This window comes from Thermobia domestica, chromosome 12 (assembly GCF_964235325.1).
Source record: "Thermobia domestica chromosome 12, izTheDome1.hap1.1, whole genome shotgun sequence".
Classification (NCBI taxonomy): Eukaryota; Metazoa; Arthropoda; class Insecta; order Zygentoma; family Lepismatidae; genus Thermobia; species Thermobia domestica.
This window is the reverse complement of record NC_137465.1, coordinates 145039384-146056437: the sequence shown is the minus strand read 5'-3', so window position 1 is coordinate 146056437 and position 1017054 is coordinate 145039384. Positions and strand designations below refer to the sequence as shown.

General features: G+C 35.1%; 6 protein-coding genes, 1 long non-coding RNA gene and 1 other non-coding gene across 14 annotated transcripts; 4 read left to right on the top strand and 4 right to left on the bottom strand.

Annotated features, from left to right (window-relative positions):
* The first annotated feature begins 116486 nt into the window (after positions 1–116486).
* Positions 116487–718294, top strand: LOC145666712 (putative G-protein coupled receptor No9). The gene is made up of 7 exons (XM_081734226.1): positions 116487–116525; positions 242476–242510; positions 412421–412490; positions 529431–529498; positions 577161–577218; positions 658111–658165; positions 713130–718294. Exon 7 carries the CDS (start codon positions 714637–714639, stop codon positions 716335–716337), a length of 1701 nt encoding a protein of 566 aa, XP_081590352.1. The 5' UTR covers positions 116487–116525; positions 242476–242510; positions 412421–412490; positions 529431–529498; positions 577161–577218; positions 658111–658165; positions 713130–714636; the 3' UTR covers positions 716338–718294.
* Positions 197133–218481, bottom strand: LOC145666141 (uncharacterized). Its single transcript, XM_081733226.1, has 3 exons — positions 216219–218481; positions 198640–198774; positions 197133–197260 (listed from the first exon to the last, which is right to left on the bottom strand). Exons 1-3 carry the CDS (start codon positions 218479–218481, stop codon positions 197133–197135), a joined length of 2526 nt encoding a protein of 841 aa, XP_081589352.1.
* Positions 219103–219813, bottom strand: LOC145666140 (uncharacterized). The gene has a single exon (XM_081733225.1). It carries the CDS (start codon positions 219811–219813, stop codon positions 219103–219105), a length of 711 nt encoding a protein of 236 aa, XP_081589351.1.
* On the top strand, positions 472907–505044 carry LOC145666711 (uncharacterized). Of its 6 annotated transcripts, none has more exons than XM_081734220.1 (11): positions 472907–473276; positions 480104–480300; positions 482324–482441; positions 487534–487625; positions 488610–488746; positions 491650–491716; positions 492797–492962; positions 494129–494319; positions 494767–494932; positions 497874–498013; positions 500675–505044. In XM_081734220.1, the coding sequence occupies exons 1-11, from the start codon at positions 473222–473224 to the stop codon at positions 501044–501046; spliced, it is 1701 nt and encodes a 566-aa protein (XP_081590346.1). In that variant the 5' UTR covers positions 472907–473221; the 3' UTR covers positions 501047–505044. The 6 variants fall into 6 exon arrangements, with proteins under 6 accessions (XP_081590346.1, XP_081590345.1, XP_081590349.1 ...); XM_081734219.1 differs by having other exon boundaries at positions 482318–482441; XM_081734222.1 differs by lacking the exon at positions 472907–473276 and adding an exon at positions 475207–476403 and having other exon boundaries at positions 482318–482441.
* A 125570-nt stretch (positions 718295–843864) lies between the features above and the next one.
* Positions 843865–844515, top strand: LOC145666139 (uncharacterized). Its single transcript, XM_081733224.1, has one exon. It carries the CDS (start codon positions 843865–843867, stop codon positions 844513–844515), a length of 651 nt encoding a protein of 216 aa, XP_081589350.1.
* Positions 844516–915561: 71046 nt separating this feature from the next.
* On the top strand, positions 915562–929742 carry LOC145665796 (uncharacterized). Its single transcript, XR_014127654.1, has 3 exons — positions 915562–915816; positions 928036–928281; positions 929280–929742. It is a non-coding gene; the product is annotated as an uncharacterized LOC145665796 (long non-coding RNA).
* A 6048-nt stretch (positions 929743–935790) lies between these two features.
* On the bottom strand, positions 935791–1000347 carry Csl4 (exosome component 1 Csl4). 2 transcript variants are annotated; one of them, XM_081734218.1, is made up of 7 exons: positions 1000229–1000347; positions 974828–974870; positions 960001–960113; positions 948308–948382; positions 941912–942085; positions 939536–939617; positions 935791–938962 (listed from the first exon to the last, which is right to left on the bottom strand). In XM_081734218.1, exons 2-7 carry the CDS (start codon positions 974862–974864, stop codon positions 938838–938840), a joined length of 606 nt encoding a protein of 201 aa, XP_081590344.1. In that variant the 5' UTR covers positions 974865–974870; positions 1000229–1000347; the 3' UTR covers positions 935791–938837. The 2 variants fall into 2 exon arrangements, with proteins under 2 accessions (XP_081590344.1, XP_081590343.1); XM_081734217.1 differs by lacking the exon at positions 1000229–1000347 and adding an exon at positions 998835–998858.
* On the bottom strand, positions 970301–970443 carry LOC145667163 (small nucleolar RNA SNORD10). The gene has a single exon (XR_014127873.1). It is a non-coding gene; the product is annotated as a small nucleolar RNA SNORD10 (small nucleolar RNA).
* Positions 1000348–1017054: the final 16707 nt, after the last annotated feature.

The following is a 1017054-nucleotide window of genomic DNA, read 5'->3' as shown; positions in this document are numbered from 1 at the left end:
TCCATCTGCAAAATGTTCTTGTGAAAACGCTCACTTTTTTCATTGGGTATAGCAGTTAATTTTTCTGAGAAATAACTCAAATGGAAATGCAAACAATAAACGAACGAATACATATTTCACCGTTGTGCCTCGCAATTTTTCAACATGGTTCTCTACCAGTATTTCATAGTTTTCTTATCTTATAAGTAACCATATCGATATCGAAATCTAGTTTCTTGACCAAACTTGGCAGAGAAATGTGGAATATCAAGAAACGAGCGTAAGCAAAATTTTAAAGTGCTTCTGTCCATAAAGACGGCCGCAGTGGCCAAAAACTTCATTGATCAGAATAAGCAATAACAATGTTTCAAATTTGAAAATCTCATTTTATTTGTAAAACGGGTAAAGGGATGAAAAACAAAAACACATTCACCGACACTGGGTGGAAATAGACATCTATTTGAGGGTATGATTTTCATGGCCCCCATCTCGAAGTCGACCCTCTTGTATCTCGCTTGACTTTTTTAAATAGGAAGGGGTCATGTAATCTATCAAATTAGGCTAGAATTTTACGAGAAATATAATGGTGAAGTCTATGTTTCCATAAGTTTATGTTTGCAAGACATAATGAAATGCACATTAATATGAATTCGTTGGTTCAAAGATTTCTTAGCATTTGTATGTTTTGAAAATAATTCAAGTCAAGAAAACCTTATGTATGCTAGTAAGAACATCATAAGTAGCTACTTATGAAAGGTATAATCAGCTAGAAATCGTTATCGCAGGCAAAATGAAATGGTGATGATACTCTCACAAACCTTAAGGAACTGATGGAAGATGGATGACATATTTTTCCATTGGATTATTCAAATTAGAAGACAAATCTCCAAAAGCAGACACCTATTCAGTACACTAGTTTTCCTGATTTTTTAAAAACTTTTTTTTAATACATCCACGGGATTTTTTGCAGAAGAGGGCAATGTTTGTCCTCTCGTTTTGTATTTTTAAATAAGAAAAAGGATATGCAAAGAAATCGCACTGTGGCTAATTTATTTGATGCCATCTCGGTATTCACGGTACCGTAGTATCACATAACATAATCAGCAAGAACACCAGGAAATTTTACTTAGTGGTGTGTTCAAAATAAAAGAGGATGTGCACCCAGAATAATGATATACATTTTTACTCAAACTCAAAGAAAACAATGTTTTTACTCCTAGGGGTGTGTGTAAGGAAATTTGAGCCATTGTTAGGGGTGTACAGAATACTCCCTGAACATATCTATTTTTACAACAGAAGTTGTAAACGTCAAAAAATATATTTGCTTATGCCTTAAACAAACTTAATGCAAACTATTTATTTACTTGTTAGGGAGAGGCCATACCCTCCCTTGTGGAGTCCATGGATGTAACTGCATTGCAATATGTTATTGTGTGTACTTGAAACCAAGAGTAACAGAGCCATCGAACGGCACCATAGGCATTTGGCCGGGGACCCGCAAGCATTGGGGAGGCCGCAAGTATAACGGCATATATTAATTACGTGTATTGGGAGCAAAATTTAGTCATAGGAATTAAGCACACTTGTTTGCTCTGGGGCCTAATATGCTGTTAAAATGACACTGGAGAGTATAGTAGATGACACTAGCGCGGGGCCCCTTTAGGCGCAGGGCCCGATTGGGAGCAATCGGTCTAATCGGCTTAAGAGCCTGCCTTACTAAAAATAATACGAAATTTACCATTTTTCTTTTGCTCGATTATTCATCAGTGAAAGGAGATAATGAAATGCAAGTCACCACAATCATAGATAATGCTATTCTACAACAGATAATATGAACCTGAAGAATGTTCAGTGTTGCAATCCATAGAAATTACAGTATTGCCAGAAAAACAATTTCCCTAAAATCTAAGTTAAGACAAAGAGAAGAGGAATGAACTCAACTGCATTTGATTACGTATCATGTTGTTTTGGTTTCTTGTGAACTACTTTTTAATTAACATTATTATTTAGTTTTAGTAATTGTATGTTAAAACTATTTTGTTTATTACAAACTAAAGACAGCTATTATTTAAAAAGTAGTTCACAAGAAACCAAAACAATATGATATATAACCAAATGCAGTTGAGTTTGTTCCTCTACTCGCTGCCTTAACTTAGATTTTAGGGAAATTGTTTTTCTGGCAACATTGTAATTTCTATGGATGGCAACACTGAATATTCTTCAGGTTCATATTATCTGTTGTAGAATAGCATTATCTATGATTGAGGTGACTTGCATTTCATTATCTCCTTTCACTGATTAATAAACAAGCAAAAGAAAAATGGTAAATTTTGTATCATTTTTAGTAAGGCAGGCTCTTAAGGCCGGCCCTGAATTAGAGAATAACCCAACACTAATATTTATATATATATTTTCTATCTCACATTAGCTATAGATTTCAACTTTATTCACTGTTCATTTTGTAAGAATTTTTGTAGGGTTATAGAGAGGCTGGGAATGGAATTTCCGTTCTTTTGTTCTGACTTCCCTATTTGCGTTTTTATCCTTCTCAACTTGCTGTATTTTTTGAAAGTTGCTATGCAGAGGATTTTTTAACGTTTTTTTAGCAGGTCAGCGAGTACAAAAAGAGAGCCCCTGGAAGCTCGCGCTGTCTGTTGTTGGGGGACCGATACTGTGAGTTGGTCTCCTCGATAGGGAATAAAACAGGGCAGTTGCTTATAACAATGACAGAGAGGTCCGTTGCAAGAGAGCTCTCTTAGAATTTTTAATGGAATGTTCTTGGATATTTAGGTCTGGAACATATCCATTCTCCGCTAGAGATGAGAGTACTCTAGTCGTAAGTTAAGCAATATCCATAGATATGTGGTGGGAAATAGAGGAATATTTTAGAAACAGATCCTACATCTATTCTGAAGGCAAATGGATCTACTTATTTTTTTAAAGTAGTTATTTGTCTGCTTATAAGGCCTGCTAGGAATTGAGAGAACTTGGGCTGGACCCAGGCAGTTTAAATTTGTCCTTAAAGAGGGAATATTTTTGAAGCCAGTTGCTATTGGGTTCGGTTTCTGTATAGGCCGTCTGCACAGGTAGATGCGGGTCTATTGATTATTTAGTGTTTATCACATTGCAACTTCTATAAAAGGAAGTTTGTGGGTGTTATTTCACGTACGATAAAACCTTAAATGCAAGGTTTTCAATAAATTAGGCCAGAAGAGAAGGCTGTTTCTACATACCCTAATAACCTAACCTATCCTGTGTTTTTAGTTAGTTTTCCGAGGATGCAACATTTTGAGTTCAGAGACTTTAAACAGTGCTAGGCTAGATTGTTCTTTAAAAGGAAGGAATGCGGAGGCAGAGTAAAAAGAGTACTGATTTCCGTATCTCCGCAGGTCCACAAGAAGTTAAAGCGAAGTTTGTTAAAAAGAAATATAGGGCAACTAAGCGGAACTTCTCTCCTTGCTCTGTCCATCAATAATTGGTGGATGTGAGAAATATGTTATCTTGACGAGAGCAATATTAATTCTCGATTGCTACTAGTCTAAATACCATAACCTAATATAGAGAAATTAAGGTTGTAAATAAAGTGTTAGTTCTCAGTCTAAAATTCATCACATTTTCTTTACTACTCTAAAGATATTTGAACCTTAAATCCCTAGACATTAAAGAATGAAACCGGATTATTAATTATCAGATATGTAGATAGGTTAGCAGATCTGCATTTCGAAAAAAAACTTATATTATAGACTAAGAAGCTTGTATTATAAAAACAAATTCTTTTTATTTATTCTTACAAATGTTACTCTCATGTAACCCCTTAACCACCAAGTAACTATGGTTACCTCGATTTAAATGTATTTTTTTCCCTTACATTTCTGTTTCAAAGTCTATCTCAATGTTCTCGTTTACTAGTAAATACAACCTTCTTGTGGTTTTTATGATTTTTAGTTGAAATATATTTGTGTCAACATGGGGTGGGTGTATGGAATAGCGTCTTGCAAGGGAAAAAAATCCATGCTCTAAAGAAGTTTATTTTCTGAGTGGTAGTTGCAAGGTTTCCAGAGGAAACATTTTGCTCGTAACTTACAAACTATTTTCTACATGTACATATTCATCCACCGTATGTAATGGTTTACTTGTGTAAACATTTCTTGCTATAAGTTATTTCCTTTTTCAGGAACATCTATGTATTTGGAGCCTCAAGAAAGTCTTTAATTAGACTATTGACTTTTACCAGTATAATAGTTGGAACGTGTTCTACAGAATTCCAACTAATTTAATGAATTCAAGTTCCAAATGCATAGCCCGTAAAGTGGTATATGTAGTTAGCTTGTTGATCTATCAAATAGAACATAAACTTCACAATATTTAATAATATTTGAAAGAAGTTGGGAAATGTTTAAGATAAATAAAATTGGTTTTTGCAGATTAAATACCGTAAGTTTTTTCGTTTTAGCGTGTTAGAGGGGAAAATGTTAATGCTATTTACTTATTAAGAAAGTATTAGCTGTTAAGAATATTACACCACTTTACAGTATAAACTTTGGCAATATCACATTAAGATGATTTCTTCAGAGATCAGTGGACCAGAATTATATTTAAAAAGGATTGAAGAAACCGACCAAGTAGGCTGATCTGTAAGTCAGACTCTCCAGTTTCCGATAACGAATGTAAATCTTTTGGATACAGCTAGAATAAATTACAAGCCTCGCTTTAACATGGTCCATTCAGAATTTTCATCCTTTCTCTCTGCTCTAAGTAATACAACAGCTTAACGTAAGCTACAGATACGTTAATGCAGCTGTACTAATGGAAGTTTCATGGGCATATTACAGTTGTAGGAATTAAAATTAGATTTCTGGACGTTCACCATCTAGAATCATGTTGGATCGTCAAATATGAGAATGTTGTCTCTCGGCCAGCACACTGTCAGGGGAATTGGAGAGGAAAAAAGAAATAGGGAAGGAAGAAAGCGGCCTGGAATCAATATGTTAGGTACCATCCCGTCATTTGATTGGTGTGCATGAGGAAAACCTAGAAAAAATATCTCTTGGGATGGCTGGTTTGAAACAGCTGAAGCATACGTTACTGAATATGGTATTTTTGTAGGAGGTAGAATGATTAGGTGTATACTGTTTGCAGATGATATACCGCTTGTTACAGTATCTGCAAAAAATCAGTAAGATATCAGAAAACTTGAGGAATGGCTGTGAAGAATATGGGTAGAAAGAGAAAAGCGATGGTGATTGCAACAAAGTCGCCGGTGTCTAATGTAGAAATAGGAGTGGCGAAAATAGAACAGATGATTAGTTTTCGATACCTGGGTAGTATTAGTAATGATATGAAGTGCGAATGTGACATGAAAGCAAGGACAAGGATGGCGAAAGAAGTCTTTATGAGGAAGAGAAGTCAATTTTGTGTAACCTTGAATAATAACCTTGTACATTCTGAACAAAGGGGCGAAAACTATTGGTAGCTTTTGAAATGTGAGTGTGAGGAAGAGTAGAGAGAATTAATTGGATCTAGCGGGAAACGAATCAGAGGGTGTTAGAAATGGTGGGGGAGAAAAGAACAATTTTAGATATTATTAAGAAGAGGAAGAAAAACTGGTTGAGACATTGGCTAAGAAGGAACTGTATCATGAAGGCCGTGCTAAAGGGTATAGTGGCAGATAAGAGAAGAAGGGGGCGAAGAAGACTACAGTTCATTGACGGCATCAAAATAGAAAAATCATATGAAGACAAAAGAATTAGCTGAAAATCATGGAAGCTTCTGAGTTGTGGCAAGTGACTTGCTAATAATGGCAGAATACCTATGATGATGATGGATATTATCCATAAATAGCAGAGAAGCTTTATGTGATAAAGAAAACTTGAAACACATTTTCAGATTCAGCACTCGAAGAAACATAAAATCCAACTGAAATTACAAAAAATGTTTTCTGAAAGTACAATTTGAGAGGCCTATGTAATTTGCCTTGATCGGTAGAATTGCAAATTTTAATGTTACAGTACATGTATAACCAATTTAGATAGAAAGAACTCGTCAATACAACAAATTAAAAGAACAGCTTTTTGATCAATACATATCAGAATTTTAATAAGTTACAAAGTTGTAAATTATAATTTCGAAATTCTTTCTCACACCTAGTTTAGAACATTAATTATAACGGAAAGACAAAAATTAGTACAATTTACAGAAAAGTTAGAAAATCGCTGCTAGAATACATGGTATAAGACACAATTGAAAGATGTCAACAAATACTTGTTTATGATAGATCAAGCGTAGAAAATGTTAATGTTGTGTGATAAATTTCGCGTTTTTCAGTAGATAGTCGGTTTACGGTTTAGTTCTTACGTGGGCTAATATTTGTGAATCCTTGTGCTATTTCCCATTTTAATATATTGTTAGGAATAGCTATTCTAAATCAAATAATTTTTAAAGTATACGATAAAGTTTACATTTAATATTCGATTGTACTAATTAAGAAAAGACTTCTGTAAATATTTTCCATAATTTTGTGCAAATTATATGAGATTACTGTCATAATCCCCTTCATGTAATTTTCTGATACAATAATATATTTCATGCGATTCAATTTTTAGCCACGAGAACCACTATGTGCACTCATCTCGAAAATTATTGCTGCATGTCTATAAATATGTTTATTGAAGGAATATACAGTAATTTGATAACGAATTCGTCCGGTATTTCTTATAATGTTAGTATGTGTATAATCGGCAAAGACATGTATGTGGCAAATTTCATGTCAAGAGAGCAGTAAATAAGAACAATAAAACGAAAATAAAACTTTCTAATCCATTTAGCAACATTTTGTTTTACTCATTCTAATTTTCGTATTTATAATTCTTTTGCTATGAAATTTACCACAAATATACATTTCCTGATTATACACATGGTATCAGTATTAAAAGTACTCTGCAAAATCATTATCAAATTATATTCTTACAGAAAGACAGTTATAGATATGCGACACTAATTTTGGACATGAGTGTACATGTTTTTCACATGAATTTCAAAATTAGTCTAGGTTGGAGACTGAAATATAACTTCGAGAAGTTTTCGTAAGAATAGTATAATCATTTTGGTAAGTTGAAAATATTCTGCTTTTGACAGTTAAATTAATTATTTTGCTTATTCAACGTATAAAATATTGAACAGAAACTCTAGGGAAAACACAGCGAAAAGCTACATATATATCGCCACTACTACTTACTACTACTACTTATACTTATGTCAAGAACAGAAGCCAAAAAATCCCATGCGGGGCTTCCAACCCGTTCCCACTACTATTACTACTATTACTGCTACTACTACTACAACGACAACAACAACTACTACTACTACTGCTACTATTACTACTACTACTACTACTACTACTACTACTACTGTTACTACTACTACTACTACTACTATTTATACTTACATGAAAACAGAACCCAACCAACCCCTGTGAGGCTTCTAATTCGTTCCTACTACTACCACTATTTATGCCGATAACCGAACCCAACCAACCTCTGCGGGGCTTATAATCCGTTCCCACTACTATTACTACTACTACTACTGCTATTATTACTACTACTAATAATATTGCTACTACTACTACTACTACTACTACTGCTGCTGCTGCTACTACTACTATTACTTATACTTATGTCGACAACAGAACCCAACCAACCCCTGCGGGGCTTCTAACCCGTTCCTACTAATATTACTACTACTACTGCTACTATTTCTACTACTACTGCTGCTACTACTACTACTTATGTCAAGAACAGAACCCAACCAATCCCTGCGGGGCTTCTAACCCGTTCCTACTACTATTACTACTACTGCTGCTACTACTGGTACAACTTCTGCTACTACTCCTACTACTACTGCTACTACTACTACTTATGTCAAGAACAGAACCCAACCAACCCCTGCGGGGCTTCTAACCCGTTCCTACTACTACTACTTTCTACTACTACTGCTATTACTAGTACTACTTATGTTGAGAACAGAACCCAACCAACCCTGCAGGGCTTCCAACCCGTTCCTACTACTACTACTACTACGTATACTAAAGCAACCTTATCCTACACTAAGCATTACAATCCTTAACTTACTTCACATTGAATGTGGGTATAGTCTACCGATCTCTACAAGGCTATACTCACTGATTTCGCACTCGATTTGGAATAGGCATAAGAATCCTGCGTGCAATTTTCGATCTCATTTTACTAAGCTTATTCGTCACACTAAATAGTTCTCGAATGTCCTTTTCTACTTAACACACTTCGGATTAATATACTAACAAGCTCGATCAGTGGCCGCGTATACATACGACAAGGCCACTCCAAGCACTGAATGCAATTACATTTGAAAAAAAAAATCATTATTCAACATTTTAATAAAATAAGGATCGCGTACTTCACAACACGCACTACCATTTAATATTTAAAAATTCAACGAAAAATAATCAATGCATTGTAATATTCTGCATGGAGCAACGAACTACTTACTAGTTTAAGTGTTCCGCCACACTCCAGAAATACAACTTGCGCTATATGCGCGCGCACACACTCACTACCCTCACTACAATGTAAACAATCAACATGGCTTCCAGCCGTCAAGTTTTATTATGCAAGACCTTTTGTAATTTTTAAATTAAATTTAAAGCTACTTATAGATAATCTACAATCTTCGTTACCACCTATATTAAATCGACAACATATCTACATAAAAATAAAGCAGAAAGTGCACTTCTATCTACTTGGGAAGTACTACACCAGCGTGGTAATATATAACCGAAATGATATTTTACAATTCCAATTACTGGTTCGGTTGCTCTCATGGTTACCGCGAGAGCAAGACAATAATTTCGGTCACTTTAGTTTTGCCTTTCTTCTATGATTTAGATATCGTAATAAATTAAGAATATAAGATGGCTTGCAGATCCGTAGGTTAAATTATTTGGTAATTCTTTACAACGCTGGTATGGCTATTCTAGCATATGTGGAGATCCCATATCGTTGCGGTATACGTATTATCGGTGCCTAATTAATGATAATTGTGGATAATGAATTTGCATGTACTAAATATAATTAAGTCGAAAGCACAGATTTATAAATGAGTGAATAAATAGGTTGTTGTATGTTTGATGCATGGGTTAAGAAATTTTGTGGAATGTGTGATATTAACATTTCTTTTCTGATTAATCACTATCTAGAAGTTTATGCAGAACGCTCTACTTATGTGATCGTATGTATTTTTACATATGTGTGCTCCGGAGCAAAGATAATTTATAAATTCGTTTTTTTTTTTAAAAAAACAAAAAACAAAATGAACATTTGATATAGTGACAATGCGCATGTCTAAGAAGCATATTAAAGTATTCTATTCATTTTTTAGAACATATACAGTTACAGAACTTTACCTAATAAAATTCGAATGTTAATTGAAGTTATTTTCCATAATTTCAGTAGGTACTCGAGTATATACAATAAAATTAATAATGTGTTTCCTTAAATATAATTCTGTTTTTATTTCTAAAATACCTGAAATTTGATGGGAATGAGTTTCACGAAAGAACGTGAATGGTTGTTGTTGTTGTTGATTTTAGTTTAGCGTCCCGTTCAGCAGCTAGGCTATATGAGACGTGGACCTACTGATTAACGTGGAATCCGAACCACATGAGCTCCCGCCGGGAATCGAACCCGGGTCTCCCACGCCAAAGGCGCGTACGCTAGAACGTGAATGGAACTGAAGCCGTAGTTAGTATAAGAAGAAACGTGAACTTATTTTATAATTTCAAAATTACATTTTGCGCGATTCTATACTTTTTTATTTTATGTATTTATTTATTTTAGAAAACTCGAATACGTATTGTGTTAGCATTTGAAAAATATTTTAAGATAGTTGGTTTCCGATAAGAATTTTTATAATAATAATTATTAATATTTCAATGTTAATTTAGATATGTAGTACTTTTAAACTATAAAGATAATATAATATATTTTTAGACAATGGATTGTCGCTTTGTTTCAGTTAACGGTTAAGGGAAGTCTTTTCAGAAACGATTTCTTGTTTGTTTACCTTTTCTTGAGTTTGTCACCAATTCAGGTGAACAAATAAATCCTTCATCTTTAAACTCTGCTTCATAACTTGAAGGGAAAAAAAAAAAAACAAGTAGAAAAGCGTTTAGAAGAATCGTCACGAGGGAAAATATACAGTTATTTAAAAACTACGTGAACTTTTCTATCGTTATGTGTTGTGTCAAATGTGCAACTGTTAGTATTTTCATTTGTTTATTGTAATAACGGGTTCATACATTTTGAAGCACGTTGATAAATTCGTAACTCGCTATCCACATTCGATAACTACAATAAATTGCAACGCTTGGAAACGTTGTTAGAAATCCGAGATGATTACTTTCTCCTTTGTAATTACCTGAAGTAAACATTATTCCTATCAGCAATATTAACTCTCTTTTGCACTCAATACTAACTTTGAGTAAAGGTTTATTTAAATTATGAAGGGGAAGTAGGCAATGGTTCTGTATTTTAATGGATTGCGAAACCAATTTATGGTATCTGTACTGTTTCAATTTAATAACAGCAGAAGTGTTTTGTTAAGCGTGGCGGATTTCAATCACATTAGAATTGAAACTTGATCTCATACATTTTACGCTGCAATGAACTAGGGGTTTGTTACTTAGCAACAAATGCATTGCAAATGACAATCGTACTGTTGAAATACAATACAAGATATTTCACTACGGAAAATGAAATGCAAGGAACAAGTTGTAATAATAGCATTTACTTGCACTAGTTGAGGGCTGAATTTTAATATTGGTAGACCCCTTTATAATTTCAAGAGTCAAATTAAACAATTTGTATAAACTTTATAGTTGCCAAATACAACGAGAGATATTTTATACTCGATATAGGTAGAAGATTTATACATAAACCAGAAGAAAAATAACAAATGATACAAATTATGAAGCTATTTTCATTAGAGCTGATGTGTGATGGCAAGAATAAAAGTGCATCTGAAAAGGTAGGGGGACGCATGACGTCAAGCCGTCCCCCGTGCCTATCTCTGCCCATTGTAATTATTTAGAAAATAGGGGAACGCCACAGATATTTTCTGGAAGTGGGGGACGACGTCGCCCCGCGTTCCCCTTCAGTTTTACCCCTTGTAACGGTTAATTCTGTAACATTTCTGCTAATCATATATGCGAAGCTCAGACCAAGGAAAAAAAATTCGCATTACGAATATTGAGGAGTTTGATGCAATAAGGACGTAAGTCTGAAACATGCAGTTGGAGAAAAACGATGTTGAAAATTTAAATAGTGTTTTGTTTTCTTACATCAATGTAATATGCAGTATTTTATTCCGATATTGAATTGAAATGTTACCAGGAGGCTAAACAAGCATGGCAAAAGTTACAAATGCGTTTGATGCAAAAAGAGCGTAAACTTACGCTCTTATTACACCAAACTTCTCAATTGTAAGGGAAAGAGATAAAGTTTGTACGAAACGGTTAAGTATGATACATGAAAGAGTTTACACTGTTGTTTTGCATTATACGACTTATTTGCAGTATTTGGATTTGAATCTCGTCGGCCCTTAAACATGTTTCATAAAGAAATCTTAATAATGAAAAGTGTTCAAATTGAGCAAAAGTTGACTTGATTCTCTTGAGCACTGAAGACATCATATGCCTCACAAACTGTCGCTCATCCTGTAAATGACGTTTCATTTTTTTTAAAAAAAACACCTCTTTGTGTTCTGTGTATGGACAAGATAGTTCTCAAAAGCAAAACCCAAACGATGGTTCAGTCACTTTCATTCTGAAAATGTTGATGCCCAAGCTGCACCTATAGTACGGCCAACAAGAGATGGTCTCTGACGTTTCTTACCACATGCGGTGGGACATTGCAGCCCCTACTTTGATATCAGTGTTACCAACCACGATCACTCTGTCTTATACCATTAATTAAATTGCCACTACAGTTGCACCGAAAAAAAACCTTGACACGCGAGTAGTGGCAATGTCACTGCGAGCTGTCAGAGACGTTCTCTTACTGGATGCACTATAACACTGGTTAACTAATCACAGCAAAACTGGATGATATTCTGACAGAAGTCGAGCAAGACCGACATGTAAGTAGTTGTGACATTGCCAATGACCTAAACATCAAGTCACCAAACAATGGTAAACCATTTGGAGAAAGCTGGCTACGAAAAGAAGCTCAGTGTAAGTCGCCGTTGACACCTGGTGGAGATTGACTCCTTATCTCGGGAGTCAGTGGGTCCCCAACTATGTTGGCTGCCTAAGACATCGATCGCTTTCTTCCTCGAGGAGGCGTAAGCTGATATTTTCCTTTACATTAGAGGCTTTCCTCAAACTTCTGCACTAGTTTTGAAAACCTCAAGTTTCTCCAGTACTGTTTACATATATTGTAAAAACCATGGTCCTTGTAGAACTAACAGATGTATTTTCATTATCTTTTCCAATTTTGTGATCTTTCAGATTTCCAGACTATGCTATGCATAAATATCGGAAGTCTTATAGAACGGCTTTGTGCGTGCGTCCTTCTGTCTAGTGTCAAAGCAAAAACGAGAGATGTCGAGATTACGAATTTTGCAATCGATTCAGCGTTCCAAGAATATGTTCAGCCTCGTCCATAAATCCTCTAATCAAACCGGAAGTGGTCAAATTAGCCATATCTTGTTTCAACTTTTATCACCCTAGAACAAAATCTCTAACAGCGAGAAGCGAGATTTTGTAAACGATACACTGTCTTAAGAAAACATATGACTATCTTCAACATTCTACCAAAACCGAAAATGGTTCAAATGCACTTCCGGCTTCAGTACAGAACTAAAACGGTTAAGAGATATCGAGATGCGGTTGTTTGCAATATATGTTTTGTCTTCTCCATTAACCCTCTATTCAAACCGGAAGTGGTTCAAATTAATCGTTTCTGGTTTCAAAATTCTTCACCGTAAAACAAGAGTAGTAACAGATAGCGACAAACTGTTTTCTGCAATTGATTCAGGGTCTCAAGAGAACATGTCATCACAACCTACAACACTCTACCAAAATCTGAACTGGTTGAAACTTATTAATGCGTGTGGTTTCAATACTGATTTTCAAAAAACAAAAACTGTGAGATCGAGATGCGTTTTTTTTTCAATCGATTCAGCGTCCAAAGAATAGGTTTCATGTTTTCCGTTTATGTCCCCAAATGTAAGATAAAGGAATATTCCCACTTGAGACAATTCTCTGTTAGCTATTAGCGCGGGAAACACTGCGCTTCAGATACCTTTAGTTACAATGTTTTCCTCAAGTAGCTTTCATACAGGCTGGGAGAATCTTTGAACCGCATTTCGATAGGATAGAATGGTAAATGAGCGGCATTCTCCACTGGGGATCAGTTCCTGAATATGAGTAAAGGAAACGTAATTCAGTGCGTGTTCAATTACACGTGACACTTTCATTCATAATCCTAAATATAAAAGGGTAAATGCAGTCCATATGTGTCACGCTATTCTGGAATATTATGCAACCTTACTTTGGAGATTTAATTTTAACTGTACAGAGATAAGGGGACGCAAGCAGGATGCTTTAATGACAAACCTCTCACTGCGTCACGCCAATTTCTAATATTAAACTGTCACGCTATTAGATGTTGGTACGTACGCTATCACTTGTCTACTTGACGTTAATATATGTCGCTATCTGCGGGATTGTTGTCTATAACCAAGTTCTTGAAACTACATACAATATATTTGTATAAAGTTTAGGGTTTTGATGAGCAAGCTGAAAAATAAATAAATATATAAATTTGTGAAATCTAAATAATTAGAGTTTTTAATTAAGCACAATTTTAACCTATAGTGTACAAAGTTCTTGAACAACTGCATACAATATATTGCATAAAGCTTTGGGTTTTGATGAGCAAACTCAAAAATAATAAATATATAAATTTGTGAAATCTAAAGAATTAAAAGCTTTCAATTAAGCACGATTTTAACCTATAGTATACAAAGTTCTTGAACAACTGCATACAATATATTGCATAAAGTTTGGAACTTTGATGGACAGACTTAAAAGTAAATAAATGTAGAAATTTGTGAAATCTAAATAATTAGAGTTTTTAATTAAGCACAATTTTAACCTATAGTATACAAAGTTCTTGAACAACTGCATACAATATATTGCATAAAGTTTGGAACTTTGATGGACAGACTCAAAAGTAAATAAATATATAAATTTGTGTAAGTCTAAGCAAATAGAGATTTAATTAAGTACTATTTTAACCTATACTGTATAGTGGGACAAAGACTTGAGTGCAACAACTAGTTATCGATAAAAATTAAAACTATTTTTCTATTCCTAGCAAAATACGTATAAAAAAGGAAAACGAAACAAAGGACTTTAACAAAACCAATTTAATGTTTAAAGTAAACATCTCAGGTGTAGTTCTGTGTACTGCTCTATGCAAAATAGAATATAACGGAACCATCTCTGCAGCAAAAGCTCCGATCTGTAACGGAGTTATGAGAAAAGAAAAAAGCCTGCTATATATTTTTTTCTTATTCGAAAGCGTTTGTCTAATGGACGCCACAAAAATTAATTAAAAATCCAGGCAACATACAACGAACGCCATGTTTATGCCTCACCGCTTGTGTGGAAGCTGCATTTCATTATTTGGCTTTTTTTCCTAATGGAGGAGTAGAAGTTTAGAAGCGACAACCCCATTATTATTGTTTTCTTTAGTATTCAATCCTCATACCTATCTTCCACTTTTTGTTTTGTAAAAAAAAAATGGAGAAGACAAAAGGAAGAAGAAGAAATAATGCAAACGACAAATTTTAATTTTACTACCCTGCTTTTTGTCTTGAAGTTCATGACATTCTTTGTGTACGAGTTTTCTGTTAACGTTTTGTTGTTCTCAACAACTTCTGAGAAGATTGGGATATGTATATGCTTATGTTGGTCGGAAATATATTATTTCACAATAGAAGCTGTTGGAATACTGACAGCACCATAAAAACCATAAGCTGTAGCATCCCACGTCTTGAAGCAGTTATAAACTCCATTCGTCTCAAGTAGAACAAAAGGAAATTTATTAGAGGATGTCCGGATATGCTGACAGATTTGTCTTGAAAGAAAATCATTGCAGTTTCGTTCACACTTGCCGTTTTAAATAAACATCTGTTGGTATACTGGAAGCATTTCTGCATTTGCTTGGAACGCATATAAACAGAATTTAGTACTAATTTCTATGTGCCTTATGCAGAGTCGTTTTCACGTATGATTAGCGTCATATTAAACGCCTGACTACAGCAGGAAACATATGTTAGTAGAACCTGTTAGTATGACACTAATCACGAGTTAGAAAGACTCTGCATAAGGCCGTATATTTCTATATGAATGAATGAGTGACTGAGTAATCAACACCCAGGCCAAACCGCGTAAGCTACAAACTTGAAATGTCAACAGCGTTAAGAATTTGTGACGTAAGGCCCATTAAGAGAAGATTTTTTGAAATTTGTTTTGGAAGGGCAGGAATAGGGGTAAACATTATTATAATTTATTAAAGTCCATATTTTTGAATCCTTTAAGGCTAGAAACATGAAATTTTGTATTTCGAATTTTTAATCTAAAATAAATAAACACGTGTTTAGTGGTTTTAGATGTTTTTAGTTAGAATGGAAGAAAAATAGGGAGTGTGCTTCCTTAAGATGCCCGTACGAGATGTATGAATTTTTTTGCGAGCCTTGAAATTAGTCGAATTTCTTGTAAAAGAAATATACAGAAGGAAGAACCCTAAATATTGTTCTCAGTAACGCGTGGAAGCATTTTCTCGTTTATTTATATTTAGTATTATGATGAAGTCATATCGAATTATTCTTCCAAAAATAAAATTCTATTTTGGACTATTCTTCACCTATTTATAGTACGTTCTGTGAATTTTAAGGCGGAACAACTATTAAGTTACTCTCTTATAGTTCAAATTTATTATAACTTATGATTCATATTTATTATATTGCAATATTCCCTCATATTACTAAACAACATCACGTGCTTCCACAAAAGTACCAGCAAATAACCGACGGATGCCATCTCCGAGAGAACACGAAGAGATACGAAGAGGACCCTTCAATCCCTCTGTACGCTCCGCCTCTACAATTGGCTATAAAAGCGGACACGTCGAAGCAGAAAACATCAGTTATCAATTGGTCACATTCTACCTATCCCTTCAAGTTGCACTGGGCGGAGAGACTCCTTTACCCTTAACTCTGCGCTGCATCAAACAAGAAGTTCCTTTAGGCTCAACCGCAACGGGAAGGGTCATCCTTAACCAGCAAACCTTAAAACTTCCCTGCTGCTGTGAGCAGGAGGTTCCATTTATAGAGGAAAGAACCATTAGAGATAATTATTTGTAATCTAGTGTACAAACTGTATAAAACTCTTATAATGAAAAAGTGAGGGGAGAAAAGCCCGTGTATCGTTACTCTATTGAATATATAGTTTCTGTTCTATATTTTATTATGGTTTTGCACTAGCAAGTTATCAATACGAAGTGTGAAGGATACTTTGAAAAGAAAGTCGGTTGGGTGTCTTTATTTAAAAAAGTAAGATGCCACCATTAGACTGAAAACTTAAAGGGAACAATTGAAAGGTTTTAGACAGGATTCCCAGCCACATAATTAGAACCAAGAACTAGCAATTTCGAAGGAAGAACAATAACTTTGTACTTACTCTTGAAGTGAATGTTTTCAAATAGCGTATTATTTTATAACTATGAACTTTTTTTATAGCATAACTTTAATATTTGTGATCTTATTGCAGAAGAATAGACAGAGATAGTTATTGCTGTTATTGCGAGATTAATAAAATTAAATATTTTGAACAAATCAACCGCGTTGAATAATTGTGACTTACGGCTTTTATTATTTAGAATATTGGAATAATTAATACATTTTAAGTACTATGTTTGTATTATGACTATATTAGATTGAAATAAAATAACACAGTCAAATATTTCCTGAGATATGACGAATTAAACTACAATATGACGATATTGCACGTTTTCGCCTTTACAATAAATATAAGCATTTAATAAGAAAACAATTCTTTTATTGCAGAAACTAACGTCAAAGACGTCTGAACAACCTGAGAACAATTCCTTTTTCTTACCGTATTGTGATTAGCAGTCTTTCCTTAACTCTGATGGACGGGATTTCGGGTTTGATAGCGAGTGAGAGACCTTTTAAATTTGACCCCACTACGTCATACAAAAGAAACTGTCTTTGTCTATCAGTTTTATTGGGATGAAAAATGTCTTGTTTGTCTTCCAGACGAAAAGATACCATTATCATAACATTGTTTATAAGATAGGTGTTATTTTTGCTGTGTTTCCACTAGAATGTAAATGAGACACTATTCGTTGAAAAGTCAGTGTTTAACGCTACACATTTAGCAATGTAGGTGGAAGTCTTCTCCATGTTTCGTTACACAAGAACGTATATAATGGAAGCCATGTGAAAAGGCAAAACGATCCCGGGATCATTTTGCCGTAGGATCCGGGATAATTTTGCCCGGGTCCATGACAGACACCAAGTACATCTATTGTCATAACCTATATTCAAAGTCTGCTGGAGGTGAGGGTTGGATAATGTGTCAGCAGGGCCAGGAATGGGCCCATGATCACTGTGCTGGTATTGATGAAGATGAAGGTTTCTTTTTGTATCACGTACGTTCTGCCACTTAGGCTACAAGAAAGTTGATTCCAAAAAGAGCATAACAGAACCAAAGTGTTCAAAAAAACCTTTTCTATATTGAACCATGTATTAGCCTACTTTTAACAAACTATAAATACTATTATTACTAACATACTTTAACACAGTATTACTACAACCTGTACTCTTTTTTTAAATATATAATCATTTTGTAAGTTCACAAGATTTTTCTATTATTTTCAATGGAGGGATCATTTTACGACCCCCTAAGGCAAAATGATCTAACATAATAAATACAGGACATGGTGTGCCAAAAAAATCGTCTTCCAAGGACAATTATGTACACACTTTCTTAACGCTCGGTTGTTACTTCATTTGGTGGGGTTGGAAAAAAGATCCGCATTAACGTGTACACTGAGTAGGCTGGAGCCAGGGGCGGCATATTTGCCTCCCTTTCTCTCACCGTATAGGAGATTTGAAAAGCCTCGGATATAAATATTATCTAATTTACTTCAATCTCTTAATACTTTTAATAATTTTCTTTATGTTTATTCATATTATTATTGTAGTATATATTTTTTCAATTTCATTTTTAAATTCCTGAATCCTGAAGCTAAGACTTAAGCACTATAAGGGATCGATCAAAATATAAAATTTTATGTAAATGGACAACAACTAAAACAGCTCTTTCAAATTTGGTAAATACAGATATATTTGAAATTACAATACATTACTTTTTAGGGAAGGTTCCAAAATTATAGCTTAGGGAGCCAGAGTGTGTTAATCCAGCACTGCTTTCCATCCTTTCAACTATTTTTCCATTGCCCTGACTAACCTTTCAGTTGATCCCCTGAAAACATTTTTCCATACCACCAGCAAAGTGTTTTGGATATCGTGTTTATTTAATATCACGTATTTCCTGAAAGTTCCAATAGATTTTCAGTTAGGTTTTATATATGGCGATTGTATGATCCAACTCATCTCTCTCAAAAGAGAGAGAAAAGGAAAGGGTGATCAGTATTTGGTTCGTTCATCATTTCAGAACACCTAAGATTGCTTGTTTTATGGTCGTGTAAGAATATTTATGGCACTATCCACTTGCAGGGATGGGAATCTCAGCATGGATCAATTAATATTTCTGTACTTTTAGAACAATAATGTATAAAATTTCCACTCAAAAGCTCTACCATAAAAATGATCATGAGACACAGCCTAGATGCTGTGGCGACATTCTAGATGGTCTGTTTTTCCTCGACGATTACGTGAAATTTCAGTAAGTGGAGTTTATGGACACAGATCAACAACGTATATTTTCAATATTTTATTTAATACTAGCATTTAAAAATAATTAAATTAAATGTAAATCACTTCAATATAGGTTAACTTTTTTTCCACTGTCAGCTCTGACCAGACTCATATTATTTACATGTATAAAGAATTAAGTTTCAAGTATATAGCATCCATTAGAATCTTTGTTAATTGGGTATTCCATAAGATAGCAGTATTCTATACGTTAACAATTGTAATGCAACTCCATTAGTTGAAAAAATCATATAATAATTCCACACAGACTGAACCACTATAATAAATATATTATATACACTAATGTATATACAGTACTATATACACTATAATAAATACACTATAATAAATACACTTATTAAATATACTTTTATATTTTTCACCTTCTTGTGGACCTCCCATATTCAAATCAGTAGTACTGTACAAGACCTACATTAAATATATTTTATTAATGCCCCCATTGCACAACTATACATATTTTATAGCCCAGCGTGACTACCACAAAAACTAACATAAAATAGAAATTTCTAGAGAAGAAATCGAGGTTATAGTAGGGATGGCCACAAAGTACCAGGTCCGGCGAAACCGGTTCCACGAAGAACCGGTTCTTGGAGATCCGGTTTTCAGATCCGAAAACCCGATTCCAGGGCCGGATCTTAGGAACTGGTTCCAGACCTGGATCCGAAAACCCGGTTCCAGAACCGTATCTTAGGAACCAGTTCTAGACCTGGATCCGAAAATCCCCAAAGACCCGTTAACCAGGCACAAAGTTCTCTTTCAAAACACTGCAAAGAGGACCACACGCTTGTGCCCTCCCCGCCCAGACCCGCTTGCGCCCCAGAAAAAAAAATGGTCTAACAGTGGGTGTTTCGCCAAATGAGTTTGCCAGTTTGCCTGTTTAGCCAGTGAGTTTGCCAGTTACCCAGTTTGTTTAGCCAAATGAGACAAGCGGCCGCCGGCTGGGCGTCTGCCTGTCGCTTCCACCATTTCATCTAGCACACTGTTCACAGCCTGCCAGCAGCTCGGGTTTAGCGTAGGGATAGCCACAAAGTTCTGGTTCCGCGAGAAACCTGTTCTTGGAGATCCGGTTTTCAGAACCGGACCCGAAACCTGTTCCAGACCTGGATCCCAAAACCCGGTTCCGGAACCTTATCTTCTAGAACCGGATCCGTTCAGAGCCGGAAACCGGTTCCACCGGGAACCGGTTCTGGCCATCCCTAGGTTATAGTAGGTCTTCCTCTAAATTTCTCTTCTTACCCCTGATAAATCAAAATCCCAAGCAATAGGAATAATTCTCAAGTCTGAAAGAATGTACATGATGTGTTACACGAAAATTTGATAGCCTTTATTAAATTAAATCATAGAACATATCTTTTAAGATGGTGTAAATTGATCATCTTCTTCTCGACCATTTTCAACTCGAAACAATATGTATTGGAAAGCCTGATAGATGTTGTAACGCTCAATTAAATCAAGCTCGAGCAGCTCAAATGCAAATGCATACAAAGGCTATACTATAATTTTTTTTATAGGCTGTTCTGCTTTTTAGGATGCATTTTCATAAGGTGTCCCGAAGTTTGAAAATCTGGGATTCTACCCTTGTGGGAAATCAAATCGGTAAATAAATATATTGCTACAAGCTATAAAAGAATGAGGACATTAGTAATCTTTCTTCCCTTATCTTTATATGGATAACATTGATTTAAAAAGTAATTTGACTACCCCTAAGAGCCGTCACTTGTTGCTTTACAACCAAATATATATATATATATATATATATATATATATACAGGGTTGATTAATTCGTTTGTCAATTTAATTTGTTCACTGTGCAGAAGTGGTAGGAGGTAAAGCCGTGCAATTTGGTGTAACTTTAGACAAAGGACATAAGTTTTGTTTCGCCATAGAAGCATGTCAAAATAGGTCGTGTACTAAATATTGAAGATATATAGGGTCAAAGGTCAAATTTCGATCTTTTCCTTTTGGGACTGCAATGGTAAATTCTGAAAGAGCCTGAAAAAACGTAAATCGAAGTGATAACAAATAAAAAGCTGTATGGTATGATTCTACGTCACAAGCTGACGAAACATGCTTTAATCAAGTGTCAAGGTCAGAGGTCACTGTCAGATCAAGGTCACAGGTCACCTTGAAAACCTATTTGAATACACTGAAAACAACGCAATGTCCGTATCAAATCTTGTTAAACATCAAAATGAAGCAGCAAAACAACCAAGGAACACTCAGTAGTAGTATCAGGTCAAAGGTCACAGCCAGATACAAGGTCAAAGGTCAACCATAAAAATCAAATAGTCGCTGGAAAAACAGCAGTTGTTATAATAAAAGGACATGTTGAAGGACGAAAGAAAACAGTTGAACAATCAAGGAACAATCCTGTGACCTGTGACCTTGGTCTGACCGTGACCTCTGACCTTGACACTTGATTGACGCATATTTTGTCGGCTTGCGACGTAGAATCATATCATATATAGTTTTTTCTTTATTATCACTTCGATTTACGTTTTTTCCAGGCTCTTTGAGAATTTACCATTGCAGTCCCATAAGGAAAAAATCGAAGTTTGACCTTTGACCCTATATCTCTTCAACCTTGAGTACAAGTGACATGCTTCTATGGCGAAACAAAACTTATGTCCTTCGTCTAAAGTTACACCAAATTGCACGGCTTTACCTTCTACCATTTTTATACAGTGAACAAATGAAATTGACACACGAATTAATCAACCCTCCCTCTCTCTCTCTCTCTCTCTCTCTCTCTCTATATATATATATATATATATATATATATATATATATATATATATATATATATATATATACGAAATTATCGTGAAAATTACACATATGTGTAGACTTTCAATTAGTGGTTGATTTTATTCCATTTTACTCCTTCATTCTTGGCATATCACAATCCTAATCAATAAAATCAGCTTTCTTCCTAAACCTGAAAGAAGACACAAACTAAACTTCGTTAAAATTGCTTCATACATTTTACAAAATAATCATGGAAGAGACAAGCAGACTGCCACATAAACACAAATGTATGTTGAACTGAGTGATAGAAAAGTTCACGCATGCTCGCTTCAGTTAAGACACAAGAGACTAATCAATTATAACAACTAGCTTTAAGCTAATTTTGTGCTAACTCTGTTGAAAATTCTCATTGGATTATTACTTGGTTGCAAGCTGGATTAGATCAAAGATTTTTTTAAAGAATTTTCCTCAGTATCATCTCATCTTCAGTAGTTAATAAGGCTCTTGGGGAATTATTCTTAGTATTGTGTATATAATCAGTTTCCTAAGAGAAGTACTTGGTAGCAATTCAAATATTCTCTCAAGTTATTCATGTATTCTCTATTCTGACATATATCTATAATTTATCTTTACTAATAAGTTTGTGGTAGAAATTTTGAGTTAAAATTATAGTAGTAGTAGTAGGAGTAAGAAGTAGAAGAATACTTGAAATACTGCATAGATGAATCAATTTGAGATCAATTTGAGTAGAGTATATAAGTATATTCTCTGTAATTCGCTTTAGAAACTAATCATTGAAAATCATTTTCTTATACTTATTTTTCATGTTAAAAAGCAAACAAAAAACTTTTTAACTCTTCTACAATACCTCATTAAAGATCAAGTTTTGGATTTAAGATGTTGAATTGAAATAACTATGTAAGCTATTTCTCGGTATTCATAAATACTTCACTTCATTATAAGTATTTCGCTCATTTAATTTCGCTTCGTTAGATGTTCTATAACTTATAATTGGTGACCCGTAAGACCCAGGGGCAGTCGGATCCATGACCCACCAGACCTATGACCCAGACACACCCATGACTCGAATTGATCATGACAGAACCATGACCTGAACTGACCCGAGGACTCGGTAGATTATTATTATTATTATTATTATTATTATTATTATTATTATTATTATTATTATTATTTATTTATTTATTTATTTTTTTTTTTGCGTTTTGTACTAAAATGCCTAGAATCAAGTTTCGTAGAGGTAGACCACTTTAAATATGTTTCACTTTCGTCATGTGATACGCACCACAGCAGTCAGTCTGTGCTAATTTACACTCACAGGTCGTAACGTGTATAGAATATTAATTTTAGACATCAGTACTGACGCATGATTTTACTGAAAGGAAATTTAATAATAATCATCTGGTCTGTAGAGTTGTTACGAATCAATTCCTTGTAACTCGACAGAAACATTACGTTATAGATTATCATTCATTCATTTTCTATCACAATTGATGTTCAACATTTTCGGCTGCAGACTCAAATCCTAGTCACCTGCTTTTATTGTTATTAAGAATTCTTTTGTCATAATAAAGTTTGATAGTTTAACTACGGATTGTATTGCCAATTCTTTAGAAAGAATCCTGTTGTTATAAGATTGAAAAATTAAGATTACTCCGTGCTTTGTGTTGTATATAATTGTACCTTATTTGCACTTTGTGTGGAAAGCAATGTTTAAATGGATAAAGAGGCAACAGAAACTGTGGTAGAGAGTTTTGCACGCCAAAAACTTTGATTCACCTTGACTGCCTATAATTACCGTTAGTTCAATGTATTACTTAACGCAAAAAATGAATATAGAGATAATTAATTACATTAATCTAGCGTAATGCAAAGAATTCTCAGAAGATTTTTCCTTCGGGATCGACTCATTAGTTTTATCTCACTTATACCATTGACTACAACCACACTTGAGAGAAATCCGTTATCGAGACAGCGGTAAATTGAACAAATATACGGAATCTACATGTTTACTACGGAAATCTGTACGGAGCATACGTTATCATCTGCTACATACGTACTGCGCTCTTCCCGCTTAGATATTACATCATACCGCTGCAGGATGTGTGACATCTAGTAGTCTTCCGTATATGTATGTTACTTGCGTCAGCTATACGCGTATGTTGTATACATCCATCTGTATGTGAAATCCTGACCGCCTATATACAGTTCCTTCTTTCATACGAAAAGAACGTTCATTCGGAACACTTATGCGGAAAGTGTTATAAAACATGTTTTCAGTTATATACGTTTACTGCAGGATATTACTGCAGAATATAGACAAATGCCTCTTGAATTGCATGTAACATATTCACGTTTTTGTGTACATATTTAATGTTATTTTGTTTGTTACAGTTTCCAGTGATGTAACAACAGCGGAATCGGACATCATTTGCAGAAACATGTACTTAAACCAGGAGAAAGCTCAATGTGTCCTCTGGTATCACGAGTCACATTCACTAAAAGCAGTCCAGACACAATTTCAGACGGCATATCATAGATAGCTAGCAACATCAAAATATGGTATGCCAATTTTAAGGAAACAGGTAGCGCCAGTAATCTCTCTAGAACAGGCAGGTCTGGACCGAGTGCGCAGACAATTCAGACAGTGTGAGACACCTTTGTGAAAAGTCCCAAGAAGTCAGTCCACAGAGCCTTAAGCGAATTGTAGAGTTGAGTTGATTTTGGGTTTATCTTCCCGTTCAGCAGCGAGGCTATATGAGACGTGGACCGACTGATTAACGTAGAATCCGAACCAAATGCGTTCCCGCCGGGAATCGAACCCAGGTCTCTCACGCAAAAGGCACGTACGCTAACCGCTTACCTTAAGCGAATTGTAGATTCCTAAGACATTAGTGCACCACATCCTACATACAACATGTAACCACCTTCTTTTCCATGCGTACAAAGTCCAAATCGTGCAGTTCCTACAACTATGGACTACAATGCTTGTTATGACTTTGCTGTTGCTATTCTGTCTGAGATTGAGAAACGTGTTGATTATCTGAAACATGCCGTTTACACAGATGAGGCCATGTTTCATTTAAACGGTGTTATTAACTGACATAATGATATCATCCGGGAGTCCGAAGACCCCCCCACGCTGTGTTTTAGATCGTCAGAGACATCCCTAAGCTGAACGTCTACTGCGGTCTTATGCACAATAAAATCATAGGACCTTTCTTCTTCAGTTAAAATACGATCTTAGCCAATACTATCTTGATATGTGGCAGTTATTTGTTGTGCCAGAGATTCAGGACATTCCGGATTTAATTTTCCAACAAGATAGTGCACCACCTCATTGGGGTTAGATGTCCGTGCCTATTTGGATAGCCTACAACATTTCTGGGAAGACGGATCTGACGTGATAATCCCATAAACTCTCTTCCGCGATCATCGGGCATAACACCACTGGATTTCTTCCTTTGGAGTTATGTCAAAGACTAGGTTTACCAAACACAAGTAAACAACATCGCAGCATCATGGCGCAAAATTTCTCGTCATAACATCCATTCCTCACGTAATGTCGATCAACACATGGATGAAATTGGAATATCGCCTGGATATCCTACGGTCAATGAAAGGATCATAGTAGAAATTTATTAATTGTTTACGTAAAAACTTGAATATGTTGCGTACAATTCACGATAAAAGTATTTGTCTATGTGTCATTTTTTATGCCTTACGATTGTTTGTAATCAGGGAAAGAATTCTTTGACACCACACACACACTCTCTCTCTCTCACACCACACACACACACACACACATATATATATATATATATATATATATATAGAGAGAGAGAGAGAGCGAGAGAGAGAGAGAGAGAGAGAGAGAGATAATACCTGGAGTGAAACCATAAGATCCAGTACACTTGCGCCACGAAGTAAAAATTAAAATTATAACAAATGAAAATATAATACTTATCCAGTATTGAAAAACTATTTCCTGCTTGTCGATCATTTTGACCCACTCTGAACTGAGTATTCTACTGATCTTTGTGTATTGTATAAAGGAAGATTCCTGAAGAAAGAAAGAGGGTGTTATTGATCCTTTTTCGTCTAAGAGCGTGTTACTTTTATGCTAAAACATTTATTTAAATTTCCTCCACTTACAACATATATATTGCTTATTGGTTACTTGACGTAAATACTTTAGCAGTAAACGGGACAAGGCATTATAAGAAAAGAAATCAATAACTTGTGTTCTACTTTTACAACTAAAACAACCTAATGCATCACTGGATTTAAAAAACTTAATAATGCCTTACATTAGGGTTTTAATATCTATTCTTATTTTAGTTAAGATATGAAAAGAGAAATCTTCAGAAGAAGAATTGGAGGACAAGGCAAGATTTTACAACGCTTTACATCGTATAGTCACTAAGAGATACTGTTTCATTTTGTATATCGTATTCATAGTTTGGTGGCTGTATATACGTATATACGAGCTTGAACATGCTTTTGTTTCGTCTGAAAGCCCTGTCTAGAATAAAAAAGCTAAGATGGAGGCGAATCTAACGCGAGTAAACACTTAAAAAGGAAGCCCACATGTACTTTAATTCAAACCAGATTTTCATTCAGTGTCTTTGTCAATCGATACCATTACTTCTTTCTTTTTAAGACAAGACTGTTTTGCAAAAGAAGTGAGGGCCATATATCTTCCCTCATCCTCACATTTTCAGCCGTATTTTCTTTCTTTCTTTCTTTGTTTCGTTCTTCTTTGCAGGCGTTCGTAATTAGTTTGTGTAGCTAGGCAAAAGAAAGAAAGAAAGAAAGAAGATGGAGAAGGAAAGGACGACGACACCTTTTAAAAAGTTGGCCAAGAAAAAGTTGAATGGTTCACAAGAAAGTTGTAGTTCATTCCTTTCCCTCTCTGGTTGCTGTGTTTTTACTTACTTTCTCCCTTGTTGTTGGAGACCCAAACTTTACTTTCTTCCCCAAAAGTTTTCTTTAAGTAGTAAATAAAATAGAAGATTTTCCCCCTAAAGTGTGCATTATAGCATATCAGACTAAATGAAGATTAGAAATAATTTAACACGATACACAACGAAATCTGAAAGCAACTCGTATAAGCATCAGGCTTAGTAGTGCTTGATAATGGTCTGTATAAATGAGAAAGTAGAATACTGAAAACATTTTTTTCCTAATGTGTGTGTGTGTGTTTAGAATATTAGTTGATATCACTGGAAAAGAAAAGTCATGGGTCTAGCTAGCAAAGGAGTACGCAATTTCAACATGAAACATAACTTTTTTCCTAAATATCAAGAAAGATTTTATGCTAATAAAATTTTGGGTACATTGTGTTGATTTTGAGGGATCGATCATTGACTGTGATGTCACCTTTATATTTAACTCACTGCTTTATGTGCGGATTTATTTTTCTGTTTTCTTTGAAATAAATTGGATTTTTAAATAAAGTGATTTCAGGATTAGCATTAGCAATTAGATTTATGGGTTTTCGGTATCTATATATGGGGATTGATAACACTACCCGGGAAATTGGAGAGAGAAGGAAGGAATTGAGAAATAAGGAAGCGGACTGGGATCATTATGTTAAATACCATCCCGGCATTTGCCTGATGTGAATGAGGAAAACCAAGGAAATACCTCACCCAGGATGGCTGGCCTGGAAAAGCTGGTACCTGTGTCCCCACTGCAAATCGAACCCCGGACCACTTGCACCAAAGGTGCGAAGTGATTTCATTGACTTTCTTTTCAAGTCTAGTTTAACATGCCCATTGCTTGCTGCAAATGAATTTTCATTTTATAAATAATGAATTTTCATTTTCAACTTAATATTACTTACTAGTTGGTTGATTCGGATTTCAGCAATTCCGTTCAGCTCCAAGGCTATATGAGACGTGGACCTATAGTTTAACGTGGGATTCGAGCCACGTGAGCTGTCACCGGGAATTGAACCTGGGTCTTCCGTGCCGAAGTTACGAGTGTTAATCATATATAGCTATGTTCACGAGAAGAGTTCATTACTTAAAATTACGATTTGATTATTAAATATTAAGATTATTATATACCTAAGAGAATAATAATAATAATAATAATAATAATAATAATAATAATAATAATAATAATAATAATAATAATAATAATAATAATACTGCAGGTACTCAACACTTTGATACGGTTCTCTGTAATTGAATCCTCGGTAAGCTATTTCCAATATGATAAAATCATCAAGATTTTCAAGGATATTTTGTCAGCTTCGTTGAATATCACAAACTACAGTAAATATCAATAAAAGTTTTAGTTGATTATGTATACATTTAATTTTGAAAATACTTTTACTTGTATGTCGTAATAAATTACATTTTATATGCAGAGCATATACAAGTGTCCAATGTTAAATTCCAAGGTTCTTTATGAGAAAATTACATCTTTATTTTTCTGTAGTGTTTTAAATACAATTTTAACGGAGTGGAATTCCTGGTTCTTCCATTATCCTTTAGCCTTAATCACTCGTCTCTCTTAGCCTAACGGACATACTCGTAGGACGTTAAACTGAAAGATTTTATCTCATTTAATTTTTTATTGAAAATTTGTACCAGCGTAACTCCTTAAATAGTTTCGTCAGTCTTTTGTTACTTTGATGATCTAAATGTCACAGCTGAATTTAGGTTTGATGAGGTCCTAAGCTTTTCAAGGTTATGGTATCCATTATATCTCTAGCTTTTTTTTTTTTTTTTTTTTTTTGTCAATGACAAATTTTCTGTAGTATAGTATGCAGCTGCAATGTTATATCGTGCCATGCAACCAGTCCAAGCAGAATGTAGGTCTTATATACAGAAATGAGCATACTAGTGATATTTTAGAGAAAAGGGAAGTAGGACGGGCCCTATCATTTACATCATAGGAGCCTATACAACAAAACAATGTTGCTCTATGTAGAATTTATATTGTATTGTATTTGTATTTTTTTAAAACTTTTAAAAAATGCTATCCAGTTAATTTCCTTAAATGTTTTGGGACCCCTAAGAGAGTGGATCCTAAGTTCTAGCTTGTTAAGCTTATGACTGAATCCGGCACTGCTAAAGATATACCCATTTTGGATTTAAAGGTTTATTACCACTTTAAAGGGATTGACTTTTTTAAATATGGTGAGTAACTACTTAGTTTGTTGCAGGCTGTTTCGATTTTGACATTGCCATTTTCAGTGACAGTAGTTTATCTTAAGTTTCAGATTTCTCCAAAATATATTAGAAATAAAGTAATATTTGCTTAATTAGTTCAAGCAAATATTCTCGCACAATGAGTTTGTAAATATTGTTTTTTTTTTTTTTTACACCATTAGATAGAAATATCAACGTGGTAGTTTTCAATTACACTCTGCACAGTTCGCATATACAATTATGCTTTCTCAAATAAATAAAATGTATTATACTCATATATGTTACATATGATCCAAATTTAATTGTTTCAATTTATATAAAAGGTTTCTCCCCGAAACTGAATGTTGTGTGTTGTTAATAATGTTCCTTGGTTTTTCAATTATTCAACTGAATACAAAGTAGCTCAATCTATGCTAATGGTGTAGATTGTATTTGTTTTTTGAATGTTTGTTTGGATGCTTGCGATATTGTATTACTGCAATCTATGTTTAATTAATTTATATCAATTAGGGATCTAATTGTTCACTTAAAATATGTGAACATGTGTTGCTGTATTTGGTTAGAATAGATTGACTTTCAATTAATTTTACAGCGTCGAACCTAATTCAGATGCATATTGCTTGCGTAGGCAGATGAATATAGACTATATCTTGATTCGTATGTTCACTCACCCTCTTTAATATCCGAGAAATTGATAGAGATTATGTAAATTACATATGTTATTACTAGTTGAAAAGAAATTGTCAGGAGTTCTGTGGTTATGAAAGATGCAAATTGAAAAACTAACATTTCATCATTTTTTCCTTTAAAAAAATACCAAAATATTACTATGATAATGTTAAAACTGAACTTTATTGAAATTATTATGAAACGTCTGGAGATATCAACCGAAAACACAATTGTTAAGTTGATGCAGTAGAAATGTCAGCCTCATGAATGTCACTTTGAAAACCAAAATGTAAATAAATAAACAAAACAAAGTAATAAAATGAAAAACTACAATACCCAAAGTCTCGAGCGTATCTACAGGGTGTTCACTGGGTCTGGGCCGCCCAGAAAACTTCCTAACTCAACGTACGTTTGTACACTTTCTCAATAAAATTATATTTGTTTAACAAGGAAATGATTGATGTAGCATGAAAATTTGATTTTGCTCTTCACCTATACTCTGTCTCTTATAAAACAATTTATTTCTATCATTTTTTTTCTGATAATATAGATGTAAGTATTTTACAATTACTTATCGTCTTTTCGGGTGCAGAATAATACCCGTTCAATATTACATAGACCTAGTGGCTTGTATATTGGAGCCCTCCCAAAATTTGGACCCTTCCTAACAAAACTTTCTGGGTGCGCACCCGGTCAAAATGGCGTGCGACTGCAAGAAAATTCTGAAACATTCTCTTGAGAATCATACAGAAATCGTAGGTTTAAAATTTGGTCTTGGTATGTTTAATGGTATGGTCTTTAAGCACATGTACCTCAGTACGAAGAGACGGACGGTTTTCAATATGTAGGGGCTATGAAATATGTACCGTGTTTACTCGCGTAATAGTCGCAGTTTTGTGCCAATTTTCTAATGTCAAAATCAAAACTGCGACTATTACGAGAGGAAAGCTGCCATTCTCTTTCTTCTTCCGTCTCTAGAAAATAAAAATATGATTTTCTCGTAAATAAACCTGTTTCATATTGTATAAATTGGTATCTCATTAGGGACTTTATTCATATTAAATAGCTTTGTTCATTTTTCAAGTAAATATAGCCTTAAAGAAATTATCACAAATTGAAGTAAGTCCACATACATAGACCTAATTTAATGTAGCACATGTAAATCGAGAATAAAGGATGAAACTTCTAGGCTTGGGACACATGTAAGTAACTCAACAATGTGCAAATGTAATGAACTTTTGCAACAGTTCCTGCGTTGTGTTAGAATAGCTGAATACGCTTTACATATTCATGTATTCAATTCAGAATAAATGAAAATTTCTTTTGCTTAAGACTTCCAGAGAATCTGTCAGTCAGAGAGTTTGCCTTTTGTCCTTAGAATGAATGTTAGGAAGAACCTTGTAAATTATGTCTTGTGTTTGCATTTAAAAAGAGAAAGAACAGTAAAGTTCAGAAATTATTATTTCTACGAGTAGCATCATGTAACTCCTAACACACCATTATAAAATTTGTGTTTCAATTTGCTATAATAATCGATGTTACATGTTGATTTTGTGAAGTAGCGGAAGTCACCTGGGAGCCCATTATAAAATGTGTGTTCAACTTCCTCGTGACTAAGCGGTTAGTGTACGCGCCTTTGGTATGGAAGAGTCGGGTTCGATTCCCGATGGGAGCTTGTGTGGTTCGAATTTCACGTTAGGCTGTAGGCCCATGTCTCATATAGCCTCGCTACTGAAAGGAACACTAAACTGAAAATCAAATCAAATTAAAATATGTGTTTTAGTTTACGAGAATCAGTGTTACATACTGATTTTGTGAAGCTTCAATACGACGTAACTGACGTAAAGTGTTCGTTTTGTGATCATGTATCCTATGCAATCTTCTATAGTTTCATTTTTCACAGATTCATCACTACAATGATTTTCCAACAAAAAATAGGTTGCTATCTCAAACTTTTGCGTAGAGAGATTATTTAATTGTACCTTTGGTACTGGTAATGCTTAAATATGAAATAAAGAAACTGTTTAATACTTTAGAAGTACTATGTGCGACACAATTAAATGTGTTTGAGTCAGTGTTAGGAATGTATGTCACTATTAAAAGCAAGTGTCACTGTTGCTAGAAATCAAGCTAGAAGAGACACAATCTGCTACGTAACGGTGTGTATTTTTCATTAGGAGTACATCAATAAATAAACAGTCTATTTCAATAGAATAAAACAAAAAAGAGGACGCGTTAGATTGGCAACGAACGATATACAATTTATAATGATACAAACAATCGTTTTATTTTCGTTTTTCTCAGAAACTAAGCATGAGGATTTGTCCCTGAGCAAATCATTTTGTTCAGTTTGATGTGATCTATCGATGATGTATATTTTCTTTGCACAATATTCTAGTTAACTTAAAAAAAAAACTCTATGGCCTATGGAATCCGAAGGTTCAATGCCACGTTCACAAGAGCTCTCCATTGACTTCTGTCCTTAGCCAACTAGATCCAATCTCTACTTTGTATTTCTGTTTCTATCCTAGATCCATCTTAATATTGTTCTCCCATCTGCGCCTAGATCTTTCTAATGGTCGTTTTCCGGTTCGACTTCCAGCCAAGACTTTAAAAGCGTTCCTATTTCCTTCCATACTGGCTACATGACTTGCCCACCTAAGCCTCCTAGATTTGATGACCCTAATAATGTTTGGTAAACCGTATAAATTATGCAGTTCCTCGTTATGGAATTCCCATTCTCCATCCCGGTTCCTCTTGTATCCGAATATTTGTCTCAGGATTCTGTTCTCAAATACTTCTCAGTCTACGTTCTCCCCTCAGAGTAAGCGACCATGTTTCGCAATCATACAGAAAACAGGCATAATTACCGTTTTATATATTATAAGCTTCAAACTCTTCGACAGAATTCACGACGACAAAAGATTTTGAACTGAATAACAACACGAATTGCCTGCTTTTAGTCGACATTTAATTTCTTCGTGGATATGGTTTCGGTCTGTTCAATAAAACTTAAAATTTAAGAGTTAGTTTTAATTTTGGGGTTAATCTGATTAATCATACAGTATTTTGTCGTCGTGCTATTGTCATATTAAAATGCTTGATTAGTATCTGTTTCAACTTAATAGGTGGCGTAGTTGTCGTACAGCTTCCATTTTTTGGGATTGCGTACAAAAGAAAATCGTTTATTCTAGAAAACTGCGTAGAAGAATTCACATTAGCCTATATCATTTTGTTAGGCTTCATGAGACCCATCGATTGGTATATATTCCATGTTCCGACAATATCGTGAAACAATAAGAATATTGTAATATTGTCAAATGTTAGCTTTAGATTCCTAGTAGAATGAAGTGTTGCGAACAATAACTACAGTGTGACATTGTTCCATTAAGACAATTTATATTAGGTTATTATCTTTTAAAAATAAATGAGTTTTCATTTCCATAGTAACAGTATTATAGAAGTGTGTGTTTTCTTCAATGCTTACTTAATCATAAAATTTATCTTTCAAAAATAGGTAGCATGTATGTTTTGCTACTTTCTTACATGCAAATAAAGATATTTGTGGCCTAGATGTTGGAATATACAGCTCTAGACGTTTTAAAGAAAACTGTATCTAATCTAGAGCGGAATTAGCTGAACAAAGAAAGTGGGAAAGAAACAAAAATAAAAACTTGTTTCTTTTTGTCCAGATAAACTTGAAATTATATGTTTCATTTGCATTTCTTCATCTCCTTGTGTGCGCCAAAACTGTTATCTTAATTTTTTATCAGATCTGTTAAACGTACTATATGTATTACACAGAAAAAAATAATGGTATTTATGCAACTCAATTTCAACACATTGCAGTGATTCCAGCATGAATACCATATAGCATATTGCTTTAAACCCAGTGGCCCAGTGTTACAGTTAGCAGAGGCCTGGTGCTAACAGTTTGGCATAGAGGCGATGATGAGCGATGTTTAATTAGACTACGGCTGAAATTTTGCAGTGTGGAAACAACATTGCCACACTGTTAAAAAAAGAAATGGATAGATGAACGAAGAAAACTCGGAAATAAGAATACCATCACGATGTTATTTCAATGCATACCCTGTGTTAGTAACACTCCACATCTGTAATAATGAACAAAGCATCAATAATTGTTTTGTTTATCAATGATCCGTCAATTTTTTGTTTGGTAAGAACAGCGACCTGGCAGAAGAATCATAGCTCATTCAAAATCCTGGGTATGAAACAGGTACATCCATACTTTATTTTGGCGGGCATCCCACTTTTAGGTATAATAAATATATGTGTAATTCGGATTAAAAAGTTTTAGTATTAGTTTTTTTTTTACTTTTAACTATGAGCAAAGCTTTATTAAGTACACTTCACATTTATACCAATAACGTATTACATTTTCTCCAATCGTTTCTGAGATTGTTTTATAAGTGTATAAATTTACTAGCAGAATTTGCATTCATAATAGACATATATATAAGAAGAGAAGTGTTTACGATCATAGTTAAGATGAAGATAACATTCAACATTCGAATATTCTTGATTTAAACGTATTGAAACTTTGGACATACGTTTTTCTTCTTACACTTGTTCTCGGTGTATTTCAACCTATAGACAGTTTGTATCAAGCTATATTCAAATAAAGAGCATTTGGCTAGGTGGATATTCACTTTCTTATGCTCTTCTTACATTCAAGAAGCATTGTCGCCAAATCAAAGCATTAAGATCCACAATGTTCCTATTACTCGCCAAATATATTTCATTCCTCTTAACCACTTATATATAATTTATGCTACATATTTTATTTTCCCTCAAAATATTCATTTCTGTTTAAGTAGAAGGAAGATATTTTTGTAAACGTAGTATTACAAAGATCTGTAACAAAAATCACTCTTTATCCTAGTAAACCATGTCCGGTAGTTGGTTTAACCACTAAATAAATACTCCGAAGTGCAATGGAGTTGAAGTAATACCAGGCTTGCGTCAAAATTTAACACAACTGGGGCAAACACAGTCATTGTGTCCAATTAACACTGCCACCTTTTCACCGTGTACGAAAGTTATATATTAAATATAAAAATGTATTTTTATATTGATACTTTTGACATAGTGAAATGTGAAAGATAGCTGTAATATTTACAAGGCAAACATATAGCTTTAAAAGCATAAAAGCATTAATTGAAGGATATTTAAAATTACAGTTTTAAAAGTTAACGAAAATTTAAGGTTATATCTATATGTATCTATATCTTAATATCCAATTCGCCTTTACTGTTGTCGTGCTATTGAACCTGATTGTTGACCAAAGACAAAATATTTTTTGGCTACTAAAGTTATCATTTTTTTCCAGCAAAATTATATCTATCATTGATATATGTTTCAGCTTTGGACATTATTTTCCGATATACGCTTATGTTATGGGCGCCGACGCTTGGGGCCAATGGGACCTGCTTCCTAAAGATTGCGTGGGGCCTCCAAGTTATATTTTCTAGAATTTTTGCTTGGTTATCTGACAGTGAAACATACATGCCTCGACAAACCCCCTACAGTTATGCACAAACCGGTCCCGCTGGCTAATATTATTGTAGAATTTAATAAGTTTATTAATATACTAATGTTGACAATAATGTGGAAAGTAACTCATTTCTGATTTTAGTGCTCATTTCTCCAGCCTTAATTAATTAGTAAGCTTCCTCAAATCTTCACTCGCAGAACAAGACAAAGTATGCAGCAAGCAATTACGTGCCACATACTTGTTTATCGCAAATATCATATAACTGAAAAATTGCGTTGTTTTAATGAGTATCCGAGGTTATTGTTTATTCTTATTACTACTATGTCAAAATGCAGGCATAGAGTTCCGAAAGGAAAATATTTAATAGTTATAGTTGTTTCACTAATGAATTAAGGCAAAACAATAGACTCATGTTGAAGAACAGTGTAATACCCATTCAAGAAATAATGGAAAAAGTCATATAAAACTTCTAAGTACGACCGTGAATATTGTGTGATATGTTTGTTCTTTGGTGATGGTACTTTAGAGCTAATTAAACGGGGACTGCATATATGTATCTCGCACAGGACTCTCGGAAACAGTTATACAAGGTGATAGCACGCTGTGTGTGACGTGTTGTTAAATTTCAAGATGGCGTAAGAATTTATTGTTGCATGAAAGTTTAATACACTGATTACACAGTCACACACAAACAATAAAAGTTCTCTAAAGTGGACCCCAGGGTATGGATTCGATGTATTTTGGTACACAGAATCCAAATTTCGAAACCCCAAGACGATATCGACCGTGACAATTTCTTTTTATGGGCGAAAACTTCAGGAAATTTTGGTGCGAATTTTGGTACGTAAGGCAACACATAAGTTTTTCGCCCATAAAACAAAATATACACGGTTAATTGCCCTGTGGTTTCGAAATTTGGATTCTATGTACCAAAATACATCGAATTCGTACCTTAGGTACGCTGCACAGAACTTTTTTTGGATGGCTGTGTTACGTGTATGCTCCTATCTAAATTCGCTAAACTTTTTCGCCTATATAAAAATTGACACGATCGATCGTCCTGGGGTCTCGAAATTTGGATTCTGTGTAACAAAATACATCGAATCCATACACTGGAGTCAGGTGCGCAGAACTATTATTTATTTATTTATTTATTTATTTATTTATTTATTTGCGTGGCTATGTTGTTTATGACTCCAATACGAATTTATGTGTAAGTGGAGAAGTACAAATAGGCCAGAACGTGTTGAAAATTCTCTTCACCCAGCTCGCTCTTTCTCTGCAGTCATGGAATGTAATATAGCTGAAGTGAAATACTTAGAACGGGAAATCCGGCATTCAGTGATGTTTTCAGATTTCTCCCGAAATGGAAGCGATTTCAGTATACTGTGGTTGAAAAGTACTACTGCGAAAATCCTGAAAATCCACATTAAGGACAATAGGAGATATGGTTCCGGGGAGAAATGTCGTAGTTCTAGGGGGTAAATCTATCCCGAACCACTCCTGAAACAATCACTACCGGGATCCATATTTTGCTGATCCTCAGAAAGGATATTGTAGATTTATCTTTCACTTATATACATATGTAAAGCAATTTTACATACAATAATCAGATCTTCTTATATACAACTTTCTAGTTATTTATTGAATGTATATACCTTATATTTGTCAACCTGTCGAATAAAAATCCTTGCCGAAATAAGAAACACATTTTCGTAGACTTGCTACCTATTAACTGCAAAAAAAGGTTTCTAGATTTTGTAAGAACTATACCAATGTTGTGGTCTTGAATTGTCATTTCTCATTACAACTATTTTGCCTATATTTTCTACATATCCTATTTATAATACAGAAATATGCCAGTCTCTGAGTAATATTAATCCATAAAACGCACAGTCAAGCTAAAATGTTCCCCTGCCTGCCTACCTGATGCCAACAGATCCCGCAACTTAAAAACTACATTGTTTCAGTTTACTATTTCAAAATAGGATAAGTGCCGAAACCATATTTAAATTTGGCAATTAACATTTGAGCGGATCTAGGAAAAACAATGACAATCAAAACGTCACTTCTGATGAAATTGAGTTATGAGGTGAAATGGGTTGAGATCGGATCACAGAATAGTATGTAGGTATTCTAATTTCGGAAATGTACCTACAGTTGGTAAGGTAAGGTTATTTAGTTAATATTATTACATTGCATTAGATGGGAATGTTGAACTTTCTTTCCCAGTGTTCTCGTAAGTTAGAAAATGTGACATATCATTGTCTTTCCTCGAGCCGCTTATTTGAGTGTTTCTATAGTAATATATTAGGACAACTTAATTGGAACTTGAACTATATCGTTTCAATTCAATTATTTGAAAATAGGTAGTGATGATAGTGATAATACTCAGCATGAATCTGTTTTGCTGTTTATTACTATAGAATAAGTAAAAATTAAATCTTTAATTAAGGTAAATTTTAATGTTTAGTGTACAGATAGCCGAAAGCTTTGATCAATAATATTATTTAATTATATTGCACTTTAGATGAGTGGACAATTTAATAGAAACTGACACATCTGTACACTGGTGCTCCTAGATTGTTTAATATTGCTGTTATTATAAACATAAGAGAAAATATTGTGTGTGTGTATGTTTTATTTGCAATAGACAGACATATACTAGAGACGATGTAGCATAGAACAACTCTAGGTGCATGTCCATCAAAGTAACGGTTTGTTTAATTTCAGAGGATGTGGTAATATTTGGGGAAAGTAAGGAAATCTCCAATGCTACTGAGAGTATCCTTATTGCAATAATTTATTGTTTGTATCGACAATGTTTTTCAATCTGAGAGGAACAAACCAAAATAGAACACCTTCTGTGCTGTTTATTTTGATTTTGTGTCAATTATTTTTGGGTAAACACGTACAAACTGTTAACATTATCCATGTAATTCTTAAATAATTTTCAGACATTCAGGTACAATGAATGTTTCTTTAATAAATAATGTGGTCTTAGAAGTATCAATATTTTCTTTTAGTATTTTTTCATTATAAATATTTACTTGAGCTTTATTTCTCAATTGTAAGAAAAAATACAGGGTGGCCCAAAAATAGGTATACACCCCTGCATTGATCAAGTATAACATTTTAGCTTATGGATTTATTTGCTACGGCTCTTCCGAGCTTAAGATGTAAGTAAAAATACATTAAGAACAAATAATAAAGAAAGAAAGTCTACCTGATAGATAACAATAAGAAAGGACATAAAATGCAATGAGTTGATCAGTACGGTACTGTATACCTACTTTTGAGCCACCCTGTACATATATACTGGGACAGAGTGCCAATATAAAGCTCTGGTTAAGTGCTTACCATAGTTTATTCGAATTAAAAAAAACAAATAAGTACGCTAAACGCGTATGTATTGCGTGATTCCATTATAGCATATTTTAAAACAAGTCAATTATGATTTCCTGTAGCACACATACGTTAATGAAATGTTGATGAAACGTGTTGAGAAAATGAAATGAAAACTTATGGAACGTTTAAATTTAGTTCAAATATAAGTCTGTAACAGCACGTCCAGTTCAATATTTGGAATTTATCATAAGCTATCGTTAATACATTATTAGTACTATTAGGGGAGACCGGGGCTATTTGAGTCAAGGGGCTATTTGGGTCAAACTTAAGAAAAAAGGTCACTGCGCATTTAATATGCGCACCAGTACGCTGAACCTACGTTCAGTTGTGAGTTCGTTGGCCAAGGGAAGGTTGTGTATATCTTTGATCTTCTAGTTTCTTATCGCTTGCTGTGAATGTGCGACTATTCTGAGCAAGGTGAGTTGCAATACTTCATATTTTGCTCTGATATAAAATTGTGTTTCTATGACATAAGGTGCTGAATCTGTGTAAATGCAAATATTTGTAAAGTTATTACCGTACGCGTAAAACAGAACGTCCACATGTTATAACCGCAAGTTTTGGTACTCTCCTCTGTTTTGTGTGAAAGTAATACGTTCCTACGTAAGCTTTAGCAAAATAGGGTTATTTGAGTCGAAAAAATTGAGGCTATTTGAGTCAATGGGGGCTATTTGAGTCAGGTGTAAACTTATGTGAATATATTTAATTTATGAATTTTAATTTTGTATTATGATTCAGCCTCCTATATGGTCATGTATGTAAAACAAAACACTTTATTTTCTTTTTAGATGGTACGAACATACAAATCAAAACATAAATACAACAAGTGGAATAATGAAGACATGGAAAAGGCAGTGCAAAGTGTAACAAAAGGTGATTTGAGTTTGCGTGGAGCTTCACAGCTCTGCAATGTTCCTTTTGAAACTTTGCGAAGAAAAGTGCAGATCGAAAGGTTAAGACTAACTTTGGGTGATAATAACGAAATACTTCAAAATGCAAAACCGAAAGCCATAGGACACCCCACAATACTGACAAACGAACAGGAGGAAGAGTTGGTGTTGCGAATTATGACTCTTGCGGAAAAGGGACTAGGTTGCACCCCTGAAACGATTCGAAAAGCTGTGCATCGGTATGTAACGATAAATCAAATTCCGCATCCTTGGAAAAACAAAGGATTAGCTGGTGAGGATTGGTTTTTAAGTTTCATGAAAAGACATCCGAACTTATCATTACAAAAGCCTGAGGGACTTTCAAGAACCCGTGCTGAGGGCGTTAATAAGGAAGCAGTGAGTGCCTTTTTTCAACTGTTGAAATCTGTTTCTTCGACGATTGGTATATACAACGTGGATGAAACAGCTTTTCCTATTAACAACCACCCAAGCAAGGTCATTCCAAGAAGGGGGAAAAAGAGGTGGTTGCTCTCACTGACGTCGAAAGAGGCGAGAATGACACTGTAATAGGCCTAGTTGCTTGCAATGCAGTTGGACAATACATCCCACCATTTGTTATTTTTAAAGGTCAGCGCATGAGAGAATTCATAAACAATCTACCACCTGGTTCTCATGTTTCTTTATCAGATAGTGGTTACGTTAATGAAGAACTGTTTGTTAGGTGGCTCGAGTTTTTTCAAACAAACAGGGTTGAGGGAAAATGTTTATTAATTTTGGATGGGCATATTTCTCATTGTTCGCTACAAGCTCTGGAATTTTGTGAGCAACATGACATTGAACTTTTGTGCTTGCCACCTCACAGCACTCATGTATTACAGCCTCTAGATAGAGCACTATTTAAACCTATGAAGACTTTTTACCATCAAGAAGCTACGAAGTACTTTTATAACATCAGTCCATCAGAGCCCGGAAGTTCAGGTGATAATCGAATTACGAAAGCCAGTTTTGGAAAGATATTTAAGAATACATGGGATAGAGTAGCAATTCCATCATATGCTATACAGGGATTCAGTTGTACAGGCATATATCCATACAACCCAGATGCCATTCCTGAAGATATGTTTCTTCCCGCCAGTTTATTCAACATTACTAAATTTGCAAACAAAAGAACCGATATCACTTGTACAACTCTCACCTCACCGGAAGATACAAGGTTAAGTTCAACTGCAGGAGTTAAAACAACAGCAGAGATTCTCTCTTCAACCTCAGCATCAGAATCTGAAGAACGTCCATCAGCAACACCATCATGCTCAACATCGACGTTCTTTCAAATTCTTCGCACTCCTACAAAAAATGTCAAAAGCATCTCCACGAAAAAGAAGCGAAGTACTCGCCTACTCACTTCTTCCGAAAATGTCCAAGAACTTCGTATGAAACGGAAGTTATCAGTGAAGGGATTTGGCAAAACTGGCTCGAAAACGAAAAGCATTAAGAAGACAATACTAAACAGACCTATGACCTCAAGTGTTACGTATGCTGCACGTGATAATGATAGTGATCAGAATAAATCCGAGGACAATGTACCATGCGGATTCTGCAATGTGAAATATTACTCTAAAGAATCAGTCGGTAAAGGGGAGTGGATTCGCTGTCAATATTGTAAACAATGGTACCATGAGATATGTGTGGAGGTTATGGGAGAAAACAGTTTGTATTTGGCAAGTGTCTCTGAGTTTCACATTTCTCGATGACTTTCATTGTCTCGTATTTCAGAAGTTTGAGAAACAGTGATTTCTCTGATGTTCGTATAAAAAATAATCATAATTCTCTTAGGTTTCTCTAGCACAAGGTTTGTTTTTTCTCTTACTATACATTTGATTTTAATGTATAGGACTACTAGTTAAACGTGATTTTGAACACAGGTGTTATTGTAAGTTCAGTTTTTATTTTAAAAGTTAAATTTGATCTAAAGTTTTCATTATTAATGTGTGTTATTTTTATTTACTGAAAATTAATGCAGAAAATGTAGAAGTATACGACGTTTCTTTTTATGTTGTTTTGTTAGAGTTGCCTTTTTTCTTTGCTTTTACAAATATTTATTTCAAAAAGGATAAGTCAAACTACTCGCAGACAAACCTGTACGTGTAGGGTATTATGTAACAGATAAGAAAATAAATAGCCTTGTATTATTAGGACGCTGAAGGAGTTTATTCTTAACTTAATCTTAACATTATTTCTTAAAGATTTGCTCTACTTATTTTCTTTTCCTTTTGACTTATGTTTTTACAAGTTATATATAAAAGGGTATAATTTAATAATATATATGAATGCTAATGTGATTAATGTAAACAATGTTGATACAGTGAAATACCCAAATAGCCCCCTGAGAAACTCAAATAGCCCCGTGATTTTTACTAATCTCAAATTCTGCTATTTTTATTTTAAATTCGTTTCCTGAATTTCCATGATTTAACAGGTTCTTTATTCTTTAATATGTTGTACTATAATAATGTATGTTGATTATGGTCTAATTATCTAAACTCTAAAGTGCGTCGTTTTTTGGAAATTTTGAGTTTTCCCTTACTATACTCAAATAGCCCCGGTCTCCCCTATTGTATTTGTTGTCACATTAACAAAGAAGTATCAATTTATTTTTCAAGTATGTCAGTATGTTCTTTAATTCGTGAATAACGTAAATTTCTACATATTTTAAACTAAGATAGCTCAGTGTAAGTTCTAAGAAACACCCAGTTCATTCATAGTGCGATAACTGGTCATGCGAATTTATTTTGGGCGAAATTCTGTTCATATATTTTCGCATCAGTTTTCTGCTTCGCCCTGCTATTTTGATTTCATTAATTGCTTTATCGTCATGCATTTGTTTATGCCATCCATCTTCTGGAACCCAAAGATCGTAATTGTGGAATATTGAACTAAAGATTTTGTTCATTTCCAGACACTATAACATAGATGTTTTAAGAAAAACGAATCTGATATTAATAAATACAATTATAATATGTTTATTAACATAAAACTTCAACTACTCAGAATTTCAATTGATATGTATACCTTTAGTCTAAATGAGGAAATATAAACAGTAAATATTTTCTTCATCAACGACATTGTGTGATTCAAACAAATGACTGTGGTATTTCTCAGAAATTGCACAGAGATATCTATCTTAAAAATAAATAGACATTTGTTACTAGAATCACAAACAGTAGGCCATATAAAATTGTAACGGTAATGCGTAGGTACTTTGTTCTTCCGTTACTCCATATGGCAACTCATAAACAAAAACAAATTTTTAAATTGTTTTTGAAATAGATACCTAAAGGGATTTTCTCTGCCGAATTCGATGAAGTATGCAAAGATACCAATGGACTGAATCCGTTTGTATTTTTCCAGCTAACGGCAAATTTAACGGTGATATTCATATCTATTCATTGATAAATGTACATTTCACGTAACGCAATATGTAATCCCCAAAACATATTGCGTTGGATAAACATTAGGGGAAATATTTAGATATTCTCAATCCTCAAAAAATACAAGTCTATTTATTAATAAATCTACATTTCGTGTGATTCTATTTGCAGTTTCTTTTAGCAGAGTTTATTCATTAATAAAGATCACGTCCGCACATATGAATAATATATTGATGATTACATTTTTCTATGACAATTAACGCAATAATAATAATAATAATAATAATAATAATAATAATAATAATAATAATAATAATAATAATAATAATAATAATAATAATAATAATGTCATTATATTGATTATGGATAGCACTAAGCTCCAAATATTCAACCAGTATCTACTTGGCAAGAATTAAAACACAGTTTTCCGAAAAAATATATTAACTGTAATGATAATAATTTAGAGAATTTTTAAAAGGAAATTTACAGTAGTTTTGCTTTGATTCATATATTATATACATGTTTACAAATATGAAATAGCTGTAATATAGTAGGGTAAAGTCGTCAAAATATGTACATTGATGTTTTTATGTATATAATCATTAGACTTCGGATTCTTGCATATTTGCATGTTTTTTTCCTGATGTGATATTGATATGCTCTTTAAACAGAAATTCGTTTCAGGTGTTTTGGAGTAAAATAGCAGAGTTTTATAGTGCATATATGTGCATATTTTGGAGGTTAGTGCATGTTTATGTCGTTAATGCATATAAATGCATATTTAAAGAAACAACCAAATTGGAAATTTTTAACGTCCAACAACTTTCCTCATAAATGAAATTTCATGTTTCTAATATAGATAGACTCAAGATCTTGAAATGGTTCATTGACGTTGGTTTAGAATATCTTCCAAGGTCATGTGAAAGGAGAATAAGAAAGGAGTGAGTGATTTATCCTTCCGGCAATGATGAATGACTGTCACCTTTTTGGAAGAAGATATAAATAACGGTGTCAAATCACCTACAATAAAATTTCCCCGTCACCCATCTCGTAAACTGTGTGCTCCTGTGACAATATAAGAATACCGAAAGAAAAATATTTCCATTTAGCTGTAGTGCGACATCTTCAATTTTGAATTTTAACTACCTCAGAATTTTGTCCCATTTTTGTCCACCCAAGAAAAAAATGTACCATTCAATTAAACGAGAAAGGACCATTTCAAAATTTCGGCGACATCGGTCTCCTGTAGTGCGACATCCTCGAATTTTAACTAGCTCAGAATATTGTCCAATTTTTGTCAATTTTTGTCCACCCCAAGAAAAAAAATTGTACCATTCTAATAAAGGAGGGAGGGCCATTTAAAACTTTCGGCCACTTCGACCACTTGTAGTGCGAGATATTTAAATTCAAATTTTAATTAGCTCAGAGTTGTCTAATTTTTGAACATTTTTGTACCACGAAGAATAAATTCTATACCACTGAAATAAACCAGGGACCGTCATTTAAAAATGTGGCTACTTGGATCATTTATAGTGACACATTTTCAAATTTGAATTTCAACCATGTTGGTGATACAAAAATCTACAAAAAATAGGGAAAATTCAAAGATAGTTAGAATTCAAATTTAAAGAAGTCACACTGCCGGTGATCGAAGTGGCCAAAATTTTGAAATGACCCTCCTTTCTTAACTTGAATGGAACAAAATTTTTGATGGTACAAAAATATACGAAAATTGGACAAACTTCTGAGCTAATTAAAATTCAAATTTGAAGATGTCGCTCAACAGGTAATCGAAGTGGCCAATTTTTGAAATGACCCTCCCTCGTTTATTTTAATGGTACAAAAGGTTTTGTTTATGGTACATGAATGTACAAAAATCGAACAAAATTTTAAGCTTGTAAAATTTGAATTTGAAGATATACCATTACAGGTGATCGAAGTGGACAAATTTTGAATGCCCCCCCTCGTTCATTATAATGGAACACATTTTTTTCTTGGGTGGACAAAAATGGACATAAATTGTTCACAATTTTGAGCTAGTTAAAATTCGAATTTGAAGGTGTCACACTAGGTGATCGAAGTGGCCGAAACTTTGAAATGGCCCTCTTTTGTTAATTTGAATATTACAATTTTTTTCTCTTATGTGGACAAAAATGGACAAAAATTGGACAAAGATATCGCACTACAACTAAATGGGCCAGAAAAATCTTCTAGAAGTTATCTTTTGAAACAATGGATTGAAGTTGAGAGACGTTAACAATTCAAGAAGAAAATATATTATACAAAGTGTATGCTAAGCAAATAATATTTTCAAAGTAAGTAAGATCGTTTTCACAAGAGGACATTTCTGTTTTGTACGACACCAAAAGCGCAAACTTCAGCAGCATTCTATTTCTTTGGCCTTCTTATATTTTCACAGCAGTTTCAAGTCTGGTAAGGAGTTTCTACAACTATGAAACAACCCCGACGTATGTGGGTGTTTTTTTTTCATATTCAACAGAGTTCATTCCAAAGAAACCGTTGAAAAATGTATTTCGGGAAGAAATGAACAACCTTTTTTTTTACAATTAGCTCTAAATTGATTAAAATATTTGCTTTATAAAATCTAAAACTTGTCACAACAGTTACTTTCTGAGATAAGGAGATAAATTCTTAAGTTTTTCTTTAAGGAGTTTATGAGAGTATTTAAGTATAAGCTTGTGTTGCTTTGATACGTACCTCGGTTTCTCGAAAGGTAACTTTCCTACTAACAAGTAACACTTCCGAAGTGTAACACTCCGATTTTGATAAAATTTGGTAGGTAGATACTACACATAAAATAATCGAATACGTGTTCTTTATTTTCTGCGGAAAAACGGTTTTAGGGGGCAAAAGCCCCCACCCAAAGTTTTGAAAGTTGACACCCGAAAGGCAAGAAGAAGTAAACCGAAGGTCCGTGCCTCACTTTTTCCCAGGAAAATACGAAACCCAATTATATCATTTTAAGTCTACAATATCTAAGCACAATGTCATTCAATTCGGTGCACTTCTCCTTGCCTTTTGTGCCTCAAGTTTCAAAATTTTGAGTGGGGGCTTTTGCCCCCTAAAACAGTTTTTCCGCTGAAAATAAAAAAAATACGTATTCGTTTATTTCAGTATCTACCTGCCTAATTTTATCAAAATCGGAGTGTTACACTTCAGAAGTGTTACTTGTAAGTCTTCTGTTATGTCTTCGATAACTTTACCTTCTTCCCATTCATGCTCCGTGTCTCGCTCAGATCACTTTTTTCCATTTAAAGTATCAATATTATACAGTGTAAATTATTGCTGTTTGAAACGGACAATGTTACGCTAGAATACAATATTGTAGGATTTACATATAATTGGATACAAAAAGTAAATTCAAGTGAATTTATTTTCTTTTAAACAAGAACATAAGGTTTTTGAATGCAGGCTTTTAATACAGTAACAACTGCCTTCAACTGACCCCTTATTAAACGGAAATATTTTACAGTCAAATGAATTTGTAGCTAAACAAATGTTAAATTCTCTTGATTAGACGGAACCTGTGTTGCGAACAATGAATGTTAAAATGTACTTTTTAACGGAAATTTTCAAGTTCCGGAATGCAGCTTGTAGAAAAATTTTAGACATTCTGTGAGAGGTTAGGTATAAGAACTACGTTGTCTGTAATCGTCTTCGTTTACTTGTTACCCTACACATTTAACCTTTAGTCCACTGCCATGTAAGGCCTAGCTTTTGAACGAAGTGCAATTTACATAGTTATATTTAAATACCACTAACTCGTTCTCTAGCTGTTCTAGAGACATGGAACAATTAGCGTACTATACACAATAGGTCAAAAGGGAGCCAATAGTAGAGAGAGGAGCGCTGAAAAGGCCATAGCATCTACTTTTTGTCTTCTCCTTTGAAACCGCATGTAGGTTTTTTTTTTCGCTGTTAAGTTTTATGTGTATTAATTCGTACCATAAATAAATGCTGTAATTGAATACGGTAGGCCTATGTACAACATTTTATCTCACTATGTCCATTGTATGTATGTGCCTTGATTATTTTTTAAGCATAGATCTATCTCCGTTAACTCTAGAACATTTAACGGAATTTTTTGCGAGTCCTGTTCAATTTTGCTAGGCAGGTTTATTATCTGCTTTTAAGCCGAAAATGTTTATTTATTTCTCTGAGTATATTTATTTTTATTCACAGATACTTGGCGCATTGATTTATATATATATATATATATATATATATATATATATATATATATATATATATATATATATATATATATATATATATATATATATATATAAGGGGATGTATTTTAATTTCACATACTGACTGTGAGCTGTTTTTAACTCGAAGAAACGAAATGTATTCAAGAAGCCTTGGACGCTTGCGGAGGTGAAAACACTAAAAGCGACCTTGCGTTTATCAATACTCATTTCAGTTCAATTTCAAAGATCATAACGAAATTAGATGAGCGATAACTAGGACTTTGCAATCCATTTGAGATGTTTGATTCAATAACGAAGCAGACGCCACCAAGACCAATCGGACAAGCATTTCTTCGAAACTCACATTCAATAGATGGAAAAAATCTAGGCGTAAAATTCTTGTTTAATGTAAATAAAGTGTTCCTGGGAACAACGTCGCACGAATTCCAGATTTATCGGCAAGTAACCTTGTTTTTATTTGAAATACTGTCCCTTAACGACCCGTGACACAGGAGGAACTTTTCGATGTACAGTTATATTTTAACCGACAAATGCAGGTTTTGCAAGAAAACACCGGAAAAACTACACAGTTGCGGATTGTAGCATGAATGCATCATAGTTATACACCAAATATATGTAGTTCAAGTAATACAACTTTTTTCTCTAAAGATAATAAAATTCCTCGTTTAACTTTAGCTTTTGATTGGTGCATATTTACAATTTTTAGTGCATATTTGCATATCTTCAGTGCATATTTTCGTGATTTTTAGCGCATATTTGCATGCATATTTTGCCGTTTTTTAGTGCATATCGATCCGAAGTCTAATAATCATGTATTAAAGAGTAGTGATGTATGTTCCTGTACGACACAACAACTCATGCGGAAGTGACGTAGAAGTATTGATTGAAAATGTTATGAATTGTCCTACACGAAGAGTCTTTTTTATATTTTTTGGCAGTTTAGCTCGTGATATCGTCCTTCAACTCACTGGAAAGTTTCAGAGAGAGCTATAGCACAGATTCGGATGCCAGAAATTCTCCCCTTCTCTCCTCTCTCTCTTTCTCTCTCTCTCTCTCTCTCTCTCTCTCTCTCTCTCTCTATATATATATATATATATATATATATATATATATATATATAATGCCGTCGTTTCCGTGATGATCCGGAAATCGATTTGTTGGAGGACCTCAGAGGGTCCCGGGTGTTTGACTGTTTGATCTAAAAATAGCGCAGTTCATCTATCGTGGCAAGCCCTTCCACGCGTAATCATCCTTTGGTCCTTTGGCAATCTTCTTGCTTTCTTCCTTAGAAAGAAAAATGGAAGATGTATTACTATTACTACTATTACCACTTATAATAATAATAATACTTATTATTATTATTATTATTATTATTATTATTATTATTATTATTATTATTATTATTATTATTTATTTATTTATTTATTTATTTATTTATTTACTTATTTACTTGATGAGAATACAGTAATAATGAAATAGTTATGTTTATTTTTGGGATTCTCTCATTTTTTAAAATTTAATTTTTAACCACTATACCCTTGAGTTACTAAAATTATACAGTAACTAATTTCATACTCATAACAATTAAAACTAATTCTGAACTACCGTATAAGAGCTCAGAACTGACTGCAATGAAACAAAACTATAAACTCTATCCTTCTGTGTTGGCTAATGATACGGTGCTACTTTCTTAACAATGGAGTCATACTTATATAACACACAAGTAAACTGCTGATTTCTTGAAGAAATGTGTTCTTGAAATAGCATACCTAGGAAAAAGTGGGAGAGGGAGACATAAAAAGGAAAGAAAATAGTTTTTGGTACCTATAAGTTGATTGGTGACAGTTTCGATACTTTTTATGTCCAAGTTGATCGCCAAATGAGAGTAAGACCCCCTAGCACACCGAGGTCGAAGTACGAGGGTGCAATATAAAAATTATCGAAACGCCCGATATTAGTATCGTATCCGTAGTTTTCCGGATTGTTGAGATGAACAGTGACACTGTCCCTCTGCCATTTAAATCCAAATTCAGCTCCCATTGGCACTCCTGTGGAAAACACAGGTAACATGTGGAAATAATTGAAAACGACCGATACTAGTGTAGAATCCATAGTTTTTCGGGACCGTAAATTGATTGGTGATAGTTCCAATGTCCTTAAATCTCAGTTCAGCCCTTAGTGGAGGTAAAATCTCCTAACACATATTAAAGAGTGGGAGAGGTAATGTATAAAACATCGAATACGGCAGATATTACAGTCGAATTCGTAGTTTTCGGGATCCTTAAGTTGATTGGCAACAGTTCCGATGTCCTTGAAGTCCAAATCAGTCCGCAGTGGTGATGAGACCTCCTAACAGTCTTAAAGGGCGTAGACAGTAGGTAGAGTGTAAAATAATAATGACAATGATAATGCTAGTATGCAATCCGTAGTATCGCGGGTTCCTGAGATGAATACTTCCTATTTACTGTTTATTTCCACTTTAGCTCACATTCTCACCGCTAAGGTGGTGGGAAGGGGTTGACGTTTAAAAAAATAAAAGTCGAAAAAGACCGATATTAGTATCGAAACTAGGGTGTTACTGAGATTATTAATAGTCACACTTCCGATAGTGTTAAAGTACGAGTTCAGCTCCTGTCAACATGTGGGGGTGAGAAAGGGTGAAAAATAAACTGTCTCATATGATCGACATTAGTGTCGAATCCATAGTTTTCGGGGCCGCTAAGCTATTAAGTGACAATCGTCATGATATTTAATCTCAAGTTTAGGTATGAATAGACATGTTAGCGGGATTGGGAATTTAGAGGGCCAACGCCAAAGGCATTGTTTGTACATCTATATACTTGGATGTATGTGCATGAATGTATATTCCAGTATAACTCAGGAACATTTGGAACAATTTCAACCAAACTTATTAGACATAAGACTTAGAAGCTGGGGAAAATATGGGAGTAAAATACCATAAGGGTGGGAGTTAGAAGAGGTGGCATGTAAAATTAATGCGAAAGGACTTATATTATTGTGTAATTCATAGTTTTTCAGAGTTGTTGAAACGAATAGTTATGTTTCCGGTGTAGTTTAAATCCAAGTTCAGCCCCATCGGCAAACAGGGAAGGTAAAAAGTAACATGTCAAAAATGACTGAGATTTGTGTAGACGTCATAGTTATTGGAGTCGCGAAAACGGCCGACCTATTTGGAAGATAGTTATTAGTATCCACCTCATGCTGAGTTCTATAATCATTTTAATTTGATTAGAGTCATATTTTGCGGGGTAGGATGTTTCCAATATTTATGCCAAAAGCAGAAATCTCCTATATTTTTATTATTACACTTTCATTGAAATAAGTGTGCTAGGGGAAAATGGGATTCAAATATTTCCCATGTACCTATTCTCAGTGCGAAGAACGGGCGTTTTAACATGTGCTAAATAAATCATCATAATTCATGTTTGTTATGTTCGATACTGGTAAAGTATCAAATCTTACCGTAATCGGACTTCCAATCATTATACATTTTAGGAAAATAAATAAGATTTATTTTCCTAAAATGGTCAAATTTAAGAACATATCCTCAATATTGTACTATAACTTAAAAACAACTTTGAGAAGGAACGGAGAAATGAGGTCATAAGTGTATTTTGATTTCATATTTACAATCATGCAGAGATAATACTCATGGTAAAACAATGTTTAAGTAAACTGTCAAAATATTTTCAAACAGTAAATACGAAATACTCATAGATAGCAAATATGATATAAAAGATAATATTAAATGAAAACAATAATACATGCAATATAGAGAATATATCTATTAAATACACGAAGAGAATCCTACGCCAAGGGTGATTTTGTTTTGGATTTGAAGCGATTCATAATAATAATAATAATAATAATAATAATAATAATAATAATAATAATAATAATAATAATAATAATAATAATAATAATAATAATAATAGAGTAGTTGGAGAGTTGTGCGTAGATATTTTCATTGTCTCAAAATATGTAACTAGTATCTGATAAGTTTTTTTTTTTTTTTTTTTTTTACTTTTACTATATGCATCATTGGGTATATTATTCATGTAATATCCGTAATAATAGGGGAATATTACAATTGTAAAGTGAAAAGTGTAACATTTTTCGTCCACGTACAAACTGTATTACCCTAACATGTGCCATTTAGGTGTTCCAGCTACTTTTTAGGTACCCGACACTTGGCACAAATGATATTAATGTACTAAGTATGCACTTCAGCTACCTACAGTTTTAGGTACTTGTTACACCTAATTGATATTTGCAACTATGTACCACAAATATAGCATTTATATATTTGGCTCAGTTTCGCACTCTAACAGTCATTAGTTTTATGTCACTTGGGACACATATCTGTCATGTTCTAGGTACGTCCTTTAGGTACACACTGTTTCAGATATCCTAACAGCACAACATGTGCTAGGCATACGCCATTTAGGTGTTCTAAATTCATCTTCCAGATTTGATGCATTTGTTGCTTCTTTTTCTAAATGATTGTGTACTAGAAAAAACAAACGCATCAACTTTATTAGATGACAACTGTTGCCGATCATATGAAAGTGAATATGGAAGAACCATGAAATAAAGTAAATAGACACTCGTCATTTTGTTATAAAATTACATGGCGAGCAGATTTTTTATCTGATCCCAAACGGTTATTGTTGAATATACACGGTTAAAGGAGCACTCTGATTAGCCAAATTCAAAAGACCTCAATAATTTATCCCTATACAAGCGACGTTCTCTTCATCGCCTCCATGGCCAAGTCGGTAGAACATGCGGCTAGTAATCCAAAGGTTAATGGTTGGCGCCCACCCTGAGGTACATTTTTTTTTTATCAGAGTTCACATAAAAATATATATATTTTTATTTCAAAAACTACAGCCACTTTATCTCAGTATTAAAGGAAATTCAGGAAAATAAGAAAATATGAATGACAACATCTCGCAATACCTTTTCTGTAGAGAAGTACCTTTCCTGATACTGTGATATACTTGTATTTATTGATTGTGTATGATAAAGTCTGGAATGGATTTTTAAACGTTTACTAGTCAAGGATCTAGGTAAAAATTAATGCCTTTCTCAATAGTAAAATACAATACCTAAGTTACTACGTAAATATATTACGTAATTATATTCATGTATTCGATTGGAACAGATTCTCCAAACTATTATACTGAATAATGACGCAATTCTAATACATGAGAGCATACGTAGATAAATATTGATGTTTCTGTTGCATGTAATGGTATGATTAATTACATCAAGAATACCCAATGATTGCATAATAATACGAGATATAATATCAGGATGGAAGATTAATATAAAGGGAGTAAAAGTTGTATGTATCAGAAGAGAAGAAATGTAATTAAAATAAAGCATTTTTCAAATTATGATGTACAAGCAAAAATGTTAATATGAGAATGTTCACTAATGACAGAATGATATGATAATGATATGACATGAATTACTGAAATGATGTGAAGATTATTAAATTAACTTAAATGAAGCGAGCAGGTGATATGATATAAATATATAGTAACGACAAGATATATATATGGCTCTTCAGTATAGGTTAATAATCTTTGTATATGTGTGACCATTTCTATAATTAGTCTCTGTGCTATATGTCCTATCTTAGATCCTTGATAGTCTAAAATTTTTAATATAGCTTAACAACCTTCTAACTTCTGGATTTATATATATTGTGATCTCCATGTTTCTGTTAGTCTCCTTTTTTTTATCACTTACTAGAATCAATCACCCGCTTCGCTGGGTTAAATTAAGAAAAAAATAGTAATATGTTCCGTTAGTCAGTTATTTTTACTATTGCTAAAGCACTCTTTGATATCGGTCATTTTTGATGTTTTTTTATATATCTCCCTCCCCTCCCCATATTGCGGGGCATGGCATCAGACATGTCATTGTTCATCTCAGCGACCTTGAAAACTATGAATTCGAAACTGATATTTTTCATATATTTCCCCCTCTCTAAGTTGCGGGGCTGAATATGGATTTAAACGGCATCAGAAGTGTCGCTGTTCGTCTTAGCGACCTCAAAAACTGGATTCGACACTAATATCAGCCACTTTCGATCATTTTAAAATGTCTCTCCTCTCCCCCACCTTTAAGTTACACCGTCAAAGTGATATGACAAAAACCATCTCTCGTTTAAACTTCATGTAGGTTGTAAATTTGATCGAGATCGGTCTGGTGGTTCGTTATTAAGTTTTATATATATATATATATATATATATATATATATATATATATATATATATATATATATATATATATATATATATATATCCCCCTCCTATTCCCTCCTCTTAGTTCTACCGTCAAAGTAAAATGATAAGAAAACATCTCATTCCCGAACCTCATCTATGTTAAATATTTGATCCAGATTGATCATTTGGTTTAAGCGTTATTCTTTTATTTATTTTTAAATGCTTCCTCCCCCTGCCCTAAGTTATATCGTCAAAGTAGATAGATATACAGATGGTGGTCAGAAAAATGGAAACACCTGTAGTTGGCAACACGTCAGATGTATGGGTTGGCAGCGGTGTCGTAGCGCTCGTAGCGCCGGACCGCTGGTGGTGGTGTGTTAGGTCGGTCTCCATACTACGTCAGGCGCAGTGGAACAGCAGTGTCCAGTGGTTGCAGCAGACGGAGGTAGTGTAAAATGGGAGACCTCTCAGATTTTCAAAGAGGACAAATTGTTGGTGGGCGGTTATGTGGAGTGAGTGTGACGGTACTGGCTACAGTGTTAGGTGTGTCGCGTGGGACAGTGTCGAAGGTGATGACGGCCTACACAACACACGGGAAAATCACATCGGGGAAGCGGAACAGTGGGCGGAAGAAAATCATGAGTGACAGGTCACACCGGGTATTAAAGCTCATTGTCACGCAGAACCGTCGTGCCACTGCGGAGCAAGTGACGGAGTAACTCAATCAGTACCTCCCCCACCCTGTTTCGACAATCACAGTCCACCGCGAATTATAGGACATGAACTTACGGGGTCGTGTTGCACGGGCCAAACCGCTCATCAGGGACCACAACGCTTTCGCACGCCGCAAATGGTGCCGCGACCATGCAACTTGGACCATTGAGGACTGGAAACGTGTGATATGGTCGGATGAGTCATCCTTCACCCTATTCCCAACCACGGGCCGAGTTTATGTGTGGAGAACGCCCAAAGAAGCTTATGATCTGCAGTGTCTCCGCCCAACTGTGAAACATGACGGCGGCTCGGTGATGCTGTGGGCCGCAATATCATGGTTTTCATTGGGTCCTGTGGTCACACGTAGCGGACGAATCACTGCCAACGATTATGTCCCAATTTTAGGAGACCACTTGCATCTTATGGTCCGGATGTTGTTCCCGGACAATGACGCCATCTTCCAGGATGATAATGTACCCATTCGCACAACTGGCGTTGTTGTAGCATGGTTTGAGGAACATCGGGATGAAGTTCAACACCTCCCCTGGCCCGCCCAATCCCAGATCTCAACATAATTGAACATCTGTGGTCCGTCTTGGAAACACGACTCCGGCGACGATTTCCACCTCCATCCTCTCTCACAGAACTGGCCGATGCCCTGCACGAGGAATGGTGTAAAATTCCACTTGCTACGATTCACGACCTCTATGCCTCCATCCCACGTCGCATCAAGGCTGTTCTGAAGGCGAAAGGTGGCCCGACACCATATTAATTTGGTAAGTTGCAATTTCGTTTAGGTGTTTTCATTTTTCTGATCACCAGCTGTATACCATCTCAGGCCCAAACCTCATCTATGTTGAAACTTTGATCGAGATCTGTCGAGTGGTTCAAGAGTCACTTACGAAGAAAGTCACTTTCATTTTTATTTTTTACATATATCTTCCCCTTTCTCTCCCCTACGTTGCACAGTCAAAGTTAAATGACAAAAATTATTCCAGGCCCAAACGTCATCTATATTGAAAATTTGATCAAGATGGTTGGGGTGGTTCAACAGTTAACTTTTATTTATTTTTATATATAAATATCCCCCTGCCCTAGGTTCTGCCGTCAAAGTGAAAATATATATTAAAAACTTTTCAGCCTGGAACCTCATCGATATTGAAAATTTGGACGTGATCGGTCGGATGGTTCAAGAGTTATTAGGTTTTATTTATTTTTATGCATGTCTCCCCTCCCCTCCTCCAACCCTAAGTTCTACCGTAAAAGTGACATGATAAAAGCCACCCCAGGTCCGAAACTCATCTATGTTCAAAATTTGGTTAAGATCGGTCGGGTGGTTTAAGCATGATGAAGTCACAAAGACAGTCACTTTTATTTTTATTTTTATAACATATATCTCCTACTCCCTTTCCCATAAGTTGCACCGTAAAAGTGAAAGGACGAAAACATCCCAGGTTCAAACCTTATCTATGTTGAAAGTTTGATCGAGATCGGTCGGGTAGTTTAAGAGTTTTAAGTTTTATTCATTTTCATACATGTTTAAATTTTTTCTATTAAAATTACATTGAAATACTAGCAGTTATTTTGTCACAATTTCGTAAATTTGCAGTTATTAAAAAAATAATACATTTAATGTTACAATAAGCAATTATTGATAGTTGTTATTATTGTTGATAGTTATTACCTATGTGATGTTCGTTCATTTGTTTTGTGGAGTCGCTACTGTGTGTTTATATGCTGTTATTGGTTGAAAGAGATGTCGGGGTGGGAAGTATGAGTGCCTTTTCTGCATTACTTTACAGGGTGATTAGAACATACGAGCACTAAAAATCAATACACACAGTCCACTTCATGGCTTGCTATGTTATAATATAGTTAAAATGTTTGTTGTGATTTGAAGTGGAAAGCGGAAACGAAAAAAAAAAAGTAATCGTTGCAAATGCATTCCGATATTAGAAGGACTCCATATAAAGTACTGAACCTTTGTTGAAAGGAAAAAAAAGTGGACTTAATAAAACAATAAATACAGCTGTTTGTGTGGTAGACAGTTATGCGACAACTGTTATTAAAAATTGCATATTTTATTCAACTATAGTATTCAAAGTACATTCATAAATCCACAATATACAACATTTGCATAGCGAAGGGGATGACGTGGTTTAAATTACTCCCTCTTACAAGTAACACATCCCAAGTGTAACACTCCAATTTTGATAAAATTTGGCAGGTAGATACTACACATAAAATAAACGAATAGGGCTACGTGTTTTTAATTTTCTGCGGAAAAACGGTTTTAGAGGGCAAAAACTCCAATCCAAAATTTTGGAATTTGACACCCGAAAGGCAAAAAGAAGTGGACCGAAGTGAATAAAATTGTGCCAGATATTGTGACGTAAAATGAGGGAATACGTGTTTCGTATTTTCCTGAAAAGAAAACAAATACTTTTCGGTGAACCGAGGCGTTGGGTTGCGGAAGGAGTGGACCGAAGCGAATGAAATTGTGTAGATATTGTATATGTAAAATAAGGTCTTTCGTGTTTCTTAAGTGTCCCTATCCGATTTGCTTCAAATTTGGCAGATCAACAGTAAGCACAAATAGTATAGCGTATTTTACATTAGTTCAGGAGGCGCCCTTAAACCCTTACAATATTTTTTCGCATAAACAAAAACGCGTGTCGATTTATTTCCTGTTTGCTGTTGATGTGCTAAATTTGAAGCAAATCGGATAGGAACACTTGAGAAACACGAAAGGCCTTATTTTATATATAAGAATATCTACACACAATTTCATTTGCTTCGGTCCGCTCCTTCCTGAGGTATTACCGTAATATTTACTGTTTTTCGGAGGGGGTCTTGGCCCCAACACTGTCTTTCCGCACAAATTAAAATACGTTAGGTTTATTGTTTCGCAAATTGTCCCTACGCGAAGTTTCTTTACAATTCATATCCATTATTAACTCCTGACGTATTACTTATTTGCACTTTTGATATTTCCTAATCAATGGTTTAGAAGGTCCATGGTACACCCACCGTTTTTTTTTCTTTTTCAGAAAAGTACGAAACACATATTACCTCATTTTATGTCTACAATATCTGTGCACAATTTCCTCCACTTCGGTCCACTTATTTTTGCCTTTTGGGCGTAAAATTCCAAAATATTGGGTGTGGGCTTTTGCCCGTAAAACCGTTTCTCCGCAGAAAATAAAAACACTGTATTCGTTTATTTTTGCTTATTGTCCCTACAGAAAGTTTCGTTGCAATTCTTCATGTCCTTTAGGCACTTCTGATATACTGTTATTAGCCCTTTTGATATTTCATGATCTAGGGTTTGGAGGTGTCCATGCCCTACCAAACCATTTCTTTCTTTTTTTTTTAAGAAAAAATACAAGACAGGTGTTCTCTCATTTTATCTCTACAATATCTGGGAACAATTTTGTTCACTTCTATGCATTTCTTCTTGCCTTTCCGGCGTAAAATTCCAAAATTTTGTATGGGGGCTTTTGCTCCCTAAAACCGTTTTTCCGCAGAAAATAAAAAAAAAATCCTCTATTTGCTTATCTTTTGCGTATTGTCCCTTCACAACGTTTCGTTGCAATTTCTCACGTTCTTTACACACATCTGACATACTGCTATTAGCACTTTTGATATTTCGTGATCAAAGGTTTGGAGGGATCCGTATCCCACTTAACCATTTTTTCCAAGAAAATACGAAATACATCTTCCCCCATTTTACGTCTACAATATATGTGCACAATTTCGTTCACTTCGGTCCACATGTTTTGCCTTTCGGGCTACAAATTTCAAAATTTTGGGTGGGGCTTTTGCAGCCTAAAACCGTTTTTTCCGCAGAAAATAAAAAAAAAACACGTTCCCTACACAAAGTTTCGTTGCAATTCTTCATGTCCTTTACACACATCTGACATACTGATATTAGCACTTTTGATATCTCGTTATTAAAGGTTTCGAGGGGACCGTGCCCCACCTAACCTTTTTTTAAAGAAAAATACGAAATACATATTCTCTCATTTTACATCTACAATATATGTGCACAATTTCGTCCACTTCGGTCCACTTGTTTTGCCTTTCGGGCTTCAAATTTCAAAATTTTGGATGGGGCTTTTGCTCCCTAAAACCATTTTCCGCAGAAAATAAAAAACACGTATTCGTTTATTTTATGTGTAGTATCTACCTGCCAAATTTTATCAAAATTGGGTGTTACACTTGGAATGTGTTACTTGTTAGAATAGTGATATCAAAAATTGAATCTACTGTAATATAGTATATTCTCTGTGTGATCCCTGATAATATCACTTTTCTTATAATTTCTCACAAGTGTTGTACATGAAAATTAACATCGAAAAATCGAAAACTATAAGAATATTCTGTGGAAACTCACCCTTACAGGCCAGAATAGAACAAAGAGAACTTGAAGAGGTAGATCATTTCAAATATCTGGAAAGTATTTTTGACAAGAGACGCTTACTTCACCAAAGAGATCAGGCCAAGAATAGCTGTATCCAAACAAACATTCAACGAGAAAAATAACTCTTAGCTAGCAGGTCTATTATTAGATTAAGGAAGAAGCTGGTAAAGTGATATGTATGAAGTATTGGATTGTATGGTTCTGAGATTGGACATATCAGAAATTAGAGAGGAAATATTTAGAGAGCTGCGACATGTGGTGTTTGATGAAGAAGGAGAAGATACAATAGACGAAGAGAGTAAGAAGCGAAGATGTTTTAAAATGGATAGGGGGAGAAAGTACACTTTTCGTCAATTGGATTTGTCACATCTTGTGAAGAAATTGTCTTCTTCATAATCAGAGGGAGAAATAGAAAGAAAGGAAGGAGTAGGAAGAAGAACACAAATGATCGATGATTTCCAAAATACGTAGAAGAAAATATCAGGAGTTAAAAGAGGAAGCTGAAGATCGAGAAACATGGAAGAAACATTTTCAGGTCCAACCTAAGAAAGAAGTAAATTAAAACTTCATTAGTCCTAGGACTTGCCAACAGGCAGAATACATAATAATAATAATAATAATAATAATAATAATAATAATAATAATAATAATAATAATAATAATAATAATAATAATAATAATGTTTATTTCTGTGCCATGAACAGCCTAATGGCAAAAATACAGCACTTTATCAGAGAAGATAAACACATATTATATACAATGTAAGCTACATACAAGACAATAAAACATAATGATAAAATAAAGTAAAATAACATCGGATTAATAATTCCTTGTCAAATTTAAAAAAGTAGTAAAAATCCCTTACTACTGGTAGTAGTAGCCTTTTTTAGTATCAAAATAGTCGTCATAAATAGTAAAAATAATATTTGTCAAGCTCTAAAATTCATGCTTTTATAGTGATAAAAATAAATTAAACTAAATTAAAAGAATTGGTCAATCTTCTTAAAATTACAGATTTCGGATTCAAAGGAACTAATGTTGATATATTTCTTGTATTATACATTGGTACCCTTATACCTATATTATGCAAGCAATATTCACTATTATAGCTATTGTCTAGTATTTTCTTAATAAAATCTCTTTCAATAACTTTTCTCCTGTCGCTCAGTGCCTGCAATCCCCAAAATTGACACCAGTATTCATAACTACGTGAGTAGTAATCTCTATTCATTTTATAGCAGAGTAACCTAATAAAACATTTTTGTACTGATTCAATTTTGTTTGTCAATGTTATACCTATACTATTCCAAATAACTACACCAAACTCTAATTTCGATCTTGCTAGCATCTTGTATAAATATATATATGAACTGGCATTTCTAAACTCAGGCCATTGTTTGAAAATAAACCCTATTATTCTTCTAGTCACTTGGATTGTATCATTTATATGATAGGTAAATTTCATGTTTCTGTCAAACACTATACCCAAATCTTTAATCTGTTCGGCTTTATGTAATGTTACTCCATTAATTACATATCTGCTCACGTAGTATTGGGTTTTGTTAGTATATGATATATATTTAGTTTTCTCACGATTTATTTTCAATAAGTTACTTTTACACCATGTACTAACAGTATCTAGATCTCCCTGTAGTAAGTAGTTATCATACTCACTATTTACTATTCTAAATAATTTTAAATCATCGGCATACAACAAAATATTTGAGTATTTAATTTTCTCAGGCAAATCATTAATAAATATTGAGAAAAGAAGGGGTCCCAGAGGAGAACCCTGAGGTATGCCATTCTTTATATAACCGTAACTAGAGGTTATTTGACCAATTTTTACTTTAAACGTTCTGTTTGCTAGATAGCTTACAAACCATCGAATGTACAATGGAGATAGACCTATGTTTCTTAATTTATCAATAAAAAGTTCATGCTCTATGGAATCAAAAGCTTTTGACATATCTATATATATAGTGTCTACTTGTAATCTTAATAATAATAATAATAATAATAATAATAATAATAATAATAATAATAATAATAATAATAATAATAATAATAATAAAAGTTTGTCCGACCATGCGGCGAACGTTTCAGTCCGTGAGACATGGTCAGTGCATCGTTTCTATATATACCCTTCTTATACTTGTCTGGGCTTCTTTGACATGGCAATTTATTAGCTCCATGGTATTTTTCTGGCTTCACCACTGATGTTAACTTATTAAATGAATGCTTTTCGATATTTGATATTCTTATTATATATTATTTTTATTCTTTAAGTTCTATTTTCATAAGGGAAATTTAAGGTTGTAGCTGATGTCACTTGTAAACAAGGAAATTGCTTCGCACATTTCCCACACCCACAGATAAATCAACTTAGATATACTACTGAGTTTTTATCAAACACTATTATCTTAATATTGGGTCGATGCATAAGTTCGTACGATTCATATACATTATTTTATATTTTATTGTTTCTGCTGTTCTGTTAATTTAAATACAAATACAGCATAGACACAATATTAACATATTCTACGAGTGTAACAGTACATTGCATACATTTTACTGTACCCCACATTAACTCAAATCACTTAAGGATGTATTCGTCTCCACTATCTATGACCTGCCAACGTTCAGGTAGCAGTTTAATGCCTCGCGTGTAGAACTGTTTTCATTTTGACTAGAAGAAATCTATTAGCCATTGGTCAAGAGAAGCTTTCCTGTGCTGTTCTTTCAGCAATTGCTTCATTTCCTTACACTGCACAAATTGCTTTTGCTGCACTGGATCCTAGGTTAAACTTGAAGAGTAAAATGTGACGGAAACAATCACTTTTCTCAACTTGACATTCCATATTAGTTTGTATGAAACATATACAATAATACGTTCCCAATCAAAAAAAAAAAAAAAAAAAAAAAAAAAGACCTGTGTTTCACAACATACAAACTCCGAACTACGATGAAACAACGGAATAACGATAAACAATCGCTTCACACCGCATTGTTGCTAATCCAAAAGAAAACTGCACGAACTTATGCATCGACCCAATATCAACCGATTTTACAGTATCTATTGAGCTGTAATTATGGAAACGATATAACAGCACATGCTTCACTATTTTTTCCTAAAATTTGACTGAAAATCTTCTTAATTTATAACGTACATAGTATTGTCAAGTAATTAATGCTTTTGTTTTTCATTGTAATTAAGTAATCTTTAAAGTAAATATTTTGAATTACTTAACGTCATGTTCACAGTTGACTCAGGTGCTGGAGATAATTTTGTGTGTACATAAGTAACGTTGATGTGCGTAGCGTATGTTGGAAATGGTTTTACTGTGTTAATGTTGGCTTTCCAATGTGATTAATTTTCTTTATCCCTGGCAATATGTCTTTGTCTTACTCAGAACTTAGCCTAAATCCACCCTTCATCCTTAATTCATTACCGCATGAAATGTATTAGTCTGATTTAGGCATGCTATACTACTCTTTTTGTTTTATTAAATTATTTTGCTTATCGCAGTAATCGTAATGAACTTATAAATAAAATTAATTCATGAATATTGACAGTACACAAAGAGTGGATTCGGCACAGAAAAAGGACTTAAAATCTTGGTGAAATGTTTATTAATATTCAAATTTATATTCTGCCTCATATTAAAAGTACAAATGAAAATACAAAATATGCAATTTCATGCAGGAGGAAGGAGGTATGAAATATGCATTAAAATGATACGTTATTTCACACTCTATTCATATTCAAGTGCCATATAAATAATTAAATTGGATATTGTAATTACATACTCCATTTATATGTGTGACATACGAAATTGCACATTATAGTACGGTTTACTGTAGTTGTTGCATCGTAAGTAATCAAGGTTTTTCCCTCCACGTCTATCACTCAATACGTAATTCTTGCATATTTTTTTCTTTACAATATTTTTATTATACCACTTTTCTGTTTGTTAGTGTGAAATCTTGCCATTTAATTTCCATGTATTTCTGTATTACCTAGAACTCGGTTATTTTATATAGATACTTAGATTCGGCAATAAAATACAATAGTTTCACATTATATTTGCTGTAGCTTGTAGTTTTTTTTTCTGTGAAAACTAATTATTTAGATGTAATTGTCGAGCGCCTGCAGTTTATACAACCAAATCTGTCATAGATGTTATGTTGGTTGGAGGCAGTTAGGCTTTATGTTGATTTTGTATAATCTAGTCTGAGCATTTTTCTTTTAAAAGTTACAAGAAAGAAATATTGTTTTTCTTTCACAGTGCAATTATTAAACTATTGAATAGAAACTAAAAAGTAACAACATTAATATTTTAAAATAATGCTTTTATAAAAGCATTAAAGAATACTTTTTGTTGATGTATTTCCGTAATATTGGCTTATTAACAAAAGTTTAGGGAAAGTACACTCAGAAGGAGAAACAACATTTTTTGTGGGGAGAAATGAGAACATGAAGAAAAACAAACAAACAAAAAAAGAATATTGGGCGTTGCGAACCAGTTCCCTAATATCTATAAAATGTTTACTGTTAACTTTAGGAATAATACCTAATGTTTTTAATTTCAGCAATGCGATAGAGGAAAATACAATATATAACATTTAATAAATCGTCAAATATCTAACTAGGAATCTGTTTAAAAAATTCAGAAGATAAAATGTATTATTCAACATTTCCTTCATATATATGACTACAGTCGAATGTAAAAACCTAAAATATCAAATTTTTCTTATAGCAGGGAAATGCTACGAAACGTATGGTCCAATTTAAATGGTTGCTTAGAAATGTTTCGTGTGACCAACTAGGCCTACATAGACCATTTACAAGTGTGCAATGAAACATGCAGAGTTACTGATGTAATCTTATTGAAAATAAATTATCATCCTCCTAAATAGATCTCCTAAAAAAGATCTTACTTTTGAAATTACCCTTGTATAAAGTGATTAGTGAAATAGATCCTGAGCCAGCGCGTTCCCCAACAAGGCAAATGAACACGAGCGAATGCTAGCCTCATTGAGGATTGCGAACGTGAGTCCTTAGTGAGCACGAAATTGAGCCAATGTGAGTATCGTTGAGGGAAGCGAGCCCCAAGCTCAAGTGGTTGCAAATCTAAGATAGCGTGAACCTCTGTGAGATTAGTAAGCGCTATTTCCATTGAGAGTAGTGAGCCTGTGTATTTAGTGGGTACGAGATCGAGCCAGTACGAGTTTCGTTGAGGATATCGAGTCCCGAGCTCTAGTAATTGCGAGTCTCAGGTAGCGTGAACCACATTGAGATTAACGAGCTCGAGCTCGATTGAGGATAGTGAGCCTGAGCTCGCGTGAGCCCAAGTAAGTCCCGATGATCATCTATAGCATACACATACACAAATTCCCACGTAGAAAAAATAAAACTGGTTCCTTTATCTAATAGATGAAAACGAAAGTGATACTGTATTGAATCGATTTGCTGAACCGTTTGTAATGAATATTGGAATATAGTTATCACCTACCTGGGACTGGGTTTTTGTCATGTCACACTTTGATTAAAATGTATATCCTAAGGGAATATTGAATGTCTCAGTACTTTGTTATGTTAGGAAGATCAAATGCAGTTTATAAAGTCCTCATCACAATAGGGCGCCCGTGTCATTGTAATAGGCGTTGTATAGCGTTTCATTACAATAGCCATTTTTGAAAATTTTTGTTTTAAAGAGGAAGAGGGTTATTTTCTAAATATTTCGTCACATTCAAAGCCACACTATCTGTTATTTGTATTTGTATCACTCAAAAACAGCTGAATAGTTTGAAATCAATTTTGGATACTACCTACAACGAGTTGTATTTTCTTCATGTCACTTTGAGTACAGGGTTTATTATCCTAAGAGAGTAGGGAGTTGAAACTTTTTTTCCAAAAATTAGTGTATTTTATGGGTTTTTATCATTGAAATGAGTGTCGGAAAGGGAAGAAAAGGGAGTTCAAGAAATGTTTTCCATAAACTTATTCTGCCCGTGAGGAGAACGAACAAGTCAGCTAGTTTCCAATATTATGACAAATTTTCTTGAGAAATTCTAAATTCGGTGTAAAGCAACCTACGTTATGTTACGGCAGTCCATATTGTTGGTCTGGGGAAACCAAGTAAAAACTTTATATGAGGAGATCGGTAAGAAAGAAGATAGCAGTAGCCTTTGTTTTTTCTTTGTGGTATCAAGAAAGGATCTTCTAGAAGTCCCAAAATGAAAGAAAGAAAACGAAGAGAAAAAGGGATATGAGGTAAATAAAAGAGTAAAGCAGTATCTTTCATACTTTTCTTGTTCAGTTACGTATATATATATATATATAATGTTCTTGTGCGGATCATCCGAAAGAAGAAGAGATCTTGGGTGCACAATGATGAAGAGAAATATTTGAGCCTTAGAAGGAACATTTCCTCTATTTTCCTCCCTTTTCCACACAAAAGAAGAAGGGAAGGAGAAGGAGGAAAGAAATAACCGAAACAGACAGACCCCTTCGAACAGTTCTAAAGCATGGATGAACACAACCTCCGTATATAGAGTAACAGGAAAGACGCCAATACTTTGTTTGGCCAAATCTTCTTTTCTTTTCCAATTTTATATATGTTTCTTGTATTTCCTTGTGTTTCCAATATTTTCTTTTTTTTCATTTCGTTTATTCTCTATCCTATTTCTTTCTTTCTGAGTGTATGTGTATTTGTGTGTGTCCTTCTGTCCTTCTACATCTTAAATTTCTTCTTTTACTTACGAGACAGGGGAAGATTTATAATATATAGAGGAAATAAGGATTGCAATACACTTCTTTCACTTTATATATAGTGCGAAAGAAGGAGATAGAGAATGTTCTCTGAGCTGGTAATTTTTAAGGAGAACTGTTGTGTAGTAAAGTTTAACATTTTCGTATAGAAGTAAGCTATTCTATCTCTGCTTCTGATTTTTTAAAGAAAATATGTATTTGAACGTATATGACTTGAATATTTACAGCTTGATTTTCCAATATCTCAAAGTAATTTTAAATTTTCGGCTAAAAGATAAGCTTTAATACTTACATATTTATTTTAATCCGAAGTTATTCGGATTTTTCGTTATGTCGAAGGAGATTTCATATCTCAAAGGTCAAGCGTTCACCTATACATTAAATTTTACGGAAATATTGGCCGGACAATTGGTAAGTGCTACTATTAGAAGCATTTTCAAGACATTCTGAGGTATATACCTCTATTAACGACTACCCATCACTAAAAGCAATAAGACTTGCGTGGCGCAAAATAAACTGACAATTCTCCTGAAGGCTTCCAAGTGTAGATTGTTGTGATACGCTGCATAACTAATAAGATATCTCTATGTGTTGGAGTGTTGCAAGTACAGGGTGGTCTGAAAGTGAGCGTACCTCCCCTTTAGTTTCAACAGTATAGTGTTAGTTACGGTAGAATGTCTGTACAGAGTTATCTTGAAGTCTTAAGAGTCTTAAGAGTCATAAACATCGGTATGATCGCCATCCATATCGTAACACAGCTGAATTCTGCTCCAAGTTCTCGCAGATGTTTTGCCAAGATACTCCGGACTCACGAGGGTGAAGGCGTGTTCCACAGCTGCTCTTAATTCCAGCGTTGTGTGATATCGAGTGTTTTTTACTTGTTGCTTTATGAAACCACATAGAGCATTGTCTGGTGTCGTCAGATCGGGACTTCTTGGAGGCCAGGCAAAGAGAGCTGGTGAAGATGCAAACCTCTTCCAATCCAGCGGCCAGGAAAAGTCTGATTCAGGTAATTGCCCATGTGAATCACAAAGAGCGCTGGTGCTCCATCTTGCTGTATCACAACAGTGTCTTTTATTTACCATTTTCTACTAGACAATTCCAAGCAATGTTACCAAACATATGTGGGTGAAACCTAAAACCGTTAGAAAACACCAATTAGGGGTACACCCCCTTCCGGACCACGCTGTGTTCGGGTACCTTCACATTGATTACTATGTAATTCAATTTTCGAACTATGAACTGAAATAATTTCAAAACTAAATTTGTTATTAAGGACTATGATCTGTATATATTTATAATATGGCATGACATTTGCTCAATATCACAGTCATTAACGTAAAATATGATACTTTCTACAAATAATCCTTTCTTGCTTTTAGCTCCAACACATATTACATGGTAGAAAGTCACACATCTGTGGCAATCCTTACATCCAAACTGCGAATTTAGATGATTCAGCTGCGAAACTTCACAAGTACGATGCAAAATACAACAGCATAGGAGTCAGCATGATTGTTGGAACTCGAGCTTTTCTTGTTTGCTCTTTTGTCTTTCAAAATTTCCAAATGGAAAATCTGCAACCGTCAGAACAGCAGACTAACTTCTTGGTGGGAGCGGGTTTGATTCCGGGAGTTTTAATTGCAATTTACTCTTACTTTTAACCTTATTAAATTTATAAACAAGCCCCAAGTTTCCCATTTTCATTATTTCATATAATTCCTACAGTTCAAATTCTCTGTCAACAAATACTATACGGTTATTCTTGGATACTGCTAAAATATAATACTTCTTGCTGTATGTTGAAGGAAGTTGGTGGGTTTCGTAACATCTCTCTAGGATTTACACCTTAAATATAAACTGAAAATATTACATTAGGCCATTTTTTAAAGCCCTTCGTTCACGCATTATGTTTTGGTTATTTTTACTGTATCAGTTAAGTATATTTAATAACCAAAAGAAGCTATGTACTAAATAAAAATATTATCTACCTTTCCGCACAAATGCTATACTTCAGTTCAAACATACTTCTAAGAGAGTAAAATTGGCAAACGTTAGGTTAGTTCCAAATCACATGACGTTCCAAGTCATCAATCTCTACTCTACATTTTAGTATTCGTAAATTTAAAACGGAGCTCGTTCGTGGCTAAGCGGTTAGCGTACGCAACTTTGGTGTGGGAGACCTGGATTTGATTCCCGGTAGGAGTTCAGGTTCACGTCTATCCTCGCTGCTAAAGGGGACGCTAAACTCAAATTCAACTCAACTCAACTAAATTTAAAACTTGTCCATTGTTTGAAATTGCTAGCATTACATTGTTATAGGAAGTAAAAAAATATATATATTTTTAATTCTTGGTAACAATAATTAGACTAACGATAAGAATGAAACAGGTAGTTAATTTTCAAAGGATTATATTTTGTTTTACACATTGTGAATTATGTTTTTAATGTGAGTTCTGTCTGGACCAGCCCCGTATCCAAAGGGAGTCTAGGGGGCCGCTCCCCTAAATTTTTACGGGATCCCCTAAAATTTTCACAGTAGGCTTGCAAATGAACTATAATATGGTTCTATTGGGCTCCCCCAACTTCTACCGCCCCCTACATTTTTGGGCCGGCTACCGGCCTGATCTGGACCCTTAATAATCAAAATCATATTCAGTATACAACCAGGCGCGCACCCAGAAATTTTTGTTTTTGGGACTGTCCAAAGTCGAAAGATAGGAAGGAGTTGGGAGTGAGTGGACTCCCTTGAATGAGCTCCTAATGCAGATATACACAATTTAATAGAGTTACAATGGCCGCGGTGGCTCAGTGGTAGAGCGTTCACATCTGGTGTTTGGGGTTCCGGATTCAAAGCCTGCTCCTACCAAGTGAGCTTTGTGGTGGACAAACGCCGTGTGCGTGGATTTTCTCGGGGTTCTCCCGTTTCCTCCCCCTGTTCATTCCACCATTTTATTCATCTCTCATTATCACCGTCTTCTTTAGTCTAACCGGCAAAACCGTGGGACGTAAAACTAAAAATTTCATTTCATTTTTAAAAGAGTTACAAAGCTTTGTTTTTTTTTCAATCAGGTGGGATCCCCCGTGGGTGCGCACCTGGTAGCAACCATATCTGTTAAGTGCTCCTATGCTTTTTATACTTTAGGGTAGCTGAAGTAATCTATCTATCTATATAAATAAAAATGAAAGTGATATTTTGTGACTTAATAGCATTTGAACCACCCGACCGATGTCGATCAAATTTTTCAACATAAATGAAGTTCAGGCCTGAAATGACTTTTATAATTTCACTTTGATGGTACTACTTAGGAGAGGGGAGGATATATATATATATGATTTAAAATGACTAATATTAGTGTCGAATCCATAATTTTTGTGGTTGCTCAGATGAACAGTGACACTTCTGATGCCGTTTAAATCCAAATTCAGCCCCGCAACTTCGGGTAAAGGGAGCGGAAGAGATATGTAAAAATGATCAAAAATGACCGATATCAGAGAGCACTTCAGTAATACTAAAAAGGGACTGACTAACGGAACGTATTACTAATTTTTCTTAATTTAACCTAGCGAAGCGGGTAATTAGCGTTAGTGTATAATATATTGTAGTTAGATAGGTATATCCTATGAATGGGAGAGTTTAAGAACCTTTTTATTTTTCGAAAAACGTGGGGAAAAATTCGGTGTAATTCCTAGACGAAACCCTAGAGATTTATTTTATTTTATTTTATTTTATTATTATTATTTTTAATTTGATTTGAGTTAAGCGTCCCTTTTCAGTAATGAGATTACAAAAGACGCGGATATACAGCTTAATACTAATACGAGATTCGAACCACATGAATCCCGTCAGGAATTGAACCCGATCTCCTGCGCACACCATCCACATAACCACGAGAGAGCTCAAAAAAAAAATGCTGGAAGTTAATTGATCTTTTTATCATATTTTTCTATGCAATATGCGTATTCATGTATATATTCCACATGTTTACTGAATTTCTCACATTTGGACTGCAGTTACTTTACTTAAAGCTTTTACCAGTTTATTTTCTTCCTTTCCTTTTTCTTTCTTTGAAAGAGTTGTTCTATTTCTCGAGAATAAGTTTTTTTTTTTTTTTTTTTACCTCAAGTGGTACAGTATTAGATCTTTTAGTCGCGTCTCGGGATCTGCAATTCACACGTACGCTTTGTAAATATTGCATCTATTAATCTTTCCTAATGTCCTCCCGGACAACCGAATGGCCTTCTGTGGTTTTCCATGTGCTTGCAGGATCAATAAAACTTGCACACTGCACCAGTAGTTTGGAATGTGAAAACTGAGACAATGAACTGTTGTAGATGTGATTACTAAACAAACAATTCTGAAAACAGTATTACTTGTGTTCAATTACTTGTTTGAAACGTGTTTTGTTTGTACATGTGTCTAGGAGAATTGAAAGAACCCCCCCCCCTTAATCTCTCTCTCTATTTCAGAAATTCCAAAGCCTCCTTTGTTCATAGAGAGAATTGTAATAAAATAGTTACAGTATGCATCACGGAAAGGACTTTGATTTATAACAGTGTACACAACGTGAAAATTCAAATTTGAATATTTTTAACGACTCAACAACCTAGCACGGTCTGCCCGACAACAATTCTCCGCATTTTTCGCTGCCCATCACTACAACATGAAAAATCTATAATATGAATGTGTTTTAAATTTGGCGCCTCTGAGACAGCCCCATCAACTTTCTTTTTAAACTCATCTTACATAAACTAGAGGCCTTAAATATTGACCTGTATGTGATATTTTCTCAATTAATATTGAAATCGGAAGTGATAGTAGATTTTAACCACTTCCGGTTTTAATAGAGAGATCAGAGACTTATGGAATATACTGTATTCTTAGATGCTTAATTGATTGCAGAAAATTGTTACTTAGTATCTATCAATTTTACTGTATAGAGCAGTGGCCGCTAAACTTATGAAGCTTCTGACAACTAAACCTTACGTTTGGGTGAATCGAGTTGCTGACTGAGACGCATATGAGAAAGTAGTACTAAATGTGGTCAGTATTTCAGTGAAGTTGTAGGTGCGAAGCTCCAGCGGTTTAGGAGATACAGCTACCAGAACAACACATGGAAGTACAGGATAGTCTTCATACAGTTGGAGGTAAAAGCCCTGTAAGATCTCTTGTAACGACAAAAGGTGAATAACAAATATATGGGTACATATTAGGACTAGGGGAAAGTCATATAGTACGGGTATACCTGACGGCGGCCATCTTGAAATCCGCCATTTTGAATTAAGGTTAAGTTTTAAAAATAGGAATAGGGTCATGTGATACATGATTTAAGGCGCAAATTTAATCAGAAGAACAACGGTGACGTTAATTTTGATTTACGCGCAATTGGTAAAAAGTTACAGGGAAATTAAATATTGTTGCAGGCTATGTATTAGTCCTTTGCCCCACCTTGTAAGTTTTATGTTAATGATAATAATTAAATAAAAATCAGGTGGATAAATATTAGGTCTATGGTAAGAGTTGCCTTGATGGCGGCCATGTTCAAATCCGCCATTTTGAATCAGATAAAAGTTTTAAACAAAACGCATAACATTGACACCTTATTAATGGCAAATTTTACCATAAATCCAACGGTATAACCATTTTTGCTTTATCATTAACCAGCATTTGTTATCATATAAACAAGTTGCTAATTTAAGGAAAAATGACCAAAGTGGAATTGAGTCATAATTGAACTTGGGTCTTTCTTCCAGAAAAGTCCTCAATTAGTACAATCAATATGTAGTTCAGAAAAGAGTATATGACTTGCACAAATGACTTGCACAACAACTAACATTGTAACGCCACCATTGTATTTCTGATTAACTTCTAGCCCGAAGTCATCTATTGCATTACTCTATTCCCATTTAATTTTGTGCTGGTTAATGATAAAGCAAAAATGGTTATATCGTTGGATTTATGGTAAAATTTGCTATTAATAAGGTGTCACTGTTATGCGTTTTGTTTAAAACTTTTATCTGATTCAAAATGGCGGATTTCAACATGGCCGCCATCAAGGCAACTTTTATCATAGACCTAAAATTTATCCACTTGCTTTTTATTTAATTATTATCATTAACACAAAATTTACAAGGTGGGGTAAAGGACTAATACATATGCTGCAACAATATTTAATTTCCCTGTAACTTTTTACCAATTGCGCGTAAATCAAAATTAACGTCACCATTGTTCTTCTGATTAAATTTGCGCCTTAAATCATGTATCACATGACCCTGTTCTTATTTTAAAAACTTAACCTTAATTCAAAATGGCGGATTTCAAGATGGCCGCCGTCAGGTGTACCCTTACTATAAGACTTCCCCTAGTCCTAATATGTACACATATATTTGTTATTCACCTTTTGTCGTTACAAGAGGTCTTACAGGGCTTTTACCTCCAACTGTATGAAGACTATTCTGTACTTCCATGTGATGTTCTGGTAGCTGTATCTCCTAAACCGCTGGAGCTTCGCACGTACAACTTCACTGAAATACTGACCACATTTAGTACTACTTTCCCATATGTGTCTCAGTTAGCAACTCGATTCACCCAAACGTAAGGTTTAGTTGTGAGTACCGTGCCATTTTAAATATTGTTATCTTACCAACGTGAAGAACTACCAACTTAAAAAAAAAAAAAAAAAACATGTGTTTATTGTCTATAAACGTATATTTCTAGTAAATATGAAATCAAATTATCCAAGTTGCCTTAGGTGGTGCGGAGCCCGATTGGAAACATTTTGCGGGACCCAGCTTTACAACTAACTTGTACGAAGATCTGAAGAACCTATATATATATATATATATATATATATATATATATATATATATATATATATATATATATATAAGGTGTTAATTTATTATGTAGCCAAAATTCACTGATGAAATCCTCACACCTAAACAATAGAAAAGTCCATATGAACATAGGGCGAAAAGCGAGTTATTTCAAAGTTAGGAGATGCCAAAATCGAGAAAATTGTAACTTTGAGGTTGCCTAGCTCGAAAATTATGAGAGATATCAACGGCGGTTAAAGACATATTAGAGGAACTAGTACACTCTCTATCTAAATAACCATGTTTCGGAGTTGGGTTGTTCCAGCGCATATGATTTTAGAGAGAGGGGAGGAAGAGCAGAACCTAAACCGCAGCTCCCTCTATAAAAACCGTTGCGCCGATGTGCTGATACAGAAACCTTTTTCCCCTGTATGCTTTTTGTCAGGGGCCGCGGTGGCTCAGTGGTAGAGCGGTCACCTCTTGTGCTTGGGGTCCCGGATTCGATTCCAGCCCCCGCCAAGTGAACGTTGTGGTGGACAAACACCGTGTGCGTGGGTTTCCTCGGGATTCTCCCGTTTTCTCCCACTTTCTTCATTCCACCATTTCATTCATTACTCATCATCACCGTATCCTTTAGCCTAACTGGCATAAGCGTGGGGCTTTTAGTCAGTCATAAAGCTTTTGGAATGATGAAAGTCCAGTGATAACATCCATGGCATCACTCTGAAGTTCCTTATTTCATGGTTTACTTGAAATAGTAAGGAGGACAGGCGTCTCTGACAGGGGGAAAGAGCTCCCCAATACTTCGTTGAGGAGATGAAATTAATCAATGCTGATCTATGTGGAAAAAGTACGGAGAGAGAGAACAACTGAATTTATATGCATTGTTAAATATTAGATTTGTGTGTTTGAAATATTCATTTGACGTTTGCCACTTTCAAGAAAATACATATATACATGTATGTATTAAAAAAAGCTATATTTCTTGGTTAGTTAAAGTAGTCTTGGCTTGAGTCACACATTTTTGACACTGCTTAGCCAGCAACGATTTTATTTCATGATGAACGAAAACCAGAAAAAGAGAAGAAATGGAAAAGTTGATTTACGAATTTAAAAAAAAAATGGGAATCTACAAAGACAGAGGAATATACAAATGAAGTAAAGGTGACAAGAGAAATTAAAAAGGATAGAGAAATTGTAATAAATATCAAAGTAAATGAAGATAAATTCCATAGAAATAGAAGGTAGCAAGGGAAAACTACGATGACAATATAGAAACTAAAGATAGAAATTTACTTTTAATAAGACAAGTGCAGCTTGAGAAAGATGGAAAAAAATACATTGAGAAATCGGATGATAGCAAGAATAAATTTTGTATCTTAGGTATTAAAACTGAAAACAAATACTGGCGGAAATACTACATGTTTTACCGATTGTATTGGTAAAAGTAGTATAAGGATTCAGTTAGCTCATAATTCAAGTAAATAACTATTTACTCATAATTTTGACGTAAATTCAGTTGGGGTCTAGTACTACTTGACCAGCGAACGAGTGCGGGCGGCAGGTTTTGGAACTAAAATACAAACAACAGTGTTTCTAACCGGATTACTTGTAATTAATCTATAACAGTTATTTTTGTCCTATTCGTAATAAACCACTTCAAGCATATGTTCGAGTTAAGAGAAACACAGTTTCAAAATTTATAGAAGTTATTTCCAGAACACTTTAAGGGACTGCAAAAAAAGTACATACACCCTCCATATTAATTTGGCAATAACTTGCGAATAAACTAACCTCAGTGTTGTACAGAGAAACACTAAGAACTTCGTAGCATAGTAGAAACTCACTTGCGTACTACGTTGTTCTTAAATTGTAAATTTCCATGCATATGCCATTATCCACAATACATCTGCATTACTGCAGGAATAGCCATTCCAGCATTCAATAACAACTATATAATTTATGGTTTTCTTTGTTAAGCGAAACAGATTAGGTTACTTATAACATGTAAACTGTAACTTTTAGATATCGTTGGATACACTGCAGAGTGACGCTCTCCGCTCCCCTGTCCCACCGTGCTTACCTAGAAACTGATGTAAACACAGCGCCCTCCTCGAAACCCGCACTAATATCCTGGTCAGGTAATAACATTCTATTCGTTCCCGTCTCCTCCAATTTTAATTTGCCAAAGGCACCCATGACAAGGAGTACCAGAAAATTAGTGACACCAAAAACTTGCAACCTCCCATTTGACTGACTAACGATACAGCATTGCTTCTTGCTTGAGCGTCATTAGTTATTTTCCGTTAACTCCCCGGAACACTCTGCATGTTTAGTTATAAGCATGATTAAGAAAAATGATAACGGCAAAGACAATTTGGAAACAATTTCCCGTTTCTATGTTGTGGAGTCCTCTTTCAGCAACTTAACAGAAATCTCTCATCATGGACGGGTCCCGTTTCCATTTATAACGTTTCTCCATCTGCAAAATGTTTTGGCGAAAACGCTCATCCTGCTCAATGCTTATAGCAGCTATTCTTTCTGAGAAATCAATCAAATGGAAATGCAGACAATGAATGAATTTTAAAATACATATTTCACCCTTGTGTCTCGCAATTTTTCAAGAAGGTTCTGTACCAGTATTTCATAGTTCTCTTCTCTTACAAGTAAAACCTATCGATGTTGAAATCTAGTTTCTTGACCAAACTTGGCAGAGAAGTGTGGAATATCAAGAAACGAGCGTAAGCAAAATTTAAAGTGCTTCCGTGCATAAAGACTGCCGCTGTGGCCCAAAACCTGATTGATCAGAATAAGCCATAACAGTGGGTTTCAAGTTTCAAAATTTTATGTTATTTGTAAAACGGGAAAAGGGATGAAAAACAAAAACACATTATCTGACACCGGAACGAAGTAGACATCTATTTGAGGGTATGCTTATCATGACCGCCATTTCGAAGTCGGCCATCTTCTATCTCGCTCAACTTTTTTAAATAGGAAGGGGGTCATGTAATATATCAAATAGGGCTACAATTTTAGGAGAAATCCAATGGTGAAGTCTATGTTTCCATAAGTGTATATTTGTAAGATATAACGAAAGACACATAGATGTCAATTCCTTGGTTCAAAGATTTCTTAACAGCTGTATCTTTTTGAAAAGAATTCGTGAGAGAAACCTAATGTACGCTAGTAAGAACATCGTAGATAGCTACTTATGAAAGTTATAATCAGCTTGAAATCGTTATCGAGTGCAAACAAAATGAAATGGTGATGAGACGATCACCTTAAGAAACTGATGAAAGATGGATGACATATTTTCTGTTGGATTATTCGAGTTAGAAGACAAACCTTCATAGGCATAAGCGGCCACCTAATCAGTACGCACTAGTTTACATTCGGTTTTCCTAACTTGATTATTAAAAAAAATCACGGGATTTTTTGCAGGAGAGGGCGAAGTTTGTCCTCTGGTTTTGTATTTTTAATATGGCTATAACAAGAGAAAGGAGTGGCACTGAGGTTGATTTATTTGATACCATCTCGGTATTCACAGTAGTATCATATGACATAATTAGTAAGAACGCCAGGAACTTTTACTTAGTGGGATGTTCAAAATAAAAGAGGGTGGGCACCCACAATAGTGATATACATTTGTATACAGAATTTTACTCCCATAGGTGTGTGTAAGGAAATTTGGTTGGAGTGGGGGAATTTGTTAGGGCTGTTGAGGGGTATGCAGAATTCTCCTTGGACATAATATCTATTTTTACAACAGAAATTGTAAACGTAAAAAAATAAAGTAAATACTGCAGTATTAAATTCAGAAAATATTTGCTTATGCCCGGAGACTTAATACAAACTATTCATTTACTTGTTCGGGAGAGGCCCTCCCTTATGGAATTTATTGATGTACCTGTATTGCAATATGTTGTTATGTGTACTTGACATCCGAGAATAGCAGAGATATCTTAACGGTACCGTAGCCACTTGGCCATGGGCCCCGCCCGAGCAGAATATGTATTAATTAATGTATTAGGAGCAAAATTTAGTCATAGGGTTCACAACCCACCTGTTTGCTCTGGAGCTGGCAAAGGTCATGTTCTTAAGGAGTCACTAGAAAGTAGATTAGACTAACTAGAGAGTAGAATAGATGGCATTAGCGTGGGACCCAATTGGGAGCAATCGGTCCAATCGGCTTAAGGACAGCTCTGTTAAGAAATGTGTTATATACACACGAGAAACATAACGTGCAGAACTCCACGCGTATACAATCAATTGTGAGATAGGCTGACAATGGCAGGTGCGCGGGAGTGACAAGCAGTTGTTTCGTCAGCGCCGCCGTCGTTAACGTCAGCTCAGTGGAGGAGTCAAAGTTAGCCAACTGGAGCGTTACCGTGATCTCCCCAAAATATTCCTGCGAGTAGCTCGCAATGGACCGTTTGGCGATCACTAGTATAGAGCAATCAACGTTAAATCTAAAAGTGTTTGATCTCTATCACTTCAGGTTTGAGAAGAGGGTTAAGAGAGAAGCTAGAACCTATTCTTAGAACATTAAATAGATTCCAAACGAAACTTATTTTCTCTATCTTTTATCGTTTTCATCCTTTGTACTAGATCAACATTGAAACCGGAAAATATAATGGATATCTATCACTTCCGGTTTTACTAGAAAGTTAGAGATGGAGCTGAAGTGTATATTCTTGGGACTCTTAATTGATTCCAGTAAAACTTAAAGAAAACCAAACTTCCGAAAATATGATAACTTAAATAGTAAAATAGCTGTAAAAAATAAAACATTACTTTTGTAAAATGCACTAAAAAGGACAAAATAACTCTTCTGGTGAGGTAAAATGAAGAAGTGAGATCAACACTAAAATCATTGGGCACTCTTCCTAAAATTGTGGGATAAATTTTGTTTGGATATTAGGAAGTAGTTTGCTCTGATCTATATGATAATCGACAGGGACGTACGAAGGAATTCATTTTCGGGGGCCCAAACATTTCGGGAACCCAAACACAATAAGAGAAGTTGTAAAATTACCCCCTAAAATTACACTAAATTTGCAGAAAAGTTGATATTTCGGGCTTCCGAATCCTCAGGAAGTAAAATCTTCTTTTCCACATTTCATCACTCGCGATCAACTGCTTCAAACATGGCTCGAATTCGATGTGTTTCAAATCGTTTAACATTATTTGATGATGGATATTTAAGTCATTGCCAGAATATCGTCCACTTTTGCTATGATTTGTCACTCACTGTGTCGAGTATCTTCTTAGACATTGAAATTACCTGAACGAAAGCGATTGAACCAGATTGTGGCTGTTACTTTTGATAACATATCTTGCCCATTAAACAGCAGATTATTTTCATGGGCCTGCGCTATATTCGTGTCTTATATCGAACTGTTTTGCAAAAAGTTCACCTCAAGGCGTAATACCTTACGTCTAATTGTGAGAATTCCATCACTTTTTGCACATCTGTTAGCTTCCACAGTCAGTTGCCAAATGATGTTAGGTCTGACCTTCTGCAACTCACGTAACTGAGATTTGAGACACTAGCGCCATCTTTGCGCAAAAGACTTAATATCCTTTAGACTAGCGGATATGGTACATCGTTACATATTACATATAAAATCAAATAATAATAATAACTAACTCTATAGCCTATGGAACCCGGAGGTTCAATGCCGCGTTCACAAAAGCTCACCATTGACTTCTATCCTTAGCCAACTGGATCCAGTTTCTAATTTGTATTCCTATTTCTGCGAGATCCATCTTAATACTGTCCTCCTATCTGCGCCTAGGTCTTGCTAATGGTCGTTTTCCGATTGGTCTTCCAGTTAAGACTTTGAAAGCGTTCCAACTTTCTTCCGTCCTGACTACATGACCTGCCCACCTGAGTCTCCTAGACTTGATGAGCCTAACAATATTTGGTAAACCGTATAAATTATTTAGTTCCTTGTTATGAAGTTTCCGCCATTTCCTATTCCCGTTCCTCTTGGGTCTAAATATTCATCTCAGGATCTTGATCTCAAATACCTTCAGTTCACGTTCTTCCCTCAGAGTAAGCAACCATGTTACAGAACCATACAGAACAACGGGCATGATTATCGTTCCAAATATTTTAAGCTTCAAATTCCCCGATAGAATTCGCGACAAGAGATTTTGAACTGAATAAAAACACGAATTTTCTGCTTTTATTCGAAATTTAATTTTTTCGTGAATATGGTTTTCGTCTGTTAATATTGATCCTAGATATTTGAAAGTATAATTTGATATTTTAACGCAATATCCTTTGGTTTGGGATTAATAATCATAATAATAATAATAATAATAATAATAATAATAATAATAATAATAATAATAATAATAATAATAATAATATCATAATAATAATAATAATAATAATAATAATAATAATAATAATAATAATAATAATAATAATAATAATAATAATAAATGCTACCAAGTACTCATTTATTATACAGGGAGGCACCACATTAATAATATTGACAGATTACTTTAATCGTTTTGAAGTTTTGTATTTACATAACATTTTATGATGTGCCCAGCAGCAATAACGTTTTGAAAGAATCCTCTTTTTAGCTTAAACTAAAATTTGCAATTTCTTGGGCAGATCTAGCGTTACATAGTTCTTTTTGGATGCCATGACTGAACTCACAAATTCGCGTCAATTATTTTTTTCTTTGCTTCAAAAACTCAAGTACAAATTAAAAAAATTGCACATTTTTGTTGGCATAAAGTCACAAAACCAGTATAATTATGACGACAATGTAAAAGAAAAAAATAAGAGTTTTAGTGGCTAGATTACTAAGAGGTCCGAATTAGTTAAAGCGTACTGTATTTTCTCTGTTGTTTTTCCTTGAGCATTCAGTTGCTGTAATATTTATATTACTAAACAAACCTAGTTTTGATTCACTTAATGCTCTGAATATAAAAATGCTTTTGAAACGAAAATGATTACTATTTTGTGTTTATATTTGGAATTTCAACAAAGAAAGAGAAACGTTTAAGTTAATTAAACAACTTTTCAAAACAGAAATGTATTTCTTGTAATAACCGAGAATGAAACTCAGATTGTAAAAATCTGACGAATATATATATATATATATATATATATATATATATATCGCTATTGACAGTCGTTTATTTAAGGGAAAACTAATGAAAATATTTAATCTTTTAATTAGTACTTTTTGTTAAGTTGGAGCAATGATTTTTTTAAGAAAAGATAAAACCGCTTGTCTATTCATTTCTTAATTCCTTGTCACGCTTGATTTACTTGTGGTATTAAATAAAGATTTTAGAAGAAAAGTGACTATAATGTAATACTTTTGAAGATTTTGTATAGTTATTTTTAAAGAAGCATCAATTGCAGAGAATCAATCTATTTTCACCACAGAACATTCGTTAAAATTTGCTAATAATTACTTAATTTTTTCAATAAAGAAACCATTATTTTAGACACAATAGTGTTTTCCAAATTAAGGGGAGCGGATGTGAAAGGTAGGAAAGACAGAGAGTTGGAGGCTGTTAAGAGATTCCATCTTATATGTTCGATATTCCATGCTTTTTTATTTGACTTTTTACAACAAGGCCCAGATACATAATTACAGGGTGGCTGGACTGGCAAGTGTCCAGGGCTCACAAGACCCACTTGTGACCGGTACAACTTTTATTCCTTTTTTAAAAATTTCTTAATAAAGCCAAGTCAACATTAAAGTTATTAAACACATGGTCTCATTTCTATAATTGTACCAATGCAGACCATTCTTAAATTTTAAGCTATTATCATGATATCGAATTTTAGTGTGTTTAAACCTAAGTCACTTCAAAATCTGAGTTCGCACACACACTTACTCAAAAAGTGAAATGACATGAAGTCTTTCAGACGAATCATTAGGGCAAATTAATGATGGTAAAAGATTTGGTGGAATGAGAATGTTGGTAGAAACGGATATACTCCAACAAAACCCACGGATTATTGTGTGTGTGATTATTGGACGATTTTCCGTTCAACTGAAATTTCTGCCCACATTAAATTCCTCCTTTTAATTTTCCACAAGACATACACAGGATGGTAAGAAACTACTTGAAAAACTTTGGGAGCTGATTCCCGACACACCGAAACCAGCAAAAAAAGTCCTTTGGAACTTTGGTCAGTGAGGCAGGCACGTAGCCAAGGGGGGGTCCGGGGGGTCCGGACCCCCCCCCCTTCGAGACCAGAAATGAAAAAATTAAGGAAGGATAAAACAAAATGAAATGACGAAAAGAAGGATCAGCGTTAAAAATTAAAAATAAAACTACAGGAAGCTTTTGCTTACTCTTTCTTATGAGGAGATTTGTATTACTTGCAATATGGTGGCGAGGTAAGCGAGATATTCTGGAAGAGTCAGGGAATTTGAAATTTCATGAAAAGTTATGGAATTCTCAGAATTTCTGCTACTAGTCAGGGAGATTTCAAGCTTTCGAAAGCATAGTGCCGTTGTGTTACACCGTGGAAATTTTAAATCATAATTTTTCGTCATCGCATCCTTGCAGTATGAAACATGTTATTTCAAGGACAATTTTCTATTGCTCCTTTAACCTGTCATTTGGAATCGACAATAGTTGACGGAATAATAAAAACAAAAATTTATGTTGAAAGAAAGTTCTGTTAGCATTTGATTCAACAGAGAAAGGAACGTATATATTGTAAAACTAGTTGAACATACACATGCTTCGCCACAGGGGCTGTATTTGGAAGTCAACGCCTGTGGGAGTATCACCATGGATCTCAGCGACGGCGAAAACTATGGATTTGATACTAATATAGGTCATTTTGGGCTATTTTTTTTACATGGTTCGGTATCCACACCCCGCTGACTCCCAGCCCGCATACAATTGTAACTAAATTTGCAAGTCATCGCTAATGGAAATGTCACCATTGATTTCAACGACCGCGAAAATATGAATTTGACACTAATAGCTCGTGGTAGAGCGTTGGCTTCGCATTGGAGAGGTCGTGGCTTCGAATCCCGCTGCCGACCATCCTGACTGAGATTTTCCAGGGTTTCCCTCAGTCCTACCAGGCAAATGCCGGGATGATCCCTACTAAACAGGCCCTGGCCGATACCTTCCCAAATCCTTTCCATTGTTAATGTTGTTGGATATCCAGTGTAAAATGGCCTCTGAGCTGTATCTGGTGATTGTTAAATGAATAAATAAATATTGGTCATTTTCTACTACTTTTACATGTCCCGGGAAACGCCCCCTGAGACCCCCTGGTTCCAATTTCGACAAATCGTTTAACTCTGGTCTGGAGCCTGGACCAATGTATTCGTGACTAAAATTTGGTAACTCTCGGTCAATTTGTCTGGTGGCTTCGCAACCCCCCTAAACCCTCCTGTTTAGAAATAAAAAAACGCTTCGTCCTGATCTGGGGCCTGGGCCAAGGTACCCCTGACCAAAATTTGGTAACTCTCGGTCCACTCGTCTGGTCCCCAGGCCGCACAGAGACTGACAAACACACAAACAAACTCTTTATTTTATTTATACAGTGAAACCTGTCTTTAGCGGAATCGAACGGGACTTGCAAAAATTTCCGTTAACGCCAGGTTTCCGCTTAGTGGAGATAGACTTTTCCTTTCTTAAAAAAATACATGCTTATAAAGGGGCATACTGAGAAAATATATTGCTGTACGTACATTGTTCGATTACAATACTTCTTTTTTCTACGAATAAATACACAAAAAAATTAAAATGAATATAAAATATGCTATGCACATGTTTTCTTTATTTTTCTAATAGCTAAGCAGGGTTTTCTATACATTGCTGCTTGGGTGCTTGACTTTCCGCATAAACTTTAGACTGAGAAATTATACTAAGTGAATCAGAATAATTTTTTCGTAAGGCAAAGTTTTGCAGTTCCTTTAAACTTCTGAGAGAACCTTGATATGTATTTATTCTACACTCTTCTTGGAACTCGGTATCGTATTCCTCTTCTTCCTCTATCTCGTTTTCTTCTTTCCGACATGCCGTATGATTCTTGATTAAGTTGCGGGGATTAAGGACAATTTGTGGGGGTGAATATGAGTAGTGGTTGGGAAAGGTCAACACTGTCCAGAAATATTTAACAAAAGAACGACAGTGTAATGTATATGTCTCTCAGAATGTCTAAACATCTAAACGTTGTAGTCCGGAACTCAGAATTTTCCGTTAAATATTTATTTTTCTTTCCGTTGTCCGCGTAACACAGTTTCCGCTTAATGAAGGGAGTTTTACACGATTTGTTCTCCAAAATTCATGGGACCGTAAAATATTTCCGTTTAAGACAGTTTTCCGTTTAATAAAGGGTCCGTTGAAGACAGGTTTTACTGTATTAGAAGATATTTTACAAGACAGTATTGAGTATGTACTTTTTATAATAATTGAGGTCATAACGAAAGGAAAATTGTTATATTTGAATAAACAGGGGAAGGACGTAAATATTCTAAAATCTTTTTCAATACTTTTTCTATTATTTTGCTCGAAATTTCTTCATAGTTTGTTATTAAAATACTTGCCAACATATCCTCATTTTATTGTCCTAACAAACCAATATATGTTGATAGTAAAGTAGTTTAGATTGATCGAGCTCCTGCGCCTTCAGAATTTCATGTCACTCTTCCCCCCCCCCCCCCCCCCCGTTGCGAAATCCTGGCTAAACGAACCAATATATGTTCCAGTAAAATGATTTAGAATGATCGAGCCCCTTTTGGGATAACCACAGTATTTCATGTCACGGACACCCCCCCTTCACGAAATCCTGGCTACGTGCCTGAGTGAGGGATAGTTTCGGCGATATAAAGTGCCGAAAGCGTGGGAAAATAAACTTCAAAAACAACGCAACGTAGAGAGTGCGGTTTACAACATGACACTCTTTGTCATGCCTATTCGATTGAAAAATGTAGGTTTCAATCAGCTCCCGAAGTTTGTTCAAATAGTTTCTTACCATTCTGTATATGAAAACTCCTTAGGAAAGAGACTTTTGGGTAAGCTACTAGAAAGTGGGAGGATGGTATAAAGCAGAATCTTAGAAATGTAGATAATAATAATTGTAATAGGGTTGAATCTATTTCCAGTTTGTTGTTTCTGCGACAATGAATCTTCAGATTGTAGTTAGTTTTTATGAGAAATATTTTGTTTTGGCTGCTGCTGAATATATTTTTAAAAAGTACAGTTTACTGCATTATACTTGTCGCTTGCATTTCTTAAATTGAACCTTCAATCATAATGTATAGTTTTTACTTCAATTTTTATTTTAATATATACTAACTTATATGTAATCATTGAGCATATTTTCAGTACAATTATTGAAATTTAAGTCCACATTAAACTCATCCACTAAATTTTTCACAATACATATGTTGTTTGATGTGGACACATATTGTGGAGTTGTGCTCGTCTCTTCTTCACTATTCAATAAGAAGGCAATTAAAGAAAATAAACCTCCATTTGCGCATATGCAAGAAATGGCCTGAAAGAACGACGTCAGTCCTCTGGCGCTGTGTGCAGTAGTTCAGCAGACAGTGAGCAGTGGAAGAAGGTTGTGGTGCAGTTCACTCGTCCGTTATAACAATTGACACACTGTTCAACAAATTTTGATCGAAAATATGTAAATTCTTTGAAATTGCGATTTTTACATTCATTTAAGCATAATATGAAAGGAAATGATAATAGAAGAATTTTCTTAGCTCAGGTTGTGAAAAAAACGCCCTTGTACAACAGTAGCTGTATATATACAAATGTATTAATATTTATAGAACATTTAAGCAAAATCCTTGTAAAAACCTACATTTAACTTGTTTTATATCTATTTCACTGTGATGTGATAAGCTGGGGAGTTAAGAAGTACTCTAACCTATAGCTTCCTTTCGGCTTTGCTTTTCGAGAGGTCCAAGTCTCTGATTAGATCACTTAGTTCCTCTTGAGTAAGTCTATGTGGTTCACATGGAGGTTCTTCTACAACAAACGTAGGGTCCTTCGAAGTACTTGATTCAGGAGCTTCAACTTCTTGATCATCATCAGAAAAAAAGATCGTATTCTTTAGGTGGGTCAGGAACAGGTAGTCCTTCTCCATGTGGAACAGGGCGCATTGCAGAAGGAATGTTAGGATAGATCAAGGCCCGCTTCTTCCTCGTGGAAATTCCCTTCTTGACGGAAGGAACCATACAAAAATAACAGTCTCTGATGTGGTCGCTTGGCTCCCTCCAAATCATGGGCACTGCAAAAGGCATTGAGCGCCCCTTCCCATTAACCCAATTTCTTAGTTTGCTGGCACAAGTGTTACACACAATGTGGGGTGCCCAAGATTTATCTTGGTCTCCAATTTTACAACCAAAGTAATATTGATAGGCTTTTCTTATTAGTGATGTTATAGTCTGCTTTTGTGAGGAAAATGTCACTTCCCCACACACGTAGCAGAAGCTATCCGCACTGTTTACACAATTTCGCGGCATTTTTGTTTATTGAAATCCTCAAAATGTCACTTGAAATAGTTCCGACAACTATTTAAAAATATACATTCGAAATACCAGTATTTTTGCGTACTTGTAGTCGTATTTTTATGTCCTGCACTACACAAACGTCACACCCAAAACGCTGATAACTGCACTAAACCTGTCTTTTCTAACAATAGCAGAACACTACTGAGATAAGGAACACAATGAAACCAAGCGTTCATATAGTTTCTCCAGTGTTGCCGGATCAGTGTAACATTTTACCCCAAACGAAGCGAATATATTTATTTTTAAAGCGTTATTATTAGACATGCCTGTAAAACGAAAAGTAGAGCTAATATTCGAAAATAACTTTCAAATTCGTGATCAGCACCACAAAATCAATAAGAATTAGCTGATTTTGTTCAATTTACATTTTCGTTGTTGAACAGTGTAATCACTGTTCCAATAGAAAAGTCTGCCAAATATGAAGTGCGTGCGGTTATACGATTTCTGATTACGGAAAAACTTTCGGCAGCTGCGATTCATCGCGAACTGTGTGGTGTTTGCGGACCAAATGTGATGACTGAAAGTGTTGTACGTGAATGGTGTCACATGTTTAAAGATGGACAAAGTGAAGAGCACAATGCGACAAGAAGTGGGTGCCCATCTGTAGTCATCAATGAACTCGTGCAGGAATTTGACAAAGCTGTCTGTGAAGTCCGTTCTTTCACGATACCTGAACTATCTGTTTGCTTTCCCCAAATTTCTCGGACTCTTTTGTTCACAATACTGTTAGCGGCTGGCTTCATTCCCAGGAGGGAGACATTTTGCATAAGAGATTTCAAACCTTGTAAAGTGTTATGACAAGTGACTCAATTTGAATGGTGAATATGTTGAAAAATAATGTAATGTACTTTTCTAATGTGTATAATAAAAGTTCTGCATCTGCGAGTGTATGTCATTGATAACCAAACATTGTTTTTCTTCCTACGTAATTCAATAAGCTAAATCTTAAAGATAGAGCATTCTAGTACTATAACCTTACGAACTTGGTTGGTTTATATTTACGACTATTACCAGCAATGAGGATATAAAACTACAGTACGAGATCTAAATTTTAAAACGAGATTTTGAACCTCTGTAGCATTTTCGATATTGACCCGTGGGGACTCGAACCTAGCACCTCATGGGGGACGATGATTCAGTAGTACAGCACTCACCTCTTCTGCGAGGGATACTTCGTTCGACCGCAAGCCATGTCGGTTGGTTGGTTTACATTCTGATGGTGGTCAACATTCTGTCAGTGAGTTCCCTTGGGGTTCTCAAGTTTCTCTCAACTTTATCATTCCATCAATTCTGTCAAAATAATTTACTTTCATCAACTACTTCCCTTCAGAAAACAGAGCATAACCTGGTAACCTAAAACTAAAAGAATACATTATCTTATTTTCTTGTACATCGTGCATCAAAGAGACGCACTATCTACTACACTAAAAACAAAGGCTTTAAGTATCTGGTTTAAAATCGGAAAAGAGTAAAATTTGATGTTAATCTAGTTTAGAAAACAGAGTTTACCCTATTTTGTTATTAACAACAATAAATAACATTTTCTATTGCTCACAATAGAGACGTAAATTATATTATTAATCTATACATGAATATGGTTTTATTTAAGATTTGTTAAGTTTTCACTAAATTCTTGTATTATTTAAAAGATTGACCTCCGAATTTGGAGACAGCAATGTAAAATAATTATTTAACCATGCATATCATACGTTAAACACGTGAGACTTACAGGTAACTTATTGGATTATTGTCATCGATAGAAAATAGTTCAACATCATGTTATTGTAAAACTTCGCCTTTATTTTTATTATTCTTTACAAGGGTTTGTTGAATCATAATTTCTTCCATGACAATAAATAAATTGGTTGAAATAAACAAGTATTTCGGTTAAAAGGAAACATTGATAACTAAATTGGTTAAAATAAACATACATTGGATTCAAACGAAATACTAACTATCCAAATTGATTGAAACGAAACACCGATAGCTATTCAATTTGATTAGGTTGAAATAAACGGAACTTCTGTTTCGTATGACTTAAGGCCTTTACACACTATACAATCATTATACGTATTCTATCCCAACACCCTATCCCGTTCTGAATCAATTGCTTTCGCAAGCTGTTTGTATTGAATAGTGTCCATCATGAATGTCTATATTGAATGCTATTTAAGGTGAAAAGTTGTATAGTGTATAAATGCACTAAAAATTTGAAACTGTTGTGTTAAATTTAACTGATCGACTGAAACAATACTCATACATGAAGGAAGCATTACAGCCAACTTTTATAAGTAAACCATTGCTCAAATAATAGTTGTCAGCTGGTACGTTTCTACTCTTCAGTTTGTATGAATGTTAAATGATGAAAACTTGTTCAGTAGAAGAGACTCTCAGCATGTTTTTGAACATCTCTCAGCATGTTTTTGAACATTCACTAATATCCATAAATCACTATTTATAACTTCCTGGAGCCATGCTTTTGTGAACTGATACGCAATTCAACAAACATGTAGATGTGTGTATGTAATGTTTCGTGTTAGATAATGCGTTTGGTGAACATACGACGTAACACTACAAGTGAGAAACAGAATCAACACAACACAAAGCGAATAAACAGGAAAAAAAAAAAAAACGAGATATTGTCGCAGAGAACGAATGACCATTCGTGCGTGTTTTTATGGATTTATATCCCACTCTGTTGAACAATGAAATAAAAGTAAATTTCTGTAATCTTTATTCAATTCAAAACAAAGTATAACACCAAATCTTCATGAAAATTATGATGTAAATATCATTCTTTATCAAAATGCTATTTTTAGTCTGTATACTCAAACTTGCTTTTGCGAAAAAAGGTTAAATAATATTGTGGTGTTTCAGCAGGTTTCATCAATATAAATTATTTTATTCACTGTAATGGAGAAATTATGTTAGTAAATGTTATAATTTTCGCTTCAGAAATGCAGGACACAACTTGAAATCCAACAATGAGCCATATATATTATGAAAAAGACACGTATCATTTTTTTAAAAGGAAGAGAACAGTAATCACACATAAACCTTCATTCTCGATATATAAGCACGTTCTATTATAACAAATATTGGATTATAAATTTTATAAATTAAATATTTCATATTGTGTTGCATTGATAGAGTCCCTATAGTAGCGTGATTTTTCTGTCTTGTTTAAATTTCAAAAAATATTTACTATTTTTTTACCCAATTTTTGAAATAGTAAGTATACGAGTTCCTGTCCAGTTTGCTGATTTCTAAAGGGGTAAAAGTCCAACTGGTCTTAACTTATACAACATTTACTTATAGCTATAAGATCAAACCAATTGATTTCTCAAGATAGAGGTTACAAGGCACTCCATCTAATATTGATCTTATGTCATTCTGAATTTGAAGCCAACTTGAGATTGAAGGGATGTTACTTTTTTTAAAAAGAAAAATCTACAGATCAGTAATCTTTCCGTAGTATCATTTCTACTTCTCCAAAATAAAAGCCACTAACAGTATTCTTTAAACAGAACAAGAAAGTAATTGTGGTATAAGAAAAAATGTAAGTTGAATATTTCAGACCATATTAAATATCTATAAAAGTGTCTATATAGTGTCTATGCTATAGTGTCTGATGAAGGATATGTTAGATATCCGAAACTGTAACACATTATAGTTTAAAATACAATGTGTGTTGAAGCTTTGGTCAGTGTTTCTCTTGTTAGAACTTAACATTGTATACATCTTATATGGAATTAAAACTATAAATTGCATGAGATTGCCACTACGACATAATGTTTAACACCATAAAAGTTCGTTTTTTCTTTTCCAAAACTACGCTTGAAAATTTACTCTCTAGAACATCACTTCGTTCACTTTGATTTGATGTGTTGGTTGGTATATATGTCTTATTTTAAACAGTGATCATCAACTGATTTAAAACATGCCACAATAGTTGCTTGTAGCACGAAATTTCGATTTTTTTAGCCAGCCTCAATCCTGGAAAACTGTGAGAAAAATCGGTAGTTTATCATTTATGTTAGTGTGATTATATAATGACAATAATAATAATTTCTCATACATTATGGGATCTTAATAACAAATATGTTGATCGCAATTGTCGCTTACACAATGTAAGTGACATATCTGTTATCAACCATCAGGGTTCTGGTTCCTGGGGATTTCCACCCATGAGCTGCATGAGTTGCAGCCGAAGCGATAAAAGATAGACTTGAATCTGTACTGTGGACATTTAAGGGGAATGCACCTTGCAAGTCAAAAGGAACGGCCGAAACTGGTCAATAGAATGTTTGAAACCGCGCTGGCAACGCTAGACCGTATAAATCCTTAACGTCCCATCAAACATTCAGAGAACTTGCCTGATGATTTCAACGCATCCACCGTATAACTCGTGCCTGATACCGTCAGACTATCATTTGGTTCGGTTTCTGCAGAACTCTCTGAATAGTGTTACGTTAGTTAGTGTGAAAACCACGTGCTGATTTTTCGATCAAAAATCAGAAGTTCTATAAATACTGGATAGTGGTTTTGGAAACATTGTATGTCATCAAAGTAAATGATTCACTATGTGGTGTCATAATGTTAGTTTTAACAAACAACACATGTAATCTCAATGTTGACTTCCAAATTTACAATACCTTTTAGACAACCTAATATTAAATAAAATATGTTAATGAGAATAACGCAAAACTTGTATCTATTAGTGGTTGGGCTTGGGCTTATAAGATTCGGGATATGAAAATATATTCGCCTAGATGTTTATGCAACCTGAAACTTTTATGTGTTTGAAGGTTGTATTTGGGCGTTAAACAAAACGCATACATTTATGGATGAATAGGACATGGGTACCCACCGTTAAATTTACCGTTATCCCTGAGAAATTGATGAATTGAATTCATTAACGTACCCGGCTGAGATAATTGCTCTTGCTATCTATTGCAAAAATCAGGATTCAAAAATTCGCTTTCATTCAAGACTTATTATGTGCTATAAAGGGCTTAATTACTAACATTATAGTATCCTACGGCCTAGTAGTATGATGCTAAAAATTGGTGAACCCTTGTTATTTCTTTCCTTTTAAGTATTAAATTTGCATCCTTTACAAATATATATTTGTTATTGAGCCTCCTATATGTAGAGTTTGTTTGTTTTAAAGCTTTCTGTAGAATCCCAATTTAAAGTATTGTAAGAGTCGTTAAAAGAGATACTGATCTTACAATGGTTATAAAGACAGACGTGACCATATAACATGTGAAACTGAAGAATTGATATTAGGTGTTGAATTAGCTGCTACCGAGAGAGAGAGATACTATTTTCAGTCTTTCAAATATTTTATGGGAGTCTGCAACTAGCTGAATGAGTCACGTTTTCTGTGTTCTCATCACAACTGCTGTAAAATATTACCCGCAGTTCCTTGTTAGATTTATATGACGTGCTAGGCTCGAATGTGACTTGTTCACGTCGAAAAACTTTGTGTTCGTTCTATATTACAAAATACATTGTGAAACAAACAGATAGATGGATAGAGAAGGAGAACTGTTATGCTGTGTTCGAGAAAACCAGTTCTTTTTTCATTTCCTCCTTTGTTTTCTGGAATGAACTACGCCTGCCCCAACATCAACATTTCACCTTTCTCTTAAATTGCTTTAGCTGTGTCGTTGTCCGTACTGTTCATGGCTTTGCATAAAAGTTAAGCTGTCTCAGGAGGTATCTAAACTTCTGATAATGTAGGTAGCGTTTATGTTGAGAGTAGTCGGTAATTGGAGCACAGTGACAGCTGGGAATAGCTCCTGAAAATTGTCTCAAAAGAATATAAAGAACAAGCTTAGATAAACAATTAATGTTTCTTTCTGTGTTAATTTTCGGCTTTTCTTCTGATTTTCCTCCCTGAAAAATCAATAACGAAGGTAACATACATATATCACTACGAGATCAACCGTGCTCATCCGATCTGGATCATATTTGGCATCGTGATAGACCTTCAACTACTACACAAGCTTGTGCAATATTATGGCATGCAGGTGTTTGGTTCCCAAGTTATACGTAAAATAAAACTCAAATGAAAGATTATTTTTCATGATTACGCGTGAGATTTACTAATTCATTATGCAGTCCTTAAAGTTATATTTTGTCTATCAATAATTATTTCAGCAAGTGGCACGGAAGAAAAACAGACCTCACCTGGAACGTCGAGATTTCTTCCCGATGCTATATCTTCGATCGTACTCAGTGTGGGTTACCAGAATACTATTTTTCACTCCCTGTAATATTGCACATTGCTCCGAGGAGTACCATCGTGAACAGTTCCTGAAACTACGAAAAGAAATTAAATCAGAAATTTCGAGAGCGTACAAGGCATTTATTTCACATTCTGAATTTACTGTAGAAAAAGACCCACGGCAGTTCTGGTATTTTATTAAAAGTAAAACCAAGCATCTTTCGCCAGATTCTCTAACATATAATGGTAACGAGTTAAAACATAACAAAGAAATTTCTCAGGCATTTGCGCATTATTTTCAGTCAGTATATAGTAGTGTACCCGATAAATACGAGACGGATTATCTAATAACAAATAATTCGGAATGTAGTATATTAGACACTTTGCATATAAAGGAAATAGAAATTAGAGGAGATTAGGCTATTAAAGCGCTGAAACCTAAAATATCTTGTATTATAGATGGCATTCCACCGTACGTAGTGAAGGGCTGTTTAGATATATTCAAGCATCCACTCCATATTATCTTTAATATGTCCATTAAAACCAATATATTTCAGAATAAATGGAAAGAAGGTCTCATTTGCCCTATTCCTAAATCCGAAAACAAGAATGAGATAGAGAACTTCAGACCCGTAGCCATTCTATCTTCCTTTGGCAAAGTTCTTGAAACCATATTATACAACAGAATTTTAAACCACGTAAAGCCTGTCATATCTGAACATCAACACGGATTTTTAAGGAATAAATCCACAACAACCAATCTAGCAATAGCAACGAATTACATAGCAAGAGAATTAGACAAAGGCGGTCAAGTGGACGTCATTTATACGGATTTCAGTAAGGCTTTCGACAGAGTTGACCATGACGTGCTACTACAGAAATTGGTATCTCAATTTTTCTAAACGAGCAATAGATTGCTTCGCTTCCTACTTGTGCAATCGAGAGCAAGCTGTCTCTCACAAGGAATATATTACCATGAAATTTACCACATTATCAGGTGTTCCTCAAGGACCCCATTTAGGTCCGCTATTATTTCTTCTTGTAATTAGTGGTATTTCAACATATGTTAAAAACTCTCACTTTCTGTTGTTTGCCGATGATCTCAAATTATATTCTAAAATAAGCACAATAAATGACTGCACACAACTCGAGCAGGATTTACAGGGTGTTGGGCAATGGTGTGATAAAAACAAACTTTCATTGAATATCTCTAAATGCAAGTCATTATCGTTCTCAAGGAAAGAAAATCCCATCAATTATTCGTATATAATTAATGGCATATCTCTGTGTAAACCAAATTCAGTTAAAGATTTAGGAGTAATTTTTGATTCAAAATTGACCTTCTCTCATCACATCGTTGCAAACTCTAACGCTGCATTCAGAAACCTCGGCTTTATCTATAGAATGGGTAAAGACTTTAGAAAAGAGTCAACATTCATTAAACTTTATAATTTGTACGTAAGATCCCGATTAGAATATGCGTGCGTTATTTGGACACCGAATGTAAATAAATACTTACAAGCAATAGAAAATATACAATTTAAATTTCTAAAAATGCTTACGTACAAGAAACCAGCTTTCTATCCCAAACAGATTCCCTACGTAGACTTAGTAAGGAGTTTGAATTTCCTAACGTTGACGAATCGATGAAAGATGTTTGATTTACTATTTATATATAAAGTATTAAATAATAAAATTGAATGTCCAGAGCTACTCACGAAAGTATATATGAGCGTTCCAACAGGCAGAACAAGACCAAGGGAGTACTGGTATATTTTTCTGTGAAAGGGCACGAACAAATATTCTCAGTAAATCTCCGCTGTGGAGAATGTGTGACTCCTACAATGAAAAGTCATAAAACTAATGTTTTAGATATATTCAGAATGTCAAAATATGTATTTAGAAACAGGATTATTACCGAGAACCTGACACTCGAAGTGAATTGATTAATTGTATAAATGTATATATATATCTATGTGTGTATTATACAACACTATAACTAGGCATTAAGCCTGTTGTGTTGTTTTTTTCTAAATAAATAGATAACTAAATAAATAAATCTACTGAAATTACTTCTGAATTCTGTAAACTTGCTTGCTTCTTCAAAACATTATATTCGTAACTGTATACCATTATTCAGTTACCATTTCTATATTTTTAAATAAAAGCATACCCCATCATCATTTAATTCTCTTACCGACTCTAAACCTATTGCGTAAATATTGCTGAGAAGATATCTCTTTATCCAGCCTCTGTCGTCATTTTAATTGAGAAGTATGTTCTCTGCTATTCTATATAACTGTTTCAGTCAAATACACCTCAAGGCCTCTGAGACATCTTCACTTTTATAAATTCCAAAGACTTTTTGCCTCACTTAATCGCGCCATTCCTTATGCTTTTTTGCTTCACGGTTAATACAAAGCTACCAATCAATTTCCTTCGCCATATAGCAAGGCAAGAGCATCTATAGTAAAGAATTCCTACATAGCTAACTCCTACATTACTTTCAGTTTCATCTCCTTAACATCTATTCATTGCAAAACATAAATCACTGTTGAATTTATAGAAATGACCTTTGGTCATTGTTCAACATCTCCAAAAATGTCGTGAAGTGTGCGGTCAATGAATAAAAATGTCTAGAATGCATTCTAACAGTAGCAAATAGGAAATGCTCTAAGGTTGTAAAAAATGTTCCTAAACTTGTTATGTGTCCAATTAGAAGAATAATACTTCATAAATAACCTGGCTCATACACGTTTTGTCACCTTTTTAACTGATTTTAATATCCACTCATGAGAAGCGTACATAACAAAATGTCTATCTCTACACACACTTATTTATTATGTATCCATAGCAACAACTCTTTTCTTTCTAATTTACGATTACAAAAGAATAATCTCTTGACATCTCTATGCATCTTTCTTTTCTTTTTACATAATACTGTTCCACTAATTCGCCTCTGATCACCTTTTTATAAGCTGGCACAGATTGCCAATACTATATACAACAACATAACAACGCTATCGTTGTACAATGAATACACGTGCAGAAACGATTTGTAAATGTGTAAATGGCAATGTGTTATGTGTCCTAGTAAGTTTAGGTCCTTCCTTGTTTCTAGTCCCCTCACACACACACATACTTTAGAATTTCAAAGTTTTCCTATGACAAAGTTTTGTGCTCCAAACCCCAACTTTTGTGTCGTTGCAGTGAAAACAAATTTTGGATACTAGAAGCATGAGTCTTTACTTTAGAAATTGAGAGTGTTTTCAACACCAAATTTTGTGAAAGTTTTGACAAATTTTCACTTTACAAATTGAAAGATTTCCATACCAAAGATATGTCTCTTTATGCTGTTTCCGTTTTCGAGATACGCCCCTATTTAATATGGAGTGACCCATGTCCCCAGCTAACCTACTTTAGAAATTGAAGATTTTTTTTCTATGTCAGTGTTTTGCACACCAGAAGAATACACACGCATCTATAATAAGTCAAGATCTACCATCATTCTAAGTTTAATATTGATCTGATGATTTTCGTTGATGCTTTTGTTGTTATTGAAAATAATCATGACACAAAATTTGGTCCCCATTACTCGTGAACCAAAAAAACTGCACAATGTATGTCAAATACTTGTGTAGCGGAAAAAAGAGTACCACCATGCCAAATTTGATTTCGGTCGGATGACTTCGGTTATGGTCTTTTATTTTCGAAAATATGACGCAAAATTCCTTCGTCTAGGAACAGAAATCATGCACAACACAATATTTTGAATGTTTATATAGCAGATCAAGATATAGCATTATGCCCAGTTTGATTTCGGTCAGATGTTTAGTGTATAGAAATTTCTTTTTCAAAATATGATGTAAAGTGATGGTCCTGAGTACAAGCACCAGTTGTGTCTGATCCTTCGGACCACTGTACACTGTAAAATAAAATTGTACTTATTTAAAAGCTCTATTTGTTTATATGAGGGAGGATTAGAAGTTAATGTTACAAGGCCGATATTTCTGGAGGTTCATCTGTTATAGAGAAGTGTTTGGTAATTTTAATAAATGGAGTTGGCAACTTTGCAGAGTTTCAGCCACCCGCCACCTACAGCTCTAGTTGTAGAAAACCAGAAATGGCGATTCGTTTGGAAAACTGATCTTGCGAAGAAGTCCTTTCAGTTATTCGATTTCTGTGGACGAAACATATAACCGCGGCTGAAATTCACCGGCAGCTGGTAGAGGTTTACGGAGAGACTGTAATGTCTCGTCATGATGTCGCAGTCGAATATTTGCGGCTGGTAAAGAAAACGTCATGGACGAGGAGTGCAGTGGCCAACCCAGCACGGCATCAACATCTTTGAACACAGGTCGAGTGGAAGAGCGGAATCAAGACAATAGGAGGATCACGTTACGGCATCGACGGCAGAATTGGAAATGTCATACGGAAGCGTTCATCACATTGTGCAGTACTGAAAAGGTTGATTTCGATGGGTTCCACGCAATATGTCCAAACAACAAGAAGAAACCTCCATGAGGACAAGTCTGCAGCTTTCGGAACGTTTCTGCACGGAAGGAAACAATTTTCTTCACTGCATTGTTACAGGTGACGAAACGTGGATCCACCATTATACCCACAACAGTAAGCGATCATCAAAGGAGTGGAAACAGTCCTCCTCTCGAAAGACGATGAAATTTAAGGTGATGCCATCTCCCGTAAAGGTGATGGCCACAGCGTTTTGGAGCAGGGCCGGTGTCATACTAGTAGAGTTTTCAGAAAGAAGGCGCACAGTGACGGCTGACCGATACTGTGAGATCTTGACAAGATATCGCGAAGCAATCAGAAGGAAACGGCCAGAATTTCTCATCGATGGCATCATTTTCCTTCACGACATCTTGCGCTCCTATACAGCCCAAAAACAAACCACGATGTTGACATCATGCTATCGCTACAGCATCCATGACCTTGCTCCAAGCGACTTTCACCTTTTCCCGCACTTCAAGGAGCGTCGCTTCATTCCTGAGGAGATGAAACACTTCGTTAAAACGTGGATGAACACTCAAGGACGGGATTTTTACCATAAGTTAATCTTCAATTTCATCCCTCGATGCGACAAGCACCTCAACCGCTATGGAGACTATGTAGAAAAATAACGTAATGTGTGGACAATTTGCAGTGGCCGATCCAGGGGGACGATCGGAGCGATGGCCCCCCAGAAGAGGAAACTTTCTTATTATATACATATAAATAAAACCAATCCCAGAGTTTGGATCTCTTAAAAGTAGCAGTATTCCAACCCACCGCCCCCCCAGAAGTCCATCCTGGATCCGCCCCTGACTATCTGTTGGTTGTATTGGTTGTATGAAATAATATATACACGTTTCACTGCAGGCTTTGTAACTTTACTTTTTCATCACCACTATTTAACAAAATTAGTATTATTTACTTATTTCTTGAGTTTATCCATCAATCAACGTGTGGTTATATAAATATTAATACTCAAATCTAAATATAGTTAACGCCTTTATCCTAATAATAGCGTCTAAACAGCAAAGCACATTCTTATTTAGTATCATGACAGTCCATTTTGAAATAACTAAATTGAAACAGCTCCCTCTTCGGCATGGGAGACGAAAGTTTGATTTCCAACGGGAGTGTATGTGGTTCGAATCCCTCGTTAAGTTTAGGCCCACGTCTAACATAGCCACAATGCTGAAAGGGACTCTGAAAATAATCCAACTAATTAAATTGAAACAACACAGTTTAAGAATCCAATTTAATCGTCACATTTGTTTTAAATCGGTTAATTGCAATGACGCCAACATCTATTACTGTGACGGCTTATCATTACGAATCAGCTTAACGCACTGAGACATGTGTCATTTATAAATAGAGTAGTTTGCGAAACTCTGAATGCTGTACAATTTCGTATTTACTAATATCAATGTACGCCATATAGATTTTTTCAGTGAATTTACAGATAATCGTTTGTAGAAACGATGATGGGACAAGTTTATAAGCAATGACATGCAAATAAACAAGCATGGAAGATTGCAAATAATTACTGACAAATTTAATGTCAAGAAGAGTACAAGATATCAAAAGTAAATTTCATACTGCAAGAGTACAATGAATCACTGAAAATTATGATGATTAACTATCATTGACAATATTCTGACATTTATAAAAAAATACTGATAAATGATACTGTGTTGACATTACACGAATTACTAGCAAAAATGTTGTAATTATAATATCACTACGAAACTCTGGCAAAAATTTCTATTATAGGAGAAATCTAAAGTAAAGGGATCCTCAATATCTCGCACTACGGTTTGGTAGCACTGCTAGTATCCAGCGCTGAATAGTGTCGTCTTTTATGAACGTGTCACTCTTATTACTGCGTTTGTCTTTGGAGTGTAGGGACCGTTAAACATGGCAGCTCTATTGTCGATCTGCACCAAGGAATAAATGAGGGCAGTGATTCGCTTTTTTTGCGGGGGAGATGTTAAACCTGCGGAAAATATTCGTCGAATACAAGCGCAGTATGGTGACAGCTGTTTATCGCGAAGCATAAGGCACAAAGATTGGACATCTCTCGTGAACATTTGACACGTTATCGTCCCGAGGGAGATGGAGTTTTACAACAAATCTTTACTATAGATGAAATTTCAGTGCATCATCACGAACCGGAAGATAAGCTGCGAGCATGTTTTGGAAACACACATCATCACCAGAAGTTAAGAAATTTAAACGCCAACATCAGCTAGTCACTGGTGTGGTGCAAAATTGGTTACAGGTGCAACCGAAAAACTTTTTTTTCCAACGGAATAAAAAAAAAACTTGTTAAACATTGAGAAAAGTGTGTTGAAGTGCAGGGAGAGTATGTAGAAAAATAATGTATGTTTCAGTTTTCTATCATTAGAATAAATGTTCCTTTTCTCAAGTTCCTTTACATTTTGACTTCACCTCGTAATATAACCAATACTTTCATAAGTCATATGTGGAAAACAGGGGATCGAACAGACATCTCTAGTACCATCGAGATGGTGATAATATATGGCATTCAATAAATAAACTAGCACTTCAGTGTATTCAAATAATAAAAGAGAACTACGGCTTGAACACACGCTTTTGCTTTTACCATTTGTTTACCATAACATTTATCTATAACACTTCTTTTCCATTTAATGCTTTTAATCGTTTTAGAATTGTGAATTCTTGCTAGTGCTTTTGAACCACTTCTAGGCAATACAAGATTCGATCGGTATTCTGATATTACATAAAAAATGTAATAATTTATTAGAATTAATAATTTTTATTTTCGTAATACTTTTTGGTTTGTTCTTTTATATTGGTATAACGATTTGGAATTCTAACACTATCACATTAAACCTGGAGAAATTTACAAAAGGGAATGCTATACACATAGTATATATATAAAGACTTTAAAATAAACTTAATTTAAAATGTGACAAAAGATGTGACATGAAAACGCTCCAAATTCCGACATCTTCATATACATATTGTAAACTTTTACTTATTCAAATTCTAATACATTAATCACGCTAATACAAACGATTAGCATTATTTAAAGTTGTATTAAGTTGTGTATGCAAATATATTGTAGTTTTAATCATTTATCACATAGTTTTAAAAATATTCTAAACAAAAGTTTCTACTGCTTTTTGTACCTATTTAATGGAGTCTTTTTCAGACATGGCAAGTTAATGTAACTAGAGTCATTAATAGAAAATTTAGTTACGTAGTCGAACCGCTCATTAAAGAAAATTTCCAGAAAAATGGGAACTTTCGGTTTTTGTTTATTAATGCCTGCGATAGAATCTCTTTCGTGATATTCTGTAGAGTTCATTTGGCTTTCTGAACAGCTACGAAACATTTGAGTTTTTGAACAAATTGAAAAGAAACCAAATCTCTCTCTTTACTTGTGTTTTCTTTAATTAAAAGAGTTCATGGAGAACGGAAACAACCCTACGATCTACGCAATACAAACAAAAATACAGAAAAGGAAAGAAAAATAAAGAAGAATCTTCTATTATTAAATTTCTGTTTTAAGTTTCGTGTATATGTATATGCAGAGATATTGAAATTAAATCCTTGTAACGCTACATATGATTATGAATGAAATTCGAGAAATTAGATTGCCTTGTTTCATTACTGCCAGCGGAGTGTTGGCTCAATTACATCAAATTTTGAATTCCAATCACTAAACAAACGAACTGAAATTTGATCTATTTTTTTTTCATTTCCTGGTGAAAGCAGTTGCAAATAAAGGGTTTCGCATCAACTGAATAATATAAAGATGAATATTTTGTATTGAGTTATATTGGTTCTTTGCTAGCTTGAGCATTATGAGGTCATTTTATTTATTTATTATAAACAAATCTAGAACATATGAAATATAGAGAATATTTCAACTATTAAACACTGTATTTGTTTAGAAAAATAATATTTTATTACATGGTTAAAGCATTCTTTGTACTTAGAAAAGGCTAGATGGAGAAATAAGTGATTATATGTTATTAATATTACGAATCAATGGAAGATAAGTGAACCATTTGAAATGAATTTTTGAACACAGTGAGTGCTTCATGAGTTTTTATCATTTCACTTTGATCGAAATGTGTAGTCTAAAGGGAAAAAAGGACTTAAATTTTTCGCGAGGAATAATTCCATAAATGTATTCTTGCCGCGCGGAAACAGATTCAAATATAAGGTGCCAGGCTGCAGGCCGAGCAAACCAGTGTGTGTGTGAGGGCGGGGAGGAACTTTTGAGTGTGTGAGTGATTGATAAACGCATAGGCCAAACAGCTTAAGCTAGAAACACGAAATTTTGACAGTATGCATAGTATTTGTGTCGCAAGATACTACTCACACAGGATTTTTGAAAATTTAAGGAAGGACGTGGGAGGGAGGGCAGAATTTGCAATTATTATAGTAAAGTGTCCACATATCCGCTCTGAAAGATAGAGACATCAAATTTGATATGTTGTCTTCCCATTTAAAGTAATTAAAAGCGTGTTTCACAGATTGTTTTATATTTTCCTTAGAAGGAAATAAAAAGGGTGTGGCTACAATTAGTATGACACAATGATCATATCTCGAAATTCTTTAAAATTAGAGAGATGAAATTTAATATTTATACTATTTATTTAAAATAATTAAAGGCGTCTTTCGGCATTTTTTCATGTTTTCTCTAGGAGGAGCGCGAAAAGGTGGGAAGAAAAAGGGTTGGGGTTATAATTGTTGTAATAAGATTGTCATATCTGGAAATTCCTTAAGATTAAACATATGGTAGGGATATAAAGCTTGGTGCATAAACTCCGTGTTTAAACAAGTGGGAATGTGCCACAGCGTTTTCAGAAATTCCGCTTTTAACAAGATAAAGTGACCAATTTACATTTCTTTTAATATATAAAAATGACCTCCAGATTGTCGGTTTCATTATCAGGGGCAAACGGATGAACCATCTGAAATGCATTTCTGAATACAGTTAACATTTGGCCCGAGATAGAGTACTATCATTTCACTTGGATTGAATTGAGAATTCTAGTGGAGGAAAGTGTCTTAAATTCTTCGCTAAGATTAATACCATAAACTTATTCTTACATTGTGAAGAATTGAAGCAAAAGCTGAAGTATAAGATAGGAGAGTGCGATGGCGAAGTTCTCAGCTAGCCCAGAGGAATATGCACCGTTTGAACTTTAATAATTTGAACTAAAATAAGGAAATGTGATTTTTTTTCAAAGTCTCAAAGATGTTTAGAACATTACTGATGGTGTTCTAATGTGGAATATGTTCAAAATGATCTCCATTGACAGCAGTTCATCGTCGGCAACGCTGTCGAATAGATCGACAAACATGTGATATAGTTTCCATTGGAATGGATTCACAGGTAGTCCCAATAGTTTCTCTTATGGCATCCAGTGTACGTGGTCTTGTGGCGTAGACAATGTTCTTCAGAGTTTACCCAAAGAAAGAAAATCGGGAGATCTGGATGGATACTCGACACTTTCTCATCGGCCTATTCACCTCTCAACAAATGTTTCATCCAGGAATTGCCTCACGTCTCGATGTTAATGTGGCGGTGCGCCATCTTTTTCTTTTCTGGGTACAGTTGATGAACAGCTGGTACAACTTTTTCCTGTAACTCTACAGCTGTCACTGTTCTTTTAAAAAAGAATAGCTCTACAAGTCCTCTGACAGACTTACCACACCACGCGGATAACTCAGGAAGATTACAGCTATCTCTTCCATAACATGGGGATTATCTCTTGCCTAGTACACACAGTGGTGGAGATTGATAGTTCCCATTCAATTTCTAAGTCATCTCATCGGACCAAACAATGAAATCATTCAACTGTTTATAATCGCAAACTTATTCACAAAAATGGAGGCGCCTATCCAGATCGTCCTGGGTTTCCTCTTTGCTTGCTTTAAAATACGGTGAAAACTTGATTTGATTACACATGATTCATGCCAAGTTTGCCGTATGGACTTCGGAGAGGATCTTGTGAAAGTTTGTAACACTTCTTCCACCTTTATTTCGACCGCTATTGATTTCTTCCTGCCACACCGTCCCTTCTTCAGAACACATACAGTTCCATCAATCTCAGACTTGCTGGGTAATTTCCTAACTATTACGTGTGTTGGTGGCGCAGTGTCAAATTCTGACCGCCATCGTCTCTGCACTTCTTTCGTGTTCTCACATTTCCAGAAATACTTTAAAGTTCAATTTTCAAAGGAAAGATTCCCAGCCATCTTGCCAATTACTTGTCGCTACTGGCAACTGAAATGAAATCAAAAAGAAAACAAAAACAAATGAATGGCTACATACACTAGTCATGAGAGCGCCAAATAATAACAATTTAATCAGGTTATCTTTAATGCCTTTTCTGTTGTTAACATTGAAACAGTGTGACTCTTTGTGGGACAATCTGTATAGGGTCTATTTATATGTTTATCCGTTACGTAAATCTACACCGTTGGTTTGTCATGAATGAATTTTTGAACACTTGGGCTGAGCTTGGTTTTTAAACTTCCAATTTATGCTATGTATAAATGTTGGAAATCTTAAAGAACAGCTAAGTCTGTCTGTCGAGAGTATCAGAGCAAAAACTATAAGAGATGTCAAGAAGTAGTTCTTTGCAACAGATTCAGTGTTGCAAGAACATGTAGCGTAACAATTTGCTATTAGAAATTATCGTTACGTACTAAGCTATTTGCGTTTATTATATGGAATTCTCATCGTGTCAATTGTATTTCTCGTGCCTTTGGTGCGAGCGGTACCGGGTTCGATTCGTGGTGGGTAAACTCGGTCGAAAAGTTTAAAATCTTTCTCAGGCCAACCACCCTGAGTGAGATTTTCCTGAGTTTTCCTCATTCGCACCAGGCAAATGCCGGGATGGTATATAACATACAGGTCTCAGACCTCTTCCTTCCTTCTCCAATCCTTTCTTTCTTTCCTTTCCCCGAATAGTGTGATCACCGAGGGACGTCATCCCTCATATGTGTGACGGACTAACATGTCCATAGATGCCGAAAGCCCAGAAATCTAGTTCCTAATCCTAATCACCCGATTGTCGTATTACAACCAACATATTACACAGCAGGGTTTTCAACACACTAGGAAATGAGCGTTACTCACAGATTGAGATGTCTTGCACTATAATTAGGTTTGACGACTATAAATATTTATGTGCTATAAACTACAGAATATTTATTTAATTTAGCAACAATTTTCACATGAAGCATTCATCTACAAAGTTAATTTATTTCATTACCAAAAATTAAAAAAAAATAAGTTTAACGTTAAACGATGATTAAAGCAAATCAATGATGATGGAATATTGATGGAATAAGAAAGTGGGAGGAAACGGTAGAACACCGAGAAAACCCACTGACACGATGTTGCCCCTCATAATCTTACTTGATTGGGAATCGAACCATGGACCGTAAGCACCAGAGGTAAGCACTTTACCATTGAGACGCGGTGCGCCCTTTAAAGAAACATGTACCGAATATCATAAATTACGTATTGAATTCAGATTTAAGTTGTATCCGTTGGATCGATCTCAGTTTATATAACATTACAATATTTCTAGAAACATACGTTCAATCTGACTATTTTAACATTCACATCTTTTGTGTTTTATGTGCTATGTGTACCGTGCAATGAAAGAAAATAATTTAAAAAGAAGGTCCATCGAGAATTAAAGTGAACCTAACTGAAAATGTTAAAGCATAAAGAATGGCCTGTGGACATGGTCAGTGTGGGATTTGTAATCAGACTTGCAAACGAGACATTTTCGAGCAATTTGTGTATAGCCGTGAGAGAGTCCATTAATGTCTCTTTATTCATCAGAGCCTTTCTATATATGGAGAACACTCGCCAATCTAGTGTATATGGAACGATTGGTTTTGATAAAGCGTCTATTTCGAGTGATGTTTCCTTTATCCAATAGAGGTAATTTCCAAATCTATTACATGACCACTAAATTGATTATTTTAATTTATCGTAAATTAAGTTTATTTCCCTTAATATGAAATATTTTAGATACGTCATTAATTTTGGTTTTTGCTTAATTTTCGTCACACACAGAACATTTCATTAATATCAGACAAAACGAGGCGTTCAGAGCACAAAGAGGTATAAAGCTTGTACGTTTTGTTTAAATTCATGAAACAGTGAATCCTTTTCATTTTTTTCACACCATAAGAACTATTTATAATGTCTGGATATGAATCTTTTAAACATTGTGAGCAGCTTTAAGTAGAAATATTAAGTACGAAATATGCCCAATATGACCACAAATAGACTTGAAATTTTGTTCAATGAGCGTCCCGAATAATTATATAATTATTAATATATTTTGGGAGTTATGTAGGAAAAATCAAAATTGACATATGCAAGTTAGATGAATAAAATTATTATTCATGTTACAAGTATACATTAAAAAATACATTAGATAAAGCTGATATTTAATAGTGTAAGTTTTCATATTACAGTTCATTATAAATAAAAGTAAACAATATTTTCCAGTAGAATAAGAAACTACGAGCTATTCTGGGGCCAGACACCTTGGCTAACTAGTAAGATGTTGTAAATCTATAGATAAATCCAGTACGTAAACAAAACTAAACCACAATAGCTTACCCAACAGATATAGAAAAAGGTATTTTTCTGAAAAAAAAAATAAATGTATTAACTTCAACAAGTTAACATGGTAATAAGTGTATGACATACCGAGGTACACAACTTCAGTCAATGTGATGGTTGGTGTTGTCTTTCAGCCACTAACTTAGAAATGTCAGGATCAAAGGGAGAAACTTTTAACCAAAGACCCGCCTCAGCATCAAGTCTATTCCTGTACTTGCTCTTCATATAAGAAAGGACAGAAATCGTTGATTAACGAAGGTATGTCGCGGGAAACGGAAGCATCGTAGCGCCCTTTTCGAGATTTCGGGATACACTGATCGTGCATGCAACCAAAAAAGAGTCAGTATGGAGGATAAATACTTCATTTTCATAACGGAGTCACACGAAAGTTCCAACACTTCATCTTTGTTGTTTGGCAACACATTTTCCGTCTCCAGGAAAGGACTTTTTACTCACTTCAGTTTTCGGTTGTTTAATGGGAAACATTCCCTGAATCTGAAGGCCATAGTTTCTAAATGTTGTTTCATGTTCATAACATCAGAAGGAAGATCTTCTTCAGTTGTTAAGAAGAAATCGCTAAGAGAAGAGAAAGGATCATATTCTTTTTTGTCTAGGCAGTGGGACCAAACGTTTGGTCTCTTGATTGTTGCTTCAATCCTGTCTTGAACCATAAATATAGTAACACTTTTGCCTTGAAGGCCTGTATTGAGGGAGTTTAAAAAGCTGAAAATATCTGACAGGTATGATACAATTGAGAGTCAAGTGAAATCGTTCAGACGGCAACTCAACTCAAATTTGGAGTCTAAAAGAAATAACCTCACTTCATTGCGGAAGTCGAAAAGACGGGTCAAGACTCTTCCACGAGATAACCATCGAATTTCGGCATGTAGCAAGAGGTGTTGTTGGTCACTCTCTATTTCATTGCACAGTGCATTAAATAATCGAGAGTTAAGAGGACGAGACTTGATATAATTCACAATTTTCGTTGCATCGTCCAGAACATTTTTCATTTTGTATGGCATATCACGTGAAGCTACATAGTAAGAAATGGTTGTGTTAATTCGACTCAATTTTAACACAGGGCAGTGGTTCCAGCGTGAATACCACATGCGGTGTTAGTTCAAGTGTTAAATGCCGTGGTGTTGGCATTTAACACAGGGGGTATGTTACGTCTTTAACACACAACCGGTGTTGAGCGGTGTTAAATTCGGATCTATGTTAGTAGTTTCAGTGTTGATTCCAGTGTTGATTTGATGTTGAGTGTTTCTTGTGGCGGTGTTGCACCAACACGAAGAAAGTAACAGTGTATATAGTGTGTTAATTATTTTATGTTAATATTACACTATGTCAAGTATCAATATAACACAGTCCCTGTGTTACTTCAACATCATTTTCTTATTATTTCAGCACACATTCTTTGTCATAATTCAAGGTGAAAGCCATATAAGTGACACAGTTTTGGTGTTAATTCAACACTCCCTGTGTTAAAATTCAAGGTCAGACCACCAGATTAACACCGTTTTTGGTGTTAGTTCGACTCCACTTCTGTGTTACTACGACACCTATTTCGGTGTTGAAATAACTCTGTGTGTGGTATTTATACTGTATAACCATTTTTCTGTGTTGGAAAACCATGTGGTGTGTATGCTTAAGCTTACCGAAGATTCTACTTTTAAAATAAGAAAGTAAACTACAGAACACTTCATATAGAAAATCTTCATATTTTTTTCGTCCTCCCCAACATTTATTGTGAAGAATTTTTTGATGGTGCGAAAAACAACCTTCACCAATATCTTGTTCAAAAGTGATAGGAAACTCTTAGCTATATCCTTATAATATGTTTGCTTCTCAATCGTGATTCTACTTGTTTTCCACCATTTTTGAAGTACAGTCCGCTGTGTTGACTGGTGAGCTCTAGTGCAGTGTAGAAGTGACAAAGTAATACGATGTTGTTTCTCGCTGTTGACATATTTCTTCAGAAACATTATGTAAAACAATTGAAAACACATCGCGCGGTTTGCATGTTGAAATTTTGCGTATGCCTCGATTTGTTTAAGTATTTCTTTCTACATTGTTTGTCTAAATTTAGCTTCATCTTATAAGCCTTTAGAATTAGATGCCCAACATATTTGGCAATCATGCTGAAAACAACACCAAAGATTCTACACTTTTAACACACAGGTTGTGTATTATTTCAACTACCGGCATTTGACACGCAAGCCCAAATGGAAAGTGAGTTGTTTTAACCACCTGTTTGTGTTATATTTTATTCAGTGTCTCTGAAGTAATCAGTGTCCATCACTCGTGCTATTAATATGTCCTGTACATTTCCAGCTATTTCTTCATTCTTCTTTTGATGGTATTGTTAGATAGTGAAATTGAAAATAACTCGTTTGATAATTTTCCCCCAAACATTAGGCATATCATCATTTTGGCAGCTAGAAGAACCAACCCTTCACCAATTGTGTGAAATAGTCCTTTTTTTCGCAATTAATAAAGCTACTTCATAAGAAGCCAAAACTGACTTTTCGTTAGTTTGTCCAGAGGAAATGTCCTTAAGTGTCTTTTTCGAAGCAATAAGTTTTGTTAGCTTGTTTCTAAAATACTCAATTTTTTTTACCAGCTCAGAATGTTTACTTGCGATATGTCTTTGCAGTTTCGATGATTTCATACACTCATTCGATAACACTTCGCACAAACAACACACTGCGGTTTTTAAACTCTGCTTCAACTACAGGAAATCCCATCTCTAAATATTTATCACAGTATTTGCGTAATTTCTTTTAACTCGCACAGTTTCTTTGTTTTTTCCTTCTATAGGGTCACTAGTTTCGCTTCTTTCGCGTTTTAGCGAACGTAATTTTTGCCACAGATCCATTATGTGGAATTCACACACACACATAAACTCCCGAGAAACATGATGCCCTAATTTTAAAAGTACAGTACTGTGCACTAACACTAACTATCAAGTGCAGCTGTGTTCTGGAATATGATTCAGACTATTTCTTTCCAACCCCTTCAAGACTTGCATTCGGAACTAGATAAAGAAATAGTCAGGTGCAAGCTTCTCCGCTCCGATGCTCAAGAACCACGGCATAAGTTTTATGCACCCAGTTTATTAAAAAAAAATATGGGCGGAGTTGTACCAGCCGCATCTCACTCGCAAAATTTTCTCTTGCCACCTAGCTCATGCGGGAATTCAGGAAAATCATTTGTAAATAAATAATCTGAAGGGAACAGCACGTTTCGCACTTGTAACAACAAAAGCTATGGAAAGGTGCAGTGGGGGAAGGAGGAAGAATATATGTATCACAGAAAATAGCTTGGATCAAGCGTTTTTGACAAAGGAGAGAATGCTGAAGAAGAATGTCTCATTCCCTCTTCTCTATTTGAGTCACCTATTCTGTCAAAGATTTTCGTTTGAAGATATTTTACAGCACGTACTGTACATCAGTCTCTACACACTTTTTGGCTCTGTCAGAAAAAAAATGTTCTAGTACATATTCAACTTCTTGTAGGTCGAATATCACTTCGCACGCAAATTGACTTATTAATTCAATCATTTAACTTAAAATGGCGTATTTCTCACTACTGTGTGTGCCTTTCTCAGATTGGCTTACGGAACCTCTGATAAAGTATTGCGGACCCCAGGTTGGGAAAGGCTGCACTATACCATAACATGGTATAAAGTTTTTTCTTTGCTTTCCATGAAATGGAATGTCCACTTTCAGATTTTTCACGTTTCACGTTTTCCATTGGGGTATGTAAGTATAACCAATTATTCACACTTTGAACTTGTAACGGCACTTAACAACACAAAAATGTTTCAAATTGCCGACTTAAATTGTGAAACATCCCAAGTTTACAGAAATATGTATTAATACATATTTTTCACATTGATATATCTGTTTCACGCAGTTGATATTTTAAGGAGGAACAACGAGAGACATAATAAGGCCAAACAAAAACATTATATATTATGTTTCTTTCTCTTGCTCTTGAAAAAAAAAATACTCCAGTGAAATTGAGATTTTTTAAAATTTAAGTCTTCAATCGTAGGCAATGTGTTATGAGCTTGTTTGGAGAGTGTTAGACATGGATACCTAATTGGTTATCTTTCTCTAAGGACAAGTATATATAAAAGACGTGACAAGTAATACGAAAGAAGGAAACTTTGGACGTCTGCTCTACTTAATATTGTAGAAAATATTTTATCATAATTTCTTAGCAGAGAAACATGATGTGATACCTTTGGTGATTAGTCAATGTCTGTGCAAGTGACTACCCTTGTTTGTCATATTTATTCATCGAAATCATCAGGAGTTACACTTTTATGTAACGTATTTTTTCGGGGGCCTCAGTGGCCAGTGCTAGACTGCCTACCATTAATCGTAAGGTTCCTGGTTCGATCCCAGCTCGCGTCAAGTAAGCCTTGTGGTAGACAAACATCATGTGCGTGGGATTTCTCGAATTTTTCCCCTTCGCTCCTACATTGAGGAAAATCTGTTGTCCGGACAGCAGTATATTATACAAATATACGGAATTATCTTGCTTACTACAGAAATCAGTACAGCATACGTTATCCATATGATACATACGCACTGTCCTTAGATGTTACACCATGCCATTGGAGGGTATCTTACATCTAACAGTCTCCCGTATACTACATACATATACTTATGTTAAATTCGTTAGTATGTTATATACGTCCACTTGTAGGCTATGTGAGATCCTGACCGCTATATTGTTTCGTACAGAAAGTGCATATAGATGGAACACTTATACGGAAAGTATTATAAAACATGCGTTTTCAGTTATTCGTTTACTGTACGTTAAGTCCGAAGACTACGGAATTTACACATGCACCATATATTTTTACGGACATCACATACGATTTTCTTTCAGTGTACTTTCTTCATTCCACCACTTCATTCATTACCATCACCACCGTCTCCTTTAGCCTCGGAACATAATAATGAGGCGTTACACTTAAAAAAAAAAAAACTCTAAAAATGGATACTTCCGTGGAGTTACTTAGCAGCTTAGCAGCACAATTCTTCTCCAGCTTTGGCTTTAGTTGCAAAAGAATTGACAATATTAAAAGAAATTAAGGTCGTCGTGGTGAAAAGTGTCAGGTGATCAAATTGTAGATAATTCTCCGAAACTGCTTTTCTCGTTTGTAGCAATTCGTGGCAAAGTGCCTTCATCTTTGTAGCTTAAGACGGCTTGTATTCGTTGATGTGTTCATTATCAGGGTGGGTGATAATTTGAGGGCGTAACGAAGGTGAGTTTAGGTAAACTTTTCCTTAACGAGAATCCTCGGATACAGTCCCGAGCGAGAGAGTAAGAGATACAAACGTCGAATGATGTGGGGAGAGGGGGGATAAAAGAGCTCTTTTTTCCCTCTTAAAGTATTTCTGCGGATGTTCTTCTCTCTTCCTAACCTCTTACTCTTCTCCTACTTACTACTCAGAAGAGCTAGCCCCACTCCATTTTTACCCCATCCCTAAACATTAGTCTTCTCTCTCTCTCCTTTCTCTCTCTCTCTCTCTCTTTAGAACTATTTTTTCAGACCCATTTTTTTATTATTTTTCCACAAGTTTCATGGTGAAGTTAGCAAGATAATAATTTCCCTGCCAGCGGCTAAGAATATACATTCCCAAAATAAAATTTTCCAAACGCTTCCAACTAATATAACTGAGATAACAATTATATTTCACGGAATGAACATTGTTTGTGGATTGCTTAATATATGCATACATATATATAGTTAGCAGAAGTATTTTTTCCTTCTAATGTTGTTTTTTAATTTTGCAGCATGAATGAACAATATACACAGATTTTTTTAAATTATTGATGTTGTACGTAATTAATAATAGTTAAATAACGAATTTTAGCCTGGAGAGAATTCCTGTTTCTAACTGCTCTTTTTTAAAAAAAAGAATATATAATTTAGGAGCTATTTCAATATTTATCAGAAATTTCTGCGTTCTGAACTCAGATAAATTAGAGTTTGATTTCTCAGTGTGTGTAAAAGTTTTCTTTTAGTATAACGTCCCACTATTATGTTTCAAAGGAAAGGAAGATACTGATGATGACAATGGATCAAATAATGGAATGAAAAAAGTGGAAAGAAAAGAAAACCTCGAGAAAACCCACGTACAACAAGGTCTTTGTCTACCAGAAAACCCACGTAGCGGGAGCTTGCATTGAACCAGGGACCCCATCCGCTAAAGATGAGCACTCTACCATTAAGGCACCACAGTCCTATATGTATACACTTGTTTTCAACTAGATAAGAATTCATTTTTGTTGGATGTATGTGAGCGGCATTTCATCTACTAAGAGGGTCTAGCACAAAACTGGTTATAGATTGGTATTGCTTTTGTTTCATAGTGTGAAACTGATACCATTCTGAAATTACATTTACTTTATTGGCATAGTATATTTTCATTGCCTCCTTTACTTCTGTGTAAGATTTTTCTGAAGGTGCTGCCGGCCAACAGATATTGCAAAGCTGTTCATATGCCTCCGTACCTATAACAGTAAACAAATACATTTGAAAGCACTTTGTGCCGCTCACATACATACAACAATTTTGAATAGTGTGATTTGGTTTAGTTTCTTGTTTGAAACATAAAGTTGGATAACTTTGGAATTCAAGTATGATTTTCCAGTAAATGTGCCGAACATTTTGCGTTTGGTTCAGTGATAAGTTTAAATCATGCATGTGCAAGTTAGAGAAAGAGTGGGCCAATCATAGTGGTCTTACTGGCATCGAGGACCGTACGTATCAATGGAAAAACTCGCTCCTCGTACACTAATAGGCTATCATAGGGACATACAGTAAAATCTGTAATAACGGTAACCAACATATTTACTTAGTACAGAAAAGAAGAAAATATCTATTTATTTACCATTTTAATGAGAAACTGGTCACTTTATGTTCTGGACTAATCTCTTAATGTTCGATGATACACTGGATGTTACAATGCGGAAAATATTTTCAAGGTAGGCATTAGTTATCCAGGGGGAAAAAAATCAGTTCACTTTAAGAGATCACTTAAGAAATACATTTTCAATAACGGGCCAGGGGCCCGAGTGAAAGGGCTCAATGGGCCGGAACTGGACCTTGGGTCGGTTGTCGCACATGGCTGGTTTAAGTCAATGATTTATTATAACTTACCTTTAGGAAAATGTGTCTAATATTTCTTTCCAGTTTGAATTGTTAATTTAAATTTTCTTGAATATTATTGTTAGTGTATAAGAAAAAAATGTCCACAAGGAGGCATATAGAGATAAATCGATTGTATTAAGCTGAACAAAATTATATAAGTATAAATTCTCATGTGTAGTTTTTGAGAAAATTGAGAAAAAACACGTATCTGCAAATCTAAATTTTGATACTCCACAACTACTCTTCCACAGAGTAGCGTATTTAAGGGAAGGCTTCCGGGCTTAAACTCTCCCCCCGAAATTTTATTTACTATTTTAAAGTAAATGAAATATCTTGCAGAATTTTCACATTTCCAGGAATTAGGTTAACAAAGCCCCTCCCGAAACAAAATCGCAAATTCTATAAATATGAAATTGACACTGAAGTATACCTTAGTTAAATGTTTCATTATGACACCAGCAAGACGACAAACAGTACTACACAATAGGACTGATGATAGGCTATATGGTCCAAAATGATCATCGAATTTAAACTTTCATTTTTTTAAACTACAATACTGTATAAATATTAGATCTATTGGGATCTATAGGTGACACCAAACTGAACAAAACAATATGTTTGAGGATAAATTTTCATGCAAACTTCGAGAAAATCGAAGTAAACGAATTTTTACGGCGCCAAGAAGCACGTCGTTCGTTGCCAATAGTGACTGATATTTGTTCTTGTGAAGAAGACATTTATTAATTTATGCACTGTATACGTAAACATACACTGTTAACTAGTGGATTGTATTTTTTGCTGTTTGTACTCTGACGGCAACATACATATTATGAACAGAGACGCATATACTATTAACAGAGACACATATACTATTAACAGGGAAACACATACTATAAGCAGAGACGTACATACTATAAATAGACACACGTACTATTAATAGAGACATGTACTATTAGCAGAGACACACATACTATTAACATAGACATACATACTTTTAACAGAGACACACACACTATTAACAGAGACACACATACTACTAAAAAAGACACACATACTATTAATAGAGACACGTACTATTAGCAGAGACACATACTATTAACAGAGACATGAATACTATAAACAGAGATACATATACCATCAACAGAGAGACACACACACTATTAACAGAGACGCACATACTCCTAACAGTAACACAGATACTCCAAACAATGACGATACTAGTTGTAAATTAAAAATTAATGTACCAGTTAATAAATATTTATCTGTTTAAAAAATAATTTAAGTTCCAAATTCGGAATTAATTTGAGAAGGAAAAGAGCATGGCAGTAAAAAACTAAGTATGGCTTTACTTAGGATAATCGATAAAGAGTTTAGAAAATAATAAAATGATAGCATATATGTAGGTTATTGATTTTTTAAAAGTCTTACGACAAAGTAAAATGAGATATTTTTGTCTGACACGTGTGAGTACTAAAGAAGATGGAATGAAATAGTAAGATTAAAAGTCGCATTATAAAAAAATGTATATGAATCAATAGATACAAGTTTGAAATAGGAGAAAAATGACCAGAAAGAATATGTTAATTCAAAGAAAAAGGTTCGACGTAGATGTTTCCTTAAGTCTTTAGAAGAAATAGTTAGAAACAGCGTAGATGCTGAAGTAAATGTTAAGGCTAGAGGTAAATAGTTTAAAATACCAAATGAACCTGCGTGTTACCGTGGATAATATTTCATGTTTCTTCATGTTCCTACCTCCCACTCCTCTTCGTCTTCGATATTGACTACGTGAAAGTGAATACAAGCACAAAATCATTATTCTGCGCACATGTTTCGGAGGCATGGTAAACGGTAATAATAATAATAATAATAATAATAATAATAATAATAATAATAATAATAATAATAATAATAATAATAATAATAATAATAATAATAATAATAATAATAATGACGCAAAACTCCAATACCCTTCTTGGGGGTCGCGTTTCGCAAAACTCTGTTTAGTCTAGAGACTATGATGTAAAAATAAAAATCTATACAAATTTCGAAAATGTGGCGGATCGAAAATTGAAAAAAAAAAAAAAAACACGTTTATATAAGTTTATGGTTTATGAGTGAATGAGCGAGTGAGTCGGCGGATCTATTCTTTTATATAGATACAGATTGTTATATTTATAACGATTACGTGATCGGAACGCAGAGAAGCGTTAACACGTACTGTTTGCAATTAGGCTGCCGAATTATCACTTGAAATACCTGCCTTTTAAACATAATCCGAATAAACAATAAAAGACATTCTGAGTTGTGGAATATACGAAAGTGGCTTCTGTTGTCACCTTGCAACGTAAGATTCGTCGACGTTTGTGATAGCTTCATCTGATAAGAACCTATTTCCTAGCAAAATCTCAAGAGAACCAGTCGTCCGTCAAATTTGAAAAGACAGTGGGTGAAGGTCCGCAATAATTTCTTATAGATCTATTATTCCAACAAGCCGATGAGTTGGAAATATCTAACTATGCGGTTTGACATACGCTACGCAAACCTAAAAACATTCCAATGCTTCATCTTAGGATCAAAAATTACATTTTAGAAAAGATGATTTCCTTTCAGCATTGAAAGGGATAAAATAAAGCAGGTAACCAGTTCTTTGCCTATCATTTCATGAAAAAGTCACCAAAACCAATCATCGTGTAATATTTGGTCAAAATCCAGACAGTGTTGGTAGCGTGGCGTTCATCTAGCATCATGGAAGCAATTAAAACGTGGGACATAATCGGTGGTGTGTGGGCTAGGCTGGACGCGACGCTACGCTACCATGTGGTAAAGAGTGTGACTAAGTAGACACACTACAGCGCGAGCAAACGAGTAGGCGATCTCGTAGTTGTATTCTGCTTTAAAAAAAAAAAAAAAAAGAAAGAAAGAAAGAAAGAAAGAAAGAAAGATGAGGTAACACTAAAGCTTCTCATTTGCTAACAGAGTTTGATGGTAACCCGGAGCGGCGCCTTCAAAGCCCATAAACGCTGTCTTTATCATAGAGAGTTTTCTGAATTCTAGAAGTAGCGAAGCCCCATCAAGGGAACAAGCAACAGAGACGATGGGATTTGTAATGCACTAAACACAGATCCCGCAACTTGAAATCATTTGATGGTCTGTTGAAGCCCCTCTAGGCTTCGTGGTAGACGATTTAGTTTTTGTTTCAGCATTGCTTAAAGTGAACATCTGAGATACGAACGGAAAATAAAAACAAAGAAAGGAATAGCAAAAGACACCCTCTAGGAAGAAGAACAAATTGCGTTTTGTGTTCTTAAGTAGAAAGTTACGAAGAAAAGATTCAAAAAATGTTTAGTGTGAGGTACTGAGTAAAATAGAATCATGAACACTGCATAAAATCGATTAGAAACAATTAAATGTATTCCATATTTGAACTTCCCAGAACAAATTAGTCATGAGGATGCTGTTACAATCCCAAGAAGCTTAGTATCGGTTTTCAAGATTACGATTGCACTTCGGCCTTTGATGACGGTGAATTTATGTGTTTTACCATAGTGTTCTCGATGCATTCATTTCCAAATCCATCATACATTCATTATGTTGTCAATCTTTTTGAAGTTGAACTTGGGTTTTACTGCACAGTTTATTAGTATTTCAAATATGTGAAGTTAACTCTGTTCACTTTATCGCAAGTTTCAGGTTCATATTTCTGTAGTATTTCAACATTTTCTCTCTTTTCCGTTGTTCTTTTTTTTTATTAATAACTCTCAGTCATATCTTTTAATTATAATCAAATAGAAACAAATTTATAAATATCTTTAATTAGCTACTACGACAGTCTACTAAACCTATACTAGATACCTCCAATATCAACCAATTACATTATATTGTACTTCAAAATAAGTATTCAGCTTCTCTGCATTTCTTGATCACTTATTTATATATACAAAAATTTTTCCCACCAAAGTTTAACAAATCACGGATAGTAATTTTCAATCATTAATCTAAATAGAATATGTCTGAGCAACAACATTACATGTGAAGCATGTGTATATTTTTCGTAACACCGATTGTCTATATATAAAAAAACTCCCAACAGTTTCATGACAAGTTGCGTTGGAATCATATTGCGCAGAATTTATGATGTCCTAACTACGACACCAATCTTTAAAGAGATCCGTAAGAACATCAATGGTATTCGTGATATCCTGAATGGTAATTCATTTGTTTTCATACATAAATTGATCAACATGTTATTTCCTTTATGTTGTCTCTGTCCAAAAGCTCCTATTCCCTCGTATTTTCTCAGTTTCTTCTTTCTTAAGTCTTCTCCATTTACTTACATTTTAATTGAACATATAATTATTCCCGTAGAAACATTGTTCTTATGCTGATTGTGTGTATTTGTAGCTGAGCATCTCTCTTTTCTTCATCGACAAAATCATATTAGAAAACTCTTCACGAGAACAAAAACATTACCTAATAGTAGAGAAAGAACCACTTTATCTGTTGATTAAAATATCATTGCTCGCAATTTTTGTGGGTTCCGCACTAAATATTTCCTTTTTATATATTTGTTCTCATGACATTCACACATCTCTTTAAGCAAAATTCTGCCATTGTTTGACAAGTGCACTTTTAAAGGCAAGTTTATTTTTTAAATGCAGTGAAAGATTTGTATTCATATGATGTTTGAATACTGATTAGAATTTCGAGAAAATGTTACCTTTGTTGTATGAAAATAGTACTGTAGAAACTTTTCGTAGCGTGCATATTCTCAATTATATTGTAACAAAAAAATATTTATTTGACTGAAACTTGTCCGATTTGTCGCATTCAAATATATACAATAACAATACATCTCCACCAGAAACCAATCAGGACTTACGAAACAAATGGAGAGTTTTATATAAATCTTCGTGTTTTCAAAGTCCCGATATTTTTCTAGCTTACATGTAATATTTCTTGAGACAAAGTCAAATCGATTGACTGGAGAAACTTTTGTAAATTATAAACTAGTCTGTCTTTCTAGTTATATTTTGTCTTTCTGGTAAGTTAATCAACCGTTTGGAAAAGGGAATGGTAAAGAAAAGGAAAAGAATAACTTTGAATAATAACTTTTAGATTGACTTATACACTAGAATATAGAAACTGCACGCCAACAAGAAAATCAGTCTCTGTGTTATTATACTTGGAAGGAATACTTATGAAGTATCTTATTGTTTTCTTTCGTCTTTCGTTTCAGGATCAACCGACGAGTTATTGAGTTTCCAGAGTTTAAGGTAGAGTAACTTAAACTTTTTAAATTAACATCAATTTTATGTGTTCATTAAACAGAAAATAAAGAAATTCGGGGAAATATCGTCGTCCATTTGTTTTGTTTAAAGTGAAATATCTCTAGGTGTAATGTAAAAAAATGGTTGAAGAGCCTTAATTTGTTAAGCATAAATTAACGCTATACAGGGTGTTTCAAAACATCGCCCACGTTTGGGAGGTAATTCCTGACATCAAGTTATGACAAAAAAAAAAAATATATAGACCAACTTGGGTCACAAGTGCTTCTTTTTGGAGGTATAGGCTGCCGAAAACACGAAAAAAACAAGAACTTTAAAGGTTCATAACTCCAAAACTGTGTGACCTACCGTAGTCGGATCAAGACTTCACTCATGAACTAATATGTCCGCTATCCAAAAATACATGTTTCAGAATTCTAAGTACTCTCGCAACAATTTTTATAGAGGCAGTTTGGCTACGGGCATATAATTTAAAGTACTCACCAACTACCTCAATAAAAATTGATACGGAAGTATCACAGGAATCGGAAACATGAATATTTGGATAGGGTACGTACTAGTGCCTAAATAAAGTCTTGACTCGACCACGGATAGGTCCCACAGTATTGGAGCTATGGATCTTTAAAATTCTTTTTTTCATGTTTCCGGCAGCCTATAACTCCGAAAGCAAGAATTTGTGTACCCAGTTGGTCTGTACTTTATTCTTTTATGGTGTCAGGAATCACCTCCCAAACGTTGTCGGTGTTGTTTTGAAACAACTGTATATTTATTTTCTCATTTACTTCTATCAAGAATTTAACTTTTTGAGTTACAAGGCAAAACACCTTACTTGAAAAGAATATATATACTCAATAATATTGTGGTCTTGATTTTTCTCAAACCACAAACATGGACGTTAGTCACGAAAAATGAATGGAAAACACTATACGAGATGTGTGTAAACAGATTTGTTTAAGAATTTATACATCTTTAGAGATCCAGTCACCTGTATTAAATTGGTGCAAGTGAAATGGTCGTTTGACGTCTGCTGGCAAACTTAGCTCAGCAACACTACAAAGATGTAGAGTGGTTTCACGTGTATAACATCACAAGCTCTGTTCACGAAAGAAAGAAAGAGAGAAAGTTGAACATTCGCATGCAATGCAATTGAATGGCACATAATAATTAACAAAAAGCTTTTAATGCCATCTGCAGGTATATATCTCAAATGAGAACCCGAGGAACGTAACTCCATTTTCGTAGGTTTACAGGCGAAAGGACAAAAATATTATTTTCTTAGAAAGACGTGTTTTTAATAAGATGGTAATTGAGCTACATTACAACAGATGATCGACAAGGAGAACAGATGGTGTTACGTTCCGTTTACACCAAGTGGGACTTTCAAAATTATGTCCCAACATGAAGAAAACGAAAACCGCATTTTTGGAGTTACATTTCTCTGGTTCTCATGCGACGATATTTAAGAGTATGTGAACTACCTGCATACTGTTCTGTGGTCCGATTCCTAGCCATTGCAGTTAATAACTTAATTTCTCCGAAAATGGCACTTACCTTTGTCGTCCTCTGGGCCGCTCATTTTAGTGCATGTTTTCGCAATTTTTCATGCCTGTTGTTCTGTATGGTTGCGAAAAGTGGTCGCTTACTCTGAGAGAACAACATACATTGAAAGTATTTGAAAACAAGATCCTGTGACTAATGTTTGGACCGAAGAGAAACAGGAATGGGGAATGGCGGAAACTTCATAACGATTAACTATGTTATTTATACTGTTTACCCAACATTATTAGACTCATCAAATCTAGAAGGGTCAGATGAGTAAATCACATAGCCAGAATAGAAGAAAGTAGGAACGCTTTCAAAGTATTAACTGGAAATCTAACCAGAAAATGACCGTGAGGAAGACCTAGACGCGGATGGGAGGACAATATTAAGATGATCTCGCAGAAATAGGAATATAAAGTAGAAACTGAATCCAGTTAGCTAAGGATAGAAGTCAGTGGAGATCTTTTGTGAACTCAGTATTTAAACTCCGGGTTCCATAGATTGTAGAGTTTGTTAGTTAGTTTCGCAATTTTTAGTGCTTAATTGCATTTATATTTTGACGTTTTTACTGTATGTCGATTCGGCAGCAATGACGACGCTGCCTTTCTTGAAGGGTGCAGGGGCAGAAATTTGTTTTGGAAAGTATCTTTTTATTGTATATCGAAAATAATGGTTTTATATTACATTTGACCCTCATTACAATTCATCATGTCAGGCGCGAGAAGGCGGGCGATGTCACTGGAGAGCCGATCGCTTCCCTTGCCCCCCATCTAGCATTGTAACCAGTGTTTCTTCCAGACATGTTTTGGGGCACTGCTCCTCCGGAGCTCTGAGAGTGCCCCCCCCCCCGAACGAGACCAAAATAATACGTCTATAATATAATAATAAATAAAACAGTACAAGCAGTGCCCCCCGGAATACTACGTGTGCCCCGTCGGAACACTGTTTCTCAAAGAACGACTGATCGTAAATATTTTGTAGTTTAGTAATACGAGTGAGTGAGACTGACATGAAAATGCTTATCGAAAGTATCCTAGTATTGAATACTATCGCCATAATATGATGTATTTAAAATAAGCAACAAAGTTGTAGATACAGTTTTATAAGGGATTAAAATTTTGACGTTTTTTCCCAAAGGTTTGGTTTCGAAAAACTGCTTATATGGGTGTCATATTCAATCATATAAATGGTTTTCAATAGACGTAAAGATCATAAAAATATACCCTAGTGATACAATTATTACATTAACTTAGTAGAGTTTATAGAGTGAAAGGGAGGGTAATAAAATAATCCAGTTAATCATTAGAGTGCTTCTCAAAATACTTATTCACGTGCCCTCAATTCATAAGCATTTTGAGTGAATGAGTCAGTGAGTGAGCGTTATTTTTTTAAACTTTGGAATAGAATCCAGTGTATGACTGACTCACTGTAGGAATGTGTTTGAATTTTGTTTGTCCTCTGTGACTGTGTAATTGTATTTATAAATCATATCAGCAGTCCATGACCGTTAGTGTTTGAATAATAGTAATCATGAATATCATTGGTTCTTACATTTCGAGAAAGTTAGAAAGGAGAAGTGAACAACAAAGAAAAATGTACTTCTATAATACTGAAGAGAAACACGATCGTCGAAAAGTAAAGTTTTCCGGCGTTAAAGAAAGAGGAAGGTTTATTTTTAACTCCAACTCGGCACAAAATGTTTTCTCAAGGGAAAAAGAAAGAAAGCACATCTATGTTGAAACAAGGTTGGCATGTATGGCTTATGTCAAACAGATATTTAAACAATAATATCAAAATATTTCTCTGAAACTGACCGTAATTTAGAGAAAAGCCAAAAATATTGTTCTGAAGGTCAGGGCTTTTTGTGAATAAGCGGAAAAGAATTAAGTCTGGTCCTATCTATGAATATCTTGCATCTACGTTTACCTTTAAATCCTTATTGGAGTAGCACTACCGAAACTTCTACCATTGGACTCATTGGACTCAACCGGTATTTTTTTTCTGTCGATCTGTTTGTCTGTCAATTTCACGATAAGTCTCGTAAATATTATCAGGTTTTGATGATACTTGGTATGCATCTTCCTTCCACTTGCAGAAATAATCTGTCAAGTATGAGAAAAGTAAAAGGGTATTAAATCCACCCCATGTTGCAAGTTTACACATGCATATGTAATAGGGTCTAATTTTGTAAAAAAAAAAAAAAAAAAAAAAAAAAAAAAAAAAAAAAAAAATCGTTTATGAGAAAACTTAGTGGCATTAGGAATATCCCCTCAACTTGGAATTAAAATCTAACAAGAACGAAAGTGTAAATTTCCCCCTCCCTAAATTTCTAAAATATCTTCCACGAGAATTTTCCTTGGAAAATGTTAAATTTTTGAGCAACATGTGGTTCATTTTCTTTGATGCTCCAGGGAAACAGAAGCACTAAGTAATAAAAATGTGAATTTACTTTCCTAATCTGCTATCCCCTAATTTCTTTTAGTCTCTCACGATAAATTTTCTAAACTTCATTACGTTCTTATACATTATGACGTACAGTTTCTTTGACTCGTTTTACTGTAATCTCCAGTGCTTGGGATTAAAATCATTCAAGAATAAGCCATAAGTGTTGTCCCCTAATATAGTATGGATTATTCCCCTGCCCCCTCAGATTATAAAATATGCCCAAGGTATCTTTTGTTAAAATATTAGATTTTCGTTGAATATGGCGTATACTTTTTGAGGCTTCATAACAATTCTCACTATACTTGGATTTAAAATATATCGAAAACGAGAAAATAAATCTTCCTCATCCCGATTTAAAAAAAAAAAATATATATATATATATATATTCTATGATAACTTCCGCAAATATTATTCGATTGCAACACAATTTGGTATGCGGTCATTAATGTTTGTCACATAATTCGCTCTCTTGCAGTTGAAGCCAATCAAATATAAGGACTTATTTAACCCCTTCACTAGAAGATGTAAATAAAAATGCTATGATATTCTTTTGTAAAATACAGGGTGGTACCAAAGTGTGGAAACACCCAAATAAAGGACAGGGATTCTGAAAAGTTGTAAAAGTAAAACTATAGATTAGTAGTACAGGTGGGGTGGGGAACTTTTAAGGCATGTGATCCATCTTGAAATCCATCATATTGAATTCCCTTTCATTTTGTTAAATGAAAACCATATGTTGCGATACATTGTTCTCATCCTTTTTCTTTTTTTGAATTGGTATCTTTCTTACTTACTTTTCCACTTTTTTTTTTTTGTAGTTCTTTTTGTTAAATGCTAGTAAAATTGTAAAATTTAACTCCATTGTCAAGAAATTATTTCTTTCTATAAATATAACACTTTTGTTATTTTTATTTTCGAGCGACGGTAGAAGAGAAGGAAGTAGCCTACAGTAATCGTGCAAAAAATCGAATTTAGGATTTTTATAGATTTGCACATTTCATGGATCCTATTTGGAGACAAAATGGATTCTGAGTCCGATGTGATAAGTTTCATCTCAATACAGTCTTCTACAGGCATGCCATTCAACGTATCCTTGCTAAATTTTAAATATGTTAACTTCTCTAGAGAGATTCCTCGAATTTGCTTTCCATCCCCTAAAGTAAGGGTGCTTTACTGAAGGAGGAAAAAAATAAAAGGAAATAAAGGTAGTCAATAACTCGGTCGATGGGAAAAATCTACAAGGGATAGTCTATTCCTAGTAGTGGGTTTTTTTAGATCGATTTTTTTCCAAAACAACTCGTGATATGTTCATATTTTATTAATGACCTGACAAATGGCAAACTCATTTGTTCTTTAAAAAATCTACAAGAAGTAGTTTATTCTTTGGAGTAAGTTTCTTTCGGACGATTTTCTCAAAATCGACCCAGGCGATTTTGTCCATATTTCAGAAATGAATATATATATATATATATATATATATATATATATATATATATATATATATATATATATATATATATATATATATATATATATATATAATAACGTGGAAATATGACCATTTATCCTGTGAAAATCCACAAAGTTGGCTCCTGAGCTTATTTTTGGACGATATTTTTAGAAACAATTCAAGCGATTATGTTAATATTTCATTTAAAAAATATTTAATTAACAATGTGGCAAAAATCACTTCCATGAAAATATCCATAAGGAGTAGTGTATTCTTGAAGTTTTTTTTTTTTTTTTTTTTTTACAATATTGTAAAGTAACACACACGTGATTTTGTTGATATTTTATAAGCAAATACTTTATTAATAACTTTAATATATGGCATAAGTCATTTATTATAAAAAATATCTAGAAGGTGTATTTTACTTTTAAGTATGATTTTGCTTCGGTCCAAAGATTTCAAAACTAATTTATAATTTCTTTAGAATATTTCACGAGAAAATGTTTGATTAATAACTGGAGCATAACATCATTTTTTTTTAAAAAAAATAATGAAGCTAGAAAGTTTACTGCAGTGCCTTTCATTTAATTCATTTTCAATATGATATAAGAAATTGAGTCCACCAAGTTAAAACTAGATCATTCCTCGTTCTAATAGCTAAAAACAATCATAGTCCAATGTTGCTGTTTGTCAGACAGTAAGTGCTGACGCTAAATCTGCTATGTGGCTAATATCGACAATTATACGAAAGGAAAATGAATAATACGGTACGCACTCATAGTCAAGTACACTATCCAATGTCACAGGCTAGAAACCTAGTTACTAAAACACAATAAAAAAATAACATTTTTGGTTTAAAATCAGGACAACTAAACTGAACCAGCTGATCCAGATTGTGTCTGTTGCTTCCAATATTCGTGAAAGGGAAATTCATAACACGGAGGACTGAGTGTGTGTGTAACTTGATATATATATATATATATATATATATATATATAATATCAAATAGAGGAACGGAACTCGATGGTATCCCAAAGACCACGAGTGCTTAAAACGCTGGTGTCGTAGACTTTAGCCAATTTGTGAGGTATGTAACTGGGGAGTTTGGTGTGTAATTTTTAAGTGCCTGCATGATACTGTTTTTCGTAAATGAAGTTATTCTTATTCAAAGCATCTATTCTTATTCAAAGCATCTATTGTTGACAGTCACCTTTTTTAATATTTTGTCAGTGCTGTTGCGCTTCTCTCGAGATTATTGCTTTAAAATGTCCAATTTCCAAAAGATAAATAGAACCTACAGTAGGTATATTGACATTTAATCTAATAAGCCATTTATTATCGTACAACATTTCAAATCATCTTTCTGAGAATAATGTTTTGTAAGTTGATTTTGTCTACCTATTTTAGGATTTTACGTTTTTGTTTCATCGAATGTTTCTTCTTCTTTAATTTTCTGAATACAGTACGTCTGTGTCTTTTCTTTTCTTTATTTATTTTTTGCAGTTGTCGCATATAGTTGTTGCTCCTTTATCAATTTACTTTGCTCCTTTCTTTATCTATCTATCTACTCTTATAAAAGAGTCAACTACAGTACATCATCTACTGTACTATTTGTTCAACTAAAACATGTGGAATTTGATCGTCATGGGGAAGGAAGTAGGCTTTGTATATCGATCGACAGTCAGACTCTCGTGTGACAATTTACGGAAACAAACAACGAAAGTTACCATGTTGTTTTCCTTTACCGAAAAAAAAGAAAAAAAGAAAATTGTAAACTTACGCCGAGAGAAAGGAATAGCTTTTATTCTAGCGACTGCGAAATTGAACACTACTGCAATATATTTTTCCTTTCCAATAGGTTGTATTTTTTTAAAATTTTTGATTTGTAGGGATAATAAAATTTCTAATATCTTCTCTTCTTCACAGAAATATCTATTTTTCTTTCAGTATCACTTTACTCACAGTCTGTTAGATAGAGTTAGGAGCACGAACCATCTTTTATGAAAAAGCAACAAATATAACAAAAATATGAAAAACAATTTTTTTTTCTGTATGTTCCAGAAGAAATTATAGATATTATCACAATAAGGCAGCAATTCCAAACTGGTATATCGCGCAGCCCTAAAGCGTATCGCGAAATTTAAGAATTTAAAAATCATGAAACATTTAATAATTTGTTAAGATCAATTTTGAGCAATTTTGATCAATAAGATCAAATTGTATGTACCACTCAATGACTCTAGTGGCAGTAACAACACTGTTTACTACATAGAGCCAATACGTTATAGATACTTATTGGGCTTACGACGGTTATCCATTTGAGACAGACGATTGATGAAAGTGAATGATTATGAACGAATTGGGGAAATCACGGGGTGGGAGAACCCCGAGAAAACTCAAGGATATGCTCTCCATCACAAACTCACATAGCCTGAAATCGAACCAGGGCTCCTCGCACCAGAAGTGTGAATGGTTTACCGCTGAACCACTGTGTCTTCAAGAGATAAATTGAGAATTGGAAGTACAGATACTACAGATGCAGAGGAAACTCTGGAAAACCCTCAATAAAGACCACTTATCAGAGGATTAAAACTTGATACTTCACGGTTGATCTAATATTGATTGATGTCTACGTGTAATTTTGTGTGCAGTGTAGACCATATTACTCAGTTCTCTGTAGGTATTAAGCTGTATTGTATCGCCCTTCTTGCGTGGTGAAGGTGTCTAGAGAATGCTTACCAGACAATCGTAAAACTGGTTGATCAAGATTTCTAATACCACTCAGGACGATGATATTTTCCACTGCCCTTTCACCAAACGTTTCATTATCATCATGTATTTATCATCACTTCTTTAAGCCTAAAACACAGACCATGGAACGCAAAGTTAAACATTCGAACGCGAGAAAGAACAAAAATAGTTAGATTTTGTTTGTATAAAACATTATTTATCGACATCAAACAATACGTAGACGAATAGTTAGAAGCTGTGCTGTAGGGACCGGTAGGTACCACATTCGAATCCTTATTGAGGTTAATTTTCAGTTTTAACGTTGAACAGTTCAAAACAAGGAACAGTAATGGAGAGTTAGAAGCGGTTTCCTGCAATCTATTAAGCATTTCAAGGATAAATACATTTTATCTCCATGCTCAACTCTAAAAAAAAAAAAAAAAAAAAAAAAAAAAAAAAAAAAAAAAAAAAAAGGAAGTGGTAAAAATACATTCCAACTTCCGGTTTCAATACTGATTTACATTCAACAACAACAATACGAGATAACGAGAAGAAGCGGTTTTCTTGGAATCGATTTAACGTTCCAGGAATAACTGCTGTCTCCTTTGTTAACTCTCTGGCTGAGGGGCTGAGGTCAACCATTTCCGGTATAATGTTGATCACTATAACGGTAATAGATAGCGAAAAGGAGTATAAATCTACTACCATTTCCGGTTTCAATATTACTTGAGAAAATATCCGGTTATTAGTAAATCTAATGTGTGGAAAACTGTTGATGTGCAGACGGCGGCAGGAGAACTTCCACTTTGAGTCGTTAAAAATCTGAACTTTGATTCTTACAATGTGTACACAGTAACAAAAAAAAATCTCTTGACTGTGACACTAGTAGTTAGTTTATTTTAATGACCCAAAGGGTAACAGTCTGATTTTACTGGTTTCGTCTTCAAATTGATTAAATGTGTCTTACTTTGTAAAAACTAAATTACAATACTCTTATAATCCTATTTATTTAATGTTTGTAAATCACAGTTAATTATTGGCAGTGTACATGGATGCCTTGAAGTCCGAACTAAATCCGTTTTAGAACTCATTAGAGTTCCAACCAGAACTTTGGATTTTCCATTTAAAATAATAGAAACGGGATTCTATTCCAGAACCATGTTCGAGTTTCAACCAAAACTCTAACAAAACTCTAACTCAACCAAAGTTACAAAATGGTGTTAACAGTAAATACACTGGATTTTAAGATAACATTTATCAAATGATGATAATATTTCAATAAAAATGCAAATTAATAAAATTTAAGTATATAAAAATTGTGTGAGACTTGAAAGGAAAGATGATGACGTATGTCGAAGCTGGAGGCGGCAGAGGATAAGAGAGATTATTGCTTGGAAGACGAGCTACCTTCTATGATAACAACAGTTAATTAGCATTTGGAAAAACGTACGTACAAACATACACACACATATAACTAGCCGGTCCTTCGGATTCCGGAGCAAAATCTGCTTGAAATTTCGTTCGGACTCCAAGCTGTTTGATTTTTGGGCAGCAGCATCATTTCAAATTTAGCCTTGAGTGGGAAGTAAAATCCAAGATGTCAGTAGATTTTCAGGCATTTCATTGGTATATTATTAACTTGTGGAATAAAATGGATACAAATGCCAAACTCAGGGAGGGAAATTGCCCTCTCCTGGAGCCCCAAATGACGCCCCTGGTTATGAGCGTTCTGATTCCGTAGTCAATACCATGTTAAATTTTATAATAACGGAAATTCAGTCTCCGTGTGCAACGATCATTTAAATAAGCTTTGGGGTAGATGTAAACCAAATTATTACAATCTCCGATGATTTCAAAAAGAACGAAAATAATATTTTTCGGGATCAATGTTGAAAACGTGGGCGCTCATCCTGGGCGGAGAAGTAGCCAGAACCCCTCCTGCGAAGGTTGCTTGCGCCGATATATTTATATTAAAATTCTCATTGATGTCTTGTTAGTTTAAATTTCACAAACCCGAATGCCCCTCTAAGCAACAGAAATCAGCACCACTTTTTAAAGCATCAAAATGGTGCAGGTATTTAACAAATCTTAAATGAAACGTTTAACTGTCCATGTTTTAAATTAATGTTTTAATGTGAAACATTAGCTTCATTTTTTTACTTGTACTTTGTTTCTACCCTGTATATATTCCCTGTCATTGACGTAATATCTAAAGTGCACTTCGTGCTGCCAGATATCCGGATTTAAATATCGAAAGTGGGTATCAATAAACTATCGAACTTTCATTGATATTCAATATTTATAGCATTTCCATATATCAAAAGTATAGAAATAATTTTAAAATATTGGAAATATTAAAATATTCAAAATAAAAATCAATAAGTATAAAACAAATGTTGTTGATTTTGTGTTTAACGTCCCGTTCAGCAGCGAGGCTATATGAGACGTGGATCTACTGATTAATGTGGAATCCGAACCACATGAACTCCCACCGAGGATCGAACCCGGGTCTCAAAGTGAAAATACGAAAAATCAATGTACCGATCAGTAATATTTTTATTTTGATATTTGAAAATATCGAAATAACGCAGAACCCTAACTATAGCCTTTAGATGAATTTGAGTTGTAAAGTACTGTAAGATGGAAGTGGAGTAACATGTGAGGATATTTTGTTTTTAAAACTGAAGGTGATAATTTAATACAGAGACCATTTTTCGTTTGAAGTTATCTTCGAGAGGAACTAACACGTTAAAAAAACACACACACACATCAAGTGATCGCATTTCTTCGAAGTACGCTCTCGTGAGAGGACAGCGGAATCAAATTCACCATTTTCAGTTCAGGCATCGTCTGGCAAAAGGGCTTGTAAATCAATGGGGCTATTTTACGTTGCAATGATTCTTTCTATCAATTATCCTGTTGATGCGACAACACTGAAAGTTTACTGAAATATGTGAATGATCCTGTGCCTCTGTAAATTCTTTGCCTTTCCTTGAAAAGTTCGGAGTAGTAAAAAAATCCAAGAGTAAGCTTCAAAACTTTAGTTTTACAGCAGTCTGGCACTTGAAAATTACTGTCGGAAAATGATACATTTTGAAATAACATTTCAAACCATTGTATCTTCAGATGTTGTTTACCATAATGAATTGAGTGATTGTTAAATTTGACGTTATATAGATATCACAAACTCTCATTTTTCTTAAAGTAACCGTTATTTATAGGTGTTCCGTCTTCAATTCTCAGTACTAGCATAAATAGTTCTGATTCTATAAGCAAGCAAATAAGCAACAAAATTTTACTCGCCCAAGGAAAAAGCTACTAGACCACATCCCACAATAGAAATCATTTACATACCTTCGCTATGATATTAAATGCTCGCCCGCACCGAGCCCAATATATCTTGAATCAGTGTTTTTTTTTTCTTTTACAGTTTTAATGGAATTGTAATTTACCTACATATATTTGTCAAAATGTCTTCTAACCATTGATAAATTACAATCCAGAAAAAACTGAGTTTATAGTGAAACAAGAATGACTCTTGTTAATCATTATCCTTATCATATCAAGGAATCAGAGGCTTAGTAATATTACTCTCTGATGTAAGGAGATTCAATCCCACCTCATATAATTTTGTGGTAGAGAGCGTCGTATCTGTAGGATTTCTCGAGTTTCTTCCATTTCCTCCCACATTCTTATTCACAGTTTGTCTCCTTTAGTCTACAGGGCTTATTCGTAGGGCGTAAAACCACAACATCTAATTTCAATTTTACAACAATGTAGTAACAGTTTTTTCTTGTCAGTATTTCCGTGTAATTTTACAGAGAAATTTTACACTATATAGATTTGGTGGTGAAGAAGAATGCTAAACTTCAAACAACAAATAAAAATCAAAGCAACCTGGGCCGTTCTTTGAGAGAGAACACCTCAAATTGCATTTACCCTCAATCTTCGTAGTATAACAACGCTTTGCCATCAATAGCTATCTCGATGTCATGAGCAGATGAACGGTTTGATTGAAAACGCACAAGAAAGGAAGCAGAAAAAAATTAAATACGGGACGGATTTTTTTATTTTTCCTGCATGGAAGAGAAGAGAAGGTGGCTTAGTAAGCACTTTGCAACACCTGGACACCAATACAATTTCTCGAAGGAATATCGTAGTTCCATTTCGTTGTGAAATTGAGAAAATGCTTTTCCGTATTCCTTGCCACCCTTTCCCACCATTTCTTTCTCCGTCGTCTTGTGTTACTAGTATTTGCTACTTTCTCCCACCTGACAAGTCCTTCTTCCTCAACGGCTGCTGGCCCCCGGGAGTCGCTGCACACACATATACTCAAGAAGGCTCTCTTCGCTCATCTCTTTTCGTGGGATATATAGAAGGAAGCAAGGAACTCTTTTACTTGTCCGGATCAACTTCTTAGTTCCCGAAATAGCCGAGAGCGGCGCAACTGGTACTTTGCACACCAAAATTAAATTTTGTTCGTGTAATATAGAAAGGAGAGAAGTGGAAGCCGATTCTGTGCTGCCTGCAGGATGACTCCGGAATAATTTCTCTTCCAGCCACACTTTTGGGTCTCCAGGGAACTCTTTACTTAAACACACGTCCTCCTCTCTCATGTTCTTCATTCATCTGTTTTCTTCAGTCTCTTTCTGCCTCTTGTTTCTTTTGTTTAAACCTTCTAAGAAGGAAAAACAGAACAAAGCAAAAAAGAATTAAGACAGTCCCTTTTATGTTGTCTAAAAGTTTTACTTCCTTCTGTCATATCAGTTTCTTTGAACCACAAATATACTTTTCCAAAAGATAAATCAAAACTGCCTGTAACAACAAAAGTTTGTTTCGAAATATGGTAGAAATTAATTATTTTGTTATCGGAAGTAAGAACTGTTATATTCAATGAAGGAATTTGAACGGATCAGTTCTATAGTCGTACCGTGGTTAAGAGAAACAAGCAAAGAATTTTAATTAAAATTGAGAACTTTACCATTTACCCTTCAATGATTTCTGCCTTAACTAATACATATATTCCTCGTTGTAACGAAGAAAAAGGGGATTCGTTAATCCGAGGAAATCCAATCGTAAGAGTATCATTATGAAGACCTAGGCACAGATGGGAGAACAATATTAAGATTGATGTTGCAGAAATAGGAATACAAAATAAAAACTGGATCCAGTTGGCTAAGGACAGACGTCAATGGAGTTCTTTTGTGAACGCGGGATTTCATCTCCGGGTTCCGTAGGCCATACAGATAATTATGTATCCGACGTTGCCGATTGTCTGTAACTTTCGACACTAAATCTGTAGTGGCTAATATCTAATATCACACTACCAAGAAAAGATAAATAATGCAGTGATAATAGTAGTACCAAACTTTATATGCTTGTAGGCCGCCACAGAACTAGACTTGCTTTGAACAGAATATATAAAAGAATATTCAGTAAGCTTATACTTCGCCTTATGGGCATCAGATTTTTTCGACAACATACGACGGGAAACCCAAAAGAAACCGGACTGAAAGAGCGATGCCGTTCCTAGGTGTAGTAGAGAGCTCTCCTGCTAGGTGGGTCTAGTAGAGACCTTAGATCAGTTGGCCAAGCGGTGTCTGCGTAGGAGGTTAATGTTTGTTCGTATTATTGTTTTTCTCAATTGTTCTCGTTTGCCGCTTGCGAAATCGTTATGACAGATTCAAAGGAACAAGGAGTATGTTTGCTTCCTACTTGGAAACTCGAAAACGAAAACTTACCAAATGCTTCAACTGGCTTTCAAGAAGAATACTATGAACCGCACACAATTTTATGAGTGGTTTGGGCGCTTTAGGTGTGGTGAGATGAGTGTTGAAGATTATGCTCGTTCTGGGTGCTCTTCATCATTTCGAAACGGCAAAAACATCGAACAAATCTGCTAAAAAATCAGCGAGGATCGTCGTTACATGATCGATGATATTTCAAAACAGGCAGGAGTGAGTTGGAGCTCGTGCCAACGTCAGGGTTTGCAAATGAGATATGTTGCCGCTAAGTTTGTTTCTCGCCTGCTCACACAGGATCAAATCATTCGTCTGAATTTGAGCCAGGACTTGAAAAATCAGATTGAACGTGATCCAAACGTTTTGACCAATGTGATGACATTTTCCGAGAATTAAACAAAATCTAAAAGGAAAATGTGTTGATGGTGTAGAGGCTGTAAAAAGAACTTCGCATTGGACGATATAAAATTTCTAGAGTTCCAGAGGTGCTTCAAACAGTGGGAAAGAAGGTGGGAGAAATGAATCGCATTTAATGGAGAGTACTTTGAAGGAGACTGAAAGAATTTTGTAAAACATGTAATAAATTATTTTTTTAGAACGAAAGTCCGGTTTCTTTTGGGTCCTTCCTCGTATTCCTCACACAGTCCCTTTACAGACAGCTACGCAACTTTTCAACATTCTAATCAACAGAAGATTTTGTGCCACTCTCAAATTGACCTTTTTCCTCTTCCTTCTAACAACATTGTGAATAAATTATAAAAAAGGAAAACAAACTATGCTTGACAGCAAAAAAGAATCACGCACTAAAAGGTTCGATTCATCCAGTAGATGTCAGCCATTAAACAATATTTACTGTCATGTAATGGCGCAATACATACTGTAGCTTCTACTACCTTTGTTTTAATAGTAGAAAATAAAACACGGATAGTCACCGTTAAATTCACCGCTACCCGTGAAGATTTAACGGATTTGACTCTACTAACGACCTCGATCGAAGTAATCGCTCTAGCTATCCATTACAAGAAGCATAATTCAAAATTTCGCTTTTATTTAATAGTTATCGTGTGGAATATTAGTATACGTAACTAACATTACAATCTAATCCCACTTGCGTTATCCTTATAAACGGAAGACTTGCTACATTAAACGAGGGCAGCAAGCAACGAGGACTGGCAGTTCAACTCATATACACGAGGTTTCAAAACAACACCGACAAAGTTTGGGAGGTGATTCCTGCCAGCAAGATAAAACAGAAAGTATAGACCAACTTGGGTGTACAAATGCTTCCTTTTGGAGTAATAGGCTGCCGAAAACATGAAAAAAATGAACTTTAAAGGTTCATAGCTCCAAAACTATGGGACCTATCTGTATCCGAGTCAAGATTTCACTGAGGAACTAGTATGTTCCCTATTCAAATATCCTAGTTTTACAATCATGCGGTACTCCCGCAACAATTTCTATAGAAGTAGTTGGTGAGTACTTCAGATTATATGCCCATAGCCAAACTCCCTCTATAAAAATTTTGCTTGAGTACCTTAGGATTCTGAAACATGTATTTTTGGATAGGACATATACTAGCTCCTAAGCGAAGTCTTGATCTGACTACAGTAGATCCCATAGTTTTGGACCTAGGGGCCTTTAAAGTTCATTTTGCTTGTGTTTGGCAGCCTACAACTCCGAAAGAAAGCATTTGTGCTTCCAAGTTGATCTATACTTTTTATCTTATCTTAGTGTCAGGAATCACTTCCTAGTCGTTGTCAGTGTTGTTTTGAAACACCCTGTATAAACAAAATGATGGTCCTCCAACTAACTACAGCTCGGCTTCGGAAACAGTGGATCGTGTTCAAGTATTGCCACTGCTTCATTTGTAAGAAGCATCATCAATCCGAATCCGCTACTCCATATTTTGTTCGTTGCCTCCGATGTCCGTTCAAAGGAGTTACAATAGACCAAGTGATGAATGTGAACCTTAAACCTCGAAAGGAAACGCACCATCAGATTTGGATTTAATTCAGCTTTTTTGCTCATGACTGTCCAAATTAATGCGACTCAGTGTCAGTGCAAACATTAAGACGGGATGTCCATGCCTTTGCCAAGTATGAGAATTTGGCCGCCTTCGCTTTGCTTTTTCGTGCAGAAGCTCAGTTTTTGATCGAAAGGTGTCCGTAGAAGTGCAACATGACTGTTTATATTTTCTATTCTCTACTTTGACTATAACGCAGATGGCAAGGGTTTAGAATTTTAATACAGTTCTAAATGTGTGTATACTTTCCTCTTAGAAACTCTTAAACACTGACTGTTGTTTCTAACCACGCGTTCTACACTTGCTCGTGATTCTACTGAACTAGAATCATATTTTGTAGGTTATATACTAAGCCATTATATATTTTTTTTAATTTTTAGTAATTTTAATACATGAGTTTTTATACCTACACTAAAGACTAATACAGATAAATAGAACAACTATACTATGATTCTAGTCCAGAAATAGAAGTATCTGTAAGGAAGTTTTTTGTAAAATTTGGTTTCTGAGAAAATGGTATGTGTACATCCAAAAATGTATTTTCGAGAAAGGAAAGGGTTAATGTTTACAATCAGTTTTCATGAATAGGCACAAATCAGAACTTTCAGAAGGTACTATAACCATATTCTTGATATTTAGCTGGTTCTTCTCCATCCTTCTTACATCTTCTTTTGTTTGTTCTTGATTTCTTGGTGATTCACCGCTTCAAATTCTCATGATTTCGAGAACACCGATTCTTGCTACGCCGTTACTATTGAAATAGAGAACAGCATCATACTCTACAATTTGTAGAATCTTTGAACCCAAAAATGTAGTTTTTGAACGTTGTCATATCAACGCATTGAAACTTTCATTCGTTTCCATGCAAACATTTATTCTTAAAGGCGAGGATTTGCAAGAGTTCTAAAGATAGGTTTTATACAAACCCTTACTGCAGCTTATTTTGATAAAGTTCTCAGTTTTTTAAGGTTTATTATATCCACATAGGAAATATTTTCCTCTGGATAAATGCATATACGTTGATTTTACAATCAGTTGACTATTTATGAAAAGAAGTTACCCACCCTCGTTTTTTTTTTATTTTCTTATTTTATTTTATTTATTTATTTATTTATTTATTTATTTTATTTTTTTTTTTTTTTTTTTGCATATTAGCAACATTCCCCTTATTGCCTTCCCCAATACACCTGTAAGCTATCAATTTATTTAACACAAAATTGTTCTACTTAGGTATATAGATTACTAACACAGAGTAATACCTGAAAATAGTGAATTGTGAACGCTGGGCAAACAACAACGCTGATCAAAATAATGAGTGTGCTCTTTTCGGGACAACAGAGCAAATATATATCACAGCATTACAGAAAGAATGAAATGATCGAACGAAGTATCAAAAACGAGAAAGGGTAGCTTGCTATATTAGATCTGCAAATTAGATATAATAGTATTATCTACATTTTTAAACGATTTCTGATGTCATAGGAACATGAAGTTTACAGTACTTAAAGTTCAAAGACTGTGGAGTTTGTCTCCAAACACGTACATTCCGCTTAAGGAAAGTCACGCCGCATTTCATGAAAATTGGGTATCTCTGAAGGAGGTAATACATTAGTGTCAAAAAGATAAGTTTAACTTAAGATACCATAGAATATGATATTAATTAAGTGAAATGTAGTAAAGTTTAACCAAAATGATATTTAGTATATTGCAAAACCATGTAATTGATTTCGCCCTCATCATTGGTTTAATGGTTAGTGCACGGTCCTTTGTTGCACGGGCTCGCTGGTTCGATTCCTGATGGGGGAGCATTGAAATTTCGCAGGTGTGCTGCAATCAAGATGTTTGAGGCTGACAATCGTGATGCGAAATTCATTAGGGACTTGAGGTCATCTTAATAACATTCGCGTACTTTTAGCCATCATCGAAATTTATGTGCCTATATCTATGTCATGTTGCATTAAGCAGAAAATTGAAGTAGAAAAGTAAGGAAATAAATGTCCTGCTTGGAGAGATTTTTTTTAAAATGTAACACTTACAGGTATTTTTCAAACTGGACTGTAGGTTGGAAAATAAATTTTCTTTGACAGTTCTAAGTGTGTATACATTTTTGACGCACCCATGTCGTATATATATATATATATATATATATATATATATATATATATATATATATATATATCGGCTTTTGACGACTCTAAGAAATAAGAAGTAACAGAGTGAACACACAAGCTCCTAAAGACATCAATACATTAACATTTTGGTCTACAGATAACAGTGAGGGAAGCGAAAAATTATGACGTATGTAAATATTAAAATCAATAACCAATAGGAATCGTTTTAATGTATCACGAAGTTTACCTCACACAGCGTTTTCTATTGCCAACATATAATTTATTAGGCCAAGATGTCTTTTCTTGTCTACTGTTTATTTAAGAAATTGATGTATAGAAAAAAGACAATCGATAATTTATGCTTTTCAAAGACTGAAATATTATATATAATAATATTCACTAATATGTTATTGATTTACTTTGTTAAATAAACAGACTAGAAAGATAAAAAAAAGGGAAAAAGATATTTTGTTCCCACTCACCTTTTCTTCTCTATTCTTGTTCTTTATTTGTTTCGACTTTAATATGAAGAACGAACGTGATCAGGTGAATGCACTTGTTTGACATGTGAATTTCAACTGTCATCTTCACTCAACTGACAAGTGCGTCAAAGATATATTTTTTCAAAAGATCCATATATATAATCATCTAAAAATGGAAACAATTTTCTCGTTTATTTCTTCATGTTCCATAAAAAGAAAGCAAAAGAAAAAAAAACATTTTTCCATTCTCATATCTTTTAGAAAAGAAATGATTACATCTTTCTAACAATGAGATACTTACTTTGTTTTACCAAAAAATGCAACGAAAGACAGTGTTCTGTTCTGTATTGGTTCCTTGTACGCTAAAGGAAGCACACAAATGTTACTAATTGGTGATCAAAGGACTGGGAGAATGAAGTTAAATCATTCAGTTATATGTCCCAGGGTTATGTCCTATGCTGTATTGGATTTGATTTTGAGTTTAGGGTCAAGTCCAGCACCAAAGCTTCATAAAACTGGAACCTACAACTTAGCGTAGGATCCGAACCAGCACCGAAGATCGAACCCCTCTCTCCTGTGTAGTATTGTCCACTAAACAAATTTTGGGCTTTCTCGTTTTGAAAAAGTGTTTTAGAAGTATAGTCACGTCTCGAAAAGTATACCCTATGTGTGTCTATTATAAAGGTAACCAAGAAAGTTTTGTCGCTTTTTGTGGAGGTTGGTGTCTCCATTGACCCTCACACCGTGAGTTGAGTGTGAATGAAGATAAGGCGAAGGTCAGTTGCTGGTGTGGGTATGGTCAAGTTTGGTCGATGGGTCCCTCATGATTTGGCTCTGGGCCAAAAGGCAACGCGAGGAGAAACCTGTGTTTCTTTGCTGTCTGGTCTGAAGAAGGAGCCATTTCTGGACAGGGTGTTGACATGTGATGAGAAATGGGTCCTGTACGAAGCTCCTCGGTGCTGTTATCATTGGTTAGCATCCCGTGAACCGGTTCCAAAACAGCCGAAACCAGTGCTGCACCAGAAGAAGGTCCTCCTGTGTGTTTGGTGGACTGCTCGCAACATCGTGCATCGGAAATTGCGGCCAGCTGGTCAGAGCATCAAATGCAACTGTGCTGTCAGCGGTTGAGCCGTGTTCAACAGAAACTCAAAACTCTGGAGTCAGCACTTCTGAATCGCAAAGGGGTCTTCCTGTCACAGGACAACGCTAAGTTCCACGTGGGTAGGATGATCCGAGACACCATTTTACGTCTTGAATGAGAAACACTATTGCATCCACCACACTTCCCGAACATTGCACTGTCCGATTTTCATCAGTTCCATTCCTTGGACAATCAACTTAGAGAGCACATGTTCAAAATCCTAGTAGAGGTACAAATTCCACTTGATACCTTCTTAGCTTCACGGCCACCAAGCTCTACCACGATGGAATCCATGACCTTCCAAAACGTTGGCAGAAGGTTATCGATGCTGATGGGGACTATTTTTGATCTTCCAGGTACGCCTTAGGTGCCATCTCGATGTTCGAAGGTGGTGGGTGAAAAAGCGACAGAACTTTCTTGTTTACCCTTATAGAAGAGCTCCGAGATGAAAATTCAGATCTCATAACCAACACTACTCCTACGCCAGTCTAACGAAGACAACACTTATTAAGAGTGAAATCGTGAAAGATTTGTTGGATTGATAATGTGGAAGGAAATGGGAGAACCTTGAAGTAACCCATGAACACGACATTGTCTGCCGCAAACTGATGTAGCCTGAAATAAAATTAGGGTCTCCTCACACTAAAAGGGAGCGAGCACTCTACCGCTTAGGCATCATGCTATATCTAGAAATAGAAAACGGGAAGAGCTCTTTGGTAGGTATGTGGTTTGGGAACAACCAGGTTTGATTCTAGATATAAGCTACAATGGTTCGAATCCTACGTTAAGCTTTAGGTTTACATCTCGTATAACCTTAATACTAAAATGATGTGATAAACTTCAAACCAACCAGTGATCAACGAGGAAGTGCAGAGAAATGGAAGAATCGAAAGAAAAACAAAAGACAAGGCAGTATGCTCCACAAGCTCACATTATCCGAATGAACAATAATAATATTTTCGAGCTTGAAGCAATTGTAGAGTATGAGCTTAAGGGGTCAGTACTTAAGCCAACGAAATTCATCTCTTTCAAGAATTGATCACAACCAGTGATTTATTTTTTAATTCCATTGATATATGAAGCGCTTCCAATCTTAAGGAATTTATTGGGATCATTTCTCCAACTACTTGTACCGTCAGAATTTTTTAATGAAAGAGTGTGTGTGTACATTCGTATTTAGTTGTGTGATATTTTTATCTATCTACATACATACAAAGCATATACACACATTATGTAAATGTATGTGTGTACGTGTGTTATTGTATTTTAATATGTTAATTAATAATAAGTAACTTTAAATTCAGAACTTCCATTCATTAAGAAATATATTAATTGTTGTAATTTCAAATATATATATAGTAGCCAAACTATATTTTGGATTTTAAATGCAAACATTAAACATATTCTTCAGCTCCATCTGTCAATGTTCAGAAATTCGCAATTTTCAAAATTCAGAATTTCCGATACATTTCTAAAATATTGTTACCGTAAAAAAATCGAAATTAAAACGCTATTTGTGCAGTTACATATAGAATAAAACTTCAAAAGTTTTACGATTATTCCTGAAAATTAATGCTGTCCCTCATTTCAAACATTTTAAAAGCAAATAGTTTCTAATATATTGAAGTATCATTTCTTATCTCTGGTGTGAAACGTTGGTAAATAGTTGTACTGTAAATTTCCATAACTGTTCTCCAAGTGAATCTGTATACCAACGAAAGATAGTTTTGTCAAGTTTAACAAAAAAATCCAAAATAACAAAACAAGTCTCTTGGAAACAGCTCTTATTTGTAAACGAATACATAATCATCGCTTTTGGCTCTTGCAATAGTTTGTCCAAGCAGTTTGACAAAAATTCAACGTAGTATAACAACAAAACCTCCTTATCTTATATATATATATATATATATATACAGATGGTGATCAGAAAAATGGAAACACCTGAACGAAATTGCAACTTACCAGATTAATATGGTGTCGGGCCATCTTTTGCCTTCAGAACAGCCTTGATGCGACGTGGGATAGAGGCATAGAGGTCGTGAATGGTAGCAAGTGGAATTTTACACCATTCCTCGTGCAGGGCATCGGCCAGTTCTGTGAGAGAGGATGGAGGTGGAAATCGTCGCCGGAGTCGTGTTTCCAAGACAGACCAGAGATGTTCAATAATGTTGAGATCTGGGGATTGGGCGGGCCAGGGGAGGTGTTGAACTTCATCCCGATGTTCCTCAAACCACGCTGCAACAACGCCAGCTGTGCGAATGGGTGCATTATCATCCCCAGATGGCGTCATTGTCCGGGAACAACATCCGGACCATAGGATGCAAGTGGTCTCCCAAAATTGCGACATAATCGTTGGCAGTGATTCGTCCGCTACGTGTGACCACAGGACCTAATGAAAACCATGATATGGCGGCCCACACTATCACCGAGCCGCCGCCATGTTTCACAGTTGGGCGGAGACACTGCAGATCATAATCTTCTTTGGGCGTTCTCCACACATAAATACGGCCCGTGGTTGGGAATAGGGTGAAGGATGACTCATCCGACCATATCACAAGTTTCCAGTCCACAATGGTCCAAGTTGCATGGTCGCGGCACCATTTGCGGCATGCGAAAGCGTTATGGTCCCTGATGAGCGGTTTGGCCCGTGCAACACGACCCCGTAAGTTCATGTGATGTGATTCGCGGCGAACTGTGATTGTCGAAACAGGGTGGGGGAGGTGCTGATTGAGTTCCTCCGTCACTTGCTCCGCAGTGGCACGACGGATCTGCGTCACAATGCGCTTTAATACCCGGCGTGACCTGTCACTCATGATTTTCTTCCGCCCACTGTTCCGCTTCCCCGATGTGGTTTTCCCGTGTGTTGTGTAGGCCGTCATCACCTTCGACATAGTCCCATGCGACACACCTAACACAGTAGCCACAGCCGTCACACTCACTCCACATAACCGTGCACCAACAATTTGCGCTCTTTGAAAATCTGAGAGGTCTCCCATTTTACACTACCTCCGTCTGCTGCAGCCACTGAACACTGCTGTTCCACTGCGCCTGACGTAGTAGGGAGACCGACCTAACACACCACCACCAGCGATCCGGCGCTTCAGGCGCCACGACACCACTGCCAACCCATACATCTGACGTGTTGCCAACTACAGGTGTTTCCATTTTTCTGATCACCATCTGTATATAAAGTGGTTGGTGAGATGAGTATAGGTGGCACCGAATTCTACAATACTTCGCCCCGGGCGTCAAAATCTTTAGCTACGTTTCTCTCTCTCTCTCTCTTTCTCTCTCTCTCTCTCTCTCTCTCTCTCTCTCTCTCTCTCTCTCTCTATATATATATATATATATATATATATATATATATATATATATGTATGTATGTATATATATATATATGTATATATATATATAATTCACTCGCTTCAGTAGGTAATAAGTAGCTATATCGTTTTTGAGTATAGTAGGCCAGAGTTACTACTTTTATTTAAATTTTCAATAGAAAATATTAACATCTATAACTGACTACAGGTTTCTGTTACAATTATCTTTTTTTTTTATTAGATCCTATTTCTTATTCATTGATATATACGTAAAGAGTGCGGCGAAGTTTAGCCAAAATTTCATCTCTGCATAAATTTACCCGAACGAGATTCCAATCGATAGCTTCCAATGCGTATAACACGCCTGTGAAGGAATCAGATTGGACAGATGCACCGTTCCTGAGAAATCGCGTTCCACAGGTGTTTGATGCCATGAGATGGCGCCAGCATCGAGGTTAATACCAACGTAGCACTTTAATTTATGAAACTCAATCAGAAACACCCTCATCATTGGAAGCATTTTCAATACAAAGAGAAACGTTGGACGATTGATGACCGGGCACAACAAACTCATGGTTGTGGCCGTAAGAGAAGTACCAAATAATGGTGTCTACGTGTGAACAACATCCTACTGTATGTGCTCTAGACTCGGACGTACAGTAGTAAACTTTCACCATTAAATATATTTATATCTCTCTATCTCAACAGCACACACCTGACACCGGACGAACGAGAAATCTACGACATTTATTTCATTGCCGATCATATTCCTTATCTTTTTCCATTATTGCACAGATATCCTCACCATTAACAAGGGCTTCCCCCTATGTTCATTAGTCCCGAGACGCCCCGGGACAGAAGATATAACCCTGCATCTGTCTTATTAACACATTTATGTTACTGACGTGCTGGCACTTCATCTCATTTATCATCTTTACCTTTTCACAATATCACTGGCCACATTCTGCACCTATTCTACACCTTTGATTATCTTGCACCGATGATTAGTTATATGTGTGATTTTTTCGCACTTCTTTAATCTTTTCTCTCTTTGTAAAAGGTAATTATGCAATGTTAGAGTTATTGTAGCACTATATATTATATATTTATCAACAAAAATAAAAATAAATGTAGTATGATGACAAAATTAAATGATGATGATTCCACAACCCTCTTCATAGTCTTTTCCATTCCAGCTGCTAATAAAGGATATCTCTTAACCCATCCCTTACCATTTCTGACAAGTATTTTGTATAAACGAATCACATGCCAAAGAGAGAGCGTAACCCTCTGAGAGGCAGGAGGACAAAATCTATAAAATTTATTTACTGAAGACCACAATCATATTAAAGAAACCTTACCATCTCTTCCTCCTAAAAAAAAAAAAAAAAAAAAAAAAAAAAAAAAAAAAAAACAGTACCTGCCTTCGCCTTGTCCGTCAGCACAAATATCTCGGTTCGATTGCGATATCTCAACTTCATTTTTGCCTTAACCAGAATGGGCTTTGCAACGCCGAAGTCGCTGTAATCAATCTGAACGCCAAGATAGAAACAACGAGCTTGATCAACTAGTTTAATGCGATACGAAGTTATGTATGTGACCACTATAACACGTTAGCTTCACACTTTATACAAATACCTTCGGGGATTGAAGAGGCGATCTCGCGGCTGCGCCTTGATACAGGCGCCATCTCGTGGCACCCCACACATTTGGAACGCGATATCGCATTAACGGTGCATCTGACCACTCTGCTTTCTTCACAGGCGTGTTCTACGCATCGGAAGCTATCGCTTGCAGTAAAGTTCGGGCAAATTCATGGAGAGATGAAATTGGGGCTCCAGGTTAATGTTTTGTCAGTCGCACTCTTTCTAAAAGGTATTTTGTAAGTGGTGCATGTGCATTTATACTACCTTCTTGAATGTTTTAATCTGATTTTTTCAGTTTAAAACTCTTTTCTGAGGTAGTAAATTTAAGTCTTTAGCCCTATGATTGCTTTAACTCACACTAATTTACCTTTCTTCATCCAACTCCGTGAATGAGGATGTAATTTGTACTTGTAATGTAATATATATATTTGTGTTTATTCGCTGGCAGCTTCTCTCTTTTCTTATAACGCTACATGTGCGAGGGTATTTCTAAAAGTTTCCAATCTAAGACTGAAATATCGAGCCACTTATAAGTATCTGTTCATAGCATATAGGGTCATCTGTAAATTAAATGATGTACCAGTTTCAACTGTCTATCTGCGTCAGATCGTTGGAGACATTGATTTCAATCAGTCGGTGTTCTTTGAGCTCCCATACTGAATATTAATATCTCAGTGCACATGGCTATTGTTGCGAAAGCTGTAGTGAGACTGTGATTCAACACCCATCCTACAACTCAAATTAAGCACTGCAATCTTGACTAGAAGTGACCGCGTGGACTAGATTATAGTCAAAGAGTATGCAAACTTAGCGCATAGTGACTGATTGAAATGATTGCATACAGCGAAGTGATGCAACTAAACAGTTGAAACTGATACATTATTTCTCTCATAGATGGCATTATTGGCATGAGCGGCTTATTAACACTCAATATTTCAGTGTCAAGCCAAAAACGTTCAGAAATACCCTCGTACCTATTGCAACGGGACATTGTACCGAGTGAGGATAGGTTCCTCCCACTGCTAAACGTGTAAATGGCATGTGTCATCGGTTCCTGTTGGATTTACTTGGCCCCACAGACGTAATCTGACTCTGGGACACGATCCGCTTTCTGGTATCCAGAGAACTTTCGAAATCGGTTGAGCTCTGCGGTGCTGTGGTCATATGATACGATATAATTATATTGGTGTTAGGACGTCCCCTGATGTCATTGAATGAAGTGAACTCCGAATTACTTACGGCAAATTCTTCAGCCATTAAATATAACTGGGAGATAGGTTTCGACCTATTGCGGTATAGGTCTATCCCATTACTCTTCGCAAGGATGCTTTTCCCTACTGCCCTAGAATGGCCTAGAAGATCTGCTTTGAGTGATAGTAGTAAGCTCACTGCAAATCGTTCTAACTAGTGACTAACCACCCAAGTACTAGGAAAACTACTACTAGGATGGTATGTAACAAAAATGATCCCAGGCCGCTTTCTTCCTTCCTTGTTCCTTTCTTTTTCTCCAATTTCCCGAGTAGTGTGATTACTACGGGCCATCATCCCTCATATGTGACTGGCTAAAATGGACGTATATACCGAAACCCCAGAAATGTAATCCCTAATCCTAATCCTTGATTACCCACTTTATGTTCGGATGGGTGGGGTGGGGACATAATAATAAAGTATCCATCGTAGTAATACCTGAAATCAATCAAGATGACGTGCTACGAATTAAATTACCATCCCAAATCAAACATTCACGATAAACTTAAATTATTGAGATATCAAAATTGTCGTATCTAAAGGTACTTGGATAGAATCACACATAACACTCTGTGTAAACCAATCACTGCTACAACATGTATTTTTTACTCACATCAGTAGTCACAGGATGAAGTAATATGAACTGGCCAAATTTTGAGTATTATTACAAACGTTTTTGTGGTTGCATTCGTATTGGGGTCTCAGCAAGAACTCTCAAAGTAAAGTTTATACAAATTGAAACGAATAAATAAAAGTAAGGAAAACTGCCTGTTGTTTTAGTGTCTTGGTGGTTTGTTTAAATATGTTTATAATCAGTTTATCTATTTTCCATTCATAAAAATTGTTTCTTAAAAATTTGAAAGTAAATATGCGTAAGCTACATTTACCACAAATTCAAATTGTGATGTCTGTATTCTTTCAACTCATAATTTTACCTGTACAATTTTTCTTGACTTCACGAATGCACGCTGGATATACCAGGCAGCGTTTCGTCTTGTTTATTTATTCATTTCTATGTAGGTATGTCTAAAACTTCTGATGGAATTCCAACAAGAAAGCAATCACAAAAACCTTTGTAAGGATATCCAGATACAAGATCAATTCTGTCACTTCTCCCTTTGGACATTTCTGTGATGTAAAAAAAACATCTATGTTGTAACACAGTAGATGGATTCCACGAAAGCATACATGTGGCTTTATCCAGGTTCCTTTAGTTCTCCTATTTCAAATGCAACAACTATTTTTTTTCTTATAGAAACAATGGTCACATAGGAATGGGTGGAGGTCTCAGTGTAACTTTGGTCTCCTCGCCCCCATATATTTCGAGTTAACATTTCAGGCCACGTTGCCGGAGACAGAGATCGAAACGGACGACGGAGATGAAAGTTCTTTTTTCAACTCTCTTGTGGGTCTGAATCACGTATCCTGAACACGAAGTAAAGTTTCAAGTGGCTTCATCAAACATGTTACAAACGACCTTGCGAAAGCATAGGGGAAAAAAACGAGGAAGGGAACGCTCTCTCTGAAGGTACTGCAAAGAACTTGTTATTGATGTACTTGATCCAGCCTATCGGACACGGATGAGGAAGTTGAAAGAAGAAGTGTATAAAAATGAGAATCGCAAACAGTCTCATCTCGTACTTTGCCTTGTTTCTATTCTTGGTTCTTCTCAAACAATCTACAGGCAAAATGGATGTGTAAATTTGGTACTAGGGAGTGTGCTCTGTGTGTGAATATCCAAGTAAGTTCGTGCAAAGGAACGTGCGTTGTGTTACTGTTGTGTTTAATGTATTACTCTACATTCATGTCCTTTCTAAAGGCTTCCAGACTTTAATAAATTTAACTTTAATCGTTATTTTAAAAGCTTCAGAATTGACTATTTTATTTTCCTTAGCTTTTGTGGATTGAATTAACAAATGTTACCGCGTTTTATGAACAATACATCACGTAGACTTCATATGCAATAGATCTGTATACTTTGTGTTTTCAATAGATACTACCTTTAAGTAGAAATTAGTATGTATCAGGAGTGAAATGCTACATAGTGGAGTGAAATCCTACATCTTTACTCGTTTTGGGTTTGGCAACGATCAGTCCAGTCCCTTACTTTTTCTATTCGCGTTCAAACGTTACAGGTAAGAACAACAAAACCCTTTCAAAGAAGCCCTTTATTGCGACACACCGAAGCCCATCTACCAGCTATACCTACTGATGCATCGAAACAACTGCCGTAACAAGTAGAAGTCTGCTAACATATCCAATGATGTCATCCTACTGATTTTTCGTAGATCTCCTAAATTTGCAACTTCCCTACGATCTACTGACATATTTTTTTTACTAAATTAAATTTCTTTATCCTTACTTGGTCATAGCGCCCAAGACTTTTGGAACGTTGTTAGGAATAAACAAGTACGGGGACTCTAAACCTGTTAATTCCTCTTTTGTCTAAATTAGATTAGTGCATGCAGTTGTGTAACATGTATTTTCGACAGTCAGCTTGTTGAAAACTAAAACAAGTAACAAACTGACAACAAAAATATTGTGCCAATTCTACATACTAAGAGGCTATTTTCAAATTCCAACTGTTGTTCGTTACCAGCTAAGTTCAATTAGAATAAGGATAAGAGTGGCAATGAGGAAAAGGTGGGTGTGAAGAAGAAGGATTAAAGAAGTAACAGCAACGATAATGAAAAAGTGAAAGAGAGATTTGATGAGAATTACAGAAGTATGTAATATAATCTATATTCATTAAAACTTTATTCTAAAATCTTAATTATTCAATGACAGAAAGGATATGTGGTATTTAGTTTAGAATAAAGTATAAGTGGGTGCAGCGAATTTAAACATTATCATGAAAACCTCTTTAAGCAATACGTGAGAAATTGCATTAATATGGCTATGAATTATTTGTTCGATGCTTTATTAGTTTTAAACAATACTGAAACATACTGAAATTTTTGAGCGCTGGCTACTGATGCCTTGATTGTTAATGCTGGAACATACCCAGTATAGGCGCCGGAGCACTGAACCAAGCTCACATTACACTTTAATACCAGTAGGAGTTCCTTCAATGTAAGGTTCCGAATATTACGGTAAGACCACGATTCGGCAAAGTCCAAGTCATAATCTGAGAACCTTCTGGAAGCTAGGGGGTTACAACTCCAGCCTCCCCTATCTCAAATTATGGTACCATACACTATCGGAATCAATGAATTGTGTAATTCATTATTCAGGAGTGGGGCGAGCCGCCCCTCCCTTGAAGTGATGTACTTTCTTGGTTGATCTTACTCTACAAAGAGTAAGGAATTTCATAGAGGAAATATTTACTAATCCACTTTCGACAATACTAATGACTACAATGTGATAGTCAGCTTATATTTTGTTTCCAAGGATAAGGTAGTGCTACAGTGAAATTTAGATCTATGTCTCAAAATGGGGTCACCCATGTCCCATTGATGTACTAGGGAAGTTTGTTTTGGAATAAGGCAAAAGTTCTTTCAATAGTGAATTTACCAGTAGTCATAGTGATTGGAGCATGAAAAGTTTAAGGTAGAAAGCAATAGGAAAGTACTACATTAATTTCCCTAGTTTGTGGCAAAAGAAAGTTAATGTTCAATGTTTTTTTGGCAATGAAATATATCATGGAGTAGATCTATTCTTGTGTTCGAATTTTCTGTAAGGAAGAAACTTCGCGACAAGAGCACACAGCAATCAACAAGTGTTAAGACAAACAAAAATACAAGGTTGAGTATAGGAACATAGAAGAAGATATAGAATAACATAACAATGCAGTAGTTGTTCAGGAGAAGAACCTGAAACAGAAAGCAATGAAAGCATGGTTTGTAGATAATACAGCTATAATAATCAAGATAAGAAGAGGAGTAAAGATGATATGGTAAGAATATATGCCTGACCACTGCGCATACACGACCGAAAAGAATACAAAAATAACCGAAATGAGACGCCTAATATCAAAAGAGGCCAAATCCAGTTTTTTAAACCGAAATTGAGTTATATATCGCTTGTTATATGTTTGATCTAAAGGAATTCCATGGAAACAGAATTTGTGTTTAAAAGCTTAATATTTCATACTTAAAAAAATAGTTCAAGCATGAGACTTTTTACGCGTGTATATGGAACTTCAGTGTACGTTTTGCGAGATTACTCAAAACTAAAACTAAACGAAATGGATGTGGCGGATTTTGATACTAGGCCCCTCAAATAATAGATGAAGAACGGGTGCATATTTCTGATTGGTATTATAATGTTGTGGGAAAAAGAAAGGAAAGTAGTATAGTCTAGGGTCTAGAACAGTGGCTAAATGTGGTTTGGGAGAAAGAAGAAGAAGGAGGAATTGATAAATTTTCATCGATAGAACTAACTGGTAATGGGGAAAGTTCACTCTGCAGAAGAGAAAATTAGCCTGGGAATCCGTATAAATAAATAAATCATTTCTAACTGGATACTCTTTGACATCAAAGTTTATTGCTCCTATTCTCGGCAAACCACACTAAGAGAACAAGGAACCGAAGTAAACTTTACGTTAATAATACTGATTGAAGACAAGCAAACAAGTACATCGATTATGCGTAATGGACGAATTTGCTTATGGTTAATTGTGGATTCATGACTATTTGAGCAGTATACTTTTTTATTCAGTGCATTTCCATCCTTTGCTATACATGTTATTTCTGTTCCTTTACTGATTGCAAAACGTATTATCACGTTATACATTAACCAGTTGGGAATGATTGAAATAAATTATGCCATGATACAGGAATCTTTCGGAATATTTTAAAGAATGTGAAGGTTCTTCCTAAGACAGAGATATTCTCAGATTAGTAATCCAGGTCTGCCAATATATATTAAGTTAGCAAAAATGGTGCGGTAAAGTAGGATAAAATAAGTTAGATACTGAAAATGTTAAAATTGTGAAATCAAAATATCAATAACATGAAATAAGCACAGGAATCTATAACTGGTGTTGGCAACTCGTTTTGGATACATCGAGCTCCTGAAACCTTAGAATATCGTGCGTAGTGCAATGTTATAAAGATAAAGATTACGCAAACGATTTTATAGAAAATGATGTAATGCATAATATGAAGGGAGGATCAGAAAAAAAGTTAAAACATACAAAGAAATCTAGGTAGTGAATTACGAAGAAAATACTACGAAACAAGGAACGATGTTATAAGAGTAAATGTAAGAAAATAGGCAGAACTTAGAAATCAAATCAATGAAAATGTATTAGAAGAAAGGAAGGTCTGAAGGTTAACGTTCAGCACTGTTGCTAAGTTAGTAGCTTTAACCCTTTCCGGCCCAGTGGTTTCAGTGTGAAACCACAGTTTTAACTTTTTTTCTCCATGTAACCTACTGGATTTAGAAGGAAACCATCTTTTAGTATGAACTTTGCAAGCGATCTGGGGACAGGAATTTAAATTATTTCCAGGATTTTCATTCGCACTGAAACAGCATAACCAATTGACTTTCACAGTTTGTGTTTTCTTTCTCTTCATAAACTCGTTCTTTGGGAAGCAAAGGGTCATGAATCCACCGGAAATGAAACTTGAATCTATTGCTTCGAATGGCATGTTTGAAGGCAAGTATAGACACAAGGGGAACTAAAAAGAAATAGTATGGTTGTTGTTTATTAAGATTTAATATCGCATTTGAGACGTGGAACCACAATTTAACATGGAATCTGAACCACAATAATGCATATGGTCTCCCACTCGTAATCGAACCCAAGACCAAGCACGCAAAACACATGAACACTAGACACAAAGATGTAGGAAATAAGGGTAAAGCTAATGGTAGAAATTTAGAAATGGACTTAATTAGTTAGGGAAAATAAGTTTTCCGTGAATGGGAGCAATATATCGAGAAATTATCTTATGATAAGAATGAATCTAATGGTCTAAATGTTGAGAATGAAAAATATTTAGTAAAGAAACAAAGGATTTATGATGCTAAAGAATAAGTTCAAACAAGAAAGATTGTATGAAGTAGATAATATACCTGTTAAATTGACTAAGAAATTAGGGTTGAAAGAGAAAATCAAATACTCTAAACCAGTGGTGCCCACCCCCCCTTATGTCTATGACGCACCCCCCCAATTGTCTATCCGTAGGTGTTCTCCCATGAAAAAATCTTCTTTTCGATTAATTTTACCCCCCTCATCAACCATATTTATATAGATTTTAACCCCCCCCAAATATTTCAATGACGCAGTTTGCGTCATAGCCCCCCCTTGTGGGCACCCCTGCTCTAAACGTATAGGAATGGCCGGAGAATTTTCTATAGACCGTTATGATCAATAAAATAACAAACACAAAAAGATGCAGAACTACAGAAGAACTAGTTCCGTATCACATGAAGAAAAAATTGCACTACGGATATTGAACAAAAGATTACTTACCAGGGCAATTGGGACAATTATGGGAGAGAGATTTGAGCTTCGGAAGAGAAATGGTATGAGAGTCGCCGTTGTTTTATTTACTGTAGAACGTTAAAGGTCCATTGAGAAAGAAAGGGGAATGTATGTTTATTGATTTAGAACTAGTGAGTTTTATTTTATTTTTATTATATTGTTCAGAGCATAATAGACTCTTAATCTTTAAAAATCCAATTTTGTGGAGTGTCGTGGGTTATTTGGTTGTTTAATGGACTATGAACGCAAACATGTTAAAATGCCTTTCCCCCTGGTATAGTGGACATCGTGCGCTCATTTTCAGCATGTGGTCTTGGGTTCGATTTTGGAATACGGAAACTGTTTGGGGGATTCATATAAAAATTCGTTTCTTGCTACTGTTTTGACTCTTTTGGTATTGCCGCCGATTCTGGGGCCCAAAGGTTACCCCAAAGTATGTTAGGCCCCCAGTATCGGGATAACTATGTTTGGTTATTTCTTGGGTGTCTGATACATGCCTGAACGCCTTCTCCCCAACACAATGCGTTATACAGGAATCGATGCCGCTACCTATGAGTAGCACATCCAATTTCAGTAGAGAAATTATATAAAGACAGAACCCATTTTTGAGACGTTCAATGCATATCAACATTTCTCAAAACGTGTGACATTATGCTGTATAATATATACAGGGTGATCCAGTTTCGGTTTCCTAGTTTCGATTTGGCAACATTAGCAAGAAACGGGAGGGATATGAGTGAGATGTTTATCAGCTGTAGTAGGCAGCCTTGGGTTGAGTGAACAAAGGAGAATTGGACGTTACAGCAGCGCGTGTTTTGTATAGAAGAATTTATAATTGTGTCCGTGCAGGGAGCATTCATACGTGAATTTGGTGACCAACAAGGAAGAGTGTGCCAGAAGGAAAAACAATACGTAGGTGTGTTACACAGTGGCGTGCAAGTGGTAATATAGGTGACAAAACACACCCACATAAGTAAACAGCCCGTACACCCGAAAACATTGTACTCGTGCAGAAGCCAGATTTTGCAAGCCCCAGCCGTTCAGCGCGGCGGCATTCCCGCTCATTGAATCTTTCTCGGAGCAGTGTTGGACGAATGTTGCGATATGATCTCAAGTTTTACTCATCAAAGTGAAAGTGGACTAGGAATATCTGAGTCAGATAAAAGAATGCGATTGTAACCAGGACATTCTTGATTCAATTCTCGCGACAGGTGATCGAACTTCTTTTTGAAAGGTTATGTGAACAAACAAAACTGGGCACCTGAAAATCCACGTCAGTTATATGAAAATCCTCTCTAAAGTGAAAAACTTGTCGTGTTACGTGGTATTGGGGTTATGGATGTTGTCGGGTCATACTTTTTCGAGGATGAACGTGAGCAACCTGTTACTGTGACACCCATACACAGACAAATTTTGACACATACGTTTACACAAAAGATGTTGTGTACACATACAAATGCAAATACACATACGTTTAGACAAATTTTTTGCTCCAAGAGCCACGAAAAAAAATTGTTAATCCGGAATCTGTTTGGTATTCAACAAGACGTTGCAACGGTCCACACTTCAAGACAATCGATGGTAACGCTCGGACACATTCCCTGGAAAAGTGATTTCCAGGTATTTGGTGGTTCCATAATCCCATAGATGCCTGGACTTAACCGCCTCTGACTTTTTCTTGTGGTGTCATTAAGAATACAGAGAGTATAGAGTTCGGCTGCAGACACTGAAGGAACTGAAGCACAGGATTCGGGAGAAAACTTCTGCCATCATTGCAGATCTCTTACACCGAGTCATGCGCAATTTCCGTGAACGACTGGCCAGCTGCATTCAGACGGGTGGAGAACACTTAAATGAAATTATATTAAAAAATAACCGACCGACCTTACCAATCGCATTGTATTCATTCTTAACAAAAAATAAATAAATAAATAAATAAAATAAAATAAAATAAATAAAAAATAAAAACACAGTAATTTGATAGTATAGTGCTAACTTCTTGTACGCAAGTTCGTCGTGGATTCGATAGTTATGCGTTTAGGAGGTATGTCCGAGGAAATTAGCACATTAAGAAACATTTTTCCAAATAATAATGACCTAAGTACTTTACTAACTTCAACACAAGGACACACAAACATAAGATGATAATCATGTCCACGACCTTATTCACCAGTACTAGTGCTATTATGAAACTACTTTACACATTAACAATATTATTTTACCATAATATCTTCGCGGTTACTGTCGTTTTCTTTAGCCCATGAAACATGTTCATAAATTGTTCATATTAGTCCATGTGAACGTTTACAGATCGTCTGAAGTGTTTTGAATGCTGAGTTAACATTTAAACTAACATACAAATAGATATGATAACACAATAATGATAATAAACTAGTTACATTTGGCTTATTACTGAATTAAATAAAATGAAATTTCTACTTTTAAGTTTCACGAATATGTTCTTATAGTCAAAGGGAGACGAATGATTAATGAGAATGATTATAAAAGGATCGATGGAATGGTCATGTGGGAGGAAACGTCAGAGTCGCGCGAAAACCCACAGACACGATGTTGTCCACCACAAACTCATAAGACCTGGATTCGAACTACGGATTCCTCACACTAGAGGTGAGCGATCCACTATTGATCCACGGTGTCCTTTGATAATGAATGTGATATATCATGACGAGTAATAAACACAATACTCTATTCCAATGAGTGAAACAATATAAGAGGAATCAATCTACATGGACGAAACTTAACAAGGGCTGAATTCTTCAAACGCTTGTTTCTATGATTGTTTTTCCCTTGTGGACCTCGGAAAACACAAAACACAATACTTTCATGATATAATCGTTTGCAAATGTACCACTATGTACCAAACATTAATCATCTCAGAGCTAATGAGAGAAAGAATATAAATAAACGTATGTTCGCACCCTTACAATATTATTTCCTGTTATGTTATTGAAAAGAAAAAATGAAGTTTCAAAGTAACAACACACATAATACATAATGAATTTCTGTCACTTGTTCAGGCTCGAAAAATCCGAGCGGTAGGTAGTTCAGGCGATTTGAAATAAGAGTCTTGCTCCTAAATAATTTAAATCTAAAATAAAACAATGTAGGCCCATGTATGAAATTATATTACTTCTTTTGCCACTTTTCCTTTCACTATTCCACTAAATTTATTTGTAGTTTACAGTAAGAAACTGCAATATGAAAAGATTCCCTAAAGCTTCCAATGCGACTCACAGAGGGATACCGATCTGTGACGTCACTTCAAAACCTGTTTTTGTTGCCGTGACGTAAGCAAGCCTTTTTTTTGCATTGTTTGAAGAGGTGTATTATTTCGTAACGAAGAAATACAGGGTGCGGCACGTAAAACCGGCCCGTAAAGTGAACACATAAAATGAAATGTAATGTATTGAATATGATTAACTACAACACATAAATGAAATGTAAGGTATTGAATATGACTACTCACCTTCACAGCAGCCTTCACAACAGGTGCTGAAAGTGTCCTCCACCCACTTCAACACACATGTGAGCACGATTGAGGAGATTCATATATACCCTTGTCAGTTCTTGTGTTGTAATGCTATTGGTGACATCCTGGATCCTGGTCTTGAGTTCTTGAATTGTGTGTGGATTTGTTTCGTATACTCTTCCCTTTAACAGTCCCCATAAGTAAAAGTCACACGTGGACAAGTCTGGTGACCGAGGAGGCCACAAGCCTTTGCTGATTGTTCTCTCTGGTGTAAACATCTCATGCACAAGGGACAATGATGCAGCTGAGGTGTGGCATGTTGCACCGTCCTGGTGAAAGTAACATAACTGACGCTCCTTCTCGGTCAAGTGTGTATAAAACACCTCCAGGATTCCCATATACACGTCACTGTTCACTGTCGTCTCAAAGAATATGGGCCCAATAACGCGTGTGGCGGATGTGGCACATCAAACACCAATCTTCTCATCATGCAAGGGTACCTGGTGGATTGCGTGTGGATTTTCTGTCGACCAATACCGGTTGTTTTGGGAATTTACGTACCCAGACAGGTGGAACCACGCCTCGTCACCCATGATGAGCATTAGTTTATCCAAGAAACCGCTGGCAGCCATGCTTAACAGCCTCTTCTGCAGGCGCTCCTTCAGTTCTTGCACAACACTTATCCGGTACGGTTTTAACTTCAGTCCCCTTAAAACACGTCTGCAACTTCTCTCACTCGCATGAACCTGTTGACTCAATCTCCTGGTTGACTTTCGAGGACTTCTTGTCATTATCTCCTCCACCTGCATCTTTAATTCAGTTGGGCAGACAGATGGTCGTCTGTTCCTGGGAGCATTTTGAACCGATCCTGTACGCCGCTATTTTTCAATCAATTCCTGAATGGTGCTTTTTGCTGGCACAGAACGTCCTAGAAATTTCTCCCGAAACAAATTATTTGTTTTCATAAAAGATCCAGTGAGAATGAACCCTTCAACAATGGCAACACGCTCGGGTATCGAATACTGCATTATCACACACTGACACTCACCCGGCTTAACACAACGAGGCATTTTTCTCAACTGGTTTCGACAAGTTTCACTGGCTGCGGCTGCACGTGACTGCTGCAGGTCACGTAAGTCAACCCGACCTCGACACGCCATCTCTTGGTAGGAAGGTAGATTATTTAAGTGTTGCCAAAAACACAATATACCAGAATATAACGGGCCGGTTTTACGTGCCGCACCCTGTATTTTTCTGAGATTTTTGATATGTGTATTTTGAAGACTAGTTCTACATGATGGTATCTTAAAATTACCACCTTTGGTCAAAAAGAAAATATTCATTTCGATCTTCGTAGTCATTTCTCTTCTTTTCTCTGAGAAATAATTATTCCGTTATTTCCATAATGATGATATACCCAGGTATTTTGTCACACTAAAAAAGTATTAATGCTATCCCCTGAATTTCATTTTTCTTTCCCTAAATAATGTTTAGGGGGTAGATAATATCCTCGGGAACACCTAGTGATCTCCAGGGTAGTCAGTCTAGCAGTCCAGACCTGCGTCCGTCCGTCCGTTATTCTACATAATAACTCTTGAACGAAAGCAAATGGTTTGATTTTTTTGCAATAGATAGCTAAAGCGATTATCGTGGTCGGGTTTCGTAAGTGACGTTAATCTGTTAACACTTCACGGGTAACGGCGACTTTACCGGTGGCTATCCGTCTCCCATTCATCCATTCGTAAAAGTAATACTAATATGCAACCCTAAAACATTAAAGAGTTGAGGGTTACATAATAATCTAGGCGAAAATAATCTTATTTGAAGATTCTTAATTCTTATTATAAATGTAATCTTATTAATTCAAAGATGTACATTTCGCGTGATCTCTTTACTACCTTTAACAGAGGGTCCGCGGTGGCTCAGTGGTAGAGCTTCACCTCTGGTGCATGGGGTCCTGGGTTCAAACCCTGCTCCCGCCAAGTGAACTTTGTGGTGGACAAACACCGTGTGCGTGGGTTTTCTCGGGGTTCTCCCGTTTCCTCTCACTTCCTTCATTCTACCATTTCGTTTATTTCTCATCTTCACCGTCTCCTTTAGGCTAGCCGGCATAGCCGTGGAACGTAAAACTCAACAATTTCATTTCATTTCATTTTATCTTTAACAGATATTATTTGTATAGTTTCTTAACTAACGACAAGCATTACTGTAGTTTCATGCAACACCACATCTAATTTACTAATACACCTCGCAAGGTATCATTCTTTCTATGCAGAATTGTATTTTCTTTTAATTTGATATTTTCAAAGAATCTTCGCTAAGATTGACAGCACTTATTCTTGTATTTCAGAATAACCTAACATTTTAATTATTAGAATCCTATAAAATAATAAACAATTATGTTGTAAAATTTTAATTACTGTAACACGTAATTTTCATGTTTACAATGTATTCTTTGGTACTCGAGAATAAGCAGTCGCTGCATTTATCAGGCCAAGATTGACTAACACCAGTCCACATATTTATATGATACTTACAATAAAACGCGATGAAATTGTTGTTTCAAGATGTTGCTTACATTTCAACAATATATTTGAAAACTAATTGTGACGCCATGTTATTTAGTAACTTACAACAATTTGAAAGTTGCAGGGATGAAATGGAAGATATATGGAAATATACGGCGCATTGCTACCTAATACAATCAAGGATCTAATGAAGGAAAAATGAAATGAAATCTTTAAGTTTTACGTACCACATTTATGGCGGCTAGGCTAAAGGAGACGGTAAAAATGAGAAATTAATGAAATGGTGGAATTAAGAAATTGAGAGGAAACGGGAGAATCCCGAGAAAACCCACAGGCATTGTGTTTTCCACAACAAAGCTCATTTGGCTCGAGCTTAGATTGAACCAAAGACCCCATACAGCAGAGGTGAATGACCACCTACCACTGAACCATCGTTGTTCCCAGGATCTAATGAAGGGTACATAGGTGGATGTACCTAGGTACGTTATATTTTTGAAAACAATGGACGCATACCTACCAAACGTTCTACCAATACATCATTCAAAACTTGTTTATTACATTGGTCTTTTTATATTAGTTACTTTGCATACAAATTTACTTTACAAAGTGCATAATAAACTTCTAACGGTCCAGAATTTGAATAATAAAAAATGGAAACTTTACGTGTAAAATATATCACTTCACAAAGAAACACGAATTTAAGGGACTCTTTTGTGCAATCAACATAATTATCGCTACAGTATGAAAGTATAATTAACACAAACATTATAAGCGTGACTACTACATAGTATTTGATAAAGAGAGCCACTGTTAATGTTGCAATTCTCAAAGATATTTGAAAGCTCAGGGAGATCAAATAGGTCCTGCACCTGGATTATATGTGCCCTGACCCTCTATGTTTCGATCTTTGGCACCCACGCACTTCTCATCGCGTTACGAAACAAGTAACCGTGTGTAAATATATATATATATATATAAAATGCAAATACATTAATAGGATAACTTTTTTTAAGACAATACTCATTACAAAGCTCACCCTCCCCTTTTTGAATTTCAGCCAATAAATTAAAAAATGCATTGCACAAAATGTATATTACCGATTGTTTTGCAATGTAAAGTTACCACAAATATAAATTTTGTTTGGAAACTGACTAAAAATATTTTGATAGTAAAAGTTTGCATTATGTTTCAATGATGTCATATTCAATCGAACAATATAATGTTAACTGTCAGCAGAAGGCTCTTTCCTTGTGAACATATTATGTTCCTTTTAGCTAGAGTCTTCAAAACATATCTTTTCTGACGACGAATCCTCTGGGTGTGTTTGAAGGTCATCTTGATGCTTAGAATACTGCTACAATCCGTTAGCCTATTAAAATAACAAACGAGAAACATGGGTTGGAATGCCTTAATAACAAGTTTCTTTGATTCCATCAGAGAAGCATTCCATCATATAGAAGCATTCAATTCAAATTGCTTTTCTCTGTTGCTCCGACCCTTTTTTATGGAGAACCTTTCAAATATTACCCCTATCTTCCTCCTTTTCTAGGGGGAGGGGAAGAATAGAAACTCAACTAACCCTCTACGTAGTTTCCCTCCCCCTCGTTTTCTCTCTCTCATTGTCAATATCGATCAGACACTAAAAGCCTTCCATTTGTGAAATTCTGTTCTTCTCATCCATTTTTCATTTGAACAAAATAAGGAAGGAGTCGAAAATAGAGACAGATTTGCAAGCAAGGCCTTTGCTTCGGAACCCCAGGTCTCACAAACAAAACATTCAGTGTGTCTGGATTCAACGTTAGCACCGTTCAAAGTGTGTCTGCTTCTTTCCTAAATAAATGAAAAATTTATATCTTCGCTCAATAAAGACATCTTGTATTTGTGTTACGACTACTTTGGTTAGTGAAAGACATCCTTCTGCCTGTAACGTGGTGCAAAGGAAAGTTTTTTTTTAATGCCTTCTTCCATTTTTCCAACAAATATTGCATTTTCAGTGGTACTAATTTGGACATTTGTGTGTATGTGGGTGAGTGGGTATGTGGCAAGAAAAAATCGGTATAGTGTGGATGTGGAAACAATACTTTCTTTACAAAATAGTATAAGAGGATTGAGCGCAAACCAGGACAATTAACAGAAGATTTTAACAGTGGACAAAGCACAAATGTGACTTACCGTACTCACAGATCACCACACACTGTTAGATAATGACATCTGCAGCCGACATCTCACACATCTACCAACGTTAACCGCAAAACATCGTCGATTATGATACTAATGGACACATATCCATCGTCATTTGACGCAAAGCAATGGCACAACAATGCATGGCAACGAATTACTTTATTGGCTTCATTACGTCGATGGCCAGGTCAGAGTACGTCGTCTTTCAGATGAAGAGCAGCTTGAGACGTGATAGGTAGGACAGCAACAGGCCTGTGGTAGCCCCATTATGATTTGAGCAATACTTACGCGAGTACAAGGTCATACACGGGCCCAGTAATACGTGCGGAGTTCTCATGGTGGCCCCTAGCTATTGGTAAATCATTACTGATTATGTACATTCATTCACGTCGGCCATATTTCCAGTTGGGAATGACATATTTCAACAGATTATCGCTCCTTGTTGCAAGGCCAGCGTTCTGCTTCAGTGGTTCCAGACACATACTAGTAACTTTTAATTGCTGCATTGTCCCCAAACTCATCTGTTTTTACCCAATTAAACCCTTTTGGGATGCTATTGAACGCCAGATCAGAGATGAGGAATTTATAGAAATTAGTTGAGTTGTGTGTCCAGATGTGATGGGCCATGTTTCAAGTACCTACAAAGATTTCATTACTTTCATGCTGAACTGCATTGCTACTCCTGCGAGACAAAGGTGAGATACCAGGTATTAAGTAGGTGATCAGAATGTTTTGGTTGGTCAGTTTAGTTGAGTTTGGCAAAAACTAAACCATATACCATATTTTTGTCACTACTTGTTTAGACAAGTTTCTTCTATAGGAGAAGTATTGACGTGTTTAACTAAATATCTGGGTAATATGGATTCTATTACTAAGTTCTCATACACATTGTCTCACTAATTCTAATCCTCAGTCGCATCACACATTTGGAATTTTAAGTGGTCTTGTCTCGTAGCTCTGAGTTTGCTTCTTCATGTACCTTCTAGCCATTTGGGATGCTGGCCGTATTGTTCTGTTTAAATTGTAAATCAATTTGGTCCTAATTGGACACGGTTGTATTGTTTCTTCATCTGCTCATTCCTTTCTGCTGATACGACCTGACACTGTTCATCACCTGTGCATTTGTCAACCTGGTGGTTCTTTCCATACTAGTTCTTTTCTTGAGCTTTATGCGGAGGCTGAAGAGCCTTCGTTGACCTTTCATTGTGATAGATTTCTCAGCAGTTGTGCTGAACATGTTCGTTCTATTACCGATCCCATGTAGCTTTCTTTTGCGTGGTGACCGGACTTACAACGGATGTGCGGAACGTCCTCGAGCTGTATTCCAATGGTAAGTTTGTGCCTGAGATAGTGACCGTTTCTTTGTTTGCTAATTATTTCTGCGCTTCCACCGTAGCTGTTGATTCCATCAATGCTCGCTTTTCAGTTACCATAATAGAACAAGTTACATGCAGGTGACTAGGAGTTCGTGTAGGAATTTGGAATAGTGACTCAGTTTAATATGTAGTATACGGACGGATCAAGGAGCGAGAGTTCTCTTGGCTGTGCCTCCGTCACAAACGCCGCTAGTCCGGAGTTTAGTCTGCATCGCCTATATTTCGTGTTCACTGCTGAACTGGCAGCAGTTGGGATTACTCTCGGTCATGCACTTCAGCTTTCGGTGCGTCGTGTGCTTGTCTGCACTGATTCGCAAAGCGTTGCTATAAGCATGCAGTATGTTTTTAGTGCTCACGCTCTATTGCGAGACATTTTGGAGGGTTGTTGTCAGTTACAGCTAGAGATTCATAAAAGCTAGAAACTCTCTTTTGGGATAAAGGTTTGTTCTGTTATAAATAGCTGGCTTTTTTTTAAAAAAAGAAACGTAAATTGTCGGTTTTTCTACTTTTTATGACTTTCTTGTTCAAGTACACTTTTGTTTTCCTGAAGTGGATTCAAGAATTAACAAAGTGTGTTTCCACATTCAATACTTACGAGTCCTGTGTTCAGTTCGGTGCTGCCAAAATTTATCTGTTCGGAAAACATTTTATCCTGAGGTTCAGCGAGTTTAGTTTTAAAAATTAGTTCTAAACGGCTATCTTTGAATATGATGTTATTTAAAGAGCATTATTCTCAGAATTATTTCCTTCTTTACTGTTATACCGTTTCAAAACTTTTGAAATGAGAAATTTGTAGATAATTTTTTAAACCTTTTTTCTTTCTAATATGCTGCATATGATATGCAGCTACAGAATTCTATAAGGTGAAGTCACATCGACATTGTTAGTGGAACCGGCTTTCCCTCTCCTCCTCACAGGCCTACCTTCCAGCTTTGAGGCTTCTAGTGATTTTTCAATTTAAAGACATTCATTAATTGCTGATTTGAGGCATAAGCATAATACGATGAGAGGCAGGAAACATAATAACGAATTGCATAATCATATATCAGTATATATCTTACATACAAAATTATTGAACTTAAAGTTTAAATTCCTTATTCAGCACAAAGAATCCAAACTATTCAAGAAGTGGAAAACAATTTATGTTCTCAATACTAATCAAGCTATTACTTCAAATTAAATTTCTTAATCGACTCTGTAAAAGTCACTCGGGTATACATCCATTAACATTCAAAGAATCTAACTTAAAATTTATACAAAATCTGCGTATTTGTAAATAACGGTGAAAAGTTAACTTTGCTTCATTTCTCGAATATTTATAACATTCATTAACTTGTAATAAAAGGACATGATAATACTTGCATGATGTATTCAAATTCGGCATGTATTCGATTTCGATCTCTCTAAAACAAATGAGTAACTCATTTTACTTTTCATCATCGAAAATGAAATGAAATCTTTAAGTTTTACGTCACACGATCATGACGTCTGGGCTAAAGGAGAGGTGAAGATGATAAATGAATTAAATTATTTTATGAACCAAGTGGGAGAAGATAGAGAACCCCAAGAAAACCCACGTACACGGTGTTTGTCCACCGAAAAGTTCACTTGGCGCGAACTGGGATTGAATCAAGGACTCCTGTGCTAGGGTGGACGCTCCACCACTGAGACACCGCGGCACCCCCCCTTAATCACCAAGATGTAGATATACTGTTTGACGTAGAATCTGAATCACACGTGCTATTATAGTATCGGAAATTGAACCGCGGGATTCCATTTCGAAGACTGATTTGCTAACCACATATTTATGGTCAACGCCGAAATAAGGGCGTTCAAGGAAATCGAGTTCCGAAGTCTATCGGACGAAATTTACTGAAGTCAATTTATGTTCCCCTCCTTAAAACATACCTTAGATGACAATTGACCCAAAGCCACGATAATTCCGACCTTCATTCTAGTAAAAATAAATAGAAATTAATGTTAGTCTAGCTTATTTCTTGGTAATGTTTGATCTTTTTACAATGTGAAAAGTTAATTCATATTCTCTGGTTGTTGTTTTTTTATAATTATTTATTTGACTTACAATGCAACATATATACAGTATTTGTCTGTGGTTTCGTAATCACGCTTTCGCAGTAACATTTCAGATTAAATTAGTTAAAAGTGTACTTCAAGAATGTGCATTCCTTCCTTAAATGCTTTAAAAATAGAGAGTAGACTGAGACTTCGCCCTCTTTCCTTCTCTCCCGTCTGCACCAATGAGATAGAAAAAGAAAAGTTTGTGTCACGAAATTTCTTTGTGATTACTGTGATTACTTTTTACGTAAGATCAAGCTTTTAAAGAACTATTCTATGAAAATAGAGTACGCTAGATAGAGCCAAGTCAAAACACGTGAACAAAGATATCATCAAATATTTTGAGTTATGCTATGTTGCCATATCTGCCATGGACATAAATCAGAGTTGCAAACTTAATATTAAAATAGCTAGAATTTTATTCCGTCTTTCTTCATTCGTATACAGCAATAATGTCCATAATTGATTAAAAAAAATATTTTTGTATTAATTGGGAATTCACGTGTCTTTGAGACAACATTGTAGAGTCGCCTCTGGTAGTTATAATCAATTTTTAATTTATTCATAAATTTTAAATGAGAATTTTGTTCGATGAAATCTACTACATTTTCAGAATAGCAATTCTAACACTATTAAACTTTGTAGTAAAACTTTTTGTCGTTGAAGGCTGACTTCCAGCTTTATAAACAACTCGTTGAAACTACAATGCGTGCATTGATTTTCACTTTTTCTGTCCTATCAGCCCAAAATATTCCTGCAAACACAACACAAAAATACTTCGATTTCCTTTTCCAAAAGCTATTTTATGAACTCTTGGATCTCTACTCATAGCAGAGAATCTGTCCTCATAGTCTGCTGGCTGTCAGCGTTTGGAGGGAGAGAGTACGCCAACACAGTGGCAGGGAACGCCACATTGGCGGGAGTTCGAGTGGAGTGATCTCTCCCGGAATCCAATCTCTATGGCAGTTTCCTCCAAAGGATCCACTCTCACGACAGGCAAATTTAAGCCAGGTCAATAAAGATAGGCTTTACTCAGTGGAACTATTTTGGGACAGTTGGGGACGTTTTCACGTGCTGGTCATCGAGAAGGTGGTCTTGATTCGCTTACGTATCGGAAAGCCAGCTCTCACGCCATGCGTGCCAACTACGTGGGTGCTCTGGGGCTCCGGCTCCCACACAAATAATCTTGTGGGTACTACGCACCCACAAGATTATTAGTTTGGACCCTGATTTGAACCCGTTCCTCTTGCGTTTAAGTCAGCCGTGTTACCGATTGAGCTATTACAGCCCCAACTTATCCTTATAGTACCGGCATATTTGACTTTATACACAGCACAGCCCTTTATGACAGTGTTCATATAAGATTTTAACTAAAAATAAATCAGTCATATATCGAGACTTCCCTGAAAACATATAGGCTAACATGCCCCGCCATTGATATACACCCACATAAATTTTGGAAAGTCGGCGCCATTGTCTCACGCATTATTATTTAATGGTGCAGCTAGCCGTCCACATTTTGAGAACTGTATCATCCTATAGAGTATTCGGCTCCTTTTTGTGAAATATATCCAAAATATTAAGACCTCAGAGAACGTTTTGAACGTTCTAAAACTCCTGATCAGATTTCGGAGGATAATGCAGTTTTTGTTGCCCATATTATTGCTTTCCTTCATGAGATTAGAACTGTTAATGTTTTCTGAGGTTTCTCTTTTAGTTTTCTTCCCGTTATTATTCCTACTTTTCGCATCTTTTGTGCATATTTTTTATATTTTGTTTTTCCAAGCACCGTGAATTAGATTTTTTTTTCTGGGAGACGAGCATTAATACGTGTATTTGGGTCCCCTAGAAAATTTGTTTCTCTAATTTTTGGGTCCCCTTTCTCCATCTTTCTCTTACTTTTTATGGTCCCTATGGAGCCTGTGGCCCTCTCGCACGGTAAGGTCTGCGGGGCTGTTAGTTACGTCTCTGGGCCGTTCCGTAGATGACAAATTAATTAAGAGGAGAATATTCAAAAATCTCAAAGCCATAGGAATAAATATTATTTCTAAGGCTCCTAATAGTAGACATTGTTTTGCTTAAATAGGCCCACGAGTCATTTTTGTTTTATTTACCTTTTGTGTGCTTTTTTGTTTATGTAATGTAGTGAATCTGTTTCAAGCTTCATTTATAATTTCATGTTCGTATCGTATATGGAGTAAGAAAATTTTGTCTTAAAATGGGCCCCCTGGAACGGTTGGGAGCTTCCTTGGGGGAGGGACAGTTGCCCCCTGCCCCGACATAAGTTACGACTCTGTTCATTCCTGTGATATTTTCGCAACCTCTCTTTTAGATTTATATATAGTGCGTTATGGCTAGTCACTTATTTTGTTGAAGTTAAGTTTGCATTACACTTGTTTGAGAAGTTGTAATTTGATATTTTCATGTACAACTGTTGGACATTAATCTTATCGTAACGGAGTTTCACAATAAATCATCTCACTCTAATACTTTACTCTGCGAATGTAAGCTTTAAGTACAACATACACACTTTTAATCAATTAATTATAAAAAACTTCTTCTTGTTACAACATCTGTTGATTTGCTGGCTTCATGTAGCTAATAATGATTAATAATAGATGAAATTTGTTTTGCTGCAAAACACAATAACATGACGAGATACAAACTTTGTGAAATACACTTTGGAAGCTCCAAAAGGTGGTCATAAGTGTCCAAGAAAGGGCTTTCTACAATGTTATTAGAATTCAACGTAAAAAAAAGTGTCCAAAGATGTTATCAGTCAATACATTTGATTGAGGTTATGAAAATTGTATGGGTGAGTGTAAATCCTCATGAGTAGTTTCTGAGAGAAACTAAACAAACTATTTTTCTAAGCCTAGATATCGATGCTGTACGTTAACAACGCCATCTATGAAGAAGAAAGTCATACTAAAGTATACTCTCATTAATCTTCTCATTATGACACTAGGAAGATGACAATGTAATGTACGGTTAATGAGATATAACTCAAAAGAAGGAATAAAAGTGAGGGTAACGCGGGAGTACGTCATTCCTAAACTTACAAAATATGTCTATGGCATCCCTTCACTTCCTAAAAATTTACAATGGGCAAGGATAGGCACAGGGGATGGCGTGACGTTCAAGTGTCCCCCTACCTTTTCAGATCCACTTTTATCCCAGCCCCAAAATATTATTATTTAAACTTTAATTTATGTTTAACTATAAGAACTGGATATAAAGTAATGACGATATTGTTATAATTCGTACCTGACTTTATCCACAAAGTAACATCTGTTAAATTTATTCAATGTAATCGCCATTAATCTGTATCGCCTTCTGTCACACATGTGTGCAAGGCGTCGTACTCCATCAGCACGTCCATCTTTGCCGATGTACTGCAGTGACCGCCATACAGCACGGAAGGTGGTTTGTGTCTTGTCGTTGTGCTTCCTGCGAAGTTCTTTCTTCACCTTGGCGAAAAAGACGCCACAAAGTCTCTGAAAACATTGTTGTTCATTACGTCCACTTGTCATTTCAATCTTAATCAATCCACCCATGTTATTCGTCTTTCCGCAACATATTGTTATGGCACTTCCACTTTTCTCCTCTATTTTATAACACTACTGCTTTTGACCGAATAACACATAGGACCGTTATTACTCCCTACATTTCATCGCCGCACATTTCCTTATCATCTACGGATATCTTGTAGTGCTGAGTCATAGCCCTCTGACGTGAGAACAATGTTGCTACTACTTATTATCCAACATATGTATACATTGTCCAATGGCAAGACATATAGTATGTCAATCAATAAATCACATCGACTTGAACGAAATGACATGCCTGAGAGTGAATTAACATGCGCGGTTTTCGAGACACCTGAGAAAAACGAACTTTATTGAGTTAATAAATATTACGTTCTTCGCCAAACAGATGCAGTTAATAGTTTTTATTCTGGTGTAATACATTATTTGTTTATTTATTTATGTACAATATATGAAAAATATAAGTTAAGTACCATACTGTATCTACTTTTTTATTTTTCGCTCCAGATACACACGTACTCTTATTAATAGTTAACACGTACTCTTATTAACAGTACTGTTATTAACAGTTACCCACATATTACTACCATTGACACAGATACTCCTAACAATGACACACATACACTTAACAGTTGCACATAGTCCCAGTGGAGTACGCACTGAGAAAAATCCGTTCTACGGACAGCGGTACATTGTACAAATATATGGACTCCTTTGTTTACTGCAGAAATCAGTACCGGGTGTACGTTAACCATGTGCTATTTACGCACTGCTTATAGCTGTCACATCATGCCGTTGTAGGATGTCTGACATCTAACAGTCTTCTTGTATTACATACGTATACGTATGTTACATACGTCAGCTATATGTGGTGAGATCCTGACCACCTATATACAGTTCTTTCGTTTGTACGGAAGGTACTTTGTTCCGAACACTTATACGGAAAGTAAGTATAAAATATTATACGTTTGCTATACATTAAGTCCAAAAACTAAAGAATTTACACATGTAACCTACGTTTCTACGCACGCTACATACCTTTTTCCTCAGTAAGGACAATTAGTCATTAATTTGACATTTTTACTGGACAAAGAATCAACAGTTTGATGTACTGAGAACTGGCGCTGTCATCGTGAAGGATGATGCGACGATTTATGTTTGTTTTTATGACACCTGGCAAACAAATTATTGTACGATATCATTCAGCATTTACAGTCCTTTTGTCTTCTAAAGTAGTCATGTGCAACTACCAGCCCTTGGTCCACCTCCGGCCCACCTAGCACTTTAATCCGGCCCGCTGACGTTGAAATGAAAATGATTTTATTTTAACGTAATCTCTTAAACTGAGCTAAAAATTTTCTTGGATAACTGATGTTCGTCTTGAAAATATCCTCCGCGTTGATACATCTCAATGTAGGGCACCGAACATTTGCAGACTGGTCAAGTATTTCACTAAAATGGTAAATAAATAGATTTTCTACTTTTACTTAGTAAATCTATATTTTGGTTACCGTTATAACAGTTTTTATGTTCCTGTGATATCAATGTACGATGAACGATGTTATAAAGTTAATATAGGTATTCAATTCTTGTGAAAATGTTGTACATTGTCTCGTATGGCACTCGACGCCAGTAAATTCTTTGTGGTTGACCCACTCTCTGTTCCAATTTGCACATGCCTATTCTAAAGCTATGGTATAATCGAAGAAACAAGCAATCATTTGCTTTTTAGCATATCTCGAACAAACTATTTTTGTTGGTTTCTGGTCAATTTGAAACATCCAAACCATGGATACCGGTTTAATTTCTGGTTCGCATGAGTTTCGTCCTCTATAACGACGTGGTACACCAGTTTAACTTATCACGGTTGAACGTTTTGAGCATTTCGTTACATCAATTGATACGAGCCTGGTTTTGAGCTTCGATCAAGTTGTGTGGGATCTCCCATACTTTGACAGTTTCCGCACATTTAGGTGATCATGCAAAATCGTATGTTTAGCTTTCATGTCAATGTGTAAGTATGACTGAATCTCACGGCTTGTCACATGCCGATGTCTTCTCAATAAACATTACTGGCAACAAGAGTTGTGGATTGACAACCTTCATAAACTTCATCGCTAAGAATTGTGCCACCATGATGAAATTGGGAAAACTAATTGTACAGTACTGTTGGATGGTGTTTTATCCCCAAAAGGCAAACTAAATCGCTCAATGCGTTGGTTTGGTGTTAAACTACATTTGAGAACATAAAACGTTTTGCCCGAAAGTGTTCACGAGAATTTTCCATTTCTTACTCAAAACTATTTCTTCAAACTGCTGTGTAAAATAAACGATTAAGCTTAAACAAACAATCAAAATTAATTTAAACATAAAAACATCTTCCAAATTTTATAATAGCGAACACTAGCGACACTGTTAATAATACTTTCCAAAAACTTTTCCTGTAACCCTCGCATTTACTACAAAACGGCAGTGTTTTTTCTATTTCAGATATGAAAAAATAATAGTATCTTTACGATTATCAGTATCTTCGTTATAAACTTTCTATGTAAATATCTCCATATCAGATGAAGCTTCCAAGCAGTACAAAAACTATCATATCATAAAATGGACTCTTTTTTTTTTTTTCAAAACAGCAATAGTTATTATTACATTACGAGGAAGGTTAAGCTTGTGAGACAAACCCTTGAAAGTGAAATGGTTGGAAACGCTGGTGTCATTTTAGCGATCCATGAAAACGGTCTTTCATATGTAAAATGGAAGGACTGATCGAAGCTCAATATCAACATGCTACGCGCAGTGGTTGTGTTTGCTGAAACCTGAAGAGGATGAGATGGAGTCTTCCCGCACTATTTCATGCACACTGCCACCGAAAAGAAGAGAAGAGAGAGAATCTGCATTCTGCACAAAAACAAATCTCTTACTCTCTAGTAAGTATGTCTTTGAGATCTCCAGATGTGGCAACTTCTATTGTTTACTATATAAACAAAGGACAGGCTGTTATCGCTTTTGTCCAGAAGCTGTGTATCGGCTTCACGCTGCACACTAAACAGAAGATGCAGTTTTTTTCATTGTTTATAAGATAAAGGCATTGTTGGTGTACTGAATGCTCTTCTTGCTAAGGATAACATCTAGACGATAATGGAGCGAGTAAAATCTGCTCTAATACTAAATACACTAAATAGTTGACAGAACAAACGGGGAAGTTTGTATTTCTCATCATGCTCTTGCGTTCCTCATTCATTTTTCTTCTCTGCTGTATTTTGTACTTGTAATTCCAAAATACTTATCTCAAACAAGTATGTCATTATTTTTCCATACTTAAGTTCTGCAGTACTATCATATTAACATTTATCGAAAAATGTCTAAATATGATACGTATATCATAGACATATAGAGCTCATCTAGATGAACAAAATGATAGGAATGAGTGTAGATAATCGTGCGTATTTTTGAGTAATACGATAACCATGTCACATATTGAGAAGGAACTACTACTAAAATATACATTAATCATGCTTTTCATTATTAGACTGCTAAGACATAACATATACCATATGGTTACTGATATACAGTCAGGATTATAATTAACTCATAAACATTAATTTTTGTTTAACTACACGAATAATACCGTGTAAAACTAACACATCGATCGATCGATAAGTGACACTGAACATTAGGGTGGGCCGAAAAATTTTTTTTTTTTTCAGATATTCAGGATTGAGTAGTTATCAAAAGTTGTGTATTGGTACGAAATGAAGCCATGTCAAATATGTTGATTTTAAAACAATATTTAACCGGGCCCCCGTGGCCCTAAAGTTCCTAATTTTTTGTTGAAATAAAATGATTTTAGGTAATAAGAAAATTTTTCCAGACAATACTATTAATACATAAAACATGAAATACATGGTTTTAATATACGCAAGTAGCTATTGAGACCTTAACTAGCTTTCATAACTACCATATTAACCACGAAAAACCTTCGTGTTGAGCCCAGCTCAGAACTCTTAAACTTTAAGAGAATATCACTTTTTCGCATCTGGATGCAAAATGCACAACACTGGCTTTCCGAAGGCGGCGCTTACGTTGCTGAATTAAAATAAACTAGAAACGATATGGCTACGAGCCTCTCTTCCTGTATTGTCTTGCCTTCGAATTAAGCATATGATTTTGAATTACAAGTCAAAATGCAAAACGATCATTAATCGCATTAAGAAATAAGATACCTTCATTAAGAGCAAAATTAAAGAAATTTAAGAACAGTGCTCAGAAGTTATTTGATATTTTCTCTTGCAAATGCTGCGATAGAGTAACCTGTAAGTGTGATAAATCAAATTAAATACCGCCATGGGAGCTCATATTAGATTAGAGAAATCAGAGACAAATGACGAGTTGCAATGTAGATAAAGCAGAAACCCATAGGCTCAAAAGACAGCATGACACACAGATCAATTATGATGCTGCGGTACCAAATACAAGAGGGTTACAATCGTTAGGCTCAATCACGCACTTGGAACATATATCAAGTGCTTCCACCCCGAATTCAGACGATGAAGAGTTCGCATGGAGCTATCGTTTAGAGAATAAAATCTAAAGTAAACCTAAATAAACAATAGTCAGCACTAAACAAATGAGTACCGCCAAAGATTTAACAGGTGTCTCGAATAAGTCGGCTGCTAAAATTGTATCCGCTGTTTTAGAAGATATTAATTTACTGAACAAAACTAGCCAAGACAAGGTAGTAGATAAAACCAGAATCCATAGGAAACTAGCAAAAAAAGAAAAAAGAAAGAGAAAAAAAGAAACCGTCTATAGTGTAAAGCTACTCATTTTAAGGGTCTATTTTGATGGCCGAAAATACCAAACTATAGTTCTAATTGACAATTGCAGTAGGCAAAGCACTGAAGAATATGCGGATTATATCGATTTGACCGATTGGTCAGAAGTAATAGGAACGAAACCTCCAATTTTGGCTAACGTATCAACAGAAGAATTAACCGAAATGATTGTGGAAAAGAGGAGGTTTCACAGTTTGTCACGTTCCCCTTCCACACAGAGGCTTTGGAGAGATGTGTAAAGGTAGTAACAGAACCTTCTTCAGAAGTATGCGGTAGTGTTGCACGAGACGGTTATATTCGCGCAAAACTGGAAGAACGAAAGTATCTACCAAACTTCGAACATAAATCTCAATATTTTGTTCCAAGATTCAACTAAGGAGCTTTAAGTAAGAGGAAGGTGGGTGGGAGGAACTCGCTGTGTAGCCATCTCCACGTGGTGAGTTCTGGGCTGGTTTGGTGTTTGTTGGTCAATTTTTCAATCTTACCTTATGTATTTGTGTCCGTACAATTATATCCACTAAACACCAATCAGACAAAGAGCTGCACATCAGATCAGAACATTTAAAATCCTGGGGTCAAGTTAAAGTATTAGGAATCTTAACTAATTTTCTATACACACTTAAAATAATGGTATATATTTTTTTTAAAAAATAACACTTTTCGGACCCGCAGATCCTGGTGAAATATTTTTATCTGCCTCTGTTTTGGGGAAGAAACATAGCATTATACAACTTTTGCACGGTACTCAAACTTAATTTTCTGAAAACAAATATTTCAATAATATTTTCACTACTCACAACCATATTTTTTCAGCATTAACGTTCTTTCGGGCTCCCGGGGCCCGGTTAAATATATTTTTATCCGGCTCTGTTTTGGCGAGGAAACATGACATTATAAATTTTGCACGGTACTCAAACTTAACTTTCTAAAAAATATATCTCAATAATATTTTCACTATTTACAACTATCTTTTTATTTTAAATAAACGTTCTTTAGGGCCCCCGGGGCCCGGTTAAATAACTTTTTTCCCGGCTCTGCTTCTGTGAAGAAACATAACATTATACAACTTTTGCACGGTACTGAAACTTAACTTTCTAAAAATATATTTTAATAATATTTTCATTGGTCGCTACTTTTTCTTTTTTAAAAAAAATTAGCGTTCCTTCGGGCCCCTGGGGCCCGGTTAAATATCTTTTTATCCGGCTCTGTTTTGGTGAAGAAACATAACATAATATTATACAACTTTTGCATGGTACTCAAACTTAACTTTCTAAACAAAAAAAAAAAAAATATTTCAATATTTCACTGCTCGAAACTATTTTTTAAAAAAAATTAGCATTCTTTCGGGCCCCTGGGGCCCGGTTAAATATCTTTTTATCTGGCTCTAGTTTGGTGAAGAAACATAACATAATATTATACAACTTTTGCACGGTACTCAAACTTAACTTTCTAAAAATATATTTTAATAATATTTTCATTGGTCGCTACTTCTTTTTTTCAAAATTAGTGTTCGTTCGAGCCCCCGGGGCCCGGTTAAATATCTTTTAATCCGGCTATATTTTGGTGAGGAAACATAATATAACATTTTCCATCTTTTGCACGGTACTCAATCTTAATTTTTTAAAAAAAAAATTTTCGGCCGTTTTCGGCCCACCCTACTGAACATACGAAAATTACATGCTTGATGGTAAATTTTAATGCATAATTTTTGAGCAAATAAAAGAAATGTCGCTTTAAAATATATATTTTTCTCGCCATGTATATCGATCGTGGTGTAAAAATATTTTTTTCTCACCATGTATATCAATCGTGGTGTAACAACTATATTTTTCTCTCCTGTATATCGATCGTGGTGTAAAAAGCATATTTTTCTCGCCAGGTTTATCGATCGTGGTGTAATAAATATATTTTTTCTCGCCATGTATACTGATCGTTGTGTAAAAAGTATATTTTCTCGCCATGTATGTCGATCGTGGTATTAAAAGTATATTTTTCTCTCCATGTTTATCGATCATGCGGTTCAGCTTTTGCTGCGTCGTGTACTTATCTGCACTTACTCACAAAGCGTTATTAACAACTTTCAGAAAATTAGTGAACACACCCTAGCAAGGTATTTTCTTTTTATTTTTGTGAGATGTGCCATACAGCAATAGGGCTGTGTCGGTCTTATCTGCTGGGTGTCGAGATGTGTCGGTATTCGCAGAAACGAGAGTGCCTTCTCAGTGTGAAGGAAACCTTAGGACTGGGGTTGCACTGAAGCATTCTTCTCAGTGCTCGGAACTTAGTAACTATTTTCTTTAACACATGTACTCTCACTGCCAAATGTATTGGGACCAAATTAATGAGAATAAGCTACATTCAATACAATCTTTTTTTCGGACAATTTTATCCACAATATGTCGTTGCGTACTAATCGCCAAGAAATCATGATACTCTTGCGAACGGGATACTATCATTTTACTCATTTCTATTTAATAAATGTCACTAACCTCCGTATTGTGAAGATCTATCGTAGTATTCGGCACATTCTTGAAGACCAGAATACTCGAACTTCAGTGAACTTGAGAAATGTCTGATAATCTCAATCACGTTTCGAAAGATAGTCTAGTCTTTCCACGGAATTCTCGCTTTGATTTCTAAAATTGGAATAGTAAGGGGATGAGAGTTCTTTCTTAATAGATTTCTCGTGTTGCGGTTTACTATTATCGCTCTTTTTAGTTACTTTATTGTTATATATTTTGTATTTCTAGTCTTTTTATGCATGTGGTTTAAATCTTATTTTACATTACTTTGATTTGAATTTGAGCTACACATTTTTCTTAGGAAACTTATTTTGAATTTTTGTGTGTATTTTCAGTGTGCTTATTTTGTGTTAGCATTAGCCCTATCGTGACAGGGAGAAATATATTCGCTGTTGATGCTGCCATTAAAGCGTGATCATTCATTTGTTAATTCTATTGTTGTTTGATATCTGCTAACAGTAACACACGAACTCTTAACAATAACAAACATACTCCTAAGATTAACGCATGGACTTATCTGTCATCGTGCCACAACAGATATGTTCTAACTCGTGATCCCGGGTCTCAGATTCACTCAGGCTTGAGCTGAATAATTAAGACCAAGTGTGAGCAAGTAAGAGAAAGGTATTGAGAATAGCGAACAAGAGATCAATGAGACTTTTGAGCGTGAGATCAAGATAGTGCGAGCCTCATTGAGAACAACAATCTCAAGGTCAAGAACCATGAGGATACTGCTATCCTCATTAAGATTAATGTGTGTGAGTCTCATTGAGAATACCTAGCCCAACTTCAAGTGAATGTAAGTCTGAGATACGTTAACATCATTGTTTTTAGTGAATGTGAACCTCACTGAGGACAATGAGCCTAAGTTCAAGTGACTGACTGTAAGCGCGATATAGCTTTAGTTTTATTAAGATTAATGAGCGTGAGCCGCATCGAGATTAACTAGCAAAAGCTCAAGGAATTGTAAGCTTGAGATAACATTAGCCTAACTTTTGTGAGCGTAGTCGCATTGAGAATAGAGAGCTCAAGCTGGAGTGATTGTAAGCCTGAGATAGGATGTGCTTCAATAAGATTGATGATCGTGAGCTTCACTGAGAATAAGGAACTCAATATTTTTAAAATTCACAAATTTCTAAATTTGGTATGATAGTATAAGGCTATACACAGTAGTATGTACCTCTATAAATTTGGGTGGTTAATCTCGTTTCCTTTCATGGATAAGTAAACGTTAAGATCATTTGGCAAGATCATTCTTCTTGTATTGGCCAACGTACCTACCGCCAAATTTTAGATAGGGATGATCCTATGCACCCCTGGGATTGGACTCAAGAACAAGAGTTCGATCAAGTCTCCCTTAGACTACTAACTCTTTATGATAAACATTTACTTTCTTTAATCAACCTCTCCTTTACCCTACAGGGCATAACGGTAGAACGTAAAACTACAAATTTTATATTTTTCATATTTTAATAGTTTACTTTTCATTTAGTTATTTCAAAAAGAGAAAATAGATTGAATTTTTTGCTCTTTACGACTAAAAAACTCTATATCCAGCAATAAACAGCAGTTTTTTTCTCCAATGATTTGAAAATAGAGTAACAAAATCGTTTCTTTTTGAAATCCACTCATTGAAAAAAACAGTAAATTTTGTGATTAGATTTCTTCTATCCTTGTGCAAATAAAAGAGATGTAATCTCTCTTTCTTTATCTCATCTTCCTTGATTTCACATTCGAATTGACATCACATAGTTATGTGTGAAGACAGCTTCCATAAAAGTAAAACGTACATCAACCCGGTCCATTTTTTTTTTCATTTCTTATGAAACTCTAACATCTGTCTTCTGCACCAGAGGACTCTGTAAATGAACGAAGAAAGAAGATATTTTTGGTATAAAAAGAAGAGACCGTCTCATTTTTTTTCTTTTTCTATCACTTAGATTTTTTCTATCTGTTTCATTTCTTCCATTTCCCTTTTCTTCAGTTCCTCTGTCTCTTTGATAAATCAGATGTTAGCAAAAGAAATTTAGCTGTATGATAAGATTATAATGAAAAGTGGAAGAAATGTCGTAGAGAATACAGTCCCGTTTCATTTAATTCAGCATCTTTTTTTTTTTAGAAAAAGGCAAAGAGTAAAATAAAAATTGCAGATAGTGCATTCAAATGTTGGCCTTCTTATTTCTCTGTTCATAGTCGTTTTAACCCATCATTTTCCTCTCTTTGTGTCGCATCTCTATTCTTATTTTCTTTTCTTCTCCAATAATAATAATAAGAAGAAGAAGAAAAAAAGATGATAGGTTAATTCTGAATCCTGGTGAGCAGTTTGTTGGCAGTGATTGAGAGTATTCAGTGTCTGGCGGTTTATCTATTCTTTCATTTCCAGAACGAAGATCGATGTTAGTATATTACGTACGAAAGAAAGACAAAAATGTAACGAAGTTTTAAGCTAAAACGCCCATTCTTCGCACGGGAAGGATGGATTCATCGAAAATATTTGGAAGCTGCTGTATATTTAGATTAGTTTTATGAATATGAGAAAAAATATAGAAATTCTCATTCTTTCTCCCCCACCCCTTAGGAGCAGAATTTTGAAAAGGCTCAAATGCGTATTCACTTGCTTTTAATAAGGAATTTATACAGGGTGAACCAAAAGTAGGTATATAGTCCCGTACTGATCAGCTCATTGCATTTTATACCATTTCTTATTGTTATCCATCAGACAGACTTAGTTTCTTTATTATTTGTTCTTAATGTCTTTTTACTTATACCTTAAGCTTGGAACAGTCGAAGCAAATAAATCCATAAACTAGGATGTTATATTTGATCAATGCAGGGGTGTATACATACTTTTGGGCCACCCTGTATATCAAGTTTCATGTACCTCAGATGAGAAGATCATGAGATACTCTATTTTTGGTATACATTCAACCACCTTATTTTCCCTTAAGATATGCATTTTAACGGAAGCAGCATGACAGAAATCCGGCTTGACCCAAATAGTATAAGTATATTGAAACATTCGTTTCAAGCAGTTTATACGTTTTTCGGAAATAATAAGACAGACAACGTTGTTTTGAGTGAGGAAAAATTATAAATTGTTCCACCTCCTTAGACGCAAAATCTTCGAAAACGCCGAGGCACTTGTCCAATTACGCTGGTCAAGAAAATTCAACTTTGGTTATATACATATACAGTATATATATATATATATATATATAATATGATGAATCTAAATTCAGTTTTTGTTCAGCACCCTCCAATTTAGAAATAATATCAGTTATATATAGTATACTAATTCTTTGAAAGTCACATTCTTTTAAAAGGAAACTTCATACTTCCACTCTAATTAATGTAGATTCATAGATTCCTTATTTTTGTAATGATTCGTGCTTTCGAATGATACCACACAATTATACCTCACGATACAAAACGTTTTGGTGATCTTTGAAAATTCGAGAAATTTTCAACAAAAAATAAATATAAAAAAAAACGTTCTTTAGGAATATGGGAGCCTTTGTTGAATCCCAGTGTAAGGTTCCTATACCAAATGTCTCCAAACAATATTAAAGTTTGTAGGCTTAATTTTTACCAAGTTTCATTGAAGTACAGTTCATAATTGTGAAGATGGGAATTTTTAAAAATATATTGCGACATTTTGAAACACTCTTATAGGAGACGCTCATGATTGTACTTTATCATACACGAAGAAAAAATGCATAATCCAGTCGGCATGTAAATGCTGTTTTTACCAGGTTACGCGCGTCAGCACATTAAGTAATGTTGTTTCATCAGTAGTACGATCTACACCACCGTCCAGCGAAAATTTTGTATTGTGGGACCACCATTTCAAATCTAGAATTAACGCCATACACATTCCGACGGTGGTAACTTAGGTATATAATGTCGTTACTACCTTCCTACAAGTGTCACCTCTTGGTTCTTTCTAAATCTGTGACTCCCTACCTTACGAGAGTAATAGTTTTTAACACGAAATCAATTATGTGAATAAAATTATCCAATCACAGCGAGTCTAGTTTAAAGCCGAACTCCACACTTGGCATGGTGTTCCCACCTGCTGTACTTTTATACATGAAATTACATTACTTATGGAGCGCACTCGCGTAAATACGATGAATCCACACGGAAATCCTAGTCCTTTTTTTCTCAGTGTAGATTAGGGTTTGTGCGCCATTATATTTAGAATAATACAGCATTTTGAATAATATCATAGGTTTGTGTAACTAACCATAAATTCGAGAGGACTCTGGAAATTTCCCGAAATTGTCTTTTAAAACTTCCGTCAAAATTGAAATGGATTCAGATTATTTACGTGTTTGTATTATAGGATTCAATCAGCGTGCGCGGGCGCACGCAGTCAGGTTCCTGCCGCATTGCAAGCTAGCCTTACACAATCGACTACATATATCGAAGTGGTCATTTGCAAGATATCACTGCTTAGTAACTAATAACGTCAACAATGTAAAATTATACACACAGTTACTACAAGTGACATGCTGTATAAATGTACCAAATCTTACATGTGAGGGACCATCGGAGTTTAAGATAGAGATCCTTTTAAACTGTGTTGTTCGTGGTTTTTAAGCTGGGTCACTCACTAACATAAATGGTTTGTATGTTCTCAACTAGCTAGAAATACGAAATTTTTCACATTGATTGGGGGAACCTGCTCATCTTTTAAAAAATTCCAGCATTTCGGGTAGCACTACTAGGATGGACAAATAGCGTCATGAACCCCCAACATAGACCGAAATGGTCATTTTAAAAACATAACTGCTCAATAACTAATAATGTTAGCAACGCCAAACCACACACTATTACTAGTAATGACATGTACAAAATTTTATATGTTGGGGACCTTGGGGAGTTGAAATACGAACGTCCACAATCTGCGATTTTCTTGGAGTACTAACTTCACTCAATGACTGAGTGACATAAATATTTGTTACGTTTCCGGCTAGCTAGAAATAAGATAAAGGGTAACATAATAAGATAATATGTGCATATCCAGAAAATTCCACATTTCGAATACCATTGCTGGGGGAGTCAACAGCGTTATGAACCCCCAAACTACTACTTGTATAGGACGAAATTATAACTTTCAACACAACATGACTGCTGAATAACCGATAATGTCAGCAATACCGAATTACAGATACTTACTAGCAGGCCCGTACTAAGGGCGGAGCGATCACCTCCAGCGCCTCACACCTAAAGGGGCTAGAAGAAAATTACTGAAAACATGTTTTCACTCACGGAGGAAAGCTACACACACGGTGTTATCCACCAGAAAGCCCAAGCATTACGAATTAGGATTGAACGACAGGACACCATGAACGAGGGAGAAGCGCTCTACCAGGGAGTCCCCGTGGCCCCCTGCTTATTAGTAATGTCATGTTTTACAAAACTACTAATTCTTACGTGCAGGAGTTATGGAAGGTTGAGAGGTGAACCCCACGAAACTGCATCTTTCATATAAACTATTGACATGATCGAAATGCTCAATTTTAAGATATTTGCCGACTAATTGAAAAGTTGATCAATATTGTATCATATGTTTTACGTTATTTTTTCTCAGATTCTTTACTTTATCTTCACAACTAAATATAGTGTCGGTAGCTCAGTGGTAGAGCGCTGACTTCTGTTGCGTGAGGTTCCTGGTTCGATTCCCGTCCGCCAACTAAGTTTGTGGTGGACATCATCGTGTCCATGGGTTTTCTTGGGATATTCTCGTTTCCTTCCACTTTCTCACTCCATCAATTCTATCATTATCATTCACTTGCCTTAATCATATCTTCTCTCTTAGCCTAAAGAGCATAATTATGGGACGTTAAACTGAAAGATTTTATCTATTTTTTTTACGACTAACTAGAGACACGAAACTTTGTACGTTGATAAAGGGTATAACACTTACATATCCAGAAAATTTTAACATTCCGAATTTCACTGCACGGGGGAAATAGCGTTATCAACTTCCTGATGTATCCCTTTAATACAGTCGAAACAGAAACTAAGTTAAACTAATTCCCACAAAAATGATTTCTGCTTTAAAGTGAAGTTAATACTCTTCCAATCAACATATTAAAAATAAACATACATATATTCAAGTGAAATATTTTTTTCGGTTGCCATCTTGAAGAAACGATGCCAAAATTTTTAAAAAAGTACAAAAAATCATGTTTAGTAACAAATTACAGAGAATGTAGGGCTGAACGCGAATGCGGTGTTGACTTTTTGTACTTCTTTTTCTCCTTTACTCCAAAGTATACCGAAATATACTATATGAAATTCGGCATCCAGTCAAATTACATCAATAAAAAGTTATGATATTCCAATCCAAAATATTTCGTGTAAATAAGACAAGTTTCGAACGAGCACAAAAAACGTAAAGTTATCTATACATCTAATTTCTTCAACCAAAACAAGTTATGAAATCGATTCTGCCAACTTTTTAAAGTAAATTTCCTCATCCTGAAAGTATTTGACGAACTTGGTAAACTGGTTATTCAAGAGATCATAACTTATCTTAAGTGCAGAATTTAGCTATATTGATAACGTCAAGGTTACCAAATACATCTAGAATGAGAAAATTTATTTCAAAAACTTGACTGAATCGATATCATAGGTTATATTGGCTGAAGATATCTGCTGTATAGATAACTATACTTTTTCGTATTTGTTCTGTACTTGACTGTTGTGGCATGAGGTGTTCGGATTTTAATTGCATTATTACCTTTGGCATTTGTCAAAGAAATAGAAATAAGATAAATTAGTTTGACACTTTGTGTACCAAAAATCTTCCAGCACTGAGATTGAAGAGTATCACAAAAAGTTCTTTGAAACATCGATGACATGGCTTTGAAGACCACAATTTATATTGTATAACGGTAAGCAAAAAAGTTCTGTTGCTTTTGTGGAGGTCCGTGCTCAATTGGTCTCGCACCATGAGTTGGAGATAAGGAGAAAGACAGTTGTTGGTATATCCAACATAATACCTGGTTGTGGCAGTTCAGTTACATCGTGAACTTGCGTAAGAACAGAGTGAATATAGAAACTCCACAGAGCGTCACAAGGGCGTGTATGCTGTAAGAGTTCAAACTATGGGAAAACGCCGCTACAGCGGGCAGAATATATGCCAGGCCTTTGGTGAGAGTGCCGTGACTACGCAGACAGTGCAGTGGTGGCTTAACAAGTTTAAGGACGGTGACGAAACACTGGAGGACGCACCACGTGCCGGAAGACCAACACATGTACAAAATGAAGATCTTCAGGCAGAAATGGAGGCAAACAGGGCAAGACATATGAGGAACTGGGACTACAATTCATGTGAGTGAAGAAACCAGTCGGCGGCACCTCCATGAACTGAAGAAGCACTACAAGTTGGGTCGATAAGTCCCACATGATTTGACTCGGTACCAGAAGGCAACGCGAGTAGACACCTGTGTTTCTTTTCTATCTCGTCTGAGGAATTTACCATTTCTGTACAGGGTGTTGACATGGGATGAGAAGTGGGCCCTGTACGAAGCTTCACGGGGCCATCATCATTGGTTAGCACACAATTAACCGGTTCAAAATAGCCGAAATCAGCACTGCACTAGAGGAAAGTCCTCCTGTGTGTTTGGTGAATTTTTCGCGGCATCGTGCATCTACCAGCTGGTCATAGCATCAATACAACTGTGTACTATCAGCAGTTGAGCGATGTTCAAGAAAAAGTCAAACCTTTGGAGTCAGCACTTCTGAATCACCAAGGCGTCCTCCTGTTACAAAACAACGCTAAGCCCCACGTGGCTAGGGTGACTTAGGAAACCATTCTATGCCTTGGATGGGAAACACTATTGCATCTGCCATACTCCCCTGACATTGCACCATCCTATTATCACTTGTTCCATTGCTTGGACAATCATCTTAGAGGACGCCAGTTCAAATCCCTAGTAGAGGAGAAAAATGCATTTTAATACCTTCTTCGCTTCACGATCCACCAAGTTGTACCGCGATGGAATATATGACCTTCTAGAACGTTGGTAGAAGGTCATCGATGCTGATGGGGACTATTTTTGATCTTCCCTGTACATCTTAGGTGACATATTGATGTTTGAAGGTGGTGGGTGATAAAGCAACAGAACTTTCTTAGTTACCTTTATAATATAAAAAAGTAGTCAGGGAGTTCGTGTTGTGTGAATTATTTTTCGGTGCGACGAGTAAGATGAAGGCTCCCTTTTTTACCATTGATTTTTCCTTACCAGTTTGCTTTGGGATCTTAGGGCTAATATATTGTTCAATAGCTTTACAGCACAATTTGAAGACCTTTCTTTTAGTAGATAGAAAAGTGAACAATAGACAACAGATAAATTCTGGTTAACACAGTAAACAGGATCACGCAAAATCCATTTATGAATAAATCCATGCAACTCAAAAATCATATTTGAGGTTAAGCTGATACCAAACAACACAATACTTCTGGTTTTGTATACCCTTCATACCCTAAGTATGAGATATTTTAACCTCAACTATTTTTTTAGGTCTGGATAGAAAAAGATCTTTTAACCTCTAGGAAGCATATCTGTTTTGCATAGTTTAAACAAATAAAATACTCTCGGACTTATCTACTCTAAAGTAAGTAAGGTTTTAACTTGATCAATGTTGAAGTTATAAAAAAATGTTAACTGATCTCATGACATTCGATATTCCAGTGTAGCTTGGTCATTTGCAATATAACTTCTTCATGAGCTATAGGTATAATTCAGTTTCACCCATGATGTCCACCATTTTCATTTGCATTTTACCTAGAAATATCATGTCTAAAGAGATGCAAATTTGGTCTGTTTCACTTCGAAAAGGTGCTGTGAATCTTCTATCTCGTCTCAAAATGTATACGAGGGCTGTCTAAAAAGTATCCGACCTTTGGCCAGAAAAATAGTTGCGAATACCTGACAGATTTGGGACCCTAATCCCCTTCAAAGTAGGCCCCTTGTGCTTCCACACACTTAGCCCACCGATCCTTCCACTGCTGGAAACACCGCTGGAAGTCTTCTTTTGGAATGTTTTTCAGCTCCGTCGTCGTGTTCCGCATTATGTCTTCTCTACTCTCAAAACGGGATCCCTTCAGAAGCGTCTTCAATTTTGGAAACAACCAGAAGTCACAAGGAGCCAGGTCTGGAGAGTAGGGAGGTTGACGAACGGTTGTAATTCCATGTTTGGTTAAGAACGTGTGGATCAATTGGGATGAATGTGCTGGGGCGTTGTCATGATGGACGTGCCAGTTCTTCGCTGTCCACATGTCTGGTCTTTTGCGCCGGACTGCGTCACGGAGTCGCCTGAGAACATCTTGATAGTACTCCTTTGTCACTGTTTGTCCTTCCGGTGCGTACTCGTGATGCACAATTCCATGGGCATCGAAGAAAACAGCCAGCAAGACCTTGATTTTGCTTCGCACCTGCCGCGCTTTCTTCGGCCTTGGAGAATCGGGGTGCTTCCATTGAGACGATTGTTGTTTTGTTTCTGGGTCGTACCCGTACACCCATGACTCATCTCCAGTTATCACGGAATTCAGATACCCAGGATCAGTGTTGGTGGTGTCCAGAAGGTCCTGTGCAACGTCAAAACGGGTGTCTTTTTGTTCCTGAGACAACAACTTGGGTACAAATTTAGCAGCCACTCGTTTCATGTTCAAATCGTCACGCAAAATTGCATGTGCAGAATCTTTACTCACTCCAACATCTTCTGCAATCTCCCGCACTGTCATACGGCGAACTGCCATCACCAAATTTCGCACCCGCTCAACAACAGCTGCATTCCGAGCAGTTTGGGGCCTGCCGCTACGCTGCTCACTCTCGACTGATGTGCGGCCATCTTTGAATCGGTTGAATCATTGTTTAATTTGTGTTACAACCAACGCATCTTCTCCAAACACCTGCTGAGTCTTACGAATTGTTTGGCTTTGAGAATCACCCAGCCTTTGACAGAATTTGATGCAGTATCTTTGCTCAATTCGTTCAGTCATCAGGGGGCGCGGTGGCTCAGTGGTAGAGCGTTCACCTCCGGCGTTTGGGGTCCCTGTTCGATCCCAGCTCGCGCCGTGTTTACTTTGTGGTGGGCAAACACCGTGCTCGTGGGTTTTCTCGGGGTTCTCCCGTTTCCTCCCACTTTCTTCATCCCACCATTTCACTCATAATCACCGTCTCCTTTAGCCTAACCGGCATAAGCGTGGGACGTAAAACTCAAAGATTTCATTTCATTTTTTTTCGTTCAGTCATCTTGCGAGAAACACTAAATCCGACGAACACTACCAACAGCACCTAACTTCGCGATCACCAGCTCACGACTGGCACACGCGAACGCGGTGAAAAAATTCAAGCATGCGCATTAAGGTTCCTCCTTCCACCGTGCACGGTGGCGCCGCCTGAGAATCACTACTTTGCGTGGAAAAAATTAAGGTCGGATACTTTTTAGACAGGCCTCGTATATGTTGCTAGTGGAAGAACTCTATCTTGTCAGCACTATCTAGATCATACATTCTCGTGTCTTTATATTTTAGGACTTAAGGATTGAGGCTAAAGATAAATGATAGAAGTATAAGAATAAGGGGCATAAATTTAATTTACATTAGTAGCTTCTAACCTGGGCAAACTATTGACAAAAATACACTACAAATATTACGAATGCTATGACAAAGAGATGTTAAATTAAATACAGAACACATAAAAATTAAAAATTGAGTTAGAGCTGTAGTTACATTAAGAACAAACGAGTAAAAGATAATTGGTAAGATTGCACAAAGGTGTATTGTACAAATATACGGAATCCGTAAGTTTACTACATAAATCTGTACAGAGCCTACGTTATCCATAAGTCACATACGTACTGCCTTATCCCAACTTAGATTTTACATGATACTGCTGCATGATGTCTGACATCTTACAGTCTTCCGTATATTTCACATATACGTATATGTATGTTACTTATGTCAGCTATATGTTATATACATCCATCTGTATGTGAGATCCTGATCGTACATATATATATATATATATATATATATATATATATATATATATATATATATATATATATATATATATTTGTTTCATATGGAAAGTACGTACAGATGGATCACTTACACATAAAGTATTATAAAACATACGCTTTCAGTTATACATACGTTTCTTCTCTGTGTACAATTGAATGCAGAAGTCTTGCTCAAATAATTGTTACTTATGAGATTATTATTATTATTATTATTATTATTATTATTATTATTATTATTATTATTATTATTATTATTATTATTATTATTATTATTAATAATAATAATAATAATAATAACAATAATCGTAGTAGTACTATTAAGAATCATAATAATAATAAGAAGAATGAAGGTTCGAGAATCAATTCTGCATCTGAAATTGCGGAGGGGGTCAGAGAAACCACGTATAACCAACGAGTGAAAAGGAGGGAGACGTGGCGAATGTAGGTTTTAAGAAACCCAAGTAAACAAAGTTGGCAATTACTGACTTAGTTATATTACATAAAAAGATAAACTGTTTTATATATCTTCTTGATGTCGTATAGAAGTCAAGAAATTTTTTTAATAATGCTGAAAGAAGAAATTTTAGTGAAGTGATTTAGTTCAAATATGCATTTAAAACATTACAAAGTATTTATTTTTCATTTGTTCTTCTTAATATCACTGGAGCTTTCTATTATTAAATAATTACTCGTATTGTACTCATATTTTGTTTGCAATGCCCAAGTACCTTTTTCACATTTTTAGCTCACTCACTAACTGTATAATTTAAAATTCTAGCATACCTATGAAGTGACTTCATATCACTAGTAAAATGTGACTATACTTGGGTAAGTTTCTAACTGTCCTTTTTATACTAGTTTGAGTGGTTTTGAATCCAATGAGACTATTTTAAAATATATCAGTCTATGGGGTCATGCGAAAAATTACCTCATAATTAGGATAATTATATTTATTTATTTCCCACATTTAATATCACGTCTCTAGGCACCTCATGGGCGCGTATGTTTAAAAATGATTCCATTGGATTCGTCATTCTCAAATTAGCAATAAAAATGGAATTAGAAATTTATCCAAGCGTTGGTACCTTTAGGAAGAGGCATTATCGTTACTTCTTTCATTTTTTTCTTTTGGATAGCTAATTCCAAGTTGCTTTGTGTTTTAAATCGTAAAGCAACATTACAATGTACAAAATAGAAAACTAATTATTTCGTAAACAAATTTGCTTTGTTTATTAGTTTCAATTTTCTAACTCTAATATACTCTATATTCAGACTATATAATTACTTTCTTAGTGTGAGGAGTCACAGCGATTGAAAATAGCTGCATTCATGATCCTGGTATTGAAAATAGATGCAGTCCTGGTATTGAAAAGAAAAAAAACTAATCTAAAAATAAAATGAAAAAAAAAACAAACAAACGCATAACAGCATTTACCATTATTATTAGATTATATGAACTGATTTCCTTCCAGGAAAGCTAATTCAATAATGTAAGTGCTTATAAGATAGGCGCCCTGGGGTAATATTTTAAATATTGTAAAAAAGACCAACAATATCAAATATATAAAATTGAAAGTGACTATGTTTGTGATTTAATAACTCTTGAATCAGCCGACCGATCTCTATCAAATTTTCGACATATATACGTTTCGGGCCTGGAATGGTTTTTATCATTTCACTTTGACAGTGCAACTTAGCGGACGGAAAGGGAGAAGATACAGAAAAATACATCAAAATGAAAGTGACTACCTTTGTGACGTAACTCTTGAACCACACGACCGATCTCGATCAAACTTTCAACATTGATGAGATCCAGGCCTGGAATGTATTTTTTATCATTTCAATTTTACGGTGCAATTTAGGAGAGGGGTAGATATTGAAAAATGATCGAAAATGACAGATATTAGTTCGAATCCATAGTTTTTGAGATCGCTGAGATGAACAGTAACACTTCCGATACCGCTTAAATCCACATTCAGTCCCCATTGCCCTTTATGTTCAAAATGAAACATATTATTTACGTGCAAAGGACGGGCAATCTGCTAGTAATGGTGTATGTTAGGGTTGAAAAAATTAAAAGACTGACGATCAAATCCCAATAGCTAGCAAAAGTTGTAACTTGGCTTACGTAATGAGTCGGCAAGATTTGTATAAAATCGGTTAATATCTTTTACCACCGCAAGGAGGTTGGAATTTGCAATAAATTGAAGCAATAGGCAGTATGTAATAACTTTTAAAATAAATTGAAAATGCTTCATTCATTCCACAAATGAGTGCGAAAGTATCTTTATAGTGCAGAAATTACCTATAGAAATGTTCATTTTAGTCGGCTGATAACTTTTACTTGTAATGTGTACACAGATTTGTCAATAATCGTAGAGCTGAAAAACCTAGTGTCAGGAGTTATAGGTAAACTGCAGTTTAATTGACTAGACTTCAGGATGAAACAAAATCTTTAAAAACTTTAAAACAACAGGCAAGGATGAAAGGAAAAAAGAGGGAGATCAAAGAAAATAGCTTTGCGGAAATCCTTTCTATATGAGTTACTCCCTGAGACTCTCTTGGCGGCTTTTGGTTCTAATTGTGGACCTGGAGACTATGGTAGGTCTGGCCGGACAAAAGTGCTTTTGAATGAAGCCAATACTCTTCGAATCAAGATATTAAAATATACATAAGTATAGTAATGTCAAATATATTTTTTGGCTTGAAGAAATGGCGCCAAAATTTGCAATTAATACAGAAAACTAATATATCAAAATACAGAAAATTTAATGCTGAACGCGAATGCGATGTTCGTTTCTTTAGAATCTTTTCTTAAACTATTTACCTCAAAGCATTCTCAAGGAGGATATATGGAATGCAGCATCCAGTCAAATTAGATCTACAGAAAGCTCTGATATCCCAATCGAAATCATTCTGTTTAAAAAAGAAATCAAGTTCAGAACGAGAAAAAAAAGTAAAGTTACCAGTTTAGTCAAATTTCAAATACCTGGTTACAACAAATCATATCTTACCTTGGAAAATTTTCAAATAATTTCTGAACGTGGAAATTTATTTTAAGAACTTGGCAGAATCGATATCGTAACTTAACTTGGCTAAATAATATGACTATATTTATAAGTTTACTTTTATGCACTCGTTAGGAACTTGGCTTCTTTCTAGCACCGAGTGAGCCATCCTAAATGAGGTTTTCCTAGGTTTTCCTCATTCACACCAGGCAAATGCCAAGGTGGTACCTACCTTATAGGTCCCAGGCCGCTTCCTTCCTTCCCCAATCCTTTCTTCCTTCCCTTTCCCCGGATTGTGTGCTCGCCGAGGGACGTCATCCCTCAAAACGTGAAGGGCTAAATGGCCTTAGAGGCAGAAAGCCCAGAAATCTAAATCCTAAACCTAGCACCGAGTGTTTTGGATTGGGATATTAGATTTACTGTTAGTGTAGGCAGCACTATTTTTTGAAATACGAATCAATACCGAAACGTCTGTGAAGTTGTCCCGCCCACCTAACGAATTTTTCTTTTTCTTATCTACATCGTTAGTTTATCGTTAGTTTACGTTAGTTTTGCTAAAATTATCGTTAGTTTCGAAAAAATAATTTTTTTATTCAACAAATAAATGGGCAGGCCAACTTCACGGTTCCCCGCCCACAAACGAATTTCAAAAGTTTCTCATATCACATCGTTAGTTTATCGTTAGTTTCCGTTAGTTTTGCTAAAACTATCGTTAGTTTCGCAAAAATAACGATTTTATTCTAGAAATAAAGTTTCCCGCCAACTGTGAATTAGCCCATCCATAATTAATTCTCATAAAGTTCCAACTCATATCGTTAGTTTATCGTTAGTTTACGTTAGTTTTGTTAAAACTATCGTTAGTTTCGCAAAAATAACGATTTTATTCGAGAAACAAGATTTCCGGCGGGAAATTTTATTTCTAGAATAAAATCGTTATTTTTGCGAAACTAACGATAGTTTTAGCAAAACTAACGTAAACTAACGATAAACTAACGATGTGATATGAGAAACGTTTGAAATTCTTTTGTGGGCGGGGAACCGTGAAGTTGGCCTGCCCATTTATTTGTTGAATAAAAATTTTATTTTTTCGAAACTAACGATAATTTTAGCAAAACTAACGTAAACTAACGATAAACTAACGATGTAGATAAGAAAAAGAAAAATTCGTTAGGTGGGCGGGACAAATTCACAGACGTAATACCGAATGGAATTGGAAAATGTAGCCTTTTTTGTTATGCAACCCTAAATATGGCATTGTCAAGTTGGTTGCATAACAACCAGTCAGTCATTCCCTTGAAATGTTTTACCTTGTCAAATCAATTACGCAGTTTTAGCATGTGCATATTCGCTTGGAGTTGAGTTGAGTGGATTTTGAGTTTAACGTCCCTTTCAGCGGCGAGCCCATATGAGACGGGGCCTACTGATTAACGTGCAATATGAACCATATGAGCTCCCGCCGGGAATCCAACCCGGGTCTCCTATGCCAAAGGCGCGTACGTTAACCGCTTAGCCACGAAGGAGCTCAGTCATATTCGTTTGGAGTTTTATATTTCTTTAGCTTCCAATATTTCTACCGGATGACGAAATGGAGTCTCCTACACAACTTCTGGTGCACATTTTTTTATTTTGATTAAACATATTTTAATAAAATTCAATTTGCCACATTAAAGGACCAAGAGAAGTTTAGTTCCTGCGGTGAATAATCTCTTAGCTATTTTTAAGGTGCAAATGTCTGGAATCATTGCAATGTAAATTAAAAAACGGAAGGCTGGGAATCCAATGGAAATCTGGGTGTGCGATTATACGTGACATAGCACTGAGTGAAGACACCTGGTTGTGGCACTGACGAAAGACCAACCAAACTGTGAACGAAAGGGATGGACGCAAAAGGATATTTACGTTTTCTGTCGAGGGAAAGAACAGACGTTCTTTGCAATTGTTTTCTTGGATGTTGATATTTTAAATATAATTCAGATTTAACTATGGTGAAACTTCTGAAAAATGTACTGAGAATGAAGCAAAACATGTGCAGCCTGCCTTTCATTAAAATACCTTTCACTATTATCAGTTACCATATCGGTACTTATTTAACACTATTATTAGCTTTTCTATTGGTTATATACAAAGTCTATCTAATTAGTATTAGTTTTTCTGTTGGTTACACAGTTTACAACATTATCAGTCCGTATTGGTTCCGTACTAAGTTTACAATATTATCAATTTTTCTGTTGGTTATTTACTTAACTAATAACATTATCAATTCCCATATTGGTTATTTACGTACTTTACAATATTATTATTATTTGACCTATTGACTATATAGGTAGTTTACCATAATATCAGTTCTAGTACTATTTATATTAGTACTTACTACTTCGTATACAGTATTATTACTTTTCATGTTGGTTATACATTTAGTTTACAATATTATCAGTCCTTCCGTTGGTTATATACTTTTAGCCACCCTGTAATGATGTTAAAAAGAAATTATAAGCCTCTGTAAATTTTACAGGTATAGAACTCTTTTAGTAGGAAAGCATTAATAAACTGCACACAGAATATAACATAAAATTTGGACTCTTTTATTTTTTTCCTTATAAAGAAAAACTCAGTGGATGTCTTTAAATTAGTTGTAAAATGTACGTATCCTATTACCCTTTACATTAGTGTTTGCACATTATGAAGAGGCATGAAAGTACTGGTAATTACCCAATTTAGCGTTATCTTAACCCATTTTACCCATTGTGCACAACGGATAAGATACTGTTTTCCAGCCATTTCGCACATTCTATGATCTAAACGAAGTCCTTATCTGTAGCCGCCTTCTGCAAAAGTGGTGACCTGGGTTCGCAACTGAGATGCGCAGCCTCGCACGATGAGAGAGGAAATTTATTTCTGGGATCGTACGGAGTGACGTCACCTCTATCAAGTTGAAGTGACGAGGAGGTGCTAGTAGCTCTTCAGGTTTTCCACTACCACTGAGACCACAATGCACTCTCACCTACCTGCTTCTCCTTCTTGGCAACCACCACGCCGTTTGCAAGTCAGATGGGCCTCAATACCCTCTCTCTCCTCACATACACGAAGACATTCTTTTCCCCTCATTTTTCTTTGTGTGTGTGAATATTCTACCCAAGCGCTTAGCTCTTGCCTGACGTGAACATTTTTTTCTTTATTTAAATCAGAATTCTCCATGCATTTACACCCCCGGAAGAAACTCGTGCTTTTGCATAGACTTACTAATCTGCAAAAGACGCGGAGGTACAATTCCCAGGAACCGGAAAAGTCAATTTTCATTGTTGATCTCTTGTTTTCCAGTGGTCCTGGTAAACTTGAACTGTCTGTCAAGTACGCGTCTTAAATTTGAAACGTAACGCCTATATTACTTTTTGAACTTAGTCTTTTGAGTTCATTTGGAAAGTTATGAATGATCATAGAATATATATATATATATATATATATATATATATATATATATAATATGTGACCAAAAGTATCCGGACACCCAGTGATGCGGAGTCGATGAGTCCTGAGGCAGATACTAATAGGGTGTTGGTCCCCCTTTTGCATGTATGGCAGCCTGCACACATCTAGGGAGACTTTCCACCAGTTTCTGATATGTGGGAATAGGAATGGACATCCAGGCGTCCATCAGAGCTGAAGTGAGATTTTGCAGGAGAGATGGTCGTCTTGGCTGGTTACGTAGTTTGCGTTCCAACTCGTCCCAAAGAGCCTCAATGGGATTGAGATCGGAGCTCCGACAGAGCCAGTCCAGTTTTTGAATGCCCATTTCGTCAAACCATGGCTGTGTAAGTCTTGATGTGTGACTGGGGCACTTATCCTGCTGGAAGAAAAATGGGCCCTCCCCGAAATGTTGCCATAGATTTTAAGAGCAGCATTGTCCAGAATGTCCAGATACTTCTTAGAGTCCATGTTTTCTACAACATGAACTAAGGGACCCAGTCCAAACCATGAAAAACACCCCCACACCATGATGCTGCCACCACCACCAAACTTCACAGTCGGCACAATGCAATCATTGCAGAAGCGCTCGCCGAGCATACGCCACACCCAGACCCATCCATCGGATTGCCAGATTATGTACTGGGATTCGTCACTCCACAGAACACGTTTCAACATGTCCAACGTCCAATGTCGGTGAGCTTTGCATAATTGCAATCGACGTTTCGAATTTGGGGGACTGATGTTCGGCTTGTGCACGGCTGTACGGCCATGGAATCCCAGTTTTTCTTAACTCGCAACGAACAGTTCTGCTGCTAGCACTAATGCTCGATGCACATTGAAACTCCTGTATGATTTCTACTAACGAAGACTTGCGATTTTATTTCACTACATGTTTAAGCGTTCTTTGGCTGCGTTCAGTAAGTATTTTCGGCCTGTCACTTTGTTAGTCGGTCGTCTCATTGCCTAGACGTTCCCACTTCATAATTACATCCCCTACAGTGGATTTCTTCCTCTGTAGCATGTCCACATTTTGATGAACAGATTTCCCACTATGGTGGCATCTCACTATCACGATCAAAGTCACTGACCTCCGTAGACTTACTCATTGTAGCACGATCGCATCACTGTGGCTTCCCACACTACTCCCGATACTGTTCTCGCTTTCAGTCCTGCGCCACTTGACGTCACCGGCCTGATCCACTTCTTCGGAGGGATGTCTAGGATAATGTTGGCCAGATAGGGTGTATATATATATATATATCGGGTGTTGCAAAATAAGTGTTACAACTCTTGGGAGGTGACTCCTGCCACTGAGACAAGAAAAAAAGTTCTCTTCAACTTTCTGCTATCGGTCATAGTTTCAGATCTACAAGGTGCCGAAAGCGTGGGAAAATGACTTTCGGACGCCAATAGTTCGGAAACTATCCAACATAAAGAGGGCGGGTAAAAAATTCACTGAAGAAGTCATACCTGCTCTTTTGAATTTTGCATGTTTCACAATCCTACCGTGCACGCGCAAGGGATTCCCCAAAGGAACGTAGGGAGTCCCGAATAATCTGCCAAATGAAACTTGGTCTAAATGGATATGAATTGATAGGCTTTCTACCAGGTAACAATAATTCGTTTGTCTTAAGTCGATATCTGGAACAAATACAAAATGGCGGACACCTTTATGTCCGTTGTGTGTGGTTGCATAATCGCCAGGTACGGATGCTGGCCAACAGTGACGCTCTGAGTATTAATTGTAGCGAATTTGTACTCAAATGCTCTAGAAAAACAACTGGAGTTTCGGTAGAGCATAACAGATGAAACAGGGTGATTCACATGTGTGGAAACACTTAACGAAAAATGCCCAGAAATGCACTCATACTCAGTAAACGTGAGTTCAAAGCGTCGGAAATGTAAGGATTAGCGTCAAGAACATGAAAGTCATTGCCAATTCACCAATAATATTCCCTCAAACCGATGCAATATGATGTGCACGGTTCCATACCAATAGGGATGCAACAACTGAGTCCAAGTTGAAATTGTGCAATGGACTCAGTAAGAAACTGGGTAAACTAAATGAATGTCACTAGTGGGATCGCATGATCGATATTGAAATGTGGCCAATGTGTGTGTTGATATCAACATGTAGCTAATGAACAAATGTCAATATGTCCCACTACTGCCGGGACATCGTCCCATGTGCGAAAAATAGGAAAATAACTACTCGGGTCTTGAATCTGAGGCCGTGGGCTCCCAGTAGTATTGGAAACTGCGACCACGCGAGCAAAAGCGAGCGCTCTAGCCCTGAGGTTCGAAGAAGCCTCATTTCTCTGCATTCATTTCTTTGAGGAGTACCCATTTTGTTTAGCACGCCCTCTTGTACAGCCTCCCGCCATACTTGTATGTTTTATTTTGTTACTCCTACTGCACAGTTGTGAACAATCAGAGCTTTAAGACGTTTCTTCCTCTTTCTCATGTCGTTTTATTTTCCATATGTATGGTGTTCCAGCTGTAGGTTAAATGTGCCAAATCGGTTCATTTTCGTCTTTGTTTTGGCATGTGCACTGTGTGTAAGATACGAATTTCTGGAGGTATTTTCCTATATTTCGAGTACGTCATATGTCTCAGAAGACGTGGAACATGATACAAGTTTGTTATTTTCACGCTTTATCAGAATTTGAACCATGCATTAAGAGATTTCTTTTCATATGTGTTGACTGGGGGACAATGTCCCAAACAAAGAGGGACATTGATACAATCGTGTTCTAGTTACGTTCTACCAAAAGGTGCACCAGATGTAATAGCAGAATGTACAACGTTATTTCCCTAGTTTTCGCACGTGAGATGGTGTCCCAGCAGTAGTGCCACATGTTGACATTTGTCCATTAGCTACATGTTGATATCAACACACACATTGGCCACATTTCAATATCGATCATGCGATCCCACTAGTGACATTCATTTAGTTTACCCAGTTTCTTACTGAGTCCATTGCACAATTTCAACTTGGACTCAGTTGTTGCATCCCTATTGGTATGGAACCGTGCACATCATATTGCATCGGTTTGAGGGAATATTATTGGTGAATTGGCAATGACTTTCATGTTCTTGACGCTAATCCTTACATTTCCGACGCTTTGAACTCACGTTTACTGAGTATGAGTGCATTTCTGGGCATTTTTCGTTAAGTGTTTCCACACATGTGAATCACCCTGTTTCATCTGTTATGCTCTACCGAAACTCCAGATGTTTTTCTAGAGCATTTGAGTACAAATTCGCCACAATTAATACTCAGAGCGTCACTGTTGGCCAGCATCCGTACCTGGCGATTATGCAACCACACACAACGGACATAAAGGTGTCCGCCATTTTGTATTTGTTCCAGATATCGACTTAAGACAAACGAATTATTGTTACCTGGTAGAAAGCCTATCAATTCATATCCATTTAGACCAAGTTTCATTTGGCAGATTATTCGGGACTCCCTACGTTCCTTTGGGGAATCCCTTGCGCGTGCACGGTAGGATTGTGAAACATGCAAAATTCAAAAGAGCAGGTATGACTTCTTCAGTGAATTTTTTACCCGCCCTCTTTATGTTGGATAGTTTCCGAACTATTGGCGTCCGAAAGTCATTTTCCCACGCTTTCGGCACCTTGTAGATCTGAAACTATGACCGATAGCAGAAAGTTGAAGAGAACTTTTTTTCTTGTCTCAGTGGCAGGAGTCACCTCCCAAGAGTTGTAACACTTATTTTGCAACACCCGATATATATATATATATATATATATATATATATGCACCGGCCACTTTTAAATTTCATTCGGTGCAATGCAAAAGTTACTTCTGAAAAGCGGACATTCTCAATGACGGACGAGAACACTGACAACTATTCCCAGCACATATGTAGAACTTCCAAATAACGGACAGCCAAAAATAAAACTCTTCAATTTTCTGGAATTTCAAATAATAACGGTCAGGACTTCTAACATTATCGCACATTGTTGGGTAAGGTATTGTATTTCGTTCAGTTTCTTTTCTTTTTTCAAGTGCATATTGCTCAGTAGCAATTTTCAGCATTGGTTGAACGATGGAATGACGTTTCGTGCATTTTATCTTCGTCTGGATACAAGTGATCCATAAGATAATGTTGCCCAAATTTGTGTGTATGTTATTTTAAAACAGCTCGCTCGTTTATATATGTACACTGTACACTGTACCGCCAAACTGTAACAGGTAATTCCTTACATTAAAAAAGTTTAAGACTTCATATAGATCTATGGGAGAAAAGTGCATAGTTTCAGTTCTAGGGCTGTCCAAAATCATCAAAAATATAAATTTAAGGATATGCTATTTTGAATTGAAGAATCCGTAAAATGATGGTCTATATCAGCGTAAAGAAAGTCATATATACGCAATCCAAAACTCCCGCTTTCATCAATTACAATGGTTGTGCAAGGGAATCCCTACACGGTATAATTCCCAGACATGCTCTCAACAGAATTTTCATATATGTTCTAAGTTGGATCCGAAGTAGGTAAAAGTTAAGTCTTGGCAGTAGTGAACACGGAATGCTTTGAGGGGTAGTCGAAAGTGTTAGAGACTGCCAAACCACGGTCTCTTGTGTTGGAAAGAACACATACTGCGATGTTTTGTTTCACGTCTATAGATAATAAAAATGAGAAATATACAGGGATAAAATGCATCGCAGCACGCGTTATTCCGATAGAAAGGAACCGCGGAAATCGGGGTTCCTAACACTTTCAACATCCTGACGAAGCGTTCCGCGTCTACTGGTGTCACGCTTACCATTTTGTTTACTTGGGGCCAGAGTTGTTTTGTTTAAAACAAATGATTAAAACTTGTTTTAAACGATTGATTTTGTTTAAAACAAATTTTGTATACGTTTTAAACATTTTGTTTTAAACACGTGTATTTTTAAGACTTGTTTTAAACATATGTTTATTTTTATTTTTATTTATTTCTGTAAAAAAAAACTGTCAGAGAAAGAAAATTGTCAAAAGTGCTCTCCATTCAGAAGGCTTTTTTCTTCTCATGTAAATGTTTTGATTTCTCGTGGCTACAACAGATCAATATGGTGTTCTACAATTTATTTTGTCTCTTTTCTCCCCGTTATTTTTTAACATGTATTGTTTAAATGTTTATCAGTTAACTTGCGAGAAAGTGTCGTCGTCAAAGGTTGAACTACTTGTAGAACTGATATTAAAAAATAAATAAAATAATTATCATGGAAACAAATTTTTGTGTTGTATTCAGAAAACAAACCAAATGTTATTTGCTAAAGTGCTGTTCTGAAATTAAAATATCGCAGGCATTCATTAATACAGTACATGTTGGTTATGTCTCCGTACACCTTGGAATCGTTTAACATGAATTTTACGGGAAGAGAAAGAGAACATCATTTGGAGCATATTTATTAAACTCCATCAGATAAGAAAACGACCATACGAGCTCGTTGAAAAACATGTAAAAAAAAAAAAGTGGTTAGTTTAGTTCAAAGAATAAAGAATCGTTATGAAAAATGCAAAGTTGTGAAAAAACTGGAAACCCAAACAAATGGTAAAGTGTTGATCCGAAAATTGCATCTGATGATTCAATCAAAAGTCATGAGAATATCACGTGGAAGTTCGCCCTTACGGGTCAGAGTAGAACAGAGTACCTGAAGAGGTTGACCATTTCAAGTATCTGGGAAGTATTTTGAAGTAAAGACGCGTACTGCACCAGGGAGATCAGGTCGAGAATTGCCATAGCCAAAGAAGCATTCAACAAAAAAAGAGAAGGTCACTCTTAATTAGCATCCTTAATATTGGACTAAGGAAGAAATTGGTCAAGTGCTATATATTGAGCATTAGACTTTATGGTTCAGAGACTTGGACATTACGGAAGTCAGGGAAGAAATATTTGAAGAGCTTCGATGTGGTGTTGAGGAAGATGGAGAAGATAAAATGGACAGAAACAGTAACAAACGAAGACGTTTTAAAACGAATAGGAGAGAGGGTTTCTAGCCACCATCCTTCATAAAAAGGCCAATTGGATTGGACACATCTTGCGAAAAAATTGTCTACTTCACACCACCATAGAAGGAAAGATAGAGGGAAAGCGAGGAGAAGGGAGAATAACACAACTGATCGATGACTTGAAAATTAGAAGAAAAAAATTGCGAGTTAAAAGAGGAAGTTGAAAAGCAGAAATGTTTCTAGATCCAAACTTGAAATTAAGAAGAAGAAAAGAAAAAAGAAATCTCATTAGTCCCAGGGCCTGTCAATAGGCACAATACATAATAATAATAATAATAATAATAATAATAATAATAATAATAATAATAATAATAATAATAATAATAATAATAATAATAATAATTCAATATGTTTATTGGAAGCAAACAGCATCACAGCCACAAGAGCCCCAAAGAAAAAAATATTTTTACAAGCATAGGGCGCATGCAAATAGAATTAACAACATACAACTGATTATACAAAAATAGATGAAATAGATAAAATATTAGTTCAAAAAAATAACATAAAAACATGCAGTATCTGTTACAAACTGGAAAATAATAATAGTAGAAAAAGCATAATTAAAATGCATATAGAAAAGGTATACCATATAAGGTAAATATACAATGTCAAATTCAAAAATAGATTATTATTGACCGTGTAGTTGTAACAGTTTACAAAATATTGAAAGAAAAAAAGTTAAAAAAAGACACTATGTTGCTGCTATTACAAATTGAAAATAAATATTTCTAAGTTAAACACATCAAGTAAAATACACTGATTCATAAAGCTAGTAATAATCACGAAAATAAAATAAGCATAAGAAATTACATATGACACAAATAAAAAACCATGACCAAGTTAAAAAAGTGCAGTATACGTAGTAAGGAAGAAATTAAGCATAGAATAAAAGAAAAGATGATAGGAAAGAAAAAGACGAGAAAATAATAAGAAAAACCTAACAAAAGATAAAAAGATCCCTCAAATGGCACCTTACAAACTTTACAAAATGACCTCCAGGAATATAATAAAAGTAAGAAACAAACGTGTGCATCTGTTCAGAATTAAACAGATTCTTACAATTTGATTTTTTTTAAAAAATACAGTATATATATATATATATATATATATATATATATATATATATATATATAACAAATCCATACAGTATTTAGTGGAAATACAAAACAAAATTAAGACAATCAGTTGCAAGCCTAAAAATACTGAGACATTTCGTAGTTTATTGAAAACATTAAAAAACAATTCACATACCTTCTTGAAACTCTTATAGAACAAGTCAAGAACCGGATAAAAGTTATTAGCTGTCTCAATACTTTTATATATTGAAGACCTAATTAGATATTTACTAATAAACGGAACAAATTTCCTAATGTTTCTGTGAGGAATTTTTAAAGAGAAAAAGTTCTCCAGAACAAAATCACCATGCAGAATTACATGAAAAAATTTCAAGTCAAAGAGCCTACGCCTGTCAGACAGAAGGGTAAGATTAAGATCCACCTTTATGTCTGACAAGCTCGCCTCTCCTATTTCTTTAAACTTCCATTTTAACCAGGCTAGGTTTGAATTTTGAACTGACTCAATCGAAGATCTAAAATATTTTGCTTCACTATTCCAAATTACCGTACAATATTCAAGATGAGACCTAACATTGCACATATAGAGAATTTTACAGGTGTCAATATTAGTAAAGTTTCGACATAACCATTTAAGCATTGTTAAATTCCTCCTAGGTTTGGAGATAACAACCTGAAATTTTTTCTGAAAAAAGGCAATTTTTCATCTAATATTACTTCTAAATTTCTAACATGCTTAACGAATTGGATATGTTGATTTCCTATCCTATATTTGTAGATGGAAGAGTTAACGTTCCTCGAAAATGTTATTCCTTGCGTTTTGTTAAAGTTCAGGGGTTTCTCTTCGGACCTATTCACTATGATATCTATATATATATATATATTTTTTTGCAAAGTATCTTGATTTTGTTTGGACTTAATTTGACTGAAAAGTTTAATATCATCAGCATATAACAGATATTTACAAGTTAAATCAACACAAATGTTATTAACATATAGCAAAAACAATAGAGGATCAAGATTAGAACCCTGGGGTATTACTATGAATAGCAGACAGTTTCCCTTTATATTTTACCACAAATTTTCTTTCATTTAAATATGAAGTCAATCAATCAATAACACAGTTAGGCAAGTTATATCTTTTCGATTTGTTTATCAACAAGTGATGTGGTAATTTATCAAATGCCTTAGCAAAGTCCAAGTAAATAGCGTCAACTTGACCACCAGCCCAAATAACTGGAAGCGTATAATGCATAAGACTTGCTAAATTAGTTATTATAGGTTTACCAGCCATAAATCTATGTTGGTTTATACTAATTTTTTCTTTACTTTATTATAAACATATTTATATATTATTTTCTCAAAGATTTTCGGAATTACCTTCATTACAGAGATTGGTCGAAAATCATTAATAGACTTTCCATTCGTTTTAGGTATGAGTGTTATAGAAACCAATTTCCATACCTCAGGATAATTACAAGTGGACAAACTCCAATTAAACAAAGAAGGCAATATTGGTGCAATTGTTTCACCTATTCCTTTAATAATGAAAGCTGGAATTCCGTCTATCCTACTTGGCGATTTAATCTTTAAAGTTCTGATAGCTTCCAATACATGTTGAGTAGTAATTTCTGGGGGTTTAACTTGACCAAATTCTTCAAATGAACATTGATTTTTAGTAACACTAACCGAGAAAGTTTGAAAGACCGATGAAAAATAGTTGGCAAACTTTCCAGCCAACATACTATCATCAGTCAACAAAACATCATTGCCAATAATACCAGATATTACTTTATTTTTTGAACCATTTACATATTTCCAAAATTTCAAAGGGCAATTGTAAGATCATTTTCTATTTTACTAAAATGTAATTGCCTGTCCACATTTATTTGAGTTTTGAAAGCTCTTCTACAATTAGAAAAGACTACATAATCATTTTCACATTGAGAAGTTTTGTATTTTTTATGAGACTGAATTTTTACTTTCCATAAAGAAATCAATTTTTTGAATACCATAAGTGAAATTTAGACTTTTTAGACCTAGATTTAGGAATATTACACTCCATCGCAGATTTAATAACTTCCTCTAGTTTCCAAGCTGCTAAATTGAGATCATTACCTAACAATATATTACACCAATCAGCATTAGCAATTTGAAGATACAAAGATAAATAGTCACCTTTAGCATACAAAAATCTTTCAGTGGACTCATATACTTTACCAACACTGGATGAAAATACTTTAGTTACAATTGAATAATGGTGTACATCAGGAGCCACCATATACTCATCATGTCTTTCCGACACTATAAATGCGTTAGTTAAAACTAAGTCTAAATCCGATACTGCTGGTTCAACACTTAGATTCGTATTATCCAAAAAAGTTTACAATAACTGAAATCTGACATTATAGTAATAGTGTATTCCTGGTAAAGGCTCTTTATTTAACCAATCTATTTTAGATATACCTAGGAATTAAAATCTCCAAAAATTAATACATTGTTGTTTAACAGGTTAAGTTTACTGGAGATACAATTTAGATAGTTCTCAAATACTTCAAGAGGAAATGTTGGATAAAAATACACACAAGAGATTAGAAGATTTTTAGTTGACTTACACCTAAGTTCAATCCAGACACATTCATTCACACTTTCCAAATCATATCTTCGAAACACCTGAAAATTATTTCTGACAGCAATTAAAGAACCACCTCCTCTATCACCACCTTTCTTCACCATAACACCTGTCCATTCTGAAACAAGTATAAGTATCTGGGAAATAATCCCGATCATCATGAGTTTCAGATAACCAAGTTTCGGTTGCGGTCACAATATCATAGTCACAACTAGAAATTGAAGAGAAGAACTCGTTACTTTTAGTACGAAATCCACGAACATACCTACCATATACAGCTAAATCACATAATGGACAATTATCCGAACAAGGTTCCATCAAACAAAAACATAAATACTAAGAAAACAACAAAAGCAAAGAAAAAATACACACTCCCTGGCCAAAGTGGAGACAAGTTAATGAATTCAAAATGACGCTTCTCGACCTGCCAGAGGATCTAAAAGAAATTGAAGACCTCAACCTTCAATTGTTAGCTGGAGTTGGAAAAGAAAGGAAAGATGTAGAGTTTCCTTTGTAGCCACCGAGAGCCCTACTGCAGCACACAAATAATAATAATAATAATAATAATAATAATAATAATAATAATAATAATAATAATAATAATAATAATAATAATAATAATAATATGTGCGATGTGGTTGAGATGCAACTTGTAACTTCAGGTAAGAATTAATTTTGTATCAATATCTTTTTCATTATATTATGAAAATTTTATTTCGTCCCTCTTCCCCACCTCAGTTCTAAATTTTCTTAAAAACTTGACACCTTGGTATAGCTTGTATGAAGGGACCAGGCGAGAAAGTACAAGGTATGGCAGTCGCCTTCGTAACTAACCATTAAAGCGTGATACTTATTGTAACATCAGTGCCGAACGTCAGTGTCTGGGACAATTTGATCTCAATTTGTTCATCTGCCTGTATGTATGAATCACGCTACAGGGAGCAATATTTGATCTTTTAACATTAAATTTTGAGGGTAGAGGCACGAGACATCGGAATTTGCTGTATAGATTTTGACTGCGGTCTGACGTAAAATTTCAAAATTAGTGTTTCGAATTCCACTTGAAACAAAAAGCCCTGTCTCATATAGCCTTGCTACTGATGCAAGACTGTAATCAAACAGAACAAATTAATTTTATGCGTTTCGAACAAACTTGGGTTGCAGGATAAATTTGGCTCCAATTCAGTTTTTATAAAATATTTTTTAGATGTATAGCTTTCAGAGCACAAGGAATCCAAGTCCATTTTGAGAAAGGTTCGCTTTGGCTCAGCAAACGTAGTATCTTCGTAGCCAAGGGTACAAAACAAATGAAACAAAAACCACGTGAAAGGGTGTGGACTAGAGTTTCATGCAACAGCCGCTGGACAAGGGTGTTGATGGAATGGGGGAAGAGGGTTAATTTCCCCCTCCTTGCTCATAAATTTAAGATATTAACATATTGTGTACGCTGCAGCGTGAGAATGTTAACAAGTCAAGCTCCGAATGCCATAATCAGTGATGCATAATTACGTTAAATAAAAATGCAGGGTGTGTCAAAAGAATACACCTACGGAAAACGTCATATTTTCACAACCTCGAATCCGAGAAGAAAGAAAAAATACTACATGAAAAGATGGAGTCTAGAATTTTATACGATTGCCGCTAGAGAGGGGCGTTCGTTTAGAGGTCATCTGCTCCCTAACTCGAATTTCAGATTTTGGGGCAGTAATGCAGATTTAGAAACCTTTTGCTGAGCAAGGTCCAACATAAAAAAGCTGAAGTCCTTACACCGAATAAATACGGATTTTGATCAGTTATAATCCATTTCCATTGGTCGTAAGAAGCTATAGGCCTATATTGCTCTCTTGTATATTTTTTGGCCCAAAGTTTCCAAAGAGGGCTCTACTTTTGAGATTCAGGCCTGCTTAAAATTCTGGAAATTGGGCCTAAGCAAATTCCCAGTTTTAATCATCTTTATGTTCTCCGTATTTATTCGGTGTAAGGACCTCAAGCTTGTTCTCTTGGACTTTGCTTATCAAAAGATTTCTCAAACTGCCTTACTGCCCCCAAAATTTGAAATACAGGGTGGGGATGGGGCGGTTGCCCTCCTGTCCCACTGACGCTCCTGTCTAGCGGCTGCCATATGAAACTATCCCACGCCCTTTCGCATCGTTTTAGTTACATTCGTTTTGAACTCTTTACTGTGAAGATATTACGTTTTGGCAATAGAATTCATTTGCTGCGCAAAACTAAACTTTATTGAAAATGAATTTGGATAGATTGTGATCTGAACGCCTCAAATATTACCTTTCTTTAATAAGTTATTGACTCAAAAAACAACCAATTACATAGGCTTTCTGAAACTATTCTAAAGTTAGAACAACATGAAGTGTGCTTCAAACATTACTTTTCGAAAATATTATTTAAAAATAATTTTATTAGCATGAGTGTTCTAAATTAGTAATCAAATTTTGAAACAAAAATCTCACCCTCCTCCATGAAACACGAACTTAGCCCCTAAAGGCATAACTAGAAAACTTCCAACTCCGAAATGACTTGTTTTAGGGCTAAAACAACCGCACAACCGTATTTCTGATAACATTCTAGTATTAAAACATGTAACATGACTCCCTTTGCATTTGGAATTTCGAATACCAAGCAAAGATGTGCGCCATGATGTTAGATAGCACCATCTGATGTGTCAGACCATTTCCAAGTTTCACCTTCTCCCTCAACCCGTTCTCAACACACAAGGTTGGTGAGGACTTTTGTTTTGGCATGTATATTGATAGATTGTGTGAATCTCCATAGTAGGTAGATTTAAAATCTATGTAAAAAGCTTATTGTAACCAAGAAAGTATTTACGAGAGTCACTGGCAAGAGGGTATAATTTTGAATGGGGGTCGTGATATGAAATAAGTTGAGAATTACTAATCTATACTGAAATATTCTGTACCCAACACAGTGTAGTCTTAATGAGAATAAAATAAATGAAATGATCGGTTGCAAGAGAAAAAGTCTTAATAAATACGTTATTACATGATTTTGAAATATATTTAAAATCATATTTTAAACTGTTCAAAATGTTTAAAACATGTTTTTCTCGTGTGTGTTTTAAAACATGTTTAAAACAGTTTGAACACCTTTTTCGTGTTTTAAACACATGTTTGTTCTTTTTTTTTTTAAAAAAAACTGTTTTCTTTCCAACTCTGCTTGGGACCCACTTTGAAATAAGAACACATTTGAAAAGTCTGTGGAAACCTTGTCTGGGAATTAAATCCTGTATGGAATCCCCTGCACAATCATTGCACATTGGAGAAACATTCATTTTTGGATTGTATTTGTATGACTTCCTTTACGCTGACATGGGTCACCACTTCACGGCTTATTGAATTCGAAATAGAACGTGCTGAAATTAGCTTTTCTACAATTTTAGACAGCTCTAACTCTGAGACTATTCACTTTTCATTACAGGTTCATATGAACTTTTTTTTTTTTTTTTTTTTTTTTTTACTTATTTTGATGTGAGGAATCACCTGTCGCTATAGTTCATTAACACCTTATATAACTGTGTTAGAACGTACTTCTGGTTGAGTAGGACTTCTATGTAATGCTCTGAGGTAATAAATAATGTCCAATATGCTGAAAAAACCTACCCGTTACCGCCGGCTGATGACATAACGTGTCAGGTTTGATTCATGTGTTCAAATATTACGTTACACGTTTCTTTATCTGTTCTGTGCACTTCCATGCCTTAATGTATTCTTCACTCCTTATCTGCGTACTAAACTTCTGTGCTGGAAAAAGGGGGAGGGGAGAAAAGAACAACTGCGGCGGTGTTGTCAAGAGTTGCTGTTTTTGAGCAGATATACATAACTTCGAGAGAGAATTATAATTTCCGCCAGTGTACATACATAAGCCCTCTTCCCCTTTACAATGTGTAAATCAATCCGTAATTGAAATGTGTGGACCTAAATGCTAAACATGTTTACTCGGTTTCCTTGTTGTCTAACTGGTTCCATGTACTTTCCTTTTCCTCTGCTGTTCTGAGCCTCCTGTCGATGCCTCGATTTCCTTCTTGTTTATTTGTTCGTGTCCCGCTGGTGTTGTGTGGGTTGTGCTAAATACGTTAAAAACAACGGAAAATATTTTATAATGTGTAACGATGACAATCTGTCTGCTACGCCTTCCCCTTATTGAACTTATTGTAATTAAAGTAAGACGATAGAAAGTCAGTTCGAGGTAGGTGATAACTACGTTTAAAAATTAATGTTAATCGGTTCATCCGTTCTCCCGTGATGTGATCACAAACAAGATTATATCCGTTTCTATTAATAATAGATTTTCCTTCTTGTCATTAGTGACTGTAGACCTCACACTGTGTTAATATCAAATGAAGCAAATTATTTACTAGGGTTCTTATTTATAGGTGGACATTTAAGATATCAAAAATATTATTATGTTATTTACATCTAAATTACAAGTTGAGAAATCTACTGTGTATCTTACTTCTATTGTAAAATAGATCTTTAATTGCGGGTTAATTTCAGTTTCTTATTTTGTTAGGTTTACAGATCATACACTCATTTATTAATTTAAAAGAAAGTCGATCATTATATACAGATAATGTTGTTTGACATTTAACATTCAATGTGTATAGTAGTTCAGTCTTGAAGAACAGAACTCGGATAACTCTTGCTTATATAATTACTTGTTTATTTCGAAGTTTCATATGCAGTTTTAGCATCAAAGCTATATAAGATGTGAACTTATTGCTTATCGAGTGATCCGCAGCGCTGAGATCCCTTTCGGAAATCGAAACTAATTTCCACTATGAAAATGGAGAACACTTTCTAATAAGTCTTAATGGGTTCTTTGTCAAACTCTATTACTGTGTGCTACAAAATTCAGATAATTTGGGATATAAGCAAGATTTTATCTTCCAATATAAATTGTTTATTAAAATGCGGTAAGTAATTAAACTCTGAAGTTTGAGCGTAGGGAATCTAAAAGTTGTTAACATAACCGAGTAAGATAACTAGTAAGTTAACATGGAAATGTCAGTAACAATTTACAAATAAGACGATTACCTTTGGTAGTTTTTAGACACACAACTATATTGAACTCTGAGTAATTGCAACTCCTTTGGTCTGTATGAATATAATCGTGCACAAATCTCAACTATTGCTGTTGATCTCAAGAAATCAAGGGTAACTGCTGCTGCTACGCCTTCCAACTTGCATCTCACTCTCCTGTCTGGTCTAAGAGCTAGCGCGAGTGTCATTGGTGTGCGGGCTTCTGAGATCAACTCCAGGTGGAAGAACATTGAGAGAAGTTGCTTGGATTCCACTTTAAACTATAAATATCTCATCTCATCTAGCCTCGGTCTAAAAACAATGCAACACTACAATTCAGCTTGTATCTCTCAACTCCTAACCGCTCTAACCTCCAAAGCTACGCTACCTTTAATTGAAGCGTAATTTTGGTTTTACTTCCTTGGAGAAAGATTACTATACAAAGCTTGTATTATATTTTAAGAACGGGAAACACTATTTTTGTTTATTGTAACCCTACAAATTGATGCTGTAAGGTAACAACACTCCCTGTTTAGCCTGAAACTGATACTTAAGTATAACCTCATCAGATGTTTTTCATTATGACACTAGCAACACCAAAGTATACAGTGTGATTAATAAAATATGGCTCAAAATTATTATTAACATTCAAACTTAAATTTTTGTTGCTGAAAAATAAGACAAATATAAGGGCGCTCAGAGCACAAGAGAACCAAGTCCAATGATCAAAATTGAGAGAAAAAGTGACACAAAGGTTGTAAGATACGCTTAACTACATGGGAAAGTCCACAATTCATTTAATTATGAGTATTATTTATTATACAATATCTGGACGTGAATGTTTTATGCTCTGAAAGGAGTATCAGATAGAGATTTTTAAATATGAAATATATTCAAAACTAGCAGAATATCCGTTCTTCGCATGAGGAGAATACGTTTAATATTGGATTTCAGGCCCTGAGTTTCTATATAAACGGCAACGGCATCGGAAGTGTCACCTATGATGAGCTATGGATTCGACACTAATGTTGGTCATTTTCGATCATTTTTGTATATCTCCTCCTTCCCCAAGTTGCGAGCCTGAATTTGGATTTAAACAACATCCGAAATGTCACTGTTCATCTCAGCGACTCTGGAAACAATGGATTCTACACTAATATCGGTCATTTTCTATTATATATATATATATATCCCCTCCCTCTCTCCTAAGTTGCACCGTCTAAGAGAAATGATAAAAACTATTCTAGGTCCGAACCGACATCGGTTGGGTGGTTCTAGAGGTATGGAGTCACAAACATAATCACTATCATTTTTAAGCAAGAAGTAGACCTGATTCCCTTGTGCATTGAACGCATTATACACTGTGTTTCAAAACAACACCGACAACGTTTGGGAGGTAATTCCTGACACCAAGATAAGACAAAAAGTATAGACCATCCTGGGTGCACAAATAGTTCCTTTCGGAGTTATAGGCTGCCGAAAACAAAAAAGATGAACTTCAAAGGTCAGTAGTTCGAAAACTATGGGACCTACCATAGTAGGGTCAAGACTTCACGTAGGAACTCGTATGCGCCCTATCCAAATGTCCAAGTTTCAGAATAATGTGGTACTTCCCCAACAGTTTTTATAGAGATAGTTGGAGAGTACTTCAAACTACACTATAGCCACTATGTCTGTAGCCAAACTCCCACTATAAAAATTACTTTGTGAGTAGCTTAGGATTCTGAAACATGTATGTTTGGATAGTACACATATTAGTTCCTAAATGAAGTCTTGACCCGACTACGGTAGGTCCCATCGTTTTGGAACTATGAACCTTTAAATTTCATTTTTTCACATTTTCCGCAGGCTGTAACTCCGAAAGGAAGCGTTTGTGCACCCAGGTTGATCTATACTTTTGCCTTATCTTGGTGTCAGGAATCACCTCCCATACGTTGTTGGTGTTGTTTTGAAACATCCTATTATCAGTCGATAAGTCATATCGAGGTGAACAAAATGACATCTTTAAGTTTAAATTATGATGTGTAGTTTTCGGTAGAATCGAGAAAAGCGTATTGTTGTGGCGCTGACAAATATGCCGGTCGTTTCCAATAATAATTTGGTACTTTTTATTCTTTTGAAAGATATTACTGTCAAGTATAAGAGATTGTAACAATTTCGTTGTCTTCTCCTAGTAATGACATACATACTCCTATTAGTGACGTGCATGTCTACTTGTAATATATATATATATATACGGTATATATATATATATATATATATATATATATATATATATATATATATATATATATATATATATATTTCTCTCCCTAATATCATACATAAAACGCATAGTCAATACTTTTATGTAGGTAAAGCATGTTTCCAGCATGATATAGGTTTATGTTTTGATTTCACAGCTATCTGACTGAGTCCATTTTTACTTTCGTAAAGCTGTTCTTATCGTTTACACAGAAGGAAAGAAAAGGACACTTTAGATTGAAGATAGCGCAGAACGTGTATGAATACGGAACTCAATATATGTATACAACGCCTTGAATATAGTATATGAAGGAAGAAACGTTTTACAAAAGCGCTCGAGATGGAGCAGAAGCACTTAACCACTTTAAAGCTTCTATATTCGAAAGTTTCAACCTCCTTCAAGGAAACCAAACGGACGGATACACTGTTACAGAAGGACAAAGGCTGCGATATTTGAAAGCAGAAGCATGCCTTTTTAAGGACGTGTCACATAAATATGTCAGCTTGAGTGTTCTGGTTGTCATCTTCCGTATCCTTAGATAAACTCTTTTTTTTTCTTTGCTTTCTTTCATACACCCAGTAACTTTCAGGCGAGTATGCTTTGCAACAAGAAAAAAATTGAGGGTCAGCTTCTGATGTTTCCTTTTACATTTTACTGGAAACATGTCTTTGTTCGGTGTCAAGTGGAACATACATATATTGAACAAAACTCCAGTTCTGAATTTCAAAATATACAATAGTAACCTCAAAATTGATTCAATAGCAATCTATGAATTGTTAGATTGAGTGTTAACTTTTAGTATTACGTCCTACGATTATCTCCTTTAGGATAAAGCAGACATGTCAAATGACATTCAATTATTACGAAATAATTGGTCGAAAAAAGTATGAGAGGAAACAGGAGAAAGCTGAGAAAGTCCACGGAATCGGTGTTTATCACCACAAAGTTACATGAACGTGATTAAACCAGAGGTCCTCCCACCAGAGGTGATCACTTTACCACTGAAACATCGTGTTTCTGCTGCAGTAGATTATTGCATTTTACACTCCCATGTTAAATTAGATATAATGAAAACCTATATATCTATATAAAAATAGAAGTGATTATGTTTGTGACTTCATACCTATTGAACCACTCGACCCAACTCGATCAAATTTGCCACGTAGTTGAAGGAATGGAATGGAGTTTGCTAGCTGTTACCATGCCTGGAATGGATTTTATTATTACACTTTCATGGAGGTAGGAGGAGGGGGAAATATATAAAAATACATAAAAATGAAACTGACTATGTTTGTGACTTAATAACTCTTGAACTACCCGTCCGGTCTCGATAAAATTTCCAACAAGGATAAGGTTCGGGCCTGGGATGGGTTTTGTCATTTCAGTTTGATAGTGCAACTTAGGGGAGGGAAAGAGGGGAGCTATTTAAAAATGGTCGAAAATGACCGATGTCGAATCCATAGTTTTCGGGATCACTGAGATGAACAGTAACACTTCCAATGCCGTTTAAATCCAAATTCAGCTCCGGAACTTGAGGGAGAAGGATTATATATATAGATATAGATATAGATATAGATATAGATATAGATATAGATATAGATATAGATATAGATATAGATATAGATATAGATATAGATATAATCGAAGATGACCGATATTAGTGTCGAGTCCATATTTTTCGGTTTTGCTGAGACGAACAGCGACACTCCTGATGTCGTTTAATTCCAAATTCAGCCCTTTATGTCCAAAATAAAACGTATTCTCGTCGTGCCAAGAATGGGTGTTCTATTAGTAAATAAACAAATTTGATCTACGAAGTATAGTTTAATGGAAACTGACAAGAGCTGAAAATGTTACCTTTAGGAAAATTGTTCATTTGAACTGTATATGCAGGTTGACACAATAAGAGGTACTCTGGTTGGTATTCTTGTTTGTAGTGGTTATAAACACTTCTTCCATCCAGCAGAAAATTATAATCAAGCTATGGTAGTTGAACACATTTAACATTAGAACACAAAATATGAATAATTGAGTGAAAACAACAATTCAAATCGAAGTACAAAGTTAAAAAATATTATGTGTCTAAATATTAGCATTACTATTTTCGTTGGACGCACTACACACTTTGTTTTCGTGACATAGTTTATTTAATTTCCATGTTATCGCTTAAAACAATACAACGTGAAATTAGACAATTTTGATGCTATTATTTAAATATTCGTACAAGAACAATATATTCGAAAACAATTTTATTTTTGTATTGAAATGGCAGCGCCGAGTAAGTGATTTTCTTGAAGTCTGAAATGATGAGGTTTCAAGTGAAGTATAATTGATTTGGTAACAGCTAGCGAAGATTCGTGAAGAACAATTTTAATAACTGATACAATTTATAGGGGCTTTCGTAAAAGCAATTAGTGCTATGATTTCTGGAAGATTTTGCTAAGATTATTCAGAATATTAAAATTCTTCCAAAATTTAGAAATTGCCTTGTAGATTTTGCTTCAAGACAGAATTTTGTAAGGTCCATTCATAACCATAAGTGACTTTTTAGATTCGTGATAAATTACAATGAACACTATCTGTTCGCACGAAATTCATTTTTTTTTTTTTGAATTGCGATGCGCAGTTTCCCATTTAAGAAAATCTATTCGATTCTAACATAAGGAGTACCATGATGATTACATATCTTAACAGGTTGTAATTTGAAGCCTTGTTTTTCTTTTATCTTGATGTATGTTCATCTTGTTGTTGTATGTATGTTAATGTGGTTTGTAAGTTTATCTTTAGTAAAACTGTCATGAAAACTGTAGTTTAGCGTCCCTCGTTTATATTCTAGAAGCTAAAGAAGATAGATGATAGATGCAAGTAAATGATTATGGTAAATAATGAGAGAGAAGGGAAGAACTGCGAAACAGTACGGTATCTCGTAACATGGGAGCAAACCAGGGATACTTCGCTCAATGTGCCTTATTCTCTCTCTCTCTTTCTTTTACCTTGGTACTCACACTTGTGGATCGATCTATATTTTCTATACACTTTGCATCAATGGTTTCCCTCCCGCGTGGGAGGACCCAGGTTGGACCTTAAGTTGGAACACTTGTAGAACGAATCCCAGCTTAAACAGGAGATTAAGGCTTCCAACGCTTCAAAAGGACATTGCCATTTTCGTTGGATGCACGACTCCATTTGTTTTCATGACACAGTTTATTTAATTTCCATGGTATCGCTTAAAACAATAACGGAACAATATCAACTGGATGTTAATAACACACAGTTTGATTCTTCTTATCCCGATGCGTATCAAAAATCAATGTTCATATCCAAAAGATCCATTAATGTCAAGATGTCCTATTAGTTCTTCTTAGAGTTTGACTGTGAAAATATACGAGGCATGAAATGATTTTTATTACTATAGAGGTTAGAATATATAATTTTCTTGAACGTAAATGCACATCGTTTAGTGATACTTCCGGCATTAAGTCATTTGACGTCATTTCTGCTTGCTAAGATTATCCAACCTCTTATCGAATGTTGCCAACCATCGTAAAAATACTATTTTATGCATCAATGGTGTTTCAACCTAATTTTGCATGTGAAATTTTTACTACCGATTTGTTCATAAACAACTCGTGCATTAAACTGGGAAAGTAAAAATATATTAAATCAAATTTAATCTTAACATGAAGTAAAATTTTATGCGTTACTAGTTAAGCGCAAGATATTATTTTTAAAACATATTATCATCATGTGTTCGTAACAGCTTGGGGAGATTTAGCTAAAATATAATAAGTGTGATTGGAGTCACTCGCAATTATTACTCATATAACACATTTCTTTGTTACTTCCAGAGATATACTAGCAGGTGTAAAGAATATAACATTGTCTCTCGAAACTCACAATTAAGATGACAGGGAATGTTTATTGGTAGCATTAAATTTGACTGAGATTGTGAGTTATACATGTTTACAATCGTTGTACGACACTACACCTTATAGCTAGTGCTAAAATTAATATAACCAGAATTCTTGTGGAACTGTTTCGCATAATTTTAAAAGACATTCGAATTGTGCATCAAGCTCCCTACTCTCTTGATATAGTCGCGTCTAACTTTTGGTTGTTCTTGAAAATCAAAAGGTACCTGAAAGGAACGCGCTCTCATACATGAAAAGCTAGCTAGTTCAACGCGATGTCTGCCTAACAGCAATTTCCGAGGGTTCTAGACCTGCTTCCCGCAGCGGGAAGACCACTGATCTCGATGTGTGAAACCAAGAAAGAACTACTCGTAATCTGAGTGCGATTAGGACGATGAATACACCAGGTGAATGTATTGTTTTTCCAGGACCATGATTATATACTTCTCGGATTGGCCTGTGTCTAAGTAGGTACCTAACGTTAAATCACTTCCTACCTGAATATTACTCCAATAGCCATTCTAGATGCTGATTCGAAATATTCGATAAAAGTATATAACAATGTTCTAAACGTCTTTTACTAAAGTGCATTTATTTTGGTTGTTGGATTAGCTTTGTTTCTTTCTTGGAGTAGCGTCGAAAGTGTGACAAGAACAGTTCTACGTAAACGGCTAGTCCTTAACGTTATTTTATGATCACATGAAATGATAAGAAAATTATCTGAAAGAAAAGTTTATTCTTATTCTTATTCTTCTTATTATTATTAATTAGTAGTAGTATAGTTATTGTGGATATGCATTCTGCTCTCTACACTATAAGTTAAAATCGTGCTTAAGTAAAAACTATAATCGTTTACATATTTTTTACTTTGCTCATCAATCAACCAATATTAAAGCTCAAATTTAAATTTACTCACGGCCTTTGTGACAATAACAAACAGTCAAACATTTCGTGTTTAGTACTATCACCATTCATTTTGAAATAATTAAATTGAGGCAATGCAGTTTTTAAATTGTAAATAATTCACTAAATTGTCTGCATGGAAGTGGCATCGATTGGGATCTGGTTGGCAAGCAACACAGGTATTGTCATATATAAAGATTACTATTTACTATTAGGAAGTAGCATAATTCACAGAAGAAAGAACTAGGGAGTTTGTTCCCTTTTCATCCAGGAGAATTTATAATTAGATTATTATTATCATTGCTATTTCGTTTCCCACACTCGAAATCATAACAAAATACTACATTTTGATTCTAAAATTCCACTTCCGATGTGAATAGACAAACCTCGATTGATTTTTAATGCTTACAATTCTATCCTAATTTTTTTTTAAAAAAAATGAAATGAAATCTTTCGGTTTATGCCCTTTAGGCTAAGGGAGACGATGAGTAAAGCAAGTAAATGCTGATGGAAGAATTGGTGAAATTAGAAAGTAGGAGAAAACGGAAGTTCTCCGAGAAAACACACGGACACGACGTTGTCCACCAAACACTTACGTGGCCGAGGATCGAACCAGGGCCCGACACACCAGAAGTAAGAGCTCTACCACTGCGCCACCGTGCCCACCATCCTAAAATTTGGAACATGCGATTTGATGTAGACATTGTGATTGACAATCACTGTGTGTGTGTGAATGTTTTCTCGGGGTCCTCCCGTTTCCTCCCACTTTCTGCATTCTACTATTTTGTCTATTATCATCATAACCGGTTTTCTTAGCCTCGCTGCATAATTATGAGATGTTAAACTAGAACAAATGCAATTTAATGTATTATATTTTCATTTTCGAACTCAATATATACAATATAAGCCGAGTAAAAACCTTGGAGAAATTAATTGTCATATCCTATGTAGACAAGAGTTTTGCAACTAGTATATTATTGCTGCTACTTCGTATCTAACATTGTGCCTGATTTCTACGACCTCATAAGCTAACCGTTGGATTTTTTTTATAAACTTGTTGTAGTTCAAAATGAACAACTGTGCATGTAGAAGCTTTATTCTGAGAAATGAGTTACGATATTATACGGTAGGACCGCACTTCTGTATGTACTGTATCTTTCACTCTCTTCTTCACTCTTCCTCTCCCCGTCTCATATTGCTTCTCTTCGTTTTTGCTTCTTCGTTATTGATCTCGTGTGCAAACAACATTTGGTCTGCCTCAGAGTAAATTCCTGAGAAAGTTATCGTGTTAGGAATCTGACGAAGAGTATGGTAGAAATTCACGCGGAATTGAAAGAAAGAAAAAGACCAGCGAATCTGGACATGGAACATTCTTAAGAACGGAAGGAATTGTTGAAATTAAAGAAGAACTTGCAGAGGGGTCAGAAAGGAGGAAAGGGAAATGGCAGCACGAAGCGAACGAGGAAGATATCATGTTTGGAACTCTTCATCATTTTTCGAATTTCTTCTTTTTTATTTATTTATTTTTTCCTCCACTCGTTCGTTCCTCATTAGTGGCTACGGAACCCAGGCGAGCTCAATAGCGTCGATTTATTTTCTTTTTTGGAATTCAAGTGCATTTACCTCAGGATTTCTTGAGTTGCCTGCAATCACGATCTTTGATTCTACTTTTCACTTCTGTGACCTCATATAGTTTATGGATTTTCGGTAAAGCTAGTGTAAATACGAAACTATTTCTGTTTTTGTCTGCATGAACATGCTAGCATACACAAGGATATCAACGATTTATTTCCATGACGTGAAGTAAATACATGTATCCCAATTGTTAACACTTTAAAACTGTTAGCCACCTATCGATCTGCACAACCTGGTGTTAATCTACAATGATTGGATAAAAAATAATGACAACATTGTGACTTCGCTCCTGACTTTATGCACAAAAGAGAACTTTGTTATATTCCTTTAACATAATTGCCTCCCATCTCTGTCACCTTCTGCCACACATGTGGAAGACGTCTTACATCGTCAGGGCGTTCATCTTTGTCGATATCCCACAGCAACCATCATATGGCACAGGTGATATCTCTTCTTGTGTCATAGTGCTTCCCGCGAACTGGTTTCTTCATTCTGGCAAAAACGTTGTAATTACGTGGGCTCTACACAGGCAAATATGGCAGGTGTTACAATATCTTCCACTACCACCAACGCAAGAACTCCATCATAGTGTTAGCCAGGTGATACCGACATTGTCATGAATAATGATAGGAGTCTTTATCCAAACGTGCCATCACTTTCCCAAGAGTGATGGACAAAGGTATTGCCGCTAGAAATTGCAACAGAAGAGTGCAACCAGTGACCCGACTTCCTTTTAGACTCAACATGGTGCAGGATGATTCGGATGACTCCATAGATATTGTAAGCCATAAAGAATCCACTTTCACGCCAAAACTATGTGCAGGGCGCACGTTCTTTTGGGGAGGGGAACCATAACATTTCCATTCATAAGATTGCGGCTTCAGTTATGATTAATACTACCGAACACAGGTTTTCTTTTTCATAGTGACAATCCTTCCAATGAAGTCTTCACGCTTCCTCTGACAGCTATTCAGCAATTTTTGTGCAATTACATGGCAATGCCATTGTTACACCTCGGTGATCTGATGCGACATCCAAGGCGCTGATATTTTGCGGAACCCAAGATTATCGTTCAAAATGTGTGGGACTGTTTTGTGATTCACGCCTATTCCCGTGACTGGTTCACCACAGTCCATCGGCAATCTACATGCAGCAGGTAGACAAGGAGTTGAAATGTATTGTTGTCTGTTGGAGGTCGTTTCCTACAGGGGTGACCTTGAACGGCATCGCTTCCTTCACGAAACACTTTCGTCCATTGCGCCACAATACGATACAGCAATGCTACATTACCAAACCCATCACAAAGTTCCTGAAAATATTGTTGTGCACTGCACTCACGTACCACTTCAGTCTTCATCCACGCACGTTGATTGTTTTTCCGAACTGTATTGTTTTGACGCTCCCATTTTCCTCCTCTACTTCACGGCACTGCTGTTTTTGAGTGATTAACGCACAGCCGTTACCATTTGCCACACTTCCTTGTCTCACATTTTCTTACCAGCTAGGAACTCTTGCAGTACTGAGAGACATCCCTCTAAACTGAGAACACTTTTGCCAGTACTATTTATTCAACCTATGTAATATATACTTTAACTAATTCTTTAAAAGAACTACGAACAACATGTTAAGACTTTTTACTTGATTCCTTTAATTCCATATTTATAACTGAGATCAAATCATCTAACAATGATCACATTAATATCTTATTAATATCGATATTTTATTGTCATTACAGAATTTCCTACTATTTTAGGTAACTTACAAAACACTAAGAGCACTTACACGTTACATCTGATATATCACTTTCTATCTCCTCTTCCACTTTTGCCATCTATCCTATCCAACAACATCCTTACAATCTACCTTAATGACCTACCTACAAGAATGAGACATTAAATTAGAATAGAAGTATTTTGAATTACTTCAGATAATACTTTGATAATTCATTCACTTAATTAAAATCATTTTAAATATTTTGTAATTCTTCTTACGTATACAATAGCACATATGAACACTCAGAAGCATCGTATTTGCGTGATTATTATAGGGATATACGTTTATGTACTATAACAATGCCGCACTGCGGACGTGGTACGAAACGAATGTTAGCCGTGAAAATACATCTGCTAGCAGCAGTAAGTGACATGGCAAATGCTTGATTATGTGTTTTTTGTATTACACTAATTTTTTTCGTATACTGTTGCAAAATAGAAGACAAACGCCAAGCATTATTCCGTGGAGTACAGTAGTGTACAATGGTCGATCTCCTTTGGTGTTCTTCCAGGGAAGATAGACTACTATAGCTTACATTCCGAACATCATCCCAGTCGTTCTGTTGCCACTACTTCACCATCATGAAAATGTGCTCTTCCTGAAAAATAATGTCGGCGGATAGTCCCAACGTGCTTTTCATGTTGTCCTCATCTCTCTTGACCTGAACTATCATTGCACTACTCTCCAATTGATCACGTGCGATTTTACTTCGACGTTGTCTGCTCCACTCTACAGCCTTGACTAAGTGATGTATCAGATGAAAAAAGCAAGAACGTAATTTTCCACAGGACAAGCGACATTCCCTACGACGATCTCCATGTAATAGTACAAGTTTGCATTGAAGGTGCAGGAAGATACAGTACATTATATTCTTAGGTGCAGGGCTATACGCCCATAACCATGTATATACAATACATAACCTACGTAATTCTTGTATAATACATGGGACCATGTTTCTGAGCATACGTTTTAAAAATATTTTTTTCAATTCCGCATATGAAGACTATTCATATAATTTTGATTAGATCAATGAAATCTCATTTTGGTTAGATCTCTTTCTCTTCCTCTGTATGCTTGTGGATATATATATATATATATATATATATATATATATATATATATATATATATATATATATTGAATTGAATTGAATTGAATTTCTCTTTATTTCAGCGGGCGAGGTTCAGCCGGAGGCTGCTCTGCCACCTAACCCTTGTCATAATTACAAAGAAAAGAAAGGAAAAAAATAAAGACACAAATAAGATACAAGATACAAATAACAACATAAAATGATACATTCAATAATACTAATGATAAATAAAACACTCAGTAAATGTAAATGAAAAAAAAACTATACTCATACTGCTAGTCCAATTTCAAACTGTAGTAAACTTGTCATGTGTGCCAATGCTTTGTCTCTGATCTCTAAATAATAATGTTTGGAGTGATGATTTAAATAAATTATACGGTTTGTCAGTGATTGACTTTGGTAGGGAGTTCCAGATTCTTACTGCCGAGATTGAAAATGCCTTCTCTGTTATTTTTAAAGAATGCCGGGGCATATTCAGCTTATTACTTCCTCGGGTATTGTAACGGTGAATTTCTGATCTACATGTTAATTTATGATGCAAGTAAGATGGTGCTTTATGTGAATTTATTTTGTATAGTAAACAACAGTATCGGAGATATCGTCTTCGGGACATGGTTAGGATATTGTTTTCATTAAGTACCGGCAGAATATGCTGAGACTTCCTGTAATTGAGAGAGAAGCGTATAGAGTAATTCTGTATTTTCTGAATTGCTCTAGTATTTTGAGTGGAGAGAGAGCTACCATATATTGAATCGCAGTAATCGAACAGAGGCAAAATCAGAGTGTTAACAAGGTATAGTCTTGTTTCTTGCGATAAATAGCCTTTCAATTTATAAAGCTGTCGTAAGATGCGCTTAGCTTTAATACACTGTTCAGAAATGTGTTTATTCCAGCTAAGCCCTTGGTCTATTATTAAGCCTAGATCTTTTACAAAGGGAGAAAATGGAATACTGGAATTCACTACAGTTACTTTTAGGTCATCAGGGTTGATTTTGCTCAACTGATGTGATGTTCCCAATACAGTGAAAACACATTTTAATGGATTAAGTAAAAGACCATTCTTAAGGCACCAGTTGCTAACAGCTGAAAGATCCGTATTAAGTAACTCTATTGTGTCCATAATATTTTCAGGCGTACTACTGATGAAGATCTGGGTATCATCCGCATAGAAGTGAACTGATGAATGTTTTATGACTGTAGAAAGATCTGCTGAAAAGAGTGAAAATAATAGGGGACCTAATATTGAACCTTGCGGAACTCCTGCCTTTATCAGGGATGGGGTAGATACCTGAGTCTTTTCTCCTCTTAATATTACTTGTTGCTGTCTACAAGAGAGATAGCTGTGGAACCATTTAATACCTGATTCCGAGAAGTTGTAATATTTCATTTTGGCCAGTAGGAGTTCATGATTTACTAGATCAAAAGCCTTCGAAAGATCCAACAAGACCAAAACTGTTACCATTGAATTTTCTATTGAATTCAAAATTGAATCTGTAATTTCTAAAAGGGCTGTGGTTATGCTATGTTCTTTACGGAAGCCGGATTGAGTAACAGGCAATATTTCATTTTTATTGATAAAAGTTGTTAATTGCTGAAATGCTACCTTTTCTAGTACTTTGGAGATAATTGGAAGTATACTGATGGGACGAAGCTCATCAAGCGACTGTACAACTGTCTTCTTGGGCAGTGGAACCACCTTCGCTCGCTTCCACAGTTCTGGAAAACAACCTTGAGTTAGTGAGTAATTTACTATGTGAGTTAGTGGAGTTAAAATAAACGGAACAGACAGACGAAGCATTTTTCCTGTTATTCCATCAAATGCACATGTGTTGGATTTAATACTGTGTATTGCAGTTTTAACTTCTGTTTCGTTTACAGTGTGAAACTTAAACGTTTCAATATTGCTATTTAGTTTACGCGATGAAAGCCAATGCGTTTGTTGATCAAGTACTTCAGTGCTTGTCTCAGACATTTTATAGACACTTGTGAAATGTGAATTTATAGCTTCAATGTCATTTACATCATCTGGAAGAATCAAGCATGAATCGCTTTTACCTACACCAAGATCACGCAAAGTTTTCCAAATGTTACGTACATCAGTAGTGGATCTCATACGATCAGAAAAATACGCAGTCTTTTCTTGTCGCACAACAGTAGTTGTGAAGTTACGCAAACGTCTGTAATCCTCCCAATGCAACTGATTCTTCGTTCTTTTATATTTTCTGTAAGCACGGTCACGCAACTTCATTAAAAGTTTTGTGTTACTTGAAATAAAGGGAAGAGTGTTCTTAGATAGCCTTTTCGTTTTGAGCGGTGCATGGTTATCAAAAATGTCAAGTATAGAGTTTTGTAAAAATTCAACTTTACTATCTATTGTTTCCATTTGAATAATATCATCCCAGTTGTAATTTTGTGCATCATGATAAAACGATTCGGTATTAAATGAAGCGTAAGTACGACACTGAATTACTCTACTGGGAATTTTGGATATTGTATGAAGCTTGAGAGTGACGTGAATTACGCTGTGGTCTGATGTTCCAATGGGTGGACTAACTCCAAACGAGTGTACCTGTTCCGGGTTGTCAGTAATAATTAAATCTAGCAAAGATTCGGTAGTTTCAGTGACTCTCGTGGGTTCATTTATTAACTGTGTGAAACCTAATATGTTAATAATAGATTTCAAGTAAATAGTTTCTTGTTTATCTGGACAGAGTTGATCGCAATTGAAATCACCAACAACGAATATTTGGTCGACTTGTGGATATAGTTCCAATACGGCATCTTCGATCGCTGACAATTCCCTATATGGTATGCTGGGAGATCTATATACAGCAGTAATACCAATTGACAAGTGGTTTACATTAACAACAAGATTTAACATTTCTATATCTTGATAAACATCGTTAGATTGAAATTCAACAACTTTCACTTTAATATGTTTTAAGTAGTAAATCAGCATGCCTCCACCCCTCCCTTTGTCACTGCGAATGACTGAATATCCTGGAATCTCAATTTGCCTTGTACTTATAGAATCGTCCAACCATGTTTCCGATATAATCAAAATGGAACATTTTGTGGAGACAGCGAGTAGCCGTACTTCGTCAATTTTAGGAAAAAGAGAACGGACATTTGCATGCATAATCTTAAAATTTGACGAAGCAGCAGATTGAGTAAGGATCTGAAACCCCACATTGTTTATGTTTGTACTACCCATATTCAAATACAAAGATTATAATTAAAATGTATGTAAAAAACACCATTAAAGCAGTAATTAAGCCCTGACGAAACCGAAAGGCTACACTGACACACATGACATGATGACTGCCTTTTCTACCGATAAACATAAAATAAAATACCATAGAACATAGATGACTAAACTTACAGTAAAGAAGAAATAACAGTATGGGAAAAAATTGCCTTATAAATGCAGTTCTAACATAGGCGTTTTTGTATTTATAACTTAACGCACACTTAATAAAACAGTGCTTAAAATTTAGCATTTTCATCGTGTTGTTAAGTTGTTAACTTCATCGTGTCCAGTTGAGATTTGTAACGTGATGAGTAACTAACTTACAACATTGGTACAAGTACCCTTGTACAAGTTCAACTTCTATATCCACTAATATATTATAAATTTGTCAACTCACGGTACACAGATAACAAAAGAGCAAAATTGATTTGGACTTACCATAGTTGTCCTTTAAAGTATAAAATATATTTCTAACATAGAACAGAACAGATAACTGTAACATAAATACACTTTTGCACTACCTGCAAGTTACACACTTTTGCACACACTGTAAGGTTATCATTCACACACTGTAGAGTGCAAACTTTACAGCTCCTGTAATTGAGAAGCGTTCGTAACGTAGTTCTTTTTGCCATTGATGATTACAACAATTTTTCCGTCCCTTGTATACACATTCTTGGGGTCAAATTTCTTAAGTGCCTTTTGCAGTAGCTGCAATCGTGAACTACATAAATCTTCTCTTATTACAATTCCAGAGTTCTTTAGCTTCCGTTCCTGATTAAACACTTCAGCCCGTGAGCGATAACTAACAAATTTAACAATAATTGGCCGTGTACTACCAGGCTTCTTCTGTCCTACTCTATGAGAACGGCAAATGTCCCTTGTACTTAAATTTACGCCCAGTCTCTTTTCAAAGATTTCCAGTGCAAGGTTGTCTGTGTTTTCATTTATCTTCTCAGGTACACCGAAGATCCTTAAGCTGTTTCTACGCTGATATTGTTCTAACTCATCTATATTTTCCTGCAGATCACTTATTTTCTTGTCTCTTTGTACCAACTCTTTCCGTAAGTCCTCAATCACTTCACTATTGAAATTTAGCGTTTCTTCCAAACGTTCTATCACAACACGCGTTACAGATTCAATTATTGAATCAACGATTAGCTTCATGACTTCAGGTGTCTGCACAGTACGTTTCACTTCATCACATATATCCTTCATAATTTCTGACCTACTTGAAAGTGCAGCCGGTGACTTCAGTCCATTGTTTCTGCTGTTATAACGAGTGTTGTTAGCCATTTTGCACAGTAATTCTATTAAACTGATTATAATTACAAAGATTATATGTTCTGTGTGTTTCTTCTTGATTAAAACACTGACTAATTGTATTCACGCTACATTATATGCGAATATATGAATATAAATTATATGATTTTACTGGAGACGATGATGTCAAACTTTCACTACGCCGCCATCTTGGAAATAATAATCTTGGAAATAATAATGATAGATATATATATAAACACGAGGGTCATTTCGAAAGTAATGCCTCCTATATTTGATGGAAACTGATGGAGATACATAAATAACAACAGCGCAGTTAAACAGAGCAATATTTCAACTACAGACTGTCATTTTTCCACATAGACCATTCGTTACGCACTTTTGCCAACGATGCATGCCGCGCTTGTAAAAATCGGAAGCTGAGGCTAGCCACTTCCTTACAGCTTTGACAACAGATTCCGAGTCTTGGAACTTGTAAATGTTCTCCACATTTAGCTTTGTACACAAATCTCTGGCCGTTATCCGGCGACGTTCTTCATTGCAAGAGATGACAGCTGTGCAGGGTCGACCGGGCCGTGGATTGTCATGAACACCCTTTTCACCACCTTGAAAATGCCGTACCTATCGCCTCACATTGCTTATGTCTATCGTATCGTCTCCATAAACCTTTACCAAGCGTCGATATATTTCAATCGGCTCAATTCCTTCAGCAGCGAGGAATTCAATCATACATCGTTGTTTTATACGCACGTCCATATAACCTCCATTTTGGAACACTCCCATACTGACGCCAACTACCGCAGAACAACGTGACCAGCTACAAATAAAAGAGGAAGTGTGTGTGTGTGCGTGCGTGCGTGCGTGCGTGTGTGTGTGTGTGTGTGTGTGTGTGTGTGTCTACATTTTTACGTTACATATTAATGTACTAGTGTTTAGTTTTGTTTTCTGAACTATGACAGACAGAAGTAAATGGTTATAGTTGAGAAAACAAAAGGGAGATGCTACGGAAGAATAATAACTCAGTTCCTAACGAAAACACACTCTCTATTTCCCTCTCTTTCTACTTTCAACGACATAGCCACATTATTTATGCACAGTTCCTTCATTATAGGAGTTTGTACTTGAAAATACGAGTATACACATTTACGAAATACTAACGATGTCGGAGATTTCTTGTTTTCATCATTACATGCTACGTACACAATGCTACTGTCAATTTTCCAGCTACTTGCCTTCCCGTGCTTTGTTATCTTGCTCGTGGGAGCAAAAGCTATTTTCTTTTAAAATTAATTATATTTATAGAGTCTAGATAGAGAACCGTGAGGACGTTATATTTCTCCCACGTTGATATTTGATAGTTTTTGTTGTTGTATTTTTCTTCTGGGTATCAGGAAAGACCCGTACCACGGGTAAAATGGTAGCGTTCTTTTGTTTAGAGCGAGTGAACCTGCCGTAGGCCAAACGTGTGGAAATCATGTTGCTGAGTGTGCGTGAAGATTACACCAACGATGTTGCCAACGAGTTCAATCGATGCTATCCTGAAGGAAAACCAGTATCTCATCACAAACATTTCTACTTTTCGATTTCCTCGAAAATTAAAAGTGAAAATTTGTAATCATCGAATAATTTTATTTAGCTGAATAAGATCAAAATATTTTTTCGTTAACCGCTAATAATAATGCCAGCCTCATAATCTAATGATGCCAGCTCCATACCTTAATAATTTCAATGAAATTTGAAGGGAAAAAACAACTGCTACATCACCTAGTTATTTTCTCCATTGTTCATCATACATACACTTGGTTTACGTAATGAAATGAACTCTTTAAGTTTTACGTCCCACGATTATCCCAGCTAAAATAAAGAAGACGGTGATGATGAGAAATGAATGAAATGGTGGAATTAGGAAAGTTGGAGGAAACGGAAGAACCCCAAGAAAACACACACACACACGGTGTTTGGATGTTTGTCCACCACAACGCTCAATCTGCGCGAGCTGGGATCGAACCAAGAACCCCATGCATCAAGAGTGAACGCTCTACCACTGAGCCACCAAGGCCCCAGCTTTTCGTAATATTCGCGTTTCTGCTTTGTATAGGATAATTCTACATACGAAAAATTAAATTAGTGATTTTCGTAGCTATTATTCAATTATCGATAAAAGGCGCATTCTTTCTTTCTAAATGCTTTCTATGTGTTCTATTCTATTTCACATTTTCCACTTATATTTCATATCTTCACTAACAATACACTTTGAGTAATAAATCAGTTACTTACTGTATTTTTTTCTCCATTGCTTTTAATATTAGCCAGAGTTCCCTTCGTTCGTATAACCAACAAGGCACCAAATTGTATTTTTAAAATTTGTTTTAAAATATTTGTAAAGAGGAAAATAGTAGTAATGTAACTGTTTAACACAATGGCTCTGTGTTACTCCCGTTATGTTAAATTTTTACACAAGGCTGGTACTATTTCAACTCCATTGTATTTTGAATAGTGTTAAAACGGGAGTCGTTAAATCGATTTATTGACATGATGAGGAGTCATTTTAACAAGACACCGTTGATGTTGTTTCATATGCAGTTGCCAATAACTGTTTTTACAAACATGTATTTCTTCTTATTAAACGTACATATATGACACTTATCATGCTGAAAAAACATCATTGAAACACTTTTAATACTAGTGTTGAGGGGGGAAATTGTTGAAATAGTATTTATAAAGTGTGCTTCGTGTGTTCAAAAGCGTTAGTTCTCTAAAAGTAGTATCTAGTATGATATATTTAAAACATTTCTTCTCGGCAAAGAGTTCCAAAACAAAGTTATGACATACATTTTGCACATTTTGTACATACATCTGGGAAGTGCTTGGACAACAAGGGACAGTATCTACAAGGGGTGAATATGTGTCATCTGGAGGTGTTCAAAGAATGTCGATAATGTGTGCAGTGTCGTACTGTGTCTGAAAGTAGTTTCAGTATTTTTTGCAGTGCAGGGGTAATAAACTGTAATATAAATTATTGATAAGAGTTTACGAGGAACGAAATATGGTTGGCGATTAAGAGAACGTAGTGAACACAAGAACGTAGGGTAACTGGCTACAATAACGCCACCATTCTTAGTTTTTCGAGGATTTCACATTTAATAGTTAACGAAAAAAATAAATGTTGTATTGTTTAGTAGCTTGGTGTTTACTGATTACAACATTATGCAAGGAACCTGAAAAAATATATGTAGTGCAAGTAATACTCAAAAATGTCGCGCAAAGTGGAATGGCGTTATTGCATACACTATGGATACAATAGCGCCAGGTTATCATTATTCATATTATCATGAAACCAATTAACTTTGATACGTTGAAACATGTACAATTAGATGGAACAAGAATAGCAGTGTCCAGTAAGAGGCAATAGTCATTACAAGTTTCGTGATACCAACCCTTACAGGCTCCACATTGCAACCAATCAATAGTTTTACCAGTATCATCGTAACAGTATCCTTTGCAAGTAACGTAATAGTAGGAGCTATCTTTGCGATGACATGTTTTCGAACTTTTATCTTCTTCATTCTGTTTATAAGTACCTTCTTTCTTTCGTCCACCTGGTTGCAAAGTTGACCCATTATGCTTCACTTTAGGACGTTCGTTAAACAGACTTCTAGTTACTAACACTACTTGGACGTTTTCTTGATCTATTCCTTTCAGGAAGAGATCTGTTAATTCGTGGAGTTGGAATACGTTCAGTGATATAGCTGTTACTGGAGAATGTTGAGTGAGAAGACTGAGACGGAGCATTAGCTACAGGATCACGGATACACGCAGATGATGTTGACGGTTGAGGGCTGTTGATATCTGAAGTGGATGGCTGGTTATTGTTGTCCAGTAGAAGCTTATGTCGGAAACACTGAAGAGATGGTACTTGGTGCAAAGGTTTCTTTTTCTGGGAGTACTAAAGGATTGCATGGGTATATGACAGTAGCTTGAAAATCAGATATTGCATTCTGAGGTGTGGGAACTTTAACCAAGACAGTAACGCCATTGTATCCATCGCGTTCAGCGTTATTGCAGCCACACAACACAATGAACGTACCATTGTTCCACTGCTCTCTACTAGCACATTGACTCGTGTAAATACTGTCGATACACTAGTTATTGATCATTGTGTTTGATAAAAAAAATATCACCTTTGAATTCCTACACATTACGCGCCTGTAGTGATATTAATATAAAGCACTCAAAAAACTTTACTTACGTTTTCTGTTCTCAATTTTATGGTCTGAATTGATAACACAAAAATTGCACAACACACACGTCACTCCACAAGGAAATCAACTCACGCGCGAAAACAACAGATGTGCCTCCTATACATTAGCACATTGAAGACTGATGCCACGTGCTTAGTTTCTGTGCTGTAAACAGCTGAAAAACAAACGGCGTTATTGTATCCCTGGCGTTATTGTAGCCACTTACCCTACCTTGATTCTCCAAACTGGCTTCTTCTCATCAGACTGGAAAACTTCGAAAACTTCATATTTCCTATGACAAATAGGCCATCATACTTATTTTCTACACGATCTATAAAATACTCTATTTTGGCAGAAATTTTGAACCATCTATACTCCCCTTTAGATGCGCACTTTAACTAAGTGAGATGATAAAGTCCAGTTTCAGGTAGATACTGTGTTTCAAAATTCATTTCAAACACTTCCGTATTTTACACGTGAGAGGATCTCAAAGAATAGATAACGTCGATTTTAATGTGAAGAAAGAATTTATAGGAAATGACCCCTTTCCCGTATAAAAACTGAAATGTTCAAAATTGCTGAGAAATGTGTCGTCTTAATTTTAATGAGAATTTATATTCGAATGATTTCTCGAATGACTATACTGCAACACGAGGCACGCAGTATAGTCTAAAAATCTTTTCATACTGTTTCACAGTTTCCCCGTGGTGCGAACACAAACAAGACTCATCATCACATTTTTTTTTTAAAAAAAGGAAATAATTTGAAGAATACCTTCTGAAAACGAGAATTTTCAAACACGCTGGGACGCAGATCCGTTTACTTTTAATGGAGAGTTTATCTATGCAGTTTCATGATCCTAAAATGAGGGACTCATGAGATAGTTAATTTTGCACGCTAATTACTACCCCTACACTGAGAAAAATCCGTTATCCGGACAGCAGTTTATTGTACAAATATACGCTATCCTTATGTTTACTACAGAAATCAGTATGGAGCACACGTTATCCATATCCTACATATGTACTGCCCTTAGATGTTACGTCATGCCATTGTAGGATGTCTGATATCTAACGGTCTTCAAGATACGTATAGCTGACGTCGTTATATACGTCAGCTATATGATACATACGTCCATCTGTATGTGAGATCCTGATCGCCTGTATACAGTTTTTACATTTGTGCAGAAAGTATGCTTATTCGGAACACTTATGCGGGAAGTATTTATAAAATATACTTTTTCAGTTATATGTTTGCTATATGTTAAGTCCAAAAATTACAGGATTTAAACATGTAACCTATGTTTATACGTACGCCACATACGATTTTTTTCTCAGTGTATTTCTTCCTTAGGATATGCATTTTAATCAAAATAAAATGATAGAAATTTAATTCGAGATAGTTGATAACTATATTGTAATATTCGGTGTAGTAACGGCACACGAGTTTTCCCTCATCTTTTTTATTATGGAAATATTTATATTGTTTGCGCACAATATTACAAATAAGTAAATCTTTGCAAGTTCTTTCCTCTGTAATCAAATCTCCTGTCCATTGTAGCTCGGATATTTGAGGTTTGCTGATTAAGAATGCGTTGCAGCTGGGTCTAAAGAAACCTCTTGCCCGTTGCAGCTCGGAGATAGGTGCGGACACCTCTTGCCCGCTGCAGCTAAGAGATAGGGTTGGTATCTCCTGTCTGTTGCAGCGCTGAGATGGGTGAGAATAGAAGGGTTGAAATACGGCACTGAGATGAGTTCTTATCTCTTGCACGTTGCAGCTCAAAAGTAAGGTTAGGAGAATCTCTCCTACCCGTTGTAGCTTGCAGAGGTAGAGCATGCTCAGTTATCAACTGATATCTTCTTCCTCGAATTCCGTTTTCGTAGCCAGTCTTCGGAGGCGGAGCCTATAGAGGGAACGAATGAGTTTTCGTCGTGTCTCTTGGTATCGTCTTTGTGTTGCATCGGTGTGACGACATTTGTTGGCTACTTGAAGCACTTAGTTTCCTTTACTAATTAGGGAATATTGCAACATTCAAAAATTCATTTCAAGCGGCTCATCCGTTTTCCAGTGATCCGTTTACAACCAAGGTCACTTTCTCTTTTATAGATTAGATTTCACAATTTATTTCTTCGAATAGCTTGCGTCTCCTCGTGGTCGTTCTTCACACCCTTTAAGTTGGAAACCAATGATTTACAGCCAAGAAGCATACCTTAGTAACGTTATAAGAATTCATTCACAAACTGCATATAGTTGAGTTTATTTAAGTTTAACGTCCCACGATTATGCACTCAGGCTAAGCAAGGTGTTGGCAATGAGATGAATGATAATGTTGAAATAAAGAAAGTAGAAGGAAACGGCAGAACGCCAAGAAAACTCTCGTACGTGGTATTTGTCCTCCATGAATTCCACTTGGTGAAAGCTGGGGTCAAAATAGGGACCTCAGAAGTGTCAACGAAAATATTCTGCCTGTTTTGACATAAGGATAGAAGACTTACAAAATCAGTGATTCACCGTCCGCAGAGTGCAGCTTACAGAACAAAGTAAAGAGGGAAATATCCTAATTAACTACAAATGCTATATAGATCGCATGGAAACGAATCACATGCATCGAAAAGACGACAGGAGTCTCAATCGCTGTCATGAAAATAAATGCATTGAAGTACAGTAGGCTGGACATATTTCAAGACGAAATAATGATTGATGGGCAAAAGCTATTCTTGTCTGAAAACATCATCGTCATAGGTATTCTGTCATTATTGTTAGGTCACTTGCTGCAGATGAAAAGCTTTCATGCTTCACGATCTTCCGCTAACCTCTTCGCCTCTACGTACGACATTTTTGCCTTGATATCGTCCATTAATTGTAGACTTCTCTGCCTTCTCCCACTCTTTCCTGTCACCATACCCTCTAACACATCCCTCATAATACACTTCCTTCTTAGCCAATGTCCCAACCAGTTTTTCTTCCTCTTTTTACTAATATCTAAAATTGTTCTTTTCCCCCACCATTTATAATGCCCTCTCATTCATTTTCTGTTCGACCCGACTAATCCTCTCCACAACCACATTTCTAAAGCTTCCCGTTGTTTTTCATCATTATTGCGTAATATACGTTTCTGACCCGTACAGTAATTGAAAGCTAAAATTAAGGAACTTGAAGATAATAGTAAAAATAAAAATATTCGGGACATGTATAAGGGGATCAGCGAATTTAAGAAAGGCTATCAACCTCGTGCTTATATATTAAAGAAATCTGACGGAACAGTTCTCACCGATACGGATAGCCTCTTAAATAGATGGAAAGATTTCTTTGACGATTTTCTGAACACGCAGCCAAAAACTAATGTGCGTGGAGAAAAGGAGATACATACCGCAGAACCGTATATTCCAGAACCCAATCGAATAGAAGTAGAAGCCGCTATAAAGAAATTGAAGAAACACAAATCTCCGGGTGTAGATGAAATTCCGGCTGAGTTAATTTTAGCTGGAGGCGAAAAATTGTGGAACAAGATACACAAACTCATTCTCCTTATCTGGAACAAGGAAGAATTGCCACAACAGTGGAAAGAATCAATCATTGTTCCAATTTACAAGAAAGGCGACAAAACTGACTGGAATAATTATCGAGGCATTTCTCTTCTGTCAACATCCTATAAAATCCTTTCAAATATTCTGTTAGCAAGACTGACCCCATACGCAGATGAAATTATTGGAGATTATCAGTGCGGATTTAGACGAAATCGATCAACTATCGACCAAATATTTACCATTCGCCAAATACTCGAAAACAAGTGGGAATACAATACCCCGGTACATCAACTATTTATTGATTTTAGAAAGGCTTACGACTCTGTTAGGAGAGAAACATTATACAACGTTCTTACAGAACTTGGAATACCGAGAAAGCTAATTAGATTAATTAAGATATGTTTAAGTGAATCCCAAAGTAAAGTCCGGGTAGGAAAATTTTTGTCCACGAGCTTCCACGTCGAAAATGGCCTGAAACAAGGAGATGCGTTGTCGCCATTATTATTTAACTTTGTTCTGGAATACGCTCTAAGGAAAATCATAGATAGCAACCAGGGCCTAGAGTTGAACGGCATTCACCAGGTTATTGCATATGCTGATGATGTAAATTTAATAGGGGATGATAGGAGAACAGTAGAAATAAATGCAGAGATCTTATTAAACGCTTGCAGGGACATGGGTTTAGAAGTAAATGCAGAGAAAACTAAATACATGGAAGTGCGTCGGGACCGTAATACGGCAAATTGTGGAGGCGTTAAAATATTAAATAATACTTTTGATAAAGTGGATAGTTTCAAATATTTAGGATCAATATTAACAGACGAAAATCATATTCACGAAGAAATTAAATGTCGACTAAAAGCAGGGAATTCGTGTTACTATTCGGTTCAAAATCTCTTGTCGTCGCGAATTCTATCGAGGAATTTGAAGCTTAAAATATATAAAACGATAATCATGCCTGTTGTTCTGTATGGTTGTGAAACATGGTCGCTTATTCTGAGGGAAGAACATAGACTGAAAGTATTTGAGAACAGGATCCTGAGAAGAATATTCGGACCCAAGAGGAACGAGAATGGGGAATGGCGGAAGCTTCATAACGAGGAACTACATAGTTTATACGGTTTACCCAACATTGTTAGGGTCGTCAAGTCTAGGAGGGTTAGGTGGGCAGGTCATGTAGCTAGAATGGAAGAAAGTAGAAACACTTTCAAAGTCTTGACTGGTAGACCCATAGGAAAACGACCATTAGGAAGACCTAGGCGCAGATGGGAGAACAATATTAAGATGGATCTCGCAGAGATAGGAATACAAAGTAGAAACTGGATGCAATTAGCTAAGGATAGAAGTCAGTGGAGAGCTTTTGTGAACGCGGCACTGAACCTCCGGGTTCCATAGGCCATAGAGTTAGTTAGTTAGTTAGTTAGACCCGTACAGTAGAATACTTCACATGAAGCAGTTTATGAGTCTACGTTCTTATATAATGTGATGTAATCATATTTAAAACACTGCGAAGTAAGTTGGAAAAGACTTATTTAATATAGAGGATCGTGGAGAAGCGTTGGAGAGATCATTCAGCAATGGATTGAAAATTGCTGACTGTGGAATTCAACATTTAAATAACTGCTTTTTATTGTTACATTATTTTGCATTAATCCTCTATTGGAAATTGTAAAATAAACAATAATAACTGTATTTGAAAGAACGAGAAGAAATTTGGAATTAATTAAGAATAAACGCTTACTTCCAATTTTAATTCTAACTCTATAGCTCAAATAACACTACATTTTCCTTGTTGTGTGATATTTTTATGTGTCTCTAAAGGGACATAAGCGCTAAAAAGGCAAATGCAGAAATGTGGTTATATGCATGGTGGCTTTTTCTTCGTTGTTATTATTACAACAGAATTCACATTAAAGAATTAAATACGTGTACGTTACATAGCGTGAAGTAGACCAGAAAAACAAGGAAGGTAGTTTCCATAGCCACCTGAGTGTTTTTTCCTCTAACGTGTTCTCAAAAAACAAGGCCCCATTGCATCGTTATCTCACCACTTTTCAGTAATTAAGGGAATATCCAACACATGTCTCTTGAAATATAGTCAACTTATATTAGCGGCATTTTAGTTAAACAACATTCACGTAAAATTTAAGCTTCTCGTATTTGCTAAAATAGATGAAAATAGCTGCACTTATTTCCTCCAACTATTTGTTGCTACACATTATCTTTTTTTTTTTTTTTTTTTTTTTTACTTTTGCTTGGTTCATTTTACTCATGTTGTTGTGGACAAATACTATAGATTATTAAAATATGTAATTAACCATTGGCTAAGATAACTAAGAAATGTACATTATCCGTTGAAAACTGCAAATATTTTCTTATTCTATACTCTTTCCAATTCGATTTCAAAAATTCAGTGGTGCTGTGATACTGTCCGTAAAACATCCAGCTACAAATAAGGCAGCGGCCCAGGGTCAATCTCTGGTGGTTCCATGAATTATTTTCTCGTTCTATTTTCGTTACAATGCGGCTCAAAAGTTCACCTAGTCTGTGACTGGGGGTACCAGAGTAAATTTGCGAAGGAGGGTAGAGAGCTTCAGCAGCGTGCTGATGATTATATCACCTCTTGTGTGTACCAAAGTCTAGTAAGTGTATGGCTTACCTCCGCCCTGGGTCCTCCTATGGTCTGTCTTCAATAGCGACTGTCTTTCAAAATTACTAATTTACCTTAGGAGGATCATGCAGTGGGTCTTATTAGATTGTATTGTTAATACGCACGCCCAATATTCCACAGGACGATTCTTGAACGAAAGGGAATTCTTGACTTCTGTTTGCTGCAATATGGACAGGTAGGTAACGATTGCTGTTCGTATCCTGTTTCAAAGCAATAACATTGCCTAGTGTGTATGCAACCTGCACCGTAACAATGAGATGTTGGTTGCCTATAAGAAAGGCTATGTAGCTTTACTAACAAAATGCCCCTCCAAATATTCCATACATGGAATTGAGTAATCATCTTCGTTGTCTACAGCACAGTTTATTTCTTATTTATTCACTAGCACGTATCCATACACAGAATGCTCAGTAATTACAAGGAAGAATTAACAATTAACAAGCCATATAACAACAATGGGAAAGGAATTGGAAGGAAGTCGGCTAGGACGTATTTAAAAGTACCATTCCCTGATTCGTCTGGTGAAATTAAGAGGTTGGACAAAAGCTCAATCAAGATAACTGGCAACCTGATTCGGACCCGAGACCTCACGTTAGCGAATAATGAACGCCAACCACTAGCATGCATTTTTAAAAATGCTTTATTTAAAAGTAAGGAACAAAAGTACATTAGTACATGAAGAGTAAATAAATAAAATGTTTAAAGAGGAATTTAAAATAAAGAAATAAACAAAATCAGTACATAAGCACAAAGCGCCTGCAAGGGGTAGTCAAGTTACGTTGTTATTATTTTTCTTATAATTACATTTGAGTTTAGAATTGTATATTAATGCTAGATTAGGTTTTTTTCTCTCTTATAATTTACTTGTGGTTTACAATTACTCTGTGAGAACAGTTGAATAGTTTGCAAAATGTTTTGTTTTTCGTCCAGTAGAGATAGAGCTGCCTTTTATTTGATATTCTTTTGTGTAAAATAAAGTTATAAACCTGTTTGTACATAAACGAAACATGATGGGCTGCACAATGAACCAGACAACAGAATTGCTTTTAGATGTCAGAAACAAATTAAAATGAGAGCACAAGATGGTTTATGTTATTGTAAAACTTGAAATTAAAGAGCACATTTTACTAATTAAATCACAAAAGATCTTCAGATCTAGCATATTTGGATAGACGTAAATCTTATTAGCTACAGTATACATAGTGTTACAGTAGGTGCATACACTACTGCTTAAAATACCTATATCGTAAAATTTTTTCAATGATTTGCAAACATTATTGATCATAAAATACTAGGTTGAGCGTTGTTTGGAGTTGAGGTAGGAAACATTGATGTTTTTCCATATAACATTCCGATTTCTATTATGGTTGTTTAAAGCGATACTAAGTTGAATTGTAGCCTACAAGCAGACACATCGCTGTATAGGTTGTTGATGGAGTAAGTTTCAATCATATCTTTTGCGACCAAGCCCTATAGGATATCAAAAATAACATCACAGCAATGAATACCTGCAGCCGCAAGAAACACGTGTATTGACACCTCGAGCTCTAAACAGTGAAAGAAAGCATTAATGACATTAGCTGTGATCGAAGTATCATGTCTGCAGACAAGCTTGCAATTTAGGTACAAAGGAACGGCTTGTCTATTTGTAATAAAGCTATCCTACTCTCTCGTGCTGGCAGGTACAGTTGAGTATTGACCATGCTTAATGTTTTGGAATGCCATAAGAAAACATTTCTCGACTGGGTAACTGTTTACTTAGTTTTTAAATGCCATTGGAACGACTTGCAGTATGTGCCATAATATTCTGCAAGCTGACTTCTTAAGAAAACTGTACTAGGAAAGTCAATGTTTCTTTGAATATGAGTGATAAGAAGAGTGTAGATTTTATTAGCTGTAAGATGATAAGATTGGTGTACGGTTTCGTTGATGTTATTGAACTACCATTGGCGGTTTTGCAATAGATCGGAACATTCTTCATAAACCTCTGTAGTAGTGTGGGTGGAATTTTAACTGTTCTCACTGTTTCTATATTCACGTCCGCACTGAGTCGAATAGTCCTGAACAGAGATAGGAAGAGAAAATTGGAAAACATAGTAGAGTGAATATCTCTGGTGCACGGGGTCCGTGGTTTGATCCTCAACTATGTAAGTTTGTGGTGGATAACATCGCGTCCGCCGGTTTTTTTATTAATAAATGTTTCAGATTCAGATCCAAGTTCATTTTACACTGAAATAATGTAACAAAGTGCATACGGAAAACAACAACAATATATGTATATTTAAAAAATAAAGGCCACATTTGCAGAGACTTTAGTTTGCTTCTAAATTGATATTCAGAATCAAAAATATCAATATCTGAAGATAAATTATTAAACAATGATGCCAGTCTGAAGTATAAAGAACGTTGTATAATTGATAGTCTGGGTGTTACATATGTTAGTAGTTTATGGCTGCAAGTAAGGCGAGAAGGTACACGAAAGTTGATAATAGAAACCAATAATTGAGAATCAATTTTTCGATTAATATTTTTAAGGAGAAGTAGCAAGTCTGCCACCGTGCGTCGAGTATGGGGATCTGTATGTTAAGCTTAATTAGAAACTGTGCTTTATTAAGACTACGCACTGAAGGAATTCTTTGTTTGGCAATGGCAAGGAAAGAGTTAAGAACAGAATCGAAGCGGGATCAGTTTGAAGCACAGGCCATATTCCATATCGGTGAGCAATATTCAATTTTAGGAGATACAAAAGCTTTGAAGAAAATAATAAATGATTTGAGATCACGAATTTCAGTAAATCTATAAAGGATACCAGTATTATCATAGCATCTTCACAGTAGCATTGGTGTGATCAGCGAATTTAAGTTTCTCGTCGAATAATACTAAGAGGTCTTTATGTGTTGTAACTCTTTCAATAATTTTAGTTATACAATATCTATGATAAATGTTATTTTTCTGCGAAGAAATACTAAGGGTAAAGCATTTTTGAGAGTTCAGTTTTACATTCAAAGTTGCACACCACTAAGCAAATTTAGCGAGGATCTGTTCAAGTCGTAGGGCATTGTCTATGGAAGAGATTTTATGGAAAATTTTACAGTCGTCAACAAAGAGACGAATGTTCGTAGGTGGTAAAGAAAGGAAGGAAGGAAGATCATCCATGTCAAGCAGAATTCGCAGAGGTCCTAGAACACTTCCCTGGAACACCCCAAAAAGATCTCTCGAGCTACTCCCGTTTTCTCTCACATTGTCGCTCCACCAATTCTTCGCAGCAAAATTGGGAAGAAAATATTTGGAAAAAGTTTGACAGGAAACCTTTTGACTGTGAAGCATTCTTTTGCTATCTTGAATTTTGTTTATAATTCTATACTATGTTGTTCACATTGTCATCTTTATACAATCTTGAGGAGAGTTGATAATACTTAGATACTAAAATATGAACTTGCTGTATTAAATAAAGTTACTTGTAGGCAAAGGGAGAGAAATATTACATTTATTAGAAGTTATTAAAGTACTATTGATTTCGTTGCTTTCTTTAAAAAATGCGCAGTTTTATGCCAAAGCTTGTTTCCTTTCTGTGGAAAGCAAATGGATGATTTGAGAGCCAAGAAGGAAAATAGAAACAGAAAAAAAGGAAGAAAAACCATGAGAACTGAATAAAAAATATTATTATGTATTGTTGCTGCAAAAGTGAAAAAAGTCGTCAAAAACTCAATTTTATGACTTCGTTATTTTGTGCTTATTTCCCACTTCTATTCTCCGCCTTCCTTCCCCCAGTGGGTAGTGATGGTTTTGTGAGGATGGGAAAGAGCTAATCTGACGCCTGTAGCCTACTTTAATTTTCAACCTCATGATGAAGTTTGTCAACTTTCTTCTCTATTCCAAGATGGCTGACTGTTACTAGGAGAGGGAAAAATAATTACAAGGGACACAATGCTCTCCTTCTTCCTCTCTCTCTCTTTCTTTCCTCTTTCTCTCTCTTTCTTTCTCCCCTAAAACATGAAAAATGACATTTCCCCTGAGAGTGAGTCCTCCATTTTTTTTTTTTTTGTCTTTCCGCCATCGTCAAGAATGTAACATCAATTACCATAAATTTCTAATATTCGTTTTTTTCTAATATACTATAATAATTCTTTCTCACATCAAAAAGAGAAAAGGCGGAACTTGATCCCCTGTAAAGAAGGTTGATCACGGTTATTAAGAAAAACAGATAATGGGTACGTCCCAGGGCATCTCCAAATATAGTTTTGTTTTATTAGTTTCGTAGGATATGGAAAACTAGAAAAATAACACTTTTGTTACTTGTTATTCCTTAAGAGCGATTCAAGCTTAAAGAAGTCTTCCTCCTGTGTTTCTACACATACAAAGTGTTCCTGAAAAACACCAGAAAAACTGCATACGATATGAGGACATAGAAGATACGAGGACATTAGAAAGAGTTGGAAAATTTAAGGAAATGAACAAAGATGTGAAATCTTTAGAACCTCGGATCAAACAAAGGGACATTGCGATGGCAAAAGAAAATAAAAATGGGAAGGTAATCAGCGAGAGAAGTGAAGTATTAGAAGAATGGAAAGAATATATTGAGGACTTTTGTGAAAGTAGTGATAGATCGTGTGGTCTAAATATCGAAGTAGAAAATTCAATGCGAAAGGGTGACAAAGGTTTAGTATTCTTCAGGATGAGTTTGAAAATGCTATATTTGACATTATTAATGGAAAGGCAAGCATGATATATAATATACCAATCGAATTCACTAAGAATATGGGAAACAAATCAAGGAAGAATTGTTCCAATTATGCAATGAAATATGTGAAACAGATGAGTGACAGAGAAACTTCTGAGTATCATGACACCAATGGCTAAGAAATCGAACCCAGAGAGATGTGAGGGTTATAGAAATATTATATTAGTTTGATATCGCATGCAGCAAAATTTTTGCTTGTAATACTGAACAAAGGGTTATATGAAAGAACAAATGAAAAAGTTTAGGGGAAACTGTTCTGTTCAGGATCGATAAAGGTAAGGGGCCGCGGTGGCTCAGTGGTGAGCGTTCACCTCTGGTGTTTGGATCCCGGGTTCGATCTCAGCCCCCGCCAAGTGAGCTTTGAGTTGGACAAACACCGCGTGCGTGGGTTTCATCGTGGTTCTCCCGTTTCCTCCCACTTTCTTCATTCCACCATTTCATTCATTACTCATCATCACCGTCTCCTTTAGCCTAACAGACATAATCGTGGGACGTAAAAATCAAAGATTTCATTTCATTTCATTTTTCGATAAAGGTACAAGGGATGCAATTGGATTATTAAGTATGATCGATGAAAGGTTTATAGAAAAAGAGAAAGAGATGTATATTGTATTTATTGATCTAGAAAAACTTTTGATCGAAGTAATTTGGAATTATTGTTGGGAGTTCTAAATAAGGTTGGATTGGAATGGAAAGATCAAAGACTTATAAGAAACTTATATATGAAGCAACAAGTAAGTGTTAGAATAGGGGAGGAAATGACAGAGGAGAATGCAATTTGAAGTGAAGTTCGAGCTTGATGCTGTCTCTCATCAACATTATTTAATATCTATTTAAAAGATATAGTGAAAAGAGCCTGTATAATAAAGACAGCATTTCAGTAGGAGATAGAATGATTTGATGTATACGGTTTGTAGATGATATGGCACTTATGGCAGAATTTAGAAGGAAAGTCAGTATATTAGACAACTTGAGGAATTGCTTTTGAAGAATATGGGATAGAAATATATGTTAGAATAAACAAAAGTCGTGGTGATTGGAAAGAAGCGGTCGGTGCCAAATATAGAATAAAATGCGAGAAATAAAACAGTTGAATATTTTTCGATACTTAGATAGTATTATTAGTGATGATGTGAAGTATGAACGTGAAATAGAAGCTAGGATAGGAATGTCGAAAGAAGCCTTTAAGAGGAAGGAAAATCTGTTTTGTAGGATCCAGAATAAAAAGTGGAGAAAAAGACTCATAAAATGTTTCGTATAGAATATTGTACTGTATGGGTCAGAAATATGGACATTATGCAAAATTGATAAAAAAGAATTGAAAGCTTTTGAAATGTGGATATGGAGAAGAATGAAGAGAATTAGTTGAAGCGGAAAACTAGAGAGAGTATTAGAAATGATGGGGAGAAAATATCACTTGTAGATATTATTGAAAAGAGTAATGAAAACTGGTTGAGACATTAGCTAAGAAGAACTGTATCATGAGGGACGTACTAGAGGATATAATGGCAGGAAACAGGAAGGAGGCTATAGAGGCTACGATTCATGGACAATATCAAAACAGAAAAATCGTTCGTGAAGACAAAACGGAAGACCGTGGAATGTGTGAACTTCTCAGTTGCGGCATGTGACCTGCCAATAATGAGTGAGATCAAATCTTGAATGCATGCAGATCACTATTTGATGACTTAAGACACACTTTTGTTAACAATAAAAATCATTAATGGGAAATAAACATTTTTGAGATATGTCTCTTCGTAAATGTAAGAGATTGACTCAGGTTGAATATCTGAAGCTTCATATTTGCACTAGTTGAGAAATGTTATAATAAAGTTTCTCTAAAGTGCAAAAATTATTTAGCAAATGTTTGCTATCAGTGCACACTACACTCACTTAAGTTTTCAATTGTCAATAACTCTTTATTATCTTTAGCAGAGTTTACTATAAATACAGACTGCATCTTGCATGTACGTAACGTTTCATTGTCAATTACTATTTACTATATTTAGCTGAGTTAATTATAAATACACACTGCATTTACATAACGTTTCAATTATCAATAACTAGGGATCAAATTTGATATGGTTGTAAATTGATTGTTATAGGATATATTACGATTGAATGTCTTTCATTCCTTATATTGGCTATTAAATTTGCGGTTTAGTCTTAGTTAAAAAATAGGCTGAAATCCCAACTTTGATGGCTAATAATGTGGAAACCAAATCTGCACATCATAATATTACACATGCTAACTAAGTTTTGTGAAGGTGCTACCACTATCCTAACTGTAATCAAAATTAGATGTGTTACACACCATCAATGAGACTGATTTTTTAAAACAATAAAACAAATGAAGGATGAATATGATGTGTTTTATTCTATTTAATAGAGAAATAATTAAGGCTTCTATAGGAAACGCATCATTGTTGACCTGCTGTCCTCAACAAGTACTTGTTTTTTTTTTTTTTTTTTCAAGAGGCTCCGCTTTCTTTTTTTCCATTCCATTAGTAGATTCCTTTTGATTTTTAGAAGTAGTTAGTTCCCAGTCTTTTCCGCATGCTACTACATTCTTGTTGTAGGAGTTCTCCAAAAACCAATTACGATACTGTCAGAAGATAGCCGGGGAAAACCCAACCTTCTTGGACTTCTCTAAAGAAACAAGTTTCCGAGCAGATGTCGCGGGTGGGAGAAAGTAAGTGGCCGAGTTTCCTCTGCAGGGTCTTCACAGCAATTCATCATCATCACTTGTTGTTCTCTTCTTCTTTTCCTTTTCTTCTCCTCTCCCTTCTACTTGCAAAAGTCTTCTGGTCTTCTCTCTCTTTCTCTCCCTCTAAGATTGATAGAAAAATCTCCTAAGACCTTGATCCATTAGATGGCTTTTCAACGTGCTAAGGACCTACTTTGTTGTTGGTAAAGCTGGAATACAAGCTGAAGGCAAACAAGAATTAGATAAAGAAGAAATAATGTCAAAGAAAACCAGTGACAACGAAATGTCATAATTAGTCACGTTTGTTTTCCTTTGATTTATTAACTCTATTTTCCTTGTGCTCAGTTCTTTATCTGAAGGTATTTTAATCTTTCCTTATTTTATACATAAAGAGTAAATTATATTGTTGCAAATTGACTATAAAATAATTTGAAAATTCTTTGATAAAGAATAACCGAAGTCTAATAACAGGTTTTAAAACGAAAATATATTCCTGGATTTGGTTCGAAAGGGCCAATAAATTTATTTAAATTCTCTGAAGAAGAGGTCCCGGGTTCGATTCCTGATGAAGACACTCGGTCAAGATGTAACCTTTTGAGGACAGCCATCCTGAGTGAGGATTTTTCTGGGATTTCCTCATTCACACTCGGAACGATATCTAGCATAAAGGTGCCAGGCCGCTTTCTTCCTTTTCCACTTTCCCTTGTAGCGTGATCCCCAAGGGATGTCATTCCTCATACTTAACAAACTAAAATGGCCATAGATGCCTAAAAGTGTAGAAATATTATTGTTATTCCCAAATTCGTACATCAAATTCACTTAATATGATCGATAAAGTAACGATGGGATAGAGAATATTGAAGTTGTCCATTTTCCTATGGCTTATTTTATTTGTTAGAAATTCTTGAACCAACAAACCTGCTAATAAGATAGAAATATATTAACAGCTATGATGTTTAAATCAATAATGTCAATATGATATTTATTGCAAGATCGTTAGGTTCCTCTTCATAATGAAGTTAATTACGTGGTCTGAGATATATGAGCATAATTTCAATCTCGATTCGCAGTGAGGTTCTAAATCTAAGAAAAACTCTATGTGATTGTTCAGATCCCAGTTTAAATAGCAGAATCCGTCTCGCATAGGGTCGGTGCTGAAAAGAATTGTCAATCTCCTATAGATCAATAATGATCGCCATATTTCTAGTCCGATGTGCAGATATGTATACTTCATATACCGGAATCTAAATGTAATGGTTTCCCCGATCTAACGGTCTACTAAATCTTTAACTCTTTTAGTACGTATCCTAAGATGAATTCTGAAAAACAAAGCAGCTTCCGCTGACGCACAGTTTTGTACATGAAAGCGAGCGATAACATCTGTTCGAACGTTTTAAGCACAAAAAGACACTTGTGCATTCCTATGTCAATTCTGGAGACGTAAAAAAGTTCTTTATGTATGAATTCGTTCAGTAGCCTTATTTAAATAGCAAGTAGTGAGACAACAATATCAACAGCTCATAGACCCACCAATGTTCCAATCATGGTTGTGAATGTGTGAAGCTAATTTTTCAATACATAACGGTTAACAGTCATTCTTCTAGCAATTTGCTAGCTAGAGAAGCTAAGAACATGTCGTCGTGGCTCTCATTCTATGTTTTAACATTTACATAAGTGTTAATATTGTTCTGCTCAATGTACCAAACCAGTCAACAATTGTCTTTATCATTGTCTAATAGTCTTCGAACATAGCATCTCATATTGTCGTTTTTAAAGTATCCCTGGCGTAAGACCGCCACAAGATTGGAAGCGCTTTGCTATCCATATTGCAATAAGTCTTTAACCTCATTTCAGTGAACAACTGTTCTACAGATGATTATTCTGGCTGACTTAATAGCTTGAGTGTTTTTTATCCAAAAGGCTTCGGTTCGATCTCGGATGGAGAAAACATTTCGGACATTAACGCAGAGTTGTTTAGGTCCCACTTTAACCAACAGTATCTAAATATGGGCTCAGTGCTGAAAAATATATTAATCAACGATGTTTTGACTTCGTGTCAGGAAGTAACCCCACTCCATTATTTCGCAAGTATCCTACTTCATGGTCAATACATTGCAATAAAATACGCTTTAGTATCTTTATTACACCTCGAAGTCCATACCACACATCCATAGCAGCGAATCATGATGTAATACTCCTAGTCTTATCTTTACTGCTTCACTATCCAGCTCTGCCATGAATACAGTATTACTGCAGACACTGCGTTCTATTGAACTTAGTGGTATTTACTTTTCTGCTTGACTGCTCTTTTTCTTTTCTTTTCTAATAAGTTTGCTGCATAATGTAGCGTAATGCAGAACCTGATGTTTTCTAAAACACTTTACTTTTTCTCAACATCAGCTCTGTCCTGTAGTATTCTGCGGTCTCTTCAGGTGTGTTTCTTTCGTACTCCAGTATGTACATAATTTTTGCAATTCACTTTTACTTTACTTCCCGTTTTCACATAACAAATGTACTGAATTTAGAAGGTAAAGTTTGCAGTTCTTTTCAGACGGTTTCACTCAATAATAATACATATCAAAGTGCATGTTGCAACATAGAAGCCTCATGCGTCAGTATGACTAGTTCATTTCTATAGCTAAAGAGTACCTAATTATATGGTAATTAGTATTATTAGCGTATTTTACATGTGAATTCAGAATGGAAACTTTAAAATAACGAAATTCAAAATTATTTTATCAAAATCTATGGGGTTTGTCTTCATATCTGACGAAATTAATTGTATGTATTCAAATTACAATAATTGCTTCTAAACCTTAATTAATCTCCATACACTTACGATCAAATCGTAATTAACTGATATTATGAATTTGCAAAATAAATTGAAGTTTGTTTGGAAATTTTGACGTCTAATTCCTCATGAAAGGTAGGAACCACGTTGTAACTATAATTAGTTGCATCACAATAACCTTATCACAATCATAACATTTACCATCTACGGTCAAATTCAAATCCGAAGTTCAAGTCATGTGTATGCTCATAACATTTGTATGCGATCCTCATTAATTAGAGTTCTAATTACGCACTAATGCAGGATTAGATTCTATGATAATCAATTAGAAGCTTTGTAATTAACATCAAGAGTTAATTGTCAATTATTTCTTCCCTCAATACGATGAGACTAGAAAATACAGCTATTTGAACTAATGTTTGGTTTATAAATAACATTGTTTAGAAGACATGCTATATGTTTAGAAGACATACATTGCAATAGAGATTATTTGATCTGGCTGATTATATTTGTAATACAATGTGTAATTGCTTGTGTGTATTGGTCGAGATGCATCTCAGGAAAATTTGAAAATGAAGCTATAGTAATTACGTTCTCTACTACATGGCGGGAGAAAGAATAAATTGTGGTTTAGTGAAGTTTAATGTCCTTTTTCAGCACCGAGACTGTATGAAATATGGACCGAAAATTTAAGATGAAATTAAATTGTCCCACGGTTAACTCATGCCTGGAAGTCTTCGGCAATGAAAGATTTGTCAATACGTCTAAACTATTACAGGATAGTCTACTTCACTCGTGATCACTGTATAAATGTTGTCCTCAGAGGAATTATTTTAGTGATCGAAACAAGTAGAAATCACTTGAATAGATTGGAGAGGAAGAAAGGAAATGACCTAGAACCATTATGATAGGCACATCCCGGCATTTGCGTGGTGTAAATAAGGGAAACCAAGGAAACCTCACTGAGGATGATTGCCCTGAGAAAGCTGTTACATGTTTTAGACCGAGTGTTCCCATCCGGAGTCGAACCTAGGACCGCTAGCACCACTTTTGCAACTTCACGACAAATTGTGCGACGCTGGTCAATGGTGTGCTGCTCAACGTGCTGAATATTTCCAAGAATGACTGCTGTAGGTTGAGATCCACAAAGACCGGAATCATTAGTAGCAGATGTACTACCTTTACACGATTCAATGGAAGATGCACTACCTTTACACCATTTAAATGTCTTCTTACGGCTGAGTGTCTCATCATCGTATTGTGACTGAAGTCGTCTCTAAATTTGAATTGGTTTATTTCCTCCTTCACTAAAAACGCTGTTATGTGTAACAGTCTCCGAACTTGCACGCTAAATGAGTCTCACCAACCAGTAAAAAGGACATAGTTGTCAGTTCCTACTGCGTGCGATACTCCATCTTTGGATTCGATTTTAAACTTGTAAAAACAAAAACTATGGATTCACTTGAACGTGCTTGGTATTTCCAAGCTCGACCTTTGTTCCAGTGCATTCTTTTGTCTCATTAAATTGTATGTCCGCGTTGCAAAAAGATATTTAACACATCAAAAAAGATTCTGAAAAGAAACTAAAACGAGAAAATGATACCTCCTTCCAACGAGAATTCAGCGTAAGTTATGAATCAATATAAATTAATAAGTTCACTTATCTAAGAAAATTTTCAAATTGCCAGACCCTTTTCAGTTTCGTAATTACATGGAATTAACATAACTATTTGTTATGTTTTCTTGTAAATATATTGATTTATCTATTACCCATATGTTTTAGTCTAAGAGATAAAGGGATTAATAGCAGGATATAAACTGTAGGTACCTGTAAAATAATCTTTGAGCACCTTTCATCTAGGGAAGAGGAAATTTGTTTTTTTTTTTTAAAAAAAAACTTATTTCTACAGTACTATTTTTATATTATCAGTACAAAGATGAAAGGAAATCAATAAATATTTCGAGGAAAATTAATTTCGATTGTTTTTTTCTTTTTCAGAAACTTGAGTGCTCGTCATTGACAAACATCCTGTGGTAAGTAAATATTCGGCCTCTTGTCCAGTGCTTTGCTGTATAATTACTGACTTTATATGAAAGTTGCAATATTAGTATTTGTGATCCATTATGTTACTTTATACAAAACGAAAAAGATAAATATAGAAAAAGATAAATAGCTATATTCTTGACCACAAAATCTTAGATCGTCTTCGAAAGTTGAAATTTAAGGAGTGAACCTAGATCTTCCTAGTGGTCAGTACACAGGAAAGTACGATTTTGTTACATTTGGTTAGCAGACACTAACATGCACAGTATATAAATTGAGTAGACTGTATTCTTCACATTATCAGTAAACGAATATAAAATTTCCATGGATTTAACAGACATAACGAATGACATGAAAGAAGAAGTGGCGGTTCTTGAGGAAAATCACACATGAAAAATTTATTTATTTTCGTGTAAGCTACAGGAAAAATGTTTACCTAATGGATTAATTCTTGTAAATAGATTTCCGAGGCTATATGAAACTTTCGTCCCTTAACTTGTTGCTATAGAGCTTTTTTTTTTTTTTTTTTACCGATTCGACTTCCTTAAGATTAGTTTAAAGAGATAAGTTTTCTCGATAGATGTCACTATAGTCTTCATATCTCTCTAGTGCATTTTTTTTTACCTTTTACGAAAATTTACTTTTCTTACAAATGTCAACCTACAGACAGTATTCGTAGTTTTCTTTGGGAAAATGTCCTTCGACTGACACGAAATTTTCCCTTTTCTTATCAAAATTTCTCTAGTTTGTCGATTGTCCAATTCCTGTGACAAAATGCATGCGATACGATTAATTTAACTATATTAAATGAAATGTCAACCAAAATAGTAAAAGAATAATAATAATGCTTCAACAGTAATGATTCCACACAATTTATAATGAACTTAAAAAGGAAACGCAAATTCATAATTTTCTTCCGATGTCCGCTGTTGATTTGTGAAAGGGTAATGAGAAATTCAAATGTTATATAGTAAGCAGAAATAGAAATAACTAAGTCTTCTGTTTTGATTATCTCATTTCAAACATTAATTTTACACAATTTACATTCTAATGCGTTTGTACACAAGGAATATCATGCTCTCTCATAAATGCCGTCAAGACAATTTCTGCTTCTTTTGCCTTGTGTATTTTATTTGTTTTCAAGAAAGGAAAAAATCTTAGAAAGTGGAACTTTACATTGCTTTAAGATTTTACAGATGTATTTTTTGACTTGAGAATGTTTTTCTATTTCGCTTTTTTCCATAACATAAGTTTATTCTACATAAAAACCGTCTACAGTTTTCACTATTATTCTACACTAGCTTAAGTCAACCTTTGAACCTTTCATCCTCTAACCACTATTTTGAACTGTATTTTATAAAATTGTTTCTCGTCTTAAGACAGTTCTAAAATCTTATCTTTTGTGGCATTGCGAGACCTTTTTCCCGTTTGCGATTGTTCTAAGGTGCACTGGAACCAACATTCGTTTCCTTTGAAGAAAAATCGATTTATTGATACATACGCTTTATACAATTAACAAAACATAAAATTTACAAAGATATCAAAGTTCCGGTTACACTAACAGTGATTGGGAAGCTTAATTTTTGACCTCAAGTATTGCTGTCTTTTTCCCCAATTACGTGGTTTAATTTTAATTTGCATTATGCTCTGGTGTTTAATATTGGCATATAGTTATAGTTATCTTTTAAATCATCAACAATTTACGTCCCATGATTATTCACTAACACTACCACACTCCTATGACACACACCGAACATGTTGTGTTGAACGAGGAATGAAGCTCTAAAATGTTCATTCTCAAAATAATATTCATTTTATGTTCTTATAGAGAGAAAAAGAGCATGTTTGGGCGAGATCAACAATGACAGCTTCTACTGTTTTATTTTTAACACCATTCTTTATGTAATTTGTTTTTGCTTCTATTTTTTCCTTTACTTTCTTCTACAAGAAATACACACAAATACATCAAACCAGCAATAGATGGAAATTATGCTACTTTGAGCACGCACACCTTTGCTATTGTATTGGTTTGTTTAAATAAAATAAAGAAAAATTAAACCATTTATATTGGCCAATCAGTTTGCGAGACAATTTCCCTGGATTTTCATGTTTTAATGTAAAAATTCTCTTTTTCCCATTTTGCTAAATTTGCCTACGGAAATTCCATAGATTAGGAAAATTTGCATCAAACTACGAACACAGCCTACAGACTAAATTTCTAGAGAAAAAACTTCATAACCTGTCAAAGACAACAATCCGTGTCGATTTTTTAGTTAGAATTTTCTTTATTGTTGAAATGGCTTGATTGTTGGAATGGATATCCTAATTAACAATGGAATTGATTCAACAATGAAGAAAATTCTAAATAAAAAATTGGCACGGATTGTTGCCTTCGATACGTTATGAAGTTCCTTCCCTAAATACTTGAGGTATGTATGTTGAAATTTGTAAGAGAAATTGTAAATTTTCGTGAAAGGTAAAAAATAGATTACAGAGAAAGAAGACTAGTGACATCTATCGCCAAAACCTGTCCCTTTAAATCGCCCTTAAAGAGCTGCCACTGGAAGAAGGAAAAGAACTAAGAACTGGTATATTGTGTAACAGATGATTGAAATCTGCAGATGCCGTATAAACACAAAGGTAAAAAGAGAGATAAAAGATGATTCGTAATCCTAATAGCTATTACGTGTATGAAAATGCTATTTCTAGCATGGATTTGGACCATCTGCGTACGAATGTACTTAAGAAAGTTATAAAATGGGTCACAGCTATGCTCTGTAATATGTACGAATATCAGTTTTCCTTTGGTGTGGCGGAGACTTTGTAGTTTGAAATTATATTTTCACGTTGGAATAAAATGTAACCACGTTTGTAAACAAAAGTTTATTTCATTTTTATTAGTAACTTCAAAATATATTAGTTTTAGAAAAAGGGTAATTAGTAAGTTTGCTAATATATTGGGTATACTAAATCAGTAATTTAATAATATGTAAATTAGTCGTATGAATAAATTTTACTTAGTTTAATGAAAATTATAATTACGTTATAGTAGTTGCTTGTTGAAAACTTCAAAATTGAGAACAAAATTTCCTTCTGGATTTTCCTATGTAGACTGCCATATTTACAGCTTTACTTTTATGAATATCTAAATAAAATTATTCCTCACTGGGAAAATTTTTCCAGTGGGTTCCATAAATTAGATTCTCTCACAAAGAATATTTCAATACCTTGAGTTAAAAAAAGACAATGAATGTGATAACTAAATTATGAGTTCTTTAATCAGAATATTCTCTGGAAGTAACGTACAAAATAGGCAAAATAAATGAACGCTAATTATTAGTTGTAAATTATCTTCAATTTTATATATAAGAGTTACTGACAGTTCGCGAATATATTATGAAAAACGAATTTACTACATCTTGGCAAGATCATATTATTTTATTTCTCAAGCCTTTATATGAAGTAAATTTACGGAAGAATGTGGAGGTCAAGTTTACATCATAGATTGAATATATCAAAATCTAGGATAAATTATTGAATTAAAAGTTTAGCGTCCCTTTCAGGAGTGAGGCTACATGTGACATAGACCTACAGTTTAACTTGGAATACGAACCACATAAACGTCCAGTGGAAATCGAAATCATATCTTCCACGCCAACAACACATACGCTATCCACATAGTCACAGGGAATATAGGATAAATTATTGTTTAAAGAAATAAAATTAGCAGCTTTTTTTTTTTTTTTTTTGGCTGAAACCCGGAACTTTCTTTTCCAAGCGTCAATGGTGCATCGATAAAATACATTACTTGTAGCATTTGTTGCTTCTGGTACCATATAATCCATTGGCATAATAATCAGATGAAATGTTGAAAAAAAAAATTTTTTTCATATATTGCTTAGAAGATGCAATACCTGCAAACGTTTAACTTATTACGTATTTTCTATGGATTTTTCTTTCACAGAGCTACCAAAATTATTAGGAGATAGCTAGTTAAAATCATAAAGTAATTCGCTAATTTACGATTAAAAGAAACCTGAATTCTATATCATAATTGCTCTTTGCATAATTTTATATATGGTAGAAAGTAACAGATAAATTATAATACATAAATTGAAATTATAAGAGCAATATGAGTGCACTACACTGTTACTCTCTACAATTTTTGAGCATTCCTGTAGCTGAATGGCTAGAAAACTTACCTTCGACGTAGAAGACCCGGCTTCCAATCCTGGTAGCAATTTATGTGGTTCGGATTTCATATGGTACCCTATATTTGTTTGACTTGTTTTTTAAAATTTTAAAATCCTTTATTTGGTTCGTTGCCTAAAAGTTTCCTTTATTTATTTTACTCACTTTTTAAGAGTTTATTATCCTTTACTTATTTGTGTTACTTTCTAAACTTTCAGTACCCTTTATTTATTTGAAACACTTTCCACAATTTTGATATCATTTATTTATTTGGTTCACTTTCTAGAATTTTGATATATTTTATTGTCTTCAACTTATGTATTAAATAAAAAAACTTAGCATGCCAAGTGAAAAACTTTATTATGTCACTAGAACATTGATCCGTTTTCCCGTTCATCTTGGACGTACGTATCGTATCATCCATATGACATTGGGTAGTGACTACTGTATATTGCAGTTTTGAACCTTATTATTCTTTTTGCACACGGTTTAGTCTTACATATAGATTACACCGCATATATTCACCGACAATTTGTTCCAAAAGTTCTTTCCCCTTTCTCCTGCGAAATCGTGACCAACTTTTGAACTTATACAACGAGGATAAGCGTGCTTTCATAAGTTTTATAGACAGACAGCCATATCTGAAATAAAGTAGATGACAGTGTTTTTTACAAATCTAAATTTTTACCAATAGAAATCATCAGATCACAGGTCATTTGTTCGTCATTAATGTAACAATGTAAGCGCTTCTTACTATTGCTGTATACACACTGTTACTGATACTTATGTCTTGTGGTGGATGCAATCCAAGACCTAGTTTTGGTTCAACAACTGCATCTCTATATTCGTTCCAAATTAATACCTCTTATTTGAGGCTGTAGTGCATAAAAGCCAAAATCCATTTTAGAAACAAAACATGAATTCAATAAGACACTCTTCCATTTTTTTCTCACTGTGTTAGACTATAAAATGTCCCTTTGTTACTGTTCATTGTGCAGTGCATGGTTAAATCATATTCAGTGTTGCATTGTTATTCATCTACAAGTGAAATAGCTTTACCTTCATTACACGTGGATATGTAAGCGAGTAATGGGTTGTTTGGCGGCAACTGTGTAAATCGAAATTAATCAACACGGAGCAATCCACAGGTGGTTGTAACCTTGTACTTGTAATCCCTTAATGAGCACGTTCTCTCAAAGTGAAGCTGTATTATGCAGTTTTGTTCCCATTGCTTTATGCTTACCATTGTATGATTTTTCCCGCTGGTGCTTTGGTTTGTCTATGTTGCCTCGTTTCGTGAGGATTCCACCATAGAAGACAAAACACAGCCAAATGGATTTGTTTCTGCCCTATTTTCTTTCATTGTTATATGGTGTTTTTCGATTTAAATTTCTGCTTACTATGTAATGTGGAAGCCCTAAACATACTTTACAAAACGCATGATTTTGTAAATTATGAATATTGACCAAACAGCATGCAAAAATTTTATCTGAAAATAAGGCAATGAGTTAAGTCAATTTTAATGGTAGAGAAGTCATATCGATCTGATGATGTATTGTAAAAAGAGAGTCATGCAAAAAGTGTGTACCAATTTTAATGAGTGAAAGTTTAGAGTTTAAAACATTAAAAATCTTTCTTTGTATACATAAGAATGAAATGTTGCTATTTTGAAGCAGGAGATCCTGGCTTTCAAAAACTAATCTTTCGTTGATGACACACAAATAGGACAACTTTTGCTCACAAATATACATTACATAGAATTATTGTCATAGCAAGGAAGAAATTTTCGAACAATGAGGTACACACTGCATTTCAAATAAAAGCACCACTATATAACCATGAACACACACACACTCATGCGCACAACATCACTCACAATGAAGAATTTAGCAGTGAATGAGAAGGATAACTACATGACTTAGCTGTAGAGGTTATACTTGATTGCTACATATATATATTCTCCTTCTCTGAACAGTTCATTATGACAATTTTAATATTTTTAACGTTCAAGTGCTGTGCTATTGGAGGAGAAGTAATGTCATTTTCTTGCCACTTGATCAAATCGGTGCATTCATCAGCGTCAAATTTAAGCTTTGGTACTTTGAATAGCCAAATATGTTTGTGATCTTTAGGTTTAGCATTCAAAATCCGTCTAAGAGCAAATGCTCTAACAAAAAGACGATTATCACATAACATGCACAACAGAATGTTCTCTGGGTGTGCAAAAAATGAATTGCATTGGATCACAGGATCTATGATACTTTTTAACTCTTTATTTAAGTACCGACTCAGCTTGATAGTTTGGAGAACATGCTCTGCTCCATTTTTAACTAACGGCTTACTTCGACATGTCTTCCAACATATTGATAGACAAGCAACAGGTCCGACAGCTTTTGCTGGTCCATTGGGAAAGCAAATACAAGAGTGTGACAATTCGCCGACCATAAAATACGAATAAATAGAGTGTGTACTACATTCTGTCAACTGTAGTGATTTGAGTACAGGACAGAAGTACTTGTATGAAGTATGTAATGCAGTTTCCTGATACTTCCCCCCCCCCCAATAACTTGTTATATCGATCATCGGGAAAATTAAACCACTTTAGATGACTCACTTTGGCAAACATTATTTTAAGTCTTTATGTTGCCATAGATAATCCCGAAGCAAATTTAAAGGAGCTGATAACATTTATTTTAAAACTTCATGCCCCAATGGGGTTCCAAATAAAATTCAAGCCGTTAGTTAAAATGGAGCAGAGCACGTTCTTCAAACGATCAAGCAGAGTCGGAACTTAAATGAAGAGTTAAAAAGTATCGTATATTCTGTGATCCAATGCAACACAACATAAAATTACGTAATATGTAATTTTTACTCACCAGAAATTCTCTATGCATGCTGATGTTTTCTTTTCTTTTCTTTTCTTTCTTTCTTTCTTTCTTTCTTTTTTGAAAACATTGAAAGACTAGAATATATTTCATATATAATTCTTTTTCCTTATAACTGGATTCGAATCTCTTGATGGAGAGATATGCACTGATCAGTTGCATCAAAAGTTCTACAGCCTCTTTGTTGTGGCTTCAGAGAGGGATATATAACTAACGCAGCTCTGAATAAAAAAAAACTCTATCCGAAATGATGTTTTTCATCTTTGTTTTAGTGTTATGAAACATAGATGAAGTTCGTCACAATCGACGTTAACTCAAATTCTACGGTATTTTTCTTCCTTCTTCTCAGAAGTTGGAATCTGAATCGAGCAAAACCAGGGTTGGTAGCTTAGGTAAATTAGAATTTGTCATGATTTATGAAGCACGATGATGTTGGCCAATGAATGTTAAGAGTATGTGGAGTAATTGCACTTTGTTTTAATTTATTAAGTTTCATTTTTTTAAAAAAATGCGTTTACTAACAATTTACAAAATTTGTCCCTACGATTAGCAAAAATATATTAATGTCCCTACAACTGACAACTCTGCACAGTAACATCAGATCAAAAGTTCATACTATCGTTGCATTTGCAAGACCCTGCCGATGACGCTACCAGCTTTTATTTCTTCGGGAGGGGATACAGACATTTTTTTGGATGGAAGCTATGTTTTGTATTACGAAAATAGTTTTGTATGATTTTTTTTACATTACAATGAAACATGTTCGGAAAGTAGTTGGGGAGCTGACGATGCGACTCGGAACGCACTCCCCCTGTCCTATATAATATCTTCACTTTGCGGTACGTGCAGTGTTCAACGAGGTTTCTTCTTCAGCTCGTTCAAGCTAACCTACTGTCTACCACTAAGTAGAGGCGGTATCAGTTCTAAACGTTTCCAATCACTGTGAGTCAAGCATTATTATTTATTAAAAGGTCCGCGCGTTGCATTTCAATTTAGTGTTATGTCAGCTCCAGATAGAATATTTCCTTTAAAAAATGGATATATGCGTAAAAAGGGAACAATTAATAATTCTAACACTTCTTTTATTGGGTGTCTGGTTTATTTATTGATTGTTCGCCGCTCAAAGAATGCTCTCTTATGTTAGCATGAAGTCGGCTTGGAAGAAGAAATACCTTCTTAACTTCTTCGAAATCTTCTTTGATCCTTTGATATTTCTTTCTAGACAAATTCTGTTTGTAGATTTCTTTTCTGTACGTGACTAGCTTAGAAGTGCTTTTTAGAAAAAGAAGAGAAGATGTGACATTTTGTGAACAAAACCGGCAGACACCTTGAAAGATCAACAGAGATTGTAATATACCATTACAGTTGAAAGTAATGGCAATTTTTTTTACGCACCCTGTACCTAGTAATTTTTTTTTTTCAATTTCGGTTTAGTTACACAATTTACTTACTCTCTTTACTTCGAATTAAATATAATAAACCCAAAGGTTTTGTTAGTAACCATATTCCCACTGTATAATATATTTATTTATATTTTGATTAAGTGTAAATCCTATTTACGGATATATAACTTGAATAGTTACAAGGTTTACCATTCTGACGTCATACCGGAACATAGTTCCGTTATTGGATATAAATTTCCTTAATTTCAGACCAATGTAGATTTTGGCCAGGTACCTAATCTTTCCCTCACCCCCTCTCACTAGTCCATAGTCACTTTCAGATCCGGTTATATCTGGATTTGCCAAATTTCTATTTGCTTTGTAATTTCCGCGGCTAAAGTTTCGTTCTGATTGGAGGAATTCTCTTACCTCTGGCTTTTTCGGCGCAATGTTATCAGAACAATCGAAGAAACCCTACAAGGAGCAGCTTGTGAATTTTGTGCTACATATTTTTCGGGAAGAATTCCAATTTCCAAGGACAACTAAGGTAACATATAATGTAATCCAATAGTTAAAGATTTACAAGAGAATAGGAGCCCGAAAAATCCGCAAATTTTGGTAAAGAAGCTGCAATTCAGTGAAATAAATTCCAGTTCTGTTTGCTCGGAAGCCATGTTTGCTGCCTATCGAGAATAGACAACAGTGAAAGAGTGACTTTACTTTTTTTTTATTTCAAACTCAAGTAGGGATTAGGGAAATTACGACCTGTTTGGTGCATGTTGTTCGTGTATTAATTAAATGTGACTTTCTATTATTTATTCAGTAATCGCATGTACGTAGGTTTGATGGTTGTAAAGTGAATAATAATAATGGCAGCTTAAGTTAGCTTAAAAGGGCTCCTATCCCCTTTTCCAAATTGAACCAGTTCTAGCGGGGGAATGGGTTAGTTATTGTTCGTTTTAGGGCCTTTTCCCCTTTCAGGGGAAGGGTCCCTCCATAAACCTCGTTAAGGTGCCCCCAGGGCATCAACTTTTGGTAATCATTATGTAAACAATTGGTCAGGTCAATTGGACCTAGTGTTTACCTTTCTCATTTTGCCCCTTTAACTTAAATAGAGCCGACTGTATATATCGACGAGGGAGTAATGTATTTTAAATCTAATGTGTTAGGTTATTTTCGTCAACATGCATGTAACTAAATGGTGCATGTTTAGTTTAGTTAGTTGTCTTTATGTATAGTACTAACAGTGGTGTATGTAGTTAGTAGTTTTGTGTGAGTGTGTGAATTTTCGATTTGGACAGTGTATAAATATGCTTTAATTTAGTACCATTTTGCTAACATAAATAAACCAGAGTAAATATTAAATTTCTGATTAATGAGTACAAGTATACATTTCAGTACACGGTAAATTATGCCTCCACTACAGCGCTATAGCGTCAGTTTTCGGTAGTCAATTGTTTGTTGACAGTACGACATCGCATGACTTAGTGATTTAGATTGTTTGATTTTGGACAGTTATTCTCAAATTACTTCCCGTGGACATGGTTTTCGGTTCGGATGAGTATACCTTCGTATAAAATAGCATGAGATCTTACTGTACTGAAAATTTCAGCTTGCTAGGTCCAGTAGTTAATGAATAATCCGCTGAAATAAAGAACACCTATTTTCTTAATAGAAGTAAAACCCATATGCTGTTACTGTTTGTTTAAAAATGTAGTATTAAATTCTTTTTCTTTCCCGTGGCTGTAGAAAATTCCATTGTTGCTTCAGTTTTATCAACAAATCAGAAATCGATTAATCGTTGACAATTTAACTTTCCGTAAATACATGTATGATTTTTTTTTTAAACCTGCAAAGTAAATACAATTTGGGTGCTTCGAAATAAAGAGTACGTGGTTCGATGAATGTGATCGTGTGGTGGTTTGAGCGTGATAGATTGTGATAATTATATATATATATATTTATTACTGCGTAATGTAAATATGTGTATGGCCTGCGTGAAAATGTACGAAATAGGGTGTTTATAAAATATTATTTCGTGCGAAAATTAGTATATAATGAATGAATGTAATGAAATGTTAATAATATGATATATAATGTGAACGAGATGATGACCCCTATAGTTAAATGAATAGGCCTAGTGAATTTTATATAGTGAAAATACGAATGTGTTTACGAAGAAAAAAAAAATATCTCTCGCGTTTAGACTTCTACACCAGTGCATTCATCCAACCGAGTTTGCTACTTGAATGTAAATTATAGTTGGGAATTGTGTGTCACTTTGCATTTATGTACCTCATAATAACAGCCCCAGATCTTAAGCCTTTCAATAGATAGAGTAGTATCATATGGGAATTACTTCTAAAGGATGACGGAAATGATAATTAAGAAAACCAACTGCTATATCCTGTGATCATCGAAAAGTACAGGTTTCGGTCATTTGTATCTTTAGCATTCATAGCCTCTCCGAGATTTTTTTTTTTTTGTTTTGTTGCTTACCTTATTTATTTATTGTGCAGTGTTCATATAACTCAGTTCGGACTATCCGATTAAATTAACTGCTACTAAATATAGCGTACCCGGATGTCGACCCCTAGTCCCCTTAAGTATTTTCGTTTCTTTTCTTAGTTTAATTAGATGAGGGAAATTAACGACATCCCAGACTGTGGCGTGTCTGCGCGGGGTAGCCATCGGTGATGTTTTGGTTATTGAAATCACCGATCCAAAATTCAGTTTATTTAATTTTTTTTAATTTTGGCAAATCACTAATTAGGGATATCTTAGCTATTACTCTAATTTCATTACTATTCTGGAATCTTCTAGTTTCCAAGTGGTCGGATGATTTTTTTTTCTTTTGAAAATCTAAATTAACGCCGTCTCTAACCTTCCGGAGGATTTTCGGGACCCTGCTGGTTTGGGCCGGATACGGGGATCGGATTTCAATCTTACAACCAAACTCTTGTGGGATTGGGATCTGATGGACACAGAACTTGCATCCTTGGCAGCAGGGCGCTTCTTGAGTCTACGTATTTGAGTAGACCACCCCTTTTGGCATGTTAAGAATATTTTGGCTATGGATTTTGTTGAGAGCGAAATTCGACTTTTATCTTTGTAGCGTTAGTTATTTCCCACTTAAGTCTTTGGCGCCCCTATTCTTCGTCTTCCTTCTTCTCTATCTCTCTCTCTGTCTTCATTACTTAGAGATTTTTTTTTTTTCAAATTTTTCAACCTCCCCCCCCCCGGTTTCTGAAACTCATGAAAACGTACAATATTCATTTCACTTATTTCGATCGTATGTACTAACTGAGACATCGAGGGATGCAATTCGTGGAGGTATTGCAGCACAACTCAGGACCATTTTCGCGATATTCAATCCACCACGGGAGAAATTGACGGGAAGGTACACTATGCTTTCAGATTCCTAGAAACCTTCGTTATTCATTGATCATACAACTTATATCAATTGATTACTGATTTCTGGTTTTTATTTCTATTGATTGGTCATATAGTGTGTATGTATTAGTAGTCTGGGCCCACTAGTTTCCAATAACATTGATTTTTTTATATACATCTATATATGTGCTTACATAGTTTTAAAAGTTACGTGCCTGCTCATTTTGTTGCATTTCCACCTCTTATGTCATTAAATAACACCAACTGTTTTTTGTATATATACGCGGATCTTTAGTAAACTGAAAATGATTATTGATTATCGGGTTTATTCATATGAAATACAATGTTGCAACCTTATGAAGGAAAAAGGTGAATGTTGATAGTCAGGGTTTTTGTTTTGTCTTTGAGCCAAATAAATATAAATATTTATAAAATATGAATACTTGTCGAATATGAACGGTGATGTAGAATTTAAACGTCGATGAAATATTAAGATAGATATTAAAGTGAAATTTATTGTATTGATTAATATGAATACATATATATATATATATGCGAGTATGTATGTAATGGGCTCGATATTTACCCTGGTCTTGTTAGGTTGCCATAGATTTTTGACACTCGGTATTAATTAACTATTTGTGATATATAGTATTCCCGCGTAAATTGTCATAAATTACTTTTGTTGAGTTGTTATTAATTTTTGTAACTATTAAAGTGGAATATAATGTTAACTACTGCATGTGAATAAAACAAGTAGCGGGTCGTAAGATAAATAAGAATAACCCTAATCCTTACCCAAATTTACTTTGCGAGTGAAATTAGCAATCTACGAAACAGTGCGCCCCTCCAACGACTTTTTCCATCAGTAAAACATGGAACAAATCCCTCCCCCACGATCGGACACCAAACTATTCAGTATCTAGAATTTTTTGACTACAAGATCTATACTAGGAAAAAATTAGTGATCTTAAATTCAACAAACTGAAATCTGTTTAATAAGTTAATGTGAATCCCGGAATATGGAAATATGTTCCCAATATCTGTGACTGGATTTGATAAGTTTTCCTTAATATTGACAAACTTTGAAATTTTAGATAAAGTGCGTCGAGTGACGAAATGAGAAATATAGATATACATATATGTGATATGAAGCAATTAGTTGTCTATAGTTAAAATAAAAACAATTGAATACTCTCATGGACACAAACCACAGTGCGTAAAGAGAGTTGAAAACAAAAAAAAAAAAAAAAAAAGGGGAGCTATTATCGACGTGAGAACAAAGACTCATAAAACTGTCGATACGTCTCCTATTGAGACAAAGACTCAATAAAATATTACTAAAGTTTTTTTTTTTTTAATGATTAACCAATTATTTTTTTTTCTTTTCCTGCAACGATATGTATTCATTGCACTGAGTTTTAAATATATATTGACTCTTGAATTTTTTTCTTGTCTCGTCTTTGGTTTTAATTCTTTTTCATGTAATCCAACTTTTAAAATATATATATATATAAAAAGAGAAATGTGTTATTTGATCTTGCTGAAAGTAGCGAATTTTTGTGCATGTTTATGAAACATTCTTTTCATGTATTAAATTTTTTTCCTCTGTTATGTCAAACTACATCTTCTTCTATTGAAATGTAATAAATGTCTATAGCATTGTAGTTAGGTTAGTCTAATTCAACCAAATACAACCCGAAGTATACATTGTCCTGTATGAATGTGTGTGTGAGTGAAATGTAGGTTTAGTATTAAGTGCACCAATTATCTTGTCATACATATGTGACTTATTATAATTATTGGTAGTTATCAATTGAACTCATTGAATGTTAATACTAACTTAAGTTGGCTCTATGAAGGAAGAAAAAAGGACTGAAGTAGCCTGAACGAATGATCATCATGAGAGAACTGTGAAAGTCAAAATCTTCGACACATATGTGATACTCTGATTTTTTTTTTTTTCCTGTGGTCGTTTCTAACATGCCATCAACTTCGTCGTTCATTTTTCAAATATTGAATATTAGTCTAAACCTTCTGGAAATATTGAATAAACGGTAAAATTAAACTTTCTCATCTATCTCCGAGCTAGATTGGGATAATTCGGTAGTTGGGGTCAAATGGATCTAGATCGGGGATGTATGGGTTAACATGTGTCTATCTTTGATCACCCTAATACCAGACATTCACCCAATAGCTATTGGAAATGATCACAATTAGATAATTATTCACTTTCCTTTACCATATTCCTCAAAATATTTAGTAACAGCTTCCCCTTTATCACCTTCTTACTTTACATCTTTCCTCTTCTATCTTCTTTTTCTTTTCTTCATCTTCTTCTCCTTCTAATTTATTTTTAATAAAACTGAAAGGGGGGTCGTGACTGGGAATTCTATATGTAATAAACACGGTCATGTATTTATTTATTTGATTTTATTTTCTTTAGAAGTCCGATAAAAGGTTTTCTCTTTTCGATCGAACCTAGTATGTTCGAAATTAAGAAATTAAGAAATGGAAATTATATTCCAATATAATTAGGCATAAGCTGATAGCTTCATGAACATCCCCACCAGGGGTGAAGGGTTCCCACTCACGACTTATTCTGTGCATCACTTTTGTTGCAAATTTTTTTTTTTTCAATCAGTTTTAGATTGACGAGCGGTGACAGGATTCGTTGTTATGGCAACAGTGGTTGCTGTGGCAACAGCCCCTTTTTCCAGTTTTAGAATGGCGACACGTGACAAGACTGTTGCCATGGTAACGCATGTTTACTGTGGTAACGGATCTGAAAATGCTTATTGAATAATACCAGTTATCATGCCAATCAGTTTGAATTGGTGAACCGCGACAAGAATGGTTGTCATGGCAACGCTTGTTCCCATGGCAACGGATCTCCGTTTAAATGGCGACCGATAGATTTGAAATTTTTTAAGAATGTTAAAGAGTGAGGTTGAAGGCATGTTGAATTGATTACAACATTGAAATTAATACGAGAAATTTTATAGTCAAATGAAATAAGTAGAGTCGTTGGCTACTTTGTCATTTTTGTTTCCTTTTCTAAGGGGGAGAAAGAGAAGGAGTGTCCAAATTTTTCTAAAATTAGAATTAAACGCTAGAAGGGTTTCAAGGAAGGAAAGAGAATGGGAGTCCTTTAAGTCATGAATAATACTTGTCTGGATAGCAAATAAGTATTTTATAGTATATGTGTATTTTTGCTATATATATCTTGTCTTTTGTAAAATGTAAAGTGTCTCAAAGCTATGGCAACAAAAAAGGTTGTGGTGTCACAGGGCGAGTGTGAAATCACGTGCACTCAATGCACATTAAATGAAAAAGAGAAAAGATCTCGCGCCCCGCGGAGACTTATAAGATGTACCGGTTGTGGACTCAAATGGATCCACTCTGCTTGTTCCAATTTAGATGATACTGCGGAAAATGCAGAAAAAGTTCAAACCGGCGAAATAGAAAAATATTGTGAGGACTGTGAAAAGGACCGAGGCCAAATATCTCCAGCGGAGATATCTGACCTCGACGATGAGGAAAAGAGTGGAAATCAAAGTGATTCTCGGGATCAGACGGCAAACCCGAAGGAAGGAATGTCATCTGGAGGGTCTGACACGTCTGCATTAATTCGCCAGATGATGGAGATGATGAACGAAAGATTCACTAACATGGAACAAAATAATACAGAAATGAGGCGTGAGAATGCAGAAATGAGGCGTGAGAATGCAGAAATGAGACGTGAAATAAATGAGAAGTTTGATACCTCGAAACGAGAGACCGACGCTCGATTCGAGGTATTAAACAATAAAATTGACCAGATCTGTTTGGACTTTGCTTCTTCGATGAGCAAATTGAAAGATCAAACATCTACTGAACTGGAGCAGGTTAGATACCGGGCCCAACAGTCCACCGAGCAGCTCAGAGACGAAACAAATGAGAAATTCAACGAAATAGATATAAGGTTTGAGAGTACAAACAAAAGATTTGGTGACATCGAACAAAAAGTTGAACAGCAGCAGGCTGAAATAAGTAGATTGAATGTTGTAATATCCGACCTATCAATAGAATCTAAACTAGAGTCGGTTGACCAAAGAATTAGTCGAATTCAAACCGAAGTAGACAGTATTAAGGGGAATATTACTAAATTGCAAATCGCCAAGCCTGATATCTCCTATCCTTTTCCTGATGGCGATTCTCCAGGGAAAATTCTCCCAGAAAGAAGTAACGTCCTCCCGGGTAAGAGTCAAGTGTTGCCTGATGCACGGGACACAGCAATGTATTGCCCCCCGCATCAGCCAACCTCGAAATCATGGTTGAGTAATTTTGATGTACCGATGCAGTCGAGTGTTGTGACTACAACAGTCACTAGCGTAAATGCTCACTCTACCTTTGGAATGGTACAATCGTACAGCGTGCTGCCAGGAGGGGAAAGGAGATGTGCCGGACCGTCGGTTACTACCGTGGTGGGTCCTAAGTTTGAACCTTACATGGTCAACACAAATTACAAAACCTCTCTTGGTCATATGGGAGCGTTCAGTTCAGTGACCACTCCGTCGGTGGCAAATCCGGTGACAACCCCAACTACTCAGGATAACGCGTTGATTCCACTGGATTATTTTCCTGCCCCGTATAGTATGAGCTCTAAAGTTTCCCTCCGGGATATTGAACGTTTTCCCACTTTCGATGGGAACATTACTAACGGGTTACCTCGAGTTTTCCTGCGGAGACTGCAGCAATATTTAGACATGTATAAACTTACTGATGGGGAACGCCTGCAGATAGTTGAAAAATGTTTGATCGCCGCTTCGGGCGCATGGTTTGCTTCGGTTAAATACCAAATCCGAACGTTTAGTGATTTTTTGATTCTTTTTAAAGAAGAATATTGTAATGAGCACATCGAACGGCTCCAAAAGAGAAACTTACAATCACTCCGGTATGATCGCTCCAAGTATGGGTCCCTCTTGGACTATGCTTGGAAAATTATCGAACTATATTATCAGATAGCTGAACATCCCTCTCAGGCTGAACTTGTAGATATTATAGTTAACGCTCTTCCACCCGATGAGTCCCGGGCCATAGCGTCCCACTTGTGCCAAACGGTGCGAGAAGTCACCTCACGTTTAGCTGCCTTGTGCGGCAAGGAAGTTGGTGGTCCACCAAAACGATACTTCGCCCGACAGGCAAAAATTCTAAAACCGACGAAGACGAAGGTAACGGCAAGTTGCCAGACAGATTTCCTGAGTTATACCCAAGGTGGATCTCGTTATCCTAGTGGGTACGGCTCAGAAAACAACAATAATGGCCGGCGACTATTTAGGAATCGGCCCATGTTCAACAATCGCCGGAGTTATCGTCCCTATGATCGTACCAACATGGAATCGAACCCGGGTAGGGGCGATAACACCAGGAGGAATTTTAACAGGACGTACGGAAGAAGGGAGAACGGTAATAGTCAGGGCAATAATCATAACAATAATAGTAACAATAATGTAAATCGACCCCAGAATTCAATCCATTCGCAAGTGCGTGGTAACGGTGAGCCTAGAACAATATTAAATGGCAGTGATAGACGGGAAACTGCGGCCTAATGTCATCAGATATACTAGTCGACGGCTGAAGCCTTACGAATTGTATCTGTCGATTTCTCAGTTAGAACTTCTGTCCGTTCTATTGCTATATGAACACTACTGAAAAAAAAAAAAAGTATCGGAACTCACAATTTTCGAAATTTAAAGATTTTCAATTGTACAGAAGATAAACGTAGTGAATTACTTGCGCAATACCCCAAGTAGATATAATATACTGTCCTAGAGTGACTGGTAACGTTTGAATGGGATGAATGAGTGTGTTAACTTAACAAGCATCATTAGTTAGTATTCCCAATTAGCAAAATTTTGTTATTCTAACAAAATTTTGTTAATGGGCCGGGGAAAACTGTAATATACCATTACAGTTGAAAGTAATGGCAATTTTTTTTACGCACCCTGTACCTAGTAATTTTTTTTTTCAATTTCGGTTTAGTTACACAATTTACTTACTCTCTTTACTTCGAATTAAATATAATAAACCCAAAGGTTTTGTTAGTAACCATATTCCCACTGTATAATATATTTATTTATATTTTGATTAAGTGTAAATCCTATTTACGGATATATAACTTGAATAGTTACAAGGTTTACCATTCTGACGTCATACCGGAACATAGTTCCGTTATTGGATATAAATTTCCTTAATTTCAGACCAATGTAGATTTTGGCCAGGTACCTAATCTTTCCCTCACCCCCTCTCACTAGTCCATAGTCACTTTCAGATCCGGTTATATCTGGATTTGCCAAATTTCTATTTGCTTTGTAATTTCCGCGGCTAAAGTTTCGTTCTGATTGGAGGAATTCTCTTACCTCTGGCTTTTTCGGCGCAATGTTATCAGAACAATCGAAGAAACCCTACAAGGAGCAGCTTGTGAATTTTGTGCTACATATTTTTCGGGAAGAATTCCAATTTCCAAGGACAACTAAGGTAACATATAATGTAATCCAATAGTTAAAGATTTACAAGAGAATAGGAGCCCGAAAAATCCGCAAATTTTGGTAAAGAAGCTGCAATTCAGTGAAATAAATTCCAGTTCTGTTTGCTCGGAAGCCATGTTTGCTGCCTATCGAGAATAGACAACAGTGAAAGAGTGACTTTACTTTTTTTTTATTTCAAACTCAAGTAGGGATTAGGGAAATTACGACCTGTTTGGTGCATGTTGTTCGTGTATTAATTAAATGTGACTTTCTATTATTTATTCAGTAATCGCATGTACGTAGGTTTGATGGTTGTAAAGTGAATAATAATAATGGCAGCTTAAGTTAGCTTAAAAGGGCTCCTATCCCCTTTTCCAAATTGAACCAGTTCTAGCGGGGGAATGGGTTAGTTATTGTTCGTTTTAGGGCCTTTTCCCCTTTCAGGGGAAGGGTCCCTCCATAAACCTCGTTAAGGTGCCCCCAGGGCATCAACTTTTGGTAATCATTATGTAAACAATTGGTCAGGTCAATTGGACCTAGTGTTTACCTTTCTCATTTTGCCCCTTTAACTTAAATAGAGCCGACTGTATATATCGACGAGGGAGTAATGTATTTTAAATCTAATGTGTTAGGTTATTTTCGTCAACATGCATGTAACTAAATGGTGCATGTTTAGTTTAGTTAGTTGTCTTTATGTATAGTACTAACAGTGGTGTATGTAGTTAGTAGTTTTGTGTGAGTGTGTGAATTTTCGATTTGGACAGTGTATAAATATGCTTTAATTTAGTACCATTTTGCTAACATAAATAAACCAGAGTAAATATTAAATTTCTGATTAATGAGTACAAGTATACATTTCAGTACACGGTAAATTATGCCTCCACTACAGCGCTATAGCGTCAGTTTTCGGTAGTCAATTGTTTGTTGACAGTACGACATCGCATGACTTAGTGATTTAGATTGTTTGATTTTGGACAGTTATTCTCAAATTACTTCCCGTGGACATGGTTTTCGGTTCGGATGAGTATACCTTCGTATAAAATAGCATGAGATCTTACTGTACTGAAAATTTCAGCTTGCTAGGTCCAGTAGTTAATGAATAATCCGCTGAAATAAAGAACACCTATTTTCTTAATAGAAGTAAAACCCATATGCTGTTACTGTTTGTTTAAAAATGTAGTATTAAATTCTTTTTCTTTCCCGTGGCTGTAGAAAATTCCATTGTTGCTTCAGTTTTATCAACAAATCAGAAATCGATTAATCGTTGACAATTTAACTTTCCGTAAATACATGTATGATTTTTTTTTTAAACCTGCAAAGTAAATACAATTTGGGTGCTTCGAAATAAAGAGTACGTGGTTCGATGAATGTGATCGTGTGGTGGTTTGAGCGTGATAGATTGTGATAATTATATATATATATATTTATTACTGCGTAATGTAAATATGTGTATGGCCTGCGTGAAAATGTACGAAATAGGGTGTTTATAAAATATTATTTCGTGCGAAAATTAGTATATAATGAATGAATGTAATGAAATGTTAATAATATGATATATAATGTGAACGAGATGATGACCCCTATAGTTAAATGAATAGGCCTAGTGAATTTTATATAGTGAAAATACGAATGTGTTTACGAAGAAAAAAAAAAATATCTCTCGCGTTTAGACTTCTACACCAGTGCATTCATCCAACCGAGTTTGCTACTTGAATGTAAATTATAGTTGGGAATTGTGTGTCACTTTGCATTTATGTACCTCATAATAACAGCCCCAGATCTTAAGCCTTTCAATAGATAGAGTAGTATCATATGGGAATTACTTCTAAAGGATGACGGAAATGATAATTAAGAAAACCAACTGCTATATCCTGTGATCATCGAAAAGTACAGGTTTCGGTCATTTGTATCTTTAGCATTCATAGCCTCTCCGAGATTTTTTTTTTTTTGTTTTGTTGCTTACCTTATTTATTTATTGTGCAGTGTTCATATAACTCAGTTCGGACTATCCGATTAAATTAACTGCTACTAAATATAGCGTACCCGGATGTCGACCCCTAGTCCCCTTAAGTATTTTCGTTTCTTTTCTTAGTTTAATTAGATGAGGGAAATTAACGACATCCCAGACTGTGGCGTGTCTGCGCGGGGTAGCCATCGGTGATGTTTTGGTTATTGAAATCACCGATCCAAAATTCAGTTTATTTAATTTTTTTTAATTTTGGCAAATCACTAATTAGGGATATCTTAGCTATTACTCTAATTTCATTACTATTCTGGAATCTTCTAGTTTCCAAGTGGTCGGATGATTTTTTTTTCTTTTGAAAATCTAAATTAACGCCGTCTCTAACCTTCCGGAGGATTTTCGGGACCCTGCTGGTTTGGGCCGGATACGGGGATCGGATTTCAATCTTACAACCAAACTCTTGTGGGATTGGGATCTGATGGACACAGAACTTGCATCCTTGGCAGCAGGGCGCTTCTTGAGTCTACGTATTTGAGTAGACCACCCCTTTTGGCATGTTAAGAATATTTTGGCTATGGATTTTGTTGAGAGCGAAATTCGACTTTTATCTTTGTAGCGTTAGTTATTTCCCACTTAAGTCTTTGGCGCCCCTATTCTTCGTCTTCCTTCTTCTCTATCTCTCTCTCTGTCTTCATTACTTAGAGATTTTTTTTTTTCAAATTTTTCAACCTCCCCCCCCCCGGTTTCTGAAACTCATGAAAACGTACAATATTCATTTCACTTATTTCGATCGTATGTACTAACTGAGACATCGAGGGATGCAATTCGTGGAGGTATTGCAGCACAACTCAGGACCATTTTCGCGATATTCAATCCACCACGGGAGAAATTGACGGGAAGGTACACTATGCTTTCAGATTCCTAGAAACCTTCGTTATTCATTGATCATACAACTTATATCAATTGATTACTGATTTCTGGTTTTTATTTCTATTGATTGGTCATATAGTGTGTATGTATTAGTAGTCTGGGCCCACTAGTTTCCAATAACATTGATTTTTTTTATATACATCTATATATGTGCTTACATAGTTTTAAAAGTTACGTGCCTGCTCATTTTGTTGCATTTCCACCTCTTATGTCATTAAATAACACCAACTGTTTTTTGTATATATACGCGGATCTTTAGTAAACTGAAAATGATTATTGATTATCGGGTTTATTCATATGAAATACAATGTTGCAACCTTATGAAGGAAAAAGGTGAATGTTGATAGTCAGGGTTTTTGTTTTGTCTTTGAGCCAAATAAATATAAATATTTATAAAATATGAATACTTGTCGAATATGAACGGTGATGTAGAATTTAAACGTCGATGAAATATTAAGATAGATATTAAAGTGAAATTTATTGTATTGATTAATATGAATACATATATATATATATATGCGAGTATGTATGTAATGGGCTCGATATTTACCCTGGTCTTGTTAGGTTGCCATAGATTTTTGACACTCGGTATTAATTAACTATTTGTGATATATAGTATTCCCGCGTAAATTGTCATAAATTACTTTTGTTGAGTTGTTATTAATTTTTGTAACTATTAAAGTGGAATATAATGTTAACTACTGCATGTGAATAAAACAAGTAGCGGGTCGTAAGATAAATAAGAATAACCCTAATCCTTACCCAAATTTACTTTGCGAGTGAAATTAGCAATCTACGAAACAGTGCGCCCCTCCAACGACTTTTTCCATCAGTAAAACATGGAACAAATCCCTCCCCCACGATCGGACACCAAACTATTCAGTATCTAGAATTTTTTGACTACAAGATCTATACTAGGAAAAAATTAGTGATCTTAAATTCAACAAACTGAAATCTGTTTAATAAGTTAATGTGAATCCCGGAATATGGAAATATGTTCCCAATATCTGTGACTGGATTTGATAAGTTTTCCTTAATATTGACAAACTTTGAAATTTTAGATAAAGTGCGTCGAGTGACGAAATGAGAAATATAGATATACATATATGTGATATGAAGCAATTAGTTGTCTATAGTTAAAATAAAAACAATTGAATACTCTCATGGACACAAACCACAGTGCGTAAAGAGAGTTGAAAACAAAAAAAAAAAAAAAAAAAGGGGAGCTATTATCGACGTGAGAACAAAGACTCATAAAACTGTCGATACGTCTCCTATTGAGACAAAGACTCAATAAAATATTACTAAAGTTTTTTTTTTTTTAATGATTAACCAATTATTTTTTTTTCTTTTCCTGCAACGATATGTATTCATTGCACTGAGTTTTAAATATATATTGACTCTTGAATTTTTTTCTTGTCTCGTCTTTGGTTTTAATTCTTTTTCATGTAATCCAACTTTTAAAATATATATATATATAAAAAGAGAAATGTGTTATTTGATCTTGCTGAAAGTAGCGAATTTTTGTGCATGTTTATGAAACATTCTTTTCATGTATTAAATTTTTTTCCTCTGTTATGTCAAACTACATCTTCTTCTATTGAAATGTAATAAATGTCTATAGCATTGTAGTTAGGTTAGTCTAATTCAACCAAATACAACCCGAAGTATACATTGTCCTGTATGAATGTGTGTGTGAGTGAAATGTAGGTTTAGTATTAAGTGCACCAATTATCTTGTCATACATATGTGACTTATTATAATTATTGGTAGTTATCAATTGAACTCATTGAATGTTAATACTAACTTAAGTTGGCTCTATGAAGGAAGAAAAAAGGACTGAAGTAGCCTGAACGAATGATCATCATGAGAGAACTGTGAAAGTCAAAATCTTCGACACATATGTGATACTCTGATTTTTTTTTTTTTCCTGTGGTCGTTTCTAACATGCCATCAACTTCGTCGTTCATTTTTCAAATATTGAATATTAGTCTAAACCTTCTGGAAATATTGAATAAACGGTAAAATTAAACTTTCTCATCTATCTCCGAGCTAGATTGGGATAATTCGGTAGTTGGGGTCAAATGGATCTAGATCGGGGATGTATGGGTTAACATGTGTCTATCTTTGATCACCCTAATACCAGACATTCACCCAATAGCTATTGGAAATGATCACAATTAGATAATTATTCACTTTCCTTTACCATATTCCTCAAAATATTTAGTAACAGCTTCCCCTTTATCACCTTCTTACTTTACATCTTTCCTCTTCTATCTTCTTTTTCTTTTCTTCATCTTCTTCTCCTTCTAATTTATTTTTAATAAAACTGAAAGGGGGGTCGTGACTGGGAATTCTATATGTAATAAACACGGTCATGTATTTATTTATTTGATTTTATTTTCTTTAGAAGTCCGATAAAAGGTTTTCTCTTTTCGATCGAACCTAGTATGTTCGAAATTAAGAAATTAAGAAATGGAAATTATATTCCAATATAATTAGGCATAAGCTGATAGCTTCATGAACATCCCCACCAGGGGTGAAGGGTTCCCACTCACGACTTATTCTGTGCATCACTTTTGTTGCAAATTTTTTTTTTTTCAATCAGTTTTAGATTGACGAGCGGTGACAGGATTCGTTGTTATGGCAACAGTGGTTGCTGTGGCAACAGCCCCTTTTACCAGCAAAACCAGGGTTGGTAGCTTAGGTAAATTAGAATTTGTCATGATTTATGAAGCACGATGATGTTGGCCAATGAATGTTAAGAGTATGTGGAGTAATTGCACTTTGTTTTAATTTATTAAGTTTCATTTTTTTAAAAAAATGCGTTTACTAACAATTTACAAAATTTGTCCCTACGATTAGCAAAAATATATTAATGTCCCTACAACTGACAACTCTGCACAGTAACATCAGATCAAAAGTTCATACTATCGTTGCATTTGCAAGACCCTGCCGATGACGCTACCAGCTTTTATTTCTTCGGGAGGGGATACAGACATTTTTTTGGATGGAAGCTATGTTTTGTATTACGAAAATAGTTTTGTATGATTTTTTTTACATTACAATGAAACATGTTCGGAAAGTAGTTGGGGAGCTGACGATGCGACTCGGAACGCACTCCCCCTGTCCTATATAATATCTTCACTTTGCGGTACGTGCAGTGTTCAACGAGGTTTCTTCTTCAGCTCGTTCAAGCTAACCTACTGTCTACCACTAAGTAGAGGCGGTATCAGTTCTAAACGTTTCCAATCACTGTGAGTCAAGCATTATTATTTATTAAAAGGTCCGCGCGTTGCATTTCAATTTAGTGTTATGTCAGCTCCAGATAGAATATTTCCTTTAAAAAATGGATATATGCGTAAAAAGGGAACAATTAATAATTCTAACACTTCTTTTATTGGGTGTCTGGTTTATTTATTGATTGTTCGCCGCTCAAAGAATGCTCTCTTATGTTAGCATGAAGTCGGCTTGGAAGAAGAAATACCTTCTTAACTTCTTCGAAATCTTCTTTGATCCTTTGATATTTCTTTCTAGACAAATTCTGTTTGTAGATTTCTTTTCTGTACGTGACTAGCTTAGAAGTGCTTTTTAGAAAAAGAAGAGAAGATGTGACATTTTGTGAACAAAACCGGCAGACACCTTGAAAGATCAACAGAGATTAAAGAAAAAAAATAAGTTTTATTCACAGAAAGTAATGTAATTGTCTTCTGTTTCCTTTCTTTACAACTTTAATTCACACCATCAAGGTCTCTCCTTTTTTATTTTCCTTATATTGGACGAGGAACTAGTAGAATTCTTGTCTACTCATTCTAAATAATAAGAAAAAAATACTTGTTCTTCAAGTTGGTTTTCTTCTGAACTACAATTTGTGTTAGACCTGTCGAAAGAATGAGCTCTGGATGTTTGACATACCATTCTCAACCAGATACGCCACGAGCTGTTCTATTGTTATGCAAATACTTCCGTACAAGTTTGCAGATTGAAAGCATCTTCGAGAGGCCAACATCTTATTGGTATTTGAGTGAATTGTTCGGAAAGGTTTTTCGTTTTTCTTTTCCAAATAAAAAATCGAAAAGGAAGAAGGGACAATTCAAATAAATTTTTGCAATTTTGAGTTCTGTTTTTTCTCCCTCTCTCATTATGTTAAGTGTATTTTTGTTGCTCAATTTAACAAGAGAAAAAGGAATTAGTTTGAACAATGTTTAAACAGAAGTGTCTCATTAGAAATGTAATAGAAAGAAAATATGAAGACCAGGAACAAATTCTTGTTGGTAGACGATTTTTATCCAGTAATACCGAGTCCTACGATACCGTTGGATGAGTTTACCCTTTTGGAAAGGAAAGTACTTTGCATTGACTGAATGGTATGCAATCTGCAACACAGCAGAAAAGTTTGGGTTGTCTAACTTGTGCACATTATGAAATACTATAAATCTTGAATCCTCTTCCTTAACTATTTAGCTTTTTCCAAATATACCGGTCACCATTCCAATTCTCGAAACAGCAAAGCTGAAAATTTATTAAATAATTCTTTATTTTACAAAGATGCTGATTGTAAACTAATGATAAATATCCTGCTACCTCGTCGGAAAGAGAAATTCTTAGTCAAAGCGAAAGGAGTGGTGGAGAATCGTACTATACGAAAACTTCTCAATTTGTAAATGGAATGAAATCTCTTTATGTCATAGGGCTATGACCTTTAGTCTAACAGAAACGATATTTATGAAAGCGCATAGTTATGAAATAATTAGTGGAATGGCAATGTAGGAGGAAATGGGAGAACCTCAACAAATCTTTGGACATGATTCTATCTGCCATAAACTTGTGTGGCCTGAAATCGAATCGGATACCTCTTGCATCAAAGGTGAGCATTATGTCACTTAGGCATCGTGCCCTCTTCTCAATTTCTAATAAGTTTCATCCCAGCAATCCTAGTGTACCTGTGATCATGCTGATTTTTTAAAAATATATCATTCTACTTTTGTTAATACTGACTATCTAAAAAAAGGATATGTATCCATACAAATAGATACTTTCTTCATGTTTCTCACTTGAACTGCGGAAACATCTCAGATATACCTTATTCCTGTATCCTTTCATGCAACATAATTCGTAACTTTTATTGCTTTCAGACAAATACCATCTAATCTATCTTTCTTAAAATTATTCACGTGTTCCATCCTAGAATTCCATTCAAATTTTCCAGAAACAGACCAGACAAGTTCTTGTACGCAATTAGGCCAGCCAGAAATAAATAACTTACAGAAGTCAAGAACTTGAATTCTGAGATCTACTAATAAGGTAGATGCAGGTAAATACGTCATGTTAATGGTGTTGGATTTTTATGACCTTAATTTTCATGAAACACAAAGAACAAGACATGTGCGTTGCAGAGTAGCCTTTTTCCGTGTGTAGAAAAAAAGTGGCAATGATGTGATTCACTTATATTTTGTACCCAAGATAAAAGAAAAAAAATGTTACAAAGTGGCGTATTTACCAACACGTGCAGGTAACTACCCTAAGTCTAGGGTACTACAAGAAACCTGTAATAAATCTTGCAACTGCTTACATCGTCTGAATTATACGAACTCAAATATTACTACACAAGATGGCTAAAGTAAAAGTAGAATAACCGAAGTGCAAGATAAAGATAAAAAGATAAATCATAAAAGCGATAATCTTCAAAATTGAAGTGAAGTTCTAAACTAAAAAGTTTTAGTCCATAAGAAGATAAACAAACATTGACATTGTACTGTGACATAAAGAAAACTACAACAGTATTACATAGAACATGTGGAACAAATAAAAACATCTTTGTCTTCTGCTGTCAGTTCTGCTCAAGCCCTGGTGTATTTTGCTGCACCATGATTGGTATTGATTTAGTAGCCATGGAATCACAAATACTGAAATTACATTTATAAAACAAAATGTTCCTAGACGGATATGAAATACGGCGTACATTACTGTAAACAATCGGCAATGTTCTGAGTTAGAACGGTACAAATAACGGATTTTTACTTCTATTGAAACAATAATGTCCTTCCACAGAACCTTCCTAGAGCAAGCAACACTGCACGGCGTGGCAGTCTCAGCGCTGTCTCCCGGAGTATTCGTCAAATCGGACTTGTCCAATACCATGGCACATATTGGTGGCACATTCTAAAAGAGTTCGTTGGAAACGTCCCAGCATTGAACACGTGACTATATTTAGCTGCACTGGCGTATATATCTGCAGTTAACTTATATGTAATATCCGTACGGCCTGTTTTTAATACAACACGAACTATTACTATTTAAAAAAAAATGAACCCAGGCGCTTACAGTGTATTGAAAAATCATTGATACCTGGTAACATCCCTATAGTTCCAATCGCACGTTAACCTGTGGGGTTCATTTTTCGCATAGTTCTGATACTAGAAAGGACGTTAAAAAATAACTAACCCCTCAAGAAGAATCATATTAGTTTGTGAATTGAAGTAGAAATATTACTCATACCTAAAATCACTTCCTTTGCTTCACTATAAATGTTTTTTATATATAAATATGAGTAAAAAATATTTTTCTTGCATATGTTCAATTCTGATTATTTTTATCTAAATTAATAATGACATTCTTAATGAACTTTTGTCAAACACATACACAGAAAAAAAGCCATTATTCGGACAGTGGTATATTATACAAAAACACGGAATGCTACATACGTACTGCCTTTTTCCCTCTTAGGTGTTTCCTCCCGCCGCTAGAGGACATCTGACATCTAACAGTTTTTCTTCTATTACGTACGTATCCGTATGTTACATACGTCAGCTATATGTTATAAACATTCATCTGTATGTGAGATTCTTACAGCATATATATACTTCTTTCTTTCATATAGAAAGTACATTAGATGGACCACTTATACGAAAAGTATTATAAAATACAAGTTTTCAGTTAAAGTTTGCTGCAGCATGTTACACATATTCATACGTTAAGTCCAAAAACTACAGGATTTACGCATGTAAACCTACATTCTTACCTACGCCACATGTGTTTTTTTTTTCCACTGTGCACATACTAATCCAAAAATTACTATGAAAACATAATTACAAACATTGCGCTACCTCACAGCGAAATGTTTTCAAGAAAATGTGTACAAATGTGTATTTATTAACAAAAGAGTAAAAAAAAAATATTATTATTGTCTGACGTATTTTGTCATCTGTGATATAGCACTTGTATCAAATTAGAAACTTATATTCACTGTGGTCCTATGTTAATATCTTGGTTTTGATGTAAGGACTGTGCTCCTTAATATAGTTCATCACTTGTAGCCTTTTTCACACCAGTCAGAGTCGGTGGCGTGATCTTGAAGTTAGACAATGTGACGGTGAACGAGCTATACTGTGACAGTTGATCCAAGGTGGACTAATTACCACGTGACATTGCGTCACTACCGGATGGTGCAACTTTGATATAAATTTAACTACACCCACGCAAAACATTGAAACTCAAACTCAGAACCCTTCTTTAGCTATTTCCTTTATCTTGTATTAGATTTCTATTTACGTAATTTTTCTCAAATAATTCTCTCAGTCAGATTCTATTCTTCTCTCTATCTGCTTCCAGTATCATCCTTTACTCTCGCACGTTTGCTACATTTCTCCTATTTCCAATACTTTTAATCATTCTTTACCATTCTTTTGTAATTTTCATACCTATTTTCTTCATACAGTAGGCGGAATAATACACACGAAATATTCGATTATTGATTTTTATATCACTGAGAAAAATCCATTATCCGCACAGCGGTATATTGTACAAATATACGGAATTCTTACATTTACTACGGAAATTTGTAAAGAGCATATGTTATCCATATGCTACACACGTCTCCCGATTAAATGTTACATCATGGCGGTGCAGGATGTCTGATATCTAACAGTCTTCGTTATATGACATACGTATACGTATGTTATATACGTGAGTATATGTCTATTTGTATGATACATCCTGACCGCCTATATACAGTTTTTTTTCTTTCATGTGGAAAGTATATTTATTGAGAACAATTATACGGAAAGTACGTATAGAACATGTTTCCAGTTACACAATTGCTGCAGGATGTTATAGAGATTTCTATATTAAGTCCAAAAACTAGAGAATTTACGCATGTAACCTACGTTTTTACGTACACCATATACTTTTTCCTCAGTGTACTAATTCTCTTAATAACGGTTAACAAACATATTTTATTCTTGGTGAACACTTCTTTCACCATTCCGATTGTTTTCAATTTTCTTCATATTCTAGTCTCAGTGTCCATAATTACTTACCTGTTTCACTTTTTCTACTCTACCTTCTACACGTGACAATAATCTTTGTTCCAATCACCATTCCATTATCTTCTTCACATTTATTATAATTCATTTCTTTACAGATTTTATTTTAACTTTCTAATATTGTGTAAAGATACCATTCAGATACTTCTGAATATCACTATTGTTTATTGAAAAAATAATATGTAAATAATAATGTTAAATAGATTTATCCTTTTTCTATTTTCATTATACTTCAGCTGCTCTGGATCTCGGGTATTATTTAACTAGATTAATAAAGCATCGTTTGTTTCCCAGTTTTATCTTTTATTAGAAATCTATAGTAAAATCTGTTGCATGTTCTTTATTTTGAAAGTTGAGCAACCTTCCTATCTGAGCACAGAATCGCGTGAGAAACGGAGACTACGTAATAGAAAACTACAGAAAGAAGTGAAAAAACTAAGAGAAGAAGTCTGCAAGTTGCTAAAGAATTCACCAAAAGAAAAGTTGTTGCACTCAGGACATATCGCTTTATGAACGCTGTACACGAAAGGAAATATGAAAAATATTGTCTATATAATGCAAAGGGAAGTATTTTTAGTAATATGTTATCTGCCACAATCGATCCCACGATTTTCAGGCAGCGGATAAAAGAAATCAGATTCTATATAAACCTCAGAAGGTTGAATGTACTTCACACATTATCCAAAACTCAGTCTCATCCTACATAGACTTATCGCTCTGAAACTGATCATAAATATCACGTCTAAATGTTTAAAATTACAAGAGAATTATATTTGTTATAAAAGTAGGTTATAATATTGAGGACACTATTAATTATTATAGTTGAAGAGTGTCCCACAATTATGTGATTTACAAAACACCTTTTCAACTACTTTCATGTGACGATTGTAGAACAAATAACTCATATCTATCTCACTATATCTATATCTATATCTATATCTATATCTATATATCTATATCTATATCTATATATATATATATATATATATATATATATATATATATATATATACATACATAGATAGATATAGATATAATTGTAAATATCTTTCAATTTGGTTTCAATAATTCGAAGAAGCTGAGTTAATTATGGCCATCAGAAAGAACGGCCATAATTAACAGGGGAAAAGTAGGTATACAGTAGTAAGACTTCTTGTTTTCTTTAGTAGTAGTTATGTATTATATAATGAGTTCTTGATTATAAAGAAACAGTACATTTATGAGGTAGCAATCAGGATGATATAAATATTCAGATTAAGTACAATTTATGAGAGTCTCAAAATGTCAGCCTTTAATATTTCCACATTTCTGTAGTCTAGTTTCTATACTCAAGCACACTTTTGCAGATATATTACTATTATTATTAATTTCTTGGCATGCTTTTTTTTTAACGAAATTAGTCATGTCGTCAATAGTGCGCGATTTCCTCGAAAATACTTTATCTTTGACAATACCTCAAAAGAAAGAGTCCATTGAGATGAGGTCCGGTGATCATGGTGACCATTCAACTTACTTTCGTTGACCTATCCAGCAATTGGGTAACTCGTTAAACTCGCGCTCTGTTACAGCATAATGGAGAGGAGCTACATCTTGCTGAAGTAGAAGTAATCATTTTCACGTTGTCTCTGTAATTGTGAAATAACAGCGTCCTGAAGCAGTTAAGATACAGGTCGTGGGCAATAGTTCTATTTAAAAAACGATTCAGCTAATATTCAAGTGCTACATGGTGGTTTTATGTTGCATAAAACACAAAGTTACGCATATTAATGGCACCTAAAATTTTAAAATTTGCTTCATCTGGCCAACACACTTTTCAAATGGTGCCATTACATTTTTTTCTGCATTGAACATTACTTCTTAGAGTCATAATCAATGATCTGGATCATTCTTAAATAATCTGTGAATTTATCTTGACCGATACATTTTCAAATCTAAATGTTGCATCAGATACTTTAAAGATCTACGGGAAATATCTACTTACTAGAAGCTCTTTTTTTGTGAAGGAGGGAGCTTTGGGTAAATGCTTGAGCAATTAACATTTTATTGTCCTGGGTAGTAACACTCACCAGTCGACAACTTCTTTTTGCATTAGAGATGAAGCCAGTTTCATCAAATTTATTGCGTAATCTGTAAATTGTTAGTCTACTAGGTGAAGGTGTATCAAATTCCGTATCCCATTTCTGTCAAACCATTTTCGCATTCTCTGTCTTTCAGTATTGTTTGATGATCCACTTCTATTGGTCGATAGTTAAATTACCAGCCATGATTATAAAAAATAATGAATAATAAAAGAAATAGTAAACTGCATAGCTACGTTTGTATCGATATATTAGATTGTAAATTTCAATAATTGTTTGCGTTATTGCCCCCTATATGCCGAAGTAATAGTTTTCGGATTCTGTCCGTATGCAGAGAGAACAAGGTCTTACATCGAGCCATTTAGTTACAAAGAAATACTATAAAATATGTATTACTCAAATTTATTAAATTTAGAGTTAAATTTTGATTTTTCTAACTCTCCCAAAATATACAATTAGCTTACTAGTTAGATTAAGGGATTAAATTCTGATGTGATCGTAATGGGAGAAGGGAGGTCAATCAAATGCTGCCACGATTGATTACTCGGAAGTGACACTGCTTAGAGGGTAGAAGAGTTTTTGGGAGGAAGGGAAGACAAATAGGAGTAAGCAATCAATACCCCCAACAGACTCACATATCATTGGAGCATAATGGTGTTAAAATGTAAATACTGGAAAAGACGTCATGTTGTTTCAACTGAGTGATTTCCAGTACCTTATATAAATCGCTTAGGTACTCAGTCCCGTAGTTAAGAGTGGATAGGGGACTAAGCCACCTAAAACGTTTAGTTGTTTGTTGGTTTCTGTTTGTCAATTTACGCTGAATTGAATTTATTCCTTGAAACATTATTTCACCCTTCTATCTCGCTGCTCTGTCTAAGGGTTTCCCTCAGTCTTCTCTGATTTTAATATCTGGTGATTTAAATCTGCCAACCATTTTTGCAAGAGCACGTGACCTTTCAAATTGATTTAGCTTTATAGAAACTATTGTTGACACAATGCTCTGTACAATACGAATTTCTGAGACGAATGAATTTACGGGAAACAAATAACAACCAGTTACATGTCTGAGTTATTACAGTTATATATGTGTACTATGTTGGTCGGTTATTAAACACGAGTTGATTTGTTGTAACATTCAACATGTTGCTTTAAAATTTAAATAATTTAGTCAATACAAAGAAGAACACACTATTTTAATCTCAGATTAAATGCCCATGAATTATTTTGTCATTTTTGTTTATTGTGATTTGTCTCTTTTTTATGATCGTTGGCTATATAATTCCTGGACAGATAGCTTAAAGACATTTAAACAACATGCACATTCATCGGGAATCCATCTCTCGCCGTCCACACCGAATATAGAAACGATTTCGTCGGAGCTTACATACTGTCATTTCTTGAGGCTACGTCTTGAGTCTAGGAGATATAACTTTAAAATATTTGATTTCAAGTTTTCAAGAAGTTTGCATACTAATAGTGTTTAGAGGAAGTTCAGAAACAAGTTTTAGTTATTTCTTGTTTGTAACCCAGTAATGTTAGTGACAAGAGTTCACATGAAATCTTCAAAGAAAATTGAATGTAATGTATTGTTAAATCCCGAGGGCATGATACACAGCGAAACAATAAAGTTTCCAGACTAGTTTCATAAAGTAAAAAAATATTACCTGCTAGAAGGTAAATATTTCTTCAGCTTTATCTCTTCCCTTAATACACAATACCTTTTTCTCTTTAGTAGTGACTGAAACATGTTGAAGAAGTATATTTTTCGATGCCTTCAGTTCCTTCATTAGGCGTCTTGGTGCCTCCAGATTCTCAAAATGTTAGACTTGACATGAAGTTTCAGCTTCAGAAATGAAAAAGTCAGGTGGAGCTAAACCTTCACTATGGTGGACCAAAACCTATTTTTTGAACAGAAACCGCCTGATCACGTGGCCGTTGTGTGAGAAAGAACTCGAACTGCTGAAGGCTATTTATTAAGACACGACACGGATCGTTCACTGGACAAGTCACTTTATAATAAATGGATGAAAGCTCCCATTGATGACTTGACCTTCAGAAACGACTTTGTAGTGAATGAGACTCTTTCTATCAAAAGAACCAATCAACAAATACTTGATTTGTCACTTTTGGGTACGAAATTTGATTGGCTTTGGCTTTCCTGGACTGACCACGCCAACGATTTCGGTAAGAGGAACGTACTTGTATGTTTTGTCCCTGATGACAATGGTTTTGAGTAATTTAACAAAAATTCTTCTGCCATGTATTTGCACCTTGACACTGACTGTCCGTTCTTTTCAGCATTCAGAGTGGATGGTGAAAAACTGCGCGCAGTTTACTTTTGTCCAAATCTTCATTGATGACACACTTAATGTCTTCATTATTGAAACCAAAGACTTGATGATTCTCTGATTTTCTGGATACTTTTATTTTTGTTCTGTCCAGTAAGTTACAAGTTTGTATTAATACTCATTATTTTCATATCTGAACTGTAGAAAGTCCTGTGCTTGAAAAAACACGTGGTTTAACTTTGTACGTGGCAGCCAAAGACTTACCAAGTTTGTATTTTTTAACACCATAAACATACAGACATTTAGTAGTGATTTATCGTTTGCTTGGAGGATACTACCTGGAGGGGACATCTTGACTTTGTCCACTTCATTTGTCAAGGTAGCGTACTTGTTGTTGAATGAAACAACTGATATAACTTCTTTACTTTTGCGATATCTGGTCTATTTGCATTGTTTCCTGAAAGAGGTGGGATCACCTGATTTTCTATCATCATATTGCATGTTATCATCAGCCGTTTCGCCATAGGCCATTGGATTCCTGGCGAAACACCTTGAGATTGCATTCCTGATACGCTTGTTAATTGTAGATGTTGAGATCCTTGTGGTGAGATCTCCTGGTTTTGAAGGGTACTGGATGTAATAGGGCTTCCTAACATAGTATAATCCATGTTGAGTTTATAGATATACCACATTGACTTGACACCTACTCTTCCGTTCCAAGCGCTGCTATCGGTTGAAGGAGTTCCACTCCTTTTCACTAAAGCTCTCTTTCTTAGCAACAACTAAACCTTATTGGCTCAACGCGTGGGTGTGTCGAGGGTGTGAGCTTTAGTTCGCATTTTTGCCACGGATCAAGACAATTTGGCAGCACTATAACATTGAAGGAGGTGGCCTGCGATGCATAGGAACTGTAGTGCGGATAGAGAAGTAGCTCCCGGAAACCCCCGACTTTTCTCTGAGTTTTGTCTAATTTTAGGGGACATTTTATACAAATTTTAATATAATTTATACCTGTATTGAATCTAGACTCCTCGGAAAGCTTTGGATTCCCATGAAAAAAATCCTGTGGATGTTCCTGAGTAAGGGGATCCCGTGGGTTTCCATTGGGAGTGAAATATGCTCGTGCAGCTTGCAGAACAATATAGACACTAATTTATGTGCTATTACTCGACATAAGTGAAGCCGAATATGCTTCAAATTGGTTAATTTCGTTGATGGTTGCAGTTCTTCTTAGCTATAAAAGTGCGAGGTTTGCACGAAACGATACACGGTACGTCTATTTCGAACTCAGCTCTTTTGAATTCTAGTATAGTATAAAATCTTCACTTTTATTATCACGCAGAAACGATACTATCCGGAACCAGCTAAAAATAAAAATAAGGATCTCCAAAATAGAAACTTACTTTTTCCCTGTCTCCTATCTCTCTGAAGAACTAAGTTGGTCTGTTTTGTTACTATGTTGCTAATTAAAAAGATGTGTGAGAAAGAAGTTTTCTTTTTTTTAAAAAAAAAATAGTATATATACCTCTAAGAATGATTATACATAGATTATATATATAATGCAATAGCAATAATAATATGAATGATATGATAACAGACCTGATTTTTCTAACTATATTGAACTAGTGTAAACACATACATAACAAGGATATAATAAGAGGCACATGTAAAAAAAAAAGACTGATATTTTTTTAACGCGGGGTCGGCAACACTGATGACGTTGAACATCGTTGTAAGAATGAGGTTAGCGGAAGGTCTAGTGTTCAGAAGGACAATCTGGTGGAATGAGTGTGATTCAATCGGTAGTTTACAATAATTAAACTCGCCAACGAGTTTCCAGAAATGTCTGCGAAAACAGTGCATTGAATTGTGACTGACAAGCTGGTTATTACAAACTGCATGCGGCGTGAATGCCAAAAATGCTGACAGATGCTCATAAAGAGCAAAGAATGACAACTGCAAGTGATTTTTTTTTAGCCCACTGGGGGAAGAATGGAAATGATTTCTTTTCTCACATAATAATGGGTGATGAAACCTGGATATCGTACGCCACTGGGGAGTTGAAGCAGCAGTTGATACAATCGCGGCATTTTGATTCTCCTAAAGCGAAGAAATTCAAACGAACACTATCAGTTCACAAAATCATGGTCATTTTTTTTAGTATTAAAAGGATGTTATCCTTGTGGAATTCTTGGAACCAGGACGAAGAATTACAGCAGATCGGTATTGCCAAATACTAAATAATCTGTGACGTGCCATCCAAAATTAGTGGAGAGGAATGCCACGGTCTGGAATTCTGATTCATTACAATGCCCGTCCATAGACAGCTACTGAAACAATCCAAAGATTTCGATAGAAAGTATTCAGTTATCCTCATTACAGCCCCAACCTTGACCTCAGCGATTTCTTTCTTTTTCTTCACCTGAAGAATTCATTGGCATCGAAGCGTTTCAACGACAGTGAAGTGCTCAAGATATCAGTTCTGGACGGCAGCTGTTTACACAGAGTGTATGGAAGCTTGTGCTACGCCACCTGAAATGTCTGGTGGGTCATGGTGACTCCTCGTAAACTAGCCAAGCCAAGGTGTACATATGTACTTGTATATCAATTACAATAAATTTATTCTTATCATTTTCTTGGTTTCTAACAAATGTCGGCCCTTTTTTGACATACGTTTCGCATTTACAAGAACATTTTTACAGAGGAGAACTAATATGATAATACGTTATGCACTATATGTGTTTACCGAAAAAAAAACACTATTTTCGCCGTCGTGATTTAATTTATAACAGAGAAGGAAAACAGTAAATTTTGACTTTTATATGCATTTTTTTGTTCTATTTTATAATCGATAACTAACAAAGATAGTGCATGTTCGCCAGGGAACGTTGCAAATAATTGCGCGTTGTGCTTTTTATTTTACTATCATACTTTTTTTCTTTTCCCATCGAGAGCTTTGGCTTGTTTTGAATAGTGAGTAAACAGTAGAGGAAAGATGGCGGGGGGGAAGAGAGGGGAGGGAAATGAATTAGTTTCATTCAGTTCCTTCCACAGACAGCAATTTTCCCCTGACCGCGAATCGATTTTTCACAGAGTAAAATTAGACTCGTCTGTATGAGTAATCAAGGCAATTAAAAAATCCTCCACAATCAGCTAAAAATCAAACTTCACGTGCGGAAAAGCCAATGTAAATCTGAACAAAACATAAAAAAGAAGGCTTTGGTTTTTGTGGAAAATTTAGAGGTGAAAATGTTACTCCTCGTCGATCTGGCTTTCGTTTTAAATGATTGGTTAACAGTAGACTATTAGATTTGTTTTGTTTCTTGTAGTTAAGTTTTTCATTAATATGAAGGAGGCATTAGATGCATATAGCAGCCAAAGTTAAAAATATATTTACGTTTAAGCTTCATTTTATTTTTTTCAATGTTCTCGGTATAAAATGAATATCATGTAAGGATTGTCTACGAGTCATTCATTGCACTTTTGAGCAGAATGTGTACATTATGGTAAATTCAGTGCAGGCAGTTCCACTTCCTTTTAAAGGAATTTATGGATAGTTATTACCGTGACGGTGGGTCACAAGTCACCGGATATCTTTGGTCACTTGAGTCACGACTTTTGTCTGGGTCTACGTTTTGCTTCTCAGACCCGGCTATCCAGACAGATTCACTGACTCCGAAGCAGCCAAAGTATCAGTTCTGCGGAATTACAGCACCATTTCATAGTGGCTCGCTTAATGAAATTCACTATTTGATCTCCAATAGTCATGTGTTTGATTCTCGCTGTGACATTTCTCAATCAAAGTACCACGTTTTCACTATTTGAAATATGATTTCATGTTTATTCCTTTTCCCATACTTAAAAATAATGCATTGGAATTGAATAGAGATAACACAAACAGATTTAATAAAATGTAGTTTGGCCTCAGTAGTATCCCTTATATTCTGGACGAGAAGTTTAACCGGCTTCCTGTGTATTTTGACAGCCTCTCACAAGAAAAACTTTTGCAACTGTTCTATTCTGTGAGTCCCATGCATTTGTTCTCTGACGTACCGGACTTATTTGTAGTTACCTTTGAGATCAATGTTTTGATACACACTGACGCACACAAGTAGGGAAAAGAAAATTATAGATTTAGAGAAAAGTGTGTGAAAGAGAGGAAAAAGTCGTATGCATTAGAGTAGAGAGAGGAGAAAATCGTATTTGTTAGATTAGAGCACAGTTTCCCAACCGGTGTGCCGCGGCACACTGATGTGCCGTAATTGGGGCGCTGGTGTGCCGCGAGGAAATCGAAGCAAAATTATTAATTTTATAGCAATCAAATTGCAAGACATAAGGGAAAATGTATATTTGTATTTCACATTACTATGAACTTCTATTATGAATCTACAATTTTAAGTTTCATACATTTTTAATGTTGAGAAAAGTATTTATTATCATTGTTATGACCGTTATTGCTTTCTTTTTTGTGGCAAATTATTTCGTAACTTGAAATTTTAAAATATCATTCAATCTTTTCGACAAAGTAAACATAAGTACAAATTACCTAAATTTTTGTTTTAAAAGTAAGAGAGATTTATTTGTTCGTTCGTTATTTAGTGATCTTTCTTCTTAGAGAAAGGGTGGATACAGTTTTCGAAAAACAAAGAGTGTTTTTATAAACCTGAGTCCAACATTTCATTGCAATTGTTTTCTGTTTTTAAATTGGAACGAGAAATAAGCATAACGATTTACTACGGGAGAAAAACACTAATTAAGCTTTCTTCTCTGTGAGATCAATAATCATAGAAAAAAGTACCACGGTATTTTATATTTACCAATAAGTGCCGCAAGAATTAGTTACAACCGTAGTGTGCCACAAGTTGAAAAAGGTTGGTAAACGCCGGATTAGAGAGAGAGGAGAACATTGTATGTGTTAGATTAGAGAGAGAGAGAGAGAGAGAGGAGAAAGTCATATATGTTAGAATAGAGAAAGAGGAAAAATCATATGTTTAGAGAGAGAGAGAGAGAGAGAGAGAGAGAGAGGAGAAATTGTGTTAGTTTGCGAAGAGAGAGGAAAAAATCGCATGTGTTAGATTAACCCCTTTGTGCATGACTTTTTTCTTTTAGCGAAAAAAATAAGCAGCATTGGGAATCCTCATATGAGAACTTGAAAAATGAATTAGAACTTGAATTTTATATTTTTCACGTAATTCCGACGAGAAATAAGTAAGTGCCATATATGACACACTTACAACCCACAAAGAACATGCCAGATGACACCAAAATCTCTTATTCATACACGTCAATATCTCACACAGCAGACAAAGCAGTCATTTGACGCCTTTGATAAATCACAAAATAGCTAAAGTGAAAAAAAGGGTATGTGCCATATATGGCATGGCATGCGGTAAGGACTTAGAGAGAGAGGGGAGAAAATCATATTTGTTAGATTGGAGAGAGAGAAAGGAGAAAATAGTATGTGTCAGATTAGAGAGAGAGGAGAAAATCGCATGTGTTAGATTAGAGAGAGAGGAGAAAATCGCATGTGTTAGATTAGAGAGAGAGGAGAAAATCGCATGTATTAAATTAGCAGCCTCACACATGCTTTTAATTTTTATGATGACCTTCAGTGTTGCCCACGAGACAAGACGAGGCGAGAAATTAGGTTTTCTCGTTTCGTTTCGTAAATGTTTGGTAAAGTATCGTCCCATCTCTTGAAGAGTTAAGTTTTGTCTCGTATCGATTCTGGAAGAATTCTGGATGCAAGAACATGTGATAACATCTCATAATGACGTCATAACGTTATCACTCACACTGATTGCTTGTTTTCAAAATGTCGAAGAGTCAGTGTGTTCTCACAGAACAGCTAAGAACTGAATACTATTTTATTATACCAGAACTGTGATAGAGAAAGTGTCCCCTATTATTCAGACTTATTTCGTTTCAAAATATACTAACCCTACCTAACAGTGACACCCAAACTTATAACAGTGACATAATGATCCTAATAGTAACACACAAGTCTCCTAACTGTGACGCACACACTCTAGTTGTAAATTATTTTGGTGTTTCCTCTTTAAGCAGAAAGAGAACATGACAAAGTTGTATTTGGCAGAGCTAGAGGTTGAATCAGAACAGGGACAGAAGAAACGCTCGAGCAAGAGAACGTTGATCCCCCTACCTCCGCCCGCCAATTCTGTTTCATTCAGTGTTGGGTTAGCCTCCTAGACAAGATGCGCATACTCAGAGAGAAGAGAGAAATAATTACAAGGGATGAGAGTGAAGCCAAGAAACAACTGCAGGTCCTTCTTCTACTAATTCGTAATTTCTTTATTTTTTTTGTACCTCATCTCGTTTTGTGCAAGATTGAGGGAGCCTTTTGTGTGCTACATCGTAGCGTTTACAAACAAAACAGCAAACTCGTTCATTATCTTTTGAGAATAGATTGAAACAAATTTGTTACAGTAGTTGCAGATTGAGAAAATAAAGTCGTAACATTGAACGAAATTTAAAATCTAGAATATGTAAATATCTGATACAACTTAAGAACAATATATACTATTAAGTTCTGTGTAATAAACTTTTTTTATTCCTAATCACATGACAATAAACATACGATCCAAAAATTCGTTTTTGGGGTGGCGTTTCATAGATTGTATGCATCTGACTAATACACGAGAAATGTCTCACTCTCTACGACACGCTAAATTCGTAATAATAAACAGTCACTTGTAAGTCGCTACCTGCGCCGTTGCTTGCCTGTGTAAGGAAGTCTTTGAATAATTATATAAATAGGATATTTAGTTTGGGATGGTTCGGGCAAACTGAAAAAAGTAAATAAATGAATAAATTCGTTTGTTAATTTATACAATTTGAGCTTTTAACTCTTTCATGGCGCAAGCTATAGGAAAACATTCTGTTTGTCTGGAATGTTTTTGACCCCAAAGTGGCTCTATCAACTGTGTGAAAATACAATGTAAAATATATTCACTGAAGCAATAATGCATGTTATGCTTGTTGTAGAGTGAAACGCCTTTAAAACATACGCGATTATTCATTATGAATCACTTACTATATAATCACGCCTTAAGCACTACTGCTAACCGACACCTGTTTATGTATGCATTTTCCAATATAAGAATGTATTACCGCAATGCATGCATAAATAAAATATAAATTAAAACATCTCTTCAGAAGGTACAATGCAGGGTTGCTGAGTCTTTGTTATTGAAATAAACACTTGCCTGCTGTAGAAATTTACCTGAAAAGCAAATAAGGAAAATCGCATGTTTAGTACATGTTCCCATTTCAATAATGTCAATTTAATTAACTACCAACAGTCATATAACGACGATGTCCACAGAAAGGATATCTGGAGGATGAGAAGGCTATCTCAACTTTAAAACCGTTGTTTTACCAAAAAAGGGCGTGGGGTAAAAAATAAAATAAAAATATCAAGCAAGGGTTAATGAAGTATAATTTTAACCTATACGGAGTATCCCATAAGTTTCCACACCCAGAAAAAATAATTCTTAGCACCCTCGTGAGTAAGTGGTTAGCGTACATGCTTTTGGCTGGGGGGATCCGAGTTCGATTCCTGGCGGAAGTTCATGTTGTTCGGATTCCACGTTGAACTCTAAAGTCACCTCTGATATAGCTTTGCTGCTGAAAGGGATGGTAAACTCAAAATCAAATCAAAAGAGATTTTTATTTATATAATGTGCACTACACGACTACCATTCTTTTGGAAACACGTTACAATGCGTGTCCTCCATTGCTGAAGAATATGTATGTGCACAACTGGAGTTCTACTTGTAATGACGTTTTTGATACGTTCCTTGATTGAGTGATTGATGACAGTTTAATGAGTACGTCAGCAGAGAGCCTATTTGTTTTCGTCACAATAAGGCCAAAGACAAGTTGCACATTAGGAATTCACAATACAACTTCTAAAAAAAAAAGTACAAAACAAATATAACAGCTACAGATTAAGAGGACAAACCAAGAATCAATAAAAATTAAAATAGAAAAGTGTTTCTTGAGATGAATTATGTTTTCTATCTTTTCCTCATACGTTATGAGTTACAAATATCCCCAAATGTAAAAAGTAAAGTGGAGTGAAATCTAGGGGTCTGAAAGACCACTTTATCCATCTAAGCATCTGGAAATTCCTGATGTAACCACTGAAGTAAATGAATGCCAAAATGTTAATTTTTGCAATGAATAAAAGCTCATGGAACACCCTGTAGTTTACAGCAGGCCGAAGGTTAGAACGAAACAAATACAGTAGAACCCCTCTAATCCGTCACCTTTGGTACTGGGAGTATGGACGGAACGCAAAAAAGGTCGGATTATCAGAAAATACAGAAAAATTAAGAAAAAACAACAACGAACAGTAAGCACTGAAAATTGCACAGTACAGCACAGGAAAACACAGACAACGAAAGAAACGATACAAGAGATGACGGATCACTAAAGCGGACAAGCGGTAACACCAAGTAAACAACAATAACGCGACGGCAGTAAAAGACAATTGACCACTTGAGTCACCAACAAGTCGGGACAAGTTCGGCTCGTGCACGGTCGGATCAACCAGAGTGGCGGACCAGCCGAGGGAGGAAGAGAGGGGTTCTACTGTAGTTCTTTTAAGAGGCATATTCGCTAATATTTTCAATACCTTTACTCTTAGTCATTGTACTCCCATATAAATTCTATCCGAATAGTTAGTGTATGTGTTTTTCTTGTTCGTCAGCTTCTATTCGCGGCAGAGTACAGAATTTAGGTGATTATCTAGCATCGTGAGGCAATTTGGAAATCACATGAATTAGGAGTTAGTGATATCCACTCTATAAGGCCAAATATAACACGAGAGTCTGAATAGATACGTTTGAACAAAATTGTAGTTTTCTTTACTTTCTGAATGAAATTGTGTTATTATTATTATACTGTATTATTGACATTTTGAGTTTTATTTTGAATAGAACCATGTTATTTAGAGTTTTCTTTTACTTTATATCGTTCTTTTGAGTCAAAATGTTAGATTTTTCTTCTTTTTTGGTTTTTAATGCACTAATAAATAAAATTGTCACTTAATTTTTCTGTGCTCTTTAGGATGGAATCTTGTTGTATGGAAATTATATTTTATTATACTCTTCTTCAACTAGAAATAAAATGGTGTCACGTAAGAATCGTTTTAAAAACAGTTTATGCTCTTTTGAATAAAACCATAAGAATTTAAATAATATATTTAACATACTTATATTATATATTTGTTAGTCGCTGTTTATTAACCAATGTAACAAATGAGTTTGTAGAATCAAAGGATAGAGCTTTATTTGCCAGCCGTGTGACGGTAATTCAATTAAAATTTGTACCGACGGTGCTTCAGACTTCTAAACTGTGCTATCCATAATTCAACGGTACTTTGGAGCTACATAGTATCTAAAAAGACACAATTTTACAGGAGAAGAAATGAAACGTTTGAAAAAAGTTGGAGATTATTTAAAAGTCAGCGATTTTTCTAATGGAGAAGCCATTTATTATCGTAATTGACTTCTCCATCAGAAAAGTCGCTGACTTTCAACTAATCTCCAACTTTTTCAAACTTTTTGTTCTTCTGTAAAGTTGTGTTTTGTTTTTGAGATACGAGGTAGCTGCAAAGTACCGTCGATTTGTCGGATGTCTTATAGAACGGCTCGCCGGTCCTTCTGTCGACAGGTATCAAAGCAAACACGGTTAGAGATATCGACAAGTAGTTTTTTTTTTTTTTTTTTTTTTTTTTTGCAATCGATTCAACGTCCCATAAATGTATTCCATCGTCTCCCTTAACTCAGTATTCAAATCGGAAGTGGTTCAAATGAGACATTTCCGGTTTGAACGTTTATTGTCATAGACTTAAAATGGTAAAAGTTAGCGAGAAGTGTTTCTTGTAAACGATCTCACGACTTAAAACAACATAATATGACTATCCACAACACTCTACCAAAACCGGAAGTGATTCAAATTTGCTATTACTTCCTCTTTCAATACTGATTTCCGTAAAAACTGTAAAATATATTAAGAAATGGCTCTTTACAATCGATTCAGCGTCCCCAAAATACCTTTTTCTCTTTGTAAAAGTTCTATTCATATCGGAAGTGGTTCAAATTTCCTACTTTCAGTTTCAACATTGATCGCCATAGAACGAAAACGGTAAAAGGAAAAGAAACTATTTACTTGCAAACGATTCATGTCTCAAGAAAGCATAACGTAACTATCCCCAGCACTTTATTTAAACGGAAAATGGTTGAAATTTATTATTATTTCCGGTTTGAGTATTGATTTCCATTCAACAAATCCGGTAATAGATTTCGAGATATTTTTTCCACAATCGATTCAGCTTTCCAGGAAGAGTTTCTTTCTCATCGATTAACCCTTTAATTAAACCGGAAGTGGCTCAAATTAACCATTTTGCGCTTTAGAACAAAAATGGTAATAGATAGCGACATACAGTTTTCTGTAATCAATTCAGGATCTCAATGGAAAATATAATCACAACCCATAACATTCTACGAAAACCGTAAGTGGTTGAAATTTACTACTACACATGGTTTGAATACAAATTTCAATAGAGCAAAAAACGGTGCAAGATATCGACATGTTGTTTCTTGCAGTCAATTCTCTTCCCCAAAAGAATAGGTTTCATCTTTCCTATAAACCCTGTATTGAAACCGGAAGTGCTTCAAATTATCCATTTCTTTTTTTCAATATTTATCAGTATAGAACACATGGTTATAGATAACGATAAACGTCTTTTCTGCAATTCAGTTCAGAGTTTTAAGAGAATACATAATCGCTACCCACAATGCTCTACCAAAATCATAAGTTGTTGAAATTTACTATTACGTCGAGTTTCAATACTGATTTTCATAGAGCAAAAACGGTAAGAGATATTAAAATGCGGTTTTTGCAATCGGTTGAACTTAGTGAGAATAAATTCCATCTGTTCTCTTAACCCTCTATTTAAACCACAAATGGTTAAAATTAACGATTATCGCCATAGAGCAAAAACTGTAAGGGATAGCGAGTAGTTTCTTTTCGATATGCATTCAGCGTCCGAGTAACCAGTGGCGCAAATCTGTCTTCAAAATTGGGAAGACGGATAAGACCGTTCCCATAATTTTTAAGCAATGTTCAAAATATTTATGATGTTGAAAAACAATGCTGTGGAGGATCAGGGGAGCAGAGTTGTCTTCAACATTGAAAAAAATGAAATGAAATCTTTGGGTTTAACGTCCGGTTAGGCTAAAGGAGACGGTGATGATGAGTAACGAATGAAATGGTGGAATAAAGAAAGTAGGAGGAAACGGAAGAACCCCGAGGAAACCCACGCACACGGTGTTTGTCCACCACAAAGTTCACTTGGCGGGGCCAGGGATCGAACCCGAGACCCCAAGCACCAGAGGTAAACGCTCTACCACTGAGCCACCGCGGCCCCCTCTGTCTTCAACATTGAGAGGAGGGCATATTTAAGACTTATTCTGGGGGACATAAATTTCATCTCACTTTCCTTTGTGGCAATCGGACACAAATCATTATATTTCTCCCCCAAAAAAACACATTTCAAATCAGATTATTGGGAAGACAGTCCCTCCATTTCCAAGATTGGAGAGGACATGTCAAGGATTTCCGCCAATGCGAGTAACAGATTCTATCTTTGATCTTATTACTCTATTGGAACAAGTAGTTATAGATGTACTACTTGAAGTTTGAATATAGTATTCGATTAGTTTGGAAGTTTATCGTAGTTTCACACCGTGAAACGAAAGTCAGTTTTTCTTAAAGCTAAATTCTATTTCTGTATGTAATTGTAGAACATACTTTGAATTAGCTATTTATTCAGTTACCAATACATCAATTTCGACACATTGAACGAGTAGAATTTGGGATAGCATTGATCATGAAGATGTATCATCATTAGAGATGAGTATGCATAGGACACTCAATATTGAAGAAAACTGAATTGGTAAAATATGAATGAAGGCTATATCGTAAAATTTGATCCAAATGGAGAAGTTAAGCGGACTGATTAGTTGGAGATTGACGTGCCTTTTTAACACCAAGGCTGTATGAGATGTAGACCTGGAGTGTAAGTTCTGATCCAAAACCACCGCAATGCGATCCAATTTCAAAACCTTCCACTGGGAATCAAACCCAGGACCCCGTGCGTCAAATGCGCGCGCTCTAGCCACTAGACCAATGAAAAGAACAAACGAAAAGTTAAATAGAGTTATAGCTTGTAAAAGTGTACAGGTGGACGTATTTCTCAGAACTTCTAGTCTTGTACTACTAATGTGAAACATTTAATTAAACGTTTTACAATTGCTTATACCATAAAATCATGGCAAATTAGTGGTATTATAATTACTATTTATAAAGCACATGCGCGCCGACTGCATGGGTGATCCTGGGCTCCAGCACCTACACAAATAATCCTGGAGTGCGGCGTACCCACAAGATTTTTAGTTTGAACCAGCTTTGAATCCGTTTCTCTTGCGTTTAAGTCAGCCATGTTACCGACTGAGTTAAGGCAGCCGACTTAACCTTATAGTACCGACATATTTTGCTTTATCCTTTATGAGACTTCATAAAAGATTTTAACTAAAATAAACCAATCAAATATCGAGACTTCCCAGAAAAACATATAGACTAACACGTCTCACCATGGATATGCACCCACATGAATTTTGAAAAGTCGGCGCAGTTGATAAAGGACATTTACTTGCTGACATTTTACGATTTGTAGAAAATATATTACTAGACTAGTAGCTTCGAGAAATAGGTTCATGGTAAAAAAAAATCGTATAAATAATTGTTTTTTTTAAAAAAAGTAAGTTGGCTTCTTATCAAAAGAAAAGTGTTTGTGAGGTTTCATTTTCAGTGAAAAAAAAAGTTGAAAATCAAATGCCGTATGTCCTGCGTTACAATACAAGCGGAGTAATTTTCTCCGTTTTTCGTATTTGACGTTTCTGCATTGTAGTCAGCAGGAATATTTTATTTCAATCAATTACTTCGAATGCTCGTATTGATGTGGTTTCATCCACGTGACACTGTGTGACCGCGATTTCCCATTTCAACAAGAGATCGTCAAAGAAAATATCCACAATTTGTGTTCTTCCAATTATTAGTTTAAAAAAAAAACTATACCGTTATTGCACATGGAAACCACGGAGAGGAAGAAAGTAAAACAATAGATTTGAATATAACAACGCAGAATAACGATTTTAAAGTCAAAGCTATGTGCTTGAAATATTTGTTTGAGATTATTTCCTAGAATTTAAAAATATGCTGTACAATTTACCTCCCAAAGGTAACTTGAAACCCAATTATTTGCAATATTGTTACTGAAATCGAATCTCTGATTATAATAGTTTTCGGTTCTGTCATTGGAGTGTAGAATTTTTCCGATCTACTCGTATGTATGTAGGGTTCATATTGATATACTATTATAAGCTATATACGATTACTATCTGAAATACGTATTCCTTTCACGGGGAGAAAAAGTCTATGTAAAATATTTGACAAGTATATTTGAACATTCTCCTGTTATGATCCGTACCTGAATCGAAATGAAATGATAAACACACATCTCTATCTTAAGTGCTTGGCCTAAAAATTCATTTCAAATGGTGTAGCCGTTATTCTTTGCGGAGAAGGTAACCACTTCTGCCTTAGGATGAGAATTTCGATTAAAATGACATGATCGAAAGTTAGGTCAACTCAAGTACTATGTTTAAAATTTCATTTTAAAGGATTTAATTGCTCCCTCATTTTTTGCTATTTTAAGAATATAAAGTGCATAATTACAGTATTAGAGAAATTGCCACTTTCCGCTTTGAAAGCAAAATTTCCGCACGAAACATTGACAGCACTTTTTATTTATTTATTTTTAACCAGCAGAATGCTCGTTCTTCGCAGAAGGAGAATACGTTTCATTTTGGACATAAAGGCCACCAAAATTGTCACCAATCAACTTAGGAACCCCGAAACCTGTGAATTCGAGACAAATATCTATCATTTTCAATTATTTTTACATCTCACTATTCCCACTTAGGAGTACTATTGGGAGCTGAATTTAAATTTAAACTGCATCGGAAGTGTCACTGTTTGTCTCAGCGACCCCGAAAACTATGCATTCGACACTAATATCGTTTTTTATATCATTTTTATATATATCTCCACCTCCCCCAAATTGTGGGTCTGAATTTCGATTTAAACAGTATCGGAAGTGTCACTATTCATCTCAGCGACCACGAAACCAATGGATTTTACACATTATAATCGGTAATTTTCGATCATTTTTCCATATCTCTCCCTCCCCTAAGTTTCAATGTAAAACGGAAATGATAAAAATCAACCTAGTCGCCAACCTGATCTACGTTGAAAATTTGATCGAGATTGACTTGGTAGTTCAAGAGTTACTAAGTCACATACATAGTCACTTTCATTTTTATTTGTATAGATAAGAGGCTTTTTAACCGAGTTTCATCTTCCAAACTTAAAAGGATCGTGAGATACTCTATTTTTATTTTTTTAAAAAAAATTGAACACTCCGTTGTCCCTTTAGAGTACACATATTAATGAAAGTAACGTATTAAAAATCTATTTCGAGGTGAATACTGACGATGCTCAAAAACTGATTTGAAACAGTTCAGTCGTTTTCCCGTGATTAGATCACACACAAGATCAGCTTCATTTTTCTTTATATGATAATACATTTGACGGTATTATACACTGATTCATACATAATTGTAATTTCCTTTCATTCTTTCTTAGATAGAATTTCATTCCCATCAGAGATGTCGGAATGTAGAAGTTGTGCCTTCTATTTAGAAGTGACTTAACGATGCTTGTGACCTAAGAAAAGAGGAGTATTATAAGAGAAGTATGCTGGAGAATTATACTGAAAATTATGATACTTACGCGTTGTTTCATAACAACGTAAAATAATTTATGTAAATTAACTAAAGTTATTAGTATTATTTCCTGTGGCCACTCCGGGGAAGTTGATGAGAAGGAGAGCTTTGTTTCTGAACAGAAATATCAGTACAGAGATGAAATTATGTAACATGAATGTATGAGTGATAAAAATACTTGAAGGGCTGGCGGGATAAAAGGGATAAGTCCACTTTAAATAAAATTTCAGAAGTGCAAAAACAATGATCTGAAACCAAACAACTTTTGTCTTTGATAATTTATTTTTAATTTTTCTTAGTGATTTAGTAGTTTTAAGTATATAAATGTACAATTTGTAGTAAAAAGTACAGTGCAAAAATGATATTAGGTATGTTTTCTTCGAAAAATAATCTAAACTACAAGCTTTTGTGGGAAGAAGGGGATTAGTCTGTAGGACTTATCCCCTTTATTCAAATAAGAGAAACTATTTAAAAAATAATATTGTTTCAAACGACGTTTATTTTGTTTCTTTCCAATGTTATTACAGTTAAGTCAACTTTCTACTATATGTTACAAGTTAAGTAGTTATATAAACTACGATCAGAGAATGTTGTCTTCCTGCTTAATTGTGTGGAAGGTTTTCAAAGAAGATCCTAGTTTAGGTTCACCGAATTTGGCCAAACTCTGTAGGTCTTCATATTTTGCTGCACTTATCGGAATGGGCTCTAAAATAAAAACAACGTGATTAGAAACCTAATTGTTTCTTTAATGAAATTAATGAAAAGGTCCAATCAAAATAAACTTACCACCATAGGAGAGGCCTGGTAGAACGAATTCTTCATTTTGTGGGGGTCGATTGTTCCTTTTCACAATGACTGCTTTTTCCCAGGCTCCGTTGTACATGGTCCGGTAAAGAATGTCTTCAGTGTTGTTGTCGGTCCTTACCTCTTGTATTGGTCAAATTGGAAACTTCCTCTTTGCGTAGAGGGGAGTTAGGTGTTCTGTCCATTTCCGAAAAATGTTTTGCCCAGCAACCTTATCACTGTTTTGTTCATTTTCTGTTATAAGTTGAACTACAAAAGGTGAAGGTTTTCGCCGAGCTGAATCAAAGTGTTCCTTCTAAGTTTCCGGTGTCTCAATCCAAGCTTTTGCGTTTAATAAAGCCATTTGTCTGTCACAGTCTAAGTAACTGTGGCCACGAACTGGATAAGCGAGAATAATTTTGGTAAAGCTCTTCTCATGGTGGACCAAATAATGCATAAAACGTAATATGGTGAAATTCTTATTTTGGCCGCCACATGCGTCACAAAAGAAGTGTATTTCCTTGACTTCTAGTGGAAGGTGGTTATAAAAGAAGTCGTGTAGAAGAGAACACACGTCATCGCTTCCTCGTTTTCCCACAGTCTCGGTGTATAAGTAGAAATAACTTTGACCTGATGATAATACTGTGATATTGAAAACATGCAAAGACAGCTGTCTTTTATAATATGCATCATTAGTCGACACATTTGGGATTGGTAAGTTTCTGCCACAATCAAAGCAAATGTCTTCTTTTGCTACAGAAGTCCGACTATCACGAACTGATGCACTTTTTCTATTGTAAAAAGTTTAAGCCCTTCTTTTCTGCAGTGTGTTTACTGTCGTTAATCGGCCTATTTCGTTTTCTATTTCTTTAATTCTGTCCATGTTTGTGCAGTTCTTTTTTTCAGTCTCCAAATCTTTAAATGTTGAATTAAATTCGTCACAAGTAGAACAAGTGTCTACTCGTGGATAATCAAAGCTGATACTAAAGTCTGTTACCAAGATTTTTCTGTAGTAGTGGTAGGACACCTTTACTCCTTGATTTTGTTCCTTAAACAATTCAAACATTCTTTTTACATTCAAATCTTGTTGCAGGTAAGTTTGTCTGGAATCTTTCAAACCATAATGATCGTTCCTGGGAGGAAATGATTTAATGTGGTTTCTGATTAAATTTACAACATCATCCTTAATATTGTGAGACCTAACATCGTGCCTTCCTCGTTTACTTTTTTCACAAAAGCCAGTAGCTGCAAGACCATGCAAACACGTTCTACTCGTTTTTTCCCTATTCCATGAATAGAACAAAAAGCCTTTTTGCAAACGTCATACTCCACTGTCTGGCCCTCATAATTTTTAAAACGGACTCTGTATTTAAAAGTGGCCGAATTAGATCTAGCCTCTTCTTCTGGTTTCCGATTACGTCTACGATGTACAGAAAGAACAGATATCATGCCGCTTATGTAAGTGTCTTGCTCGTCTTTACTTTCCATGAGATTAAACTGTTGAAGTATAGACGTTTCTACTAAATCTGGTACCACTTCAAAACATCAATGTCGATATTCACAGTCTTGGCCAAGAACGTAAGTCATTAGATTATTTTTTCTCATACATCTGACATTCTACCACTTACTTTTCTTTTTTTCGTCCCTAAACTTCTTACAAACTCATCAGCATCATTCTCCATTGTTTGTGAATCCTACAGACTTCTCAACTGTTTTAGCACTGAACTTTGATGCACTAAAAACAAGCTAAGCACAAACTGCCACAAACTAAATAACAGTATTGCGTATTAAACTTCAGTTGCCCGAGTTTAGCAGCAGGAACTGCAATGAACACACACACACTATTGTACACTAACTATCGGACCTTCTTATTCACTCGCGTCTTGCTGAGAGACAGGACAATATTGTGGGCAAATCTAGAAACAAGTCTCGACGTACCTATGAGTCATAGTTCACGATGCCACAAGGGCTTGGACTGATGCCAGTCTTCACGCAATTCTCATGACTCTTCGGACTGATCCCTTTTATTGCTCAGACGGAACGGACTGATCTCCTTTATCCCCGAGTTGAGCATTCTATTTTTTAATTTTAGAAGGACTGGTCTCATTTATCCCACAACCAACAACACCATTCGAAAGGCATTGGTTCAATGTATAGTTGGGCATAAACATCCCTTTTGCGAATTGATGGACTTATCCCTTTTATCCCGCCAGCCCTTTACTTAATGTAAAGAAGTATTGTAACACTCAGAATTTAAATATTGGAAGATACTGATTCAGTGGAATATATGAGTAGCAAGGCATGTCTTATTCTGTCAATTTATATATGTACGAAGATATTCCGTTTTTCCAATTAAGTCGCCTCTTCCATTACTACTCGAGTCTCTCTATTGTACAGTTTGTCGGGATGTTATTTATTACTCTGATAAATAATATTAATTGTTTGAATTATGAAAATAAGAAGAGCTAGAGTTACAGATTATTACTCGGTAAAACTTTAGATGGTACTTACTATTTTGAAATAGTTCTCCAACCTAATCACTGCTTGAAATTCTCAGTATTATCCTGATTAAATAAAATACATCCCAGTCGTAATTCTACTCAAATTAAAATTGATACGGTAATTTTCTCAGCAAAATTGGATTTTCGTTAAACAACGGTGAGTTTGCTGGAAATTATAGAACTGGGATTTCTAACCCGGATGGTCTATAACATAACAGTTGCGCTTATATTCTTAGTACACCATATAGACACCAAAAGGATAGTTGTGCTTCTATTCTTTGTACACCGTATACAAACAAAAATGATAGTACGTGAAACATGGGTTTGGAACTTCAGTGGCTACAGGCAAACAAGAAAATTCGATGATGCAATTGATGGTTTTTGAGATATCTACTTATAGAACCAAGATCACTTGGAACTCCTTCCTTCTACTCCTCCCCTTCTTTGCTCCACCTACTTTTACAGTCCTCGTAAAACCATGCTACTATGTCATACATGAAATATGAGTGTTATGGTAGTTTCTAATGTCTCGAAAACTAAAATTGGAGGGTTACGCTCCCATTTTGGAATAAATAAGAAGCATGTACAAAATAAAATGTGTATTTTGTGGTCGCTGAATAGACAGTTCGTTGCTCCTTCTGGATGTAGCATCCCTTTCAGCATCATGGCTATATCAAACGTGGATATAGAAAGCTTAACGTGGAATCCGAACCATATGAGCTCCCACTGGAAATCGAAACCGGTCTTTCTGCACCAAAAGCGAAAACGGTAACCATTAGTCACGACAACCTTCCCTGCTGTTCTAATGGCTAGGGTATATGCCTTTGGTAAAGAAGGTCTCGTTCCATTCCCAATGGGAAGGCATTGAATACATACGGTAGATTAGATTCCATCATAAAGTGTATCCACTGATGGTTTGTATTCTTCCGCGTTTCATAGCTTTGGCGCTTAAAAGAGACGCTAGACCCACGACAGATCCTAATCGCTGAGCGGAAAACTAAACAAATACTTTTCGTGTGGAGTATTGTACTGTATCAGATAGAATTGTGAACACTACGATAAGGTTACTAAAACAGCTACATACTTCCAAAATGTTGGTATGTGGAAGAATAGAGAAAATTAGCTGGAACGAACGTAAAACCAATTATTAATTATTAAGAATGGTAAGGGGGAAAGGCCAAATTAGAGATAATTACAACGCGAAGCTGATCAGAAACTGATCGCAACATACCTTAAGAAAAAAGTACATTTTAACGTGTTTGATATGGTGGAAGGAAAAAGACGGAGCGGAGAAAAGTCTAAGTATGGGAGTATTTAAATAAACAGCTCTTATGTGAAGACATATGAGTTAATTGAAGTCAGTAATTGTACGGAAATTCTTTAAGGCGGAATAATTGTAATAATGATCAATCAAACTTTTGAGAACAAAACCTTTATCATAACTAGAAATCTGGAAAGGTGTTGCTACAGTATGTTTCGAAACTAGTGTTGCTCTGGAGACGAGAAACTCTTGTAGAAGTTTCTTCTCGTCTCAATTGTCGAAGAATTATTTTTTGTCTAGCATCGATTCTCGAAAATTGTCTCGTCTCATTTTTTAAATTTATGTAATCAGAAAGTAAGGTTACAAAGCCTGCAGTGAAACTATGATATATTATTTTATACAACCAATACAACCAATAGATAGTACATACATTGAGTTATTTTTCGATAATACCTCTTCACATTGGTTAAGGTACTTACCGCATCGTAGGATGAGTTTGAGGAGTTCCTCCTTGTAAAAAATCCTGTCCTTACGTGTTCATCCAGATTGTCATGAATTGTTTCACCTCCTCGTCTGAAAGGAAGCGACGGCCTCCTACGCGCTCCTTCAAGTGCAGAAACAAGAGAAAGTCGCTTAGACCGGGGTCTGGGTTGTAGGGAGGATGGTCGATATTTGTCCCAGCGAAACTGCTTCAACACCGTGGTGGTCTTGTGGGCTGTATGTGGGCTTGTGTTGTGACATGCTCATGAGACACAACAAGTCTCTCCGTAGCCCTCTACTAGCTTCCGGTAACTTTCAGCCGCGGTCACATGTTTTGATCACAGAAATGGAATAATTGAGCAAACTTCTTCGCAAGACCAGTTTTCCAAGCGAGTCGCCATTTGTGTTTACCTACAACTATCGCCGTAGGTTGTAACATCTTGTATTTTCAGTGTAATTTTAAATGTCTTTTATTATATTTCCGGGCAATGTATGATTGTAAAATATGTACTAACAAGTTTGAAGAAGAAGAAGAAAATACGAAAAGAAAAGAGAATCCAAAAATATATTCTAATATGATGATTTGTGATGAGTTTTTGTCTTTACGTTGTCAAAATAAACGATATAATTCAAGAACCATCATAAAGTGTGATACGCATAATTACAAAGGTGTGTAGTTATTTCCAAAAGTGTATGCCACAATAAAAACCAGGAAAGCTAATAGTATTTTAATCTAGCTATAATTATGACTGTGGCTCTGCGTATAACGAGTTACGTTATAAGGTGGCGGATGGCTGAAATTCTGGACAGTTACCAACTCTATGTATTAAAACTACCCCACACGCCTCGTTTATCTATATCAGACGAAACTCCAGAAATATCGGCCTTGTAATCTTAGTTTTTGATCCTTCCTCGTACAAGATCTGTGCCTGATTTTTTTCTTAATTTCGTCTAGAAGGTATGAGAATTATTTCGTGTCACGATAGGTCCACGAAGGGCATTTAAATCATGTTTATAATTGGAGTATATTGTGTAATGATATTTTCATCTTTAAACGTTGATAAATCCTCTTCCTTGAGTTTGTACAATCATATTATCAATTTATGGTTTTCATACTGTATTATGAATCATGTGACACTAAAACTATTTGAAATATAAGATTTGGGTGAAGCAGTGTTGTTCACAGGACTCGAGAAATTTCTCGTCTCGAATCGAATTTAGAAACGTAACAGTATTGACATTTTTTTAAAATCCTGATGCCATTTGTATTCCATATTGCGTTTTTGCATTAGAAGAATATTGGATTTATGTAACGTTTCGTGCTTACAGTAATTTCCATTAACACTTTGTATCGAGCTGTTTCCACGCTTCGACTACAAAGTTACTGCCTTTGAACGCGTAGATCGTATAATAATAATAATAATAATATCGCTTGTTCTTCGATCCACACACACATTAGACAACCACATTGAGTACATAGCTGTCAAAACCATTCATTTGTGAACAAAGTGAACCCAATTAAGTGGAACTAGTTATTAGTAAGTAAGCCGCAAATATTGCGTTACAGACAGTTGGCTTAGCATATACATATAATGACGGAGGTTGTGTTAATGCTTTCCACTTAATACATATACTTTCAATGCTACGATATTTTCCACGTCTAATCCTCTTAGTTTCTCTGTTTACACATCTACATACAGTAAAGGAAATTTTTCAAGCGATTTAACTGATATTGAATAGCTTTTAACAATGGAGTTGTTTATTATTATTATTATTATTATTATTATTATTATTATTATTATTATTATTATTATTATTATTATTATTATTATTATTATTATTATTATTATTGGATAACGATTATGAAATTATGTGAATATTCTATACGTGAATATATCACTTAAAGCGCTTTCTGTAAAACAGCATGTACAGTCTGTGGGAAAAGAAAGTGCTGTAATACTTGTGAGATACTGTTCTCGATGACACCCCTATTTGTAAACTTATCAATTTAATTAATTCTGATCCTTTGTCTTAAGGAACTTCGTTTCTACAGGGTCCGACAAAATGGCCTCCCGTATTTGAAGAAGGCGCTGTGTAAGTTGTGGTGCGGATACGGTGGCGGAGGGGTATCTATTGATAGCGGTATACGTGTCGTTTTCAGTAGTTACAGTGTCGTGAGGCAGTGAGCATCGTACGTTTGTTGTCGAGGACTATATTCATATTGGCTGTTTAAGCGCTAAATGCTTTGGAAATGCTTAATGGACGCTCTCAAATACACCACATTTCCGGTGTTCTCACGGTCCGAGGTCGGCCAGGCGATTGTCTTATCAGTGCAGAACCTATTGCTCTCAAGTTCAATACCAAACTTGAATAGTTTTTGTGTATCCGAAACAGAATCATGTCGGACAAGTCCAAACCAAATTCGAAATACCCGCTGAGGCACATACTGCTTCCAATAATTGCTTTTTAACAAAACTCTGTAACAGTCGTTGTTGTATTTTATATATGTTCATCGAATAAATTACATAATGAACTCACCAATCAAATAAATTTAAAAGTGTCGAAAAATTCATAAAATCAATATTACACTACTTTCAATATGAATAAATGTATATAACTTATTTTGCATAGCTCCGAGGAAGCCTGCTTGTCATTGGTATGTTCTTCCAGAGAATCATACTTGGTGGCAAATATTCATATTGCTATACACATGTAGCATTGCTATTTCCAAGATCCTGTGTTATCTATTGTTGTAATTAACTTAGAGATTAAAGCTTTTGTTTGATGCAATGTAAACTTTATGATTCTTCTTACATTGAATCTACCAGCCTAGTCGTCTGCTCCCTAGTTAGCGATGCTTACCGGTATTAATATTTTTAATTACTTTTAAAAACTCATTTCTAAATTTAAAACACGTTTCTTTCTCCCTAGACCTGTCCACCATATTACGCTGTTCACCCTCAATACTGAAACATGTTGAAGCACATACTTCTTACTAATAGAAAGTTTGGTTGAGTATTTTAAACAACATTCTGATTACAGTGTCGATTTCTAGTGTTTGGTTCTGAAAGTCGAAATATGACTTCTTAATTTCTAATATTGTTTATTTATTTACTTTTCTTTGAATTGCAGATGTCCGAGTATCCTCCCCATTTCTCCCTTTCTAGATCTAAATTCTCTATTGATCAAAGGAGATTCTTAAGTGTCTCACAATTCTTGATCAGTTGCAACCTGATAAAATTTCATGCTCCCCCTTCCCGTCAAACGAATATGGAATCACTTTATGGCAGCACATATTTCCACTATGAGGTCTTACAACTAGTGCTCTCAACGGGTCGGGTCGGGTCGGGTTGAAGACCGACCCGACCCGACCCGTGACCCGACCCGACTGACCCGAACCGTGATCCGATCTGATTGACCTGACCCGATAACCCGACCCGAGCTGACCCGATCCGACAACCCGACCCGAATAACCCGACCCGACAACCCGACCCGAGAAGCCTGACCCGATAACCCGACCCGAACTGACCCGACTGACCCGACCCGAGTTGACCCGACACGACCCGACCCGTAACCCGACCCGAACTGACCTGATCCGAGTCGGGTCGGGTCAACCCGACCCGTTTGAGAGCACTATGGTCACAACACTGGGTGAACGCCAAAATGCACTCACATTGGGAAACTAGTTTTAAAAGCATAATTTTAGAAAATAAAGCATAAAGCATAATTTAAAATATATAGCACAATTCTTGGAAAATTCTCTTTAACTGAAAGTTTAACATACTGTGTTAATATTTTTTAAAGCCAATGTTTACAATGCATAATCATTGAGAACATAACAATGCAACAATGAAAAGCTTATTTTCATTTCTGTAAACTTTTCGGTGTAATCCTTTGATGTGGAGAAAAGAAAGTAAAAGAAGAAATTTTTCCGCCAACAATGAATAGTATGCAAGAACTCCATACTATATTGTTACAGTGACGACGCCAGTTTTAAGTTCTTAAGGGGGCAAAGGAGGGGCAGATACATTTTCGGCGGGCGGCTATTTGCCATACCAAAAATGACATATTTATTACGTTTGACTTATTTTACATTACATTGTGTATTTCGTTGCTGTTTTTATGTTAGATCTATATGATTATAAATTAAACTTATTTCAAATAAAATTTGTAACTAACAAATACGTAACGTCTGCACATGAAATATTTTTCAATGAAACTTTTGAAGCCTCAACATAAATTGAATTACTTCCGCGTAGAGAACTTACGAGGAGCTGCTGAAAATGTCGTAGTCCAATCCAGAAGGAGTGTAGGTACTAGGTAGAAAAATGAAACCGTAGTTTAGAAAAACATATCTATGTATGTACAAATATAAATTTTCATATTAATAATGAAATTCTTATTGTTTCTCAGGCCTCTGAAGTGATTATGTGTGCCCAAACAGATAATTTCACGAACATCCAGATCCTTATTGTTATAACATTTTTGTTCCACCAAAGAAAGTCACCGAAGTAAATTAATTAGGAAATCAGTGAAATACCACGGGACTCTCCTCCGTTATATATAGTGCTGAAGAAGTAAGTGGCTTAGTATAAACGTAGCAATTTCTCAACAAATTATGCTTTACATCCAGGATGATTAAAAGCAATGACTCTTCCTGGAATCATGGATGCAATTTGTGACATTATTCTTGAAAATTGCAGCATTTCAGCCAGTGGTGGATATAGCCCGGGGCCGGAGGGTCTAGGCCACCCCAGTTTTTGTGTGACAAATATAATTTAAGCTATTTATATTTATTATAGTCTGAGGTCTGCACCCCGCTTTCTCAGTTTTTACCTTCTCAGCAAAACTTGTGTCAGGGATTCTGGGCATTTCTTTGGAACTCGTCGGTAGCATAATTCAGAATGGCTTGGGTATGCGCAAGTTCTCGGCATAATGGGTTCCCAAAATATATGTCAGGAGAATAAAAGGGTAACGGCATTAAGAGAAGTATTCTTCCAATTTGACCGTAATGCTGATCAATTTCGCTGACGAATAGTAACCATAGATGAAATATGGTTGTACCACTATGATCCTGAATCGGAACAACAGTCAATGGAGTAGTAGCACTCATTTCTCCATCGCCCCAAGAAGTTCAAGACACAAAAGTAGGTTGAGAAACTGTTCGGAACATTCTTCTGGTATAAGTATGGAGTGGTAGACTACCTCCTCAATGGTCAGATATTTAATCCAGAATCTCTACATTACTTAGAAAACTGAAAGAAAAATTCAGAGTTCAACGCTGCGGAAAATGAAAAGAAAGGAATTCTGTTCCTTCAGGAGAATACACCTGTCCATCAAACCCCTGCGAACATAACTGACATTGCATAATCTAGGATTTCAATGTCTATATCATCATTCTTATTCCGCAGATTTAGCTCCGTCTAACTATTACGTGTACTTATTTCCCAAACTTAAATAACACTTGAAAGACGACATTTTAGATCTGATAGCGGTAGTGCTACGAACAGTGGTGCGAGGAAATCTAGATTTTTTTTAACTTTTCTGCAAAAGCTGGGGCACTGTACAAGGTAGTATATTGACTCTCGGGGGAAGAGAAGAAGAAGTAAAACTTCACCAATCCACGTGCACTCCTTGTGGGTTGGGCTACGAATTTTTCAGCAGTTCCTAGTCAATATGGTAGACGTCACGTCAGTACTTTGAAACAAAATAAGTAAAGGAGCACTAGTATAAACCAATTACTAACTAAAGATCAGCACTCTGACAATACATTTTATTGGGAATCAATTTCATTCCATAATTTTATTATTATCATTTGCATGAAGGGAAAACACAACTCTTTTTATCTCCTTCAAAAAATTAAGCCCTGGTAGTTGCAAACTAAGCTGTTATAAGCACATCCTCTGAATATTGGAAGCCGAGAATAATGTTTCAGAAAAAAGAAGTTTTAAATAAAACAAAATATGAAACTGAAAACTTCAAACCTGGACAAATACAAACAAGTTAACTTTCTTTTGTTTCCAATCGAAGTTGATCCAATGAGAAGAAAACAAGTCGACCAAATCTACTATTGTTCGCTAGGCACAATTATTAAAAATCATAAGAAAGAAGTATAACTAAAATTTACCTCAAAAGGGGCTAAATTAGAAAACAGAAATATGCCTGCATACCCAGACGCTCAAAGAAGAAAGCTTGAGGATTAATCTGCCACATAGTAAATTCATGAAAAGTAGACTACAATTTGTCAATGAGATTGGTTATGATACTGATATATAATACTACATGAAGAATGTTTAAAGATTGTACGAGTCTGGAGGGCAGTCTAGGTGGCAGTCAGGGAGGGCAGAAGTAGCTACTAGGGGGGCGCTCGCCCCCTTTGCCCCCCTCTGGCGTCATCACTGTATTGTTATGTTTACTTTTTGAACTTAAGCACTTTCTGTACTTTTTGGTGGCATCTTTTACTTTCCCTTTCTGTATATATGTACCTGTAAGGCGCACACAAATGATAGAAAAAATTTATTCGAGCAAAGCACATCTCTTTACAATGAATTAAGTAGAAAGTTCATTAAATATGAGAGAAACTAGTTGCAAAAAAATATCAATAAATAGATCAAGATATTTAGAATATTTGATGTATAATAAATATATATTATACACGATTAATGTAAAATAATCATTGAAATTAACAATAAAGCATAATTAAAAAAAAACATAATTAAACAAGAAATAAAGCATAATGTGGGTTGCTCTAACAATTAAGTTGTATGAAGACGAGAAGAAAACGAAAGCTGATTCCTTAACGAATTTCGTTGATCTTCTTTGTGTCTACAAAAACGCATTCCTAGAAACCTACAAGCTAGGTATCATCTCTGTGATTATATCAGTTTCTAGTGCTACATGTGAAAGATCATTCTCTTCTTTGAAAAGATTAAAGACTTGTATACGCAAGTCAATGACTCATGATAGGTTGAAAAACTTAGTGTTACTTTATATTGAAAAGAAAATTGCTAAATCGTTAGATCTTTAACAAGTTGTGGATATGTTTGCTGCTGCCCACACGAATAGAAAGATCCTCTTCAAGTAGAGGCATGAACCTATAAGTTATTTTCTTTACCTGTAAAAGTGTAATTGCTTCCACTTAAGTCAACCAGCTACACATATTTTAAACGCCATGATTAAATAACTATTTACTTATATTAGAAATCAATTGCATTAATGAATCCTAGTTGTTTGAGGTACTAAATTCTTATATTTTCACTGTTTTCCAAAGAGTAAAATCATGAACAATAAAGATGGAAACATTCACCTTGAATACACACATACACACACATACACACACATATATCTATATATATACTTATATATATATATATATATATATATATATATATTGGAGATGTCCCCCTCAAAATCCTCTTGGGCCCTTCATTGCCCCCCCCTGAAAAAAAACTCTAGCTATGCTACTGGACACCATGCACCAGAGATGAATTCTCTACCACTGAGCCACCGCGGCCCTGCTTGGGCTTGGTCGTCCATATCCAATCTCTCTTTTGGCGTTGCTTAAACAACTTCTAGTTTTGTTCTAAATACAGTCTCCATATTGGCGTAGATATTAATATTACAGTCGATTGGTAAAATCAATCTTCCACATTTAAAAATTAAAGTTCACACAAGTAGAAAAATAAACATTTATCATAAAAACACTAGCTGCAAGTGTTCAAAATAGATTTATGGTTTCTATAAAATCAATTGAAAATTGCTATTTTTAATTAGGCAGCTAGTGAAAAACAGCAGTTTTCGACTCCAGCCGAGTTTAAACTCAACCTAAACTCAGTTGACCAAAGTGAACTGACCCGACTGACCCGACCCGACAACCCGACCCGATAACCCGACCCGAGCTGACCCGATTGACCCGACCCGACAACCCGATCCGAATAACCCGACCCGAGCTGACCCGACCCGACAACCCGACCTGACAACCCGACCCGACAACCCGACCCGAGCTGACCCGACTGACCCGACCCGACAACCCGACCCGATTAGCCTGACCCGACAACCCGACCCGAGCTGACCCGACTGACCCGACCCGATAACCCGGCCCGAGTTGACCTGACCCGACCCGACCCGTTTAAGAGCACTACTTACAACTTACAATTCTTGCAAATAGTGAACAAATTGTAATGTGTCAATAAAGTAAAATGTTGCACTCTTCAAAAAAGAAAACGTTAGATTCATCACACTGTTCAAACTCTGGAGATTAAATGAATTCCAAAGTAAAATCCGGGTAGGAAAATTTTTGTTCACGAGTTTTCACGTCGAAAATGGCCTGAAACAAGGAGATGCGTTGTCGCCATTATTATTTAACTTCGTTCTGGAATACGCTATAAGGAAAATCAAAGATGGCAACCAGGGCCTACAGTTGAACGGTATTCACCAGCTTATGGCATATGCTGATGATATAAATTTAATAGGGGATGATAGGAGAACAATAGAAAGAAATGCAGAGATCTTATTAAAAGCTTGCAGGGACATGGGTTTAGAAGTAAATGCAGAGAAAACTAAATACATGGAAGTGCGTCGGGACCGGAATACAGTAAATTATGGATGCGTTAAAATATTAAATAATACTTTTGATAAAGTGGATAGTTTCAAATATCTAGGATCAATATTAACAGAGGAAAATCATATTCACGGAGAAATTAAATGTCGACTAAAAGCAGGGAATTCGTGTTACAATTCGGTTCAAAATCTCTTGTCGTCGCGAATTCTGTAGAGGAATTTGGAGCTTAAAATATACAAAACGATAATCATGCCTGTTGTTTTGTATGGCTGCGAAACATGGTCACTTACTCTGAGGGAAGAACATAGACTGAAAGTATTTGAGAACAAGATCATGAGACGAATATTCGGACCCAAAAGGAACGGGAATGGGGAATGGCGGAAACTTCATAACGAGGAACTAAATAATTTATATGGTTTACCCAACATTGTTAGGGTCGTCAAGTCTAGGAGGCTTAGGTGGGCGGGTCCGAAGACTTGACTGGAAGACCAATCGGAAAACGACCATTGGGAATACCTAGACGCAGATGGGAGGACAATATTAAAATGGATCTCGCAGATATAGGAATACAAAGTAGAAACTGGATCCAGTTGACTAAGAATAAAAGTCAGTGGAGAGCTTTTGTGAACGCGACATTGAACCTCCGGGTTCCATAAGCCATAGAGTTAGTTAGTTCAAACTCTGGTAGATGATAAAAAAAAATAAAGTGGTAGAACACCAAGAAACATCTATATAATCTGTTTATTCTAGACAGAAAGTATTGTAGACTTCTCGACAAAACTTAGCTGATGGAAACAGTATGAAGAACGATTCATCAAAACTATTAATAATATTTAAAAATAATAACGTATGTTTTATATGTAAAATGTTTATATGATTTATATGTAATATGATTATCCACAGCCCTATCTTTCTAGATCTGCTGTTTCGATATTTGAGAGATCAAAATTAGGCATTCAAAATTACAAACAACGATTCCAGTTACAGTTTCCTAGATTGATAAACACCCTCATACATTTTGTAATCCTAATAATAAGGAATTATAAGTGAATTGTAAATGATTTATATAACTATAAAAGAAACTGAAAAAAACATCGGGACGTGAACAATAGAATCTTATTCCTAATGGAGATTCAGTACCTCCTAAATGTGAAAGAGTCCAAAATTCAGGGAAGTTTGAGTAATGTTTACAAGATTCAGAAAGACCAGCATATGTTCGCAAAATAAATACACTGTTTTAGAGACAATATAGAGGATCACGCGAAATGTATGTATGGGGTATAGATAACCACCGTTAAAATCACCTTTAAGGTGTTAACGGATTCACTTCATTAACGAACTCGGCCGAGGTAGTTGATCTAATTATCTATTGCAATAACCAGGATTTAAAAAGTCGCCTCTACTTAAGAATTATCGTGCGTAGTAACGGACACGGACGAACGTATATACTAACAACACTCACTAATAAGATTCTAATAATACAGAAAATTTACTTGTCAGGCCTTCAAAAGAATTCCCTTCTATCACAAGTAACTTTAGATCATTTGCATAAGTGCAGAGAGTTTTTAAACACATTTAGTTTGAATCATTACTTTTATCTTGAGACTCACGATGGTAGATATTAAACATGCCATTCATATATTCTGTTTTGGGAAGTAAAATATGCTCATTTTCCGTATGAACCATTAGCTCACTTTGTAATGGAGATTAAAGTAACAACCTTTTAACCTTTTCTCGCCTCGCCACATTAACTCACAACACACATACCTCAGTCAACATTGACATGAAACTTCTAATGCTGGAGATAAACATTTCCCAGTACAGCAACATTGTTATTAATATGGATTTCTTATCATTTTACAGATTAAGCGTATTATATTTTTTCTCACTACCTTCTGTTTTCCTCAGAGCTATTCTGCTCTTTTTTTGCTTTTCTTGTTATTTTACAGATAAATAGGTTCTATTTTTCCTTTTATTTCAGTTTTCCGCTGGCTGTTAAAGCGCTTCTTCGATATTGAGAATTTTGGTATTGTGTATTTTATTTTACTTTGCATGATCTTTTGAGATTTCTTAAATATATAAGTAGGTACCGGGAAAATAAATAAATAAAAATTAATATTTATGAACCGTAAAGTTGAAGCTGTGTGACAGTGTTGTCGAAGTCAAGTTTGTTTCAGAATGAACTCTCCGAGCTTTCTGAGGTAGATATCTTCTTCACTTGTGTTACAGCAAGGTTGCCTGTTTGAAATTAAGCTAAATCATAAACGGCTGAAGTTTTCTTCCGTTTTGAGTTAAAGTATACCATTTTAATTTTTAAAGGTATGGCAATACATAAAGTGAATTAACGATTCAAGTGTGTCTAGTAACTCTGAAATGATCAAATTAATAGATAAATACCCTTGATGCATAGGATTAACTTTCAAGTCTCTCAAGTATCAAAAAATAAGTACGAGCCTTCCAGATTCTGTTCCCGGTTGGAGCTCATGTTGTTTGAATCCCACGTTAAGCTGCAAGTGTACGTGACATATAGCATCGGAGCTGAACTGGACACGAAATTCCAAATCAACTAACCAATTATCCATCGTTGAATGGATAGTTGGTGAGTTCAATATCTCTTTTCAGTAACAAGGCTATATGAAACAGGTCCTACTGTGATATCTAAAACTATTCACGGTTGTACCGGATGGAAATACGCCCATCGGGAATCGAGCCCTGGAGCATGCTTACTGAAAGTACGCATATTAGACATTCGAACATGACGGAGCAATTATCATTCGACTTGTTTAGCTAAAACAGTATGAATGTCCTGACGTTGAACTAAATATTTCATTTCATTTCATTTTACAAACTTAATTTATTTACTTTAGTAGAATGTTGCATTGCCTGAGTTAAGAGTTTGATTGGTAAATACGTATAATATAGACAAGTTTCTTACGTATATTTTCCCTGTAGCCTACAAAGCATAAAAGTGGTGTATGTGTCAATCATTGTCCACCCCCCATATAATACTCCCTGACATATATCCCACAGAAAGTGATACTATATTCGAAATTATCCAATGGTAGATGCTGACTTCAAATACAATACTGAATGTCCTTGGTTAAAGCCGTTTTTCATCTATAAATTCTATTTTGAATACAAAATTTTAATAGGTAACTTTTTTCTCGACAGTCGTAAAACTTTAATTAAAAATAAATTGTTTCGAAACATCTTACAGAACCTTACAACCATGTAACTTAAAACTCTATAAAACTAATAGATCCCCAGTGGCTTAGTAATAGGGGACCCACTTTTTTAGTGCGTTGAATCCCTGGTTTCGATACCAGCTCCCGCCAAGTGGACGTCGTGGTGGGCAGACAACGTGTTGCGTGGGTTAGCTCGGGGTTCTGCTGTTTCCTCCCACTTTCTTCATTCCACCACTTCATTCATTATCATCACCGTCTCCATTATCTTCTACATATAATCGTGGTATGTTACAGGAGAAATGTAATTTCATTTCATTTTAACAAGATAAATAATAATAATAATAATAATAATAATAATAATAATAATAAAGTCATTGAGCAATTAGGTAATTTTAAATCCTAGCAGCCCTTATAAAGTTGACAAGTCTACCTATTAACCTGCAGTTTCTGTCTTCTTTTGTTAAAGAGTTGTGTTTGAGCCTGGGAGAGATTAAGTGCTCTGAGAGTAGCAGATAGACAGACTGATGTACTGTACAATAATCACATATATAACCTAATAAGATGAAAAGTGGTGCAGAAGTATACTCTAACCAAGCTTTACATTATTGGCACGAACGAGATGAAGTAATATAATGTTATAGTCCTAAATTATGATAGTCTTAAACTTCAATTTTGTTTAATTATAATATTGTGCAAAGATAAGACACATTAATTGATAGATCATATTGAGCTGAACAAAATTACACAATTGAGCATAAATTATGGTCAGTAGATTTCGAGAAAAATGATTTTTATGGTAGTAAAAAATATGTCTTTTTTACAAATCTGATGAAGTCGATAATTTACATTCTGTTAACTAACTAACTCTACGGCCTATGAAACCCAGAAGTTCAATGCCGCTTTCACAAAAGCTCTCCACTGAAACTTTTTCTTAGCCAGCTGGATCCAGTTTCTACTTTCTATTCCTATTTCTGCGAGATCCATCTTAATATTGTCCTCCCATCTGCGCTTAGGTCTTCCTAATAGTCGTTTTCTGATTGGATTTCCAGTAAAAACTGTGAAAGCATTCCTACTTTCTTCCATTCTGGTTACATGATCTGCCCACCTGAGCCTCTTAGACTTGATTACCTTTACAATGTTTGGTAAACGGTATAGATTATGCATTTCCTCGCTATGAAGTTTCCGCCATTCCCCATAACCGTTTCTCTTGGGTCCCAATATTCGTCCCATGATTTATTCTCAAGTATTTTCAATCTGCGTTCTTTTCTCAGAATTAGCGACCATATTTCGTAACCATACAGTACAATAAACATGATTATTATTTTTATATATTTTAAGCTTCACATTCCTCGTCACAATTCACAATGACAAAAGATTTTGAACTGAATAATAACACGAATTTCCTGCTTTCAGTCGGAAATGTTTCTTCCTAGATATGGTTTTGGTCTGTTAATATTGATCCTAGATATTTAAGTAGACACTTTCTCGAAAGTATTATTTGATATTTTGACGCATAATTTGTAGTATTATTGATGTCCTGATATGAAAAATATCTATTTTGAGGTAGCAGATTGCATCTATTCTTGTTTATATATCCTAACAGTGACACATACACTTTTAACAATAACATTCATCCACATACTTGTAGCAAGGTAGAGTAAATTCTGAATTAAATTTTCATCACTCATTATTCTGTGTATTCTAGATGTATGCAGACTCATCAAACAATAATAAAAGATGTAAAAGAGTGGAAGTGAGAAAATATTTAATCTTCAATTCTAACCCGAGTTATCTCCCTGTTAGTACTCTCACACACAACGGCTGTTGTGTTTGAGATTTATCACGCGTGTGTTCAATGGACATTCAATCTGGGAAGTGAGCAAGCGATTCCCACTGACTGTCACCTGCCGGTGATCATTAATCTCCTGAAACATCAGTATGCAGGATTGATACCTCTGTTTATAAACATGCTTTATCTTGTTGATCATGTTCAGGATTATGCATTCTCTGTCAAAAGGCATGGTTCTATTCTGGTTCTCTTGTACACCTTTTGGAGACTAGATAATTACAAAAAGAAAAAGCGGGGATGGAAAATAAACCACGTATAAGAAAATCACATAAATATTTTAAAATAGACATACACAAATTATCAGAGTGACAAATGAATTATTTTTTTAATTTTTAAACAGTATTTTCCCAAAGAAACAAAACATTTGACAAGCAAAGTAGACTCGTGTTTAAAGTGAGAGACCTGTTTATATTAAACTTTAAAGGAAACAATAATTACAAAATAGAGACTCATAAATAAATGTAACATAAAAGAAAGAATCATCTAGGCACAAATAATCTCTGTAATCGTGAGAACTAAGTCTCCAACTCTGAAATGATTACTAAAGAAAATCACTCCTCAAATTAACACAGACAAGAAAGGTTCAACGTTTTATATATTAATATAATTTTCGATATATCAACGTTATGGCAAACTCTGCTAAAGATATTGAAAAAGGATCATTCCTAGAAGTGTCAACTTCGTCCGGTAGATGTCAACTACCGGTACTGAATAATCTTTTGTGCCATTTAACGACGCGATGTCTTACTTGTAGCGTTCTACAATACATCTTTGTTTCAATAGCAGAAAATGGAATATTGATCGTCATCGTGAAAGACATCTTTACCTATCAAGATTTAAACGGATTGACTCCATTAATAAATGGATCGAGATGATTACCCTAATCATCTATTGCAGGAAACAGAATTCAAAAATTCACTTTCGTTCCAAAGTTATCGTGTGGATTAACGAACGGGTATACTAACATTGTCGTCTTATAAAGCCTACTGAAGTCCCGACGCTGTTGTTGATGACCTGGTCCCACCCACTTGTTTACCTGTACTGACTTGGAAGCACGTCAAGTTAATACTGTATTGTAATTTAGCTCACAAACTCTGTAACTTCCCAAATCATTTAACAGGTAGGAGAATTTTGCGTGTTTACTAGACGTGGCAGCAGCCGAGTGTTTCCTAGGACATAAAGTCACGAGCAGCCAACGATATGTGTGCTCTCCTCTGCTTTAGATGGTAGCACTACATGATTGGAGGACTGTTCATCCTGCAATATGAGTGTAGTGTGAACATAATAGGACTCGAGAAACCATTTACGTATTTAAAGTAAATAATTTCTCCAACTGGATGGTGATTCGTTTGGAACATTACAGTTTGAAATTGACAATGATACAACTAAATAGCTCTTTTCAGTGATACAATTTTATTTTAAGTTATTTTACTGGAGTGTTTTGCTATTTAATAGATATGTATATACAATCTTTTGAGGTGTAGTTATTTTAGTGATTATGTGCCAAAATAAAAAGGTAATGTTCAAAAACAATAAAAAATGTTTTATGTGATTATCCTTACCTTATCGTTATAAAAATTTGGTAGGCCTTCTGTGCAGGATCGTTTTATCGTTATAAAAATTTGGTGGTTTATTGCCAGGACCTTAGGAGATTTGGATGAAGTTCAGTAGACAATCTCCTAAACAATAAAATTTAAGTATACAGATTGACTTTAAGGTTACATAGTTTTGATAAAAGAAATATCAATACGGAGTATACATTATTATGGAGTGGCACAAAAATTTTCAGAACTATCAAAATGAGTCGTACTGACATTGGAAATGCAACAGAATCAAATGGTAATAGGGAGATGAACCTAGCTGACCTAATTAAACAGCAGATTGGACAACTGAGGCAAGATTTTGAAACAACAAATGAAACAACAAATGGACCAAATGGATCAACGAATGAACCAACTTGACAGTAAAATTGATCAACAGGTGGGACAATTAAAGCAAGATCTTGGTGAACAGATCACACAACTCAATAGTAAAATCGACCAGACAACTCTACGAATTGAACAAAGTGATCTTAAAATGGAACGAATTATACATTGATTGATTGAAATGCAAAATTCCATCGAAGTGGTAGAAACTATAGTTAATGATCATACTACCCAAATAAGTGAACCTGAACCTTCAATAGAAACTATGAGAATACAGATCCTAAATTTTCATCGACGAAGGAATGTGACATCATTGATTTAAATGTGTGGACGAAATTTGCTGAGTGTTCGCAAAAACATACTGCAGTATTGGTTGGATCAGATTATCCCAACTTCTCTCTTTCTTCTAATCTTTTTGATTATCTTACTGATGCTGTGTGTAACTAACATTTTAGTATGCATCAATGTGCGAAAAGTTATAGTTACGTTAGTCTAGTGAACGCTATTCATTGCTTGTACTCACGATATATTCAACATGATATTAATCCTGAAGGTGAAGTAATGGTAATAGAACCATTTAATGATATGTACACGACATTTGTTCATGTAGCAGGAAGAAAATTGATTCAAGTATTCGTGAAATTCAGAGAGAGAACGTGTGATTCCACCAATGTTTGTAGTGATTGGCAGATTGAGTTGGAGCTATTGAAATGTTTATTTTACGAAAAGACCAAAATGATAGTAGTGAACAATCCGATGGTGTTTTTACAGAACGTGATGCAGTGCGTTGATTTCAATAATCTAAGTATGACATTGCAAAATTTTGAAAATCCATCAATGGTGCAATACAGTACTAACCTGAATCAAACTAACCTCAATCGAAACGAAATTCGAAACATCCATGTGAGATTAAAATGTGATCCCAGTGTAAAAGGTGAGGTTAAATTCATGTGTACCGGTGATGTAACCGAACCTAATTACAGAAGAAACAGAAACCGTGGTAGAACAAATTACCAAGAATATCGTGGAAAGAATAGGTACAGGCACGATATCTCGCCACCAGTAAAACGAATGAGAACTGAACCTAATTTTACCGGTAAGAGAACTGAATCTAACCTTAGTAGTAACAGTAATAGTGATCGTGTAACTGAACCTAATCCAAGTGTAGTACGATTACTTACACTTAGAAAGCATGTAAACATTAGATCTAATTTCCCTCGAATTGAACTTCGTAGAAATCTCATAGATGGTAAACATTCTCAAAGTAAGAAACGAAGAACTGTAGGAGTAAATAACGCGCAATACTTTATTCCTGTTTGTGACTTTCAATACAACATGAACGAATTCATTGGTCATGTAACTTAAGCTAAAGTTACATGAAAGTCCGAGAAAACCGTATTCAATTGATTTTTGCTTTATTTCGCTTGAAATATCATTACGATTTTGTTTGTTATTCGTACTTTGTTTGAATTCTATGAAGATAATTCATTGAATTAATGAATGGAACAATTCGTACATTTATGATCTTAATAAGAAGTTAATTATTATGTTATGTTCTGATTATTATCGATATTTCAATCTTAATCTATATTTTGTTGAATATATCCTATATCCGATCCTTTTACGTTCAAAGAAAAACTATATGAATATCCCAAATATATCTTTTTCAAAACCTTCTTCATTATGCCCAAGGAAATAATTATTAACTTGTAACAAGCATGGATCCGAAAATAACTTAAAAGTAAATAACTCGTAAATCAAATTTCGAATGTGCCTTATCGTCGTTGAAATGTATAAATAAATGAAGTCAATGACAAAATTTAAAATAAATATGATAATAATACTGTTATAAAAATAAATATGATATATGTATATTTATATGAATTGTAATTTTCATATATACGGGGTGAATTCGAAAACTCGAATGATTAATATGTATTACTTAACGGTCCAGGATTCTTTTCTTTTATTTTGTAAATTCAATAAAATAAAGTCCTATATTTCGGGTGACATATGTAACGATATCTTTGTATTTTCAGCGTAATTCTAAATATCTTTTATTATACTTCTGGGCAATGTGTAACTTTAAAATATGTACTAACTAGTATGAAGAAGAAGAAGGAAGTACGAAAAAGAGATAGAATCAAAAATAATATGATTTTAATATGTTAATTGGACGAGTTTTTGTTCTTAGGGTTGCTATAACGACGAATAATCAATAAATTATTATTCCAGAACCATCTTAATCACTAAAATAACTACATCTCCAAAGATTGTGTGTGTATCCCTTTCTTATGTGCCAAAATAAAAAGGTAATGTTCGAAAGCAATAAACAAAAATGCTTTATGTGATTATCGTTATCTTATCGTTATAAAAATTTGGTGTGCCTTTTTCGCAGAATCATTTTATCGTTATAAGTTTCTTCGAGAATATTGTTTCGGTAATCCCCGCGAGTATGCTGCTCACAATAGAGTTAATAATCCACGATTCCATAACCCCTTGTTTTCGTATAATAATAATAATCATTTTCATAATGCCAAATTATGCTGTTCATAAGAATCGGAATCCTTACAACCCTCGCCATCAAAAAAAAAAAAAGTTCGTAAATACTTCATTGTCACATTTTTTTATTCTTGTTATTTTGTGAAAATGTTACTAAAACTATCAATGGTATTTTTTTCTTTTTCGAAAAGAGAGTAAACAACACGATCTCAAAACTTGGGTTAGATCAGCACCGCTGGTGATTTCGGATTTTCTGCCAGGGGAATTTCAATGCACAGCGAGTGAAATGATTGTTGCAAAAATACTGGTATCCAGTTTTAGAACGATATTTTATATATTTTTTTCTATTTTTATTAGGTTATCGTTCAGTTACAAGCGCAAACTCTCAAGAAGAACTTTTAAGTCTTCCCGTTAGACTCCCTTGAAGGTTGGCGTCCTCCAGTTCAGTGTTTACCCGCCAACCACCTTCCTAAGTATGGAGGACCCTGTTCGGGTCGTCTATAATCCCACCATAAACTACACTTTCTCTGTGCTCACCAGTTCTTGTTAGTACGAAAACGAAAATTTTCTCCATGACTTCTGGGCAAGAAAAACACATACAAAACACATAAGGAATCAATTGTTTCCTGAGCCTAATAAACCAAAGGTTGACAATAGTGTAGTTAGTGGAAACAACAGGTTCTTTTATTAATCGACTAGAAAAAAGAAAAAGGTTCTTAATTCGACCCATTTCACACACAACGGGTCTTATGAATAAAGTGGAGCAAGGTGAGCATGCTCCAGTATTTGTGGAGTTTACTCCTTTTGGTATGAATAAAGAGGAGCAAAGAGAGCATGCTCAGGGAGAGGTTACTCAGTGCTGGAGCATGGTCTGAAAACTATCGAGCATGCTCACATTTCATATGAATAAAAAACGAGTTCGTGCTCGCACTTCGGAGTACTGTCTCCAAAAGTCTGGAGTCACCTCATTAGCTGACTCAAGCCGTGCAGTGAAGGTGTGTTGTGAAAATGGCTGCATTCATGAATTTACAACGACGTAAAATATACAAGGAGCGCAGAAACACGTGGGAAGTGGACTATAAAACTCTGTATCGCTTTGATCAAGAAAACGTGAAGTGGTTTTCCTAGGTGCAACAAATGAAACTAGAGGCGGGGCACTTACTAACGAACAGAGAATGCGAACTTTTTTGAGATATTTGAGTGATCCAGGGTTACAAAGTGGGGTAGGGGAGGATATAGGTGTGGATCAGAGTACGGTGTCCGTGACATTTGCAAATGTTCTAGACAAAATAATCGAAAAGGCTCCCCTGTGGATAAAGTTCCCAACAACTGTTGCTGAACAGCAGGCAGAAATGAATAAGTGGCGCCAAAAATACAATTTTCCCTTTGCCATCGGGGTCATCGATTGCACACATATGGAAATTAAACGACCTCATGTACACGCGGAGGAGTACATAAAACGTAAAGGACGTTTCACCTTGAATGTTCAAGCCACTTGTAATTGTAACGAGGAATTCACGAGTGTTGATGCTTCCTGGCCAGGTTCGGTGCACGACTCCCGAATATGGATGAATTCAGCTGTTCGTGTGGTCATGACAGAAAACAGATCAGGAGCCTTGCTTCTGGGCGATTCTGGATGGTGTCTTCCCACTTGCGACAGTCCTATTAGCGACAGGAACTGTTAACTGTCCTATGAGCGACCGATTCGATCTGTTAACTGCTCTATGAGTCACTGATTCGTTTATACTAAGATGGTGGAATAAGATAAGGTTCTCTCTTCTTTAACTTATTTCATGCTAATGTGATTTAGAAATTGACAAAATGTATTATGAAAAATTTCGCTCTACCTGAATTTAATACGTGAGAATGCTCTCATTACATTAACAATCTTTTATACTTTTTCCTAATATTATATTTTTGAATTAATTTCTATGAATACATTAACTCTATCTAGGGGAAAACTAATTAAGTATTTAGAGTAGCTCCGCCTTTGTCTATGATTTTAATATAATTAAAAATTTCATGTTAAAATGATACGGAGCATAAGTTTAGATTGAATATGTTTATGGCATAAGAAAGAAATCAGAAAGAGGTAGGGGCACCCGAAGAAAATTTTCTAGAGAGGGGCATCTCCATGGTTGCTGTATCACGTCTGGTATATCTGGTATTTAATATACGTGGCTTGCTATATTACGTATACATTTTTGTGAGCCAGGGGGGCGACCCCTGCCTTCCCAACGGGCGCCTATGGAAAAAAAGGTGTTCACCATTTGAGAATATCAAAGAAATCTAAAAACACGGTGTATTCGAAGAAATTATTACACAAGTTACAAATTTCTCGCAGGACTTAACAGTTCGTCTAGTTATAAGGGATTATTTCAGATTGCTACACGACAAACTTTTAAGTATAAGTCAAAAAAAGGGAGGAAGGCAAATTAAGCAATTAGTTTACGTTTTAGTAGCTTACAACAGGGGAGAAGGCAGTTTAAAGAGTTTGTTTACCTTTTGGATTGTTTAGAGTGAACTGCATTGTAATTGGTGGGATTGGTTGAGAATAGCCAATCAGATGCAAGGGATATCAACCGCTGTCTTTTATCATTGACTTTTTTTTTCATTTTATTTATAAAGTCTTAGGAAGTCTAAAAAGTAGATAGTTGGCGAAACTGCTACACGTTTAAGTTTTTCAAAATAAAATATATTACTGTGCTTAGTAAGTAATTATATTTGAATCAAATTAAGTACAGAAAACATAGCTTTTCAAGAAAGGAGATGTTACAACTGGATTTTCAATAATTACATAGGAATATACTTTTCATGGAAATATCCCTGTTGTCTCGTTAAATTCTTTGATATGTTTTATGTCAAATCTAACTCAAAATTAAAAAAAGTTTTATTTGCACTCACAGTAGAGGAAAAATATATTTGACCAACAGTATCACTAGAACGTACATATTTCATACCAAAGTTGTTCGAGCGCTAATAACGCCAGAGGCAAACATATTTTACGAGATGGAATCATATCTTCCATCATCTCAATGTAAATGAATCGGTCGCTCATAGGACAGATAACAGTTCCTGTCGCTTCTGGGACTAATTCATTCTGGATACGCCATTGCTCCTTGGCTTATGACTCCTTTCCAAAATCCAGCTACAGAAGGAGAAAGAGAATTCAACAACTGCTTCAAAGGAGAACGAGTTATAATAGAAAGATGCTTCGGTCAAGACAAGCAGCGATTCCCTATACTGGAAAATAAAATACGATTGGCGACCAACAAAAGTGCCTTCGGTGATTCTAGCCTGTTTTGTCCTTCATAATGTGGCTAAATATCTGAAATACGGCGAGTTTTACATTGTTGAGAGAGCGTTTGAAGACTATGACGACATGGAAGAGGATAACGAGGGCATCCCGCGCGTGAGACAACGGGGGCAACAAAGGAGAAATGAAATTGCCAGGATGATAGTTGGTCATTAAAATGTAAGAACTTTCATAAAAAGTACAGTTTATTTACAGTAGTAGTTTGTGAAATACTTGAGATAAGATATTCATGTTATACTACAGACCTAGTAATCCTTATAAATCTTATAGCATCTATGAGGTCTTATAGAAAAGTTCAACACAAATTTCTTGAAATAAATGTCTCTCTCTCTCTCTCTCTCTCTTTTTTTTGTTTCATTTATGTCTGTTGACACTTCTTAAAATAAATGACAATACATGCTATTCTTTTAAAAATAATATAGCAGAAATAAGTGCAGTTGCAGACTGCTTGCTTCGTCGTCCCAGCGCGGAGTGGAGCAACCTCTATGAGCATGCTCGGCTTCTGCAAGAGTAAGCTCTCAAAACTATTGGTAGTTTTTATTCATACGAAATTTTTAGAGTTTGCTCACGAATAGAGCATGCTCACCTCAAGTGAGCAGAGTCTAGGCTCCATTTTATTCATACCACCCAACATCTACATAGGTGCACCGATTTTGATGATTCCTTTCCCGGTGGTCTCATATAAATATCATTACGATGTAAACAAAAGAAACGAAATATTTCATTTAATGCCCCACGATTATGCCCTTTAAGGTAAAAGAAACTATGCTGAAGACAAGTGAATGATGGATGACTTGGTGGAGTGAAAAGGTGGGAGGAAACTGGAGTACCTCGAGAAAGCCCATTGACCCTTGTGTTGTCCAACACAAACTTATTACCAGGAACCCCACGCACCAGAGAGCTCTACTACTGAGCCACTTTGGCCCTCTTCATTAGGATATAATCATAGTCTCTTTAGTTCATTACGGTTTGCACAGTACAACTATTCACGTGTTTTATGGTCTAGCTCCAATTTTAATACGTGTATGTTTACGCGTAACTTTGACGCACCAAATTTGACTACTGTTTTTTTTTTTTTTGGTTAAAAAGTGTTCCTATTTCTGAGTCCACGTAATCTACATAAGGGTCTAATCATAGTCTTTGGAGTTGGGTCATCAAACTTCTCAATATTTGAGAGTGTATTTTGAAAATATACCTCCGAATGTACAGCAGCAACAAACATAAAAGAAGCAACGGGCTCTTATTGGGTTTGAAAACGCTGCAAGAGTCCGACAATAATCGCTATGCGTAAAGAGGATCTAGAAGGACTATATACATCTGCCTCTATCGACTGGCATCAGAGCAGAAACGGAAGAGGTTTATGGAATCACTTCAGCATCCACGAATAGGTTCCATATCCTCTATTACAGGTAATCTCCTATTCAAACCGGGAGTGATAGAAATAAATACTCCGTGGCTTTAACGTTAATGTATGTAGAGCAAAAATTGCAATACTTAGCAAGAAGCGCTTTTCTGCAATTGATTAAGTGTCCCAAGAATATTTCCCATTCTCACCCAAGTCTTTCTATTAAAATTGGAAAGGGTGAAAATTTACTACTACTTTCGCTTTTGACACTAATTTCAACGAACGATACTGGTAATAGATAGCGAGAAGATGTTTCTGCAACAGAATATGTTCTCTCTCCAATTTAGCATCTCGACTTTAACAAAAGTGGTAGAAATCTACTAACAATTTCGGTTTTAACATTAATGCTCATAATGCAAAAAACGACATGAGATGGCATCTAAAAATAGTTTTATCTCAAGCTTTATCCCTCTATTCAAACCGGAAGTGTCGTAATTCTACGTATGATTTCCGGTTGCAACACTGGTCGTCATAGTGAAAAAACTGTAATAGATAGCGAGAAGCAGTTTCTTGATATCGATTTAGTATCGCAGGAATATGTTTCATCTCCGACTTTATCTCTCTACTGCACCAGCAGTTATAGATTTACTACGTCAGATTTAATTATTAAGTTTACATAGTTTGGAAGTTTACCGTAGTATCACAATTTTAAATTGCCTACATGACCAGATTTGGGACTATTTCGACTCAGCAAAAGTAGATGTTTATTAGAAGAAATTTTATTAGTCTCGTATCTCTGCCAAATTGTCTTGTCTCGTGGACAACACTTATATATATATATATATATATATATATATATATATATATATATATATATATATATATATATATATAAATGAAGGTCACTATGTGACTTCGCACCGCTTAAACCATCCGACCGATCTCGATAAAATTTCAACATAGGTGAGGTTCGGACCTGGAGTGGTTTTTGTCATTTCACTCTGACGGTACAACATAGGGTTGGGAGAAGGAGGAGATATATATATAAAAATAAATAAAACTTAATAACTCTTGAACCACGAGACTAATTTCGATCAACTTTTCCACATAGATAAAGTTCACTCCTGGGATAATTTTTATTATTTCACTTTGGCAGTGCAACTTTGGGGAGGGGACGGGATATATATATATATATATATATATATATATATATATATATATATATATATATATATATATATATATATATACAAATAAAAATGAAAATGACTATTTTTTTGACTTAATACCTCTTGAAGCACACGACCGATCTCGATCAAATTTTCAACATAGATGAGGGTAGGGTCTGAGATGGCTTCTATTATTTCACTTTGATGGTGCAACTTAGGGGAGGAGGAGGGGGAAATATTTAAAAATGGTCGAAGATGACCGATATTAGTGTCGAATACATAGTTTTAGGTTTCGCTGACAAGAAAAATGGTCACAACCTGACAAGTCCGAATTTTGCAAAATTTCGTGTAGATACTGATTTGAGGTAGGTGAATAACGTGGGAATAGTAATTCGATTCGCTTTTCCGTACTTTCGATTATACTTGAATTAGCCTGTCGTATGAATCTGATGTTCGTGGGTAAGGGAGAGACTTGCTATGTTTGAATCGCGTATAGTGAATGACAGTTTGACATGCACAATAAGCGATATTGACAAGCTAGGCGCGGCCTTCCGCACGCGAACATGTCAGTTGGGCTGTTTCTTTTGCCAAATTTTGTCTATTACTATTTACTTTACAGTTGTTGAAATCCAGTTTCCATTTTAATGTTGACCTTCCAAGGTACTACTGAAATTGGTAAACGGTGCGTACTCTTTCCAGGATCACAACATCGAACACTGTTTCTAGTTTCATTTTCATGTCTAACCATCTTTACTCAACGGGAGATTTTCCTGCGACAATACTGCGTTCCTCATTATCACCATGAGATTACGCATATTCATTTCGGTATTCACATGTGGGCGTTCATCCTTCTCTACCGGTGTATTACTGAATGTTTCTATGCTATTTAACTTTTCATCACCTTGTATATCTAGCAAAGTATTAAAAAGCGAACCGAATAACTATTCTCACATTAATCACCTGTCTCAAATAGTACCTATACGAAATTTCGTTAAATTCGGACTGGGATTACATAGTTGTCTTATGTTGCATTCTGTTCTGCATCACCCTGTATATCTCGTACACTACGCAAAAGCAAACCGAATGACTATTCCTACGTTATTCAGCGACCTCAAATTAGTATCCTATACAAAATTTCGTCCAATTCGGACTTGTCAGGTTGGGACCATTTCCTTGTGAGACGAACGATGACACTTCCGATGCCATTTAAATCCAAATTCACCCCTTTATTTTCAAAGTAAAACATATTCTTCCTGTGCGAAGAATGGGAATTCTGGTAGTTTAAAATAAAACTCAGTTGCCATTTTTCATTATCGACAGTAATTCTTGAGCTATGTAATTTAACAACAATGTTTTCTGAGTACATTTGGCTGATATACAATGTAATTTTACTAAAGCTAAAAATAGATGTTAATATTCCTTAATATGTTAGCAACTTACAACTTTATATTTTATAATTAAAAAGAAATAACAATATTGTGCCCATACTCTTAGCCATTCATAAGAAATATTATATAAGAATTTCTTCTCGAGGATGTCCTGTAAAAATAATCTCGAGATAGTCTTTACAGAAAGAAATGGAGTGGTATGTGTGTCTCTGTGTGTATTTTTTCCTTTCTAATATATGCTTCCCATAAACAAACATTTTCATTTGTGTAACGAAGCTTGAAGCTGTATTTCTTTTCATACAAAGAAAATTTCAAAGATGTTCTGTTTTTCAATGACACACGTACTGCTGTATACAATTCATACACCGTTCTCTATATTCACAGATACATTCAAAAAAGAAAAAAGAAAAAATGAAAGAAAGAAAGAAGGAAAGAAATACGAGCGAACGCTTCAGTGAGCACTTTCAATACAAGAGTACGATGGGAGAGTTACAGAGAGAGAAAGAGAAAGAGAGAGGAGGAAGAGGAGGAAAAGGAGAGCTTTTATAGAAGCATCGTCCTATGAATATTTAAAGCATCTGACATTCAGAAATATAGAAATCCAACTTTACTACGATTCCCCGAGGGATATAAATATGAGGAGATATGGCTACCACTATATGATGTATATCCTATCTTAGGTTTAGAGGAGAAAGCTGGGATTTGATCGGTGAATGAGGGAGTGCGTAAAATTTGTAAACTCTATGCTTAAACGATATAACCACAGTTAATGCTGCATGAATAATGCCATAAGCACTCATTTAATTAATACTGCGTCTACATAAACAGTATTACATTATTATTCATATACCTGAAAAAAGTATTTTTTTTTTTAAATCCAAAATGAACTTTCATCAAGATGGTAATGTAAAGTACTAGCAGGATACTCGTTCTTCGCGCGGGGAGAATACGTCTTATTTTATACATAAAGGGTTAAATTTGGATTTAAATGGCATCTGGAGTGTCCATGTTTGTCTTAGCGACCCCGAAAGCAATGGATTCAACACTAACATCGGTCATTTTCGGTCATTCTCCCCTAAGTTCCACCGTCAAGGTGAAATGATAAAATCCATCCCAGGCCCAAATCTCATCTGTATTGAAAATTTGATACAGATCGGTCCGGTGGTTGAAGTGGTACGAAGTCACAAACATAGTGACTTTCATTTTTGGATCAAAAGATCCAATAAATTTCAGACAAAAAATTTATTATAAGCCTTATATCTCGAGAACTACATGCAGTGTAGCCAAACCTAAAGTCAGTATGATATGCTTATTCCGTAAAAAATATAAAAACTTGATTTTGGTATCGTTCAAAATGTTTGTGGTCCCTGATGCAAAAAAATCAATATATTTCATTCAATCAAGCATTTTCTTCTACGCTCCATATTTTGAGAACTACATATAGTAGTCTAACCAAAACTAGCAATTTACTCAGTATGATGTGCTTATTTCGTAATATATATATATATATATATATATATATATATATATTAAAGCTCGATTTAGAGGTCTTTCAAATTTTTATCGGTCCTGATCCAAAAAATTCAATATATTTCATTCAATCAAACATTTCCTTCTACGCCCCCTAAACCAAAACTAACAATTTACTCAGTATTTACTCAGTGAAGCTTCTGTCTTATTGAAATTAAATTTTTGAAATTAATATTGTATAGTGTTGCCCACTTGACGTGACAGGACAAGGAATAAATGTTTGTTGTTTCGTGTCGTCTCTTAAATTTTGTACAAGTATCGTGTCGTCTCGATTCTTGGAAAACTTTTTATAGTCCCGTTTCGAAATTTCTCGTCTCGTTTTGTAAATTTATGTACAAAATTTACGCCATGATTATATTTCGTAATTTCACCTAGATGTTATCAGAATCCTTCTGTGTTTGCGAGAGGTCAACGAAAGCTGGTTTGTTACAACGGTACATTGTATATTTGTATTATAAATCTTTATTACTTTGTAATTTTGGATCATAAGATATTCTAAATATGCACTAGGTTGGCTGATTTTACTATCAGAAGAAAAGAAAGAAAAAGAAATAGTGTATAGATATAGTGTTAATATGTAAAAAAAAAAAAAAAAGATATTCAAATTTTTTAAATAATAAGATTTTGGAACTCGTTGTCAAGGACAACAAGATATAAATAAATGGAATTATGGCAGATGAGTTTGTGTTTTAATGGCTCAATTAATTTAATAAAAGCAAACCGTTCTAAAATTGGTGCTGGAACCTCGGGAAAGGAAAAGTGAAAGTGTATCGTTCGAAGTACAGTAAAACGAGCACCATTGGGCCTCACATTGATTTCACTATTTTAAGAAGTGGAAAAGTAATACACAGAAAAAAAAACATGAGTACTACGAATAGTGAAGCGACGGATATCCAAATGGTTCAGGCCGAAAGGAATGCTCCAGAAAACTTAATGGATGTTCTAAGAGGGATATCACAACAAATTAAGGACCAAGCTCACCATTTTGATGAGAAGCTAGAGCAGTTGCAGAAACGTAACGACGGTAAATGGGACCAAATACAGGAACAATTAAATCAGGTGATGGGCAAGGTAGTACAGAGATTCCCCAAGGTCCAAGACTCTGTAGGCTTTATAGAAACCACGGAGAAAGCAAACTTTGAATCTACATTAGTGGAATTTACGGAGTTTTCACAAAAGCATACTGCCGTATTGATTGAAACAGACTATCCTAACTTTTCCTTTCAGTCGCATACTTTTGATTGTCTTATGGATGCTGAGTGTAATGGTGGTGTCGGTATGCATCAAAGTGCGAAAAGGTACGACCGTTTTCGTCTAGTGGATACTATTGATTGTTTGTATTCACAATATATTCAACATGATATTAATTCTGTGGTTCATGTAGCAGGAGGTAAGTTGATTCGTGAAATGCAGAAAGAAAACGTGTGTTCCTATTAGTGCTTGTGTTGATTGGTCGACTGAATTGAATCTGTTGAATTGTTCATTCAACGAAAAGATCAAAATGATGTTAGTAAACAATCCGATGATGTTTTCACAGAACGTGATGCAGTATATTGACTTTAATAATCTAAGCGTGATATTGCAGTTTTGAAAATCCATCAATGGTGCAATACATTGGTAGCTTGAATCAAACTAACATTCAAAACCACGTTCGAAGTGTCCATGTGAGACTAAAGTGTGATGGTGATGTTAAATCCATATGTATTGGTAATGTAACCGAGCCCAACTACAGAAGAAACAGAAACCATGGCAGGACAGACTATCGTGGATGTCATGTAAAGGACAAATATAGATCCATTAGGAGGTACGATATTTCACAACCAGTGAAACGAAGGAGAACTGAACCTAGTGTTACCGGTAAGATAACCGAACCTAACCTTAGTAGTGACGGTAAATGTGATTGTGTGACTCAACCTAATCCTAGTGTAGTACGATTACGTTCACCTAAGAAGCATGCAAGCATTAGATCTAATCACGTTCGATGGAGATTTTGTAGAAATCCCATAGATGACGAAAATTCTCAAAGTAAGAAACAAAGAACTGTAGATGTAAATAATGCGTAAGACTGTATTCCGGATTATGATTTTCAATGCAACCTAAAGAAATTTATTGGTCATGTAACTTAACCTAATGTAGGGACGTCCGAAAGAATATATCAAATTGATTTTTAATATGGCCACATATGTCTTGTTATGTGTTTCCTTTGATATTTGTATTATCAATCACATTATTCGTGTTCCATGTTATTGAAGTATATTTAAAAGCATCTTTGTAATGCTAGGATATATATTGAAGTTAATAATTTATGTTTTCTATAAGGAATTTGTATTTTAAACAATTCTTACTTTTGTGTTCTTGTTACATTCGAATTATATGCTAATAATATAAATATATCCGATCATTGTTACGTTCGAAGAACAACTATATGAATATCGCATATATCTTTTTCAAAAACTTCTTCATGTTGCCTAAATAAATAATTTTTAATTTGTAACAAGCATTTAATGGACCCGAAAAAGGACTTAAATAACTTGCAAATCAAATTTCGAATGTGCCTTATCGTCGTTGAAATGTATAAATAAATGAAGATGATGATAAAGTTTAAAATAAATATGATTCTAAATATGATAACAATATTGTTATAGAATTAAATATGATATATACGTATAATTATATGAATTGTAATTTTCAAGTATACGAGGTGCATTCGAAAACTCGAATGATTGATATGTAAAAGTAAACGGTCCAGAATTCTTTTTCTTTTTATTAAATAAAATGAATAAAAGAAAAGTCCGTCGGGCGCCATAATATACAACAGTACATTGTATATTTATATTATAAATCTTTATTACTTTGTAATTTTGGACCATAAGATATTCTAAATATGTACTAGTCTGGCTGATTTTACTATCAGAAGAAGAGAAAGAAAAAGAAATAGTGTATAGATATAGTGTTAATATGTAAAAAAAAAAGATATTCAAATTTTTTAAATAATAAGATTTTGGAACGTTGTTGTCAGGGACAACAAGATATAAATAAATTGAATTATGGCAGATGAGTTTGTGTTTTAGTGGCTCAGTTAATTTAATAAAAGCGAACCGTTCTATTGTTATATCATCTTAATTGATAAATTATATTAATTATTGGAGCATATTATCTTTAAACATCAATAAATGCTCTTCAATATGCGAACAATCAATTTATCCATTTATATATTTTTATATGAATCATGTAACACAAAAACAGCGTTTGAGATTTACGATTTGGGTGAACTAGTATTGTGCGCAAGACTCGAGAAATTTCGTGACCTATCTCGAAAACGAGTCGAGGTCTGTCATACTTTTCATCTCGTCTTGAATTTGTAAATTTACTTCTCGTTTCGCGGGTAACACTTAGATTGGATTTCCAGATTTGTAATGTATAGAGCAGTCATTTCCAAATTGGCCATTTTTTTAACTTCAGAGCAACGCTTTCGGCCTCGAAAAAGAAAAAGGATCAATAAGGTTTGTAAGTGTTGCCAATGTATGAGTACAGTAGTTATGAATGCATCTGTGATGTACCTGCAAGACTGCAAACTTCACGAGCCGCGGTGGCTCAGTGGTAGAGCGTTCACCTCTGGTGTTTGGGGTCCCGGATTCAAACCGTGCTCCGCCAAGTGAACTTTGAGGTGGACAAACACCATGTGCGTGGGTTTTCTCGGGGTTCTCCCGTTTCCTCGCACTTTCTTCATCCACTATTTCATTCATATCTCATAATCACCGTCTCGTTTAGCCTAACCGGCATAACCGTGGGACGTAAAAACTCAAAAATTTCATTTTCATTTTTGCAAACTTTACTCTCAAATGAAATTTCTGTGCTTTCTCACAATATCATATTGCTTTATTTACTGCAATTTGTTTTATTTACTGCGTTCGCCACCTCCATAACCATTTTTGCTCTATGGGCAATATGAGAACAGAAGCGGTAGTTGATTTCTACTACTTTTGATTTCAGTAGAGGATGAAGTCAGAAATTGAATCTATTCCTACGGTACTGAATTAATTGGGAAAACTGCTTCTTGCTATCTACGCACGCAATCTCCAAGATTGATATTTGGTCATTCTTCTGTTTTAAATTTGATCCGAGCATTATATGTTAACAGAAATGTTCGATATAAAATCACATTATAATCTCAAGGGTGAACTTAAGAAGTAATGTCAGTACGTAAGACATTTTATAAACTCATTGGGTAATGAACAGAATTAAACACATATGTAACTGATTGTCAACTATAAGTGTAAGAAGTAAAATCTATAGATCTAAGCAATGGGACATATAAATATAGAAGGCCTCTAGAATCGGAACATAATAGAGGATGTTTGAAGTGGACACTTTCAAACTTAATCGTGTATGGAGGCTGCAATAAAACCTGTTTACATAGGTGTAGTGCAGTTCGTTCACCTTGAATAATTGCCGCAGTATCTGCCATGTAGAAACATTTTTGATGAGCTCGAAAACGAATTGACATTCGGGTGTAGATGAGATCGAAAACAATGGTGTAGAAAGTCTTTCGTTATGGTCGTTATTTCCAACCGAATGTACTATGCCGTCAGAGTTTGCTTTTCATTTTCTCAGTGGCAAAAGAATCTGGCACGTAAACTGACGTTGATGAATGACAGCCAACAAATAATCGATAACGTAGTGATGGTTTCTTCAGGCATACTATTCTCGGATGCACACTTGTTGTCTTTCGTCATATCCTCCTCTCCTTTTCTCATTGTATTTCTTTGTGCTTTTCTCAGATTGTAAAACCACGCTTCTACTTCATACATCAGCAACTTGAAAATGACTATTCTAGACTATCAAGTCAAATGGTTTTAAGTCCATTGATCTAGATGGCCATCACATCAATATGAGCAATCCATTCAATCTGTTAGGGAAATAAGCATGTACCTAGGTAGATTGAGTCACCATACGGAGGTATCTAGGTGCATAAAGGGGATTCTGGAAACTAATGAAGCTAACCACTCTGGCGTCATCGATCTCACTATATTATACGCTAATGGACCATCGTCCTTGACACTGATGCATTACCGTTACACTATCACTCTTTGTGTCTGCGTTCACGTTTTTATGTGCGAAGAGTCTCAGATGTAGCCAGTGGGCATTATCTTATCCATACGCTTGACAACTCTTTCAGAAATCAAGTGTTGACAAGATTATGTTCATATAACCCTTTTGATATACTTTTCACTCGCACCTTCTCGAGAAAACTGACACAAGTCAAAAAACTTAAAGGTCCAAGTTCGTATTCCTCGCGAGAAAAATGACATAACTCGTAACTTGTATTAAAGTTATTTTATAATCACAATGTTTGTTTTCTTTTATGTGTAAAAGTATTAAAAGTGTTGTAAATATAGCTTTAAAATTATCCCAAAATCAGATTGTATTAGAACAAAAATGACAAATTTCGTGTTATGTCACTTTTCTCGCGAGGGATACGAACTTGGACCTTTAGGTTTTTTGACTTGTGTCACTTTTCTCGAGAAGGTGTAATATGTTTACCTCTCGCAGTTTTAACTTTCTCCTCTGATTTACTCTATATATGTATATTAAAATTAAGATACTATTTACTTTATATTATTCCTTATTTTAATACATATATTATAATCGAATCTCAAATGCATGATGGTCAAACCCTTGCAAAGCAAGTGTCAACATAAGGCATAATAAAAGAAGAATATAAAACTTTCAGCTGTCAGAGATGACAAATGACAACTTACATGATTGATGTCCTTTCTGGATATTTCGTTCAAAATCAAATTATTCTGGTCCCCTCCTGTGTACGATGAATAAACGAATCAGAGATGCAGCATCTAATAACGGGTCTGGCTCTGGACATACAAATACACACACATACACAAACACATACATGGAATACATTCATACAAAAAGAAAGAACGACGGGAGTATATATGATGTGTTAGAGGTGACGCGGATTATTTTGTGTAAACAGCTGAAAGAGAAAATTTACTCTCGAAGATTGATGACTGACCAAGTTACATTCATGAACTACTCAATTTTCATTCACATTGACCTAGTGTTCTTCACATCGTAATTGAAACACCCAGGCATAGTTTAAACCATAAACAAAATCCTGCTTACTGAAAGTTAAGGTCATCTGAAGTTAGGGAATCTTAATTTAAAACGTTCCTCAGTCACATTTCTATAATACTAGTTTTATATATAAAGCTGTATGTATCAATATTTTGAGATTTGTTTTTGCTTATCAATTTTGCGAATCAAATTTAAATTTGCGTCACAAATTTATAAATTTTGTATAACATTTTCGGCAGCAATGGAAATAGACAATATTATCCTTTAAATTATTTATTTTACTATCTCACATAAATATGAAATAATAGAAACATTTTTGTTGTAGATATATGTACGTGATAATTAAAAGTAAAGTAAAGAAGAAATAATGGAATATGTATATGGGTGTCCCTTATTTAGGGTAATTTCGTGTTACGATTTACACACCCGCTAAATCTATTCTATGTGACCGTAGACACGCATTAGTGAAATAGCAGCTCCCAACGAGAACGTTAATCCGTGCTGACTTAACGACAAAGTCTTGAAATGACGTTTCCAATTTATAATATAATTTAGAATGTTCAATTGTGATAACGGAGAAACTAAAAGAGACAGAGAAACGAAACTTTAAGTAGAGATAGGAGGACATTTTCTCGTTTATTAACGAACATCACCGGATGAACAGTGTTGACAACTCAAGAGAAAATTATGTTTTTGTAAATCGAATGACCTAATTTGGATATCATTGGAAGCAACAATGAAAATAAAGACAAAAGAGATGGTAAACGCAGTTCAGAGTTGCAAACTTTTCGAGAAATAACGTAAAACATGCGTTAAGTGCAAACGCCGTGGCGCACACAGGGAGTGAGATACTAAGGTTTTGTACCTAGGTACACCTTAAATTAAACATTGAGAAAAATTGTTTACGCTGACTCTAGAAGAGTCCGTTGAACAGTGTTGCCATCAACAGAAGAGAAACGTTGAGTTTGAAAAAGGTATAATAAATCGAAAAAGGTAACTAGTGCAGTGTGGTTTAAAAGCTCTAATGCAAGGCGGAAGAACATGAGAAGCAGTACTCTTGTTATGTAAGATCAATAAGTCACGTACTGACCGAGATATTCAGTATCATGTTAAAGCTGAGAAGTAAGGTTTGTAAAAGATTACAACGCTGCTCAGGCAACGTTGAAATCCTAACAACCCGGTCAAAATATGAAAACAGCGCAATTTGCATCGGTTTATGTACTTGTGGCTCTTCGAAGTCGCTGATAGCGATGATGACGTCAAAAGTGACTTATCGATCTCACATCACCACCTGGATTCTTAAACATGGATATTTGAATTGTTCACATACCAGTTCCCCAGTGATAGTAGTAGTAAAGCTATGAACTTTTAAAGTTCACTTGTTTCACGTTTTCGGCACCCTATAACTCCGAAACTATCCATTTTTGAGCGCAGGTACATACGAACTTCTTTTCTTATTTTGGTGTGAGGAATCTTTTCTCAAAATATAATGACACATTTTTGTAACACCCTATATATATATATATATATATATATATATATATAGATAGATAGATAGATAGATATATTTTATATATATATATATATATATATATATATATATATATATATATATATATAGGGTGTTACAAAAATGGTCTAATATATATGTCTCAAATATATATATGTCTAAAATGGTAGTTGTTTTCAAATGTGCCCATTTCAAGTTTTTTGTTAAGTGCTGAATCCCAAATGCTATAAAGAAAAAGGAACTTGGCATTTCGTAGTCCAGGAAGTGAATCTTAATTTTTATGACAAAATCACGATTAAGTTAATCTCACACAATGTTCATACTCTCACTCACTTATAGACAAGTGCTGGCCGAATTCAGTTCGATTTTCCACTTTTTTTCCAATTCAAAACTAAATTATACTTTTCTTTCGCCATGCAGTGAAATGCGGTTTAAAGTTAAGAAAAGAATATTTCTGGGCTAATGCTATGAAATAATTAGTTAGAAGCATTATTTATGAGCCTGTCAGCAAACTTAAAGCATCAAAAAGTGATAAAAATATATTACTGTATGTAGTGTAAGGATTTCTTTGTTATCTTTGCTGCTGTAAGCACTTAAACAGAAACTTTTCACATAATGAAGTTACGCTTAAGGGTTAGACCTGACTGCATCTAAACATTATCATATATCAGTTCTTTATGTACATTGTACTTTGAACAAATTATTATCATATTGTCAGAATTTTACCAAGAATTTTTATAGCTAATAAAGTTAGAGAGGGGAGTGGGAGAAAGAGAAGAGAGATGTGTTTTCATATGTAAGCGGTAGCACATTGTTTTATGAGTAAACAATGAGGTGGAAAAGGAATCATAGTGAAGTTATATTCGTATAACTAAGTATACGTTCATACAGTTTGTGGTCATTAATAAGTTACGACCACTGTATGGTTCATTGCTTTTTATAAATGTAAAAGAAATTAGTTTCAAATTCGTATCGACTTGAATAAAACCATTTAGTGCTAGAGAAAATGTTTAAAGAAAGTACATTACCCATTTTGATTGATTTTTTTATTTTTACTGAGTATAAGTTAGTTTATTTATTTATTTTTGTTTGTTTGTATTGCATTGTGATATTGTTACATAATCGAGTAATAACGGACACACATTTGGTAATGGGTCATCATCATCATCATTATCATTATCATCACCATCACCAGATGCTATTGTTGGCAGTTCGCTTTTTGAACTGAGAAGCTTCCATGCATCACGGTCTTCCGCTAACCTCTTCGTCTTCACGTACGATTTTTCTGTTCTGATACCATCCATTAGTTGTAGCTTCCTTAATCCTCTCCCTTTCTTTCCTGCCACCACATCCTCTAGCATATCCCTCCTGATACAATTTCTTATTAGCCGATGTCCCAATCAATTTCTCGTCTTCTTTTCAATTACATCTAAAATTGTTCTTTTCTTTCCCACTATTTCTAGCAATCTCTCAATCGTTTACCGCTCGACCCTCTAAATCTCTATATTATTCTCCACACTCAGATTTCGAAACTTTGCTTCCATTCTTTGTTATTTCTTTCGCGTAATGCCCACGCCTCCGTCCCATATAGTAAAATACATACTTCAATAACACTCAATGAATCTTTTTCTCAACTCTTTATTCAAGGACACATTTTCCTTCCTCCTAAATGCTTCTTTCACGAATTCTATCCTTGCTGTTATTTCACTTTCGCACTTCATATCATCACTAATAATACTATCTTAGTATATAAAATAGTCAGTCACTTATTTTATTTTCTTCCCTTTTACTTCTTTGGCATCGACCCCTTCGTTCGAATCAGCACGGCTTTTCACTTTCTAACACTTATTTTAAGCTGTAGGCAGGGGCGGATCCAGGGGGGCGATCAGGGTGATCACCCCCCAGAAGGGGAAACTTTATTATTTTATATATTAATAAACCCATCCAAAAAAGTTTGGAGGCCGTGAAAGTAGCTCTAAGTAGCAGTATTACTACCGACCGTCCCCCCAAAAGTCCGTCCTGGATCCGCCCCTGGCTCTAGGTCTACGTCTCATGCAGCCTCACTGCTGAAAGTGTCCCGAGACTCAAAAATACTGTTTCCTCAAAACCTCTTCGGCCGATTTTGTTCAGATTTCATAAATAACCCTATAATATGGTGAGAGTTATTACTTCTAAAAATATTCACAAGAGGGAGCTTACTTTTGAGTGAGTTTCTTAGACGATTTTCAAATATATATATATATATATATATATATATACTCAGGCTATTTTGCACATATCTTATTCTTCCTTTAACAGTGTAATGTGACGTTCAATTTTATGAAAAGGAAAACATAGCTTAAACATAAATCCTGCTTTCGACAAAACCACTTCACCGAAGAATTTGAAAATGATCTATACACCAAGCCTATACAACATCAGAGCTTCCACAAGAAATTCTAATAGCTTGTTTTTAGCTCTCGATATAAACCAGCAACGGAAACACGAAAACCTGTTAAAACATAATTAAGCAGCAAAATTAGTTTTAGCTTTCTGATTAACTTTTTTTTTTCTCTTCTTGTCATATAACATGAATGAAATGAGTTGTCGTTCATTTGCAGAATATATATTTAGCTCGTTTGGATGGTTACGTCGATTCAGCCATTCAATGAGACCAAACAAAATTTTCCACAATTTAAATTACGTTACACTTTTATAAATTTGAAGGTAAAAAGGTCGTTAACTCCTTACTTTGTTGCTTTTGTTATGAAATTTGTTAAAGAAAACTGGAAACAAAAGACGTTATTTTTACTTATTTTCTTATGAAACGAAATGCTATTAATGTTGACGTGTTACGTAATCTTTCCTATAAACTATTATTCAACAGGTTGAATTTTAGCCCCTGTCTGAAAATCTATATATCTGTTGTTATATGTATACTAGCAGCGTTCACCCCGCTTCGCTGCGGTCACCCCGGAACGCAATAAACTTTGTTACTTAGATAATTTTTACTTTTTCGCTTTCAAGTGATATGATAAAAACCATAGAAGATTGCAGTAAATGTTAACATTATATCGCCTGTCATTTATGTTAACCCGCCCCGCTTCGCTGCGGTCACCCCCGAACGCAATAAACTTTGTTACTTAGATAATTTTTACTTTTTCGCTTTCAAGTGATATGATAAAAACCATTATAACGCCTGTCATGTATGTTAACCCGCCGAGTGACACGGTCATGCGGGTTGCATATAAATACGTTTATTTTTATACCTATGATGAACTAACAAAGGATTTGTACGTAATGGACACCTGAATGGTCAATTATCTCAAGACACTGGTAATTGAAAATTAAAGTGATATGATAAAAACCATCTAGGGTCCAAATCCTAATAACCCCCCAAAAATAAAAGAAATTGGTTCAGCCGTATTAGCGTGATGAGCGGACAAAGGATTTGTACGTTCTCTTTTATATATATAGATTTTGAATATCACATATTGCTTTAAAAATACAGGGTGAGTCAAAGTCCTTGCACACCTGCATAAGTTTGAAAATCGACGGGAAAAGTAAAAAGTGATTATGGGAACAGAGGTTTGATGAGGGGCTGCAACTTTTGGAGTGTATGTCATTCATGGCCGCCATCTTGAAATTCGCCATTTTGTATTCAAGTCATTTTTTTTAAATGGGAAGGGAGGTGTATGACACATCAAATAACACTAGCTTGAGCTCAGAAATTTAATGGTGTAATTTGTTTTTTCCATCTTGTATAGTTTAGAACTTATTAATGTTCAAAGGTGGGAAATTACCTTGATACTGACCCAGTTCTCTCTTTGTTCCAGGTGACCTAAAATGGGTCTGACTCGTTAACAGAAGATTGAAATCATCCTTATATCAGGGGAACGCAGCTACCGAACAATAGCAGCTGACTACAACAGACGGCACCCAGACAGAGAACCGGTATCGCACAGCACGGTGGCTCACGTGATCACCAAATTCCGGGAGACGGGCTCTGTTCAAGATAGGGCACGTAGTGGGCGACCAAAGACTGCCACTAATGAGGAAACTGCAACGGCGAATGTTGCGTCGTTTGTGAAAAGTTCTAAACGAAGTACCCGTCGTGTGTCCCTAGCATGTGCAATAAGCCAATTCTCCGTTGTACGGATATTGCACGCCAATCAGTGGCATTCTTACAAGTTGCACATGCAATATAAATTGAACGAGGATGGCCCTGATCGCCGGTTGGAGTTCTTCATGTGGGCTACTGAACAACACGAACTGGATCCTGCGTTTGCCAAGGGCATACTGTTCAGCGACGAGGCGTATTTCACTTTGAACGGGAAGGTTAATCGACATAATTGTCGATACTAGTATGACGCAAATCCGAACTGGGTTGACCCGAGTCGAGAACATAGTCCAGCGAAGGTGATGGTGTGGTGTGGCATATGGGACACCCGCATCATTGGGTCATTTTTCATTTACAACACCTTAACTGCACCACAGTATCTGATGCTGCTGCAGGACCTTGTGTTCCCTGCCACACTGAACGCTGACGGCATTTTCCCATCTTATTTTCAGCACGATGGAGCCCCCCCCCCCTACACTATGGACTTGGTATCCGTGAATGGTTGGATGAACAACTGCCAGCGAAGTGGATTGGTCGCCGTGGTCCCGTGGAGTGGCCGCCCAGATCCCCTGACTTAACGCCCCCTTGATTTTTATCTATTGGAATATCTTAAGGAGTTAGTGTATGCTGAAACAATCCGTGATTTGAGACACCTGGAGGAACGCATCCAACAAGCCTGTGATCAAATTTCAGGAGACATTCTCCTCCGTGTGCAGTCAGAGTGGTTGCGGCGACTACAGTTATGCATTGCACTGGATGGACAACACGTAGAACATGTGTTGTAGCATTCAGTATCAAGGTAATTTCCCACCTTTAAATATTAATAACTTCTGAAGTGTACAAGATAGAAAAAACAAATTACACCACTAAATTCCTGAGCTCAAGCTAGTGTCATTTGATGTGTCATACATCCCCTTCCCATTCAAAAAAAAAAATTGACTTGAATCTAAAATGGCAGATTTCAAGATGGCGGTCAGGAATGACGTATACTCCAAAAGTTGTGGCCCCTCATCAAACCTCTGTTCCCATCATCACTTTTTACTTTTCCCGTCGATTTTCAAACTTATGCAGGTGTCCAAGGACTTTTGACACACCCTGTGTTCCTTTTTTCCCTCTGATAAGTCTGGTAAACCTACATTCAGTCCAACCCCACCAACAATATTTCTGGTTCCCCTAATATAGGCTGCTCAGTGCACATTCTACTTATTACGAGAAGTAGTAGAGAGAAGCAAGAAAACCTGTATAACGAAATGCGTAGTTCAGCACAAGCAATGGCAAGAACTCCTAAGAAAACTCTGTGAAATATCTTAAAAAAAAAAAAAAAAAAAAAAAAAAAAACTGAAGAAGTGATGTATAAAATTCCATTTAGAGAGACCTTAGTAAAAGCCTAGGTTACTATGGTTTCTACTCTGCAAAAAGAGAAACAAACAAATTATTGAATATTTTTCTTCACCTACCTATTCAATTATATTTTTTAATCTATTTTGTTTTAACAAATATTGTTTTGTTTTCCGCTCTCATAACATATCAAATTGCCCAAGGTAAAAGTACCTCATGAGTTTGTGTATATATTCATTCTCCTGATGGACTGTAATTTAATTATTTCTCCTGGGCTAAACCAAACATTGTCTTAAGTTTCGAAAAAAAAAAATAAAATAATGTAATTATTGTCTCACCTTCAGGGTTGTTCATTATCTCTGGTTTTAAAGTTACAAAAAAAATCTGGTAATTAGATTGTACCGTATCATTTTACTAGGTTGTGTGTACAAAAATTCAAGATATAAAATCCAATATTACATAATAATAATAATAATAATAATAATAATAATAATAATAATAATAATAATAATAATAATAATAATAATAATAATAATAATAATAATAATAATAATGTATGTTAACTTACCACTTATTATTCTTACGTCCTATTCGTTGTCTACCGAAAAGTTTCTTTTCGAAATGTTTCCAAATCAGATTTTTGTATTTTTTATATTACTACCGGTACTGTTCTTCTGTGGCGACTAATGTTAGTGTAGGAATGCTGCATAACGACCAAAGTTTTTTAAAGTAAAATTACTCTCATATTAGGAATAGTATTAACAAAGTAAAGAAAAATTAATTTATCTCACGATATTTTGGTACTTTTTTAACCAAAATGGATCAATCTATTTAAAAAAAATAGGAAAACTATCTCTGAGAAAATCACTAATTCCTATTTTATTGCAACGAGCTTACAACGATCAAATTTCCATAGTTCGGACGACTGGATCAAATGATAAGTTGACTTTCTCCTTTCTTATGCAAACCGGGCAGAGTTTCCATGAACGATAAATATGCTGCATTAGATAAAAATTTCTGAATGCATAATACTAGAAATTAGCAAGTGGAATTATTTTATATGTAGAAGGCTGGCCAATATATTGATACAATTAATAACAGTGATCACATATCAAAAGGAGGAAGGAAAATATGTCTTAAACTAGAAAACAAATGAAATTAAATACTGTTTTATGAGTTCATTATTCGCTCATGTAGGCAACGTAAGCTTATTTTGCAGTAATTTGAAAGCCAAGTGTTATTATGGCAGTATTTAGAACCGTATTACAAATAAATACTAAAATATTTCTTAATTACAAAACGTTCGTCAATAAAATAGTGCAACTTAGGGAAAGTTTGTTTGAACAGCTTCGAAAGAAAGAAATTGATTCTTCTTCTTCTGCATAACAGGCGATTTCAAACTTTGAAAAAATCTTTAATTCGATAAGAGGTGACGATAATAAGAGCGGGGAAGTAGAATTTACAAAAAATGACTACCCTGAAAAATTTTTTGTAATTAAATTGCCAAACATAAGTGTAAAATCATTTACAATTCATTTTGTAAGTTGATATATATTTTCTTAGATTAAATTACAAAATTTACTGTTGTTTTTACAGATTCACAGTAAATTTATAAGAAAATATATTTTTATTGATAAAAATGTAATTTTACACCATTTCATATTACTAATTTTACTATATAGGTGTAAAATGATTTACATAGAGGAGTGGCAAACTGATTGTCACCGTTTTTTGTAAATTTAACTATGAAATTTTTTACAGTATATACAAAGATAAAAATGGAACAAGGAAACAAGAAACGTGCGTGATGTTGCAATTGGCAAAGCAAAAGTCGGCTTAAATCCATAGAACATTTCATGGCAAAAAATATTGTTTGCTCCATCTACATTTCCCTGCTATGCCTTAAATTTTTCCTTCAGAAACAGTGAATAAAGTGTCTTATATAATTATTTATTTGAAATATTACAAATAACAATAATTTGTTCTTCTTTTTAATTTTTTATCATTGTATATAAATAAGAGAACAAACCTTTAAAGAAGGAGTGGCTATGTCATGTATAATTATTCATTTGAAATATTAAAAAATACTTTTGCAGATGAACGTACAATAAAACAAAACATTTAGTCGTATGAGAAACAAATTAACGTAACTCGAAGAATGGAATTTTTGTTTGCTTGGATTATGAACATAATTCTGAAAGCTCCTCTTGGTGTTATTTAAGTGTTATTGAAGTTGACTTTGTCATTGACTTGTCTGCTATGTAATAATGTGTTTACCATCTTATTAAAGCAACATTTGTTTCAAAAAACCAATTTTTTCCCCTCTCTCCTATACACCTACGAAAATGGAGTTACACTTCTCTCGTTCTTATACGATGTGTTAAGCTATGTACCAGAAACTTAAGTAAAGAAAACATTTTCTCTTCTATTATAGAAAAACTCACAAGTTAAAAATAATACGCAAGGACATAGTACGTACTGTTTGTTTTGTACTTCTGTAACAGTGAAAGTGGTTCTCAGAATCATATGTAAACTCAAAGAATTTTTACTCGAGCAAAAGCAGAAAGTAAGGAGAAAGGAAAGCACGATCAAAAGACGATGAGAAAGAAACACGGCACAAAATGAGACTATTCCGAATATTCAAAATGAAAATTATATTTTTATCTTTGTTAATCATTGTCTCTTGAGAATTAGTTTTCTTGGTGGTCTCTGCATAGACCTCTCTTTTAAGCTCAATGTTAATTAACTATTTTTAATATTTGTATTCAAATTGCTTAAAAAGATAAAGCATTCAGACAATATGAGTACTCTTAATTTGTTTCTTATTGTTATTGTTTGGATTGAGAGTCTGCTATGAATTGTGATATGTTTGTTATAAACTTCAAATTTCAATATTGTAATAAATCATGTCATTAAGACTCTATTTCTTTCAAGGTAACTATACTTACATATTTCAGATTCCACATAAGAGTATTTGATATTCAAGCAGTAGAGGTTATTTGAGATAGGGATATTATGAAGGTAACCAAGAAAGTTTTGTCGGTTTTTCACGCACCACCTTCGAACATCGATATGTCACCTAAGATGTACCTAATAGTCCACAAATATGAAAAAAATAGTAAAAAATAATCCCCATCAGTATCGACGACCTTCTGCCAACGTTTTGGAATGCCATGGATCCATCGCGGTAGAACTTGCTAGGTTGCGAAGCGAAGAAGGTATCAAGTGTATTTTTCACCTCTCCTAGGGATTTGAACTCGCATCATCTAAGGTGATTGTCCAAGGAATGGAACAGGTTATAATCGGACGGTGCAATGTCCAAGGAATATGCTGGATGCAATAGTGTTTCCCATCCAAGACGTAAAATGGTGTCCCTCGACATCCTAGTCACGTGGAGCCTAGCTGGCCATAAAATAATTAAAATAGATTTGGCAATGGTCGTTCTCTAAATGCAAAAGGTGCATTGATAACACGTTCCAAGTTTGTAACAACTACCCATTTCAGTTTTTCCAGGGCGGAGAAGCGCAGATTAAAATGAGAAGAATAGAGATTTGTTTTGTGGTGGATATTATTGTGATCTCAAGTGTTGTCAAAATTGGATTCAGCGCATTGATTGCAAACCTTGATTTCACGAGGGTTATGATTCAGGTAGAAATCTTAAATGTGGTTTGTGGCATATTGTGTGATGCCAGCTGTGCACTCTTTCTTGGCTGAAGAATAGTGCTACAAATAAGAAACAGTTGTGTTCCAATGTTTGCAATCCTGATACGAGATCCAATCTCAGCCAAATGTTCTCAGTTTTGTTACCTGCCAGGTAACATATTGCCAAGCATACTATCTAATTTGCATTGGAAAATATACTTACTTAATATAATAACAACACTGTCCCTCTGTATTTAAGAATGTAAGAAGGCAATGGTGTCATTTCTCGACATGTCTGGTTATAACGCCTTCTCGTATTGGCCCAAATGTTTGGCGTATTGCTGTCATTATCAAGACATAATAATTCTATTCCCTAATTGAATATATATATATATATATATATATATATATATATATATATATATATATATATATATATATATATATATATATATTGAATATACCTCCCTTATAGCAAAGGGTTCAAGGGTTCATTCTCTTGCCTGTGTAAGTTTTACGGTTCTAGAAATAAACCCACCTGAATAACAAAAGCAATATGTTGAATTGGTGGCGTTATAACCTGATAGAGTTGACAAATTTTATTAACAAGCCTAATGAGAACAAAAGTTCTGATTTTGAATGCAAGATTGAGATCAAGACCAAAGCCCAGATCAGGGATCCCGATGCAAGACAAAAACCAGGACCTAAGGGTGCAAAAGCAAGAACAAGATCATACATACAAGATTCGCGCAAGACCAAGACCAACGTGCAAGAATCTTGCACACGTACTATTTGGATATTTTTTCTGGAAGGTAAAAAGGAGGAAAGAGCATGTGTAGTAGTTTGTAAGCAGCGCAGTACATTAAATAACGAATCAGTATGATGGTTACTCTGAATAAATTCTTGGGCCAAGAACTTCAAGTAGAACTATCAAGATGCCTTCATTATTTTGAAGATCATTTAAGTTCTTTCTTAAAATATAAATATATAAGCTGTATGCTAAGTCCGTTTACAACACCTGGCAGTTGATTACTAGCATTAAAACAAATATATAACATTATCTCAAAAACAAGTTGCATTTCTAGATATGTGCTATATAAGGTATGGAAAAATGGAATGCGGTGCCGCCAACATTTCCAGAAAAGGTATTAATCTCAGGACTGACCTTGAACTTGATATAAACGAAACAAAACATCAACGATCTTTCTGGTTCCACTAGTGTCTGCTGGTAAGCGCGTCTCGTGCTAATTGCAAGAAGTAATAGAAAGAAGCAGGAAAACCTGTATAACGAAATGCGTATTTGAACACAAGCAAACACAGAAACTAAAAAAAAACTAAGTGAAGCAATATCTTTAACAAAAATACTCTGAAAAAGTGATTGTATAAAATGCCAGGTAGGGGGACCTTAGTAAAACCCTAGGTTACTATGTTTTCTGCTCTGCAAAAGAAGAAAATAAACAATTATTGAATATTTTCTTTACTTACATATTCAATTATATTTTTTAATGTAATATTTTTTAAACAAATTGTTTTGTTTTCCGCTCTCATGAAATATCAAATTGCCTCAGGGAAAAGTAAAATTGTCATGAGTTTTGATTATATATTTATAATTCTCCTGATGGACTGTAATTTAATTATTTCTGTTGGGCTAAACCACACATTGTCTTAAGTTTCGAAATTATTGTCTCACCTTTAGGGTTGTCATTATTTCTCTTTTTAAATTTACAAAGAAAAACTGATAATTAGATTGTACCGTATGATTTTACTAGGCTACATGTACAAGAAAAAATCCAACATTAAATAATAATAATAATAATAATAATAATAATAATAATAATAATAATAATAATAATAATAATAATAATAATAATAATAATAATAATAATAATAATGCATGTTAGCTCATCACATACTGTTATTTACCTAAGGGTGCAAAACAGTATTAAACTCAGGACTGATGTTACACTTGATGTAAACGAAGCAATGCACTGCTGTAATGCAAGTATGCAAGTTGCGTCTTTGTGCTAGGGAGGTGAGGAGGGTACCTCCAAGAAAGCCATGCAAATTTGAAAATTCCGTGAACCAAAGTTTTCCATTGGAGAGTTCGTCGTGTCTCCCTTGTACAAGGACGCAAGTGTTGAAGCAAGGATTCTTCGTATCAGAGGTGAGCACTTTTCCCCTTCAGCAATATATAGACATCAGGAGGCTTGTACTAGGATCATTAGATATGCATTTCCGACATTTTTACGAGTAATATTAGCCAAGGAAGAGTATTGAATCCATAAAACAATGGGATATTGAAATTGTTGATAGAAAATAAATGTACAATTACTTTACAATTTACAGTAATTCAAGCAAAAACACAAAATACAAAATTGCCTTGTTACGTTTCTTTCGTTTTGTTTCTTTTCGTTGAACTATATTTTTCCTAGTAAGACTCGTACATCAATGACCTGTCCTGACTGTTAGCAACCTAGACCTCTTTTGGTCGTTTGACATTATTACGGCACAGTTTGAACGAATCAATAAAAAATCGAAGGCTGAAAATAACACCCACTACCTTCAATGTGTACGGCAAACATTGAATAGGCGTTACTTGCCATCGATTTAAGTCTCTCTTTCTGCGTTTTTATTGCTTCATTCTCTTACGAGTTGGTTGTTGGTTTCATTGATTTTTGTTCCTGGTTACAGGGTGTTACTGAAAGAAAACAAAGGGGTGTTTACGTTGCCAATACAAATAAATATCAGAAATGATAAGATAGGCGCTTACAATGAATTTTACGATCTGCGTGAGTTTTTTGGAGCTTTTTTTCTCTTCAAGGAATTATTTTTCTCTAGTTTGCCGTACTCACCGCCCTTTGCACGCATACATGCTATTCTATAAATAGCAAGCACGATAAAAATGTCCATGCTATAAATACAGATTTCATATGGATAACCTCAAGTGAACTCTGTGCCTTCAACAAAAAGTCAGAGGACACATATTAAAAGTGAAAAATAACGATCATGCCACCAGTAGAAAGTTTCCACACTTTCTTAATGTTGATTTGAGGATGCTGAATACGCATCTATCCATGGGGTCACGAGGAAAAATAACCTTAGAGTTAGGGTTTTTGAGGTATCGCTTGTGCCAATGCTACGTAAAAGTGCCACAGTTCGATATATTTCTGATTGTTTTTTTTAAATACTAATTTCAGAAACTTCAATCCAATGAAACTGCAGGGTGGTACGGAAGTGAGTCCACCCTTCCTTTAGTTACAATAGTATAGTGTTAGTAATGATAGAATGTCTGTACACAGTTACCTTGAAGTCTTAAGAGTCTTGAGAGTCATAACATCAGTATGATCACCATATATATCGTAACACAGCTGACTTCTGCGCCATGTTCTCGCAAATGTTTTGCGGAGATACTCCGGAGTCACGAGGATGAAGGCGTGTTCCACAACTGCTCGTAATTCCTGCATTGTGTAATATCGAGAGTTTCTTACTTGTTGCTTTATAAAACCCCAGAGAGCATTGTCTGGTGTCGTCAGATCGGGACTTCTTGGAGGCCAGGCAAAGGGAGGTGGTGAAGATGCACAACCTCTTCCAATCCAGCGGCCAGGAAACGTCTGTTTTCGGTAATTGCACACGTGGATCGTGAAGTGCACTGATGCTTCATCCTGATGTATCACAACAGTGTATTTGATACTATTTTCTTCCAGTTGAGGGACCAATAACTTATTAAGCATCTCCAGATAAGAATGTCCATTAACACTGTCTTCGAAGAAGTACAGTACAATTAGGAGTACGCCCACTTCCGGACCACGCTGTATTTTTTTTTTAAAATATCTGTCTATGGAATAACGAGAAAAAGTACCTCAAAATTGGCATATTCATAATAATTTATATCCCAAATTTGAAATAACTTTTCTAGCCATCCTATGGATGCGTAGGTTTAAAAATAATTCTATTGGATTCATTATCCTCAACATACTATAAAAAGTGCAATTAGATATCATGCAAGCGTGAGTACTCTTACTATTGGAATAAGCGGTACTTAAAAGATCCAAGCTTTGAAGTTAGTTTTTTCGTAACCCTGTGGACAGACGTGTTTAAAAGAATTTTCATTGAATTCAGCACACTCAAAGTAGTATAAAAAGCGCAATTAGAAATGTATCTAAGCGTGGAATATTTTATTAGTACACGGAGAAGAAACCGTATGTGGCGTGCATGAAAACGTAGGTTACATGCGAAAATTCTGTAGTTTTTGGACTTAATTAACGTACGACTGAATGTAACATCTTGTAGCACACGTATGACTAAAACATATGTTTTCTACTACTTTCCTTATAAGTATTCCTCACGCAACAATTTTTGTGGACATAGTTGGAGAGTATTTTATATAGGCCCGTAGTCAAACTTCCTCTATAAAAATTGTTGTGGAAGCACCTCAGGATTCTGAAACACGCATTTTTGGATAGGGCACATACTAGTTCCTAAATGAAGTCTTGACCCGACCAAGGTAGGTCCCATAGTTTTGAAGCTATAAACCTTTAAAATTCATTTTTTCATGTTTTCGGCAGCCTATAACCCGTAAACGATGGGGGTTTTGCCCTATGTTTATTGGAACTTTTTTGTTTGTTTTAATCTCAGGAATCACTCCTCTGCTTTTGTACCACGAATTTAGCGCCATACTGTATATCATAATTTCCTTTAACTGTGTAGAAATCTCGTTTCCAGTTATGTTTCTGTCTATGTAGTATTCATGGTATTGTGATTAATATTGTCTATATTCTTAGCTTACAAGTGGTATGGGCGTCACTGCTGGGAGTTTCTGTCATCATTATAAAAAGATTCAAAAACAATAGATACAATCTGTTGCTTTAACTGTGCATTTTTTTGTTTCCTATAATGTACAGAACGTAAATTAGTAATCTGTTCGAGTAGAATAAAATACATAAATTATAATACTAACAAAGACAACGTTTTTTTAACGTCATAAAAATTCGTTTTCTTTATCTTCCTCGCAACCTACACGTTAGAATTTATCTTTATGTATTTATGAACAATATTGGGACAAAAGTTCAAGTTTTAGTCGTAATGTTGGGCTGTATCTCGTTAAATATAATTTCTACAGCTTGAAAAGGGTATAACCTAGCATTAGTTTGATCTTAATAATGGCGTAGTTATCATACAGCATCAGATTCATTCAGTCTCTTTCAAGTGGGTATCGATTGCAAGCTGTGGATGTAAAGAAAATGGGGCTAACTGATCATCTTTGTGGGTACCGAAGTCAATAAAATATGGAGACCGCACTTTGAGACTTCGTGGCCTGTCACAAAAAGGAGAGGGGAGGAACTAAAGTTGAGAGACGCTTGGTAATATCCGTGACTATCAAAACTGCAACATATACCAGTACTATCCGAGCCCCACCTCTTTGAAATCTATTTTCCATATTACACAATGAAATGTATAGCGATGTATAGAACTTACTAGCACTAAGCTACAAATGCTATTCATAGCCGCTTCATAACTAGCAAGGCTTGCAGAAATTCACATGACTCTAACTGACCAATCACATAAGCCAGATATAGAACATACAAAATCATTTTATTTTATCTATATCTAATAGATAATGTATCATCATGTAAATATTTTACTGCAATATACGAGCTATTGCCACATACCAATTTCACTTGAATTTATCGTTATTCTCTGTTCTCGTGTGGAAAATTCCAAGTGAATCCAAGACGGAAGACGGTACGGATTGTGTATCAATAGCATTTATCCTCCATTGCATCGCTGATTGCTATCTAACAACCATTCCTCTCTCTTACTCTTTCCCAATTAAACATTCTGTACACCACCACTTTTTTTTCTGAACTCACCAACGTTACTTTATGCCAAAAACGTTAAAAAGACATCCTGAGTTTTCTGCTTCATCTTAGCACTGTGTTTTTGAAGGACATTCTGAAATAAAACATTTTGTTCTTTTTTTATAATCTTGAAACGCTGCAATTTTGTTGCACATCTTTTACCATAATGTTTCTATTTTGTGTGGAAAAATTCGTTAGTCGGAAAACAGTGGAAGGATTTAAGCCAATCTCACTTGTCAACAGAAGATAAAGGGATTAATGAAAGACAAACAAAGCATCTCTTTTGAAATGTGAAATACATATATATGTATATACATATATATACATTAGCATAGCCATGAAAACAAGTTTAGCTTAAGGGAGACGGAAAAATATTAATTTTCTTCTCGTATTCATACAGCAATGTGCCCACACAAACAGAAGATTAACGCTGAAGAGCATGCTTATATGTATATTGTAAACAACTAGTACTACTGATTATTTAGAGCTTCATATATTGACACAGTTTTGTGAGGTCAAAGAGGACAATTACCCCGTTTGTATTACCCCTTTTGTAAGATTGTGTATGTTAATAATAATTAACATATAGCTGAAGAGGATGCTTTTCAATGTGCAATGTGTTTTTTTCCTTCCTTCCAACATGTGGGTTAAACTTTACTTATGCTTGTAAGGTTAGGAACTATACATTTTGTACATTTAGTTATCTTTCTGTTTTAAATAATACCTGGTGAGGGTTTCCTCTGCAGAATCTAGTTAAGGTTCTCGCCTGTTATGAAAGAGATCCGGGAAAGATCTGGTTAGAGTACATGTGAATTAGATCCCTCGTTAAATGTGATTCACTTTCCATATCATTCTCGGTGGACCAAGGTTCGTTAGTTACTAACAAACAAACAAAACTGTTATAATGTGTCTGACACGCTGAAAAAAATGTTGATAGCAGTCCTTAGGCGTTTCTCGAGCATCGCGTACATTAACTACCTTATTTCTGTTTCCTGGTGGAAGGTAAAGTAATTGTATCAGCATGCTATAGTTTTGTTTCATCTTGAATTATAACATATTATTTTATAGTTTTTAAATGTATATTACTGTGTAAAATAGCTTAATAACTCATAGGTGTATGGCAAGGCGAAAAAATCAAAAATGGTAATTGTTCTTCTTTTATGCAGCATAGTTAATAGGCAATTACTGAGAGAACTATGCTATATTCACTGAGCAAAGTCCTGTTTGTGGATGTTTGAACAAAAGTTCGCTCCTGGTTTAATCAGTTCATAGCAGTGGTTCAGTGTGGTACAAGAGACCCCTGCTACGATCCCACACCATGTGAATTTGTGGGGTATAACATTATGTTTTTCTCGTGATTTACCCTTTTTCCTCCCACATTATTATTTTACCAAGCCATTCGTGATCAACACCTTCATTAATCATCGGACATCTTTAGCCTAAACGTAAGACGTGAAATAAAAACTTCCATTTTATTTATTTTTCCGTAATTCAGTTACCCTTCGTTTATATTGTCTGCATCACCGAATTGATTAAAATTATGTAAGGACTTGTGAAAACGTTTTTAAATAAATATAATGTAAACACTCAATGAGAAGGAAATCCAACGAAATTGGTAGAAATTCATTCAACGCATTGCCAAACTTCACTTCCCACATACAACAGACATTAAGTCTTGGCTCAAATCACCGGGAGAAAGGGAGAACTGATGTATGCCCTAAAATCTCAGGGCATAGTGATCTCCGTAATTCACATTCACGAGCAACTAATGACCATGTTGCCATTTCGTTCAGCTCCTATTACACCGAGAAAGGTACCAAAGAACAACGCACTGGTTTTAAGTATTCAAAAAACAAAAAACAGTAAAATAATAAAAATATAGATAGGAAGAAGAAAATAATTGTTAAAAAGCGCTAACAAGTTAATATTATTGATACAAAAATTTGAGACTGCAAAAGCAAACGTGGCTAATAGTCCGGGATTCAACCATGGAGTTATGTGCACATTGCATAGGAGGGCTGTATAGGGTTAAGTAACTAATATAATTCACTTGGATATTTTTTCTTATCCCCCAGGTTTTTTGTGATGACATTATCAAAATTATACTTCTGAAAAAAAAAAGCAATGAGTTTTACGTCTAATTGATGTCTTCTTTTCTTTCTTTCTTCCTTTTTCTTTTTTCTTTTATGTTTCACTTTAAGAAGTCACTTAAATCAATGCTTGGTCCTACATTCAATATCAAAATAATGAATTCAAGATCAATGTAAAACGACGAATTACAACGGCAGATTGCAGTATCATCTCCATACACGTCCATATACGTACATCTTTTCATAAAAATATATCCTTACGTCTACTAATTCTAAAGCATAGAGTTGGAAATTTCGGAGAAGAATGTTTATGACCAGCTACAGGTATCTATCCGTAAAGAATCTTGAATTGTTATTATGGTCATTGTGGAAACTGATTAATTGTTGTGGTATTTATCGAAAGCTGAAAAAAGATATTTCAATAGTGAACAAAATAGAAATCCAAAATATGCTCTCCGATAGATAGCTACAACTGATTGCACAGGCATATACAACGAGTCATGAACTTCCTTTCGGTGAAAGCCTGAACTCGATAGGTTTAATACTGGCATCTAGCGTTGGAAATCATCACTTTACATTGACTTTAAGGTAATATTTATCTCCAAAAAAAAGCAAAAGCATTGTCACAGCTTTAAAAAAAGAAAACAAAAGCAGTGCGGGAAAGTTAAGTAATATACAAGAAACAAACATTAAAAATACACTTGCAACGCGGTGACAACTATTACCTTTTGTTGATTAAAATATTATGAAAGAAAAACACATTAACAAAGTACACGTGCAGCACAGTGACAACCATTACTTTCTGTTGATTAAAGCATTATGCAAAAACACACTTGAAACGTGGTGACCATAATTACTTGTGTTGAATTGATTTCTGCAATCAACAATCTCACGATCATATTTACAGAATAAGCAATACGAAACTTCCGATTTTCTACACTTGCATGTTGTTGCACATTTTACAGAAGTTCATGCTCCAATAATATCTGATGGAAAAGGAACAATTAATTCACTTGGAATATGAACATTGTCTGATACTTCTAATTGAACTTGCCAGGATATTACCACATCATGCAAGCAATGTATATGCAGAATTTTGTAGTAAAATGTTTGCAACGAATGACTTCTGGCATACTTGTTGGTTGGTAAAAGATTCTCAATATTTAGGTTTTCTTTCGTGGAGTTAAAGGTACAGTCTTAGTTCAGCAATTGTCTTACACAAAGAACTTGTAAAAAGTACTCTTCCGCCCGTTCCATACTGCCATGAATGTTATCCTCAACCACCAATTTTCACCAGCCATAATTCTGGCTTGGTTTGAAGCGCTGCTTTCTTGGTGTCAAACTTAATATGCTCCCGTTAATGCATGAGGTGCTCAAAGTGTAGCACATAAGTCATGTCCTAGCTCATTTTCAGTACTGTGGATAGGAATTAACCGAGTCGTATCTCCAGTTTCTGTCATATTCAGATTTCTCGAATGCCTGGCGCAGATTATGATATCCAGTGTTGCAAGGCCAGCACAATGATATCAGTATCTACACTTACAAGGACCATTCTACTGAATCAATGAAGGGATTCAGGTTTTGTGTACTCTATAATATGGAAAACTTCCTCTTCTATTGCTTGATGGTCCAGATTTTGAGTGTTTACTTTGTAATCCGTTTTAATAGAAAGTGGACTTAGAGAAGATATGCTAAACAGGTCCTGAAAACACACTGAGCACAACCACCTTTTTAAATAGGAATTTTATACTGTTGCTAGAAAATTTAAAACAGAAATAATTTGTTTCCTGCCGAAGAGAGAAGAAGCTAGTTTGAACTAGTGACTATATTTAAGGCAATTCTGGACACCTCAATAGTTGAAGTACTGCCTCAGTTGACGCTCAGAATTCTTAGGAGAAAATTCATGATAACTTAGGAGAAAATTAATTATCTATTCTGACAAAATCACGTATTCATTGTAAATGATAATCACGTCTCCGAAAGGTCTCTTTGTTAATCAGGTTTCTTAAACAGTTCGTGACATAAAAGATATAGTATGTAACAGAACATCCTACTACAGACTTATCATGCATTACACACTGCTCCTTTAATTCTTAATGAGATTTCTGTTGACAGTCTTGGTAAGTCTTATTTCGCTGTCACACAAAAATAATTTTTCGAAAGCTGAAAACGCAACAATTCCTGCGTTTAATAACCACGTACCACGCAATCTGAACTCTATGTGGCCGCGGTGGCTCAGTGGTACAGTTGCGTCTGAGTTTTCGTAGAGGCAACACGTCCTGTGTTGGTCGCGCTTTGGTGCTGGTTCTGCCAGTGGTGTTAGTATTATTTTATGTGAGTTTTTGCTGTGCTTTTAGGACTTCAGCAGAGTGAGCTTACCATTTGATTTGGGTGATTTCTCCCCGTTTTGTTAAGTGCAGTGCAAGATTACGTCTGAATACAATGGCCAATATTAGGCTTAACACTGTTCGCATTAGTTTTCAAAGTGTTTCCAAAGTCCCCATTTCGATTTCGCTCCGTGAGTGGATACTAACCACTTTTGAACTTACACAAGATGCAGTATTAAGTATCGAACTACAACCTTCCGCTTGACTCGGCTTCTCATACAATTAAATTGGTACGTTTCCACCCGGTACCTATGGAAATTACTGATAACCAAGTGAAACAAGTGCTTCAAGTTTATGGTCAAATTCTTTATGTTAGTGACGAACTTTATACCGAAGGTCATTATTATAAAGTACGTACTGACCGCAAAGTTGTGAAAATGATTTTAAAAAAATACCCCTTCCAACATTACCCTTAGTTCTCTTCGCTGTTGGGTGACGTATCCCGTACAGACAAAAGTGTGTGCGAGGTGTGACAGGAAACGCATTTGATGTCTCAGTGTGATCGCCGAACATTTAGCGCCCGTTTAAATCATCGGTCCAGTGATCCTTCTGGATTTTCTACTTTGGGTAGCCGAATTGCTAGACCTATCTCACAACTGAAGAATGCGCCTGCTATTCATAACTATAGTATGTTCCCGGTTTTGACGATAACGAGCGGGCCCGCCGCTAGTATCAAGCCAACAACTCTGGATGACTTCCTACTATCATTTAAGATATGAATGAAACATTAGACTATTTCCTCTGTTTTATTTTTCTTCGATTTATTTTCTTAGTGATGAGCACCCACACAAAAAGTCTGGAATTTCTAGAGCACCAGGTCATTCCCGGAGTAGGATGAAGAATCGTAAATTTTACCTAGGACTGGTTATAAAAAACAATTCCATTACTTTGTTTATGTATGTCAGATTACTTATAATAATTCATTCAAGCTATAGGTCAAGAAAGAAAACAAAAATGTAATTTACTTAATTTAATTTTGGTGCTAAGGGCTTATGCCTTATTTCTCATTGAGAACATTTAGTTTTCGGTGTGAGCAGTTTTCACAATAAGTTTATGTTTCATATAGAAAAGAGGTCTGTGTTATCTTTTTTACTTCGTGTACGTCTTCTATTTCTCTTTGACCTTCAAGGAAACTTTGCTGACTCCTACCCCGACAGCCCCCTGCGAGGAGTTTCTGTGTGCCAAATAAAGTGATACATCCTCACAGGTCTCTCTTCGTGACGATGGTATGGCTAGCCATTTTCTCCATGAGGTTAACCGCGACGCAAATAAGGTAGGTGACTTATCTGATAAGACTCAGTGTCACAGACCCCAGCCAATGACATTCGGCAATTCAACAACTACTCGACCTGAACCCCTTGTTAGTGGTTTCCTTGACACAGTGCCTCCTCTCTCCGATGTGCTCGACTTGACTGGTAGTGGTCCTCCTGTCATGCCTACATCAAGTGTTGATGACATTACTGAACCCCCTATTAGTGAAAAACTGAAAAAGAAGGAAACGTAATAGTCATGAGGATAATATTGGAAAAGTTCTGAAAATGACCGGGAAGACCTATGATTTGACTAGTAGAGGTGAAGTACTCGATTACGACAGATGTCTCAATTAGATGTTACTACATGTATAAATGATGGGGAGGTTGTCACCGAGACTTTGGACATCCCCGCTACGCAGAGAGAATATGCTAGTGGTCTGTTTGGGACTTTTTTTGTTAATTTGGCATCTTTTTGCTGTTTTCTTTGAACCGTCTGGTATTTTTTGTGTGTCTTCTACTCCACACGGCGCCTTTCCTTGCAGTTCTCAATGTACTCTTTTAAAATAAGAACGGTCAATTTTAATGGTCTCACATCTCCTACCAAGCAAAGTGCTGTATTGGATTTTATTTCATGTTATTCTCTTCATATGCTGTTTCCCCAGAAAGTGACCTTGCCCAAACTTGCAGGCCTTTATCAGCACACTTTTTTTCTAACGAAACCGTTAACGACACGGGTACCGCAATGATTTAGATTTTGAACATTCCGCCGGCCGGATTATTATTGGAAATGTGGCCAATGTCCGGTTTTGTAACACATACGCCCCCGCAGGTTCACACAGTCGACGCGAATGTCATAATTTCCTTAATTCCGAGGTAGTCTCCGCCTTACATGACAGTTCTTGTTTGATTATATGGGGCGGAGATCATAACAGTATAGTTTCCGCTCAAGATTTCATTTCTACTTCGAACTTCTGCCCTACTTTATTACAGGTGATTAACCAATTTAATTTATGTGATGTCTCGCGTCATTTTCATCCTCACAATTCTGCTCACACTTTTTTCTACGCCACTGGATCTTCACGTCTCGATTCTTTTTATATCTCACGGACTTCCACATGTGCGATCTGTGGAAAGGATCCCAGTTTGTTTTTCGGATCACATGGGGCTAGTTATGCCTATCCAGTTACCACTTCAAAAGCTCCTGAAACATAATACCTTATGGCACCTAAATATCGGCATCCTTTCTGAGCCAGAATTCCAGCAGTTGCTATGCCAGCGCTGGGGAGAAAATAATTAGCAACTTTTGCAACGGACCAATATTATCCAATGGTGGAAACAACAGGGCAAACCAGCTTTGAAACGAATCTGTAAAGAATACAGCAGAAAACGGTCACGGCGACTCATTAACAATATAATTACTACTCCCAGCTTCTATGAATATCATACGGCATTTCTTAACGGTAAACCTGTACTTCCACAAACTAAACAGGTAAAGGCTTTTTTGTTAACATTACACCGCCAAAGACTCCACGGTCTTACTGTCTGCAGTAAAATCTCATCAGTGTCTCCCACTGACTCTCCGAGTCTTGTACATATCAGTGCTGAACGTCGCAGAGGCAAGCAACAGACTGTACATAATGTACTGGATGATGAAGGTGTTTAATGTGAAGGGACTAATATTATTCCATACTTTGTGCACTATTTTGCTGATTTATAAGCCAATGATGTTCCAGCTAATGATTACGGTGTTTTCGATACATTGAACCCTCTAACAGTTGAACTTCAAGCAGAGCGTGATGCTCCCTTTACTGAAGCAGAAATTCAGCATGCCCTCCACAGGCAAAAAGGAATATATCTAGTGGCATTGACTCCCTACCTTACGAATTTTACCAGACATTCCCAGATCTTTTCATTCCTCTTTTTACTAAACTTTTTAATGCCTTTCGATCAATTTACAAGTCGGCAAAACATTTACGCACAGTCTTATAGTGACCATTCCTAAGAGCCCAAGAGGACACGAATCACTCATTTTAGACCTATCAGTCTCGCATGTTGTGATTATAAACTTCTCACAAAAGTTCTAGCAGCAGGTTACATAATACTTCCACTCCCGTAAGTATTACGGTTACGTAATACTTACGTAATAAGTTCGATTCTGTTACCGGAACAATTTGGCCACGATCAGCAGTATCTTACATATGTGGCTTTATCGAATATTAGGGAAACGATAGCTTATTTTGAAAATCGTCCGAAATTAAAATGCCGTGCTTTTGAGTACTGATTTTTCTCAGGGCTTCAATAAACTAAACCGTTAGTACTTATTCACCGTTCTTGAGAGGCTTCATTTCCGGCCAGTATATTTAAATATGCTTAAGACGTTATACTCCCAGCGTCCTGCCCAAATTAAACTGAACGGAGCCTTAACGCGGTTCTTTCCAATTAACCGGTGGCTTATTCAAGGATGAACCTTGTCCCCCATGCTATACAGCATTGCAGTTATGTCGGTTCTGCATCAGATCTGGAATGAAATGACGGGATTGTGTGTTCCTCCGGCTACTATTAAACTTCAGAGTTATGTAGATGATATATGCTTTTTTTTTCGCTTCCAGCGCGATGTAGATAATATCCTTAATAATCTTCAGATATTTAGTCAACTGTCCGCTGCGGAATCACATTCCACGAAAACCAAACTACTTGGTTTTAATGATACGTCTTCTTGCACCTTTGTCTCCCCCTTCCCTGTAGTTAACACTCATAAAATTCTTGACATTACTTGGAATACCAACATAAAAGCATCTATTCAGGCAACATAGGAGTGGCTGTTCCTAAGGTCATTAACTTGCTTTATAAACACAAAGCTCGAAATCTTACATTACATGAGCGAGCGACCTTTTTAAATATGTTTGCCTTCAGTTTATTGTACTATACAGTGGGCTCTTTTTAATTCGAAGTCCAAGGGGACACGAAAAAACTTCGAATTATCCAAAATTCGAATTATCCAACAACATTCATTTTCACATACATAACAACAAAGAAACCAAAGTACTGTGCATCAAAAACATATTCATATGGTGTAGACTTTCTCTTTAAAGCAGCTTATTATTTGCGTGATCGAATACCACAAACTAACAAACGACATTGACTCCACATAATTCAAACTACTTGTACAATGGAGAATATATTTACGTACAACACTACAACATACATTGAATAGCCCAAACAATTAAATACCAGTAACAATTTGAATATTCTGTTCTCACTTTTAAGAAGTCGTAAACCTCATTTGCTTGAATTTGATTGTTTTTGTACGGTCAATAATTCTTGAATTTCATGTATTGCGTGGAATGCGATATTAATAATATTTGGTTGACTTTATCAATAATTCATCTGAAATTTTCAACCAATTCTGAAACAAGATGAGATTGGCACACGTTTTCTATCTTTACTTCTTCTCCAACTCATCTTCATCTTTATCATTACATAGATTTTCTATTTATCTTCTGTATTACTCTTCCCTATGGCTGCATCTGGATAACTGAAAACACGTTAAAACTGTATTTCTCTGTTTACATCTGTCCAACATTAAAAATTTTCAACTGTATTTACTTCGAATTATCCAAAACATAAGTTCAAAAGTTCGATTTATCCACAATTTTTTACTATTGTTTTCAATACAGTTTTCAAGGGGAATGGACTTCTGTTCGAATTATCCAATATTTCGAATTATCCAAGTTCGAATTAACGAGACTCCACTGTATAATGCAAATTATTCAGCTTTCTGTCTTACACGCCAATACACTTAACAAACATCTGTTTGCCTTTTTGTGGTATCAATCGACACTGCGAGTACATCGTAGAACTGTGTGTACGAACAAGCAAGTAGGTGGGTTAGGTATTAGAGACGTGGCTCTTCAAGGTCGTTGTCTGTTATTGTATCGCACATGCCAGGTTTTAACTTCCTTTTCTGAGTCTTTCTCCGCGTGCCATATAATGCGTTGCCTTCGACACGTGACTCTCAGTTCACCTGTTTCTATTCGGAACTAGTCCCAACCTTACCATTACCTCCGCACCGTCATTCTAGACATTTCTTATGCTCTTACCAGTCACACAGCTATTGAAGATATGACTGCGAAGAAATTGTATACTTATTATACAAATTATCGCTATACCCTCCTAAATGTGTTACTCGCCATCTCACTTGTAATTGTGAGCAAATTTGGCATATTATTAATTCCTCTTTTTTACACCTGGAATGAGAGAGTTATGGTACAGGTTAGTGCACAATGTATTTCTTACTAACCATCGAGCATGGGAAATCGGTTTTCGACCAGATGCTCAATGTATCCGCTGTGGACAAGCTGACACACTCATCCATCACTTGCAAACATATCCATCCACTCAGCATTTGTGGCGTAGCTATACACATATTATAGCACGTATACTTCGTGTTGATCAACAGTTTATTACTAGCGAGCCGTTATTTTTCTTTTGTCTAACTTTAAATACCTTCCACGTCTTAAACACAATATTATGGTGTGGTTAACTATTCACACAGCGGCTATACTACTTACCGAAAATGAGCTGGGGACAGAAGCAATGAGCATTTTTAAACTACTTTGCTCTTTAAAATCAATGTACCTTCAGATCTACGCTTGCGTCATTTAGCTCACTACCCGACTGCTGTTTACTAACTTTTTTAGTGTGTGTGTTTGTGTGTATATTTCATGTGATTGATTTTCAATTGTATTGCAGTGGTATCCTTTGTAATTTGTGATTACTCTTCTGTTCTTATTATATATACATATGTCATTTCTCGCAATAAAATTGACTGTTTAAAAGAAAAAAGTGGTAGAGCGTTCACCTCTGGTGCTAGGTTTCGAGGGTTCGATCCCAGCCCCCGCCAAGTGAACTTTGTTGTGGACAAACACCGTGTGCGTGGGTTTTCTCGGGGTTCTCCCGTTTCCTCCCACTTCTTTCATTCCACCATTTCATTCATTTCACATCATCACCGTCTCCTTTGGTCTAGCCGGCATAACTATGGGACGAAAAACTCAAAAATTTAATTTAATTTGCAATGTAAACTACTTTAAGAGCGACAATATTTGTGATCGATGGAGAAATTTTCCTTTTAATTGTTACTAATGGTTCTTTAGTAGGTAATATTGGCATTATTCACCTGTGTATCACATCGTAAATTTTCGAAGACTTTTGAATAAACCTTTTTGTATGAAAAGTAAGTATCATGCAAATTCGAACCGGCACTCCAACTATCAAGTGGCTTTGTTTTTACACTATCTGGAACGTGCTCTTTGGTAATTAACCCCTTACCGCATAGCTTGCCATATATGGCGCATACCCTTTTTTCACTTTAACTTTTTTGTAATTAATCAAAGACATCAAATGACTGTTTTGTCTACTGTGTGAGATTTTGACGTGTATGAATAAGAGATTTTCGTGTTATCTGTCATATTCTTTGTGAGATGTAAGTGTGTCATATATGACACTTACTTATTTCTTGTCTTAATTAAGTGAAAAATGTAACATTCAAATTTTAATTCATTTTCCAAGTTCCCATATGAGAATTTCCAATGCTGATTATTTTTTTCGCTAAAAGAAAAAAATATGCAAAAAGGGGTTAAGTGATGAAATGTTCTGAGTCAATTGTAACTGCTGTCTAAGCAATAGTTACTCTGTAACTATTGCTTAGAGTGCTTTCCAGAACTGAAACAACTGCATCCTCAGAATGGTTTATTTGATTTTACGGGCATTTCCTTAATTTTCCTTATATCTCTGCTCTTTTACTTCACAGGTCCATGTGTTGATACTAATGGAAAGTTTACGTAGTATTAAGAACAATTATGGGTTAACTATAAGCCCAGCTTCCAGTTAACTAGAAGTAGAATGAGGAGGTTTGAATCCCGGCTTTCACATGCCCCCTTCCACATTTCTACGTCTTATATCACAAACCAATAAACATGGCACAAATTTAATCTGTTGTGATGCTGAACAAAATGACTTGTAAATCATAAATCTAACATAGTGGTGCAGAAAAGGAGTGAAATTGAGAAAAAGTGTGTCTGGGGTGTAAAAAATTGGGATTACCCGAGAATTCCTTCTAAGTCATAGACCTATAAGTGATGTACTGTTTGAAAGCCTTATCAATTCTTGAAAAAATACAAACAATAAGTCTAGCCCAATTAGATACAGAGTAGATGACGTGGACTTCGGCAAAAATCAACCTGTACTGTTAAGGCTCCGTCATCAAAGGGTTAAGATTATTACTATACCCAAGCCTGAAAGGAAGAGAAAAACACTCAAGTTGCTTTAGTTATTAATGGGCTACGGATACCAGAACAACAGCAACTTTCTTCCTAAACCGACTTAGCATGCTATTCGTAAGATCACCAATAGGAATAATTTCCGTATCCTATGTTGTTAAGGGAAGAATGACATGTTTCCTCAGTATATCATGATCTCAATTAAAGTAAATTAATACGTCGTTATGTCAATTTCTAACAACTAGTAATTAACTAACGGAAGATCTTAACCTTGAAGTTCTTACTGAAAGTGTAAAATTAAGATTTTAATGATAGAAACATATCTATACCAAATTTATGTAGTGATATATTTGAAGGTCAAATTATTACAAGTTGAACTTCAAACACTTTCACTACATACAATGCATTACTTTGTAGCTCACATCTTGTAACTGACACAGAACATTTTGACTGCGAAACTTATTAACTTTCATAAAAAAATAAATACATGAATAAATTAGGAAACAAATGAAGTGTTGAATGAAATATTGTGTTAATTATGACGCATATCAATATTTAGAAACATTTCATGCACTTTGCTACACGTGTATGAAAAATTAGAAATAAAACTTGTTTGTTTTAGTTACTCTAAAATAAAATGTAGTTAGCGGGATCAGGTGAAAATCACGTGAGATATTACAAACCGGAAAACAGAATGTTGGAACATTAGCACGCAAGAAGGTTGTAGTACTTCATATACAATCACACTTAACATGTATTATTCATCGCGTGTGCTTTCCTCGGACAGTCAGTTAATAAAGATCTCTTGTGTTGGTTTAGTTTGCGGAATATGAATATCAATACTGTTCATATTAGCTGACACGTCATGCATGAAATATACTGTCAAATTCCATTCTTTTAATGATGTATATATGTAGGCCTATATATACAAGACGTTTCGAATGAAGTTTGTTTAACGAAATGGACAGAACGATTTGTATAATCTTCCCTTTGCTTACCAAATTTAAATCTTCCGCAAAAAACAAAACTACCAGATTCTTCAGTAGAAGATTGCATTGGGTTTCTTAAAATTCTGTAGCTTCACTAGTTCTTAATTTCTTTAACGAAAGAAAAAGTAAAATTAAAAGACACTGTGGAAAAGTGTTTACTGTTATTTTGTTGCAGTTTTTAATGTTCAATTATGTTTGAAAATCACTTAGAGAAATGTTAGTTTGCTACTTTAATGTACTGATAATGTACTAGCGATGTCCAAAATTTTCCGGAATCCAAATTTCACTTTCTGGATTTAAAAAAATCTGGAATATTGAAAAATTACTGAATTTAATAAATTCCGGAATTCGGAAAAATTCCGGATTTTTCGAAATCAGGATTTTTCTGAATTCCGGCATTTTCTAAATTCCGAAATTTTTCCAAATTACGGATTTTTCCGAAATCGTTATTTTTTCTGAATTCCGAAATTTTCTAAATTCCCGACTTTTTCCGAAATCGTAGTTTTTCTGAATTCTGGAATTTTCCGAAATCGTTAATGTTTCTGAATTGTAGAATTTTCCGAATTTTGAAGTTTCCGAAATCAGAAACCTTCCGGAATCCGAGCTTTTCCAAAGTCCGGCATTTTTCTGAATTCCGGAATTTTTCCGAAATTCGGAAATTTTTGTATTTTACTTTCCGGAAAGTAAAAATTCCGAAATTGGCCTTCCCTAATCTGTATCTTTTTATGCGAATATATCCGTACTTAAACTTCAAAGGATTAATATTCCCTCTTCAAGATGCTTTGTTCGTCCAATGAAATTAAAGCAGGAGACAATTAAAAACACATTTAAAATTTTGACTCCTATCGATGTAAATGAACATCAATTTCTACGAAGCTTAACTACGTAATGATGTGTTTATTTGAATCTCTAAGTTTAAAATTCTAAATTTAAATTTAATGTTGCCGGTACCACTGTTTTATGACTTTGTCCACTTATTTTCAACCTTCCTCTGTCACTTAAATAGAACACATTTCAAATACTTAAAACATATCTATCTCAAATATTTTTTTAATTCATTAACATATAAATATACTAGTTTTTGAAGTATTATTGCTACTATACTTTCCTAATTATTATAAAGTTATTAATTGAATCCTTAACTTCTTGTTATAAATATTATTCATTGAGATAGTGGCGTTTAAATTGTTATAGACGTCGTACGACTTTTATTTGACTTCATCTTTAAATGTTTTCTGTAAATTTACTGTCTTTGTTTTCAATTCAACTATAAAATTCTCACATCAGATAATTTTTTGGCTTGGAGACGAGAATCTATAGGGTTTTGCGATGTCATATACATTATTTAAGTATAGGATAGTTTCCTTTCAGATATTAATTAATATATATGTATAGACATTTCACCTATCTACTAATAATCTAATATGTATGCTCTTAGTGATTTATTGTGAGTACTTGTCTCGCGACGATAGTTCTTTTTAGGAATGTATTGCCCTTATAACCTACGTTAAGATATATAGGCTGTTCCTATAATATAATTTCTTGTAGGTTTTTCGTTTTAGAATTTGCCTCTATCTGATTATTGGACATCTCTGATAGTAAATGGGGTTAAAAATATAACGTTGTTATTTCACCTCTCATAATAATATAAATAGTAACAATCTCCTTACGTCGTGCCTATAAAGCTTGGGGATAATTTTGTAATGGCTTAACGAAGCTTCTACTTCTCATTATCTGAAATGAGTAGGTACAGAGCAATTAAATGTTCTAGCGAGAGGATAATCACAGTAACACTCTAAGTAGTTTGAACTGATGTATTTGATTACTGAATGTCATCGTGTAAGTGTATGGAATAAATGAATATGGCCTAATTGTTCAGATCACAGACTGTCAAATGCCTGGAGTTTAGATCACGAGTAACACGCATAGCTGAGGTACACATACCTTGGTAATACAGCTTCAGGCTGGAAAGATGAATCCTTACTGCTTGGCTCTGGATCTCTCTCAGGACGAGGTTGGTGTCTGCGCTTGGTCTCCCTCAGTTAGTCAACTAATGACCAACCATTACTCGATGGTAGTTAGTCGTAATTGAAACGTAATGTAGATCAACCCTTGATCTACTTGTGGTCTCCAACTAATCTCAGGAAGATGTTAAACTGCTTCGACTGATCTTCGACTCCTCGTAGACTGATCATGATTCCCTCTGAATCGGGGTTTTTGTTTGATCTTCCAGACGGTGGGATTCGTCATGTTGTGATTCAACTTTGTTTACCTCAGCTATTGGTCAAACATTTGTTTCAAACCGTATTACATCGTGACCGAATTCCCAGACGACCAATTTATGCGAATCTGAATATTATGCCATATTCGAATTGTGTCAATGTTAACAAAAGATGGTATTACACATTTCTGACATTACAAAGCTGACATTACTGTTCTTAGTTTTATATTTACATAATCCTGCGAGTTAGCGTCTCGCCAGGATTTCACGACTAACATAACATAAACACAACCATGTTCAACGGCTTACATCAACAAATAAACAATAACAATCACACGTGCCAATATGACACAATTTAACATCATTGTAATATTCTGATCTTTTAACTTTAATTCAAACATATCATTATCCCAATCACCAAAAATAAAATATTATAAACTTCTAATATACCTCTACAATAGGTATTTGAATCATCTTTAACTTACATTTTAAGTATTAAACTTGGAAATAAATATTAAAAGCCTAAGAATAAGAAGTGACAAAACTATTTTTTAATTTTCATTTTATGGCATGTAGATAATAAAATTAGTTGGTTACCTCAAATTTTCGGTTCATCTGAGAACTGCCTATAGGCTAGCGACATCTTTTGACCTCAGATATTAAGCACCGAAGCTAGCGACAACTGTTAGCCTGTGTGAACTATTAAGAATTAGCGTGACTGACTGACTAATGTGTTTTTGCTTCACAATAAGGATTAAGAATATTTAAATATTTTCGCCTAGATGTTTATGCAACCCGCAATTCTTTGGAGTTTAATGAAAGCGTTGCTCACACAGAGATTTGTTTTTACTTTGAAATAAAGATTCTTATCAACAAGAAGTCAATACTGTTTCGGGAATTACCGGTTAACAGAAGAAGAAATTACCGACATAGAGCTATTACGAAACTGTAATATATAAAAAAAATCTTTTTAAAACAAAAATGTTAAGCATGGTCAAAACCAGGTGGCATTTGACATAAATGAGGCCAAGACAACAAGGCATTTGACACAGGTAAGGCCAAGAACAGAAGGCATTTGTCACAGGTAAGGCCAAAATCAGATGGCATTTGACACAAATAATGCCAAGACTTATTTCAACCGTACACAAATTTATAACAAAGTAGTTAATACTAGCAAATATTCCCACCTGTCATCGTAGCTGTTAATATATTATATCTCCTCTCTTCTGTGCCACTTTCTGTTTGACTCATATTGAAATCAAGTAAGTGAACAATTTTTTCGTATTGTTGAAACAAGGACCCCCAATATATGATACAAAAATTCGTGCTTTTAAAATGAGCATGTAAAAGTAGTAAAATTCCTTCTTCTGGATGATTTTTTTTCCATAATTCGCACGAATGAATAACATATTTGTATTATCTTTCTTCCTAAGCACATTTACTTATGAGAGAAATCGAGATCATTGAGAAACTACACACACACACACACACACACATATATATATATATATATATATATATATATATATATATATATATATATATATACTCGTCTGTTCTACTCCAAAGTAGGTTCCAGACTATCTAGTACAACGTAGCTACGTGCATCTATTACACTAGTAGTGCAGAAATACGTATATCGATTAGTTTCTTTTCCTGAGATTCAAACTTGTATCTGCAAATGAGTGAAAAGATGGATTGAAAAGTGTGTCTACATCAGTTTTTCCAACCGAATGCTCTGAGACAAAAATGAAATGGCATCTCTAAGTTTCATGTCTCGTGGTTTTCCGTGTAGGTCAAAGGAGACGGTGATGATGAGAATGAATGAAATGGTGAAATGAAGGAGCAAAGAGGAAATGGAAGAGTTCCGAGGAAACCCAGGTACGAGGTATTGCTCCGCCACAAAGCTCATTTGGCGCGAGCATGGATAGAACCAGGGAAGCCACGCACGAGAGGTGAACAGTTCGCCACTCAGCCACCACGGCACGAATGCTCTGTGGTTCTTTTCTCACTAAATCATACATAGAGAGAAAGCACCTGGAAAGTAAACTGATGTTGATAAAAGACAGTGGTGACAGCAGATAAACGAATAGAAACACCTATTGCATAAATTTTTCGTTTTGTAGTCAGCTGATAGGCAAATAAAACCATCGATAACGTAAATTGTTCTTTCTCAGACAGCTGATAGGCAAACGAAACATCGCTAGCGTAAATTGTCTGTTTTGCAGGCAGCTGTAGGAAAATAAAAACATCGGTAGCGTATTTTTTTTTGTTTTACAGGGAGCTGATAGGAAACTAAAACATGAATAGCATAAATTGTTCGTTTTGCAGGCAGCTGATAGGCAAATGAAAACATCTATACTATAAATTGTTCCTTTGTAGGCAGCTGATAGGCAAATGAAAACATCTATACTGTAAATTGTTCGTTTTAAAGGAATATGATAGGCGAATTAAAACATCGAAAGCCTAAATTGTTCGGTTTGGAGGAACTTGTTAGGAAAATGAAAACATCTACAGCGTAAATTGTTTGTTTTACAGGCAGCTGATAGATAAATAGAAACGTCGATAGCATAAATTGTTCGTTTTGCAGGCAGCTGATAGGCAAATGAAAACATCGATAGCCTAAATTGTTCGTTTTATAGGCAGCTGATAGGCAAATGAAGACATCGATAGCCTAAATTGTTCGTTTTACAGGCAGCTGATAGGCAAATGAAAACATCGATAGCCTAAATTGTTTGTTTTGGAGGAACCTGATAGGCAAATGAAAACATCTACAGCGTACATTGTTTGTTTTGCAAGCAGCTGATAGGCAAATAAAAACATCGATAGCATAAATTGTTCGTTTTACAGACAGCTGATAGGCAAATGAAATCATCGATAGCCTAAATTGTTCGTTTTGGAGGCTTACTTTACAACTTGTGGATCCATGGCTACGCATTCACTGCAAACTCTTGTTTATTACATTGTCCTACTTCATACCCCTCCCCTCCTTTGCTCTAGTGTTTTTCTGTGCTATCTCACAGATAATAACAGCGCAGCGTGCTCCTGCGTCACACTTCGTGCACCTTTATTAATTATGCTCGCTTGGAGTACTTGCCTTGGATACCAACTGGAATAGTGATACGTATCTTATTTTAAACAGTAAGTTCTGTCTCATATAGCATCAGCACTGAAGCAATTATGTCTTAGGTTTTTACTAACAGAACAATTAATTTTCTTCCGGTAGGTACTTCGACTCCTCACAATGTCAAGAAGCCAAATTCTCGACAGAGATATAGTAAATGTATGGTGTTATTTTAAAAAGTACTACATAAAATGATTTGTATGGAAGTTTTAAAGTAGTACCATCAATTCTGATATATAAAGCTATGTAAAGAATAAAATAATCATTTACAAAACTGGTAAGAACAGCAATGTTATACGGAGCAGAAACATACTGGATAGGAAACACAGGAAAAATATTGAATAGACTCCTTATTACCAAAATGAAAATACTGTGCTGGAAGTGTAGGATAGCAAGAAGAGACAGACTGAGAAAAAAAAATGTAATAGATATACCTAAGAAGATCCAAGAAAGAAGCCAGCAGTGATATGGTCATCTACAATACGCTTAAGAGATTGATGACAATGAAAGTGTTTTTTTAAAAAAAGGTAGGATTCCAAGAAGGAAATAGATAGATATACACTGCCGGAAAATAAAATTTCAACACCCCGAAATTGTTTTCCAATCTGAACCACATTTATTCCATATACTCTACATGGTACGAAGCTCTCCAGGTCGACGTCGCACTCGCAGTCTACCATCACATTGCATAAAGAGAGAATCGGCTTTCATAGCTGAACACAACGAAACGCCATTCCCTCCTCCAGGTGCTCCTTTCCTGACACCAGGCCAACAGTGTGCGGCGATGATATAGCATCAGTGGCAGACGGGCAAATGGTGTGTATGTCCGAAGTCCTGCCGCTAGTAATCTGTCCTCAATACTGCGTGTGGAAACTTCAGGGGCTTCATTTGTTCGATTGTTGGACGTGGTAACTGTGTGGTTTGCCAACGGTGTTTTCACAATACGCCGATCTAGGCGCACGTCCATGCTATGAGGACGTCCAGAACCTTCTCTGCGGGTGTGAGAATGGGTTGCAATCCATCGCTGCCAACACCGCTGCACCACAAATGCAGTGGTTGCCGATTCGACGAAAGGACCAACCAGCCTCTCTAAGGCCCACAATACGACCCCGTTCGAATTCACTCATTTGACTGTATGGAGCACGATTGCGTCGTTGTGGCGTGTTATCTTGCTTGTGTTTACTGTGTGAGTCACTTTCATGCACCTGCTGATCTTCGGCCTCTGCTAATTCATAACAAAGACTCGGCACAGGTGGGGCAAATGTTCCTCTTTGGCGCTGCCATCTGTTGCCCGAAACTGTTACACAGTTAATCATCTACTTCCCTATCACCAAAGAACCCAATACTGAAAGCATATCAATCTTTCTCATGATTTACAGAGTGTTGCAATTTCATTTTCCGGCAGTGTAGTTAGAAGTAAATTCAAAGAGAAAGGTCTAACAGAGGAAGCATTCCGGGACAGGGCTTTATGTAGAAGACAACAGCACCGTCAACATGATATTAGTGGAGTAAAAAAGTCAGAGTAGAAAGAAATTTAATGGCTCCTTCGAACAACGTTGCAAGCTACTTTTTCAAACACATTGATTTTGTTTAAAGAACAACGATACTTTAGCAGAAGTTCCAATTCTATGTAACATAATTTGATAAAAAGGCAGAGTTTGAAACTTAAAAAGTAAATTAAAAACCTATACATAATCAACATATATTTTTTCTTGATTTCTGGAAATTTGGATTGTTGGCGCTTGCAACGTTGTTCGGCGGAGCCATTCAATTAGTTTGTGTGTTCCCCCCTTGTACAAATCCACACCGCTATCCTCACATACTTTAACGCAACTTAGGGAAGATACTGTACATTATTTTGAATTTTTTTTTTCGAAAAAGGGAAGGAAAGTTGAAAATTGATACCCAAAACGGAGTACCTCGGAAGTCCCTCAAGTTAGGGAGATGAGTTCCAGAACATAAGTGTTAGCTTTCAAAAATGTGTTATAGTTACTTCCTAAGGAATATTTGGTTAGTGTTGATACATAAAATAATAATTATCTTAAACTATCCATAGTCGTAATGCACCACTAATTAAAAAATATGTTCACCCTCATAGAAACCTTAATTCTTTATTTTTCCGATTTAATCGTATTCCTGATAAATCTTTTCGCATGAATCTCTTTTGAATCTAACTAATTCATATACTTATATAATCTTTCTACTCTTTGTCCTTACGACATATATCTTCATTACATCTTGTTTCTTACTTATCTTGTTTATCTTGACAGCCTTCGACTACTCGACATTAACCTTAGGCACATCGGCATGTGCAAACTTTTGTGACATTTCTTGCCAACAATAAGCTGCAAATTAAATTAATTGAGCGTGTGTCCCAGCATTTTCCGAAAATGTTGCTTCTAAACGGAAAAGGGACAGACGGGGAGAATTTCTATAATATTTTAATTTCCCATTTTGTATTCATAAAATGGCGAAAATAAGGAATTGGTTGGACTGTTTAAAATGAACTTTTGAAAGAGTTTTGATCCTTACACTCAGATTGAAATAATATTATAAGGGGTGAAAGCGTGTTCAAACGTTCCAAAAGAATTACGACTGCCCCGTATAAAATGAAGTTTTGAATATTTTTAGCACTTAGATGCAGTTTGAATGTTATAATTTCATTTCGATCTAAATAGATATCGTAAGAGGGTACAGGGACTTTAAATATATAATTAAAATATTTTCTATAAAAGTATTCTTTTCGTGCAAAGATCAGGTACATATTTCATCTAGATATACGTAAAATGTTTCCTGGATTGTATTCATTTTTCCTTCTTTGTTGCCTTAAACAGAAAGTTTGTAGAGGATGTGAATATCGAGATTATCAACTATCTGGATTTAACATCAAAGAAGAAGTATAGAATATACCAAAGCAGAGGCTATAATGAACTAACGAAGAGCTGCATTGAAATTTGAGCTAATAAAGAAGGTTATAACGAGTTGAGATAACAATGGCAATAAAATGTACGTGATGATCCTAATAATAGTATATATCCTGATGAGAAAAGGGTTTTGCTTCGTGGAGAACTAGCAAAACTTACCTAATTCTATCGCATGCGTGAAGGTGTATGCGCTTCAAATTACATTCAAGTTCTGGGAGAGTTGATGCAATTACCCCCTCTTAAGCATACACACACACACATACTAAAAATGTCGCTATCGTTAGAAGGAACGTTGGTGGTAATTGCACGCGTTCTTTCCTTAGAGTCATATGGTGGAAGGGAAGGTGGTTGTTATTCTTGTCCCGAACACGTATATAACCTAGTCCAGCACATTTAGGATGTTCGTTAGGAACAGGTGCTGCAGACAGGATTGAAATTCTATTAGAGTTTTCTGGAGACCCTTCTCTCTCTCTCCCTCTTTTTTGGTTCTTCTACAGCAAGGTGTACAAACACAAGATAGAAAGTGTGGTATACATTCATAGCAAACACGGGTAATGAATGAATCTATACAAGAAACTAATATACGAGTGTATATATATATATATATATATATATATATATATATATAATATAGGTAGGTAGGTAGGTAGATATACCTAGCGGAAACGTACAGTACGTGATTTTATCATTGCTTAGTTTTGTGTTTATAAAGTTACTTTAATGTGGCACAGAAGTTGTCATTGTAGCAGCTGTACTACCCAACTAATGCTGGAATGGTCTGCTAAACAACCGCCCATATGTCCAGTGGGTTCTCTTCTCTATGGCGCTCTCCCCCAGAAAATATTTAAATTTAAAAATAAAGCGGATAAGTTTCCCTAAAATATTTATCTTATTTTTCTGGAATAATGAACAAAATAATTTACGTTTCTTGTGTATCTACGTTGGTGATTTTTTGAGGCTTGATTAAGGTTTGGCTAACCTAAAATTACAGCTATATTGCTCGAGTGCCTTGGTTTAATAATAAGTTGATGTAACATCTATTCTTACACACGGAGATTGGAATGCCCTTTCTGAGCACGGACATGGGACCGGCCATGGAGTGGTTATAGACAATGTGGAATGTCTAAAGCAACAGTCATCCTCAAAATGACCTAAAAGGAACCTTCTCCTATTAATTGGTATAGCGTATTGTTAATATACCATAAAGCAAGTTCACCCGTGCAATCAAACATCTACAAATCTACAATTACTAGTTTAAGTTCATAGGCAGCTTGAAAATTAAGAGAGAACTACGAAACAAATTGAGGGAACATTAGTTGAGTATTTAGCACAGCTGATTATGGTATGTCCTCTTTGCCAAATACACCCATAGTTTTAATCATTTAATGAAAAGCTTTTAAGTAGACAAGAGACATTGGTGACAGAAAGTCTGCAAAAAAGTATGTAAAGCTAGTTGGGAAACTCTTGGATCTTTGGGTAATATTTTGCAATGCTTATATTGAAAATAATGGCCTGGGTAAGTCGTACATCAATCTATAGATGTCATGGAACTGAACAAAATTATGATTAAGTGTAAATCTTCAGGCCTACTTTTCGAGAAAGAGAATACAAATTATTCTGTATAATAACAACGTTACCTATTAAGATGGAACTGAAGTATATACTCATCAAACTTATCACTAACATTAGCAAGACGATAGTATACTGTATGATTAACTATATGTAGTCTAAAATTATGCTTAAATTTTAAATTTTGTTTAGCCATAACATTGTCCAAATTTGGGACACATATCAATCGATAGCTCATTACGTTCTGAACAAAACGACACGATTTATTGTTAATTTCGATACGTAATTTTCGAGAAAATCAAGAGGTGGCTCATTTTTCAGAAGCCACCTCATACAGTGTGTTTTTTGTTTCCAATAATAATAAAATTTTTTCTTCTGTAATAGATTGCTTATTTATCCATGCACCGTATATCTAAGAAATACGCTGTATATTAACAGATTGTATCTGCTTGTCTTTTCTAAAGATAATACACGTACTACTAACAGTGACGCATATACTACTTGTAAGATGGTGCAGGATAATTAAAAAAAAAAAGAAATTTAAGAAAATATGTGAAAAACCGGATTAAATTGAATTGGAACTTTCTAAGAAGCAATGGTGACAAAGTAACATACTATTAGGCAAGCATGTATTCTCTAGCGTAATTGTGGTTGCATAACAGCACAGGGGTTGTACTACATCGTTTCGGAACACTTTTATGAAATTTTGGTAACTGGAGATACCGTTGGCTATATGACTTCATTGCCCAACACTGATACTAAGAAACCTCCCCAGGTCCGACTGGCAATCGTAGGCAACTTGAAAAATGTCAACAAAATATTTGTAGGTGGCAGCACGTTGTCGAGGACACCAGCTTGAAAAACGTGCTCATGCAAGTGGAGATAAGTTGTTAATTTTATAGATGTGTTTGTTAATTTCTTTTGAAAGACAAAGTATTACTAACATTTATTAGATGGTTGCTAGAAGTAAGTGACATCCACGTGAAATGCCATTCGGAGCTGGGGAGGTTTCTTAGTAAAAGTGTTGAGCAATGAATTCATAGCGAACGGTAGCGAGCGCCAGCTACCAAAATTCACCTTTAGATCTGAGGAGGTTAGAATGGTAGTTCCATGGCCGATTTTTGATCTGTGCATAAGTTTCCTTAATTCATTATATACAATTATGGATGTTGAAATAAAAATCACAGAAAATCGAGATCACCTATCTTTTGAAACAACTTCAATGTACTATCACTTAATTACGTAGTGATTTTGAAACTCTATTTTTAGAAAAAATAACAGCAGAAAGCAGCTTATTTCTAGAACAATTTTTTTGTATGTCCTTTTGACCTGGTTTTCTGATTTTTTCCTATCAGCAGTACTAATAGTGACGAAGACCAATTTGTTTTTGTCCACGTATTTTCTGTTTTGATTGTTAGTAGTGTCCTTGTAAGCCACAATACGTGACAAGGTATTCATTAGTTGAGGGATTCCTCAATTTGTCTCGTAAAAGAAGGAAAACAGAAGGAGCCCTGAATGTAGCACCTGGCCGGAAGTCTTCAGGAAAAAGCTTCGGTGTAGGAGATTAACGTTAGTCACGTGATCAGCCTCAAAATTGGGACCAGGGCCTTTTGTTCAGTGACGTGATTCTTTCTATACACAGAGACTTTTTTATTTTCTTTTATTTTGACCCTTCTTCGACGAAAATAAGTAGGTAGGAAAAGAAAAAGAGGAAGGAATTGTAGAGAGAAAAACTTGGAAACTAAAAGTCTCACCATAGGAGGTAACGAAAATACAGTTTGCTTTTGGCCTTTTTTTTCGGAACCACTGGAACTAGAACAAAATACCCTCTAACGTTTGATTGATTACATGCAATAACACGTCTAGAAGTTGTTACGTAGTAGGGCAGAAGGGAGAGGAAAAAAGAATGTTATTTCATGTTATTGGCTTCGAGACATAAGACAGTCATTTATGATGACAACTGACAGATAGTCGAATACTTCAAATACGTTTTGATAAATTGCTTATATTGAATCACTGAACTTACCTTTTTCTCGCCTATTCATTCCTTAAGATACACATAAAATCAATACTTGTCCTTCAGTTATTAACTTTGAGTCATTATATTCGCTTGTCATACTTTAAATAGAGACTATATATATTCTTTACCCCTCAAATCCATATTTACTATATTAAGTAAAAGGAGAAATTAAAGACCTAATTCCGCCAATATTGATTAGCACAAAATTTAACTCTTACAATGCATACGAAGAATACAAAGTAATATTAAACAAAATATAACAGAAAAAATCAACAATAATTTAACACAACAAAATATTTTGTTTTCGTTACCAGGTGTTTCATCAAGCAACTTGAAAAAGAAACATTACAGGCAAGAGGAAACACGAACAGAAAGTGCAAGCTATTCGTGTAATTTTCACTACTTATGCTGCATAACAAGTCAATATTCAAGAAGGAAGATCAGGAAGAACAAAACAAAATATTTATTACAAAGGAAATTAAAAAGTATTCAATGCAGAGATACTATTTAATGACTACTTTTAACATATCTCAATTGGTGACGAACTGACTTTACATATCCACCGAATACTAATTCATAATACATTTTTACTCGCTAACTTTTCCAGTTCCAAGAAGATAGACAAATAGAACCCAAGGTCTGTGTCTCAATATATGCTCTCAGGAAGGATAAAAAGTTACCTCATAAAGTATATTCGATTTAGCTGAATTACACATTTTCCAAACCAGTAATACAAGGATATATCGAATTTCCTTCAATCCGTGGTTGACAATAAAATAAATATTATCCATTGTCATTAAATACCACAGTATATAAAGACTGTAATCAAATAATATAAGGAAAAAGGATCATTGTTATGATGGCAGACAGTCATATCTAGAGAATAATAAATACACCGTATATCCATTTTAGTGTTCTATTATACATTGTTTGAGGATAATCTATTTTATATGTAATAAGATGACATCCCCTTGCTCTACCATCAAAACATGTGTGCTTACCCCAATGCAAATTTGGAGGCCAATGGATAGGACAATATGTGGTCGAATTTTGTTTCTAATTTAAAACTCTCTATTTTAACCTATAGGGGGACTGTCAAGGACATGGTGTATCGTAAGAAACCAACTACATAGCCAGAACTTTGGCAAGAATTGTTATGACTTGTGCAACAATTCTAGTGGGAGATTTGTTGGCCAAGTGCAAATGTGTTCATCTCTTTATATTTGTGTTACATCATATTAAAACTTTAATGTAAAAATTTTCTTTCTTTATACGTATTACCGTCTTTTTTTAGTTTAACATTACACGAGACTAAGGGGAACAATGATAATGATAATCAATGAAATGATTAAATGAAGAATGTGAGAGGAAACGGAAGAACCCACGGAAAAGGTTTTCGCCCACCACAAAGCTCACTTGGTGCGAGCTCGGATCGAACCACCGTCCCACGCACTAGAGATGAGCACTCCAAAACTGAATCTTTGCTCCCCTAGTTTTCTTGTAATTAAAATTGTGAAATTCTGTGTCAATCCTCTTCCTTCTCGAGTTATACAGTACTATACATAACGGTGAAACAGAAAAAAAAACTACATTAATTTGATAATGTTTGTGGAAAGTGTGAAGTCTTTGAAGATTTTAAGAAAAGATCAACGATTAATTTGAAGCAAATTTGTTTTGGTCGCTGCCTCTTGCAGCTGCTTCTGTTTGAAAAGTGATCCTTTGAATTTGATATACGATGCATCTGTAATTCTGGTGTGTCATAGGAGTAACTTTGTCCAAAAGGGAAACCGCCAGTAAAGAGAAGATCCACTTCCTATGACGAGAGTAAGAGCGTCAGCTGAAAAGGCCTGCCTGCACGAGTTCTTCGTTTATTTTCCTCGCTATGCATGGAGATGTGTTGCGTTTTGTTTCTTTCTCATCTTGTGGTATTCTTACTCGGCGTACAAAGTGCTACATTTAAAGGGCTCATTAAAGGACATTTGTAAAGCTGAGTACGATGAAATAGTTGTGAATGTACTTGAGCAATGTTTCAATAGGAACTCCATCTTGGATAGGGAACTGAAAAAGGCTTTTTGTTTCCACTAATGCTAACTACAAAGTAAAAAATGTATCATGGAAGAGCTGAAAAGATAAACGCGTGGACAAATGTTGAAGTTTGTGTTTGTTTTTTTTAATCTTCCTTCTTCTTACTACATTAAGCGCCATAAATGTCTCGTTAAAGACACGTGTATTAAAAATTTATATTATAATAATTATGATGGGCAATAAAAAATTGCCAATTAGTAAGTATGATAACGTAATACGTAGAAGGGTATAAAGTAATGCGTATTATAAGATTATACAAAGTCTGTTCGTTTCCATCCGAACAAGTTGCAGACAGCGACATCTGTCAAACAAATTTGACAGAACAACAAAACTCTGTCTCAGCTATTGCATGAAAGACTAATGGGGTATGGAACAAATGCCACCGAAGAGAAATAATGCTTTTACGAAAGGTGTCTCGTGGCCCTTTCCATGAAAACTTTAGTATTTCCCGCATAGTAGAATAGTGTTGGAACAATGTCTTATAATTAAACCTTGTGCGTCGTTGTTTCCTTCACATCATACATTACCAAAGAATTTACATTCAAATAAAACGTCTAATGGAGATCAAAGATGTGATGAATTGTGAGAATCCATTACCACACCCCATTATTGCCAAACATTAGATATGACACAGTGAATCGTGCTATCCATCACAAATCGAGGCTCGAAACTGTCCACAGGGGCTAGTGTGCATGTGCTAACACCACTGCATGTCACAAAGCGAAGAAGCAAGGAAAGAAGACTGTGCGAGCGCTGGTGGTCGGTGGAAATTAGTTCTGACAATGTACAATGCATATATAAGCCCAAGTGACTGTGGACGTGTTCGAAACATTACCTGCAGAGGTGTTCGTGACAAAGACCGATGTAACTTTATGAGTCAGTCCAAAGAAAGTTTGTCTATAATGGTTATTATAGAGGAAAGCTCAAGATTTGTGAAGTAGAAAAAATGAGAAAATCAGTTACGTTTATTACTAAGAGCATGTAGTCCGGGATCCACAGTACATGCCCGTAAAAATTTGTGGGTGCACGAAGTTTTATTTTTGCATCATGTTCTTTGACCTATCGCTTTATATTTTTTCTTGGGTAGACATCTCAATTATGGTCGCTTATCCCCACAGACGCCATTTTGCAATATGGCCGCCAAATAAGCAATCAACATACATAACTAAGGAACTAAGCCACGTAAGAAAGTAATCTTGGTGTCAAATCGTAAGTTTTCGGGATCTAAGAATTCAAATATTATCTTAAATTTGCGATATATTGAAGTTGATGCATAATATAGCCAGGGGCGTACGCAGAAATTTATTTCGTAGGGGGTCCAACGATTTTCGGGGAATCTAAGTTCAATATGAGGACAAATTGTATTAAAAATCCGTCATTAACCACTTCCAGCCGAGTTCCTAATCAGAAAGAATTCCAAGATAACCTTCCATGTATTATCTGCGGAAACATTTCGGCTACAATCGCAGATTTAGATAGTTATCACAAGTTGTTTGCAGCCGATGTACTGCATGAAAGCATATCTTAGAAAATATGACTGCCTGTCAAATGTTAAAGAGCCGAAAAATACAAAATTGTTACAGAAATTCCAGTTATTCAAGCAAGCAAAACAGTTATTGACCCTTTGCTCAGTAAGGATTATGGTTTCACACTTTCTAAAATTAAGGAGCTGGCGAACAACTTCGATGACAGTATTTCAATTTAAACAATGAGGTGAAGATATTTTTGGTTAGAGAATATGAGGAGAAAATCAAGTTTTGTCCATCAAAATACCGAAACGAACCATTGCTTGTATTTTCTTCTGATCTGAGTTCAGAAGTTTCAGCCCAAATGATTAGACCTCACAATGTCGTAAGGACTGCAGGGATACTTCTATGTAATGCTATTAAGGAAGTAGATTTGAACTTAAGCGACAAATTCTGTGATTCCACAGACCTGCTAGAATCCTGGAAGATGGCGATGATGTCTAATATTGTATTACCATTCTTTTCATCCCTATTCAATATGATCAAAATACATTTACCCATGAAAGCGGCAGGAGACTTACGCATGATGTTGCAAACATTGATAATGATAATGAACTGGAAGATGATATTTCTAGAACGCAAATCTTTGCCACTATTCTCTCTATTCCAAATAATGTATTATTATGTATAGCAGGGCATGAGGAAAACATCACTTCAATATGATGATGGTGCATACATTTTATGATCCATGCAAAAGTAAAACGTTAATAACTTCCTTAAATCGGGTTGGTGTTTCCATTAGCTACTAAGATTTAATAAGAAACATAAATTTACTCTCTGCATACTCTGTAAAAACCTGTGAAATTGCTTACACACCAATACCAAGTCATTTTAACTTAAGAGATTTTACAACGAAAGCTCTTGGTAACTTCGACTTTGAAGACAAGTCATCGCTCTGAGGTACGTTTGGAGGCCATCATATTGCCATGGTACTTTTTTCAACATAACACATCAGAAGAGATCCACAGAAAGAAAAATATTTCATAAACTGTACTGGTGAAGAGAACTTGTAAACTTCAGTGTGAGCTACGGTGTCAAAAAAATACTAAACCAAAGAAAGAATACAACCAAACCTGGTCTTCCAAACAACTTTAAAGTTGTTGAAGATGTTGTCCTTTATGTTAATAAGGCATCCACATGTGCTCTAAAAACTGAGTTTGTTATTTCTCTTACTCGATGTGGTGCGTTTTAGGCAACGTTCAGCATGTATCACCAAAGTGGAGCAGTATACACTCATTAATTTCGTTCGAGATTGTACTAATTAAATAAATTGGGTTTCTGCCAGTTATTTCTTCCCCAGTTACTGATTACGCTACTGTTTGTATTGTCCTTAAAAACTTTGAATCTATGAGACAACAATTGAGACAACCTAATCTTCCGGTCTTTTGCGACAAAGCAGTATTCTGTACAGTTGTGGACACAGTTCTCAGTAACCCAGAGCAATTTCATATCATATTGCCAATGCTTGGAATGTTTCATTGTACAAAAGTGCTCTACGGTGGGCTGGGAGTTAATTCCTTGGTAGCGGTTTCGATGATGCTCTGGTTGAAACAGAGAGCTTCGGAGTGAATTCAGTTAAGAGTATACTAAATGGAAAACATTATTTTCGGGCGTTTTAAGGAATGTTAATTGTCTCTGAAACACTCGAGAAAATGATTTGGGATGCTTTCTGAGGCGATAACGAAAAGGAACTATATAACAATTTGCTTAAAGAAGTAAATCAGTTTCGACTGGCCTTGCAAAATAAAGAAAACGGAAAGTGTAAATTCTTCCACACTCAACTGTTAGTTTCAAGTCAACAACTAAGAGACTGCTATTTAAGATTTGTGAACGAATGTAGCGAAAAATCAGAACTTTTGTAGTTACCTCAACAAAATGACAAAATAATATTAGAGTCTGTAAATATTGTGGCTGCTCAAATGTTATGTATAATGTTGTTTATAAGAGGGAAATGTAAGAATACTCAGTTGTTTAGTCACATCAGCAACTTTTCTAATTGTTTAAGTTGCTTGTATTAATGATATTCTGAACCATTAACAAATAATAATTCATAATGATACTAATAGCACAATATTTGATATACTGTGTTTACATATATTGTAAACCATAAGCCATTTTGTATATCAATTTTGTTTTCGCATACTTTTAAGTTAACATAGACATGGCTTTAATGTCTGTAATAAATACATTATACCACATATACACGGTGGACCATTTGGAATCATCCACGGAAATATTTCGGACACTATATGCCGGATCAAAAGAACTTTACAATGAAATTTGTTTGTAACAAAGGGGGACAATTTTGGCGTGCTCTTTATATCACCAGATTAACAATGTTGCATTCCAACACAAAGTTGTACTTTTTCAAATGTCACTACGCCAAGTTATTACAAATTTCAAATCTACATTTAAAAAGAGAACAAGTAATACGACAGTTATTGTTCAGGGTTATAACTAACGACGCTACAGTATCACAAACATTAAAAATAACCAAACTTTGAAGGCTTCTAAAATAATAATAACGCAAGTGAGACGGATGTGACACGGCATATCGAATGCACCTTAGTGTCAAATACTATTATATGATCTGACGTATTTCGAATAATAGGATGAAAATGATAAGAAATTGAAAATTACCGTAGTATTAACAGTTTTTGGCAGTTGTATTTGCAACAGTTCTCATACTTAATGATTTTAAGAAGTCTTGCTAACTTTAACATTAATTGCCATATCTCTCCGATGGTTTCAGATATCAAAGTGCTATAAACGGAATTATGATCTTCATGTTTTTTGTAAACAACTTACATAAGTAGATGTGATAGTTATCTATACAATTTTTCGAAATAAAGCCTTTTGAAAAAGTCAATTTTTTAATTTCTTATAATTTTGTTCACATTTATTCGAAATATGTCATATCATGACTGTAGTATTTGACACTAAGGTACATTCAATGTGCCTTCCTTCGCACACCTTACTTGCGTTAGTATTGTTTTAGAAGCCTTCAAAGTTTGGTTGTTTTAAATGTTTGTGATAATGTAGCATCGTTAGTTTACAACACTAACAATAAGTGTGGTATTCCTTGTTTTCTTTTTAAAAGCAGATTTGAAATTTGTAATAACCTGAAGTAGACATTTGAAAAAATACAACTTTGTGTTGAATTGGCAACACTGTCGATCTGGTGGTTTTAAAGAGTAGGCCAAAATATGTCTCTCTTTGTGGCGAACAAATATAATTTAAAACTTTCCTTGATTCGATTTGTAGTTTTCGACATATTCCCGTGGATGAATTAAAATGGTCCACCCTTTACATATAAAATGCATTTTTGTCGGTAATATATAAAATACTTCAATATATAGCAATTTTATGGTAATATTTGAATTCCATGACCTAGAAAACCTATGATTCGACACCAAGATGACTTTCCTAGGTGACTTAGTTCCTTAGTTATGTATGCTGATTGCTTATTTTTCGGCCATATTGGAAAATGGCGTCTGTGGAGATAAGCGACCATAATTGAGATGTCTACCCAAGAAAAAGCAGACAATGATAGGTCGAAGAAGACGATACAACAATAAAACTCCGTGCACCCACAAATTTTTACGGGCATGTACTGTGGATCCAGGACTAATGCTCTATCCTCTGTTTATACAGACGAAATTAGCCTTGTGATGATTTCATCATGTCAGGCTTTCACGACAAATAGCGTCCGTAAAACCTGTAAACAGAATTGAGACAATATAACCTTGGAAGCTGCAACAAAGTCTATTGCAGTGGAACTTGTTATCGTTCAATGGTCGGTACCGATAGCCATCACATCGACAACGATTGATGGTGCATCGATTAAAATTGTAAGCAACAATTTTAATTTGTTCTGATGGAAAGAGATTAGAACTTGAAAAGTAAGGATCACAATCAAGAAATAGGAAAAGTCGGCAAATAAGACACTGTAAATCGAAATGGAGCTAAGTGCACGGGTGGAAGGGGGTAAAAATTTAGGAAAAGAAGGAATATATATAATATAAAACAGTGTGATGCTAAAGGAGTAAATGTATGGGAACGTATGATATTTGTAAGTAGAGTGAATAAAGTAGTAGTAGCAAGCTATGGAACTAATAAATTGTACATATGTGTATGTAAATATATAGAAGTGTATGATATCTATAAATGAAGTGAATCAAGTGTACGTATGTGTGGTGTAAATGTATGGAGGAATGATAAGCTACCTGACAGTCTTGTAGTTGAGAAATACCGGTGTTTATACACTGTCTTGCGATGCCATCATGTTCATAGGTCAGAAGGAAAAGCGTTTAGCGTAACTAACCTTAGAATTTAACCTGGGCTCTTTTTCTGCTAGGGCAAATCCTAATGTACTTAATATACTCACATACTAGCCAACATTACGGTATCGCTATACAAGCCAATTGAATGTTAGCATCTTACCTTAATTTCTTCATACAACTATTATAATTGTATATTCTTATCAGTTGTATAAATTTTGCAAATGTTTCATAACTTGAATATTAATTAGAGATCTTATTCATGTAATATCTTAAAAAAATACCTGCTCTCTACAGTTGATTAGAGATACATTACGAATGTAATCAGTTCATTAAAAAACTTTGTATAAAGCTTTTTGCTTGTGGTAAAAAAAAGAAACTATTTTATGTTTCTATCGTGACTGCAATATGTACTTACCTAATTTTGTTGTTTAATTATGAATCGTAAACGTGGATTACACCCTTCACAATTTGTTCCTCCCGAGTTTTCGATTCACTGTAGGTTAAAATGGCGCTTCATTGAAAGCTCTGTATACATTAAAGATGTTTAAGTATTGAGTTTGTCTACAACCATTCCAACTCCATAACATATTAAAGAAATATTGAAAAACTTCCTTATAATGCAAGATTAGTGGCAGTTTTTATTAGGACTGAGACTGAGACATTTTGTCATTTAATGTTTTATTTTGTTTAACATTTTCATATGGATTACGTTATATAAAATATCTGCTTCCTATTATTCACATAATGATACACAACTAGTAAATCATCAATACAAGTGCTCTCGCATTGGAATTCATAACCCTATGCTATCTTGCTCAAAGGAATTTCTTTGTGTATTAAAGCAATCTTATATTCAAGCAGCTTTATTATTTGTTAGTAGCGTAAGTAATTGCAGAAAGGATTTTTTTGCCGCTTAATTGAACTAATATATGCTTAATTTACCGGAAAGAATAAGTAAATCCAATATTCTTCATTTCATTGTTCAGGTTTAAGAAAGTAATTATTAATTTGTGCTAATTACGCGATATAATTAAAATTAAACTGGAGTCAGAATTAAACCGGTCGGAAGACAGAAGCAACGGAACCGTGAATTGCTTCTTAATCAAAAACACGAGCAGTTAGAGCATAGAGAAAATTAATTATTAATTTTTAAAAGGTAGAGTAAATTTGTAATTTTTCCGTCATTAGTGCCAAATTAGTACTGTTTGACAATTAAGTTGAAGAGGCATGTTATGAACTTGCTGTAATTTTATTCTCCAACAGGAAAACTGATGCTAATATTCGCATCCGGGTACGCATCGACAATCCTTTGATGTCGGGACCTCAAGGTCAATCTCCGTTTCATCCTTCTCTCTTGTCGCCTTTCTTACTCTACTAATCACATTGTGGTTTATATAGCCTGTTTAACGCAGTAAATAGAGTTGTAAATCCCACTAAAATGCTTCTTTGCTCTCTACATATTGTGTGCCATTTCGATTATATATATAGTGTGACAACAAAGTCCTTTTATCCCTTGATAAATGCTATTATAAGTTTTTCCTTCAGCACTCCTTCAGCCGTTCGACATTACCAAAACGCTGCAAACTTACCTTTACCGATGAGTATGCAACTTACAGGAGTTCTTGTGCACGCAATGTGGTCTTGTGGTCTAAGGACAATCCACACTTTTATGAAGAGTTGGAACAAAATCTACTGCATGCGATGATATGGGCAGGAGTGGACAGCAAACGCTTGTTTAAGCCGTTCTTTTTCGACGATGTTGTGTATCACCAGCAACACCTGGACATGTTGCAGAACTAGTTTGTTCCTCTCTTGGAGGAGCACGGAATCAAAGAAACATGCTGGTATCAGCATGAAGGGACACCTGCCCATTATGTCCTCACCGTACACAAATACCTTACGGAAATCTTTCCTGGGCGTTGCATTGGTCGTGGTAGTCTAGATCTGCCCGCACCACGAAGCCCAGACTTAACGTAGCAATGTTTGCTCGCTACTTTCTCTTAGGCCGCTGTATCGATTTTAATGATTTTTGACACATGAGTTACACCTAACTTAACTTAGGTTTCTAGCACATTTTTGGCCAGAGATAAAAGGAAATAATTGAAATCCACTGATATTATTGTTCAATCCATAGTTTTTGGGATTGCTGAGATGAATGGTGACAATCCTGATACAAGTTAACTCTAATCGGAATAGGATTGAAAGTGCAAAGGGATGGAATGTAAAAAGAATAGAAAACTACCATATTAATGTCCAATGCATAGTTTTCAGGGGTATGAAGTAAATAGCGATCTTCAATGCCGTTAAAGTCCAAATTCAACCTCATTCATATCCTATGGAAGAGAATAGTTCAAATATTTACATTAAATCTTTTCTCCCTTAAGGATGAACGGGCATTTTAGCTAGTATATCAAGTTATCGTTTAAACCAGATGCAGCTATTACGGTAATAAAATTATATTGTATATACTTTCAACATTTGATCACTTATTTGAGAACTATATTTGCAATAACCACTTGTGTGTGTTATTTATGATTGTTATGAATACGTGAGGTTTTTCCAAGGTGCAGTTTACCACAACTTGATATTTGTGCAGCTTATCAGAGTATTATTATGGCTGATTTATCTTGTCTCATTTTCGAGAAGGTTGAAACATAATAATTAATGCAACAGTTAAGGGATGCCAAATGAATATACTGCAGCAGTTATATCCACTATACTTATTATAAACAGAATAGGTAAGGTAGTAGGTGATCAGAATACTGGCTGTCAGTTAACTTCATGGTTATGTTTAGTCAAGTTTGAGTTCTCGAGAGAACGATTTTTGGTCAAGTGCTCGAGAGAACTATTTTTGTGTCTTGAAACCAGTAAAATGTTTTTGCAAATAGATACAAACGCAGGTTTTGTATGCTTCAATGTGTAGCAACGTTGAATTTAGGCATATCATGAGAGAGCTAGCCTTCGAATTGTTTGTAACAGTTCCTCCAAAGACTTTCCTCCATGAATATTATTCACAAATCAGAAGCCAAGTTAAGAAGAACAATTGTTATAATTTATTGGTATTTTGTAAGTTTTATTTATTCTTGAGACAGCCCAAACTACTGTGGATGCATTTCTTATCTATATAAATTCAAATTCGAATTCAGGTATGAATTTCCATCTCCGAGCTTATTCTTTTATTGAAACCAAAACGGTTTGTTTATCACTTTCCGTTTCGAACATGATTCTTCATATTTTAAAGTGTATTCTAAGCCGGGAGGCCTAGGACTCCAGTTTTTTAAGTGACAAAAATAATTTATACTATTATTTATATAGTTTTGAAGCCCCCCCTCCCCCAGTTTATACATTTTAGATCGGACACTGATGACCAACATCTCTTTTCTGGGGAATAGGAAGAAACAAAACAAGAAAACGGAAATGGGAAATTCGGGAAGAAACGCAAATAGCAAAGTAAGAAGGAGAAATACTTTAACATTTACAATATTTGTATTTGTGTGTAAATTGGCTGTCGCTACAGCGAAAATTTATCCTTTCATAGTTCATTAGAATTTAAAAAAAAGGAAAGCTTCCAAAAGTAGAAAATAAGCATAAGTAATTTTGATAGCACTATAGAAGATAACTTCAGAAAAAAATATGTGATTATTAAAGTTACCTGGAACAATTACTTGTTTGGGGGGGAACAATTACTCCTTTCTGCACACATTAAATGACTTCTCTGAGGTAAAACAGTATTTCCTGTAGGTAAAGGTTCGATCCAAGATCATAATATATTGTAGTAAACAACTATAGTTCATGTGTTTACTTAAAGTATTTCCTTTTGCTCTCAGAGTACTATAATTGCATTAATATTCTTTCGTCACATTTATTGGAAATTACTGTTTGTTATTCCTTTAGCATATAGAACAACATAACGGCAGAACGATTTCATTTATTTCTAGTTCAAAAAATAGAATATTTAAAATTCAGTTTTCTACTCAAGTATATATTTCCAGTTTCTTATAAATAACATCAAAATTAATTTGAATTGAAGATGCAAAGTAATTAAAAACCTTAACTTTTCTATAAATCATGTCACTCGTTTATAAAATTCAAATTAATACAAACTTCTATTACTTCTTAATTAGAACCTCCTCCATTTTTGAGGTCGGTGAAAAAGGAAATAGTGGGCCAATATGAAACACGTCTAATGTGCCTACAGGCTATGTGAAGGTGTGGGCTGGTACAATTTTATTTCGGCACATAGTTGAGGTAATATAGTCAGAATTATGGTCTGGACGCATTTACTTACCCAGTTTACCCCAGGTACTCATTTCACAAAGGATGAGTGAGGATGGATGATAACGAGAGTAGGATGAGGAAAATTTCCCTTTCCAGAAGAAATCAAACCCGGGACACTTTATCGACTATTCATATGAAGCTATATGTTTTAAGAGAGAAAATTATATATATATATATATATATATATATATATATATATATATATATATATATATATATATTGTTGAGGCATGTCATTGATTTTATTCAAAAAGATATTATTTTGGTAAAGGAAAGTATATTTAATAAGATTGAATGTTAAGAAACTAAGTGTTATCACGTAACGTAAACACGTGTGTGTGTTTATGTGTTGACATCAATGTTGTGTGTATGTAATGAATGTTCTACGGCTAGACGCTTGGTCGTCAATTCGTAAGATATTGTAATTTGTATTTGTAATGTTTTGAATTGTCATCAGATTGTCACATTGTAACATTGACACACTTTGACTGTGATATAATCGTTGAGTTCGCAGAAATTTGTAAGTCTGAGAATTTGATCACGATGTAATTCGGGTGAAACCAACGTTTTACCAATAGCTGAGATATACAGAAAGTCGACGAGAATGAATTCCAAGATGTCTGGAATCTTCGTATAAAACCTTATAGTTTTTAGAGATGAAGAGGATTCGAGGATCAGTCTCTAGGGAGCAGTCTTCGAGCATTTGTCTCAGAGTTGAGTCTAAGAGATCATCGTACGTCTAGTAGTCACATAGTTGCTCATGTCACAGTAGTCGCTTCTCTGTGATTCTACGTTCAGTATTAGATCAGGAGATCTAATAGTTCAGCAGACCATTATAGTAGATAATGGTACACAATAGTCAACCATTCTAGACTAGTGGCAGCAATACAGAGATCGTCCAGAACATCGATAGCAGTTCCAGTCATCAGCTGTATAAAGGTACGTGTATCTCAGCTATGTTTGAGTTCATCGTGGTTAACTTCCTAGCTGTTTAAAGATATGTGATCTTGCGATTATATTCAGTCGACGATCAATCACAATAGTACACAAGCTTAATGAAAATACAAAGTTTTAGTTTAAAGTCATTTAATGTGGTTTCTTTCCGTCATCCTGTACCTACTCATTCTAGATGGTGAGTAGCAGCGATCTTCGACCGTCATTTTACATTTCATCCCCATGCTATATAGGCACGACGGTGGAAGGTTGTTATGGTGGAGATGCGTTCGGTTCGAGACCCGGGATGTGTATTTTAGAGTAGTTCGCACCAGTTTTATGGTGGAGATATTTTGGTTCGATTCCCGAACAGTGCTAAAAGTAGGTCGCACCAAACTTATGGTGGAAATAGCGGTTCCGAAATGGAATAATTTTAGTGTTAAGAATATATTTTATTAGGTTATGGTTAAATTCGGTTTAGATTTAAGTTATTTAGTATGTTAAGAGTTTGTATTATAATCGTTCACCACTCAAAGACGAGATATGGTTCGGATCTCGAATGACTAAAGGCAATTGACTCAAGTAGAATAAGTAATACGTTAACCCTCACCACCCACCCTCACTTCGTAAATTAAAGTTGATTTAAGTATTAAGTTAAATGAATGAAAGAACTGTGTTGACTAGAGCACAGAAAGCGAGTAAGGGAATAAATATTGATGTGAATTTATTTGGTGTGAGGACACCAGAAAGACAAAATACTGCGTGTAGTCACGATAAAGTCGCGAGTCCTAAAATTGTTTTGAGTAAAGAACCAGTTTTAATTTCCCAAGTAGTCCGGTGACGAAATCTGTATCGGAAGACTTTCCGTCAATCATAACTATAGATCCGAAATTAGTAAATAGTGAAAATAAGAATTTTACTATGGCGTCTAACATTACGTTTTACGCAGATATTAATAAATTGCCTAAATTCGATCTCAAGAACAATAATGACATCGTGTCGTTTTTCGATGAATTCGACGATGCTTGTCAAATGGCAGGCATCGCCGAAAGCAAACGAAAGGAGTTACTGCCCAATATTTTCAAAGGAGTAGGGAGGCAATGGATAAAGTTGTTCCTGAAACGGAGAAACATGGCAGAAATACAGTATAAACAATTGCAGTCTGAAATAGTAGACGAGTTTACGAAATCTAATGTAACTATAGACATTGAAGATAGAATTAAGGAGCGGTTACAGCATGAAGACGAAGCTGTAATTAATTACGTTTATGACATGCTCGTTCTTTGTGAACGACTAGATTCAAAAATGAATGATATCAAGAAGATAGGTATTATAGTTGGAGGTCTACATCCATACTATATGGAAAAGGTAGGAACGCGTGAATATTCTAGCTTAGACAAATTCGTGGAGGATTTGCAAAAGATAGAAAAGAATAAGTGTAAAATAGCAAAGCGTGTGAAAAAGGAATCCGGCAAAGTTACAATTAAAGATCTTGTAAAGAAAATTAGAGAGCAGGTAGAAGATGAGGAGAGTGGATCTGATTTAGATCATGTGGTTGTAAGAAAACATAAAGAAGAAAGTAAGATTAAACAGGAACCTCCGAGTATTACACAAATCGCGGAATTAGAAAAGAAAATAGACAAATTACAGTTAGCATTGTCGGCAAAAACACAAGACGACGAGAAACAAGAGAATAACGCGAGAAAACAAGGGAAAAATCAGTATTATAGGAATAATAAGCAGAATAGAGGTGGTTATCGAAATAATTACCGTGGAAATGGAAATAGAAATAAGAATTGGCACAGTAATAGTGATAGGAATCAAAACAACAATAGAGGTAATAACCGTTATTATAGTAAGCGTGGTAATCGAGGAAATTTTTGGAGAAACAATAGAGGACGTGGTCAGCAAGGAAACTGGCAAGGGAATTGTCAGAATTCGTGTTGTCACCAGTCGTATAATTTCGAAAACCCGAATCAGCAGAGATTTGTGCAAGTGGTACCAGCGCAAGTAAATGGTACTACTTATTATCAAACACCAGGCTCGAGTACTTTAAACGGAACACATCTGTAAATGGGAGAGGCGCATTTACAGGCAATCGAAATGTCCGAATAAGAGAAATAATTGCCTCAGTGAATTTAGACAACAACATGGTATATTTACCATTAGAAATAGATGATAGAAAGATCAAAGCGTTACTCGATAGTGGGTCGCAAATTTCAATTATAAACGAGAAATTAGTGCCACCGAGTGCAAAAATAATCCCACAACAAACTAAGATCAAAGGGATCACGCAGAACACGCTGGTAATTAACAAATTAGCCATAGTTAAGTTCAAAATATTAAATCAAACGTTTCATCAGGCTTTTAGAATAATAAAAGACTTCCCATATCAAATGTTGATTGGGAATGACTTTTTGCAAACACAAAATTGTAGAATTGATTATGGAGCTAGTAAAATTATTGTTCAAAGATTTGGGAAACCAATTAAACATTGTCGAAACGATCAGGAAACCAGAACAGTTTCTGATAATGTTGCAATTAGCATTAAATCAAGTTTAAAGCCAAAATGGGTTCTTGGTCATAGGGTGAAGTTGTTACCAAGAACTAGGACAACTGTCGAGGTTAACCTAGTTAATTCTTGGGAGAACAATGAATTTCTATTAGAGCCAGATAAGCTATTAGAGTCTCAATATAACATATTTGTACCTAGAGTAATTTTGTCGAATGAAAATAAGTGTTTAGAAGTTATCAATCCGTCAAATAAGACGATCATGTTGACAAAAAATTTAAAAATTGGAGATGCAGAAGCATGCATGAATGAATCGGAATTAAGGAAAGAAGGATTATCAGAGGATGAAATTGAAGAGGTGTTAGAGGCGAGAAAAAACTACGATAAATCACGGTTAAAATTTGGCAATAATACTAAACCAGAAATCAGAAAGAAATTAGAGAAATTGTGCTACGATTACGCAGATGTTTTTGCGTGGCGAGAAAACGAATTAGGAAGAGTCAAGGGAGTAGAACACAAGATAGAGTTGGAAACGGAAGTTCCGTTTCGACGTCAACAATATCCAATACCGATAGCAATGAAGGATAAAGTGAAAGAACAGATAAACATTTTACTCGAACAAAACATCATCGAGGAAAGTAATAGCTCGTATAACTCACCTATGTTGTTCGTAAAAAAGCCAAACGGATCGATTAGGGCCTGTTTGGACTGTAGAATGCTGAATCGGCATGTACGGTTCCATTCCGTGGCGTTGCCGCCTATCCATCAAATTCTTACAAGTATGGGTGGTCACAAATACTTTAGTGTGTTGGACATTAAGAGTGCCTATCATACGGTATCAATTTCTAAGGATTCTAGGAAGTATACTGCATTCAATATCCCTGGCGTAGGAGCGTATCAATACTCTAAGCTCCCAATGGGTTACATTCAGTCGCCCGCTATATATACAAAAATCATGGCAATGACATTAGCTAACGTTCATCCGGAGGCGGTGTCATTTTACATGGATGATATATTTATATATTTAAATAATCAGGAGAAAATGGTATCTGTGTTACACTCAGTTTTTCAAAGGTTAAGGAAATATGGATTAAAGTTATCAGTAGAGAAATGTCACTTCATGGAAGAGAAGGTAATGGCTTTAGGTCACATTGTGAGCGAAGCTGGTTACGAAATCAGTCCTAAAGTGATTCAAGCAATAAAAGCTTGTAAGCCACCTACAAGCGCGAAAGAGTTGAAATCATTCCTTGGTTTGACTAATTATGTGAGGAAATTTTGTAAAAACTACGCGGAAATGACATCTAATTTTCAACAATTATTAAGAAAAAACCATAAATTTGTGTGGACGGAAGAACACCAACTTAGTTTTGAAAAACTAAAAGAATCGTTGATGAGTGCACCTTTATTGGCACCTTTCCGTGAAGAGCTGGAAACTAGAGTGTATACGGATGCATCTACAAAATCAATAGGGGCTGTACTAATGCAGAAACAATTGAATGGAGAGTGGACACCTATAGCGTATTATAGTAGAGTATTGAGACCAAACGAAACACGAAGACATATAGTGGAACTAGAAATTTTGGCCGTGGTTAGTGCTTTCAAAGCATTTAACTATTATTTGTACAATAAAGAATTTGAGCTATACACTGATTGCAGGTGTATAAAATACCTTCAAACAACGCCAAAATTATCGCCGAAACTGTTACGGTATAGTCTAGAGATGGCGCAGTACCAGTACACGCCAGTACATTGTCCAGGAGAGAAAAATCCTAGCGATGTATTATCAAGAAACACGAACATCCAACCAACTGATGAAGACATCGATCTAGATGCATTACCAGTCAAGATGGAAGACCTTGAAGTCAACATCACGTTCGACGAAGATGTGAATGTGGCTGAGTTGCAACGGAAAGACCCTTTCTTCGGTTCAATAATGAAGGCTATAGAACATCCGGAAGAAGCAGATGAAAAAGCAGAAAAACAGGCACGCTGGTATGAAATTAAGGACGGAAAACTTTTCCGAACTCAGAAAATGGCTAATGGGAAGAAATTCCTATTATGCATTCCTTTTTCTTTGAGGGAACAAGTTTTCAAAAACTTGCATTGTTCGATATACGGAGGAGGACATTATTCCTACACCAAGTGTTATAATCGAGCATTGAAATCCATCTATTTCCCAAACATGAAAAGATTTTTTCAAGAGAAGGTCAGCCAGTGCATCAGTTGCCAAATCCAAAAACGTAAAGCTGGTAGGACACCACTGCATCCGCAAACATACCCGAGTTATATGCCATTCCAGCATGTAACTATGGATGAGATTGGGCCATTTAAAAGATCGAAGAATCACAGGAATAAATATGTTATTGTATTTGTTGATAGCGCTACTCGATACGTAATTGCAAGAGCGGTTCCTGCTATAACTTCTGAAATTATAGCAGAAGCAATTTTTGAAGAATTAATTACAAAACATGGCATTCCTGAAATTCTTGCGATGGACCGGCATAGCACACACCGGAGCCGAGTGATGGAAGAGATGGCTGAAAGGTTTGGTATGCGGTTAAATTTTGCCAATACAGATGCCCATTACCAGATTGGAACATCGGAGAGAGCCATCGGGTCAATTCAACAAATTATGAAGCACTATATAGACCGTGAGTTTACAAACGGGGACGAGATCTTACCTTCAATTGTGTTTACCATGAATACACAGATTCATGACGGGACAAAACACTCGCCTTACTATTTGCTTACAGGGCGTGAACCCAGAACGTTCTTGGAACAGGATCTGGACATACCTTGTGAGTATGTGGAAAACGAAGAGCGGATACGAAATGTGAAGGAAGCAAGGAAGGTCGCGTACCAGAATTTGCAGAAGCGGTTCAAATCCCAAAAGAAACAAATTGAGAAGAAATTCTCTCAACCAAACTTCGACGTGGGACAAAAAGTTTGGATTCGTGAAATGCCAAGAGCAGGCATTCCAGCTTGTTTTGGAAAGCGATATAACATTCGAGGAGTAATAGTGCAAAAGTTGAATAATAACTCATATAAAGTGAGATACGAGACTAAGAAAGGACAAGAGAAGACAGATTCTGTTGACATAAGACGTTTGAAACCATTTGTAAGTGCAAAGGAGGAAGATTCGGATAGACCAGAAGAAGAATCGGATTTAGACAGTGATGTCTAATGAAAAAAAAAAGAACAACGCGTGGGAAAAACCAAAAAGTTTTTCAAAAGGACTACATCACGATGAAAAAAAAATTTTTTTTTTTGCAACTACGAAAACACGAATAAGTTTTTAGTAAAAGTTTAATATTTTTTTGTTAGGTATCTGCAAACAAGATGTTTTTGTCAGTGAGACAGCGAGGTGGACCGCTGTTTATCAACAAAAGTCCGTGTACCCGAAATCAAAGTAAATGTTGATTTCCATCAAAAAATCCCTTAACTGGCAAAAGTATATTGTTTACAGAGCATAAAGTGACTAGGAAATTAGAGATTTTTTTTTAAATTAGAGAGAAATATCTAGTAAATATATTTAAATTGGTAAAATAATCCAAGGTACACATACAAAGTAAAATAAATAAATGAAAACATAACTGGGATTGTCGTCCATTGGGTTATCGACGTATAATTTAATCCATAATAAACAATTGTCTCAGTCTATTGATAAGTTAAGTAAGCATGAGAATGTATTAACTAATGAAATTAAAAATCTAAAAGAATCATTTAATAATGAGATAACAGTAGTCCACGGGATAGTCGTAAAAGTGCAACAGGTGTTGCAAGATTTTAAAAATAAAATTCAGGAGCTATACTGTTATTTACATCAATCCCAACGCAGGATAATGGCAAACTTGTTTGTTCATCTTGTACAGGAGAGAGTAAATAAAATAGTAAATAGCATTTTAAATAATGAGTTAACATATCATATATTATCTAATGCTGACGTTAAAAAGTTAATTAATTTTCATGATGTTTTGAAAAATACTATTTATAGGTCAGACATTGGAATGTTTTACCAAATGTCTAGCGTATATCTAGTAAAATACCATTACGAAGATAATAATGTTGATTTAATAATAAAGACTCCGATAATATATGATACTAGCATTTCAATAATGTATGATGTTACATCAATGGGCTACTTAATAAATAACACAAGAATATATTATCAATTACCAGAAGCAGTCTATTTGGCTGAAGGTAAATTTCACTCATTGGATAAAAGTAAATGCGAATTTAAAAGTTTTCTATATTTTTGCGAGAGCATAACTATGGACCATGAATCGAAATGCTTGAATAATATTATTTTAAATAAATCTCTAGGAGGATGCCAGCAAAATTCGGAAAAATTTTTGGGGAATGTGATATTCAGATATACACACGCTGGTGTGATGTATTCTTCTATTGAAGAAGCGTACATGACAAAAGTGGGTGTACATCAAGAAGTTACTTCAACAAAACTTGATCAAACCAAAGCTAAATCAAATTTCATAAACTATGATAAATTTGATAATATAATAATTGGAGAGCTGGTCATTCCATCTAAACGGATAATTCAGATTCAAAATAAACACATTAAATTGATCGGTAATTGGACTGAGAGACAAATAAATTTCACCTTGCATACGCAAGAGCTAAATAGTTTAACTGAAAAATTGTTAAAATTGAAAGTCGATACTTCGATCCCAGAACTACATTTAAAAACAGACTATATCATGTATGTAATTTTTGGAGTAATAATATCATTAATTTTGACAACAATATTGTTATTAGTACTGTATTGTAAGCTGTATAGAGCAATACGGAAGTATAAAATTCAAAATCAGGAATAATAATAATAATAATAATAATAATAATAATAATAATAATAATAATAATAATAATCATCATCAGAAAGTAATAATAAAGTAAGCGTAGTATGTAAATGAATATCGTATGTGCCTTGGGTTATGAAAAAAAAAAGTTTTTACATTTGTAGATATGGAGAAGAATGGAGTTTATTTTGAAAAAAAAAATATCTAAGTTGCAATAAAACCTGAAAAGGAATATCGAATTAACATTTAAAACAATTGGTAATATGTAGACATACTTACCTACAGCATGAGGTAGTTGTGGGTTGAAAAGCTTTTGGTTGTCATCCTAGATAAAACTAGGATTGGTCTAGTTGAGTCGGTGAAAACGATTAAATCGTTGGAAAAAAAATAAAATGGTTACGTAGAACTAGTACGGCAAAACTCTTTGTTTTTGGTAGAAAAGAAGCAATAGAAAATAAGCATAGATAATAGATCATCATAGACAAGCATAGATAAAAGCATGTAAATAGATAATAGCTAAGTTAAATAACATCAGAATATTAGTGAAATCAGTAGCTTTAAGCTATAGAAAACAAAAGCGAAAAGAAGAAAAATAGAAAAGTTGTCTATTAGTAAAGCTAGATAAATAGACAAATTATAGATAAAGTAGATACTAGTGTTATAAACTAGTTCAAGTAAGCTTACAAATCTACAATAATAAGTCGTTAAAAGTACGGAAAAGTACGAAAAAGTTGTTGAAAAGAAGTAAATAGTTTTAATAGAAAAGTAGGAAAATCATAGATAAGACACGAGAAATAGTCGCAAATAGAATACAATCATAATGCATCATATCAATAATCAACGTTAAGTTGTATGAGAACACATTATTTTATCAAAATTCATTTTCTAAATTCACGTTTTTTTTAAAATGAGAGAGGAATTATTGATTCATTATTATTATCAAATGATCAATTGGTATATAGATTATTTGTATTATAATAAGTTATTGTATTTAGGTTATGAGTATCTTTGATATTCATGAGAGTACTGTACTCCGTTGAGTAGTTTTCTGTTTACTACTTACGAGACGATTGCATCCTGGCGAGGCTCTGTGCGCTCATGCAGCAGAGAGCGGTTGCTAAGGGGCGTGGTTTACGAGAAGATGGCCGCCAGCATAGCAACAAGTCCCACCCACGGGAGACTAGCTACTTGTATTCACAATGATTTTGATGCTTTATGAATGAATTCTAAGGACAGAGAGTGTTGGAATGTAAAAATAAGATAGATTAAACATCAATAAAGATAACTGTACCTACAAACAACGTTAAAACTAGTAATAAAGTGTATTTAAGAGCTGAAATATGCACGAAAATGTAGGATTTTACGACTTTAAAAAAAAAAAAGACAATAACAGCGTCAAACGAATGAAAATGTAACAAGGATAGCAGTTTTGTATCCGAATAGGTTACATAGTGATTAGAACACTATTCATTATTTAGAATATGCATCGATTATGCATTTTAAAGAAAATAATGAACGATTAATGAACATTAACATTAGGCCTATGCTGAAATTATGAATATATTGTTCAGAAGAGAGTCATAGACCGCGGTATAGTTATATAAGTGTTTAAGAAAATAAAAACACGATTTCACACTTAGTTATATATTTACAGGTATTATGGAAAAGAAGTTTACCGTAATGGCTATTGCTTTAACATCGTTAATAACTTTAGTACTAGCAACGTCTATAATTATCATTTATTTAATTATTAAATTACGTAGATTTAGGAGAAAGAAAAAACAGGAAGGAAGAGTAGAGGATAAAAAAGTATATGACGATATTAGTAACGTAGAAAACTGCGGATTATTTCCAATCTATGCAGAAATTAATAAAAACCACACTAAAAGCACACTATTTGCACAAAACACAAAGCAGATCACTATCTTGAGCAGGAAAAGGAACCACAAGGTAACTTAAACATTGTTGGTATGCACTGCACCAAAACCAAAGAGGGATGTAACACAAATCACAAATTATCCGGTTTTGAAGCAGAAAAAACGGATCAACATTTAGTCACAAACTTGAAACACGAAAAACTATACATGCGTCCTTGCGACATTTTGGTCCTGTGAACATTTTGCCGAAATTTTCACGAACAATGCGGAGCACGTATTCAAAGTTAACTTTATACATCGAAGCAACGCGGCAAACAGGATAAGACGTGGAAGTTTGTCCAAGTTCAGTGTCAAAAACGTTTGCTGACTTAACATTTTGCGGAAGGAAGTGTATCAAGAGTTGCTAACTCTATAGATAGCAAACTTACCATAAGTGAAGTGAATAATATTTTTAAATTTTGTTTTTGTGTTTCAAAATCATGCAGCGATAGGAGACGTTGTTCATTAGTGTATTAGTGGTTTACAACAACAAATCTAGTGTATAATGAAGTGCATTATTTTTATGGAAAGCATCAGTGATATGGTCACTGGTATTAGTGGAAACTATGCAGAGTCAATAAACACTGAGTTGAACTTTGCGACTAACTTCAGTGGAAAGTTTTCAAGAACGAGAACGGAAAAGTATATATATGAGCAATTCCGAGCACAGGAAATGCAACACAACTTCAAGTAGTTATATATGTAACTCAATAGATGGCAGGAGCTCATACTCTGATGAGGACTCTTGAAAAGTATTTTTTTTTTAAACGAAAACAATGATTGTAAATAAATAATGTTTTGATGATTTCTTTCGAATGTGAAAAATGAATATAAAGATATATACAGAGTGATGGTTGAATATATATGATTATTTTATGTAACATATGTAATTAGTTTTCGGTCAATTTCAAGGAAGAAATTGAGTCGAGAACGGAGTTCTCTTATTTTAAAGGAGGGGCATGTTGAGGCATGTCATTGATTTTATTCAAAAAGATTTTATTTTGGTAAAGGAAAGTATATTTAATAAGATTGAATGTTAAGAAACTAAGTGTTATCACGTAACGTAAACACGTGTGTGTGTTTATGTGTTGACATCAATGTTATGTGTATGTAATGAATGTTCTACGGCTAGACGCTTGGTCGTCAATTCGTAAGATATTGTAATTTGTATTTGTAATGTTTTGAATTGTCATCAGATTGTCACATTGTAACATTGACACACTTTGACTGTGATATAATCGTTGAGTTCGCAGAAATTTGTAAGTCTGAGAATTTGATCACGATGTAATTCGGGTGAAACCAACGTTTTACCAATAGCTGAGATATACAGAAAGTCGACGAGAATGAATTCCAAGATGTCTGGAATCTTCGTATAAAACCTTATAGTTTTTAGAGATGAAGAGGATTCGAGGATCAGTCTCTAGGGAGCAGTCTTCGAGCATTTGTCTCAGAGTTGAGTCTAAGAGATCATCGTACGTCTAGTAGTCACATAGTTGCTCATGTCACAGTAGTCGCTTCTCTGTGATTCTACGTTCAGTATTAGATCAGGAGATCTAATAGTTCAGCAGACCATTATAGTAGATAATGGTACACAATAGTCAACCATTCTAGACTAGTGGCAGCAATACAGAGATCGTCCAGAACATCGATAGCAGTTCCAGTCATCAGCTGTATAAAGGTACGTGTATCTCAGCTATGTTTGAGTTCATCGTGGTTAACTTCCTAGCTGTTTAAAGATATGTGATCTTGCGATTATATTCAGTCGACGATCAATCACAATAGTACACAAGCTTAATGAAAATACAAAGTTTTAGTTTAAAGTCATTTAATGTGGTTTCTTTCCGTCATCCTGTACCTACTCATTCTAGATGGTGAGTAGCAGCGATCTTCGACCGTCATTTTACATTTCATCCCCATGCTATATAGGCACGACGGTGGAAGGTTGTTAATATATATATATATATACATATTGAGGTGGCCCTTACATAAGGTAATTTCGTGTTACGATACTCACACCCACGAAATGTATTCTGTGTGACGTAAACACGCATTAGTGAAATAGCAGCTCCTTACGAGAACGTCAACCCGTGCCGACCTGACGACTAAGTCTTGAAATGACGTTTCTACATTATAATATAATTTAGAATGTCCAGCAGTGACAACGGAGAAACAAAAAGAGACAGAGAAACGAAACTTTGCCCGAAGCATGACACCTGCCTGTGTATTGACGAACATCATTGGGTGAACAGTGTTGCCAACCGAAGAGAAAGGTATGTTTTTGTAAATCGAATGACCTAAATTGGATATCATCATTGGAAGTAATAATGAAAATAAAGATAAAAGATATGATAAACGCAGATTAGTGTTGGAAACTTTTCAAGAAATAATGTGAAACATGTGTTAAATACAAACACCGTTGGCGTATGCAGCGTTGCCATCTTTTACAAGCCACTTCTCAGCTTTAACAAGATACCGAATATCTCATTCAGTACGTGACTTACCGATCTCACATAACCACAGTACTGCTCCTCATACTTTACTATGTTGCGTTATATATTTTAAACCGGATGCACTAGTGATCTTTTCCAAATCCAACTTTTCTCTTCTGTTGATGGGAACACTATTTTTATAGACTAGGAATCAGTGTAAACAGTTCTTCTCAATATTTAATTTGAGGTGTACAAAACGTTAGTACCTCACTTCCTGTGTGCGCCAAAGGTGTTTGATGTTCAAACATAACACCCAATACTGAGATCTCCCAGTTGGTCTAGTGGCTTGCGTGTGTGTCTTTCACGCACGATGCCCCATCAAAAATGAACTTCGGTGGGAGAACATAAAAATTTATTTCACATTAATACACTTTCCATTTCCTTTAGCATAAATGGCATAACCACGACACTAAACTAAAAAAGAAAAGTTTCCAACACTCCACTGGCCCCGTGAAATTACATTTGTTGACATTTCTCTTCTTAAAACTTATCATAATCATTTGCATAATAATAAGTTGAATAATGCCGCTTGACGTCAAACTTCTTTGAGTTGTTCCTTAATGTTTTTCAACTTATCAAACGTTTAATACTATTACTGTCTTCTACACAAAAAAATGTACTTCCAAGAAGGATTGAATGAATTCCGAATTGGTGATTTACGTTTTACGTAAATAGTCCGTTCCACTTAAACTACTCCATATGATGTTAATGACGTTACTTTGTAGGTTCGCAAATCTTCTGAGCGTTTTTTTTTTCGGACGAGTAGAAATCTGAATGAGCATGACATATACTATGCCTTGAACTTTAACTGTTCTGGGTATTTCCGAGAAGCTGTATAGAGACACGATTCATTACAGTTTACTTTCATGTTTGCAAGAGAATGATTTACTTCACAATCAAAGACTGTGAAAAATGAGGAAATGTAAGGTACCGAATGTTAACAGTGAATATGAATCAGTAAGTTTGCAGAACACCTACCATCTGTCTCAGTAGATATACCTGTGTTGTCATCAACGCTTCGCATAAAGTACAAAATCAACTTAAAAGTTATCGTCGATCAGTTAACGTCCATCTCGTTAACGCATTTTTTATACATATAAACTCAGGTTTTGTAAGCTCCACAATAAATTTATCAGTCTTTACATGTGTGTTCCAGCATGAAGTTAGTGTTCACTCGACAAGCAACTTAAAATATCTTTAGATACAGCAACAGTAGTACCAATAGACACGAAAAGCTATCAACCGGCTCTTGCTCTCATCCCCCTCTTTGTTGTCTCACCCTCTCCCCACTTTCAGCCTGGTTGCCATATGTCACTAGGAAGAGCAACCACTTCCGAATACATTAACGGGGATCATTCAGTGACAACGCTGTTTCAACAAAGCTTAAAGGCATAGCCGTATCAAAAAAAAATCCCACGCTGCCTTTTACATAAGGCGCTTGTCAACATTGCTGCATTATGTTAGCAGCTCTCCTCATGGTGTATACAGGCCTCTTTCATCGCTTAAAATGAGGTTGTTAGATTCACTGTAGGACATCCTAACAACACAGTTTCGTGTTTATCAGTAACTAATTTATTTTTTATTGACATAAATTATTGTGCGTTCCTTTAAGGTAATTATGCTGTATATCTTCAAAATTTTCTTTCAATGAAAAAATTACCATCATTCCTGAAGCCAGTTATGACTTTTTAATTATAATTTGAAGTTCGTTACAAAACTATAACAAAATATGTGTTCAGGAATTCGTTTAAAGAAACCAACATTCCGTGAGGTGTATAATATTATTGGTGAAACGCCTTTCAGACACTTATTGGAATGAGTTCTATGATATTACAGTTATCCTTTAAACTTTCTGCAGTACAATGTAGGGATTTATAGCGAAAGCTGTAGCAAAGGTTATACATAATTATATTTGCACAATAAAGGTGTTATACATAATTAGTAACAGTACTTTTTGGAAGTATACTTAAGAACACTCAGTGGAAATTCTCGGATATGTCCCAACCTTGGCACTCATGCACGATATGCTCTTTGTGATAATAACACGTGGGATTATTAAGACATTAGGAGTATGTTATACAATGTTCAAAACATACAATACTTACTTTAATTGCGCGTGTAAATACTCCGAGCATATACGTGAATAGCTCTTTGTATTGTAACTGCTCGTACAGATGCTCAAAATGTCTGGGGTATGGTATTCCATTTTCACTTTTCTTGTTGGAATGAGTGGATAATTTGGATTTTCGTTACCGGAGCCCATCTATTGGCCAGACGCTGTATCACCATCTCCTACACGCACTCGATAGGGTCCTAAGTCCAAGCAAGATTAGTCCATATCAGACTTCTCCATTGTTACATTTTCAGCACATGTAGCTTCAATAGCGTGCAACACTGTACCACTACACTTCCCTGTTATGTTTAGTGATAATAGTGCATTTTAAATCTGCACACTTGTATATGGGGCTATTTAGAATAAAATATTGGTATGCTGAGTTGGCAACACTGCTTCACATATGACAACACTGTTTATGGTTTTCGATAGTGCATTTTGTTCTCATTATATTGTGCAACTTTTGTTTTGATTGCTTTAACGGTGTTCAAGATATATACTTTAAACATACATAATTTCATAATATAATTCTTTGGATATTTAAATTTTGAAGCCCCCTAGCTCCTATCCTTCTGGTCCATAGCACCTTAAATTTTGCTTATGTTCATGATTTTAGCGACAACTTGTGGGACCCTCCCGTGTTAGATAACTGCAGAGAATTTCAAACAATAAGACATTTTGTGATGGTAATCACTATATTGAGTCTGCCATTTTGAATTTTGTAATTTTAACGTCATATTCTGAATCAGCAGCCCTACCTTCCCCCCTGGCAGTACGTTTTCTTCTATGTTAAATGATTGTTTTCTGTCTATGCTTGGAGACCACCCCTAACGTTCAAAGGGTCGTTTCCACCCTTAAATCGTCACCATTGCCGAAACAAAAAAAAAATAAAAATACGTGTTTATTATTTTTCGATGTTCTACAAGTGTGCAAAGTTTCACTCAGATCGGTGAGTGACACTTCCGTAAGTCTCCTAGTTAGTCACGAAAGAGCTCTGGAATCCGCTGCGTAATTCCCTTTAGTAATGTGTTTGTTAAAAATTATGGAGAATCCAAATTGGTGGGACCATTTGAGTTACAGAAGGTCACTCAGATCATAAGACTGATACATTTATAACTGGGCCATCCATCATATATAATATATAATATCCAAATTGTTACAATATACGTACTGGAAATAGAATTACGGCTAAGGTGGCCGGACGTTCTGTTTTAGGCTGAACAGTCCCTTTTTTTCAACCGTTGTTCTGTCTTTATTATTATTATTATTATTATTATTATTATTATTATTATTATTATTATTATTATTATTATTATTATTATTATTATTATTATCAAGCGAGATGCTTAATTGACCCGTTTTTGATCAAAAATGGACAAAGTGTTCCGTGCTTATTACTCAAAATATAATGATCAGAGCCAATTCTATATTCTTGCGTTAAAATGACTATGTATAGAGTTATTTTGGGGACCGACACTAATTGGAAAAAATTTCGTCCGTGCCTGGAACTGGCAATTGTTTGGTGTTACTTAAAGGAACACCGCTGCGATATCACTGTTACTTGATCACTGTTCGAAACGATGCTGGCGCTCGAACTGCAATCTGCGCATTTTATACATCTTATCTCCCTTCCTCCTGCGATTCATACGCATCCCATTTTCATAAGTTAAAATTAGGGTCACCTTCATCATGGCAAACATGTGGTACCATATTTTATTTTGCAAAAAGCATTTTGAAGCTTTACCTTTCCCATGTTTGAAGAAAAGTACTTGTAGTTTAAAATAATTTTGTCTGTTTTTGTTCACGATTCTTCGGCGAAAAAAAAACTATGCATTTGTACCTTTGGAACCATACATGAATTACCTGAACTAAATTTTATATCTACTGTCTTGAAGATTTTGTTCTTCATGGTCCGATGCATGGTCTCTGCGGTCATGAATTCCAGAGATTTCTCCTCGAAGTAGTTGGGAAAGTGTTTATTTTGCAAGGTATTCGCAGAATTCTCAAAAGTTCAGACCAGCACTGTGGTAATTAAATATTTAAACCTTTTTAAAATACAAGTTCAAAGGATTACAACTGCAGAGAATCTTTTACAGCAAAGAAACTCTTTACATAAAAAAAAATGAGCAACTTGTGTTTGCTCTCCTATTCTAAGAGTTTTAGAAATAAGGTAATATGTGTATTCCAGTTGCTTGGAAAGAAAACAAGAAATAGTTTTGAATTCATTTCGTAAAATTTCTCCATATACGAATACTGAAAACTTACGCGATGCTAGGCTTTTCATAATTACAATATTTTACTGTGTATAATGTGCATCTTTTTAGGAATATATTAAAGGAAATGTAGTATGAGTATTATACGTGTGCGCTTCTACATGCAAAATTCTTAATCCTCGTGTTGCGTGTTTATATATTAAAAGTATATTCCTGAACCAATAACGACCTTCTTATACAAATTAGGCTACTGCTTCAATTTATCAATCGAATTTGTTAAGTTTACTATTGCAACGAAAGTAATTGCTGTTCGTTATATGAAAATGACAAATAGCGAGGTATTGTTAACCTCAGAGGAAACACTAGTGATTATTATAAAGAGCGCGGAATTTATTAAATAATATTGTGTGAACAATGAATAAGTTTTATTTTATACACTGTACCTGGGAACTAGAAATCTACGTTAACTGATATTTTACAAAAGTTGTTGGGAAAACAAAATATCTTAAAATGGTTTTGGCTTTTAGAGAGTTTTAAGTTAAGGTATTAAATGTACTAAAGAACATAGTAATATAATTACCGAGAGACACTTTGGGCCTCCTCCCACTGAAAGTGTTACCACAATGGGGAAGCTACGGGAACAAGAATTTTTTCGGATATCTGGGGAAGAAGGCAACATATTGACACAATAACATATATTATACCCAGAGTATATCAAGGAGTAGACTGTATACGGTAAAATGCGATCTTAAAATGGCAGGGACGCATATCGTAGAGTCGACGGAAAAGCTGTATTTTGCCAATTACAATAACTTGTATCGCCTAGAGACTTAGACAATTTATAAAGGAAAAATCAGATTTGACCTTGCCTCAAATACTAAGTACTTGTGAAACTTTTTCATTGTAGACAACTTCAAACAAGTGTGGAAATTATTCACTCAAGAGCGGTGTTCATCAAAGTTATCGCAGTTTCTGAGCTACCGTATCGTTTCTAAATCTACTGTAAGCTACCAACCAAAAGGATTACCAACATTTAAAAAAAATCTAACATTTGTCTATTGCCTTTAAACTTACATTTCTAGTAAATATGAAATCAAGCTATCCAAGTTAGCAAATGTCTAATATACATACGGAAAAACATAACGTGCACAATCCCACGCGTATACAATCAACTGCGAGATAAGGCTAACAATGGCAATTGCGCGGGAGAAACAAGCAGTTGTCGTCAGCGCCTCCTGTCATTAGAGTCAGCTCAGTGAAAGAATCAAGGTGAATCAACCGGAGCGTTAACGCGATCTACCGAAGAATGTCTCAGCGAGCTACTAGTAGCTCGCGATCAACGGTTTAGCGTTCACTGCTCTAGGAAATATTTTTAAACATAGTAATTGATTTCGGGAGCAGAAAAGGGTGAAGATTGGCTTCCTTTACATCATACACGAAAATAGTGCACTACTTGTTAATACTACTCTTAAAATTCATGACCGTTGTGCAATAGTGCAATATATTAGTGGTCCTTAAAGGCATTTCTTGTAAAATGTGACTGCTAAGCACTGTCATAAGAAGTCTTTTCGGCTTTCCTCCAATCAACGAGTTATTTTGAAAATGTAATTTCATTTCTTGATTGCCTTGCCAGAAGCCATAGCAACCGGCTCCCGTGAATTGATTTATAAATATTGTACAGTCCGCTGCTTAGAAATTGTTATAAAAATTTTAAGTCCAAATTAATAACAAACTCTTGCCCCGTTTTCTTATGCAAACCGGAAATACATGTCTCGATCGATCAGTTATTTCTTGTATTCAATCCAACACATCCCCCTCCTCTACCTATCCTTGTCTAAAGCAGTGTGTCTAAAAAAACAACAGGAATCAAGTTTACAACGTTATAGCTCTAAACAGTCTTTTTCATTCGTTTGTTCTGAAATATCTTTTAGGAGCCTAAATAAATAGTCACACAATGTGTCATGCTTCATAAACATCTTTATTTTCATTCTTTCCCTTTTTCAAAGAGTGCAAGCTAGTAAGATGCTCCCTAAGAAATCCTTGGAAATTGCCAATAACGGCAGTAGGTTTTGTGCTTCCTAAAGTCTGTCATGCAAGCACAGTGCTCTAAGATATCTACTGACAGAAACGAGTGTTATTCAATGCTTAACTTCATTTCTTTTCAGTAATTGCAAGCAAATGTTCTAGGGGTGTCATTTGTGCAGGACAGGAGGGTGTAATTCCCCTTCCCTTGACCTTCATAAATACATATTGTTTGATCAAATGTATAGTAATACAGTAATAAAAAAGTGAAAATCTTATGTCGGCTTAGAATCCCCCCCCCCAAATAAAATCTACGATGACACTGCTTTCAGCAACAAGCCTATAGAGTTACTATAGCACATTGCTAGAGAGCTTACATTGGGTTTCAAAAGTCGAAAGTTTGATCTCGTCATATGAGCTCATACCGGACGACATTGAGAGAGAGAGATTGAAATATGGAGACAGAGAGGGATGAATTACATGTGAAAGTTTAGAATTGGAGAAAAAATTATCGGACAGCATTTATATTATGACAAAAATTGTGATTTTGTGAAACAAATTAAAGAAAGGTTCCGAACTGGGAGGATCACATTAAGCAGTTGTCGAATTAAGTTGGAGAACTCTTTTTAGAGCATCAGAAGATTGTGAAGGGAGAGAAAGATCATAAGATCTGTGGAATTAAGAATTTTAAAAAATCTTGAGCTTCCAAGACAGGTTTCGAACCACGAACCTTTTAACTATCAAACCATGACTTTATCCATTTTTTAATACTTTATTGTACTCTTATTTAGCCAATTACATCAGAAAGGATTAACAAAGAAAATTGTACTGTGAACATCCAATTATACCAACAAAATAAAGTACAATAGACACATCAATAAACTGCTGCTAGAAAATTAGCAAACTTTTGTTTGCGAATTGAAAGTGCTAGAGTTTGCATACGGAACAATAATTGATTGACATACAAAGTTACATTATTATTAAAATCATTACATAAAAGAATATCGATAGTTTGGGACGTGATCCATAAAATTGCGTTATGTTTAGTGCTGGGATAAAATTGATAATCCGGAAGCAGCATGAATGACGTACAGTGAATATTAGGAGTTGTTCTGCAGATACGGGCAATGATTTTTTGATAATGAAACCATATAGCTGTGTTTCGTGAGCAGTTTTTGAGCCGATGTTGGAGAGTATCGAGAACATAACAAGTACCGCAGAAAGAAATATTACAGATACCCAATTCATAAAGTCTCCCGTTAGTAGGATATATATTATGAACAACACTGTACCAAAGAGATTGCATGGCAGGAGACAATACCGGAGTATGAATGTTTTCCCAGATTTTCTTCCAGTGTGTCATTGGGTAATGTTCTACAATACGGGGAACCGAAGTTGTGGTGCCATGATAATGATTATATAATTGTCTAACAGAAAGATCTTCAAGGTGACTCCGTGCGATAAGCGAGTAACTAATATCAAGAAATACGTCCTTGAGGTATGGCACAAGGGAAATCCAAGGTTGTATATGCAGGGGAGCTTGTAACTCAATATGACGTAGTGGTACACATAACGCCTTGCTGGAAAAGGATTCGGAGTAGGAGCATAATGTTTGGCAGACGCGATGAATCAGCAGCGAGTAGCTCTGAAATTTAATGTCTTTAAGGCCAAGGCCACCATCACGTTTTGATAAACACGCAGTCTCGTGACTTACCCTTAGGCAGTGATTATGCCACAGCAGTTGCCCTGTGTGTTTTCGTATGATACTTAGGTATTTCTTCGGCAAGGAAAAAAAATTGAGTCAGAAACCAAAGACGACTAAAAATAAAAACATTTAAAAAGTATACTCTGCCTGCAAGACTGACCTCCCGGACTTTACTTTGGTGTATGAGAGCAACCAAAGTACAGGTTATGGTATGAAAATTGTAGTCTATAGTATCTGCTATGCGACGTTGCCAAGTTACGCCTAAGATTTTGATGCGATCAGTAAAGGGAAACGTAGACAAATACACGTGTTGGTCAGCCGGATTTATACACATCAGGTGTGACTTTTGTTTATTGAGAATAGCACCTGAAACGCCCTCATAGTTCGATATGAGAAGTTCAACACGTGACAGTTCCTGTGGACTGGTAATGAAACAATGTATATCGTCTATAAATGCTTGTAATTTTAAGGATGTTGCACCAATCTGTATACCTTGAATGTGTTGTTCCAGTGTTAAAAGAAAGGGAACAAGAACCAAGCTATATAGAATGGAAGACAGGGGGCAACCTTGTGCAATACCTCGACGTACATTGATAGGATATGTAAGTGCACCATTAACCTTTAATCTTACATATCGTTGAGTATAAAGAAATTTAATCAAATTAAGAAAACTGTCTCCAAAACCATAGTTTTCAAGTACCTTAAACATGTAATCATGTGACAATCTGTCAAATGCCTTATGGAAATCAAGCGCCAATAAAGCGACCTGCGGAGAACTTGTTTTCTGACAACAATGAATACCTTCTCGTATATTACTTAGTGCTAAAAACATAGGTTTTGTATGTTTTAAACCATACTGATCATTGTGTAAGACTTGATTCAGAAACGGTTCTAAACGAGAGGCAAGGCAACGGGATAAAATTTTCTGGTCAACAGTAAGGAGGGTAATCGGTCTAAAATTATCAAAGTCATGCGCACCTGCATGTTTAGGTACAAGTACCATTATGCCAGCGGTAAAGGAAGAGATGCACGTGGGCGTGAGTCGGAGTTCGTTATACATTTCTGTGAGAAAAGGCGTAAGAATGCTGTGAAATTGGCGGTAAAATTCTAGTGTAAGACCATCGGGTCCCGGAGATTTATTTAACTTCCCCGCAAAAATAGCTTGCTTGACTTCTCTTTCTGTAAAGGGGGCATTGAATATGTTACGAGCCTCCGGGGTGAAAGTACCTGTCGGACGCTCGAAGCAAGGGTCGGAAGATTGGGTTGGAGCGGGGGAATATAGGTTCTGGTATGCATCGTACAAAGCTGGGATTACCTGATCATGCTCGTGAACTACACCGTTAGGAAAGGAGACCTTGGAAATAAGGTTTTGTTTACCTCTGCGCCTTTCACAGATAACTGTATGTAAAGATGGAACTTCATGCTGAAGCATCGTTGTTTTGCCTCTCGTGAAAAAACCTTGATTTTTCTTTCGATGTAGAGTGAGTAGGAGTGCCTTAATTTCCTTAATACGAGGGAGTACGTCTACTCCTTGAGCAAGTTCTTTATAGTAGTCACATAATAAGTGATGGTAATAATTATATTGCTCTTTAAGAAAAGAGGATTTGTCTTTGCAGTGCTGTTTACAGATAGACCGAAAGGAGGGTTTAATGTGATGTAACCACCATGAAAACAAACTTTTCTTGTGAGATTTAAAGTGCATTAAATAGTTCCACCTATTGGTAATTAGCAACTGTAGATCCTCGTCAGGTAAAATGCTGTTATTGAGTGACCAAACAAAGGATGATTTTAAGTACTTACGGTATCCATTCAGCCACGGAGACCTATACTCTTTATTTCATATAGCTTAGTTACAGTTTGCATAACGAACTTCGTCTTGTTCAAGAACACGTTTTAAGGCAATAAAAGTTTGTTACTACTATGTTAATTGAGTTGATGAAGTAATGCCAAATATTCGGACATAATTCACCTTGTGCGAAGCTCTAGTGGAAAATGAAAAAAACATCTTCGCAAACATGTTAGAGTTTTGAAAAGTAAAAGTTAAAAAAAAACAATGGAAATGCGCATGAGTATGCCACTTGGGTGCAAACATATCACTTTAAAACGTAGCGTATTTACAACGGTGCTTGTTAGGTGAACGGTTAGTGTAAAGGACTCCTATGCGGATCGTTCTAGGTTCGAATCGAGCCCGTTGTTTTCTTCTTTTAGCTACGCTCATATTGTGCATTCCAGAAGTTCAATTTTGATCGTAATGTAGTTGCAGGTAGTTTATGCCGGAATTATTTTCAAATATGTGATTTGTTATTACACGCTTTTCTTTAACTTGTGATGTTTCAATTTTGATATGAAATCTCACAACCTTACTTTAATGCATTTCTCTAAGTTATATCATGATGACTTTTTGCACAACGACAGTCGGGTGGTAATATAATATTTCATTGTTACTGTAATATATACCTGAACAATATACCTGTGGTAGAGGGTAAGTAACTGAAACCTATCCTCTAATGGGACGGATGACATGTAAAAGTAATTGAATGCGAAAGATATTGATGTGAAATTCATAGTTTTTGGGTTCGAAGAGATTAAAAGTGGCACTCTAGATTAGCATTCCTCACTTCTTTTTAGCCAGGTATAAATGGAAAATGGTTTTAAAATATATATATATTACAGTAACAATGGAATATTACTGTCCGATTCTCGCCGTTGTGCAAAAAGTCATCATGATATAACGTAGAGAAATTCGTTAAAGTAAGGTTGTGAGATTTCATATCAAAGTTGAAACATCGCAAGTTAAAGAAAAGCGTGTAATAACAAATTACATGTTTGAAAATAATTCTGGCTCAAGCTAGCTGCAACTACATTAAGGTCAAAATCGAACTTCTGGAATGCACAGTATAAGCATAGCTAAAAGAAGAAACAACGGGCGGGATTCCAACCTAGAACCATCCGCGTAGGAGTCCTTTACACTAACCGTTCACCTAACAAGCACCGCTGCAAGCACGCTACGTTTTAAATTTATATGTTTGCACCCAAGTGACATACTCATGCGCATTTCCATTGTTTTTTTTTTACTTTCACTTTTCAAAACTCTAACATGTTTGCGTAGATTCTTTTTTTCATTTTCCACTAGAACTTTGCACAAGGTGAATTATGTCCGAATATTTGGCATTACTTCATCAACTCAATTAACATAGTAGTAACAAACTTTTATTGCCCTAAAACGTGTTCCTGAACAAGACGAAGTTCGTTATGCAAACTGTAACTAAGCTATATGAAATACTGAGTATAGTTCTCCGTGGCTGAATGTAAAGTCATGGTCTTATAGTTAAAAGGTTCGTGGTTCGAAACCCGTCTCGGAAGCACAAGAGTTTTTAAATTCTTAATTCTACAGATCTTAAGATCTTTCTCTCCCTTCACAATCTTCTGTTGCTCTAAAAAGAGTTCTCCAACTTAATTCGACAACTGCTTAATGTGATCCTCCCAGTTCGGAACCTTTCTTTAATCTGTTTCACAAAATCACAATTTTCGTCATAATATGGATGCTGTCCGATAATTTTTTCTCCGATTCTAAACTTTCATATGTAATTCATCCCTCTCTGTCTCCATATTTCAATCTCTCTCAATATCCGCTATGAACTCATATAACTTGAGATCAAATCTTCTACTCTTAAAACCAAATGTAAGCCCTCCAGCAATGTGCTATTGTGACTCTATAGGTTTGTTGTTAAGAGCAGTGTCATTTTAGATTTGCCCGGGGGGGAGGTGGAGATTCTTCGCCGAGGTAAGAGTTTCACTGTTTTAAATTATTGTATGACTATACATTTGGTTAAAAATCTGTATTTGTCAAGCTCAAGGGAGGGAGAATTATACTCTCCTGTCCTACTCAAATAATGCCCCTGAAACATTTGCTTGAAATTACTAACAAGAAATGAAATTAATCATTGAATAACATTAATTTCTGTTAGTAGTTTTTAGAGCTTTGCGCCCGCATTACAGACTTTGGAAAGCACAAAACCTATGACCGTGATTGACAATTTTCATAAATTTCACAAAGCACTTCTTCCTAGCTTGCAGTCTTTGAAGAAAGGAACGAATGGAAATAAAGAAGTTCATGCAGTTATGGAAACATTTTGTGACTTTTTTTTCAGGCTCTAGAAAGGCATTTAAGATCAAACGAATGGAAGAGACTAGAGCTATAAACCTTGTAAACGTCGTTTCTGTTTTTCCGTCTGAATAGAAAGGGTGTATTACGTCACACATGCTGCTTTAGACATGGAGAGGTAGAGGAGGGAGGGAGTTGGATTGAATACAAGAAATATCTAATCGATCGAGACATGTATTTCTTGATTACATAAGAAAATGGGGCAAGAGTTTGTTATTAATTTGGACTTAGAATTTTTGCAACAATTTCTAGGCCGCGGACTAGATCTTGGTTGGTTTCGTATGGCATTTCTTCCTCAGGATCCCTTGCTGCAACAATGGCTATTCCACTCCTTCTGGGGGCTATGAACGGGTAAAATCGTTAAAACAAATGTCAGTATACTAGATATTTCTGTTTCAACAAAGACACATCACATAAAGTTGTGATAATAATCATAGTGATGCAGTTAATAGTCGGTTTCTCCCTGGTTTCAATGACCCTTTTACTATTCTGCATTCAAGGATTCAGCCTAAGCTGTTTATCTCCAAAATATTGAGCATTGTACACTCAACAGCTAAAGTAATTCCACCACTGACTGCAACAACTTCATTAGGTCGGGTACAGTACTTTTTCTGGTATTAAAAACGCCTGAAGGGATGCAACCTAACTTGCACGAAGTAGCCGATGACGGTTGGTAAGACTGTGGAGCAATAACGCAAGTCGTCAGGATTTTGCTCTGCAAGTGTTATGCGTATTCTTTTTCTACCTTAAGATTTATCTTTGTTGTTGAGAATGTGTTGTACAATGAGTGCCATATATCAATGACATTATATTTCATTGCATGTGTAATGTATATTGCATATGAAAAGAAAGAAGAAAACAGTGATTATACGTCACTTAGAAATAGATTGAAATTAACTAAAAATACAAAATCTGGAATAATTAAAGGAAATATGTTTGTAAATCTTTCTCTCCATTATGGATCTACTCCAATTCCCCATCATCCTGTATTTCTTTTCTTCTCCACAGGAGAAGATCTTGGTTATCACACAGAGTGTGGATTGAAATTGAAATTGAAGCATGTTAAAAGTTACGGACCTACGGAAATTCGAACTCGAGCCTTGTAGGTATAAAATCAATGCGGTAATCAGTTACATATGCCGCTTACTGGAAGTGGTACAAAAACTGTTATCTAGTTGAAACCCTCTCATGTAAGACTAGACGGTCATTAGCTGGTTATTTAACATTTCATTCTTCAACTGAGAAACAGTCAAATAGACCTATTAATAAGAAAAATGTCTCAAAATGTTTCTCAAATTGACACTGAGGTTTTGTTGTTTTCGGAGGCTAGGAAGGAGAAGAGATGGTAGTTTTTATTTCATAATTTCTTAAAAACTCAAAACGTGTAGGAATATTAGTTAGAATTCGAGATACGTTAAAGTAAAATATGCTTAGCAAAATGTGTCCTCCGTAACTAGTAGCTTAATTTCTCAACTTTACAAAAAGGACTCGTAGCGTAATGTTGCACGAAGCTGCCAAGCGGGAGACCAGGTTCGACTCCTGTCGTATTAATATTCATAAAATTTATTGCTTAGGTAATTGTTATTGTAATTCCATTATTATTATTATTATTATTATTATTATTATTATTATTATTATTATTATTAGTAGTAGTAGTAGTAGTAGTAGTAGTAGTAGTAGTAGTAGTAGTAATAGTAGTAGTAGTAGTAGTAGTAGTAGTAGTAATAGTAGTAGTAGTAATAATAGTAGTAGTAGTAGTAGCACTAGTAGTAGTAGTAGTAGTAGTAGTAGTAGTTGTTGTTGTTGTTGTTGTTGTTGTTGTTGTTGTTTTTGTATATCTCGTTTGATTTATCTGTACGCGCGGCAAAGCTGTGAATTAATTTCCTTGTTTTCAAGTGACGACAGCTGCACGTCACAGTTGCCAGAGATACTGGTTTTATCTGACACTTCTTTCATATATAGCTTTTTAAGATAATCAAAAGATACTCTGAACCAAATAATAATGGAATATATATAATGGAATCTGTCGTGTACATATACATTTAAGTCGATGTGCGCTGAATACGTTATAAAAAAAAACTGTTCAACACAGGACGAAATACTAAAGCATGTAGATGGCTGAAAACTTAAATTTCCTATATCATAATAGAATTTAAAGATGTCAAATAGTATATATGAAATAAGAATATTTATTATTTTTATTTCATAAGGACAACACAACAGGCCTAATGTCCATTTATAGTATCGTGTACACAATTATCTAACATACACTATTATACTTACAGAAATATACGTCATTTAATTATGCAGAACTTATTGCCTGGCAATTGTTTTGAACTTGTTTTCGGACACTATATATCTACCACATTAAATCTAATCATTTCCTTATATGAAGCGTACATTTTCCACAGATTAAACTTATGCAATATGTTACTTCTTGCTTTCCTACAATAGAATGTCCCAGTGTTTGATGTTCTAGTCTTACCTTTTGGGACACGTAATAACACTTCTGAAACTAATTCCAGACAATCAATTTTACCGTTTAATAATTTACGAAAAAACAACAAATCAGAAACCAATCTCCAGTTTTTCTAATGTTTCAAAACTAAAATTCGTTACTAAGTCTTCGTAGGGGACATACTTTGGGTAGAATCCGGTTTTCTTGTATGCAAGCATTTTTAAAAATTTGAACTGTATACTTTCTATTGTATCAGTGTATTTAGTAACAGTTGGTGTCCAAACAGTACAACGGTATTCTAATTTTGAACTCATACCAGAAATATAACCTTATAAATGTTGATTTCTTATAGAAATCCTGTTCTATTCTATAAATTTATCCTAGGTTAAATGCACTACTCGTTATTGCGTCAATGTGTTAAGCAAAGGTTAAGCAATATCAAATATAACTCCTAGATTTTTCATAGTATTTGCGGTAGACAAAGAAGTGCCACTTATTGTGTAGGTAAAGTTAATTGGATTTTCTTTCCTCACCAAAGATACAGATTTATAATTGGACACTTGAGAAGTTGAAGAACTTGAGAAGTTCTAATACAAAGAGCAATCATTAATAACAAGAAGATACAAGAGAGTACGTAGATTAGATCATTGACGGACTTCCGATAGAGTATTGAACTTTTCAGTAACAAATGCTTTGTATGAAACATTGTTTTCGGTCATGCAAGTATGATACAAGATACTCCATTGCTTGTTTTGAAAAATTCAGAAATGCTACTTTAAATAGCAAGATATGATCAACGATATCGAATGCCTTGCTAAAATTACTGTAAACGACATCTACTTGACCACCTATAGGGTTCTATATAATTGTTTTGCTGTAAAATTTGTTAAAATTGATAAGTTTGTCGAAGTAGATCTAATGTGTAAGAAGCCATGTCGGTAAGTTGAAAGAAGGGGGTTTTACATTATTTAAAATGTATGCACATAATATACTTTCAAAAATTTTGGCAAAGGGTGACAGAATAGCTATTGGCCTGAAATTTTCTATTTCTCTCTTGTTTCCAGATTTTGATAATGGAGAAACTCAAACTTTCTTTCCATTTATCTGGGAAAGTATTTGTTCTAATAGAAATATTGAATATAATGCGGAGTGGGTATTTAAATATATCACTGCAACTTTTCACAACCTAAGTTACTTTTGGTTTCAACGTTCGTATAGCATTTCCTAGTTCTTCGAGTTTTATTTCATCTAATTGAAAGTTGTCAATTATATTACATTCGGTCTGATAAGCAAGCAAAGAGTCAACGTTGTATATGGTGGGTTCATTGTTGTAAGCTGAATGAAAACAATGTGCAAATGCCTGTTCTATTTCATTGAATTGTTGGATATCATAGCCATTGTATGTAAGAAACTCTGATGACAAATGCTGTGTTTTGCGTTTAATAAAGCTCTAGATCTGACTTAGGTCTTTTTCGATAGAGCATTCTGAGTTTAAAACAAAAGCTTTGTGGGCTAATTTTATGTCAAACATAAAATTAAACAAAATAAATCCAAGACACACCACCATAACAAGTTGAAAAAAGGATCAACAAACGTAGTTTATCATCGCGATCAATTTGAGAGACTGCATAAAGAAATAGTATCAAACTTCATTTCTTTATGCAGTCTCTCAAATTGATCGCGATGATAAAGTAAGTTTGTTGATCCTTTTTTGCACTTGTTATGGTTGTGTGTCTTGGATTTATTTTGTTAATTATATTGTATGTAAACCAGCATGGATAACTTCCACTGATATAAAGTGATAACAAAAACATCGTCTGCTCAGTTTACTGCACATTATCATTCTACTCTGCCCCTCAACACACCATGATCAGCACGGCGCTGCGGTTACCGCCTGTACTTACACAGTATTTTTGAGCTAATATAAAAGAACTTTGTATTTTTGATCGTCAACTAGAAACGCATGTATTTGATAAATTGCTATATATGTACAGATGGACGTTACTGACGCGACGATCAGTGGAGCACTCTTTCAAAGACGTCCTTTTAAATAATATTGCTAATATTGTAAATTTTCAAAGTAGTATTTTGAATAAGTAAAGAAATCATATTGCCAAAAATGTAGCAAGTTTCTTCCTTACATATAATCGCTCTTATAATTTGTTTAATTTCATTCTGCTGTGCAGAATTTAATATGCAGGAATATCAAAGAAAGGGAATCACATGTTTCCAGGGTCGTTTTAAAAATAAGATACTTAAATTATTTTAATTACAGTTTGTATGTAAATTTTCAATGTTACTTACTTTTTTACAGGACTCGTTGAATTCCAACTACACGTTACAAAGAATTTAAGAAACGTTTTCTGTTCCAGACTGAAGGAAAGGTATGTGTAGCTTTTCTTTTACCGAAAATTTTCTAATAGTTCTGTGTTATTACAAATGTCGATTCGATTCAGTAACACCAAAGTTGACAGAAGTAGAAGCAATGGGAAAGTTTCATCTATTTTTATTACCTAATTGAAGAAATGGAAAATCTGCTATACTTTATACACATATATATGTCAAAATTAGCGATTATTCCTTGAGCTAATTTCATGGACCTTCCAGATAATATTCAAATGATAATAAAAAATATGTATTGTTATATAAGCTTTTCCCTAAGATCTATTCCGTTTATCAATTTAAAACTTGGTGCAGTCATTTCCTAATCCCCGTAGTATTTTTAGAGATACATTTGAATTGCGTCCTTTCAACCGGAGTCACTCCAGAAGGGTCCAAAGGTGATGGGAGGGATTTCTGGAGGGAATTTTCCCGACATTCTTCCAATTCTCCATGTTCAAGTACATTATAGGCCCCAATACATAGCACTTCTGGAAAGCTTGTTTTATGCTGAAGAGAATTAACTATAAACCATGACTTTCCAATGAACAGTGTTGATTCAATAGCTGTTTCACTGTGAATCTACGATTTTCTTTATACTAACAGGGTTAATGGACCTCAGGGACTTACTCCGTTGTCCATGGTATCTAATTTTTTGGCCATTAACATATCTTTGTTATGTTTACCGAATGGACTAGGTTCGATTCCTATGTTCGGATGAGATGTTCATGTCCTTTTCTTGTGAGTAACGTCAATATGCTACATTAATAAATTAAAGTAGGATGACATTTGTATTCTCCAGCGCCTACACTTGATATGATGATACATAGTGATTTCAGTTAAGATTAAGTTTTAATAATGATTATGTTTTCTGTACTTGTCAAATGTTTTATTATTACTGCACTTTATTGAGGCGGATAGTGTTTTGTGATGTATCTGTTGTCTTCGTTACACTTATTGATATTTACATATATGGTGAGCATATGCATAAGTGGTTATTTCTATTAAATGCATCTTGCTGTAGAATCAGTCGTTGGAGTAGTGAGTAGCATTTTGTAAGTGAGTTCTAGAAGACGAAGCACTTGTTATTTTTCATTTTGGCAGTGTTATTCGGGACAAATAGAATTTCTTGGATATCTTGTCCTTGAATGTCTCTTTGATTGATGGGTTCTTGTTTTCTTGTGTTTCATGCCTCACATGTTGGAGAGTCCAAAAAGAAGACGACACGATTATCTACGCTATAGCCATGGCAATTTACATTGAACGTGGTACCTTTCCATGAAGGAGTGTTATACGTCCCGTCAAGCAGTGAGGCTATATGAGACAAGGACCTACAGTTTAACGTGGGGTCCGAACCAAATAAGCTTCCCCGGGAATCGAACTCGAATCGAATCTCCCATCCACATAATTACGAGAAAGCTTTAGAAAACGAAGATAAATTGAAGCTATTTGAATTCATTACACGCGAGGAAAATGAATCGAAATATAAAAGGAAAAGAAGGAAGTAATATAAGCAAAGAAGAAGTGTAAGTTGTGGGACATCAACTTCTAGCCTACGTGGCGGACATACTGACTTACGTGGTTAGTTGACATACCTAAGACAAGAGTTAAAGAAATTTATTTTTATTGAGTTCATTACTAGAAGATCAATCGTTTCAAGATATTGTTGAGAAAGTTTTCTACATGGAAAAAATATTAAAGAAGTTCGAGGGTGAGATGACATAAAAGAAGAAAAACAAGGAATTTATGGATGAAAAGTGGAGAAAACATTGACAATGAAGACAACATAAAGTCAACAGTAAAGGTTTTTAACAGTGTTAACTTGTTGATATGTGTAGAGTGATATGGTGTCCCAGCTTTCTTTATGGACAACATCCTTGAGAATGTAGCGATATTTTAGAGTTTGGTTAGTTTTAATTGAAGCAAATGGATCACGTTGTTGCATACTTACTAATCCAAGATGTCGATGTTTGTGTAGGTGCCTTGAAATGGTTAAATATATGTGTACGTAAGAGAGAGTACTAGAGTATAAGGATGTTAAATGTCTTCTTCTTCCTCTCCTCAACCATAGGTTGGTGGGCAACATGAAAATTTTAAAACTTTTATCTCCCTTGGGAGAGCTGTTTTATACTTTGATAAGGTTTCTTCTTAGTAACTGCATCTAGATATTCGATCCGGGGTATTCCTCTTCCTAGTTTTCCTTCTACCTTTCCCTCTATCAACATGGTGATCCAATCGGAGTGCCGAATAAGATGGTCAAGCATGCTGTTTCTTCTTTTTCCTATTATCCTTATGATCTTGCGTCCTTCATTAGCTTCCTTTAGTACATCTTCGTTCCTTTTCCTTTCGGTCCATGATATACACAGCATTCTGCGTCAAGACCACATTTCAATAACTTCTAGCTTGGATATTTCAGTTTTTCGCAATTTTAAAAGATGTTAGAAGTTGTCTCAATGTCAAAAACAACATATTAAATATAATTTAGATAAATAGTAAGAAACTGCTATAGTATTGAGTGTATAGTAAAAGCTAGTAGTGCTTAAAGTAGTGAACTAATTTACTATTAGTAGGTTTGAATTCTGTCATACAAGTTTTTAAACCCAGATTCTTGATTATGTTCGTATATGTAAAACAAACTCTTTATTTAATATGTTCTAATTTTTAAATTATAGACGCACACTACAAAAATGAGGATCAGATATGGAATATAAGAGCCACTGTTAACAAAACTTACACGTAAAATGTGTTAAGTCACAAAAGACGATAAATAAGTAAATAAGTAAAAACTTATGTATGTAATAAACTAACATCCAACTCAAATATTAACATAAAGAAAGCGTTACAATGTTAGTTTATTACTGTCATATTGTACTATGCACACAACACGTATCTATACAACATAATATTTAGCAATACTAGTAACAGAAATACAGTAGGCCTATACATGATTCACCATAACTGAAATGTCTTTATTAAGTATTTAACTTGTTGAAGTAGTTGGCCTAACTTAACCTAGCCTAAATGATATTAAAATACTTGTACTAACCTGAGGAAATACCAAATATCTGTGGAGTGATACTGGCTAATTAACATTCTACAATAACCCTATCAACCCCTTCGGGGCTCCACTGCAGCAAATTGGTTGCATTCGTGCTTTTTACCGGCAACTAGTTCAAGTTGGATTGTGTTTTTTGCACATTTTTAATTTTTCATGCTGAAAAGCTGGTGGAGGTTAACTGAATAAATGCCGTTTTTTCGTTTGCATGAACAATCGTTTTCATGGCAAATCAGTTTTGCCGGCATATTACCAATAGGTATTTAGTTATTTACGCATGCTCCAAGACAATACCACACTGAAACGAATCACTGCGTTATTTAAAGTAAATGTTCTCTTTGTGCATGAAAATTAAACTTTGTTTAAATACTCCTAAGAGAGTTTTCAACGATTTTAAAAAGTTGGTTACTGAATATTCTATGTCTGTGTGTGTGAGTGTGTCTATTATTTGTGAATTTTTCAATTTTGAGCCCTCCATTCGATAGAACATCAAAAACTATCTGAAAAAAGTGATGGAATATTTCGCGTACTTACCGTGCCAGAGATATTGGCCAAAACCTTTCCGATTTCGCGAGATTTAAAAAGTCACATCCCGGAAACAGTAAGTCATAGAGAGATGATATTGGTATTGGTCAATACCTAAGAGAATCGTGAACATTTTTATACCAAATAGTAACCGGTAGCCACTGGTTATATCTGCATTTTCAGTATATACGGTAATAAAAAGTTACAGCTCAATATAGCTAATTTAATAGATCCCCTAATACGCGGGTTTTGTATAAAAATTTCGAAAAAAAGTCATTCTTTTTAAGATTGTTCTGGCAATGCTCTTCGAGCATTCTCAATTGTTTTTTTTTTTCTGTGGTAGGTTGATTTAAAAAACAAAATTGTCCTAGAAGTACCAGAGAACTCTTTTACACTTTCGCAAAAGTCATTCCACTCGCAACATTGTTCTGGCAGAACACACTTAAAGCCCTTTCTTCGTTGAAGCATATTCAAAGCATAGCAAAAGTATCTTCGTAAAAACATTTCTTGAACATCCTTGAAACAAACAGCAATTAACTATATTTCACCACTCAATAGCCAAATAAGTATATACACAAAGAAATTGTAGACGGTGATATAAATATAGGATATTTAGTGTTTCTCTTTTGTTTAATGTTTTGATTAATTCTGTTCGATTGTAGTTGGTCAAACAACTTCTTTTAATACAAAATTCCCCTTTAACTGACATGAAAAAGCTCTTACCACTGATAAGAGATGCAAGTTTGTTTGAGACGTTCTATTGATGCAAGTGTAATACGTAAATGTATGATTTCTTCATGTTAGGGAATAAAACAAACAGAGAGTAGGCAAAACAACCCGCAATGTCTTCATAAAAGATTTTGAACTATTAATTGAAAAATGAAAAGCATTTTTCCGTCGTTTATTTACGCAAGGCGAAAGAATAGACCATACAGTCCATATATGTGTGTATTCTAACGTATACGATAGTAATGCATACTTTTAATGAATTAGTTTTTTCTACTCGTTATATCATTATAAAAAGTAATCTTAAGATGAGACATGCCAATTAATATATCTATTGAACGGAACGAAACAGTATGTGCGAGTTCGTCAAAATACGGTAATCCGTCAGTATATACAATCATCATGATCTTAATCAAGAATTGTGAAACCACTGCTTGATAAAAATATTTCCAACTATTCTTTACATTCATTCTCTGCTCTTGGGAATTATGAATATTTTAGCATGGTACTCTGCAGTTCTTTTCGATTTCGTCAAACTACTTTGTTTGAAGACATTTCCTAGACCACTACATGTAAACCTCACAAATTATAGTTCTATTATAATAATACCAAGAAAATGAGTATTACTGTTGAGGATGGCAATATTGTCAGCCGAACTGAAATATTCAGCGTTGAGAGAGAAGTTACTGCATCTGATAACCAACTTAAACTCATAAGGGAAGCTGGGGGGCGCAGTCACTCAGTGGTAGAGCGTTCACCTCCGGTGTTTGGGGGCCCTGGTTCGATCCCAGCTCGCGCCGTGTGGATTTTGTGGTGGACAAATATCGTGCTCGTGGGTTTTCTCGGGGTTCTCCCATTTCCTCTCACTTTCTTCATTTTACCATTTTACTCATTTCTCATTATCACCGTCTCCTTTAGCCTAACCGGCATAATCGTGGGACGTTAAACTTAAAGATTTCATTTCATTTCATTTTCATAAGGGAAGTTATCCAATTCCTCGACAAGTATTGCATTGAGACTTCCACAAGTGGAAGGATATATTGAAAGATGGAAACATGCTTACTACGACGATTCGCAACGTCATCGAACAGGAAATATAATGATTTTTCAACATAGCCCCCGCAAGTTATGTACTCTGGCCATACTTGGATGGGATATGAATCTGATACACTGGAACTTGTTTTCTCACGAAGACAAATGTTCCAACCTAAGATGATAACAGTCGGTATTGATTGTGATCTCTGGTACATCATTGATGCGAATCAATGTCAAATCTAACACGATACACGATCGTAAGTTCCAAACGAACCCGTCTTCCCGATGGAGAAAACGAACACGCTGAAACCACAACGCAAAATGACTTTCTATTATTATTATTATTATTATTATTATTATTATTATTATTATTATTATTAGTAGTAGTAGTAGTAGTAGTAGTAGTAGTAGTAGTAGTAGTAGTAGTAGTAGTAGTAGTAGTAGTAGTAGTAGCAACAGCAGCAGCAGTAATAATAGTAGTAGTAGCATGATTAGTATTGTTATTATTAGTAAGTATTATGGTGAGTAATAATAATAATAATGAGAAGAAGAAGAAGACAACAAGAAGCCCACTTCCAGTTGGATTTGTAGAGGTCCCTCCGGCTGGAAGTGGCCAAATCGGGCTCAAAATATATTCGTTGTCGTCTCCATGATCAGGTTTCCAAATATGCAATCCGTTCTCCGATCTTACTTTCGGTTCCGGAGATTAACAGGGGAGTACCTGCTGACCATTTCTAGTTAGAAGTGACCACTCGGTTGGTTCAACCTATATACGTTGGTCCAACCTATATATATTCTTACTCTTTATGGTCTAGGGACTCACAATATTTGAATCCGGCTGCCTTGCATTGTGACCACTTCTGGTCCGAGATTTCCAATCGGAAGGGACATCAACCTTCATATATTCGTGTTCATAATAGCCTGCCAACTTCCAATATATGGCTTCGCCAGCTCTTCAATCTCTCTGCCGCTCAGAAATCACTTGCTCAGAAATCACATCCGACGAAATTGTAAATAGCTCTCCAGGCCCGCTTGCATTTGGCTGGAAACCACAATGTCACCCATTAGCTTGTTATTATTATTATTAGTTCTAGTAGTAGTATGTCTTCGTCTTCTTGCCGATCTGGCGTTCGTGTGGGCTGAGGTGTCAAACCAGCGATTGCAAGGTCCCGGGTGGGCTATGGTTGTTTGTGGATTTTCAAACCTTCATAGCAGTGCTAGAGAACAATCGAGACGGGCCTTCGTTACTGAATGGGCCCAACAATACCTTTGTTGTCTTCTTCTTCTTCTCATTATTATTATTACTCATCATATTACTTACTACTACTACTACTACTACTACTACTACTACTACTACTACTAATAATAATAATAATAATAATAATAATAATAATAATAATAATAATAATAATAATAATTATTATTATTATTATTATTATTATTATTATTATTATTATTATTATTATTATTATTATTATTATTATTATCATAGAAAGCCATTTTTGCGTTGTGGTTTCAGCGTGTTCCTTTTTTCCACCAGGTAAACGTATTCATTTGGAACTTAAGATTGTATATCGTGCTTCATTTGACATCGATTCGCATCAATGACGTACCAGTGACCACAATCACTACCGACTGTTATCATCTTGAGTTTGGAACATTTGCTTTCGTGAGGAAACAAGTTCCAGTGTATCAGATTCATATCTATTCAAGGTATGTATGAAAACAGTGCATAACTTTCAGGGGCTATGGGGAGAGAAAGTCATTATATTACTTGTTCGAACATTGCGAATCGTCGGAGTAAGCATATTTCTATCTTTCAACATGTCCTTCTACTTGTACAAATTTCAACGCGATAGTCGTCGAGGAGTTGGATGGCTTCTCTTGTCAGTCAAAAATCTCTTTTGCACCCTCAACTATTATATGAACCTGAAGTGAGTAAACTTATAGTCGTCTTCCTTTTCTCCCTCTAGTAATGGAACCAAATCGAATAATGGTGTTATATTTTATAGATTTCCATACTATGCCTTGTATATGTATGAGAAGTCTCATAGAACGCCTATTTCTATCCATATGTCTTTAGATAAGTGTTAAAGCAAAAGTAAGTAGCGATAAGGGACTTGTGGAGATGATTCAGCTTCCAAGAATAGAACGAATTTCCTCCATTAAACTTCTATTCATACTGGTAGTAGTAGAAAGAAACGTCCGGTAGCGATAAGAAATTTGTAAAATTAATTTTGGCTTCTCAAGAATAGATTCAATTTCTTCTTTTAACCTTCTATTCAAACCGCTAGTGGTAGAAAACAACCATATCCGGTTTCAAGATTGATCTTCATGGAGTGAAAACAGTTAAGTGATAATGAGAAATGGCTTCTAGATTTGTAGTTACCGTCCCAGGAATAAGTTTCGTCTCGATTTTTGTATCCCTATTAAAACTGTAAGTGGTGGAAATTAACGATATGCGGTTTTAACACTGATAGCCACAGTAAAGAAAACGATATTAGAGCTAGAAGCAGTTTCTTTTTATTTAAATTCAGTACCAAAAGAAGAGGTTCCATCTGTGACTTTATTTCTCAATTGCAACCGGAATTAGTAGTAGTGTAAGCTATACTAGGAGTAGGAGACAGTAACCATTCAGAGCCCAGGGATATCCTTTAAACGCCCGACTTGAACAAAATCGTAGACTCTAATGTTGGGGGTGCTGGTGACCTCTCTAATTACCCTAGAGTCATGATTGATACATCGTTGGAAAGCTTATGGAACACAGATTCGAACGAGGTAACAATTGTGCAAGTCTTGTCCTATTCGTAATTAGAAAAAGTTTTATATGGAACCGTCTTGAAAATAAATTTAATTTATATTTTTTAAAACTGAAATTCAAACATTTTGTCAAATTTGCGCCACCCTCTTCATTCCATATAAGCAACAAAGTACACATACAGTTTATTACCAAGCAGAAAACTACTTCATTGCTTCATATACCAATTGTTATGAGTGTCCACCTAAGGATGGCAAGAATCCCCCCCCAAAAAAAAAACTGATGCAAAAAAAAAACACGTACTTTACCCTCTTCCTCCACCGTGGTACTCCCCACATTCATGCAATGCATATCGGCAGAAAGCTTCATCTTTTGGAAATATAGTGATATCAACATTATCTTCCTAACTAAATTAGAGGCTGAGGTATTGATGTTTAAAGCCTGGACACAGAAGTTGCGTCAATAGGCGTTTAAAAGACATATTTCATCTCAGCTATTTTTCTTCTACTGAGACCAGAAAGTATTACACACTAGTATCACTATCGATTTCAGTGCTGATTCCTGTGTAATAATAAATGTAATAGAGAAATATACTGTTTTCTTTATATCGATTCAGCGTCCAAAGAGAAGGTTACATCACTGACCTTATTTCTCTCTTATAAATACAACCAAAAGTAATACATCTAACGGTTTCGGTCTTTTATATTGAGTTCGTATATTTTAGACAATTTCTAGTGATTTTTTACAATATAAAACGGAATTCACTTGTTTAAAAAATACATACCGAAATACATAAATTTCAAAACAAAGAGAAACTGTAAAAAAAATACTAAATTATTTTGTTATAATTATATCACTTATGTATAAGCTTGACAAGAATATTTGCTAGGAAAACAAGTTAGTTAATATCGTGCACTATGTAATATTTTCTCCATTCGCTGTACAAACAAAATTTATCTTCATTGCTAGATCTGCTGCTAAATCGTTCCTTGACGTCGGTTGATGATGATGGATTTTCACAGATACTTGGTATGATAATGGACGTCCTCTTCACTCCAATGCTTTCTTCAACTAAAAAAATAAAAAATACAAAAAAATCGTAGGAGTTTTTAGGTCAAGGGCTAGCTCGGAGATATGTTTCAAATTCAAGGGCTGAATAAACGTTTAGAAAAAGAAGTTTTCGTGACATCCACGTCTTTAATTTGTCTTTTCTATTTTGGAAACCATAAAATTGACTTCCGGGATAAACATTCATAGCAGCTATCAAGGAACGTTAAGTACTTGCGTGATTCTTGTGTTCTATCCCCTGCAGTGCAGTGATTTGTTCTTTTATTATTCTTAATGCATTGATGTTCATCGTATATTTAAATTAAAAGTGAACCTTGGGCTTCAACTAGGTCAAGGTGAAATTGAGAAACAATTACATATTGTTTGTAAAAACGGTCGCAGAAGAAGAGTGAGATCGTACATTGTATTTGTACATTCAGAGATGATCATTAAAAAAATCTTTGAGTTTTACATCCCACGGCTATGCCGACTAGTCTAAAGGAAACGGTGATGATGAGAAACGAATGAAATGGTGGACTGAAGAAAGTGGTAGGAAACGGAGAACCCCGAGAAAACACACACACATGGTCTTCGTCCACTACAAAGCTTACTTGACGCAATCTGGGATCGAACCAAGGACCCCACGCACCAGAGGTGAACGCCCTACCACTAAGGCACCGTAGCCTCTGAGGATGATCATTAAAATACGAATGAAAAAGTATTAGTTGGATACAGTAGTTTTCCGAGTATCAATGAGTTAATTAATTGATTTGTATTTATACCATTTGTCATCAGTGATTATACGAGTAAGGACGACATCTACAGTGAAAAATAAAATCTGGATCTTTGTAATGCGTTCGATGATCTCCCACCTGTACCTAACCTGGAACTTCGTGTATTATATTGTAGATACATCCTCTAGTTATCAGACTAGGAAAGAGGACCTACTAATAGGTGATAATACTCCCTCTCCGCTGATTTAGTGGCCAGTACGCGTGCCTTTAGTAAACGTGGTCCCGGGTTCGATTCTCGGTGGGAGAATATTGAAATTTGATTCTGATTTCACCTTATTCAACTATAGTCCATTATGCTCTATAGCCTCGGTGCCGGAAAAAGACCATAAACTTCAATAAACAAACCAAACCATTTTTATTTTATTTATTTATTTAATTATTTTTTTGTTGTTGTCATACTTCCTGAAAGAGATTGAGCCTTCTTAACGTGGTAAATAGAATCAGAACTCTTTTCATATTGAATTTTAGTATGTGTTCTGCATTTGTCGAGACGGAAAATTAAAAACAAACTACAACATGGAATTAAAGTATATCATTGATTTATCTTACAGATTAAATATTTATAACAGCCATAAACAACGTTAAATTTTTGAGTAATTCTTCTTTCCTAAAGCATATTGTTAGCATAAGATGATGGGTGGCATAGGGAAACGAAACAGATAAAAATTTCACTCAGCCTATTATAACTTTAAAGGTTCGACTGCAAATGTTTGAAGTGGCAATAGCTAATCCACCAGAAATCAGTCCACCAAAGAGTAGTAGGTAAATAAGATTTGACATAGTTGGTATAAGACCCTATCGAAAGAAAGTCTTAATTGTTAATCAGTCCACAAATGTTTGTCAATGATCTGGCTTCTTAACAGTATAAGACTGCAAAATGCGCAATTTCGAAATACTTTACTTATTAGATTGTCAAAGATTTTCAAACTATGTTATGCATAAGTATCGGAAGTCTTATGGAACGACTTTTGTCTTTCCGTCCGTCTGTCGACCAGTATCAGATTATAAATGATAAGAGATGCAGCTTCTGGCAATCGATTCAGTGTCAAAAGGAATGTTTCGTTTCCTCCGCTAACTCTCTATTCAAACCGGAAGTGCTTTAAATTATTCCTTTCCGGTTTCAACGTTTATCGTCCAAAAATGAAAACGGTAAAAGATACCGAGAAGTGTTGTCTTCCATATGATTTAACGTCTCAAGGCAACCTATCATGCCTATCCCGAATACTGAAGCTGGAAGTGGTTGAAATTTACTGCCACTTCGGGTTTAAATACTGATTTCCGTAGAGCAAAAACAGTAACAGATATTGAGATGCAGTTTTTTTATCGATTCAGCTTCCCAAGAGTACGTTCCATCTCCTCTCTTAACCATCTATTCAAACTGTAAATTACTCAAATTAATGATTTCCGGTTTCAACATTTATCGCTATAGAACAAAAACACGTTGATGCTAGTGATCTACTACTGCCACGCTTAGTTGCATGCATGGGAAGCATGCCTGCGACCGTTCGGTCTATTTGATGGACGGGTTCCGCGAAACTGTGCCGCACCCCGCCCGTAGTTCCTCTATACGCTATTGTTCTACGTGTACGTAGTGCACCTTCAGAATTTGTCCCCTAATTCTGACTCGCCGAAGCGATGTAACCCCCATTCTCTGAGGGAGTAACCCCCATTCGCGGCCGGACCAAGTTCTGAGTGCCTACTAGTTGACCTACTGGTTGAGGCAGACTGCTAGCGAGTCAATCCTACTATGCTCTGCAGGCATGGCGCCCGAGCGTTATAAGGCAAGCTCACCTCCCGCCCGTGTTCACCGTTACCCAGATACCTGGGATTGGCTCCCACAAGCTACCGAATCCCACGGTATGACCACAGCCCGGCAGAGTCCAACCCAAATCCGGGGCCCCAGGCAATGCCCGAGGGGGCTTGTTTAATCCCGGACCTGCCTACCTCTATCGTTCAACTGGCAACCGCCTTGTCGTGTAGAGGTACCACGCCTTTTCTCCCGAACCCAAGGGCACGGCCTAGTTGCCCATTTCGGAGTATACCCGAAGGCTCACCTCGACTGGTAGGGGCGCCAGTTAAAACTATTTACCTCACTGGAGACGTGATGAGGTCACACGTACTCTCCCAGATCCAATGGCACGAGTTAGTCGCCCATTTCAGAGGATAGCCGAAGCCTCACCTCTGCCGGTAGGTTGTTATCCTGATTTGCACCAACAACTAACAGATCGTTGCCAGCTTTTAGCACAGGATAGACAAGAGTGAAGCGTGTTTTCACGCTGCTCCCGAAACCGGATCTCCCCCTAAGGTCACCTGGCCACCACAAGGCATGTGACCAGGCCATACGAAAGGGGTCTCTCCCCCTTTCTCAGCACGGGCTTGGGACCGGCCATGGCGGGGTTAAAGTACAAAAACAGTTAAGCATAGCGAGTAATGGCTTTATGACATGAATTCAACATCCGAGGAACAGGTTCTGTCGTTGATGTTATTCAAATGTTGCAGCCAATATTTATAGATGTACTAATTCACGTTTTAGTATCGAATTCGCATCATTTGGAAGTCTACCGTAGATTCACACTGTGGAACGAAACTCACTTGTTTCTTGTTATTTGCACTTACATTTTATACTAATATTTTTTAATATTAATTCATTACTTCATTTCTAACTTCTATCTTAAAATCTTAGCTACGCTTCCTTTGAACTTTATACTGCTTAGTAGTTATACTTTTAAATTTGCGTGGTATTTTACTTGTGTTATAAGCTCAATTGTATTCGAAGAAATACGTTTTAAGTATTTGTGACACATTAGACTATAGGTTAAGTTTTTACAAATTCATTAAATCAACTTTTATATCTACCATTTGCGTTTCAACTGTAGTGGTCCGTGTATATACTTTTATTTAACTGTCTGGAAAATATTACATGGAAGTCTCAATGATATAGACGTTATGTGGAAGAAAGCAAACTGAAATCAACACTTAAGTATTTTAAATCGATTTCTAGAAAACTAGTTACGGTTCTGTTGGCATATCAAAAAAATTACCTATTTGGATAGGGTAATTTCTTGACCGCATTAAATATACTTGTGGTAGACATTTTCCCTGTGAAAAGTATCTATGACTGCGTTACAATGAGATGTAATAAAAGACTAAGGATCATTATTTATGAATCTATGATATTATTTATATTATGATATTTCGTTTGCTGTCAAAGCATATTTTGAAGCTCCTTCGTGGATAAGCGGTTAGAGTACGCGCCTCTGGCGTGGGAAACCCGGGTTCGAATCCCGGCTGGAGCTCATGTGGTTCGAATTCCACGTTAATCAGTAGGTCCACGTCTCATATAGCCTTGCTGCTGAACGGGACGTTAAACTTAAAATCAACTCACTTTCGTTTGCTGAAAAAATCCGTGAAAACTCTACGAGAAACTATATAACGGATCTCAGAAAAGAAAAGAACAGTAAAATGATGATTCTTAATAATTATTCCTTTTTGGCCTAATATGCTAAATGTAACATTGTCCCAACATTCACGTAATCTATTTTAAAACGTAAGTATATTTAATATATACTCACGGCAGTTTTAACACACACTCTCAAAAGTTTTACCCACTTTGTGACAGATACTCCTAGGATTAAACATGCATTATTTCACCTATTCCTAAACCTTACCTGCATTATATATACACGTGTATATGAGGTTTGAGGAAGATATTCCAAAATAATTTTTCTGTGCGAATCTTCAATGTTATTTGATCATTTTCCATATATCAGAAATACTGCATATACCAAACAAAACAGTATTATCCCTGAAATCACTTTCTGAATACATTATTTACAGCAAGTAATAATAATAATAATAATAATAATAATATATTATATGTGAAATAGCAACGTTGGTTATTAATTTCTTTCTTTAAGATTCAGTGATTGTTCCGACCGTATGATGGCTAAAATAGCGTGCTTTCGTTATTATTCTTTAATAATCCATAGATCTTTCCTCGTGCTGGACGTGCACTGTTGGTGGCACTATTGTGTTTCAGAGTCTTTTATTAACCTTGTCTCTACTGTGATTTTAGATATAGCACATATGTATTCTTCAAGTAATTTCGCATGTTGTTATTTGAAACATGTATCCAATGACACCGAAAAAAATTCAATGTAATATTTAAATTTTGAACTTTTAATAAGTGTAGTCTTATAATTATTCAAAGTATGTCAAAATTTAATATTACTTCTTTTTGTAAATCATGTTCAAAAGTGGCCGTTTAGTTTATTTCTAAGGCCAATGCTTTACAATAAAGTAGTAGCATGCTGGGAGCCACTATTTCACTAATGCGTGTTAAACTATATATATATATAAAGGAACATTGTGCTGCCATCTACTGCCAAGTACTCATTATCAGCGACCTCAGTGGTTATTAGACATCGTGAGAAAGCAGAATGGGGTGCTCCGTGGAACTCGAACGTGGTCAGGTGATTGAGTGTCACTTGTGTCAGAAATCTGTACGCGAGATTTCCACACTCCTAAACATTTCTAGGTTCACTGTGTCTGATGTGATAGTGAAGTGGAAACCTGAAGGGACACGCACAGCACAAAAGTGTACAGACCGACCTCGTCTGTTGACTGACAGAGACCGCCGACAGTTGAAGAGGATCGTAAAGTGTAATAGGCAGACATTAATCCAGACCATCACACAGAAATTCCAAACTGCAGCAGGATCCACTCCAGGTACTATGACAGTTAGGCGTGAGGTGAGAAAACTTGGAGTTCATGGTCGAGCGGCTGCTCATAAGCCACACGTCACGCAGGTAAATGCCAAACGACGCCTCGCTTGGTGTAAGGAGCGTAAACATTGGACGATTGAACAGTGGAAAAACGTTGTGTGGAGTGACGAATCACGGTACACCATGTGGCGATCCGATGGCAGGGTGTGGGTATAGCGAATGCCCGGTGAACGTCATCTGTCAGCGTGTGTAGTGCCAACAGCTGATTTGGAGGTGGTGGTATTATGGGGTGGTCGTGTTTTTCTTGGAGGGTGCTTGCACTCCTTGTTGGTTTGCGTGGCACCCTCTCACAGCGAAGGCCTACATTGATGTTTTAAGCACGTTCTTGCTTCCCACTGTTGAAGAACAATGCGGGGATGGCGATTACATCTTTCAACACGATAGAGCACCTGTTCATATTGCACGGCCTGTGGCGGAGTGGTTACACGACCATAACAACCCTGTAATGGACTGGCCTGCACAGAGTCCTGACTTGAATCCTTTAGAACACCTTTGGGATGTTTTGGAACGCCAACTTCGTGCCAGGCCTTACCCACCTACATCGATACCTCTTCTCAGTTCAGCACTCCGTGAACAATGGGCTGCCATTCCCCCAGAAACCTTCCAGCACCTGATTGAAAGTATACCTGCGAGAATGGAAGCTGTCATCAAGGCTAAGGGTGGGCCAACACCATCAATCAATTAAATCAAGGTGAACGAATCGTCTTTCACCAATTCCGATCTCTACTTTAAACCAAAGTGTATATATATATATATATATATATATATATATATATATATATATATATATATATATATATATATATATACTTTGGTTTAAAGTAGAGATCGGAATTGGTGAAAGACGATTCGTTCACCTTGATTTAATTATATGGATAAGAATTCAGATATTTTCAAATAGGAATTTGTGGCTTATACTGTTGAAATGTGGAGAAGGGAACTATCAGTGACGTTTAGCCCTCCTCAAAGAAAGATTATCAATATTAACCCATTTAATTTTACTCTTTCATTTTCTCCTCAAAGTTTAGAATGGAAGAGCTCTCACCTCTGGTGTGAGGAGTCCTTGAGTCTATTTCTGGCCACACAAGTTTGTGATGGGTAACCCATTATGTCCATGGGTTTACTCGAAGTTCTCCCCAGGAGCCGCAGTGGCTCAGTGGTATAGCGCTCACCTATGGAGCATGGATTCCTTTGTTCTATCTCAGCTCGCACCAAGTGAGCTTTGTGGTTGACAAACACCGTGTGAGGGGTTTTTCTCGAGGTTCTCTCGTTTCCTCCCACTTTCTTCATAACGCCATTTCATTTCTCACCATCACCGTCTCCTTTAGCCTTGCCGGTATATACGTGGGACGTAAAACTTAAAAATGTCATTTCATTTCGAAGTTGTCCAGTTTCTTCGTACATTCTCACTCAACTAATTCCTTTATAGTAATTCATTTTAATTATCATACTTATCCTTTAGTTTAAAGGGCACCAATGCATGAGCCGTAAAACTAGAATTTCTTTTTCATTAATTTTTGCACTTCACATCCACCATCCAACCATAAAACTACACTAAATTTCTGAAAAGTAAACATTTTTGAGTAAAGTCGAAGTTTTATATTAAGCTGTGGTGAATCTGCAATGACGTTAATGCATTTTGCGTGTGTTTATTGAACGTATATTTCGTTATCATTAGACTTCCAAACTATGTTATGCATAAATGACGGAAGTCTTATAAAAGGTTATGTCCGTCCTTCTGTCTGTTTGTCGACAGGTATCAGAGCAAAAACAGTAAGAAATACCGAGAAGAGTTTTATTGAAGCGATTCATCGTCTCAAGAAGCAGTTTCATGTCCTCCGTTAACTTCTTATTTAAACTGAAAGTGATTGAAATTAACAATTCCCGGTTTCAACGTTTCTCGCCGTACAACAAAATGATAATAAATAGCGGCAAGCAGAAGGGAACGTATAGTCACAATCTGCAATAGTATACTAAGACCAGAAATTATTGAAATTCACTAGTATTTCCGGATTCAATATTGATTTCCATAGATCAAAACTAGTAAAAGATATCCAGAAACGATATTTTGTAATGAATTCAGCGTACAAAAAATAAGTTCCATCTCCTCCGTTAACCATCTATTTAAACCGGAAGGTGAAGAAATCACCTATTTCCTTTTTCCTTATTTATCGCCTTAGAACAAAAATGATAATAGATAGCGACTAGCGGTTTCCAGCAATCGTTTTGGCATCTCATGAGAATGTACCCTCATGCACGTTTATGTGCAAAATTCAGTTACTAGTAAGTGGAGATAATACAAAGCAATCCATCTAAAAAGATATTTCCAAAAAAGATAATAAAATAATAAAAAAATATAACAAAAAACAAAATTATGCTCGGGTTTGTGTATACAGGCAATACTGTTTTCGAGGGATTTTGCAGTAGCAGAGGACGATTGCAGAGGGAATAACACGATTGTTAGGGGGAGAGCTGAATCAAGGAACTGGAAAGTGGAGTAAAATATTGCATTTATTGGCTTAAATCTAAGGTTTAAATTGTCTGCCAAATATAAATTAACTTCTGTAACCAAGATGTACGGAAATATAGAAACAAAGAGGAAAACTCTTTTCTTAAATTTGGAAGTGACATGCTCTATAGCCATGAGCATTTATTTGTTAAGAAAAAGACAAGCAACAAAACGTAGTTTCTGTGATCAAGTGGGTAGAGTGGCGGACTGGTACTTCTTACACTATTTTGACACCAGATCGAATCCCATCCCATCCCATCCATTTTACTTTATTTTTTTACAAAACATAATAGAAAGTATATAATTTTTATGTTAATAAGAACCGAAATAATATAATAAGGAAATAACGTTTTGTTTCCTCTGATGACTTACTTATTCAGAATTAGTGTACTATTAGTAATAACGATTGTTTTCAGTTTATGCTATTGTATTGTAACGGACCATTTTGGCACATGGTCCTTACAGCATATGTATGCTTTACTGTAAATTTGATTTTGTCAATTCCTGAATTAACTGCTTATCTGAAAGTTTGAAATAGTTTGTTTATTTAATCGATTTTATCATTGAGCCAAAGATTATTTATTTCTAGATGTATAATATGTTAGTATATATGCAGATTTAGAATAATGAATTATATAGTAAAATTAAATTTTCTATTTAAATATTTAACGAAATTATGTAACAAAATAACATGATATATTTTTCTTTCTAATCTATTGTAAATTTAATCTAGAACTCTTTCTCATACATGAAATCTTAAATTTGTTTATAAAAAATATGTTAAAACAAATATGTAAGAAGAAGAAGAAAAGTAGTAGATACAGTATGTACTAAAAAAATATAGATTATTGATGTATTAAGTTCCTGTCATGAAAATTGTTATTGATGCTTTATAATTGAAACAAGGTGAAAAGAATACATAATATTATTACAGTAATAGTGTTAAATCATTTGGTGCACTGTACTGTGAAATTTTATATAATAATATTTATATTGGCTTGTGTATAGCCCGCTCCCCCCAGTTCTTTGTCACCGGAACAGGAAGAGTCACTACCAGTACTGATATCGAGAACGGAACCCAACCAACCCCTGCGGGGCTTCTAACCCGTTCCTACTACTACTACTACTACTACTATTGCTACTAACTACCACTACTACTACTGCTACTACTACTACTACTACTACTACTTATACTACTACTTATACTAAAACTTCCTTACCACAAGATTTACATCTTAAATCTTTATAACACGCAATTCCGATTCATTATGAACTAGTATGAATCGTTAGAATCACTATGATTCGTTAAAAATCACTGGGGGGAGCGGGCTATACTCAATCCTTTATATTTTACTGCAGGTGATATAAATACGAACATGTATGAGTAAATAGTTAGGATCCCTGACAATATTTCATCACCTGAATACGTCGTACTTCTCTGTCGTAGGTGAAAATAGGTATCGTAGTTGTTCTTGGCAGATGATCTATAGAAGCGTACTGATGGTGGATATGGCCGGGTACCATAGTAACACAACATTAGTCGCTAATGCATATTCGTCAGGAAACTGTAATGAGTAATGATCACGGTGAAGTTAAATACTTGAGGCAATGCTGCAATATATAAATGCATGGTGCCAATAGAGCCCTATCTAGTTTGCATGTAGCGTATTGCACCCTTTGAAGACTTCACGTCTGTGGTATTTAAATAAGTTTACAGCCTGATTGAGACATGTAACATTAAGCGGCGTTATAGTGAAATGTACGTACTTCCTTCCCACACCATCATCTGGTGTTTCCTTCCTACAAGTCACACTGATAAATCTGTTAACAGCTAATCCAGCTATATTTAATAATTATCATTATGCCACGAAGACCATCTGGAGATTCCCAATCCCAACCACATTGCTACGCACCACGACCAGGGGACATGGCAGCGTACCTATCGATATCCAGGCCAACATAAATTCTAAATCTATTTGGAACCGTCTCGTGTTGCCTTGGTGATGTTAATAGTCGTGACCCGGCAATGTGAAGGGGCGGCTACAGTAGAGCTTCTTCTCTCATCATCTTTTCTTGGAAAAAGAACAATTTTGTCTCCAATAAAGTGTGAAAAATATATATAGACAGAAACAGACATCTTAGTATCAAACGTGATTTATCGTGATGAAATGAACAAGTTTTCCGTTATTAAGAAAAAAAAGCTATAGAAAATTATTGAAGTTGGTATTCTTTAGGTTTTCAGCATGCTAAATATATACGTATTCTCTATAAGACTATACTTTATAAGGAAAAATATGCGATCATACCCACAAATTTAGGTAGTGAGTGAAATATGTTTTCTGCACAAATATTTTACAGGTTTAGGTGCATGAAACACAAATACGCCATGGTCTCGCTTATCTGACCTTCTTTTATTCTACATACTGTATTATCCGACGTATCATTGCAGGTAAAAAGTAGGATCAATCGGCAAGAAGAACTGCAAGTTGTGGTCTTAGTCTGTTTTTGATGCTCTGGACTCTATCGCTTAGCACGCCCGTCTACACCATGACTCATACGTCTATCATTAAGTGCAGGCACGTATCCAGGATTTCGTTTCGGAGGGGGCCCAACACGAATCCTCGTAACCACGTAATTCTAATGTTTCAATAATAATAATAATAATAATAATAATAATAATAATAATAATAATAATAATAATAATAATAATAATAATAATGCAACAGTTCCCTATTTCTCTTAAACTTTCGCTTACTTTTCATTTAAAAACCGGTTTACTTTAAACAAACTGCAATTGTAGCACAAACGAAATCAAAAGATATTTTTGTGACACATGTAAGGAAAAATGTCTGCTACGTATATCACATAACAAAAATAGCAAATAGCAATGAGTGTATCGTTCTAATACATTAAGGTTATAAACAGAACAGAATAGAAATTGTAATCCCATTTAAAAGTGTTCTTTAATTTCACTTGGTATCAATGGCATTACGGTATGTTCTTAGAATGATAACAAGAACGTATTGACCACAGTTTGGACACTGTCTCAAAGTAATCTGATATAAAAGAACCTCAAAAGGAAAAAAGGCTTATTAAAAAGTGCTTGAGTTTTGGAAGGAGACAGCTTCCAGGACCTCACGCTCGATACGTCCCTAATTCAATGCATTATATTTATTTCTTACAAAACATGAGTATTAGATGCGTAATATGTAAAATTATATCATAGTTCGACTTTTAATATGCCTTTTTTTTTTAACACATCCATAAATTCCGGCGTTCTGCCTGCCTGTTTTATGTCGATAAGCGAAACTCTACTATATTTCCAAAGATAGCATATACACAGGGGCTAGAGGTCTGCACGGGCCGAAATTTTTAGCCCAGACCCTTGAATCTATAAGCATTAGCGGATTAATGGCGGAACCAATTGAGCAGGCTCCGGAATCCCAAGCTCAGGGGGCCTCTTAAAATCCCTCTGTTTAATACCAAAACATAGCAATCAACTTATTCTATTAGAGGCTTCAAATCTATGCTAAATTTCTTTCGGCTCGTTTCACTCGCGTTATCGCTAGATTTAAGCCTTTCCATCAGTAGTATTTAACTGTTAATAATGAATATAATTATTGGACTGTTGATAATGAATGTAACTAAACTAATTTTTGTAAACTTGAAGTATATTAAAATATTACAGCATAGTTCTCGGTGGTTCGATAAGAAAATTTATGCGCTGGAACTATTCGTAATACAGGGCTACCTTAAAATGGTCGGCTCCAGGTCCCCAAAAGCCTTAATCCGCCGCAATAAGCAATATTTCACGAAAAGCTGGTATTTTTTAACAAATGTAGTCGTCATAAAGTTTTCATAAAGTCGTCCCTTTCTCCTTTAAATAATTTCAGAGCCACGGTGTTTCAGTGGTAGAGCGTTCACCTTTGGTGCATGGAATCCTTGGTTCGATCCCTGCTCGCGCCAAGTGAACCTTTTGCTGGTCAAGTAACGTATACGTGGGTTTCCTCGGTGTTCTCCCGTTTTCTCCCACTTTCTTCATTCGACCATTTCATTCATTTATCATCATCACTGTCTCCTTTAGTATAGCCTGGATAAACGTGGGACGTAAAACAAAGATTTCATTTCAAATAATTTCATTGAAAAAGCAGTTGCAGGAAGTATGCAATTTCGAATAAAACGAACTACTATATAAAATTCTGAGTATATTATTTTTTTAAATGAAATTCTCGCGAACCTTATTTCGAAATCGAAGAGTAAGAAGACTAAATTCACTCTGTTATTATTATAGAGTCATTTCAATTGAAGCAGTTGAAATAGTTGGGAAAAATTAAAAAGCCATACCGTATATTCCAGTGTGCCACAATCGGTACAACGCGGCACACTAGTGTGTCCAGCAAAGTGAGCAGTGTGACTCAAACTTTTTCCTATTATTTGCAAGAATATTTGTCGGGTTTCTGTTTGTTATTATTATTATTATTATTATCAACGATTCTTCTATGGATCAGTCTGTATAGAGTTAAGTAACCACAAGTATCGCATTGAGGGAATGAGTATAATTATTCACTTTAATAGTAACAGAAAAGTATATTTGCTTGTATATTCTACCGGGAATAGCTGCATCCGTCTAGAAGGTTAGGACCAACAACAAAGGGATCCGATGTTCTGACCACACCGAAACCAAGTCGTGAGTGCCACAAATTCTCTTCTACGCTTTGGCACAATAAGGGCTGTTGCGTTCAGGGAGAGAAAGAAATAACTTAATTCCATTCCAGTTTTATGCTTTAATAAATGTTAACTTATGTTTATTAATTATGCAAGTGATTGTATCGTTTCCTGTTTATTATGATTATTATTATATTAATTATTATTATACACTTCTTAACACGTTGATTACCATGCGAATGGAATTCCATACACACGGCTCTCCCATGCAGCGCCGCTCCAAGTTTGTTGTGTTCGTTCTAAAGGTGTGTATGTAATTAGATACATATGGCGTAGAAATCAAAATTTAATGTCCACGCCACGTATATGCAAAATCACACACAAAGAAATTTATGAACAAAGACATTGAGTTTAACATCTCGTTCAGCAACGAAGCTATATGAGACGTCGACCTACTGATTAACGTGGACTCCGAACCACGTGAGCTCTCGCCGAGTCTTCCACGCCAAAGGCGCGTACGCTAACCGCTTAGCCACGAAGGAGCTCATGAACAGAGACACTTATGGGCTAAAACAAAGGCGAAAACAAAATGTGTGATGTGATTTTGAGTTTATCGCCCCTTTCAGCAGCCAGGCTATATGAGACGTGGACCTACTGATTAACGTGGAATCCGAGCCACTTGAGCTCCCACCGAACAGAAACAAAGGATTACTGACGGATTGTTGTCCGTGATGCACAGGTGATAACGATCAACTGTTTTAAATTTAAACAAATATAGTTTTAATTAAGCACGAATTTAACTTACAGTTTACAGTGGGGAAGGCTCAGTAGTTCGCAAGGATCATTACAATATCAAACCCCGTCAAATACACTGGAAACCTGTTAGCAAGTCCCTATCAATATTAAACAGGTATTGAGTTCTAATGTTCATTTCAATGTTAACCTATGTAGGCCTACAGACTTGAACACTCGCCCTCAAAAGAAGGTACAGACTATCAATGATTTTCAGTATTAAAGTCTCTCTCACCCTCTGTATTCTCCTAACATGTCTCCCAGCGATTAAAACATTTTTTGGTATCTCAATCAATTCTTAGTAGGTTAGCTTTATCTAGAGGCCACTGATTAACCTGGCATTGTATTTTTCACTTTTTTACCTTTGGAATTGATAATCATCCTTTGACCATTTCAGTCGCCCCTATCTAATATTAACAACGTTTCTTTGATAATTTCGTATTGTATTACTTCTTTGTATTATTGATTAACTTGGTTAGGCTTATTTAAACACTTTTATCTTTTCACCGATGTGTCATATCTCTTGGACGAAAATACATTAGCTCTCACTGGAAATCAAATCCAGAACCAATGAACTTCAACAATTTGACCAAAATAAGGAACATTCAAAAAGAAGTTTCGATTTTGTTCGGAAAATTGTGATTAGGTGTAACATTTAAAAATATATTTAAGAAAGGGTACGGAGCAAACCCACTGTACTTTCTCGCTCAAATTTCTTACACTGACTCATGTTAGGCTGCAGCTATTATTGAAACATTTATTTGAGAAATTGCGAATAAAATAATGTGTTTTGGAATACTTTGCTAGAAGAAACTTTAGGCCCAAAAGTAAAGTACACATCAGTCATATTTCCGTTAGAAATAACTTAAGCCATATATTAGAATTGTTAAAGATATACTTGTATGTGAACTATAAGCAAAAGCGTCTGAGTAATTTCTAAGAAAATCATGAAAAAATCACCCCAAGAATAAATTATCCGATGTTGATCTTTACAGGACAAATGAGCTCTGCTTTATTGTTAGTATTTTCATAAAACATTTATTTATGAAATACGAACACAATCGCCTGAGTTGTTCTTGAGAAAATCGTAGGGTAAAACTTACTGTCAAAAGTAATATACCACTTCTAGATATTCCGGATGAGGAAATTATACCATATAGCTAGGTTATTTATGTGACATGTATTTATGAAATATGAACAACAAACATCTCCTGGATTGTATTTGGGAAGGTCATCTGGAAAAACTTACCCCCAAAGGTAAACTATTCTATCTGTAATTTTGAGGATAAACGATTTATGCCATATTGTAAATTATTTATAATCTGGACCAAGTATATCGAGTAATTTTTAAGCAAATCGTCGGGAAAAATTTCAGTGTCAAAGTAAACTATCTCTTTTGGATTTTTTTCGGAACAAGTGAGTAATACCATTTTGTGAGATTACTACAGATAATATTTTTACTGAAATTACAACAAATTTGTCTCAGTTATTACTGAGAAAATTGTAAAAAAAATAATTATCCCTTGAGAAAACGTCTCCTTCTGTATGTTGTCTGGATAAACGATTTATGCTGTATGTTAGTTTACTAATGAAACATTTCTTTACGAAATATGAACAAAGTTGCCTGAGGCGTTACTGATAAAATCATCTGGGGAAAGATCACCCTAAGAGTAAACTACTACTTCTGAATGTTTACATGACGAACAAGTTATCATATAGTTAGGTTATTAATGATACGTTTATTTATGAAATGTGGTTGAGAAAATTGTGCAAAAAGAACGGATACCATACTTTAAATTACACCATAGGTATTTTTTCAGAAAAATGATTGATACTACGGTGGAGAGTTGTTAATAAAATATATATTTATAAAAAATAAACAAAATCATCACACCAGTATTTTTTGAGAAAATTGAATTATTTTATATTTTCATCCTTCAGCAAACTAACTTTACTTTTAGGTGTCAAAAGATATAAAATTCGAAACGATAGTATGTTATTAAAACGTTATGTCTAAAATTCGGTTCAAATACGTTGAACAGTATGTCCTCTATTTGAGTGCATGTAAAAGCGTGATAAACCGACAGACGAATAGATGGGCAGACATCGAAAAATCTTTTTTCGATATGTAGGGACTTTGTAACTTGAATTCATTGAAATCTCATATTCGATTTTTATTACTATCACCATACTTTTTTCTTTCGTCGCTCAAATGCGAAAACGAATAGGTCTACACCGACACGTAAAGAGATAATTTATAATCCCAAAATTTAATTTGTTATGTTTAATGTGTTGTCACGCTAGAAAGAAAATTTATGCCTGTTACATCATTTTATTATCAGTTTTTCAAGCTACTGTATAATTCGGAAGAACGGTATGATTATAGTTAATATCCATGGCATTTTAGAAACATTCATGTTCCTCACAAATAGAGCTGTATAATTTAGTTTTGTTTAAAGAGAGCATTCTTTATTCCTTACACAGACTTATGATTGCATTTCTTGCACTTGTGGATATGAAAACAAAAGAGAGACAGAGTCAATACTCTAAAAAGAAACACATACACACACACACACAAACACTAGAACAATACAACGAGTTATTCAATTTCATTCGCTGTGACTGTAAGGCTGCAGGTCACGCATGTTTTTTTCTGTTCCTTACTCGCAGACACACTCGAAGTGAGTTGAAGTTTCTTCTGCTCTGCAAAAACGGAGAGGAGAGGAATAGCCATACCATACTATAAACTGAAAACAATCGCTATTACCAATAGTATACTAATTCTGAATAAATACGTCATTACAGGAAACAAAAAAGTTATTTCCTTATTATAGTGTTTCGGTTCTTATTAACATAAAAATTATACACTTTCTATAATGTTTTGTGAAAAAAAGTAAAATGGATGGGATAGGATGAGATTTAATCTAGTGTCAAAACAGTGTAAGAACTACCAGTCCACTACTCTACCCACTTGACCACAGTTGCTTGTCTTTTTCTTTTAACAAATAAATGCTTATGGCTATAGAGCATGTCAGTTCCAAACTTAGGAAAACAGTTTCCTTATTTGTTTCTATATTTCCGTACAACATCTTGGTTACAGAAGCTAATTTATATTTGGCAGACAATTTACACCCTAAATTTAAACCAATAAATGCAATATTTTACTCCACTTTCTAATTCCTTGATTCAACTTCTGGATACTACGATACTACAATCGTCTTATTCCCTCTGTAATTGTGCTCTGCTACTGCAAAATTCCCTCGAAAACGGTATTGCCAGTATACATAAAACCGAGCATAATTTTGTTTTTTACTTATATTTTTATTATTTTATTATCTTTTTGGAAATAACTTCTTAGATGGATTGATTTCTATTATCTCCACTTACTAATAACTGAATTTTACCCATAAACGTAAGGAAAATGGAATGATTGCGAAAAATTATGGGTTACGAGCAATTTTTATACGCGCAATTTTTTGTGCATGAGGGTACTAACACTATACGCAATACCCTACCGGAACCGAAAGGGGTTGCAATTTAATAGTATTTCTGGCTTTTAGTACTTATTTCCATGGAGAAAGAATTATAAGTGATATCAGATAACGGTTTTTGATGCAGATTGATCGTACCAAGAATGATTGTTGTCTCGGATTTTATACATTTGTTGAAATCGGAATTGATGAAAATCTACGATTTTCAGTTACAATACTGATCACATTATAGATAAAACGGATATAGTTACCTACAGGCAGTTTTTCTATATGGATTCAGTACCAAAAATATGTTTCGCCTCTGATGTTATTATTTATATTGAGACCGGAATCAATACTTCTAGTTTCAATGTTTATCTCCACAGATCAAAAACAGTAAATTATAGAAAGTAATGGATATGGATTAAGCGGCCAAGGAATTGATTCTATCTTTGATCCAATTTTTCTATTGTGACTAGTAGTTGTAGGCGAACTTCATTAAGTTTGAGTATCAAACGTGCATAGTTTGGAAGTCGATTGTAGTTTCACACTGTGAATCGAAACTTATTATTATTATTATTATTATTATTATTATTATTATTATTATTATTATTATTATTATTATTATTATTATTATTATTATTATTATTATTATTATTATTATTGCCTTTGTAAAATCGAAAAACCTTGATACAAATTGGAGAATGATAGAAATTGGATATTGGAGAAGAAGTCGATATATTTGTCTTAAATTCAGAAATAACACTGGATATGTGGAAAACACAACATGGCGAACACAGAGCATCACATTGTTAAAATGCCATTTTCTATTTATAAGGTTGTAGAATTTAATAAATGTGGTACCGATACATTCATAGGAGATGCCAGGATTTTGGTAATGTGGGTGCAGGATGGGAAGGGATAAAACATAGTAAAAAATATTAACATGGTACGCAATAAAACCTTTTATGTACATATTTAAAGAAACTTCATACAATACACATGTATGTGAGTTATGGACTTATCAAAGAAATATCAGAATTTTTAAATGTACAAGGATACCTTTTTTCTTGCAATGGCATCAATTACAAGAGCTCTTATAAGGAATGGAACAATGGCTTAAAATTCTTCAATATTATGCGTTTTCGCTTGAAGTTGAAGATGTGTTTTTTATCCGCTCAAGCAAAGTTCCCTGTTGTTTCGATTTAAACATTTTAAAGGAAAATTAACATGCCGACATGCGTACATACAATAACAACTCAACTAGCAATTACATCACACTGTTCGCCGAAGACGCTTTGCCAACACATCCTAATATTGTGGCCACAACGCTCTGCATTATTAAGCCTTAAGATCTCAAAAGTAACCCCTAAGTTTAACTAAAAAAAATACTAGCGAGCACTTATGATAGCAAGTAACTTCTGAGAGACTTAGGAAGTCACTCAAATGTATCCAAACATAGAAAAAAATAAATATACAAATTAGAAAGGATTATTGTAGGAGATCTGAAAATCAAAGCTAATGTGGGTGCAGCTGCACTCACTGCACACATTATGGCGCCACCTATGGATACATTCGTCATAATCTCAAAGTGATATGTAATAACATGAACCAATCAAGTAGGTATGGTTAATGTACCTTACAGTCTATGTACTGACTGAGTGAAAATAAAAGACATTAATATTATTTTATTCTCCTACCAATGATCATTAGATTTGTAACCGAATAAATAACTGGTAAAATAAAATATGTTGTACTACCTCCTTCTATATACTTTGTTAATTAAATTTAAATTGATTCATCCTGAACCACATAAGCAAAATAGGTATATGCATACGAACAAAATCGCTGTTTAATGTATTTGCAACTGTTCTGATTACCTTTCTTACTCTTATATATATATATATATATATATATATATATATATATATATATATATATATATAAAACCTTTGACATTATTAATATTAAATTAATGTAATTACAGTAATTAATTAATGCTGTCTAAACTCTTGTTATGCAGTACTTGCAACTTTTGCATTATCCACTTTTCAAAGAGTCTATATGAGATTACAGGTAATTCAGTTGTATGTAATTTCAATTTTGAGAGAAGAAAAGGCAGTAATTAGAATATTTTTCTAAATAATCTTAATTACTTGTAAGAAGGTAATGAAAGTTAATACAGTTTTACATTTGGTGACATGAGTGTGCAATATACTGCCTTTTTCTATAAAACTAAAGATACTGTACGATTATACAGTATTATTCTATCATAGTCTCCCTGGCTTATCAAAGTCTTTTTGTAATGGGTTTCTCAGCTAAAACTATAACGCGCGTTCTCCTATGTGATCGAATGTTACATCCATCTTAAATGTCTTGGTTTCCTACCTGCAACATTTTCTCTGAAGTTACGTATACTTCGAAGAAAGACCTCTGCACTACATACTTTCTGCATTCTCCTTTTGTTGTTTTCTTGCATATCAGTGGTAAAACACTTACCTCTGGTGCACGGGATCCCTGCGTTGATCCTCGGCTAGGTAAGTTTGTGGTGAACAACATCGTGTCCGTGGGTTTCCTCAGGGTACAGCCGTTTCCTTTCACATTCTGATTTGATTAATTCTTCCCAATCATTCACTTGCCTTAATCATCCATTTCCCTTAGCCTAAAGGGCTAAGCTGAACTGAAAGGTTAAACTAAAAAATTTCATCTTTCTTCTTTTCTTGCTTCAAATGATTTCCCAGAAAGTTGTTTCCGGAAATATTAGCCCGCTTTAGTCCCTGTAATTTAACGTTCAATGGTTGGTGATATGGGCTGAACCACTGGTTTGTCTTACATGTACCCCAGATTTTTCATTACCTCTGCCTCTGTGTAAGGTTATTTACTCGACGAGACCGAGCTCTTCCGAAAGAAACAAATATATTTTTCGAGACGAGACGTGTCTTTAACGACACTTTTTAAAGATGAGACAGTCTCCATTTTTGTCTCATGGACAACAGTAGCTCTGTAATATATGTAAAATTTAAATTATTGTGTTCTAATTGTATACAATTAAATTATACAGGATGTTTCAAAGCAACACCGACAGCGTTTGAGAGGTGATTGCTGATACCAAGATAAGATAAAAAGTATAGATCAACTTGAGTACACAAATGTTTCCTTTCGTAGTTATAGGCTGTCATAAACAGGATAAAAATGAATTTCAAAGGTCCATAGCTCCAAAACTATGAGACCTACCGTAGTCGGGTCAAGACTTAACTTAGGAACTAGTATCCAATTATCCAAGTTTTATAATTCTGCAGTTCTTCCGCAACAATTTTTGTAGATGTAGTTAGTGAGAACTTCAAATATTATTCCCGTAGCCAAACACCCTCTATAAAAATTGTTATGGAAGTACCGCAGGATTATTAAACTTGGATAGTTGGATAGAGCACATACTAGTTTCTAAGTGAAATCTTGACCCGACTACTGTAGGTCTCATAGTATTGGAGTTATGGACCTTTAAAATTCATTTCTTTTTTTCATGTGTTCGGCTGTCTATAACTCCGAAAGGAAGCATTTGTTCAGCCAGATTGGTGTATACTTTTTTGTCTTATTTTGGTGTCAGGAATCACCTCCCAAACGTTGTCGGTGTTGTTTTGAAACACCCTGTATATACAAGGAAACATTTATGGAAAAAATAAATAAAACTAGTATTATACGTATTCATTTTGTTCACGAATGGAGATGTACACATTATTTTTTCGTGGTGTATTGTTTTAGTATAGCTATTTAAGTCATTGTCTTAGTTAAGTATTCCTTGAACTACCTCATTCATACATTAGAAACAACAACATTATTTTATCAATATCGGGAAAATTTAAGTAATAAACTCAGACGATAAAGACAATCACGCAAAGTAATTCCATGTATGACTAGTATGAGATATTGATAGACGGCGATAGTCACTGTTATCGGTAAGACGTTAACGGATTGAGTACATTATTGAACTCAGCCGAGATAATCGCTATAGCTATTTGCCGCAAAACTTAGCTTACACGTATAAAATATGGGATATAAATTGGCACCGTTAAAGTCGTTGTTATCCGTTAAGATATTAACGGATTCACTTTGGTATCAAACACAGCTAAGGGAATTTCTTCCAGTTTGTCTGTCGCAAACAACATAATTCAAAAATGTTCTTGCACATATGTGATATGGGCTACAAATAGTCAACGTTAATAACGAAATTATCCGTTAATACGTTAACGGATTGATTCTACTATTAATATCGGCCGATTAATCGTTCTAGCTATACATTGCAAAAAGAGAATTCAACTATTCGCTTACATGTATGAAATATGGGCTACATACACCGTATAGTCACAGTTAATATTACCGTTATTGGTTAGTACGTTAAAAGATTGATTCTACTAACAAACTCGGACGATCTATTCATTATAGCTATCTATTACAAAAAAAAAAAAAAAAAAAAAACAGACTTCAAAAATTCGCTTACTATATTTTGCTATTTAATTCTGTATGTATTGTATATTGAATTTAAGTCCTCTATTAGTACCCTGGTTAGTATTCCCTTTGCTTCTTTAAGATCATGTAACTCATAGGCTATTACCAAAGCCCGACGCCCTAGCCGCACTTGAATACCGCTACTCATGAGAACAGGAAGTGAGGCAGAACCGGTTCTGGATCAGAGGAAAGATGAGTGACCGTTCGTACTCACCAGATGGTTTTAGCATTTCAGCGTCCACCCAGCGTCATGAGGATAAATTGGGAGCTACTTGAAAGAAAGAAGTAGCAAATTCCAGTCTAAAAAGCCAACTTTAACTATCAGGGTAATCGATGTGCTTACTACACATTACTTCAAAGAAATGAGTGTCAAAAGCTGGCTAGTAGGTACTGTCCCCCTGAGAGCTGTTGCGCTAGAAGTTTTTTTTAATATTTTAAATATAATTTTATTATTATTATTAGCTTTTTACATCCCAAAATTACGAAAGCTTAAATTTTCAATTTCTCCTTACGAAATGCTTAACTACGCCTAGCGTTCACCCATTTCCCTTCTTTTTCTGCTTATTTTCCATTCTCATTTCGAAACTAACTGTCCACATAGAGAGAGAAAAAAGAGAAGGAGATAATGACGCAACAAAAAGCCTTAACAATGACCGCGAATTGAAAGTTGGGCAAAAACCGAAATGAACGGAGGATGAGGCAGACGTGTCTCAACACAGTTGAAGGAACTTCTGGTTAAAGTGAAATACGTGAAGGGTTGAGATTAAATAGTGGAATGAAAACATTGATAAAGCACGGAGGTTGCTCCACTTCTTCTGAAGAAATTCTGCCATATTCTTCGTCCCTTGTGTTTTAATACGACGGAAAAACACAAAATGAAACTAGTAATTACATCGAAATTTGTATTAACGTATATACAAGATATAATCTATTTCTTCCTCTCTCTCTCTCTCGTATCACTTCAAAGTCTTCAACAGTCAAGTTATCTGATACTTTCAGTGCTGGTGTGAACTACATATATCATTGCTTATTCTGTCAATCATTTTATGCATTTTGAAGTACAATACTAATAATAGCACGTGTATACAGTAGCATATACTAAGCTGTACCAAAAAAAGTCAGTGACAGTTTTCAGTATTATCTATATGAATAATAAGTACATGTGACACATGTACACCACGTGAAGAATTTTGATTAGAATATTGAAAGCAACAGAATGGTATGCAATCAATATGGCGTCTACGAATATGTCGAGTAACTTATTACCAAGTGGCAATTTATGTACAGCGTTACCCTAAGTAATTCAACGAGTTTCAAAGCACTATTTATTTACAAGTATACGATGTACAAAGACGGGTGATACATGAAAAGATAGATACACTCACAAAGTTTCTGATACATTCTACAAATATTCCATGTGTCCATACTTGGTTATCCAGCACACATCCATCCATACTTTCATTAACATATGTCCGTCACAGCAACAGTGATGCGTTCCTGCAGTTCTTGCAGCGTTCTTGGCATTGAGAGTACATAAACTTTGTCCTTAACATAACCCCACAGGAAGAAGTCACATGACATGAGATCTTGCGACCTCTGGGGCACAAAGCTCTCTCACGCGCTCCAAGATTTCCTTAGAGGCACGCGTCACTCTGTGCTTTTCCCTTTATGCAGACAACCAGTATCACGAAAACTAGTGAATCCAAAACAAAATCTTCTGGTGACCAGGTGCAGCTTTTCCGAATATGAGTACGAATGCAAGCTCAACGCTCCTAACCGATGGTCACTTCATATATTCTAACACCTTCGGTGGACTCATCATGTCACATTTTAGAATATCAGCTGAATCACCCATCAAACAAACGATAATTTTATATTTTTCACACATGAAAATCGCGTTATTATTATTTTAAATTATCGGAAACCCACAGTTCATGCAGGATAATTCATCTAGTTATTAGTTTCTTTATTTATGGAGACTTACCCAATAAATTTACCCTTACATACAAACAGAAAGAAAATCATTTTGGATTTTTCTTCTGGCAAAGAAAATTCAACAAAACAAAACGTCTATAATTCACGATAAGATTAACAAGAAAACAAGGAGAAGATTGTCACCAGTATAACGTGTTTCCCTAATCCAATAGACCATACGAGATATTGCTAAGAAGAATGACTACTTATGACTATTGTGCATTTATTTATTCATTTATAATTTTAGTAAAAAAGACATTCCTCTTGACAGATTTTTCTGTGCTCAAAAATGTAATATTTTGTGTTGAAAATGAAGGTCAAATTCTCTATATCTCCACTTCGCGAACTGAAATTCAGAATTTATTGTGCTGTTGTGTTTGCTTGTCAAGGATGCATATCGTCCTACAAATATACTAGTGTTTTAAAATTTCAAACTCTATTTTCATTACTGAACCTTAAAATCACAACTCAAGGAAAGAGTCAGATATCTGCAGAATATGTACAGCACAGGAGGAGAAAAATGACGTGATTTTTGGCTCTTAGTTCACCTGCGTAGGCACTTGACAATTAACCAAAGGATAGATAAATAATCGTAGACACGGTGTTTGTGTTCTACTATGGTTAAAATATACCTCGTTCCAGAATACGACAGCAATTTTCGTCTTTGGTTACGGAAGAATCGCGCCATATATAGGCTAAAAATGATCCTTTTGCGAAGTATATCTCCATATAAGACGAGACGCAGCTACAGTGATGTGAATACAAGCTCGGTGATACAGGAAGGATGAACACACTGTCGTCAAGCGGTTCCGTCACAACACTGACTTAAAGGACTACTTCTTTTATGGATACTAATAAGGGACACATAATTGCATTACGAACACAAGAGCAAGATTTTTGAAATGCTGCACAACTACCAGTCTCCATACATAAAATTCGGCATCGCCCAGAATGTCAGGTCATATTTTCACGGGACCCACTGCAGCGGCTTCCTTTGACTGTACTTCATAAGCATTGCTTTCAATTGGAACCATGCCAGCATAACATTCTCTGTACCTATACATTTTTGTTCTTTTGTCTGCGACATCATAAGAACACGCTCGCAGCTGGCTGTATCGGAACAACGGATTGGGTGAGGCATGCATTACACATCGCCACAACATTCGTTATTACAGAGTATGTATTATGGTGTAGCCTACCATTGGCTTCTGCGGCCAATATGCATTAATGGGACGCTGAACAATCACCGTTGCATAGCTATGAAGTCATAGACTGTTGTAGTCCCAGTTCTGCAGTTCCGGAATGAGAAAATTTTCCAACAAGAGAATGTGGAACAGCATGTGGCATGCTAATTCCAGCAGTTGCTACTCACCATAGTCCACTACTTCTTTGACACGTGTGCTCACCTGATCTCTCGTCTCAGGTTGTACAGAGTCTTGCACAACAGAAATCTTTCGGGGTTAGTTGAACAGCCAACCTCTGTTCTCTATTCCTCACCATGTCGCAGCGTTATTGACTTATCTCTAGGCACTATTGACCTCTGTATGTTCTACTAGGCTCCCGAGATGCACTCGACGTCATTACATGATAAGTTACGCGTTTCTAATAACCTTTTTAATAGCACTGTAATTTTAATTATCATTATATTCTTTATATGGAAGAAAATATTGACATATCCATTAAAGGAAAAATAGTCCACTCGGAGTTTTAACTCTACACTCTACATTTCAAGTTAATTATGAATTTAAACTACCTTTCAATCTTCTATATTTCTCCTATTTAACACTTTATTTGTACTCTGTTTTTTAACGTTATTTTTTCATTAGACTATTTCATTTCGGGAGAATGAATGTGTGTGTATTGAAAGCTTGTTACGGGTGTTAATTGAAGCTTACCAATCAATTGAGAAAGAGTGCCGTGAGTAATGACTGACATAATATGTACCTTACACTGAGTGAATTGCTGTTTCAGTAGAGGGCATAGCAAGGGAGACATTTTATGAGTGTGTACAAAACGTTATCAACCAATAACATTGAGTGATGGATGTGCAAGTTAATTACTTCCTGGAAAAAGTTGCTCTAACCTTTTCCCCCTTTTTTATTTTCTTTTATTTCGGTTGATGATTTATTTTTTTATACTCTTGTGACCTACGCATAGATATGATGAATTAAGTTAACGTGAAATTTTACTCTCATTTTTACACGAAAGCGTGGGAAAAGATTAATAAGTTATACGGTTACATATAGCTTCAGAGAAACATAATATAGTAAATCTAGCCTCTCTTTTGTGGCAGAGTCTTATCTAAACTAGTGAAGTGAAAAGTACTATACGGTACAATGATAAGATATTTTAGTAGATTTGTGCAACAAACAAATGAATGGATTTGAAAAAAAAAAAGTTCCACAAACCAATACTTTAGGGTAGTTACCTATTTGTATGTATAAACAATTTTCGAGACTAGTTGGATACGTTAACACTTTCAAAACACGCCCTGAACTGCTATTCTAATATGTGCGTTTGGTGCATGTAGTGTCGGGTTCGATTCCAGTTGAGAGATCATTGCAGCCCTACAGAACCTGGGGGGTTCGGACTTGACCTCAAGCTGTAGATCTATGTCTCGTGTACCTCCGGTTTTCAAAATAGATGCTAAACCTCAACAAACAAGCAACCCTTCTATATAGTTACCTTCCATAGGTAGAATATGCAGTGCTCTCAGCGTTCAATCGTTCATATTTGTGTAGTGCAATATTAAAAATGTATCCTACAATATATATATATATATATATATATATATATATATATATATATATATATATATATATATATATATATATATATATATATATATATCCTATCCTAATCATAAGTATATATAAAACTACATGAGCTGACATAAATTATTGAGCACTTCCTTTAGGGCTACAATGAATAAATTTGGCATGATTGTAGTTTTCCGGAAATAACTCACAGAGAAATTGCCAAAAGTGAATATTTTTAATTTTTAAGGGTCTAAAGAGGGGATGAAGATTTTCCCTATGTTATTTAAATGGGCCTTCTTTTGGACCTATAATCTCATGTTTTAGGAACTTAGAATTGGAATAAAAACCTGAAATTCGCTATGGTTGTACGTTTTCGTTAGCGCTACCTAAGTAAATTAGTAAAAATAAAAAATAATTCCAACTTTAGAGTGGTTCTATAGGGAACTAAAAAATCTTTCCCATGTTATTTATATAGAACACCTTTCACTCCACCCCCAAATTATTGAACACTTTTTGTAGGGCTATAATGATTACATTTGGCATGATTGTAGCTTTTCGGGACAAACCCACAGGAAAATTGCCAAAAGTTAATATTTTTAATTTTTAGGAGGTCTAAAGAGGGGATGAAGAATTTTCCCATGTTATTTAAATGGGCTTTTTTTGACCTATAATCTCATGGTTTAGGTACTTGAAATTGGAATAAAAACTTGAAATTAAGTATGCTTGTACGTTTTTGTTAGTGTGTTACCTAAGTAAATCATCAGATGTAAACATTTCCAACCGTACAGTGGTTTTATGGGAAACTGAAAAATCCTTCCCATGTTATTTTTATGGCACGTCTTCTACACTCCAAAATGTTTAGGCACGTCCGACAGGATTAAAATGATGAAATTTGGCATGATTGTAGCCTTCCAAGACTAACCGAGAGAAAATTGCCAAAAGTGAATACTTTTAATTTTTTTAGGGGTCTAAAGGGGGATAATGAAATTCCCATGCTATTTAAATGAGTGTTTTCTTAGGATACAAAATCTTATCTTGAGATAGTTGAAATAAATAGGAAAAGAAACGATAGAATCGTGGGTTCAAGAGGTGCGAGGCCGTAGTCCGAGGAAAGACAATGTGTGGGGACGAAGCTCCCGGATGGGCAAATTTAGGAAATATGAAGAGCAAGTTCACGAAATTTACATTTTTTTTATGCAAAAGCCGATAGATAAGAAATGCGAGGCCGTAAACCGAGGAGACTTGGGTCTGGGGGCGGAGCCCCCATCTAGCCAAATGCAAGTATATATATAATATCATACTTATGTCTATTGTTAAGTCGAATTATATATAAATATATAATACGAATATTCTAGCTTACATTTTTCATAAAATATATTAATACCAATTAGGCATTCCAGGAAAAGATTCTTCTTTCTTTCACAATTAAAACCGGAAGTAGTAAAAATGTGCCGTTTCGGTTTCAATATAAAACGACAGGGATTATCGGCAATCTTTTTATTATTATTATTATTATTATTATTATTATTATTATTATTATTATTATTATTATTATTATTATTATTATTATTATTATTATTATTAGACTCAATCATCAGTGGTAGTCTCCGTCTACGCCTTTGTACTTAAAAATGAAAGGGACTACGTTTGTGACTTTATTCTTGAATCACCCAACCGATCTCGATCAAATTTTCAACATAGATTAAGTTCGAGCCTGGGATGTTTTTTGTCTTTTCACTTTGACGGTGCAACTTAGGCGAGGAGGAGTGTGAGATATACAGGGTGTTTCAAAACAACACCGACAACGTTTGGGAGGTGATACCTGACGCCAAGATCAGACGAAAAGTATAGACCAACTTGGGTGCACAAATGCTTCCTTTTAGAGTTATAAGCTGCCAAAAACATGAAAAATTGGACTTTGAAGGTCCATAGCTCCAAAACTATGGAACCTACCATAGTCGGGTCGAGACTTCACTTAGGAACTAGTACGTGTTCTATCCAAATATCCACGTTTCAGAATCCTACAGTACTTCCGCAATAATTTTTATAGAGGTAGTTGGTGATTACTTCAAATTATCTGCCCGTAGCCAAACTTCCTCTATAAAAATTGTTGCGTGAGTATCTTAGAATTCTGAAACATGGATTATTGGATAGGGCACATATTAGTTGCTAAGTGAAGTCTTGACTCGACTAGAGTAGGTATCATAGTTTTGGACCTAGGACCTTTAAAGTTCAATTTTTTCATGCTTTCGGCAGCTTATAACTCCGAAAGGATGCATTTGTGTACCCAGGTTGGTCTATACTTTTCGTCTTATCTTGGTGTCAGGAATCACGTTCCAAAAATTGTCGGTGTTGTTTTGAAACACTCTGTATAAAAATGATCAAAAATGAGTGATATTAGTGTAAAATCCATAATTTTCGGCCTCACTGAGATGAACAATGACACTTCGATGCCGTTTAAATCCAAATTCACCTCCGTAACTAGGGGGAGGGAGAGGATGATATATATAAAAATGATCGAAACTGACCGATATCAGAGAGCGCTTCAATAATAGTAATAATAGTGACTGATTAACGAAACATATTACTATTTGTTTCATTGTAACCCAGGGAAGCGAGTAATTGACGCTAGTTGAAACTAAAAGTCTATTCAATATTTCGATTTAAATTTTGGATTTCTATGATTTGGAAGTCACTTCGTAGTTTTACAAAGTGAAACTTACCTGTTTAATAAATGAGCACATTTCCCTCTTTCCACTTCTATAATACAAAAACGTTCCATCACCGCCATTTTCGATAGCTTACATATGTTATTAACATTGCACTTATAAGATTCCACAAGAACAATATCAATAACTCTGAAAACGAATGTTCGAATTCTGTTTTTAGTAATAGATAGCTAAAGCGATTATCTAGGCCGAGTTCGATAGTGGAGCGAATCTTTTAACGCCTTTACAGGTACGCGTTAAAAGATTCCCCAAATTATTGAGCACTTTCTGTAGGGCTACAATGATTACAGTTGGCATGATTGTAGGTTTTCGGGACAAACCCACAGGAAAATCCGAACAGGTACGCGTAACAGCGGAAAATATATGTCCGGCGGGACCTCATATGGTTGGGATTTCACGTTAATCAGAAGGTCCACGTCTCATATAGCCTCACTGCTGAAAGGGACGTTAAAATCAAAATTAACTCAGCACAACGTTACAATTTATTTTAGAATGAGTTAAAATATATATATTTAAGAGAAATGATTTTTTAAGTTAAAAGTATTTCGAGGTTAACAGATTTTTTATTAAACGTCAAAAGTATTGCTGTAAAAATCTCACATGCTTTGGGCATGAAAGAGTATAAAAAGTCTTGAGTATGTCGTTATTTAAACTAATGTCAAAGAGATCTGCTTTCCAGAGGTTAAAATGATTTTTGATTAAACCTCAAGAAACATTGGTGAGTTTAACATAATAGCACATATACTTCGTGTATTAGAGGATATATAGCTTACACATTTGGGGTATGAGAAGACATATAAAGCATAAAGCATTGGTATTGTTTGGTATCAATTTAACGTGAAATATAAGTTATTAATGTTAAACTTGTAAAGATATTGGTTAGGTTAAAACCTCACATACTTGGAGTATGATAGTACATATAAAACCTAGAGTATTGTCATTGTTTAGTATCCATTCAACGTCACATATAGGATTTTTTGGTTAAATTTGTGAAGGAGTTGGTTAGGTTAAAACCTCACAATACGTGAGGTATGAGAGAACATATAAAGTCTAGAGTATTGTAATTTTGACATCAATTTAACCTCAGATATAAGATCTTTACGTCAATTCTGTGAAGATATTGGCGAGGTTAAAACCTCACACTCTTGGGGTATGAGAGAGCACATGAAGTCTAGAGTATTGTAAATTTTGGCATCATTTTAACCTCAAATATAAGACTTTTTGGTTAAACCTGTGAATATATTGGCGAAATTAAAACCTCACATACTTGATGTATGGTAGCGCATATAAAACCTATTGTCATTTTTCGGTATCAATTTAACTTCACATATAGTATTTTTTGGTTAAATCTGTGAAGGAGTTGGTTAGGTTAAAACCTCACAATACGTGAAGTATGAGAGAACATATAAAGTCTAGAGTATTGTAATTTTGACATCAATTTAACCTCAGATATAAGATCTTTAGGTCAATTCTGTGAAGATATTGGCGAGGTTAAAACCTCACATTATTGGGGTATGAGAGAGCACATAAAGTCTAGAGTATTGTAAATTTTGGCATCAATTTAACCTCAAATATAATACTTTTGGGTTAAATCTGCGAAGGTATTGGCGAAGTTAAAACCTCACATACTTGGGGTATGGTAGCACATATAAAACCCATTGTCATTTTTCGGCATTAATTTAACTTCACATATAAGATTTTTTGGTTAAATCTGTGAAGATGTTGGTGAGGTTAAAACCTCTCATACATGGGGTACGAGAGGTCATATAAAACCTAGAGTATTGTTAATTTTAGCATCAATTTAGCGTCAAATATAAAATTGTGGGTTAAACCTGTAAAGATATTGGTGAGGTTGAAACCTCACATAGTTGTGTATGAGAGGGTATACAATACTGATTGCCTCAACTGCCAGCATAGATTCATTCGTATGATCCCCTTTACTGTCTTTAGCGGCATTTATTGATGAATATGAGTGAAAATAAAGACCTTTGTCTATTGTTTTAAAAAGGAACAAGAGGAAACAATATGAACTTTGAGATGGTGTGCTTTTCTGAAATCAATTCATTTAATTTATTATTCGGTAGAGCTATCTCGGCATTTTATTCTCTTGTTTATATTGTAATGAAATAAAAAATAAAACACTTTTCACTCATTTTTAGTATTATTAATGCTGTTATTTCATATTATAAATTTCTCTTAGTTTCAGATACCCCGTAAAACTATACTGAGCTCTCTTTTTGAACAAAGGATATAATTGGTATTTGTATTAATTTGTTTTTATTTCACAGATGAATAAATATTCGAAAGGAAATTGAAAGCAAATAGCTTTCTATACCTTCATCCATATTTTGATTGCAAAACCCTGCACAATAAAAATGAAGTACGTGTATGCATTCAAGTTCAGAAATATTTTTCAAATCATTTCGCTTATATTCCCCCCTCCGCCTCCCCGCATGGCTCATGTTGCCTTGAGGGTTTCTGATTTTAAATCAGTGTAGATGTAAAAATAAACTAGAATGGTATGTAATATATATATATATATAGACCTATATATATATATATATATATATATATATATATATATATATATATATATATATAGTTTTCGTTGTTATTCATATTTAACGGTCGTATCTGAACATGAAGGTAGAACAGAAAATGTTTCAGAAATTAATATACCATCTCTAGGAAAATAAAGATAAAACTATTTTCTCCTTTTCACTCCAAATTGTATTTCTTTAATGTCTGCAAAACATTTAACCTGAGTTTTTCTTCTAATTAGTATTGTGCAACGTAAAAAGAAAGGGCAATCAGTATATCTTACTCAGTTGTATAAAGGATATGGATTAACATAGGGATGCCCAATTCCGGAAAATCCGGAATTTTCTAAATTCCGGAATTTTTCCGAAATCCGGAAAGTGAAATTTGCGATTTCGGAAAATAAGTTTTTTCCCGAAAATTTTGGCCATCCCTAGATGAACGTAATACTTCATGTGTATTTTAGGTTTCGAGAAACTCGAAACCCCCTCCTTTTTTTTCGAGCGTTAAAATTTGAAGCTGCACGAAATTCACGATACCTATTAACATGAAACTAAGACTGAATTTTACTTTTAATAATCTTATCATCATAACACTACCACGACAACAGTACGCAATATCGTTAATAAGATATACCCCAAAAGTATTGTGACTAAGCCTCAAATGTCGATTTTTGTTTAACTTCAACATTGTGCAAAGATTTTATGTTCTATAGAAAGTTCGGTGAGGAAGTGCAGATATTTTCGGAGGTAGTAGGGGGGGGTCATGTTAAGCCAAAACATTTTATTTGAACATATGTCTTTACTCTTTGCTTTCCAAGGGGGTTCTTTTTAGCCCCTGAAGCCTGCTGAATTTCAGTTAATCAAGTACAGTACACCTCGTAGTTGGTATAAGGACAAAAATTATATCTCATTCGAAAGGTAATAAAGTTGGCAACGGTGTCCAGATCATTTCAACTATGCCTGAAGTAACAAAGGGAACCTTTAAAAACGTTCTAGAATATTTTACAATACCGCTGCCAACCATGTGTGAGATACCCACTTCAACTTATATGACTTCTCATCACATGCAGGTGCAGTCTGACTGTTTCAGCGGAAATATGGAACATTTCTGCAAGTTGATCACACGTTAGACCACTGTCTTTCACTGACCACTGGGAGCTCTGACACTGCAGGATTGATTTGTGTGTACCTGTCGATAGGGCTTTGTCATCAGGGGAGACCTATAGAAGGAGTCTATGACTTGCCGTTTAAAGTCGGATCTGAACTATTGTATTGCGTTTAATGTTTTCTCACCAAGAATCGAACCTGGGACCTCTTACACAAAAGTAACGAGCTCTTGTCTGTAGGCCAGCTATTTGGACTGACAATGGAAAGGTTGATGTAATGAGAAAGTATGAGAAATTGACAAAACCCGAACGAAATTCGTGGAGACAATTTATTCAGCATAAACTAACATGTTTTAAACCAGTTTTTTTTTCCTTTACAACATATCAAGTCTAAACTAGTTGTTTGAATATTGTAATTCATGTCATACTTGAAGCTATAAATCTTTTCCCTGCTATAATTTAAAAAGGTGTTGAAAATTTTATTTCCCGCTTTCTGTATTACGTATTTCCTTGAAGAATGAGCGATAAAAAAGGAACAATCAGTGTAAATTATATCCGTCGTTTCTCTTGCCTTTATGAATAGAGAATACTGACACGTAAAAGTAGGATCCCATTTATAACTTCCGTTTGTTTCGAAGATAATGAAAGGACTCTGTTCACATGATAACGATCTACATCTCGTTCAAAATCCTTTGTTTCAAGCGAGCGAAGGAAAGATTGTTTAATACTTTATATTCACGTTTCTACGTGTTCATTAAAGAAAGTAGTGTGGAAGAATTATAGGTGTTGCTTCCTGTGGGTCATATAAGGAGATTAGTGTTACCCACGAGGCAAAACGAAACGGGAAATAAGTTTTATGGTCTCGTCTCAATTCTAGTAGCTTTTCTCGTCTCTTCTCGAAATTTTCTTGTTTCGTTTGGTAAATGTTAGTACAAAAATTATGCGTATATTTTTCTTAATTTCGTCTAGAAGTTTTCAGGATCCGCCACGTCATTGTCGAGAGATATGCACAAGGGGTGTGATACAATAACATTTAAAACATATATATTTTTTAATTATATTGAAACATATTGTATAATGACTGGTTTATCTTTGGACATTGATGAATGCTATTGATTGTGCTTGTGATTAAATACAGGGTGTTTCAAAACAACACCGACAACATTTGGGTGGTGATTCCTGACACGAAAATAAGACGAAAAGTATAGATCAACTTGGGTGCACAAATGCTTCCTTTCGGAGTTATAGGCTGCTGAAAACATGAAAAAATGAACTTTAAAGATCTCCAAAACTATGGGACCTACCGTACTCGAGTCAAGACTTCAGTTACAAACTAATATGTGCGCTATCCAAAAAAAAAAAAAAAAATATTTCAGAATCCTAAGATTCTCACGAAAATAAAAAAAAATGTAGAGGGAGTTTGGCTAAGAGCATATAATTTCAAGTGCTCACCAACTACCTCTATAAAAATTGTTGCGGAAGTATCGCGGGATTCTGAAACATGTATTTTTGGATAGGGCACATATTATTTCCTACGTGAAGCCTTGACCCGACTACGGTAGGTCTCATAGTATCGAAGCTATGGAGCTTTTAAAGTTCATTTTTTCATGTTTTCGGCAGCCTCTAACTCCGAACGGAAGCATTTGTGCACCCAGGTTGGTCTATACCTTTTGTCTCATCTTGGTGTCAGGAATCACCTCCCAAACGTTGTCGGTATTAATTTGAAACTCCCTGTATAAGTTGATAAAGTGATTGTTTTTTTCCTTGTTAAGAATTATATAACATTAAAACAGTGTTTGAGATATAAGACTTGGGTCAACTAGTGTTGCCCACGTGATTCGAAAAATTTCCTAATCTCGAATTCGAAAATTTACTTTTTGACTCGATTCTCCTCTTATTTTCTAGACTAGGCGAGAAATTTCTCGTCTCGTGGAGGCACACTAGGTACAATTTATTATTTTTTTTTTATTTTCTTGAAAAAACGAATCCAAATGCGAGAAAGTTTACTTAAAATCAATAACACTGACAACACTGCAATGTGTTTGACGTCACTTGTAAACAACGAAATTTTGTCAGCAATCTTGCCGTCGGCACTGAGTACCAAGCAGGAAAACCAAATTTGTGCTAGATATCTGTACATATAAAGTAAGGATTATAATTTATAATTTTACGCTCATAACTTTATGGTATATTTCATTATGAAGATATAATTTCTGAACGTCATCCGGATTCATGGCAAACCCAGTGGATCGATCTCGAAGGGACACTCTCGTGAATGAAATGACAGGATAACCATTCATCTGGAAAATTGTGGGTTCCGCTTGGACGCCGCTCTGACTCCGCTGTTCACAATTTCTTTTGCAGATGACGTAAATTATTTTTTTCCGTGTCAGTATTCTTCCCTTTGTACTCCAAGGAAAAGGCGTCTTATTATTATTATTATTATTATGATTGCTACAGTTATATACGTTACAATTCATCGATCTTGTGATGTAGTTCTCTGACGTCATATGTCATTGACGCTCATGAATCGTTTCAACCTTCACTGAATTTCTTTTTCTTGTTACGAATATACATTTATTTGCAGTGTGTATTGATTTCTGTTATTTTTCGTTCGCTCTTTTGTCAACAGTGTTGTATAATTATTATTTCACTCTTTCTTGCTTAAGAGCTCCCTCGTGGCTAAGCGATTAGCGTGCGCGCTTTTGGCGTCGTAGACTCGGATTTGTTTCCTAGCAGATCGTATGATTCGGATCCCGCGTTAAGCTCCCAGATAGCCTTGCTGCTGAAAGAGATGATAAATCCAAAATCAAATCAAATATTTCTTCTCGAGAGAACTTTAATATACAGTGAATTACGACCTCTGCATGAATAAGTTGACCTTCTCAGCATATGTCTGACTGCTACGTATACAGACCCTATATGAAAGGAGTTTAGTGATCGCGATGAGTCGTGAAGCTTGACATATACTTACCAATTTCACTACCCAATAGAATGCAAGGGTCTGTCCCGATAGTCAATCCCCACCCATGAAATTTTGTCAGTGTCATCTCTCGCGCTACAAGGAGAACATCTCCTGAGGGTGCAGTGTTGTCAGATTGTCGCTAAGTTTCGTTTTCTTTATTTTTGTTGCTGTCGTTCTTGTTGTTTTTTTATTTTTGCTATTATTATCATTACTGTTTAATTTTAATAATTGCTAGTATTTGTATTATAGTTCTTTTTCGCTCGTTTTCCTTGCAAACGTTGTTGGTGTACTTCTGCTGTTTTATGTTCTCTCAAGTGTCCGTTCGGAAGACAACTCCATGAATCGTAATGAATTCTTTCGATAAATCACACGACGGAAAGCAGTTCTATCAGCAGATCCCAGACTTCACGAGTCGTCACAATCACTATAGTAAATTAAATATTAAAAAAACTATCGAAGACAGATGGGGTTTAATTGTTTGTTAGAAAGTACAGTTTCGGGTCTTGACGAAAGTAACATAAGTATTTGCGGTTGAAATTTACTATCGGGATACACCCTTGCATTCTATTGGGTAGTATAGGTCAAGCTTCATTACTCACCTCGATCACTATACTCCTTATATATAGGGTCTGTATATGTAGCAGACTTTCGTCACCATTGCTGCTATAAGCTAAATGTATCGCTGTAAGTTAAAAGGGGAAAAAGCTTCAAACAGTTTAAGAAAGTTGTATACACAAATTGTTGTATTAAGTAAGCCCCTGCGGTCCTCCAACGAAATTGTTCTGTCAGCGCTATCAGTTTTAAGTATTTGTTCATAAAAATACATATTTTTTTAGTAATATTCTTAACACCATAGGTGTAAGAGTACGTAGAGGTGGCTCCTGAGGGAAGTCGCACAGTAAACTTCTTTTTCGCTTAAAACTAAAAGAAGAAAACTTCATTAATATATCAATTCTTGTATATAGTAATTAATTCACTACCTTAGTCTTAAGCAATAAAACTTTAACCTTTACTACTGTGACTTTCCTCACAATCCGCCACTACATACATTTATGAGTATGAGTGATTTAGTTGGTATTGTTGCTTACTTACGTTTGACCTCCTCAATATGTTCCATATACGCGAGGTGTATTCGAAAATTTATGACACGTTTTCTTTCAACAATTTTTTATGGTTAAAAATCGAGGTTTTCCCCTTCAAAATAGTTCCCTTGGGCAGCTGTACTATGTGATGAAGGCGTTGTTTCCGTTCTTCGTAGCAGTTCTGGAAGACTTCTACTGGAATTCTTTCATGTTGTCAGCTACCCTCTCCTACATATTATCCAGCATACTAAAATGACAGCCTTTAAAGTGGTTTTGTGCAACGGAGAATAAAAGGTAGTCAAAAGAATCGTGGTTCGGTGAATAAGGGGATTTCTTCCTGGCAAAAAGTCATTGATGAAGTTTACCATGTGATATGGCGCGTTGTAGTGATGCAGGATCCAAGTGCGTGAAATTCCTGGCCGCACGCGTGTCACCGTTTTCCTGTGCTTTTCAAGGACATTCCGATAAAAAGTTTGATTGCCAGTTTGTTGCTGGTGACACAAATTTATTGTGGACGATTCTCCGACTGTCAGAAAAACACAGTGAATGAGAGTAAATTTGAAATTGGAGTTGCTCATTATCGCTTTCTTGCGACGGAGTTTGCAGTGTTCCACTCCCTACTTTGAAGTTTTGTCTTGAGATCATACTTATTAGTAAAAACCCATGTTTTACCACCTGTGATAACGTGAAGAATTGTGGTTTCTTCTTAAGATGGTTTAGAAGATCATGACATATTCCTCCGATTCACCTTCTGTTCAGTCATAAGGCTCTCTAGAACCATCTTGCCCAACATTTTTCTTATACCCAAATCATGATGTTAAAATCTGATGGACGATGTAGACGTTCACATTTAACTCAATGCTGTTCATTCTCACCGTCAATCGACGATCTGATCTAACAAAGGACATCATTATTTCCTGTCATATCTTTTTGAGTTTTGAAGATATGCCCGCACAAGGTTCATCTTCCACTTCTTTTTGGCCTTCTAAAATGCACTTGTGCCATCTGAACATTTGCACCCTGGATACAAAATGCTCTCCATGAGCCCTTCGTAACTAATTTTGAGTTGCAGTAACACATTCGATAAACTTTACACAAAATTTTATGGCATAACTTTGCTCAAATTTTTTCCAATCCATTTTCGAAACGCAGCTCACACAAACACACCTGCACTTCAGACTCTCTCAATAATCACTTAGCAATTGAAGCAAGTTCAAACTTGTACTGAATCAACAGCAAGGGTTACTTCAGTGTTCGTAGTTTGAGGTAAATTTCCCTAATCTAGGCAAATTTCTTCGGTAAATTTAGTAAAAAGGGAAAGAGGGAATCTTTCGATTTAACGAGAAATCACCGGAAATTCTCGCGTTGACTCATTGGCCAATATAAATCCTTAATTTTTCATTGTTTTTTAGATATAAACCAACACAATAGCAATAGTTGTGTGTGTGTGTGTGTGTGTGTGTGTGTGTGTGTGTGTGTGTGTGTGTGTGTGTGTATTCAAAGCAGCAAAATTTGCTCCCACTGTTGGGTAGATGCATTTGTATATATATATATATTGTAAACAATATTGAAGGAAAATAAGAACAATCGAAGCAAAAAAGAAAGGAATAAAGCAAATGTGGTTGATACTTTCTTTATTATAGCTAAATTAATGTTATCATATAACTTTTGTGATAGAAATTAGACACTAAATGAACTAGGAAAAAATTGATAAGAAAAGGGAAAAAATTCTGTCAGTCGAGGGAAATTTTCTTAAGGAAATTTGCGAATACTAGGTTAATTTAACTGCCATGTGAAGGTGGAGGCAGCGGCATTTAAGTTACCATCTCGTGTCAAGATAATACTTGGTCGAACTCTTCCTCCGATCACATTAAAATATTTAAAGTATTTGACAGTAAAAATTCTGTGCAATCACTTTTTAATTATACATATTTGAATTAATTTACGATAAGGCAAATTACATGTTACCAGATCTAAGGTTGTATCGTAAGTAAACTTATGTACTTTGTGCGTAAATTATGTACGTTCTGTAGCATTTCCAAGTGTTCTCTTTCAGCTAAATGAATACCTTTAGTCTCTTTCATCATGAGACCTGGAAATAGTTTCCGGTCGGAGCTCATGTGTTGCTGCAGATTCACTTCTTGTATAGCCTTAGTACTGAAAAAGAATGTTAAATCAAGGAACCAAAACTTTTTCTCTTTTCTAAATACATAACATGACAATTATAATAAACTATGAGTTTCAGGTTCATGTCATCCTACATACGGGGGTAAGAGAGTATTTCCAAAAGTTTCTGGACTGACAATAAAATATAGCTCTATTTGTAATAAGCCATTAATGACATATCGTGCGATCTATGGGGAAAAATGTATCACCCCCATGAAAAATGTACTGTTTATCTGCGTCAGTTCATTGATCTCACCTACTCCATGACAATGCTACAGTTCACACGGCTGTTGTTTTCAAGGTTCCAATGCTAAGTCTGGGTTACAGGATGGGTACTGAATCTCCTCAAAGTCACAGTCTTGTCGTTTATGTCGGCGAAATTCCTGTGAACATTTCTTCAAATTCTGTATGTCCGCTAATGTATGGGTCTTCCGGCAGGATCCCTGTGGGACTTCTCTCGGAGTTTTTGTGGGTTAATCACCAAAGGACTTTTACAATCCAAATATTGTCTTACACGCACATCCCATTGACATTTTGCCCTCCCCGATTATCTAGTGACTAATGCATCCGCCTTTGGTTTACGAGGTCCCAAGTTTAATTACCAGTGGGAGAGCGTTAAAATTTGAATAAATAGCGGTAGTTCGGATTCCAATTTAGTCTGTGAATCCATGTCTCTTGTAGCCTCAGTGCTGAAAAGAGACGCTAAACTTTAACAAACAAACTCATTGAAACAACATTAAAATTCTATGAATATTTCTATTATTAATATCTTTGAAGTCTCTACTGTAAGCATAAGGGCCTGAAATAGGTATGAGGACTGGACGATACGTGGACATGTTTCGCCGTCCAGCTGACAATTCTGAAACTGCATTGTTCATAACTGAACATAATAGAATAGAGTAGAAACCAAAATAATAATAAATGTAGCGAGAGGTTCAGGTTCGTCGGTAAAAGAAGTATTAAGGCGCCAGACATTCAGGTAGAACAAGTCAGTGTTTCTACTTAAAAGGACAAAATCCTGGGATTGGCTAGTTTCTCATATCCTCAGAAAAGATAATATATTCCAGCGTATCCAATACAATTCCGGCTTTGAACGAATAAAATTCAATTCGAGTACTAGAATATGTTCTACTCAATACTAGGATCAGACAGACACATCAGCATATTCTATGATGTGTGATGATATATCTTGTGATCCTAAGTTTTACTATGTCGGCCAAATGCTTCATTAACATGGTCCGGCCACCGGCTCCTTATCGATGTCAGGTAACTTGATGAATAGAAAGACCTAGCTAAGAAGGAATGAAGAAAAGGAAAGTAGTTTAGTCGTTTACTACTCTTTCTAATACACAAGAAATACATGAATTTGCGTTTTTCAACAAACATTTTTGCTGAGTTCCAATGAAACTATTTTTAAGGAAAAATGCAATTTCACAAGGAAAATTAATCTTTATATTTTAGCTGGCAGTTTAATAACGATAGAGTTTGTACTTTAAAAGAATGTTTCTCTTGCCTAAAAACTGCTAAGTTTTCTCGGAATAGTAATTTGTTTACTTAACGAGAAAACCAACATTATTCTTCTTCAACTTCAGCATCTGTTTTGCATTCAAGAGTAACATTTTAAAAAGTCCATGCTACCATGTTCAAATTGCTGTTTACTTTTGTTCAATAGTCCAATCTTACCTTATTTAAAGTAGCATTATTTTATTTCTATCTGAGTTTGAGTTTTTTGTATTTTACGTCATGCAACACCAAGGTTATGAAGGACTTGGGACGCCCTATTACTAACGTGAGCTTCGAACTACAATAGAGTGACTTGGTGGTAAGTTGACTTTGAGTTTAACATCCCTTTCAGCAGCGAGGCTATATGAGACGGGACCTACTAATTAACGTGGAATCCGAACCACATGAGCTCCCGCCCGGAATCAAACCCTGACCTCTCGCGCCAAAGGCGCGTACGCTAGCCTCTTGGGCACAAAGGAATTCATAGAACGACTTGAGTCCAGCACTGTTAATGGATGCAGAGCCATCATTCAAGATCAATCTTCATATTTTGATGTTCGCTCTCAACAACACTAGCTCGCCTACAAGAGAGTTGGGTAACACCGGCTGAATCTTGTGTTTTCACGAGTTTGGATAAATTTTAAATAATTGCTGACATATAGTATTTTCTAGATTGTTACTAGTATAGAAGGGAAGATATATATATATATATATATATATATATATATATATATATATATATATATTCATGAAAGCAGGAAAGAGAAAAAAATGAACATCCAACCCTGCTCAGAAGGTACATTGGCACATGTCAAATCAGCTTGTTTGGTGTGCGATGTTTTGCCTTCAGGCGAACTACTGGCGATCGACTAGATAAGTGTCAAGAAAGAAAGAAAAATATATACTTATTTCACGGAGGTATGCTTACTTCTTGGCATTACGTCTTTGGAAACCAAAACTGTTTTCAATACCCATCTTCTAATTTCCATAATAAGAATAAAGGGAAATGTTAATTCTCTTGTATAGGAAGAAAAAGAAAAACATATATTTCAAACAGATAACAAAATAAAACATTGTATTTAACTACGCCTTGGCCTTGTGTGTTTTAAAATTGTTCAGAATGTTTTTCCTAATTCCAATAGAAAAATGATGGAATTAGGATTGTTAATTTCCATAGAAAAAGAAAAAATATAATTACACTTATTAAACAAAAAGAAGATAAAATATTTCAGTCTGCCTTGGCAATTCCAAATGCTTATAACTATTTTTTTTTCCTTCTGCTCGTGAACACTTTATATCTTCAAACTAATATTAGTCTTGAACAAAACACTTTTCAATATAATTTCAAAAAAAAATCTTATAATTTTAAACCTAATAGCGTGTCCACGAACCATTATTATCTACCATCGCATTGATTCCAGGAGGCATTGAATCAATTAGTGACGAAGGAAAACAGGAATGGGAAAGAAAGGAATTGAACTGGGATCTGTATGTTAGGTGCCATCCCGGCATTTGCCTGGTATGGATGAGGAAAACCGAAGGAAAATATCACTCAGAATGGCTTGGCTGAAAAAGCTGTTACACCTTTTCGACCAAGTGCACCCGTACACATAGTGAATGAAACATCTTATTTCACAACACTTTCAATCGAGCAGTGGAGGGTTTTATATTAGATCCAATCCTTGATTATTTAATAGACAATGAAAATGTCTGGGTCATTGTCTGTCTGGAAATAAAATGTTTCGTTTGGTGTGGGCAGCATAATATTCGACTACAAAATCTTTCTTATTCCTGTTACCTAAGGTTTTTTTTACTACTTCCTTCAAGACTAAACACGATTCTACCTTAACCTCCTAATCTCACTTATAATGAATTTGTGATCCAAACTTCCCCTCTTAACAAAGAGAAATAATGAAATTATTACGCAATAGATGATTAGGATATTTAAAAACACCTATACGATAGTAGAGATGCTACAACTATATGATCTTTTAATTAAAACGTATGACGAGTAAACTAAACGCTATAATACTGAAAACTGATACACATGCTATTTACTCATATGTGTGTTATTGTGTGCAGAAAGTAGTGTTGCCGAGGAAACGACACAAGGCGACATCGTCTAATAGAAATAATTAAACCTTTTTGAAAACGAAATTTAATCTCCATCATACTTCACGAGACGAGAGAGACCCCCGTCGTGATCAACACTAGCGAAAACCACGAAGTTTACGTCTTGTTGATAATGGTATGTATGCGTTTCGAATATAAATAACCCTCACAACTATATTGATATAATCGCAATTCTCATTCTTAATATCTGAGCATTTGAAATTAAGAAATAAGCGCTTATACCGTGTTCTGAGGGATCATATGTTTAACCCTGTAGTTGTAAGAGATTCTAAAAACAAAAATAGTTAAACAAAAATGCACTGTTTCTGGGTATAACTGGCTAATATTTACTGTTGTCTGGGTTTAACAAACGGTTCTGCGAACAAAATATTTTAACAACCGGTTCTAGCGAACCGTCTGAATAGCACCACCGGACCGCGGGGAGTTCCCTCGTAATACTTAGAGTGCTCATCTTCGACAAGGGAGACACGGGATCGATTCCTGGTGAGAGCTTACGTGGTTCAGATTCTACGTTAAGATACAGGTCCACGTCTTAAATTGCCTCGGCGCTGAACAGAATACTAAACACCAAATCAATCTACCACCCAACCAATCGACTTCAGAATCGGGTGCGCCTTTCTGTCATAATTAGAGTATAGTGGCTCAATGATAGAGCGCTAACTTTTGGTTTCAGGGTCATAACTCGATTCCATATACTATGTACGTTTGTGTTGAACAGCATTGTGTCCATTTGTTTCTAAGAGTTCTTTATTGCCTGCCCTCCACTTCATTCCTCAGTTCCTTTCATCGGTCACTCATGATCTGTTTCCTTTAGCCTCCAGGACATAATCGTGCGATGTTAAAGTTCCCATTTCATTTCATAGTATTAGACCAATAATGCAGTCTTGAATTTCTGAAATCACTTTTCATTTTCACTCCTCAATTACCTGTGAGTAGATCATGAGTATTTATATATCGAAATCCATTATAACAGATAATCTGGCACTTGTAAACTACTATGCATGAATTATTTGTTTTCCTCGAAAACAAATTCAAGTATGGTTTTTCTTCTCTGTCTAAACGCACTAAGCTTAGTATCGAAAAGAACATTGCTTTACAGCAGACATTGGCTTTATTTGGAAGAGCTGCTTACAGACCTCACGTAAAAGCAGAAAGTCTCTCGGAAAAGTTAACTCACGTGAACAGGGTTGAGAATATTTTCTTCTCTTGTCCGACTGACTTGTTTCTTTCGTGACTGTACTCTCATTTTCGGACTAAAATAAGAGTGAACAAAGTTATCTAGTTAAATAAAAAGAAATGAATTTGAGATTCAGAATATTTCCTGTGTTACTTCGAAAATAAGACCGTATTTTATATCAATCTTTCTCCCAAAAAAATGGGAGAAGACGATTTTCAGGAAACAATGTACCTGTCATCTCAAAGCGTAACCGTTATTATCGTGCTCTTTGATTTTGGATATAAACGTGCAAAATAAATGTTGTTGAAAAGTTTCGTTTACGACTTATTCATGGATAAGGGTAAACTGAAAAGTAATATGCTAAGGCTTATTCTCTAGTTAAGTCTTATGTTCTGTAAAACATGGCATGACCTTTACATGTTTCAATTCTCTTAATGTATACAACAACATGATTTAAGGATTTGATTCATCTGTCCGTATGTGATCTGTAGAAAGAACACGCGATACTTGTTATTATTATTTAAGTTATACATATTTTTAAAACTAGAATGAGCAGTATTTAAGATTTATGTTTTATTTATTTATTAGCAGAATAGCCGTTCTTCACATGGGGAGAATACGTTTCATTCTGGACATAAAGGGGTGATTTTGGACTTAAAATGAATTGGAAGTGTCACTGTTCGTCTCACCAACCCAGGATTAGATACTAATGTCTGTCGTTTTCGATCATTTTTATATGTGTCCCCTTCTCCTAAGTTGCGAGGTTGAATTTGGCTTTAAACGTCATCGGAAGCGTCTCTGTTTATCTCAGCAAGCTCCCATATGTGGTGTTGGACTGTATAACGTGTAGGATAAGATGCTTTACTTTTTGAAATTACAATACTCTCAGTGTATCCCTAAAAATGTAATAAAGAAATAACGGCCATTTTTAGTATTCAATTAGAACTGAAAAATCTACCAAAATTTGCAGTCGATCGGTGAAAACGGCTTCTTTCTAGAGCTTGTGGTTTCCGAGATACCATTCTCAAAAGAATTGGCCGCAAACATGTAGATGTCCTCAAACATATAAACTTTTCTTGACCACAAACATATAAACCTAGTATTTTAATATATATATATATATATATATATATATATATATATATATATATATATATATATATATATATCGATTCATTTATGTGCGTTATGAATAAAGATAAGAAAGGAAATGTTTCTTAACAACCGGTGCAAGTAACATTAAATTGTAGCATTTTCTTATTCTCTCTACTTTCTACTATTCACTCTCATAAAAATGAATACCTCGTAGGAAATTAAAAGGAAATGGAACAGAAAAAGAGCTTCGTGTTACCGTGACTTTAGTTCAGAATTAAATTATTCTCTATTTTGTGTAAAAGAGGCCAAACAGGTTCATTCACAAGAGGCATCTCCTTTCTAATTTCTCGCAATGCAGTTTTAAGTGTTATTGACAAATAGAAGCCAAAGTTAAACACGCTGCGGTTGATTTCCAAAGAGGCCAACCAAATTAGAAGAAAGACTCAGTCTGTTGTTCCGGTAGCGCTTGGAAACTTGCCCGGACACAAAATGTTTCTATTGGTTCTCCATTAGCTCCTTTCTTATTAAGCTTTACTCGTCCATGTAGCCCTTTTCAGTTTTCCCAGACTATTTGGCATCTTAACAAACTACAAGAGGAAACGGTGCTTAATCATCTCAGATTCTTCTTATGCGAATGCGTTGTTTCGTGGTTTCTTCTGTCTTTGTTGCCTACCAAGGTGAACGTTGGCGTCTGTGAATGAAAACCCGAGAGAAAATTAGGCAGAGAAATGAGAACAAAGCAATCTTTAGTCACAGGAATGCAGCCACAATTGCAGCAAATTAATCTAAATGCGCACCCTAAATTTGAAACTTAAAATCATAAATGAAAGAGTTTGTTGGAATGAAAATTTAAAATCATAAATGAAAGAATGAAAGAGAATGCACTACAAATCAATGGTAGAATAAATTAATTTTGTACAACAATGAATTTGTGCAAAACTATCAAAGCGGGGAGTTTATAGGTGCTTATTGTTACAGACATACTCATTGTTATGGTTGCCAGATTGTCCATTTTACCGGATAACACACGTTTTAAGGCTTTTAGCTAAGATCACTCAACTATTTTTAATTTTATGTATATATAATCAAGATCAAAAGTGAGAAAGTGAGGGGAACTCGCAGGGATGCCATTGCCAAACTTCCAAAAAATATCTATGAAGTCTCCTCACTTCCTAAAAAAATTACAATGGGCAAAGATAGCCACAAAGGACGGTGTGACGTCAAGCGTGCCCCTACCTTTCTAGATCCACTTTTACCCTTGTATATAATTATGATTACATATTAGATATTAGTGCCGAATCAAGGAGTATTCCTGAAGAAAGTTTAAGTAATGAAAACTCCGTGAAAACCATTTCATAAAATAATTTGCTCAAAATTTCCCCATTTTTTTTATACAAAAAATCGGAAATTAACAATCTTATTCATCATTAAGGAAATGACTATAATATCTACATGAAATAAAATTTGTAAATGATCTCTTTCATAAATAATTTACTTTACATCTGAAAATAGCGTCATAAAATGTCCTATTCTGTTTGTCATCAATTTATTGACTATTACTCGTTTGATTTATCTGCGAGTGCGGCAAGATTGCGCACTAATTTCTTTGTTTACAAGTGACGTCAACCGCATGGCAAGGTCGCCAGAGGTACGGCTTTTATTTGAAATTTCTTTCCTATGTGGTTTTCCAAGAAAATCAGAAGGATATGCTGAACCAAATCAAATTTTATGGAAGCGGTTGTTTACATATTGTATGATGAATATACATATAAATGTATTTTACATGGGATTTTACCATTTAGCCTTTCCTTATGGCACTAGGAAGAGGATAGTACATGGGTTCATCATAAGTTGGGTAGGAGGAAACAGATGTTTCTCCTGAGCTTGATATGTATACACGTTATAGCTTATGAGATATAATAATCTGAGATTGTCATCAATTCTTAAATTTAAAATATTTTCCAACTAATGTTTTCAGAGTTGTACGTAGTTCTCGTAATGTTACCTGCATGCTGATTTGTCCTTTGGTGTCCCCAGAAAAGTACGTAGTTGTATAATTTTTGCTTTCCTTTTTTGATACTCGGAATACTATTCATGATTTTTGTTCATCATAACTGACACACGCCTTATTAAAATTTTTTAACTATGATGAGTTGTTTATATGTATTTTGTATTCAGTTTTCAATTACGAATCTTCTTCCAGAGTAACAGAGCAAACAAACATAAAACACAGGTATCCTAATAATTTGGTTTCTCTTATTCTTCTGGTTGTTTATGAACAATAAGTTTCTTTTTATTACTTTACTTTGTGATGTACTATGGTACGAATTTTCTTAGAAAGAATTTTCCTTTTCGAAATATGACTAACTGAAAGGATTCTGTTTCAAGAACGCGTTTCACTTCCTTATGCATTAAAAGGTTAAGTGAAATGCGATATATTTACTCTCAGCAATCGATAAATATTTGCTCTATTACGTTTCTACTAACATACATATGTCCAAATATCAAATAAAAGTATAGCCAATTCTTCCCCCATTAATGCATTTACCATAAACTATTTATATAATTACTCAGTCGTCATAATACATACCTCAAATTAGTCAATAACTGATTTAATTATGCTCCTGAAGGCAAATAAAATGTAGTACACAATTATGTTGTCCTAGTACAAGTACAATGTGAATTCGACTTACAGAGGCACTCAAACAATTCTAAAAATCACTTAAATTAACCCAAACAAATTGTCTTGTTATGACATTGGTGTTGCAATTAAACCCAACTATTCCGACACATACAAGTAATATAAACTTCTAACTGGTTGAGTCTTATTTTTCCAGATATTTTCCTCATACTTGTGTCTTATTAGTGACCTGCAATAATCACCATCCCAACATAAGGAATTATCTATTGTAAGGAAACATAGTCGTGACAATTGTTTCTTCACTAACTGAGTGATGTTTGATAAAGTACAAACACAGAAAGGTACTTCAAATGATGAAGTGGCATTTTCGTCTTTGGGTGGGATATAATCAGGATTTCTCATGGCTTCTTCCTTCGTTATCTCCATGCATCTACAGTCTCATTAGTCTTTCGGGTAATCTGTGTTAAGTACATACATGTCTCTTCTCATTCTAATCTCACTTAGATTTCATCTTAGCCATTTGTATTCCTCTCATTTTATCCTTAATATCATTTACGCTGTTACTTCCATCCTTAGTTTCCGACTTACTTTATATTGACCTCCATTTGTCTACAACCTAAAATACGTTTCAATTCTTATTCAATCAGACCATTATACATACTGTATATTGAAGTTGGTGTGATTTCAGACCCACTATTATTAGGATGATCATTTGTGATTGCGTTTTCACTGGATTTTACTGAAAATAGTGAAATAATTCTGCCTTGGACTGACAACGTTTTCGACAGTACATGACAACTTTTACGTTTCTCAATGATGCTTCCATATACGTTTATCATAATTCCTCATACCATTGAAGAAAGTCGTCATTTCACTTTGCCTTGGACCAATTGCGCGCATTAGAAAACAAAAACAATTGTGTCAAATAAAGATAATACAGATACAATCGCGAGAAATGTTTAATTCTAAGTACATAAGTTTTCTAAAACAAATTCAAAATGAAGACAATACCTTGCGGCTATATTTTGATACACTCATCCCTCATTTCAAAGGGCTAAGAGGGGATATAGCTGATAGATGTTACTGATTGACTGTAATTTGGGGCACTAAATTTCCTATGGGGCTAATATTCACAATTACTTATACATACAAAAAGAAAAAGGGATAATACAGTACTGTACATTTAATCAAAAACATTATCCAATATGACAATATGAAATACCTTTAAATATACGAGATGTGGCAATTAAATAACGAGACTGCCCACCTCCTGTTGCGCAGGATCATGGAGGAGAGGTAAATAATGATGTGTTGTTGATCTTGAACCTTCATGAGCAGCCATTGTTTGATTCATGATTCTGAAAGCTTTTCTTTTCTTTGCAGGCTTGCATGAAGAAGACAGTGTTCTGTAATAGTGCCGGAATCATGGTGAACAGTAAAGTTGAGCAGCGCATTAACATCAAATTTCTGGTGGAATTAAACAAAACACCGACGGAATGTTGTGCAATGTTAAAAGAGGTGTATGGTGATAATGCTATATCAGGTGCGCGAGTTTTCGAATGGCACAAACGATTTTCAGAAGTTATGGAGGAGGTTAAAGATGATGAACGACCCGGCCGCCCTTTGAGTCAAGAACGGACGAAAATGTTCAAAAATATTAATGAACTTGTGCGGATAGACAGGCGTCTGAGCATTCGGATGATCGCAGACATGACGAACATTAACAAAGAGACAGTAAGACAAATTTTGCATGACAATTTAAACACGACAAAAGTTTGTGCAAAAATTGTCCCGAAAAGCCTCTCTCAGGAACAAAACGACATTGGAAAAACGATTTGCTGTTACGTCATGGAACGACTAAAAGCAGAACCAGACTTGCTAACACGTGTCATCACATGTGATAAAACATGGATTTTCCAGTATGACCCCGAGACTAAATGTCAATTCATGCACTGGGAGACTCCCACATCGCCAAGAATGAAAAAAGCACGAATGAGCAAGTCGAAAGTGAAGGCAATGCTCATCGTTTTCTTCGATATCAGGGGTATCGTCATGACTGAATGGGTGAGGCAGGGTCAAACGGTGAAACAGACCTACTACAAAGAAATTCTAATCAAGCTGAGGGAAAGAATAAGGAAGAACAGACCGGATTTGTGGAAGAACGATGCATGGATCCTCCACCAAGACAATGCACCTGCCCATAATGCCCTTTCTGTGAAGCAGTTTTTAGCAACCAAACGCATTCCTGTGCTCGACCATCCTCCGTATTCCCCATACCTGGCTCCCAGTGACTTTTATCTATTCGCAAAAGTGAAAAGTGCATTGAAGGAAACACATTTTCAGTCTGTGGAAGAGGTGAAACGAAAAACGACAGAGTTGATGAACAGGGTGACATCTGAAGACCTACAGCATTGCTTTGAACAATGGAAGGCACGTATGCAGCGGTGTATAAATAGGGGAGAGGAGTATATTGAAGGGGAAAACAGTTAATTGTAACTTTCTTTGCAATACATCACATTTATGACACTAGTCTCGTTATTTAATTGTCACACCACGTACACTATAATACATAAATTCAACATCTTTAAAATCAGGATTTCCAAACTGAATCGTCTGTCCTGGATTCTTTCCCTGCCAAAATCCGTTAAATCGAGGTCCGTAATACCGAGGGATGGATGTAATTTGAAAAGAATATAGTTCTCTTCAAGTTCCGGTAAACTGTACTCAAGTTAGCTAATATATTCTCAAGTTTTGGAGAAGAGAAATTATGGATATAGATATCCAATTTTACTAGCTACTACATAAGCATAAAGTATTAATGGAGAAATAATTTGACAGAGCAGTGAAGTTTGTTATAAAGGTAACCAAGAAAGTTCATTCGCTTTTTCATGAGGTCTGTGTTCAATTGGCGAATACAAAGATAAGGCTTATGGAGCCGAAGATAAGGCGAAGGTCAGTTGTTGGTGTGGGTATATCCATCATACTACCTAGTTGTGGCAGTTCAGTTACACCGTGAACTTGCGTAAGGGCAGAGTGAACATGGGATCTCCCCAGAGCATCATAAGTGTGTGAATGCTATATGAGTTCTACTGAGGTCAAACGCAGCTGCAGCGAAACGGAAGATATGCCAAGCCTTTGGTGAGGGTGTAGTGACTACGCGGACAGTGCAGCGGTGGTTTAACAAGTTTAAGGACGGTGACGAAACACTTGAAGAGCACTGCGTGCCTGAAGAACAACACATGTACAAAATGAAGATTTTCAGACAGCAATTGAGGTGAGCAATGACTAGACATGTGAGGAACTGGAACTTAATTCAATATGGGTGGACAAACCATTCGGCAGCACCTCCATCGACTTGGGAGGTACTACAAGTTGGGTCGATGGGATCATGTGGGGTTTGACTCTGAGCCAGAAGGCAACGTGAGCAAACCCCTGTGTTTCTTTGCTGTCTCGTGTGAAGAAGAAGCAATTTCTGGACATGTGTTGACATGTGATGAGAAGTGGGTACTGTACGAAACTCCACGGCGCCGTAATCATTGGTTAGCATCCGATGAACCGGTTTCAAAACAACCGAATCAGCATTGCACCAGAAGAAGATCCTCCTGTGTGCTTGGTGAACTGGTCGCGACATCGTGCATCGGGAACTACTACCAGCTGATTAGAGCATCAATCCAACTGTGTACTGTCAGCGGTTGAGCTGTGTTCAAGAAAAACTCAAAACTCTGGATCGCAAAGGGGTTCGGTTGCAGAATAATACTTGTTCAATACTACGTAGGCCCTACGCGTTGTGGCTTGTAGTATTGGAGCCCCCTCCCAACAAAAATTTCTAGGTGTGCGGCTTATTATGATAGATTGCAACACTCAAAAAACAAAATGGGTTACGTGTACAATAAAATTATAGTTAAACGGTATAGTCAAAGTAAATTGCTGCTCCAACTGAGAAAATTTGTGAAACAACCTGGTGCTGTGTTCTAATAATCATAGCGGTTTTGTTGTGAGAATTATAAAATATAGTTAATCATTTTATAGTTGCGTGCACAATGTGTATTGTTCATATTTTGTCCTTTGAACACAACATGAAATGCGAGTGTGCTACTCTGGCAATACTGTGAGTTGAACCAACCAGGCAACCAGGCTGACCTGGCGCGGAAGAGTTTGTTTTTGTTGTATTGGGATGTTGCTTCGACCCTTGACGAAAGGAGTATGGAGGCATTCTTAGAAAGAAATAATCTCAGCACATACATCAAGATATTCAAAGGTAGGGCTTTATTTGTTTTGAGTTTTTAATATATGTTAAAGTAGATGTTATTAAAGAAATGGTCAAGTTATTCAATCTTAACAACTGTTCACTTAGCAAATTACTCGGGTCATCTTAGCAAGTATAATTTTTACGGAAAAAAGAGCATTACTGTCCTTAAACTGTATATCCCGTACTTAGGATCGTGTACGTTTACTTTCGGTAGACCATCCGAAATAATTGTTGGGAAAATATAATTCTTTCACAAATTGGTAATGGTATACAACAGTACCTCATGATGTATGCGCGTGGATACTTCCTACTGTTGCACTACGTATAAAAATGATTTTATTACATTTAGAAGTAGTAAGAAGCATCCACGTGCACGTGACATGCGATATGTGCTTCAAATCCCCCACATATACTCATACACTACGTACAAGGGCACATTATTATTCTTCGCATACCATAACACAACGCAAACCGACGTACATTTTATTTTATATTACTCAGTAATTAAATGAAAGTCGCCTTGTTACCTCATTTTCAAGTTCCTATATCCTCAATGAATAATCCTTAAAAGACTGCACTTCGTGAGTCCTCGCTAAATGATGAGGCACTGTCGTATACTATATCCCACAAATTTCCTTCTTATTATAGCCTAAAACATTTGCGTTGGGCGACATGAAAAGCTACTTCGCACAGATAAAATTCAATTGGGCCACCAGAAGTAACTGTTGAAAAATTATACATCTTTTACGATTTGTGTATAAATACGGCTTGCGCGTGTATTGCATAAAAATTACAGTTCCAAAAAACAAACGAGCTTGTGCTACGCGGCCACTAAAAAGCCTAAATGTTTACCCTATGTAACCGAGTCAGGGCAGGCCGAAGCTACGTTCTCAGGGATGAGGCGCGTGAACGATGGTGAATATACATCAGTGGGAAAGGGTAACTAAGGGAGTCATCCTTCGTATGCCCTCCCTTATTTTATCCGTCGTAAAGCACTTGAAATTATTTTGCACTAGTAAGCCTAAAATACATCTGGGCATGTATTTTCGGTAATTGTTTAGCGATGGGGCCAACACTAACAAAGTTAGAAAACAATATGTACTGCGGGGCTCTAACCCGCCTTCACTTGCTAACGTTACCTCGGAATGAAATGTTATTAACCTAACCTAACCGAATGTGAATAGAATATCGCAAAAATTCGGTTGAAAAGTTGCCCCCGTCCCCAAAACTGAACAATTCCCATACTTTCTTTTAGCAATTCATTCATTTTTTTCGATTCAGTGAATCTATTCCTTTGGTTCGTATATATATATATATATATATATATATATATATATATATATATATATATATATATATATATATATATATATATATATATATATATATAATATATATATATAACTAATCTCTTCTAGTTGTATTGGGGCCGCGGTGGCTGAGTGGTAGAGCGTTCACCTCTGGTGCTTGGGGTCCCGGGTTCGATCCCAGCCTCCGCCAAGTGAACTTTGTGGTGGACAAACACCGCGTGCGTGGGTTTTCTCGGGGTTCTCCCGTTTCCTCCCACTTTCTTCATTTCACGATTTTACTCATCTCTCATCATCACCGTCTCCTTTAGCCTAACCGGCATAAACGTGGGACGTAAAACTTACAGATTTCATTTCAATTCCGCTCCACATTCCTTGCTATACATGTCAATCTTACGCAACGTTTAGAACAGAAAATGAAAATGAAATGAAATCTTTGAGTTTTACGTCCCACGATTATGCCGGTTAGGCTAAAGGAGACGGTGATGATGAGTAATGAATGAAATGCTGGAATAAAGAAAGTGGGAGGAAACGGGAGAACCCCGAGAAAACCCACGCACGCGGTGTTTGTCCACCACAAAGTTCACTTGGCGGAGGCTGGGATCGAACCCGGGACTCTACCACTAAGCCACCGCGCCCCCCAAAGGAGCGCAATTGAATGCAATGTTTGAGATTAAATGAATATTTTTAATAGCTAATGTTATATTTGGTGTTATTTTCTGAGTAATGTCTCTAATTTAGGTGGCATACATGCTTATGCAGCTTGTCCATTTTAAGCACAAAATTCGAAACGATCAAGGCCATCCACAATAGTGCAAGGGTTGCTAGTACCACAATCTTATTTTCTAACACCCGATCCTGGAATCGATTCATTATTTATGATACTTGAGTTGACACTGGTTAAAATTGGATACCTTACACCCCTCGGGTTGGGGAGTATAATCATGAAATAAAAATATCAGAAACGACCAGAAAATAAAACATATATTACTCCAAATAACAAAAATTTGTGTGGCCAGGCTCGTGCACACTCACTAGAGAGTCAGAACTCATGCGCATTGTGGTATCGAGCACCGGGTGGCTCTGGCAGTCTCATTTACAAGATGAATATTACAGGAATTTTTATATTTCAGCACTCGATCGCAGAGCTTGCTACTTAATTTCCTCATACGGAAAACAATTGAACAAAAGTTAAGCTTCAGAAAACCTATATTTCTGAAATAATTAACCATTTCAAAAGACTGCCAGAGCCATCTTTTCCTCGATTATTGCGATCTCTTGCTAACTCGCGTATACGTTTAGCTGTTGACGTTACATCTCTGTCTTGTTATTTTCAATTTGATACTACTATATTTAACAACACCAAACTAATATGACGTATACGTCATGCATTATATGACGTATAAAGTGTGCTTTCCTCTATCCTCATTTATACGTATACTCGCCACCGCGGACGCGCCTGCTCCTGTGAACGCACCCGATAATAATTAAAGGGATGGTAAGGATAATGATCGCGTAAGTTCAGACTCTCTAGTGAACGTGCACGAGCCTGGCCACACAAATTTGTGTTCATTTGGACTATATGTTTTATCTATTGGTCGATTTTGGTATTTTTACTTCGATTATACCCCTCCCCCGCCCTCAGGGGTGTATGATATCCAAGTTAAGCCAGGGTCAACACAAACATTATAAATAATAAAAATCGGTTCGATGGTGGGATGTTAGAAAATAAGTTTGTGGTATTAGTAACCCTTGCAGTTTTCTAGTACGTTTTCAATTTTGTGGATAAGATTGGTTATGCAGTTTGCAATTTTGTACTTTAGTGAGAAGTAAGTAATATGTATGAGAGATGCAGCTGAATTGTATTTATTGTATTTATCTATGTGAGTTTTATGGGTATGTAGTTATGGTCGTATATATATATATATATATATATATATATATATATATATATATATATATATATGTGTGTGTGTGTGTGTGTGTGTGTGTATGTGTGTGTGTGTGTGTGTGTGTAATTTATACTGTTGGAGTTTAGGAGAGCTTTTTACCTCAAGCTCATAAAAACTAATGTATTATTTAACTTGTTTTTGCTACAAGAATTCCGATATAATAGTTAGTTTTGAGTTAACTGCTGTATCGGCGGACCAATCTTAGAAATTTTACCAGATGAATTCTAGAATTTATTTTGCTTTATGTGGAAGGGTGATTGAAAGTAAGGTGAGGGGAATAGTTGAAGTTAACAAAATACTTGTTCTTGTTAGTTGTTTTTGATGTTGTAAGGGGCAGTGTCTATTGAGGCGAAAGGGACTATTTAGCGGAGAGGTACACTTGTTATGATTATGGGAAAGGCAGTGTGAAAAAGGTGTGTAAATCAGAAGTGTAACATATCGTGTTTGAGTTTTATCAGGTTATACGGAAATAAGGAGTGGAAATTCTTAAAGTTGTGTGATGGGCATAGTATACTTAACAGTCGAACAGTTTATGTGTGGAAACGAATTCAAACCACAGGAAAGAGCAATATCTAACATTTAATTTTGTACTTTTTTGAATCGCATTTAGTCCCCCCCCCTCGCCTATTCTGCACACAAGTCATGCATTGTATGACGTATAGTGTGTGTTTTCCTCTATCCTCATTTATACGTATACTCACCATCGCTGAAGCGCCTGCTCCTGTGTACGCACCCGATCGCTATCGCTGGCGCCCACCTGCCGCAATTCTGCCCAACGCGGTTAGATGACATTCGTGCTTTTAGAGTCCACCTTGCACAAGTTGGTTTGTATGTCATACGTCCACACTGTATTTCGAACAGTAAGCACTACTAAGTAAGCCAGGGTCACAACCTAGTATTTTGGGGGAGATATTGAGTAATAATCTTTTTTTTATTTATTTATTTTCGTGTGGTCTGGCATACAGCAGTAATGCCTTGTGTTTTTATGAGTTTTGTTCTAGAACTTGCTGGAGTTGGAAAATTTCGTTGTTCCTGGTGTAGTATTTCCTTTTATTATTTTAAACATTGAATATCTGAAACATTGATTAATTTAGGACATTAATTATTTACGGACTGCTACAGACTGTTTTACCAAACGGAACATTACAGGTAAAATACGATATTAAATTTTGATGGTGAAAAAATTAAAATGAATATGTACGTTTTTCCTGACAATCAACAGTATGTAAAAGTTAATTTACAGATAATAAATAGGAGTTCATGCGTATACCCACCATCGCTGATATGATTGCTCCCTACGGATGCAGCCCCGCGCTAACCCGCCTGCCTACCACTTTCGCCCTGCTCTGCCCGAGTTAAGTAAAATTCATGCTTTTTATCGGCCACCTAGCATAGGTTGCTGTGTTTTCTGACAATTATTTCTGGTAACAGAAAGTGTTTGTTTAGGTATCTGGGGCCTACCTGGACGTAACCAAATCTACTCTAAGTAGGCCAATCGACAACATAGTTTGCGAAAACAGTAATCCTATTTACGTATATTTAATACAGTCGTGTGTAGTAGTAATGGCAAAATTATTATTTTTTGTGCTACAGTTTCGTTTTAGTCACATGGCGATGCTGAAGAAAGTGAAAGCGGCTACCCTGAGGACCCAACGATAAAAATACTCCTCCCCTTTTGGCTTTCAGCCCGCAAATCTGCCTCCGCTTTACATATTTGCCCGTCATTACATTTGAAGTAATTTTTGAAGCACTTTTGAGATACCCAATAAAGTAAACTTGTTCCGCCACTTTGTTTGTACAGCGTTACCTAAAAATATCAATAGGTTAGATTAGATCTGTTTTTCACCTTGTAATCAAGGGGTCCAGGTATCGATTCCCGGTGGGGCCCTATAAATTATCTCATTTGCAAAGCGAGTAGTGATTAGGATGTCAGTTGAAACAGGAAGGCTTTTAGTGTTCATTTAGCACCCATAGCTTCTTAGTGGCTGAACTAACGTGGGAATCAGTGTACGTTTTATCAGGGTTGGCTGGTTTAAACCAAGGTGGTTTAAACCAAGGTTTAAACAGCTGGTTTTTTCAAAAAAAAACCAACTGGTTTAAACCAAAAAACAAAAAAATGTTCGTAAAAGTGTAAGTGTTTGTAAAATCTTGATGAACACACATTTGTGGGTTACCACGTTTCACTCCCGTATATTATTCGTATTATATTCAGACCTAAATTCCCCATTCATTACTCAAAAAGATTATACTACAAAAGCAACTTTTTTTTTACAAGTTTATAAATGTTTATTTTGTGATTTTTTGTAGTTATTATTATTGTTATGTAATTGTAATCGAAGAAAAATTCTAAATATTGTTTCGTTTCAATGTTTACTATTGATAAAATACATCGAAAATGCCGTACTTTGTGTGTGTGTGGGGGGGGGCGTCATACAGACCCCACGAGAGGCATTTAGTGAAATGAGAAGTATCTTTGGTATCTATTTATGTATAAATGAGTCTGAGCCAAAGTGGACTCAAATAATTCGTATCTTTAATCACTTTTCTTACTGATTATTTCTTTAATTTGTACGAATAAAAGTCGTTGTTAACTAACTTGAACTAGATTAGTTCTTCTGTACTCCGTCGTACTTTGAAATTGTTCATATGTAATTAATTCTGTGTAATGGTTTCACTTGTGCAACTGTTTATCTTTTTGTCCTTCTGAAATGACTCTTGACAGTTATATTAAGAAGCATGTAAAGATCAGTACAACGTATTTTTTTTTTTTATCAGGATTCCTTCGTGAGTGAGTCGGCAGACGTATCGCATTTGTGGCCAATTAGTCCTGGTTCCGAGTTCAAATGGAGGACAATTTCTCTCGGATGTAACTCGAGAAGCGGTTTTTATTCCGCTTTAAGCTTATGTGACCCCTTCCAGCATAACCCGGTTGTTGCATAATAACATCAAGGCGAAACAAACTTATTTTTGTCCATATATGATATGAATATATAGAGCAAATCATTTAAACCATATAAACCTGGTTTAAACCAAAAAAACCTGGTTTAAACCAAAAAAAACGTTTTTTTTTTGTTTTTTTTTAATAAAAACCATGGTTTTTGCCAACCCTGCGTTTTATAGTAGGATCTTATTTTAGTTGCATGGCGGAAAACGATTAGATCATTTGAAATTAACATTTCGACCAGGATATTTATGATGTTACTTTGATTAAAGTGCGTATTCTAAGTGGGAGCTGGAAAGTCAAAATTGGTACGAAAAGTTGACTATCTCACGATCTTTTCAAGCTACGAAGATGAAACTTGAAAGATTAATTGCATATTAAATATAAGTGGACGCGTGTCCCAGTGGTTTTGAGAATTCTCATTTTAAGGGAAAGAAGAGGGCATTTCCTATGATTTCTTCATGTTGATAGCAATGCTGCCTGTTGTTTCTGATCACATCAGAAGGAAACGGTTCAACAATTTGAGATAAATGTATGAACATTTTTTGTGCCCACCGTAAGTCTGTTCTTATCATTACTTTGATTCAAGGGCCAGTTTTAATACCTTAAAAATCATCACTGAATTCGTATTTACAGATGAAGAAATTGACGACGACACGTTCCAACATCTCACTCCGGATCTTATAAAGGAGTTAATCCCAAAGGTGGGTCCACGAATTAGATTTATGAAGAGCTACGAGAAGTATAAGGAGGATATGAAATTACACCAGCCGATATCTTGTTCCACTCCAGTGTCAGAAACAACGGAAAGTAGTAGTTCTTCTGTTAATGAGGTACGAAATTCAGCAGAAATACAGTTAATTAACTAAGTACGTTTTTTAGGGTATTTGTTCGAGCTTCCCCAATTAGTAATAACAGATACTTTATCAATACACTAATTTTAATACAGCGCATTTCCTAAAAGCGAAAATATCTAATTCATTTGTTAATATTCATAACTGTTGGATCACACTGATGACAATCAAGTAAGGTACAATATGTACTCATTTTTGTACTAAGTTTAGCTCCAATCAGTTCATAATTGTTCCTGTAATTTTGTTTTTATTTACAGACTCTCTTGTGTTGCATATCAACTGAAGGGCATTGCAACAACTTTAAAATGGGCCGGAAATTAGTTTTATATGACTGAGGGTTACGGACTTATGACAACTTATGTATATAAAACTGCGGAATTTTTTGTGGGGTTGGGCAATTTTCAAAAATATGTTTAAAAGTAAAAAAAAAAAAAAAATGGACTTCTGTCTCACCGTGTACTAAAAGTTAAGTGAATCTGAAAGGTTCAAGCTTAGTGTTGATTTGACATGGAATGACTGCAATATGGATGACCGTTTGATCTTGTATCTCAGTAGCATCTTCAAGTGAATGTTAAAAGTAGAACTCCGGACACATATCTCAGAAGTGATTATGATAGGATCTACTTTCAGATAAATATTCATAACTTTAAAACTGCATATGATTATACGTGACAGGTTTTGCGACAATTTCTTTTTTCAGGCTGCGCCATTCTGGAAAAAAGCACGTTATTAAAACCCACTAAGCTTTGCACATTATCTTATTGTCGGAACTATATCTGAAATACTGATCTTTATAGGAAGGACAGTATTGCAAATACATGAATTTTAGTATTAGATATCAAGGTGAAATGACTTCCGTGATATTTTTTTCCTGTATATCTCCCTGATTTAAATCAGTCCACAGTGCAACATACTAGTTGTTTGGTTTTTGATCTACTTACCTAAAACTTTTTTTTTCTTTGTGAGCAACATCTTCGGGACGGTGTTCCTTAACATGTTGAAAGGACCATATCTCAGTATGACAGAATTGCCTATAGGCTATTTCTATCTTGTTGGAAGATATTGGTCCATCAGCCACGCATCGTCGTTTAGAAAAAATACCATGCTACAGGTAGACTTTTTGGAAAAATATCATCTTTTTTTGTCATTTGTAAAATACGCCTATCGACATTACGCTTCTAGTTCTACTTGTTTGATAGAGCGATCAATTGGAAGAAAATATTCTCTACAATACGATACGGAGTTGAAGAAAATATTTATCCAACGTGTAGCTATGGTTCAAGATGCTATTTATCCAACGTATAGCTATCTTTCAAGATGCATTCTTTTCGCTTCTCCAAAACTTATTTATGTAGTTATTGTCTTGGTGAGGGCCTTAATTCACTTTGTGACACATAACACTGACCGAGTATTTCTACTGTGAGGAAAGAGTGGATTATTCAGTGGCCTCTTTGTATTCTCGACTTTCTAGTCCAAAAGAATGCTGTGACGACGAAGCTATGGCTAACATGATATATATTTAGATAGACGCATGGCGTTGATTTCTGCGAAATGTTAAGATCAGTTTCTGTGCTACAGGATCTACTTTTTTGTGTGTGTGTATGTTTGTTTGTTTGTTTGTTTTGTAGTGGATTCGTTTTGTTTTTTAGCCTCAATGAAACTATGTCTTTAAACATTATACAATGCGTTTCTTTGTATTGAAGATTGAATTTGTAATAACATTCAAGTCATTATAGGATGCTTCATGCCGAAAATGGTAGATTTTCCGAAAGAAAAAAAAAAGCTTCACGAGATGAAAATACGTTCTAAATTTATTGGTACCAAGAAGTTAATTCAAAAACTAACAAACATATTAACGAGTCTTTTTAATGCTAAAATATACAGCTATTATCTCTTTAAAAGATTACACATGTAACTGAAATATCACCAGAAACTGGCATGTATCCTTTGTACAACGAATGAATCTATTTTCAGTAAGTACTGCATATAATTTCAGTTTCAGGTGTGTGACTTTACTGTTATTACCGCTGCTGCTGGTGAAAGCGCTGAAACGTATTTGTACGAAAGTTTAAACTGTGAAGACGTGTTGGATTCAGCGGTTAATAACTCACCGGAGCCACGTAAGTTTAACTTTGATTACAGTTAAACTTCAAACCTACATTGTGCACATGAATGGTATGGTTATGGCAAATTATCATCTCTGTGATAAATTTTAGGGTAAATGGAAGAGTTTGTAACTTTACCGTACTCAAACGATGACCCTTATTAATGAGACAAAAGTAGGTATCTTTAGGCCTCAGAAAAGCTAAATATCTATTATTGAAAGGATTTGATTATCTATGAGAAAGACGTCGCAAAGTATGTATTTCAACCGTTAATGTGAAGTATTGTTACAGCAGCGGATATGGCCATTGTTGTTGAAATTTTGGCTACTTTAACAACGTTTTACAGCTGTCTGGATCCTATATTTTAAAGCTGCTATAACATACTGTATATATTTCATCGTTTTAGTGGTGAGAGCTTTAAAACTGCATTTCTTTCTTCGATCCACCCTAATAAACGTATTTACATGCTTTCCGGATAGTTTCTTTCCCTGAATGACCGAAACTCGCGATTTACACGGTGACCAGTCAACCAAGAAAACCGGAAAAATCAGGAAATTCTGTTTAGAATCTTTAATTTTGTGAAGATTTGTAATTTTATGTCGTTTCGAAACAGGGTATTTCTGTTTAGATGCAAATATAAGATACTATCTTCCAAAGATAGCCGTTGATTTGTGCTGTTCCTATAACAAAATCACCCTTGTCTCTTGGATTCTGCCCGCAGACATCTATTCAACACTTAATGATTACTATTGATGCGAAGTTTCGTCTTGTAGCTATACCGGTTTGAACTGCATAGTTTGGCATGCACTGTTGTCAGTCAGTCAGTATTCATGGGTTTTATAGTATACTAAAAGGTCATTGAATACTGCATGTGAATTGAGCTAGAGCGAGTGCTAAACAATTTTGTAATAAACACAGTAGCTTCGTTCGCTGGAGACTCAGTATGAACACCGTGCTCGTGGGTTTTCTCGGGGTTTTCCCGTTTCCTCCCACTTTCTTCATTCCACCATTTCATTCATTACTCATCATCACCGTCTCCTTTAGCCTAACCGTCATAAACGTGGGACGTAAAACTTAAAGATTTCATTTCATTTTTCCGTATGAACACCGCTCTGGAATTCGCCCGAGACCCCATTTTTCCCCGTTAGGAACTTTTCTCCAAACCACGTTTTAGCTCTATGGGTTTTTTTTTCCAGACCCCATGCTTTCTCTCGATTGTTACACCGCCCCTACTCTCTACGAGTAACATTTTTTCTCTAGAATCCAAATTTATTACTTCTTATAAAAGTTATCATTTGAAAGTTTCAGATTGACCTCAGAGATATTGCTAGTGTTATTAATATGAAGTTAAAACCTACGTTCTCAGATGTTTATGAGAGGAAAGGTTTCAAATGGTTAGTACTGCTGTTCAAATCACCTTCTTTTCCCACTGAAGAGGTGCCTGTAAGAAAATAGTGGTGATTTCAGAATTGACTGTGAATAAACAAGGTAAGTTTAAGTGAATAAACAATATTACACGTCACGTGAAAAGTGAATGACTAAACGGGGACCTTTGGCATACCGTGCCGATACATTAACCACTACCCTACTCAGAACAGCCACACACACACACACACGTTCACTCCTGAAGTCTGTGATCTCCACTCAGACTACAATCTTGTACTACGGCCTAGCTCTTGTGCTTGAATAATCCAGTATTCATGTATTGAGAACATCTTTGGTCCAGTCATTCATTTTTTCACTGTTTCTGTGTTATTGAATTCGCACCTACAGATGACGTGGTGCATAAACAAATTGGATTGTTCTCTCCTTTCACGAATGTATAAGTTAATTTTATCGTTTCTAGTGTCACAGGAACAATTTCACATCACCCCTCGTGTTGAGTATGCGCATAAATCCGGCATCTTCATCCAATGGTGAACTAACTGTTATTCCTTATTAAATAATTGGTATAATCGGGTTAAAAGGAATTTAAGTTCCGATAAACCTGAAACAGACATGAAGGATAAAGATGGATAGGATTGCCTATTTTTCCTAGACTGACAACTACATTAAATCAGGGTTCTTAATGGTCAGGGAAAACTCAGTGAAAATGGTGCAGGTGAGGAAACTCAGAGAAAAAGGCTGAAAATCAGGGAAAGTCAGGGATGTCTTATAAAATATATTTTTTTCTAACATTAATTGTCCCCAATTTCAGTTTAGCCAACCATTAATGGTCACAGTATGAGACGTAGCTCAGATTTTTATGGGAGGTAAGTGGAATGCACGATGAGCAGTTGATTACTATTTGTCTCTATAGAATAAATGTTCTCATATATATAAATATTCACCGTTATCTATTCTTTATTTATATGTCAGCGTCATCCGACATACGTCATGAAAAAGTCATGGAATTTCCTATCAAAGGTCAGGGAGAAGTCAGGGAAATAAATTTCTCCAGATCAGTAGGAGCTCTGGAAATAGTATCTACACACAATACGATTTGCGTATAGGTTTAAAACCACCTAAAACGCTAGAAAAGCACATCACCCAATTTAAGAGTTATTACACAGATGCCAATGACAAATATGGTATTTGCGAAATAAAATGCAGTTGCCAAGAGAGTGAAGGAACACATTAGAGATTCGAAAGCGAAAATCCGGTGTCAGGTTTATCGAAACATTTAAAAGAAACGCAGTGCAGGGTAGAAGATTCAAAAATTTTATTTGGAGCCAGAAATGAAGTAGAGAGACTTTTTTGAAATTTTATTTATTCATTTAACGAAACCAAAAGTAAATCTAGACAAGGGATGACTGAGTGAAGAATGGGAGGCTGTTATCACAAAATTTTCACAGTATTGGCATTATAATAAAAATAACATGAGTTAGCAAACTTCCAACAGAAATAGAAAAGGCGCACAAACTGACTGCCATATTTCAGTTTGTTTCAAGACCATCTGCAGATAGCTGACGCACTTGACAATGTGTTTTCCACATATCTTGTCCTCTTTGTAAGTCCGTTCCTTTCTGTTCCTTGATGTTTCTGTTCTTTTTCTTCCTGCTTTTAACCTTCATGACCAAGACTCCAGGGGAGAGTTGAAAACTTGGAAATTTAAAACTTCAAGAATTACAGAAACCTGTAAATAGAATACTCTCCAAATTGCTCTTGTCAGTTTGGTTTCCAGAGGTGACCTCTCCATTACTTTCAATACAGATTTCTGACATCCTACGCGACAATCTTTTCGAAATTCAAGAATGTCTTTTTCCGATAGTCTTGACTTTTCGTAAAACATCTTTCGGTGTATAAGTTAGTCATGTTTACAAACTTAGCTTACTTTACGTTTTCACTTTCCTTGAAATCAATCATAACTAATCGCTGGCTCTTCAAAACGCTATCTTTTACAAAACAACCAGCAGCAGACAATATACTGGCCTGGAGGGAATTGCAATCGGAAAGAGCTAAGCCAGCTTTCGAGGGTGCGGGATCTCAGTGGTCGAGCGTTCACCTCCGGTGCTTAGGATCCCTGCTTCGATCCCAGCTCGCGCCGTGTGGACTTTGTAATGGACAAAAACCGTGCTCATGGGTTTTCTTGGGGTTCTCCCGTTTCCTCCCACTTTCTTCATTTCACTCATTATCACCGTCTCCTTTAGCCTAACCGACATAACCGTGGGTCGTTAAACTTAAATATTCCATTTCATTTATAATTTTCTAAGCCAGCTTTCCCTGAAACTCGCGAAGAAAAGGTTCATCAGTCTTTGGTAATGTTAAAGAACGTAGCTTTGCAACAAGAAGCTTGTCATTTGTGAAATGTCGTACAGTATCAAAACTTCCACATTGTGGTACTTTCTTCTTGCCAGCAGCACTTGTTCTTTGTTCAGCATTATTTCCATGGCCCGAGAAGTAACATCTAAATGTTTATGTTCATGCTAAGCTGGAAATTTGTTTCGGAAACAGAAATTCTGCGAATCTTTTGTAGTTTGTTCGACGAGCTGGAAAATTGTTAAATAAGTTATAAGTGGTTTACAAATAATCATCTACTTTCCAGCCCATTTATTGCATGGGAGCTTAGAAAGCACAATTGATAAAGTGCTTCCCACAACTTCCAATATTAAGAAGGATCAGATCTGAGGTGAACTAGGAAGTACGTTTTGCAGATCACTTAAGGAAAAAGATTTTCTCGAAACCGGGAAAATGTCACGGAATTTTGAAATCACGAAAGAGTGGTTACCCTGACTTAATGTATCATTGTTGGTATCTGTAAATGATTGTTAGGCGTTACTTATGGATATTGAAATTCACATTGTTCTTGCAGTTTAGTTAGGACCCTTCTATGTACTTTTCTTCGTCGCTGTCCCTTCTTAATTGAATGTTCAGACGCCTATTTTTTCATATCTTTGCGTTCTTAACGTCCAGATTCTGAGATATTACATTTTCTTGGGTTACGAATGATATTCTTCGTGTTCCCTCCATCTTGGCAATACTGTTAGATAAGAGTATACGGGAGAATCTCCTTCAGTTTTCTCCACTTTTTCTTTGTAATGGTATGCATGAAGAATTAAGATGGCGTTCATCGTCCAACGTAGCTCCCAAAAACGTGCATCCAAAGGAAAGAAAAAAAATCGTTACTGAAGTTAGAGATCGTCTGTGCTTAACGTATGTCTTCAAATATCAACATCAATTCAATTCCTGCTTTGTATGAAGATATTGCACACGCTGGTTAGATAACATATACTACTCACCAATATACAGGATCCACTTTTAACAATTACATGTTCCTGTAATATAAAGCTTGATCAACAAGCAGCTATCATCATGTTAACACCTGTTTTCTTACTGTCATTAGGCAAGACCCGCCATTTTGTATCAAAAGATTCCTTTATCAATCTTGCATGTAGTATGTGTATGTAAAATACGTAAGTGTACGTTTGTGTAAAATTAGATGTTTTTTAATGATGTTTTTTTTACCTCTGTAATAAAATGTTCTGTGCCATGTACTGTTTTACTTGACCCCATACTGACATACTGTACCTCACATTGCAATTATGAGTGAAGATAGTATACGTTCCTGTACACATATATATGTAGATACATGGATAAAATAACCATTTTCTTTGCAATATGCTTCTAGCAAGAGGAGGAATTAAGACGGCTCAAGCTGTAGTACCGGTCAATGTAATAGGAGAAACCAGTTTCCAGGCACAATGTGTACTACAGAACTTTGTAAGTATTCAGACTGTGACCCACTGCATCATTTTGCGGTGTTACTATAGTTAAATCCTCGTAGGTTGGTCTATGTTCAAATTTAGATAGGACGTGAAAATAAATTTCTTCAACGCGTATTATAAGCATGTAAATTGTATTGAAGTTCAGACATTTGTATATACTATTACCTGATACATATGTAAACTTTATAGTGGTAAAATACTTAAATCTTTTAAACAGCTGTCGACGGAAAGTCTACATTTTAGGCATAAAATTCTAACCACTTTCCTTTCAATTTAAAAGTAATGTCACTCTTACTACTATTACCGCAAAATATGATAATGTATTTTAATACTGCATGAAAGGTATCGTAATATATGGTTTATTCTGTTGGTAGATTTGTTTTTTCCCTGATAGTTCTTATTGCATAGCAGAGGCGATTTATTTTAGAAACAGTTATTTATGTTTCTCCCAAATGATATTGCAGTCAACTCTTGCTCTTAAGAATGAACCACATTTTATTTGGATATAATCATTTGATTTTATCAGAAGGTAGAATGATCTTTAGAAATGAAAGTATTTCAAAAAGCAGAAATAAAGAATCAGAATTAGGCACAGTTATAAGACGTTAAAGGGTTAGACTTCCTTCTCTGAAACTTTCGACTCTTTAGGTTGCCATTTGTAAGAGCAAGGTGTTTTGAAACTTACTGGCAGAAACATAATCGGGTGATTCTGAAGCTAAGTATTGACAGAGGGAACCGCTTCAAATAATCTTCAAATAATAGTAATATATTTTGGTCAATTTTCGTTTGCCATCACCAATATTTGTGGAACTGATTGTGATAAAATCAATTGCTGCATATCACTAGGATTTCTCAATATAATGCAGATATTGATTTTCGTCATAGAAGTTGTATTTTACTTACAAATTTCCCTTATACTACTGTGCTCAATATTGTATCCTTGAGTTACTGTAAACAATAATGTAATGTTTTCTTGTAGGATCTGTTAACCATTTTGGAAAATTCTTTAGATGGAAGAGAAGTTTTAAGTGAGTACAAGATACATAATTGTTTGAGCTCCAGGACGAGAAATTTACTAACTGAAGTAATCATACGTCACATTGGCGCCGACAAAAGGTTTGTTCAGTAAAATACTTGAATAAAAGAGCAGTATTTTCTGTTTTTGTTTTGTTATACGTAAGATTTATTTATTAAAGTATTTTTAATTGCATTCTTATTGTAGCTCTAAATTTGTTTTATATTTTGATTTGTTTCAAAGTGTGATTGAAGTGTAATCATGATATAGAGCGTGTAGTGACGTGAAAGAGGTTAAGTGGTAATTAAAGTTTTTTGTTTTTTAAGAAAAACCTGAAAGGGCTAACATGTAATATATCTGTGTGGCAAATTAGTAATAACGTAATGACTAACCTTGAAGAATCTTAAATCTTGCGTACAGTGAGTGAGTCAAGTATTCGAAGTAGGATCAGTTCATGTGAAATCATCCAGTCCGTGTTGCTCAAAGTTTAGATTTGCTTGAATTTTTTACAGTTAATGTGGCAGTATATTGAAAATTCAAGACGAGGGTTTTAAACATTCTGAACTCTTGTTTTATTTCTTTCGTGTTTTTTTTTTTTTTTTGTTACTATTTTTAAGTGATGACACGAGCTGTTTTTGGAGAAATTTATGTTCGACGGAAAACTTCATAACTATTATTTTTGGAGATATCAAAATGATTAAAAGTCCATTCGATTCAGCAAACAATGAACGTAATTCAGATAGAAAAAAAATTTTAGAAACTGTCAAAGTGATCGCTGAGAATTGACTTTCAAAATAGTTGATTTACCGTGGAGGAATAGTAGTTTCGACTTAAATTTCAGTAGAAGAAAGTGATACTCATTTATATATATATATATATATATAATAGATATTCTGTACGACTGTTGTTTGGGTAAATATGAAATCTTTGCAGCTGTTTCTATTTTATATAGAGTAATAACGAGCAAGGGTACGCATTAACACTTTCAGCCCCATGTGTATCTTTTTGATACACAGTGAGGGTTTACTGATGGACCACGTGTATCAAATAGATACACATGGGCTGACGGTGTTCATAGCAAACTGTAGTCTGGTCCCGGGATGAAATTTACTCAAACAGGGTTGGGGCTGAGAGTGTTAAAAAGTATCATACATATGGTCCATGTGTGTTGTAATTCGAAGACTCCTCGTGCCATCACTCTTTACACATCCCACGTTAAAGCCAACGAAAATAAAAAAAAACTCCACAACCACCACAAAAAATGTTCTCTTCCTGTTTTTTTGGATGAAGAATGGCCGGTAAATTTGAAGATAGTTAAGAATGTACTTTGTCTCTTTGGCTTAATATCTTTTGCGTGTGTTTTCCAAACTTCTTCACAAGAGGCTTTTGCTTCATTGCTTTTGCACCATCTTGTTTTTAAATGGTAATTCCCAAAGACTTTCTCATGACCGTCAATTCCTGGCACTAAAAGGAATTTTCCTTGATTCAGTCTTACCGATAGAGCACTGTGGGCTTTGTTGTGATACCCTATATTAACATTATTCGGCGCTCTCATTAAAAGAAAATAGAGAAGTGGTTCCGTAACTCCTGTCTATCATTCTCACTCACAGCCAGTTTGCGTGATATAGATCCAAATCTTGCGAGGTGCAAGATGCTGAATTAATATCAGCTGAAACATACTACACTGTAAAATACACCTCGATCATTTATATATATCGGAAATGTCACTGTTCATCTGAGTGATCGCGAAAACTATGGATTAGACACTAATATAGGTCATTTTCGATCATTATTATATATAGCTCCCCCTCCTTGCTGCGGCACAGGGGCATCAGAATTGTCACTGTTAATCTCAGCTACTCCTAAAACTATGGATTCGACACTAATAGTCATTTTCGATCATTTTTAACCCAACTATCTGGGCTGAACTTGGATTGAAACAGCATCAGAAGTGTCACTGTTTCTCTCATCGACCCTGAAAACTATGGATTCAACACTAATACCGGTCATTTTTGATCATTTTGAAATGTCTCTCCCCCTCCCCTACGCTGCATCGTCAAACTGAATAGCCTAAAGTAATCCCTGCCCCTAAACTCATGTATGTTGAAACTTTGATTGAGATCGGTCGGGTGGTTCAAGAGTAATGAAGTCACAGAGGCAGTTATTTTTATTTCGATTGTGTTTCGTATATCTCCCCCCTCCCCTCCGCTAAGTTGGCTTGTCAAAGTGAAACGATAGAAAACACCCAAGGCCCGACCCTCGTATATGTTGAAAATTTGATCGAGATTGGTTATGTGGTTCAAAAGTTATTAGGTTTTATTAGTTTTTATTTATACGTCCCTCCCCCTCCGCTAGGATCTACCATTAAAGTGAAATTGCAAATATGTTTTCAGATCCGAACCTCATGTATCTTGAAAATTTGATTGAGATCGGTCGGATAGTTCAAGAGTTATTAAGTTACAAAAATAGTCACTTTCAGTCTTATATAAATTGATTTTTATATATCTCCCCCTCCTTCTCCACCCCTACGTTTCTCCATCAAATTAAAATCATAAAAACGACCCCAGACCTGAACCTCATCTATGTTGAAAATTTGTTCAAGATCGGTCGAGTGGTTCAGGAGTTATTAAATGTTATTTATTTTTACACCACCTTTCTACCATCAAAGTGAATAGTCTAAAACTAGCCCAGCCTCGAACCTCATCCATGTTATAAATTTGATCGGCATCGGTCGGGCGGTTCAGGAGTTTTAGAGTCACAAACATAATGATTTTCAATTATATATATATATATATATATATATATATATATATATATATATATGTGTGTGTGTGTGTGTGTGTGTGTGTGTGAGAGAGAGAGAGCATTATTTATTTATTTATTTATTTATTTATGATGTTCATGCATGAATCAGTGTCTTCTGGTTTGCTGAAAACACTCGTAACAGTAATATCCACATGGCATATATCGTACAGTTATGATGTGTTTGTATTTTTCATTCCAGAATCACTAGTCAAACGTTTTCAACAATTACTGACTCCATTGTTCAAGTCTTCCCTACAGAAAACAAGGTTAGTACGTTCACATATGGGTCAGTTTCTTTCAAGTAATCCAAGAACTGGTTGCTTGTTGATTCGTAAAATATCTCAAGCTTACTCTACTCTTCGCCTCATAAATTACGAACTTTGGTCATGTTTTTTTATTAAGCGATTTGTCTTTGGCAGCCATATTATTGCACTCGCCTATTTTCACTGTTGAAAGAATTGTCAAAAACATTAATTGCTAAAAACAAAACATATTGTCCTAGGACAATGTAACCAAAAGCAGTTTGTTGGTAATTTATTATTGTAAAAGATGACTCTGCTGGTTTTTTTAACTTCTATTCTCATTTTCAAGACAAAATTAAAAGTAAACATAGTAAAATGTACTCACAAGGATGACATCCGAGTACTAGAAACTTAAAAATCTAATACGTAAAGCTGAATCATTCACGTTCTTTTACGTTAGTGATTCACGTTAATTTATGTGATCTTTAGATTTGTAATAAAACAAATAATAAAAATTCATGTGTGAGGCCTTATGGCGTTGGGACCGTCCCAACGACATCTGTTAACGATTGGTGAAACTACATCCGCCTGAGTAACTAGGTGGGGGTCACCCGCTTGCGTCACTGCCCGCCAACAGGCGTATCAGGAACTTTCTAGACTAAGTTGTTATTAAGTCTGTATCTAGGTGACTCCCCAGTTCGCCGCCTGACGCTGGATGGGCCCTAAAAGTGGTATTCTCCAGCCGGAAATTGAACGCAGGACCACGAGGACACTGGTCGAACACCATAGACGAACCATAGGAGTCCCCTTAATTTTTAATACTCACGTTTCTCTAATCATATTTACCTTTTCCTTTTACGTTTATGCGTGATGTGCAGATTGTCTTGCAGAGTCGAAAGCTCTCATCTAGTGTTTTTAGCTTCGAGAAATTTGGAATTTGGTATCCCTTGGTGAATACATTTTACAATCTTTTGCTTACTGCGCAGATATAGTGAACACAGTTAAATATACTATGTGAACTTTAAGTTAAATTAATTTGTTTTGTTTATTTATCTTTTGTTTTGTTTTGTGAGTCACACCTAATTTTAATTTTCTCTCAAATAGCATACCTACTATGTACCATATAGTGCATTTCAAGGAAAGAAGGTGTTAGCAAGAGGAAAATTATGGGATAAATACAATAATCGAAAGCGACATCTTAGACACAGTGGAGTTCTTCCGATTAAAGGAAAAAAAGATACTACTCCAAGCAGTCCAATTACTCCCGAAGGTAAAGAGTTTGATATAAATGTAGATATGTTAAATTATGAATCCCACAAATATTGTAGAACGTGCGATAGAACGTTCCAGGTGCTTACAAACCGAGTAATCAACCTTTTATACATTTCTCCCATCGTGTCGTCTGTTATTTTTAGAGCCTTGTGAATCAAGAGAAAATCGCCTCGCGAGGTCACGGTTGCATCCATCCGTAGATTTGAACTGTGTTAGTATATCTACAGTTATAGGGTTTCAGGAGCCAGTTCTCATTTTCGTGAGTTATCGGGGTATTATGATAAATTTTCGAATTATAATATTTACATTTAAGTGGATACCTAAGAAAATCAAAATTTAAGTGTTAGTTTAAATAAGTTCTTTATTTAGAGTATCACTTCAGTTCGATCAATATTAAAGCACAGTTACGTGTTAAATGGCAAGTGGTAGAAACAAGATATCTGAATAGTTAGAAGCACGTAGGGCATTACAGAGTACCGGTGTTTTATGGACCTGACTTCGTTGGTGTCTGCGTAACGAAAAAACATTCACAAGAGCGCATTCACTTATGTAGATCGAAAACCAGTCTTCTATTTTCCAAGTTTTTGCAATGTATGAAGTGATCGATAAATATTAGAGAATCTTTAAACGTACAATTAGTTGCTTGATATGGTTATTCATTATTATTAAGTCTTTAGACTATATTGAGTGTTGAATTCCAATGGACAGCAGATTCCTCGAAGCTTAAACTACAAATCAAGAGCTTTCGATTGTACAACACAATCTTCTTCGGTTTAAAGTTAAAAGGAAACTTAAAAAGTATAGATGGTAAACGATGACCGACGTTCAAATCCTAAAAAATCACGTTAGTAAATCAAGCAGTGCGTCAGTGCTTTAGTTTTACTTAATGTGATATTTAGATTTTGAACTATCAGTCGTCTTTTACCGTTTTTACCTTTTAGTCTCCTTTTATTGTTACGACCGAAGAAGACAGTGTTGTTCAATCGAAAACCCCTGATTTCTAACTTACACGTTGAGCAATCTGCTGTCCGTTGGAATTTGGTCTCCAATTGGTGATGACATTTTATATTATTTTCTTCACTGAGCAGATAGTATGTATAATGGATATTATTGATCCATGTACATAATTCACACTACTAATATTCGAAATCCTGATAATTTTAGAGAATGACGAGGAAGACCTTGAGGAATGCATTCTTTGGTTAAAAAATTCCATGGAACCTTGGGAGAAGGTCTGTGAATATTGGAAGAAAACTTCATCCAAACGAGTAGCTGATCTGCGTAACAGCAGTAAACCAGTTGCAGAGTATTTTTCGGAATTTCCAGTTTTAAAACAACCGTTGGGATATACATTGGTAAGTGATAGATATGTAATTAAATCTATGATTAAACTGTATAAAGTTGCATATTTTTTGTATTTCAAAATCATGTATACCGAGTGTGCTGAAGTGGGGTCAGCCCTCAAGAAACTTCTCTCCGGATGCATCCACTTTTAATTGCAAAATAAAACTACTTAGATACATCTGTATGAAGATTATTCACAGCTGGTTAAACAGCCAGCACCGGAAGAAACCGCTTTTACGATTACATCAAGCTTAATACTCCCATTTAAAACATATCTGGTTTTCTGTCTTTCACTGATGTTTCCCACAAGTCTTAGAACACGGATGGTCAAAATATATCATACGTTTAAGTTTAAGTCATAAGTTTAAAATATGGTCAAAATAGGTTTTGAAAGCTAAATAACTTCTTACAATTTTCGAATAAAAGTGATCTTATGTTACTTATTGTTCTTGTTTTAGATCGAAAGTGATTTTACCAAAAGGTTTCCTGATAAGGAAGTGTCTTTATATGCAAAATGGAACACAGAGAGTGAAAAGTTGAAACACATTTTCTTGAAAACCAAGCAAAGTGCACCAGACGCAGCGATCTATGCAAGACTTCTTGAACAGAATGAGTTAGATGTAGGTAAGTAGCACATTCACTCAGCGCATGTTTAACTGTTGTGAACTGTAACAGGAAAGCTCAATTATTATCAGTATTGTAGGGAGTGTTGTTAACAGAAAAAAAAAAAAAAACGTTCGTATTTTTTCAGAAATGAACATTTTTTTTTACAAAACAAAACATTGCCTCTCGTTTTTTTCTGAATTTCGTTTTTTTTTCAAATAGCCTACGCGCAGCGTTACCAACTATGGATATTAAAGTTTCCCTAAATTTGGAAAAAACTTCGAGAATTTTGTTTATAAATCCGTACTTATATGTCCGAGCGCAAGTCAACTTACGGCAGTCGAACATTGGTCCTTACTGAACAAAAGCGGGTACAGACCGTTCCAGTGGAGTAATTAGGGGGCGCACTAACAATTCGTATTAGGTTCTAACCCTTGATTTTTTTTTTTTTTTTAGATTTTCTCTACTTTTCTGTTGACCGTAATCTATTTTTTTGTAATTAGAAGCTTTGTTTCTTAAATATCGCCATGATACTTGTAGGCCATATTAGTGGTGTACCAATGTTCATTTTAAGATAGTTTGCGTCTGTCTGGTAGCAGTGTTGCCAGCTATAGAAAAATTTAATTCCCGATTTTAGAGGAAAATTTTGAAAACAAAATCCGTTTTGTCTCCATTGTTTCCTTCCTGTTGGCTACATCGGGACGAACGTACCAGCGTATCAAAGAATCGTTTTTGCTCTATACAACAACAGTATAGGAAGTTTCAATAGAATAATTGGGGGAAGTATAGTTGAGGTTTACAGTAGACCTTGTTCTCTAAGTGGGAAGATAACTCATACTTTTATAGGTAGAATGAGATATTTTTAAATGGCATGCTTACTTTATTAGATACCGTCACGATACTTGTAGGATATATTAGAGGGATGCCAAAGTTTATTTTAAGATAGTTTTTGTGTGTTTGGTAGCAGTGGTGCCAGCTAACAGAAAATTTTATTTTCCGATTTTAGGGAAAATTTTGGAAAATCTCCCTTTTGTCTTTATTATTTCCCTCTTGCTGGCTACATTGGAAGAAACGTACCACTATCTGAAAGCCTCTTCTTTGACCTAGAGGATGCACCATAAAAGTTTCAATAAGATAATTTATTAGGGAAGCTGTAGCTCCGATATATCTTGATTTTTGCTCCTGAGGCGTAAAAACTGTCGAAATTTCATGTGTATGATGACAGATTTTTTTTCTTTCTCTCCTTGCATCTAAGCCAGCGACTTCAGGTTTTCACTGTACCTTATCAACAGACCAAAAATATTTTTAGGTGATTTGGACCGATGTAGCAACAGTGGTGCTGAATACAAAGAATCTTGAAAATCGGTTAGGGAAGTTTTTGTAAATTTTCACCCTACATTTCCCTCAATATTTCCCTCCCATTGGCAACAGTGCAACGTAACCTACATGAAAAATAGCAACATCCCTTTTCTAACAAACTAGGCCTTAACCAAATCAATCGGATTAATGGTTTTTGAGCAATAACTCACTAACTGAAAATGTAGGGAAACGCCAAAAATGACCTGGGTCCGAAAGGGATAATCAGACAATTTTTTTCGTATAGGTACAAAGAAATGAACGATATGTAAGTTACGAGGGCTTCGACTCAAGTTCTGCTGATTATTTCACGTATCTGCAACATAAATCAATAAATAATAGTTCTCAGAAAAAAAACACATTTGAAAAAAAAATGAAAAAGAACGGCTTTTTATTAAAAAAAACTTCACAGTAAAAAAACGTTTTTTTACAACACTAATTGTAAGACTCACGTAGTATGTTAAATATAATTAAGTATTTGAGTGTGTGAGTAGTGCAAATAAGTTTCATTTGGTAATACAGGAATGGTTTTCCAGTACTTTATGTGAAGCGAGCAAGTGTTGCGATTTTTTTTTTTTTTTAAATGATATGTGCCATCCTGGGATCGTTCGTCAGTCAACTTGGCAATATCACACGCCTGCTTTAATACGCTCGCCGAACATATGTACATGATTAAATGTACATTTATATGAAAATCATAATCTACACTAAACAGTTTTAGGTTTAGCTTGACATTTCACTGAACTTCAAAACGAGCTAAATCTCTCTATTGATACGCTTTCTCAGTTCTGAAGAAACGTTATCTTACAAAATATACAAGAACTCTTCTGAACAACATCAGATCAATTTAAAACTTGATATACGTATTAACAATAAACTTCTTTAAAAGCTATCATAGTTTGGTTTCGAACAAATGAGAGTAATTCAAGTTATGAATTGTTGAAGTCAGCCCTCCGTTCCAACTTGTCGAAAACCAGCACTTTGTTTTAACATACGGTAGACATTTAACGAAACCTTAAAACTTGTTCTTTACTTAATTTAACCCAGATTTTTTTTTAGCTTAGCTTAGCTTAGCTTTATGTACTTCTAGGAGTAAGCATTTTATTTATATCTAAACTCGTGTGTCTATAGTTTCCTCATGACAGCAAATATGTTATAAATTTCGACGCGACCACATTTTAATACCAGCAATAAATTTTGTAAAAATTAATGATTAAATTGTGGCTATTTTCTGTGAATTAAACAATTAATATGATCGTACTTGAATTGTACATCGTACTTGAATGGATTTAAATGTCAGTCTACTTCTCTTTTCACCCTATAGAAACTGAAAGTACACCGAATGTCAACCTCACTTTTTAGTCACATTCGTATAGTGTAAAATCGTAGTAAAAATGGAAACTACTCATTGGATCTGTATCAAAACTAATCCAACGTATGCGTAGTTAGAAACCAATGCAATTAGGATATGGTATTTGGTATTCAATACATTGTATCCATTAGGTTTCGTAATGTGATATTATTCATGTTATATAGGCATATTCTTTTAAGACGTTACAGTTTAAAGCAATTGTACTAATTACATTTACATTTTTTATACTTACAGGAGCCAGAAATGTAATTCTGCTGCTACTTTTAGGTAGACATTTTCCTCCTGTTACTTCGTCGGTAAAGAGGAAAGATAGCGGAGGATACTGGAAGCCAACAAAGTTAGAAGCGCAGCAGGGATTCCTTTTTCATGTTAAGGTATGTTGCTTTTTAAGTTAAATACCGTATAGTAGAAATAGAGAAGTATATGGATCAAATAAAACCTGAGGAAGAAATAAAATGAAAAAGTGCAAAGGAAGAGTGGATGTTTGCGTCAGATCAATCGAAAGATTGTTTATTCGAGATACATTGTTAAATGATTCAAAAAGGTGGTCTAAATCGAGTAACTGTTTCTTCGAGTTTCATAATAAATTTTCGAAATCCCATAAATATTCAGTTATATATATTCGAATTATATATATATATATATATATATATATATATATATATATATATATATATATATATATATATATATATATATATATATATATATATATATTGCTGTAAGTTATATTTCAAATTTTCTGAAAGAAGAAATGCGAAGGTTTAGAGAGAAAGAAATTACTAACACTCATTCTCTCTGTCAGAACAGAGGAAATATATATATGACACTTTAGTATTGAGTCTGACGTCACTTTCTTTTTCAACTCTTCGCATTTCTTGTTTCAGATAGTTTACAATGTAACCTAGCAGCAACCAGCAAAATTTAAATGTATGTGAAATTAATTTTTATGGTTACGTTTCATCGAAAGTTTGAGGGGACACATTACATTTGTTGGCACTATTTAATTATTCACATGTACTTTTGCACAGCCGAACGTGAGTTTCGTTATCGACGCTGCAGAAAGGGGAAAATTGATTCTCAAGTTTTAAGATCATTTCCATATTGCAGCTAAAGCGAACGTAGCAGAAAAATCAGTGTAATGTCAAAACTCACAAGTTCGATATAAAGTTGGACGGTGCTTTCTTGTATAAAACTTATACAGCTGGATAACGCGTCTCAAACTGGTTCAGTGTACGGAGTCTAATTTTTCGCAATCTCTTAGTCATAGTGAGACCTTCAGGTAGAAAATGATGTTACTTATGTCCAAACGAATTATAGCTACCAAATATCAATTTGGTATAAAATGTGTCGTTGTGGCCAAATTGAAAGCGTTCCGTACTCACTTCCAAGTCGGCTACAAATACACTTCACATGCATTGATACTAGGTGGCTCTTGTGCGTTTGTTACATTACATCACTTGCAACCTCCAAATTTCGCCCTTGATAAGGGGCTGCGAAAAATGAAACTCCCCTACACTGAATCAGTTGGTCACGTCCTCCGCCACCATAAGTTTTATACAGCTTGGCGCCCCACTTCGTACCGTATTCTTATCACTCATTGCGCAACATAATTTTATATGAATTTACACATAAAGCCCCAAAAGCAGGGGAAGAAAATCGTGTTTTGTGTGTGTGTAATTTTTATCAACGAACAGTTTTTTTTTCTAATTCTTAAATTAGAATTGCGATTTTATCTTTTTGTTTAGTGGCACAGTTCCATTGAATGCTGCTTATAGCGAATATGTGGTTCTAAACGAAAATCATTGTATTGGTACTATTTACCCATTTACTTTACTGAATTGTGATATTTGTACTCAATCTAAAACCCGTCTATAATGCAACTAAATCACGCAATATGTCTTTTTATTTTCGAATTATAAGTAATGTTTAAGGACTGTAATTTTACTAGGTAAAATGTACCCTTATTATCTTTCATGGCTTTGAAAATTTACAGAAAATGCATGAATTTAAGGACCATCGTTTTTTTTTCTTACTCTTTCCAATTTCCCTTTAAGTTCATCCCAGGGGCGAATGCAGGACCGACTTCTGGCGGGGACGGTGGGTTGCCATACTGTTACTTTAAGGGCTCCAAACTTTGGGATGGGTTTTATTTATATATATAAAATAAGAAAGTTTCCTCTTCTGGGGGGGGGCAATTGCCCCCCCCTTGGATCCGCCCCTGGTTCGTCCTAGATAAAGGAAGGCACAGTTTTCATCTTAATACCGTGTTTATATTGTCTCAGAAAGTAAACAACTGCGTCAAGTGCTATATCACCTTAAACGCACTCCCGTGTTGCGGTACAATACCAAAAGTGAAGAAAAAATAAGAGTTCATTTTGATACGTTGAACTTCAATTTACCTTTTCCAGACATAAATTCAACTATATGAGCATATGAGGAAGATTTTTTCACGCGACAAATTGTCAGACTTTTCTTGGTGTAGTAGGAAGCGAATTTTAGATGAGACCTAAAGAAAGACCGAAAGGATCAAATACTCCTAGTAGCTAGTTAACTTTTTCCTCCGCAGTAGTGAATAATTACATAAATGTAATTCCGAAATCGAACCCATTGGAAAGGTTTCATTATCATGTCCACATGGTAATTTGTACATTCTTTTATTATTGGTTGGAACGTCCAAAACTCAAGAATCACGAATCATATTGATGCGCATAAAAATAGCGGTAACCTCACATGCAAACATAAGAAATGCCCCCAGGACTTCTATAATGAAGAATGGAAAGCCAATAAATCACCATCACTTAGCTAGCACCTCGAACCAATACTTTTCGCTAAACGAAACTTCCAAGGCGAAGACTCACTTTCATTGGGCTAATGCTCATACATCCATTGTCTGCAGTATTTCCTCATTCATTGAGCAGAGGGTCCGCATAAATACATACATTAAGATTGTCCCTACAGTAGGTTTTATTTCAAATGCATGATATTTATTCCAGCTTTTGAACATAATCTTATCAAATATTTGTGTTTTGCAGGAAGCATCTGACCTCCAGGCAAATTTAGAAGCACATCATGAGAAGATGAAAAGATTCGGCTGTGGTGTTCAACCTTTGCCTGTAGTTATAGCGAAGGATATAAAAAATACAGAAGCATATTTCGTGTGCATCGAAACTCAGTTATACAGGATGGAAACAATTTTGAAGGCCATGGATATCTGCTTCAAGTGTTTCCATGTATTACACTTGCAGTACCCGAAGGAAAGTGAACAAGCTTGGATATTCATCCAACATCAACAACATGCCTCCAGAATTCATGGGGAAACTGGAAAACATATTTTTAGCTCAACTTTTCTACACGAAAGACCGAAAAACTTACGGCAACAAACAAACATTTTCTGTTCTCATTGAAGAATTACTCTTTCTGGAGCGTATAGGTATCTTCATACATTATGGTGAAAATGAGATAAATATTAAATTTAAGGTATGTGCCATACTGGGAGACAATTTGGGGCTTCATTCGGTTTTGGGTTTCACGGAATCCTTTTCAGCCAATTTTCCATGTAGATTCTGCTTAAGTACGAAAACTGACATTCACAGGCAGGTAAAAGAAGACTGTGATGCTTTACGAACAAAGGAAAATTATAAAGAACAACTTGTTATTGGAGACTGTTCCCAAACTGGTATAAAAGAAGAGTGTGTGTGGCATGTATTATCAAATTTTCACGTTACAGAAAACTATAGCGTAGATATCATGCACGATCTGTTAGAAGGCGTATGTAATTACGATATGAGCCTTATCTTAAACTATTTTGTAAACGAAGTACGAATTTTCACCTTAGAAATGTTGAACAGCAGAATCGGAACCTTCCGAAGTACACCAAGTAATGTTAACAAGCCGCCACCTATATCTTCAGACCACCTTCAAAATAAAAAATTGCATGTATCTGCTTCAGAAATGTTATATCTTGTACGATATTTTGGTTTGATGATGGGAGATTTGGTTCCTTCAGATAATTCTGTTTGGCATTTATACATATTGCTAAGAGAAATCGTAATCATTGCTACTGCAAGAGTCCTTAACGTAAATTGTTCAGAATTGCTTGCTGTTCAAATTCAGGAGCACCATGAACTTTACGTATCGCTATTTGGAGAGACACTAAAGCCCAAACATCATCACATGATACATTATGCACGTATAATTCGTGAAATAGGTCCACTTGTTAACACCTGGAGTATGCGCTATGAATCGAAACATCATCAATCTAAAATGGTAGCCCGAGTTTCCTGCTCCCGAAAAAATATTCTGAAAACACTGAGCCTAAAACATCAGTTACATCTCTGTTATCGATTTCGTCAAAACCACGGATTACATTCAGATCACGAATTAGGACGTGGATCAAGGGTGTTTCTAATGAGAAGTAATCAGTTTCTCGACTATTCAACGTCTCTGCCTCCTTCTTTGCATAAAGAATGCCTTAGTGTAAGTTGGTGTAGATATAAAGGGTATGTGTTTCACGTACAGATGGTTGTCTTCGAAATTGAAGAAGACGGTCCAGTTTTTTACTGTATACATCAAATTTTGTCGGATGAATATTCCAACATTTTCCTTCTGTGTAAATGCTTAAAAACAGTGGGATACAGTGAACATTATTGTGCTTATGAAATAAGTTTCACCGACCAGTGGAACTGTATCGACATTAATAATTTTCTTTCAGGACCCCCTACTTATTTTAAAGAGATGAGTAATGGAGCCTTATACGTTTCTGTTTGTTTGTAATGTATTTTGTTATTCAGCAACATGAAAGATTTTGACAACTAATACTGTGACAATACTAACTGATATTAGGCCTTAAAGGGTATTAGTTATTGTTTAGAAAACAACATTGGCACGGATAAATTAGGTAGGGCTTATGAAGCATAAAGAAGTGAAGTATGAAATACAGAAAGGCACAAGTTAATATTACAGTAAAGGGGGCGCAAAGATGTAAACATGGTTACACTAACGTGTTCGTTTTCAGCCACACTATGGTTTCCACTGACTTGGAAATCCTTAGAAAGTCAGGGAATTCTTGAAACTACAAAAACTGGAAATATGAGGCTTTATATATATGAGGATTTTACAGGTCTGCTGCGTTTATTTGTGCCTCACCTGGCTATTTGGTAGGTGATATATTACAAAAGAAAGTAATTTGGTTTGCAAATCTTTCGTATCTTCAATCACACAAAAAATATACACATGTACACACAGCTTGGAAAGAGAATACCACCTTTATTCGGCACATTCTTCAAACTTAGACAACAAACTAGACGTGGACGATTTTAGTTCTCTTTTTATAAATATTATTAAATGGGTATCCCTATTAATAAAAAAGAAACTAAAATTGTCCGTATGTGATTGGAGGTGCTCTTTTGGAGCCGTGTCTACATGTGTAGATTAAGAAACTCTAGTTGGTTGGTATTGTTTCTTTTACATTATATATAAATCTTGGAATTTGTAATTGTGAACCTGGAAAAGTCAGAGAATTCTCCATCGTGAAAAAATTAGAACCCTGCTAACAATTCTCAGAATGTAACAATTTATCCTTGTGTTTTTCCATTATCTACTGTAATCACTAATGAAGGCTTTCTGCATTCTATACTTTCTCAGTTCTTTATTCAACCTTCCTACCTATATACGCGTTCCCATGTTGCTGTTTAAACACTAACTAATACTCATTAAAGCACAATGATGTTCTGCAAAGTGTTATTTTGCAACGTATGTAGATAGATTGTAATGTCTTACAATTACGATTTTATATACAAAGGTTGATTGCATACAAGTTACAATATAGTAATTTAATGAACAGTTGGTAATAAATTAAAGATTTAACGTTACTGTCATACCATTCAAGTTTCTAGTACGGTCTCGTCTATCATAAAATTCTTGTGGAAACAGTTAAGTAATTTCTACTAGTGTTACACTGCACGTTTCGCCCAGACATCTTCTGTCCATCCCTCACAAGTAATTTTGGGGCTGTGAGTTAGATTTGGGTGGCTTATGGAAGATTTTTTTGTAGCGTCAAAGTGTATACGATCATTCTTGTAAGTAAAATGCCAACAAAAGCTGTCTCAGAGCGATGTAATTAGTAAACCATGGGGAGAAGGTGGGCTTCTATTGAAGTTTCTGTAGCTCAGGATATTGCCTGCAAATACTTTTATAAGCATGCCGCTGCGATGTTAAACCTTTTCCTTGTCGTCTGTTGTTTCTTATTTGAAATCTAGTTAAAAGCTACATAATACTGGTACAGTTACATATAAAATTGACTAGTCTCAAATAAATGTTTAGTTTGTATTTGAAAGTTTTATTACGTATACAGAGTGGCCCAAAAATAAGTATACAGTCCCGTACTGATCGGCTCATGACATTTTATATCATTTACTTATTATTATCCATACATGTTTAACTTAGTTTCTTCGTTATTTGTTCTTAATTTCTTTTCACTTATACCTAAAGCTCGGAACAGACCGAAGGAAATAAATGTATTATCTTAATAAGTTAAAATGTCAAAGTTGATCGATATTGGTCTATATACCTACTTTTGGGCCATCCTGTAGTTTATTATCAAGTGGTGTGCAATTTAGTGGACGACCATGACGGTAGTGATTTAAGCACATTAAAGATATTGTCAAATTCTTTTGTACTGTTGCATAATACTAGCTGGTGAAACATTTTACACAACAGATGTGTTCTTAATAAAGTCTATCAAATTGTGTATGAGGTCTGTTATATTCTTTAATAACTGGAAGTCCCCAGTAGGTTGTAATAAACATTATGTAATTAACACGTCCATGTTTGTATGTTAAATACTAAGTAAAAATTTATTTTTTTAATGCAAATGTTTATATGGTAAATGTAAATGTATTATTCGTTGTGAGCATCTGGAAAAATGCTCTGCTTTTGTTTCTGTACAATGTGTTCTTGACTAAGTAAAGTCTATAAATGTCTGGTAAAAGTACAGTGTGTAAAACAGTCTCTAGTAGAGTGTAATCAGAAAGTTTGATTGCTAATGTTCATGTTTGTATAGTAAATATTCAAAGAGAAACATTCCTTTTAAATACTTATATGGTAAATGTAAATTTAGTTTTTATATTTAGCATCTAGAAAAAATACTCTTCTTTTGATTTCGATGTTGTGTGCTAATAGTATAGTATTTGATACGAAAACACAAAAGTGTAGTATTTAGTAGGGTTTAATAAATATTTCAGTTAATTCACTTAATTGTGAGAATAAGTTTCATTTATAACGTTTCGGTAGTAAAGTGAAAGTAAAATATGTCTTTGTAAAGTTACGTAATTGTCACTTTTCTTTTGAAGGAAGTTCTAAACAAATTCTGTATATATTTTTTCATAAAAACATGTTACTCAAATGAGTCTTTCTATTACGTCTAACCTTGCTTATTCGGGGTACGTGGGGGTTCCACCTCATAATCTTCTTTACTGCTCTACAGTCTTCCCTCATTATTGTAAATCAAGGTTTACGGAGGACAGAGTTTGTAAAGGCAATCAAGTAGAATTCCCGGTTGATCCGTCACTCGATAATAAAACTTTTCCTGTGTGGAAAATAAGTTTGTAAATAAAGTTTAATTATGGTCTTTTGCTTTAAAAACGCTTTGTTCAAGTTTATGGTAGCTTCTGTCGTCATCTGGTAGGCAGATGTGAAATTCATTTTTCCCCACACTTTCGGAGGTGTATAGCTATGCCGCTTCCCACTTCTGAAGTTCTTTCTTAAATAGGCTTTGGTTTCATGCGAGGAATCTCTGGTCTGAGTTTTTAATATTGTTTATGAGACGCCCTGTACATTTTTTTTTACCATGGTCCTATCGTTTGTCGTAAACCATTCATTTACACTTCACTTATTCGATTCTGTAATAAAGAAGTGATCAAGAAATATACCGTCTAGGGACCGAGATCGCTGTTGAACACATACAAGAGAGGAAATTAGTGCGAGGTATTACATGCATAGAATTGGAGAACATTCACTGCTTTCCCACCTGCAATTTATTTTGAATGGAATGCATGTCCTGAGTCTGTATTGTATTTGTTACTATAGTGTCTTCATACGATATAATGAAAGTGTATATTGCATTGCTGGTATAAGCAACGCATTTTTCAAGTTTCCAGAGTTTTTTTTTTTTCAGAGGCTATATTGTACCTGTTACTATACTATGTTTTCGTACGATGTAATAAAGGTTTATATTATATTGGTAATAATTACGGCGCTAATTCAAGCATCCGTAGTGCAGTTTTTATTTTTTTTTTATTTTTAGCTAAAACTTATACTTTTGCCCTTGTAGATACAAATAGCAGTGTATCATTGTGAAAACAAAATACATGAAAGAAATTGAAAATTTGTGTGGTACAAATTGAAAAAAGTTGCTATTCAAGGGTAGGATACAATAGAGCAAAATAGTTCTTATACAGGGGCAAGGTAATACGTAACGTAATCTTGTAAGACACGCCTCCGTTTCTCAGGACCAAACTGCGTTATGGAAGCTAGAAAAAGCGCTATCGAAAGCGTGTCGTATGCACTATCAATGCTATGTAGACTTTCAAGCCATCGTACGAACAGCCACATAGCATGGTAATAGGTACAATAAGACACAGGTACAGTAAGGGACACTTCAGGATGGTACACCCATATGGAAATTTACGTCAAAAGTGTACCATCCAGAGGTGTCCCTTACTGTACAATATAGACTCTACAAAGATTTTACGAACAACTATACAGTCTAGTAGGGGGTACAATATTGGCTTTCACGACATGGTTCGACCAACTATATATTATAGTATCTGGTACAATATGGACTCTCAACAGATCGTACGAACAACCATCAAACATAGTTGGCAGTACAATCCAACATCGTTCCAGCAGCAATATAGTATAGTGCACGATACAATATGGACACCACGGATATTGTATTGCCAACAATGTAGTATTGTTACAGTTGCCATGCTGTATGGTTGCAGACACGATATAAACAGCGAAGATATTGTCAGGTGTACCACACTCTATGGTCACGACAACAACAATATATTGTAGTAGCAACAATACAGTATGGTGGAAGCTACAATCGTCGCTCCAATAATATCGTATCTCTAGCAATGCAGTACTGTTCGTCTTACAATATTTTATCGTCCTCACAGCAATACAGCATTGCATTTTCAACTATATAGTATTGTTACGTGTATTGTCTACTTTTGAGATGTGGTTTTTGCAACTATACTGTATTGTACTTCCAGCTACATCTTGTCTATATAGTTGGAAATACCAGCTAAAACCGTTGTTCATTGAACAATAATATAGTTCCTTTACCCCAATTTTATTGTAAATCTAGCTATATCATTTCAACAATATTTTATGGTATCAGTAGCCTAGAAGCATGGTCGTCACTTTTTTAACCATGCAGTATTGTAACTGTCACCCATTTTCTGGCTTTTCTAACTATACTTGTTTTTTGCGTGAAAGCTATTTTCGCTCATAAGACAGATATTCACTGATAGTGTGGCGACGTCGAGATACTTATTCATTAGAATAGAATTAGAATAAAATATAGAATTAACTATATATATATATATATATATATATATATATATATATATATATATATATATATATATATATATATATATATATATATAGACTTCTCAGTTGGCACTGAAACGCGAAGACGGAATATTTGGTGGTCAATCCTTTGAGTTGACAATTATCTTCAGAAGAGTGCAGACACAAAGTTCTAAATATGCTGGTACCTTTTCCGTTGCACCGATTTTCTTCTCTTCAAGCACAGATTTGAACGATATTCTCAACATCTGTGAATAAGGTACGAGAATTGGTATAGACCAAACAAATGATGTAATTTTATCTTAACTACTATTTCAATATTAATTTTGTGTACACGTACAAAATCATAAAGGAAAGGTTTAGATAATTTTTTCCCCATTTGATTTTTTTGTAAGAAAATTCTCTTGTTAATACTTCCTGGGAAGTAAATCAAGTTACTCTATTTTTTTTTAGAATTTTGCCAATTAAATATAGTAGTTCACGTGTAATTAATGTGCATTTCATATGAAGTTTAATGGGTGAACTAGTGGTTAGCGGTAACACTATCTTACATAGTTTAATAATTGAAGACTCGCTGTATAAAACAATCTAAGTGTCAACTTGAAATTCTTTCACTTATTATTTTAATACGTTTATGCCTTATTTAGATTTTCATTCTACTTCTAAGCAATAGTACAGAGCGTTCAAAAAGTCTCTATACACCTGAATTCTCACATATTCAAAGCAACGAGAAAATTATTTTACTCAAAATTTATTATATTTTATGGCATAAAAGCACTATGTACAGGGTGTAGCATATATACACACATTTTCACAGCAAATGTTGGAAATGTCCCCCATGAGCCTCCAAACATGCTTCCACACGTTTCTTCTTGTTCTCAAATACTCTCACAAGTTGTTTATGTGGAATGCTTTGAGCAAAATCTCGAATAGCTGTTTCGAGTTCTTGTAGCGTGTGGGGGTTCCCTTTATAAACAAAATTCTTTGCATAACCCCCGAAGTAAAAATCCGGAGGATACAAGTCAGGAGACCGAGGTGGCCACAATCCCTTTGAAATTATTCGATCTCCAAAAACCTCTTGCAGTAATCTCATGAATTGGCGAGCTGTATGTGCTGTAGCGCCATGTTGTTGTATCCAAGCATTACGAATTTCTTCTTCCGTTAGTTCTCCCACGAACTGGTGAATAATTTCACAATAACGAGTTGAATCTATTGTTTGTCTGAAAAATATGGGGCCGACTATTCTTCTTCTGGATATTGCAATCCACATCCCTACCTTGTGGTCATGCAGAGAAACTTCATGTATGACATGTGGGTTTTCTGCGCACCATAAACGTGAGTTCTGGGCATTGACGTAATCTGATAAATGAAACCAGGCCTCATCAGTAAAAGAAACATTATCCAAAACATCGTCAGACTTGTCCATAACAAACCGTGTAATCCATTCACAATACTGCACTCGTTTTACACTGTCGGGAGGAAGTAACTGCTGCACCGCACTCACCTTATACGGGATAAGACGCAGTTTCTTACGAACCGCCTTTTGTGCCGTACCAACACTTATTGCTTCTTCCTGGGCAAGTTTTCGAAGTGGTTTATGGAGGCTACGTTGCATTGCATCCGATGTGTGTAGCATTTTTTCTTCATCGAGCACTGACGGTCTACCACTTCGATCATATTCCAATACCGTTCCAATGTCTCTAAATTTATCGATCAGTGCCCTTACAGTGTGACGATTTGGAACAGGTGTATCCGGAAACCTAGCTGCAAACTTATCTTTGACTGTCTGTTTGTACTCACCTTGTTCACGGAACACATGTTCAACCAGGAATATTCGTTGTTCCAAAGTTAACACCATTGTTTCAGAGACCGCTAACTAGATGCAACAATCACTTCAACGTCACTTTGCCGACTGGAATCTAAGAAAGAAACTTCACGCAAGGCGATAATATAGCAGTGTTGCAAACCTTCGCATAAAATTTTATTTCATGTGACTTTGAATCCGACTTTGACTTGCCACGATTCAGGTGTATAGAGACTTTTTGAACGCTCTGTGTTTTTCTATTTTGTGATGCTTGGGCACAATTCACTTTTGTTTTGTCTCTACTGATACAAAAACTATTATTTTTGGCACTTACATTGTTTTCTACAGCAGGTTTTCAATTATGGATCTTCAACAGTGGCAACATCAGTCCTAATCTTGCGAGGTGATAAGCGAAGGGATAGAGATATTTTAGGGAAGACAGCTATTTTTTGTATACCAAAAATAATAATTTTGTATTTCTTTACCTACATTACAATGCAACGTCTCTGAGGGGCAATCGCAGTGGGGGGGGAGGCGAGCAAAGCCACATGATACGTCCACCTCCTATCCTTCTCTAGTGTCGTCACTCACGTTCAAACGTGTGAAATATCTGTTTCGAAACATTCCAATGCCAAGAGTTTTTTTTTTACATTCCTGCCTCCCTTCCCCTCTACTCACTTCCATCGTTATGTTTTGGCGCCATATGTGTGCACAAAGAGTGCACAATGACTCAGCGGTTGTACGAAACTCTGGTGCAAGGAGTTCCTGGTTCATACACAATTAATACGAGTTTCTGCTATACTCCTCCAGTTTCTCATATTCACGTCCGCTCAAAATGGAGTTGCTTCTTGTGCTAAATGCTCACATCGCAACGTAAGTCAAGGTAATGTATAATACAAGTTAGACAAACTATTCGGAAAGAATTAAAATCGTCAGAAATCTAATATAAATAAAATAATAAAGAGTTTGTCTGTCTGTCTGTGTGTGGCCTGGGGACCATACGAGTGGACCAAGAGTTACTAAATGTGGGTCACGGGTACCTTGGTTCACACCCCAGACCAAGACGAAATGTTTTTGTTTCAGATTTCGAACCAGGGGGTCTCAGGGGGCGTTTACCGGGACATGTAAAAGTAGTAGAAAATGACAAATATTAGTGTCGAATTCATAGTTTTCGCTGGGGAAACTCCAATTGCATTACCTTCCAAATTCACCTCTTTCAGCTGCGGGGCGGGGGTCACCGGAAGGGATACTGAGATATGTAAAAAAAAAAAAAATCCAAAATGACCAATATTAGTGTCAAATCCATAGTTTTTGCAGTCGCTGAGATGAATGGTGATACTCGCATAGGCGTTGATTTCCAAATACAGCCGCCATGCAAAGAACGGGTATTTCAGCTAGTTTTAAATATGGTTACACAGAAAAATCATAATTGGTGTATCAATTTTAAGAAAAGGGAAATAGGTGAAACAAAAGAAATTAATAGAAAAATTGAAAGTCAACACTTATACGTACTTCCTAAACAACGGGAAGAAATAAGGTATTCCCTATATGTTTCCAAGAGCACTTCAATATTTAGAAAACACGGACAGAAATATGTCTTCTTCGCTAATTTCAAATTTGTTTAATAATTTTGTTTTAATAACTTGAGAACCGGGCAATTGACGAATAAATTTGAAAACTGAATTTTTAAATATTAAAATATCCTTTAATAAAATGTTGGCATTAGCTTTCTTTATATAAAGGAACGAAAATAAATGAAGAAAAATGCAAAATATACAACTAATTTAAAAGGAGCGTTTTAGTTACATATGAAAGTAAACATTTATTCAAAAATCGTATGTTAATACTGAAATTAACGTACTTTTTGTTTAATGAAACAATAACGGTGTTACGTTAAATGTGTATGTTCATTAATAACATTTGGAATCCGCATGCAACTTAACCTGCATGTGTTCTGTAGAGACAAAGATTTTTACCTTGGACTTGAAGTATCTAGAAGTAGTTCAAATGTCTCTTTAACTCTTTAAGAAACAGACCCAGTTACCCTTCTTGAAGGCAAGCTGATACAAGATTGGAAAGACAAGGCACTAACGGAACTCGTATAAAGTAATTGTTAGAGCTGGTTCCACGCCATCGACCTTTGATTGACAAGCGGAAACTCTATTAGACAGGCTCCACAGCCCAGCAGTGTTTTCCTCTGATTTCTACAGAATCTCTTTTACCAAATACTAGTTTGTGTAGGCTTTACTAACGGTATCTATTTTTAAAAAAATTCACAGTTCTAATATTGTTTTAGCGTTTAACGAGAAAAAGTGATCCAAATATATGAGGGATATACCGATTGAGATATCTCATTGAGCTGATCAAAATTATACGATTATAAATTTCCATACGTAATTTTCGAAAAACAAAAAACGAGAAAAAAACTTTTTTAAACCTAGAAATTAATGCTATACAATAACAAGGCTACATACTAAAATGAAACTGGTATTGAAGTATATCTTCATTCAGATTTTTCACCATAACATAACAGAACGACACTATATAGTATGGTTAATGAGATTGAGCCCAAAATCATGAGCCCAAAATCATGAAAATAACTAACATTTTATTTTGATTTTTCAATGTTTTCACAGATGAGACATGTGCGATAGAGGATCGGAAACTAAGGTTACAAAGCCTATATTTATGGAGTTTCGTCTGTTATAGAGGAATGAGGAGTGTACCGTAACTTTAATACATGAAGTTGGCAGCTGTGTAGATTTTCAGCCACCTACCACCTTACAGCGCTAGTTGTAGGTAAGCACAAATGGCAACTTGTTTGTCAAACTAGTCTCGCGAAGTAGTCCTCTCACTTGTTCCATTTCTGTGGGGGAAACATGTAACCGCGGCTGAAATTCACCGGCAGCTGGTAGAGGTTTACAGAAAGACGTAATGTCTCGTCCTCATGTCGCAGAATGGTGTCGAAAGTTTGCGGCTGGTAAAGAAAACGTCACCGACGAAGAGCGCAGTGGCCGACCCAGCACGGCATTAACAAATTTGAACACAGCTCACGTGGAGGAGCTGATTCAGGACACCAGGAGGATCACGTTACGATGCCTTATGGCAGCGGTCGCTTCGCTTCAGACAAGGAGTGAAACACTTCGTTCCAACATGGCTGAACACACAAAGACAGGATTTTTACCAGAATTGAATCTTCAAACTCATCTCACGATGCGACAAGTGCCTAAACCAATATGGAGACTATGCCGGCAAATAATATAATCAGTGCTGGATTTACGTATAAGCTAAACAAGCTTATAGCATAGGGTCCCACTTTCTTTTGGGCTCAAAAATTTAAGTAAAGAAAAAAGGACTAGGTGTACATTTTAAAAATAAAGATAAAGACCAAATTAAACCTACATATAGTAACGGTAATTTGTGTTATGAAGACTCCTATGATGTAAATAATGGGGCCCCCTTCTGCTAGTGTGCTAAAATATCAATAGTTTTCTCATTTCTGTATACAGGGTGGGTACGTCCTGCATGCCCTTGTTGCACAGCTGAATAGACAAATGGCCTCATTACCTTCAGTAGCTTAGGGCCTCATCAATATTAAATCCAACACTGAACCTAATATATGTACAATCTCTTGGCTGTATATTTTATAAAATAATATATAGTTTATATACACGTTTCACTGCAGGCTTTGTAGTTTTACTTTCTGTAGATCATATGGAGATGAACAAAATGAAATACTTGCTGGTAAATTTTTATTTGTATATTTCGGAGAAAATGAAATTTTATAGAACTAAAAAGTATGTTTCAACTGTCATTCTAATACAATTGATAGTCCTTATTGTGCTGGGATTCATAATTAATTATTCATTTACAGTATAAACAATATACTCTCTTACGTACAAATACACCCTTAGTACTAACAGTGATGCAAATACTAGTTATAATTATTGACAATTATGACTACTCTTTATTGAAACGTAACGGATTAATCGCGAGAAAAATCAATTATAAATGTACGTGTGTCATTCTAAGAATTGCTAAAGCGACAGAAATAACTGAGGTATGTATAATGACGTGTTCCTCATGAATACTTCTACTATTTCAAACAAATTCCACGTGTTCCATTATGTGGAAAACCATTGCCGAACACTATTCGTGTGTGTAATGTTCTGTAGTATAGGAACAATGCTCTGTTGAAGTTAATTGAAATCACTGGAGTAAGAGAAACAGTATTTCATCAATATTTGCACAAGTAGATACGTCACATTAAACAAGGAAGTACTACGTAAAAATGTTTTTTCTAAATACGGGGTTGTTGGAAAACCACTATTTCATTCCTACAATCTTTATCTGAAGCTGTATTATAATACACAAGAAACCTGAGTATTGTGTGTTCGTTAATAAAAATAGACTCAGACAATAGGGTTGAAGAAAAAATCTTGCTATACTTTTTGTTGCCACATGTTAATGAGGTATACCTGCATTGTCTTGTTGGATAATCTACAGCTTAAGTTCATTCATTAATACGAGGGTTATAAGTAAGGACTAGCAACATTGTCGTCATATTAGTTATAGTTAAGCGAGGACGCTGCTATTTCTGATACTTATAACGGAAAGACAGAAGAATTAACAGCATATAGTGTCTCTTTTGTAGTCTGTGAATGCCGATAAATATGCACTTATGTGATATCGAACTGTCCTAAAGTTATATTTTTGAAGTTGGAACAACGTACTTGGATAAAGATTGAAGGGAAGTCCTAGGCAGAAATACGAAGGACGTCTTATCGCTGTACAAAGCTGAAAAGGGATAAGTTATTACTCTTGCAAATGATCATCTGATTCGTTACAACGTGGAAAGACATTTGTTTCTGGACCAAATCATAGTCATGGACAATACTTGAACACGATTATAGGAATTAGAATTGAAACTAGAGCGCAATGAATGGCACAATTCATCGTTCACTGCTCCTCTCTACATACACTCATGCACAACTCCAGATGCCAGGAAATATAAAGGCAATGTTGATGTAGTGTATTATCGAAAGTGTGTTATGTACATCATGCAGTTCCTCCAGATAAGACGGTGAGTGCTGGGTACTACTGCCGATTCTTAGAACATCATCTTTGATCTTTGGGAATAAAGTGATGCCAGTTTCAAACATGTTTCGTTATTAGTTTTTCATTACAATGCTCGTTGTCACAGTGCTGTTCTTGTGGATGGCATACTCCAACACTGGAAATCCTTGAACATTCCCCGTAAATGGCAATAAAAATGGGATTGTTATTAATGTCCAGCATCTTTTACTAGTGTGGCAGCAGGTCACAAATATGACTATTGACTACGTTAAAGGTATTTAAACGGTTCTACGAAAGGGTTTGGACTCAATGAATGTGTGACCCTGACTTTCGTTCCAACCCTCGCAGATACTCGTTAAGTTCGTACAGTAATGTATATTCCCAAATAATCAAGGAATTCAATTAGCTTTTTCTCCTGTTATAAGTTGCTCCGAAGAGATAGTGATCTTAAAAGTAGAAAACGGCCCAAATATCTCCATACAAAAAGAAGATAATGAGCTGAAACGCTGTCTTCTTTGAAACCAGCATTCCGATAGAAGACCATGTTGTGGTAGCTCTGAGAAAGAATAATCCCTCGCATGCTGAGATAAAGTTGCTTTTCAATCAAGCTGTTGAGAAAATGTGTGCTTCCTGGTTACTATAGGCCAAAGTATGACTACTGTATTGAGCTTCAAATCCTTATAATACATCGTTTTGATTTTTCCTTTTTTTTTAAGAAAAAAAACTTTTTAGCACAACTACTTTGATAGAGTGCACATGCATTAGCAAGAAAACATTTCCTGTTGTAACAAATGGTGTCATGAGCCGGTTCATAACGATTCAGCTAAACCGGTTGTTAAAATTGTCTTTTTACCTTCAGGCTCAGTACTTAGGAAAAAAATAATTCTCTAGTACTACGTATTTTTGAAGATTAATATTCAAAATATCAATATAGAGATGTTATATGATTAAATCCTAGTCACCATTACTAGCATCATTTGAATGAATAATTATAATAACAATACAATAATATAGTAATCGTGAGGTGAGTTGCTTTTGAGTTTGACGTCGCTTCCAGCAGCGAGGCTATATGGGACAGGATCTGCTGATGAACATGGAATCCAAACCGGGAATCGAACCCGAGTGTCCCAAACACTAAGTCAACTTAGTATACTGATCATAGAACTGGTTGTTAAGTGATTTCAATGGCATTACTGATCATAATATATGTTTGTAAGCCTTTATGTTGGAATTCCAAGTCTATGTGCTTTGTTAGGCAATTTGGAGCAGATAACAAATAATTAGCTCCATTGTTTTAACTTTTGAGTGCAAAAGAACTTTAGAGCTACCCTATACTTTTGTAGTAAATCTGATTGCGAATTTTGGGTAAAACTGATGTCAACATAGCTGCAAGTATATGTTTATATTGTTATTCTACTTCCTGGTTCGATCCAGAGTTGCCCAAGCTCGCAAGCCAGGCTGTCGAACTCAATAAATGTGAGTGAACCCGTGCTAGCATAAGCTCTACAAGTGGCTAGCTAGCTCGAGCCTCATTCAGCAAGCGAGTCCAAGCACCAATGAGCTAGTAAGCGCGCACAGAAGCAAGTGTAAGCCTTTATTAGAGTAATAAGCTCGAACTACAGTGATTGCAAGCCCAAATGCGAGTAAGAAGTGCAAAGAGAAGCGAGTCCGAGCCCCAATGAGGCTAGTGATTGCAAGCCCCAATGAAAGTAAGGAGCACGAACTGGAGAGACTGCAAGTTCCAATGAGAGTAATGAGCACGGACAGGATCAGGTGCAAGCCTCAGTAAGAGTAATAAGCGCAAACAGGATCGAATCCAAGCCCCAATGATTCTAGTGAGAGCGAACAGAAGCAATTGCATGCCCCAGAGGCAGTGGTGATCGTGAACATAAGCGAATACAAGCTCCAGTTTGGCTAATGACCACAAATAGGAGCAAGTTTAAGCCCAAAAGAAAGTACGGAGTGAGTGCAAGCCCCGATGAAGCTAGTGAGCGCGATCAGGAGTAAGCAATAGCATCGTCATGATCACAAGCTCGGGTCCTTAGAAGCGCGAGTAAAATAATGTTAATGAGAGCAAGAGACAGCTTGCTCGACTCTTGTAGAGGATTGTGGGTCGGATCTCAAGCAAGTGAAAATCTGAACTAGCGCAAACATCATTGAGTTATAGTGTGAACCCATGCAATTCCGATTGAAAAATGGTCAGATTCCAATACCAATTGAAACTTAGATTGGAATTTCGTGCGTTATACTGTAGCCAATGTATAGAATGTCCATTGTTGTTAAGTCTAGCTATGAAGGAGGTGCTTTCTAAAGACAGAATATAATAGACAAATAGACGCTGGAAGCCGTACTAAACACGGAAGTTGGAAAGACGATGTAACTTGAAAAAAAGTTGAACAATTAGCACACATTGCATTTTGTACATATATTCCAGTTTTATACTCGGCTTCTATGCATACTTTTTCGATTATGTAGTTGAAAGCTCAAAAAATGTGAAGTAATAACCAAGGATTTTGAAAAACAGGTACCAAAATAATAGAAGGAAACATATTAACCACTTTTCAACCAACAAAATATTGCCTAGGATACTAAGACCTAGGAGCCAAGACATTTAATTTAATAAATTTGGTCATTTTTAAAATGATTTGGAGACTTTGTTCCAGTTCAGTTTGAAATATGATGGGTTATGCAATAAGAGAGAGATTCTTGATTAAAGAAATGAAGATACAATCCAACACAAAAATTACTCACCTCGTTAAAAGTTTATTTTTATCCCGGATCTTTCAGAAGTTTAGAACAAAACTGAGCTTTATTCATTCTCAGAAACTCTGCTGCTGAAATATCTTTTGGCTGACATAACTGACGAAGGCTTTGTTTAAACTATGGTCTAGACCGTTTTTTGTATTATCTATTTGATTAAGAAACTATCCATTACCGTGATTGAGTTATATCTAGCGTTGCATTCATTTGTATTTCGTGGCGTTTACTTTGTTATTTTGTTATCTATTGACTGAGAAAAACATCAACGACATGACCTCCTTTTGTAAATTTCTTATTGGTATGTTACAATCTATCATCCTATAACCTTTCGATATCCTACAGTTATTTCATTACCTATAACTTCCACCTCGTCAATATACGAGGTAAAATCGGAATTTTACAACTACTGCCAGACGAGATAAAACAGATTGAGCAAAGAATGGGAGGGAATGCGTAAGATGGAATGTAAATAAGACAGCTGTTCGCAGTATTCGGTTTGTCATGAATCCACGATTGGAGTGTATCTGCAAAAAGATCAGTTACGTCGTATTTGTCGGTCACCACTGGCTTTTATCAATGGTAGGTATGCTACCTTCTCCTTGCTGTCTGTGTGGTTTACTGAAAACATGAAGGTCAAACATGTGTCATAGAGCAATGATCTCCAAACGGTCGATCATGAGCTACTGGTAGCTCGCAGGGACATTTTCGGTAGACATTTTCGTGTTGACACTCAGGTTGGCTAATCTTGATTCCTTCACTGAGCTGACGCTAACGCCAGAGGGTGCTGACGACAACAACTGCTTGTTTCTCCCGGGCAACTGTCATTGTCTGTCTCATCTCACAGTTGATTGTATACGCGTGGAGTTGTGCACGTTATGTTTTTCATGTATATTAGACATTTACTAACTTGGATAGTTTTGATTTCATATTTACTAGAAATGTAAGTTTATGGGCAATAAACAAATGTAAGATTGTTTCTTTAATTGATAGTTCTTTTGTTTGGTAGTTCACAGCAGGATTTTAAAATGGTAGCACAGAAGCTTCATAAATTTGGCGAACACTGTCACAGAACATGTGTATAGAGATTAATGCTTAATGCCTCATCAAATTTATTTCTTGCTGAATATCTTGGAAGCATACCATTTGAAGAATTACGAATTTAGGATCTCATTCAGATTATTCTCTTTATATTTTTTGCTTTGATATTTGTTTCAATAATTTGCTGATACTATTTGTGGCATGTGGTACTGTAATTCATCACCATTGTGTTGTGATACTTTGGGGACTTCTAAAATTTTGAAGAAATAAAAGAAAAATATCGTGAAATATTCTCCAGGTTATTTCCTAGGCACTCCTTAACTTTCTGATGTTGATTGAGTATCCCATACCTTCAATACTAAATCAAATAAATGATCTAAAAATCAATATATATATATATATATATATCGGGGTGAAAGTGAAGAGAAACGCGGGAGGACTTCCAAAAAAATCTCTGGCGTCCTCACACTTTCTAAAAAAAAATACCATGAGCAAAGATAAGCACGGGGACTGCATGACGTCATTCGTCCTACCTTTTCATATCTTCTTTTAACCCTGTATATATATAATATCGAGAGAGAGTGTTTTAGTATTAGCTGTGGAGAAAGGTCTGTCATTGTTGCTATAAATGGTTCCATTTTGTCTCGTGGACACTGACAGCTCTTGAAAATTGTATCCGCTGAATAGTCATTTACCCTGTCGTCCTTCTGCCACTGAATTAATTAGTGACTATTGATATTTCGGTTTCGTTCCTCGAAATGTGTAATGTCCTGTTCTCAAACATATTCTTAGAACGTTGATACATAATTCAAGATATTCGACATAACGACGCCTAAACTCTTCAGATTTTCTTTTTTTTATATTTCCTTCTCTAATATACGATTCAATTGAAAATTACTTTGTAATGACTTAAATAGAAGAATTGATCTCCTACGCAAATAGAATGCTTTTGGAGTAATTGTGAAGTCAGTGCCATCTGGCAGTTGCGAGCTGATAAAGCTATATAGATCGAGGGTGGTAACTAAGAGAGAATGCTGGGCAGGAAATTGAGGAAGACAGAGATTTTAAACTTATAATTACTTTTACAGAAGAATGTAATAATCATAATGAGGAATTACGTAACTTCAAAATTATGTTACATATAAGCACGATATGTCTTATAAAACGGCTATGCTCGTCGTCCGTCTATCCGTTGATAGGTTAACATCAAGAACGGTAGTAGATAGCGAAAAACAGTTTTTCAAAATTGATTTAGTGTCTCGAGAATTGGTCTCACCTTTCCCCTCATCTCTCAGCTAAATTCGGAATTCAGTGTTAGAGTGCTTACCTTTGGTGCATGGGGTCACTGTTTCGATCTCCGGCGAAGTAATTTTGTAGTGAACAAGATTTTGTGGATTTTCTCGAGATATTCCCGTTTTGTCCCACATTCTCATTCCACCAATTATTCCCTCATCATTCACTTGCCTTAATCATCGTCCCTTTTAGTCGAAAGGAACATTATCGCGTGGCATTAAACTGAAATATTTCATTTAATTTAAAACCGAAATTCGTAAAAATCTACAACTACTTCTTATTTCAATATTAATCTGTACAAAGTAAAAGTTATAAGACATAGCGAAAAACAACTTTCTGATATAAATTCATCATTCCAAAAGGCGACACAGTGGGTCAATGGTAGAGCGTTCAACTCTAGCGTGTGGGGTCCCTGGTTCAATCCCATCTCACGCAAAATGAACTTTGTGGTGGACAAATACCTTGTTCGTGGATTCTCTCGGGGTTCTTCCGTTTCTTCCCACTATTTCATTCATTTCTTATCATCACCGTCTCCTTTAGCCTATCCAGCATAACCCTTGGACGTAAAACTGAAAGATTTCATTTGTTTCATTTGAAACCGCGATTTCCGATGTTAACAATTAATGCCATAAAGAAGAAACAGTAATACAGTAGACAGATAGAAATGGTGTAATATAAATTCAGTATTGCAAGAATAGGTTCTATTCCCTCTCTTAGTTCTCTATTCAAACTGAAATTGGAGGAAATCCAACCTGGTTTGAACGTTGATCAACAGAGAACAAAAACTGTAATAGATAGCGAGAAAATGCTTCTTGAAATGGCTTCATCACATCAAGAACGCTTTCTGTCTCTGTACTTATCTCTCTTTTGTAACCGAAAATGACGTATCTAAACCGGAAGTAGTGTATTTACTACTATTTCTTTCAATATTTAACACCCAGAGTTTGGAGGCTTACCGCAGTTTCACAATATGAAACTATTAGGATAATCTCTTAAACAAGACACGTTGAAAGCTGTGCCAATATTAGTAATCTCTGAAATGGGAGTCGTGAAAACTGTGGCAATATTGATTACTCTTTAAAGTGCCGGGGAAAATTGCTTAAAATGAGAACAAATATGAGAAAACTTGTAAATCTATTAATTACGTTCCGTAGCTATAGGGTTTAAGCTTAGAGAGTCCACATAACTTCTAAACATAAATACACTGATACTTCTTGAGCCTAATATTCATACACTTATACTGTGCGATATTTATATATTTTAGAATGAATCCACCAATTAGAAAAGAGATCCAACCAAGCTTACACGAATTCACCTTAACATGATTAGAGATTCTACCGACAAGAGAACATATTTGAGAGTCCTAAGAAATCATATCTTATATATCTATCTTGTTTGTACAGATTCATTCCTGACAACTAAACGTTCAAAATAAAATATGTGCACCCTTGTGTCGCACTTTGAGCTCAGTACAATTATTCTGTAGCAGTTTGTGCTCGTCCCGATTCCCAACAGAAAGTAAATTCATTTTAACATTTTCTGACGTCTGAAATATGAATCTCAGCTCATGATTTGGAAAACGACTATTGATTGAGAGAGAGAGAGAAAAAATATGAGTAAGAGAAACTGGCTTGAGAAAGGTACTTAAAAAACAGAAAATGGGAAATATGAAATTAAAACACGCATGTCATGTTGCATGGAAGAAAATTGCAAAACCACACAGATAAGCTTAAATTAAGTCATCTAGATTTTTTTCGGTGGTCGTAATGAATGTTGTCTAATGAAAGTAATGAGATTAAAATTGTTGAAGATATAATTATGATGATTAAATTTAAGTAAAATAATAAAGATTATCGCGTGTCTGTTGAGGATGTAGAAAAAATATGAGAAAATAAAAATAGGTAGCGAAAATGGTTCACGCTTAATCGTAGCGGAAGATTTTAATGATGTTGTGGTTATTGATATTGAATAGAATGCAATTTCAACCAGTACTTTGTGTAGATGATGAATGCCATTATAATCTCCAATTTTCCGAAGACAAACTTTACATTGTGCCTTAACAATGAAATAACACTCACATACATACAGAGGATTAAAGCGTAATAGTACAGTTATTTGAGTATTTCCATGCATTCTAGGTTTGTGGCATATTCAGTAGAATAATGTAAGAATGCATTTTAGACTTCTATCAAAATGGTCCGAATGAAATATCTGGTTTGACATCTTGTGGGCAGCAACACAACACGGGGATGAATTAAGATCACGCGTCCAACATCACAGACTGAGGACATGTTTAGCAAATAGAAGGGGTGTCCAGACAGTCAGGAAATAGTGTGTTGTTGAATTGGATCGTATGAAAACGCGCGTTGGAGTGTACCATTGCGAGTGTATATTTCTTTCCCAATTGATGCGAGCATTCTACATAGCAAGTTGCAAAAAATATTTACAATATATTTGGGCTAGAAATGGGGAATGAACGCATAATTCGCAGTTCTGGTAACACAGCATTGCAGAAATGAATCCTGGAGCATCGATCAAATCATGCTCTGATGGGCTCCTCTTGAACACCGTGCAAGAAGATCCTCAGAAAAGTGTCCATGATATTGTAGGCGAGTTTCGTATACACCATACTATTGTCGTCCAGTGGCTTCGTGCAGTCGGTAAAGTGAAAAAGTTTACCTATGAGTTAACAGCAGCCCACAAGTATCTCCGTCTGGGGCTAAGCAGTTCTCTCAGTGCATGGAATAACTTGGAAGATTTTCTGCTTCGGATTGTCACTCCTGATGAAATATGGATATTCTATGGCAATCATAAATGGTTATGAGAGTGGGTGGGTCGTGATCAACTCCAGAATAGGGTTCCAAACTACTTCTCTACTCGGAGTAGGTGTTGCTATTATTAAGGTGAAAATGATTCATCATGTCTTTCTCCGTCCAGATAGACCTGTGACTGCGAGTCGTTATAGTCCTAAACTGAATGAAATGTAGTCTTGTCCGTAAGCATCCGTCAATAGCCTACAGACACGTTTTTCTTATGATGCACGACAATTCATGCCAACATGTCTCTAGAATGACGATACAGACTCTCGTTGAGTAAAGTATGAAACCCTTCCCTACCTACCGTATTCTACTGCTGACTCTCTCATATGATGATTGGGTGGTGCAACGTGAGGTTGAGGATTTCTTCTACTTACAGACTCAAGACTTCTTTCACCACAGAATAGAACCGTTCTCCGAGCAATGTCAAACATATGCAGTTACAGATGGCTACTATTTTAAGTAACCAGATATCTTAGTCTTTTTTTAGTTGTCCTTTGGAATCACGTCAGTTGGACAATTCATTCTCACCAAGTTAATATCATCCAATATTCTTTTAGTCTAACGTTATTGGAAATACATTACCAGCAACAGTCACTAATATCACACTTGAGACATCAAGATAAGACCACGTATACAAAACTCTCTGCCAACTATACAGTGTGGCACTCAATTATACAATTACTATCTATAAATCCCTCACCTCTGGTGTAGTGGCTAGTGAGTGCGCCTTTGTTGCACAGGTTCTTGAATTCGATTCCAATGGGAGGGCACTGAAATTTGAGCACATTGCAGAGGTTCAGATTCCACCTTAAGCTGTAGGTTCACATCTCATATAGCCTCGACACTGAAAAGAGACGCTAAACTTCAATAAACAATTATAACGTGCAACATCTCAATAACAAAACAATATTGACAATAGCAAAGAAAATTGATACCTTACTTAGTCCACGTTACATCATGTCTCAGCTTTTCTTGTTGATCTAGTGGTTAGCGCGTTTGACTTTGGTGAACGAAGATTTCGATTCGATTCACGTTTCCCGAACATTTTCTCGTTTATTTTTCCTGTTTTACTTATAGTTTTATATCGCTTTTCAATGGTGTTCATATTTCAACCCCAAAGAGTACAATACTCTACGGAAAACGCTTCAAGAACTTTTTTCTTAATTCTTCATTCAATGTTCAGAAGGAAACATGTCTTCCTTCTCCCTAAATGCTCCTTATTTTCTTACATGTTGGAGTTTGAGATCTGTTTTTAACAGTGTGAACTTATAGGTATGCGCACGAGACAAGATTTATGACTGTCTCGACTCGAAAATGTGCTGTAAAAGTGATGTCTCGACTCGAAAAATATATATTTTTCTATTGGAAGAGCCGTGTCTCGACTCAAATTTTGTCAGGAAAATCTTGTCTCGACTAGTCCCGTGCGCATCGCTATGAACTTATCATATGAATCTGGAACACATGAGCTCTCATGAGAATCGAACTCGGATTTCTAGCAACGGTAATGCCAAAAATATTCGCTTTCTTTTCACATTCGTCTTTTGTATCTTAATTAATACCTATTTATGTTTCGAAAACTACCCACACGATGTATTCCTTCTTTCTACTTCTATAGTTGTTACATGCTGTATTTATAGCCCGAATTACCATTGCATCCGTACTTATACGTTTTTAGTTTCATCCGATGTTTGTCATATATTTTCTTTAACGTCTTTTTTTATATACTTATGCCCATTTAAAACATATATAGAACATTCGCATGTATGTCGTACTCTTAAACGGGAAAGCACAAACTTGGCCAAATATATTTATCCTGTCTTGTAAATTGATTTGGAAAAACTTCAATCATAAAACCCGCAGCACATAGCAAATAAAAACAAACGCTTCTGGTACGTAAGTGTAATGAGATTTCCATTTGATAGTAAAGTCAATCTAATCTTGAACGAGTGTTATGTTTTTCGTATGCGTGTGTTGTGTCATCAATGACAATTGAAATATTAATATATGGATTTGCACATTGACATAAATCATTTACGCTTCATTTCAAACATTACAAACATTTCATAGAAGGCATACAGAACCAAATGACACCATTACATGCTCCATCGTTTTATTTCCTATTTATGGCTATATCTATTAACCACGCAGAACGACAGAGCACTGTACTACTGGTTCCTGTCTAAAGTACGATATTTAATGAAATATATAGGCTCTCGGTTTCTGTTTGGTAAAATTGATGAACTTCTTCGTTCTTACATTCCGTGAGAAAACAGTGTCTTCTGCAAGCATTTGCTTTTGGATGACTACTGAGGTAATGGGTATTCAATAGAAGACGGATATTTTGATTCTATCTTCTGTTATATATATATATATATATATATATATATATATATATATATATATATATATATATATATATAGATAGATAGATAGATAGATAGATATAGATATAGATATATACAGGGGATGGACAAAAAATCTAAAAACACTGCATACAGGACACGTAACTTTGGCCCTCTACTGTACAAGACGTGCTGCGGTTGCCGATCATTTTTTTTTTTTTGTTTTTGTTTTTAATGTGTCATGTGGACCTTCTTCTTTCGTCAGGAGTAACCAGTTCACCTATGAGTGACGTGGTGTGAAAGCGGTGCGGTAAATTGGACGACCTGACAGACTTCCAAAGAGGCATGATCGTTGGTGCCCGTCTGGTTGGAGCTTCAGTGGCAACAGTGGCGAACATTGTGGGGGTATCGAAAGGCACTGTGTCCAATGTCACGAGGGCATACACAATTCATGGGCAAACGACGTCTGCAAAGCAAAACAGTGGTCGAAAGACAATCCTGTCAGATATTGACCGGAGGGCATTAAAACGGATTGTAGCAGCTAAAAAGAAGACCACTGCAATGAAAATTACATCTGAACTCAATTCCGGCCTACAGATCCTGGTTTCATCGAAAACAGTGCGACGGGAACTTCATAAAATGAAAATTCATGGCACTGCTGCTATCTCCAAACCCCTGGTCACAGCAGTAAATGCGAAGAGGTGTATCCAGTTGTGCAAGGACCACAAGACGTGGACTCATAAGCAGTGGAAACACGTAATGTGGTCCGATAAATTGACCTTCACCTTCTTTCTAATAACCGGTCGTGTTTACGTATGGAGAACACAGTCGCAGGCCTATCCTACAGACTGTCTGCTCCAACTGTAAAGCATGGGGTGGTTCTGTTACAATATGGATAGTGATATCGTGGTTTTCTACAGATCCCATCATAACCGTGCATGGAATGATGAATGCTAAGGCGTATGAGGCCATTTTGTGAGACTAGGTTCTGTCCGTGGCCCAAATATTGTTCCCTGATGGCGATGGCATCTACCAAGATGATTTGGCACCCTGCCACGCTGCAAAAACGGTGAAATCATGGTTTGAGGAGCATGACCAGGAGCTATCACACCTCCCCTGCGTCCCACGATCACCAGATCTGAACAACATTGAGCTATTGTGGTCTGAGAAAGGCGTGTTCGGTCTCATTACCCTCCCCCAGTATCCCTTAAGGAACTGGACCATGTTTTGGGGAGAACAATGGTAAAATTTCGATACACCACGATTCAGAAGCTGTATACGTCCATTCCACGTCGGATCCATGCCGTTTTGAACGCAAAAGGTGGCCCCACATCATACTAGGTATGATTTTCACTTTTGCAAACGTTTTAGATTTTGTCCTGCCTCTGTATATATATATATATATATATATATATATATATATATATATATATATATATATATATATATATATATATATATATATATATATATATACATTACCTTATGTAACCACTTCTTATTTCGCTTTGTGTTATCGGCATCTAGAGAAGAACTGGGTTTTGTTCACCGTTCACCATTTCCTCTTGCAATGTGTCTCGCCTATACTACATCAGTCTTTATTTCTAAGATAACATTTATTATTCTTGTCTATTTTAATCTATCTGATTCTTTTCCTATCTCTGTGGATGATTTCGAGTATAGACCACTTCTTTGTGCAGATAGCAAACTGTAAATATTTCGTTTTGTTAGCGTCCGAGTCTGTAATTCGTATGTCGAAATAAATAGAACACATTCGTTGAAATTTTTACACTTTAGACACATTGGCATATAGAGGTACTTCTGTTTGTTCAAATTGCAGCACCAACGAAGACACGTGTGATTAGAATGAGATTTATACTACTGATTTGTTATATGGCTATACAAAAATTATTACAATTTCAAAACTGTATAATAGTTTTAACCTTGATAAATCAATGTTATCTGAATCCTCCACATGCTAGATCACGCGCCAGTTGCAGAATGAGGCTTCAAACGTTTGGCTTAGTGGGAGCGGAGGTTCAAAGGCACTTTGTGTTCAGAAGATACAATCAAACTATCTATAAAGACAAACCCTTACGTGTTCTGTCCTTCAGCATTGAGCTAATACTGTGCGGTCAGGCTTGCGATCTGTCCTACTATAGTGTAATACAGTGCAGAATGCACTTCCCAGTTGTTGAATATGGTCCTTTTATAACCATTACTTCCATCCACTACGTCCATTCCAGAGAATGGTTCCTTCTTCTTCGAGGGTACCGTAACTGGTGTGGTGTACTTCTGTATACTTCAGACAAGGAAGTTGTCTGCCATCCAAAAGCTACATGGTGATGAACTTGTGTACATGCAACAAGACGGAGACCCACCACTTTACTACCATCGAGATGTCAGATTGTACCTCGATAAAACTCTAACCGGACAGCGGGTTGGTCGAAGGGGTCCTGTTTAGTACCCATCTTGGTCTCCTGATTTGAAAGTAGGTATACAGTCCCGTTCTTATCAGCTCATTGCATTTTATATAATTGTTTATTGTTATCCATTAGGTAGACTTAGTTTCTTTATTATTTGTTCTTAATGTCTTTTTACTTATATCTTATGCTCGGATCAGCTGAACCAAACAAATATATAAGCTAGAATGTTATACTTGATTAATGTAGGAGTGTATATCTACTTTCGGGCCACCCTGTATAATTATTTATTAAATAAATACTATTATATAATGACTCATTTACATTTATTAACCATTATGTTTAATCTATAGACACAATAGCGGCAGATTAAATGGAATATTTACTTTTCAAATTCCGAACTTCCATTCAATATGTTTCATAATGAAAATCTTCTTATAACGTAACTAAATATTTGAATGAATATGTGTATATACTGTGTGCATTAAAAAGCTACTTATATACAAATAGTAATCTCTATATTTTAAGCTGCATGAATTACAAACAAAATAAAACTTTAGTTGAAAAATAGATATTATATCTCATATTACTGATTAACAAAAGTTAGAGAGCACAAATAGAATGAAAGAGTAAACACTTTTTTTTTGTTTTGAAAAAGTTTTAAAAAAAGATGAAAAAAGACTATTGACTAAATGCATTTATTCATGCGACTAATTTAATGTAATTATTCGCTGAAGAAACTTTCCATTCTTTCGAAATTAAATTCCGCTGTGGAATAGAGTGAATGTGGAAGGAAAAGAACTTTTGGATCTTTTCTTGTATAAGCGCGAACTCTATTCCAGATGGAAAGGGGAAAAAATTGTGGAAAATCCGAACGACAATAAAAACTGTGAAATATTAATGCAAAAGGTACAATGCAAATGGTTTATATATATATATACTATACACATTAATGAACCAAATTGAACGACCGAATCAAAACGGTAGAAAAGAATCAGTGAGTTACTGAAAGTCACTTCTTAAGTATTTCTTGATATATATATATATATATATATATATATATATATATATATATATATATATATATATATATATATATATATTAACTTGTTATATTTATTCATTGAGGCTTTGCTTTCTTCTGTTGGTTCAAAATATTTTGAAGAGCTGTTTTTCACTTCTGTCTCCCCTTCCGCCCTCCCCGCATATTCAGCCTTTTCGTTTCTAGTTTGTTTAATTAAAGCAATAATTTCCCTTTTGTGCAAACCACAAGCACAAAGCGCAACGAAGAAGGCTTTACACTGCAACAGGTGCTTCAACAGAACACCCAGAAAGGAAACTCGTTGGAGGAAACCGTGATTTTTGTTAGACGAGAAATGTTAATGAGACGTTTTGAGAACTTTGACATTATTCAACGTTCGAACTTAAGCAAAACAAAACAAAAAAATTTGCTATTTTTCTTTAAATAGGAAATTTAGTACATTTTCTTTATATCGTGCTTCACCAAATTTGTGAAATATCATAGCCGGCTATTAGAAACAGTAAAGGATACTCAATAAAGAAAAGAATGGAAAATGACTTGAAATGAAAGAGCAATTTATGATTGAAGCAAGCGTAAAACAAGTTTCTGTCATTTGATTTAATCAGCATTTGTGTTATGTCACTGTCTGTTTCAAGATAACTCACGTAAAATTCAACCAGTTTTAATGAATCTTAGCATGCAGGTTCTTCAAACCTTGCGAAATAAACCTATTGTTTGGGGTTAAAGTCTGTGAAGAATATACTCCTTTCGAGAATAGAAAAAAAAATATATGTTACAAGATAACTTCCGTAAAGTATTCAATTTCTATGTAGTTTAACGCATATTTTTTACCTGAGTCTGTTCACTGAGTAAAGTTGAATTAAGCCAAAAATGTGGAATCTCCGTTTCGATTCTTTTGTTTTAAAAAAAATGTGTTTCGTCAATATTTTAGAAATAAATATCCAACTTTTATGAAACATAGCATGTGATTTGTTTGAGACTAGGTTTGCCCATGAGACGAAATGAGACAGAAATTTTGTGGTGGGACACGGAACGAGATAGAACTCTTTCAATAGAAACATATACAGTTTTCAAGACGAGATCTCACTTTGACGACACCCTTTCGAGATGAGTTAGTCTCAGTTCTTGTCTTGACATAAGTGGTATTCTGCCATTATTAGCAGGTCATTTCCTGCAATTGAGAAAGCTTCATGCTCCACAATCTTCCGCTAACCTCTTCGTCTTCACGTACAATTTTTCTGTTTTGATATCGTCGATTAATTGTAATTTCCTTCTCCCCCTCCCTCACTTTCTTGCCACCATACCCTTTAGCTCGTCCCTCATGATACAGTTCCTTCTGAGCAAATGTCGTAACCAGTTTCTCTCCCTCTTCTTAACAATATCTAAAATTGCTCTTTCCTCCCTGACCATTTCTAACACCCTGTCATTCGTTTTCCGCTCAGTCCAAAATAATTCCCTCCATTCTTTTCCACACCCACATTACGAAAGCTTTCAATTGTTTTTTCATCATTATTGTTCATGTTTCTGATCAATACACTACAATACTCTACACGAAGCATTTTATGACTCTTTTTTTCAACTTCTTGTCTTTCAGGAAGTCCTATTTGAGACCAGAGACTTACTCCTATTGTTTGGCGTTTTAAATTAATGAAAGGGAAGAAGGTAAGTTCAGTCCATCTTATGAAATTATATTAATCGTAATTTTTTTTCTAAAAATCTTATTTGCTTTATATATTTCAAGATCAAGATCAAAAGGAAAAGTTATCTTCAACTTCCAGATCACGTTTCAGCATATCTTCCGTTGTGAAAAAAGAAATTGTAGTACAAGTGAAACATAGCTTCTTCTACTTATAATAATAATAATAATAATAATAATAATAATAATAATAATAATAATAATAATAATAATAATAATAATAATAATAATAACTAATGGAATGGAAATTGAGTGTTACTCCTGTTTGGAAACTAATTGTTACACCCAAGCCTTTGGTCCACTATACACACCATAGGTCGAAATCGTGCTTAATTATAAGTTATAATTATTTACATTTATTTTTATAATTACTTTGACCACCAGCTAACTTGCGATTCTACAGAAATGTTAATGCTCAAAGCTAATACAGCAAAACATCTTAATGAGTTGCTGATTTGCTGTAAAAAATATGCGTTAAACTACATAGAATCTGAATACTTTACGGAAGTTATCTTGTAACATATTTTTTTTTTCTATTCTTGAAAGAAGTCTATTCTTCATAGACTTTAACCCCAAACAATAGGTTTATTTCGCAAGGTTTGAGGAACCTGCATGCTAAGATTCATTAAAACTGGTTGAATTTTACGTGAGTTATCTTGAAACAGACAGTGACATAACACAAATGCTGATTGAATCAAATGACAGAAACTTGTTTTACGCTTGCTTCAATCATAAATTGCTCTTTCGTTTCAAGTCATTTTCCATTCTTAATGATAAACAGCAAAACATCTTCATGCTTAGTAGGGTCATATATCCACTATCTATTTTCAAATAATTATATTGAAACAATAATAGCTCAGGTAGCAATTAAATCATCACAATATATTACTGTAGAAATATACAAATAAAGAGTATCCTAAAAGTAACGCAGGATTTAAATTTACAAAAAGAACTTTTATGTATGCAAGAATTGACAAAGTTGTGGCATACATTGAAAGAGTCAACATTCGTTTAAATACATAAAATAGTATTCAATAAATTACTCTATGTCTCATATAACACGCAATCTTTTGACAAAATTTGTAGTTACATTTTCGCAGTCTTGTAACTGAGTACTTAAGATGGCATGTTGTCCCATTTCTTCTTGAGTTCAGGAATGGTTGGTATGCGTTTGCGGTAAAACTTGCACTTTACAAATTCTCAGAGATAAATGTCACATAGTGTAAGATTTCACTGCCTTGGTGGCCAATTATGATCGCTGTTGTGCGAATTCATCCGCCCATGAAATTTCTGCTGTAAGAAGCCCATGGTTTCGCGCGCTGCGTGACACGTAACGTCACCCAGCTGGAATATCATCTCATCAATATTGAAAACAAAGTCCATGGGTTCGTACTAATTCCATAACATTGCAGTTATCACCTTGCGATAGCAACACCATTGACAAATACTGCACTTCTTTCCGGCAGTTCTCCTTGTATATAGAACCATCCAGGTGAAAATGCACCTTGTCACTGAATATGATTTTTGTAGTAAAAATCATCATCCATTTGGGGATTCTACGGTCCCAATCGATGAATGCCCGTCGCTTCACGTGGTTGCTTGGCTTCGCAAGCTGTTGAGTCATCTGAACATTGTGGGGGTACATACAAACATGTTTTGCCCAAATTCGTTGCATCGTACTCCTTGAACTCAAGAGACCAGCGGCGAATTGACTTCTCAAACACTCAGTAATACTAAAGCTTACAGTGGTTATGTTTTCGATCAAACGCCCGGATACAAACACATCCATTTTGTTCATTATCCATCACCGAACCTATTTGTTCAAACTTTTGAACCATTCGTTTCACAGTTGTTCCGTTTATCGCGTGTTTCTGTCGAAACCTGCAACATAATTTGCAATACTTTCCGCATTTGTAATATGTTATGACGATAGTGTCTTGCATCGTGAGTTTTTCCATGTGCTTCTGAAAATATTGCCAACTCAACGGAAAAAATGGTGCACACTTTAAATCTTTTATTAGTTTTGAAACATCCTTTATTAACGCTTAAATCTGTTTACCTCTTTAATCTGTTTACCTTTCTCTTATTTTGAAGTATGTTTCTTTTCTAATAAATTGAAACAACACAGTTTTTACACATCCAAATTATGCTATGCATAAATATCAGAAGTCTTATAGAACGGCTATATCCGAGCATCCATCTGTCGACTGGTATTAGAGCAAGAAGCATAAGAGATATTGAGAATCGATTTTATTTCAATCATCTTATCGTTCTAAAACTAGTTTCCATATCCTCCGCTAATCCTTCAAACCTGAAATGGTAAAAATGAACGATTTCCAGTTTCAACATTTATTTACACAGTACGAAAATGGTAATGTATAGTAACAAAATTTTTTTGCAGTCGATTCAGCGTTTGATAGGAAAATATCACCACCATTCGCAACATTCTACCAAATAGGAAGTAGTTGAAGTTTACTAGTATTTCCGGTTTCAATATTGATTTTCATAGATCAAAACAGTAAGATATATTAACAAGCGGTTTTTGCAGTCTTTACAGCGTTTTAACAATAGCGTCTATCTTCTCCGCTATTTCTCTATTCAAACCGGAAATAGTATAAATTAACCGTTTTCGGTTTCAACGTTGATAGCGATAGAACAGAAACGGTAATAGTTAGCAACAAGCTGTTTTTCAATCGATTCAGCGTTCCAAGAATAGACTCCATCTCCTCCGTTTACCCTCTATTCAAACCGGAAGTGGTTGAAATTAACAATTTTCAGTTTTAACACTTATCCTCATAGAACAAAAACGGTAATGTATAGTAACAAGCTGTTTTTTGCAGTCCATCCAGCGTCTTAAGAGAACAAACCTTTACCACCCGCAACACTCCACCAAAACCGGAAGTGGTTAGAATTAACCAGTACTTCGACAATAGTTTCAATATTAATTTACATAAAGCAAGCGATGTTTGCAATCGAATCAGTGTCCCAAGACTAGGTTTCGCATAGCTTGATACGTAACATCATGGTAAACCTATATCAAACTATGATATTTCAATTACGAACTTGTATAACACGTAAGTAGGTGATTCATTACGAAACATCCTCTTACTTAAGCAGAAGTTATAAAAAAAACTGGGATGCTCGCTTGATCTTGAAATAACTGATAGAACAAGAATATTTCGTTGTTTCCCTAATTGTAAGAAAAAGGCGCACCAAATCGTATACGAAACGGGTAAGTATAAAAGCAAGTGTGTAATCCACAAAACTTAGAGAAAGTATACAACACTAAATGATAAAACGACGATGATGATTTGAGAATGTAAAAAGTCCAAGTATTCTTAATTGTAATTAAAGAAAAGAGACTAAATGTGTAAATACTGAAAAGGAATTGTGTATCATATGGCTTGTTACTGCATTGAATATACAAATCGATGAACACAATCGATGAATCAAACTCAGAAGATTGCGGCCGGCCTGCAAATTTGGTGCTCGGCCAAACCAGGTTGTAATATGTAACGATTTGTATTCCTTGGCCGATGGGCTACTTGTCCACCAAATTTGGTTCAGATTCGGTCATTAGTTATCGAGAAATAAAGTGACATACACAATCTGAGCTGAGCCTGTCCCTAAGCGATCTCGGCTATCAAATATAGCGATCTTAATTCCTTAGACAATGAACTACTTGACCAGTTAAAAATATTGTTTAGATCTGACCAGAAGCTACAAAGAAATAAAGTACCACATACAAGTCGAGCCAAGGCGAACCGAGCTCGGGCGATCTTTATTCCTTATACTATAACGACCACTAAATGTATATTACTATGAGAAACACCAGTTTGTTATTAGCTTAATGCTTGTTTGCATATTTTATATGTCGTTATAACCCTCAGTCCGTATATTTATATAATCTAGGTTACTGTTTTATCAAAATCCATCTACACCATTTAGATATTACCTTTTTTATTGTAGGTAATAAATTAAACTTTACACACTTTTAAATATTGTACATGTATATATCACAAGATGGATTCTCTACATATATTATATGCTTTCCGTTGCTATGACGACTTACAAAACGTATCATATCACTATCACAACAGAACATCATAATAACAGAAAAGAAATTACATTTATTTCTCTTTATATTTTCTTCTTCTTCCTTTTGAACAGCTTGTGCATATTTTAAAAGCACATTTTGCCCGTAAATACAAGTTATTATATAAAAATTACACAATACCGTTACAATACAATGGGCTAATTGCCAACCAAATTTGGTTTAGATCCTGCCAGTAGTTACCGATAAATAAAGTATCACACACACACAAACACACACCTGATGTGAAACTATAAGCTTCGGTATGCTTATGTTGGGATCTAATAAAAGATTGTTTTTGTAATGTTCGTTTTAAAATATGTATTTATATTTAATTGGAACCCTATCATTACCTAGTCAAGATTTGAGCCCATAATTGACAACTCTATTTGAGTCTAAATTAACTCGGATAACTAAACTGTCAATCATAAGCGTTAATTACATACTGTTAGTTTTGTAAATATCAACTCAACATTAAATGATGTGCTCTTTATTTTAGGAGCTTTTTATTTGCTTTATCTGAACATTTAATTTTCGTTCATAGGTGATGATTCTAAACAAAACTTTATGACAATTAAATTTGAATAATAAGATTGATTCTATGTATAATTGCATTTGCGTCACAATGACGAAAAACAAAGGACAACCTTAAAGTTAGGAGGGTGCAATCTGGTATTTTAGTGGTCTGGCAAAATGTATGTAACTGGCTTAAACTATAGCACGTCAATCGCTAGTCAAATTCCAGAGGTTGTTATTTAAACATCACGAAGTTTTCTTTTTTTTTTAATTTGGGGACTATTAAATTCTTGGAATTAATATCAACATCTGTCTTTCTGATAAAGATAGAAAATCCGATGCCAAGAGGCTCCAGAGGGAACGTCCTTTCAGTGGTAATCTACAACGTCAACTTTCGGAAGCAACGGAGGCAATCTTCAACGTCCGTTCCATTTCCAAATGGACAGCTTGCACGATATGTTGTATCCAGTAATGCGCGTGGAACTTCAGCCGTAATCTGAGATAGGCAGGAATCCAATTGACTAGGACAGGGTTCCCAGAAATTGATTGAACTTTGTCGGGTTGTGGACATATTATAGGAGCCGATGCTTTGAGATTGTCCTGACACTAAAATTGGAATATGAACTTGCTTTGAAAGCTCTTTTGCAGATACCAGATTCTGACACTGGAAATGCCCATCATCAGATGTAACTGGGAGATAAGTTTCCATCCATCGCGCTGATGGGCGTGTCCCATTACCTTTTCTTACCATTCTTTCTTTTGAATATTGCTTGGATAAATTTGAACGTAACATACTACTTTATTGCAAACGTACAGCCAGAAATTTTTGTTGATGGGAGTTTGAGACTACAAGACACTATATCTGTCTAGGATTGAGCAGGTACTATTCTACATCTGAGAAGATAGTAAGTAATTTTAAAGTATTCCACCTATATTTCAGGAAAAATGATAGAAGTATTGTCTTCATAAGAAAAGTGAGAGTACAAATGTAGTGTAAGATCACATATTTACGCTTCATCAATCATTTCTCGATTCAAGCAAGTATTGTTTTATTAAAAAGTGTACATACCTGTTGTTCGAATGGTCACTTACTCTTACGGAAGAACGCAGACTGAAAGTATTTGAGAATAAAATACTGAGAAGAATATTCGGATCCAAGATGATCGGGAATGCAAAAATTTCATAATAAGAAACTATATAATTAATACTGTTTACCAAATATTATTAGAGTAATCAAGTCTGGAGGAGGCTCTGGTGCATAGGTCATTTAGCCAGAATGAAAGAAAATAGGAACGCTTTTAAAACTTTAACTGCTCATCCATTTGGAAAACGACTATTAGAAAGACCCAGGAGCAGATGGGAGGACAATATTAAGATGGATTTCACACAAGCAGGACTACAAATTAGAAACTGGATACAGTTAGCTAAGCACAGAAGTCAATGGAGAGCTTTTGTGAGTGCGGCATTGAACCTCCGGATTACATAAGCCACACAGTTAGTTAGTTAAGACTTGTCTGTCAAGTTACAAAGATTAAATGGGGTCCGAACCGGATAGATACCCATAAGAGCACCTTTAGTGCAGACAAAACAAGTATTAAAAAGAAATACGAAGATTTTTGGGGGTTTCTGACGCAGTTGACTCCCTCTTGAGTGTCTCATCGTCACCGTCTCCTTTAGCCTAACCGGCATAAAAGTGGGATGTAAAACTCAAAGATTTTTTTCCCTCTTGAGTGTCGGCGTTAGCGCGCTAGTACTGCAGTCATTCCAATCACGAGCCGTATTAAAATAGTGAGAAGCCGAATTCTAAGGTGGAGCACATAACCATCCCACACAGATTCTACAATGGCAATTAGAATGGTATAGAATTGGTGATCAATGTAGATAATGATTTAGTGATCATTGTTCGTACAAAATACTTTCCAAATACTAGAATACTACAAAGTTTAAATTGTTATTATGCCTGTTGTTTTGGTGTGAGTTTCAAAATCACAGAACTGCAAGAATCTACAGAAATCTTCTATTGACTTCGACCGACTTAAAGACGGACATGGCTTTCAAAATATTACACTATACTCTCCGATATCAGTATAATTTTCATTGGGTTACCATTTTATTTTTAATAATACAATAACAAGCACACTCGGTACTTTACTATAAACTACTACTACTCGGTATAAACTACTATCTTTTAAAACTAATTTATCTTCCTCTGTATGCGATACTACTAGTTTGTATATATGAAATCGCGAGTGAGCGCTATATACATAAAAATCAAGGAAAACGAGCTTTGTGCATTTCACGTAACGATGACATTTCCCGAAAGCAAATTTAACACGCAAAGGGTTGATCTCTCTGCGTGGGATGTCTGTGACAGGTCTCTGTCGCCAAGCTGATTGTGCCTAGAGAATCTTAGCTGAATTTTGCACTTTGATTATCTGTTTGTAGCATTAGTGATGTATGTTAACTCCTAACATCGCTGCAGTTATATTGAAGTACGATTACTTATGTGTTACAGAATTTGCGTACTAATGTTATTTATTTTAAATATGTCGTAATATTGAATATTTTTATTTTGTATTGAGTGCGTTTTCCTTGATCTCATATTTTAATCTCTACAAATTGAATAAAAGGTCAATATATAACAAAGTCCTTCTATTGTATTTACTATAATCATTCATAACATGCATTAGTTTCCTTTCTCTGTATGCGATGGAATCAATTTTGTCCCAAAATGAGTACATAAAAATCGATTAATGTCATTGAGATAAACTAAATTATATGGCTATGTGTAAATCTTCGAGCGTAGTTTTTTGGAAATCGAGAAAACTGAGTTGTTTTGTAAATCTAGAAAAAAAGAAAAAGAAAGAAATAATGATGATATATGATAACGAAGCCAGATACGAAAATAAAACATATTCCGCAGCACACGCTAATCAAACTTTTCGTTACGAAACTAACCAGGTGAAAATATATTGTGTGAGTAACGAGACATAGACCAAAGTTATGATTATCTTTATAAACTTTATTTATAATGTTGTCCAAAGAATACCATATACATATACCCATCAATCGTTAGATCACATGAATTTAAACAAAATTATATGCTCTAGGGCAAATTGGTGTGCGTATTGTCGAGAACATCGAGTATGGCTACAGAAAGTATGTTGTTTGTTGCCAATAATAATTACCCGTTAATAATTATATTCTAATTACTATTCTACTGTATTGTAAAAACACTGTTAAGTAGGATATTGCATCTATTCTTGTTAGTCTTCTTCTAACGTAGTCCTAACAGTGACGCACATACTGCTTGTAATGGTCTCGAGTAGGTTGTGATTCTTATTAGAAGACAGAGTAGAAAACTAACTTATCTACAAGAATTGAAAGTGATTTCAAGAAATATTGTTCAAGAGATGTTGAGTGTTACATTAAAACTCTTTACATGAAAAGTAATACGTGATGGATATGTGAAGTATCTAATCCCAAGTTAACATGACCATAAAACAAACAGAACATATTCAGTCGAAGCAAAAATGATAAAACATTTTATTAAACGTATCCCATTTAAAACTAATCGTTGTATGCACTTGCAGTTGTTTCCTTCTTATTGAATTGATACATGTATGTATGTATTTGACCTCTACATATTTCAAAAAGATATTCCGTGACTTTATCTAAAAATATAATAATGGAGTGTAATTTTGGAGCAAAAATACACAAACAAATGTTACACTTTTCTTATTGAAAATAATGGTAGATGTACAGTATGATAATTTCTTTTAATATTTGTCCTATATATATTCAGTATTTATTCTACAGGGTGATTCTTTTAAAACTCACAGATTTCATTTGTTTCTAGAATTTCTGGCGTGATCGATATTACCCCGTATGAATTTAAACCAGTACACATAGTCTCATAAATTTCCCATTCTTCCTTGATGATTTGCCACAAACCACATGAAAATCGGATTTCAGTTAGAAATTCTAGACCCAAATGAAATCCATGTTTTAAAATAATCACCCTTTGTATGCTTCAGAAATTGTACGGAGGAACTAGTTACCTATAGGTTTTAGGAATTCTGATAATCAAGATCAGTCAGAGTCTGAATGTTCGGTTCTCGATTTCTGATTAAGATATCCAGTTTAAAGTTTCGAATTCATTTCTACCAGTCGTTCTTTCAGAAAAAAAATGTTCCGGGGGCCACACGTAGTATTTCGAGAGGGGCACTTCTGGTACTATTTTATTTATTATTATATTATAGACGTATTATTTTGGTCTCGTTCGGGGGCTATCTCAGAGCTCGGCGGGGGGCAGCACCCCAGAAACATGTCTGGAAGAAACACTGATTTCTACAGGTCTGATTTCATAATTTTTGGTTTCAAACTTAGAACCGTGTTTATTATTATTATTATTATTATTAATGCATTCGTGTATCAAATTCACCGTTTGAAATTTGAATTTAGATAGTCATACTTAAATTCAACATGAAATATTTTTCTATAATATTATTAGCGCGTTTAACAAATGATTCAAAAATAAGATATACGCGTATACCAGTCGATAGATCTCATGCAGATGAACAAAATGATATAGGTGAGTGTACATCCTCATGGGTAGTTTTCGAGAAAATGACGAATATTGATTAATCCCAAACTTACAAAATCATCCTGTATAGTAACCATAGTACCCATTAAACAAACTGATTCTGAAGTATACCCTTACCAAGGTTTTCATTATAACAATTGCAAAATAACATTGCACGTATAGTTGTAATAATCCTGGAATATATTATTTATTTATTTATTTATTTATGTATTGTTTATGAAAAGTATCCATTGTTATGTGGGAGGTTATAGCTATTGTTGTTTGGTTTATCCTAATAGTGATACACATAGTCCTAACAGTGACACATTTAATCATAACAGTGGCGTGTATAGTCCTAATGTGAAACATTTTACCCTAGCAGTGACGAATTTAATCCTAACAGTGATGTGTATACTCCTAACAGTGACACGCGTATTTCTAATAGTAGCGCATTTAATCTTAACAGTGATGCGTATACTCCCAACAGCGACACAATATACCTAACAGAGGCGCATTTAATCCTAATAGTGATGCATATGCCTCTGACAGTGACACATTTCTAACACTGAGACATTTAACTCTAACAGTTTCGCGTATACATCTAACTGTGATGCATTTAATTCTAACTGTGACGTGTATACTCCTAACAGTGACTTACATAATTCTAACAGTGATGTATATAACCATAACAGTAACGCGTATACTCCTAACAGTGACGTACATAAACCTAACAGTGACGCGTATACTCCTAACAGTGACAGGTATACTCCTGAAAGTGACACATTTAACCCCAATAGTGACATACTTACTACTTGTAAAAGTGCATTATGAATCGACTATAAATAAGCTTTAAATTTAGAATTTACTCAGTTAACAGTTGAAATGAAATGCATAATTACTTCTTCAAGCTTCGTTACTCTTGCTTCAAAAGTGTTATAATTATTACGAATCGATATTTCAGAAGTTGCAAAATGAGCGTCTTGAGTAATACAGCAATTAACTTCCATAGCCAAACAGAGAAGTATGCGCAAGAGAGAACTTGTCATAATCTGTCAATAACAAAATATGGTATATTGAGCGCTCCGGGTAGAACAATTGTAAGCATTTCTCGGTTCATCTTTTGATGCTATGTAAATAGCTTTTGCTGAAACAATAGAAGAATCTATTTAGCTTCGGAAGTAGTCTTTCCTTCTTGCAATGGAATTTAAGAGAAAGAAATAGCTCGCGAGACCCAATTTCGAAGTCTGCTGTGCTGGCAAGTCTCTTTGTGTTGTTCCATTGTTAGGAAATATCTACGAATTTGATGAGAACGTATTTGTTTTGTTTGCTTTTGACTGATTCGAGTATTGGATAACCGCTTTCATAGTCTGTTCATTTTCCTCGCTTAGTTCTTCTTATATGTATTTCGTGAAAGCTTTAAATACAGTAAATTCGTACAAAATGAAAATCAATAGTACGTGCCTACATTTAACTTGATCTTTGTACTTTGCATATTGTGTTGACGATTGTGTGTAACCAGAGTTGTGTAATATTTATTCAAAGATTAAAAAATATTATAATGTTGACATAAATGATCTGGTCTAATTAATACGATTCATATTTCTGTGTATTCTCCTATAAAGGCTTTACTATTTCAGTTTTAATAACATATAAGACGAGATTAAAATTACATGTAATATCTGTGCCGCTGTTAGTAGTAAGTGTCTCACCATTAGGGGAAGGTAACAATAAATACAATAGACACATAAATAAAGAATAGATACAATAGTGCCTATGTAAATGACAAGCACAATACGAGTACGCACATAAATAAACAATACATATAATAATATCTACATAAATAAAATATAGATACAATAGTACCTAAATAAACAAAAAGTAGATACAATAGTACGTGCAGAAATCAACAATAGATGCAATAGTACGTACATAATCAATACGTACAATAGTACGTACGTTAAAAAGAAGGAATTTTAAGTTTTAATCGTACTTCTAGACTATATCATACTAATAATACTGTAGAGTATCGTCTTGTTAGTTGATTGGATTGAACTTCAGCTTCTTTTCCAGCATTGCTGAGGTATATGAGACGTCGACCTATAACGGAACGTGAGATCCAAACATCCTGTCCTCCTACCGGGAATCGAACCTTAATTCTCAACGCTGAAGACCACATACGTTAACAATAAAGACACGAGGAAACCTTGTCATCTTGCTAGTGTCATAATGAAAATCTTAATGAAGATATATTTCAAGAACAGTTTCAACTTATTAGGTGCTGGCGTAGTTACTGTATAACATCAACCTTTAGGTTTACAAAAGTTGTTTCTGTCCATTTTCTGGAAGATTAAAAATGATGATTTACAATCAACCATATTTTTATCTTTAGATCAATGATAACTATATTTTCATACACGTATTTATCATATTTAGACATTTATTTTCAGTGCATGCAAATGATTTATTTAAAGATTTATTTTTAAAAATTTCATTACACTTCTAGATAAAATTTTGTATTTTAAAACTATTTTACATGTTTTCATAATTTCCTTTTTTAGTTTACGTTTATGATAAAAAATATAGTTTGTCAGTCGTATGAGCAACATTGAAGTTAAACTAATATACTTACTGATATATTTGAGATAAGGTCAACAGTTATTCATAAACATAATTACATTTCCGATTGTGCTCAGTTAATTGAAGTGTAAGTTTTAACCTTATTAATGTATAAACACTGGGTTGTAAGTGTTGTAATATGTATAGTTATTAAATATAAAACCATAGTGTTCTTATTCTTCTTCCTATTCTTGTTATTAAGAAAAGCTGTCCACACCTTCCTCAAAAGGCCATAGGGAATTTTAATGCTTTGTTTAAAAGTACAGATCCCAATTGAATACTAAAGAAAACGTATATTTGTTTGATTTAATTTATCCTGAGCATAACAATATGAGATTGTTCAAAAGCGATGAAAGAATCACTTTTCCCGAGCTCGACGCAGAATTTGAAAACATCCTGACTGAGTGAAAGTTTATGATTAAGCCAAGCAAGTAATATATGTATTGAATAATAAAAATCATATCAGAATAAATGCTCCGTAAAATTAATCTTAAATTACAGTTTTGAACAAACTAGATGTAACTGTTGAAACAAGAAAAATATACTAGTAATTAACTCATGATTCACGTCATCACGTTATGGAATTATATAATATTCGAAAAAATGAAATGAAATGTTTGAGTTTTAGGTCTCACGCTTATACCGGTTTGGCAAAAAAAAAAAAAAAAAAAGACGGTGATGATGAGAAATGAATGAAATGGTGGAATGGAGAAGTTGGGAGGAAACGGGAGAACCCAGAGGAAGCCCACGCAAATGGTGTTTGTCCACCACAAATTTCACGTGGCGCGTGCTGGGATCGAACCACGGACCCGATGCATCAGAGGTGAACGCTCTACCACTGAGCGACTGTGGCCTCTTATATAGTATTCGAATTCATTGTACGTTTTATACTAACATAAATTTTAACTGCTAATAATAACATATTCCAGAAAACAAAAAGAGGAAAATATGGATATCTTTAAAGTTTAAAGATTATACCGGTACTAACTTTGTACGTTTTATGATTTAGCTGAATGAAAAGTGAAATCTCTCAGAAGTTGTCCAAAATAGAATTAGAAATTAAGGTGTTTCTTTCGCCCCAGAGCTCAAAACTATTGACATTCATGTTGTATTATTTATAAGGGGCATCACCGAAGTGTCCGGCTCCGATTTCAACGATTTTCTTTTCTGATAGAGGGCATGTATGCTTTATTTGTAATGACAGAAATTTTTGCATTGGTGCATGTTTTCTATTTTTTTAAAATAATTTTTAAGAGTTGTGATCTAGTTATTAGAGATTACTCAGAAGTCCCTTACTACCCTTTGTAAACGGAGTGTTAATGAAAAAAGTGAAGAACAACCATGTGGATACATATAAGGCCTGGGGGGATGTCGTATGGTAGGTATGACCTTGAAGGCAGACATCTTGAAATCCGCCATTTTGAATTAAATTCAATTTTTTAAATAGGACTAAGGTAATATTATACATAATTTGAGGCTAGAATTTAATCAGAAAAAGAATGGTGAAGTTAGTTTTAAGATACGCACATTTGGGAAAAGTTACAGGCATGTTAATTGTTTATACTTACTATGTGCGGAAGTTCCTTACTTCTACTTCTAACCAGTGTATTAGTGATAATAAGTGGATGAAAGCATTCTTAGTCATTAGAAGCAGTCCTAAATTCATACTGGTTAACTATAGAACAAAAATAAGTATATCATTGGCGTTTCGATAAAATTTGCTATTAAAATGAGGTGTCACATGCTATGGTTTTCATTTTTCAAAACTTTAATTCAAAATGGCGTATTTCAAGATGGCTGCCGTCAAGGTTACCCTTACCGTACCACTTCCGTCTAGGCCTAATATGTATTACTGAAGCTACGCGGAGGTAAGATATTAAGTGTTTAGTTTAGATCTACTCTTATACAGAAATCAAGTACATCTAAAATATACGAACAAATGTTGAAAGTTACTTTTCAATCAATAGAATAACCGAAACGAAACATCTTAAGTAATAAACATTTCAGTATGTTCCTAAAATAATGGAAATGATAGCTCAAGTGATAAAATGTATAATATTTAATTTACTTGATTTTAACAATTCATAAAATTAGGCAAAAGAAATATCAAATGAAAATCTAATTAGAGATGAAGTAAAAACAATGTAGCATTTAATTCCGATGGCAATTAAAAGAATCGTAAATAAAACATATTTTATTTTATTAGCTATTGCTTTGTTTTATTTCTGCTGGATGTAGAACGAATACATGGAAATTGAAGACCAACATTTTAGTTAATTACCTGGGTGTACTATATCTCCCTTAACGGTATACTTCCCCACATCAACAGAGTAATGTGGGTTGCATATCACTCTAGTAAATTAAACTATCATAAGTAACCTTTTCTAACCTTTTTTCTTCTTCGGTGCTGTAATTCTATTGCTTATTTACCTCATTCTACTATGAAAGATCGTTTTCGATAACGGAAAATATTTCAACAATATATGCGATTTAACACCTTAAGCTCATGTATATGCATATATTTTATGCATACTTCGGGTATTTTTCAAAGGACAATGAACGCCGCTGAACCCGGAATAACATCTGATTATGGGGTTTAGAGCTTAAAGTGTTAAACCAATATTAATAGCTACAATGTAAGTTAAACAATGTAACAAGTATTATTAATATAAATTTGATACCTTGAACAGTTTTGTTTTATTAATAAAGTTGCTGTTAATATTTGTATAGAGCAGTTCTTTGAAACTGGTTGCTATGTGACGTCACAATTTGCTGATTTCATTCTCAGAAAACCAGTGCTTGCGTTTATTAAACCAATTTTGACAGCCGAAGTAGTATCGATTACGTGAAGGTATGCAGTGGCGCACTGCTGCGTCGCTCATCTCCATTGGTGTCTCGCAACATTTTAGAATTTAAAATTAAACGCTATGCCATTCCAGAACACCTGTACATATACTTTATGCAACACACATTATTATTCCTTTTTTTTTACCAATGAAACCTATAATAATAAGTTCATATTAACTTTGATACAGATTGTATCAGTCAGCGCCTACAACGCAAGAACAGTTCTCAATTGTAACCTAAACTAATGCAGAGTTTGTTTTGATAAGAGCAGATGGTAATATTATTAATTAATGTCGAATAGTTAATTCAAGATAATGTTATTTTGATAACAAAGTTTATTGAAAAATATGAAGAATAACTATTTAAACGTGTGTAAGAGTGTTGGAGTACTTGAAGCTATAAGTGGTTTTAGGAATTTCTGATGAACCAGTCTGACCGGAAATTATTGATCTTGGACATATAATGGAAAATAATGAAAAAATAATCATGTTCGAAAGTAAAAATGATTTTCATCAATAATATAGAGTTAGAGAAGTTGTGGTATGATCACGTAAATCTTAATGAAGGTATGGTCACGTTATTCCTTTATTTTAGTGCACGTACTACAATATTTCTTGGATTACTACCGAGTATTTAAATACGTCAAGAAATCTGTGACATTCCACTCATTTTGCCTAACAAGCTGGAGCTGATTGTTCTAGGATAACAGTTGTTTCCAGTCTAACTTATATCACACCCACTGTTAAGCAGGATGAATAGTGAATTATGGTGTGTGCGAACTGCTAAAGGTATTCGTCAAATCATTAGTGATTGTTCGTACCAGAATAGAAGCATAATCTTCTGAAAATGTTCAAATTATGAAATGCTTACAATGTAATGAGTAATTTTGCGGTATGAATTTCTGTTACTTTCAAGACGATAATGGCTGGTGTTCATATTCCACTCATACTAGGCACTGTATGTGGATAGTTCGTCGTCTTCTTAGCACACTCATGAACAAACGCTTCGTCTATGCAAACCGATATATCCAAAAACTGCGACTCAACGTTCCCAATGAACACGCAAAACGCTAAACATAACCGTCTCTTTCAGCCTATAGGGCATAACTGTGGGACGTTAAACTTCAAACAAACTAAACATAAAACCTTCAGTCTTTGAACATAGAATTAGCTCAATTACTTTTCAACCTGTCCCTAATACTTCGCGGGATGTGATGTAATCCCAAGTTTTACGTTTCGCGTTATCCCCTTGAAGTCAAGTAGACGGATGATTAATGAAAGTTAATGATTATTAAATGAGAAATGGCAGAATGAGAATGCGGGGAAAAAAACCCAAGAACTTCGAGTGAAAGAACCACAAACACAATGTTGTTCTCCATAAACTCAGTTGACTTCACGTCAGATCTAACCAGGGACAAGTGAAATGCGCATATAGTGATCCGCATCGTGATCGGACGAGTTCGGTGTGTTGGTTTTTGTTTTGAAATCATAACGCAACGTTTGATCCCGATCGGGTGAGCTTGGTGTGTGTTTTTCTTTTCGAAAACACGACGTAAAATATGACATCCTATAACTCGGAAACCGTAAACCTGTCCTATATAAGCGCAGGTCAAGGTTTACCATCATAACAAATTTGATCCTGGTATTGTCATATACGTATATGTGATTTAGATTTTTGAAAAAGTGACGCAAAATTTGACTATCCATAACTGGATACCACAAACCTGCACAACATAATATTTCACACACTTTTATAGTATATGAAATTCTTCCAGTATGCCAAATTTGATCCCGATTGGATTAGATTTGTACATGAATTTCTGCTTTCGAAAATAGAACGCAAAATTCGATCGCCCATAATTCGGAAACCGTAAGCCTCAACAATATAATATTTCACATACTTTTATAGTATGAAAAAATTCTTCCAGTATGCCAAATTTGATTCCGATCTTCTGAGGTTGGTATATGAGTTTTTGCTTTCGAGAATAGGATGCAAAATTCAATCGTCCGTAACTCGGGAACCGTAAACCTGCCCACATATTTCGTACAGTTAACATTAGGTCAGGGTCTGCAATCATAAAAAATTTGATCGCGATAGTCATATACATATATATCATTTTATTTTTGACCATCTAACTTAAAATTTGACCATCCATAAGTCAGAAACCATTAGCCTGCACAACATATTATTTGCGCACACTTTTATAGTATTGAAATTCTTCCAGGATGCAAAATTTTATCCCGATCGGATGAGATTTGCATATGGGTTTTTGCTTTCAAAAATATGACGCAAAATTCGACTGTCTATAACTTGAGAATCGTAAGCCTCCACAGCGTAATATTTTATATGGTTATATAGCTTATCAAAATCTATTACCTTGGCAAACTTGATCCTGATTGTATTGTTTACATATATATGGGTTTTTGCTTTTGAAAATCTGACCCAAAATTTGAGCACCCACAACTCGGGAAAAAATATCGGAAAGTTTTAAACAACAAGTGCAAGCAGAGTCGTAACTAGGGATTTTGGCGCCCGGGACGAAGTAGAATCCGGCACACCCTACGCTCACCTTACCAATCTTTTATATATATATATATATATATATATATATATATATATATATATATATATATATATATATATATATATATATATAAGAGAAGCAGTTTTTGTGTTTTGCTACGTTGAATTTTTATCAAGCTGCTTGGACAGACCATTGCAACAACCAAAAGCGATTATTATGTATTCTTTTGGAAATAAGAGCTGTTTTCAAGAGGCTTATTTTGGGCTTTTTTGTAAGCTAGACAAAACTATCTTTGGTAGGTATACAAATTCACTTGGAGAGCAGTTGTGAAAATTTACAACGTTTCATACTACCGACAAGAAATGAAATTTCAATATATTAGAAACTATGTTCTTTTAAAATGTTCGAAATGGCTGGCAGCATTAATTTCTAGTGTAAACTTTTGTGATTTTATTCTGCATGTGACCATACAAATTCTTCGCATTTTAATTTCCATTCATTTACGTTAAAAATATTTTGTGAAAGGTAACGGAAATTCAGAAGGAGCCTTCTTTGCGAATTTCACAGTATTGATCAATGGAGGTGAGAAAATGTCTAATGTTTGTAACTAAAATACAAAATATAGTTTGGCCACTACATATGTTTGAAATTATAGTGATTATTTAATTTCTTAATGAATGAAAGTTCTTAATTTAAGGTTACTTATTATTAACATATTAAAAATACACTAACACACACACACACACACATCATATATACGCGTGTATATATATATATATATATATATATATATATATATATATATATATATATATATATATATATATATATATATATATATATATATATATATATATATATCCTTATAATGTGTATATATTCTGTATGTATGTAGATAGGTAAAAATATCACACAACTTGGTACACATGCAAAAAAAGAGGCCTGGTGATATAAGAGTTGATGAAAAAATGATCCCAGTAAATTCTTTAACATTGAAAGTATTTCATATATGAATGGAATAAAATTAGTCACTAGTAGTGATCAGTGTTTGACAAAGACGAAATTCGTTAGGTTGAGTTCTGACCTCTTATGAGCAGTCTATATTATACAACTTCCCCAAGTTCGAAAATGTTATTATTCCCTTTGTTTATCTACATTTTTAATATTTCCGCTCAGACAGCAGCTTGCATTTGTCTTTATACTCCTCTGATTTTCATGCTTCATTCTCACCGTCGTGATTATTTCGATTGGGTAGAAAAGCGAGATTAACTAAGCAAACCCACCATCATGTATTTCAGATTTTGGCTGCTTCTGATTTTGATAACACTTCTGCATACACTATGTCATTACTTTGCACCTTGTGTATCAGATCATCGTTAACAAATCATATATACTAACTCCCTTTAAGTAATAACTAAAAACTTGTTGTGACTCCTACTGAACTGTTTGGTTTGCAAGTAGAGTGAGCAAGAAAATTTCTAACTTTTTTTTTTTTTTTTTTTTTTGCAAATCGACAACATTGATTTAATAGGACGCCAATACATTTTCTGAGCAACGCATCGTTTACTCACTTCCAACACTTCTCCTTTTTTCTTGCTCTTTCGGCGCCCTCTTGCTATCAGCGCCCGGAACGACCGCTCCGCTCGCCCCTCTTAGCTACGGCTTTGAGTGGAAGATGAGTTAGACAAGTAGGTGCAACAAGGAATTTTCACAAAGATAGATTATTCCGATTGGTCGATGCCACAAGTATTAACGAACAAAAACGATAAAAAAACAGGTTATTCAGGGACTTTCGAGTACCGTAAATAAAATTTTGGAAAAAATATCGTACCCATTGCCACGCATTGAGAACTTAAATAACAAATTGTAGAATGTCCTGTGTTTTCTATTGTAAAGCAGGCGTATTAGCAATTGTTGCTCCATGAAAATTCCCTAGAATACATAAGGCTGAACCCGCCTTTGGGTCTGTAGCAACACAAAAGACTAGTGTTCGCGTTGAACTGTGCAGAGCGAAGTTTTCAAAACTTCATGTAGTCACTGTTACTAGAACTGCCGTGGTCTGTGTGTGTTTTTCTTTCTTCCTTTTCTTTTCTTTTCTTTTCTTTCCTTTTCATTTCTTTTCTTTCTTTCTTTCTTTCTTTCTTCTTCTTTTTTTGATAATGTGATAATATTGGGCAGTAAATGTATGATTGTTATGAAAATACACCGACACTCCTACAAAAGTTTAGAGAAGGGAATATAATGTTTATGATTAAATAAGTGTGTTTTCTTCAAACAGAAAAGCGAGTATTTGAGACATCCTATTAGTCCAGAAATAATTGGACCAAGGAAATATAAGGAGGAAGCGATCATGCAGCGTCTCGAACCGAGAAATGTAATGTAATTGTAGGCATTTTTTGGGCATGGTTTTATTTTACCATAGACAACTAAGTGGTTTACCATCGTCGTCTATTACGTCGTTGTGCGCATTACAGAGGAAAAGAACTACATGATATTGGGGTGAACGATATTCACAAGAATTTATACAAGCGAAATAAATGCTGAAGAATATAGGAATATTACATCTATTTGATGAGAAGGAAGAAAATGGGCAGGGGTGCCGATTTCTCTGGAACTTTGGAGGGCTCATTCAGATGTGTGTTTAGTTGCTAAAGCCATATATGAAGATTTTAAGACAACTTGAATTCAAATTATGTCAAATATTGTATATTTGTAAATAAAATGAAGGGGCCCGGGCCCCCTGCCCCCAGGGTCGGCGCCCTATGCTCTATAAGAAAGGGAATAATAAATTGAAGAAAATAGGATGTGCATCCGCAACACTGTGTACATGGAAGCATTAGTGATGATCCGTGAAGTAAAGAAATTTCATAAATATTTATGCGGTAGATGTTTCACGATTATTACAGATTTGGTGCCGGTTAAGATCATATTTGGAGAAAAGGCTATAGCAGGCACAGCTTCATCCAAACTTCAACAATGGATGCTGTTTGTGTCTTAGTGTGATTTCAAAATCATTTATAGTAGTGGTGGTTTTGGTAAGAATACAAGCCAAAATACTGAAGTCTCACCATCATCAAATATTTTTTTCTGATAGCCAAGGAAGGCCAAACATGTGAAAAGTCAAGACCATTTCAAGAGGATATATGGTTTCTTAAACGAAGGAACGCGTTCAAAGATAGAGGAGTAAAAAAATTAATATATATATATATATATATATATATATATATATATATATATATATATATATTCAACCATGCAGAAGTCTACACATAAACCCAGAAGATGGCAGAACACTCGGAGAGCAACATCGGCAGCCACCAAAATGAAAACGAAGAAGAAGGCAAAACACCAGGAGGGGAGCAAGATCTGCTGCCAATGAGAAGATCTGCAAGGATCAGGAAATCACCTAACAGACAGTCCTGGCGAAAAGAAGAGGGAAAGAATGTAATGGTGAACAGTCTGTCAATGTAATAGTGAATACTCTGTGCAGGATATTATAGTGAATAAAATCTGTGGAGTTTCAAACTTAAATTGATGATGAATAAACTGGGTTGGAGGAGAGTAGTCCTTTGTCTATGTGTAGGTTGGCGGAAAGTGCGCATGTTACAAGAAGTATAACAAAAAGGATTGAGAATAATAATATTCCTTAGCATGAAGTTAATAATTACTATCTCCGAGATAATTAAAATAGTTGCGTGCATGTACCAATATTAGTAAGTAAAGATTAGGCTGGTTTTAGGAAGGTAGTTTTTTTAATTGAATACCACTTATTATAGTTTTGGAACTTCTTGTAAAAATATGAAAGACAAATTCTGAATAAAACGTATATTATTCATTAAATAATATACTCTGGTTAGAATTGGTCTTTTATTGTATACTAAAAGTTCCAAAGCTAGAACGAGAGATATTCACATATAAGTACCTCCAAGCGTGAATAAGAAGATAAATGGGTGAAAAGAGAGGAAAAGGAAGATGATTTCTAGTAGCCAGCAAATAAAATTCTTAAGAAAATGTTTGGAGGAAAACATAACGCCAAAAGGATTGACAATTGTTAAAAAAGAGATAAGGTGTGAAACAAGGAGATACAAACAATTAAGAAAGAATGCAGAAAAACAACTTGTGTGGGATTAAGTTAGAGAGTGAACAACGGAGTTCAAAGGAGTGGAAAAGTAACAAAGAAGAGAAAGGAAGAAATTGAAGATAAAGTTGTTAGTGTTTGTTAGAGAAGTAGTATTGAGAAACATAAGTGAATGGGAAATAAGGTTTGAAGAGAAAGAGTGGCAAAGATTGGAAAAGAAAGCAAAGAACTTAGGATGGAAAGAAAGAAAAATGGGAAAAGTAAGTAGAGTTGTGAAGATAGGAAACGCAATATTAAAGGAAGAAGAAGAAAAGCGCTTTGGTTTAGGATACAAGTTCAAAATAAAGAAAGGAAAGACAAATACAAGAGAGTTAGTTTTTCACTGAAAGATTATGTGTTTGATGAAGGGAAAGATACTTTGCCGAAACTGTAACGCTATTATTTGTTAGATAATATACGCTTTTCTCAAAATTTGTCTTTTGTTTTAATTAAAAAATTAATAGCAGTTTCTTTAATTTTTCAGGGACAAATCAAATAAAGAACGACCAGTGCTCTACCACTAAGCCACAATACTAACTAAACCCGTAATAAGTTCACGAATTAATGGTGTAGCAGTGCCCTCATGAGGATTTGTTAGAATAGGTGTCCGCTTAAGTTTTGTTATGTAACACTTGCAAAGCATAAACTTTCAATTCAATTGCAGCTTCCATGGGAAAGCATTTTGCTCTCCATATGCCACAAAACTAAAATGTGCACCTTGGTTATGAATGAATGCTTATGAGTTCCAAATATCATTATTTGTTGTTGTTTTTTTTTCTGGACAGCCTAGCTACTTGTATACTACTTCATACCGGCGGGAGCTCATGTGGTTCGAATTATATGTTATATAGCCTCGCTGCTGAAAGGGACATTAAACTCAAAATGTCAGTTTGAACATTTGTATTTTCAGTACAAAAGTAATTTTGACCATCACATCGTACATGAAACACGAAGTTCCAATTTGTAATATACGTATATTTGGTGCAACATACAATTAGTTTTTTTTTTCATTTTTCTTACTTTAGAAACAAAATGAAAAGTAGTTTTGTTTCACTAACAAAGTGCGCAAAATGTTGTAAAAAGATAATTGTGTTCGAAGCGTATTGTGTAGTAACCTGACAAAGAAAAATTATTAGTTGTTTATAGAAAACACGGAAGAAGGAAATGGCTAGGTTGTTAGTTAACTATTCGTCTCACGTATAGCGTTTCCAGGCTACAGAACAAAATAAATGATCATAGAGTCAAAGATCTCTCTTATTGCAATGCTGATCGATTTCTTTTGTTCCTCGCTGTAATTAAAAAAAAGGGAACGTTACTTCCTTTTTTCAAGTTGTCTCCAGAATAGTCTGCTACTTTCGTAAGAAAAAGACCAATTGGATAAACAAATAAACAATTGTAAGGAACTTTCCTAAGACGTCGTTTATTCTTCAAGTTATTTTCTTTTCTTTTTATCTCGCTTAATACAATTAGAAAAATAGCTACGTAGGTGTTCTATTTTCAACTAGAAGAATGATTTTTCAAAGTAAATAGCTTCTGTTTAATATTGTTCTACAGTTTTCTTAAAATACACAAATAAGTTTGCTTAGACGTAAATTGAAAGCATTCTGTTCCATTAATAAAGTTCTATTTGTTTTAATAATAGTGTGAAGAGTTTGGCTGTAGACCTTTATTTACATTTCCATTTTTCAGTTCTCTTCTTCTAAATTGGGTTTATTCTCAGCTTACGAGCTATCCTTCTTCAAACCAAATATTGAGAAAAAAAAAGGCAAGTTAAATATGAAATCTTTAGCTTAACAGTTATACTTTTTAGGTTAAAGAAGATGGATCATTAATTGTAAGTAAATTATCAGAAAAGAATTAATGGAACAAGTTCTTTGGCGTACGTGGTCCCAGGTTCGATTTCCAGTTGGAGAAGTCCGAACGTACACGGTGGTTCTGTTTCCCCCTTAACTTTAAGTCCAGGTCTCATATCGTTGATGAAGGGACAAAGTTGCATAAATCTCATATCGTTGAGTTACACATAACTAACGATCTTCATTTAATCTGTTCTATAAACAATAAAAGTTTCATAGCCGAATTCTTTGTATTAACATAGAGATGAACTTTTTGAAATGGGATCTCTTAAAATGAATATCACGGTATTACGTTAAACGAGAATTTTTACGTGGGCCTCCTGTCAAATTATACAAATCAAGATAAATCGAGTTAACATTTTCACAGTGATATAGTCTCAGTGCTGAGATGGGGCTATAAACTTCACTAAGAAAACAAACTATCAAAAAATAAACGAGAGAATGGAAGAACATGGAGAACACCTATGAACATTACTCATGTGAGTTTGTGTCGAACTATGAACCTCTGCCAGCAGAGGTGATCTCTACCACCGCTCCAATGTACAACCAAAAACACATATTTTATCAGGCCATTATATATAATGCCAGTTTAAATAATCATAAAGAACTAGTAAGAAGTATTTTTCTGTTTTGTATCTGGAGAAAATCGTCTTTAATTTAGGGAAAGATAAATGTCGAATTCCCTATACTTACAACATTACAGGCCACCCAATTAATCAGTCATCTACAAGTGCCATGAGTCAACAAACCTCAGAAGTTTCCAAAACAAAAAAAAAGTCTTGTCTTTGAAGTTCCATGTTTGGAATTCAGGAATGATGACCAAACAATGTTAGAAGACGAGCATGCTTAGTTGTTCGTTTACTGAACCCACGTCATTTTTGAATGACTCTGTAGTTATAACTCAAAGACCAATATGATATAAGATACGTTTGACGTGTAATTAGCTAATTTAATGTATGTTGAGAAGTAAAGGAAAATGGTTACAATTAACCCGATTATGATGTAGCACATCATCTCCATGAACTGACGTTACAATGAAAAAATAATAAGTATAAACAAAATCCTTTTTGAAAACGTTTTTATTAAATCTACTAAAAAGCAGAAATTATTTTCGATTGGGTGAGATGACGAAATGGGACTAAGTATTCTTCCAATGGTTGGGGGAAAAGTTTTCTTTTTTCTAACGAATTAAGCATTAAATAGCACCCAATGTCTTTACTTTTAGTCATATTTCTTAATTTTCTTACGCCAAAGTTATATTCTCTCTTTACATGCATTTTATAAAACCATTGCTTTTATTTTTGTGGTTATTTACTTTTTATTATTCAATATTCTGAAATCAATTCTTTACTTCTAACTTTCTTTACTTACGTTGGTCTTGAATGGGTGAGAAAATATTTGTGGAAAGCAATCAATAGTTCCTAACACTCATAAAGGTCTCGAAGCACCACTGAACCTCACTCTCATCTGTTGAAATAATACCGAAATAATTAAGGTTGCCTACCAATATACGTATACTAAATAATTTTATATCTCCTTCTATTGAAATAATACCTAATTAACTAAGGTTGTCTACCCATATACGCATTATAATAAACTTATAAGACCATCTATTGAAGTAATATCTAATTAACAAAGGTTGTGTACCCATATACGCATTTTAAAGAAATTTGTAAGACAATCTGTTGAAGAAATACCTAATTAACTAATGTTTCCTACCCATATTGGCATTCTAAATAAGTTTATAGGACAAGTAGAAGCCCGATAGTTACGGTTGCTAGGATATGTGCTTTACCCTACATTATAACCTTAACGCGGCATATCTAAATGTGTCCATAGAATGGACAAAAATCAATGTGCCCCCTTTCTTCTGCGAAAAACTTCGGAACACAGGTGCCATGGTTAACTAGAAGATGAGTTGAAAGCGAGACTAATGGTAAACTTTTACTGCATTTTGCAGAAGTTTTTGCTGTTTTTACTTAACATTCAAAAGGAAATCTTTATTTTTAAAAAAACTACGGTATTTCTTATTGGGACCATACTTCCTTCCACGTTATATCCCAATCCGCAGTATATCGAACGGAGTTACATTTGTCTTCTACTATAACTTAATTATGTTTATAGTAAACCTATAAGCTAGAACGAAAATTGAATGAAGATATAGGGTGATATCAATAAAACGGAGAACTTACTCATTACTCTTAATTTTGAAGTAGTTACTCGAATTGGTATCAATAAAAGGAGAACTGAGTACTAGTCGTCTCGGCTGACCTCGAAGAAGCCCCTCTCCTTTAGAGCAACCACACCTGTATTCTCGAGCTGAGTAATTACTCCGTGTTTGGTATCAATAAAATTCTGAGATTACTCTGTGGTGCAACTTCTCCAAATTTGTGGAGCAAGCTCAGTAGGGGACTCCGTGCGAAACATGGCAAAGTATATGATTGTTTTGCAGCATAGAAAAAATATAAACTGCATAGCAATGTTGCAAATGGTGATTACAAAAAATTATTGGTTCATGAAGGAAAATGTAGAGTGGTTAGCAAATTATTTTTTACAAGATTCAAATGAAAGTCGGGGTGGCGCACTAAGTAATGATGAAAAGATGCGGGTTTTCTTGCGTTACGTGAATGATCCGGGATTCCAGTTCGGAGTGTCAGAAGATTCTGGTGTGGGTCAAAGTATTGTTGAGTTGATTTTGAGTTTAACGTCCCTTTCAGCAGTGAGGCTATATTAGACGGGATTAACGTGGAATCCGAACCACATGAGCTCCCGCAGGGAATCTAGCCCGGGTCTCCTACGCCAAAGGCACGTACGTTAACTCAAAGTACTGCGTTTATTACTACAAGTGTAATGTATGCGATTATTACGAAATCTGGAAAATGGATCAAGTTTTCGTCAAGTGTGTATAATATGCAAGCAGTAAAGGCAGAGTGGAAAAGAACAATACACATTTCCGGATGCTGTCGGAGCGCTTGATTGTACACACGTGGTAATGAAGAAACCTAGTATTTTTGGAGACGAATACGTTAATAGGAAGGGGGGTATACAGGTGTATATATTTTGTTTGTGTCAAGGCGGAAGCGGCCACGTGTGTGTGGGAAACACAATCAGATGGATGTGCTTTATGACGTGACTGGCTGCGCTTTATTCTCTTTTAAAGGAAACGAAGAGGTCAAGTGTCTGATTTCATTCTTAAAGCCAAACAATCTACAAAGACCTTGGACAAAACGTGATATGCACTTGTCGTATTAATCTTGAAATTGCTGGATTCGAATTAGCATCCATCAGCTCTAATAGGCTCGTGCTCATGGTTTCAGTATTATTTTCTTGCTTCCCACTTTTTTCAAATCAGTTTTTGTTTTATTCTTGCTCGAATATTAAAGATTTTCTTTTGGATTTGTGTCTCAGTCGTTGGTGTATTTGATATTCCGTTGGATTTCACTACAATTGCTTTCAAACGTTCGGCTTTCCTACTTTTACTTTCTGGTGGCTATGACTTCTAAAGTACCACTGGAAACTCTTCTATAATATCCACAAATGCACTTTAATTGAAACTTGTCGTTGCTACTTATCCCTTCCATGGCATTTAGAATACTGCGCCATAGGTTAAGCACAACTAAATGACCGCCCGACAGATGAGAGAAATGAGTAATCACTCCTTTTATTGATACGATTCTCTGCTACGCGCAGAAGAAACGCGAGCAAACGTTCATAAATCTGGAGCAGTCTCGGCATGAGCAGTGGCTTATTTTATTGATACGAAATTGAGGAAGGAGATTACTCCAGGTGTAGTTACTCAGATTCTCGATCAGGACTTCTCAGGAGTAATTCCTTATTTTTATTGATATATCCATTATATTGCTACCGGGTGTACGAACTAGTACAAAATTTCAGAGCTCTAGTTCATACAGAACTTCAAACAATAAGTGTAAGTTTTGTTTCTAAAGAATAGAGGAAGAGAACTAACCTGCCAAAAGCATTCTAAGGTAATTTTACAAGGATTAAACAAATTGCTAACATTTTATAGCGCATCACTGTAAATAAAGTAGGTTTTCGATAATAAAAAAATTCAGAGTAATCCTGACTTTCACGGAAATGTTCTCTATTGAATGAGATGAAAGTTTGGGCGTAGATAAATTTACACTCTTTTTTATGTCAGCAATAACTTTAAAATCAATCCAGTTCTTTAGTCATATGTTTGAAGAATGTACAGCTACAATTTTGACCCAGATTTTACGCTGTCATTTTGAAAGAATGTTAAACTCTTGGTTTACAGAATTGCCCCCCTTCTCCCATTTTACTCAGTTGTAAAAGAAGTTAACACTTAATAATAGCAAATTAAAGGTAATTTTCTACATTTTATGAAAACAAATTAAGGGTAGTTTTCAACGCCTTAAGACAGGCCCAGATTAGTGCCTAGACTGAGTATACTGAAGCCTAGGGCTCCATGCAATTTAAGGGCAGATTATTTGACTCTCTATTTCTGAAATTAATTTGTAGCGCGAATAATGTTCAATGTTGATGATTTTGCATTATAGATTGTAATATGCTTTTTCCCTTTTTGAGATCAAAATATATCTCGATAAAATTATAAAATTGTCTTCATGTAATAAAAGAGAATCAACAAAAGCACTTTCAAATTCGGTAAGAGAAATACATTTGAAATTACGTTACATTACGGGAGCTGGGAAATGGTTCCGAAAGTAGGTCTACAGCCTAGGACGACAATGTTAATCTGACCCTGCTTTAAACAAATTTAAGACGATTTTCAGCATTCCATGAAAACAAATTAAAGGTGATGTTCAACATTTTATGAAAACAAGTTAATGGCGATTGTCTAGAAAAGCAAATGGATAAGAAACGTTTGTATTAATTTATTATGATGACAAGAAGTAACATTAAATAATTGATTGCAACTACCACTCTGAAGGCTAGCTTGTTAACAAAAGTATTAAAAGTCTTTGGTCAACGACACGAAATAAAAGTAACATTTTCTTCTATCTTTTTTTCAACCTTACCTTATCTCATATCCTTCAACATAGTTTAACTTCGTTCTCACAGTACTTCTGGACATTCAATCTCACATTACATGATAGTCCCTGCGCCTTCAATTTTAATCTCAAAGTAAATACTCATACGCCATTAACTTGCTCATAAATTCTTCATTCGATCCTCGGCGGGGAATTAACTTCAATTAAAACCCTTAGTAATGCTTTTTATTCCACGTTGAACAGCGGGTCTCATCTCAGATACTCCTGGTGCAGAAAAGCGCTGTCTAATTTTACTCAATCAGTGTACTCAACCTCGAAATAATTCAATTCTCTGAATTTTAACTTCATTCACACGATATCTGGTGGCCGCTTAACTTTCCGAGACGGTCGCTGTAGTAACTAACGACAGCATGAGCACATTGTGTTTTTTTACACTATAAATTTGCATAAATCATGATAAATTTGGTTTCAATTCATATTGTAATGCATTTATCTTTATTGACGTTTACATGTTATTTGGCGTATGTAATTGTTTACCTTTACCTTGCGTTTTGTTATTACACTAAACAAAACTAATAAAACAAAAAGAAGAGATAAAACAGGGCAGTTATAAACGCCAAAATGGGTGTCTTGTATTATTTACAAGAGAAATAACAACGCAAATAATTGCTACGTCCGATCTAGGCTATATTATTGGTTACTCAATGAAATATAATAAAACAAACTGTCCTAAGATATACAATGTCATTGATGCAGCTATGTTGGTCTTATCGAAATATTCAGTGAGAACGAGTGCGTTGCGAGAAGTACAATAATACGGCTTATTGAACATTAACAGACTGGAGTAAGCTGACGCAACGGATGGACGAGGGTTGCCTTTTAGTAGTGATTCGCATCAGGTGTGTTCGCAACCCATGGGATATATGGCGTAATTTTAGAATTCAAAAATAAATTCTACGTCGTACAGGAGGCATGACTGTATATAACGCATTTTATTTTTTTTATCATTAAGTCCTTAATACTAAGTCAAAACCAGTTTTTCACCTTTGAATTCAATATATATAGAATCTATAATACAGTACCTAACCTAAGTTTGTTGCTAGTCGAAAGAAGTTGGAAATCACTGCCTTGCAGATCTTTCTGCTGACATCTATAAATTGCAACAGAAGAAGTGTTATTTGTTGTTGTGCTTTTAAAACAGGGGTCTATACCGGAAGTTTAAGGTAAGTTTTTTCAAAGTAGGAACCTTCTTTGTTCATATACAAGTTTGCGTTATCCAGTAAGTGATGGGATGACGTTTGAAAGTCCTGGACTGCATAGGTATTTAAAGATCTAGCCACTACTTTCCGAGTTGCGGAAATATCGTCAGAATCACGGGCGCCGATCCTGTGGGTCCAGGTACCCCCCAAGCTTGTGTCCCTCTTATTTGTATTGAAATCTTCATCGATGGCTTGGTCGATGATATTTGACAACAAAACATACATTCCTGAGCAACTCGCCCCCAAAGTTAGACAGAAATTGGCGCCATTGTCTTCAGTATTGCTTTTAAATTTGGAGAGAAGGAAGTAATATGGCGAGTGTACGGGGATCTGAAGAGAAATTGGCTCCTTTTCAACAGCAGCCATCAGCTTCTGGCAATGATACAATGGTGCACTATGCAGGTTTGCAGAGCATTGATTTATACTGTGAAACATCTTTTTTCCTTTAAAGGAAACACTGTGACTCAGTGGTATAACGCTGACTTCAGGTGCAAGAGTACCTGGTTCGGTCCTCGATAAAATGAATTTCTAGTCAATAATGCCGTGTCTTTGGATTCCCTTGAGGATTTCCTATTTCCTCTTACGTTCTCATTCATCATTTCCTTCATAATTATTCTTCATCATTAATCATCCATCTTTTTAAGCCTAAAGGACATGTTGTTTGATGTTAAATATTTTGTTTACTTTTTCCTTTGAATTAAAATATAATTTTAATAATTTGATTGAACTGTTTTCTTATTGAAATTTATCAAACATTTCCCTGACTTTGTGAAAAATAAATTTTGTGTGGTATAATTGTAATGTTTATAACATCAAATTTAATTTAATTGATATTCAATTTATGCAAATATATTTTGACAAAGCAAGAAAAATTTATGTAGTTTTGATTGGTAAAAAAGCAGTACAATACAACGATTAAAGTCACCATTTATTTCGAAGAAAAAAAGACGAGAATACTTTTCCATACAAGTCGAGAGACTAAAAAAAATAAAAAATAAAAGATAGTACAGATACTCAAAACTCGCAACTTCAGTACTAACTACAAATCATTGAGCTCGAAGACTAGACCTGATCTTATGAAGTTGCTTATTTAAATATTAATAACTAAATTTAACCATAAGATTTGAAAGTAAACGGAAAACCGATGTGCAATGCATTATATTTATGCAAAACATATATTACATGTCTGAAACCAATCTCAACACACTATTTTCAAACATTTCACACCATTTCTCTTTGAATTGTTCCGTAATCCACAAATTACCTCCTGATCCTTGTGATCTCACATTTAAATAACGATTTCTGCTGCAGTCATCATGGTGTAACGTCTATCACTTCTGACTCCTTCCTTTCCTTCTAGTTTGTTCTTACCAGTCAGGTGCTGACAAATGGGGACATAGAGAAAAGCAGAATGTTGAGCGACGTAGAGAACAACTGTTTTGCTAACTGTTGTTCTTACTTTTGTCTCCTTACTCCATTTAAATCATTCTAGCATATTTTCTCGACTGGGCAATGATTAAAGAAAACACAAATATTCTGATGCTTCCTTGTGGTCTGTCTGGTAAAACGAAATGGATGTCCTCCAGTTCGATATTAGGCTGGTATCTAGTATCTTTACACTACATATTTTCAAATACTTCTTTGAGTTTTCTTTAATATACGAAGCGTTATCTTCTCCACAGAGGATGCAGATTCAAAACGTTCATAGAGAGATTTCAAAATTTTCATAATTTCCCGTATGACAAGGCCATGGAACGTGATGATACTAACTACAGAGGTCTCTTTCTCAACTATCATCTGGAGGACGTTCCACCCAAATCAGTAGCGTGTAAATTCTGCGTGCAATGAAAATTATCGATTTTTTTTTTTTTTTTGCATAATGGGATGTCGTCAATGCTTCCCAATGGTTTTAAGATAAAAAGTTTCAAAAAGACCTGCTTATCTGCTTCTGTGTCTCTGTCTTCGAGTAGGTATTTAAAAACTTAAATACACCTGATTTGTCTTAAAGCTTATTTTCACAGCATTTTCACCCCTCAATCTTTACTTAACATAAAGGGCATTCATGCTTATTGAAATGGTAGTAAATAAAGATAAACCTAGGGCTCAGGCTCAATCGCATAGACTTATCAACCCCTTCTGAAATAATTCACACAAAATAACATATTTGGGGTAGTCTGAACGCAAGGTAATGGAATCATATTAGCAAAGTTGTGAGAAAAAGAAAATTTGTACAGCACGTCCAAGCACACGAAAACGACAACTGTTCTACAAAGTTATTTATATTATGCGCACATGTATCTTTTATTTATTTATTTAACAATCACCAGATGCAGCTCAGAGGCCATGTTACACTGGATATCCAACAACAACAATAACAATGGAAAGGATTTGGGAAGGTATCGGCCAGGGCCTGTTTAGTAGGTACCATCCCGGCATTTGCCTGGTAGGACTGAGGGAAACCCTGGAAAACCTCAGTCAGGATGGTCGACAGCGGGATTCGAACCCACGACCTGCCGAATACGAAGCCAACGCTCTACCACTTGAGCTACTTCGCTGGGTTATGCTCTGAAAGGAACTTTAGATAGAGATCTTGAATATGAAATATGTCCAAAATGATACGAAATGGACTTGATACCCTTGTGTACTGAATGCGCTATTTACATTGTAATCTACTGTTGGGTAATTTGTAGTTTGAAGAAAACTAAATTTCTTAGGTTGCTTTGAGTTATCTCGTGGCTATATACTTAGCGTTGACGCCTTTGAAGCGGAAGATCAGAGTTCGTTTTCAATCGAAGCTTATGTGGCTCGGATCGCACGTTAAGCTGTACGTTCACATCTCATATAGCCTCGGTGTTGCACGAGGCGCTAAAGTTGAATGCAATCAACCTCAATTCGCTTCAGTCTTCCCTTCTCTCTCTATTTCTCTTAATCTCTACTGTTCTTTGATAAATTCTGTGTTCCATAAACAATTACATCACTAAAGAGTTCTGTAAAAAAATGCCTTTTTTCCCATTCTTAACTTAACTCCCTGATACGACATCCCGAAGAGTTAAAGTGGCACCAAGCGAATTTAACTTTAAGTATATGTAATCTGCACAGTGCGAGTCCATCGATGATGTTCCTGCTATTCTTTACTTTATTCTGCAATTTTCTTTATTCAAGAAGCTTCCCAATTGTCTTCGCAACGCACTGTAACCATTGAGATTTTCTCAACGAACAACCATTAAAATACCAGACTAAGCGATGCTTGATTTCAGTAGGCAAATAGTGGATCAACGTAGCTATAGTCACGCTAATTTCATTCTTTAAAAATATACTGTAGTTGTAAATAAGTATTTACGAGAAATTGATTCTAAAACTCTCAAATATTTGCAGAATCTACGTTGAACTCTTTATATTTACACTTTTAAAATAATTCTGGATGAATAAATAAATTAATACAGCCTACAGGTATTTATCAGGTCGTGCTTAAGCTGAGTTGCCAGTGCTTTCACAGTATTACATTCACCCTTCACTTATTCAAGGTTGCTTCCCCATACAAAATTTTCTAAAAGCATTAATGCAGAAGAAATGTATGCGAACAGTTATTACTACGTAGTTTGAAACTTTCATTTCACCCTGCTTACTTTAAATCTCTATTGCTTTTCTTTTCTTATTTTATGATTTCAGACATATTTACAGCGTATGTTTCCTCCTGCCTAGTACACTGGATTAGTATTAACATCCAGTGTACAGTGCTTGTCAGTTCATTTATGTTTCGAAAAGAAGACCGTTACACTATGAGAGAATAATACAACATAATGATAAGTATTGTATTAGAAGGAACTTTATTGTGTTGCTTCTATTCAACACAAGAAATTAGGAGTAGTCGTCCAAGTTTGTTGTCGTATTCCGTTTCCTGTTTTGAGGATGACACGTTTCATTATTCTGTATTATGCTAGTGACTTGTTCGTTTCTTCTGTCGTTAGTTAACAACCAGCCTTTCTACCGTTTTGTTTGCTATATTCAAAAACACAGTCTTTATTGTTACATCCATCTTTCTTACTTTCTGCATACACGAGACTTTGTTTTTTGTCAAAATAAACAAGCTCTTTGTTATTTGGTAATATTTACATTTTGTTTTATTCGTTAGAAGGGAATACTGTTGTATGATTCTAGTTTAACTCTCTGTTGCTGTTAATTAACGCCGTTGGATCCTAGTTTCACAACAGAACATCAAAGATGTCTTCTTCACGAGAACAAAGCTGGGAAAATGAGAATAAGCTGCTTTCTTACTAATAAGTTAAGGATTAAAAAGACGTGTTATATCAGAGAGAAATCGTGTTCTGTTTTACATAACTATTGTTGCATCAAATCCAAGTTATATTTTATTAAGCATTATTTATTGATTTATACTGATCCACCAACCTCATTTTTACCGTTAAAGATGTTCTGTAAATCAGCGTTTCCCAAGCTGTAATCCACTAAAATCGAAGTTTCGCAGCATACCTTAACGGGAAGATATGACAAATTTACACAGTCAAACCGTTTTAGATTTCCCAGGATTGTAGATCGACTTCAGCAGACGTAACTGTGGAACTCCTCCAGCACCCGAAACACCGGACTACATATCAATCTCACGCTAATTGCATAAACTGAACATTCACAGTTGCATATAGTCAAGCAGTATCAAATTTACCAAAGAAACGTACAGTGCTGTCCACAGAAGTAACTACAGAACTCATTCAGCATATGAAAACCCTAACTACGTAACAGTCTGACACCAGTTGCATAACCTGAACATCCGCAGTTGCATAGAGTCAAGCTATTCCAAATTTACCAAAGAAACATAGAGTGATTTCTGCAGAAGTAACTGCAAAACTCATCCAGCATCTGAGACACCATACTGCGTAACGGCCTGACGCGAATTGCGAAACCTAAACATCCGCAGTTGGGTTATAATTTTTAATAACCCTTTAACGCACAAAAAATGGTGTCGATAACATGCAAAGCCAATGACTAGAAACTAATTTTTATGAGTCTTCGTTATTTATACAACAGACTATGTTTATTTATGATGCACGTCCAAAGAAATCTATGCTTTTGATTGTCTCCTCCCTACCGTGAAACACGTCAACACTGTGATTCTGTGGGTCACAATATCTTGGTATTCCGTCGGTCCTGCAGTACTGCCGCATTTCTGCTAATCATTATGTAAACATGACTCAGATATTGTTTCGGTCAATGGCATAATTTTTCGAAATTAAAAAACGCCAACTCACACTGCTGGAATTTGTGATTTATGGTTTCATGAATATCGAGATGTATTATATCTTTACCTCGTCCAGTTCCCATATCTTAATGCTTTCGAACATCTGCGGTTAGCTTTGCAGTGTCCGGACCATCTATCTTCTTCGATTCTTTTTGACGTAGCTGAACAGTGCGCTACCTAAGCATTCTACAAAAGTTTCTGTGGAAACTATCATGACTTATAGACACCTTCATACCACTATGAATCAAAGCAAACCGTGGTCCTACACCGCATTAATCAGTAAGCTGTATTTTCTTCTGATGTTGACATCATTTTGATAATCATCTGTGTAAGTCGTACCAGTTTTGTTCCACATTTGAGTAAAGCATGATCTATAAAATACTTTTTCCGGACCTGTGCGAAATCGTAGATCAATTGTTGACAGATATTGATCAAAATACTAGAGTGCTAAACTTTTCAACTTTCAATTATAGCACTTTTTCCTATTTTAACTTTTTTGACACTTTATTTATTCGTTATTTTCTTTGATTAATGTTATTGGTAAAGTATATCCGTATATTATTACTATATGAGAAATATTTTTTTCTGTTTTAGTAGCTAAACAGACAAATAGCTGTATGGAATTCAAAACTTGCGAGACGAGAAAGTTAAATTAGAGTAGATACGTGTGTATGTTTGGAATAATATGAGACCTACTGTAAGTTGTAGGAAATGAAATATTAGAGAGGGAGGAGGAGTTTTTCTCTTTCGTGACAGACTACAGATTTGTCATTTCTAACAAGAAGTGACGGTTGCTACTGTGACACGAGAAATGTTTCACGAGACACTATTTCCCTTGCTCTCTCTTTCTCTCTTCTTTTCTTTTCCCTTGTATTGTATTCTTCTCACTTTTTTAATGCTTCCTCCAACAAGTAACAGACAAGCGTCGTCTCTCTTCTCTCTCTGCTTGCGTCACTGTACATTCAGATTTACTTTCCGTGATATCCGTATCAGTAGGGAAGAAGGCTGATTTCTACAAAGAAAAATTCCATGTATTGAATATTAAGAGAGAAATAATCTAAAATCATTAAAAAAGAATTTATCTATTTTTAAAATTATGTAATAATGTCTTTTTTAAAAAATATCCTTTGGGAACGATATGCTAATTAAATTGATTCGCGTAGAAGTTAGAAGCTAGCTAACGCCCTAGCCACACTGAAATATCAGTTCTCTTGAGACCAGTGAAGTCAAGCAGTGCCACGTCTGGTCAGAAAAGAAATTAATGACACTTCATAGTCATCAGTAACCTAGCCTAGGTTGTGCGTAAGTACTGTCTATATTTGTACGTATGTTCCGTACAGATTTTGTAGATTTTTTTCCGTACGCACTCAAGTCTTCTCCCCCTATTTTTATTCCCAGCCAGAAGGAAAGCCTAGGTCGTACACAGGAAAGGGGCTACTTACAATGTCCGTGCATAACCAGATAATTTTGATTAAATTACATAGGTCTAACCATGATTTTCTGTATCCTACACGTATATACACAGGACACACATGATTTTTGCCTATCTGAGCTGTAGAGATTGGTCGTGGCTAAGCAACAACCCTGTACGTAGCCTGGTACATGAAATCTTGAGTGTGATACCGAATCCTGTTAAGTTAGACTCTCTGGATTTTCTACACTAGAAATCAACTTTTTTCTCTATTAGTATTGAACTATTCTGTTATTCCAGACTATGCTCGGGAAGTCTAATAGAACTACTTTGTTTCTCCGTTTGCGTCTCTGTACGAACAGGTATCAGAACAAAAACGGGAACAGATAATGAGATATGTTAACACAAAATTAACTTGCATATATAGATGAACTGAGGCTGTTATGCAATATTCAATTTCATTTTTCGTAACGTAACGTAACTTGGTAAAACTTTTTTATGTAAAATAACTACTTTGTGTACAGAGTTACAACATATCTAATGACCTGTAGTATATAATAAAATGAAGTTCTTCAAATTATCCAAAAACATAGAAACACAAAAAAAATGTGAAGGGTAAAAGATTGCGGATATGTAATAAAGATTTGAAATAATAGTTTTTATCATCATATTCTGCTGTATGTGAAAATTCCAACATGAAGAAACACACTTATGAGTAAAATTAAATTTACACTACAAATTTAGACCACTTGGATGCTAGTGGAATAAGTCCAAAATTGAAATTTTCCTGAAAAAAAAAAGCTGTAATCACCGGGCCAACCAAGGTAATGACCAACCATATCACACACATCTTTCATGGTGCTGGCAAAGCAATCAGTGGTACTAGTTGTTTTTTGAAGAAGGCATTGCCATTCAATGTTACACGTCTTTCTCATACCTAGAGTGTTCATCATGAACCCACATATTCCATTCTACATACTGTATTCTCATTTTTTCTCGAAATCTTTAAAAACTTTATTATCTCGAAAGACTTCACTGCACTTTGTTGTTAGATGATTAAGAATGCTATCATATGGACTCCTACTCGTCAGTAGAATTTTGAGATTTTACAGATCGTGTGGGAAGGGATTATGGAATACCTGCAAACTGAAGTGATCCATAACCCTGGCCATACCCAGCTTTTATTTTCGTATATAACGCAGGTAAGTTTCAACAAGAACGCAAACAATTGCCATCACTTCAAGGCTAAAATCAAGCCCTTGCAACTAGATCTAAAATTGCATGTTTTATGTAAGTTACAAATTTATTAAAGTTTCATAATATAATAAAGTTAAATAATGAAAACATGTTTGTAAAGATTTTTGGAACTTTCACAGCTGAATTTTTCCCTCTGCAATACTTTCACAACTCTTACAGAAAATCTCCATGTTGTATTGCCATATCTTTGTTGTAATAGTTTCTGCCATGTCTTTGTTATAAAAAAAATACAACACAAAAGAGAGCTTTTTCATATCACCCCTGTTCTACAACTCTTTTATTTCCTGTTATGAGAGAAAAATGAAATGTGAAATTTACGTCCCTCACTTATGCTCTGAAGTCTAAACTAGATGGTAATTAACGAAAGTGGCTAATTATGAGAGGAATTAATGGGATGATGTTGTGGAAGGAAACGAAAGAGCTCTGGGAAAATTCACAGGCGCGATGTTGACCACCACAAACTTACATGTCCTGGAATCGAACGAGACACCCCTCGCACACGAGGCAAGGATTTAACCACTAAGCCACTGCGCCACTTGTTCTTCTCTATATACATATACAAAGTGGATATATATGGATTTTGTATCCCAAGAATCAGTTCCATATCCATTGAAATAGGTAACAGTTGATCTGAGAAAATTATAGATTATTAAGCTATTGATGCAAACACAATGCCATACACACTATTAATATGCAATAATGCTCTAGTGTGTGGCGCAAATTGGTATTTGAAAGTAATCTCTTAGATACCTAATTTGAAATTTGAAGATTCGATATAGATTTAAACATTCATCTTCATATCCCATCATACAGATAGTTCTAAAGGGTATAACATTGTAATCTGTTACATGTATATATAAAAGCACTAATAGAGCTTCATACACGAAAGTGATAATTAACAGAGCTATTTTAGAAAGTGTATCCTTTGGGCAAAGTTTGAAACAAAAAAGGAAAATTACAACGTAGAATTATAATTAGAAAATGTCAATTACAGTAAAAAAAAAAGCGTGACAGTATAAACAACTATCAAAGGTAGAACATAAGCTTAAAGGATTATGAGGTTACTTTATAATCAAACATCTAAATATGTTTTCATTGCTACAAAGGTAACGTATTATGTAAGGATAATGACAAAACTTGAAACTAATTACAAGCTCTGTAATTCTACGCAATCATAAAAAAATGACCTGTTTAAGCAGGTTTTTTTCTGTTTTTCTTTCAGAACGATTATACAGTCACACATTCTATGATATGAATTTTGTTCGAGTTTTAAAATATGTACGGGAGTGAAATTAATTTTTCCACTGTATATATATACAGGGTGACCATTTGCCTTGATACGACCATGTAACTTTTAAACTAATATATTCCCTGGAAGGATAAGTTAAAGGAAGAACGAAAATAAGAATCATATATTATACTGAATATAAAATTTGACAATGAAGAAGACTGATGCGATGTTCTATAACTGCTGACAGAGACTGTTTATCTTATGAGATTAATACTGTGATACTCTTCTTTCTCAGAGCATGTGAAAGTTTGGTAAAGAACCATATGTGCTCTTGTAAACACCGGTTCTCGATAACAGTTGTTATGTTCCCATTGTTACGGATTCTTAGAGCATCTGTATCCCAGCTACCGAAGACACTTTGATCTCCAATCTAATGAAATCTTACATAGAACAAAGGAAAACTGTTAACTTTTGCTGTGGGTTAGAGAAATCAACAATAGAGACTTACGAAAATATCAAAACTTGTTTCTTTCGAGAATGTTCTATCTCGTAGAAAGGTAAATTCAGCACAGTTCTTCCATCATGCGACAGTTATGCGATGGTCTAGCTGCAATGGAACACGAACACACATCCTCTGAACGACTGCCTGACGGTCGTCCACTTCTGTCAAAATGTTTTCATGTCCATTCAAGGACAGGACCAGTGGTGGCGATTGGACGTTAAAAGTGGGGGAGCAATATATGAATATTTGTATATTAATGTTAGTTTGCCTGGTTGTTTCTAACACTTTGACGAAAAGTTGTATAACTAATAGGATACTATTTTTTTCAGTTAAAATAACGTATATCGTATTTCATATTTTATTAAGGAAATTGACAAGAGCAACGCAAGTAGGTACTAGCCCTTTGTACTTTTAAACAACGAAGGTGTAAGAAGAGATTTGATTCCTTGCTCATGAACATCTGTCTGGAACATGAATTCTATCTGGAAAATTGTGTGATCAGGTTATTTAATAACAAATTTGCAAAACAAGAAAATAGAAAGTATAATATTAATCATAGGAATGAATAATGAGGCTTATTTTGCAAAAGTTATAGTGAAACTGGGATTAATGAAAAGCTTATATTTTTAATTCCACACATGCTATTAAACGTATGTTATTTCTCTTAAAAAATGAAAGACAGAAAATACTACAAGCATATGCTAGGACATTTAAAGAAATACTTCTGCAGCCTTCCGAAACATGTTCGTTGCCATTAGGTGCAGTTTTCACTTTCTTGGAACACATCAAAACACAATACTTAGAATCACTCCACATTCCAGTTATACAAAACAATCCTGAAATTTAGAATTATGTCGAATTCACTAAATTTAATTGTATATACACTTGTGCACCCCTAAACACACCACTTCACTCGTATATTACACTGCAAAACAAGGGGAAAAGGACATGCATTTACCCAAAAATACGAGTAACGAGGCAATATTAGACGTTTTACAGTAGGCCAGTAAAATCGAGATAAACTATATTATACTTAGTACCGGATGAAATAACTTACAAACAGCTTATTGTACATAATCATGTCCAAAGACATTTAATGAATACAAATTACAAAATAATTGGCATCTTCCACAGGAATATATTTCTACTTCAAATATCAATTCCATAGTGATTGTATATTATGTTATTTGTCGTCAAACACAATTTACAGTTCTTTCAATGGAATTCATTTTATTTGAGATTGTGTTTAAAGAGTAAGAGATTTTATTATTTTGTACGATACTGTACAAAAAGAGCGATTAAAATACGAGGCGCATCCAGAAAGTAAGTTTCTCACGCGTCCCATAGCTAGGAAACCGTATGTTGCGCGAAGTTACTGCGTGTACTTGAGAGAGTAAGGTTCTAACATGGCGCGTGCGCCAGCAGAACTTCTCTAATTCTCTCAGTAGCGTCATGGCAGTGATTGAAGATTGGCGTACCTATTCCAGCTCCCACCGCATGTGAAGTGCGAGCAGTGCTAAAGTTTTTGAATGTACAGGGCATAGCACCGATTGAAATCCATCGTCAGCTGTATCGTTGCAAAATGTCAATGCTGACCCTGTGCGCCTTGCTTTGTGCTCTAGTGTCAGTTGCTTCAACACGCAACTTCTTTATCAACAGGCACTCCGTGACAGTGGTGTGCAATAAGAAGCGGAAAATCTGCAGGAACTGCTTGCTCATGCCGTTAGGCCCATGGACCTGGCACAGCTAACGGTGGATTTCGATTGGTGCTATGCCCTGTGTATTCAGAAACTTTACAACTGCTCGCACTACACACGCGGCGGGAGCCGGAATAGGAACATCCATCTTCAACCACTGCCACAACACTACTGAGAGCACTAGGGAAGTTCCGCTAGTGCATGTGCCATGCTAGGACCTTACTCTCTCACGTACACGCAGTCGCTTCGCGCAACATACCGTTTCCTAGCAATGGGACGCATGGGAAACTTACTTTCTGGATGCGCCTTGTAGAATAGTTGTGTTTAAGATGTAAGTACTATGAATATTGGAAATATTGGAATGTGAGTACTAAGAATGAAATTGAAATTAGTTTGAAAAAAGTAATAATGGATTTAATTGTGCACAACTTTAGAAAACGTACATTTATATAATCATGAGTCAAGATAATATTAATAATATTAAGTGAAGATCATGAGGACCTCTGTTTCCATTTGAAATATTTACTGATTGATGTAAAGTAGTCATAATTAACGATATATATAATTATACCATGTAAAGTGATATAAACATCTTCTACATGTTGAAGCAATGTGGTCGATACCCGTTTCTGTATGTAATGAAGATTCCTAATGTCCCAGATTTAATGTGGGTGGCTCATGCTGGTAATCAGTACTGTTACATTTTATATTTTGTACAAGAATAGAAATAAATAAATATACAATATCAGAATTGGTTTTATATCATTTTAGAACATAAGACAGTTGTACGTACATACTACCAGTTTCAACATTATTCAATTCATCCTTTATTATGAATGAAAACAAAATCGTTTATATTTAGATAATTTAGTACGATTTTTAAAAACTTTGAAATTTCCAACAGTATGATAATATAGCCTTTATTACTAATTGTAGCCTTTTGATAATATGCCTCAAGTGTACATACATAATCTCGAACAGTGAAGATCTTAAGCTATTATCTGCTACTCAATAACTTCTACAACGTATGGATATCGTAATCCACTATCATTTGTACCACGTATATCAACTCATTCATATACAGTATTTCCACATCTACTATTAATATTGAATAATTCTCTATCGAAACAATACTTCAAAAATTCAGTGTTGCTGACATTACAAAACAACAAATTCGAGTTCAAGTTTAGCACCTATAAATGCGTTCACGAATATCCATATCGATTACACAAGTACATAGTTGTATCAAATTAAGTTGATTTGACATTTTATAGTGGTAGATAGATTCTTGTTTTGGTACTATCCCAGTTTAAAGAAACATACATTTGTAAAATTTAGAGGAGAAAAAATAAGTTTTCTTTCAAAAGAGGAATATATAAGTAATCAAATTATTGTTTGTGGGCTCTTATCTCTGACATGGCTAATGTTTGAAAATGTAATGTAAAATTTATGCTTTAAGCACATGTTAGTCCATACGAAACCCATGATGAACTGAATTTGTATGTACATGTATTGTGTTAAATCATGATCCGTAACGATGAAGCTGTCCGACACGTAAGGGATTTTAGTAACATGAAGAACACAGTATATTTCGAGTATTTTCGCTTACGCGTATACCTACCGTCGAAGAAACGCCTGCTCTCTTGGGACTCACCTTTGCGCTACCATCCGAGTCCACCAGTTTCGCCCTACTCTTACACGGTTAGATAGCACTGTTTTTTTAGCAGCCACTTAGCACAAGTTGGTTAGTATTCTTTACACTGTAGTTTGTATATCGTATGTCCAAACGCTTTATTTATACGTATAACGGATAAACTCTTGTAGAATGAATCTGCAGCCAGGGTACTCAGGAATGTAACTCCTCTAACAAAAAAAAAAAAAAAAAACATAAGGTATGCATTTCCTGATGAAAGAAGGGTACATTTTATGGATTCATATGTTTTCATGAACTGGGTTTGCACGTTAGTTACTTCACTAATCATTCATTAACTAAATGCCTCGCAGTAGTACAGTATGTGTCCAAATTATTTACTCAATGTCATGAGCTTCATAACGTTACGAATGATTCTATTCACAATATATATATATATATATATATATATATATATATATATATATATATATATATATATATATATATATATATATATGTTCAATGTTGCTAATAATTAAAGTATTACGATTTATAGTAATAATTGATTATTTAATTGTAACTGGTATACGTAATTAATGATACTTAGCTAGGAAGATCTTAGTCCATGTTATCATTCATGAAAATTGTTGCTTGGTCTTCTACAAGTTTCTACTTCTTTCTTGTTTCTTGTAGGTTTCTCATGTTTCCAAGGTATATATACACACATATACACATGATAGCTATATAAATACATAAAAGTATTTTTCATGATTAAATTAGGCATAAATATTGATGTGCTGACAAAAGATGAGCTTGAATGAAAAATTATCAAAAAGTTATATGAAATATTAGAAATCACACACACTGATTCCAACACAACTCTTTACGCCATCTTGTGTCCTAGTACCTCAACCAACTCAACAACATATTATTATCGCTTATTCTTCCTTGTTCTTTCAAACTATGTCATTTATAACCACTTACTATCCAAACTACTTTCTCAAACAAATAACGTGGAAACACTTCTCCTAATGAACTAATTTAATAACATAACTTAGTATAATGGTGCTATATGCTCGAAAATAAGACGTAACCTATGTAAGATATTAAATAACTCTAATTGGGGATTGGACATGGTGTCTGAGTAATAAGCACCCACCTCTGGTGTAAGGGTTCCCTCATTCAATTCCAGGCCATGTGGTTTTGCGGTGGACAACATCGTGTGAGTTTTCTAGCGGTTCTCCGATTTCTTCCCAAATTATCATTTCACTAATTAACCATCAGTCTTCTTTAGCCTACAGGGCATAATAGCAAAACATAAAACTCAAAATGTTGTTTCGTATCATACAACTTTTAATTTTTTTTTTTTTTACATTTTAAAATGTCTTAGAAATTTCCTCATATAATAGTTCGAAAATTACTATTCGTAATTATTATACTAATATATATTTAAAAAAACATAAAAACGATCTCATAATCTACGAAGAGAAAGAAATAAAAGAAAATGTTAGTTATTGTGTAATATTAAAGGTAATTTTATGTCGAAGTGTTTTCTCTTATTTGGTATCTCGATCTGGAATTATGCCTTTCTTTGCTTCCTATCTTGCATATGATATAGATTGAAATGCCTTGGTCAGTTTGCTAATCCACAGACTGTTCACTGTTGAACATCAGCAAATTCAAATAATTCTCCTTTTTTCGCTCTATCAGTTTCAGATTACTAAAAAAAAGTACTTCCAGCGATGGATTGTCTCTTCTGTCAATAGTCATCATTAATGCGAGTCAAATTGAAAACTGACCACACAGAGAAAAGTAAACGGAAAAAGGAACTAATTCACTGTTAGCTATGAAATATACGAATCATTTCTGTTTCTCTGTCTACATATATATATATAAAGAAAAATATATAATTCGAACCAAACCATTCTAACGAAGTACCACATATGGAGAATACGCACTGAATGAGTTGTAGTTACTAAATGACTCTACCATACTTATTCATTGAATAGAGACGTTCAGTATGTCCTACAAAATAGAGGTTTCCCTTAAAATATGGATATGTGTTTAATGTATAGATTGTAGTGGAATACCTTTCATATATGCTGTAACTTCCGTCTGTCACTGTTTACTCTATTCTACGATTTGATATAATAACAGGTGTTTACTTTGTTGAATAAAACGTTCGTTAATCCTAACCTTGTAAAGCATGCTTCATCAGAAAACTCGAAAGGAGTTTTTTAAAGGTAAAATATATGTTAAGCTTTAGAAAACATGGATATAACTGAAGAAAAGTGACACTTTAGCTGAAGTTTGGAGGTATAATGCTAGAATATTGTTCGTGATTGCAGTATTCCTTCCGATGCCATGTGAATTGACAGTTTGAGTTTTTGTGTTGCCTGTTTTGTTCGGTGGTAATAATAAGAACTATTAATTATATGATTGATTTTGTGTCACCTTCTATTGGACTTTTAAATAGTTACACTCCTGTTATATATATATATATATATATATATATATATATATATATATATATATATATATATATAGAGAGAGAGAGAGAGAGAGAGAGAGAGAGAGAGAGAGAGTCCATAACCTTTTGGTTCAAATTTATACAGGTGATAGAGGGGTCCAATATAACTATTTTGAGTGGAAAATGTATTTTCCACTCAATGTAACTTACTTTATTGTGCATAACACTACATCTGAGTATGTCAGTCTTAGTACAAACTACTGCTGCACTGTATGTACAAAACACTCACAGCAACTGCTCAAAGTGACGACCACCAACCTCGATGCACGTAGCACAACACCTATCGAAATTTTGCCTCACTCGTTCCAATATTCCTAGTGTCTCTTAACGCTGTGTCTAACACTCGGAATGCGTTGGGATTTCCCTATATAATAACATGGCATATTTCTTTCCGAAATATTATGAAAACTATTTATTTTATACATTTCAAAATTCGTCCAAATGTTTGTTAGTATTAATATTGCATGTTCACTTTTACTTTTTCTTGCTAGTGTAATATTAGATTGCTCTAATTAAAAATTAATTTTCTTCCATTTAAAAGCTGTTTAATATATGGCCCTACATTTTGCAACAACGCAGAACAGCAGATAGGAGCCTAACCAGGTAGGTTTCTTTCATTATCCGGTTGGGTTCTCTCCGCAGATAAAGAAACCGGTGGAATGCAGATTGACATCAAATAAGAGCAAAGTCTGTTTTCTCTCTCTTTATAGACCTTAAAGATTTCATTAATTCTACATAAACATCTCCGCGAATAGTTACCTGTAGAAACCTCTTTGAGCTAACGACGTACGAAAGTTTCAGAAAATCTGTCAATGTTGCTTTCTAGTGAAGGAAGTGTTTATCTTATAAAAGTAGTTTCGAACTGTATAGTGTAGAGTAAACTCTCTTATTTGTCGCATCAACTGACAAACGTTTACATACAGGTCAAAGAGGATTTGCCCTGTTATGATATATAGCGAACTGCAAAATAATCATGTAGAAAGCTAGGAATCTTGCAAGCAAGTCTTCCTCGAATTGATGTGTAATCGAAAGAAAAAGGCAAGAGGATTGTAATTCAGTGGCCAGCGCGTTCCTCGGATCTCGAACCCTCTCGCCTTTTTCTTTTCAGGAGAGAAAAGACTTTCTCCATATAATATGGATGATTATTTTATGTTTGAGTCTTTTGGTCGCTATAGTAAGTAAGTCTCTATTTGAAGTTGTTGATCCTTTTAAGGACTGTTGTTGGTTGTTGGCAGGTCTGGTTAATGGTTTACTGTGATGACAAATATATTTTAAAATATGCTTTGAAAAGAACGCTGTGAGTAGACTCTTTTTTTCAGCAGCGAGTTTTATACGTAACTTAGAATAATTCCTTGGTTTCTTATATCTTCCCTGTGACAATGACGCACCGATACCAAACTTGAGACAGGCCGTACTATTAGTTCTTATATATAGTACAAAGAAGCAAGGTCATCAAAAGGGGAGATACCTAACAACAGAAGTTTTGTTAATATCATTATTCATCAGAGAAAGCTCTGTGACGGCATCATCACTTGCCCCTGGCTCTACATAAGCTTGTTGGTCAGACCGGAGCATTCAACTGCCTATATAATTTGTTGAAATGTTAAAATATGATATTAGGAAGGTTGAACGTCCTCATATGTCTTCAGGGATAATTTTATGGATAAAATAATTAAGCATTATTTACTCAATTCTTAAATACCGCAACTAATGAAACGCTAGCTGGTGAGTGCTATAGCGGAGGTATCATGAGATGGTCCCTGAAGTTTCTTACCACATGCAAAGTGAAAATGCAGCCCCTATTTTCGTGCTAGTGGAACCAACGACAGTCACTCTGTTTTACACCATTAAGAAAACTGGGATTGTACTGTAGATGCACTGAAAAAGCCTTGACATGTGAGTAGTGGCAACACCGCTGTGAGCTGTCAGAGACCTCTTGCTGACTCCTCTATAGACGTAGACATAGTTCGAGTTATGTTTACTGTGGGTATTTGAATACATATATAGTTTACAGTTCTTGTGATCATTTCTGACTCTCCTTTATCCTACAAAACTTCATCATAGTTACGTGCTTAATGTACACGTCAAAATGAAAACATCATTGCAGAAACTTTATTCTTCTTGTTCAAGTTCTCCGTTTGCAAGCTCAAAAACAAAGAAGAAAAAGAAAGGAAGAAAGAAAAAGAAAGAAAGAAAGAAATAGTGACTCTTTTGCATTCGCTGCATTTGCATTTTCAACTCTTTTGCATTCGCTGATGACTACTGGGTAAACCATAACCTGTTTTTGGTTAAATCAAATAACCAATTTTATTTTTGGATCAAAGATCCAAATATATTTCAATCAAAAAGTTTCTTGTATGCCTTATATTTGGAGAACTACATATAGTATAGCCAACACTTAACTCAGTATGATGTCCTTATTCCGTAGAATATACGAAAACTCGATTTCAGAGCCGTTCAAAAATTTTATAGCTCCTGGTCCATAAACAAGTTATTGGCGAAGATTGCAATCTTTTTATGCATCTTTTGATCATTCCTAAAATTCTTGGCCCAGATCGCAATCTTTTGATCCATTTTTTGACCGTTTCTAAAATTCTTGCTTAACAATACAGTTAATTCTATTAATATGTATATTTGACTTTAATTGGATGGAAATTTGCATAAATAAGCTTCAACTCATTAAAAAATGAATTTACGTTTTTTCTATCTTTTCAGGACTTGACATCATTCCATCATCAATTAATATATAGTGCCTGCGCGATATTCTGATACAGTAAGTTCTTTTTTTTTTTTTTTAGACTGTTTCATTTTTTGCTTTCATTTATACTTCATTAATCAAAGCAATGTTCGAATAATCTTTTCTTTCTCCGCCCTGCATCAGCATGGAAACTTAAGAAGCCGTTTCTCCTTGAGAGAGTAGATACAGCCAGTCAGTGTTTATATGTTGTTTTTTTTATTCTTCTATTCCCTTGTAGCTTCTTATCGTAAGTCAACTCTCTCTCTCTCTCTATCTCTCTCTCCCTTGGCGCTTGTCAAACAAACATTGCAGATGACTTGTAAAGAAAGATGCTAGCGAAGACTTTTTCAAAAAAATTTTTTTAAACAAGAAAGTTTTCCCCGTTTGTTATTTTATTTTGTGCTGGGTGGAGACGAGTGAAAGCTCTAGTAGTAAATCAGAAATCTGTCAGTCTTTTTGGACTTTAGTAGTGCATGTTCATAACCTTAATTCCTTTTGCAAACTCACCCTCTGGTCTTTTCCGATAATTGCTTGTCTACTTGTGCTGTGTTCCTTTAATTTAGCAAAGAAAGCAGGAAAGAAAAGATCTATTTTCTTGATCACTCTTGCAAGGCCAGACAAAGTGAGTTCCTCGCACAAAGTTTGTCTTCCATCTTTTATCAGCAGATTCTTTTCTTTTCATTTTAACGAAAAAAAATATACTTTCTTCTGTTATTGAGTATGTACAGTACGTCATTCTTTTTTCTTTCGGTTCTACAAAGCAAAGTCTACAAAGAGTAAGCCTCTACTCAGCTGTTATAAAAAGAAACGTGACTTTGAACACATCTCTTGTTAATATAATTTTGTCTACGAACTTCATTATAAAAATGAGTGTGACAGGAGTGCACTTTTTCTTCATGCATTTTTACTGCTCTTTCTTTTAATTTTCAGTGCAATTGACTAATACTGAGTGCCAATATTATTTGTGGCTGCAAGTTGTTTCTTAGTATCACTAGACGCGTCAACTTCAGAATAGTGTTACATTGAATATAGTGTATAAATACAAGATACACAACTTAAATGAATATATGGCAAACTTAATAAATTGAATGCAGTGTTTCTGTCAAGAATGTTTTCGGGAAGGTTGCCTCCGGAGCTCTGAGAGTACTCATCCGGAGGAGATAAGAGTAATACGTACTAGAATAGTACTTGTAGTGGGTTATAAATAGTTTCAGAATACAATAAAGTACTAAAACTTTTAATATTAGTGAAGGAATTTTAGGTCAAAATTAGGAGTTTATAAAAAAATCATACAAGCAAGGAACTTTGCACAGTTGTAGGACTTGACTTCCTTATCAACATACCAAAAATCCCCTAAGATTGACCTTGAGCTTCAGCCGCCATATTGGAAAATGGCCGCCGATTTTTAGTTTTTCGCCGATAATTCCAAAATGAGCAGAGATAGCGTAAAATTTAAAGAGAGATGATATGCACAGAATTAAAAAACACGCATTTTGGTGTATCATATATCTCTCTAGCTTTATTCGTTCAGGAGATATGAAAATTTAAGTTGTTGGAATTTTGTTATTTTGTGCAGATAGTACGGTTTCTCAGGCAGAATTCGATCACTACAGATTGCGTACTTACTCAAATTGTGCGTTGAAATGATTTTAGTGTATAATATGTTTATATATATATATATATATATATATATATATATATATATATATATATATATATATATCAGTGGCTTGTAAATCACACAATAATAGCACTTTCGATTACTAAAGTTTACAATAAATGTAATTACTTTGTACTAGACTTTAACTTTGACTTAATATTTCTGCAGTGTTTATATTATTTTCAAAGCTGCCACTATATCTTTATACCTAAGGATGCTAAAATACATTGGGATATAAGAATTTATATTGAAAATTATTATTAAAAGTGTAATCTGAAGTGTGTTCTTTTGTCTATATAATTTAAATATCAAATGTAATTTGAGTATACATCTAATTTAAATATCAAATATAATCCATTCTCATTTTCTTGCGAAGTAGGAATATCTGGGTAGTTATCACACGAAATACTGGCAATAACCTCACATGGCCGAACAAGGCAGCCCAGCGTTAAAACAAACACAATTATTCTTACAATTATCTTTACACCCACAACATATTGTGTAATAACCCAGAAGAAGCAGACTTCAGGTCTGAGCAAACCGGCAACAATTTGTTGATAAATTGTATCCAACAGCAATTTGTAGGCTGTAATGAATTTCCCTTGCATTCCTGCACTTGATGATATATACGAATAAAATGTCGCTTTGCGGCTGCACTTGTTGGGAGTAGCACTGCGAGATCAAATCTGAAACTTAATATTTGCTTACCCATGAGAAAATTGTACCCATAGTAACGATACTCATCAAGGCTCTGGCTTTTCTTGGCACTATAGAGTTGAAGCAGAAATCTTTCACTAGCTTCTGCTATTGTTTCTTTGATAGAAAATGGATTATTGAACACTAAAACTGACGTCCTCAAATCTTTCTCTTTCTGGAGAAGACATATGGCTTGAAGTTTACAAAGGCAAACAGTGGCCAGACATTTGAGGAACTAGGACTAAAATTCAGTGTGAGTGGAAAAACTATTCGAAAGCACCTCCGTCAAATTGGGAAGCACTACAAGTTAGAAAGATGTATCCCACAGAATTTGACTATGGGTCAGAAAGCAACGCGAGCAGACACCTGTGTTTCTTGGCTGTCTCGTCTGGAGAAAGAGCTATTTCTGAACAGGGTATTGACATGTGATGAGAAATGGGCCGTACACGAAGCTCCGCGGCACCGTCACCACTGGTTAGCATTCCGGGTTACAAAACAGCGAAACCAGCATTGTACCAGAAGAAGGTCCTCCTATGTTTGGTAGATTGCTCGCGGCATCGTGCCTGGGAAACTGCAACCAACTTGTCAGAGGATCAATGCAACTGTGTACTGTCAGCCGTTGAGCGGTGTTCAAGAAAAACTCAAAATTCTGGAGCCAGCACTTCTGAATCGCAAAGGGGTCCTCTTGTTACAGGACAACGCTAAGCCCCATGTGGCTAGGATGACCCGGGACAACATTCTCATACGCTTTGTATGAGAAACACTATTGCATGTTCATACTCCCCGTACATTGCACCTTCCGATTATCACCTGTTCCATTCCTTGAACAATCACGTTAGAGGATGTCAGTTCAAATCCTTAGTAGTGAGGCAAAATGCACTTGATACCTTCTTCGCTTCACGGCTCACCAAGTTCTAGCGCCATGGCCTTTCAGAACGTTGGCAGGAGGTCATCGATGCTTCTAGGGACTATTTTTGATCTTCCAGATACGTCTTAGGTGACATATCGATGTTCAAATGAGGTGGGTAAAAAGCGACAAAACATTATTGGTTACCTTTATATTATTGCGATTGCCTCAAAAAGTTTTTTTCATGTCCTAGGATTTGAAAAGTTGCAAACTCAATAAATTTGATGAAAGTTACTTCGAATGTAAAAGATCTAGCGTAAGTTACTCGAGGGAACCCTCGTTGCTACACGGTTAGCGTAAACGCCTTCGGAGAAGACATAAGCGCAATTCCGATGGGAGCTCATGTTGCTTGGATTCCACATTAAGCTGGAGCTTCACGTCTCATACAACTTCAATGTTGAAAGGAATGCTAACCCTAATTCAATCAACTAATAGGTAAGAGTTCCTTTAGATTTCGAAATACTAATATTGACAGATATTCTGAAAATGTGGAGACAGTTAGAGATTCTTTATCTTATTTAATGCAATTTGAACCGTCAGCGTATCCTTGGTTCTTATTTGTCGAAAGTAGTAGATAATGACAACTAATTGTTACTTGTAATTGGTCAAATATTTCTTTATATTATTTAATCGGAACAGTTGTATAAAGTATTTTCCTAAAAGTCGTTCCAATAAAAAAAATCATACATTTAATTTAATTCCAAGTAAAATTTACGTTTTCTGTTGGTAGTAAATACAAAAGAAAATATTATATGACTCGAAGCCTTGTCCATATGGACCATAACCTGGTTCACGTTCATTCCATACAATTGTGGGATGTATCTCCGATAGATGAAAATGTAAGAATGGATTCTTGGAAGTACCTTGCATCTACTTTCACATTTTTGTCTACCTTGCGTATCAGGGACTTATTCTCATAACCGAATTTCGTAACAACCATAAATCCACGACGGATACTTTCCCTGATTTGACAAACTTGAGAGCCCCTTAGAGAAAATGCCACGGTATGTGATCGCCCGAAAGTGACCATCAGAAGTGAGACGGACATATGATTCAGCCCTTGTGACAAATTTCTTTCATTTGGAATCCACCAGGTACTTTCCATATGGTTTCCTGCGGTTCGTCTTACTTTCGGCAATGTGATGCGGTAGCAAGTGGTGTATACGGATTTTCTGCACAGACTTCAACTTGAGACGCTTGCAAATTGTTTTATTCACAGTTGAAGGTGCGAGGTAGAATCTGTGGTCCTAATCACCTTAGGAGATTTTCTTTACGCGTCAATCGACTGATTTTCTTAGCACTACGGGTGTCACTTTGCTTGCAGCTCTTCTTCTGGTGGTTTTCGTGGGTGAGTGTTTCGCAAGGGGAGCCTTACTAGGGTACAAAATGTTTCGCAATAGTCATCCCGAGTGTTAACCCATTCTCCCGAAACTGTTTCACATTGCATACGTACGGAAACTTAGCATGGAAAAGGGCCATTACTTAACGTTCCCAATACCGGTTGATTTTCGGGGCTATTTGTTAACATTCACGCACCTACAAGGTTAAATAGAACACTGCTTACGCCAGCAAACCCATAGTTCCAGCATGATACATCATGGGGCAGCACTGAATTGATAATGGTCGCATATACAGCGAACAACCTTCTGTATTTAATCAATAAACCACTAAGCATAATAGTACAGTGGGTCGACGAAAAAGTATTTTTTCTTCAAGTACGATATTTTAATACTCCTTATAAAGTTACGTTTTAAGTATTTTAACAGAAAAAATGCATCCAACTCATGTGGATTTATAATGAATCGAATGAAATAAAATTGAATAACAGCTCCAAATGACCAGAAATGAATTACCTGACTAAGATATGTTCGCAGATAACTATTGTCTAAATGAATACCCTAAAGCGGAAATGTGATTGAGTCATTTTCTGATACCCTAAAGTGGTATACTGACACTATTCCATGAAAATCCTCCATTACAAAATGAGCTTATCTAAAGTTGTATGTAAGTGAACGTGCAACATTATAATTTCATTGTGTATATTATAATCATAATTATTATTATACTGTATATATATTTATATAAAGGGTAATGTCATCGTGACATGGTAAGTATCATAACGTGTACTATGATCGCAGGACGTACTAAAGTATTCAGATATGTACATATACAAATTTCTTAAATACTGGGTTGCTGAGTAGGTGTCTTCCCGTTCTGCCTAAAGGCCCTCCAGCAGTTTGTGGAAAATATTTTAAATGATCTTATCTTTAGGCAGAGCGCGAATTCGCGTTCTGCCTAAACTTTCAAGATGGGGAATTCTGTGCAGGAAGACATTTTTTTCTAGAGATCTTTTCTTTAGTAATTCTAACAGATTCGGTATGAAGAATAATTATTTCTTCAAGTTTCATCATAAATTTTAGATGTTATTCTATTTGTTCTTCTCGGAAATATAACTAGGATAGAGTTCCGATATTAGCAGTATTATTCGCATCTACTTTAGTAACGATTAATGTGAATCTTTTGAAAAGTACCTGCTGGGATATTGCAAATTGGTTGACTCAGATGCAAGATAGAAGTTTTTGACATTGTAACTGAAACGAACATGAAACAACTTCGTTTACTATTACTTCGGTCTAATATCAAGTCATTTCACAATAAAATTTTACTGAGTTTTCCAGTAGTTTATCTCCAACATTCTAAGGCTTGCAGCGCTCAAAAGGTGCCACAGTTCACATTCTCAAGTTATGTTTGGCCATGTATGAAACAACGCAATAGGATGCATAAGACTGCCCTTAAAATAGAGCGTTTATCTTCTACATCATATCTCCTTTCTCGAACTAATTGACTTAGCTGCAAGAAAGAAGTTTGACATTACAACTGAAACAAACACGAAACAGACTTTTTACAACAAAATGTTATTCTGGTTTCCCGTAGTTTATCTCCAGCATGGTAAGGCTTGCAGTACTTAAAGGTGCCACAATTCACATCCTCAAGATATGTTTGGCCATATATTTTTTGAAACTAAAATGCAAGAGGGTGCATAAGGCGGCTTGCTCTACCCCCCCAAAAAAGAGCTCTTGTTCTCTTCATCACAACTCCTTTTTCGGCATCACCTAATCAGGTGATTTGTCTTCTATACATGACTACATGCAATATGTGATATGTGCTTATATTGTCAATGTAAATACTAGCAATACTAAATACTACATACCGTCAATATAGCCATTACAATTTAAAACAAGATATCATTATTATCACTGTTCTAATTGTAAACAGTATGCAACCACAACTACGTAAGCCACCAAGTCCATTACACGCTATTGCAACCTTCCATCTTTGTAAGTACCAAACTGAAACGAAATCTCATAAATCTCTTTGCCTGGCCGATTATCTGACGTTTTGATTTGATTGAAACTACAAAAATATACAAGTATTTCAGCACATGATATTGATATTTTGTATTACTGCTATTTACAGAAGACAAATAGCTGATAAAGTGATGCCAAAAAAGGAGTTGTGATGTAGAAGAGTAAGACTCTTTATTAAGGACCGCCTTATGCATCCTCTTCCATTATTTGCTTAATAGACCCCTATATGACAAACATATCTTGGGGATGTAACTGTAGTACTTATAGTATAAATACTGCAAACCTTAGCACGATGGAAATAAATAATAGGAAATCTAAATGATTTTTTTGTTGTGAAATGACTTGATATTAGACCACAGTAAGTATGTTTTGTGTTCGTTGCAGTTACAAAGTTAAACAGCTTTCTTGCGACTGAGTCAATAAATTTTCCATTTTTCTGCAGGCATATTTTTTTTTTAAATCACATTCAACTTTACTAAAGCAGACGTGAATAACACTGCTAATAACAGATTTGTATTCTAATCATTTTTTTCGAGAAGAACAGTAGAGTAACATAATTGAAGATATAGTTTTCTTCCTACAGAATCTGTTAGAGTTACTGAACAGATTATTACGAATATAGGACAAAATCTAAGAGGACAAAACCCAAAGAAAATTCTGAAAAAGCGGACAAAATTCAAGGGACAGAATAATAGGCGTAGCCTAATAAAAGGATAATTATTTTCTTCTTCAACTGTCATACATCTAAAATGTTATCTGTAATTCTTCACTTTATTGAAATAATATTTTTTTAAATACTGAAAATCCAATAAGACACGTAGAACTGTTATAGTAAGTATATATTCCACACTGTGATCTTTGCTAAAAATAATCTTGATCAGTAATTCAAAACTAAAGTAAATAAATATACAATACTCAAAATAAAAAACTGCTATATACTACTTCATACGGATTATTTTTTTAATATCAAATAACATCATAGTTACTTTTCTTAATTAAAGTGGTTGATAGTACAGTAATATGCTGAAAGTATTTCAAATGTATTAAATGTATAATAAATAAGAGTACCAAAAACTTTTCATATGGGTGTATGTGAAAGTAATTAAAGCCAATCTCCCCTTTTATTATAATATTTTTGTTTTATTGAGTTTTCAGCATTTTTAAAGAAAGAAAAAGTTATTTCAGTAAATTGAAAAATTACAGATAACATTTTAGAATACTGATGATAGACAACTGATGAAAAAAATAATCATATAGGGTGTGCACTGGTACATCCACTTACTCCTATGATTTGGTTCCTTGGATTTTGTTTGTCTTGTCCAAAATTTTCCTTCGATTTTGACTGTCTGGATTTTGTACCCGCTCTCGTTATTACAGCCATTATATACGTCCGTAGTTCCGATCTGCATAAAAGCACGCTAGAAGTCAAGCATTCGATGCTGCACTTCCCTAAACAAAAGAAAACATCCTCCCCGCTAAAATCCCCTGTCTCCAAAAATTAGGCAGAACGGGAATTCCCGTTCTGCCTAAAGATAAGATCGTTGAACATATTTTATACAAATTTATGGAGGGCCTTTACGCAGAACGGGAATGAACCATTGGATAAATATTTAATTTGTTTAATTTTGAAGTACGACCAGAGGATGTTGTGCGTTTATGGCCTTTATCTAGATGAATTTCATTGTATTAACCTACTCTTTTGTGAAAATTTACTGCAAGTTAAGTTTATTTAATGAAATGTGTGGAATATTCTTCGTATTCGTAAATCAAAAAAAAATCTTTAAATTTTATGTTTATTAGATTTCTATTAACCTTGTTCGATATAATCTTGTCAAACTTGTGATCCTACTTCAAGCCTATAGCAGTGTTCTTAGTTTAATGGAAATTTCTCTAATGTAGGTAAATTTTGCAAAAAAGGGAATATCCAGGGGAATTCTTGCTCTGACTGGTTGGCCAATGTAAATGTCTAATTTTGTCTTTGTTCTTCATAAATAAACTAATACACTAAAGATATACCAGATTGACTTGATCCCTAGTCTTCTGTAGGCAAGCGCTGCTATCGGCTGAAGGAATTCTAGTCGCTTTCTCTCGCTTAGCAACAGCTGAACCCTTGTTGGCTCAACGTGTGGGTGTGTGAGGGTGTGAGCTTTAGTTCGCATTTTTGCCACGGTTCAAGACATTTTGGCAGCACAATAGCAATAGCTTGTGTATTTGTGTTTAAAATAGCATAATAAGCACTCATTGTTGGCTGCATGTATTTGTGTATATTTTTTTTCTTTTGCAAAAAGAAAGTGAAGGAAAAGTAAAATCAATAAAAGCAAAAAGCAAATGAATAAAACAAATGTAGTGGCAATTCCTTCAATGTAATGAAATTAATCTTATCACTTAATTTCTGACATAGGAATTGGACGCTCAACAAACCAGGGAAAATTTCATAAGGAAAGGGACAATTATGTGTCAGTTCAGGAAAATTTTCTTAAGGGAATCTGGCCTGTAGCTAGGGGATAGCCAGGAAGTGGGGGAGACAACCTTCGTGACACTTTCAATGGTTTATTTAGATAAAAATCTAAGTTCAAAAAACGAGCTGTCCAGAGTGTAAGGTGAACTTAATTTAGTCCCCAGAAAAATGTCTCCCATGTTTTATTTTTTTACCTACGGGTCTGCCTTAATTTCATTATTATTCTTACATTTTGCTGTCATTGTTTAATCACTTGCACAAATTCAGAACAAGACAGTCCTCCGCTTGTGTTGTCGTTTTACATATGAATTACTGGCGTTTAGTATCTTTCATTAACTGGAATTCAGGCTTTCTAGTAACATGTATTTAAAGAAATTTTCTCGTAATTGTGCTGCGTTTGTGTCATATTCACACATGCATTTTTCTGGCACTTTGCTAGATTGCTCATGCATATTTTTTTGTTAGTTGTACCAATCCAATAGTACGTTTCTCAGACCAGTGATACTGTTCGTCACTAACAATACATATGCTAAGTATGAAAAACAGTTTCAAAGGAAGCATAAAGAAGGACTATTTAATTAGTTCATTGTAATTTCTCCGTGCTCTGTGAAAACTAACGCTGTATCCTGGAAAACGATTTATTATTTGTCACTTAAGGGCTGGCATTATGTATAGAAGTAACATTTTCCGAGAATTATTTATTATTACATTTGTATGAAAAGGAGAAATACGGAGAAAAGAGCGACAGTGTAAGTCATTCATCGCCGCACATTCTTTTCATCAAACAATAGCCGCTGGCACGTGAACTGAAATTTGTCGCCTCTTTATCGTGTTTGTTTCTAACTGAATTTATCCAGTTCGCTTGCACCTTTGTGTGAAGCTGCTTTCTCGTGTTATTGATGTCAGAAACAATTTTATTACAGCACGTATTTTGTGTATATAGTTTCACCTGTATATATAGGATTGGGGAAGGAAAGCAGCAGCCTGGGACCTATATGTTAGGTGCTATTCAATTAAGCCTTAGTTTCCATCATGACACACAATACATATTAAATATCATTTTGTTGTAAAACTATCCTAGTGACTTTTAAATTTCATTAGGTATAAAGTCGTTTGTAGCTATAGACCTGCACGGGCCGGGCTTGGGCAGGCCGACTCCGTTATTTCTTTGGGCCGGGCCGGGCTTGGGCGGGCCGACACTGATTTCTCTTCAGGTTGGGCCGGGCTGGGGCCGATCAATTGCAATTCTTTAATAATTATTGACTTTCGTTAAACGATAATTGGAATAAAGCCAAACGTTGAAGAAGTATGTCCGTGAAAAATGTTACAAAGAATGCAATATCTATTTACAGTTTACGTTGCTTAGCGGCTCCACTTTCACTATAGAGGATTGCCGGCATTGTGCGGTAAATTGAGCTCTGGCCTTGGCCTTCGCTGAACTCAAAATATAACAAGAAGGGGTGGGAATGTTTTGCCTGTCGCTAAACAATATTGCCATGTACACTTTATGCTAAAAATCAATTAAGTTAGATTTTTGTTAGGAAATGGACTTTTTGTTCTCTCGATGACAGGCAAAGTTCTAGGAGGCAATGGTGCCATTCGGGAGGCAAGCGTCAGGTTGTGAAGCAGAGTTTAGAAAATGTTTCTGAGGGTTAGGTCAAATTTAGTACTAAATTTTGAGAAAGATTCGGGTTCAAGCTATTTTTTTAAATTATCGGGCCGGGGTCGGGCCAAAAATTTAAAATTTATCGGGCCCGGACCGGGATTGGGCCAAGAATTTTGAGAAACTTATCGGGCCGGGCCGGGCTAGGGCCGAAAATCTCCAAAATTTTTGGGGCCGGGCCGGGCCGGGCCTAGGTACGTTCGGGCTGGATTGGGCTCGGGCCGAAACATTCGGCCCGTGCAGGTCTCTATTTGTAGCATTGAATATAAAAAGAAAACAATACATTTCCTGACATGAATGATCGAAATTGCTTGTCAAAGTAAAGCTTTGACATGTTTTTTTCTATCTTTATTATTTGCTCTCAAAAGATGAAAATGTGTGACGTAATTGGATAGATACGTATTTGCGCTTATATATATAATGAAATTTAAAAGTCACTAGGATACTTTTACCACAAAACAATATTTAATATGCATTGTGTGACATTATGAAAACTAAGGCTTAATTGGATAGCACCTAACATACAGGTCTCAGGCTGCTTCTTTCCTTCCCCAAACCTTTCGTTCGTCCCTTTACTCAGATAACGTGATCGCCAAGGTACATAATCCTTCATACATGACGGCCTAACATGGCCAGTGATGCCAAAAGCCCAGAAATCTATTTCCTAATCCTAATCACTAATTTATTGATTAGTAAATTTCCTTGTAGCATTGAAAGATCACCCTTCATTGGCATTTAGCGAATCTTGATTATAAACACACACACTGCACTTACTTCCAGTAACAGGTTTGTAAGTTCCAGCCCGAAATTTGGTGGCTAATAACTTGGAAAGCAAAAGCTTCCATTTATCCAATTTTGAAATGTTGGTAGACCCTAATAAGCTTAATATTCAAGTGAAGTACCCTGGTTTACTGACTTGATTCTTCAGTTATTGGCTGTCACACTTGGGGTTTAGGTTTAAGTAAGTTCAAACTGCAACTTCGATCGCAAATAACTCGAGGACCAAAGATCTGCATAACATAACGGAAGAAGAAAAAAAAAAAGAAATGTCAGAGTGACAGTTGTGTGATGATCCGTATTTGGCATAACTTTTACTGTTTGTTTTGTAATTCGTGCTACAAGTTACTTTGTCTATGTAATGGTGAGTACTGTACACTAATTTATACTTATTCCTGTTATGTTATTGTGTTCATACCTGCTCAAAACATATAAATGTAGTGGCATCAAATATCTCATCTTGAAAGGTAAACAAACAGTGTTGCTAGTTCAAACTCAAAACTGTCGGAGCGAACTATCTATCGTTCGAGATATCGAAACATTAAAATGAGACACTTCATTATACAAGAATTTGATGTCACTTCATTATACATCAGAAGAGAAATAGGTCAACATATCTTTCACTATAAAATTGTTAGTATTATTGACAATCCCGACTTTCTAGGTTCACTTTGTTTTAATGTGAAAAAAGATGTATTGCATACTAGACCTATTTATTAAGGTGTATCACAGGTGCGTGAAGTTGGCAGGATCACTAACAGCTCAAATTCTGAAACTCGGTGCAGAATTTGAGTATAATTTGAGCTCTCAGAAAAACCAACTCCCAGAATTTGAGCTTTCAATTGAAAGGTGGTCCTGCCAACTTCACGCTGCAGGACCACCGAAAGATCAAATTCTCAAAATCCGCCCAGATATTCAGTAGAATTTGAGCTCTCAGAAAAACCAATTCCCAGAATTTGACCTCTCAATTTAAAAGATCTAAGTCCACTTAAAACTTGCGCCATTAACAGCTCAAATTCTGAAACTCGGTACAGAATTTGAGTAGAATTTGAGCTTTCAATTTAAAGGGTCTAAGTCCACTTAAAAGATTGTTCTGCCAACTTCACGCTGCAGGACCACCGAAAACTCAAATTCTCAAACTCCGTCCAGATATTCAGTAGAATTTGAGCTCTCAATTTAAAAGATCTATGTAAACTTAAAACTTGTGCTACTAACAGCTCAAATTCTGAAACTCGGTGCAGAATTTGAGAAGAATTTGAGCTCCCAGAAAAACCAACTCCCAAAATTTGACCTTTAAATTTAAAGGCTCTGAGACCATTTGAAAGGTAGTCCTGCCAACTTCACGCTGCAGGACCACCGAAAGCTCAAATTCTCAAACTCCGTCCAGATATTCAGTAGAATTTGAGCTCTCAGAAAAACCATCTCCCAGAATTTGAGTTCTCAATTTAAAAGACCTAAATTCACTTAAAACTTTCGCCACAAACAGCTCAAATTCTGAAACTCGGTGCAGCGAGAATTTGAGCTTTCGGTGGTCCTGCAGCGTGAAGTTGGCAGGACCACCTTTCAAATGGACTTAGAGCCTTTAAATTGAATGCTCAAATTTTGGGAATTTGTTTTTCTGTGAGCTCAAATTCTACTCAAATTCTGCACATAGTTTCTGAATTTGAACTGTTAGTGGCGCAAGTTTTAAGTGGACTTAGATCTTTTAAATTGAAAGCTCAAACTCCGTGATTTGGTTTTTCTGAGAGCTCAAATTCTACTGAATATCTGGACGGAGTTTGAGAATTTGAGCTTTCGGTGGTCCTGCAGCGTGAAGTTGGCAGGAGCACCTTTCAAATGGACTTAGAGCCTTTAAATTGAAAGCTCAAATTCTGAGAGTTGGTTTTTCTCACAGTTCAGATTCTACTCAAATTCTGCACCGAGCTTCAGAATTTTAGCTGTTGGTGTCCTGGTACGATATGTTCAAAATTGTAGCTTTTAAGAGGACTTAGAGCCTTTAAATTGAAAGCTCAAATTCCTACAGTTTTTTTTAAATCTAAAATTCTAGTGAATATCTGGTCGGGTTTTGAGAGTTTGAGCTTTCGGTGGTCCTGCAGCAAGAAGTTGGCAGAACAACCTTTCAAATGCACTTAGAGCCTTGAACTTGAAAGGTCAAATTTTATGAGTTGGTTTTTCTAAGAGCTCAAATTCTACTCAAATTCTGCACCGAGTTTCAGAATTTGAGCTGTTGGTGTCCTTGTACGATGTGTTCAAAATGTTTGCTTTTAATTGGACTTAGAGCCTTTAAATTGAAAGCTCAAATTACTAGAGTTGATTTTTTTTGAAAGCTCCAATTCTACTGAATATCTCGACGGAGTTTGAGAATTTGAGCTTTCGGTGGTCCTGCAGCGAGAAGTTAGCAGGACCACCTTTCAAATGGACTTAGAGCCTTTAAATTGGAAGCTCAAATTTTGGGAGTTGGTTTTTCAGAGAGCTCAAATTCTTCTCAAATTCTGCACCGAGTTTCAGAATTTGAGCTGTTAATGGCGTAAGTTTTAAGTGGACTTAGATCTTTTAAATTGAAAGCTCAAATTCTGGGAGTCGGTTTTTCTCAGGGCTCAAATTTTACTGAATATCCGCACGGAGTTTGAGAATTTGAGCTTTCGGTGGTCCTGCAGCGTGAAGTTGGCAGGAGCACCTTTGAAATGGACTTAGAGCCTTTAAATTGAAATCCCAAATTCTGGGAGTTGGTTTATGTGAGAACTCAAATTCTACTCAAATTCTGCACCGAGTTTCAGAATTTGAGCTGTTTGTGGCGGAAGTTTTAAGTGGACTTAGATCTTTTTAATTGAAAGCTCAAACTCCATGAGTTGGTTTCTTTGAAAGCTCAAATTCTACTGAATATCTGGACGGAGTTTCAGAATTTGAGTTTTCGGCGGTCCTGCAGCGTGAAATTGGCAGGACCACCTTTCAAATGGACTTAGAGCGTTTAAATTGAAAGCTCAAATTTTGGAAATTGGTTTTCCTGAGAGCTCAAATCCTACTCAAATTCTGCACCGAGTTTCAGAATTTGAGCTGTAGGTGGCGCAAGTTTTAAGTAGACTTAGATCTTTTAAATTGAGAGCTCAAATTCTGAGAGTCGGTTTTTCTGAGAGCTCAAATTCTACTGAATATCCGGACGGAGTTTGAGAATTTTAGCTTTCGGTGGTCCTGCAGCGTGAAGTTGGCAGGACCACCTTTCAAACGGACTTAGAGCCTTTAAATGGAAAGCTCAAATTTTGGGAGTTGGCTTCTCTGAGAGCTTAAATTCTGCACAAATTCTGCACCGAGTTTCAGAATTTGAGCTGTTAATGGCGCAAGATTTAAGTGGTCTTAGATCTTTTAAATTGAAAGCTCAAACTCCGGGAGTTGGTTTTCTTGAAAGCTCAAATTCTATTGAATACCTGGACGGAGTTTGAGAATTTGAGCTTTCGGCGGTCCTGCAGCGTGAAGTTGGTAGGACTACCTTCAAATGGATTTAGAGCCTTTAAATTGAAAGCTCAAATTTTGGGAGTTCTTTTTTCTGAGAGCTCAAATTCTACTGAATATCTGGACGAAGTTAGAGAATTTGAGCTTTCGGTAGTCCTGCAGCGTGAAGTCGGCAGGACCACCTTTAAAATGGACCTAGAACCTTTAAATTGAAAGCTCAAATTTTAGAAGTTGATTTTTCTGAGAGCTCAAGTTCTACTCAAATTCTGCACCGAGTTTCAGAATTTGAGCTGTAAGTGGCGCAAGTTTTAAGTGGATTTAGATCTTTTAAATTGAGAGCTCAAATTCTGGGAGTCGGTTTTTCTGATAGCTCAAATTTTACTGAATATCGTGAAGCGTGAAGTTGGCAGGACCACCTTTCAAATGGACTTAGAGCCTTTAAATTGAAATCTCAAATACTGGGATTTGGTTTATCTGAGAACTCAAATTCTGCACTGAGTTTCAGGATTTGAGGTGTTAATGGCGAAAGTTTTAAGTGGACTTAAAACTTGAATTGAAAGCTCAAACTCCATGAGTTGTTTTTTTTTAAAGCTCAAATTCTACTGAATATCTGGACGGAGTTTGAGAATTTGAGCTTTCGGTGGTCCTGCAGCGTGAAGTTGGTAGGACCACCTTCAAATGGTTTTAGAGCCTTTAAATTGAAAGCTCAAATGTTGGGAGTTCGTTTTTCTGAGAGCTGAAATTCTACTGAATATGTGGATGGAGTTTGAGAATTTGAGCTTTCGGCGGTCCTGCAGCGTGAAGTTGGCAGGACCACCTTCGAAATGGACTTAGAGCCTTTAAATTGAATGCTCAAATTTTGGGAATTGGTTTTTCTGAGAGCTCAAATTCTACTCAAATTCTGCACCGAGTTTCAGAATTTGAGCTGTAAGTGGCGAAAGTTTTAAGTGGGCTTAGATCTTTTAAATTGAGAGCTCAAATTCTGGGAGTCGGTTTTTCTGAGGGCTCAAATTCTACTGAATATCTGGACGGGGTTTGAGAATTTGAACTTTCGGTGGTCCTGCAGCGTAAAGTTGGCAGGAGCACCTTTCAAATGGACTTAGAGCCTTTAAATTAAAATCTCAAATTCTGGGAGTTGGTTTATCTTAGAGCTCATATTCTACTCAAATTCTGCACCGAGTTCCAGAATTTGAGCTGCTAGTGGTCCTGCCAACTTCACGCACCTGTGCATCACTCGCTAATTTTTCATCAATTTCCTCCTGTTATAAGGATTAGCAAAAAACATAATGAATTGATACAATATAAGTCAAATATTGATTTTTCCTTACCATTTCAAATATATGTATCAAAAATTAAAGAAGTAGTTCAGATTTATGCTTACTGATGGTATTGCATATAAAGCTTTTCTTTATACTTTTTGATATGTATCTGAGTGAATATATTTAAAATTTTCTGGAATTCTGAAAATTTTCTAGAAGTTTCAGTTATAATAGCACGGTAGAAATGAAATTCATAGTAATTTTATTTGTGATTATAAATTATAAAGGCATAATGTATTGAGATTTTTTGTTTTGTTTGTTGACTGTACATATTGCTATATTCTTTTGATTACACTAGCCAACAGTGAAAATGTAACTGGAATGAAATAGATGTTTTTTAACTATATCGACCACGCTGATAACGAAAACGACAATGAAAAACTGGAATTAGCTCTCGTTTCCAAGTTAAAGGGGGCTGCATTTAATTATATTTATCATATTTTATTAGCATTCCCTTCCTATATGGGCTTCAAATGCCGCTGATTGTAGACAAAGTGATTAACTTTCCTACAGGCAACAATAGCTGAGTGTATTTTGTCGCTATTTTTAGCCCGGGCTCGCAGCAACAACGGAGTGGGAAAGGAGAAGGGAAGGGAGGAGTGAAGCATGTTTCATTTAAGCGTAATTTCTGTCTGTTACAAGCTGTGTTGTGTTCTTGTCCTGGAAGAACGCGTTATTGAAGTGTAGTTAGTGCATGTTGTCATTGTAATTCCTGTGATTCAATATGCCTTGCAACTGCGTAAACAGTGCTGACTATTTTTGTTACATTTGCGAACAGGATACATTGAAATCGCAAAGGAGGCCAATAACGTCATATATTAGGAAGGCGTACAGACTGTACTTTGGATGTGAAATCGGGGACGAGGACAAGCCCTGGGCTCCTCAAATGTTGCATATCTTGTGTCTCGAGTCTTCATTCGTGGTTAAACCGTAAAAGATCTTCCATGGGCTTTGCTATACCCATGATCTGGCGAGCACCATCTAACCATGTGAATGATTGTTACTTTTGTGTGACTACTCTGCTAATACGTGGTATTTTCAAGAAGAAAAAGTCTTCTTTGATATATCCTAACATACTATCGGCCATGCGACCAGTACCTTACGGAGATGGATTGCCTGTTTCTGTTCCACCTGATTGTGATAGTGACGAGGGCGGTAGTGAAACTAGTGCTGCACCATCACCTTCAAAACCCAGTTCTTCGAAAGATCCTGATTTTGTGTGTAACGATAAACGTACAGAGAATCACAAAATAACACAGTGTGAACTTATTGACCTAGCGAGAGATCTGGAATTGCCGAAAGACAAAGCTGAACTGTTGGCGTCAAGACTACAACAGTGGAATTGCCTTAATAAGATGGTAAATGTGACTGCATTTCGTAACCGGCATATGTCATTCCTTCCATTTTTCGAAAGTGAAAAGAAATTGGTATTTTGTAGTGATATTGAGGGACTAATGGCAGCTATGAGCATTGACTGTAAAAGTGATGAGTGAAGGTTTGTCATCGACTTCTCCAAAATAAGTCTCAAATGTGTCCTCCTGCATAATAGCAACGTGCTACCATCGATTCCGATTGGGTATGCACTTTACATGAAAGAAACATGATAACATGAAACAATTGTTATTGCGATTGAACTATGACAAGTTTAAATGGCAGATTTCCGGGGATCTGAAAGTCATAGACATATTACTTGGGCTACAAGAGGGATGCACCAAATACTGTTGCTTCCTGTGCCTCTGGGATACCCACGCCAAAGCATTTCATTATAAAATGAAAGATTGGCCTAAGTGTCAATATTTGAACCAGAACCTTACAATATTATGCACGAATCACTTATCGAATCCAAAAACATAATTCTCCCTGCTCTTCATGTAAAGCTGGGCCTAATGAAATACTTTGTTAAGGCCATGGACAAAATTGGGGAAGCATTTCCCTATTTGCACAAGAACTTTCCATGTCTTAGTGAGGCGAAAATAAAAGAGGGGATTATTGTGGGACCAGATATGTAAACTGTACAGAGATGAGCATTTCAACACCATCCTGACAGGTAATGAAAAGTTAGCTTAGGGTTGCTTTTGTTCAAATATCAACAAACGTTTTAGGAAATAAGAGGACAGAAAACTATAAGGATCTTGTGGCAAATCTTCTACACTGCTACGATAGACTGGGGTGTAACATGTCCTTAAAGTTACATTTCTTAGATTCCCACTTGGACTTCTTTCCTGACAACTGTGGTACTGTAATAACAACGAGCACGGGGACTCTTCTATCAGTAAATTTCGGACATGGAAATGAGATACCATGGAAAGTAGAATGCATCAATGTTGGTTGATTATTGTTGGACACTAATCAGGGAATCATCAGCAGAAAACTACAAACGCCAGGCAAAGCGGTTGCGCCTTCAGTGACCTTTCTCCAAGGGATAACAACAAGGTAAATTCACAGATAAGCTTATATAGGCAATAACGTAAAATTATCATAACTTAAAAATGAGGGCCAATCTTGCATTTTCATTACCATTTTCGTTATCAGCACACCCTAAAACGTAAAGATTAGCTATTCTCATACCAGTTACAGAAAAAGAGTAAAACTTTTTTGGCTAGTGTTATTGTAGTTAATACTGTAATGAGCACTTATATTACGTCTTCTTTATTCTATCTTTATCTTGTACTCCTATTGTAATGGAGGGAAACCCCTGTTATAAATAACAAATAAATAAATAACATTTCCACACGAATAGTATATTCATAAAAGTCTACCAATACCAACTTTGGTCAAGATCAGGTTGGTTTTATCGATCATGATTTAGTGAAATTTCTAAATCTAAATTTGGTCGTCAATAACCCTAGAACCAATGATCTGTGTACCATAATATTTCATGTACGTACTAACAAGGGACCATTCCGATTTGGTGAATTCAATTGCTGAAAACGTTTGCTAGCACTAGCTTCAGCACCAAAATAAACAGAGAAAAAGAGGAGCAGGCCGTATACAGGGTGGGAGACAAGTGAGGGCAAAGTGTGAAGATAGAACGTAGAAAATGTCTAGAAATGTCATGCTAGTTTTGAAACGAGTAGAGGGATTGAGGTCAAATGTTGGATACGAGGAAGACATAGAGCTGCACTGAATAGGCGTAGTGTGAACAGTGTTTTAACTGCCACATGTATGTAACTGGTTGTGAAGAAAGTCGCCAATGTTACAACCGGCACCTTTTGTTGGAGGTGTTCCTTGTCTATGTCAGAACTATGAATGGGACAGATGTCTTTGTGCAAGGTACCACTTAACATCCATCCAGTGTAACTACTTCTCATTCCAATACACGTTGCAAACTTTCTTCTTGATGTTCCAGGATTCGATTCTTTCTCTTTCTAGCCCTCTTGAATACAACGTGCTAATGGACCGTACTATAGGGTCTCTACTTCCTCATTCAGATCACCTTTACGACAGTATTGTTATATTGCCATAGCGTTTAATGCCTTCTGTTACAGAGGTCTCTAACTGTATTGAGCACTATTGATTTCAATAGACGGGGTGCGTCAAGAACCATATGTCACATGACTCTTTCCCATATATTCTTCTTGCGCCAAGTCCAACATGGTGACTTTTCAGATATTCCCCATGATTCACATAATACCTATTCAGTGGAGATATACATGCATTCCTCATATCCAACATTTGACCTCAATCCCTGTACTCGTTTCAAAATTAACATGGCGTTTTTAGACATTTTCTACGTTCTATCTTAGCACTTTTCCCGCATTTATTTCCCACCATATATACGCTCTGCTAGTAAACACTCTTTTTCTCTGTTTCTTTTGGTGCTGAATCTAGTGCTAGGAATCATTTTCAGTAATTGAATTCACCAAATCGGAATGGTCCCTTGTAAACTATACGAGGTAAACTACCATAGCAAACATGATCAAAATCAAGATTGGATTAATATTATCTATAGCATGTCTTTCACCATGTCAAACTCCAGATTTGATGACAAATAACTCAGGAACCAAACGCTTCCACACCAAAATATTTCAAATGTATATTAAGCTTGTGAAGTCCTACCACCATCTCGTGCATTTGAGTTAAGTTCGGGTGATTTCCATTCATCGCGTATAATATATATATATATATATATATATATATATATATATATATATGTTGTAGTGATATTAATTTTTCTTTTAGAAAAAATAAAAAAAATGTTTTCAATAAGATACCTTAAAAGTAAATTTTTTGGATGTGAAGAATCCAAGATTGTTTTGTTTGGAGTGGGAGATTGGAATCGTACATCATATGTCTTAGTAAATGCAGGAGATCTGGTGAAATAATATTCAACTTCCTATGTCTTCTTTTCTCGTAATCAAATCTGATAAAATTAGATCATTGTGAAGCTTCGGACTCTACTGAGAGCGTACCGCTTTCTGCGATCGCGCTTGACTCTTACAATCGCTACCAACATTTGCACGTTTACCTTATGATTGTGGCATTAATTGCTTTGTTTGTTGAATTTCAGCGTCTCCTTTCAGAATCAAGGCTATATAAGACGTTAATCTACAGACTAATGTGAAGTCCGAACTCTGTAATGCGTTCAATGGTTTCTCACTGTAAATCGAACTCGGAACCACGTGCACCAAAGATGCTAGCCACTGAACCAGCGCTAAAACCTGTGTCGCATTAATGTTTCTACTAAAAGTGGTGGAACTTAGAACTTATGTATCAAAGAGTTTGCATTGAATTGTGTTATGCACACTTGTTGAAAGATAACTAACATGTTTGATAATGAAGTTACGGGTACTATACTACATACATTAACAACTTATATCGTCTTTCCAAGGAAGACAACCTTCACTTTAAAAAAAGACAATTTTTTTGGAGGTCTTTAACAAACAATATTTCATAAAGAAATGAGTACTCAATTAACATTTGAAAACCAAGATGCTAATTAAGGACATTATTATTGGAATTTATTATCGCTTAAAACAACCTCATCTAACTAAAAGATCTCGGCTTGTGCCGAGCCATAGAAAAATTGTTTCCGAAACTCAGTCATGCTCAGAAGAAAATCATCTGCAGATGAAACCGTGATACGCGACAACATTGATTTTGATTGAATGAAAAAAAAATGTGATAATAGACGGAGACAAGCTCTGGGTCAATGTGTACGATCCTGTAACTAGGATCAGTCAGCTCACAAGGCGTGGTGATCAGGAAGCAACGAGCTCATGTTGACCTTGACTACGAGGCTCTTACTTGCCGTTTTCGCTCGCTAGTATATTTTGCGAAGGCATTGAAAATGTATGTGTTTTGAATAAATTCCAGTATCTGTAGGTACTACAACAATGGCACAAATAAAAGTTGCCTGTTTTACTAGGGTAAATACTTAGCCGTTCTCACTCAATGTTGTAGAATGCAGCCAGAAATGAAATGAAATCTTTCAGTTTAACGTCCCTAAATTATTCTCTTTTAGGCTAAGGGAGACGTTGATTAGAAGGCAAGTGAATAATGATGGAAGAATTAGAGTAATGAGAAAGTGAGAGGAAACGGGAGTATCCTGAGAAAACCCACGGACACGATGTTGTCAACAACAAACTTACTCGGCCGGGAATCGAACCAGAGCCCCTACGCAAGAGAGGCAAGCGCCCTACCACTGAGGCACCGTGGTCTCCCATATTCATATCAAAGAAAATTAATATACAGTATATCTTGATCTTTATTTGTTTATTAAAGTTTAGCGTCCCTTTTCAACGACGAGTCTGTATGAGACCTAGATCTACAGTTCAAAGCAAGACTCTGAACCACTTTCCATGGCATTCAAAGCATTCAAATTACAACATTCTTCTACTGGAAATCCAGTCCGGAATCATGTGAACTGAAATTCGACGTGCTAGCCACTAGACCAATGGCGAAGGCTCTATCTTGATGAAGTTTAATCTCATTGTTTTTGTGGTTATTTCAAGATGATCCAAACATAATTCTGTTAGTTTTGAAATTAGCAATGGAAAGAGCAGTGCGCCAAATAGTGGATATATCAATTGATAAAATATCATTACGCAACTCTTAGTTTTATTCTTAAACTAGCTGAATATACCCATTCTTCGCTTGGGGGCTGTATTTGGAAGTCAACGCCTGTGGGAGTATCACCATTCATTTCAGTGACCGCGAAAACTATGGATTTAAAACTAATATCTGTCATTTTGGGCTAGTTCTACATGTCTCGGTATCCCCCCTCCCCCCTGACCCCTGGCCTGCATACAATGGTAGCTGAAATTGCAAGTCATCGCTAATCGAAGTGTCACCATTGATCTTAGCGACCGCGAAAGCTATGGATTTGACACTAATATCTGTCATTTTGGATTACTTTTACATGTCTCGGTATCCCTCCCCCCGTTCGGTGACCCCCGGCCCGCAGCCGAATAGGGTGAATTTGGAAGTTAATACGATCGGAGTTTCACCATTGATCTCGGCGACCACGAAAACTATGAATTCGACGCTAATATCGGTCATTTTCTACGACTTTTACATGTCCCAGTAAACGCCTCTCTGAGACCCCCCTGGTTTGAATTTTGACAAAAGAGCTTCGCCTTGGTCTGGGGCCTGGACCAAGGTATCCGTGACCAAAATTTGGTAACTCTCGGTCAACTTGTCTGGTCCGCAGGTCGGTCCCGGTAAACGCTCCCCCTGAGACCCCCTGCTTCGAAATTTGAAAAGAAAAATGCTTCGTCTTAATCTGGAGCCCGAACCTAGGTACCCGTGACTAAATTTTGGTGTATCTCGCTCCCCTCGTCTGGTCCCAAACCCGCACACAGACAGACAAACTCTTTATTTTATTTATATTATATTATATTATATTATATTAGAAGATTAGATTAGTTTCAATACCTGGAGGTACGGTGATTCAGTGGTAGAACCTGTAATATGTTGGTTCCCTGGTTCGATTCCTGACCAAGTAAGTTTATGATGGACAACATTGTGTCCGTGGATTTTTCGGTATACTCCCGTTTTCTCCCAAATTACCATTCCACCAATTCTTCCATCACCCTTCACTTGCTTTAATCATTCGTCTTCCTTAGCTTAAAAGGCATAATCGTTCGACATTAAATTGAAAGAAAAAAGAAGTTTAGTATTCTACTTGGAAATTAAGTATATAATCGTAAACTGTATTCGTCACAACCATGATCCACACAAAGCAAAGATCAACGATAATAAACATGTACAAATACATCTAATCGGATTTCAACTACGTTATTCGCCAATAACATCACTAACATATAAACAACGCAAGAATCGATCTATCTTTACTATTTATTTTTCTTTTCGTATCCCACTACTCCCAACACCTAATAACACAATAAATTTTGATGCTGTTCTCGTGAAGTATTGTTCTATACTACCATCAATAACTAGATAATTATAGAATACACTATTGGCGCGGTAACGCAGTAGTAGAGCGATCACCTCTGCCATGTGAGGTCTGTAGTTTGATTCCTAGTCCCGCTAAGTAGATTTTAAGGTAGACAAACACCATAAGCATGAGTTTTCTCGATATTCTTCCATTTCCTCTCACTTTCTTCATTCAACTACTTCATTCATTATCATTTATTACTGTCTCCCTTAGCCTCTTAGCATAGTAATGGGACGTTAACATTAAGCAAATTTGATATACGATATCAAATATGAATATTTTTTTCATTTCTCTGAGTAGCTGAAAGACATGGTTAATTTGAGTTACATTTTTCTTAGGAATGAATAATGTGTGTCGTGTATTTGTGGCTCTTGACTGTTAACTGTGTCAGCCCATTTCGTAAAACAGGCTCGTAATCTTTACTTGATTTTTCTTCTATTTGCACATAATTTCCTACCTTGTGACATCAAACTGTGGTGTTTTCGTTTGTGACATTTCTTTCAAGTATCTTGCTTCACGTTGTTTTCAAGTGTTGTTGTTTTCCTTCATACAGAGGTGGCCAATGACCTATATCGTGACTAGGACAAATAGCCCAGATGTTGACGCCCCCCAAATAAATCAAATTAATCAAACGTTACAGTGTTGCTTCGTATGTCGCAATCATTCTCAGTAGCAGTGAAATCGCAAGTAACAGCATGCAACATATTACACATCTACATTTTTACTTATTCTTTTTTGTTAGTTTTTTCGTTGCGGTTATTATTATTAGCAGTATTATCTATATTAATGGATTTGAGCAGACTGTTAGAAATCTACCTACCAACTAGGTGACGCAGATTCTATACCCGTTGGGACGTGATTTTGTCTCGTTCTATTACCCTCATTTGAACGCGGGTCATGAGTTAACGCACTCCCTGTGGAATGCTTGCCTGGTGAAAACAGGGTTTTAAGGGAAGGCCGGCGCATGGAGCTAACCTTCTATATTTGCCGAAGTTTAGAAATTGTGCAGTACTACTTTTGAAATTATTCATATAGACGGATATCCGAATATTCATTATTCCAATATTTTTCTCGAAGAATCCATTGTTCGAGTACCAACGTCATTACGGTATAGTGCTTACCTCCACCCAATCCTCGGGCCTTCTATCAGTGGTGAGGGAAGTTAAATCAATAAAAAATTAAAGTGTTCTTCTTTTACAATAACACAAGTAAACTTACCTTGTTGCATACCAGAATAAAATAAAATTTCTTCTCTCAGCTTAAAATGATAAAACTATTTTTTTCTACCAATGTGACTTCTCCACAAGCCGCCACTGTATGACTGTACCAAACGGGGTGCCCTTTAACATTTCTGTGGTTCTTCTATCATTTGTCAATTAAATTATAGGCATATATCCTAATATTGATCTTATAAACGTGTCAGGAAGCATTTTTATGATGCGTACATCTATTTACGTTATCTGAGGACAATTCTAAGATTTTGTGGAGTTCTAAAATGAAATTATCTATAAGATTTACAATTCCGTGAAACCTCAATATACTCACATGATACAAGTATTTAACAAACGATAATATCAAAGCTAATCATAATGACATCCAGGTTGAAAACTACAAAATATATTTGCTAGCATCGTCAGAGACGTGCACAGGGGGTCCCTCTAAATTCCGATATTTCTGTAAAATTAGTCTTAATTTTAAGGGTGATTTTACAAATTGTTATATGATTTATCCCCATTTTGAATTAGAATTCCCTGAAAATCTTTGGACTCTTCCCCGAAATAAATTCCTGTGTACGTCCCTGACCATCATTGTGCGTACTAATAAAGATCATAATTATTGTCTAAACCACATTAATTTAAGCAATTACGATAACTTGCAACATTACAACTTACAAGATGATTTTAAGTCAGTAACCCCAATTTTATGTTTTACGTACGCTACATAAATATTGTAAAGCTCTTATACTGTAAAATTCCTCCCATGTATAGTAATAATAATTACAGTCTCAAATACTAAGTCCTTTTAAATGTTTGATGTTTTGTTGGTGAGGTAGTGTAGGGTTCTAGAGACAGTGTCCGAGGGTGATAGGATCCAAGGCTCTTGTGGACAAGGAGCGTGTGTGTAAGGTACCTCTCAGAGATAGAGCGTCCTAGAAAGGGGATAAAAGTCGAAGATCAAACGTTCTAGAGAGTGGTGAGGAGTTTACGAGGACCAGGAGTCCAAGCGACAGGATCTCTCAAAGACCAAGCGTCCTAGAGAGTTCGTTAGGAGACAATCAACCGGTGATGATTGGTGCCTTCTGGGATGCTGTGGCTTCTCTTATCCTGAAATGTTGGCTGACTTCGTTGATCTTCGTTATTTGATGATTGTTGGCGATGGTCGACGACGTCTTCCTCGTGGTTGTCGTGTGAAATTTACAGCCTGCACATGGTGTTGGAAGCACGTGTAGAAGCTTAGAATATGCATGTAACTGAGGCACCCTTGTGTGGGTCCATATTGCTATACTTCTACTGTTCCCTCATCTGATTCACTACCTAACGTCTGTGCTTTCTGTGCGTATAGGCCTAAGATAACCTTCTGAAAGAGACTTCCTCAACATCTGGTTAGGATCCTATTTTAATCAGTTGATTAAAGTTTCAAAAAAAGGACAATAAACAGCAAACATTTACCTTTACGCAACAAATATACAGATTACTTTTTTCGATCATTTCTATAGCATCTAAGTACTTTATTTTAGTTGTGTGTGGTCATGTTTGGTAATAATTCGTTAATGTGAGTGATTTTATACATTTTATTTTCATGGTGATTTTTTAAGCTCTTCGACCATTTCTCAACGTTTTTTCCTTTAAATGGACCAAAATTCACTACGAGGGGGTGGCTGTAGTTCGAGCTCCACCCACACCCTATCCAAGCATCCTATCAATTAGGGTGTGCTAAATTATGTTGATTTAGTCAAAGACGTTGTCTTAAATTCAGATGTTTTTAAAAATCAAAGTTTGGCGTAGTGAGTCTTCACAGTAAAGTTGCTCTACACTGTAAAAACTGAGGTATTGAAACAACACACCTGACTACCACTTTAGCGTGTTACTAAAGTGGTAGTCATTTTGTGTTAATTCAACACCTCATTTTTTGCTGTGTAATGTAGCCATCTCTGTTTTCTTGTCCGCACACTTTTCCTGCAGACTCTGTGACAAGTTCGACAGAACTTTCAAGTTCCTGAGTATGACATTGAAAATTTAAGAAATCAAATTCATGAGCAGATTTGTGATCTAAGATTTTCTCCAATTTATCAGCTCATTGTAGTCTGTGGCATCAAAATTGATTGAAGATGCCATACAGGTACAAACAGAGCAATTCAGACAAGGCAGTGTGCTTCAAGTGTGGCTATAAGAGATCCTAGAAATCTCAATTACTTCCGATAGCTAACATATGTGAACCAGGTGTTATGGTTGTACGTTTCTTAAAGAAATCCTACAAACGAACTTAAAGTGTTTGTAAACTACATTATAAAGAAATAAGCTCCTTTCTGGTTCGACATAGAGAGCTATCAGTCAGTGAAATATGGACCTAAACATATTTTCAAGGTAGTTTAAATAATTACATATTTGCCAAGCAACATTAAAAGAATAATTGATCTTGTGATTGAGAGAAATGCGTTATTCTCTCAGCTCTGGATAGCTCAGTTATCCAGAGAGTATATTGTTGGCTATGACAGTGGCTGAGAGACAGCGCGTTCAAGAATTGGGTTACAGGAGAGTGGTAGAGACAAGAATTCAAGATCCAAAGGGAAAATCTGTTAGCACTTTTATGGCATCTTTAATAAATTTTGATGTCACGGACCTGAAACTATCTTATCAATTATGCATGATAAATCATCTCATGAGTTTGACTTTTTAAATTTTCCATTCCATACTCAGGAAGTTGAAAGTTGTGTCGAACTTGTCACAGAGTCTGCAGGAAAAGTGTGCGGACAAGAAAACAGAGATTTCTACATTAAAGCAACTTTGCTCTCAAGACTTACAATGCCAAAATTTGATTTTAAAAGTCTGAATTTAAATCAACGTCCTTGACTAAATCAACATAATTTTGCACACCCTAATTGATAGGAGAGTTTGTAGGATGTAGGTGGAACTCGAATTCCAGCCACCCCCTCGTTGTGAGCTCTGGGCTATTTAAAAAAAAAACGTTGAGAAATTGGCGAAGAGCTTCAAAATCATTATGAAAATAAAATGTGTAAAATCACTCACATCAACGAATTATTAAAAAACATTACCTCACTCAACTAAAATAAAGTACTTGAATGCTATAGAAATGATAGAATGTCTGTTTCATGCGTAAAGGTAAATTTTGGTGTTTTTGTCATTTTTTTTCAAATTTTAGGCCCTTTGCGCGAACTGAAAATGCAAAGTGTGATTTTCTTCGTTATTTTTCCGTTGATTAGCATGCGAATACGCAGCTTTTGAGCCCTATTAGAATTCGATACTCAATAATTTGATTTTTTCCCTCCACCCTAATGCATAATGTTCCATATTTAGCATCCATATAGTATAGACCTTAGCGGATTATCGACCGGCCCTTTATGGCTACGTCTGCTTGAAGCCATTGAGTTCTTCTGTGGTGAACTGTAGCATGTACTTAAAGTGCTTGATATCAACTTGCAGTTTAATTGCCAACTGCCTTCTAAAAACGACTTTCTTTTCTATATGAAGAGTGCAGTCATTTGAAATACAGTGAAATAGTTGTAGTAAAGTAGCTAAATCTAACCGGAAGCAATTACTCGTTCAAACTTAGAGCCGAAAGTAGGTGATGTTAAACATGATACCGGCTGCATGATTAGAGAATACAGGTGGTACACATTTAGCTGCTTTACTACTCAGTAACACTTCGAAATCCGAATTTATCAATTTCATAACTCTGTTCGAGTTCCAAGATAATTTTCTCCTTTAACATAATAGAAACTGGACTAATCCGTTCTTAGATTCCACGAAGTAAAATTTTCAAAATAATTTTAACAGTGTTGCTGTTTCATTGTTGTTTTATGACATCCCGAATGTACGGAATCTTCAACCTCTCATTCAACTCAACAATTCAAGTATCCATATTGTATCCTATTCTGTGATGATGATTCTTGCTCCTTGATCATGAACACGTTGAAGTAGTGCTTGGGAAGATGGTACGGTGTGATCCGAGGCTGATTGTGAATAAAGAAGCTGACTTCGGATCATTATGTTGTACATGTGAATCATCGCTCCAAAGATGAGCTGGCAAGCTCAGAAGACAATATGTAGGGTGTTCGAAGGCAGTTTGTTTTTGTGCGAAGATGTCGCCCCCCCCAAAAAAAAATAAAAAATAAATTAAATTTTTAAGTTTTACGTCCCACTGTTATGCCGTTTAGGCTAAAGGAGACGGTGATGATGAGAGATGAGTGAAATGGTAGAATGAAGAAAGTGGGAGGAAACGGGAGAACCCTGACAGAAAACCCACGCACACGATGTTTGTCCACCACAAAGTCCACACGGCGCGAGCTGGGATCGACCCAGGGACCGCAAGCACCGAAGGTGAACGCTCTACCACTGAGCCACCGCGCCCCCAAAACATCTCCAAATTTAGCTTCTTGTTCAAGTAAGCTCTTATGTTTTATACTTCAAAGAGATATTTTAATTATTTTGTGTCTAACGTGATGTTGATTGGGGTGGGAATCCTTTACTGAGGAAATAGACCAGATGAGTTTTGTTTCTATTTATTTTTATGTGTCACCTTGTCATCACCCAGGTTTGGATTTTGTTGAGATGCGTTAAGCGTGTGTGTATTGTTATTGGGGTTTTCGTTTCCAAGTCAGCCAGTAGTCACACTATATGTCAACTTCACTTAGGTGCTTGTAGACAAATATTACTATCAAAGAAATTTTCTTTTTCTTCAAGGACTTGATCATCACTGCATTCTAAAGATAAAAACAGTTAAAGATTACATCAATAAACTAAAAATTATACTGGAAATTGTAGCTCAAATACTAGACCAGTGATGGCATATAAATAATGAACTGCGCATCAGGACAAAATGAGAACCATATTTGTGGGGAATTAAAAACTAAATATAAATAAAAAATAAATATACAACTATGTAAATTTAAGAACATGTTATATCCTGTGAACCCTTATCTATTCTACGCTTCTTCTTTCATATATGTAGGCAGGACCAACTAGAACTTGAACTACGAACATTTAAAAGTAACTTTATGAAATCTGTATGTTAAAAATATCGGCTCGATACCTATCGACTCGATATCACACCATGGAGAATGGGCATGATAATGAAAAGGTTAAATAAAACATTTGACAGTTAAAAGTTAAGTTTTGGTTCAGGAATATTACGGTCACCAGTTACATTTTCCCTATTTTGCTTAAAGTTAATAATGTAAGAAATCGTACTGTACATTTTTATCCTCGGGCCGTCATTTAGCTATCATTTACTAGATGACGGATCTCATTAATACAATAAAACAAACTCAACATGAAGAAATCATAGTCGTCCAATTGCATAGCAAAACCTTAGAAAACCCAAGGAACAACATGGCAGACTAAATTATAAAACATCGTCCAATTTTATTACATTCAGTGATAATATAGAGAATAAAAATGGAACATTCCTGCTACAATTGCAAGTAGAGAAACCCCAGTGAACCAGTAAGTGCCATCCTCCTGTGACTGAAGGGAAGCTACCTAACATCCAAATAAAAATCACTTACACAAATTACAACATTATGCATTTACAAATATACATATACAAAGAGAAACAAGGGCAGTCGTACTTCATCCAAGTTGCAATGCTGCTCACTACATGACTAACCTAAATCACATATGTAAGGCAGGAAATTACGAACCCCGAAACTCCGCTATTTATATCTGTCAAGTAGTCTTATCCTTAGCCTTTTATTAACACTGAGAAAAAATTATAGGTGGCGTACTTAAAAAAATAGGTTACATGCGTAATTCTGTAGTTTTTGGACTTAACGTGCAACAAACGTATAACTGAAAACGCATGTTCTGTAATACTTTCTATATAAGTGTTCCGCCTATAGGTACGTTCCGTATGAAACAATATAGGCGGTCAGGATCTCACATAAAAATAGACGTATATAACATATTGCTGAGAAATATAACATAAGTATATGCATGTGATGTACGGAAAATTCTTAGATGTCAGACATCCTGCAACGGCATTATGTAACATCTAAGGGCAGCGCCTATGTAGGATGCCGATAACGTAGGCTCTGTACTGATTTCTGTAGTAAGCAAGAGGATACCGTATATTTGTACAATATACCGCTGTTCGGAGAACGTATTTTCCTCAGTGCACCTTGTTTTTGCAAAAAAAAAAAAAAAAAAAAAACTTTGGTATGCTAATATAAATTTACGTTAATATTTGTTTTTGATTTGTTTGTTGGTTTGTTAAAACTTAGCGTTACTGTTTAGCACCACCGGCATGTGAGTTGTAGATTTAGAGTTTAAGGTAGAATCCGAACCGCTCTAGTATATTTCATCCTGGGATACCAGTAATCGAACTCGATACACCGTGTATCGAAGCTATTCACGCTAGCCGCTAGAGCAAAGGGAAGAGCATAAATTGTTTCTTGTTAATCTTAAGAAACCAGCATTTGTTTTGAAAATTGTATCATCGGCTGACAAATTGTATATTCATTAAAGGAAAACCAAAATTTCAATCCTGACCAAGGCCTTTAACAAAAAAACTTTGTATCGCTCATTGGTAAAATGTGTATTTACTTGAATCGTATTTGCCTTGCCAACTTACGCGTACAAAAATACATTACTGACAAGTACTTTTAAAAATTGTATACACATTCATTATAGAGAAACTTGAAATGTCAATCAGAATCCACTGAGATTAGCGCCAAAGTAATTTTCTACTACACTTCATCGTTCGTTGAGAATATTGAAACTAGAGATTCATTGATGTTTCTACTGCATGGCTTTTTGTGAGTCGAAGTTAACTCACACGACAGTTAACTAAACCTGCGATCTCTTCGCAGAGAATGATCAAACACACAGAAAAGTTTACTTCCCTCTCCCTCTCTCTCTCTCTCTCTCTCTCTCTCTCTCTTGTTGTAGAAGTTTAAAAAAGGATTAGAAAAAAAAAGCTTAATCCGAAATCGATACTAACACTCCGCTCGTTTTCGTTTTAACTCTCCGCAGCCGCCGACTATTATTTGGCAACCATTGAGTATGTGTGGGTGACGTTGTCTGACAAAGAAACGTACTTGCCAAAGATATATAAACTTTGTACGTTTCTCCCTTTCCTCTACAAAGTGTTATCTTCGTTCTCTTCAGACTAGAATTGATATATCGCTTAGATGTAGAAAGCGGAAGCTCCCATAATCTTTAATTATGAATTTTCCATTTTCTGGAAGGCAATATTCTCGTCTTTGGTCAAGAAGTTAAGTGAAATCTCATTATGAATTCATGAATCTTTGCGGTAAATTTTGGTAAGAAAATTTATTTACCTATTTAGACCAAAAAATAGTAGCGCCAATACATAGATTACATACCGGCATAATACTTTTATTGCATGGTGTCTCAGTGCTAGAGCGCTGCCCTCTGGTGTGAGTGGCCCCTGGTTTGAATCCAAGATGTACGTTTGTGTTGGATAACGTCGTGTCTGTGTTTTTTGTGGAGTTCTCCTGTTTCCTCCAGTATTCTTATGGCTCTAATTCTTACATAATTACCCACTCTCGTTAATCACCTGTCTCGTTTACGCCACAGAGCATATTCATGAGACGGAAAACTAGAAATTTCCTTCCATAGTTTTAGCTAGAACTTATAATTTTGTAGCTCTCGATTTTTTGAATATAGTGTACATGCTTGTTCGAAGAGATCAGGAAAACATTATACATATATCTATATTCATTTGAACTTAAGAATTTTACTAAGTTCAAAATTCCCGTTCATTTCGTGAAACGTAAGAATATTCAAAGTAAGAACATGAATAGTACTAATATCCAAGAAAACAAAAAGTTTTAACGTATTATATCCAGAATCAATTCTTCAGTTAGGCTGCCTTCACATTAGGATCTTGTGAGCCGCTCGCGTGAGCCGCTCATGTGAACCTGTAGTGTGAAGGTATTCAATACTTCTGAGCCGCTCAAAAGGTCGCGATACCAAAACAGCAGCCATGCTAGAGCCAAAAGAAGTTGCAGCTTTAATATTGGACATAATTTGCGAGGAAAACGGAAAAGAAGATGCAGAACAATGTGGATAAATCCTACAAATTGATCAAGACTGGATGAATGCTCATTTTACAGTCTGTTTCCTAAACTCTGAGAAGATGAAGGAACATTTTTAATTACTTCAGGATGTATATGTCTTCGTTTGACGAACTGTACAGGGTGTTTGAAAAACAACTCGCTAGTTTTAAATATAAATTTAATTGGGAAATGAGTACATCAATGAAAATTTACATCAATGAGTACATATCATGAAAGAGAATTCCTTCAAGTTTTGTTTAATGTTGATAGACTTCAATGTGGGATCCATTTGTGGCCTTGCACACGTCGGGACGATATTCCACTTCTCGCCACGTATTCACCAACATTTCAGGTGTAACTGTCCCAACCGCCGCGAAGATTCTTTTCCGTAAATGATAGATGTCTCTGATCTTGGCCCCAAAAGAAAAAGTCCAGTGGGGTTAAGTCTGGGCATCGTGGTGACCAATGTATTGGGCCAGCCCTGCCTATCCACCTTCCTGGAAAGTGAGTGTCAAGAGCCGCACGCACATGGTTACTGTAATGGTGGGGCGCCATCTTGTTGGAAAAACCAAGCCCCTTTTCCGCCTCAATATCGTCCATTTGAGGAAAGACGTACTCTGTCAGCATGTCATAGTAAACGTCCCCGTTTATTGTTTTTCCTACAAAAAGGAAAGGACCAATCACACGATCTTTTATCAAACCGCACCAGACATTCAGTTTGGGAGAGTCACGTTGATGCTGAATAACTTCATGTGGATGCTCTGTCCCCCAAATTCTGCAGTTATGACGATTAACTGTTCCACTGACATGAAATGTAGCCTCATCGGAAAAGAGAATCTTTTTTAAAAAATTGACATAATCATCAATTGTGTGTAGAAAGTCAGCAGCAAACTCATACCTTTCGATTTTATCAGTAGGTTTAAATTCATTAACAGTTGTAATTTGTAGGCGCGCAACTTAAGTCTTTTACGCACATAATCATACACACTACCTTTAGGCACTATTAATTGTAGATTACGCCTGGCCAATGACTTGTTCGGGCTCCGAACACAAAAAAAACGAATCTTTTCAACAATATCTTCAGAAGTTCTCGGTCTACCTGGTGATTTTGCTTTTAAAACACTACTGGTTTCCTTGAAAGACTTTAGCAAATGACGGATAGTTTTTGCTGTAGGTGGTTCATCACCATACTGACATCTAAAATTACGTTGCACTGTCATAACTCACTAGTTTTCACAAGCCAAATAACACACTGCGCTTGCTGTTGTGGAGTACACATTATTGCTGAGTTGCTCTGCGCTGCACGCCTACCTGGACTGAACTGGGGAAAGAGAGGAAGAAACAGCACTGGTGCCGCCTCAAAGTCAAGCAGACCTACCAACTGCAGGGAGACAAACTTGGATAGTTGATAAATCAAACACCACAAACTAGAATAGTATGTCACTTTGTACAGATTCTAGGACACATTAAAACTAGGCATTTCTTTTTCAAACACACTGTATAATAGTATAAAATGTGCATTCCATCAAATGAACACCAAAATGAGAAAAGTTTCAACATCAAATATGTGTACACTTTTCTCCATTTCAACTGAGTTCACGCTCAAGTGTGAGCGGCTCTCATAAGACCTTCCTCCCCGCCAGCAGAACGCTCGAGCCGGCTACTGGCGGGGTTATCTTGATTGCAGTACAGAGCCACGGTTCCCTTGCAGCAAAGCGCTTGTGTGAAAGCGTACATTTAAGACAATGTAAAGCTAGCAGCTGTAGCTCACGCGAGCGGATCCTAGTGTGAAGGCTAGCTTAGGTACATACGTAATTCTCACATAAAAATTTCTATTTCTTGAAGTGGCTACCTCTGTCGCAAACGATTCTTAATGTACTTTTGGGTGGGTAATATAATATCCATTACTTTAAGGTTGTTTGGAACTACACACTTATTTTTTTTTTAAAAAAAAATCTTCTCGTATTCAGTTACACTTATCGTGTATCATCCGTTAGTTCATGAATGATTGATTTTTAGTTTAGCGTCTCTTTCAGCAGCGAGGCTATATGAGACGTGGACCTACTGATTAAGGTGGAATCCGAACCACATGAGCTCCCACTGGGAATCGAACCCGGGTCTCCCACACAAAAGGCGTTTACGTTAACCGCTTAGCCACGTAGCTCATGAATGATCGTTCTAGTTGCAACAGTCTACCGTTTCTGTTGCATCATCAAAAGTTAACAATTCCGCATCTGGTCAGTACTTTGCTACGGAAACCTACATAGTGTTGACAGTGTAGCGTATAATGTCGCGATACGAGATATAAAGGTTTTCTCTTACTCATATTCTTTTTCGAATTCCCGTCTTGTTTTGATTGCCGAAAATTTCTTTCTCGTCTCGTTTTATAAGTTTATGTATAAAATTTAAGTCCAGATTTTCTCCCTAATTTCATTTATGAGTTACCAGAATCCATCCGCGTCACTAGAGGTTCACGAAGGGTGTCATATAACAACATTTATTTATTGAAGTATATTGAATAACGATTTGTGTATCTTGAAACATTGATAAATATTATTCGTTGTGATCGCACAATCATTTTATCAATTTAGAGTTTATCAAGAAACAAGATTCATAGTTTAACACTTAAGTACTAAAGTACTGCTCACAAGAGTCGATAAATGTCTTGTCTCGTTTCAATTCTTGTCTCTCTTTCGTTAATGTTCTCGTCCTTGGTACGAGTTGTCCCAAGTTCGATTCCCAGTGGAGACACTCGGTCCAAAAGATGTAACAGGTTTTTCAGGCCAGCCACCTTAGTGAGGTTTTCCCTTGGTTTTCCTCATTCACACCAGGCAAATGCCAGTATGTTACTCAACATAATGGCTCCAGGCGGCTTTCTCACTTCCCCATTTCTTTCTTCCTCCTCAATACCTCGAATAGTGTGATCGCCGATGGACGTCATTCCTATCTGTGGCAAGCTAACATGGGTATAGTTTCCGAGTCCAGAAATCTAACCTCTAATCGATTGTTTTCTCGAAAAGGAGACGGGAATTACTTTGTTTCTCGTCTAGTCTTGAATTTGAAAATACGCTTCTTGTCTCATTTTCGAGAAGAGAGATTGGAAAAGGGTCGAGGAAATTCTCGTCTTTTGACCAACGCTAGTGGTATAAAGACAATTTGGAGAGCTATCTTGAAGAGAAAAATGGCAGATTCATCAAGAAAATAACAAAGCTATTGGGATTAGAGATATGCTGATCTACTTCCTTCAATTTCAAATTGTGGGTCACCTACTTCGCGTCCCCTTGGCAGCTTAAGTTGCCACGGCAAATTTTCGTCATAGCGCAGAAATTCATGGATTGGCATCGCTAGTTTTAACCGTGAAGTAACTTTGGAGTCTTTTTCTTTGTATTATATATTGAACGAGGTTAGCATTATTTTTGGGGTACAATGTGTTTTGAGGAGAAAGACTTAACTGGATTGATTTGAAAGACTTCGAAAGTAAGAATTGAAGGTCTGTAAAGGAACGATTAATTTGATTTTAACAGTTATGTTTTCGCAGTGTATTTTCTCCCTCAAAATTGTAACTTTTCAAAATAATCTCTTTTTTGAACATGTATAGGTATGCCTGTTGGCAAATTAAGTTGCCGGGCTAAAAAAAAAAAAAAATATTTTTCAAAAATAATCTAATATTTATTTTAGAGTACTATTAGAAGCAAATAGGCGAAAAAAACTTTTCAAAATAGCAGTGGGGAATTCTGGGAACTAATGGGCTAATGCACTTCGCTAAACTTATCCACTACGTTTATTTTTTTATTTTTTATCAAAATATACAGAAATTATGTGCAAAATGTAAGTAAATGGATAACTGTTTCTAGATCTTTCTTTACATAGCAGATATTCGGATACGCATTTTATGTCGTCGTACACGTTGGGTACCTAAAATTATATCCTACACAGTAGGTCCTGAAAACAATTATTAGTTCAAATACTAGCTTTTCGTAGATACTATCTTTTTTTTTTTCATTTTTAAAAATTTCATTCGGTGTCTAAATTATTCACTAGTATTTTAGAAAATGAGGATGAGCTTAGGAAAGAAGTTTTGAGATCGCACCTACCTTACAACCTTAATGATGTTTTGTTTCACGGAATTCAATAATATCGTACTTTTGTTTAATTATACGGCATAAACTTAGGTTGTAAAATCAATGAATTCATTAGTTCTCTTCATTTATATAGTATAAAGTAGATACTTTCCAATACGTAGGATCAATATTAACAAATGAAAACCGTATCCACGAAGAAATTACATGTCGACTAAAAGCAAGGAATTCGTGTTATTATTCAGTTCTAAATCTCTTGTCGTCGAGAATTCTCTCGAGGAATTTCAAGCTTAAAATATATAAAACGATAATCATTCCTGTTGTTGTGTATGGTTGCGAAACATGGTCGCTTACTCTGAGGGAAGAACATAGACTGAAAGTATTTGAGAACAATATCCTGAGACGAATATTGGGACCCAAGAGGAAAGGGAATGTGAAATGGTGGAAATTTCATAACGAGGAACTACATAATTTATACGGTTTACCAGACATTGTTAGGGTTATCAAATGTAAGAGATTTAGGTGGGCAGGTCATATAGCCAGGATGGAAGAAAGTAGGAACGCTTTCAAAGTCTTAGCTAGAAGACCAGTCGGAAAACGACCATTAGGAAGACCTAAGTGCAGATGGGAGGACAATATTAACATGGACCTCGCAAAAATAGGAATACAAAGTAGAAACTGGATCCAGTTGGTTAAAGATAGAAGTCAGTGGAGAGCTTATGTGAACGTGGCCTTGGACTATTGACTTCCATAAGCCATAGAGTTAGTTAGTTGGATAGTTAGTTATATAGTATAATTGAAGGGAGTAAAATCCAACATTTCGTTAGGTCATCTCATATGAAGAAAAATCCTTTATCCGGACAGCGGTATATCGTAAAAATATACGGAATCCGTAAGTTTACTACGGCAACTTGTACGGCATAAGTTATCCATGCCTTGCATATGCATCGTACGTACTCCATTTTCCCCGCTTCCTGCCACTGCAGGATGCCTGACATTTAAGAGACTTCTGTATATTACATACGTCTTAAATACCGTTATACATACACTTATATAGTATAACTGTAGGGAGTAAATACAAGATTTTATTAGTTTCTTTTACACATAGTGTAACTATATGGAATAAAATCCACAGTTTCATCAGTTTCTTTTATGTGGAGCGAAATTATAAACAAAAAATCCAATATTACATTAGTTCCTTTAATTTTTATGGCATAACAATAAGAAGTAAAACCGAAGATTTTATCAATTCCTTTCACTTTTACGGATAACTTTAGAAGGTAAAATTCAAAATCTCATTAATTCTTTTTGTTTATACATCATAATTGTAAGGAGCAAAATGTACGAAGTCTATTCAAGTTATAACAACTATTTTTTTCTCACTAGCTAATCACACGAAAACTAAGAAATGTGTGTCTCTTCTCGACATAATCTCCCTGCAACCGTACACATATTTTACGTCTAAGCCATGAATCCATGGCTCCAGCGAACGCTCCTTTAAGAGTCTGTTTTAACCATTGGAAAATCGCTGACGCAATAGCAGCACGGCTAGTGAATATGTGACCACGGAGTCTTTCATCGTTGGCAAAGTCCCAGGCAAAAGTCACTAGAAGCAGGTCAGGGGAATAGGAAGCATGAAAAATTACTTCGATGTTGTCACGAAGAAATTCTGCGTCACGTTCTCCTGATGCGCTGGTGCATTGTCTTGGTGGAAGAGTACACGAGCAGCCTTTCCCGGCCGTTTTTCACGCAATGCTCAGCTTCTTCTTCAAAACATCTTCATGGATGCATCTATCACGGTAGTGTCTTTTGAAGTGCAATGAGTAAGAATTACTCCATCACTGTCCCACAACATGACCACCATCATTTTTTCAGCACTGGCGCTTACCCGATATATATAAATGGCATTCAAAATAGCATCCATGTCTCACCCATTGTCACATTCATGAAAAGAAAGTCCCATTCATGCGTCACCACGCATCAACATTACCTGACAATATGCCACGCGCCCAGCCTCGTGGTCGACGGTCAGCATTCGTGGCACCCTCTTGGAGGATACTTTTCGCATTTTCAGGTCTTTGTGCAGGATTGTTTGCTCAGATCCGACGGACATGCCAACTTTGGAGGCGATATGTTCCACACTCATTCGGCGATTCTCCAAAACAATGTTCTTCACTCGTTCGATCATGTCGCCAGATCGGTTTGTGTGGGGTCGAGATTTTCTTGGTTTGTTCTCACACCACGTTCCGTCTTCTTTAAACTGTCGCACCCATTGTCCAAAGAAAAGATGAAGATGTTAGAACTTGAATGCACCTCGTAAGATTCGTTAATTTCTTTCACATATATAGCATACTATAACTGTAGTAACTGTAACCTAAGGTTTATTGGTTCCTTTTACTTAAATGACATTTAAACTGTAGCGAATAAAACCCAATATGTAATAAGTCCCTTTCAGTTATACAATATAACTGTAGAGAATAACTTTCCACAAATTCCATTTGATTTTTCTATACTTCTATATCACTTGTCAGTAAAAGATATAGAATGTAATACGTAATAATGTATTTCAATTTTTAAAAAAACGGTACAATATACAGTACATTAAAAGATCGTGATCTCGTTGTATTTGAATAATACTAATGTTACTATGAAACGTTCCAAAGAAACATTATTAGTGGTTTCGAAACACTTTGGAATTGTTAGTTCTATTTTACAACAGCTAATTGACCCTGCATTCTCAGAAGTCTGTAGATTTGCGTGCAGAAATAAATCTGTCGTGCTCGAAAATACGAGCAACTTGGAGACATTAGAATGTCGTGTTAAGTTTAAAACATACGAACAACTATAAATGCCAGATACTATAGACTACGTAAAATTGAGTCTATAAATAATGTCTATTGATTACTTCTCCCTTTAAATATTATCTTATTCTCAAAATTATCATCTGTCTTTTATGATCTAAGTATTTTTTATTTACTTAATCTAAATGTAAAACTAACAATCTGTGTGTATGGAGATGCTAATAATTCCTTGCGTACTTGTTTATATATTATGTATGATACTTTGTATCCTTTAAAAAATAATACCTTCTAACCTTGTTTACATATTATATGTTGCATCTTTGTTTACATCAGAGAACACGTGGCTCACTGGTACAGCGTTTGTCTCTGGCGTGTGGAGTCCGTGGTTCGATCTACGGCCAACTAAGTTTCTGGTGACAACATTGTGTCCGTGGGTTTTCTCTAGTGTTTCTATTTCTTTCCACTTTCTTATCCCACCGATTCTTCCAAAATAATTCACTTTCCTTTATCATTTGTCTCTCTCAACCTAAGGGGCATAATCGTGGGATGTTAAACTGAAAAAAGATTAGTTTACATCAATACGTCGTATCCTTGTTTACTTAATAATACCATGCACTCTTAAAATAAGTAATACGTATCTTCTTGAATGTACAACGATATTGTCTATCTTTGCAAATACTTTCTGAGTATTGTTTATAGTTACGGGCAAAAGTATTTTGCTATTTTGAAGGCACAAGCATTTAAGAAGAAGAAGAAAAATAAAAAGAAATATTTTAAATATTTGTATCCTATCGAGAGATTTTCTTAATTTGGTTGTTATGACTATTTGCTATGGTAACTGAAAAATATAGATGTAACGAAGAACCATTTTGTGTACTGTACTCTAAATGTAAAATATTTTAATGTGGCGAACGGGATATAAGTTGTAAGATAATTATATATATTTGAAGTGCATAACTGTGTTGATAATCTTGTGAACTGCATAAACATTTAGAATCAGGGAATATGTAAGGCAGGTGACTAAAGAAATTAACGTTACATATTTTAATGGTGCCGAAAACCGTGGAACCTTGGAGATCAGTTTGAAATATTAGTAAACTATCCCTCAGCATCACGGATTATCTATTGATACGGAATAAAAGAAAAAATACAGAAGACCTACAATGAATGTGAATACAGGAGTTGAAGAAGTTGATATTCCAGAAAGTGAGACTTCAACAGATGTAATTAAACTTTTACGACAGCTAGGACAGCAAATGAATTCCATGTCACAACAGATGGATACCAAATTGGAACGACTGACACAAAACTTTGATACCAGATTGGAACAAGTGGCTCAGCAAATAGAACAACAAATGAATTCCAAATTGGACACCAGATTGGAACAAGTGACACAACAACTAGAACACCAGTTGGATTCCAGATTGGAAAGATAAATATCAAATTGGAAGTAACTGACAATAGGATGGAACGGATTATTCATAGCTTTGCATTGGTGAGAAGTACTGTTGACGTATTGGAAACACAAGTCAACGAACATGCCAATCAAATTCGAAGACTGCAAGAAGAGATTCATACTATTAAAGAGAAAAAGAGTGTGGCCAACTGTAATCCTGATCCTACCCTCAATGTTGTGTATGATGAACATAGAAGACCTGAGTTAAGACACTGCGAAGAAGACAACAACTCATCAGAAATCTATTCTGACAAGGAGGACAGCATCTCAAATACTGAGAATGAAGAAAGAAGATCACGTCGCAGGAATCGCACTACGTAAAACGAATCTAAGGTATTTTAGTAATAATAAGAATCGCGTGAAATTCAGTCAAATAAGATCATTAATTAAATTCAGTGGCAGATCAGAAGGCATACCAGCGAGTACGTTTCTAGAGAAATTTGAGGAAGAATGCGAGTTAATTGTCATAGATAAGGCCAATTTCCTTAAAATCTTACCGCATGTTTTGTTACCACCTTGTTCTGTATAGTACAAAGCAATTAGAGGTAGTTTGCCTAACTATTCCGATTTTAAAAATGCATTGTTAGCTAATTTCGAGAACGACTTTATGTTAGCAGACAGGGATGCCCAAATAAGGAATCGACGTTTTGATCCAAAAGTCGATAAAAGTCTTACCGATTTTGTAATCTCAGTGTATAATGACTTGAAACAAATCAATCCTTACCAACAGGAGTCACGTATTATCGCATCAGTAAGAATATTACTACCGTTTAATCTTCAGCAAGTATTGATTTCGTCGCAATGTATAAATTTCAATCATTTAATAATGATTGTTCAAAAGTATGAAAGTCAGATTAGATTGCAAAGTAATAGTAACAGAAATCAAGCTAACTATATTCCTGATCGAAATATCAATGTGAGGGAAGAGTGTAATCCTAATGCAGGAGGTAATGTTAGATTTACTCGTACCGATAATATTACCTAATTTCAGAAGAAACAGAAATAGAAATCGTACAGCACTTAGGAATCATACAAACAATAGATCTAATTTTCCACGAACTCCCGGATTTCGTAGTAATTTCATAAGTGGCAGAAATTTTCAAAATAGGAACCAAAGAACTGGTGAAGTAAATAATATACAGAACGGTACTCAATATTATGCCATTCAATGCAACTTAATCGAATATTTTGGTAATGTCACTTGATGAGTTGAAGTTATGACGTTCACCAAAGCATACCAAAAATAAATGGATGCAATTAGTTGAAAAGATAGTTCCTTCGAAAGTATTATCTAAGATTAATATCGAAGTTTCAGATTAATCATTAGTGTAACCAATTCTTTGTTGTGTTATCTTTTTGTGATATTAATTAGTTCTTGTTTTGTTTCACTTTGAATGTTGTTATCATTTCTTTGTAATTTTTACTTCGTTCACATTGTATGCAATCACATCTATGCATCGATAGAAATATTATCTATCAAGTTTATGCTAACTATGCCCGAATAAATGAAATACGTTATGTTGTATTTCAGCTTATACCAACTTCATTGCGAGGATAAATGGCATTGAGTTAAAGAGTCTATTTAGTACCTAAAAAATCAACAAATTTTTCATATTTTGAATATGTCCTTCTCGTCGGTAATTTTATTGAATTAAAATAAAATTGATTACTAAATAAATATAAAAATGATAATGAGATAAAATGAAAACAATATACTATTTTACGAATTGTAATTTTTATATATACGAAGGCTATTCAAAAAATAAGGCAACTTTTGTATACGAAATGTCTAACGGTCCAGGATTCTTCCTTTAATTAAAATCAATTTAAAGGAGTCCCATAGTTCAAGAGCCATTATGCAACGATATTGTCTATCTTTGCAAATACTTTCTGGGCAAAAGTGCTATTTTGAAGGCACAAGCACTTAAGAAGAAGAAGAAGAAGAAAATAGAACGAAAAAATTTAAATATTTGTATCCTATCGAGAGATTTTCTTAATTTGGTTTCTATGACGATTTGTTTATCCGTTTAATGTCGTTGCTATGGTAACTGAAAAATATAGATGTAACGAAGAACCATCTTGTGTACTCTGAATGTATAATATTTTAATGTGGCGAACGAGATATAAGTTGAAATATAATAATATATATTTGAAGTGCATAACTGTGTTGAGTTATTCTAGATAATCTTGTGAACTGTATAAACATTTAGAATCAGGGAATATGTAAAGTAGCTGCCGAAAGAAATTAACGTTACAAATGTTTACAGGAAGATCACAGGGGAAAAGGAGTTAAATCAAGAAATGGTCGAAAAAGAGTTAACAGCAGAATAGCTTAGCCTGAAAGGTGTAGTTTGCAGGGACTAAATCCCACATTAAGAAGAAAGTTAGTCACTAAGAAATCTAATGCTAAAGAGTTTCCCTACAGGGGAAGAAGTAGATAAGTCAGTGGAAAACAGAGCATTGTGTAAAATTATATGTTTAAAAAATCTGATTTGCCTTCTTTTTCCCCTGTAGAGCCTTTGGCGTGGGAGATCCGAGTTCGATTCCCGGTGGGTGCTCATGTGGTTTGGATTCCACGTTAATCAGTAGGTCCACGTCTCATATTGCCTCGCTGCTGAACGGGACGTTAAAACTTTAGCTTTTTCATTATCACTGTAACGTATATATTGCATATATATATATATATATATATATATATATATATATATATATATATATATATATATATATATATATATATATATGACTTATTAGAAAAACCATGCATGCAGAATGTCTATACAAGTTTAGATGTTGTTAGACTTCAGTTTAATCAACATATTGCCGTTCTGGATATTTCGATTTGCTTCCTTTCTGATTAGAACATTATTTGCAGTTTTCATTTCGCATTATGAGCAGAGCTCTTTTATTTATGTTAAGTCTATAACTAAGGTGGTCTGCAAAATAAATACCTGTGCGCATACAAAATTTTCTTTCTCTATTTATGATCTAATTGATTTAGATATATATTCATGATTGTTACTTAAAATTATTTGCAAATGTAATAAATAATTATTGTTTAATGTAAGTTAAAAAGTTATTTGTATGTAAATTTCCCAAGTGGATGCTGTTAAATACTTGTTATATAAAAAGAATAACTGTATTTTGTAAAGCATGGAAAATGTTTTAATAGTTACGTAAGTTTCGTTTCATTACTGGATTCAAAACAAAGACATTGCCACATTCTTCCTTTACACACACACACACACAATAAAAAGACTAGCTTTTAGAAGGATTACCACCTGTCGTATAGACAACATTGTATCATAATGTTTTTGATGTGATGATATAATATTTTTTCCCTCGTATTGGCACTTACTGGGACTTATGAGTTCCAGTGCTTCATTTGAGTTGAATATACAATATATATATATATATATATATATATATATATATATATATATATATATATATATATATATATATATATATATATATATATATAATATTTGTGTGTGTGTGTGTGTGAACATGTATACGGTTAGGACGAATGTGACTTATAAGCCTTATTTCAATTTAATTTGCCCTTTCAATATTCAATCATAGCCTTTCATGGCTATTAGGGTGTCCATTTTTATTGTGCCTCTGAAGAGATGGATAGTCGTCCCTAAACCCTTACTTCCTCTAGATTTGTATTTTACTTCCATATATGACAAAGAAACACACAACCGAACAACTAGTTCCCCAAAGTTATTCTGAAATGAGCACCGATGGTTTACAATAACATAATTTCATCACTGTAAGAGCTACCTGCTGGAACAAGGAATAGTACATCTGTAATCATCCTTCCTCGAATGGAACATCTCAGAGGGTTATGTGCAGTGGGTAAAACATATAGATTTGTTCTCCATCTACCTAACAACACAATTCGCTAGTTATGTATCATCATTGTGAGTTCACATAAAATGTTATTTCAGAATGCACAATAAAAATTGTACTTAGAAAAATGGAATAGAGTCAATAAAACCGATGTTGTGATGCTGATTGTTGCTTCTGTGTTCTATATTGTTTCATATCAATTGCCAACATAAAGTATTTGAATGTTGTATTGAGGGAAGAAAAGCAGAAACCTTTCAAACTAGAAAATGGAAGAAAAGTCGTTAAATCGTAATGAAACACCATTCGAATAGACCCTACTTACATACCCTGTAGAAGATGCATGCCAATTTCAAAACAAAAACAAAAATATTGTTCGAATGCAATTTAGTCCTCTAATGAAAAAGAATCATTTCAGGGTAGTCATTTGGGCAGGGCGGTTGCCTCCCTGAGTTTGAGAAGTCCACACTTTTTAATCGGTTGATTGCTAATATAGTAATAAAAAATCCTTACATCCATGGTGCATCTTGTCCCCTCCGCTGGGAAAATCTGAAATGATGCAACTCACTCATGGCTGTACTGGGAACAGTGCTTCCGAGTGGAGTAAATGAGAGTACACTAACAAGGAACATTCTGATTTAGTGAATTCGATTGCTGAAAATGATTGCTATCATTTTGCTGAAAATGATTGGATTCAGCACAAAAAGAAACAGAAAAAGAGGGTGTTTATTGGCAAACCATATACATTGTGGGAGATAAATGAAAGCAAAGTACGAAGATAAAACATAGAAAAATGTCTAGAAATGCCATGTTAACTTTGAAACGAGTAGAGGGATTGAGGTAAAATGTTAGATATGAGGAATGCATACAGAGCTCCACTGAGAAGCCGTAATGTGAATCATAGGGGATATTTGAAAAGCCGCCATGTTGGAATTAGCACAAGAAGAATATATGGGAAAAGAGTCATCTGTGGCTTTTGAAGTACACCGTCTATTGAAATTAAGGGTGGCCAATAGAGTTTGAGACCAAGGAAAGAGTTCATGAATACATTTTCTGCCCTTCTATAGGGCAGACAAAACTGCTGCTCCTCGTTGGTTCATGGAGAACGAAAGAAGATGAGTTGGTGCAGAAAGAGGACAATGTTGAACTTACCCGACTCCTTATTCCTGATGGTTGCACGTCACTCATACATCCGCTGGATGTGTTCTTCTTTCGTTCGTATAAGAATTTCCTCAAATATATAACAGACACCATCTGACTTCCCATGGCAACAGGACAACTTCATTAACATGCAATCACTCACTCACTTCCAATTTAGAGCACCAAGGTTCCAAGCTATGATTATATATGCTTTCTATAAAACTGGATATTTGGAGACAGCACCTGGAGCATTCAAGACACCTGTGTACATTTCAATTTGAATACCGATGACAGCTGTGAAAAAGCCTGATTGTCCATCTTGATTGTTTTTCAAATGTACCCACTGTTCTCTCCATTTTTGTATCAACCTCACAGTCATTCTTAAGGTCCATAAAAGTTGCAATTAAACAGAGATCTCACATTATATTGACCACAATTGATTTCAATACACTGAGTGCGTCAAGAGTCGTACATCACATGACCCCTTTCCCGGATATTCTTCTTGTCCTAATTCCAATATGGCAGCTTTTCGGATGTCTTCCATGATTCACATTACGCCTATTCACTGAAGCTCTACATGCATTCCTCGTATCCAACACTTTACCTCAATTACTCTACTCGTTTTAAAATTAACGTGGCATTTCTAGACATTTTCTACTTTTTACCTTCACCTTTGCCCTCTCTTACGTCCCACGCGGTATACGCTCTGCCACTAAACACCCTCTTTTTCTCTTTTTCTTTTAGTGCTGAATCCAGTGCTAGCAATAATTTTCAGCAATTGAATTATTAAATCGGAATGTTCCCTTGTAGTATCCTTCAGTGGGAAAAATCCTTCTCACTGCCCACGAAAAGACTAAATGAGACCGTGGTGGCTAAGTGGTAGAGCGTTCACCTCTGGTGGGTGGGGTCCGTGGTTCGATTCCAGCCTTCGCCAGGTGGAATTTATGGTGGACAATCACCGCGTGTGTGGGCTTTCTCGGGGTTCTTCCATTTCCTCCCACTTTATTCATTTCACTGTTGCATTCATTTGTCATCATCACCGTCTTCTTTAGCCTGCCGGCATAATCGTGGGATGTAAAACTGAAAGATGTCTCTCTTTTTCCACGAAAATAATGTTTTTCTTGAGATGAGATAGTTTGGTATACAACAAGCACTCTGCTCACCCGCCATTTGCACTGGACTCAGCCCACATCCGTAGTTCTGTAATTCATAACATTAATGATGCATAAGGACCTAAAAATACGAAAACTCAATCTAACATACAGTCCATTAGAAACCATTAACTTCACAAAGTATTTTCATATATTTACATAAAATTAAAGTAAATGAAATTTCTAGTGTTTGTTTATTGAAGGTTAGCGTGTCTTTTCAGCACTGAAGCAATATGAGTCTTGGACATAGAAATTAAAATGGAATCCGAACCACCGGAATGTGTTCGAACTTTTTAATGCTCCTCCCCACCGAGAAACGAACCCAGGTACACATGCACCAAAGGTGAACACGCTAACTATTAAACCAGCAGCGAGAGCGTATGAAATTTCTAGTTGAAGGTCCCACAATTGAAGATCTCGGTTCAAGAAGGGGGACAGCTGCAATTGCATATTTGGTTCGGTATTGAAAAAAAAATCAATAAGGGTCTTCACTACAGAGAAATTAAACTACCGCTAATTTTAAAGTTTTTCTGTAATATCTTCAAAGCAAATAAAAATATTCTAATAGCAGAAAGGTAGTGAACTAGACAATATGATTTTGCATGTGATGATACCTTTACCGCTATTCACCTATCTGCTTTTGGTATGCCGCTATTTACTAAACCCACAAAAAATGCTAAATCTATCTGTAGTTCCAAATCGAAAGCAGATAGATAAGTTGTGATAAATGATAATGGTATCACATGCAAAATCGTATTGTCTAGTTCACTACGTGTTTGGTTTTCGAATTTTTTTATTTGTTTTAAGATATTACAGAAAAAAACTGTAAAATTAGCGGTAGTTTAATTTCGCTGTAGTGAAGACCTTAGGCCTCTAAACGGTTTGTAAAGAAAGGTTTTACCCCTATAATAGCACCTCTCTCTTTACAAAACGTCTGGAGGTTAAAGTACAAATATTGATTTTTTTTTAAAAAAAAACTTTTTCTCTTTCAATCCTGAACCAAATGTACAATTGGAGCTATCCCTTTCTTACACCGACGTCTTTAATTATGCTTCTTAGATTAAAGGAGATCAATTATTAATGAATGTGAATGATTATAGAAAGAAAATGTGGAATGAGAATGTGTGAAGAAATGAGAGAACTGCGTTCCATGTACAGTCAGCGACAAAAGTTCTTTCTGCTTGGTAAAATTTAATTGGGGTATAACGGTGGTATAGCTGGAATGCGGAACGGTGGTATGGCTGTAACGTACAGAAAATTACATTCTTTTTAATATACTTAAACCTACTAAAATTGTCCTTCTATTCTAGAGTTATTTACGAAACTAATTTCATCAAACACAAACTGATGTCCTTGACTGTACATCATGTTGTCCACTACAATCTGACTTTCCTGAGATCGAAACAGGGATCGTTCATTACAAGTGAACACTCTACCACTAAGCCACAATGTCCCAGTTTGCTTTAATATAGGAGGCAAATAACAAGTATAAACATGTTTTAATGCTATAGTTTTATTTTCATGTACTGAGTTCCTGCAAATCATTGTCCTTTCCGTCATGTCACTGTACGCGAGTATTACATAATTGATTAGAAAGTACCGTGTGCTTGAAACAAAATTACATCATGACTAATCCAGGAAATCGAAGAACAAATGCAATTTTAATGGCATATTGATGACATTTCAGTTCAAAAGCGATTTAACCTTCAATAGTACATCGTTTTTAAAACTACTCAAGTTCTATAAATAGCTAATGCACTTCTTACATGCCATTTCCAATTAAAATGTGTGAATATTCACTTTTGTTGATTGAAGCATATAATGCTATACGTATTCAATCATTAAATAATTGAACTATGTGAACTATATGGCTTAATTATAAGATATGATGTTTCTATACAGAAATATGAGACCACTATGGCTCAGTGGTAAAGTTCTTACCTCTGGTGGAAGTTGTATCTGGTTCTATTCCATTCCATATAATTTGCGATGAAAAATATCGTGTCCTTGGTGTTTTCGAGGTTCCACCATTTCATTCCATATTCGCATCCTACCAATTCATTCATAACCATTCACTGTCATGATTCGTCTGTCTCTTTTAGCCTAAAAGGGATAATTGTAGGACGGTAAACCAAACATTCCATTTACTTTTTTCATAAATTGATGTAACTTGGAGATTCTTAAATTAAGGAAGAAAATTCCGAAAAAAAAGCACAGGTACTACTTTTGGGTTGTCCCACAGAATTCGAAATCAGGTGTATTGAATTACCTTTGGGGCAGGCACGTACCAATCAATTCGTTTCGGGAAGGGTCCAAAACATTTGGGGACGCGGGAGGACAGATTCAATATAAGGTAAAATTATATTAAAATTTGTAATATCACCCCTAACATTAAACTGAATTTACAGGAAAGTCGAGATTTTGGATGGGTTCAGATAGTGATGTGGCCAGTTGGATAGTGGCCACCGGTTACTATTTGGTACCAAAATGTTCACCATCCTCTTAGGTATTGATCAACACTAATATCATCTCTCTATAACTTACTGTTCCCGAGAAATGACTCCTTAGATCTCCCGAAATCGGAACCTTTTTGACCAATATCTCGGGAACTTTAGGAGTGGCGCGAAAACTTCCATCCCTTCTTTCAGATAGTTTATGATGCTCTATCGAATGGTGGGTTCAAAATTGAAAAATTCGCAAATAATAGACACAGACATAGAAAAATCAGTAACAAACATTTTAAGTTCTTTGAACATTAATTCTTCTTACGTTCGTTCTGGCAATGCTTTTGTAGCATTCTCAACTGGTTAAAATATAAAAAAGAAAATGTTGCTCATAACATCACTTTATATTTGTTAATGTCCCTAATATCAAAGTTAAAACCCTGTAAATTGAAATATGTAAATATTTAAATTTTGTATTTCGAAAAAGTATTTTAATATTTTAAGTCTGTCTTCATACAGAAACGCGGACTATCTGAATTAAAGAGACTCAATTTACTTACCAATTTCTTTTCGCTTTTCATGCTGTAATCTCATATGTTCATACTTATCGGAGAGAGAAGGATGGGTTGTTATCAGTGTATATTGTACTTATTGTTACAAGACATATTTAAATGCTCTTTTATGATACTAGGAAAGATGGTTTTGAACCTGTCTCATCCGTGCAATGATACTCTGACCATCGTATCTGACTAGTGATACCACCTGTCAAATTTCCTGTTACTACCTACAACCCGTGATCCACATGTACCACGGAACCTTACACGTTTGTTACCGAGATAATCAGGGGTCCTTCAGGTGTAGCTTCGTCTGGTGTGAGAAAGTACAGAAATTCATAATTGGAATTGTTAAATATGTTTCCCCCTGTGTTGTTTTGCAACCACACTCAGTTCGTGCAAAATGCCTTCCATCCTGCCTAGTTACGACATCGACTTCCTGTCAATTGATTTTGTGATCAGTGCAGTGAAGGTTCCTTTTCGCCTACTTTGGGCCTAACCATACCCCTGAGCATGTTTGGGAATTCCTTGCGCACCCATCGCCTTTTATCCTAAATATGCATATTTTTGGAGAGTATAGACGTGACTTCCTGTACACTTAATAGACCAACAGGTCCACGGTTTCTTGTGTTCTAAATAACGCGTGTCAGAATGCATTTTCACACTGTTTTGGTCAGCCTTAGCTCCGAAGCATCGTTCTTTTTCCACATGTTAACATAGACTCTTTTTCCTATTTTGATGTGAGGAATCACCTTTTACAGTTTGTTGGTTTATTTGATTAATTCGTTCTTTCCACGAGAGTCGAAAATGTATTTAGTAGAAATCAACTGTGATTACCAGTAGCATCACTGATATAATCTGGTGATGGTCGTTAGAGCACAAGCAAGATAAATATTTGAACTCCACAGTTTTATGTCAGATTCAAACCACTTTAACCCTACCGAAGATGAAACCTGGCTCTATTCACGAAAATCGATTACTCTAATAACGTTGTTACTAGGAACTGTAAAGTAAAGGTCTCAATATCACAATTTCAGCTATTCTAAAACCTCAAAGTGATAAGATTAATGATCATTGAACCTATTTTCCATACTCACAATTGATAGCTTGACTATTATAAGGCTACTTTTGTAAGAACATCATCTTTAATTAAAGTAATAAGAGGGTCTAATAGAAATATATCTTTATATGGGATATCTTTATCTAAAATAAGTATCTAAGGTAAGAAATAGGAAGACAAAAATCCTAGTAGGCTACGGAATCTAGAGATATTCTGCAATATTATTAGCTTCTTAAAAATAAAGTTTGCCCAAAGACATACATGTACCACTCGGTAGATATAGCTCAACTAAACGAAATCGTATACGTTCGTATAAAAGCTCATGCATGGATGTCAAGAAAATCGAAAAAAGAAACTACTTTTTTCGTAAACAAAAATTAATGCTGAATTAGTGCTGTATGAGAACCACGCTACATATTAAGGTCAAACTGATACTGAAGCATATTTTTATCAACTTCGTCATTATGACATTAGCAAGACCACAATACATGGTATGGTTAACAAAATAAAGGACAAAATTATCATTAACTCTTGAACTTTAAGTTCTGTTGGAATATTTTGTCCAACTTCACCACATGAAAAGTGGATTCAGATTCAAAACGTTAAATGCCCTAGTTCGTAGCGACCTCGGGCGATGATTCAAAGGATATCTTCCTTACTCACTGCAATTTCACGAGATAATGTAGTTAAGGATTATCCCTTCGCTCATTCAGCCCTCGGAGTAGGTAGTTATAGGAATACTCCTTTGTGCCCATAGTGGCTTCAGGATTTAGGGATTTAAGGAAATCTTCGTAACTCAAGGCTGTCTCGGGATAGGAAGTTTAACAATCAACACTGGAAATGTTGCTTCTGTCCACTTGAGATCCTCTTTTACGGCGGTCCTATGAAGAGGAGGTCCATAAGGAGAGGGTCAGCCGTCTTCAGTTTCCTTCCGAAACAACTTCGTGTTTCCCTTATATCCTCCTAGACAGATATAGATATATAAGACATTAGATCACATTGAGCTGATTAAAATGATTTGATTGAAGATAAACTTTCGTTGAGGTTTTGATAAAATCGCAAAGAACGAATTTTCATGGTGCTTGAAAGTAAGTCACTTATTTCCAATCTGAGTCGAATTAAGTTGAGTTAAACATCCCTTGCAGCAGCGAGGCTATAGAAGACGCCGACCTACTGATTAACATGGATTCCAAACCACATGAGGTTTCCAATCGGATGTGGTTCATTTCTTTCTTTATTACTTACATTATGTATGTCAAATATCTACACCATTAAACTAGCAAACTGTATCTACTGTTGGTTGGTTTCTCCTAAGACTACCACAATACACTACTAGTAATTACACATTCACAGACATACGGATACACACACAGACAATCTTTAGGTATAAGTATGAACAAATTAAACTACTTGCAGAAACCTGATTTCCTGCTAAATCTTCATTTCATTTTCCCGGAAAGCAATTTCGTGGTAATGAGATTTATTTATCAATGAACGCAAAACAAGACAAGAACCTTCCCTCGATTTAATTTAGCGCATCGTCTTTAAGAAATACAATTTTCCGCGTAATAATCCTGTCAAGTTTTAATTTTTCTCTCTTTCTTTACTTTTGGACTTCTCATGTTGCTCATATAGAGAAAAAAACGAGAAAAAACGTTAGCCCTGCAAAATAAAGTGAGTAACAACTTTAATTGAATTTTTTCTACTCTTCTTACCAGCCAGCAAAATTTAAATAAACTAGGAAATGATTTCTAGGAAATTGCAGTAATATAAAAGGGACAATTTTTGCTTTCTGTGTGTCTGTGTATGTGACTCTGCATAGAAATATAAATTCGCTTAAAAATAAATGTATATACTTCAAGTTTAACTTTTTTTTAAATAGTGACCTGTATCAATTACCTTTAGGAAATAATAAAATTCTAACTCGTAAATGTATACATACAAAAAGAAATATGGGTAATTGCTGGAAAAGTTTATGACTTTTTTTAAAACTCTGCTGAACATTAAAAGTTAAATTGCTCAAGCAGCAATTGATAGTTGGAATTAAAAAATAGTAACTGTGAAAGAAAATTTATTATACTTATATATATATATATATATATATATATATATATATATATATATATATATATATATATATATATACAGAGAGAGAGAGAGAGAGAGAGAGAGGGGTTATATATATTCTCAGCTTACGTGAAGAAAGAAACTTTCGAAACGAAATAGTATGAAATATGTCATTCCTGATTGCTATATTGTCACTGCTTAATTTGATTTTCTGAATTGCTTAAGCATCGTACAACTTCACCATAATTATATATATATATATATATATATATATATATATATATATATATATATATATATATATATATATATATATATATATATATATGCGTGTGTGTGTATCATCAGCCATCAAATAAAAAAAGTTCATTTCTAAATATTCCGGTCTTAATATACAAAATTCTGTTGTGTGGAATTATTTCTATTTGCCAAGGAGTTATTAACGCATGCCATTGAATCATAGATGAAACTTGCATAAGTTTAGTCTTATAGCATATTCTGCCAACGTCATTCCGGAAATGTATAAGTTTCAAAAGCCCTACCATATTTCTACATTTTCTACTTTTAGAAAGCGGCACTAACCTTACAGAACGAAAACAGACACACATTGAATTAAATCGTTAACATTTCGTTTTTCTAAGACAATATGAGAGGAATTGTGTTTCATTCAAAATGTTTGTAAATCAGTTATTGTTTTAGCATAATAAGTACATGCTCGCAAATTGAAGTGACTATTTTTGCTATTGCTTCATTGAAGTCCTTACAACGTATTAGTGATAGAATTTGGATTTTGCGGAAGGAAAAGCTTGTAATTTTCCCTGAAGAGAGGTTGTTTTTGCAGTAAAACAGATACATTTTTAGAACGTCCTATGATAATGTAACTTATACGGTGCAGCCAAACCGGTTTTATATTTCTTAGGTTCATGGAAAGTGTAGTGATTTTTCTTTTCAAGATAACCAATTTAAATCCAAGATAACCAATTTAAATATCTTATACAGCCGCTCAATTCTCTAGATCTCCTCCTCAATGAGTTTCATGTTTTGCAAAGCTATGGGAAGCAATCATTTTCTTATCGAGGAAGATGTGAAAATCACAGTTCACGAATGGCTGCGTTCAGAACACATTTTTTTCATAAGGATTTCATACACTTCCAAAGACTGAAATACTTGCACTTAGAAGAAAACCTGATTATTTCAGTAATAAATATGGAAGGTTACATGGCGTTTGTGGGTCAATTTGTAGATAGTAATCGGAAATGTAACAAATGGTATCACTAGTCAGGTAGAATGGTCAGATTATAATTCAACAAATGACAAAAGATTAAAACAATTACTCATAGTATCATGCAATAGGCACAATATAAGCTGAAAAAATCCGTCCTTCTCTCTACAATAAGTATGAACATATGAGATTACAGCATGGAGAGTTGAAATTGACAAGTAAATTAAGTTTCTTTAATTCAGACAGTCATTGTTTTTGTATTCAAGACAAGCTTTACATATTTACATACATTTTCGAGGTACAAAATTTAAACATTTACATATTACAATACTTTCAGAGTTTCAATTTTCATATTCGGTAGATCAATAGATGTAAACGTAGTACGGTATTATATTTTCTATATTTTAAAAGTTGAATTTTTAAGTTTTTTGTTCATTTTTTATGAAAACAACTATAATATTTCATGAAACTACTGTTAAAAAAATATATATAAAAAAACATCTTGAGTAACTTTAAAGAAATGAAATAAAATTACAATCAAAAAGTAATTTTGTAGACAAAAGTTCTATGCTCATATGTGATCCTAATAATAATAAATAAAATAACTAATTCAGAAAAATATATGACAAATTTATATTTAAAATAACATTATATTCGTTTCAAAACCTGAAAAAGAAAATATTATGAAATGAAAAGGATCAGAAACTATTCATTCATTACTAGACCATTGAGAAAGTCATTACAAATCCAATGCATAGGGCAATTAAAATAAATTGGAAACTCACTAACAAACAATTTTAAAAAAGTTTTATGAGAATAGGGCGTTTATGAGAATATATCCTACGTAACGTCTATTTGCAAAAAGTACAAATTAAACATCCTTCCAGCTTCCAGCGTAGTCATTGTATGCTCACGTTTCAGGCATAGCTCAATATACTCATAGTTCTTCTCAGGTATCTGCCCAACATTATCTCGAAGAACAGACGAACCGCTTCCAGCGCAATCATTGTGTGCTCACGTTTCACAGATAGCTCAATCAGTTGCGTAACTACTATGGCGCGAAACTCCACAGTGCGGGGAGCCGATACTTCCAAAGTGGCCCTTCACCCTAGCCTCCTAATAGGTCGAATCAACATGCTTTTCAGTTTTGTATTAGTCGGCGATATTCTTCCACCCTCACCTTTTTTTTTTCGATATCTTTGGGAGGCTTGACGTAAAGGTCAAGCATCCCGAATAAAAAAGAGGGGAAAGTCGGTTCGGTCGGCTCTTATAGGCTATGTATTTTACTTCGGCGGGAAATATTGAATAAAACTTTAGAATTAACATAAATTCACAGTTACATTGTCATTTTAAATCTTTGTGTGATACAATATCCAACTTTTTCCTTTTTGTTTCCTGCCAATATATTTAATCTCATTGATGATGAAATTCTAAGAAGCGCACAGATACTTCAAACAACCTACAGTTGTGATATTGGCTCTTCGTTTCCGATGGAAGTAATTTACTTTTTGAAACAGCTGAAATCTGAAATAGATGTTCAGAATACAGTGTTTGACCTACAAGGCGTTTAATTGTGAAATATAAGTCATTGACACCTAGCTTTCCAGAACTTATTACCGCGTATTTGTTTTTTGTGACGTTCCCCGTTTCTGTCAGTTCTGCGGAGAGGCCTTTTTCAAACTTGAAATTAATATAAAACTATGTGAGAAGCACAATGGATCAAAATAGATTAAGTAACCTAGCACTGCTCTCAATAAATGCGGACAAAGCTGAAAAAATGGATGTGCGGGAGTTAGTAAAGGATTTTGCTGACAGGAAAACAAGAAGGAAACCATTCCATTTATTCCTGCTACTCTTCATGAAGACTAACATCACTGACTGCGAACAGTTAAGCCCAACATCCATTCTGAAGATTATTGAATAAATTATAACAAAGTGGTTTCCATTTATGGATATTTAGGCCTAGTAATTGTATGCATTAATTCATTACTCACAGATACAGGGAAGTATAGTTATTTATTATATTATTTATCATTCTACAAAAAATGTTTTTAAGGCGGAGGGCCATAGGTATTCTCTTGCAGTAGAGGGGGCATGAAACGTAGTTACGCCACTGAGCTTAATGTACTCATAGTTCTTCTCAGGTATCTGCCCCACATTATCTCGAAGAATAGACAAACTGCTTCATTATCGGGATTTTCACTCTGTTTGGTTTCTAAGACACAAACCGCCAGAACGAATATCTGATTAAATGATTCCTTATTTGAATCTTAGAGAAACTTCCTTTTTACTGCTTGTTTTCTTTTTTGTTGTAAGCTGTTAATGTTTTGTTATTGTTGCAATCTTTAAGTTTCCTGGGAATATGTTGGCTCAGTGGTAGAGCGCTTACCTCTGGTTCATGGAATCCCTGGTTCGATCCCCTTCCAAGTAAGTTTGTAGTGGATGACATCGTGTCCGTGGGTTTACTTCCGTTTCCTTCGAATTTCTCATTTCACCAACCTTTCCATCATCATTCACTTGCTTTAATTATTGTCTCCTTTAGTCTAAAGGGCATAAACGTGGGACGTTAAACCAGAAGATTTCGTTTCATTTGTTTCCTTTTCCTTCAGCTGAGCCTTACCACTTTCTTTTTTTTTTTTTCTTTAGCAGCTAAAGGATTTTGGAGGTTCATATATCAAGTACTTCTGTGAGCTCATATTACAACCCTCACCACATTGGAATTGAAATACTCGCAATCCATCCTTGTAACTTTCAAACATACATAGTATCTGCACTAAAACAATCTGCTGAATATGCTTTATCAATTGCAAGGGAAAATAAAATAATAGGTTCACTCACAGACTACAACCCACAATCGAAGAAGAACACTCTTGTACGTATGAGAAACAGAGGAACGTAACTCCATTTTCGTAGATTTACAGGCGAGAGGACAAAAATATGATTTTCTTAGAAGGATGTGTTTTAATAAGATGATAATTGAGCTACATTACAACAGATAACCGACAAGAAGATCAGATGGGTTACGTTCCATTTATAACAAGTGCAACTTTCAAAATTATGTCCAAACATGAAGAAAACGGAAACCGCACTTTTGGAGTTACATTTCTCTGCTTCTCATGCTACGATAGGTATAACTTAAAATCTGAACGTATGGACGTATCTTAGAAGGGACTGATCACAATGCTTAGTTACGCCTACAACAAAGCATGGTTCAACTGCTATCTTGATTTATTATTTGTGATGGGAATAAATGGTCAGGCTGCAAACGTCTTCTCCTCTCCCCAGCCCCAAGCAATCGATTTAGTTTAATCCATAACCCACTTGACATGCCCGAAACAGAGTCGTTCATTTTGCAAGGGCTCGCACTGGCTCAGACTCACTATTCTCGATGGGGTTCAGGCTCCTCACTAATCTCATTTAGACTCACACTTTCGTTCGAGCTCGTGGTGTCTATCCTCAACGAGACTCGTGCTAGCTCAATGTCACGATCACTAACTGCTCGAACTCTCTATCCGTAATGATTCTTACTCGAGATCGGACTCTATCTGTAGCCCGTTACACACTTGTAGCTCTCATGTTCACATGGAGCCGTGCTGATTTATTTAACTTAATTTAATTGAGCCAGATCACGAGTTTGGACATCCGTAATCTGTAATATTATACAAGTTAGTATTATTCTTCAAACACTTAGTTGGACAATTTTCCATCACACACATATGTGATAGGAGTTCTTGTCAATCCGGGACTATTTTTTTACAGGTTTAAATCAATAGTGCGGTGGACAAACGCCGTGTTCGTGGGTTTTCTCGGGATTCTCCCGTTTCCTCCCACTTTCTTCATTCCACATTTCACTCATTTTTCATCATCACCGTCTTCTTTAGCCTAATTGGCATAACCGTAGGACGTAAAACTTAAAGATTTCATTTTTTTAAATCAATAGTGGCTCCGCGTAGAGTAGTCGCTAACGTTCGCGGCTTTAGTGCGAGCGGTCTCGGGTTCCATTCCCGGTGGGGACACTCGGTCGAAAAAGTCTAAAATCTTTTTCAGGCCAGCCATCCTGAATGAGATTTTCGTGGTATTTTCTCATTCACACGAGGCAAATGCCGGAATGATACCTACTATACAGGTTCCAGGCCGCTTTCTTCCTTCCCCAATCCTTTCTTCCTCCCTTTTCCTCGGATAGTGTGGATTGCTGACAGACGTCGTCCCTTATACGTGACAGGCTAACATGGCCGTAGCCCAGAAATCTAAGTTCTAATCCTAACAGGTTTAAATCAAATCTCGGAGTGGAAGTAGTGCATGCAGTAGGAACTGGCAACTGTGTCATTTTGTTACTGTAATATATGACAGTTGTTTCGCGCGCCAGTCCAGAGACCGTTATTCAAGACGGTGGAATTTCTAGAAATAGTAAGTTACAAACCCCATGCACTGTCCACATTTCAAGTCTTTCGCATTCGGGGTACAATGTAACAATGGTTCCAAACTATAGTTCATTCTAGATAGGCTGAAAGAAGATCAAAATAAGTTTTCTCACCACCACGCTCACACAAGTACTATTATAAATGTGGATTTTGGTGTTCTTTCCACCATCAACACCCACACGCGGAAGTATAGAATGTATATATATATATATATATATATATATAATGATAATTTTCATAATAGCTCTAAAACTCTTTATTACATGTATCTGTATTAAAGAGATAAGAAGCACATCTTTTAGTATAATAGTAAATTTAAGTGAACAGTTGTCGTTTTCTTGATAATCAGTGCTGTCGAGGTCGCTACCTTGATGTCTAAGTCTAGATGGATGAAGGATGCACATAGCGAAGAGGGCGAATCCTCGCTGTAAGTTCTCAGTTTGAGGAGAAACATTACTGTGACGCTTGTGAAATTATCCCGTCAGTGCATAAAAATCACTGCGAAACCACAGTTTGCAACTGAAAGGACCAAACAGTTTATAAATAGGGATGGACGCGACACGAGATATGAAAAATGCCGAAGTCTCGTCTCTTGTTTCGCAAACATATTTGAGTCTCATTTCTTGACTATCTCTAACAATAAATCAAAGAATTTTACCTTTTTCAATTTTCTGTGAAGAAATACACTTTTTCAGCACTCAGGCAAGAAATCATTTCCAAGTAATATAAAAATCAGGCATGTCTTCAGGTTTCGAGTTGAGCTGGTATTAACTTCAGCAAATGAAATTTCGTCACTGCAATTCCATTATTCGACGTTGCCTCTTGTGGATAAATACCTGTCTTTAAAGGTATTTCTTTACCTTATATCAGTAACGAATTTAGAAAAATTTTTTTTATTAATCTTGGAATTTGGGAGGGCTTGAAATTTTAAGCATAGATATGATTAACACTAGTTTCTTTTTTCTTTAGAAATTCCGGAATTTAGGGAGTTCAGCCAGGAAGCCCCTTCCTGTGACCGCCACTGCCTTATATAACCTACAGTATAATTCTCAAATAAATATGAATAACTTATCAGACATTCTCATTTGAGCTGCTATATTCTTCCATTCTCTATTTAAAACATACCTATTATGATGTTGTTTGTGCCTCTTATACCATATTGCGGAAACATTCCTCATTAGTTCTACTAATAAGTCTTCCATAATTAAATTAAAATGCAGCAAACCCTCTTGAGCATAGATACAGACAATCCTCTGCAGACGAAATTCTAAACAAATGAAGATTTTATTCCGTGCAGTACTTCAGGGAGAACCAACGAGAACACGAGCCACACCGATGCTTCCACTAAACAGCGATGTAAAATCAAACTCTTTTGTTTATCATCGCAACCATTAATTCAACATCGCGGTCGACCTCTAGGTCGCGATGTAGCGTACATTTCCGGCATGCATTTATCCATTTGAATCTATGTGTTTGTGCCATTATCGAGGTAGCGACCGCGACTTAAACCTCGACCTCGATCGCGAGGTATCTTTGGTATGTCTTTACCCGGGATTCGGTATTTGATATTTTTAATTTATAATATTACACGAAATTTGTAATGTCTTTATTCGAACGGTGTATTTTAGTAAAACATGAAATCAATTTCTTAAGAAAACCCTTCGTATGTATCGATCTCTTTGGTTTGTGTTAACTAAATTATATACGGAAATTCATATATAATAATAAAAATAATAATAATAATAATAATAATAATAATAATAATAATAATAATAATAATTATTATTATTATTATTATTATTATTATTATTATTATTATTATTATTATTATTATTATTATTATTATTATTTGAATCTATACTCAAGTATACTGGTGGAATTTATAATTTTTCCTCGAGTTGATTTATATCTGCTCAAAAGCAGTAAGTCTACTAGTGACAACAATACAATTGTCTTTTTGCAAGCACATAAACTTAGAACGCAGACAAGGAGTGAAGACTGTATTAAGGCGCAAAGTGCAGTCAGCTGGTAGTAACTAGTAGTTTCCTTTAATAAATAAATAATATATATATATATATATATATATATATATATATATATATATATATATATATACTATCAAATTGTACAGCGGGGGACACTTCTAAATGGTACAGCCATATGGAGATTTACGGTTAAGGTGTACCATTTAGAAGTGTCCCCCGCTGTACGTACATATTCCTAACAGTCACACACATTCTTCTAACCGTAACGCACATACAACTTGTAATGCTTCGCTTTGCAAAGTGAATTCCTGTAGACTTTTTAAAGGTAGAAACTTAAAAAATTAAACTTCAGTTTTACTTTATTGATTTTTAGCAAGGTTGGGCTAGCAATACCTTCCGAAGGTGAATTCCGGACTATATTTTTTTTTCTAAAAGCACTTTTAGTTTATTCTCCGTGTTTTCCGTTACTTCTTTTCCTCTCCTCCCACACCGACCTCTGCAGCTCTTCGACAGTTCATCAGTCTTTCTCCCTGGAGTCCAATTCAGTACATAGAGATAACAGTCGTTCAACTTAAATGGCCCATTCAGGATTTCTATACTCGATTTTTCCCACTTTCTTTCCCGTCCCTAGGATACCATCTCTACGATACTAAAATGAGATTATAAAAAATTGTTCTCCGGAGCGAAACAAGGAACTCCGCGCCTATGCCACGCAAAACAACTGCGAGAGTAAAGGAAAAGTGCTATTATTTTGTGTTGAATTTGCCTGATATTTTTTCTTTACTTCTTTTTTTCCTACTATGAAGATGTGGCTTTCACATGCCGTAATTTTTAAGTCAATGAATTTCCATTGGCCATTTTTGCGGTGCACGGAAAATTGAATGAGCTTAGTGTATCGTTCTGCATATATATATATATATATATATATATATATATATATATATATATATATATATATATATATATATGCACACCATCTACAAATCTTGTCTTCCAGGTGCAGACAGGATCGGAAAATGAAATCATTATTTTTCTCATAAAGAAGACCATCACCCGCTACAATCCTTTTATGCTGGTCGCGTACTAAAACGATGCATATATATCTTCTAAGCTTAGTCCTGACCAGTGTACGAAAACAGATTCCGTGATGCTGGTTGTGAAAGGAAAAAAGAAAGACACTACATGCTCTAGAGAGTCCATTTGGTCATATTTTTCACTTTTTCTGTTGAAGGAAAATGTTTGGGAAATGACATTATTTGTATATAGCTATATATATATAGCTTCATATTGCCCTATTAGAATACCTATGTGACGGTATGAATTTAGAATACATATTTGTTATGCTTGTTATATCCTCAGAGTCTTTCATTCGAAATGTGTAACTTTACGTATCATCCTCAGCATACTTAAGGAACGAGATCTATATGAGAAGTAATTTTATGCACAGAGTAATTTTTATGCTTTGACACTTCGTGCTATAAAAGTAGAAAAGTTATTGTATTTATCGAATACCGCACTGAAAACTCAATGATCACCTGTAATATTTTTATATAATTTTTATAATAGGTCTATACGTATTAAGTTTATATTAGATAATTTACGTTTTTTGGGATTCTGTGGGAAAAAACTTCAAAGAAGATATTTTGATAGACATTGTTAGTTATTCCTATGAGTGTAATGTTTTATAGCAATCCTATGTTATGCTTATTTAAAAGTTAAGTGTTCCAATTATATGCTGTCACGATTGCTTGTAACATACAAATATTCATTTTCAGATTTCAACGACTAAGTTGAGAAATAAATAATTTTTAATTTGCACGCAAATGAATATCATAAACCATAATTTATCTCCAACATCTTTAAATTTCCGTATCGGAAGAATCAACACAACAAAATTCGAACACATTTAGAATTATTTCTGTATTAAACTTCATGTAGTTGGCACGAAATAGAGCAAATATGTGAATATTTTACAGTTTTGAAGAGACTAACAACAACAAGATGCATTTGAAAGTTGAAGACGTGTGAGATTTGGTCGTTTACAAAGTGATCGGAAACGGCTCTTCGTAAGATAGAGAAGGTTATTGAAAATCTTAGAAAAAAATATTCAGTTATCCTCGTCCTGGTTTCCACGTCGCATGCAAATCATTTTTAATAAACACTTACGAATATAAATGTTTCTTTCTAAGATACAAGTAAAACAAAGCAAGTATCATAGATGTTATAGTCTAGGCATCGGAACTTAAAAAATGAGTTCTAAGGGCAAATCATGTAACAATTTGGCATCCGATATTTTTTGAATATATACCCAACACTGATCACAATAATGCCGGATGCCAGAAAGAAACACCTCACGGGAGGGGAGGAGGAGAGGGACAAAGCCCAAATCTTAGCCGTTTTTATTATTCACTATATTGCCGTAACCATTAGAGCTAGAGCATTCAAATTTTTTCATTTTGTTTGTCTAATTGTCTTCTACAACTTAATTCTAGTACATTTTTGAGCTAAATATAATGGTTTTCTTGTTATTTTCATTTTTACTCAGTACTGGTTGCGCGTGACGTCAGTTTTTTTTAGCCAGATTCTTTACAAGATCGAATTCGGAAAAATGTTTCTTCTAAAAGTTTTTCATCATTTCATGTTCTTTCAAAAAATGTATACTTATATTAGCATAGGACTAATAGTGCCTGAATTATGAGCGACTTTATTCGCCCATCCCAGAACAGGAAACTTTCTTATTTTCTATATAAATAAAACCCATGCCAGAGTTTGGAGCTCTGAAAAGTAGCTCTAAGCAGCAGTATTACAACCCCCCGCCCAAAGTCCGTCCTGGATCCGCTCCTAAATTGAGGGGCTTTTCGGAAAATAACCCTTGTCAAAACACAAAATTTCTCTGAGGAATAAAAAAGCGCTTTCTCGAGTACACGATATCAGAAACTCTGCAAATCTGTTTCTTTATACGTGTCTCTGATACCTTCTAAAACATACACAAACATGCAGCTTTGTATTCATTTTTCTGAAAAATATCTTGTTTCGACAAGGGTTGTTTTTGCTACAAGTCCTTCGATTTCTGTACTACAATAGTATTGAGCGAAATAGAGCAGGAGCTAGATTTCAACATTGCCTTCAAGAGAGTATCATGAACAATTTGCTATCGTCGTTTTTCTATATATTACCACCCTTAGTACTTACTGTAACGGTAAGGAAGAAAGCAAAGAATGTTATATGCCTAACATATTTTATAAATGATCAGTTTTTAAACTGTAAAATCTTATTTACGGAAGAAGCACTTGCCTATTATTAAAATTGTGTACAGTTGCTATAATACAATAAATATATAACAAGAAATTTAATAGAAGGAAATCATATGCTTAAGAAGTTTCTACAGAAGAGAACAAATTATTTGATTTCCAGAATTAGTTCTCAATAATGTTATGCCACTCTCATATAAAGGTAACCAAGACAGTTCTTTCGCTTTTCCACCCACTACTTTTGAACATCGATATGTCACCTTAGACTTACATGGAAGATCAAAAATAGTTCCCATCAACATCGTCGACCTTCTGCCAACTTTCTGGAGGGCCATGGATTCCATCGCGGAAGAAGTTGGTGGCAGTGACTGTCCAAGGAATGGAACAGATAATAATCGGACGATGCAATGTCCGGGAAGTATGGCGGATGCAATAGTGTTTCCCATCCGAAACCTAGAATGGTATCCCAGGTCATCTTGGCCACATTCGGTTTGTCCTGTAACCGGACCTGCGTTATCCTGTAATATTAGGACCCCTTTGCGATTCAAAAGTGCTGGTTCCAGAGTTTTGAGTTTTTCTTGAACTCGGTCAACTGCTGACAGTACACAGTCGCATTGATGTTCTGACCAACTGGTAGCAGTTCCCAATGGATGATGCCACGAATAGTCCACGAAACATACAGGAGGACCTTCTGATGCAATGCTGGTTTCGGCTGTTTTGAAACTGATTCATGGGATACTAACCAATGATGACGGCGCCATGGAGCTTCGTACAGAACCCACTTTTCATCATATGTCAACATCCTGTCCAGAAATGGCTCCTTCCACAGATAAGACAGCAAAGAAACACAGGTGTTTGCTCGCTTCCATTTCTGGCCCGGAGTCAAATCATGTGGGATCCATCGACTCAACTTATAGTGCTTCCCAAGTTGATTGAAGTACTGCCGAAGGGTTTTTCTACTCACACTGAGCTGTAGTCCCAGTTCCTCACATGTTGGTCTTTCAGCAAGTAGTGCGTCTTCGAGTGTTCCGTCATCGTCCTTAATCACAGATCTTCGCATTAACCTTGATAAGCTTTGTGAAAAACAGCTCTGCAGATTCAACAGCGCTTGCTGATAAAGGAATCTGTCTTAAGGAAAATAAAAGGTCACAGTTTTCTGATATGAGTAATTAGACGGTTCTTGAACTTTGATGTTCTAACTGGATATGACGTTGTTATACCGCATCCCAGTGGAGCGTGATAAGCCTTACCTCGCTTCTCATTCTCAGCTAATTTGTGGCAAAGGTGGTGAACTGGAATAAACCTTCTTTCTTTGTAATCCCATCATCGTGTACAATTCTTTGCAAGAAATTCTGCCATAATAGTGTATCAACAGCAGGAATACGTCCGTATCTCTACTCATCACAACAATTCTTTCTGAATTGTGATTAAGAGCATGGAGTATCATTCTAGAATCTCCTATTTCATGTTTCCCTTCTAGATTTTGAACATCGATCTCGAAGTTTGACTTAACAGTCTTCTGATCTTCAAAACTACCGGAGACAACAACAAAGAGTTCTGAAGGTGATAATTCCAACAATGCATTATATACTTATGGTCTATTTACTCAGAGAACTGTGACCTTTTATTTTCCCTAGGACAGATTCGTTTATCACGAAACGATATTGAATCTGCAGAACTGTTTCTCACAAAGCTCCTTAAGGTTAATGTGGTGATCTGTGATGGAGCTAGGCTCCTACTTTAAGGAAAATGCAGCCTGGAAAAATTACCTCCAACTAATGATGCTCTGAAACAACATATAAAGATATCGCATTAACAAACAGCAATTTGAGAAACGCTGATAAGTATGAGATCTATCTACCAAGGCCAGAAGACTCCAAATGGTACTTGGAGGACCAAATTCAGAGACCAGTTTTGAAAACACTCGAAGGTATTCCCAAGGCTTTTTTAGAGATTACCATGTGTAGCTGTCAGAAACTTGAATGTGTTCCTTTGAAATGCCATTGTAAGAATTGCGGATTCTTGTGTACTCCAATGGGTAGTTTTCCAAGGGAGTAGAAAGATTCAATATCAGTTAATGAACAGAGTGGTGAAGACTAAATGATGCATTAAAGACATCACAAATTTCTTCATATTTTAAGGATATAAGAGTGGCATAACATCATTGAGAACTAATTATAGAAATCAAATAGTTTGTTCTCTTGTGTAGAGATTTCTTAAGCATATGGTTTCCTTCTATAACGTTTCTTATTATAGATCTATTGTATTATAGCAACTGTACACAATTTTAATAATAGGCAAGTGCTTCTTCCGTAAATAAGATTTTACAGTTTAAAAACTGATCATTTATAAAATGTGTTAGGCATAGCTTATAATTTGCCCTTTTTATTACGTTACAGTAAGTATTAAGAGAGAATGGTGGTTATATATATATATATATATATATATATATATATATATATATATATATATATATATATACGTGGATGGCAAACTGTTCATGATTCTCTCTTGAAGGCAAGTTTGAAATCTGGCTCCTACATTATTTCGCTCAATGCCTTTGTAGTACATAAATCGAAGAACTTGTAGCAAAACAACCTTTGTCGAAACAAGATTTTTTCAGAAAAATGGATAGAAAGTTGAATGTTTGTGTATGTTTTAGAAGCTATCAGAGACACGTATAAAGAAACAGATTTGCAGAGTTTCTGGTATTGTGTACTAGAAAAAGCTCTCTTTTTATTCTTCAGAGAAATTTTGTATTTTGACAAGAGTTATTTTCCGAAAAAAAAAACCCTCAATCGATATTAAAACTGGATATTTTTAGTTACATTATAGACAGACTTAAACATCAGAATTATATACTTGCAGGTAGACAAGATTATATAAAGTATATAATAATCATCATCAGCTGCTAATATCTACCATTTGTCCCAGCGACTGGTCTCTGGCCCTTACGACATGTACAGTTTTATGTAACAACTTAGCTAAATCCAACAACATCGATACTTTTTATTGCATATGTGACTTGTTTACTTTCTGATTTATTCTTTTACTTGTATTTTTTTATTTTTTTCCGTTCCTTTTGATGTGTAATGTTTAATATTGTATTCTTTTGACAAGGGTTAAGTGGTAGAGCAGCCATGGCCGAACCTCGCCTGCTTCAATAAAGACATTTTCATTTCATTTTCATTTCATTTCATTTTATTCATTTGTGGAAAGGTAACCCTTGGTCCGCGCCATAATCAGTTTCGCACAGACAGAATAAAGTCGCTTACAACTCAGACACTATTAGCGATGAATCCTACTTCAACGCTAATATAAGTATACATTTTTTGAAAGAGCATAAAACGACGAAAAACTTTTAGACGAAATATTTTTCCGAATTCGATTTTGTAAAGAATCTGTAGCTAAAAAACTGACGTCACGCGTAACCAATACTGAGTAAAAATGAAAATAACATGAAAACCATTATATTTAGCTCAAAAATGCACTAGAATTAAATTGTAGAAGACAACTAGACTAACAAAATGAAAAAAGTGTGAATTCTCTAGCTCCAATGGTTACGGCGATATAGTGAATAATAGAAACGGCTAAAATTTGGGTTTGTCCCTCTCCTTCTCCCCTCCGTGAGGTGTTTTTTCTGCCATCCGGCATTTTTGTGATCAGTGATGGGTATATATTCAAAACAAAATATCGGATGTCTAATTGTTACATGATTTGCCCTTAAACTCGAAAATCAGAGCCCTTTTGTCGAGTTGATGACTAGACTATTTATACATAATTAAATGTGAGAACGTATTAGAATTCTATTCTGACACACATTTTTCTTTCACTTGTTTGAAAAACGTTGACACTGACACCATCTACAAGAATTGCTTCTTATTTGCATACAATAAATGTGTTTGGTGGAGGTGTGATGTAATAAATGCATCTGTGCAGGGCCGTAGCCAGTGCAAGAATGTAGGAGGGGTAGAAGTTAGGGGAGCTCAATCCAACCATATTATAGTTCATTTGCAAGCCTACTGTGAAAATTTTAGGGGACTAGTAAAAATTTAGGGGGCGGCCCTCCTAGACACTCCCGAGGATGCGGGCCTGCATCTGTGAATCCTACTTCAACAAATTTGGACAAAAGAAATGAAATAGCATTTGTCAGAACTTAATCTGGGGAGAATATTTCATCTTCTAATAATTTATTGATTATTCTTTAATATTTCTACTTTTTCTTTGCCTACTTTACTCTTCTAAATTATTAGACTTCCAAACTATTCTATACGTAAGTATCGGAAGTCATAAGGAACAGCTATGTTTGTCTGTTGACAAATATTAGACCTTAAACGGTAGGAAATAGAGAAAAGTTAAATACAGATATATATAGGTAGATATAGATATAGATATATAGATTTAGATATAGATATAGATATAGATATAGATATAGATATAGATATAGATATAGATATAGATATAGATATAGATATAGATATAGATATAGATATAGATAGAGGTATAGATCTTTCATGATCCCAAGAATAGGTTTCATCTCATCCATTAACCCTCTGTTCAAAACGATAGTGGAAAAAATTAAGCATTTCCAGTTTCAACTTCAGTCACCATAGAGCAAAGACGGAAACAGATAACAACAAGTGATTTTCTGCAATCGACTCAGCGTTTCAAGAAAATATACTATTTGACCCGTCACTTTCTACTAAAATTATAAACAACCACTCGTTATCTGTGACTACTTTTGCTTTATGGGATCAAAGTTGAAACCTGAAACGGTTGATCTGTGCCACTTTCGGATTGAACAGAGCGTTAACAAAAGGGTATGGAACCTATTGTTGTGACACTGAATCGGTTCCAGAAACCGCTTTACGCTATCTCTTATTGCTTTTCTCTATGGACATCAATATTAAAACCGGAAGTGCTAGTAAATTTATACCGGAATTTATATTACTACTAGTACTTCCGGTAAATCAAATAATAAAATAACGACATAAATATGCACGTTAAATTGAAAAAGTAAACACGGAAATAAGTGAAAACAAATAAAATGAAATACTTATTTTTGAGAAATCGTACATTATTCTAAGGTGTTTCAGCATATAACGATGGACATCCTGAGATTTTCATCTGTCACTAAAAAATGATTTTATAGTGAAAACGTTCTTTCCACACCGCATGACGTCACAGGGACATGTGTAAAGAAATACAGCTTTTCTTGGAAAATTTCTTCTTCCATAAATATGTTTCTTCAGCGAAAAGCTTTCCAGAAATTTTACAGTGTTTTGTAACTAACAGTTTTTAAGAATATCTGACTAAGCTTGCCGAATGTATTTTTAGAAACACCATGGTTCTCTGAAGACAATGTTACTGGAAATTCTTCTATTAGAAAAAGTAAATGTGGTAAGAAATTATTTCGAGCTTACGATCGTTTTATAAAATCAGATAACTTTGAGTTGTGGTTACAAAACGTGCTGCGGAAACTATGGAATCAGTGATAATAACGGTAGTGCTTAGGAACACAATATCCACTTTTAATATGATATATTTGATTAAAGCATGCAATTTTCTTAGAAAATTGTAAAGTAAGTACGCAATATATGTATAACCAAAATAAGCGTTTTAAGTACTGCCAATCATGGTTTAAAATACTTGTCAAGATGTACACTACGAAGTATAATATTTCTGCTTTTAGAAGTATGTAAAGAAATAAACATTTTGCTTAGATATGCAGGTTCCTGTGACAATATATTGTTATTAAGTATAATGAACTAAATGTATCTTGAATAGCATATGTGCACTGGTACTGCATCAGCAAATGAGAAGATGCCTTGAAATTGGAAAACGTAATTTTAACCACATCAAACAGGTGTCTGACTATAATCCATCTTGTCATTCATTATTGACACGGGGATTTACAGCTTAACATGTCGAACCGTCGTCAAAGCTACGAAATGTAACAATCTCAAAATCATTCGGTTGTTTGTGAATGTTACCAGTATGTATGTATACACATGTCAATGAAAAACACAAGATCTTAATAAAAGAATAAAAGCCAGTTACAAAATTCTTATGTATACCTAACTCTATGGCCTATGAAACCCGAAGGTTCAATGCCGCGTTCACAAAAGCTCTCCATTGACTTCTGTCCTTAGTCAACTAAGTTCAGTTTTTACTTTTCATTCCTATTTCTGCGACATTCATCTTAATATTGTCCTCCCATCTGAAGCAAGGTTTCCCTAATGATCGTTCTCCGATTGGATTTCCATGTAAAACTTTAAAAACATTCCTACTTTCTTCTATTCTTATTACATGACCTGCCCACCTGAGTTTCCTAGACTTGATGACCCCTAACAACGTTTGGTAACGGGTTAAGTTATGCAGTTCCTCGTTATGAAGCTTCAACCATTCCCCATTCCCGTTCCTCTTGGGTCCGAATATCCGTCTCAGAATCTTGTTCCAAAATAACTTCAGTCTACGTTCTTCCTTCAAAGTAAGCGACCATTTTTCGTAACCATACAAGGTTATAGTCATGATTATCGTTTTATATATTTAAGCTTCAAATTCTTCGACAGAATTATATTATCAATATGTTATTAATTATTCTTATCAGTTACGAAATAACTCCCGATCTTGATCAATTATTTCTAGGAAGATTATTATTGTATTTTCGTGTACCTTTCAATTTTGTTACCTAAACAAAGTCAACTTTTATTCTAATAAGTCAAAGAGGCTATTATTCTGTAAGTATGTTAAAAATTAATTAATGTTGAAAGGATATAAGAGAATAAGCACTATAATAATACATAAAAAATACCCACTAATTTTCGCACTCAAAAATACTTAATAATGTGGCACGTTTGGAACTCATTAACTGAAACGTGTTTTCAACCCATCAACTAATAGCACAAACTCATAACATCTAACACATGACTGTACACAGAATGTTATTTATGTCACATAGTTGGCGGAAAAATCGCAGAGAGTTAATTTACATGTGTCTTATTGATGCCACATTAATTTGTTTATGGTTGACTCCGTATCAAGTGAACTTCTTCAACTAGCACACATACTAGGCCTGTAATAGTGCAGTTTAGACTTTCTCAATCTATCTTATATTACGACCTCTCCTTTATATCACATTCTCTTGCCAGCGACCCCCGAATGCGTCATTTTCGGTTTGTAATAACTTGTTTGATTCTTGCTGCTTATCGTTTGTCAGTTGAGAATGACTCAATAATGTGCGTCATGAGAATTGAACTTCTGAAATCACAGCAGAATAAGATTTCACACTGCCTTTTGAATTGTATTTCAATATGTGGTATTGAAAATGTCTTTCTTTTTTTCTTTTTGTTATTCTTGTTCTTGTTGTTGTTGTTGTTCTATATGTGTTTCTCATGCATTTCAATATGACTTTTTTCTCTGTTGTTGTTCTGTTTCTGTTTTCCTTGTATTTCAATATGATGTCTCTTTTTTATTACTCTATTTGTACTTTTCTTGTATTTCAATATCATGTTTCTTTTTGTTGTTGTTGCTATTATATTTGTGTTTTTCTTACATTTCAAAATGGTGTTTTTGTTGTTGTTGTTATTGTTCTATTTCTGTTTTTCTTATATTTCAATATCATGTTTCTTTTTTTATTGTTGCCATTATATTTGTTTCTTTCTTATATTTCAATATGGTCTTTCTTTTTTGTTGTTATTGTTTCTATTTCTGTTTTCCTTATATTTCAATATCATGTTTCTTTTTGTCATTGCTGCTATTATATTTGTGTTTTTCCTATACTTCAATATTATATGTTTTGTTATTGTTCTATTTGTGTTTTTCTTGTATTTCGATATCATGTTTTTGTTGCTGTTATATTTTTCTTATATTTCTATTCTATTTGCTATTGTATTTTTCTTATATTTCGATATGATGTTTCTCTTTTTTGTTGTTCTGTTAGTATTTTGTTGTGTTTTAATATGTTTCTTTGCTGTTGTTGTTCTGTTTGTGTTTTTCTTGTATTTCAATATGATACATTTTTCTGTTCTTGTTCTATTTGTACTTTTCTTGTATTTCAATATCATGTTTCTTTTTGTTATTGTTGCTGTTATATTTGTATTTTTTTTATATTTCGATATGATGTTTCTCTTTGTTGCTGCTCTATTAGTGCTTTTGTTGTATTTTAATATGTTTCTTTGCTGTTGTTGTTTTGTTTGCGTTTTTCTTGTATTCTTGTATATGATGTTTCTTTTATTTTGTTGTTGTTCTTCTTCTTCTTGTGCTTTTCTTGTACTTCAATTTGATGTTATTTTTGTTGTTGTTGTTTTGTTGTTCTTATATTTGAGTTTTCCTATATTTCAATACGATCTTTCTTTTTCTTGTTGTTCTATTTGTATTTTTCTTGTATTTCAATATGCAGGTCTTTTTACCATTTCATTTCTCTTAATTGTTTTTTTAAACGATTCGTTATTTGTTTAATATTATTTCTTGTATTTGAAAATAAGCATGGAAAATGGAAGTACATATTTTTAACAAGAGATTTTAAAATAGTCTTTAGAATTCATAACTCTCAGCATTTTGTGAAACTACATATGAATTTTGAACATAAAAATTCCGTCCGCACACATTTTTCAAAATTCTGTCATTTGTCCGCGTATATTGCCTTTCTAATGTGGTCTATCTATCGTATTGGTAACAGCTTATTTAATATATATATATATATATATATATATATATATATATATATATATATATATATATATATATATATATATATATATATATAAGTGTTTTCTACCTTGGTACGGCTTCTTTCTCGTAGCGCGTTGCGCCCGATTATTTTCCCGTTCCTTTTGTATATGTGCTTCTGGTTCTTTCTACCGAGCTTTGCTTTGTTAATATTTTGTGAATATAGTTATATGTAAATATTTAAATGTTTAAATCTAGGAACACCTTGATTTTTTGTTATATGCTTTGCACATGTAAAGAATTAGCCAAGTGAGTCCGCATTTTGGTATGTCAAAAAATGGCAACTTGACAATAGTAAGTAGGATCAAGCACACGATAAGGTTTGATTTCAAAAATTCATTTACAAATGGAGTTTGAACCCGGAACAATCTATTCCAAACATCAAGTTTTATCCGCTGAGCTACTATTACTTGCTATTTTTCTAATTCCAAGACAATGTATCACATATTAACTCAGAAAGCAAATATTTTCAAGTATTAGAAAGATAGAATAGGAACGAAACTGATTTTCTTGCTCTGCAAATTATTATTTGCATTTTGTAGACTGTGATGAGTTAGTTATTAGAGTTTGTGTTGTTAAAAGGTGGGTTGGAAAAGAAACTACATTCATGAGCTCGAAACGTATCAGTTTTCTGCATCTTGCCTGTATTTGTTTGAACAGAAGAAAGGCGTTCTTGGAAACGAGACTTATGGAAACGTTCATCAGTAGTTTAGCTAAAAATTTTAATAAATTCTCCATTAAAAATCAGTAAGCGTATATTATATATATTTACGAAACTGGTGATTGCACTTAACTTTCATAACACACCGTGCAAACAATTTTGGTCTAGAATTTTCGTGTACAGTATAGTCTTTTGCTTCTTTCCTGCTAATGGTTTCTACACCATAAATTTTGTGACAAGCTAGAACGAATCACTGATTAACATTGTTGTTTAAATACCGGCCGTGTAATTTGGATTCCTGTCACCATGGCATGGCACGTCCTCAGGTAGGGGATCGACTAGAAGGCCTCTAGATACAAACATCAGCTGCAAATACACTGAATAAGCAGTCGCGGACAGGTAAGGAATGGTCCTCCAGCTTGGGCGTTTTTGTGAGGATAACAACCTTATCCTGTAAAAAAAAGGCACTTGTTCACAAACATTCACAGGAGCCTCGGACCAGGAATGATAAGTTGTTGCGATTTCAGCAAAAGAAAATGGACATGAGATTTGGAGCAGTTCTCACTGATACAGATAGCATCTTAAATAGATGGAAAAATTTCTTTGACGATTTGCTTAACACGCAGGAAAAAACTAATGTGCGTGGAGAAGACGAGTTAATTTTACCTGGAGGCGAAAAATTGTGGAACAAGATACACAAACGCATTCTCCTTATCTGGAACAAGGACGAATTACCACAAGAGTGAAAAGAATCAATCATTTTCCCATTCACAAGAAAGGCGACAAAAATCACTGTAATAATTATCGAGGCATTCCTCTTCTGTGAATATCGTATAAAATCCTTCCAAACATTCTATTAGCTAGATTGTCCCCATACGCAGATGAAATTATTGAAGCTTATCAGTGCGAATTTAGACGAAATCGATCAACTATCGACCAAATATTTATCATTTGACAAATACTCCGGAAGAGGAATGGAACACAACACCCCGGTACATCAACTATTTATTGATTTTAGAAAGACTTACGACTCGGTTAGGTAAGAATCATTGTATAACATTCTTACAGAATGTGGAATGCCGTAAAAAGCTAAATAGATTAATTGAGATATGTTTAAATGAATACCAAAATAAAGTCTGGGTGGGAAAATTTTGTCCACGATCTTTCATGTCGACAACGGCCTGAAATAAGGAGACGCGTCGTCGCCAGTATTATTCAACTTTGTCCTGGAATATGCTATAAGGAAAAATCAAAAATAACAACCAGGACCTAGAGTTGAACGGTGTTCACAGATTATGTCGTATGCTGATAATGTAAATTTAATAGGGGATTATAGGAGAACAATAGAAAGAAATGCAGAGATCTTATTAAACGCTTGCAGGGACATGGGTTTAAAATTAAAGGCAGAAAAAATAAATACATGGAAGTTGTCGGGATCGTGATACCGCAAATTATGGATGCGTTAAAATATCGAGTAATACTTTCGATAAAATGAATACTTTCAAATATCTAGAATCAATATTAATAGACGAAAACCATATTCACGAAGAAATTAAATTATTAAAAGCAGGGAATAAGTGTTATTGTTCAGTTCAAAATCTCTTGTCGTCGCGAATTCTGTCGAGAAATTTAAAGCTTAAAATATATAAAACGATAATCATGCCTGTTGTTCTGTATGGTTGCGAAACTTGGCACTTACTCTGAAGGAAGAACATAGACTGAAAGTATTTGAGAACAAGATCCTAAGACGAATATTCAGACCCAATAGGAACGGGAATGGTGAATGGCGGAAACTTCATAACGAGGAACTACATAATTTATACGGTTTACCAAATATTGTTAGAGTCATCAAGTCTAGGAGGCTTAGATGGGCAGGTCATGTAGTCACGATGGAAGAAAGTAGGAACGCTTTCAAAGTCTTAACTAGAAGACTAATGGGAAAACGACCTTCAGGAAGACCTAGGCGCAGATGGGAGGATAATATTAAGACGGATCTTGCATAAATAGGAATGCAAAGTAGAAACTTGATCCAGTTGTCTAAGGATAGAAGTCAATGGAGAGCTTTTGTAAACGCAACATTGAACCTCCGGGTTCCATAGGCCACAGAGTTAGTTAGTTTAAATACTGACTGATAAATAATAACCAGTCATTACTTACTTTGATGTTAGTTGCATTGCTTATTTCGATCATCGATGTAATTTTTATAATAGTATTATAGCAACACATTTACCAAGCTTTCTTTGTAATTTAACTGAAAAATTCCATAGAATATGGCGACTGTAACTTCAGATCCGAAAGAAATAACAAGTCTAAATTACTAAATAAATTGAATGTCACTCTCTAGAAAATAACCCAATGACATTGGAATCAAGCTACTAGGTTTAATCCTCCGAAGAAATAGTAACGGTACTAAACAAGCCGAAAGGAATAGTAATAACCTTCACACAGTATAAACCACATTTTAGCTTCGTTCGGGGGATAAAAAGAGATCTCTCGGTTTCCTAATAGACATAACTCATGGTTCTTTTGCTCCATTTTTCTCTCTGTTGCATGAAAATTAGCAGTATTGTCTGTGTAACAGATCCCGTTGGGAAATGCTTCCTATCAATATTCGCCACCTGATTTAATTCTCAAAGCTTTTTATTATAGATGACTTTCCTCAGTTAATTTCAATAACTTTCCCATCAACGCTCATATATTCTCTTTAACACATTCCCTAATCCGAGATTATCATACTTTTATGTTATTACATTCTTCCTAGCTTATCCATCTCAGTTAAATGATCGTTTAAAGTGAAATGCTCAAGAAAAAAGTAAAATGGTCATCTAATTTTGCATACCATCATACCATCATACCATCATGAACAAATTTCAATATATTTTTTAAATCATATATATTATAATCTCCCATTCCCCTACTATTTCCAATGCGTTTTCCTTTCAACACTGTTTACTGTATATTCTCCTTTTCTTCTGTATTGACCTTCCGAAAACACTAGATCCTCCTTTGTCATTTCTATAGGAGCCGCAGTTACTCAGTTGTAGAGCATTCACCTCTAGTGCACGGTGTCCTCGGTTTGATCCCTGCTTACGCCAAGTGAACTTTGACGTGGACAAACACCGTGTGGATCGATTTTCTCGGGGTTCTTCCGTTTCCTCCCACTTTATTCATTCCACCATTTCCTTCATTTCTCATCATTGCTGTCTCCTTTAGCCTAGCCGGCATAAAACTTAAGATTTCATTTTATTTTTATCGTTGCAATTTCTGCTGGGTATATACAAATAATAGTATATAAAGTGTATGTAAAGTTTAGCGTCCCTTTTCAGCACGAGGCTATTTAAGACATGGACATGCATTTTAAGGAGAAATCCGATCACCGCAATGCATTCAAATGTTGTTGCTCTTCCATTGAAAATCAAACACGGGACAATGTGCACCAGTAAGCACACACTAGTCACTAGACCAGCTAGGAGGTCTCGTACTGTGAATAGTATAATACTTCATATGAAATATTTTTCTAGGATTATGTTTTTATTTTCACTATTATTTCTATTTATTTATTTATTAAAGTTTTTAGTCAAGATAGCTACAATATAAGTTTATCTTTGCTCTAAAGTTTTGTTCCATAATTTGTTTCATTGCCGTTATTTTTCCTAAACCAAGCATTTAACTTCAAATTGGAATGAATAATTGTATCAAAGGACATTTTAAAAATAAAACTTACTACATAATATGGCATTACAAGCTCATGAATTGATAAATCATTAAATTGATCATATGAAGAAACCAGCTGAAGTATCCGTCTTTGCACAGGAATAAAGAAGTAGCGTGCAAAATGAAAGAAAAAAGAGGAAAGAAAAAAAACAAAACAAAAACAAAAGGAAAATATATATATGTTTTAAAATCCGTTAGAAAAGGAATTTTTGAAAACAGTTGAAAAAGTGTCCATTTATTTTTAATATGGAATTAGATATTAAATTTTATCTCCCTTTTTCCGAGATAGTCTATTTCTGGCATAATTTTGAAACATCTCGAAATCCTTAAGGTATGTTTTTTCAAATAATTCCCAACATCCTAAGTTCATGTTCTTACAGTTATCTATAAGTACCCCAAGCAAACATTGAGAATCTGTATACAACACAAAACATGAGCATTCAGCTTTGTATAAGGTAGGTGCGTGCAATTTTGCCACGCTAAGCTTTCAACGATAACTGTAAAATCTTGAATATTAATATAGTAAATGTAATGATTGCATTAGTTAACTTAATATCTCTAATATCTATGATAAAAAATGTTTACTCCATACATCAACAACTAATGCTTCTTAAACACGCGAAACATAAATCTAGCGAGTGGCAAATTTACCTAAGAGGCTATACAGACAACAAAATAAATAATTCTCTGTAATTTATATAAAACTCTTTTAATGGGCTCTAACTGTTCGAAAACTCCGTTATCGTGGTTGATTCTGTTCAACAATCCTGAAATAATTTCATATAATTCCACCTGGACTCTTTCAGTGTAAAAGTGTTGCCCTCAAAAACAAAACAAGAACAAGAAACATAATAAGGCGCCGCTACAGTTTACAATTTTGCCATCGTGTTTCCTGCATTCCGAAATTGTTCACAAAGTATTATGATATTACGATTGGGTGGAAACACTAGAATAAAATATCAGGACACCTAAATATTTACAACATTGTGCGCACAAGTGTTAGTCTTCGACTATGTGTTAGTTACATTATAGTCTTACAACATAAGCCACAATTAGAAGTATTTTCAATATTAGGTTAGCATCACGAGAAACATAGCATGGTTACCCTTTATTCTTGCTTAGTACCTTCTTGTAATCAAGTGCTTCAATGTATCTAACATGCGCTGGCTGACTATGTACTATCGTTTTTAACTCATCATTTATGGGATGTTTCCTATAATGATGGGTGGCGAAATTGCGCACCTACCTTATGAGATAAACAAAAGAGAATGACAACAGAGAGAAGGAGGTAAACAAAAAAGATAAATCCATAGGATATCGATGGCTAATATTAATAGAAAATGTTTGTATAAAAACAAATCTATTTTGAATAATTATTCTCATTTGAACTCCTAAAAATAACAGCAGTGTGCTATGATCACATGCTTATACAATCAATACAAGTAGATGCATACATAAATGGTTGAATACATTTGTAGAAATTTCTAGCCTTGTACACGAAGTTTCTCAGAAAGAGAGATTAGAAATGAATGACAAGCAGAAATGTATATTATCAATTTCCTGAATAAGGAATGTATTTCTTGTAGTACATACCAGTTGTGAAGGAAGGAAGGCGTTGGGGAAAAAACAAATGCAAACAAGAGTCAAGCAAATGTAAAGTACCACTTGTTGTTCAAGTGTATAACACACGAAACGTTTATAAATAATTAATCATTCAAATATGAGAAAAGGTCAGCTCTCAAGACTTCTTTCAAAAATAATATTTATTCATATACATTATCTTTTATATAGATACAATATCTCGCTGACAATTTAAAGAGCAGCAAAAGGGCCATTTTTCTATAACTTCGTATCATTTTGACTTGGAAATTAGTTTTAGGTAACGACGAAAAGTTTAAAAGAAAGAAGAATTTTATTCCCAAATTTATCCAAAAAAGATAGAAGTTTTACTGTGAAAAATATTTTTATTGTTTTTTATATGGAAAGTTTCAGCAGTTTAGTCGTATGGATGTTTATGACACCAGAAGACTAGAATTCTTTTCTCAGTTGTGTGGGAAGGAATGAAAAGGAAAATGGTTCTACTGTATTTTCAATTAGCAATTCATTTTAACCACTTACCATATTAGACGAACACAAAGAGAAAAGATTAAAGTTCTTGTGCGGTTAAGGAAAGCTGGCGTCTGACAGATAGGAAGACGTGCTGCAAGCAAAACGAAGAAGAAGCTTGTTCGCTAATCACTGGTGTATTCTTTCACGCTATTTCAAGCCAGCCAATGTCACTGACTGTGATGTTGCCAGTAGTCGAATTCTAAATCTCCTATCAAATAGTTTAAGAACTATTACTTCTGTGATTTGGAAATCATACATTACAAATCATCATGTCATACTGTTACGATTATAAAATATAATTTGTTAAATGTTTTGAGTTTGTTGCGAGATGTACAGTCTCCATTCTTGTAGAGCATTTGGCAAATAGTATCTCTAACGCACCACATGTTTTGTCCTAAAGCAGACAATAAGTCTAAGGATAGTCAGACTAACAACTGAATTTAATACCTACTAGATTTCAGGCGAGTACTCAACTACTTGCAAGAAGTCGTGCAGAATAATGTAATTTGCATTTGGAAGGATGAGTGCTCTCGTGCAACTACGAGGTTAGCGTGCACAATATTCCAGGTTCAGTGGGTACACAGGTTTTGGTGACTTATAGTCCAGCAGCTGGCAACACTTCTCTATGCAAGTCCGTGTAGGGAGGAAATTGTTACTGAAATATATTCTTATGTCCATAAGGAAGTAAAAAAACTTGGGTGTTTGCCTCTCACTCCCTACACTTTTTTTGCAATGGTGGGTTCAAGATGGCAGCCATGGAAAATTACCTGTAACAAGTTTAACACTTTGTAACTTGTTAATAAATAAAAATTGAAACACCGTTTTACGCCTGATGAAGGAAAATAAACATAAAATTATTTTTAACTAAAATTAGTTACCATATGTGGCAGCCATGTTTAATAAAGGCGCCCTAATTGGCAAAAAATAGTGTTTCGTTAATGTATTTTTTGTGTTCAGCATCAAATAATATAACATGCTAACAAGATATTGAATATTTGTGAAGTATACAAAAGCGTTTACCCCTATTTTTGGTTTTTCGACACTGCGGCAAAGCCATTAGTCTATCTTTGCCTGACTACGAATTTAGGGTTTAGTATTTACCTCTTTATATTATTCAAAGGAAAGTTTAAACAATCGTCTTAAATCATTTGAAAAGTGAGTACAAAATACTGATTTTGCATTTTTTTTAGTGAATTTTGATTTGCATATATTAAAATCTAATTTTCTGAAAACTATACTTATTTTCTTTTTCTTTTTTTTTTTTTGTTTTTACAGATTATGGCTCGGGAGTAGTGCTAACATATGAAGCGCATTTAAGGATCAACGTGAGGTAACTTTCCAAGCATTTTGTTTGTGTATTTACATGTATTATTATTATTATTATTATTATTATTATTATTATTATTATTATTATTATTATTATTATTATTATTATTATTATTATTATTACTATTACTATTACTATTTGGAAATCTAAGGAAGTACAAAATAACTATAATTACCCATCACAATTCCATCAAATACATTAGATTTCCAAAATCCGTTCTCCGGACAGCGGTATATTGTACAAATATACGGTATCCTCTTGCTTACTATAGAAATCAGTACGGAGCATACGTTATCCGTATGCTACATAGGCACTGACCTTAGATGTTACATCATGCCGTTGCAGGATGTCTACCATCTAACAGTTTTCCGTATATTACATGCATATACTTATTTTGTGTACCTTCGTCATCTATATGTTATATACATTCATTTGTATGTGAGATCCTGACCGCCTATATTGTTTCATACGGAAAGTACGTAAAGATGGAACACTTATACAGAAAGTATTATAAAACATGCGTTTTCAGTTATACGTTTGCTGTACGTTAAGCCCAAAAACTACAGGAATTACGCATGTAACCTATCTTTTTAAGTACGCCACTTACATTTTTTTCTCAGTGTATGTATACGTAACACTTAGAATTTTATTGGAGGCGAGATATTGAGATGCGAAGTCCTATACTGCAAGGTTGGTCTTACATGATGGTCTACAAATCCACCAACTAAAGCCCCGGTCAGGGTTCGGAGCTCACGTTAATAGTACGTCCTTACCTTCGTAATCTGGAGGTTGCATAAAAACTGTAGAATGCAAAAACTCAACTTCAAAGTCATATTGAGTAAATTTTGTTATTCAGGAAACCCAAGAATGTTTTGAATCCAAAGTTAAAGTTGTCACTAAAATTGATTCAAAAACAATATCCCTTTGATTCAATTTCAGTAATGGCTTCAAAGTATATGGTTTCTAATAAAAAAAAATGAAAGAAATTTTAGAAATCTTTGAGATTTACGTCCTAACGGTTATGCCGGCTAGGCTAAAGTAGGCGAGGGTGATGAGAAATGTATGAAGTAGTGGAATGAGGAAAGTGGGAGGAAATAGGAGAACCTCGAGAAAACCCACGCACACGGTGTTTGTCCAGCATAAAACTCACTTGGCGCGAGCTGGGATCGATCCAAGGACCCAATGCGCCACAGGTGAACACTCTACCACTGAGCTACCTCAGCCTTCGAAATAACTTTAGAAATAATAGGATACTTATTATTTTGTGTACATTTTTCTTATATTTTATTTAATATCTTCCCACTGAGGTAAAAATGTTTATATAACTTGGCAAGTTAATAACGTAAAACGTTTTCTTCAAATGATTTCTTTTTACAAAATATCTCTTAAAATAGTTCTATCAAAAGCGCTAAAACTGATTCTTGATTCGAAATCTGGCTATACCACTTTCTAGCACGCAAATTGTAGGTTTATTCTATTACAAAAGTCGTTACCCACTAAATGAATTTTCAGAAAGCTACCACTGAGTGACATTCCCCAAAGTTGAGATCTAATTCTTCTCGAACGTTAAGCCCTAAAATAGTAGATTTTTATTCCAATACATGAAACTTATTAAGCTCTACGAAATTAGTTTTACGATTTCATAGAAGCTCACAATTATATATTACAAGTAAAGATGTTGTTTAATCTCTATCTCGCATCCAAAAGACCAAATATAATGTAATCACTTTGTTCATTGTTATACATGTAAATTTAATTGTGTTACCTTAACCCGTAACTACTCGCGCGGGGGTCCAATAAATCCCCAAATTGATATTATTTTTTACAATAACATTCTTTTAAATAATTAAGACAATGTAACATAACTCTAGACATTTTTTTTTTAAGTATTTGCTGCAATTAGATTTTTTGTACCCGTTTCGAGACATTTTGTTATTTTTTTTTTCATCAGGGCTCCTGGCTTGCAACACAAAATATACCTGTTTAGGGGTCTGTGTACACCCCGCGCGAGTACTTAAGGGTAAAAGGTATGATGAATGATATTCCATGTACTATTCAAAACTTAGACGTCATACCCATATCTTCGGGCAATTGTTGTCAATAGTTATATAGCTATACAGTTAAACATCCTGTATAGGCTTGCCATAAGTTTCAAAAGGACAAACTCTCTCTCTCTTTATATCTATATCTATATCTATCTATCTACATATATATATATATATATATATATATATATATATATATATATATATATATATATATATATATATATATATATATATATATATATATATATATATCAGGTTGATCAATATAGATTTTCTGAAATGGATAGATGTTTCAGGGTGTAAATATGATAAAAAACTTTAAAAAATATAACATTTGTCAATTTAATTAAGTGATAAATTACAAAACGAACTATCATGGTAATGCTGTGATTACTAGCGCAAGAAATGGACTTGTTTTATCTCTACTTTTAAAAGTCATTACAAGGGTTCTATAGTTTTCGTTTTCACAAATGGTTATTTCTAACTGAGTAATATACTGTAATATCTTGAGTAGTTTACCTCTAAACTTTGAAGCTTACAAAAAATGTGTACCTTGTTATGAGTAGTTATGATAAAAGAAATATGTTGTAACATTAAGAACAATCTATAGAGGAGACCGGGGCTGGTTGGCGACTTTTCATTCTTTATTTTTTTATGAGCAGATGGTGCACTGTATTGCCATGTAATGGATGTGTATGGACAGACTAATGTTTCCTCTAATGAATTCAATTTTTGTTTTTGTTTTCTTGCTTACACTTTTCGAGAAATAATTTTTTCTTTCTTTTAAAACGGAGTATGCCAACCGACCCCTAGTAAGGGGCTGGTTGGCTGATATTGTGGGGCTAGTTGGCGTACTTTTTAAATATAACAAAACACAAACAAAATTGGGTTTATTAGAAATAAACGTTATTTTTCTAAATTCTAATTCCTTATATATATTGCAATGAAGTAGGCTATTTGAGGTTTGAAATGACTTTTATTCACAACATTTAAAAGAATCAGCATTATGAAATATGAAAACTTTCTTTCATTCTAGCTTGGTTGTCATGACATTGAAAGCTACAAGATTATCAAGCTACATCAGTTTTAATATAATTTGGTGTAGATTAATTCTTCTTATTTCAAAATGTAATCCAAATAACTGAACTATCAAGAAACGTAGTTTATTTCCCGCTGTTCACAAAGTAGCTAAGAGAAACTAAGATGTGTTTTAGCTGAATTATCGAGAAATGCAGTTTATTTCCTACTTTCCACAAAGAAAGAAAAAGTAATAGCTAGGCCTCTATTTTTGTAACAAAAGAGCACATACAAAATATTCTTGATCCTGAGAATTAAGCCTATTCAGAAAATTCAGAGTCCGGCACATAGTCTTATCTCGATTTCTAAATTTTACAGTAATCCAATACGTGCATTCTATAACACTGAAGTAAAAGATTGGTAGAGCTGTAAAAAACATAACAATAAAACAAACGATGTAACAATAAAAGTAAAACGAAATAAAATTCCACACGGGGTTGTTTGGCACACTTGCCAACTAACCCCAAGCCCATGTTGTGCAACAAAGTCGTAATTACTCAGCAATTGTTTGGCATTTACGTTTTATTGTTTGAATATCCATAAAAACAAAGTTCAGATTTAACTAATTCTATATTACTTACCTCTGTACTCCAAGTAGTGACGATTCTGTGATGTTGTAACGGAGAACTGAAAAACAAATACCTCAGATTGGCAAAAACACTCTTTATCTAATAAACGCCATAATCCGCAAGTTACATATTCCATATGAAGATGGCAGCTGCATCCATAGGTCACTCTTTTATGACAGCACCAACAGCTCATTATGTTAATTAATGAAGGAGTTATATGCAGCTCGTGAACCAGCTCGTGCTGCCAACCAGCCCCGGTCTCCCCTGTTCATTAAAGAGTATACTATCTAACTTATTTATCACCAGTTTTCCAAACCAATGAATCAAGAACTGATAATGTCTTCATTAAACTCTAAACTATTAAAAAGAGAGAATATTCTAAATTGTGTCTATAATACAGAAATAAATTGTAGTAGTTTTTACCGTCCTTCCACAGATCTACGAAACTGATGAGCGTAGTAGATTGAATTTTCCACGGGTATTATCATTGGATTCTACACTGAATAGGACAAGGTTTGGGAAATGTGTCCTCTAAGGAAGGGAGGAGTTAAAAGGTTTCTTACTATTGTTACTTTCAAATCAATGAGAATACAATCCCAAAATTAAGTTTACAGGAGAGTTTATTTGACAGGATAAGAATGTCATTTAGTTCACCAATTCAATATGCCGGACGTAGAGAAGGAGTGAAATTTGGTACTTTTTTGGGCATACAAGTATCTCATTCACTTGCACGGTGAAAAGGATATTTTTTTCAACTATTTTACATAACTGTATGACATAATTGCTTCACTAACTATAATTTACTTGTACGAATTCAAAAATTGCATGAGAGTATTGTTCATTTGCACGAGTGCAACGTGGATAATACAGGTGAACGAGCGCAAGAGGGATTGACCTCAAAGTATTGACACTGCGATTACACTTGGATGTATTTACTAGTAAAAAACTGAACTAACTCTACAGTTTATCAAGTTCACGTAAAGTCAACACTAGCATGCTGGTTACACGAAAAAAAAAACATTGCTGAATCTTATTCTATTCCAATCGAATCTAGTACATTAGTTTTCCAAGTAATAAATTTCTGTGCATGCCACGTACATTTTCCATGCTATTTTCCGCCTACTCTGGACCTCTCTATACAATTATTTTTCCATCTTCAGTTATTACATGTAGAATGCAGTATATTATGAAGTTTCAAGTTATGAAACTTTTTCCCCAATTCCATTTTTCCCATCTTAATAACTTAGGTTTAAAATTTAAACGACTTTGTTTTTAATCCAAGTTCTTTGAAAACAGCCCACATTTTTTTGTTAGCTACTTTTTTTATGATATAGTAATAAAACATAATGTCAGATATAAATACAATAATATTGAATGTGTAAGACATATACGTAATGTCTATAACAGGATTCCTCAACCTAGGGGTCGCGATCCCTAGGGGGTCGCAAACATAAGCGGAAGAGATAAGTTAGAACTAGAATCTAATACCGGAAAATATTTTTAAATATTATTTTGAATTTTGTTCTGACAAGCATAGTTTTATTTTTATACATACTGTTAAGAACAACAAAAATAGGTCTGCTAAACATTTTCAACAGGAGCAGAGTTGTTTAAAAATCAATTTAAATGAAAGAGGTATGATATGAAACTAATAAGAAATGCATATTAAAAAAACAGAAAATACAAACGCAACAAAAACTGCATATTGAAATACAATTAAAATTGAAAGCTAATGCGATAGCTGAGTATGCTGTGATTTCATTAGTGGGGCAATGTCCGGTTCAATCTTGATGACCCACATACCAAGTCATTTAAAATACTCAATAACATTTTTAACAACTGTCTTTTTAAAAAAAACAGTTAGAAATCAGTTTATTTTTTTATCATATGACCAAAAATTAAGGGAGTTCTGAAGTTTTAAATTTTCAAATGGCCTCCATTTCGAAACAATATGACGGATCGTATTTGATATTTGTAATATAAATGAACTAACCAAATTTGTTTTCAATCCATTCGATTTAAGGGAAGTTACTGTATCAACTATACATAAGAAATGGATTCTACTCTTATAGGAATAGATGAATATCGCCATGTCTCCGCAATAGGTATATTAAAAATCTCACACAAGCTTTTGTAATATGGGGGTCGCTGGCAAGAGGATGTGATAAAAAGAGGCCGTGATAGGAATTAGGTTGAGAATCACTTGTCTATAATATCTATCATTAGCATATACATAAATTCAATATAAAAGATTCCTGATTGTATACAAGTAAATTATATTTGTATCATTTCAAGAAAGGTCTTATAAAAATGAAATAATATGAGTGATTGTATTCAGTGCAAGCATGTGTAATCGTAATCTATGATATTTTTCACTCTTTATTTGGTCACTACTCATAAGAGGTCAAAATATTCTTGTTTTATTCATATCTCAAATCGAATACGACCTTCTCACTCTAGCTCTTCCACTTACGTAAAATTATGTCTATTTAGGACGTTCATAGCACAAGACAATCAAGTCCAATACCAACGTTCTGAGAGAAAGAGCTATGAAGTGTGTATGATGTGTTAAGTGCATGGAAAAGTTAACACCTTTCTTAAATGAAGTAATACTCTGAAATGAGCTTCAGATAGTGATCTTCAAGATGAAATATGTTCAAATTACCCAAAAAGGTGGACTTGATTCCTTTCTGCACTAAACATGTCTTATGTTTCTGATTTTATTGTTTGAATATTTATAGCAGCTAGTAAAGTGAAGATGAATGAGATTTCCCTTGTTGTTAATGAAGAGTAGTATCTAATATAGTTCCACTACATGAAAAACAAATATAATGAAGGAAAACCTACGACGGTAATTTGCCCATAACCAGATTTAGAGAAAACTATTTAACTTTATATGTAATTCGGATGATTGTATTATGTATAGTCGATCAAACTATTATTCACAAACGAATTAAGTTTTTTTAACGTTAACAATTTCGGTAAGCGAAAATATTGAGTTCGTAACACGGTAGTCCACTGTACTCTAAAACTAAAGTTAATTTAAATTAACAAATGTTCCGTGTGGTACTGTGGACAATTCTTTGCTTTCTTCCTTCTTCATCTTTCATATAGAATTTACCTGAACTCAAAGTCTCGGACTAAATTTGGACGTCTAGTATGAGCATCGTAGTGAACCGCTGCCCCATCTAAAAAAAAGAAAGAAAAAAGCACTTAAACATTATTTTATATGAAAAGTTCAAATACCGAATTTCATGACTTTAATCTTAACTGATCACGAGAATTGTGAATCTTACTGTAATGATTCCATCTCCACTCGTTTTTATTTCATATCTGTACTTCCCTCTAGGACGAATATTAGAAAACCGCTGAAATATGCGTTTACTTACTTTAGATGAAAAGTCTAAATATCACATCTTATGTCTGTAGCCTTAAGGTATTCTGAAATGTTGACACAAATTACTCGTTTTCTTTTTTACCTATTTTATTCCTCTTTAGATCAAATATCATAAAACGCCGAGGTACGTGTTTAATTATTTTAATCAAAAAGTCCAAATTCCGAATTTTATGTCCCTATCCTTAAGGAATTCCAGGATATGAACATTTTATTATAATAATTTTAATTCCTATTTCACCCCTTCCTAATTGTAGTTTCAAGAGTTCTTACCATTTTCTAGCTAATAAACGTGCACTAAGGATAGAAATGATTAGATTATATATTATTAAAATTATTACACTTACGGATATTCTGCAAAGAGGTGCATAATTGTTTATAAATTATTCAATAACATGTCTTCGATTTCGTATGTACCTTATGCGTAATCTCTGATTCAATATTCTCTGAGGGCACAAAATTCTTGAAGTTAACGCAGTTAGTGAGAAATTTCTTAAAATAAGAACTAAAGAAACCCAATCTAAAAAGCAATGGAAACAGTGGGATCCAAGGTGTTCCATATCTCTGTAGAATATGCATCTGATTCCGAAATGGACATTCTTATGCAGTCGGCTGCATGAAGAGCGGCACGGCTTAATTCTAATATAGGTGCTCGTCTCAAGTTGAACTGGCTCACTAATAGTAACGTACCATGTTAATGCCAGAACGTTAATGTAATAATAATAAAAGTAATAGAAATATCAACATCTTTTAACTACTAGGTATATGTGTAATATGCTGCCCTATGCAGTCACACATCCATAAAAGCGGCTATGCACATAACCTGTATAAAAGTTATACGACCAACCAACCATATTCATACATGTTCTGTAGCGCAAAAAGAAAGATATGTCTAAAAATACGTATGAGGAAGGACCCTTCCCGCTAGTGTAGTGTGTAGCGCGAGCCCTTTTACTGCATTTAGGCATGAGTTCGGTTCCCTGTGGGAGAAATAGAAATTTAAAACCATTATGGTGGTTCAGTTTTCAGCTTAAACTATAAAACCATGTCTCATGTAGCCTTGATGGTGAAACGGTTCGCTAAACGTCAATTAAGCCAATAAATGTATGGGGAAGGTATTTATGATTTCAAAACCTACAACGACGAAGCTAAAGATTGCCTAATTTACATGTTACCTGTTCATACAAATCTGTGAGTTGGGTTGCATATATGTCACGGCGTTGATACATAACTTTCAATTACTTTGGCTGAAAACTCTCGCAACTGTCTTCTGAACGAATAAAACAGACTAATTAAGCGTATCCAAAATTTTGATTGCGTAAATTTCAGACGAGGCGTTCGAAGTAAAAAGGGCGATTTCAACATTGGCTCATTTTCTCTCTTTCGGCTGAACATAAGAGGTAAGATATTAAATTTAAGATTTGTATAAGATTCCCAATTGGCTAAGTTTCGAATTTTCTTCCTACCATCAAAAATAAATATAGTTAACTGAATTGTGAAAGTGAAAAAGTACTTTTTTCCCCCAAACAACTCTAATCATAGACAATCCTATACTTGATATAAGTCATTTCTGTGGGAAAAATTCAGAAGGGGTAGTTTACTCTTCGGAATTAGTTTTTTCTGAAAGATTTTCTCTAACATGACTCAGTCGAAATTGTTCATACTTCTTAAATAAACGTGTCACTAATAACTTTCCAACATGGTAAAACTCATTTGTCCTTTAAAAAATCGAAAAATGTAGCTTATTCTTGGGAGTGATTTTTTTTCATACGATTTTCTCAAAAATGAATCATGCGATTCATTAATAAATGTTTCAATAATAACCCTACAATGCGGAATTTATTTCTCATAAAAATACTCACAAGGGGTAGTTGCTTCTTGGGCTGTTGACTTTCTCAAAAACGACTCAAGCATTTTTGTTCGTATTTCACAAATATATGTTTCATCATTAACCGTACATTATTGGATAAGTCATTTTTGTCGGATAAATAAACGTTTCATTAATAACCTTACAGTATAGGATAAGTTATTTTTTCATGAAAAGATTCACAAGGTATAGTCCACTCGACGATTTTCTCACAAATGTATTTGGAAAACAAAGTTCGAAGAAAACACACACCGAAAACTGAGCTATTCCTTGTGAATGTTTCATGAAAAATTACTTGTGTCATATATTAGAAGTATTCATGAAATATTTGTTTATGAAACATGAACAAAATTGCATGAGTCGTACTTGAGGATATTGTCAAAAAGAAGGAAAAACTCATCCAGAGTAAACTACTCTTGTGGATGTTTTCGTGAGAAATGGCATCCCGTATTTCAGAGTTATTAATGAAACACTCATTTATAAATTATGAAGAAAATCGCCTGAGTCATTCTTGAAATCGTCTGAAAAGAACTACCGCCAAAGTTTAATTGCCGATTGCTGATTTTCTTAGGATAAATGAGTTTTGACATATTGTCAGGTAATTAATGAGACATTTATTTAAGAAGTATGAAGATCAACTGAGTCATTTGTATAAATCGTTCAGATAGAACTAACCCTAAGTGGTAAACTACCTTTTCGTATTTCTTTTTTTACCGAGAGAAATGACTGACATATTATTATAGGGCTGTTAATGCATTATAAAGAAAATAGTTAACGTTGTTTTCGAGAAAACGATTCTCTTTTATTTTTACCCTTCAGTACATACCATTAGTTTTTGGTAGTAGGAAGAAAATTTGAAAATCTCCATAGGGAAATTTTATCTGATATCGTCGCTAGAAAGTGGAAAAATGACCCGATGTTTAGTTTACTCTTATTATCCAAAACGCTTCTGTACTCAAGAATATTTTTTTTATGTTGTAATGGAATGATTTATTTATGCACTTCTCTAGTTACTCATATTAGAACATTTCATAAAGTATTGAATGTCTTTTTTTTTAAAACAATTTGTCGAATAATTCCTTTCATCCCGACACATAAAATCATATTTACAGTTGACTTTTGAGTTTTAAAATTATGATGTTAATCTTCTGCCATACTGAATTGCTCATATCTCGGTAAATTCTATGAAACAGTTTAAGTTTTAGGTGAGTATTTTCGTTTTAACAATATGGCCACCGTATATCCAGTATTACTGCTGAGATTATGAAAATTCTATCAACATCCAATTCACTATTTTGGCACAAAACAATTTAGATTCTACGTAGGGTTTTTAATACGTAGATGTGAAAGACAGTGTCATTCTTTTAGCTTTGGCTCAGTAGGGAAAAGTATTGTCATTCCAAGGTCGTAACTTACTATAAGATTTATTATTATATTTTAACAATTTTGATTCAGAATGTTGTTAGGATACTTCTACATATTCTGGAGCAGAGAAAAAAGATAAGATGTAATCATACTGACACACCACTTGGCTCATTGAGAAATGTTTTTCCAACAATTTATCATTATCTATTATCAATGTTACATTCGTACTTATCCAAAGTTATACCTCTTTGAGAGTGAGTGAATATCAATAATGGTTGTGTGAGATGATCATTTTTATCTTGTAAAACTTTTTGGTAGTGAAAACTCCTTTGTTCTCGCGAGTTTTGAAGCTTGATCGTATTTATTTGATGTAAGGCTTTTCGATCTAAGAATCCCTTATATTATTTGGTAACGAGAAAATATAACGAAGTTATACATTTAGAAACTTTTACTGTTCATTCATTTGACTTTTAGATACTTTGTATAATTCACTAAAATTCTAATACTAGAATATATCCCTTTGAACAAGTATGTACTATATGCTGATACACACACATATATTATCTATTAAAATGCTCCAAGAATATACTCTTGCTTAAAAGTGAAGTTTTTCTTTCATTTCTTTTGGATATGAGGGATCAACAGGATATGAAGTGGGGGACAAAAATAGGTGATAATGCCATTTGACGTTTAGCTTTGAAACAAAGTCACAAGTTTTGTAAAAGAGTGGAAATAGTGTGTTCTTTTGCTTGGCAACAGAAATGGAACAAACTTTTTTTAATCATTGTTATTGGAATTTGAGCTATACATTTCATACACAAATACTGAAAAGTGAACTTGTAAGTCTTCCTCTCTTCTTCTCGTTGCCACCCTATATTCAAAACGTTTTTGTTCGCTTGCTTTTGATTCAAACGACAATTGCTTTTCAGTGGGAAAGGGTGTGTCTTTGAGAAGCTTGTGTTATTTATGTTATGTTATTTATATAAGCGAAAGTTAGTTATGTGGGTTATTTTGAATGCTTTGCTTGGTAATGCGAGAAAAGTAAGAGTGCTGTTCTTCATTGTGATTCTCAGATAGTGTTTCTTCAAATGCAATTATGGAACTCCTTTCCCTATCCGAATATTTTCCTCTCATACCTGTTGATGGTATCGCAATGAAATTTGACGCATGCATTTCCTATACACCATAGTATTTTTTTCAGGTACAGCATGTTGTGTAGTCTTAGCTGAAGCCGCTCCAGAGAGCTAAAATTTCCCAAAATAGAGTTTTTAAAGAGAAATATATCAAATTATTATTACTTTTTCTTTCCGTATACATCAAGTACATATGAGCATGATACCATTTGAATGCTTGCTTCATTCTAAACCAATAAAGGTCTTCACTACAGAGAAAGTAAATTACCGCTAATTTTAGAGTTTTTTCTGTAATATCTTCAAAACAAATGAAAAATGTTCAAAAAGCAGAAACGTAGCGAGCTAGACAATATGGTTTTGCATGTGATACATTTACTACAATTCACCTATCTGCTTTTGGTATGCTGCTATTTAGAACCCGCCAAAAATACTAACTATCGACAGTTGCAAATCCAAAGCAGATAGATGAGTTGTGATAACGGTATCACATGAAAAATAATATTGTCTAGTGCACTACGGTTTTGTTTTTCCAATATTTTTATTTGTTTTGAAGATATTTCAGAAAACCTCTAAAATTAGCGGTAGTTTAATTTCACTATAGTGGAGAACCTTAACGTGACTGAAACTCTATAATTTTATTTCGAAAAATGCCACACGTTAAAAGTGCTAATGGAAATTAATTCCTCTTATACATTTCAATGAATCATAACATCGAAGAAGGAGATTTAATTTTCATTTTTACGTAGTCTCTTTTCCTTCTATTTTTGAACACCAAATGCTGAAGAAATCCACTGACTATAAGCAACAATGGTAATGAGCTTGAAATTATGGTGATTTGGGACACAAGAGTTGCATTGCTAAATCAGCAATTACACGCTACATATTCCATTCCCTAAAATGTATTCTGGCGCTTTCTCTCCCTATCTCCCAATACAACGATTGGTGCGTGACGCCTGAACCAAATTCAAACTAGACCCTTTATCGATCTGCGTTTGACACCTGTGATTTAGAACAAGGAATAGAACATAAATCAATCCGTAACACACACGACGTATTATAAAAGAAACAACGACATTTCCTGCAAATAGATTGCGATGGGAACATACACATAAAGTAGGGTTGCCAGGAACCTTGATTTTTGTAAACTACTTGTTGTTGTACAAGAATGTTTTAGTACACCTGAATGTCCCAGTAATTTTTCCTTTGATTTCAGGTGCATATATTAAGTGCGCTTCTGTGTAGCTAAATACAGGGTTATTATAAACGATTGGAGCGATTTCACAGCTCTATAATAACTGTATTACTGTATATATAGCGATAATTGTTTTCACACACACATAAAAACTCAAAAAAGTTTTTGTTAACAATTACAAATGTTCGATATGTGCCCCTTTTTGATTCGACAGACATCAAACCGAAAATTAAGTTCTTCCCACACTCGGCGCAGAATATCCCTATCAATGAGTTCAAAAGCATTGTTGATGCTAGCTCGCAGTTCTGACAGGTTTGCTGGTAGAGGAGGTGTGAACACTGAATCTTTCACATAACCTCACACAAAAAAGCGAAGGTCTGCGCGTGGGGTTATGTCAGGAGAGCGTGAAGGCCATGACATGAAATGCTTTCTTGGTGCCTGTCGCCATTCTTACCTAACTGCTCACTGCTGAACTCTCGTGGGAAAAATCTGAAGTATACCTGCCTGCAACAAACAAAACTTCTTGAGTTTTTCTACGTTACTGTTGAGTTTTGTTACAATATATCAATTACTAGAGCTACAGTGAATTTATGAAATCGCTTCAATCATTTATAATAATCCTGTATGTAATTTATGTACCTATGGTGTGTGTAGTTCTGAGTTCTATTCCAAATACAGCATACCTTTTTATGTGTTTATCCAGCATCGTCAGGCACGTACACAAATACGTACACAAATACGTACACAAATTAAGAAATATCGAAATATGATCTAAAAAGGTAGAAACAACGGCGGTCGGAGCCCATGTTCTGATTGCACACCACTCAAATAAAACCATCTGGCTGGCCATTGTCAGTCTATCATTAACCGTAGCGCCAGACGATTAATTTTTGGTCGAAATAGTAAATTCAAATTGTGTGACGCCAAATAAAATCTACTAGGAGAACGGTAGAAAATTCCCTTTTAGCCTTGGATATGGAAGAACTTTAACACTATTGAGTGTCATGTAAGTTATATTTATTTCACACTGTTTGGACTCTACCATTATGCCATAATGTCTTCAGTAATAAAAATTACTAAATAAGGCATTAATTGATTTTTCGCTAAACGACATATTGTTTTAAAACGTAACGTCTGACGTAGAACCTAAACAATACAGAATAAGATGAATAAGATATGGCTTTTTTTTTACCATAGTCCCAGAAATGACATTCAGTATAATAAGTTAGTGTTATGCAGCGGTAAAAGTGGACCTAGGGAAACAGATGAAGTCACGCCGTTCTCCGTACCTATCTTTCCTATTGTAAGATTTTTAGGAAGTAGAGGAAAGCCAGAGATATTTTTGAGAGTGGGGGAACGGCGTCCTCCCGCGTTTCCCCTCACTTTTACTTCCGGTGTTATGTCAAATTAAATATGGCTTAAGATAAAGAGCATATTGTTGAAAATATTAGTGCAACACCAAAGGGTATAAACTGTAAGAGCTCGAAGAGAGGATTCTAAAATTTGTACACAGGATGGAAGAAAAAGTGCCCGTTACATTTTAACAAGCAGCTAGCACCATCTACAGTGATCGCAAGGAGTCGTGATGCTTCTCCTAGATCTACCACTTTCACAATCCAACATAACGCGAAGGCGTGTTCCAGTCGTCAACTCCCATCCATGAAAGCTTCTCAGTCTCGTCTCTCAAACTCTATGGAGAACATCTCCTAAGGTCAAAATGTGGTCCGATTGTCACAAAGCTTCGTTTTGTTTTGTTATTGTTGTTTGATATTTTTGGTGTTGTTATTGTTATCATTTAATGTGAATAGTTGTTACAGTTTGTGTTAGTTCATTAATTGCTTTTTTTTGTCGCTCGTTTACTATGTCTTCAAACATTACTGGTGCATTGTCGGCAACATTATTGGTGCACTTCTGTGCTGTTTTACGTTTTCTCTAGTGTACATTCGGAAGGTGGTTCCGCGAATCGTACTGAGCTCTTCCGAATGCATCACACGTGTAGCAAAGCAGTTCTATGGTTGGTGTAGAACCAGGCATCGCAAGTCGTCGCGGTCACTATAGCGTATATTTTCGGACATAACTCAAGGAATTGGATTGAATTAGTAAGAATCTATACTGCAAGTTCGAATACAATTCCGCGAATTCTTGTCCCAACTCGTACATTAGGGTGACCAAAAGTTTCATTTTTAACAGGATTCTCCTTTTTTCCAGAAAGTCGTCCGGTGTGCCGAGTAAACTGAAAACGGGACGAAAATGTTCTCTTTTTCCTTAAAATAAAAGAATTTTTTCTGGCTCATACAAATATAATATATATTTTATTCCGTGCTTTCAAACTCCATAATTGAGTCTACATTTGGAATGATCCCGAATAGTTTCATATTTTTCGAACTCATAGCTCCGTAGTAGTAAACTCCATATTCCAATATTCTACTTAATTTAGAAAGCTAGACACTTTTCTCTTGGCACTAACAACATAACAATGAGTATCTAACCTACGTATATTTCCAAAGTACGCTACTTTGCCGAGGTGTTCCGTTTTGTTATTTTCTAAATCTGGTCATGTAAATCTGGTTATTTTCTAAATCTGTTATTTTCTGATCGTACAAAACATTTGGTTTATTTTTAATTAATCGTAAACCGAAATTTACTGTCTGAGACGCAGCAAAAGCAGTCAAAAAAGCAACGTCACTGGATTTGAGTTGTGAAATATGGCAACCCTAACTTGTACATACACGGAAACGTACACACAGAAAGATATGGACGAACTTAACGTGACGAAAAATAGTTGAATGTCAAGTTGAGATGAATATCTTAGCATTGCGTGATTTTTTTCTCTTTTACGTAGGGTTCTGGGAAAAAGCTCCTTTTTTTGTTGCCTATAGATTCTTAAAAGCAGTACACGAATCAACAATTTATTCATGATCTTATAAGCTCAATTATTTATTACAATGATAAGAGAAAAGAGAATTCTTAAGATGTAATGTAAAGCAGTTTGTGGATTTACCTTTAAAGCGAACAAAGAGTGTTTCGAAAGAAAGGAAATACTATTTCTGTTGGTAAAAGCATGCATCTTAATCATCAGGATTTAAAAGGAAGAAACATGAAGTTGTAGCCCAAACTTCTCATAAGATCTCGAGATGTTTAGTATCTGTTCAATTTGTTATATTTATCTATATATAGAAAGATTTCACTAAATATTAAGAAATCCAAATGTGTCAGCTTGTACCGAGAATTGAACTGGCTTTCCAGCACCTAAAATTTAAATACAAACAACATAGGCAACTCTGGTTTATGACAATGCCTGAATGGTATCATTAACATGACAGTAGCTGCTCATTAGTTTGGTACGAATGAAATGCTCCTCTTAGATGCGTCATTTCCAAAAACAAAAAAGTGAAAACTATAATATCTGATTAAACAAAATAGTAGTACTTTGCAATCACGCGCTTTTTCCATTGCTCAACCAACGATCGGATTCCGTAATATATCTCGAGTCTTTGATGCGGAGAAGTTCTCAACTTCACGTTGCACCGACCATCAGGGAAGGCCTTCTCTCCCAAGAAGTGTTCCAGATGGCGAAGGAAGTAATAGTCAATGGGAGGGATGTCGAGGGGACACGATGGATGATCAAGTGTTTCATCTTGCAACTCATGGCGAGCGTACACATCGTTTGCACGACATTTAAGTGAGCAATGTCGTGTAACATGAGAATACCATATCTGTCGACTATTGCTGGATACTTGCTGTGCATTTAGTGGAGTTCAACACTATAACTTTTTTAGATTAACGGTTTTCCCTTGACTGACAAAGAAAAGAAATATCATTCCCACTATACCAGCAACAAACGTTTCTAGAATTTGAGTTGGTTTACGAAACAATCCTCAACGTTAATCACGATCCAGCAATTGTCTTGTCCGTTTAAAATTGTCATAGTAGATCCGTTTTTATCTGAAGTGACAATCTGAGGCAGGCAAACTGTCCCGGTTGTACTTTACACTCAGAAAACTGCACACCTCCAGACGGCGATTCTTCTTGGCCGCATTTGTAATCCATGGATTCAACTTTCTCATTTTACTGAGTGCATGAAGCCCCAAATGATAGTGGTATGGCATATGCCCAACTCGTATACAATGGCACGAACACTCTTTCGAGATGTTTCCACTGTGTTGGTGAGGAGCTCGTCCTAACTTGATGTTGGTCGCTCATTTAGCAACACTACATCACCGCTGTGTTATTTGACGAAATAATTGCAAATTATGTGTTCATTTGTTATTTGTTTTGCAGAAATACTCTTTTAATGATTTTTTCGGCTTGTCATGCAAAATGTCCTTGTTTGAATTTGTACAAAAGTAATAATTGCAATTGTGTACTCACAATGGTGCGCTTTTAAACGATCCTGTTTAACATAGTACTCCATTTGACTGCAAGTGTATCCCAGCCTCTTTACTGGGCGCGTATAGACGTGTGACTAGTCCATCCCTACGATGTTGCTAATTTTCCCTTCAGACGCCAAAGTGGACATTTCATTATCATGAACCTAACATAATACTATACATGATTAGATTGCAACATCTTCTTTAAGCCCTTGGTTCTCCTGTTCGAGCCTTGCCTATTTAATCTTTGTTATGTATAAGAATCATCAATCTTAGTTTTCTAAAAGAAAGAAAAAGAAACAATAAAAAAGGAAAAAACTCGTGTTTTCTCACACTGTAATATTTCAATATTCCACCAACTATTTCATAACCAATCACTTGTATTGTATGTCCGCCATAAACAGTAACTTATAATATGACGTGAATATAATACACGGAGGAGTGTTAAAGAACATTTAGGCGACCATCAGTTTGTCCATGTGAGTTGAGCTGGGAGGATGTATATCTCCTACGAACGAAGTTTGAGTGAAAATTTCGTAAGTCAGTTGCGATCTGCATTTGTGCTGTAAGGTAAGCTAAGGAATTAAGCTTTTATCTCAATTCCCTTTTAAAGACGGGTAAACTAGATTTATCGTCACTTTTCTTCGCGTACAAGAGATAACTCTGAATTTTGTTCCTTTCAATAATAATTTCAAAGTACGTCATTCTTGTTTACCTCATAATTCAGCACAGTTTATGGCAAAGACTCGATGAAAACACAGATAATTATCTAAACTTGAAGGTTGAATTTTTTGGTCGAGTTTCGTTTTCGAAGCACCTCGGAGCAGTTTCCTTTCTTACCATTTTAAAGATCAAGTTTCTTTTTCTTCAAAACTCTTTAAAGGCAGAATTTCTTTCTTCTAAGCACTATGAAGGTCGAGTTCCTTTTCTTAAACATTTTGAAGGTCTAGTTTTCTTTTTCTAAGCACTTTGAAAGTAGTCGAGTATCTTTTTATAAGCACTTTAAAGGTCGGGTTTCTTTTTATAACTACTTTGAAGGTTGAGTTCCTTCGCCTAGGAAATTTGAAGGTCAAGTTTCTTTTTTTTAAGCACTTTCAAGATTGAATTTATTTATTTACTTTTTGTAACATGCATGTGCTTTTACTAAACATTTATAGAATTTTGCCACTTCTAGGATTGGTGATCGTTAGCTAGTCTAGAAAAAATAAAATATTGATGTTCCGTTATAACAGCGTTTATATGGAAAATTTGAATCATCCCTGTGATTGAACCCTAAATCACATACTCAGAAAGTAACACAACGTGTTAACAATTTGGTTTTTAAGGAACCCAAGAGCTATAAGACACGATACTCTTTTGTATGTATGTCGGTCTCTTCCAAAATTATCCGATTAACCGCATTATTTATTTAAAAATTATCTTCTCGTAAGCTTATTGCCTGCACTTAAAATGGCACAAAAATAAGAGAATAAAATAAACCTCAAGTTGGAAGTGTCCTGTGTGTGTGTGTGTATATATATATATGTGTGTGTGTGTGTGTGTGTGTGTACACAATGCAACATGAACAAAAAATTCCTCAAGTATATGAATGAATTTGCCATTTGTTTCAGTGGAAAGTGGACAATGAGAGGCTCCTGTCTTAAAGGTAATGCAAGTTCTACAGAAATTAGGCCAAGTATGGCAGGTGGCCAATATGAATATGAAGCCAAGTTTTACTGTATGTTGTATCATGAACTTCGTAAACCTCCTTCGAATCACATGAAATATTGCGTGTTTTTTTTTTTTTTTTTTTTTAAACTTAAGAAGTATCTCGTTATGGCTATGCTCAATAACTTCTTGAAATCTTAGCCGGTTGTCATGAAACATGACGTATATTTTCTTTAAGACTTACAAATTGTCCTAATTCCTTATCAAATTGTCCTAATCAGGAAAAAATATGTTTCTGCAAAAAATATCCCACTGTTGATGCTTGGAAGGTGCTTTTCCTTTAAGGCTTCCTAACGGAGTCTATATTACTTGTGGTTGACATCGGTCAGGGTGAAAGGGTGAATACACCGATAACTTGAAGACAAGGTTTAGGAAAAACTTCTTGTAAGTTTTACTTCCGTTTTTCTTGAAACGTGACTTGGATTTTCTTTCATTCATAATGATTACTTCTGTTACTAAAGATTGAAATTAGTAAGGGAAAGAAAATTTAAATTTTCCTCCAAATTAAATTAAAAACAAAAATTTCGCTGGCTTCCACTGTACTTACACGACACTAGAAGTTTTATTATTATATTTTTTCATCTCTGAGAAGTTCCAACCTCGCCTTATTGATTCACTTTTCTAAGTACATGTCGGTTCAAACACGTACATGTATAGTTGATTCTCCTGTGACGCACTCGCATTTGTTAAGAAACTTGAAACCATTGAAAAAGTATACTTTTCTCACAGAGTTCGTCACGTTTTCCTTAAATGTCTCACATTCTAAGAAATCAAGAAACGTTAGAGCAGCCACAAGATTCCACTCGTATATTAAAGAGAATGCGATTGTGTTGGCTGATGTTATTCAACTGCCGATCGATAAATTTACTGAAATTGTGCCTTTGTGTTTTAAATGTTGTAATTATCGTAGGAATTCTACACCCGACTTTAACATTTCACAACATATGTTTCCTAATCATCATTTCCATCAACAATGTTTTATCGTACAGCTACAGGGCTGTTACAAAGTCCTTGCTATAAAACAAATTCTTGTAACTCTTATAAAAAATAATGGTATTGTAGTAAAATACATTTTGAATTGTGTGATGATCTGCAAATTTTTGCTTGGTAACAAAGATCATGAAAATAGCGACGGTACAAGAGAAATTACAGTGCATGCGCATTGGTATGAATAATTGAAATCAAGAGTGTTGGTACAGCGAAAATTTCAGACGAGTGTACCTCCAAAAAAAGTACCTCTTGATGTCAGGAGTATAAAGAGTTGGTACAGGAAGTTTCTCGCTACCGAGAGTGTTTGTGATATGCTAAGAAATGGTCGGCCGCCAGTGAGCCTAAACACAGTGCCAAAGGTTGCCGACAGCCTGGAGAGAAGTCCAAGAAAATCGATTCCACGGCAGTCGCTAGAGTTGGGAATTCCTCAGTCAACAACGCGCAAGATTGCGTAGACATTTGAAAATCAAACCATACAAAATTAAATTTGTGCTTGAACTGACAGAAGATGATCAAGACACGAGACTGGAGCTCTGTGAAATGATGCTAAAACGACTGGATGATGACAGGGAACTTCTGCAGTTATTCATGTTCTCAAATGAGGCAACTTTCTATGTTTCAGGGAGAGTAAACAACCACAATTTTCTTGTTTGGGGGAACAAGAAAACCCTCATAAATATGAAACGCACGAAAGAGAGAGCCCGAAAGTGAATGTGTAGTGTGCCGTAGTCAATGGACCACCTCGTTGGCCCGTTTTAATTCGACAAAAACATTGTGACAGGGGAGACATATTTTCAAATGCTTACAAATTTTCTGATGCCCGAATTGGTTAGGTTGGGAATCAAGGATCGCAACCACTACCAGCAAGACAGGACCCCACACTTTGCATAAGTCATCAGGGACTACCTTGACCGTGAGCTATATGGTAGGTGGATTGGTCGGGAAGGAATAAGCAGCAATGTTGTCTAACTATTCCTGGACCTTACGATGGTACTTTCCTCAGGCAAAGTTTCACAGGAAATCAGGTAGACAACGTGTTTAGGTAAGTTTCTTAATTTTTACTTACTTCTATGCTGCTTATTCCTTCGATTCCTTTGTGTACTAATACCGATTTTTAAAAGTTTTATATTAGAACCTATTGTTGCGAAACCATGGCAAATACATATACTTAAGCTGGAGCAGGCATGCACAAAAACCACTTTCACACGAAAACTGAGGCTGATGGAGAAATTCGGCAATTTGATCTGGATTAATTGCCAAATTATCTTCCAGAAACAGTTTGTTTTGTTTTTGTGACAGGAACTTTTTATTATTATTATTATTATTATTATTATTATTATTATTATTATTATTATTATTATTATTATTATTATTATTATTATTATTATTATTATTATTGTATACCTGTGTAATCAATTTTTTGTAATCTACTCAGTAATGGAAAATATTGAATAAAATTTTAAATTATCCAATATAGTTCAATTATGGATAAGTCCCGGCCGAACATTTGATAAGGAAGCTTAATTATATTACAATGTAGATGTCACATATAGAGTTGCATTTGGTTATGCTTTCCTTAGTTATTTAAACCTCCATTATTAGATTCTTTTTTTGTTTTTTATAAATACAAGTGATTTAGAACTGTAAACGGTTTCTTATAGAACTATAATTTAAAGCTTTTGTTGCAAGAGTACGTACTGATTCGTAGTGTTAGTAGATCATTCTATCTGAATGACATTACTTTGCTGCTTTAAAATGTTGAGAATTTTATTGGCAGTAGCCTATGATTTATTGGGATAGATAGGATACAGATCTTTCGGAGTTTCTAATAATTGTGGGACTTCAAACTAAAGATTGTAAATCATTACATTGTGATGGAACATACTGGTCTTGTACTAATGTCCACACGCAAAATTTCCAGTAATATATTCATAAATAAAATGTTCATCGTTTCGAAAATAACTCCTCATTCTTTTGTAAGTTATCAGAATTTTATTGTAATTTACTGAAATTGGCATTGTACCCCTACATTCTGCTGTAAGTTAATGATATCAGTATTGTCAAAACCAATCACTTCAAGATTCAACTTTATTTTATTCTGCCCTGATATTCAATGCCTTCGCAAAACGGGAATATCATATTTTTTCAACTAGAAATTAACCCATCTGTTGGGAATTTTCAATGTAGGCAATCTACTTATTTAGATTACATTTATCAAATAAGCTATTAAACTTCGGTGATAGAAACTTATCATGGAATTACCTACAAAACAAAGGGAACAAATCCAGGAAACCTTACGAAAAGCCCACTTTATTTTTTTTATTTTTAATTTTACGAATAACTTAGGAACCAAAGGTTTGCGTACCATATTATTTCACAAGTCTGTAAAGCAGGTCAACGTCTATTACTGTGCTACGTTTGATCTAGATAATTATGATGAGTTCGGTTGAACTCGTACGATAGAAGTTTTCAGGGAAAAATCAACTGAGGAACGAAAATAAATATAATACCTGGTGAAAGAGGTGCAAAAATTCTGTTACTTAGATAGTAAAATAAACAAGAAAGAATAGGTACAAATAAGATGCAAATTCCAGGATAGCTGAGGAAAGGAAGCATTTAAAGAAAAACAAAATGTTCTAAACGGAAATATTGACATAGAACTGAAGAAAAGGTTTTATAAAGCAGATGCATGAAGTGAAAAACAATAGTTGTGTAAGACAATGTGACCAAACTGGCAATCAACAATTCAATTCTGGAGCCACAGTGGCAGAGTGACGCTGATATAGTGTAGTCAAACAGTCTGAAGCGTTTGATTCATTATAGTGAGATGAAATGTATCGGGGGGTTCGAGTCCCCCTAAAAAAAAGCGTGTTTTAATTGACCTCAGTGTTGTGTCCCTGTCGAGTCTAGTAAGGTTTCAAATTGTAAGGAAGAGCTATATCAGAAAAGCTATAAAGGAAGTTTGATAGTTCAATTTTTTATTGTATATATTATTAGGATGTGTCTTTGCCAAAAAATCCTCTCTTAATAGTGATCAATGTTAAAATCGAAAATGATTGATTTCTGGCACTTCCCTTTTGAATAAAGATTTAAGAGAGAAGATGGTGCCTATTCTTAGAACGGTAAATTTGCGAGGAAAAAATAGTTTAAATGCATTCTTGCGACGCTTATCAATTGCATAAAACTACTTCTCTCTTTCTATTGCCGCTTTTCACTTTAGTGATCAATGTTGAAGCCGGAAAAGCTTGATTTCCACCAATTCTGGTGGGTGAATCACCGCCATGAACGAACTCGATTACTAAGTTTTGATTCCATACACCATCGCTAAAATTGATGGTGATTCATGAAGTAGTCTTTGAGATTTTGTGTTTCACGGACGGACACATACACAGAGTAAATGTAAAAGAACTCTTTTGAAAAGTTGTATAGCTCTCACTTCTTGTGTAACGGATCCCTGGTTCAATCGCAAGTCATGTAAGCTCCTAGTGGAGTACATGATACTAGTGGATTTTCTCGAGGTTCTCTAGTTTTGTTCCATAGTGTCAATCCACTATTATATTCACTGATCTTCTTTACCCTATACAGTATGTAAGTGGGGCGTTAATTCAATCCTTCTTGTTTGCCTTAAAGGTTTGATTTTTCCTAATTACACACAGCTGCAAAAATCATTCTGTTACATAACTTAATTTTCCATTCCATAAAATATATGAAATGGAAATCGACATCGAAAAATCGAAAGTCATGAGAATATCCCGTGAAAACGCGCCCTTTCGAGTCAGAGTAGAACAAAGAGAACTTGAAGATGGCAATCACTTACAGTATCTGGGAAGTATTTTGACGGGAGATATTTACTGTATCAAAGAGATGAGGTCAAGAATTGTTATATGTAAAGAAACATTCAACAAGGAAAGATCACTCTTAACTAGCAGGTTTAATGTTCGACTAAGGAAGGTAGTCATTTGCTATATATGGAGGAAAGTATGGTTCAGAGATTTTGACATTACGGAAGTTGGAGAAATATTTAGAAAGCTTCGAAATGTGATGTTGAAGGAAAATGGAGAAGACAAAATGGAGAGAGAGAGTGACAAACGAAGATGTTTTAAAACGGATAGGAGAGAAGAGAACGCTTTTAGCCAGCATCCTTCGTATGAAGTCCAATTTAATTGGACACATCTTGCAAAGAAATTGTCTTCTACAAGCCGCCATAAGTGGAAAGATTAAAGGAAAGCGAGGAATAGGAAGAAGAAGAACACAGCTGATCGATTATTTGAAGGATAAAATTAAATATTTGGAGTTAAAAGAGGAAGCTGAAGATCGACAAAAGTGGAAAAAACATTTCCAGGCCAAAATCTAAAATTGGAAAAAAAATCCTCATTAGTCCCAGAACCTACCGAAAGGCAGAATACTTATTTATTTTATGTATTTCCGTACATTCTGTCATTTTCAGCGAATGGAAACTCTTTTTCTTATTTTATTTTTGTACAAACTTTTTTTTCGAAAGTCAATTAGAAATTATTTAAGAAGTCGATCATTAAAATTAATAAATATAATTTACCTTTCTCTAAAAAAAGCTACGGTAAATACAGAATCTTAAAGCCTAATATAATATTCTTTCGTTTAACTAAAAACTAAAAGTACTCTTCTTTCACTCATTACGAAGAATTTGTGTGAAGTTAGCAAAACTTTTAGAGTTAGTCCATTGGGGGATTATTTGCTCCAAGTTATGACAGTTCTTTCTAATGGCCGTAATTAACTCAGCTTCTTCGAATTATTGAAACCAAATTGAAAGATTTTTTTAGAATTATATATATATATATATATATATATATATATATATATATATATATATATATATATATATATATAGATATAGATATAGATATAGTATAGATATAGATATATATATAGATATAGATATAGATATAGATATAGATATATACTGTATATATATATATAAAATAGATTTAAGTGTAAAAAAATACTGCTTAAAACTTACAACAAGAAGTAAAGAATAAAATTCACTTCAAAACTTTATTTAAAGCCTTATGAAAATCTAAATAATGCGTAATTCATTAATTTCTTGTGCTTTCAGACTTAATAGTGTTAGAAGATAAGTACATTAAAAGCTTATTTCTCGTCAGCGAAGAGAATTAAAAGAAGAAGCAGACAGTGATGTATCCTTCATGAAATGTTGTTAGCTCAAATGCTACTTTGATCCTTACACTTTCGAATTCAAGAGATGCATTAGAGAAAGTGTGCTGTGGGGAGAAAAAGAATAGAGAAAAGCCAAATCTTGTAGAGAATTTTAATGAGAAATGTTATCCAATATCACCGACATGAGTTCAGTCTTATATATTCATGCATTGTTGTTAGCTTATTATTTTACTTATGAGGTCCTATCAAGGCGAAATTAAACTACCGCTAATTTTACAGTAAGTATGTGATATTTTCGAATAAATAAAGGATAATCGAAAAATGGAACAAGGACTCCCTAGACAATATTATTTTATATGAGATACCATTATTATGACTCACGTATCTGCTTTCGATTTCCAGATATTTAAAAAATCGGCATTTATTTTTGCGTTTCTAAATGGCTACAAACGGAAAGGTACTGGGCGACTCGTGATAACAGTACCTCATGCAAAATAATATTGTCTAGGGCGATCTTGTTCCACATTTTGATTTTTTTTTAACTATTTGAAGATATCCCATAGTTACTGTAAAATTAGCGATATTTTAATTTCGAAGTGATAAGGTCTCTTAAACATATCTATCTTTATATTTTAAACCACACGTGATGTTTTTCTTTAACTTCTCAGAAGTGTGCTTTGAGACTAAGAAAGACGTTGATGATTACAATTGTCTAAATGATTGAATGATGAAAGTGCAAGGACCTGAGAAAACCCACGCACAAGATATTTATCTACCACAAAACCTACTTGTAAGAGCTGGGATTGAACTAGGAACCCCACGCACCAGAGGTGAGTGCTTTACCACTAAGCCACAGCGACCTCACCGTATATGCTGACAATGATTTAAAAAATTGAAGATTACTACTTTGTCTGGTATCTTTACACTGATAAGGAAAACATGAGAAATAAATCTGATATAGGAGGCCGCGATGTCCCTGTGGCATAGCCTTCACCTCTGGTGCATAGGATCCTTGGTGTGAACTTTGTGGTGGTCGAACACCGTGTGTGTTGCTTTAATCGGGGTTCTCCCGTTCCCTTCCACTTTCTTCATTCCACCATTTCATTCATTTCTCATCATTAATGTCTCCTTTAGCTTAGCCGGCATAACTGTGGGACATAAAATTTAAAGATTTTATTTTCATATGTGATATAATCTAAATTTCAATCTTTCTCAGTATCGCCCTCTGGTCTACTGTCCACTACGTAAACCTGTGATACAATATCCTGAATTCGATTCCCGGTGAGAAAGCATTGACATTGTGCCGGTTTATATTACATTTTAAACTGTAAGTCCATGTTTCATATTTGAGCGATAGACCAGCAACCTATCCTCGTAAAAAAAATCAAAGTTTAGAAATCTTACAACAAGCCTCGAAATCGGACGGAAGACAAGGAATAACAGACAATACAATGTAGAAAGGACAACAAAATTCGTTTGGCAACTGTGAATGTAAGATTAATTTTTCAGTCTGCTAAAATGCAGGAAATCGCGGACGAAAAGTCAGGAATATAAATTGAAACATTAACAGGACATGAATTAAGAGGGACAGGTTATGGAAGAATGGATAAGGCAAGTTACATTCCTGTTTACAATGGCGGAGAGAAAAAAGGAACTAAAGGCACCAGATTTTAACTAGTAAAAATGTAATAAGTCGTTGTTAACGTTCACTCCAGTAAATAAAAAAATGCGCAAGGTTTGATTTGAAGGAAAATTTCAGAACATCAATAGCCACAGTGTATGCACCCACAGAAGACGACAATAGCAGAAAAGGGACGAATTTTACGACCAACTACACTACTTTTAAAAAGTAAAGGAAGTTGACTTGATTTTGAGTTTAACATCCCTTTCAGCAGCGAGTCTATATGAGATAGGCCTTACTGATTAACTTGGAACTGATTCACCACATAAGATCCCACCGGGAATCGAACCCGTGTCTCCCGCGCGAGAAGCGCGTGTGCTAACCGCTTAGCAACGAAAGAGTCCCAGTAAGGGAAGAAATTAGCGGAAGCAAAATCGTGACACTAGCAGGAGATTTCAACGCAAAAATCGATAAAGAACCGCAAATAACTCATATCACTGGCAAGAACTCACTTCATAGTACAATTAGCAAGAATTGAGTGGATACTTGTACAATTCTGCGAAAGAAACAAAATCAACATCCCCAGTACATTCTTCGAAAGAAAAGCTATACATAAAGGAACATGAAAAAATAGTGTTGTTAACTTAATTGATTATCCAATAATAGATCATAGGCATGCAACTTCAGCAACAGACAAAAAGACATATTGAGGGACAAACTGTGACAGTGAGCATTATTTGGTGAGATCAATCAATACTATGTCAAAGATAACCAACATACACTATGTGATCAAAAGTATCCGGACACCTGGCTGAAAATAACTTACAAGTTCGTGGCGCCCTCCATCGGTATTACTGGAATTCAATATGGTGTTGGTCCAGCCTTAGCCTTGATGACAGCTTCCACTCTCGCAGGCATACTTTCAATCAGGTGCTGGAAGGTTTCTTGGGGAATGGCAGCCCATTTCTCACGGGGTGCTGAACTGAGGAGAGCTATTGATGTAGGTCGATAAGGTCTAGCACGAAGTCGGCGTTCCAAAACATCACAAAGGTGTTGTATAGGATTCAAGTCAGGACTCTGTGCAGGCCAGTCCATTACAGGGTTGTTATGGTCGTGTAACCACTCCGCCACAGGCCGTGCAGTATGAACAGGTGCTCTATCGTGTTGAAAGATGTAATCGCCATCCCCGAATTGATCTTCAACAGTGGGAAGCAAGAACGTGCTTAAAACATCAATGTAGACCTTCGGTGTGAGAGAGTGCCACGCAAACCAACAAGGAGTGCAAGCACCCTCCAAGAAAAACACGACCACACCATAACACCATCACCACCGAATCTTACTGTTGGCACTACACACGCTGACAGATGACGTTCACCGAGCATTCGCCATACCCACACCCTGGCATCGGATCCCCACATTGTGTACTATGATTCGTCACTCCACACAACGTTTTTCCACTGTTCAATCGTCCAATGTTTACGCTCCTTACACCAAGCGAGGCTGTCGTTTGGCATTTATCTGCGTGATGTGTGGCTTATGAACAGTCGCTCAACCATGAAATCCAAGTTTTCTCACCTCACGCCTAACTGTCATAGTACTTGGAGTGGATCCTGATGCAGTTTGGAATTCCTGTGTGATGTTCTGGATAGATGTCTGCCTGGTCCTGCGCTGGTCCTCCGACGCTTTCAGCATGGAGTAACTTGAGTTTTAATTTGTTTACATTATAAGCTTCCATTTTCTACATTTCCCCAAAACAAAACGTCTATAAGAAATAACGTAATAAACATAAAATATGTAATAAAAATTCATTAGAGTTCGCGGGCCAAACATCACATCATAGCGGGCCTACAGTTAGAGATTTTGATTTACCCAATATCGAGTAGACTGATAAAAAGTTGAACTCGACAATCTCCAATGTATATTAATGGTTTGTGAAAGATATAATTATAAAAATACCCGAAGATATATATATATATATATATATATATATATATATATATATATATATATATATATATATATATATATATATAACCGTCTTCTTTAGCCTAGCAACAATTTACTTTTACAATTTAGATTTGAATTCTCATGACTATTGCTTAAACATAACACTATTTTATTCTGACGTAAACAAGAGTTTTAAAACAATGGAATTGTGAAAGTCTGCTATAATTTGAAGTCACTTTACGCCAAGTTTTTCATTCCTTAATAAACAGCAATACCTTAGAGTAGTGGGATAAGCTTTGGGTTCACAACCTGCTGGTCCTGGGTTCGATTCCCGTTGGATACTTAAAGGAAATTTTTATCATATGTGATATCGGTATTTCGAATGTAAGATACCATGGAAATATTGTTTCTCTCGGTCGTAGTGTTTAGATGACTTTCTTCAATGCATTCGCAATAGAAAAGTGACCTTCGAAACACTACTACACGATGACGTAAGCCATATCAACCTTGATTCGTACTGTCTGGGAAGGTAACGTGTTTAGCGAACAATTGATGAATATATAAGGCATATCGTTAATATGGATCAAAAATACGGCTGATAAAACACAATCGTTATTGTTTCCCAGCAGTTGCTTATAAGTTTCTACTACTACTGCTAGAAATATTAATGTTTTAAGCAATTTACCATTTCAGATAGGTTCCATATACGTTCCATACCAACAAAAAGACTTGAAATTCAATCAAAAACTTGGTGAAATATCAAATACGTGGCCAAGTTTCTACTTTCCAATAATGATAATAGTACAGCAATGACAGAATTACTATATCAATTACGTAAACAATAGCTTCCATAAGGAAAAAAATAATTGCTACGACGGGATTTGTCTCTACCATACGAGTTCCACACTATAGCACTTTGCTACAAATTCCTCTTACAAACATAAGAAAATAAACTTGTAGTTACGGAAGTTACAAATAGAACTTTATATTTCACACGTGTTCATACAATTTAAAGAATGAGAAAATAATGTCTCCCGTGTTTTCTCTGTGGAACTTACAATTTAACTTAAGGAAGAATAGTAATGTTAATCGGGGCCATCGTTAGAAACGATGATGTAGCCTCAACTTGAAGAACGTTTTGTGATATTTTCCTCATTGAGGAAGATCTATATAACTTGTTTTGAGTTAATGGAAATCTCAATTTAGTTATTGTGACACTCACATATGGAACGTCTCCTTATACGAACATTAGTATCTTGTGTATAATCTTACGTGCAACCATTTTAACTGGCTAATAGTTTGGGTGGAGTTTGAAGTGGCGCGGTAGGTAAATGGTTAGCGTACTGAACTTCTATTCGGTGAACCCGGGTTCAAATCCCGGCCAGATTCAAACTTTTTCAAATGTTTCAATTTCAATTTATATGCATACGCAGTGTGACAAGATCTCCTCTCCAGAAAGAAAAAGATGTTGGAATGAGGAGAATTGGAGAATGTCTGTCAATGTAGGCAATAATTTACAAACTTATTTCCAGCAGTTGTTCTGAATTTGATATTTTCATCTACTTTTACTCGTAAGCATTTTCTGATTCATGGGTGGTCAGTATTTCTATTTCTTTGAACATACAGTATGTAACGAAATATTACATTACATACACAGCAATTTAGAGAAGAGTATGTTGTACCATAGAGATTTATCTCAGAATGGAGAACTGTTTCGTTAATCACCTACTTTGCAATTTTAGCTGCATAAATAGCTGGATCAGGGCTACCAACAGCTGTCAGTGTCGAGAAAAGTTTCGTGTAAGTTTGATTGCATCTGTCCAGGCATTCTCATAACTGCAAATGACCTGGACCCCAAGTAATGGAATTAGTGCCCTTGAAGAGGTTATAGATTTATTGGTGGCTGTACAATATTGACTTACATCTATTTTTCATAGATTATAGAGAGGCATTCCTTAATCTTATGCGAAATATAATTTACCGGTTCGGATTGGCGTCAATAAAGATAGTAAAACTAATAAAACTCACACTGAATAGAACACCAGCAAGGTTATTAGTCCAGGGAAAATATCGACAAGATTTAGAACAATAGTATGGTAAGGACATACGTTGTCTACACTGATTTTCATCCTGGTACTTCAGAACATTATTGGACGAATAACAGTACAGGAAATATTTTACATAAATCCGTGTAACTACTAGCACATGCCGTTGACATACCGATAATAGAATGGATCGTACAAAATATCAAAGAAACGTTTAATCAGCTGAGTAAATTACCCCGAATCAAAAACCTCGAAATTAATGAAGAAGAAATGAAGGAGAATTAATGAATTAATGAAGGAGAATTTGCCATACAGAAAAGTACACAAATATAAGAAAGCTAAATGTAAACCATTATAGTTTCAAGAGTGTGGAACAGTTTAACTATTTAGGATATGTTCTACGTGGTATAATAAAAATTATAAGACATAAATCCCAGCTGATAACAAATGTTACTTCAAGTATGAGAACCTATTCAGATCTTCTGTAGTGTCAGGTTATATTTTTACCTCATCTGTATTAATCGACCCTAGTGAAAACAAAGAGTGTAGCCAGATAAGGCGGTGATAAGTGCCCTTACACGAAGTGCTGTGATATTTATACTAAAGATCCTCATATCCAAAGCTAACTCTGGTCAGAAAATCAACTTCAAATTTCTTCGAACTTGGAAGTTATTTTTCAACATTCGAAAATAAAAAAATGTTTATATCTCGGAAACTACTTGAGTTACAAGGGTGAAACAAAATATGAGTATACTCTGTTTAAAGCGCCTTATGAGAACCAAGAAACAATGCATTTTATGCTTCAAATTTCTAGCAAGAAGCACGTCAAAAATATTCAAATTCAAATACTTTTGCTTTATGTTTGAGTGATCACCTTCTGTTTCACGCCATAAAAGCAGCACCAACCCACCTATTATATATTTTGACCATGGTTTGACACTCGCAGTGCAACTTGATGTAAAATGAGGAATACCAAAGGAGGAAAGATATGATTTCGCCTACAAGTTAGGAAACCCACGTTACACCACAGACGTTTTGGCCGGCACAAATATTATCAGAAGGCAAAAATGGTCGATTTTGAATTTCTGACTCGTCATGAATAGCTGCACATGCCAATATAATTCTCATAATCGTACCGCTTCCAGAAACCGCGTGAAAGCGCTAGTACCACTGATTTTCAGTCTGGCTTAGTAGATACTAATATTTTTGATCATGACTTACAGAAAACAATTTATTTCATTATCTCTGTATATAATATATACTCATGTATAATGTTCATGTTAATAGTGCACAAGATGGTGATAATACAAAAATATACCAAATGTTGTTGCAACATGTGAGAATTTTCTTTCAGGAAATGGAGATTGATTCTGTTATTTTTGTCCATCATTTTAGCAAGTCGGAAAGTGCCTGAGACAATTGATAGGAACATGTAGAAAAAAATTCAAATCTCTTTCTGTCATCTCCGGGAAGTCCAGGATGTCCGCAGATGTGTCATTTGCGAAAGATTATGTTCACCTTTTCCAACTGTGCTCTTCTAGTTCTAATCCTAATCTGTTTTCCGCGACCTCGTAAAAGAGGCCACCGTCACAATTAGGACGATTACCAAAAGTATTATGTAAAAAAAGAAAAAAACATCCGGCATATCAGTCCTACTTGAAGAAGTAGCTTGTCATCCAATTGGTGATGTAACAGACGATACTGATATTTTTGTCCAAGGATACCATGAACAACCCAGCGAATTTGTAACAGCGCAAATACTTCACCTCAGCAGTCGTCAGTTACCTGCCCTTACCTTTCAGTACAAGCATTAAAACTGTAAATCCTCTTCCAAAAATTCCGTTGCATCCTGAAAGCCGAGATCCGCATAACAAATATCATCTTGTTTCATGAGAATTACTAGCCTGTTTGAATCTTGAAACACACAGCTTACTATTATTGTATCATTTGTGTTTGCAGTATATTTGCCCAGCATATCCACAATAAAACCAGTTGTAGTACAAATAATAAATGGCTTGCCTCTATGCCCTTTTTGTCCAGAGTACGATTAGTTGATACTCATTATTCGAACTCTTGCGTGTCGAATATATGTTTTATGAAATATTACTAGCAAATGATCAACAGTATTATGAAGTCTCGTTTCCAGTATAGATGTTTCATTTATTATGAGCTCTTCTCATAAACAGGCAGCAAGTCTGAACTTATAGGGTAAAATGCCTTTTCCGAAAGACGTCATGACAGATGCACACATATCCGAAATTGTTATTTCTTTTTCAGCCCTAGAATTGCAGCAATAACACTATTCGAGTTGCAAGTGCGCAGTTTTTATTTATTTATTTTTTTTTTAATGAATGACAGTTCGATTTAATCAGTGGCACTAGCGTTTTCACGCGGTTTCTGGAAGAGGTGCGATTATGAGAATTATAGTGCCATGTAGAGCTATTTACGACGAGTCAGAAATTCAAAATCGACCATCTTTGACTTCTGACAATATTTGTGCCGGCCAAAACATTAGTGGCGTAAGGTGGGGTGCTTATCTTGCGGGCAAAAGTACAGCTTCCCGACGTTGGTTTTCCTCATTTTACACCAAGTTGCACCACGAGTGTCAAACCATGGTTCTGCTTCTGTGGCGTGAAACAGAAGGTGATCACTCAAACATAAAGCAAAAGTATTTGAATTTGAATATTTTTGACGTGCTTTTTGCTAGAAATTTGAAACATAAAATACATTGTTTCTTGGTTCCTGCAAGGCACTTTAAGCAAAGTATACCCATATTTTTTTCACCCTTGTAACTCAAGTAGTTTGCTAGATATAAACAAGTTTTGGTTTTCAAATTTTTAACAATAACTTTCAAATTCCAAGAAATTTGAAGTTAATTTTCTTTCAAATGATAGCTTTGGATATGAGGTATCTTTGATATAAATATCACAGCAATCCGTGTAAGGGCACTTATCACCGCCTTATCCGGCTATAACCTTTAAAAATTGCAATGAAGATGATTTGTAATTTCACCGATCCCATAATAATATAAATAGATATTTGAATCTTAGAAAATAAATAATAGCTTTAAGATATGGGAAAACTGTAAGAGGAGGACTTTGATTCATACTTAATATTACTTTTAATAGAATACTATTCAACAAAAATCTGTTATGGTTTCGATTCCTGGTGGGGACACTCAGTCGAAAGACTGTAAATGCTTCTTCAGGCCAGTCAGCCTGAATGATGTTTCCTTGGTTTACCTCATTTACACCACGCAAACCTTGGGATGGTACGTAACATATATGTCCCAGGCCTCTTCCTTCTTTCCCTTTCCTCGGATAGTGATCGCCGAGGGACGCTATCCCTCATACGTGGCGGGATAACATGACCATAGTTGCCGAAAGACCAGAAATTAACTCCTAATTCTAGTTCTGAAGTGTTATGGTGAAGAGAAATCACCAATAGTCTTCTTACGGAACGTCAATTGGAAACTCGATATTTTCTTTTAATTAAAAAAAAATGTCATGTATGGACAGAATTATGCGTCATTTGACAAAATACTAGAGTAAATAGAAGATTTGATGCCAATTAATTGAAACACAAATGATTTTGGTGCCAAACGACGCACTTCAGTATAGAGAGTAACATATCGAAAATTTTCCACATAAATATTTGGGAAAAACACACCATCTTCATTTTTGGCGGACACCTTGGCGGGTTTTTAAAAGGATTTTGTTATCAGCTTCTAATATTCGAATCATAACCTGTTATATCTCGTTGGCAAACTTATGAACCGTTCGTTTAGAATATATATATCACATGCATCCGAGTTTCAAATGTAGAAAAAAAAAACGAAAGCTGAAAACAATGTTTTTGACTATTTAGCTCTGGCAACACTTTCGTTATGGTTACATCTTCAAATCTATTGAAGAGCATTGGTCATATACCTTTCTCAAATATATAGAAAAATGAATGGTGTGCGAAAGATAAATACATGTAAACCATTTTGTTGATTTTTTTTCCGCAACAGGTTAACCCTAGGAACACCAAAAGAGGGGGACTCGGAAGCCCACATATTATTTTTGTTACAATTTGTAACACTTCCAATTTCATAAAAATCTTTAAATAAAATTTATATTGTCAAACTTGACCCCATTCATCATAAAACGTACTTGCTTAGTATTTAGTATTCTGTTTTTTCTATTTATAAATAAAGTGCTGTACAAGGAGATGCGTTGTCGCCATTATTATTTAACTTTGTGCTGGAATACGCCATAAGGAAAATCAAAGATAGCAACCAGGGCCTAGAGTTGAACGGCATTCACCAGGTTATGGCATATGCTGATGATGTAAATTTAATAGGGGATGATAGGAGAACAGTAGAAATAAATGCAGAGATATTATTAAACGCTTGCAGGGACATGGGTTTAGAAGTAAATGCAGAGAAAACTAAATACATGGAAGTGCGTCGGGACCGTAATACGGCAAATTGTGGAGGCGTTAAAATATTAAATAATACTTTTGATAAAGTGGATACTTTCAAATATTTAGGATCAATATTAACAGACGAAAATTATATTCACGAAGAAATTAAATGTCGACTAAAAGCAGGGAATTCGTGTTACTATTCGGTTCAAAATCTCTTGTCGTCGCGAATTCTGTCGAGGAATTTGAAGCTTAAAATATATAAAACGATAATCATGCCTGTTGTTCTGTATGGTTGCGAAACATGGTCGCTTACTCTGAGGGAAGAACATAGACTGAAAGTATTTGAGAACAGGATCCTGAGAAGAATATTCGGACCCAAGAGGAACGAGAATGGGGAATGGCGGAAGCTTCATAACGAGGAACTACATAGTTTATACGGTTTACCCAACATTGTTAGGGTCGTCAAGTCTAGGAGGCTTAGGTGGGCAGGTCATGTAGCTAGAATGGAAGAAAGTAGAAACGCTGTCAAAGTCTTGACTGGTAGACCCATAGGAAAACGACCATTAGGAAGACCTAGGCGCAGATGGGAGGATAATATTAAGATGGATCTCGCAGAGATAGGAATACAAAGTAGAAACTGGATCCAATTAGCTAAGGATAGAAGTCAGTGGAGAGCTTTTGTGAACGCGGCACTGAACCTCCGGGTTCCATAGGCCATAGAGTTAGTTAGTTAGTTAGTTAGTTAGTTAAATAAAGTGCTGTGGGCCTCAGAGCTCCCCCTTGGTAGTACTAAGGGGCTATTCACCTGATACGCTGTTATATTCCAGTGTTTTGGCTACTTATTTTATTTTCCGTTGAAACGATTTTGGTAACATGCAGGCGTACTCTGAGCTATTATTCTGGTGCAGTGCTGCCAACTGCACATTATAAAAATGTAGTATATACAATTTTTCTTATTATTTTTTGGCACCTAAATATTTTATTTTCTATTAGTTTATTCCTTGAAACATGCTAACACCTAAATGTCTGTTTATATTATAATCACACACACACACACACACATAGATAGATAGATAGATAGATAGATAGATAGATAGATAGATACATGAATATATATATATATATATATATATATATATATGTGTGTGTGTGTGTGTGTGTGTGTGTGTGTGTAGAATATGTAACGTTAGATAGATAGATAGAAAGAAAGAGAATTAAGTTTCGCCAAAGTGCAATTCAGAAAGAACTTAAAGAACTTTTAAATGAATCTGACATAGAAGGTAGTGCGCTTAAATATAGCAAGATGGAAAGAACCCTGTCAGATTTTGATGCAAAAGACATTGATTTGAACATTTTACTTGATAATGCAAATGGAACAAATGGAATCTTTCGTACATTTCTTGCAATGAATCCCTTGTAATATTCATGATGTTGTAGTGGTGTTAGTTAACAAAACTGACACACAAGTCGTAGCTTGTTTACTTACGTTTTAGATGTTCATTTCATAGGTGCAAAAGCCTGATGTTGTGCTACTAGAAAAATTGTAACTTATGTTGTGTTGGCAACACTGCTTTTCTGGTGATATCCACTATAGTGTCAAATGGACGTCCCTCACACTGTCTATCTTTTCGCAGAAACAAAATTCGAAAGAATTTCGCCATTCCAAGGATAACCAGGATGGAATTATAAAAGGAATTCTGAATTCGTTGGAATACTGAAGTATACCCCACTCTTCCCCATTCTACCCCACTTTACTGCACCACCACCAAATTGCTTTCAGAAGCCGCCTTTGTACACATACTACACTGTCATACTACACTGTACTAAGTTGCTATTGATCTGTTTGATAGTTTTTCTACAAAAACAAATAAAATAAATAGGTCATAGTTACAGATATAAAAAAAATGGTAACTTAAACAATTACACACGTATAGTGGGCAACACTGTACTTATAAACCTGGGATAGAGAATATAATAATATAGAGAATATAATAATATTTATATATTATTATATAAATATAATAATATATATAATAATAGAGAATAGAAATATGTTATGTCTTAGACATCCCAAGTTCATATCAACCAAGATAAATTATTTTCCGTGAGAAATAATGATCTTTATGCTGTGGGCCTACTATTGAAACTTGATTCTCTCTCTTTCCGTGTAACCCAAAAATACCTTGGTGTTCCTAGGGTTAAGACATTAAATTACGGTGAACGGCATTGCAATCTTCCTCATAATTGTAAACCATAAATGTGATTATCTAAACACTGTTTCCTACTTGTTAGATTTAATACTTTGAAACATTTTTTCCTACTTGTTCCAAAAAGGTCACAGCATGGCCATAATATCCGATATTAATGTACTTCCGATGTACATTGACACGTCCATCTCACTTCCATTATTATTATTGTAGAATCTGAATTTATGTGTTTACCAATGTTTGTGATATTGTAGCATCCTTAGTTTGTAACTCTGAATAATAAATATGATAGGATGCACGGTAGCTCAGTGGTAGAGCGCTTACCTCTGGTGCGAAAGGTCCCTGCTTCGATCCCAGGTCAAGTAAGTTTGTAGTGAACAACATCGTGTACGTGAGTTTTCTCGGGGTTCTCCCGTTTCCTTCCACTTTTTCATTCCACCAATTCTTCCATTATTATTTACTTGCTTTAATCATCGTATTTCTTAGCCTAAAGGGCATAATTGTGAGACGTTGTACCAAAGATTTCATTTTATTTCAGTAAATGTGATTTGAAATGTGTAATAAGCTGACGTAATGATTTTTTAAAAATAAAATTTTATGTTGGGTTGGTAACACTGTTAATCTAGCATTATTGAAGAGTATTTCAGACAATATCCCGCTGTTGATATTTGCATGAAACAAATTTTCATTCAGTTTCATGTATTAGTTTTAAAGTTAGAAGAACATTTTAAGATAAATGACTCACCCTATATATACTTCCTCAAATTTGCATCTAAATGCTTCTCTTCCAGTTTTTATTTTACTTTTTCTTTGCTTGAAGAGAAGTTCTTTCAAATTTTGTATCCTGAAATCTCGTGATCTATCGATACATTCCGTTGATTGTCAATTTTCTAACTCTCTCGCCTGCAGCCAATGTTCTCTTATCTTGAAAAACAATTTCTTGGTTATAGAGATCAAACAGTGTAGGGCTTTCTACCTGAAATCATATTTGTTGTCTTCCTGGGTCATCGCTCTGGTCATCAGAAGAAAAAGGCTCTATTCGATGGAGAATCTTCCCAACCATGGAATCAGTCGAATCAATCAATAGTAAAGTACTTTCTTTTGTATGTTTTTCTCGAAATTGAGTACTATAGGGAAAAATGTTTAAAAATGGAGAAAAGTTTGGTTAAACAATTTGTTTCTACAATATTATTAGTGTCATAGAAAAATGTCCAAAGATGATGATACATATACGAGGACTACTGGAAAAGTTTGTGCAATCAATGTGAAAAATAGACGCGAAATTCTGGGAATCGGTTTATTGTTTTTGAAAGTATTCGCCCTTAATATCGATACACTTTTGCATCCACTCAAGCCAATATTGAAATAATATTTTCCACTTTAAGACTACCACGTCAGGAACCACTGTAAGGAATGCGCAAGCAGCTGCTTTAGGAAACACAAATCCCTCTCCATGTACCTTACTTTTCGTATGTTGGAACAAAATGATGTTATTAGGGGATAAATATTTTTTTTTTACTCTATAATCTACGTCAGAGGTCTTCAACACACGGGCTGCGGATTTCAAAGACACCCCACTGAATTTTTGTCATTGCTATAGTGCGTCCAATAAGAGAACGTCTCTGACAGCTCGCAGTGACATTGCCACTACTTGCGTGTCAAGGTTTTTTCGGTGCAACTGTAGTGGCAATTTAATTAATGGTATAAGACAGAGTGATCCTGGTTGATAACACTGGTATCAAAGTAGGGGCTACAATGTCCCACCTCATGTGGTAAGAAACGTCAGAGACCATCTCTTGTTGGCCGTGCTATAGCCGATTAAATAAAACCTCGATTAAATAAATAAAAGAAACAGTAGATGGCAACACCTTTATAGTTGTATATACCGCGATATAACTTAATGATCCGCAAGCGAAATTGAAATTGTTAATGCGGTCCTTTTAAGCCTCTACTGTACTAATCCAAGTCGACATTAACACGAATACAAGAAATTCCGAGGGCAGTTAAAATCACATGCTCGTCAGTAAGATTCGAACTCACGATCGATTACATGTTGCGACCCAAAGCCGGACGTCCGAGACCACTCGGCTTTTGCCACTGGCTGAACTAACATACCACTTCCCCACCTCCGCGCGTGATATACCAAAAATTGTGCTTCTTTCTGTATCAATTGATTATTTATTCTAACAGAAAGTATCATGTCACAAAGTTGCATTCTATCTATCCTCTTAAAATACTTTCAAACCCATTAGCAGACACTTGTAACTTTCCTACCCATCGTTACTGATGGAGTATTTCTTCGGTTCTACTTTTAAAACAAAAATACATAAAAAATTTAGGTTAAAACAAGAATAGTGAGTACATAGTTTCAGGTTATCAATCAAAGAGGTAACTAGACTTGAAAGCGTTTTTTTCTCTATAGGTTACAGTTGCAAATCCCACGCGCCGTCGCGCCGCCTCCATTAACTGAGAAGGTTGACGAAAAGTAATTAAAAGATTTGATCAACTCGGTGAAAAAAACATGGAAAAGCTTTAGACCAAGGAAAACAGAAGAGAGAATGATTGAATGAAGGCAGACAAAAGTATCCCGTTCACTGAAACAGAGAATGAAAAGCACACATTTTCTTCTGAAATACAAGATAGCATGATTCATGGAATTTTGTTCATAATATTTCTTCCTATCAAAACGAAATTCCCGATTTTGTAGCATACTTGAAGAAGTCAATAAATGTTGAATATTAGAATAATTAACTAGAACTTTACATGTATCTTGTCTATAGTTACTCTAAGTAACGGATTGATTAGAGTTTAACTTACCATCAATACTGAAGCCATATGAAACGTGAACCTACTGCTTAACGTATTGTCTTAACAGGGGGCGGGTCCGGACCTTTCCCTAGAAAACCTCGTAACTCGATATAAATTTGTAAACTTTTAAATAAAACTATACTTGTTTATTAGAAAATTCATTGATTTAGCATAAACATTTGATCTTACAACTACTCTTTCTTAATCGAGTTCTGCCATTTTTTCTGAGAATATAAGTACTTAACCATTACTTATCATCTATTCGAATGTAGAATAACACAGGTTCAATACTACATAGGCGTAGTATCTCCAAAAATGGACCCCTCACAACAAAAGGTGCTGGATGCGTGCCCGTCTCCTAATCACATGAACTGCCACTGGGGATTGGATCCGAGATTTCCGTCCCAAAGGCGCATATGTTAAACATATAGCCAGGAGAGATCTCTGAGCAATTGAAGTATAATATTTAACATTTGTCTGTCCTTTCCGTGTACACATGAAGCAGTAGTTCCTGGATTGATTTTTGTTCAATTCAAAAATAAATAAATAAGTAAAATAAAATAAAATAAACGTCTATCACAGCAACCATATCTGAGCAGCTATTTCACACGTCAGTAACTGATTTTAGCAAGTTTCAGCATGCTCTCCGGCCAGCAGTCGACAAGTGAAATTGGCAGTATTTTACGTTGCTTAATAACTAGGTCGTGTTTTTAGCATAAAACAGAGCGCTGCAATCTAGTTTTGCTTAAAGATGGCAAATAATTTCGCCTGTGGCTTATAGATAGTTAGTTATTGTTATGGTACAGATTGCTGATAGATTCTGTACGTGATTTAGGACTGTCATGTAACTTCGTCCATCCTGACTGTGGAACTATTACTGAAATAAGTAATTTTTTTTTCTGACCACAGTATGTACTTATTTATTAAAATAAAAATAAGTCGTAACAGTTTCAATAACGTAACTCTGTCTTCTTCAGACGTACAGATATACGCCAAGTAACGTCTGAAGAAGATAACGTTACGTTATTGAAACTGTTATGGCTTATTTTTATTTTAATAAATAAGTACACACTCTGGTTAGAAAAATATAAATTTTTAAGGAATGCCATCACTGATAAATCGTGATTTAAAGGTGCGTGATAGATATATTAATAGCATAAGTATAAATAGTCGTCAGGTATAAATATAAGTAACTTATATTTTGTTTCAAGCCATTTAAATTTGTTTTAAAAAATTACAACTTATATAAACGAATAACGTTACGTAACGACTGCTAAAATTTTTGTATGTCAGAATTAAGAGAAATTTATTATGTTATCGATGTAACTCAATTTGCTATAGTTATTTCTTCATTTTTTTAAAATGTGTATTAATCATTTATAGAAGACATAAGAATAAGAATAATAATTTCTCGTTGAAATTAATCTCTTTATATAAAAATAAGTCCTGGGTAAGAGAGCGATTGGCTGACTAACACCAAGGTCAAATCACTTAAGCTAGAAACTTGAAACTTTGACAGTGCATAAGATTTGAGACGAAAGATACCACTAAGGAAGGATTTTTGGAAATTCGACGTGAAGGTGGAAGTGATGGTGGCAATTATTATAGTAAAATCTCCATATCTGTGAATCTCTGAATGGTAGGGACATGAAATTTTGTATATGGACTTCCTATTTAAAATAATTAGACAGTGTTTATTTTTAATATTGTCCCTAAAAGGGAAGAAAAATTTTGCGGGAAGAAAGAAACTTGTGGTTACAATCATCATAATAGGATGACCATATCTCGATATCCCTTAAGGTTCGAGATATGAAATTTGGTACTTAAACTTTTCATTTAAAATAATTAAAACCGTTTCCTCGCGTTTTTTATATTTCCTCTGCAAGGAAAAAAAACAGGCGACTAGAGGAAAGTAGAGTTACAATGATTAAACTGAGATGGACATATGTCGAAATCCCTTAAGGTTGAGACATGAAATTAGGTATTTAGACTTCTCATTTTAAATAGTTATAGTTGTGTTTCACTATTTTTATATATTTTCCTACAAGGGAAAAAGTGCTAGTAGAGTTTCAAGTATTAAAATAAGATTGCAATGTCTCAAAATCCCTTAAGATTAGATAGAAAAATTGGTATATAGACTTTACATTTAAAATTATTAAAGAATTCAGTGTTTTTAGATATTTTCTCTACAAAGGAAGACAATGGACGGGAAGAAAAAGGTTTGGGGTTGTGCGAGGCAGTAGGCCGAGCATATGCAGGGTTCCGGGGACGAAATCCCCAGCTAATCGAGGGCTAATTTTAGATCAAGTTGAAGAAACTATTACATAAATTGTATATGGTACAACGCACACACTACTTCTTATAGTAAGCCTTTGGAAGGTAAGATTCCAATCACTTCTTTTTCTTTCATAGAATTATCTTAATATAGTAAAAGAAGTGAGAATCGTTTCACAATGTGAAGCTAAGACTTCCAAATTACTCAAATATAATACTCAAACTTGAAGTAGTTGATCTATAAGTACTGGCTGCAAAGAAGTAGTAAGATTAATGATACAACCTTTTCATCGGAATACATATAAAAAACCCATTACTGCTTTGTTCTATGGCGATAAAGATTGAAAACAAAAATCGTGTCCCGTTTGAATCAAGTCCTAATGGAGAATAATAAAACCTATTCTAGGAACACTGAATCGATTTCAAAAAGCCTCTTCTTGAAATCTTTTATCGTTTTTACTTTACGGAAATTAGTATTGAAACCGGAAGTAATAGTAAATTATCCACTTCTGGTTTTGATAAAGTGTTATGAGTTATAAATCATGACATGCATAGTCATGATATGTTGTCTTGAGACTGAATTGTTTGCAAAAAGACTGCTGTTACCATTTTCGTTTTATAGTGACAAACATTGAAATTGGAAATGGTTAATTTTAACTACTTCAATAGAGGGTTAACGGAACAATAGAGTCTAACGGATCAGTTGAAACCTATTTTTGAGACGCTAGAACAATTCCCAAAAAATCTTGATATCCTCTACCGTTTTTGCTCTGTGGAAATCAGTGTTGAAACCGGATGTAATAGTAAATTCGAACCACTTCCGGTTTCGTGTAGTGTTGTAAATAGTCATGATATGTTGTAATGAAACGCTGAATTGCTTGCAAAAAGCATTTCTTGCTATATCTTACCGTTTTATTCTATGGAGATAAACGTTGAAACCGAATACGACAATTTGAACAATTTTCGGTTTGAATAGAGAGTTAATGGAAGGGGTGGAAAATATCTCTTGCTGTTTTTGCTCTGATACCTGTCGAGAGACGGACGGACGGACAAAGCCGTTCTATAAGACTTCCGACACTTATAAATAGCATAGTTTGGAAGTCTAAAAATGGCTGTGTTAATTCTACACACATGGCTTTATGTTATTCTAGTTATGTTCAATTTTGCTGCATGCCTGGTGCTACTTTTTACTGCATCGAGTTGAGAGTAAGTTGCCAAAAGACAGTGGTTAAATCAACTATCTGAAATACACTGAGATCAAGTGTAAGAACATCAAACGTAGGTGGCAGCACGTCTGCTATTGTTAATTTTGTCAGGTAACTCATAAGCTCACATAACTATTTACGTGAAAGATAATATAGCACAGTGTTCGTTACTTGGAATAAGTGTCAAATATATAAGTAAAACCTTGCTCATAACTAAAAATAAAAGCCAATTTAAATTAGCATTATGAGTCACTTAGATATTTATTGATATTTCTGCAAAGTAATGTGCATACTCAAAATTAGAGTATGACTAATTTGACTATATGTGTCTCATACATGTTATGCAAGAGGACTGTAATATCTTTGTTAAGTCGTCTTTCTTACCAAAAGGTTTAGCTGATCGATATCGATAATACGGTTATCAATATGACTTGCGTTCAGTATGCAAGCTGAATTGTTACTAACAACGCCAGGTATAAATTGAAAGAACACCTTCGCGCTGTTTTTATTTCCACTTATATTGTTCATTCGTCTACTGCTGCCGTCTTATTTTCGCACCACTTAACACCAGCTCTGTGCCAAACCTGTAACACCGAGCCTTTGTTAACTGCAGCACCAAACCCTTGGTGTTGAAATAACACGCTTAAGTGGCAGCCATGTTGGGAACATTGGCCTATACCTAATCTCACTGGCCTACGCATAAAATGAAGTTATTAATACAACTCAACACTAGTCTATGCCAGTGTTCAGTTGTATTAACAACTTCATTTTTTTGCACTTCCAACAGAAATCTCATCACCATCAATGCAATGTGTTTTAAGACCTGGGTAATGTTCCCACAGTTTATGTTAACCCCTTACCGCATGTGCCATATATGGCACATACCCTTTTTTCACTTTAGCTTTTTTGTGATTTATCAAAGGCATCAAATGACTGTTTTGTCTGCTGTGTGAGATATTGACGTGTATGAATAAGAGATTTTGGTGTCATCTGGCATGTTCTTTGTGAGTTGTAAGTGTATCATATATGACACTTACTTATTTCTCGTCGGAATTAAGTGAAAAACCTAAAATTCAAGTTTTAATTCATTTTTCAAGTTCTCGTATGAAGATTTCCAATACTGATTATTATTTTGGGGGGGGCCTAAAAGAAGAAATCCTGCAGACATAATATTTAATTAATACATTTAGTCGCAGCAACAATAAAGAATTCCCTAAGTCATTCTTATTAAACATTGTTCAATCACGGCAACATAACAATTATAAATAGAAACTCCAGCTAAACACTTGTTCTGTACATTTTGATACGTTTTCTATCATATGTGAACCAATACACATTTAATTGATTTCATCTTTGACAATACAGTTGACCCTAAACTCATGTACTCCTCGTTTCGTGAATAAATCAATTCACAAACAAGTTTCATGGATAATTCTCCTCCTCTGCTCATGAACAATATTTCGGGGTTACGAAAGTACACAAACAAACACACACACACACACACACACACACACACACATACGCCTGTAGCAAGAACCACAGCTGTTCAGTAGTGCTTTCACGTTTGCAATAATATTATTTGTTAGCACTGTGTTCAAATTTTACTTTTTCATTTTTTTGTGCTATTTCAGTCCTTAATTTGGTAAAAATTTTGTATTAAGAATTATTTTATATTTTTCGTAATAAAAAGCATTTTAAAAACTAACATGCAGTAACCATGTTTTGTGGATAGAACGGATGAATTGTTTTCACATTAATTTCAGTGGAAAAAATAAATTTAGTTGCCGAATATTTCGGTTCACGATCAGCATTATGTAACGGATTAAACTTGTCACCCGAGAGTTTATTGTAGTTTCCATTAAAAGTACTAAGATGTTAAATACTATTTCATTTTCTGCCAATTCTTGATTATTTAAAATAAGTAATATTAAAACTATCATCATTTAACTGTCCGGCTTCATCAACAGGTAGAAAATTATCTAAAGTTAACTAAGGTTAATTTCTCTATTCACTGTCATTTTGGATTTCGTTTACTATTTCTGGCTGAACCAATGAGTCACCTTCAGTTGAATTCAGCACTTGAAACTGATGACGACTGGCTGCAGAGTGAAGATCAAGTATCGTGACCATCTCTGGAAGAAAGTGTTGAACAGAACAAATAAAGTTTTTGTTTTGTTTTACTTTAACAGTTTCAGAACTAAACTTCTGCAACATTTTCGTCTCACAATAGGTTCCACTTATGAAATGTAATCGCCGTCTCATAATGTCCCAGTTGGATGTCAGATTCCTAGTTAAAGACAACAGAAATGCCGAAAATAATGCAGATATCAAGTGTTTACATTCATCGGCACATTTGGCACTGAGGGTTTGAACACAATTCTCAATTCTTTCACTTTGAGATACAATTTGGACCGGATGATCTTATTCTTATTTATTTATAGGTGCTAGTGTCTTTATAGTTACCATGATAATGTAATGACAGTATATGCGTAAAACAATGAAAATATTGAATGCAGTTTTAATAATGCAATGCGTTTATTTTATTGATACCGAAACAAAACCTCTAATGAACTGTAACTTCACTGGTAAAAAAGAATTTAACTTTCTACTGTTATAGGAATATTTAAAATCTCCGATGTCCCGTACACTGTACAGTGCCAAGTTCCTTTCTGATAAAATCACAACTTTAAGTTACTAGTCTACGTAGTATGAACTAAATATTTTCCTTCGTTTACCGCAGGGCTAGTCTTTGCAATAACAGTTACACAGTTTTTACGATAATAAAATGTTTTGATGTTACATTACTAGATTTTGGATAGTCTATGGAAATGTATTATTAAAACTTTGGTGCTAAAAGAGAATTTGTGATCATATATATAGATAAAGTGTTGGAAATTATTGGAGGGATTAAATTTGTGTTATTACTACTGGTGGTGGGGCTCTTTCTAAGAGGGGTATATGACCACATTATGGCGATTGTCATGAAGTGCAACATCTTGAATCCAACTGCTGTTTTTCAAATCGGAAATGGGGTCACTTGATGTGTCGTTTAAGTCTACAAAGTTACCAAAAAATGAATCTGATATCCACAGGTTCATATCTAAACTGATAGAAGAAAGAAAGCGTTAAATTCGACTGAGGGTTAAATTCATACGAGTACTTTTGTACAGAGAAAAACCTTTACTTAAACCGACATATTTTACACTTCGTTATATACGGCAACACAGAGTATTCATATCTCAGACTAGGAATTAGTAAAGCTAAATGAAACACATGCACATAATATCAAGCTAAGTCTATAAGAGTAAAGTCAATACTAAAGAATATCACCGACCCCAGGCTCATTCATCTCATTTATACAAAATAAAAACACAGTGTTAATATTAAACTTAATTAACGAAGCCTCATACATAAAAAAAAAATCTCAAAGCAACCCTCACCAGTTTAATATACTCTTATATGTATGTTGGTGCGTCTAGTTCCAATCCTACGGCCATATATGATCAAACGGCAAGAAGAACTATTTTTAATAAATTACAATGATAATAGAGAAATATGCTTCTTTACATCATTATCAAATTACAAAGCAATTATTCTTTATATTAAAATAAACTATGGTTACTGGTTGTTAGTATCATTAATCATTGTTTTTCGTATCAACTATCTACAAGATTTTTGCTCATCTTAAGCACAATTGTGTTTTAACAATCAAGTAATGAGAACATTTTTGTCAATATTTTGTTGTAATTTCTTTTAGGAAATCTTCGCATTTAGTGTCTGTTTCGTTTGTTAGTCCAACACGTTCCGTTCCTTTCTTAAAGTACAGTAGGTAGTTTATATTTTAGAACCAATTAAAGATACGCAGAAACTCAACTGTATATTAATTCAAATCTTAATATATCGTAAGTCGGGAACACGGTAGTTCAGTGGTTAACTCTGGCGTGTGAGGCCCCTCGTTCAATCCCAGCTCGGGCTTTATAATATACAAAGACCGTGCGGATGGGTTTCCTTGTAGTTCTTCCGTTCACTATCCCTTCCTTCATTCCACTCTTTTGGGTTATCATTATTGCCACCGTCTCCATTAGTTTCGGAGCATAATCGTGGGATAAACAAAAATTATTCAAATACTTTATATTGCATTTTAAATTTACCATGTAGCAGTGACGGGCTTGCTGGCGTTCGAGTATTGTTAAATTCAATAATACATATCTCGAGTTATATGGTTGATATTAAAGTAATAATGGTGGTAATTAAATAATAATAATAATAATAATAATAATAATAATAATAATAATAATAATAATAATAATAATAATTATAATTATAATTATAATTATATAGCAATTATAATAATGATAACTGATCATTGCTTATTTTAACATCAACAATTTTTCATCTACCTATATGTCGCAAGTGCGTAGTTCAGTTTAAAGGTTAAGTCAATATTGATACGTGCTAAAATATGCTCAATTTATAAATTTATAGAAAATGTTGTCATTCATTAATTGCTTCAGTATGATGTATTAAATATATTTTTCTATAATGCGAATTTTTGAAATGTTTATCATCCAATCAACGAGTAACCTAATTTTGTTTGCTCTTGGTGTACTAATTAACTAAAAGTGACAACCCATATTCCCGATCCATGAAAATATTTTATTCATTCTTTCGGTTCGCTTTACCGTTCTTCCAATTGTGCACCATATAGTACGTAGTAATAGATTGGAGAATAAAAGAGACAACTCTAGCAATTATGTTTCTGAATAAATGAGCATGAGTTTACAAAAAAAAAGTTTCCTACATTTGATAGTATTCTAGAATTGTATTAGAGTATTGAAAATTATTGCAGTTTCTCAACTTGTTTTAATAAATTATAATACAAAATTACTGTAAAGTGAAATATAATATTAAAATTTGGAGAATGTACAAAGTAGTGCCACACAAATTATAAAAGTTTTCAGAGAAATTTGTGACTTAGTAATGTTTGCAATTAAATCATATAATCGTCGATACGTTAACCACTATTTAACGGAAAATATTTCCAAAATGTTTATCATTTTACAAAACGTGTTGTGCAAAACTTTGATTAGAACAATGTTTTGCTGAACTAAACACTTTACATAATATTTGATTAGATAAAGATTTTGTCAAACGTTTGTTAGGTAACGCTTCATTAGGTAAAACCTCTTCCAAAACATTTGCATAGTTAAACATTTTACGTAACATTTGATCAGTTATTTTTTTTGCAAGAATTCACAAAACATTTTACTTACATGTACAGTAAGTAAACCTTTTTTCAAACGTTTAATTAACTAAATATTTGATAAACTGAACATTACATAATAATCGCTTTGATAAATATTTTTTCCAAACGTTTAATTAACTGAATATTTAACGAAAGAGCAAAACACATAGATTAGCTAAAAGTTTCACTCGAAGCTTAACCAACTAAACATTTAAATAATGTGATTAGCTAAACATTTTACGAATGTTTAAACCTTTTGCCAAGCACTTAATTAACTAAACATTTTACGTAATTCTTAATAAGGTAAAATTAACCATCTAAGCGTTTAATTAACTGTTTAGTAAACTTAACACTTGACTAGCCAAATGTTTTGAGAAACGTTTATTTAATCAAATATTTTAACAAAACGTTTAATTATAAAGATTCGATAAACGCCAATGAACTAAATATTGTCATGCCACTAATTGGAATCGAACCCGGACGCTGACACCATGCATATATCCATGCTCAGAAATTAATGAACATATCTTAGTTGCGGATGCTATTGAGTATATGCTATTAATAAACTAACCAATAATCTCAGTTAATTGCAAGTAGTGCATTCAAGCAGGCAATGTCTTTATTCATTAAATAAAACTAGAGACATGAGATTAATTTATTATCCAAAACTTGTCCTGTAGCCAATTAGACTTTCATTTTGACAATGTCTTAACATACTCAATTAAGAAGTAAGATTTTGACGATAGAAAAAATTTGCTGTTATCGTCGAATATAAGCAATGCGTTCATCAAATCATGGACCAGCTCTCTATTCACCAGAAGTTCTTGTCTCTTCTTTAGATACCAGCATACTCGTCCCGAGTTCTCTACCATTTTAATCCAATTACCTTCTCTTCCTACGTAGTTTCGGTTGCGAGATTATTTTCCCGCTTATCTTAAACAATTACAAGAGTTTTCCTGTCTACTTGGAGTAGGAATCGGTATTGTATTAGGTCAACATATTGCTACATAACATGAATAGTATTCCTAATTAGAAGGAATATTGTATCTGCACATAGTTTTATATCACAATATGTTTTCCTTAATTGTTCTGAAGATATGTGAATTATCTACAGCACCAGTTTGGGATTTGAATTTTGTTTTCCAATTAAAATATGAATAATTTACAAACTATTACGAGCATGACTAATTAAATATATTTTCCCTTCACCAATGAATTCTCGTTATGTTACAATATTTTACGAAAACATTTTTCAATAAAAGTTTTCTAAAATGTTTAATTTGTTAAAAGTTTTCTTAGTAAAGTGCACATTGATAAAAATTTTGAGAAACGCTCTTTGTAAACATTTATAAAATACATTTAAATGTTTACTGAAACATTTAGTTCATTAAACTTTATAAATGAAGGTTAAAACGTTTAATTGCGGAAACGTTTCAGATTTCAAGTACAACAACTTACAAGGGAAGTTCGGGAGAAAGCACTCGAGAGTAGAGAAACTAAGCGTACAATTTGAATGACCAATTCGTGCTGATTACAACAAACTAATAAAATTCCTATACGGTTGAGAATTGTTCGAGAAATTCAACTTGGAAGTTTATCTGAAGAAATGAATATATGTGCATTTAAACGCGTTAAGTACAACGTTATTAGCGAGAATATTGAAATATGAATTGAAATCTATCCGAGGTAACAGAAAAAAACTGTTTTGTAATAACTAGCGCGTTTGTTAGTTAAAATTAGTCATTATATTGGTCATAATAATGATAGGTTAGAGATGAAAATTGATCACTGTTGTTATTTTGTTCTATGAAGAAATGATGCAGGCAAAAAACTCCCTTGCACCATGAACACTTTATGTGTGCAATTGCGTTGCATCTGTCAAGGCAACAGTTCGCATAACCAAAGCGAAAAGCAAATTCGACAGGTGATTCAAAAGATGTATGTTTGGTAACCTGCCTTGTTTAATTCATACTGAAACAATCCAATGTATGGTGGTAATCGGAACTGATTCATTAGCATGGACATGGACTTTATTTGGTTGTTTTGTTGGTACATCACAACGTCCGAATGCAGAAGTTTCATAATCTGTTGGTGTTGTTCAAAACTGCATAATAACGGTAGGTCACTAGGAGGCTCAATCGTGCATTTAACATTAAATCTCTTGACAAGTTCTCAACCGTACAGGAATTTTATTAGCTTGTTCCAATCAACATGAATTGGTCTTTCAAATGGTATGCTTAGTTTCTCTGCTGGCGTGTGCTCTTTCTCCTGAATTTTCCTTGTCAGAAAGGTATGTTTTTAATGTGGTATAATATCATTAACAGGTTCATGTATTATTTCTCGGTTAAAATAACAGACATTGAACTCTGTATCGTGGCATATCTCTCGGAATCTATGTTCTCCAAATACGAATTTAAATTTTGATTTTAGTTATTTCGGAAAACGAACCTCTGATAAAATCCTTGAGTTTTTCATGCTATAAAGTTTATAACTTCCTAATAATATTACTTAAGTGTTTGGATGGGCGATAACCTTCCTATTTTTGTGACTGTGTTCTAGCATTCTTATTTTTTAGTAGGATTAAAATAGTTGACATTCTTTGCAGTTTTTCTTTTTAGCTTAGAATGTTTTGTTTACTATTATTTTCTTTCTTTTAGTCACTTTATTCTTGTAAGTTTTCTGATTTGCTTATTCCTTTAGCTTTCTGTGACCACTGTTTTAGTTTTCTACAAACTTCGTTATGTTATTTATTTCAAGAGAATTTGTAATGAGTTTAAACTTTTATAAAAAGTCTTATTTTTGATAATTGGTTTTAATGCTGGGAGCAGCTTTATGAGATGGCGAGAAGAGAGTGGTATTCGTTTTAATCTAAAATTGAAAAAAAAATTATCTGTATCGTGTAGCTTTTGGCTACGATATAAATTAGTGAATGGCCTATTGTGTTTTATTTTCGTCATAAAAATTAACATTCATTTCGTGCACTGCGTAATTCCAATTCTCTGTCATTCACAACATTACAAATTCAGCACACATTCAACTTCAGTGTATGCATTCTAATGTAAAAATAATACTTTTTATAGAAATATGCTCTTACATCTGACAACATATGACAAAGTTACATATTTTTCATCTTTATTTTTAATGGACGTTTAATTTCTAATTTCTCCTTGCATACACTTTTTGGAGACACTGATATGCTGTTTGGTGAAAGAAAATTTGTTGAAAAAGTAATTGCAATAATTTTTTCTCTACTTTGGTTTTCTTTTTTTTTTTTTTTTTTTTCATTCATTACAAATTTAGATACCGTGAGATTGAACAAAAGACTCTTTGTATCAGATGTAAAACCTTTACTGTTGGGTTATTGTGCTTCTCGGATTTCTATTTGACTTATCTTTCAAAAATAGTGGAATAATCGCCCCTGTTGTTCTATATTCGAATTACTAAGTAGATATGATTAATTACAGTTTAATACACCTTTTCAGCATCCAGCCTATGTGAGTTTAGTTTTTGTGTCTTACATTCTTCTGCAACAGCGAGGTTATGAAGGATATAACTACTAATCTGCGTTCTGAATATGGGTGTGATTGACAAGTGCACAATAATGCAAGATCAACCCTCACAGCAAGTGTAGTTCGTTCCACAACACGTTATCTCACCTTCAACAGAATTGGATCACTGCACAACGCTATACTGATCCCAACTCGATGTTATATGAAGAAAGACCAACTACCTGAACTGGAATACAGACCGCTATTCGGATTTTTCCAGTGGCACGGCGCTCACCTTTTTCGCATAGAGTCTCTGGTTTGATTCCAGCTCTCACCAAGTGGGCTTTGCGTTTGGTATACATCTTGTACATGTTTTTTAAGGGTTTTCCCACTTGCTTCGACTTTCACCATTCCACTCGTATTGTCCATCCTATCGTGATCGTCTTCCTTTGCCTCGGTACATTAGTAGAGGGACGTTAACTTTAAGTAAACAAAAAATATTTGGATCCACAGCAGTCCTTGAAATCGAACTAGGGACCCCGTACTCAGAAAGGCAACTCGTAGTCATTTTGCTACGAAAAGAGCATAGACACCAAACTTCAAAATCAGCTTACGCCTTCGATTACAAAATATAACCCCAACCATCAGTTACAACGACAGAGAGATCAAGGAGCGCGAGTACTTCTCCCCATGGCTACTCCGACCTCTGCAGACATGCTACATTGTAATGTAGATCAAGTAAGTAAAATTATTCTTTTCAGTATACAAAAAATAGCTTCACCCTTCAAAAAGAATCCTTCAAGAAATTAAACCTGGCGTCGTTACTGCCAACCATGCAGTAATAGTTGGTTGATTGGAGTGTAACATCTTTTTTCAGCATCAAGGCTATATGAGATGGTTTAAGTGGATTCCGAACCATTACTCAGATTTGTGTTGGAGGCAAATACCCAAATCGGCAATCCAAACCGGAACCACGCGCGGTGACAACTCAGACATAAATAATCATGATAAAAACCATGATAAAACATACTGCAGTTTTCGACATAATGTCTATTCCCATGTCTCAACTGTATATTTGTTTATATTTAAGTAGAAGTAAATATATTTTGTTCTTTGACCCACCGATTTTATAAGTAATGTATATATTCGCAAAGGTGCATGTGTGTCGCTGGCAGAAAAGGACAGATAGATATATGTATATACAGTCTGTTCATTAACAGTGTGTTTTGCTATGTATATAGTACATAAATAGACAACCATTTCTTTCAGCAGAATAAACGCTGTTCATTTATTAATGACAACGAAGTACATAGTTTTTACTGCCATGTGGATTTATTGCTGAGCTTGTTACAATAGAGTCTGAAAACTCGGCGTAATATGGACCGAGGGGCGGCCGAGTTTGTGAAAATGCCGGGTTATCGGGAATAGGGTTTAAAAAAGAATAAACACGAGTGTATCCTCAGAAAATACAGTACTATACTTGTATATATTGGTTGCTTGAGAATACAACAGAGAATAAACCAAGGATCTTATAAAATAGAGGATCTGCCCTTACAACAAAACCTTGAAGCCATACGTCACAGTTTTGCCACCCCTACTCTGCCCACTCCGCCCAATAGGATCGCAATGTTTTGAGCCAACAATCATGGCAGAAATGAAAGTAGCCAATCAGACGATGGCAGAAATGAGAATAGCCAATTAGACGTGCCGATGCTCGGTTGTTTTTTTGGCTTCATCGATTTAATAGGATGAAGATACATATGGGCAGATCCTCTATTTATAACATCCTTGGAATAAACTGTCCAATTACTCTTAAACAAAGGAAAAGTACGTACTTAATGAAGACAGAACCTTTATTATACATGAAAATGAAAATTAATGAAAACACACGGTACAGTAATTTACCTGACAAGACAGACCTCAGAAAAATACCAGGCAATGACCTTGAGCGGATCTGTGAGCGGGGTTTTTTCGCCCTGCCAGGGTGTAGCCGATTTATCCAGACTGCCTGGTTATCGAGTGCCGAGTTTTAGACTCTACTGTATTTTATTCAACTCGATGTATCTATGTACTGATATATGTGCTATCTTAAGACAATGGTTTAGTTACAAAGAAATTAAAATTTAAAGATTTCGTATTGTAATAATATTAACCTATATTTCATTAACCATACTATTATGTTTTATCATCCTCATAGGGTAATAATAAAGGTAGAGTTCAGTATTACATTCACCTCAAAATGACAGGTTTGTTGTACAGGATCTTTTTTTTTTTTTTTTTTTAGCTTTACAAAGAAATTTGTTTTTACCAATTTTCTCAAAAGTTTTAAAGTCGTGCATATAACTTTGTTCGGCTCAAAAAAATCTATATTGTATGGTATGTTTAATCTTTGCATTTTTAGTTAAACAAAAATAATAATAATAATAATAATAATAATAATAATAATAATAATAATAATAATAATAATAATAATAATAATAATAATAATAATAATAAAGTAGATATCAATACGGTAGAATCCTTTGTTAAAAACTGGGATATTTAAATCAAATCGAAATCATCTTAGTTCAGTAAATATTGTGCATTTGTTCTAAAGAACACAATGATAGATCGAGATAATAAATTGAAGCAAATATTGAACACGTATTCGTTTTGTTCATATAAAGATTTTTGATGCTCCCAAACTTTTATCTCAGCTTTTTTTTTTTCTGAAGGTTGTTTCTGTCTCCGCATTCTTGCCCATGTTTTTAAGTGTTTGTTTGATGTAGTCCTCTCGAACAAAGGTTGTTTGAAGTACGAAAACATCGCGTGCAACCCCATACTCACGTATCGTCTTTTCTTCTTCTTCCAGGGCTGGTGTGCGTAGTTTGAGGTCTCCTATTTGGCGCCTGCGCTGCCCAGCCTCGTCTCCGCTCGTCGGCGTAGAATCAGCGGCAGCGGCCACGGGTGACAGTGAGCTGGTGGCTGCCTCGCAGCTAAGGGGGGGCTGCAGCGGGCTCCCGGAATTCTGCACGAGAGTCGAAGTCAGACCTACACAAACATCCTCGGCTTCTGAGCCACCTCTACAAGCCAAGTAGTTTCTTCAATTCTTCAGTGTCTTTTGCTGTTCAGGATCAATAGTTGTTTTACTTTTTTTTTTCTCGAAGTTCGATCGGCGGAAAAGTTTCTAAAACTGGAGAAAACACATTTGTTTTCTTTCTCCTGTTCATCGTTTCGTGATTTCTGTTAGCAAACAAATTCCTAATAGTGAAATAACATTTCCAACTGACAAATTGGTCAGCAAAATATTAAATTCAGAAGTTTTAAACTTTCGCCGCAAAATCAAAGTGTCCAAAACTAAGTGTCTCAGAATTTGTGTTCTACTTTTTCTGTACTTATGTGAAAACATTTTTTAGTGTTCCTATTTTTTTCCCCATGTGTAAAAAGAAAAAAGAGAAAAAGAAGTGTTCCAATTGTGCTCCTGTAAAAAAAAACACACATCTTTAACATTATGAATTTCCGCTGGCTTATCTTCAACCAAAATTTCTGTGGCCTGTTGAGGGGGAGCAGCAACAGTGGTGGTAGCAAGACGATTGAAGACTCCTGGGAACTCCCGAGGGTCCTGGAAAACAGATGGCGCCTCAGTGACCCCGCTCTTTCCTTTGACCTTGTTTTTCCTTCGTGGAAGATGTGCGAATCGCTCCACAGGTGGCTTTCCACACTCCACACACAGCAGTGAAATATTCCGCCGATACTTCCCGAAATATATATATATATATAGGCATATGCATATTACACATAACTTATACATAACACTTTTATATCCATAAATGGTGACCTAACTTAAGAAATTCTAACCCTTTCATTCCTTCTTCCCATAAATCAAGCTTATAAAGGTTAATTCGATCATCTTACACTTATCATCGGTTATCTTCGATCAATGATTGTAAAGAGGTGGAGAAAGAATTCATCTGGTGATTTCCCATTCCTTCGTCTGCTCTTGGCCATCTCGGCAACTATAATGAAAACGAAACCTAAAAAGTTGTTGTTAAGGACGAGAGAATATATTTAAACAGAACATAATAATAACTAATGTGAAAAGTATACGAATAATATAGAATATTCTGAAAATGCAGTGCCAATTTTTTTGAAACCGCAAAAAGTGTTGCGACTCTACTTAACAACACAGTATTTTGTGACTATTTTCTCTCTCCCCCCCCCCCTTTCCCAATAAACAACAGAAGAATAAAACGTACTTCTTCCACTAGCGGAAAAGTGTTTAAAGTATGTGATAACAAATTCTGTAAAAATTGACTGCAATACAGAGAGAGAAGGCAGCCAAAATAACACGAAAGTGACATTTGGGATAGTAACGCGTGATGCAGAACGATACTTGCTCTGAGCTGCTGGACAAAGTGACCTGGGGTGATCCCGGGTTGATTGCATCTCTAGTGGTTCTTGGTTGCATTAATGTGATGGTGATTGTCGGAAATTGTTTGGTGATCATGGCTGTGTTTATGAGTAGCAAACTAAGGACTGTCACTAATTTGTTTATCGTGTCCCTTGCGGTGGCTGACCTCATGGTAGGAGTGGCTGTGCTGCCATTCAGTGCGACTTGGGAAGTGTTTAAAGTGTGGATATTTGGTGATGTGTGGTGTTCCATATGGCTAGCAATGGATGTGTGGATGTGTACTGCCTCTATACTTAATCTGTGTGCCATATCACTGGATAGATACGTTGCGGTGACCCGTCCAGTGAGTTATCCAAGTATTATGTCTTCGAAACGAGCAAAACTATTAATTGCTGGTGTTTGGGTTCTTAGTTTTGTGATCTGTTTTCCTCCCCTTGTCGGCTGGAATGACCAAAATGAACCCTTTAATGGGGGTAATGAATCAAACACTAGCAAATACAATAGTTCGAGTGAATGGAATGATACAGGGATATTTTTAGGCACCTATTTTTTAACTACCACGCCGTTACCTTACGACAATCCGGCAGATACACATTGTCCGTGGATCTGCGAGCTAACTAATGATGCGGGTTATGTAGTATATTCTGCCCTCGGTTCTTTCTATATACCAATGTTTGTAATGCTCTTTTTTTATTGGCGGATTTATCGCGCAGCAGTTCAGACAACACATGCTATCAATCAAGGCTTCCGTACAACCAAAGGATCGCGAGTACTCGGAAATAGGTTTGAAGAACAGCGCTTGACCTTGAGGATTCATCGAGGTCGTGGTTCCGTGATGCAGCACGGTACACGAGGTGAAGGTCGTTCTCCTGGATGTCAAAGAGCGCAGTCATCCAGACGCTTAGAAAGAAGTCGAACTCAGGATCGCATTAAAATAAGCGTTAGTTATCCACCCAACAACGGAACGACCACAACTAAAAAGAGTTCTTCGTGCAAAACGGCAATGTACTCGGTACATTATGCCTCCAACGGAGGTAAAGAGACTGTAGTGCATAAGCGAGAGGACACAAAAAATCGCAATAAAAAAGATAGTTCGAAATTTCATTTACGAGTATCTTCGGCTACGCGGAAGCCGTCTTCTCGGAAAGACCCGGCAGAAACTCCGCTGAATTCGTCACCACCACCTCCTTCACCATCACCGACGGCTACGACGGCGCCCGTTAACTATGACGCCATCAGCAGCAGTTCGGAGGACAATAAACCTAAACTCATCTCCAAAATGGGCAAGAGAAATATCAAAGCTCAAGTGAAACGATTTCGTATGGAGACCAAAGCGGCTAAAACATTGGGCATTATTGTTGGTGGATTTATTTTTTGTTGGTTCCCTTTCTTTACAATGTACCTGATCCGTGCGTTTTGTCCTGAGTGTATCCACCCAGTGGTGTTTTCCGTCCTATTCTGGCTCGGATACTGTAACTCTGCTATCAACCCTTGTATTTATGCTCTCTTCAGTAAAGACTTTAGGTTTGCCTTTAAGAAAATTATTTGCAAGTGTTTCTGTAACAGACAGAAGCCTCGTCCAACGGGCATACCAAATCCAGCCATCTACTTGAGTTCTCTCGGGGACGAAAGCGACGGAAACAATGAAAACGGCTCGGATTCCAGGTGACCTACGAAGTCCAAACCTTGCAGCATATGCAAGTGTTCAAGGCCCAATGCACGTGCTTCTTATAAGAGTATTCAAAATTGTGTCCTATTTATACGTTACAGGCAATGTCCGAACTGTAAATATCCGTAAATTTCTCGTTCTGTTTTAATATTTAGCTTTGTCAAATTTCAAAACAAGAGAGCTTGATTTTCCTCTATTCATGAGGTAATTTTGGTATTAAATTTTGATTTACATAAGCTATTATGTTTGTTAAAATAGAACTGAGTTGTTCATAACTACTTACCCTTAAAATAAGGTAAAAATTGTACACTCGGAGATTTTAAAAAAATGATGCTCTCTTTAACATAACGTCTTACTTTAATAATGATGATTGTGTGAAGACTCAGAAAGTGTGACATCTTTTCTAATAGGCCCATTTCTGCCAGATATCCGTCTTTTAGTAGCCTTGATATATAAATGAATTTATCTGTCTTGCTTTTACGAATCCTACTTTCGTCAGATCTTTCTCTTTACGCTTATTTACTTTACACTCATATCCAGATAAATGTCTTACCGTTAAACTCATATTTATCCACAATTATATGTGGTACCCTACAATCAGACATATGTCCCTCTTAAGGTATTCTTAACCTCCAACATTGAATTCCTTTCATCCCTCCTCCGTATTCTCATATGCTAAAGACTTTGTAGTCTCTTATGGCGACACAACGCCTGCAATCCAGAAAAACAATCCAAACTTTAGAAAATTTATTGCGATAAAAATATATTTTTCTATCAGGAATACTTCGAGAAAAGTAGTATGAAAGCGGATTATTTTATCGATTGATTTTAATTATTTTTTCATTAATAATAATAATAAAATAATATTAATATCATATATTTACCTTGAAATATTCCATCAGTGACAATTTGTTTACTATGCCTCCAAGTTGATGCATAATAACTAACTGATTTATTTTAAATTTGTTCAATTTCAACTATTATTATATTAGAAACGATAATTTAATTTCAAACTGAGGAAAACGAATATTAAAGTTAGTATATTTTTCGAAAACTCTATAAAGACTTCTGTTCTTTAAAAAGAAAATTCATTAAATAGTACTATTATTTGAAAAAAATTAATTTCGTACATTTACCAGCACCTATTTTTGTCTTTCTAAAATGACACCTCAAAAATAATTTTGCTTTTTAAAAAAAACAAATTTAAAAGAATTGCTATTGTTATTATAATCATGCTCCGGCAGAAATTTGGCTATGTTCGGGCATTGCACGTAACCTATATTATTTTAGTGCCTGTGGTAAGAAAAAAATGCGTGTTTCTTAAGTGACTCAATTAATTTATATTGAAACAAGTTTTAAAAAGTGATTATTAGATTTTTTTTAAAAAAAGGAAAAGATACAAATGAAGCAAGCCGCTGACAGAATAAAGCTAAAAAAGATATTTTTAAAAAGACATGACATATAAGGACATTTTTGGGATAGAAAAAAGAAATAAAAAATATTATATTTTAATCCCGACAGTCAATTATAGGTATATTTAAACAATTTGTTGCCTCTCACATGTAGAAAAAGAAGCCAAACCATAAAATAGGGGGCAAATCCATAGATATTGTCGCTTTCTGTGATGTTAAATAGTTGGTTATTGTTGGTACGTACCATTTATAATATAAGTCAGTGCATGTAGACTTATTATTGAGAAGGTAAAAAAAAAAAAAAAAACAGCGTTCAATCAATCAATACCATTAGGAACAGACTTGTCTCTACATACAAACATTCTAATACCAAACGGAAACTAATCTAATTGTTTATATATGTAAGACAAAAAAGCAAAAGGAATGAAACACATGCAGTGATAAGTTGAAAAAAGACAACAATGAACAAATACATGTCAAATCGTGATCCAAAACTATTATTATCGTTGTATCCTTGAAGGTCATCAATATATATATAATATAAATATATATTTTATTGTTGTAAAACGAGAAAATATACAATAACGTGTATTATATTTAAGAAGAAAAAAGATATCACAAAACGCTTATTAATATTAATGTTGAAAAAAAAACAAATTTTTGAAGACGGGTACTGTTTTACCCTTTTGCAGTGTTTAAATGTGGAATCGTGAGGATCATAAAATTAACTCTCTCTTTATCTGTGTACATCCTCACCATTCTCGCTCGTTATCGTATTGTTGTTAACCAGCATGCAATTGAAGGGTTATTATTTTTTTTCAATGTTACATGTATCCCTAAATGTGTGCAGGTTATAACAAAAGCCTAGTCACACTTTAATTCTTGCGTTTAATTTCATTCCCTTGTACTGCCTTTTATATATTCACGTTATCCTACGTGATGTGCTATTGGAAGTTCCGGAGCTGTTTGAAGCTTGAACTTCTGTAACTTAATGTAGAATCCGATCTCTCATGTGCTTCCTATGAGAATCAAACCATTTTTCTCACACATTAAAATCTAGAACCAGGATGGTCTCATCATAGGTAAGGTTACCAGACGTCCTGACTTAGTCAGCACAGTTCTTTCATTCCAATCCTAGTCCCCACTTCTTTAAACTGAAATCGGGAGCACAATGTCGTGTTTTCTTAAACATCAGTTATTTTACACAATTCTTGTTATTTTTTCTTACAATTCTTATAAAGTTTGTTGCTAACACATATAATTTAAATCACCGCACATGCAAATTCAATTCAAAAGCATTAATATTTTTAAAACAGAAATAAGATGTAGTGATGGAATAGAATACCATAGGAAACTGGAAAGGAAATGAAATGAAATCTTTAAGTTTTACGTCCCACGGTTAAGCCGGTTAGGCTAAAGGAGACGGTGATTATGAGAGATGAGTGAAATGGTGGAATGAAGAAAGTGGGAGGAAACGGGAAAACCCCGAGAAAAACCCACGAGCACGGTGTTTGTCCAACACAAAGTCCACACGGCGCGAGCTGGGATCGAACCAGGGACCCCAAGTGCCGCAGGTGAACGATCTACCACTGAGCTACGGCGCCCCCTCGAAACTAAGAAGGAAATCATTGTTTATTATACAATTTATATTTATTTATGTGTATTTATATGTCACAATAATACTTTTGAGAGTTGAATCAAAACTGTTAACAAGCTGTGACTCAATTAATTCTAGTGATTGTTCTCGAGCAAGAAAGAAAGTCTCATATGTAATCTAGAAAATCTAGAAGCATTTAAGTAAGAACTATTGTCAGTGGCGTATTTAGGGGGGCTTCCGGGCTTAAGCCCGCCCCGATATCTTACTTACTATAGTAAAGTATATGAAATATCTTGCAGAATTTTCACATTTTAAGGCAAAGCCTCCCCCCGAAAGAGGAAAAGCCCCTCCCGAAACAAAATCGTAAATACGCCACTGACTATTGTTGAATGTATTCCTTGGTTCTGCAGAATCTTCGTCTTGTGATCACGGTAGTTTCTGTTATCTATGTCTCATTGTGAATGAAATTAAATGAAATCTTTGAGTTTTACGTCCCATGGTTATGCTGGGTAGGCTGAAGTAGGCGGTGATGATGAGAAATGAATGAAGTGGTGGGGACGAAACGAGAGAATCCCGAGAAAACTCACGCACCACACAGTTCACTTGGCGCGAGCTGGGATCGAACTACAGATCCCATGCACCGGAGGTGAACGCTCTACCACTGAGACTCATGGTGAAGTTTTGTTTCAGTACGATTACTTGAAGTGGTTAGTAATTTTAGTGAAAACACTATCAAAATGTAATACAGAATTATATTCTTAGATAATAGAACGTAATATACAGTTACAAAGTTTCAGAAAAATATCCCAAATTCACGCTCTGAAAATATGGAAATGTCTTTAATCATAGCCAATTTACATATGCACATAAAATTCTAACAGAAATCCAAAACATTCATACACTAGCTTTGTTAGCCCGCTTCACTGATAATTTAACTACAGAAAACTCAAAATTGAAAAAATAAAATAAAATAGAAAAGTTTTAAAATCATAAAAAAATTAAGAAAAATTAACAAATAGTGCAAAAACAGAATTGTAAATAAAATTCGCAAATATAGCATAACTATGAAAATTTTGAAAATGAAATCTTTCAATTTTACGTCCCACGATTACGCCGGTCAGGCTAAAGGAGACTGTGATGATGGGAATGAATGTAATGGTAGAATGAATAAAATGGGAGGGAACGGGAGAACCCCGAGAAAATCACACAGTGCTTGTCCACCACCAAATCCACTTGGCGCGAGCTTTGCTAGTGGCATGATCGGATGTTTTTTTTTTCTTTATAATTATTGATCACAGCCTAAAAAAAATAGGGCTCTAATAAACATTCCACTCCATTAGTTTTACTTATCGTTCATAAATTGTCTAAAAATCGACAAAGTTCTCGGAGTGGTCTAATTTATGGAATTTTCTCATCTAATACCCTATTGAATTTAAGCAAAAACTGTTGATAACTTAATCAATAAAATGAAAAAAATGAAACGAAATCTCTGAGTTTAACGTCCCACGATTAGAGTAATTCGGGGGAAAGTGACCATAAGGGTAGGGGTGAAGTGAATAGAGTTAAAGTTAATGTGGCAACAAAGCATGATCGGCGCTGACGTTGCAAAGCCCCTGTGTGTGCAGTATTGAATATGAGACTGACGAAGACGGTAGTGTACAGAGAAAACAAGCAAACTATTGGATACTGCGAGCACGGACAGCAGGAAAAATGAGTGGATTTGTAGCCTTTTTTGTTGCTATTGTAATATGCAATAGTAAAAAGCTAGGGCAATTCTTTCCTGAAGTAATCGTGCTGTACCCAATACTTCCATAGCAGCAGCTTGGGGCGATTATTAGGTACGCATATATATAGATATGCCTCAGTATATTGCAAACATAAAGCTAGAAAACAAGTTTTGAAAAAAGACAGCGAAGTGGGGTGAAATGACTTGAGATATTTTGGGGGTAATGTGAATAGTCCTGGTAATCACTCCATATTGTGTGTATGTATGCCTCTCCGAATATTAACACATTCGAACAATGCTCCCTCAGAACATTTTTTCGGGGGAGACACTGTTCCAAACCACAGTCTCGTATACGAGAAACCTGGATTCAAGACTTATTGGGAACTCAAATATTGTGCTCTTTCTGGTAAGGTCAGACAACTCAATGCCCTCGAGACGGTACTTTGGACACAATCTCGGATTGATATATCTATTTGCTTCCTGAGCATTTCTACAACAATAACTTATATACTTTTACATCATGTAGGTGTTCTTCGTTAGTTGTATAAGCAGTCTATATCTTGTTATTTATATTATGTCTAGAATACTTCTTCTTACTACTTCAACCCATATATATATATATATATATATATATATATATATATATATATATATATATATATATATATATATATATATATATATATCTCACTTCACCCTCACGTGTGGGGTGAAGTGAATAATTTACCTAATATGATTCATTTCTTTCTGTGAATGTTACTTCAGACACGATATAAACCATTCTTATATTTTCAGAATGCAGAAGGTCTGTCCTATTCATATATAATTGTCAATCAGCCATGCTACCATTTATGTGTAAGATTCTTTTCACTTCCATGCTTGCTATATTCACTTCCCCCGGAATTACTCTATACCCGTTAGGCTAAGGAAAACGCTGATGAAAGCAAGTGAATGATAATTGAAGAATTGATGGGATGAGAAAGTGGGAGGAAACGGGAATATCCTGAGAAAAACCGCGAGCATGATGTTGTCCACCACAAACTTACTTAGTCGCATGTCGAACCAGGGACTCCACACACCAGAAGTAAGCGCTCTAACACTGAGCCATCGTACCCTCATCAATAAAAGGAATTCTTTTCGAAAAGGAATCGAGCTCTATTTTATGTCAGATACAAATTAAAATATGTTATGATTAATTCTTTTTTTATTTTACTAATTTTTAAAAGACTTCTCCATTGACATTTCATATCATATATTTTAGAAAGGTTAACTAGACTCTTTTGGCCTTACTAGTGGAAATTGGTGCCAAATTTGCCATATATTATGTTTAGAGAACAAAATTGGTGTCTCTGAGGATTTTCTTCCCTCCAAAAATGATTGGATCTCAATTTGTCTCATTAGCTTTTCTGTTGGCCTAATGAATGACATGTCTTTGATGCAGGTTGTTGAAAAATTTAATTTCCGGTGGAAGAGCATCGAACGCATGATAGTGGTTCAGACGCCATCTTGAACTGTAGGTCCACGTCTCATACAGTCATGCTACTGAAAAGGAACATTGAAGTTCTCAAGAAACAAACAAGAATCTTTGCTGTTTACTCACGTCATCTTAGCAAACATGAAGAATATGATTAGAATGCTCTAAATAGAACAAAAACGTGAAACGCTACACATTGAGAAGGTGAACTTGTTGAGATTTCTATCTCATAATAATCCTTTCTAGGTATGCATCTATACAAAATACATGTACATGTAAGTTAAAATTCCTCTTAAAAACTTCCTCTCACACTGACTTTCAAATAGATTGAACAATTTTTATATATAATATAACAGATTTATAACAGATTTATATAATAATTTAAAGATAAAATCAGTGTCTTATATTAATTTCTTTTTTTTAAAAAAATGAGGGAGTTAGTGTAAAAGCGATCTAATTCACTTCTAAAATCCATATAGAAAACAATTTGAATATTGGGCGGAGGGACTGTTTTTCCTCAAATATGCAGGTATTCAAAAGTAAAATATTAAGAGTAACAGTTTACACACATGTGAAAAAATATACATACCATTTAGACTCCATTTTCTAATTCCGTATTATTTTATAAGTATTTTATAGAAGTAGTTTGCTTACTATTGCATTACTTAATAAAACTGGCCGATTTTTAATAAGCATTATTCTAAAGTATTCCTGTTTACACAATTACGTTTACATAATCATAGTAGCATATCTTTTTAAATATTGTACGTTGTGCTCATTTTCTTGTACTACTAAAGAAAGAATATCTAGCTTACTCTTATATTTTTCTTTAATATATAACATCATACTACAATACAATTGAAAGTATATAGTATATTGCATTTTGATTTGAAGATAGTAATGAAACAGGCAGGATGTACAAATATTGTTGCCAGACAAAATCTTTTTATTCGCCAATATTGCTCTCGTAATAGAGAGAGGTAATGGATAATTATACAAGTGAATTTCGATTGTTAAACTATGATAGACACAATGTTATAATGTGACGATAAATAATTATTTAAAGACAAACTGATATGTTGATACGATTAATAAAGTAATAAATAAATCGGTGGTGAAAAAAGGAGAACGATCCACACCACCTTACATTTTGGAAACGAAAAACAAAACCGCTTATCGGAAATATCGTTTCTTTTACAAAAATATTTGCATGGGATGTTGTAACGTGCATTAAGATCTTTCATTTCCCAAAATACTAAAAAACATAATGAGTTTGGATATTTACTTATACAGGAATTGCTATCGCGAAATGTTGTCCTATAATATTGAAATATTCATTTTTTTTTACTCATCGATTCAATTTATGTAAATAAACTTAAACCAAGACCAACTAATATCATATCTAGAGTGCAGAGTATGATGCTTCAGCAATCAACACTAATGCAAAAGGGGAGATGTTTATTATCAGCAATATAATGCAAGTTAAACTATAGTGAACTCTTCAATTCTCTAAACCAAAATTAGCATTTTAATGACAAATTTAATTTTATACGTATATAACGTTATAATTTAACCCTTCAGTAACAAGGAGCTTAAATCACCACTTGACCATACGGACGGGAAGGATATATAAATTTTGTATCCTTAACTCATATTCCGAAAACATTCTCTTTAAGATTAAAAACCTCGACCCGAATATGAAAAAAAAAAACTCCGACCCGTATTAGTTATGCCATTTCAAACATTGCACTGCAGAAGTCACTATGATGTAGTGATGTCGGAAGCATGTAAAGAAGGGAGGTTACAATCACATAGTAAATCGGAATCATGTGAATAGGAGGAGGTTACTGACCACGTAGGTGGATCGGAAGGAAGTGAAGGAGGGAAGTGTATTGCCACTAAGTAGGTCGACACTAGGATTAAACAATATGTAATGTGTTACAAATATACCGACAGTTTAACCATAAGAATGAAGTTTTGGCTTTATTTTGAAAATGTAAAGTAACTCAAATTATGCAATACCTATCTGTCACACTTTTTTCAGGAAAAGAGAAAGAAAATTACTTAAATAAGAGTTCATTTAAGTATCCCAACGTAATAAGTGTGGCCTTACCTATCTTACTCTTCCCGATCGTATTAAAAATTGTGTCATCTTAAACACAAAGTATTCAGTGTGAAATTTTAAGTGCAACAAACAAGGTATTAGTCTTCTCCTGATGCAAGAGTCCACTAGCTTATGTTCCAATCTGTCTCTCTATATTTATTTTTCTTCCACAGAAGAAAGGGTCTAGTCATTGGCTATTTTGTCCAATGTATTAAAAACTTTATGTATTTGTGTCTGTGTGGATAGTTTTCATCTTTATATTGACAAGAGTGTTAAAATAGTGATCAGACTATTAGTAATAATCTTGTTTGTTATTTTAATGTTCTTTTGTTATTTATTATTCTTCGTTGTGTTCTTCATTGTTGTTTAGTGCTCATCGAGGAGTTATTTATTGTTAGGTTTGTGTTTTTTATTGTTGTTTGTTTTCTTCGTGGTATCCTTCTTTGTCGTAATCTTGGTATCTTGCATGTTATGCGTATTTATTCTGTTTATGTGTTCTTCATTGTTGTTTCGAGTTCATAAATCATAATAGTGTTCTTCTTTGTTATATCGGATTCTTCTTTGTTATTTTGTGATATTACCTATTTTTAGTTGTTTTCTATTATGCATGTTTGATGTTTGGTATGTATTATTTACCCATGGAAGTTGTCGTTTACTATTTTTTGCATTATTTTGAAGGATCTTATTAGATGTTGTATTAATTATGATCTAAGAGATTACACCTTCTAAGCCTGTTGTTGGTGCATGTTGGCTTAGCTTTAGTAGTGAAAATGATGTTGATAAAAAGCAGTTTTAATGTTAATCTGCGTATCTGGTGCCTTGAGTTTTAATTATTTTTCTGATAGGTGGTATTTGTGTATTGCTGTATAGCTTTTGAACATTACTCATACTAATTATTACAGCACAGCTTGAATACTAAAAGTAATATGGGAAAAATATTACAATTTTTCGATACACGTTGTCAATTTCTAATATATTAGTATAATAGTCCATGCTTTTCTCCATAGTAACTATTCTCACTTTTCTGCAATTTTATTAATTCTAGAACATAATTGCTGAAATTATAATTTAATGGGGGATACAATAAGATTACATAAATTTATAAATTTTGAGGAACTATTGAAAAAATTAGAAAAGTAGGGACGACGTAAGAAACATTATGGAGATAATTTTAGAAAATGAGGAACAAGACCGTTTAAAATGTCATTTGAGAAGAATATGTATTCTGAACTACGTGCTAGAAGTTGATGGTGGTGGAAGGAAGACAAGGGAGCGGGAGAAATATTGTAATTAATGGACAAATGTCACCACTTATCTAACGTGTTCAGACGAAAATTATATTTAAAAAATCAACTTATGCGGCAAATGATCTCCCAGCGATAGCTGTACACGTGTAATAATGGTAAGTGGAATAGCATAAATTTTCTAATTTTACGTCCCACGTTTATGCCCCGAGATTAAAGGACCCGGTGATGATAATAATGAAGGAAATTGTGAAATAATGAAAGTGAAAGGAAACGGGAAAACACCGAAAAAAACTACGTATACGGTCCTACACAAAATCTATTTAACGTGAACTGGGATTAAAACAGGGACTTCACGCACCAGAGGTGTACACTCTACCACTGAGACACCGCACCCACTACACTAATGGTAATGACTGCTTTAATTCTTTACTTTATTAAATATTTTGCTTTAATTCTGCTTTGTTAAACTCATGCTTGAACTCTCCTATTTCATTAACCGCCTTTTCATCTACTTTATCAAACATCTTGTTCTTCTACTCTATTTCTCTACTCTACTTTATTAAATTACATACTTTAGTTATTTTGCTTTATTAAACACTTGTTGTTGTTACTTTACCTGTCCTACTTTCTGAAATGCCTTGTGTTAACTCTTCTGTTTTATTAGACATTTGATCCCTATTTGAATATTTAAGTTACTTCAAGCTCTTATTCTTTTTATAAATTATTATCCCACATCTTTTCATATACATAAAGATACAAGTATAAACTTCTGTTTGAAATTTTGAAACTGTCATTCCGGAGGTTATAATAGTTCACACGCATCAAGAAGATGCGATTAATCATGTAGGATGAATAAATGCACACATGTAGGATGATTTCGATTACTATTCCTTCACGGAGAAAAATGCATAATCCAGTCGGCATGTAAATGCTGTTTTTACCAGGTTACGCGCGTCACCACATTAAGTAATGTTGTTTCGTCAGTAGTATGATTTACACCACCGTCCAGCGAAAATTTTGTATTGTTGGACCACCATTTCAAATCTAGAATTAACGCCACACCCATTCCGACGGTGGTAACTTAGGTATATAATGTTGTTACCACCTTCCTACGAGTGTCCCCTCTTGGTTCTTTCTAAATCTGTGACTCCCTACCTTACGAAAGTAATAGTTTTTAACACGAAATCAATCATGTGAATAAAATTATCCAATCACAGCGAGTCTAGTTCGACGCCGAACTCCAGACTTGGCATGGTGTTCCCACCTGCTGTACTTTTATACATGAAATTACATTACTTAAGGAGCGCACCCGCGTAAATACGATGTATCCACACGGAAATCCTAGTCCTTTTTTTCTCAGTGTTAAAACTGTCATAATTATGAACAAGGGTTCCGGCAGGATTTAAAATGAAAAAAATGTGAATTATGGACAGGGCCGTAACTTGTTATGGGTAGAGAGCAACTGACCTCCAGGGAAGCTCCCGCCGTTCGATGGGAGGGGGGAATTTTAAGACAAAATTTTCCTACTCCATATACGATACGGACATGAAATTATAAATGAAGCATCAAACAGGTTCACTATATTTACATAAACAAAACAGTACACAATAGGTAAATAAAAGAAAAATGAGTAGTGAGCCCATTTCAGTCAAATAGGTCTACTATTAGGAGCCCTAAAAATATAATTTATTCGTGTGGCTTTGATATTTGTCCATATTATCCTCTTCATTGATTTGTCATGTATAGAACGGGCCGCGGAGCGTAACTAACGGCCCAGCAAATCTTGCCGTGCGGGAGGGTCTACAGGCTGCTAGGGGCCCATAAAGAGTAAGAGAAAGGTGGAAAGAGAGGGCCCAAGAATTAGAAAAACAACTTTTTCTAGCGGGCCCAAATACGCGTATTAATGCTTGTCCCCCCAGGAAAAAATCTAAGTTACGACACTGATTATGGAGATCATTTAGGGGATATAATCTTTTATTTTATTATGCGGTCGCTTACGGAATTGCCTCATCTCAAAGAGATGCCTTAAAAATGATCTCACTTGGAGGCGATATTTGGATAGGAAGTGGGTGCAATCCCTACTTTGAGTTTGAGAAATAAATATTGTTAATTAATTGTTTACTACCATATAAATAGAAAAACGTAAAATCAGTGGAAAATTCTTACTTCTTTCCCGAAAGAAAATTAGAAATAATACTGCTGATGTCTTGCCTTAGAAAGAGTGTTTGAATCTATTGGAAGAGCTTTGTCTCTTTTTGTCTTTGATTGCAGGCCTATTAGCCTACAGTTAGTAATAATGTGTGTGCATTATCAATGTAATTTTTCAAAGTCTATAATTGAACAGATCGTTCGATATTTTTAATAATATAAAAAAGAAAGCATTTTCAATTTCTTGCCATGTAACTTGTAAAGCCATTATTATGGAAGGAATATTATCCATTGAAAATATTCATGTCAATGATACAATGTTATAGACTAGTTTTGATATAGTGTCAGTAAAAATATAGATTAAATTTAGAAAATACTCGTAATTTTTCTAACGCATTTTTCTTTTTCTTTTTCTTTTTTTTTTTAGAAAGCATGGGAATAACACATTTAAGTGAGATTTATGGTTCTTCTTAGGTTGGTTATTATTGGTTTACAAAATCTCAGTACTGAGTTACCATCACCATGCAATAGAGAAATTAATTAAATTAACCCTAGGAATACTAAGATATTTTATGCTACAAGTCATCCCAAGGTGAGAGGGAGGGCTCCTCGAACACAGTAATATTTTTATATAATTAAAGGAAAATAAATTATTCTAAATTTTCTTAGTCCATAAGAATACATACACTATCGTACATATAACAAATAAGATTAATTTCTTGCTCTCTACGGGAAGCTACAGTACCCTTTGTTAACTACCATGCCTCATCAAAACAGACTCAGCTGCCGCCAATAACCAAACTCTTTCTTGGTTGGCAAGTATGATCAGATACATACTTTATTTAATTCCGAAACATGGGAGATGAAATTATCTTTGATATTCTGGCCAGATAAATTGTTTCGTATTTAAATCACATTTGTTATGAACTTCAAATGAAGTATTTACAGATAATCACAAAGGTGAGCTCCTCAGACCTACTACCCTGTTTTCTAAGCAAGTTTGAACTAGTTTTTACATCACTATGGCAAATTGTCTAAGAAACCCGACTAACAAATAACTTTTAAAAAAAGAAAGAACAACTGGCTTATAACATTTTGTTGGAATTTTTTTGACAAAAACTACTTTGTAGGTTTCGAGGAACCACCCTCTTGAGATTCCAAGAGTTAATCTGACTTTAACAACAAGTCACCTGTTCCCATATGTTCTATTTCCGATGCAAGAGTATCGAATGCGTTATGCGTTACTGTGGTTCATATTCCACTTTACCTACAAGTATTCGATAACGTCGCTACTATCAAAGGACAAAACTCGCACAAACATACAAATTGCCTGTCAGACTACATTTTAGTTTTTTCTTCATTAGAATAGTCGACATTTCGAACACCCGGATATCTGTAATTTGTAAGGCTACCGAAAGGGCTATTTTTTGAAAGGTTCCATTACAGAGTATATATTAGTAACTACATAATGTCATTTGAAGAAATTTCAATTCCAGAGAATAAACAATATAATAAAGCTTTTAATACACATAAAGCTGTTACTGTATACAACAAAGAAAGTAATGGGAATTCAGAAGCAATTTTATTTTACACAAATTACAATATTATCATGTGCCACAAATTTGTGTCTGGATTGGTCTAAAATAATAATAAAAAATAACATTCCAACATTGGGGACAGAGCATAACTCGACAGAAATCTAGAAGACGGCTAAAAATTACAATTTAGGTATTGTCATGTCAACTTCTAGGGATTAAAAATTAAATACTCGTAAATATTTTAGATTGTTTTGAGATGCATTCGCCATTACACCACAGCTTATTCGAGTAAATTTCGTCTAACAGAGTCTACTTTACAGTAATGGCACAAGGTTTTAAGCATTATAACTGTTCCAACAGTGTAAATGTAATGTACTTTCTAGTTGTATCTTCTGCGATGAATTCCTCATTAACACAACTTTATACTCTTTGTCCTTACTCCCAATTCCCGAGCTACTACTAGATATTCTCCAAGATCTCTCGTTTTTCGGGATCTATGAACTTTCTACTTCCTAATTGCAATGTAACATTTAATTCAGACATTACTTCCTATGAAATTCCTTACATTGATTTTTCTTGGAAGAATATTTCCTAGAAGTGTACGTAACCTCTTTCATTTCATTAAGAACTAAGTTGATTATAACTTCCTCTTTATATAATTCCCAAAATAAATGTACGAAATTATTATTGAATTTTAATTCCTTTACAATATTATCTTATAAATATACCCTCTATAACAGAGATTTAGGAATATTTTTCGGATCATACAGTATTTCTAAAGCTAATTTACAATGAAATGAAGTGAAATCTTTGAGTTTTACGTCCCACGGTTATGCCGGTTAGGCTAAAGGAGACGGTGATGATGAGTGATGAATGAAATGGTGAAATGAATAAAGTGGAAGGAAACGGGAGGATCCCGAGAAAACCCACGCACACGGTGTTTGTCTTGCTTTTACGAATCCTACTTTCGTCAGATCTTTCTCTTTACGGTTATTTACTTTACACTCATATCCAGATAAATGTCTTACCGTTAAACTCATATTTATTCACTACTATATGTGGTACCCTACAATCAGACATATGTCTCTTCTCTTGATATACTCTTAACCTCCAACATTAAATTGCTTTCAACCCTCCTCCGTATTCTCATATGCTAAAGACTATGTAGTCTTTTATGGCGACACAACGCCTGCAATCCAGAAAAACAATTCAAACTTTAGAAAGTTTATTGCGATAAAAAATATTTTTTCTATCAGGAATACTTCGAGAAAAGTAGTATGAAAGCGGATTATTTTATCGATTGATTTTAATTCTTTTTTTTCATTAATAATAATAATAAAATAATATTAATATCCTATATTTACCTTGAAATATTCCATCAGTGACAATTTGTTTACATGCCTCCAAGTTGATGCATAATAACTAACTGATTTATTTTAAATTTGTTCAATTTCAACTATTATTATATTAGAAACGATAATTTAATTTCAAACTGAGGAAAACGAATATTAAAGTTAGTATATTTTTCGAAAACTCTATAAAGACTTTCTGTTCTTTAAAAAGAAAATTCATTAAATAGTGCTATTATTTGAAAAAAATTAATTTCATACATTTACCAGCACCTATTTTTGTCTTTCTAAAATGACACCTCAAAAATAATTTTGCCTTTTAAAAAAAATCAATTTAAAAGTTTTGCTATTATTATTATAATCATGCTCCGGCAGAAATTAGGCTACGTTCGGGCATTGCACGTAACCTATATTATTTTAGTGCCTGTGGTAAGAAAAAAATGCGTGTTTCTTAAGTGACTCAATTAATTTATATTGAAACAAGTTTTAAAAAGTGATTATTAGATTTTTTTTTAAAAAAAGGAAAAGATACAAATGAAGCAAGCCGCTGACAAAATAAAGCTGAAAAAGATATTTTAAAAAAAGACATGACATATAAGGACATTTTTGGGATAGAAAAAAGAAATAAAAAATATTATATTTTAATCCCGACAGTCAATTATAGGTATATTTAAAAAATTTGTTGCCTCTCACATGTAGAAAAAGAAGCCAAACCATAAAATAGGGGGCAAATCCATAGATATTGTCGCTTTCTGTGATGTTAAATAGTTGGTTATTGTTGGTACGTACCATTTATAATATAAGTCAGTGCATGTAGACTTATTATTGAGAAGGTAAAAAAAAAACAGCGTTCAATCAATCAATACCATTAGGAACAGACTTGTCTCTACATACAAACATTCTAATACCAAACGGAAACTAATCTAATTGTTTATATATGTAAGACCAAAAAAAAACAAAAGGAATGAAACACATGCAGTGATAAGTTGAAAAAGACAACAATGAACAAATACATGTCAAATCGTGATCCAAAACTATTATTATCGTTGTATCCTTGAAGGTCATCAATATATATATAATATAAATATATATATTTTATTGTTGTAAAACGAGAAAATATACAATAACGTGTATTATATTTAAGAAGAAAAAAGATATCACAAAACGCTTATTAATATTAATGTTGAAAAAAAAACAAATTTTTGAAGACGGGTACTGTTTTACCCTTTTGCAGTGTTTAAATGTAGAATCGTGAGGATCATAAAATTAACTCTCTCTTTATCTGTGTACATCCTCACCATTCTCGCTCGTTATCGTATTGTTGTTAACCAGCATGCAATTGAAGGGTTATTATTTTTTTTTTCAATGTTACATGTATCCCTAAATGTGTGCAGGTTATAACAAAAGCCTAGTCACACTTTAATTCTTGCGTTTAATTTCATTCCCTTGTACTGCCTTTTATATATTCACGTTATCCTACGTGATGTGCTATTGGAAGTTCCGGAGCTGTTTGATGCTTGAACTTCTGTAACTTAATGTAGAATCCGATCTCACATGTGCTTCCTATGAGAATCAAACCATTTTTCTCACACATTAAAATCTAGAACCAGGATGGTCTCATCATAGGTAAGGTTACCAGACGTCCTGACTTAGTCAGCACAGTTCTTTCATTCCAATCCTAGTCCCCACTTCTTTAAACTGAAATCGGGAGCACAAATGTCGTATTTTCTTAAACATCAGTTATTTTACACAATTCTTGTTATTTTTTCTTACAATTCTTATAAAGTTTGTTGCTAACACATATAATTTAAATCATCGCACGTACAAATTCAATTCAAAAGCATTAATATTTTTAAAACAGAAATAAGATGTAGTGATGGAATAGAATACCACAGGAAACTGGAAAGGAAATGAAATGAAATCTTTAAGTTTTACATCCCACGGTTATGCCGGTTAGGCTAAAGGAGACGGTGATGATGAGTGAAATGGTGGAATGAAGAAAGTGGGAGGAAACGGGAGAACCCCGAAAAAATCCACGAGCACGGTGTTTGTCCACCACAAAGTCCACACGGCACGTGCTGGGATCGATCCAGGGACCCCCAAGCACCGCAGGTGAACACTCTACCACTGAGCTACCGCGCCCCCTCGAAACTAGAAAGGAAATCATTGTTTATTATACAATTGATATTTATTTATATGTATTTATATGTCACAATAATACTTTTGAGAGTTGAATCAAAACTGTTAACAAGCTGTGACTCAATTAATTCTAGTGATTGTTCTCGAGCAAGAAAGAAAGTCTCACATGTAATCTAGAAGCATTTAAGTAAGAACTATTGTTGAATTTATTCCTTGGTTCTGCAGAATCTTCGTCTTGTGATCACGGTAGTTTCTGTTATCTATGTCTCATGGTGAATGAAATTAAATGAAATCTTTGAGTTTTACGTCCCATGGTTATGCTGGGTAGGCTGAAGTAGGCGGTGATGATTAGAAATGAATGAAATGGTGGGGAGGAAACGGGAGAACCCCCAGAAAACTCACGCACCACATAGTTCACTTGGCGCGAGCTGGAATCGAATCAGACATCCGATGCACCGGAGGTGAACGCTTTACCACTGAGACTCATGGTGAAGTTTTGTTTCAGTGCGACTACTTGAAGTGGTTAGTAATTTTAGTGAAAGCACTATCAAAATGTAATACAGACTTATATTCTTAGACAATAGAACGCAATATACAGTTACAAACTTTCAGAAAAATATCCCAAATTAACGCTCTGAAAATATGGAAATGTCTTTAATCATAGCCAATTTACATATGATCATAAAACTCTAATATAAATCCAAAATATTCATACACTAGCTTTGTTAGCCCACTTCACTGATAATTTAGCTACAAAAAACTCAAAATTAAAAAAATATCTAAAATAGAAAAGTTTTAAAATCGTAAAAAATTAAGAAAAATTAACAAATAAGGCAAAAACAGAATTGTAAATAAAATTCGCAAATATAGCATAACAATGAAAATTTTGAAAATGAAATCTTTCAATTTTACGTCCCACGATTATGCCGGCTAACCTAAAGGAGACGGTGATGATGAGGAATGAATGTAATGGTAGAATGAATAAAATGGGAGGGAACGGGAGAACACCGAGAAAACCCACACACTGTTTGTCCACCACCAAATCCACTTGGCGCGAGCTTTGCTAGTGGCATGATCGGATGTTTTTTTTTCTTTATAATTATTGATCACGGCCTAAAAAAAAATAGGGCTCTAATAAACATTCCACTCCATTAGTTTTACTTATCTTTCATAAATTGTCCAAAAATCGACAAAGTTCTCAGAGTGCTCTAATGTATGGAATTTTCTCCTCTAATACCTTATTGAATTTAAGCAAGAACTGTTAATAACTTAATCAATAAAATGAAAAAATGAAACGAAATCTCTGAGTTTAACGTCCCACGATTAGAGTAATTCGGGGGAAAGTGACCATAAGGGTAGGGGTGAAGTGAATAGAGTTAAAGTTAATGTGGCAACAAAACATGATCGGCGCTGACCTTGCAAAGCCCCTGTATGTGCAGTATTGAATATGAGACTGACGAAGACGGTAGTGTACAGAGGAAAGAAGTAAACTATTGAATACTACGAGCACGAACAGCAGGAAAAATGAGTGCCTTTTTGTTGCTATTGTAATATGAAATAGTAAGAAGCTAGGACAATTCGTTCCTGAAGTAATCGTGTTGTACCCAATACTTCCACAGCAGCAGCTTGAGGCGATTATTAGGTACGCATGCATATAGATATGCCTCAGTATATTGCTAACATAAAGCTACAAAACAAGTTTTGAAAAAAGGCAGCGAGGTGGGGTGAAATGACTAAGATATTTTGGGGGTGATGCGAATAGCCCTGTTAATCATTTTATATTGTGTGTATGTATGCCTCTCCGAATATTAACACATACGAATAATACTCCCCCAGAACATTTTTTCGGGGAAAAACTCTCCCAAACCGCAGTCTTGTATAGGAGAAACCTGAATTCAAGACTTATTGGGAACTCAAATATTGTGCTCTTTCTGGTAAGGTCAGACAACTCAATGCCCTCGAGACGGTACTTTGGACACAATCCCGGATTGATATATCTATTTGCTTCCTGAGCATTTCTACAACAATAACTTATATACTTTTACATCATGTAGATGTTCTTCGTTAGTTGTATACTCATTATATAGCCAGTCTATATCTTGTTATTTATATTATGTCGAAAATACTTCTTCTCACCACTTCAACCCATATATATATATATATATATATATATATATATATATATATATATATATATATATATATATATATATATTCTCACTTCACCCTCACGTGTAGGGTGAAGTGAATAGTTTACCTAATATGATTCATTTCTTTCTGTGAACGTTACTTCAGACACGACATAAACCATACTTATATTTTCAGAATGCAGAAAGTCTGTCCTATTCATATATAATTCTCAATTAGACATGCTACCTCTCTGTAAGATTTTTTTTCACTTCCATGCTTACTATATTCACTTCCCCCGGAATTACTCTATACCCGTTAGGCTAAGGGAAACGATGATGAAAGCAAGTGAATGATAATTGAAGAATTGATGGAATGAGAAAGTGGGAGGAAACGAGAATACCCTGAGTAAAACCACGAGCATGATGTTGTCCACCACAAACTTATTTGGTCGCATATCGAACCAGGGACTTCATACACCAGAAGTAAGCGCTCTAACACTGAGCCATCGTGCCCTCATCAATAAAAGGAATTCTTTTCGAAAAGGAATCGAGCTCTATTTTATGTGAGATACAAATTAAAATATATTATGATTAATTCTTTTTTATTTTATTAATTTTTAAAAGACTTTTTCATTGACATTTCATATCATATATTATTTAAAGGTTAACTAGACTCTTTTGGCCTTAATAGTGGAAATTGGTGTCGAATTTGCCCTATATTATGTTTAGAGAACAAAATTGGCGTCTCTGAGGATTTTCTTCCCTCCAAAAATGATTGGACCTCAATTTGCAGGTATAAACTTTCGCACTTCAAGTGAAGGTTCCAAACAACCCTGAGACTGAGGGGAAAACCTGTAAAAAAATAGTCGGTTGCCGAATCGAATCCAAGATCATCATTTCACGAAATGAGAATCTCATTAGCTTTTCTGTTGGCCCAATGAATGACACGCATGTCTTTGATGCAGGTTGTTGAAAATTTGATTTCCGGTGGAAGAGCATCGAACGCATGATAGTGATTCAGACGCCATCTTGAACTGTAGGTCTACGTCTCATATAGTCATGCTACTGAAAAGGAACATTGAAGTTCTCAAGAAACAAACAAACAAACAAGAATCTTTGCTGTTTACTCACGTCATCTTAGCAAACATGTGGAATATGATTAGGATGCTCTAAATAAAACAAAAACGTGAAACGCTACACAGTGAGAAGGTGAACTTGTTGGAATTTCTATCTCATAATAATCTTTCTAGGTATGCATCTATACAAAATACATGTACATGTAAGTTAAAATTCCTCTTAAGAACTTCCTTTCACACTGACTTTCAAATAGATGGAACAAGTTTCTTGTAGTTCTCTTCATCTTAAAAAATATATATATATATATAATAATTTAAGGATAAAATCAGTGTCTTATATTAATTTCTTTTTTTTAAAATGGGGGAGTTAGTGTAAAAGCGATCTATTTCACTTCTAAAATCCATATAGAAAACATCTTGAATATTGGGCGGAGGGACTGTTTTTCCTCAAATATGCAGGTTCAAAAGTAAAATATTAAGAGTAACAGTTTGCACACATGTGAAAAAAGATACATACCATTTAGACTTAATTTTCTAATTCCATATTATTTTCTAAGTATTTTATAGAAGTATTTGCTTACTATTGCATTACTTAATAAAACTGGCCGATTTTTAATAAGCATTATTCTAAAGTATTATTGTTTACATAATCATAGTAGCATATCTTTTTAAATATTGTATGTTGTGCTCATTTTCTTGTACTACTAAAGAAAGAATATCTAGCTTACTCTGATATTTTTTTCTTTAATATATAACATCATACTACAATACAATTGAAAGTATATAGTATTTTGCATTTTGATTTGAACATAGTAATGAAACAGGCAGGATGTATAAATATTGCTGCCAGACAAAATCTTTTATTCGGCAATATTGCTCTCGTAATAGAGAGAGGTAATGGATAATTAAATGAGTGAATTTTTATTTTTAAACTATGATAGACACAATGTTATAATGTGACGATAAATAATTATTTAAAGACAAACTGATATGTTTATACGATTAATAAATTAATAAATGAATCGGTTGTGAAAAAAGGATTACGATCGACAACAACTTACATTTGGGAAACGAGAAACAACCGCTTATCGGAAATATCGTTTCTTTTACAAAAATATTTGCATGGGATGTTTGTAACGTGCATTAAGATCTTTCATTTCCCAAAATACTAAAAAACATAATGAGTTTAGATATTTAGTTATACAGGAATTGCTATCGCGAAATGTTGACCTATAATATTGAAATATTCATTTTTTTTTTTACTCATCGATTTAATTTATGTAAATAAACTTAAACCAAGACCAACTAATATCATATCTAGAGTGCAGAGTATGATGCTTCAGCAATATCAACACTAATGCAAAAGGGGAGATGTTGATTATCAGCAATATAATGCAAGTTAAACTATAGTGAACTCTTCAATTCTCTAAACCAAAATTAGCATTTTAATGACTATTTTAAATTTATACGTATATAACGTTATAATTTAACCCTTCAACAACACGGAGTTTAAATCACCACTTGACCATACGGACGGGAAGGATATATAAATTTTGTATCCTTAACTCATATTGCGAAAGCATTCTCTTTAAGATTAAAAACCTCGACCCGAATATGGAAAAAACTCCGACCCGTATTGGTTATGCCATTTCAAACATTACACTGAAGAAGTCACTATGATGTAGTGATGTCGGAAGCATGTAAAGAAGGGAGGTTACAATCACATAGTAAATCGGAATCATGTGAATAGGAGGAGGTTACTGACCACGTAGGTAGGTCGGAAGGAAGTGAAGGAGGGAAGTGTATTGCCACTAAGTAGGTCGACACTAGGACTAAACAATATGTAATGTATTACAAAGATACCGACAGTTTAACCATAAGAATGAAGTTTTGACTTTATTTTGAAAATGTAAAGTAACTCAAATTATGCAATACCTATCTGTCACACTTTTTCAGGAAAAGAGAAAGAAAATTACTTAAATAAGAGTTCATTTAAGTATCCCAACGTAAGAAGAGTGGCCTTCCCTATCTTACTCTTCACGATCGTATTAAAAATTGTGTCATATTAAACACAAAGTATTCAGTGTGAAAGTTTAAGTGCACCAAACAAGGTATTAGTCTTCTCCTGATGTAAGAGTCCACTAGCTTATGTTCCAATCTGTCTATCTATATTTATTTTTCTTCCGCAGAATAAAGAGTCTAGCCATTGGCTATTTTGCCCAATGTATTAACTTTATGTATTTGTGTCTGTGTGGATAGTTTTCATCTTCATATTAACAAGAGTGTTAAAATAGTGATCAGGCTATTAGTAATAATCTTGTTTGTTATTTTAATGTTCTTTTGTTATTTATTATTCTTCGTTGTGTTCTTCATTGTTGTTTAGTCCTCATCGCGGAGTTATTTGTTGTTAGGCTTGTGTTCTTTATTGTTGTTTGTTTTCTTTGTGGTATCCTTCTTTGTCGTAATCTTGGTATCTTGCATGTTATGCGTATTTATTCTGCTTATGTGTTCTTCATTGTTGTTTCGAGTTCATAAATCATAATAGTGTTCTTGTTTGTTATATCGGATTCTTCTTGGTTATTTTGTGATATTACCTATTTTTAGTTGTTTTCTATTATGTAAGTTTGATATTTGGTATATTTTATTTACCCATGGAAGTTGTCGTTTACTATTTTTTGCATTATTTTGAATGATCTTATTAGATGTTGTATTAATTATGATCTAAGAGATTACACCTTCTAAGCCTGTTGTTGGTGCATGTTGGCTTAGCTTTAGTAATGAAAATGATGTTGATAAAAAGCAGTTTCAATGTTAATCTGCGTATCTGACGCCTTGAGTTTTAATTATTTTACTGATAGGTGGTATTTGTGCATTGCTGTATAGCTTTTGAACACTACTCATACTATTTATTACAACACAATATGAATACTAAAAGCAATATGGGAAAAATATCACAATTTTTCGATACATGTTGTCAATTTCTAATATATTAATGTAATAGTCCATGCTTTTCTCCATACTAACTATTCCTACTTTTCTGCAATTTTATTTTTAATTCTAGAACATAATTGCCGAAATTATAATTTAATGGAAGATAATAAGATTACATACATTTATAAATTTTGAGGAACTATTGAAAAAATTAGAAAAGTAGGGACGACGGAAGAGACATTATGGAGATAATTTTAGAAAATGAGGAACAAGACCGTTTAAAATGTCATTTGAGAAGAATATGTATTCTGAACGACGTGCTAGAAGTTGATGGTGGTGGAAGGAAAACAAGGGAGCGGGAGAAATATTGTAATTAATGGGCAAATGTCACGACTTCTCTAACGTGTTCAGACGAAAATGATTTTAAAAAATTCAACTTATGCGGCAAATGATCTCCCAACGATAGCTGAACACGTGTAATAATGGTAAGTGGAATAGCATAAATTTTCTAATTTTACGTCCCACGATTATGCCCCGAAACTAAGGGACCCGGTAATGATAATAATAAAAGAAATTGTGAAATAATGAAAGTGAAAGGAAACGGGAAAACACCGAAAACCTACGTATACGGTCCTAAACAAAATCTATTTAACGTGAACTGGGATTAACGCAGGGACTTGACGCACCAGAGGTGTACACTCTACCACTGAGACACCGCACCCACTACACTAATGGTAATGACTGCTTTAATTCTTTACTTTATTAAATATTTTGCTTTAATTCTTCTTTGTTAAACTCATGCTTTAACTCTCCTATTTCATTAACCGCCTTTTCATCTACTTTATCAAACATCTTGTTCTTCTACTCTATTACTCTACTCTACTTTATTAAATTACATGCTTTAGTTATTTTGCTTTATTAAACACTTGTTTTATCTCTTCCCCAAACTTAAACATGTTACTTTACCTGTCCTACTTTCTGAAACGCCTCGTGTTAACTCTTCTGTTTTATTAAACGTCTTGCTTTAACTCTTCTGTTTTATTAGACATTTGATCCCTTTTTGAATATTAACGTTACTTCAAACTCTCATTCTTTTTATAAATTATTATTCCACATCTTTTCATATACATAAAGATACAAGTATAAACTTCTGTTTGAAATTTTGAAACTGTCATTCCGGTGGTTATAATACTTCACACGCATCAAGAAGATGCGATTAATCATGAAAATGCACACATGTAGAATGATTTCGATGAATATCCCTTAAAGCTGTCATAATTATGGACAAGGGTTCCGGCAGGATTTAAAAAGAAAAATGTGAATCATGGGCAGGGTCGTAACTTGTTATGGGTAGGGAGCAACTGATCCCCAGGGAAGCTCCCGCCGCTCGAGGGGGGGGCATTTTAAGATAAAATTTTCCTACCCCATATACTATACGGACATGAAATTATAAATGAAGCATCAAACAGGTTCACTATATTACATAAACAAAACAGCACACAATAGGTAAATAAAAGAAAAATGAGTCGTGAGCCCATTTCAGTAAAATATGTCTACTATTGGGAGCCCTAAAATATAATTTATTCCTGTGGCTTTGAGATTTGTCAATATTATCCTTTTAATTAATTTGTCATGTATGGAACGGGCCGAGGGGCGTAACTAACGGCCCAGCAAATCTTGCCGTGCGGGAGGGTCCACAGGCTCCGAGGGGCCATAAAGAGTAAGAGAAAGATGGAAAAAGAAGGCCCAAGAATTAGAAAAACAACTTTTTCTAGCGGGTCCAAATACGCGTATTAAGGCTTGTCTCCCCAGAAAAAAAAATGAAGTTACGATACTGATTATGGAGATCGTTTAGGGGATATAATCTTTTATTTCATTATACGGTCGCTTACAGAACTGCCTCGTCTCAAAAAGATGACTTAAAAATGATCTCTCTTGGAGGCGATATTTGGGTAGGAAGTGGGTGCAATCCCTACTCTGAGTTTGAGAAATAAACATTGTTAATTAATTCTTTACTACCGTATAAATAGAAAAACGTAAAATCAGTGGAAAATTCTTCCTTTCTTCCCGAAAGAAAATTAGAAATGATACTGCTGATGTCTTGTCTTGGAAAGAGTGTTTGATTCTATTTGAAGAGCTTTGTCTATTTTTGTCTTTGATTGCAGGCCTATTAGCCTACAGTTAGTAATAATGTGTGTGCATTATCAATATAATTTTTCAAAGTGTATGACACCTTCTCTAATTGAACAGATCGTTCGATATTTTTAATAATATAAAAAAGAAAGCATTTTCAATTTCTTGCCATGTAACTTATAAAGCCACTATTATGGAAGGAATATTATCCGTTGAAAATATTCATGTCAATGATATAATGTTATAGACTAGTTTTGATATAGTGTCAGTAAAAATATAGATTAAATTTAGAAAGTACTCGTAATTTTTCTAACGCTTTTTGTTTTCCTTTTTTTTTAGAAAGAATGGGAATAACACATTCAAGTGAGATTTATGGTAGTAGATGTTTTCCACATATTTCTTCTTAGGTTGGCTATTATTGGTTTACAAAATCTCAGTACTGAGCACCATCACCATGCAATAGGGAAATTAATTAAATTAACCCTAGGAATACTAAGTTATTTTATGCTACAGTCATCCCAAGATGAGGGGGAGGGCTCCTCGAACACACTCAGTAATATTTTTATATAATTGAAGGAAAATAAATTATTCTAAATTTTCTTAGCCCATAAAAATACATACACTATTGTACATACAACACATAAGATTTATTTCGTGCTCTCTACGGGAAGCTACAGTACCCTTTGTTAACTACCATGACTCATCAAAACAGACTCAGCTGCCGCCAATAATCAAACTCTTTCTTGGTTGGCAAGTATGATCAGATAATACCTTATTTAATTCGAAACATGGGACATGAAATTATCTTTGATAATCTGGCCAGATAAATAGTTTTGTATTTAAATTGCATTTGTTATAAAGTTTAAATGAAATATTTACAGATAATCACAAAGGTGAGCTCCTCAGACCTACTACCCTGTTTTCTAAACAAGTTTGAACTATTTCTTATATCACTATGGCAAATTGTCTAAGAAACCCGACTAACAAATAAATTTAAAAAAAATAAAGAACAACTGGCTTATAACATTTTGTTGGAATTTTTTTTGACAAAAACTACTTTGTACGTTCGAGGAACCACCCTCTTCAGATTCCAAGAGTTAATCTGACTTTAACAACAAATCACCTGTTCCAGTATGTTCTATTTCCGATGGAAGAGTATCGAATGCGTTATGCGTTACAGTGGTTCATATTCCACTTTACCTACAAGTACTCGATAGCGTCGCTACTATCAAAGGACAAAACTCGCACAAACATACAAATTGCCTGTCAGACTACATTTTAGTTTTTTCTTCATTAGAAGTCGACATTTCGAATACCCGGATATCTGTAATTTGTGAGGCTACTGAAAGGATTATTTTTTGAAGGATTCCATTACAGAGTATCTATTAGTTCTGTACATAATGTCGTTTGAAGAAATTTCAATTCCAGAGAATATACAATATAATAAAGAAGGAATTCAGAAGAAATTTTATTTTACACAAATTACAATACTATCATGTGCCACAGATTTGTGTCTGGATTGGTCTAAAATAAAAAAATAACATTCCAACATTGGGGACAGAGCATAATTCGACAGAAATCTGGAAGACAGTTAAAAATGACAATTTAGGTATACCCGTCAGTCAACTTCTAGGGATTAAAAATTAAATACTCGTAAATATTTTAGATTGTCTTGAGATGCATTTGCCATTACACCGCAGCTTATTCCAGTAAATTTCGTCTAACAGGGTCTACTTTACAGTAATGGCACAAGGTTTTAGGCATTATAGCTGTTCCAACAGTGTAAATGTAATGTACTTTCTAGTTGTATCTTCTGCGATGAATTCCTCATTAACACAACTTTATACTCTTTGTCCTTACTCCCAATTCCCGAGCTACTACTAGATATTCTCCAAGATCTCTCGTTTTTCGGGATCTATGAACTTTCTACTTCCTAATTGCAATGTAACATTTAATTCAGACATTACTTCCTATGAAATTCCTTACATTGATTTTTCTTGGAAGAATATTTCCTAGAAGTGTACGTAACCTCTTTCATTTCATTAAGAACTAAGTTGATTATAACTTCCTCTTTATATAATTCCCAAAATAAATGTACGAAATTATTATTGAATTTTAATTCCTTTACAATATTATCTTATAAATATACCCTCTATAACAGAGATTTAGGAATGTTTTTCGGATCATACAGTATTTCTAAAGCTAATTTACAATGAAATGAAGTGAAATCTTTGAGTTTTACGTCCCACGGTTATGCCGGTTAGGCTAAAGGAGACGGTGATGATGAGTGATGAATGAAATGGTAAAATGAATAAAGTGGGAGGAAACGGGATAATCCCGAGAAAATCCACGCACACGGTGTTTGTCCACCACAAAGTTCACTTGGCTGGGGCTGGAATCAAACCCGGGACCCCAAGCCCTAGAGGTGAACGCTCTACCACTGAGCCACCGCGGCCCCGCTAATTTACAAGTAGAATAAGTGTCACAGTCACGAGCATATGTGTAACATTTGGAAGTATGTATATCACTGTAAGGAGTAGAAGGAATGAAATAATACTAGGTACGGTCCGCCACCTAACTGTATTTTTTTATATATTATTGTGGTCCTAGAGTGAGGAGTTAAGGAAAGGACTAATAAAGTGATTCGTGTAGATTATTATATTGTAAAAGGCAGAAACATGGACATTACAGACAAGCAATGAAAAAACTGGAAGCTTTCTCAAAATGTGGGTGTAGACAAGAATTGAGAGAATTAGAGAGTCGAGCTTAAAACGAATGAGAGGATATTAGAAATGATAAGGGAGACAAGAGCAGTTTTAAATGTAATTAAAAAGAGGGAGAGAAACTGGTTGATTCATACATTGACTAAGAAGGAACAGTATCATGAGGGACGTACTAGAGGGTATGGTCGCAGGAAAGAGTGGAATGGGAGAAGGAGACTACTATTGATGTACGATATCAAAACAGAAAAATCTACGTGAAGACGAAGAAGTTAGTATAAAAGCTTCTTAGTTGCGGGAAGTGATCTGTCAATAATGGCAGATTACCTATGATAATACATTCATATATATATATATATATATATATATATATATATATATATATATAGTATATCTAAATATATATAAAAATGAAAGTGAATATGTTCGTGACTTAATAATTTTTGAACCACCCGAGCGGTCTCGGTCAAATTTTCAACAAAGATGAGGTTCGGGCCTGGGGTGGTTTTTATTATTTCTCTTTGACGGTACAGCTTAGGGGAGGTAGTGATATAATATATATATATATATATATATATATATATATATATATATATATATATATATATATATATATATATATATATACTAATAATCGAAAATAACCAATATTAGTGCCAAATTCATAGTTTTCTTGGTCGCTGAGACGAACAGTGACACTTCCCATGCCGTTTAAATTCAACTTCAGCCCTTTATGTCCAAAATGAAACGTATTTTTCCGGTGCTAAGAACGGGTATTCTGCTAGTTGTGAACAAAACAACATGATCCAGCTTACCAAGACTATTATTTATTGTTGGCAATGAACGACATACTTTTTAGCGCCATAACAGTAGTTTTTTTTTTATTTTCTCAAAGTCTACCCATTATATGTTACCCTCAAGCATCTCATTTTGTTCAACTGAATGTGATTTATCGATTAATGATTACACTTACTATATTTAAGCATTATTTGGACATTATTATTGTTATATTATTATTATGCTTAAGTTAAATTTAAAGTTGAAGGATTAATCATAATTTTGGCCTATATATCATTAACCATACTGCGTACTGCCGCCTTCCTAGTGTCATGGTGAAAGGCGTCGTAAGCGTCATAATATTGTAAAATCTCTTGTTAAAATTTCGTTCTCGCTTATAACAATGACTCTAGGAAGGTTATAATGTTCTCTAATGTCACTATTTTAATGGTTTTTATTTACTCTTTTAGTCTAGCAGAGATCAGTAGCTAGATTCTCTGAGGACGAGATAGTACGCTTGTGGAATAGTCTCCTGTGTGCAAGGTGATTTTCCATTATGACTTATGCATATACTATCATCACTGAATTAATCTCCCAATGCGATTTCCGAGTCCACGTAAATAATAGAGTCTCTCAATGTTGAATGAGAATGTACAGAAAATAATCAGTCATTTTATGAATCAATTAATTTCCAAGGTGTTTTTACATGATGCCACAAAAATACTAAAGTTTACTTCCACCGAACTTATACAATATCCCATTAAACTAATTTGTTCGCATATATTGCCCTACCCACTGGTCTAATGATTAGCAAACGCTCCTTCTTTCGTATACATTGTCCCAACTTTGATTCCCGGTAGGAGAGGCATTGAATACATTATGATAGTTCCGATTCCGCATTAAACTGTAGGTCTACGTCTCATGAAGCCTCGGTGCTGACAACGGAGGCTAAACTTCACCAAAGAAACAAGAATTGTCTTCAGAAAGAGTATCTACTACTCAGTGATCCTATAATTGCTTTTCAGTTTTCTTAATCGCGTAAACTAAAATAAAATAGAAACGAAACTAAAGTAGGAAAGGCGTTCTCTTATTTCAGGTCATTATAAGGTGCAATGCGCCTAGAGTTGCCAACTGGCCGGTTTTTCACTGGCCTGGCCTGCAATTTTACTGTTATTTTGATTAAAGCCGGGTAACCGATACAAACTTCTTACCAGCTCTTTTATGACCGTTTTTTGTTCACAAATTTGTATCTAGTTCTAAGCAATTTCATCTAGTTCAAAACATAGATTTAGAAAGTAACTTTCATTTTGTAAATCCAAAACTGTCACCTTTCACCATCTATTAATGATTAGTATATTTTGTTCATTAGTTTAAATAATTTTAAAGAGATGACATGGACTGTATCAGGGAAAATTTAAAATTTACTTGCAAGAAATTTTATAGATTTATTTAGAGTGAAAAAGGACTTGAAGTATAAGTTTTCAAATTGTCACGTAAAGATTAATATACTTTCGTTCATCTGTTTCGATAATTTTAAAGAAGTGGCAGTTGCTGGTAAATACAATAAAATGATCAATGCCGATTTCAGTTTCTTATTTATAGCATAATTTATTTATTAAGCTTATTAGTAAATGTACGAAGGATATGCAGAATACAGTTGCTAATGCATGTTTGTTCACGATATTACATTTCCTTTCCATGGATGGGTGCGAACGGATACTCCACATTTACACCTATATTATACTGAATTTTGAGGGGATGCCGGTGTTTTGTTTTCCAGAGTTAACAACCCTAAATAAGCCACAATCCTATAACTGTACCCTAGTACATTACACGAATTTGTATGTGCACCATAGCAACATTTTATGATAATTTTGTTATTTATTGTGTTAATTATTTAGTTATTTCCTACTTCTAAAATATTTTATACTAAATTAGATATAAGTTTTAAAAGTCTTGAGAATTTTTGATGATGTACGTAGGTGACAAGTGCTTTGCTCTGCATCCCATGATTCCAACCAAAAGGAGAATTATGGCGTGAAATATAAAATGTGTAAAAAAAAAAAAGACTTAAATTTACTAATTTCTTGTGGATGTGGTTTGAAGATAATATAATATCAGCAAGTAACAAATAGACATAATTAGTTGGTTTGTTATGTGGCAGAAGAGGATATAAATAATAATGAAGCATTAATTACAAGCTTTAGGTCGGGAGAGACTTTCTCTCTATATCTATCTATCTATCTACCCAACCATCTGCCATCTTAAATGATATACTTTAGAATATAAAACAGAATTAAAATCCTTCCAAAATTTTATGTTTACAACATATAAAAAATCTTCAAAATTTTGCATATCCTATATTTGAATAGCCGACAACATAAAACGAATTTTCTATATGTGATAAGAACTGAACATCATGTCATAAGAAGAGATTTTGGTTTTGGTGATACAATTTTTAAGATGGTATTGTTTTGAATTTGGGGAGAGACCAGTACTAATTAACATAACGTAACGTAACCTAACCTAACCTAACATGAACCAACAAAAAAGACACCAAGAAAGTAAGAAATTTTAATCCAAAAAATTCTGGCACACCAAATCCAAAAATATGTCTTTTAAGATATCCTTTAAACATTGATTATGGAGCAGACAGTTTTCATGTTTCGACAGCGTAAATGTACGGTCTTTTTAAAAATAAGTGAGACAAAAGTTTTACGGTTATATATGTTATCCTTACCAGGAAATTATCATTACTAATTGTTGTGGAAGTCAATGGACTTGCAAATAAACAAAAGATTATTAATATAATAGGAAAGGATAAGATAAGATAAGCTTTATTGTCATTAAACAACATTTGTTGCAATAGACATTGTCAAATATAACATATATATATATATATATATATATATATATATATATATATATATATATATATATATATATATATATATATATATATATATATATATATATATATATATTTACAAGTTTTATCACACTACCAGGCAAGTTTTATCTATGTATCATTGTTCTTGCTTTCAACTCTTGATAACAGATTTTTTCAAATTCAGAGATACTATATACAGAATTGCTTATAAGGAAGGATTTACAAAAGTTTTTGAAGTTGTCGTGAGGCATTGTGCGTACATTTTGTGGTAGTACATTAAATAATTTCATACCTGTATACTTATAACTCTTTTGAGTAGTGGTTAACCTAACTTGTGACATATTAAGGTCGCTTTTATGCCTAGTATTGTAGGAATGAACATCGCTTCGGTGATTAAAATTATCTAAATTTTCTTTTATATACATGAGACATCGATAAATAAATAAAGAAGGCACTGTCATAATTTGAATTTCCTTAAACACTTCCTTGCATGATGCTGTTTTAGGCAATCCCTTAATTATTCTTACTGCTTTCTTTTGCCATTTGAAGACATTCTATGCACCAGAAGAATTGCCCCAGAATATTATTCCATACTCCAAATGTGAATGAAAAAAGGCATTGTACGATGTTATAAGAGATTTCTCACTAATTACAGTTTTTAATTTACGCAATAAAAACAATACTCTGGATAACTTTCTACATAAATTTTCTGTATGTTCATTCCAATTTAACTTTGAATCGACGTACATTCCTAACAGTTTTACAGATTTACGTGTATCTGAATGACTCGTAGAATTACTAAGATTAATGTACAAAGTTTCTGTTTTATCCTGATTTACTGTAAGTCCGTTACATTTAAACCATATAGAAGACAACTCTAACATTTCGTTATTCCTACTTTGAATATCAATTATATTTTTGTCTGAATTTACAACAGTAATATCGTCAGCATATAAAACACAACTATTGGGCAAAAAACTTGGAAAATCGTTTATATATACAAGAAAAAGAAAGGGCCCCAATACACTACCTTGTGGAACACCATTTGTTACACACATGAAACTTGACTTTTCATTTCCAATGCGAACAGCTTGTTTTCTATTGCTAAGATACGATGCAATTAAAGATAATTGCAAGCCAGTAATACCATAATAGTGTAACTTCGCAATTAATATATTATGTGACACGGTATCGAATGCCTTACTCAAATCTAATAATGTAACTCCAACATGAAGATTGTTCTCCAAATTATCTAACACTTCTGATACTAAATTTTCCACGGCTTTAGTCGTGGAACACCCAGGTCTAAATCCAAATTGCATATTATGAAATAATTTATTTTCCTCAAAATATCTTGACAATTGATTCTTAATACATTGCTCAAAAACCTTAGATATTATTGGTACCAAAGATATTGGGCGATAGTTATTAAGCTCCGTTTTATCATTTTTCTTGTAAATCGGAACTGTAACAGTGAATTTAAGGCACTCCGGAAATTCACCTTCGAGAAGTACGCAATTGAATAAATAGGTCAAAGGTTCAACTATTATGTCTATTATCTTCTTTAGCATGTTGTTAGAAAACCCATATATATCCTCACTATTCGAACCTTTTAATTTGTTGACCACTGACAGTACAGTTCTAATATTTATAGGGGTCCACAGAAAATGAGTACTATGTTGATTAATATTTGTCTGTGTCAATAAGCAAGCGAAATCTACTTGCGAACTAATGCCATTTTTGTGCCTACCAGTTAGTTTGTTAGCACTATTTACAAAATATTCATTGAATTTATTTGGGGATATCTTTATCGAGTCTTCAACAACCTGTTTCCCTAGCTCCCTGTTAATAATAGACCAGGCCGCAGAGCACTTATTTTTTGAATTATTTATGAAATTCTCATTCGCAGCAATTTTCGCCATTTTAATTTCTTTTCTGTACAATTTTCTTGATATTTTATATTTCTCTTTGTCACTGGCTGACCTTGTCACATTAGCTATGTTATAAAGAGCCATTACTTTATTCCGGAGCACTTGAAGGCGAGGTGTAAACCATTTCGGATTTCCTCTGGTCAATTTGTTAACGCGCTTGTAGGAAGTAGTTTTTTCTTTTACAGGACAACATTCCTCTAGATATTTAGTCAAAGTCCACATGAAATTATGAAAGACTTCAGAAGTAGTTTTACCGTTTAAAACTATGTTTTCCCAGTTAGTTTCCCTTAGATTACTTCGTAATGTTTGTATGTTAGCTTCCGCCATTATTCTAAACTTTTTAGTTCTAACATAGTTAGAATCCATGCATACTGTCACAGGAATCAGAAGCCTCAAACCTTCATGATCAGATAGCAAAGGCTGTATGACACCACACGTCATTCTGGTCTTATCTTCGTTAGTAAGTACATTATCTAGGCATGCAGATTTTCTAGTTGGTTGATCATTAACGTAATAATATTAATAGTTGTGAGATCTGAGGATATCACAGAATAGACTTCGTACCGGTGAATTAGTTAGAACGTCAATGTTCACGTCACCAATAAAGAATACTTTGTAATTTTTGTATTTATTAAGATAAATATTTAACTCTTCCCAATTAGCAATGAAAATATTGATATCTGAGTTTGGGGTTCGGTATATGGAAACAATTATTACTTTTATGCTTTTTAGCAATAACCCAACTACTTCAAAACTCTGTTCAATACAAAAACATTCTAAATTCAAAACAGTGTATTCAATATTAAACGTATTTTTGAGATATATACCTACACCACCATGGAGTATTGAATTTCTACAGAATATAGCGGCTAACCTATATCCTGTTGGAACATACAAATGTATTTCTTCATTTGCAAGCCAGTGTTCATTAATGCATAAGATATCACAGGGAAATGTATCTAAGAAAATTTCAAGTTCAGCCAACTTGTTTCTTATCGATTGTAAATTTAAGTGGAGTATTAGTACATTCTGCAGAGCTGTGTTACTATCATAGTTCTTAGAAAAAATATTATTATTATTTCTTGCCTCTATTATGCCACTTATATTACTAAAATGAAGAGACGTCGTCAGACTTGAAGTTTTCACCCGGCCCCATGCAATTTTATTCATGGAGTCGGGTGAATTTGGTTTTCCTGTGCTACCCATGGCATCGCTATTGCTTCCTTACTTTCAAATTTACTGGCTACGTCCTTATCAACTATTTCGCAGGAAAAGTATAAGGGATTAAAATAATTATATATGACGGAAAAGAAGAACAGATTTTATTTGACTTTAGCGTACCTTTCAGCAGCAGGGCTATAAAAGACGTGGACCTCCAGTTGAACGTGGGGTTCCGAATCACATTTGCTCCTGCCGGGAATCGAACCCAGATCCTCACGCCAAAGACGCGTACACTTACCGCTTAGCCATGAGGGAGCTCACGTAAAAGAAAAGATTCGAATAAAATACAATCAAAAATAGAAAGATATAAATAAAATATATATTTAAAATAAAGAATATATATATATATATATATATATATATATATATATATATATATATATATATATATATATATATATATATATATTCTAAACTACAAGATATGAATCGCAGAATTTGAACAAATTACAAACTAATCATAAAGCATTTTTTTTACCTGTGACTGCACAATCTGTGTTATATATGTAGTAAATATGTCTTCGGAGCTTATTATAAAAGTTCAGTACAATTATACTTTTCAAGTTTGTTTTTTTCGGCATGTAGTAGCTTACTATCTAGATATTCAACTAAAATTTTCTGTAAGGCATTTTCTTTTCCTGCTTTACGTTGTGATGGTATATTCCCCAGATGTTGCCTGACATTTCACCTCGAACCTTCTACTCTTCCGTTATATCTTCCCACGTCATTACATGCGGGGCTGGCGATCCGCTTGTGTAGGGCCAAAACATTTTTCCAGTTCTTCAGGAGGATGATAGTATTACTTCAGAAGACTGCACCATTTACTTACCTTCAGCATTCTTTGCATTTTTAAAATTACAACATCTTTAAGAATTGTTTGTGTATGTTATCAAATATATATATATATATATATATATATATATATATATATATATATATATATATATATATATATATATATATATATTCAGTAAAGGAAAAGAATTGCAAAATTGAATATCAGAATACAGGAAGACATCTTTACCTTATTCAAGATCATCATAATATTATACACTTATATACATATTACGAGAAAATATATATAACTTACCAAATAGAAAAATAAAAAGTAAATCTTTAAGTTTAACGTCCCACGCTTATGCCGGTTAGGCTAAAGGAGACGGTGATAATGAGAAATGAGGGAAATGAAGAAAGTGGGAGGAAACGGGAAAACCCCGAGAAAACCCACAAGCACGGTGTTTGTCCACTACAAAGTCCACACGGCGCGAGCTGGGATAGAACGAGGGACCCCAAGCACCGGAGGTGAACGCTCTACCACTGAGACCCCGCGCACTCGCAACTTACCAAATAGAATATACAGCCCTAGCAATAGGCAAAAGTAATGTAATAATAATAATAATAATAATAATAATAATAATAATAATAATAATAATAATAATAATAATAATAATAATAATAATAATAATAATTGTACAACCATGACAGTTCAGTTGCAAAAGATTGAAAGGTTCAGACAAACTTCTTCCAATTTGTGTATCTTACTGCTAGCTTCATTAATAACACTCATTACGAATCTTACAAATTCTTGGAGTTTCAGAGTTATTTCGAGATTGTAGGGATATTCCTCAGATTGAAGGCTGAGGTACTCCTAGATAACGATAGCAAACAATTTTGTTCCCTTTCAAAATATATTCCTTCCACATGCTCAATTCGTATCAAAGTGGGAACATAATTAATTAATGAATTGATAAGTATAATCGGTGTTACATGTACACAATATTTTTTTTTTTAATTTAGGTTAAGAATGAAAGTTTAATGAAGACACAGTCAGTGATTCCGCCAGACTGTTTATTGGAAGAGTGTTACCCAACCACTTCACTCAACAAATCACTGATTGTCTTAACCCTCAATAGACGACATAATACTTACAAGAAGATTATTGTAAACTCGTGGGTATCTCTGACTCCTATCTAGTTGTAAGGTTCATTTTTTTTTTTCAATTTAATTCCAGAAATCAATGTTTCTATTTTCAATAATTACCAAATACGTCTACGTTAATTAAGCACACATGGTAGGCTTTGCAAGATCCTAATGCCTCAATTGCTTCAATTACACTATTACCATATAAATTAATAAATAAATGTATCATAACATCTCCGATCATGCTCTTTATAAGAAGTATATGTATCATGGTTAGGAACCTATGCCTTCTTATTAAATCGAAGTGTGTTCTATTGGAAGTATTCGTACCATTATTAGGAGATATCAAACAACAATAAATATAATATGGCATCTAACGTTGTATATTTTTAAATGACTTCATAAAAAAGGATTAGGTTCTCAATTCGACCTGTTTATACATATTGTGTTTATATTCACGCATATGGACATAGGTGCATCAATTTCAGTGGCGTACTTACGATGTTCTTTCGGGGGCCTTTGCTAATTTTCGGGGGGGGAGCTTTGCCTGAAAATGTGAAAAATCTGCAAGATATTTCATATACTTTACTATGGTAAGTAAGATTTCGTGGGGGGCTTAAGCCCGGAAGCCCCCCTAAATACGCCACTGATCAATTTTAATGATTCCTTCTATATTTAAAAGAGCATACTTTCCTGGTGGCCTGGTGTAAACTTCATAAGAATGTATCGATAATTTTTAGACAAAAAAATATGAAAATATTTAATAGCTGAGAGTGCATCATTAATTTTATTGTGTAGGACTACTCATCACTTCCATAGAGAGTGCACCTATTTTTTATTCTATTCCTGTATTCTTTTCTTCTAGTCCCATATAAACTTCATAAGGATCAAATGATTATCTTCGGAGTTAAACCATGAAACTCATCAATGGCTTACAGTGTTTACACCATATTTGTGTATATTATCGCGCATAACTACGATATAAATGTACCGATTTTGATTGTTTGTTCTTACTTTTAAAGATTATGCTTCTTCGCAGATTCCAACAAATTTTATCAGGATCTGATTATAGTCTTTCGAGTTAGACCATGAAATTCCTCAACAGTTAGACCATATCTATATCTATCTATCTATCTAGATATAGATAGATAGATATAGATAAGGTCACATAATTTCTTAAGCTAACCCGCTCCATAGAAAGTTAGTGGCTCACCTTTAATTTAGATATCTAACTAAACTACTGATGTAACGAAAAAGTGGAAAATTAAACGGTTTTAAATGAAAAATAACTGAGACACTTAAAACCAGAAAATAAAATATATTTTTTTAGAAAAGTTTTTTAACCGACTTTAAGAAAAGCGCTAAAAACTAGAAAACAATAGAAGCGTTAAAAAGTAGAAAATAGTAATAACAAAACTCTTTAAAACAAACAAAATAATTTATTACTATTATTTATTTAAAAAATTGAAGTTGTTCCAAAGCAAACAAATTCATATCTAATACAAAATTAGTTTCGATGATAATTTTATGAGGCATTAATTTATTTGTCTTGGTATAGACTTCATATTTTTTTTAAAAGATAATAGTAATGAATTATTTTCTGCTTTTATGAGCTTTATTATTATTTTCTACTTTTTGTGCTTTTATTTTTTCTACATTATAGCGATTTTGTTAAAGTCGGTTAATATTTTGTTAAATATTTGATTCACATGTTAAATATTTGATTCACAAACAGTACCAAGCGGAATATACACTATTATTTACATCTGATTAGCAGCGAGCGACATAAAAATTCGTTTTATTTTTCATTTTCTCGAAAACTATGCAACAAAATTTAACTTCAAGGATGTCATGTCCAGAAAATCCATGTTATATAATTTACATAATTCGAAATCTAATCCATTTCCATAGAAACAAATTGAAGATTTTCTCTACCTAAGATATTCCAGCGACCGTGCTTGAAGTGATAGCCAGTGGTGTGGACCATTGCATAACATCGCAATTTCCACTGCCGCCGTACCAGAGCAATATTGTCACACTCATGCTTATAGGATTATCAGAGGACTCTAGGTTTGAGTACCACGGAGACGAATGACAGTTCAATTTTAGTACATATTACAGTTGAGTATTTACGTGTATATATATTCAGGTGTGTGCGAAGAAGTATCGTGACGTCATTTCGCCCTATATCATAGCATACAGGGAGAGGGGGTGACATTTTGTTGTATTTTGTTGTCAGATAATTCATTTACAACAAAGCATCGATCTAAATGCTTTTATGTGCAAATCTTTATAAATATGGTCGTGCATTCTTGAACGCTATATATTCACTCCAGCTGCTGTTTTGCGAAGCGATTTAGTTGGAGACATCACTGTTGACCAAGCGACGGCAGCACAGTTCCCTCACGCGTCTTCCTACTATGTAGCCTGCCTCTGACACACTCTAAAGAAAACGCACCTTTCTCCCAATCAACCAGGGTTATTTCACTAGATAGGTCCTTCCCAAAGCGATATCTAAACGCACTCATTCCTGTGTCATTGTTGCCATATGTGTGATCGTTCGTGCACCTACACACATGCCATTAAGCACTCCACAGTTGTAACTGCAATCACCCACATCAACCATGGCTTTACAACTGAAATGCTTCACGTGACTTTGAACACAAGAATACCAGACAGTGCTGTCTCTGACTAATTCCACAACTAAAATTACACTATGCCGACATTTTTCTCTATGTTACTCAACAACTTGGATTCTCGGACATGCTGTAGAATGAAAAGGAACAGAAAGTTTGGAGAAGGCACTGAAGAATATGGTAAGTAATGTAAAAAATAAACAATGCTGATTGAAAACAAAAAAATGTTTCAGTGATAAACGTTAGAAGGGAAGAAAAAAGAAAAGGTGTACACATTTATATATCTACGTAGAGTTTTGCTTGGATTAAAGGAAAAAAGCTGAGTTGGTTTATACAAGACGTTTCAAAACAAAACCGACAACGTTTGGGAGGTGATTCCTGACACCAAGATAAGACAAAAAGTATAGACCAACCTAGGTGCACAAATGATTCCTATTGGAGTTATAGGCTGTCGAAAACATAAAAAAAAAATGAAGTTGAAAGGTTCATAGCTCCAAAACTATGGAACATACTGTAGTCAGGTCAAGATTTCACTCAGGAACTAATATGCACACTATCCAAAAATTCATGTTTCAGAATCCTTAGGTACTCACGCAACAATTTTTACCGAGGCAGTTTAGCTGCAGACGTATAATTTGAAGTACTCACTAACTTCCTATACAAAAATTATTACGAAAATACCGCAAGATCCTGAATCATGGATATTTGGAGAGGGCACATATTAAGATCTGTGACAAACACCTTAGCATTTCAGCTAAACGAATAAAATGCAAGCTCTGGCGAGACGTTGCCAAGTGGTAAAGGGGTGTGGTTATGGGTAAGCAGACAAACTACAGCGCGATCAGGTGACAGGGAATAGACGTGTATGTGTGCAAAATAAACGTGGCAATACCGCTGGCCTCTCATTTGCTAGCAGCATTTAAAGGGAACTTGGAGCGTCGTCTTCAAATGCCAAGATGTTTGTCACGCCGTTTAGTTCCTAAGTGAAGTCTTGACCCGACTATGGTGGGTCCCATAGTTTTGGAGCTATGGACTTTAAATTTCATTTTATTTGTGTTTTCGGCAGCCTATAACTCCGAAAGGAAGCATTTGTACATCCAGGTTAACCTATACTTTTCGTCTTATCTTGGTGTTAGGAATCACCTCCCAAATGTTCTCGGTGTTGTCTTGAAACACCCTAAAGCTAAAGTTGTTGGACTAAAGCTTACCATATTACAGTAAGTATACTTTTATAATCATTCTAAGTACAAGAAAGTGTTATAAAATGTACGGGTAGTGGGATAATTTTCTCCCTGGGATATTTTAACCATTTAAATGTCAGAAGATAATTAATTCGTGGTTATATCAAGGATATTTTTCCGATCGAAGAGGGTAAAAAGTTTTCGTGGTTATTTATCTCGAAACGTTTTGCTACCTGACCCCCCCCCCCACGTTAATTTTAGAGATGAAAGTTAAGTTGAAATTTCTCATATGTAAAGTCACTATATTGGCCTCAGTTAAAAGAATGAGTCTCATCTCCCCCTCCACTCCCCGAATAAGCCACAGACCTGCCCGCTTCCCGATGTTGAAGACAACTCTGCGCCCCCTGATCTTTCACAGCATTGTTTTTCAACTTCATAAATATTTTGAACATCGCTTTTAAAAAAAAAGATTATGGGAAGGGTCTTACCCGTTCCCCCCAATGTTGAAGACAGATTTTGCGTCGCTAATGCCATCATAAAATAAATTTCTGTTAAGCAACGTGAAACCTGAAGAAGGAAACGTTAAGTGAATTTCCTATATTTAGTGTCGTTAAAAGTTAGCTAATATATTGCACAATCTGAAAAAAAATATTAATCTACCAGATATAATTTACATGATTTTTCAAAATGCTTTAACCAAACGTTTAAAGTGATATTTTTAGTTTCATATAAGACGAACGAAAACTAGTATTGGTACCATTTTAGCACGTGCTCTATCACGTCAACAAAAATTTTATCCAGTGATCTACATACCAGAAATATCTTAAATTAAAATTATTTTGTTGTATAAATATATCTGTAATGTGTAAAACTTGTTTTTGCCCTCCGATAAATTGCATAATTGTATATGCAAGATACATATAAGTAGTCCTTTCACTTCTTAGTCTGAAACGAAGCAGCAAGTGCGGTTAAACCATGTAATTACACTCATTATGAAATAAAAATCATTATATTATGTACGGGAATCACAATCCGTAAACACCTAACCTAATATACCACAATGTAGGCTATGCAACATAGCACCAAAGATTGAAAAGAAAAAAAGCTAGAAATAATAATCCAACGCGGTCAGTAATAAAGCGTCAAAGAACATGAAGGTCGGTAGAGCACGTTGGAAAAGCATCAAAATATTTTTGCTATGACGAACTCAATGTAAGTTGTCCAGATTGATGGATGGCAAGGGAAGTTTCTTGCTATTGCTCTATACAAAAGTACGATAATGGATTATATTCTTTTCTTATTTGCATGACGTTTATATCAGAATTTAGTATACCACCAAGCAAGTTTAGAATAAAATATCTCCATCTTATTGCGTGATGTAATTTAAACATAATTACGTTATATTCTTATGGTTTTGTCCTGTAAATTTTATTAATAGTCTATTTTGGAATACTAGTAGTCCAAGTAACTCCTTATAAATTTGCACAATACAATATTGTGCAAAAAAATATTATTAGATACAGATTTTTAAAAATAGGAGCGTACAAGTCAGAAAGAGAGAACACATTATATATAGCCATTAAATATTGTTATTGTTTATGTGAGATTCATTGATTGATTGAAAAGAAGGTTAACGTTCCTTCTCAGCACGATAGTTATATGAAACGGGATTGACTTCTAAAAGTGTGATTCGAATTGTTAGTCAGTTTTCTATCCGAATTTAGTATCCCACAGTAATCAAGAATCGAACTAGAACCCCGCGTGCAGAAAACATGTGTATTAGCTACTTCACGACCAAGGATTATTTTTACTTATCTCTTACTGATTCTGTCAAAATCAGAAAAAATATCAAAGAGGTCTAATTTATAAGACACTCCTTACATAAAAATGTTGATTATTTGATATATGATAATAATATGAACTTATATGCAGGGTGGATACGTGATATGGCGTTCACGTCTCATAAGAAGGATCCCTGTTTCAATTTCAGTCGTTGACTTTCGTTTGTTTTTCTCGGGATCCTTCAGTTTCTTCGCAGTTTCTCATTCCAGCAATTCTTCCATTATTGTTCATTTGTATTGATCAATTCTTTCATTATTCTTCATTCGTATTTATTACTTATAACATTATGCTTCATTTATATTTTATCCTTTAAAATTCCGGCTTTGTAAAGGTAAATTATAGAGTTGCAATATAGTTATGAAGTTGCAACTGTATATCTCTCTATTTTAGCAATATAGGTACATGAGACGGGCAAGGGCGTCGATCCTGGGGGGACCGAGGAGGACCGGGCCCCCCAAAGCTCATGTGGGCCCCCTCATTGTATTTGTAAATTTACAATATTTGGCATAATTTAAATACAGTCTTAAAAACCTCATACATGTTTTCTGTATCTGAATTCCCCCCCCCCCGAAATTCTCAGAGAAATCGGCGCCCTTGGAGACGGTATCTGTCGCATTTAACGTGGGATCCGACTATTCTGGGTTGTGTCCGGACTAATGCTCCTACTAGGAATTGAATCTTAAACCACACATACAGAAAAAAATTGTGTTATTCTACTGTTAAGAAGTACATATACATGATGTTTCAAAACAACACCGACAACGTTTGGGAGATGATTCCTGACACCAAGATAAGACAAAAGTATAGACCAACCTGGGTGCACAAATGCTTCTTTTCGGACTTACAGGCTGCCGAAAACATCAATAACGCCCGCAGAATTGATCTTTTATGTCGGAGACCAGTGTTTTACCATCATGGTCCTCTGTCTGGATAAATACTGTAAAGATAAGTTAACTAAAATGTAATATTCAAACAGAAAGAAAATGCGAATACTTAACAAATGATATAAAATATATATATAATATATCACTTGTTAAATGTAATTTCTTTCTTCCCTTCTTTCTGTTAAAAGCAAGCTCTATTTCAGTTGGAAAGATTCTTTAATACTATTCCTTAATTAGAAAAAACAACTACTTTAAATCAATGTCGTAGGTTTGATGGTACGTATTGTCTTCCTCCTTTCATCATTATCCTCTTTGTAATGGAGAAGAAGAGAAAAGTATTGAGTCACAATTCACAATCTTCGTTCCAATAAATGATAAACCTATTCGGTTTCATTTCCCGTTATATCTTTTCGAAACCTCCCACACACATGCTTCGACGAGGAAAAAAAGAACAAAAAAAGAGTCAATGTGGTGCCTGTGAAACTGTAACCTTCATCGATTTACGAGCTCTTGAGTCAAGTTTGAAATTTATAGCTGTCTTTTTATGCATTTCTTTAAATAGTTCTCTTCTGATTTCAACAAACTGGAATCAATTATCATTTCGTGTGATAGCTGTTCAACCTTCATCAAATCAAATATTTATTCAATATATATATATATATATATATATATATATATATATATATATATATATATATATATATATATATATATATATATATATATATATATATAACACAATAAATGTAAAAAGAGGTATATGAACTTTTGTGAATTTAAATAAAGTTAGGACGTATATCCCATCTATTCAAGTAGCAAATTTTGATTAGAACAGAACGGTAAGCAAATAAAGCGTTATAATAAGACCAATGCGAACGCGATCTATCCAACAAAGGAACATCAATAAAGTTTTACATACCATATAATGGGACAGTTCGCACACCTCTGATACATGGAGTTTTGGTTCAATCTGAGCTCGCACTAAGGGGGCTTTGTGGTGCACAAAGAAAGTGTGAATTGGTTTTCCCGTTTAATCACACTTTCTTCATACCACCCTTTTACTCATTATTATCATCACCGTTTACCTTAGTCTCGTAACATAATTGTGAGATCGTCCTGGGTTCGATTCCCAGTGGGGTCACTCGGTCGAAAAAGTGTAACATGCTTTTTCAGGCCAGCCACCCTGAATGAGGTTTTCCTGGGTTTTCCTCATTCACACCAGGCAAATGCCGGGGTGGTAACTAACTTAGGTCCCAATCCTTTCTTCCTTCCCTTTCCCCGGATTATGTGCTCGCCGAGGGACGTCATCCCTCAAATCGTGAAGGGCTAAATGGCCTTAGATGCCGAAAGCCCAGAACTCTAAATCCTAAATAATTGTGAGATGTTAAACTTCTAAAAGAACAATTGAACAGTTCCCGTAACTTGAGCGGCAATAACATCGGGGGGGGGGGGGGAAGAGTGTCAATTTTTAATTGGCAATCATATCAGGGATCGGGCTGCTAATTGAGTTGACTTTATATTCATAGCTTCTAAATACACAAATTCTATAATACCATATGAAATAAGATTTTTCTTAATGAGCTACATAAAAAAGAAGAGTGTGTGTTTGAAACAAATCCGATAATTAGCACAACTTAATGTGATTTTTAATTAACTTCTGAAAAATATTCCGACAAAAGTTGAATTTCTAGAAACAATAAATTATTAAATCCATTTCTTATTCAACGATACGAGTATAGTGGAGTCATTTAAGCTTTCATTGCAGACATTGTCTCCCTAGATTTGAGATATGAATAATATTTTAATCAGGAATACACAAAGATACTAACGAAAAACGTGAAAATTCACTTAAATTAGAAAGTTTTCCGCCCCCTCCTCCAAGCAGAACTTGAAATAACACTACTGACAAAAAATGGTTGTCAAGTCAATAAGGACAGAAACTCCGATTGAAACACAGCGGTTAAGAAAGAAAGAATAAAATAAAAATTGAGTCCCCCTTCAATCAAAAAAATAATGGGCCGCAAATACGAGAAAATTGGGTTCTCTATTACGTCACACAAAAGACCGGAGCGTTTTGTTTGTTTGTTGTTTGTTTGCAACGAAACAAGTTTATATTTTTAGCGTTCATTTTTCAAAAATGTATTTATCTTAAAGAAAAAGATTCAGGAAGGCTAAAGAATGTCGCAGGAAAACCACAGCCGCCCATGACTACCCTCTAGCTACGAGCGGTCAGGATAAATAAGTATCGGGTAAATTTACTTACAAGGAGACTTACGAAAGTGTCACTCACCGATTTGAATGAAACTTTGCATGCTTGTAAAACATCGAAAAATAGTCGACACATATTTTTTTTTTATTTCGGCAATAAGACGGGTTTAATGGTAGAAACCATCCTTTCAATGTTAGGGGTGGTCTTCAAGCATAGACAGAAAACAATCATTTAATGTAGAAGAAAACATACTGCCGGGGTGGGGGTAGGAGAGCTGATTCAGAATCTGATGTCAAAATTACAAAATTCAAAATGTTTTTTTGGTTCCGTTTTGTTTGTGGTGGTCCGTGTTTCTCGTGACAAGGACTGGTGGACTAGACGCTGGCGTTCCCATTATAACTTCCCATTCCCATTATTCGTTGGATGCAGTGGCGTATTTAGGATTTTGTTTCGGGCGAGGCTACGTACAACGCGGGGGAGCAGGGAACAATTGCTCACCTGAGTTTGAAATTAAATATATTTTAATTGGTTGTCTACTAATATACTAAGAAAAAACGTAAAACTTGTATATCGGTGGAAGATCTTACTCTACAGGTAAATCTGAAATGACGCTCCTGCAAACACACTTTAAATATTTGTGATGTCACTTCAACTTGCTTCATTTTAGAAAAACATGGAAATATTCAGTTTTATCTGTGTACGTTTTTACCTGAAAGTGTTGAGACAAGTTGAAGCTGAAATATACTGGTTGCAGTTTTAATAACAAGAATTGCAGACTGGCGAATCTTATGTTATATGATACACACAAAAATTTTGCAGTAAATCTAACCTTATGTTCTATTCATAGAAAAAAAAGGAAGCATTCTCTTGGCCTACCTAATTTCCCGGGCTTAAAGTCCTGTTATGTTGATATCCGTGCAAGTTGGTGTGGAACACCAGTTTCGCTTATCAGCTTCTCTTAGTTTTAGTGTTACTGAAGACGGTACCTGAATCACAACTAACAACGGTCGAAAGTACGATAGGAGAAACGAAAGAAAGTACGAACTAAGAAAAAGAAACAGAAGAGTAGAATGGACGAAAGAAAGGAAAAAAGAACGCAGTTCTCACATGGAATGAAATTTGACAAATAATGTATTATTTCTGGAAAAGGAGCATAATTAAATGGAAAGTCAATGAAATTCTTAGAAATGGTAAGAAGGATTTTCGCTGTACGTGAAATGCGAAAAACTAACAAATTTATTTCGGGGGAAAAGGGGGCTTGAGCCCAATAGCACCCTGCAAGTACGCCAGTGGTGGGATGTAATATTCAACAGAACTTAATTTTATTCTTCTATGCTTAGTTTGCTTCTTGTTTCATATGCTTAGGAGGATCGTGCTACGAAATTTGAAAATATCTATTATGAAATTTGTATTTTTCTTAAAAATAAATACCAAAAGCCTTATCTTGCAGAACGGAACTAGTAATCAAAAGGTTAAAGTAAATATTTTCATGGTGAAAAGTAAGTTTCGATTCAGGAATATTATGATGGACAGCTACACTTTTCTTGTTACGTATCCAGTTAGAAAGGAACAAATCATACATATTTTCATTTTTATTCCCGGACCACCATTTGATCATCACTGTCTGAGACCATCACACCATATCAGCTCACTTAACATGAATTCACGAATTTGGATACTTTCTTGTCATATGACCTCAACTGGCATTAATTTTACCTCCGTCTGATATTAATCTAAATTTAAGTTAGAGTTGGAGTTCCATATATATGAGTTTAGTTTCTTTATCAAATAGAAATTATAATTATCTTAATTGTATGAGTACAGTACCGATCTTAATTGTAGAGTACCGATTATCCAAGCTAACGTGGACCGGATCTTACTCGAATAAGCAAAAACTCGGTTAACTCGGAAGGGATTCATAGACATTTTTGTACAGCATTTATTATTATTGTTCGTTGATCATATCTCTATATTAGATTATATATTATTACTGTCTTTATTATTTTCATTGGACATACAGTACAGTACAGTACATACGTACAAAAGGAATTAGCCATAATATAGTAAAGAAAATACAGGTTTGATGTTGATACGTAAGTAAAACACAATACAGATAAGGTATTAGTTTAGCATAAACACAGGAATCTTTTAAAAAGCCTTTAATAATCTTTTGCTTGATAACAAACCGCCTCATTTTTTGGCCATTATATTGTGCAGACGTTGCAACATCATGTCAGCTGGTGTCGTTGGGGGGAGGGGGGGAAGGGAGTAGTTATGTTTACGCCAACTTTTTTTCTTTGTAGCTGAAACTAAGGCTTGCAGACTGCCTATCGTTGTAACCAGATTAGTCTTTAAAATATTTTTGTTTGTTTGAATTAAGCTCGGATAATATAGAACCTCGGTTAATCCAAACTCGGATAATCGTGACTCCACTGTATTTTGTATTCACATAGTCTACCAGTCGTACGTAAACTATATTGCATAAGTAGGGACCATTAAGCGATATTTGGTAAATTTTGTTTTTTCTTCTGCTTCATCATTTAATGTCTCGGGCAAGAAAACACCATTCGATGAGTTCTAAATAATATAATAAATAATAAATAATAATTAAGACAAGTGTGTTATACTTAGATGTGCAAATTATGCGATGTAAAAGAACAAACTTTATAAATCTGAAGGAAAAAATCAGAAAGGAGGGCAGGGAGACAAGTAGCATTTCCACAGTCAACATAACGTGTAGGAGTTTAGTTTGTGACATCCACACTACATGAAAATTGAAGTTTGAATTTTTGTATTTTCCCTCACCCTCAATTCACTACTCATAAACTTTAGTAAGTTGAATGAATATTTGAAGGTAGAAAATATTTGAATCTTTTGATCTGTCGATTAGAATGTCATTTAGCTTCATTTTAGCGTTCTAATCCATGAACAGATTTATTTTGGATCCTGAACATTATACTAATCCGCTAGTTCTAACAGCTCTTCGAGTAGCCTATCAAACATGAATGATATTTGTAATTATTTCATAGGAGTACATGGGAAACAAATTTTGGATTGTTCATATTTTTGGGATGAACCGAATGAATCACCTCCGTCTACGAACTGGATTCCTAACTTCTGGGCCTCTTAGGATTTAAGATTTAGATTTCTGAACTTTCGGCATCTATGGCCATTTAGCCAGTCACGTTTGAGGGATGACGTCTACGAACTGAATGCTAATATATGACGTCCCTCGGCGAGCATACTATCCGGGGAAAGGGAAGAAAGAAAGGATTGGGGAAGGAAGGAAGCGGCTTGGGACCTGTAACTTAGGTACCACCCCACTGGTGTGAATGAGGAAAACCCAGGAAAACCTCATTCAGGATGGCCGGCCTGAAAAAGCGTTTTACACTTTTTCGACCGAGTGTCCCCACCGGGAATCGAACCGGGGACCGAAGGCGAGAGCGTTAGAGACTTCGCTACGTGGGGCCACACTTGGGCCTCTTCATCCGGACGAAAATTGATGGTGATCCATCCACTAGTTCTTGTGATTTGTTGCCTCTCGAACGGGCACATGGACAGATCGAGTAAATATATAAATGAGTTGTTGGCAAATTAGACTCCTTAATAAAAGTAGAGATAAGTCAACGTCTGGAAAATGGTTCATAATAGGAATGAAGTTCGTGAAGTTAACGAGACTCTGTTATCCTGATATAACCGAATATATGGAAATATATTGTGAACTCTATCAAGAATGAAAAATTACGTACGTAAATGAGTGTGCATGTAGAGCAAATGAAAATTGTCTATAATTGTAAATGTGCAAAGCAAATGTAGGGTGTGCTAGCCCGCCACAACTCTCGTATTCTTCCAGCATTAACCCAAGATATGTACACTATTCCAGTCAAACACGATCCCTTTAAAATTTGTTTATCCAGTTCCCACTTCTTGGCAAAGCCAAATGCTTGCAATGCCTTTCCGAGAGAGCTACTATTCTTGCCTGAGTAATTGGTCCCTCACAATTCCAAAACTATACACTGATACCTAAGCGCAAAAGAAAATGTGAATACACTTATATAGTAACTGACACTTTTCCTACGGTTGCCTTTACACATTATCGTGGTCATAAGAGCTCATCAACAAAAAATAGTTATGAATAATAATTACTATATAATATTTAAATTTTATGTGCGAAAACCGTAAATAATAAGAAAATTACAACGGAAACATAAAAACAACTTCTGACATGTCCCGGAATTGGATTGAATTTGAAAGTAGTAGAAAAGTGAAATTACAGTGATTCGAATAAGAAAAACTTTTGAAAAGAGTATCTGTGTCATGAAAATACATAACTATATATAGAGTACAAATTTACTCGTAGATATTTACTCAATATTTTAGATATTAGTTAGTACTATAAAAAAAGGAAGATAAACTTGTTATTGTAAACGCGAAGAGGAATCCCACGTTAAACACTAATTCGTAGATAGCAGTTAAGGTATTCTTAATTAACTTCTCTGTGTAGTCACGATGCTTACGTACGAGATTACTTTGAATAACGATACCAGTCCCTTCGCTCTTTATGTTTCATTTTTCAATACCATGAACAATAGAATCGATAAAATCCGTTTTAAAGCAGAAACTTCCTAAGTACTACTGTTACATTTCTTGACCATTTCTTCCTTCCTATAAAATTGCAATATTGTGACGTAAGTTACCGACTATTATTCCAGCAACAAACTATTTCTCAGTAATGTTGTAGATTCTGATGATAATTTCACGAAAAGAAAATGTTGCTCTTGTTATATATATATATATATATATATATATATATATATATATATATATATATATATATATATATATATATATATATATATATACAGGATGCTAAAAAACTGTTTGAACAAACTTCGAGAACTATTTCCCGATGCCGAAACCAGCAAAAACGTCCTGCGTAACTTTGGTAAGTGAGGGATAGTTTTGGTGATATAAGGTGCCAAAACCGTCGGAAAATGAATTGACTATCTTTCAGTTTAACGTTTATGCCTGTTAGGCTAAGGGAAACGAGTGATTAACTGAAAAAAATGAAATGAAATGAAATCTTTGAGTTTTACGTCCCACGCTTATGCCGGTTAGGCTAAAGGAGACGGTGATGATGAGTAATGAATAAAATGGTGGAATGAAGAAAGTGGGAGGAAACGGGAGAACCCTGAGAAAACCCACGCACACGGTGTTTGTCCACCACAAAGTTCACTTGGCGGGGCTGGGATCGAACCCGGGACCCCAAGCACCAGAGGTGAACGCTCTACCACTGAGCCACCGCGGCCCCTTATGATTAACGGAAGTAAATGATAATGAAAGAATTGGGGGAGTATGAATGTGGAGGAAACGATAATACCGAAAAAGACCACAGGCAAGATGTTGTTCAACACAAACTTTCATATCCGGGATCCAACCAAAGACCCCAAGTACCAGAGTTAAGAGCTCTACCATTGAGCCATCGTGCCCGGCAGGATATGCAAATTGTAGAAAGTGAGCTAGGTAGTACCTTAAAAAAATGTAGAAAGAGAGCAAAGTAATATCTACAAGAATGTAGAAAGTGAGCAACATAGTATCTACAAAAATTTTGAAAGTGAGCAAGAAAGTATCCATATAATGTAGCAAATGAGCCAGGTAGTATCTACGAAAATGGAGAAAGTGAGCAAGAAAGTATCCATATAATTTAGCAAATGAGCCAGGTACTATCTACAAAAATGTTGAAAGTGAGCAAGGTAGTATTTACAAAAATGTAGAAACTGAGCAAGATAGTATTTATTTCATGTAGCAAATGAGCCAGGTAGTATCTACAAAAATGCAGAAATTGGGCAAGTTAATATCTACAAAAATGTAGAAAGTGAGCGACGTATTATCTACAAAAATGTAGAAAGTGAGCCAGGTAGTATCTACAAAACGTAGAAAGTGAGCAAGGTAGTATCTACAAAAATGCAGAAACTGAGTACCGTAGTATTTAGAAAACTGTAGACAAAGTAGTATCTAGTATGACAAGGTAGTATCTATATAATGTAGCAAGTGAGCCAGGTAGTATCTACAAAAATGTAGAATGTGAGCCAGGCAGTATCTACACAATGCTGTTACATGAACTAATACTCGTTTTCAACACATTTCGTATAATGTATAAATTTGGGTGTATTAACAATTATGACGTAACAAGATTTTCACCGAAATTTCTAGATTATAAGAAATGGTTTTGGAAACAGTTTATTCAATAGAAATTCTAGATACTACCTAATTCACTTTCCATATGTTTGAATAGTGTAGCCGATCATTTGTGTTGTCTTATCTCGAAGATGTGTCATGAAAGCACTGTCTCGTCTTACAAATGATCTTTCTATTCGATGATCTCTTGTCTCATCTCGTGTTTCATCAAGGAATTTTGTCTCATCTTGAGTCGTAGGAAACACTATTTTTGATATTCTTCTCTGTCTTTCAATTTATTTACTAAAATTTAAAAAGCAGAAGTAAGTTTAGTTAAGAAACTGAAGAGAAAATAAAATTGTTTAATTTAAATTACATAGCTTCCATTTTCTTCAAAAGCTACATATAATTCAAACTATATTTTCATTTGAAATATCTAAATAAGAATGACTTGTTCAATGAGAAAATTGTACAGGAAATTGTAACTGACTGGTATGGATATAAATCACAATTCTAACAGTATTTAATAACTTATAATGTTATTTTAAATAGTATGTTGTTAAATAATTGTTGTATAACTAATAATCGTTTAAATATTAAATTTTGTTTAAATTGTAGTACATCAATAGTTAGACAAAGTTCAGAACTAAGATTTGGAAACAAAATACAAGAAGGAAAAAGTGATATATTTATTTAACGTGCAACAACTTCACTTTTTAGAAAGAAGGCGGATAATTAATGAAAGTTAATGATTATGAAGTAATTGGTGGAATGAGAGTGTGGAAGGACCATAATGTCGTTCACTACACTAGAACAGGGACCTTTCACACCAGAGGTATGCCCTCTACTACTGAGAGACCAGCTAAGTAATCTACATTCAACACACAATCACAGATTACATATAGAAATTGTGTATACTTCACGAAATGCTCTTCGATTACAGTTTACAGTTTGGTTAAGGTACTCAGCAAATCCAATTAAGTGAGAGATTCTATGCCACGAAAGAATATGATACGTATTTCCAGATTCTCAAACTACCTTCGTTCACTCTTGAAGAGACTATGGAGATCAACCCTTTCTTCTCATCTATGTATATAACTTAACACAAAGCTCTTGAATGTTTTGTACAAAGTGAATTTATGGGACAGTGACCAGTCTTCCTGACGTCTTAAAATTCTGTTTTTGACTGACTTCGTACGAAGTGAGTTTTCAGAAGAGCTCAAAAGTCTTCTGGAACTTTAGAACATAGATGAAGAACCATTACGAGATTTAGCGTATTATTTAATTTTGAGAGCTTTGAACCACGATGTATCATTAAGGCAAGCCGCATTTTGACAGGACAACCAAGCCGAAGTAGAGGGTGCAGAGAGAGGTTTGAGTGCACTGAACATGTGTCATAATCACAACGACTCATGTGGCCTACCTCTAGCACAGGTATGTGCAAGTTGGAACAGAGGGTGGCCCAATCACAGAGGACTTACTGGCATCAAAAGCCGTATCAGACAATGTATAACATTTTCATAACAATCGAATGGCCACGTTTAATAGATAAATTCGTTCATCGTATACTAACATCATAGCAACATACAAACTGTTATTACGGTACCAAAATATTTATTCACTAAAGAAAAGCAGAAAAATCTATTTATTTATCACTTTACTGAGGAATTTCATTCTTCATGTTCTGAACTAGTCTCTTAATGTTCCGTTGTAATGTTCTAATGCGGATGATATTTTCCAATGGAGATATCGGTTATCCGAGAAATATTTTCAATTCAGTTTATGATTATGTAAGAAGTATATTTTTAATAAGTGTCAGACGGATCGGATGAAAGGGTTCAGTAAGCCAAGACTGACCCAGGGACCGGTTGTTGAACATGACTCCTCTAGCACATGCTCTGGAGAGTATGCGGTACGAGGCTTTATTCCATCGTTCACTTATACTGCACTCAACTTGGCTATGCTGTCCTGTGGTTAATGTGCGGCTAGTTTGACCAGAGAAGAGTCCGAATGGGGCACTCGAGTTGCCGAACGACATGTATCAGATATGAAAGAGGGTGTGAAACTATGTACATATGTAAATTTATAGAGGCTGAGGGCAACATGGAAAAGCAGGAGAGCCGGAAGAAATATGGCCCACCGTAGAGCCCAGCAACACAGAATGCTAAGGAATCACTTGTTCTACTCGTGAATGGCCACAGAAATGGAGCTAAATGTTTAGTAGTAGATGCATGATAAGATCTGCTATATGTAATGAACATCCTGATCACCATATTGAGTGGCCATCTTGAAATCGGATTCACATTGTAAACGAGAAGGTGGGTCATGTGGCATATGAAATAGCCTTGTAATTTTACCAGGAACTCATTGGTATTAATCATTTTTATTAACTTTATTGTGAGTTGAGAAGTAACATGCAAGAAGATCTTGAGGGAAAATTAGAACAAACTTCGGAATAACCTGTCGGAATAATGTTCGGACATGATGCACATTTAGAAAAAAAATACTAAGAGCATTTGCACATGTCTAGCAATCTTGCAGTGTTAAAGATGGATATTTGTCACGTTAAAGCACCCAACATAAAAAAGGTTTGGGGATTACAAATACAATTACGACGTGGTTCTTCTCAAAGAACATATTATATATCATCACATAAGCTAGTATACTGATAAAGATAACACCAATCTATGAAGGACAGTTGATGTGAAGAGTATCTATATGAGTGTGATGAAAACACAAGAGCTGTTCTCACCTGACACGCTATCATCTATCTTTAACGTTTGTTATTCTTCTACCACTGCATCAATATTTACTAAAAACTACATTTCTAATCTTCTACATAGGGATTATTGTCGCAGATCCCAAACTCAAACTCTAATACTGAAACAACTACCTGGGGATTCATATTCATGCACACAAGAAGAAAGAACTTTTCCATATGATGAATTAGAATATACCTTGTCATTTTCTAGCACTTCCTAAACAGTGACTCACCCATCAAGGACACATTAACCTTCCTACCAACCACTCTATCATACTTGACTACTTCACTGATAATGCAGGTATTAGCTAATGAGCTTTCTTGAGTATTTTCTGTCTGCAAACAGGACGCACAGTAGATGGCACAGACTCAATTTTGGTATCTTTTTTTCCTGTCGTCAATGACCATCTTTCTCTTACTCGCAACTATTCTGCATGTAAACACACTTTTCCTAACCAGAGTTCTCCAAGCTCTAGCTTTTGCGTCATACTTGTGAGACTATCACAGAATTTATATGTATCCTTCGTGCATGTTACTTCTCAACTCATAATAGTTACTACAGACTAGTTAACATCAATGTATTCTTTGTGAAATTCCAGTGCTATTTCATATGTCACATGACCCATTTTATCTTTTATACTGTGAATTCAAATTCAAGATGGCCTCTTTCAATATGATGGTCATAATGTTCATTACATATAGCAGATCTTATACATCTACTACTAAACATTTAGCTGCATTTCTGTGGTCATTCACCTGCGAAACGAGTGATTCCTTGGCTTTCTGTGTTGCTGAGCCCTACAATCGGCCATTTTCTTCCGGCTCTCTTGCTTCTCCATGTTGCCCTCAGCCGCTATAAATTTGCATACGTACATAGTTTCACACCCTCTTTCATATCTGATACATGTCATTCGGCAACTCGAGTGCTCCATTTGGACCCTTCCCTGGTGAGACCTCAGAGCTTTAGCACTGAACTACAATAACTTCGTGAATTGTAATTTTCAAGTAGCAAACACAACATTACATCACAATATGAAAGCAATATTTGACTGCATTAAACAATATACCCGTACAACTAAAAAAAAGTGAAGTTCATAAATCATTCAAACAAACCATAATAGTTATAATCAAGAAGAAGATTGATTTTAAATGCGTAAGCCCAACTGAGGTCGGCTGCAAGTGCGGCTTTCGAAAGCAATTTGAGCGCACATTTGTTGGAATTCTTATTTTCTGTTACCACCCATCACCGTGTGGAGGTTAGTAATCAGAATTTGAGGGACATTTATTTATTTTCATTATATATATATATATATATATATATATATATATATATATATATATATATATAATGAAAATATATATCCATTAGCGCCGTACAATTAGTAAGGTTGGACAACCAAACATATACTGAAGTAAGTAGTGTCGCCTGTATCCAAGGGGTAACATGCTTAGTTACAAACGCACATTGTTGTTGAGGTGAGCGAAGCGAAGCTCTTATACTCGGGTTAGCCGTTTGGTTGTCCGCGAACTCCTCCTAGACCGTTTGGCCGATCTCAACCAAACTTAGCACGCTGATAGAGTATGTCGTGCTGAGTGACAACATAGGTCGAAATCAAAAATCCGATGTACCATCGAGGAATAATGACCGAAAAACGCTTCCTCCTAGACCGTTTGGCCGATCTCAACCAAACTTAGCACGCCGATAGAGTATGTCGTGTTGAGTGACAACATAGGTCGAAATCAAAAATCCGATGTACCATCGAGGAATAATCACCGAAAAACGCTTGCATAGACTTAACATGGGGAAAAAGTTTTCACGCGATTTTTTTGTCAACAATTAAAAATGGCATTTATTATTGCATAATGGCCAGGAATGATTACGTAGTTTAAGCTCGCTCAGCTCATTTCATTGCAATCGGGTACATCCATTGCATTCCTAGTTATAAAAAATATATATATATATGATACTTTTCACCGATAGTAAAAGAAATATGTTATATTCGTATAGCATAAGAGATGTGGAAGTTGTTTAGAAATCAATCACTGTTCCAAGAAAGTATAGATTTAACAGTCTACACTAACGATAAATGGGGTATAAAAAGACAAGAAAAGAAGAGAAAAGAAAAGAACTCGAGTCCGAGTGAAGGAAATTGCTAAGGCAGGTTACGTGTTTCAGCACTTACTTCATTATCGGATCGAGCTCATGACAAAAGCTCTGTTTACCATAAATCGTGAGCGAGTGTTTCAAATGAAGTTTACATGAATTCCTGAATACTACACTAGCAATAAGTAAACAAATCCTTATTAATCAAACCACTAATCTAATTTGTTCACCAATTAAACAGAAGAAATCATTTTATTTTAGACAATCTAAGCTACACCTGTAGTTTTCAATTAGCAGAAATCAGTAGGTTAAAAACCATCACTTAATAACACATCTTCAATCTAAAATAAATAACATCTTGCTATATATTTAACTCTTCGGTTCAACTAATTCATAAAAATCTTCTCACTTATTTAACTGACTTAATCAAGATATGTAAAATAATAACTTCAAACACATCAATATTAACATTAGAAATACAATTAAGTCATATAGAAACATCTTCTTATATATATATATATATATATATATATATATATATATATATATATATATATATATATATATATATATATATATAAGATTATACGACCTTCATTTGTCTAACGTTCCTAAAGAAGCATGCACACAGAAGCGAACTGCAGTGGACACAACTTTGTGTGAATCTTATCTTTCAGTGACTTGTATGTCTGTAGCTGTGAGTTCGGTTTATTTCCAGAGACACGCACCAATGACTCTGATAAAACAAAACAAAAAATATTTGTTACTTTGTTCGTAATACAAGTATTCAAAGGCCTATCCGTTATGGTTGCTAAAATAAATCAAACGTCCCTGTGTATTGGCATTATCTCCGAAGCCTCACTAACGTCACAAGAGCGCATGCGTAAATAATTCTTTGTTGTAGAACCCCTCGGCTTTCAGGTACTGTTTTAAGCACTTGCTCCTTAATATAGTCCCACAAGAAAATAATCAACAGGGGTTAAATCTAGGGATCATGGTGGCCACATAATAGGGTCCTTACGATCAACTCATTATTCAGGAAACATTGCATCAAGATATTATGGTACAGGGGAAATTTGATGAGGTTATGCGCTGGCATGTTCAAACCAATGATTGATGATAAATTGAAGAGGCATATCTTCCAAACAATTCAGCCAACTTATTTTAAATTAAATTCAAGTATATTTATCCCGTAAGTCTGGGGTCGAGAAAAACAGGCCCAACGAGGTCCAAGTATACTAACGGTGCTGCATTGTTGCATGTGCATCTAGTGCAGATTTTCAGGCACCCAGTAGTGTATGTTATGCATGTTAGCTTTGGAATCATTACAAAAATAACTCTCATTAGTAAACAGAATATTATTGATGAGTCAGAAATTTCTTCCACAACGTGTAGAACTCTTCTGCAGAAAGCAAGTCGTCTTTCAAAATCATTTCCAAAGTGCTGTTCGTTCAGATGAAGCTTGTATGAGTGCCAGCTTCTTCCCAAATTCTATGTATAAAAGTTTAACTAACTCTCAGGGTACGACTAGCTCTTCATTAATCTGTAAAAAGAAAATAGAATGAAAACGATATATTACACAGCGAAACTAATTAAACGTTATCATAATTCGTGTATATGATATACTGAAGTTAATGGGTGTTCTCTAGCGCGAAATTAAATTTCCCACCAATTTAATTAATTTCGTAAATATCTCGTACAGGAATGAAGTGAAAGAAAAAGCAAAAATAGTATGACATTGACAGCACCATTATCTATCCAGCATAGTGATTACTGATTCTTTTGTAATGCCGTAGTTATGACGATATCGGACAAGCCCTCGCGTTTAAGACACAGCACTCAGTCCTAGTACACTACACAGCAAAGGCCGTTGAAAGATGCTACAAAATGATGTTGTTTAAGTTGTTGCATGCAATATTGAAAACATAAAACGTGGAAAAACACCTAGCGCACCTTATACTGAATGTCTGCAATAAGGTAATGACCTCGAAAAATGGAAAAGTGTCATGATGATAATGCTGCGCAGGAAAGAAGACAAAGAAGATCTACGGAATCATGAACTCATAAGTCTCCTCAGGCAGTGAAGTATTTACAATAATACTGCCACGCCGACAAGAAAAACAGATCAACTAGACTTCGTTCAACCAAGAGAACAGACTGGATTTAGGAATGGTTGTAGCACAACGGACTACATCTAAGTAGTGAGGGAACTAACTGAGAGATCAAACGAGTATAAGTTCTTCCTTTGCGTTGTGTCTATCGACTACGAGAAGGCATTTCATATAGTGAAGACCTCAGCAGTGATCAATGCTCTGAAATATATCGGTATTGAAGAACAATATTTCAAAGTTATTACGATATATCGTAATATATCAAAGTTATTCAGTCTATGAAGAAGCCAATGCAACTATCCAGTTATTTCATTCTACGAGGATTGTGCAAATTGAAAAGGAAGTATGACAGGGAGATACAATTTCCCGCAATCTGTTTACAAACGTGCTTGAAAATGTGTGAATTGGCAAAACAAAGAAACAAATGTTATTGGAGAATGTCTGACCCATTTACGTTTCGCTTATGATATAATTATGTTATCTAACAACATCACAGGACTTCAAGATACGATAGAAGAACTAAATTTGAAAAGCAAGGAAGTCGGCTTTAAAATAGATATGGAGAAAACGATGATATTGAAAAGTTCACAGCGAAGTCAAAGATAGAAGTGGAAAACACGCATTTAAAAGAAGCTAACGCGTATGTTTACCTGAAGCACTCATTCAGTTGGAGTGCGTTCAGAAGAAACAACTTCATATTAAAAAGTAAACTTCTGATGTGCCTGAAACGAAAACATTTTAACGAATGCATTCTACCTCTTCTGACCTATGGATCGGAGATTTGGATACTTACAAAAGGATTACCGTCTTCAGACTACACAAAGAAGCACGTAAAGATGTGTACTCGGAACCTGGAAATATAGGAAAAAGAAATACATGGCAGGAAGATGACAGGAGTGACAAATGTAATCTCAAAAATGAAGGGATTAAAATGGTAGTGAGTGGGAAACATTGTAAGAACTGATGGCAAGTGTACAAATGCAATCCTTGATTGATACCAAGAGACAATAAAAAGCATAGAAAACGTTTTAATACTAGGCAATGGGACGAAATTCAGAAACACTGTGAGTTAACTTGGAAACAGGCCGCCCAAGACAGATGATAATGGATAAATATAAGAGAGTTTCAGCCAGCAGTGGATTCACAATGTTTGATAATGATGATGATGATGATTAATAATAATAGATACGGGCGCGAAAATAACAAATAGGCATACTAGAAACGTATTAATTTACTTTTAATTATGAATACAATTCAATATGCGTGGAATTTTGTTCAAATAAGAAGAGAAACACTGAACATTGAACTGACGACAGTCTAAGCCCAGTCTCCTCATGTTGACAAATGCCTTTCCACTAAGCAAGGTTCTCTGATCAATTCGTGCTTTTCATGCGTGCATTATTCGTTTCCCATATCTCGCCATGATCAGGCAACGTTGTAGGCTCCAACAATTATCATTTTTTTTCCTTTTCGTATTCCTCTCAGCAGGAGATGACTAAATGTGTGTATACAAAAAACACCAGGTAGAAATGTTTCACATGTTTGGTCATTTCTTGTTTGTCCAAGTGCAGACGCATTTTGCTATCTTCGCAGTTGGAAACGCGTAGTTGCTCAAGTTTTACGGTAGAGAAGCTGTGGACGTCTAAATCTAACATTTCATTTGAAACTTAGTTTACAAATATTATTTTCCAACTTAATCGAGAATTCCGTTTTAAGTTTTTCGGGATGATATCCTACGAGAATAGGGAATAAGGTTGGGATCCAGTTGTGCTGGGCAACATTTTGAGGAAAGTACATACGCAATTTACATTAACAGCCTTTGAGTGAGGATTCGATAGAAAGATACGTTTTCGAAGACACGTGGAATATTGAGTTCGCTTTTTCCTTCAAACAGAGAAAGTGAAAGAGAGAAAAAATGAGAATGAGAATTAACGTCTTAAACGATCACAATTTTCCTGATTATGTTTGTGTGAACCCGTCATGGCTATTCTCGCGCTGTTCACACAAAGAAACGAAGACTATCCATGGTGCAGTCATTGCGCTACGGAAGACACGACCTGTAATGTAATATAATATGTAATGCTTGTCTAATGTAATGTAATATGGCATTTTAAATTAAATTTGACAAATCAGTAGAACGTACGCATTGGGCCGTGAAACCACTGAGAGCCCCGACGCACAGTTTGACATTCATGGGTTAATCAAGCAAGACTCTGAACTCACAGTAGTTCATTATAGTGGAAGTGCGACGCCTTAAATACCAAGAAATGTAACAAACATAACAAAATAAATGTCATTCCATACTTACTACGTGTCGGATGTTCTTGGAAATAACCAATCACTCTTTCTATATTATCCTCGCTGTCACGTACTAGTCTGCCTCTTCTTGTACCTTGTATGAGCCATGTACGTCTAAATATACGTACTGAGAGGTAATCATAGCATTCGGAATCGTTCCTAATATAACTTCCAAGCTTCGGACTCCTATCATCGCGTTTCGCCATAGATGTGAATAATGTTAATGTACTTTTCACTGGTAAAATCACCTGTAGCACCAGCTATCTCGTCACAAATGAGATTACTTATTAGTGATTACTACTCCTAGTGCAGTCTATTACCATCATCCAGAAATAAAAACTTATTATGGAGGCGCGGTGGCTCAGTGGTAGAGCGTTCACCTCCGGTGCTTGCGGGCCCTGGTTCGATCCCAGATTACGCCATGTGGACTTTGTGGTGGACAAACACCGCGCTCGTAGTCCTCCCGTTTCCTCCTACTTTCTTCATTCCACTATTTCATCCATTTCTCATAATCACCGTCTCCTTTAGCCTAACCGGCATAACCGTGGGACGTAAAATTTAAAAGATTTCATTTTCAAAATCTTATTATTCGCAACCTGCACGCGTCTTACAGTTAAGCAACTGCTTTCTCACATAAGTATGGGTGGTCATCTACTTACTTATTATACGGCACAAGTGGACCACCTGGTATATATATAAATGTGTGTGTGTATTTTTGGGGTGGCTTGTGTGCAGTATGATGTATATAAATGACTATTCACTATATAAGGAGCTTTATTTTCAAACGGAAAAATTTCAATCTCCAGTTTCATACGAAATTGACCTTCAATGGATGCTCAATTTTTGGGATGAAATGTTTCACAAGTGCTAATTTTAGAGTAGAAGTTAATGAACAAGATTAATATTTTTCATTTTTATAGACACGAGCAGCTTTACATTGTGATTTCTACCAAACAAATTCCCAATTGCATAAACCCTACCGAGTAATCCGATCGAGTTCACCCTATAGATTCAGAAAGCACTAAAGGTAAATTTAGGAAAAACTAGAGATAGAAATATTTCCTTTTAAAACTAGGCTCCTTGCATAAGATGAAATTTCCAACTACCGTACTACTAGTTCGATAACCTGGTTTTGCGTTAACATTGAGAAGGAAATCTTTCATGCTTCTTTGCTGGCTGCGATGTTCAAGTACTTGTAAGTCTTTCCTAGCTCTTAGTGAAATTCAAACATAATTTTATCAACTTCCTTTTACTGAAGGACTGTTCACAGGACGCGACTAGAAAACGTAATAAAATTTTGAAGTGCAGTTATCAAACTCCTAAAGCTGCAAGGCCTATTGAAGATACTTCAAGATCCCTTGTGGGGGGACAGGCCAGATGTTCTTTAGCTTCCTGTGTGCATGTTAGTGAACACATGATATCTTTATAATCCTGGTATAATTTTATACCGTGTAAGTTATTCGGATAAAATAATGCCAAATTAGAATAACATGTTATCAACCTTCCTTCATTTTCATGTGATTTGCTGTTGGATGGAGTCGCCAGCGGAACAGAGGAATCAAAATCTATCATTTAGATCTAACATCTAGGGAATTGGTCATATACAATGTATCCGTAAAGTTGCACAACCCGAAGTTTGATTGCGTATATCTTTTGAACCAAGAAAACGATAAAGACCTGAGACATGAAACAAATGTAAGCATGTTCTATGTAGATATTTTCGAGATCATGACAAATGTTGGAATTTGTAACGTTTGTGTGTAGTAACGAAAGAAAGTACCGAAAGTTTAAAATAAAATAAATGTACAAAATGAAGAAAATGAATATTCAGTTGCAGAAAATTCATTTTCTGTGGGTAAATCCCTGCATATATGTTCAATATGCATCAACATTTATACATGGGTGCGAAAATGTAACAAAGTTGACAACTGAATATTGATTTCTTCATTTTGTACATTTTTATTTTACTTTCGTTACTACTCAAAACAAAAAATCCAACTTTGGTCATAATGTCGAAAATATGTACACTCATGTCCAAAATTATTGTCGCATATCTATAACTGTCTTCTTGTAAGAATATAATTTGATAATGATTTTGCAGGGTACTTTTAATAATGATACTATGTCTATAATCTGGAAATGTATGTTTGTGGTAAATTTTATAGGAAAAGAATTATAAATACGAAAATTAGAATGAGTAAAACAAAATGTTGTTAAATGGATAATAAATTTTTATTTTCGTTTTATTGTTCTTATTTACTGCCCTTTTAACATGAAATTTTCCACATATCTTTCTTTGCCCATTATACCCATACTAATATTATAAGAAATACCGGACGAATTCGTTATCAAATTAAATTCCTAGAACAATATATTTATAGACATGTGACAATAATTTTGGACAGGAGTGTACATAGAACACGCTCACATTTGTTTCAAGTCTCAGGTCTTTATCGTTCTTGGTTCAAAAGATATGCGCAATCAAACTTTGGGTTGAGCCACTTTACGGACACACTGTATTTGCTATCTCATCTCATCTAGAACTTTACTGATAAAGCACTTCATTTCGACTTGTGCAGTCAAAGGTTCATCACCTACTCGAGTTTCTTCTACTGCTTCCACTGTGATATTCCATTCTCTAAACTTTTTATTGCATGTATTGCGTGATTAGGCAGTGCAAGTCAGTACTGACTATGCTCTCCAACTACATAAGAGTATGATGAGAAATCATAACCTTAGATTGCAGACATTTTTGAAACCAATCAATATATTGGAGAACTTCAGACGGAAGACAATAAAGCAAGCAATGAAATTAATTGAATGAATATTCGGAAGAAAAGACCTGGATCTCTCAAGTGTTTAAGCCGTGATGTCACGCAGGTTTTCCTGTGCTTCTACAACCTGATTCAGGTGGCTAGAAAGTACACTACTACAAAAATCTGTAGTTGGTAAATTTTGTCAATATCTGGAGTATATTGTCAGCTACACATTAAGGTTCACACAATTTAGCTGCGGTTTGATAAACCACTTCTTTCACCTCACTCACGATTTGCAATTGGTTTACTTGTTCAGTTATTATGAAATTGAGATTCATATAATCTATCTTAGGTATGGTCTCCCGTAATGTAGTCGCTAACGCTGTCACCTTTAGTGCGACCGGTCGCGGGTTCGATTACCGGAGGAGACACTCAGTCAAAAAGGTGTAATAGCCTTTTCAGGCCAGCCACCGGTGAAGCTTTCCTCATTCGCCTCAGACAAACCACAAGATGATGTCTAACATAAAGGTCGCAGGCTGCTCACATCACCTTTCCGGGTAGTGTGATCGCCGAAGTACATAATCTCTCATACGTAACAGGTCTAGGCCACATACATATTCAAGTAATGCCCAGAAATAATTCCTATTAACTCAAAACAAGCCACATAGGTTGAGATGCCTATATGAAAATATAGCATATGACATGTACATACCAGTGAAAATTTAAAAAGCGGTATTAAGAAAAGATTGGCAAAAAATACGTAGTGTCTGTCAAGCATTAGGTGTCAAAAAGTACTACAGTAGTGCAATATGGGACATATTGAAGCTAAACCATGGAGATAAGAAAATCTTGAATATGGCACAAGTAAATTAAATTTTTAAAGATTTGCTGTATTTATTTGAGATTTCCTTCCTGCTTGATGCAAATAAAAAATACCGTCTGAATTCATTCCAATTCACAGTATTGACGGTAGTGCATGCACATGCACCTTAACAGTAAGTAACGAAATTATGCAATAAAGATTACATTTAAATGACTATACATATCACTTGTTCATTAATTGGTTGTCTACTTGCTGTATGCACACAGTACAATAGAACAGTACAAGCGAGTATTTCATCCAGAATTCAAACAGCAAATCAGTGAATAGACGCGTGGAGCCGGAGATACAATGATTATTCGGGTTAGTCATGAGTGACTAGCTATGCAAATCGGATAACTTCTTGCTCTCTCATTGTTGCCCATACATGACTATTGTTACTGGGGTTATGGATGGTCATTCTTTCATGAAGTACAGTCAATTTCACAAATAAGTCTTGAGACGAACATAATTATTGCATCGTCAACTGATATCGAGATACTCGATTGATTAAGAAGCATTTGATCATTTGTTGTCAGCTATAGATAGTCCCTTTTGAAAGATGGGATCCAAGTCAAATTACCGCTACCCCCTTTACTGTTTAAATGAGTACTAAGCTATCGATCTGTGGTTATATTTTTCTTCACAAGAAAGGGAGGCAGGAAATGTCAATTTGGCTTTCAAATAAATAAAACATTAAAACGTAAGGTGATTATCCAGAATTTAGTACTCAAAAGAACAGTAAAGAATATGTTAAATTAATTGACAGGAAATATATAAAGTTCGTCATGTATTATTTTCTAAAAGATACTAAATTGTGTTACAAATACTATAGTTTAACAGTTCATAATAAAAGAGATACGTGAGATTCGTTTTAATGACGTATTATCAGTTTAGGCTTGCACTTGAGAATAAGAGATGCAGCAGTCAACCACCACGTATTTTACCAGTCACAAGTGACGAGCTGAGGAAGTGGGCCTATGTTAATGGGCCGGTACCGATTACCACCGTATTTCTTCAGTCATTGGGCTATGTTAGTCCTCGTGCACAAAATTCATTTTCAAGTTTTGTCCCTTCGCCTTGCTTCGCTTTAGCAATGTTACCCCGGTTAAGCACCCAGGGAGTGGAATATGCCTACTGCGGGGCCAAATCGAAATTCTTAATGCCTTTCCAATTTATCCTATTGGTCGAGTTGGTCCTGCTAGCGGGTTCCATACTCTGCAGACATGATAACCGAGCGTTATAAGGTAAGCTCACCTTCCGCTAGTGCAAACACTAACAATCATATCTCACAGTTTGACTACAGCCTGGCAGAGTCCAACCCAATCCGGGAGTCCCAGGCTAGCCCGAGCACATCGAGATACTCCCTTATCTCATCCCGAATCCAATGGCTAAGACACCATTATGGTCCGCTGAGATCGGAAATTTTTGCCCAGATACGTGGAATCGGCCCCTTTCCCCACTCACCTCAGTCAATATCAAGCAATAGATTGACCGCTTCCCTCCTGGTACGATTGTCTAAGCAATGCAGAACTCCCTCTAATTACAGAGAGGTACACCGTACATTACCAGAGCCAATGATATGTATACCGTCTGCTCATAGACATGGTTATTTGGGAATATGCCGAAGTTTCATTATCACGTACACCTTGTAGCTATGCTAACTTCCGAACCCAATGGTACGTGTAGGTCACTATTTGGGAGGGACCCATACCCTTCCTCGGTAGGGTCGTCCAGGCAATACGGGAGTTCCTCTAATTACAGTAGAGATACACCGCACATTCCCGGACTGATATAGACTGTTTGCCTTTAAAGACAATGACCATTTGGGAGCGGCGGCTCCCGTGATAGGATCGTGTGTCCTGTACCCAGACAAACCTACCCTAGTACCCTGTACCCTAGTACTTCCGCTACCATTCTTACTCTTGAGATACTAGAGTGCGTTAGGATATTAATCCCATCTCGGACCCAAGAGGACGCACTAAACTCAGTTTGAGGTTTGAGCACCCTTGCCGGCAGGACGTCAGATCCCCCCCCCCCCATGGAGCAAAGTAGCTATTCCTCTTTTATGCGTGTTGGGGCACTACGTACTCTTATTACCCGGATCCACACCTTGTCCATTGGTTTTGGTTTCACCGTCCTTTTCCCACTTTAGGAAGGCACTAGGCGCGGCTGCTCGCGAACACCCGCACTGTTTTCGAGATGCTCACTCCTAGCTGTCTAGTCATCACAATCTGGCCCTGTATCAAATTTTGATATGTCGCCGGCCTTCCCCATTCTACGCACAAGCACAACACTGACAAATCGAGTAAGATACCGTCAGACGAGCGGTTCTGTAGCATTTATTTATCCATTACTCATATTGAAAGAGGCACCACCAAAGGTGTTACTCTTAGTTATTCATTTGTTTTTACGATAGTAACAGAGGCAACGCCGCACGCGTTGCTTTTCGATATTTATATTTCACTGATGTTGACAGGGGCAACGTCGAAACAGTGCTCTTCCATATTTATTGACCTCACTGACTCTTTAATCTTCAAATATGATGTGTTGCATAAATCTTATTCTTCCCTGCGCAGAATGGAAGTTCAACTTTAACCTCATCATCGTGGGGATCAAGGAGCGTGAAAAATAACATGTCCAAAATAATTGAGATAAGTAACCAAATCCATAGCTTTCGGGGTAGCTGAGATGAGTAATAAGACTCCTGACGGCATTCAAGTCCAACTTTAGCTCCATCGTCATGGGGGCTGGGGAACGTGAAAAATAACTTGCCCAAAATTACTTACATTTGCATCAAATTTATAGTTTTCGAAATCGCTGAGATGAATGGTAACACACTCCCGACGCTGTTCAAGTCCAGCTTTAGCGCCCATTGTCATGTGAGGGTTAGGAGTGTGTCAAATTCATTGTTTCGAGGTTACTGAGATAGGTAGTAACACTTCCGACGCCGTTGAAGCCCCGTCGTCATCGTGATTGAGTAGGGGGAACGTTGTAAAATAACGTTCCAAATGACCAATATTAGTGTCGAATCCATAGTTTTTGGGATCGCTAAGCTGATTGATAACAGTCCTGATGTCATTTGAGCCCAAGTTTAGGCAGAAAAAGACATAGCAGCTGACCCAGGAATTGGCAGGAGCTATCTCTATTTATTTCTTTGATTCATATTGAAAGAATTAACGCCGAAGACGATGCTATTCGCTATTTATTTATTTATTTATTTATTTATTTATTTATTTATTTATTACACTCATATTGTGTTCAACGCCGAAGGCGTTACTCTTTATTATTTATTTATTCCACTGATATGTAACGCCCATGATTAATCAATTAAGAGTAAATAAGGAGGACATGACCTTCATTGGAGCAAAATTATTATTATTATTATTATTATTATTATTATTATTATTATTATTATTATTATTATTATTATTATTATTATTATTATTATTATATATTTGTTTTCGTCATTCGAGAAAAGAACATTACTGGAAATAGTATAAAACGTCATACGCATGCAAGGTATTTGCCAAATTAATATTAAGTATTCTGCCTTTTGGCAGGTCTTGGGATTAATGTTTTTTTTTATTCTTTTTTCTTCTTCTTCTTAATTTTCATTTAGAGCTTGGAAATGTTTCATCCATGTCTCTCCATTTTCAGCTTCCTCTTTTAACTCCCAATACAGTATTTTCTTCTATTTTTCAAATCATCGTTCACTTGTGTTTTTCTTCTTCCTATTCCTCGCTTTCCTTCCATCTTTCCTTCTATGGTGGTACGAAGAAGACAATTTCTTTGCAAGATGTGTCCAATACAATTGGCCTTTCTACGAAGAGTGGTGGGTAGAAGTATTCTCTTCTCTCCTATCCGCTTTAAAACGTCTTCGTTTGTTACTATTTCTGTCCTTTTTATCTCCTCCATCTTTCTCCAACACAACATTTCGAAAGGCTTGAAATATTTCTTCTCTAACTTCCATAATGTCCAAGTCTGAACCACAAAGTCCAATGCTCTATGTATAGCACTTGACCAATTTTTCCTTAGTCCAATATTAAGGCTGCTAGTTAAGAGTGATCTTTTCCTGTTGAATGCTTCTTTGGTTATGGCAATTCTCGACCTAATCTTTTTGGTACAGTATGCGCCTTTCGTCAAAACACTTGTACTTCCCAGATATTTGAAATGGTCGACCCCGTCCAGTACTCTTTGTTCTACTCTGACCCGTAAGGGTGCATTAACGAGGGGTATTCTCATGACTCGATTTTTCAGTGATGATTTCCATTCCATATAGTGTCCCAGTGTCAACTATTTTGTCAATCATGAAGAAATTTTCCAAAAACTTACATGTAAAATAAACAATATCAACCCATAAGTATAGTTTTGCTATTTCTTAAACAATGCTTACTGCAACCATAAAACTTATTTGTTTTGTGATATTGGCATCATACATGTTAACGTAACATACTACTTGCTCTGATCAGTTTTTGAGTACATTTCTGAGATTTTTTGTTTTCATTTCTTTAATTGTAATGTTTGGTAAATTACTAGTCAAAAAACATTCTTTTGGTAAAATCAAATTTTAGAAGAAAAAGCTTTAGTTCCTACATCCGCACTTTTTTTAAACATTATATTTGTTTGATGCGGAAAAAAAAAGATACAACTCAAAATTTAAAAATAAATAAATAAAATTATTACAGTACTAGAATTCAAACTTTCAAAACTTCTTATACCGGATATAAGCATATATTTCAAATATAACACTACATGAAAAGCTAGAAGTTAAATATTATTCTTTATTTCTTTACAAAACCTTGTTTTCAGTGCAAGAATTAAAGTAGCTTTCCTAAAAAGTTGAGAAATATGACTTTTGTTACTTTTCTATTAAAGAAGTTATAGATAATGCAGATAGAGAAAAGATCAAACAAGTGTATGGTGTTGGTATAAAAAGAGAAATATTCATTATAAATTGGGTATTTAGAGAGTTCTGTAGAATACATAAGGTTCAATACAAGCCTAGTAGGTAACTTATTAATAAAAAATAACGAAGAAGTGAAGAAGCCTTATGTTTTCGTTGTTGGCAATCAGTGATATTTGAGGCAACATGGCAGCCGCTGGACCTATTTATGAGTACACTACTTGTATTTGATTCTTCAGAAAAGATATCTAGATATTCGTATTCTCGTTTCAATAATTACATTGGGAAAATTCCATCAAATATTTCGAGTGCATTATTGCATCGTGTGACCTAAAAACATGGATGCTACAATTCGAAATGTGGGTGTATGAAAAAAAGGAAAAATTGGTTGTATGTAATTGTTGGCTTAAAAATAAGTTTTTGATAACTTTCAAAAACCTGTTTCTTAGAACAGGTTTGGTTTTCTATCAAATACCAGTCTCGTTTTTAAACCCGATTCAGCTTCTATGTCCGTGGGTTTTTTCGGTGTTCTCCCGTTTTCTCCCACTGTTTTCATTTCATCATTTCATTCATTTCTCATAATCACCGTCTCCTTTAGCCTAACCGGCATAAACATGGGACGTAAAACTCAAAGATTTCATTTCATTTTTCCGATTCAGTTTTTCAAAACCTTCGATTTTCTATTAAAATATGCTTCAGTTTTAAATCCGGTTTCGAGTTTTGTTTTTAAATCCGTTCAGTTTTCTATCATAAACTGTTTTTCTTTTTGTATCAAGCTGGTTTCGATGAAAACTCGAACTGGTTTTTCAAATAAATCGGAACCGGTTTACGTGATAAAGCGAACCTGTTTTGGAGTAAACCGAAATGTCATTTTGTTTCTAAAAACTAGTTTTCTGGTTTTGTAAAAACAGTTTTGTCCATTCCTTGTATGTAACGGGAAAACACTAGAAAAAATGGGGCAGAGAAAAAGTAATATTCGATGTAAGGAAGAAATCGGGAAAGAGCAAGTTAGAAACTTATTCAGAAGGATGTAATGGAAAACATGAGTGATAACAAATGAAATGAAAGAAGTAGGTGTATCGAAATAAAAGGAAGATCTTACTTTAACATTTCATTGTTATGGTCTGTTGGTTGTAATATACATAATATGAGCTTGAATAGGTTATAAACGTGGGCATTGAAATTAGTCACTATGAAGTTCAATCAATAACGAAAAGTCTGTTGAAATAATAAAAAATAAAAAGTGAATTTTAGAATAATAAAAGAGTATTCTAAATCTTTCAAATAAAATTGAATTTCAAGTGATCCGTGGAAATGTAAATAAAAACTGAAAAAAGGAAAAAGAATGATTTTTATTTGCACCTTTTTGAAGAAACACATCAAAAAGATAAAATATAACTCAAAATACTTGCTATTAAATTATTTTCACCCTCTCCCTTTCTCTCTCTTTAATGAATTTTACCTTTCAATTCAATATTTAGTTATTATTTTAAATTTTATTCTATTTCGTAATTTCCAATTACATTAATAATTTAATCATTATTAAGGCTTAGGTGTATATAAAAAGGTGCAAATTTCAAATGTAAAATTCATACAAACAGCGCCAAAACTAATTACTTCATATGAAATTCACTGATATATTAAAAAGCCTGCGTAATAGAGTGGAACGAAACAAAATTTGAATTTTTAAATTTTATTTGTAATAGTGTGGAAAAGTTACCTTTTGATGTTAAAAAGACAAAAATAAAATTTTGGAGTAATCGGAGCATGATTTGAGGTGACGCAAATACGATAATATTTCATAAATTGTAAATATGTTGTACTATTTCATCCTCTTTCATTCTTGTATTTGCACTATAAAAATCTTCATTGTACGTCTTATATCTATTTATTGATGAAACAAACTCCGGGAGAGGTGGAGGTGAAAGGATCTAAATTTAACTGAAGTTTAAAAAATTAAAATCATAACCCAAAAATGAGTAAAATAAAAATAAATTTTAAACGAAAATTATTGTATTCAAACAGAGAATTATTACTCCTTATTACTCCTTCTCCCTCCAAAAAAGTTTGTTTCTTTAATAAAAAGAAATAAGTACAATTAATGTTCTTATAGTACAAATAAAAGAAGAGTGAATGAGGATGCAATGGAATAATAAAAATGTCAAATTTGCGAAACTTTACTGTACTACCGGCACCTCAAAGTATGCTTCGATAACACTATTTTTTTTCTGTTTTTCACATCAAAAGGCAACTTTTCCACACTATTAGGAATAAAATTTTAAAATTCGACTTTTTGTTCGTTCCACCCTACGTGTCTTCAACGTGGAACAATCTAAAGGAAGTACAAGTGGTAAGAATACCGATGGTATTTATTGCACGCATCTAGTCGAAACAATCAGAGATATAGTCGAAAGAAACCAAGCACGAGTGCTAATGCTTCCATTCAAGTATAAGTATTTGACAGACACCATGGGCCAAACGATGTTGTCCATGCTGTGTGTTTCTGTGTTTTGTAGTACACGTGAACGCTTTCATCTCTTGTTGGAATGGGATGTCCTGGATTCGCACGAGAAAATAGTATTTTCGAATGCTGAAAACCGACATTCTGTTAGTGAATTGCAAAGGTAAGTAGAAAGCTGGGCTGTCATGTGCGGTATAAACGTAGACATGCCTCAATAGACGAAAACCAAACCGACAATTATTTGTGAACCTCGTTAACGAACTACAGGAAACTTGAAATGAAACACATCGTCATCGTACAAGAGACAAGCCAATGACTGGCATAGCGGGTGAGGTTAGTGTTCTAGCTGGTGTCGCATTGCTCTCCTCGTTAGCACGTACTTCCATCGCAAGAGGTTCTGGCCTGAAACAGGCAAGTGTTGTTCATATTCTCTAGCGTCATAAGTTCCACCCGTATCATGCATCCAAGAACTGCATGAAAACGATCATTCTATTCGTCAACAAATTTTATGAATGGGCGTTAGGCCAGAATGCACCTGATTTGTCCTGCATCTTGTTTTCTGACAAAGTAACATTTATTAATCATGAACAGGTGAACCTCCGAAGCATACATTATTGGTTTGCTCGTAGTTGCTGCATCAAGTGCAACGATTGCGTCTGATGAGTGTAAATGTGTGGTGTCGAATAATGGGACAAAATATCATAAGGTTGTTTTTCATTGACGTTGTAATAGATTCCCGCAAGCACAAAAAAAAAAAAAAAAAAAAACGGAAGGCCCAATCAAAACAGCAAAAAGATGCAACATTAACAAAAACAAAAGTCCCAAACAGACCACTAGCATATTTTCACTGCGTATAGGGAGTGTCCAAAGTCTCGGGGACAACCTCCCCATCATTATTACATGTAGTAGCATCTAATTGAGACATCTGTCTTAATCTAGTGTGGTTAATCTACTGGTTGAATCATAGGTCTTCCCGGTCATTTTCAGAACTTTCCCAGTGCTGACCTCGTGACTGGAACGTTTCTTCTTTTTCAGTTGTTCACTAATAGGGGGTTCAGTAATGTCATCAACACTTGATGTAGGCATAACTGGAGGACCACTACCAGTCGAGTCGAGCCATCGGAGAGAAGAGGCACCGTGTCAAGGAAATCACTAACAACAGGTTCAGGCCGAATAATTGCTGAAGTATCGAATGTCATTGGCTGGGGTCCGGGACACTCAGACCTATTAGATAAGTCACCTACCTTATTTTCGTCGGGGTTAACCTCAGGAAGAAAATGGCTAGCCATACCATCGTTATAAAGCGGGACCTATAAGGATGTTTGACTTGGTCGGGACACAGAAGCTGCCTCGCAGGGGTTGGCGGGGTAGAGTCATCCAGACTTGTCTGCGTGGTACTAGAAGCGAGCCCGCTCTTTGTCGGCAAAACCGGGAACACACTATAGTTGTGAATAGCAGGCGCATCCTTCAGTTGTAAGATAGGTCGAGCAATTCGGCTACCCAAAGTAGAAATTCCTGAAGGGTCACTGGACCGATGATTTAAACGGGCACTAAATGTGCGGCGATCACACTGGGACATCAAATGCGTTTCACTGTCACACCGCGCACAAGTTTTTGTCTGTCCGGGATACGTCTCCCAACAGCGAAGAGTGCTGAAAGTAATATAGGAAGGAAGGCTCAGTTGCCACCTAATAAAGTTGATGCGTTTGATGCTTCTAGTACACAATCGCTTAGAAAAAGAAGCAACAAATGCATCAAATGTGGGAGATGAATTTAGAAAACCTAAATGGCGCATCCCTAGCACATCTTGTGCTGTTATGGTATCTGAAACAGTATATACCTAAAGGACGTACCTAGAACATGACATATATATATATATATATATATATATATATATATATATATATATATATATATATATATATATATATATATATATATATATATATATATATATATATATATATATCCCAAGTGACGACATAAAAACGAATGACTGTTAGAGTGCGAAACTGAGCCAGGTATATAAATGCTATATTTGTGGCACATAGTTGCAAATATAAATTAGGTGTAACAAGTACCTAAAACTGTAAGTAGCTGAAGTATACACTTAGCACATGAATATCATATGTGCCAAGTGTCGGGTACCTAAAAAGTAAGTCGGACAACATAATGGCACATGCCTAGCACATCTTATGCTCACGCCTGCCCCTATCTTTATTTAGTGAATACGACCGTATGTTTTCTGAAACAAGCTATTTTCTCTTCAAAACAATCAATAACAAAGGAAAAACAAACGATTGGCTTCGGTTTCGAGTCGATTCTTGAAAGGGGGGACAACTTCATGCCTGCCGAGGACTTTATTTAGTAAATATGTCCGTAGGTTCTTTTTAAAACAAGCTTAAAACAAGCGATGTTTTCTTCAAAACAATCAGTAACAAAGGAAAAACAAACGATTGGCTTCAGTTTCGAGTCGATACTTGAAAGGGGAGGGGGCAACTTCATGCCTGCCCTCGACTTTATTGAGTAAATATGTCCGTAGGTTCTTTCTAAAACAAGCTTAAAACAAGCGATCTTTTCTTCAAAACAATCAATAAGAAACGAAAAACAAAAGTTTGGCTTCGGTTTCGGGTTGAAAATTAAAAATGGGGGCCAGTGTGAAATTTCCCCTCCCCCAACTTTATTTTCTGAATATGTCCGTACGTTTTTTGAAAAAAAAACTACTTAAAAAAAAACAATAACAAACGAAAATTAAACGATTGGTTTTGGTTTCGAGTCGAAATTTGGAAGTGGGAGGCCAACTTCACACACGTAACAGAAGCTTCTAAAAGACGTCTGAATAGAGGTAGGAACGCTAGAACACTCAGTTTCACGTCTCACGATTTTGCCGCCCAGAATAAAGGAGACCAGAAGACCTGCATTCGTTTGAATGGACAGTACTTCGAAAAAGTGATTATTTCTTTAAACATTAAGGTAAGCATTGTTTTTTTTTTTTTTTGTTTTTTTTTTTCAACGTTTCCTCAGTTCTTTTAGGACACTCTTTCTACTAAGACATTTTGCTAAGTCCTAGAAGTGACTCATAGGTAGCAACACTAGGTCCAATTCAAGTATGTTCCTATGGACCATCTTCCATTTTGATAACTTTGTATAGGGGGAGATCAGTAAGCTGTATGTTATAGGTAATTATTAACGTGCAATTGCAATTTTGCCAAGTTGACATCTCACTCTAAACGAGATTTAAAACCAATGTCAAACACCACAAACTTCTTCAGACTCAAACGAACATACGTACACAATAGGATTTAAGATTTAGATTTGTGGGCTTTCAGCATCTAAGGCCATTTAGCCCGTCACGATTTGTGGGATGACATCCCTCGGCGAGCACACAATCCGGGGAAAGGGAAGGAAGAAAGGATTGGGGAAGGAAGGAAGCGTCCTGGGACCTATAAGTTAGGTACCACCCCGACATTTGCCTGGTGTGAATGAGGAAAACCCAGGAAAATCTCATTCAGGGTGGCTGGCCTGAAAAAGCGTGTTATACTTTTTCGACCGAGTGACCCCACCGGGAATCGAACCCGGGACCGCTCGAACATACGTACACAATTCTTCAACCGGACATTGTAGTATTGTATTAGTATTATGAGTTATTGTATTGTCCCTCTGAAATAACTAAATAAATAAATGTTCCAAAAAAACATTATCGCAAAAGATACACTTTCCTTTGTTGTTAGATTTTTAAGAATGCTGTTGTCTTGTTCTTGTTCTCGTTAGAATTAGCCATTTGTTTATTATCATTATAAGTTTCGTGTATAATTAACGTAGCCAAGTTTCGGCAGCAATGTAAACAATTATGCCAATGCTTTGAAGCTTAACACAAACGTTTGCTATCAGACTAAAGTGACACAATTAATAACAATGAAGACATGCCTTCAAAAAAAAGTTGCTGACACTTCCAGGGTTAAATTTAAATTTAGTACACTAACTACACTAATTCGATTAAGATTTGACAGCCATTTAATATCTAAGAGGTCTGTGTGATAAAATTATGGTGGGGTAATCAAAAGAAACCACGAATATCCATACTTCTGAATTGCACTTCTGTACGTTTGTTGAACGGTTCTGTTGAATCTGAATTAACACTGAAACCCCTTTCTTGTGACCTCTAATAAAGTTAAAATAGAAGCTTACGGGAGAGATAGTATTTGAAGTTTCGCTTTGCAAGGTAAATGAAGAAGACCATAAGAGAACTTTTGAACAAGCGTCTTGCTAACAAGATTATATACGAAGGAGCATACATACTAGTAACGGCAGAACTATAACAAAGTTTGAGAAGCTTTTTTTTCTTTATAATATAAATGTCTTGTAGCAGAAAGTGAAAACGATTCCTACGTGTACCACATGTTTGCACAGGTCCTCCGTGGTACAGACTATGTTACGAAGCGCCAGTAAAAGTAAAGTCATGCATATATAAATATAACTCTAGGCAAGATCTCACAAAATTCTCTACCACTTGCTACAGTGGTAGTTTAGTCCCTTGGAAGTGTTTCCTTGCAAAATTGTCTGGAAAATTTTAATCATATTTATCGGGTACTCAAGACACTTACATAACTTATTTTTTTAATAAGCTCTTTTTTCTTTTTTTTTTTAATCGTTTTAAACTAGTAGGGTCTGATTTACATTATGAAATCACAGTATACTTCCAAAGTATAGAAATTCATATTAAAACCCAAGTAATAGATCTAATTACGGATTAAATATATAGATAAATGTGGAGATGGAACCTGTTCTTAGAAACTGCATCCATATACAGGGTGTCCATCAACAACATTACCATTATTTTAAAAGGATAAAGCAAATCAACAAGTTTTTTATGCTGATCAACATACCTGTATCTCCACATGTGCACCACATGTTGCCCTACACGTCAAAACGAATTCCTATTACACACGCATCTGTGGTGTAATGGTTTCACAACCACCAATAATCGTGGATCTGGGTGCAATAGTGGTCTAACCAACATCCACATCTCTAGATCCACAATATAAATTTAAAAAAACACATTGCAAAATAAATTCGAACTTAAAGTACAAATTTAGAGCGTGGCATACAATTTGAGAGTTTCATTTTAGTGCGAGCTGGCAAATATAAACTCTGTAAAACGCATGATAATACACCTTTTGCTAGGTTGTGTGTTTGTTTGCGCAGACTCGCACTCTTCTTGGAAGTCTGCAGAATGCTTTTACTTAACATGCCCTTATGAAAGACATTATTTTGAAATGACATCTACTTCAATAACGAAACTCTCCGTCATCGTTGTTCACTACGTACTTGGACATGCCGCCATTTCAAGAAACGAGCGTGACAACACAAGAGTAAGCCACGCAGGTTGGCAGATTCTGGAACGTTCTCTTCCCTGCTCCGATTCGAAACCATTTCGTCCAACGGACGTGCTCCAATCAGCAAGTGAATTCGAATCAGGTCAACGAAAATAAGCTCTATTCTTAAAAGTATTTTGGGCAATAGGTGGGTTCTACCAGTCTTGGGAAGTAACGTAACGCAAGTAACGCGTTACTTGTAACGCGTTACTTTTTAAGTAACATTTCCTAGTAACGCGTTATATTTTTTTAAAGTAACTGTAACGGTAACGCGTTACAAATTTTTAAGTAATGTACCTAGTTTGCGTTACTTTTTTCGCGTTACATTTCGGATGAGTAACTACAATATATGTATATTATTTTTTCGGAAACAAATTTTTCTTTCCTGTAAGTGAATTTCTCAGAATGAAACAATCGAGCACCGACAGTCACCGACACAGAGAGAAAAAGATAAGTTCGTAGTGCCACTTGCTGTTTTTGGAACAGAAGAACAGCCCAAGGGAAATCACGTGTACTGATTGCAAACACCTGGAAGATTTTGTCTTAGATTTTGACAGCTCCAAATCAATAGACTCAGTGAGTGAACTAGGAGTGCAATGATACCAGTAGTCTATTTTACTTTGATTGGTGTTATTTTTATAAAGATGGAGAACGAAAATATTTTACCGTTCGAACATTTGAAAGAACACATTTTCTTACAATAATAATAATAATAATAATAATAATAATAATAATAATAATAATAATAATAATAATAATAATAATAATAATAATAATCATAATCATAATCATAATATAAGTTGTAGTAGTAGTGTCATTGATAATAATTATATTGTCTATGTAATATACTTGAAGAGAGTACTCGAAACTACACAACGGATTTGGCTCAACTCGACTCAAAACTCGACCCCAATTCGAGTCGAGTTGGAGGAAATTTTTGGAGCCGAGTTCTCGGATCAAGCTCAAAGATGTATGTTTCTAGTCGAATCGAGTTTCAAAGAAAACTCGCTCGAACTCGCTCGTGCACATTAGGGATGCTCACGAGACGAGTCGAGACAGAATTTTCCTGACAAAATTCGAGTCGAGACACAGCTCTTCCAATAGAGAAGAATACATTTTTCGAGTCGAGACATCATTTTTACAGCACATTTTCGAGATGAGACAGCCTCAAATTTTGTCTCGTGCGCATCCCTAGTGGTCATCCCTACGAGTAACGCAGTATGGCATTTTATCAATGTTACATTATATGAAAATGTTCATATAACAAGTAAAAATTTGTCCTTCCATTTACATAAAGCGTTTCAGAAGTGCAATAATAATAATAATAATAATAATAATAATAATAATAATAATAATAATAATAATAATAATAATAATAATAATAGCGGTAGTAATAGTAGTACGGAAAATTGAAATAATATTTTTTTCACATATTTAAAGTTTCGGACCTAAAAGTAACGCGTTACTTTCGAAGTAAAGTAACAGTTACTTTTTTGGGGCAAGTAACGCGTTACTAACACGTTACATTTTAAGAGAAAGTAAAGTAACTTGTAACGCGTTACATTTTTACAAGTAACTTACCCAACACTGGGTTCTACAGAAGCCGCCATAAAGTGATCATGACAGGGTTGCATATCAGATACTCATCTTACGCAGTCATATTTAGTGCGTAGCAGTAACTGTTAGTATTGTAAACTGATTCCAGCTGCCGAGTGTTCATAATACTCTTATATAAACATCTGAATTGCTGACTTCAGAGAACGTTAAAGTATTAGTCATTTAAATTGAAATCAGATGCTATATTGAAGTTTCGGCTTGAAAAAAATTACCTTGTTAGAGTTTGGTTCACCAACAACCAAATCAAACTCGTTTCCGTAGTGTACATTGAGATACCGTTACTTGTTCTTCTACATGTCGACATTAGTGTATTATGTTTCAATTGCCATTTTTATTATTTAATAAAAGCTCAAATTATATTTTAAATCAAGCAAAACATTAAATACACTAGTTAAATATAACAGCAGAAGCTAATTTAAATATAACAGATTCATAATAGCTATCAATTAAAAATGGATGTTTCTTCACAGTAACGAAATTCTGAATATAATTTGCTACACGATACTTATAATTAATTTGAAACCTCCATTTTTTCACTTGGTCTCCCAAATTAATGGTGGAACATGAAATCTTACTTTGAAGTAATTAAATTTTGTCAGCCAGTTGCACATATGTAACTTTTATTAAGTTCCACAACCTACTCAACATCCTATAGGGAATTCATGCAGAGAAAAACGGGAAACATGAAAATGAGGGAAAAAAGGAAAAGAGGTCAGTTCAACGATGGGACATCATTTTTTAAGGATATGCTCTCTCTTCATTTTATCTTGGCTAGTTCCTTTTTCCTTTTTCCGTTTTTTTTTTTTTTTTTTTTTTAACTTTTGGCAGTATTAATATTCTCTTTTAAAAAAAGCTTTAGAAAATCGTGTTAGATTTTCTCTTGGTAATTTTCTAGTATCTGTAAATATATTAAATCTGACTAAAGATACTGGATTACACTTCTTTTAAAATCTACACTAATTACAGGTATCTTCAAGATAAATTACTAAATCTTACTTGAGAGTATACGCACATAATATACGCTTTGCACCTATTTTTGTTGAAGTCTTTAGGGTATTTTTTTCAGCACTGAGGCTTTCTGAGATATGGAGTTACACCTTAAACTGGAATCCAAATCACACTAATGCGTTAAAATTGAAAGTTTTTCCTACTGGGAATCGAACCCGAAACCACGTACATTAATGTGCTCATTACCCACAAGATATAGCTTTATACCTTTCTTGCTAAGAGGTATAGAACAGTCATTTCCAACTGCCGGATGAAGTGTGACGTAAGAGCGTGCTTTTACAATAAGATAAATACCAGAGAATAAAAATTTCTTTTAAAAAAATGAACCAACTTTTAAAGAAAGGCATTAGAAAGCAAAAACTAATAAAAGCAGACGATAATAATAATAATAATAATAATAATAAAGCGCGCAAACGCAGAAGATAATTTACTATTATTGCCTATAAGATTTTTTTTGGATTGTGACAGGTCGAGCAAATTATTGCCTAATATAACATTATTTATATGTTAATTATGTGAGTCGTTAATATGTTTGGCATTAAAAAATATAGATAATAGTAATAAATTATTTTCTGCTTTCAAAGGCTTTATTATTATTATTATTATTATTATTATTATTATTATTATTATTATTATTATTATTATTATTAGCTTTTCGGCGTTTTTATTATTATTTGTCGTTTAGTGCCTTCTTTTTTTTAAGTCAGTTTATATTTTTTTAAAAACAAATTTTCATTTTTTGCTTTTTAGTGCACTTTTGAAGTTGGTTGTTTGTATTTTCTGCTTTTTAGAGCGTTTGTAAAGTCAGTTATTTTTCTTTAAAGTTTTTCTTTTTCTGTTACCCTTTTGTTTAGTTAGATATCTAAACAAAAGTTAGAACCAGCTCTCTATAATAAAATAATATCCCTACGAAATATGCATGAAGAAATTCGTAATAATTAATTAACAAATATTTGAAATACTTTCTTTTATTATAAATAGTAGGCTTTTTTTGAGAATAGCAATTATTCAAAATAGACATTAGTGAAAAAACGCATCAAACTATCAAGTAGTCTAAAATGTACTGTAGTTAGCCCTTTGTGCGTGACATGGAGTCAGTGAACGAAATCCCAAGGTATATCAGTCGCAGCGGTCGGACCTAACATGATTTAACAGATGATAGTTGAGATTAGTAGATGTGCAAAAACTGTTCGAATTCTTATAATTAAATGTAAGGTATTGTGCCGTGAGGATGAACGAACTTTCGTCAAAACTGCACTACATTCTACAATTTTATTTCTATATAAAGATGCAAATTTTCTAAAGCAGCCATCGTTAACTCATATACTCCTTCGATTCAAAGAAATTCGCCTGGATTAATATACTTACAAACAGGGGTAAAAGTGAGGGAGAATGCGGGTGGACGTCGCCCACCTACTTCCAAAAATATCTATGGCGTCCCCCCACTTCCTACAAAAAATTACAAGGGGCAAAGGTAGGCACGGAGGACGGCATGACGTCAAACGTCCCCTTACTTTTCAGATCGACTTTTAGCCCTGTTTACAAACTAATCAAAGAAATTAGTGCTCTTCAATTATTAATTTTCTTTCTTTTCCAGTTACAACATGCAAATATTCATATAACTATTGAGTAATTTTGATGTCTGTTTTGGTTATGTAGGAGGGATGGAAATGGATCTGTGAATTCCGGAAATTTTACGTTCTTTTACGGGGAAGGAAATAAAAATCACCAATTAGGAACAGGGATTTTCGTTCATAAACGTATATCACCAGCAATTAAACGGGTTGAATTTGTTACTGACAGACTTTCTTTTATTACTCTTAAGGGACGGTGGTGTGATATTATTGTTTTAAATGTACATGCCCCAACCGAAGATAAGGATGACGATATAAAAGACAGTTTTTACGAAGAAGTGGAATGGATATTTGACCAACTCCCGCGATACCATATGAAAATTCTATTAGGCTATTTCAATGCCAAGGTAGGACGAGAGAATATTTTCAAACCGATTACAGGGAACGAAAGTCTGCATAAGGAAAGTAATGACAACGGTGTTAGACTCGTGAACTTTGCAACATGCAAAAACCTAATCGTGAAGAGTACAAAATTCCCACATCGCGACATTCATAAATACACTTGGACATCACCAGACGGGAAAACACATAATCAAATTGATCACGTTTTAGTAGATAGAAGAAGGCAATCTAGCATAATTGATGTCCGGTCGTTTAGAGGAGCTGATTGTGACACTGACCACTACCTGGTAGCAGCGATAATACGAGAGAGGTTATCGTTGAATAAAGGTAATATTCATTGTCCGAAAACGGAGAGATTCAATTTAAAGAAATTAGAAGAGAGCCAGGTAAGAGAGAAATACCAGATTGAAGTTTCGAATAGATTCTCGGCTTTAGAAGATTCTGAGTGCACTAGTGTTGAGGATACCTGGATTGAAATTAGAGATAGCATTAAAATTTCAGCAAAAGAAAAATTGGGACACGCGGAAATACGTAGGAACAAACCATGGTTCGACCAGGAATGCATAAAACTAGCAGAGAAGAGAAAACAGGCAAAATTACGCTGGCTACAAAATCCGAATGAAATAACTACACAAAATTTCGCAGATATCAGGCAGGAAACTTCCAAAACTTTTAGAACAAAGAAACGCAATTTTCTGAAAGCTAAAATTAAGGAACTTGAAGATAATAGTAAAAATAAAAACATCCGGGACATGTACAGATGGTGATCATAAAAATGGAAACACCTGTAGTTGGCAACACGTCAGATATATGGGTTGGCATTGGTATCGTGGCGCCCGCAGCGCCGGACCGCAGGCGGTGGTGTGTTAGGTCGGTCTCCATACTACGTCAGGCACAGTGGAACAGCAGTGTCCAGTGGCTGCAGCAGACGGAGGTAGTGTAAAATGGGAGATCTCTCAGATTTTCAAAGAGGGCAAATTGTTGGTGCGGGGTTATGTGGAGTAAGTGTGACGGCAGTGGCTACTGTGTTAGGTGTGTCGCGTGGGACAGTCTCGAAGGTGATGACGGCCTACACAACACACGGGAAAACCACATCGGGGAAGCGAAACAGTGGGCGGAAGAAAATCATGAGAGACAGGTCACGCCGGATATTAAAGCCCATTGTCACGCAGAACCGTCGTGTCACTGCGGAGCAAGAGACGGAGGAACTCAATCAGCATTTCCCCCACCCTGTTTCGACAATCACAGTCCGCCGCGAATTACATGACATGAACTTACGGGATCGTGTTGCACGGGCCAAACCGCTCATAAGGGACCACAACGCTTTCGCACGCCGCAAATGGTGCCGCGACCATGCCACTTGGACCGTTGAGGACTGGAAACGTGTGATATGGTCGGATGAGTCATCCTTCGCCCTATTCCCAACCACGGGCCGTGTTTATGTGTGGAGAACGCCCAAAGAAACTTATGGTCTGCAGTGTCTCCGCCCAACTGTGAAACATGGCGGCGGCTCGGTGATGCTGTGGGCCGCCATATCATGGTTTTCATTGGGTCCTGTGATCACACTTAGCGGACGAATCACTGCCAATGATTATGTCGCAATTTTAGGAGACCACTTGCATCCTATGGTCCGGATGTTGTTCCCGGACAATGACGGCATCTTCCAGGATGATAATGCACCCATTCACACAGCTGGCGTTGTTGCACCGTGGTTTGAGGAACATCGGGATGTAGTTCAAAACCTCCCCTGGCCCGCCCAATCCCCAGATCGCAACATAATTGAACATCTGTAGTCCGTCTTGGAAACACGACTCCGGCGACGATTTCCACCTCCATCCTCTCTCACAGAACTGGCCGATGCCCTGCACGAGGAATGGTGTAAAATTCCACTTACCATTCACGACCTCTATGCCTCCATCCCACGTCGCATCAAGGCTGTTCTAAAGGCGAAAGGTGGCCCGACACCATATTAATCTGGTAAGTTGCAATTTCGTTCAGGTGTTTCCATTTTTCTGATCACCATCTGTATAAGGGAATCAACGAATTTAAGAAAGACTATCAACCTCGTGCTTATATATTAAAGAAATCTGACGGTACAGTTCTCACTGACACGGATAGCATCTTAAATAGATGGAAAGATTTCTTTGACGATTTGCTTAACACGCAGCCCAAAACTAGTGTGAGTGGAGAAAAGGAGATACACACCGCAGAACCGTATATTCGAGAACCCAACCGAATAGAAGTAGAAACCGCTATAAAGAAATTAAGATACACAAATCTCCGGGTGTAGATGAAATTCCGGCTGAGTTAATTTTAGCTGGAGGCGAAAAATTGTGGAACAAGATACACAAACTCATTCTCCTTATCTGGAACAAGGAAGAATTGCCACAAGAGTGGGAAGAATCAATCATTGTTCCAATTCACAAGAAAGGCGACAAAACTGACTGTAATAATTATCGAGGCATTTCTCTTCTGTCAACATCCTATAAAATCCTCTCAAATATTCTATTAGCAAGACTGACCCCATACGCAGATGAAATTATTGGAGATTATCAGTGCGGATTTAGACGAAATCGATCAACTATCGACCAAATATTTACCATTCGCCAAATACTCGAAAAAAAGTGTGAATACAATACGCCGGTGCATCAACTATTTATTGATTTTAGAAAGGCGTACGACTCGGTTAGGAGAGAAACATTATACAACGTTCTTACAGAACATGGAATACCGAGAAAGCTAATTAGATTAATTAAGGTATGTTTAAATGAATCCCAAAGTAAAGTCCGGGTAGGAAAATTTTTGTCCACGAGCTTTCACGTCAAAAATGGCCTGAAACAAAGAGATGCGTTGTCGCCATTATTATTTAACTTTGTTCTGGAATACGCTCTAAGGAAAATCAAAGATAGCAACCAGGCAGGGGCGCCGGAACCGGGGGGCAAGGGGGGAAGTTGCCCCTCCTGAAATTTTCAAAGGGGGCAAGATACCCTTTTTGCCCCCTCACTTTCAGACTGTAGAAACATCACGCAACGCTGATTATATTAACTAAATTTTGCTTTTTATAGTAATGTGAAAAACAATCTCTATTCCAGATTCATCTTTCTCTTTAAAACAAGGGACCGGGCGCTTTTTCTGCCCCCATGTTAGACAGAAAGAGTTAGGAAAAAGAATTGAAAATTCTCTTTATTTCCATTTGTGTCATTCTCAAAACACTGTAAATTCTTTTAAAATTGCTGTTTAAGTAATCGTAAGTCTGCAATATGAAAAGAGTCGTCGAGCGAGATTTTAAAGTTTGAAAAATGAGTAACAGTTTAAATGAGTAACAGGACATTTAGGGACTAAATACATTTTCCATAAAGTTAAATTAATGTTCTTACAAACAATGTGCAGAGTGCAGTAAGTTTTATAGTGAGGAGGAAAAATGTATAAGGTAGGATTAATAATTCAGAGCATATGAAAAATGCAAACTCTATTGTCGTTTTGTTCGCTTAATCCTTTCACTACCATTTTTTTCGGAGTAAGAAACATTAATATACGGCTATTTTAAGTTGTTTTCAAACGTATAAATATATATAAAAAACGTTTTCCACCGTTTCGTTTTTCGACGTGGGAAGGGTGGGACATTATGTATCCCTCCGATATTTTTACGTGGGACCTATATGTTCCAGTGGTATTGACATGAATGATCATCTTGTATTTTCAATTATGAAACTATATTGTCAGAAAAACAATTGGGTCGTATTTATGATTACAAATATTTTACATTTTAGCATCCTTTTCCAAATTACAGTTCATGCTGTAGTCTCCTTTATTTGCTTACTACATTAAAAAATTAATCTAGGCTGTTGCCGTAATCTTTCACAAGATGATTTTCATGCCATTAAGACAGGAAGAAAAGAAAAAAAATCAAAGAAATTCTTATTTAGAGAAATTCACCTTTGTTAAACTTCGCTATTTTATTTAGATATTGTCACGTAATCAACAGTCATAAATATTGGCTATAGTGTTTCACTGTTCTTTCCATAGACCAAATAATTAGATTCAGTAATCCTACAAATTTCTTATATTCGATATAAACATGCTATAATTTAGTATGCACAACGATTATTCATTTCAAAGAAAAACTAAATTGTTTACCTGTATATCCAAGAACTTGTGGCAATGGCACTCCAGTGAGCAGTCTACTACGTCTTCATACTAGTGTCCAGTCATCCATGCATTACTATTTAATTTAAATGTTATCGCTATTATTTTGATATACTAATAAAAGAGTGAATTTTTCGAAGTTTAGTAACCCATTTATTTCTTTTATTAACAGACAACTAAAACTCTAACATCAACAATAACAGAGAAGGGAAGAAATAAAAAAAATCCATTTCTATCAGTGGAGTTAACTTCAAGAGGAAGATTTTAAATATGCAATTATTGTTACTTCTAATTTTCTATTAATAGTTCACAGATGTATTGCTATGTATATGGAACATTACAATAAACGATGAATACTGTACATGTATAGTTCGAATCATTTACGTAGTTAGTTGGAAGATTAGAATATTTATCGTTTACTCAGTCTAGATATCTTTTATTGAGATATTCAGCATAATTTGATCATGCAGACACTATGAACGTCTAGTCGCATTGTAAAAGTTCACGGTAATACCCACTCACAGATTGCTTCGTCAGGTTACATTTGTCAGTTAAGCTGTTCACCTTATTCAAATATTTAATCTTATTCAATATTTAACAATTTGAATATGTCTGTAATACATATTACTTAGTTAACAGGTGCTTCACATATATATAAACAAACATATCATCACATTTCAATATACGTAGAGCGCTCATTTTACATATGATTCGGATATTTGAGCATACAGACACATTTCCGTATTCAAATTACTATTATCCGTACATTTTATCACAAAAGATTACTAATATAAGAAAACCTACCCTAACTATCCTACTCTAACTTAACCTAAAAACATTATTCAAAATACTTCAATTTCATAACACATTCAAACTATTATATTTCCGTGAGGTATTAACCGTGAATGAAAGATGATATTGTTATCTAGACTGAAGCTTATGAGACAATTACTATCTCGATTAACAATGAGTCATTGCTCAGAATCAGCAATTATTCCATTATAGCATATAGCTAGTAGAATGAGTTATTTACTATCGGTTTACTGTCAAAATTTCCATATCTACGATCGATAACATGGATGACTATGTGGAAAGGACACTTATAAATCTTTTAAGACATTTTAGCAATAAGGTTAATTTTTGCCCCCCATAGGCCTACCCGGACTTGTGCAACTGGAGGTATTTAGATCCTCATGGTCAAGAATTGAGATTTCCTCCGCAGAACTACAACCATTGTAAACAGTTTAAATTTCAAAGGTAATTGTTTTACTTAAAGTCACAAAGTCAGAACAAAATGGCAGCTAACTTACGAATTCCCATGTAATTTTATGTGTAAATTTTGTATATCACTCACATAATTGGCAAGTACCTAGATTCCTAAAAATTACTAAGGTTGTTCTAAAGACAATTTTTCCTGAGGTTTGTGGTCTAATTGCCTTTTCCGGGCAGAATTTCGAAGTTTTGGTACTGCCTTATAAACACGAACTTACTTCACTTTATACTTACTTTTCACTGCACCGGAAATCATAGCGCCCTCTAGGACAACTACTATTATTTTAACATATTTCCATAGTTATATATATATATATATATAATTTATTATTAAATCTCGTATTATTTCATCTCCTAAATTTCTAATTTAACTTCTAAATTCCGCTTTTGTCACTTTTCTGCATATCCACTATAAATTTTATACTTAATTTGAACTACTGCACTTCCCTTTTCCCACACCCGGAAAACACATAAACAATATCATTTCGGTTTAATGACAACCATAGTTACTGTCATTTAAGACTGTCATTTAAGACAGATTTCAGCAGTGGTCGGTAAGTTTGCCTAATCTAAGGAACATTAAATTTTACTAAATTTTACGGAAATAAAAACCCAACTTACATAATTACTATACGTTTAACACAGATAGGCCTACTTTATTCACTCAGTTCGTAAACATGCATATTATGTGTTTCTGCTCTGCATGTCTAATCAACGCTATAATTATCCTCTTGAACCTTATTTACATGCTATACAAGGGAATTTGTTTTATATTATGAGAAACAGGCCTAAATACCGGTAGTGTAATACATAATCATAAACATAGTCAGCAGCCGTATTGTGTTCACCAGCTGTTGCAGATTAAGGATATGCGGACCATAATACTTCCTCTCGAAAATAACCCATAGGTTTATCAATGTTACTTAGCAATACAAAATCTACGCTTTTATATATATATACGAACGTATGAAATAATATTGTTACTGTTTACGGTAACAGTGAACTGTAACAATGTTCCCCGACGATTGGAGAAAAAAAAATTAAAAAATTTTTTTTAAATTTTTTTTATGTGGGATTTTGTAATAACTCTCGTTTCTTTTCCGCCGAACAATCGAACAATTTGATATTCGATAGATTTTGACTTGGAACTTCCTTCCCATTTAAATCTGTTAGAGCTACATAGTTATTTTGTTTTCTTTTCACAATATACGGGCCGCTATATGTCGGCATATATTTATGTATCATTTTCTTATATGCATCAGATAAGAAGTGAGTTTTAACCATCACCAAGTCTCCTATCTGTACTTCTACTGGGTTTACCAATTTTAACTGCTGTTTGCGTTTTCGTTTTGTTAATAATCTAGGGGTTACCTGGATAAATCTCTTCGCGTCATCTACTCTTACTAATTCTGATGGCCATGGGAAATTCTCTTTAAATTTTTGAGTTGCTGAGAATGACATAAATATTTTTGCCGGTGTGCAGTCAATACTACTATTGTATGAATAATTAAGGAGATCTTGAGCCGTCTTCAACACTTCTTTCCATTTTGTATGATTATTCTGACACATTAGTCGGATTATACGGTTAAGTTCTCGATGCGAGCGCTCCACTATCCCGTTTCCTTTCGGGTTGTATGAAGTGGTTAAAACATGTTTTATTTTTCGTTCCTCACAATATTTCTTCCACTTCTCCGAAAGAAATTGGGGGCCTTTGTCCGAGACGATTTGATTGGGATATGGAACAAGATAAAAATAATCTTTTTCTAAGACTCTAATAATTTCTGTAACTGTAGACGTTTTAAGCGGTAAATAACATACAAAACGGGAATATACATCAACAATAGACAAAATGAAATAGTACCCAAAACTACATGGAAGTTTCCCTACCAAATCGATACACAGCTTTTGATGTGGTCTATCCGCCTGGATATGAACATCTTCTCGCGCTAAAACCTGATTAGAACATTTTGTGCGAGCACATAACTCGCAATTCTTGATATACCGCGTATACATTTGTTTCTGTTTTCGCCAAAAGAATAGAGTTCTCGTTAGTTTCATACATTTGTTTATTCCAAAGTGTCCAACATTATGGATATATGATATTATCTTATCTGTTAATGCCATAGGGATCACAAGTAACCAAGGTTTAAATTTAGACCTTATAAAAAGTACATTTTCTACCACCCTTATATTTTCGCAATTTGGATTTTCATTAAGGCGTTGTTTCAACTGTTGGCAATACCCATCAGACGCTTGTAAATCAATTAATTCCTGATGTTCGAAACAATCTTTAGCATCATATGATACGAAATTTATATAATAGTTACTTGGATCACTATCCGCTTCTGGTGTATTCCGACTCAATATATCGGCTATTTCGTTATCTTTCCCTTTTATGTGCTCAAATTTTAAATCAAAACGTTGTAATTTTAGCAATATTTTCGTGGTTCTATAATCTAGATTTTGCAAAGTGAAAGCAAACATTACAGCTCGATTATCGCAATGCACTACCACTTCCCGACCTAATATATAATATGAGAATTTTTCACACAGAAATAACACTGCTAGTAACTCCAATTGGAAAACCGAATATGAGATTTCATTTACTTTTAATTTCCTACTAGCATATTCAATAACTAGAATATCTCCATTGTCATTATATTGCGCAAGATATCCAGCGAGATTCTCCAGTGAAGCATCTGTGAACAAATGAAACGGCCTATTAAAGTCCGGTCGACTTAATGCTGGTGGCTCACTTATTAATATTCTTAGTTCTCGGAATAAGTCTAAAATTTCTGGCGTTAATACAAATTTATTCGTTTTTTTCAAGAGATCAAATAGAGGTGATGTCAAAGCAGCAAAATCCGGAATAAACTTCCTTCTCCAGGATAATAGCCCAAGAAATGATCTTAACTTCTTCTTAGTGGTTGGAATTGGGAAGTTTTTAATAACTTCATTTTGTTTAGGATTTGGTTTAACTTCTGTCCCATTTATTATATGACCTAAGAATAAAATTTCTTTCTGAAAGAACTTACACTTCCTGAAGTTTAATGCAAAATTACCTAGTTCTAAAATTTTGAAAATTTGTTCCAAATGATTAAAATGATCCCCAATACTATTACTAAAACACAAAATGTCATCTAGGTATATCACTACGAAATTCCTAGTATCTAACCCGAAATAGGAATTCATTATATTCTGGAAAACACTAGGACTTGACTTCAGCCCCATTGGTAAAACACAAAGGACGTATTGTCGCCCTAAGTAAAGAAAACTAGTATATTTATATGAGTCAGGATGCAGCTGAATTCCATAGTACCCCATGGTAGCATCCATAGAGCTGAAGATTTTTGAACCCGCAATTCTCGTAAGAATCTCATTGATAGGCTCCACCTGGATTTTTGGTGTTATGACTTTTAAGTTCAGTAAGCGCAGATCAATTACCGGTCTAATGCCTCCCGATGGCTTTCTTACGCAATGAATGGGGTTGCGATAACTGCTGGGACTTTCTTTGGCAATCCCTAACTCAATCCATTTTTGTATCTCACACTCGAATTCCGCTTGCATCGCTTGTGGTATTGGATATAACTTTCCAACAACTGGAATTTGATCTGTCAGTTCAATTTTGTATGGTTCGCAACGAATGGGCTTTGGGTATTCACAGAAAAGAAATTTATACTTAAGCAACAACTGCAATAGTTTATCGCGCGTATCCTCATCTAAATCATAACGTTCTTTAACATAATTTCGCAATTCTTCCTCAGAAATTTCCCCATAATTATTAGATTTCGATAATATATTTTCACTAGTTAAATATTTATTTTCCTTCTCAATAACTACCGGATTTTCTTTACCTAAATAATTTTGGGATTCATCATCTATACGCACTAACAATATTTTCGGATACGAAATATCAAGTACAATAGTTTGTAAATTGTCACTCTCTAACACTAGCTGTTTATTTTTATTATCCAATATTGCTTTAAATTTTACAAAGAAAGGGGATCCCAGTAGTAAATCAGCCTTCATATCTTTTATCACAAATACAGGAACTTTAAATAAATTTTCTTGAATATTAATAGTCAGTTCTGTCGATCCTTTAACTGTAAAGTTTTCTTTACCGGCGAATGCACTCAACTGCATCCCTGACACTGGTTTCAATTTGGCCGAAGGATACAAATTTTGTAAGGATAACCATATGTTATAATTTAACAGATTCAGTTCAGCGCCAGTGTCCAAGATACAGTTTAAATGCATTCCTCCTATGTCACAACCGACTATTGGCGATGGGAAAAACTCCACATTTAACTCATTATCCTGACCATTTTCTTTTAACACAAATCGCGTAATAAATTTCAAAGGCTCTGATTCAGATTTTAGATCTTTTATTTCTAAATTATTTTTTGGTTGTGGGGGGAGAAGTTCCATTAAGCAGACGTCGTTCTCCCCTAAGGACGACTGCTTACTATGTTTTCCGATCGAGTTACAGTTCCAGCCGACGAATTATAAGAACTTCCCGAGTTTACACCGATCGCAGAATATGGAGGATTTAAGGCTGAAGTTACCGTGGTAATTACAGGAACCGATAAAGGCGGATTAAATATTGTTACTGTTGGAAAATGACCATAAGGTGGTTTAAATCCATAAACAGTAGAAGGTAAGTATGGAGGAGGAATCATAGTGTAATCGGACACGGATACAGGAGTTGATCCCCCAGTAAGGAAAGGATTACGGTTTTGACAAGAATTGTCAATTCTAATTCTACCATTCCCATTTCTATAATTTACTCGATTGTTACCATTTCGGTTGGGCCCAAAATTTCGATTAGTATTATTATTAAAATTACCTCTTCTGTACTTATTCCCCATTACAGGTTCTGTTTGTACAGCATTGTCCATTTTCACTTTCTTTGCTTGTTCAACACTAGTTTGCCTAATCATAGGTTTCTTCATCGCGGTTTTGAAATAATTAAAATTTTGTTTGTCCATATTCGAAGGATGACCTTCCATGTCTTCCAACCTTAATGTCAGTTCCTGAACTGTATTTACACTTCCTAATTTAAATATTTTAGCCTCTTCTGCAGGTAAACAATCTAAAATTAAATCCTTGAGCTCTTGTTCAGAAGGATAACTAACCACGGAATGGTAAGTATCAATTATGTACCATACAAAATCGGACAACGAGGCAAACTTTGATTTGTCATATCTTAGAGAATAGAGCCGACGTTTTGTGCCCTCTCTACTCTTGAAGATATGTATTGGCGCTTAAAAAGCTTTAAGAAATCTTTGAAAGTCTTAATCTTCTCCTCCACACTCCTATACCATGTCTTGGCGGATTTTTCCAAGCACCTATTTATTATGTATCTCCTATCTTTCTCCCTAAGCTTGTACATTTTCATTGTTTGTAATAAATCATCTAAGAAAATTCTAGCAGCACCCGGGCTTTTACCATCAAATTTAGGGAAGTGATGTAAATTCTTTAAATAATCCCCACATCGTCTTCCTGACGCTTTATCCTCCGAATTACTCTCATCTGTACTCTCATAATTCTTTCTATTCTTTCGGTTTTCTTTTCTTTTACAACCGGAATTACTATTTTCTCGACAACTTACACATCGGTTCACTGTTAATTTTCGCGTTTTCTTTGAATTCCGAGGTACTTCATTATTTGAATAGCAAGTGTTTTCATTATAATTGCTCTCGACCTGTTCCGTACTATCTACAGAAATAGATAGATCACTATCATGATCACTCGTCTCCGCGACTACTCCTTTAACGCGTGTTTCACATGCATTTCGTCTTTTAATCGACTTCCCGATATTTTGCCTCGAGGTCGAAGCTATCGGTTTACTAATAGACGGAAGGTCGATTTCCCTATTTAGTCTCCCTTCGCTTCCGTCCTGTCTTCCCGGCTCGGTAGCATATTTTTCGAACTTAGCATTCAGTTGGCTCATATTTTCTTTGATAATATCTTCACATTTAGCTTGCACTTCCTGAACTTTCCTATCCATTATTTGATCCCATCTCTTTTCTCTTTCCACACATTTCTCCGAGTTAATTCTAATTTCTTTAACCGTTTCCTGTTCTAACAGTTTTACATTTACAGAAATTGTCTCATTTGCTTCTTTAAGTTGATTATACTGTTCCCTAACTTGTCCTAGATCTGTTGTACAATTTTCCTGAAAAGTATTTACCTCTACTCTTAACTTATCAAAATCATTTGCTAACACATTCATTTCAGCGCCCATATTTTCCGAAATCGAGACAATATTTTGATGTAATTCTTTTTCCATATTTGATAAATTTTCTTTAGTTTTGTCCAAATCACCTTTAACCTTATTTATACCTTCAGCACATTTAGTTTTTGTTTCATTTAAACTTTCAGTCAATTGAGTTTTTACCATTTGAATTTCCGATCTTACTGCCAATAACTCAGTAGACACCTTCTTATCTAAATTACCAATGGATACCTTCATTGAGTCAATATTCGAATTTACTTCAGCTTTTACTGCTTCAATATTCGAATTTACTTCAGCTTTTACTGCTTTCACTTCTGAATTAACTGATTTTATTTCCACTGTCACACTATCAATCTTCGAATTAACCTCAGTTATCATTCGATTTTGATTAGCTATTAAATCTTTTAAAGTTTCGAGAAGAGGTCCTCCTCCTATCTCAATCTCCGGTATTTGCTTCCGATTGCCAACTCCAACCCCCCTTATAGAAGCGTCAGGGTTGCAGGATTCAACGACCATTTCGGATCTTTCGTCACTAACGATACTATTATTAGAACCAGGACCAATTATCTGAGCCATCTCATGTGACCTATCACTTAATCTTAGCTCTTTATCACACATTTCACACAACCATTGTCCACCATTTTGTTTTATTAAATCGATGTTTTCTTTAGACATCCCAATACAAGTTACATGGAAGAATGTTTCACATTTATCACACCCCACTGATTCTTCCTCATTTGCATTTTCCTTACGCATACAACATTTATAAAGTCTTGGCTCGATATTACTAGCACCGCCACTAACAATCATTACTTCATAAAATATTCAGTTGCACAAATCCCAGGCAAGCATATGAAAGGATTAACACCATAAATTAAACATTTTATAATTATTATTATTATTTTTAACCTTATCGCTTCTCACCAGAAATGACCATTCCACCGTATTGTTAAATCCTGGCTGAAGGGTCGCCACTTTATGTAGTCTCCTTTATTTGCTTACTACATTAAAAAATTAATCTAGGCTGTTGCCGTAATCTTTCACAAGATGATTTTCATGCCATTAAGACAGGAAGAAAAGAAAAAAAAATCAAAGAAATTCTTATTTAGAGAAATTCACCTTTGTTAAACTTCGCTATTTTATTTAGATATTGTCACGTAATCAACAGTCATAAATATTGGCTATAGTGTTTCACTGTTCTTTCCATAGACCAAATAATTAGATTCAGTAATCCTACAAATTTCTTATATTCGATATAAACATGCTATAATTTAGTATGCACAACGATTATTCATTTCAAAGAAAAACTAAATTGTTTACCTGTATATCCAAGAACTTGTGGCAATGGCACTCCAGTGAGCAGTCTACTACGTCTTCATACTAGTGTCCAGTCATCCATGCATTACTATTTAATTTAAATGTTATCGCTATTATTTTGATATACTAATAAAAGAGTGAATTTTTCGAAGTTTAGTAACCCATTTATTTCTTTTATTAACAGACAACTAAAACTCTAACATCAACAATAACAGAGAAGGGAAGAAATAAAAAAAATCCATTTCTATCAGTGGAGTTAACTTCAAGAGGAAGATTTTAAATATGCAATTATTGTTACTTCTAATTTTCTATTAATAGTTCACAGATGTATTGCTATGTATATGGAACATTACAATAAACGATGAATACTGTACATGTATAGTTCGAATCATTTACGTAGTTAGTTGGAAGATTAGAATATTTATCGTTTACTCAGTCTAGATATCTTTTATTGAGATATTCAGCATAATTTGATCATGCAGACACTATGAACGTCTAGTCGCATTGTAAAAGTTCACGGTAATACCCACTCACAGATTGCTTCGTCAGGTTACATTTGTCAGTTAAGCTGTTCACCTTATTCAAATATTTAATCTTATTCAATATTTAACAATTTGAATATGTCTGTAATACATATTACTTAGTTAACAGGTGCTTCACATATATATAAACAAACATATCATCACATTTCAATATACGTAGAGCGCTCATTTTACATATGATTCGGATATTTGAGCATACAGACACATTTCCGTATTCAAATTACTATTATCCGTACATTTTATCACAAAAGATTACTAATATAAGAAAACCTACCCTAACTATCCTACTCTAACTTAACCTAAAAACATTATTCAAAATACTTCAATTTCATAACACATTCAAACTATTATATTTCCGTGAGGTATTAACCGTGAATGAAAGATGATATTGTTATCTAGACTGAAGCTTATGAGACAATTACTATCTCGATTAACAATGAGTCATTGCTCAGAATCAGCAATTATTCCATTATAGCATATAGCTAGTAGAATGAGTTATTTACTATCGGTTTACTGTCAAAATTTCCATATCTACGATCGATAACATGGATGACTATGTGGAAAGGACACTTATAAATCTTTTAAGACATTTTAGCAATAAGGTTAATTTTTGCCCCCCATAGGCCTACCCGGACTTGTGCAACTGGAGGTATTTAGATCCTCATGGTCAAGAATTGAGATTTCCTCCGCAGAACTACAACCATTGTAAACAGTTTAAATTTCAAAGGTAATTGTTTTACTTAAAGTCACAAAGTCAGAACAAAATGGCAGCTAACTTACGAATTCCCATGTAATTTTATGTGTAAATTTTGTATATCACTCACATAATTGGCAAGTACCTAGATTCCTAAAAATTACTAAGGTTGTTCTAAAGACAATTTTTCCTGAGGTTTGTGGTCTAATTGCCTTTTCCGGGCAGAATTTCGAAGTTTTGGTACTGCCTTATAAACACGAACTTACTTCACTTTATACTTACTTTTCACTGCACCGGAAATCATAGCGCCCTCTAGGACAACTACTATTATTTTAACATATTTCCATAGTTATATATATATATATATATAATTTATTATTAAATCTCGTATTATTTCATCTCCTAAATTTCTAATTTAACTTCTAAATTCCGCTTTTGTCACTTTTCTGCATATCCACTATAAATTTTATACTTAATTTGAACTACTGCACTTCCCTTTTCCCACATCCGGAAAACACATAAACAATATCATTTCGGTTTAATGACAACCATAGTTACTGTCATTTAAGACTGTCATTTAAGACAGATTTCAGCAGTGGTCGGTAAGTTTGCCTAATCTAAGGAACATTAAATTTTACTAAATTTTACGGAAATAAAAACCCAACTTACATAATTACTATACGTTTAACACAGATAGGCCTACTTTATTCACTCAGTTCGTAAACATGCATATTATGTGTTTCTGCTCTGCATGTCTAATCAACGCTATAATTATCCTCTTGAACCTTATTTACATGCTATACAAGGGAATTTGTTTTATATTATGAGAAACAGGCCTAAATACCGGTAGTGTAATACATAATCATAAACATAGTCAGCAGCCGTATTGTGTTCACCAGCTGTTGCAGATTAAGGATATGCGGACCATAATACTTCCTCTCGAAAATAACCCATAGGTTTATCAATGTTACTTAGCAATACAAAATCTACGCTTTTATATATATATACGAACGTATGAAATAATATTGTTACTGTTTACGGTAACAGTGAACTGTAACAATGCAACGACTGCTTTATCACTAGCATATTGTTCCTCACTTTCATCTGTTCCATTATTACTTTCATTGTTCAAGTTCACTTCCACTACTGTCTATTTGATAATGTTAATAAGAATTATGTGAACCATTAGCGGGCTTCTCTTTACCAGTGGATCATCATTTCATAGCAATAAAATGTGGTAAATTACCAGGGATCCTCTGAGAATGTATCGTGGGACACATATATCCCAGTGGTAGTGAAAGGGCTAAGATATGAGTGCAGAAACAGAACATCTATTTCAGCTCTCCTTTCAGACCAAGTTTGTAAACAAGAATAAGGAAGACAGTCACTGCTTATAATGACTGGTAGTGTTAGATATTTAGCTCCAAATGGTCAAGCAATCAGTGGGCATTTGCATAGTACGGGTAATTTGATGTCACTCCTGGATGAAAGAAAAATGGATGTGCCTGTTCTCAACCAATGGATTAATCGACAGGATAACTGGCTTAGTGCTGATTGAAAGAATAAAATTTTAAAGATTGTGGGACATGCAATATAGCAGAAGTTAGAGTTTCCATTTTATGCAATCATAGCCGACTCCACGACTGATATTTCAAAGAAAGAACAGTTGTCTCTGTGTGCGCTGTATTGACTCTGATTCATCAAATCCAACAAAATATTTGTGGAAATGATCACCCCACATGGCACAAAATCGGAAACAGAATTCACGATCAAAGATATTCTAACGAAACCTAGCCTGAATGCAGAAAATATACGCGATCAGTGTCATGATGGTGCAGCTGTCATATAAGGACGAGTGAATGGTGTGCAGAAGATAACTTCGACTCAACATCCGAAAGCTGTATACATTCATTGCAATAATCATGCATTAGAAATTCCAATGCAGGAAGTAGCACGAAAATGCGAATCTTTCTGTGACGTGCGGGCCATAGTGAAAGTCCTTTGAAAAATAAACCTGGATTTTGCAAAACGATAGACAACATACGCACGCCGACATTGTTCTTGAAACTGTAAAACTATCAACGAAAGTAATCCTAAACATTTGCTGCCTGTTTGTCCTACTCGCTGGTGTGTTATGCGAAACTCTCTAATCAGATTTCAATCTACTACAAACGAATTCAAATCACGTTCGAAAAGAATCATCAGTAATACAAGTGGTCCAAATGATGCTCAAAAAATAATTCTAAAAGGGCATTTGAAAAGAATGAACAAATTCGGAATATTTTTTTCTGATAGTCAGTATACGTGCTTTTGTACCTTGTGGACAACTGGCGAAAGTGCTTCAAAATTCTGATTCTTCTGCTTCTGGAGCTAAAAGAGCAGCAGCGATTCTATCTAGAGAATACTATGAGAAACCTACGAATGCAAAGTGCATTTGTAAACATCTGTAAGGCTGCAAAGAAATATGCAGACAGACTACACTTAAAATTGACCACTTCATCAAGATCAAAGAGAACACCAATTAGGTTGGAGGAGACTGATAATCCTCCTATAGCAGCAACCCTAGAACCTGTATCAGAACTTCCAAAAATGTCCTTCGAAATCATTGACTATTTGTTGAATGAAGTACAGCGTCGTTTCAATCAGCCAGGCTTCAAACAACTCATAGAACTCAAGAAGATACTTTCTGAAGGAGCTTTAAGTGTTGGTGGGCCTCTCTCAAAAGAATATTTGAAGCAGGAATTGGGTCGTCGGATTTTAACCTGGATAGATTATGAGCACAGCTCAGGCTGCTTCCACCTACTTTGATGACGACTGAGTCGCTGACGACCATCAGAATATTAAAAACTATTAGTGCTGAAACCCCAACTGTTCGCAGTCTTCTCGACCAAGTTGTTCGTCTAGGGACTTTCGTTCTCACTATGTCAGCTTCTTGAGCATTTGCGAAAGATCATTCAGCTATTTGCGTAGTCTAAAGACATATTTGAGGACGTCCATGATGCAGGAAAGATTGGCTCATCTGCTGTTGTTGCATATGTGTAGCGACCAGACTTAAACACCATTGCAAGAGAATTAATATCAAAGACAAGCGAAAGAAAAGTTACTATTGGTCAATTTTGAAAAGAAATAAATGGGGAATTACGTAAGTGAAAATATTATACGTATTATAACCAATTATTTAAATTACAAAATAGCACTTAAAATTCAATATAAACTTGAATTATTTCTTATTAATTGTGAAGTACTTTATTAGTGTGAAGTGAAGTGAATATAATGAGATTAGGAAGAGAGGTGAATGTAATAAAAAAAACTGGATATACTGAAGTAAGTGTAGTAAAAAATATAAATAACTCTGAATAATTAGTGTAATTGAATTTTCTATATAAATTTTATGAAGTCTTTAGTGAAAATTACATTTTTCCATTTCTGGTACGAAGTCAAGTAGGTAGAAAAAATATATTTTCTTATTTTTTACTTAATTATGTAGCCTGTTTTATAATGTACAGTACAAGTTACTTTCTACTACAAAGTGCTACAAAGTTTGTAGTTCTAAATAGCAATTTCTGCAACACCAGAACTGGATTTTTAAAAATATAATTTTAATTTCCTTATTTCCAAATGATTTAAGTAGCTTTAAGATTCTTTAATAGTGTCCGTGTGGCCATGTCCAATGCAGTTAAAAATATGTACCAATATATAAAATGGTAACATTTGTGCTTACAAACAGTCATTGTGAGCAGTACAAATTTTACAATTTTATGTTTTTAATTCTGATGTCACTGGTTGAAAATTTCTGTACCAGACCAAAATCCAGAACAAAACTGACACGGGATTAATTAATCTAAAGATGTAAACTAAGATGCCTTTAATAGATGGAAATTTCACTCTCACGAAACTGTTTACAGGTTCATTATATTATTATTATTATTATTATTATTATTATTATTATTATTATTATTATTATTATTATTATTATTATTATTATTATTATTATTATTAACCAATCAAATCAAATTATTGTTACATTACAAACATATTCGTATTATCTTACCTATGTTACATTCCCGTATCTATTTTCTAAACAGCAGTTTGCCCCCCCAGCTGAAAAATACTTCCGACGCCACTGCAACCAAGGCCTAGAGTTGAACGGTATTCACCAGGTTATGGCATATGCTGATGATGTAAATTTAATAGGCGATGATAGGAGAACAATAGAAAGAAATGCAGAGATCTTATTAAACATTGCAGGGATATGGGTTTAGAAGTAAATGCAGAGAAAACTAAATACATGGAAGTGCGTCGGGACCGTAATACAGCAAATTATAGATGCGTTAAAATATTAAATAATACTTTGATAAAGTGGATAGTTTCAAATATCTAGGATCAATATTAACAGACGAAAATCATATCCACGAAGAAATTAAATGTCGACTAAAAGAAGGGAATTCGTGTTACTGTTCGGTTCAAAATCTCTTGTCGTCGCGAATTCTGTCGAGGAATTTGAAGCTTAAAATATACAAAACGATAATCATGCCTGTTGTTTTGTATGGCTGCGAAACATGGTCACTTACTCTGAGGGAAGAACATAAACTGAAAGTATTTGAGAACAAGATCTTGAGACGAATATTCGGACCAAAGAGGAACAGGAATGGGGAATGGCGGAAACTTCATAACGAGGAACTACATAATTTATACGGCTTACCCAACATTGTTAGGGTCGTCAAGTCTAGGAGGCTTAGGTGGGCGGGTCATGTAGCTAGAATGGAAGAAAGTAGAAAGGCTTTCAAAATCTTGACTGGAAGGGCAATCGGAAAACGACCATTAGGAAGACCTAGGCGCAGATGGGAGGACAATATTAAGATGGATCTCGCAGAGATTGGAATACAAAGTAGAAACTGGATGCAGTTAGCTAAGGATAGAAGTCAGTGGAGAGCTTTTGTGAACGCGGCATTGAACCTCCGGGTACCATAGGCCATAGAGTTAGTTAGTTTTGGTTATTTTATATGCCTATTTTTAGTTCTTGTTTTACAATTTTTTTGTCTTCGTTCCCTGTTTGAAGTGCCTAAATATCCGCAGCGTACTAACAACAAACCTATAGGAAGTCACGATTGCCCGTTGCTTGGACACTTACAATCTGGTAGCAAGAATCGGAGATTTGATCCGAGGAAATGTGAATTCGTGGCGGACGACATTGTCAGAAAGAGAGAGAGAGAGAGATTCAAATGTGGGGACAGAGACGGAAACATTCACATATACAAGGTTAGAATTGGTGACATAAATAATCAGAAAACATCGTCATTCTGAGGAAAACTATGATTTTGTAAAGCACAGGAATCAAAATTTCTCAGTCAAATTTATAGTAGAATTTCGAGAAATGAAATCTTTTAGCTTTACTTCCCACGATTATTCCTCGTCTGTTAAAGAAGAGGAATGTTCAATAAAAATGAATAATTGTGAGATTAAATTTTGTACTCTCTCAGCAGAGATTGAACCTGCGACCACGTGTACCCAACACACACCCGCTAGCCAGTAGACCAGCAAGGAGAGATCGAGATTAACGGCAAATAAGATTTTCCAGAGATTACAATGTTAGCTTTAGATCCTTCTAACTCCTATACTCTTTTGTCAAATTTCGAATTTTTAATAATCTAAGTTAATACTTTACAAATATATATATATATATATATATATATATATATATATATATATATATATATATATATATATATATATATATATATATATATATCACCTTAAACATTGATTTTTCGACACATTGCAACACCTGTTTTGAATGTTTATAATAAATAATCATCCCTTATAAGCATCCGTAATAAATAATCATCCCCTATAAGAGCATATTTCCAATTTTCATAACTCGAAAGTGTTGGAATGATTAAGATATGCGAGAACAGTTTGTCAAGTAACAATCTCGATGAGTGAGTTGCCCTTCCTGCTGGTCTAATGGTTAGCACATGGGCCCCTGGTGTACGGGGTCCCGGGATCGATTCCCGTTGGAAGAGCCTTTGGAATTTTTACTGTCCTCGATGTGTCTGTGTTTGTGTTCCTGTTGTTAAAGGTTGTTAGAAATAACTGTAATCGAGTAAAAAAAAATACTGTAAGCTTTAAAAAAATGGTTAACACCGTGGCTTCATAACCGAAAGTTTCTTCGTTTGAAACTCGTGTCCGAAAACCTTGATTTTTTTAAAATTCATCATTCTCCATACTTTAAGATCTTTCTTTCAATGCGCAATCATCTGATGCTTCAAAAAACAACAGTTCTCCATTTTAATTCGGCAACTGGAGGCGTGATGCTCTCAGGTTCGACTGAAAACGTAGATTCTTATTATGATTTTCAAAATCACAATTTCCTCTGAATATGGATGTTATCCGATTATTTATTTCTCCAATTCTAACTTTGCATATATGAATGTATCTCTTACTATCCTCATATTTGAATCTATCTGCTTCCTCTCTCTCTCTCTCTCAAATTTCGTCCGTCACGAACTCACATGGTCTAGAATTGAAACTCTGATTCTTGAAACTACATGTAAGTGCTCTATCAATGGAACATCGTGATCTCCTATAGCTTTGCTATTAATGAGCTGCGGATATTTAGCCACTTCATACAAGAAACATAGACATAATAAGAGTATATGTCCAATGTTATTGCCTCGATCGACTTGGCATTCTGGAGATATGCAAGAAAAACATAGTTCATTACGTAGCCTTCTCCATGGATTAGTGGTTAGCGTTGTGCCTTCATAACTTGAAGGTTCTTCGTTCGAAACCCTATTCAAAAGTTGTGACTTTTTTAATTCTCCATTGTTAAGATCTTTCTCTCACTGTGCAATCATCTGATACTTCGGAAAAGAGTTCTCACCTTAATTCGACAATTGCGAGTGTGATGCTCACAGGTTTTGCTGAGGACCTATGGCTCTTATTATGATTCAGGAAGTCACAATTTTCCTCAGAATATGGATGCTATCTGATCATTTGTTTTTCCAAGTCTAAACTTGCATATGCGAATGTAACTCTCTCTGCCCTCCTATTTGAATCTCTGTCTCTCTCTCTCTCAATATCGCCCGTCATGAACTCATATGGCTTGATATTAGATCAGTAGGTCGACTCTTGAAACTAGATGTAGGCCTAAGCCTATATCAATGGCCGTCGTGACTCCTTTTAGGTTTCTTTTTAGTAGGCTGTGAACATGTAGGCACTTCAAACAGGAGACATAAACACAAAAGTCAGCAAAACAGTTGTTTTTGTTCTGGAATTTTCGATCTCCGACATGCTTCTCGTAGTGTGCGATCAATTACAGAAAAAGTGCATGATATTCTTGCAGAAGTTGAGCAAGATCAGCATATAAGCAGTTATGGCATTACCAATGACCTAAACACCCATCACCAGTGTTAAATCATTCGAAGAAAGCTGGCTGAAAAGTCCCTGTCCTTGGATTGTATTCAAGCAACCATACCTTGTTGGATTTCTGGTTGCAGTATATTTTAGGATATATTTTTCTCAGGCGTTACAGGAATTATTTAATTTTAAAAAATAATTAATTAATTATTACATTTTTAAATAATTTTATGTATAAAACTTCCTTGAGAATAGCTCATTCGATTAGTGAAAACCGCGTCGAAATATGACAAACAGTTCTCAAGATAATCGCGTACAACCATGCATACATACAAACATACACATATACGATATACAGGTCAAACTGAGGACCTCCTTGATTTTTGAAGTCAGTTTAAAACAGAGCTAAAGGGAAACAGCATACGGAAGGAGAATGGAAAGTTTAAGTGTTAGCAGTCTACGCGCAGTCATGAATCCACAAATATAGTATCTATTGAACTATCAACTACGATATCAAGCCATTGTTTACCTACCACCACTCTTGGCGCGGGAGACCCGGCTTCGATTCCCGGTGGGAGCTCATGTGGTTCGTATTCCATGTTAATCAGTAGGTCCCGTCTCATATGGTCTCGCTGCTGAACGAGACGTTAAACTCAAAATCAATCAATCAATCAACCTGTCAGCACTCTATTTTATCCTTTAATGCAAGGTTTCTTGGGTGCTCCTTCTAGTATTTGTGTGATTTAAAAAGAAGGAAAAAATTAATTATGACGTCATCGAACATTCAGTTGAAACAGTTTGGTACGGAGTCAACGATTACCCATCTTCAGGGCTTTAATATTCTTACAATTTACTACGGAAATTTGAGAAGGAGAAATATGTATAATAAATTACTATATCGAAGTAATATCAATGTTATTATTAAACATTTGAAATGTGAATTAGAAATAAAAGCAAGATTTTGAATTCTAGAAAAGGAAGATAGGTAAATGACATATTTTGTACCCCTTGATTAAAAAGACATGAAAAAGTCTTTTAAATGTTTTGTGTGTGAAGTGGTGTAATTACAGAGCAGAACAAAAAATCTATAAAGACGTCGGAAGTGTGCATTATGATTAAGAAAGATGAAATTTAGGTAGAAAAAACGGAAAACCAGTAGATAATAGTAAGAAAATAATTAACAATATTGAGGAAACACTGTTCATAGGATAAGTAAATAAGTGGAATTTTATGATCTTGTATTAGAGAAGAAATTGTGTACTGAAGAATGTAGTGTGTAACAGAATGTGTGACAAAGGAAAATAAGGAAAATGATAGAAGAATATAAAACAAAGTCTGTGTTAAAGGCCGATAACTTTAACGTTAAAGTAAGAGGATAACTGAGGACAATAACGCATAAGGGAATCCCAACTTCCGGTAACAGAACTGTCAATGCGATCAGAATATTTGTGACGATTAAAGATCATGATAATTGTTGAGTAGTTAAAAAGAATCTCTAGAGTACAGTATTGGTTCTGGAATCCGAAAGAAAAATTCAAGCAACTTTTGCCCGGAATATGAACATGAAAAACAATAGACTCTTCAGTACTGTATATGAAAAACAATAGTCTCCTCAGTACTGTATATGATAAACAATAGACTCTCCAGTACCGTATATTAAAAACAATAGACTCTTCAGTACTGTATATGAAAAACAATACTCTTCAGTACTGTATATGAAAAACAATAGACTCTTAAGTGTGGTGTATAGACAACAATACTCTTAAGTGCTGCAGGATCTACATTTATACATGCGTGGTCACGCGTAATAAGTTGGTTATAATCGCAAGAACGTAAGTAAGAAATTGACATTTGGAGGAACAAGTTTTGCCCTGTTGCCATATCGTGGGTATTTAACTGAGGCGTCTATTGTGCTTCCACCGCGGTTGACAAACACTTCTGAACATATTACAAAAGGTAATGTAGTTGTTCCTACCTACAGCAACCTTGTATTTATAACTACCACTACAAAGTTTACGATTGGCTCTTCTGTCGGTGATCTTAATAATCTTGTGATGCATCTTCCTTTTTCAACACAGATTTTCATGTAGTTTCGAAATTTTCACGTAGTTAATTCGTTTCCAATTTTGATACATGCATAGTTAAATTGGAGTTCTGCGTTCCGTTCGGGACTGAGGTTTATAATGAAATGTATATACATTTACAGCTTATCGAAGGTTCCGAGCCACATGAGTTTTCACTGGGAAAGCATAATAAGTGTACAATGCAAATTTCAGTATTAAACCTATAATTTTGATTGCCAAAATTCTTATGTCTTTATTCAAATAAACAATGCCATATTTCCGGCTTTTCCTTCGTTTCTTCAGTTATAATGATGAACTAATCGCAAATGAACACAATAGAAATGGTTGCAGCTATAGATGCAATTATTCTATACATTACTGCAAGAAACAAAATTTCGTACAAATGATCGTAGAAAACCGTCGAGATCTGACCATTGGTATAAAGAACGGCGCTAAATATTACTACACTGCTGCTATGAGTTTCAAGTCAGGGCTAAATTCAAGGTACAGAAACCACAAGGACTAGTACATTATAAGTCAAAGTTCCCAAAATTCGAAGCTGGAAAATTTTAGTGAAGACTTATTGTAGTAAGTAATAAATGTAATGTGTTCTCTTTTGTTGTTGTTGTTGTTGTTGTTGTTTCTTTCAGTATTATATCGGTGGGCAGAAATTGGTTCATAATACGTTCCAGTGGCTTATGTATACTTTGAACGAATTGTTTACTGGGTTACGAGTTAAACAGAAAAACATGAAGGTGTTGCGGAGTGTTATTGTACATCAAATATTAAAACGAGATACTGATCTTCAAGGAAGAACTTCAAGATTATATATTAGATAAGAGAAAAGGAGCGAATATTGTGAGGGCGTTGTAATATGTATTTAGCATGGAGAATATATTATGAAATTGTAGAGAATGCTTTCCTCCAGGGACTACGATAAATAATATATAATAAAGATGAGAAGGGATGTTTATTGTACACGTATTTGGCTATTCCATATTTAGATGTTTATTTTTAATGAGAAATCGGTGTAGTAGGTAGTTGACATGAACTATATTGGGAGAACACAGCATCTTATTTTCGTTTCAGAAGTAGAATATGTACTAGAAGATAAATTAAAACTCTATATTTGTGTTACAATTTTATTTCTTTATCCTCTCTCTGCTGATCGACTTTATTGAGATTCATGCTCCTAAGACCTTGCCTTTGAGAAACAGAGATAGTTGATGTTCATTTTAGGTAAAGTCAGGGGTAGCATTAAAATGTTCTAAAATAGCAATGCATCTCTAGTCAAAGTTGCAATATACGTGTTTGAGCTACAGGATGGCCCAAAATAAAGTAAACTGGACATGGGGATGAAAAACCGGAAATTATAAGTGTATTCGATGAAGTAACATGCAATATTTTGTATTCCACGTAGCGACCTCTGAACATAGCATTGCTCTTGAACGAAGAGAAGGAAAGGCCTCCAAGGTCTCCTGGCCTACTCTGTTGCGAATTTTTGTGGTATTATGAGGTGCAAGATACATTATAACAATCCACAAACAGTTAACGTACTGCAACAGAACATATGTAACACCATCATCAACATCCAACGGGACGTTACAGCAAGTGTCCACTGAACATGTTTCCATTGGAGTAACCTGTGCCTGGAGTATGGCGGTCAACATTTCAAGCAGTATCTGTAGAAATAGAAGAACAATGGTAAATACAAGTACTGTCCAAAAACAGTCTATATTGATTGTTTCCTGCCACGGAAAAAAGGGTGGGCGATAGTCTCCATGAGCAGAAATGTTGGTGGAGGATATCAGGTATACAACGCAATCCGGTTTAATTGCTTCAGAGTCTTTATAAAGTGTGAATCGCGTACATAGTAAACAGTTGTTTCGGAATATCATCAGGAATCCACATACACTGCACGATTGAAAACGGTATGCGTGAAATTTTGTGAGAAATTAAAGTTAAGGGTCCGTCGTGCTTGAAAGGATATTGTTGATACCTGTATACTCTTTACTATGACTATACGCTGAGTCAAACTTTGCCACGTAATGTTGTTTCTGGCGAAGTCCAACGTTGCAACGCTACCTCAGCCATCCTATAGTTCAGATCTGGCCCCTGACTTTTTTCTTGTTTCCCAGATACAATGGGGGCTAAAAGGATACTGTTTCTGAAAGGTGGAAAGAACAAGCAGTTTCGCCTGAAGGAGATTCCGGTTGCGGACTTCCGTGAGGTGTACCAACCGTGGCACAAGGACTGGCAACGGCAAAATGATTTTTCAATAATGTTAACTCATTATGTCTACATATCTGCAATAAATTTCCTTTCGTGAATGTGTCGATTTATATTCAATTTATCCTTTTTTAGTGACGGCGATGCGGATCTCCAATCGCCGCGGTCAGACTCTTGTCGCTGGTAGTTACGATCCGCAGCGATTGGATAGTTTCTACAAGGAGGAGCCATAAGTTTTGTAATGTTTTCACAATCCAAACAACAGGAGCGCCACGATTGGCCGTAAGTTCAAGGTCAAACTTGTCCAAGAGGTAGTGTGGCAAGCGGATTATTTAACACGGAGGCCGTTGCTTTGTCAGTACCTTCAGTCACTTTTCAGTGACAGTGACAATGAATGCTTTACTGTATGAGTTCGAATACTGGCATAACGCTGCGGCAGTAATCCAAAACATTTGTCACGCGAAAGGGAAAGATACAGTAGACCATAGTACACCAACTTGTCTGTTCCACAAATTTCGTACAGGTTGCTAAAATGTCGAAGATCAGTCAAGGCCCGACCGCCCAGGTAACAGTTTCTAACGTTATATGATACATCATTGAGGAAAATTCATCCACCACCACACGACAATTACCAATCCAGCTCGGCATGTTCTCGTCCACTGTAAAATCCCCATGATGTGAATTCCCTGAAAGAGGTTGTCATATGCGACGACAAGTGGGAATTTATCCGAAATCTAAATGTTCAAAAACGGTGGTTGAACAAAGACCTACTTCCAGAACCAATCGTCAAACAGGGTCATTTCGAGTATAAAAATAAGTTCTTTGTGTGGTGGAACTACAAAGGAGTAATTCACTTCGAGCTCTTTTCTAACGGTCGTATCATCATCAATGGCGACCATTATTGTGAATAGTTGAGGTGAATATATGCAGCGTTAAGCCAAAAATATCCTGCATCAGTGAACCGAAAGTGCACCATGCTGCAATAGGGAAACGCAAAACCCACTTCGAAAAACTTAGGAATTTGACGGCAACTAATTGGTACCTCAACAATCATATAATCTTGACTTTGAATTTCACCCGTTTGGTCCGTATCACACTTACTAAACTTACGATATTTCTGCAACCAGGAGGAGATGAAACTAGAAGTGACTAATTTCATTGTTTCTAAGACAAGAGATGAATTCGACATGGAATCGAAGAACTAACAGGAAGGTGGATGCAGACAGACCAACACGAGAGCCTATAGTTTGAATGTTGACCTCGTTATATAGTGCTATAATAAATACATTATATTGTGTACCAGAATAGTGCAATGAGACCTTTTATCCACAGCATTTAAAGACTCACTTAGCTTAAAGCACTTAGAAAACGCGGCGGTTGAGTAAACGTGTGCATAAAAAGGCGGTGGAAAGTGGACTAGCAGATCCGCCACGAAGCAGTGACCGGTACCGCAACCATATTGCTATGGTTTGAAAGAGAAAAGACCGAAGATCAGATTTGAGACATCATTGGAAAAATGCACGACTCATAAACAAAGATTAGAACCATGTCTGAATACCTATATCTTTAAAGAAAATGCGTAACATTTAAAATATTTAGGCGTCGCAGAGGCTCAGTGTAAAACAGTCATTTCTTGAGCAAGCGAGGGTATCCCAGGTTTTCAACTCTCATATAATTATTCACATTTATTAATCATCCTTGGAGCCTAAAGGGTATAATTATGAAACGTTCAATATATATATATACATATATATATATATATATATATATATATATATATATAGTAAGTTTGGGTGATTCCGGACAGTACGGTGATTCACAAATAATTATTTTTTATAGTGCAAGACGATTCATGATTAACGTTTTAATAAATGAGATAGAGAAGATATAATGTTTGCCCTTGTCCAAGCTTTGCTTTTCATAGTCTTAAATTTGATTTAAACTGAGCACTCACTGAGGAAACAATACGTTAACGTGTAACAGTTTTACCAACTATCCATTCTGGCTTTATCATATATCAAAAATTTTGTCTGATGAAGATAAAGTAGATAATTGGCGAAACTGTTACACGTTAATAATTTTACAATAAACGTATTATTTTGCTCCGTGAGTAGCCCAAATCCAATTTAAGAGAATTTATGTGTAGGTGAAGTGTTCTAATGTTATTGACTGACAGCATATCTCTCTAACACTCCCACTCCACCGCTGGCAACTCCGCCTCAGCAATTTACTTGACCTAACTGCACTCGACTTGCTTTACGTGCTTCACTTGGTTATCTGGCTTTACGTAGGAACAACAGGGACACGAACACAGAAACATCGAGGACAATTAAAATCACAACGGCTCTCCCACCGGAAATCGAACCCGAGATCCCATAGACCAAAGGCGCACGTGTTAGCCACTAGACCAGCAGGGAGGGCTGAATTTAATGTCATTTGAACTTTCATGCCATTTGATTTCAAGCCAAATATTGCTTACTTTAGTGCTTACTTTGGAACGAACCGGCTTCTTTCTGTAACGTTATTTGCACCAAAGTGCTCAACGAAATTGATTTATTCGACGGCCTAGAAACAAATTAGTGTCCACTGATAAAGGAAAACATACAATCAAGGAAAAGATAGAGAAATAAAACATATTTTGAAGTAATTTCGCCATGCAAGTTCAAAAGTACGCAAATAACCTAATAATAATAACATATATTATAATATTGAAAGTAACTATGTTTGTGACTCCTAATCTCTTGAACCACCCGACCGATCTCGGTCAAATTTTCAACATTGATATGGTTCCTGCCTGGAAGGTTTTTTATCATTTCATTTTAACGGTAAACTTAGGTTAAAGAGGAGGGGAGGAGGGCTGATATATAAAAATGAATAAAACGTAATAACTCTTGGACCATCAGACCGATCTCTATCAAACTTTCAACATGGATAAGTTTCGGATCTGGGGCGGCTTTTATCATTTCAGTGTGACGGTGCAACGTAGGGGCCAGACAGAGGGAGATATATATATGTAAAAAAATGAAAATGAAGGTAACTGTGTTTGTGTCTTCATCACTCTTGAACCACCCGACTGATCTCGTTCAAATTTTTCAACATGAAGTTCGGGCCTAACATGGTATTTATCTATTTACTTTGACGATATATCTTAGAAGTTGAGGGGAGGGAGGGGTTAAGAATAATAAATTAAACTTGATAACTCGTGAAACAAAGGGTCAATCACGATCAAATTTTTAATATAGGTGAGGTTCGGGCCTTTGATGATTTTTATCGCTTCACTTTCACGGAAGAACTTGGGGAGGGGAATGGGAGAGGGAGATATATAAAACTCTATAAAACTTAATGACCCTTGAATCACCAAACCAATCTCGATCAAATTTTCAACCTGGATGAATTTCGAACCTGAGATGGTTTCTGTCATATGCCTTTGACGGTGTAACTTAAGAGATGGTAAGGGGGAGCGACATTTAAAAGAGAACGAAAAATTACCTGTGTAAGTGGCGAATCTATAATTTTTGGAGTCGTTGAGATTAACAGTGACACATCTGATGCAGTTTAAATCCAAATTCAGCCCCTCAACTTGGAGGATGGGAAGACATATAAAAATGATCGAAATAAAAAATATCAGTGTCGAATTCATAGCTTTCCGTCTTGCTGAGATCAACAGTGACACTGCAGATGCCGTGCACCACAACATAGGGTGGGGACGGGTTATATAAAACACATCGAAAATGACCGATATCAAAGAGCACGTTAGTAATCCTAAACAGTGACTGAGTAACGGAACATATTACCATTTCTTTTCAATTTAACCAAAAGAAGCGGGTAACTGATGTTAATAATAATAATAATAATAATAATAATAATAATAATAATAATAATAATAATAATAATAATAATAATAGACTACTGTACTGTGAATGTGAACATTTATTATTATTATTATTATTATTATTATTATTATTATTATTATTATTATTATTATTATTATTATTATTATTATTATTATTATTCACGTACTTTTGAACTTGGACGACGAAATTGCTGCAAAATGTTTTATTTCTATATTTTTTCCTGGATTGTATGTTTTTCCTTTATTAGAGGGCACTAATTTCTCTCTAGGCCGTCGAATAAGTTAATTTCGTTGTGTTCTTTGGTTCGTTCCAAAGATCAGGGCTAAAGTAAGTAATATTTTTCTTATAATTTCAGATGACATGATGGTAAAGGGTGTACGTAATGGCCTTAAGAATGATACAGCTATCGAACGTCGGTTCAAATCCTGTTCACGCCAAAGTTAGTTTTTTGTAAGATGATTGTGAAGAATCGACTTATCATACTGGACAAGGAATACGTAAGAATGTGGAAGCAAACACCTGTACCATGATAGAGACGATTTACGAATGCTGGTTGGCAAAGGGCAAGGGAATTACCAGGACTTTCCAAAGACATCATTGATCTACAGTATACACTTTTCGTGTTATCGTTCTCACAAATAAACACTACACCATTTGTTAAACAAAGTTTGGCTAAAGAAATCGGTAGTGTAGTGGTAACGTGTCAGACTTCCAAATAGAAAATCATGGTTCGATTCTTCATCTGGTAGTATGATTTTTTCGCATAAAATAATGGCTACAGAGATTTATCTTCTGATGGAGAACTTACAAGGCATAACTGGCGATAGTTCGAGTAAACAGTGTGTTCGTTCTACATCATACACTACAATGATAAGTATTTTTCATATTCATATTCGTCCCCATTTCTTTCTTGCCGTTTCCCTGTCCTGTCTTTGCATTTTCACTTCTCCCTCTCTCTCACACACACACGCACTTCATATTCCAAAGTTAAAACGGAACAAGAGCCCGATATACCTGGTCTGAAGAATCTAATTAACTGTTAACTGCGGCGTAGTGATTTTCGTGCTCTGGGGATAATATCTCTAGTCCTGGTCATCTCTGATAGAAATACTGTTCAAACGCAAGGGAATAAGTAAAATCTCTTTTTTATGCTCTGGGTTACCGAGTCTCAGTCGAATTACTGGGTTACTACAGATTTGAATCCTCAACCCAGTGGTGGTCTATAACCTGACCAACATCATCCGACTGACACGATGATCCGTTTGAACTCTTAACGTATTCATTTTATCTGCGCAAATTACGTTATATCCGGAAGAGATGAAATCAATGCTGGATGTTCGGAACAGATAAATCTTCGGAAAAGACTAAAAAATGGTTATTTGAAAACAAAATTTTATTTATACTAGTTCGACACAAAATTTGTTCCCATCCTATAATTCAATGTGTTTTTTCACTTTGAAATTTGAAACATACTACATCTATGAGGAACGTAAACTTTTCCTTTCCAACATTTGTAACTTTTCATTACGAGACACTTTGGACTTTTAATGTAGGGTATTTCTGATAGAAATTTAGGAGTGAAATAGAACTCTTCTATTTTCTCTTTCTTTCTTTCTTTCTGTTTTCTTTTTTGTGTTTTCTCTTTTGTTAACTTTGCTCTAGTAGTCTGACATGGAGGATATGACCAACGCTATCTACTGGGTTTATTAGGATGTATTTTGGAACAGTATGTCCACTGAACACTACTGAATTTGCAATCGAACCACGCGGGAACAAAGCATGTGTGTTAAAGTTTCGACATTATCCTAGATGTGTCTCGGAGGTCTACAGTTCTACTTGAAATTGAGTATGATATCCATTATGAAAGGGACATAATGAATGTTGAAAGCATCCTCTATATATTCGAATAGTTCTGAAAAATATGTAAAAACAAACGCTATTTTTATATTACTGTTGGATTTCTGGAAACGGAACTTTATAATGTTAGGTTCTTTTCTTACTACGTTTGAATTTCACAGTTTTATCTGTTCTCCCTTTTCTTTTTCTTCTTCTCTCCTCTTCTCTCTTTCTCTCTCTGCCTCATTTATGAATCTCTGTGTAATAGACAGCCAAGGGTTTCAATTTTTCATTGTGTGTATTTCAGTTTCTCCCTACATCAATTTATGAATCTTGTTTCGTCTCGTTTTTGTTATTTCATTTTGTCGAAACTAATACATGTGTAGTTTGAAATGAGGATTACGCTCATGTTGTTAGCTAATTTTAATATAGGAGAGAAGAAATGAGGAGAGAAGGTGGGTCTCTTTACCTGACACGATTATGGGATAAGAAGGTGTATATTGGATGACCTAACTGCATGGCGTTAGCTGTCATAATTTTTTTGATGCGGAGTGTACCTCATGTATGGCGTTCTAATACTTTTACACAAATATATGCTAGCTTATAATTGAAGTAGCTCCTGTATTGATTTACGGTAGCGTTCTGAAACAGTGCTTCGTGCACCACAAGTGTGCTTGAGACCAGTCCTAGTGATCCTCTTATATTGCGTTAGTCCAAAATGGACAGACAGATAGTCTATGGATTACACAAGTTAATAAGGTACACGTTACACAAATTCTACTAGTTTTTAGGAAAACATTCTTTGTAGGTTTCAATTACTTTTCTACAAAAATAATACGAGGGTTGATCAATAATTTTTGCCTCTAACCCTCTAATTTCTTTAATAATTGTTGTACTAAATAATTTTACCCTCAAATGAAATCTTCAGCCCTCTGTTTTCCGAGGAATCTTCACTTTTCAATTATTCCTGCCAGCTTCGATGAACTTGCTCCAACGGTGCACTAGTTGTGACATGTCGTCGATGAAGAATGAGGCTGGATGCTGAAGACACCAAGAACGCACTGCCTTAATGACCTCCATGTCGATGTAAAACGTTAGCCTTTCAGGTTTTCCTTAAGCTTAGGAACAGCCAAAAGCCGCGGAAGACCAGGTTATGGTTGTTATGTGGGAGCAGTAACTGCGTAATGGAGCTTCTGCAACGCGGCGATGGTCTCCCGAGTTGCTTGCAGTCTTGCCTTGTAGTGTTGAACGATGCCATGTTTGTGAGAACGAACTCTACGCAGACGTGCACGCAACTTCGTTAGTGTCTACACGTAGTGCTTTAAAAAAGAATGTGAATGTTCTTTGAAAATATTTCTGACTTCCTGCTTGGCCGAATTGTTAATTCGCGCAACTTCGATGTACGTGATCCCTGGCTCTACTTCCTATGAAATGGCTAGAGTTATCTGTTGTTGATTCAGCAGCATGAGACAGTTGAGGAGCTACATGAATAATAAAACATGTAATATCCTATGAGACAGTTGAGGAGCTACATGAATTAAGAAATACTCAACTCCGGTCACGACAGCCAGAAATAACAGTTCCTGGGAGCATGTGTTGAACAAGCATCATCCAGTGAAACGAGCGTCATCGGCCGACCATAACTCTTTATAACCATTGCTAAAAGGATTTTAGTAAGGTACTCCCTTTTATTGTAGCTAATCGCATCAGTATTCCAATACTGTGTAATGAAAGGAAACTGAAAACAATGTCACTTTTTGCGATTCGCTACACACTATACGGCGCACATTTCAGCTGATGATACATGGTCAGAGCCTTGTATCCAACGCCATATCTGAATTTCCCAGGCCAGTATATATAACTATATATAATGTAACATATTGCCATATAATACGTATACTTGTATGTGTGTTATTTTTTGACATGGCTATTATTAATTCCCCTTGATGCTTTTTCTAGTTTTCTGATAAAATGTTCCAATTGTAAACATGTATGGACACTTGTCAGCTGTTGTGGAAAAAGAACTACGATGGCAAACTGTGATCGATAAGGATTAATAAATTATCTTCATAAAATATTAATTATTGTGTGTCTAACCACTTAAAGAATGTGTCGCATTCTCAAGTACCTTTCGTATGACCAGAAGCAGTAGATAACATTTCGATTATTATTCTCGAAGTACGTGTATATTGTAATATCCTATGTGATGTTGTAAACAAACAATTCCATGCATCAGTGTTTACAAACACCACCACGTGATTCGGCAAGAGGATGTATCTACAGTCACATGCAGACGACGGCTTCTCGCCCCTCCCACGGAGCAGAAGACGACATCGGAGCAGCAGCGCCACCCAAAGAACCCTATAAATTGGATAGACGAAGACAACTCGACACCAGTTTTCTGGTGACCCTCCTCTAGTCTGCTATGCGACTTTTGGAGTAACCTAACCCCAGGCCTCTTTTCTGCTACGGGACTACGCCTATCCTATCTCCTGGCTTAGCCTGCTACGGGGCTCTGTCTGGGAATCCTAACCTCACCCGTTTAGCCTGCTACGGGGCTTTGTTGGCCACTGAACCCGCCTCTGCTTGCTACGGAGCATTGGTTCCTTAAATCCTCTCCGCTTAGCCTGCTACGGGGCTCTGTGGAGGTCCTACCCTTACGGTCAAAGACTACTTATTCCTAGCCTTTCATATTAGAGAGATTATTTTGTATATTATTTTGTGAAAATACTTTTATAGTGGAAGCTTTTATAATAAAACATGTAGTGGTAGTTGATTCCGGACGCTCTTTTTTACTAAATGCTCTACCTACAACCTATGAGACAAAACGTGTGTAGAAATTCATCAAGGGGGCGGGGTTCAAGCTACCAAATTCATATACTTTCAGACTTTTTGTATACATGTTTCAATATGGTAAATATTTATTTTCTTAATAGTACCTTGTTGAAGAGAGGAGTTTTAAACCCGGAAAAATGTTTTTGCGTATGCCACTGCCTATAATACATTCAATTGAACATGGGAACTCAGTGGAAGAATGACGTCCACAGGTGATTTTAGGGGATTGGACTACATTCTGGATGATAAGCTTGAAGATTAGGTTTTCATGTTAGATGATAAGCAAGAGGCTTATCAGACTCGGGGAGATAAGGGACAAACGAAGTAGTTTTCCTTGCCACCCTTCAATTTTTCTAGCAATAATTCCAAGAATATTTATATTCTCTTCCATGTAGTGATACAGCTTTTGCTTTACCATAAATATTCTGTAATTCTGTGACTTGCAAGAAATCTTCGTAGATTGGTATACGTAGATTGTAAATAATAATAATAATAATAATAATAATAATAATAATAATAATAATAATAATAATAATAATAATAATAATAATAATTCAATATTCTTTCTATATTCTTACACTTGTTCTTAGTGTATTTCATCATGTAAGAACTTCTTCAAAATCATGATAAGAACATTTGATAATGCGTTTGAGTACTTGGCTGGTAGTTTCCTAATGCTATTTCACTTAAGAATCGTGGTTGCCAAATCACATCATCAACATCCATGATGTTCCTCTTCCTAATTAACTATATTTTGTTCACCGTAACCACTTATAAAAAATCTGTCGCATAATACTTTATTATTCTTCAGATAATCATTTCTGTTTTATTAGAAATACAATGTTTTTGTAAACATAGTCGTTTGGGAACTATACATAAAACAGCAGCAATGATCTGTTACTAAAAGCATTGTGTACTACAATTCACTGTCACGTAGCAGATTTAACTACTACCATTTTAACATTTACTTCGAAGCCCGATGGAGTTAAAGTAGCACCAGGCAAGTTTAGAACATTAACATAAATCGGGGCACTATTGAGTCTTTATTATTATTATTATTATTATTATTATTATTATTATTATTATTATTATTATTATTATTATTATTATTATTATTATTATTATTATTTGTACCATCGGTTTGATAAATATATTTATTTGTTTCAGTACGCTATGGTTTTAATTTCTAAGTACTGATCAGAAAATCCTGGGCTGATATTTGCTAAAGTCGAAATTAGAGTGTTAAGACGCAAATTTCACTTAAACATAAGAGGAACAGTTCATAGTTTACGTAAGTATCATCAAAGAAGTGCACTTCCGGATATGCTGTACTTCGTAATTTACACGTTGTGTTCAATTACAATTTCTTCCCATGAATGTGAAACGGAATTCTCTCGGATGAAATTTACAGTAACTTCATCTAAATAATTTTTGTTTGTATGGACAGTCTCTGCGATATTTTTCAACAGGATATTAGGGCACATCACATACAGCTTAACTATCGTTACCACAGACATCAACATTTATGCGTAAATGTCTGTAATTTGAGAGTAAAAATTTCCCTCCGCATAGATTTTACACACACATATTGTCATATTTAAATATTTGACTTGTTATATCCAGACGCGCCGTGATTCTATTCCGCTTGATCATATATGCTTTCAGTATAGGTCTGGTAAACATAATGCATTCCAGAGTTCGCAAGTTGGAGATGTGTCCGCATTTTGGCATTCCAGAATATAGAAACTCTCAATTTACCAAATACAATGAATTTCACGGTCACTCTGAGGTCATCATTCTGCAGTTGATACCAAAAGCAAGATGCGATCTAGAGAGACGAGGAGGATATATCGGATATAGTCCTACGTTAAAAGTATCAAAATTACTGCAATAACAAATTACTGTTGAGTACGCCAGCACTTTTTAGGAAAGAAAAAAGCGCACTTAATATAAGTACTGAATATAATGAGTACTGAATATAAGTAAAAATAACACTATGTTTATTTGTTGTGAAAATATTGGATAAGCTTTTATTGACCGACATTTATCTCTCACTTTCAAAATTTTGTACACCCCTTAAATTAAACGATAACTTCGAACAAAATTAAAACCTCGAAATAAAAGGGTTTAATAGGAAGAATCAAGTGTTAACCGTAATCAGGCTTCTTAAACGTTAATCGATAAAGCTATTTTAAACAAAAATCACAAGTTGCTAGTTTCCCGTTCAGTTTTATTCGCCTATCGAACTGAGAGAGAGAAAGAGCTTTGTCCTACTTCTCAAGTGTTGTGAACTTTACTGCCATCTCTTATCCAAATTGGTAATTACCAATAAGAAGTAAAACTACAGCACCGCTTAGAGGTAGGAAACGGTACTAGCTCCTGAATTCTATCTATCAACTAGATTTGTAGGGAGTTTGGTTTCCCAAAACTCCTTGTATATTTATTGTGTGTGTCTGGACTGTCCGTCCGTTAGTTGGGAAGACAAAAAAATGTGTGTCCGTCCATCTGGGAGGAAAAAAAAATGTCACTGTAATATTTTCCATTGTGTAAGCTTTGCTTTTAACAAAGTTAAAAGCCCTAATCACCAGTGGCGGATCTAGAAGGTAAAAACTGGGGGGCCCAGCCATAATGCTGACTATGAAGGTATATCATTAGCTTACCATAAACTTTCAAAAATATGTGAATAATAGGTTCAATTATTTTCGTCACTCGAAAAACTAGGAGGGTCTAGGCCCCCGACCCCGAGCTAGATCAGCCACTGCTAATCACTGAGAAATTAAAATACCGCTAATTTTACTGTAATTATGTGATATCTTCAAATAGATGCTAAGAAAATCCAAATGTAGAACAAGAGCGCCCTCGACAATATTATTTTGCATGAGGTACCGTTATTACGAGTCACCTAGTAGCTTTCTGTTTGCAGCTATTTAGAAACGCGAAAATAAATGCCGATTTTCTACATGGATACAAATCGAAAGCAGATTAGGTGAGTCGTGATAACGGTATCTCGTGTAAAATAATATTGTCTAGCGCGCTCTTGTTCCACATTTTGATTATCATTTATCTATTTGAAGATATCACATAATTACCGTAAAATTGGTGGAATTTTAATTTCGCAATGATGGGGCCATATATATTACAATAAGCGTATTGTTTTGCTCAACGGATAGTTTAAATCAGATTTTTAATTTTGACCAGCATGTACAAAGTCAGAAGTTAGGAACCAAGTTTGTTGATAAGGGCTGATAAACGAATAATAAGTAGTGGAAATCAACCATTTCGGTCTTTACTTTGATCATTATAGAGCATAAACGGTAGGAAATGTCTAGAAGCGGTTTTCTGGAAACGATTTAGCGTTCTAAGTAAGAATAGATACAATCTTTTTTCTTGACCTCTGTTGAAACTGAAAATTGCAGAAAACATCACTTTCGGTTTTAACGTTGATCGCAACAGAGCATAAACGGTAACAGATAGCAGAAAGTAGTTTCCTGCACTCAAATAATCCTCCCAAGAATATATTCAATTTCCTAAGTTCGACTTTACAAGTTAAACTTATGAATTGAGTAAAACAGATGAGTGGTTAGCATTCTTAATTTTGGAATTGGTTTTATTCGGGTTTAAACGCTGAGGTTGGTCATCTTGATTTTTTCCCCTATGTTATCTTCATCTGGTGTATGCGACAAAGTTACCATTAATAAATAGGCACTAGCTTAATTCCTTCTAAATACCTCTTACCCTAGATGTGCCATCCCCACTGGTCTAGTGGCTAGCGCGTGTGTCTTGGGATTGCGCACGTGGTCTTGGGATTGATTCCCGGTGGGAAGAGAAAATTGATACCTCCCAACATAGAGCTATCATTTTATGGAAACTTGAAATATCCTGTATAACATCGTACAACAGTGTCAGATAAGATGTGAAAGTTGTAGTGGTGGGATATCGAAATTTATTGCTCTTGGTAATGTTAGAGGTAGGATTAGGTTACTAAGTGTTTTGAATAAGTTTAGGATTTATTTTGCATTTGTTATAGATACTTCGTTCATTTTCTGCCTTAATTTCTTATATTTCTCAAAGATTTTAACACATTTTTCTTCATTTTCTTCATTCTGAAACCTCTCCTATAAATTTTCATTAAATTTTAATTCAAAAATATAATTCATAAAATGTAATTCAAAAATATTATTATTTAATATTCTCCATTTTCAGCCATCTTGATACAAATTCGTCAAAATTACTCAATTTTAAGTTCATCGTCTTCAATCTTGTCTCATCTGACGTCAGTAACACAAATTTACGAAATTTTCAATAATTGGTCGCTTTCTTTGAAGTATCTCGTAATTTGCTCATTAGTCCATCTTCGTATTATTACGTCACTATGTTGTTGTCTCGAATGGTGCTAGCTTTCAAGAAAGCAGTAGCTAGATGCTGTCCCTTTATTCTTTTTTCATCAAAGTGGTCAAGAACGCTTCTGCAGAGCAGATTTGTGGAAAAATATCTTTTAAAAAGTTAATTAAGTGACAATTTGCAATTTACAAGTTCGCAGCTGAACTGAACGGAACGAACAGTGCAAAATTTGGTGAGGCAACTTACGTGTTGATTTCGCCAATATGAAGAATGTTGACAAGTAACATCGTTCTTCGGAGGTGTGAAATTTTATATTTGTGCGGTCTAATAAATTTATAATTATAAACTCGTCCAAATAAAGAAAAAAAAGGATTAACAGGATCACGTGTGAAGGTGCTAAAGGAAGTGAAACGCCGAACCAATTCAACATAAACCTAAAACTTGAGGATGAATATTAAAGCTCCTGCTTTGTGGGTAGGGCATGTGTCCTAAGTCGGAGGGACAACAGTTCGAACCTCAAGTGGTGTGATTACCCATCACTATTGGATTACTGTAAGTAATCTTTGGTTTTAAGTGTTGAGCGAAATCAGGTATCAAGTGCTCGTAAACCTGCATCGGGACTTTTTAATCTGCAAAATTACCGAATAAGATGCAGTGTGATGATGGTGTGTTTAATAATGTATTCCATTACAATTATGCATTCGTAATCTCTTTCGTTCCTAAAGGATCTATTCAATTACTCAGACAATATGTGATGGCTTAAGTTGATTTACAGAAAAGGGGGAAGTTGAATAAAGTAAAGAAAAGCATAAAAATTGTTCTTTTGAGGTAACTTTCTTTTGGAATGACCATCTTATACAAATCAAAGTAAGCCTAATCTTAGGTATTCTGTAGCGTTCGTTTTTTTTTTTTTTTTTATTTCACTTGTTTGACCATGTTTTCTCGACCCCAAATGTAAACAAATCGGATAGGGGATAGGAAAATATTCCACGGTTTATTTAACTTTCGATTTTTGAGAAATAATGTGTGTTCTGTTTAAGATTTATTCTGATTATTTCAAGTTGAAATCAGTCAGAGCTAAGAGAATGAAATCGTTCTTATTGATGCAAGAAAAGTATGCAATTTCCCTGGGATGTAGGCGATTTTAATCAAACTTGACGTCTGTTTTGTTTGAAGCTTTCCAATGAAGCCTAGTTCCTGGCGTTGAAATCAGTCAGAAAAGACGAGTAAATTCACTTCATCTTTCAAAAAAGTAAAAAATAAAGTAATTATATACGGTACTTCTTAGAAATTATCACCCCAATGTTAGAAATTTGGTTCACGGTAAATGTAAGGAAAAATAAAACAATTTTCATTAACGTCGTTTGTTTCCTAGGAAGTTTAATAAATATTCCTATTGGTTAGTCTTGAAATTATTTTATTTTAAGAGGGTGGAAATCTTCATCTTAAAGAAAAGCAGCTCACTTCTACAGTGCACGGCGGCACAAGCATTTTGATTTTCTGTTTGAAAATGTACAGTTCTTTAGTTCTCTTTAAATATATTGCACTGTAATTCAGATAATATGATTTAAACTGTCTGTACTTACATTTTATTCAATTCATAAGTTCAGCTTTTAATACCAACCATTTTAGCGTATTTTGTATTTATGGAACACGTTCGAAATTTTTAAACAGAACTGATACGTGTAATTAAAGTAATTTACACTCAGTTATTTTACTTGATTACAAAGTTTGTAAGGAAAATCATTAAGGTTAGATACTATATTTCTTCTGCAATTAGTATAGAATTAAATGTGTATCCGTAAAAATGGTACTTCAAAAAAATAAATAAACGGTCTCTATCGATTATTTTAGTGAAAGAAATTATTTGGTAATCGTTTGAATATTGAAGTATGAAATTTATAATTCGATGTAAAATGAAATCGACTTATCATAGAAGGTGTAATGTTGAATTTACCAGAACCAAAATTGAATGTTGGGAAAACCTATACGAAAATTGTATTTGTTATCTTGACATTTTCTTGCCAAATATAAATAAATAAATATCGCTACTGCTACAAACAGACGCATATAGAAAAACCTACATTTCTCCGTTTCAGCTCTTTCTCTAGAGGCCATGAGTCAACTTCGTGCTTCATAATTGGTACTGCCGTCTGATCTCTCTCTCTCCCTCTGCTTAAACATTTTACTTAAATATAACTTTCTGTAAGAGGTAAAAATTGTGAAATCTCTTTTCGGACACTTCTGAATGTAAGACATAATCAAGATAAAAATATTTCTCTGAGCCAGAATACTGAAAGTAGTGCCGCTTACAGCACTTAATCATACCATGTACAGTTTCTGCTAGACCATGTTGAATACACAGTAATTCAAGCTTTTGCATATGCATACGATACAAATGCAATGATTGGTGGTATTCTACTGTTCCGACACCACTTAACTGTCGGGATAGAAACGAGAGGCACCTAAGAGGTGCGGGATAACAATACCAAATTTATAGCAGTAAAGCACAGGCTAAATGCGGGCGACTCCACCACTAGTCTTAGGCGACTAGAACCATGAGCAAAATTAGACAGGATAACGAATATGAATTTAGTGTTAAAATAATTTGAAAATAACCAATGCATTTTCATTGAAAATTAGTAGCAATAAGGGCGTTAAGGAATAGATAGTAGAGCAAAGGAAGAGCAACTAATTTTGAACAGTCTCACCCTAACTCGAAGTAGTTCCAATCTTCTTCTTTTTACTCGTAGGTGATCTTTAGGCGCTGTCCTCGAAGTTCCTGTGACTTGCAGGTCTCTAGAACATTTGAATATGCACTGCTGATTGTGGAAATTGTAACACAAAGAAAGGCACAAACGGAATGAAATCTGTATCAGATAACTGAATTCTACATGATAATACACAAATCATTGCATTCCAGAGCTATACAACGTCTTTAATCTTGATGGCACTCTATATGTAATAGCATCGAGTCGAACAAGGCGTTGGACACCTTCCTGGCGAATCGCTGACCACCATTCTTGTATACAAGTCCACAAGACATTGACAATGTAAGGTGACATCAACAAGCAAAGTGTGGATCAACCATATTCAGTACACGGTCAGAGGACCTCAATCTCATAGTTTTCCAGAAAAGACTTGCACATTCTCGAATACAGATAGTACATATAGCCAGACATTGTCTTGCTGAGATATGATATCTGGAGTTGTCTGAATGAAGTTCCCTCTTGTAGTAGTCAGTGGTAAAATTGTTTTCATTCTACAGCAATCGAGAAAGCGAATTATACAGAGATTGTCACCATATACCATCACACTTGCTGTTCGGCGCTATGATTTTATTCACGTTTGCAGATTGCTCTCACCACGATAGGTTCTAATATATATGCTGCCAGCACTGTAGGACAAATTAAAAAAAGACTTTCGAAAATATCAATATCATAATGGTATTGATGCGCTCTTTGTAACGAGGTGTTTGTGGTTTGAATCAACATAAGGCAACAAACAAATATGCGTTATGTCAGTCCAGCTTCCACTAGACATCATCGAATCGTCGATGCAGACAAGTTCACACCCTTTACCATGATTCGACATTATGAACGACGTTGTACAGCCACTTACAAAATTATCTCCCACCCCCCTGTAAGTGATCTAATTCCATTACTTGGGATCTAGGTCATTTGCAGTTGAGAACGCCTAAACAGATGCAACCTAACTTACACGCAACTTTTCTCGGCACTGACACCAGTTGGTAGATCTGATCCAGATGTTTGTGCAGGTAAAATTGTAAAATAGGTGACTAACGAAACAGTTCTCAATTCTAAGATGAATCCCTATGGTTCGGATCGTGTTTTCCAAAGAACACCATATATTAATCTCAATATTGCTGTGTATGTAATGTATTATTTCTTTATATTGTAAGGATCCCCATATCATGACAAAACCACATGTCAACACAACACGTGTTATTGATTGTAAACAGTGTAGCAGACGAGAATCCGAAAAGACGACACCGAGGAACGCCAAAAGAAGACGGACCTCATGAAAGAACCCGAAGAGGACAGATAAAAGAGCAACCACTAAGGGACCTGGTATCAGTCGACCAACTGATCGCTTAACCATTACCTTTCTATGTCGCTGTGGACTAGGATCACACCTCTTCCTTTACCCTATGTCGCACTAGAGTAGGGATCCCATCTTCAACTGAAACCTTGCGAGGCTGCCTTGAGCTGAGGGGGTTACCCTAATCTCACCTACAACCTGCTAAGTGTTCAGGAAACTGCCATGAGTGGAAGGGGCACCCGGCAAAACATCAATATTCCTTCACTTATTCATTGCGGAGGAGTCACTAAATCAGAAACATTTTGTATTTTATTCTATTTTGTAATAAAATTTGGTGAAGGGGAAAAGTCGGCCGGACCATCATTTTGACTTTACCTATAAAAACATTGCGTGGTGTAGGCACCGGAGTTTTGTACGGGGCGCTCTTTTTATCTAGGCACTGATGAGGTTAGTATCAAAATTCAACTAAATTTCATATAACCTCCCTCCCTTCCTTTCTTCTTACCTTCCCTGGGTGCGATTTATGCCGGAAACTAGGTCAGGTAAACGAACATAGAGATCATGAGAGAATAATACAAATATGACAGAGGGTGCATCTAATATATCCTTTAACATGCCACATTTGTCGAAGTATTCGGGACACGTACACGAGGACCCGAACAGATTTTTCATGCTATTCGATCATATGGCAACCATGCAATCATGGTCACCAGCTAAGAAAAAGGAAATTTTACCGATATATCTACAAGACAGCACTAGATATCGTGTTGCAGCTTAAAACCAAAATCAATTTGGTACGATGTCCTATGACGATTTAAAATCTAAATTCGTAGCATATAGTAGGTCAAAGGTTCCATCACATAAAGCAGAACAGGAATGATTAAGGTCCAACAAGAAATAGATGAGTCCAGACTCATAGTTTTTACGCAAACTCCGAGCTATGAGGCAGTTACTATCGGAAGCGACAAAAGAACAAAAAATCCATCATTTATCCTTCGGATTACAGAGGGATTTCCTTAATAAAATAGCATTGGAACGGTTTGCAACAGACTAAATTAAACACTTTGGAAGCTGAAAATGACCTTTTAAGAAAAAGAAACCATGCAGAGCAATCACAAAAACTGTACATGCTATACGGCCAGAATCATATACCTAACCCGCAGAATATATCCTATGGCTTACCAACCGAACCAAAGACAATGTATCCTGTACAACAGTTATATATCCATACCTATCCTGTACAAACGCAAGTTATTACACAACAAATGCACAGTTATGTACCTACATATCAACAACAATTTAATCCTTCTATAACGACTACTCAACCTAATCCTCAAGAACATCAAAACACAACTCAAGAACCAAAGACCGTTCCCTACCACGAGCAAAATCATCCACAACATGACCTGTCTACCTTGGCAAATAAAATTGCAGAATTGTCGCTGGTGATAGCGCAACAAGTTACGGAAACCAAAGGAAGAACAGGAGTCAGGGAAACAGGAGGAGGAATAACAATAATAACGGAAAGAAAAAACAGGAACAAGCCCAGAACAGTCAGCAGGCTACACCCATGAAAGATCAAATTTTGGTATGCGCGATATGCCGGAAACGGCGACATGGTGCATCCGTTTGGTATAAGCGTCAAAAAACGTGTAAGGCAGCCCCTTGACAAGGGGAACCGATAGTTATCATCACTCGGAACAGGGAGACCAAACAGAAACTAGCAAGCACAATTGCATAAATTAAGAAATCCCTGTAATAAAAGAACAATCACGGCAATTTGCAGGAGAAAAACATTGCACTAGAAGACGAAAATAAGAGGTCACATTTAACAATTAAAACTAAATCAGATCCTCAGAATGCGATAATTGACACCGGTAGCACGATATCGCACTGGCCAGCCGATACTTTGCCCCCTGGGACGAGTCTAATTCCATTCCAGAAAATAGTGAATTTCAGGAAACAATATTTGTTTAAATCAAATAGCACTGATAAATAGGTCAAACAATATTTACTCATTACTTTCGAGTAATTGACAGGACAATCCCAATAAGTATAGGAATCGACTTTCTCCAACGTTTGCATTCCACCATTGACTTAAATAAGAATACAACTTCTTCTTTAAACGTCCAAGGAAGGCACAGCTACCAGCGGAAAGCAAAGAAAATACGCTGTCAGCTTTTACAAATCAGATAGTATCGCAAACAACCAAAACTGGTTGTACGTGACTAAGCAAATAACTTTACCTCCACACTCGCATACGTTCATTCAATCAAGTGGCAGGAAAGAAAAAATATCTGACGCGGAATTCTTGTATATATCATTGCTTCCTGGAATACGCGAGAAACATAGGTTAAATGCTCTCGACCAGAAGATAGAAACAAACAAAATGACAATTTTATTTTCAAATCCGAATGGCAATAGCGTCGCTTTAAAAAGGAATGCACCAGTGACGGTTCTTGAGGAAGGGCATGAAATTTCTTTTAACGCCTTAGAAGGACCAATTTTTTTTTAGAAAAAGCGTATCAGTTTAAAACAAAAGAGGAAACGGAAGAATGCCTAAAATACACAAAAACATTTCAATAAAGAGCTCTTTGACGTCAACCCCAATTGGACAGAAAGCAAAAACAAGCAGTTTATACTGTTTAAATATAGAAGGTTTTTACATATGTCCCTGGCGACATCGGATGTTTTAGGAGATATAATCATAAATTAGGATTTCTAAGTTTGCTGTATTTCACGTCCGTTCCCCACCTATTCCATTACACATCAGGAACCAGATAGATAAACAGATTCAAGACCTTATCAAGGCAAAAATAATTAGGTCCACAGACAATAACGAATTTTGTTCTCCACTTCTGGTGCTCAGGAAACCTAATACGCAGGAATTCCGGATAGTTCTTAATCTGCAGAAGTGTAACAGTTATACCAAATATTTATCGGTGCCGTTTCAATCAACAGAGGACATTCTAAACTCTATAAAGGGGAAATCCTTCATAACAATCGTCGATCTCTCCAATTCATACTTCCAAATTTTGCTGCATCTTAAGAGCCGAAAATGTATGACCTTAGAGATCAATCATAACAGAAAATCATACGAATTTTTAAGGTGCATAATGGGGCACAAGACGAGCTACCAAAATCTCAGTGTCGCCACGAGAATAATTTTGGAAGGACTACCCGATAGAATTACAAGCTTTGCAGATGATCTTGTCTATAGCGCATATAACTTTCCACAGCATTTGCAGGATTTAGAATTACTATTTCAGAAGCTTTGTAACCACGATTTTCGGGCATCACCCAAGAAGATACACATAGGTTACCATGAACTTAACGTATTAGGACACCTTCTTAGTGGAGAATCCATTAAAATATCTCCAAATATAGCCTACAAAATACGAAATTCTAAGAGACCGACCACAGAACAGATTCTGAAAAGTTTTATAGGCCTATGTTCATACCTTCGAGCGCATATCAAAGACTTTGCGATAAAAATTGAGCCTTTCCAACAATTAATAACATCTAATTCTAAATTTAAATGGACAGGGAAGCATGATGTTCTCTTTGAACAATTGAAAGAAGACATATTAAACGCCCCACCACTCGCTCATTTTGAAGACTCGCTAGAAATCCGCGTTTGTACAGATAGCAGTCAAAAGCAAATAGCTGGGATACTCGCTTGCTACGACCCAAAAACCGACACTGAGAAGGTATTTGCTTATTGTTCTCAAAGATTAACGAAAAGTGGGCACAAAGCTAGCAAATGACAAAAAGAGTTGTACGCTCTCATATATACATTGCGCTAATTTTGTTACTTTCTACTAAATAAAAAATTCAATTTATACCTAGACGCAAAGTGTATAGCGAAGATGAGCACACAACCTGACAAGGTCGGGAAATATACAAGATACAAGCTATTCTTAGCTGATTATGATTTTAATATACAGTATTTACCTGGGTCCAAACATCCAGCAGACATAATTAGTAGGCTCGAACAAACCCAAGATATTAAGAAGGAAGAAGAAAAAGAAGAAAATAACGAAGCAAAGGGTGAAGACTATCATGCTTTTAAATCAAATAGTCTTCAAGTTAATATTATAGAAGCAGGAGATAACAACCTTTTACCAAACATCGCAATAGAGCAACGTCAAGACGACAATTACAAAGACATAATTTCCGTTTTAGAAGGGAAGGAACCGGACAAGATCTCCACGGTTAGATCATCAAGATTTTTTGTCTTAAAAACGGCATACAATATATGAAACAAAACCATCCTGATTATGGCTTACTACATACTTTATGTATACCAAAGTCGCTAGCCAATTTGTGGTTCACAACCTTCCACTGCCAGGCAACCAATCCGATTTTGTTTTCTCAAAATCGTATAAAAGCGCCATAAAGAACATTTATATGCCGTATCTCAAAAACTATCTTCCTTACAAAATACTACGTGCCAGGACTGCCAACGTCTAAAGAAGCTACCACAAAAGAAACAGGCCAAACTACTACATCACCCAGTAGGAGAGATAGCAACAACATGGGTATATGACGAGCTCGGGCCCTTACCAAGTAAATAATTAAGAAATAAATACATATTAGTAGCCACAGAATTAGCTAAACATTATGTGATTGCAGAAACAGTGGACACCATAAACGCGGAAAATATAGAGAAAATTTTGGAATATGATATCATTCTCAAATTCGGAGCATTTACAACGCTGTATTGGAACCAACATCCAGTACATGGAGCGACTCGTGTATAACATTTAGTGCAGAAGTACGATTTCCCCTATAAATACCCGCCAGCATATAATCATGCTTCCATAGGATTAGTAGAACAGACCAATAAAATCATACAAAATTGTCTCAGATTTTTTGTACAAGAACACCAAACGGATTGGGAGACATCGTTACCGCAAATTATTTTTGGCATTAACACTTACGTACAACGAGGGACCAAATACTCAGCAAGCTTCTTATTATTAGGATATGAACCTAGGATCCCGACAGAGTGTACATTAGAATCTAGGCAACATATACAAGTTGATAAAGATAAATTAGCAACCATCAGGAAAAAAGTACAAAATAACCTAGAAAAAGCATATCTTAGGCAAAAGAAATTCTAAGACAAACACCATAAACAGACATCTTATAATCCAGGAGGCCTTGTTTTAGTTTATCTCCCTACGAGAAAGATTGGTTTACCTTAACATTTTACCGTTTACTACGAAGACCCAGCACGAATTATGGAGAAGCTTAATTCAAATTTGTATCGAGTCGAATTACCACCTTAATTCAGGCACAGAATCCAAGAAATTGCCGTGGACCGCTTGAAACCATTCTACAAAGACCAAACAGTGGGAATACAAAACTAAGAAGAGAGAGTCACAAATGCAAGAAGAATATAATAAAATTCCAAATACTTACCGGGCACAAAAATGAGGAAAAATAAAGTTAAGAGAAAATAGGTACTTACCTAGTAGATGCTGAATAGGATATTCCGCTTCCCGTTGATCCTTTTATTCAACCACACTGTTAAATCACTTCGCCTCCTATTTTCCGCTAGTTTTTTATACTCTCTCACAAACTTTTGTATAAGCCGACTTAATTTTGTCCTACGAACTTCCCGTAAATACCTCAAGCTACTAATAAATGTTAACCGATGAATACTTTTGACTCGATTCTCTTTTGAAGATTTGTGATACCTTCTTAATCAGACGTTTATTTCCCTCAACCATCTTACTCGACTCAATGCATCTTTTAAAAAAAAGTTTTTTATTTCTATTATAGGATGAACCGAATAGCCAGATCAGCGATTTCCGTCTGCATACTTCTAAGTATCACAACCTATGGCAATGAACTGGTATTCCAACAACTGGGACTCACAATTGCTAGACATAAACCAATCATTAATTATGACGACACGGAGTTCGTACCGTGTCGCCTACACTTAGACTTGTCTGTAGTCCAACTTAAAAATGAATCATGTTCCGGATATGAACATTTAATCAAACTGCTGCATGAAAAAGAGGCACAATTTATTAATAAAATTAATAATATAATTTCATGTGACTTTAGAGAAGGATGTTCTCACAAATATAAAAGGATGATATTCAGTCTTTTAATGGGACTCACAAAGTTAGCATTTAGTGTTTGTTTTCGTTATATGAGGTTCATAAATTAAAGAACTCTATAAACTACTTAAAGACCAGACGGAATATCTTCTCACAGATTCAGGAAATTAAAGAAAGTAATTTCCGACTAACACATATCGTCTCTAACTTCACAGTGGCAATCGAAAAATTGGTTTCTCAAACACATCACGAGATTTTGCAACTATTGTGTACTACAGCAACCAATAAGTGATTCTTAAATATTCTTTTAAACTTTCAGCTCATAGAACATTTCGACTCAATAATACAAAGTATATTGGATAATAGAATTAACGACGCACTAATTAAACCGACAAGAGACACTTTGGTGGAACAAGATTTAGGACTCTTTTATTAAACCTGCAAAGCATATCTCGTATATTTTGATAAAAACAAGCAAATTTGGGTATTACATTACAAATCCCTATCATACGGTATAGTAATTATCACTTTTTATATAAAATATTTAATAATGAATTTTTGTCGGATTCTTCATATCTCTGTCTACAGACTCCAAAATTTGCTATATGGACGTCTTCAGGAATGTTTGAATTCGATGTACGAGACACTGCCAGACACACCGTATGATAGAAATCTGCAAATTCCAAACTCAAGCAAGATCACAAAGAACAGATTGCTTATACAATTTCATCTTCCAGAATATAACAGCCAATTGACACATTTAACCTTCCTTATCAAAAGCAGAAGAATTTTATTTATATACTCCAACAGGACTCCTACTTACAAGAAAGTTGGTACGAATAGCCCGTCAACGAAACCACATAATTGTTGCGGATGAGTTGAACCATTCACTAACTTATTTTTTTCGATATGAAGCTTACGAGTACATTTAAACAGAGACCCTCAACCTACCTACCAGGCATACGACTAATTTCACCATAAAATATCGCATACTCCCTACCAATTATAATTTTAATTTCACTTTCAACTTACAAACAGTCCAACAAACGGTGATATCCCTTCAGGCTCTTCTTCACAGAGAACGGAACAATTTACCAAACCATTTTTCCGAATTACATTTACATCACTCTTTTCCATGGACTGTTCTCATTATTTCTTGTATTTTATTTATTATTTTACTTGCAATACGAATAACTTTACACTTCCCATATAAAAGTTTGGGAGAACGCCAACACTAAGAATATATTTTCCTTTCCAGAAAATGCTCCAGATCCTAATATCGATTACTCTCCTTTCTTTCGTTCTCATAACAATAATTATTTATTTATGCCTCATCTGTTATAAGTCCCGCCGTACGAACATAAGCCTAACTAAACGCCCAGATATATCGTTACCATTAGAAAGACTAAATTCACCGGCGACTACTATTAACTGCGAGAATCCACCAATACAGAATATGAATACCGGATGTGACAACATACATACTGATAACGATAAACAACATCATCAACCAATACCTACAATTAGTAAACTAGTTTAAATTTATTAATTACAGTGATGGCACTTGTGCCTACTCTGAGGGAAATGATAGTGACTACTTTTATCCTGCTTAGATGGGACAGAAAAATAGTGTTATTACTATTACACATATATCATAGCAAGTTTTATATAGTGATTTTCAGTGTATTATAGTGTTTTATAGTGTCTATATAGTGTCTCCAAATATATCAGTGTTGTGGTGCAGATAACTTTCAGTAATAACAATTGTGTATTTTTCTCAAAATTAATCTTCTAGATTATATTTTTCCACTGTGGGGGTGTAAGGATCCCCACATCATGACAAGAGCACGGGTCAACAAAACACGCGTTATTGATTGTAAACAGTGTAGCAGACGAGAATCCAACACGGAAGACACCGAGCAACGCCGAAAGTAGACGGACCTCATGAAAGGACCCGAAGAGGACATAAAAGCCCAACCAAAAATGAATCTGGTATCAGTCGACCAACTGATCACTTAATCATTACTTTCCTATGTCGCTGTAGACTAAAAGCACATCTCTTCCTTTACCCTATGTCGCACTAGACTAGGGATCCCATCTTCAACTGAAACTTTGCGAGGCTGCCTTGATCTGAGGGGGTTATTCTAATATCACCTACAACCTGCTAAGTGTTCTGGAAACTGCGTAATGAGTTTGATTTAAAAAAAAATAGCGTATTGAATTGTATAGATGTCGGGGAGATAGGCCGACTATAGCGCTGTTGTGGCAATCTACAGAACTATATCTATTCGAAATTTAAGTCACGAGTTATAAGCTTCAATTGTGTAGCTGAAATCACACTTTTCGGAACAAAAATCTGTACTAACAAATTTAGAGAAAAGTGAATATATAATTTTGGATATAAAAGTTATCTTAAAGCAATTGTTCTCGAAACTAGAAAAGTCAAAATTAATATTGTGGTATGACACCAGTTTCATGATTGAACTTGCTTCTAAGTGGAGCTTGCCTTGTAAAGATCAATTAGTTATATGCTCGAAATATCAATCATATTACGAGATTGCTATTAAGTCTATGGAATTTAAATGGGATAATTTGTTAAATTACTCGTTTTCTTCTGGAAACAGCTATAGTGTTTTTTGTTATAAATTTGAGGGAAATTGTTATTAAATTCGCATAATTTAGAACACTGCTTAATCATTTCACCTTTAAATATCTGAATAATATTAGAGTAATCCAAAGGTTGTGATTTTCGATTTAGATCTTTATGCTTATATAAATATTTTGAAAGGTTCAATTTTCTATGCAATTCTAACATAATTTCAGCCAGAAAATTAATTGTGGAGGGGGCCATTTATTCCTCCTCGGCCAGTGACCATGCGGTATTGGATCGCCATTCCTTAACGCACGTTACACAAATTTCAGTTTCACAATTCTATTCTCATATTTTTTCTCAAGTGGCAGAATAAAAAAATGACTTTAGTGAAATGCAAGCTCTTATAATTGATAATTATACAATTGGGATTATTAAATGTATAACTATGTCTTTGTTGCTTTTATAGTAAGTTTAATGAATGAAAATAAATTTATCATAGAAGAGCCCGAAACGTCAGATTGGCTATACGCGGAAGTGCAGAGCTATTTACAGTATAGGCCTGTTTGTAATTCATCCCAGTTATTGAATAGCATACAATTTAATAGAAGTAATATTGGAAGATACGTTGGGTTTTGCTTTTTAATACTGTTGATATAGTTTAGAAAAATGAGTATCAGTAATATAAGTAAGACTAGAAGTCAATTAGTTTTGAATGGATTTTCAAATGGTGATCGTGGTATTTTCGTAGAGCCATTAAATCGCTCTTACGATATGGCATTTACAGACGACAGTTCTTGGGTAAGAGAGCCATTGCTTAGTAGCGAAAATAACGGAAGCCTACAGTTAACATCCAGCACTCCTACTCTTACGAGCAGGTGTTCGATCTTAAACCCGCGACGTGTTGTTAGAGTGAGTGTTGATGTAGGTCAAGAAAAGAAGGAATTTGATAGAGACGTAATAACTTGACTTCGGATTTTTGCATATTTGCATGTTTTCTTCCTGATGTGATATTGATATGCTCTTTAAACAGAAATTCGTTTCAGCTGTTTTGGGGTAAAATAGCATAGTTTTATAGTGCATATCTGTGCATATTTTGGAGGTTAGTGCATGTTTATATTGTTATTGCATATAAATGCATATTTAAAGGAACGACCAAATTGATAATTTTTAACGTCCAACAACTTTCTTTATAAATGGAATTTCAACTTTCTCATATAAATAGACTCAAGATCTTTAAATGGTTCAATGTTGTCGGTTTAGAATATCTTCCAAGGTCATGTGAAAAGAGAATAACAGAAGGAGTGAGTGATTCATTATCCCAGCAATAATGCGTGACTGTCACCCTTTTGGAAGAAGATACAACAGTGTCAAATTACCTACAACAAAATTTCCACGTCACCCTTCTCGGAAGTTAAAATTGCTACTGTTGTGTGTGTGTGGATTTGAAATTGTGTGGTCCTGTGGCAGTATAAGAACACCAAAAGAAAAATCTAGGCTCATTTAATTGTAGTGTGACATATTCAAATTTGAATTTTAACTAGCTCTGAATTTTGTGCAATTTTTGTCCATTTTTGCCTACCCAAGAAAAAATTTGTATACCATTCAAATAAACTAAGGAGGGCCATTTCAAAATTTCAGCCACTTCGATCACCTGTAGTGCGACATCTTCAAATTCAAATTTTAATTAGCTCACAATTGTGTCGAATTTTTAAACATTTTTGTACCACCAAGAATAAATTCCGTACCATTGAAATAAACCAGAGACAGTCATTTAAAAATTTGGCCACTTGGATCACCTGTAGTGAGACATTTTGAAATTCGAATTTCAATTATCTGGGTGGCACAAAAATCTACAAAAAATAGGGAAAATTCTAAGCTAGTTAGAATTCGAATTTAAAGATTTCGCACTACTGGTGATCGAAGTGGACAAAATTTTGAAGTGAAGCGGCTTTGTTAATTTGAATGGTACAAATTTTTTGATGGTACAAAAATATACGGAAATTGGATAAAATTCTGAGCTAATTAAAATTCGAATTTGAAGATGTTACACTACGGGTGATCGAAGTGGCCGAAATTTTAAATGGTCCTCCCTCGTTTATCTGAAGGGTATAAATTTTTTTCGTGGGTGGACAAAAATTGGACAAAATTCTGAGCTAGTTAAAATTCGAATTTGAAGATGTCACACTATAGGTGATCGAAGAGGCCGAAATTTTGAAATGGCCCTCCTTTGTTAATTTGAATGGTACAAATGTTCTACTTGGATGGACAAAAATTGACAAAAATTGAACAAAGATGTCGCACTACAACTAAATGGGCCCGAAAAATCTTCTAGAAGTTATCTTCTGAAACAATGGATTGAAGTTGAGAGACGTTAACAATTCAAGAAAAAAATATATTTTGCAAAGTGTATGCTAAAAATATATTTTGCAAAGTGTATGCTAAACAAGTAATATTTTCAAAGTAAGTAAGCTTGTTTTCAGAAGAGAATATTTCTGTTTTGTTCGACAGCAAAAGCCCAAACTTCAGCAGCGCTCTACTTTTTTGCCTTCTTATATTTTCATTGTAGTTTCAAGTTCGGTAAGGAGTTTATACAACTATGAAACAACCCAGATGTAGCTTTTTTCTTTATACTCGACAGAGTTCATCCAAAAAAAAATGAACAATGTATTTCGGGAAGAAATGCACACCCCTTTTGAAAATGAGCTCTGAATTAATTAAAATATTTGCTTTACAAAACTAATTTTCACAACAGTTACTTTCTGAGATAGGGAAATAAGTTCTCAAGTTTTCCTTTAAGAAGTTGCAGGGGCGTCATTTCAGACCTCGCTTGAAGGGAGCAAGAGCACTACCGACATAAGACTTTCACATTTTGTACTAGCATATTAGTAGACAATAGATTAAAGTATATGTATTCCTTAAACTCTTCGATGGGGCAATTGCCCCTCCTGCCCTCCTACATGACGCCCCTGAGTAGTTTATGAGAGTATTTAAATATAAGCTTGTGTTGCTTTGATATGCACCTCGGTCTCTCGAAACTTAACTTTCCTACTAAGTTTTCTGTTATGTTTTCGATAACTACCTTCTTCCCATTCATGCTCTATGTTTCGCTCAAATCACTTTATTCCATTTAAAGTATCAATATTATACATTGTAAATTATTGCTGTTTGATTTACACATAAGAAGTGATTTCAAGTGAATGTATTTTCTTTTAAACAAGAACGTAGGGTTTTTGAATATAAGGTTTTAATACAGTAAAAGCTGCCTTCAACAGGCCCCTCATTAAAAGGAAATTTATTTTAAACGGAAATATTTCACGGTCACATGAATTTAAAGATAAAAAAAAAGTGTTAAATTCTCTTGATTAGGTAAAACCTGTGTCGCTGAACAAAGGATGTTAAAATATATTTTTTAACGGAAATTTTCAAGTTCCGGAATGCAGAGTTCAGAAAAATTTTTAGACATTCTGTGAGAGATTTGGTGTATGAACTACGTTGTCTGTAACCTTTAGTTCATCGTCATATAAGGCCTCAGATACCGTGCGAGTTTTTGAACGAAGTGCAATTTCATAGTCATTCCGTAATACCAATAACTAGTTCTCTAGCTGGTCTAGAGACATAGAACAAGGAGCATAATATACACAATAAATCAAAAGAGAGTCAAAAGTAGAGGGAGGAGCGCTGAAAAGGGCATAGCATCAATTTTTTTATCTTGACGTTTGAAACCGTATGTAGGCTTTTATCTTTTTTTTCTTTACTGTAACTTTTACGTGCATTAATTCGTAGCATAAATAAATACTGTAATTGAATACGGTAGGCCTATGTACAACATTTTATCTCACTATTTCCATTATATATATGTACTCCAATGCGCAAAAAAAAATGCGCGTATACTGTAACTCACGATTTTTCGCAATTATTTCATTTTCCTTATGTTTATGGGTAAAATTCAGTTATTAGTATGTGGAGATAATAGAAAGCAATCCATCTAAGGAGATATTTCCAAAAAATATAATAAAATAATAAAAATATAAGCAAAAAACAAAATTATGTTCGGTTTTGTGTATACTGGCAATAATGTTTTCGAGGGAATTTTTGGAGTAGCACAGCACGATTGTAGAGGGAATTACAGAATTGGTAACAGAACAGGGGGACAGTTGAATCAAGGAACAGGAAAGTGGAGTAAAATATTGCATTTATTGGCTTAAATCTAGGGTGTAAATTGTCTGCCAAATATAAATTAGCTTCTGTAACCAAGATGTTGTACGGAAATATATAAACAAAGAGAAAAACTGTTGCCTTAAGTTTGGAAGTGACATGCTCTATAGCCATGAGCATTTATTTCTTAAGAAAAAGATAGGCAACAAAAGAAAGTCTGTGTGGTCAAGTCACAGTTCAGTCTGTGCAGTCGCGGTGTGCACATCGCTCGTCTGCTGTGTGCTTGTAAGCTGTGTGCAGTTGCGAAAGCTTCGTTTTTTTTTGTTTTTTTTTTTTTGTTCCTCGTGTTTTGCACATTTGTGTGTGGTATTGAACTGTGAACGTCTTTATTACGACCCAGTGCTATTCTTTTGGTCTTTTGATAACAGTTTTGAGACATGGTTAGTTTACGAGTGAATACTATACGAATTAATTTTCGTCCTGTCAGTAATCGTCCCACGTCGATTAAACTCCATGAGTGGATTGCTTCAACCTTCAAATTATCCCCGGACCAGGTTATCTCAATAGAAATGGACTTCAACAGGAAAATATTGTATATTAAACTCTTAAACCAGATTACTTATGAGCAAATACTACGTGATTCACAAGGTAAAGTTGTGTACAAAGATGATGACAGTGAATTTGTTCTGGACCTTGATTCTGCTAGTAATATGTCGCAATTAGTTAAACTACATGTATGTCCTAGTGAACTTGAAAATCATCAGTGTGCTTTCTAAGTACGGCGAGGTCCAACATATTGAAGACGAATACTATGATGCTGGTCACATTTATAAAACTCGTACTGGCAGGAAGTTGATACGCATGAACATTAAGCATTCCATACCTTCCTATGAGACAATCGCAGGTTTACGATTGTGGGTCACTTATAATGGTCAAATCAAGACATGCAGTTTCTGTGATAGTCCTCTACATTTTTTCCAAGATTGTGATAAGCGTCGCTCTAGTACCCTTCCCCTATCCTCTCGTACCGTACTCCGATCTTCCCCTTTGTCACGCCCTGCTCCTGTTAATCTTCCTTCCGCAACGCCCACACCAGAATTACTTAATTTCAACACCTTCCCACTTTTGACCTCGCCTCGTGACATTCCTGCTGTCAAATCGCCCGACCCTCCCGTGCACCTTCCTTGTGATTCCATGATGCATACAGCTCCGTCGACTTCTGATACTATGGATTCTGCCAACGGCACAGTGAATGTTGAAGAGGCCTCTCCCATTAGTGATGATCATATTGTTGAGCCTCCACAGGAACCTGATACAGGTTTATGTTCACTTTCTGACCAACGTGTTCTCAACAGTGATGAAGTTCCCTCTGTGCACCGAAAATCTGATGTGACAACAATCACCTCTCTGTCCCCTTCTGGTGCCCCACCTAGTGTCAATGCCCCACCTACTAGTGATAGTGTTTTGCCCAGTGACGTGGTTGTTTCTACTGCTAGTAACCTTAGTGCAAGTGAAAATGTGTTTTTGTCCCAAACCCGGCGAAAGAAAAAGAAAACTGAAAGTGGTGACAGTGATTTTTCTTTGAAGTTAATAAAGTCTCAAGATAGTTATATTGTAGAGTCCGCTCGTACCCGTTCAAAGTCTCGTCCTAGGAAAGGGATTGACAGTGCATCGGATCTTTCGTAATATCCCTTCTCTCTCTAATGTCTTCTTCTTTCTCCTTTCTACATTTTTTTTTCTTTGGTGGATCCAAATGTATAGTTTTCGTATCGCCACTCTAAACTTAAACGGTTTAAGTTCCTTGGTTAAGCAACATGCTTTGAGTGATTTCATCCGTAAAGCAGAGATAGATATCCTCTTCACACAGGAAGTGGCTTTGCCTGATTTTCCAACCTATTTACTCACTCCTGGTTAGAGATGCAAGGGCTCGGAAAAAAACCGGCTTTTTTGGAAAAAAACTCGGTTTTTTCTGCTTTGCTTTTTTGCTTCGGAAATTTTGAGCTTTTTTCAAAATACTGCTTTAAATTGATAAAACAGACTTTGTATCGCTTCTCTATAACATAAAAAATCATTTAATTAGTGGTTGATGCTGATAATAATATAAAACATCGAAAATAAACTATGAATATCGAAAAAATATTTCAAACAATTTTTCTTCAACATATTTACATTATGAATTCCACAGGATTAACCAATGTATATAATAAGAATTTTTTAACCTCCTATATACAAAAGTAAGCAGAGTTGACAAGAACCGTGGTTGTTTTTGAAAATGCCAAAAACCCGTTTTTTGGGGGATGTTTAAACCAGGCTTTTTTGGTTTAAACCAGGCTTTTTTGACTTAGATTTTTTGCTTTATGTATTTATATTACATATTCACAGAAATAGCCTAAGTTTGTTTCGCCTTGATGTTATTATGCAATAGCGGGGTTATGCCGGAAGAACTCCCATAAGCTTAAAGAAGTGCGGTCAGTAAATTTCTTAAGTTGAGAATCTTCCGCCCTAGCCATTGGGAAAATCCCGTCATTACTTGAAATGTAAGACAATAACGGGAAAATCCTGTTATTGCTTTGCATGTAAAATTTAAAGGTCAACGTACCATAATCAGTACTCTAAAACTGAGGTATTAAATTACAAATTTAGTACCGGTACGTAGATATCATTGAAAGTCCAATCCAAGCTAATGTTAGAAGCTACGTAGGCAATCGATAAATTTTGCCAATTTCTATCAATATATTTAAGCAATATTGGCTTCTTTATAAAACAACACGCATTTAGGCATGTAGAAATATACAATTTATTTTGTTTCGTATATTTAGGCTTAACATCCTTACGAAATACCGAGGTTATCAAGGAGAAGACTTTCGCTTAAACTGACATCCGAACCGCTACTTGGGTTACGCATGAAAGAAGGATTGTGGTTCGACCGAGAATTGAACATGGGACACCTTGATTAAAAGGTGAAAGGGAAATAAAACTATTGCAGGTAGTTTGATATCTGGAAACGTTACCATGAAGTTCACACGATTCGCATTTTTCATTCTTTTTATTTTTGTGGTTTAAACCAGTTATTAAAAAAAAGTTGGTGTAAATCAGCCAACTCTAAAAGTAAACACTTCTTTTTAAAGAATACACAAATAACTAGCAAAATAGTATGTAGTATTTTTACTTCAAAATATTCCATACCCTCTTTTTGAAACAAAATAAAATTAAAATAAAACATAAGAGAAATACTTAGATTTATATGATACACTTAAAGGCTGCACATCTAGAGCTTTTGGTTCTGTATATTCTTGAAATTCTACAGTTAAGTTTTATAGAACCACCATCACAGTTTACCCAATCCTCAAGTTTTCTGAATTTTTAACAAGAGGGATTCAACATATCATTACGGAACTCCCCCCCCCCCACAAAAAAAAAAGACTACGGAATATATTTAAGTTAAGCTAAATACAACTGCACAACAAACATGACTGAGTGATTAGCTTTTGCGCTTCTATCGGGAAGTCCGGGATTCAACCAGCATTCGACCATTCTGACAAAGCTTTTCTTCATTCCATCTGTGAATGTAGAAATAGTGCGTGTACTGTGAGTTGGGCGACTTCCTTTTTTATTGTTTTTAAATCGTTATTATTACTAATTACCAGCAGTGACGGTTTTGCGAAGGTTAGGGGGGGCGGTCTTTCGGACTGAAGCCCGTTCCCCAAAGTTACGGAATGTCTGCAACAAACGAAATATCTATTATTTATGTCTTTACTCATAAACTTTAAGCTCCCGTCAAATAAAAATTACGAATGTTTAAAAAAACTAAACATTAGTAAGAAACCCTTCCCAAAATACTTTTCTAAATCCGCCACTGATTCTCAGTATAAAATGATTTTTAAAGTTGTATCCGGAAGATTATTGCTAAACATATAAACGAAACGAAATATTACTTATGACTGTACTCATAAACTTCAAGCACTTCCCAAATAAAATTAGGACTTTTTAGGAAACGAAACAATCAGAAAAAACCCTCCTAAAGTACTTTTCTAAATCCGCTACTGATTATTTGTATAAATTGGTATTCAAGGTTGCGTCCGGAAAATTATTGCTAAATCACTTCACAGCTACAGTATAACAGAAATTTGGAAGTACGGTTTGACGGATATATTGAAAAACATACGCTTTGACGGATAAATAGAAAAAACGGGCAAGTTTAACTTTTGCGCTAGAAGCTAGAGTACTAAAAGCTCTTAGAAATGAAACACGGATGACAAATTAAAGAAGAAAAAAGATGTCGATAACTCAAAAGTTAAAATAAAGTTAAATAGCCTCTAAAATTACCCTCAAATACTACATTCTTCATGTTAGCTTTAATTCGTAAAACATGTGCTCCATCCATCTTGATGGTGAATTTCAGAGCGAAATATCACATTCAGGTCATGGAATTTTTATCTAACTATAGAATATACTATAAGAAAGCTATTTAGATAGAAAAATCATGAAGTTGAAAAAAGCCAAAATTTCCAAAATTCTCGTTTTTTTCCCAAAAAAGCCGGCTTTTTATGTGAAAAAACCATCGATTCAAAAAAGCCGGCTTTTTTGCATCTCTACTCCTGGTGCTCTAATTTTAATCCCCAAGGCTTAGGAACTGCATATATATATATATATATATATATATATATATATATATATATATATATATAAGTGATATAGACTTTATTGAACATCCTACTCCTCTAACTGATAGACTTACTGTGGGTCAACTCTGACTATACGGTTATGTAACAGTTATGCTCTTGCTGGGAACTCTCGAACTAGGGCACGGAACAATTTCTTCGAAACTGATCTCATACAGGCATTATATAATGGGTCCAACCCCTGTATCCTCGCTGGAGACTTCAATGCAGTACTTTCAGAGATAGATGCCCAGCCTCATTACCCCTTCTCACCTTCCCTCCACAAAGTGATTGAAACATATGCCCTCGTCGATGTGTGGCGTTTCTATTTTCCCAGCGTTCCGGGTCATACTTTTTGGACATCGCATTCATCCTCGAGACTCGATCAAATTTACGTCAGCCGCATCTTATTGCCATATGTCAAGGACATCAAAATTGAACCTTTGATTTTTAGTGATCATTATTGTGTCGTTATGACTATCAATTTACCCGTAACAAAATTCCTTAAAAGTAATTCATTGTGGTATTTTAATACGTCGATCCTCGCTGAAGCGGACTACCAATCTGTCATCCGTGCTGAGTGGGCATCCTTAATGGAGGAGAAACGCAGCTATAAAGGTACTCTTATGAACTTTTGGGAGAAACGTGTAAAACCTGTGTTTCGTTTTGTTAGTAAACAATACAGTATTCATCGTCATCAGGCCTTCTGTGAACAGTATGCATATTATTCTAAGCTTTTACGGGACTATGTGAAGGCGCAGGCTCAAGGAGAATCTGTTCGGCCTCAAATTCATCAAATCAATGCTTTTCTTCTTTCTATGCATCGCCGACGTATGTACGGCCATATTGTTCGTAGCAAGATTCCTTCGACTGATTCCACAGAATCTGTTAGTACTGTCCACGTACAGCGAGAACGCAGTAGAGGTAAACAACAGCTGATTTCGCATCTTAAAGACCCCGATGGACATTTATATGAAGGACCTCATGTGACTGCATATCTTATAGAACATTTTAAACATCTCTATGTCACGCCTTCTTTGTTTGTCAGTGATGATACTCTTTTTGAACACATACCAGCTACTTTAACCGATGGTGACAGAGAGCGTCTTAGCCAGCCCTTCACGGTAGACGAGGTCATGACCTCCATTAAACTTGGTAAGCGAGGCAAATCCACTGGTGTCGACTCCTTGCCCGTGGAATTCTATGTCACTTTTATTGACATCCTTGCTCTCTTTCTCACTGACCTTTTTAACGAGTATCGTGATAGTTGCATTTTAGGAACCTCCTTACGAACGGGTATCACTGTGTTCGTTCCCAAACATGCAAACGCCCATGACGTTGATGCCCTTCGACCTCTCAGCTTACTGTGTACGGACCTCAAAATTTTGACCCGTTGCCTCACTCTGCGAATGAAAACATACATTGAAGATCTCTTAAGCCCCTGTCAATATGGCCATGGACAGACTCGCCGTATGTATGAAGCGCTATCCAATCTTCGAGATTTTATAGCATATTATGAGTGTAGAACTGATCATACAGTGGCTATTCTTTCAACGGACTACTCTAAGGCTTTTGATAGAATTCAGCATCAATACTTGTTTAATGTGTTAACTCGCTTTGGCTTTGGTGACAAATTTATCTCTATGATTAAAGGTGTCTATTCTCAGAGAATCACTAAGATGAAGATTAATGGAGGCTTAAGTGTAGCGATTCCTTTTAATAACAGAATCCTTCAAGGCGATAGCATGTCCAGTATTTTATTTAGTTTATCTCTGGCTCCTTTGTTATTTTCTGTTCAATCTCTTTTACGAGGGGTCCCTGTATATAATACTAAAATTGTTGCACAAAGCTATGTCGACGACACACATTACTTCGTGAACAGCCCTGTAGAAATTCAACATCTTCTGTATTTACTAACCAAGTATCAAAGAATATCTGGTGCAAAATTAAATGACAGTAAAACGAAAATTATGTGTTTAAATGACAATTGTACTCAAGAGGGGTTTATTTTGCGGTTGTCGACTCTCTTAAAATACTAGGAATTGAATGGTTTCCTAATACCACACGTACCATTACTACTAACTTTGCCCACGTTGCTGCAAAAATTAAAAATATTCTTTATTTTCATAAACATCGTAATTTTAGTTTATTAGGCAGAACGTTGTTTCTTAAACAGACTGGGTATAGCGTACTCTGGCACCTCGCCCAGATTTATCCCCTCCTCCACAATATCGCCCGCTCCTTACATAGTTCTGCGTTGTTTTTCCTTTGGCACGGCAAATTATTACGTGTTTCTTCTACTTAGTTACGTTTGCTTCCCAAGGACGGGGGCATTGGCTTTCTAGATGTAAACATTCAAGCCAAAGCTCTCTTGTTACATCGTAGCTGTCAGGTCGCGTGTTCTACTCACAGCACTGTCTCTGCAGCGGTGTTTGCAGCGTGTTTTGCCTGTATTGACCTTGAGGGACCTATCAATGCCTTCCCGTGGAGTTGGAAATATCCTCACCTGAAAGACGTCATAATAGACATGGCTTATGCACTTTTGACAAAATGTGAAATAGAATGCATGTCTGTTAAGGACTTGTATTGGTACTATTTAAACATTCATCCCGCAGTTACACCACATATAATAGTCACGCAACCCTCTCATAACTGGTCTCGTATCTGGTGTAATGTTCATGCTAAATTTCTGAACTATACCCACAAATCTCTTTGGTATGTTATTGTTAATAACGCATATGAAACAAAAGAACGTTTGTATCACTTAAACATTGGTGCTGATAACTTGTGTAATGTTTGCCAACAACCTGACTCTCTTAGTCATAGATTCGAAACTTGCTCCTCAGTCACTAGTATTTGACAGCAGTTGTGTGTACTTTTAAGCAAAATATGTCGTCTTCCTCCTTCCTCTTTTCGTGCCACTGCTTTAATACTCTACCCAGATTTTAATTACTACCCTGTTACAAAGAATAATACTGTGATTTGGTTTGTGGCACACACTATTGTCTATTTGTTAACCACCCCCGGACCTTATCACCCTGACCTTTACCTTGCTTTCCTAAAACCCGCTGCTACCAGCATTTCTATTGTTCGTAAGCGGAAATATTTTGCTAATTTTTTAACAGTCTTAACTTAATCGTCTGGTCTTTTGTATATACTATCAATATGTTTTGGTGAGTTTTTTTCTTTTTTAATTTTAAACCTTCCAGTGATCTTTATGTACTACTAAGCATGTAAATAAATAGTTAATAAAAAAAGTTAATTTAAAAAAAGTGGGTAGAGTGACGGATTAGTAATTCTTATACTGTTTTGACCCCAGATCGAATCCCATCCGATCCTGTTCAATTTTTTTTCTTTACAAAACATTCTAGAAAGTGTATAATTTTTATGTTAATAAGAACCGAAACAATATAATAATGAAATAACTTTTTGTTTTTCTGATGACGTATTTATTCAGAATTAGCTTACTATTTATTACTAATAGCGATTGTTTTTAGTTTATGGTATGGTATGCTTAATCAATCCCTCTCCGTTTTTTTTTAACACAGCAGAAGTAACTTCAAACTTCAACTCACTGCGAGTGAGTCTGTAAAAAACAAAACAAGCGCGACCTGCAGCTTTACACACAGCGTGAAGAACACAATCACAGCCATAGCTCGTTGTCTGTTCTAGTGTTTCTGTGTGTGTGTGTTTCTTTTTAGAGTATTGACTCTCTCTCTCTCTCTCTCTCTCTCTCTCTCTCTCTCTCCTTTTGTTTCATATCAAGTGCAACAAATACAAGTCTGTGTAAAAAAAATCAAGAATGCTTTCTTTAAACAAAACTAAATTTTACAGCTCTCTTTGTAAATAACACGAATGTTTCCGACGAATTATACAGTAGCGTGAAAAACTGATAATAAAATGATCTAACATGCATTAGCTTCTTTTTCTAGCGTGACAACACATTAAACATAACAAATTAAATTTTTGGGATTACAAATTATCACATTACGTGTCGGTGTAGGCCTATTCGTTTCACATTCGAGCGACGAAAAAAGAAAGTGTGGTTATAGTTATAAAAACCGAATACCAGATTTCAATGAATTCAAGTTACATGGCTCCTACATATCGAAAACATGATTTTTCAATGTCTGTCCATCTATTCGTCTCTCGGTTCGTCACGCTTTTACACGCACTCAAATAGAGGCCATACTTTCAACGTATCTGGACCGAATTCTAGACATAACGTTATAATAACATACTATCTTTCGAATTTTATGTCCTTCGACATCTAAAAGTAAGGGTAATTTACTGAAGGATTAAAATTTAAAACAATTCAATTTTCTCAAGTAAAAAAGCTGTGACGATTTTATTTACTTTTTATAAATATATATTTTATTAACGAATCTCCACCGCATATGAATAATTTTTCTGAAAAAATATATATGGTGTAATTTACTGTATGGTATGCGTTCTTTTTGCAGAATTTTCTCAACCACATTTCATAAATAAACGTATCACTAATAACCTAACAAACAACTCGTTCGAAGGAGTAGCTTAATCTTAGGGTGAGCTTTACCCCGATAGTTTTCCCATTAACGCCTCAGGCAATTTTGTTCATATTTCGTAAAGAAATGTTTCATTAATAAACTAACATACAGCATAAATCGTTTATTCCGATAACATACAGAAGAAGTGGTTTTCTCAAGGGTTGAATTTTTTTGGACAATTTTCTCAGTAATAACTGAGACAAATTTGTTCTAATTTCAGTAAAATATTTTCTGTAATAATCTTACAATATGGTATAACTCGCTTGTTCCGAAAAGAAAAATCCAAAAGAGATACTTTGACAGTGAATTTTTTCCCGACGATTTGCTTAAAAATTACTCGATATACTGTCAAAATTACGGATAGAAGAGTTTACCTTTGGGGGGTAAGCTTTTCCCGATGACCTTCCTAAAAAACACTCAGGTGATGTTTGTTGTTCATATTTTATAAATACATGTGACATAAATAACCTAGCTATATGGTATAATTCCCTCATCCGGAAAAACTAGAAATGGTATATTACTTTTGACAGTAAGTTTTACCCTGCGATTTTCTCAAGAACGACTCAGGCGATTGTGTTCGTATTTCATAAATAAATGTTTTACGAAAACACTAACAATATAGCATAGCTCGTTTGTCCTCAAAAGATCCACAAGGGATAATTTATTCTTGGGGGTGACTTTTTTCATGATTTTCTCAGAAATTACTCAGACGCTTTTGCTTATAGTTCACATACAATTATATCCTTAATAATTCTAATATATGGATCGAGTTATTTCTAACGAAAATATGACCAATGGGTACTTTACTTTTGGGCCTGAAGTTTCTTCTAGCAATGTTTTCCAAAACATTATTTTATTCGCAATTTCCCAAATAAATGTTTCAATAATAGTTACAGCCTAACATATGTCAGTGTAAAAAATTCGAGCGAGAAAGTACAGTGCGTTTGCTCCGTATCCTATCTTAAATATATTTTTTAATGTTACACCTAATAACAATTTTCCGAACAAAATCGAAACTTCTTTTTAAATGTGCCTTGTTGTGGTCAAATGGTTCAAGTGCATTGGTTCTGGATTTGATTTCCAGTGAGAGCTAGTGTATTTTCATCCAAGAGATGTGACACGTCGGTGCAAAGAAAAAAGTGTTTAAATAAGCCTAACCAAGCTAACCAACAAAAGAAATAATACAATGTTACGAAATTATCGTAGAAACGTTGTTAATATTAGGTAGGTGCGACTGAAATGTCCAAACTATTATTGTCAATTCCAAAGGCCTTTGTTTTCGTCCGGCGGGAGCTCATGTGGTTCGGATTCTACGTTAATCAGTAGGTCCACGTCTCATATAGCCTCGCTGCTGAAAGGGACGTTAAACTCAAAATCACATCACACATCTTTGTTTTCGCCTTTGTTTTAGCTCATAAATGTCTCTGTTCTGAGCTCCTTAGTGGCTAAGCGGTTAGCGTACGCGCCTTTGGCGTGGAAGACCCGGCTTTGATTCCCGGCGAGAGCTCACGTGCTTCGGAGTCCACGTTAATCAGTAGACCGACGTCTCATATAGCTTCGTTGCTGACCGAGACGTTAAACTCAAACTCAATGTCTTTGTTCATAAATGTCTTTGTGTATGGTTTTGCATATACGTGGCATGGACATTAAATTTTGATTTCTACGCCATATGTATCTAATTACATACACAGCTATAGAACGAACACAACAAACTTGGAATATCTACATTGTTTGCGTATGGAAAATAATCACGCTCTACTGTACAGGACAGCGGTGTGTATGGAATTCCATACACATGGCAATCAACGTATAAAGAAATGTATAATAATAAGAATTAATAATAATAATAATAATAATAATAATAATAATAATAATAATAATAATAATAATAATAATAATAATAATAATAATAAACAGAAAACGATATGATCACTTACATAATTTATAAATATAAGTTAACATTTAATAACCATATAACTGTAATGGAATTAAGTTGTTTCTCTCTCTCTCCCTGAACGCAACAGCCCTTATTGTGCCAAGGCGTAGAAGGGAACTTGTGGCACTCACGATTTGGGGCGGTGTGTGGTCACAACTTCGGATCCCTTTGTTGTTAGTGCTTGCTTTCTAGACGGATGCAGTTATTTGTCCAAGAGATGTGACGTAGAATATACAAGCAAATAGATTTTGTATTACTATTAAAGTGAATAATTATACTCATTCCCTCAATGTGATACTTGTGGTTGCTTAACCGTATACAGACAGCTGATCCATGGAAGAATCGTTGATAATAATAATAATAATAATAATAATAATAATAATAATAATAATAATAATAATAATAATAATAATAATAATTAACAGAAGCTCGACAAATATTCTTGCAAATAATAGGAAAAAGTTTGCGTCACACAGTTCACTTTGCTGGACACACCAGTGTGCCGCGTTGTACCGATTGTGGCACACTGGAATATAGGGTATGTTTTTTTTTATTTTTTTTCCAACTATTCCAACTGCTTCAATTGAAATGGATCTATAAAAATAAGAGAGTGAATTTAGTCTTCTTACCCTTCGATTTAGAAATAAGGTTCGCGAGAATTTCATAAAAGAATAATATACTCAGAATTGTATATAGTAGTTTGTTTTATTCGAAATTACATACTTCCTGCAACTGTTTTTTGATTGAAATGATTTGAAATGAAATCTTTAAGTTTTACGTCCCACGATTATGCCGGATAGGCTAAAGGAGACAGTGATGATAAGAAATGAATGAAATGATCGAGTGAAGAAAGTGGAATAAAACGGGAGAACCTCGAGAAAACCCACGCACAGTGTTTGTCCAGCACAAGGTTCACTTGGCGCGAGCATAGATCGAACCAAGGACTCCATGCACCAGAGGTGAACGCTCTACCACCGAAACACCGTGGGCTCTGAAATTACTTAAAGGAGAAAGGGACTACTTTATGAAAACTTGATGACGAACACATTTGTTAAAAAATACCAGCTTTTCGTGAAATATTGCTTATAGACAGGGGCGGATTAAGGCTTTTGGGGACCTAGAACCGACTGTTTTAAGGGGGCCCTATCTTAAGAATAGTTCCAGTGCATAAATTTTCTTTTCTGCCTTCCACAGCCTCATAGGCTTATGGAACTACCGAGAACTATGCTGTAATATTTGAATGTGCTCCAAGTTTAGAATAATTAGTTTAGTTAAATTCATTATTAACAATTAAATAATTGCATTCATTATTAACAGGTAAATGCTGCTGATAGACTTAAATCTAGCGTTTCTTCGAGCGTAACGAGCGGGAAAAAAAAATAGCATCGGTTTGAAGCCTATAATATAATAAGTTGATTACTATATTTTAGTATTAAACAGAAGGATTTTAAAGGGCCCCCTGAGTTTGGGGCCCCGAAGCCTGGGCTTCATTGGCTCCGCCCTTAATCCGCTAATGCCTATAGATTATAAATTAAAGGGGACGGGCCGGGTCCGTTCTAAAAATTCCGGCCCGTGCAGACCTCTAGCCTCTGTGTGCCGTATATGCTATCTTTGAAAATACAGTAGAGTTTCGCTTATCCGACATGAAACAGGCAGGCAGAACGCCGGATAATATGGATGTATTAAGGAAAGACCTATTAAAAGTCAAACTATGATATAATTTTACATATTACGCATCTAATTATCATGTTTTGCAAGAAACAAATACAATGCATTGACTCAGTGACGTATCCAGCGTGAGGTCCTGGAAGCTGTCCCTTACCAAACCTCAAGCACTTTTTAATAAATCTACTTTTTCCCTTTTGAGGTTCTTTTATATCAGATTACTTTGAGTCAGTGTCCAAACTGTGGACAATGCGTTGTTATAATTCTAACAAGTAACACTTCCCAAGTGTAACACTCCGATTTTGATAAAATTTGGCAGGTAGGTACTACACATAAAATAAACAAATAAGTACTTCTTTATTTTTTGCTGAAAAACGGTTTTAGGGAGAAAAAACCCTCACCCAAAATTTTGAAAGTTGACGCCCGAAAGGCAAAAACAAAGTGGACCAAAGTGAACGAAATTGTGAACAGATATTGCGGACATAAAATTAGGAAATACGTGTTTTGTATTTTCCTGGAAAAAACGGTTAGGTGGGGCACAGACCCCTCCAAACCTTTGATCATGAAATATCAAAAGTGCTAATAACAGTATGCCAGAAGTGCCTAAATTTACACGAAGAATTGGAACAAAACTTTGTGTTAGTACAATAAGCAAAAAATAAACAAATACGGCTTTTTTTATTTCCTGCGAAAAAACGGTTTTAGGGGGCAAAAGGTCCCACCCAGAATTTTGAAATTGGACGCAAGAAAGGCAAGAAGAAATGGACCGAACTTAATGAAATTGTTCACAAATGTTGTAGATGTAAGATGAGGGAATACGTGCTTCGTATTTTCCTGAAAAGAAAAAAAAACTGTTGAGTGGACCGAGGCGTTGAGTGTCGGAAGGAGAGGACCGAAGCGAATGAAATTGTCTGTAGATATTGGATATCAAAAATAAAGCCTCTCGTGTTTCACAAGCGTCTCCATCAGATTTCTTCAAATTTAGCAGATCAACAACAAGCACAAACAGTTAGCGTATTTTGTAGTATATCACGAGGCAACTTTAACCCTTATAATGTTTTTCCGCATAAACAAAAACACGTGCCGATTAATTTCCTGTTTGTTGTTGATGTGCCAAAATTGATAGGGACATCTTAAAAACACGAAAGTCCTTATTTTACATACAGTCTATACAATATCTACACACATTTTCATTTGCTTCGGTCCATTCCTTCCTCCACTTTTACGGTAATATTTACTTTTTTTTTTTTTTTTGGAGGGGCTCTAGGCCCCAACACTGTTTTGTTGTACAAATTAAAACGCATTTCATTTATTGTTTTGCAAATTGTCCCTATACGAAGTTTCGTTGCAATTCTCCATACTCTTTAGGAACTTCTGACGTATACTTATTTGCACTTTTAATATTTCGTAATCAACAGCTTAGAAGGTCCGTTCCCCACTCAACCGCTTTTTTTCCAGGAAAATACGAAACACAATTACCTCAATTTACGTCTAGAATATCTATGCACGATTTCAAAATTTTGGGTGGGGAATTCTGCCCCCTAAAACCATTTTTTCGCAGAAAATAAACACGTATTCGTTTGTTTTTTGCGTATTGTCCCTACACAATGTGTCGTTCAAATTCATGTCCTTTAAGCACTTCTGACATACTACTATTAGCACTTTTCATATTTCACGATCAAAGTTTTGGAGGGGTCTGTGTCCCACCCAAACGTTTTTCTTTTTTTTTGCAGGAAAATACGGAACCCGTATTCCCTCATTTTTCGTCTGCAATATCTTTGCACAATTTCATTCATTTCGGTTCACTTCTTCTTGCCTTTTGGGCGTCAACTTTCAAAATTTTGGATGGGGGCTTTTGTCCCCTAAAACCATTTTTCCGCAGAAAATAAAAAACAGGTATTCGTTTAGTTTTTGCGTATTGTCCATACACAAAGTGTCGCTGGAATTCTTCGTCCTTTACACACATCAGACATATTGTTACTAGCACTTTTGATATTTCATGATCAAAGGTTTGGAGGGGTCTGTGCCCCACCTAACCGTTTTTCCAGGAAAATACAAAACACGTATTCCTTCATTTTACGTCTGCCATATCTGTGCACAATTTCGTTCGCTTTGGTCCACTTTTTTTTCTTGTCTTTCGGGCGTTAACTTTCAAAATTTTGGGTGAGGGCTTTTGCCCCCTAAAACCGTTTTTCCGCAGAAAATAAAAAAAACATGTATTCGTTTATTTTATGTGTAGTATCTGCCTGTCAAATTTTATCAAAATCGGAGTGTTACACTTGGGAAGTGTTACTTGTAAGAATATACCGTAATGCCATTGATACCAGGTGGAATTAAAGAAAACTTTTAAATGGGATTACAATTTCGTTTCCGTTCTGTTTATAACTTTACTGTATTAGAACGATACACTCATTGTCATTTGCTATTTTTGTTATGTGATATACGTAGCAGACAGTTTTCCTTACATGTCTCTAGAAAATATTTTTTTGATTTCGTTTGTGTTAGAATGCAGTTTGACCGGTTCATAAATGAAAAGTAAGAAATGTTTAAGAGAAATACAGAACTGTTGCATTATTATTATTATTATTATTATTATTATTATTATTATTATTGATATTTTTGAAACATTAGAATTACGTGCTTACGAGCTTTCGTGTCGGACCCCCTCCGAAAAGTAAAGCTGGATATGTGCCTGCACTGAATGATAGACGTATGAGTCAAGGTATAGACGGGCGTGCTAGGCGATCGAGTCCGGAGCATCAAAAACAGACTAAGACCACAACTTGCAGTTTTTCTTGCCGATTGATGCAGCTTTTTACCTGCTATGATGTGTCGGATAATAATGTGAAATAAACGAAGGTCAAGACCATGGCGTATTGGTGTTTCATGCACCTAGACCTGTAAAATATTTGTGCCGAAAACATCTTTCATCCACTAGCTAAATTTGTGGGTATGATCGCACATCTTGCCTTATAAAGTATAGTTGTATAAAGAATATATATAGCATGCTAAAAACCTAAAGACCAAATTCAATGATTTTCTATAGTATTCTTTTTTAATAACGGGAAACTTCTTTATTTCATCACGATAAATCACGTTGGATACTAAGATGTCTGTTTCTGTCTATATATATTTTTCATACTTTATTGGAGACAAATTAGTTTTTTGTTTTTTTTTTCAAGAAAAGAGGATGATAAAAGTAGCTATATAACAGCATAAACTGGAAGCAATGGCTATTACTAATAGTACACTAATTCTAAATAAATACGTCATCAGAGGAAACAAAAAGTTATTTCTTTATTGTATTGTTTCAGTTTTTATTAACATACAAATTTTACACTTCTATAATGTTTCGTAAAAAAATGAACAGGATAGGATGAGATTCGATCTGGGGTCAAAACATTATAAGAATTACCAGTCCGTCACTCTACCCACTTGACCACACAGACTTTCTTTTGTTGCCTATCTTTTTCTTAAGAAATAAATGCTCATGGCTATAGAGCATGTCACTTCCAAACTTAAGACAACAGTTTTTCTCTTTGTTTATATATTTCCGTACAACATCTTGGTTACAGAAGCTAATTTATATTTGGCAGACAATTTACACCCTAGATTTAAGCCAATAAGTGCAATATTTTACTCCACTTTCCTGTTCCTTGATTCAACTGTCCCCCTGTTCTGTTACCAATTCTGTAATTCCCTCTACAATCGTGCTGTGCTACTCCAAAAATTCCCTCGAAAACATTATTGCCAGTATACACAAAACCGAACATAATTTTGTTTTTTGCTTATATTTTTATTATTTTATTATATTTTTTGGAAATATCTCCTTAGATGGATTGCTTTCTATTATCTCCACATACTAATAACTGAATTTTACCCATAAACATAAGGAAAATGAAATAATTGCGAAAAATCGTGAGTTATAGTATACGCGCAATTTTTTTTTTTGCGCATGGGAGTACCTTATTTATTTTTTTTAAAGCATAGATCTATTTTCGTTTATTTTTAAACCTTCAAAAGAAATTTTTCGAGTCCTGTTCAATTTTGCTAGGCAGGTTTTATTATATGCTTATATTACTTGGCTTATTCTTTTTTATTTGTAAATATATATAAGTAGATTTATTTTAATTTCCCATACTGACTGTGAACTGTTTGAACCCAAAGAAACCAAATGTATTCAAGAAGCCTTGGACGCTTGCGGACTGAAAACATTAAATGCGACCTTACGTTTATCAATACTCATTTCATTTCAATTTCAAAGATCATAACGAGATTAGAAGAGCGATGAGTAGGACTTTGCAGTGCATTTGAGCTGTTTGATTCAATAACGAAACAGATTCCACCAAGACCAATCGGACAATCATTTCTTCGAAACGCGCAGTCACTAGACGCGAAATCCTGGCATAAAATTCTTGCCTAATGTAAATAAGGTGTTCCTAAGAACAACGACGCACGAATTTCAGATCGGCAGGTAACATTGTTTCTTTGAAATACTGTCTCTTAACGACCCATGACACGGAAGGAACATTTTCCATTTACAGTAATGTTTTGACTATAAATGCGGGTTTTTGCCAGAAAACACCGAAAACTACATAATTGAGTTTAGGCATAAATGCATCATAGTTATACACCAAGTATATGTAGTTCAAGTAATACAACTTTTTTCTCTAAAGATAATGAAATTCCTAATTTAACTTTACCTTTTGATTAGTGCATATTTACTCTTTTTTAGTGCATATTTGCATATTTCAGTGCATATTTTCGTGATTTTTAGCGCATATTTGCATGCATATTTTGCCGTTTTTTAGTGCATATCGATCCGAAGTCTAGTAATAACACAGCTACACTATCGCTCATTTGATAAGCAACCTGTTTGTGGAAGCACAGATAGGAAAAATAAAAGTGAAAGAGCCTTAGGGAATCAGCTGTTTCAACCTTTTAATACTTGTTTTGACAAGTTGACTGTAAATGCTGTTGCTAGTAGTTTCCCTACTAAAATAAATAATATTCCGGTAGCCTATGTAATGGACAAAATAATGCAAAATTATTTTTGTATTTACTATCAGTTTATAGAATCGTAAAATTAAATATGTATCCTAGAGAAGCTGTTTTAATAGCTGCATTAAGTAAGGCTAGTGGGATATTACATGAGGAGTTGCAAACATTATATCAGCGAATACATGATTGGTTAGAAATTTGTACGGTGATATTAAATACGTTTATATCTCCATTAGGAAGGAGAGAAATAAACGCCGTTACATAGAGGGATTACAATGTAGAAACGAAAATACCATGACATATGTTACTGATGTTATAGACTGTTTTGAAGTGTATAATGCCCAACATAATTCTGTATTAATATTTGATATTGTGATCAATGGTATAAATTCCCAGATAAAATTTGAATTATTTAAAAATAATATGCCGGTTAATTTAGATCAATTGTTAGATGAAGTACGTAAATATGATATTCATCAGCGGAATTTACGAGTCTATAATTCGTTGATACAAAAGGATAGTGTATCAGAAAAGAAAAGACCAACTTGCTATATGTGTAGTGGGAATCATTGTTATGCTCACAAGTAAAGGGTCCAAATGGATAAATCGAGTTGCGGGATGAGACATAGTGCGTCTGATAGAGGGTGTGAAAATATGAGTATGTGCAAAGTTATAGCGGCTGAGCGCCATAAGAAACGGAGGGAGAGGGGGTCAAAGTTGGTGGGAGAAGAGCTATGCTGTTATTGAAATACATCAAATACACTGTTGAATCGTGAAAATAGTGAAAGATAGACAACGCAAACGGTAGTAGTTTCACATACTGACAAAAGGAGAATGGACAAAGTAGATCACGAACCTCCGACGCCATCTTGAAATCCGCCATTTTGAAATATGTGATATCTTTTGAAATGGAAATGTAGTCATGTGATACAACAATTATGGACAGCATGTTTTCAAAAAGTCAATCATGAACTTTATTGATCATTATCTGCATTTATTTCGAAGATTTAAGATCATCTTTATAGTTATTTACGAAAATCTAGCAGACTGATACTCGTATATTGAAAGTTAGGATTATCACGAAAACATATGTCAATTAAACAATCTACAAGTCAAGAAAACTAACAGTGAAATTTGATATCCAAGTTGTATATTATTACATTATTATTCATGACATCACTTTCAGTTTGCTTCATATAGTGCCAAAGAGAACTGTTCCAGTCTGGAAGTACCGCTTCAGCTTTTTTTTTCTTTGTTTCTCGTGCTTTTGGTCGGAAACAATGTGAAGTTTATATAGCTACCTTTCGTTAAATGACATACTTACTAATATAGACCATAACACAATAAAATTTGATAGATTGGAATGCAATTATTACGTACTGAACATAAACCACAATATTTTTCACCACTTGCAATATTTTTCACTCAATTTTCTTTGTTCACCTTCCTAAGCAATAGCAACTTGGGATGAGTGTAGCATGTGATATCTAAACGAAAAGTGGTTCGCAAGTTCGGAAGTTGCGATCATGATCTATCGTCGGAGGACACAATAATCGTGTCCTGTGCCAACATTATCACAATAATCGAAGGCTTCATATTGCAAACAAACTGATCAAACATAATGCGGCACGACTCGAGAAAGCCACCTCACCCGATAACTTATTTTCCGCTACAACTTCATTGCTCGATTCGACTGCAGTAGGTGGATAAAGAAAGTTGAGTGAAAAATATAGCAAGTGGTGAAAAATATAGTGGTTTACGTACAGTACGCAATAATTGCCTTCCAATCTATCAGATTTGTTGTGTTATGGTCTATATTCGTATGTCATTTAACGAAAGGTAGCTATATAAACTCCACATTGTTTTCGACCAAAAGCGCAAGAAACAACAACAAAAAAAAAAAAAAAAAAAAAAAAAAGCTGAAGCTGTTCTTCCAGACTGGAACAGTTCTCTTCGGCATTATATGAAGCAAATTGAAAGTAATGTCATGAATAATAATGTAATAATATACAACTTGGATATCAAATTTCACTGTTAGTTTTCTTCGCTTGTAGATTGTTTAACTGACATGTGTTTTCGTGATAATCCTAACTTTCAGTATACGAGTATCAGTCTGCTACATTTTCGAAAATAACTATAAAGATGATCTTAAATCTTCCAAATAAATGCAGATAATGATCAATAAAGTTCATAATTGACTTTTTGAGAACATACTGGCCCTAATTGATGTATCACATGACTACCTTTCCAATTCAAAAAATATCACATATTTCAAAATGGCGGATTTCAAGATGGTGGCGGAGGTTCGTGATCTACTCTGTTCATTCTTCTCTTGTCAATATGTGAAAATACCACCGTTTGCGTTGTCGATGTTTCACTATTTTTACGATTCAACAGTTTATTTGATGTATTTCAATAACATAGCATAGCCCTTCTCCCACCAACTTTCACATCCTCCCCCTCCGTTTTTTATGGCGCTCAGTCGCTATAACTTTGCACATACACATATTTTCACACCCTCTATCAGATGCACTATGTCTTATCCTGCAACTCGATTCATCCATTTGGACCTTTTACTTGTCAGTGTCATTTAAGAATGATGCAGGAGAGGGGGAAGTACACGTAAACACTCGTCTTAGCCAGCCCTTCACGGTAGACGAGGTCATGACCTCCATTAAACTTGGTAAGCGAGGCAAATCCACTGGTGTCGACTCCTTGCCCGTGGAATTCTATGTCACTTTTATTGACATCCTTGCTCCCTTTCTCACTGACCTTTTTAACGAGTATCGTGATAGTTGCATTTTAGGAACCTCCTTACGAACGGGTATCACTGTGTTCGTTCCCAAACATGCAAACGCCCATGACGTTGATGCCCTTCGACCTCTCAGCTTACTGTGTACGGACCTCAAAATTTTGACCCGTTGCCTCACTCTGCGAATGAAAACATACATTGAAGATCTCTTAAGCCCCTGTCAATATGGCCATGGACAGACTCGCCGTATGTATGAAGCGCTATCCAATCTTCGAGATTTTATAGCATATTATGAGTGTAGAACTGATCATACAGTGGCTATTCTTTCAACGGACTACTCTAAGGCTTTTGATAGAATTCAGCATCAATACTTGTTTAATGTGTTAACTCGCTTTGGCTTTGGTGACAAATTTATCTCTATGATTAAAGGTTTCTATTCTCAGAGAATCACTAAGATGAAGATTAATGGAGGCTTAAGTGTAGCGATTCCTTTTAATAACAGAATCCTTCAAGGCGATAGCATGTCCAGTATTTTATTTAGTTTATCTCTGGCTCCTTTGTTATTTTCTGTTCAATCTCTTTTACGAGGGGTCCCTGTATATAATACTAAAATTGTTGCACAAAGCTATGTCGACGACACACATTACTTCGTGAACAGCCCTGTAGAAATTCAACATCTTCTGTATTTACTAACCAAGTATCAAAGAATATCTGGTGCAAAATTAAATGACAGTAAAACGAAAATTATGTGTTTAAATGACAATTGTACTCAAGAGGGGTTTATTTTGCGGTTGTCGACTCTCTTAAAATACTAGGAATTGAATGGTTTCCTAATACCACACGTACCATTACTACTAACTTTGCCCACGTTGCTGCAAAAATTAAAAATATTCTTTATTTTCATAAACATCGTAATTTTAGTTTATTAGGCAGAACGTTGTTTCTTAAACAGACTGGGTATAGCGTACTCTGGCACCTCGCCCAGATTTATCCCCTCCCCCACAATATCGCCCGCTCCTTACATAGTTCTGCGTTGTTTTTCCTTTGGCACGGCAAATTATTACGTGTTTCTTCTACTTAGTTACGTTTGCTTCCCAAGGACGGGGGCATTGGCTTTCTAGATGTAAACATTCAAGCCAAAGCTCTCTTGTTACATCGTAGCTGTCAGGTCGCGTGTTCTACTCACAGCACTGTCTCTGCAGCGGTGTTTGCAGCGTGTTTTGCCTGTATTGACCTTGAGGGACCTATCAATGCCTTCCCGTGGAGTTGGAAATATCCTCACCTGAAAGACGTCATAATAGACATGGCTTATGCACTTTTGACAAAATGTGAAATAGAATGCATGTCTGTTAAGGACTTGTATTGGTACTATTTAAACATTCATCCCGCAGTTACACCACATATAATAGTCACGCAACCCTCTCATAACTGGTCTCGTATCTGGTGTAATGTTCATGCTAAATTTCTGAACTATACCCACAAATCTCTTTGGTATGTTATTGTTAATAACGCATATGAAACAAAAGAACGTTTGTATCACTTAAACATTGGTGCTGATAACTTGTGTAATGTTTGCCAACAACCTGACTCTCTTAGTCATAGATTCGAAACTTGCTCCTCAGTCACTAGTATTTGACAGCAGTTGTGTGTACTTTTAAGCAAAATATGTCGTCTTCCTCCTTCCTCTTTTCGTGCCACTGCTTTAATACTCTACCCAGATTTTAATTACTACCCTGTTACAAAGAATAATACTGTGATTTGGTTTGTGGCACACACTATTGTCTATTTGTTAACCACCCCCGGACCTTATCACCCTGACCTTTACCTTGCTTTCCTAAAACCCGCTGCTACCAGCATTTCTATTGTTCGTAAGCGGAAATATTTTGCTAATTTTTTAACAGTCTTAACTTAATCGTCTGGTCTTTTGTATATACTATCAATATGTTTTGGTGAGTTTTTTTTCTTTTTTAATTTTAAACCTTCCAGTGATCTTTATGTACTACTAAGCATGTAAATAAATAGTTAATAAAAAAAGTTAATTTAAAAAAAGTGGGTAGAGTGACGGATTAGTAATTCTTATACTGTTTTGACCCCAGATCGAATCCCATCCGATCCTGTTCAATTTTTTTTCTTTACAAAACATTCTAGAAAGTGTATAATTTTTATGTTAATAAGAACCGAAACAATATAATAATGAAATAACTTTTTGTTTTTCTGATGACGTATTTATTCAGAATTAGCTTACTATTTATTACTAATAGCGATTGTTTTTAGTTTATGGTATGGTATGCTTAATCAATCCCTCTCCGTTTTTTTTTTAACACAGCAGAAGTAACTTCAAACTTCAACTCACTGCGAGTGTGTCTGTAAAAAACAAAACAAGCGCGACCTGCAGCTTTACACACAGCGTGAAGAACACAATCACAGCCATAGCTCGTTGTCTGTTCTAGTGTTTCTGTGTGTGTGTGTTTCTTTTTAGAGTATTGACTCTCTCTCTCTCTCTCTCTCTCTCTCTCTCTCTCTCTCTCCTTTTGTTTCATATCAAGTGCAACAAATACAAGTCTGTGTAAAAAAAATCAAGAATGCTTTCTTTAAACAAAACTAAATTTTACAGCTCTCTTTGTAAATAACACGAATGTTTCCGACGAATTATACAGTAGCGTGAAAAACTGATAATAAAATGATCTAACATGCATTAGCTTCTTTTTCTAGCGTGACAACACATTAAACATAACAAATTAAATTTTTGGGATTACAAATTATCACATTACGTGTCGGTGTAGGCCTATTCGTTTCACATTCGAGCGACGAAAAAAGAAAGTGTGGTTATAGTTATAAAAACCGAATACCAGATTTCAATGAATTCAAGTTACATGGCTCCTACATATCGAAAACATGATTTTTCGATGTCTGTCCATCTATTCGTCTCTCGGTTCGTCACGCTTTTACACGCACTCAAATAGAGGCCATACTTTCAACGTATCTGGACCGAATTCTAGACATAACGTTATAATAACATACTATCTTTCGAATTTTATGTCCTTCGACATCTAAAAGTAAGGGTAATTTACTGAAGGATTAAAATTTAAAACAATTCAATTTTCTCAAGTAAAAAAGCTGTGACGATTTTATTTACTTTTTATAAATATATATTTTATTAACGAATCTCCACCGCATATGAATAATTTTTCTGAAAAAATATATATGGTGTAATTTACTGTATGGTATGCGTTCTTTTTGCAGAATTTTCTCAACCACATTTCATAAATAAACGTATCACTAATAACCTAACAAACAACTCGTTCGAAGGAGTAGCTTAATCTTAGGGTGAGCTTTACCCCGATAGTTTTCCCATTAACGCCTCAGGCAATTTTGTTCATATTTCGTAAAGAAATGTTTCATTAATAAACTAACATACAGCATAAATCGTTTATTCCGATAACATACAGAAGAAGTGGTTTTCTCAAGGGTTGAATTTTTTTGGACAATTTTCTCAGTAATAACTGAGACAAATTTGTTCTAATTTCAGTAAAATATTTTCTGTAATAATCTTACAATATGGTATAACTCGCTTGTTCCGAAAAGAAAAATCCAAAAGAGATACTTTGACAGTGAATTTTTTCCCGACGATTTGCTTAAAAATTACTCGATATACTGTCAAAATTACGGATAGAAGAGTTTACCCTTGGGGGGTAAGCTTTTCCCGATGACCTTCCTAAAAAACACTCAGGTGATGTTTGTTGTTCATATTTTATAAATACATGTGACATAAATAACCTAGCTATATGGTATAATTCCCTCATCCGGAAAAACTAGAAATGGTATATTACTTTTGACAGTAAGTTTTACCCTGCGATTTTCTCAAGAACGACTCAGGCGATTGTGTTCGTATTTCATAAATAAATGTTTTACGAAAACACTAACAATATAGCATAGCTCGTTTGTCCTCAAAAGATCCACAAGGGATAATTTATTCTTGGGGGTGACTTTTTTCATGATTTTCTCAGAAATTACTCAGACGCTTTTGCTTATAGTTCACATACAATTATATCCTTAATAATTCTAATATATGGATCGAGTTATTTCTAACGAAAATATGACCAATGGGTACTTTACTTTTGGGCCTGAAGTTTCTTCTAGCAATGTTTTCCAAAACATTATTTTATTCGCAATTTCCCAAATAAATGTTTCAATAATAGTTACAGCCTAACATATGTCAGTGTAAAAAATTCGAGCGAGAAAGTACAGTGCGTTTGCTCCGTATCCTATCTTAAATATATTTTTTAATGTTACACCTAATAACAATTTTCCGAACAAAATCGAAACTTCTTTTTAAATGTGCCTTGTTGTGGTCAAATGGTTCAAGTGCATTGGTTCTGGATTTGATTTCCAGTGAGAGCTAGTGTATTTTCATCCAAGAGATGTGACACGTCGGTGCAAAGAAAAAAGTGTTTAAATAAGCCTAACCAAGCTAACCAACAAAAGAAATAATACAATGTTACGAAATTATCGTAGAAACGTTGTTAATATTAGGTAGGTGCGACTGAAATGTCCAAACTATTATTGTCAATTCCAAAGGCCTTTGTTTTCGTCCGGCGGGAGCTCATGTGGTTCGGATTCTACGTTAATCAGTAGGTCCACGTCTCATATAGCCTCGCTGCTGAAAGGGACGTTAAACTCAAAATCACATCACACATCTTTGTTTTCGCCTTTGTTTTAGCTCATAAATGTCTCTGTTCTGAGCTCCTTAGTGGCTAAGCGGTTAGCGTACGCGCCTTTGGCGTGGAAGACCCGGCTTCGATTCCCGGCGAGAGCTCACGTGCTTCGGAGTCCACGTTAATCAGTAGACCGACGTCTCATATAGCTTCGTTGCTGACCGAGACGTTAAACTCAAACTCAATGTCTTTGTTCATAAATGTCTTTGTGTATGGTTTTGCATATACGTGGCATGGACATTAAATTTTGATTTCTACGCCATATGTATCTAATTACATACACAGCTATAGAACGAACACAACAAACTTGGAATATCTACATTGTTTGCGTATGGAAAATAATCACGCTCTACTGTACAGGACAGCGGTGTGTATGGAATTCCATACACATGGCAATCAACGTATAAAGAAATGTATAATAATAAGAATTAATAATAATAATAATAATAATAATAATAATAATAATAATAATAATAATAATAATAATAATAATAAACAGAAAACGATATGATCACTTACATAATTTATAAATATAAGTTAACATTTAATAACCATATAACTGTAATGGAATTAAGTTGTTTCTCTCTCTCTCCCTGAACGCAACAGCCCTTATTGTGCCAAGGCGTAGAAGGGAACTTGTGGCACTCACGATTTGGGGCGGTGTGTGGTCACAACTTCGGATCCCTTTGTTGTTAGTGCTTGCTTTCTAGACGGATGCAGTTATTTGTCCAAGAGATGTGACGTAGAATATACAAGCAAATAGATTTTGTATTACTATTAAAGTGAATAATTATACTCATTCCCTCAATGTGATACTTGTGGTTGCTTAACCGTATACAGACAGCTGATCCATGGAAGAATCGTTGATAATAATAATAATAATAATAATAATAATAATAATAATAATAATAATAATAATAATAATAATAATAATAATTAACAGAAGCTCGACAAATATTCTTGCAAATAATAGGAAAAAGTTTGCGTCACACAGTTCACTTTGCTGGACACACCAGTGTGCCGCGTTGTACCGATTGTGGCACACTGGAATATAGGGTATGTTTTTTTTTATTTTTTTTCCAACTATTCCAACTGCTTCAATTGAAATGGATCTATAAAAATAAGAGAGTGAATTTAGTCTTCTTACCCTTCGATTTAGAAATAAGGTTCGCGAGAATTTCATAAAAGAATAATATACTCAGAATTGTATATAGTAGTTTGTTTTATTCGAAATTACCTACTTCCTGCAACTGTTTTTTGATTGAAATGATTTGAAATGAAATCTTTAAGTTTTACGTCCCACGATTATGCCGGATAGGCTAAAGGAGACAGTGATGATAAGAAATGAATGAAATGATCGAGTGAAGAAAGTGGAATAAAACGGGAGAACCTCGAGAAAACCCACGCACAGTGTTTGTCCAGCACAAGGTTCACTTGGCGCAAGCATAGATCGAACCAAGGACTCCATGCACCAGAGGTGAACGCTCTACCACCGAAACACCGTGGGCTCTGAAATTACTTAAAGGAGAAAGGGACTACTTTATGAAAACTTGATGACGAACACATTTGTTAAAAAATACCAGCTTTTCGTGAAATATTGCTTATAGACAGGGGCGGATTAAGGCTTTTGGGGACCTAGAACCGACTGTTTTAAGGGGGCCCTATCTTAAGAATAGTTCCAGTGCATAAATTTTCTTTTCTGCCTTCCACAGCCTCATAGGCTTATGGAACTACCGAGAACTATGCTGTAATATTTGAATGTGCTCCAAGTTTAGAATAATTAGTTTAGTTAAATTCATTATTAACAATTAAATAATTGCATTCATTATTAACAGGTAAATGCTGCTGATAGACTTAAATCTAGCGTTTCTTCGAGCGTAACGAGCGGGGAAAAAAATAGCATCGGTTTGAAGCCTATAATATAATAAGTTGATTACTATATTTTAGTATTAAACAGAAGGATTTTAAAGGGCCCCCTGAGTTTGGGGCCCCGAAGCCTGGGCTTCATTGGCTCCGCCCTTAATCCGCTAATGCCTATAGATTATAAATTAAAGGGGACGGGCCGGGTCCGTTCTAAAAATTCCGGCCCGTGCAGACCTCTAGCCTCTGTGTGCCGTATATGCTATCTTTGAAAATACAGTAGAGTTTCGCTTATCCGACATGAAACAGGCAGGCAGAACGCCGGATAATATGGATGTATTAAGGAAAGACCTATTAAAAGTCAAACTATGATATAATTTTACATATTACGCATCTAATTATCATGTTTTGCAAGAAACAAATACAATGCATTGACTCAGTGACGTATCCAGCGTGAGGTCCTGGAAGCTGTCCCTTACCAAACCTCAAGCACTTTTTAATAAATCTACTTTTTCCCTTTTGAGGTTCTTTTATATCAGATTACTTTGAGTCAGTGTCCAAACTGTGGACAATGCGTTGTTATAATTCTAACAAGTAACACTTCCCAAGTGTAACACTCCGATTTTGATAAAATTTGGCAGGTAGGTACTACACATAAAATAAACAAATAAGTACTTCTTTATTTTTTGCTGAAAAACGGTTTTAGGGGGAAAAAACCCTCACCCAAAATTTTGAAAGTTGACGCCCGAAAGGCAAAAACAAAGTGGACCAAAGTGAACGAAATTGTGAACAGATATTGCGGACATAAAATTAGGAAATACGTGTTTTGTATTTTCCTGGAAAAAACGGTTAGGTGGGGCACAGACCCCTCCAAACCTTTGATCATGAAATATCAAAAGTGCTAATAACAGTATGCCAGAAGTGCCTAAATTTACACGAAGAATTGGAACAAAACTTTGTGTTAGTACAATAAGCAAAAAATAAACAAATACGGCTTTTTTTATTTCCTGCGAAAAAACGGTTTTAGGGGGCAAAAGGTCCCACCCAGAATTTTGAAATTGGACGCAAGAAAGGCAAGAAGAAATGGACCGAACTTAATGAAATTGTTCACAAATGTTGTAGATGTAAGATGAGGGAATACGTGCTTCGTATTTTCCTGAAAAGAAAAAAAAAACTGTTGAGTGGACCGAGGCGTTGAGTGTCGGAAGGAGAGGACCGAAGCGAATGAAATTGTCTGTAGATATTGGATATCAAAAATAAAGCCTCTCGTGTTTCACAAGCGTCTCCATCAGATTTCTTCAAATTTAGCAGATCAACAACAAGCACAAACAGTTAGCGTATTTTGTAGTATATCACGAGGCAACTTTAACCCTTATAATGTTTTTCCGCATAAACAAAAACACGTGCCGATTAATTTCCTGTTTGTTGTTGATGTGCCAAAATTGATAGGGACATCTTAAAAACACGAAAGTCCTTATTTTACATACAGTCTATACAATATCTACACACATTTTCATTTGCTTCGGTCCATTCCTTCCTCCACTTTTACGGTAATATTTACTTTTTTTTTTTTTTGGAGGGGCTCTAGGCCCCAACACTGTTTTGTTGTACAAATTAAAACGCATTTCATTTATTGTTTTGCAAATTGTCCCTATACGAAGTTTCGTTGCAATTCTCCATACTCTTTAGGAACTTCTGACGTATACTTATTTGCACTTTTAATATTTCGTAATCAACAGCTTAGAAGGTCCGTTCCCCACTCAACCGCTTTTTTTCCAGGAAAATACGAAACACAATTACCTCAATTTACGTCTAGAATATCTATGCACGATTTCAAAATTTTGGGTGGGGAATTCTGCCCCCTAAAACCATTTTTTCGCAGAAAATAAACACGTATTCGTTTGTTTTTTGCGTATTGTCCCTACACAATGTGTCGTTCAAATTCATGTCCTTTAAGCACTTCTGACATACTACTATTAGCACTTTTCATATTTCACGATCAAAGTTTTGGAGGGGTCTGTGTCCCACCCAAACGTTTTTCTTTTTTTTTTTGCAGGAAAATACGGAACCCGTATTCCCTCATTTTTCGTCTGCAATATCTTTGCACAATTTCATTCATTTCGGTTCACTTCTTCTTGCCTTTTGGGCGTCAACTTTCAAAATTTTTGATGGAGGCTTTTGTCCCCTAAAACCATTTTTCCGCAGAAAATAAAAAAACAGGTATTCGTTTAGTTTTTGCGTATTGTCCATACACAAAGTGTCGCTGGAATTCTTCGTCCTTTACACACATCAGACATATTGTTACTAGCACTTTTGATATTTCATGATCAAAGGTTTGGAGGGGTCTGTGCCCCACCTAACCGTTTTTCCAGGAAAATACAAAACACGTATTCCTTCATTTTACGTCTGCCATATCTGTGCACAATTTCGTTCGCTTTGGTCCACTTTTTTTTCTTGTCTTTCGGGCGTTAACTTTCAAAATTTTGGGTGAGGGCTTTTGCCCCCTAAAACCGTTTTTCCGCAGAAAATAAAAAAAACATGTATTCGTTTATTTTATGTGTAGTATCTGCCTGTCAAATTTTATCAAAATCGGAGTGTTACACTTGGGAAGTGTTACTTGTAAGAATATACCGTAATGCCATTGATACCAGGTGGAATTAAAGAAAACTTTTAAATGGGATTACAATTTCGTTTCCGTTCTGTTTATAACTTTACTGTATTAGAACGATACACTCATTGTCATTTGCTATTTTTGTTATGTGATATAGGTAGCAGACAGTTTTCCTTACGTGTCTCTAGAAAATATTTTTTTGATTTCGTTTGTGTTAGAATGCAGTTTGACCGGTTCATAAATGAAAAGTAAGAAATGTTTAAGAGAAATACAGAACTGTTGCATTATTATTATTATTATTATTATTATTATTATTATTATTATTATTATTATTATTATTATTATTATTATTGATATTTTTGAAACATTAGAATTACGTGCTTACGAGCTTTCGTGTCGGACCCCCTCCGAAAAGTAAAGCTGGATATGTGCCTGCACTGAATGATAGACGTATGAGTCAAGGTATAGACGGGCGTGCTAGGCGATCGAGTCCGGAGCATCAAAAACAGACTAAGACCACAACTTGCAGTTTTTCTTGCCGATTGATGCAGCTTTTTACCTGCTATGATGTGTCGGATAATAATGTGAAATAAACGAAGGTCAAGACCATGGCGTATTGGTGTTTCATGCACCTAGACCTGTAAAATATTTGTGCCGAAAACATCTTTCATCCACTAGCTAAATTTGTGGGTATGATCGCACATCTTGCCTTATAAAGTATAGTTGTATAAAGAATATATATAGCATGCTAAAAACCTAAAGACCAAATTCAATGATTTTCTATAGTATTCTTTTTTAATAATGGGAAACTTCTTTATTTCATCACGATAAATCACGTTGGATACTAAGATGTCTGTTTCTGTCTATATATATTTTTCATACTTTATTGGAGACAAATTAGTTTTTTGTTTTTTTTTTTTTTCAAGAAAAGAGGATGATAAAAGAAGCTATATAACAGCATAAACTGGAAGCAATGGTTATTACTAATAGTACACTAATTCTAAATAAATACGTCATCAGAGGAAACAAAAAGTTATTTCTTTATTGTATTGTTTCAGTTTTTATTAACATACAAATTTTACACTTCTATAATGTTTCGTAAAAAAATGAACAGGATAGGATGAGATTCGATCTGGGGTCAAAACATTATAAGAATTACCAGTCCGTCACTCTACCCACTTGACCACACAGACTTTCTTTTGTTGCCTATCTTTTTCTTAAGAAATAAATGCTCATGGCTATAGAGCATGTCACTTCCAAACTTAAGACAACAGTTTTTCTCTTTGTTTATATATTTCCGTACAACATCTTGGTTACAGAAGCTAATTTATATTTGGCAGACAATTTACACCCTAGATTTAAGCCAATAAGTGCAATATTTTACTCCACTTTCCTGTTCCTTGATTCAACTGTCCCCCTGTTCTGTTACCAATTCTGTAATTCCCTCTACAATCGTGCTGTGCTACTCCAAAAATTCCCTCGAAAACATTATTGCCAGTATACACAAAACCGAACATAATTTTGTTTTTTGCTTATATTTTTATTATTTTATTATATTTTTTGGAAATATCTCCTTAGATGGATTGCTTTCTATTATCTCCACATACTAATAACTGAATTTTACCCATAAACATAAGGAAAATGAAATAATTGCGAAAAATCGTGAGTTATAGTATACGCGCAATTTTTTTTTGCGCATGGGAGTACCTTATTTATTTTTTTTAAAGCATAGATCTATTTTCGTTTATTTTTAAACCTTCAAAAGAAATTTTTCGAGTCCTGTTCAATTTTGCTAGGCAGGTTTTATTATATGCTTATATTACTTGGCTTATTCTTTTTTATTTGTAAATATATATAAGTAGATTTATTTTAATTTCCCATACTGACTGTGAACTGTTTGAACCCAAAGAAACCAAATGTATTCAAGAAGCCTTGGACGCTTGCGGACTGAAAACATTAAATGCGACCTTACGTTTATCAATACTCATTTCATTTCAATTTCATAGATCATAACGAGATTAGAAGAGCGATGAGTAGGACTTTGCAGTGCATTTGAGCTGTTTGATTCAATAACGAAACAGACTCCACCAAGACCAATCGGACAATCATTTCTTCGAAACGCGCAGTCACTAGACGCGAAATCCTGGCATAAAATTCTTGCCTAATGTAAATAAGGTGTTCCTAAGAACAACGACGCACGAATTTCAGATCGGCAGGTAACATTGTTTCTTTGAAATACTGTCTCTTAACGACCCATGACACGGAAGGAACATTTTCCATTTACAGTAATGTTTTGACTATAAATGCGGGTTTTTGCCAAAAAACACCGAAAACTACATAATTGAGTTTAGGCATAAATGCATCATAGTTATACACCAAGTATATGTAGTTCAAGTAATACAACTTTTTTCTCTAAAGATAATGAAATTCCTAATTTAACTTTACCTTTTGATTAGTGCATATTTACTCTTTTTTAGTGCATATTTGCATATTTCAGTGCATATTTTCGTGATTTTTAGCGCATATTTGCATGCATATTTTGCCGTTTTTTAGTGCATATCGATCCGAAGTCTAGTAATAACACAGCTACACTATCGCTCATTTGATAAGCAACCTGTTTGTGGAAGCACAGATAGGAAAAATAAAAGTGAAAGAGCCTTAGGGAATCAGCTGTTTCAACCTTTTAATACTTGTTTTGACAAGTTGACTGTAAATGCTGTTGCTAGTAGTTTCCCTACTAAAATAAATAATATTCCGGTAGCCTATGTAATGGACAAAATAATGCAAAATTATTTTTGTATTTACTATCAGTTTATAGAATCGTAAAATTAAATATGTATCCTAGAGAAGCTGTTTTAATAGCTGCATTAAGTAAGGCTAGTGGGATATTACATGAGGAGTTGCAAACATTATATCAGCGAATACATGATTGGTTAGAAATTTGTACGGTGATATTAAATACGTTTATATCTCCATTAGGAAGGAGAGAAATAAACGCCGTTACATAGAGGGATTACAATGTAGAAACGAAAATACCATGACATATGTTACTGATGTTATAGACTGTTTTGAAGTGTATAATGCCCAACATAATTCTGTATTAATATTTGATATTGTGATCAATGGTATAAATTCCCAGATAAAATTTGAATTATTTAAAAATAATATGCCGGTTAATTTAGATCAATTGTTAGATGAAGTACGTAAATATGATATTCATCAGCGGAATTTACGAGTCTATAATTCGTTGATACAAAAGGATAGTGTATCAGAAAAGAAAAGACCAACTTGCTATATGTGTAGTGGGAATCATTGTTATGCTCACAAGTAAAGGGTCCAAATGGATAAATCGAGTTGCGGGATGAGACATAGTGCGTCTGATAGAGGGTGTGAAAATATGAGTATGTGCAAAGTTATAGCGGCTGAGCGCCATAAGAAACGGAGGGAGAGGGGGTCAAAGTTGGTGGGAGAAGAGCTATGCTGTTATTGAAATACATCAAATACACTGTTGAATCGTGAAAATAGTGAAAGATAGACAACGCAAACGGTAGTAGTTTCACATACTGACAAAAGGAGAATGGACAAAGTAGATCACGAACCTCCGACGCCATCTTGAAATCCGCCATTTTGAAATATGTGATATCTTTTGAAATGGAAATGTAGTCATGTGATACAACAATTATGGACAGCATGTTTTCAAAAAGTCAATCATGAACTTTATTGATCATTATCTGCATTTATTTCGAAGATTTAAGATCATCTTTATAGTTATTTACGAAAATCTAGCAGACTGATACTCGTATATTGAAAGTTAGGATTATCACGAAAACATATGTCAATTAAACAATCTACAAGTCAAGAAAACTAACAGTGAAATTTGATATCCAAGTTGTATATTATTACATTATTATTCATGACATCACTTTCAGTTTGCTTCATATAGTGCCAAAGAGAACTGTTCCAGTCTGGAAGTACCGCTTCAGCTTTTTTTTTCTTTGTTTCTCGTGCTTTTGGTCGGAAACAATGTGAAGTTTATATAGCTACCTTTCGTTAAATGACATACTTACTAATATAGACCATAACACAATAAAATTTGATAGATTGGAATGCAATTATTACGTACTGAACATAAACCACAATATTTTTCACCACTTGCAATATTTTTCACTCAATTTTCTTTGTTCACCTTCCTAAGCAATAGCAACTTGGGATGAGTGTAGCATGTGATATCTAAACGAAAAGTGGTTCGCAAGTTCGGAAGTTGCGATCATGATCTATCGTCGGAGGACACAATAATCGTGTCCTGTGCCAACATTATCACAATAATCGAAGGCTTCATATTGCAAACAAACTGATCAAACATAATGCGGCACGACTCGAGAAAGCCACCTCACCCGATAACTTATTTTCCGCTACAACTTCATTGCTCGATTCGACTGCAGTAGGTGGATAAAGAAAGTTGAGTGAAAAATATAGCAAGTGGTGAAAAATATAGTGGTTTACGTACAGTACGCAATAATTGCCTTCCAATCTATCAGATTTGTTGTGTTATGGTCTATATTCGTATGTCATTTAACGAAAGGTAGCTATATAAACTCCACATTGTTTTCGACCAAAAGCGCAAGAAACAACAACAAAAAAAAAAAAAAAAAAAAAAAAAAGCTGAAGCTGTTCTTCCAGACTGGAACAGTTCTCTTCGGCATTATATGAAGCAAATTGAAAGTAATGTCATGAATAATAATGTAATAATATACAACTTGGATATCAAATTTCACTGTTAGTTTTCTTGGCTTGTAGATTGTTTAACTGACATGTGTTTTCGTGATAATCCTAACTTTCAGTATACGAGTATCAGTCTGCTACATTTTCGAAAATAACTATAAAGATGATCTTAAATCTTCCAAATAAATGCAGATAATGATCAATAAAGTTCATAATTGACTTTTTGAGAACATACTGGCCCTAATTGATGTATCACATGACTACCTTTCCAATTCAAAAAATATCACATATTTCAAAATGGCGGATTTCAAGATGGTGGCGGAGGTTCGTGATCTACTCTGTTCATTCTTCTCTTGTCAATATGTGAAAATACCACCGTTTGCGTTGTCGATGTTTCACTATTTTTACGATTCAACAGTTTATTTGATGTATTTCAATAAAATAGCATAGCCCTTCTCCCACCAACTTTCACATCCTCCCCCTCCGTTTTTTATGGCGCTCAGTCGCTATAACTTTGCACATACACATATTTTCACACCCTCTATCAGATGCACTATGTCTTATCCTGCAACTCGATTCATCCATTTGGACCTTTTACTTGTCAGTGTCATTTAAGAATGATGCAGGAGAGGGGGAAGTACACGTAAACACTCGTTTGATAGGCAACGTAATAAGAATGGAGTGACTGGTGCACTGGTTCAACTCCAGCCCAAAAATCGCTCTAATCAGGTGTTCTCCAAGAAAAAACAATGTAACAAAAATAAACATTACGAAATCATCTAATAGTAACAAGCAGGATAGACTGATTGCTGAGTTTGTTCGAGTTTTTTGTTTAAGAAGTCATTATGGGGGAATAGATACTTGTAGTTCTGTGTCGTTGGTTAGCAAACAAGAGTTTGAAAATTGGAACGAAACTTTAAAGAACCCTATTATACCATTATATGAACAGTTTATCGATACAGGTGTGGAAAAAAAAAGTGATTACATTAACTTCGTGTGTCTATTTGTTTATGAAATTCCATACTAATGTTTACAAAGTGAAAATGTTTTTGGCGGACAATTTGGAACCCGTCTTTATTTTGGGAATAAAAGATCTTAAAGCTATACAGGCGCAGATAGACTTATGTTCTAATAAACTAACTTTGAATCAAGAAGGAGTGACAGTTCCTATAATGTATACTTTAAATTCGCCTAATAGTGACAATAATAATGCTGCTGGTCGACATTTATTTTTCAGTGATATGCTGAGGTCTGCTGACATTTGAGGAGAGGAGGGAGTTTGCAGTTGGAGGCTAAGCGGCAAAGTAAAATCGCTCACACCGTCGCCAGGCGGCTACAAAGGAAGCGGAACACCATTGAAGGTAACTGCGTGTATCATTGTTACATGGGAGGGATAATTAAACATGCCCTTCCAGTTGAGGGTGGCCTTCCAGTTAACCTGCTGAAAAAGAAAGCGATGTTGCAAATTTTCACCCTCTTGCTTACTGATTCTTCAGTAGTCTTTGAAGAAAGAAGATTTGTCTAGTTTTTTCGTTACTTTTCTTTTCGTTGCATCCTCCTCCTTCCGTCTTCTTTAGCTTGAAGGGCATAATTGTGGGACGTTAAACTGAAATATTTCATTTAATTTGAATTCAATTTGGATATGTTGTAATGAAGAGAAAATAGGAATCAATCATTAGTTTCATGATATGTGCTTATATTACTCTTAAATATACCATATTGTTAATATTATGTAACTTCCATAAGGATAACGCTTGTACGAACCAAACATGTTAAGTGGTTCGCCCCTGCCCCCCCCCCCCGCAAGGCAATGGCACAAAAGCCTGACGAGAAAAAAAATACAATCTTTCTCTGCCACTCCCAGAAATCCGTCCTTGACCGCCCCTGTAGTAACTGAATTCCTTTAATGATTCTTGTGTTTTATTATTATTAGTAGTAGTAGTAGTAGGCCTATTATTATTATTATTATTATTATTATTATTATTATTATTATTATTATTATTATTATTATTATTATTATTATTATTATTATTATATAATGTATCCATCGATAATAAAAGTTTAGCGATGGCAACAACGTATTACTTCGACACCGAACACGTGCCGTTTATGGCTTATTTGGATGTTATTCATGAGAGCGGTTAGGGTAAATTTTCTGCTTGAGTACAAAGGAAGCCGGTTGAGAACCAATAGAACGTCTCGACTATACCAGTACGACAAGCTGCAGTGTTGTCAATTCTACTGGGTTAGGAGATTCTCATGCGAGGCACAATCTTCGTGGGCAGGAGACTCATCAACGATTGATGGTGGACCCTCAATTAGCTGAGCTTGATCCAACGTTACAACGATTTGTCGATTCTTTAATTTCTGATTATTCAGATGTGCTTAGTGATAAAGTTGGGGAGATAAAAGATTATGAATATAAAATTAGAGTAAATGATGAAAATCCGATAAGAAAAAAGCCTATCCTATGACAAGGGCTGATAAAAATGTTTGGATTCTATTTTGGATGATTTATTAAATCAAAATATTATACAACCACCTGATAGTAATTGGACTTTTCCATGTTTTTTAGTTCAAAATAAAACTGGAGATAAAAAAGTTATAGTAAATTACCAAGATCTCAATAGGAGACTATATTTAAACTATTAGTATACACCGAGGATAAAGGATATTTTGTCTGAACTTTCTAAAGGATATATTTTTTCAATTTGTGACGTTAAAAAAGCTTATTTGCATATCAAACTGTCGCCGGAGTCGTGGAAATATACTGCATTTTAAACACATCGTGGACTATTTGAATTTAAGTATTTACCACTTGGGTTATCAGCTGGATCTTTTATGCTTTCAAAAATTAAGAATGATATTTTGTATCCTTTAAAATCTGAGGGATTAGATTGGTATTTTGACGATCTGATTTTATATGCATCTGATATCGAAAGCCATAAGGTATTACTAGAAAAGGTGTTGAATAAACTAAGAGAATATGGAATTACTTTATCAATTGAAGAATCGGTACTATTTCAGAAAAAGGTCTCGTATTTAGGTCATATAATAGAAGAGCAAAGACTATCAATGTATCCTTCAAGATTGAAGTAATAAAGAAATTGCCTCCCCCAAAAAATCGTAAAAGTTTAATAAGCTTGTGTTCCTTTTTGCAGTTTTATAGTAAATTTATACCGGTTTTCATGAAGTAATGGAGTCTATTAATCGTTTACGATCTCCGAAAGTTGAGTTTAAATTGTCTGAGGAACAAGTTGCATTAAATAGGATTAAGGAGTTATTTGAATCCCATGTGGTATTAAAATTGCCAGATTTAAACGCTAAATTCATAGTTAGCAGTGATAGCACATTAAAAAGTCTCGGAGGTTGTATCCAATAATATGATGTGTTCGACAACATAAAACCTGTGGCATTTTTTAGCAGAAAACTACGGCATCATGATATGAATAAGCCGATATATTTACTTGAATTGATTGCGGCGACCGAAACAATGGAACGATTTAAAACTTATTTACATACGAAGTTTGAACTTAGAGTCGATCATAAAGGTTTGGCTTATGCAATAAAAAAAATTATGTAAAATTAAAAAATATGGTAGTTTACTTTACAGATTATTTGCTTTTTATTTTGAGGTTAAACATTTGTCAAGTAATATGAACATTCCATCAGACTTTATTTCAAGGTTGCATAATAACCATAATTTTGAACAGATGGATTTGGATCCAACATTGGAGGAAGAGGTAAATAATTTTTGTATGATTAATTTATGGAATATCCCGTTTGCTAGTGTTTCCATTGAAAATTATCAGAGAAAGGACCCTGAATTATCAGGAATAATTGCACATTTGGAAAATAAACTATTAGTTGATGATTATAAGTTAGTAAAAAGAATCCTTTGTAAAAAGACTAAGGCAGTAAGGAATCCTTATAAAATACGTATACCTAAGAGTTTATCTAAATCAATTATCGAATACTATCATTCTAGTATTATACCGGGTAGTCGCCAAGGGATTTCAAGAATTACAGGTCGAATATCGTCACGTTATACATGGGATGGGTTAATAAATGACATTAAGGAGTTCGTATCCAGTTGTGATCTGCCAGAAATGTAAAAGTGACAATAAAAGACAAGCGGGTCAATTAGTATCTCAATTTGAGACTATCATCAACGGAATCTGGTATACTGATGTAATAGGTCCAGTCTGCGACTCGAGATCCAGACGATATTGTCTTATAGTGGGAGTTTCACTATCTAAAAGAGTATTTTTGGAACCATTTAGAACTTTATCTAGTCAGACTATATAAGCTTATGTGTAGGCACGGTTTTCAATTTTGTTTAGCACATGACAATCATAGTGTATATACTTCTTCAAGATTTAAAGAAATTTTGTATGGACAAGGTGTTCGGAATATATGTATATCGAGTTATCATAGTGCCTCGAATCAGGCGGAGAGATACATTCGCGTAGTGAAGGACAGTTTGAAAATTTATTTTCAAAATAAACAGACCCAATGGGATCGTGGAATTTATGAAATCAAGTTTTCGATTAATTCATCTATTCACTCAGAATTAAAATGTGCTCCGTTTGAGTTAATTTATAATACAATGTTAGCAACCCATTAGATGTTAAATGGAATATTCAAGAAGTTGATATTCGTCCTAAGAATAGACATAACTGGGTTAATGCGATACAGAATATGGAGCGTGCTTGGCAACGTAGGAAGAATTTTTTTTATAAAAGGCGTATAAAATTGGTGATAAGGTACTTTTGAAAGCTCAGTTTAAATCTTCCTTAGCGGACAAGATAACCACATCATTGTGTCCAAGGTGACAGGGCCCGTACAAAATTGTCAAATTTTTAGGTCCAAACAGTATTAAAGTAAAGGCAGTTGATAATGATAGGGATGTAAGAAAGACTCATGTATCTCTGACTAAAATATATCGTGAGCGAAGGAATATTTAAAAAAAAAGTGTACTTAAATATGGTCATAATATGTAAAATTAATAAATTTCATTACGGTATAAAATCTGCAGTGATATAACTAGTCAAAAGTCAATCTGCGATAAGAGGTTGTAATTTTAACATATTTTAGTGTGTTTGTATGTTAATGCTTGTTTTTGTATTCCAGGCCTGGAAATCTGTATTGTTGATAAATGTCCGTGACTGTTCTTGTATGTATGTATCAATATTCCTACAACCTAAAGGACAAAACGATGTATGTAATTTCTTGTAATCCTGAATCGAAGTAAGTGAATTGTATTATTTAAGAATTTTTTCGATTATAATTAGACTGGTATCTATAATTGGAAAAACAAAAAACGAAAAACATATAAAACAATAAGGAAAACAAGATGAAAGGAATTGTAAAATGTTTATGAAATGAATTGATCTGACATAGTGACTATTCATACTAATATTTGATTGGTAGTTAGTAGTAGTGGGTGTATGGTGTATGATTGGATATTGTAAGTCGATTGCAAATGGTATGAATGTTTTATTAGGGGAATTATTATTTTCTTTGGTTTCAATATTTTTGTTTTAGTAGTAAATGTGGAGTACTAATATCAATAGTTGGTATAAATGGTTTAGAAAAACTATTTAGAATTTGGAAAATTAATAATTTTGATTTTTAAGACTAGACAGACGCCGATCAATTTGTATCCATAAATATTAGCTAAATTTTTGAATAGTCAAAACTTTTGGCCTAAGGGCAAATGTTTGTAATGAGTTTGATTTTTTTTTTAAATCGGGGAGATAGGCCGACTATAGCGCTGTTGTGGCAATCTACAGAACTATATCTATTCGAAATTTGCGTCACGAGTTATAAGCTTCAATTGTGAAGCTGAAATCAAAATGGTCGGAACAAAAGTCTGTAATAACAAATTTAGAGAATAGTGAATATATAACTTTTGGATATAAGAGTTATCTTAAAGTAACTGTTCGCGAAACTAGAAAAGTCAAGATTAATATTGTGGTATGAGACCAGTTGAATTGTATTTGGTGAGTGTTATTTTTATTAAATTTTATGTATTATTATTGAAATTAGCGGTTAAATAGGTTTTCAATAGATTGTATACGTATTATATACTGGTTTTCATGATTGAACTTGGTTCTAAATGGAGCCTGTCTTGTAAAGATCAATTAGTTATATGCTCGAAATCAATCATATTAGGAGATTGCTATTAAGTCTATGGAATTTAAATTGGATAATTTGTTAAATTACTAAATTTTTTTCTGCAAACAGTTATACTGTTGTTTTTTGTTATAAATTTGAGGGAAATTATTATTAAATTCACATAATTTAGAACATTGCTTAATCATTTCACCTTTAAATCTCTGAATAATATTAGAGTAATCTAAAGGTTGTGATTTTCGATTCAGATCTTTATGCTTATATAAATATTTTGAAAGGTTCAATTGTTCTATGCAATGCTAACATAATTGCAGCCAGAAAATTAATTGTGGAGGGGCCATTAATTCCTCCTCGGCCAGTGACGGCGGTATTGGATCGCCATTACTTAACGCGTGTTACAACTGCCATGAGTGGAAGGGGTACCCGGCAAAATATCAATATTATTTCATTTGGTCATTGGGGAGGAGTCACTAAATCAGAAACATTTTGTATTTTGTCCTATTTTATCATAAAATTTGATGAAGGGAAAAAGTCGCCCGGACCATCATTTTGACTCTACCTATAAAAACATTGCGATATACTGTATGTTTAAAGAAATAAAAATACTGACCACGCATTTATCAGAAAATGCTTGAAAGTAGCTGAAAATATCAAATCTAGATCAACTGCTGGAAATAAGTTTGTAAATGATTGCCTCCATTGAAAGACCTTCTCCAATTCTCCTCATTCCAACATCATTTTCTTTCTGGAGGAGAGATCTTTCTTGTCACACTGAGTATGTATTGAAATTGACATTGAAACATTTGAAAAAGTTTCAACCTGGCCGGGACTCGAACGCAGGTCCGCCGAACAGAAGTTCAATACGCTAACCACTTACCTACCGCGTCACTTCATCTTTATCTAAACTTTTAGCTAGTTAAAATCGTTGCATGTAAGACTATACAAAATACTAATTGTCGTATAAGAAGACGTTCCTTATGAGTGTCACAATGACTTACTCGAGATTTCCTTCTTTAGATCAAAAACAAGTTATATACATCTTCGAAATTGAGGAAAATATCACGAAACGCTCTTCAAGTTGAGGTTATCTCATCGTTTTTAACTGCTTCCGATTTACATTACTACTGTTCTTCCTCATCGTAATTTCTAATTTCCAAAGAAGAAAACCCGACAGGATTTACGCCGATCCCAAGAATTTCAGTATTCGCGCGCTACCCTAGCCTGCTGTTTGAAGTTGGTCATGTAAAATGTACGAAAAATTTGAGCAAGAGAACAGAACCTAACCAACCTCTGCGGGGCTTCTAACTCGTTCCTACTACTACTATTACTGCTACTACTACTACTACTACTATTATTATTATTATTATTATTATTATTATTATTATTATTATTATTATTATTATTATTATTATTATTATTATTACTTTTACTATGGATCCATATAGTAAAACTGCATGCTTCATGTTTACTTTAATGAAAAACGTATTATGAATTTTTTTTTAAAAATAATCGGTAAATCACTTTTTGAGTATTATTTTCAATCCTATTTTAATGAAAAAAGTTATGAAAATTTAAAAATTCTTGGGCAGGGTTCAACCCACGCCAAAAACTATTTTCTTTAGTAGAATGTTGCCCTAGTACGATTTTTTTAACATCTTTATTTCCCAAGTTCCCTTACAGACGGGAAAGAAATTGGTCATTTAGACATCAGACATAGACGGCAAATACAAGTAGTATGTCGGCATATCAAAAGTACTAGGAATTATACCAATCAAAACATCAGAATACATTGCTTGAGCTTATTAAAATAGACAAGAACTTGTAAAATAGAGACAGTATTATATAGGAATTTAGTGGTGCTACAAATATGGTCTTACGGATATTACACTAGTCACATCATGTTAAAATGAGGCAGTCAGAAAGTTTGCGAAAGTCTTTTGTAAAGGTACCATACCAAAAGTTTTCCACCTGGTGCGTTTTAAGAAGTCATGATAATCTGTGACACTTATGTGACTGCGACTGGAATCAATATAGTATAAGGTATGTCCTATTAGTCAAGTGACAGCATTATTGCGGGTTGGAGGTACCAATGATAATCAGGTAAGGTTAGTAATATCTGGGGTAAAGTGGTGTGGAGATGTCCGACATACGATAGCAAGAAGAGCGCATTGTTTTAACCACAAGACAATACTAGCTGGCAAGAGGTGTATCTATGGAGAAGGGTGTCGGGGTGGCCACAGTGAGAACACGCATTATGCGGTAGGCGATGGATGTCGAACAAACGTTGATTAGTAGAATGAATATCATGAACAACACTATACCATAAACTACGTACACAACTCGGAAGAAAGTTTCTATGAATATTAAACCATATGCTATTTCAGTTGCAACTATTATGTTTCTGCTGTACTCGTATCGTAGTTGTAGTAGAGGTCATTTTTAAAAAATACAGATAAAGACCACGAGAACAGATTTCTCTAATCTCATCATGTTTAGATATATAACTCCAGGCTATGACGAATTTAGATACATATAAGGGTGCTTGTTGAAGGAAAGGAACATTGGGTGGATTTGGAGCACGTAGGGTGGGCGTCCAACATTGTAGCCATTGTTGTGTATGACTATTGGCCAAATGATACAATTTATAGCTACGTAATAAAAGTAATACTTTACGCTTTAGTCGTACATTAATTAAAGCAAGGCCACAGTTGTCTACTGGTAACACCATTACTACCTGTGGAACTCTGAAGAAATAATCGCACCAAAGAAACCAGCCAATGATCGATTGCACTTTTTTGGCAAAGATCTCCGAAAGTGGCCATACTTGTGCTGTATACCATAATTGAGAACATATATAAGTATTTACATACAATATTCGCTGTAGTAGATTCAGGTGTCGATGATTTTGGAGAACAACTGTCCTGATTTTATTGGAATCCAGACTTTCTCAGAGTCGGGACCAAGACTACTCGTAAAATTAACGCCTAAAATTTTTAGTTCCATCACAATTTCTGAGTGACAGATAGTTAACCCTTTATTAACAGTAGCCCAATTACTAGAGTTTAAACTCTGTTTTATTGACATTAATAGCTCATTAAGCACTTGTGCACATAATTGACCTGAGCAACAGTCGTGCAACTGATTGTGACGTCATCGGCGAAAGCAAAACAAACAATATTTTGAAAATCATGTAAATGTAAAACTTGAAAACAGGACAAACTTTGTAATAAAGGTTCAAGAACTAAGTCAAATAACAACATGAATAATGAACAGCCTTAGCGAATACCTCTCTGGATAGATATGTGTGAGCTAAAGTAACCATTAATATGGAGCTGGGACTTTGCATTGTGATATAAATGTTTACTATTATCAATAAAGCGTGAATCAAAACCACATGCATATAACGCAGCATAAAGATAGTTATGCTCTACAAAGTCAAATGCATTTTTGAAATCTATGGAAGTGACACAAGCAGGGAGTTGTTTCACTTGAAAATATCCCATGATATCTCATAGGCTACACAGGGCGTAATAAATATTACGTTCGTGTGATAGTACTGGCTCTCTTAATACTTAAAATTTTCGTGAGAACTTTTTCCATGCCTACTTTATATACCTTAGACAAAATTTTACATCAGTATTTAACAGCGTAATGGGACGAAAATTGGAAATATGACCTTGTGCTCCTTTTTTGGAACTAAAATAATGATACCATCATTTTGCATAACGTTCCCTGATTGAAACATATCATTAAGTATAGCAGTGAAAGTATCTCCTACATCCCAATACTGTTTATAGAAGAGAAAAATGATCCATCTTTGCCAGGACTGCTACAATGGTTGGTAGTGTTTAACACATCAAAAGTGTCTTGTTTAGTAATGGGGGCTAACAATGGTTCATTTTAAGCCGTTGTTAATTTACAAGATATATTGGAAAAGAAATTGGGCAATTCCTGAGTAGCAACTGGATGCGATGCAAACAGTTGTTCATAATGCTGTGTTAAATGAGACATAATATCCGATAATGCAGTTACAAATTGGCCATTTTCTAATACAAGATGTTCCGTAAAATTAGTTCGCCTTCTATTATGTTGCCGCATGATGTGGGAAAATATAACTCGTTCATTTTACAACAACAATTTGGAATCGAATGATTTAGTGATAGACTTTAAATAGTCGTTTTCTAACCTAATTTATTTTGCTCTTATTTTATTAATATGCATATACGTGTTCGCAGAGGTAGGCTGTTGCCACAACTCATGTAACACTTTGTAAAAGTAGTCAATGGTATTTTTGCGGTTCTGACGGTATTCAGAATGCATCCATTGGAAAAAGGATTTAATTTTATGCTTAGCTTATTGAACCCACCACAAATTTAAACTGCGCAAATGTCTCTGTTGTCGACACCAATAATCCCATTTCTCTCGAAACAGTTGTTAAATAGCATTAGATTTCAGAAGCTATGGATTAAGTTACCAGTTAGAGGAACCAAATGTTGGGTTCAAACCAAGGAGAGGGGGAGGAAATTTGAGAAACAAAGATACAGCACTATGATCACTAAACGGGGCCAGAAGAACTAATCGGAATCCTTGGACCAGTCTTTCTAACGCTAAGCATTTATTAAAATATCCAGTAGAATCGTCACGAAACAAAATGGAATTGAATTTTCCAGCAAGGATAATACTCGCATGCAGAATAGAAAATAGAGGCACGATGTTGTAACGTTATTTATGATTCTTTTTTTTTTTTACATATATTCGAATCACTAGATAAGTCAACACGATTCAGTACCTTAATTTTTACACTTAATTGCAAAAACAATTGCATACCTTGGAAATTTGGCTCTTCAAATATATAGAACAACTAACTTTTATTCTCAAAACTCCATAGCAACACGAAACAAACAATTATTTCTAGTTATAGCCACTACCATTACATGAATATCAATCTATCTCAATATATATTCTACATTTTTCTTCTTCTTCATAACACATAGTGTACTTTTAAGCACCGTTGACCAAAATAGCTACAATTAGAAATGAAAGTAATTCACAGATGTCAGATATACAATATGTCAGATATACAATATCGTTGTATATATGGCTCCCGACGAGGACTTCTTAAATTGATTACAACAGAAGAAAGAATCCTGGATGCTTCAATTATGATTCACCTATAATTTCATGCTCGTATCGTATACCGAGTAAGACAATTTTGTCTTAAAATGGGCACCCCTCGAACGGCGGGGAGCTTCCCTGGGGGCAGTGACCCCCCTGCCCCACACAAGTTACGGCTCTGAGTAGTGGCAATCATTTTTTCTTAATTGGAAGGTATTGTTTACGTAATTGATTTTGTAATTCTGTTATTTCTTTATTATTATTATTATTATTATTATTATTATTATTATTGCAAAGTCGAGACTTGGCTACATATTTTATATTTTATGAATTTTCTGATTGGATTTCAAGTATTTTGTTGAATAATCAACACACTCCACTTTAGGGGGTTTGGGGGAGGGAAATATTATCCTGTTGCTTTTCATTTGTTTACTTGCACGCTTCACCAAGCCTGGATACTACATTTCACCTTTCTATATCTACGGGAAGTACCCTAAAGGTTTTGATCATAAGAGAGTAAGTGAATAAGTGATGAGATCAATTAACTTTGCGTATTAACAACATTAAATATCAGCTTGTCGGAAATGTCATGACATATTTCGGTAAAATATGACAAATGATGATTTGTGGATATACTAGAGTTATTCGGATCATGCAATAGTTATGTCATGAATAGCTAAGATTTTGAGCGTTTTGTGTATTAATATTGCTCTTTGTTTGGTTTAGTTTTACAGATTTGATCAGAGATGGCGTGGGTCAATGAAAACTAGACCCACGACCCACTGACCATCCACGCACCGTTACCCAATCTGACCCATGATCCACCACCCACCGTGGCCCACTCTGACCCACTACCCACCATGACCCACTCCGACCCTCCACACCATAAACAACTGACCCACCACCACTGGGGAGCTGTGTTGAACGGAAAACGAATGAGAAAGTGTTAGAAATATTAGCAGTAGGAGAAAAAAGAATTTTAGATATTGATAAGAGGAGAAAGAGGAACTGGTTGGGATATTGGTTGTGGAAGACGTGCTAGAGGGTATGGTGAAAGGAAAGAGAGAGAGGAAGCAAAGGAGATTGTAGTTGAAGGACGGTATTAAAACAAAAAATTGCTACATTAAGACCAAGAGACTAGCTGAGAACCACCGTACATCGAGGTTTCTCAGTTGCGGCAAGCAACATGCCAATAATGGCAGAATAGCTATGATTATGATTATGATGATGTTTAGCATGTTGACCAAAAAAGAGAAAAGTTAAAATAATTATTATAATCGAAACTTAATATTCTAGAATTATTTGAGTGAAAACTAAAAACGACTCAACTGTCTATGTCTTTTCTATAAATTCAATTTGTATAAATACTTTCGACCTACATTAGAAATACAAAATAACGTCATCAAACTACAAGTTATTTAAAATAAGTGTACAAAATCAGACTCACTTGTGAATATGGATTATTAGCATCAATTACCCACTTCGTTGGGTTATTTTTTTAAATAATAATAATAATATGTTTCGTTAATCAGTCACTTTTTATTATTGCTAAAGCGCTTTCTGATATCGGTCATTTTCGATTATTTTTATATTTCTCTCCCCTCCTTCTCCCCAAGTTGCGGGGCTGAATTAAGGTTTAAATGGCATCAGAAACGTCACTGTTCATCTTATAAACACCGAAAACTATGGATTCGTCACAAATATCGGTCATTTTCAATAAATTTATATATCTCCCCCTCCCCCATGTTGCAAGGCACGGCATTGGAAGTGTCACTGTTCATCTCAATGGCCTCGAAAACCATGAATTTGACATTGATAATAATGGTCATTTTCGATAATTTTTATATATCTCCTTCTTCCCCTTCCCAAGCGGTGCTGAATTTGCATTTAAACGGGATCGTAAGTATCACTGTTCACTTTAGCGACCTCAAAAACTATGAATTCAACACTAATATTGATTTTTGATCGTTTTTAGGTATCTCCCCTCTAACCGCCAAGCTACGGGGCTGAATTTGGATTTAAACAGCATCGGAAGTGTCACTATTTATCTCAGCGACCCACAAAACTATAGACTCCACTGTAATATCGGTCATTTTCGATCATTAAAAAAACTCTCCTCTCCTCGTCCCCTAAGCTCTACCGTCAAAGTGATATAACAGAAACCACCTCAGCTCCGAGCTTCATCTATGTTAAAAATGTGATCGAGATCCGTTGGGTGATTCAAGAGTTATTAAGTTTTATTTATTTTTGTACACTTCTCCTCCCCTCCTCCTCCCCTAAGTTCTACCGTCAAAGTGATATGATAGAAAACACCGCAAGTTCGAACCTCATCTATGTTGAAAATTTCATTAAGAGCTATTGGCTGATTCAAGAGTGATGAAGTCACAAAGACAGTCACTTATACTTTTATTTTTTACATATATATCTCTCTCCTCCCCATCCCCTTTGTTGCACCGTCAAAGTAAAATGATAAAACCGTGCCAGGCCTGAGCTTCATCTATGTTGAAAATTTGATCGAGATCAGTCGGGTGTTTAAGGAGTTATTAAGTTTTATTTATTTTTATATATACCTCCCCTCCCCTCCTACTAACCATAGGTTCTACCATCAATGTGAAACTATTTAAAAAAACTTTCCAGTTCCGGACCTCACACATGTTAAAAATTTGATTAAGATCGGTCTGGTGGTTCAAGAATTATTAAGTCACAAGCTTAGTCACTTTTATTTTTATTTATTTTTTTTTGTATACCTCCCCCTCCTCCTCCTCCCATACGTAGCTCCTTCAAAGTGAAATGACAAATAACATTCCAGACCCAAACCTGATCTATATTGAAAATTTGATCGATCTTTAGCGGGTGGTTCAAGAGATTAGGAGTCACAAACATAGTAACATTCAATTTTATAATATAGATTTACTGTTGTAGTATAATGTTATATTTACTGTTGTAGTATAATGTTATATTCCGTGTAACGTGGGTTCCTGTCACCACGGCATGGCGCGTCCTCAGGTTGCGGATCGAGGAGAAGGCCTCTAGATATAGAGGTTAGCTGCGAATATACTGAATAAGCAGTCGCGGACAGACGACTAGGAGTGGTCCTCCAGCTTGGGGGTTTGGGTAAGGCTAACACCCTCATCCTGTAAAAAAAGGTACTTGTTCAGAAACATTCACAAAAGCCTCGGACAAGGACTGATAACTTGGCACGACATCAGCAAAAGAAAATGGACATGAGATTTGGAACATGGAATATTAGAAGTCTTTATAGGGCAGGCGCGTTAAAATCTGTAACGAGTGAGTTAGAGAAATACAGGATGGACTTAGTAGGAGTTCAGGAAGTTAGGTGGGAAGGAAATGGATCTAAGAATTCCGGAAATTTTACGTTCTTTTACGGGGAAGGAAATAAAAATCACCAGTTAGGAACAGGGTTTTTCGTTCACAAACGAATATTACCAGCAATTAAACGGGTTGAATTTGTTACTGACAGACTTTCTTTTATTACTCTTAAGGGACGGTGGTGTGATATTATTGTTTTAAATGTACATGCTCCAACTGAAGATAAGGATGACGATATAAAAGACAGTTTTTACGAAGAAGTGGAACGGATATTTGACCAACTCCCGCGATACCATATGAAGATCCTATTAGGGGATTTCAATGCGAAGGTAGGACGAGAGGATATTTTCAAACCGATTATAGGGAACGAAAGTTTGCATAAGGAAAGTAATGACAACGGTGTTAGACTCGTGAACTTTGCAACATCCAAAAACCTAATCGTGAAGAGTACAAAATTCCCACATCGCGACGTTCATAAATACACTTGGACATCACCAGACGGAAAAACACATAATCAGATTGATCACGTTTTAGTAGATAGAAGAAGACAATCTAGCATAATTGACGTCCGGTCGTTTAGAGGGGCTGATTGTGACACTGATCACTACCTGGTAGCAGCGATAATACGGGAGAGATTATCGTTGAATAAAGGTAATACTCAATGTCCGAAAACGGAGAGATTTAATTTAAAGAAATTAGAAGAGAGCCAGGTAAGAGAGGAATACCAGATTGAAGTTTCGAATAGATTCTCGGTTTTAGAAGACTCGGAGTGCACTAGTGTTGAGGATACTTGGATTGAAATTAGAGATAACATTAAAAGTTCAGCAATAGAAAAATTGGGACACGCGGAAATACGTAGGAACAAACCATGGTTCGACCAAGAATGCATTAAACTAGCAGAGAAGAGAAAACAGGCAAAATTACGGTGGCTACAAAATCCGAATGAAATAACTACACAAAATTTCGCAGATATCAGGCGGGAAACTTCCAAAACTTTTAGAACAAAGAAACGGGATTTTTTGAAAGCTAAAATTAAGAAACTTGAAGATAATAGTAAAAATAAAAATATTCGGGACATGTATAAGGGGATCAGCGAATTTAAGAAAGGCTATCAACCTCGTGCTTATATATTAAAGAAATCTGACGGAACAGTTCTCACTGATACGGATAGTCTCTTAAATAGATGGAAAGATTTCTTTAACGATTTGCTGAACACGCAGCCAAAAACTAATGTGCGTGGAGAAAAGGAGATACACACCGCAGAACCGTATATTCCAGAACCCAATCGAATAGAAGTGGAAGCCGCTATAAAGAAATTAAAGAAACACAAATCTCCGGGTGTTGATGAAATTCCGGCTGAGTTAATTTTAGCTGGAGGCGAAAAATTGTGGAACAAGATACACAAACTCATTCTCCTTATCTGGAACAAGGAAGAATTGCCACAAGAGTGGAAAGAGTCAATCATTGTTCCAATTCACAAGAAAGGCGACAAAACTGACTGTAATAATTATCGAGGCATTTCTCTTCTGTCAACATCCTATAAAATCCTTTCAAATATTCTGTTAGCAAGATTGACCCCATACGCAGATGAAATTATTGGAGATTATCAGTGCGGATTTAGACGAAATCGATCAACTATCGACCAAATATTTACCATTCGCCAAATACTCGAAAAGAAGTGGGAATACAATACCCCGGTACATCAATTATTTATTGATTTCAGAAAGGCTTACGACTCGGTTAGGAGAGAAACATTATACAACGTTCTTACAGAGCTTGGAATACCGAGAAAGCTAATTAGATTAATTAAGATATGTTTAAGTGAATCCCAAAGTAAAGTCCGGGTAGGAAAATTTTTGTCCACGAGCTTCCACGTCGAAAATGGCCTGAAACAAGGAGATGCGTTGTCGCCATTATTATTTAACTTTGTGCTGGAATACGCCATAAGGAAAATCAAAGATAGCAACCAGGGCCTAGAGTTGAACGGCATTCACCAGGTTATGGCATATGCTGATGATGTAAATTTAATAGGGGATGATAGGAGAACAGTAGAAATAAATGCAGAGATCTTATTAAACGCTTGCAGGAACATGGGTTTAGAAGTAAATGCAGAGAAAACTAAATACATGGAAGTGCGTCGGGACCGTAATACGGCAAATTGTGGAGGCGTTAAAATATTAAATAATACTTTTGATAAAGTGGATACTTTCAAATATTTAGGATCAATATTAACAGACGAAAATCATATTCACGAAGAAATTAAATGTCGACTAAAAGCAGGGAATTCGTGTTACTATTCGGTTCAAAATCTCTTGTCGTCGCGAATTCTGTCGAGGAATTTGAAGCTTAAAATATATAAAACGTTAATCATGCCTGTTGTTCTGTATGGTTGCGAAACATGGTCGCTCACTCTGAGGGAAGAACATAGACTGAAAGTATTTGAGAACAGGATCCTGAGAAGAATATTCGGACCCAAGAGGAACGAGAATGAGGAATGGCGGAAGCTTCATAACGAGGAACTACATAGTTTATACGGTTTACCCAACATTGTTAGGGTCGTCAAGTCTAGGAGGCTTAGGTGGGCAGGTCATGTAGCTAGAATGGAAGAAAGTAGAAACGCTTTCAAAGTCTTGACTGGTAGACCCATAGGAAAACGACCATTAGGAAGACCTAGGCGCAGATGGGAGGATAATATTAAGATGGATCTCGCAGAGATAGGAATACAAAGTAGAAACTGGATCCAATTAGCTAAGGATAGAAGTCAGTGGAGAGCTTTTGTGAACGCGGCACTGAACCTCCGGGTTCCATAGGCCATAGAGTTAGTTAGTTAGTTAGTTAGTATAATGTTATATTGCTCAATCCTCGATGTGCCGTATACCTAAGGAGGCTAAAAGTTATATTGATAAACAATTATTCAACGTATAAGCATCCGCCCATGAAATCAAACTTGAGATCAGATGCACTAAGTTTTTGTCAATGTCATGAAAATGTTATTTCGATATCAATTTTATAAGCACACATTAAAAATTTCAAACGGATGCTTGAGTCTCGGAGCCAAGGCCATACCCATGTAGTCAGCACCTATCGTGTAAGGAATTACCGATGTTAAATATTACATTTCTCTTCAGTTTTGGAAGAAGAATGCCACTTGTATGCTTTGAAGATGAATGAAGTATCTATTTTAACTTCCCACAATTATGCACCAAGGGTTAGGGAGACGGTGATGAAAATTGACTGAAATGGTGGAATGAAGAAAGTAGGAGGAAACGGAAAAAACCTGAGAAAACCCACGCACACGATGTTTGTCCACCAACATAGCTTACATGGCGCAAGATGACACCTGTGTGGCTTGAAAACAAGCAATATCTACAGAAAACGCGAACAACCAATTCAGGAAACGATATACTGTAGCTATATGCTACAGGAGCAGATCGACTCACACGGATTGTATAAAACTACTGGGAACACATTCACTCCAGTGGCATTTTTTACTGAAGCCAAAAAGTTCAAGTAAAATGATTTTTCTCCTTTTTACATTCCATTAAAAAAAATTAAGTAGTACCAGTACTTGTGCAAGAGTCTTGCGCAAGAGTCTTGGTCTTACATCGGTATTCCTGGTCTTGGTCTTGGTCTTATATGCAAGACTCTTGCAAAAACTGCAAGACCAAGACTCTTGTGCTCATCACTACTGCTTGGTCCAGGCATACACCATCTCCGAAATTTCAATCGTTTGTATCTCTTGCCATATAAAATCCTTTCATTCTTCTTGGTGCTGCAATTATTGCAAATGTCATTGTAACTATTCTTTGTAACTTAAAAATGATATGAATAGAAATAAGTAAAAAAAGATACCCACCTCTTGTCCTCTGTGTTGATACATATCCTTCCATCCCTAGTCCTTGATGATAGGGGTTATTTTCCTTGGCCATTGATGGCCCATGTTATTCAAAATTTTTCCCAAGAATGTTTGTTTCATGACTAAAACCCAAAGGTGTGTAATTAGGTTTTATTGTACTAATATATCTGTGACATAACACGGATCTTACCTCATCAATTTTTACGTCTTGCACCTTAAAAAACACTGGTTTATCATGTGCAATTGTAAACATTTAACTTCAGAAAACTATTGATCAGGAAATTACTGAGAAATTGAAACTTAATGGGATATGTCATTTTCTTCTTCCACCTTTTCTTTAGTAAAGCCTCCGTCTACAAAGTTTAAGAAGAAAAACAAGCCAGATATTTAAGGAGACGAAGAAAATAATTTTCTGATTGGTTTAGTATGCAGCATACGAGCTTCGAAGCGGAAATTTCTCTCGCCCACTAAGATAAATAAGCCCTCCGTCCAATAAGTTTAAGAGACATATCAGCTTTCGTCTGGGTCAAGTGTCAACCAATTAATTTTCGTTCCAATGATGCTTCTTCCGTCGATGTATCTGGTAACCTCAACCACTTCAGTAGACGCTACAATTAATAGCGTTCCAGTAATTCTATCTTCTTAAAGAAGCGGAGAAGAAGAAGAACGGACGTTAAGAAGCCTTAACAGAAACTCTTGGTAGAAGTATATATTTAGTTAGATGCAGGCGATAAAAGAAAGAATACTCAAGATATAATGAACTAAAATCACTTATTCATATACTGTTGTTTTATACAGGATTTATTCGTAGTACATTCCATTTTTATATCAACTGTTTTTAAGAAGTTTCGCATGCATTTATATGAGTATGTCCAACGTCAATTCTCGCGATTATTTTTAAAACTGATGAATTAATTTCGATGAAACTTTCACAGAATTGTTCAAAGCAATGCTGATGGTTTAAGAAAAACTAAACCAGTACCCAAGTAGGGGTCAGGACTAGTTACATCAAAATAATCAGCTTTTAATAGGATTTGTTAAATACCTATTGTTGAGAATATGGTTCCTGAGTTCGATTCTCACTGGAATCCAAATTGAAAGAAAAGCTTTATTTTCTTTCTTTAATCATGATTTTGTAGTATCAAGGCTTATAGAACACTTTGTAATATTCTTTTTTTAATTCATTAAACTCGTCATATAAAGGCAAACATCCTTTAACCCTTTCACTACCACTGGGACATATGTGTCCCACGATACATTCTCAGAGGACCCGTGGTAATTTACAGCATGTTGTTGCTATGAATAGATGTTCCACTGGTAAAGAGAAACCTGCTAATGGTTTACAAAATTCTTATGAACATTATCAAATAGACAGTAGTGGAAGTGAACGCGGTGATAATGGAACAGATGAAAGTGAAGAACGAGGTGCTAGGAATAAAGCAGCGGTTGCATGTACTGTCATTTGATAAAGGATGCCGAAACGTAAAATATTTGTAATCATAAATATGACCCAACTGTTATTCTGACAATATACGCATCATAATTGAAAACACAAGATGATCATTCATGTCACTACCACTGGGACATATAGGTCGCACGTAAAAATATCAGTGGAATGCATATGTCCCACCCTTCCCACTGTGTAGTAAAACGAAACGTCGGAAAAAGGTTTGTTTTATATTTATACGTTTGAAAACAACTTAAAGTAACAATATATTGTAAAACTTTGTACCATATAGGTTATAGGTAGACCGTTAATAAAAAGAGTGTCCGGAATCGACTCCCACTACCGGTTTTCATTATAAAAGTTCCATTATAAAAACTATTTTTACAAAATACTATACAAATAATTTCTCTATATCTATAAAAGGTTAGTTATAGAGAGTCTTTGACCGTAAGGTTGCAGACAGGATCTCTGCAAAGCCTCGAAACAGGCTAGGCAGAGTGGAGTTAGGGGTTCAAAGCTTCGAAACAAGCAGTGGGTTGGTTAGTTAACCACAGAGCCCCGAAGCAGGCTAGGCCAGGAGAAAGGAAAGGCGTAGTCCCAAAGCAGACTAGAGGTCTGGGGTTAGGTTACTCCTAATGTTCCGAAGCAAACAATAGGAGGGGCACCAGCGAACTGGTAGAGAATTGCCGTCGTCCAGCCAATTTATAGAGGTCCTTGGGTGGTGGTGGCGCTGCTGCTCCATGGGAGGGGCCAGAAACCCGTCGTCATCAGGTGATAGTAGATCCACCTGGTGTGTGGAATCCTCTTGCTAAACCACGTGGTGGTGTTTGTAAACATAACCGTGTAGAAATGTTTATACCAGAGATGGAGTGGGTCAGTGGGTCAAGTTTTCTGGGTGGGTCAGTGGGTCGTGGGTCAACAGCATGTGACCCACTGTGATCCACCACCCACCGTGACCCACTGCGACCCACCACCCACCATGACCCACTGTGACCCACCACCCACCATGACCCACTGCGACCCACCACCCACCATGACCCACTGTGACGCACCACCCACCATGACCCACTGCGACCCACCACCCACCGTGACCCACCGACTCAGTACGATCTACCGACCCTCTCTGGTCACTGCATTGTAGACAGTATCTTCTGAGGACTGGTAAATTTGTCTCCGTTTTACTTTCAAGACCTTCATTTCCCTTTCTTTTCCACTTGTTTCTGTCTACTTACCTGAGGTGAGTATATCTAACCAAGTGAAAAAAGAATTTCAGGCACTTTTGGATATTGATATTTTTAAAAGTAATAATAGCAATAGGACTTACACTACTACTTGGCTTTCGAGACCTGTGAGTTTTTAGAGGTAACTACTGAAAAAAATACATTTTTGGATCACTGTAATATATAAATTATTATATAAAAAAATTGAATGTAACTATGTGTGCCTGATCATCACGGTCAAATTGCAAAGTCAAATGAAATTACTTTTGGTATATAGTCATGCCTTAATCCAAATTGGGATGTTATACAGTGAAACCTCTCAATAACGGACACTAATGGAACAGTTTTTTTGTCCGTTACTAAGAGGTGTCCGTTACAGGGAAGTTACAGAAATTTAATTCCTCACAACGGTAATTGTATGCAGTAATACACCAGTAAACACATTATGTATGAGCGTAAATACGTAAAATTCAATATGAAAATACTCTATTTAGGAGAGGATTGAATTACTTGGACGGATGAAGGACTTCATTCTCTTATTATTAAGAAGCCATCGACTTAACTAAATGTAACGAACCCACAAATTATACGCACAATACGGCATGACACTCTCTTTTGCACTGCTTCAACTAATAAAGAATAATATGCCAAAGATGTTTGGATATTTTCCTACATGGACGGGGAAGGCGGGAGGGAAAGCGTTTTTCATTTATTTCAAATTCTCAGTACCTTCTCAAAAGATGCATTAGGAACCAACTAATCGGCTAAACTCTTTTGCAAGTTATTGGGAGTGCACATGTTTAGTGACCCAGTCCCAATCAGAAATAATTTCCTCTTAGAGAAAGTGAAAAATGAAGCCGGGAAAACTCCAACCCAGACTTGTTTTAGTATCATAAATAAAAGAAAAATATTGCTTTTCCAAAAAAGTAAGAGGAAACGTTGCTCGTTGAAAATGTTATTGTGGAACACTGTTTTGTTATCTATGAAATTATCGGGAAAGATGAAAGGCCCAGAGGAAAAAGGACTACATTTGTTAAGGAAAAGATCTTTCGCATAGAATTCTTGGCCATACGAGCGACCCTGCATGAGTGTTATTGCTTATGAAGGTTTTCTAGGATTTCCACCAGAAATTAGTTTATTGTGGACAGAAAAAAAGAATCATTTCAAGTACAGTCTGAAGCTGTTCTGTTTGACGGTTACCAGGTCTAGACTCATGATAGATACACTTGTGGGGAAAAGACTTTTTTTTTTTTTTGTCTACTGTAATATAGGTATAGCAGAACTGAGAATAATTCCTGTCCGTTATGAAGAGGATATTAAAACGTTTGGGGGAAATAAGAACTGTCCGCGTCCGTATCTGAGAGTGTCCGTAAAAGGGAGGGTTTTGTTCCGTAAGAGAACATATTTTTGCCGGGACAAAAAATTCTGTCCGTATTATAGAGGTGTCCGTTATTGTGAGGTATCCGTTAAGGGAGGTTTCACTGTATTGCTTTTATTATAATGCATAATATCCTAAGGAGGTAGTGAGGATCCGAATTTTTGCGAAAAAAAAAAATGAATATCTCGCAAGCCGTTAAACTTACGGAGATGAAATTCAGTGTATTAACTCTTTATTGAAAATTAACAGTGTGTGTCCTAGCATTTTTTAAAATTCTCCTTTATGGAGGGGGGCACTTTCTATATATGGAAAAATTGGTAGTGAGTTGGTTTGTAAAAATGATCGAAAACGATCGATGTTATTTAAGAAAAAAAATTAGAAACAAAAAATACAGTGCTTGGCTTCATATATCGATTGCTTTCTGCTATAATAATTGATGAAGCTTATGTTTATTATTTGGAGCGCTTACAGCACAGGGTAATCAACCCATAAAGTTGTGAGAAAAATGGGCATAAAATTTGTACTGTAAGCTTAATTACACGGAAATTTTAAGTTTGGATTGTACGCATAATTGTATGGAAAATTTTACACTTTTTTTCCCTTTACGTTGGTTTACTTACCTTGATTTGGAACTTTCAATTTTCATCCTTTTTTCCACTGAAAAGTATCGATAATTGAACAAGGAAATAATTATACTATGATAATTTAATTGAAATTCATCGTAATTTGGCGCATGGCAAACAGCAGTGTGGTAATTGAAGTTGAAGAAGGAGGGAAATTCCCATTCATCTTTGAACACTTTCCAGGAACCTCGTTTCCTTTCGCTTTCTAGACGGGGGAGGGAACTTGGTAATGGTATCAAACCTTCATGTGTAATTACAAAAATTAAATTTATAAACAAATAAGAAATCATCAGTTTATTAGGCTTTAATTGATAATTTATTCACAAGATTCCCTATCGAAGGCGTGGTAGATGAAGTTTCTGTTCTACATGGATCGACATTGCCAACTGACATGGTCGATATGGAAAAAATGTTGTATGGTGATAGAGATATGATACTTCTTGCTGAATATTTCAAACCTGACCAAGAAAATTCGTTATCAGACTTAAGTCTAACAAGTAGATTGTCGATGAGAAGTTGTAGAAATCGGGCAGAAATATTAGTAATTTCCACGACAGAGTGCGAACGGGAATTTCCCCTAATGAATTTACAGATGACTAATATTAGAAATACACTAAGTGCTCAAACATTGTCTAACTTGTTGCTCATCAATGTTAATGGCCCACCGCTAGACAAACTCAAAGTAGACGAGCTAGTTATTTCTTGGCTGAAGGATGGACATCATTCCACTGCGGATCATTTACCACGAAAAAGTTACCAACAGGAAATAAATCCGATTTCAGATTTGTTTTAAGGTGGAAAATTACCAGTTACGGAAAATGTATACTTGTATTACTAATTGCTTATTTGTGTTATTCAACTTTAACCTAATTTTTAGTAAGTCTCTTCTTTGCTTTAGGTAAACTACTTTGAATAAATATTCATAATAATTGCAATTATGCATATTTGTAACTTAAATTTAACGTGGTGTTTTAGTGATTACACAAATTACAATTATGAGCATACTTTATGGAGATGCTCTCACATAGGGTACCCGAGCACCTTTATACCCTATGAACAACTGATTTTTCAAGTCTTTTGTGAGAAAAATACTGTGAACTGAGAAACCATAACCTTTTCCATATTGTACAGGGGTATTTTCTTGCGAATAAAAGTTTCTTGTTGAATGCGTTCAGAAATTAACACATGAAAGAATACTCTCTTAGTACAAGTATATTTTAGGCACACACTAATTTCCCCCCACCTCGAACTGTTCCAGTTTCCTCACTGACAAACACTTTATCATTTTATATCGTAAAGGTCAGATCCACTGTTAATGTAACAGAGTGGTGCTTGAGCGACTGACTAGAAATTCAAACTCCGATTAGTGACAATTTCACAGTCTTTTTTTATTACAAGTGTAAACTCTTTAGTCAGTTTAGAAGAGGCCGTGGATCGTGTTCAGAGTTGATGACGATGGATTTTGGTGAGTCAGAATATGTCAAAGTGGATGAGAGTGGTTCATGTTGGATGGTGGGCCAGAGTGGGTCACCGTGGGTGGTGGGTCAGAGTGGGTCACTGTGGGTGGTGGGTCAGAGTGGGTCACCGTGGGTGGTGGGTCACAGTGGGTCATGGTGGGTGGTGGGTCAGAATGGGTCACGGTGGGTGGTGGGTCATGGTGGGTCGTGGGTCAAGATTTAATTGACCCACGCCAACTCTGGTTTATACACAACAACATGTGGGACATTACAATATTAATGTTTCTCACTTCGAAAAAAAATGGTAATAAAAGAGTTAAGTCCTTTACCTTTTCCTCTAATTCCGCTTCTGCTATCGTTACAGGCTCGCAACAAGAGGGGGGCTAGGGGGCCTGGCACCCCTAAATTTTTCGTGACCCCTCCAGACCTCAACACAAAATGCACAGTTTAAATATTTGTAAGAGAATTTTTAATGACTTCGCCCCCCTAACATATTCATGGCACCCCCAAATTTCTGTGGCTGCTTTCTGACCTGTATCATTATGCTGTTTATCCACAAACTTATTAAGAAACGCTGACTGTTGAATTTATTGATTGTTTCCGTGTTCAAAACAAACCTCTGACTCTTCAAGGAAAACACAGAAGATCAGTGTTTTCCTTGAAGAGTCAGAGGTTTGTTTTCCGCTTCCTGCTTCGACATCGAACTTTTGCCAGGATGAATTTTAACAAGTGAGGTTGGATAAGGACATAGCCTCGGAGGTGTACAACCCGCCTAAAAGACGTCGTGTGTGACGTCAAGCATCATATGAAGTTATGGGATGTGTTTTCTTGGGCACTGATTACCATATTTGAAACAATATGGTGATGAGGGAGCGGAACCCGGAAAAGGATGCCAGGAAGTAAACTGGACTGCAGTATCTTCTCTGGATAGAAGGACAGGAGTACTTCGTGAAGGAGACAACTACCTTAATTCGCGCGAGATAACATGGAACTCAATCATGATCTTAAGGTAAAATACCTTTCTGACACGACGGAACTTTTACACCAAACAGCATAAGCTCATCCCTAATAGTATCTCTTCTCCTCTAAGTTTGCTGTGCCATTCAAAATTCAAATGTTTGAGTTTTATTCCAAATTAAAATCCTAATTTGGAATTAAAGACATGCGGGTCTTTGGTATTATCAATATTTACAGAATTCTTTCAAGTCTCTGAGAAGAAACAATTATGTCAGAATTTCAGTCACGTTTCACTATATTATATTGTGGACTATCTACACATCTAATTGTATTGCATATACAAATATTTAAGCAGGAATGTTTGTAAAGTCTAGCTGCGTCGGTTCATGGAGGCAGTCGCTTGCGTTGAGCTCGCATAACAGTGCTCCAGCGCACGCAGATGTGGTTGCCAAAGCTGCAGTGTTAAATCTGGGCTGTAGGGTGAATGTTAGGGTTTCTGTGCCAATGGGCTTAGAAAGACTATTCTAGTATTGTAAGCTTGCTTTATGCAACAGAATTAGTTTTACTATTACTCTGCTACCTAGGGTACCCATATTACCCGATTTTAGCGGGTACCACCCGATTTTCGGGTTCTATATTCGTCCCTCGCTTAATAATCTCTTAATCACGAAAAACCACCCGCTTTTCTGGATTGGAGAAAATCTAAGACGACTTTGTCGATAAAGTGACGTTATATTCAATGTAAATCACTACATCTCTGTCAATCTCAATCGCGATTGAGTTAAATTTGGACTCGCGCTTGCGCTCAGGCTATGGGCTATTTGCCCAGTGCGCGTGCGCAGAGTCGTTTAGTAATAAGAATAACGAAGGACAATTTCAAGTGTAAGTTTAAAGACTCTTACAGAAGCAACTTTACGTTTGTTCGCCAGGGCAGAACTCAGTTTGAAACAGAGGGGCCGCCGTGGCTCAGTGGTAGAGCGTTCACATCTGGTGCTTGGGGTCCCGGGTTCAATCCCAGCCCCCGCCAAGTGAACGTTGTGATGGGCAAACACCGTGTGCGTGGGTTTCCTCGGGGTTCTCCCGTTTCCTTCCACTTTCTCCATTCCACTATTCAGTATTTCATTTATTATTCATCATCACCATCTCCTTTAGCCTAACCGGCATAACCGTGGGGCGTAAAACTCAACGATTTCATTTCAGTTTGAAACAGAATGTACTCTGGAGAGCTCAGTTTCCTTAGAAAAATACATTGGAAGTGTCACTTAACAAAGAAATCACTTAAAAAAAAGTTCCGAAGGATCCTAGGTCAGTATTTGTAATACATAAGTTCACATCAGTACTTACGGTTTACAATCCCCCGCTTTCCTAATTTTAAAATATGGCAACCCTACTGCCACCTGTTGAAATAATGATTAATTAATTGACATTGCTTACTCACATATGCAATGCAAATCCATATGTAATAATTAATTTTATAGCAGAACGATAACCTTGTGCGAAAATAATGTGAAAATATTGTCATCAGGTTTTAATATCTGTACAAAATTCAGAACAGTTCTAGTTAGTATGGAAAAATTGCATAAAATTTAAATGGTAAGATTTGAAACAGTCGATCAAACAGAAAAGTAGCATAGCAAAAGCATTGCAAAAATACAAAGAAAAAGGAAGTTATAAACATGAAATGCACCAACAATGAAAGAAGGTTACAAATTTCCGGAAACGTTACTTAGCAATAAAGAACTAAAGCATTATGCATGAATCAAGAAGAAGGATCAAGATGGCTGCCGGACAGATAAGTATATGAGTGTCAAAACAATTTTATTTTTAATTGGCCAATCGTCCACATGGACTACTGAAATATCTAAATCAATTTCCATTATTAAACAATATTAGTGATAAAGTCGACTGGGCTCTTAACCGCAACTACCGGTACATATATTAAAACACACGCAAGGGTTTGAAGAATAGAATCAAGAATATTTTTAGTTTTGTCTATTTCAGCGCTGAACGAAATTCAACAATGCATTGAAACTAATCAACTCTTCTTATAAACTCCTAACGTAAAAGCAAAACTGATAATGTGAAAAGTTAGTGAGTGGTATCAGAAGAAGCTGTATCTAATATTCTAAATGAAAGTCAATCATACCAATATTCTACACATGAACGTGGATATTCTAGGATTGGAAAGTAATGCCATTCTCGAAACTGGAAACAACTTGTTCTTTACTTAATATCAAGCTGACTGGAGGTGAATCAGTCCAACGCTGTACACAGTAAGTACTTTGCTTGCTGTTACGAATACAAAATTTCATGTTACTTTATTAACGGCAGAACACTGATCACGTATAACAGCAAGCACACAATCAAGGAGGAGACTCATTTTACTCAGGCCCTTGAAATGTTCATGCTATAATACATTATTACTATAGAGCAGGGATACAAATAAGCAACAAAATTTTACTAGCCCAAGAAAAAAGCTACCAGCCCACATCCCACAATAGAAATCATTTACTTACCTTCGTATTTTAATAGTGATATTAAAAACTCGCCCGTACTGATGACCCACTCGCCCCGGGCGAGTGGTATTTGCATCCCTGCTATAGTCAATCCATTCTAAGTGATCAAGCATGTGCTGCTCGACCATCTCCAAAAAATCTAATTTTTTCATGAATGTTTATAATATATCAGAATACTTCAAAACCACGATCATTGGATTTTTAAAACATCTCGTAGCGACGCAGTAGCTGCCACCATTTGGGTTTTCTCGATTTCAAGCGTTTACGTTCCTTTGAAATCTCAACATGTAGAGGAGAGGAGGGCAAAGTGGATATATGAGGCAAAGCGAATAACGCAATTTACAGTCAACTGAAAACAGAGGGCAGGAAATGTTTGCCCCAGTTTATGACGTCACTAGTGAAAGAAAAGAAGGGCGTTACTGTTTTATGTGTACGTGTTGTTGTTTCGACGAGAGAGGAGAAAGAAAAAAAATACGCATTTTGCTAAAAAAAATTCAAGAGGTAAGGATTTTGAAATATTTTCTTACTATTCCGTAGAATGTTTGCGAACACACTATACATGGACAGGGTGGGATCTTACCTTTGTTATCATGTTTGAGAATTATCGTAAATACGTCGTCCATATGCTGTAGACAGTCTTTTGTCTCACGTGGTAGTGTGGGGCAAAGTGAATAATTTTAGAAGGGGAAAAGCGAATAGCGATTCACTTTGCCCCAAGCATAATACAGTACTGTTTTAGAACATCTGTTTGGCACTAAATGTGGTATTGAGGGTACGTATACGTTGCAACACAGCTAATTTGAATATTGAAATTCATATTAAATTTGTTCCGTTAACAGTCGCCGAACAAAAACATAGCAGTAGTAATAGTAGTAGTGGTGGTAGTCGTAGTAGAGTAACATCAGTAGTTGTTGTAGTAGTAAGTTGGGTTAAGATAAGAGTTCAGTTAAATAATCGCAGCGGCTATTAACGCAACTTATCCTATATTAAACTATGAAATTCTATACCACTGTTAAGAAACTATTAGTTTGATTTTACATCTTTTAAAATGATTTTAATTAACTTCAGATCTTTGTTTGTTTCTTCGTTTCTCTACTTTTTGTCTCGAATCAATTTACGTAAAATGTTCCATACATGTTCAGTACTAATGACTACAGTGGCGTACGGTGAAATTTTGTTTGGGGAGGGGGAAGCTTGAGGTCTCTACGTGCAGAGGAACTAACGAGTACCTCTATCAAGGAATGTTTAAAACAGAAGATTGCGAAGAAGTATAGCAAGTCTACTATGTCTACCGAACCAAGTACTGGTGCAACTTCCGTAAAGAAAGTACCAGAGAAAAGAAGGAAATCTACCATTCAAGGTTCTCCTGCAAGAAGAAATGTTTTGCTGCGGGTATAGCTCTCCCAAGTACATCTGGAATTACAAATAAAAACATTCAAAATCACCAGAAGACGGTAGTTACCAATGCAAGTTCTGTCATGAATGTTATTCAGATCCACTTAATGAAGACTGGATTCAGTGTTCTATTTGTCTGTCATGGTTTCACGAAAACTGTACCGATTATTATAAGGAACAAGACATATATTATTATAAGGGACACATTTGATATCTGTGTAAACCAAGCGTGTGATGTGATGTTATTTTCAGCCTTAAGCCTTATTATTGTTTTTTTAAATCTGTTTGCTACTACGTAAATTGTACTCATTAGAGTTACTATAGATTGAAAGATACTAGATGCCTACTTAATAAGAAAAAAGACTTCTATGGACTTGAGGTTTTTTTTAAACATATTTAGGGATCATGCGTATGCAAGCTTTGTCTAGACTTAATTCTATATTTAAATGTGTTAGGCTAATACTCACAAAATATTAAAGATTTTAATCTTCTGGTAGGTACAGCAGTTCATTTAGGTGTCTTTTTTATTGTCTTAGACTGTGTACACATATATTGTTCTTCTATACAATTTCTATTTTGCATATCTGTATTAAACACTGACTTTTAATGTATGAGTTTTGCTTATTCACTTTGCCCCACTATCATGATCCGCTTTGCCCTACCGGTGGGACAAAGTGGATAAATTGCAGTAGTTCAGTAATTAAGCAATATCATTTATGTATATGCAATTCTCGTTACTATTGTATTGTTATTTGAAAGTTTAATAATCATAAAATATTTCCTCAAAACTTTGGTTTCCTGGTCTTAATTTTAGTTGCCATTTGAGGCCCTTGAAGTTAAGTGATCCGCTTTGCCCTCCTTTCCTATATTTGTCCTAGCAAATTGAAAACTGCTGGGCGTCTCCAACTTGTGCAGATCTAAAATTTTGATTCTCTTAATACTTTTGCCTAAAACCACTTGGGTGAAATCAGGGTTTACAGTAGCAACATTTTTGAACATTGAAGACACGTTTGGGAAGAGGAAACAATTGACGTAGAGGTCTGAATTTGTGTGTGCATGTATTATGGGATCGTAAGTTTATACACAAAAATTTGCAGAATTGTAGCTGCTCCCAAAGGCCTGGAAAAATCGTAAATTTGGAGAATTATACCAATTCGGCATATTTCACTGTCCAATATCTCCAATGGCCTGGATAAAAAAATCTGGAACTTTGGGAATAGTTACTCCTTTAGTATAACATAACATACATCGCGTTTTGTGTTTTTGAACAGAAGGAGATCAAGTTTTTAGAGAATGACGTCATACTCTAGGAGGTGTTTTATTCACAAGTTCAACTGGAAACTCGTTGTTGTGAAGTAAAATAAAGTAGGATGAATGGTTAGTCCAGTTAAGGCTATCAAGCTTGTTTCTTTCCTCTAGTTGTGACCCACTGTCTTATCACACCCACAGCAGCAGTGATGAAGAATGCCGCTAGCAGCAGAAGGCGAGAAAAGTCAAAATGCACACTTGGCAAAAAGTCCATAAGTACTCATTTCTCTCGCTGCTTGCTATATCAATGATATTCAGTCATGATTATTCTTGTCTTAATTGCCAACTCTTGCATAAGACTGTTGTCCTTTCGTTTGATCTGTATTCCCCAGTCAGTGAACGCTCACTCACTGTAAACACTGACTGGGGAATGTAGATCAAACGAAAGGACAACAGCCTCCTGCATGAGTTGACAGTTAAAACAAGAATAAAGAGAATTGAATATCATTGATATAGCAAGCAGCGAGAGAAATAAGTACTTACAGACTTTTTGCCAAGTGTGCGTTTTGACTTTTCTCCCATTCTGCTGAAAGCGACATTCTTCACCAGTGCTGCTGTGGGTGTGATAAAGACAGTGAATCACAACTAGAGGAAAGAAACGAGCTTGAGAGCCTTGACTGCACTAATCATTCATCCTACTTCATTTTACTTTATAACAACGAGTTTCCAGTTGAATTTGTGAACAAAACACCTCCAAGAGTATGACGTCATTCTCTGACACTTTGACCCCCTTCTGCTCAAAAACACAAAGCGCGCTGTTGTGTGTGTTATGGTATACTAAAGGAGTAATTATTCCCAAAGTTTCAGTTTTTTTATCCGGACCTATTGGAGATAATGGACAGTGAAATATGCCGAATTGGCATAATTCTCCAAATTTATGATTTTTTTTTCAGGCCTTTGGGAGCAACTACAGATCTGCGATTTTTTGTGTATAAACTTATGACTTCGTACTACATGCAAATTCAGACCTCTACGTCAGTTACTTCCTCTTCCCAAACATGTCTTCAATGTCCAAAATTGTTGCTACTGCAGGCCCTGATTTCACCTCCTTCAAGTGGTTTTAGGCCAAAATGTTAAGAGGTCAAAATTTTAGTTCTGCACAAGTTAAAGAGGCCCAGCAATTTTCAATTTGCTAGGATAAATATATGCTGAGATATTCAAAACAAACTAAACGCCTGAAATCGAGAAAATGCAAAATGGCCGCTGCGTCGCCAATGGATGTAGTAAAAAAAAAATAATTAATTGTAGTTTTGAAGTACTCTTATATCGACTGAACATTTCCGAACAAATTAGATTTTTTTTTTTTTTTTTTTTTTTTTTTTTGCAAAGGTCGAGCGGCAATTTTTAATTTTCCTCGATCACTTAGCATGGATTGACCCTATATTAAATTTACTCTTATCACGTAAGTGCACTCAAAAAAGGGCTTGTGTCTATACGCATATATTTATGCGTGTGAACTATTCAGAACATTATTGCCAATAGTATTAGGGTTTTTTATAATAGCACTCATCCTTCTGTAGCTGTTTCGTATCGTGCAATGTAGGTCTAATCTGTGCTCACATCTGGAGTCTAACACTACGAGTCATCACTCAAAAGGGAGCAGTTGTAGGGTTGAATACACGAAATCATGTTGCGATAAACTAATTTCACATGAAATACAGTAAACTTTTGAGCATAAAAACGGCAAGATAAGTGAACTTAAAATTTCAACTAGAATTTTGCAATTTTTGCAATGGTAATTTAACTGCTCGGAATAACTCAAAGGAGAACTTTTAATTTTGTTCACGAAATGGAAAAGAAACATAGTATGACGACTACTGGCTATAAACGCTCAGTATGAGTGGTATTTCCTTGTTACTTCAATACAAAGGGAACCCAAGAAAGTTCTGTCGCCTTTTGTGGAGGTCTGTGTTTAATTGGCCCTCATACCGTGAGTTGAATGCGAATGGAAATAAGGCAAAGGTCAGTTGTTGGTGTGGGATATCCAACATACTACCTGGTTCTGGCAGTTCAGTTACACCCTGAACTTGCGTAAGGACAGATTGAACATGGGACCTCCATGGAGCGACATAAGGGCTTGTATGCTGTACGAGTTCAAACGCCGCTTCAACTGGGGTCAAACGCCGCTTCAGCGGGGTAGAATATATGCCAGGTGTTTGGTGAGAGTGTCGTTACTACACAGACAGTGCGTGGTGGTTTAACAAGTTTATGGACGATGACGAAATACTCGAAGATGCACCATGTGCTGGAAGACCAATACATGTACAAAATGAAAATCTTCAGGTAGCAATTGAGGCGAACAGTGGCCAGACATGTGAGGAACTGGGACTACAATTCAGTGTGATGGAGAAACCATTCGGCAGCAGTTCCATCAACTTGGGAAGCACTACAAGTTGGATCGATGGGTCCAACATGATTTGACTCTGGATCAGAAGGCTACGCGAACAGACACCTGTGTTTCTTTGCTGTCTCGTCTGAGGATGGAGCCATTTCTGGACGGGGTGTTGACATGTGATGAAAAGTGGGTCCTGTACGAGGCTCCACGGTGCCGTGATCGTTGGTTAGCATCCCATGAACCGGTTCCAAAACCACCGAAACCAGCACTCCACCAGAAGATCCTCCTGTGTGTTTGGTGAACTGCTCGCAGCATCGAGCATCGGGAACTGCTACCAGCTGGTCAGAGTATCAATACCACTGTGTACAGTCACCTGTTGAGCCGTGTTAACGAAAAACTCAAAACTCTACAGCCAGCACTTCTGAATCGCAAAGGGGTCTTCCTGTTACAGGACAACGCTAAGCCCCACGTAGTTAGAATGGAACACCATTCTACGCCTTGGATGGGAAACACTATTGCATCCGCCATACTTCCCGGACATTGCACCGTCCGATTATCACCTGTTTCATTCCTTGGACTATCACCTTAGAGAACGCCAGTGCAGATCCCTAGTAGAGGTGTAAAATGCACTTGATACGTTCTTCGCTTCACGGCCCAAGTTCTACAGTGATAGAATCCATGGCCTTCCAGAACGTTGGTAGAAAGTCGTTGATACTGATGGGTACTATTTTTGATCTTCCAGGTACGTCTTAGGTGACATGTCGGTGTTCGAAGATGGTGGGTGAAAAAGCGACAGAACTTTCTTGGTTACCTTTATTTAACCACATATGCAAAAGAGGGAAAAGGTGTGCTAATGATCCAACAAAACTTTTGAAGCTGACTGTGAAACAGGAATTGATTAGAAAGACAAGGGATAAAATGTAGGAATTGTTTATGAAGATATCCGGCCCTGCAACATGATTCCTCAATATAACGAATTAAGGGACTGGCTGCATTGTTGTGTTTAATAAATTATATTTGTCCGCCGAAAGTATTTTCTTTCTTCTTTGGCTCCCTCCTAAAAATGTTATCCCTTTCCTGGTCTAGGATATAGTGTGTACTAAAGTTAGAGGGCTCATTCCTTGAGTTTTAAGTTCACGATCCACGTGTCATACTAGAAAATAATAATCCCAAGTGTCATACTCTCGGTACTAGAAAATAATAATCCCTAAGTTTCAATAGACTTCAAAAACTAGTTATATATACTATATAGCATGGGCGCCGATCCTGGTGGGGCGAGGGGGCCCAGGCTCCCAAAGCTCATGTGGGCTCCCTTATTGTATTTAAGAATATACAATATTTGGCATAATTTGAATGGAATTTGTTTTAAAATCCTCATATATGCCTTCTGCATCTGAATGCCCCCCCCCCCCAATTTACAGAGAAATCGGCGCCCTTGCTATATAGTGCTTTTTCTAGAAGAAAACTGACGGTACTTCCCATGAACATGTTATTGAGAATAAGATCCGTGAGGTTATAAGTGGTGTTCCTGCTGAGATCTTAAGGAAGGTAGTAGCAAACGTACCTGTCCGTTTGAGAGAGTCTAGAAAATACTGGAGCACACATTGAGTTGTAACTTTTGGAAAGATAATGGTATATAATAATCTACATATGTGCAAAAAGTTGAGTTTATACGTACAATATTTTAAGAAAGAAAAATATTAAAGATAGTGAGTTAATTTCTCCTTCCGTAGAAGTCGCAGTCAGAAAACGATATTTCAATCTCTATAGCCATAGGATTGAAGTGAAACACAATAATCATTATAGCCAAATTGTAAATTCATCTCATATTTTATTTTATATAACAGGTGTGAATTTATCTAATATATTCTCTGTAGAGGTCTAGAGGTCGTACTCGGAAATAGATATTTCATTCTATATAAACATAGAATCTCGTAAATGGAACACAATAACCTATTTTGCTGAATGTGATTGTTATGACGTTCTAAATGAAACTCACATGGATTTATATAATGCATGTGAATTTATTTAATACACAAACTGTACCAGTCGTATTCAGAGAGGCAACACCCTATATAGAGGTCAAATCTGAGTTAAACATAAATCAACATCGCCAAATGTAAATAGGGTACTTTGACATTCGAAATGAATTTCATATTTTGATTCATATACGTAGGGATTTATTTAACAGGTTGACTGCCATGAGCATCATATGTGGTGCTCACCTTATTTTTCTGTGGGACCATGAGCACCATATATGATGCTCATGCTCGATATCACAAATTACTAACCTATTCAGGTTCTTGAGCCTGTGAGACCATGAGCATGACATATGGTGCTCGGCTCCCATTGGTACATTTTCGGGAGAAGCAAAATATCGCGACAAAAATGTGACATGACTCTCCATAATTGAGCCAAAGGTAAGAAGAAATTTATGGCCTCCTGGGAGAAGTGCCCTCAAGTCACCTTGGCAGTCAACCTGTTAATATATTTACAGTAGAAGTCGTGATCAGATAGGAATATTTCAACCTTTATAGACGAATAATCAAACTGAAACACAATAATCATTTTGCCTAATGTGATTATTATGACTAGGGATGGGCACGAGGAGTTCCAGCAAGTTTTCTTTGAGACTCGACTCGATACAGACATCTTTGAGCTCGACTCAAGAACTCGGCTCGAAAAATTTCCTCCAACTCGACTCCAATTCGGGTCGAGTTTCGAGTCGAGTCAAAATGAGCCAAATCCTGTGCGTAGTTTCAAGTACTCTCTTCAAGATCCTACTGTCAATGATACTACTACTACAGATTATTATTATTATTATTATTATTATTATTATTATTATTATTATTATTATTATTACACCGTATATAAACATGAAAGGTAGAGGGTAGAGAGTTTGTATATGAATACTAAAAACTAAACATCGTTAGCCGTGAAGGCTAGAAGGCAAGGACATCGTTCACGAGGTTCCGAGTTTATATTATGTAGGAGCACCAGACCCGTTGCCAGACGGGGTCAGGGGGTGAATCCTCCCTCAAAGTTAATTGATCTCTTGAACTGTTAGTTGTGATAACCAGTGTTTGAGAATTTAATTAAAACATGAAATTGCCATAGAATGCTATAGAATAAAACATGTTTTTTATGATTACCTCATACAGGCAAAACGAGCCAAATCCTGTATGTAGTTTTAAGTATTCTGGGCGAAGGAGGATCGAAGGGACGAGCATATGAAGGATTAAGGATCACGCACAAATTCAATGTCCAGCCTTCACAGCGCTTACGTCATCATCAAGGGCGAAGGGACAAGTGCAAAACGGAATTGAATTAAATTTAATTACAGCAAACTGGCATCTTGGTTTATGCCATTGGAAGGAGATGAGTGAAATTGCAACACTCTCTTGCAACCTACGATGCTCCAGCAGAGTGACAAGCCCATCCTTATCCCTTTGTTGATTGAGGTTCGAAAAAAAAACTCATGAAAAACAAACACTACAATAACATTTTATAAGTAAAGAGAGATCCGAATAGAACCACTATTTCGGGGCAAGATTTGGGAATCTTAGATTAAAGACATTCTAGTGTTCTTGTGTGTTATAAACAAGCATTATATATATATTCCTTATATAATATTATACCTAGGTAAATCCCTTATTCTTTATTAAGTCTTTTATCCTTTGTGGTATGATATGTACGAGTTTAGCACATTTTGCCTTCAATTCAGCATCATGGTACCACAAATTGTTGATCTCCTCGATCAATTTATGTTTGGTTGTAATGTGTTTCTTCTTTAGATTTTCCTTCATGAAGCTCGAAAGATTTTCAATCGGGTTCAAATCAGGACTATTGTCCGGCCACGGAAGAACACTAATTTCATTGTCCTCGAAGAATTCTGTCACAGCTTTAGCTCGGTGGCATGGAGCTCCATCATGAATAAAGATGAAGTGTGCGTCATCAAACCAGATTGCAATCTGAGAAAGCAGTTCTTCTTGAAGAACTTGTAGGTATTGGTCGTGCTTCATTGTTCCCTCTACTACATACACATGTACACTCATGTCCAAAATGATTGTCGCATATCTATAACTGTCTTCTTGTAAGAATATAATTTGATAGTGATTTTGCAGGGTACTTTTAATACTGTTACTATGTGTATAATCGGGAAATGTATATTTGTGGTAAATTCCATAGTAAAAGAAGTATAAATACGAAAATTAGAATGAGTAAAACAAAATGTTGGTAAATGGATAAGAAAGTTTTATTGTTCTTACTTACTGCTCTTTAGATATGAAATTTGACACATGCATGTCTTTGCCGATTATACACATACTAGCATTTTAAGAAATACCGGACGAATTCGTTATCAAATTATATTCCTACAACATATTTATAGACATGCGACAATAATTTTGGACATAAATGTACAGTCTCCCAGGCCCGAAGACAGACATCACACCACAGACCATGACAAAAAGTAGGATGCTTCACGGCTTGTTGGAGACACTCCAACTTGAAATTCTCCCAAGGTCTTCGTCGTACGTATTGTGAGCATTCATCAGACACACAGACATATGATTCATGACTGAAAAACACTATTCTCCCATCATCAGCAGTCCAGTGTTCTAGGACTCGTGCCCATTCGACGCGCTTCTTTGCCATGATTAGAATAATTTTTGCTTTATTTCTTGGCATGTGTGCTTTTATTCCCTTTGCACACAGAATCCTTCGAACATTTTCAGGCGTAATGTCTGCACCATGCTCAGTCATTTTTGTGCGTAAGTCTAAGATTTGCGTTTCTGTTTCCCAAAGCCAATCTTGGTTTTCTTATACCTCTTAGGGATAGCTTTCGTTTTCGTCCACATTTCCTAGCTCTATTTCGCTGATATATTTTCTTCTTGCTCATTGCAACAGAGATTCTACTCACAGATTTTTCCCTACTCCAACTCTACTTGCAATTTGTCATTATGTATATCTTGCTTCCGCCAGAATTGTTATGATAACTTCTACTTTGTGTGGAGAAAGTGGCTTTTCTCACTATGCCGCGATTACAGGACTTCACAGAATAAAAGATTAATCCACAAAACACGTCACGATCACTTTAAACTGGCCCGTTCAAACTGTTGAACGCTTTGAATGTTGGAACTGCTTACAACTGCAACCACAACACTTCAAACTGTAATTTGTTAATAGAAACCACAATAGCTGTCTGTCTACAACTGAAATACCACTTTCAGAACTCCCCCTCCATTAATGCCATCTTCTGTTCAACGGTGATATCACCACTTCAACTGTACAGTAAACAAATGAGGGATCTTATATTGGTGGTTTAACCATTAAATTATATGTTCTAGAACTCCGAAATTAGGACTGCAACATCAACTTTGCATTTTTCGAACCTGAGTCTAATAATTTGAACACGTCAGTAATATTAGAACAACATGTATAAAATATCTGAATACTAAAAATTATATTATTTGTTTATCGTTGACTGCTGACCAGGGTTGTCGAGAAGTCTTCAGGAGGCAAGGACATCGTGGGATTGGGTTACGGAGGAGCAACTATTCGGGCTCGAGCCAAAAATTGTAAAAAAGTTACAAGGCATCGGCCAAACATGCTCAAGCGGCTCGGCTCACAGCTAATTCACTATCGAACTGAACCGAGAAGTGAGCCGAACCAGCAGCTCACCCAAGTGAACCAGCTCGAGCTCTCGGCTCCGTTGAGCCGAACCGTACCATCTGCTGAGTTGAGCCTAGTCGAACCAAGCCGGTTTGCGCCGATGGCTCACCTCAACCGAGCCGGCTCAGGGCATTAGCTCAATTGAGCCGGGGCGATGGCTCATCCCAACTGAGCCGGCTCGAGCTGTTCGCTCAGTTGAACCGAACCGAATGACATCACTACTCGGGTTGGGCTCAAAAATTCGACCTGTACATCTCAGCCTTGATGGTAATAACTAGAGTATATACTTATATTGGTGCTCACGACATTTGAGATTGTCTCATTATAAAACTCTATTATTGTCTCGTTATCGAGACGAGACGAGATGCAAGCAGTGTCCCCTCTCGTGAGCAACACTAAAAGTATTCAACATTATTGCTTACATTTCTCATGGCTTTCGCTTTCCAGTCTAATCAGGCCATGATTTCAAAACAAGCTAGGAGGTAGAGTTAGGCTACATGAATATATGTATGCATATGCTTTTAATTATCTTAAATGTCCAATTCATTTGTTCAGCGTTAGTGGTCCCTATATTAAATCGAAAAGAAAGCTTTGGAGGACACTAATCGGAGTGTAGACCTGTGGACCAGTCAAAATTGCAAATAGAAAGCCATTGCAAGGTAGCAGGAAGCCGTGTCTAGTTCTGGTAGTGTGTTTGTTTCATGTTTCGCAGACATGTTACCGGAAAGTATTGAGATAATGATTTTCGATGGTGTTTATTTCGGACTATATAACCTCTGAATTAGCGCGAAAATATTCAGGAGTTTCATTAGTCTGATTTGGTCTATTTGGAGTTGTGTTTGCAGTGAAGTATGCATTTTAATATGTGTTTCTATTGTGTTTTTCCATTTTGTAGGCAGGTCGTATCCACCCACAACATGTGTACTACGCATATTATCATTTAGAAAGAAGGGTAACTTCCAACAATTCACATGTTCAATAGCTGTAATCTGCAATATGTAGCGCCGCTTTGCTTTAAAAAAAAAAAAAAAAAATCTTGGTTCGATTCACCGGTTCGCTGTATTCGTATCAATATTAGTAATTTTTACCATTGTACTCAGTAATGAACTTTGACCATTGTACCCGGCAATTCTAACTTTGGGAATATTTTTTTTCTTTTTTAGATCGTACGTAAAGTTTCCACTATCTACTTTCCTTGTAAGGAGACCTTTACGATGGCAAGGTGCTAACTATTAAACCTTTCATACTTTTTCTTTTCCTTTTAGTTACTTAGCAGGTAGAGGGTAGGTTAATATATATATGCGTACGCCTGCTAGAATTGTATCCTGGAAGACTGTCAACTCGAAGGGGAGGATGGAGCGAGAACGGAACCTGGTGTCTGAAGAGAGAACAGCTAATAACTGTCGCAGATTCTTCAGCATTGAGTGGTTTCCAACTTCTTTTACAAAATCAAAGTACGGCGGAACATTCCAACAAGCTTTGGTAATCTTCAATTATCCTTCTCTGCAATGGTACGTTGATAATTTAATATCTGATTATTCTGATGTATTCACTAATAAAACAGTTGAAATTAAAAGATACGAAAATAAGTGTCAAGTATCATCCTCCAATACGGAAAAAGGCGTATTCCTAAACAAGGGCGGGTCAGAAACGTTTGGATTTCGAATTGGGATAAATAATTTGAACTAAGGATTATTCAACCTTCTTAGCAGTGACTAAGCATTCTCTCATTTTCTAATAAAGAAGAGAATAGGGAATAAATGTATGGTAGTAAATTACTAAGAATTAAATGTATATGCGCAAACTGTCAATATACACTTCAAATAGATGTTTTCTGAACTTTCGAAGAGATCTATTTTTTGATATTCAGGTCAGAAAAGCATATCTGCACATTAAATTGACGCCTAATTGTAGGAAATATACTGCGTTCTTAACACAAAGAGGTCTTTGAATTTAAATATTTGCCTCTTGGTTTATCAGCGGGAATTTTAACGCTTTCAAGTATCATAACAGATGTTCTGTGTCCTTTGAAATTGTAAAGATTAGACTTTTTTAATTTTATTCAGTATTGATATCCAAAATCGTAAGAATTTGTTAGTAACAGAATAAATTAAGAGAATATGGTGTATTATTATCTATTAATAAAATCGTATTATTCCAGAACGAGTTTCATATTTACGCAATATTATTATGGAAAATAAGATGTTAATGGATCCTTCTCGTATTTAAGTAATAAACCACAAGCACTTAAAAATCGAAAAAGTTCGATAATTTATTCGATAGTTTTATTTCTTCAGTACTATACTAAATACATTCCAGATTTCCTTAAAATAATGGAACCAATCAACAGATTCCGATCGAAAATTGAATGTAGGTGGTCTAATGAACAATAAGCAACTTTGAATAAGATTAAGGAACTTTTTGAATATCATGTAGTTCTGAAATTGCCTGATTTAAGCTCTAAAATTATACAATTTAAAGCTACGTTCATCCGTCATTCTACTTTCAGATTTATGCAATTCCTGACTACTACTTAAACTTCCGGGCTTTCGACTTTCCCTGGAGTCTTGGTCACGAGGAACAGGAACAGAAAGAAGAAAAATAAAAATATCAGGGAAAAATAACAGGAACGGATTTATCCACGGTAGGGTGGTACTGGAACACATTTTGTCACAAAAAACAATGACATGTCAAATGATGGAGATGTGATTTGCTTTATGATGGAGTTATTTGCGCGTTGTTTTGTTCTTTGGTGGAATGTTGCCAGCTCATGTTAGTACTTTTAATTGTTATGAGAATTTTGTAATTATTGGTTCCCTCCCATGTCTAAATTTAATTTTGGTTTCTATAAATGAGTAAACAAATTTTCAAATACGAGTCTTTCTACTTTATTTTTTGCCCCAATAGCATTTTTGAATCTTCTACCTGGTGATGAGTTTCTTCTGAATGCTTCGCGGACCTGACACCTCGAAATTTGTACTGTGTTCCGATAGTTCATTAAAAAGTTCAAGTAGTTGTCTCCAACAATATGATAAACGTAGCAATCTTAACCCAGTTGCCTATTTCTCTAGGAAGTTTCGACCTTACGAATAAAGCAATGTTCTTTTTTTACATTGGAGCTTATGGCTGCTGTGAAAACGATGGAAAGATCCCAACATATTTGCATTCAAAATTTGAGCTTCGAGTAGACCATCAAGGATTACCGTATGTTATGTGTAAGGGCTAAGAAATACGGTAGGCTGTTGCACAGGTTATTTGTATTGAACTTGGAAGTTCAACGTTTATCAAGTAGTTTAAGTACAGCTTCAGATTTCATGTTAACGTCACATAACGGTGAAAGTTTGAACCGATCGTGTTGGATCTTATTCTAGAGAAAGAGTTTTGTACGATTAGTTTGTGGAACATGTCTTTTGCCAGTGTTTCGGTAAAAGCATATCGAAAGACCCCGTTTGTTAAATATTATTGATTGAATGATTAGAAAGAAAAGTTAGTAGATGTGTATAAATCAGTTAAAAGGGTTATAAAAGACATCCCAAGGAGTTTATCATAATCTATTATTGAATTTTATCACAATAAAATACGAAGGGACGGCTACACGGGATGGGATATATCAAGACATTAAAGATTGTGTCGCCACTTGTATTCTGTTAAAAATGTAAAAGTGATAACAAGAAAGAGATATCAATTAGTGCCAAAATTTGACACCATAGTAAAAAGAATTAAATATTCCGACGTGAGTTGAGATTAGGTAGATACTGCCTGATGGTGCTTGACTCGTGTTCAAAAATGATGTATTTAGAGCCTTTCCGTACTTCAGTAGAAAAAAATTATAAATAAATTATGTAAACTTCATGTGTCGGCACGGATTTCTGTTTTTTGTTGCATACGATAATGATACAGTTTACATTTCCTCAAAATTTAATTTAGAATTCTTGTATGGGTAAGGTATTAGAGATATATGCATTTCCAGTTACCATAATGCTTTAAATAGATCAAAGATATGTCAGGTTAATGAAAGACACCTTGAAAGTTTATTTTCATAATAAGTAGACGCAATGGATCATGGGATACATGAAATAGAGTTCTCAATAAACTGTATCAAAAATTGAATTAAAATGTTCACCAATGGAGTTAGTTCATAATTATAATGTATGTGATCCATTGAATGTTAAGTGGAACATACAAGAAATAGATATTAACTCTAAGGATCCTGATGTGTTTGTAAACGCCAAGTATAATTTAATATAGAACATGCCTGGAGACGTAAGAAAAAAAAAATTATAAAAGTGATTATCTACAACTTATCAAGTCGATGAAACTTATAATTAAAGGCTCAATTTAAGTCTTCATAACTAATGTTCGTGTTCCCGGTGGATTGAACCATATCAAATCATTAAGTTTCTGCGTCCGCACAGCATCCGGAGAAAATCTGTATCTATGAAAGAGGCTCATGTAATTTTAACAAAAATTTAACGAAAGCTAAACAAAAATAAAAATTCCAGGGCTGGAAATCTATGTTGTCGATAATAATTGTCTTTGGATGCTTTTTGTATCAAAGAAAATTATTTGTATGGAATTTTAATCAATTGTAGCGATATTAAAAATCGAATTGGATACATTGTACGGACATCGTATCAGGATAACATGTAACAGATTGCAAGGAATGGTAATTTACACATATCAAGTAAGTGGAATATTTTGATTATTCACTTGTAGAATTGGCCAGATAGCTGGGTTCAGAAGTAATGCATCATAAATTAATTCGGACTGATTATGAATTAAACTGATCGGATTAATGACCTTAAGTACTAATCTTACTGATAGTTAATACCAGTAATATATGGTGACGGTAGTAGTATATGTGGATATGGTAACTAATAGTGTGTATGAGAAATATGCTTTCTTTAGTCTTCGTTGTTTCAGTTGGTGGTGCATGGGAGGTAGGATTATCAGTTGGAATAGTGTTTTGGATAGAAAGGTGATAGTTATTCGATATTAACCCTATATATGACATAACCGACGAGGATCAATACTGATTCATAATAATAATAAAAATAATAATTTTATAAGTAACCATTTTTGAGCCAGGAGGTCTATGTTGTAAGAAATCTATGTAGAAGTCATTGCTACGTTAATATAGACAAAATGCCTCTTGAGGTTATTTATTGAAATAAATACGATCATGTGTTCTTAAGAGGATACTGAGCTTCAGTTTGAGGCAGTATTATATCGGTTAAATAAACGTAAACTTTGAAAGTGTGATATCGAGTTATAAGTTATCGAATGTGGTGAAAGCTTAGCTAGAAGTATATGATGAACTGGTCTAATACGTTTAATACCAGTATATAAATATATACCGGGTACATAAAAAGTCCAGGGCCATAGGCTAACTCCATTACGAATAAAGACATGAAAAAAAAGCAAAGAGAAAAGTAATATGAAATATGTACTTTTCAACCTAAAATGATAGAATTTTTCCAATCGCACTAGCCGTTTAGGCTTTACATTTCATTATCTTAAATGAGGAGGTAACGTTTTCAGTTCAGCAGACAGTTCGAACGGAACGTAAGGGCACGGAAAAATGACACGGAGGACATGCGCAAAGTGAGGAAACCTAATGAAACCCCAAATCATTTTTCCTAATAATGCTGTATTGTTATGGTGAGGGCCCAAGGGAACAGCCTGTTGAACAGGCAATGTTGGTTTTTATTTAACAGTGGGTGCCTTACAAATGTGGAGCTCAAATGGCTGGTGAGACTAGAAAAATTCCATTTCCAACAACTTTCCTCAATTTTCATTTTTCCGTGTCTTTACTCAGAAGGAGTTTGCATAGGACCCCGGACTTCTGGAACATCCGGTATATTAGTGAGTGAGTTCATACATTCTGCATTCCAATTAATACTATTTATATTTATTTGTTGGATTATCAATTGATCAAGATATTATGTATATGAAATACGAATAAACAAAAAAAATGTCAAATACACAGTTTGACCATGTGGTCTTAACATTTGTGTTAAAGGGTATACTTTTGGATTTAAATTATTTGCTGAGTATTTATGGTTTCCTTAGGAATTTTCGTATATGCTAATTCATTCATTTAAATAGTTATATAAAGAATGTTTGATTCACATTGTCTCATTTAACCCAAATTTCATTTTTTCTTTTTCTTTTTTTTTTTATCAAGATATTTGAGCTATTACTTATACTGCTTGTAGACGATCCAAGAAAGCTTGAACAAGACTCTTGTTCAAGACCATTCAAGACTATTTGATGAAAAACACGTCAGCACTGACGTCATTTTTGTCTTGGATTCAATAGTTTCGTTCAAGAAATTTCGTTTCGGTCCTGTTCTAAACAATCAAATTCAAGAGCATTCAATAGCAAAAAGCGCTTGAGTTGAGTGCAGGAAAATACAAAACAAGTATGATGGCGTCGTGAGACAGAGCTGCAGTTGAATAAATATCTTTTCGTTACTCTTTTCCATAATTATCTGATATTCCAAGTGTGTATTATAATAAACAAAAGCTAATATTTGCGCCGGAAGATATTGTTAGTATTTTTGTTGATAATATTCACGATTTATATAGTTATAATGCTTGCATGCCCATAACTTTTGTTAAATTTTGAGGCAATGAGAAGTATAAGTATTAATTTGACAATTTAATATACAAGAATACCGGGTGTAGATTAAGAAAGAAAAGTCCATTAAATAATATATATATATATATATATATATATATATATATATATATATAACTGACTTGTATTGATTTACTAAGACGTTTTGTACTGTTATTAATCTCTAATAATATCAAATAATTGCGTACAGATTGATAATATGCTCGCAAACTGAAGTATCCTGGAAATGATTACATTTATCCCATTGTAATCTAATTATTTTATCACGAAATCTACACGTAGTATTTGAGAAGTTATTTCTTAAGATAGAGGTTACTTTCACGCGTGCAGATTAATTTTACCAGTGCTTTCCCGTAAGATATAAATGTGCACCCTAACATATGCTACATACAAGACTGTGCAAAAATAATAATAAATAAATAAAATCGAGATGCTATTTAACAGTGTCGGGGCAGGAGCATTGAAGGGGGGCCACGGGAAAGTACGTCCGTACGGAGCAGGCACGTCATCCACGGAGGTTATAGTACAAGAATAAGAATAATGTATAAATGAGAATAGTGTAACAAACCCTTGACATCGTATTCACTCGTTTGAACTGAACTACAGCTCTTGTAATGATTAGATACTGGTAACATTAAACTTCTAAACATAAAATACTGGTTTCCTACATTATACAGGCAAGTTTCGACAGTGGGAATTATTACGGTATCTCAGATAATTCTCCTTCATACACACTCACATATTTTAACAGTAAAATTACTATTCGTTTGACGGGTTATTCTTAACCAGTACCAAAACAGGGACAGATTTGTGAAGAAAGTCTGATGCAGATATTGGCGGTAAGTCCTGTACCTGAAAATATTATCATTGCTTCGTTTGGTTTTCTGTGATTTCAGCCTTTTCTTTAAACAATCTTCGATGCCAAAGCATAAATAACATCAAAAGGCAGTCATTGCCTCGTGATATACACAATTTAAGGAACAGTTCGATTTTGTCTTTTTGAGTGTGGTTCTGTCATCAGCACGCCATTTGAAGAATCAGATTTATATATATATATATATATTTTTTTTTTTTAAAAAAAAAAACTTAGTATAGGGAACGATTTTATACCCAAGCAGCACTTTACTTTTTTAACGTCAGCTAACCTAACTCACATTTAATGTAAAAGGGACAAACTACTTAGTGAAAATTCGATGGAATTGCTGCAAAATCAATTGACCTGTTTTCTAAATTATTTAATATAATCTATTAGATTAAAATGCCTGCAGAAAGTTAAGAAAAATATGCTAATATTATAGCTCTTCATGCGCAGGTCTGAACTAAATCAGTACGCAGTTTCGCTTTCATTTGTTTTCATAGTTACAGTCTGTTGTTTTGAATTTCCATCTATTAACAAGAATATAAAATAGATTCAATACCTCTATGATCGTGTAAAAGTTGTTTCAAGTCCATTCGAGACTTTTGTTCAAGTGTCTCGAACAATACTCCTTTGAACGTGTAAATTTGAGGTATTGAATGGTCTTGTTCAAGCTTTCTTGGATTATCTACAAGCAGCATTATAAAGTTTATTGAATACAATTCATGAAACTAGCTACTACTATAGCTAGCTATTATAAATGATATTCTGAATATATTTTTTGTTGCTATTTTTAAAACATTTCTGAGGGAGAGGAGAGTAGGTGATTTATCGACCTCAATCGGTGACGTTGGGTGCTCGATAGAAACTGCAAAATTCACGTTAGGAGCCCTGATTCTGTGATTTTCTGGCTGATACTGTCTTCATGAAAACCTGAGAAGATATGGGATATACAGTACATATAAGATCAATTTTATTCTCAACTAAAGTCGCGTTAAGAAAAGACTTCACACTCATACGTTTCTGCTTAATTCTACCGTCCTCAAACCTTAAAACTCTGATTGTCTACTGTGAATTGTATATCCATTAGTAAGTACTTCAGCAATGTACTTAAGAAAAGATTGTAGTTGATTAATTTAGCTTTTGATATTGTTGACGACAGAGGAAACCTGAAATTACGCACTGAAAAAAAAAATCCGAAGTACCACTCCCAAATTGGAAAAGTGTTCTGCATTATTCTTTAAAAATTACTAGAGTAAAAACTAGATTTACGGAAATCTGCGGAGCCACAGAAAATAGTTCATGCATTTGATTATTCTAATGGATCACTATCTAATCCAAAAATAAAACAATGTTTTGCAAACAGTTATCTAATACTTGTCTCAACATTGATTTAACGAAATGAACTTGCATGTTGTTAAATAATTCAACTCTACGCATTAACCAGTACATTTAAGTCTAATTATTCTTTTAAAAACAATCTTAAATTTTCATAAGGTAGAAAAATGCTACTACGTAACGATTAGATCTCTCTTACTTATGTATTTAAAAAAATAGCTTTTACACAGCACAGGATATTACAATGATTGAACAAAAGAAGAAATAGTAAAATCAGAATTGTAAAATTCTCTTTTGATTTTATGAGTAAAAAACATAAATAAACTACATACATAATAGCAACAACAAAACTCTTATATTCTTTGTAGCTGATTGATTCATAATCGTGGAATTGGCGCTGATGACACTATTAACACAAAAAAACGTGCACTGATTGAAGAGTTTAAAAGAGTAGGACAAAATGTAATGGAAGTAAACTAATGTCCAAACACACGCAATAATATTTGCAATATGTAACGCTTAAAAATCACTGCTTAGATATTCTACGCGATTTTTACACAATGAAACCGAAAAACAACTAGAAATCTATGTATTGAAGTACGGTGTATATTATAACAGTTTACTTCTATTTAATTTCACCATATTTCCATTAGTTACTAATTCCTAGCTATCATTACAATGCTCATAATGTCACCAGCAATTTTTTTTCTTAAAGTCTGAATGCACTCACAGAGGAGTGCAGGTTCTTTTCGTACAAAAACAATGTAACTATCTTAGCTCATTTTATTTTTTATATGTGAGTAAATTTAATTTCTTAATACATCGGCTGAAAATCGTTCGTCGTGACTACAAGACTGGAATGAAATTAATTGGGGGAGACAGATGTGGACAACGAAGATCTTCAAACTGCGCAGTACAAAAATTGATGTGATCCATAAAGCAGCTCTCTTCTGGATTATAGTCATATTTACAGTGCAGTGTTAAAACAAGCATAACGATCGCCTTATTTTCATGATCAAGGTTCGTTTTCTGCCTACTATGATAGAACTATGGATCGATGTAATGAAAAATGCAACGAAATCAATAAAAAATACACATTCAGACAGGTATTAGCAGTGACCCCCAAAGTTTATTTCCCTGTTCCAAACTGGCTTGTATGTCAAAACAAAGCTTCTGTAGCCTACATAAACAAGGACAAGTAAAGCTGGAAAGTGAGGAGAAAAAGATGGATTCAGTATGGTGGAAATAAGGGAAAGTGCAGAATTTTCGATATAAAAAGAAATCCTGACCGACGCAAGGAAAGTCTATGGAAAACTCTATAGAGACAAGACCGACGTTAAAAATCTCTCTCTCATGGTACTAAAGCACATTTTTAATAGTGTAATACAAATACTGGTGATTTCATAGAAGTTTTATATTAGAACGTAACAATTAACTAACGCTAAATATTTATTCAACTACTTCTACGTACATACAAAAGATAAAGCGAGGTAAGATAGTTTTTTTGTTGTTTATGAATAACATAGCACTTTTAGCTGCTTATACAGGGTGTTTCAAAACAACACGACAACGTTTGGGACGTGATTCCTGACACCAAGATAAGACAAAAAGTATAGACCAACCTGGGTGCACAAATGCTTCCTTTCGGAGTTACAGACTGCCTAAAACATGAAAAAATGAACTTTAAAGGACCATTGCTCCAATACTATAAAACCTATCCTAGTCGGGTCAAGACTTCACTTAAGAACTAGTATATGCCCTACCCGAATATCCATGTTTCAGAATCCTACGGTACTTCTGCAACAGTTTTTATACAGGTAGTTAGTGAGTACTTCAAATAATACCCCTTAGCCAAACTCCCTATATAAAAATTGTTGCATGAGTACCGCAGGATTCTGAAACATGTATTTTTGGACAGGACATATTAGTTCCTAAGTGAAGTCTTGACCCGACTACAGTAAATCCCACAGTTTTGGAGCTATGGACCTTTAAGTTTCCTTTTTTCATGTTTTCAGCAGCCTATAACTTCGAAAGGAAGCATTTGTGCACCCAGGTTGGTCTATACTTTTTGTCTTATCTTAGTGTCAGGAATCACCTCCCAAACGTTGTCGATGTTGTTTTGAAACACCCTGTATTAATAATGCACACGTAAATAACTGAATTTTCAATAATGCGTTCACAGTCTACTGCTTTTAATATTACGTTAATATTTAATATTACGTTAATATTTAAGTTTTTACATGACATTTATATCCTGGTACTTCGTCCTGAATGCTTTTTTTTTTTTTGTTACAAATTTGACATGCTGAAAATAAAGTCCGGATACGTTGAAAGTTTATTATTATTATTATTATTATTATAACAACTAGCCCCTCTTTCCTACCCTATGCCTTATCATTTAGATTTCATTATTTTAGTTATAAAATTGAACGTTGATTTTTTCTTTAATATGTAACTAACACTATATGTAGTCTATTTACATACACTTAATACTCATACTTTCCTCTTGGATGAAACTCATAATTTGGTGCTAAACCTTCAAATTATATAAAATCGCATAATATGCATACATTAACAACAAAATATCATGGCAGTACTTTTTGCTATCCTCCAATTTAATAATTCTCAACACGCAAGTATTGTTACGTTATTAACTACAGTGTGGTGCAAAAACCTACTTACCACCTTAAATTATAAATAACTACTGAATGAAAGGAATTAAAGTACTTATCTAAATTTTAGTTACAACTGGCTATTCTGTCATTTATATTACACATTTTCAATGTGTTTTCCCTCAACTTCAACGATTTTACTCAACTAAAAACACGATTTTGTAAAGAGCATCTGCCGAAATTATACAAGTTTTAGGTTTCATAGCTGAGATTAGATCTTCCGTTGCTTTGATAAACTGATGTACAAACCGCCTGATACACATAAGGTATCGCACATGTTTCGTCAAATTTTGTGACTTAGTTGTAGAGAAAACTGCTTTTAAACTTGGTAGGTAGATTCTGCGTCATTCTGCATATGACAAACCTCGATCCAGAGTATATTCTAAATACTGTTTCATAAGTATATATACAAAATACATATATGCACAACAGTAGTGGTCAACATTTACATAAAATTTATTATTGAGCATTATGAATGAATCTGTTCTTTAGGATATTTAATCTTACAGTGATTGTCTGCATGAATCCATGAATAAACTAGATTACCAAATCAACATCATTAAATTGTATTCTCTTGCTCGCTTACGACACTTTCAGGAACTACCTTCGCAACTTTTCTTGGTTCTTTGTTGTACGTTTTAGGGCACTGCATTTCAGTCCAACTAATGGGAACCATTGCAACTCCTGGAATAGATTAAACAAAGCAAAATTAATTTTTAACATTTCTTAAAGAACGAAACTGTCGCACATTTCACATTTATGAAACGTCATCTTTGGCGATTTCAAACGTAAGATGGATTCAGAAGTGGGTTGTTCTACTCTTTAACGTTTATGCAACTGTCATCTAATTAAATTAAACGATTAGTAGTAATAGTAGCAGTAGTAGTAGTAGCAGAAGAAGAAGAAGAAGAGTGTTATTTTTACTTTACTTCGATTTTGTTTACTTTACAATTTTGTACTAATTACAAAGTAACGATGTTTATTGATTCTGTGTTCACAGTATATTCAGACATTGATTGAAAATTAAATTTGTTACCAAGGGTTACAAATTTCAACTACTGATTGGTAAGACATCAAAATTTGAAAACTTACATTCGGAACTACAAATTAATTCAAAGAACATGTTATTATTAAACGTAACAATCAACAAGGAAAATAATACGAAATTCAGAAAAAGACAAAATCCACCTTAATACACCCACCAATGACATGAATGAATGAATGAAGGAAAAAATTGAAAGAGAAAGTAAACCATACCTGCTTCACTGTAAGCAATTACAACACCAAGTTCATTTTCCGCTGTAGAGAGCTGATATGAATGTGGTTCTGCCATTGGAAGCTAGTAAATGGATAAGGAATATAACACACAATTGACAGAAAATTTACATTTTTGGATTCTATAAAAATTTACAAAATTAAATTTGTACTTTTCTTCTTGTGCTTGTTTCCTAACAATATATGTTTTTTAGCCCTTATCATTTGCCAATAAGTCGTATAATAAAATAAGATCTTTAGTTAACTTTACGGGTGGGTCGTTTATTTGTTCCATTTGTATATTATTAATGATTGTAATATATCATCATCATACGTACTCTGCCGTTATTGGCAGATCACTTGCAGCAGCTGAGAAGCTTCAGTGAACCATGGTCTTCAGTTAACCTTTTTGTCTTTACGTACGATTTTTCTCTGTTTATACCTTTCACTCCATCTTTCTTTTTCTTGTCACAACACGTCTTGCACGTCCCTCTTGATACAATTCCTTCTCAGCCAATGTCCAAATCAGTTTCTCTTCGTCGTTTCTACTACATCTAAAATTGTCCGTTCCACCCCCATTATGTCTAACACCTTCTCATTCGTTTTCCGTTCGATTCACTCATTCCTCTCCATTCTTCTCCATTACGAAGGCTTGCCATTACTTTTGCATAATGTCCATGTTTCAGCACAATATTACACATAAGACACTTTATGAATCTTTTTCCCAACTTTAATTCAAGAACATACAAAACAGATTTTTCTTCCTCCTAAATGTTTCTTTCGCCATTCCTATTCTTGCTTTTATTTCACGTTTGCACTTTATATCATCACTAATAATACTACCAAGGTGTCGAAAACTAGTCACTTGTTCTATTTTTTCCCCTCCTTCTTTTATATTTGACACCAACTACTTCATTCCAATCACCATGACTTTTGTCTTTCTAACATTTATTTTCAACTCATACAATTCACAGCTCTTCCTCAAGTTTTTTCTAACATCTTATTGATTTTCTTTTCAGACTCCACAACATGCAGCGTATCATCTGCAAAAGGTATATACCTAATCATTCTACCCTCTACCAAAATACAGCCTTCGTTATATACGTTCTCTTTTACTATCTCCTCTACATAAATAACGTCGGCGAGATACAACATCCCTGTCTCGCTTCCCTTTCAACTGTACTATCCTCTGTCAGTTCTACCCCTATTCCACCACTTGTTAGTTCACAGATGGAAGTCCATTGTAACCCACCTTCTTTAGAACTCTCATTAACAACTACAAGTTCATCCGGTCAAAAGCCTTTTCTACGAGGGGTGATCAGAAAGTAAGGTTACAAAGCCTGCAGTGGAACGTGTATATATTATTTTATACAATCAATATAGACAACAGATAGCATATACATTAGGTTATTTCTCAACAGTTTCCATATCAGTTGAGCCATCTGTCCCATCGTGGGATCAGTTTGAAGATTCCTTCCTAGTAAAAATCCTGTCCTTGCGTGTTCAGCCACGTTGTGATGAAGTGTTTAACCTCCCCATCTGAAGCCAAGCGAAAGCCTCCTAGGTGCTCCTTCAAATGCGGAAAGAGGTGAAAATTACTTGGAGCAAGGTTCGGGCTATAGGGAGAGTGGTCGATGATGTCCCAGCGAAACTGCTTCAACAGTTTCTAGATTGTATACAGGCGTGCGTTTTCCCTACCAGCTCCAAACTTTCGACACCATTCTGCAACATGCTGACGAGATATTACAGTCTCTCCGTAAACCTCTACCAGCTGCCGGTGAATTTCAGCCGTGGTTACATGTTTCGCCCGCAGAAATCGAATAACTGAGGACTTCTTCGCGAGACCAGTTTTCCAAATAAGTCACTATTTGTGTTTACCTACAACTAGCGTCGTTGGTTGCGTGTCGCTGAAACACTGCACAATTGCCAACTCCATGTATTCAAATTACCGGACACTCCTTATTCTTCTATGACAGACGAAACTCCAGAAATATCGGCGTTGTAACTTTAGTTTCTGATCTTCCCTCGTAGATCAATAAATACAACATACACCTATTTGCCCTTTTCTATAAATGTTTCACAGGTTATCCTTAAAAATTCAATTGCACTTCGTAAGTCCTTACCAGTCCTAAAATCAAACTGCTCCTCACTATCTTTTTCATTCGTTATTTCCTAGAACTATCTGTTCCGTAATTGATTATGTTATATGGTATTCTCAAATTGGCGTCCACGAGAAAAAATACTGGAAGTTCTGAATAACCTCTGTAATGTTCAATATCTCTGACAAAGCAGTTTAATAACTATTCCTTCTAACTCTAACAGCTTTCTAACATAAAAAATCTTACAAATACTTTAACACGCAAAAATCGAAAAGGATACCACTCGAGCTAAAATTATATCACCGGGTCGAAAGCTTTTGTACATTTCAACTCTATCCTTTTCTGTCGCTCGCACATCTTCCTTTCGCAGTATACCACGATACGGATGAGAGAGAACATTATCTGCCACACAGATAATTGAGCACTTACAGAAGCGTGGATTCACTATGGTTACCTAAAAATCATAAAATGAATACATTATATTTGAATGTAAACTGTTACATAGGTTAAAATCTTATCAATAGTTGGAACAACATTAAGTACTTGTATAAACAAAAATATAGTTTTCAAGCACAGTAATAAGTGTGTAAAAATATAAAATACGGGATAAATAATGTTTAGGTGAATGTACGATGAGATGAATGTAGAAACATTTCAATTGCCAATAGATTGCAATATATTTTCTGTTCTTCTAAAGCACTTTTAACAGAGTAAAATAAAAAATCACAATAATTCAGTCAACGTCACAAGATGAATGTTGAAACTTCGCTCGAAGACAACTTGAATCAATAATCAGAGAATAGTTTGTGCACTTTTTAATTCGTGTAACAGTTCACATTTTAATTAGTTCGTTTTATTACGATTACGCAAGTGGAACTTATAATACTATAATGTCAGTACGTCCGTCCGTCACTCCAGAAGATAAATCTTGAGCGAAAGCGATTTTTTAAAAATATATATCAAAGTGTTTATCATAGCCTAGTTCGTTAACAGAGTTAATCCGTTAATATGTTCACGGGTAAAGGTGACTTTAACAGTAGGTATCCATATCCCAATTTCTACTATTGAAACAAAGGTAGCATAAATTATACATCTCGCAGTTAGATGGCTGCAAAGATTCTCCAGCAGTTGACATCTACCGGTCGAAATTGAAATTTCTGGTGCGTGATAATTATAACTACCTACAAAGGTTAAATTATGGTTGAGAACATTTTATACATTACAAACTTACTACTAATTTTAAGTCTGTAACGTTCGGGGTTCGATCCCTGTGAAGGGCGAACCACTTATAACGGTCTATGTTTTTGATTAGGCTTTCACAGTTTACGTAAGGTTAGTGTTACACGATGCAATGTAACTATAGTCACTGGCCGACTGCAGGAACACCTTTTTGTGCAAGTACAAGCTAATAACGGTAATATTAATACCTTGTACACACAGAAGAGAAAGTATTTGACAGTTGACAAATTTTCTTTCACCAATAACTCAGAAACAAGTGAATTAATTTGGATCTTTTTATTGTTATCCTTAGAATAGTGATAATTTGATAACTTGCCAAAATCGGTACTCTAATATGTTAATTTATTGTTGTGTTATTAGGGAAAGAAATTTTGTCAAATGAAAAATACTTTCTTTCGTGACTGTATATGTTAATTAGGTATTAAACATAGCAAATACGATTTTTTGGGAACTTTAAAATATTCAGTAATATTAATAAACATTTATTGGAAATATGTAAAAACGTCTTGTCACTAAAATAGTATACAACTTATCAAATATTATAGACATACATACAAACTCTAATGTATAGACAATACATTGATGATTTTATATCTTAATTACGCATTGGCATATTTATTTTTCTATATTTTCATGTATTTCAGAAAGAGTAAGACAAGGATTATATTGCAATGTCAAAGAAATTTGGAAATATGAATAAACTTGTTACTTTATCTGAAATAAAACATGCATTAGGCGTACATAAATAAACAGAATAGATGTCAAAAAATCACTAGCTAAATCGCTTCTAAAAATAAATAAATCGCATACAGCTAAAAAGTGCAATAAAAAATGTTGAGAATGTTTTGAGAGGATACCATTTAAATTTGTTAATTGGTTTTATAGTTTTCAAGATCCAAATACGCAATTTGGATATTGTAAAATGGTTGAAGATCAATCCACTAAAAATATATTGTTTCAGAACCTGTTTCTGTGCAACCCTTACCACTGCAAATTAAACAAGTTGAAATACAAAAATTAGATGTAAAATTGAGAAAGTTACAGAGATACCTGAATCAGAGATTAAATTTTCATCTCTAGTAAGCAGAATTAGTTGAAAACAAATCTTTTGAAAAATGTAGCGTGTTATGGACAGTTGTTGCACTTTTACCACCTGTTGAAATCTTGCAAGTTAGGGGAAACAAAATAAGGTAAATTTAGATTTTAAGAAAATATCTAGGCCATATCTAGTTAGAGAGGAAATAAAAAAGTGTTACAAAAGCCAAAATAACGTTAAAAACAGTTCACTGCAAAATTAAAAAGCATTTTGCGTTGTCCCTGAAAAAATTATTTAATAGGTACAAGAGCTTGGAAGAATGCTAGTAAAACCCGTGTTAACATCAGGTGATGGCAATTTTTTTATAATTTTACATTCCTTCCCCCAAAGAGTGAATGTGCAAATTATATTACGCTGTAACTTAAAACAGGCGATGATAAGGCATATGTGTCTTTACATAAAATACTATTTTTGCCGCAGACCAAAATTCTCCTTGCTATACACATAACAAAAAAAAAAAAAAAGTATAAATGGTAAATAATAAATGCATCTTTATGTTCATAATATCGTTGTGGTTGAAGTAATCCATAAACAAACAAGAAAAGAAAGTAATATATTAAAAGCCATTAATGTGCAGATCAGTTGTGTTGCTCAAATTAAATGTTACATATTCGTATGCAAGCTAGTGAAACAAGTAAACATTAGTTGCTATGGTAACCAGTTAGTTAATGAAAATGCGTCCATCATACAAAGGCCTATTTGTTCACTGTTAGCGCAAAATAGAGTAATTTGGAGAAATCGCTGCAGAAACTTAGGCGTAAGCGCAAAATTTTTCTAAAATGCATAAATAAAAACAGTGCGAGAAAACGTTTGTAAATTACCTACAAAAAAGTGACTTTCCGTGTGAAATTGATATTCCAGAATTATGATAAACATGTAGAAAATTATAATTAATCGTACTCCAAATTATCAGTATTCCCAAAACAGTGAAAAGTGAGTAAATGTGATTTTTCTTTCTTAACACAATACCTTACTCTTCCTCTCCTCCCTTGTGTTCTGTATATTTGGCGGGAGATAGACGTATCAGAAAATACTTTGATCATTTTATATTTCAATTCCACGTTAATATGTGTATTATTTTCTCTATATTTTCACATATAGTCCCTTGATTCACCAGTTCGCGTTGTGCATCCGTACATAAAAATAATTCTTGAGAAGTCCTGCTATAAGTTACTCTGTACTGAGCAATGAAAATAAAAATGCAAACACTGGTGTGAAGAAATAAATTTAAAATGATAAATCTCTAAAAGAAATATAAAGATTGATTTGCTTGCTTTGTTACACCTATTTTTAGATTAGGATTCAATAAATTATTTTAATTTAAATTTCGTATCAACAGTCAGTACCTTTTGTCAAGAAGAGCTTTTTTTTTTTTTTTTTTTAATAAGATCCTGGCTAACTACCATATTTTCAGTCTTTATTTTGCATTGCACTTGGATCTGAAGAACATCTGGTTAAAAAAGAAAATCGATTTTCTTTGCTGCTCTGCATATATATCACTTCTACGATATGCCACACACAATCCGATTGCATTTAACTTCTCCATTGATGAGTTTGAAATAGATGTTACTACGTATGCGAAGATTTTAGAGTTGAAACTACAGGTTGAAGAACTCAATTAAAATTTTAAAATGAGTCACATTTTTTGACAGAAAACTATGATTTCTGTATCTGGAGAGAGTTGTGGAAAAAAAACTTTCACGATTCAAACATGATACTAACTTTGATCTGTTCCGTGGTGATCATGATTTTTTTATTATTATTATAATCAATTTATCATTAATTTAATCTTAAAGATCATTCTGATGAAAGGCGATCGAATATCTCGCCAGAAATATAATGATAAATTAAAATAAAAGAATAAATTATCACAGAACACAATCCAGGTGTTTAATTTTGATATATATTCTATATATTCAATTAGTTGTTTCATGAGTCAAACATTTTTCTTGCCAGAGACTATGAAAATTTCCAATGTATAGAGCTAGGAGAGCTCGACGTGGAGAGCTAGGATACTCCGCATGCTGAGACTGAGAACTTTTTTGCTCATCATGTATACAGTAGTTTATGGCGAGTTGCTTCAGATGCTGACCAATCCGATGCTAAGAAAGAAGGCCTCATAGTATCTTGTTTTTCTTAGTCACTTTATGCAATTCAACTTTTAGAAAAAAATTATAACTTGCCTATTAAAAAAAAAAAAAAAAAAAAAAAAAAAAAAAAAAAGTGATCTACAGGTATAAGCGAACAATCAGCAGAAACTGTTGTTAATTTCTCTGGTATATCAAGAAAATTCAGTTTTTAAACAAGGTCTTGTATTTAATTACTTCACAGAGTCTCCTCCAATAGCAGATTGTTCATTGAAGTTGAAAAGCAACTAGGATCCACATTGGACAGAAACCTTATTTACATACGATTTTATCACCTGTCTGAGCCAAACATTGGCAGAAACACGTCTGTGTAACTTTCAAAGGAGAGGGTTTCACACATTGAGGTGAATTTACACAAAGCCTTACAGCTATGGTATATCAAAATAAATGTAATTTGCAGTAATTTTTACAGAAAATACACGGACACGGCTACCAAGACAGATAATAATTTAAAAGTACAAATGACTCTAGAAGAATCGCTTTCAAGAATCAATGGAAAAAGAGCTTGTTGAGAAAATAAATAAAGAAAAAACGGGGGATTCTGAAATACACACTACACATACACTATCACATACTACAAATATTAACAACCAACAAGGACACAGAAATGCACTTATTTCCACTTGGAATCGCAGGAAATTTTGGATTGAGTTATATTTTATTTAAGAAATAACTACGAAATTAGAACTTATCCACAGTCATAGTATTAAAATGACATTCTTGTCTTCAAAGAATGAATACATCAGTAACTCGTTCCGAAAGTTTTCTTTATAGTACGGGTGTTTGAAGCAATCTGCAAATGTAATGAGTTTTATATCGATATGATCAGACCTATAACCCTAGAATCAATGAATACATTATGAACATAAATGTCAATTGATCAAGATTTTCTTAACATGTAAGGACAAGAACCCCGCACGAGTCTACATTCTATCTTCTGCAAAAAACACGGAAAAGGAAGTTCTTTTAATCAATTTTTATTGGAACAAAAGAATAAATAAACTAGACTAAAAATATATTAAATATTAACACCAGTATTGGAGAACTACAATTAACACATTAAAATTACCCAACAGTTGGGAAGACTGAATGTCGAACCCTCAACTTCATCAAACAAGTACATCTGGATTACAACAACTTTTATAATAGTTTGAAGATTAATGCCCACTAGTATCTCGGAAATCTTTAAAAATACTTTACCCTATCATCGTGACCAGGGCAAACGATATCCAGTCAAAATATATAGGGAGTATACTGAGAGCACATATAACGAAGATTTTACTGAAGTTACTAACAGCAGGAGAGAAAAGAAGTTATTGACACAATGCCTGTACCAAAATCAAGAAACCTTGTGCGACAGTGAGGGAAACATTGTTGTAAGATACATGGTTCTGGAAAGAAGCTGGAAAGACTACGATCGATTGACTACGGATGTTGTGACGATAGTTTTTTTTTTTTTTTTTTTTTTTAATACAAAAATATATATATATTTCTCTCTCCAAGGTTTTGAAACAACTATTACATATTCCTAAACCAAGTTCACGATTAGAATGATCCCGATCAAAACAAATTCACAAGGTCGGTCGGTACTTGTTTGGGTACAGCAACCAAAATGCAACATGGAAGAGATGTATTCACAGAAAATAGACCCAATTTCACGATCCACATAAACCAATGCTTTTTACTTATTCCTAAATATCAAGACCCAAACATGGAAACGGTAAAACGTATTATCTTTCTACTTATTAGGAAAAGGTAAATTTAACGAGAAACAGTCGTGCATTACGTCATTATGAAGTCTCGTCACCAATCGCTATTCTTTCACTTCAGTTCAACGCGAGTGAGACCGTTAAGAGAAAATGATGGAGGAATACAATTGCATTTTCTTTACAATAGGATCACTCTAACAGTGAACACAATTTAGAAAGAGAGAGGACTCAAAAAAGAATCAGATTGTAAAATAAAAATACGCTGAAAAAATACCAGCTTGTAAAACAAAACTATCGTAATTTTATTATAATTTTTTCCCAGTATGTTTGAGGTGCTATTTGTGTAGTTTTTAGCTCGCTTCGAGTAAGCTTACATAAGATCGTACTTATTAATACCACTTAACACATTGACTTTACTGTCATAACTATTCTTCATAATCAGTACCCATCATATAATTATTCTTCATAATTAATAACATACTTACTCTGGCAGTAACTATATCTCCCGGAGCCGGAACAATACTTTGGTCATTGCTACTGTGAACTTCCACCAATAGTGACTGAAAAATATGTTTTAAAAAATAGTTAGTAATAATCTTTATTTTTAACAACAAATAATGCATTGTTTAAAGTAAAATTAACTTTTAGTTAAATGATCTGCAGATACTAAAAGGAACAGATAATAAATGAACTATTAAGAAAGAATGGGGATTAACGATAACGTGAGAAACTGGAAAGCTCAACACAAAACCCTGAATGGAACCAAGTCTACGATCGAACAAGACACTCTGAATCAGCAGTAAGTACTACCCTTGAATCATGGTGAAAATGGGAATTAAAACTTGGAATGACATACAAAGAAAGTGTGCTTAGCAAATACTCGACACAAGTAAGTAAAAAGCCAAGCTAGGACTGAGAAAAATGTATTCAATCTAAGTCTATGGGAAGTACCTAATTCCAATGAGATATTACGTGAACAAGTACAGTCAAGAAATTCGGGTTAGAAGCCTGTGGCCGGCCATACCCACCTCTCAACATTCCTTTACAAAGGTATCACTCCTTCAAGATTCCTTCCAATATTTCATTATTACCTTTTCCAGGTAAAATGGTTTCACAGCTATACCAAACTTAATACATAACTGCTCATCGTGGACTTCCAATATTCTAAATGTCTTTAGAAATTAACTGAACTATCTCTGTAAATTTGCATTTTGTTCAAATACGTTACTCAATTAGTATCGACAACATAATGATACATGCCTTCTGATATTTTGTAACTGTTAAGACCAGGGAAGAATTTGATATCTAAAACAGGTTCATGTGTACATGCAAATAGAAAACACAGGAGGAGTACGGGTCAAAACATAACGAAGTATGACGTTCTTGATGTGATACTATATTTCGATCCGCACCTGCTAAACTGATTACCAATGTTGGTTAATATAAAATTAAAAAGTACAGAAGTCAAATAGGATGATAAGGCGTTCTGTTATTGCACTACTGTTTTGTACTCTTCAATTCACCACAGAAAAAAAAATGGAAGAAAAGAAAAGAAATATAATGAGGTTATGCTCCAAGACAAATGCAGAAACGCTGATGATATACTATTGTCATGTGATATGTAATATACTTGGGAAACAGAATAGCGCCAAGAATAGTCAGAATCCACTTGCTTCATGTAATTAATCTACACTATTATTTGTGGATTCATAACACTGAAGAACCATAGAAATGTACAGTCAGAAAAAAAAAGAAAAAATGGCCCTATCTATTAAAAAAAGAGAAAGAAAAAGAAAGTCCTACAGCTTTATCCGTACGAGAAATTAAATCATTCAAATGCAAATCATCTTCAGTCTTCTGAGATACATTTTTAAAGCCAAAATACTAGTCCTTGGTGAGAATACTAACTGCCTTTTAAAGAGAGTTAAGTGGCCATGAATTTCAAACCTAAGCGTACTATCGTTTTATCTTGCCTAACACTTTCTTCCCTAACAAATATTCAAGCTCGACTGAAATTTTCTTAAATAACTTGTGCGAGATGGAACTGAAGGCCCGACACTTGAGTAATTGGTAACGTAAATTTGAAACAGAAGATTTCTCCATGTTTAACTGTATTGCCATTGTTACTTCTAATAGTTATAACAACAATTACTAACTAGTATACTGAGACTACCATTTCCACTAACCACATGTATACTGTACCAAACTACATGAAAACTATCAAACTTTATGATAAATGCCTACCTTATTATTTATATCTTTTGGCTCATTACGTCAAAAAAAAAAGGGGGGGGGGTTCTATTTTCAGAACCGTTTTATGGAAATCTCGACACATCATTTTCAAATTCATCTTTACATAAATTTTGGTCATCAGAAGTTCCCTTAAGAGTCTGTATCTATCACCTGACTATGAAGTTTTTATTACACTAAACACTATTCCAAACACTTGTTTAACATATGCATTACTGACTGGTATAACGAGAATATACTGCATTATTTTGAACAAACTTGGTTCATCTGTTTTCTTGAAAAACACACTCCATAATTCAAAACAAATATTATTACCCTTTTCATCAAGCATTGATATTGTCTCCCACCTCTTAACCTCAACTTAGATTTTATATCTTCAGGTGGAGACTTAAGTCTCAGTCACAAACAATACTGGGTTTTATAAATTTTGAAATATAGCAATTTTAATGTAAAAGTTTACTAAAATGATGAATGATGAAAGATGTAGGATGAATTCTCACGCGTTGATAATATTACTGATTCTAAAGAATTGGAAATTCATTGTATGGTCTTTTCCACAGAAACATTTTAATTTTCATCCAAAATTGTCAAATTATTAAATGCTGGAGCCACACGACAATACAGGCGCAACAATGAAAATAAATAAAATTTAGCCCTTTGTTACAATAAAATTATGAACTTCATAAATAACTAAAAAGACACATCAACTTAGTAATCCAAGCGGATTTCAATAAAAATGTGGTAGGTAGATACTATACATGAAATAAACGACTATTATTATTATTATTATTATTATTATTATTATTATTATTATTATTATTATTATTATTATTGTTATTATTATTATTATTATTATTATTATTATTATTATTATTATTATTATTATTATTATTAATCGTATTTCAATTAATCTTAGCAAATATACAGTCTAACGTACCTGAATCTTTCGAAATATTTTACGCGCACATACCTTCAGTTAAGACAATAGGAATGCCCAAACGTTTGTTAAAAAAATACTTTAAGAACAAATTCTGAGAATATTTCCCGCTATTTCTTCCAAATGAGTGGATATCTGACACGTCCATATGATATGCGAAAGCCTGATTCATTCCACAGACACTGATGTACGAGTCATGAATCTAAGGTAATCAAGATACAAGTGGATGCTTTGGAAGTGTTTTATTATTTATTTATTTATACATATCTCTGGGCATTACTGGCATCTATGTTCTTAAACCCGTCATGACGTCCCTCGACGTGTACACTATTTGGGGAAGGGGAAAGAAAGGAAGGGCCTGGGAGCCGCATGTTAGGTATCATCCCCACATTTGCCTTGTGTGAATGAGAAAAACCCAGGTAAACCTCACTTAGCATGGTTGGCTTGAAAAAATTGTTATATCTTTTCGTTCGAGTCTCCCCACTATGAATCGAAGCTGGAATCATTCGCATTAAGGGCGAGAGTGTTAGCAGCTACGCTACGCGGAGCCACTTATTACTATTAAAATGTCGCATTTGATGTATATGTTTAAAAAATAATTTAATCATCACACTTACTAACCGTACTTCACTGAACTTTGGCAAATATATAGCGCAAATATATAGAGCATGGAGTATTTTTCTAGATACTTTCCGTGTAGGTACTGAATTCAGAACTCCAACTGGAGCGCTTTTTTTTTCTTTTTTCCCGGGAAAATCCCCGAATTTATGATTTTAAAAGAGTTAGGAAAGTCAGAAGTGACCATACTGACACAGGAAGGTCCCACAAGTTGTCGCTCAAATCTGATTGCCACATAGCACATCTGATAGGACATCATGAGAAATGAAAGTGAGCAAAATTTAAGGTGCTATGAACCAGAAGGATAGAAGCTACGGGGCTTCAAAATCTGAATATATATATATATATATATATATATATATATATATATATATATATATATATATATATATATATATAAAATTATATCATGCAATTATGTACGTTTAAAGTAAATATCTTGAAAACCGTTACAGCAATCAAAACAAAAGTTGCACAATATAATAAGAACTAAATGCCCTATCGAAAACCACAAACAGTGCAGCAGTGTTGCCAACTCAGTATAAAAATATTTTGTTTGAAATAGCACCATGTACAAATGTGCAAAGATTTAAAATGCACTATTATCACTAAACATAACAGTGAAGTGTAGGGGTACAGTGTTGTACACTGTTGAAACTACGTGTGATGAAAATGTACAATGGAGAAGTCTGATATATGGCCACAGATGGTATTAAAGGATACTGAATTTAGTTCAAATGCATAACACCGATAGTATAACATAGCAAAATGTCAGCAGTCACAAAATATTGATGCATTTGAAATACAAAATTGAGTGATGCCTTTTTTACGTCCTCTGTCAGCTCCGAAGCTATATAGGACGGGACCTTAGTGTAAAGTGGTATCTGAGCCACTATGGAAGAGAAAGATAACAATGAAATGTAAAGTGAAAAGTACAACAAAAACATGTCCGAGGCGGGATTGGAACTCGCGATCCCAAATATGTCGGTTGTCTAGCCTTCTAGACCACACGGCTATCCGGGCGGACTAAAAGAGAAATGAGATAGTAATAAAATAATTATATTTCCAATATGAATATGGTAATATTACAGTGTACAAACATAATCATATGGTATGTAGAAGAGGAAGTAAAAGAATATGTCACTTAACACGAAAGGCATAAACCAAGAAAGTACTCTTCCAAATATTGATAAGATAACCTGGAGAACCAGTTTTCAGAATTAGAAAACACGTGTTTCTCTCCTCGCATGTATCATTGTTTTCGCGAATTGTCTGCTTATCCACCGAGACTACAGAAACATAATGCGAAACCCTCATTTTTTTTCTTTCTATTGCATCCAAACGCGAGTAATAGAAACACAATTTATAGCTGGTCGGGACGTGGGACAATTGATACTCACAACACTTGTAAGAGTCAAATGGTGATACAGCGAAGTGAAAGGAGGAAGCAGAGGGAAGGTCAGTTCGAGGTTTATAGACAGACGGAAAATGTAATGATAAATGCACCCATCCGGCCACCAACAGAAAAGCCACTATTACTGTAGGCTGTTTGAATAGCGCTGCCAGCGTTGATCACAGTGGAACAGACAGTTTCTAGCATGTGCTTTTTTTTTAGTGAGTGTGCTATTGAAGTGTCAATACTGTTTCATATATATATATCTTTGTGCGTTTTCAATTGTCACACAAGATGAAACAGTCAGTGATACTTCATCTTTTAGTAGATTATTTTGGTGTTCCGGAAGAAGTGCTAACGAGGAATGAGCTTGTGTTATTCGAACATATAAAAAACCAACCTGTTGAAGAGGATTTGTCCTGGATGAGTTTTGTACATTTGTGATCGATGAAGAAGCTTCAGATGACGAGGAACTGTCTACTGACGTCGCAGATGAATGTTACGATACGTCAACATTTCAAGCAGAATGTGAATCATATAAAGCACAAAGTTAACCACCGTATAGTAATCAAGAGAGCAGAAGTTCGTCAAGTGACCGTCCCTCGCCACCGAAAACTCTGAAAACGAAGTTCCCGGAAAGATATTTGGCTGATGCCTATAAGATCTGAACAAAGCAACCAAGAGAAAAATGGAAATATCGATCCTCCACAGCGATGTCTTCCTGGATTATCGATTGATATGACGCCTAAAGTGAGTTTCAACACAGTTACTGCACAGAAAAGAAAAAGAAAAAACAAAACAGCGTTACAAAAGTTCGATGCAACGCTCACACGTGTGGATAAACGCAGGCGAAACATGCAGATGCTTGACACGATAAATAGGAAAGTGTTTGAACAGTTTATTGAAATGAGACGTCAAAATGCAATAATACATGACTGAACTTTAAGACTCTGGGTAATGAACTTTAAGAAACAACTCGACCCTAATGACAAGTTATTGTTCAAAGCGTCCCGAACATGGGTTAAAAGATTCAAGAAGAGAAACAAGATAGTTTGTCGCAAGATAGTCCACAAAGTTAGCAAGAAAGTTAGTGGCAATGAACATGACATACAGCGCAAAGCGGACAGTTTCGTTAGAGAAATCAAATCTTTTATTGAAGACAATACTGGTAAGTTGTTCCCAAGTGAAGTGCTGAATGCAGACCAATCCAGATTTGATAAAGAACTGCGATCTGGAAGAACACTCTCAATTCAGGAAAGCAAAAGGTGCTCGATGTTGTTGGATCAATTTCGGCAACCATACATTCATACATGATAATGCCGGTCATTGCCATGGATGGTACGCTATTACCACATTTGTACGTCCCCGTGTCAGAGCCCACAAGACGGTTCCCACCTACTACAAATATTGATTTACCAAATATCAAGGCATTTGCGAGCAAGTCAGCTAAGAGGACCAAAAAAGATTTAAAGGATTTCCTTGAACAGGTATTATGGCCCAATTTACACGACAAAAACAGAGTTCCCTTTTGGTGGATTCCTGAACAGCAAGTAAAGAACACTTTATAATGCTGCGGTGCCTGACGGTATTGAGTTCATCAAGAAGCTCATTCCGTCACAATGTACTGGATTAGTGCAATCAGCTGACGTATTCTTTTTCCGTTCGTTCAAAAACTTCGTTAGATTAATCACAGATACATTAATAGTATGTTCCGACAATAACGTCTGGCATAGAAACAATTTAGTACGTCTTCACTCCTTTGTATATTTTCAGTTCTCTGCTGTGAGATTTGCTAATTTCATCAAATTCGATTTCTTCAAATGTAGTTATTCCAGTGTTAAGTTCGGTACGTTTTAAACGTCCTTAGAGTACTGTTTTGAAAGTGGACTACTAAAAGAATGTGTAACGCGTTGTGAACATCCCGCTTTTATTAAAGTACTCACTGCGACAAGTGTTTGTGCATACAACACGCTTTCATTTTCGACTTGCATATATTCTGCAGTTAACCTGTTACGGCAAACTTTATAGAGCAGCCACTCAAGTTATTTGCCTTCCTAACATACAGGATGAGTCAACACTGTTTATTTTGTTGTTCAAATACGTTACACACATAGATCATGTTTGTGAATTTTAACCATTATTATCATGTGTAAGTTTCTGACACATTAAGTGTTTACATCTGTAGCAAGTGTGTCCTATCAATGGCACACTGTTGATATTTTGCTGTTTTAATATCAGTGTTATTCTGCATTTGAATTAAATTCATAATATAAGATCCCGATTTCTTTATTACCATCTGTCGCCACATATCAGACTTCTCCAATGTACATTTTCAGCACACGTAGCTCCAACAGTGTGAAACACTGTACCACTACATTCACTGTTATGTATAGTGATAATAGTACATTTTAAATCTGTGCACATTTGTACATGGTGCTATTTCAAACAAAATATTTTATGCTGAGTTGGCAACACTGCTTCAACTATGGCAACACTGTTTGTGGTTTTCGATAGGACATTTAGTTCTCATTGTATTGTGCAACTTTTGTTTTGATCGCTTAAACGGTTTTTAAGATATTTACTTTAAACGTACATAATTCCATGATATATATTTGTGGATATTCAAATTTTGAAGCCCAGTAGCTCCTATCCTTCTGGTCCACAGCACCTTAAATTTTGCTCATTTTCAATTCTCATGATGCTCTATCAAATGTGCTATGTGGCAATCAGATTTTAGCGACAACTTGTGGGACCTTCCAGTGTCAGTACTAATTTACGTATTTATACAGTATGACTGAACATTCCTATATATCAGTAAAGGAAGCTTGTATAAAACTATTAGAAAATAAAATATTTAATCAAATTTGAGGCACTGATCAGGGAAACGATAGAAAGTAACGTTCAAATTCCAAATTATTTTCTTTGATCATTTAAGCTTACGAAATAACTTCCAGACCACATTAGATGCTTTCCTAAATATTTTGGTACTTTGAGTGATATGCGAAATCCATATTTTTCTGCCATTTTCTGTGATTTGTATAACAATCTAACGGGAAAGTACATTCAGAAATTTATGAGATACAATGCGTTTGTGAATAGATATACACAGGCATGACTAAAAGGAATAAACATTAGAATTAAGGAATACACCACCAGGGATGCAAAAGAAGAAGCTTCAGCTGTATCCGGATTAACGAATTAACATGATTTGAAAAATAGATTAAGCAATTTAAAATTCTGCATAAAACATCATACCATCCAGAAAGAATAGAATCTGAATCATTTTTACATTATTGCTAGACAGGCAAGTTTAAATTTAGGCAGTGGATGTCTTGATAAACAGTGGAACTATATAATCACTTCATAACCACGGTTAATCTTCAGAGTTGCAAAAGTGCGTCGTGACTATCCGACGTTAATTCCTTTAAAAGAAGAAAAAAAGTGATCATGTCTACATTGTCACATCACGAAATATAAAGGGAATGTCAACGTTTTCAATCTGAACGCATAGAAGCTTTTAATTTTAAACTTTATCAGTAAACAATTGAAGTATTAATCTGAAGACACTAAGTTTAAAAAAAATGTTTGGTGATTTTGTGTACAATCCTATGGCAACAGGCGAGAATCAGTATCTGCCAACAGTGAACAAGATGGAACAGTACGATCAAGGAAGTGGATGTTATTTTATTTCGTGTTATTCACAGAAATATAAATATTAGTAAATTTCGCTTTAAAAAAAACTTTCAGTGTTATCTTATGGTTATACAGTGAGACTGGTTAAAGAAGACTGTAATGATGAGCATGAATGAAAATTGTGGAATGAAGCAGAAAGAAACGGAAGAACCCCGAGAAGACGTGTGCACATGGTGTATATCCACCACAAAGCTTACTTGTCATGAGCTGGGATCGAACAAGGAACAACAGAGATGAACGCTCTACCAGAAGTTTCCACCCTGATGGTAGCCGCAGCAAGGGAAATGCTCGAAAATTCCGTAGAAATTAAATTTCACGCAAATTAAAGGTAACAATTTATTTTATTTATACAGTGTAATCTGCGTGAAAATTAAATTTGTCATATCTTATTGTTTGTTATTTAACATCAGGGATATTTGTGACCACATGAATTTGTTAAAATCACTGGAACTTAAAAGTTAAATCACTTAAATTTGTTAAAATCACTGAAAAGATTTGTAAAAAGCTCTTCCTATTCTAAAGTCTTGGCAAGAGTTTGATCATAGTAGAATCAAGATATTTTAGTATTTAAAAGAATAAATTCCGTATCATTCATGTGACTAAGAAACGGTTCAACATCAAAACTTACATTCTAAATATGACGAAAAATTAACACTTTGTATAAGACAAGTTCCCAAACGATGTTATTTCCCTGTACAACATGAAGTCACACTATTATTATTGCTTTTGAAAAGGAAAAGGACACAAGCCTAACCCCAGCCTTGCCTCTAGTAACAGAAGTTTAAATTATATTATGTAAACACTAAAATGGAGAAGCGGAAATTCGACGCTACGCTTCGATGACTAATTGTCATCCTCTTCATACGCATTTTTATTAAGAAATTACACTGCTCGTAAAACTACATATTTTTATCGGTTTTCTCCATTGTAGAGAAAATGTTAATGTTCACTGAATTACTGAGATTAAAATTTATTGTCAAAAACTCTCCTAGACTCTTCCATATAAATCGAGAAAAAGATATACATTATTATCCTCTGCGCGAACCGCCCCCTCGATTTTAACGGTATATAAAATACAATCGGTTTTTCTTTCACGTATTTTTATCTTTGTCAGTTTGTTTTCATATTTTACTATTACACTTTTCCAAGTCTAATATTTTACTATTACCTTCCTTAAAACTGTTGATTCTAAAATATCTATCTTTATTTTCATCATCATTGTTGTTATTAATAATTATTTATAGTTCTTTTTTTTATTTCTCCTAAATTCTTGTATATATTCTCTTCATATATTATTCCTCCGCTCTGCTGCACTCTTAACTGGCCCACCTGTCCTATTAGTTTAACTGCCCTCTACTAAACCACACACTTTACTTTTAGCCCACAAGTACATCATCCTGAATTCCAGTACGGGGACTATCCGGACGCCCCGCACCTACTTTCCTGTTCTTTAGTTTTCTAATCCCGCTTTGTACCTAGAGTACTAAGGGTACAGGCACTGACATTTGTAGTGCCGGATCTGACATGTCTCAGTTGGTGTTCTTTTCTTTAGTTTTTCATTCTTACTGTTTCATCACCTTTTCGTCTAACGAGACATTAGCGAAAGTATTTACTCACAGTTGACTTTTATTTTTGTGTATATGTGATGACGTTTGCTAAGTAATCTGTTGCATGAAAGCACACAGAAGTATGATCAGAAGCACATTACAATCATTACGCTCATCCCCAAAATGCTGCAGATATTCAAAGAGAACGCAGAACACGCTTCCTCAACATTCTAACAACACGGAGTGAGCTCAGATGACGCGCATGTGCGTAAGTCGTCATTCCATACAAATTATTATGGTGGCAAAATAATATTTTAGCATTGAGAGCTTTCGAAATTATTCTAAATTATTCGACACTAATGAGCTCATATTAACGAAAGCTCGCACAGTCTTCAAAATCGAAAGAAGTAATTTACAAGATATGAAATACTTAACCTGAATTCCACTGATAGCAAAACGTAGAGTCGAGTCGATTTTCCGTTTTATCATTTGGAGACATAATGTAAATACAATTTTACGTTGTATTATCAATATGCATCCTATTACATCATTAACTAATTCCTCGTCTCTAGTAGTTCTGATTACAACCTGTAGACTAAAAGGGACGAACCACAAATGCAAGTGAAGAAATTATAGAAAAGTGAGAGAATATTGGAGAAATATGAGGTAAAACATGACATGATGTTATCGACTAAAAGCTAACATAGGTTATGATCGAACTAGGTGGCTTCACACAAAGAGGTGAGGACAAGCGATAAGCTACCCTTCTCTACTTAAATCGAAATTCACAATACATAGGCAGACTGTTATATTCAAATATAGAAACCTATGAATAACAAACACCGATGAAACAATTATTTTATTTGATCTCTCATAAAATAATTGTCCATTTGAGACAATTATTTTATGAGACGTGTCCGTTACAGAGAGGTAACAAAAATTTAGATTACTTACAGCTCATGCAGTAATTGTACGCGGTAAATATATGAGTTATACATACATCAAAATCCCGTACTAAGTATTGGAATTACAGGAGTGAATTTTGAAACAAGCTGAGAGGGAAATACTTCTCGTTGAAGTGCTACTTTAAAACTACATTTGATCATTGAAGTTACAAGGGGAAGAAACAAACATCAAGAGAAAAAGGAGTAAATTTGTCCAAAAAAAAAAAAAAAAAAGTTCATAGAATTCTTGGCCATATGATGGATTTTCTCAATTATTTTAATTCATTGAAGGTTTTCTAGAATTCCTATGGGAAAGCAATTGCGAATAAGGAAAGCAACCATTTCAAGTCTAGCTTGTAACTGTTTCCTTGACCTATGGTAGATATTTTGTGGTGAAGGGGTTCTCTGTCTACTGTATTGTATTGTAGATTTAATCTCAAATTTTAGGAAGTATTTTCTGTGCTAAATAGGTATGAACTGAGAGTAATTCCAGTCCGCTATAAAGAGATTACTAAAACAATGGGGCAAAAGACGACGGTCATGCCGTATCTGAGTGTGTTCTATTCCGAGACACACACATTTTTACCGGGACAAAAGAAAAACTGCCTGTATTACTTAATAATATTAAATTTAAAAAGCCATACATTAAACTTCATTTTTACATTTATTCTTAAGAATTTGTCATGTATCTGGTGTTCTTCGTTCCCCATCCATACACTTACATTACATATTGACTTGATCAAGGAAAAATGTAAACAACTTATGATATTTTATCACCATATTTGTAGTGACTTACATTTTCTTTGGTGGAAACATGAACCTCTCCTGCTAAACTTGCATAAATGTATCCAAGTCTCTCATATGTTCCACGACCCGCAGTATGACCGTCCACTAGACACAATCTCTGTCCTGGAATGAAACGCATTATTACTTGTACGAAACATAGTTTCATTCTATTACAAGAGGTAATTAAATTAATAACCTTTATTTAAAAAAAAAAAAAAAAAGTTATTGCAGAATTAAGAAAAAGATCAAGGAAGCACACAACTAAATATATCCTCTTATTAACGGATAATAGTTTCACTTTCAACTGCCACTAAAAGTAAAAAGTCAAGGTGACAGCTTCCTAGACATGAAATCCTTGTGGTTGGGGTATACTATAGGAAGCAAATAACATGAAGTCCGAGTAAATAAGTAGTAAGCTGAAGGGGGGAGTGATTTGGTTTCACAGCAACTCTCTTCCCTCTCCGGAACACTATGAGAGTGCGTGCTGTCTCCACTTCATGTAATGAATCCGAAAATTGACAACAAAAACCTACTATTGCATCCTTCAATTTAAAAGAATTATTTTCTACCTCCGTCAGATCAAACCACTAATTTCTCTGATTTTCTCTGCGTAAAAGCCTTTTTCCTAGAGGTTTAGCTACCAATGGCGTAAATACGCCGGGGCTGCCGGGACGGTGCCCCAGGGCCCCAGAGGTTTGGGGGTCCCCGGCTCCGTCGAAGTAAATGAAAACGCAAATACGAAATTCAGTCTGTCACAAAATATATTTTAGGAAAACGAAAAAATATATACTGAAAAAACGTGATAATGATGCTACATTTCTCGACACCTCTGCCCAGTACGTGATGACGGTTTTTTTTTTTTTTTTTTTTTTTTTTTTTTTTTTTTTTTTTTTCAATCAAGACTACACGCGATGTGTGTCATGTTAAAATGAAAATAAACATGCTGTTTACTTGGAAGAAGCTCCTTGAAATAACAGCAGCAGGAGTCGGGATTTAAACGAGAAAGAGACGTTATTTTACGGTTTGTTGCCTCCCGGATTGACTGTCACCAAGGATTTCCTCGTTCCACCCTCCGCCAGGGGAGGGGGTTGTTGTCAACACACACCTGTAATGTCAGAATCTAAAAACAGTTTTATCATGTCGAGATCAATGGCTCCTGCAGTCTGCACACCCTGACCACGGGACTTCTGAGTAAGCTAAGTTCGTCTTTTTTTTTTTTTTTTCTAAAACATGTAGATATTAAAGCATGTAGCAAAATGTCCTGGAGTTTGTAATTCTGCAATTAGTTTGTTTTTTATGTGGTTTTCAGAAAAGGCCACGCATAGCTGAACCCTAGGTTGGTAGCAAACGTTAACGACGCATTTCGTGGTTCAATTCTGATACGTTTAGATGGTAAGAAATTATTGCTAAACAATGGGTAAACTAAGTGGCGCAGCAAAGCGAAGAAAGAAAGAAAGAGAAGAAAAGGTGAAGAGAAAACATATGAAGATTGATTCCTTTTTATGGCTATTCCAGAAAATACGAGGAGTGATTTTTCATTAGCTTCTGGTAAGTAAAGAATTATACAGAAGAACGCGTGACTGTTAGAAAAAAAGGGTAAATACTTGATGTCGATGATGATGCACTGTTCTGGCCGAAGAAAGGTATCAAATCAAGAAAAACGTCCTCCTGAAGTTTGGTTAAATGCAACTAGTTTCGGAGGTGTCCAAAGCATGGAACAATGAATTTCGGATATATATATTTCCAAGGGACCAGGGTGAGGAAAAATCATGATTAAAAAAAAAAAAAAAAATCATTTTTATTGATTTTTTTTATTTAAATCAAATCTTTCTCCTCGTGTAATACAAGTCGCGAACTGAAGAAAAAGCATTAGGAATTAGTATTAAATGCTAATTATGCCATTTAAGTGAAAGCATTGGGGTTGAATTTTGAATTATCCCCAATCGTTAACTTATATCAATCCCAAACAATGTTTCTTAACCCTTTTAAATTATGGCTCTTTTTAAAGGTAAATTATAGACTTTCAGTCAAGCAGCTACAGCATCATCCCTATTTATTCTAGGATCATGGTACATACATCACTCTCTTTAGAATAGAACAGCTTTTGAAACGGTAACATTCACATTTCCCTATCATGTCCCTGAAGCGGGAAATTTTGAGAGTAATCGGCATTTTTTTTTTTTTTTACTTTTTTTTTTTTTTTTAATTTTGATCCCCTCTGGATTCCTCTGTGTTAACGTACAGATCACAAAATCAACTGGGAAATACTAAGTGATGTACTAAATGTGTGTACAAAATTTCGAGCTTCTATCTTGAGTAGTAAGGGTGAGGAAACTATTTAACAATGAGCTAAGAACACCCCCACAATGCCCCAGACGACTCGGATGTAATGTAAAAATTTCCTCGGATATCCCTATTTATCCTAGGATCATGATTTGTACATTATTCTCTTCAGAATAAAACAAATTTTCAAACGGTACCCTTCAAATGTCTCCATTATGTATCTGGGGCGGGTAAATCACGCAAAAAGGTATTTCCTATTAAAAATATATATTTTTTAAAATTTTTACCTTTGTGGACCCCTCCCCCAGTTTTAAGGCAGAGATCTGAAGCAAATCTGGAAAATACTGAGGGGTGCACTGAGTAAATGTGCAAAATTTCAATCTTGTAGGTGCAAAAGCAAGCCCGCGAAAAACATTCCCCAAATACCCCAGATTCCCGTATAAAACAGGATCTCAGGTAACAGTTTCCTGAGACATCCCTATTTATCCTAGGAGCATAGTACGTACATCATTTTCTTCAGAATAGAACAGCCTTTTAAACGGTACCATTCATATGTCTCCATCTGAGACCGGAAAATCACGAAAAAAGCTATTTTTTGTTAAAAATATCCTTTTTTAAAAATATTTTTGCCCCTCTGGACCCCGCTGTTTCCACGCAGAGATCTGAAAACATCTAAAAATTATTAATGGATGCACTGAACGAGTGTGCAAAATTTCAGTCTTCTGAATGCAAAATGTAACCCGCCAAAAAATAATAATACGCATAACAAAAAAAATCTTTTTATATTTATGACGTCATCACACACTATGCCTCAACGCAGAAAGGCATGAAAGCATATGAAACGTGTTCTAAAATGCCTCCAGTCTTGAAGAAAACCAAGTAAAAAGCCTTATTGGTACGTTTTTAATCGAATAATGAAGACTCTAAAATAGCTGATATAATTTAAAAGGTTAAGCATTAAGAAAAAAGTACAGCAACGTTTATCAAAATGACACTTTTTATCACAAAAGTTACTGATATTTGGCAGGGACCTATTTTTAAAAACTCAGAACTAGCTTGCGGCATGAAATACACAAATTTCGCCTAAAGTTATAAAATTAACAAAAAAAAAAAAAAATGGATAGGGGATATGACCTCTAAATACGCCCTATTATCTGGGAACAAACAAACAGACATGCGCAAAAAAGAATTTTCATCTTAAATGTCATGGTGATTTCCCCGTTGGAATAGTTAATGATTTTAAAACCGAAACCCAATGTTACGAAAAGAAGAAAGTAGGATTGCTCCGTTACCTGTTCAAAACGGGATTTTCCCTAATAATCCTCTGCATGACACTTGTTTTCATACTATACTGTACATTTGAGTCTCATTGTATTATGATTATTAACTTCCATAATCGAAATAACAAAAGAGAAATCGGATTTTACTTATTCTCACTTTAAATTAATTTATTTCGGAATTCGATTTAAATCAATGATTTATTTATATCGTGATTTAAATCAGACTGATTTAAATCAATCCACCCTGCAAGGGACTCTTCAAAGGGACTGTCAAATAGACAGTGAATTGTCAGTTCGTCAGTCCCTTTGGGAAATCCCTTGTCCATGCATTGCAGAGCTTTGAAACACGCATTTACAAGTAGACCAGGTACTACTTTCAGTGTGACGTTTTAAGCCGCAGTCTTTACACTGGATAGTTTTTGAAATATAGGCTCTGAAATTCATTTTACCACGCTTTCGGTACCGTATATCTCCGAAACTGGTGGCATCAATCTGACCAGCATCAAGTTTCCGCTCTGACGTTTTCTAATATGGTCACGCATTCACCCTATCCTTTTAATTGAGACTAGCTGAACCTGCGCTTTCTACACAGTGCATCATTCACATATGAGCATAAATCTCCTTGTCGCTCCTCACAATATCTGTACATGTCCCTTTTCAGACACAAGTGAAAGACGTATTGATAAAAATCGTCAAGGGGTACCATAAGGGGGAGATTTTTTCGATTATTTTTTCAATGTCTCGCACCGTTTGTAAGATTTGAGCCTACTTCCTGTTAGAGTATCTACTTCATGTATGATCAGTGTTTTCTTTCTTCTTGCGTGCAGTATGTAATAAGCAAATACATTACATACACAATTAATTATAATGTCAGTGATATATGGTGTCCATTGGGCAAAACACTCCACCCAATATTCATCTTAGACTGGAGAAATGATTATTCTTCGTTTTTCATTATCATTTGGCCATGAAACAAACGCCTGAGAGACATGCAACCCCTGTATACAATTATGTGGTGTTGGGATGTATAACTCGTAGGATATAATGCTTTACTTTTTTAAAATTTCAACACTTGCAGTATACCCCTAAAAACGTAATAATGGGGCATGTTTTTTAAATACTCAATTAGAACTGGACAATCTACACAAAATTTGGAATCGACTAGTGAAAACGGCACGTTTCTAGCACCTGGGGCTTTCGAGATCTCATTGTCGAAGGAATTGGAGACCAATATATAAACTTTTCTTTGGAGACAAACATATAAACCTAGCATTTTAATATATAGACTAGCTGAACCTGTGCTCTCTACACAGCGCATCATTCACATATCCCTTTACAGACACAAATGAAAAACGTCTTGTTAAAAATCAGTTATGTTTTTTAAATATTCAATTAGAACCGGACAATCTACGCAAAATTTGCAATCGATCAGTGAAAACGCAATGTTTCTAGAGCCTGTAGTTTCCGAGATCTCATTGTCGAAAGGATTAGCCACAAACATATAAACGGCCACAAACGTATAGTTTAAAAGAGCTCCAAAGATGACAGCACAATTTATTTGCATTGATTTTGGAGAAGGCTTATTAAAATACAAAGGCTTTGAACAATTTCTAGAAAATAAACTTTATGAAAAAAAGATCTGTTTAATAAATAATTTATTTAAAGTACACATATTTTAAAATATTTGTCTTTGTTAAACGTGAAATCACAAATACCCGTAAATCAAAGGTTTGAAATCAAAAGTTAGAGGTTGGAGCTCAGGCGCTTTTATTGCTATTGTAGCATTTTAATAGACAGACTAGCTGAACCTGCGCTCTCTACACAGAGCATCATTCACATATGAGCATGAATCTCCTTGTCATTCCTCAACATCTGTACATGTCCCTTTGCAGACAAGTGTTGTTGCAAAACTTGAACCTACTTCCAGTTGGAGTTCTTAATCCATGTACGACCAATGTTTACTTTCTTCTTGCATGCAGTATGTAATAAGCAAATACATTACATACACAATTATAACGTCAGTGATATACGGTGTTTATTGAGCAAAACACTCCAAACAATAAAGTTTCATCTTAGACTGGAGAAATGATTACCCTTCGTTGTTCATTATTATTTGACCATGAAACAAACGCCTGAGAGATATACAACCCCTATATACAATTATGTTGTGTTGGAATGAATAGCTCGTAGGATACGATGATTTAGTTAGGCTTTTTTTTTTTTTTTTCAACACATCCAGTGTACCCATAAAAGTGTAAGATAGAAATAACGGCCAGGTTTTATAAATATTCAGTTAGAACTTTACAATCTACGCAAAATTTTCAATCGATAAGTGAAAACGTCAACTTTCTAGAGCCTGTAGTTCCCGAGATCTCATTGTCGAAAGGATTTGCCACAAACATATATTAAAAAAAAAAAAAAAAAAACTCCAAAGATGGCAGCAAAATTCATTTGCATTGATTTTGGAGAAGACTTATTAAAATACAAAGGTTTTGAACAATAATTAAAAAAAAACGTTATAAAAAAGATCTATTTAAATAACTTATTTAAAGTACACATTCTTTAAAATATTATTTGTCTTTGTTGAACGTGAAATCACAAATAACCGTAAATGAAAAGTTTGAACGCAGATTGTATTAAAACACTCTAATGTATCTATAGCAAACTAGTTCAGTTGGTAGAGCGTTGGCTTCGCATTAATTTTAAAAAAGTAATTAATTTTGAAGAATTCGAAAATTCTTATATTATTATTTAAATTTATTTATTTATATGAATTTCCCAGGATTAAGGTTATCTTTCCTTCTCTCTGGTTAAAAAATATAATTTTACAAACAATATGCAATTTAAGACTATAAGTGCTATCAAAATATGTACCTCAAAAAGGTACTGCTAAATGATATGCTTGTATGTCAAAAATAACAAAGGTGATTATATAACCAACATTTTACTTTTTCTGAAGAGGCCCCCTGGCCAATATCTGCCCCGGGGCCCCGCCTGGCCTTGTTACGCCACTGTTGGCTACATACGTGTAGACTAGGAAGGAGCAGCCTCGGTTGTGGCAGAAGTAATTTCAGCTTACTTGCTAATGCTTACTATAGGATACATATTCTAAATTAAGTACTAACCTTGTATCCTCCATTCTCCCCCCCCCTCCCCCCCCAAAAAAAAAGTGTGCTACATTAAATTATGTCAACTCTCCCTGGAGTTTTCCATCGATAACTCTTCTCCTGTTTCTATGCTTACTGTTGATTGTTAATCCACGTGGGGGACATTCTTGAATCACCAAAATTAAAAATATGAAGAAAAACTCGTAAAATTTTTGTAAGCTCTACAGTGAAGATGTGAGAAGTTCTACAAACTATGCAAAAAAATTAAGGATTTTACTTCATATTCTTAATTTTGGTGATTCCAGAATGTTCTCTACGTGGATTAACAGTCAACAATATGAACAGAAGGAGAAGAAGAGTTTCTGATGAGAACAGCAAAGAGAGCTGAAATAAATTTAATATACCACACTTTTGGGGGAGAGGGAGATTAACAATCAACAATATGCATAACAGCGGGAGAAGAATTACTGATCAAAGCCGCAGAGGAGGCTGGAGTATTTTAATGTAACAATTTTGGGGGGTTGGAAGATCAGTATTTAATTCTAATTTACTTTCAGATTCGTTTCCGGTTAATGAATGTCATGAATAACTACGTCGAGATGACTAATGAGTGGGAAACGTGGATCGCACAGAAAATAAACATGGTACAGTGCTCGTTTGTAACTTGTAGGTAAACACCTTTAGTTAGACAGAGAAAATAAGAGAAATTAATGGTTTCATCAGACGGAGGTTGGAAATAACAGTCCTATTGGATTGAAAGATCTAACAGTAGTTTTTTGTTGCTAACTGTTGACTTTCGGATTCATTACATGAAGTTAAGACAGCATGCATTTTCATAGCATTCAGGAGAGGGGAGAGAGCTACTGTGAGGCCAAATTCCTCCCCCCTCTCACTTCAGGCTTCAGGTTATCTGCTTCCTGTAGTATAGCCTAACCACAAGGATTTCATGTCTAAGAAGATAAAACTATTTATTTATTTATTTACTTACGAATACAATTCCAGATACAACTGAACGCCAGTTTACACTGAAATATCTATCAAATCTAAGAGATGGAACATTACTTACAATACGGTTGCAGAAAGCTGGTGTCAGACATAGAAATACGTACTGTACACAACGGTTTCTACAAAACCAAGGTCACTGACTGCACTGTTGCTAGTAGTTTGATGTTATCTTTCATCAAATTTTCCAAGTACTGTTACTTTTGTTACTTCAAAATCATACGTTATAAACCATTCTGACATATTATTACGATTATAGAATTATAACATACTAAACATTGTTATGTTTGTCTCCATAATTACAGTCCATTGTAGCAGAGCCTTTGGTAACAATGTCTCAAACGCATCACGTGTTTTGTCCAATTATCATGTGTCAACTTTCCTTAATCTCACACCAATACACAACTAGCGGAAACAACTTGTTGACCTAAGTTTATTTATAATAAATCATTTTTAAAAAGAATTACAATATTTTTTATAGCATGCAGAGTCATGGAGTATTTCCTTCTCTCTCTGGTTTTTGAACGAATTATTCTGTAAGACTCTCTAAGCTGAATGATGTTCTCATAATCTCTGTAGACGCCTTTAAACAGACGTTTGTAGTTTATTATCTGACAAAATAATTAGCTTGTTTACACTGATATCTCAGCTATGGTAGTACTTTATTTTTTCATAGCTATATGTAGAAATCTCGAACTATGCATATAATAAACGGGTTTATTCGTATCAATATTATGGAAAGTAATATTTAAAAGTATATATATTTATTCCATCTATGACTGTCTCTTGGTCTATACTTTCATTCTTCTCATATTTATCCTTTACTACCATTCTTCGTAAATGCTTTTCGTTCTGTATTCTCTCTAATTATGTCATTTGTTTATTAAGATCAGCTAGTGGACCTTGTAAGATTATAACGTTAGTACATATGTTACTCCACACGATAACTTTTGAACGGAAGCGATATTTTTGAATTGTTTTTTGCAATAGGTAGCTAGAGTGATTACTATCTTTCTTGTAATACAGTGACTACTATGTTGTTGTTTTTTCCAATGCATACCTAAAGTGATTATTATCAGTTTGCAATATATAGCTAGTGATTATTATATTTCTTGCAATAGATAGATAGAGCGATTATTATGTTTTTTTTTTTTTGTTTTTTTTTTTGTAACAGATAGCTAGTCGGTTTTTTTTTTTTTTTCAATAGATAGCTAGAGTGATTATTATGTTTTTTTGCAATAGGCAGTTAGAGCGATTACCTCGGACGAGTTCGTTAATGGGATCAATCCATTAACACTGTCACAGGTAACAGATATTATTCATATAACATTGCCACTATTGATACAAAGATGTATAATTCAAGAATAGCAGAAGTTACACATCTCACCGTTAGATGGCAGCAAACACCTCCAGCGGTTAATATTCACCCGATGAAATCAAAACTTCTAGGCGTGGTTCTCTTTACTGTTCTAATAAAGTCTATTTATATTTTTTTCTTTCTTAATCTTACGTATTTCGTTTTTCTTACTGTAATTCTAATTCTTTTACAGATTTATACACATATAAATCTCCTCATTTATTAATATTTTCTTCTCCAGCACTCTAACCGATCATTCGTCTCCTTATTTCCCTATCTCTAACTGGAACACACACTACTTCTAACCCTGTAATATTATCACGTGACAACTTTCCAAGATAGTGGCTATAAGGACATTTCACGCTACTTTTCTGTTATTTTAGGAATCTTCGCTACACTTCTTCAACTTTTTATTTCTGTTAATAATTCAATAACAACAAACAATATGGTAATTTTGAAAAGTGGGACATTTAACAGTAGCAAATGCTACCAAATGAACAGATTGTTGCTCTCGAACTACTATTTCGATTAGCCGATAATTCTGCGGTGGTGAAATCCCCCCTCCTTCTGCATACGAATGCTTAAAATCCTCCTCCTAAACTCACTCATGTAAGTCGGAAAAAGATATAAAGATACATTATTATCCTCTGCGCCAACTGTCCCCTGAATTTTAACCGTGCATAATACAGTCCGTTTTTCTTTCATCTATTTTTATCTTTCTCAATTTGTTTTCATATTTTACTACCTTTCCTAAAACTTTTCATTCTATAATAACTATTTTCATTACCATTCTTCTTATTATTAATAATAGTTTATAGGTGTTTTTTTTTTTCCTATAATATATATATTCTCTTCATACATTATTCCTTCGCTCTGCTGCACTCTTAACTGGTCCACCTGTCCTATTAGTTTAACTTCCCTCCACCAAACCCTACACACTACTTTTAGCCTACAACTACGTCACTCTGAATTGCAGTACGGCGCCCATCCAGACGCTCCGCATCTACTTTCTTGTTCTTAATTTTTTTATATAATTTTAAATCCCGCTTTGTTCCTAGATTATCAAGGACAGGCACTGAAACTTCTAAAGAGTGCTGGATTTGACACTCTTCGTTGGTGTTCTTTTCGTTAGTGTTTCGTTCTTCATGCTTCATCTCCTTTTCATCTGACGAGGCATTACCGGAAGTGCTTATTCACGGTTTACTTTTATTTTTGTGCATGTGATGCCTTGGTTTGTAATCTGTTACATATGAAAGGACACGGAACTATCAAGACAATCGTATGGTCAGAAGCACATTACAATCATTACGCTCATTCCCAGAATGTTGCAGATATCCATAGAGAACGTAGAACACGCTTCCTGAACATTCTAACAACACGGAGTGAGCTCAGATGACGCGCATGTGCCTACATCATCATTCCATACGATTTACCGGTATTACGGTAGTATAATAATATTTTAACATTAAGATCCTTCGAAATTCTTCTCAATTATTTGAGGCTGTTAAGTTTACATTAACGAAAGTTCGCATACTCTTCAATATGAAAAATATCATTTACAAGATCTGCAATATATGGTTAATATGAATTCCACTGATAGCAAAAACATGTGAATTTCAGAGGATACTTCTACCTATAAGTTTAAAACTCAAGCGTATGTCATGAGAACAGTTTAAATATGGGTCTGTTTCAGCATTACCTGTTAATTTCGTCGAATTATGATTATTCTTCACGGGCTACATGACGCTGAAGATTCTCTCGTTTATTACCTTTTCAACTTTTTACAATTTTTTTTACAATGAAAGAAAAGCACAACAATGAAGTCTGTGGTACGAACAATGCTCATTCATGAATAATTACGGGAACTTGTGTAGACTCCGTTCACTTTACTCACCATTTTTACTGAGAAAGGCAACTAAGGAAAAAACTCTGGCCTTCAAGACTTCTTTACAAAATGGAACATTAACAAAAATATTTTAAAAAATCAATATGAAGTATTAAGTATTATAATATAACCACTCATTCACTCTATGGCATATGGAACCGGAATGTTCAAGACTGTACTTACTAAAGTTCTCCATTGACTTTTGCCCTTAGCGCACTGAATCTAGTTTCTACATTGTACTCCTATTTCTGCGAGATCCACTTTTAATATTATCCTCTCATCTGCGCCTAAGTCTTTCTAATGGTCTTTATCTGATTGGGTTTCCAATTAAAATTTAGAAGACGTTTCCACTTTGTTTCATTCTGGCTACATGATCTGCTTACCTGAGTCTTCTAGACTAAATTACCCTAACAATGTTAGGTAAATGAAATAAATCACACTAACAAAAAATTTTAACTTTTTTTCATGTTTCGGAAAAGAAAAGTATATTTTCTTATGGAAATGAGGATGCTGAATACGAAAATGAAAATAAAATGCTGAATTGGTTCGGGTTTAAGTGTAACTGACAGAAATATGTGTTATGTAGTGTTGATATTTTGTGATTCTTGAATTTTCTATTTAGCCTTCCACTTAAGTAGCTGTTGCTTAACTTTGTTCACTCGAATATCGTGGTTCATATGTCATTTGCTTTAGAATGAACCAAGCTTGCAAATGGTACTATGCGCGTGTGTACATGACGTATAAGAGGAGGGAAATTTAAGGTAAAATTTGGAATTTTCCATCCAAAAATCCCCTTTTTCAAATGTAGCACCCCCTGGTACGGCCCCGGCTAAAGATACCCAAATATAATACTCCTTTAAAACTACTGTAGTTTATACATAATACATGTGCCAAGTTTCATTGTAATACCTGGAATAATTGTGAGGGGAAAAATAGTTCTCAGTTCTACTTGACAATACCAAATTTCGTATAGGGAAAAGTGAGGTATAAAATAAAAAGAATCCAAACAGTACTATTTATTTGAGTATCATGACTTATACGTCATTCTCTTCAGAATAAAACAGGCTTTCAAATAGTACCATAAGAATGGTGTGTATGTGTTTGAGTGATGTACGAGAAAAGGGAAAATTGGGGTAAAATTGAGGATCTTCCGTCCAAAAAAAATATATATATATATTTTTTTTTATTGCAGTGCCTCCTGGTGCTGCCCCAGCTATAGGTGCCAAAATACAATATACATTGAAACTACTGTGGCTCACACGCAATACGTGTGCCAAGATCCATTGTAATATCTACAATAATTATGTGGAAACAGTATTTCTCAATCATGCTTGACAATACCAAATTTTATATAGGGAAAAGTGAGATATAAAATAAAAATATATAAAGTAATTTTCGTGCGTAGAGATGAAAATGCGTTTTGTTATAACATTAGACCATCTACATATGAGACAAAAAATCATTTGATATATAGGCTATAGAGTATGATAATTGATTTTGTGTGTGATTGGCACAGAGTTTTGTTTCAAAGAACATAAAAGCGTCAATAAGAAATTAAAACCTGTGGTTCTGGAACATTTCTAGCGATTGTTCAACAACAATCGGCAAGCACAGACTTGCTCCCGAGGCCCTGATATCGTTTCTCAATCATAGATATAAATTGGTAGAAATGTTCCCCATGTTCATCAATGACTGTTCCGCTATTTTCTGGGAAGAAATCTTATGTGGGAGTGCAATATATGCATTTTTAGTGACATATTACACTCCATTGCTTGGTAGAAGATATTAGGTGCTCCACTACTTTCCTGTAGTTCTGAGACTGCTAGTTTCCCAAAACATTCGTCACCACTTTTCGGAAAGAATCCCATGCAATACTGTTATCTACTAACATTGCATCAAATTCAGGATCACTGAGGAGTTAGCGAATTTGAGGGCCAATAAGGATTCCATACCTGATTTTAGTTTCAGCAATTTGTGGAAGTTTACGCAGAATATATTTGAATGATAGTTTTGATGCATCTATGAATAGCAGCCATTCATCGGGAATATCTTCTATGTTAAGTTTACTCATAAGACCAATTACATTGTTACAACATACTATGTCACTTTCCACTGAAAATACTGTTCCAGGGGATTCTGACGTGTTCAAAACACGAACACTTTTAGATCTTTGAAATAAGCTCTCCACTGCTTGAGTCTGGACGCCAGTAGTTCTGCGCTATTTTTTGACAACCCCAGGTAATTTAATTTAGGTTGAGTATCATATGGCGAATAGATAATATGTTGGTTTTGTGAAGAGAGGATCGATGGAAGATGATGAATCTGCCGACTTCGTTCGCCTTTTGCTCTTCATCGAATGAAACACTGGAGTAAGGTAGGGAGGTTTTGGAACCTTTAGTTCTTCAGAACGTGGCACAGTGACGAACATCTCAAGGAATATTTGGACAAGTAGTAGTCCAGTTTTTTTCTTTTCTTGGATAGATCTTTAATTGGAGGAACTATATCCTATGCAAAAATAGCAATATGAAGTATGATCTGTTGAGTTGAGTTGAGTTGATTTTAGTTTAGCGTCTCGTTCAGCAGAGAGGCTATATGAGATGTGGACCTACTGATTAATGTGGAATCCGAACCACATGAAGTATGATCTTTCGGTTCTCTCCATATCATTGGAACTGCAAATGGCATGCATGGCATTTTTCCATGTAGCCATTCCCGCCAAGTTTGTACAACAAGTATTACAAGAAATATGTGATGCCTACTTCTTGTCCATATCTCCCACTTTAGAGCCAAAGTACAAGTGATAGGCTTTCTTTATGATAGGCTTTCGTTTCACTTCGTTAAAAACAACAATTTTCTCTGCATTGTAAACACATTTACGCGACATGTTTCTGCTCAGTACAGTCACAGAATGATAAATAATAATAATAATAATAATAATAATAATAATAATAATAATAATAATAATAATAATAATAATAATAATAATAATAACACATCCAATATCTCACCACGACCACGTTCGGAATGGCAAATTGTAATTACAAAAGAATCACCCACGTTTTCTCTGGCAAGCTCTTCAATACAAACTAAACCGTGATGTGGTTGATGTTTCCTTGTCAGTGATGAAATGCAAGCAAAAAGGATAGCCATCCAGAAATTTATTTCTGGAGCGGTCCTAAGCTTTCCGGGAGTCCAAATACAATTTGAGAGTAAAACTGAGAATGAAATTAGACTAAATTTACAAAAAAGTCGGAATTTTGCGGGGTTAAGACCCGCAGAGCTTACTCCCTGCGGTTAACAATGAAACTAACCGTCAAACAATGGAAGTTTATTGAAATAAAAAGACAGCTCCTGTTGTCACGAACCCTTAATTTGCCCACCGGAGCACATCCGGTGATAGCGTATTTCTTTGAAACCCGAACCAATCTTCAAAAACTAATTTCATATTCGTTATCAGCACCCTAAAATTAGTAAGAATTGGTTACTTTTATCTCCGAAGCATTTTCACTGTTGACCAGTGTTACGCAGTTCTTCGTTATGAAGTTTCCGCCAGTCTCTAGTCCCGTCCCTCTTGGGCCCGAATATTTGCCTCAGAATTCTATTCTCAAATACTTTGTTAGCTTCTTGTCTCCAATTAAGCGACAATACAACTCACCACACAGTAGAACAGGTAAAATTATCATTCTATATATTTTAAACTTCAAATTCTTAGACAGAATTCGCGAAGACAAAAGTCTTGATATTTCCTCGTTTCACCCTGTGTTTTCAATTTAATTCTGTTTCACATGTTTCGCTAAATAAATCACTTGCGAATTTCTCGCTACATCTTAAGTCAATTGTAAATTAATAATAATAATAATAATAATAATAATAATAATAATAATAATAATAATAATAATAATAATAAAAACAATAATACATACCTGGAATACATATAAGTTCGGACTTGTTGTCTCCCATTGTTATCTGCGGAGAAAAAATAAAACAATTAGAAGAAATAATACCCAAACAAAAACACGGTGTATATTTTTTTTATAACATTGGATTCAAATAAGTTATCGCGAAATATATTACTATTATTCACATGATGAAGGAGGAGTTGTATTTTCTACCCACTTGCTTCAAGAATTAACACGCACAAGCATTCACCTACAATAAAAGTGCAACATCTGTATATTTGTATTGTTCGTGTAAGCAATGTAGATCTGGTCGATAACTCGAAATATAAAGTAAAAAGAAAACTTTTAGAATTTTACGGAATGAAATAAGTCTCTCTTTTTTCTCTCTCTCTCTCAATAAGACTAGTAACAGTAAAGCTTCTTTTCTGTTAATATTTAATATTAGTGTACAGCACACATGTGTATTAGTTTGCCCTTATTATATAGCGTCAATGTAAATGATTTTCCCGACTTCAAAGTTTAACAACTCACATTTATTTATTCATAATGATGTGTAACTTATGTTAAATGAAAGAAAAATTCAATGTTTTTTTTTTTTTTTTTTTTTTTTTTTTTTTTTTTTTTTTTTTAAATAATATATACGTGTAACGTTCCACGTTAAAGATACTCAACATGCGTGCCTTTTGTAATTCGGCATATGTCAATTTGATAGTCTTAATTCCTGCCTCTTTTTTCAGTATCTCAGAGTCAATAGATGCAACTGCTTGCATCTTGAATGCGTACTCGAAGTTTAGGCAAGTTGTTAGGTATGAAGTGGCTGATACACTTTGTTTTAACATTGAAAAAAAAAAAAACGCATGAGATGGTCACCGAGAGGGCCACGGAAGCAGAATCAGATCCTCATGACTAGCGCGTCCTATCCATCGATTTGGTAACCTTCTGTTGAGTTTCCTCTTTACATTCCGGTGACAATGTGGGAGATGGCCCTTCCGGCCGGAAAATAAAATTTTCCATGTCCTCTTCCAGCTGCGGAAAATACCATGTCTACAGCATGTGGAGGTAGGAAATTCCGTTCACAATGACCACCTCGAAAAACATGGGCCAGTACACTGTGTATGAATAACTGCACAGGGATCACAGATATGTTCATAACCATGGGGATTTTCCAAGACCCAGATCCTCACATTTTATTGGTTTACTTTTCCCGAAAAGTGGAATGTAGCCTCATCACTAAAGACAACTGTCCCAATGAAACAATGTCATTCTATAAGGTTTTGCATCACAATGCATAGCTGAAATCTCTTATTCTTGTCTACAGTTATAAGCGTCTTCAACAATTTCAATCAATGTGGATGAAATTTCAAACCTTCACAGAATCCTTCACACTATTGTCTGCTTCAAGTTCAAGTCTTTGCTTGCATGAACTGTTGATTTTGTGGGCATCTGGCGAAAGTCGCACGCACAGAATCAACTGTTTCCTCATCAACTCCTATCTGGCCTTTGATTTCTTCTTGAAGATACAACTACTTTATTTAACCCTTATCCGGGCAAGCGGGGCCTCCCAGGCCCAGTAGCTTCATCCCCCCCCCCCCCCCGACGAATTTCTCAATAACCATAAATATTTCGATGACATAAAATTCTGAATTCTTCTTTCGTTAGTCGAAGTTAAAGTCATGAACATATCGAGTTGGTAAGGTCCAGTTGCTCGTCTACGTTACAAAATTATCTTGCCCGGACAAGGGTTAAATTCTCTGTACAATTTCCAAATTAAGTGCCCACTTGGTGGATCTAACTACAGACTATTTTACATGAAATTCGAATCCGCAAAATGCTTTTCTGACTTCGTCTCCTGCCATCTTGATTTACTATCGCCCTAGCGGCAGAATGCATACCTAAATATGAGCTTAGTCAGTCGCTAAAACTTTTCGAGATTTTCTTTTATTTAACATAAGCTGCATGTCATTGTGAATAAATAGTGTTATTAAACTTTAAAATCGGGAAGATCATTTACAACAGCCGTATATATTTGGTGTTGATTGCAGATACTATAGTTGATAATGCCTATGTTGTGAAACATTACTGAATTCTACAATATTAGCAGCGTTTAACGAAAATAATAATAATAATAATAATAATAATAATAATAATAATAATAATAATAATAATAATAATAATAATAATAATAATAATAATGAGACCTATATCAATCGATAGTCCTTACTGAGTTGAACAAAATGATATGAGCGAAAATCTTCCTGCGTAATTTTTCAAAAAATCGAAAAAAAAAACAAATTGTTTTGTAAACCTAACAACGGATGCTGTACGATAACAACGCCACCTATCAAAAGAAACTGAAACTGAAGTAACTAATGAAGACCTTCATTATGACTTAAGCAAGACGACAGTATACAACCAGGTTAATGGGATATAACCCTTTTAATTTTTGTCTATCTATAATATTGTCCAAAGATAAGACACACACAAATCGACAGATGATATCGAATTGATCAAAAATGATAATTGGGCGTAAATTCTTATGTGTAATTTTCGAGAAAAATCTAATTTTATACCGCTAGAAAGTATGTCATTAGTTGCCAGTCTGATGGAATGGATAATTCTTATTTACTATAATAAATTATTTACTAATTTATGTACTAATTCTTATTTACTATAATATATTATTTACTAATTTATGAACTGTATACACGTCATGCCAGTAGTATGCACTGTTAAGTTGCAAATTGTATCTATTGTTATTTAATTTCTCGTAAGAGTGATGCACATAGTCTTAACAGTGACGACATACAAGGTCTGTCCTTAAAGTAATGTCAGTGAATTTATTGTGACGCGACTTACATCGGAGCGCGGTCTATCCGGTTGTAACTGGTAGTGGGGGAACCCAGCTAAGCAGCGCTCCGTCGCTCAGTATATTCCAAGCATCCGAACAGTGAGGATGGGCCTGTCCATGAAGGTTGTTTTTTGATCTTGTGCAAGTGAAAATGCAATGCTCGTTAGAACAAAGATTTGTGATCAAGTTTTGCGTAAAACTTGGCAAGACTGCTACGGAAACTGTTACTATGATGAAGACTACTTACAAAGAACATGCTCTGTCAGGTCGACAAGTGTTTCAGTGGCACAAGGTATTTTTGAAAGGTCGGGAAGAAGTCGACAACGAAGATGGCGCCGGACGGCCATCCACGACTACCACGGTTCAAATGTGACGCGAGTGAGGGAAATGCTGAACTCAGACCGACGATTAAGTGTTCATTTAATGGCCGACATGTTAAACAGTCTGAAAACTAAAGTTCATGATATCGTTATAAACCATATCGGCATGCGGAAGGTGTGCGCAAAAATGGTTCCAAAAGTGCTCACTGACGACCAAAAGTCACGCCGAAGTCATGATCATAGTAAGTTTCAGTAGCGGTCTTGCCAAGTTTCACACAAAACTTGATCGCAAATATCTGTTTTAACGAGAGCTGCATTTTCACTTGCAAAAGATCAAAAAGTGACATCCAAACCGCTGCTTCGTTTACACTTGAAAGAAGGATTGTAGTTCGAAAGAGAATAGAACATGCGCTTAAAGTGACATCCGAACCGCTGCTTCGTTTACACTTGGAAGAAGGATTGTAGTTCGAAAGAGAACCGAACATGCGCTTCAAGTGACATCCGAACTGCTGCTTCGTTTACACTTGAAAAAAGGATTATAGTTCGAAAAAGAATAGAACATGCGCTTAAAGTGACATTCAAACCGCTGCTTCGTTTACACTTGAAAGAAGGATTGTAGTTCGAAAGAGAATAGAACATGCGCTTAAAGTGACATCCGAACCGCTGCTTCGTTTACACTTGAAAGAAGGATTGTAGTTCGAAAGAGAATAGACCATGGGGCAGGTTGATTAAAAGGTGAAAAGCAGATAAAACTAATGCAGATGATTTGATATTTGGAAACTCACCATAAAGTTGACACGATTTAAAGCATTTTTCTTTTTTCTTTCTTTTTTTTTCTTTTTTTTTTTTTTTTTGTTTTGTTTGTTTAAACTTTTTTTTTTTAACAGCTGGTTTAAACCAGCCAATCGTCATAAATATAGAACAAAGATCTATAGAAAAGCACAAAGAGAAAGTTTTCCCGGCCGAAAGACAAGGAGCTCTGTCTCTCCCTCTTCCGAATGTACGAACTACGCTATTTCTTTACTGTAAACTAGTTCTGTACGAATAGAGCTGAAAGAAGGAAGAAAGATTTTCAAATTAAAAATATGAAAAAAATATTCAAATGAAAAACATAGAAATATGCACATATTCACACGAACAGCAACAGTAATAATAAACATATTAACATTATAAATATCTAGGACTGGAAAATTACCTTAAGGAAACCTCATGCTATTTTACATACATATCTCTAATTAATCAAGAATTAAATTACAAGCAAGTGGCAGAAAACTGTCACTTGTAGTAGATAATGTACTACACTATTTTTTCTAGTAAATTTTATATATAGTATCTATATTTTTATATGACTATATTTCATAATATAGTTTAATTACCATAAGAACATTTTTAATTAAAGTTTGTGTATGCAGCACTACTAAAACGAATCCCTCTACCGAAACCATTAATGAATCTATATTGCTAATTTTGTATAACAAAATATAAGTTAGTATATAACTTTTTATGTACACTGTTCTTTTCAATATATATTCCGAAAGACAACATCGAATATTACCCTTAAGTAATTGATTTGTGTCCTCCTTTCCAAAATATTACCATCCATCTCACACTCTACGTAGAAGAAATCTACCTTTCTCTTGTGGCGCCGGTATCGAAAATTTAATTTTCATCTATTTGTACTGAAATGTTAATGCATGTTAAAGATATCAAGTTTAGCAGTCGAGTTTACAGAAGAATTTATGAAAGCCGTACAATTTGAATCTATTGATGCAATCCAGAAATATTAACATTTCTGGAAAAGTTTCTGCACATATTACCATTTCTGCTTACATTCTGCCTTCGTGTTACCCCAGCGTCCGTAAAACAGGGAGTACAATCGTGCTATTTTTTGGTGAGGAAGGGGCTATTACAAATAAATACATAAATACAATGCTGTGAGATTTACAAATAAATAAATAAATAAATAAATAAATAAAAATAAAAATAAAAAATAAATAAATAAAAAATAAAAAAAATGAAAAGAAAAGAAAAATATTTTTTGGAATGGAAGAAATTCCAACAATCCTGTCAGAAACTAAAGTGTTAATATTTACTTGTTATAACTTTTTTTTTTTTTTTTTTTTTTTTTTTTTTTTTTTTTTTTTTTTTTTTAAGACGACGTGTGTTAAAATGCGGAAAGTATTCAACAATTTTCGGATTTTCGTTATTTTCTTCTCTCACATTAAGTTTACGTACTCTGTGTTAACATTTAAGCGGTACATTAAAATTTTTCTACGACAAAATTCAGCTGAAGTATAGAAAGTGATCATCAGTTTTGTTGAGTTCGTTATTGTCTTCAACAAAAACGAAATTATGCGAGGATTAATGTTTCATTGATTCTTCTAGAATAGTTTCATACGAAGGAAAATCATTAACAATGTTTAGCAAATTTAAGAAGTTCCTGAAATAAGTGACAGAGCACACTGAAATGAGTTAAATGAATCACGTAACTGAAGTCACAAGGTAAAAACATTGAAGTCATATTTCCAACGAGGAACCAACTACTAACTTGCTTCGAATTCTAGGAACATATAAATCAGTTCTTAGAAACCAATACAAACTATCTTCCCCGTGCCTTAAAGAAGATCATTTATGCAAATATTCACCACTGCTTTGAGCTACAGCCTAGGTAGAGACCTGCACGGGCCGGGCCCAGCCCGAGGCCCGAAGCCCGGCCCGGCCCGCGGGCCGGGCCGACTCTGTTATTTCTTTGGGCCGGGCCGGGCTTGGGCGGGTCGACACTGTTATTTCTTTGGGCCGGGCCGGGCTTGGGCTGGCCGACACTGATTTCTCTTCAGGTCGGGCCGGGTTGGGGCCGATCAATTGCAATTCTTTAATAATTATTGACTTTCGTTAAACCAGGAGTGCCCATCCCCCCCAAAGCTGATGGCGCACTATCCCCCAAAACTAATAATCTCTTCCCTCCTCAAAACTCAAGTCCTCTAAAAACAATTGCCCAGTGTGGCAGTAGCTTTTATAATACTAGTAATTGTTATTTTTGTTGTTGTTTTTATATCCTGTAGTAGTATTATAGAATGGTTGTAGTAGTAGTAGGGGCAGTAGTAATTATAACAATGGCATTACTTTTATTAGTAGTCTTGGTAGTGTACAATACTAAATATGTTCTATAAGGATATTGAAGGGTATAAAAACTTCCACACACTGTGTATGGCACAGGTATTCTTTTTTTACAATTAGTAGTATTACTTTTTTCTTTACAAAATATTGATATAATTCCCTTGTACATGAAAAGTAAGACGCAAGTTACAAGTTATTGAGTTTGATACCAAAAGAAAATGTTATCCTCGAAATTAGCCTACAAAAAGAAATGATATCCAACAAAAAACATTCCTGTAAAAGAGCCAAGTACGAGTGGCCTTAAAAAGAATTGAAATCACAAAAATAGGCGCCAAGTTCTGGTGGACAACAGTTACAAACACTCACTGGCTCACTTCAAATTTAGATTTGAAACTTGGCTGTTGTCTGTATGGTTACCACTAGCTCACAATTCTGTCAAACTACTTTATAATTTTCAACAGACAACATAGGCAAGTTTCAAATCTAAATTTGAAAGTGATTCCTTGAGTGTTTGTAACTGTTGTTCACCAGAACTTGGCGCCATCCTTTCATATAGCAACTTGCGCGGTACTTCATTCATAGAGTTTCTAAGCAGGGGGTAGGGGAATTCATTCTCGAGATTTAAAAAAAAAAATCGCATCGTGTTCCAATGTTATTCTGACGACAGCAAAATTACTTATTCGACATTAAAATTCTTCCCCAATTTTTTTATTCCCCCAATTTTTTTCTCGATGGCACAACTTGCGCCATTCATCCCTCCTGTGGGCGGCCCTTCTCTCTTAAAACAAACCAACCTTTCCTTTCATACGGCTACTTGCGCGGTACTTCATTCGAGTATCGAAGCAGGGGGTACGGGGGTTCACCCCGGAAAATTTTTGAAAATTAGCTTCTCAAAATCGTGTTTTAATGCTATTCCGACAGTAAAATTGCTAGTTCGAAAGTAGAGTAAAATCCCCTCCAAAATTTTTCTCAGGGCGGCCCTGCGTTAAACGATAGTTGGAATAAAGCCAAACGTTGAAGAAGTGTGTCCGTGAAAAATGTTACAAAGAATGCAATAGCTATTTACAGTTTGGGTTGCTTAGCGGCTCCTTTTCACTATAGAGGATTGCAGGCATTATGCGGTAAATTGAGCTTTGACCTTGACCTTCAAAATATAAAAAGAAAGGGTGGGAATGTTTTGCCTGTCGCTAAACAATATTGCCATCTTCACTTTATGCTAAAAATTAATTAAGTTAGATTTTTGTTACAGGGAATGGAGTTTTTGTTTTCTCGATGACAGGCAAAGTTCTCGGAGGCAATAGTACCGTTCGGAAGGCAAGCGTCAGGTTGTGAACCAAAGTTTAGAAAATGTTTCTGAGGGTTAGGTCAAATTTAGTACTAAATTTTGAGAAAGATTCGGGCTTGAGCTAATTTAAAAAAAATATCGGGCCGGGATCGGGCCAAAAACTTTTAAAATTTATCGGGCCCGGGCCGGGCCGGGCTTGGGCTAAGAATTTTGAAAAACTTATCGGGCCGGGCCGGGCTCGGGCCGAAAATCTGCAAAACTTTTCGGGCCCGGGCTGGACCGGGCCTAGGTACGTTCGGGCTGGATTGGGCTCGGGCCGAAAAATTCGGCCCGTGCAGGTCTCTAAGCCTAGGCAAGTCTTTCTTTCAGGCAATTTATCCATTAGTGATTCGGTGATTCAGTTTTTTACTTCTATGATTTGATTCATCTGTTGAGAACGAACCTGTAATCCTTCATCGAGCACGGAAGTGAGAGTTTCGTTTGGAGACAAGAAGTTCTTGGTTGTTTTTGTTTCGTTAGTCGAGCGACTTTGAGTTGTACATTGCGTGTGTTGTTACTTTGACGTTAGTTTAATGGTTATTGTTGAAATAAACGTATAATCTACGGATGATAAAATACCTGATTCAAATTCATTTAGCTTGTTAAAGTTTATGATACGAGAACTAACGAGTATAAATTCTGCTTGAGCGTAGGTACATTACATTTAACGAAAGATTATGCTTTGTCAAAAGACGCAAATTTTGTATAAAACTTTTCGAATGTCTTGGCAATCACAGTCGCTAAGAATTCACTTGATCTAATTTGAAGGCATGCAAGTAGTACCTCTGCTCTGATTATGGACTGCTGGAACATTTATATTCATTTAGTTAATAGGAAGTGGACTGGAACCATTCAAATGCTAACAATTCGTGTAATTTTGTCCACTCTACCACGGGGCATATATTTAAAACATCGACAATGAATAGATATATATAAGAGAAGCTTCACGCATGCCTCAGAAGTGATAGTGTTACAGCTTCAATATTAATTACGGAAGAGGAAATTTTTATACTAAAAACGCTAGTGTTAGCCAAAAACATGTTATACTAATGACATATATTGCTGAATTACATAATTCCTTTTGAAATTTCAGAAACTCTTTAGTATTACTTTTAATTTGCTTTGTTATATTTGTCATCTTACTGTATCCTAATTCTGATATACAATAATTAATTGGAGGGTTAGGGAGATGCCTCCCTCCAAGTTGATAATATGCAATTCCTAATTTGCATTGTAGCTTCTGGGTTTTTTTTTTTTTTTTTTTTTTTTTTTTTTTTTTTTTTTTTTTTTTTTTTTTTTTAGTGACATTCATCCAATACTTCGTTTGCTTCCATAACAAGAAATTAAATAATAACGGTTAATTTTAAGATTTTATAACCTTCATCTTGAAGTAGTACTATGATTCTTAGAAATCGAAAGTACGGTTGGTTTTGAAATATTCTTATTATAAAAATTGTTGAACATGGCATACATGAAACATTGATTATCTTAGAACTATGCTGTGAAATGAACTTGGCAAGGTCCCAAATTCATATGAACCTAAGAAGATACACAACATTAAATAATTGTAGAAGAATTACATCTGGGACCGTCATGATTTCCGACTGATTCGATTTCTGAGGAACTGGTTCTTCAGAACATTTGAGGAAGTGTTCAGAAGAATCAATTATTTAGAAATTGGTACAATGAATGAAAATCCTAAAGTAAATACCTATATCGTCTAGTCCTAAACAGGGAATAAAATTCTTGCTTCAGGTTAAGTTTAAGAATACCACATTTTGCAAAATTTACAGAAGAAATTGAACACTCTGTGGATAAACACATATTTCTAAGGAACAAATTTCTGCAGCGACTTATTTAAATAGTAAATAATACAGTTTACAAATGCTATACGACGGATAAAATAAGTAAGTGCATATGAAAATTTAAGCTCAAGTTTAATCACATTACTCGAAATAAGTTAAAAAATTATAATTATTTCACTAATTTCCTTCTTATCGTCCTCTAAATGATTTCCGTTTGGCAATATGACAATAACCCACTTAACATAAATAAAATTCAAAAAAGCAACACAAGTAATTGTTGTAAAATTACAATTCTTTCAAAATTCGCGTTTGAACACAGCGTCCGCATATATGCCACAAAAAAATAAGAGGAAAAAAGCAAATCATGTTGTGCTAGGTGGTCACTAAAAAGCAAGAATGCTATCTAAGCGAGTTAGGGCACGAAAAAACTGGTAGTCTAGTGCAGGGCGTAGAAACATCAGCGACAGTGGGCTTGCATGTAAGCGAGGATAGTGAAATCACGTGGGTCTTTGCAGTGATATAAGCTCCTATAGCACTTGTAATGGCTTCACCTATAACGCTACACTTGTAAAATGAAATACAGCTTTTGTATACTATCCAGAAATTCTACGCAGTCACGAAAAAAATAACCAATTTCGTTATTTCTAAACGGTGCGTAGTTTGCACTGTGCACGTACTTAACAGCTTAAGGTGGCTGTTCCCTCCCCCTTCTCCAAGTATTTCGATTTTTTGTCACTAGACGCTCACTTTTCCATTCAGCAATCACTACTAACGCCTCTACTGGGAAAAACTGAAAGATCGTAGCGCTCAGTTTGAATATGTCCAGGATATCCACACTTGAAGTGAGCGGGAGAGAGAAATCAAAGTTTTTTTATTTTTTTATTTATTAATTTATTTTTTTTCTTTCTTTCTTTTTTATTTATTTATTTTTTTCGTGCACCTGCAGTCAGTCAGAGTCTACTTCTACAGTTTAGCTGTAGGGCAAAACCCCAACCATTGACGAGTTACATATTTTTTTTCTTTCTGCAGGTAACATAAATCTCTTTCAAAAATGATAAATGTCGAACAATGAAAGTAGCAATAATACCTGAAATCGACATTCACTATTCCCTAGATATTTCAATCATAAATGGATTTGTAAAGTTTGGCCAGTTTCTGGTAGAAAGTACGGAAAATAAAGCTGATTGTTTATTTAGCAATGGTGGCCTCCAACATTGAATTTAACACCAATATGTGAAATCGAAATGTATCATTACCTAGATATTTCAATCGTGAATGGGTGTGTAAAGTTTGGTCAGTTTCTGGTAGAAGGTATAGCAGATAAAATTGATTGTTTATTTATGAATGGTGACCCTCAACATGGAAGATCGAAATGTACTGTTCCATAAGAATTTTAATCATAAATGAGTGTGCCAAGTTTGGTCAGTATCTGGTACAAAGTATGGAAGATAAAGTTTATTGTTTTTAAGCAATGGTGGCCTCCAACAATGAAACTGACAACAATAATAAGTGAAGTCAACATGTATCATTCCATAGAAGTTTTAATCGTAAAAATGTGTGCCAAGTTTGGTCGGTTTCTCGTGGAAAGTGTGGCAGATAAAGTTTATTGTTTATTTAACAATGCTGGCCTCCAATGATTGTTTATTTAACAATGGTGACCCCTATAATGAAACTAAGAGCAATATATGAAACCGAAAGGTACCATTCCTTAGATATTATAATCATAATACAATGGATGTGCCAAGTTTTGTCAGTTTCTGGCAGAAAGTATGGCAGATAAAGTTGATTATTTATATAACAATGGTGACCTCCGACAATGAAACTAACAACAATATGTGACGTCGGCATGCACCATTCCCTACATATTTCAATCGTAAATGGGTGTGACAAGTTTGGTCAGTATCTCAGTCTCTGGTAAAAAGTATGGAAGATAAAGTTGATTGTTTATATAACAATGGTGGCCTCCAACCATTGTTTATATAACAATAGTGACCCCAACAATGAAACTAACAATATGTGAAAACGACAGATACCATTCCATAGATATTTCAAACGTAATACAATGGGTGTGATAAGTTTGGTCAGTTTCTGGTAGAAGGTATAGCAGAGAAAGTTGATTGTTTATTTATCAATGATGGCCTCCAACAATGAAACTGACAACAATATGTGTAATCGACATATATAGGTACCATTCAATAAAAATTTTAATCGTAAATGGGGGTACCAAGTTTGGTTAGTTTCTGGTGAAAAGTGTTGCAGATAAAGTTGATTGTTTATTTAACAATGTCGGCTTTCAACGATTGTTTAGTTAACAATGGTGATCCCAACAATAAAACTAACATCAAAATGTAAAATCGACAGGTACCATTTCTTAAATTTTTCGATCGTAATACAATGGGTGTGTCAAGTTTGGTCAGTTTCTGGAAGAAAGTATGGCAGATAAAGTTGATTGTTTATTTAACAATAGTTGTATCCAACAATGAAACTAACAACAAGATACACCATTCCTTAGATTTTGTAACGTCCATTAACCAGATTGTATTCGTTTTTGCTTAGTTTTTGAATTATTTATTTTATTTTTGATTGTTTTCATTTTATTAGTTGTATATGTTAACATTGGTGACCGTAGCGCCACCTACTGTATTAAGCACACACTATTTGGACGTGAAAAATAACCTTGAAGGTGCTACTTTCGTGCAGCAATTTAAAATAAATGCATACGTATTTAGTAGACTGCAAAGAAAGCACCAAGAAATAAATATTCCTGATTAATAGTTAAGAAGGGAAATTAAATAGGAGTAATTGTGGGTAAGGTACAACAAAATAACAATAATTAGGCTAATTAGTAATAGAATGTTGCGAACAGGTTCATGCGGGTCTCATAAGGGGTCGCCATCAGCGAAAGACCAGCCGTAAGAAAAGAAAATCAGCGAGGGAATTGTTTTTTAAGCAATTATTTCAAGTGGTACACTTAAACATGACCTGAACGTGAATAGATTTTATGAAATATAACTTTGTATGTCAATTATCAATCTGTACGCAATTATTCGGGCACGTGTCATGGAAGTAACCCTACGGAACGTACTGAGGTATCATTTAAAGCAACTATACGCATTTTTTTTCCGTGTAGGTTAAGAGCATATGCCCCGAGAGTCAGGTTCAGAAACGTTAAAATTTTGTTATTACGAAATTCACTGTCATTATCTTAGAAAGTAATTCTCAATAAAAGAGTTGCATTTCTCGGTGCAATTGCACTTTAGAAGGGCTTTACAGTTTTGCGAATTAATACTGCGTCCAGACGTATGTCATAAAAACTACAGCATAAAGAAAACCCAAACCAAGCTATGCTAGGTACTACTAGAAAGCATGAATGCTATCTTACTGAGTCAGGGCACGGCGAAGCTGGTCGGCCTATCATATCATAATACGTTTGTTGCAATTACATTCACACCACCATTACTGCAATGCTCATAATGTTTCTCCATTTTCTCATTTTTAAGGTCTAATATTTACCACACTTTTTGCTCAATTTTCACAATCGTAATAACTCCTGTTCCTCATCAACATACGTTGTTATAAAACTACAAACTGAAATGTCACATTTATCACATGGAACTGCCATCTTTCAATACGAGAACTTATTGTCTGATTACAGCATCAACACATTAAATATTCTTCCTTTGTATAAATTTCAGGAAAAAGAACTGATTCATCATTTCTTTCGAGTGTTTTACTATTTTATTATTATTATTATTATTATTTCGATTTCTATTTCTATTTCTGGACCTACTCTCCGGCACTTATCCTACGTTAAATTTAGGTACATCACTCGGAAGACCTGTCAAAGATATTATAATTATTGTACTAACTATATTTATTCTCCCCTAAAAGATTTGTGCTGGGCGACATGAAAATAACACACTGAGATTTGAAGAAATTTAAGGGGGTTATCAGAAGCAACTGATTAAAAATTACAATATTTACACGATTTGCATATAAATGCAGCTCGCGAACATATGCTATAAAAAGCTAAAGTAAAAAAAAAAAAAATGAATATGCACTAGGTGGCCACTAAAAAGCACAAATGCTATGTAACCGAGTCAGGGTAGAGCAAGGATGGTCGGTGGGCTCGCGCGTAAGTAACGGTATTGAACACTTTAAGCTAAAACAAATCAAACCAAATCGAGGCTTTTCGCAGTGAAATGAATTCCTAAATCACTTGTAATGATTTGACGCTGGGAACACTAACTTCTAAATTAAAATAAAAGTGTTGTATACCGTCAGAAATACTACGCTGTTAGAAAACATAAATACAGTCCTCTTTCATTAATACTTACTTATTTTAACCGTCATATAGCACTTGTAATGATTTTACACTAGTAATCATACACTTGTAAATATAAAGTACAGCTGTATTTGTTACTATTTAAATCAATAACCTGAAGAAATTTGTTTCGCAAGTTTGTTTCGAAGAATAAAATGTATAGATAAATGAACAGTCAGACGAAATCTCAGCATGAGAGTAGTACTAGTAGTAAAAAAAAAAAGAAAAAAAAGAAAAAAGTCAGTGTACGGTGATTAATTACTAATATCCGGATTTGTATGTAATTACATATTTTTTTCTTCATATGTAGGTTCGTCAAATCCTTAGATGTCTTTGATTCACACCTGTAGGGTGCTTCAACTCAAGTTTCATGTTACATATTTTGACCAATATTACATATTTCTATGGTTTCTCAATATTTTTTACATAAAAATATCTTAAAATTTTGCGTTTACTGAAATTTTAATTTAAAATAAAAACAAAATCTCCAACTGTGCAAGGCTTGCATCTAGATTCAATTTTGTCATGTCTATCTTTTTGCTTCTTTCCCGAAAGAGAAATATATCTCTCTTTTTTTTATTAATCAAACCATGTTTCGCAGAATTTTCGCCAATAACAAAAGAAATATAAGAAGAAACAAGTAAAAATCCTCCCTCCCGGGTACATTAGCAACGCCCTTTATTCTCAACTCTGGAGGAAGGCAGATCGCGTGCCTGACAGGCGACTGGCCAGGAAATTCCTAAAATGAAGTCTATTTAATTGTTATCGGAGGTCGGACGAAAGATAAAAGCAAATCCTGCAATTCGTTAAAACTGTATGCTAGTGTGCTTCCAGGAATTTACTGCAAGAGTTCGTCCCAAGAAGCTGGCGACAATGGCAATATCATAGCAGATAAAGTAAGCTTTCAAAGAACTTCGCTTGTTCAACTGAATGACAGGAGGGCAGTACTCTACTATTGCAGTTGCAAAACGCACGTGTTCCGTATTGACCGTCGAAATTAGAAATGGCTCCGGTTGCCTCAACTTTATCCGCGAAATTGCGGTCGTGGGCTACTATCGATGATGCGTTTACTACGGACGGTAAAGTGGTGTTGTGCCAGGTGTGTGATAAAAAAATTGGATGTTCAATGAAATCTCAGAACAAAATGTACGAAGTGCACTCCATGCAAGAAATAAAAATTTGCGAACTGCAAAAAAAAACAAGTACCATTGACACAAATGCATCAAGATACTTCAGTGAGTGAGTTTTTCAAAGACTTGTACCAAGCAATGATAGCAGCATGAGTTTTTCAAAGACTTGTACCAAGCAATGATAGCAGCAAACATTCCTGGGAACAAAGTTCAAGTGCCAAAATGCCGTGTTTTTCTGGAGAAGTACTGCGGGCGTCGAATTTCTGACGAATCCACTCTTCGAAAGCGTTATCTCGAAGTTTGTTATAGGGAAGCTATAGATACCATTAGGGCAGAAATAGGTAGTTCATATATTTGGATTTCTGTGGACGAAACAACAGACGTTTTGAGACGTGATGTAGCAAATTTAGTGATTGGAAAGTTAAGTGAAGATGCTCCATCTAAATCCTGCTAAGTGAAGATGCTCCATCTAAATCCTGTTAAGTGAAGATGCTCCATCTAAATCCTATCTTATTGCGAGTAAATTGCTGGAATGCACGAGTCATTCCACGATTGCTCGCTTTGTAAACGATGGTCTTAAAGTGTTGTGTTCAGGAAGTAAAAGTTCTTGTTCTCTATACAGACAGTGCAGCGTACATGTTAAAAGCGGCTAGAGCACTTACAGTTTTTTACTTTCACTTAATTCATTTCACCTGTATGGCCCATGCTATTCAGCGTGTTGCTGAAGAAGTGAGAGACAACTTTTGCGAAGTAAATCAACTAGTTTCCTCCACGAAAAAAATGTTTGTTAAGGCGCCACAACGTGTTCAAGTTTACAGAGATCAACTGCCAGACGTGCTACTTCCTCCGGAGCCTGTGCTAACGCGATGGGGCACTTGGATACAGGCAGTATATTTCTACAATGAACATTTTCAAAAAATTAAGCCTGTTGTTCATTCATTTGCATCGGAGTCTGCTGTGTCAGTTGGCATTGCTCAGAAACTGTTTAATGACTCAAAAGTAGCGTGTGATATCGCATACATAGACAGCAATTTTGGTTGGCTACCTACAAGCATTAAAAAGCTAGAGACTGCTGGGCAGCCTCTTCCAGAATCCATGGAAATCATAGAGGATGCAAAGCGACTGCTGCAAGGTGTGTGTGGAAATGTAGGAGAAAAAGTTCGAAAGAAACTAAATGCAGTGCTGGAAAGAAACCCGGATTACGACAGCCTATTGGCAGTGTGTGAGATTCTCAGTGGTGAAACAAGAACCCCCCCCCCTGAAGATATTTCTCCCAACTACATCCCCCTGTTGAAATACGCTCCTGTTACCTCATGTGATGTGGAGAGATCATTCTCTGCATACAAGAATATTTTATCCGGTCGCCGACAAAATTTTACTTCTGATCATTTGGAAATGTACCTTGTAACCCATTGTGCAACAATACAGTTGAATTGCAGGCACATTTTTTTGTAATTACTTTATTTCAAATTAAAAATGTTCATTAGTGGAAATATTCTTCAATCTTAGTTCAGTTGGTATTGTTTAAAAGATATAGGACTGCTTTTCCCTGCATGAAATAAATATATATAAAACAATACATTTCGTCTTATGTTGCTTTTAGTATTTAAATTGTAATATTGCGTAAATTCATTTCAAAATTGGGCCGTGGTGACGGATGCGCATTTAGTGTAAAAGGTTCTAGATTTGAAACGGGACCACACCACACCACATGAGATTTCTGACATACAAATGCCGCATGCATTGCTTTTCTCGGGGCTTTCTTGTTTCTCTTTAGCCGATTCACATCATCTTTCATTCGCGTCTGATTTTTATTATCCTGCAATCAGTCACGTCAGTGAAGTATGGCTGTCTCAGTTGTTCAAGCATTTCACTTCATTGGGGGACTTCCATTAAGCAGGATAAAGTGTAGTAGATTTTCCTTTTTATTTCCATAATTCGTTTAAATATTGCATACTCATACGCGTGTTAATATTAACTAACTAACTCTATGGCCTATGGAGCCCGGAAGTTCAATGCCGCGTTCACAAAAGCTCTCCACTGACTTCTATCCTTAGTCAGTTGGATCCAGTTTCTACTTTGCATTCCTATCTCTGCGAGATCCATCTTAATATTGTCCTCCCATCTGCGCCTAGGTCTTCCTAATGGTCGTTTTCCGATTGGTCTTCCAGTCAAGACTTTGAAAGCGTTTCTACTTTCTTCCATTCTAGCTACATGACCTGCCCACCTAAGCCTCCTAGACTTGACGACCCTAACAATGTTGGGTAAACCGTGTAATTCCTCGTTATGAAGTTTCCGCCATTCCCCATTCCCGTTCTTCTTGGGTCCGAATATTCGTCTCAGGATCTTGTTCTCAAATACTTTCAGTCTATGTTCTTCCCTCAGAGTAAGTGTCCACGTTTCGCAACCATACAGAATTACAGGCATGATTATCGTTTTATACATTTTAAGCTTCAAATTCCTCAACAGAATTCGCGACGGCAAGAGATTTTGAACCGAATAGTAACACGAATTTCCTGCTTTTAGTCGACATTTAATTTCTTCGTGAATACGATTTTCGCCTGTTAATATTGATCCTAAATATTTGAAAGTATCCACCTTATCAAAAGTATTATTTAATTTTTGCCGTATTACGGTCCCGACGCACTTCCATGTATTTAGTTTTCTCTGCATTTACTTCTAAACCCATGTTCCTGCAAGCGTTTAATAAGATCTCTGCATTTCTTTCTATTGTTCTCCTATCATCCCCTATTAAATTTACATCATCAGCATATGCCATAACCTGCAGAATACCGTTCAACTCTAGGCCCTGGTTGCTATCTTTGATTTTCCTTATAGCGTATTCCAGAACAAAGTTAAATAATAATAGCGACAACGCATCTCCTTGTTTCAGGCCATTTTCGACGCGAAAGCTCGTGGACAACAATTTTCCTACCCGGACTTTACTTTGGGATCATTTAAACATATCTTAATTAATCTAATTGGTTTTCTCGGTATTCCAAGTTCCGTAAGAACGTTGTATAATTTTTCTCTCCTAACCGAGTCGTATGCCTTTCCGAAATCAATAAATAGTTGATGTACCGAGTATTGTATTCCCCCCCTTTTTTTTCTCTCTCTCTCGAGTATTTGGCGAATGGCAAATATTTGGTCGATAGTTGATCGATTTTGTCTAAATCCACACTGATAATCTCCAATAATTTCATCTGCGTAAGGGATCAATCTTGCTAATAGGATATTTGAAAGGATTTTATAGGATGTTGACAGAAAAGAAATGTCTCGATAATTATTACAGTCAATTTTGTCGCCTTTCTTGTGAATTGGAACAATGATTGATTCTTTCCACTCTTGTGGCAATTCTTCCTTTTTCCAGATAAGGAAAATGATTTTGTGTATCTTGTTCCACAATTTTTCGCCTCCAGCTAAAATTAACTCAGCCGGAATTTCATCTACACCCGGAGATTTGTGTTTCTTTAATTTCTTTATCGCGGTTTCTACTTCTATTCGGTTGGGTTCTGGAATATACGGTTCTGAGGTGTGTATCTCCTTTTCTCCACGCACACTAGTTTTTGGATGCGTGTTCAGCAAATCGTCAAAGAAATCTTTCCATCTATTTAAGATGCTATTCGTATCAGTGAGAACTGTTCCATCAGCTTTCTTTAATATATACGCACGAGGTTGACAGCCTTTCTGAAATTCGCTGATCCCCTCATTCAACCCCGAATATTTTTATTTTTACTATTATCTTCAAGTTCCTTAATTTTAGCTTTCAAAAAATCGCGTTTCTTTGTTCTAAAAGTTTTGGAAGTTTTTCGCCTGATATTTGCGAAATTTTGTGTAGTTATTTCATTTGGATTTTGTAGCCAGCGTAATTTAGCCTGTTTTCTCTTCTCTGCTAGTTTAATGCATTCCTGGTCGAACCATGGTTTGTTCCTACGTATTTCCCAATTTTTCTTTTGCTGAACTTTTAATGCTATCTCTAATTTCAATCCAAGTATCCTCAACACTAGTGCACTCCGAATCTTCTATAGCCGAGAATTTATTCGAAATTTCAATCTGGTATTCCTCTCTTACCTGGCTCTCTTTTAATTTCTTTAAATTAAATCTCTCCGTTTTCAGACATTGAATATTACCTTTATTCAACGATAATCTCTCTCGCATTATCGCTGCTACCAGGTAGTGATCAGTGTCACAATCAGCCCCTCTAAACCATCGGACATCAATTATGCTAGATTGCCTTCTTCTACCTACTAAAACGTGATCAATTTGATTATGTGTTTTTCCGTCTGGTGATGTCCAAGTGTATTTATGAACGTCGCGATGTGGGAATTTTGTACTCTTCACGATTAGGTTTTTGGATGTTGCAAAGTTCACGAGTCTAACACCGTTGTCATTACTTTCCTTATGCAAACTTCCGTTCCCTATAATCGGTTTGAAAATATCCTCTCGTCCTACCTTCGCATTGAAATCCCCTAGTAGAATTTTCATATGGTATCACGGGAGTTGGTCAAATATCCGTTCCACTTCTTCGTAAAAACTGTCTTTTATATCGTCATCCTTATCTTCATTTGGGGCATGTACATTTAAAACAATGATATCACACCACCGTCCCTTAAGAGTAATAAAAGAACGTCTGCCAGTCACAAATTCAACCCGTTTAATTGCTGGTAATATTCGTTTGTGAACGAAAAACCATGTTCCTAACTGGTGATTTTTATTTCCTTCCTCGTAAAAGAACGTAAAATTTCCGGAATTCACAGATCCATTTCCTTCCCACCTAACTTCCTGAACTCCTACTACGTCCATCCTGTATTTCTCTCACTCACTCGTTACGGATTTTAACGCACCTGCCCTATAAAGACTTCTAATATTCCATGTTCCAAATCTCATGTCAATTTTCTTTTGCTGAGATCGCGCCAAGTTATCAGTCCTTGTCCGAGGCTTTTGTGAATGTTTCTGAAGAAGTGCCTTTTTTTTTTTTACAGGATGAGGTTGTTAGCCTTACCCAAACCCCCAAGTTGAAGGACCACTCCTAGTTGTCTGTCCGCGACTGCTTATTCAGTATATTCGCAGCTAACCTCTATATCTAGAGGCCTTCTCCTCGATCCGCAACCTCAGGGCGCGCCATGCCATGGTGACAGGAACCCACGTTACATTGCGCGTGTTAATATTACGTTTTCATAAATATGTAACATATGTAATATTACATATTCTTATATAATATTACATATTTCTTACATTTTTAAGCGATTTTGTTACATATTTATGTACATATTTAGGAGTTGATATTACATAAAATTCCGGACTCTATTAATTACGGAGAAAAACGAAATTAAATTCTGGATTGAGTTTGTGTAGTGAGCGGTATTAGCCAAACAAGCAATAGAGCACAATATGACAGTGTTTCAAACCAGGATTGGCTGTTTTTTCAAAAAAAAAGTTTAAATCGAAAAAGAAAGAAAAGAAAAACGAAAAATTTTCGAAATGTGTAAGTGTTCGTAAAAGCTTGATGAACACACATTTGTGGGTTATCATTTCACTCCCGTATATTATTCGTACTATAGTCAGAACTACATTTCACATCCTTTTTTCAAAGAGATTATACTACGAAAGCAACTTTTTTGATCAAAAGATCCAATATATTTCAAGCAAAAATTTTCTTGTAGGCCTTATATCTCGAGAACTACATATAGTGTAGCCAAACCAAAAGTAACAATTTACACAGTATGATGTGCTTATTCCGTAAAAAAATACGAAAACTTGATTTAGGGTTCGTTCAAAAAGTTTGTGGCCCCTGATTCAAACAATTCAATATATTTCATACAATCAAACATTTTTTTTTTTTTTTTTGTACGCCCCATATTTTGAGAACTACATATAGTGTAGTAAAAACAAAACTAACAATTTACTCAGTATGATGTGCTTATCCTATAAAATATTTGAAAACTCGATTTAGGGGCCTTTCAAAAAAATTTGTAGCCCCTGATCAAAAAAATTCAATATATTTCATACAATCAAACATTTTCTTGTACGCCCCATATTTTGAGAACTACGTATAGTGTAGCAAAACCCAAACTATCACTTAACTCAATATGATGTGCTTAATCCATAAAAAATACGAAAACCCGATTTAGGAGCCGTTCCAAACTTTTTGGCCCCTATCCAAAAACTAATTATTGGCCAAGATCTCAATCTTTTGATGCATTTTTTGGATCATTCCTAAAATTCTTGGCCAAGATCGCAATCTTTTGATCCATTTTTTGGATTATTCCTAAAATCCTTGTTTTTTTATAAGTTTATGAAAGTTATCCTTCGTGATTCATTTATACGAGTAGTTTATTATTATTGTTATGCAACTGCAATCAAAGTAAAAATTCTAAATTTTGTTTCGTTTTAATAATATTTACTATTGATAAAATACATTGAAATGCCGCACTTTTTGTGTGTGTGAGAGAGAGATGCAAACCCCAGGAGAGGCATTTATTAAAATCAGGAGTATCTTTGGTATCTATTTATGTATAAATGGGTCAGGGCAAAAGTGGACTAAAATAATTCATATCTTTATTCACTTTTCTTACTGATACGCAAATTAGTCGTATTTCCTTATCTTGGACTAATAAAAATCGTAACTTTGACTAAATTAGTTCTTCTGTACTCTGTAGTATTTTGAAATTGTCCATATATAATTTTGTATAATGGTTTCACTTGTGCAACTGTTTATCATTTTGTCCTTCGGAAATGGCTCTTGACAATTATATTAACAAATATGTAAAGATCAGTACAACGTATTTTTATCAGGAGTGCTTCGTGAGTGAGTCGGCAGACTTATCGCATTTGTGGTCAATTAGTTCTGGTTTCGAGTCCAAATGGAGGACAATTTCTCTCGGATGTAAGCTGAGAAGCGGCTTGGATTCCGCTTTAAACTTATGTGACCCCTCCCAGTATAATCTCGTTGTTGCACAATAACACCAAAGCGAAACAAACTTGTTTCTGTCCATATGTAATATAAATACAGAGAGCAAATTATTTAAACCAATGAACCCTGGTTTAAACCAAAAAACTTTTTTTTTTTTTTTTTTTAATAAATAAAAACCATGGTTTTTGCAAACCCTGTTTTAAACCCATTGTCTTAACTAACTAACTTTAGAACGTATAATACTGTAGTGGAGAGAAATACAGCAATTTAGAACGGAAACTGACAAGAGGGGATTTACATCTGAACTGAATATACTGAAATGGGGCAAAATTTTAGTCCGTCCAGTTAAAGACGATTTGGGTCTTAAAACACCAGGAGTATACTGCATTCCCGGCGAATGCGGGAAAGGTTATAGGACAAACAGGACGAAGAATATCACATCGATGCAAAGAGCATGAGAGATACATCAAGCTGTTTTATCCGGAGAAATCAGCCCTGGCAGACCACAGTATAACGGAAGGACATAGAATTTTATTTTCAGAGACTAAAATTCAAAGAGCTCAAACCACTGCGACAGGATAATTAAAGAACCTCTTGCCATACAACAAGAACCCAACAATATCAACAGGGATACAAGGTTTCAACTCAGCCAGACATGGAAACCAGTCATAAAGAAAGTATGTACGAATACGACCAATCAGCGTCAAGCAATAGACCATCCAATCAGCGACACGGATTCTTAACCCCGCCCACTTTCTTCTTCTATATATATTACACACGAACTGGTCTCAGTATAATCCTACACAATCAACCAGACCACCACCACTTCTAACGCACACAGTGTAACAACAATCACAACCAACGGCTCTTATCAGGAGCAACAGGCGACTTACCATGAAGAAACCAACAACTCGGAAACACCCAACAAGGAATTACAAAGATGGATCAAGCAAGAAATAGAAGAAGCAACAAACAGGATCATAACCTGGATGACATACATACTAACCATCACACCAACAGCAGAAAAATCTTACAATAGCCTTACAAACCGCCTCCAAGAAGATTTTTGATAATACAGTAAATACACTCCAAACCACAACGGGGCACCTTTACATCACAAGAACTTTCGCTGACACAGTAAAACGGATAACCAGCACAGACCATACGAAACCAAAGCTGAAGAAACAGCGAGCTGAGAAGGAAGACAGGGGACAAAGCAGCTGTGACGGAAGCAAACAAATGACGACCAGGCGTGGCCATGGACAATGAACCGACTTGCATGCTCTAAAAAATAACAGATGTCCCACTAACAATATATTCCCCCAACTACAGACAACACAGATTAGCACAATAACCAACAGATTTTAAGTTAGGATATTACAAAATAACAAATAATTTATTAATTTATTACTACAGACAAAATTACATGGGTTTTACCCACCCTCCGCCTGTGGTTTTGCCATGTAAACACTTATGCATGCAGTATGATAGACAAAGGTTTTTTTTTTTCCTGGTTCCCAGTTTTTTTTTTTTTTATCCCTCTATCAAAACAAAATAATCTTCTCTCGCGCTTTTCTATTTTCTTCTTTACCCTTCTTTCTTTGTATTTTACACAACTACAGAGTCGCGAGTAAATGTCTTACGTTTAAGATAGAAACCGCGGCATACATCTACACCCGACAATAGCTTTAGTGTACTAATTGCATGTGAGAAGAGGCATGTAGACAGCCTTACTCTCTGTCAGGACGCTGGCTTTCCTTAGGGGCGTCCTTTTTTCTAACTTTTCTGTTTCTGTCTCAGTATAATCGCCCTAAAGACGAGAATGATGTCAATTCTTGAAACGTCGGCTCTATCGTCGGACTTCACCTGGCTGATATCCCGAGAACATCTCTATAATATTCGCCGCCAGGAAAGCTTCAATTCTCATTTAAAATTTTAGGTGTTATCCTATTTTTTCTGGGGGGAGGGGATTAATTAATAAAATCCACGGAGGAAATAAGCTATTGGTTTCACAATAGGATCGGAGAAGTACTGAAAATACACCGGGATCTTACATGTATACTAGGGTAGAAATACGAAATGGAAAGTGTGTTGTCTACCACATATTAGTTTACAACAAAGATGGAACTTCATGTGAAGGTACTGTACAGAGTAAACGTACACGTATCGCAAAGCTATGCAGCACACAAGGGATATATTTTATGCCATATAAAGTGTTTGTCGACTATTCTTGTTTACGTGTATACTCACCATCACTGACACTTCTCCTCTGTAGTATGCACCTCTTTCGTACTGACCCGGCCACCTGCTGCGCTCCTCCTGTCTCAGTGACAACCTAGCACAAGTTGGTTTGTGTTTTATGTACTGTAATTTTTATGCCATACGTCGATCCATATTTATACTCAGTCATTAAATGTAAATTTGTAACCAGTAATGGAACTCCTCATTTAGTGTATGTTATGCTAAAGGAAATGCATTTTTCATTAATGCTCCCTTATAACGGGATAGCATGCACGAAATTAGTATCTTTGAATGAATGTTGTAATTTTTAATATTCAGGAGACATATTTGATAGGGACACCACCCCAAAAACCCTCCTTCCTCAAATCCGTCGACATCTCGCTAACGCTCGAGCCCACCCTGCTACCTTCCCGCTCTGCCTCGGTTAAATAGCGTTAGTGCATTTTAGTGGACATCTATGCAAGTTGGTTTGTAATTTTTGGTTATATCTAGGTAGTGTGCAGTTCGCAAAACTTAACAGTTAGAGGAATAATTTTACGTTGCAATATTATATAGATGCATACGCATATAGGAAGAAAGAAAAGAAGAACGAAAATAAATACTTTTGGCTAAAAATGAAAAGTAAACTCCGGAAATGAAACAGGAGCCATAGTAAGTAAAGTATACTAAAACAGCAACAGGTAAGTAGTAATACAATATTGAAAACAGGTTTACTGTATGCATCTTGGCCTATGTTTAGCAGAAGGGGTCCAGCTCTTTTCTCTAAAAAATATTACAATTTTGGTAATTTCTGTTCACAGTCAGTTAGTTTAGAGTACGTTAGGTTAGTTTAGTTTAGGTTAGGTTAGCTTAGTTTATTTTAAATTAGTGTAGGGGTCCCGCATAATTTTCCAAAAAATGATAGAATTTCGCTTATTTCCACTAATATTGGTAAGTTCAGGTTAGCTAAGGTTAGCTTAAGTTAGTTTATGTTAGGTTAGATTAGATTTGGTTACGTTATGTTACGTCTAAGTACTTGGGATATTCATTTCTCCTGTAAATTTTGTGTTTTTTACGTGCTTCTGGACCCCTTGTACTAAACATACTCCTGTATCTTTGCCGGGCCACCATCTGCGGAAGATTAGCCTTTGTTGCTCATAAACATGTCTTACTAGACACTTCGTATCAATTTTGCAAACTGTGGTGTAGCTAAACTTAACCTGCAACTTTTTGTGTTTCTTGGAGAAATTTTACTTAAAACGTGCTTGGATAAATTTACAATACAAGGTCCAGCTGCATCTCTGTAAGACTATGTTTGGACCCATTTTAATAAAATTTAGTGTAATTTCTGCCTATGTATGGATACCAGCAGAAGCGAGAATTGCATAGTTGGCCCACATGCCGCAAAAATTTAAAATACTAACCTACACTTCTAGCACCACCTATGTATCAGCCATGAGGTGCCTTGCACTTATTCCAATTTTGTTCTACGAGGGACAATACGATGAAACAAGTTGCCAGGTAGTAAACTATTTTATATTTTCATGGTACTCTAAGGCGAGTTCAAAATGTTTCGTACAGGTAGCACAAGACCACATTCCAAAACATTGCATCAATGCCATGCTAGATCTAAGTTTACATTTGTGATAATGGGTATAGTAATTACACTTAATTTTGGAAGATCTGGTATACGTTACACTACCTATTTTTTTGTGAAAGCTCGTACGGAATAAGACCGAGAGACACAAAACTTAGTGGGCCTCATGCAGAGTCGCTCTGGCACGTGATTAGTATCATACTAAAGAGTTCGACTAAGATATCTATCCTGCTGTAGTTAGAGATTTAGTATGACACTAATCATAATTCAAAACGACCCTGCATAAGGCGGAGTGTTGTTATTAGGTTTAAATAAAAATTTTCTACCATGTGGTTCCTCGGACTAACTCATTTCTTACATGGAAATTATAATCTATTCATATTTTGGAGTATGTCTTGTCAGGGAAACAGGACTTTAAGGAAGATACGCTTCACTTAAGCCTGTCTCAGACGGGACTGAAGTAAGGCTGCGATTCACGATCTAAAACTCACGACCTTACTTAACGATCGTGTGAGAAGTAACTTGCCCTTAGTTCAGGTTGAAATTTTATGCTGTCTTTATTTGGATCCTGACTTGGAAGAAATAGAAGCAGTTTCTATTTTCTTCTCGACTTCCATACAACTACCATTCAGAAAAGAGTAGCGCCTAACGACATTCAACTTTATTTCTCGGTATAATTTCAAAACAATACTGCCTGGATAAGAGAAGCATTAATTATATTAATAGAGTCATATGAAAAATATGATATTTTTTATAACGTGAGCCACAATTTATATTATTTTAATAAACTGCAAGAATAAAAACCTTAGAGAAGGTATGCAGTGAAGTAATTAGTGTCCATCTGAACACAACAGGTGTGAACAAATGTAATTACATCTTTTAAAAGAATAAAGAGAGATGATTTAAGTATTTGTGCAATTTGTATAGCAAAAAATTTAACATGTTTAAAAAAAACGTACAGGTTTACTCTTGGCGCACCACTCGAAATAATTGTTCAAAAAGTAGAACTCTTTCACTAATTTAATTCTTATTGTTCCCTAAACGATTTGTGCTGGGCAACATCAAAATATCTATATGGCATAGTTAAAATTCAAGGGGGTATCATAAGCAATTGTTGAAAAATTATAATTCTTATACTATTTGCGTATAAATACAGCGTCCGGATGCATGCACAAAAACTACAGCCCAAAAAACACAAAACAACCTGCGCTAGGTCGCCACTAGAAAGCACGAATGCTCTCTAACTGAAGCTGGAGGGGGTGAGTCAGCGAAAGTAGGTATCCGCTAAAGCCAGGGTAGAAAACGAATGGGTTTTGCAATGATACGAGTTTCAATAGGATTTGTCATAGTTTCATACTAGTAGCTTTCCACTTGTAAACAAAATACAACTTCAGTACACTTGTGCAGAAATTCACAGCCGGTAGAAAATAGTTTCTATACAGGCATCTTTCATATGAACTCACTTATTTTATCTGTCGTAAACCACTTGTAATAATTTTACACTAGTAATCCTACACTTATAAAATTCAAATGTGATGCGCCAAAAGTAAGCCAGAAACAGAAACAAAGAGTATTAATTGTCATCAGTGAGGTGTGGCCTTCGTGCAATTTTAGGGAACAGTTGTACAATGCTGGCACAATACAAAAAGTCCGGGTGTAGAGGATCTCCCGGAGCGGAATAAGTTTACGTTATGGGCTATGTGGGTAGTGAGCTAAGCGGATACACTTAATACCTGTACTAGAAAATTGCTCTTTCATTTTTTTTTTTATTTTAGCTTTCCGCGCCTGATAACTGCCCTCATTTACATATTTGGACAAGTCATTTGATTTTCAGTTATACAATCTGATAGATACAAGGATCTACAGACCTATTTCAGCTGATACAGACTTCCTCAGGTTCGTATCTCGCTGCCGAATTTTCGGAGTTACTAATTTCAATAGCGTATGGAATTCTGAATAGTCCATTCTGTAGGATTTTTTGGTAGGAACGAGAATCTTCTGCAAGTAGTTCATTATTCACCACTGAAAATATGGTCTTTTCCTGTACATTATTGCGGCAAAGAATTCACTCCCTGGTCCAGCAGCTTCTCTTTACTCTTTCGTTTTTTGGGGGGAAGGGGAAGGCGGATTTTGTGTCAACAACAGAGCAGATATCGCTGCTACGTCTATTTCACCCTTCTCGGATGAACTCATATTATGAAATAGAAAAACAATAATATTTACAATTACGACAGTTGATTGCCCTGTGCGTAAACATTCTTCAAGTGTTTTTCGTCTGTTTAATACAGCGATCACGAAAGGCTCTGCTGGTAAAACCTACCTAGTTTTAAGGATCGTCTGAGACCCCTACATCACCTCAGGACAAAAGAAATTGCATGGAAGTATGAGTTAAGCAACACTGTCAAGCTGTAACCTGGGTTGAGGCCTTAGTTCAGATCCGTGTGAGACGGGCTTTATATTTTATTTATATTCTAGATTTCGGTAAATAATACGTCATATGGGGTCTCATTCGCTATCAGGAAACGTTCTGAAACCTTACGGAAAGCAATATACGTAATATCGAAAAATAAAAGGGATTTATCGTTGCGCTAACTTAAAACCATAAGATATTCAATTTTGAATTAACACACCATTGCTATTGTATTTGTTAGTTCCTGAAAAACAAAGAAAAATTTAAGAATTTATATTTGGTCAGTCAGTCACTGCCAAATTTTCCCTAGATTTTCACATTTTATCGAAAAGCATCCCTTTTTGCTAAATTTACCTACGATATTTCCCTCAAACTACAGACACTGGAGCTGACACCTCTATACTAAACAGCGGTACATGTCATAATTTTTTAAAATTAATTTCAACCTCCTCCTTTGTGATACTGCATGTAGTAGAGGTACTGGTCTTCATTTTAAAGCCCAACCGTTGTGTTACTACAGTTTTTGTCCTTCAACACTGACATTTCTGTTACTATATTACATTCTTCCTCCGGAAATTTAGTTAATTTTTGTCTTTCGTCGTTCATTCTATTCCCCAAAATCTACTCTCCTTTTTATTATATTCATATGTAGACCTATATTTTTATATTTTAATTTTGTCACGGTTATACATACTTTGGAAAGTTGTTGTTTTTTTTTTTTTTTGTTAGAATCTCCTGTTAATAACAGTTTACGTACTTTTGTTTTTGTAAGAGAAAGTCGTAATATTCTATTGATGGAACAGAAGACTTAATATTAATTCTTTCATATAAAGATTTGTAACGAAATAAAACCAAATCTGAGATCGTCAACGCAAGCAATTCACTATTTTTATTCAACCTTGCCAAGTTGTGGTTATGTGAAGATTCTTACTCCCACTTCCTCTCCTTTTCCGCCACTGGAGAAGAAAAGTAAAACAGAAGCACGTGACAACGAAGAAACCTGAGAGCATACGATATAAATTCCAATGCATACTTAGGATTCCAATCAGAATGCACAGGAAGTATCATGCGATAATAATAACATTAACTAGAATTACATATATTTCAAGGACAACAGAATTATTCTGTACAGACATCTCACATCAGGAATGATCGTTCTTTCGAGACGAACATTTTAGAACATCAAAATAAGGAAGCTCAACTTAAATAAGAACGTTATAAATTCTCGCCCCATGTTAACGTTGTATATTCTCGTACAAAAATTTCTGACTGCAATATTGTACACTCGCACACAAAAGTAATGCATCATTATGCTTTTAATGTTTACAATAACTCTAAAGGTGGTGAAACATACTATCATTATTCATATAATTAAAGATGGTATTTTACCCTGTATAATAATTAAAATTACAAGAATAAAGTTTAAAGCCTAACTGGATACGGGTTCAGTTTACGGTTGTCGATTTGTACTAGGGAAGTACATTATCCTGGTGTTAAAATTGTCGGTAGGCGGTCCATTATACTTGGCGAAGTAGGCAAAAATCTTAAAACTCTTCACTTGGTTGTTCTTAAATTTAAAATTCAAGGTTTTAATTTCACTAGTACTTTTTGTGTTCTTGGCATTCACATGCACACTTTTAGAAACGATCGGATGTTTCCACAAGGAGTTTCGGTTAATCAGGATATAAATGTTATTCATGTTATGAGTTTTGATAAACTTACTAAGTTTTCTTTGCCTAAATCACATGTTGTTCGCATAATATCTGGTGCTACTGGGAATCTCATGAAACCTCAATTTATTATAGCTAGATTTGTAATTTCCCTTTGAAATCAAACATCCCTCTTCGCAAGGTTGATAATTTAGTTGGTACGAAATATCTTTTACTACTCAACTAAAAGATAACATCAAATTATGAATTATTTGTTACATAGCCAAACATATTGATCAAGTGAATCCTGCGAGCTGAATTTCGAACCACACTGATATGAAGTTATTTTAAAGAACCATCGTCTTTCTCTTACTATTGTCACTGATCTTAAGACGAATATCAATTGTCCATTACATACAGATATTTGTAAAAAATTATGGTTTGATCAACAATTTGAAAATTAATTCTTCTTCTATTGGTTTTAAAAAGATGCGAGCTAATGTCAATCCATATCTTGAAGACACTCAAGAGGGTCAATTCTATTTTCTCATCGAGGAATTTAGTGACTGCTTCGTGCGTTGTGAAGGTGATTTTGAGATAGCTAAGGGTAATGAATACGATATCAATAAACTGATAACGATTCCGTCTCTAGAAGACACTATTCAATTCCATTTATGAGACTATTCATAAAACAGGTCAAAACTTTGCTCAATGAAGCGATGATCAGGAGAAGTATTTCAACGTACAATTTCCAGTTCTCCTGAAAATAAAGTGAGGAGCATAGAGGTTTATTTTGGATGCCAGATATCTTAGCCAGAAAAATTTTACCTGACTCCTTTCCAGAGCCATCATAGACTAAATACTATTTCGTCTGGATGGATGACATTACCTGAGCTGCTCAGATCTCATTTCTGGTTACTTTTGAATTCGTCATTCTGCAGACTCGCAGCACGTCATTCCATTCTCCAGTTCAGACCTGACGTCTTACTGTTTTCGTTCGCTTCCTTAAGGATTGCTGAACAGTCCTTCCAGATTGAACAGATTGGTTAAAGTGACACTAGATGGTCTAGATCAACACATGGTTGTTGATGGGGAAGTTTTATTTCAAGTCAAATATGTATTGGTAAAGAGATTACTGTTTCCATTTATAATTATCAGAGCAGGAAAATAGAGAACAAATCAAAAATTTCTTCGGATTGGTTAGTTGTATTAGACGTTTTATATACACTTTCTCTCATATTGCTCAACCTTTACTTTCTCTTTTGAAGACGGATGCCAATTTCGTTGGACTCACAGACAAGGTTCTTTCGAAAATATTAAAGAGGTTATTTTCGTTTTATTTTATTTTTACGGATGGCTCCACCCATGAGTTGGCTGGGGTCGCTAATCAACCCATAGCTTTCTCAGACAATTTAGATCTAGCTCCAATAGCATATTGTAGTCGTACTTTGAATGCAAGTGAAAAGAAAACACCCTTACAAGCTCGAATTTGTATCTATCTTATATACATTTAGATCATTCAGATATTTTTGGGGTCGCAATTTTTATTTTAAAATATTGGGAGAGTCTAGTATAACTGAAACAGACTAAAAACTTTGGAAAATTTTCGAGATAATTGGCAGAATTGGGACAATACGATTTTACACTAATCTGCGTATCAGGGTTGACCAATATAGGGGCCGACGCCATATCAGGATTTACACGTCCACAGCACATTTCTGACAAACAAAAGAATGAAGAATACCCGCGTGTATTTTCAATCACCTCAATGTAGCACTTTGTTAGATAACGAACCATCTTTGTTAAAAGAACAAATAAAAATCCATTTTACAACGATATTTTTGCTTCGTTGAAACGTAAAATAGCGAGGAATCTGGAGACTGAGCATTAAGATTTTTTAAAAATATGTTCAAATAGGAAACCAAATATATCGCATGGTACTAAGTTGTTGGTTGTTGTTCCAATGTCTCTACGTTGAAAGTTTTTTACACAACTCATACATCGGCGCTTGTTTCCACCCACTGTCAACACTTTAACACTAGAACGGCGGCTGGGTCATTTTTGACCCATTTCGAACTTTACGTTTTAACAACTTTTCTATTTTCTTACGAATCGGATCGAATTATTGTGACTTTTACTCGTTCTCTGAAAGAAATATTTGTACTAAGTATCACTCTTATCCACACTTTGTCTTTTGAAGTAACAAAGAATTATACTAGAACGGCGGCGTGGGTCAATTTTGACCCAACTCTTTTGTTAGTGATATTTTGTAGCAACACTGCTGCCTAGCGTCTTTATTTTGCGAGCGTTCTTTCTCATAATACTCTCCCATTCCAGTTCGTGTTCAAAACCAGCTTCTCAGCAATTTTGTCAGTTTAGTTGGAGTTAGTAATACTTTAGAGAGTCTGTTGATTAGGAAAATCTCATTATTTTCGGACTGATGTGCTATTACAAACACTCATTATGATCAAGAAACTGATGACACCGGATGGAATACGGTACTTGTAAATTTTAATTACATAGGGTCTATATGAGGCCGAGTCTGACGCTGAATGCATTGATACTTCTTTAGATGAAGAGTACCTGCCGAATAACAACGAATATGATGATTCGGATGAAATATTGAAAGAGGAAGAGATAAGCCCCGAAAAATAGGTAAGAATATTATTATTATTATTATTATTATTATTATTATTATTATTATTATTATTATTATTATTATTATTATTATTAAACATAAATTATGGCTTACATTGTAACAAAATATTCATAATAATTTCAATGATTTTAACAAAAATCTTGCAACAATTTGAATGCTATTGTGAAAATATATAGTTAGTGTGTTTTTTGTATCACTATGTTGAAATGTTTCATGAGAAGGCGTTTATAGCACAAATAAATAATAAATAAACCACAGCAATATTCGATCCACTATTGGATGAGGCTCCGCTCTACTGCTCTCACGCTGACCAGATGGGTTGGGACGAGGTTCCTATATACCAGACGGATTGGGAGAGGAAAGACGAAGCTCTCACTGTGATCGCCACTATATGACCGCCCCGCTGATCTAGTGGTGAACGTGGCTGACTATGGATCGAGGGATCCCGGGTTCGATTTCCGGCGCTACCAAGAATTCTTAGATTACTAGCCTGTGGCGTGACCAGAAATTTCAAAGCTACTGAAACCAAAAAGTTTAGACGTCTAAAAGAGAGACAACTTACTTAACTTATATTTCAACCAAAGAAGTAGAATCTCTAAAGGAGTTGTTCGAAAGAACAGATAGTTTACCGTTCTTTTTATGTCAGAGCTTTCATGATTAGTACCTAGCATATCTTATTTAGAACACAATCACTCTATACTGACTTTTTCTGGTTTGAACTACTGCAATTGTACGACTGTGTATTCTATTTTAAGTTATGTCAGGTTATGTTTCCACAAATTCTAAATAGGAAGAGGAAAGTTATAGAAATGCATAGATGCGTTTACAACCATATAGTAAAATATTTTTGTGTAATACGTCACGTTTTTATTTGTAAACAATGTTTTGGTATGACCCTTCTTCTTGTAGAGGAGTGGCTGAACTTTGTTCTGTGTAAGACTGCAAGTTTAAATGTATGTTGATTAGGTTCGTTTAGGTCAGTTATGTCATGCGCTTGAACAAATTAAGAATAATAACTATCTAGGAATTAGAATGATATATAACATTACTATATAATACAGTGACATTTTATATAATACATTTAATAATATCATTCCAACAATCTTATATTTATAAAAAATAGCATGTTTCTTAAGTTTGTATTATTGGCAAAAAAAACACATTGATCAATAAATATTAAGCTAGAGTTCAAAGTAGTATTTTGTTTTATTGAGTGGAAGTCACGTTTTATTATATAATAAATATTGGTGGTTTAGAATACAAATAATTAATAAAAATGGAATGGGTCATTTTTGACCCACTCCCGCCGTTCTAGAGAGTATCAGAAACACCGCCGTTCTAGTGTTAAGCCTTACGACATTAATGTAAAATCTGTATACACTCCTAGTACGAATATTTAAACTTTTTTTTTTAAAACCTAGAGTCGGCATTTGGTAAATCTTAGACATATCATCAGTTACTCTCTTTTTATCGCTTGTTCACAGACATTGGTGGGGCATATTCTTTAAGTATTATTTTGACACAAATATTTAATATTACTAGTCGATTCTGCGTCTTGCTACACCATCTGTTTCACTTGGTGACATAACAGATCTTTCAGTTTGCTCTTTCTATATGAAAATGTCTCAATAAAGTATGATGCCTTGAAAAATTCTCATAAAACGGTGGTCTTGATTTGTTAACAATTTTGCTTAGATATAAGGAATTTTGTTAAATGATTGGAGCGAAAATGTGGTTTGTTAATGTTGAGGGGTATTAGGTAAACGGGACATCAGAAATGGTTATAAAACATCGAACAAAATTTGAAATCTGCGCATTGCGAGAAAGATCATGAAAGGTGAACCTAACTTCTGCCATCTGTTGTTCTAGCAAACATCCTAACCGTTAATTCTTCCTCTGGATACTCTCCGTTTGAGTACTGCATGGTTTTCCTCCGAGGAAGTTTCACGAAACAATTTTAGATGTCCCGTGACAATTTGAAGAAAACTCTGAGCAATTACGACAAGTACATGAAATTCGGGAGAAAGTTCATGACAAATGGTTTGATAAACATTACATGGCAACGAAATTTTCGACAAACCTCATAAAATACGATTTTCAAGTCGTAGAGAAACTTTGGATTCCACGAAAAACAGGCGCAACGAGGGCCTTTCCGAGTTGATATTTTGGTCCAGGCATAATACAACATATTCACAATTCAAATTTGTATTTTGTCCAGTTCAAGGCTGTTCGTTGATGTCACAAAATTGATTCTATCGCTGTACATTGGTTGAAGAAGTACTACGAACAGAAGGAAAAACAGGTAAGGGCACTAGAAGAGTATAACGATATCGTATTTAGTGGAATCGATATTATATATTTTTATGACAAAGTTTAAATTCTTTAACAGTCATTTATATAGTCATTGTTAACAAAACATTTAAATTCTTTTAACAGACATATATATAATTATTGTTGTACTTTTTTCCTTCTCATATTTGCTGAGGCCTTCAGCCAATCCCGTCTTCTTGTTCACTTTCCAACTATCACGTTCCGCCATTTTTGTTTCTTATAAGGGCCTTTTTAGTTTTTTTCTTGTCTATGCTATCCAAACTTCCTTGCCATAATTCATTAATAAGTAAGCCTCCTGTCCAGTTCATCACTTTATCTCTTCCTACCTTCTTTATCCAATCTGCTTCTTTCTACTTCCTTATTATCATTCTTTTCTCCATCTCTAATACTTCCGTCATATCCCAAATAATTCCGTGATTTGTCTCCTTAACATGTTTATATCTTTCTTCCTCCTAACTTCATCTTTATGTTGTTTTAATCTTTCTTTCATTCTCTTTCATGTCTCTCCTATATATGACATTGCAGTCCTCACACCATACCCTGTAGATGATTCTTTTTCCCTCTTCGTTAATCTTCTTAGTTCCTTTTCTATTCTTCTTCTTTATTGATCTTAATAAATTTTCTTTAGTACTACCTGCCGAACATTATAGGAACAAAGTACCGAAGAATAGATATTTACTGTTTCATTTTAAATTTTCATTATAACAGTTTTTTAACAATTTAAAATTATATAAATGAATATGCTAACTAACGGCTGAGGAAGATATAAGATTTGTTGTCATCTGTCTTTTCTAAATGTCTGATGAAGAGGACGTTAGGTCCTTGAAACTGTAACAAAAAACATATAGTTATTAATATAATTCAATGACTATATATATATATATATATATATGTCTGTATTTTCATTTATTTTCGATATTGTCTGGAGAAGGATATGTTAGATATCCGAAACCGTTATTATAATTTAAAATAAAGTGTGTTTTAAGATTTGGTCAGTGTTTGCTTTGTTAAAGTATTATATGAACTAATCTTCATTGAAACCAGGACAAATTAAATTGTCCCAGGTTATGACATTCCAGCTGACTTTATTTTACTTATATGTGGGCCAAGGGATGTTAACAAGATGATTTTGGAAAACTTATAGTACTTGTTCCGATTTTCTTTAAAAATCAACTCACGATAATTATTATTATTATTATTATTATTATTATTATTATTTTTGTATTGCGTCTGAAGCACTTGGCTTCCTTGTGGAAATGCAGCCCGCATCGCATTTTTCAACACCAGAAAATTCTATAAGATTATTTAGATAAGGTGCAGTTTTACTATACGGATCCATATATTGTAAAATGTACAGAAAAATTTGAGCAAGTTCTTAATTTGCCCATTTCATGTCGAGAACAGAACCCAAAGAAACCCTGCGGGGCTTCTAACCCATTCCTACTACTACTACTACTACTTTTACTACTACTACTACTACTACTATTTATACTATGGGTCTTAATAATAAAACTGCACTTAGATTATTCCAATGAATGTTTTTTTTTTTTTTTTTTTTGCATATATGATAACGAGAACTAGAAGGTATATCAACGTCCGTTACTTTTTTTCCCCTTTGGATGAAATATTACTGATTCCATGTGAGGTACGATGAAGTTACATTTCTCTAAGGAAGAGTAATGGATTGGGAATATCTATGTAGTTGGAGTCAATTTGAGTATTAGTGCTGGCCATATTGACATTGAAAGACTCACGGAGATGGCATATGTAAGTCTTTCGCGCTCTGCCAAAGAAAGGTAATAGAAAAAATGTGACAATTTTGAATTTTCTTTGTAGTTTATGGAACTTTATTTTGATTTAGCAAAATGTAGATATTTGCGACTTTTGTGATGGAGCTTTAATGTGAAGAGGATGGACACGGTAGAATACATGAATTATTAAAATAATAATAATAATAAATTATGAACATGTTAAGTATTGGATGGAATATCTTCGAGAACGATGAACATTATTAATTTAAAGTGATAGACATTAAAATAACGAAAATTTTATTAAAATCAGTGAACATTTTAATTCTCATTTTACTTCAATACAACGTATGGTTAATTCCCATTTGCAGACATAGAAGAATTTCCTTATTGTGTGAACTCAATATTTTTCCTTGTATTTCTTAGTGTTAATAAACTAACAAATCGTATCCTCTATTCCGCATTCCTAATATCATCTTCTTGTGGCGTATGTATTTCATCAGTCAGCCATCATTTCAATGGATGAGGAATTCACTGACGTGCATCGATTATTAAAATTACTGGACACGTCATCTTTGGGAAGAGTGTGACAACAATTACGATGTAGTGAAGATCACTCTGCGTTACGTTATCTTTGGAGCACAGACTTTGAGAATGTTAAGAAGCAGCGCGCTTTCAAGGTACGAGTCCAAGTTATAAGAGACAATGATGAATTTATTTGAGAGAATTCGTATTTTGTTTGATATTAAGTTTTCCTTAATTAATTTGCCTCCGGAACGTGACAATCATCAAAGAACTTTTGGCCGGCCATAGTCATTGTAAACGTTGCTTCGCCAAGAGAATCATTGATGGGAAATCATCATTTTAGATTGCCATCAGGCACTGTTTAAATACTTTTCCATCCTATTGGAATTTCTTCTCTTTTACCTCTTTCTACCCTTTTCACATCATGATCTGTTTTCCACAAAAGTGTTTTATATCGTATCATTAAGATCCCAGGTAACGACTTCAGTACCTTTGATATAAATGTTTATTCTTCAAAATCCTGTCAGCTCTAAATCTTTAATTATAATGTATTTTCTTGAATTATAGGCGCTGAAATTTCCATACTGTACAATATGATGCAATGACGTCTCATCATTGAAGGTAAATTAGGTCAAAAGCCTTCTAATTTGAATTCTTGACAGTGTTAGCAAACGAAATGGAACACAGAAACTTTCAGAAGTACATGCCAAGGTCCCTATGATACAATTTTCAAGACCTACCATAAACACAATGCAAGCGAACGAGGACATACTATCATCATCCAAAAGTATGAAACCATTAACCACTAGGGACCATTGCCCCCAGGACCACGGTTCCTAAAGTAAGGGTCATGACTCCTGATCCCGAATTTTTACCTCATATCACGTGGCAAAAGGGGCGGGCTAATTTACATTTTCCCGCCTTCAGGTCATGTAGCCTTAAGCAAGTAATAAGAATCGTCATATAATTCAACAGAATCAATCAGCGACGAGTGTCCTCAAAGCCTCAGTACTGAAAGGGATGCTAAATTCCAACGAATTAATGAAAGCTGTCATAGTATTTTATTGAATACTAATTCCCTTAAAGTTACGTAGTGGTCTTAAGTGAAGTCACATCAGTAAAAGTTCAAATTTATCGTTACATGCCAAGGGAAGATAGCTTCATATAGCTTCAGAAAGCTAAAAATAAATATAATGTATATAAAAAATTAATACATTAGGTAACCTTTATTTCCTTACCTTGTACACATAAAATTTTAATTTTTACCAATGTGATTTCCCTCAAGAACTGATACTGTCAAAGAATAAAGCATTTTCGAAGTTTGCAGTGCTTTTCTGCAGCTTACTGTATTTGAGATTGAAATATCCAGATTATAATAACAATAATAGCGATCACAGATTGTACATACACTTACGTTTAAATAAACGAAAGAATGCAACTTTTCCCTGGAATCTGTATAAGACTATTTTAGAGCGAAGTGGGGCACAAAAAAATAACAATGGGTATCATTCAGTACTGGTTTGTTATAACGCTACGCTACTAGTGCGTTTAAGTTTGCGATAATCTATACAGCACTTACAATTGCTTGTTCCAATTTTTGCATTACACTGCGGACTGCAAAATTTTGCTAAAAATTGGTACGGAATGAGTTCTAATGTCTGGTTTATTTCTTAGGCTAGTTTTAGACGAAAGCATTTATCGTAGCAGGCGTGCTGCGAAAAATCTCATATAATATTCTATGGCATCAAAAGTATATGGTCCTTTTACACGGTAGCATTTTGATAAGCATCTTGTCGTGACGTAGGAAACAAATTACTGGAGAAGAGCGCAATTATGGCTCCGAAAATAAAAACAGAGATTTCAGTAGCTATTTTTTCTAAAGCCCTTTGTTGCATATGCTTATTATGATACAAAGGGCTTTTAACTTTGTACAAACCAGGATCCTTCTCATATTTTTCAATCAGCATAATAATAATATCCCTACTTCAACTCATTTTTCTTTCAACTTTAATTTCCCACACAAAACAAAGAGCATGGATATTTGACACAAAACCTTTCGCTTCCTTTTAACACATCACGGTGCTACAATCGGACCAGAAATGCTGGGGAAAATGCTACGAAATAGAGCACATTCTATCGACAAGAAATGCCATGGGATATGCCATGGCTAGGGAAATGCTATAACATTTGGTACTTTACACGGTAGGATATCGATGATACGATTTTTGCTACGAGAAATGCTTCCGTATAAAACTAGCCTTACAAACAGCATGTCTTTGAAAGGACCATTTTCATACTGAGTACGCTGTGCAGATTCGTTAATATAAGAGCTTCCCGGTGGCTATGTATTTAACATACGTGTCTTTGCGCAGGAAACCCGAGTTCGATTCTCGCCATAAGTTCATGTAGTTCGGATCCTACATTAAGCTGTAGATCTATGTTTCGTGTAGCCACGCTGCTGAACGGGACATAAAATTCAAATTCAGATCCAAATTGCTTATATAGCTTAAAATACTAAGTTAGGATAATCGATTTTCAAAAGAGTTGTGATTGTTTCATTATACCCAGGTAGCGGGGTACAATGAAACAATAGATGTGGGCATAATTATAATGCTTACACTTTTGCAAAAGTGCTATTGAATTTAAGAGAAACAAACATTGGTGTATACGAGTATGATATTTTTAAAACTCGTACTCGTACTTACACTTAATTAGAAAAAAATCTTCGTTTTGCCAAATGAAACGGATCAAGATGCTCAGCGAATGATAAGAAATCAACCGCAAAAGAGTAAATGTGATGTATTTTTGGTGAGACTCCATAAACCGATTTTAGGAAAATTCATTTTGATCTGCTTTACATTAATAGGAGCATAATGTTCAACCCTAAACCAAAGCATTTAGTTCTCTAGCCACCAGGAATAATGTCTAAATTAACGAATTTTTCTGTTACAAAATTTAGATTTACCTGTTAAAAAAACAGAAATCGATGTAATTTTAAATTATACTTAATTTCCTACAATATTAGCACTTGAAATAATTCAAACTTTCAATTACAGAACTGTTCAAAATTTTACTTTTCATAAAAAAAAATACCAGGAACCGTATGGAACACAGACTCTACAATCGGTAGTCATTTGCAAACACGTGATGTCATTACTATTGTAGTGTTGCTAACATCTAAGTTTGAAACGTTTGGTTCCGATAGAAACTGAATAAATAAAGTTGCTTCATTGTGCCTTATATTTCAGTATGTCCCACTTTCCCCTTCTTAGAGACTTTAAAATATCGAAAGAACCAAAAACAAGCCAATATCTACTATCCAATGGTAGTGCTACAGAAGAGCGAGGAGGGGGCGATCGCTACCCCAATTTTTTCCCGTCCTTCCTCCGCCCCCTACCCATTTTTCTATGTTCAACCGGTAAACTCATGATCACGAACTGCTGCTGTAGAGTTTGCCACTGAAATTTATATAACATTGAAGTCTTTGTTGTTCATTGACATGTTTACAGATATAGAAGCTACCTTTGTTTTTTAACACATTTTTTTTATTGCTGATCTGATCCCTAATTAACTAAGCTCTTCTGAGTATGGCTAACCAATGAATATTTCCAAGTTTCCATGTTTTGCGTTGAACATTTTACAATCTCTTTAAACTTCCGTCTGTTAATAACTATTGATAAACTGCAGCCATATGTGCATCATAAAGTTAATACTGTTACTATATGTATGATCGTGAAATGTATATTTGTGGTAAATTTCATAGGAAAAGAATTATAAATTCGAAAATTAGAATGAGTAAAACAAAATGTTGCTAAATAGAAAAGAAAGGTTTTTTCATTGTATTGTGTTTATTTGCTGCTCTTTTAACATAAATTTACCATGTACATGTCTTTGCCGATTATACACATTATAACATTATAAGAAATATCGGGCGAAATCGTTATCAAATTATATTCCTACAACAACATATTTATAGACATGCTAGAATCATTTTCGATATGACTACATCTTTATAGCATTTAGGCTGTAGGATTGTTGTAAGTTCCTGTGTTGTGCTTACATTAAAGTGTCTCCAGAAATGTGCCGATGTTTATTTGCTACCCACAAGCATAAAGCTGTGCAGTCAGAATTAAATTGGCTTGGTAGAAGCTCACAAGGAACGGACATGAGCCTGTCTTCCGGACATTCGAATCAAACCTAGTCCATTCTTTTCAGCATGATACAAGCTTTCCAGAAGTGTTATGTATCGGGGCCTAACTTACTTGAACAGGCAAAATTGGGAGAATGTTGGGATAATTCTCTCTAGAAATCCCTTCCATCAAGTTTGGACCCCTCTGGAGTGGTCCCGAGTAAAAGCACACAATCCAAATGTATCTCGAAAAATACTATAGGGGATAAGAAATGTGTGTGGCAAGTTTTGTATTGATAGACAGAATAGGTATGAGAGGAGGGTGAGCAATACATTGCGATATTAGATTCCTTATTTTATATTTTCGGAGCCGCAAAGTTTATTTTCTCTGAAAACATTTTTTCCATGAAGTATCGCAGGATAGTTCCAACAGCTGTTCTTGTTCTGTGTTAGAGAGATTTCGTACATTGTATGTCATGCATTTCTACACTAGTGAAAGGATTTTCAATCCAACCATTATCAGGTTGTAGGACAGAGAAATATTCTCGAAAACTTGCAGCTAATGCTCCCAAGTGTCCTGCAAGTATTTTGTGCATTTCAACAGAATTTTTCACCTGAAGAATCAAGGAAACCCTTGAACACTGGAAATGATGAATAGTTAGTGTTTTGTACTTGAACTTCCCCCAGCTGTAGTTTCTTAATCTTAAAAATACTTCTTGCATAACAGCTGTGAGTTCCATTTTATTACAATACTTTTCCATTTTTAGGCATCGCGGACCCCCAGGGGTCCACGGGACCTCACTTTGACAACTACTGCCCTATTGTATTTTTCGAGATAAATTTGGATTGTATAGTTTTACCCGGGACCACTGCAGAGGGGGCCAAAGTTGATGGAAGAATTTTTGGAGGAAATTTTCCGATTTTCCCTGTTCAGGTACGTTATAGACCCCAATACAGTACATAGCACCTCTGGAAACTTTGTTTCATACTGAAGAAAATAAACTATAAACCATAACTTTCCAATGAACAGTGTTGATGCAATAGCTATTTCACTGCAAGTCTACGATTTTCTTTATACTAACAGGGTTAATGGGCCCCAGGGCTTACTCCGCTGTCCATGGCACCTAATTTTTTGTGCATGAACGTATCTTTGTTATGTTTATCGAACGAACTAAGTTTAATTCCGATATCCGGATGATACA

What these genes read in the sequence shown, in the direction of transcription:
- LOC145666141 (XM_081733226.1), bottom strand. Translation starts at nt 218,481, where the DNA reads ATGGGTAGTACAAACATAAACAATGTGGGGTTTCAGATCCTTACTCAA. An exon ending in AGTAACTGTAGTGAATTCCA is followed by an intron (nt 198,775 to 216,218) that starts GTATTCCATTTT and finishes TACTTGTTTCAG; the next exon opens with AATGGACAGGTGTTATGGTG. An exon ending in TGTCTGGATTGAACTTAGGT is followed by an intron (nt 197,261 to 198,639) that starts GTAAGTCAACTA and finishes ATACGCTTCCAG; the next exon opens with TTATTTGGGCTGGTGGTCAA.
- LOC145666712 (XM_081734226.1), top strand. Translation starts at nt 714,637, where the DNA reads ATGCAGAACGATACTTGCTCTGAGCTGCTGGACAAAGTGACCTGGGGT.
- LOC145666139 (XM_081733224.1), top strand. Translation starts at nt 843,865, where the DNA reads ATGGGGCACAAGACGAGCTACCAAAATCTCAGTGTCGCCACGAGAATA.
- LOC145666140 (XM_081733225.1), bottom strand. Translation starts at nt 219,813, where the DNA reads ATGGCTAACAACACTCGTTATAACAGCAGAAACAATGGACTGAAGTCA.
- LOC145666711 (XM_081734219.1), top strand. Translation starts at nt 473,222, where the DNA reads ATGGAGGCATTCTTAGAAAGAAATAATCTCAGCACATACATCAAGATA. An exon ending in TAATAACTCACCGGAGCCAC is followed by an intron (nt 482,442 to 487,533) that starts GTAAGTTTAACT and finishes ATATGCTTCTAG; the next exon opens with CAAGAGGAGGAATTAAGACG. An exon ending in ACAGAATGAGTTAGATGTAG is followed by an intron (nt 494,933 to 497,873) that starts GTAAGTAGCACA and finishes TTATACTTACAG; the next exon opens with GAGCCAGAAATGTAATTCTG.
- Csl4 (XM_081734217.1), bottom strand. An exon ending in ATGTTTCCACCAAAGAAAAT is followed by an intron (nt 948,383 to 960,000) that starts GTAAGTCACTAC and finishes CATATTTTTCAG; the next exon opens with TCACTATTGGTGGAAGTTCA. An exon ending in GAGATATAGTTACTGCCAGA is followed by an intron (nt 942,086 to 948,307) that starts GTAAGTATGTTA and finishes TATGATTTTTAG; the next exon opens with GTAACCATAGTGAATCCACG.